At 34.4% G+C, this 1,063,878-nt stretch overlaps 1 protein-coding gene, 1 long non-coding RNA gene and 2 pseudogenes across 11 annotated transcripts; 3 read left to right on the forward strand and 1 right to left on the reverse strand.

The window, feature by feature from the left end:
* The first annotated feature begins 14,081 nt into the window (after positions 1–14,081).
* On the forward strand, positions 14,082–15,356 carry LOC140700151 (ferritin light chain-like; annotated as a pseudogene).
* Positions 15,357–28,425: 13,069 nt separating this feature from the next.
* ADGRL3 (adhesion G protein-coupled receptor L3) lies at positions 28,426–759,378 on the forward strand. Of its 9 annotated transcripts, XM_072940768.1 has the most exons (26): positions 28,426–29,883; positions 192,424–192,492; positions 293,709–293,926; positions 312,525–312,728; positions 372,243–372,456; positions 448,517–448,626; positions 496,986–497,786; positions 543,990–544,070; positions 608,775–609,062; positions 611,457–611,560; positions 621,210–621,395; positions 624,361–624,399; positions 642,841–643,024; positions 643,981–644,103; positions 652,857–653,065; positions 653,762–653,938; positions 674,940–675,149; positions 677,600–677,820; positions 689,383–689,449; positions 691,878–691,969; positions 718,306–718,474; positions 726,050–726,175; positions 732,609–732,705; positions 750,439–750,567; positions 755,046–755,063; positions 757,001–759,378. In XM_072940768.1, exons 3-26 carry the CDS (start codon positions 293,854–293,856, stop codon positions 757,798–757,800), a joined length of 4,722 nt encoding a protein of 1,573 aa, XP_072796869.1. In that variant the 5' UTR covers positions 28,426–29,883; positions 192,424–192,492; positions 293,709–293,853; the 3' UTR covers positions 757,801–759,378. The 9 variants fall into 9 exon arrangements, with proteins under 9 accessions (XP_072796869.1, XP_072796860.1, XP_072796864.1 ...); XM_072940759.1 differs by lacking the exons at positions 750,439–750,567; positions 755,046–755,063 and having other exon boundaries at positions 608,760–609,062; XM_072940763.1 differs by lacking the exons at positions 750,439–750,567; positions 755,046–755,063.
* Positions 759,379–887,638: 128,260 nt separating this feature from the next.
* Positions 887,639–888,097, forward strand: LOC102544255 (large ribosomal subunit protein eL21-like; annotated as a pseudogene).
* A 156,217-nt stretch (positions 888,098–1,044,314) lies between these two features.
* LOC140700154 (uncharacterized) lies at positions 1,044,315–1,049,569 on the reverse strand. 2 transcript variants are annotated; one of them, XR_012078415.1, is made up of 5 exons: positions 1,049,452–1,049,569; positions 1,048,926–1,049,167; positions 1,047,635–1,047,811; positions 1,046,463–1,046,996; positions 1,044,315–1,044,435 (listed from the first exon to the last, which is right to left on the reverse strand). It is a non-coding gene; the product is annotated as an uncharacterized lncRNA (long non-coding RNA). The 2 variants fall into 2 exon arrangements; XR_012078417.1 differs by lacking the exon at positions 1,048,926–1,049,167.
* Between the last annotated feature and the right edge of the window lie 14,309 nt (positions 1,049,570–1,063,878).

Below are 1,063,878 nucleotides of genomic sequence, written 5' to 3' on the forward strand. Positions count from 1 at the left end.
TGTCGGAGTGGACTTTAATGAAGATAATTTGAGCTTTAATCCTAATTTAAATCCTGAATATGTCATTTTTACTAGATGTGTAGCTGTGGGTAAATTAATTAACTTCTCCTGGCCTCAACTTCACTATAAAGAGGATATGATGATTCCCACCTTACAAGTTTTTTTAATTTTCTTGTGGATCAATTGAGATAAAGTGTATATGTTATCTGATACACAGCAGATATTCAATCAAGATTAACAGTGATAGTGTAATTAGTGATGACTTTTATACAGGAGCTATTGCTGATTGCAATTACCAAGAGCACTGATGGGGGCATGATAATTAATAAAATAGATAACCTCAGAGTTTAAATTATGCCTCGTTTAAATTTACTTAAGATTTTGAAGATCTAATATGTACCTGTGACTTTTAAAATTTTTGAAAAGTCAAGTTTTTCTTGGAAAACAGGTAAGTTACTAGATACACCAGAATTTTTTTTTCTCTTTCTTCATAATCACAAGCGATACACCTGACTGTAACTATCATGTTTGATTGGCATTGGTAGTAGTCAGACAATATGATTAAATTAACACACGTTATTTTGTAGCCGGGTTGGCAATATGTTGGTATTATATTAAATAGTATTAGATATGGTACAAGAAATGGACACATTTCTGGGTACTGCATACAATTGTGTAACTTGAGGAGTCGCATAGTCCCAGCTTTGTTCACGTTTGATAAATAGAAGACAACAGTACACGTGCTTTGACCATGCTTCTCAAAATAAGGTTTAGAAGGTAGGTACAGCACTGTGCCAGGTGACACCTGGCAACTCCACCAGATAAACAGTATAGATGTTATAAGGCATATTTTAGGGAGACTTCTAAAAGGAATTAAGTGTGTAATACCAAAGCAAGCACAACAATGAACAGAGTTAACAGTGCGGGTTCTAAAGCCAAAGAGCCTCAGCTCATTTTCTTTGGCCATTCATTAACTTTGTGAACTTGGGCAAGTTTCCTAACCTAGGTATGCCTCGGTTTTCCTCATCTATAAAGTGGGGGTAATCATTAGTATCAAAGTGTTTAATATGAATATTAACTAAGCTAAAACAGGTAAGCCACTTAAAAGTATAGTGCCTGACACCAGAGTTGGATTTACCATGAAGCTGTAAACCTTAGCGTTGGGTTTGTTTCTTTGCCGTGCTCATTTCAAGCCTTGGGAGGCACACTTGTAATGTTTCACAAGCTCACATCTTTTTATAAATATGCAAAAATAAAACATTTATCTATAATCTCTTAAGACATATGTCTTTTTCCATTCTGATTCCCTTTTCATCAGCTTTCTTTCATGTCGAATGAATTGGAGTGGCCCTGGTCATTCAGAACCAGCTATGGGTAAGCTGAGTTGGGGAGTAAAGGTGTTGTAGAATAGCTTGCATGTATAGTTAATGTACTACTGACTATCCTGGTGAAGGAATGTATTCCAGGATTACTCCTTGCATACTGTACTGATTTGTCCAGTGTCATAACATGATGGTACAGGACAAAAGGATGAACTTACACTGAAGCACCTGGCAGTGGAAGTGTGTGGGTAGTTGAGAAGAAACAAGGTTTGAATATTTGCAGCCAGAATCTAGTTTCTAGAAACTTCTTCCAAGTCTTGTAGCTTATACATGAAATAAAGTCCATAAAGATTTCCCCAAATTTGAGCAGCCCCCAAATCAATAATGTCATAAATAATGAGTTGTGATGCTAAAGAAGTTTTTCTAATGTATTATTAAAAAATAATAACCAATCAGTTATGCTAGAGGGACACTACATTAGCTTTCTGTTCTCTCTGTAGTAAGTGACAGTTTACAATTCTTGCCATAAGAAGGCAAATCAAAGGGTATGAAGACAAAAGAAAAGGAAAAGAAAGTAGTATAGAGGCATGTTATGCATTTAATTAATAAAGATGTTTTATTTTTCCTGGATTTTATGATCCTTGTGATATTTGCAGTGATTTCTCATTCTAAGTAAATGTTCACTTACATACATAATTTTATATTCATTTTCTTAATGAGCCAACAAAATTTTATAAGCTTCAGAATCTACAAAACCTGGGTAGGGTGTATATTAAGTATTACATAATAAAACCACAGAGCCATTAAAACCTGTGTGTGAATATATATAAACATAAACACATACATACATATACATACAAATGTTTAAAGTGCTCAATTTTTAAATATAACTCTGAGAGTCCAAAGAAATTTACAGCTCACAGAGAGAGAGCAAACTCTACCATGGAATTCTGAGATTGTCTGTTTTATTGAAACCATTCCGCAAACATTTATTGAGCTCCCATTAAGTGTTGACTGGAATACAAATTGAACACTTCACTGCCTTCATCTTCAAGGAGCAGAATATCTAGAGAGAGAGAGAATTGCCATAAGATAAATGAATGAAAATGATGGAAGGAAGAAAGGAAGGAAGGTAGAAGGAAGAAAGGAAGGAAGGTGGAAGGAAGGTAGAAGGAAGGAAAGAAAGAAGAAAGAGGGGAAAGAAAGACAGAAAGAAAGAAGCAGGGAGGGAGGAAGGAAGTGTGGCAACATTTCTACTTCATTTTGTTTTCTTGAGACCTTGGATTTTGTTATATCTCTTACTGTTTTCTGAGTATTAGTCATCCTCATGTCATCCCCAAGAGAAATTAGTTAACAATCGTAAGCAAATAATTATAATGCAAAATATTTCCAGATATTACTAAGTCAAAAGAGGGTTTCAGCAATAATGTTTGACAAGCAAAACATGGTTTAGGAGAAAAATTTGAAAAGAGAAAAATGGACATAGGTGTTTTCCCCTTTAGGTAACTGATACTACCCTGGAAACTCAAAATCCAAATTTTATAAAATCCCTGAGAGCTATTTCTCAACATAATATAGAAAATCTCTTTATAAAATGAAGATTAAATTTAATTATTTTTGAAATAAGCTAAAAAATAGCCAACTGACAAAAGTAGGGAATCAGCCTGAAGATATGGAAGCAAAGATAGTAAGTTACACAAATCAATGGAAAAGCTTTGGTGAATTAACATAAGGAAGTAAAAAAGAAGAGCACAGGAATCAATTGTAACATCTTTACTGGGTCCCTCATCAGTTAATGAGTTAAATGAAATCTTTGATGTGTTCATTTTATATTTCCATGAAAGTCTTAATTTTATCATCTTAAAACCCATCCACCGAGATGTCCAGTGGCTTCACATGACAGAGACTGACAAAATGTGCTGCCAGATGACTGCATGTAATAGATGGCAAGCCCAGGCATACTTTTCCTTGAGCTCCCAGAGATGAATCATAAATATCAATAGAACTTTTCTATTTCTCTAGCTTTTCTTCTCTGCTAATTTTTTGTCTAGTTTTTGGTGCACAGAGGGCAGATAAATTATTATCAATTGGTGGCATCAATGATTGACAATTTGGTTTTATGGTTTGATCACTTAGTGATTTCTGAAAATAGATTAATAAATTATAGAGATTTATTCTCTGTTGGGTGAGAGCTCATGGAGAATCTGGTTGATTTGTCTTCCTTTATTTATTCTGAGCTCAAATAATTCAAGAATGTTGTGTCCACCAGAAAGGATAACAAACAACTCTTTGTATATGGATTTCTGAGGTGTGTTTTTATGTCTCCTGTATTTGTTTACCTTAAAATTGTAGATTTTACCTGATAAGCTTATTGTATGTCTTCATTTCTATGTGTTGGCAATTCAAAAGGCCTTTATATGTTGATCCATTAGTATGAAATATTTTTCTATTTCCAGAGAGTATTAATAATTAGATTATAAGTTACTTAAGAGAGCTCTGCTCTGATTTGATTTAGAGGTAAATAAATGAAGTATTCCTAAAATTTCTGGAGAATAAGAAAATTTAACTTTTAATATTTTAAATATGCTAGACAAAAAAAAGTCTTCTTACAGAAACTAACTCAGAAATGTTTTAAGATTCCAACTTCATATACTTAAGGCATATTAAATTATATGAAGTTGGTAAATTTAAGGTCAGTCTCCAGCAAGGTTCTTAATCTTGTTACCATATAAGAATTTTTTCTATGCTTTATTGTCACTTTAACTAAATGGTTAACCAAGTACTGTTTCTCAGGTATTCATGATCCTTTTTAAATCAAGTGTCCAAATTTCTCCTAAAAACGTTTTTCAACTTACCTTTCAAAAATCAGGTCTTAAATGCAGAAAAATAAGATAAAATTTTCAAGTTATTTTTATATCTAAAATTATCAGACTATATCAGAGGGTCCCTGGAAAATCACAAAGATTTGTTCTTTTATCTCTTAAAAAGAGATGCTAAAAGTATCTAACTGGGTTTGTTTGATGAATTGCATAGGCAGATTTGTCATATCAGAAGACACTCAGCTTTCCTTAGGTTAAATTGATATTGGTAAAATGTTATTAATATAAATATTCCAGAAATTTCACAATTTAGGGGAAGTCTTTGGGTATTTGTAAATGCCTTTGCTTCCAATAATATATCTTACCTCAGGGAAAACATTGATCAAAACTCTTATGAAATAGATTTTTCAAGTTTCTCTGAATTTTTCAGTTTCTGTTGGTATTTTATCTAATAATATTAGTCAATAACAGCATAATGTTATCAGTCATAATTTAAATTATTACTTAAAATGTTTACAGACCACCACCTTCTTTAATTTGGATTTACTAGCTTCTAGGCCAGTGATTCTAAATGGGATTCATATCAAACTAACCAATGTATAAGTCTTACTCCAGGGTTTACTTGGTATTTTTCATATACCAAGGATATGTATGTTACGTTTCAGGAACATTATATGTTATATCAAGATTTTTTTCTTCTATAAAAAATTCCATCCATTTTTTAAATAATCAGATAAAACAATCACTGACTTCCTTAAAAACAAAAAAGATCAGTCTCCTACAATGAAGGACAGTCCTGAGACTTGTGGGAAAAGACTGTTCTAGGTACTTCACACTATTGACACTTCAAGGAAAAGAATGTTGGATACATGCTTCTGACCTGACATCGTTTAGACCAGTTTTAGATTGTACCAGTAGACTAAGTCAGGATTTCCAGAATTCTTCATTCAAGAAGCAGATGGCTTCATAAAAATGCTAACCCAATATCCAACAGAACAAGAATTAATTACAGAGGACTGAATGAGCTGATGAGGAAATTTTAATGTGTTTTTTTAAGGGAGGGGAATATTATTAATATTGCTTTAGTGTTCTATTTCCTGGATATAATGAAGTGTTTTCTCTTTTTGAAGCTCTCTGAAACTCAGAACAATTGAATAAACTCTGCTTTTGTAAATTGAAAGGAATTATTTTAAATGATACCTAATTCTCACTTACCAAATTCAGAAACTCTTACTATTTCTCTTTACTTTTATGCCAGTATAGTTATTTGTATGGGTTTGATAAGAATGTCTTCCTTTTTACCAGAGTATAATAGAACAAGATGATTGTACAACCATGGCCTTATCTCAAGAGTGTCATATTTGAGAACAATGCTCATTTAATCAGATATGACAAGCTGCTTTTGAGAAACAAAAGCTAATTTTATTATGGAGACAATGCCTACAAACCTCTCCCAGGAAAACTGCCAGATACCTGGTTTAGAGGGCCCTGTCTTAGAGGTAATAAGGAAGGTTACTTCCTGATAGATCAAAAGCATTAGAAAATCTGAGGCACTATGAGAAGAGAGAAGAATCTCACCAATTTAGAGCTACTGCAGGTGGATGTGGTGGAGAGAGTATCTGGGGCTTCATTTCATCACCTTAAGCTAGTAAATAACACAAGATTTTATAAGTCAAATCTGAGATAATTTATGAAAATTTCCAAGCAGAAGTTAACCCTTTGGTGTTTGTAATTGTTAATTATTGTATGGTTCTCGATTTGCAAAAGGTTTAAAAAAGTCTGTATAGTAAATTTTTTTACCCTTACTGCACCTGTGTAAATAATCAGGCCAAACTACTGAGACCAGCCTTGTTTTGTAAGTAAGAAAATCTTTCACTGGGGTTTTCATGATTACAAGGTAAGGGAAAACTGTCAGGGAAAAGTGTGAAAGACTTTGAAAGGTACCAGAAAGATTACTAGATGTCTTCAATGGAAAATCATGTATTGTCTAGAGCACACCTTTTCCAGGTTTTCTGACTCTAAGGGGTTTGCACTTTTCATCACTTTGATTTATTTTATAATTTTTAAATTGTAGAATATCAGTGTGAATGATTCTTGACCATGGAAGGGCAAATTAACTGTGCTTGGTGGAATGAAATTGATTATTGCTCTGTGAATATTGACCAATTTTGCCAGTTTTGCAAATTTATTTGAATGTTCAACAAGAGCCTATGTAAGGTGTCTGCTCTTTAGATTTTACTGCAAACTGGTTATAACATCTTACTGGTTCCCTCATTACTCAATGAATTATATAGAATTTTTGGCATATGTTTTTAAAAATATAAAATGTAACCTATGATAAGTAGAATATTTGAATAAGTAACAAGAGGAAAATTATACATACCACCACAAGTTCAGGATTACACATCTTAAATTTAAAAGGTAAAAAGTGTAATTCAGCCTTCATTTTAATCTCACAAACGCGATGAAGAGAGAAGCCATTAAAGAAAAAAGCTTAGATTTTAAAGTTTTATGTCAGCATATTTTATATATCTTTATTTTCTATAACACTGGTTGTTCTATCTCTTAGAAATGATTTTTATGAGCACTGTTCAATCACATCGTTTCATTGATTTAAATTGGTTAAAAGGCACGACGGTTGCATTTCTGAAGCAGTGCAAAAGTTCTGTCACCTAAAAAATGGTATCTCTGAAATGAGAAAACCTAAACTCTATATATTGAATAGTGCACTCTTGAAGATAGATTTCTAAAAACTGACCATTTTTATCAGCCCATAAAATTCATATCCCTGCTCTTGCTTATCAGTGTCATAAAAATAAGGAATCCAAGGTAAAGACCATTAATGGTCCTCAGGAAACATACGCTAACACCATTTATGAAAGTGGTATAAGAAATACTAGTTTTAAGGAATGGTGATAAATATTTAAGGCAAAAAGAATTCAGTGTAAATTAAAACTGGCAAAGAAGATTCTCAATGAAAATTAACATATTAGAAGTTCTGTGCAAACTCTTACTATTAAAAATCATACCTGTGAAGCTTTAACTAAAGTGAAGTTTTACAAACATTTGTGAGCATTTATACCCAGAATACCTATTAACAGCACGTAGAATAATATTCCTCAGAACAATGGTTTACAGTATGCTGTACTATCATGAATTGTGTATTAGATTGTCAAAAAACTCCTGATAAATCCTATAAAAATAAAGTACTTTAATGATAGCAATTATAAATGCTTATAATAGAAAGAAGTATAAACAAGAACAAATGGAAATATAAATCACTCATAGAGGTAACCACTTTTTAACACTATGTGTCATTTTTGTATCGATGTAAGTTCATTTTTATAAAAAAAGGAATCATACTGCATGTTCTTTTCTATAACCTCCAATTTTTCATTAGACATATTACAAACATATTTTAGGCTGTTAAATATTTGAAAGCAATTTTAATGGCTTCATGATATTCCATTTATAAATGTACCATGATTTTTTAGACAAATCTTATCAATGGGCATTTAAATTAGTTTGATTTCCACTATTGTAAATTCCATCATGGATACCCTTATGGCTCTATTTTGGGTACATCTATAATTACTTCTTTAGGATAAATTTCTAATCCAAACACAGTAGATCAAGGAATATGCAAACTTCTAGTGCCCTTGGTCTTTATAAATGTTTGTCTTCCAACTTCTGTTTGGTCCTCCAAGCTGCAGACCTGTAATATGTGTGTATTTTACTATCAGTTCTCTTTCCAGTTTTTGAAGATGTTGAAAATCATGACCCCTCTCTTTAAACCTTCATATTATTATCAGCCAGATGACTTTAGATCCTTCTTTTGAGAAAAAAATAGAACACACACTTCTTTACTTAATTTGCATCACTGTCTGTCCTTTTCACCTTCTCTCAGATTAAATATTTGTTTTTTTTGTTCCACATGTTGGGTTCCATTTTTTCACATTTCTCAGAAGACCTTCAGATTTACTTAATTATCTGTTCTCTCTTCTGCATCATCAACCTCCCTATCTCTGCTACTTCCTTCACAAAATATTCCTCCAAACTAAAACAAAAAACCAAAAAAAAAGCAAAAAACAAAAACAAAACCCCTAACGCCATAGTCCACTTCAGCTATTGACTTATACCTGTACCTCTGCAAACTTCTTTGAAATGTTGTCTCTACTCACTGTCTTCATTTCCTCAGCTCTGCTTAAGGCTCACTGCACAAATCTGACCTGCCTTCATCGCTCACACTGCTCTTGCCAAAGGTATGTTTTTACTACTAATTCTAATGAAACTTCTCATTCGGTCCTTATTTTATTTGCTCTCTCTGCAATATTTAGCTCTCTTGATCACTCGGTCTTTGAAACATTCACTTTCCTAGATTTCACTAAAGCATACTCCTCTTATTTTTCCTCCCACCTTTCTGACTCCCTGATCACTCTCACTTTGACAGCTTCCTTTACTCTACCAGTGCTTTAATATAAGCTATTTCTCAAGAACTGCACCAGGCTCTTTTCTCTTTATTTTATTTTATTAATTTTTTCTTTTGGTTTTTCTCTCCCATACAACAGACTCTGTTTAGGAAATATCATCCATAGTCGTAAGTTTACCATCAGTCTCATGTTTACCCTGTCCTACAGTGCTAAGTATCTAATAATTTCCATGTACCAGCTATATCTTTAACCAAAGTTACTTGAACTGTCTCAATCTTAGTCTTCTCACCTGTAAATGGATGTAAAATGTAAAATGGAGATAAGAATTGTATATCTGCTATGGGTCACGCTGTAAAGCATCAGTGAGATAATACAAGTATTTTAGTAGAGTACCTGGCCAAAAAAACAAACAACAACAACAACAACAAAAAAAAACCAAGTGCTTAACAACTATCCTTTATTCCTAATCTCTAGTATATACAAAATAATTTTGGACAGAATTCTGTAATACTTAAGTAATTCATGGGAAAAAAGTCCTTGGTTAATAACAAAATAAAAACCAAAATGTACACATTGATATGTACATAAAAGACTGTATTAATTAAGGTGGTACTAACTGCAATAACAGACGAATCTGAATTTTTCAGTGACTTAACACAATAGAATTTAATTTTTACACTCACTTAAAATACAATAGGTGGGGCAGAGGCTTTACCTCACTCATTTATTCAAGGACACAGATGGATGCAGATCTGGTATGCACATAGTCTGCCTTCTGGGATTTTCACAGTCAGTATTTTTGCCAAATGTGTTTCGCCACTGCTTATCTTGGGTCTCAATCTTTCCAGCCACTGACACAAATTTTCTTGCCATTCACTGACTTCCTACTAAGTCATGATATATCTTTTAGGGTCTTTCTTTCCTTTTTTTTTTTTTTTTTTTTTTATTTCCTCTTTGGTTTCTTTAGTCACCAATTGATTAGGTTTTTCTTTTTTTTAATTTTAATTTAATTTAATTTTTTGTTATGTTTTTTCTTTTTAAAATTAAAAAAAATTTTTTTTTACCAATTGGTTGTTTAGTAGCACATTGTTTAGCTTCCACGTTTGTGTTTTTGCAGTTTTTCTTATGGTTCATTTCTAGTCTCATTGTGTTGTGATCAGAGTCGATGCTGAGTATGATTTCAATTTTCTTAAATTTATTGAGACTTGTTTTATGGCCTAATATATGATCTACCTAGGAGAATGTGCACTTCATTCATGTGTTTCAGCTGCACTTAAAAAGAATGAGTATTTTCCTGCTTTGGGATGAATGTTCCATATATATTTATTAAGTCTGTGTGGTCTAATGTGTCATGTAAGGCATGAGTTTCCCTAGTGATTTTCTGTCTGGATGATCTGTCCATTAATGTAAATGGAATGTTAAAATCCCCTACTATTATTGTGTTACTTTCAATGTCTCCCTTTATGTTTGTTAATATTTGCTTTATGTACTTAGGTGCTCCTATGTTGGTGTATATATATCTACAATTGTTATCTCTTCTTGTTGGATTGGTCCCTTCATCATTATGTAATATCATTCTTTGTCTCTTGTTGCAGTTTTGTTTTAAAGTCTATTTGGTCAAAGTATTGCTACCCCAGCTTTCTTTTTGTTTCTATTTGCATAGAATACCTTTTTCTGTCTCCATCACTTTCAGGCTTTGCTTTAGATCTAAAGTCTCTTACAAGCAGCATATATGTGGGTCTTTTAAAAAAAAATCTGTTCACCAACTTAATGTCTTTTGCTTGGAGAATTTGGTCTATTTACATTTAAAGTTTACTTATTGCCATTTTGTTCATCGTTTTGTGTGGAGTTTTTTGGTAATTCTTTTTTGTTCCTTTCTCAAGTTCAAATGCATTTTAACAACCTTGTATTTTCACTTCCTTCCCCAATGTTTAATGCTTCTGACATAATATTTTATATCTTTTTGTTTCTTGTATCCCTTAACTATCTATTGTGGATATAGATGATTTTACTACTTTTGTCTTTTAACCTTTTAACTAGCTTTATACATTGTTGCCCTATTTTAAAGCATGTTTGCTCTTACCAATGAGATTTTTTTTCTTTCATAATTTTCATATTTCTAGTTGTGGCCTTTTCTTTTTTACTTAGAAGTTTCTTTAATATTTCTTGTTAAGCTGGTTCGGTGATGCCAAATGCTTTTAGCATTTGCTCATCTGTAAAATGCTTTATCTCTCCTTCAAGTTTGAATAATAACCTTGCTGGGTAGAGTATTCATGGTTGTAGGGTTTTTTTCCCCCTTTCATCACTTTGAATGTATCATGTTACTCTTTTCTGGCCTGCAGACTTTCTCCTGAAAAATCATGGGGTTTGGCAGCAAACTTCCCTCTGGTCATCAGAGCTAGTTGCTCTAGGGGTACCTCCTGTTTGGGCTCTTCTGCTGTTGTGGGTTGTCTATTGTGGGCACAATGGTAGACAGAGATGGCCCCAGCCCATTTGGTTGCCATGTTCTGCCTCATGCAGTGGCTGCCAGCCCATGATGGGCAGTAAGCCTTCAGCACTAATAGGCTAGAGGGAGGACTCCAAAACGGTGTTTGCCAACACCAGTGTCCTTGTGCTAGAACAAGCTTCCCAAAATGGCTGCCATCAGCATCTGTGTTCCCAGGGGCAGTCCTAGTTGCTTCCTCCTTTTCCAATAGACTCTCCAAGATCAGAAAGTAGACCTGACCCAGGCTTCTTTCAATTTACTGCCTCTGTGTTGAGACTTGGAACATACAAGATTTTTCACATGCCCTTTAAGAGCAGAATCTCTGTTTCCTAGAGCTCTCTAGCTCTCCTGTATGCTAGCCCCTCTGCCCATCAAAACCAGATGTTCTGGGGTCTCATCTTCCTGGTGCAGGAAGCCTGATGTGGGCCTCAGAGCCCCACTCCTTGGGGAGAACCTATGCAGTTGTAATATCCTTCCAGTTGTGGATCACCTCCCTGGGGGTATAGGTCTTGTCTATATTGGATCTCTATCCCACCTATCCACCCAGCTGTGGTTTTATCTTTAGTTGTGAAAAATCTTTTCTACTAGTCTTCAGGTCATTCTCTTAGTTGTTCTGTAAATAGTCCTAATTTTGGTGTGCCTATAGGTGGAAGTGAGTTCAGGCTCTTCCTCCTACATCATCTTGGCTACACACAGTAAAATTCATATTGATCACAGAAAATTTACAAAATACAGATATATAGGAAAGGAAAAGAAAATTACTTGTAATCACATAACCCCAAGATCTGTCATTAACATTTTGATGTATATCCCTCAAGCAGCTACTTTATCATTACTAGGTACTCTGCATTTAAATAATTTAGGAATAATAGTGTGTGTATATGTGTGTGAATATATATATATAGTGTATATGTATATATATAGTGTGTGTGTGTATGTGTGTGTGTGTGTGTAGTATATGTGTGTGTGCATATATAAATAGTACTTTCTATGGGCTAAGTATTTTTCTAAGCACTTCACTGAACAAATAGTAACTTTTTAATCTTCACAAGGACTTTCTATTATTGCCCCTGTGTAGAGATAAGTAAGCTGAGGCCCACTATATCCATATTCACATTGTTTTTCTCACTGAGTAAAATGATTTAAAAGTTACTAGTTTATAATAACAAGTGTTGGCCAGGGTGAAGGGAAAAGGGAACCCTCCTACACTGTTGGTGGGAATGAAAATTCGTGTAGCTACTCTGGAAAAAGTACAAAGTTTACTCAAAAAATTAAAAATAGAACTACCTTATGATCCAGCAACTCCTTTTCTGAATAGTTATTTACCCAAAGAAAACAAAAACACTAATTAGAAAAGATATGTACCCTTGTGCTCACTGCAGCATTATTTATAATAGCTAAGATATGTAAACAACCTAAGTGTTCATTGATATATGAATGGATAAAGCTGTGATTTTTATATATATATATAATGGAATATTACTCAGCCATAAAAAGAATGAAATCTTGCCATTTGTGACAACATGAACAAATCTGGAGGGCATTATGCTAAGCGAAATAAGTCAGACAGAGAACGACAAATACTGCATAATCTCACTTATATGTGGAATCTAAAATTTAAAAAACAAAACAGTAACAGATTCATAAATACAGGGAACAAACTGGTTGTTGTCAGAGGGGAGGAGGATGAGGGGTTGGATAATATAGGTAAAGAGGATTAAGAGATAAATACTTCCAGTTGTAAAATAAATAAGCCGCGGGGAAGTAATAAACAGCATAAGGAATGTGGTGAATAATACTGTAATAACTTCGAATGGTGATAGATAGTTACTAGACTTACTGTAGTAAACACTTTATAACATATTTAAATGTTGAATCAGTATGTTGTACACCTGAAAATAATTTAATACTGTACATCAGCTGTACGTCAACTTTAAAAAGTTTTAGGAAAAAAATTTAAGTTATTAGTTTGAAACATTTGAACACATTGTTAAGCATATCTCACTTGTTTACATTTTAACAAAAACCTTTCAGTGTCATACTCATAGGTTTGAGTAAATGATGAAAGAACAGGAGAAAGCCTGACAAATCTTTAATCACTGCTTTTAACACACACACACACACAATTTCTTCCATCTCTGCATAGAGCCAGTCCAGAGGTCAGTATTTCTCAGAAGTTACTCTGGGTTCCAGCTACTGGAGAAGCGTATAGATCTAGGTTGACATCTCATGTGCTATAATCAGGATGAAGGGGGCTGTTCTGAGGTATCTACTGACTCCTTTCTCCAACAACTTAGGTCACATCTCCCTACACTTTATGAGATCTGGAAAACACATGACCTTATTAAGTTCAGGGAATAACAGAGGAGCCAGAGGTGATTTAAAACCTAAGATATAGCATATTGGGAACTTTGGTATTCCTCTCCACTGCCAGACTCAAGAATCAGTGGAATGTCAAATCAAGCAGCATTTAATAATAACTGTGGTATCTCTGCATTGAGGGAAAGTTGCCAAATATGCTTACTATGTTGTATTCTCTTCCTTAAGATAAAACATTAAATATACATGATATATGTAACACTTGGTGATTATATCTTTGCCACTTTGATTCCTGGGTGATGCAAGAAAAATTTCACTTTTTGTTACGTGTAAACCTAAACAAATATATAGGATACATTGAATAAATGATCTCCCAACTATGCTATAATAATGGCATAAAACATTACTATAATACACTATGTATTGTGTATGCAAGTATATGCTACTATAGTTTGATCAGTATGGATGTCCTTTCATATTTAATCTTCATGAAATATCAACTTGGCTGTCTTGTACATGTACACCACTGTATCCCTTAGTGTGGCTTGGGGCCAGGCACATACATGTATTCATTCATTTAATAAATATATATGACTACATATTATTAACAAGGAAATAAGTTACAGAGAGGCTAAGTAACTTGCCCAAGTTCACTTAACTAGCATACATTGGTTTGAATTCAAGATTATTCCTAAAACAGTCCACCATGACCAATAAGTAGGAAAAAAAGGTCACAGTGACAGTACTCTGGAACTCACCAATATGTGGGTCTACCCCAGACGTGTGCCACTAGGAAACATTTTCAGTCACAGATTTTGAATCACTGTCAAGATCCATATCTCTGTCTGCTTATATTACAGGTATGTTTGTCTCCAGGGTAGATTGTGACTCCGTAAAGAATGGACTTAATGTCTTATTCATACGTATTATATTGAGCTAGTATACTGCCTTGTACTCAGTAGAGTTCTGATGAATTGAATTAGAGGTACACAATATGTTAGTGGCACAACTAATTTATAGAAATGAATATCCTTTTTATTGGACAAGGCAGAATATAAATATATACTTATAAACACATGTATGTACATGCACGCAGAATGATCTAATCTACAATCAACATAGCATCAAACTCCAAACCAAACTAGAGGGCTATGAAGTGAGGTTTCTTTCTAACTTTCTACAGAGATAAAAGAATTTAAAACCAAGCTAGATTTTCCAACAACAGAAGGAAAACTTGGCAGTGCGTTCAGCTGTCCCGCGGATCTGTCTCTTGCTTCAACAGTGTTTGGACCGAACAGACCCAGGAATGCCCCTTGCTCCAGCCTCCAACCACCCTTCAGCCTTTTTTCCAGTCACAACCTTCGGAACCAGCCACTCTGCTATCCTCAGCCTCTGGGACCAGACTTTTTTTTTTTTTTTTTTTTGAGCTTAACTCCTTATTACCGATCAATCGTGAGCGCCCAGATTTCGTCAGAATTATTCCACCGAAGTGGAGGCCGCCTTCAACCGCCTAGTCAACATGCATCCGTGGGCTTCCTACAGCTGCCTCTCTCTGGGCTGCTATTTCGACTGCGAGGATGTGACTCTGGAGGGTGTGGGCCACTTTTTCCACGAATTGGCTGAGGAGAAGCAAGAAGGTGATGACTGGCTCTTGAAATTGCAAAACCAGCGCAGCGGCTGCACCCTCTTCCAGGACATACAGAAGCCACCTCATGACGAGTGGGATAAGACTCAGGATGCTACGGAAGCAACTGTGCTCTGAGAGAAGAACCTGAACCAGGCCCTTTTGGATCTGTGTGCCCTGGGTTCTGCCTGGGAAGACCCCCACCTCTGTGACTTCTGGGAGAGCCATTTCCTAGATGAGGAGGTGACACTCATCAAGAAGACAGGCGACCTCCTGACTAACCTCTACAGGCTGGCTGGTCCCCAGGCTGGGCTGGGTGAGTACCTCTTGGAAAGGCTCACCCTCAAGCACGACTAGGAGCCTCTGCAACCCAGCAGCCTTTGATGTCATGGCTTCTGCCTGAAGCCTCTCTCTGCAGTCACCAGGCAGCTTTTTAACCATCCTGGAGCCCTCTCCCAAGCCTTGGACCAAATGGAAACAATAAAGCTTTTAGCAGGAGGGAAAAAAGGGAATACTTGAAATGGGTTGAGGCTGGCAGTGTTGGGCATGAATCTCAAACTAGACATAGATGCTAAGTTGTAAAAGACACCTTGAAAGACAAATAGTAGAGGAAAAGTCAACCAACTAAAATATGGGACAGATAACAGAAACGGCCTAGATAAGTGGTTAGCATTAATGTGAATAGACACACCAGCACCTCCTATTGGACTCTTAATTCTATTAATATGCATGTATGTGCGTATATACACGTGTGTACACACAGGTATGTGTGCATACGTATATATAGCAACAGACAGATGGACAGAGAGTCTCCCATTCAGAATAGGGTCTACCTGGCCAAGGATAACAAGACTGCCTATGTAGATCTGGCCTTTACAAGCAGGGCTTCCATCTGGGAAGAAGAGAGACTGTAGAAAAAATTTGTCATAAAGAAATGCTCCATTCCCAGAGGAAATGAAATATGAAGACATGTCGAGCACAAAAGAATAAAGCAGCCATCCCAGCGACGCTGAGTTGGATACAGAGCAAGAACTTGTTCAGTGAATCAAGACAGAAGTCATTAACTTAAACTGAAGAAAACAGGGCAGAACCAGACTTGCAGCAAAACTGATGAAGTGTTAAAATTGCCTACCTCTCCTTTCTCTTTCAGTCTCTTTCTCATCTTTTCCTCTTTTACTTCCTTATCTTCAACAGGAAAGGGAGGGATCTTACAAATTAAGGTCACACATAACAAAACTGTAACATCATTTGAACAATGACAACAGACAAGTAATGATGAGAACCATAATCATCCCAGACAACGAAGTCTAGGGGAACTATTGCTATTGTGCAAAAAACCAAATGCTTATCTTTCTGGCATTCAAAGCAAAAGGGGAACATAATAGGATACATAGCCCTCAATAGCTAATAAGTAGAAAACCAAATTATCAGAAAAGAGATATTTCCTTGGCTCTGAAATCTGAGAAGAAACATTGCACAGATCTACATTGAAACTTTTTAAAGCCACATAGACAATATGGTAATAAGGTCTTTCAGGAGAACAAAAAAAAAAAGAAAAGATATAAAGAAACTTTGGATGAATGATGAATTCATAGAAATAAGGTAGAAAAAATCAGCAATAGAAGCAAAGATGGGACACCTAAGACTAAAGGAGGCAGGCAGAAATACATAATCACAAAAGACAAAGAAGCACAAAGAAGATAAAAGTGGTAGAATAATTTTCACAATTGAACTGGACAAGAAAAAATATAGATTTTAAAATGATATAAAACACTATGAACCAATATTTGTCACTGTAAATGTCTACATCTTCCCTAGAAATATATTCATCATTTTCATATAGGTCTCTCTGGCAAAAATCATTATGTTTCAGAATTATTATTTTAATGTATTGGTTACTAAATTAAAATTTCAACTATTTTATAAAAGTTCATTATGTTATCTCTTAATAGCTTGCTTAAAAAGATTGCTTTTGTTCCAAAATGCCACAGTACTTTGTAGAGTTGATCTTTTGCAAATGTAAGAGAAGGAACAGGAATTAATTTTGGAATTATTCAGGCTTAGGTTTGAATTGAGCTCTTCAACTGACTGCCTGTCTGACCTTGAGCAAGTTATCCAGTCCTTGGCCTTTTTAATTTAGAATATGAAGTAAATAACTCCTGTATCTCTGAGTTGTTTTTATTATTAAATGAGATCATGTATATAATGTTCTTCACAAACTTCTAGGCAAGTATTAAATCAATATTACTGCTATGCTTTGATGGGCTTGGAACTCCATATCTTAACTAGGCAAATGAACACATTTGTGTCGGGTAGTAAAAAAGAAACCTTCGAAGGAAAGAATTTCCTAAATATTTATACAGTAAAAATAACCTTAAGAAATAACCCTGTGTCTATAGTTTTTAAATTGCTTCATATTCAACAGTTCATTCATTAAATATCTATTCCATATGAAACACATCATGCTGGGTAATATATGCACTAAAATAAATTTTACCTGCTTCCTCAGCAGTCTAATGGTGGACAGACATGTGTAACTAAATTTTGAGGGTTAGCCAAGTTCTGAGGAAAACACATGAGGCTGTGGAATGTAGAACAAATGGAAAATTTTCTAGTCGTTCTAGAAAGGGTAAAGAAATAATGATGTTTCCTAATTTTCTGTACATTAAAATATTCTACATGTTAATAAATGTATGCAGCACTGTAATGATTTTTGCATCTCATGAAATGATATTTCTTCTCAAAAGGGTTTCAGTGATTTTTATCCCAAGAAATTTATAAGTACCAGGATTCTTCAGTACAAAATAAGCAATATTTATACCCCTGCAAGTTTAACTTCAGTTTTCCCAAATCAAATTGGAGGTCTGATCTCTCCTTTTCTAATAAATACAAATCAAATTTAGTCATTCTTTTATCCTTGCTCCACCACCTGAGACCCACCAGTTTCATACAGTTTTTGTTTTTCCTTTTTTCATTAAAACAAATCTCTGTAATACGGCAGCCACACTACTTTAGTTCTGTAAAATTATTTTAAGTTTTTTTTCATGATTTATTTTGTTACTTAGGAGATATTTCAAGATTATGGTTTAGCTCAAGGTACCAGCAAATTTTTTTTGTAATTATTTAAGGAAGTTTTTTTTTTAATTTCAAAAAATGTTTCTCATAATATTTGTAATAATTCCCTGACAGAATATAGAACTCCCCAGTGCACCAAGGTGGGCTACAGAAAAGTAATTCCTCTGGCTCACCTACCATAAGCATCCCATGGTTCCCAAGTGTTGTGTAAGGCTAGAGACCTGCGGTTAGTTCAAAGCCTGCTTGGCCTATTGCAGAATTATTCTTGAAGTTTTAAGTGTTGAAGTGGAAGTAACAGCACATTCTAGGTTAAGCCACACAAACCAATTTCACTAAGGGAATGGAAAACTAAGTCTAATGGAAAACCAAAATGATATTTTTAGCCATTCATATGTTCAGCAAATATTTATTGAACATTGCTATATGGCAGGCCCTGTTTTACTTGCTGGGGAAATATCAATGAGCGAAACAGACAAAAGTTCTCATCCTCCAAGAGCTTATATTCTGATGGGGAAACAGCTACAAATCAGGGCCAACTTATCCATTACCTACAGGGCCTAAGCCCCACAGTACTATGAAGGGCCCATGAGAATGTTTTAATTTTAATGTGTTTTAAAACCAGAAGGAAAAATAGAATGTTACAATAATGCATCCATCTGAATTATATTTTTCTTCATACTGATGCAGTCATAAAATATAATTTAAAATATTTTTTATGGAGGAAGGGGATCATTAAGGCAAAAGAGCCTTGAGGCCACAGAAGTCATATTGTAGGCCTGCAATAAACACAAGTGAATAAGTAAATTATGTGGTGTATTAGAAGGTGAGAAGTTCTGTGGAAGAAAAAAAGGAAGTGGGATAAGATTGTTTGTAATTTTAAGTGGAGTGTTAGAAAAAGCACCTGAGAAGCAACTTTTGTGCACAGACCTGAAGGAAGTTAGGCAAAGAGTGGTGCGAACCTCTGGGTGAAGAGCACTCGAGGTGCAAAGATTAGCAGATGCAGAGCCCTGAGACAGGGGTGTGCCTGGAATGTGGAAGGAGCAACAAGGAAGCTACTATGACTGCAGCAAAGTGATCTCTGGGGAGAGATGCTGAAGATCAGCCATGGAGTTGGTGGGAGTCAGACTTTGCAGGGCTTTGCAGGCCACTTCAGATTTAGTCTGAGTGATAGAGGGCACAGCTGGAGGGTTTAAGGCAAGGCCATTGTTAGGAGCTGAACTGTGCACCCCCAAAAGGTATGTTGATGTCCTAACCCCAGGTACCTGTGAATTTGGCCTTATTTGGAAAAAGGGTTTTTGTAGATATCATCAAGTTAAGATGAGGTCATTAGGGTGACTCCTAATCCATTACAACCAGCCTCCTTATAAGAAAAGGAAAACACCATGCAAAGACAGACATACAGGGAGAGCACCATGTGATGAAGAGGCTGAATTTGGAGGGATGTAGCTGCCAACTGTGGAATGCCAAGGATTGACGGCCACTGTCAGAAGTTAGCAAGAAGCAAGGAAGGGCTTTATCTAGAGTCTCAGAGGGAGATTAGCTCTGCCAACATCTTGATTTCCAACTTCTAGAAAAACAGTGAGACAATAGAATTCTGTTGTTTTAAGTTACCCAGTTTGCAGTACTTTGTTACGTTAGCTCTAGGAAACTAACACAGTTATTTTGTTCTAACAGCATGTCTCTGGCTGAGTGTTGAGAAAAAACGATAGCAAAGGCAAGGTAGGAGCTAGGAGGCTACTGTAGGTCATGGGTCCTAGGAAGCAGGTTCTAAGATGGGAATGCGCACAGAAGGTTTATCCAGAAGTGCTCTAAGGAACAATTCAGGGTGGGAATGGGGATGGACGGGGGTGTGGGATGAGGGACTCAGAACTGGCTAGAGGGAAGAGTGGGGCTCATGAAGCCACCATCAGTTCAGTGGGGGCTCCAGGAACATGAGATGGTCCTTCAGAGTCATCTAGAAGTAGGAAAGGAGCCCACCATAATTACTGCTGTGAAGGACAGAAGTTGAATTATGTTCCTAGGGAGGGAATATCATCTTGAGTAAGATATCTCCCTTCAACAGAGGGAGGGAATACTTGAGGAACTCATCTGTGAGCAGCGTACATTCTTCATGCTGTGGAATTAATACTTTGGTCCTGGGAAGAAGGAATATGCAGGTGCATCATATCATCTCCAGAAGAGGATACAGCATTTATGGACAAGACATTCAAGCAGCATGGGAAAACATGAGAATCAGAGTATAGCACACAGAGTTCTATGCGTATAAATGGTGTAGTTGTGTGTGTGCGTGTGTGTGTGTGTGTCCTAGCAAGGATCTTCCATTTGCACAGTACTCTAAATTTACAATATACATAATTCGGTGGCCACATTAACCTTGTAATGCAGGTAGGACAGATATTTTAAAATACCAATTTTTCCAACAGGATAGATAAAATCTAGAAATATCAACTGACTTGTCCAATACTCCGTGCATTAGTGGTAAGGACAAGACTGAAAATAGCATCGTCTGAATCCATGTCCTGAGTTCTTTGTACCATGACATACAGCCAGAATATTACTTCAGTTACGTGGCAGTGATTATGTTGCACAATTCTGAATATTCTTTTATGCTTCATTATTTCAGAACTGCCAAGAGAGTATATGGCAAGAACAGCATAGTTATTTATCAAACTCACATCAATTTCTTCCTGGATCCAAAAGTAGATTACATTTGCCAGCCTCCTTTACAGTTAGTGTAGCCATATGACTGAGTTCTTGTGGGAATTTGGCGATAAGGATCATGCAGGCCCATAAATAAAATGCTAAGAAATCACCCCTCACCTCTCTTCCCCATGGTCTGCCCAGTGCAGTGGAGAAAGCCATGTGTTAAAGATGGAGGAATCGCCATTAACCTGGATCTCTGAATGTTTGAAAGCAACAAAGGTATCTTACCTGTATACTATATCCTCTTCAGCTTAGAGTCCTAAACCAAGATTTTCTTAACCATTAGAGAATCAGAAACACAGTATGCATACCTCAGTGTAAGAGGTACAGTATAGATTTGGAATTTTGTTTCATGACATTTCACGTAAACATAACTAATATATCTAATTAAAATCTAATATTAAATAACATAAGGTAAAGATATACCAAGCTGTTGACATGTGTACACTTAATCTTTTCACCATTTTGTGAGAAAATTATTATTTTATTTTTTTCATTGTTAAATCCCTGAGAAGCAGCTTGAAATAATATAACTAATTAACTGATAATACATACATATATACATATATACTTCAGATTTGCATAATTCCAACTTGAAAACACATCAGCAAAGGAGGTAAAATTCCTCTATTCCAGTGTTTATATTTTGAAAATCTCAGGGAATGCCTCTGAATAGTCTGGCTTAAGTCATCTGGCCATCTATAACAGATCACTGGGGTAGAGCTGGTTACAATATATGATTTGGCCTGCATCATCTGCCTTCCCTATGTGGGCTGGGTACCACAATGGACAGATCATTACTAATATATAAAGCACAGAGGAAAAGGACACCTACGGAAGAGGCATGCTATTTTCAAAAGTAGGAAGATGGAACCGACCAGACAAAACTCATTAATAACTATGACAAAGTTATGCTGGCTTCCTCAAAAAGGAGAATATACTATAATACCTCAAGGGTTGTTCTTCAGAAACAAAGTACAGAAATGTAGCTGGATCGCAGGAGAGAAACAGAACCCTGGTCCAGAAAGCCATCCAAAATCTCTCTCTTTGCATTTCATCTAGGCTCACTCTGTGCCCGTGTTTTATGCTCTTTCTGCAGAGTAGCGTTCTCTTCACTTCTTCTGCTGGGTGGCTAAAGGCAAGTTCAACTGATGATTGACCAGTCCAGGCCTCCTATCAAAAACGAAACACCTCTTATTCTTGAATTAAAGTCGCAAGGAAAAGAGGGCCACACCACAGCTTGGTGACTTATATGGCCTATTCAGAGAACGAAGCAATGACTTTCTCAGCCCCGATTCCAATTTCCCCAGGAAGAAGGCTTGAATAGCCAGCTGTTGATCAAGCAACTTAACTCCTTCCCTTCCTGATCGAAAGAACTGTAGCCAAGGAGGAAGGCTCTCATTGTAAAAACTTGCTTTTAGAATCTCTATCAGCATATACAGAGGTTTAGTAAGACACACTTGTCCAAATGGCGTACTCTACTGAGTAAAAACGATGTTAATGAAGTGGAGATAACACCTATGTTGCTGGTTTCTTGGGAGGATGAGGCCCTGCCCACAGAAGGTAAGGGTCATTACTTTAAAGGAGTTGTAGTCTAAAATTAATCCACATGAAAATTTAGTCAGACTTTACATATTTTTGAACAAAAAAAAATTTTCTCCTGGTTTGACAACTAATTAGATGACCTCCAAGCTCTTTTCCAGTTCTTTGATGCCAGTGATTTTTTTTTTCCTGTTGATTCTAAACCACTAGCCAAAAAAGTACTTTAAAAGCAAGAGATTTGCTGATATCTCAAGGCTATTCCAAAGCATGCCATAGCATAAAATGATTTCAAAAGGGTTCAATTTGTTTTGAACAACAGCAGCCTCCTTTACTCAAGGTGACTAATTTAAAGTTGATATCGCTCATTTTGATATATAACATCTACTAATACGTAATCTTAATAAATGATAGATCTATTAATATAAATCATAGTTTAATAGATACATCTTGTGTATTTTATAGCATATATTATATAATACTTGCCTTGAATTATTTCATTCACGAAACATTTATTGAATATCTTATATGGTCCTGAGCACCGTATTTTTAAATAGGCAATATTTTTCCTACCACTCTTCATTTTGCTTTTATAAGAAGTGAGGTATATGATTAAAGCAGATACGAGAAATGAGAAAATCTTCTAACTGGGAGGACTACAAAGATAATGTGACTAATATTCTGAGAAGAATAATGCAATATGCCTTCTGTGGGCTCAGCTTTCAGGGAAATCCAGCAGGCAATTTTACAGGAAACTTATTGTCCTGGGTATCACCCTCATACAGAGTGTATGTTAGCACAATACCTGCAAGTCCATACAGAATTTCCCCCTTGTTTGGCAGTTTAGATATAGATGCAAAAGAAGAAGGAATTTCTGATTAAGGCTAGCAATATTGTAAAAATCTGATGACATTCTTCAGGAACATATTGCACTAAGTCAGGTTTAGATAGCACCACATCGTAGAAAACATGGCCATGAATAGCTACTGAGCCTCCTCTACCATCAGGGATGTTGAAAGCCTTTGCATAGTATAGTCTGAAAAGTCCTAGGGAAGGATGTTGATTAGCCAAGTTTGGGTCAGCTGCCCTTGGCCGGATCAAACACGGTCAAGGGATAGGACCAAGTAGTATGGACAGAGCCTCATACACACATATAGGAGCCATTCTCAGAGAAGGAGGAGTAATTATGAGTCAGATATCTCCTCTTGGTGTCTAATATAAACTTAAAGGAACGAGGTTGAGAAGCAGAATCTAATAGGGTGGCAATATTTCATAAAAAACAAAGAGTCTTTCCCTTCTGTTATAAGCCATGACAGTCATTATTAAACATCTGGTTGACCACGATATTTTCATTTGTAAAGTAAAAGCACCTTTGCCTTTATAAGAGGGAGACCCAAAAACAGTGTTTGAGTTTTTGAACATTTTCATATTTCTAGAGTCTCGAATCTAGAAACTGTGATGTGACATTTTTAAGGCAACTTTGTATGAATGCTGAGTACTTTTGCAAAAACTTGTGTTCTACTGCTAACATTGATAGTAAGTAGCTTAAAGCATTTGGAGTTGAACCTAATTTAAATTATGAAAGGTAATTTAATTGTAGGATGTGAGACAAAGTAGCTAGGAAAGTTACAGGGGGAAAAAAGCAGCAGCAGCAGCTTATTGTTCCCTTCACAGTTGTCTGGAACTGGCATACATGTGTGCCAACATTAGAGAAATCATGAAAAAACGGTTCTAAGGAGACTCTTCCATTGAGAAGAAAAAAGTCAGGATGTAAAGAATGTTAACCATTTTATTAGCAGAAGTTCTTTTTAAAAACATCTAGATGGTGGGGGGTGGTGTATAGCTCAGTGGTAGAGTGCTCACTTAGTATGCAGGAGGTCCTGGGTTCAATCCCTAGTAACTCCATTTAACTAACTAAATAAATAAACCTAATTACCCCCTTCCCCCACAAAAACACCAAAAAAAATCTAGATCTTTATTTACTTTATCTAGATCTATAGGTAAGCTTCCAGGTCGTTAAGATGTAGAATAGACAGATCTTCTTTTGGAGTGAAAAAGAATAAGGGGGAATTGCTTGAATCAAGGAGAGAATAGAGGGTATCAAATTAGCAAGGGTATATAACCCGGGTAAGATTCTACAGTCTGGTCCTTTGCTGTCCATTCCAGAGAACAGAGAGCATCACTGGATTCTTAGAATTAAACTATCCTGTCAGTCATTCAAATATGTTCTGATAATATATATAATCTAAATTTGAGTCATTATTCTACTGAGCCCAAGACCTCTTAGAATTCTAATCATTACATGGCCTAGTAGGAGTATGAGTACTGCTGCTTGCTTTGCAGATGTGATTTAACCCTGATTACCTTGATTTGTCAGTGTATCTAGGCCCAGTAGCATTTAAGAGAGTAACTGCAGATACTTGATTGAGTATTAGAGAGCATTTTTTCCAATGACAGAAGCTCAGGAATTTAAAATTCTGTGAAAGTTTATGTCAGGTTGAGGTAGAAGGTCATTTCAAGTGAAGGTGGCATTGTCTAGTGTCTGCAGTAGCTATTCATTCAGTTACTGAAAACCTCAAGTATGGAAAGCTCAGCCCAGGGCAGTGCACAGTGTTAAGCCATCAGCTGAGGAAAAGACAAATCAGGAAAGAATTCTGATTTTCAACTGGACACATGACAGCCTGGAATAGTCAACATTTCCTATTAGCCTTGCAGATAAGCGTTACCAGCTCACCATTTCTGAGGAGGAAATGAAAGGGTAAATGGTGTGTGCAACTTTAGGAAAATGTCCGTGGTGTGAGCCTGCCATCTTTTCCTCCTTTTCTTCTCTGCTCCTGGAATGTAGGCATGATTGCTAGAACTGGAATTGGGAATCATGGCCATGAGTGGCTGAGCAAGAAGCTAAAGAAGGTATCTATTTCACGTTGGAGGGCCACAACAGCCCAGGATCAAAACAGACATTCACCTGAAAAAGAGACTTTTACCTTGTTTACTGTTATTTTGTGTTTCTGTTGCTTGCAACCAAAATGAATCCTAATACAGCATACGTGGATCATTCAAAAAAATTTGCTTTACCAACTTTTTTCTCCACTAGCTGAGTAACTAGCAATTTCAATCAGATAAGAGGCCATTTACTGAGGATGAAAAAACAAGATAACTTACATACTTACTTTCCTTATATAACAATTACAACTGAGATGTGTATCACTGTACAAAATCCTTCTTCATACCTTTGTTTATTTCTGTAGAAGTGATATCTGTAAATAGAAACAGTGGATTAATGATGTACATATATTCTATAAAGCAGTTGACATATATTGTCAACTTTCTTTCCAGAAAAATTGTGTCAATGTACATCACTAGCATAGAGGTAGGGCTGTCTCAGCACAGTTTTGTTAGAGTTTAGCAGTAGGACACTGCTACTTTTCAGCTAATTTCGTCGGTGAAACATGAAATATAAGGGATGTGGTAATTGTGTACATTTTATGTATTGGATTTGTATAGGCAGAACATATTTCTTTAAACTTACTGGCCATTTACATTTATTTTGTGAACAGGTTATCCATGTTCTTTTTCTAACTTTCACGCTATTGGAGATCTTAGTGTATTTCTTATTAATCTGAAAAAAGTCTTTTGGTCAAGAAATTTTAAAAGTTATTAAAATATTTTAATTGTGGTTATCCTGTATGATTGGCCATTTGGCTTTTTAAAAAGATGTTAGGGAGGGGTTCTTTTCCATTTGGTAAATATTGATTTTTTTTTTTCAGTTTTAATGGAATTGAAGCCAACAGTGCCATCTTTATCAAAAACAACTCTAGCACACAGAACTACTGAGTATAATAGCATCTTTGCTCAAACATCATCTGTTATATTATCTTGTCCCTGAGAAGAAGGTGTTAAATAGAATTGTGTAGCAAAGAGGGCACAGTGTTTCGCTTGATTTTATTTTTGTGGCAGGTTCATCTTAGAAAAATATTGGCAAGAGTCATGGATTTCCTGGCAATGGAATATTGACACTTTGTATCTTAAATCAAATATAGAAGACTATGCCCATCAGATTAAAAATGATTTGGAAACATGAAGTTTGAGCCTAAAATACAGGTAGCTGCTGTAAAAAAAAAATGCTACCTTGACATTTGATTAAGTTGTATAAACAATTAACCTATTTTTTTTTCTTTCCACTGCTTTTCGTTAACTATCAGTTTTTTTATTTACTTTTTTTTTCTTTCTTGGTTCTTTCTCCCTCATTATTCTGTTTGTAATTTTGCTTATTTGCAATCAACTCCTCTGCGCGGTGAATACTTTTCATCACTTATTTAAATTAATATGCTTAGTTTTCAGTTAATGTGTTTCATATTTTGGTAAATACGTTAATTCTATTTTGAAATTTTATTCCTTTCACATGTCCTACCAGACCTGCCATATTGTGATGTCTGATTCTAAAAACTGATCTATAGGTATTGCTTATTTATATTTCTGCTTCTATCACTAATAACATTGAATATCTATACATCACTTTTCATTTTACATTCTATTACTTTACTACTTTTCTACGCATATCCATTTGGGAGATGAATTGAGTACTTTCCATTTTGCCTCCTTTACAAATAAGATCCTCTTGTCACAATTGGTTAGAGTTAACTCTTTCCAAAATTATTTAAGTAACAAGGGACCCCAGACGTCAATTTATATATATTTTTTGGTATTCACGGGAGTTCATAGATGCCTCATATTAGGCAAATTCAATTAGCCTAACTTGAGCCTGTGAACATTTAATTGGTCAGAGATCAACAATATCAATATTAAATCCGCTTCCCATTAAAAAAAAAACTTACAACATGCTGTGTATACAGTTACACTGATGATTAAAATATGTAATTTGCATTCCAGAAAAAAGCCTATAATGCTAGGAGGCATATAAACAAGCAACTAACAATTTTAAAAGAACAAGAAAAAAGCAGAATGAAATAGGTGTTCTTGTGGAGATACCATCAAAGTGCTATGGGAATATAATGGAAGGGGTGATTATTTTGAATGGGACTGGTGAAAAAAGGCTTTTTGGAGCAGTTGGTACTGGAGTTGAGCTTTGAAGAATGAATCAGAGTTCCGTAGTCACTTGTATTGGGTATGGTCTGTTAATTCTCACGAGCTTTTTGGTTCTTCAGATGTGCTGTGGTTAACTTTACCTCCCTAAGAGCCGGGAGGGCATTAGATTATTCTGAATATATACACTCAAATATAATTTGGATAAAATGTGCTTGTTGGATGCATGTAATAAATTTTAGTTTCTCTTACAACTGTAACTCAAATGTACTGATACAGAAAATAACACTTTAGCTATTTCAAATCATGAAATTTTAGACCAGGAAAAGACCTTAGAATTACCTACTTAACCTTCTCATTTACAAAGAAGGCAGAAAGGGGTTCAGTAATTGATCAGGGTCACTCAGTTAACTTGAGCAGACTTTTCCTCTATCAGAAGGCATTGCTTTGGAATCGGCACCTTTGTATATCCATTATGGTCATTTTTATTGATGTGAAATGATATCATTGAATCCTCACATCGGATTATCAGAGAAGGATACTTTAAAGTCTGCAATGAATTTGCACGTAGATGTTAAGTTTGAAGGAACATAAAATGGACCGAAGGCAGAAACCGCACTGGGACTCAGTACCTGCATAATGAAAATACGGAATAATCTGCACCTGTAAAAAGAGACACTAACCGTACTTTCAACCTGACGTCGCTTACTCACCTAGGGTGGACTGAAGAAAGAAAAGAAGGGGGAGAGGCGGAAAGAAAGAGAGAGGGAGAGGGACGAGGGAGGGCGGGTTTGGGGGGAAAGGAGAGAGAGAGAGCGCGCGCGAGAGGGAGAGAGAGGGGGGAGAGAGATACACAGAGAGAGAGTGAGAGAGCGCGAGCGAGCTTGCCTTAAAGCCGCGAAGAGAGGTACCCTTTGTTTGACAAACCCTGAAAGGAAAGCCTCTTGTAGCAGCTTTCCCGTTCCCACCTCCAAGCGTTTGTCGAGCTGCTAGGTGGAGCCCGCGCGGCGGAGCCCGAGCGCATTCCAGATCCGGGTTTTGCCTCCCGCCACCCCTTCCCCCGGCGCGAACCCCCTCCTCTGCTCTCGGCGCACTCGGCGCTCGCCCGCCCGCGGCTCATTTTGGCCTCGGCTCGGGCCCCGGCTGCGTCCACCGCACGCAGGCTGCACGACCTCGGCGCGCCAGCGCTTCGGCCGGCTCTCGGCGCGTCGCCCACTCAACCGTTCTCCCGGCACTGCTCGCCCCAGTTCCCAGAAGCGGGGATGCAGATACTGCCGTTCGTCCGGGTGGGCGCCGCCGCTGCCGCTGCCGGCTTTTCCCGGACTGCTCCTTGCCTACACTCCCGCAGCTGCTGCTGCTGCTGCTGCCGCCTGTGACTCGCCCCCTCCCCTTTCTTTCTTCTCTTTTTGCCTCCGTCCTCTTTCTCCGGGTGTGCGCGCGCGCGCGGGTTGCACGGTTGGCTTTGGCAGGAGCTCGCTCGTGTGTGCGCGTGAGTGTGCGTGTCTGGAGAGCTCCAGAGCTTTGCTCGCTCTCGGGGAGTCGAAGAAGAGAAAGAACCGAGGAGGCGGCGGCGGCGCGGAGCCCGGGGCCGCGCGATGAAGCTCCCACATGCCCGCAGCTGCCCGGCCCGACCGGCTAGTTAATCAGCCACTCCTCGGGCTCTGGGCTCCGCGGCCCCCGGGACGCAGCCCTCGGCGGCCAAGCGCCCGCTCCGCCCGCGCGCCCCCGCTGTGCACCCGGGAAGGAGTTTGCTTGGCCCTCGCTCCAGCTCTCCGCGCGGGTTGCGGGCGTGAGAAGAGACCCTCGGCGTGGAGAGAACCTCGGGAGAAGGAGGGTTTGGCGGAGAAGAAGCCACCCCTGGCCCTCGCAGCTCCCCCTACCTATTCCATCGCTCCCGCTCTCAGGCGGAAAGGGGAGGACGAGGAAGAAGAAGAAAAAGAAAGAGAAGGGGGTGGGGTGGGAGAACTGGATATAAAGATCGGCTTGGGGGATGGTGGAAGATTTTTGGTCTCTTCAGCAGCGCCTTTTCTTAAGCGGCAGCCGCAGGAGGAGGAAAAGCAGCCCCAGCTATGACTGCCGCATGTTAATAGCTGCTGCTTGGGTCCCTTGGCTGCTGTTGGAGACAGAACCTGACTCCGAAGTTGTACAACTGTGGACCGGGAGAGACATTTGAACCCTTCACTCTCTTTGCTCCGTTTTTACCCTCTTGGTGTGTGAAGCGAGGAAACGTAAAGGAAGACAAGCATTTTGTCCCCCCCTCCCCCCCGCTTCCCTTTTCTCCATGGCTGTGTAGCAGAAGAAAGGGGGAAGGAAAGACTTTTTGTTGTTTCCTTGGCTGGGGTCTCCACCTTCCCGCTGCCTTCTCTGCTCTTTGGTTATTCGTGGCTGCGTGTGGTGGGGGAGTCTTCGCTGGGGCCACTCGGTCTTTTGCCCCGGGCTCCATGGCTGGATTGTGGAAACTGCACTCGGCTGCAGGTTGTTGAACAACTGATGGGACGATCTCAGGGACCGGCGGTTACGAAAGGTAATTTATTCTTTTCACTCTTCCTAATAGTGGTGGCCCTGGCCCGGGTCAGGCAGCTGCGTCCGCCCGGCGGGCAACCGAGGGGGTGCAGGTCCACGCACACTCACCCTCCCACTCGCCCTCGCCCTCACACACTCGCCTGCACACACACTCGCCTGCTCACACACTCATCCGGTCGTGATGTGGGGCGGAAAGGGAACCTCATGGCTGGTGGCCGCTGGGGGCTGGCATGGGTTTGAGGTTTTTCCAGCTATTGGGCGATTTGGCGGCTGAGAGGGGAGAGTAGACAGGGCGCATTCGCAGTCCAACACTCTGGGGGATAGGAACGGTTTCCACCCTGGGGATCTTCCCTCCTCTCTCACCCCAGTGTCATCCCCTGGTGGGAGCTGAAGGCAGAACAGGGGGCGCCTTCTCTTCGCCGGCCCAGGGCCTGTGCCCCTGGAGGCGGGAGGGGGCTGGAGGACCGACAGGGACCGGGTGAGGAGCTGGGCTCAGGGGTAATAAAGACTGCGGGACGGAGCCCTCTCCAGACGCCTGCCGGCAGCATCCCTGGTAGCCGCGTTTGGCCAGGTCGCGCCCCTGAGTCGTGGAGCCGCGCTACCTCCCCGCATCCCGCCCGTTGTGTCCCCTTCACGGCAGTTTGGTTTAGACCTGCTTGCTCCGGCTTTGTTAGGCGGCTTTGGCTGGAGAAAGCTGGCACTTTCATGGGTGGCCCGGGGCGGCGAGGTGTTGGGAGTGGGCACGAGGTGGGGGGCGGTGTTGCACGAACGGAGTGGCCGGGGCGCCTGGGCGGGGTGGGCAGAGCATTGGCAGCCGCGGTGGGCTGGGTTACAGGTAGGAGGGCAGGCGCCCTGAATCTTCTTACGGGAGAAGGGGAGGCTCCGGGCTGCAGCGGAGCGTCGATGCCGCCGCGCCCCCGCGCCCCGCGCCCCGCGGATGGTCCGACGTTGGAGCTCGGGGGCTAAACGTGTCAGGCCTAGCAGTATAGGTGGGTGGGTGTGTATGTAGAGGGTAGAGGGTACCTCTGGTATCAGGGGCTAGTTGGCAGCAGGGTTGGCGTGTGCGTGTCTGTGTGCGCGTTCTTGCGCTCCAGGGATAGCCCGGAGATATTTGTGAGGATGGCAGAGCTGATGCTACTTGAGCTGAGCTTGCTTATCGAAATCGCTTGGGATCCGCTTAACTGGAAAATCTGGTTTGAGGAGGCCGCCGGGGCCCCATAGGGGTTGCGAGGAAGCCTCTCTGTGAGTCCCCTCTCTCCTCAGCGAGGAGCAGAGCCGCGAGATGCGTGCGGCGCATGAGAGTCTGTGGTGCAGCGCGCGATGCACCCCAAATTGGCCCTGATGAGGACTGAAGGATAGAGTAGTTGTCTCTCGGGCAGATTGAAATAACCGAGTCAGGCCAGCATAACCCCTGGTCCCTGGAATTCTCTGTCCACTTTCCGATAGAAACGTGAGCTGCTTTATTTATGGCCAGAGATACCGTAGCAATTGGGAGAACTAGAGGCTTGCGAGCCACCTCTGGGTGTCTCCTCCCTGTGCCTGTGTGTGATCTTGCCTGCAGTAGTTAGAGCACACTGTAAACAACTGTGTAAGCAGCCCTGCCACAGTCTCCTTTAGAGCTGAACCTGATGATGTCTGTTGTGTTTACTTTCCTGGGTGGATTACTCATTAGGAAGTAGCCTTCTTGCACCTCTGATTTTACATCCTTCCAGCCAGCTGCTGGGGAAATGAGGAGACGCATAGACTCTGGCAGGAAGGAAAAACTGCCTTCTGTTTTGCTCTGAAGTAAATAGGCGGTCTGCTAATTTAGTGTCATATGGGCTATCAACACTAGTTAAAGAATGTCATTTGTAGAATCTACAAAGAAACAGTTCTTTAGTAATTTTTCACTTGGAGAATGCTCTTTATTTTCCTGTGAGATTAAACAGAATGTAGCTAGATTTCTCTGGTATATTTTTCAATCGGTAATGGTGGTAAATGACCTGGAATTCTACCGCCCGTTTGTCAGAATATAGATTACAGTTAGAATTGTCAGTTCTTTTTTGGTATCACCAAAAGAAGTTTCCATATAATTTGTGTAGGAGTTAAAAGGATATTTGCATTGAAATATCCCTCACCCTTCTTTTACCCAGTCTTTTTTTTGGTAACCAAAGCAAGGGTTAAAATGTACAAAGATAAATAGTTTTTAAAAAAGTTGGAAAGCTAAACGGTTTTTCAGTTTCAGTGATTAAAAAGACATTAAATTTCTTAGTTGGAGATTAGCTCAGATTGCTTTGGTTTTTGTTGCAAATGGCTGTGTTCTATTTTGTTGAAAAAAAAGTATGTAAAAGGATACTTTATTTCTAGGTACCATTTCAATTTTAAGGTGCTGACTTCTTGAAAAAGCTTAGGTTGAGAAAAAAAACAGGAATACTGAATCATTGGTGCCTGATTTTGATTAAGTGATATTTTTATGATAGTGCTAGTGGTAGTCATCTTAATAGGAAACTTAGGGACTTGTGATTTCATTCATGGGACTCTAGCTTCATATATTTCTTTCCTTTCTAGAACGTATATGTCAAAGTCTTTGAACTTGCAAATATTTCTGAAGATGAAAGGATACTTGTTCTCTAATTTTAGAAGATCTAATCACAATAATTCCCAGTCCTTACGTTAGAAGTTTTGATCAGATCTGTTCTTTGTTTCCTAGCGGCATGTGTTTCCTAGCAGTCATACATTCCACAGGTCCTGATGTCATTAGGACTGTGTCAGTGTATTGTGCTGTCTCTAGCTGAAGGTGACTGTGTCAGAAGTGCTTGAATGCCATTCGCTAGCACTTCTTCATAATCAAATATTCAGTAACTTGCTCCATTGGTGCATATGGTTGACTGGACTCTTTCTGTAAAATTGGGGTAGGAGGAGTGATTAGTATAAGGTTTTTGTGAACTATGTAAATTTTTCAGATGGGCATGTTAGGCTGCTCCAGGCATCCCTGGCCTCCAGAGTGATAAGCCAGCATGTGATTTGCTTGATGGGTAAATGCTTTTGATGTCACATTTTAAGTTGCCTCGTGTGATTATCCTTTAGGTTAAGAGCCCTCCAGGAAAATATGAAAGGAGGGTCTTTTAGAGGTGATTTCCTTAATGATGATCTTCTTGCTGTTTGGAAATTTAAATACTCCTTTCCACCGGGAATAATAGTGAGTATGAGACTTACTGGCTCCGGCTACTGTGCCTGGCATTGTTTCTAGTAATTAGAGGAGGCAAAATTCTTATGGACTTGTTTTCCTTATAGTCAAGTTAATCCTAAATAGATGGTTAAAAAAAAGGTTATTAAATGAAAAGAATCGAAGTTAGTCAAATGATATAATGCTAAACTGAATTGTTTTTCACATTTGATTTGGGCTGCTTTAACTGCTTGTTGAAGCTCTCTTTGAAAAGAGCTGCCAAATAGGAGTGACAGTTACTGCTTGAAGTAGGGCATTTTTGCCCAGAAATCAGCAAGGAAAGCTGTGTATTTAAAAATGAAGAGTGATTTTGAGAAATGCCATGCAGCCTTACTGTAGCCTGGTGTCAAGGCTAGAGCAGTTGGAATTGGAGGGAAATGATCTTTCCTTAAGTTTTGCAAATGACTATTTCCCCTTTGATTTCTCAGATTTGCATCACATTCAAAATATGCAGTCGCTACATAGGGAGGAACCGTCAAGACCGAGGCTCTATTGTAATTTAACATTTGTTTGCCTTCAAGGACATATTTACCCTTAGATTACTGTTGTATTTATGTCTTTTTCTTTCATGCAAATACATTTCTTTGTAGAATATTTTATTATGAAATATAAGCTAAAACATTCAAATATGAATAAATTCCTCCTGACATTTTTCCTTGCTTATCTGTGTGAATGCATGTGTGTGTTGTTAGGGAGCTGTTGATCAATGGGGAAAAATCCAGATTTTCCTTTGACTGTGATATGGATATTGATATGTATTGGTCAGTTTGAGAGAAGAGTGCAGGCATGACTGTGAATAGCATTGATGAGTTGAAATACATGCATATTCCCCCTCCCCCCCATCCTTTAATAACTTTACCCTAGTCTGAGTTTCTGTGTGGCCCAATAAAAGTAACTCTTCTACTGCAGAAGTAACCAGGTGTAATTTTTTTCTTAGAATTGTTAAGTGTGCTTGTGCACTCACAAATAAAAAATATGTAAAAAAAAATTAGCTGTCCTACTCTGAATTAATCGAAATTCTCCATTTGTTTTAGGGAATGGGTGAAAAGGGAGAGTTCTTCCTATGTTTGATCATAACAGATTCTATAGATCTTAATTTGTTTTATGTCTTATTAGAACAATAATGTAGTTTAATAGTAACAGATTTCTTCATAAGAATGATTATAAGTATATATTAGAAGAAGTTAACATTTGGTCCACAATATTTAAGAATTTAAATGGAATATTGTTGGTGGTAATCCTAATTATTGTGAACATTATCTTGGGGATGGAAAATTAAATCAACCAACTGAATATTGTTGTCTGGTAAATCTTCTGTGTCAGTTATTTTGTAGAACAGACAGTCCTTTCTTCTTAAAGTGTGTTCTGGGGAAACCTGTGGGTCTTTGAGACCTTTTCAGAGGGTCTATGAAGAGGACAGCATTTTCATGATTATGCTAAGATGCTATTTACCTTTCACACTCATACTTAACAAGTGTACAGTGGAGTTTTCCAGAAGGTAACATGATACGTGATGACATCATTGCTTTGATGGCATATGGCATGTGTGCTGGTGTATTCCTGTGTTTTAAAATTTTACCAGTTTAACTATTAATATGTAACTGTTGATAGTTATAACCAACGTAATTAAAAGTTGCTGTAAGTCATCAATTTTTAAGTGTGTAAAAGGATCCTGGAATCAATCTGAGAACCGCTGATGTTGACTTTTCAAGATCTGCCTCCTTGTACTCAAAAGTGTCATCCCATTGGACCATATACAGGGCTATCTAGGCTGAGAAAACAAGTAGCTTCTTAAGCTTTAGAGGCACAGCCAGATGGGTATTTTATTAATTATTTGACGTTTTCACTTTTCTCTTTCTAAAGAAAGCTTGTTCTTAGTATTTTTGGTTCCCAGTTAGTGAAATGGCAACTTTAGAGCTGCAGGTCTCCAGCAGAGGAGCTACTGGGAAAATTTATTATGTAGGTCTTGATATTCTGATATCTGGAGAGGCAGAATGGTGTAGTCCTGAAGAGAAGGGACTCTGTGGTATATTTCCCTAGGCTTGGTAAATTATTTGACTTTGGACAGTATGCTGAGTCTCTCTCTATTCCTCAATTTCCTGATAACTTTCAGTAGGTAGGTACAACAGCTGTACCTAATTCATAGGTTGTTGGGAAAATTTAATGGGAAAATATTTGCAAATTTCTTAAGATAGTTCCAGGTATGTAATATGGCATGCAGCTATTTGCTATAATTATTATTATTTACTGTGTCTCATGAATATCACAGGAAACTTAATCAGTTCCCCATGTGATTATGTGATTCAGACATGCAATTATGTTTTACCTTATTGCTCTAGAGTATGTCTTAAAATGCTATTAAATTTGACAATTTCTTATAAATGATAATCTTGGCTTTATTTTACCCTTACACCTGAAAACTCATGAAGAGTTTTTTTTTTTGTTTTTGGCATAGTAAGAATTAATAAAACACCTTTTTTTAGCTTGGGCAAACTTTGAAATTCGGTAGAGGTTGAATATCCAATTAAAACTAGATTTCAAAGACCCTAATTGAATATTTATGTATCTTGGGAATTATTAGGGAAGAAATCACTTTTCTGAAGTGATATCTAGACTCACTATACTCCTAGTGTGTTAATCACTATCTAAGCATCACAATAGGACATTTTCAATGAAAAGGATCCTTGGGGTAATTATATACTGCAGTTCAGTTTGTTGATAAGTGGGGATAGGCCCAGCGAGTTACAGAAGCTCTACACAGAGATTCATTTCACTAGATGCTAAGATTTAAAGAAGACCTGTAATACTTCTGAATGGCACTGACATTTATTTGAAAACTTCATAGATATATGTATCTTCATAGATATGTTTATTTATATATATATATTTGAGGAGGCATATTTCATGGCTAGTGTAATTCTTGACTCAGGCCTGCCACTATGAAATTAGTAGTGTAGCACTGACTTTCTGCAGCACTTTGGCTAATCCTGATTTAGTATTGTTGAAACTACGTTATACTCCTTAGTGGGCATAGCTGGCCACTGTCCCTAATTATGAACTGCTCAGAAACGGCCTTTGGAATGAAAGACATTTGAATACAGTCCCAGTTCCATGACTTGCTAGCTCTGTCATCTCTGTTTGTAAAATAAAGGTGATAAAATCTACATTGCTGGTTTAGGGTGAGGAATAGGAAGTAAATAGAAAAGTACCTGACAGAAAGAGCATTTAATAAATGGTAACTATTATTATTGACCGAAAGAGCATTTAATAAATGGTACCTATTATTATTAGTCATAGTATAATTAGAAATGTTCCTAACTACTAGTACTCAGCAAACTTCGTTAAATTAAGTATCATTTTCTTATTGAAGAATTCAGGATGAGCTATGAAAATCAATAGCATTTTCTTAGGCAGGAGAGGAGAGAAAGGTTTCACATGTATCTTTTGTCTTTTCCGTGTTCTTTCCCTCTCTCCTTTTTAACCTTTAGTTAAGTACCTATTTCTGAGCTCTTCCTCTTAAACTTAAAATGTTATGCTGTGCTACTTATTCTCCCCCCAAATCATAATCCTGACAGGAAAATATTTTTGACAGCCACCAAGTGCCATGGCTGAAGATCGACTTTAAATCAGGTATAAAATGAAAGTAGCAATTTAACTTAAGACATTTTAAAATTAAACTCCTGATCATCTTTTCACATGGCGTCAGCAGCTCTTTAAGCTTTAACTGCATCAGAATTTTCTACCATGTTGTAACTAAATCATCATAAACTTCCAAGATTGAAGAATTCCCCATACTTTTAAAAGATTTATAATCCCAAAGTTCAAGTCCTCATAAGATTGCTGTAAATACAGATGAACCGTTAAAATTCAGATTCCAAAGTTGCTTTAAATGCTAGAAGTATGGAAGGGGTCATAATTAAGTCCATATTTTGGAATTCACATCTGTATTTCAGTGACAGTTGCCAGTAAGGGAAGTTATTAAAATGTGTGTCTCTTAACATCTAATCATTTCGCGTTTATGTTGAGGCGGAAAGAGTACAACATGGCAGGTGGTAAAAATGAATGAAAAAATAAACTGCCCATTGGACGGCTGACTTGCCGAATTGTACCAGACTTAAGTGTTTTAAAATGTGACTCAAGAAAACCAAAGCCAAGTGGAAACGACACCCCCTCCTGTTTGATCAGCTTGTGTTGGTGTTTATGCACCCCGCAGAGGCAAAGTGTGTTACTATTCAAGACAGCCCCAGTGGCTGCACAGTAGCCTGGATCTGTGAGAATAGGGGAGAGACTGAAGCCCAGTTTTTGATGTTCTGCATGGGTGGGTAACCTGAATACTAAAATGCATTCCATTGACAGCTGACCCTGTAAGAGGTTTTTCAACAGTCTCCTGTTTTGTTTTGGTTTGGTTAGGTTTTTTCCCCTTTTCCTTTCCTCAAAGCTCTTCCAAATACTTTTTGGATGAGAGCAAATGGTCCTGATGGATGGTCATCTTTTTGAATGAGATTTTATTTCTGGAATGAATGGAAGGGCTCAACAGTTTACATTTCTGTCTTTTGTTTTTTCATATTTTCAGTGTTCTTGATTTGTCAGTGGCTGATGCTTGTTGTTTGAACCTTGACTCAGAATACTGATTGTGACTCCCAGGAGTGGACAAAGAGTCTATTGAGAAATAGGTTTGTGTTAACATGAGGCATGTGTATATCTACAGACTGTCTTTATATTGGCTTTAACTCTTCAGTTGAATTTGGCTGTTGAGTTTTAATCATTTCACTCGTAATTGACTTTGGAAGAAGAGCTGTAGCATCCATTTTCTTTTAAAATAATATACAGTTTTTTGAATTTGAGGTATGTTCTGTTAAATTTTACTTTCATTTTCAATAAATTTTACATATGACTGTTAAATATTATTTTGTAATTATTCCAAAATGCTGCATATTTTATGATAATGCCTCAGTTGTCATATGGACTTAAATTCAACTTAAAAATTTTGATAGGATGGGTGTATTCATTATTTTTATTTTAATTGCAAAGACACCTCCAACTAGCTTTAGACCGTAGTGATTAATTTATTGGGAAGTTATTGTGTTTCTCACTTAAAAAAATCTTAGGGAAGGATCAGGGTTTACCTGGGTATTAGAAGAAATTAGCACCTTGAATACCACTAAGATTCTGTACCAGGTGCATGCCCCTATGCACACCACCACTGTTCCTTCTTCTAAACCTTTCACCACAGGCTGAATTAAGTACCCAGCTTTAAATTGGTCTACTGTTACTAGCTTAGTGGAGTCAGTAAGGATATTGCAGTTCCTCTGTGGAGGACAAATGGCTTGACGAAGGAAAGGCCCATTTAAGAGAGGGATCTTGTCTATAGTAAAAGGTAGAGGGGCTGATAAAACCTGAATGTCCACTACAGTGATCCTTTGTTAACTCAGACAGACCAGGCTTTAGAAGGACTGGTTAGGAAAACCATTAAAAATGGGTTACTCTTTTCTTGTAAGCAGCCAAAATGATTGTGGAACATGGTTTCCTACTCACTTGACCCAGAAAACCCAACAAAAACATGCAAATCAAAGGGTTCAAATTTTTGATTTTAAGAACACCTGTGAAACTGCCCAAGTTTTCAAGGCTATGCATATCTGAAAAGCCACCAAATATCTGAAAGCCATCAGTTACATAAACAACGTATGCCATTTCGTCATTCAGTGGTGGAGTTACCAGTCTTCAATGCCAAACAGGGACACTGGAGACAGGTTCAGTGGTACATAGAGTGCTGAATTTTTGTTATTCATGCTTAAAAATGCCGGTTTAAATGTGAAAAAAAAATTTTTTTTCTGTTGCTGAAGTAAAAGATTTAAACTATGTATTTAAAACATGAGGCCCATGAAAAGGGCACGAACCAAGATAGAGGTATTTTCAATTTTCATCTTTTTCTGCCAGGTTTAAATAAAGATTGTTTAGGCACTGAGTATATCCAGGTGAAAAAGCCCCCAAAATGTGCCACTGGGCACAGAACTGATGGTTGAATTAACTTAAGTATGAACTCCACCAGCTACACTGGGATGGTTCTTACTGAAAAGGAACACATTATACTTAAACCAGAAGTGGAAGTTTCACAGAAGAAAAAGATCCCAGGAGAAACTGAAGAAGCAAAAACTTATGGCATGGGAATAAATACAGCATAAAACAAATGCAAATAGAAGTAAAAGCAGAAAAAATGGGTTTACAGATATGAATCCATCCATCTGTTTGAGACATCTAATTATTTTACACTTGCTTGTGTACTCATTATGTCATACTACTGATGGGAATATATGTTTATTCAATAAACCTTATGTATAGAGGCAGGATATTCAAAAGTACATCATGTAGAATATTTCAAATAATTGTGTGGATAACTTTATTAGCTACAGAATCCAATGGGAATTTACTTCAACCTATCCAATAATAATGTTATTGAAATGAGAGACGTCTACTATGGATCCATTATTACAAAACCTAGAGTCTGGGTAGTGTTTAATGCTGCCTCTTGGCCAGCCGAAGTAAAATGGTGCTTTAAAGCCATCATTCATATAAGTTGGGAGAACCTCTTACATTTATTGGTTTTTATTATTTTTTTCTTTATTTGAAATGGAGAATTGTGTTGACTTTTCATTTTAAATTACCAACTCTATATAAATAGTAATGTAAAATAATCTGGGAGAATTTTTAAAGGTAGGTAGATACCCTAATTAGAAGAACTCTTTCCTCATTGTTGCAAACCCTTGAAGAAGAAAGAGCCCTAAAAATTAGTAGGCTGTCAACATTGTATTTTTATGACTTGACAGTATTAAGCAGACTTTGGGAGTATTTCTGTTTTTGGTGCATTTGATTAAATGTGTGATCATATCTGGGCGAAACAGCCTGCTGGGCTGCAGACAGTTGTGTTCAGAAATGAAATTTGCTTAGAGCCTCTAAGCAGACACTTATTCAATGAGACTCTTACTGAATAATGGATGATGGTGAAATTGCAGTAGTGTGTATGTGTGTTTTCTTCCTTGAAAATAGGGGTTGAGATAGAGCAACAACAAAAAAGTAATGGTGTATGAAAGAAAGCATTAGATTTATAAATGAGAAATTAACCTATATTATTACAAGTGAATGAATGCTCTGTGTGAAGGACTCATAGTGTCACTGTCAGAGGATGGTATGCTAGTCCATCTGCTTTGTTTTAGTAATCTTGCTGAGTTACTTCCTTTTCTGCAACTCTTAGCTTGGTAGATTTATTCTGGGATTTGTGCTACACTCATGTATATCATTTATGTAGGCTCTTTTGATTCTACTTGGGTGCCAGTAATAGCTGAATTTTAATTCCTATTTATTCTTCCCAGTGCACCTTATTCCACATTCACAATGATCATATTTTTAAAAGTTTTTTTTCTGATTATAGTAGATGCTCACGTTGAATACTTGTGAAACACAGAGATACATAACGTCAAAATGGAAAACAACCAGTATATCATAATATAATGGTTCATTGCAGTGTTCAGTGTGCAGAGGTTTTTTTCACACGTTTTTGGCTTGATTATCCGTGTATTTTATCCATGACTTATCTGTATTTTATGTGTGTGTGTGTTTGTTTTAGTAGAATTGAGGTTAAAGTATGTATACAGTTTGTATAATTTTCTCCAGTTTCCCAATGCCACTAATTTTTGAGAGCACCATTTTTAATACTGTAAAATATTTCATAGCGTGGGCACACTATGGTTTATTTAAACATTTCCTTATTCATGTGGGCTGTTATATTTTGCTAGGATAAGTAACATAAAGCTTGGCCCATTGTCTGATGATTTCTGTAGCACAGATTCAAATTAGCACAAATGTACTACAAATGTCAAATTATTAGGACAAAGAATAAATAATGACTATTTGACTTTTACTGCTTGGTTACAATGATCCACATGTGTTATTGTCCTCTGTGCATAACTCATCTTCTTTTGGGGAAATTTTTTTCCTTTTTTTTTTCTAGCCTATCAATTATTTCTTTAAAAAAACTGAAGTAGAGTCAGTTACAGTGTGTCAATTTCTGATGTACAGCATACTGTTTCAGTCATACATGTACATACATATATTTGTTTTCAAATTCTTGTTCGTTATAGGTTGTTACAAGTATTGAATACAGTTCCCTGTGCTATACAGAAGGAATTTGTTTTTTATCTGTCTTATGTATAGTAGTTAGTATTTGCACATCTTGAACTCCAAATTTATCCCTTTCCACACCCTTTCCCCCCAAGTAACCATAAGTTTGTTTAGGGAAATTTTTAAGAATTGTTAACTCTCAGTTGTGTATAGTTAGTAGTTAATAATTCTTGGTTATTTATACTTAATAAAGCTAGTATTTACCAGTTGTTTGATAATTCTTAGGAATTACTAACTCATTTATATCAATGTATAAAATCTGAGGGCAACTAAGTAGTAATAAAAATGAAATTTACTGACTACTAACATTTAAATAGGACTGTGCGTAAAGTCTTTGATTTTAATCTATTAAAACAAAACCAAATGATGAAACTGATTTATGAAGAATTAAGAGGTCCAGCATCTACTTTATGTTCCCATAAACTTTCTTAGTTTTGTTCTCCACTCTGAGTGGACTTATCTCTTAAGTTCATCTAAAAAAAAATCAATTTAACAGAGCTCTTCTGTACCAAACCTCTAAGGGAACAAGAAAATCAGTGAGCTTGGTGTGGGCTATTCTAAAATTTAAGGATGAGAAGGAGAAGTAAATTGTCAGTAAACACACTTATAGTAATTGAAGTTTGTCTATAAAAGGAGAGAGAGAGAGATCAGTAAAGAAAAGTAACTAAACAGAACATTCTGGCTCATAATTAATGAGCAAGAACTCAAGTTTTGCTAGATTTAAGTTCAGGTGGAGGTCTGTCTATAAGAATAAGAGTGAGGTACAAAATATGAGGTATTTAGTAGTGCTTAAGTCAAATAGAAGAGGAAAATAGTAGGCATATGATGCAACTTTTTATCATTTTTACAATAATGCCAATACCTACAGAATTTAATTTCATTAGTTCATTTTTCAGTAAGAGGGACTAATGAGTTCTACTTCAGGCAGCATCTTTGTGATTTCTGCTTCCAGTCTGAAAGACATATATTTAAGGTACATTTCTAGCAGTCAAATTGGAAACGAATTCTTATTTCACTTTCTTTATTTTCTTTAAATCTGTATCAGAACATATTTATGAGACCAAGTTTAATGCTAGATTAATAATGAATGTATAACTGCATGAATGTGCTTTATGGACCTAGAAGAAACAATTGAACATGAAAGCAATTTTTGAAGTTACTGTTGCAAGATAAATTCAAATGCCATTGAAAACTGCTCTGTACCTGCATGTGGAATAATAAAGGCATGGAAGAAATCTTAAAAGGCACACTCTTGTACACTCTGTTTGCTCAAAAAAATTAAATTGTTGATTAGCAATTCCCCATTTACTAATCAATGGGTATTTATACAAATAAAAATAAAAGTAACTAGTTGTCAGGAATTGAACTGTCTTGCCCAAAGTGACGTGGATGGTTTATAGCATGTGCTGCCTTTTATCAGTGGATTTCTCAGCCTTGCTCTAGAGAATTCTCATTTCTGATTTCAGGCATCATCTCTCTGTAGCTATACCACATTGGTCATGTAACTTCTCAAGGTCTGTTTCCTTGTAGGTAGGGGGTAGGACTATGTGTTCTTTCTCTCCAAAACATCCAGAAGGTAAAATAACATGGATAAAGTTCATTAGAATAGAATGCCTTTGTTTACAAGTTAATCTTTCCAAAAACTTACCTTAATAGGTAGTTGATTTTATAAGAATTTTCACATTACATTTGTCTTAAAGAGCTGAGCTATGGTACTGTGGTATTAGCATATTTTCAAAAGATAAAATAGGTTATACATTCTTTTCTTCAAGGTTTAAAAGAAAGTGACATGATGAAGATATTTTACATTCTTTACAAATGTTAAGGAATCTAGTATGTTTCTCTCCTATTTCTCTATATTTTATTTCCCTATTATTGAGGATACTAATAAGTTTTATTTAGTAGTAAATCATTTTAGGATATGAAATAGGATTTGATAGCATTTTTTATATCAGCTTTATTTCCCTTATGTTTATAGATAAAATAAATCCTACATCCAGAGCTTTGGGCTCACAGTACTATTACCTTGTACAAAGGCAGTTCCACCATCTCTTCATTTATAAAGTGGAAGCGTATACATTGATACACTTAGTATATACTTAATGTTTCTCTTTGACTCCTTTTTTATTCACATGGCTGGATTTATTTACTTAAAAGTATTAAAATTATTTTAAGGCTTAAGCATTAACTTGCATGTGATGATCTTTACTGAAAGTAAATACGCATGGAGAGAAATACAAAATGCAGCAATGTAATGTATGCTCATAAGAGAAGCAAAGAGGTAAAGTAGAAAAGAGCAAAAGCTTGGGAGACAGAAGGACATGATTTCCAACCCTCTGTCTGTATAGCATATGATGCTGGGAAAGTTACTCCCCCTCTCCAAGCCTTAGTTTTCTCATGTGCAAAATGGGGATAAAAATAATACTTACCTTTATTGTGAGGATTAAATGAGATGATGTACACAAAACGTATAGCATACCGACCACTTTTATAGTTAATTTTAATAGGTCGTTGAATTGGCTATCTTCTTTTAAGTGGAACTCTAAATTGCTCTGCTTTCCTGCACTTCTCAAAAGACCAGCTTTGTTAAGTTATTTATTTTGTCATTCACCGTGTATTTGTTCGTACCAGATGTCTGCCACGTGCCGGGGCTGTGGAGCATAACATGGCAGAAAGAGCCTCTGCCTTTAGCACTTGCAAAATCATGGAAATGAAGTGTTAGGCGAGGTATCTATCATACATTATTTGTTAAAATCTGGTAAGTGCTACAAAGGTTAAGCCCAGGATGCTGTGAGGTGGAGCAGGATAAGACCTTGTCTGAGTTGGAGGTGGGCTGGTCTGCAGAGACTTCCCAGAGCGGGCGACATTTGAGCTAAGATGTGAAGGTTGAGTAGGCAGCCCTGGAGAATGTGCTGGTTCACTGCTCCCTTCACATTCTGTCATTGGAAGAGCTCATCACAGACCCAGGCATGTTCTAGTGGAGGGGGTTAATAGAGGTGAGTAAAGGGAAGAAAATTAAGCATAGTTACCTTGATTTGGCAATAGGAACAGCAGCCCCGAATTTTTCATTTTACAGAGGAACTGAGTGAACACAGAATGGTTTAATATCAGTTGTCTGCCTATAATATTAAATTTCAGAATATCATAAACTATCTGTTGACGATAAAGAATGGGCAAGGCACTGTAATTTGAGATGAGGAGGGTACGTCAAATCTATACAGATATTGAAACCAAGATTTCTTAGTTTATCTTTAGAGATATATAAATGTGTGTCTGTGACTAGGAGGGAGTTTTACTCCAGAAGGTTGGTTTCTGTTCATTTTCAGTCTAACTTCTCCCTGTCCCCACTGGCTTATGTCCACAGAAACTCTGTAGAAATGTAGGAACTAGCTTCAGGAATACCAGTGCTCAAGTTTGGCAGTGCTATGGTTATGACTCTTACTTGTCAAGGAACAGCAGTAAAACACCAATCTGGAAAACAGCTGTTCAGAGAGAGATTACCATTTACTAAAGACAGTAGACTGTCGTATCGCCACTGCTAGAATTAAACTTATCATTTAACTATTTGAAGGCTTTCCACAGTGGGTGATGATAAAACTGACTTTATTTTTATTTAGAACAAATCATCGAATATTAATAAAATAATGGTAAAGTATGTTCTAGAAAACAAATGATATTAGTTTAAGATATTGCTCATTAATTCTATGAGCAAAATGATAAATAAGTGTGGTTTAAGAAAATTATCTTAGCAGAATACAATTTTTAATATAGGGAAAATAGTAAGAAGATAGTAAGTTTGGAACCATTAATCTTTTTCATCCATTTGTCAACATTTATTGTGTGCTTCCTGTGTGACAAAATTAAGTATAATTGTGATAGAGATTAGAAAAGGGAAAATAATGAGTTTTATGGGAATATTTTCTCTAAGGATCTCAGGCCATCCAGATGAGAGATTTTCTCATCCTGCTGAGCCCTGGAGGATGTGAAGGAGTTGGTCAAGCAGACAGGCTTCCTGAAGAAGGGAATCAAAGCCGAGGGTGAGACGGAGCTCAGCTCATGTGAGAAACAGTGGGAAGGTCCTAGTAGCTGGAACACAGGATTGAAAGAGGAGGTGACGTGAAACGTGCTAGGGAAGTAAATGGGAGTCCATAATGTGTCGTCTGTTTTTTAAGTATTTTGGCCTTTATCTTAGGAGCAGTGGGCAGTCATTAAAGGTTTTAAGCCAGGTTGTAACAAGATCAGATTTTTGTTTGACAAAGATCACGTTGGCTGTTCTGTGTAGATATAATTGGAGGAGGCATGAAGAGGGGAGGTGGAGAGACCAGTTAGATGCCAGTCTAAGCTTCTGCTACACCCCTTCCCAGCTGGGAAGTGTAGGCCAGAGCTTGCCTCTTTCTGGCTTCAGCTGACTGAGGTGCAAGGAAAGGGTTTGTATTAAATAATATCCCTTTCAACTTTAATATGCTGTACTCTCATTTTATTGTAAAAAGCTAAGTGATGTGATCATTATTTAAATTACCTTATAGGAACTTGTTATTAATTTTTACTCATCTTCCTGTTGATATATTGTTATAATGCTATATCCAATTATTTAGTTAGATTTATTAAGTTTTTTTTTACCTAAAAGGTAAAGTCTATTCTTTGGAGACGTATACCCGTAACTAGAATTTTTATATGTTTGTATTTTAAGTGCTACACAAAAATCATAAAATCAGATGTTGGGACTACATGTGATTTAGTTAAGAGGGTTTATGTCACAAAATTCTTCCATTTTGGGCAAAGTGATTTATTTATTTGTATTCCTGAAGTCATTAAATGGATTTCCTATTTTAACGGTACCTGAAAAGACAGTAATACATTGTTTCTTGTAACACTACAGCAGTCTGATAGTCTGAGTGGCAAATGCAAAAAAGTTGACTGTTTATTATGTAAGAATTTATAAGATGTTTTTCTACTTGTGTCTTTCATTAATTATTTAAATATTTTGTTTCCTCCTTGTGTTCTGTTTTCTAATTCCCCTAAACTCTTTTATGTCTCTTTTATGGCATTTATGACATTCTGCCGTGGCGTTTGATAATTTCTCTTCTTGTTTCATACTTCTGTGGAAATATAATTTCATTGAAGGCAGGGACTACTTAGTCCCTTTTATCATAACCTGGAGTACCTGATTATGTCAGTGGAGATGGTGGTTTATGTTGATAGGTTGAGTTCTTCAAAGATGGAGATGTAGTATGTTAGCTAAGTGTTATATATGATATGTCTTTTCTGTTTAAAAAATTAATAGCACATACTCTATAATTACTTGGCTGTGTCCATGAGCCTTAGTGACTTAGAAAATGGACTCTAGGATCAGATGAACTTAAGCCTAAACCTGGAAACTGTGTACCCTGTAATAGCTGTGTGACTTTGGGTCATTTTCTGAGCCTCAGTTTACTCTCTGTATTGTTGGGCTAATGATATGTATTTCATCGTGGGCTTACGAGAATTAAATTAGTTTCTGTCAGATAATGCATTGCATAAGGTCTGGTTATTGTATGTGAGAGACGGGTGGAGAAAATCGGGGCTATCACCCTTGCACGTAGCAGGAAGGAGTGGAACATGGTGCTTCAATCCATCTCTTTTTATCCTTTGTTCCCAAACTTTTTGCAAGATTGATATCACTTTGTATCTGTTGTCTTCAATCTTCATGGCCTTCCATTTGGAATCATTTTGTCATGTTACTTCATGTACACTATACAGTTTTTTTTTTAATCTCTGACTACAATCTTTTTTATCTCTGACTTATTCTGAAAGGAATGATTATCTCACAATTTATGAGGTACAAATGGAATCCAGAACACTGGCAGGCACTGTCAGATAAGAATGTCAGAAATGCCTTTATTACTTATTTCTAATACATTCTATAGGCATATCTACCTAATACATTTAGGCTATAAAATGTAATTTGTATATGTCGTATTTCAGGGCAGACGTAGTCTTCCCCTGTCCCCAGTGTACATTTCCCTGAAATCAACTGTTTTTAGAATTTGAAGAACATTGCTTATTTTAAAAGTGACAATCTGAGAAAATAGGATTACTGTCACAAAGAATGAACTGTTAAGGAGGACAAGGTGTGAGATCAGAGTACTTCATCTTGAATAAACTTCTCTTGTGTTGGATGGAGTACAGCTTTATAAAACCTTGAAACAGTGAGGAATCATAATTGGGTAACATTCAGCAAAATTACTGGTAGTTTTGAGAAAAAAAAGCATACAGTTGCATGCATAATGAAAATAGTGTAGTTTTGAAAAAATAATTTGAAGCCAGCTGTTCTGAAAGCAATTGCGAATGTGTATGAACTGGGACTTGGTGCCCTTTGTATGGCCTGTGAGAACTTGCTTTTCAAAGGTAGACTTGTAGTATGATGTCAGTGTTTGTGTCCTCTTGAAGAACCGCTATTTCAATATAAGATATTCCCTGTTCTCTGATTATAGCATATGGAAGAGATATACTTTTAAACCTCTCAACAGCTGAAGGGACCGTTTCAAAGAACATTAAATTTTTTTTTTGTTTGTAGGTTCATTCGTTTATTTCCATTTGGAGGAGGTACTGGGGATTGAAGCCGGGATCTTGTGTGTGTTAAGAGGCGCTCTAGCACTTGAGCTATACCCCTCACCCCCCATGAAAACTCCTCAGTTCTTGTCCTGGGCAATCAAATATCTGATATGACTTGTAATCCTGACTGCTCTAAAAGTGAATTAGTAATTTTTCTGTGAGTTTTTGAATCTCTTACTGGAAGTAATCATTTCTTCCATAATTAAGTTGTTTTATTATTTATTTTTTCTGAATGTTGTATTAAAAAGAACTCTTAAGCACAGTGTGACACAGTTAAGCGTATAAAAAAAAACTTTGTTTTGAATAATTTTGGGTAATTGTAGCAAACCAGATGTTGCTAAGTTCTTATTTAATCAGAGATAAAAAATATTCTCAATATAGTTTTGTCTAGCTGTCAACTTAGATAAATGAATCCATTTCAGTCAGCATGCTCCTAGTGGAAAAAGGAGGGAATATCATAACATTTTTCTAGCTACATTTGTTGAAAATAAATATTAATCTTCTATGTGGTTAAAACCATGCTGTGCCAATTTTATCATAACCATAATTGCAGAGAAGCCTTTTAGATTTTTTATTTTGATGAAGTTTACTTCTTTTTATCCTCTGGAGGCTTCGTGTTAGATTCTGATTTTCATTTCGATTATATGACCATGTAGGTTTGTGTTCATCTTATATTATCTTGAGGCTACTTGTTAAAAGACACTATTGGGTGGTTTTATTCTGCAAACGTAAGGCTATGACATGGTCGAGATTTTTTTTTTCCCCTCTCAAACCTAAGCCTCTGTCTTTAAAACCTACGCTTCTGTTTTTACCTTTTTAAAAAATCTGTTGTAATTCATGGGAGAAACTTAAATAGTAATATTTTATATATTCCCTGTTCTCTTTTGTTCTGTAGCATTACTTAAGACAGAATACTTCCAGAGCTGTGCCGACTTCTCAGAAAATGGTGCATAAATTAACACACTAAAGGAAAACAAAAAGCAAACTAACAAAACAAAATAAAGCAAGGCATAAGGCCAGGAAAAATAATGTTAATTTCAAGCTCCACTAGAAATGCCAGTGAGAAGAATGGCAGGAAAGGATGATAAGTACAGGGACCCAACTGGTAAAGAATGAGTTTATATGTTTGTATCTTCTTATTGTGTAGTCGGGAAAGGTGGAAAGGAAATCTCAGGCCATGAAGTAAATAATTACCTCTTAATACCCACAACATCACTTTTCTATACTAATAAAAGTTTTGAATTATTTGCTGTCTTAGGGGTCTTCAGTATTACTGTATAGAGGGGCTGTGGTAAGGGGATTCAACATGGCTGTAACTGATGATTTTTGTCAAATGTATGGGAAGCTTGTAGGGAAAATTGTTAGTTCAGTAGAAAACCACTTTAGCTGTAATAATTACCAGAGCTAATTGATTGTTCCAGTTTATGTGGATGTTTGTCTAGGCTAGTCATCGAGGAAATACAGAAAGTGAAGATTGAAGTTGGAATTTTATTTCCATTTCTAAGAATAATTCTGAAACATGTGACTCAGATTTTTTTTTCAAGTCAGACTCTCTCATCTCAGTTTTGTTCATGTCCTCTTCAGAAAGCAGGTTTTGAAAGTGTTCTTAACTGGTAGATAGAAAATTGGTTGGAAACATTTCACAAAATTCTCTTTGGAGAGAGAAAGAGATGCCAAGGAAGAGGGGGAAATCATATGTGTAGTTTTATCTCCTTTTGCTTTTATTACAGCATTTTGAGGAAAGAGTGGAAAGCACATTTAATGGTTTCTCTGCAGTTAGGATACTTTGTACAACATGAACAGCGAGAAGAAAGTGAAGCAAAATTGTCCTTTTATGGGTTTCTCATTGGTCTTCCTGCTTCGGTGACTTGATGCAAGAGAAATAAAACAATTCTCTTAAGATCTCCTGGAACACAGTGGTTTTGAATGTACGTGTAGAACTAGATTGGTGAGTGATGGTGTCAGTCATATGCCTATACTTGGGTTTCAGATTTATGTGTCAACATTGTGGGTGTTTTGCCTACACACTATGGGGTAACAACCTGTATTTTGTTTTTATTTTTTTTCCTCTGTGCTGAGGGTGTGTGTCTGAGTGTTTGTGACCTAGTGATTGTTTGGGCAGAAGAGGTAGGTGGTTTGGAGTCGCCTTGTCTTTCTTACATTGCCTAGTTTCTGTCTTCCCTGTGCCTTTGGAAGCACAATAGAAATGACAACCTAGAAGCAAGTGATCAGCTCCCAAGGGCAAAATATGAAAAGGTCCCAGACTTGAAAAGTGTTATTTGTGGAAGTCTCCAAATATTACATTCAGAAATGTGAGTTCACAGAGTACTAGGTAAGTGTCTTTATGTTTGTTAACCTTTCTTTCACTTGAAATTCTTGATGCGTCCTTTAAATACATTTTCTACTCATAAAATTTATATATTGGTAAGTTAGAACTTATTTTTGGAATAAAGTTTAAAAATCATACTTTATTTTTTTTTATTTCCAGAAAGGATCTTTGTGTGTACCTGAGTGGGGTCGCAAAGACAGATCTGATGTAAATTTCCTTTGTAAATTTCCTTCCTGATGTAAATTTATCATTGCTCTTTCTTCCAGCTTTCAGAAAGCTTTAAAGGTGTTTATTTTCCTTAGCTATAAGCTTTGCGGTGGACTTACTCGTATCTCAGGTGTGTTTAGGTGCCTCTACTCAGGTGTTTACTGACATTAGAAAGTATGCTACATGAATGTGGAAGCCACTCTTTATTCTTTTAAGACTGGTTACAATTTTGATATAGTAGTGGCCAGAAACTTGAAATGTATGAATTTATTTTGATACACAAATGAAAGTTCCTCAGTGAGAGATTTATTGCTTCTTACTAAAGTCCTGTATGTTTGTAATTTTTTTTTTTAACTGAAGGCCAAAAAAAAAAAAAGAAAAGAAAAATTGGACTGAGTCTTCCAGATTTTCTCTGGAGGAAGTAAAGAAAAGTGTTACTTTTTTTTAAGGTATGCCTAGTGTAATAGTGTATAAAATGTGTATGCCTAGGAAATGGTGGTGTTTAAAATGTATGAGGAGAGGTTTAACAGTTCGTAGTGGTCATCTGGAGGTGTAGAAATGAGCACCCAGCTGCTCGTTTGAGGGCATCTCTTTGAATCCTTGGCAGACGCGGTCCAGGCTCAGCGGCTTGGCTAACTTGTGTGCACCCCTGGGCTCATCGACAATTGGGAATCCTTGGCAGGGTACCTGTGCAGGGAAGCGTCGACTCCAAGGGTGTGGAGGTACCAACCCACTGCCTTCTCCAGCTAGGTAGTGACACTTCACCATTTCTGTTGCCTCTGTATGGCCAGGGAACTTGAAACAATCTATAAAAGAAAGACAGTCTTTCTACACATTAAATGTCATCTTCTGCATAGAGCACCAGCCACCCCTGCTTGCTTGAGCGCACAGTCGTTGCGGAGGCTGGAGGAGGGCAGAGTGCTTCTCTCATGCTCCTTTAACTCTGCTCACCAGTCCTCTCACTGACGGCCTAAAATCTATGTGTATCGTATCCCTTTGCAAAAGGAGGGGGACATTTTTATCATTTCATCCCAAAGTTATAAGCCATTCCTGGAATTAAGCAATTTGGCCTCTGGTGCTTTCAGTGTAGCTGCCTGGTAGAGCAGAAGGGCAATCCAGTGACCCCAGGGAACTGGAAAAGCCGTGTTCCTTTGGCATCATACTGTGACATGTGCCATTTCCTGGGTGGTACTGTGGGCTGGTTAGCTCCCAGTCAAACCCACCTTCTTGGAGTTGATGGCCCCACGATTGAAAGGCTATGTAAGACTGAACCTTGTCTTACATGTAGAAACATGCCCAGCTTTACATAGCTACTGTGCCAATGTCTGCCCTTCCCTTTTCTTCTCTTCCCATCTCCATACTGACAGGGACATTATCCTTCCTGCCTTAACCTCTTCAACCTCAGTGTTGTCCTAGGACATCAATATAATGTCATTTAACTATCAAGTAATAGGGCAAGATAGTCCAGTGTTTATCTGTGCAGATAATTGCAAATACCACCTTGTTGTTCACTTCAGCAAAATATAGATTAATACATTTTAACAGGCATCTGTTTAATAGACATCTCTGTTTTTACTTCCTCCTGTTTGTTTAGTGACATCTAGTTTAATTCCAGAGCTGAGCTTACTTCATTCTTAGAGAAGCAAGGCCCTTTCTTCTGAGCCCCAGTCAACAGTCAGAACTGGTCTTTCAGCAATAACCTTGGCTCATCAAGTTCTTTGGGTTCAGTCCTATGTATCTCTTTTCTTTCCTGGCCCATGGTCAGAGTGAAAATCCAGTGACGTTCCCTACTTTCACTTAACATCTTTTCCATCATTGCTTTTTTCCCTTTTTGTTCTTAGAATTCTTTTGCTGAAGGCTCTCAAGTTCTTATTTTTCTGTAACAGCCTCTCAGAATGCTCCCCATCCCCAGTCTTTGTCTACCCAAGAATTACCATCTAGAATTTATGGTGACTCATCGTGGGTGACAGGTGAGTCACTGTGCCAGACTTAGATTTAGTTTTCTGTTGTTCCTTTTCAGTTCACATATTAGCGTACACATGGTCATTTCTGAGCCGGTTATAATTACCATGCTCCCATCACCTTGGCTCGGTGAGGGGCGTCTCGGAGCCTGTAAGTTACCCGAATGGCTGAGATTAATGATCACTTCTTTAAAAGAAAACACCACGAGTTCACTTTAGAGTTTATTTTAGCTATAACTAGAGAATCTTTAGAATTTGTAACAGTAAATAAATCATTTCATTTTGAAGTGTGGGAGACAAGAAAAATCTCCCTCTCTCTTTGTTTTTTCCTGAAATGTCATATTAGTTTCTACATTGTCAGAAACCACTTGTTTTCTGTGCATGTGTGATTATTCTAACTCTAAGGTCGTTAATAGAGCTGAGATCTTGGTGTAGAGTGGCCAGCAGAAGACCATTCATTTTATGGGACTCTTTTTAGATTCTTGACCTTAGATGAAATGCAAATACCACTGCTGAGGTGAATAATCTTTGAATTATAAAGTAGAATGTATTTGACCTTTGTTTACTGATCTCACTTTAAGGGAAAAAGGAGGAAGTGAAAATCCTGGGGGATTTTCTACTTCTGCTTCAATTTGCCTAGCAAACAGCTTGAGGGGACAGCTCAGGTGGGACTGTGGCATGAAGTTGTAATTCCACCCCACTCTGGAGACATGTAGGTGTTAGCTGGAAAAAAACGATGGAAAAGGGATGTTCTACAAAATCCAACTCTTGTCTACTACCCTTAGAATAAATAAAAGGTTTATGAAAGTGGAGCCTCATTATCTTCATAAATAGAGATTATTTAAACTCTTAATGAAGAAGGAATGGGAAATATATCCTACTGATAAATCATATTTGACCTGTTTAAGATATTTAGAACTAGATTATTTTACTAATCTGTGCTTTGGAAGCAAGTTATGTATCTAAATGATCATAACATCTTTTTTATTTACAATTTTGTTTTCTGGAGCTCAGCATGAAATGCAGTGCCTGGCACATAATACATGCTTCATAAATGCAGATTGAGTGAATGAGGGTTAAAGCTTTGTTTTGCAGTTACAAAGATGTCTGCTAAAGATGGCTTAGGGAATTTTAACCTTTTCTTATGGCCACATATTTTCTGTAAAGTGTTTCTTATCTTTCAGAATTATATTACAATCCTAATGGAAAAGAATGATCTGTTTTTTTTTTTTTTTAGTTCTTGCCTTGGCTGACTGGGCTTTGGAATTTTATGACTAATGAAATACAGTGTTTCTCTTTTCACTTTCAAATGTAGCACTTCGATTCTCATTTTTCATTCATGGGTCTATCTTTGTAAAACCATTCTGTTGTCAACAATCAAAGGGTAATAAGCCCTAATTGTTAAACACAGTCAGTAGAAGCTGTGATATGCTGATATTCTAAAGCTTTGAATATTTAAAATGGTCATCATTTGATGTTCTGTGACATCTGGACTGCTCAGCAAGCTACTCTAAAAAAAGAACTGGGAATTTTCTTAAATGTTTTATTTTGGATCAATTTCAACTTAGAGGAAAGTCATAAAAATAGTGTGAGGAGTTCTCATATACCTCTTAATCAGCGTGCCTTAATGTTACCACTTATGTAACTGTTACGATCTGAATATGTCCCCCTGAAATTTATATGTTGAAATTCCAATGTCCAATGTGACAGTATTAGGAGATAAGTCCTTTGAGAGGTCTTAGGTCATGAAGGTGGAGCCCTCATGAATGACATTAGTGCTCTTATAAAAGAGACCTTACCGAGCTCCCTAGCCATCCGCTTCTGCCCTGCGGGGGGCACAGTGAAAAGACTGACACCTATGAACCAGGAAACCCTACCAAACACTGAATCTGTGGCACCATGATCGCGGACTTTCAGCTTCCAGAACTGTGAGAAGTAAATTTCTATTATTAATAAGATACCCAGCCTCTGATATTTTGTTATAGTAGCCCAAACAGACTAAGGCAGTAACTTTAGTTTGGTTATGAACATCTGGAAATTAACTTTGGTAAAATACCATTTACTCAATTCTGAGTTGCAGATCTTGTTCAAATTTCATTAGTTTTTCCACTGATGTACTAGGAGAGTTTTAAAATGTCGATTAAGTTATAGTTGGAATTGTGTAAGACTGATAATTTTTGCCATTGTTTACTTTCTTAAAATAGTAATGACAGGTCATGCCTCTTTTAATACATGATGCTGTAATAATGGTGTTCCTTTTTTCTTATGCTGGAGTTCATATTCAAATGCTAGCATATGAGAAAAGGAATACCATTATTATTTTAGGAATTCATTAAATGTTACTGATGTTAACATTTTATTTGTATCACCATTTAAACGATCTTTTCCGTATCATGATAAATTTTGCACTTCCGAGTCAGTGTGTCTGTAGAATCAAGTTAAATATCCTAATTTGATTTTAGATCTGTCATACTATAAAAGCTATATACTTCATCAATCTCATCAATCATAAAAACCACTGTTCTTATAGTAGAAGACAGTAAGTGGTAAAAAGTAAATGTTTCAGACTAAAACAGGACTGAGAGGAATTTAAGCATAGCAAACTGTGATAGAGGAAAAATTTGATTATTTGGTAAAAGGCCTTCCTTAGTCCTTAACATATCTAACAGCCCGCTATGTGGGAAATTTTCCTGTGTGTCTAATCATATGCTGCAGCATAGATTAAATCCCTCTTTGTCGGCAACCGATGATAACTGGTTGTCAGCTCATCGAGGGCAGGTTCAGCTCTTTATCATTACGGGTTTCAGCGGAGCGTGGTATCTGGCACACGTACACAGTCAGTGTCTGCTTACCTGAGGGAGATTTGGTCTAGAGGCAAAGCAAGGACTTGAGAGGCCTGCTCAGTTATCTTCCAGTGGTAGGCCCAGGCTCTAAGCTTTTTCAGGGAATCTTCTGGAACGTTCCTCCCTGTCACCTAGTCACACCACACAACTAGCGGTCTGCCTACTATGCACGGTATTTCATGTGTTTGTGTCTTTGCTTCTGTGCTTATTGAAGCCTTATTTGTCTGTTTATGGGTAGTGAGCAGTAATGAAACAGCCTCTGCCACGTAAGTTGTATATATAGTAAATTTTTGAAATAAAATCTTCCAAATAAGTTTTAATAGGGCAATGAAAAGAAATACTCTGGTAGCCCATCTAGACATTATTTATTTCATAATGTTTTGAGAAAACTTGAATTTTTGGGTAGCAGGGTTTTTTTTTTTTAACATTTGAATTATAATGTACATATTAGACTTCTTGATTTTCAGGTTGACACTGGATATCTGACATTTTTTTATCTTAATTTTTTTCTTTTAACCATACATGTGGTAATTTTAATTTATAAATGTGTGAAAAGCCAGGCTAACTCAAATGACTTTATGAATCAAAAATCCAGAATGTACTTTAAAAGAACTTATTTCAGCATCTGTTGTTTAAGTGAGGGCTAAGTAAAGTCTGGAAATCAGAATGCCTAGAGTGTAGATTTTGGCTCTAGCAATTATATGATATTGGCACATCCTGAGTCTCTTGCAAATAGGGGATCCTAAGTAGACTTATATCAGTAGTGTTAAGGTTCATGAGATAAGAGACCTAAATCACATAGTGCAGTGTTTGGACCACAGGGAAGACTTAATAAATATTAATATAACTCTTTAAAGAAGGCATCATTTTAGTGTTTTAAATCACCGTATACAATATGATAATATTTTGAGAGAGGACTGAGGATAAATTAGTGTAACGTATCATTGCTTGGGAATTTGAAGTTACACTATTAAAAGTTATATTATTTAATTTTGGTATATGTTATTTTCCTTTTAGATAAAGAAGAGATTTGTTAATTTACTTTTGAATGAATTTAGAGATTATCATAACATGTAAGGGCTTTATCCGAGAATGGCAGATAATCAGGCAACTTTAAGAATAAAGAGCAGTGGAGAGATGGGAACAAGTGAGAAGCAGTATGACAACAGGAGGAGAAGAGAGCTGTCAGATGATGGTGACTAATAAATTTCCCCTTGCTACCATAGTAGTTACAGTGCTGCCACAGAGGCATTTTCATTTTACTGGGCTCCTCGAATAAGAATATTGCTAAATTCAACCAAGTGAAAATCTAAATGAGATAATGAAGATAAATATGCCTAAAGAGATTTAACCAAATACAGCTTTGTCTTCTTTCTTGGTGCAAAAATCATTCCAAAGGGGAGTAGTCCCAAACTAGTGCAGCAGGTTGGTGATGACAGTCAGACCTGATACTGCTACTGCTTTATAGCCCGGTCATGTTGCTCTGATGTCCTTTGGGCTCTCATGGGCCCACCATGGATGCTTTCCTTTCAGCCCCTTACATTCCAGGCGTTCATGTCAGCCATGGGAGGGAGGAGAAAGTTGTGCAAAAGTGTTGGAACTAGGATTGGGAGAGGAAAACCTCCCTAGAAAACACTCAGCCTGTATGTCTTTCATCAGTGGTGAGCCGCTGGGCCACTCCTAGCTACAAGGGCCTCAGGGGAATCGAGTAATTTTTTAAAAAGCACATTCTTACTCCAAACAATATGAAGTTTCTGTTACTTTGGAAAAGGCGGGTGAATGATAGGCCACTAGTCCTGTCTGCAGAAGCCCTCGGCACAGTTCTTGGCACACAGTGAATCCTCTGTGTCTGGTAGCCATTCTGCTGTTATCCTTACTGTTACTGTATTGGATTGCATTTCTTTTAGATCATCAGGATTGGCCCTAGTTTGGTTAAATGCAACAGTACTTAGTAGAACTTCCAAAAATTGCATATATTCCAAATATCGCAGCCCTTCTTATTTCTGAATTTGTAATGTGGGCTTAATTGCGTAAGTTGTTAAGAATGTGTAATGAGATATTTTCCCCAATGTTTTTAAACCTTTTCACTCCCATTGTGTTTTTTTTTTAATTTGCAGTTATGTTTACAACAGATAACATATTTACTGTTTATCTGAACCACCTGTCACATGAGTTTTATAGTAACATAGCTTTAGTTACCCATTCAAAAATATTTACTGTGTGCCTATTAGAAATGTGTGTCTTGATATGTGTAATAATATCTTGAGGTTTATCAAGCTTGTCGATCACTCTCAAAGATTTCAGTCTTATATAAAAGTGAATTGTCTCCTGCGGGAAAGCACCAATAAGAATGGGCTAGTGTGGCTTGGGCTCAGCCAGGCAGGCTTCTGTCCCCTGCAGGCAGCCAGCCCACGCTGGTATTCATTGCGGTGGACAAGGAAACCGACTCAGCAGCCCAGCTGGATGCAGTGGCCCAGGACAGGGAGGCTTGTTAGAAGGATCCCTAGGAGAAGACAGCCTCAGCAGTGCGCAGGGCTGGACCAGGCGTGCCGGATGAACCCTGTGCTGCAATGAAAGGAGATACGTGCGATGCCAGTGGGTGGACTGAAGCTGCTGTTGTGCCTGTAGTCTCCTCTGGCAGGTGGGTGGAGCAGAAACTGAAGCTGGAAGACATCCTGTGATTCCAGGTGAGAGGGTTTGAAGCAGGAAGAGGCCACTAGTGATTCACTCAGGGCAATACTTTATGGAGGTTGTTGGGAGGGGACAAAACACAAAAGCAGTCTCCCAGAATTAGGCTCTGGTCCTTTCCTTTCTTTGGGAATACTGTAGTTTACCTCCATCTCACCATCCTTCCCTCTTCACCTGGCAATTTCAGGCGTGTCGTTTAGTGTCAGATTAGAAGTCACCCCCTCTTCCCCTTCCCCCGAATCTGGATAAGGTCGTCCTTCCTGAATTTCCTTAGCAACTGCACTCCGTTTGCTGCATGCAGCAGTTCTCAGCGCTTCTGGTCACTGTCTACCTGCTTTGTTTCCCACAAACTGTACGTGTGCCCTTCGTTTTATCCTCTGGGGCTGTCTCACTGCCTGGTACATGGTAAATGCTAAGCGTAAGTTAATCAAAGGTATCCGTAATCTCATATACTGCATGGCAGTTTACAGGACCTGCATAGGAGTATATTTGAGCATATAACACTGAGGATTAATTATGACTGCGCTGTGCTGTTTCAATGCCAGAATGAGACCATTAGCTCGGAATAAGGAGAGAAGCGTTCCTAGGCAGATAGATGAGGAAAATTCCAAGGTGTGAATTTTTGCAAGTGCTTTACCTCCCAGAGCCCCAGTTTCCTAATCTGAAAACCTTGGAGAGGATGCTGACAGCTCCCAGCTGGGACTGTGTGAGGATTAAGTGTGGAGAAACCAGACTCAGGCTTGTTACAGGGTAGGTGATCAATTACTGTGATATATATTAGATTACACACTCTGATGTAGTCTTATCTGGATTTAAAGAGAATGTCGATTTTAGAGCCTGTTCACTTAGGTCTGAATTCCAGTTCTGCCAGTTACTAGCGACGTCACTTTGGAAAAGTAAGTTTATTCATCTTGAAAATGGGCTAATGATAGCGGCTGCCTCACAGAGCTGTTCTGTGGACTAAATGGCTGAAGACATGTTTAGAACAGCGCCTGACCCTTGAACATGTGCTCTAAGATACTCAGTTGTTAGTATAGGCAGAGGCACTAAAATTACTGTGTGAAGAGGCAGGTCCTCAGCTTTCATCAGGGCAGTCTCCAGAATATGACCAAAGGAGGCCACGTCGTATGTGGAACTGCCCCCAGCACCACCACCCACCTGAGGTTGTCATCAGTCATGGTGAGTTTGTTCTTTGTGTCAGCTTGAATGTGGGTTGGGGCGGTGTCTCAGTAGTTCTGTAATATCGCTCTATTCCAGAATTAAGTGCTCGAGTAATTATTATTACTGCTTTTAAAACAGATTTCTTTATTTTATAATTAGTACTAAAATCCATGATGAGAAAATCCATCTAGTTTATTCTAATACAGCAATGAAAATGTAAATATCACCAAATATTATAATAATAAAATTTTGTATTCAGCATATGAAAATTACTTTTATTTGAGTTTTATTTAAGTACTTCTGTACACGTTTTTCACTTAGAACCATGTCATCTATTTAGTTTTGAGTGTATGGAGTGATGTGAGTTAAATCCCTACAGTTCTTCCTTTTTAAATTAATCTCCTTTTCCTTTATTTTAGTTTCCTGAACTTCTGCCTTCTTTCTTTTCAAGGCCATTGCTCTCTGCCCTTTTATACCATATACACATTTTATATTTTTTCCTCCCTTCATCCCTTTAGTTGCAAGATGTGTTAGCTGTTCTTCCCAGGCTTTACTGCTAACATAATACAATGCTTGTACTTTTTGAGCTGGATGAAATATTGTATTTACCATCCAGATCCTCCATTTTATAGACCAAGAAGTTGAAGTTGTAAACAACAGTAATGAAGTTAGCCTGAAAGCCACTGTGTCTCCTGGCTCAAGTAGCCCATGTGGCTGTGCTCTCTGTGCTGTGGGAGGTGGAGGCTCTTTAGATTGGAGCTGGGGAGCTCTGGAGGGTCGTCCAGACAATACATGAGAAGATATAATGAGGTTAGTTCCTGCTGTGCTGACCATGGAAATGTTCCAGTGTTGCAATTAGAATTCATCATAGATTTGTGTAATGCTTATTAACCAGTTAATGAGACAAACAGGTGAATTTAAATTGTGTATTCAGCATGCAACAATTACATATTTGAGTACCTGTTCAAAACCGTTGGCATTGGTCTGGTTACTAGGGATCATAAATTAACAACAAAGATTTCTGTCCTTGAAAATTTTTCTAGAGGGGAGTTTTCTAAGGCATAATAAACTTAAAAAAGTGAGTAAATTACATTGCCTTTAGGAAGATACGTGCTATAGAAAAAAAGACAGCAGGATAAGGAGATTAGAATGAAAGGTTGAGGAGAATGGAAGGCAGGTGGTCACATTAAACAGGGTAGGCTTCATTGAGAAGGTGACATTTGAATAAGACTTGAAGGATATCACAACATATAAGGAAGTTTAGTCCAAATTTCTATACAATTTCTAATTGTATGGAAGTTAGGAAATGAATAAGGAAAGGAGCGTGTATTTGTTTTCTCTACTGTTTAGACACTGTGACATGTAATCCATAGCTATACCTATGAACCCTGCTCTAGAGGTGAAAAGTAGATTTCAAAGACACTTGTTAGGGAAAACTTCAGTTACTAATAAGGAGTGAGGCAAAATGTATTGATAAAATGAGGATGAAAGATAAAATGGCTTGCTCAGGTTAAGGATTTTGGCATTCTTCTTACTCCCACCATGGAAACAGCCTCTTTGAAATGGACGATTTTTTTTCCTTTTGAAATATTACATTTTTTTCACATTTATAGTAAGTTTATCATATCTTAAAATATGTTTGGTGAAATGGCTACTGGATTTCTAATGACATTTGCATCAATTTTGGTGTGGAGTTGCTTATGAAAGACTGTTAATGTTAATCTGAGCAAGTGCAGGGGCTGCCCTCCAGGTTCAGCATCAAATTTAACTTGTTTCTTGACACTGGAAGTCATTATAAATGTCAGAGGTGCTTGCCAATAACTCTAAGCTGTACACCCACATATTCAGTATTCCCAATCTAAGTAACATTAACAGCATTTTGTGAGGGTAGGGATTTTTCAGCACGGTGAGCTGTAACTGCCAAGTAACTCACAAGTCCTAGTGTAGTAAAGTATGAGCCCTGTTAATACTGGAGGATGCGGGTAGAAAAGCTTCTTAACTTGTGACAGAGAAGAGTATTAGAATACACTTCCTTCAAAATTCCTGTTATGGTAGAAGCTGTGGTTTGGCAGTTGTGGTTTAGCACATCTAAGCTGCCAAAGTGCGAGTTGTATCTGTTATCACTTAACTGCAAGGAGAATGCTGCAATGTCAATAATCATGCTCTGGTTTTAAAACATATTGTGGATCAGGCCAGTCAACAGAGAAGTTGAAATTGGTTTCCTGAGACTGCATTTGATGTTGGATCAATGTGGCATTGACCTGAATATTGTGCTGAATGGTGTGGCAGAAAGAGGATGAGCTTTTGGAAATTTTGGGTGTGTGTGTGTGTGCACGGGTGTTGTGCTGATGGGGTTTTTAGGAGGAGTCAGAAATTCTGATGAGTAAACCAAGAGAGGTGGGTGTCAGCCAGCTGCTGGGTGTTGACACCCTGATAAGGAGTTTGGACTTTCCTGCAGTTAGCAGGTGGAGGAAGCGAGGATATGTAGTTCTGTGAGGGAGGCTGGCTTAGAGATGCCTCTGGGAAAGGTGTTAAGGACCTAACTAGGCAGTAGCATGGGGATGGTGAGAAGTGTACTGGTATATGAGGTTCTAAGGAAGTAAAACATTTAGGAGTAAAGACTAAATCAAAGATGGATAGTAAAGGAGAATAAATCTAGGTTTATTTACATGTTGCTTTCCTGGGAGATAGAGAGGATGGTGGTGTCATTTTTTGGTCTTAGAAGACCATGAAAAAATTTCGTTGGGAAAGATTGCATTCACTGTAGGACATTTGTTTCCCTTCCACATGGGTATGGGCTGGATATAGATTTCTGGAGCTATAGGGGGGATTTGGGCTAGAGATTTAGATTTTGGCATCTTTGTGCAGAGATTGAGGCCAAGGTTATGAATTAAATTACTAGGAAGAGTCATAAAGTGCAGGCGTAGGATATAGCCAAGGATAAGTTCTTGGGGAACTCTAACATTGAAGGATCAAAACTAGAAAAGGGGAATAAGAAGGAATGGTCAAAGAGCTTGGAGGAGAAACACTTTAGTTTAAAAATGGAACCAAAGACAGTGTTTCAGAAGTTCTTATTTCAATGTAATTAGTGACTTTTTTCCAGCGCAGTGTTACTGAAGGGTGCTGATGGCTGAAAGATGATTGCGGGGGGTTGGTGATTGAATGAGGGGGTGAATAAGAACAGACAGCACGTGTAAATTACTTCCCCATTTATTGGAAAGAAGAAGAGAAAGCTTTGGCAGCCTCCAAAGTAGAACTGTAGACAGCTGTGAGGGTTAGTTTTTATGTGTTTGCTGCTCCTCTCACTTGCACTTTGGAGATAAGGGAGGCTGGAATGTGATGCTGAATGGTAGAAGTCACTCAGGAGAGAAGATCTGAGTAAAAGCAGAAATTAACAGAGCGAGGTCCCAGAAGACATGGAAGGAGAGCCTTAGTTTGTTCTTCTGCACGTAGAGATAAAAATACCTACTTTAAGGCTGTAAGGAATTATTGAGAGAGTATGTGCTCATTTGTCTAGTTAAATGCCTAGTGGTAAAAGGCACTCAGTAGATGTTAGGGCCACTCAGCCACCAAATCCTCACTCCCAAAATGTGCCTTGCTGACCTAGAGTTTGCACTAGTAGATACGTATTAAATGAAAGTACTGAACTGCACTGTGTTTACTTTACCCTACATTTATGATAATTTAAGAAGGGTTGAGCTGGTTGATCTGTAATTCTTAATTTGCCAAGTTTAAGCTTATGATTTGGCTAATTTTTTTAATTACCACATCTTTTCTGGCGATGTCACTGATTGTATAAAGCTTTACAAATATAATACTTGTAGTTCAGAATGATAGTGCAGCGTGCTAAAGTTTGTGGACCAAACTGTTGCTTATGAAATAAGAGACATAAGGGACATAAAAATTCCTCAAACGGCAAGAAGCACAGAATGGATAAAACATAGGTGTATAAAACCATCTCAAAGTGACTGAATTGCTCCCTGGCCTGAAGCTCTTTGCTAGGACTGCGTTGAAGTATGACTAGATCTGGTGAAATAGTGTGTCACTCAGGAGAAGAGCTGGGTAACTATGAATGGATAGAAAAGGGATTCTTTGCCCATTGGTGAGACCATCACTTTGCTGAGCTGGATAACTTGACCACCTGTGGAGGTCTTTAAATACTTGAATCAACTGATGCCTCTTGTTCTGATTTCTTGTTTGTTTGACTTGCCCTGAAGTCTGCCTTTGGGGACTGATGGATGAGAGACCTCTGATATCTGGGTCCCAGTGAAGGTCATTTCTTCTTGTAAATTAGTAAGTTGACATTCTGTTTATGTGTATCAGTCTCTGTGGGCTGGGGTATAGTGAAATCTGCCCTTGAGAAGCCTTTTTTCCCCTAAATGTGCAGCTTTCATCAATGTATCTAAGCATGTGAGAGTGACTCTTCTCTCTGCAATGTGGTCAGTGAGGAGACACCTTGCAGCTTTTTCTTGGCCCCATCAGTCATTTTTCTATCCTATGCACCATGGAGATAAAAAATTTATACCATTGAAACTCTTCTTGTTTATTCTTTGGCATTATATGAAGACAGTCTTTATTACATATGAATATTATTCTAATAAAGCTTTCTAGGGATTATACATATAAAATAAATTTTTGTGAGCATGCATCAATAATATGATAACACTATTTTTAGTGATTTTTAGCCTCTGTGAGTGGAGGTCAGTGTAAGATATATAGGTTTCTGCAGTCTGTCTTAAGTTTAAGAAAAGCGTGATAAATTCTAGTAATAATTCCTCTGAATTACAATTGTCACATGAAGTTGTTTTGGAAAAAAATACTATTTATTTCATAATTCAGTAAAGTGAATTAGAACAAAGTTTCCTCGGTGGGGTATGTATCAAAACTCTTTTGTCTGCACAGTGAAATCATTACTGTAAATCTGTCTAGGCTGGCAATATTCCTGTCCTTTTACACAAACAAGGCTACGAACTTGACTTTCTGGTTCAGATTTTACTACATTAAAATCTTTTGCTCCATGTGTGAATTTACATATAATTCTTCACTCGTTTGTTTTCAAAATGAAAAGAAATGTATTTATTCATCTGTAGTTGTATTCCATCTGAGTTTATGGTTTTATATTTTACTTCATGATTGTTGCTGACTAGTAAGGAATCACTTGTTTATTTTCCCTGACGTGTTGTTGTTGTTGTTTGTGAATGCATGAACAATACATTCTGAAAATGTTAGGACTTTTCACATTTTCCAAGTGTACATTCATTTGGGCTGCTGGAAATTTTAGGTACCTTAAACTTTTCACATTTAAGAGATTGAAAGCTTTATATAATGTGTTTTATGTATTTTACTATCTCTTACCTATACATATGTCACACTTTTTAGTTTTGTGGATAGGTTTCTACTGAACATTTGAGTATTTTTTGACCATCAGTTCTGGGTTAGCTGCATTTTCCTCCACTGGGGGAAGGAGAGACAGAGGTATTAGACTTTCAGTTAGTCCGTTAGCCGCTCTATTCTTTGACACATGGAGAAACACAAAATGAGACGGCAGAGATCACCACTAACAAAATCCTAGAGTTTTTTGTCTATGACAACTCCATGAGTGAAGCTGAGAAATGCCATTTTTTTCTTTGACCTGAAGTGTAACCATGTCTGCATTTTAGATGTTCTGAATATTGATAGAGATCATGAAATATAGACCTATCCGTTAGCCTTAAGAAAGCAAAAAAAAAAAAAAAAAGCTGTAAGATAATTAATGCAGCTGAGCTTTTCTGCAGTTATTAGTATTCTGGAAATACTTCCCTAACTTTCATTAGCTTTTTGAAAACTGCAACATCTATTTTTAAAAATTGGTCAGTAATCACATCTCTAGTGCATTAAATGTTAAACAAGTTCTTAAAAGCCAGATGATATTGTGATATTGCATATAAAAACAATATGCAAGTGAATGGTCAGGATGAAATGTGGAAACACAATAAAAACATTTCTGAATACCTTTTGTAACAATGTGGATCTGAGGCACATACTTTGACACTAGCTCTTTTGCACTTCTGAGATTGTGCTGGTGTCAGTTCATTGGAGGCTGACAGCTTTCTCCTTTTAGCTGATTGATTTTGAATTTTTCAAGCTGATTAATGTTTTCATTTGAATGATAATGCTGACTTTGCAGAAGATGTGATCTTTTAATTAGCAGATGCTGAGATTAGCATTAGAGCTGAACAGTAATTAGCATTTGTTCTTATAGTACAAGAGCACAAACTAAGTGCTAAAGCGATAGAGCTACTGTGTCGACTTTTCATTGCCTCTTTAGATCTTCTTTATGGGAGAGGTTAATAATTATTGAAATACTTAATCACTGTGGTACTAAAAACATTTTAACAAATTGAGGATTCACTTGAGAGAAAAATATCTGTTCTTCAATTCTTTCAGACTATCTGTATATATGTATGATTCTATTTTCAAGGTTTCCCTAAACTTTTACAAGAAAACTTAAACATTATTTTGTGAAAGTTTAAATTCTTATTTGTGTGTGTGTGTGTGTGTGTGTGTATACACAATGTGTAGTTATCTGAAATAGTCCAAAGTTTTGGTTTCCAGACTGACCATTTCAGTAGCACTCACTCTATTTCAAAAGCTGTCTTTAGAATCAGCTTAAAATTGACGAGTCCTAGTTAGAGACAGTAGAGTGAAGGGGTTAAGGATTGGGGTTTGGGTTCAGGCAAACTTAGATTCAGATCCCTGCTATGCCACTTCCTAGGGCATATCACTTGACAGTTCAGTTCTCAGTGTCCTCAACTGTAACATGAAGATTGTAATAGAATTGCTGTGAAGATTGAAACCGGTATTTTACATAAAGCATGTAGTGTACATTGAAATGACAAGTAACTATTACTGTTTTTAAAAACATACTATGTATATTAAGTAAAACTCATTATGACCTATATTTTTAAAAATACAGAAAAAAGATTTAGCTTAGTTAAGCTTGGCAAAGAAGATAATTACTAAACACCTGTAGGGTAACTAAACCCTCTTTATTTTTCTTAGCTTTATTTTGTATTGAAGTGTAGTTGATTTACAATGTTAGTTTCAGGTATACAGCAAAGCGATTCAGTTATACATATACATACATAGGTATATATATTTTTTCAGATTATTTTCCATTATATGTTGTTCCAAGAAATTGAATATAGTTCCCTGTGCTATACAGTAGGTCCCTGCTGTTGTTAAACCCCCTTTAAATAAATATATCTTCTTTTTCCAGATAGGTTTGCTTTTCACACTGTTTTGTGAGCATGGTGTGTGCTTCCGCCTCCTCTCCAGACAGCCCTGTCCATTGTGTCCATTCAGCTCGTGTTCATTTAGGAATTTGACAGATCGGCGGAGGTGTCCTCTCCAGAACTGCTGCTGAGCAGGGGCTGTTTTTTTTTTTTTTTAATGGTTTCTGCAACAAAAGATAGGGAAAAAAATCAAAGTGTGAATGATGACATACTTATATAAATTCAAGTCTGTTTGGCCACATATACAATGTGGACTACGTTTTTAGGTTGAAGGTAGAGGACAGGGTGATATTTTATAGGGAATGCTAACCTTGTGGTTGACTCCTTAATGTATATCGAATTTCAGTGTAGTGAGACTTTAGCCACTGGTATTTAAAGAGGAAATTATTGCTAATTCCTAGTGCCTGAATTGGTAGGGTCCTAGGTAGAGTTTTTTTAAAACTAGCGATGGCATTTAAAACAGCCCTAAAGTAAGTGCTTGTACATCTGTTACTATGGATGTTACGCTCTCCCAGGAGACATCAAATAGAACACAGACTCTGAGTGAGCAGAATAATTGACAGTCTAAATCTCCATCCCCACTGTTTGCTGCCTGCCCACTTAAATACAAACACAGGGGGAGAATAACAAATGAGTCAAAGTAGATGTCTAGAAAAAAAGAAAAAAAAAAAAGAGAGTAGAAGCTACAAGATATAATGCTTTATTTTTTTGAGAGGGTTTAAGTGGTACTTGAATGTAATGAAATTTTAACATGAAGAGAATAGGATTTTCTTTTAGAGTATCACTTCCACTGAAAATAGGTAAAACTAAATATGACATTGAAGTAGGACAGTTGTTACTTTAGACTTAAGAAACAGTTGAGAAAGGCATTCTTGAGAAAGAACTGGCTGCTGCAAGTTCATAAAGTTCATAAACTGAAATATGCGAGTGTGTATTTAGTGGAGTATCAAGATAATAACGCGGTTGATTACTTGGCAACCACTTCAGTTTTCAGATCTGACTCACTGGGGTGTTTTCCAAATTGATCTCAGAAGAGCTCCTTTTCTGCCTGTCTCCACAAGACCTTTGCTCTGCAAGTGCAGTATGAAGAAAAGTTCATTGTTTGAGTAAAGGAGAGCAAAGCAGAGCTTACTTTAATGTATATAAGATAGATGTAAAGGTCTTTGTCATTGTTTTCTTACTCTTTTAATGCTGAAATAAAATGTAGTTGAGTAGGTAATAGCTTTCTACATTTACTAATGGCACATTTTAGGGAAGTTCATGGGTATACAGAGCTCTATACAGATATTTTGATGGTGATATACTCATGAGCTACTGGCAGGTTCTTTGTAACCGCTCATTTCTTTCTCGATACTTGCCAAAGGATGTACTTTTTTTTTCACGCATTTACTTGTTTAGTGTTTAAGGTTTCAAGAGAGATAAATTTATCTTGTTCATTACAATTTTCTGAATAGTACATCTTTGATAATTATTTGTTGAATGAATTGGTGAAAGATTTTGTTGAAGCTAATGGTGGTTACGATTTTAGTGGCTGTTGTATCTGCATAATATATAATACTTATTGAGCATTTACTGTTTGGTCTTTCATCCATTATTTTATTTAAATTATTGAATTGTGTTCTGTTATGATACTTATTTTAGATTAAAAAACTTTATACACGTATATTCATACGAAACGTGGTGAGATTTATATTGAAAGTATAAATCTTTGATAATTTCTAGACATAATCTGATAAATTAATTAATGGAACAAACATAGCACATGTTGGACCTTAAACGATAGAACCAATATAGCGATGAGATGCATAAGTAGAAGGACCATTCAATAAAGATGACAAAGACATTATGGTAGTTTTCATAAATGTTTAGGGTAGAAATTTCAGAAGCGGTTATGTGGTTCAGGATAGATTCCAGAAGATCTTCAGTGACAGGCATAGGATTTTTTACCTCATCAAGAAATTGGTAATACCTCATCAAGAAATACCATGTAGATTCTTGAATAAGGCATCAATATACTGAAATTACTTTCGTCAATACCCATTTTAGGCAGATTAATCTGTAAGTGACTTGGAAATGCTTTTGAAGGAAATTACTTTTCTTGTTTTTAGGATGGGTATTGTAAAGAAATTTTTTTTGTGAATGCATCTTTTTTTTTTTAATTGAAGTACCATCAGTTACAATATGTCAATTTCTGGTGTACAGCACAGTGCCCCAGTCATGCATATACATACATATATTCCTTTTCATCTTTTTAAGAATTTTTTAAATTGTGCTTTCTATATTTGGTTTTTATAAAATATGTTAGTTACTTATATTTGAATTGGGAATGACCTGTCTTCCATTGTCCACTTTTAACCAGAATCTTTCTGAGATTTTAGTAAACATCACCATTATCTATTGCTTGGTTACAGAATAATGTAACTTTTTTTTTACTCGTGAGCACAAAAATACATTCAGGTACGTCATTCCTTCTTAGTAGAGTTTGAATTCTATATTTTGCTAGCAATATACTATTTGAGAGAAATATGTCTTGTGTTTCATTATATTTACATGTAAACATTAAAAATAACTAAATTTGCAGTTGCTTGTGGCTTGATTTGGGTTATCAGAATATATTTGGTCATGAAGCTCCTCGTTCACCTCTTTCACCTAACTCCTTTTTTTCCTGGGCAACACTGAGTCACAATTTTATTTGCTTGGTTATCTGTTTAATATCTGGGGCTTTGCACAGTTGTAACCTCAGTGAGGATGGGGACCGTGTCTGTCATGTTGCACTGCTGTGCTTCCAGTTCCTGCAGAGGACCCGCATGTAGTTGGTGTTCAGTAACTGTTCAATGAGGTGAATGAATGTCTTCCAGACCGATGAAATTGTGCTTCAATGTTTTTTAAACATGGAGGATTGTTAATTGCCACAAGGAAGCCTGTGAATAGCTATTTGAGTGCATCTGCAATTTTCCTTTCTTTTTTCTATTATTTCATACATTGATTTATATTTGAATCAAAGGACATTTGCATTATTTTAAGAACTAAATCTCTTCTGTATATATAAGCATAAAATTGGGATCAATGACTGAAATCTCAAGAAAAACTAGGGCCTGGGTTTATCAGTGAGGACCTTTCCAGTGAAAAAGTTGCCTACATTTTTCATGAGAACTAGCAGTGCAGAAAATACATAGGAATTCTCAGTATACAAGTTATCATTGCCTGAGGTCTGTTGGCTAACAGTTTTCCCTAAACTGTTTAGGAATGCGCTCTTATTTGTTGGGTAAATAGAATATATATAATGATTTCATTTTTGTAGACTGTCCTCATCATACTTCATAAACACATTCTTAATTTCAATGTTTTAACATTAAGGAGTATATGCATTTTAGAATTTAATCTAGCAGTTATTGAACAGTTCTATGCAAGACACCGTTCAAAGGGCATACCAATAATTTATTGTCTCTGGCTTTATTTGTAAGCTAGTGAGGAAATAGGACAAGTGCACCGCAAAGTGCCATGCGAACATTGAGGAGAAACAATTAATTTCAACAAGGGAATCAATTAAATGCTCACCAAAATAGGTAATATTAGACATGAACATTTAAAGATGACTAGAATTTCAGGAGGTGATTTGGTAAGAACCCAGTGGCCCCACAGTGTGTTAGGAGTAGGGACTTCAATTTCAAACCAACGGGGAAATACACACAGGAGTCAGATGGAAATCAAGCTATCTATATTGTTGGTAGATCTCCATGAGAAACCATGGTCTGGACCTGCAGCCAGTGGTTTTTCAGATGCTTCCCCCTCAGGCTAAAGTTAAACAGACCAAATGAGAAAAGGCACCCATGTCATGGGCAGACTTTTTACACCTTTTTCTTGCTAAACTGAAGTATGTAGAATTCAGTAATAGACTCTCAAGGTCCTGCCCACCATGTAATCTCTGCTTCTCTCATGAGGAATGAAGATTAGATGGTCAAATGTGTTTTCCTTTTAGGAGTAGAAGTTTCTGCATGAGGGAGGGGATTAGGATTTCCCCTAACAGTACATATCTTAATAGAAACTAGCTTTTAAAGTTTTAAATGTTACTTGTAATATTTAAATAAGGCCTTGTTCTAATATTGGCTTCTCTTTACAGCTGTCATTTTGTTTTGAAGGAAAACTAATTGCCATTCTAGTTCCTCTTCCTTCAAAGACCTTTAAAGGAAAGTTATGTTTGTATTAGTGGAAATCTTTGGCAAATAATATTATAAGGCTGTTATGCCTGATTTGTGAATGAAACCCAAGGTTGATTTTAATACCGTCACCATAAAATAAGTTAAAGGACTTTATTTCGCTGTGCAGCCTAATAAAGCTAACCACGCTATTAAGATTGATTTAAATTCAGTTTTACTTTACGGCTAAAATATTTTGATGAAATACTAACCTTGGACTTGGATATCTTTCTGTATTGAAGGTAAATTTGTGTTGGCAATTTTAAATACAATTCATGGATAGGATACAAAAATGAGGATCATTTTCTGCTATCCAGATCTACCCAACTTTCCCAACCTGTCATATTTTATAGAGCAAATATTTGTGGGTTATGGAGTTCAGTGTGAGACTTTGGCTGTGAAAGTTTATTAGCTGACTTCAGTTACAGTGATTTATACAGTAGTAAATATGATGAAAGGGGAGGAATTGTGCTTTACTGATCAGAAAACAGATTGGAAACTAAACTTGTATTTCAAGTCATCTATTCTCTGGGGTATATTTTCCTTATAAAAATGCTTTAATAACATACATGTCCATTTGACAGAATAAAAATAAAAGTCTCTTAAATAGTATTATAAAAGAATTGCTGAATTTGGTTTTCTTTCTCTGTGGGGCCTAAATAACTGTAGAAGTAATAAACATAAAACCGATGTGTCATCTCTCCCTTAAAATAGACATATGCATGTGTATCTGTAGGTATGGCATGTTCTCTTATATCATGTGAGGTTTAAATCTATAATACTGAGAAAGTAAAACTAGCATTTAATCTTTTAGGATTATTGTGCAATAACAAATTCATTAAAATACAGCCCCATAGAACCCGTTCTTGGATTTCTTGCTCTGAGGCGAATGCACCCTGAGTTGGTAATTGGGAACACACAGATGGAGTCATCGTTCATGAAAACCAGTTAGGAACTTGGTAGAAGCTATGGACTCTGGCAGAGACAGAATGGTATCAGGAACACTGAACAGAGACTGGAGAAGTAGGCAGCCTGATAAGCTTCATCTCAGCGTTTGCCCTTTGCAATGTGATGTGGTTTCACTGGATGCCTCCTATGCCAGCTTCCTGATCTGCTTTATATGCTATTATTGCCACCACTCATCTTGGCTTATTATACCTTATTCTGTTGCTGCTGTTTTTTTGATGAAAGGATGTTTGTTTAGAGGAAAGTGAAGGGTTTACTAAAGGGGGCCCTCTCCACGTAATCCCCCCGTTTCCCTGCCCTTATGCAGATACTGGTGTGAAGAACTAGGCTGAAACCCCAGGGGAGGGTTGGACCACGGGAGATGGAGAGACAGCATCTGGAGCATGGTCTTTCTCCCTTTCTCCTCCTCTTCTCTCCGAAGCACATTCAAGTTTGCTGTCCTTACTTTGGCTTTCTTTGCCAGGTTGTCAAGGCCAGCTGAAGAAAAATCGGATAGATCTGTGGATCAGTGCTATTACACGTGTAAGGCTTTTAGCCCCAGCCAAGCCTCAGCAAATCCTTTCACTGGTCTCTCAGCTTCCTTCTCCATCTATCATGGTCTTTATATTTGCATGTGCATGTGCTGTTTTTAACCTGAAATACTTTTTTTAAAAAGTTCCTCTTCAGATAAACCCTAGTCATCCTTCAAGGCCAGCTGGAATGGTCCCTCAATTTCAGAAACTTTGCAGCCTGCCCCTTCCCCCTACCCCCATCTTCTGCAGGTCTTGTCCTCAGTGGAGTTCTTGTCTTTCTTTTGCACGCTTTGAACGGATCACAGGTAGCATCATCGTTGGTGTTGAAGCCTTTCTCTCCCACATGCAATTACTGGAGACCATGTCCGTGCCTCATGAGCTGTTGTCTGGCCCAGTCGGGGGCCCATGGTTGACATCAGTCTAGGTTTGCTGAGTAAATCAATGCCTGTGAATATGGCATCGGTCTCAAAACATGGACTGCTGGGGAAGTCGGAGTCATCATCTTATTAATATTTGTCACAAATTTCTTCCTGTTTATAATTATCATATTTTATTTACAATGCATTACTACGTAGTCACAGCATTAAGTGGTAAACGGATGGAAAGGTGAGGAAAAAGTTCAAATGATAATCCAGTTTTCCTACTTTCAGATAGGGTAATGAAATACCTTCCGGCACATACCTATCTGTTCTTTTTTCTTTTCAAACAAGGTTTCTCAGGTTGCAAGCTCCCATAATTTCTATGAGTAGTTCCTGCCACAGTTCATTCGCACCAGGGTGCTGACCTTTTCTCTCATTCTTTTCTCTGTTTCTCTTCCACCCTGCTCTTTGCTGCTCTCTGTTGCCTCCTGTGACTCTTTCACAACTCTGCATACAGTCTCCACCTCCTTTCAGAGCTCGTTTTCATCGACCACCTGCCAGCTGTTGAGGCAAGAGCTGCTTTCTGTTACATGGTGAAAGGGTGGGGCTGCTGGATCACAGCTGCCAAGCTTCTGGTTCTTTTCCCTCACCACCTTGAAAACCAAGTCCCTTATTACGTAAAGTAGCCCAGCTGCTAGCTGTCTTGTAACAGGTGACCAGGGAAGCCTTTCCTTAGAATGATTAATAGTGGGACTAGTTCTGGGGGAAGCTAGGTGGTGCCTGATAGAACTGAGAGCAGACATTAGCTTTGGGCTAAGTTTAGTCACTGCTCTTTTGCTGCGACTTGGGATTCCTAAAGGGTATTCTTCTAGGAAGAACTTCACAAACCTCCAGGACCTGATTATTTGCATGTATCCAGAGTTGTTTAGTTCCTCCATATATTTAACCTTAAATATGTATTTAGGTTGGAATTTAGCAGTAGTGGCTTTGAAGATGTCCCAATTTGATGCAGATTTCACTTTATTTCTTTGTCTTATTTTTGTCATGTTACTATTTTAATATTGTTTTGTCCAGAACAAGTGAAGATTCACTGTGCTCCATATAAAAGATTTATGATAATAGTCCTTTAACTATATAATATTTTAACTAAAATGAGGTTTCAGTTTGGGGGGGTAGTGGATCAGAATTGGGGTGAATGCTATTTTTACTAGGATTACCTATTGTGGGGCACCAAATTTCACCATCGGCTTACAGGAAGGAAACTCAGTTTACAATATATAAGACAACACAATTGAGTGCTACTACTGATTATCTTTCAGGCAAACAAGACAACAATATAACAATCTGAGACTGAGAATTTTTTTAAAGAAAAAGAAACCCTTATTTTTTTTCTATAGGCCTTAGTTTCAGATATCTTTGTCATGAGCATATTGGCTTTTTAAAGCATGAAGGAAAGCAATCACGTTTAGTTTTAGCTGAATTCGTTTAGCCGTTAATTTAGCATATAATTTCCCAGACACTGAACTACATCCTGTGGATAGAGAAATGAGTACAACACACAAAGAGCCTGCATCGTATTCTGTTGCAATTCAGGAGTGCTTTCAGAAATAGAAGTCTTGCCTGTATACTCCCTCCTGTAGGCAGACCAATATGCATATGGCACTTTGTGTGTTATAAATTCTATAAACTGTTTAGTTCTTTTGTAAAAGTTCACAGGACATTCACTTTTTGATAGTACAGATTGTAAAACCAGGGTAGGTTTTTAAATACGCCATTTACATTGTTTGTGATGGGAGTTAAAAATATTTCAAAGGGCTTATTTCCCACCATACTTCCCACCTAATGCCAGAGTTCACAGTTGTCCATTTCCCTGCCACAGAATGGTGTTTAAGTAATGACACTGTTTGGCAAATTTCAGTCAGTTGCAGGGGTTGAATAATAGAAGAAGAATTCTGCTGTCATTTATACCCTATAGCGTTTTATAGTTTTAATACATTTTCACCTAAAATACCTGATTTCATCCTCCCAACCTCCCTGAAATGTAGGTATACCAGAAATTATTGTTCCTTTTTTTCAGATTAGAAAATGATACTCAAAGATGTCCATCATCATCATAATAATAACCTGTCATTTTAGATCAGGAACAAATACTTGTCAGAAACAGTACCAGGAACTATACAGCATGGTGCCTGTGGAAGTTATGCATTATTAACTTCTTTTTACAGTTGAGAAAATGGAAGGTTAGGGATAGTAAATGCCAGGCCTTGGCTACATCAGGATTTGAATCCAGATCTGCCTCTGAAACTTCCTTGGAGTGTCTTTCTGTCATACTGTTGTGTCCCCCTTGCATGAATTAACCAGTCATTCAATGAGATACCAGAGCTGGAATATCCAGATCTAATGGAACACAGTCTGGTGCATCATCATCCACTGACTCATTATTCATTCAGAAATTATTTATTGCCTGCTGACTCTATTCCTGTGATTATTCCTTGCTCACAGAGTTAAGAGCAAAGAAACCAATTTGAATTTTCAGTTTGTTAGTAATGCTTTAAAGAGACATGAAACCATTCAAAACAGAATTAGTGTGATTTATGCTTTAGAGCTTTTCTGTTTATTCCAGAAACCCCCTACAAGGAGAGGAGTAACTTAGTTTGAATCCCATTTAAAAGTTTCAGAGGAGCAAATTGCTGTCTGTGTGAAATGCAGTGTTGACTCACTGAGTTGAAACATTCTCATTTGCTTGTCTTTGCTTCTTTAGCAGTTAGATCAGATGGTATTGGAGAGTAAATTTTTTTGTCATTCTTATCGATTTTCAGATTATCTTCTAAAACAGACTCATGATGAGTTGTTGAAATGCTTCACTTTAGAAAGTTACATATGACTAGGCATCCTCTAAATTGAAAAGTTAGATTAAATTACTCCTTATGTAACATTTCTTTCCAAGTATATTGAGTTTGATTTCCATTACTTACTAAGCAACTCATCAGTGATTTTATTTTCACTGCCTTAGTCCATTTATTGTTTGTTTAAAGTCCTTTAAAAAACAGATTTCACTGCTGATTTTATAATCAGTTGACTAAACAGCAAATACTGTGTTAATACTAATAGATTGATTGTTTCACCTTTTTTGGTATAATTTGATATGCAGTAAAACCTAATCTGACATGATTTGTTTCTGGGTTGATGACACATGGGCAGAAATGTGTAATAGCTAAAGCATCCAAAATTAGCTGTCTTATATTTGTCTAAAATACTCTTTGAGACACCAACCAATTTTTCCTTTAACAGCACATCTAATCAATTTCAAAGTAAAATAAAGCCTGAGTCAGTTTTGAAAATTATTCCTCCTTGAAATGTTCTGAGTGCTGGAATTTATTTTACAGTTCCAGCTAAGCAGACTTCAAGACTGAAAAGAAGGGGATGAATAGTGTCTAAATCTGCTTTAGGAGAGAGCTTGTTTATCGAGCTACACCTCATTTTCCTTAATCTGTCACTGCGTAAACAATAGGTAGAATTTCTTGGTTGGTTGTGTTGTACGTGCACAGCATAAAGCTTAGAGTCAACTGACTGTAGCATTTCTGATTCTTTCTTAATCCATCTTTTACTTGCTAAGCTCCCTTCCCCATCTCACCTTCCTGCCTGCAATATGATCCAGGCAGAATTATGTCATTTAGACAATGATAGTCTTCAGTGTCTATCTTTAAATTTGTATGGTTAGCCTTGAAATGGAAGTACAGCTCCTCTGCAGGATGAAATAGGAATTATAGTAAAGTAGACTCTGAGGTATAAATTGATTTTTTAATTGTTTTAGGAGCTTTCAGCATTTTGTTTGGCGATATTTTTCTGTAAAGGTAATACATTAGTAAGGATTAGTTGTGTCTCATAACATTTATCAGGAAACTCAATATATTAGGACTTAAACATTATAGAAATTTCTCTCTCTTGGAAAAGAAGTCTATCAGTGGGCAATGTGGGCTCTAGGTCATGGCTCCATGATCTTCAGAGACCAAGATTCCTGCCTCCTTCATCCTCATTTTGATTCTGGCTTTCACTCCTAGAATCACCTTATGTCACAGCGTGGCTTCTGGAGCTGAAGCTATCTCATCTCCATCCCCTGTTGCAGGAAGGAAGGATGCAAAGCAGAGAACACAAAAGGAATACATTTTTCAGCTGAATCAACAGCCTTTTAGGAAAATCCACCCAATACTTAGTTATCATTGGCCTGAATGTAATGACATGGCCGGCTGAACATGTGGTTGGGAAACCTAGTCTTTAACTGGGTGCTTTGCCCCCTTAAATGAAATAAAGAGAAAAAAGAGAATGGATTTTATATGCAACTGTCATTGTTCACATGTACGATGGTTGCTTCTCCAGTTTGCAGTTTTCTCATCTGTCAAATGGGCAGAAGAGTATCCTCCCTGTGGTGTTTTTGTGATGGTTACAGGGGAATGCTGTATGAATGATACTTAGTCCTGGAACAGAGTAAACATTATCATGGTTGCTTTTCTGATTCTCATTTCCCTTGTCATTACTGCAACGTAAGGCTTTATGGACACTTAAGATATGATATCCACATTAACTTGAGAATTACTTCACTTTCTGGACTAACATGTGCTTTGTTTGCAATTGGTGTCTCCTTGTATTGTCTGTCTTCTATAATGCCTAAGCATGGGGACGTTATATCTTCATGCCCCAAATATTACCGAGAACTGGGGATTAGCCACTCTTTGAAGTGGAAAACGATTAGCCACAGCAACGATTAATCTATTCTGAAATTTTGGGGACTACAGAGTTCACTGAAATAGTCGGTCTTCTTAAAGAAACAGCTTGCTCCTTAGTAAAGGGCACTGAATGGGAGTCAGAAAAGAAGGGCAGTCCTGGGCAAGTCACATGACTGTTCTCCTTGTCAGAGGAGGGATTGGATTGGCTGATCTCTGAGGACCTTCTTCCTTTTCAGCAATATAATTGTAGGAATTTCACTCTCTTTAGATCTTTTAAGATCATGTAGGTCTTGTGGGTTTTGCTACCTTTCATATGAAGATGAATCGTGAGGGTGGGCTGATCTGGTAAGCTTTAAGAAGCCCTTTGCAATTTTATACCATTGAATTTTGCTGCCTGAGGTATGGACTTCTTCATTTTCCTCCCTTGAGTTCTAAGAATCTCAGAGTATTCAGATTTGAACTATTCCAAGTAAATACTATTGAGAATGAAATAGTTAAGTGATACTTACATTAATACGTTTTTGTTGTTGTAAAAATGGCTATAGGTTTATACATTATTTTCCTTTATATTCATACATTTTTGACATGCACTTTTATGAAAGGAGCTGGGCTTTTTTCCTCCCAAATGAGCAGTGCCTTACTATAACAACTAAATTCTTCCAAATAACTCCAAGTAAATAATTGTTCTGGTGTTTGTTCATTCTGTGGCTTTGGGACATCAGTTAAAATCTCATCTGTAGAAATGGGAATATTTATTATACTTGTTTTATAGGTCCAGGAGGGAGAGTTAAAGAAAACCATGAATGTGAAGTGTTAACCGTTTATCCAGAGCAGGAGATTATGACAATTATTATTTTATCACTAGTGCTACTCCTGTTACTATTATGGGCATGGACTTACAGAGTTCGCTGATTTAATTAGGGTGACAGTGCATTTATTTATCTATTGGTACGTAACAAAGTGTCCATCACCATTTTATGATGCTCACAAATCATGTGGGCAGAATTCTGACAGGCACAGAGGGCTTGTGTCTGCGCCGCACTTGTCGGGGGCCTCAGTGGGGAGGATTCCGAAGGCTTCAGGGCCTCAGGCTGAGACCTGAAATGTCTTGAGGCTCCCTCACTCACAGGCCTGGTTTCCCCGCTGTGGGACTTGAAGGCTGTGTCCAGCTGGATGGTCAGCTAGAGAACCTATACATGGCCTCTCCATGTGTCTTGGACTTCTCCCAGCATGACAGCTGTGTTTGAAGGGGGGACATTCAGAGATCAAGTGTTCCAGGCTACCCCAGGGGAAGCTGCATGGCGCTTCATGACATTGCTTCAGAAGGCTCGTAGCATCACTCCTGCCAAAGTCTATTAGTTCATGCGATCACTAGCCCTCCCAGATCCCAGGAGAGGGGACATAACGTGTCATTGGAAGGGGTGTGAAAGGATGTGGGGCTCTCCTCCTTGCCCTCCTGTCCTTATAGAAGGTTGAAAGATGACAGGGGAGAAACATAATTTGGTTTGCTAATAGTTTTTCTGTAAATCATTCTCAAAAGTAATGAAACTCTAATCTGTCAACATCTAATTTGAGCTGGCAGTTAAAGGTTTTCATCAAAGGCCTAAAGTCACTAAATGTAATCCTAGCTTTTAATCCTGCTAATATTGAACCTTTATACTCTCAACTCCAGGATAAACCTTTCTTTTTAAAAGCTTAAAATTAGTCACTGTGATTCTCAGGCAGGCACATTTTATTTTTCTCATATAGAACTTACTCTTCCTAAGGTTTCTATGAAGTTTAAATTGCCTATTTTTAAGATGCCTGCAACAGTACCAGGTATATATACTATAAGTCCAATATAAGTATTCATTACATTAAAAAAAAGCCTATAAATCCCTTTTAAGGTGCCATAAGGAATAATAGGAAGTAAATTCTTTTTAAGTCAATATAATATTTACCAATATATTTCTATTTTATTTTATTTTATTTTTTAACATTTTTTATTGATTTATAATCATTTTACAATGTTGTGTCAAATTCCAGTGTAGAGCACAATTTTTCAGTTATACATGAACATATATATATTCATTGTCACATTTTTTTCTCTGTGAGCTACCATAAGATCTTGTATATATTTCCCTGTGCTATACAGTATAATCTTGTTTATTCTACAGTTTTGAAATTCTGTCTATCCCTTCCCACCCTCCACCCCCTTGGCAACCACAAGTTTGTATTCTATGTCCATGAGTCTATTTCTGTTTTGTATTTATGCTTTGTTTTTTTGTTTTTGTTTTTGTTTTTGTTTTTTAGATTCCACATATAAACGATCTCATATGGTATTTTTCTTTCTCTTTCTGGCTTACTTCACTTAGAATGACATTTTCCAGGAGCATCCATGTTGCTGCAAATGGCGTTATTTTGTCGGTTTTTATGGCTGAGTAGTATTCCATTGTATAAATATACCACATCTTCTTTAACCAGTCATCTGTTGATGGACATTTAGGCTGTTTCCATGTCTTGGCTCCAATATTATACCATTAAGATTATCACTACAATGTTTTCCCAAAAGATTTGAAAAAGAAACAGAAGTGAGTTTGATAAATTTATTTTAAGGATCGAAATTTGTTGTCAACAAATTAGTGATTCAAATTTTAAAATTACAGTGAATGATGATTCTTTCTAAGGACTGTATCTACAATTCTATTTCAAATGTGATTGTCTCATTAATTTTCCAAATTGATCTTTGTTATTTATTTGGAAGCAAAAGTATATCATCAAACTTGGTTGATAGCTCATTTGTTCACATTGTTTTATTTTGGATAATTTCTTATTTGTGCTTCAGTTGTCTAAAATTTAAAGAACGTTTTTTTGAGGGACCCCAGTAGTTTGTTTCAGAACCTGAGGTTATAGCACCCAGTGGTTAACTATGCCGTTCTAAACTTACTAAAAGCAGAAAGGAAATATATTTACATCTAAATGACCATGCTGTCTTCTGCTTACTATCATGTGTACTATTTCATTTTTATTTATTGTGACCTCATACTAGGAGTACCTTGCATAAGCAGGAGTCTAAAATTATTTGAACAGCCAGGGTACATGTATCTTTTCTTGATGCTTGATTTCTGAGTGAGGTGAGGACACTGAGGCTAAAGGGTATCATGCACGATTTTTTAGTTACTCATTCTCAGTCTGAGCCAGGTATATGAGCAGTTCTGACAGTTAGCTTAGTAAATCATTCAGGAATCTTGACTGCTTTCTCAAAACATACCTGGGTCTTGAGGAAGGAGTCTAGGTGATTGCCCTAGATGTTTACCTAAAGATGATTTAGAAAATTGGTTGGGAGCTTTGCTCTTCCCCAGCGATCAAAAATTAACCTGCCAGAAATTCACAGACACGGCAACATTATGTTAATGATTCTGTGACTCATGCACAAGACTTTTTTTTTTTAAGCTGGCTTTTCCAAATTCCAGAGATTCAGCATTTATTATTGCTAATTTACTTTTGTATTTGCTCTGTAAATAGGACCTTCAGTATCAGGGTCCTTCACTGTCTCAGACCTCTAGGGTTTTGACTCGGTGTATGGATTGGAGGCAGATAACCAGTGTTCTCTTACTCCAGTGGTAAACACGGTTGGGAAAAAGGGAGGAAAATCTTTGAACCAAAGACTTAACTCCAAGAGGGACTGTTGTCTGACTTCCAAACAGGCCAGGGAATACACTGTGCTGCAGAATCCCCTCGGGTGTTCATTAAACCATCCTGACTGGCTCACAGGGGTGAGAGCCAAGAGGGGCCTGGTTTGGGACATGTGTACAACTCTGTTTACATGTTAAGTTTCACTCATATATGTGTCCACTGCAGAAACTGCACAGCTTAAAAGTTGAGAATTACGTTTTTTGGGGCAGATTTTCTGAGAACTTCAAGCCCAGGAGATAGCCTCTCAGGTAGCTCTAAGGGCCCTCTCTGAAGAGGTGAGAGAGGAGCCAGGATCTATAGGAGTTTTTGCAATTAAGACCAGGTAGTGGGAATATCAAAAGGTTACTATTAATTAAAGAAAACCAGGCATCTCAAGTTAAGGAACTTAGCACTTTGCTGTGTATGGGAAGATGCAAGAGTCTGGGCTCATAGAAAGCATTCCTTTGATAAGCACGATAGCTGTCTAGGGCCTGTTCTTTCCCATCCTGAATGCCCTCTGGGTGGACCACTGGAGAGGCTGCAGGGGCTTGACACCAAGCAGGCTGCTTGTTTCCATCTGGAGTTCCCTCGAGGCTCACCATCAGGGCGACTGTAATGGCTTGATGGCTTCAACATCCTTTGCTTACTGATAGGGCAGGCAGCAGTTTTCATTCACATGTGAATGTATTTATGATCTAGTGTATAGTCACAGCCTTTTGACAAAGTTATACATTACTAAGTTCATTTCTAGAATTATTATGTACTTTAAAATTAAAGGAAGCTTTAAATGCTTTGAGGTTTTACATATAAGTTAGTTAATTCTTTCATCTGTGAGGATCGACTTAGACAATCTCCAAAGGCTTTTGCCATTCTAAATCCCTATAATTCTGGGACCCTGATTATTTTTCTAGAATTGAGCCTCCACCTTTATTTCCCTTTGCTTAATTATGAGTGTAAACAGTAACGTGATCAAAGTGCTGCACAAACCATCAAGCAGTGTTATCAGTATTAATGGTGGGAAGAGGAAAGCTTTCTACCTTCAGCTTTTCCTACGTTAACCACTTCTCAACCTCATTGTGCATTTTTTTGTTCCAGCTAAAGACTTCATTTACATTCAGAATCTTTGGATGTAGTCAAAGTGCTTAAGTGTTTACTGTTCCATCGCCCATTCACTCTCCATCCTGTAGAGTGTAGTTCAGTCCTTTGAAATTTCGAAAACTAGGACCATAAACTCAGACATTTCAAGGGCCAACAGATATTCTGAATGAGTGAGGCACATATTGTGTAACTGCTGCCAGACCTTCAGATTATTTTTTCTAGAAACCAGAAACCTAGATTTTTATTGTTAAATATTCTGCCTTCTTGGTGCTGTTTGAAATTATTTTGAAAAAAAAGGAGTAAAAGTGCTATGACGCCACAAGATGGGGTCTACCAGTTCCGTAACCTCCGTTTTAGCACCAGCCATGCCCTTCAGCTTCCTGCTGGTAGACGTTCTGTTGTGAATCATGCCCCCACATAGATCCCTCCCCCTGGGGATCTGCACTCTTCACTGCTCTATTGTGCAAGTGCGAACTTGCCTGGACACTATAATTAGCCCTGGATTTTGACACCAGTTCCTCAGTTAGTCATTACTGTGCTTGTTAAGTTCCTGGACAAATTTCTGTGTCTGCACTAACACCAGGCTCACAGGCATCCAGGACTGATGCCCATCCTTGGGTTATCCTTGCACCCAAAGCTCTTCCTTTTTACAAAAGCCACTTTTCTTTCTTTCTCCTGGATCTTTTTATGTGGTTTCCATTTATTCTTCATCTGGTGGAGTCATCCCTGCTCTTGACTCTTGCTCATCTGAGCACCAGTGGTTTCTTTCGTTCTTGTTGTCTTTTCGTTTCTGTCACGGTGTGCTCCTTGTTACCACTTTTAACCCTCTTGCACTTTTCTGCATGAATGGACAGAATGGGGTGGATAATGTACACAAACTGATTTAAATTGTTGCAGGAATATGGTAACCACACATTAGACTCAAGAGCAGTGCTATGGGTTGATATTAGAATGACATTACCTGACTGCTGAGTCCATTCGTTGTTGGCAGTCAGGGTGAATATCCCCTCGCACTTGAACATAGACTTGCTCGCTTTGGGGAAATTTTTAAAGTGGCACGGTCAAGAAAAGGGCTTCTGTTCTGAGGTAGCTCTTCTGGTACGCAAGTGACAGTGTACACAGACTGGTGCACGGGAGCTCCTGAAATGATTCAGCTGGTCCTCTTATGAAAGGCTTTTTGGGTTACTCTCATTAAACATTGGTTCGATTTTATTTCTGTATGTCCCATTGCGTGGACGAGACTGCCACAAGGGATCTTCCCAGTTGCCTTGCAGGACTAGTTAAACTCAGTCTTCTGCACTTCCCTTCTCTAGGTGTCTGGTATGTTCAGAAAGGATGATCTTATAGTTAGAGATGCCGTTTTTGATTATTTACTCTGAGGAAGATGTTCATTATTGTCCTCATGTTGTAATGAAGACCTATTAAATACGTTTCATTTTCACAGCAATGTTATGAAGAGGTGCTATTATAACTATTTTGCAAATGGTAAGCCAAGTTGCATGGAGTGGAAATTACTTGCTCAGATCACACGGGTGGTGACTAGTCCTGGGAGCTCTCACTATTAACCATTGCACTCCTCGGTCTGTCTCTCATCAATGCCTTTCAGGTAGCTCATACTTAGTGTAGCCAGGACGGCCCCTGACAAACAATAAATCCTGCTCTGGCACCATACAGATCAGTTCCTAATAAGTTGTTATGGAAGCTTTTTAAAGAATAATGAGAAACTCTTCTGTCGATATTTTGAAGAATTTACTCTTCTCCTCTTTTGCAAACTGAAAATGCACTCGTCTGAGCCTGCCTGCCGTCTTCTGGCCCCTCGCCGGTCTTAAGTTCCTTCAAAGATCACTGCATTTGTTGGATCTATTTTGCAAGTCCTCTCAAAAAACCTGCTCTTTAATCAAATGGTCCAGGAGATTGGAACACTTTGCCAGCAGCTGAGTATTTCGCAAAACACATTTCTTATCTTCAGCTTCACCTTTCCTTCTGACCAGTTTTCCTTCTGCTCTTTCCAGTTGAGTGGTCCTTCTCTGACGGAGCATTCTAGGCCGGTATGACCATTAGTTGTTTGGCTGTCTTTTAATCATCCTTTTAATTATCCATTATTTTTTATGCCATTAATAAAAAAATGTATGCCTCTTCTGTCCTTGTTTGTGGGTGTTTCCTTATTGCTCTACATTCCTGCAGTGCATGTTTGGTACTTAGTTGGTAGAGAATTTAAAAGTAAATCAGAAATTACCTTTATGCCAAGCTGACAGATTTTACTAAAACTCCAACAGTTTTCTGTGAGGTAGTATCAGTAATTACTAACAATTTTTCCCCCTCTGTGTGAACCAATAAAAATACTTGACATTTTTAGGAATATCATTCATATCTTTCAAGATAAATCTCCAAAATTTAGCTCCTTTTGTGTGTTTGTTTTGTGTGAAGAACTATTGTTGAGTTAATGAACAGGAAATCAAACACAGAAAGCACATTTTTACCCTGCTTTGTGGTTGCTTTACTTTATGTTAATTTTTGTTTTTCATTAAGTATGATCTAGAACAAACTGAGTTTCTAAACTCTTAGGATGATTGAGGACATCCAGGGAAGAATCACATGTTTAAAGGCAAAGCCAGTCAAATTTATAATGCATTTGACTACGTGTAGTTTCAGATCCTGTCATTTGTATTTGTGGAAAAAGAATCTGTGTCTTTGAAAAACTAAATTTAATATTTTCCTTTAAAAACTTTAACATTTTTGCGATTGCCATTCTTATTTCTTATGTTTGGGATATTTTACACACACACAAAATCAAATTTCAGGATGAATTGAAATGTGAAAATTAGAACACAGTATGCCCAGCTGAACACAGAAGCATACAGAAAAAAGCTTCACGTACATTCCACAAAGCCAATGACAAATCTTACCCTTACTCCTTAGAGGCAGTTTCATTGTAAAATGTATTCAGTGCATTTATTTCACCTTTCAATATCTTGAATTCCTCAGAATTGAAATGCAGTATGTCTATTTGATCCATATTCCCAAGTCTGTCTCTGACACATTGGCCCTCCTGTGAATAATGTTGTAGTCTGTGATGGATCACGATGTCAAGAAGCTGATCTTGGTCCAATTTTTAACTCTGTTGGAAGAAATAAAAAATTTGATTTGCTTCCAGATTTTGAAGAGAAGAAAAAGTTATCTGAAACAATAGTTTTAATGTTTATTCATGCTTTCTAATTAATGCTGTTTATTATTGTTATTTTAAAAACCATAGTGATCCTTTGGTAGCAAGTTTATATTGTGTGGGCGGGTGAATCTCATAGGCCAGGTATGTATTTAAAATGATCAGTGTTCAGTGAATTGGACATACTAAATAGGACAATTCAGGAGCACTTTAAATGTATGCCGTGAGTGCTGGATTTAGATGAGGGAGGTAAGTATTAACATTCAGTTAAAAAACCTACTATTGATGATTGTTAACAGTCTTTTTTTTAATTGAACTACAGTTGATTTACAATGTTGTTATTTTTTGTGTGTACAGCATAGTGATTCATATATACATATAAATTCCTTTTCATATTCCTTTTATTATAGGTTTTTACAAGATATTGGATATAGTTCTCTGTGCTGTACAGGAAGACCTTGTTGTTTATTTTATATATTTTATATATAGTATTTGGTATCTATAAATCCTGAACTCCTAATTTATCCACCCACCCCGCCCAACCTGGTAACCATAAGTTTGTTTTCTGTGTCTGTGAGTCTGCTTCTGTTTTGTAAATAAGTTCATTTATGTCATTTTTATAAGATTCCACATGTAAGTGACATCATGTAGTATATGTCTTTCTCTTTATGGCCTGCTTCTCTCAATATGATAATCTCTAGGTCCATCCATGTTGCTGCAAATGGCATTATTTCATTCTTTTTTGTGGCTGAGTAGTATTCCACTATATAATATATGTAATTATATATATAATATACTATATATTATAATATAGTATACACACATATTTTATACACACACACACACACACACACACACACATACACATCTTTATGCAGTCATCTATAGAGGGGCATATAGGTTGCTTCCATGTCTTAGATATTGTAAATAGTGTTGTTGTGAACATTGAGATGCATGTATCTTTTTTTATAAGAGTTTCCTCTGGATATATGTACAGGAGTGGGATTGCTGGATCATATGGTAACTATTAGTTTTTTAAGGAAACTTCATACCTTTTTTCATAGTGGTTGCACCATTATTACACCACAAATTACATTCCCACTAACAGTGTAGGAGAGTTCCCTTTCTCCACACTCTCTCCAGCATTATCATTTGTGGACTTCTGAGTGATTGCCATTCTAACCAATATGAGGTGATAACCTCACAGTAGTTTTGATTTGCATTTTTCTGCCAGTTAGTGATACTGAGCATCTTTTCATGTGCCATCTGTATGTTAACAGTCTTGACATAAAAATCAGATAAAATATTATTATGTTATTATGTTGTCATTGGTGTTCTATATCAGTTTATATGAACTTATTAAAGATTATTTCACTTCATACCACTTTTTGTTCCATTTTGCTTACTTGAAGCAGAGCTGTGTGTGTGTCTGTGTGTGTGTGTATACATTGTGCAGGTGCACTTTTGGGAAGAAAGCACAGCCGTTGCTTTGTGGGGGAAATACGTATGTGGTCTCAACTGCCTGTTTATCCCCAGAGTAAGAAGACATGAGTGAATAGGTACAGGTTAGGTTCAAGTTCCTCATGTTAGCTGCCAGCCCCCTTGTTGGACTAGTATTTTTTGTAAACCTTAGACTGAGTGTTAGCATTTCTACCCCACCAATACTAAAACACTGGTAACCCCAGGGACTCTTGTTAACACTGAATGGACTCATGGAACAGATCCCTTGATGACATTTAGTCTGGGTTCCAGTAAGAAAGACTTCCTTCTTATAACATCAAAGAATCCCCAAATGAGAATGCCTGTTGCTCTACAAGCCACCACGAACCTGGCACTGATGATCATTTTCCCAACTATACCAGAGTCCTTTCTGTATACAGCTCTTGCAATATTTAGAACCCACCAGGGATGCACAGGCGCATGGCATATGTTACATCCTCAAAGGGTGGTTTATGGGGCCTTAGGGGCAAGTTTTTGATCTCTTCTGGGATGTGTGACCTTGAGGATGTTATGTTACCTACCTTCCTGATCTCTTTTTTTTCCTTGTAGGAGGGCAGTTCAGTTAGTATCTGCTTCTTGATTGTTATGCTATTTAAATAACAGAATACATAAGAAGTGCTTAGTTCTGTATCAAGCACATAGTAAAAGTTCAGTCTGTGTTCTTGAAATCAGTTAATTGTCATTGACATTCCTGAGATGTTGTCTAACTGGAGGAAAAGTAAAGTTAGAGTACTCTTCATAGCCATTCCTTTTTAGCCCTTAGACCTGTAACAACAGTGTGTCTGTAAACAGTAGGTAAGTTTAACTACTTCAGCAATAATCACATATTATTCATATATATATATATATATATATATATATACTAAAAAATAAAGTAACAGTTTTGGAAGTACAATTAGATAATACTGAATATTGCAAGTGCAAAAATAGTCCTCATACACTTTGCTTCCTTTTATCTCATGTCCAAGGTAAGAATATACTAATGTGGCCTTTCCTCTCTGCATGCCAAGATTTTTAAGCACTCCGCTGTTTGCTTTGTTAGTTCTTAATATCACTCATGTTTCTCCATCGGTTGAGCTTATCTCAAAAGTAATTCACGATATATTCCAATAAAATCTTCCACCAGCATCTTCCCATTGTCACTGTATTTAATTACTTTTAAATCAAGACAAACAGCATGACAACTTGACAATCAGAATTTGTCAGGCTTCTTCCTAAATCTAGGCAACACAGCAAAGCACTTTTTCTCTGAGCCTAGTGTTTTGTCCTCTAAAGTGTTTTCTTGCATGAAGTGTCACTGAGCTGCAAGTCAGTCCTTGTCTCTCAGTGACATGGTGAGAGAAAGGAGGACGAGGGCATTGTTGCCTTTTTGTGTCTTTGTTTTGTACCTTTTTTTTTCTTTGAACATATTTATATTCTAAAACACATTCATTGGAAATCTATGAGATTCTATTATAAAATGATGCGAATCAGTGCAGACTCAGCTAGGTTCCTGAGATATATGCCAGTGACATATTAGATTTCCTCTTTTCTACAGTTTCAAAAATCATTACTTTATGATTCAATTTAGGAAACATTTGATAAGTGCTTAGTGTCTAACACGGTGCTAGAGGCTTCAGGGGTTCCTGAAGAAGGATAAAGACAGTTCTTACAATCAAGGAACTTCAGTTTCATTGGTGTTTACGAGATGTGTATGATTAAATATCAAAATGGGTGATGGACATAGTAGATATTATACTACAGGAAGTCAGAGTCAGAGGAGATTAAATTAATTCATATGTTTGAAGATGGTTTCATTGAATATTAAACCTGTAAAGATGTGGAATTTTTGAAGGGTACTGGGATCATAATAATGATTTGGTTATTTTATACTTTATTGATAAGAGGTAGATTAGATAAAGGCTCAAATGAACCATATAAATTCTATATCTCCTACCAAAGCACTTAGCCAATAGCTGTTTATAGAAAGAACCCAAAGTGTACATTTCTCTTCTTTTCCCTGGACATTGCTTGATTAACTTGTTAATAAATAATGAAAACACTAGAGCGTGTAGAGAAGTACAGCTCATGTCAGAAGGAGAGCGCCGTGGTGAGGACAGAGGCTTCGATGTCAACAGTGTGAATTTGCCTCTTATTTTTGATACTTACGTCCTTTCTAATTTTGGAAGAGTTATTTAATATTTTTTTTATCCATAAATATGTACTTCATGGTGTTTGTGAGAATTAAGTAGATTAAGTGAAACGTGCATACAAATTTAGCTATGACTTGGACTGAGAGACCTTTTTCGGACCTTTGTAATCTTCTGGAGCCAAATTGAGGTTCTTCATCTGCACTAAGAGAAAAATATCAATTTAACAAGATGATTTTAAGGATTTAATTGGTTACTATTTTGAAGTTAGCCCTGGTGTGTGTACGTGTGTGTGTGTGTGTGTGTGTGTGTGTGTGTTTGGTGGAGGTTGGTGGGGGGTGATATTTTGCTATGGAAATTGATAAACACTGCAAATCAGGGATCTTTATTTTTTCAAGAACTGATTCATAAGCACAGTGCTGAATAAAAGAGACAAATGATTAAAGAATCACAGTAAAGTATGATACAAAGTACAATGCAGTGTTTCAATTTAGAATTTACAAGGACTTTGGAACCAGCCAGGGCTGTCAAGGAGAACATCTTTGAAAAGAAGTAACATCCTGAACTGAGTTCTGAAAGATCGAGGATTTGCGGTGCAAAGCGTGGGGACAAAAGTATTTGAGACAGAAGGAAGGGTCTGAAGCTAAGTGAGGACTGTTCTTTCAAACACCTGAATGGTGGGACTTGCCCTTAGACTTCTGTGGGAGGTACAGATGCGAGGGATGATAGATTGAAGAGATAAAATAGAGATCAGGGAAGGATTTAGCAAACATGGTTAGAAGGTTCGACTTTCAGCATTATTCCAGGTTGAAGTAATCCAGACTTACCTATGAGGGTCATCTTTAATATGAAATAGTTATGAAACTTATTATTTGTATTTTTTAGCAGTGCCAAAGATTCTGGGAAAATTGTGCTCATTCATAGTCATTGATGTGGTGTCATTTAACCATCTCTTACTTATGTAATTATGACATGATTTTCATTCTTTTGCATTATGCATTTTATTTTATTTTTTTAAATAAAGGCCTTTATGAAATTCAGCATGCTGAGTATTAGAATTCTGCCTGATAGGAGTAATTCTGTCAAAATTAGAAAATAAAGTTGGTTTGGCCTGACTTCCCTAGGAATCACCCCTTCCTCTGTAATTGCTAATTCTATTTCATATCTGTTCCAATTTTGCCAGGAAGAGCTATTAACTTTAGCCTTGTGTTTTATCTAGACGTCATTCTTTTGAAAAAATTCAGGCAGTGCTGGTTTTCACATTTACTCAACAGTGTATTAGTAATCACCACTGTCTGATCTTTGACTAAATTGGGCTGCTTCTTGCCTGGCCCTGAATTTTTAAAAAAATTTCCTTCTTGGTTTCTTTCCATTTTCTTTTCAATTTTGGGCCCTAGTTTTCTCCTAGTCATACTTGTTATATAATAGTCAACATTAAAAGTATTTACCTTGTTAGAGAAAAGTGAAAAAAAAATGAACAGAAGACTTCTCTCTTTTCTCTAATTTTGTCCTACTTTATACAATGCTCCCTGTTCACCAAGAACTAGAGACTTTTTGTCTGTCTTCATTTTGAACAATAAAAAATCAGTTCATTATTTTTATCCTGTGATGCACTGCCAACACTCTTAAAGACTGCTGTCACTCAACCATAAGAGGGTATGTCTTTTAAAATACTTCTGGACAGACTGCCAGCACCTCAGCTTTCAAGTGGTAGTGCAAAGAACGCTTACTCAGTAGTGCCCAGGTGCGTTAGGAACTGTGCATATTTAGATGAGTTTAGACTCTAGCATAAAGGTGAACATTTCATATTTGAGTTTTCTGAAAATTGTTGAATGCAATGCATTAGAGAGATAATGAATAACTAGACTAAAATGTTAGGTAAATGTACAGTTGTTGCAAAAACAATTTATCCTCGATTTGCTTTCTGCTATATTATTTCCTAGGTATACTATATTACCATTTTGTTAACATCATTAAATGAAAATAACAGGAATGAGATTGACAGTGTATAAAGTATTACTTAACAAAAATTGAGCTTTGCAGTAAAGATACCACTAATTTTCCCGGAAAGAAGGAATTTAAAATAATTCGTTCATTCACTTTGGCATTTAAAAAAATGGGAAATTCCTAAGAGAAATAACCTGGTGATTGGGGTTTAATCCTTTTAATCTTAGCTGTAATTAAATATAAATTATAAAGCACTTGTCTTTATATCTAGTACAATTTTTAAAAGACTCTGGAAAAGTATGATCTCTGAATTTCTATATGTAATTCTAACCCTTCATGTTGCAGGAAGGAAAAATATTTCTAAACTTTCTCATTTGGATGGAGTGTCTGTCTACTGTGAGGTGCCAGAAAAAGCCTTATATGATACGTGATGTGCTGCGAGTCATCTAATGAGGCATTCAGTGCAACTTGATTAGGACTATGGTACTCCGTCATTTCAAATTCTATCCATCAAAACTTGTGGGCACTAGTTTCTCAAACGAATCAAAAAGTTTCCAGGGCCAGGGAGACATAAGTACTGAAATACGAGGACCAAACTTGCCATAGAGTAGAGGTGACCGGCTAAGAGCAAACGTAATGTAGAGTGCATCATGATTGTGGATGAAATAGACTGTGCTTATTTATCCATTTTGAGTAGATTTCCCTCGTTTGTTCCAGGTTAATTTTGACTTTCTTTGAAACGAATGGAAATCATTTTGAGATAGACTTGTTGATATCCTTGGTTATCTGTGTGGTGTCTGCATGAAAGAAGAAACAAGTAGATTTCGGGAAGTCTCCATACTAGTTACAGATGCAGTCAAAATGGCCAGTATTGGGAATTACTGCTCCATAAATCATTGTGGTTGGTTTCTAACTTTGATTTTATTCAGGCTAATAACAAGTATTGCTCTAAAGATAATTGTTGATGGTTGCAGACACTGATTTCATTCAATTAAGCTGGTAACCTTTTTAAGAAACTGCCTGGGAGAAAGCCAAGAATTCCAGTCAACTGATTTCTAGGGGAGCTGAATTGAAATGGTCTTAGCCTAGAAAATGTTCTGTGTAGATCGCAGCTGTGTTAATTAACCTGTTTCTTAAACTACCTTCTCCACACAGAACTCCAAATGGTCAACATAGCAGAGGACCATGTTATATGGATTCAGATTTTGATCAGCATGATTATATAGTTGGAAAGACATTATATGAGACATATCGTAAGATATGAAAGATATTCTGTCTTTCTAAATCCATTAAAATTCAGATTATCCCTCTCTCCTTTTTTCCTTTCTAAAAGTCACTGATGTGTGTATTCAGCAAAAGAAAGACCAGTGGGTATTACACACAGGTTTGCTTTCTTTAGATCAAATTTCAAATCCATAATGATAAATGTTGTGCTTGAAAGACATCGAAAACTTGGTCAAACATACTTCTTTTCTCATGAAATGCCAAATTATCAATGGTATAATTGACCTATGACCGTTACTGCTAGGACTGAAAATGTGTTATGTTTTGTGCTCTCCAGAATGGGAGAGGGGAAAAAAACACACACTGTTGAAAGTATACATTATATCTGGAAAAAAAAATGTTTCTTTAAATAAACAAAAGCCTTTTGAGAAAGTACCAAAACAAGCCAGGCAGATTCAGGTCAGAGGTCCCAGGAGGGGTGTGTGTTAATAAAGGGCATCATATGTGCCATCGCTACAGCCAGTCATCTGTGAAGTTGTATTGTTGATCATGCTAGTAAGAGGCAATTCAAGATACGCTCACATGAATGGTCAATAGATGTTATCTTTATACACGTATATATTTGAGTGAAACTTTATTAATTGTACCAACTTGATTAATATGTTTTATATTTCTGAAAAAAATAGAATTTACCAAAGAGCAACTTGCTAAAAACTATTCCTATCATGGCTACGGATACTGGATTTTAGTAAGTAATGGTTCATCAGCTGCTGATGGTGTTTACTTACCGTGTTCACAGTTAAAAGGGTTATTTCTAAGCTGGTTTTGATTGACTCACTTTTCCCTGGCTCTGTGGCAGGGCTGCCGTATCCCTGAGGATTCTAGGCCGTATTTTCTTCGTTTTATGTCTACCTCATGACAGTGGCAGTTATTTCCTATCTTTCTGGGCTAAATAAAAGGAGAGTAGTTGATAAGGTGACTTTGAACAGTGGCAGAAGATTGTAATGGGTACAACTCTTGTTGTAAACAACTTCTAATCTCTGTGAGCAAAAGCTCTAAGTAATATAAAATAAAAAAAAAAAGTATAACACCAGGAGTTTTGCTAGGGGAGGAAAAAGTCAGATAATTGTCTAAAATGGACAAGTTTTGAAATTTACTAGCCTTGAACAAGGATGAAAAGTGCTGAATCAAACTGGCTTTTAAAATGAAAACAATATAACATACTGTGGAGGTCAGTCAGTTCTAGTAAGTGGGAGGTCCTGGCAAACATAGGAAGATAATGTGAAAAATTAGCTTCAGGCTAAGATTTTTGACCTTCAGTACAGTTTCAGTCAAAGTTAAAAGAGATTAACTTAAAATAATGAGCTTTAAAATTTGCATTTTTGGAATTTGTCTTCTCCTTAGTCCTTGCAAAAAACAGATAGTGATGCGCATAGATATTTGGGAAAATTATCCATGGTGGTGGGAATTTCATGAGGAATTCTGCCATATTAACTTTTGAATATTATATCTTTTGGTCTTGATATATTTTCCAGATTCTTATTCAGGCAGTTACAATTTGGTGGCAAACTCCACAGTAATTTGTACCATTTCAGGTTAGATTTTTGTTTTTGTAGTGAGTCTGACAGTGATTTCATGTTCAGAGAGATTCTCCGGGCTTCTCCCTCATGCCTCCTCCACCTGCACAACTGTATTCTCAGGATATTCCTGCCCCAGACTTGATTCTTCACTTCATGGTCTTTCTGACTTGGGACTGCTTTAGACAGAGCTCCATTCTCTAGGCTTTTTCTACACTTCATACTATATTAACTTTTGAATGCATGTAGGGATAATTTAGAAAGATTAATTTGTACTCATACGTATTCATAAGGCAGAATAAAAAGTTCACTCTTTGGGGGAGATTTTGAGAGAGTAGGCATTCTTGACTCTTAAGAACATGCCATTCAATTTTAACATTTCTATTGGAAAAGGGGATTTGTCATATATTGCTTTGATTCACTCAATCCTTACTGGATGTTTTTGGACATCCTTGGACAAGAATTTATGGACAGGGAATGTTCTGCAGTGGATCCCATACTGAGATTTGTGGGACATACATTTTGATAGACTACTCTAAAAATACAGGGATCAGGATTTTCAGGAAGTAATTTTTCTGCTCTAGTCATTCATTTTTGTAAAGTGAAAATGGTCTTATATGTCAGAAGAATCTAATCATTCCCAAAATATTTATGCCTGACTCAAACATTGTTTTGATCCAAATGATAGTAATCCAGTAATTAAAGTAAGCCATGGACTAGTGTCAGCGCCTTTGTTCTTTAACAATAAATTCACAGGAACATTATTGTAAGGCAGTGGAGAGTTAGTGTTCAGAATTGTACGTTTAGTAATGAAAATGTGCTGGACTACTGCTAATAAATGAATTTTAATTTAGTTTGGATAGTATTTTATTATATTTTTCTAAGTATTATAATTCTGAGCTTAATTACAATTTTGATGTGTTGAATGCCATATTTTAAAACATATTGAAAAGATTTCAACGGACTCCAGTTGCATTCATGAAAGCAGTTACAGTTCTAGTTGGAAAATTAAGCTTTCAACTCTATTGGTATATATTTATAATAACCTTTTCTAAAAACAAAATAAACATCTTATAAAATAAATTGCTGGCATGTGATATTTAACAGCCATCAACCAGTATTTATTTTCAGTAAAGGTCACAGCTGCAACTTAGCATGAATAAAAGTCTCGGCCCCCTCCTCTCTGAAAGATTTATATGTTTTAAGTAAGAGTTACACAGAGAGAGTACTTGTAACACCACTGTACCATCTCAGAGACTGGCCAACCTGAGACACCTTCCTCCTTTCTGCTGCTGCATCAGCCCTGGAGAATTGAGGCGGCCCAGATTTGATTCATTTGCACTGAGAGGGTCAGTTTTCTCATCTTTCTTTTGATCGTAGCTCACCTAAAAACTACCCTCAACATTCCAGCACAGACTAGGAAGAACATTTAAAGTGAGTTGATGTCAGCTTGGTAAATAAAGAGGCTATCCCTCTCCTAACATCACGGTTAACATCAAAAAGGATGTCTCTCCCTCTCAGGTCCTGGCTCACACAGTCTTTGAGCTACTTAATGAAAGGCAGGCTGTACATGGACTGAATGTCTGGATCTGTTTCAGTCAAGGCATCATCTGTCCCAGATCGGAATTGGGCATGGAATATTTCAGTTCTCTTCAGATTTTTATTTTGATACTTTTGATTAAAGTATTGTATTTATATAATAAGCAGTGTACCAGTATCTACAGGGTGGTGTTGAAATGCTTTTGAAAATACAGAATCTTAATCAGGTAAGCTTTGTGGAAGCATATGAGCATGCTCTTAGTCCACAGTCTTGGCAAGAGAACATCGATAACTGATTTTTAAAGTTGTGAATATGTATAATTATTGGATTGGCCAACGTGCCATTTTTTATAATCCCATGTATGATTGTTTTCTTAAAACATAGGGATTCACTTTTTAGAGAGAGTCTATAAAATTTATTTTGCTTTTGTTATGAATCCAATTTATTAACTGATCAAAATGAAAAAATTCTAAGTAGTTTAGGGAAAAAACAATATATCTCAGTAAGTTAATATTGCTTCAGTTCTTTTGAAAAGTATCTATATTTTGAGTGAACAAAGTCAGCTTCTTAGTGTAAAATCACAGGCCTAATATTCAATTCGAAATAATTGCAGGTTTTCTCTCCTGAATTCACTTTTTTCCCTCTTTGTAGATGCAGAAAAGAGAACTTTATCTCAAGAATAGTAATCCATTTTACTTGCTGATTAACCAAATTTACATCTTCTTACTATCAGTTATGTTTTAGTCTAGGGTCTAATAAAGTGTAGAAAAATTTATTAGGCTCAGCCATTTTTGGAGGTTAGTTCTGTGGTTTAAAGAAGATTTTCAAATATCATAATTTCCTATGGAAATGCCTTATGAAATATTTAACGTCGAGTTGCTAGCATACCTTTTTAGTGCTAATAACCTAGTCTAAAGAAAAAGAAATGGCCTTCTGTTTCATTTTATTCTAGTTATGTGTGACATATTAAAATTTGACACATATTTGGAAAAAGATATTATGTAAAATTAAATGTTAGACCTGTAAAACATCATTTATTAATTGGGCAAGACAATTTCTTGAGAAATAAACTGTTACTATACTATTGAAAATACGACTGAGTTTTTCAGATGGCAAAAACTATCTTAATTCTTTAAAACTAAGGACATTTATTTGGGGAGCACTCTTGCGAAAATGAATAATTTTGTCAACTCATTCATTATTTGCCCTTTACACTTAGAGCTTTAAGAAGTGAATGCTAAGTGATAGTATATCCAGTGTTTCTTGACCATTCAGATAGTAACTTGTTCAATTAAAAATTCTTGTTAGGTCAGACATAATGGATTCTTGTTGTTACTTTAGTATTTATTCAATGAAAGGGATCAATATTTTTGTCCCCAAGGGAGCTACACTGATAAGAGACTCTGCAGTAAGTCTCTCTGTTCATTATAAACTTTTGGCTGGCAGGTGCAGTGTCTACTGTATTACTAATTTTAATTAGAAGATCAAGGTGGAATAAGAATTCACATGTTCTTTTTCTCCCTTTTTAGTAGCACATATGCTTTGTTAGTGCATTTTACATTCTCCTCCCTGTTCTCTTGTGTGTGCTCTTTCTAGAAGGGATTTCTAAAAGAGACTTGGAGAAGAATAGGTCTGGTTTTGAGAAATTTAACTATCATGCACTTGAACTCTGTACAGAACCCATTTGTTTCCAGTTTGAATAGATTAAATCTTATCATGTAATATACCGACTGGTGGTACCAGATAGGTAGAGAAATAGTCATTCATCATTAGCATAGTTACCTTTGCCAAGTTTTAAATGTATCTTTGCTTAGATTTAATGAAACTGATTTGTGATTTTTTCCGAAGCATGGCATTAAATAAAGCTATAGTAAAATCTATTTTGCTTTGCTACTTGAAGCACTTCCCAAATATGGCCGAATGCTCTGTTCAAGTAATAATGTCATTTGCAGAACAAGCTGTCAGATTCTACTAGCTCTAAATTTGGCTAGAGGCATTATTTAACAAATTAAACCGAAATGCAAGTCTTTGCCATTCCCCAGCAAAACCTTACTCAGACCATCACATTTAATCTAATAGATGATTTATTAACTTGCCGTTTAATTCATCTGAGTAAAAGATTTAAATGAGATCATCAATCTGAGAACTGGCAGGAAACTTTCCAAATTACTTACTTCTGCCCCCTTGTTTTACAGATGGAGAAACTGAGACCAAGAGAAATTAAGTGGCATACCCAAAGATACATATCAAATTGTTGCCAGAAAAATGAGTTCCCCCAACCCAGTCTTCTTTTCAAAGTATCATGTCAGAGAGACTGGTTACTATTTACAAGAAACAATAATTGTTTAAAATTTATTTATGTAAACGAGTTTGTTTTCAGATTCTGATTTACTTAGAATTCTCGGAGTACAAATAATTTAGACCTGTGCAGCTTGCAAAAACAATCACATTGAAAGGTCAGAATCTGTAAAGGTTAAATGTCAGAGGTCCAGAAAAGATAGATACAGCCTCCAAGCTTAAGATTAAAATTGTAAGCTCCTGAGTGCAGGGACCCTATTCACTTTTATGTTTCTATAAAAGAAAACTTACAGGGTTAAAAATCCTTACAGAATTTTGTTACATGACTGATTTAATACCTTAGAGGGTGGAGTTTGAGAGGATTTTATATGTTGCTAGCACCCAAATTTCCCACACCAGAATCATACTATTTGTATTACTTTGCAGTTAATATTCTTAATAAGAAAAAAAATCCAAGTCTTATCTGAGATTAGACTTTCCTGGAAACATGTATCTGTCTAATCATGAAGGTCCTAAGCATCTTGGGAGATTGGCAATTATAGTAGGTTAGATTTGCTTGTAAGATAACACTGAGTCAGAGGAAAAGTATAAAATGCAAAGGCAATTGGAGAGGTTGTCAGGAAATTAATGTTATCTGAAGCATGTTTTTATTATTGCTGCCAACAGGCAGATGAAATGTAAGAATGGCCAAGGAATGCAGGATGTCCTAAACACCTGCCATTTATAGCAGCTAATGCAGTAAGAAAGCAAGCATTTCCTTAAATATGGAGTCCAGCCCTTCTATGCCAGAAACACCTAATTTTATTTTTATAAACTTAACTAATCAGACTTTTCTGATTAATTCCTTCATTGACCACAGTTCTGTCGAGACTTAATTTTGGAAGACTTGATGCTGGTGGGTTCCAAACTTATTTCATATTGTGCATATAGGATAATATTTGTATGGTACATTCATTCCTAGAAAACTCTGTCTCGTAATAGACTGAGGAAATGTGTGGTTAAAGGAAACAACAGAAAGAAGTAGCAGTTACTGAGTACATCTTATATGAGAGGAATATGAGACCTCTTAGAAAATGCTAAAGTTAAGTTTTAGTGGGTTTTGTCCCTATAAAACAAATGTTCAGGGAAATATAGCTAAGAAGAGGTAGAACCAGAATTCAGATCCAGATTTTTAGAGTCCAAGTCAGGACTGTAAACTCAAATGCCTTTAGGAGCCAAGAAGGTAAAATGAAACTGAAATTTATATGTGTTGTAAATCTTTGCTCATCACTGTTGTATTAAATGTCTAAATCCTTGCCCTTCAAAAATTTGATGGAATTGAACGTTACCTAGTTTTTCAAATATCTCATCTCGTACGAGTTTATGCTATGACATTAAGAAATATAATTACCATAGAGCTTTTGAGGGTTCAGGGTAAATATTGTTAAAGCTTTGTTAGTTTTTCAGATATTACAATAAATGGGAAAAATTTGCAAAATGAAATCTACCTCATGTCCCTAGCACTTTCATGTACACGTCAGTGTAAAGTAGGTCTTTATAGGATTGATTTTGTGGTATTTAAGGAAAAAAAAATGGTAAATTACCAAAGCCTGAAATGGGTAAGGCAGCAGAGAAGCCTACTCCTCTTCTGAACTCTTGGCTGAGGGCCGCTGCTTCCCAGCGCACGGATTTATGGGAGAGTACTCACTGCTTTTGAGCTTCAGATTATTCAGAAGCAACATTCAGGGCCAGCGCAGAATTAACGTGTAAGTGACCTTTCCCAGAACCGGGGCAGAGGAAACCGTCACTTGTCATTGGAGGAGGTAGATTTTTAGATGTCATGAACCTCTCTTGCTTCTATTTGAGCTAAATGGTGGAAGGGTTTCCTTTTCATAGACGTTCATTTTCATTAAAGAAGGAATGAGTTCCATCTAATATGGTATAGTTCCATGCAATTCCGGGTTCTTGCTCTTCATTTGTGTAATGTTTAATGCAAAGCAAGAGGAAAGAAAGTGATATGTCCCTTTAACAGAGAACCCTTCTGTATATGTTACATTTACCATCATAGGTGAAAGTACATTGTTTTTTAAGTGATTGATCTTCCTGAGATCTTCAGATAACAGAATGAATTCATAATTCATAGTCAATTCCATGTAATTTGGATATTTGGGAATTATTTAGAACAACTGATTTCTCTAAGTAATTGTGTCTCATAGGACACTATGAAACATTTTACTTTCTTAATATCAGTTAGTGCTTGAGCTAAAATAGAGTTTCTACAGAGTTTCAAAAAAGTTGTGGCTTTATGACAGTGAGGTTAAAATTTTTGTGTCTGTTTTTTGGATTTCAGTGACAAACTTTTAAAATTTTAATGAAAAAAGTCAATGCTCATAAACGTAAGTATGTTCAGAAGTCATGTATTAAAATAACCAGAAAAACTGAATCTGAAAAAGGGAGAGATAGCATAATATCTTACATTTTTCAAATGAAATTAACATAATTTATTGGTAGGATTAATGTTGCATTCACTTGTGTAAATCAAAATCTGTGTAAACCTTGCACTTTATGTAATGAGGGATATAGATTAGGTTTTATTTTTTGAACAACCTTTTTAAATTAAAAAAAACTACAGTCATGATTTTCATTAAGTAGAAATACGCTGTTCTAACATTCCCCCGGAAAGCTTCAGATACACTGCGAGTGAGAATCCTGCTGTGGCCTCCACGAGGCCTCTGTGATATATGCTAACTAAAACTAACCCTGGTTCTGTTGGTTTTTTGACATGTGTAATAGAACGAAAAGTAGGTTTTGAATGAATTTAACTGTCCATAATATTGAATTTATTTTGGTATTTTTGAGAAAAGAATCTTCATTTAAAGTTGGGGAAATTCTGTGTAATCAAATGCCCATTGAAGAGCATTCAGATTGCTGTATACAGTGTATTCTACCTAGATAGTGAGTTGAAGATAAATAAAATGTACTTTGAATTATTATGTGGTATTCTGGAGTGATGTGTATATATTATACTGTGGATTCGAATATCATACTGTCTAGATTTGCTTCTGTACTCTACACGCTGGCTGTGTGGCTTGAAGGTCACTTACTATTATGTGTCAATATCCTCATCAATATACAGGGATGATGATGAAAACTGCTTTTTTTTTCTGGGTCAGGGGGTGTGTGGAATGAGATGGTTCATGTAAATATTTAGTACAATTTTTGGCATAAATGTTAGCTCACTTATTGTTGTTGTTTTTAACAGAGAGTAAAGACACATGTTGACTCACTCAGGACCAGATTTCAGCTTCCTGTGTTGAATTTATATGATTTAGAAAGGAACATAAATATTTAAGTAAAACCACTCTCATTAGTCTGAAGCTCTCTTTTCCCAAGTATGATATTTGAAGGAAATTGTGCCAGGTATTGCCTCTCTGCAGTTGGCAGGGACAAGTCACTACTAAGATACCCTGTCCTAAGGGGGGTGGTTGTAGCGTGGTGGTAGAGTGCATGCTAAGCAGGCATGAGGTCCTGGGTTCAATCCCCAGTACTGCCATTAAAAAACAAATAAATAAAAATCCTAATAACTCTCCCACCAGCCCCAGCAAAAAAAAAAAAAAAAAACTCCTGTCCTGGATTTGGAAAAAGCTAGCCTAGTGCCTTGGACTCCGTGTGAGTGGCAGGGCTGCCACTCTTGCTCCGAATGTGCCCATCCACCCAGCCATTTCTGCAGAGTCCTACAGAGATCCTGTACTTGCTGAAAAACACGCTTGTGTGGAAAGGCCTTGTGGCATATTTTGTGGAATTGAATTACTACCATCTGTTTCTTAGTCAACGTTAAAAGACAAAGGAAAAAAAAGGAGAGAAGTGGTAGTAGGAAATGGAAGTGTAGTTTTATAAAAGCTGTGGTAAAATTTTTATTTATGACCCATCCCCCACCATCCACCATGTGGTGCATGAGAAGAGAATGGTTTCCACACTCACTATTTCGAATTTACCAGTTCACAGCTGTGTATAATAAAAACACTTAGAGGTTTTAGAGTGGTTTCTCTGTTAACTAACATCTGTCCCCCCAAATAGAATTTGGGTACAAGTCTTAATGGTTCTTTGTTATTTACCTAATATATATTTTAATGGGTATTTTAAAAATATTTCTTCCCACAAGGATATCTGTTACTGGGCATAATGAGTGCCATTTTAAGAGAAATTGACATAAGAAATATTAATGGTCTGAAAGATTGTGAAAATTCTGACTTTTCCAATAAATAATCTGTTGTCCTCAGCAATCTCGGTTATAATAAAGGATGCTAAAATGACCATTGTTTTATTAAAAGGTGAGTCTGCATCAGCATAATAAATGAGCAAAGAATTAAGAAACCTTGAAGTGCCTATGTGGCAGTATTAGAGGAAGATGCTGCTATAATTTGAATAGCTTTGGCAAGAAGAAGTTAGCTAAAGTGTGGAAGTCAGAGAAATGTTTGATGACAGAGTTCTGGCATGAGGAGTTCTTTCCTACCTTTCAACATGAAAAGTCTCTAACAGTTTAATGAGCAAATATAAAAATGATAAATGTTAACATTATTACATAAACCGCAGGAGAGACTGCCATCTCCAGTATGAAATTGAGGAGTTCCAAATTGTATCCCATTAGTGGAAGACAAGAAGGGAAAAATACGTTATGAGCTTTAAACTATGTTGGCCCCATGTTGCAGACAGCTCATTCCCCAGGGCACTGAATTTCCATGAGGACAGGACTCCTTACACTGTGTTTAGCAACTTATACCCCAGTGTCTACCCTAGCTCTCTTCAGTAAATGTGCTGGATGAATGACTATATGTCTTAGAATGAATGATTTAAAAATAACATTTTTAGGGTTTGTAATCTATCTCCGCTGGATGTTTCTTTGGTTATCAGAGATAGAGTGCTGGTCAGTAAAGAATAGGAGATGGACACTTAGAAATCTGCTGCTGGCTTGGCCACTAACTAGTTTTATGACCTTGGACAAGTAACTTTCTTTTTCTGGGCTTTATTCTACTTTTTGGAAAACAGTGGTCTAGAATTGCGGCTGAGAATTTAGCCTACAGACTTTAACAGAGATTAGGCTCAACTTTCTGTACTGTCCCAGACCATACATACTGTCCATACGGTGGGGACAAAGTAATTATTCTTTGCTGTCAGTATTGCCCGCTGTGCCATTTAAACCTGCATTCTTCTCTCTCTTGTATTATCAGATAACTGTCTCCTCCATTACAAGTTTATACAAGCTTATCGGAGGGTAGGCATCTTGCCCTTATCAACTTTGACTGCTGCCTGTCATAGTGCTTTTTCATACCTGACAAAATGCTTTCTTCACTAACAACAAAAAAGTGTTCCTATTTATAATAACTGAGTTTTTCCAAGAGCATCTGACTGACATGGTAGCTGAGGGGTATTTGCTTTTAATTTATCATGCCGCACATACACCAGCTGCTTGTGATAGGGATATACCATCCTGTCACTGTGTTATCAGAAAGGAAGCACTGGGCCCCTGGTTCTTCTGTGTTTTCCAGGCATCACACCATGAATGTCCTTCACAATCTATCCCGTCTGCGAAGTTTCTCTCTGTGCTCTTTACAAACCTGAATTAGGTCCCTGTAGAGGAGCGTGCATTCTTTAGTTTACCATAACTCCCTTCTTCCCGGTGCTTCAACCCAGCCACTTGACTCATTTATGTAACCTGCCTGGTTCCTGCAGGCCCTTGAGTTGGAACCATGTCTAGACAGATCAGGGTGGGCATTCAGTTACTTACATATCTAAAATAAAAATGATGTCTGTTGGCCTCAGGGGAGCTCCTGTTGGATCTATTTATTCTCTTAAAAATAGAAGTAGAAAACTAAATAAAGATTAAAGAAGTAGACATTTGTGATGCTACTTTTTTTTTTCTTAAAGCATTAGGTCCGAGACTGTACCACAGACTAAAGACAGATGTTAGGAAAAAGACAATAAGCCGGCATCAGAGTTCATGATATGAGAGTCTGGGCCCAAAACAGAAAGATGGGAGTTACTCTGCCAGATGAGGTGTTAGGAACCTGGGGGCAAAGGCTGTTAGACAAAAGAAGCTGAGCATCCTATTCAGCAAACCAATCCATTTCAATAGAAGTTGTGCTGCTGGGCTGAGGGGAATCCATTGTATTATTTTCAGCATCTTCAAAATGTTGCTGTCCACAACAAAGAGTGCTCCTTCCCCATGTTAACCCTAGAGCTTCCCTGACTAACCCCATCAAAGGCATGTCACCGTAAGTCTGGAAGTTTTTAAGCCATTTATGGTTTCAATCTGTACAATTTCTTGGGTTCACATTTAATGGTTGCAGTTTAGGAAATGTTTCTTTTTATTTGTTATATGTCTACCTCTTTCAAAGTTAAAAGAGCAGCACTCAGTTCTGCTATATATGGCTTTAGAGAATGTCTATTCTCACTAGTCATAATTTTACAGATTTTAATTGTATTTATTCTTTGTTTTTGGCTTTCTGGACTATAAAGTACTTCATTTTTTAGTGGGGTTTCCACAGGTGTGTTTGAATAATCATTTTGTATTATAGATTTTGGAATTCTTGCTGTTTGTTTATAATTCCTTTTAGTCAACTTAGTTGGTGATGTGTAACTGAGTTTTGTTTAATGTTTACCTGTTTTCCTTATTCAGGACAGTCTTCCCATTTTCGCTTTGCAAGCTGGTACATTAGTAAGAAGGAGGCTGAAATTTAGAAAAACTTGCATTTTAATTCTATTTTTCTAAAAGTTTTAACCATGAAATCTTAAGCCTGTAACTTAACTTTCTTAAATTATAGTATACTTATCTTTAAAGTAGGAATATTGTACGTAATAGATACTGTTGTGAGATTGAAATGATTAACGATTGTGAACAGAAACTGGAAACTCTGAAGTACTAAATAAGTTTAAATTTTTATTTCTTTCTTATTGTAGCTATTAGAAAAGAAATCCCTCAGGTTTTTTTTTCTTTTTAAAAAAATAATGTCTGCACATTCAGCAAGTGTTTTTTGTTGGATTCTGGCTCCTTATGGGTGAAGGTTATAATATATACATGATATTTCCTCAAACTTTACTAGGGCCAGCCACCTGATTTCAGTTTCTGACTTTTCCCAAAATTGCACATCAACTCTATGGCAAATAAGTCATTTAACTTCTTGAGCCTCAAGTTCTATATTTTGTGGGTAATAATATAAGCCTGGCTGAGTTATATGGGCTTGAGTTATGCATGTGAATCCGAGGATAGCACATGGATTAAAGTACTTCAGTAAGGGGTTAATATTATTTTAGCTTGATGAATGTAGGTAACATAAAGTAACTAGCATATGGCATGATCTGGATAGACATGTTGATACTAATTATTTTCCCCTTATTAAGTTATGGCATATATATATATATATATATATATATATATATATATATATTTTACTTTATTTTTTTAATTTTTTTTATTTTTTTATTTATTTTATTTTTTTATTTTTTACATTTTTATTGATTCATAATCATTTTACAGTGTTGTGTCAAATTCCAGTGTTCAGTACAATTTTTCAGTCATACATGGACATATACACACTCATTGTCACATTTTTTTCTCTGTGATTTATCATAACATTTTGTGTATATTTCCCTGTGCTATACAGTGTAATCTTGTTTATCTGTTCTACAATAGAGGGTGGGAAGGGATAGACTGGGATTTTTTTACTTTAAATGCTATGTTTTGGTCAAAGTTTCAGTTACTTACATAAGTGTCAACATCTTGACATAGAACTTGACTAAAATCCAGAATCTACAATCACAGGACTATCGTGGAAAGAAAGTTTGACTAGGGAGTCTCAAGATCTTAATTCCAGTCCCAGAGCCACACCGTACCAGCTGTGTTGTTCAGAACAACTTACTTAACCTTCCTGAAATCCACCACTTATTTATAAAAATAAGATAATAATGTCTATGCTCTGTAACACCAGGAAAGACTGTTGTGAGGATCAAATAAATGAATACATGTCAAAATGTATCATAAGCTCTACTGCACTATAAAAATAAATGAAGCTGTTGTCCAGATTAGGCGAGGCAATGCAAATACTATGAGGGGACACTTCAGGAGAAGACGGACCCTCAAACCTGGAGAAGAAGGAGTAATGGCCTAATCCCAGGAGGGAAGCTAGCCAAGAATTTCTACCTGCTGGGTAAATTCTCACTTGTAAGGCTTTGTGACTGAGCAGTCAACAGTTTCTGAGGGGCTGGTCAGGAAATTAAGTAAAATTCAGATTAAAGTAAAATTGGGTAATGTTTCCCCTGGATCTTTAAACTTGAAATTGTTTGACTGAGACAGCTGATCCTTTCATTTTTTAATTTTTTTATTTAGCTATTGTAGCTGGGTTTGTCTGCCTGTAGTTATGGCATGAATAATGATTATATTCTGAAAAGATAGTCTCTTTTATCTACCCTTTTCTTGCCCCACAACATGCAGCTAAGATCTAAAAGTATTTTTTCTTCAAGGGAATTTTCTCCTTAGATCAAAACTCTGGCATTTTGAGCAAGGATAATTAATGAGCTAGTAACACAGTGAATTTTAGCTTTTCTAAGACTATTGAAATATTTCTTATGGTATTTCTAATAGTCTTCAGAATTGAAAATAAAAAATGTGATATCAAATTGCAAAACCTTAAACATTGCATTGGTATGTCACAGGAAAAAGAAACAGTTCATTGGGAATAAATGGTTTTGCGTCTATATGTAAGTGGAACAGATATGCACATGTACAGTATCAAAGTCTGATTTATACCACAGGTTTAGGTATATTTTGCATACAGACATGCCAACTCTTAGTTCACATTGAACAGAACTCCTTTAATAATAAAGTCCTTATGTGGCTACAATGTAGTGCCTTAAGTATATTGCTTCTCCATGTCTGTTCATGATCATAAAAGAGAAATATTTCAGACTCCAGCAGATTGTGTCTGTCTAGACTGGTTTCAAAAAGATATTGCATTATTTGATAATGGAAATTGTAAGATTTCAGCCTAGAGGCAGCTCATTTTAAAATATAGATCTATGTGGACTGAGCCTTGAAGCCAAAAAGGTGTCACTTCTGAAACTTAGTTTATTGGTACACAACTAAACTGCTGTATCAAAAACTGGGCATTCATTGACATTTCTGAGTGATGTTTTGTTTTGTGTTTATTAGGTGAAAATGTTTGTTTCCCTGAACTAGGTTCATTCATTGTCTTGTATCGGCCGACTGACTGTTTTCCATTCATCCATTCAGAGTACATTTACTGAGCACCTTATATAAATGATATGATAGGAGAGATTGTTGAGACTGTGACCAAGGAAAGTATCTTTAAAGGGATGACATTTAAGCTCAGGCCTAAAACATTAGAGCTCGCCCTGTATCTCTGTAAGGCTGGCTTGGTGATATCTAAGGTCACCTCTGTGACTCTATGTGTACATGAGTAATATACTAACCTCCTATGACTAGCTTTGCCATTGTTGTTCATGGTTTTATTTTATAGTTTGAGAACTCACTGGATTTCTGCTGCTGTTTTTTATTTAACCTACTTTCACATCTATTATTTATTTTATCCCTTCTCCCCCTGCCCCTCGACTTGTCTTTGCTTCATGACAGAAGCACTTGGCTTTAGGAGATTGATGTCAAAGGCATTGTTCTTATAATGGTTCTGTTAATAAATGTGTGGTTATGGACAAGTCACTTAACCTCTTTGGGACAGAGTTTCCTCATCTGGAAAATGAAGATAATTATTTAACTACTTCAGAGTGCTAGGAGGTTATTAATATTTCAGTATTAAATGTTCATGTGAAAATCTCTGAGAAGTATAAAATATGTTAGGAATATAATGTGTTCTGGTACCTTCACCTCAGGAGAGGCTAACACTATAAGAAAAGATTTAACCCATTTGATTCATTTATCTCTAAAATAAGTACAGAGTATTTTTTTTAAGAAAAAAGATACATTTATGGAAGTAAAATAGGTTTCTGTATAAAGTCCTGTTTCTTGTCTCTGATATGCCTATATGCTATGTTGCCGCTAAATATACCATGTCACTTTGGGAGACATTAATAGGGGTTAAAATATTGGATAATGTTAAACTAAAATCCCTTCACCAAAGCACAGCTTTTAATTATCTGAGATTTTTTTTCCCCGAGAAGATTATTTCAGAGTAGATAGCCTTTCTAAATTACAAAGCTGTTATTGTTTAATGATTTAAAAGGTGTTACATACTTTTTTAAAAAGGAAATAGACAATTAACCACAGAAGTCCATGAAAAGATATGTATTTTATTAGCAAGATATCAGAATCAATTTTTATGTCTAACAAAAAAGAGATTAATTAAATATATTGTGAGAGATTCACTTAGAATGCTTTGCAACAATTCAAACTGTTGATTCAAAATTTATACCTATTGACCTGGAGAACAGCTATGATATTTTACTGAATAAGAAAGATGGGTCACATAGTATGACTAAAACATATCGATATATATAATAATATAGAATGTTTTAAAATACTGTATATCAAAATGTTGTTTTTAATTAAGGCTTCTGGTAATTTCTGCTATTTTTCATTTTAACATATACCTTTATATATATATATATGTGTGACTTTATTATCAAACAAAAGAATAAAGCTATTTTTAGTTCTTTTGGAAAAAGATGGGATTCTTTGAATTTCCTAAATGGGGATGCTGTTCCAAAGACTAGTATGATATGATATTCAAAACCTGATTTTTAGTTATATTTGTTGCTGCAATAACTTTTAAGCTTTTCACATATAAGCTTCTATTTGTTATGAATCTGGCAATATTTCTCTGACCTACCCTTTTGACATTGAAAGAGTATTGTCTTTTGCATGAGAAATTGTATCCTAATGAGGAGGTAAATATTTTAAGAGAACTTACAGATTTGGAGGCAGCTCTTTTTTTTTTTTTTTTTTTTTTTTTTTTTTTTGCAGTGAGGAATTGTTAATCATTGAGAATACCTATGGGGACTTGATTCTTGGATGAAGCATTAAGTTATGGACAAATGTGGAAAAGAAGTCAGGATTTAGACTTCAGAGTCTTCAGGCTGAAACACTCCTTCCCTTTGATTCTTTCAAAATGCCTTAAGGCCAAGGGTGCAAAGGCAGGAGAGAATAGAGTGAAGTAATTCTGTAGAATTTCATTTTTAGATCTGGCCGTGTTGGCTGACCTTGACCCAGCACTGGTTGTTTGTCTGGCTACAGTCTTCTTGTGCAGCATTCCATTTCTTTTAATTGACAAAACCGTAACATTGATTTGGGAAAAAGCATTTTTAATAGGAGTATTAGATTAGGAAAGTAGGTATTTTTCAAGGTTCAGAAAATCTTTTCAGTTTGTTATTGTCAGTATCATCTTTCCAGAGTCACCAGTGTGAATGTGTGTTCCAAACTACCCATTTTGTTTCTCTGGGCTGGTAAGGCACTTGACCCTTAGTCTCTAGGTTGTCTAACTCTGGGAACTGCATCTAACCTATTTTTTAGTTTACTATCTAGACTCTAAAACAGGGAGGCACTGCTGCCTTTGCTTGCCTTCCAAATATGGAACATCACAATAGAACAGAATGTAATAAAATTTAAAAAATGATAACTTCAGACTCCTCTAAGTGGGATGAAGCTTGGGAATAATTTGCATATCTTGAAGTTCGAAGTAGTAGGCAGAGTAGTCTGTAGAGAATGCCATTTATATGTCTTCATTCTTTTCTCATAGTACTGCATTCCGATAATCAAAATTTTCAGTTAAAGAGGATTAAAAAAAGGTAAATCTCATAATTTTAAAGTGTGTTTAACAGCTACTTTCACAAGCTCAAATTCAGCACTGTATAAGGAAGTTTCACATCACATTTAAAATCCACATTTGGTTACTAAATTGATTGGTAATCACTTTAATACTCTTTAAGATAATTTTGTGAGTTTTTTTTTTTTTTTGCACATGTGGTAGTGTAGCAAGCATAGCGGAAAGTTGGCTGTGGGAGTGAGGAAGGTAGATTCATAGGGCTTTTAATTTTGTAACACCTTATGAGTTTTTGAGTAACTTTTGAATGATTTGTGGCTTCATTAAAGAGATCCCAACACCTTTTATGTATAACATAGCAAATTCTTTTTTAGTTCTTATACTTATACATCTTTGTATCTTATCTGACACTGCCTAGGTGATAGATTTAAAATAAATAGCATTGATACAGATAAAATCTGAAATTCCACAGTAATTGAGATTTGATTTTGATCTTTAGATTCACAATTTAAACTTAAGGAATGGTTGGAACTTGTTGCCTGGAGTGTGACAACCGGTAGTGACTTCATTCACTTACAATTACTTGGCAGATCCAAAGATTTTATTATTCATTGAAAGACTGAATGTGAAGGACTTCCTCTTAATATGAAACATAAGTTTTCATACTGGAGACTGTTTTGTTTAATCATGGTCCAGCTACTTTTCATACTGGAGGCCAAATCTTTTTTTGTTTGTTTGCTTGTTTATTCATTGTCCAGCTACTTTTTCAAATCTACACTGTTCTTCTTTTGTAATATGTTCTTATGCCAAAGACAGTCATAGTAGAAGGTTACGTTTAGGTAAGTAGCCAGTCACACTTTGTTAGGGTCTTCTGTAAGGCCACCAATAATTCTATCACACATTACCTAATACAGTTTGGAAAAATAAAAGTATTCCTCTCTGTTTCCTTTGTGTTTATGTTTTCTTGCAAGTTAAGTAACAGATGTGTAGCTTGAATGTATAGAAATTGATTAGCCTTCCTGTTTGTGATTATAGCTCCCTCTGGCTTGATGGCTAAAATTCAGATTCCCCAGAATTGCCTGTTCAGAATGGAGCGTTTTTCAGGCCTCTCCCTTGAGTGGTGCTCATGAACAGAACCTTCAGGTTCTTCACTTCCAGCTTCTTTCTTTTCTCACCTTTTCTTTTCTTTTACCCTCTCTTGATTTCTCTTTCTCTCTCTCTCTCTCTCTCTGTTTGTTTGTTTGTTTGTTTCTGTTTTGCAACAGCTGCTTCAGGTGCTGATCACCTTAGCGAGATTTGCCTGTGTCTGTCCCTTCAGTTTTGCTGATCACAAATTCTGTGACCTAGGAAATGAGACATTGCTCACCCTATTTGCAACTAATATTCAGAAATGGTGCAGATTCTTTCTTCATTTCTCCAGAGTACAATGGAGATCAGAATATACTGGCAAAGTTCAAGGATAACAAAGGAAACACACACACACACACACACACACACACACAGAGTAATTCACAGATATTGTTAAAGAAATCTCAGATCTCAAAGGCTTATCTAGCTCCTTACCTGTTTCCAAAACTCCAGGATAGCTTACCCTACCAAGTACAGTACTTCAGGCGCAAACCTCAGTACCTCTACCTTCTGGCTTAATCAGAGGGGGCCATGCCCACATCCTTAGCTCCCCTAATGTGGAAATGATTCAGAGTGTGAAGGTCCATACTCCAAAGCATCCTTTTCCATTTAGTCTTATAAGTATGTATGTAACCATTCCTGCTGCATCCACAATTATAAGATTGTGGTCCTGTTTTCAATGCATAATCAAACCCAGTACATTCTGTCTTGTTTATCCTTGATAACAGAACTTGCCCATTTCAGTGTCTTTCCATGGCTTGTTAATTGATGTGAAGTGACATTTTAACTGGAGTCTTTACTCCAGATCTCCTGCAAACAACCACTTAAACAAGCACCAATTTTTAGTCATAGGGCTTTCTCCAGAAGTAACAAAACACCATAACATTGTAACACATTTAAAGAGTATTAACTCATTTAAAAAATGTAACCAACTTCCTTAACCAAAGTCCACTGACTTCCCTTCTGAAATATCTTCACCAGGTGATTTTACTGTTTTTAGGTTTCCCACAAGAAAGAATTGGCAGTTATTTGCTTTATATTCCCCTAATAGGGCCAGAGTCTGCACCCATAGGTACAGAAAATTATATGGCAAATACAAGTTAAAGCTCAGCACCTACTCTTTATCAAGCCATCTCACTGCATTGCTCATAAGCTGCAAATGAGTGATGGATCTGGAGATACATCTTATCTTTTTCTAAAAGTATGCAGAGTTTTTATTTATTAATCAGTGTTTTTGACTACCAAAAAAATTGGAGGTTTTTTTTTATAAAAATATTTTGGTTTAATTAATATCAAAATTTTAGAAGTCCATAACTAATTGCTCTTAACTGAACTTTGCCTAGCTGCAAAAGTAATTGGAGGGATCTGTTCAAAATTTCAGAATTGGGATATTCATGATCATATTGGGCAATGGAAGAATTCCCCTTGAAAGAATGTGTGCTTTCCTTAAAACACCTAAACAAATGGTGAAATTGCACCATATTGTGGTGTGGTGGGAAATAAAACTGAAAAAGGCATCAGCATATGTGAACTGTTCATGTTTCCTTTCCTTCCTCCCTTCTGTCCCTTCCTCCTTTCTCCTTCAAGTTAGCCTTCCTCTTTTAGTTCTCTGTATTTTTTTGTGTGCATTTTACCAATGGCTTTGTTTAATCTTTCAATAATTATTTAATGATCTTAATGTTAAAAAATAGGAATTTGTGAGATGGTTGGCTACAGGTAGATGGGTATGATTTCTAGCAATGAAAGAGAAAGTGCTTAATGTGTAGAGAAAGAAATATGACCCTGGCTTTATTTAATATAATGCTTTAACCAAGTGGGATACCACATAGAAAAAGACCACGTCTCTAGATGTTAATTACAACAGAATAATTTACCACCTGCATTGATTAAATCAACCTTTAAAAATTGAGCTTCTCTTACTAATTAAAAATGCAGAATATTGATCAATATATGGAAGAGCTGAGCTACATGGTTCTCATCCCTGAGGTAACTGCTGAGTTTCAGGTGAGATATATGTATCACTCTCACACACACAGTGAGGGGTAGATGTGTATAATTCTTACAATTTATTTGTCAGTAGCTAGAAATAAGTAATTTTCCTGATGTTAAACTTGACAAAATATATTTTCTAAAACATAAAGTGTTTATCAGCACTTTTTTTCAGTTTTCTTGACTATGCACCTAGATTGCCCATAAGTCCATTGACTCAATCTCTCAGGTATTTGGATTTTCATTGAGCAGCGTTGTCCCACAGTCACATTTCGCAAAACCAATGTCAGTATCTTGCTAGGTGCTCTCCTGGGCCACTTGGTAAAGGGGTGGTGAAGCAGGACATTCACTGTTGTAAACAATGGAAAACATGTGTTCTCTAACCTCACTTTTAATCTATTCTTGCCTTAGTTAGAGGTTTAAAAGAAGCCAGTTTGGAGCCTGGTGCTCTGCTAGAGATTGTTGTGGGTTCTGTGAAATGCTTTGTCCTTTTGGTGCTCCCCTTACCCTGCGGTGAACTTGAATTCATTAATATTGTACCATTAAGAATGGAGAGCGGGCTGGTCCCTCTTAGGAGATTAAAGCAATCATTTGCTTTGCCTGCCTGACAGCTTTGACTTGGGCTTCTACTTTGCCTTTCCTTTTCCTTTTTCTTCTTTCCTCCAGCTCATGCATAGGAGAACTACAGAAGGGTGTTTAATTCCCTCAGAATCCTTAAAAAAAAAAAAAAAAAAGAAACAAAATCCTAAATATATTAAAATACTTTGATTTATTCTGCAGTAAAATTAATCCCCTTTGTGGTCAACTATTTCACAGCATCTTGGCATGGGGATATATAGTGTGTTTTTAAGAATACAATTATTTGAAACTTGATTTATCTTTTTGGCTCAAATATGTGAACCCATGGAATATTTCACATGGATTGCAGTGCCAAATTCATGTCATCCTCGTGAACAAAACAATGAAATTTGTTTTTTGATTGCAGTATAGAGTCCCTTATTTAGTGCTGTTTACAGCAGTTAAGATTTTTCACTTTGTTATGAAAGCCAGCTGGCTTTGGCAATGAAATTTTTAAACAATGTTTGATTTTTGACAATCATCTTCTTTTGGAAGTCAAATTGAAAAGTATTTTCTAGAATACTTTCGAGCATTTCAGATGATGACAAAAGTCATTAAATGAGAGAAGATAAATTCAGTCTGACACATAAGATGGTATCTGTATAACTAAGGCAATTGATTGAATTATATATTCAACAAATGAATTGGGAAACTATGCAAATAGAAAATAAAATATTCAGTGCAACATGAATTTTTCCCTCCTTTGTATGCACAGATAAACCTTGCGGATGGTTGTAAATTCTTATGTAAATTCATCATATTCATTGATTTTTTTTAAATGACATATTCTTTCTAGAAGTCCTAATTTGAATAACAAAAGGGGAAAAAAACCGCCAAAATTCTATCCACACATACATACACACTCTCTTTTAGGTGTACAATGTTGGGGATAATATTTCTTTCAAAGTTATAAAATCTATAATTTTTCTTTTTAAACAGAGGTCACTAGTTTTATGCACATTTCCTTCTTTTTAAATTTTACCCTCTTATTTTTGTTAAACAAGATGTCTGTATTCTTTAGTAATCATTAAAGTCAATTTATGAGAAGATAAACAGGTCCAACTTTACTTTCACTGACTCATGTTTAATGATTGAATATCACCAACAGATATGGGGCTCTTTTTAGTAGGGATTTTCCATATGTAGAAAAGACCATATTTTCTGTCTTGAGTAGAAAATACATTTTAATGCACCAAGGTAGAAACAGCCCAAGCACAAAATATTTGTGGATCTTGCAGTCATCCTGTAGAAGTGTAGTGGTATAGAAGTTGCATTTTGATGACCATTTGCCTTCTTGAACATCTTAGGATTTTAGTAATAGACAGCTACTAACGCAGTCATCTTCTGTGCTATGGCCCTGCACCAAGAGTATAAATACGTTTGATGATGTTGTTAAGGTGACACATCCTGTTCCAGTATATTGACGTTTTCATTTTAATGCATTATACCTGTCTGGTGAGGATAACTTTAATACTCTCTTGAAACATTAAAAAAATTACCTGGTAAGTAAAAATGTCCATTTTAACGGACTAGAGGTAATTTAACTTACTGTTTTATTCTGTATTGTAGAAAAATGATTGTTTGAATAAATATTACTGTTTTGTGTACATTCATTAAACGACAATAATTCTATAAGCAGCTTTCTGAATGGTAATCAGAAGCATAGAAATTTGGCGCCATGCTTGTGTGGCATTTTTTTCAAAGGTGCTCTTTATAGCTCTACCTCTACAGGAGAAATTGATATTATAGGATTTGGATTCAGATGAGAAAAACCTATCCTTGAGGAATAATACCTATCTTACATAACTTTAGTAAGCTAGAATAAATTGTTTAAATGGTTAATGGTTGAGATATATTTTTTATTGAAGTGTAGTTGATTTACAATGTTTCATTTGTACAGCAAAACAATTCAGTTATACATATGCAATATACTCATATATTTCAGATTATTTTCCATTACGGCTCATTACAAGAACAAATAATTTTTAAAGTTACCCAGCAAACCCCCCTTACAAGTCTTTAGCTAGAATTAGGGCACATAATAATTCCTAGCTGAAGACCGATGTGTAAATAAACATCAGGGTATTCACCACTCATAGCAGGGACTGTGCCAGGTAGAATGTGACTGAGAACAGCTGCATGGCCAATGTCTGCCACATAGTTGCTTAGAGTAAGTAAGAGACAGCTTCTTTTGTTTTATGTAGAATCATGGAAGTATGAGACTAACCCATACTGAAGACTTTGTAATGAAACCCACTTTTTCTGCTTTAGTTCTTATGCTTTTTTGATTGCTCTGAATCTTTGGATAGTGTCATTTTAATAAAATATTTAATATAATGGAAATTGGTTATGCTAAACTTGTTATCCTTGCTTCTTTCTTCAACCAAGGTGCTAATAATGAAAACAGGCTGGGTCAAAATAAATTATGCAAAAATTAAAGTAAAATGATCATATATATACACACGGAATAAGATACATACCTAGATATGTGTTATGGAGGTATGCCTTTCCATGGTGTAGCACAACTGAGGAAATTTAGTAATTTAAAATAGCCACATCATGTTTTCCTTTCATTTGCTGATTTCCAAGCTTTTCTCCTTTCATAGGCTCAGATACCACTATCTTTCCATTCAAATTATATGACTAGTGCAGTCTATTAGCAAGAAATGCTTTAGATATGTTTTCACCCGTAAAAAATATTAGTGTCTTCCCAGAGAGATGTTTGCTTATAACATTTCGCCCACCTTTCTCTTTTTCTCACTGTATCTCTGGCTAATAAGAAGCTTATCATTGTACCAGACTTAAATGATTATGACATAAATATTTTGTTTCGCTGGTCACTTCCAACATTAGAAGACAATGAACATGTTGCATAGTCAATTCTAGAGATATACATTATGGCAATGATTGTCTTTATGGCATGGTCATAATTTATATGAGAGTAAGGCACCCATTTAGAGATAAGTTCTAACATAATAATTTTTTTTCTCATGCTATCAGAATCAGAACTTCTAAACCAATCTTTTTGAAACTTTTGAACGAGGCAAATATTTGGATGTTGCTATACCAAAGATTTTCTCCATGATTGTTATTTTTGGTTCAGGTTAGAGAAATTAAAAAACAAACAAAAAAAGGAATAAAGGCAAATTTAGTGGTTCTTCTACAATGTAAGATAGTAATAGTACACTTGAGGACAGAGTGTCCAGGCTAGTAACCCAGCTGACCACTTATGAGCTGTGTGACCCTGGGTCACTTGCTTTAGCTCTTTGTTCCTCAGATTACTTTTCTATAAAAATGAATGTTGTGAAGATTTAATGAAATTACCCATGTAAGCACTTAGCATACTGCTTAAAATATGGTAAGCACTTAGGAACTGTTAGTGGCTGTCATCATTTAATCTGTGAAACTTGTAGAAGTGATACTTAACATTATATTTTGAAAAATGGAGAACAAATAGACAAAACAAACCTCGCCTTTGATTACTAAAGAAGCATTGTGGGTCTTCATGTGTCCATGGAATATTAGATTATACTTATGAAAAGACTGAACACTCATTAGGCTCCATGACTATATCCATCCTAGTCAGTCACAATTTTTGTAATTTTCCCCCAAAATTTAAAGGAGATTAATTTAGAATAGATGACCTCTTGGAGTTGTCATTCATGTATTATCGCAACATACAGCTGGTTTTGCCAATAAAAATTAAAATAGTTACCTGTCAAATTCAGCATTCTAATTTTATGGCATTGTCACATAATTAAAACATGAATGTGTTGACATATTTTGTCTCCTTATTTATCTATGTTTACACGCACAGACATGCACACATAATGTTAAGGAACACAAGACTATAAAATTATTTTCATCCTCACATGTGATTTTATTTACAATGAGGTGGACCTTGATTGACCATTGATTAATTTCCTGTTTTCCCGGTTGTAAATCTGCAGCACGTTATTATTTTTTTAGCTCCAGAGGTTAAATTTCTAAATAAAAATAATGCAACAAGTTATAAGTGAATAAGCTTTTTAAAAATGTGAATACTTGATTTCTTAAAAATGGACTGCTACCTTTCCTTTAAGTCACTTAGGGACACTAGTGAAAATACTGATCTTGACCAAAAGGGGAATTTAGAAGTTGTGAAAGAAAGATCATTGTCCATGCCACTGTGTTTCCTTGTAAATAGCAACTGTGCTGTAGTTATTTTGAATTTCAAAGGCTTAAAATTTTACTTGGGTTCATATACGTGTGTGTGTGTGTATTTGAGTAAATGAATGGATGGTTTAATACAGAGGCCAAACAATAACTTCTCATGAAAGATGTTATTTGCCCTTATATCATTTTCAGCATATAAAAAATCACTGCTGTCAAGACAGGAATATAACATGAAGACATAATGAGAATAATATAATGACCGTTTTAAAATTATTTAGGAGAAGATTTTGTTTCCTTTACATCTAATTTGCATTCTGTAGGCTAAGTCTTTACACTGTTTATGGTAGGACAATTTTTTTTGCAAGTTGAAAATACACTGCTTTTCTTCGTTGAAAGCATCAGTTTTAGGCTCTGACATTAAAAATTGGAGTTTTAATCACTGTTAATTTTTGAGTCATGCAATTAAGAAAGGAGGAGCAAATATTGCCCCCGTTAGAGTAGAGTGCATGAGATGGAAACGGTGTTTCTCCAGTGTCCATTGACTGGTATAAAGTTTGTAGGGTCAAAAGTACAGAGCCACAGTTAATATTGAAGTCAGCATTGATCTCAATGAATAAACAGATATAATGTATAGAGAAGCCAAAATCTCTTATAATTAAAACTACCTATGGGGCTTACTGAAATATTCTTATTTTTCATTGTGACTGAAGTATAAATTATCATTCTGGAATATGTAATCTAGTTTATTTAGTTCAAAGAGAAAGTCCTCTAAATTTGATGGCAAAAGGAATATAATAACACAAAACAATCGCCGGGAGTTTTGAGGTTACAGTTTATAAGACTGTTAACATTGACTGTAGTTTTCTGGAAGGCACAGGTAGTGTTTGGGAATCAGATTATTGTTCAACTAGATGGCAATGTTGCATCATTGCCTGTAATTACCTTTTGTTTATATGGAAACATACATGTGTGTGTAACTGTGTATCCATAATTTGAAGATTAAAAAAAAAAAGCCTGTGAATCCTAAGACTGCCTGTAGCATAGTCCCTTCATGACTGTGATAGCTCCAGTGAGTGCATGGTGCTATTGGAATGAAGAATCCAAGTGCAGAGGGTCTGCCTGGGGGCTTTTCTTTGTTAATAGCAAAATAAGAGACCTGGAGTCAAAGAGGGAAAATCCTGAAAGCCGGGAGGTAGGTGGAAGGCAGGAAATAATCTAGTTCACAAAGGTGAAGACCTTCAGATGCTTTTCTGTATTCTCTTTGATGCCTTTTCTCAGCGTGCTCCTGGTCTTCAGATTGCACTGCTGGGAAGGTAAATAGAATCTTCTTGACTCACAACCAAGACTCATTTGAACAAAATGTGTACCTGAGTGACTTGACTATATCTTCTGACCTGTCATTTCCTGGGATCACCTGTTCAATTTGAGGCCTCAACAGAACAGTAAGGAGGGATTTCACAGACTCTTCCAGTGAACCTTCTCTGGTGCCTCTATTACAGTCCCAAATATAGCTAGTTCTCAGACACCGAACACTTGCTTCAGCAAAGCAAGGGGTGAGCAGGAAACAGAGTTGGCAAACTGCTGAGACACATGATGTAGCAGCTGGAGGTTCTGTGAAGTGGAAGACACCAAAGTCAAGCCCAAGCCCTACTTATACTGAGGGAATAAAACCACGGAGCTGACTCTGCAGAAGGAAGAGTGATGATGTCTGGAGTGGAGGGAATAGTTGCATTCCCTTCCTCTTTTGTCTTTTAAACCATTAATTCTCCTTAATTACGTTGGTAATTAATTACTTTGGTAATCGAGGGATCTCCCTAAGACATGGTTTCTGCTATGTTTATCTTACATTTGATTGTTGAATAAAGCCTTCTTGATTCGCTTGCAAACCATATGATTTAAAGCATTGCCCAGACAGGTGAATTTATTTTCGTTTCCTCACAATGATATCAAAACTCTACCTTTTCCTGTAAATGGAAGTATATAAATAGCTGAGGTGCTCAGAATTTAGACTTATGACTTACTTTACTTGTTATGATATGCATACACAGTTGTGCTGTAGCAAACACCTTACCTATGTGTTTGCGTCACATCTGCATTCATTAATCAGAAATTAATAGACTCAGATAAGAATATTCTGATTAATGCTACACTGGGGATAATACTTAGAAGAAAGTGACAAAATAGGGAATCATATTCTATTGGCCTCAAGTATTTGTTTACTCAGTGTTTAATAAGCAAATCTAATTTTAAGTCTGTTAATTAAGAATTCAGATCTAGCAAGTAGTAAGCATTGAGGAGGATTCAAACAGCGTGGGATTAATTTTAATTCCTAGCTCTGATCTTCCTAGTTGTGTTACTGGAGCAAGTAACTAAATCTCTCTTTGCCAGTTTCTTCACTTTATAAGTATGAAAAGCTCTCTTGTGCTTTTTAGGGATAAGAACCTAAGATAAGGACTTAAGAGTTTTGCACAGCGACTGGGACACACTGTCACTTACCCACTCTAAGGCCTGTATTACATTCATATTTTAACATATCTGAAAATAGATGCATCACAATATCTGATATTCTATCAGTTTAATTGGCAACATGTTTTTTTCCTTAATGGTACATAAAATTATGCTCTATCTTATAGTCAGAGGCATCTAATTTTTGTTTTGAAATACGATTCATAAAGTGGTATCTAAAAATAATAGTCTGCCCTTGAGTGAGAGGTAGCTTAACATCTTATAGATATGGGAATAGGTGTTCCTTGTTAGCTCCCTTTCTTTTTCTGTGGAACCGCTATTTGGTGTCCTCGGCCACTGTTCAATACTAATGACCATTCAAGTCTCAATCTAGGCTCCTTCTTTGATTTTCAAATTAAATATATATATGAATTATTTTTGATTAATAAAATGTAGACATCACAAATGTAAAGCAAATAATAAAGGTACTGAAATTTTTGTAATGAAGCAAGTTAGTAATTGTTATGATTTTGCTGCATATATTTTCACACCTCACAATTGATCTCTGCTTAATGCATAGGGGTGAAAAAAAGAAGACTCCATCCAGTCTGGACTTGATAGTGTATGTTATGTGTTCTTAAATGGACGTTTTCATAGCTTCTCATCTAAGATAGACTGATTTTTGTGGCTGTATAGCATGGATGCGTGTAATTACTATGTGCAGTACACAAAGGATGCTGTGAAATAGGGGCTATTTAATTTTTCTGATAAGAAACAAAATCAAAGTTACCTTCATAACACTGTTTCTTCTGTTGCTTTGGCAAACGATGTGATGAGGGAGGCTTGAGTGCCGCAATGAAAAATCAGGATCAGAACGTGACAGGTTGAGAATCCCAGGAAATGAAACAGAAAGTAGACTGACTCTTTGCTGAGAACACATCTCAGGTTCACTTCGAGTCTGGGGCTGGCAACAAAGACAAACTCATTGCCCTTTCATGTAAACCTGGTCACGAGGGAGCTTTTTATACCCTGGTGTGCCTTTCAGCAGATTTGTAAATTCAGTTGGTATATGAAATAAAAATCAGTATTCGGGAGTGAGTGCCTTGCTTTATGCTTTGGTAGATAAATTGCTTAAGGATTTACAGTCCATCCACAGTAAGGATGATATACACTGGATTAGAATTAAGGGATTTATTTGGTCTCCTTTTCCCAGAAAACCAAGATTACTTCATGTCAAAACAGTGTCTTGAGAAAGTGTAAATAACAAAAGGCTTTACTTGAAACTTCATTTGGAAATGAAGACTGTCATATTTCCAAAATAAATTATCATTATAAGGTACGATTTTGTGTACCTGTATTTCTAAAGGTAAGTAGCTTGCTTTACACAAAGCAAAGCTTGTTAAATTATGTTTATAAAATATTACTTTGTCAAAGTAGCAGTGCTCAAATATGTAATTTATGTCTATTCTTTAGCTCATTACTTTAAAGTTACATTACTTATATTTATGTAGTTAGTGATGCATTAGGCTGGTATATCTGATACATTCATATGATTTGAAAACTCTAGCCAAGGCATTTCAAAGAGGGAAGATCGGTTTGGTAGCAGTTGACATTCCCCCGACGTCTCCTTAAGAGACCATAAGTAACATAGAAACAGTGGATCAGTGTGCAGCACTGTAATTGATATTGCTTGTTGTGCTCTTTGCATAGGTAACAGTTTGTTGTATTCTATTTCCTGGATGAAATGGATAATTCTGACCTCTGAATGGCTACCTTGGAGACCATTACTGAAGAGATACCAGAGATGTGTTTGGTGTCCCTTCAATCGCACTGAGTCAGTTCATGAGTCTGGCTCTATGTCTTAGGTAATATATGCCAAATCACAAGTTTCAAGCCTTTGTCAGTGGAAGGGGGATGTTTATATGTATCTTGCAAACCTATAGGAAAAAACAAAAACATGGAAAGTTAACTTCTAATTTATTAATGGCGATGATAAAAGTCTGCTGCGTGTTTAGTTTCTACCTTGAATTTTTGTAGAGTGTTAGGGTACAGTTTTTATTCCCAACAGATGAATTTTCTTCCCTCTGTTTTTTGCTGGAATCATACCCCTTTCATTGACGGCACAGGGGAAATGAGTCCTGGGGAAAAGGGGGGCTTTTGAGTGAGGCAGAACCTTGTCTTTTTCACCTCAGTCAGATTACTCCATTCTCTCATTTCTGATGTGAGGATACAGGGGAGAAAAAATATTTTTCCCTCTACCCTTCTGAGTTCTTAGCTGAGACCCCTGTAATGAAAGCAGGTTAACAAGACAAAAACAAAGGAAGTTTATTAACATGTATCCCTCGTGCATCCATGTGAGATACTTAGGAAGAATGAGTAGTAACTCCCTGAGGTGGCTTAGAATTCTGTCTTGAATACCACCCTCATAAAGAAAGGCTAGGGGTGCAGGCCTGCATGCTGGGGAGAGCAGGGGATTTTTAGGAGAGAAGAATTGGCCTTTAGAAGGACAGATGGAGGAGGTATGATAGTTTGTGACAAAGAGTGTCTGGGTGTGGTGTCAACTTCTGGTCTCTTCTGTGACAAGTGTTGATCTTTCCTTATGATCGAAGTCCCAGGAAGGGGTTTATGACACTGAGTTCTTCCTGGAGGGTCTGTCATTTTGTAGATGAGGGAAGTTCAGAGAAAGCCTCTCCCTGCAGTGGCTGTTTTGCTGGGCCTGCAGCTCCCAGTCATCGGTGTTCCACGTGGGCACCCCACGTTCCACGGCAGCATCATTTGGGGTGAGATGTCCTGAACTCCTGTAGTCGTATTTTGAGGTGTATACTCTGCTACACTTCAAGGGTCTGCTTTAATTAACTTAGGAGTTTCTTGTGAGGGTTAAATAAGGTGATGCCCTCTGGAATGCTCCTTGGTACTCATACCACTATTCCCAGCAGCAGCAGCACCGTCCAGTGTTAGAAACCTTATCCGTTGCCAGGCCTTCTGCTATGTGTTTTGTTTGTAGAATCTTGTATAATCCTTCTAGTAGCCATTTTACACGTATGAAAACATGTAAGAAGAACCAGCTCCTCAAGCTCACATAGTTGGTGCATATCAGAGCCAAGAACTCCAGCAATTTAAAAAAAATAAATTTTTGGTAATTTATGGCACTTTTGTTGCAGACGAATTTGAGTATGTGTTCTAATTCTTAAATATTCTGGAATTAATCATTAAGCTGTCATGCAGAAGTTATTTAAATGGTTCCTACATCTATGTGTTTTTTGTTTTTTGTTTTTTGGGTTTTTTTTTGGCAAAAGCATGAAGATATTAAGAAAGCTGTCGTGAGAATAGCAATAATAACATTAAGGGGGATAGAATCAGATTAATTCCATTTATACCGTGTTAACCAGCTTGCATTTGTGAGCCATCTACTTGGGTGGACAAGCTGCTCACTGTGTTGTGCTGGGAGAGATAACCCCTAATTCCTCTGTATCCTGTTTTTGAATCATTTCATTAAACAAAAGCCTTTGAGTCTTCTTTTGTTGTGGAGAACAAATGGTTAGATTTTAGGAACTGTAGCTACTTTTGTTATTCACGAATTCCAGAGCCTTTCAGAATTTATCATTCACATTCTCAGCTCTGCACACAATCAGTCATTATGTCAGCAGCTGCCCGGGGAGCCGTACTTCAGTTCATTCAGCCAAATAATAACCATCAGGACAACCATCGCTACATTAAAAATAATAATAAAATTAAATCCTTAAATAGCGGAGTTCTTTACTTCTGTAGTTAAAAATTAATTACTTGTATTCAGTAGAAACCCCATTGTACATTTTGACAGGAAGGGAAAAGCAGTATCTGTGTTGAAAATTAAACTTATTAGATTGGTATGTTTTAATAATAGGGAAGGTTATAAAGGGTTCCATTTCCAAATAAATGACTTCCAATGATTTATTATAGGCGACCATAACTTAATCAGATGTTGGCTTTTGTTTTTGTAGTTTATTGAGTGAGCAATCAAAAATCTGTAACCATTAGAGTAATCATATATTTTGAAATAACTTTAGTGCACACACATACTGGAGTCCACTTTTCTCCATTCATGATAATAAGCACATTACATATGGAACATTTAGCTTGCTTTTGAATATGTGATACAATTTATTTGTGATTAGATTATTACGAAAATGATTATTTTAAATTACAAATTACAAGTTCTTCGTCTTTCTCCCACTCTTTACAGCCTCCCTGTCTTTTTTCCCCGTTTTCTGTGATGTGTCACGTTCCGTGGTATATCACTGTTCAGAACATTAAAGTAACACTTCATATATTGCAATCAAAGCATAAGTATAAATATTAATTTATACAGCATCACTCTGAGGCTGTGTCAGGGACACTCTCACAGAACTCATTTGTGTAATGTCAGGTTCTCCTTATTGAAATGTCCTTGATCGTGTTCTTCTCTGCTGGTGTCTTAAATGAAAACCCATGTTTTTGTCAGCATCCTCACTTAATTTCCTTCTTATTCTAGAAATAAAGGAAATGAGATGTAAGTGCTGACTCAGATGATCAGTTTGCTGGCAATTTGCTGTAAAGTCAGGTATGGAATTAGAGGCATCAATCTATGCACATTATTGCCACCTTTTGCTGAAAACTTTACATCTTTGGAAAGATTTGTTTTACTTTTGGAGTCAGTATCAACTTGAGCAAATGAGGGGCGTTGGGTTTATTTAAATTCAATTTTGGTTATATGAAAAAAAGCTGCCTGTGTCAGAGATGACCTGAAGACTCCTTTTTCTTTGATGTTCGTGAGGGCTATTGTTAAGAATCTGGATAACTTTCCTCAAAGATTTATGTTGTATATTTTCTCAATTATTGGCAAAAGCTTAATAATGAACAATTTCACTGTTCATTGGCAAATCCAGCGTAATAGATGTGATTTCTTAAATGGTTACCAAGAAAATTTTAGTGTTTATAGTAGAAAATGTATATGGTGTCCTTTATTATTAATATTATTATTATTACCTTTCAGGTTTTCGCTTATTGTCTTATCATCAAATATTGAGATCCAGTTTTCTTTTTTTCGACAAGCATAGCATCTTGTGGAAGAGTGGATTTTTTATAGGTTTAAGAATACATTCAGCTTCTACTTATTAATACTGGATAGTTCTCTTACTTTATTTTAATGAAAGAAAATTAATTTAATTGAAATTTAACAACTTCTTAAAAGTCATGTTCACTGACTGAGTAGCTCATTCTCATGTATAATGCCAGTATTTTACCTCTGTTTAATCTCAAGTTACCCATGTTGTGGTCTTCATTTAGTGTTTCAATGCATATGTTTCTAAAGGGTTACTATCATTTTGCAAATGCTTTAAAACCTGCCAAACAAATATACATGCTCTAAATGCATAAATCTTCCAAACAATCTGATGCAGGATTAATATGAAACTGGAATTGGCCAGCCTAATGAATGCCAAGCTTAATGTACAATCTATTTTTTTGAATAAATCATACAGGAAAATTGCAGAGTGTGTAAATTACATGGCCATCATAAGTCAATATTCTTTAGATTGCTCTGCCTTAGATAAGGGGTAGCACTACAGAGGCCATGACATATGACAGTTAGTGAGAGGAAAGCAGTTAAAGTGAGAGAGGGACACCCATTAAGGAGAGGAAATGTTTAGAAAATGATTATAAAAGTTGAGTACACAAATTACACATCCCTGAGCACTGGTTATTTAATGCAGAGTGCACGGATGAATGAGATGGCTCATGCTGGGTTTCATTCTGTGACTGTTACAGAATTCAGTTAAGATGTTTGGACTGATCCTGCACATTTGCCCTAATGCTTAAGAACAAATTCTCAGATCTCAGCATTGTTAAGGTAGTTTCTTAATAAAGATTTTGTACTCATTGGTAAAGCCATAGATCCTGGTCTCTGTTCTAATCTCAACTTGGTGTAAGAAAATGAACTTTCATGGAGGATACTGATCATCTCTTAAAGATATTTCACTATGGACCATCTAATTATTTTCCTATAAAAACATACTTTGTCATTCACTTGACATTTGGATTGACTAAATGAAGAACAGTATTAGCCAGAGATAAAAAGGTTGTGACGTGAAAATACTACTTTAAAAAATACTGTCTGTACTGGCAAAACAAGTTTTGTGAAGAGATGTGAAGACTTTTTTTTTTTTTTAAAGCTTTTTCACAGGATCAAATTAACTGCCAGGAAGTTTTGCCAAACAGATTTTAAGGGGAAAATCAGGCTATCCTAACTGTCCAAATGTTTTCTCACGTTTCAAACGAGCAGCTGCTGGGAGTCCATGCCAGTCATAAACCTTTCAGGCAGAATGTGAACAGCTGCCAATCTTGTGTCAATATTTTAAATTCACTTACAACCTTCTTAACTGGTATAAAAATTTCTTTCTCCCAAAAGGGCCTGCAGATAACTCTTTTTGATTCTTTGTCTCCTCTTACTCCCCTAGTGGTGAAATAGCCAGATAAGCAACTTTGGTAGAGAAAAGAGAGATTTCTTTGAATATTAGGAGTAAGAACAAATCTCAGTTTGTCTGTTGATGAGGACAAATCTGAAATAACAAAAATAATAACAACAGTGGGAAAAGTGTCAAAAATTGTAAGCCATGAATAGTTCTGCAAATACTTGTGTAATAAATTTATTTAGTTCTTACTGCTAGAGATTTTATTATTATTATTATTATTTTTTTTTGAAGAAGGAAAGTCCAGAATTTGACCTTCGGAAACTTAACAAATGAAGATTGGTAGAGGCAAGAAATACATGCCTAGAAATTTCTTTGAAGATAGCTATTAAGCTTAAACACTGGGGAGTAATTATCTACTTGACTCTTGGATTACAATATAAAGATTATATTATAATCTGTGGTCTAAAGGAGTTTTCTTTAAAGTAGATGACACTCAAAAGTGCTTCGAATTATTGCAGATGTAAATTGAGAGAAAAAGTGGCAGAAGATTATGTTTGAGATAAGACTGGATGAATCTTTGTTTCCTAGAGTAGGAGGATTTTATTACAAGGGTGATGATGGGTAATAGTAGGGTGAGAATAATGAAGGGAAGAGATGAAGGAATAGCAAGAGGAGGCCACTTGTTTGCTTGGAGAGTGACACTTTATCCAGAGCTCAAGACAGCAAAGTGAAGGCTAGTGAAGACTCTGAAGCAAACAGTTTAATTACATCCTGTCCTTGTGTGTTTTTATCTGACAAATATGTATAGGGGATGTTTTATTAAAAGTTGAACAGTTTGCAGAACTAAGCATTGTTTACTTCTTCTTGAACAACCTTTTATTTTCTTTTTCTCTCTTTTCTCCTTCCTTCCTTCCTTCCTTCCTTCCTTCCTTCCTTCCTTCCTTCCTTCCTTCTTTCTCTTTCTTTCGCCTAGCACTGAAAAAAATTCCTTTAGTTACAGGTCTTTTTTAGAAGATTTAATTCTACCTCTAATGTTTTGTTGAGTTTTTATTATTCAGGGCTTCAAAAACTGCTAGCATATATCATTATGCATTTTAATAATGGTTAAAAATATCCATAAAATAAAATTCCAACTCATTATTCATGTTCGATTATGAGATATAACTACAAGATAATGTGATTTTAAAAACCCAACTTCCAGAATTAGGACAATTAATGCAAATAAGGCAATTTTTGAAAATGGTCATTTTGGAAGACTTTACTCTTATTCTAGTGATCAGGATATTGCTAAATCAATTTTGAAGCTTCTCATTGGAATTATCTTTATAACCAGTAATGGATAAGAAAGTACATCCCACTGTTTTGCCAGAAAAAAGTATGAACTATTTCTTTGTCACTTTATTCACCTGGCTTGGCTCAAAATAAATTTAACTTTTCAAAAAATGAAATCTACTCTCCACAGATAGCAGTATACTCTAACATGTAATATGAACCTCATATGGACCCCCAAAACTTTAGTCTAACAGAGGTGCTAAATTGAAAGAGGGGTTCCAGTACTCTTTTTTAAATTAATTGAAATTGTGCTCTATTAGTATTGCATACATTTTTAGGCTGAGTTAGAAGGACTTACATTCCCTAGCATGTATAAATTCTAATAAGCGTTTAAAAAGTAAGTTAGCTTACTTTAGAATATCAACTCATGTAGCTATCCAAGTTTATAACTTTCCTGTATGGAGTTAACACATACGGTATTTGCTTCTTGGGAGAGTAGTGTGGATACTAGTTGTGTGGTAGTTAGATTCTCAGAGCCTGGGAGATGGAATGCCTACTTTGAAAGGCCAGCTTCAGTTTTTACTAGCTCTGTAATCCTAGGGGGAAAAAAAATCACTTTGTCTTCCTGTAATAAACTTCCTCCTCTGTATTTTGGGAATAATAATAGTGTCTCCTTTATAGGTTGTTTTAAAGATTAATAACTTAGTGCATGTGAAGTGCTTAGAATGGTGCCCTGAACATGGGAAATGTTATCCAAATAGTGACAGTTATTAAGTTAATACTGATAAAGTTGAATTTATCCAGTCTTTTTATTTTTCCAGCACTGATAAATTTAATGTTAAATGGTCCTATTTGTGATTTTCACCTGAAAATACTTGTGACAGAAACTGTTTCTAGAAAAGTACTGTTACATGACTAAATCTGTCATTTTCTTTGATTGTTTGGAGTCTTACACTTTTACAATAAAGACCAATTACTGAGATGTGTATATATTTTACATTTCAGGTTGCATCCTTAAATGTGTGAAATGTGGGATTTTTTAAGGTTAGCGCAGCTTTCATTCTCAGGGTTTTAAAGTAAGGGATTTGTGGTGAATTTTATGAATAGTTCCACAGGATATCTAGTGTAGTTTGATGCCCTCATTTTAGTTTAATAAATTTTAAAGAGTACACACTAGTTTTGGATGGTTCCATAAAACATGGATGTGGTGGAGAAATAAAGATAATATTAAACCTTGCAAAAATCACAGTTCAACCACAGCACAGACTCTCTGCTGTATTAACAGGCATCATGTTCAGAATCAGCAGATGATAATAGATAGCTTGTTTTTTCAAGGGTGTGAACATGTTCATTCTGTGCTTAGGTAGCAGCTGTGGCTGCTGTGCACAGATGTGACAGGCTCTCCAGGTAAATAGAGCCACAATGTTGTTTGTGTAGCTGCTGCTGATAATTGTAGAATCTGTGCGGTAGCCCTCCTGCCTGGCTCTTCTGCTGCATTCATAGTGGTAAAGACCTCGTCATGGGATTGGTTTTTGCCTTCAGGTAATTGATTCAATCCTTGTTTCTCGTTTTGTAGTGCAATGCATTAGATTTTAATCCAATAGTCGTGCAGCTCTGCTGGGAATTCCCACTGCACTCTGGTAGATGAAACTCTCCCCTTGCACTGCAGGTCAGGGGGCTTCCCGCTTGTTTGTTTATGTTACTGGATAAAGTGGTTAAATGCCCCACCCTCTTTGGGTTGTGCTACTGGAAGACTCTCCTGAATTGCTACAAACAGTGAGGAGGCCTTTTTTCAGAAATTTGATTTTGAAGCTTTGTGGCTGAGGCTTTTTACTTTGTGTTTGATCACACTTAGTAGTGTATGAACGTCTCTTCTGGCTTTTGTATGCTTGTTAGTGCTTTCTTCTTGTGTTTCTTCAGATTTTTGTTTTAGGTGGAGTTAATTGTGTGTGTGTGTGTGTGTGTGTGTGTGTGTGTGTGTTTGGCTTCTTTGTAATAACATGTTTCTGGTAATGTCTGTTTTAACAAGCTCCACAGGACCTTGATACAACTTCTCTTGGGTGTCTTCTTATGGATTTAAATCTCATAAACAAGTATTACTGCTATAGTGAGTGCTTGCCAAAATCTCGGAGCGTCATGGACCTTTGATAGGACGGCTTTTCCCATCTTAGGAATCACGTGAAGTGATCCTGACAGTCTTGAAAGTGAATCAGTTTCAACAGTGCAACACTGGTGCCAACCATAGAATCCTTTGTCTTTGGATTCTGCTCAAGTTGTAGGCAGAGAAAGCAGAGTTCTGGGTCAGATTTATTAAGTTACAGATTTATTAAGACAAGATTAAATTATTAAATTCTGAAGACAGATTCTGTTATTCAAAATCAAACACCCAGTGTTTGTTACCAATCATAAGTCTTGTGTCTTGTGTAAACCATTTGCAGGAATGATTTGGAGCACTTAATTCTTTGAAACAGCAGATGTTGCAAATGCCTTTTTCAGCTATCTTACTTTAAGTCTATAATAAACAGGATATACTTTAGTTACAACACTTAAATTGTGTATATCTTCCTTGGAAAAATGAGTTTTAATCTACATTTGGGTTTTCAGTGGTAGGATACGTGTAACAGAATTTCTACATTACTATATAGTTACAGAACTTATGTAGCATCTTGTACCCCTTCAGAGGAGAGCAAGTTTAAAGTAACAAAATACCTACATTATATATGGTGTCATAGAATGATTATAACGTCAGCGAGGCTTCTGTTTACATAAGTATGTGTGGTTGGCGTAGGAAATGCTAGAGTTGATAAGGTCTGGGACAAACTTTCCAAAAGGTTGGCTTTTATTCACCTTTAATGATTGTTGCCTTGAGGAGATGTGCCTTCATCAGATCTTCTGATTTTTAGGAGAAATAGGGCATCTAGATTTCCATGTGCATTTTCCTAGATTTTCAAAGTTGCCTACTAGTTCAAAATTTTTGATAAACATTTAACAATAAATGGTTCATGAAAGAAGACATGTATTGTTTTATAAAGTCTTTTGGTTTTCTAACTCCTGGATTAGCCTGAGTTTTACAAAAAACTGAGGCATAATTAACATAAAATATGCAGACCTCTTAAGTGTTCTCTTCAGTTATTTTTGACAGTTATATACAACGTGTGTGACCATCGTCTAAAACAAGATTTAGAACCTTCTCATCACCTAGACAGTTTCCTGGTGCCTCTTTCCAGTCAATTCCTCATCCCCCATGTGTGCATCTATTTTCTGGAGCTTTACTTTATTTTGTCTTATTATTATTTTTAATAGAGGTATTCGGGATTAAACGCAGGAACTTGTTGCTGCTAAGCGCGCACTCTACCACTGAGCTGCTTCCCTCCCGTCAAAGACTTTATTTTAAAGGGCAAAGAAATTCTGTCTTCAGATCAGATGAAGTTTAAAGGCTACAACTACCATTGGCAATCTGCTGTAAGGAAAACAACTCATTCCTTTGGTCAAGGGAAGGAAGGATGGGAAATAATATCTGTTAAATGCTTACTCTGTGCTGACCACTTAATATTCATGATTGAATTCCTGTGTGCAAAATTCTGCAGGTTTTAAGGCATCAGTTTTTAGATGCAGGGACTGAGACTCAATGAAAAGATGACTTGCTGGGTGTCAAACAATTAGTAGCCAAAGTGAGAAAGAAGAAAACAGAATCATAGTTTTAAAGATTTTCTACCATAAGCCAGGAAATGTATTTTTGAATATTAATATAATAATGAAAAATGGTTATATATGCTAAGATTACCACATGAAGATGACAATATCTAAAATACATTGGTCATTGATTAATTACCTGACACTATTCTGAGATACTGTTTTCAACCACACATTCAAATTTACTAGGTAGGATTTTTATTCTTATTTCACAGAGTAGGAAAACAGGGATTAAGGATATTAAATACCTTGCCCAAATTCACATTTCAAATGAGTCGTCGAGCCAGAATTTAAACAGGAATCTTTAAAGATTGTGCTTTTTATAAAACTATTTTGTTATTTGCTGTATTTTAATGTTTTAATATTAGTGACTTTTATATTGAAAGAAAACTGATGAGTTATTCATTCTGTGACAGATATGTTTATGGGCATCAATGAATGGATATGAAATATGAAAGTATGCAAACAATACAGATGTTACCAAAAGTATGGAAACAATATGGATGAAAAATGATATAGTTTGTATATAAATGTAATATAATACTAAAAGATTTAAAGTGCAATTAAGATATATACCATATTTTACTGAAGGGTGAGTTCTGTAGTCAAGAAATTGGATAATTAGCAATTTAATTTTTTATCCCATCGGTTGGGGTTGAATAGTACACACTAATCACACCCTTTGCTCTGTCTCATTTAGAAACCAATTGGGAAATTAAGATCAAACTTTTTGGAATCATCGAAGCTAATTTAAGAGAATGCACCTTGAGTGAAAAAATAGTGTTTCAAACTATTCCCCTGAAATGGTCTTACCCACCCATTTGTAGAAGGATAAGCTGGAGAATCAAGATCTCTCTGAAAGCAAGCTCAAGGCTTGTCCTAGTGACTCTTCCTAGTGGGAAGGAAAAGGTGCTTGTGGGCCTTGTGGTCTGTGAAAAGGGAAGGAGCCCAGGCCCGGACCTACATAGGAGTGTGATCGTTAACATTTGTTACTATGCTCAGATTGAGTATATGATTCACCCAAGTCTTCCTCTCCTTTGAGGAGAACAGATAAGGGATGGAGGGAGAGCAGAGTCTTCCACTCTGACACTGCTCCTGAGAGTGGAAGGATGACGGGACACACCAGCACTTCCCCGGAAGAGTGGCAGTGCAGAGGGGGCGGGAGGAAGGGTCCTATCTTAACTGTTGCTCGTTGTTCTCATGCACCTTGAAGTTTCACTGTAAATGACAGGAAAATGTTTGTGTATTCATACTTTAATGTTTTTAAGACTTCCTTAGGGGACCCTTACTGTGCTTAACCTGTTCATTCACCTCAGTCAGCTGCTAGTGTGTTAATTCATCCTGGCAACATAACTGCATTTGAAATTCCCAAGAAAATAGAAACCCTCAGTGAAGGTATCAGCCAGTAATACAAATAAGGTCTGCTAAACTAGTACTTTAATTAAAAATGGGGGCCGTTGAAAATGAGAGATTAATGGAGTCCATAAAGTAGAAAAATGAAAATGCACATGTAAAACTGAATGGAAATAATAGTTCTGAAGAGTTACCTTGTCTTAGAAGGGTTTCTGAAACCTTCCTCTCATCAATTAGATTGCAGTTCTGAAGGTCATGAAGCCAAGCAGGGAGGAATTTCCACAATTGTTGTTGGGTTGGCAACAGGGTATTACAGTTCACTATTTTATTTAAAAAGATAATACAGTAGAAAACAATACTATTTTGCCTTTCTGCTTTATTTTTCTTCCAAATAAATTATGTATTTAGCAAGTTCTTTAATTATATTTTTGCTGCACTTGTAGACAAAAAGAATACTCCTTCAAATTATATGGCCTCAAAGTAAATTAAGGTCAAAGTATTTTGATTTGTGAAAATGTAAAGCTTTAAATGTTGCTCATTTCTAATTGATTTTACAGAGGGAAGGAAATATGAAAGTCACATCTGTCAATTACTTTTCTGGAAATCTATTTGAATTCAGTAAATTAAGAGATGGCTTGGTCCACTATGTAGTTCAATATCTGAGGTCAGGACATCTGGTACCCTAATTTGGCTCTGCTACTGTTGTACAGTGGGGATTTGGGTCAGGTCATTTAAACACCTTTTTTTTTTTTTTTCTTTTCTCCTCTACCAATCCTCTACAAATTAAAACACTGAAAGTAAAGGCTGGAGTACGTTACTCGCACCTTATCTACTCCTTGTCTACGTGTGAAAATTAGCAAGACAATCGCCTCCACCATAATGCTTCCATATTGCTATGTAGCAATGATCATTTATCCTACTAAAAAAACTCTTCCTTATTACAGAACTCTAATAAATCATGTTTAGCATAGCAGTGTCTTCAGATAAGAATAAAATCTCATGTTTTAATGACGTTAGAAGGAAAAGAAAGGTAGTTGGCTGATAACTCATTGGTTCAGAGTATTGGGTTTTAGAAGTTGTCACCAGTGTACTTAGGCAGTATATGGACATTTTTCACAAAAACCTCACTACTACAATCTTCCATCGCCCCCCAAAATGAAAGCTATGGTTTGGTTGTCCCATAAATCATCTTTCCAAGAAAGCGAGCTGTTCTTGCAATTGGATGGCAGATGGAACAGCTTTTCACCAGTGGGGGGTTCTGTTCTCTGCTGCCAAGGATATTGAGGAAAGAAGGAATTATGTTAATTTATCTGTTTTTCTCCTTTGCAAGCAGTTTTACATATATAAAGAGCTCATTCATTTTGGGATCTAAGTTATTATTTTTGGCACTTGGTACATAGCACAAATTGTATGCTGAATGTATATGCACTGGTTAACCTTTAATCAGATATAAATGCAATATATTGTGAAAGGGTCTTCTGCTTATTGAATATGAAAAAGTCAAGGGAAGGTTAGGGTCTATAAAACATTCCAGGTAATCTGTCTTGCTGCCCAGTTACTAAGATGTGCAGAATATGGGAGCTCTTACAGAAGTAGAGATTTGCTGTTCCTTAGCGAAAATTTGATTTAAAAAACACACAAAATGGACCAACTCTTATTCTGAGTGACCCTTCAAAGATTATTTATTAAATGACCAGATTTATAGAAGAATAGAATTCTTAGGCTCTTGGTAAACTTTACTCATGGTACTGACTACTGATATATGTACAGATAGTTTTACTGTCTCCCCGGACTTTACACAATGACTGCTTAAATCTGTTTTCTCTCTGTGAAAATAATACCGAGTTTCCATTCTTTGCCAAGGGCACAGGTTATTCCAGGGTGTAGTCAAGTGATCAGTCCATCGGGACACATAATTATATCCTGCTTTTGGTGCCTTCAAAGAGAATATTTTGAGAGAATTATTAGTTTTCTCAAGCAGTCACATGTGTATTGAAATTGCAAGATCAAATCCAAAGTCCTCTGAGCTCTTTTGGGATAAAGACAGCATGTGAAAATGATGAGCAGCCTCATTACAATGACTGCTTTCTAAGAAACCCTTTTTCTATGCCGAAGATCAGCTTATTTTTTTATTTTTTATTTTTTTTAGAGTTCCTTTCTTCCCTTTTCTTTCATCTGCTGTTTTTCATTTGTCCCACTTCAGGGGAAGATAATTGAATCACCTCAGGCTAAGTGCTTATAGACCCTCTGAATTCAATGCCTCTAAATAAATTAGGCATGCTATACTGCAGTTAGAAAGAATGAAATGGGTATATTCCTGTCTAAGGTTGTGAGTTCCCATGAGTGGTTAGTATCTTAGGTGTTTTGTATTATTTCGATAGAGGGGGAATGAAAAAGGATATCTAGATCTTAGGCAAGGACATTCTACTTTGTGCCAAACTTCAACTTTAGGTGAAATAAGTCTTATGTGTTCTGAGTTTCTTGTATTGACTAAATGATGCTGACCAAAAAACAAAACTAAAAAAGCATCCTACTCTTTTTAGTGTATAATTCAGGATAGTATAGGATATGTAGCGGTGACAGATAAAGATTGTAACACTATATAGATTTGTTTCTTGCTTGTATCCATTTCACATCAGGTGGTTTTTCTTGGGCCCTTCTCTAAGTCATAATTTGTAGACACAGGTTGCTTATATTTTGTTCTTATTCTTTATGGAATATATGGCTTCTAACATTGCTGTGGTCATACAAAAAGAGCTAGACCAGGAGCTGTATTTGAGGGCCAGGTCTGCCCACATTTCCTACACCAGAACTTATCTGGCCTGCAACCCCACTGCAAGGAGAACTGGGAAAAGCACTCTTTTCGTATATCTGGGAAGATGTAGCCGTGAGTGAATAGTCTCTGTTGTCTCTGCGCCTAGGTAGGGCTCTTATAAACTCATATAACACAACCTATACTTTTGCCATCAGAGACACTTTCAAATTCTGTTACTCATACCTAGATACATTATGTATCTTGATGTTCATAGAACATTAAGAGAAGACCAGAACTGAAGACTGACACTACCCGACTTCAATATTTGCTATAAAGCTACAGGAATTAAGTTACTATGGTGTTGGTGGAAGACTAGACAAACTGTTTTTGTCAAAAGATGAGTGGAACAGAAAAAATAATCCACAAATAGACCCACACAAATATAATTAACTCATCATCCACAAAGGAGCAAGGGCAATTTAATGGAGAACGGATAGTTTTTTTAACAAATGGTACTGTGACAACTGTATATCCACATGCAAAAAATAGGAACAGCCCTTAAGCATCTCACAAAATTAGCTCAAAATGTACCAAAGATGTAAATGTAAAACAAAAATCTTTAAAACTCCTAGAAGATAATATAGGATAAAGTCTAGGTGACCATGTGTTTGGTGAATAAATTTTTATACTACAACTGAAGCACAGTCTTTGAAAGAAAAACATCGATAAGTAGGACTTCATTAAAATATAGAAATACCTGCTCTGTGAAAGACACTGTTAAGAGAAATGATAAGGGAAGTTATATCTGGGAGAAAAATCTACAAAACATCTGATAAAAGACTGATATCCAGTAAATACAAATAACTCTTAAAATACAATATGAAAATGAATAAACCAGCTAAAATGTGGGCAAGAGATCTGAACAGATAACTCACCAAAGATGACATACAGTTGGCAAATAAGCGTATGAAAATATGCAGAGAATTATTTGTCATTGTGGAGTTGTAAACTGAAACGATGAGATACTACTATACGTTTATTAGAATGACTAAAATCCAAAACACTTCACAACACCAATTGTTGACAAGGCTGTGGAGCAACAGGAACTCTCATTCATTGCTGATGAGAATATAAAATGATACAACTACTTTGGAAGACAGTTTGAGTTTTTTTTTAATAATACCGTTACTGTATGATTCAACAATCATGCTCCTTGGTATTTACCTTAATGAATGAAGCTTTTTATAAACTCTTATTCACAGAAGCTTCATTCATTATTGCCAAAACGTGGAAGATGTCCTTCAACAGATGTGTGTATAGACAAACTGTGGTACATCCAGACAACAGAATATCATTCACAGATACAAAGAAATGAGCTATCAGGGCACAAAAGACATGGAGGAATCATAAATGCATTTTGCCTGGTAAAGAAGCCAGTCTGATTCCACACTGTATGATTCCAGTAATATGACATTTTTGAAAAGGCAACACTTTAGAAACAGTAAAAAGATCAGTAGTTGCCAGGGTCAGGAGAATGAGAGAAGGATGAACAAATAGAGCACAGAGGATTTTTAGGGCAGTGAAACTGTTCTATAGGGTACTGCACTGTTGGGTACATGTCACTATACATGTATAGGTTCTAAGAGTGAACGTTCTGAGTTGAGATGGGGAAGCGTGTGGCAAGCGAAGAGTATTCAAAGCAGAGCTGACACTCTTCAGAGACTGATAAGAATCAGGACAGATTTCTGAAGAGAAGAAACTGCTCAATTCTTACCTAAGATCATAACTCACAGATACCTTGTCCCTGTATTCCTTCCCTTACTTCTGATCAGATATCTATCTAGTCCCTTGGTTGGCTATGGACAATTAAGTAATTTATTTTCTACCCCAATTCCAGGACACAGAACTAATGGCTTTGTGTGTCCCTCCATACCACTCAGAGGAGTTGAGTGGAAGTTCTGATGTCTAACCTAGATTAGTCACAAGTGCCCTGGTGGCGAGCCTCAGGAGGTTAGGCACGAGCTCTGTACAAAGCCTTCTTCTGTGAGTCTAGGGACTAAATCTCCAATGACACTGTTAAAAGCGTAGCTCAAGTGATCTTAAAGGAAGAGCTTCAGAGGGAAAGAATTAGGCTGGTCTTGATTTTAAGTCTTGCATATATAGGTTTAACAGGTACCTTCCTCTTATCAGCAACTTCTGGAAACCGTGAAAGAAGGTTAAAAACCTAGAGACATAACAGGAGCCAGACTTGGTTGGGTATTGTGGGGTTTTAAATGCCATTTTCTAAACTGCAGTAAAACTATTTTCAAATCTCAGCCTAGATGGTAAAGAGTCCTCAAGATGACACTACTTTTTGGCAGCAAGTTAAATGCCAAATGAACTTAAAGAATAAGTTTGTCTCATTTTCTCCCCATTTTCTAGCTATGTATCCTGTAAAAATACATCTTGGAAGTATCCTCATTTATATTCTTCATAGATATTTATTACTTCCTATGTACCAAGTTTGTTTGAGGCACTGGGATATAACAGTAAATGAAAATCTATCCCTGCTGTTATGAAACATAATTCTACTTGGGGGAGACAGACTATGAAAAAATGTAAAAATAGTCTAATTAGTAATTCCAGATAGTGTTGAACACAAATAAAATAGTACAAGGGAAAGGAACAGAGAGCGATCTGGGAATGAGGCTAACCTCGACTTCGTTAGGGACTAAAATCTGAGATGAGACCCAAGTGATAAAGAAGCTTTTTGTGGCTCTGAGGGAATAAAAGCAAGAGCCCTGAGATCCAAATCAATTCGGTTTATCTCAGGGGCAGAATGGCTGGCATTCAGTGTACCAGGCCAGGTGAGGTAAAATATAAAATTAGAAGGTGAGGCAGGGTCTAAATTATGTAGGGTGCTGAAATCTGGATTTTCTCCTACTTTCTCACAAATCATTTTAGAGAGTTAGAAGGACGAATGCCAGTATCTGATTTACCTTGTAAATAATGAACTGGGAGTGAGTTGAGGGTAACACGAGTAGAAGGCAGGAGATCAGTTACAAGCCCTTTGCGGTTTTTTTAGGTTAGAGATAATGGTAAGTTGCTAGAATTGTGCTAGTGAACTATAAAAGGAGCTAGATGGATGCAGGAAATGACTTGGAATTGTTCCATTCGGTTCTGTGTTATTTTCCTGTTTTTAGGACTTTTCACCTTGGAATCGTTTAAAATACTTTAGTACATTTTTGTCAAAATAACAAGTATCATATATATATATATATATATATATACACACATATATATATATGTCTGTATATGTATGTACACATATATGTGTATATAAAATGTGGCCTCTTTTTCTCTTTTCTTTTTTATATTTCTGGGAACTATGGAAAGAGGAATAGGGAATTTTAGACCATTTTTCTAATGTTTTTTCTTCAAGTTTTTTTTGTTAAAGATTGTAATAAAATTCCTGATAATAGAGAAATTGAGCGGTGTAAATTGATTTCTTTTGAACTTTTCTCTTACGGCTTTGAAACTTCTAAGCGTCCACCCAGACTTACCTTTTGAGGGTATTTGTTTTACTATCTAGAAAGGTAGAAGAGGGAAGTAAACTCTGAAATTGTAGAAATGAAAGCACTACCAATTTCTAAATTCCCTTAGAGCTCTGGAACTTTTGGTCACTTTCTGGTTGTGTGACTGTTGTATGATAAACCATGAAGCTGGATTATGCGTTCTTCAAGCATGTTGGTACATTTCTTGGAGCTAAATCCGGGAGCGGATCTGGCAGACCAATATCCTAGCTACCAGTATTGCTAAAGAAGTAGCAGTTATTTGCACTTTAAAAAATACAAAACAGATTTTTTGGTGGAACCATGTTCAACTACCCTAGTAGGATGTAAGGCACTTTTGACCCAAAGATTAATGGGATCCTTACAAAGCTTTCACCATGTTGTAATTCTACGAGTAGTTAGAGCACATTCATTATGTACAGCCAGGATCCTTAAGGGGTTTTCTGGATGGCTGGAAATGGATCTGCCTACATCAGAAGCTATTAACTTGTTTTTTTCCTTCTTGCATAAGTCATATATTAGAAGGCTTTCTTTATTCATTGGCTTTGGTACTGTTTTGAAGGGCACAGTAAGAATGAATTGTGAAATGTGAATGCAGATTAGTGGAGAGCCAAGTAGCTTATTTCCCAATCATATTTTTTGACTGGGGAAGAAAAGGCAAAAGTGAAAAATGTGGCTTCTATCTGCATTATAAAAAGAAAAAAGGGTTTTATTGTAAATAAGTGCTGTTTTTTCAAATTCAATCTACTCAACTTTGGAAGACATTTGTTTCCTACAAACTACACTGCACAAGGAGACTCGAGATAAGGATTTTAGCTCTGGTTTTGCTAATGGGCCAAAATTTTACCGTCTCAGAAATACAGTTCCCCTAGCAGCAAAAGGGCAATAGTATTTGCCTTGTCTTCATGTCAGGACTGTTTTGAGGATCAAATGAGGTAATGCTTGGAAAAGTTAGTGAATTATGAAGTAGGACAATAGCATTATGGGTCCCATGATTTGAGTCATCGCCCGTTTTCAAAAGAATTAACTACGTACACCGTCTGCTGAACTGTCTTTTCACTGTGTTCTGTGGAGTTAACCCATGCTGGTCTACAAAATAACAAAGGCACTATGAACACAGTCTTTAGATGAGCCTCAGAGCCCCTCATCAGGGTGATGGCCTGGCATCACCCCAATATGCTGCGACTGCAATGACAGTGCACAATTTTGTCCAGTTACAAACCCTGTAAGATTTTGCAAACATGAAAACTCCCTGACTTAAATTGTCTGTGTTTTTTTTCCTGGGCAAATGTACTATTCCAGAGAATTTAAAATATTTAAAGTAGAGGTATTTTGTTGACAGTCACAATGCTAATTAAATGTCTTATATATTTAGCATGTATTAGTTGTCAGATATTTGGCAAGGTCTAGAAATTCTCTAACCCTTACAATAGTCTTGCATTATCATGCCCATTTTAGTTAAAAGAAATCTGAAACTTAGAGATAGTAAAAAAGTTGTCCAGGGTACAACTGGTAAATGGTGCAGTTGCAAACCAGGGTTCCCAATTTTAAAATATGTAGTGAAATGCTACCTTATACTACCCTCCCAGGGTCATTTTTGGTGAAAAATTTAAGAAAAATTTTAGATAGAGGTGTAGCATTTTCAGAAACTCAAAAAAAAAAAAAAAGCAACAACCCACCACTTATGGAAAACATGACAATCCTTCACTTTTATTTCATTCTGGGGAAAGAAAATTAGAAAATTTCAGTCTTTTCGAGAACCACTTGGAATAAATTACTAAGTAATTTGATAAAAAGTCTTCACATCAGTGTTACTGTCTCTCCTGTATGCCCAAGATACTCAAAGTTTATCTTCTATTCTATTAAGAACCCTGGGTATATTTCTATGTTTATACTTAGAGTTAAGGAAGGGATAGAAAAGTATGACTAATTTCTGAAAATTGACTTTAACATATTGTGTTAGTCTATAAATTCTTCCTCCTTCTTCCCTGCGTCACAGTTGATGAGCAGTTTTGAATATGCCAAGCCTATAACATTTAGAATCAACAGATGTAGGTTCAATCCCAGCTCACTATTTGTGAGACTAAAGGATTGAGATTCAGTGTATCCCACTGAGGTCTAATTTGGTCATATAATAAAATGACAATAACTATTAAAGTTTCTCTAATCTGTTTGAGAGTGTTTTAGAAACCATCAAATGCTATGTAAATAATTATATTATGTAATAAATTGTAGATCCCTAGCAGTTAAGCTAAGATGCTCATATCTGTCTGATTTTCTTAAGTTTTAAATATAAAAGCTACTAAAATATGTGCATGTGCTTTGAAGAATTGTTTTTCCTCTGCTTTGGGATGAATCCTCCCCCCACCCCATCTCCTGCACCCATTCATATGTTTGAAGTCCTGACCCTAGTGTGACTGCATTTGGAGACAGGGCCTGTAAGGGAGTGATAAAGCTTACATGAGGTTATAAGTGTGGGGCCCTAATCAAATAGGACTAGTCCCCTTATAAGAAGGGAGAGAGACGTCAGAGTTCTCTCTTCCATGTGAGGACACAGTGAGAGGCCAGCTGTCTGCAAGCCAGGAGGAGAGTGTCACAAGGAACCCATTTGGCTGGCACCTTGATCTTGGACTTCATAGCCTTCAGAACTGTGAGGAAAAAATTCCTGCTCTTTAAGCCACTCAGTCTGTGGTATTATGTTCTGGCAGCCCCAACTCACTCATATACTTGCTTCAGTATACTAATGTCCCTAAGGGTAGTTATAGTAAGTAAAGCTAGTAGCAAGTTACTAGTAGTAATTTATGCAGAGAGAGAGAAGGAGGGAGGGAGGGAGATTGATTGATCCAGGTAAAAGTTGAAGTTACCGTCTTGAAACTGAAGGCGGTCACTCAGGATTTCTGTGTTGCAGCCTGGAGGTAGATTTTTTTTATTCCTTGGGAAACCTTGATGTTTGCTCTAAAAGCCTTCAGCTTATTGTAGAAAGCTGACCCATGTTAGGAAGAGGAATCTGCTTTATTTAAAGTCAACTGATTGTAAATGTAAATCACTTCTATGAAATACCTTTACAGAAACATCTAGAATAGTGTTTGGCCAAACGGTTGGTCGTTGTTGTCTATCCAAGTTAATATAAAATTAGCCATTACATTGCTATAACAAATTTAATTGTTAAAACAACATAAATTTATTCTCGCAGCCTGAAGGTCAGAAGTCTGAAATGGTTCTCAGTGGCCTATAGACAAGATGTTGTCAAGACTGAGTTTCTAGGAGAAAATCCATTTCCTTGTGTTTTCCACCTTCTAGAGGCTGCCCTCGTTTCTTGGCTCATGGCCTCATTCCTCCATCTTCAAAGCCAAGTCCTCCTTATATTACCATCTCCCCAGTTCTCTCTCTTCTGTCTCCTTCTTCCATTTGTAAGGGCCCCTGTGGATACATTGGCCCCGCACAGATAATCCAGGATACTCTCCCGTCCAAAGGACAGCAGATTAGCATCCTCAATTCCATTTGCAATCTTAATTCCCCTTTGCCATGTAATATAAGATATTGATGAGCTTCTGGGGCTTAGGACATGAACATCTTGAGGGTAGGGGACATTCTTCTGCATACTTCACTAGCTGATCTTTGTGGTCAGAGAAGCAAATGATAATTGGTGAGACTAGACTTTTAAGTGAAACCACCTGAGTTGGCAGTCCCAGCTCTTCCTCTAATTAATTGAGCTCACCACTTCATTTTGTCCCAGTTTGCTCATCTATAAATTGAACTGATGGTTTTTGAAAGGATTCATTGTGCTGATACTTGTAAAGCACTCAGAAGAGTGATTAGCACATAATCAAGAAAACAGCTCACTTATCTGTTATTATTTTGTTTACAAGTTTCAATTGTGATTGTTTTAGAGAATTGAAAATGATATGAATTGGTTAGGGGAAGAAGAGAGTTATAATAATTAGCTGTTTGTTTCATAGCTTTTCTTTAGGTTTTGTGCAACCCAAAGTAAGTTACTTTTTCTGTCTTAAGTTATCTTGAAATTTAGTGACACAGTGATTATTTTTTACACATGTACATCTATGTACTAAATAAAAGATACTTCATGCCTGGAAATAGAAAAAGCATCACCAAAATTGTTAATGAGCATATTAAAATAAGAACTTGACAGACGGGTTGATTGTGTCCTGACTTTCTTCTGATTTGAAGGAGCTTGTGGGAGTTTTAGAAAAAGAAAGAGTTAAGGTAGACTTGATTATTTTTAAGAATATATAACCTTATAATTAAATATTAAATATTCTCAGTAGAAAATCAAAAGCAAAGCCAGATTAGTTTACCAAATCAACTTGAGGCAACTTCAGGCATAGATGTGTGTTTGTGAATTTATTAATTTTCTGATTTTTATTGAAGTATAGTTGATTTACAATGTTGTGTTAGATTCAGGTATACAGCATATTGATTCAGTTATACATATACATACATATATATATATATATATATATATATTCTTTTTCAGATTCTTTTCTTTTCTAGGTTACTATAAGATAGTTGATATAATTCCCTGTGCTATATAGTAGGTCCTTCTTGTTTATCTATTTTATATATATAGTGGTATGTATATGTTAATCCCAAACTCCTAATTTATACCCTCCACCCCTTTCCTCTCTGGTAACCATAGTTTGTTTTCTATGTCTGCAAGTCTTTTTCTCGTTTGTAAATAAATTCATTTTGTGTTTGTGTTTTTTATTGTTGGAAATGAGAAGTAAGCTGCCAACTATTTCACCTATTAGGACCTTGCAGCTCAACAGGAAAATATGGAAGCAGCATAGATCATATATCTTTATATTGAATTTGAAAATATTTACAGAAAGTTTCTGCATACAGAAAGTAAGCACCTGGGTAATATAATCCATTAAATCATATATGAAATACGATGTTAAGTTCTAAAAGCCTCAAATAATCACCTCATTGTCATAGTTGTAATACAGTTCTTATTGTGTGGAACTCTCATTTTACAGATTACTGAATACCTTGCTTAAGAATAGTCTATATACAGTTTTATCAAATTTTGTACTGTTATTTTATTTATGTTGTCATGCATTATTTGGATATTAACATATGCTTATGAACTAAGGCAGAAGTACTATTAAAATGTGAGTAGAAAGAATTTTTTCAGTAGCTCTGAAAGTTGCATGTGAATTCTCATTTAACAGGCTTTTGCTTTTAAAACTTTTTTCATTTAACAAGTATTTGTTGACCACATTCCAGCTAAGATTGTAGGTGTTGAGGGCAAGTTAACAAATTATAAAAGATTCTTTTCCTACACATCTCATATTCCAGACTTTTCTTTTTTACTAGTATGATATTTTTAAACTTTTCTGATAATTTTATGGTATTATTCTTTTGTACTGGATATATGAAATAAATTAGAGGAGTAAAAGTATATTTAATGTGATAAATTATTATGTCAAAAGTTAATTTAGAACTGATAGGATTAAACAGGTTACTGTGAAATAGAAAGAGAAGGGGGTCATTGAGTGAATACAAAGTTCCTGATTACTTGCATATTGTAGAGAATCATGTTCCTTTGGCAGTAATAGAACCTATTACACTGAGTAGCATAACTTCCTTATAGCAAATTAAGAAATAGGCCCAGATGGAAACTGGGACCTTAGAGAATGAAATTGTTTGCCTGTGATTGTACAGATGAGGAAGCAGGACCCTTAGCTGAGACTGGAAACGAGGTGTGTTTCATTCCAACATAAATACTCTTAACGCAAATGAAATGTGGCATCTTGGCTTGTAAGTTACTCGTTCTCTTGGGTGAGATGTTTCTAGTGTCTGCATGATATTCATATGTACTGTGTTAGGAGGAATTTGAAGTCTCTAGGCCATGTTGTTTGTATGTATTAATTATCACAAGAAGGAATCCTCTGACCTCAGAACCGTTATAACCTATTGGAATCCACATGTAGGTAATAAAACAGACTCATTTGTCTGCGTCTTACTGGGAATTCTAGGAAATACATGATTTGCATGTAAGTTTTAAATGTGCACTTAAATATTTCAGAATTGTATAGCAAAATAAACATTACTTGTGTAATTGTAGAAAAAGAGACCCTTTGTAAACTTTTTTAATCAAGAAATTTAAGTTTGAATCTCTGTAAGAATGAAATCATTTTCTATAGATGAGATTTACCCCTGTTTTTTCTTCTTAATTTTCACACACATGGAAAATGTTTGTCAATGTAATAAAAAGTTTATATTGTTAATATAAAAAATACTATATATTTAACAAAGTCTTAAAATAAGCATTTCTTGAGTAATTACCGTTTGCTGTGTGCTGGGTATAAGAGGGGGAATTTGCCAGTCTCTTTCCTTAAGAGCTAATATTTAGAGATCTATTCATGTCATTTAAATGCTGTCTGAGGCACATAAGGACATAGCTGGTTATTTGCTTTGTTTTATTAGATATTTTTAAAAGAGAAAGTATTCATAATCATACCTATTTTGTTATTTTAAAACCATTATAAAAGATAGAAATAAAAAAAATTGGGGGAGCCAACTAATATTACTCCTAATAGTAGCTACAATTATTTGTTTAATATAGCAAAATCCACGGACTTTTATTAGATTTTATTTAGAAGAATTAGATTTTAATTATTAATTGTTTTTGCAGTGTTATATTCAGCTAGCCAGTTATTCTAGTTTAAAAATGTTATTAGAAAAAAAGGAATTCAGAGTTTGATATTGGAATATATTTAGTCAAGAATTGTCTGAGAATTGATACTGTTAGAGAATGGTGTTTTTTCCCCATCCATTTTCATATTTTACACAATATGCTCTAAATTCAAACATGAATTTAAATTTATGTAAGCCAAAACTTTGGAAAATGTTTAAAACAGAAATTTGAAGAAATAAGGCACAAAAACATATTTAATGCTCTTCTTTTACTGAAAGTTATTCATAGTTAAAAGAAAGTCATATAAAGTAACATTTGAAAGTAAGCAGATCAAAAAAGCATATAAACATTCGCACAAGACTACTAAGCCAGCTAATAGTGAATTTTTGAGTGAAACTCTAATTGAAATATTTGGAAGACTTTCTCTTGGAGGTTAATCTTAATGGGGTACAGCCCGTCATATTAAAACTTGCCACTCAACTGTTTTGTTTTTCCTTTGAAGGTAGAACATCTATTGTTAGGGGAAAGAATGTACGTTCTGAGTTTAAGAATGGTGAATGAGTAAATTATACCAAAAAAGATAGATTTGTGTTGGGAAACTTTAACTTTCCTTTCTTTTGGGGAGCTTTTGCTGAGATGCTTTGGGGTAAATTTTCAACGCATTGTGTGTTAAGATTGAACCATGCAACCCTCACTGACGTTAATGGGAATCTCTAGGCTGAATCTGCTCATGCTGTGCTGAAAATGTACCCCCCAACGTTTGAATAGTTTTTCAGCTATCAAAGATGCTAAAATAGAGTGATTATGGGCCACAATATAAATATATATTTTTATAGTTTTAAAATATTTTTGATATAGGGTTATGTGAATTGTTATATAGAGCTCCAATCTAATGCGCTACGGCTTAATATTGAAAACAGTGGTGTTCAGTGAACTGAACTATATATTTTACTCCAAACAGGACAAAGATGCTGTGCTTCATTTTGACTTCATTTTACTCCTTGCTATGATTCTGAAAAGAAGCCACTGTGGCACAAAGTGAGAGCACCCAGTGGATTCGTTAATGTAGTGCCATATGCTAGGAATATTCTTAGAGCTTCCCTCTTTTCCCTATTGTCCTTATTTTTAATCTGAGTACATCCAAGGCTTCAAAAACATTCTACCTAGTGTAAGCTACACATTGCGTTTTGCTCATTTTTTTCTTCATTTTGCTGGTTGAGGCAAAGTGCACTGCAAAATGTGTTCCTAGCTTGTTTTCTTATTCTATTTAACACTAAAATGCTTTATCATTAAAATACTTTGCCATTGCATCTTTTTAAAATACTCTATTTTGGACCTAGAGATTATCACATTGAATGAAGTGAGTCACATAGAAAAAGACAGAATCCATATGTGGAATCTAAAAAAAAAATGATACAAATTCTATTTACAAGGCATAAACAGACCCACAGACAGAGAAAACAAACTATGGTTACCGAAGGGGAAAGGACGGGGAGGGATAAATTAGGGGTTGAGGATTAACAGACACTTACCATATATAAAACAGATAAGCAACAAGGACCTTACTGTCTAGAACAGGGAACTGTATCCAATTTCTTGTAATAACATATAATGGAAAAGAATCTGAAAAGAAATATATATATTTGTGTGTATATGTATGTGTGTGTGTATATTATATATTATATATATATATATAATGTATAACTGAATCACTTTGCTGTACATCTGAAACTAACATTGTCAACTACACTTCAAATAAAAAAATGCTCTATTTCGAGAAATCAAACCTATTGTAAAGCTAACTTATCAGATATTTACTGTTTTATAAGCTGTTTTAGATGGTTATAGAACATTGTGACTCTTTAAATAGTAAACCAAAAAATACTTTTTTGATCACAGAAGAAAAACTATAGAACATTTCTCATCTAGTGCTTTTTGATTAGCAGAGTTCAAGTCAGAAACATACCGAGTTTTGCTCTGATTGCTAATGTTGTGGTAGTGGGTAGTATTGAAGGTATTTTTTGACTTTGGTAAAAGAATCATAGACTAATTTCACAACAGGCCTAACTTACTAAGTTTAGCTTTCCCCATGTCAAGAGCACTTTCCCTTTGATTCACTTTACTGTGGGTATTGAATATTACCATCTTGCCTAAAGCACCATTAGATACACTCTCCAAGATAGAAAGATGAATAAAGCACTTGGGGTAGGTGAGAGATTGCACATTTAAAAGTGATGAAAACTTATTGGAACTTCCTGAGTTCATCATGCCTCTGGATGCCATAAAGAAGTGCCTTCCAGTCAGATCAAAATTGAAATTCTTGGGTTTGGGGGAGAAGTCAGTTCAGGGACTGATTCTCCTGTCATGAACATAGAGGTGGTAGCTGAAATTCTAGGATTGGAGTAGATCACTGAAGAAAAGGAAGTAGTATAAGAGGTGAAAAGTCTGGAGAAATCATACAAATAAATAGAAAGAGACAAAGAAAATTTCAAGAGTTAAAAAGATACTATAAAAATGATAAACAAGAAAGAAACAACTTTAAGAGAGATGAAATGATCAGATATCCAGTGTTTCTTTATGCTGTTGGCATATCAACTGAGAAAACACAATTTAATTTGTTAATCCATCAGTGTGTTTAGTAGTTTTTAAGAGACAGAACTTGAGCTCTAAAATATGGAGGCATAATTGGAAATGAAATGGAAGCTGCCATTAAGACTGTCAAAAATTATTTTAAGAAATTGTCCATGAGAAGAAGGAATTGAGTTTGATGGTTCTGTGAAATGGAGCAGGAGTTATAAGAGGTTATTCTGTTGTTGATTTGTGTCTTTTGCATGGGCAGAATTTGCATACTTTTTTCACTAGGAAGATGGATTAATTTATAGTCCGAACTGGGTCACCTCTGACAGTATATAGGGGCTATTAACATTTACTCCAGGATGATTGGCATGCACTGGAACTGTGCCTAGCAAACTAGGATATAGTAGATACCCTATTTACAGTAGAGGGAATTAAGCTTTATAATTTTCATTTCTAATTTGGACAGGCTGGGATAGCATTGAGAACTTTTAGGGTTCTGGGTGATACAGAAAGCAAAAACATTGTGACATTCATTCCTGAGATAATTGGATCCAGTGACACTTTCCCAATGATTGGCTATAAAGCAGAGGCAAAACTTATAAGGCCTATGCCAATTGTTTCATTATATACTAAAGAGTATCTTCCTTGCAATGAAATGGAAAGACAGAAACATAGCATATGACCTTCTAAACAAATTTTACTTAGGTGCATATTCCCAGCCTGTAAAGGGACATAGCAAAGAAAACACCATTCATCACTAGAGAAAATCGCTAGATTTGAAGGTTTTCTGTTTTTAAATTCAGGTTAATTTACTTTGTGGAGATGTATTAAACAGAATTATATAAAATTTAGACGAAACTTTATTTGCTTATTTAAATCATTGTTTTTCTAAAGCAGAATATTTTCCTGATAAATATGGCAGGAATGTTAGGTGATATGATAGCCTCTCTTTATACTAAGAGGATCTCATTTAGTTTGGTTTCTTACACTATTGAATTCTCCTGGTCCTCCCCCTGCTTTATTGTGTACTGTTCTCCATAGTCCCTCAAGCTGAAAATTGATCTCCAGTCAATAGAGTGCAGTGATTCGACCTGCTCCGTAATCAGTCCCGCTCTGTGAATGAAATCCATCGTGGGAGACTTGATTACTATCTCTGTTTGGACTGACCTGGTTGAAAGCCCTGTCAAGCTGCCTGAAATTTGGATGCTTTGGATGTTAGCCGTAGGGAATTCTTTGCTCACCAAAGGAGCTAAATTGAGCAGAGATGAAGGACTGGTGTTTATTGATTTTTACCCCCCTTGCTTCTAAACAGCTTAGAGGACAGGATACAAATTTAAAAGCTGTACTCTTAGCATTTAAGTAAAATACTTGTCTACTCTTGCAAGTCTTCCTGATATGGTTTCAAATAACTTTATAAAATAAAACAAGTCTTATAAACATTTAGCTGGCTAATAGAAATTCAAAGAAATCTTTGACAACATTGTATCATTGCTTGTACCTGCTCTTGAAAGCTGATAGTAATGTCAGCATTTCCTTCCTATAAGGATCAAACCATCCTTTGTAGGAAATGAAAAGTTAGTCCTTTGATGTTTCCCTGAGCCTTTTCTTCCTGTTACTCATTTCTTTTATTTCTATTATGATTTGTTTCAAATGTAGCAATTTGATTTTTCCTGATTTATTAAAAAACGATAGATGCTCAATGAAAAACTAACAATGCAGAAAATTATAGAGGAGAATAAAATCACCTGACATCTCTACAAAAATAAATTTCCCTAAATTTAGGTCGCTGTCATTTCAGATGTCTCTCTGTTTTCATAGATTGAATTGATGGTGTTCAGTAAACTTTTTTCTATACTCAATGTATGTTGTGACCATCTTCTAGGACAGTAAATATAGGTCTGTGTTCTCTTTGTGTGACTATACTGGGTTCAGATATTTAACTGATTTTCTAATGGTGGGCATAAAGAGGTGTTTCCAGTCTTCTAAAATCGTAAATAAAGCAGAGGAATTACTGTCTTACTCGTTTGGTGTCAGGAGAGAGCTATTCAGGCTGTCTGAGCACATCAGGAGACAGGTGCACCTCAGAGCACCTCAGGATATTCAGTGCCTTTGGGTCTTCTTTAACGCCTGAATCAAGAAATAAATTGGGTTCACTTTGAGGCACATTTTGTTGTCTTAACTTGTCTTTGGCATCTGCTGGCTGACTTTACAACTGTGTATATGGTGGGAAATGGTTGTTCTACTCCTACATATGCTCATGATTTAAGACTGATGAAAGTTTTCATTTTTTATTTCCAAATTCTGTGGAGAGAAACAGTATTTGGTCAGCATGAGTCAAGTGGCTTCTGCTTTTCTGATTAGTTAGGTTAAAGCGGAGGGGTAATGCAGACTGTGTACTTAGCAGGAACAGTGGAGACAGTATGTGTACCACTTTGCTAAAGAGAGGGTGTGATGGTGGAGAGAAGACTTTCCATGTACTTTGGTACTCGTCTAATAACCATAGGATAAAAACCTCAAAGTAAAATTTCAAGATAAAAAGTACATATTGTAGATTTTAACATATCCAGCCAACATGATTATCAGAAAACTTGTTCTGGTAGACTTTCCTTCCAATAGTATCTAAAATGCTTCCCTTCCTTGATGCTTGGCAATGACACTGAATTCTCAATCTTTTAACTTTGAACTGTATGATAGCCAAAAAATTACGACCAATTATGTTTCAATAAATTGTATTTAAAAATGAAGTTAAAACTATTTTACATATTTTCCCAGTGTTTTTTCCTTCTCTTTACATTTTTATAGATGAATTTTTTCTATGATCACCTTTTGCTCAGTTTATAAGAGCTTTTTCTTAACACTTGGGTTATTAAAACTTTGTCTATCATTGATTAGAAATTATTTTTCCATTTAGACTTTCAACCTTGTTTATGACGGTCCTGCTATATGGACATTTAAATTTTTATTTAGACAAGTATTAAGCATTATGGAATTGAGGGTTAGAGAATCATACATCCTAAATAAAACTAATTTCACCTATAAATAATAGTTTCTAACATTTCTAGATATAAATTGCTAATACGGATTTTTAAATCTATGTAATTACTTGCAGAGTTTAGTCATTTTTCTAACTCAAATGCATACATTGCAATTTCAGACGAGTCTTTTCTTTCTTGACTTGGGAAAATAGGAGCATAAAATTTGAAGCTTCCTCATGCTATTGTTGCTTACAAAGGTGGGCACATTCACTGTTCCTTAGGAGTGAATAAGTCTCTTAGATGTTGTGGACGTTGTTTCAGCTGCTGTAAAGTAAGGCATTTCAAGTGTAATTTCTACAAATGTGTATTGAGCATCTATAATTTATCAGGCTATTTACATGTGCTCTTTATTTATTCATCGTTTCAACCCTGTAAGACAGGTATTATTGCCTGCTTTTATGTGTGGAGAATCTGAGGTTTAGAGAAATGAACTGAACTTTCTTACCACTATGTAGTTAGTATATGATAGAACTGAAATGTGAATTTAGTTCTTTCTGAATTTAAAACCTGTCCTTTCTCTGATTATATCATAGATTTATATTAAACTAATATAGACCCTGTGCTTTACAAACTTGGTTTCTAACTTCTAACTGGGAAAAGGACATTTTACTGAACATTTGTCATCCAGACCAGTAATTCTTCAATAGAATGGACCACACCTGCAGCATTTGAAAACATGCAAGAACATTTTCCTTTGCCACATCGACTGGGAGTTGCCATTGGCATTTAGTGACTGACACACAGGGATGTTGAACATTTTGCAATGCCTACTTCAGGCTCCTAGAACAACGAATTTTCCCCCATATTTGCCCTTGGTGCCCCATTGAGAAACACCATTTTTTCCTGTGATATCCATGAGGGCAAGTGACATTTCTTCTTCTTATATTATCACTGCCTACTAGAAGGTATAATGCCTTTTAGCTTAAATCTCTTATTATGTGTACTGAAAACTTCCTAGAGTCATAGCCACAAATGGGAACAACCATATTAATAGGACAATAGTTATTGCCACCTTTTAGCATCCAACCGGGCTTTCAATATTGAGCACATTTGTTTACTAAGACAATATCCAAAGCCTTCATTGTGTTATAGACTGTGTATCACAATTGCTCCTATCATCTGACTTGTTCTCTGTCAGACTATTTCACTGGTTACTTCCCTCCTCACACTTCTATTCATAATAAACAACCACAGGAGTCCTACTCTCCGCTCTTCCGTGTTACTCTCTCTTGGGTCTTGTTCTTTCCTCTAGTAGGAGTGCCATTCTCATGTTTCTTGACCTCAGCAGCTCAAACTCACTCTTCATTATTCAGTTCAGGTATATTCTCCTCCTGGGCGTCTTCCCTGAAGCCCGAGGTATAGGGGTAAGTGTTCCTCTTCTGAAATTCTAGAAAACCCTGTTCATATCGCTATTAAAGAGTTTACCTCAGTCTTGTATTTTAGTTTTGTGTTCTTGTTTTGCCTCTAGCTTGTAAGGTCCCTAAAGGTAAGGGACTATGTTTACTTCAGTAGATAAACAATTATAGAGTACTCCCTCTGTAAGTGAAGGTAAATTATTGTTTGATCTGTTTTTAATGAAAATACCACCAAGGTAAGAACCTTGAGAGCAGTTTTAGAACAAACTGCCCTTCCACCAGTTTAAACTATCCAAACATTGGATTATGTCTTGGCATTCTTTTCACTGGAATGAATCTTGTAAAAATCTTAGTATATGTCCTCTTCACAGAGGAGATATTTATATGGCTTTAAATCCATCATGGATTTCTAAATCTATCCTCCAGTTTGGCAGTAGACACATTTTTTTGGCTTAATTAGGCTAAATTTTTGTTAAAATTTACTCTCTCTAAAGACTTCATTCCAAAAAAATTTAAATCATTTACTTTAAATAAGCATTTGTTCAAAGTAGAAGATAATCACATGTACTTTGCAAGTGAAGTAGGAAGAGGAATTAACACCTATGAATAGGAGAGAACACCTGGAAATCTATTATTTCTATTTTGCACTAACATCACAAATTGACTTAAAAGCAGACTATATCTTGATTACATCCTAAAAAGGAAATCTTTAGTGAGCCTGTGCCACTATTAAGAATGCAAATATTTGATATTCAAACTTACAAGAAATCACTAATAAATGGAATTCTTGGGTAATTAAGTATCCTGATTTAAAGGAGCTTCAGATTTATAGTTTGAGCCAGTTACTTCAATTTTTCAGTTGTATTAAAATATTTCTAAAATGCTTTAGCACTTTAATTTTTAAGTAGGGCATTATAAAAATGATATATCCTCTTTGACAGAGATTCTTACAGAACCTGAGGACCTTTTTTATTTTTGAAATATGAAGCTTTTAATTGTAAATTACAGGTTCTGGGTGAAATTAGTGACTTATCTCTTGAGTCCAGGACCTACACTAGGTGATAGTGTTTTAAGACTAATAATTTATAATATGCTTTGTTGTGATTTATTTTTCTCTTAAAAACTACATACAATAAGAAAGAGTTTAACATAGTTGGGGTTTTGTAGATAATTATGGTTTTAATAAGTCTTAAATATAAGCTCTTTTGCTGATCGATGCTAATGACCAAAGTGAACTATAGGAACATTGTTTCAGATAAGTAAATGGTTAGGGTTTGAGAGAAAAAAAATAAAAATATCACTAAAATTAATCAGATTAAATTAAAATTGCTCTTTCCTATTATGTTATATATCTGAAGTTGCTTTTAACTTATAAACATGCACACTTACATGTGAAGAAAGTTAAGTTGTTCCATAATTCTGTTAAAAGTAGTGTGTTATTTCATTCTACTTTTCATATAATTCAATTGGAAAAAAGTGTATAAAGTAAGCTTCAATGAAAATAAAGCTGTCATCTCAAGCTCTGTGGATTTTGTCTTGAAAAACATGCTATTAACCTGTTAGATCAAGGTTAAAGAATTTATTGTCTTTGAAGACCCTGACAATTGGGTTGCTGGCATGGTGAAAGAATCTGTATTCCATTAACGGGTGAACTTCTCACCCATGTAATAAATAGTGTACTTTACAAATAAGCAAAATGATGCGATTTATTTCCTCTCCTTCAGGAACATGAGGCAAGGTACCTATGGCTATCTTGACTTAAAAAACTGTCTCCTTGTCAATAAACCGTAGATAAAAGTGGCTTGTTTGAGTCCAAGTTATAAGCACATGGAAATATTTATTAAAACTTTATTTTCTTTAGACTCATAGACTCTTGTAAATTAAATGAAAAATAATACATTGTGAAATTTTACCTCTGATGTAAATAATACTAATATTGCTGATAGAACTAATTTATTTATTATAAACTAGGTGTGTAACATGTCTTTAGTACATAGAGCTGTATTCACTCAGGGAACGTGATTCGAACCTGAAACTTTTGGATCCTTATAATTATGAACCAATGGGATTCTACTTTATTTTTTGTTCTGTTGTTCGGGACACAGGTAACACATCACAAAATATGTGGTATAATATCCTAGGGATATCCTAGATTAGAAGCTGCCTTAATTTTATTTCGGAATGCCACTTAAATGCATTTCATTTTACCTGAACATATTTAGTTCTTATTTAACCTTTCAACTTTATTGAACCTCCTGATTATCAAAACATCCTTCAATATAAATTTCATTTGCAAAAACTTAAAAAAATTTTTTACATAGTTTGCAGGTAATTGAAATTTATTTCTCTATTCGAGGATTGGAATAGATTTTCTTGAGCACTGGGGAGAGAAGTTCCACCCTTGGACCTTTTTGTAAATTGCTCCCCTTCCTCTGGTATAATCAGGAATGAAACTCTGAGAAACATAGCTGTGTTGTGGAGAGGTATTAATTATGTGCAGCAAAATGTAAAAAGGTATATTTGGCATGAAATGAAGGTAAAAGGAAGCATTTTAAACTTTAGATACTTAATGTTTTCAAAGAAAAAACCAGAGTGGTCACTATTAAGAGCCACCAGGAAATGTTTCAGGGACAACCTTCCTTTCCTTATATAAACTGTGAGCCATTCCCAGAGGTCTCTAAAATGTGCCTTAGAAGCAAGGTTTTTCTAGTCACATTTTAGGACTCTGGGGAGACTTCTGCAGATGTCTCCACCTGCGTTTTACTATTTTAATCTCCTTTTTTCCCCCTTTGTTAGAGACAACAAACATGAATAGAATGTTATATATTTTAACAGACTCTGAGACAAGACTGTAAAAGACATGTTTTTCAAATTCAGTTGAGTTAATTTGTGAGACAGCTTTGGTCGGATTTTCCTATTCATCAAATTGGATTTAGAAAGAGATTTGTTACCCTAATCGGTTAAATGCGGACAAAATCTAGTCTTAAATTGTATCTATTGAATAAAATTTCCCAAATTTATATGGCAGATACAATATCTGCTTCCTCATTAAGCATAAAAGAATAACTTGTATAATCCACATGGATTAAATTCATAACTCTCTTTTAAAAGCACATTTATAAACTAATTATTCCTGTGAAGAAAAGAATAATTTCTGATTTTCCTTGGAAGAGATTGCTTAAAATAATAAAACTGGTTTATTAAAAACTAATAAAATGTTCAGTTAATAACCAATTATCTGTGTTTTGTTTGAAGAGGAGACATTTAAACAAATTTCATCTCTTAGTGGAGAATTTGCATCTGGGATTATGAGGATGGACTGGTCTCACATTTAGGGGGGATACTTAGAAAAGCAGTGCTAGTGCATAGATTCCTTTCATTCTGTTTTACTCTTAAAGTTGTTCAGCTTTTAAAGAAATATCATTACTGTTTAAGATTATCCCTGTAATGAGAAATCACAGCGTGCATCTTGAAAAATGGTTCCTCTTCATCTTTTCTCATTCATCTCCTAGTGCAATAATAAATGCATGAGTGCAGTGTATGACTATTCAGGTCAAGTTCTCTTTCAGGGTTGATGTTCCTGTTATACAGTTTATCCATCTATTAACATGCTGAAATGTCAAAAGCTTCATTTTTAAAGAGTAGAATGGCAGCTTCTCTTTTACTTAGAGCAATTTACCCAGCAAAAAAAGCAAGAGATTTGACAGTTGCAGACATCAGGGCAAAGACTGGCTGATGATTTGAGGAAATAGGAGTAAATGTTCAGGTGTGTGTCAGGGTGCTCACAATTTATGTGTTTCTAGGACAGTGCAGGAGGTAAAAGGGAAGCACTGATCAGAAAGATCCATGCATGTGGACATAAAAAGTTGCATCTGATTCCTACACTTCAGGGTTTGAGAAATACTTCTTCATTCCTATAAACTCTAAATATCAAACTCTTAAGTGACTTTTTTATTGCAACTCAGGGTGTCATTGTGATAGCATGAAAGTAAAGAAATTATCAGTTAACTATTGTTTACATCTGAATATTTGAAACTATCATGAAATGCTTTTCATTGATTAGAATTTTATTTTATTGTATGTATATCGATAAGGAAGAAACCAAGAATAGCATATGTACCTGGAAAAGCAGTTGAATAGAGAACAAAGATTCTATATATTAATATAGAATATATACAATATCTTCTATAAGTACTTATATTGTAATATGTGAAATTTGTAATGTACACCATTGCAATTGCTTTAAAATACTGTGAATATGAATGGTAGCTCAATTGCAGTGATCATTTCACAGTGTATGCATATATTAAATCATCACATTGTGCACCTTAAAAATTAAAAAGAGAATACAGTAAACAGTATTTGGATCAATGAAAGACTACCCAAGCACACAGTGTTCAAGTTGGCAATCAAATCCAAACAGTAAGCTTCTCAAATCTCTGAAAAGCCTCCTTCTGTGAGAGAATGGATGGGGGTGGCTGTTTTTCTTGTCCATTTCAAAAATGAGTCGGACCTGAGGTATGAGGTAGTTGTTACCCACATTCCAGGTGGATTGAAAATAACCTTCCTACACACCCATTTGTGTGGCTCGCGGAAGTCGGCTCAGTCCTGTAAGGTCTTTGAGGCCGAGTCTCTGCTCCTTTCTTTTATTTTCACTCTCGGGATAGGACTGTGCTGTCTTAAAGAGGTCTATCTGTTTAGAGTTTTCGGCCTTAAAAAGCAAGTAGAGGACATAGAGGGTAGCAGGTTATTTGGGTGGCTTTCTTGCCTCGCTGTGTAGTATGTGGGGAGGTGTGAGGGTGGAAATCCGGCTCATTATGCCTTTCAGTGTATTCGTTTGTTGGTCCCCTGTCACACTGCCAGCCCTCTCTGTGGGATAACTGCCCTTTGTATCATAATCTGCTAACATCCATGGTGGTTGCATTCACTGTACCCATTCTACTGTGGAACTTCATTACAACTGGGGTTTGAATGCAAAGCTTCATGATATCTGGGTCTGTAGACAGTGTGCTGAGCCACAAAGGCATCCTTTGTATTTCTTGGTCTTCTTATAATCCCTTAAAAACAAAACAAAACAAAACAAAAATCAAACTAGCTTTGAAGAGGAGATTTTCTGCAAATAGACAGGAAAATATATGCACTTACCAAGCTGTTCCATATGTTCATAATAGAATGTTTAGGAAGTGGGGTAAGTTTCTAATTTTTAAAAACTGATTTGTCTTTGGCTCAAGTAGGCTACATTTTGAGGCTCGTTTTCTCCCTGTGGAGGTGTGGGTGAATTGGCCTTTGTTTTCTTGCTGTTACCTTGCCGGGCAGGTGGCTGCATTGATTATTCTTGGCATGTGCTTTAGAAGCACCTCTCTGATCCGTGTAAGCTCTGGCTTTTGTCCACAGGAGTCCCGGAGAATTCTTAACCCTGAACTCCCTTCTCAGAGGAAGATGTGCCTCTGACCTCTTTATGGTTACCTCCTCCGAGTCTTGTTTATTATGTCTTGTCTCTGGGCGTGTGAAGTGGTTTTGAGAATGAGGAATGACAGAATCTTCTACCCGCAGACAAGTGACAATTACAAATGAAACCAGGAAGGCTTGTTTTCCTTCTCTTCACACCCCTGCCCATTACTGTAGAGACAGAATTCGAGCCCTGAGTTATGAGGAGGAGCAGCACAGCTGGGATGCTACAGCGACTCAGAGAAATGCTGCCCTCCTGCCCCTCCCGGGGGCTGGCGCGGGCTTTGGTGAAGGTCGAGGTACTCTCCTCCTTCCTTCCTCTTGTCTGTCTTGTTTCTGTTGAAATGCTTGATTTGGGTGGAAATGATATATTTACTCTTCTTATGAAAAACCATTGTAAACTGATGTTTAAATGATCACATAAAACTGTTGAGCACTTGCCCAGCAGTCTGCTTCATGTGTATTATTTTCTCGTTTACCTGGTGAACTTATTTTATATGTGACCATGGAAGTCAGAGCTTCCTTTGGAGAGTCTTTGGTCTTTTAAGAATTGTAAGTCTGTTCATATTACTGTACCTTAGTTGTTTGAGCAGAGCACTGACTTGCATAAATTCATATATGTAACACACATATGTATGTATATAATATATACGTACACACATGTACACATACGAATGATAGCAATGTATGCTAATGTCCTAGTAAGTACAGATGGCTGCAAGGCAGGTCCTAGGCCTTTTAGCTACTGTAGTTAAAAGAAAAGTCCTTATTATATGGTGGTCTCTCTAATGTTGACTTTTAATACATCTTTCGAGTAGTACCTTACGGACTTTCATGACAACTTAAAATGGAGGAAACTTGTCTTCCTGTTCTTCATGTTTGTAGGAGGTTCTCAAAATTTTATGTGCATCTGATTCACTGGTGTTATGGTGTGTTTGACAGAGATTGAGAAGAGATTGATTTGATTTTGCAGGTATTTTGGTGGCACAGAGATACACATATTAAAGAAACCTTTTGATTTTCATACAAGAGGCTCAGAAACCATAGTTTGAGGACCACTGAGAAAAGTCATCTGGTGTGACCTCTAATATTTTAAAGGTATCATTCTTTCTTAGGCTCTGCATATCACCTGAGCTATTTTAGCTATGCATTTCTAAATTTGATCACCAGGAGAACAATTAATTTTATATAGAGTCGTTTTTTGTATATATGTATTGCAATGCTTTATAGATAACATATATTATTTTTCACTCGTAATTCAAAATACTTGAATAACAATTAAGTGAAAGTCAGTGTATAAATCATAATGAATATTTTATATGAACATGCATTATTGTAATCGTCTGACAAATTTTAGGTAAACTAAAAGAATATAACAGTATCATGAAAGTGTATTTTACATTAGCTAGAGCTTATCAAGTAACTGTTTCCCTGTGTCTAACTTGACATGATAAATTCCACTTTGTGCATATATATTAATTCCTAATCCATGCCACCTCTTTCATTAATGAGTACTGATGGTAGTATTGGAAAGATTTTACTCTTATAGTCCACCAGTATAGTATCTAAGTGCTTTCTTATCAGACTGACTCTTGCAATGATTGATCCAAGTTCACTCTTTTCTAGTCTTTGCTCAAGATACTTCTCAGTACTTCCTATTATACAGTTAGAAAAGTAATTCTAATTCATGGGTGTATTTTGAAACTTGATAAAAACCTACATGCATAGCCCTTAGCACAATGCTTCACACACTAAACCTTCCATAATTGTTTAGTTAGTGGTCAAGAGTGTCAAGGAAACACAAAATCTCCAGATTTGTTGATTTTGGGTATCAGTACTTTTATTTAGATGTTTGTTAAACTGAACAATTCAGTAAGATTGGTTTATTTTACATTAAAAGAGGTCTTAGAGATTTTTAAGCAAACACCCGTGCCACCGTCTTTCATTTCAGAAGCTGAGGAAATTCATACCGGAATAATGAATGAGCTGGCATTAGAATAGGTTTACTTGCTCCAGCTATGGAATACATCTCTTCTAGCCTCACTCTATTTTTGAATATTAAATTATGGTGCCTTAACTTACAGAGGTTGAGTTATTATCATTGAATAGCAACCATTTGATAATCATTTACACTGTGTAAGATATTTCATATGTATTTGAAATATTAGCAGGAATATGAAACATTTTTATGCTAAATTTTTACTGGGTTTTTTTGAGTTGGCTCTTGTAAAAACATATAGCTCCACAGATAGTTAAACACCCAGTAACTAAAATAGTCTTGCACTTTGTATATTAATATACATTGGCAGAGCTGGTTCTGTAGTTTGACAGTGGTTCTGCATGATGACGTTGCCCAGGGGGGCAATCTTAGATCTCTTGGTCCTCGGGTTTGTGAAGCTCAGGTGTTTTGGAGCCAGTCTGCTGCCAGCTGGCTTATTCTCAGAGGAGGTGCTCTGGCAGTAACTCTCCAGGCAGATAGATACAAGCAGTCGGGTTGGTCAAAATAATTAAAAGCCAATGCTATTGGAATCCTGGTTCAGGATAATTCCTTTTCAGCCGGCGCCGGCTGCCATGTGAAGAGGAGCACGGATTGGGGTTGGGCGGCTAACTGCTTGTTCTGCACTTTCTAATGTAACTCCATCGGAGGATGCAGTGCTTTCATGTGGTAGCTGTGATGTGGTGATTAGGCTTGTACTTTAGACAGGACATGCATCAGAGCCATCATCCCTCAGATTCAAACTAAATTGGACATTTTGCTCTAGGGAATAATTCTGTTCTACTCACATCTGACTGCTTGCTGCTTACCAGAGGGTAGCCTGACTGGCCCGATTAATCCTCATTTGAAAGTCTAGTCTAGAATATTACCTTCTCAGTAAATCCTTTCTCACCTTCCCCTTTTCTACCATATCTTCCTTGTTCTTCTCTATTATAGCAGTTAGTGATTTCTATTCTTTTTTTGCCCTTACTTTTGGAGGGCAGGGAGAGTGAGTTGGGCATTTTCATACACTTTATGTACAGCTTTAATGTTTCAAGGTCCTAATATAATGTCAGGCACATACTAAGTGCTTAGTAAAAGTGGAATGAATGAACCTGTCATTTGGGGTACCTCTTTGTAAGATAGACCGTGGTAGACTGGTCCTGAGTGAACAATGTTCCTGTTGTTTGGTGTAACTAAATGTAATTTATACCAGTCCATTGCTCTTTTTTTTTTTTCCTTCCTTAATGGAGGCACGAGGGATTGAACCCTGGACTTCTTGCAAGCCGAGCATGCGCTCTCTCACTGAGCTATACACCCCACCCACCAGTCCATTGCTCTTAAGGTATTTATCTTGCTCTGGAATACTACCTACCTCTCATCTGGAGAGTTCTGCTCAACTTTCTCCTTTAAAAATACTTTTGCAAAGCTGTTTTTCACTAGTGTATAACAGCAACTGTAATAATAAATAATACATCAAAAGCCAAAGGACTTTCTTCAGGTTTGTTTGTTGGTGTTTATAGTTTTCTTTTTCTTTCCCCTTTGAGATGTCTGTGTGTGAGAGGTGGGATGGGACACGCAGTGGTGGCAGCTGTATTAGTTTGAGGAACTAAGATGACTTTGAAGTGAAAGATTTAGTAACGATTTTAAAAAGAGTTTGCTTTAAATGCACCCTCTGGATGCAACTGTGGCAAAATAACATTGAGGTTTTTTTAAATGTATGTATGTTTTGTATTCTTATGTTTGGTATAATGAGTATTGTGTGGTATTTTTTGTTATTGTTGTTCTAGTTTTTATTGCAAAACCATTCTGTTAAATGTATAATCTATTGAAAACAACATAATTTTGAGGAATAGCTGCACTGCATATTTTCAGAACTGTTAATCTAGGGAGATGTTTGTTAATATGGGGATATTAGTTACTATTTTCCTTTGGGTAAATTTTATTTTAACGTATTACAAAATAACTTATGAATAAAGTAATTTATGAATTCTTATTAAAAAAGTCAAATACTACAGAGGTGTATCAAATTGAGTAAAAATCCCACCCCCTCCTATACGTATATACAGTCATATGTAGAACAGTATATTTATGTATGTAATATATGTCTATACATATATAGTGTATATACATCTAAAGCACATAAAATATCATTAAAAATAGAAATGTGACTTACGCAGAACTTTCTCAGATGTTTTTGTCACTTCAAAGCTCATCTTAGAAATCTTTTCCTATTAGTGTATGTATAATCTTTTTTTCTCCCATTTTTCTCAGTTCTGTGGTGATTCGTTATACACAAGTTCCACAATTCAGTCTCCTTTTCTTGGCCTTTCTCATTGTTTTCAGTTTTTTCCTACTTTGATTATTGCTGCAGTCACCGTGGGCATACTACGGGTGCCTTGGTACAAGTGTTTGGGGAGATTATATTTATAGAACTGGAGTTATAGGGGAAATTATGAAATACGTAATATATGTTTTGCTAAACAATGCCAAAATACTCTCCAAAATGCAGGGGTACTTTCTTATCCACGGTTATTTTAAAACCAGGATTTTGGTATTTTAGAGAAAGTACGTTTTTTTCCTGATTATACAATAATGTATATTCATTGTAGAAAATTTAGAATTGTAGAAATGCTAAAGAATAAAAAGAAAAGCTTTATAATCCTACCATTTAGAAGCAGACACTGTTGCTCTTTTGATACATTTACTTCCAGTCCATATCTTCCTATGCATAATTTTTATTGTGTTGATACTCAGATTTTCTTATTTAGCATTATAGCATAGGCATGTATATACCTGCATCGTTAGAAACACTGAAACACCCAAATACTTATTACCTCATTGTTTATTATATAGCACTAGCCTTACTAAACTTTATGTCTCTGTTTTATTTTGATATTTAATGTCTCTATTTTAGCAGTCATAAATAACAAGAAGTATTTTTCATGTAAAGCTTTCTCTGTATTTCATATTAGTCTCTTAGCGCATATTAAAAGTTATATAAATATTAGGTTAAATATTAGTAATGTTATAATGCATTTTGTTGCTCTTTGCCGAATTATTTCCCCACAAAGATTGTGCCAATTACAGTCCCTTCTGTAGGATTTAAGTATGCATATTTCAGCATTCCCATGCTGCTGCTGAAGGGTTTTTATGATGCTTGGAGGGCTACAATCCATTTCACTTCTATGAGTCTAAGAGTATTATTTCTTATTTGTTATAGGAACTTCAGTATACTTTTGGCTTAAAGTTTCAACTTGGGTTAAACCTCTTGAGCCTGTCAGTTCCAAAATTATTAGACACTTCATGATTATTTACTTACTGTGTAGTTTTATATGTGTTGCATGGTGTGGTGGGGGTGGGCTAACCAGTGATAAACTATAGAATTATATAAATGTTTAATGGTGATAATGAAGACTTAGACTCTCTCCCCAGAGAAATGCCATCTACATAAAATTTCCTTTAAACTTTGTTTATTTCTGCGTGATCCCCGAGGAGACCGTGTCTTCTGCATTGATTCTTCATACACCCGGGGTACCTCAGAGAAGTAAAAGGTGGGGGGTCAATATCTTGTTTACTTGCCATTTCCTCTCTCATACTTACCTTCTTTTTGTGACAAGCCAAGATTCTTTTGAAGCTCTTGCTGCTAGGTTTTATCACCTTCTTTCCTCTTGTTGCTGCCCTGACTGATCTCATCACTTTCTCATTCTGGGAACCTTCCAGTCAGTCTCGTGGCTCTCCTCTCACCTAACCCTTAACTTCAGTCATGGTTTTCATACAGCTCAGTTTTGAAGCCTAACCATCTCTTATAATGTTACCTATCTGCCATGATTATCCTAAATCTTATCATTACCAGATATTTCAGCTTTCAAAACCACAGAAATCAGACCTACTTCTGACTACAGCCCTGTTCCTTCCAACCAGCTTTCTCAGGCACTCTCTTAGCATCAGCACCATTAAAGCATTGATTTTCGTCCTTATCCACGTTCGATTCCTGGATCATCATTTTTCTTACAGCCTTGTGCAGATACTCTTGAAAGCCTTGCTCCTCTCTCTCCATCACACTAGCCTGGCAAGATGCCGTACCCTGTGTCAAAAATGATGTGTTGGAAGGACCCTGGCCACGTCAGGCGTTAGTCCTTGCTCTCATGCTGACTAGTGGTATAACCTTGGCAAGTCACTCCACTAATCTAGGCTAAATAAATGGTGATGTTTGGAATAGATGATCATTTTCTAAAACATAATAAACAATAGACCCAGATGTTACATGTTAACAACAACACAAAAAGAGTTCCACAGTCGAATGCGTTCGGCAAACACAGCATATTATTCCCTCTTACAAATTCACAGTGCATAATAATATCTTAAAGGCTCTGAGAACTCCTATAGGGAGAAAAAAAGCAATTTAACATTATTCATTTCAGCATTTGTCAACTATTTGACTATGGGACTTCACACACTTAACTCATAACCCACAGAGCTTGGGTTGCATTGAACACACTTTGGGGAATGTTGGGCCAGATTATCTTTGGCATTATTTATTTATGATCTTTAATTTTATGATTCTGTACTTAATTTTATGTGCTTGTTCAGTCACTAAGCATATCTAGGATATTCAGCATCTTGGAAATTCAGTGAGATGGATTTATGCTACATATCCCTCACCAATAACAGTGCATTGACAGTGGTCCTTCTTTAAGAAGTGTTCTTTTGAGCTCAGCAGTATTTTATATGCTGTATCAGAGAGAAAGAGAAACAATTCCTATGATTTATTAACTACAGTGTGGCAAGTAATCTTTATTCCACAGCCATCACTCATTGAAAATGAAGGTTTCTTTAAGACCTTCCTTCAAAGTCACTTAAATGAAAAAGTAGATACATTTGGAGGGGGAGTTCATATATATAAGAATTGCCAATACTTGCTTTGCATAATTTAGTGATTCTGATAGGTTGCTTGAGTAAGTACAAGTTAAACAGATGCATGCAAGTACAGGATTGTAAAGTTCAAAGGAAATGCAAACTTGATTAACAAAAGTCACTGTCAGAGACTAATTGTAATTCTGCAGCATGTGAATCCTTGAAAAATGTCCCCTAAAAGGTCAGCCAAAAGTCCTGCTTCTGTCTACTGTTCCCTTGAAGAGAATTTTCAAATTTAGATTTTTCTTGGCATCATAAAAGACAAGAAAGCTATGAGACATTAAAAAAATCTTTTATAAGTTAAAACAACATAAGATTGGTGAGAATGATAGTTGAGACTTTTCTGGTCATTAAGTAATAGAGCTTTAGCTTTTAATTAAGTTAGCTAAGGATACTACATGTGAATCAAAGCTCTTTAAGTTGTATACGTCCCCTTATTTATTGTTTCCTCGTTTCATTGTCTTAAATTTATTTTTTTGATCACATACTTCTAAATTTGACCCTTTTCATTATTAAGTTAGCATATTAAAGATTCATGAGGATGTTATTAGTTATGCATTTTAAAATAATTATGTTGGTTTTATTATAAATATAGGATATAATTCCCCAAGAGCATAGCAGAAATAATGAATTAGTGCTTAGATATTTTTCAAGCTCTAATGATTAAATGATTGCTTTAGTAGTGTAATTTTTCGACTCTACATAATTAATGACTCTGAATAAGCAATTAAATTATGTTTAATTTTGATAACTCTTATGATTAAATAATTACATATTTTGTTATTTCTAAAAATGAATTGTTTTCTTGGCTGTGATGTTTAGTTCTTACTTAATTTACTGATTTTTGTTTTATAGGAAACATTTTCTAAGTCGAACAAAAAGTCCATGACACAGTATGGCAAAATCTCTATCTGTTTATTACACAAAGAAGAATAAAAACTGTGGTCTAAAATACAAGATCAGTTACATATATTACTAACTGATTCACAAACTATACCAAGAGGATGGTCATTGATACTTTCTGAAAAGAAGTTCTTAGTGACATACTACACTTTTCTGTCTCTTTTGTCCTCTTATAAAATGTTCAACACTTCATTAATAACTTGAAGAGGATATCAAAGGCAGTTTCTGCAGATTTGCACACAGCACTTACCTGGTAGCAAAATATTACATTTTAGAAATAAATTCCAAAATTGGTCTATAAGGCTGTAACATTTGCATGAGTTATAGAAGAAGAAGTTTATGGCATCTTATTTTCTTCATGAAACCATTTGAGGAAATACTACATCATGATGAAGTGGGTTAGGAGCTGCTTTGTGGGGTAGGACTGAGGAGTTTTTATTCATTTGTCAAACCTGAGGGCTGACCCAGGTTCAGCTGCTCCTGTGCCCCAAGGCACTTACAGTAACAGCTGGAATAGATATACACACACATTCGTGATATTCAGTAGTAGAGGTGCTCTGTCAGAAGTAGCAGGTTTGCATAGAAACAGAATTAAAATCATTTTAACATGGGCATCACTTTGGAAGTTTGAGGTTTTAGTAACCTTACCACAATTTGACACTGTGGTGATGTCTTTAATGATAATTAATATTATCCAGAATAAGGCAGTTATATGTAGTACTGAAAGGAAAAAAGCTTAAGAATTAGGGCCATTCTTACAAACCCTAATTATGAAAAATTAATGGTGATGAAGAAGTTCCAGACCATATTATAGAAGAAATATTGAAAGACTATTTAGCCTAAGGAAGAGAGTACTTGGGGATATGACAGCTCTGTATTGATGCCTGCAGTTGCCATAATACATCTTTTTCCTATTCTGTGCCCTGCTGTAAGTGTCTAGAATATTTGTGAGAGTTAGTGCAACTTTCAGAATACCCTAAATTACAAACAGTGAGGGTATTAGGAACCTTAAAGCTTTCGCATTGGTATGTGAAACTTCCTTAGATTGGTCATGAGGAGAATTGCTTTAAACTCATTATGTGCCTTTGATTACACCAGAGGGGATATTTCCAGCTTTAGAAAGAAAAACATAAGGTATATTATATACGTATATGTACATATATCATTTATTTTCTTGCTACCAAGTAGGAAGAAGGTATATTCAACTTGATTCACCCTGGTAACTGAGTCAGTTCCTAAAGCTGTGGGAAGGCGCATAAGCTCCTTCAGGCCAGGAGGTATCATTTAATGCATCCTCTAATTCATAGTGCCCATTCTCTTGTTAATATACCAATGTGTATACAACCCACAACTACTTAGATTGGTGTTTTGAACTACAGTTCTGATGCCTGAATTCACCAAAGTAACACCAGTCAGTGTAATGTCTGCCTATGTTAACATCCTGATTCATGTTTAAAGTCCCAGGGAGAGTAATGACTTGATTCAGATGAAAGAACCTATCACAGGTACTTGGAAATCTTGAATATTCTGTGAGAAAAAATGTTGAAGTTTTGTATTTGCAAAAACCAGAATCAAGAGGTGGCTTCAGTTTGCTCCATGGTGTGTTTCTTCACTAACCCATATTTTGTACATCTTATATATGGGGAGTTGGCAGTTATGTTATGGTAAAAAAAAGTCAGCTTGAGAAACTTGTTACAATATGGTTAGAAAGCTTCTATCTTTATTCTTTCTGTAGCTATCTAAATAGGCTATATTCAGAACTTTTCTTCTTATTTCTCAAAAGGACTCTGCTAGTGAATTATTCTACCCCTAATGGACCATTTCTTGTCTCTCATTTATTACAGGCAGACAAGCTGACTTGTTAATATTTCATCATATAAAACTGCCAGAAAATACTCTTAGATAATTTTAGCACTTTTTTCTAAGCTTGTATTAAAAGCAAATATTATTGAGTAAATAGAAAATATGATTACCAAAGAGAAGAAACCAAATTAAATCAAATCCCTAACTTTTTGTTCTTTTATGTACATCTGAATGTTTAAATCAAAATGATTATAAAATGATTATTTTCCTATATTTTGCATGTATTTATATCACATAGCTTGAAATTGCCAGAAGGGTAATATTTGAATATGCATTGAGACATGTGTTAATCTTTTTATTAAAAAAAAAGTCAGAGCTTGCTCTTTCAACATTTTGTAATTATTCTTTCTGGAGCACTTTAATGAGATCATGTAATAAATACTCTTTATTATTGCAAAGCAGAGTTACGGAAAAAAACACGGCATATTCAAATGAATATTCTAGTAGTACTGCCAGAATAAATGTATGTTCTTAAAATGTGTTAACAAAACTTATATTCTTTGGAACGTGGAAGCATAATTTTCAAATTAAACTTTTACAAGACAGAATTAAGGCTATTTAATGGGGGAAAATAAATTTCTATAATACAGAAAGCTTAAATATGAGAGAAGAACTAGTCAAAGGTGTAAAATATAGTGGATATAATAATGAATTTAAAAACCTTAGTAAATCATGACTGTGCCATTTTATTAGACATTGTTTCATAAACTGGAAGACCTGGCAATCTGATAAATCTGCCTTTTAATATTCAGTGGTTAATTTTTTAAATAAAGTATTCCTTTGTCTTCTACTGCAGTAGTTAGCTAAATCTGTCTTCAGGAATGTGGAAGTCTGTAGTCATGGCAAAGTAATAATACAAATGCAAGTACAAAATTCTGGACTTAAATCTAGAATTATTATTTTAACCAAGTTCTTGATATAATTTAAGAAGAGAATTTTGAAGCAAAGGTGGATGGGTTGGGAGGTTAGTCATTTAACATATATACATTTCATTTATATGCCTTAAAATATTTATCTTATTTCTGTAAGGGCTGATGATGATTGAATGCTAAGAAAATAAAGTTTTTATCAGAAGTTCCGAGTTTCCTGTATATAATGGCAGTGTTATATTTAAAAATAACAGAACATTTTGAATCTTATGAAGTAGTGAAACTTGATGAATAAACAGGCTTTTATTTTGGTATTTAGAGATGTGTTCCATCAATATGTGGATTCCTTTCTTCTATTCTCTGAATAGCAGAAAACAATAACAATTTACAAATATTTTCATTCTATGGAGAACCATTTATGATACGTTTTTACTTGAAAGGTAATTAAGCATTTGGTTATTGCTTTTCTGTGAGTGATTAAAGAAAATACAATGCAACGATAATAACCTATGGTTATTTTAGCCATAAATCTCTTCCTCTTCCCACGATTCTCTATATTCTATTTATATTACGTTCACCATACTATAAGACATAGTGTCCCTTTATAAAGTTTGATCAAATCCAGTCTCCTTGCTGCATCTCACATAAGGCTGCAATGACTTAACCTCTTTTACCATCTATTAAATGGCATAGTATCAGTACTTGTCTTATAGTTTGTAGTGAGAATCAATGAAATAGTGCTTAACAAATATGAGTACATTTATATAAATTCAAAAATGTTAGATATCATTATTTTCCATTAAACTATGAGGTCCATAGGGCTTTGGTCTCTGTAATACTTATCCATGGCTCCTAAAATTGTGCCTTCCCATAGATGATATTTGTTAAATGAATCAGTAAATAAATGATTGAATGCTTTGTAGATTTTTACACTGTACCTTGCTCCTACTCGTTTTTGAGTTAGCCATTGAAAATATAAAAACATGCATTCCTTTTTTCATTTATGCTACAAATATTTATTGAGTAATCACTCAGAACAAGGATGCTTTCTGAAATTGTCAGTAGGTTAGGATACATTTAGTTAAAGGGTCATTATTTTCACAAATATATGCTGAGTACTTCTAGGTATGGGCCAGGTGTTGTAGAGAATGTTTCAGAAGGGACTCAGATTGGAAGCAGGGAAACGAGTTCAAACATAACACTGATAACAACCAGAGGAAATTACTTGAGATCTGACATCCGTGCAGCAGAAATCCATACATGTAATACTTTTAGCTAATACAGCCCTTATTTTCCTTTTTGGATGTTGAATTCTATACTGAAGAGTAAATATGAAGTAGAGGGTATAGTTTTTATGAAAAGGTATGCCTTCCCCCAAATATTCTCATAGAGTGTTTCCTTTTTGCCTAGGCAAATTTAGACCTTCACAATAACTGTCCTGTTAGAAGTATAAAATTAAAAGCAGTGATGCAGTGTCCTTTCTGTTATTCATCGTTACTGCTTCTGTCCATTCAGGCATCTGATGATTTGAGTGATAAAGTTATGAATTGAAAATATTCAATGCCCGTTACTTCCCAGGCTTGTAGTTCAACATAATTGGAAAGGACCTGAGTCTCTCCATCACTTTGACTCCAGGTTTACAAATCCCAAGAGAGGAATCTGAGATCTAGTTACCTGTAGCTTAGGGAGACTGGCCCTAGCACTTCTGAGATGAAGGAATTTGCTGATGTTTTGGACAAAGTGGTCCAGGTGATCTAAGCAGTCATTTATTTGTCTCCTGTTTTGAATAAGTAAATAAGTCTGCATATATGTATATATATATACAAGCAGACATTATTCATACATGCATATATTTATATGTGTACAAACGTATGTATCTGTATATATGTGATATGTGTGTATAGCTATATACATATACATATATAAAAATGTATTACACTGTGCCATTTTACTAAATTTCTATTTCTAATGTACTTTATGTTATGAATTGTTTCCATAGTAAACCTGGTAAAAAGCCCATTTAGTTGTTTAGAGATTTATATATATGGATTAAAAAAGATCAATGACCATTAGTATGTTGTCTGTTGCATCCCAAGGGGGTGTCTCAGTAGGTAGCTTTACCTTTCAAACTGTTTTTGTATAAATGCCTATTTTAATTTACTTATGTATTTTTTAATCATTTTTGTATAATTATCTAAGTTAGTTACTGGCAACTTTGAGGATAAAAGGGAAGCAACTTATTTTGTTTTTCCATACATTATTTTAATGTTTACATTTAGGTTTTGATATTAAATTTGTTAAAGGATAATAGGTAAGGAAGGTAATGTCACTCAATTTGACCTGTGACATTACTGGATGTGATTAGTGAGGGTTACAAATTTAAGTGGTAGGTAAAAATGTGAACCTTCTAATTCTGTTTTGAGAAGTTGTGGTTCCTTTGGCAGGTTTATTGAAAGAAGTGGAAACCTTGGAAAATTTTGAAAAGTATTTATGATTAGATTAAGAAGTATGAACAAAATTTTGTATAGTTTAAAAATAATTGGTGGCTGTGGTGTATTAATAGTTAAAATTAACATAGGAAAGATGTAACTTAAAAATGTATCACAATGGGAGAAGTTCTCTTCTAGATTAAAGCATCATTAAAAACTTATTTAAATACTGGATGTAAACCATTATTTGTTCCTTTTTGAAAAAATCAGCAAGTAAACCATGATAAATTGGATAGTGGGTGATATTAAATAGTGATTGTTAAATCAAGTGTGAAAGTAGAGTAGTGGTTAAATAGAAAGCATTCTCATTTTTTAGTAATTGGAAATGAAAGGCATTTTGTGTATAGTTAATTTGAAAATAGTTCAGCCTCCTCCCACCATCCCAAAAGAGATGAAGTGGGAAGATATTTAGCAGTTTCCAAAATGTAGATGATGGGTATAAGTGTGTGCTTTACCTTTTTCTCTTTACTTTTCTGATTGGAATTAGTTTTTTGTGAAGTAATAAAGTTTATCACTATGGTTCTCTACTTTTCTTTCTAATACCACAAATGGGTTTAATAGCCCCATTTTTATTGTCTGGATAAAACCTACTCCCAGCCATATTTTGTATTTTTGTCTCTCTCCTTTTCTCTCAGAAACATATACCATATAAATAATAACTGTAATACCACATATTTATTGGTTGCTTGCTGTTTGCCGTGTAGGGTCTAAGTGATTGACTTCTGGGAAACCTTTGAATCCTCACAGCGAGCCTATGATTTAAGTAATGACGTATTGCCTTTTCATAGGGGAACAAACTGAGGTATAGAGAAGTCAAGTGGCTTGTCTTTGATCTCACAACTAGTCATTGGAGTACTGGGGATGGGATCCTTGGCTGTCTGTCTACGTTGCTCATGCTACTAACCATTGCACTATGCTGCTTCTGTAGAATTATTTATTCCAAGTACTTGGATGTTCCAAGTATTACAGTACATATACCACATTACAATATAAAATGGACTGAAACAAAATCTTCTAAGCAAAAATTATGTTCAGGGGAATATAAATAATTATAGAAATGAAGGAAGGGTTAATTTGAGAAGAAATTGTAATGGCTGAGATTGTTTATTTGGGAAATAAAGCATGGTGGCATATATTACAGACTTTATATAAAGTCCGCTCTTCCCCGAAGTTGGTAAGACTTTTCTTGATGCTTTAGTGACCCAAATAAAATTCAAACTTTGAACTCTGACTCAATAAGCTATTGTAAGATATATAAAATTTTCAAAATTATTAATCAGGAATGTGAATGATCTACCCATTACCTCTGGGTTCAGAGAGGCCAGGACAGTGGGTTCTGAAGAAATTAGCGTGATTTATTAGTAGTTCCAAGTCGTATTCATTTCAATTTATCAGCGTGACCTTGCTAAGACTCTTTAAAAAGCTTCCAGTGTTCACCTTGAGTCTCTGTTCTGCTTTGGTTTGAACAGTGGTATAGTTTTATGGCTTTTTTTCTCTTTTCAGTTTATACTTGCTAGAGCAGGTCAGTCTCTGGTTTCAACTTTTCCTTCTGTCACAGTCTGAATTGATTGGAATATTTAAGGTCAATGGACCAGAATAATTTGTCCTTGGCCCTTTCTGGAGTTTCTTAGAAGTAAAGATATAAAGACTAGGTTCATTTTTTAAAAATAGGAGCATAGAAGTCTCCTTTCTGTTACCAATTCTTTAAAGGCCTGATGGGTAATATTAGACAAGACATGTAACTAAGTAAGTTTTGACGTTCTCATCTGAAAATTTGGTAAGATGAAATCTAACCTGTTTACTGTTCAGAAATGTAAAATCAAGTAAGATAAAACATTTTCTTAAGCTACAAATGGATCCCATATCTGTGTGCATTATATTATTATTATAATTGATTCTTATTAATATTCCTGTATTAATTTTAAGCCTCTTCCAAAAAGACTTCCTTTCAAGGATATGCATTTTGCTCTTAGAATATATACATATATATATTCTGTATCTGTAACATATATTTTTTAATAATTTTGTAATCCTTAAATAATCATGAGGCGTTATTCACCACACAGAAATTGAGATGGCTCCTATTACAGAAGCACAGCAATTGTGCTTACTTTAAAAGCATTTCCTAAGTCCTCAGATAAAGAAGGTACATACCAAAATCTGGACACCCCCGATGGTAAAATAGAAAGGTAATAGATAGGTAATATCTTTAGAAAAGTGGTAATTTGAAAATTAAATTGGGTGTTTTTAATTGGTGGATGGCATGCAGCTGAGCTCTTTGTGGCCATGTCTATCTGGGCAAAATGTGCCTTGGCAGCGCAGACACTGGCCCACTCTCCTTAGGATATGTATGTATCTATGTAGTTTTTTGGTTGCTGGCCATTTCACCTATGAGTTATGTACCTAGCAGAGAAGAAAAGGAATGACACATTTTTAATAAATGTTGGTTAAATGAGTGAAGAATAAATTCCACAAGTTTTTGTTTCAAGGGTAGTCCTTTGGCTTCAGACATAATGTTCATAGTGATATTCAAGTTTTGACGTGTAATCCTGAGTCTGTTAATGTGGTATTAATTTGTTTCTTTTTTAAAATTAGTAGTAATAATAATTTAATGATTCATTTTTGATTAGATCCACACAAAGATCTGTATACAGATGCTATTTCTGTAGGAAAGCTTTGATACTAGATCCTCATATGTAGAATGTGATATTTACAACTGGTAAATAGAGGACGTTATACACTTTTGACCACAATTTTGTTTCTTTTATCTGTGATAAATTCATTTTCTTTTCTCTAAAAATAGAAGAACATTTGGCACTCCTTTGGCAGATTACCCACCTATTAATATTCTCATTGATATGTAGGTAGATTTCTGCATTCCAAAACAATGATGTTGGAAACAAGTGCATTTAAACCCCAAGAAATATTTTTAAGTAGAATTTTCCTCTGCAAGATACTTAAGACTACATCAAATGTACTGTGTTCTGGCACCTCATTAGTGAAATGGTACATTGTTTCTGTTAATACAGTAAAAGTGATTCTACACAGTAAGAGGAAGAATCCAAGATTATTTTTCTTCAAAGAGGAAAAAAATTCAGTTATGTAACTAATGACCATATACAGTAGCTTTTTCATTTCCATTATTCTAATCATAGTTCTTATTCCATTTTGCAAGCATTTGTAATACTCTAGTGAAGCAAACACAATTCATTCCATGTGATATTTGACAAGGTCACTGCATTAAATAGCTTCTTCAATTTTTGCTTCTTAATTTTCTTTGCTTAGTTTCAGTTTAAATTAAAAACAAACATTAAAATTTTCCTTGCAGTTTCTCTTCGTAAATAAAATGGCTTGCAAATGCATTTTATCATTAATCGTTAAGAAAGAAAAAGATAAGCGTGAAAAAACAACCAATTAAAGTACCATGACTGCAAAGGCTTGCCCTGAAATGTTCTGTATTTTTCTGTTTGAAGCAATTGGTGAGAACTTTTTCCTCCCTGAACACTTTAAACTGAATCTGAACTTACTCATTGGTATTTGGCAACTTGCTATTACACTTTTCACAAAATATAGTAGTTTATATGTATTTTTTCGATAAAATGTTAGTGAGATTATATGTGCAAAGTGATTTAATCAGTCAATTAAAGTGGCATTGATTATAAACATTGTCATCACATATTCAGTTCGTTACCCACTGGCATTAGGAAATTTTAAAGTTTATTTTATCATGTTGCTCTGGGGAAAGTAATGACCCATAGCTGCCTTTTATCAAATAATTACGTTTTCTGATTTTACAATATGAGTATACTAAATTAACTGCTTATTAAAGGTTAGTATATATTTCTCTTTGTATATGAGGTTAATTAAAACAGTAGTATGAAATAAGAAAGCTTTTTTAAGGGCATGACTTTTGGTATAATTAGAATTAAAGCAGTAGAATTTTTTGAGTTAAACTGAATGATAATAGTAGACCTGTTGCTTTCTTTCTGTTATCATATTAATGCATTTCTGTTAAGAAGCAAATAAGAAAAGAGGAAAATGAGAAATTTTGATTTACGAGGTCACCAATTTTTAAAATATTCAATTTATTTTATCCTTTTTATAGCTACTTTTGAAACAATTTTAATAACTACGTATTTTATCTACCTTGGTTTCCTGCTTTATTTTGTTCACATTGTATTATAATTCTTAAGACCGTTTTACACTTTTCCTATTGAGAATGGTTTCATTTAAGCATCAAGACCCACATTTTTCGTAGCAATGTAACATTAATACCCGGGGAGCCTCTTGGTGAATATGCACAGTTATAACAGTTTTCAGGTAAATGTGAAAGTTGTTTAAAATCAAAAAACACCGATCTGTTTGGGGAAAAGCAAAAATGAATGAAGAACCCAAAGAAATGATACTTAATATGTGCGAAATGGAACATTTCTATGACAAAAATTAAAATAAATCAGAAGCAGTTACTTACAAATGATATGTGAAGGAAACTTCAAGGTTTAAAGAAGAATATGGCCCAGTGGTTAAGGTACAGACTTTAGAACCAGAATGACCGATTACGGACAATTAGCTTCAGCATTCTCACAGGGCATTATAAGTCGTTGCGGTCATGAAAAGGACTAGTAGAATTGTCCTGCTTCATCCTCTTTTAAGCCCATTTCCATGTGGCTCTAATCCTTACCATTCTGCCAGAACTCTGTTTCAATATTCATGTTGTTAAATTGAGAGATAAATTCTAAATTCTCATCTTACTTGATCTTTGATGCAGTTCATCTCTCCTCCTTGAAACACTTTTTTCAGCTATCTTCCAGGTCATCCCATTTTCCTAGTTCCCCTTGTATTTTTCTGCCATCTCCCTCAGTTTTCTTCAGTGGTTTCTTTTCATCCTCCACAGTGTATAAATCTTGGAGATCCTCAGTCTTTGCTTCTTGTCTGTCTTCTGTTTACATTGACTCCCTTGGTGATCTTTTAGTTTAGCATTCAATGTTATCTAAATCCTGATTACTCTTGAATTTTATCTCTAGCTCAAACATTTACACCAGCTCTAGGCTCAGATATGTGGCTACTTTCTCAAATATCTCCACTAAGATTTTTATTATATATCTCCAGTTTAATATATCCCAAACTAAACTTTCTTTCTTTCTTCACACCTAAAATGAATTTTTCTGAAGACTTTTACAGTCTCAAAAATGGTGACACTTTACTTTCAGTTGCAAAAGTAAAAAACACTGACTTCTCTGTCTGTCATACTTCATAGGCAATTCACAGCCAGATCCTATTGGTTCTGCCTTATTTACATTGAGAATCCTCCCACTTCTCACTGATTTCACTGCCACCACCTTGTAACCAAGTCAACCTCCTCACTCACTTGGATTATTGTCATTTTTCTAACTCATCCACCTGGCTCCCTATAACCTGGTCTCAACACAACATCCAGAGTCATCTTTTAAAAATATAAGTCATATCATTTTCCTCCTCTGCTCAGACTCTTAGAGCGGTATTCTACCTCACTGGGTACAAGCCAGAGTATGGGTAATAGCCTACACAGTCCCACCAGAATTAGTGTGGAGGTCTCCCCGCCACTCAGCTGTCTGGTCCCTCCTGCCATTCTGCCCTCAGTCAGGCTGCTGCAGCCTTTTAGCCTTCCTGCTGGGATTTAAATGTCCTTTTTAGCTCTTGCCTGAGGGCCTTTGTACTTGTTCCCTCTGCCTAGAATGCTCTTGCTATAGATACCCACGTAGCTTGCTGCTTTGGTTCCTTCAGGTCTTGTACTCAGATGTCATCTTCTCAGTGAAGGATTCTTTCATCATACTGTCTAAAAATGTGAAATCTTTAACCCCTCCAACCCCCAACTTTTTTTTAAATCACAGCACACTGTGAAACATACCCTGTACTTTACTTATGTTTTGTTTTTGTTTCATGGAGTTAGGAATATTGGTTTTATTCATTACTATATTCTCACTACCTAGAAAAGATGCCTAGAACATAGGACAAGCTCAGTACATGTGCAGAATTCATTAAATATTTTTTGAAAGAATGAACTTTAAAACACTTAGTACATGTTCAATTTAGAGTATATATTCTTATTATCATGTTCTTGTTTTCGTTACTATACCTAATACATAGTATTATGTATGGCATGGATTAGTCTTTATCTGCAGTATTGGCTTTTTAACTGATATTGCTTGGAACCTAGACAGTTTCATATTGTAATTTTAAAGATTGTAAATATTTCTAAGAAATATGAATACAGTTTATGATATTCAATCCAATGTAAAAGGGACAATTTATTAGGTGTCGAAATCCTAAAAAATGACCAAAATCATTATAAAAGATGATATATGTAAAATTTCTAAAGAATTTGAGATTAGTTAGCCTGAAGAAGAGAAATGGCAGGCTTTATGTATATGACAAAGGGTACTGACCAAAGAGTTTCAACAGCTAGCAAAAACAGAACAAAGAAAATTAAGAAGCGGTGTTTGGCCCAAGCAATAAAAATTTCCTGTCAGATAGAGTTGTTAAATATGAGCATATGTTACTAATAAAATTTTCTTTCCATGATAATATTTTTTTAAAAGAAAGGCTTTTTCCTGAAAAGGATCTATAAACTCTAAGAGGGATTTGGGTTTTAGGTGAGTAAAAATAGCTCTTGGACACAACATCCTTCAGTGGACGTTTCTCTCTTACAGTAAAAAATACCGGAGGCTAAAATCCTTCAGACATTTAATGAGCATCTTTTTGTTGTATGCTCAAAACTAGAGATGAAATATTTTTGCATATGTAGTGAACTTTCAAATAGCTCTTCCCCTGGTGGTTGGCAATGTCACGTAAATAGCGATTATAATAATAGCAACTAAAATGTATGTATCAATATCACCAGTGAGCATGTGTCGGTGTTATTTCCTTTAGTTCTCCCAACAGTGCTGTGAAGTAGACACTATTTTTATATTAATATTCATACCAGGGAAGATAGAGAGAGTAGGAGGGACCGCAACCCACCAAAGGCCATGAATCTGATAGGCAGGAGGCCCAGATGTAAGCCCACTGCTCCTTAACCTGTTCTACTCTTCCCAGTAGACAGTAGAATGCCGTGAGCCCTGCATGATATGGGGAACACAGCTGCTTGGGTTGAGTTTTTACTAATCCTATGACTTCCTGTGACTTTTTAAATGCTTTGGCCTTCATTTCTTACATTTACAAATTGGGGAGAATTATGTTACCTATATCATTTGTGAGGTGAACAGTGCCTAGCATTTAGTGAATATTAATAAGTGTCAGGGATCAGAGAAGAATAGCCACATGTGATGAGAAGAGAGAGGGAAGGTTCGTTTTGACTTGATGGCCTGATTGTCAAAAGCTTTATTGAAATATCTGCTTTTGATTTGAGCCTTGGAATGTAAACAGCATTAAGCCAGCCAGGGAACGTAGAGAGCAAAATGAAATGGTTAAGAGAGTATGGGCTTTGGGGTTAAACGGCCTTGATTTCTAGCCCAGATCTTGCCAATTCCTAATAAATTTCTGTGTCTCTTCTGTGATAGCTGTCCTCATGACGTTGGGAAGATGAGTGGCTGCATGCAGAAGGGCCTAGAACAGGGCCTAGCATATAATAAAGTTAGCTGTTTTTATTATGGATTTACTTGTATTTTAGGACAAGTACTCTGGAAGCAATAAACAGTATAAATTGGCAGAAAGAGAACAGGAGATACAGAAAACTATGATTGATTTCTATAAATTAAAATTAGCAAAAATGTTATAAATGTTATTAAAAATACTACAGAGCTTAGTGTTTTCTATGTATGCATAGAAATATGCATACAGTATAAAACATACATATTCAGTCATAAAATTGAAGACAAATATACAGAAACAGTTAAAGGAGTTATAAAATTAACTGTGTGAGCTGAAGTACAGAAGTTCTCTGGGGACGGATGCAGTTTCTTTTATGCTACAAGGATATATTTTGAAATGCTATTTTATATATATATTTCTTACATATATGTATGTAAGAAAAAATGATTGCTTCCTATGTACTTCTACTATAATAAATCCCAGTGTCTTTTGTTAATGTCTGTTTTTCAAAGCTTTGTATAGCCATTTACCAATGACATTCTCATCCTCCCATATTGTAATTCAGAGCGTAATAGACTGACACCAGTGTGTCATGACTAGGACTTAACTACCTTTTCCCCGAGTTTGAATTCTGTATAGTAGATACAAATGTCTAGCTTGAGGAATTTAAAATATTTCCTTCAGAACTTTATATTGAAAGCCTGTGAGATTAGCATGGCCGCTTCTCTAGGTAAGCAGTTTGTTGGTATGAGTAGCATTTGTCCTAACTAACATTAGTCTTAGAGGAGATTATTGTGATAATCATCATGTAAGCCTAGTGGAACTCTTAGGGATGTTCTAGCTTCCTACTCCTGTGAGGGCAATTTCTCATTTCAGTTGTTGAAACAATTACTATATTCAAATTATTGTAATTATTCTTTCTAAGACTATAGGAAAAAGTTATTAGTATTAATATAACTAGTAAACTAAATTAATGAATTACTTAAAGGATTAATATAAGCTTGATAAGAAAAAAAGTGCATAATTTTACCTAAAATGCCATGCATTTTTATATCTAAATGTTATATGGTATAGTCTTACTCCAAAAGACTTGAAGATAAAAGTTTCATTTAAGTACTTTATGATGGTGTAGTACAAAATATCATCAGAAGTGATTACTAAGTGTTCTTTTTTATTTATTAAGAAAGAATGCATTGATATTTTGTCAGGATTCCTGAGACAAGGGTTTCAATTAAAAAAAATCAAAGTCAAATCAAAAGCTAGTAATATTTGGCTATGTAAGATTTTTTTTTCAATGTTTGGAAAAATTTTGCCCTTTGTTTTTACTCTGGTAAGTTTTCTTCTTGTAGTGATACTCGCTTATTTCTTGAATGGCTAGAATTGTGAGCACAGGTTATGATGTCCAGCATAATATTAGCATGTCATTTCCTTCTTTACTTTTTGCATATTGTAGATATATATTGTCTTATAGCTCTGCCCTTTAGTAACTTGTTCATGTTGTTTACATTCTCTATGCTGTAGATGCCTCCTCTGTTGAACAGTGATAATGTTATTTACTTTATAAGTTAAGATTTTAAAAAGCTTATGTATAAAAACCATTAAATGTATTTAGACCTTAGTAGCTAAAAATGTTGTGCCTGTTATGTGCTAAAGATAGCTCTAGGTTTTTCATGGGGTTTACTTTCTAAAATCTCAGTAGTACTTTAAGATAGTTCATAATCCCAATTTTATAGATGAACAAGTTGAAGCACAAACAATTTAAGTAATTGAAGCTTGCACAGTTAGTGTCAGAGTTAAAATTTGTAATCAAGCAGCCTGTTTCCAGAGCACTTTGTTTTTTTCACTGTTATTATTTTATTTTTAGATATTATATTTATGTATATAATTTGTGATAAATGATTGGGGGAGTGGTCAAACCATTCAATAAATGATATATTCTGCCTTCTACAGGTTTGTCATATGGTGGATGATACATGAATTTAGTTTGTAGGATAAATGAATGAACAAATAAATGAAGCCATTAACATGGATGGATACTCAAAGAAAGACATTCTAAACGTGGGTCACCATATGTACACACAGGTTGGCGTTAGAGATGAGGACAGGGCGTTTGAGAGATCACCAAAATTTGGAAATAATAATAGTTACTGTAATGTGACTTGCAGTACTTTTTCCAGTAGTAACCATACTTTAATGGCATCATCAAATTTTGAACAGCTGTGTTTTGCACAGTATTATAATAGATGTAATAAACAATAATTCTGCACTCATGTCCTTAAAACTGTTCTAGCAATTATGACAAACCTTACTTTAGCCTTAGATTGAATTTCTAGAGGGAACATTAAGCAGTAGGAGATTCTCTAAATGACAGCAACACAAAATGGTTGTCTGGTCAAGAGAATGGAAGATGAGATGGGCATTATAGGCTAATATCATTATACCCAAGCCGTAAGGCAATGGTTATGACATTATGATGATCATGCGGATACCATTGCGTAGGTGTCCTCCTAACTGAAGTTGGTTGCTCTAAACAGGGAAGGAAACAAAAGGTAAATTTTTACTGTTGACTTTACTTGACTATTTGACTTTGGAGATCACAATGCCAAAAAAAATCCAACTTCAATACAGTCTGTACTCAGAAGTTTAAGTGATTTTTGTAAAATGCAAAATCTACTTTTCTCTAGCTCTACAGAGACTGCTGAAGAGACCAATACTTTGGGAAATGGAAAAAGTGTAGAGGAGACTCTCAGCAAACACAGGCTACTTCATATTCAAGATCATTTGAGCTAAACTGTCTCAAAAAGAATTACATCCTCCACATACTGGAAGCAAGGGAAATGCATCCTTGGTGCCATTCCTGCTGTATGTTTTCATGTGGTCCAGGCGTAGTTCACAGTGGTCCTGTTGCATGTCAGGACCTCAGTTTTCGAATCAACAGAAGTTTTGAGGGCATGCTTTATAGCAGCAAACCTAAAGTTGCTTTTGATTCAGCAGTAAAAGCAATTCCTGGAACTCCTCAAGCTTTGCACCAAAATACTTTCTTAAGTGCATAGAACTGTAGAACACCACTTAATATCTTAGCAGCTGCAAGTATTAACCAAAAACTCATTTTCCTTCTCTTTTCTCTCCCCTTCCCAAATAACAGAAAACAAATGAGTATTTCTGGTTTGTACAGTCAAATTCTTATAATGCCTGCAACATTTTCAACAAAGGATGAATATACACTTATGAGAATAATGATGAAAGGAGGAAAGATGATACTTGTTGAGCTTACAAAAGTTATTATCTCAATTCTGTTGTGAATTCCATTCACTTTCTCAACACATTAGACTACTTATTAAATAACTAATTTGAACTAGGGTTTAAAATTTACAATCTGATGAAATATCAGCTACTTTCCTTGAAAATAGGGTAGTACTTTGAGGGGGGAAAATTGACTTTTTTTTTTTTTTAAAGAAATGATGCTACTTAATTGCTTTATTTTAAAACAACTCTTTTCCTTCCAATATGTATAGAATCACTAGAGATGCTGAAAAGGTTCTAGATTTCTGTAAAGCCACAATTTTATGGAATATTTAAGTGGCAGTAATTTGGCTAACTTCATCATTAGCCGCGCAAGCATCATTGTCTACTGACACATTATAAAGGCACAAGTGGAATGCAGCCTGGCATGCTGCTGTCTGTGCTGAGTTTTAATAGTGCATCTGCATCATTTTTCCCAGTGGAAAAAAACAGGATGTCGCCTTGTAGGTTTTTTTTTTTTTTAACTACTGTATAATAAAATATAGCCATAATAAATAGAATCTAAATAAATAAAGCAGATTTGGACTGAATCCATTTTGCCTTCATCACTTAGTGTAGCCCAGGCTTTTAAGTAGTTGTGTATCCTACATTGGCTTAATTAGATCAAATTGCATTTGACTTTCTTTGACTGCAGTGAAGTAGAGAAAGATTTTATTTTTATTTGTCATTTAGGTAATATTTTCAGTATATTTTCCTTTGTATTCACTATGCTATTAACATAGTTTGTCCAGATTGTAATCTAAATTGTGCTTTGATTAAGTTAGTTGACCTCTTAAGCAATTTTTGGTATTGTTTTGTTGTTACTGTTATTATTTGTATCCCTAATGTTGATAATTAAATAGCTCCAAACCAAGATGTTGTACATTGTGAAGAATTTTCACAATTGGCTCTGAGGGTCCTAGGAGCAGGAGTAATGTCTAATTCACTTTTTGTAGCTCTGTTAGCTAACCTAGCTTCAGGTTTCCTCTGGTTTTGTTTATTGGATTGATTATTGAATGAAAATGACTATGAAAAGTTTTCTTACTTGAAATCTAAATAGATACAGAAGTTTGCCTTTTTAATGTATTCTAAATTTTCATCCATTTTAGTAGAATGGAGGTTAAATTACAAGTTGAAATACTGAAATTTAAAAGCTTTTGCCTATTAGTAGGAATTTTGCCAAGGATTAGAAGAAAAAAAATCAATTTTGAAGGGTGAAAAAGATTTCAGCCAAGTTTTTCAAACTTTTTCTCTCCTACTCTTCCAGAAATACCTTGTTCATCTTTGATCTTGATTTTTAACTGTGATATGTATAGCTTGCCATTCTTACAGTTATAACAGGGATATAATAATCATGTAAGAGGGGATAGGTATATGACTTTTCTATAAAACATGGTCACTTAGATTTCAGTGCTGTCTTGAAGAAATATGTGATGTAAAACTTTATTTTCATTTATAGTTATAAATAAATATATATTTGCATGCTTTGTCTCATATGAATATGAGGATTTAACTTTATTTGTTAGAAGAAAAGTAGAAAAGAACTAGAAAATATTTTTATTTTAACAGTTAGTGTTTCCTTTTATCCCTCCTAAATCCATACTTCAAAGTAAATTCTTTCTATTCAGTAACAATGGAAACTAAATTCAATACCAAGTAAGTTTAAAAAAAACAATATTTTAATTCAATGGTCTCAGTTTTTTTTGTGTTATGTTACATTTTTTCCACCTGTTATCTGTGAAAAATACTATTTCAGTTTGATAGACCTTACTTTTGATTGCTTAAGCAATGCTTATTACTTTTAAAATATCTGTGGATACGTACTCTTTCTCCCCAAAAAAACCAATTAAAAAAAATTCTATTGGACATTATTTGGAAGGAATGATGTGAATTTTCCCCCACATGGGTACATGATATATAAATAGCTTAAAATGTGGGTTTATGTGTTTTTCTTTTTATGTACATAATTTATGGAAATAAAATAGATGTACTTAAAAGTAAGGTACTCCAGAGATGTGTGTAAAGCGTATACATATGTATACACATACTTTAAACTTTATCAAGGGTGTTAACTTTTAATTGTAATACCAGCATAATTTGACTTTATTGATTGATGACCGGTTTGAATTGTGCATGTGTAAGAAATCAGTTATATAGAACCTTGTTTGGGCAAGGTGTTCTTTGCACACAGAAAACTTCCTGAAAAATTGAGGCAAATATCCACCCAATTAAAGTGGCCAAACTCCACATGTTTGGTAGTTCAGTTTTTGGTTTTCCTCAGAACTTTAGGTATTTGTGGTGGTGGTTTGTCTGTCAGTATGTCAGTGTGCTGTCTCCCCTGATTTCTATTTGAAAGAACTCTATAGAAAATAAAGAATAACTAAGTGTTAATTGAGGGCCTCTCCATGAGTCAAGTTCATTGAAGTTTAGTGCAGTGTGACTTTTTTCTTTTTTTAATGTATTTCCTGATTAAGGATTGTACATTAGATTGATCTGATTTCCAATTGGTGGAGTCTCAAATAAGGCACTGATTACTGTGGCATATAATGCACATCAATTTGAAGATCTCAGTACTCCAGATTTTCTGCTTGAAATCTTATACAAAATGAGAAGTAAAGCTTCATGCAATGAACTACAGGCAGTGTAAGAATGGGACAGAAAAAAAAAAAAGAGGAGAAAGCAAAGTAGCAGTGCAGTGGAAATCTGATATTTGATATGTAAGCTAATCCCTTTTAGTCCTGCAGCCTGATTTTTTTTTTTCACTACTGCAAAAGCATTTCTTTCTTTCTTTCTTTCTGGTTTTTGATCCCACACCCTGCCCCCTGCACAGCTGGAACGTGCCCAACAGACTTTGGCAGAGGTCACTTCTCAGAAGCTTTTTAAACTTTAGTTAGAATACATTTATTGATTTTTTTTTTTTTTAATGACCAGTGGAATGAGGATTTTTGGAAAAAGCTCATCTGAGACTCAGTGTCTGATTTGGCAATCCGAACTCTCTTAAACCTTTGAGAACACTTCATTAGACGCCAGGTCCTCATATTGAGTAAAACTCTGTGCGGATTCTGGCATATTGTATTTTCCTTGGGACTGATATCAGCTGACAATTTGGCCTCATAGACATGGGAGATGAAAATCATCTTTCTAGAACTGACAGTCAGAAACTCCTTAAGTATAAAAAGTCCAGGAATTCTGTTTTAAAAAATTCATTTGTTAGCCTGCTGAAAATATCTGGTAGTATGAGTTGGCACAATAAATTGTTCTTAGGGAATTTTCCTTATATGTAATTGTTTGAGATTAATCTGTTTTATTTGTCTTAATCATCCGTGAAGGGAGAGTACATTTTTGTGAACAGAAAACCCGGTAATTAAGGATAGGACAATGTTTAAAGAAAAATACCTTTTCAATGCATTTTAAGGTTTCTTATTTAAATTTCAAACATGAAATAAACACAAGATTTCCTACATCCATAATTCTGAGATAATTCCCATATGAATCAGCAAGTGTACTCCCTGAGTTATTCTGGGTGATACTGTTCTAGCACCTGGATTTCAGGTTAGGTTCCGGTGTCTGTTTGGCTGGTGTCAAAGGAGAGGAGATGGATCGATGGTAGACTGTTTAAAATAATACACATTGAAAGTTGATTATTAGGCATTTTATTTCAAAATTACTTAGAGATCATTTAAATAGCAAATAACTCCATTACATTCAAAATAAATTAATTCATATGCAACCTTTGAAATATACATATGTATAAAGAAAAAGGTAGCTATATCTTTTCTTTATGTAATCCATCTTAAAAAAAGAGGAAATATTATAAGTTTTAAAATGTATGTTCAAAGAAGCAGTAGCAATCAGTATCACTTGGTTGAGGTACATTTTAAAAATTAATTGTATATAATTTATGAATTGTAGTTTCCTATGTTAACAGGAATTGTGAGACCCCATTTTTCCTAACTCTTCTGTATTTAAAAAATACTTACTATTTAAAATTTGTAATATTGCTACTGAAGTTGAAACAGATGAACATTGATCTAAATAATCTTCACAAATAAAACTCCTTAAGTACTAAATTATTGTTATATTTTCATTACTTATAATGCAAACTGTTCAAATTATTTTAAACCATTCTGCCATAGACATGTAAACATGTTTTTTTTAACAGTTAATACTATGTGTTGTAAGTAATAAGGTGGATTTCAGTGTGTTCCACCAGAGAATGTTTATTTTAAATTATAGAGTAGGCAAATTTTATTTTAAATGGAAGAAGCTAGATAACTCCTATTATCATAGAATTTGGAAACTACAATTAGGATGCAGGTATGTTATGTATCATTATAGTTAAAACATAGCCAGTTTTGAGGGTTAAAAACACAGGTTCAATTGGATGATTGCTTTTTATATTGACAAGTTGAGAGCTGTTTCTCAGGCAGAGAAAGAAAAGAATGCACATTGTTGAGGAAATAATCTTCCTGGAGGCTCACCAACTCTTCTTGGAGTTAGAGCCACAGGCTGCTGACTACTTGTAATGCAGAAGTGTTAAAGGAGAGCGGGAAGCCCTTCTGCCCCCAGTCATTAATCCATCCTGCCCACACAGAGTCTCCATTATGAACAGTCTTTTTCTGGGTTCTAACCTTCAGTAGTCACGCCTGTTGTATATTTGACCATCTCTTCTCCCATCATAGGAAGCGTCTCATTTTCCTGAGAATGACAGAATGCTTGAACTCTTTCTGACGCTGAATTATTCACAGCGAGTTGCATTGTCTCCCTTTTGATAGGGCAGTACCTGTGTGGTTCCTTATGTAGGAACAAGGTAAAGCATGTGAGTCAGTCCCAGGCAAAACCTGAAGAAGGAGGTGCTTGTGGGTATGAAATCTTTGGCTAGTTTTGTATACTTGGGAGAGAATAATGTTCTTGCTTGTTAGTATCTTTATCAAGGCCAAAGAATACAGCAGAGACAGACCCGTGAAGGAATTGCCACTTAAGTACAGTGCCTTAACCAAGATGAGAAGTTTGGTGTTACAGATGCTGTGAACCTCTGACTAATCAGGACATTACCATTTCTGGGGGGCAGAAAATATCTTTGTGTAATTGAATTACAAACTAAGTAAAAGGCCCATTCTTTGGTTTTGATTTTAATAAATAAAGACTGTTCTCTATGAGGGTGAGAACTTTGTGTGCGCTGTCCTAATCCTAGATATTAACCACAGAGGCTGTATATACATTAGACACTAACTAAGGGTTCTTCCCTTCTCTTCCATTTGCCTACCCTACCCTATCGTATTCTGCTTTATCTTACCCTATCCTAGCCAATCCTATCCTCTGTTTGCAGGCAACCAAACTGACTGTCACCTTAATACATTTCTTCCCTTATCTTGCATTAATTATAACATTTTGATATTCATCTCAACAAAATTTAGCCGTTTATAAGTCAAAATGTTGGGTAATATATTGATTGAGTTTTGAGGATTATTCTCAGTTTTGGATTGTCTGCAATCCTTTTCCCCTAATAAACTATCATTTGTTCATTTGTGTGTTATTTATATCTTTTGTAAATCTGTTGGCTGTTCCAAAAAACATGTTATATTTTTTCCATGGGGAGAAAGATTATGAGTAATTTATTCTAATTTATTCGTGTTAAAAATGAAAATACTAAGGGCTGAAAAAGGCACAGAGTTTTTGATAATGTAAAAGTAATAATTAGTGGGAGTGCTTTCATTTTAACATTGGTCTTCTGGTCAACATTACACATTTTTTCCTTTATTATTCCCTTCTTTTAGATAATTTTGCATTTAGTTTGCTCTTTCTTACTTCCATGTAAGGTATAAGTAGTTATTTGTGTGGGAACATACTTCTTTTCTAATACAGGTGTTTAAAGTTAGGAATTTCTTTTGAACACTACTTTAGCTGCGTTCTGTAAAATTTGTTTTTTTGTGCTTTAGTTTTCCTTCGGTTGAAAATATCTTAAAATTTCTCTTGTGATTTTTTTTCTTTGATGCATGGAATATTTAGAGAAAATTTTTAAAATTTGCAAATATTTAGGGATTTCCACAATTTGTCTTATTTATTTTTAGTGTAATTCTATTTTGATTAGACAACTCATTTTATATGATTTAAGTCCTTTTAAATGTTACTAAGATTTGTTTTATGACCTAAGAGTGTAGCTGGAGATGGGGGGAGAGATGAGAAGATTTCTAGGCAAAAATGCCACAGCATCCCCACTGCTCTTTCCAAAATAGGGTAGTTCTTCTGGTGTAAGTACTTAACTTGTTGTATGACTAGTCAATTTCCATAGTCCTGAAACAGTTGTTTTTGGCGATTTTGTCCAAATGGCGATTTTATTGATTTAAAAGTCTTCCCCAAGGTACTCTTCTTTGTACAATGGCATGCATTCTTGGGGCCCCAAAACTATCACATGTGGAAAATATGTCACATTTAGAACTAAACTTGGTATTCCTGATTTAAAACGCACCAGGAGTTCAGAGATGTGTTTATGCTCAAAGTGTTGAGTATAATTTCATGGGAAGATTAGCCCTTAGCATAATATTAACATGGTAGTCAAAGCATGCAGTTAGAGAAAGTGCAGTAAGTGAGCATTCTTGGATCAAGGTTTTACATTAACAAGCTACTCTATCAGGAGTAATCTTGTCTGAGGAGCCAGTCAGGAACCCAAGCTGGCTGATGGGAAATTCTGTTTAAAGAAGTAGTGTCAAAGAGATGTTTATAATGGAAAAAAGGGTATTCATTCTACAGAGGATCTTGAAAGCCAGACTCTATGGAAAGCAATAGGGTGGTTTTTTAGATTACTCAGCAGAAAACCATCATGAGGAAAATGAGGTCTCAGATTGCTCTCTCAACTGTTTGCAAGGTAGATTTAAGAGGAGATAGAATAGTGCTCAGGATATCAAGGTGCTATTGCAATATGGCAGGCTGGGGGCCAGTGGTGGCAACATGTAACAGCGGGTGGCCAAACTAAGGGTCAGATACTTTGGATTCTTGCCTTGGCCCCATCACTTGATAACCATGAAAATCTTAATGAGATGTAGCTTTCTAATCTGTAAAGTAGAAATAATTCCCCTTTGCTTGCTTCACATGGCTGTGATGGTTATGGTATTGGAAATAGAGCTGAAAAACACATCTGAATACTCTACAGAGAGAGTAATATGGTAGTATATAATGATGGTTATAAATAAGGAATTAGGGTAGAAAAGATCTGAGGATAACTCATATAGACTAGTAGATGGAGAGCCTGAAGGGGAGTAGTCGGAAAATGGCTTGAACATCGTAAGTAAAGAGACAACATTTGAAGGGATAGTTGAAGTTATGGAGGTGGAATTTCATAAATGCCATTAATGTATCTATAGAGCTTTGTCTCATAAATTCTTAACTTCCAAATAATTTGAAATGATAGATGTGAAGGCCATATACTTCCTTTTACAGATAATTAATTGTGGGTACCCCATATTTGTTTAAGTCTAAAAGTGATTTAAGGACTAACACTCATAGGCAAAAAAAAAAAAAAACCTCAAAAAAAACTTATAATGATTTCTTCGATTCACTATATTTCAAAAAAATAATCTCAGTTCTCATTGATCTTTTAAAAATATCACTGTCATCTTAGGCTGCAGACCATCTATTAACTGACACCAGAATGATCCTTTAAAAATATGTTTGTACATAGCACATCTTCATTGCCTCATGATCCTTTCCTGGACAGTTGAGTAGGAGATATCGTCAAATACTTTTGGAATTAAAGTCACACAGGCAAAGACAATAAAATGTCTTTTCATCTTAAGTCCAGACTAATTTTTACTGGAATTTCCTAAAATCCCATTTAAATATCAGAATGTGAAGTCACCTTCTAATAGTCATCAGTGTTAGGAAATTCTGAGGTGACTATTTCCTGAGAAATTCATATAAGGACGCTTATTTTCTGCCTTCCATTATAAACATCCTCTTAACATACATGGACAGTAATAATCAGTAAAATGCTATTTGAGAAACTCCAGGGTATAGGCTCTGAATTTGGACAACTTGTATTTGAATTCTGACTTTTCCACTTAGTGTCTCAGAGTATTTATTTATAAAATAAAGATAAAGTTCATACCAACCTCAGAAGATTTTTGTAAAGGTTAGATGAGAATATAAATTAAGTGTTTAAGTTCTTTAATTTTTTTAATTTAAATGAGGATATAAATTGTTCAAAATTGTGTTTAAATTTTTCAAATATTTTTAATAAATCTTAAAAATATTAAGTCAGGCTTTCTCTTTTTCTTTGTCTCTTTTCCTCATTCATTTCTTATTCCCCATTGAGAATGTAAGTGTAAACTCTATAAGTGATGTTTATTTCTGTTCAGTTCACTCCTGAATCCACAGTACCTAGGACAGTGCTTGGACAACTGAGTAAACTTGTAACTCTTAAGTGAGAGAAGGAAGGTAGGAAGGAAGGGAGTTACTCTACTTTTTTAACATGCTATCTCAGGATTAGAAAGTTTACCTTGAACATTCATCTTTATCATGTTTTTTTTTTTAACTAGAGAATCAAACCTTAATGTTAAAATATTTTCCATTTTTGATGTCTTATATATGTGTTTGTTTTCATTTTATCTAAAGCATGGTTTAATTTAACTTTTAATTAAAGCAATCTAGCGTTCACACCCAAAGTATTTCCATCTAGTTTTCAAAAGCTAGAGTGAATTGCAATAATTGTGAGTGTTTTCTGGGTAACTTTTGAACAGTGATGAAAACATGAAAATATAAACATGCCAAATTTTTATATCCTCCACGAGTGCTTTTCTTCAAAGTAGTCACATTGCTCAAAAATAATTCTAGTAGCTCATTTTAAAAAGCCTTTTTAGACAGGGTTCCTAATTAGAGAAGAAACTCAGGCTTATTATTTCATAGTGATAGAATAATATCATTTGATATGATACCTTTCCTTGACTTCTGTTTGCTTTTCTGTTCCTCTTACCTGTCCACACCTCTTCCCCTTTCCTGTATTTTACCTTAGATCTGGACTTCTTCCTCTTGGGAGGCTCCATGACCCTATGTGTGCTTGTTTTCCTCCGAGCTGTCTGCTAACTCTTAAGTGCCTTAAGTGGCTGTAATTGAATGAAGCACTGAGATGTTGAATAGACAAACTAAATTGAAGAACCTCTGTTCTCCTGTATAAATAGAAAAAGAACCCATAAAGAATGTTATGCGAACAAAATCAGAGATACATATAATGGTGCATTTTTGTTCTTGGTCTCAATTTATGTGAAGCCAATACAAACAGTTTCCAATAAATAAATTTAAGTTTTTAACTTAAGAAAAAAGTAATGTTTTGTTCACCCAGGCAGCATTTTTGAGGCCATATGAGGTGCTTAGTTCTTTAGGGAGAGGTAGTTTAAATTGAAAAAGTGGTCCCAGTCCCTGTTCTCAAGCAGTCCACATTACAGTGTATGGTTCAGCAAAATAGAAGAATACCCAAAGAGCTGTGGGAGCATCAGGGAAGGTATGACTGGTTCCTTCTGTGATGGAGTGGGTCTGGTGCAATCAGGGAGAACGTTGTGGAGTAAGTCTTGCTTGGATCTCAGAATGTACTTCCTAATGCGAGGAAATAAAGAACGATCTAAAGGGTGAGGATGTTTGCAGGAGGACCTGTTCTGTCATTGTTCATGCTTGTTCAGATATGTAGAATATTGCAAAAGAGGGTATGCTTTGTCTTCAAAAATCAGGAGAAAATACTTTATGTAAAGAGCCAGTAGTTATTAAAGGAACATACTTGATTTGTTAAAAGAATGGTTCTGCAGACAAACTCAAGAGGTTGATAAAAAAATAGCTTTTAGTTTCCTGTTCAAGGAGTCAAATGTGCCATTCAAACGTGGACTTAGATTGCTCTTGTGGTACAAAACCTCAATAATTGGCCAGATATCTTACAAAAAAAATAGTGATTTCCATTGCTTTAATATTTTAAAATTCTCAAACAAAATGTAATGCTTTTATCACTGAATAGTTTTTCACTAGTTTGCTCACATAAATATCTGATGGTAATCAATAGTGATTCTGTAAAGGAGAATTCAATTTTAATTTTATGCTAATGACTTTCTGCCTGTATTTAATTCCTTATCCCATTTGGGGACAAGATTCTAGAATAGATAATAGACACTTGTCATTGTTTCGGCACATATATGATTATTTAACTGTCTGCTAATAGCATAATACTATGAATAGCATAATAAATACTAAGTATCGTATTAGTTAAAGCAGGTGGTGTTTGTATATAAAGCCCTTAAATGGACTCACTACAAAGTTCAAAAATTGATGTGGGCAATTGCAGAACACTTAGAAAACACTGAAATTCCTAAGAATATACTTTGAAGGACGCTACTCCTTTTTGAAATTTATTTTAATATATTTATCTTTTAACATTACTCCTTTATTGTAAAATGTCTGGCATATTAATATTAGTTTAATCATAACAGACATAGAAAATATTATGGCAATTTAAAGAAAATGAAGACAAAAAACCCTATAAATTTACCATTTAAATAAACTGTTATCTTTTATTTTTTTCCTAATGTTTCTAAAATATGAATTTGTTTAAATTATTGTAATCACAGTCTTAGTATTTATACATAAATACACAGAGCATGCGTATTTTTTATGTTTGTGTTTGTGTATGTGTGTGTGTGTTTGTATATATAATATATAATAAAGTAGCAAGATGTACTAAGGTATTTCTCATTTTTTCCCCATAGCAGTTCTTATAATAAAACTGATTAAACACATCCCAGAATCTTAGCTAGAAGTGCCTGTTACAGGAAACTCGAAAATTTCTTGGAAATCTCAGAATTTATTTTAAAAACTTGTATGTTTTTTAATTGGGAAAATATTTAAATTTCATACCTACCAAATTCATTAACTTTTCCCAGTGAACATTATAGTAAATTAGATGATGTAAGAAGATGTGTCAGGTGAATTGAATTTTGTTTTCATAGGTCCTTCTGCTGCTATACCCTAAGCATTGTGGGAAAAAATTCACTTGACAAACAGAAGAAATTCATAAGTTGCTCAAATAGTCTTACAGCTATAATCTTAAAGTATGTATTTTTCTCATCTAATTAAATTTTTTTTTTTACAGAAATGCTTAAATGTTCAGTAAACTGGAGGAAAAAAACATGGATTTTTAGCAACTGAAGAGAAAATTAAGGTAATTATTAGTTTATTGCTGCCAATCATGATTGTTAGTAATTTAAAAGTATATTTAATATATTTATATTCAAGTTAGTATGTGCTTTTATGAGTATCATATTGAAAATTCAGCATATTGTTTAATCAGTTACTAAAATGTAATTTTACATATTTTTAGAAATAACATTTCTTTTGAACTAATATGTAAAAATATTTCAAAGTATTTGCTATTGTAAGGAAATATACCGTATCTATAAAATAAATGGGCTACTAAAGATAAATAATTTTAATAGCATTCTACCCCTTTCAAAAGGCGGTTTCTGTGTTACTGTCTTAACTGTCTAATTATAGAATAACTATTCAGATTTTTAAAAATTAGCATGTATACCAAGAAAATTAGTTAAATCGTTCTTACTTAGTTCATTCTTTTGCTCTCAATTACATATCCATTATGGTGAATATGAATATTAGGAAATAAAATTATGCATTTTATAGACCAAGAAAATTCTTTTCAAAAGTAATGTTTTTATTTCAACATAAAAGACTTAAAGGAATATAACGTTAGGCCAGTACATGTATTTGCATCTTCTTCAGCAAATCACTTAATAGTAAGACAGGTCTTTATATTAGTCAATCAGCAGTAAAATTGGAATTTTCTTTCTTCTGGAATTTACTGAAGTTAATTTCTGCAAGGGGACTTTGTAATGTCTAAGAATGTAAATTATTGTAGATATTCAGCTTGAAATTAGAAGTATCAACTTTCTTATTATTTTCCTTCATATTAAAATAATTCATGTTTATTTGATTTTGAATTATTGCTATAATTTATATGCATTAAACTTTTTATAAATCTATATTCAACTATTCTGGATTTTTCTTTAACTCTAAGAGTACTGAGTGATTTAAGACTACCAAAACACTGCATTCTCACTATTGTAGGTACGAAATTTTCCAGTCGATATTCCTTCTTTTTGAGATTTTTGCCTTAATTTCTTTGTCACAGCTTAGTTCTACACATTCATTCATTTATGCAGGAAAATAATATGATTTCTCTTTTCCAGAGTAGATATGATTGAATCTACTTTATTTGTATTTAATAGCTTATCCACACATTGACATAAGTTTTGCAGACATTCTTTTATTACTTGAGTGAAATGAGTTTTTTGGTACTTAGTGCTATAAATAAATTCAATTAACAAAAACTGGTTGGTTCAATCTTTGTTTTATTTTTTTTTCCTTTAAATTAAGCCAAGTGAAACTTAGATGTGCCTGCTCAGGAGAAATTGAATTCTGGTGGGAAAGATATGAAACTCTATAGAAATTATTATATGCACTTTAAAAGAGTCTATGACAAGCTACTAAGGAAACAGTGGTAGGAGAAGTTCCCTTTTGTTGGAGGCTCTTGAAACCTTCATGGAGTCTGTGGAATTCACTGAGGGGGTTGCTCAGGCCAGGAGGGTGAGGTCCTTCATTCCAGGGCAATATAATAACTTGTGAAAGGGCACATCAAGGAACAGGGGATGGCCATTGATGGATTGATAGTTCCGTTGTGACTGATGGATTACACAGGTGGTGGAACAATTGTCAAGAGATGAGTCTGGAAAAGTAGGTTTGAAGCAGTAGTATGTCATGTTTGCCAGATGAAAGCTTTACTTTCCAGCCTAGCTGTCTCTTGAGTGTTAAGGGTATCCCTAGTCTTGTGAGAAGAAATGTTCAGAACCTTTCCTGATACTTATTTTCATGAAAAACTATAAGAAAAACGAAGAACTTACAATATTCAATATAGTGAATACAACTGGACCCCCAAGTGTGAAGTTTAATTATAGGAATTTTTACAATGTTTTAGATAGGCAGTGTTGGTGTCATAGTTTTTAAGTGAGATATAATTCATAAACCATAAGTTCACCCTTTTAAAGTTTTTAGTATAGTCACAACGTTGTATAGCCATCACCACTATCTAATCTAGAACATTTTTATCATTCCTACATAAAACCCCACATCCATGAGCAGTTGCTCTAAGTTTCTCCCTCATCCTGATGATTTACCATATACATGGAATCATAAAGTACTTTTTTTTTGTATCTGCCCTTTTCATTTAATATAATATTTTCAAGTTTTACTCTTTTTGTGTGAATCAGAACTTAATTCTTTTATGCATGAATAACAGTATGTTATATGGATAAGTCACATTTTGCTCATCCATTCAACTAGTTGATAGACATTGGAATTTTTACACTCTTTGGCTATTAATGAATAATGCTGCTATGAACATTTATATACAAGTTTTTGTGTAGGCATATGTATTCATTTCTCTTGGATACATACCTAAAGTGGAATTGCTGGCTTTTATGAGAACTGTATGTTTTACCTTTGAGAAACTTCGAAATTGCTTTCCAAAGTTGCTGTGCCATTTTACATTCCCATCAGAAATGTATGAGTGTTTTAATTGTGTCATGTCCTTGCCAAAAGTTATTATTGTCATTTTGATAATAGCCATCCAAATGGATGTCAAGTGGTATCTCATTGGATTTTGATGGCAGTGTTTGTTTTTAAGAGTATTTTAGTGTACTAATGTTACATGTGTTTGGATATGTGCATTAAGTGAAATTGCTGTCAATTTTAACTTGCCTGGCTCTCATATTTGGACAACAGATTTTATGAAGTGTTAAATAAAATTTACAAAATGAAGATTATTTGATTGATACAAGCATAAATCAATTAAAAAATGATGGAGCTAGCATTTCTTCTATCCCTGTTAAAGAATATTTTCGAACTCATTATATAATTAAACAGTGATAATCTCAGATTTAATAAGGATAGCAAAAACTTAAAATTACTGAAATGATTATGAAATAGGGATTTATCGCTTTTATCATAAGTGATTAAACTTATCCTGAGAGCATATTTATCTTGAGGTATAATCTAATGATAGTGCATAGCATCATTAGTAGCAAGAATTTTAATAACTTAACATCTGGAACACAAATGCATACCTCTTCAGGTTTTTCAGCAAAGTTTAAAGTCATACTGAATCTAGTCATTTACAAATTTCTGCTAAATTTATGATAAATGTTATAAGCCTTATTTGAAATTTCCTGCAGGGAAAGAATGAAATCATTGGAGAAACCCTAGTTCTTCCTGCTGTGGTAAAAATGGTTGAAATCACACAAGATATATTATATGGCAGCAAGTAATATTGTATTACTCCGTTAGCAAGTACTGTTGGAAGATGACATTAAACACATTACTTTAACCAGAAAAAAAGTATTAGAACAAATTATATACTATGATGGATTCACTTTACCTTTAGACAAAAATGTATGCATTTCCAACATGCATCAGTTTATGCTATTTGCTAGATTATTTTTTTAAATCAGGTTTATTGATATATAATTTATGTATAGTGAATTCACTTTTTAATGCATAATTCTGTTTTGACACATTAAGTCGTGTGAGGGTACCATCAAAATCAAGATAGAGACCATATCCTTCACCCTCAGAAGTTCTCTTGTGCAGTTTTGTAGTTATTCCCTTTCACCTCCGTCAGCCCTGGGAACCTCTAGATTTTTCTTTGACAATAAAATACCTCCCAAAATAAATACAACAAACACCTGAGAGGAAGAAGCAGATTAAAGAGGTCAAGTTTTGAAGACAAATTCTCTGTATGATCTTCTAAGTGTAACTTATGTAGACTGAAATAAAATCACACGAAGTGAGAGTTGTGGGTTAAGTTTTATTTGAGGCAAAATGAGGACTGTAGCCCAGGAGACAGCATCTCAGATAGGCCTGAGGAACTGCTCTGAAGAGTTGGGGGGAGCTCAGTATATACATGATGTTAGTGAAGGGGAAACATGCAGTCAAGCACACATTTAGACAGAGGCTTGCTGCTGGTCACGAGGAGCAGGTGTCACTGTTAATGCTTTTAGTGTTTTTCTAGATATAAGGAGATGCAAGAATTTGGGATCATAAAATCTTCCCCTGAAAATACCTAACTATCTGAAGGCCTGTTCAGCCAGTTTTCCTAGAGCACAGAGGGCCTCATTTCCTATCTCCACCCTGAACTTCTTTCAGGGAGTGTTGGAGGTCAGTGGCTGCAGTGGATCGTGATTTAATCCAAGATGAGGTAGGTGGCAAGTGCCAGCATGATCCAGTCCTTATAGAGGCAGATGGCAAGTGTCAATTTCTAGTTGGCACTTATACTCTCTGCTTCATTTTCCTTCCTAGAAATAAGGGGTTTAACAAAATGCTCTACCACATGTCATTTAGTATAGAGCTAGATTTATCTAAGCACTTATAAACACTTAGTGTTTTTACAGTAAATTATAGTTTCTTGAACTTTGAAAGAAAGATATATTGGAGAAGATATATTTTCCACAGTAAATGACCTCTTAGAATAGATTCAACCACAAAGCATGAAATCAAAATTTTCGAAATAATAAAGCCAATTCAGAAACATCATGCTCACACAAGTTTTGGTTAATGGCTCCATTCTTCGAATTCCTTAGGCACAAATGCTTGGAGTGAATTTTGACTTTTCTTTCTCATCCTTTGCATATTTGTCAGCACAATCTCTCTGACTACTGAGCACCTCCTCGTCTCCTCCCTCGGTCCAAATCACAGTCCCCTCTTGGCTGGACCATTACAAGTCTCCTTTTTCCCTGCTCCACTGTTTTCACTGTGCAGCACTCAGAGCTCTGTTTTATCTTCAGCCTCCTGTGCACTCCAGCTGCCCTGGCTTCATTGCCATTTGCTGAACACAGGAGGCCTCTCTCCACTGGAACCTTAGCCAGTGGTCCTTCCGCCAATCACACTCCCCTAGTTACTCCCATGGCTTATATCCCAGCCTTCAAATACCCTCTTTGCATGGTAGCCTTCCTTGAACAACCTGCTTGAAACTGAACTGCCTACGGGCACCCTCTTTCCTCCTCTCCTGCTTTATTTTTCTCTGGATCACATAATACCACATTATATACAATTCTGTTTATTGTCTCATTCCATCAGTTAACATATTCTAATTTTTTTCTCTTTAGAGCATCCTTTTAATTTCTAATTTTATGTGTCTTTTTTATTGTACCACTGGCCCTGTTTATGGATTTGGACATTAGAATGTTACTCTGGAGGCAGACAGTGTGGATGACTGTGTGACCAGAGGCAGGAGGATTATGTGGGAAATATTTACAATAACTCAGGTGAGGTATAATAAAGGTCTGGTTTAAAGCAACAACACTGGGGATTGCGTGTTAATAACACATTTGAGATAGCATTTAAAGGAAAAATTGACACATCTTAGTGACTGATTGTATTTGAATAGTGAGAGTTCAAGTCACAGTGGCACAAGTCTCAGGCTTGAAACTGGCAACCCCTTGGGTGGTGGCACCATGCACTGAGCCCTGGGTAGTTGGGGAGCAGGGTTATTTGTGTGTGTTTTTATACGGAATAATAATTAATGTTTTTACGGAAATAATAAGGATTTTTTTTTGCAGAAATAACTTCCAAAGTCGGGTGTTAATTTTTATCTCTATGTAGGAATGATCTGTACAAATACAACACCTTAAACTGAAGGTCATTAATTGTCTCACTTCTTTACCCATTTGTTTATAGAAATTAAGAAAAAATATTTTGGTTTTGTTCCGAATTATTTTTTCTAATTAATTTCAAAACCACAGTCAGAAAGTGTGGGATGTAAAAACTGGCCATAGGCAGAGTAAAAAGCACATTCATTATTCAGACAGTCATCCCTGCTTATTCCATTCTTGGAGATACAGTGGCTGTCAGAATCTGTCAGCTGTATAGTTAGTGCCCTTCGGAATTTACATGCATAAATGGTGACCTTTGCAAATTTGCATAAAGATAAGTCTGGCATTTGAATTGATAGCTGCCAGTCAGTTTTGCAAAGCAAAAGTTGTCAGCCACGATTTAAACCACAGAATGGGCTGTGAAACAGGAATAACAAGTAGAGAATATACAAAACAACAATAATACTTACTTCACCAAAACAAAAATGCAGCCTACTTTAATAGATTTGTACAATGGCTAAAAAAGGTATAACCAGTTACTGAATATCCTTGGATCAATAGTTTTTTTTTTTGTATATAGCTTTTCTCTCATTTTTGGTTAAACTTTTTGTGTGTAAAAATACCAAAAATTTAGAGTTTAGTCATTTAAATATTTATTAGATTTTATATTATAAAATCAATGTATACTCGCTCATTATAGAAAATTTAGAAATATTACACAGTTAGAATATTAATATTATTCATAACCCTACACACAGAGAAAGCCATGGTTAATGTTTCAGTGTAAATTCTTAGTTATCTGTTTAAATAAATAAATACACATAAATATTCATAGCTTCATATATGGGCATATTCTTACTAACATTCTACTGTATTTTACTTATCGTAAATACTACTGAGATCAATATATATTTTGGCACATAAGCGATTATTTCCTTGGATAGATTTTTAGTGGTGGAATTATTGGGTTTAAGTTTATGACTGTAAAGCTTTTAATATACGTTGTTAAAATGTCTTTCCAAAAGGTTTCACTTTCATAAGGTGTCAAATTTACCTGAACACTCACCTTCTTCTTCTAATCATTTTCTCATGTTATATTTTAAATGTTTAATGAAAGCTTGCCATGTAGGGAGTGTTGTGTTAAAATATATGTAAGGCAGAAAATAGTTTTCAATTAAAATATCTTTTTCTTTGATTATTGTTACCAATTTCAATTACCGTGTGTAGTAGCATGTCATGACCATTTACCTCACCCATCACCCTAATTTCAGAACAGTGCTGAGTAACTAAAACTAAAGTAAAAAAAAAAATTTTTTTAAATCTTCGAGCGTTCAAAATAATTATACATAAATTGTGCAAAAGGACAGACATTATCAGAGGAAAAGTTTACCCTTCATCACCTGTCATTTTTTGCAGTACATCCCTGCCTATTTTAAACACCAATGTCTCTTGGTGCTTTGTCAGACAAGATAGTGACCACTGTAATATTGGAAAACAACCAGACTTTAGTTTCTCCCATCTTGAAAATACCTGAACATGTTTCTTAACTCAGTACATTAAACGTGAAACAAAAAGATGAGTTGAGAATAAACTGTGAATGGATATGCAGTGTTTTCCCGACGTAATAATAATAATTTGGACATATTGTGGAAAGTGTGCTACCCTAGTCAAACCTCTAAGATGATTGGATATTCACTTTCCATTATTTCTTATTTTTATGGATAAACCTGAACTAGCAGTGCCCTGGACAGAATCCTGTGTCCTGATCCTTGTTCTTGACCAGATCTTCTTTATTTTCAACTATCCAGTGCTGCCTCTAATTTACAGCATTGAAAATACTGTGACGGTTCAAAAAAGACTGCTCCTTTCTGCCAGACTCAAGGATGATCTGTTGAATATAGAGAGATCTGCTGCAGACCATAAATATTCATAGATTGAAGTTTGTGCCATAGCTGAAAACTAAAAATAGTTCATTATTGACTATTGATTTTATCTGTTTTTTTCAGGAGAGGGATTGGTCATACTTTTTTAATTGAGTATACACATTTAAAATTTTAAAATGTTTAAAATTACCCATTGTAAATACTTGAGGAATTTTATCAAATGTGTATACCCATGCAACCATGACTTTTATTTTTCAGTCTGTATATCTGTCTGTATATCTGACTGTCTATCTATGCTTACAGCATTTGTTTTGTTTTTGGTATGCAACTCTGAGATTTAAGACTTGTATAGAATTGTGTTTTTATCACTACATGTAGGATGCGAAAAGATTTTATCATCTAAAAATTCCCTCATGCTGCCCTTTGGTAGTCATTTTCTGCTTGTGTCCCTAACCCCTAGCCACCACTATTCTGTTCTGCATTTCTGTATTTTAAGATTTTTTTAGAGCATCATATAAATGAATTGTACAATAAGTAGCCTTCTGAAACTGACTCCTTTCACTCATTGTAATGAGGATTATGGGATCCATCTTTGTTTTTGAGTATATCAGTAATTCACTCATTCTTTGTTACTGGGCAATATCCCGTTGTATGGATGACTCACAGTCATTTATCCATCCAGTTGTTGAAGACATTTGGGTTGTTTCTAATTTTTAGTGAAAATAAAGTTGTTTTAAACATTCTTATGCAGGGTGTGTGTATTTGCGCACTTGTGTGTGTGTGTGTGTGTGTCTGTTTATTTGAATAAATTTTTATTTCTCCAGAGTAAATACCTGAGAGTTGGATTTCTGGGTCATGGTAAATGTATATATTATTTTTTTATTGTCTCTGTTTTATATTTCTAGCTGTATTTCCTGTTTCTATCTTATTTATATTTTAAGTGACATTGTTACTGTATAAATTTATGTTGTACAAAAAGTTTAATTCTTCAAGTGCTAGGTTAAGGCGTTAATTTTTTAACACTTTCTTAACTATGACAAGAACTGCTTTTATTAGTCTCTGAATTTAAGTAGAAAAAAATTACATCATCCAAGTGGAAAATGCTGCTCTCATGAATTTTCCGTCTGAGATATTTTTTGCTTATCTTTGAAAGTGTGCCTTATTTCCTTTAGTAAATGATTCCCAAACAACTAACCACAGGAACCACAGCCTAACTGTTTCTGCATCGAATACGATATTAGCTGTTTTATCTAACTAAACCACTTTTTACATAGAAAAGACCTTTATTGAGGAAAATCGTTTATAGTATGTTCTAACAGATTGGATCATCTAGCATTCAAGACCAGCAGATTAAAATCAGCAAATTATAAGAGTAGAAATACTAAAAACTAAATACGGATCTTACATTTCATATTAAGACTGGGGCCCAAATGAACATGGAAAGGCATCATAAACAATTTAGTAAGTATAGCAGTCTGGATCTGTTTTATGTCAGAGCGAAGTTTCCTTACGTGTCTAAGAGCTTTTGAATTATACATATTTTACAAATGTGGTTCTGATTAGGAACAACTCTAGATCAGGTTACCTTCCCTCTAGGCCTGGCCTTGCTGTTAACTTGCTGTGAGATTTAAGTCACATCAAATAATCTCTCTGGATTGTAGTATTCTCATTTGTCCAATTAGTGAGGATAGTACTAGATTATCCATAAAGGGCCTTCTTACTCTTAAAAAAATAAGATGCTGCAATTCTGTTGTGATCTTGGGTCACTGAGAAGAAAAAGGCAGTTTGCATGTATTTAATATACTTTGTCAGAAGGCAAGGGTATATACAATACATTTTAAAAGACTTAAAAAATACATGTAACTTTGAAAAACAGTTTTGATCTTTGGAAGAAATCCACTAAATTTTCAGAAAACTTGACTATTATGGGATCATGAATTACTCTGCTATTTCTCAAAATTTTAATAATTAAAAGAATTCTTAGATTTTGTTTCATATTAAGTATTTATATGAGAAGAGTAAGTATAAATTCATATCCCCATTTTTAGTATTATGTGTCTTTACTGAAAATTATATTTTTAATTTTTTCAGAATTCCTGATATCAATTAAAATGTGTTGGATTAACTTCTCACCTTAATTCTGAAACAAAGGGTTATAATAAACTCTCAATTTTTTTCAGAGTAAATATGATTTTTCTAAATAATTTTAATAATGAGAATAATCATAATCGTGAGAAGAGGCTTTGAAAGTATCATCTTTGGATACATTGGCTTAATGCAGAATAACTATTTCTCCATTAGTAACACATTTCAAATGCTAAAGAATGTCATCATAAATCTTGAAGAGGACTAAAGATTGAAACAATTTTAATTTATTTTTAAAAAATTATGTTTTTAATACCTATTTTATTAGTTTCTGGTGCACAAAAGACCGCTGTTATGTTCTGGAGTGATGGTGCCCTGACCTCCAGAAAATCACAGGTCTTGTTGGGGACACAGAAACATGTAAAACTAGCTATGTTATAATGTGCTAAATACTATAAAAGAAACATTAGAAGAACGGAGTAATTAATTCTAAATAAAAAGCCTTATGCAAGCTGTGCAGAATTGGTAGTATGTGAAAAGGATTTTAATACTGGAGAACAGAGAATGGATATTCTAAGAGAATGGATATTCTGAGTATTCATTAGTGAATATCCTGTTCTGGGGGCATATAATTTCCCTGGGTGATAGAGTATTAGGTAAAGGTACTTGAGGAAATTTAAGAACATTTAAAGTCCCTTTTAATATTGTTATGTATTTCGGATAAATCTAATTGTGCAGGTATTACTGTGATGTTTAAAGAACAGCATTTCTTGAAAGTGTGAGAGCTGCGTTAAAGGTAGGAAACAACTGTCAGATAAAAATCATGGAATAGCCAGACCGATTCTGTATACTTTTTGCAAAAACCAGTACTCTTGAGCACTGATGAAATTTCAAATGCTGAACTCCCTCTGCTGAATTTTTACGTAAGCCTTTTAAATATATACCTTTAGAACTTATTTAGCTCAGGAGGACTATGGTTTTTTCTTCTTTAAAACATACATTTTACACTCAAAGTTTCTTTTATAACTTTCTAATCAATCTAGTATACATTATATGCATTTTTTCTTGAGTCCTAAGATGTGTCAGTGGAAGTGAATTTAATTGCTTTAGAGAAAAAATGAAATAAAGAAATTGGATTTCTGGGTTTGGCTTAGTGCTGCCTTCAGTGTTCTGAGAACAATAATGCAATTAGCTAAAATGTTTATCCACAAAATTTAATTCCTGGGGAGTAGCTTCTCAAATTGCTTCTTACAAGTTTAATGGAAGCAAGCAGTTGTTTGCTGGCTTTGTTGCCAAAAATTGTAAATGGCTAGATTTTTGTAAAACTTGGTGGTAATGCATATATAATCATGTAAACTCTCCATTGTCAGTTTGAATGAGAAAACTGAATTTTGTAGATAAACACTTTTCGTTATATTGTGTCTCTGTTCTCAGCCATGAGTGAAGAAATCTTTGATGTTATTATATACTCCACAAATGAAGTTTTTAATAGACTTTTTTCATTTCAATTTAGTTTCATCCTTGATTAAATATACTGAATTAACAAAATTTTTGTATTATCATTTTTATGGATATCTAGTGATAAGCAGTTGAAAATGGGAGTTTGATATTTATCCTGGGCATATGTAAATATCCAAAGAAAGTGAATGCTTCTTATCATTATACCTGTATCAGGAAACACTGTAGCAATAATTCCCTCTGATACTACCTTTAAAAAGCATTGCTAATAGGAAAAGAACAAAGTATATTAGAAAACTTTTGCTGTAAATATAGCTTCTGAAAAGTTATCCCTGAGCAAAAGGCTATACAGATCATTTCTAACAACTTTGCCTTACTGTACTGTTATTTCAGGTGCTTTCTATCTCAACTGAACTGTTTCCAAGCTGCAGTTAAAACATACCATTAGGTTAATCCTATACAATAAATATAATAAAAATATGAGGGTTAGAATAGGTTATTAAATCCACTAAGCAAAATATCACAGCAAATTAAAGCTTTCATTTAAAAAATAGCCAATTGCTGTCCATTTGTTATAGATAAGATGTATGATAAGATAGCTAAAAATATTTGAACTGGCATGGACTTCAATATAATGCTAAGAAATAAATTTAATATAAAACAGTTTGCAAAACTTTGATACTGGTATGGAGGTGGGTAGCTCAACTGTTATTTTAGAAAGAGTAACACTAATTGCCTTTTTATCCCATCTTCTGATGGGGCATCTTTTGCTATTAACAGACAAACAAGGAATAATGAGCTAATGGAATCTCCACCAAACTATTCACCATCAGTTGAAGACCAAATCTGAATTGGGATCATTTCCAAATTGCATTTACTGTAGCCAATGTTAGCTAAAGAGGGAAAGGATTTATTGTGAAGTGCTACTTACATTATGCCTTTCACTCAGATGCCTGACACATTTCCTGTAGGTTTTGAGATCCAGTGACAAAGTTCTTTTAACTTTAGCTATAGCAGAAAGTAAACTTCTAACAAAGTTTAAATTAATGAAGTAACATTAGATTTGTTCCTCATTATGTATATTCATCTTTAATATATTTAGAATGCAAACTCAATTATAATGCTGGCCCATTCTGCCATTAGTGATGATAAAGTCTTTAAAGTAAAAAAAAAAAAAGCATTTTTTACTCTCTTTGATAGTGCCATGGATCAACCAAAATTGGATACTTTTAAACTTAAAAGAATGCACATATATCAAGTTACATGACAGTATTTTTATTATGCTACTCTGGAAGGAGAGATTCTTATTTTGACTTATACTGGAAATTTGCTATTGCCATCTTGACTCATTTGAACTGAGTTCTTGAGTATTTTAATATTTGAAGGATTTTAATTTCTGATAAGATACTGTATAGTAAAAATACGAATGAAGATTAACCAGCATTCTTTTGGCTTTCCCAGCCACTGCCTTTTTCTGTCACATCAAAGTTTAACTCATCTAGGAGGAAAATATTTATTGTTATATTGATGTATATTCTGGTTATTATAAATCTATGTGTTTTCCAGCTAATAAATTAGTTTATTAATTGACACCAATAACTTGTATTGTACAGGGCTTTGACTGGGGTTTTTGATATTTCTCACATTCAGATTCACAACTCTTGAGTGTCTGTGATGTCCCAGGTCCTTTTAAACATATTTTCATGTACTTTGTTTAATATTTCATTGACCTAGTAAGGAAGAGATTATTGACTTAACCACTGAGAGGAATGGAAATTTGATTTAGTAGAATAAAGTTTTACATTTCATAATCAGTTTCCTATAAATTAAACCTGTTAAAACTGTGAAATAATATGTAACAACAATATTAATGCAGTTTCTAGGAGTTCAGTCATATAAAAATGTTATCAAATCATTACATCATCATTTAGTAATGATTACAAAATTATAGAAAGTTAGGATTTTTACACAACAAACTTTTTCTTTCTTGCATATTAATATAGCCTCTGCTTTTTTCCCCTGTAACAATTTTTCCTTCTTGTTATTCTCGTGGAACTTTCTGAATTTAAAATAATTTTGCTAAAGAAATTAAGGAGCAGAACAGATGTGACAGAAGCAGAGTGACCTTTCGTGTCTGTGGTCTGATCAGCAGTAAAAAACAAATAGTCAAAAACATACTTAAAAGGGAAATGGAGCAAATGCAGGGATATGAAAATATGAAAGTATGTGTGTGATCTTTGGAGGTTTTGCTTTTTAACTCCTTCAGGGACCACCTTAATCCCGCAGGGAATCGTGTATTTCACAGCATCTTTCTGCCTCTCAATTCCAGGTTAGCAGAGTTGTCTGTTTCCTCACCAAGTCTTCCTCCTTCTTTTGCACCAGTGTTTCTAAGATGCTGGTTGAGACTAGTCCTTTTCTGTTCCTTATATTTTCTAAGTGCTATGTGTGAGTATCTATCTTGGGAAAATTTGAATAACTGCAGGAGTTGCTAATCTCCAGTCAAAATTTTGAAAACAGTAACTGGTCTTTTCAGGTTCCAGAGGGGTATGTCGAATCTCTTATCTCTTAAGAATCATTTCTTCAAAGAAGAAATTATAAAGCTTAAAGATTCTACTTCTCTGTATTTTACTCTGAAGATGGTTTGAGTGTATAGTTTTAGAAACAGAATAGGTCAGTAATAAATCGGTCACTGGAGAGCAGTACCAAACCGTATTTTGAACTGTGAAGTAAGTAAATCTGAAACTGTTGAAAGTTCCGGAGTGAACCATTCTTCATACTATTTTAGAAGTCTTTATCACACCCATCAGGCTGGATTCTGAATGATGAATAAAGTGATATTAGTTTTGAAGTATTTTATTTTGCTTTGAGAAAAAAATTCATTCAACAATGTTTCACTGAAACTGTAATCCTGAAAATTTGTCAGTGCCCTTTGTGAAATGTCTAAGAATTAAAATTAAGGAATAGTTGAAATGAGTGTGATAAAATATCATTTATTAAATAAGAAATCAACCTTTGAAATTCTAAAATTCCATACAAAATATGAGATTTTAGCTTTGAATTTTGGATTTTGATTGATTGAAAGTATCTGTATAAGCAGACCCTTCATTAGCTATCAGGGGGTGAGAATTACTAGTCTCGGTAAATGTATTGACAGTAAATGGTACCACAGTTCAGCTTGAACAGTATATTTTTTTAATTGAGATAAATTACCTTACCTTTTTTCTTATCTGTTAATACTTAAGACATGGCAAGAAATTTCATAAAGTCATCATCTGGACTTGGTTAGCAAGTTTAATTCATGATAATTCTATCCATCAACCTCACTCGATTTCAGTAATACATAGTAAAATAACATCTTATTTTCTGCTTTTCCTGGCTTTCCTAGGTTTGCTGACCATTCCACCTTTATGGCTTTCTCTGTACCTTTGTCCTCTAACACCATATATGGAGCCTCTGGTATAGAACACTTTTTTAAAAATATGTTTGACTTCCTTGCTATACTCCTGAAATGAACTAACATATTCAAAGGATCTTTCAAAATCCAATATTTATTTAAATAAGCAAATCAGATCTGATGTAGAGAACATTTTAAAAAAGGAATCCTCTCTTCTTCTTTTTCACCTCTTCCCTTTGGCATGTGCTTTTTCTCCTTCCACAACTGTCTCCTTAACCCCTGCCCCCCCTGCACACACACACACACACACACACAGTCCTCAGTCCTTTTCTCTCCTTTATTCTTTGTTACTGCAAGGAAAGAATAACATATACTAGAGTTACTTAAATTTATTCACATATTCTAATTAGAAATAAAAGTACTGAATGGACCATTTATAGGACAGGACAATCCCTTACTTGTAAGAATAAAGTATGTGGAAATAGAAACTGTCCATAGAATTAGACATCACTGAAATTATTATTCATTCAACTGTCAACATATTTGAAGAGAAAACTGCTTACTTCAGTTAGTAGTCAGATTGTTACTAATAGACAAATAACATTAAATGAACTGTGTGAAACTTTCAGGAATAGATTTTTTATATATTTTTCATAATAGGAATTAATATTAATTAGTCAAGGACATTGCTGACTAATTTGGCATTGATTTTGAAAGTATGTTTTTATGACTAAAGGAGAGTATTTTCCATATGAAATGAAAAATCATAGAAATCATATATTAGACAATAATGTATAACAGAAATATTAATGTATCCCTATTTCATCTTTTGGGCCAATTCCATTAATTTTCAAGATCTATTTCATAGATATTATATAAACTTTATGTTTTTAAGGTATCTAAATTTGTAAATGAAAGTAGAAAAAAGGTATCTAAAGATAAGAGCAATATCACTCTTCACAGTGAATAAAATACTACATGTGTCCATAAAACTACCACTACTGGTTCTGTCACTAGACGTGTTAAAGGTGGGAATGAAGTTCCCTGGGCCTGAATTTCTACCCTGAAACTTGAGAGCATTGGACTTTCTGACCAAGGTATCTTCCTGACTCTAAACGTTTAATATTTAAAGTCTTCCCTCTTGCTCTACAAACTTAAATTCTTTCTTTGGGATTTTGGAAGTGGGAAGGAATGTCATTCATGTTTGCTCTTTTATATGATAAGGTAGACAAGAAGCTCAGTCAGAATGACAGGCTATAATTTCCAAATTTATACTGTTGTGTTGACGAATGCAGTAAATGTGTACTTCGTTATAAGCAGAGGTGTTGAGTTATAAGTAGAGGGCACATGATCAGTGCAAGTGTGCCCCTGAGACAATATAATTTTCTGAAAATCAAAATAATTAGCAAGAGAGCATATATTTCCTTAATAGAGTACTGAGATTTTATCAGCTTCTATTAGAGTGTTCATTAAAAAAAATACAGAAAAAAGAAGGATCCAGTTGAATTTTTAAACCTCAGTTAAAGAAGATGGTTTTGCATATGTGATATCTTAATGATTAACATATCTAGAAGAGATGATTCCATGTTGAAAGCAGTGTAATAATTATAGAAATGAATACAATTATTATAAAAAAAACTTTTGCTCCAGTCGAACAGTCAAGTGAAATAAATATGGAATTTAAAAAAGACTCTTAGAGTATAAAAAAGAGGGAAAATGATATACTTTATTTTGTAGAGGAGACTAGAGAGTCGGCTAGAAATCACTCCTGTTTAAACCTTGCATTTTGTAGAAGAGAATCATCACTATATATTGTCCATGAGATTCCCTGTGAATTACTGGCAATGTGAGGCTATAGTAGTCAGAGCTCTTTATTCCTTCCAAACCAGTTATTGTGCTACTAATTAGAATTGGATATTGGTGGTAGTGGAAATGAGGGAGACTATCAATGTTACTTTGTGTTAAATTTTAATCACACAAGTTAGGACATTCAGAATTATGGTTTCCATGGTAACCACAACACTGAGCCCTGTGTGAAGGCATTACAGTGGGGGTCTTTGATTAAAAGAAAGTAAACCAGAAGTGAAACAAAATGCTCCATATGTGCCACTAAAGTTACCAAAAATTAAAGAAAAGTCCAACTCCTTTGTCCTTAATTATATTTGCTTAATAGTATGTCACGTGTCTGTGCAGTACACTGAAAGGTCTGTTGTAATTCTCGTGTGGATGCTTTGTTTTCATTAGATTTTAAATGATTATTTTTATAGCAGCTTTTGCATTTTAAAAATTTATGCAATTTATAATTTTCATTTTAACAGAATCTGACTTTAGAGAATTCAAGCTAATTCATATGGAAGAGGATTTTTTTTCACTGAAAATTGTTTACAAAATACATAGATTGAATTGTAGTACTGGATCTTTGTTTGTAAGCTTAGATTTTGAATATATGGGTTAAGATAACTACTTAAAGTTCCATTTTTACTGTTAATTTTTATCATCAACTTGAAAAGAATCCCAAGTAAGAAATGAGATTGTTGACTAATTCAGAGCACGTAGCAATTGGATTTATTAAGAGATTGATACAATAAAAAATAGTTGGAGATGCTGATCACTAAAGATAAAATGTATTTCGAGAAGATTTATTTTTGTAGAATGAATTTTAGTCAAATTGGAGATAATAATCATTACGCCTTTATGTTACATTCCTGTCTCATTTTTGATAGAAATGCAATGTTTAACATATATTGGAAAACAAATGTTTCATGTGATTAAATGTATATATATAGAGACATTTATATATATATAAATGTATATATAAATGTGTGTGTGTATATATATATATAAATGTATATATAAATGTGTGTGTGTGTGTATATATATATATATACATATATATATATATATATATATAAAAGCATGACAGAGTAATATTTGTGCTGTAGAAACAGAATAGACCCACTCAGATAAGGAATTTCTCCTGTATTAGAGTTGTGTTTTATTGAGCATCTATTATAAGCTGAGTTACGCTAAGTTCGTCATTATCTGAGTTTATATGCCTTAAGGAGCTTATGATCTGGTGACATTTTTGACAAGAATAAGTAAAAATAATAACATATTTTTCTCCATTTTCATTTCTAAATAGAGAAAATGCTAATCCGGACTAATACTTCTCATTAAGTAGTTCAAAAACCTGTAATATATATTCAAATCAATAACATAGATTAAGTACTTTTCTATGAATACTTAGTCATGGAAGAATGCCAGTGAGTCAAACTTTAAAATCAAATACTGTTTTACAGACCATTAATCTGTTGCAGATATCAGCAAACTTTTTTCTCTAAAGGGCCAGAGAGTAAACATCTTAGGCTTTGCAGGACATGTGTCTGTCCTCACTGCTGAACTCTGCTGTCATAGTGCGATGGCAGCTGTAGTCAGTATGGTAAAAATGAGCATAGCTGTGTTCCAATAAAACTTCAGTAGGCCCTGAACTTTGAGGTTCATGTAATTTTCACATCTTGAAATATTCTTTTTCTTTTAACTATTACAAAATATAAAAAAAAAATCTGAGCTTGTGGGATGTACAAAGACAGGGAGTGCTGCAGATTAATCTTGTGGGCTGTAGTTTACCAAACCCTGGTCTTTTTATTCTCTGATTTTTTTGTTTTTTGGTTTGTTTTTTGGGGGTAAAGGGGTTGTTTGTTTCTTTATTGACATTCAAAATATTATATCTACCTGCATGTCAAAAATTAGTACTTAAACACCAAACACTTGTTCAAAATTATGTTTCAAAATTCTACATCAATTTCCATGGATGATTTGAATATTCGATGAGACATTCTATTTTGAAACAATAGTAACATCATCTACATGGATTTGTTGGGCCCTAAAATTGCATGTTTCTTCCATATGTGAGGTTAAATCAGAGTGAGAGCTAGGCAAATATTTGGGTCGATGGAGATCACAATGTTAATTAAGTGATTGGAGAATGTGGCTCACACATATAGCTGCAATGGGCTCCCTAACGTTGCATCCCAGAATTAAGCAGCTTCAAGCTCAGAGGGATACATACAGTTCTCCTCATGTGAGGTGCTGCCACTATCAAGTTTATGGGATGGAACAAAATACCAGAATCTCTGTTTCCTGCTTGTACCTGACTGTTCGCTGATGGGCGAGGGAAAGGACACTAGCCGGGTATGTCAGTTTCCTTTCCAAAACTCATCCGTTAGATAAGTCACTTTTTCTCCCTTTAGCAGAGTGAACAAAGGCTGGCAAGTGCCAAAAAGTTACATTAAATCCTGTTCTTTCCCAAGGAAAAAAAAAAGAATTGAAAGGAAAGGTTTTTTGTTCCTGTTTTTCCTGTCTTTTATTCATTCATTTATTTAATCATTCAGCACTTTTTTTTTTTTTAAGTTGCCCACATTTTTTTAGTTGTTGGCTCAGACTGTCACAACAAAACACCATAGTCTGGGTGGCTTAAACAATAAAAAAGATAATTTTCTCACAATTCTAGAGGTTAGAAGTCCCATCTCTCGGCACCTGTTTGGTTCCTGAGGTGGACTCCTTTCCTGGCTTTCAGATGACTATCTTCTTAATGTCCTCCCATGGCCTTTCCTGCGTACACCTTTGCAGAGAGAGAGAGGGAGTGAGCTCCTTGGTGTCTCTTTTTAAAGGGATGCTAATCCTTTCAGATCAGGGCTTCATCCTCATGATCTTATGTAACCTTAATTACTTTTTTTAGCAGCTCTATCTCCAAATACAATTATATATGAATTTTGGAGGGACACAACTTACACCTTAACAACTACTCTGTGCCAGGCTGTTCTAGTTACTGGATATATATTAGCGAGTTCCTGGTACCATGGTGTTTGTAGTCTATTGGCAGAGACAGACATTACTTGAGAAATTTCACTAACTAATGTGTAATAGCAAACTGAAATAACCTCTCTAAGGGAAAGAACAGTATTTTTGAGACCATTATAATAAGAAAGTCCATGTATGTAATATATAATAAAAAACCTAACTTAGGTTCAGAGAAGGCGTCCCTGGGGACAGAAGAGGAATGTTCCAGAGAAAGGAAGCATCTTATGAAAAAAAGCCTTGTCCCCGTAGGGAGCTTGGTTCTGCAGTCTTTCCTGCTCAGTTACTGTGAGAAGAATAGTATCTTTCTCTTTCAATTGCAGCTTACTTACTGGCCTGCAGAGGTACAAGAATAAATCCATGTTCTATAGTGATTATTTAATTGTATTTGAAACAACTTATCTGAAAAAGTTTAGAATCATATCATTTAACACTTCTTTATCCTCCCTTTACTGTTTATTAATAGAGAATGCCTCAGCTAGGTGTTACAGCTAAGAAGTGGAAACTCTCTTTCAATCCTATCAATTTTTTATTGCCACTCTGAAATATAAAAATCTTGATACTGTATATTCGTAGTTTAATATGAACTGTTCACGAGAATAACATAGAAAATGATGATAGACAAGTATACAGACAACTAAGATGTAAATAAGAGATGGTGCGTATGCTTACAGTGTACTCCACTTGACCTGTTTTTTTGCTAAACTATTTCCCAGACTTGAATTTGGGTAGTTTTCATAGTAACTCCTTCTGAAAGAGATGGAATTAACTGGGGAGGGAATGCAGACATCAGGTGTCTTTGGAACCACTGCTACTTGCTCATTATGGAGAATACAGAAATATTGGCAGATTAAAAACCAGTCATGCTTTTACAGTGAATGAACAATTCCATTTGGAAAGGAAACATAAAATTTCATAGGCCTTGATGAATTTTTACATGTGTGTCAGAAACTCTGTCTTAACTGCACTTGGTATTACAGTAACTATTTACATTTCTTCTTACTGTATGTAAATGGGCACAGTTCTGGAAGAGGTACTATTTGTAAACTCCTAGCACTTCATCTTAATTGAATTAGTTATGATCTACCTAGTCCAGATGCATATCTATAGTAATACCCAAAAGATTATTTTTTTAATCTGAGATTTATAATGACAGTAAAAGCTTTCGTTAAGAGTGACTGAAGCGTTGCCATGGCATGAGAACTATTCATTAAGCCCAGTGGAACACCAGATTGTATTCTTGAAGATACCATTTATTTCAGTTGATTCAAATCCTTCCTAATTCTGAAGTAAAAAATGTATGTAAAATTTTAAGTAAATATTAACACTGTGTGAGACAGATTTATTGAAATTTAGGGATGCAGAGTGAAATTTAGATTTTGACCCTAACTTTACCAAATTCTTATGTTGAGAGGCTTCTTTGTGTTAAATGAAAAACATGTTTTCCACATCGCCAAACACTAAGCTTTCTAAATAATTAACATTACTCAGTGTCGTGGTCAGCCACAGCAGAAAAAGAATGCATTTTGATCTGTATAAATCAACATCTGCTTGACACTACGATGCTAAGCCTACCAGAAATACTCTTTGCCAGATGTGACTTACGGTTACATCATATTTTATTTCATTCAACAAAATGTATTTGAAGAGGAGTCAAAGATATTACCAGGAATAAACAAACCTAAACAGTTTTTTCTTTCATTCACTGAAATGGTAAAAACAATGAAAATAGTTAACATTTATTGAGAAGGACCTGCCCACCTCCTATTTGCATATGTAACTTTGTTTAGTTTTCACACCAGTTCTGTGAGAACAGATTCTATTTGTTCTTTCTGGTATGGATGAGAAAACTGAAGAGAAAATAGTTGTGAATGGTCCCACAGCTAACATGTGGGAAAGGCCAGCTTGAATCCAAGCTGAGACCAAAGTGTTACACAATACAACCTCCATCTATGCTGCTTTAGTTTCTAGTGTGACTTTTGACCCTACCTATAAGAGTTAATGAGTGTTTAAATTTACAGGTCAGATGACTTAATTTCTGTAATGTTAATGAGGGACTATATGCTGATCCTATGAACTACCAGTCCATTTTAAAGATGGTGTATTATTATTAAAGGAGATAGAAAAGATAATATTACATTAAGATTATTTTCCTCTAGTGAGCATACAGATTTTTTTATTGAGTTTAAAATTATCTTTAATATATCTGTGTTGATAGATAATCCACTTCTATTTTAAAAAAGTCATTTCCAGATTTGTCTTATGTTAGACTTAAGTCTTTTTTCGTTTTCTTACTTTTTAAACTATAATAGGATAGATAATGTGGCTGATGAATCATTGGAGTTAACAAACCTTTGCAATATTACACATTCATACTTGGAGAGGCAAGGGTATGGTTCAAATATTTTAACTATAATGTGTTTGTATAGGAAAATATTCTGTGCAACTTACTTGACATGCCAGGTTAGTAAAAATATAAAACACTGTTAGTATTGTTCTTTGATAGGTGAGCTTATCTCCTATAATGGCTAAATGATGTCATTGGTATTTCCTTTAGCTAATAACAGTATGCTGTATGCCACAAATCATTCCATGGAACCAACTGTCATAAAATAGTGTGTAAGGTTTTATATTACAACTAAGGTTAAAAATAACAAAACAAAATTTTATGGATATGATTACTTCAGTCATATCTGTATAGGTTTTATTTCATTCCTGTATCATTCTAAGTTAGGCAGGTAATTGTATACGTAATTCAGCAGGATTTCTGTTCTTTGGTTTCAGTGGTAAAATTTATATTCAGTTCCTAAATCTGATACCAAAAAACTTCATAGTACTTCATTATAATTTTGCAGAATTAATAATAAAGAAAATATGACATAATCTTTCTAACAAGAAGCCAAGATTAGAGCCACATGGAAAAAGCTACAGTGAAGAATTATACTAAAGTAATATGCTTAAGAAATAATTTGCTTTGATATTGCAGAACAGGATATGTCACTTGTCTTTCACATATTAATTTTCTCTTTGCTCAAATTCATAGTGAGAGTGTAGTCCCAGCCCTTTAAGATCTGGACAAAGCCTGAAAGCATAATTCAATAAATACAGTAATTAATTCTTTAATTCCCTTCCTTTATATTCTTATAAACCCCTCAAATTTCAAGATTTGAAGCTTTCACAATCTTTGTTAGTAACATCCTGATGTGTCTTACAGTTGTCTACAAGGAACAAAAGAAAGTGCCAGCTGTGTAAACCAATACAATTTACAGTGCATCTTGTTTTACCTTCCAAGCAAAGCTCTATAACAATAGTTTCTCTGTCATAATTCTAGACCATCTTGAAGGATTGGGAAAAGGCAATAGAGAGTCAAATCTCAAGAGATGGAGGAGGCTGGATTAGCTCATATGTAATGTACATACTTTACCATTAATTTCACAAATGCTTATATTTAAAGTTATAAAAATTCTTTTGGCTTGGATTCTTGAGTATAAATGTGTGATTCTATAACTGAATGAATGAATTCATTAGAGAATGAGTGAATAAATTAGTAAATGAAGGGATTCTTTTATAAATCATAAACTCAAAATATAAATTAGTTTCCCATAACAAACATTTTGTATATTCATGGGGAATGTATGTCAAAAAATAATTATCTAAATATACATGATGATGAATCTATTAAATCATATTTTGAAAAAGAGGGTGAGGGAAGAAAGAAGAAGGAAAAGAAAATAAGATAAAGGCATGTTAAAATAAAGTGTCTGAGAACTATTTATAGGATAGATCTATGGTTCTCACAGAAATGTCACAAAATTTTAACATCCAGCAATATTCTTTTGAAGATTGCATTAAATTGACTTTTGTACTCTGCTGTATGTGTTCTTTTTGTGTAGATTTTCTCTTCTCTTTGCCTACAATGAATTCCAAATATGCCAGGCGTATTTTGGTTCTTAATTCCCTTGCTGGGCCCCAGTTGGCCAATGAGAAGGCTATTTTAAACTACTGACCCTGCACCTGCGTATTTGTAGCCCGTGGGGGTATTAGCTGCTGTCCATTTTTTCCCCTTCTCTCCTGCTTGAAAAGACTTGCCTGGCTGTAAGCTCTACAGAGATTAATTTTGATCATCCTCTGCTTATGAGAATAGGTTACCAGAAGCCTACATCTATTTTCCAGCTCTCACTGTTATGGGGACCAACTTTAGACTGAAGGCTGGTTCTCTGTCTTAAGCCTTGTGCAAATGTCCCCTGCTTACCAGTATTTAAGTTGGCAATTGATTTTTAACTTAGATTATTTTATTTATGGGAACTACAAAAGAATCAGCAATGATGAACTTTAAAATTCTGAAAACTAATATGTATGGTTTTAGATAGACTGAGGTTCAAACCTAAATTGAGTGATAGCCTGATTTTTTTTTTCCTGGAAATTCAGTAAGAAAAGACTGAGTTTATATGCTGCCAAAGTGTTTGTATTGCCTCTTGCTAAATCCAACATACTGTTCAGCTTATTTCTGAGCATATTGAAATTGTTTTTATAGATTGATTAATTTTTATAAATTAATTTAAAATAATCATTAGTGAGGAAGAGAGTTGTTGGTTCTTCAGCTTACATATATTGACTTTTAAGTCTAAATAATGCAATTTCTGTATTAACTTTGTCTTCTTGACTCTTAATGTGTCATAAGAACAATGATTTTGGCTGTGGGATTCTGATAATGGCATTCTGTGCTCCAAGACTAACTCTACCTGGTTTACTACTTTTTATTCAGCTATCTTTTAATAGAAACAAACATATACTTTGAGAAGAGTCACTAAATATTCCCATTTTGTTAAAGAATTTTATGACAACTATGTCTCTTCCCAAACTTTTCCTTGTCATATTTATCAAGCAGGACACATAGAATTTATTTTCTTTTTTGATATTTCTGGAATATTAGGCATTGTGATAACCTTAATTAAGTCACAGTCTTTTGACACAAATGAAAGAAAGGCATCCAAAAAATACAAATGGTGTAGAGGTCTAAATGTTTCAGTTACACACAGAGTCACCTCATTCATTTTTTTTTTCTTGTTAGGCAATACCTAAAAACAGAATATTGCCATAAGCCCTTTTAACCAAAAATTGAACCAGAAAGTATGCTATACTTCCTTTTTTAAATGACTTGTAAACATGAATCATATATCTTTACTAGGACTATAAAAATAACTGTACTGGTTTTCATGTTTGATTTTTATTATTAAAATAAAAATATTACTCATGATGTACTGCACCTTACTTTTAAAGATATCTTATCCTGACATTTTTAAATGAACTTTTTGAACATTTAACTTTTTATAGAATTCAAACTTATTCAGAATTTAATTAAGAGATCACAGAATGGGGGGAATAGAGATAACGCATTATGGTTACATTTTTGTCCAAGAGTATAGATATACTAGATTTTACAACAGTTAACCAGATAAGTGTGTTTGGTTTCTGTCTGTGTATGTGTGGTGTAATATTCTTTTGTGGGGGAGAAAAAAAGCCTAAATCAGGATTTTGGCCAATATAAGGGAAGAAAAAATTGAAACTCTAAAAGATACTTGTTTCTAGTCATTCATTGCTTTAAAAGATTTGGTGTTTACAATAACATTTTTTTCATAACTTAATATTGATAATCCATTAAGCCTGGATTATAAAAATGAGTAGTATTGAGAGCTAAGTAGGATTTTTTTCTTCGTTTTATTTGACATACTGCATCTTGCAAATTATACAAAATTTTTCTGTCTATCCTTCAACTACATTCCCCCAAATATTAAAATTTTACCTGTTACTACAATTGCTAAAAAAAGACCACCATTTTTTAACACAGTGGAGATATGTGCTCTGTCATCCCACCAGGCTTCACACGCAAAATTACAAATGCAGAGATAAAACTGTGAAGCATTTCAAGATGACTACAGAAGAGCATTTAACTCCAAATGTTGATCCTTTTGAGCATGGGGCTTCTGTGACTGCACTGCTTGCATGCCCATGAAGCCAGCCCTGTTTATAAGTCTTGTTCAGTTGTTGTCAGTTGTCCTAATCGTGTCCATGATAGCAAAAGAAAATCCTTGATCATGCATTACATTCAGTGGTCATCCCTCTTTAGTTTCTTTTTTCTTTCTTTCTTTCTTTTTTTTTTTTTCTGAGTGGTTTCTCAGTCTTTCTTTGCATCTCATGACATTGAAAATTATGAATAGTGTAAGACAGTTATTTTATAGAATGTCCCTCAATTTGAGTTTTTCTGATGTTTTCTCATGATGGGATTCATGTTAGGCGTTTTTGACAGAAACGTCACAGAAATGATATGGTGTTCTCAGTGCATTATATCAAGAGGCAAGTGATGTCAGTAATAATAATTTGTCAACTCTCCTTCCTCTGTAGAGATTATGCTGTAACAGAATAAGCAGGACTCTTTCTTAAATAGCTTGCCAAGTTTTTATTTAGCTCGTATATGGATGACTGACTGTTTCAAACATTGTATGACCCATGTTCCTACTTAAGAGCAATATTTAACTTCTAGGTTTGAATCGTTAATGATATTTCTGTACTTTTACATACAGTTTTGGCTAATAGCGCTTTCAGTCTTTATCTTTTGTTGGGAAAAGTATCAATATTCTTTACCTTATTTTTAAATTTTTTTTCTCCGCAGTTTGTGACCTGTCAGAAATTTCAAGTACATCTTAAGCTGAGCTGTGGGAATGACTGCTTATATTTAACTTACTGGATGTCAGGAAATACTTGGGAGATTTGAGAGATTTCCCAAACACTTTCGAATGTAATGATTTTACCAAGAAAAATCACATAAACTCAGCTAATGAAGTGATAATTCTATTTTAAAATGAGAACCAACTTTTGAAAGGATTTAAATATAAAGTCGTTAAAACTTTTCTTATTTTTTAGATTAAATATTATGAGTTTATTAACCCTTATTTATTCATTTAATAAACACAAATTTAGTTCTGGGTAAGATATCTTCTCAAAGGTAACTTCACCCCAGCTAACTAGGTGCTGTGATAGCTTGTCTCAAAAAGCTCACTGTTTAGCCAGAGATACTGATAGGTAACTGGATAATTTCCATTCACTGGGGCTAAGTCCTATGAAAGAGCCATGTAGAGGATGTTCGGAGAGCACTGATTTGGATGCCTGACTCAGCTTAGGAATCCATTGAAGTGTTATGTTTCCCAGTAAACTTGTCCTAGTATTTGATAAATTTTGAGTGGAGGCTGGGGACAGCATTCTAAATTTAAGAAATAAATTGTGGATATGGTGCTTACATCATCATTTAACAGTTATAATGCTTTCTTAGTAAATTTGATTTAGTTTTGTTGATTCTCCAAAAGAGGTCTCATAACTCTCTGAAAGTATCCCCCCATGCCAGCCTCAAACAAGAGGTAAAACACAGCATTAAGCATAGAATGGACTGGAGAGGATATTCAAATACATTAATTGACCCGAAATGAATGATTGTTTAATTAAATTGAAGCTGTAACTAATGCCGCAATGAACATGAGGGTCCATATATCTCTTTGAGATAGCATTTTTGTATTCTGTGCTAAATAACCAGAGTGGAATTGTTGGACTATGTAGTAGTTCTATTTTCACTTTTTTGAGGAAGGGCCTCCATTTTGTTTTCCATAGTGGCCGCACCAATTTACATCCTACCAACAATTCACAAGGGTTCCCTTTTCCCCACATCCTCGCCAACGCCTTTTTTATTCTTGTCTTTTTGATAGTAGCCATTCGATTTGTGCAAGATGACATCTCACTGCAGTTTTGATTTGCATTTCCCTGATGATTAGTGAGATTTTACATTCTTATTTCACTCTAATATATATTAAGATGAAAGATTAGATTTTTAAGGTAGTCTTTTTATTTATTCTGTTAATCTGAAATGCATTCTCTCAAATATTTTGGGTTTTCAAGGAAAATGATTTAAAAGAAGATATGACATTATTGCAACTAAACTTTTTTTTATTAGTAAGCTTTGTGATATTTCAAACAAATTTTTCTTTAATATCTTGGGAAAAGATTCTCCATACATCTTAAGTGGTGTGTGAAATGTTTATCAGTGTATAATTTGAAAAAATATTTTATTGTTATATTACAAATTGCAACCTATGACAGGAGCTTTGGGTCTGATATGTTTTGTAAGATAATAAAAAAATATAAAATATTATAAAATACCCACATTAAAATATTCTTATATATTTATAATAATTTGATATATTAACTTCATTTTAAGAAATTTCAAATACCTCAAATGTATTAAATATATGTACTAGCTTTTAATATTTCCATAGTATACAATGTTTAGAATCTAAAATGTACTAAAAAGTAAAATAGCTTTTTATTGAATTATTATTTTATTGAATTCATAATTTTCATAGAATTTTTAGTAGTATGTAAAAAGGAAGAGACAAAAGTAATTCCTGAAGTTGTATTTGCATTCTAAAAAAATGATACAAAACATTTTTACTTTTACAGTTTACAAAACAATGGTTTGAAATTTGTCCATTCAAAATAATCTGCTAGAGTTAGTTAAGTAATCACATAAGTATACAATTACTCTTATTTAACTTAAAATTAGAAAATATAAAATGTTTCCATTTTGAAATAGTGGTTAAGTTTTATATGCATAACTAATAAACAGTTGAGTATGTATGCAAAAAGTGCTGGAAATTAGGATACACAATTTCCCTAAGATTTACTTGACTAATCACTTTAGTAAATGTTTGAACATTTTATTATTTAGGTCAAATTTTTGATGTCTTTTTGCAAATTATTTGGAAAACCTGATCACATTTGTATTAACTACAAATTCACAAATGCAAATAATGATAGTGTCTCATTATTCCATGTTACAATCCCTAACTAAGACCTTGTAGTAGAGGATTATAAGTGAACATTGTTTCAAACAAATTTTAATATTTACTTTTTAATTTAATTTTGAATTAAATTTTTTATATATGAAATTTATTGCTAAATTTAGATTAACATATAAGAAATGCTACAGAGATTTTTTTTACCTTTTACTAAATTTTCTCCGCTGGTAATACTTAGCAAAACTACAGTAGAATATTATAAATAAGGTAAGACATTGATACAGTCAGGATACAGAATATTGTCATTACTCCAAGGATTTCTCCTGTTACCATTGTATAGCCACATCTATTTCCCTCCAAACCTCACCCCATCCTTAACATACAGTATGTAATCTCTGGGGATTTTTTTTTCCCACTCAGTTTAATTCTTTGGAGATTCATCCAGGTTGTTACATGTATCAATAGTTCATTCATTTCTATTACTGAATAGTATTCTTGGTACCACAATTTGCTTAATTATTCACTTTTTTCAAAAGACAAGCCAGGTTTTGGTGATTATGAATAATACTGCTCTGAAAGTTTATGTATAGATTTTTATGTGAATATGTTTTTGTTCTCTGGGAAAAATAATATACATGAGTGCAATAGCTAGGTCATATAATAATTGTATATTTAATTTTTTTGAGAACTGCTAAATTGTTCCCACTGTACCATTTTATATTCCATTCAGCAATGTATGAGTGCTTGTGTCTGTGCTCATTTAGTAGTTGTTGTTATTTTTTATTTACCATTATGATATGTGTGAAGTTATACTGTATTGCTGCTTTAAATTGCATTTCCTCGATAGCTAATATGGTGATCATTATTCATGTGCTTTTTTGCCACCTTTGTATCGTCTTTGGTAAAATGTCTGTTCATGTCTATTGTCAGTATTTTAATGAGAAATTTTTTTTTTTGCTATTGAGTTTTTAGCATTCTTTATATATGCCAGATACCACTCCTTTTTCTGATATGTGGTGTAAATATTTTCCTCTCATCCAAAACTTTTAATTGTGGTGAAGTCTTAATTGATCAATGTTCCTCTGTGGATCACGCATTTGGTGACAAGTGTAAGAAGTCTTTAGCTCTGGAGCCCAAAGATTTTCTCCTATGATTTTCCCTAAATTTTTTTATTGTTTTTTGTTTTATGTTTATATTTATATATTGTTTTATGTTTAAGTCTGTGATCTATTTTAATTTTTGTAAGATGTGAAATTGGATCAAGATTCATTGTTTGATTATGCATGTTCATTTGCTTCCATAACATTTGTTGAGAAGGCTCACTCCTCAGTCGAATTGCATCTGCAGATTTATCAAAAACTAGTTGGGTGTATTTGTCCTGGTCTGTTCTTTCTCAGTGACTGATGTGGTTATCCCTCTCCCTGTGGCAGACAGACTTAATTATTCTAGCAACACAAGACTAGTGAGAATGGGCATTCATGATCTGAGGAGGAAATCAGTTAGTCTTTCACCGTTCAGTATAATGTTAGTTATCATTTAAAAAAAAAAACGCCCTTTGTTCAATTGGGGAATATCCCCTATATGCCTGTTTGTTTTCAGTGAGTTTTAACCATGAGTGGGTGATGGCTTTTGTAAAATCCTTTTTGTGCTCTGATCAATATGATCATGCGATTTTCTTTTTTAGCATTTCTTAATTGATTATATTGATTGATTTGAATACTGAACCAATGCTGCATCAGTGGAATGAGCTCCTATTGGTCATGGTGTGTAATTCACTTATTTATATGAATTTTATTAGCTAATATTTTGTTAAGAATTTTTGTGTATATGTTCATGACTGATGTTCAACTGTATTCAGCTATGGTATTCTGTTTTTTTTTTTCTTTGTTAGTCTTGCTAGCAATTTGTCAATTGTATTGATTGTATCAAAGAAGAAGATTGTTTTTTTTGTTGATTTTTCTGTTTTTTTTTAATTTGTTTGCTTTAAATTTCATTGATTTCTGCTTTTATCTCTTATATCTTCCTCCTTCATGTTATGAGTTTGTTCTGCTCATTTTTTTTTTGTAGATTCCAAAGGTGGGAGCTTAGATTATCCATTTACATTATTCTTTTTTTTCTAAAATATGCATTTAGTACTCAAAATTTGTCTCTTAGCACTGCTTTAGCTCTGTCCCACAAATTTTGGTGTGTTTTAAATTTTTGAATTTTTCTTGAAACTTGATTATTTAGAAGTATGTTGTTTATATTAGTGTTCAAAGATTTCCCATTTACATTTTTGTCATTGATTTTTAGTTTGATCCCATTTTGTCAGTACACTCGGCATGATTTCAATTGTTTTAAATTTGTTGATGCTTATTTTATATACCAGGGTATAGTCCACCTGTGTGTGTGTTCTGCAGGTCCTTAAAAAGAATATATATTCTGATGTTTTAGGGTTCAGTGTTCTACAGTATCATTCAGAGTCTGATGACTGTTGTTGTTTTTGAGTTTTTCTATATCCTTGATTATTTGTTTGCTGTTTGTCTTTTCAATTATTGAGAATGAGATCTTGATGTCTTTAACTATAATTATGGATTTTTTTTTTATTTCTCTCTTTGGTTCTAACAGTTTTTCACATATTTTGCAGCTTTGTTGTTTGATGCACACACATTTAGGACTGATGTATCTTCTCACTGGATTGACCCTTTTATCTTTATAGTGTCCCTTTCTGCTTATGATAATTTCCTTTCTCTAGAGCCTTTTTTATATGACATTAATGTAGCCAATCTTGCCTTTCCACTGTTTTACTTCAATTTGCCTATATCATTGTATTTGAAGTGAGATTCTTTTAGATACCATATGCTAAATCTTTGTCTTTTATTTGGTGTGAATTTACATTTAATACTGATACTTAATACTTTAATATGTTAGGACTTAATTTTTTGGTGCTTTTATATGGTAGATTTTAGGTATTACATTACATATAAATGGCTTATCCTAGCCTACTGTTGTCAACATGTCACAGTACAAATGAAGTGTGGAACCTTTATCTTCTTTATCATCCCCTTACCCTCCCTCATTTAGAATATTGTTGTCTTATTTTCTCTACATCCATTCAGAAACACATCAGTGTGAAAGTTTTACTTCTAATGTCAAATACAATTTAGAAAACTCAAAAAAAAGAAGGAAAGTCTATCGTATTCACCCTTATTTTTTTGTTACTGTATTATTTTATCTTTCCTGATAATTGAGGATTTCTACTTTTATTATTTCAGTTTAGCGAACTGCTTTCTTTAGAATAGGTCTTGTAGCAACAGATTTTCTTAATTTTATTTCATCTGAAGATGTTTTTATTTCTCTGTGATTCCTGAAGTCTATTTTTCTTGACCTATAATGTAACATGTTCACAGATTTCAACAACTGGTACGTGGACATCTTTGTGGGTCTTTGATGGGGTCCATTTTGTGCCTATCAGAGCAGGAGTGGTATATATTTTACTATAGTTTCTGAGGTTCTTTTCAATTATTTTTAAAAATATTTTTCTCCTCTTTGGTTTAAATTCGGTAGTTCTGTTGTTCAATGTAAAGTTAACTGATTCTATTCTCTGTCCTTTCCATTTGGCTCTTGAGGTTGTGACTTGAGTTTTTTTTACTTTGGTTGTTATATTTTTCTGCCCTAAATTTTCTCTTCGTCTCTTCTTTACATCTGAGGTTTATTTACTGAGACTTTCTATTTCTTTACTCAGATTGTTTTATCATTTGTTTCAGTAACTCAAGAATTACTGAGAAAAGGTAGTTTTTTTTCCCTAAAGTAGTGTATCCAAAACAATTTTTGAAGAACATTAATACTAGATGGTTAGAGAAACTCCAAATCTAGAAATTGATCACAGGAAGGCAATAACAATTTAGAAGTTGTATCACCTAGCACATCATTGTTTCCTTAAGGTTGAGATTCTATTTTTATAAAGAGAATAAACTTAACTTCTAATGAGTAATGGTAACACATTAATTTGAAGTGTTAGTTTGTCTTATTTTACTCTATTCTGTCTCTGCTCCACTTCCTTTTACCAATCATTTCTTCTTTCTCTCCTTTTTCTCATTTTCTACCTTTTCATTAAAAAAAAAACTTTATTTAAAATCTCTCTCTTTTTTTTTCAATATAGAATATATTTTAGCTTTTCAAATACAATCACTTGATAGAGCCAGGAATACATTTCAATAACGTGTCTTGGGGTTTCTCATTGTAGGGAATCTAGATGAGGACATTTTTTCCAAGTTCTGACACTAGCGTATTACTCTGGCCTTTGAGCTATTCTCCCAGTAAAGTGCTGTAGAGCTTAGTAGTGGTCTTTGCCTTTTGAAGGCTCTCTCTTCCCTGCATCTGTGGTTTAAATGTTCATCAAAATTCCTCAGTTTCCATTGTTAAGAAGTATAGGTTAGCATAGAATGTGACTTTTAGAATATAAAAATACATTTTTCATTTATCTTTTCTATGTGCTCATTTTTAGAATAGGTAAAGATGTGTGAAATATTATAATGTGTTATTTGAAGCTATAGTTAATATATTTTCTCAAGCATAATATTGACTTGTTATCTATCTCAATTTTGCTGAAAACATATGATGGGAAATAAAAGGCTTTTAGTAAAAGCTAAGATTTCCAGTGTTTTTAATATTTCTATACCTATGAGAAAAAAAATAACTTTTAAACTTCTTTTAAAAGCCATTGAACTTGCCTTTTTTCTTGAACAAAAACTTCCACAGATTCCTGAAACTAATGTTACTTAATTCAGCTTGTGGTAAAGAAAAAAGGATGGTTAAAATTGAGTTAGAGTATATAGGAAAAATATTTAGAAGAACGTATTTGCCTCCATATTTGAATTCCAACATAAATGACTTAGAAAAAGGATAGAAAAGTATGGGCTGCAGACCAATACCCACGTGCTAATAGCTGCTTGTTTCCAGAGTGCAGCAAAGCAAGGAAAGGTTGAGATTAAATTTTGGGAAACTTTTATAGCAATTTGATATCTGTTGCAACACCCAAACATATGATCAATGGGCTTGTTTTGCTGAGAGGGATGCATTTCATGAAAGAGTTAGTCTGTGACAGATTGCATTTAAAGAACAAGTTCTTCACCACAGATAGTCTCTAAATCAGTGGGTAGAAAACACTCCTCTTGTCTGGTTTGATATCTTATGTACAGCTATTTTTGAGAAAATTTAGAAAAGTTTTCCTTAATGTTAAAAAAATGATAGTAGATGTTTTAAAATAGTTTAAGCCAAAATATTCTTTTCTTTTCACTTTGAAGGGAGATGTACGTAAGTATAATGGAGGATCCAGTTTTGTGTTTAAATTGTGTCCACTCCATGAATGAGACATATGGGTTATGAACTTTGGTGAGGGAGAAAGTTTTGGGGGAAAAACCTTTGACTGCTGAAGTGATAGATCCAAGAGATCAGATTGATTGTAGGTTGGTGGTAGAGCAGTGAAGACTTCCCGTAAACATTTGCTGAATTTTGTTTTGCTTGTTTTTTAATGATAGACACATTTTAGGTGAGTGTATCAGACAGCAGTCAAGCTTGGTACAAGCTGATTAAATATAGGATTTTAAATTTTTCCGAAGATAAGTCCTCCTCACACAGGGAAGTAAGGCTGGTATGGTTCCATAGGACTCAGTTTTCCTGTTGTCGTTATGTGTAACTTTCATTTTCCCACTTGTGAAATGGTTACTAACTAGCATGTCCATCAGCATGTTCTGACTGGAACAGGAGGACAAGAAACAAAAGGCACATTTTATCTATGACTGCCATTCATTTTGGAGATTTTCTAGATGTTGTGCTTAATAACTTTCTCTTATATTTCATTCGACAAAATGATGCCATGTATTTTTCCATGTTGAAAGAGTGGAAGTATAATTTCTTTTTAAGGTGAGAACAGAGATTCTGCCAACAAAAATGAAATTCTGTTAGCATGGAAGAACGAAAGAATGGATATTGGGTAATCACCTAGTAGTCTTTTTATTGATATTTTTTTATCTCAGCAAGAGCTTTGTTTTTTGATAAAATGATACACATTAATAATTTCTGCAAAAGAAAACCACACCTTGAATGAAGAGACCTTTTGAATAGGGAAACAGAATTCTGTTCAGAACATTCTCAGTAAGGCTCAATTTTTGTTTTGTTCAGTCTATTCATCATTCATATGTGTTAAGGAATGTGATATGGCTCAGCACTTAATTTTATTAACTGTGTAGAATATTCATACATCTGTGAAGGGAGTTTAAGAGGATATACAGGCAGCACAGAGCAAAATTTAAAGACTGTTATATATAGAATTTAAAAAGTTTGTTAATTTTAATTTAGTTATTTTTTATGTTCTATTGATTATAACTAGAAATCCTATGTCATACATTTCAATAGTTTACTTGATTTGGAGTGGTTTCCATGGCTTTACAGTTTTCTAAATTCATAGATGGCAATTATTGTATTAAAAATGTGTGTATAATACATGTAGGATACATGCAAGTAGATTATTAGTGTCATTCTGACTATATTATTGTGGTTATTTCAGAGAAGTAAAATATATTTATGTGTTTTAAATAATCTATTTTTATAACTTTAGGCAGACTGGTTGTATGTGACTACAAAGTTAAAAACTTTAAGGCATTCCTTTCTAATTCATTTTTCTCTAACATGATATCTTTTACATTAGGAAGTATCACTATGTGAATGGGCATTAGATTTATTAATCAGTAATAAACATTTTGGTTTCTGTAAATACACACGGGGGTTACTATTTCTTCACATATATTTTATCATGCTAAATTCTAGAATAAGAATAAAATATTTGCACTGGATAAAAGTTTAGAGAGTAGTTCAAAGTCTCATTTTTGTAGATGAAGAAACTAAAGCATAGAGTAATTAAAAATCTTGCCCAAGGTCAAAAAAGCCACTTAGTGAGTGAGGTGAATTACAACTTCATTCTCGAAATAGTTATTTTCCTATTACCTGTCTCAAGAGGAAGGTTGCACACCAGATGAGAAATCCTACTCTAGTTATTTTGGAGTACTAGTGGAAGACCTATATTCAAGTTTTAGCTCTGTCTCTTAAAAACTGCACAGCCTGGGGCAAAAAAAATTGTCTGTTATCAGTTTTCTATAAAACTGGCAAATGCCATCTTACTAACAAATTCACACAATTGCTGTGAAGGTCAAGTAAGATGCATGTGAAGAGCACTAGAGGTCTAATAATGGTACCAAAAACAAAGATAATTTATGTCTCTATGGCACTTTTAGAAAGTACTTTTTATTATTGTTCTAGTGCCTGATTCATTTGACCTGCTTATTTTTCTTAATTTCATGCAGAGAAATCATTTACAATATTTGTACATGCTGTGATACTAAATACAAGAAGGAAAATTTACCTTGTGATTTCAGCATGATTAAGTTAATTATTTAAAAATTTTACAAATCAGCTAAAATGAATTCCTGTAAATATCACAATCTGTAGTATCAAATAACTAAATATTAGAAACTTCAGTAAAGTCAGCAGATAATAGTTCCAGAGGTGTGATTGATACCCATGAGTCAAAACACCTTGATGGCACTGATGTTAGTATTTATGTTCAAACATAGGTAGTCCTTGCTGGAAAACAGAAATACACCTTGCCACTGGATGAAGCGTCTCTCATATGTGTGTAGCTAAATACCACTTCAGTGTTTATAATTAGATGTGAATTTTCTTCAGGCATCCTTAATTTATTGCATCACCCTTTCTTGGCCTTGAAAACATGTATTCATCCTTCAGGTCCCAAATTGATACTACCACCTTTGTGAATAACTTTTCCTAACTTATCTTTCGTTTATGTAACTTCTAACTTGTACAAAGGATGTGATAGAAACTTTGTCCCCAAAAGCATGCAGAAAGTTACTGCTTTTCATTTTCATGTCTTTCCATGTTTTGAAGAGAACGTTAACAGCTTTCAATGTGTGTATTTTGAGTACGGGAAGTCTTGAGACTCTTTCGTTTAAAGTAACCTTTAGAGCCTTAGAATTCAGCTAGATGTATAACCCTTTTATGCAGGTAGTAACTTTAGTGTCTCTGAAAAGGTTACCGACTAGAATATCCTCTTTAAAATGTCTTTCTTAGAACAGTCTTAACCATTTGAGCTTTCTAGATAAGAAGTAAGTTTCTTTGATTTCTAGTTTATTTGATTTCTCATCACATATTTGAGCTAAGATTGTGACAAGTGTGTCATTATTATGCTTGTCAATATATACTAACAGTCACAAACATATGTTTATGTGAACACACAGATCAGACAAAACTGAAGTATTATGGAGCATTTTATTTTTTATTCAATTATATTATGTACTAAAGTTTCCAAGATATTTTTTGTAAACATGATAACATCAAAATTGGTCCAAGATATTCTTCTATTAGTATATGCAGATAAGTATTTGAGCCTAATAAAAATGCTTCAGAATATCTAATTCATTGGTGTTATAAATGTCAAGTTTGACATGGGGAGTATCACACTGTCTTATTAATTAATAAATTTTTGGTTATATGATTTTATTTTTTAATGAATAGGTTTTAAGGACAACACTGTAAAATGATTATGAAACAAAAAATGTAAAAAAAATAAAAATAAAAAATAAATAAAAGACAAAAAAATATATATTTTTTTAATATATAAACATACATGTAAGAATACATATGCTTAAGAATAGGTACATGGATAGATAGATAGATAGATAGATAGATAGATAGATAGATAGATAATTATAAATTGCTGCCTTGGTTTGGCCAAAAAGTAGTATGCTAAACAGAGACCTGAAAAAGTAACAATTTTGATAGTGAAATTTTGATAAACCTAAAATTAGATGAAACAGTAAGTCCTAGCCTTAATAGTATGAAGAGGTATTGCTGAGAGATCTAAGGGGACTGTATTAAGTGGGTTTTGACATTAATTTTATGTGGGAGGGGAATGGCTGAGACTTTTTAAAATTGAGATGAGTTAGATTCTGTTTTGAGATAAAACTGTATCAGTTGTCTAAGTTGGTTATATCTTGATTACTCCTGAAGTTTTACAGTTTTGTTTATCTGGTTTACATAGTATTTCTATTGGAGCTAAACCTTGGAGGTGAGAGTGAACTACCCTAGTAAAACATCATAAAGGCGCTGATCCTACCACTAAGGAAATAGAGTTATTAAGGTTCTGCTAGGTAGAGAAGAAACAGGTGGGAACAGGACTCGGGGAACAGCATGGATACAAGAAGCTTTGAACTCTCATTATATCCTAGGGACTGTTGAATCCAGAGTGGAGAAGGTTAGCAAGAGATGAGCTGGAAAGCTATTTTTGAGGTTGAATTTCAGGAGTTACTGAACGTTACGGTAGGGATTTTGGATTTCATGCAACAGCAACATGAAGTCATCTAATACTTGATGAAAAGATAGGGAAGGACCTTTTCAAATAAGTCTTGTCTGGCAGCAGTGTGGAAGATAAGTTAGGAGTCAGATAAGAGTTCACGGGGCTCTGAACTTGTGGAATGACAGAAATGGAATGAAGGGGATAGTGTTAAGAGTTATTTTGGGCTTGGTTTAAAGGAATTCACAGTCCTATACGAGGAGAAGAATGTCGAAGAGAGACGTCTCTACCATTATAGCAGGATTTGTATGTGGCAATCTGGAAGGCCAATGATGATGTTTTAATAGACTGAAGTCATGGGAAGTGAAAGCACTGGATTACTCATAGAGGGTAATGATTGTGGGATGTTTCAGAATTGCAGGAAATCTTGGTTGTGTTGTTTATTATGCGGTTGGAAATGCACTGTTTTGGAACTTAGAAGCAAGGCCAAAGTTAAATCGAAATATAAAGAATTGGACACAATGTTTATAGTAGCCATAGCCAAGGAAGGACTGCAGGGTAGGAACATGTTTAAAAATGGGACTTTGAGGAACAGCTCCATTTAAAGATGAAACAGAGGATGAGGAATCATGAAGGAAGCTGAGAATGGTTAACATTAGAGATTCAGATGGAAACCCAGAAGGGGAGGACAATGTTGTAGGAGTTATTATTAAAGAAAATTTCAAAGAAAACAATCAACAGTGTCAAAGGTCACAAAAGTTAGGTCTGAAAATACTCTGGGATCTGAAAATATAGTTTGTATTCAAATATTGAGGAAGTATGTATATCATGTTGGGTGAGAGTCAGCTCAAGAGCACAGGGAATAAAGAGAATTGAAACTTGAACAATTTAAAGTAAGATTTAGCAGAGGAAATTGTGTTGCCTAAAGAAGTTATTTCCAGTAATGGCAAATTAAAGACTAACATCAGTATCTAAAGAATCATCGTCCTTAACGTTCTTTCCATCGCAGTCTGTTGTTCCTCTAGAAAAGAGAGCATTGGGTAGAATGCAAGCTGAAAAGTTAAAGGGGAAGGAAAATCGAGCATATATTAAGTAAATAGTTGGGGAGAGAAGACACTTTGGATTGGAATCATCACAAGTATATGGGTTCATGTATCATGTATCTTTTAATATATTCTCAGTTACTACACAAGGTAATTTTACACTCAGTTGAATTGATTTTTACCCTCTCTGCTCTTTATTTAGAGTATGGGGAATGATTAGAGTTTTATCAACTTACTCTTTTTTACCTTTGAATGTAAGAAGTTGCTCTATAAAATCTCATGTACATATTTTAAAAAGGCCAATAAATGGTTGAAAAAGGTTTCTGTTTTGTAGGCAGTATGATTTGAGAAATTAGGGCAATAGCTTGCCTAAGTATTGGATATTCAGAGACTCTCAAGTTACTATGAATTATGATTCAGAAATATGAATGGGAAATAGTCATTTTAATTAGGAAGATTCACTTAGAAATGAAGTAATTTTTTAAGGTAATTTCCTTGGTGAGTGTTTTACTGATCACTTGAATTTATTTACTACACAGATGTCACTATAAAATAGATATTTATGGGGTAGTTTTTAATTAGAAATAATGGCTTGTAGAGTTGAAGTGATGAATCATCTTCTCTGTATCTTGGCTCAAGTGGCCCTAGTGAAAGAGGATCCCATGGACAGTTTTGGAGTATCCTAACTGAATGCTTTGTCTTCTAAAACACAGCAAAGTCTGTCTTACATTGATACTCAGAAACTCTGCATCAACAGTGCAGTACAAAGATAATCACTTTGGAAACAAACAGGTAATTTTACCTTTCATCATCACTGAAGCACTTTATAAATTAATAGAAAAATAAGTTATAAGGCCGCATATTTCTAAATGTAAATGGGATTGGAAGCAAATCAGCCAGCCTTGTCAAATTTATGAGCATGAGTGCAATAGTGAAGCTGATGAGATGGCTTCACAGGTAGGAAGGAAATGTCATTCAGAAGGACACATTGATTCGAGTTAGTTCTTTTCTGTTTGTTTGCATTTAATTATGTCCTAAAAGGATTGGTATAGAGAATAAAATATACATGAACTAGCACTTCTGATTTATAAAAGTATATCAATGACATTTCAATTTCGAGTGCAACCTCTGTAGGGAGAGTAAGACTGTACATGCAACCTGCATTAACAATATTGAAATCAAATGGAAATTTATTTCTCATTCTTCTTTTAGCCAAGATATATTGTTCCTACAGAAATGTACATTTTAACATTGCTAGTACTTAAAACCCACAATCAATAAAACTAAGATATAAAACTAAATAAGTAAAATTTGAAAAAATTATGTACTTAAGTTCATTCTTTGGTCATCCCTTGTAAACGTGGTGTTTCTCAATGCCCCTTATGTAATATGGAGTGAAGAAGTTGAATCTACCACTAACTGACTATGCAGAATTAAAATTTTTCTTGTGAATGCAGCACATATCTGAAATGTTGACATCAGAATATTTTGATGTTAGGGAGAGCAGAGGTTTAGTGGCAATGTCAGAACTGGAAAGTCAGGAAAGCCCCAGGGTGGTTATGAAAAGTAGTAGTTCAGACTGCGTCTTTGATGTGCACATAGTCATTGAATGCTACTAATGTCCGTTCTCTTTCCATAAGTCTTGGTTTTTTTTCCTCAAAAATTTGAGCCACAGCCAGGGTAAGATAAACTGGCTCTCTCTTAATTTTCAATTACTTGTCATTGTAGTCATTATTATCATCACTTGTAACCAAAAAAAAGAAAAAAGGAAAAAGGTGGATTGGAGGCACCATCTCTGTATACTTTGTTTTTTGAAAGTATCTTTTGTATCTAATTGAAACTCTCCATCTTTGTGAAGAATCTGAGGTAAATTGCACCTGCCATGAAATAGGATCTTTAAGGTGCTTAAACAATTCCTCTATAAAACAAACCCAGTAGATGTGATGACCATCTGGCAGCAGCAGCTGTCTTCCGTCGCCCTTCCTCGGTGGCTGCTCTCATTCCACAGAAGGTACCCCTTTCTGTGTCAGGGGAAGTTGTTGTCTCTTTAGAGACTGAACATTCAACAAAAGATGGCCTACTGAAATAGAGGACAACTATTTTTTTGTCAGAGTACTCAGTCTCAGATAACTGGGGCTGTTTGTTACCACCTCTAACAAGTTCCATTGACATTTAACTGTTCTAATTTTTTTTTTTTTTTTTTGCGTAGTACAGAGAGCAAACTAAATACTGTTGACGCTTGAACAACACCGGTTTGAACTGTGCAGGTACACTTATATGTGGATATTTTTCAACAGTAAATACTGCATTACTACACGGTCCATAGTTAGTTGAAATCACAGATGCAGGGGAATGGAGGGTACCTGGACTGAATATAAATCATAAGAGGATTAGCTCCTGCATTGTTTGAAGGTTAATTGTATCAACAAGATGAACTGGAATATAGCAAAGTTGTGTTGTAAAATCACCATTTAAGAAATGATTGGGAAAAAATGAAAGCAAGAAAATCTGAAAAGACAGATTTTAATATTAAATCTCCCTCAGGAAGGAAGCTATTTTAAGCTATATTATGAATGGCAATAATAGCTGATAATGGCTTATATAAATCTATATATTAAACTTGTCTAATAGAATATTTTAAAAATAACTTAAGCTCTTATTAAGTTTATAGCAATAATATGTCCTGTCTAAGTGACCATAGGTAATTTAATGCATTTGTCTCTGTTTTAGTTTTCTCATAGGTAAAATGGGCATAATAATAGGTACTTTATAGTTTTGTTATAGTCATTGAGCCGGTATATGTTGAGTACTCAGAGGGTTCCAGCGCAGAGTAAGTTAAATATTTGCTATCATTTTTTAATCATTAATAATAACAAACTGGACTTATTGGGCTTTCCTTTAGCCTTCTGGAGAATCACTTGCTTTGTTTGACATGTGTAAACCAATTGATCTTTTCCCCTGAAGAATTAGTATAAGACCAAGTTCTTGAAACGGGCTTATTTCAAGATATGATTGAAATTGCACTGCTGCTTTTATGATTCTGTAAATGTCATAAATTTTTGTTTGTAGTAATTGTACAGATAAAAAAGTTGACTCTTTTAAGTCAAGTTATTATGTCATATTAACCTGGTTATGACTGTTCTACCATGATGTATTTCTTCTAAGCTCATCCATTTTGAGTCCATTTCACATCAATATATTACCCATTATGCAATAAGATTATAAAGCAGGCTTTAACTTTTAATACACAAGAGAAGCCTGATAAGTAACAAGTACATTGGACTCTCTCCTAACCCTAAATTAATGTTGCCAGTCTCTCATTAATAGAATAATTTTCTTATTCGTGCTCAGTTTCTTCTGTTTCTAGTGCTTCATTTAGGCATGGAGTTACTAATTTCCTAAAACATAGGATCAGGGTGTGCTACAAAACAAACAGTCATTGAAGGGCTGTTTTAACATTTAGAAATGGCACTTCTAGAGCAAAAATGAATAGAATGGAGAAATTAAATGATTATTTTTATGCATTCCAGTGACCCATATTTTTTCACTATGCACTGTTTATATCTGGTATTTTCAGTGTTTCCTATGTATATTTGTATCATTATGTTCATTGTTCATTATATATAAATATTACATCCTATGTATTATTCCCCTTTGAATTGTCAGTTCACAGTAGATTGCTTGTCACTTAGTGGAAATTTAATAGACAGTTGTTAAATTTAATTTATGAATGTGTATATTGTGTATAAGATGTTTAGATACTGTCGTAGATGGTGAAATGTTTACAAGGCATGACTTTGGTAATTTTAGCTTCAGCATTGTGAAGAGTTTTTTTTTTTTCCCCAATTAACCTATCAGGCCACCTCACTCCCCAGTAATGCTGTCATTTCTGTGTTGCTAAATATGGTGGATAATTTCCAGTTTCATCTTACCTAAGTCTCCGTAGTATTCAAAGCACTTGATGACTCACTTTTTTCTGACACTTTTTTTTTAATGTGATGAACTAAATCACGTCTCTTGCACTTCCTTTTCAATTGGAGGCAATATCGTTTATTTTCCTCCTTCCCCTCTTTCTTGAGTTCTTTCTTTTGGTTTTCTGTCCTCCTTGTCCTGTCACATTCCTATTCTGTAAATACTGACTCCATATCACTGACTCATAAATTTCTATCTATATGGACTTTGTTCCAGACTCATCTGTTCAGCTGCCTCTTGACATCTCAACTTGGGTGTGTCATAGGCTTCTCAAAGTTAACATTTTCAAAAAGATTTAAAGACAGATCTGTCTCTGACATCCACAACTGCTCTACCCACCAATCTTCCCCATATCAATAAATAAGACTTCTGTCATGCCAGCGACTTTTGAATCATTTGTGATACTGTGTCTTTCTCACTCCAGAAGCTACTCCTTCATCAGGTCTCATTCATTGGACCCCCAAAACATGTCTCAGATGGATCCAGATTTCATTATATTCCTAAATGCCATCTACTTAACCGAAGCCATTTAGTTTTCTGATTCAGTCTCCTTTACTAGGATGTACGCTTCTTAAGGGCAGTAATTAGATATGTCTTGGTTGTTATTTTTCAAGGGATTAAATCAGCACCTGGCTCACACTGGGTACTGGAAGACATTTGAGGAATGAATGGATTGATCTGGGTTCTAGAGGAACCTCTTCTATAACCACTGACAAGTGATACCTTGAGAAAGAGGTCTGCCATAGTCATGGTGGGGAGACTGCTAGCAAATCTTGTATTAATTGACACTGATATTATTTGAGGTGAATTCCAACACCTTTTTGATGAAATCTTTCTACAACTTTGACACAGTGGTAAGTTTTGAGTGACTCATGATTTAGATAAAAGCAGTGTTGTATATGCCACGTGCACATACATCTTTAACTCAAAATATATATGTGACTATGAAAGTCCATACATTTAAAGAATAATAAAATGAAATGATATTTTGACTTTAATCCTTTGTTTGTAAGATCAGAAGAGGTAATGGACACACACTAAATAGTTCCCTTTAATGTTAATGAAAATGAAAGCTTAATGATTATTCTGAATCCTACTGACTATTTTAAAACTGTTCTCAAATTTAAGATGTAATAATTTTGAATCAGAAAGAGCACTTTATACTGCTGTTTTTGGTGAATATTTAGCTTCTTATTCATTGAGTAATTTTGAAATTAACACAAGTACTTCAGATATGCCTTTTTTAAAAAATTTTTGATTAAGGCTGATTTTAAAACATACTCACAGCTTGGTTTCAACTGCCATAACTTGTGAAAATGAAGATTTAAGAAATTAAATTCATTTTTTAATTCAAATGGACTTTGCAAATATTTTAAAATATTAATTAATTATAATTTATATTTATAAAACAAAACTGATTTGTATGGTAACATGACCACTGAAATTTAAAAATGGTATTATTCAAGTCCTGTGGGAAAGTTTTCAAACATTAAATTGCAGAACATAGAATTCATAATTCTGTATATTTTAAATGTTGTTTAAGTAAAAACAAAGTAACCCATATTTTTAAATGCCAGAGCAATTTTGCTTTGCTATATATGTATATAAAAATTTTATCAGTAATATTTATGATCATATGCAATTAACATATTTTGATGAATTTTTGTGTGATGTGACCATTTAAATTTGATATCCTTTATGGAGACAGGACGACATTGTTTTTTTATGGAGCTGTAGCCCCTGAAATTAATGATGAGTTAATGACTTTGCTATTTATTTGATTTTTTTATGATTTGACTTATTTTTATTGTTTCAAAAGGAAATAAAAGAAAAATGAAAATACTAATAAAAATAAACTATTGGAATACCAGTAAAAGACAAATAGTAAAATACTAATAAAAATAAAAGGAAAAAATAACAGCAAGTGTACAGAGCAAAAAGTAGAGGGCCCTTTCTAATCCTCTTCTTAAATTTCAACTCCTACCAGACATTTGTGGATTCATCCTAAATATCTTAATTTTCCCATGTCAGTGCATTTATTGGTGAATGCATATGTATCCGTTTTCATTGTGAAAATAGAAAGATCGGTTTAGGTTTCTATGTAGAGACTCTAGTTATTTTGTTTATAGTCTGTTGTCTATATAATATTGTCTTATTCTAAAATATGTATTGATATGATTACTTTTCACTATCTCCTTTGATCAATGCATAATCCAAATGATTTATCCCTCACCTAGACAAATGTTACCAGTCTCCTGTCTGGTCTTCTACTTTCTTATTCCCTGACAGTCCATTTTCCAGAAAATGGCCAGTGAAATCATCCCAAAAGATAAACCAAATCTCATCACTTCTCTGTTGAAAACTTTCAAGTTAGACATGGTTATTTGATTATTTTAGGAGGTCTGAGTTAAAGTCATCAATGGGAAAATCTTCATTGTGTCAGTTTCTCTCTTAGAGTTAGTATCCCTACTGGACCTTTATTAGTTACACTTCTACTATAGTTACCGTTATAAAATGTTAAAGATCTCAAGGTAATCATTTTAATATTAGACCATGTCAAATATCTCTAGGAATATTTCAGAATACAGGTTAAAATCCTTTGGAACACTGGACTATTTAGTATTTATTTCCATGTTTACATAACCATTTATTGCCTATATATTACAGATTTCCCTTTGCAGGTTTTTCTTGTGTCTAAACTATAGTCTTATGCATATGTGATAGTAGCTGGTATATTGTAAAATGTTGAGTCTATTCCTAGGCCATTTATTTCTAAGGAGGTTATAAAATATTGTTTATACAAAATATAAGAAATATCTTTGCTAGATCAAAATTCAGTCTTAGGCAAAATTAGAGGGGAGAAAAGCTCTAGAATTATTTGAAAAGATTCTTATTTACATTTGTGGCATGCTCACATAAAAAAAATGCACTTCGTGTCAGCTCACAAAAGGATACGGAGTGATTCCGGCTTCAGAGTATCCATTCTTTTCTGCTAGTGCCTCTCTTTTCATAAGGACAAGGAGATTGAGTGGTGTTTGTGTATGGGTAGTGTGGGGGTTCATTCTTGTGCATCTACTCTTTTGATAATAAATATATAAAACTGTATTTTGAGGTTTTTTCACATATATTGATGAATATACATACTGTTTTAATTATTGGCTGTGGTGGTAAGTCAGTTAAGGAAGAGAGTATAATTATTTTTAGGAGACATTTGGTAGAATATGATCTATCAGATTGAGACAAATTTAGAGAATGCATCTAATTTTATGAACATTTGCATCCTTTCTAGTTCTAGTGTGTTTTCTTGTCCCTACTCATCACCTTGCTTTACTTCTCTCTCTATTCAGTGATTTTTATCCTATTTTCTTAAAATACAAAACCAAAAAAGGAACGTCTCAGTTTTATATAATCTAGCATATTTAAAAATATGTATTAAAAAGTTAAAAGTAGTTCCTACTGCATAATGCATATACATAAATATGAACCTTGCATAATAGACACTTTTTACAAATTTGGAATTTACTCTAAACATTTAATTAGTATGTAAATACTTGCAGACTTGATATACCCTAAACAACTTCATTACTATGAAAGGACAAAAAGAATTCATTTCCTTTGCATTGTAATCAAGAGTAACGGATGATGGGTACTGAATAAAGTTTGATTCCAAATGTGAGCAGTTTTTGTATAATAATACTTTTTTTCAATACTAGTTAGTACATTGTCTTTGGCATCTATGTATCGTTTGTTTAAAATTTACTTTTTGTTTTTTGGAAAAATTAAAGATGACAACTCTAATTCATTTTTTTACTTCTCTCTTAATTTTAAAGTGTTTCCACATTTTGATTTTATTTGTGGAATAAACATTTATTGATATGTAATTTGATTAGCACTTCACCCTAAAAAGACCATGATTAATAGACCACTTATTATGTGCATAATCCTGATTCTTAGGTTCCTATGCCTTGATCCATCCATGAACAGTCACTGAGTGTCACTCTGTTTTCTGTCCTCATACTTAGTACTGGCTGGACAGTTTCTACTCTTAAGGAGCTCAGAGTTCAGTATGTCATAGTTGATTTGGGAAGATCAACTTTTAAATAGAAAGTTACAGTAAAATGTAGTAAGTTTCTTAAGAGATGTATATGCAAGGGGCATTGCTGAAATTTAGGAGAACAATGAAATTTGCCAAAGTTCACAAAGGAAAGAAGCAAGACCTAGGAGTTCATAGCGCTGGCAGCTGTTCTTTCCAGGCAGAGAGAATATGTTAAAAGGCCCAGCGGTGTAAAACAGTGTGGAGGTCCCCAAAGTTAAGGTACAGCAGTAGAGCAGGCTCCCTGTAACTGTTGAGGGCAGTTTTTGAAAACTCTATTGGTAAGGTTTATATATGAGAAAATGAACACCTCATAGGAAATGCAGGGTGGGTACAAAGCCATTGTTCATATGTAAGAGTGTTTGAGTAATGCTTTTGAATATGTAACATCTGACACTGAAGAGAGAGGTCTAAGCTGGAGACAGACATTTGGGATTGGTCGGCATAAAGGTAATAGAGAAAATTTGGAATTGCCTAAAATTTCCAGGAACCTTGAACTTGATAGATCTCTAGCACTTGCCAACTTCGTTTCTTGTTAATACACACATATCTAAAGATCACAAGTAATACTGCCTAAATAATGCTGGTAGACATCTAAAAGCAGGGAAATGGAAGATGAATACACAAAATGCTGTTACATGTGAATGTAGAAAAATCACGTTTGAAGTGAAGGGCATAATGACCATAAAACATGTGCAACATATAATGAATACTTCAAAAAATCTTTAGGATTTGTGTTAAAAATGTGAAGACATCCCCCAAAAATACTGTTGTTTTTTTTTTTTGTGATTGCGAAGTTTATTCAACAGGAGTCTTTAATATATCATAATATTACTGGCAGTAAGGCAGATACTTTGCATTGTTTTCCTGCCAGTGATAATAACTTTGACAACTCCCTTTTTTCAAACTTTTAGCCTCCTCATCAGTCACGAAGTCTTGTCTGTCGGATCTGTAACAGTCTTAGGTGCTTTCTTATTGCCACTGCTATTTCTGTTTACATTAAAGATGTCACCTTCTAATTGTTTAAATTTCCTCTCTTCTTCCCTTTCAAACTGCATATTGGTCTCAGAATCGTCTTTGTAGAATACACTTTTACTATATCATTCTCCTCAGAGATAACTGAATGACCTGATGTATCTAGATAAAACTCCGTGAACAAGGTTCTCCTCAAGAAAACCTCCCTTTCAGTAAAAGCGCCCTCTTCTATGTAGGCTCACCTCAGACAGATTTCCTCCATATTCAGTTCCTGTTCTTTTTCCAGCTTAGAATTTCTTGGTCCTTCTCCCTCCATTTCCAGTACTTGCCGTCATGTCAGAATTAAGATCAAATCCTATTCTCCTCCACTGGACACCAGTGACACTTTTCTCTGAATTCTTTTGGAATGCTTCCACACTTGGAAATAACCCAAACTAATGGTTAACACCATTAACAGCTTTCCGTGTTGACTCCTCAGGCTTCTGTACCTTGTTTTCCCTAGGTCCCGGAAAACTCCACCCGGGCTGGTTACACCTTTTGTACTTCTTGGAATTCCTTAGTCCTCAGCGTTGTGTTACTCAGATTACAGCCTTTCAGCATGTTTTGATGGAGTGATACAGCAGGTGTGCCCTCAGTGAGGTGATGAATATGAGTATGACAGAGTGGAAAGGAGAGATGAATATTCCAATACCCTGCTTAGGAATCTGCATGCTAAAATGCATACGGAAACATAAAACTGTCTGTATGTTTCTGAGTCACTCTGTCACTCTCTTTCACATTAACCTATTTCATTTCCTTCCTAGTACTAAGTATTTTCAGAAGTGAAGTGATTTATTTACTGATTTGGTTGCATTTTTGTCTCGTTGATACATAGTCTAAGCTCCATCGGCTTATCGTCACTGATAAAAGCCCAGCATCAGCGTGGCACCTGGAACTTAGTAAATATTTGCTGAAATAATTAACTTGGCAAAAACACACAATGTTCATACCCTAAAATGGGGTCTAAAGATAATAGGATAACTGGGTATTAAACTGAAGGAAAGAGAAACCCAGGAGAAAGATATTGATGTAAAAAATTGTACTGGACACTAAATTCAAGGTACTTGTGAAAACATGAGAATGTAGTGTTCTCTTCAATTAAAACCTCCAGCTTTGGGCTGAATTTGATAAGGAAGATTCTCCGTAAGTCTATCTGAGATGTGTTAACTCTGAAGTGACTATACTCAGAAATTATTGGAGGAGTCAAACACGCTAGGAGGTTGAAAGGCAGAATTTGATAAGAGCAACTTTTCCTTAGCTTACACTCCTGTCAAGATTTGGTCCCAAGTAATGCTGAGAGTGACCCACTTATAAATGAGTGATGGTGTTTTTCTTCTGAAAGAAATGTAATAAATATCTTATTGACTGAATTTTTATTTTGAATAGGTTTCTTTTTTTGATCTTAAAAAGATGATCCTTAGAAGTACACATTTCAGAAAAAAAATACTACTTTTTTTCTACACTCATTCTATACCTCCATTTGCCTTTTTTCCATTTGAATACCTTTTTTACACGTGCACATATACATGCATATACACACATATAGATTTAATATGTATTCATGTCATATGCAGTAAAATTATTGCAATCAGCGATTCCATCAATGATGTATCTGTGCTGTATTTCTTATAAAGCCTGTGGTTCTTGCATTTAGAATTTTTGTTCACACTTCTTTTGGAAACTGACAAAGTTTAGAAGAAGGGCTTAGTAATCGGGCTGCTCAAGTCATATAACAGGTGATTCAAATTCTATTTATAAAACACCATCTGTTGTCTCAAGGGTCTCCTCCAATGTATCAGCCATGTCAGTAGATTTCTTATAGTTTGTGAAAAGTAGCATTTCTTAAGAGAGCATGATGAGGATGATTTCATAAGCTAACATCTGCAGATGGTTTCTACTGAGTCACTATTGAAAAATTTGAGATTGAAATTCATATAATGTATCAGAATATGTTGTTGACCCACGATGTTCCACTCATTTTTCCTATCATGAAATGTATTGTGCTGTTAGCCTGATTCTCACGGCTCCTTGCCTTTTCTCTTTCTTCCCCTAATAGTCATAGAGATGGCGATGCTGATGTTAATAGCGGCAGGAGCAACAACAACAAAAAGAAAGATGAAATTAGTTAACTTACTCAAGTCCTGATATGTAGTAAATCATATGCTATTCAGTGTAAACATTATGCCAGTTGATCCTCATGATGGTCTAAGACTTAGGTTAAATTATTGGTTCAACATTGTGCAACTAACAAATGACAGAACCAATGACTGAATTCAGGTCTCTTTGAGAACCTGTTGAGTGCCTCTCTAAGTTTTATTTTTTCCTGCTATTCCTCTTCTTTTTGTACTTTATCTTTCTTATGAAGCTGATTCATTCTTGCTCTGTCAGTTTTCATCTCTTTGTAGATAATTCTTAAATTGTTATCTATAACCCCATCCCTCTCTTTCTTCTGACTTCTAATCTATATCTCTAAATGCCTGATCAATACCTCTACCTGAAAATACTCTGGAGATATTACCATCTTTCTACCAATACTTACCCCATATTTTTCTTGTTTAAATCATTATTTTTTTAAAAACCCAGACTCAGAACATTCTGTCTCTGTTCTCTCTTTCAGTTGCTATCTACAAACAGGCAACACGTTTGTTGAGGTTTATCCTGTTCCCTTCTTTCCATCATTGTCCTATAGCTACAGTATCCCTGAGATGCACAGCATTCTTTTAAATATTATTGCATTCAACATGTTCTAAAGCTTGCAAATAGCCATACAAATTACCCCTACATGTTGAATAATGCTGAATAACCTTTATGAAATAATTGTAAAGATTCTCTTTATGCTTTGAACAGTCTTCATTGCCTGCACATTTTCAAAAATAATTAGAGAGGGCATACTTGCCATATTTCCATCTTGATATTCACAGTCCTCCATAATTGCATACCAACAAATACTGGTTACATCCAGAAATCTCTTCCACAAATCTTAAATGTCAGTCAAGCTAGGCACCTTTTCATTACTTATCAGTGTTTCCAAGTCCTGGTTCATGCCTCTTTTATCTCCCTGGAATGTTCTGTTCTCCTCACCCCCTTATTAACTGCCTTCCTGAATTCTATCCTTCATTCTGATTAGATAACTTATCCAGTGGGAAGTAATCTCTTCCATGAACAAATTGACCATGCCTGGTTGAGCTTTATTTTTTCTGTTGTAGATGTTCAGTGAATGTTTATTGAATTGAATAAGCTTTGTCCAAATTCTAAGGTTGGCTGTTACAATATAGACAATTTTATAGCTCTCAGTTCACATGATGTATCATTGCTGGAATCATAATTGATTTCTGATTATGGGCATATTGCTTGACTATGCTTTCATTCTTGACTAGATAATATGGTTCAAGATGATGTTCATAATACTCTTGTTTAGAAATTGAGAATATTTTTGAATTATGAATTATGAATTTTTTCTTTTTAAAGTATTACTTGACTCTGTAAAACGTATTAAGTCAATTACTTTGAGTGGGGAAGATATTTAGAGCACCTAGTAGGTGCATTGTACTGGTGTCTGGGAGATGAAAAAGACCTCGTGTCTGTGCTTAAAACAGAACGCTCAATATTAACAAAAATACTTTTATGATTACTATAATGCTAGTTCAAATAAAGTATTTGATTACTAGAGTTGGTTATTTTACAGAAAGAGTTATAGATGAGTATAGGAAAGATACTACAAGGGGAAAGTGTTGGACAATTTTTGAGAAATGACTATTGTGTTGTGCTCGGCGAAGAGTGAGCAGAGCTGAAGAGGCTACAGTATCAGATCCATGGGAGACAATGACAAGAGGTTAGGCTTAAAAATAAGCTGGAATAGGTAAAGGAGAGCCATTGGAACCGTTGGATCCTTTTAAGTGGGGAGATGGCACAGTCGTATTTACGGCACTGTATCTGCTGGATTGGAGGGAAAAGAGCTGGTCAGGAACCACTTCCAGCAATCTAGGAGAGAATATCATGCTTGCACTACGGAAGGGAATAAGAATGGAAGGAGGCAAGTGTGAGAAGTGAAAGAAAATTGTACTCCACTGAGTGTGTGTTTAAAGGAGAGGGTTACTTAGATGTTTATCTTCAACACTGAGTGAGTGATAAAACTACCAATTTAATATAGAAAGCAGGAGAGTTTAGGAGAGGGAGCAAGCATAATGAATTTGTTTCAAGCTTATTAAATGCTTAATTTAAATTCCTTGAAGTCAAAACATGATTATGCATCTTAGCAATTCATACTTTAAAAAAACAACATAAACATATATTTTTATTATAGTTCTCCATTCTCAAGCATGGAAGTTTTTTTGTTTTTGTTTTTGTTTTTGTTTTTGTTTTTGTTTTTTTTAATAGCCAGAAAGAGAAAGGAGGAAATGTAAAACATTCTTATTCAAGGCATTCACTGCTATGGGACATTGTTCATTTTGAATTCATTTTTGTCCTAAATTATGTTTAATATATCTTGGAAACATAATATGGACTGTATAGCATTTTAAACAGAAGTTAAAAGACTCAGATACAAAATCATTTTGTTCTAAATCCAGTGCACTTTTTCTGACCCTTTTTGTGCCAAACTCAGCCTGTTTTTTTCTCAATGAAGTCATATAGTTTCCTCAACTAAAGGCCACTTAGTTTTTGTTTTATGCAGCACAGTCTGTTTACCAGCAAATGAAGTAATTTTCCAGTTCCCATTGGAGCATACACAGCTACATTCTTTACAAATGCTCTTTATTTTTAAATGTTAAATGAGGATTTACAGGAACTCGTGCTCTAAAGAATATTTCAGTACTTGATATTTAATCTTAAAATTTAAGTCTTTTTTTTTTCTTTTAAAGCAATTGGAGCCATTTCATTTTACGATTAACAAGGTTATTTATTACTGTTCAATTTTTTATGGTTATTATCTTATCTAAGAAAGCCTTTAAAATAATAAGTTTAGCATATAAACCTGCCAGCATTTAATTTTGTTTTTGTTTTTAATATTTCTTTAAATTTAAAGATATTACTGATCATATGCTACGAACACTTCATGTGATCATGGTTTTCCTTTACTTCAGACCAGTTATATGTGAGCAAGATAAAAGTTTATTAATGTATTTTGGCCCTCTATACTCTGTATTTCTCATTGAAAAACCACCTTTCAATTTTTCAAAGGAAAAACAGAATGGGGATAAGCCATCACTAACTTCCAATATCAAAATCTTTCATTGTTTGTCAGTGAAAGTGATGATGGCTACAAGGACAAATTTCAGTATAAATTATGTGAAATTTATATGAAAAACTTACTAATTCACCAACACTAGATTTAGATGGTTTCATTCTCGGTGGGTGTCATTTTAAGTACATCGCAAATGTATTTGATTCTGATGCCTGAATCAGTGTGTGCTCTTAGATGAAAAATAACGGTGGGAATTTATTTTATATTATGCAGTATAGGCAAAGGGACTCTATTTGTTGGAATAAAAAGGCACCCCTTATTTACATTATCAGATCAGTCCTATGCATTTAATAATCATAACATTTAAGGACAGAATGACATTCCGTTCATGAAGGCATATTTGCATTACTCCTCGCTCGGTGTATTTGTTAGTTTAATGTGATTATTTCTTTCAGATGAGCAGCTTTTAGGAATATTGGAGCTCTGTCTGGGATCAGAGGCCTTTGATGCTGTTTTCCCAGCTTATCAGTTCTGGAGTTCTTAGGCTGTCTCCTTCCCAAACTCATGGATTGGCCTATGGACGCCCCCAGCCCCAGCCTCCGGCACCTCCCGCCCCTAGCAGCAGGCATCAGGTTTGATGAGTGGCTTTTGTCTTGATATCTGGACCCAGCCTCTAATTTGAACTCCCTTTGCCTCAACCTGCTTTTTGTTCCTTTACTTCAGTTTGTGTATGACTAGATTTCTGTCTGTCTCTTCTCTAATCTTCTAATAAATTCCAGGGATCTTGGTTCTGGGCGCTAGATCTCACTTTGTGGTGATCCTTGTGTCCTGCATATCATTTACTTTTGTAGTTTCATCTTTCATTATAGACATCTCTTTGGGTCACTATTTCTCAATTCACTCAAGTTGCACTTTGTTTTTATAATCCATTACTGGCTTTCAACCAACCCAGTGTGGCCTGTGATGTCACAGGCCACACCATGGCTGTAAGCTATTCATGGAACAGATTTCATAGGTTTTTTTTTTTCCCCTCAGTCATCCCTGGATTTTTAGAACAGACATTTTAGATTAGGTTTCTTAATCCTACCTGTGAGATAAGATCAGCAGCTGACAGATTATTAAAATGTGCTACATCTGTGTGGGATTTCTTTTCATGTTTGCAGGTTCTGCATCTTGGAAGAAAATCCAGGCTCTAACCCAGGCTCAATGCTGGTAACACTCCCTGTAGGGAAAAATGTATTCTGCATGTCCTGCTTTTAGGGGAGTTGGAGAAAATACAGATGAGTATACTGAAAGTCAGAGGAGGTTTATAGAAAGGCAAAGGCAATCTCATTTTTGTTAAATTCCCAGAATTTCCCTCAGTGGCATGTACAGAGGAGTGATATGTATTGGTTGAAATCACTAACAGTGTGCTGATAAAATCTTCCCCTGCTTCATTCTCAGTTCTTGGCAGCCAGGTGTGTATTTGTTTAACTGCTTGTAGGCTTAGCCTAGAACAACAAAAAAAATGTATTTGCTAGCAAATTGTTTGCTGCTACAAAGCTGAAAATGTAACTATTAAGAGGAAGTGGTCATAGGGACAATATGAGAGATGAAAGACTTGGAGAAATAATTTTAAGCAACCTAGCTGTTAAGGATGAGCTTGTCTTGGGGAATTTGGAGTATGTGATTTTACTTGTCTGTGCATCAGTTTCTGCCCTTATTTGTGAATAACAAAAGTACTTCATAGATTATTGTGAGGTTTAAATGACAAAATGTATATAAAGTGCTTAGAATACTTATCAGCACATGCATTATTTGATCAGTTAACACCTAATATCCTGAGGACTTTAAATAGTTAATTTGAAATATAATTCAAACATATATCACTAGCAGCTTTAAAGGGCAAGAATGACCATGGAGGTTATGTGTAGGGAAGTTGAAATTGGCAATAACATCTTTCTTTGTTCGACTGCCAAGTGTAGTTGGGATTCAGGGTTAACTGATCAATTCACTGAACATGCACTGATCATATAATTAATTGAAGTGTTCACATAGTCACTTAGTTTTTTCATTATAACTAGATTCTTAGCTCATCTTGATAAGTATTTAGTAAGACCCCTTAATGAATTATTTTTAGAATTTGGAGGGATACTGTTTGCATGTGTCAGACCAGAGAATAATGTACATATAGGGAAAATATAATGTATTGTTTTTCCAGGCTTTTGTAGTCTTTGACCACAGGTGTTTATAATCTGTAAAGTGTATAGTTTCCTAAGAATAATAGTGTATGAACTGATAAGCTGCCTTTACTTTACCTAAAATGAAACAAAGAAGAAAGTATTTGAAGGAGGAGGATACAGCTCAAGTGGTAGAGTGCATGGCTAGCATGCACAAAGTCCGGGGCTCTGTCTCCAGTATCTCCTCTAAAACTAAATAAATAAATGAACCTAATTACCACCCCCCCCCCCAGTAAGTAAAAAATTTAAAAAAGGAAAGTAGTTTTTAAAAACATTTGAAAAAGCCTATAGAATAAATATTATTTTATTTTCTTCTGTTTCTCTCGGCTGGTGTTCCATTAAGTTTTTCTCATAGCAGTATAATTTCAAAGCCTATAAGCAAAATATTTAATCACATGATATTTTCAGACAACTTTTTCTTGTGCATTGCTTTCTACGATTTACTGGTTCTCATGTATGATGTGCAGTTTGTTTACTATACAAGTAAAGAAGCCAAAGAAAGCCTGAAAGCCAGACTCTGCTTTGCTTCTCAAGGCATATTCTCTAGTATGGGATTGAGAGTGCAGAGATGGGATACCTTTTTTGAATAAATTTGCACAGAATTACCTTATGGGCTAAAAGCAGCCCCGAATATTTGAGTTTGACATTCATCTAATGTACAGTAAACATTAGATAATATAATTGACTCTGTCACAGTTCAATTATATTTACTTTGCTGTTAGTCCCCTTTTTTATGAAGCTGGAGAGCCACTGGGGAGTTTCACAGCTTACATTACTAGGTATATCATTTTTTATTCCTTTATGTTAAATTCTTTGTGTCTTTATGTATAAATGTGTTTCTTCTTTTAAACAAGATCTGTTTTTTCTTATTACATAGCACAATTATAAGTGACAATGTATAGTTTAGTCTTATGTTTTATCCAACCTGTCAGTCTCTACCGATTTCATTGATATATTGTGTCTAATTATATTTAAAATAATTATTTATGTATTTTGGTTTAAGACTATTATGTTCTTGATTCACTTCTATTTGCCCCTTCTGCTTTTTGTTCTCTCAGCTCATTTTAAATGCAATTCTTTATTTTTGAAGTCTGTGTTTAATATCTGTTAAAAAATAAAGATAAAAGAGTTTTCTTTATACATAGCTTTTTTTATGTAAGCAAAATAAGTTTGTAATTTTGCTATAGAAATTTCCAAACATTACAGCCTTAAACATTTCAAACATCTATGAATAATCCTAATAAGAAATATTTGAGAACCATTTAATGAGCACTTATTGTTTACTATTTCCTTCTTAATTATTATCTAACTTAATAGTTTAAATATTTTTAAAACAGTAAATTTGATACAAGAATAGTCAGTAAACCATTAGAATAGAATATAAATAGTCCAGAAACTGACTCTGATGTATATATAGGACCTGATTACAGTAGAAGACCCAAACATACAAAAAAAGAGATTGAACTATTTAAGAACTGTTCCTCTGATATTTTGTTAGACATTTCTATAAAAGTCCATTTCCTCTCTTTCATACCATATCACTAATAAGTTATAGATGGTTTAAAGACGTAAGTATTGAACATATAACATTTTAATGAAAAAAAGGCAAAGCAAAACTTACTCTGAATGGTGGAGATTTTATAAGCTTATAGGTAACGAAAAATATCACCAAGGCTGTATAATCACTGTGTTGAATATCGGTAGGTTCAACAATTTCCATATTGGTAGGTAGACCAGCTCAGATAATCACCAAGGTAAATAGAAAGGTTTACTTATATAATATATTTTTTAAGATCTCAGAGCAGTTTGGATACATGGCAGAGAGATTGGCAATATTTTCTAGTATAAATGGGCATGCAAACTTTGAGCTCAAGTTTCTCACCAAAGGATACAGAGGTGCAGAAAATAACACTTGATCGAGTGAGGATTACATTATGCCTTCTGGAAGCCCACATGTGATCCTCAGACTCTACGTATGTGTACAAATGTCTATTTGTTTGGAGTAGTCCAATATATATCCTAATCTGGATGTATCCTGGACACCACTTCAATTGGCAAGCAGCCCTCTTTAATCATTTCTGATCTGAGTAGAATAGAACAGGGGTCAGTTTCCCAGAAGTCACAGGAAGACATGGTAACAAGCAGACCAGCTGAAGAGTTTCTGCTATAGTAGACTAAGGTTAATACATACTGAACTCTGATTTTGCATGAGTCTATTTTCAAATCCCTTGCTTTCAACCTACACAAAAGAAATCACTAGTTGGTTATGGATATTTTATATACTGTTCAGATTCCCCCTCACCCTTTGAACTGATCTCCCTATTTGCCTGGAGTACGGCTGCTTTGGGCTGACAACTGAATCTCTCTTGTAAGAATTTCCCTCAGGCAAGGAGTTCCCTTGCTCAGGGTTATGTCTCTGTCCAAAGAAAGTCTTCCTCCAATAAGTGGATGATACTAGGGTACCCATCCCCTCTCCATTGCCTTCTACGACTACCTCCAAGGGCCATTTTGCCTTGCAGTCTCCTTATTAAAAGGGTGATGCCTCTGTACTTTTGTAACACAGTTCACAGGTCTGCTCAGCTTTGCTTTCTTCACTCCTCTTGGGTATTGTTTCCAGTAATCCTCCTGCAAAAGTATCTTGGACTCAGGATTTGTTCTCAGGGAATTTGACCTAGAATACTAGTCATATTCATGATATCCCAAATCTTACAGATGTTATCTCAGTTTTTATTGATTCCTGGAACAGGAAGACAAGCTCTTGTTCTTAGTTGAACTTGTGGTGATGATGTTTGAGAATCTTTTAAATGTATTTGCTTGGTGTTTGAAATTATATTAACATCTTTTGAATCATTCAAAAGGGCTTTCAGGCACAAAACGTGTAAGTCTAATTCTGTATTATCCTCATTCTTACTAAAATTTTAGGCATAACTATAATGACTGTGATATGTCCACATTCCATTTTGAGATTTGGAGAGTTTGTGATGTGAAATCTCACGATATACTTTCATTAGATAATGGGGAGCAAGTAAGACAACTCTTGTTTCACAAAATGCCTGAAACAAAATGCCAGCATGTAATAAAGTAACTTGGCAATTATTATTTACCTGATTTTTAAAGTTCTGTTGTGTAGACTGCTTAGAAGACATTCATCAGAAACTTAATATTGATTTTTCAGTAACTCAAACATGGAGACATGCATAGATTACATTTTTAGGATTCATATACTAAATGCTAATTAAGTGACATAGTCTGTAAGTGCCATTGTTTTCCTAAAGTATCATAGTGTGATTGGGAAGGATTCATACAGTAGAAGAGGCTAGGTCAGTGATGATAGATTTAATGGGAGAGCATTCTGAGTATAAGGTCAGGTAAGATGGAGTAGGTTCTGAAAGGGTGTGAATGTTGGTCTGAGGACATTGAACTTTCTTTTTTAGGCTGGATGAAATTTTAAAGGATTTAAGGGATAGGGAACATGTGAGAAATATATTACAGATAAAAAAGTGATATGTGAAATGAATTGGTAGAGAAAGAGAATGATGGAAGGGCCCCATTTAGGAAGTGATCTCAATAATGTAGGACACATTATTGATTATCATGGTCTCAATTCCATTGTTCAAAAATCGTACAAATATATTTATGTTACATTTCCCTTGGGTTGATTCCTGGGGGTAGCTGTTAACATGATTACCTGAGATTATTTTGTAACTGTCAGTTCCCTTTTAAGCAGTGGGATATTGGTGCATTTAGTCACAAAATTATCGTTTGGGTTTGTAATGGATATTATATCAATTAAAATCACAACAGTCGCTGAAGTCCACAGATTAAATATATTGCTTTCCCCTTATCTACATTGCCTCTAAGTTTATCCCAGGAGAGAACTAAATCGATGTGGAAGCATTTATACTTTACAAACCCTTGTTGGGATCTACCTCATGCTTGTGCAGATAATTGAAAATTGATTTGAATTTGTAGGTATACATTAACCTATAACTCATAATTATTGTCCATTTCTTATACAGAGAACTGGTTTACCTCTAAGCTTCTGTTAGTCTCCACTAACTTCCTTATTTCATTTCAAACACATTACAATAGGTAGTAGCCCTGGGAGTACTACCTAAAAGGTGCGTGAGTCCTGTACACAAAAACATTTGATCCATATATGTGCAAAAATATATCTAGATATGCAGATATTTTGATATGTAAACAAGTATGCACGTATATATTTGCTTTAATTACTTTCAAATTGCTGTCATTATTCAGTTGTTCATTTTAATTGAATTAGTGTTGGTGATTCAAATAGCCAGTATTTCAAATTGGAGCAAATTGTTTGGTATCTTCATTTATATTTCACTTGTTTTAGATTCTCTGAACTTCACATTTGCTAAAAATGTTCCTTGTTTCCCATGTAGTTGATGGAAATAAGAATTATTACCTTTCAAACTAAGATAAACATCATTCTGAAACAAACTTGTGTCTTCCTGATTTCCAGCTATTTCACTTAATTATAAATGTAAGACATTATTAAAAGCTATGTGACTTCTGTAAGCAAAACACCTGTTTATGTAAACAGATGTTTCATTAAGAGTTAACGAAGAAGTAAAAACTTGAAGTGTGAAGTTGGCAGAAGAACTGAAAATTCAGATATATCAAATTGTACCGTTTTATTTTTAGGTTTATCATAGAGAAATAATCTCTGTTATATTCAGTACTATTCAGGAATTTTATAAACAGGTAGCAAAATTATGAAAAAAATACATAAAGTTATTTTCAAGAAAACTTAACATTTCTTCTATTAATAACAATGACTTTTCTTGGTTTTATCCATATTGTGAAATACTATACATTACTAGTGTTATTACTGTTTTTTAATTATTTTCTTGTCTCAGCCTTCCTTTTTATTTTTTTATATGTACTCCTGTTCTTTTCCCTGATAATATTCTTTAGGGCCATTGCTGTGTATATATCGTTAGATAAGAAAAAGTTGCATAGATGACCTTGGTAGAAATTACTATAAAATTAGTTTTCAGTGAGACATACGATTCTTATGTAGAACTCAAAAAGGAAAGAATAGAACAAAATGTAAAGTTCATTTCTGCAGATAAATGAGTAGTGACTGTATATGCAACCTTTTGCTTTCATGTCTCTTATATTTATTTTTACTTTTAAATTTGTTGTATTTTTACCTTGAAAAATTAAATCGAATTGTTTCTGGCAGTTTGAATATTGTTTTCCCTTTACTGAGCATGTATTAGATTCTGTGTTTGGTTAATGGACATTTTAAATGAGCGGTGTTAATTTTCATTTAACTTTGAGCTGAAATCTAACGAACATATGCTATAGTAATAGATACACTATTTTCACACACATGACTATGGTAATATCTGTATACACAACTTACTCCTTCTACATAGAATTTTTAACAATTGTATACATATACTTAAATACATGATAATCTATATTATTTTCTAATGTGAATTCGTTATGCAGGCCAAATATTTAAATATAAGTGATAAAAAACTGTAAACAAAAGCACACACTTCTAAACCTTCAAGGCCAATTGAAACTGAATCATTCACTCTTCAATCTGTAAGTTAGATTTCTGTTTCTTTGTTTCTTAATTTATTGATGTGGCTTTTTGAAATAAACTTTCTCTGAAATTCTTTGAGATTTAAGAGATAATATTTATTTATACATATTGTTTACATTACAGCATCTTGATAAATGATTTTGAATGTGTTGGACAAACATGTGTCACATATATTTTACTGTGAATCCATATAGTTGATGTTTATTTGTAAAATTTTATCTTGAATCCTTTCTTTCTCTGTTCCCCACCTGCAAGGCAGAGATGTTGCCAGACATAGTGAAAATATTCACTGATGGAGTGTTGTAATTACTGGATTTTCCTTCTCCTTTTAGTGAAATTTGGAATTTAAGGCTAGGTGAAACTGTATTTCTCTCTCTGAATGATCATTCCTAGTAGCAAAAATAGAAAATGTAAGCAGTGTTAATGCATTTTAAAATTGGTAACCTAAAACATAAATAGCTGACCTGTTTTGCGAATCATGGTTTCTTTCCATCCAGGCCTTCCACGCATAGCCATTTCCAATTGTGAATGCATCCTCTGGAGGTACTGGTGTGGGCAGAGGGGCAGCTGTCAGGCTCAATGTGACTTCACAGCAGCTGGCCGTTTTCCACAGCTTTGCCTAAAAACAAAGCAGCATATGTTATACTATTTTTTCTGAACTGTCAGTTATGTTTCATTTTATGTATACAGCACTATGCTAACTAATACTTTGATCAGGAATACAAAGGTATTAATGCTCACCATTTTTTATAAAATATTTTAGTCAGGAATTTTGATTTGACATGAATAGAGTTCTTAGGGAACTTACTTCCAGGATTTAAAATTGCTCTTAGACATAGTGATAGCTTTCTCCTTGCAATTTATAGATCATTTTGGAATAGCAGCTGATATGTAGACTTTAAAATGTTTTGAAGCTTCTGGTGGTGAAAAATCTATTATTGCTACATTTTTCTGGGGAAGAAAGTAATTGGACATGAAAAGACCTAAAAACCTATGTCTAGACATTTCAATTCATTGTGAAGAACAATTAAAATAAGATATTCTTGAAAAGGAGCTGGATATGTAGGACAACACAAAGTTTAAACTAATATATATTTGGTAAGAAACATTTATAATGGAGAAATAAAATGTAGTGGTGAAGAGAATGGTTGTGGACCAGTTAGGTTTCAAGTCTTGGTGAGTGGCCTTGGGTAAGTCACTTACAGTCTCCGTTCCTCAGCTTATTTACAGACAGAGTAAAGGTACAAGAGTTCTTACTTTGTAAGGTTGTTGTGAATATTAAGTGGATTAGTTTAGTAAATTATTACTACGCTTATTAAATTATTAAATACTTATATATTAAATTATTGCTATTACTTATAAAATAATATTAGTGGATTAGTAAAGTGCCCAGCACAGTGCCTGGTAGAAAGGAAAGCTTCAATTATCTTGATTGTTTATCTTTGAATTATAATTCTTCCCGCAGCTCTGAATTGCTGTGAGGTTTTAATTAAATAGCTCCTGTAACTAAGGTTCACCTTAATTTAGTGGCCTTAGCAAAGAAGTTAAGAAAATCTATACTTCTACTTTCTGAATACAAATTTTACTGAGAAAAATATAAGGGATCTTTAGGAAAAATAAGTGCTTTTCATCATTGATTTTTTTTTTTCTTTGCTTGAGTTGTTTTTCGTTCCTACCTTTCTTTTAAGGTAATATTTACATAAATCATAACATGACACAAATATTTTGTATTTAGATTTACTTCAAAATAAAGATTTATTTTTAAAACAGAACAATGAGAATGGATGCAAATAGGATTTTTTTTTGGTGATAAGTATGATGTATTATTACATTGTACTGGAGTGTAAAGGGCTTCATTTATAACTGTGGATAGTTAATATGGATAAATCATACATTGTAATGGCGAGCTTCTTCTGAAATTTAGAAACCATTATTTTACACATAGAATTAATTTGGCTGAACAAGTGGTAGGTTTTAGTTTGTGTGCATGTGCTCATATATAGGCATGACTGTATATAGGTATACACACCTATAGTCTTTAGTCTTTTGTCCATGTAGACTTATATACAAATATTTTTATAACAGACTAAATCATACAAATATATGGTTGAACGGAATGATTTCCCCCCCCCCTTATTCTGTAAGTGAGACAAATATTTGTCTTTGGAATTTCTTTTGTGTAGAGCTTACATTCTCAGGAAGGCATGAATGCATTTCATGTTGAAAATGTGACAATGTTATTATAAAATGAGAAATGTCATTATATGACTAGTAATATATTTTACCTATTTGTTAAAGCAAAACAAAACAAAACTCTTAAAACAAACACTTTATAATCTTGAACTAAAATTTAGTTGGTTCTCCTTTTGTGTACCTAAATGTAATCAATCAAAAATAGTGGTGGTGGGTGGAGAAAGAAATATTTTAGATCTGAAACACTTCAAAGAGGTTTTTTTAAGTAATGATGACTACTGAGGCACAAAGAAGATCCCACAAAGGCTGGAGGAGTGGACAAGGCAGTGGGAAAAGCATCAAAGCAGTATTATTAAAAATGAAAAAGAAGAATTAATCATAACTTTGGAATATTTTCAAAGTTGAAAATGTTTTCCTATGACAGGGATTACAGATTAGGACACTTGTAACTAGAAGAATTAAAAATATGATGAGAGCTTAGCTATATCTTGAGGCTAGATGCTGAAGCCATAATATACTAAATAATTCATTTTATTTATTCAGCTGATTTACTGAGCATCAACCATGTGCCAGGTCCTGAGATTGTAGGTGTGAACAAAACAGGCAGAAAACATTGCTTAGTTGGGATTTATATTTGATCAGGGGAAGTAGATAATTAAACAGATATTTATATGTGTAATAAAATAGCTTTATTATGTTAATAGTACTATTAACTATTCTATAACTATTCAACTCTACTGTTCTTCTCTATTCTACACTATTCCATTCCGTTCCATTCTACTGTATTCTGTTCTGTTCCACTCCATTATAGTGTTTACTTGATTCTGAATTACGAAGAAATTTTTCCAGATAATAGCCCTATTCTACTTAAAGAAACACATTCTTTTTACATCACTGAGATATTTGAAATTGAGTAAACCTGTTACTTCAGAATTAGATGTAAAACACCTTTGATCAATAATAACATAGAGATGTATGTTTAGTTATTTGTTACACACACACATACACACAAAAACAATTTTCACATAGATACTAGAAGTTATATCTGTTTTATTCACTTGATCTCTACCAAATTGTCTATTAGTTCCACATGTATTTATTAATAAAACAAAATACATATTTGAACAAAATATTACAAAACAAATGCTAAAGGAATGCAATGACTTAGTTATTTAAACATCCTTTATTCCATACCTATTGTCTGCCTTTGCTTTATAACATAGGCAGGTCAAACGTAAAGTAAAACATGGTCCCTGGAGTTTTGGGAACAGGTAAGAAGAAACAAAATGATACATGACTCAGATAAAGCTATATAGGGATACTTTTGAGTCTAAAAGAGGTAAATAAGAGTTTTGAAATGTGGTGTATTGAGGTGAGTCTCGAAATATGCATGAGAAGTTATCAGAAGGAGAAGATGGGAAGTGACTTTTAATTTGTTCGTTAAAATTTTGTCATACAGATTTTATTATTTGGTAAAATGTAGGGAGTTATATAACTCAGTTTTTCTTCTAAATTCCTTTTTTATGTTTTTCTACCAGCGAATATCATTTATTCATAAATTTATACGCTTTTTTTAGTCTTTTGGAAAACTATGTACTTATGTTTTTTTCTTCTGATATAGTCTTTATGGACCAGACTGCATGTACAGTTTGTGTCTTTTACTTAAATTAATATATCATGAGGTACTCTCCTTGCCCTTAAGTACTTCTCAGAATGCGATTCAATGGCTGTTTTCATTCTTTCTAAAAAAAACGGTATCCCTTTATTAAACCATGGTTTGAAAATATATAATTGCATAAGTTAATAGTTTTTCCAGATGTAAGAACAGTTAATTAGTAGTTAAGAAAGTTATTTCACAGGTTGTATGTAGTAATCCTCAAATATTTAGGGGTTGTCACCCAGTAGCAATAGTGCTTAATTTGGAATATTTTGAGAAATTGATGATTAAACATAAAGTAATAAAAAAAATCATTTTTATTAAATCACTTACAATCTCATATACTAAGAAAAAAGTAAAAAGAAATTTAAAATTCAGGAATTTCTGTCCATTACCCCTTTTTGTGAGTACAGGTGTGATAGCAGAGCTCTCAGCTTTAATCATGTAATAGTCATGTTCTGCAGTAGTTTAGTTTGAAAACCTCTGTTAAAATGCAAATTACATACAGTTGAATAATGGGAATTTAATCAAATAATGGGGCTTTAATTTACATCTTTAATCCCTTCTGACTTGTTTCTTGTTCTTTGTGACTGGTCAGATTTAGTATACTCTAGAATGAGACCTAAACTGGCAATTAAGATTCATGAATTTGCTTTTAAGGTCTGTTACTGTAAGTGTGAATTTTATGAAAGTCATTTAACATGTCTTACTTTAGTGAGTTGACTTATAAAATGATTAGATTGGACAAAGTTGGAGTTTCTTATTTATTTCTGAAGATCTTGAGTTTCTATATAAAATCATACACACACACACACACACACACACACATGCACGCACACACGCACATACGCACGCATGCATACATGTGCAGGTTTTTGGCCTGGAATTCTGAATCGCCAAAAATAAATTTAAAAAACATTGATTTTTAAGGTCTCTTGCAAATAAAGAATTCAGTCTTTTTGAAAGTCTTCGCATATCATGAAATGCTTTTTTGACACACATTTATCAGGATGCTTTGTCAATGAGTTAGCATCTTTGTAGATATTAACTATCTTAAAATAGATTGCCTGTGATAGTATCCTTTTTGTCGTAATCGAGAGAATACTTTGCACTTTGCATTACTATGTTAGACTCCTGCTATTTGACTTATATTTGTTTTCTGAGACGTGAAAATAAATTATTGGAAATGTCCATAGATAAAATAGTATTTTAGTTCATAAAAATATAATGAAACAATTGCTAAATATCTTTAGTTTACCTATAAAATTTCAAATTTTGAAAGCTGAGTTAAATAAATTACTTTGCTTGATTTTTCAAGGAAATTGTTGAAAAGCAATAAATAAAATCTTCATTAATAATTATTTATTCAGAAGGATTAATATAATTTCAAAACTAGAAATATCACCTTCAGTGATGGTTCTTCATGTACTAAATATGTACTAGGTACATGTTTTGAAAATCTACTTAATATATGAGCATGATCTAATAATATTCTAGTTAGCTTTCAAGTAGTGATTTATCTTAGAAGAAACAAATTTGGAAAAATATAGGAATAGGTAAATTCCTAAAATTTGATCTTGAATATTAACTTATTCTAACTTTTAAATAGGATGGTATAATGCTTGCTTGCCAAAAAAAAAAAGAGTTTACCTTATCAAATTTTCCAATACAAATTGTTTAGGTTACCTAGTGTTAGTGACCAAAATTCCTTTAAAATTGTACAGGAAATACATTTTTAATTAAGAAGTGTTTATTTATTTCCTTTTTGGAAACCTGTTATCCCTGAATGGTCTCAAGATATTTTATTTTTTACTTTTTCAAAAAAAAAAAAACCAGCTTTTGGTTTGGTTGATTTTTTCTATGGTCTTGTTAATCTCTATTGTATTTAATTCCTCTCTGATCTTTACTATTTCCTTCCTTCTGCTGCTTTTTGGGGCTTTTTGTTCTTCTTTTTCTAATTGATTCAGGTGGTGGGTTAACTTGTTTATTTGAGATTGTTCTTCTTTTTTGAGGAAGGCCTGTATCGCTATAAACTTCCCTCTTAGCACTGCCTTTGCTGTGTCCCATAGGTTTTGAGTGGTTGTGCTTTCATTATCATTTGTCTCAAGGTATTTTTTAATTTCAGCTTTGATTTCCTCATTGATCCATTGTTTTTTCAATAACATATTGTTTAATCTCCATGCTTTTCTTTTTTTCTCCTTTGTTTCCCTGTTGTTGATTTCCAGTTTCATGGCATTGTGGTCAGTAAAGATGCTTGAGATAATTTCTGTCTTCTTAAATTTGTTGAGGTTTCTTTTGTGCCCAAGTACATGATCGATCCTGGAAAATGTTCCATGTGCACTTGAAAAGAATGTATATTCTATTTTTTGGGGGTGTAATGCTCTGAAAATATCCACCAAATCTAGTTTTTCTATTGTAGTATTTAATTTCTCTGTTGCCTTGTTTATTTTCTGTGTGGAAGATCTGTCTAGTGATGTTAATGCAGTGTTAAAATCTCCAACTATGATTGTATTCCCATCAATATTACCCTTTATCTCTGTTAGTAATTCTTGTATGTACTTAGGTGCTCCTATATTGGGTGCATATATATTAACGAGTGTAATGTCTTCATCTTGTATCACTCCTTTAATCATTATAAAATGTCCCTCTTTATCTTTCTTTATGGCCTTTGTTTTAAAGTCTATTTTGTCTGAAATCAGTACTGCAACACCTGCTTTTTTGGCTTTTCCATTTGCATGGAATATCCTTTTCCATCCTTTCACTCTCAATCTATATGTGTCCTTCTCCCTAAAGTGGGTCTCTTGTATGCAGCATATTGAAGGTTCTTGCTTTATTATCCAGTCTGCCACTCTATGTCTTTTGACTGGAGCATTTAGTCCATTAACATTTACGGTAATTAATGATGGATGTGTGTTTATTGCCATTTTGAACTTATCTTTGCAGTTGAATTGGTATATCCTCTTTGTTCCTTTCTTCTTCCTTTTGTGGTTTGGTAATTTTCCTTTGTATTATCATGGATTTTATTTAATTTTTGTGACTCCCTTGTAAATTTTTGACTTGTGGTTACCCTTTTTTGTAAATCTATTAACCGTTTTTAATAAACTGATAATAACATGATCTCAAACCCATCCTACTGTTAAAAAAATTTTAAAAAAGAAAGAAAAAAAATTTTATATTTTCCTGCCTCCCTCTCCCACTCTCAGTGATTTGTATGTCTTCTTTTATAATTTCGTGTTTTCTTTATTTGTAATTCGTTGAAATAGTGAAATCATAATATAATTTGCATGACACTAGGATCTCAGAATTTCCATTCCACTTATTTTTCTAATTCCTGTTTGTCACATTTTCTTTTAAATAATTTGATACATTAAAAATATCACCAGTGAGGTGTTTGTTCAAAAACAATATTTAATGACATTACTGATGGTGATTTTTTAAAGAGTTCTGTTGAATGTTAAATACAATGCCAAGGTTTAAAAAGTAGATTATTTTCTTCACATTCTTTTAAATAATACAGAGGGTAAAAAGAAATAAAAAATGTATACTCAGGTTTTTAAAATGTGTAGTCAAATTATTTTTGTGCAGAGATTGCATTTTAAACTATCCCTGTATTCCCATTCATTTATTATTTAGTTAACAGATGTTTAATGATATCTGATTAGATACTTTTTTAGGTCCTTGGTTTATAATATGGCCGTAAAAAATAAAATAAAATCAATGTTCTCTTGGAATGTATGTTCTAGTTGGAAGGATAAACACAAGTGCTATGTTAGAAATAGAATACTATGCCATTTATTAAAAACTGATATGGAGGAAACAGGTATAGAGCCTTATATGTAGGTTATTAATAAATGTGCACTTACTAAACTGAAACGATGAACTTTATATCACAGTTAAAAATAAATTTCAGTTTATTTTATTTAGCTCATATTCTATTATCTATGGCTTATCTTTATGAATGTCTCATTAAGGACACACATTGAATCTTAAGTTTTAAATCCATTTTCATTCATTGATAGTAAATTTTTAGATACTTACCTTAAAAAAAACTAATAATTTTAGAAATCATTATGAACCGATTGTTTCATCTTTCTAAGTTACCAGCACAGATCTTAGTAGACATTATATTGAGTAGATCTATATAAACACTGTATGGGAACAAATAAAAAGTAGACTGGATCTGATTTACCTCAAGATTATAGCTAGTTCCAGTGCCATGGAACTGGTGTGAGTCAGCTCACAAGTGCATCCTTTATTTTTTGTTATTCATCTGTTCAGAGAGGCTGCCTTTTCCTAATTAAAAAAAAAATCAAACAAACAAAAACATTATAAATGCCCAGACATGTATTATTAACTGGATAAGGTATAATACAATGTAATATTTATGTGTGTAATTAAGTAACATCTTGTTATAAAATTTAGATTTGACCTTTCATTTTTATAGCCTTTTTAGAAACGTGGTTATCTCCGCTGAATGCATAGGTAGAGATAAGAAATATGATTTTGTCAAGTGGTTCTAATTTGAGCTGAACTTAAAAATAGGCATAGTCAGTTGTTGTTTATATATTGTTATTTCAAGGGTGCCAGAAAGCCCCTGGATCCTCTAACCTCTTACTTTGTTGATGAATTAAATCTCCAGTAAGATCAATTCTTGGCTCTTATTGAAATGCAGATGGTCCTGGGAAGGATAACAACTTGAGCCCCAGTGGACCTTTACTCTTTAGGTAAAGGAGCTTCTTAGCACATTTTGTTCTGAGTAAGGTAGATAAGAAGGAGTGAGAGTTTGGGAGAAGGGTGCTTCTGAAGGGAAAAGGAAACATTAGAGTGGGACAGTAGCTTCAAAATAAAGGAGACTGGGCGGTTGTCTCCGGGATGCTTTGGGCTTGGTTTGGTCCAGTTCACTAAATCAGTAGCAAAATGTATGTACTAAAACATAATTAGCAAAAGATATGATGACTTGATAGTGTTGTTATCCCTAGATAAACTATTTCTTAAACGTCAATTAACAGAAAGGAATAATAGAGTTGAGTATTTTAGAGAAATAAAGAGAAAAGATAGTTCTGTTGAGTTCTGCTTTAACCTTGGCTGAGTATTTTGGGCCAGTCAGCCTAGCCAGGTCTCACCCAGAATAAATAGCTGTTGTTTAATTAGTATAATGCTTGTACAGTACCTGCTTCTTGGCAAAAGATAGAGGGCCAAAGCCAAATAGCACAATTCCTGCACCAAAGAGATTAAGGGTTAGTCACATTCGGCCCTCATCAGAGCTGTTTCAATGGCCCCCTGCTTACAAGCTTGCTTGTTCCCACCCCCAGGGTGTTGGGTAGAAAATGTAAGCCTCAGTTACAGAGCTCATATTCTTCCAAAGGTGGAATAGTTTAAAAGTAAAGTGGATGTAGAAAGGAAATGACAAAAGGAGCAGACATAGCTACTTCTAACTTCCCTTGTCCCTCGATGTGGTTAAAGGGGCAGGGTGAATACGTATAATGACTTGCAATACCCAAAACATACTGATCCTCCTCAAGTATTATCTGTTCATTTGAAATTCACGTTTCACCTAGCATACTGCATTTTTAAATTTTAATCTGGCAATCCTCATTTAGGGGCACAACACTCAAAAACTTCATCAGTGACACATTAAAAAGAAAAAAAGGTATCTAATAAATACAATATGTATGATGCTTTACCATGAAAAAGATTTCAAGTTTGTTATGGAAGTGGATGTCAGTTTGAGAGTTATTGTGAGGGAGGAGTCGATATGAAGATTATCTGAAATGGATGGAAAGTTCCAACACCAGAGGTAGATCAACTGAAGTCACCAGCTGTCATTGAAATGTGTGTTTGTGTGTTTTGTGTCCTCTGCATCTGGGTTCAGTTGAGTACAGCCATTTTACTAAAGTGCCAGAGATGAGCTGTTACAATTACTCAGCTCTACCTTTGAAGCATGAAAGGAGTCATAGACAGTACATAAAAGGATGGGCATGGCTGTCTTCCAGTGAAACTGGCCACCTGCTGGTTTTGCATGGGTTTGCAGATCTATGGCTTAGTTTTTGCCTACAAAGTCTCACATAAGCAAATACAAAAGGTGCGTTATATTAAATAGTTTTCCAACCACATTAATTGCACAATAGAGTGAAAATTAAATAAAAAGTCATTAATGCCTGTCCTGGAAATATAAATATAAAAGTATGTTAGCTGAGACATGCTAACTCAGATTCACTTTATCTGCCCCAGAGTGTTTTCATTGTTCCATTTCTTAAATTTCATTTTTTTAATTTTACCTTTGGTTTGCCCTGTTTATATGTATGATTTTCAAATATCTGTTTACTACAGAAATCTCTATAGTTCCTTTTATATTTAATTCAGACTTTTGGAAAACATATTAACTAAAGTTCTAAAATCAGAGCATTTAAAATGCATTTCTATTAATTTAAAATAATATGTAACTAATATTATAATTCCTAAAGAATTTACATTATATAGTGCACGTTTTAATATTAGAACTAGGAATATGCATTGCTTATAATTGATATGGAAGGTGTTCTTTCTTGACCACTTAATTTAAAATGCTTTAAATTCTAGATAGAGCATTTATTAGTTCTATGTTCCCTAGAAAACGTATCAAGGTTTGGAGCATATGAGTACATTCTTTACTGCCTTCTCTAGCGCAGGCAACCTGTTTGTGTTTATGGCGCATATAGTTGGCGAATGCCTCAAGTAGTACTGTCACCATATTTCTCAATAGAACAGTGTAACTATTCCTCTGATACCCATACCTTCTGAATCTCACGCTGAACCAGAAGGCTTTGGGGTGTCCTTTAGAATTGTTCTTTATAAATTTTTGTTGTAAACTGATCTCAACACTGGGATCTTAATGTCAGCAATTAAACTAATAATTGGGAACATTTATTGTATAAAGACTAAGAAAGTGCATTTAAAATTTTACAGAACCCAGCTTGAACATCAGCTTGGTGGTTATAGACCAGCTCCTTTTTTCTATTTGATGCTAAGTGACCACATTAATAAAATATGGGTGACAATACCTAATTACAAAACCATTATAAAGACCCAGTGAAAAAAATGCACTTAAGGCACTTAGCACAATGCATAAAACATAGAAACCATGCATTTTGAAAGTAATTAATTAAAAAACTTTGTGTATGAACTGATACATTCATCAACTGTGTGATAATCACTTGCTGTACCAAGTTTTGGTTTAGATCCTGGGGATGAAGAAAAGAATTAGAAGACACAGTCTAGAGATCTTCAAAGTCAAGTAGAAGCAACAGTAATAAAAATAAATAATTACAATAATAAATTTTTAATTTCTGTAAAAGAGATATAAACAGTAAAGTGTTAATGGAGACATGCACTTTTGTCTTAGGTATCTTTTGTTCCAGTCTCTTTCACATCAGTATCAAAGCTTGATTGCTGGTTAAAGCATAGTCCTGTTACATTGACTTCCTTACTCTATTCTTGAAATTATTTTTATGATGTTTTAGATCATACATTTAGTTAAAGAATTTCAGTGTCTGCTACTCTATAAATAGTTGTTGAATGGATGAATGAATGAACACATTAATGAGAAGGTTGATTACTTTTCAGGTGTGGACACATACATGTGGGAAATAAATGAATATTGAGGTAGATGTAGGTGGAAAACAATTCCTTTAAGACATGTAGCAGTAAAATGCACTCTGATTTAAAGTTGAAACATTCTGGAGTGGAAGCGATCTCTAGTTTCCTTGTCACAGTTTGTGTGAATATAGCTAAATCACCTCCTAATTATTTGACACCTCATTATCCCATTTGTAATTTTGCAGATTTTTCTTTCCTTCAACAATTTGCCTTTCTCATTAAAACAATCTTTGATTATCATTCTCTCTCTCTCTCTCTCTCTCACACACACACACACACACACACACACACAGATCTATTTTTGATTTTTTAAACATTGAAGATGTTTCGGAACATTGAAAATATTTATGACTACAACTGTATAGTCTCTTCTCTATTCATGACTGTGACTGCATGTCTGTCTGCTTTTCTCTGTATTTTTAATTACTTAATTGACATGTACAGCAGAGGAACATTTTGTAATTATTGTAGAAAATTATATCCTTGTTACCTAAATGTTGTTTGTCACACCTTTGGCCTCTGTCAAAGGAAGAATGGATTATACCTTGGTTAAGGCATGATATCTCAGGTAACATAGATTGAAAAGGACATGGAGAAGAACAGGGGTGTCCAGAGGTGAGAACGTATGTTTCTCTCTGTGTATTAAGTAGAAAGGGATGAGTTGGAGAACGGAGAAGTAGCCACCTTAGATGTGCTTCACCCAGCACTGGTCAGTAAACTAGTGTGAGACACACGCTGTATTTTAAACTTTGGACTAATTTAAGCTGGTCAAAGTGCCTCTTTCATAGGAGGAAGCTAGAGCTGTGGAAACAAGGCAACAAAAAACCTTGAGGAAGCTTTAAAATAGCAGCATGGAATATTGATGCAAAAGTTTTAAAGATATCAAGTTATTTGCCTTTGTTTCATTGAATGTCTGTTGCCATCCTCAGGAAATATTGCTTTGTAAAGTCCACATATAATAGCTCTATGCTATGTACAATGTACAGTAATTTAGGATGAAGTAATTTAACATATGTGAACCTATGTTCTGACATATTCATACACATCTTGCTTTCCTTTACTTGTCTGCTAGGGAAGCAATAAATAGCCAGGCTCTAACAGGCTTTCCCCTGTAGTCTTTATAGTTATAAAAATCGCTTCAGGCTAACAGCTCTCTAAATCATCGCAGCATATATTGCAACAGGTGCTGCAAAGGAATGAAGCATAAAAGGGAATAAAACAAAGTAAAAAGCCGATTGTTGAAAAACAGTTACCATAGACATAATTTCTTCCATCCCTTCTCCTAAACCCCTACCCATATAGCTGCCACCGTCACTTAAGCGATAAGTCACTTTGTGAAATCGTGTCTGTGTTTTCCTGCCAGGCACATAAATACCAGGTAGGTCGGTTCCAGCGATTGTTTTCCTGACTTTGTGGCTATGGTGAATCACTATGAGGTGCAGCTGGGACCCCAGAGCTAGATGGTAGAGAGGGATCTCTTTTTGAAAACAGGTCTGCCTTTGTCCAGTCACCCTGAAAGGAACCATTTTTCTCTAAAAGACTTTTTCCGAGTGTCCTAAATATTCTGTACTATACAGGATGATTAGGGTTTAGACAAGATTTTACTTTATCAAAATCTTAATCTCAACTGAGTTAAAAATTCTTTCCCTTTTTTGTCCAAAATAATAGTGTCTTGTGAATCTGCATGTCGGAAATATTGGAGAGAGCAAACTGAGACTGGCAATAGAGGCTGGAAGTAGGACCAGGATACCTCTTAACAACTGTGAGAGGTCATTGTTTCTTGTTTAATGGCCTTAGGAAGCAGGGCTCTGTGACAGTGGCTGGCATAAGGGGGGATGCCATTCAGCAAAGCCTACATTGCAGACTCAACCAGGGAAAGAAGGGCACCTAACTTCCCTCCTTCAGTCATTGTCTGTCATCACAACCACCCTTGGTACTGCAGAGCTTCCCGTTTCTCAAGTAACTGGTAAAAACAAAAGATTAAATAGGTTACTAAAGTATATATAAAAAGTTACAATTAAACTCTTCCTACTTCTTTGTGTCCCTTGAACCAGACTCAGAGTTCTGGGCTGTTTGCTCTACTTGGCTGGGCTCAGTCATGTAACCCTGTCCTTACTCTAGGGACAATTTTTCTCTGTTCCTAATGGGAGGTTCAGCTACCTTTATACTATGTGACTTCTGCTCAGCCCTCAGATCTTACAAGAAAGGGCAGGACAGTGCCTTGTGGTTTTGAGTTGAGCTCCTGAGGAGCTGCCTGATTTGAATTCCTTTTTGGCTACTGTGGGGCTTTGTAAACAGTGATGTCTTCTTGGAAAATTATTTAATTGTTCTGTACCTCAGCTTCCTCATTGGGAAAAGTAATGACAATAATAGTGTATAACTTAAGTATTATGAGGATTAAATTAATTGAACTTTTCCAAGTGCTTTGATGTTTTAAATGAAGCTGAGCATAAAGTAGGTATTTAGTACTAAGTAAAGACATCTGTTTATAAGATCTCACAGCCCCATGGATTTCTCTTTAGAAGCATTGGTCAGAGATGCAGTTTTACCTTTGTGTGTGTGTGTGTGTGTGTGTGTGTGTGTGAGTGTGTGTGTGTGTGACTCAAGTCTGTCTCTTCATTTGATGGCTGTGCTCTTGGACATTTAAAAACTTGTTTTATATTAAAAAATCATTCTTACATCATCCTAATAACAGTTTATTCCTTGTAAAATATTCTTAGTCACTCTTTTGAAGTTGAATTTGGATAGAAAAAGAGATAAATATATTTTGCCATATGAATCTTCTAAATTCTAAATGTTACCCATTTTCAAGGCCAGTTATAGTTTACAACATGAGAATATTGCACAGAATACAAATGTCAAGAGAATATATAATATGAAAATGAATTTAGGGTATGGTTATATGTGAATTGTTTGAGAAGTCATGCACAACTCCAAAGGCCCTAGCTATATGTGCCTGGGAAGGAAAAGAAGACAGTGTATTTTTTATTATGGTTGTACCCCCAGTAAGAATTAGTTTCACTCTCTCTTATCTGTTTAAAGAAAAAAAAATACCTTGAAAGAATGGGGTATACTATCTACCAGCTGGATGTTTTATTTTACTTTACTGACTATGCATACTGATTACATAAGGCTAACTTAAATTCAACTTTTCAATTCTAGTCACTTTGTCACATTTTTAGACAGTACATCATGGTAAGATGTGCAGCTGAGAGGAAATTCTTTTTTTCATATCATCAGAAAAACTATGATTTTGAAAGGGGCTGAGAAGAAAAATCTTGATTCTAAGTCCTTCTGAGGCAGATTCATTTAAAAAAAACAAAAGAGAATATGTTGAATTTTAAGACCTGGAAATTTATTATCTTAAAATTACCTGAGATCCCATACCTTTTAGAGAGTCTTTCCATATTCCCAGAATAGACATACCCGAGTTTAAAAAATGCTGTATTAAAACCCTTAGGTAACAACTGAAAATAACAGGGTAACCAAAAAGATAAGATAACCAAAAAGATAAGATAAAATAACAGGGTAACCAAAAAGATAAGATAATTCTTATCTGATTTATGGAAGCATTTAGATAACAGTGATTTCTTAGAACTGCGGAAGTGGTCAATATAGATGTTCTTGGACAGAATTTTTGCTAATTTTGGACATTTTTATAGTATTTTGATACCTACTCTAAGGTCACAGATGTTATGATCACAAATTGCAAAAAGAAACCATATTTGAGAAACAATAACCAAGGTAGCACAAAGTGGAAGATTGTGGTTGGCTTTGGGTACTAGAGTCAGTATTTTTAGCATATACTTGATCTGTTACTATGTTTATGACATTACTTATTGATTAACAGGAAAACATGCTGTATGTAATGGTGTTGGAAGGATAATGGAGTAGAACAATACAAAATGCTTTGGGGTGAAGAGATACTTAAACTATTACAGTAGTATCAGATAAGATGTTACATTATCTTGGTGCATGAGAGAAATTATTCAAATTATTATCTTGAAACAAGCATTATCTCGAGTTATGTGGGTTATGAATCTGAGTGTTACTTAGCTGAATGCCGCTGGTTCTATGTCTCTCATGAGGTTGCAGTCAAGCTGTAGGCCTGGACTACAGTCTCATCTGTAGGCTTAAGTGTAGGAGAATCCTTTTCCAGGCTTACTCATGAGGGTCTCTCTACTGGGCTGCATCATGACATGGCACTTGGGTTCCTCCAGGGTGAACCATATGAAATAGAGAGTGTCTAAGTCGAAAGCCACAGTCTTTTTACTATCTAATCTTGGAAGTGACATCCTATCACTTCTACAATATCCTGTTTTTAGAAGTGAGTCAGTGGTTCAGTCCAGCCTCAAGGGGAATGGATTACATGTGGGTATAGATACTTGCAGGCAAGAATCACTGGGGTCCATTTTGAGGCTGCCCACCACAGATATTAAAGCCTGAGATATAGATTTGGTAGAAGTACAAAGAAAGATCTGCATTGCTTTGCAAAAGCTTTAAAGTTTAGTTAAGTCCTGTTTGTTTATTTTTATGGCCTGGATAGATTGCCCTAGGAGAACATTGCTAAGATTTATGCCAGAGAATGTTTTGCCTATGTTTTCTTTTAGGAGGTTTATAGTTTCTTGTCTTAGATTTAAGTCTTTAAGCCATTTTGAGATTATTTTTGTGTATGGTGTGAGGGAGTGTCTAAGCTTATTGATTTACATGTAGCTGTCCAGCTTTTCCAACACCACTTGCTGAAGGAACAGTTTTCTCCATTGTATATTCTTGTCTCCTTTGTGAAAGATTAATTGACCGTAGTGTGTTGGTTTATTTCTGGGCTCTCTATTCTGTTCCATTGATCCATATGTCTATTTTTGTGCCAATACTGTGCTATTTTGATTATTGTATTGTCTGAAGTTGAGGAGGGTTATTCCTTTAGCTTCATTGTTTTCTTCAGAATTGCTTTGGCAATTCTGGGTATTTTTGATTCCATTTAAATTTTAGGATTATTTGTTCTAGTTCTGTGAAAGATGTCCTAGATCATTTGATAGGGATCACATTAAATCTGTAGATTGCTTTGGGTAGTATGACCATTTTAACCATATCAATTCTTCCAATCCAAGAACATGGAATATTCTTCCATTTCTTTGAGTCATCTTTAATTTCCTTAATCAGTGTTTTATAATTCTCTCTGTATAAGTCTTTCACGTCCTTGGTCATGTTTATTCCTAAGTATTTTATTACTTTTTTTGATGTGATAGGAAACTATAAACAAAACAAAAAGACAGCACGCAAAACAGGAGAAAATATTTGCAAATGATGTGACAGACAAGAGCTTGATTTACAGAATATACAAACAGCTCATACAACTCAATAACAAAAAGACAAACAACCCAATCAAAAAATGGGCAAAAGACCTAAACAAACATTTTTCTAATGAAGACATACCAGTGACCAACAGGCACATGAAAAAAAATGCTCAATATAGCTAATTATCAGAGAAGTGCAAATCAAAACTACAATGAAGTATCACCTCACACACATCAGAATGGCCATCATTAAAAGTCCAGAAGGCGTAAGTGTTGAAGAGGGTGTGGAGAAAAGGGAGCCCTCCTATACTGTTGGTGGGAATGTAATTTGGTGCAGCCATTATGGAAAACAGTATGGAGATTCCTCAAAAAACTAAAAACAGACTTACCCTGTGATCCAGCCATCCCACTCCTCGGCTTATATCCACAGGAAACTCTAATTCAGAAGGACACATGCATGACATGGAAGCAACCTAAATATCCATTGACAGATGACTGGATAAAGAAGCTGTGGTATATTTATACAATGGAATACTACTCAGCTATAAAAAATGAATAAAATAAGGCCATTTGCAGCAACATAGATGGACCTGGAGATTGTCATACTAAGTGAAGTAAGCCAGAGAGAGAAAGAAACCATATGATACCACTTATACGTGGAATCTAAAAAAAAATACGAATGAACTTACTTACAAAACAGAGACAGACTCACAGACATAGAAAACAAACTTATAGCTACCAGGGGGAAGAAGAAGGTGTGGAGGGATAAAGTGAGAGTTCAGGATTTGCAGATACTAACTACTATGTATAAAATAGGTAAACAGCAATGTCCTACTGTATAGTGCAGGAAACTGTATTCAGTATCTTGGAATAGCCTATAATGAAAAAGAAAATGAAAAGGAATATCTATATATCTATATCTATATCTGTATCTGTATCTATATCTGAATCATTACGCTGTACACCAGAAACTAACACAAAATTGTAAACCAACTATACTTTAATTTTTTAAAAAAAGGAAAAATCTACACTGAAGAAAGTATTGATGGACTTTGGAAAGGTAGCCCCAATTTTTAACCACAGCTCTGTGTCTAACTTAAGATACGACACTGAGATAATTTACTTATCTTCTTTAGGCCATAGGTTTCCCGTTTGTATAGTGAGGTGTTAGGCTCAATTATACCTCAGGTTTTGTTATTTGGTGCTATTTCCGTTTCTCTTTTGCATACAATTGAATTTTAGGAGCCAAGAAATCTGATTAGTATAAGGGTCAACAGTGCTATAGATAAATTAAATAGATTGAAAACTATGAAGAGGTCTCGGGGTTTGAAAATTTTAATAAAGCAGTAGGAGATTTTTTGAGAGAATTTTCACTGAATGAGGGAGACAGAACCTGGACTGGAAGTAATTAGAGGTTGATGTGGCTGTGAGGTTAATGGAGTTGACATTTACTGGCTGCTAAGGTGAAAATTTTGGCAGCGGTATGGACAGGACACCTCTTTGTATGTGTTTAAATGGATATATATATTTTAAGCATGAGAGACTTTCATATATTTCTGAGAAGGATGGAGACCAGGAGTAAAAAGGAGCCCTTTCCTTGTTCACCTTTGTACCCTAGGTACTTTGTTCAGTACCTGGAGCAAAGCAAACACAGGGCAAGGGTCTGGTGGGTGAATGAAAGCAGCTTTTCCATCGCCCATGATCAGAGCCTGGGGTATATGGCTAAGAGCAGGCACTACACTGAATCCTGGCTCTAGCACTTCTTATTTTGGTGACATGTATTTGAGCAAGTTCCTTAGATTTTGGGTGGCTCAGCTTTTCCATATGTAAAATGGGTGTATTTCCAGACTGTACAAGACATAAATGAAGGAAGAAACAAAGAGAAACCCAAAACATAAGTAATGTTTACAATAGGGCATAAGATGTGCTAAGAGCTTAATACATATCAAACCTTATTATTAACTACTTTTATTTAAGAAGAAAAACTTTCAGTCATTTTCTCTTTGTCCTAACTTCTAATTCTCTGTTGTTTGGAACCTTAATCATTGGTTTCTTCAATTACAATTTAGTGAAGAAGAAATTTATTGACCTTCTATGAGTTGCCAAGCCTTGTGCCAGTCGATGGGAATGTAAAAATAAATAAAATATGACATCGTCCTTTTGGGTCTTATTTTGAGGCAGGAGTTGCACGCATTTGAACCAAGAGAGTAATAAAGTATTCTTGGCCTTGTGATAGAATCTTGAATAGGCATTTTGAGGAATTATCAAGGAAAGCAATCCATGAATGTTATAGGAGTAGGGCTTATTTTGTGATGAAGAGGTTAACAAATGGATTGATGATGTAGATGATTAGGGAACTCGTGCTTAAATCTTTATTTTTACAATGTAGCCCACAGACAGTATTTTACGAGAGTGAGTTCCGGCGTACAATAAGAATGTTAGGACAACTTGTACAAAGCCCATCTGAAATATTCAAGATGTAGTCTTGCCATTTAGGTGCAGTTGTCTTATATGAACAACTTCCAAATAGGGCAAACAAAAGAATGTGAAGATCCTATCACCTTTTGTGAATCACAGCTAGAACAATACATCAGTCTTTTCTGTGGGAGGCGTTGTTCTGTCTCCCTGCCAGATGAGCTCTAAAAGTTAAGGACAAGTAACAAACACGTCTCAGTGAGTGTTGTGGTAAGTAGCACTTTTAGGACACTGAGATAATTTATTTATTGACATTATTTGTTGCATACGGAGGTTTTATAGGATATTATTAGTTGCCAAATTCATAGAACCAATGTGATACCATTGCCCAAAACTGTTCATAATTTTTTGAGGGTGAACATGCTAAAATTTGTCTAACAAGAAGTATCAGTGAGAACACTTCAAATAGCAAAATACACAAAAAATGAGAAATGTTCTTATTGTGTTTCATATATAATTTTTTTTTCACATAAACAGCAATGGGTATGTTAACTTTAACTTCATCAACACCATAATAGATTTTATTAACAGGGAAAGAACTACGTATCTCAAAGCTTTAGCACTAAGGAATTACCAGCTCTTTAGTATCTAAAACATACATATATTTTGCTATTGTAATCCATCTGTTTTACAAATGTAGTATATCTCCTCCAAAGATCAATCATTTGCCCTCACAGATTTCGTTGCTGGTTAAATTAATGTAAATTACTGTCCAATTCTCATTAAATCACTATTGCCCAATTACACAAAATTACGTTTTTAATTTAAAATGATAAATCTCTCACCAAAGAATTGTGGGCTTCATAACAATCAATTAAACTATTTTAGATGAATCTAACAAACTATTTTAGAATGTGGTGGAAAATGTGAAATAAATATCTTTCCACTGTGCTATAATTGAAGATTCTGAAAAGAATTTCCTTGTCCTTCTTTGTTTATTACTGATTTGTTCTATAGTACTATTTCTCACATGTCACATGCCATAGGGTCCCTTAATCCTCTATCTAAAAAATAGTGATATTTGTTTGAATCATGAAATTTTAAGCATGCTTTGTTGGAACTTGGGGGAGATGAAATAAGTTGAGATACTGTTAACAAAACTGCTATGTTACCTCAGCCAAAAGAAAAAAATATGGTCGATTCTGATTGAATTCAGAGCTCGTTTCTGAAAGTGACAAAGATTTATAGTTTCTTTTCTTTCAGTCCCACTTAGTCTCCATGGTACTAGATCTTTTTGGAAGTACATAAGAAACAGTGCTAATGGAAGATATTTTCTATAAAGGTGTATTTTAAAGGTGTATTTGGGAAATGTTAGCAAAGCCACTCTGATTTTCTTTTTTTTGCTAACAGTGATGAATTATGTCTACCAAGTGTGGGTCTTGATTAATATTCATAAAACATATCTTACATTTTCTTTGTTTTGTCAAAATACCTGTGAAGATCTTGTGTTAACTGCTACAACCATAGCGATTTCTAAGGAGCCTTGATAATATTTCAAGGATTTAAACTTTAATTCAAGAATATTAAATCAGGGATAAATGAAACTTATAAATTCTATTACCTCAGTAGATATATAGACTATGTGCATTTAGTGTTGAAATCTATAGACATCATCTTATTCATTGTGAAGCAAATCTATAAATCATTCATTGATGAAAAAATGACAACCTTTAATTTCAAAAAGTACATGATGTTACACAAGTGTTTTAGTTAATAATTTAGACTTTGCTCTTAAAAGATAAAGTGGCTTCTCAGAAAAATGTGGATGGATTAGCAACATTACAATTCGTCTTGGCCCAGGGGCACTTTTTCAGGCTGTGCTCAGTTGGGGTCATAACTTCTAATATTCATCATTGTATTTGTAAGTTAGATTTTCTCTTGCCCAATAGCTACTATTTTACCTTCTGGCTAATTCATTTCTAATTAAGTATTCTTTCTAACCTAAGCTACCATAATCAAATATTCAGCAAATATTCTTCATATCAGTAGTTTATAAGGGTAATTGTTATTGTTAGCAATCTTCTGTCCCACCTTATACTTCCTATTTTATTTATTATTCAATAAAAGACTTGAACTCAGTTCATGGAAAAACACCAAAGAAATATACAGAAATAAATGAAAAGATATTGTACCGAAACTTACTCTTTGTGATTTGGAAAAAAAGAAATATATAGTAATATGTTTGATACATAATTTTAAAAAAATCTTTCTTTCATAGCTTTTGAGTAATTTTTGGTTCACTATATCTAAACTAATTTCAACTATAGTTTGGGTCTCCACACAAATAATATAAAGTCAAAAAAGTCAACTGCACTGGATAAATTAATGAGAGTCCTCACTGTTATGTTAGAATATTCATGGCCAGAATTTTTATCTGGCAGTATGGTCAAGCTTTGTTGAGGTGGTCATTTCTGTTTTGTTATTATTAAGCTGAGGTAGCATTTATTTTCTAAAAATAATGATACTTTAAGATAGCAATAACCCACATCAAAAATTGTAACAAAGAATTGAACCAAAAAGGCCTACTATCTTTTTTGTAAAGGTATTAATGTTCCATGAACCAGTGAATTCTCTGGACAAAACTGTCTAATACAAAAAATGTGTGAAATCAAAGTTTGTACCCTTTCATTCCCTATGAGCAGAAATTTCCTTCCCAACAGTATTTTACATTTTCTTCAACTTCCCTAAGATATTTGGCAAATATGTCCCGGTACCAAGAGTGTGCAGGGGTAGGATGCTGAGAGCTTAGGTAAGTATACAACATTATCTCCTCCTTACTTGACCTAAGGCATTGAAAAGTCTATGCATAATTTAAAATGTATCTTGGAGTATGTTTTGGGATTGGAGTTACTACTTTCTGCCTTAATATTATGGTCCTTTTTCTATTTTTTTTAAAGCTTTGATTATTTTGGCGCAAAAATATACTAGTAATAGAGTAGTCATAAAAAACTAGTCAGTTTTTAATATTTAATGCATTAAATTCTCCTTTTAAAAAAGGCTTGAATTTGATGATTTTAAGAATTTTCCTTAGTTCTGACATGCCATAATTGCCCAAATATGGGCTTTGTACTTTTTACATATATTAAACTATTTAATTAATTTCTTCATAAAATGTCTTGAGTCACATGTTTCAATTTTATTTCCTTATACATTTTCTTGGAGAATAGAGCATAAAATAATAATTACTTCATTTGGAATAGAATCTCCCAAAGCCAATAAAATGTTGATCTACGTCAGAGTAATTTTTATCAGTGTCTAGGATGAACTCTATGCTAAAAGGATTAATGCTACATTTCTTTCCAGATAACTTAGTATCTTCTAGGTAATTTTGAGATACACAGGCTCACATTGAGAAACCTGTTTGTATAAAAGCATCTGCATTGATAGCAGGGTGTTCTGGTAACGGTATTAGTGATCCTTTGCTTTCTTGGCTGGACCATTGTAAGTTAAAGCAAAAGAGAAGAAAAAGGAAGGAAACATAGTGGAGTCACATCTGAGAGGAGCTAATGGATGCTTTTGTTTAATGATGTCTGAAATGTATTTTTTTTAATACTCCTTAGCATTCAAAGGAAATTTTCAATTACATTAACTGTTTTAATCCCTGGAAACACCTATGCTCTCCAGATTGCCAATCACATTTCATTTTGGTCTCTGCTATATGTCTTCATTTCTGAATCTCCGAAAAATTTAGGGAATCAGTGTATTTGACTCTTTCTATTTGAGATAAAGAGAATCATTGCTACATCTCTATCTTGGATCTGGATGATGAAGACATTTTACAGTTTGATGTTTACTGGCAGTCTTCAGCAAATTTGCCCTTAACTATTGATTTGTAATAGTACAGCCTTTTCTATCTAAAATTTTTAAATGTGCCTGTGTGTGCACGTGTGTATGGTTTATTTATGTTCATGTGTATTTTTTTATGTTCATGTGAAATAATAAAATAATTAAATACTATGTTTCCATGATGAAGGAAACAAATGTATAGACATACTTTTAAAAACCTCTTTTCTTTCTATAACATGTCACATAGGAAATAATGTATTTTTGTTGTTTGGTAGACACGGTTGCTGTATTTCAGCTGAACTGACAAAGGTTTTTCCTTTTTCTTTTTTTTTTTAATATTAGTTATTAGCAGATTAACTCTAGACAGAATTGTCAAGAAGATGCGTCTTTGACATCTTGATTCTTAACCTTTTTTTTTCCCCTTCCTATGGAGTTCCTTGGTGGGTAGTACATTAGAACCATAAAGCATTCCTGAAATCTGTGAAAAATATAGAATGTAGGGTATCATTCTTTCTACTGACTGGATAGGCCTGAATCTTAAAGGGATGTCTATGTTGGAAAGTTTTAAAAAATATTTTTATTATAAGTAACTATTAAAAAGTTTAGGACATCGGAGAAGATTTAAATCAAAAACTATTTACTGAGCCCACGACTGGGGAATATAACATGGTGCATAAGCCTTCCTTAAGGTGATTAAGGAAATTTGAGGGGTAAAAATATAGTATAAATTCACTGGAAACGTGTATATCAGAGGTGAAATTACCGTATCTGTTTACATAATATTTTAAAATTTGAGGTCCACATTAATATTGTTCCCAATGATATAATTTTTCCTTTTTAAAAAATTAACATTGTTACATTCCAAGAATGAAGATGTCTTAATTTTAAATTATAATTAATTACTTTGAAGTCATTAACTTTCCACCTGAACAGTTTATAATGGTCAATATGGATACTTTATATATAATTATAAAATTAAGATGTATTTAACACACCTCTAGTAATATATTGACTTTGATAATGCACATTTATTTCTGACAGCTAGAATCTGAAACTATATAATGGTCAGTGATCTGATTCATAAATAGTCGTAAGCTCAGTGATGAGATTTAATCAAATTAAAAGATTTCAGGCATTTCTTTATTCTGACAAAAATGGCTTGGTGATTGCAAAGTTTTCTTTTTACAATGAATATATTAAAGAATAGCAATGAAAAAGGGAAGAAGAGGAAAAACAAGATAGCGTGTGCTGATCAGTGTTGCCACTGGGTAGACCTTGGTTTTCTCAGCTGCTTCAGGTGTGTTGAGGGACCTGGAGGAAGATGGACTTTGGAGATACTCAACTTCAGTAGGTGAATAACACCCACTAGAAATACTCATGCCCTGCATGTGGGCAAAACTGATCCAGTTTATTAGAATTTTTAAAAATGACAAGATTATGGAAAGCCATTAAATAAAATTAATCCATTAAGACTTTTATGTTCGGAATACTTGGCATTTTATATAACAGTTAGGTTCCTTTGTCAAGACTATGGGGAAGTTTGAGAGAAAATACATTTATCTATGTTTATAGTTTTTGCTTCCAGTTTTGTTGAGATATGATTGACATACAGTACCATATAAGTTTAAGGTGTGCAGTATAACGATTACATACATCATGAAATAATTACCACATTAAATTAGTGAACACCTATCATCTTATACAGATACAAAATAAAAGAAAAAGAAAAATGTTTTCCTTTCAATGAAAACTTAGTATTTACTCTCTTAAAAACTTTCATATACAATACAGAGCAGTGTTAATTATATTGATCATGTTGTCCATTACATCCCTAGTATTTAGTTATCTTGTAACTGGAGGTCTGTACCTTTTGACAACCTTTGTCACCATATAAAAAGATTACATTGTTCTTGATTGTATTTTCCACTCTGTACATTTTATCCTTGTGACTCATTTATTTTGTAACTGGAAAAACCACATATTAGAGTATACATTTTCATTAAAGGTGAAAAATAAGACGTATCATAAAAAAAAAAGAAAGAAGAAATTCTTTTTAAAAGGACATTATTTTAGTTGATGAAATAATCTTACTCTTTCACAGAGGAAAATAATTATCTTTATTTTATTTTAACAGTTTTAAGGAAAAAAGTAAAGGATGTAATCTTTCTGTTTAAGCTGTCATATTTATGCATAACATTAAAAATTATTGTAATGGTATATTTTCATAAAAGCAAGACTGTGTTTCTTTGGGAATGCAATTTTTTGAAATATTTCAGGGAATACCTTACTTTGAAAAATCACTAAAAAATAAATCAATGTCTAAAATGCAAGGATAAATAATCTTTGGGATGCTTTCAGCTGTATCTTGTTCAGTAATCACAGACATGCCAGAAAAAGCAAAACCAGAAAACATAAATAACTGTTGATTCTAAAAAAAGATGCAAGATTTGTAATTGTTGTAATTCACCCATAAAAAATTAACTCCTCCAAAATGAGGCACAAATATAATTATTGCTTTAAAGAAATGTTTTTAACCTTAAGATGTTTTAGCATCTTCTACAGTAGGTAGTTATCTGTTTTGGCTTTTTATCTGCTATCATTGCAAAATATATTAGAATATTTAAATAAAATGTTAGTTAAAAGGATTCAGATATCATTGTGTATAATAATCCACCAGCTTGGTTGTTTCTGATGGATTTTCCATCACAGTCGATCTGTGGTTCCCTTTACTTTATTTCTAGCTAGAGCCAAGTGTTGAACAATACTATATATCTTTTTGTACAATTTGCCAATTTTGGTTACTTTAAAACCTAGGTGCTCCTGAATTGTCTCTGTGAATCATCACTGTTCTGCAGAGAAAGGACTGAACAAAGAAATGATTTATGTACTGGAACATCAATGCAATTTTTAAACTACATAACTCAAAGATATTTTTACCAAAGCCAGAGAAAAAGGACTTTTTTGTGAGGATCAACACAGTGGTATCTCTAAACAAATAGCCATTAAACTGCTTTAGATTCTTAATTATTAAGAAAATCAAATTTTATGAGAAAAGTTTCTAACAGGCATTTATCTTAAATAATAATCTTTGTCAAAATAATTTTGGACAGCACTTTGTGCTGCTCTTTTTCAAGTTTTCTTTCCTTATGCTTTTCAGTTGCATAGTCTCTGTGTAGAATGGATTGCTGTTTGGCCTAAATTAATTTAAATATAACTTGGTGATAATTATGTTACATATCCTATTACTTAATGGGAAATTCTTTCAAAGTCACCTTATAGAATAGTATTTTGCTCAAATCACTCAGATAATTTCACTGATGTATTTTTTTTTCAACACTTTTAAAAGTATAAATGCCCAGAGGGCACAGCATAAGGGCCTCCAGGTGCGATATGTGCCGCCCTGTGATAGCTCTTCACAAACGTTCACATTTCCTCATGAGGCTCTTCGTTTTCAACAACAAAAAATGACTTGGTTATTCTTCCCAGTAACCAAGACTCCTTTCTGTTTACTTGTTTGTTTTAGTTATCTTAACTGTCACTGTTTTTATTGGTTTAATTATCTTTCTACATCAAAAACATGTACTATTATTTGTATAGATATCTTTAGGAGTTACTGAGTGTAATTTTTTAAATAAGTGCTTGACATTATATGATTTGAAGTGCCACTTATTTTTACCATTATAAAATATACCAAATATACCGAAGGTATACTGAAAAATAGCAATTGATAGCTTTAAATTATGTATTCATAAACATTCTCATGTTGTACTAGGTTACTAAAATCAAAAAATTTTGAGTTGCAATATTTACTGGATAAAAATGTGAATGGTATGATAAAAATGATCCATTATCATTGTAGTTATATGTACAGTTATATAAATTATATATTATTTATGATTGAATAAATTAGTATATTAATAACTAAGTATAATAAGTGGTTATAAAATTCCTTAATTATAGGAATCCGAATAGGGCCTGACTTCTATGTTCCTTCTCTAGATACATCCTTTATTATCCTGCATATAAATGTATTAGCCAAACCTGTTTAGCGATTCCTTTTCCATTCAGGTACTGTCCTTAGAAAATTTTCTTTTTTCCTTTTTCTTTCTGTTTTCCTTATATTTCGTTTTCTCACAACCTTTCACTTACTTATTCCCGGCCCTAATTGATGCTTTTTAGTTTTTTTGCTTTTGTTTGTTTGTTTTTTAATGGTACTCCAGGTCAGTTTCTATGGTGATAGGACTAACAGAAACAAGATGAATGGAGCAAAAAGATGGTTTTATTCTGATTTCACCTTACTTTAGGTTTGCCATTCTGCCTACCAGTTAAAACCCTAGAAGCTGAGACGTTTTTGATGTAAAAAGAGACGTCTTTGTCCTACAGCAAGAATGCCAGTGTCTCTATGTTATACTTGTTTTTATAGCTCCTGAAGAATAGATGTTATGATGCTTATTATTTCTACTAAATTATATACATTTTACTATAAAGATTAAATTTACTTTCGTATTTTTTTCTTCCCCATGAAGAATATCCTTTGGGGTCTAAGCAGCTATCTTAAAAGTTAAGTTTTATAAAATGACCCATTTCATAATTTGGTAGCTATCTATAAATGCTAATTATCAGAGCATTACTGTAAAAATGTATTGATGCATTAATATTTTTAATCTGTATCTTTGGGTTATGCTAAACCTTACTGTGTTAGCTATTGATTTTAAAACTATAAAAAAATGTATTTAAATAAACTCCCAGTCAGACTAAAGTTACAGCAGAAATATTGCATCATAAGCTACAACCTTAGAAACTCTCCCTTGGCAGTAATTGTCCCTGACTCCCTTCGGGTATTTTAGGCATTGATACTCCATAATGGGCCATTAAAGAAGATGTTTAATTTGAGACCTATCCAGGTGTACCCTACTGAGATGAGATAATTTCAAAATATGTGTATTTTCTCTCCTGCCTGGTTACTACTGATACACTAACTACAAGGAATGAAATATAGCAAAGTTATCTTGTGATACTTTATGAATCACAAAAGACAATACATTTCTTTCATAATCTCAAGAACAAGATATTTAAAATACGTAGATGTCTTTTGCAGGAGATTTTGAAAGAATTATTTTGAGACCTTGTCTGGTATACATTTTTTAAAAATTCCAGGATTTTATGGTAATCTTGTTCTTATTAATACTTGTTTAAACTTCTTTTGAAAAAGAAACTTATTGAATTTTTTTTAAATGTGGATATCAAGGGTTTCAAGTCAATTGTTTATATGAAAGAGATGAGTGGGACTGACCAGTCATGATAACTAAACCATAGTGAAAGTCTGTAGAAGGACCTCGCTCATAATGAGATTTAGCTTCCCCTGCATTCCTCTTGGCTTTGGATAGCCTTCAAAGAAAGTGCAAGTAGATGTGTGTTTTTCTTTTCTGCCTGAAGGAGTTGGAATAGAATGAATTTGACATTACTACCTCAATTTTTGTGGCTTTCCTATTCTAGGCTTTATTTTTAAGTCTGTTCTTAGTAACTGTCATAGTTTTCAGGGAACTAGTGTTAAGAAATGAGATTCTCCCCCTATCCCCAGTTCAGCCCCTAAACCCGTACTGTAGCTTAATATGATTCTGGCCATCTAATTTATCGGGGAAAGTTCACTGTTCTCAGCTATGGAAATAACTTTTCACCAGTCTCAATTGTAGTGCTATCTGCATTGATAATAATATATTTTAGAATTTCGTAGGAGAAGACGTGATTATTTTGGCTTTATATCAAATTCTGGAACTTCACTTATAACACATACTTATACTAGATATAATATATTGTCATGATTGTCAATCATGAAGTACTTAGTTAATTTCTATTATAAAATTGTCAAAAAGGAAGTAACACAATGTACTACTAGTCTACCACAGTCATAATACCTCTGTAGATAATAAAACCTGAACAAATATTAAAAATACTTGAGGTTAGCTTGATTGATTATTTGTCAATTTGATTTTAAATTTAAAATAAGTATGATAAAGTCACAAATAATTCTGCTTTGAAGACATATTTGCTTCTTCTTGGTAACATTCTGAGTAGTCTGGGTTTCCTTTTTGGAAAAATTACTAACAGAATTAAAGAGTTATGCTGTTTGAAATTAAATTGGTAGATGTTGAAATCTTTTCAGAACTTTATTTGGAAGATAGCTTTTATTTTCTATGTTTTCCTGATTGTTTTCAACTTTTTATGTAATTTAAGACGCACTTGCTTGGCTCCTAAGAACCTCCAAGTTCATCATACCTGGGTTACTTTGCCTGATGAAGTCTGGTGGTCTTGCCCTTCACTCACTAAAAACAAGCATGAATAAAAATGGGTCATTTGTATCTATTCAGATATACCAAAAGATGTATGATGCCAGCTAGTAATTATGCAGAAGTGAAGATAATGAAGACCTTCTGTTAATACCATGATTCTCTCAATCTGAAGTTCCTTTGACTATTTCAATATATATATATAGAGAGAGAGCTATATTCTAGAACTTCATCTCACTTCATTCAACCCATAGTCACCTTCATACTAGCAAAAGGTTCCTTACATGTATATGAAGTATTGTCTTGTCACAGGATGTGATAAGAAAAGTACCACAGGCTGGATATCTAAATAAACAACATACATTTACCTCTCACAGTTCCAGAGACTGGAAGTCCAAGATCAGGGACCAGCCTGGCTGAGTTCTAAAGAGAGCCCACTCCCTGGGTTACAGACAGCTGTCCTCTTGCTGTAACCTCACATGGAGGAAGCGACTGTAGAAAGCTCTCTGGGGTTCTTTCCTAAGGCGCTGATCTCAGGAGGATTCGGTTCTCGTGACCATATCACCTCTCAAAGGCTTCACCCACAAATGCCATCACATTGGGATCTGTATTCAACATACGAATTCTGAGGGGAGCCAAGCATTCAGTTTATTTTAGTAGGTATGCCATAGGATCAGTAGTCAATAGAAGCAAAGAGAGACAGTAGGAACTAATGAATGAAAGCACAAACCATGGGTCTAGAGGGTTTAGGTGCAAATGTGAGCTCTTTTATTTTTAGCTATGTAACCTCAGTAAGCTCTTCAACCTCTTGGTCTCTCAGCTTCCTCATTTGCCACTTAGGAATAATAATAAACCTTTCCTTTGGAGTCGTTATAGGATTGACAATAATATTTATATTTAAGATCAATTAAATGATCCAATAAGTGGAAAGCTCTTACAACAATGCCTGATAGTAAGGGCTATTGTTATAAAGAGGACTGTTATTTTGCCTGGTGCTCTAGATTTTGGAATAGATTCCCATGTTCCTGTTAGAAGTGGAATTACTTACTTTGAAGTAGAAACCTGTAATGTTCTGCATGTTTTTACTGTAGCTTGCATGCCTTTCCTAATTTCTACTTCCCTTGGAAAGAGAAATCTTTAATGATTATGATTGTGAATGAAATATTGTAAAGCAATTGCTGATTTTTTTGAATAACCTTTTAAATAAGGGCTGTATTCATTCAGATTTATTTTTTGCAGTGAATATTGATGATAAAAATTAGAAATTTTATGATTATTTTCATTTGTGAAGAGCAGAGGATCAATTTTAAAAATCATATACATGGAAAGAAATACGAGATCCAGTTTTCAGTTGTAATTCTCTCATTTCAAGCAATTGAGTTATTTTCCAAGCTAGTTGCATTAAAGTAATTATTTATACTTAGTTTAATTTCAAACTCTTTGATTATATTTCCTATTGAACATATCAGTGGGGAAAATTTTATCCTATTCAAAGCTTGTTGGGAGCACACTCCAATCAGATGCTTTGGGGGATCTCAAGGAAAAGGTTAACTCAAGGACACCTTGCAAGAAAATGATCCTCTGTAAAACATCAATCATGGTTAAATGATAGGCTGCCTTTAAGACAAAAATAGCACTGTTCATTAAATCCAAATTTGTTCCTAAACTTTAATGGACACTTGTTAGATCGTAACACTATCTGAAAGACAGTTAAATGGTTCTTTTACTCTTGAGAACTTAGTAAATTTTTTTAACATCTTTTATTGATTTATAATCATTTTACAATGTGTCAAATTCCAGTGTAGAGCACAATTTTTCAGTTATACACGAACATATATATATATATTCATTGTCACATTTTTTTTCTCTGTGAGCTACCATAAGATCTTGTATATATTTCCCTGTGCTATGCAGTATAATTTTGTTTATCTATTCTACAATTTTGAAATCCCAGTCTGTCTCTTCCCACTCCTCACCCCCTGGGCAACCACAAGTTTGTATTCTATGTCTGTGAGTCTATTTCTGTTTTGTATTTATGCTTTGTTTGTTTGTTTGTTTGTTTGTTTGTTTTAGATTCCACATATGAGCAATCTTATATGATATTTTTCTTTCTCTTTCTGGCTTACTTCACTTAGAATGACATTCTCCAAGAGAATCCATGTTGCTGCAAATGGCGTTGTGTTGTCAGTTTTTATGGTTGAATAGTATTCCATTGTATAAATATACCACATCTTCTTTATCCAGTCATCTGTTGATGGACATTTAGGCTGTTTCCATGTCTTGGCTATTGTAAATAGTGCTGCTATGAACATTGGGGTGCAGGTGTCATCCTGAAGTAGGATTCCTTCTGGATATATGCCCAGGAGCGGGATTCCTGGGTCATATGGTGAGAACTTAGTAAATTTACCTTCCTATATTGCTTGTTTTCTAACATAGGACCAAGTTATGTTTTAAATATAATTGTAAGGAAATATGTATTTTACTTAAGCAATAAAAAGTGTTGTTTGTTAGTGTTCAGACAGTGTATAGACATTGAGCGTTTCATTGCTTGAGAAGTGTGGTTAGTAACTTTCAAAATTTTTTCATTGAATACAAGTAGGTCTTTCCTTGCTCTGATCTCTCTGAAACTTAACTTGTGGAGGAGATAGTAGGGAAAGAATGAAGGAAGAATGAAGACTTGAGTGAAAATTCTAGTGGAAATGTAGTTTTATTCCTGAACTAATCTCCCTAATTCCAATCTGATTTAATTTTTCATGTATCTTCTGTACCAATTCTCTGTTTTTCCCTTCTATTTTTTTCCTGATTTTTATCCCTTCCACCCTGACAAAACATATAATTTAATATTTCTATAACTTGAAAAACTGCTGTCCTGACTTTGGTCAAATAATATATATTTTAAATCACAATTCTGCACTTGTAGGTCACTGTGAATTTCCACCATACTAACTAACTCTGGCTAATATTATTACTGATTCCATGAGCCTATTTTTTTCCCCTCTCCATTTTTTCCTACATACCAAGACCAATTTAATCATCTAAAAGCATGATGTTTACAGTGTACCTTCTGATTTTATTCTCTTTCCCATCCAACTACTCAAAAATTCCTATCAAATGTTATTCTGTCCTACTCACCATTAAATGTAGTCTCATTTACCATTTATAACCCTACTTTTCAATATAAAACTCTTCATTAAATGAGAACAAGGATTTTTCTCACTTATTGAATGCCTACTCTTGCCAGGAATCTTTATATGTAATGTATATATGTATATGTGTGTGTATGTATATATATAAAACTTTTATTTAAGCCTTCTAACCATCTGGTGGAATAAGTATTAATTTTAGATGTGAACATTAGAGTATAGAAAATTTAAGTAATCTGCCTGTGGTCATACAGCTCACAGCTTGAAGAGGGAGGACTTAAATGCCTTTCTCACACCAAAGCTCATATCTTGTCCTCTTTTCATGCTGCTTATGATGGCGCTGACTTATGCGATGTTTAATACTTGATGACAGGAGCTGAGATTTTTTTTTAAATATGTGTAGAAAATTAAGTACTAAGAAAAGTATGACCACATCCACTTCTAGGTCAAGGCAAACACATACTTAGTGTATATGAAATTTCTTCCAGATTGTATTTGTCCTGAATGTGTTATAAAGGGCACATCTGTACAGATAAGTCATATAGATACAGTGTGTTATTTGGTAGTAATACACTGCCAAATGCATAACAATACCATTGTGTTTAAAAGTATACTGTTCTGGAATCAGTATTTGATCTCAAATAGGATAATAGTTGCTTAGCAATGTTATGCAAGTTTGGAATCCTGACAAAGTATCATATTAAGAAAATGCAAAGACTGCTTTATTTCTGTGTGGTATCGTGTTAGGTACTATCTAAATACTAGTTTATTAATTTAATGATTCACTTAATACCTCTGTTTCACTTAATATCTCCAATAACTCAGGCTCTTTATTTCAAACCAAAGGTCATTTACAGAAATTAAATTCAGAGCAAAATGTTCAAGTGTTAGGAGCAATACAGAGGATTATAGACATTTTTAGGATGTACTGACTATAAATATTTACCCTCAATCTTAAAAGACAATGCTTGCAGTGATTTTTATTTACTTACATAATTTGTGCTTTTAGAAAATAAAAGGTATTGTTTAAATTTTGAAAACATCATGGTTGGAAACTAACCAAATTGAATCCAAATTTTTTTGTATAGACTTCAAAACCTTTCCCATTCTGCCCCAATTCATCATCTGTGTGGTCTTTTCTTGCTTCTGATTTACTCAGTAAACTTGACAAAACAGATGACTTGCAGTTCGGTAATTTATACTTTGTCTTTTACCTGTTCTTTACCTTTCTTTGTAACAACGCTTAACCCAGAATAATATTCTTCCAGTCATTGTTCAGTGAAATTTTGCCTATTCTTTATACTCCAGCACAAGTATCATTCTCTTCTTATAGGTCTTCCAGATCTTCCAAGCTGGGTTATCTCCTTTATTATTTTACCTCTCTTTTTAAAAAATCATATTTTTCGATTTACATTTTATTATTTTATGTTTTTGCATCATCTCTTTCCTCCTTTTTTCTGTCTCATTGTTGTCTTTTTGCTACTCCTTTTCCTCCTCTTCCTTCTTTAGTGCAAGAACTGTCCCATATATATCTCTGATACCTCCCGTGATCACAGATTATATTGTTTGTATCCAACAATGATCTCTTGGAACACATTGATGAATAAACACATGTGTGGGTTGATTGAATTTAATATTTATTGAAAATATTAAATGAGGTGATTGAGAATTTGTCCTCTATGAATCTCCAAGGGGATCTAGCACTATTTAAGAAAGTATTTACTAAGAAGCACTCAGCACCTTACTGCTACCAAATAGACTCCATAATTAAGTACTTTTCAATAGTTATTTAATATAAGGTTCTTTGACTCCGTAAACATTGAACGAAAGGAAAGATCCTTGAAACTTATTGTAGTGCTTTGGTTTTCAGAGCCAAAATGTTGAGAAAGTGTTTAATTATTTTTAAAGTATGAACAATAGTAGGACCCAAAATAAAGTGCTTTACAATCCATAGCACACTCACATGCACTCTCAGTTGAGAAGTAATATATGTAATGTTTTTAGCAAACAACAAGAAAACTTTTTTTAAAGTATATTTTAGGTTTTAGACATTGTAAATTACATTTAACATTTAAAAAACAGTATCTAGTTTACTCAGTCTAGACTCCTTTAAAACTTGTTTGCTTCTACCTAGTGATCATTACACCAAAGATTTTAACATTTTATAGCATGGTGATGCCAGGAAGTTGTGTTATAGTCATCTAATTTTTCATCTTGCTGCCCTACTTCTTCTCCCTAAGAATTAATATCATAGAACATCATTCACATCAGAAGGGGTCTTCCATTTTGAACCATTTAGGGAAGACATTTCTTTGGAGACTAAATGGCATCCATCATTTGATAGGGCATGGACTATGGAGTATTGATGTATATGTGCTTATGATTATGCAATATTAGTAAATCATGGAAATACTGCCACCTTAAATTTGAATACTGAGCATTAAATCTCATCTAAGCATCTATGCATAGTTAAATACTCTAGATGAAAATTTTTCAGCCTTATAAATGAATATTTCTCAGAAATATTTGACACTTTTGGTTAATATGGATGACTCTTATTTATGGATGTAGTGAGCTTTGTGCACATAAATCATGTTTAACTAGATGTTCTGTTATGATAACAGATATTTGCTTTACTCGTTAAGTTAGTGACAAATGTTGAAATAACTGTTAAACTTTTTGAAACTTACATCACTTTTCATGAGTTACCACATACCAGTTTTATATAGATAAAAAGTTAATATTTGGTTTGTTAATGAATGTAGTTTGAAATCATTTAAATTTCAAAATCCATCAAATAGCCTTGGCAGAATAGAGGTAACATTCAAGCAATATTTATAAACACTTCTAAAGGTGGAGGTTTTGTTTGGTTTTTTGGGTTTTTTTTTTTTTTGAGAAAGTGACTACAGTTTCCCTATTTTGAATGAGGGAAAAAATGCTAAATGGGAAACTGTGAAATTATATTTAACAATGGGGTTATATAAGACTATATACCAATTAATTATTTAAATAGTTCCACAAGGCATTTTATACATTTGGCATGTGCCAAACATGTTTAAAAAAACCCATCGAACTCTAAAAAGACTAATATGGCAAAAATATGTAAATATGCAAATTAAAATATGTGTTAAAATTTTGTATGGTTGATAAGGAATCAAATTTGGAGTTAGCAAAATTGCTAATAAGCGAACATTTAATAGGTGACAAGATGTAAAATTATTATTGAAAAGTTATTATAGTATCTTGTCTAGGTTATTATGAGGAGGAAGGTATAATGATAACATGCAATTTACTTTGGGAAGAGATTGAGAGTAAGTTGTCTAATAGACATGTGATTAAGAGCAGCTGAAATAGAAGTAACAATTCCAGGACGACTTGTAACTCAGATTCTAATACTAATCTTTAGAGTGTAGAAAGAAACCAAATATAAAAATGGAAGTTTTCAAATATGATTTGAGAAGGGTATATGAAAAAATTAAATGGGAAAAATGAATTATGACACCAGAATTTAAGGAAAGAGTTTCCCCAAAGTAAAAAAATCGATGTTTTAAATTTAGAAGAAATTTTGTTTCAGCAATAAAAAATTTAAATATGTTCTCAAAATTATTGTGCTAAATATGAATGGAATTTAGTCTAAATGTAATGTAAAGAATTTTCCATGTAGTTTATGATCAAAGACTTTATTTACATATAACATTTATAGATTATCTTTCCATGTTGTGATTTTTTTAACATTTAGTGAAACTTGAGTCAAATTACACAGTTTCATAATTATAATCTTAAATATTAATAATATAAATTAGGATGCTTTAATCAACCTCACTTTTAAATTTTGAATATTGTGAAGAGTAGTGAAGTTAAGTTAGATAGTTTTGTTGGAGGACATATAAACTCCAAGTACCAAATCAAGGTCTACACTAGAAATATATTCCTTTCAAGTTTTAGACGGGGTACCATGCAAAAATGTTCCCCATATTGTGATAATCTTTGATAAAATTTAGAAACATCATCCTTCAATAATAATTTCTAAATCATTTAATATGCTGATTTATTAATGGAAACTAGTAGCTTAAATAATAAAATATATTTTAAAGAAGAGAAGCATACAGAAAAATCCTTTTTTATAGACCCTCACATTATTTTAGTATCCATCTTTCAGCCGTTGGAATTCTCAAGGAGAGTATGCATAGAATTCTCTAGGAGAGTGTTCATTTCTCTCAAAGAGAGTATGTTATTAGTTTCCTGAATTTGTAAGTGAGACAGATGGGAGTCAGGCAAATGGTCTATTTGTCAATATTGAGAGAATTAAGGAAAGAAAGGAACTGGTGAATGAGAGACATGCATTAACAGGCATGTACAATCACATGACATCTCTGCATCAGACAATAATTTACGTTATCGCCAATCCTCACAATCTACCTACAAGGGGAATATTATTCTCTCTTTTATAGTTGAAGAAACTGAGATTCAGAGAAGTTTGCAAACTTGACCAGCACCAGAATATTCAGTCTGCATGCTTTTAAATCTCTTGCTGTTACACACAAAAGAAAGTCTGGCAGTTTTTTACTGTGTGTTTCTAGAACATCTCATGGAACACATTACACATTTTGCACAGCACTATAATTATTGGTGACTATACCTTCTAGCATCCATGTTTTACTGCACATTGTTTTACAGTGGTGATCCTATTTTAGACATATAGCCACGCTTCCTCACTTGACCATAGTGTTAGTGCAGGGCTTGTACGTGGAGGAGGCTAAAGAAATTTTATTGGAAATGGAAACATGTTGAAATTGACTTGTTAAATGCTTTATATCATTGGTATATCTTTTTATGAGTAATTATCTTGTCATATGTGACTTAATGAGTCCCTAATGTCTTTTCTTGTTTTTTTTTCTTTATGTTTTGAAGAGCTATATTTCAGAAATGAGTGAAAATCCCTTTTGTATGAGAACCGATTGGTTTGGTGAAGTTAATGACAACACATAAATTGGAGAAAAATCATCCCAGAAACTTTTCTTTCTTTTTTTATGTTAACATTTAGAGAGTGGTGGTTTATCTTTCTGTAGGTTATGAACAATTTCATCTTACAAATTATTTATTAAAATGTATGTATTTTAATTATTGCAATTTTATTAAATATACCCCCGAATTAGCACGTTATTTTGGGGCTGTATAGGGTGAGAAATCGGGTTAGGGATGAGGCTAGAGTGTGAGGACATGTTACCCTCCTCATATAATAGCTTCTGTTCATCTGAATTCCTTTCCCCACCTCTGTTTCCAGTCGTCATGAGAACAAACTTTTATGCCCAAATCAAATACAGAATAATCTTAGTACCATGGTTTTATGCCCTGCTGTGCTATCTTAAAATAAGCGATTGTTACAAATAATAGATAAGCATTTTCTTATTCTTTCTTTAAAGTAACTTTCTCCCATTGCTTCATCAAGGTGAAAATATATTATATCATATGAGATAAATGGTTCTGGTTTTCACTAAAGCCAGACTGAAGTTGACAATAGCAATACTCCTGTTTCATCATGGAGATAATCTTTTGGCTCCTCCAAAGGTACAATGCTGTAATTAGGCTGTTTTCCTTTTTGAACATGTCTTTCTTCCCTTTCTCTTTGTCCCTCCACGCCTACCTCATTTATCTGTGCTGTCCTCCTATTCTTCACTCTTCACGATCAAGTAACGTATTTAAGCAAGGCCTAAGTCTTCCTTGGAAACTTGCTACCTTGTCCCCTTCCTTTGCATAATTAATACCCCTAATCACTCTCTTACATTTTCTTGTTTGTTTCTACCACAGAGAGAGGAAAGAGCACTGATGATGGAGTCAGACATTTGGTTTGAAATTCTTGCTGAGTATCGTGTCTGATTTTCCTCTTCGGTAAACAGGAGACAGTATCATCTGCCTTATAGATGTGTATGGAGAATTAAATCACATAATCGTATAATATCATCTAGAACATTGCTTGGCATATGATACGAACTAAAAAAATGTTAATTCTTCTCTTTATATGGAGACTTCATTTACTGTGTTCTGTTTTTCGCATTACAGTGGGAGTTGTGAAAAAAATTGTTCTAGTAATTTGCAATCTTAGTAATACCCACCATGGTAGATATTTAGTATGTATTTTTGAAATAATGAATAAATAACTCACCTAGATGCCTGCCCTCAGTTTTTTTCAGTTGCAAAATAGTTCTGTATATATTTATCTGACATACATATGTGTCTGTGTTTGTGCATATGTTAGTGTGTATACACATGTCTTTTGATGCTGTAGTTACAGAGGAAAAAAAGGACAGTAACTGAGTGTTGAGGGATGGGGGCAGTTCTTTACTTGTTGATGCATCAGTCATTTTAAGTATCTATAAGTATCTATTAATTGTTACATGCATGTTAAAGAATGCACTTTTAAATTAGCATCTGCTTTCAAATTTATTTTCTGAAAGAGTTTTACATATATAGCATTTGTGGCAATTAAGAATATTCTAAATATTTTCTAGTAAGTCAGAGTGTGAATAAAGAAAATGAAAGGAAAATGCTGCTTATGAATCATTTTCACAGAATTTGTTTTATCTCAATCAGTTTTTTCTTGTCAATTCTTTCTCTATTTGTTAAGTGTTATGAAAGTGTCCATTATGAGCTTTTTTTTTTATAATATCTGTGAGATTAGGAAGAAAATTATTTGATTTGTTGTTTCCAAATTTAGTATTCTCTGAGCCGGTCTTTACAATAGTGACTCAGTAAGTATTTTGGGATTGAATTATCTAGCTTCTTACACATCCATGTTAAAGAATATGAGTAGGATAAAAGTAAAAACTGATGAGATACATAATAATTGTTAGGACATATAGCACTTATCACATAATAGACACTATTGTGGGCAGTGCATATTTTTACATATTTTATATAATTAAAATGACAAATTTTAGTTCATTAAATGTCCATATAATCATATGAATTAAGTAATATTACTCTCTCACCACTAACAGATAGGAAACCAAGGACTGAGTGTTTAAATGATTTGCCCAAGGTCATAGTACTAGTGCAGCTAATAACTGAAATTAGGTGGTCTTGCTTCAGAATGTGTGCTCTTAATTACCATGCTGTGAATAACAATGCCAGAAATTCAGATAAGTCTGTGTAATTTTGTCTTATAATGAAGACAAGCAGTTAAATATTTTGGAATGTATTTCTTTAGAACATGGCTTATTAATATAATCCACAGTAAACTCTATTCTGAATATCCCCTTCCAGAACAATTTTAAATTTGTACCAAAATATGAAATTATTTTAAATATATATAAGCCACCAGAAGAGAAAGGAGAGAGAAAGAGAAGAAAAGAAAGAAAAGGAAGGAAGTCCCAGTGTATAGTTGGTTAATCAGTTTTAAAGATGCTATGAAAGACAACATCTTCAAAAGTTGGGTCAGGTTCCTTCACTATTTTCACTTCCTAGGACAAGTCTGTATAGATCGTTTTGCAAGCAGCTGTATCAGTTTGGTTCAGTAAAACTGCTTTAATGCTGAAGGTTTTTAATGTCTTCCATATATATTCAACACTTTTAAGCAAGACTCCTCATTTTAAGTTGTAGGATCCTGGATAATAGGTTGTGTGTTTTATTCTTTATTCTATCCTATGTTCCTAGCCTGGTGCTTTGTATTGCAGTGGGCACTCAATAAAGTTATGTTGAATGCATTGATTATGGTTGAGCATAATTAATCAACATAAATCTATGATCTTCACAAGTGTAATTACAAAGATATTTAGAACAGTAATATAATTAATATGTAGAATATTTTCTGAGTGATTATCAGGACCTGGAATGAAAGTAAGACTCATTTATTTAACTTTTTTTGTTTAAACACAGAGTAATGATACTGAATGATTTTTTTTTACCTTTCTAATATTAGTAACAATTATATTTGGGAAAATGTTTACAGAATAAGTACCAGATCTATTTAAACATATTAATAAATTATAGAAATTAATTATTATTATATAAAATAATATTGGATAGTCATATTAATTTGTCCAGTATGACTGGATTATTCATTCCAGTCAGTGTGGGGACTGGGAAATAAGCACTGTAGTAATTCATGCATAAATAATGTCCTTTAGGTTACTTACTCATTTTTATATTTAATGCGTGTATTCGTTAAAATGAAGAAGAGAGGAGGTATAAAGATGCTCTAGTCAGGAAAGAAACTTTCAAGGTAATAAGAAAACTGCTGTAATTGATAACCCTTTTTTTTTTCTTGTTTATAGGATTCAGATTTGGGATATTGGTGTTTCTGTTTCTGAGGAATATTTCTTTTTGAGTTTTTTTTTTTAATCATCAGTCTTGGAATACAGAAGAAGAATCAGAAAGACATTTATTTCATTTCAAGTCTGGCACACTCTTGAGGCACTCATGCCCAAGTACACAACCATGTGGCCATCACAGCTATTAGTCTGCATGATGCTCTTAGCACCGACTGTTCACGGTAAGAACTTTAATTTGATTTTTGTGTGGTGCTTAATGTTGTCCCAGTTTTTCACACTAGACCCTTCCTTCTAAATCTTTGCTCTATGATTTTGCAGCTTTTGCCTACCATATATTAATAGCAGTAAGTTATATACCTTAAGCTGCAATAAATATGACTTTGATTTCTTAAAGTACCATTTGAAATGTATGTACAATGAAAGGTTTTTTAAAATAAATTTTACATGTTTTATTCTTTGTTTTACCACTCTTAAGGATCTAAATTAATCTAAATTATTAACCTTATCATTTATTATGAATTTTTTCTTTTACCTATTTTTGTAGTTAAATATCACTTTTAATATAGTAAGTGTGCACATTTGAAAGAAAACAGCCCAAAAATCTACTGTCAAATTAAGTAATCAAGAAATAACTCCTTTGGAAAATTTTATAGAATATATAATTATTCAATAAATAAACAAGACAAATTATGTGCCACTTAGTATGGTACTCAATGAATCTCTCTAAAAGTTGGCAAATTAAAGTCTATATGTATGTTTCTTTTTCCCAATTAAAAATTTTGTACTAATTATTATTGGTTTTATACTAAGATGAAAATGGCATATTATAATCACTATCTCATATGTTAATGGTAATTAGAGCAAAGAAAAAGGGGCACAGGTGTATTTGTCACTGCTTAGGAGGTCTCAGAATATTATAGTGTATGAAGCAGCTGAAATGAATTTTTAGCCCCTTTAGCTCACTTTTGGTTTTTAATTGACTACAGAAATCTATTGTTATTTTTCAGTGATGCGATTCTAAATTTGGCTCATATTCATAATTTCAACATGAATTGCATTCTGCTGTCAAAAAACTGGATAAAATTACTTGCCTCTTTTGACATTTCCTCTAAAGTTGCCCTGATTTTAACACATTTATTTCTAACAAATCACTATGAGATAGTGCTTTAAAAAAATTAGTTACATTACCACCTAGTTTTACCAACAATGTAAATTTGTCAAAATTTCCCTTTAATTCTTATACCAGTGCAGCATTTATACATTCATGTACTTGGGCATGTATAATATTTTGTGGTATGGGACAATACAAGATTTCTGTCACTTTAAACAAGTGCTTTCTAATTATCAGTATATCTCAAGATGATTCTAATTAGCTTTTTGATGTTATAAAAATGTCTCACTTAAGGTTATTTTGAGGATTAAGTAAAAAGCATAAGTAAAGAATCTAGCACAGTGCATGACTTAATATCTATTAAGTGCTTGAACATGTTAATTTCATTCATTATACTGTCTGCCTCTCCAGTTTATTTCTGTTCCAGTAAGTTTTAACAACCAGGAATTAGCTAATCATGAGAGCTGTTTCATTTGATGTTGATATTCAGAAAAAATCTCCATGTATATGTACAATGCATGTTTAAAAAGTCAATTTAAAATACACTATTAGAGTAAGGTAGGTTAAAAAATGGCAGAATCAGGCATTGTAAGAAAGACTCTTGTCAGAGGTGAAATTTCTGGTCTTCAAAAACTGACACCTGCTATGTATTTCAGTGGGCCCAAAACATGGCTGAGCCTTAGATCATGGGTCTTGAGATCTGTATTAAACACACACACACACACACACAGAGTCTCTCCAAGCAACACTGAGAAGTATTTAAAAACTCCTAAGTGGGCACATATAATATTGACCTGGTATACAAAATATTTTTGGCTAAAAACAAAAGTATTTTTTTCCCATTTTACATGAACTACTTTATATTATCTTGACTTTGAACCGTATGAGACTAAACAATATGGAAGCTTCTACTTAGAAACTTTGTTTTTATTACTTTGTTGTAAATATTTTAACACTTTGCACTGGAGAAAATGCAACTCAGTTTGTCTGCTTTCTATGGAAGGCTTTCTCCACTGCCTTTGTGATACCACTTTGGACTTACAAGTAAAGGGCTTCACATGAACAGCTTTTCGGAACCCAGCTTGCTCATAAACAGGAACATGTGTACCTTTGATCAGTGCTGAAATCTAATAGGATGGACATTTTTGGAGTCCCCACTGGTCCTGGTTGAGAGGAATACCATATAACTTGAAACCTTACAGGATTGAGTCAAAAGGGATGTCTCAGTTATAGAACTACTCTTGTTTCCAGATCATCCCTTGATAGCATCTCCTTGCCCTACTGTTGTTGAGATGCCCAGCTTCATTGGTCCTCCAGTCCACAGAGAATTAACTTTCCTGGGTATGGCCTGAGTTGCTGGCCTTTCCTCCAGAGTAAATAATAATGATGACTACTAATTCTATCGCCATAAACTTCGGGTGTATTGGTACAACTAATTCTCACAATATTCTCCTAGTTTTAATATTATTTATTATGATCATCATCATTAACTTTTTATAGTAAAGTTATTGGGGTACCGAGTGGCAAAGGAAGTTGACTAAAGTTACACATGAGACCCAGAGAGGCTTGAAAATGAAGAACCTAGCTTATTGAGCTCTAGTCTTAATGCCGCTGATCAATTCCTATCAAGGCCATTTTTCCCTACAGCAAATCCCACCTCAACTCTCCTGGGCATTGGGGAGCAGGTGAGGCAGAAAGCTAAAGCACCTGCCTCTTCTGTGTTCTGGACACAGACAGACTGGCCTTTGAGTCTGACAGACCTGAGATAAAATTTTAGCTCTGCCCTCTACCAGCTCTGTAACACTGTTACTTGGTAAACTAGTTGACACATATTTATCACCCACTATGAGCCAGAAAACTGTGCTAGCTGCTAAAGATATGGTAGTGAATAAAGAATCCTTAATTCTTTCCTCAAGAAGCTTACAGTAACTTAAAAATGTGTAAGCCTACTTTTCATCTGCACAGATGAACACTTACTCCATGCAGTTATTTTAAGAAATGGATGGAATAATACATGTACAGCTTCTAACATAGTGCTTGGCATTTGGTAGATCTTTATATTTTATTTTATCACCCTTACCTACCTTGAAATAGAACTAACATTCTCAGTTTTAGATAAGGAAAAATGCATAATTATCCTTGTTCTTATCCTGAGAATTGAAATGTTTTACTACTTGAACCTAAGCATTTAGGTTTTGCCAGAAATTTCTTAATACTAGTACCAAAAAAAAATTATCAAACTGGTATGTAGAAAGGCTTAGTATATAACAGTCAGTATATAATAGTATGGTATATAATTTTCAGTGATGAAAATATATAATTGTCAGTGGTAGTAGTACATAATTGGTAGCATATAATTGTCAGTGATCCATTTTTTGCATGGTTTCTTTAAGGGTCAAATTAGAAACTAAGCTAAAGAATTAATTCTGAGTAATATTTATATTAGTTGAATAATCTCCCACATCATCCTAGAAAGTCTGGCCAGAAAACAAAATTAATTAGTACATCCACGTTGTATATATATATATATATGTATATGTATATATATACACACACACACACACACAATTTAAAAATTAGGAAATGTCTCTGGTTCTGTGTTTATCTGTCCATATTTTATGTCTCTGTGTACTTCTGTATTTCTCTTTTTCTGTTTTCCATGACTGTGCCCTCTTCCTGTACAGATATAAAACCCTTATCTGTAATACAATGACACCTGGCAGAAGTAAAGAGAAGCAGCTAGAGCAGATGGCTAGTTCTTTGCTGTTAACTAATGTAGTGTTGCATGAAGATAAAAGATTTTTTCTTGTTCTATTGATGTGGTTGGGAACAAGGGAAGAAAAGGGAATTGGAGGACAAAAATCCAGTGATAACATGGGAACCTGGGACTCATCCTGATTGTCAGTAAACCAATACTGTGGTTCAGTGTAGGATCTGGACTAGGAGATCTGATCCATGGTGGGGTTGGGGGAGTGGATGTCATCCAAGCCACAAAGGATTCGGAGTTGAAAAGATGATTGAGGTGCTCAGATATTTTAACTACATCTCATCTTAATTAAACTGTACTTATAAACTGTGTCACAATTAGAGATAGAAAACAGAATCATTGGAACTTACTGTGGGTAAAGGGGGACAGTATTTTTTATGGTACTTTTGCAGAAAAATACAGGATTTCCAAAAATTCTCCTATAACTACACATGTGTACTTTTTCCAGCAAATCTATTTTTTTTGTCAGAGTTGCATGTGTGTTCATATATATTCATGAACTTTACAGGCTAAACTGCCTTTTATTTATGTTCAAGAAGTTAATTATTATAAATAGTTTTTAACAGGGACAAAACAATGATCAAATGCATATATATTTAGTACCATATGTTTTATGTAATTTGTATTTAATTATTCATCTATTTTTACAGTTATAATACTATTTAATGTGTCATTTTTAACCTCTTACAAGATATGAAGCTTGAGAAAGTACAAAATTACAACATAACATCTTATCACATAATTTTTTATGAAGTCATGTTTTATTAATTGTGAAAAAGACAAACTGACTTCTAAGCTCTACTTAACTTTATTTTTAGAAATTAATCATCCTTTAAATGTTTATAATGTTTGCCAGCCCAGGTAATTTGTAATGCTTTCAATAATATCACTATTTTTATGGTCAAAGATGTTACATAGAAAATCTTTGTCATTGTCATGATGTATGAGGTTACTGCGAACACATCTGATGCCATCTGCATTAGCATTTGGTACTAAAATTCAAAATATGTATTTCAAAAGTTAACTTTGTAGTCTCTAATATCACAAAATATACTACAAATACGCCTGCTGGTAGCCTTCCTTTGTAAGAATGTGTTTAGAAGTCTTCCCTGCTCACTTGGTAAATAGGTTGGCAATTGGAAAAGAATTTTCTTTTTTGCCTTTGCACTTGCAAAACATGTTATATTTGACTTTTATTTTAGTGATACACTATGAGTAACAAGTGTATACCTTGAGAGTAAAATAGAGTTTTTTTTTTAATTTTGAGATTTTATATACTGTGACAATTTGAGCTGTTTAAGATCATTTCTTATTTTTTTATATTTCTCGATCTTGGGGAGGACCGTTACTGTAATAGAATAGCCGTTGTATACTTGATGTTGAGTGAATTTTAAAATATTTTGATATGTAAGATACAAATATCTAATTATCTATTTTCCTCTTCTTTGCATTACTATTTACTTTCACTCTCAATGTCAGAATAGTGCTCTTGCATTTATAATTTCGTATAAATAGCCAGAGTACATTTTTCATGTATTTATTTCCTCCATTCTGATTGGGAAATGATTCCTTAAAGAACAGTCAAAAAAGTGAAATGCAACAGGAAAGAGTCTCGTTGATTTGTCTTGTAAATAAGAGACTAAATATTGTATTATGATCTATTTTAATATGACTGCTTAGAATAAGGCCTTGTTGAAAAATAGGGTTAATTAATTCTCTACTTTTTTTCAGGTTTCTAATTGATAAGTTGCAAATAAACTCTTTAAATTTTGTTAATAATTGCATTTTATTTAATTTGAATCTGTATTTCCCCTATATTGCCATCATAGCAGATTTAGGTTTTTTTGTTTGTTAATTGTTAGAATTAGATTCTTTAAATATAGAAAATTGTCTTTTTATCAGAAAAATTATATATAAAGGATTTGATCAAATAAGCTAGGCTAGCTAAGGATTTGCAAGAGAAATATGCTGGTTGTTCTTGAAAAGTAATAGATAAAGGTCTTTGTACAGAAATAGGCTCTCATAGTGACATTCGGTAAGTTTTCTGTGTTTATTTCATCTACACATACTAGAGTTTGTAGTGATCTGAATGTCCTGGAATCAAGGTTGTAGGTTACTGATAAAGCATAAGAACATAGTCTCATACATTTCTTTGTCATTAGCAGTGTCACCTACTTTATTGTCAAATAATTCTCCTCATACAAATTTAAGTCAGAAAGCAAAAATCCTATAATTCTATGACCCAGTGGTATAATTAATATTAATGTTTGTTAGATTTTTCTCACAGTTGTGTGTACACATATTTTTCATTGTAATAAAGTTAGAAATAAAATTTATATCTTTCATTTTGATTTAACATTAAAATAAAGACATTTCTAGCCTCTCATCAAAAAAATGATGCTAACATGTTATATGAATGAACCATTATTAGTGTAACCATTTGTTGATGGCTCAGCATTGAAGGTCATTGATACATTACCATTACAAATAGCACTATAAGAGAACATGGCTGTATGTAAAATTTAACTGCATCTCTATATCCCTAGAAGAAAATCTCTTGAGATCTGGAAAGTAAAAGAATAATTTATATTTAGATTAATTAATAACTTTCTAAAATGAATCATAATAAATGATCAATACAACCTTGTTTATTATCACTACAATTTGTTTAAAAAAAGATTCCATGAGTTTTGGCTACTATAATGATGAACAAAACATAAATAATAATAAATATTCAAATATTAAGATATAACTATTGCTTGTAGGGGTATAATGATGTATTCAGAAAATTCAAGAAATAGTAACTTTCTCAGTGTTAATGAGAGCACTGAGTTCAAGTATATGATTCACACATGCACACATGATTCTAGTCAGCAATGAAATACGTGAGTTACTTAGGAAATGGCATAACAGGAAATATATGGAACTTATGAGAAGAAAACTCTGAAACTAACTAGGAGTTATTAAAGAAGACATGCAATAGACCATGTTTCTGGATGAAAAGACTAGGAATAGCAGAATTATAAGTTATTTCCAAGTTAATTTATGCACACACACACACACACACACATATACATATATATATACACATATACATATATATATACACATATATTCACACAATTGCATTCAGAGTACTGATGTGAGCTTTTCTATGTAAAAATTCAAGAAAATTATTATAAATATATGTTGAATATTAAGAGAAAATTTAATAAAAATGAAAAGAGTAATAATAAGCATAATTTGAACATAAATTATGTATTATAAAAATACAGTAAGTAAGATAAAATATTAAACTTAGGCAGGTTGATCAATTATAAAAATGAAATCCCTGAAGCATCACTGTACTGTATATATTTGTGTGGTAATTTGATAGGAATGACTCTTCTCAGAAAATCAAATGTCTGACAGGAAGTAGCCGAATAGGGAACAAACCAATTATTGTGTGTGTGTGTATGTATGTATGTGTGTGTGTGTGTGTGTGTATATATGTTTCAAATTATATAATATGAAACTTCTGGAGAGAGACTTCTTTGAGTTACTTCCTTTAATTTCCATTTTTGAACAATGTATTAGATAGAATAAACTTAGGCCATAGTCACAATAGATACTAAAATTAATAATGACTTCTAGGGAATATTATCTTGTTTACCAAACATTCCAAGGCAGTGTGTGTATGGGAGGGTTGGTAGGGGAGGCCATTCTCATGCCCTCACATTTATTCCAAGACCCAGTCTAATGGCACAGGGGTTCTAAAATCTTCCACAGGGTCATTGCCATTCATCTCCTCAGGAAGGAAGAAAAAGCATTGAGAAGATTCTAATGGGGAGTTTTTATGGCTATAGTAATGTACATTACTTTTGCTTCCATTTCCATTAATTAAAACTCAACCTCATTGCCACACCTATAAATGAGTCTGAAAAGTATAGTCCTCTTGTGATTAAGGAAGAAGAAAATATTTATAAAAGAAACCATTAGTTCAAAAAAAAAAAAAGGCAGGATCTGATGCACCAATATCTTTTTTAATGTGTAAATGGAGATTAAAAAATATCTTTATTGAGGTTCATTTAACATAAAGCTCATCCATTTAAAGGGTTTAGTTCAGTGACATTAGTGTATGTATAGTCTTACACCCATCACTAAAATCAATTTTAGAGTGTTATCAGTCCTCTAAAAAGAAACCCTATACCCATTAGAAGTCACACCCAGTTTCCTTTCTCTGAAGTGCCTGGCAGCCACTAATCTATGTCTCTATGGATTTGCCTATTGTGGACATTTTGTATAAATGTAATCATACAATTTTTGATCTTTTGTAACTTGCTTATATCATTTAACATAATATTTTAAAAATTGATGTATATCATAGTATGTATCAGTAGCTAATTCTTTTTTGTTTTCAAATTATATTCTATTGTATGAATATACTATGTTATATATATCAGTTGATGGAACTTGGGATTATTCCTACTTTTTGGCCATTTTGCATAAAGCTAATATGAATATTCATGTACAAGTTTTTGTGTGGAAATGTTTCACTTTTCTTGGATACATACTTGAAATTACCAAGTCACATGATAGCTATGTTTAGCATTTTAAGGGACTGCTAAATTATTTTCCAGCATGGTTACATGGTTACACATTCCAAACAGTAATATGAGGGTTCTCACATCCTCACCCACGCTTGTTACTGTCTTTTTTCTTTTAGCCCTCCTAGTCAAGATGAAATAGTATCTCATTGTGGTTTTGAGTTGCGTTTCTCTAATGCATAATGTTGACTTTCTTTTCATGTACTCATTTGTATATCTTACTTGAAGGACTATTATTCAGTCATTTCTCAATTTTTAAGCTTTTTGTTGTTGATTTCTAAGCATTCTTTATAGACATATCTTTTTTAGAAAAGACCACAGGATACCATTGTTAAAATGCATTTAGATTTAAGAATTCTTTAGACCGCATTTTCTAAGAGAGCCTTTTTGCTTGGATTTACCCACTTAAATTTCATCTATTTGGAATTCACTTCAAAATCATTTATCATTTGTCTAGCCTCACTTCACTTCCTCTTTTGTATATTTGATTTTAAAAATAAGTCATTAATTCACATTTTTATTATGATGGCAAAAACTAGTAATTGGCCGTTTTTGAAACTTTATTCTGATGTGTGAACCATACAGTGGTGACATAACAAAATAGCAAGGTTATTCATTGGGTTCTTCTAGTTAGTTTCTAACTACTCCTCCTTAAGAAAATGATAAAGGACTTTAAGCTTTATCATGGTGGCCAGAAATAGAAATGTCTCTATTTTTGCTGTAGTTTGTGTTCTTGGACTTCCAGTGTCTGGAAATCCCTTTTTGACATTTTTGTATCTTTGCTCAAATTTTAAGTATTGAGCTATTTATTTCCATAGACTTTCTCTGTTATGTCCTACAAACAACTCAATGCCTCTTTTGAGTCATCTCAAGAAATTTATGCAATTTATGTCTATCAAATTTGTATATTTTATATTAGTGTCCTCTGTACTCACTCATATCACATTTTTACACAAACAAACAGAAAAAGATAAGAATTGAAAGAGAACTTGAGGTTTTATATGGGAAGGATCCTAGTAAATTTGTACTTCAGCCCATTGGACTCATCTGAAGTATTACTATTTCGGAAGAAAAGATTAAGAGAAAACTAAATAAAGATAACGAGTGATTTGTAAATATTAATATTGAACAGCTCCTGCAGTTTTAAAGAACCCTGAATAAAGGAGGATGTCACATATTTAGAAAGAAATACGTACACGAAGCCCAGAAACTGAAGTTTACAACATTGTCTAATCTAAACTACTTTAGAATCCTAATTTGCATGGTTCTGTTGAACAAAGTAGAAAGATTTCAAGCATTAGAGTCTAATTCCAGTTCTGTTACTTCTAAGAAACATGACCTTAACCAATTTGAATCACAGTTTCCTTATTTGTTAAAGGAGTAATTAGGCCTACTTTGTTATAGCATGAGGATTAAGTAAAACAATGTATAGAAAGGCCCTAACACAAAGCCTCACACATTTAATCTTGGGAAAATGTGGTCATTAAAACATACCTTCAGGAATTAGAACCAAAACCCAAATGACCTGGATAGCAAGCAAAATTTAAAATACATCACCATCTTGGGGTCACTTATTTTCCATAGTGTTTTTCAAAGACTGCATTGTATAGTCTTAATCCCCAAATGTGACAGTTTCTCTAATTATGAGCCTACACGTTTGTACACACATTCCATCATTATATTCAGGACTCACCCACTGGACTGTAACTAAGTCTTTAATGAGTTACTAATGAACATCTTAGGCTTAGATCAGCAAAAAAAAAAAAAAAGTTAGAGTGTTGAAAAGCTATTCACAGTTAAGCCTGTTGCTTTTAATTAGACTATAAGCCTAATAAAATTTCCTGTCTTCACTATTCTTCCCAGGTTTGACGAAACAATAATGAGTGACAGATGTATCCTCACTTTGATATTATCAGTTTAATGTGAAGTTAAAAGGGATAAATACATTGAGCTAAATTAGAGAAACTATTGTTTGGTTAAATACTAAGATATAATATGCAAAATCAAAATAGAGTGTTTTACAGTGATTCATTTTTTTTTCTTGGACTCAGATGACTTCAAAACAGATTTTGTTGTTGCATTAGAAAATAACAGATGACATGAAGAAAAAAAAAGATCCAGATATGACTTAGATCTTGTAGATTAAAAAAAAAAAAAGCAAACTCTATGTTTCTAAAAGAACAGTCAGCTTTCACACATTGCTGCTTCTCTCCAAGCTGTCAGAGATACCACGAAAGTAGTCATCGTAGACACTACCTGAATTAGATCAAGCCTATTCGTTTCTGTGCCTCTTGTTAAAAATCAACAATGGTGGTGACTATTTAGCAATGATCCTTTTTTTTTTATTATTATTCCTCTTGATAGTGAGGTTGGTGAAACCATGCAAGCCTTAAGGGCACATGATTTAATAATGAAGACAGATAATACATAAAATTCAAAGCAACAGGCTGGTATGATGCTCTCCCTCCAGGGAACACAACATTTTTGCTTTAAGGGAAGCCTTTTATATTGGTCACAATGGCTCAGGACAGTTGGAAGAGCTGTGATGGCCCAGATGTTTAATGGGTTACAGGCTGTTGCTAGGAGGCAAACTTGATGTCGTGCCTCTGCACACAGATTAAAAACCACTATGTTGATTTTTAAAAGTAGATGTCTGATAATACTCATACTCGATGTATATACTGTTGACATATGTAATCGATCATTTTGATACGTGAGCCCATTAACATCTCTGCTTCCTTGTAAGCCAGCATTTAGGCATTCATTTTGTATGTGTTGAGGAGGGGATGAAGAGGTAAAAATCTCTTACTACCAGAAAAAAAATACATAAAATTTCCATTCCTCTCAACTATCTTCAGAAATGCTGGTTATGATTAACTTAGTATGGGGAGAAAGAACTCACTCACAAGACAGATCTCTGTCAAAATATGTATGGTTTTTGCCACTCCCACACACACATTAAATATAATTGGCAGTGTCATTAGGGAAAAGTGCCCTATTACTATAGTTATAAAGGTTTTTAAAGAAATTATTTACTTACAGCATTCTGAAAGCACATTTTCTAGATCATTAAAATTTTAATATCCTTTAAGAGGGGATTAGAGGAAGGGAAATTAAAAGTCAGTATTCTCCAAAGAACAAATTCCAGGGTTTTACTTTTGTTATCATTAATTTAAATCTATTTGAATTATATTTACAAAGAGGCAGGTGTTTTTAGTTAGAAAAGCTGTTAGTTGTCGCTTTTCTGATGAATGATATATACTGTGCCTTTTATTTAAATTTAATGAAAATAATATCTTTTTGTCGGAAACTGATTTTTTTTAATAAATTTATGTCACTAGCAGAAATTTTACTCTCTGTTTACTCATTTTAACAAATATTTGAGGTGTTTATGTCACAGTATTACAATCTAGACAACCATTACAATGAATCAGCCACACTCTTATTCTATTTTTAGGACATGGAAGATGCCACACTTGGAAGCTAATTAAAAATAATCTTTTAATGTTGTTTCTTTTATTATTGAATATTAGGAATTAAATTTCCCTTTAGCTTTATTCATAACAAGTGTTTGGTTCTTCCACTATTCTCAGAATGTCTTTCACAGCTTTTATAACTTGACTGTTCAGTTTTCTGGTGAAAGTTTAACATAATGTTTTATTTTACTGTAACAAATTGTGTTGTAGAGAAGAACAAGAAACCCAGTTTGAAGGTAAAATTACTAATCTTCATAGGGCATACCTACTCTGCATAGAGCAGTTCAGTCTAGAGAGTCTGTTGGGTTAAATTGAATAGTATCCATATATGCATGAAGTTGCTTCATCATACACAGGTGGACAACACATCACTATTGAGCCATTTTCTTACAAAACCCAGAGGTGAAACAGACTTTTCTCTGTGTTTGAACATCCATGGTGTAATTTCTGCCTGGTGGCGTCCTTAGTCAGGTGCTTGAAAGGGAACTTTTATGATGATTGTTAGCGATGACTACCCAGCCTATAACGGAATTATGCAGCTGTCACGTGCACTTTGGGGAAAAATCAGGAAAGAAGTAATTTATTTATATGAAGTAATTTATTTATATTTAGTAATGTTAATATTAAGTAATTTATTTATATTTAAAATGAAGGTACTGGGAGAAAGGTAGAGACTTTCAGGTATGTGTAAGGAAGCAGGATTGGAAAATGAGCCTTTACTTATAAGAAAAGAAATGAAAGTGGTCGTCTCTGTCCTCTCCACCTCTTTTCCCTTTTGTTCATCTTCCCCCCTAAGATGGATGGATGGATGGATGGATAGATAGATAGATAGATAGATAGAGATGTTGATGTACATATAGCCAGATGGATCTGTATATGTCACTCAGATTGGATTAGACATTTTGTATCAATCAACCATTTGTTGTTATAAGTTTTTCCATATAGTTTCTAGCATTTATGTAGCACTTTGCAGTTAGCTGAACACTTTTGCGCACAATTGCTCAGTATATACTCATGACAATCCCATGAATAACAGGTAGTAGTCTCAGTAATTTTAAGATAAAAAGAATAACCTTGGAACCATCAATCTAATGATGCAGTGACATTTCAAATAGATTAGAAGAGAAGCTCAAATCAAAATTTCCTTAACCAGCTCAAGGAGGCTTCTTCGAAAGGCATTTTAATCACCTACTGAACATTGGCCTTATTTTATAGACCAGTTATTTAAATTAGACATAAACCATAAAAACCGACAACATAATGCCATTTGCAGCAACATGGATGCTCCTAGAGAATGTCATTCTAAGTGAAGTAAGCCAGAAAGAGAAAAAAAAATACCATATGAGATCGCTCATATGTGGAATCTAAAAAACAAAAACAAACAAACAAACAAAAACAAAGCATAAATACAGGACAGAAATAGACTCATGGACAGAGAATACAGACTTGTGGTTACCGGGGTGGGGGGCGGGGTAGAGGGTGGGAAGGGATAGACTGGGGTTTCAAAATTGTAGAATAGATAAACAAGATTATACAGTATAGCACAGGGAAATATACACAAAATGTTATGATAAATCACAGAGAAAAAATGTGACAATGAGTGTGTATATGTCCATGAATGACTGAAAAATTGTGCTGAACACTGGAATTTGACACAACACTGTAAAATGATTATGAATCAATAAAAAATGTTAAAAAAAGTGAATATATTCACTGAAAAAAAAAAGTCAAAGTGATTTCTGAATGCCAAAATTAAATTATATGTATTCCCTTCAAAAAAAAAAAAAAAAAGAAATAAACCAAGGAAAACAGCATCAAGAAGAATGAGCTAGAAACAAAAGAAGAAAACAAAAGAAGTAACACTGATAAAATTTTATTTAAGGACGAAGGCAATACTGTGTTTGCTTAAATCTTGGAAATTTAAAAGAAACCAAGACTTTAAGTATTTAGAAGATTTAATTTAAAAGTAGAGTTAAAATTTTAGATTTAAGTACAGAATAGAGGGGAAGTAGTGTGAAACTTGGTGCTGATTATATACATTGTGAGCAGTTTAGAAAAAATATGGGAAGAATGATGCTGAGAGTATCATTTTGAAGCCTGAGCTGTAAGGGAAAGAATTTCCTATTAAGAAGGATTATTTGAACAAAGGATTAGGCAGTTATGTATAGAGAACAAGTTTTGTACTCAAGAGATAATAGTGAAAGGCAGAATTTAATATGTAGGTTAGGGTCATAGCTGTAATTACACTGCATTTAAAACTCTGTAAGGCTCATAATTAGCTAATTATTTTAAAAGCTATGGTCAAATATTACCCCAGTACACGAAAACAAATGATTTGTGAATATGAAAGTTAAACCACTTGTAACTCTGGCAGATGATGCTCTGATGATGTCTTGTTGTAAGCATTTCTCTCTCCTTACAAATAGTACTGCAGCCCATTGTGGGGTCTAGATTCCAGGCTCATGATTATGATCAATAGATGTTTGGAGGAAGAAGCTGAGTAATTGACTGAATTATATAGCTGCTCATCTAAGGTGAACAAGAAATTAGTAGCAGTGGAAATTGTTTGAAAAAAATGCTTACTTAGTATCTTTTAAATTATTTATAAATCAGTTTTGATCTTTGAAAGCACATATCATTGAAATCTGATATATTTGATATTTATTTCAATTGTAAGCTCCACAGGTAAGATGAAAACTCCAGGCCTACCATCACAAATACTTTACCTCTAAGGAATAATGTTCCTTATTCTTCCCTTTCTTACTTCTTGCCTCATATTTACCCACAACCAATATTCAGAAACTTGGATGCTCTGATGGCCTTTGATGTTTGTAGTCCACACATAAATGTAGGGGAAATATTTTGACTATTTTAGTAGGTTGTGAAATATTAATTTTTATATTTCATGCTTGCCCACTAGGAAAGCAGAATCAAAGTGTTTAAATAGTAAAAACATCTGAATATGAAGTAAGTATATGGACAACTTAAGTATGGCAATAACTCACATTGCTTATGATGAATATTTAATATCATTTATGATTAAAGCAGTTCAGAATTTTAAAAAATATTGAGTCCCTCTTTTTTTTTAAACACAATTTTTAAAGAAGTTAAGAATGAAGTGTTTCTTCCTTTGAAGAAGGTCTAAAAGAAAGAAGAACAAGATGTATTAGCCTTATCATTGCTTCCTGCCCTAGAATTGAGATTCTTTGAGACATCTTAAAATTATATACAAAAAGTTTGAAAATGTGGTCTCAAAAGGGGATGGGTGTGGAGTATAAGGGGACTGTCCTCCAAGTACAGTTCATGTCACAACATTGTGGAGTACTTTTCATAGTTAATTTGAAAGAAACCTTTCCCTTTATGAATCTGGAGAAGAAAAGAGACATTTTTGATATGAAGCCTTCAAATATCTGTGAAGCCCAGTGTTTTCTAGGAGTAGCTTATTGTGTTTTGCAAATAGCCCATTTTTTATAGAATTTAGACAAGTGAGTGGAGAATGCAAGAGTATAGATATCACACTTTTCTCAACATGGGGAAGAACTTGTTGCTTCAAATGGAATTGGGTGCCCTAAGAGCAGAGTGAGTTTGTGATCACTGTCTCTTCATATGAAATGGGGAGATTTTTAGCAGGAAAGCTCGAAGGATTATTATCTATCGTGTGAGTTGAATGATTCTTTCCAGACTTGGGACTCCACGCTTCTAATGGAATACTAGAATTATAACTGTAATGTTTATCTTGAAGTTTATTTTTTAAATTGCTTCAGGAAGACAAATTAGATTTATATTTATAACTCAAATAAATATTCCCCCAGAAGTTACACAATACGTTTAGTATAACATATACAATAATTTTAAAAACAAAAATCAAGATTTAGGCTCTGTTCTCACAGCCCTTCTCCACATGGGTAGTGTAACAGCTCCTCCACTTTCCCTTCCACTGATCGGTGACTCTGGATTCCATTTATCAAGATGTCAATTTGAAGGAGAGTCTGATCTATAGACACATAAGGTACTCCAGCTTCATGGAACACCTTGGAGTCTAATTATCCTTCAATTTAAGAGTCAAAGTCTACTTAACTTCCTGGTATTTTTGTATTTCTCTGTCTCACTGCATAAAATTATTTTATTCTCTGATCCAAACCCACTCTTTCTAGGTCCCTAGACCTTGCTTTCTAGTTGTAATTTGAACATTAATTTTTTTTTTGTTTAAGCTGTGATTCTTTCATTTAATACAGACAGTATTAGATTTTTCAGCTGATGGTGATTCCACTCGATATGCATTTTAAATCAGTTGTCATTCTCTGCCTAATCTAGAAATTGACCTTTCCCGAAATTGATCTCTTTCAGTAGAAATCATTATCCCTGTGCTTTCCCCCTATCCTGTCCTATTCTTTTTCTTCCTAGGAGCTGTATTCAGTATCCTAAAGAGATGGTTGATTGTCCCCAAACTAAACTCCTTACCCTGCTTTACAAAGCTCAGGATCTGGCTGTTGCTTACTCCTCTGATCTCATTCCAGATCATTCGTCTCCCAGCCCACTGTCCACAGCTTCATTGGCCATTGTGCTATTTCTTGAGCAGACCATGGTAGTTCCAGCCTGAGGTCTTTGCAGCAGACTGAAATGTTCTTTACTCCTGGTTTTTGTATGCCTGGCAACTTCCAATATCATTGAGATCTCAGTTTAACTTTTACTGCCATAGATAAGTCTTCCATAAAGTCCTAAACAGAATAGCATTTAATATTACCCTGTTTAAACTTTCTGTTTACTGCGATTTGTCTGTGTCTCCCCCCACCACCATTCCATTGTCATCTGGATGTGGTTCTACTTTTTATTGGTCTCTTCCCCCCTCTTCTCTCTAACCCCTCTGCTCCCGTCACCCCAGTACCATTTGTCTCCTGCTCTTTCTTGGGCTCTGTTCAGCTCAGCTTGTATACACTGTGTACACACAAACAGCCAAGCAAAAACCCAATGGCAAACACTTCAAAAAAAAAACTTTCTGTAGATTACATATCTATATGGAGTTTAAAAATGTCTATGAATTTGCATATTTTCTGCCTCCCACACAAGAATGGGTTATTCGTTAATGAATATAGTCTGTTTTGTTCACCAAAATCTCTAGCACCTAGAAAAGGACCTGATACATAATGGGAACTCAAAACATGTTTGTTGAATGAATGAACAAATCAATGCATGTTCCATCACTTCAGATGTCCTTATATGTTAATTTGGCTGAGTATGAGATTCAACATTATTATAACTGAAGCTTGCAAGATAAGTAACAGCTTTATAATCTTTCCCTAATTTCCTTCCATAGAGTAGTTATAAAGGTAGTAGGGAAAACATACCTGTACATAAGTCATATAAAAATAATAAAAAGAAATTAGTCACATTGTCATTTTGGGTAACAAGGAGAGGGATATTTTAGAACTCAAAAGATCAAAAAAGATGCCACTAGTGGCAATTACTTAGAGATTTATTTTCACAACTTTTTTGGTCTTAAACCTTATTTTCTTCTTTGACACCCTTTTCATTCACAAGAACTATCAAAATAGCATTCAGATTACCTTTTGCCTATATATTTTAGTATACATACATTATACTGAGTTTAAATAAAGATGTTTTTTCAGGGTGATGCCTTAAAGTTACATTCTAAATCTTTTCATCATAGATGGATTGTTTGACAAATTTCTTAATATCAGTTTGTTTCCTATAAGAGCTGTATCATTTGTTGTGATTTGGAAGAGAACATGTTTTTCATTCTTAATTTGCAGGAATTTTATATATCAAGAGATTGTAGTGCTACTGTATAAACTTCCAGTATTAGAAAGATGATTATAAAATCCTCTTGCATGATCACGTTTCTTATTTTCTCTCCTGCCTATGGAATGGTACCTATGCAGCGGTATTATGCATGTTGTAGGATGTTAAATATAATTGTGTAAAGCAAAGTCTTTTCCCTTGTAAATTCTGTTCCCTTCTGTTAGCAGGAACATTTTCAGTATCATTTCTATTTATTACACTAGTTGCAGTTAGTGTAGAGAAATGTGTATCTATGTACCAATTCATCAGAAAAAAAAATCCTGTACTTAAATAGCTCTGTTTTTCATAGCATATAATGTATAACTGTTTTGTGAATATTAAAAAAGTCATGTGTGTACAATTTTATTTTTTTCATTATTGTCTTGCTTGGTCTTCCATATTTATTCATTTATGTACTATGTACCATTTGTCAGTAAAATCACTGTGTATATAAATGGCAAAAATGTATGTATATCTTTTTCACCTTAATGTCCATCACAGACTTAATACAGAATCTATCCTAAAATGTTAAATGACCTGAAACATATAAATAAACATAAAACAATCCATGTAAGTGTAATAATATAAGAAACAAACAAAACTAATAAAAAAAAACTCTCTGAAACTTTCTTAACCCATTACTTTATGAAGCTTTTTGTGTGTAAATATTTAGTTCAGTAGCCAATGTTTTATTGACACGGATATTAGTGCCCATAAATTACAACAGAATACTGTAAATCTATTTAAACTATCAATAATATTTCTATTTTTTCAGGTAGTTTTCTCTGCTTTCAATAACTATGTTTAGTTTCCTAATCGTTGTTAGGAATTAGGATGAGGTTTTTGGCTTACTGAAGACAGTGTTTAACTAGGACGGAGTTACACAGTCAGCATCACACTAGGGACCAGGAGCTGTGACCTCCTCAGCTCCAGGGTTGTGTGAGTGGGGCCAGGGGTGGCTGGAGTCCCGGGCCTACGGCCTGCATCAGAGAGCAGCCTTGGGAAGAGCCTCTAGCGGGGCTCCAGTGAGGCCGGCCTGAGCTGAGCGGAGTCTGATGGTGCGCCCTGCGGTCCCCGCAGGTGGCAAGCACAGTGAGCGACGTCCAGCCCTCGCTGTTCCACTGCGACACGCGGAGCGCAGCCCAGGGGGCGCTCTACCTCCCAGACATCTCCTTCAGCAGCCAGCTGCGGAGCGCGCCACTGCTCATCGCGGACCAGGGCCCCGTGGAGCTACCAGAGGAGTTCGTGGTCCAGGTGCCCAAGGAGCCCAGATCTCAGCCCAAGGTGCGGCCAGCGGTGGGGGAAGAGGGCTGGGGGTGGCTGGGCAGGGGATCCTGGGAGGCTCAGCCCCAGGCAGTAGCCCAAATTTGTCTTCCTTTGTCTCTAGCCTCTGCCTCCGCTCGCTGTGGCTGATGTTTGCACTTAGTGATATCCTGGCCTGTTTAACAATGCATGCTTGTTCTGCATTAGAGCCTCATCACTATTTCAAAATGTTTGGCTTTCAATTTCTGATTGGGTTTGAAATATCTTTGCATTATCATAGGAAGTTTAAAATTACTTTTAGTGACACTGTCAACTGTTGTAAAATTTGAATGGTTGTAAAAGACACAGTTTACCATTTCTGATCATCTATCTGCTTGTTTGGAAAAAAAATCGCATTAATGGAAACTACCAAGATTTTTGAGAAGATTATGATGAAAACATATTGGTTAGGAATAGTATATAGTCATTTAAAGCATGAAACCTGATAGAAAAGTGTTAGTTACAGAAGCAACCTAATTTTCTTATGAAGATGTTGAAAAGTGCCTCATTTATATTATTTATAATATTGTCTCTGTAGCTGGCAAGTACAGTGAGTGACATCCAGCTCTTGAAGCTCCAATGAAGAGCATTATGTCATATTTGCACAAAACTCAGTGATTTTTTCCTTAATACTTTGAAAATATGTATGTGTATATGTATATATATTCATCTTTATATATATATATAAATATATTCATCTTTACTAATATTTAGGCAGTTTCTCTCCAAATTCCATATAGACACTTATCCCTCTAATTTCCCATGGGGATTATATATATATATATATATATATATATATACACACATACACACACACATGTATACATACATATACACACACATATATACTATATAATATAATATTTAGATATTTAATATACAAACTATTTATATTATATATTTATTAAGTATTTATGTATTATGTATTATTTATATAAATATTGTTTTATAATTTTCTTTGTGTGCCACAACTCGAAAAATGCTGGGAAGCATTTGGCAGGTGGAACCATGAATATCAAGCCTTGTCCCAAAACAGTCACCTCTCCTACCCCGTAATTTCTTCTAGGGAATGCACATATCAGAAATACTGGCAAAGGAACATGAAATGCCACTATATTAGTTGAAGTTACCTTCTAAACCCCATTCCAGACCTCTCTGGTAGAATAAGTTGGAATACTGTTTTAGCTCAGGGACTATGAGTGATACATCATAAATCAACTTGAGATTTAAGAGACCTGTGAGTGTAAACCTGACTCTTCAGTTACTGTCACCACATGGAAAGAGTTAGTGTGGGGATGTCTGTGGCACTCATAGAGGCGCTGTCCACTCAGGAACACTGTTCAGTCAATGGCCTAGAATGTTTCAATTCAAATAAGCATTTCTTCCTTGGTGGTGGTGACTTCGGGGCAATGGTGGTCGGTAATTGCATTTATTTCCACAGAAGCATGAAAAATTGACTCTAAAGTGTTTGGAAAAATCAGGGAAAGTGTAGAGTAAACATTATTTAAGAACTTGATTTGTTTTCTTTTTTATTTTGTTTTGCATTACCATTTCAAACCTGAAATTCTCTAAATTAGGTGCACTAATGTTTTTACCAAAATAGACTTCAGAAATCACAAAGTTTTCATCAGGATGTTGACTTTTAAGTGATATTGTAAAGTAGTAATATGAAATTAATATTATTTAATTTACACAAATGCATATATGTTCATCACAGTTTCTAGTACTACTGAGGAAATGAAATCCAGAAATGAAGTTTAATTTTTGAGTAGATGCTATAAATGTTTAAATCAGCAGCTAACATAAACACACACACACATACACATGCAAACACCTGCTGGCCATTCTGTCTTGTGAGAAAAATTCAGAATAGCAGTAATTAGAATAGTTTTTCGTATAGTACTTTTACTAAGATGTTGGCTGAATTTATACATCCCCTAACTTTTATAGCTTAATAAGATTTTTCTATATATCTAACCTTTACTTTTTGCCATGTATGTGGCAGGTGATTAAGTCATGTTTTTCTGTCGATTTACAGATAGGAAAATTGCATAATATTCTGTTTTGGACAAAAATGTAAGTGAAGGTACAGTCAACCCTTATGTGATCTCGTGAATGGAGAAGACTGAAGTAAATGTCATGCAGTTTAAAAGGAGCCTGCAGAATCATGTTAATCTGTTATGATGAGGCAATGCTTTTTGAAAGTTGCTGTTGTGCAAAAGTAATTTTATCAGTGAGATACAGAGCAACTGAAGGTCATCTTCGAATGCTCCCTATAGAAAGAATAAAGAAGAAGAAGTAAATATTACAGGGGCACAATCTTTTTTGATACAGGAGATAGTACATACAGCTAGAGTGCTTGGACAGGTATTAAAAATGAAATTAAAATGAGATACCACATTACTTTGAGCTCTTCAGATTGAAAAGACATGGAAGAATTCAAACTAGAAAATATCAGTGAACTCCAGTTCCCTCCCTGCTTCCCTCCTCCACCTTTCTCAAAACAAAAACAAGAGTCTGTTATAGAAACAGTATACTTTGAGACATAGGAAACTCAGAAAAAATAAAAATAATAAAGATTAATATTAATGCAATATTTGATTGAAAAATAAAGTTGATACTACTTTTTTAAAAAGTTAACCTCTATTTGTTCTATAGATAGGCAAACAAGCAAATAGAAACCCAAGAAAAACAGCCTTAACCATATAACAAAAAGCCTTTTATTGGTTTGAAATTAAACTTTGGCCTTTTTTTTCCTCTTTACATTCATTTGACTCCAGATAGCTAATAGCAGTTCTTGAGAGTTAACGAGTGTTTGGATTCACAGGAATTAGGACTTCACAGTAGAGCAGCAAAGCATAAAGAATTAAAAAAACATTGTTCTCAGAAGACATGTTTCTCTTTAGCATATTAAGGCAGAAGGAAGTCTGAGGGCAGATTGCACAGCTAATGAGTAGATATCAAGACTTTTCCTTGAAGCTAGAGGAATGTTAATGTGTTTTTTATCAGCATTTTCCTTGCTTTAATTGTGATTTTCAGGCAGATGCGTAAAAAGTTCATTGAGATGATCTACAAATAACCCTCCTGCAAGCCACATGTACCATGTGCAGAGTTCATACAGCTAAAGCATTTCAGTCCTGAACAGTCATAAAGACTCTACCCAGTGCTCATTTTTAAAGTTTCCTTTTGCCAGAGCCAACATGCTTTTAGTGGGGCTTGTGTATTCTCTTAATCCTCTTAGTGAATCACAGCCAACCTGCCATCACTGTTTTTTCCCATTTTCTCCCATTCTTCGGTTTTTATGTTTATAGATGAGAATGCTTTTATGATAATTAAAGCAAGGAGAAAACTCCATTTGATTTTTTATTGCTTTAAACAAAAATCAGCCTTTAAAATTAGTCTGAATTATTAAAAATGGATGGCTCCTTCTTTCATTCTTGCCCTCACGTATTTTTTCAACATTGAGTTCAGTGCAGATGCATGCCAGGTACTGCACTGAGTGGCAGGAAGGCAAAGATGGAAAACTCACAAACTTTGATCTCTCAGTGGGTATTGGGGCACAAAAATGGGACAGTGTGGTCAATGTTTCCTAGAGGGTATCTTCCCTCTGCACCCAAAAGGCAGGAACCTTGTTTGTAAAATGGTAATTAACGGAAGCCTTTGTGTGTGTGCAGGGTCGCATGTGTGTTTGCTTGAGTGGGAGTGCCAACTGCAGGAGCATGTTTTAAGCATCTATAATTCTTATGGAAATCTAAGAATTCTTGAGTACTGGACCTTGGTAATCAATAAATACCAGAATTTTTTTTCTTTCCCATGGGCCTGCTTCTTTGGTTCGCCTCTGACTTTTCTTTGCTCATTAACATTGTTAAGTGACAACCCACATTGTACATCACTGCTTTTAGCCACAGCACTCACCACCAACTGGCACTTGTCTTGCCTTTTAGTTTGAATTTCCAAAAAGAGAATTTATTCCCCATCAGATTAGGTGAATATCCCTGATTTAATTATTCATGTTACTGGCTGTCTCATGATGTAGACCCATGTAGAAGCAATTGTGTAACAAAGAGGCAGTACTGGGAATACCTATTACAAAGATGAGTATAATGTACTACGGAGCATGTAGAGGGAATATCCACCCAGCCTTAGACGGACAGAGAAGATGCTCCGAAAAGAGGCATTTAATCTGGGACCTGACAGAGAAGTAGTAGTAAGCCAAGGGCAGAGGTAGAAGAAGAAAGACACTACTGTAGATGGAGGAAACAGTAACACAAAGGCGTAGTTCAGTATGATTGGAACCATACGTGTCCAGAGGGTAATTTCTAGATTTTAGTCCAGAAATGATCTGGATCTGATCAGGATGGCATATTACATTATGAGGAGTTTGGAATTTTCCTGATGGCAGTGAGGAAACTATTAATCTTAGAGGAATTAAGGGTGGCACCTGGCACCTGCATTTGAAGAATGAACCAGAGGCTTCAGGACTGGAAATGGAAGGTTATTCTATCAATTCAGATAAGAAATGATGGTGGGCCTAACTCTAGGAGTGAGTGATATTAGTGATAATTAGGACCGGCTGATGTAGAGAAAGATTCATTGGATAGGTGAGTAAGAAGAGGGAGAATCCAAAGAGGACTACCGGATTTCTTGCCTGAAAGATTGTGTGATGAATGATTGTATCACTTATTGAGATAAGAAAGACAAAATGAGACAGAGAATGTTGTTAAGAAATGATGGTGGTTACCCAAACATTTACAAATAACTTCTTTAACATACTCTTTGGAATAGAAACCCAACTTTCTGGCCCCAAATATAAGAACCCTTAACTTACATATATATATATAATATATATATCTGAAAAAAAGGTAATTTAAAGTGCTATTTGTTGAGCGTGTTATTCTCATCAAAAAGAAAAAAAATGTTATCACTGTTAGACATTCTATTTTGGCTTAGGTGTGATAAGATTCTGCAACAAAGGAGCATCTGCTAGGATTTTCATTCAATCCTTCCTTCTACTTCCCAGTAATACCTAGCTGGGCCATGTTGGAGCAAAGATTAGATTGGATTTTGAGCTCCCCTGTGTTCCCATGAAACAGCTGAGAGAATTCTTACTGTATATGTTCTTTTGCAATATATACTTTTCATTACTGTGGCAAGGAGACAAATTGAATGACGTTAAGAGTGTTGATCTGCAGGCCTAAATATATTTGGCGTTCATTCAGTTCTTAGTCCAATGTTCCATGTCAAAATCTGGAAAGAAGTGGGAGACTGATCTACTCATGTTTGTGTTCATTAACAGTGTAACATAGCACACAGTTTAATGAAGTAATAACAAAAAAATCTTCATGTGTCTTTTGAGAATGCCTCCGAAATGAATCTTGGTTTATACTCTTGCCTAATTAAAACTGAGTATTAAAATAGAATATCCCTTGATGACATTGTAAAGTGATGCTTTATCTTAAGGAAATGTTTAATGTTCTCATTGGTTAAGAGTCTAGCAAAATAAAAGCTGCACTCCAAAAATTATTTTTTATATTTTTAAAGTCATAGATCCAAGATCATGGTTGAAGAGCTCATCTAATTTTACATAGGAAGGCTTTAAAATAAACTGATCGAGGCAGGGAAGGGGTGGCAAACCACTCATTTATTGAAATTATTGTAAGACAGTGATTTGGGAATGGAGCCAATTCTTTTGTGCACCATGAACTCACCAACATGATAGGGCAGGTCATAGACATTAGAATAAAGAGGGACAGGGAGACAAATGTGGGATGCTTTAAAACCTCTGAGCCAAAACACATGCAGCCAGTCAATAAGATTAGTTGGCAACACATTTTCTCTTACCTCCGACCACATCCCCACACATATCTTTTCCTTCATCCCCATGGAAGTTCTAATAATTCACTAGACAAACCATGCCCCCTTCCTTCCACATCTTCAGCAAATGATATCATCTTTGCTGGTTGGAATGCCCTGTACCTTCTGAGTCCTATTCAGCTCAGCTAAAAATTCAATGTTAGGCTAACTTGAATTGATTTTCCTCTGCCTTCACTCATCCCTAGCCCTTTTCTTCTCCGAACAATTCTTAGCTTTCCTCTGATTCTGAATTAGAGTGGCCTGAAAGTTGAGTGTATGCCTTTGATAAACAATTTCTCTTTACTTCCTTCTGGTTTTTATATTTTCATCTGATATAACTGATGATCATTGGAAAATTTGGGACTTTTTTACTCTGAATATGTTTTTAATTGTGTTATTTATATTGACTTTGATGAGTTAAGTTATCCTTCTGGTGTGTTCTCATGTTCTTACTCCCCTTACTCCCCAAGTTTTGGGAAAGCTGGTTCTAATTTTCTTGTTACATTATAGTCGGAAGGATATAGGTAAAGTCCAGGAATTCATGGGGCAGTGGGGAGATGAAAGAACTTGTAACAGAAGAACGGAGATTAATGCTGCTACGGGAATGGGAAACCCTCTGTTTTACAAGCTCAGCCTTTTGGATTTAACTGTTCCTGCAAGAGAATAATATAATGTAGCCTTCAAAGTGCTCTGTTAGCTTCTGGTTTTATATGACAATACAATATTATTTCAGATAAAAGACCTGGTTCACATTTATTTGTGTCCCTCAGTGAGGTTTGCCAGTTTAGACAAAATGTCAGGTCCAATTGATATGCAAAACACATTCTTCGGATATTACTGTCTAGAATTCTTAGGTACATAGTATTATATTTTTATATGGAAAGAAGGATAACAGGCATCTAGGGAAATCAGTAAACTATTGAGGTTCAAAAATAATAATAAACTTTGCAACCCTAAACATAATTTCAAAGCATTTCTATGAATACCAGAATGATGTGTCCAAATGAAAATAAATGTGTTGGTGAGTTTGGCCTTCAATTATTTCCAGGAAAATGTGAAAAACTCTTTTGTTTTTCTGACATAAATTTCAAATTATTTTCCCTTTCCATCTGAGAAGTAAAATTCGAGTAGCTTTCAAAATGCTTATGGAAATTATATTTTTCACCATTATATTTTTCTTGTTACAAAGAATATGAATAATGGAAAATAGATGCTAAACTTTGACATCTGGCCAAAACACGTTTTGTTTCTTCTATTTAATTAGGAAAATATTATAAATTATTTTATTAATTCATTAATTGAGTATCTGCCACATAATAATAATTGTGTATATATTCCAGCATATACCAGTAGGCATTTGACTCATTGATTTGGTGAAATGTGGTGTCATATAAATGCTGTAGTATTTTAAAGAAAGAGGAGATGGCATCCCAGTTATGGGATGGGGGCAAAGAGAGTGAGGAAGAAGAAAGCTTCCTTGATAATGTGCTATATTAATGAACTCTTGAAAAATCCCTACGACCACTTGCAAGCTTAGATGGGAGGTGCTGGCAGAGGAAGACTGTTTCAGAGAAGTGAATTATGTGAACAAAGTTATAGTTGGGGAAAATTGAGACATTTTTATCAAACAGTGAATAGTCTAATTTAACCAACAATAAGGATGTGAGGTAAGAAGTAGTGGGGCATAAAGTTGAGAGGTGGGCTATAGTCATCTTGTGGAGGATCTGGGACTTTGTACATAATTTTGTCCATGGTGGGGATTCTTTAGAAGCTGTTGATCAGAGTTGCAGTTTAGAACCTGTCAGAATTATGTGGGAAAATGTAGGGTAGAGAGGAACTATACGTGGAGAGATCAGTTATCTTGTTGCCATAGGGCAGAAGGTAATGAGTGTCTGGACTGGGGAGAGAGCAATGGGGATGGAAAGAGAGGAAGGATGTGAGAGATGCACAGAGGTTGGATCTGTAGCGCTTGGCTTCTAATTGGATGTCAGAGGTTAGGATGAGGGAAGAATCAAAGATGCCTAGGTGACTGGGTGGTTGCATTCACAGAATTAGGATCTCAAGAGGAAGCTTTGGTTTTCAGAGGAAAAAACGGTGAATCTGGTCTTAGAAATACCGAGTTTGAAGTGTAGATGTGAAGCAAAATCTGAAATATTAATCTAAATATCGAGAGAGAAGTTATCGCTAGTAATAGGAGTTAGACATTTTCAACATAAAGGTGATAGTTAAGGTCACCAGGGTTTATGAGATTGCTGAAGCAGAAAAGAGAATGGGCAAGGAGAGAAGCTGGGGGTATGCTTTCATCTAGAGAAGGGAAATTTATAAGCTGATGAAGGTGATGAAATCATGTGGGTTGATACTACTGGTAAAAAAGCCACAAACTTTTCTTATGCTTTGCCCCTATAGCAGCCTCCACTAATATACTAAACCACAGAAAACTCATAAATAGGTGGTAAGATGATGACAGAGCATGAACTAAATGGATGAGAAAATCAAAGTGTTTTTGATTCTCACTGATAAATTAGTGACGTGGTGATCTTTCTCAAATGCCCTATAGCAAGGAGAGCAAACAATAAAGGATTAGATTTATGAGAATATATGTTGGAATTGGGGAAATGTGACTAAGTTTAATGATTTTCTTCTATTTTGGAATTGCAGTTCCCTGTTCTTTTTTGATCATTGATTAACTGTAAATCATCAGGCTTAAGTAGTTCTGGAGTGAACACATATTAAAAGTATATAAAAGTTTTTAAATTTTTCATTTCTGGAATGTTGTAATACTGTTTGAAGTTAATAGAAAAACACTGGGATATCTTTTGATGTGACTTGGAAATTAACAAACTGGATATTTTATATTGTAGTAAGTTTTAGCTGGATTAATCTAAACATACTTATATATAGTCTATAGCAAAAAAAAGCAAAGACTTGTTTAGGTACTTAAATCACTTTAACATTTAAGAATTATACCATGGCAAAAATATTTATCTTTAACGATATGTTTATCAAAACTAGCCTTGAATTTGCAAATATTTGCAACATGTTTTTCTTAGACATACAAAATATTTATATCCACCTTCATTTCTATATTAAAAAGTAAACACATTATGACTTTCATTCTTTAAAAATCTTAGGAATTTAAAAACAGATTGACTTCTCAGTTTTATTTGAAATTACTGGTCTTATAAAAGTAATTTATTCCTACAGTTTCACATATGAAAGGAAAAAATGTACCATGTTGTTCATCTGGTATTTATAAGTTTGTTTTCATTCATACTAAGTAATGTGATTATTTATAGCATTAGAAAAACAATGTGGTTATTTCAATAGGAAGATATTCTAGCAGAATTATTTGAATGGCTTATGATGATATCTTTTATTGGTTTACTAATTACCTATATTTCCTCGTTGAAAAGTTATTTGTATGGAACCTATTTTTGTATTTCTCACGTTTTTCATTGCCAAATACACATGCACACCTGCATATCCATAGGCTTACATATAATAATTACATTTGTGAAATTTAAACAAAATAGAAATGGTTAGGTAATCCATGGATAGAACTCTAGATTAGATGCAAATTCTATTAAAATCTTTACTTGTATTGCATTGTAGTTCAGAGAATGTGGAATATTTTAATAAGATACTGCCACAAATTAAAAGAAAGCTATCATTAATTGAAAGTCTCAAGGCTTGTTTCAATTTTTGTGTTTCATGCTACATGATGTATTCATTTACTTTCCCCTTATAGGATTGTGAAGTAGACTTGAATTATGGGGCCATGTGAAAAGGGAGGTGAGAAGGTGTTTTGGTCAGGAATTTGATAAACTCATATTCTGAGCCCAGCCTAATTTAACAGCTTCACTCTTACAGTTCCTCATACCTATGCCATGTTTTAACTTTGTTTAAGTATGGCTGTTATCTTGATTTGGGTTCTCACATTCCCATGCCCTTCTGTCCTTTATTTGCCTTTCTAACTCCTATTCATATTTTAGTTCTTGGCACCTGGGATATGAGGCAGTATACTTTGATGATTAAGAGGATGGTTTCTTGAGCCAGAATGTGTGGCATTCAATCCTGACTCCTCCACTTGCTAGACATGTGACCAATCTGTGCCTTCCTTCTATTTTTCAAATAGGAATAATAACTCATAGGGATGTTGTGAGTATTAAATGAGTTAGAAAATGGTATAGCATTCAGTAAGCAATAAATGTTAGTGAGTCTTTTATTTCGATTCTGTTCTCCTTTATTTTGTCTTATTCTATATTCTTTGGTGTCATTTCCTCTGGGAAGCTTTCCTTGATCCCTGAAGGCTGGAATATGACAGTACTTTCATACCTTATCTGTTTACCCCTCTCTTTTCCTCCTTGGACTCTGTTTAAGAACAGAAGCTGTGTCTGTTATTTTTGTATCCCAAGCACCCAGAACTGAACATACTGTGTGGAAGGTACTCACGTTTGTTGAAAGAGTAAATAAATTAATGGGATTTTGGAGATATGTGGTACTGTGTGGGAATTTATATCAATGTAATAAAATCCTGTACGTAAACTACCAGGCAAGCGATAACAGAGGTCATGACTGAAAGGCTCACAAACCAAGAAGCCAAGATTCTGGAATCACATGCCTTACTTATCTGTCATTGGAAGCCAAGGACAAAGCTCTAGGGTAGGTTTACACAGTTGGGATAGGGTTCCATTGAATGGTTGGAAGGATCATACTTTCTTAATTCTGTTTTGTGCAGTGTTGCAATATCTCAATTCACTTCCTGCTTTGTCAGCTATTTCTGCTGATGGTGTGGTTACAAAGGCCAGATAAAGGTGGAAGCTCAGTAGTTGGAAGGTGCCTGCAGGTAACACAAGCCCGCTTTGTTGGAGAGATGCAGGGACTCGTACACCTGACCACAGCTGTAGCTCACTGTTTTAGTGTATTGAGCTGCTATGACTTATATCTGTCTCTTTCAAGCTGAGAGCACATGAGGTCAGAAAGGGACCATAATGGTTGTCACCAGGGGAGGCAGATTTAGGGGTGAATATTTGTCAATCTAGACGTCATATGATGTGGGATTCATGTATATTTAAGGTTTATGGGCTTTATATCCCTTTCTAAGTAACAGACTACTTGTTCCATTCTCATAATTTTTCCATCAGTTCTATATTATGTCTAGGGGTTTCTCTAGCTTTCTCTTCTTAGTACATCTTATGAATTCTGCCTGTGTCTCCCAAGTTACTTGCCTATACGTTATGCATATTTAACACGTAAGTTTTATCTGTCCCATTTGTTTCTTCATTTATATCTATAGCAGATTGAATATTCTCAATTAAAGCAGCAAATACACATTGAATGTGTTGTAGTTAGGCTAACCATATGTCCTGGTTTCCCCAGAGAGACCAAGTTTATGACGGTTGTCCTCCGGTAATCCTTAACAGTGTCCTCGTACATTCTCAAAAGTGTCCTGATTTGGGTGATAACGTATATAGTCACCTTAGTATTAATCCGCCATCTGCTACTTGTATAACTATGTAAATTTGAGGTAAATTATGTAATATCCATCTGTAAAATTAGTGGATTGGCTATTATTTGTCAAGTCCTTGCCAAATCCAAAAATCTTTCATATTTATAGGAAAAAACATAAAGCCTTTTACTCCATTGAGTCTATTTATATGACTACTACCCTGAAGACAAGTGCATTTTTCCATTAAAACTGGATTTAAATGCAAGTTTCATATAAATGTATGCATTAACTACTTTGAAATGTGCAAAATTAATGTTTTAATTTATACTTGGGGCAAAATATTTCAGACATTGCGACCATAGACTTTAAAGCTGAAAAACTAAAAGCACTTTTATTAATTTCTTTAAAAATGGAGTATATTAAATAAAAGGTTTTGAAATATATGTGGTTTTTAAAATATTTTATGGCTGTGAGTTCAACCTATGCTTATATTCCTTATCTGTACTTTGAATTAAATAGTTGGCAAGGAATACTGGTTTCTGAGGAACATAATGATTTTAGTTTTCAATGTGATATATTTTCAGGTGTCCCTGGCCAGTTCTGTAGGGATTTTGAGAATAATGGTAATTAAAGTAAATCAGATCTTTAGCAACAGATTTGGATATCACCTACAGAAAGGAAATCACATAAATGTATAAATTGTCCCAGAAGAGTTAGTGTAGATGTAGAAGGGGAGTAAAGAAAATCTGGATAGCATTTCCGACTTTATTTTTTGCTGATCGATTAATTCCTGTTTTGGGGGACTTTGAAGACTGATAACTAAAAATCTTACCATATAAGTTAACTGGGTTTGCTCCCTGCTTTAGAAACAAACAAACAAACAAACAAAAACTTCACAGAATTTATGGATATCTGAATTGTTTCATTTTAAAGCAACATTGCATATTTTAGTTTTTGTCATGGCTAGAAAATGCTATGGCCCAGCATGGAGTTTGGTGAACACAGACTATATGGAGATAGAGTTTGCCTTTTGGAATTTTGTACTTACACTGTTATCCAGTTTGAACAGGGTAGAAGTGTTACCCCAGAAGGGGAAGGGAAAAGACCCCAGTTCTTGTCTTACCCGAAAGATAAGATTACAGACAGGAGACAGCGCAGTGTATATCGAAAGATTTTAAAGGACTTACTTAGAAAAGGAAAAGTACACTTCCAGGAACAAGAGGCCGACTGCTCCAAGGGAGGAAAAAGCCATAGTCTTTGTTTGCCCCTTCTCTATACCCTCGCTTAGAGGTGGTCTCTTGACTGATTTATGGCTTTTGCCCCTGGAATGCTTAGTCATGTTTGTCCCCTTTGTGCATGTCCTTACCCACGGTTAACACAGAGGACTCATGGTAAGGCCTAAACTGCAATGTTAATTATATTACAATGAGCACTGGGTCATGTCTGATTAAGTCCTTTCTGCTACCGAGCAGTTGCGGCTGTGGGGTTCTAACCGGTTTCTTCCTGGCACTCAGAAGAAGTAAAGCCCCTTTGTGCTGGAGGCGGGCATAACGCCCTCTTCAGGCCATCCTCCCTCTCCTCCACCTTTCTGCCTGGTGCCCCCACTTATCTAACTGCTTAACAGAGGTAATACATTCATTCGTTATTCACACTTCCCTACATCCTGGCTTAGCTGATCTGACACCACTGAAAAAATTGTTCTATCAGCCTGCTGTGGTATCACCTTAATTTTGAAAATCAAGAAATTTGATGGGTGATTAAATGATTTGGGCTTGGTGGAAACTTTCTCATTTTTGTAGGTGGATGGAGATGGAAGAGTGATGGAAATGTACTGATCTGTGTATTACTCGTGGTTTATAGGAATTAGTATAGGTGTGATGGCGACACTTGGCACTTAAATGTCATGGTAGATTCTATCACACTATCATAGTATAGTTATGTATATATGTGCCTTTTCCTCCTTACTTGATTATAAAATTATTGAGATAATTAACTATTTTGTTTATCATGTATTTGCTAGAGTTCTTAATATTATCTATGGCTCATAATATTTACCCAATAAATATTTCTTTAACGGTATATTAATTATAAGGTAAATTGCAAAACATTTGTGATCAGTAGACTACCATATGTGACAGTAGGAGGTAGCTGATAAAATATTGGCATGTTTGTATGGCATATCACTGACGAGCCTATTAAGCAAATAAAAAAAATGAGTCTGTGTGTTTGCACACATGTTCTTTCACAGGCTTGAATCTCACCAAAATAATTAGGTGCTTTGCTTCCACCTCTGCCCTGCAGGAGACATGTTTTTCTCTTAGTTTAACTTGTGTTATACTAACAGGCTGCAGTTCAGATTTCAGTTGTTTGCTTCTGGGCTTTGTAGAAACTGCTCATTAAGTCCTTTGGGGTTGTGGAGGGGAGGAAAGGTGAGTGCCTTGCATCATTCTGTGATAGCCTCAGGGGTTCATTCAGGAACCTTAGTGGCTTGCTGTGGTGAGAGCAATGAACAGCCCTCCAGTTGGAAAGACATTGTAATTAAAGCATTTCATTTCCTTCATGCAGAAAGCATTTATTATGAACCTACTGTGTGTAAATGCACGACTCTGTTTAGCTAAGTAATAGGAATCTGGAGATTTAACTCCTGCTTGGGAAGAAATGGTAGGCCAATAGATAAATTGTAAAATGAAGCAGAGAACAGAGTGACCCTGACTTAAATCATCATTGAGGGCTAGGGGATAAACTGTTGGAATAGAATTTCCATGTGCAATGTGCTCTCTAATTTTCTAATAGTATATTGTGTTTCCTCATGTCTGCATTACTTTGCTTTTAGTAATTCTTAAGAAAAGCAGACAGTTCTTTTTTATCCTCTAGTATACTGTTTGTTAGCCTGTGGAAGTATTATTTCTACCTCCCATAACCTAACTTGAAAGTATGTAATATAGTGTCTGTGTTTCAGATGAAGGTGATGTGTTTTCTACAACATGAATATATATGAAACAAGGAAAGGGTCATTTTAAGCCTCCGAGTAATTACTTATTTGATTTTATTCAGTCTGTTTTATAATACCAAATAGTTAACAAGCTAAAACAAAATATTTGGCAGAGTTGACTACCCCCTTCCTTAGGAGAGATCTTGGAATCAGAAGGCGTACCTCAATTTATAGAAAGGTCACCAGTTTATACTGAGTGTTTAGGAAGGGAGGCTGTCAGATATGCATGGCTGCATCTAGATGGGGAAAGTCTTGCATTTATAGCCACAGCAGCCCTTGCTTTATCTTCAAAGTTAGAATAAAAGCTTGTGTGACTTGGAGTTGGAAAAAAGTTTATCAGCAAGATCATTAATAACTTGGTACTCAGCTTTTCAAGTTACAATTAGCTGCTCAACAGCTGTGACCTTCAAGAACTACTCATTATTGTTGGTCCTGATTGTTCACTCCCACTCTAGAGCTCTTTTCAGAAATAGTTTCTCTGACATCATTGACCCCAGGGGTCAGAGTGAGAAATGAGTCTTTAAGCACTCATTTGTAAGTCTTGTTCCTGCAGGATGCTCCGTGTGTGTGTGTGTGTGTGTGTGTGTGTGTGTGTGTGTGTGTGTGTGTGTTGTGTGTGTGTGTGTGTGTGTGTGTGTGTGTGTGTAATGAATTAACCAACGGTTAATGCCTCATTGTAAATCCAGCTGTTTGGTCAGATCCCAATTAGGATGATGCGTGTTTGAAGAAGGGGCATTCCTGGGAGTAGCAAGATTTAGTGGCCTCAAAAACAGAGTGAAACTGATGGTAACATAAGCTCCGTTTTATTTAGATGTTAAAAAAAAAAAAAGGTCTCAATGCACATGCTTGCCAAACTCTGTCATGCACTGTGTAGCATCTCAACGGATCAGCAGGGATTTTAAGCATGCTGTGTGTTTGGCATACACTGTGACCCAAAGAGAAAGTGGGGATTAGAGAAACTGTAGTGAAGTATGAAATGAAAGCTCAGCTGGAAAAGGAGGACTGGATTATGTTCAGCTTCTTTGCCTCAGTTCCTTAGGATATTAAGAACATGGGGCTCCTAGGAAGAAGGGATTTGCTTTCTCAAGGTACAATGAATAATCTCTGTGTTCTGAAAGGAGACTTAATTAGGGAAAAGCTATCTGTCATAAAACAAAAATAAGCACACCGGCAGGAAGGTAGGTAGAATTTGTTATTGATGAGGACTTTTCTGGCCAATTAAGAATCAGAATTAAATGTTTTACTCTTTGGGGTATCTGGTCAGTAAAATGTATCTATAATGAAGCTTGTGAACATGCAGCCTTGGCAGTTTTAACCTAAGATCTCAAACATATGAGGTCATTGTGACTCTGGATGGGAATCTCTGGGTAGGACAGGGTGGTCTGGTTTGTAGTTCTGACTCATTTCCTTCTAAACCATGTGATTCAGGACGGCACCTCTGGTCTGTGTGCTTCTGAATTCTCATTTGAGAAAATGATGGGACCGGGTTAGACTTGGATGATACGTAAAGTTCTTGGGAAACTATAATTCTTGGCATTGTAATCTCTCTGAAAGCATTTCTTTTTCTCCATCACTAGCTTCATTGGTTTCACAGTTTTAACTAGCTTCACTGGTTTCACAATTACTAGCTTGAGTGACTCAAAGAACCATTGAATAAAATCTCAATAAATTTTGGAGGTCTCTTCCTTTGCTCTTTGGATATTAGTCTCTCTATCACAACACTGCTATTTCTTTGCCATGTCTAATGTCAAATGGTTAGGTTGTCTATATTCTATTTTTTGAAATATCCATATTCATGAATTTTCTAATACTAGGATTTCTAAAGCATAGCTTTGCACTCACATTTCTGATAAGGCTCCTCTAAGACATAACTTATTAATGATGAAATTGAAATTATGTTTAATACTTGCAGTGAAAAGAAGATACAGATGAATAACAGCAGTAGTAATACCTTACTCATTAAAAATGTGCTGTGTACCAAGCACTTTTTTAAGCACTTTGTGTATTAACTTATTTACTCTTCATAACCAACCTATGGTGTAGGAACTATTATTATTCATTTTACAAATACAGAAATTGAGGCACAAAGAAATTAAATGACGGGTCCAAAGACCTGGCAGAAGTAGGCTTTGAACACAGGCAATCTGCCACAAAATCTGAAATCTTTACCTCTATTACCTCACTAATACTAACTGAAATACAATAGACTTTCCAGATGTTTTAGACATTAGAATTCTTACACACATTCCTAAAACTGGATAAATATAGTAAAATCTTGAAGGAGATCTGAGAATACAGCACAATTGTGAAGTTTGAATTCATTGTGCTTAAAGATTAACCTGAACTGAATGTCCAGGTTGATATTTGAAAGGGACGTTTTAAAAAAGATCACATCTGTGCATATGGGAAATCCACCACTGATTATTATAACTGATTAGTGACAGAAAGAGGCATCCTTGTGTATAGAAAAGAAGTTAAAATATACAACATTAATCTCACCAGACTTTAACAATGGTTACGTTTGATAAAAGTGAACTATTCCCCAAAAGGAAAAAAAATTAGCCACACACCTTTATTCATGATGTAATTAGGATCAGCTGGACTGACCGAGCTGGGGATTTAATGACCCAGAGGCTTGGTAAGCAGAACTTGCAAGTACATTGTTATCAGAGACAGAGTCAGAGAAGCATTCCAAAGTTCACAGAAAGCTGGCAGCCTGGAGAGTCCTAGGAAATGAAAGGTCCAGGGCAAGGTAGGCAGAAGGAGTTCATGGCCTAGGAGCAAAAAACAAAAAATACTGAAGCAGCTTGATTGCTCAGTCTTGACTGTCTTTATTTGCTTCACCCCTGGTGAGAGTTCGTCCCGAGAGAACCTGGCCAGCAGGTGAGAATAACTGAAAACAGCTGGCTGTTAGTGAGGGCAAGGGTAGAGCAGATGCTATCTTCTGGTAGGTTTTTTTTTTTTCCCCTAACTGAGCAAGTCACATGTAGTTTACTCTTTTAGCGAGACATTATAATGGTTCTTCTTAAAATCCCATGCCCACAGGCCTGCCATTCTTACATGCTTGAAGGCTGATGTGTCTAAGGAAATATAAATAAAGGATTGGGAATGAAGCATTGATATTGTTCAGTAAGGTGGATTTGCTGCCATCTCATAGCTGAACTCCAAAGTCATCTTGACAGAAAAGCTGTCATTGGAAGGTGGAAGAGTGCTCCCAAGAGAGCCAGAAGGAATAAACGTGAGCTCTGTTCAGCTGGATTACCTGGAGAGCAGTGCCTCTGCACATTTCCAGAGGGAGCTCTCTGCTAAAAGAACTACATGATTATCCAAAGTTCCCTTGAGCCTGGAAGTGTGGCCTTCCCATCTCTCTTATCAAACCAAATAATCTATAAAGAAAGGCAACCAACCAGGCAAATGGATATATTGAGCCTTAGACATACATACAGTAGCATTTCAGTAGCAGCGCTGGTTGAGTTTTGAAACCATTCAAAATTGTTTCAGTCTGCCTGTGCTTGTGACAGTATTTAATGATATCTTGCTGTCCGATTGTGACAAATGCATCAGGACCTTGACAAACTCTCATTACCAGAAGTACTCTAAGGGAGTTTCTTTTTTCTGATCATTTTTGACCTAAGTAAATTATGTAGATTTTTATGTAAAAAAGGTGACTATGAAAGTAGGAATGCAATTCAAATCTGGATATTCTCATAAAATGTTTAAACTTGGAAGGAACATTCAAGATTATATCCACAATCCGCTCATTTACAATTGAGGATATAGTGGCTGAGAAATTTCAAGTGACTTCCCCATAGGTAATGGGCTGATGCCAGTTATGAAATGAGTTCCATTTCCAAACAGGTTTCACAGTTTCTTTATTGTAAACACATGTACATTTTTAAGTAAAATATTTATGTTTAGATTTTAGTTGTTCAAACAAAGACAATTTTGAGGGATATTACTGTGTCTAAACATTTACATTATGTCTAGGAATTAAAAATAATTCATGTTCATAATAGAATATTGGGAAAACAGGAAGTTTTTAAAGAAAAAAAAATCATGTATCAACCTGCTAAAGGCAATCACTGTGCAGAGTTTTGTGTATTTTTAAAATCTTTTTATCTATTTTGTCTATATATCTATGTATTCATGTGGTTGTGATTACAGTATAATTTTTATCTTTCTTTTTTTTGGTAAGATTTTGGCTCTTTTAAAGTGTTTACAACAGTTGCATTTGCATGATATTCCATTAAGAGATAGAATAATTTATGTGCTCTATTTTGTGGCATTTCATTTTTACTATTAGGAGATTTTTGTATACTACAAATACATTTTATAGAAGTGACATTGTGTTTTATCACCATTTCCTCACCTCACATTCTCTCCTCAGTCCACTTTAATTCTACATTCTTTGCTTCCACTGTGCTCAGATTGCTTTGATTAAGGTCACCAAATATTTCCATTTTGCCAAGTTCAGTGTTTGCTTCTTCTATCCTTATCTTAGTTGACTTCTCAGCATCATTTGACACAGCTAACTCCCCAGTCCTTTTCCTACACTATTTTAGGACTTCAGGCACACAGAATTGAGTTGATTTCATTCCTCATTGGGTGTCACACTATCATCACTTTCCCAATTTGTTCAATCTTTGTTTTATTTACTTATTTTTATCTTTCTCTGTGGCAGAGAGAATAATGGCCTCCCAGAGGTAGTCCTCATTCTAATCCCTGGAACCTGTGAATGGGTTACCTTGAAGGTTAAAAAGGACTTTGCAGGTGTGGTTAAGTTAAGTACCTTGCAGTAGGGGGATCCAGTTTAAGCACAAGGATCCTCAAAAGTGGAAGTGGGTGGCAAAAGGGAGAGGGAAGAAAGAAAGGCACAAAAGTATGCAACATTTGTTGGCTTTGGAAATGGAAAAAGTGGAACTCTAGAAACTAGAATTCTCTCCTAGTGGCTCCAGAAAGGAACACAGCCCTCCTGACTTTTTGATTTTTGCCTATTGAGAACGACATCAAATTTCTGACCTATAGAACTGTAGAATAATAACATTTGTGTTGCTGTAAGCCACTTAGTTTGTGGCAATCTGTTAACAGCAGCAATAGAAAACTAACACATACCTTTCATCCTCCTTTCTCAAGCTTGTTCTCTTTCCCCTCTCTAGTGTATTTAATATACTCTTCCACTCATACTTTAAGTTTACTTAAATGTACTTACATCCTTAAAAAATTAGAAAATGTTTTACGTTTTTAATACACATAAATGCATAGGTGGTATTGTGCTGTTCATCTTATCTGTTTATTACTTTTTTTCACTCAGTGCTGTTACTGAACTCCATATTGATATGATGTTTGTTTAGTGATTCTAACTACATCATACTCATTATTTGAGTATTCCACTGCTGTATCACATTTCATCATATGTATGTAGCACATTTTACCCATCCAGTCTTCTAGTGATTCTGTCTGCCCATCCTTGTCCATCATATGTGTGGTTCACATTTTACTTATCCAGTGATGGATACTGAGGATGCTTTTACTACTTTTTACAAAAACAATGTGCCAAACATTGCCTTAGATATCTCTTTGTGGATCAGTATGAGAGTTACCTTGTGAATACCTTCCAGAGTAGATAACACACATAGCAAAAACTAACTTCACTAAGCACTGACAGGTTGCTCTTCAGAATGGCTGCAACAGTTTCCACTTGAACAAACAGGTCAGAACTCTTCTTTCTTTTTAGCTTCACCAAAGCTTAATGGTAGAAGCCAGCTTTTTTATTTTTGTCTACTGGATAGATATTAAGTGTTTTCTCATCCCTTGTTTTAATTTCCATTTCTCTGATTACTAGTGAGACTGAAGATCCTTCTTCAATACTAATTAACCAATTGGGTAGTTGATTCTGTAAATTGACTCTTCACAGTCATTATTTTTCTCTTAGGTTGCCCCCCTCCCCCACGTTGTAAGAAGTCTTGATCGGAAGCCTTTGCCATTTTCATTTGGGCAAATATCTTCTTCCTTTCTGTTGCCCTTTAAATAAGTTTGAGCAGGAATCATTCATTGAAATATAGTCGGAACATGCCATTTTCTCCCTTTTGGTTTGTGATTTGCAGGTGTTTCAGAAACCATTCTTCACCCAGTGTCATTAATATTAATATTTAGAATCACTCTTAGAATTCAAGTAGATTAACTTGAAGTTTTTATGTTATGAGTTAGGAATACAACACTTTTGGCTGTAGTTAGGCATTTTTATTTTAAATATACGTCACAAATAATGCAAGCTCTCTTCAGTGGTTTGTGATGCTATTTCTGTATAACAAATTCCCATATACTCATAGACTCTTTGTTCTCTTTTACTGGTTCATTAGCCTGAATCTAATCCAGGATACCAGTATGGCTTTGCAGTATTCTTAATACCTCCCTCTTGTTTACTCCTTTTCCAAAATTGGGTTAAATTTTTAAAAAATAGATTGTCAAGTTCCTCCCAAATTTTATGATTGAATTTTGATTAAAAATTCATTGAATTTGGATTGATTTGTGGGAATTTGATAAAGTGAATCATGTTAACATCTAGTCCGAAATCTTGAAGCCTTCTTTCATTTCTTGTTTTTGTTTACGTCCCCCATTCTACTACATTACCTTTAATATTTAATATTTAATATATTTAATTTATTAATAATTAATTTAATATTTAATATATATATATAAAAGAGTTGCTGTGAATGTGATATGTGGGTTTTCTACATCTGATCTATGGGCTGTGCTGCCTCCACCTGAATCCATCAATTAGTCTAGTCGAGCTACCTCTAAAACATCATTGCAACAAATACAACCTTTTCTAAGCCATTGTTCTCTCTCAACTAAGCTTTTACAGTAGCTTCTATCTGCTCTTCCTGCGTCTGTTTTTCCTTTTTGGAATCAATTCTCTAGAGTACTGAGAAGGAACATTTTAAAACACAAATGAGTCATGTCTCTCTCATGATTTCTACCCTCTAGTGGTTTTTCTTTATTCTTTCAGTGAAATAAAAACTCGCTTCATTGGTTTACAAAACCCTTTCCTGCTATGTCCCCGTTTACATCTGCAGCCTCATTTATGTCACTTTATATCCATATTGAACCAGCGTGCTGGAGTCAGCTTGCTTTGGACCTGTGGGAAGCAACTGGTAAATTTTCAGAAAATTTGCAAGCCAGTTGTTAAAACCAACTATTAAAAATATTATATAATCTTACAATTAAGTAAATTACATCACAATCAAATGCAGTAAATACTCCAAGATCATCACTTTCTTATCATTTTATTACATTTTACTATTATCTATAAAATATATAGATATTTGGGGGGGTCTTTTCATGTGTACTGTATGTATATGATCAAAATACTATATAATGGTTTGCTTTTGCACCTCTCATCCCAATTTCATGTGCAGTGAAGTTGTGTTGATAGCTTCAGATCAACTCTGGAGGGAGTGTTTAACCATAGAAATGGGAAAACATTATAAATCAGGGCTTACTTAATGTTTCATTGATTATCTAGACATATGAAAGTATTGGAGAAAATTATTAGTGTAGATTTAACAGTGTGTCTGTGTAGCTGTCACATTATGAATGGCATAAAAATTCGAGGAGATATTCCAGAATTTAGAAACTATTGTGCAATATAGCAAAGAAATTACTCACATTACCCAGGAAATAGTGAAGTTTCAACATTTGTCTTTGTTGTTTTATTTTCATCTTGCCCATAAAAATAAACAGAAATATCAATCAGCATTCACTTAGGAACTACAGTTGTATTAGTTACAGCCTAACTTTGGCTACAGATACAAGAGTTCAGCAAGTCAGTGACAGCATTCGGTGAGAATCAATTGGCTATATAGAATTTACAACATAGGCTATTGCATATTTTATTATTGTTTGCAAATTGTGTGTTATATATCTTTTATATCAGTAAAATTTATAATAAACTGAATGTATATTTCTATATACACATGTATTTTTCTAGAAAGCCTGTTAAACATTTATCAACACACCTCTGCTCACCCCCCTTACCCATGAAGCTCTCACTTTAGCGCCTTTGCCTTAGTTATGCCCTCTGCCTTGATTGTTCCTCCTCATTTTTACGTGAATATTTCCTTTGCAGTCCTCAGTTTGTCACCTTCGTAGAGACCTTCTTTGACAAAAAAGTAAAATAGTTACTCTTTACCACATCATCCTATTTTAATTCCCTGAAGACTAGATAATTTTATTAATTATTTTCTGTTTATTATCTGCCTCCCAAGTTCTACCTTTATCCCTCTAAAATATAAGATGCCATGAGATTTGGTATCTGGCTTAATAACTGCTGTATTCACAGGGCCTTGAACAATATCTAGCATTTATTAAACACTAGAAAATATTTTTTAGCTAAATCAATTAGTATAATGAATCTATCTGATGATTAGTAAATGATGTGACTGTTTTCAGAAATTGGTGAAATTTTGTTTCTTCCAGCAACCTAATATAAACTTAAACTTTTCAATAAATTCATATATTTAAGGAACTTAATTTAAGGAACTTTTTTTTTTTAGATTATCATAGAAATTTTACATTTAAAGATTGCGATTTGATTTTTAATTACATTTACAATAAGTGTGGTGAAATGTATCAAAACTGGCATTGCTCTGACTTGAGGGTACTTGTTTGTAGAGTATAATTTTATCATACTGCAATGATGCAGGAAGAAATCAAATTATTTACCTTTCTGGAAAAATACAGACATAGCATGAAATATACCACTTGAAGATTTATTCTGTCTTAATCTGCAGGTACTATCTAGTATATTTGTTGTGGAGGAAACCACTGCACTGAAGACTGATACTGCGTTTTAAATACATCAAATATGTTTGATTCTTAAAATTCATACAGTATCTTCATCTTTACAATTTTTTCTGATCAGAATAATTTTACTTTGCGATTCAGTTGAGGTGGAGAAGATAAGTAGAGTCATGGAACTAGATGGTGTTTCCTTCTGTGTTTTCTGGGATAAGAAGACTAACTGGAGGGTCCTAAAAAGGACAATACATGATCAATTAAAATAATTCACTTCTCTTAGAGAATTTCCAACTTCTTTCCTTTTGTCACCGACCTTCCTGAGTCAGTCCATGGGTCAGGTCCTTGGGGCGGGTCCTTCTGCCCTGTGTAGTTCAGGCCAATAGAACAAGACTGAGTTGGGTTCAGAAGGATGGGAAGGCTTCATTCTCTGATCAGATCATGGATTGGTGCCAGCTGGTGCTCTGGAGGCCACGCGCGCCGGGACGGACATTGGGAGGGGCTGCTTTAGAGGGATCTGGTCAGCGGGTCGGGGAGCGGGCGCAGTTCTCGCGGGGCGGGCGCAGCCGTGCAGCTCGCGGGACTTCAGCGCTCGCTGGGCGCCCGCGCAGCGTCTCTGCACACCGGCCGCCGCCATCTTGCAGTGTCCCGCGGTGCGCTGCTGCACGCGCCCCTGTCCGGCGTCCGCCCAGCGCTTCCCACGAGGAGCTCCGGTCTGCACGGCTCTGTGAGCAAGTGAAAATAAGAGTAAGCACGATGGAAAGGAAAAGGGGAAAAAAATGGTTAGACTTTATTTTATTACCGACAGTCTGTTTTTATTTCCGGGGAGTTGTTAGTGGGGTTTGGCAGAGACGCTTTCTGAGAAAGAGGCGGCCTTACCTGAACAGTAATTCAGGTGTGCACGCGCACGTGTGCACGTGTTCTAATTGGATACGCCAATAAAGTATTATGGGAATACAGATTACTGCAATGTCCTGTAATCTTCACTGATTCACTTTATGAAGTAACAGACTAAATATTTTAAGTAATTTGCTGTGGTGAATGGTGAATCAGCGATAAAGACAGTAGTCAAGGGATAACAAAGGAAAGAATATAAATATTATTCCAGAAGTATTCTTCCTTGTGAGGCTGAATCATTTTGAGAGACTGGCTAAGGCATAGTTTTAAAGTTGTGATATATTTATTAATTTATGGGTCATTAATCTAGGGAGCTGGCCAACTAAGTAGTTACCCTATTAAATAATGGCACTATAAATCTAGGTAATTCCTAAATATCTCACTATTTACATTCTAAGTTGAGGTAGTCATAGGACCTTTCAGTTCTTGATTGTAAACTTGTGTGTGTATGTGTGTGATTAGACACTTGTAAATTTTGACATTGATGATGTTAATCACACTGTAGCTACCTTGTCCTTTTTCATATCAACTCGACTGTTAGACTTTAGCTAAGCACCTGATCCAAGAGTCACTGTATATTTCTTTTAGATTAAGCTGAGGATTCTATGGATATTTTTTTCCAGTACTACGCCTTGAGGCAGGTGTAACTATTTCAAATCATATAATAAATTCTGACTCCTAAACTTAATTATTTAGAAACTTGCCTTTCAAATATTGGCAAATTCTAGTGATATTTTGTGTAATTATAAAACCAGTCATGTGCCTGTAAGGGAATAAAAGAATTTACCCTCTTCCCTTCTAGGTTCTTTGGCTGGTCTAATAATTAAGCTGATAAAAAACAGATTAACAGGAGAAGAACGAACAAAATTATGTATGTGCAGGAGCCCCATAAAGATGAAGACTCAAAAGGCAGCTGGGTAACTGAAGCTTATATAACATCCTAGCTAAGGAAAGGGGTGGAAGACCATACAGAGGAAGGCAGGATGTTTAGAAAACAAAAGTTACTTTGTTACCTGATAAGTTTCTTAGGTAGAAAGATATCTCTGCTAATAGGTCTCTTCCTTGTACAGGCCTCCTATCCAGTGGAAATTAAGGCTATTGAGGGAGAGGTAAAGAGCTGTCCCTGAATCGGTTGGGATTTTGATTACCTTTAGCTCAAAATTATCTTCATGCCAAAATGACATATTTGGGGGTGACAAAATCTGCTCCCCTTCATGCTCAGTGGAAAAAAATGGGTGTACCTCAAAGGTCATAATCAGAATTCTATTTTTAGCTAGAACAGAAAGTATTTAAAAAAAAATCATGACAGTATGGATATTGTCATGTTAAAAATGTTTTGGTAATTTTCCTCTTCCTTATATTGCTTTCATCAAATATGAAAATTAAGAGTAATAACTCTGCAGGAGACTGAAGAAATGCAGAAGTTACCAGTCTGTTAAGGGAAAAGGAAAACACCGTTTTTTTGTTAGACGGGTTTCACTTATTTAACAATTTTGGGCTAATTATTTTAAGTGTTTATGATACATATTGATTATAGAAATAAGCGCTTATTAGGGAACAGACTCAATAAATACAGGTACATCAGCCTAGTGACAATTACTGACCTGAAACAAATAGTACTGCCAGATACTCATCTAACAAAGATGAGTTTATTCAGGATCAACAAAGAATTGCAACTGGGGTCTGCAACCATGACAGGCCACTTGCAAGCCCTCACACAGTAAGGGACGGGGAGGGCTTTTAAAGAGAGGAAAAGGAAGTTGGGAGGGCTATAGTAAAGAAAATCCCTGGCTTTTCATTGGCTGGATCCTTGCCAGGAAGAGTGAGTCCCTCTTCTTGTTGGGTTCTGCTATCAGCACAGGCCACGAGAGCTCCCCTTTTGTTTTCCCAACTGTTTATTTCAGGTGTCTGGTGATTAGTTTTTTTTTACACAATTAAAGGCTCATATATGTCATTTACACACTACTTCATTCAACCAAATTTATTGAGCACCTAATGTAGTATCAAATGAAGTACTATTTGATCATAGTCTGCTGTCTCAGATTTTATTACCAATTGCTTTCTTTACTTTTTCTTTTTTAAATTGAAATATAGTTGATTGACACTATTTAGTTTCAGGTTGCTTTATTTTCTAATCTGTAGGTAACTGGTTTAGGTAACTGGTTACAAATACTTGATGTAGACTTTTTTTTTTTAATTGAGTTATAGTCATTTTACAATGTTGTGTCAAATTCCAGTATAGAGCATAATTTTTCAGTTATACATGAACATACATATATTCATCGTCACTTTTTTTTTTTCACTGTGAGCTACCACAAGATCTTGTATATATTTCCCTGTGTTATACAGTATAATCTTGTTTATCTGTTCTATCTATGCCTGTCAGTATCTACAAGTTTTGGTCCAGACTTTTTAATTTGAAAGTATTCATTTTTTACTTAATAAAAAAGGAAACCCTCAGAAGATTGCTTAACTTTGCATCACAGAGTAGTACTACTAAACTGAGTTGTATTTTCCTTTTATGTGTGGAAGGCCTTTTGTCAGTTGTCTTAGTTATATCAAGGCCAAGACTACATTATTGGACCTTGTATAGTAAAAATATAAAAATTTACTTCTCCATTTAGCTTCTTTCCTTGTTTTCTCATTTATTCTTCATATTCTGTCCTACATTCAACTTCTTATCTGTTTCCATAAATATTTTGAAGAGCCTAAAATCTGTCCCATGCCATGCCAAGTTCTGGGAAAGATGTATACTTTCAGTCTTTGCCTAATGGGTGATGCAACACAGGGTAACAGGTAATTTCAGCTTATGTAAAAGGTGTTGGCTTATTGCACCTTGCCTTTTAAATTATATGCTGCCTCCAGTCACTTTTAGAAATGGGGATGAGTTATAGGTGCATTTTTCACATTTGGAAATGTGAACTATGTTGGCTGGCCAGATTTCTTTTAATCAAGTTTTATACAAATAGTCTGTGACAAAAGTGAAACAGCTGTTATTTCTGTATTTCCACTCTCCTTTATCTTGAAATTCCAAAGCCAAAGAAGCATGTCTATGTATATAAGCATCTCTGTACCTAAAATATAACAATAAAAATAAGCATAAATAAGTTTTCAATGCAGTAGATAAAATGGAAAAATAGATTTAGATTTTTAGACAGAAGAGAAAGAGATTTCTTTTTTCTGGATAAAATAGCACAACTATTAATTATATTCCCACAAGCATGCAATACTTCCCAGAAGGCTAACTAAGGAAAGTTAAACAGTGCAAATGATTTAGCATTAAAATAGATTCAGCCTCACCAGTTGATTACACAACTCGTCAGTTTGTGTGATTTTTAACCATTATTTAACTTTATTTTTTTCCCATATGGACTTGTTAGTTAATTAATTGATTTTTGGCTGACTCACAATATAATTAGCTGACCTCACAATGTAATAAAATGAATGATTATTGAAGTATTAAGAGTAAAAGTAAGCATAAAAAGGAAATCACAATAATTTTAACTCATTGGGCATTTTTCTATCAAGTGCTTACCCTTGTTGACCTGAACTAAATCGACTGCTAGATATTTCTCCAACAAAGATGGATTTATTCAGGATCGGAAGAGAATTATTATTTGGAATCTGCAACTGTGGTGACCCACGTGCAAGTCCCCATGAGCACTTTCATAGGGGAAAAAGGAAGTTGGGAGGACTCTAGTAAACAGAGTCCATGACTTTTTGTTGGCCAGGTCTTTGCTCGGAAAGAAGAGGAGTCTTCATGTTGAGCTCTGTTATCATCAAAGAACGTGAGAGCTCCCCTTTCTGGTCTCACAATTCTGTTTAAGTGAGGTTTCCACGTACTAATTTTCCACACTGTCTTTTTCTAAACGTCTCACCCAGTGGAAGTATTTGGTTAATTAGTGGCTAGGCAACAGGATGTTTTGTAGACTTGGTGGAAATTTCTAAACTCCTCAATTAACTTGTTCAATTGACATCTTTGGGTTTTCTCATTCTCAAGCTCAAAACAAAGTTAGCAGCCCATTTTTAAATTAGCTTATGCAAATGAAGAGTATTTGAGCTGAGGCAATCAGGATTTACATATCAATGTTATGTGGAATTTTCTTTAAATTAGTGCTAGGGCAATACCTCTACACATTGGAGGACCCAGGAGAAAGTTTTTGAGTAGAAGCTATTAAGAGGGGGGAAAATGAAACAAAACAAAAAAACAAGACAAAACAAAAAACAGTTCCCATTTTGCCAATCTTTGTTTTAGGAATTTATTGTAATCCTTATTAATTAATAAGATTATTAAGAAATACTTTTAGCCGAATTTGGAATGAAAGCTCTTTAATGAGAATATCAAAGTGTTATTAGCTAGACTTTTATTGTTAAAGACTTGGACCTTTTTTTACATTTAAAATATTTGGTTCTATTTATTTGTAAAAACTTTTCTCCTAATATTAGAAGTTTAGTTCTGTTGTTTATATTCGTATTTTCTATGACCTATTTCCTAACCCACCCCTCTGTGTATGTGCTTGTGTATTTGTGAGAGAGAGAAACGAAGTAGGAGAGACAGAGACAAAGGGGGAAGAAAATTGATTCTGAATCTAAGTGTATAAAAAACAATTACTAAGTAATACAGATTTTTTATTTTATGGCATTTACACTTTAATTCAGGGGCACACTGAATTAAATTGTATGTTAGTGTAAAAGAGGTAAAACTTTCCTCTTTGCTTTCTTAGATTCAAAGTTTGGAGCCTCCACATTAAAGTGACACGAGACAGATAAGCAGGGGAAAAGAGTTATTTTGTATGCATGTAGGGGGCATCCCAGAGAAGAAGTGGAAACCCAGAAAGTGAGTTACATCTGGGGACGTATGTACCATTTTAACAAAGCATAGAAGAGTATGTATCAGAGACTTGATACAGAAAAATGTTTGGGGGCTTCTGGGAAAGGGAAGGAATTGTGGGAAATATGTGGGGAGCATGAGTAATAAGGATCATATAGTAAGGTTTGTTATGCAGATTTCTGTCATCTCAGGAGATAAGAGATGTCTCCAGAGTAGTTCTCTTAATCCTGGTAAGGGGGAGGTGGATACCTCTACAAATACCTCTACATTCTGGTTAGGTAGAAAGTGGAAGGGCAAATAGCTCCTCTTGAGTTTGCTGTTTCTTAATTGCTTTTAGCTCAAAATAATCCTTAAGCCAATGTGGCATATTCTGGGGTGACATAGTCTGATCCTTTTCATTCTCTTTAGAATGCCATTAATTGTCCAGCAAGAGAATTTTCTTCCAATTTGTATTGATGTATCTTAACTTTAACATACTATATCCCTTACCTCAATATTTACTAACTAAAAGATAGCAGAAATATGTATCTTAAAGCATACAAATGGCACATGACGCTATTCAAAAAATAAAGTCCAGGTTGTGTGCTTTCTACCTTTTATCAGTAAGTATTAATTGACTACCAGTATGTTCTAGGAGTTGTTTAGATACTGAGAACACAGCATTGGGATAGAAATGAGCAACAGGCAGAATATTTTGCTTTCTTGGATAGGCAGTCTAGGAGGAGCAGATAGAGAAGAAAATAATGGAAATATAGTTCAGTGAAATACTGTACCAAAGGAAGGTTTTCCTTTACCCTTCTAGCTTCTTCTGGTATTACTGAACCTAATAAATTCAGCCTTCTCCCCTGATGCACAGCAAAGCCAAGTTACTAAAACCAGGTTGTAGTGAAGGAAAGTACAGCATTTATTCGCAGGGCAACAAGAAGGAAGAAGAGGCAGGTCTCCTCAGAAGACCTGAACTCCCTGATGACTTTCAGGGAAGAGTTTTTAAAGGCAACTTTTGGGATGAATGTTGCACAGTACATGACTCTTCTGATTGGTTGGTGGTGATGCAACAGGTGGTATTTCAGGAATCTTAATCATCAACCTTCTGGTTCCAACCAGTCTGGGGTTGACATGCTTGTGGTCAGCATATAGTCACCATCTTCCACCCGGGCAGAGGTCTTAGTTTCTGCCTAACAACTCAAAGATACGCATCAGGTTAATAACAATATATTTGAGGAGGAACTAGGACTTTGTTTTATGGCTGAACTGTTACTTAAGCTGTCTTGCTTAACTGCTTTTCCTTTGTTCTGCATTCCATCACTTTAACATGTCACTGCTTTAGTCTGATCTTTGGAACTCAGGGAAGGCCTAGGAGACTAAAATCTTTTTCTACAAATGAGAAATGGGACAAATGGAGGGGATTCTGTATCTGGGAGGCTCTGCAGGGTTCTGTTTGGTTTCAATCCTTTCTTTGATACTCTTCAATTCTGAGGGGAATGGGGGTGGGACAAGAAAAAGAATAAAGTTTTAAATAGAGAAATTAATCACAAACTCAGTTTTAGTGGGACTCTGTTTCACTGGCTGATTTAAAAATTATTCAAATGGGACAGATTAAAATGAGAAAATTGAATTTAATTTTTTACATGTGCTATCCCCATATACATGAGAAGTTTAGAGATAGAAAAGGTAAAATGAGATCTATATGACATCCTGAGCTAAGGAATGGGGTAAGGGCCTGGGACACTCAAGGACAGGAGGGTCATTCACAGGACAATAAAAAGAACAGTTATGGGGTAATTTTTGTTCATCTGCCCTGTCATACAGATAAGACCACTTAGATTAATTTTATCTGGTAATAACTCTTTCTGTGGGGGAAAAAAGGGGAAGGGCAGTAGTTTCTCTTGAACCGCAGGGTCTCCATTCCTTAACTTAGCTCAAAGTAATCCACATGCCAACGTGGCACATCTTGGAGAAGCCTGTTCTAAAGTCCTATCATATCATTTATCAAAACACATGGTATATCATATGTCAAAAAGTGATACAAAGAAACATAAGGCAGGGTAGGTGAAAAGGTTGCAGCTATAAAGAATACAGTCAGAAAGGATCACAGTGAAAAATGTGACTTCTGATCAGTATCTTGGGTAAGAGCATACCAGACGGAAGGAACCAATAGTAAAAGAAGACTGTGAGACAGGTATTTGAAGAACAGCCAGGAAACTGGTGTGACCAAAGCAGAATGAGCAAGGGGGTGAGTATGAGATGGAGAGTTATGGAAGTGGGAGTTGTTGCTGGGAGGTTATTTGGGGCAGAGTAAGGGCTTTGGGTTTGAGGAGAACTAGAAGGCTTTGAGTAGCAAGATTTGACTTCTCTCTTTCCAAGATCATCCGGCCTATTGTACAGAGAACAATGGGGAAGGGCCTTCCTTATTTTGAAATGAAAGGTTTTGCTAAAGCTCCTCACTCAACAAACATAGATGCCTGCCAGTCCAGGAGACAATGTAAAGGAGTAAACTAAATATGGAAAGCAGCTGGATGTTAGGTAAATAGGTATTTGGCCTCAGTGATGAGAATTTTAGGGTGTGGTGAAGGCTGCGGCAAATCAGATTGAGGTACCCAAGATAAAGGAGCTCTTATTGCGAACCACCGGTTTTTACAGTGTGATGACATGGGTCCAAGTGTTGCCGGGTCTTGAGATTTTTTAGTAGAAACCAAAAATACAGATTTTTTTGTTCAATCTTCTATCTTTAGAAGTATGGCTACTCACTCATATTTAAAATCCTTAATAGCCCAATACTGTCTGGATTGATTAAAGCATTTTTGAGCATAGGATTTAACAGAAAGTCTTCAGTTCGCATTCTCTAATCTATATACAGCAAGATAAAGCTCATAGGAGGTCCAACACTGATAAATAAAAGGTGAGATGAAGATGAAAGGAGGGAGATCAGTATCTATATTCTGATCTTTTCAGGTAAAAGGCTTATCAACTTTTTCTTCTTAAAAATTATTTAGTCATAATCCAAAAGTGAATATAACCTGAATTATTGTGCCTTAATGATTTTTAATTTGCTTATCAGACTAAAATGATTCTTAACACAGACACACATTAGCAAACTCCATCCCTAAATGAGGATGAGAGGAACTCATACATACATATTATCTAACACAGATTTTTATTATGGATTTTAATGGATGCATGGTACAGTTTTTTTTGTTGTTGTTGTTACTAATATATCATTGATTCCCAAACATCAGGCATCAGGAATTGCTGGAATCCGTAGACTATGTGGTTTTATTAAAAATAAGGCAGTGAAAGTTGGTAACACATTTATTATCTGTGTGTACCCTCTAGAGAATTGGGTGTTTTAATGATAGCACTGCCTGTTCCAGTGGATAGAGCTCCCTAACAGTGGCATTTATAAGTCGTTACTAATGTGAAATTATCCAACAGGCTAACTTCCTGTCTTTTACTCTGTAATGCTAAAGTGCTTTTGGTCCCCAGAGTTGCAATTAATAAGAGCACTCAAGAACTAACTTAAGGAATTTCTCACAGGGTGTGGTTTCTTTAGTATGAAAGTATGCATACACTTTGGCTATTTTGCTTTAAATCATTGACAAAAGTTTCAGTAGTCTTTTTTTTTTTTCTTCTTCTTCTTCTTTTTATTTTTTACAGAAATCATTACTGTAGTGGGAAGGGTATAGCTCAGTAGTAGAGCATGCAGGAGGCCCTAGGTTCAATCCCCAGTACCTCTATTAAAACAAACAAACAAACAAACAAACAAACAAAATTACCCTCAAAAAATATATTACAGAAAACATTAAAAAACTGTGATTGACTCCAGCAGTTTTTCATGAGAAGGGAATAACAAGTTGTCTGGATTAGAATATTTACAAAACAGTTGAGGTAGCATGGATCTTTATCTTAAAACCCTGTTTCAAACTCTTGGATTAAAAAAAAAAGCAACCTTGATATGGTGGCTAGTGAAATATGATTTTAAAAGTGTCTCAAGTTTTGGGAATGTCATTATATATGTCTTACATTTTATTAAAGTACCCCTGTTGAGTTAGTTCAATTTTTAAAGTTTATATTTTTTCCCATCACAATATCTTTAATTATCTGACTACAAAATCTGATGAAATCTGGAGTTTTGATAGAATTGTAATACTTTTTTTTAAAGGATTTAAAATAAATTTGTGGATTAGATATTGATCTCTGGTTAACATGGGAAACTTGTTGAATTATACCTGTTTTTTCCTTTTTTCGGTTTTATTAGGTAGAATTATTATATTTTGACTGCACATATACATCATATTGCATGTAAATCATATATACGGTATACTGCACATTTTTTTAGTTTACATACATTTACTGATTATTGTTTCTAAGACCAGAGCTTTAGCTTTTTAAACTTAAAATAGTTATCAAAGGAATAAAGCCGACTACAAAGTAATAAGCAACAGAATGCAGTAATCCAATCATAAAGGACAGTCAAATATGTTTACACATATTCAAGAAATCAGTAATACTTTTAAGTCATTTTTCTTATGTGTTCCTGGCCCCTTTCCTTATGGATTTTACCATTCTTCATTGGATGCCTATTTTACGGGCTAGTTAAGAAAAGGTGGCACTTTGAAATTAGTATTTAGCCCTTTGATAAACCTCTAACCCATAAAATTGCTTTTGGTTCTCTTATTTTTTACCAGTACCAGAAATAAGATAGATCTCTCTTTTTCTTTCTAGATACCTACCTGTCTACATATCTGTCTATTTACACATCTATCTATCCAAATTCACTGCTAGTAAAATTGCTCGAAGAACATTATTGCTATTATTCAATTGCTTTTCAAAAAATCTCTTAAGATTTCTACAATTGAACCATTTTATTTTAAAGAGGGATCCTATTATGCTTCTGGCAGAAATGGGTACTATTTCTAGGTCATGAGGAACATATTAAACATACCCAGATCTCTTATACAATTTCAAAGTACTGTTGAACAGTAAGTGAATGACTTGAACTTTGTGAGCCTTCTTTTCTCATTGGTAAATCTGGATTATAATACCCCTTGGTTTATAAGGATTAAAGGAGAATGTTATGGGTACACAATAATTGAGGATTAAATGAGAATAATGCTTAGTACAGGTACTGGTGCAGAATAAATGCTTCGTTGTACTTAGAGATTATCATCATCATCATCATCATATATTGTGCTATGTAAAGAATAAATGGTGCAAGTTATGTTGCTACATCTAGGGCTGTCTGGCACAGAGTGAGCTCTCTGCATTGGTAGCTTACTAGCATTATCACCACCATCACCATCCCTAACCATTGGCACTTTCTCAGTACATAAAGTCCCAAATTTTATTCTCTGAATCATAAATAAAATTATCTAAGTAGAGAAATAAGTCAGTGGCTATGCACTGATTTTTATAGTTCCCTTTAATTTTTGCATGGTGACTTGAAAGTCTTCTGTCAATTGCCTTCCCTTTGCCAGTATAAGCTGCTTTTGTTTATGGCCTGTCTGGATACTTAAATAAAAATTAGAAAATGAAAAATTTTAAAAACAAAAGCTTGGATTGCACCCACCATGGCATTTAGTGCGATTAGGCTGAATTTGGCTCCTACTTGTCTACTAATAGTCAGTGCATCTGACACATTGGCAGTAGGTTTTTCCAGCACAAATGTTCGTGCTTTGTAATATTTTGTACTTAGTGTGTGGACATATTTGTTATGTGTTACTTTTTTTTCTGGCAGTACCATAAGGGGATGAAAGTGTGACTAAAAATGTAGGAAACAAGGAAAGCATGAGTAAAATATTTGTGTCTTTCTTCCCTATTTGCTTATGTCCGTATTGTCCATATTAGTGTGTACAGTCCACTGACCTAAAGTGGAAATAATAGGGTGTTTATGCATAATCAAAATCATGTTGTTTTTAGTCTAGTGTTATATATGTTTTATAGAACAAAAATTAGCTTTGAAAGAATTGAGGAATTGAATATGATACTCCATGCACTGTTACCCTGTGGACATGCCATCTTCAGTCATGCCTATTCCCTCTATATGAAATTCTTTTCTTTCTCTTTGATCTTTAACCATCTCCCTCTGATTCACATGACAAGCTCCTAATTATCTTTCAAGATTCAGCTTTAAGGCTCATTATATCCTAAAGAGGCCCTTCTGTGCTGTTACTCTTTGCCTGGCCAGGCAGAATTAGAGAGGCCCCTCTCTGCTCCTGTAGCCTACCTTCCACACTTCTATTTTGGCACTTAGCCTATTATATTGTTATTGATTATTTGCCTGAAGCAAAATAGAAGTATGAACTGGGGAGGAATGTTTCTTTTTGAATGTGTCTTTGTTGTTGTAGTATGGTGACTGGTTTGTGATGTACAATAAATAATTGTTTCAGGAAATAATGCATGCTAACTGTAATTGTTAATAAGGTATCTTTTGTGTATCCAGAAATCACTTGTAATGTAACATCATTTCCCTACGTTTCAAACTAGTAATTGTAAAAACTAATGGTAATCTTACTATATTTGAATTTTAAGTCACTAAGAGACTAAATTTCCAAGGGTCAAATTGAAATTGTTGTGATAGGTTTGTCTTTTGGGAAATGATGGGATAGCCTGAGCACCTGGTTATTAAGGTGGATACCTGCCTTTGGAGGTCACAGAGCATTAGGAATAGAGAAACCCAGTCCTGCCAAATATGCCGGATATTCCAAATCTCATTGAATCTGCTTGATGTTTTTTAAACCTTACTTTGAAGAAGGGAGGGTAACCTACGTTTTTTATAATAACCTAAATAAGCCATTCATTGCCATCTGGCTGATTTCATATGGCCCCCCAATTTAGGACCTGCTATCCATCAATCTCCCTTACTGTGACAGTAGGGCAGTGGGAAGGAGAAATGCCTATTTGCTTTCCAGTTATAGCTTTGTTTTCATTGTCAAAAAAATACAGATTCTCTGATTTGTTTATGGTAATAGCAGTTTTCTTTTAGGGGAAATGTTTTCTTTCAGGGGAATGATAACTTAGGTCACTAATAACTTAAAAAAAGTTGAGAAGGCTATAGTATAATGTAGATAAATAAGCATGGTACCTTTATTTTGACTTTATCTCAAGGTGCTTAAGGAATGTAAGTATGCTTTATTAATAATACTGATCACTACTTAAACATTCTAAGTTTTTTTTTAATCTTTTTTTTTTTTTTTTTTTTTTTTTTTTTGCCATCCAGGGAAAATTCTACCATTCAAGACTCATTTCTATTAGGATTCAGTACTTCATGTTGTATACCTTATTTGGTAGTAGATAAATTATTTAACAATGCTGTCTTAAAATAATTTTGAAAAAAGTATTTCATTTCCAATCTTCTGATTGAGGAAAATTGTTAAGAAGGTAATACATGTTTTGGATAAAGATAGACCTTTTAATTAACAGGATTTAGTTAGTTCAACCTGTATCTCTATAAATGATAATCTCATTTAACTCTAGGTACCTTAAGTTCCTGATACATCTTCTCTTCTCCAGGAAGAAAAATAAGTAATTTACTGCTATTTTAAAACAGTTGATTCAGGGACCTAGAAAAGATGAAAGACAAAAGTCTCTTCAGGATATTGATTCTACTTTGGGACACCTGAAATTTCCATAGCCTATGCTAGCTAGATAAGTATGAGTCAAGTCCTTGTAGAGAAAGCGGATATTCTCTGCACATGTTTCTCTCTATTATGAAACACCCTAACATTTGTTCTAATTCTGTTTCATGGAAAATCAGGAATCACAACCTATAAATCTCTTAAAAGTCTGCCAATAAAATATGAATTATTATTTTAATTCTCACTGAGGTTGACTTTAGAAATTCTTTTTATCTTTATGTCATGTTGGTTATCTTGCCATACCACCTGTCCTCTGGTGTGCTAATTCTAGCTGAGAGTTGCTATCTTGAGAGTTTATTTGCTGCTCATAAGATGACCCTAACTCTATATTAGTGTTTTGAATAGACTTACGATTTATATTTTATCACATATCATTTTGGCATTGTTGATGAGGATATAGGGTAATAAATCTTGTCTAACTGTCACTACATTATATCTAAAATAGAAGACAAAATCAGTGGAACTTAGGTATATCAGTTTATGCATGTGGGCTTTTCAGTTTACTTTGATTTGAGGATCTATTTCAGCTCTGATACTCTAAAATGGTCCTTTTTCCCCCTCCTTTGCTTGATTTTGTATGGATTTATAAACTGTTTACTTGAGATTTGTGATTTCCAAGTCATAGTTTTGAAGAGAAAAGTCTAAAAGTATATTGATTCTAGGAAAAGGAGATGAGAAGATTTGCCCAAGAACATGAAACTGTAGGGAGTTTATTAGTTTATTAGGGCTGCTGTAATAAAGTGCCAAAAACTAGGAGGCTTAGACAACAGAAACTTACTGTCTCTCAGTTCTGGAAACCACAAGTCCCAGATCAAGCTGTTGGGTTTTTTTTTTTATGATCTTTGAGGGAGCAGTTTGTTCCAGGACTTTCTCTTAGGCTAATAGATGGCTGTCTTTTCTCTGTGTCTCTTTCTGTGAATATCCCTTTATATTTTGTCTCTATGTCAAGATTTCCTCTTATAAGGATACCAGTCATATTGGATTTTGCTCTATCCTAATAACCTCATTTTAATTTGATTATCTTTGTAAAGATCCTATCTCCAAATAAGGTTACATTTTGAGGTACTAGGAGTTAAGACTTCAACAGAGAAATTTTGGTAGGGGACACAATTCAACACATAAAAGGAAGGAGAAGTTGCACTTCAGAAAAAGCAAACTAGACTTTTTTTCCCTAGTAAGGCTGTAGCTGCTAGTTAAAGTTAATTTTTAAAATATGAATCATTTCTCTTGGTATCCATGGTACATTATAGGAGATTAATAAAATATATTTTGTCATAGGCTCAGTAGTTTTAATGTGTCTGAAGGTAAGACATGTATGATTAATAAATAAAATTGTTACATATATGTGCAATTTTGACAGTTCATGCAAGGAAGTTCTTAAAGAATATCTTTGAATAATTTAGTGTAAAAATTGTACCATTTTACTATCATAAGCAATATATGTGTGCCTTTGTTTCCTTTGACTGTTATTTAAAAATTTCCTTCTTTGATTAATTCTGATCTATTTGCTCAACAAAAAACATACATTCTAACTTATATAACATGAAATTAGCCATGTTGTATCATCAATCACCTATTTAACTTGGACTGTGAGCTTGAAGAACATTATTAATCATTTACTTCGCACATTTTATAATAACGAAATAGGTGCCTGAAGCAGAGAAGAAATTTACCAAATTACTATGCAATTAGTAGAAAATGTAGGACAAGAACTGAAAAATTACAGAAAAAAATTCAACAAATTTTACAACTTTAAATGACCTTTGAGTTCATCAGCTCTGTAATTTTCCAGATAAGGAGCTAAGGCTCAGAGAAGTTGAATAGTTTGTCAAAGTCATATAGTTAGTTCAGTAGTAGAAAAAATATTAAAATGCACACTTAACTGGTGCACTCATTTCTAAATCAAGTCCAGCAAGATTAGTGTCAAGGGATGTTTTAGGGGCCATTAGGTGGCCTGCACTGATCTTCATCACCCCTTCTTAGAAATAACCCTACATATAACTACTAAAAAAAGTTAAGCAGATACATACATAGGTAGGAAAATTAGGGATAGTATCTACAATCTTTAGACTACTGAGGTCAAGCTCAATTTGTACTACTGTTGAAACAAGGAGCCCAGCATTAGGAAGAGAAATACATTAAAGTTTAAGGACAAGACTCTCTGTTCTGCTATCATCTATATACCCAGTTAGACTGGTACTCCTCAGCCCTTCTGGAGCTTCTACTGAATTCACCAGTCTTCCAAACACCTTTCTTTTCAAGGCAGGAAGTAAATTAGGTTGAATTATTAATTTGTTCTATTGTGGTTTTTCTATTTACTATGGTGCCTTATATTTTCCCTCACTCAAGTTTCATTTATCTTTTAATCTACCTAATTACATCATTAGTGTATTATCTGACTTTATTTAAAAACTTCCTTTTCTATCAGCATGTAATCGTCTCTCCTTTTATTTTTAATCTTTTTGCATGGTCCCATACAAAATCTTTATAAACATTTCTAAGACTTCTCCAGCAAAACATGCTCAAACAAGCAAACAACAAAATAAAATAATAACTATGATAATTTTAAAAAGTCTATATACCATCCTACCCTTCTGTCTATTCTCTTCTGATACTTTTTTGTCAAATCATACTAACAATTTAGAACTAAATTTATTCTTCATCTTTAGTGGATTCCAATTCCTTTCTTTCCTACTATCGTGTAGAACAAATTTTTGATAAATTTGAAACAGTAGAAGAAGGGCATTGTGAAATAATTGCTTACATTCATAGTTAAGGCTCTGAGGAATTGAGAAATTGTACAGTGGTTATACACTTAACAAGTGATGAAGTCAGAATTCTGTAACAAGGAATTTTTCCATTGTTTATGTTAGTCTCACTATAGTAAGTTAAGGCAAAGGCGTTAACTAAATGTCTTAGTCTGCTTGGGCTCATGTAGCAGTCATACCATAGACTGGGTGACTGATAAACAACAGAAGTTTATTTCTCTCAGTTCTGGCAGCTGAGGACCCCAAGATCAGGGTGCTGGCACATATGTTGTTTGATGAGGACCCGCTTCTTGGTTCATAGTGGGTCATATTTTTGCTGTATTCTCTCATGGTCGAAATGGGAGGTAATCTCTCTTAGGTCTTTTTTATTAGGACACTAATCTCATTCACCAGGGCTCTGCTCTCATGATTTAATTACCCCAAAGGCCCCCACCTCCAGATATGATCACATTGGTGACTGAGTTTCAACATTCGGATTTGGCAGGAAGAGGGACACGAACACTCAGACTGGAGCACTATGATTGCTGGTTCCTCCATGGTGCCCTGCACTGCATTCAATTCTGTAAAGAATAATCATTGTTCTCCTCTTCCTTCTTTAATTCTTTTTGTTTTCCCTTCATGTTTGCTTCTTCTGTTTTTAACCCCTTCTCCCAAAAGTGAATCTAATCCTTAGGAAAGTCCTTGGCTACCTTATCTTCTCTAGAATAGTATTTTTGTCAATCTATAGATATGACTGATGATTGAGTCAGAAAAAACAATTTAATGGATTCAGACTAGAATTATTTTAATGAACTAGTATAGAATAGAGTGAACTTCATATAAAGAGCATTGGTATTATTTGGGAAGACTTCCATTTCCACTGTGTGTGTGTGTGTGTGTGTGTGTGTATGTGTTTTGTATTGGGTTAAAGATAATAATGTATTTATTATTATGTGTCAAGGTCAAAAAAGTTTCAGAAACATTTCCCTGTTTAGATTGTCTTCCTTGGTAGTTTAAAAAACAAAAGCTTTATTTATATGTAGTTTACATGCCATAAAATTTATCCTCATAAAATACACAGTTCAATGGTTTTGGTATGTTTACAGAATTGTGCAACTAACACCACAGTCCAGAACTGAGAATATTTTCATCATCACAAAAAGAAAAACTATACCTATTAGGAGTCATTCACCATTTTTCCTTTAAATTCCCAAGTGCTAGGCAGTACTAATCTACCTTCTGTCTCTATAGATGTGCCTATCTAGATATTTAATATAAATAGAATAATACAATATGTTGTATTTTATTACTAGCTTCTTTTACTTGGCGTAGGGTTTTCAAGGTCCATGTAAATTATAGAATGTAACAATTAAATTTTTTGTTTTAATTTTTCTGTTGAGGTGAAAGTCACATTGCATAAAATTAACCATTTAAAATTGTATACTTATATGTCATTTAATACATTCACAATGATGTGCAGTGACCACATATATCAAGTTCTAAAATCTTTTTGTCACCTCCTTCATTCTATATTATTGCTGAAAGATCTTCAAATGTATGAACATACCACATTTTGTTTATCATTCATCAGTTGATGGACATTTGGATTGTTTTCATTTTTGTCTATTATTGCTGCTATGAACATTTGTATACAAGTTTTTGTTGGAAACCTTTTTAAACTCATGGACTTCATTTTTAATTCAGATAGTAATCAGTTATGTTCCTCAAGATTGATTTATATAAATACTTGAGGTTTAAGGGCTAGTTACTTAGTCTTTTTCTATGTAAAGACTTCCCTTAAAATGAACTTATCTTTGTCTCCCTCCCCACCAACTTGAATACTCCTGATTGTTTCTTTTTCTGCTACTAATACAGCTGTCCCTATCAACTTAGATACCATCCCATTCTTTTTCTCACATCCTAAAAGTCAAAAGAATTTGAACTGATTTCTACAAGTCTCTTTGAGTTATACTCTCTATCTTTATTAACATGGTCATTTCTTCTTATCCTGGTGGTTATAATTATCACCTTGTTATTCTTTCTTTTTCTCTGAATTCTCTCAAATCCATCTCACTCATCTCAAGCAGATTATATTTTCTAACATGCCGTTATAACCAAATCAAGACTCCCCTCAAAGATAACACTGCCTCATCTCTGAAACAGCTCCCTGTCTCTCATGGTCTGTGTCCCCTGTGTCCTGCGCCTATTGATGGTAGTGCTGTCAGCCAGGAACACTGGAGACATTCTATGGAACCTGTGTTATCTGTAGTGAACCCCCCCACCCCCAGACATTTCTGCCACTGAGGCTGTTGTAGTAGCTGGACTGACCCTTGTGGTTCTTACTATGATTTCAGGATACACTTCAGTAAAAACTTTCAAGGAACTTTAACAACAGGATTTTTTATTTGCAGGTCCTGCAGGGTACACAGCATGCCCAATGGCCACACAAGGAGGTTGTGGGTAGAAAGAGAGAAAAGGCATGGGCCTGGGGTTCTGCCTTTATTAGTATCTGAGGGCAGGGTGTCTGGGGTTTCTTGGGTTCACTCTTACTGGCTAAGTTGAAGTATAAAAGTAGGAATTAGGGCTCAGGAAGGGAGAAGCAGGGTAACTCCAGAGGTCAGTTTTCTAGGTTACCAAGGGCTTTGTGAAAGAGGGACCTTCCTGGTGGGGTGGCCTAGTTCCTTATCAGGTTGTTTTGCTATTGACTGTGTCCCATAGCTGGCAGTGTTTATTCAAGGTAATGGGTACCTCAGCAATCAAGTTTAGTATCAGGCACTTACACTACAGTTAGAAAGCTTAATGTCAGGAACTTACACTGCAGTCTATTAGATTTTTCGCCATAATACTTCCCCCTAATGGATACAACATAAATTTATGGTTCATTTTCTGTCTCTCCCATTCAGAAACTGAGCTGCATGTGGGTAGAGATTGTTTTCTGTTAGTTTACTGCTGTCCTCCAGGTTTTTGGATTACATGTAGGAGCTCAATAAGTATTTGTTGAATGAAGAAGAAAAAAACTAACCCAGTACTCTTTTCAACATAACCTTATTCACTAGTAACATGTATTGTTTTTTGTCTTACTTACAACTGTAGCTATAGCCAGACTAGACTGAATGAACATATGTTATCTTACCTCTGCATTTATTTCAGTTTAAACCAAATGGAGAAATGGGTGAGAATTAAAATGATTGAGGCTGCAGTACAGTGACTCAGGATTATGGGGAAAGGTTGATCAAAGTGATTCTGAAGTGAAGGTTATCTCAAGACATCTTTCAGCAGTGAAGACACAAAAGGATGTAAGATATGATCTGAAAAAAAAGCATGAAAACGAAAGGAGATTTGCATTGAAGCAGAGACCACAAACATAAAATACTACATTTGCAGACATCAAGGCAATTAGAGGACTCAGATCTGAGGAGTGTACAGGTTTGGGGCAGCATGGTGGCATATAGTTATTTTATTGGATGCCTGTGTGTACTTAGGGCCCCCAGATAGCTCTCTATGCCTTTATTTATACCCTTTCATCTACCAGAAATGATTTTGTATATATTTCTTATATTCACTTAAAACTCCAGCAGTATTGAAACATACTAGATATGTCATTTTGATGCAGTGCTTATTATGTGCCTGGCACTATGTTTGACAATTAATTTAATTCCTATGAAGGAGGTTCAAATTATTATCCTCATTTAATACAGAAGAAAACTACTACTTAAAAAGTTTGAGAAAGTTGCTCATGAATAAATAGCTTTTGGATAGGAACCATAAACATTTATATTCATTACATTCATAGTCATCTCCCAGAGAATAAAGCTTATTTCTTGGCATATAATACAACTCAACAGCTGTTTGTTGAATGAATGGCTCAGTAGATAGATAAATAAATTGTATTAACTTACAAAAAAATAATAAGAGGTTCACATCAGATGATTTTTCCCAAATGAACTGTTTTGAGTTTTTTTGAAGATTTTAAAAATATTTAAGAGAGTTTTCAAAAATTCTCTTGGCTTGTTTTAAGTCCTTTTTCTTGGCAAAACTTGCTTTAATACATTTAGTGTTACAGTAAACAAGCCCATAAACCGTACAAAACACTATAATTATGCAATTTACCACTTTTTTAAAAGTGAAAATATTATTTCAGTGGGCTTACATTTTCTCTACAGAAACTGACCAGGGGACCACCAGTACAGAAGAGACTTCAGCTCTCCAAAATCGTATCTTTGCAGTTACTTTTCCTTGTGTCATTTTTTTGCTTCAGTAAAAACCACAATTCATTCAGCTTTACATAGTCTTCTATTTCGTTTTGTGAACCAGTTTATAGTTTAGTATGTCCTTGGACTTAGAAGTTAAAATTCCTAGTTTATCCAGATGTTGTAGTGTGAGAAAAGAAATACAGTTTTAAATGCATATGCTTTTAAAAAGAGCAATTTATCAGACAATGTGAATTATCTAAAAGAATACAGATTAATCCCTTTTTTAATATATACATTGAAAAATACATTTCCCAGTCATAGAAAATTTAAACCATGTGACTTGTGATATTTATGGCAATGTGATATCTCAAAATAGTATAAATTAAACAACATGCCAGCAACTTGCGATTAATAAAAACCTCACTTACTTATTTCACAGTTTTCCCCCATAAATTGCACTGCATTAATTTCTATCATGTGAAATTAAATACTGCAGAGATTTGTAAGTATTACAAATGTGAAAATTTTGTGTGCTCTCAAGGCCCCATTCTGTGATCTACTTCACCTTTGAGACCACCCAAATAGATGCGTGACACTTTGAGTCTCTAAACATCTTTATATAAATGATCATCTTTTGCCAAAAGTTCAGATTTTTTGTGGCGAATTCTTACTGCATTTCTGAAATAAGAATATAGGACCAAAATAACAGTTATTTATTACTGAACAAACTAGAGATATAAAGGCACTTATTCAATAAGGGCATGCTAAGCATGGTGTTAGGTATTGGGATCTGGTGGGATCTGTTCTATTGTATTTGAAAAAATAACTTCATAAAATAAATTTAATGTATAATTTCAGTTGGCCCTAGTATTTTATAATCTTGAATATTCTAGGGTTTCAGATTTTCTCTCACTTTCTTCCAAATATGAGCTATTGATTAGTGAAATTGGATTTAAATGTTATCATTATAGTACATAGATTTTAATTATATCTGCATCCTGGCTCCCTGGAGAGGAAACATTTTATTTTTATTTTTAAATTTTCAAGTGCCTGAACGTATATCGTACATGGTAAATAGACATTTAATACATATTGAATAAGTGAGTGATTGAATGAACATATATCTGTTTCTAGATTTTCCCTTTTCCCTACTCTTCATTTCAGGAAAATTCCTTATATTCATAATATGATACGAGTTTTTTCCTAAATTAATATTCAAGTAATAGTAAATTATGTTTCTGTTAAATAGAAATCAAATCATTCATATTTTCCCACAAATTTCTGAACTAGAATAGAATCTCTTTTAGGAGTGACTTTGTATTAAAAAACTGTTAAATTAAAATTGATAAATATAAAGAATTTTTAAAAATATCTCTACTGACTTGTATTCAATAGATATCTATAGAAAATTTACTCAGTTGCATTCACTTGACAGATGTAAAACATAACCAAAGAAAACATTAAATGTGAAAGCTAATTATTATTCACACTTTATTATATAATGATAGTTGATTTTTTTTTAATAACCAATGGTATCTTTTTGTTAAAAGTTCGTGTGGGGTAAAAAACAGTACAAAACTTTGGCCAAATAAGTGTATAAATAAGAAAAATAAACACTTAAAAGTGCATTAATGGTATTTTTTAAACTCTTTAAAGTGAAATATATTCATTCGCAAACCAACTGGCCTCTATCCTTCAACCTAACTCTATTTTATGACTAAGGCATTTACTGGTAACCAGTCACCTTGAAAGCATACTTCAGATCAAACCAAGAAAAATAGTGTAGCTTCATCAGACCTAAACCATCAGCAGTACTAGAAAAATAACTTAAAAATTCACATTTTTACAAGGCAGCCATATGTATGTGTGTGTCTGTGTGATTTGTGATCCTTGTATATATTGAGAGAGCAAGCATAAATAAATGTAATAATTGCAATAAGGTGTATGGGTATAGTCATTTGTCAATATCAGTGTCACTTTAGAACTTTAATAACTAACTTCAAATTTTAGCTTTTAAATAACTTGGCAGAATGCCTTCTGAAATCATTTTATCAAGTCATTAAACAAGGTAATAAAAAAATCTTCCTTAAATATTAAGAACAAAATCTTGTTTAAAGAATAGTGAAATATATCAACATGAAAAAGAATATATACGTGTGTCTGTATGGAACTGAATCACTCTGCTATACATCAGAGACTAACACAGCATTGTAAATCGACTATACTTCAATTAGAAAAAAAAAAAGAATAGTGAAATATATCAACCATAGTCAACATTAAACGAGGATCTTGGAAGTACCAGAGGATACAAAGTGATAAATATGAAAATAGATGATCAGCTGGATATAATTCAAGTTTAATTCAGTGACTCCAGTATGGTTGACAAGAAGATAGGTCAACTTGGGAAATAATTTTGAACTTTCATATTTTTAATGATGGATTTTTCTCTTGGAGTTTGGCAAACTTCTAGGTATTAAAAGGATTCTTTCATTAAAAACAACTTTCATTTTTTTCTTGTAATCCTGAAGTCCTGAAATGACAGTTTGGAGACTTAAAATCTGCAAGATATCTTTGCCCACATAAACTATTTTTAGAAATAGAGAGATTGGCAAATTTGTTATTAGTGTAACTCCATATATTATTCGTTACTAATATTAGAAGCCTCCTCTATATTTTTGTTAAATTTGAATACATCTGGAGGGAGGGTGTAGCTCATGATAGAGTGCATGGTAGGGCATGTGCTTAGCATGCATGAGGTCCTGGGTTCAATCCCCAGTACTGCCATTAAATAAATAAACCAGTCAAACCTAATTACCCCCCTCCACACACACACACACACACAAAATATACAGTGCTATATGTCAGTTATACCTCAGTAAACTGGAAGGCATTTTTTTTTGAAGTATTGAATACATCTTACAGCTGCATTCTCAAGAATATGTATTACATTCTATGCCAATTAAATCAAAGATCTGAACACCTACTCTTTACAAATGTCAACATTTTCTTTTTATCAATCTATTTAAACATACTTGTAAAGTGGTAATGTTTGATTGAAGTGGGAAAAATAATGCACTTTATTCCTTCATTCTTTTTTGGTATGAATCACAGAAAGCCATTTGTGAATGTAATCATTCTTTCTGCTCTCCCCTCCAACAACTTCTGATTCAAGTAATGTCTGTAATAATATGTTTTCTGAAGCTTTCTCTACTAAGAGTTTGAGCAAGACTTAATGAAATCATTTATTTTGAATAACATTGAACATTATAAGATTTTAAACTTGTGTTTTAGTAATTTTAAAAACAATCTTGCTAAAATCATTTTAGACATTCCCAACTTTCTTGGGTAAATCAGAGACAGATACATTGTTCAAGCTGCAGTTGGTGAAACTGTGCTGTTTTCTCTCATAGTATCATATTTTGTTTTGTTTCCATCAGAGTTCTTATGATTATTTGTGGGTTATTTAATCATTTGTATGTTTAATTGTTTTCGATGTTTATCCCTTTCTCCCATCTGCTTTGTGAATTCTGTAAGGTCATAAATCAGTATTTTACTGGCCATTGAATACCCATAACTTGGAATGGTGTCTGGCACTTTCTTTAATTCTTAATTTATATTTGCTGAATGAATAGATTTAAGTTCATCACTAATATGAAGGATTGATATTCATCATTCAGACATATCAGAGTATGTATTTCTCAACCATCACTTTGAAAATTCGTTTTTATTTCACAACTTATTTGTTTAATGATTTGAAGAAACATTGATGTAGATGTTTAGAACTTTGAGTATAATCTCTTTCAAGAAACTTGCTGTGTGGCCCTGAAAATGTATTATATAAATGTATTCTGTTAAATTTTTTTGTAGGTGGGAAAATTTTACTAACCTCAATGGTATATTTTGTGGTTGATTTGAACAAATATAGTAGAGTGCTATACATGCCCTCTGTCATTTCATGACATGTTTTCCACTTACACAAATAATCCTGAATATAACCTTTTTCATCCATTTCCTGTGATTTTTAAAAATTTAGTTTTTGAATTCAATTCATATGGCTTTTGAAACTTAAGTGTGTGAGATGCTTTTCTCTTTTTCAGAATATTTTTGTTGCTTTTATTTTTGTTAGAGAAGAGAAAAATCTATTCAGAATTTTTCTGGTGGCTTTGCTTCAAAGCTTGGAAGAGTTGAGGGTTCACTTCTGAACCAGCCCAGCATATTTCACTTTCAGTCAAAAGATCTTCATTAGTGTCCAGAATTATCCAGTGTGTTCTTGTTTTTTTGTTTGTTTTGTCTAGAATTTATGGTTTCATTTTGGCTAGCTTATTTCACATTCTGATAGTTTTTTTTCATGCTTTGGAGAAAAATTTGTCATTAAGTATTTACAAAAACAAAACAAAAAAACTGTCTGGCTAGTCTTCCTATCCTACAGTTTATGTTTGGCAAATTTGGCAAACATCTAAACTTTTCATAGGCTGAGGGATTTGGTTGGCTAATACATTCCTCATTTACTGATATCACTAAATGGAAATTAACTGTATTTAAAGTCAGGACTTATGTTCAGTATTTAGTGTTTAGTCAGTTTCTTGATGAAAATGTATTTGTTTGAAAACATTGCTAATAACAATAATAATAAACATTGCTAATTATTTTATCCACCAGGAATAAAATAAAGAAGAAGCATTTCATTTTGCAAGCAGCACCATCAATTTGCAAACTTATTCCTAACAAATACATTCTAGTGGGATGAATGTTAACTTTTAGCTGCTATAAATAGGTAATAGGAAACGTTGGCTAGAAATCATATCAGTGTGGATTTGTCTGGCTCTTTATGGTTAGATTTATTTTTCTAATCTCAGGTGCATTACTCAGACACTAATGTTCAACACTGGGCGAGTTTATATATATGAAAGCTGTTGTAAAGCTTATGGATAAAGGATTTATAAACACTGTTGTATATGTTTTTCAACATTGAAGATTACCAGAGAGGTTATTACAAGGTCTTTTCTGCAGAAGATTTATGCTGCTGAATTAGACAGAGTCTTAACATTGCTTTCCTTAAGGATAAAACAAAACAAAAATTTGTAAGCCACTGAAAGCTCTTTATCCTTTCCAACGAGTAGAGTGTGTTTGGGAAGTGGGAGGAGGGAAAGGATGCGAGTGCTGCTGGTGTACTTCTCAATAGTATATTCAGTGCAGTAGAGAGTTTATTCACTGTTTAAGAATTCCTTCCCTTCAAAATTAAGTATTGTTTAGTCTTAACCTGTGTCATTACTGTTTATTCAACACATATTTATCCTCTAGATTTCTTGTATATCTCTTGTTAAAATCCCTATGACTACAGATTTTCTCTGTTGTATGACAAGAGTAACATAAACCTTAAATTCAGTGATTTGCAATAAAGAAAACTATATATTTATATACTGCAATAAAGTATAATGACAGCATTTGAAAATTAATGCCACATTTTCAAATTAAAGTCTTGACTTTCCATCTTACTGCAGTAGATTTTCACACAAAGGAAGTTTTCGTATTAGTTTTTCTGATATAATATTAAAGTGTATTAAAATGTTAGGAAATAAATCTTAAAATTCTCAAACTAATAATAGTATGCTATTATGGTTTGTGCTATTTAAAAGAAAATCCCCTGTCAGACACAGTAAATGGAATATTTAACTTTCATTTCTTATTCAGAAATTAGACTTCATTTCACCAAAGGAATGGCAACCCATAGGCTTTATATTATTGATAATTAGTGTGATATTTTCATATTGCCTTATGTATATCCTGACAGAACCCCCCTTCCTTTGTTCTCCCTGTGTGACACACAAGGAGAGTCATTGCTTCTTTTTTCTCACCTATATGACTTTCTGGTTCATGCCTCCCAGCATTACCACTTTGAGCTAAGCCATATTTTCTTGGTATACTAAACGGGGGTGATAATATTAACAAGATTTATAGTTTGGAGTTTGAAATACAATGATACTTTTTAAAAACTGAAATGATATTTTAAAGCACTAGATGTGTATAAGCAATTACCATCATCATATTACTGCAATATTTTTCTCATTAATTCCTAGACTCTGTTATCTTTCACTCCAATCTGAATAATATATTTTAAGCTTGTGAAGATTAATTTCATTAATATTATTATTATGTTATTCCATTATGCTGTAATCTTCCATTGCCCTGTATAATTTGGGCTATATTCTCAATCTGATTTTAAGGCTCTTTTGATTTCACTACTATTTAATTCTGTCTTTGTACTCCTGCATCTCTTGGGAATATATCTTTCCCCCCCCATGTTTATTGAGATAATTGATGTGTAATATTGTATATTTTAAGGTGTATAACATGTTGATTTGATACACATATATGTTGTGAAATGATTACTACAGTAGAGTTAGTTAACACCTTCATCACCTCAGATAATTGCCATTTATTTTTGTGGTGAGAACATTTAAGGTCAACTCTTGTAGCACCTTTCAAGTATATAATACAGTTTGGTTGACTGTAATTACCATGCTATATATTAGATCTCCAGAACTTATTAAGTGTATAACTACTAGACATTTATACCTTTTGACCAACATCTCCCCATTTCCCTTATCCCCCAACCCCCAGCAACCACTATTCTAATCTCTGTTTCTATGAGTTTGACTATTTTAGATTCCATATAAAGTGATATCATACAGTATTTGTCTTTCTTTGTCTGACTTACATGACTTAGCATAATGTCCTCAAGGTTCATCACTGTTGTTACAAATGGCAAGAATTCCTTCTTTCACATGACTAAATAATATTCCTCTGTGTGTGTGTGTGTGTGTGTGTGTGTGTGTATCTGCTCTATCCATTCATCCCTCGATGGACACTTAGGTCCTTTCCATATCTTGGCTATTAAGAACAATACTGTAATGAACACGAGGGTACAGATAATTCTTCAGGATCCTCACTCAAGATACTGAATATAACTTTCTTTACTCAGAATTTCTTCCTGGAATAGTTATTATCTTTTTGCCCATGTTCACATAGTATTTCATCTTTTAAGGCTATCTCAAGTTTGCTTCCTTCAAAAATCTTTCTTGAGCACTGAAACGTGTAGCTTCATTACTTTTTCATCTGTTTTACACTTTCATCGTACTTCATGATGGTTAAGCTTTGCATAGGTGTGTGCGATCTCTCTGCGACTGTAAGCTTTTAGAGTGACATGGAGAAACTTAGGAAGAGTCTCAGTACTTTTGCTCTGGATCATCTGCCCGTCTGCCCTCCCCTGTCAGGAACTTTCACCCATCTGATCTTACCGTCGTTATTCTATAACCTTTGGTTTTAGGAATCATGGATACTGTCTTTTGGCTTTTGGGATTTTTGCCACACTCACATTGTTAGTCAGGGTTCTCCAGATTGTTTTCCAGTTTGGTTCACAAGGAATGAAATTTCTAAAACTGTGCCATGTTTCCATATCACAATTATCTATATTATCTATATGTAGATATATATATATATATTTATATTGAAGTGAGTGAGAGATTAATATAAAAATATTTAATATGAGAGACTGACTCACACAATTATAGAGGCTGAAAATTCCCATGATTTGCTATCTGCAAGTTGGAGGCACAGGAAACAAGTGATGTTCCAGTCCAAACTCAAAAACCTGAAAACTCAGGGAGCCTATGGTGTATGTCCCCATTGGAGTTCAGAAAGCCACTGGTAAAAGTCCAAAGGCCTGAGAACCAAGAGCACAATGTCAGAGGGCAGAAAATAAATATCCCAGCTTAGGCAGAAAGAAAATTTATACTTCCTCTGCCTTTTTCTTGTATTCAGGCCTTCAGCAGCCCTCCTAAATTGGTGAGGGTGCTCTTTGTTAGTCTTACAGAAAGAATCAAATGCTAATAATCTTTGCTAATCTTTTCCAGAGACACTCTCAGGGACATACTCAGAAATAATGTTTTTCCAGCTACCCAGGTGTTTCTTAGCCCAGTCACATTGATACACAAAATTAAACATCACACACATGAATGTTTATCATTTTCTTGATTTTGTGTGATACCTCTGAAGCTCCTTCTGCCACACTCTTGGAATCCCATTCTGTATAGAATAACTCCTAGGTCTAAGATAATCCCAAAGTGGAAAGGGAATTTAAACAACAACCATGTCTTATGTTTAATAACTCCCAGCAGCCACGTTGTAGCTGATAAATATGCATTTAGAAATTAAATTGCCATATCCCTTAAAATTTCTTTTGAATTGTATAATTCTTTTTACTGAATTCTTGTTTGTCTTGAAATTATAATTTTTACTCTTAGAACATTTTGAACAGCCAGTTTGGAGTTTCTGACATTTAGAAAAAGCCTGGGATAATTGCGGTATGTGAAACTTGACACAGTTTTAGAAATTTTATCCCTTATGAATATAATTGGAGGACAGTGTGGAATGTAATTTTATTAAATGTTGAAAACTTATAACAAGTAGATATGAATTCATTTATTCATACACTTGCTATGTTTTTAGGCAATCTCCACGTGGACAATTTAAAGGTCACCACTTTGTATATGTATCCTCAAAAAGTGTAATTAATGTTACCCTCATGCCAAAGCTTCATAAGTCAAAAGGAATAGCTTTATATTAATTGTTTTATGATAGTCCACTCATTAGAACATTTTTTCCGCTGTAATTTTGGTAATTCTAAATTTCACGCTTTTCTTTTTGACCTCAGAACATAATTGCCTTTGGTTATTCCTCCAGGGTGTTAATTTTAATTGTCACTGTGTTACACTTAATTAAATACTAAGATACTTAAATTATATATATTCTTTGTTGAAATAGACTTGCTGTAATTCAGTTTATTAGATGCTTAACTCGTAGTAGATGTACTTTTAAAGAAAGTAGATGATAGATTGATATTTCATTGGGTTTCCAGTGTTATTTTTGCTTTTAAGTATTTCAGACTAGATTTTTGGGGCACATATTTTAAAAGATGGATAAGTGTTGGCATGTAAAAAGGCACAGAAAAATATATACATTTAAAAATATCATGTCATAGGCTCCGCTGAAACTTAAAATTGGGAATATTTTCTTTTTGGCAGCATTTAAGTTATGAAGTATTTTTAAAAGGTATTGCTGATAATTTATTGTAGAAAAAAACCCACTTCCAGATATGTAAGTGTCCTTCTCTATAATTAAGAAACTCCTTTAAAATCATTAGCCTTGACTTAGAAATATTTTAATTTACTTCTTCATAAGGAACCAGATCTGTTTCCTTTTTCATTTTAAAGTTTTCAAAAGAGCCTTTTTTCCTTCTTATGATCATTGGTAGATAGGAGAAAATAATGTTTTTAGTACCTACTGGTAATCTATTTATAGTGCTGAAAACTGAGTATTTTTATATTATATATAATGTATGAGATATATGATTAAATAATAAAGTAAGATTAAAATATATTAAGAAAAAAAACTAATGGCCTAAATAATGTTTAAGCAAGAGGATGATGATATTAGACTATCAGTGTGGGTCCATTCATAATGTTTCTCTTTTACTGATTTGGTGATTCTTAAGTATCATCTAACAGTTTCAATGTCCACTCTTTAAACATTTTTCAGACTTAATTCTGCACTGTATTGGTAATATATAGCCCAAAACTTAGTAGCTTTAAACAAATACTTCTTTACCCTCTATGGATTCTTTAGGTTAGCAATCTGGGAGTAGTTTAGCTTGTTGATTCTGACTCAAGGTTTCTCCTAAGGTTGTAGTTACCCAAAGGAAGACTTTCTGGTAGCTGGACGGTCAGCCTCCAAGATGCCTCACTCTCCTCCTTGCCAGTTCATTCTGGCTGTCAGCAGAGTTCTTAGTTCCTTTTCTGAACTTCTCCATGGGCTGCTTGTTAATAAACTGCTCTTGGAAATAAATAATACACTCTCATTTCTACTAGGCTATGTCCATTAGAAGTGAGTCACTTAGTAAAGCCCACTATTCAGGGAGAAAGGGGATAATATTGGAGAACTATCAAAGGATTGTAAACACATTGTAAAATTATATATGTCCAGTGATTAAGTAATATGCTCTTCATTTCTTCAGTGTCCGCTGATATTCCAACTTCTGCATTCATTCTCTTCCACTCTATAGGCACTCCTTGAGCTACTTCATGTTTATTACCATGGTTTTAGCCTGAGTTCTAGACTCATGAGTGCAAATGAGGACTGAACATTTCTGAGTATTATCCTGACACCTTAAATTCAACGTGTTTAAAAACTTAATTACACTGGGTTAATTCCGTCAACCAACTAGCTGGCTGCTTGACTCCTAATCAGTGTTGAATCTTTCACTTATACTTATTTATATACTTTATCCTAGAATCCTATGTCTCAGATAGCACTTCCTTTTTGCATACTCCCTTCTAATGTCCTAGGGTTATCCTAGCAAGTCTCTGACCTCTGTTCCTTGGAATCCAGGAGGAATTTTTTTTTTTGCCTTACATTTAAATTTTTTTAATATAATTTTAAAGGTTACACTCTGGTTATGGTTATTACAAAATATTGACTATATTTCCCATGTTGTACAATACATCCTTGAAGCCTACCTTACATGCAGTAGTTTGTACCTCCCACTCCCCCGCACTGTACTGCCCCTTCTCTGCCTCACTGGTAACCACTAATTTGTTATCTGTATCTGTGAGTCTGATTTTTTTTGTTTCAATCATTTCTTGTACTTTTTAGATTTTGCATATTTGTGATATCATGCAGTATTTGTCTTTCTCTGTGTGACTTATTTCACTTAGCATAATGCTCTTCAGACCCATCCATGTTGCTGCAAATGGCAACATTTGTTCTTTTTTATGACTGAGTAATATTCCATTATATATATCACATCTTCTTTATCCCTTTGTCTGTTGATGGGCACTTAGGTTGCTTCCATATCTTGACAAATGTACATAATGCTGCTATGAACATTGGGGTGCATGTATTTTTTCAAATTTAGTGCTTTGGAGTTTTTTGGATATATATCCAGGAGTGAAATTGCTCTGTTACATGGTAGTTCTATTTTTAGTTTTCTGAGAAACCTCCATAATGTTTTCCACAGTGGCTGTACCAATTTACATTTCCACCGAGTGTAGGAAGATTCCCTTTTCTTCACATCCTCGCCAACGTTTGTTATTTTAATGATAGCCATTCTGATAGGTGTGAAATGATACCTCACTGGAGTTTTTATTTGCATTTCCCTGTTGATTAGCAATGTTGAGCATCTTTTTACGTGCCTGTTGGCCATCTTCACTTCCTTTTTAGAAAAAAAGTCTATTTAGTTCTGCCCTTTTTTTTTATTTCACTTAGGAGATGGATCCAAAAAGATAATTGCTGCTATTTTTGTCGATGAGTGTTCTGCCTATTTTTTCCCTCTAGGAGTTTTAGAGTATCCTGTCTTACATTTAGATCTTTAATCCATTTTGAGTTTATTTTTGTACACAGAGTTAGAGAATGTTCTAATTTCATTCTTTGCCTGTAGCTGTACAGGTTTCCTGGCATCACTTATTGAAAAGACTGTATTTTTCTATTGTGTATTCTTGCCTCCTTTGTCATAGATTAATTGGCCAAAGGGCATGGGTTTATTTCTGGGCTCTCTATCCTGTTCCATTGACCTCTATGTCTGTTTTCGTGCCATTGCCATACTTTTTTGATTACTGTAGCTTTTAATATAGTCTGAAGTCAGGGAGAGTGATTCTTCCAGCTCTGTTCTTGTTTCTAGAGACCATTTGGGATATTTTGTGTTTCTATACAAATTTTAAAATTATTTGTTCTAGTTCTGTGAAAAATGTCGTTGATATTTTGATAAGGATTTCTTTGAATCTGTAGATTGCCTTCAGTAGTATGGTCATTTTAACAATACTGATTCTTCCAGTCTAAGAACACATTATATCTTTCTATCTGTTTGTGTGGTCTTCAGTTTCTTTCATCAGTGTCTTACAGTTTTTGGAGTATAGGTATTTTGTCTGTTTAGGTATTTTATCCTTTTTGATATGATGGTAAAAGAGATTGTTTCCTTAGTTTCTCTTTCTGATACCTCACTGTTAGTGTACAGAAATGTGATAGATTTTTCTGTATATTAATTTTGTATCCTGCAACTTTATCCTGCAGGAGTAATCATTTTCCTGTTTGGTCTCTAGCTTTTAGCCTCCTGTCTCCATCCTCACCCCTCCATCTTTAGGTTAGTCTCTTTAGTTAGCATAACTCACAATTCACCAAGAATTTATAGCATTTTGAGTCAGTTGTCACCAAGCAGGATTACAGTAGGAAAGCCCGAGGAAAGACTTAAAAAAACAAGAGGTTTCAGCAATATAATGGCTGATGTCTCAGAAAAGGAAGAATGAATCGGAGTGATTTATACTGAATCATAAACAGGGAGCTATTTCTCTTGTTATTTAATCCTGGGTCAGGAGCGCTTTTAGTTAGGCATGTGTTTGACATGGAACTTGGACACATCCTGAGTTTCTGGCCATCTTTAGCAGAGAAGCTCAATTTCATTTGTGTCTCCATAGTCCCATGGTCAATGGGTAGTTCCAAAGTACAACATCTTACCAGAAGTCTACCAGATTCCACATCTAAAGCTTTTCCAATTTATTGAGCCAATGTATATCAGACACCCAATAGGTGACATTCTGTTCCTTGTTACAGAAGATTAATAACTCATGGGATAAAAGTGGGAAGGAGCTCAAGTCCCATATTATTTTTCCATAGTCACTTCACAGTGCCCTGTGCAATATTACCCTGCTACAGAATACAATAGATTTCATTGACTAACCTGAATTTGAATTGTTGACATTTTCCATATCTTAATCTTTTTCTCTAGTAACCAAAGTATCTCCATTGTTAGCACGATAACTGAATAGTAAACAAAACAAAGACCATTTACCTTAAGCATATTTTTTCATTGAATGTTGGTTGTTGATTAAAGCATTTTGCAATATAATTAAAGGTAGTTTAAGTAGCTAATTAGATAATGTTATACAGTAATTTCCAGTAACACATTCCTTTAAAAGAGAGCATCCATCATTTAGGAATGCAATTTATCACTGAGTTACTGTTACAAATGCAATTATATATTAAATGGAAGAGAGCATCACAAATCAACCCTGGTATTCTGTAAAAATTTCCATATCCATAACTTTTGAATAATTCTTAAGGGGTTGAAGAGATATGTGAGAAATTTGGGACTCCATATTTTAGTTGACCTTGCAATTGTCTGGTAACTGGTTCTAAATCATATTTTTGGCAGTTAAGACCCAGATTAAAGCTAAATCTGTGTACACATGTTTTGACAAAATTGACTGATGTGTTTAATCAACCAAATTGTCCACTTAGTCAAACAAATGCTTTGACTGTATGATTTGCTTATTTGTTTTTTTGTTAAACCTACTAGTTTTAAACAATTAACTTAATTGGTTAGGTTAACAAAATATAGCAAGATCATCTCAATGTTTGGAAGCAAGTTCAATGGGATTTTCTTTAAAATGGCTATACCAAAGTTAAGAAACAAATTGTCTCTTGGCTTATGCTCAAAAATTTACTGTAAAACATTCTGACAAATTCTGATTTCAAGAACCTTTTATAAAAAAGCAAACACAAAACATCTAGTTTCTATTTAAACTGATTAAAATCATGAAACTGGATTCCCAAACTGGAACATTTTTATTGTTCAATGATTTTATTACTTAAAATACTATATATACTAATCAAAATGTCTTTTTCCATTAAAATAGAATCTTGGTACTAAAAAGGACTTCACGTTTAAACAGCAAACTAATTTCAGAATGATAGATAAGCATGTATACTTATTTTAGAAACAATAGAAACACATATTTCAGAAATTCAATGTCTGTTGTGAGACTGTCCTGTCAAAATGCTGACTCAACATCAAACTTTAGAAATAATGTTACAGCCAAGTTCTGTTTATGTTAGTCTTCGTAACATTTCTTTGATCAGTGCTGTGGATGTGCTAGTCGTGTGTGTATGTGTGTCTGTGTCTGTCTGTCTGTCTGTCTGTCTGTCTGTCTGTCTCCCTGCCTGTGTTTGAAGGGAGTAGGGGAGAAAACAGAAAAGATGTTGAATGATAACCAGACCAGAATGGAATTAACTGTACAGTGCAGCTTGAGCACTTTAACCTGCTTTGAACTTATTCTGGGGTCTTTGGTACGTTTATAGTTTTTCCAAAATATTATAGAAATGAGGTAAAAACTAATCTCTTTCTCAATTTTGAAATAATACATGTGGTTCTACAACCAAATCAATATTTTCTGTAAGTTTCAAGGGAAAATATTTATAGTAATAAAATTTCTCTTCCCTTATTCCCACTCTTAACACTTTCTCACTTCTCTCTACTTTACCTTTAACATTTCATGTTTAGTAAAAAAAAAAAAAAGCCATAAGAAAAGTTGAATGTATTTATTTAAATACATTTTATGTATGTGAACATTAGTGAGTTAATCAACTATCCATGCAAATTTATAGCTATCATGCATTTATCTGTATGATTAATTCTTTTATGTGAAAATCAACTTATTAGCTGGCTGGTAATCACAATTTTAGAATTTCAACTATGTGCTTTTAAAAGACGACTTGTTGAGTTTTTACAATAAAACATTTGACTGTCTTCCAATAATGTACTGATTATGTTCATAATCTAGGAATGTAAAACTCTTAAACCCGACATGAAAAGATAGATGATTTTCTGTGTAAAAATGAAACATGTATGTTCAGCAAACATCTGAAAGCAATAACAAACTGGAAAAACATATTTGCCATGAATATAAAGAACAAATTTTCAATTTTCTTTTTTGCCAAGAACTTTTGCAAAAACAAATTATGTGTAAATGTGAGCAAACAATTCACAAATAAAAGAAGTATGAAGGGTCAATAAATATATGAAAGTATATTGTATAAGTAAAATAGTGAAAATTAAAGATATTGTGTCTATCACATTGTCAAAATATAAAGGAATTGTTAATATGTACTTTTGAAGAGGAAAGTACTGCTGGTGGAAATGTGCATTTGTAGTAAGGTTTTTGGACATCTTATTCATATTTGCCAAACTTCAAGTATATATGCCTCTTCACCAATTTCATTTATAGAAGTATACCATAAAATGTATTTGGATAATTGTATTTTTCTATATTATGCAAGGTACACAGATATGTTTATTTTTCTTTGCAATATTATGGCACAAAAACACTGGGACATTTCTAAATGTCCATCAACATAAGACCAATTAAGTCATGTTTTATATGTATATATAATGCAGCCATTAAAATGAGGGATATGGCATAGAAATGAAAATATTTCCATCATGTTAAATTAATAAATAAAATACATCAAGGTCTCAATATGTGTAGTGTTATATTACCTGAGTAAGTTACTTAGGTAGGATTAAAAGAGGGGTAGGAAGAAACATATAAAGTGGTTTTTTTTTTCCTATAGAAAATTCTAATACAAAGGTTACCACATTGTTAACTGGTTGTCTTTTGATACTGGAGGAAATATGTGGGAAGGGAGCTGAAGGAAAATTTAATTTGTCTCCATACAAATTTCTATTTTCTTAAATAAAGAACATTCACTATTTATATAATTAACTCATAAAATGTACTGTGTTAATTATTACCTGAAACAATAAAACAATTTAAAAATTGAAATAGACTATTTATATCAGTATGTACAAACTCAAGAATAGTGCATTTTTTTGGTAACGGTTTCCATATAAAACAAAACAAAACATGCACACAATATTCTTGAGGTTAATCTGACAGTTTGCTCTACAAACTGCATGATATTTCTGTATAGTCTTTAGCTCACATTCCAGCCAATATTTTAGAAAATCCAGGGTGCTTTTTTCCATTTATAAGAAAAAATAACTTACTTTTTTTATATATATAAGGTTTTTAAGAAATAATTATTATTGTTAGCATTTTAAAAATCCTATGAAGTTACTGAAGTGAGAGAAATCTATTTTTAGTTAAAATTATGAGTCACAACTGCTTTATTCCTTGTTTTAGTTTATTCTAAACATGTACTTTTCCTTTGTAGATAAAAAAGATGATTTATTTTTCTTTCTCCTCCTTCTGGTAGCATTCAGCCGTGCCCCAATTCCAATGGCTGTGGTCCGCAGAGAGCTCTCGTGTGAGAGCTACCCCATAGAGCTCCGCTGTCCAGGAACAGATGTCATTATGATCGAAAGTGCCAACTATGGGAGGACTGATGACAAAATTTGTGACTCTGACCCTGCTCAGATGGAGAATATACGATGCTATCTGCCTGACGCCTATAAGATTATGTCTCAAAGGTATGATATTTCTAATATTCTTTGTGCATTTAATATAAACTTTCAAAATGCATCTGTGACATATTGAGTGTAGGTAAGAACATAAAAAATTTGTGTATTTTAGGATCCTCTGAACTTTTTCAGTATCAAACTATTCCCCATATCACTAAAATGCTACTTTTAAAATTGCAAGTAGTATTTGGAAAATATTAAAATGTATTAGATTATTTTTTCATGGTCTACTCTTTGTTCTCTCAAACTGGGTTCATTAGTTGAGAAACTAAATTTGTTTTTCAGTTTTCAAAAACAGAATTTTAGAATTTTCTCCATAAATTACAGAAAAACTGTTTTACTACTAGCAATTATTTTCCATCAGTGTAGATAAAAGAGAATAAAATTTAAATTGACAGGAAATGTTGATAGTTATTAATCAAAATACAGTAAAAACTATTGATTAATGGCCATTTGGCCTTGGAGAACAGTAAAGAAAGTATTACTTTGATAACTAGTATGTAAATTAATTCACTTAATATATTTAAGCTATCTGAAATATTACCGTATATTACCAAATAATATAAATTAAGGTACTATTTAAAGTTCCTGGATAAGTAAAAGAAGATCTTTAATTCTAAAGAGACTAGTAAATAGGAATCCATATTATAAAATTTTTATACTAAAAATTCTTGATAAATTAGCTAAATATTAAATATATTTCAAATGTGTGTTCACTATTACTACAGTTTCTCAGAAATCAGTGACAAAATCGTAACTATAAGCCTTCATACTTTCTGATTACTTGCTCACAAAGCAGTTCTTAAATAATAAATGATTTACTTAGTGAATTTGTTTTTCATTAGAATTTCTATTTAGGCATTTCTTTTGTTTAAGGATTTCTTAAAATATGCAGGAAATCATAGCATATGTAAAAATAAACAAATTGAAGTATAAAAGCAACAAGATTTTTAAGAATTATCTTTCTTGTGCTTAAGAAAGCCTACCTTATTTTTAATCACCTTGATACTGAAAATTTTGAGAGAGATATATATATGTATATATTTGTGTGTAATTAATACATTGATAGTCAATATTTTTAAAAAATTATGTGTATAAATTATTTAAAGAAATTATATCATGCCAAGATTTTGGTGATCAAAGCTTCTGAGGCATACTTGATGGATAGTGGTCTCTCTGGGCAAATCTAAGGGCTTTTATTTGTCTGTTTCTAAAATGCTGACTCATGCTAAGGTGAATTTTAACAGGAAAAAAGACTTTAAAATTAGGGATTCTATTTGATATAAGTTTGGTTGCATTCAACTCTTCTGTGTGTGTCTCTCATTGTTATATGTTTGATATATCTCTAACTATGGTTAAATTCTCCAATGTTTTATCTAAAAGTCTATCTAAAAGTCTAAGTATTTCATTACATGTAAGTGTTGTAATCATCTTTCAAGAGTGTACTTTTCCATAAGTAGTATAGAATAGACACCATGACTAAATTGTCATTTTATTTGTATCAGTCAGATCATCAAACATAGGATTTTTTAGAATCCATTCTGGATGTGAGTTGAGGAGGATTTTCAGCTTTTCTGTGATTAGGTTTTCATTTAAAATGTAGCAGAATCATTAACATCACTAGTTCTTTGATCTCTATATGATTTTCATTGAAATTGCCTTAATCCTTTCATTGATATTATTAATGGCTCCCAAAATAAGTCCTTAATCTTATAATTATTGCAAAAAATAGTTACAATGGATTCTCTGGAGCTACTGAATTATATAGGTTGCATCTATGAAGTGACAAATCTGCTGAGTAAAACTGCTTCAGGCACCCTGAGTAAATCATTTGTAGAAGCCCTCCTGGGGGGTTCTCAAGTAAAAATTGTCAGTTAGCTGAAATAGCTGTGGTTAATTCTCCATGGAGGCTAGTTCCTTGTTTGTATTTGAACTGTTAAATGTACTAAATTGACACTTGGCTGAAATAAATGCTTTGGCTCTTGGAGAAAAGAGATCGTCTTCCATCTTGTAAGCTTCCAAGAGATGGATGATCACGTCCACTTAAGCTGCGTTATAATGAACTTTCACTGTCATGCCAATGATAGCATGTTAAATAAGGCTAATAATAGCTAATTATGATATGGGCATATATATTAATTATGTTATAGATAGTTAAATGTGTTTGAATTAAAATCATAATAGAAAACATGTTTTTTAAAAGATATTTTAGATTTTTTAAACTTCTAGAATGACACTATGTCAGAGTCTAAAATTTCTAAGCATGTCTATACATGGGAGGATTATCACTAAATACAAACAATTATTTATGTATCTTTACATAACCTTGTTGATAAGCTTCATAACTTGCTTCAGCCTCAAAAATTAGACAGATGTCACAGGCAAGGACAGGCATGAAATGTTATTCACACAAGTGTTTGAATACATATTCAACAAATACATAATTAAAACTGTATACTAAAATGTTAGTTCTAGGTGTGAAAAAAGGAAGACTTGAAACAAAAAGGGTATGACATGTGATTTCTGCATTTTTTTTCCCCAGTAGAACTTTGCAATCTGACATCTGCTCTAGAGAAGCCAGTTTCCTCAGTGCCTTTCAGATTGAGCCTGGTATTCTCAAATCCAAGTGTGTTCTGTTGCTGTTCTGCCCCCAATCCCTGTGCTTTACCTCTTTTTCATTATACTACTAGAAGGCTTGTTAAAATGTAGAAATGCATTTATTATCCTTCTCAGAATTTCTGATTTCATTCACTGACTATCAACTGCATCCATCTTTATTTCGTCTAAACAATAATCCTATATTGTCACACTTCAGTCAGTTGCCTCGTCTTAAGTAAATTGTAGACTTCTAGAGGGCAGACTTTCTTTTGATTTTACTCAAAAATAACTTTTGATATGTAATGATATATAAATGAGTGAATAAATGTGCTCTCCAATTTTGTCATGCTCTTTGAAAGCTTCCCTAACACTATTATCTGAGTAATTTTTTGTTTCTTTTTATTTTGTCTTTACACACTTCAGAGTTTAAAAAAACAGTACATATAGCTTTGGAATCTAAATGTGAAATGACTGTTGGCAACTGATAACTGCAGAAAAAGTTTCGCATTTTGAATGCAGCAGAGGTTTCATGTTATCTTCAGTTATTAATGGAAATATTTACATTTTTAAATTCCACAAACACCCGAAAGTCCATGATTTGTAGTTCATTATGAGAGTTACTCTGGAGTTCAGTGGATGAATAAGCCAGGCCTGGTTCCTGCCCACAAAATTGTAGTTTTTTGGCTGATATAAAAACAAATAGCTTTATCAGTTGCTCAGTAATTTACTTTCTTCTCATTCATGTTTATTGAAGAGTTCACAACAAGTGGGAAATCTCTTCTACCTAGATAGTTTTAGGGAATGTTCACTGAAGAGGAAATGTTAGGCTGGTCCTTGAAGGATTGGGCATAGGTAGAACCAGAAGATAACCAAAGTATCTTTAGATATATAAATGGACAAACACCAAAAAAGAACACAAGGAAACAGTTTCCCTTCAGTGACCCTTCACCCATCCTTTTCTGGCAGGGCTTCACAAGCTTATTGGTGTCTGCCATGCACCATTTAATCTCTCTAGACCCTCTTCCAAACATGCCTGAGACCAGTCCCCCACCACCAACCATCCCTATAGATCCAGTGCACATGCTCATATGAAACCTTGATAATTCGATGGTAAATTAGTTTGGATACACTTCCCTTGTCAATAACCTCCTAATGGTGTCCATTTTTACAAATTGGACATAAATGCCATCTAAATGTGTGAAGTTTGAATATCATATGTTATGACATCCTCATGCCAGCTTTTTATGATAAATATTTTAAATATGTGATATAACAGCCTTACTTTACATAGAATTGCCCATATGTTTTAAATTAAAAAGGAATTTTGAATAAGCGTATATATGTATATATGACGTACATTTATTTATTGAGGTATAAGTTGTAAACATAAGTTTACAACTCACTGAATTTTCACAAACCAAGCTCATCCAATTAACCAGCATGTGAAGACTGAGAACATTAAGGGCACTTCAGACACCTACCTTGTGCTCTGTACCAGCCATACTCCCCACCGAGAATTTCTGCTATTGAGCCTTCTATCACCTTAAATTAGTTTTGCCCATTTTGTAATTAAATAAATGGCTTCATATAGTACTTGCATTTTAGTGTCTGGCTCTTCTCATTCAATGCATTCATTTTTTAATATAACTTTATTAAACTATTTTAATGTACCATATAATTCACCCATTTCAAGTGCACATTGATTTTTTTTTTAAGTAAATTTACCAAGTGGTGCAGTCATCACCATAGATCAGTTTTAGAATATTTATATCACTACAGGAAGATTCTGCATGCCCATTGTTGTTAATCCCCATCTCCTTCCTCACCCCATGAGATGACTTGTCTATTTTTCGTCTATCCTAAATGCATTATTTTTTGAGCTAAAACTGAATATTTGAAATCAAGCTAGGAGTAGTGGATGTTTTAATGGGGTTGTTATCAAAGATATATTAACCGTTATTTCTGGAGGCATGGACATAAATATGTTCCTTGCCTTTTGATTTCTCTCAAATCAAAAGATTATGAATCTAGACATTTAAAAGATGCTCTAGAGTTTTCTGTCAAGGAGCGATGTTAAATGTATAAAGGAGTATTTTTTTTTCCTATTTAAATGACATTTAAGTTTGACTTTTAATCTTTTAGCAGCATTTTAGCAATATTACATTTTCATGTGTCAGAGTCGTATCAGGAACATGCAAAACAAAAAGAGGCAGAGAGGAAGGAAGAAAGAGGGAATTATTTCTCACTTTTCTTGAAAAGTTATATTTCAGTTTATATCAGTACCACTGCAGGGGATTTTACAGCATACAAAAAGGTCTTGGTTTTTGTTGTATTCAATTCTGGTGAAGTTAAGAACCCCTTCAATAGCAGTAGAAGAAGAAATGCCAGTGGCAGTTTTTGTATGTACATAGCTGAGTAAATAATTCTGCAATAACCGTGTATAGACATGAGAGGTTTTTTTTTTCCAATTTGAGTATTCTCCTTTGCTCCTTATATTTATTACATTATGTCTTATATTTCTTTTATGAATAATAACAGATCAAATACAATTCTTCATTTCAGGGACTTTCCCATAAATACAGTAAAATGAACAAAAGAACAGATAGGCATAGGAACTATAATATATAACTAATTGCCTTAAGTATTACTGTTTGTATGCAAGTTTATTACGAAAATAGAAAGAAAAAAAAGGAGGGAAGGAAATAAAGGAAGAAAGATAACTTCTATTCCCAAATCCCGAATGTAGAGACAATGGAAACACTGGAAAGTTTCTGTCTGGAAGATATTTATCTCTTTTTTTTTTAATATTTTGTTGCATTTCAATTCTGAGAATTTGTATTTGATAATATTCTACTAAAATGCTTCCTGGTACAACTTACTATTAATTTAATTTTGAATGAAATTATATGTTATATATGTAGTTCAAAATTTAAAAATTTAATAAATGATTGAAATATTTCAGGAAAGCTTAGTATAAAAGTGAAAGGGAGTTGTGTTGGTTGTCTTACAGACCTTGAGAAATATTCACACTTTGTGCTAGGCACAATTTGTGGAAACTTGGAATCCCTGAGTCCTCTATGGGGATTCCACAGGGCCAAAACTATTTTCATAACAATATTAACATATTCTTTTCTATTTTCATTGTCTTAGACGTAGACACTGATGGTGCAAAAGCAATGGTAGGTAAAATTGCCCACATCTTAGCAAGGATCGAGGTAGTAGCTACAATGTACTTTAAAAAAAGTCTTGAGTTATTTTGGTTCTAATATGGTAAGTATTGATAGATACAACTCACATAAACTGATAGACTTTGGGAATCTTAATAATTTTAAGAGTTAAAGAGATGATGAGACAAAACCTCATGAAAATCAGTGATTTAATAAACAGTTATTTTTTCATTTCTACTTATTGGCTGAAAATTAATGATTAATGTTTTGTTTTTTATTATTTTTACATCACATAATACTCATTCTATTTGCTTTAAAGTCATTTAGACTTTTTCTATGAGTGAATTATTTTTGAAGGGAAGAATAGCTATACGTCATACAATAGCCCTTGCTAATGAAGAACCAAATAAGAATTAGACCCATTGCCTGAAAATTACTAGCATCATTTTCTGTTCAGAAACTCTTGTGATAAATCTTTCTTAGAATTGTGAAAACCTGTTTAATTTAAAAGTAAAATGATTAAAACAGTGGAAAATTAGAATAGCAAATTTTTAAAATAAAAATACTGCACAAATTAACAGTATGTTTTTATGGAGGGGAGAGAGAGTCCTGTCATGACATAATTCTAAAAACAAATATGTTGGAGGAACTAAATTTATAAGTATGTATACTGGAAAATATATTTTTCATTTTAATGTATCATTGTCAATTTTCTTTTTTAAAAAGAATCAATCTTGTAAAGACAGAATTTAAAGAGTTTTGAGCAGCTCTTTTCTGGCACTCTAAATTTTCTGAGTTCTTTTTAATTTAGCAGTGTTAATGGTAACTCCAGTGCCTGTAACCATTAGTAAATGCATTGGCAAACAAACTAAACCTGAAAAAAACTAAATTAGAGGTAGGGTGAGAATGGTAGATTTACCTGGAATTTTACCTGTTTCACATTTAATTTATAAAACCTAAGAATCACAGTTTTTCATTCATAATAAATGATCACATAGTTGTTTCCATACCTCTAGCTTCTTAGTTGATTTTACACTCTATAGTCAGCCTATAGAACTTGGCATCTTGTGGAAAATATTTAGAAGATACTACCAAAGAAAGAAGATAAGAAGTTTTTGAAAATTTGAGGATATAGGATTAAAATGCTGAAGCAGTTATCTTGGATATAGCTTAAATCCTAATGGAAAAGAACTAAGCAGATTATGAGCATAAATTCTGTCACTGATTAATTAGATATCACTGGACTCTGGAGGAAAATATGTTACAATGATATCTAGCAAACATTTGGAATAAAAACCTCAGTTTCTCTATCATTATAATGACTTTAAAGATTGTTGAAGCTATTGGGGGAGGGGGTGGCTTTCAAAGTATTTTGACTGCATTGATGAGGCTGAGTTACATGGACATAAGAAATTTACCTGAAATTACTTATTATTACTTATTATATGATGGTACAAACATGCCTGCTCTCCTTGGATACAAAGTCCATGGTTTTTTTGCTGTGCCTTTTTTTTTTTCTTCTTCTAAGACACTAGAAAAACTTTTTTTCATTTTTTACAAAGTTAAGTATAGTTGATTCACAATATTATGTTAGTTTCAGGTGTACAGAAAAGTGATTCAGCTATATATACATATATTTTTTCAGATTATTTTCCATTATTGCAAGATATTGAATATTGTTCCCTGTGTTATACAGGAAATCTTTGTTGCTTATCTATTTTATGTATAGTAGTTTGTATCTGTTAATCCTATACTCCTAATTTATCCCTCCCCTCAATCTTTCCCCTTTGGCAACCATAAATTTGTTTTCTGTGTCTGTGAATGTATTTCTGTTTTGTGTGTAGATTCATTTGTATTATTTTTTGAGATTTTCATATAAGTGGTATCATATAATATTTGTCTTTCTCTGACTTACTTCACTTAGTATGATATTCTCTATGTCTATTTATGTTGCTGCAAATGGCAATATTTCTTTCTTTTTTATGACTAATATTCCATTGTATATATTTATGTGCATATATATACCTATATACACACACCCCCTAACATCTTAAGCCAATCATCTGTTGATGGGCATATGGGTTGTTTCCATGTCTTGGCTATTGTAAATGGTGCTGCTATGAATATTGGAGTGCATGTATCTTTTCAAATTAGAGTTTTCATCTTTTCCAGATATGTGCCCAGAAGTGGGATTGCTGGATTATATGGTAGCTCTATTTTTAGTTTTTTAAGGAACCTCTGTACTATCTTTCATACTAGGTGCACCAATGTACATTGCCACCTACAATGTATGAGGATTCCTTTTTCTCCATACCCTCTCCAGTATTTATTATTTGTAGACTTTTTGATGATAGCCATTCTGACAAGTGTGAGGTGATAGCTCATTGTGGTTTTGATTTGTAATTCTCTAATAATTAGCAGTGCACTAAGAGTAATTTTTGTCACAAGGAAAGATCTTTTTACTTTTTTAGTAGATAAAAAAAAGCAAGTGAAATATTCAAATTGTTCACATTTTATATAATTCAATCTGTTGGTCAAATAAGAGTAGGATTTTAATGAAACCTGCCTTATAAAATTGATCAGTATAGCTATTTAGTTTTATCTTTGGGAAAATATCCTTTCCTAGCTTACTGATTTTACCTTTAAGCTAGAATTTTACTATCTAGTATATTATGCTCTTGAATAAGTAGGAAGCATATTAAGTTGTTATTGTTAGCAATAATACCTGTTAACATTTATTGTGTGCTTTTTATTTACTGTAAACTCTGGTGATGAATTTACCTTTGGTTATCTCATTTATTCCTCTCAATAACACTGAGAAATATATATCATTATCACTCCCATTATATCAACACGGAATTAAAGCACATAGAAATTAACTTAGTGAAGAACTTATTTTAAAGCCAATATACTGCCTTATTTGAGGCACTTGGATTTTGTTTATTGTAGCAAGCATGATAAAATAATAAAGTGTTAAGATTAAGAACAGGGCTCCTGGGGGAGGGTATAGCTCAAGTGGTAGAGCGCATGCTTAGCATGCTTGAGGTCCTGGGTTCAATTCCCAGTACTTCCCCTAAAATAAGTAAATAAATAAACCTAATTACGTCCCTCCCCAGCCAAAAACAAAAATTTAAATAAATAAATTAAAAAAAAATACAGGGCTTCTTATCATGATCATGATGGTGGGAAAAGAAACTCGTTTCCTCTCATTGAAACACTACACCATATATTGGGTTTGTTTGGCTGAAGTGTTATTAATATTCAACTACAGCTATACAAAATTTTTATTATTGAAATTTTTGATGGAAATAATTCGATTACTGTGAATCTTAAACTCTCCACTCTTCAACTCCTTTTTTATTTGAATCAATTACGTTTATAAAGTGTTTCGGGTAACCAATGCTTCTTGAAAAAACATGCATTGATAGAACAGAGCTGATTGTATTACTAAATGTTACCAGCTATAACCATATATAAGCAATATTAATTGAGAACTTTGTATGAGCGATACGGTGTTTTAGGGACTTTATATGAATTAACTCTTTAATTCTTCCCTCATTCCCATGAAATGGATACTACCGTCACTCCTTTACTGATGGGGGACCTAAAGCATAGAGAGTTTAATTAACATATCCAAGTTACACAGTTCAATGGCAAAGCTGCAAATTTAACCTAGGCAATCCAGCTCCAAAATCCACAGTAACTACTACAGTCAATCACCTGGTGTCATTTGTCTAAGATATGCACTAGTTTTAGTAAAAGGACTAACTCAGGAAACAAGTATGGACCAGTCACTATTACTGAAAAGAAAATACACACATGTGCATGTGTGCGTGCTAAGCCGCACGTGTACGTACACTATTAGTGACATAATGAAAACCTGGCATGAAGCTTATTAAATTATACGGCATTTATTTTCTGCCTTTGGATAAGTTTTCAGAAAAAAATCACTTAAGTACTTGTGGTGAAATTTACTGATTTACAGATTTTACTATTGCTTTTAACATTTTGGAGTTTATAGAGACACAATTATCTATCGGAATATTTCAGTAAAAGAGAAGTTATTGATAATATTGGAAAATAAGTTTAAATTTGCATGTTATATGGAAATAAAAGAAAACTGATAGCACTTAATGTGCAAACTTTAGACAGTGAGGGCTCATGAGTTAAAAACTTAATATATCACATGAATACTTTGAAATATTTGTAAATGAGAAAATGTATTATGCCAGCCTTTCTTAATCAAACTTGAATATAAGTAACAATGTGCTTCAAAATTTCTAATGCTTTATATAATGAGAAATTTAGACAGCATACATCTCCACAAAGCTATTGGTAATAGTTATAAAAATGAAAGTGGATCTTTATTTTTACCACATATGGTAACTTCATTTTAGTATAGATGTCAGTTTATTCATGTTTAGTATTTTCCATTTCCTGCCAGATTATTGTGAAATATATTGTAAATTTGCTTCCCTGAATACTCTGTTAGACACAAGCTTTAACTGATTTATTATTTCTTTATTATTAACACTATGACCAAATGAAGTATAGTTAAGAAGTCAGTCTATGTAAAGCATTTCGAACTTTCCCATGATGTGTTGATGTGATTATAGTTTCACTATAGGGAAAAAATGGTATTTCTCAAATTGTTGGGGGATAACCATTTCTCTAATATTTGTTAATATGAAAAATTACATTAATTGATACCATTTTCTATAAAATTAGATACTTACTTTGTCATATTTGTTGCAGAAAGATATGTAAATCATGTTTATTTGTAACTAGATTTACCAAATGGTAAGAGCAAAACATGTTTTTTCATGCATATGGGCTGATTTCGATTTATAAATATATGTTTCGGTACTTTGGCTCAAAAAGACTTGAGGTCTTTCCAAAACTGCTAGTATCCAGAGCTATTAGTACTATGAAAATAAACATTTGGAGACGTTTCTTAGACTTGTTAGTGTATTGAGGAAGTAATATTTGGAAAAGAATTCAAGCCTACAAAAATATTAAAATATAAACAGAGAAAATACTTCAAAAGTAATAAAAAAGACAGGAAGAGATGGAGATGATTGTTACAAAAGGAGGAACTTGACGGTTATGGGCTTGAAGGGAAGTAGGTGACAACTGAACTTAAAAAGAACCTTTTCAGATAGAATTGTTGATGTTGCTGAATTATTTAGAGATACTTTGATGTTCCCAGATCTTCACCACTGGTTATCTAAACAATGCTGTATGTTTTATATTTAATAAGTGTACTCCTGGAGATTTGAATTTACTCATCAAATACAGTGTAGTAATTTTATGTGAAAGATTTACAGCAGTCCTCTGCCAATATGAACATCTTATTAAAGATAATATTCTAATATTATCTGTTGATTTATTAATACTTATTTTTAATTTCATGGCAATAGTATTTTTTTGTTTTCTTTCATAATTATACCCATAAAGCCTGCCTGGCCTAGCTGTGTGCTACATCCTTGGGCATTTCTGTTACATAAGAATATGTTATATATGTGACTCTGATATATATTATATCTGCATGATTCTAACTTTATTTAGATACTGATTTTTACTATCTTAATTCTACCCTCAAACCACAAATATTTGTCTTTTCTTTAGAGTATGGTGTAAAATATCTATGACTAGTTTTATCATTTATAACCATCTAGACAGTGTGAATTATTTCTCTATGTATTTTAGAAATTAGGTTCACAAAAATGTACTCCTTTTTCACAAATTAGTCTCTGCAAAATTTGTCATAATAAAAGGCCTTTCACCTTTCCAAGGAATTCAAGTAGATCATCCTTGCCTGAGGAGATAGGATTCTGAATTACTTTCCAAGTTCAATTCTTGGGGGGGGAGAAAAGGGTATAGTCCTTCAAATGACTTATATTAAATTATTTCCTCCAAGAGCATTTCCCTGCTGTGACATTTAAAAAAAAAAAAACCCTACACCTATAACAACAAAAATTATGTGTAATCTTTCAGTGAAAGTTATAGAAGTGAAAAAGTATAAATTATTAAAAGCAGCACAAGGCCACATGGATATTGGAATGGAATATGAGCTCCATCTGCAAACTAACAGGAAAAAAATTTTTCTCTGTAAGATGTGAAGTATGTAACCTGTCTAAAATGTTGCATCATTACACATGAAGGAAAAGATAAGTATCCATGTGATGTAGTTGAATACATATTTGATATCAAGCTTTAATTGCATTATAAAATGATGTCAGCAACAAATGACAAAAAGAAGCTACAACATACATCTTACCTGCTAGACTCCTCTAGTCTGTTGTACCACAATTTCTCGTGGGAAACAATGGAAGAACATGTTCTATAGCATGAACTCAGTGTACCCCTAGCATGGCAGCTTTGAAACTATTTATGCCAGCAGTGTTGGTATACCTGTGTATACAACATGTATACAAATACAAATAAATGAGAATATCTGAGATATAAGTATATAGAGCGTTTATGATGTGTATTTCTAGAATGCTGATTAATTCCATTAAAAAATGTATTTACACTGGAATCATATAGTTATATTGTTATCTAATGGTTCAAGATTTCAAAAGGTTTACTTTTCCTCTCATTTATTAAGAAGTAGAGGAACATGTTTCTCATCCATTTATTTCATTGTTTTATTTTTAAAAATTTATTATTTATATCAGGAAGATAAGACATTTTATTTTAGTATTGATAGTAATGATGCTCAAACAGATAAAATGATTCATCCAAAGTTAAATGTGATCCTGAGCCTTTATATATTAATTAATCTATTTTCATAACTAGTTTATTTGGAAAGCGGACTGACTCATTTGATATTGTATGTCTTTCATTTATTGGCAACATGAAAAAACTTAGTTTAAATTCTTCTACTATAATTCAAAAATGAAATTTCCTGATTAAAGAGGAAACAAACTGGAAATGAGATATTCAACAGTGATATAGAGATTTATTAAGGAAAACATGTCTTAGAGTTCCAAAATTATATTAGTTTTAGGAAGAGGTTTAGAAACCAACTCCTTCCTCCTTAGATACTTAAATCTCACCTTATAGGTTCATAGCATGTGCTTTGCAATCTTTACAGCAGACTTTGATTTGAAATCCAAGCCATGTGTCCTGGTGCACATTGCTTCTATGAGCAAGTTAGAGGTAAAATACTTGGCTTGAAGGATCATACTGAGGATAGAAAAATCTGTTTTTTCACATGTGTAATAGCACAATGCTAAAGTAGTTACTATTATTATTACTAGAGATTCATATTTTTGTTTTATCCTCTGTTGTTGAATTAGAGGTGTCAATCAGGTGTTTGTTTTCCTATATAAGTCTAAAGTGAAGTATTTAAAGAATTTTGTCTCAGAAAGAATCTCTCTCCATTATGTCTTTAGCAATACATCAACTTCTTTAGCAATATATCAACTTCATATTATGACCTTTGGATAAAGACTTCTGGTTCTGGGAAAAATCCTTAAAGCACATGAATTTTTCCTTTGAAACCAGAAAGTTTTTTTTTTAAAAAAATTTTGGGGGGGCTTTCATTCTTTAAATTCTGGGACCTCAGGCCTCATTTCTGTAGTATGTATAGTCTCTTTTCCCTACCCCATTCCTTATTGTATAGTCCTATGTAAGAATGTCATCACTTTCTTACTAAAGTTATCTCTGAAGCTAAGAACTGTTCCAATTTCAGGTAAAGCATATGCCTCAAAATGATGGAACAGTGCTCACCAAAGTTTTTTATATATATATTCCTGATAGAAAATGAGTGAAATAGATACTGGGGAGATAATGAAAACTATCCACCCTTACTCCAAAGGCAATTCAAAATTTTATGTGGAATATCACAAAATAACTTACCCTTTAGAAAGAATCATGCCAAATATAATACTGTATAATATATTACAGATATAAACAAAGCTATTATTATTTCTTGAAAGCATTTGCTTCCCACTTAAAAGTTCATCTGTATGCTTAAAGAGGCTATATTTTGAGCCATAAAAATGTCACTAGCTTGACAAGAAGTGTGGCTTGGGAATGTATCCACAAATCATTCCTTTAGTCTTGAATGATATTGAATGATAAGATTTTGTAGATTTTCTCTCTTCTATTTAAGTATGATATTTCAAGCAATAATCTTCATAAATTTTTTAAGGAAGGCCTATCCTTGTAAGTTTCAACTCACCAGTGTCATTTTATTCTGTCAGTGTTGTTTGAAACATCTAGATAGGCCACATAAGGAATAGTCACCCACACACTGTTTATGTTAGTAATTAACAGAGAATTTTCAGAAGGATTATAGGCAATGTCATCACTCCAGCATTTTCTTCTTAATGAAGTAACCAGCACAGTGGGAAGCCAGCTCCAGTTTTAAACCCAGCAGGCGAAATTGTGGAATAGAAACTATTAAGTGTCAGAAGGAAGGGTTTGAATACAAAGTTTGCTATTACTGAAAATGATAGGAAGTTCTCTTGTAAGGAAATACCTCTTGGAGAATCTAGTCTAGGAGCTTAGAAAACTTCAGGGGTCTTTTCAAATATATATTACGCATTTTCTTATAGTTAGAAATTCCACAAACCTAAAGAGGATCAGATTTTGCCTTGGCTTGTGAAGACCCTCCCTCGTAAAACTAGGACAAGGATTGTTTAAGTAGGCTCTTTCACATATGCCCATAGGTTTGGGGATAAGTAGTCATCTCTCAGCACTTAGAATATTTTCAGAAGGAAAAACTGAACAGGAAACAGCAGCCGTTTGAAAAACGAATCTAACTCCCATTCCTCTTAGTCTCCCTCCCCGCCCCCTTTTGCCTGACCTCTGGCCTTTGGTTTAATGGCACTAATGACTAAGAATGGTTCTGATCCTGGGGGGAGGCACATGCCTAAAAATAACAATGCTCAACAGAGGTAAATCTGTTTGTTCTTGACAGAAAACAAGAGAAATAAATGCAGGGAGGTAGTCAAAACTCTCCTTCCGTTACGAAAGTAAGTCAGAATTTTATGTGGCATATCACAAACTGGTTTTCCCTCTACTGTAATTAACAATGCCAATCACAAAGACTCAGAATCTTTCAGGTCTCTGCAGTACCACTTCCCCTCAACAGAACCAAACCAAGCCAAAGAAGACAAACAGTGTTCCCACAGCGGAGCACTCCAATTTTGAAAGAAAACTGTGCCTCTGTTTCAGTCTCACAGCACATAGAGCACGGGAATGCCTTGTCATCTGATTGGAGGTCCTACATTAAAGAAGAGATATTTGGCAGGAATTAAAGTTGAATTCAAATTTTTTGTTGTTGTTGTTGTTGTTTTGTTACAAGTTTTACATAAGGCATTTGCAAATTCTCCTCCTCTTTTTGTCACTGATCTGAGGAGACTAGCAGTGAAGCCTTGGGCTGGTACTCACCCCTGAGTGTGTGCTGATGCTTCTAACCGAGACCTGGGTCCCTCCTTTCTGTCACTGCCAGCTCTGCACTCCAGCTTGTTGAGGTGCAACTAAAGAAAGAAACTGGATGTGGGAAGCACTGGCCAGGCTTCCTCCTAACTACAACCTCCAGGATTCCTTAAATTTAAAAAAAAAAAAAATCAGTGGTATTTTTATTCTGAAATAAAATGTTCGTAAAAGATAAAAAGAGGAGAACCATCACATCTTACTCTTGGAAAGAAATAACTAGTGAATTCCATATGGAAAATGTTTAAAATTGCATATTATGACTTACCAGGAAAAAAAAGTCTTAAAACAATGCAAAATATCAAATGAGCCTTTCTTCCCATTTGTCTAGTTTAAATTACACTTTAAGATTTGATAAAACAATTCCATATGTTCATGACAATAATTGCTGCAGTTTTTACGGCGTCCTAACATCTCTTAAAACATGTACTAAATGAAACATTGCTAGATGTTTTACAGTAAATGGTATGATTCATTTGTAACAGAAAATAAATATATATTGCTTTTATCAGCAACCAAACATTTGAAAACTGTTTTCCATTTCAGTCAGAATAGAAAAAAATCAATAAAAATTATATTATAAACACATGAAGCCCATTAATCTACCAAAAATTAGGAAACATTTTCATTATAGGAAAAACCTACTGTGCACTAAAATGGAAATCAAAAGTTAATTATTCAGGTTTTTGGGAAGCCTTTAAAGTTGTATTACTATGAAAAGACAAGAAAGGAGAGAGTCCAGATATTATAAAAAAGAAAAAAAGTATTTCTATCTAAAGCCCTGGCCTTCAAGAATGTTACTAATTAACCACTTCCAACTTGTCAGCCTTGTTACCTGGCTAAAGTGTCTAAGCCAAAAATGGAGGGAGATACTGGAGCTTTTCTCACTCTAAGGATAGAGTGTAGAAAAGGGTGGTGTGTATAGGGAAGGGTCAGATACGTAACTCCCTTTGGCCTATGTGCATCTGGTCCAGAACTAGTGTTCACAAGAACCAGTCTTTAGCTTATTTGTACCATCCTTCACTGTTGCCATGTCCCCTATCAGAGAATGTAAATCATTTTAATGTTAGGCCAAAATAAACAACCTTTAGGGTACACATGTTGTCAAGAAAGATAAAGTGATACATGCTAAACCAAATGAAAATGACTTGGATTATCTACTACTTGGGTCATCAGGGTTTCGCAGAAGATTAGTGCAAGAAACTACAGTTTATTGAGGGCTTTTAGTTTCTTCTACCACCTCAACAAGACTTTGTCCAGACTTTTCTCTTAGCTTCTTGCCTTGACTGTGGTTCTTTGTGACAAGATGCTTTGGTTTGTAAAACATAATGTGGAATAAAGGATCCACTAAAGTCGGAGTGGGGGAGGAAGGAAACAAGGAAGTAAATTTTGCAGAATTTGGAGCTTCAGTAAGTAGTCTTTTTCAGCTTCTGTGCATATGCATTGAGTAAAGAAGATTGTTAATTTTGTTTCGTAAGAGAAAACAATGTTTCATAAGAAATGTCTACAGCAAACCTGTGTCTGCAAGAATAAAACATACAGTGTGATGCTACTTCTTAGAAGTATCTGGCAGCTCCAGTTGAGTCAGTCATAATAAATGCAAGAATATATACTTTCATTAATCATTCCATATTCTGTATCAAAACTGTGATGAACAAGTAGTTCTGCTTATAGTCTAGGGATATGGTTATATTATGGGTAGTTTAAGACCCTTCATTTCAAAGTAAAAGCCTAAAAGAAACCAAAAGGCTGTTTGGTTTTGTCAGTAAAATTATTTAATACAAAAGAATACGAGTTTTTTCAAACAGCCAAAAAATACTCAGGGTCTCTATATTGCCATAGACCTTTATTGAAAGGTTATATATATGAAATGAGTATTGAGAGCTGATGCTGAGCAAAGTCCAGGCTTGACAGCATAAATGTACTTAAATTAACCATAGAGATGAGCTATTACTAAAGATGCTTCCACTTACACTGCTGTGCCATGAGTCCTGCTAAGTTCCAGGAACTTAAACATGATGAAAATGGTTCCTCACTATAAGGAGTTTTAATGGAGAGGATTACATAAGCAATTGCATTGAATAAAATGTAGTAGATGCAGTGAGAGTGATACAGATAACTAAGTGACCAAATGAAAGGGCTCCTAATGTAGCCTGAAGTGGACCGGAAACATAAGGGGTGGAATCTTAGCTAAGTCTTGAAGTGTGCATAACAAAGGCATCAGAAAGTCACTGAAGGCTAAGGAGTAAATGTGGACTGAAAGGAGAGGTTTGGGATTGCACAGAAGTGAGGGTACTAATGCAGTTCAGTGACACTGGAAGTTAAAGTATAGATCAAGGACTAGGAAAAGATGAGGTACATAGAGGAAAAATGATGACCTTGATGATCATATTCAGAATATTGGATTTTATAATAACTGTAGTAGTTTGCTAGGGCTTCCATAACAAAATGCCACAGACCGTGTGATTTAAACAACAGATATTTAAGTTCTCACAGTTCTGGAAGCTAGAATTCTAAGATCGAGGTGTTGAGAGATTTGCTTTCTCCTGAGGTCTCTCTCCTTGACTTTTAGATGACTTTGTTTCCTCACATGGCCTTTTCTCTGTGGATGGGCAACGTTGGTCTCTTCCTTTTTGTGTAGACACAGTCCTGTTAGATTAGGGCATACCCTATGGCTCATCTAATTTTTATTTATCGGAATGTAGTTTATTTACAATGTTTCAGGTATATAGCAAAGTGATTCAGTTATACAATATATATATATTTATTTATATCTATCTTTTTTCATATTCTTTTCCTTCATATGTTATTACAAAGTATTGAATATAGTACCCTGTGCTATACAGTGGTCCTTGTTGTTTATCTGTTTTCTGTATAGTAGGGTATATGTTAGTCCTCAATCCCTACGTTATCCCTCCTATCCTTTCCCCTCATTTAATTTTAATTACTTCTTTAAAGCTCCTAACTCCAATACAGTCACATTGGAGGTTAGGGCCTCAACATATGGTTTGGAAGAACACAAATCTATCCATAGAAATAACTATGAAGAGGGCCCACTGAAGGGTTTTAAGTGAAGACGTATGGTAAATTCCTCCATTAGGAGAGTTTGTGTCTAGATGCATAATGAAGATTGATTTGAAGGGGAAAGATAACGGAGGCCTGCATGTGTATAATGGAGATACTGGAGGTAGACATGTGTAACAAGTTGTCCTGATGTGAGAGGCTTGATCTAGGGCAGTTGTAGAATAAACAAAGAATGAGAGACTGAGTTGAGTGAAATCTGTCATTAATTGAATGTGGTACATAAGGGGTAAAAAATAAAGTCCCAACTTCTGTCTTAGGAAAATAGTGGTTCTACCACATGAGTACAGGCCTACATAGAAAGGGAATAAATTGGACAGTCTGCTTCCATTACGTACCTCCCACACTTGCCCACACAGGTTTTCCTCTCAGATCTTGTCTCTGTACTCCCAGTCTTACTCCTTCTGTTTCAGCTTGATGATGTCCTTGAACATAACAGACACAAACCACCTAACGATGCTCTTCGTTCTTCCACTGATCAAGTTAACAGCATAAGCATTGTTCCTGTTACCTTGCTGTGGAAAGCTGTAGACAGTTTCACAAGTATAAACAGGAAAATAATAATAAGACCTCCTAGGCAGAGTTGGCATTATAAATAAACTGAGAAAACAAAACAAAACAAAAATCTGAAAACAAACAATAACTGAGGTAAAATTAGAAATGAAAATGACAAAAAAAAATAGCATTTTACAGACTCACTCAGTGTTTGTGTATTGAGATGTAAAGACAAACTACTGTGGCTTTAGGGTAATAATGGTAAGAGCTGTGTTAAACTAAAGTACATTGTCTAGAGGTTTGTTGTTTCAGTGCTAGCCATGTGCAGTTGGATCTTCTTCTTACTATTATTAAAGAGGAGAAAAAATTAGATTTTTTAATAAAAATTCCATGAATTCAATTAGATCACTTAAAATACACTATGTGAATTGAACAAATAATATCTGGAAAAAAGAGAGTTAGCTTGTATTTGACTGGTGTCTTCTAGAATCTGGGATACAAATATGAATTATCATGAATGACAGTTATCACTTCAAGAGGTCAGTGAATGGGGCTGTATTTAATATTCTGCTTAAAATGCATTTCAGTCATTCAAGGATCTTAATTAATGTAAGCAATCTCTCAAGTTCACAGACTCAACAATGTCAGGGTTTACCTCAGTTTACTTTCAAATTCATAGCATGCACTTATGTTCCAGTGTTCTTTTGGATGGTGATAATGAAAGGAGGAGCTGAAGACCATCAGGGTATAACTGTGCAACACAAACTGGAATTATGTCAAAGCTAGGTTTTCATAATTACATTTGGTCAGAGCCAGATAGTAAAGTAATGAATTATTATAGGCTTATTAGAAATGTTTTCCCTCAGACATGATGTCATTAGGAATGGTATGCCTTCACTTATTTGTAATTTGAGAAGATGTTGCCTGAATGAACCAAATGAGCCAGGACAAATTATCTTTGATTTTCATAGTTGAAAAATATAGAAACATAACTGTTTATAAATTTCCAAGTGTAACTTAGTTATAAAGGGGCCAAACACCTCAGATTTGTCACATAATTATTCTTTCATTTATCTGACTCTTTCGTTGGCCTTTTCACATGTTTTACCATATGTGTATGAAGAGAAGGCAGTGAAATGTTTCATCCAATATCTTTTAAACATGTATCTGTCTTCTTTTCATGAGTTAAGTCTTTTATGGGAAACCCTACAAGATCATAGGTATATAGACTTTACTATACCTTTTATTTATACTGTTAATTGAGAATAATCTAAATCATTGATATATGCAGTAGCATAAAGATATGACTTAGATTTGAAATATACCTGAGGAAATTGTTAGTGATATACAGTCAGCTCAACCATGTGACAGTGTTTTTGAAACAAAATTACTATCTTTTTTGGAAAATTAATATTGCCCTGACTTACCCATAAACTCATTTGTAGTTTCTTGCTTAAGATTCAGAGGAAAAAAATTATTCTTTTGTGTTAAAATTGTCTCTTTCTTTTTGTATTTTATAGTTTAGCATTCTGTTTGAATATGTGATAATACTTACTTGTTTGTGTTTATGTAGATAAGCCTTATCAACTGTGAAGCTGTTAACTATATAGAGGAAGTCACAGCAAGAATGAGGCAGGAAAATCCTTCCAACAATATTCTTATTGGTTAGTCTTTTTGCCAACTTTACGTGGAAAAAGATATCTGAGTTCCAAATCATTTAATATTGAGATTAATTAAAATTTACTCATCAGGATTCCCAGAGAAATCTATGCTCCTATGTTATTCCATACTTTCTGAAATAATAAATTCTAACTCTGCACACTTGTGCAAATACCTCATTAATAAGCAAGGTACAATATGCTGTATATACTATTTTGGACTACACCCTAAAGACTATTTTTAAACTTTTATTAGGTTTCATAAAGTCATTTATGAGTAGGAATGAGCCTGATTAATTTTTGTAGATATTAATATTTAATAGCATAGCTCTTAAAATTACAAAAGTAAACATGGTTCATGGGGAAAACACCCAAAATGTTTGGGATTATTTTTAAAGAATTGTTTCATACTTTTACATATTATTTAGTTCAATTTCTCTGTATTTTGAGTATTTTAGAATTCTTCCTTCTGAATTTTCTTTCCTGTATTTATTTGTACAATCCTGATTATGCAATGCAACTTCACCTAATATTGTTATATCTTAATCCTTCCTTCCCTTTGGCATGCCCTATGTTATTTTCAAATGTGTAATATTGTGATAACAAATATATCAAATTAGGACCCCACCAGCTTCTGATATGAATTTTAAATATTGCCTATGAGTGGCTGGTTTTAATATACAGAATAAAATTGGGATAAATTATACATGGTTATTTTTGGTACCATCTGTTAACTTTCCCCCCAAAAGAAACTGCAATATAACAAATATATAATAGTTACCAAAGATATGTCATATGTAGGGCAATATGTATTTTTGTTTAAGGAGAAACATTTCTGAAGGTCAAAGTAGGCAGTGTTAATATTATGTCAAAATTATAAGGGTATACCAGGAGAGTCCTAGACTAATTAGAACATATGTATGAAATCTACCTACCAGAATCAATTATATTTTTATGAGTATTTCATGTTAAAACAAGAGAAGTGATACTTAATACCTCTTTTTATAAAATTACTTGATTTAACTTTTCATGCAAGGAAATCTGTTATGCAAACATTTAATTATAGATCTATTAACTCTCTAACTTAGTACTTTTCTTTAAGACAAGTGCCGCATTCCTAAAATCCACTCTTAATTTTAAACTGATGTGAGTAGTGCATTGATTCTTCATCTCTAATGGATCCTATTTTCAAAGATTGCTCATGGGTAAGTCAACAAACTACAGTTTAAAAGATATGCAATTTCAAATTTAGACATGATAGGTCACCTTCTTATATCAGAACTGATCTTTAACAGATGTGATGGGCAGAGAAACATTATTTCCAACCTTGAAGGAATACCACTTAATGTTTGATACTGTAAGTGATCTGGCAGATTAAAAGAATAACCATAGTCTTAGTATTTGTTGAAAAGAAATCCTCTAGAAATAATTTCACAGAGGTAATAGTGAGATGGTCATGTGATTATAGCATATCATATTTTTTCTTGACTTTTAGCAAGAATATAGGGAAACATTCAAATGTTCTGTTTATTCTTCTAACATGTTATTTGCTTGTCAATGGAAAGAAAAAGAAAGGTTTTAACCACTGGGAACAGAATACTACATTAATATATTGAAAGAGAAAGTCTTTTATTTCTTTTAGATTACAAATTCATTTCTTAAGGGTCAAAAAATAAATACTAAAGAGATAGTGAGGTGAAGTATGCTTGCATATAATCAGCATTAGCAATTTCACTAAAAAGTGACAACTACTTATCAAAATCTTTTAATATTCTTAGGCATAGGGAAAATATTATTTTTCTTTTTGTTCCTCTCAAGTCCATTATGTCAAAATGGCAATATATGCAGGGCCATTCTGTATTAAGGAAATGCTAGATGCTCTTTAAAATAAGCCCAGAATTTTAGTGGCTTAACACAGAGAAGTGTATTTCTTGTCCTTTTAAGACTTTGGAGTCGATACTTTGGCAGGTGATTTTCTTTCATATGGTTATCAGAGAACCTAGGATCCTTATAACTTATGATTCCCATTTTTCCTAGGGCCTAGGAGTTCCTTGCATCCAGCTAGCAGGGGAGACAGCGTACAAGACTAGATACAGAGGAACCTTAACAGCTCCTTGAAACCCTGACCTGGAAAGGTCACCTACTGCTTTCAATCATGATCCACTGGCAAGAACTAGTCACAAAGCCACACCTGATAAAGGTGTTCTGCCCATCTGTAGTTTCTATAGGTGGCTACTTCCCTCAGTCTGGAATAAAGAACACAAAATTTTGTTGACTAACTAGCTGTCTCTACCATAATAACTATGGTAAAATTAATTTGATAGTGAAAGTCCATTCAAAAGATGAGTATTAACAAGTCATCAGAGTGGTTTTTCTATGGAGGTGAGCTGGGTCCCTGAGGGGAAAAATATCTTCAGTTAATATCTTTTTTACATTTTGAATTAATACCATATCCATGCATTAACTGATTAAATATTAATTATATTTTAAAAACGTGTATGTGTAGTTTTAATGGAAAGTAATTTTAGTAATCATTAACTTATCTACCCCAATGTTTTAGTGTAAACTGTATACATTATCTATTCCCTTAGCACATTACAAAATGAGGGAATTTAATCATTTAAAGAGAATAAAAATTGAAAAGACGAAAGAGGAGTTGCTTAATTTTCCTCTTGGAAAATGTTTCCGCTAATTCACATGATGAAAGAAAAAAAAAATCCCTTTATCCTGTTTGGATTGAATGTGGCCTGTTTAACCATACAGTGAGTACTTTAGAAACGAAAGCAGATAGGGCACAATATAACTGGCTTGATTTGGATATCATTCAATCTGTAAGCCATGAGGTTATTGTGAATTTTATCAATTGAAGCATTTACTGGTTGGAAGCCGGCTCTCTTCAGCTCTGAAAAATCTTCAAGTGATGTCATTCTGCTAAAAGACTCATGAGAAGACAGAAACAATAATCAAAGCCTCACCAGATGCTAGATTGTGAAAGGAATCGTGATCATGCCTGTGTTTTGTCCTGCAAATATTTATCATTACTTATTTGTGGACCAACCAAAAATATGAAGAGTCTTTTATCTAGTTCTAAAGAGTTCACCTTACAACAATGACCTTTTCCTTACATTTACAAGATGGTTGTTACCCTTGGTAGACATGGTAGCACACCTTGAGAGAGAATTAAAAAATGAAGGCACTCAACACTGCAAACCCTATCCAATACTAAGCAAATTTTTTACAGAACTAGAACAAATAATTTTAAAATTTGTATAGAAACACAAAAGACCCTGAATAGCCAAAACAATCTTGAGAACAAAGAACAAAGCTGGAGGTCTCACATTCTCTGATTTCAAACTAGACTACAAAGCTACAGAGAGAGAAATAAGTCAGACTAGAGAAACACAAATACTGTATGGTTTCCCTTGTATGTGGAACTTAAAAAATAAATGAATAAACATAAAAAAGTGAAGGCACTCAAAAAACCCTTAAATGCAAAAATCAGTCCTTGGGAAAATGAATTATATTACTATCTACAAACAGGTGGTAGATTTAGGCTTTTGCAAACTAGTATCCAGAATAAAGGGCCATTAATAGATTTCACTACTCTGAGCACTGCTTAATTTATTGTTATACATGGGATGTCTGGAATGATGTGCTCATTGGTTTAGTCTAGCCAATGTGAATGTGAAATTGGCCGTCCTTTGTTAAGTTTTAGTAGGTGTACTCTCAAGGGCATGGCTCAGGGCTGTTATCTACTTCTAGGGAGAAAGGGGAGAAGAAGAAATCATAAAGCTTCTTTAAATCTTAAGAGGGTGAATGTATTTGTTTTATTTTTTTCATCCTAAATCATTGTATAGGACCTCTGTGTGCAATTTAGACGAAGTCCCTACCGTCATAGAGCGGAGCTAATTTAGCAAAAATGTTAGAGGAGCATATTAGCCACTAAATAATCATATTGTGTGCCTTACCATGGTCTTCAAGGCTCAATATGATGGGAACCCCAACTCCCGTCTGACCTTATCTCCTACCATGTTTCCCATTCTCCCAAAATTCCAGCTGATTGCTGTTCATGACTCTGGATCCATTCTTTTAAATTTTTCTTTATACTGGTCTTGGAAAACTTTGAAGCTGGCTTAAATAACAACATGATTTTTATTTCTCTTATCTATTTTCCTCCTTTTGAATATTTTACAACAAAGAATGATATTTATAAAGCCTAAGCATACAATTCTGTGTTCTTCTGAAAATTTTCACTGATGTTTTCTAAGGATTGTTGTATGTTCAAAAAATTGGGCAAGAGTGGGTTCTGCAGATATGTTGCAGTAGTAGATTCAATTATGATAATACAAGTACAGTGTTAAATGACATATATAAACTGAGATGCAAATGTGCAAGTATATCTTGTATAAAAATGAATAGTGTGGTAGCAATGCTGCAGTTTGACACTATGGAGTACAAGAGTCCAACTGTGAAGAAAGAGGCACCTGTTAAATTCCTAAATGGTATATGCATCAAAATCGTCAGTGTAAAGTTGTCCAGAATTTATTGCCAGGGATGTTTTATGGATAATGAATTTATTCCCCACAAGTTTAATTTGTCATGAAGTTGAAAAAAGTAGTATTTTTTTACAAAGGAAATAAAATATTTAGAGCCCAAGAAATTATTACAAAATAAAAAGTTACCACGGCTAACTATATTTGCAATATTCACAGTCACCAGCCAGCACAGAAACTGTCTTTGGAAGATTCAAAGGCTGCCAGCATGGCACTCAATACAGTACTCTCATTAATAACATTATTCATGCATACATTGAGAATGATCTCAAAAAAATTTAATTTATCCCAAATGGCAAACTTCAGAAGGCTCTCTTTCTAAACTTTATAGTATGCAGTTCAGAAAGTGATTCATCTTATTAAGCAACTGTTGTTGTCTGCTATGAGGCAGCTGATGCTTAAGGTCACTACTTATTCTGTGTACCATTTATCCCTACTGTGAATATTTGCACTACAGGATATGAGCAATCAGTTGGGATCCTGATGGCTAAAATACTAGAGCTAGCTTCTGTTAGTTTCAATAAGCTGTACTAGATTTAAAGTACCTTTTAGCATAGTAATCACCCTAGTGCTAAGAGAATTAAGATAAATTTGTCAAGTCTAATAGAGAAAGAAAAATCCAGGATGCCAAGAAATGACATACTGTACGTGGAGTGATGCTCACTTTATTTAGTCTCTGCTTAAAACTCACCTCTTAAAGAATCTTTCCTGGTACTCCATGTCTCAACAGTTGAGACCCTCTCACCCCAGACCCCCAGACACATTTATTTTGTCTCCTTCTCCTCATTTATTTTTCTTCAGACATGACTACAAGTCCATATAATCTATTTAAATTCATATATGTATATATGTGTGTATCTATTTATATATATATGTATGTATGTCTCACCCAACTAGAATATCAGCTCTATGAGGGTAAGGACTGTTTTTTAACTCACTGCAATATGTCAGTGTCTAAAACAGTGCCTGGAATGTAAGTGACATTTAAAAACAATGGACGAATGGTGTAGAGTGAAAAAGGAATGTATTATTCTTTTTTTCCCCACTGAAACCAAAGTGAGGAATTTTTAAAAACAATTTCAGAATACAGAGAATTTTACAGAGAACCTTTTATAATGAAAAGCTATTAATTTATAAGATAATGATAATAAAAAAGTACAGTTTGAAGGGAAACAAAAATTAATATTTATATGCGGTATGCATAGGGATGAAGATGTTAAGAAACCAAATGTTATCCTGAATTATGGCTGCTGTAAGTTTGTTTTTAATAATTATTAAATTATCCTTACTGTGCCTGACATTATATTAGATATTAGGCATAAAAAGATTAACAGAGCATATGTCTCACCCTTCAAAGGTTCACAGTCTGGAGAGAGTGGAAAGCAACTACAATATATTTAAATCAATAATGTATGTATTAAAATAAAAGCTAGTACAAGGTTTTGTGGGAACAAAGAAGGGAAATGTCTTACAATTTTATGGGAAAGTTTTGAGAAAGATGTACTATTTAAATTGAATTTTGAAACGTGACAGATACTTGTTGGTTGGTTAGACAAAGAGACAAAAATGAGGAAAGACGTGAGAATTTGTGTATTCTGATCAACATTGTGTGTAAGGGTGTGTGTTATGTGATGGCAGGAGACTGATAGAGAAAGAGGGAGCAAATTATGGTTTTGAATATCAGAGTAGAGAATACCTTTTAATTTTATTTTACTGGTGATAGGAAGCTGCCAAAAATTTTTAAGCAAAGGAATATAACTTGAACGCTTGTGTTTTAAATAAATGATTTTGACTTCCAAGGTAGGAGACTGATAACTTACCCCTCTGGTGTTTCCCAAGTTTGTTAAATGTTTGAACACTGGTTTTAGGGGATGTCCATTGAGAGTATTTGAAAAAAGGATCATATGGTCAGTTATGTTTTGGAAATATTAAGTTAAGCAAAGATGAAATGTTTATTATTTGTATTGTCTTATTATTGTAATTATTATTATAAAACTTCTTAGTAAATTCAGTACATTTATTAGCATCATGAATCTCTAAGTTGGGAGAATGTTAAATCATATTTACCGAACATAATTGACATGGAACAATGTAGCTTCTCTCCTCCTATCAACTGCCACCTGCCCCGTCGTATCATACATGACACTCTTGAATCATCAGTAGGGCTAGCTTTTAGGTGGGCTTTCTCAGCTGGGCTTCTGTGAGAAATTAAGCCCTCTAGAAAATTATTTGAATGAGTCTTCTGGCAATTCTCCCAAGCATGTTCCATAAGGAATACCATTCTAGATGCATAAGGAAGCAGGTAATTCCTTACAGGAATGCTCTTGGACATTAGTAATTGATCCTTTAATAAGACTCCAGTTGAGAGGAACACACTTTGAAGACTTGAGTTAAAGCTATAGGAGTGTTAATAAAGAAACGGCCTCCCCATTCTTTTGGGGAGAAATTTATGGTTTGTGTAGACAGCTGTTATCAAAGATTTTCTTTATTGAAGATATATAAATAATACAGCAAAAACAATCTCAAATACGTATATATTTGAGTTTATGAATCTGACTTTTTTCTCCTCATAATTACGTGAAATCAAGGCAGAGTCCTTATCAAAATGATTTAGAGACACCTTAATATAAGGAACACACTTTCTATAGAACATAATGGGCAGGGAAAGTTTGCATCTCAAAGAGTCTGGGAATATATGTTTCAACAAAACTGGCCATTTTGTTGAATCACAGAAGAGACATTGAAAATACACTAAAGATCACATTGAACATTATGAGGAAATTTGATACTGAGAGAAAATGGTCCAAAATATTTATTTTTAAAGGTTGACAATATAAGTGGTAGGAAAAGAAAACATGGACTTAAGTTATTTGAGCAGAATAATTAGTGGTTACATAATAGCTGTGACATAGGGATATGTTGAAAACTAAAACATTATTAGAAATAAAAAATTTTAAAAGCAGTTTGAGATTTGCAAATATTAACTATTATATGTAAAATAGATACACAACAAGTTTCTTCTGTATAGCACAGGGAACTGTAGTCAATACCTAATAGTAACCTATAATGAAAAAGAATATGAAAACAAATATATGTGTGTATATGTATGACTGAAACAGTATTCTGTATACCAGAAATTGACACATTATGAACTAACTATACTTCAATTTAAAACAAAGCAGTGTCTTACTGAAAATATGAAAATTTGCATGGTAGATGCCCAAACTTCATACAGTTAACATTTCAAAGTATGATTAAATCCATTTATATTTTTATTTTGAGAGTGAAAGCTGTTGAACAGTTTAGTGGGCAGAACAATTTTATCACTATTGGAGATTAATTTTCACTTCAGTAATCAGAGAAAGGAATTAAAATTTTGCTGTCCTTAAAAGATGTCTTCTAGAACTTTAAGCAACACAAAGGCCACAAGAGAAGGCTTGTTTTTCACAAACAGCTTGATTGGTGGAAGATTTCTTTCTTTTTTTTAAGTAGTGCTATTTTGCCAGTTGGGTAGTTAGTCTCTATCCAGCTATTGACTACAACCTTCCTGTGTTGATAAAGATTTTTTCTTTCTGATTATTTTTTCTTTAAAATTTTGATCGACACCTGGAGAAGGAAAGGCTAGATTTTTATTACTATTTTGTGACTTTCAGTTCTATTATCCAAAATATACAATGTGACTAGTGATAAAAATAACCTTTTATATTATAAGTATGTTATATTCTCTTATGTTGGTATCCAAAAGTAGAAAAATTATTAATGGATGGATTATTAATATTTAAACATGATACTACAATTTATGGTTTCTTCCTATAGTAAAATCTTATCTTTATGCTACAGTGAATAATTCTTTTGTTCTTATTTCATGAAAATCAAGACTTGCAAGCGTACTTTCATAGGCATAGGATTCATTAATTTTGATTCCTAAGGGATTTAGTCACAGATGTAAACGGTCTGCGTTGTTCATGTCAATGATATTTTCCCCATAAAGATGTGAAAATACAACCTTACATATAAACACATTGTAGTTTTATTTAAATGGTGCTTATCAGTTCTGATGTTTATGGTATTCAAGACAGATGCTAGCCTTTAGAATTTTAATAATTGATTGAGTACATTCATATTTTCCTTATTTTCTTTCTTTTTAACTTTTTTTTCTATTAATACCATTTACATTTTCTTAAGATTCAAGATTCAAAAGCAATTACTTTCTCTACGCTGTTTCATGAGCACTTTCTTTCTAGGTGTTTAATTCCTCTCATTATTTCTGGTAATCGCTAACTGGCTCCCCCACTTTTTGCTTTTTTCCCAAAATTACTTTGAGTGCTTCCAGTAAGGCCATCACCTCTGCTGCTCAACCAAAAAGACCTTTCTTCAAAGCTGCTCCATTTATAAAACGAGCAAGCAAGAGGCAGCCAAGAATTCAGTGTCTGAACCCAGCTCAAGTCACTTCAGTGTTTCTTGTTCAACAACTCTAGTTTTTATTTCTTGAACTGTGGATCTGATTGATGTAGCTTGAATTCTGAAGACATGCTCAGTATTTTTTCCGTAAACAAAAACCTTGACCTATCTATTCTGTAACTTTTGTTGCAGATCTTACTAGAGTATCTGTTTACTTCTGTTAATCTTCCTAAGGTCTTTCACTGCTCTGTATGATCCAAATCAGAGAATTGTACTAGTAAATTCAGCTCAGCAACATAGTTGGGATGTCTACTGTTTTAAAATGTTTAATTGACCTGAGTATTAGGGCTTAACTGACAATAAGACATCTTCCTGACTTTGAAGAGTTAGAAGTGTAGTAAGAGAAGAAGTCGCATAAGTAAGTAATTTCAGCCTAATATCGTAAGTCCTGTAATTGAGGGTATGATCAAGATTCTTTTGGAATCCAGAGAGAAATTCTTGGCTTGATCTTGAAATTGAAGGAAAACTTCCTGGGAAAAGATCTATCTTGAAAAAGTAAGCAGAGTAGTAAGATATTTGTAGTAGCAGAAGCTCAGATACAGAACAGAATGAATGTGAGAAAAACTATAAATTTTATATTTTATTTGATAAAAACTGTTGTATTATTTTTAGTATCTATTTTAAATTGTTGTTTTTTATCCTTGTGAATTTTAATCCAAATAAGATAGCACATAAAATTATACTGTGTCATCTGTTTTTATTTAACAAATCACTTCACAACTTAAGGTCTTAAAACAATAAACATTTATCAGATTCACAGTTCTGTTGGTCAACTGTGTGATTTTTCTGATAAGATCTTAGCCAGCCAGGCTGAGGCTTGATGGCTCAGAATGGCCTCACACACATTTCTAGCGGTTTGCAGAGTGATTTGTTTGGTTAGAGGAGAGTTAAAGGGATCATGTGGGACTGATTTTCTGAGCTTTCCTTGATCTCTGATTCTCCAGGCTTTAAAAAGTGATCTCAAGCTTCCAAGGAGCCGCAAGCAAGAGCAACGTCCAATATGCTAGCACTTTTCAAATCTCTACTTGAGTCACTTTTTTTTTTTAATGAACCATTAGCCAAAGCAAGTCACATGGCCAATCCAGAGGCAATCGGTAGAGAAAGAAGCTTCACCTCTTTAAAGGGATAGTTACAATTCATGTTGCAAACATTTATATAGGGTAGGAAGAAACTTGTGTCCTTTTGTGCAATTTACCAGTCACTGTAGACTTCATAAATTTTCATCATCTGTTATTTTTTTCCTTCATTGTATTGTTTTCACATTGAAAAGCACATCCTAATTTGCCGTGGAGCCAATTATTAGTCATAAATTTACAAGAAGGGCTGATCTGTTTTTTGTTTGTTTGCTTTTGTTACTATTAAATAAATACATTTACTTGTTCACAGATCTCCTTGTTCTTTCTGTTTGATCTTTTTTAATGTAATTTTCCATAAAGAAATTCCTCCAAATACTTTTTTTTCTAGAAATCAAAGCAAAAAAGTAATGATTTCTTTGGAAAGAGATATTGAAATTATTTTTAAAGACATTTCTATGCTACTCATTGTCCACATTTGAAATATTCTCTTTTCTTTTGGTAGTTTTATTGCTAGACTCTTTTTTTCCTGATTCACCCCCATCTTACTTAATTTTTTCTCTTCTGTTCTTTTTCCAGTCACATACATATACATATATTCATTTTCATACTCTTTTTCATTATAGGTTACTAGAAGATATTAAATATAGTCCCCTGTGCTATGCAGTATAAACTTGTTGTTTATCTATTTTATGTATAGTAGATAGTATCTGTAAATCTTGATTTCCTAATTTATCCCTTCCCACTACCCCCATCCTTGTAACCATAAGTTTGTTTTCTGTCTGTGAGTCTGTTTCTGTTTTGTAAATAAGCTTATTTGTGTCTCTTTTTTAGATTACACATATAAGTGATATCATATGTTATTTTTCTTTCTTTTTCTGGCTTCGCTGAGAATGACAAACTCCATGTCCATCTATGTTGCTGCAATTGGCAATTATTTGATTATTTTTATGAGTGAATAGTATACCATTACAAATAAATAAATAAATAAATAAATACACACACACACACACACACACACACACACACACACACACACAACTTCTTTATCCAGTTATCTGTCAATGGACATTGAGGTTGTTTCTATGTCTTGACTATTGTAAATAGTGCTGCTATGAACATTGGGGTGCATGTATCTTTTCAAATTTGAGTTCCCTCTAGATAAATGCCCAGGAGTGAGATACATATGCTGTATCATATGGTAAGTCTATTTTTAGTTTTTTAAGGAATCTCCATACTGTTTTCCATAATGGCTGCACCAGACTGCATTCCCACCAGCAATGTAGGAGAGTTCCCTTTTCTACACACCCTCTCTAGCATTTATCATTTGTGGACTTTTGAATGATGGCCAGACGTGTGAGGTGATACCTCATTGTAGTTTTGATTTGCATTTCTCTGATCTTAGCGCTACTGAGCATTTTTTTCATGTGCCTATGGGCCATTTATATGTCTTTATTGGAGAATTGCTTGTTTAGGTCTTTTGTCCCTTTTTGGATTGGGTTGTTTGATCGTTTTTATTATTAGGTTGTATGAGCTGTTTGTATATTATGGAGGTTAAGCCCTTGTCAGTTGCATCATTTGTAACTCTTTTTCCCATTCTGTAGGTTGTCTTTTTGTTTTGTTTATAATTTCCTTTGCTGTGCAGAAGTTTGTAAGTTTAATTAGGTCCCATTTGTTTATTTTTGCTTCTATTTCTGTTGCCTGGGTAGACTGCCCTAGAACATTGCTAGTATTGCTAGACATTTGCAGAATGTGTTGTAGATACATTTTTTGCTCATGCCTTTGGATGTATAGCAACTTTTATGATATTTTTGATCCAGTTTTTCCCTAGTGTGCAAAGTACTGCTAGCTAGTAATTGAAACTCACAAGGCTCATTGCTGCTTTCTGGCCACCTGGGTGCTATTTAGAGCAGAGCCACTGTTGCCACTGCAGTTCACACATGAATGTTCTAGGGACTGAAACTTTGCTCACATTTTTCTTTCTTTCCTCACTTAAAATATGCCAACTGTTTCAAAAGAAACATCCTACCAAAGGACTTTACATTCTGGAGAGAACAAATTTCATTTCTGAAAATTACTGCTAAGTAAGCAAAAATGTGCTGCTACCGTTCTGATAGAAACAAATAGTTAAAATTTCTCTGCGTCAAGTTCCTGGTGGAGTTTTTACCAGTAGAAAGAGTAGAGTAGAATAAAATTATTTTGAAAAGTTAAAATCTATTCTTAGATAATTTAGGATTTTTTTCCATATTGTAGGTACACATACACCTATATTTATATAGATGTCTAATATTTATATATATGTAGATGTGTGTATATATATAAATATAATAGTAAGAGAAGGGTGGATTTAGGCTTCTTACTTAAAAAACTGTTGAGGGGTTTCTTTAATAATATACGAAAGTACATACAAAAACACTTCCCAGTAAATGTAGCAGTTTTAACTCATAAAACTAATTTCCCTCCCTTATGAATCCCATTCAAATGACAGTAAAAAGATTTTTAGGACATAAATTCTACGACAGTGGAAAAAACGAAGGAAACAATAACGAGACAACTTTGGAAGCTGGAAGGTAGATGAATGAATGGTAACTGAGCATAGCTGAGACGTTTCAGTTCTAAACCGCTGCAGAAAGCCTAAAACCAACCCCATACAAAAGTTGAAGGGGTTGATGGTGTCAGGTCCTTCTGGAGGTGGAAAATAAAATAAAATAAAATAAAACAGTTGTTTGATAAGCCACAGTCACAGAGAAGCCCAGGCCCTTGAATCTACACAAGTGTTTTTGATGTGTCTTTTATTCTTTCCCACCTCTTATGCAGTAGTATACAGTTAGGCTAACTTATTTTCTGTTCTTGTATATAGTGTATGTAATGTAAATTATGCCTTCCTATAGGATAGTTCATTTCTGCAACTATTATAATTTTATGTATTTATTTTTTGTTTGTTTCCTTTTTGTTTTTTTGTTTTCAACAAAACCTTAGGACTATGGAGAATTACCCTCATTCAAAGAATGTATATTAATAATGAACAGTCTTACGGCTTTAATACTGATTAATGTTTTTTAATCTTTTTTTATTTTTCTAACTGTTTCCTAAGTTTCTCTTTACCCATATCCCTTCTCTGTTATGTTGTTTATTTTAATAACATGTATGAATTGAAGCCTGAAGATTACAATTAAATTATCACAGATTAACTTCTAATCTGGAATTTAAATAATAACAATGATGACAAACACAGTAATTTGTAAGAAAGATGTTTCACCCTTCATTTCCCTAATGGACCTCAAGATGCAGTTGTAAATTTCTCAGTGTTTATGATTGTTAGAATACTTTCCTTGGTAAATTGGTAAAATTTGAATGGAAAAGATTTCAATTTTGAATCTTTTTTCATTTAAAAAAATTTTCAGTGTTGAAATCTTATATGTGTTAACATTTTGTTCCTCTTCACTCAACTGTTTAAAAATATTATGCTCTTAATGTTAGTAAAAATCTTTGTATGTTTATTAACTGTTTCCCAGTATAACCAATATTACCCTTTTTTCACTCAGTGTGCTTAGTTAGTTCTTTCAAAATAGCTAATTTTCTTTTTACTTACTGTCACCAGGACAGCAGAGCTAATTAATTTGAGTACAAAATGGCAGTTTTTAGGGGTGTCTTTAGGTGCTTTTAATTTTTGCTGTGAAATTTGAAATTAAAGAAGAAAAAATAGCTTTAACTCTTCTTTCCTGCCTTGCCAGTGGAGAAAGGCAATTTCTACCTCTATAATTTATTCAAGTGAAGACCAAGGGTAGAAGAAATTGCTGTTTTCATCTATGTCTTACTTGTAAGCAAAATTTTAGTCAGACAATTAGACTAAGTAGTTATTCATCAAGAGACTGCCTGTATGTCTGTCACTGCTGTTGGTATATTTATATCAAACCAGTGTTGATTTCAACATTTTTTTAGAGTTTACAGAAACAAGTTTGAGGCATGTGTACAAAACACTGGAACTGCCTCTCTTTTATCCCTTGCAAAAAAAAAAAGTAGTCTTTTAAAGGAAAATTATATATAATCATTGACCTACATCAGAGCCAAAACTCTTCATTTTCATTCAAAACATTCCATAAATCCTTCTATATTCAGATTTAGTTAATTCAGATAAATAAAAGAATAATAATTCAAACCATAATTAATATTATGGCATGTGGGTTTAAAAATATCCACATCATGTTCTCTCTGTGCATTATGAAGGATTCATTTCCTAGCATGCTCATCATTATTTCCCATTTCCCTTAAAATTCAGTGTGGTCTGTTAAGATATCTTTTTATACATGTGGCAAGATAATAATAAAAATGAAAATAACACTAGTAATAATTTGATAATGATGGTGGAGAAGAGAAGAACAGTTAGCATTTATTAAATATTTGCTATGTGTAGGCATTCTGGTGGGTCTTTATGTAGGTTATCTCATTTAATCTTTACTATTAAGTAGACTAAAAAAAATTGCTTCTAACTAAAAAACTGGAGCAGAGAGAATTTAAGAACTTTTCCCAAAGTCATACAGCTAGTAAGCAAAGGAGCTGAGATTGAAATCAAAACAGTCATTTTCAAGAACTCGCCCTCACCATGACATTCTACTGCCTCCTCCTCCTTAGTGGTCAGTTTAGTCATAAATTAAAGTAATTCTGTTGATGCCATTCTTCTCAGGAATATTGAGAAAACCAGCTATTCAGTTTCTAGTCTTTATATCTCAGAAGGAAAAAAGAAAGGTTGAAAAATAAATGTTTAGTATTTTTATTATTTTTATATGACCATTATTATAATGTCATATTAATAGGCCAGTGAATAGGAAATTGTTTGAAAAGCTAACTTGAAATTGGCTTTTTATCCAAGTATTGCTCTTTCCTGCTGTGGCCTAGAATTCCCCAAATTCAGGAAATGATGCAATCTCACATTCTTCAGACCTTATTCTTCTGTCCTATTTCATCTTTGCCACATGTCTTCCCTAATTTAAAACCCTAACTTATTCTTCCCTGACTCATTTTATTTTTTCACATGTTCCCAATAAATGAATCTTTACTTAGCAGTTTTCGTTTTCCAAGAGGCCATCATAGTCACTGTGTGTTAGCCCTTTCAAAACAAGATAACTTTAAAAAAAATGAAAAAGAAGAATTATTTTCAAGTAGAGCCATGTGGTCACAACTCTAGAATTTAAAGAGATTTTAACGTGAGTTGATTTGGCAACACAAAAATTTTCTATCATCTTTCATGAAGTTTGAATTTTAGGATGTAATACTCATAGAAATACTCTTGTGGATTTTTCCAAAGATAAAATGATAAAACATTCATCCTTCAGGAACTGATACAGTCCCCTCCATCATTAACCTCTACTTATTTGCCAGTAATTGGTATTTGGCTTGCCCTGATCTTAATAATTTCAGCAAATATTTATTATGTTCCTAGCATGTGTTAGACATTATGCTAAGGGATAGGGAGAAGATAGTGTCTAATGAAGAAGACAAACATTCAAATAATAATCCCAAGAAAAATATTGCTCATCTGATACAAGTGCTCTGAACAATAGGAGCACAGTTCTAAAGAGTGTTTAACAAAGGAATCTGAGCTAGTCTGGGTGGTTGGGATGTGTCCTAAAGAAACCTGAGCTGAAATGCTGGAGAAGGGTCAGGAGGCATATGGAGGCGAGCTGGGAATAGGATTGAAGAGGAGGAAAAGTATGGCCAGTATCTCTTTCAAGGAACTTAAAGACTTCATTTATAATATGTGGCTGGTGCTCACAGTATAAGGCAGTGAATGAGTCCACAGTGAGGCTAGAGATACAAGAATGTCACAGGTCATGCAGGGTCCTCCTGGCGACATTAGCACTCTGGTTTAAACCTAAAAACAAATGGATCTAAGCAATGATAAACTAATTTGTTAGATTTGCATTTTGAAAAGATCTAGCTTCAGAGTGGAGTTTGAGGGCAGAATATCAAGAGTCACTATCCAAATTGGAGTCAGGAAATAACTCTTGTAGATGCCTGGAGTCTAAGAGAAGGACGGTAGCGGTTGTTTCTAAGTAATGATGGATGAGATATAAAATATGAGGCCATGAGATATGTTCAAAATGAGTCCTTTTTTTTGGCTTGTGTTACACAGTATATATATTAATAGTAAAAAAGGAAAAATGGGAAGAGGTTCAGATTCAAGCAGAAGATTTATTCAGCAAATATTATTGAGTGCCTACTCAAGCCCTTCTCAACCTAGTTTTCTTGAAAGAGTTAAGCCCTAAGTACCTCTCAAGGCGTCCATTGTATATATTGAATTACCTCTTTCCTATGTATCTACAATGATACCAGTCTTGTGACATCCTTGGAAGAACTGAGGAAATAGTCATTCAAGTCACTTTATGTAGAGTTTCATTATCTTGGAGAATCCTGGTTGAGAAAGACTGGATGCTTTATGCCAGATACTATTTTACCTATGTCTTGAATATAATGAATATGAGACATCTTTAAGCATTTGAAGTAAAGAAAAACCATTGCCATGACAAAATTAACCATAACAACTTAACTGTGTTTAACCGTTAAGATACCGCAGAAACAGCTTATATGTTTTGTTATGTAGAGTTAAGAAATTCCTTTTAAAAACTTGTAAAACATCTCCTTAATAGTAGATATATGCCATTAATGTACGCTTTCTCACATGCTTCAGAAATAAGGTTTTTGCTTCTTATGAACTTGCAGTTCTTTATGAAGTATGCATAGCTTATTATTTTTGAAGTAGAAAACTAGGAATTATTTTGAAAAATTGCCTGTATGGTGATGAAGACCCAAAATGAAAATGTTGAAAATAAAATGAAGAAAATGAAACAGTGATATCTGAACTTTGAAATTTAAATGTAATTACATTAAGATAAAGTATTGTTTTTCATCCAGTCATTCAGTACTTATTTATTTAGTGTTTGGTATATGCCAAGTAGTATTTATGACACTGTCATAAAGCAGTGAGCAAACTAGATAAAATAAATGTTTGTGGGTAGGGTAGGTCAGATTGCTATTTATATAAGGTCTTCCGAAAAGTTCTCATTAAAAAATTACAAACAAGATTGATAGTATTTCTTACAAATAGTATATGAACTTTAATTTTAAAACTTTAGGTAATTTTTGCTATTATTTTGTTCTTTTTTATTAATAAACTTAAGTGTTAGAATGAATAAAGAATGTAGAGACCTGTATATTGGTTATAATATATATTTAAGTTTTAAAAATCTATTTATACCAACCCGAACTTAGATGTTTTACATTTTTAAAATTTGAATATTTTTTAATTTGAATGTAGATCATTTGTCCCTTTGCAGACCTGAAAGCCCTAATGATGGTCAGCCAGATACATAAAGTTGCATAATACAAAGCCAAGAACTTGGATGGGGTCAACACAGGGTGATAAGAGATCACACTGGTAAAGTTCTTGGTTCAGCATAGGTGTGGTGAAGGAGATGTTACAGAGAAGATATTAGCTACTTGAGGGAGGAATACAGTTGAATGTATTTGTGGCTGTGGGCACTCTTGTCATATCATTAAAACTGATTTTTAAGATAATGGGAAGTAAATACATAATGGGAAGTACTGCATCAAGTGACAATATTTTCTTTTGCTCTTTTATATATTTTTTGTATATATATACCACAGAAGAAAGATTAAGCAGTTCTGCAGATGGTAACTGTTTATTAAGTAGAACTCTAAGAATTTGCAGAGTAAATTAAGTGCCATTAAATTACAGTTGACTCCTGACCAACACAGGTTTGAACTTATATTGATTTTTTTTCAATAAATATACACATATTTATTGTGGTTGAATTTATGTATGCAAAACTCATGGATATGGAGGGCTAACTATGGGACTTGAGCATCTGCAGATTTTGGTATCCAAGAGGACCTGAAACCCATCCCCCATGGATACTGAGGGATGACTGTATATTTCCTAAGAATGTTATAGTTTTGAGTAGTTGTTTACAAAGCCTTTGATTTCACTTCACCTCAAATTAGAAAACTGGGTAGAGATACTAAATAATTTCTCACTTTAAAAATGTATAAGAATCAATAACCTATTTTTACATGATTTAATGATTTATTTTATTCAGAAATATTACTGTTTTAGTGATTAAATGAATGTTTTACACAGAGTAAGTTTTGTCTATGTCTTCAGCTCCATTTCCTCTCCTCTAAATACCTACTTATTTGGATTAAATCACTTGTCATCAAGCAGTTATATTTTCATACAATTCATGATTCAGCATATTTCTTCAAACACAAAGGCTCACTAGGAACTAAGTTGGAGTCATAGACTGTATGCTCTTATATTCTCCTCAGACTTTTTTAAAAGATAATGTCTCTTTTGCTCTCTGTGGCATTATCCTGTTAGTATTGTCTACCATCTAGCAAAGTTGAAGAAGTTAAAAATGTTCTTCCTCAAGAGGGATCAAGAACAACAACAAAAAAACTAGTCATTAATTAAAAATTGTATTTCAAGTCCAATGATGTTTCCTAATTTATGCTTATAAATTGTTTACTTTCTAATTCCATTTTCTGTTACACCTTTATGAAAGACAATTCTGGAAGTAGTTTGGTGCTGATGATCACAGGCTTTAAAGTGATAGAAGCCTAAAGTTAATAACAATCTTTGTTTATCAATGAAATTACCTTTATTTGATCTTCATAGTTACTATCTTAATCTCTAAAATTGGAACAATTATATTAGATGTATAGTTTTCATGAAAGTTAAATAAAACATGTACTAGTCACCCTGCAGTATAACTGATGTAGAGGTAGTTCACAATTGTATTTCCTTCTGATTTTCATCATTTATTAAATTAGACATCTACCATTATATTTGAGCACCTGAAACAGTAAATACTGCATCAATTTATGGTTTTAGTCGGGGTTTGCCCTCTTCCAAAGAAATTGGAAAACCCCTCTCTCCTGTGTTGCTTCTGATTAATACTAATATTTATATTATTATTTCCCTCATATATCAAGGGGCATAGTCGTTCTGGTATTCTGTAGAATTTTTCATCTTTACTAGACCCTGTATTCATTATGCCTTATTTTAAATTTATCTTTTCTTCTTGTGCCTTGTGAAAAATAATAGTCATCTTTCCTTAAGTGTTCACACATTTTCCTTTAGAGCTGGTACATTGGTAACTACTAATAACAAATTCTAGCTCTTGGTATATTGGAATTATAATAACAGATTGCACAGAAAAAAAGTAGAGTAAGTGGCAGCATTTGGCTACTTCAAAGGGAACAGTACCCTCCTTTAGCCCACTCTGCTGGCTTATTTATAGCTTTAATTTCCCAATCATTTAAACCTTTCTTTTTTGCATTAAAGTTTGTTTTAAAATATGAACACATTACTTTAAAGATTATCTTTGTGTCACTATCATATATTTTGTGATTGGGTGGGATAGAGCTGGAAGAGAGGAAAAGAGGAGATGCAAAAACAAGGGTATGTAGGTAGGACGTAAACCTGGGTAACAGTGACTCTTCAACCAAATCTGCATATTTCATGGTGGCTCCCCTTGCAGTTAACTTGATAGCATGGTAGGAAGAATTACATAGCCTAATAATAATGAGGATAATAATAGTAGCTAATGAACAGCATACCTATGCACAACTTAATGATTAGTAGGACAAAAATAATGCATGTTTCAGATTCTTTGACAAAGTATTTGTTTTAAAACAAAGGAGTTCTTGGAGAATAATGAATATTTATAATGTGGTTTACTCATGACTGAGTTCATTAAGCAATTTCATATAACAATCTCATTGATGATAACTTCAATTTAATTATAGTGAACAGTAAGAGTTTAAGTCACATTTTGACATCTTAACCTGCCTACTTGGAAAATTATGGTGTGTTTCCCTATCATGAAAGATGGTCAGTTCTTTTCTCTCATGGATTATTCTTTCTATTTGTTATTCTTTAAGTTTTGAGGGCAGTGTTCCTTTCTCAAAGAGATGGCTGTTAAGGAGGTTGGGAACTGCTTTGCCAAAACTCAACTTTTCCTGCTTCAAAATACAGCTTAAGGACAGCTAAGAATCCTTGTATTAAAGAATTTGAAATTGGACCTTGCTTTTTTTGATAGTATATAAAATGCCTGGAGAATAAGTGTTGCCACAGCATAGTAGTGGTTCTTTCTGTTTATATAGCGCCTCTTCCTACAAAGCAAATACAACCTTGTCTGCATGAGAGCCTCTGAGTCTTTGAAATGTGAGATCTTGCTACCTCACTCGGCTAACAAATCAATGCTGAAAAGACAAGTGAGACTTTGGTGAGACTGATATGATTTGCAGATAAGCAAGGTGAGAATGAGTGAAACTTACTATATACAGATGGAGATTCTCTTAAGGAAACTTTTTGCCTTTAAAGTGCCATGGCGATAGAAAACATTCATTTTCATTTTCTGAAAGGACAGCTGGTAATGTTCACAACTGATTGATACTGGTATTATCAGAAATTGTAGGGTGAAATGTGTATTTTCATAGTGATACAGTGACGTTAGTTATTTCTATCTCCATTGTCACTTACTTTGTGAACTTGCAGTTCAACAACATATATCTTTCATAGTTTTTTGGGGCCATAAATTATTAGTATCTGAAGTTGTACTTCATGTTTCTTCTCCATCTTTAAAAAAATCCAAGTAATTTCAATTCATCCAAAAATCAAAATGTGGAATAGCGTCATTTGCATTGAACATGTGTCCTAATTGTATCCATGTGTTGGCGTGTTTTCTGTAGAGACTAATTCTAATCAATTCTGTCTAAACATTCTGAATTTCCCATAAATTACTATGCTAAGTCGTCGACAGAATTCCTGCCAATCTTTGGCAAATGCCTCCCAGTACTACCATTTTAACACCCAAGAGTGAGAGCAACATGACAAATCTTTTCATCTATGCATTTTGCATACCCACTTTATTTAAATGTGAAAGATTACTCCTGTGAAATCTGCACTTAAGGGTATTACACTTTTCATGGATTTTGTTTTACTGTGTAGATTGGAACAGTATATTATCCCAATTTTCTGAACTGAATTGACAGTTGAATTATTAGAATATGTTTATACAAATGTAATATTCAAGCATACTTTAACTCTTCCAACAAATAACAATGCTTCTCAAAAAGTGAAGTAATTTTTTTACTGTTGACATTATTATAATTTCAGATATGTAATATTATTCATGACATTTCTGTTTTAAATATAGGTCTTTTTACTGCAAAAAAATAAGATCTTAGTAAAAATAGCTTGACTGAAAAAGAAAATTTTTGTAAAATATATTGTGTCATCTACTGAATTCACATTTTCCTGGAACAAAGAACTGTATAAAGACATTAGGGACTCAGTAAGCTTTGTGTCTTTCCCTGTTCCACTAATTTTCTCATTATTTTTTCCCTTATTCTCTTTATAATTCCTTTTTTCACTTATTTTTCTCAGTGTTAAATGTTTCTTATAGCTAATGTGTGGAAATGGCCAAAAAATCCCATTGAAATTCCGTTTACATGTCTGCAGTTCAAGAAACTAGCCAAAGCTGGCTAGCCAAGTACCCAGGAAAGAACATTTGAGTTACATTATAAATCTTGATCACAAAGTGGATACATGAATATGTGAAAAGTGACTATGTAAATATGGAGCCTTTTTTATGAACAGGGATGTAGGTGGTATTTCTCAAAGAATAAGTGGGCAGGCACTCTGAAAGATGTCTACTTCTATTATCACTTAGAGGATTTAGAGGATGTTGTTTTCAATCATTAAACTTTGATGGTTGAAATAGTATGATAGTTTTTTTCTTCATTAGCCACCTTCCTAGCCTAAATAATTCTGTATGCTAAGTAAATATTTATTGCATGATTAAATGAATGAAGTAATGGCAGGTGTACCTATCAGTATCTCAGATTATGCTGATAATTCCATTGTTTTCCCATCTCCCAAGCTAAAAACTGTGACAGTAATCTTTGACTAGCCCTTATCTTTCATACTTCTTTAGTACACCCTCAGTGGTTTTACCTTCATCATGCTTAATGAATTTGTACCTTTCTCAAAATTTCCAGTGGCATCTTCCTACCTAAACCTGACTTCCCCTAAATCAGCACTTTCTAAATTCAGTTTTGTGGAATAGTCATATCCAGTGAGATATTAATGAGTGTTCTGGGGAAAAACAATAAAAGGTTCCTACATTCAAATAAATTTCAGAAAGCTGCATACTCTGTCACCCCTTGGAGATTCACAGTGTACATTAGTGCTTTGAGAAGTTCTGTAATAAAGAAACCTGTTGATTAGCCTAGCACTTCTTTAAAGCATTTGACCAGTGAATTATTTTGTCATGGAGTATCTGTGAGAGTCTCATGAGACTGGTATGCTATAGATCAGTGTTTGGGAAATGCTGGGGTGGAGTATTAGAAGGAATTCTTAACTGCTTTCTCTTAGTTTAGTGTCTTTCTGAGTCTCTGCATTCTATACATTACTGTTGAAATAATTGTTATGAACTAGGACCATGTAATGGTCATCTAGAAAGTGGTTACTAATCCTGTCGACTAGATTTACTACCTAGAGAAACAAGAAAATGAGTTTAATTAAAATCAGAAATTACTTGCTAGAATGTGACATTTGTTAGTTACTTAAAATAAGCTTAAGGTAATTTCAAAAAGAGTAATGTAACTAATACTGTTTTACTTAAAAGCTATTATTTACATCCTTATATCAACAAGGCACCTATAAGAAACTATGAAACAAAATACCTAGACAACTTCTTGTAACACACACCAACTCAAAGATATAATTGCTAATAGGACAAATCAAACTATTAATTTTGATCATTGCTTCTTTAATTTGCCCATATGTATATTATTTTATTTTAAATGAAGATACTGGGAAATATTTTCCAATTTTAAATTCCTACCAAGGAAAACATTTATTTATTTTTGTGTACTAGAAATTTTAAGGCCATAATATTTATTCCACCTTAAATAACATGTTTATAGAAATATTGTGAAAGTCATACTAAGAATGAGAATGTGTTATTGAGTCTTTAAATCTTCATGAGTATTAGCTTGTTCTTTTAAGTTAATGAAAGGAAGCAGTAGTCATCATCAAAGCATGTATTGTTTAAAAATCAATGAGGGAACTGCCCTCTGTGTTGCTCTTTCCACTTTATTTTTTTTCCCCTCTGCCTAGAAGCTTAGGAAGGGTCTTTGTTCAGCCTTTCGATGTACAGTCTGGTGTCATGCCTGTTAAGTCCATGATAAAAATGGAATAGCATCCCAGTCTAACCTAGATACTAGCCCTTGATGCTTTATACCTGGAAGCTAATTATTGTTTCCCTTTTCAGAGCCTCATTACCCCCAAACAACTTTTCTGTTCTCATGCTTATTTTATTTCTCTGGCTAAGGATAATTGCATATAGTTCTTGTTGCTTTCCTTAAAGGTGTAAATATAAATTATCAATACAGTGTAATTGTTGGCTGAGGTAAATGACCTTTCTAGGTTTCCAGAGTGGTTTCACCTTAGTCGAGCTACCATATATATCGGGCATTAATGTATTGTATGTGAATTCACGTTATTAACAATTTAAAAGGCTCATTCCTTTTTTTTTAAGGGAGTAACATTGATAACTTTTAAAGTTTAGAGCTTCCCAGTAATAACAATGATGCTCATATCTTGTATTTGAAAGTGATTTATAGGTTTGTAGGTGTGCCTTCACATATGTTACCTTATTTTGTCCTTACAACAACCCTATGAAGATCATAGATATCTCTATTCCATAAAATGTAGGAATGAACTGTATATTGGAAAGTCAATTACATTGTGTCCTCATACACCTAGTAAGTTTTAGAGCCGGGACTGCAAAGCAGTTTTTCTTACTCTTTTATTCCTGAAGCAGTAACATGATAAAATTGGACCCATGTTGCAGTTTTTGGTTTTAAAGAATAGTTATGTGGCACATACACGTAGCCTTAACATCTACTTATGTACAGTCCTAAGTTTATTTTATGTTTTGCATGCCCTTTTTATAATGCAAAAATAAAGTGAGCAGACTCCCAACATTAATGCTAATTGCAGATCACGTCCACAGTACTCTGTAAGCATACGATTTCACATATTCTAAAGGCACAGAAAAGAAACAAATATTAGTGTGTTGGGAAGTAAAAGCAATACACCAGACAAGAGTTCCTATAAAGTCAGGCGACTTGGGTTTTAATTCACTACTTCCAAGCTCTATGATCTGGTCCAACTTACTTAAGACTCATTTTTCTTATGTGTAAAGAGAGTACCATTAAAGTATTTTTCTTGTAGAATTGTTCTGAAAATTAAATGGCATAACGTGTAATGCCCTTAATACAGTGTGTCTATTTAGTAAACACTTGATAATTTTTAGCTATAAAAAAAAATAATGGAGTGAAAACTTCACACCATATTGAGACCACCGAGACATCAGAATACACAGGCATTGAGAAAAGAGGGAAATGAAGAGGAAGGGAAACCGTTAGGGGAATGAGATAGGGTAATTAAAAAGAAATGTGATGGGGCTGCTGTTTCTGTTTAGGATGTACACTGTTGCAAGAGAATGCCCCTCCCAACCTGACAATAAAAATAAGCTGCGTAAACTATCAAATCAGTTATGTTAGCCCATCAAAGAGTCAGGCCCAAAGCAATTGAAATATATTAAAATCGAAAATTTGACAAGCATCTCCTAGGATATACAGTACTCAAAGCTGCTTTCATTTTTGAAATGTGGGAGGAGAAAGTCACTACAGATGCAGTAAAAATATAGCAGCTGAACTTTTAAATTTTAAATGCCGGATGTGGGCTAGTGTAGGAGTGTAGAATTCCTGGGCGTCCTCGCTACAAGGGGAATCGTTGCTCTCTCATCATCTTTGTTTTTCCATCAGCCTTCACTTGAGAGCTAATGAGAAAGGTTGGGGTGAGGGCAAGAGAACTTAGAAGTGCATCCTGTGAGGAGCAGGCACCGTGTGTGCGGTGGTCTGAGTATGAAGAATGAGAACTAAGAGAAATGCTCTGTATTCTGGGCCTTAGTTGAACGAGAGGCAGAAGCCACCTGCCACAGAAGAGGCAGGAAAGATCTCCACCACTCTCCATCTGAGGTGCAGTGGTGCAAGGCTGGACCCTAAGCAGAGGGTGGGAAAGTGTGTGTCGGGGGGTGACTAGCAGAGCAGAGACTTCGCACGCAGCCTGCTGAAGTGTGAGGGCAGGAAGGACTGAGAGAAGCCCACAGGCAGTGTCAGTGTCTGTCTCCCATTAGGGGAGGGAGAAGCCCTCTAGGTGCCAGGTGCAGATACCCTGTTGAATGAAGTCTGAAGATGGAGCAGGAATAGGTGCCGTCGGTGCGCTGGGGGTTGAGATCGGAACCGAGAGAAACCAGACAGGCATTCTGGGCCCTGTACCACCGGGGCAGGAAAGGTATTGCTGAGATGCACCTCGGGGGCATCTGAAGACAAAACCTGTCACTTAGATTCTAAAATGGAGTTTCTAATTTCACCCTCAAACTTTGAGCCTGTGGTGAACTGACTTTAACTAAAACCACATCAGAGCCCTGGCCCATTGCATTAGTTTGGTAGGTATGCTGTGGTAAACAACTACAGACTGGGGGATTAGAACAACAGAAACTTATTTTCTCATGATTTTGGAGGCTAGAAGACTGAGATCAAGGTGTCATCCAAGTTGGTTTCATCGGAGACCTTTCTCCTTGGGTTGTAAATGAAGGTCTTCACACAGTTATCCTTCTGTGTGTTCCTCTGTAGAGACTTCCTCTTCCTATAAGGATTTCAGTCATTGTGGATTAAGACCTACCCTAATGAGTACATATAACTTAACTATTTAAAGACCCTCTCTTCAATCACAGTCATATTCTGAGGTACTGGGAGTTAGGACTTAAGCATATGGATTTTTTTGAGGTGACACACTTGAGCTTATAAAACCTGTTTGAACTATACTAACATCTAGTCCAAATGAGAGATGGACCCTGTCTGTGTGTAAATATTATTTACCTCAGTCCTTATTGTTCTTTCCCACAATGTTCTCATTCAAGGAAAAGAGAATGAGAGAAGAAATACTTGAAAAATAATTAATGGTTTTCCAAAATTAATGAAAAATATTGATCTATAGATCAAAAAGCTAGAGAACTTCAAGCAGTATAAATACAAAGGAAAACATACCTAGTCATATCGTAATCACACACTGAAAATCAAAGATAAAGAAAACTCAAGGAAGTAATCAGAGAAAAAAGACGTTAAATACATGGGAAGTGGTACAAGGGATGCCCCAGTTTCTCATCAGATGTAATGGAAGCCATGAGGTAATGGAGTAACATCTTGAGGTTCTGACAGACAGATTTATCAACCTAGCATGAATACCCTGCAAAAATATTTTTCAAAAAAGAATATGAAATGAAGACATTTTTCTGAATTAAAATAGCTGAATTTTTCTAAGAGTTCTCCACTATCAATATGTTAAAATAAAGAAAAAAATCCATCAGGCTTTAGGGAAATGTTACCAAATAAGTATCTGGTGATCTCTGAGGTAAAGAATACCTCAAAGAGTCATATGTAAATTAGCATAAGAAATGTATTTAAATATATGGAATATATACATATGAATATATGTGTATGTATAGAAATGTACCAATATATACATATATTTTATGTAATAAATACACACACATTAAATTTATTATCAACATAGTTAAAGATATTTGTCTGATTAAGGAAAAGTAAAATGTTTATAGCATATTTAGAAGTAAAACATGGTAAGAAGAGAAAAATGGGAGGCTGATCACTGGAAATATATAATTATGAGGTTTTTATGTTTCTTATGAACTCATGGAATACTTTTTTAAAGTAGACTGTGGTAAGTTAAAGATGCGTATAGTAAGATTTCTAGCAATAACTGAAGTCAACAGAGAGAGACATTGTTATGGACTGGATTCTTTCCCCACTCCCAAATTCATATGTGTAAATCCTAACCCCCAGTATCTTAGAATGTGCCCTTGTTTGAAACTAGTGTCACTGCAGTTAAGATGAGGTAATTAGTTAAGATGAGGTTATACTAGAGTGGTGTAGACCCCTAATTCAATGTCACTGGTGTCTTTATAAAAAGGGGAAATTTGGACACAGCCAAGAACCCAGGGAGAATGCCATGTGAAGATGAAGGCAGAGATCACAATGGTGTTTCAACAAGCCAAGTGACACCAAAAATTGCCAGCAAACCACCAGAAGGCTGGAGAAAGACATAGAACAGATTTCTCCTTCATAGCTCCCAGAAGGAACCAACCCTGCTGACATCTTGATCTCAAACTTTTAGCTTCTAAAACTGAGACGATTGACTTCTGTTGTTAAGCCATCCAATTTGTGGTACTTTGTTACAGCAACCCTTGCAAACTAATGCAGACGTAAATAAAAAGTCGGTAGGGAAGATAAAAAGGAACACCAAAAATACGATGTTAACTCATGCCCAAAACAAGTCAGAAAGAAGGAAGAAAGAAACTAAATACAGACTGCATGAAACAAAATGAAGCACCTGGACAGGAGAATTAAATCCACACATTGCAATAATTGCTTGAATATAAATGGACCAGACACTCCAATTAGAAGGCAGAAATTGTCAGATTAGATAATAACTGTTTGTCAGTTTCTCATAAAAATTAACATACATCAGTTTTATGACTCATTCCAATACTAAATATTTATCTATGAGAAATGAAAACATACATCCACAAAAATACTTGTACAAGGATATTGATACTAGCCCAAACCAGGAAATAGCCTAGATGTTCATCCATAGGAGAGTAGATAAGCAAATTGTGGTGTATTGCTACAGTATGAAATTACTCACCAATGAAAAAGAACAAAGCACTAATGCCTGCCACAAAAAGGAAAACTCTCAAAAACATAGTTGAGTGAAGGAGAAACTAGGCACCACAAAGTATATACTGTTTAATTTCTTGGTAATAGAAATCAAATGAGTAGTTTTTTGTGTATGTGCCAGCAGAGTGGGGATCCAGAGGGAAAGGCATAGGAAGTAAGTGGTAATGGGAATTACCTGTGCTTCGCAAAATTGATTGAAACACATTTAGGGTCACTTTATGTGTGTAACTTGGAAAAATTGGACTAAGAAACACATTTACTGGCATGCAATTTTTTAAAATTTGAGTTTGTCTATCTTTAGTGACCAAAGTATACTATGTTTTAATCTACTAGTATACTACTACCACAAATATTTAATATTAATGTTTATACTGAGTTTCAGTTTACAAAGTAGTCTACGTACATAGTTTTTATTCAGGCTTCTAAATTACTCTGAGTTAAACAGGCTCAGTATGATTATCCCTACTTTATAGAGAGGATAATGTCACTCAGGTTTATTTATCAAGAATCACAGAGGTGATCAGTGGCCAAGACAGATCTTAAATGACAACACTTGACTCTAGGTCATTTCAGTGAATTTCTTCTACTGAAAGTAGATGTGTAGGCAAATTTAATTCCCCCACCTCACGCCATCCCCTTCACTTAACCAGCTTGCTCACGACTCATTTATGTGAAGTAGTTCTCTTTGGGCATTAGGTGGCATAAGGCTTGGTGGTTTGTTGAATTGACCTTATGTCCTAAGCCAGTTGTATTTTACTTCCATGTCCCTGAATGAAATCTGGTTACTGAAAGCAGCCAGAACATCAATGATAAGAGTGAGATTATTTCCTTTGTGCAAATAATGGATTTAGAAGTAGAAGAAATGCCAACTCAAGATGTCTTTGAACTCTAAAGTAGAAAACCCATTTGTTTTAACCATATTTTTCTGTGTCCTTCTTTCCCTACCTCCTCAAGGCTGTTAGACGTGTGATGATTATTGAAAAGCCTTAGACTGTTGAGGTGTTAGGTTTTTTCAACTTCTTAAGGGGAAGATAAGACTTTGGAATAGTGTTTAATGTAGTATGTGAATAATGCAGTATCTTAATAAATAAAATCATATACACAATTTTTTAATTAGATAATGTATCTCCAAAAATAGAATTAAACATTACTTCTGTGTTCTGAAATTGGTTGTCAAAGTTTATACACTTGTGAGATCTTAGAAAGGACATTTCAAGAGTTATATTTGCAACTCAAAATAGGAAAGGGTGAATATAAATTAGAATCTCTCTGGAAAGTAGGTTTATCATATGAAATAGGACTAATTCATTAGGGGGATTTATTTTACTCAATTAATAAAATATAATATCCTGCTGAAGACTCTACTGAAGCAAGTATAAACTGAAGTAGTAGAGAGGTCATAAAATCTCATTAAAAAAGGATTTTAAAATTGTAATCTCAGTAGTGGGTTAAATTAAAGAAAATGAGTCCACATATTTCTCATTCAGAATTATGTTTTCATAACCATAATTTTTAAACTTCAGTCATAGAGCCCCTATTAAGTTCTAATTAATATTGACCATCTTTTCAAATAATGTTAGTATCTATCTAGATTTTTACTTAGTCTTTCATGTTACAGATTACATGGAAAAATGATTGAGACCATCTCTATTTCATAGAGTCTAACCAATACTAACACTCATTAAAGGAAAATGGAATTTTCTGAATAAATTACTTCTGACTTTCCTGCTGACAGGTGGAATCCAGAGAACGGTTTAGAGTATAATGATATCCTTACCTCCCTAAGCAAGAAGTGGTCAGAATAGTCAACACCTCTTTTTACTTCCAGCAAACTGACTGCTTAGAAACATTTAAACTGCTGTGATAAAATAATCAGGTAGGATCATGCTGCTGCCACCAACTAAATCTGTTCAGAAAGCAGAATATGGCAAGAGGAAATAATTGAATAAATCTTCATTTTGAGTGGGAAAAAAAAGAAAACAAGAAAAGGAGTAATTAGGTACAATACTATGTTTTTAACAAATATCATCGTTTCAAAGTAAGTTACCTCACAGATTGTTCTGCCTCTGACAGCATCCACTGGAGGCTACTTTTGCCCTCTGCAGGGTGAAAACTAAGAAGGTTAAAGGTGCCCCTCAGAAGAGCGCTGTTACATAGTTAGCTGTAATTGCCTTTTTAGGGTTCACAGTCTGATTTTGTGGGATTTTTGTGAGCAAATCCCTGCTCACTCTATCCTCCATGCAACCTTATAATGATACGTCTTCATCATACTTTTTGATTTTTTAGATCATATCCATCTCCTCTCAGTGGACTAACTCCATGTGTGTGACTAACTCCATGCATGTGAAACTGCTTTTTATTAATTTATCTATCAGTTCTAGTGATCCTTGTCAGGACTTGACACATGATAGACACTCATTAGGTAGTTTTTATTTGTAATACTTTTTTACTAAAAAAAAGGATTGATTTCTACCAGTCAGTACTTCGAAAAAGAGACTATTTTTTAAGTCATTCTTTACAGATCAGTGGGTCTCATTGTTATGCTTGAGTTTTGCTTGGATGGGCTTAATTTTTAAAGAAACAAAAGTGCTTTATTTTTCTAGGATAAGCTTGTTTTCCTTTGTGAATTAACTAGCATTTGACAAAATAGGCTTCTGTTTAATTCTCAGATGTCCAGTGTTATGTATTAATTGATACATCTTTCAAAGATTTTTCTTTAGAATTTAATTTTTAAAGCAGTTTGTGTGTGTGTGTCTTGTATTCTGCCCACCCCTTCTGTTTGTTTCTCTTTTTTTAAATTTTTTTTAAAAAATTGGGGGGAGTAATTAGGTTTATTTATTTATGTAAGAGGAGGTACTGAGGACTGAACCCAGGAACTTGTGCATGCTAAGCATGCGCTCTACCACTTGAGCTATACCCTCCCTCCTAAAGCAGTTTTAGATCAACAAGCTTGAGAGGAAGGTATAGAGATTTCCCCTATAGCTCCTACTTCCCCACATACACAGCCTCCCCCATTATCAATATCATTAACCAGAATGATACATTTTTTAATCAAGCATGAACTTACATTGACACGTCATAAATACCCGAAGTCCATAATGTGTTTTAGAGTTAGTTTTTGATGTTAACACTTTCTGAGTTTGGGTAAAATTATAGTGACATATATCCATCAGTATAATATACAGAATGTCTTCACTGCCCTGAAAATCCTCTGTAGCCTGTTCATACCCAGCCCCCACCAACACCCACACAACCACTCATCTTTTCTGTTGTCTTTATAGTTTTACCTTTTACAGAATGTCATATTGTTGGAACCATAGAGTATATAGCCGTTTTAGATTCTCTTATTTGACTTCGTGACATAATATGCTTTTAAGGCTTAATAGCTCATTTCTCTTCAGAGCTGAATAACATCCATTGTCTGGATGCATTCACCTACTGAAGGCCATCTTAGTTGCTTCTAAGTCTTGGCAATTATGAATAAAGCTGCTCTAAACATCCGTGTGCAGCTTTTTGTGTGGACATGAGTTTTCAACTCCTTTTGATAAACATCAAGGAATACCATTGCTAGATCCTATGTTAAGATTATGTTGAGTTTTGTAAGAAACTGCCAAACTATCTTCCAAAGTGCTTGTCCATTTTACATTCCTCGCAGCAGTGTATGAGAGTTCCTGTTGTTCAAATTTTCACCAGCATTTAGTGATGCATGTGTTCTGTTTTTTGGTCATTCCAGTGGGTATATAGTAGTATCTAGTTTTATTTTTCATTTCTCTAATAAAGTGATGTAAAGCATCTTTTCGTATGCTTATTTGCCATCTGTGTATCTTCTTTAATGAGATGTCTGTTAAGATCTTTGGCTCATGTTTTAAATTGTATTATTTTTAAGAGTTATTTTATATTTGGGATAACAGTCCTGTATCAGATGTTCCCTTTGTAAGTATTTTTTCCCAGTCTGTGGACTATCTTTTCCTTCTATTGATGTTGTTTTTCACAGAGCAAAAGTTTTTAATCTAGGGTTTCAGTGTGTTGCTTTTAAAAATTGGGGAATGAAATCTGAATGTATTTTTAAGTTGAAGGCAGCTCTTAATGAGTGAGTTTCTGTTCTGCAATGTTGAAATGAGATGCATTTCTTTCTAGGTCACTAAGTTATCCAAGTTAAAGATTTGTCTCCATTGTCATTCCTATTGCTCACAGATATCATTTGTATTAGGAGGATTTAGGGTTTTTTCTTCTTTTCTTTTCTTCTTTTTTTTTTAGGGGGGGTGGTTTAAAAAGTCCTTCCATGCTGAGTAATCCTCTTTCAAGTCTGTGAAGCTACATGTCTATTATGCCACGTTTCTATTCTCTAATGAGAGGAGAAAGTATAGTCTAGAATATGAAACATCATTGCCTTTTATTAATGAACAAGGGAGGAAAATGAACAAACTGACATTCATTTAGTAGCTGCTGTGTGCCAGGCACTGTGAAGTACCTAACACGTATCATTTCAATTACTTCTCATCTAATTCAGACATTTAGATACTGTTTCAGTTTTATTGATGAGGAAATCAAGGCCTATTGGATGTGGTAATTTTCAAAAGTAATTTTACACCTAAAAAGTACTAGGGATGTAATAAGAACACAGTTTCCTATGACTTTAGTCATTCCTTTCCTGTATTCTATATACTATCTTTCTCCCTTTTGAGTTCTTTAAATTATAGAAATAATGTTTTCTAACAAAACCACATCATAGCCCTTTAAAGTAACCACTTTTAACAATTTTAATGCTGCATATAGTAACTATATAAGAAAGTGTGATCTTACTGTATTTATTGCTCTACATATAGAGCAGTTGAAATAGATATTTGTAGTTAAAATATATTTTGGAAATGAATGCTAGTAAATATACTGCTATCTCATTCTTTTTAATAGCTATATATGGAAGTATAATATTATTTACTAATTAATGAAAAAGTGAAACTCAAAAAAATTTATGATAATATGATTATAAGATATATATCCGTCTAGTATTTGGTATTTTATTAATAAGATGAAGGTATGTAATTAATTCATCCTTAATAGCAGCAACATCTAAATTTGCCAAATAAATTTTTAAGGCTTTGGGTCTATTTTTATTCTCTGATATGCTTATCTTTTATTTGTATGCCTTCATTTGTTAGTACATTTATAGGTCGAACTTTGCTTTGTCTTTTTATATTATCCTTAATTTTTTAGAGAGCCTTTATTTCTTTTGCTATATCTACAGGTTATTCATATATTTTGTGCAAGGGTTTAACCTTTTGTCACATCTCTTTATTTGGATGATTTATCTTTTTTTTTTAAAGCACTTAGCAAAACACAGAATGTCTTTTGGGCTAACCCCAGTGATTGGTTATCTTATTATTTTACATCCTTTGTTGTTTCAAATAAAAGTTTTATTTAGAGAGTCCAATTCCTATTTTACAGATAAGAGAATTAGTGTATCAATTCCAATGTTCTTTGACCTGTCAATAGCAAAATTAGAACCAGAACCAAGCACTTTCTAGTTAGTATCTTCAGAAGATACTGCTCTGTGGACTTGAATCCACACTCAGTTTACTTTCCTGTTACAGTGATCTTTCATATTTTAGGAGGGAACTGTGATTCTTGTTCCAGTAAAGATGACAAAGGTTTACTGATCTAAACTTGTTCAAGCTTCACTGTGACCTTTTTCAGAATGGGCAGTTGGAGTTGGAGCTGCAGCTATTGTAAGGTATCTTATCTGCTCTTTTTGAAGAGTACTGTATCCAGTTAACAATAACAACTTATATATTGTAACTAGCTAACAGTGTGAAAGTAGAGAAGCAATTTAAATCTAACAAGGGAAATACTTTTATTACTTTGTCTTGAACAATAGTAAATGTATTCATATGACTTCTTATGTTACCTGGATATACAATGAAAATTTATCAAGGAGGATATCAATAAAATAAAATGCCATTTTATAAACTATAATCAAAATTAGACTGATTCTATCTTAAAATACTTACTACTTTTTAAGAAATAAGTTGTAACTATGGGTAGCATGTACTCAGTAACATTAGAAAAAAGTTTATTGAATGAAAGTGTATTATAAGGCTTCCAAAATTTGACCAGGTTCAGTATGCAACAATATTATCAGCACTCTTAATCTTGGCTGAAGTTACTCCATTTTATATTTTTTGTAATGATATATTCCTAAAACTTAAATAGTAAGTTCCAATTTTAATGTTTATACCACAATGTTTATTTTAAGAGGTGTGACTACTGGCTTTCATGTTTTTGTAATGTTTTGGTATTTTCATTTTAATATGTTTTCTGCGGGTTTTTTGTTGTTGTTGTTTTGTTTTGTTTTGTTGTTTTGGAATTTTTTTGGTCATAAAACTGACCACCAAGTGAACTAAATGAATAAATGGTATTAATCTGACCTGGATACTTATCAATTGAAGAAGACAACTTGACTTTATAAATACAAGGTCATGATGGAGATCATACTTCACCTTAACCATAGTACATAAAATAATTAAAATAAAATAAAATGTGAAAATTAATTTGGACCCTATATATTTATATATGAAGTGGTAGTGAGTTGGTAAAAATCTATGCTTATTCTGGATACTGAATGATAAATAATTTTAAGAAAGGTATTTTTAAAATATGTTTGATTGCTTAGGGAAAACAAAAAGGCATAATAGAAAAATACAGCCAGGGATCAACAAAAGGACAAAGATTTAAATAATATAATCAACCTCAATCATTGTGATTCTCAAACAAAAATTTTTTTTTCTTACTAATTTGGTTGTTTTAAAATGTTGGGAGGAAAGGTTTTAACTTATGGAGGCACTTTCCATATGAGAATGAGGTTAGAAATCTTAGCAAATCATTATTAACAGTCCACTAGAAAGTAAAAATAACTCTTCTGGGGGATCATATTGCAAGGGTAATTGCAATCCCCAAACAACACAAATGGGATGATGAAAACTGATAAACAAACTGATACATGTGCACAATGACTTAAATCCTTTTTACTGTTTCCTAAATCACTAAAATATCACTAAATATATGATATTCTTTATTAAATCAGTTAAAAATAACTAAATTATTAACATTTCAGTGTCATTAATTGCTATATGAGAGCATTGCTAGTATACAATAGCTTTATCCAGCAGCTGCAGTTTTGAAGATATATTTAAATGATAATGCTTTTAAGATTTGGAATGAAAATTATTCATAGAGAGATTACTATTTTGGGGGGTAGTGCTTAAATCATTTATTAATTAATGTTTTTAAAATAAATTACTTTTAAGATAATTTAAATAATGTTTTAAAAATAAAAATTTTATTAAAAATGAAAACATGTAAGTCAAAGAAGAAGAGATATTAATTATTATTTTTCGGACTTTCTGACGACATTTGTATATGATCATTAAGAAGGAATTTAATACTCTAACAGAACTGGGAAATGTATAGGACAAAACATAATTTATTCGCTATGTTTTGCCAAGCATCTAAGGGATAGCCTTAGTAGAGATAATGTCATCAGAATATTGCAGATTATTGGAATGTTTTTCTTTGTGGTGGTAGTGATTTTGCTTTTTGTTTTTATTAATTTTGTTTAGTTTTGTTTTAGATACCAACATATGCGTGGAATGCAATGCTGTATTATTTTAAGTTGGGGGAACTTTTACTATTAGTTAATCACAGAATGCATAGGATTTTAATAATTATTTTTCATTTTGTTTTTTACCCAGTCTGAAAGTTAAAGATAGCTACTATTGTTGAAATCAAAATAGAGGGTTCTTCGGATTGATTGCTTGAATAAAGCAAGGGAGAGCAAGCAGTGGCCTTCATTCCAAACTATGCCTATTGTAACACAGCTTATTTATTTGTTTACTGTTACTGGAAATTTTCTTACTACAATGACAGAGTTGAATAGTTGTGACAGAGTCCAAAAGGGCCTAAAATTTTTACTATCTGGCCTTTAAAGAAAACTTTTGCTGATCTCTCAAAGAAATACATACATATATATCATAAATAGGTCATCACCATATTATAGGGTAGTAAAAATCATTATGTAGAAAAATGTTTGGATATAGAACCTGTTAAGTTCTTCTAAGATTATCTCTTTTTATGTTTCCCTGACTTATTTATATTTCTGTCATAATTATAATCACCCGTTTATTCTTCTAAGAGCATTTTTATATAATGGTAGCCAATAGAATAATTCATTAATGCATTAATCAATTACTTAGCACTCACTGTGCACAAAAAAAGTAAGTATTAATGATAAAAGTGAACGATGTTGTTCACAATCCAATGAGAGAGTCACAGATAATATAAAACAGCACATGCATTATATGCACTAGACAAGATGTAGTCAGGCTGAAGAAATCTCAGCAGCTCTGAATTGCAAGGAGCTCAAGCGTAACTTAAAATGACTTACAGAGAAGGAATTTACTCTTTTATCCAAAAGCCCCAGGTTTAATTGACTTTAGCTCTGTCTTCATCTAGGTGCCCAAGTGATGCGGTCAGATATCTGTCTTTTCCCACTTCTCTTGTCCTTTATGTTAGCTTCATTTTTAGGTATTAGCATATTGACTCCCAGCAGCACCAGACTTATGTGCTTGACCTTTCAATCTCAGTTTGAGTTTACCAGCAATCTCTTTTCCAGTGTGTTCAGCAGAAATTCCAAATTTGGATATTATAGACTTCTGTTGGATTGCAAGCCCATCCCTGATTGAATCACTGTGACCACAGAGATGCATTAGGCAGGCATTGGCTCACATGCCCAAATAGATTGAGAATATGAGCAAATGATTCTCCAGAAGAATATCCAGATGCACTTGTAGGAGTGGGTGCTAGGTGGATATTAGATAATGACTACATTCAGTTAACCAAAAAGCTCTTCTAGGGGTACTTTTCAATAATGTACTAATTCTGTATACTTAGGATTTTCTTCAATAATCTTTCTTTGAGATATTTTGGGCTAAAAAGAATGTGGCCTTTATCTTTGGTGATGTACAATGAGAAAAACATATGACAGAGGACTACATAACTATCTTTTTGGTAAAATTTTGAATTTCTCATGTTATATGCACCCTTGTAATTATTTAACTTAGAAATTTGAAACATTAAAAAAAAACTTCTGTTTCTTTTATATCCCTGATAATGAAAATTACTGTAATGAATGTGACTTTTTTCATTAAGAGAAAAACTAAATTTAAACTTTCTCTTAGTACCCCCAAATTTAGGTATGAATACAAGTATGACATGATTATTATAGTAACTTTGGTTGTCTTTTTCATTATTATTGATGAGATGAGTTTTCAATATTTCCAGATGAATATATAAAATAGGATAATTGCTGTCTGACTTAAAATTTAAATATTAAAATGATTTTTGACAATTTTGTACTTCTTAGAATTCTGTTCCATTTCATATTCTGTTGTTTCCTGAAATAAATATTGTTATGTAATTTGTATTACAGTAAATACCTATAGTAAAATACCAGGGAGTCTACTTTGGAGAGAATATTTTTTAATAATTGTGTACATAAGTATATAAGGAGAAATGGAAAGGAAACAATGTTTTGATAATGTAGTTCTCCAAGAATCATCATCTTTCTGAATGAGCTGCCTTTCAGTATTTTTGTGTGTGTGTGTCTCCTGTTATCAGCACTATTAATACCTAAAAGAAAGTAGTGTCTTGGGAGCAGTATTGTACTTACACACACTATATGATTTGCCTCTTTTAATTCATACAGGAACTCTATGAAGTGTGGGTACAGTTATCTCCATTATATAGATGAAGTGTTCGAAGCTTAGAGAGGTTAAGTAATTTATATAAACTTATAATAGCTAATAATTGACTGATTCAGGATTTATTCTCGTTTGCCTGATTTTAAGCAAATGTTTTTAACATATGCAGGATTGCCTCTAATTATTTCTTGTCATGTAATCTGAAGGTCATACATTTGAAAAGCATTATAATAAAAGCAATAGTGTATACATAAAATCTTCATTAACAAATCTTTCATGATTGAATTTAATAGTAATGTGCTTCCTCAGGTTTACCATTAAGCCAAGTCAGTGTTAACTAAGTTAAATAAAATTTAAAAATAATTAAACAGTTTATAAAAGCAAAAACATTTTTACAGTAGGAAAAAATAATTAACCTAAAGTTTGAGTTACTTTTATGCAAATGCCTGTCTTTTATGCAAATAGTTCGAGATTGAGGTTGTGGTTAGTGGCAACTGAGACTCATTTTTCTCTAGTTTGTTAAGTTCATTCAAAAATTCTGTAATCAGTGATTTCTATTTGCTCGCCACCATGGTAAATTATGGTATAAACTGACAAATTAGACCTCTGCATGAGCTAAGTTTCTCAATAAGATTTATTTTACTTTTCTTCTTATGGAACTCTAAGTATACAATTGGCTTGAATTTAATTCAAATAAAACAAATATAATGTTACCATAGCTTTAGGTTTTTAGTAAAAACATTTATTTCCTTTGGATTTCTGAGATTCTGGATATATGTGGATTATTTTTTACTCACTGGTTTAAAAGAAAAATACCCGCTTCCTTGTCAATGTTAAAATTCAAGATTGATGACTGACTTCCTCCCACCTGTTTGGTTTTCTCCAGTGGCTTTTGATGTTATTTTCTAAATTACATTTTTAATGTTGAAATAAAACATTAAAACATGTTCACTTTATTGCCCAAAGGGCATTTATTATTTTAATGAAGCATACATTTCATCTTTCAGCAGATAGCAATACAAATTTTATGAATATCTTAGTGTTCTTTTTTGGTATCACCTTTATGTGTAGATCAACATCTTAAAAAGCCTTTAAAAGATTAGTATGTATCTTTAGTTTTTCTCCATGAAATTAAACATATATGACAATTTGCTGAATGAAATAAAAATTTTCAATAAATGTATATAAATTGGTTGAAACATACAAAAACATACAAAAATATGTATTCTGTTATACTTTTTTCCATTGATGCATGCAATGAACTCAAATTCTTGAAGATTAGGGTAAATATTTATTAGATCCTATATCCTTTAATTTTGGAATCTAAATTTTAAAACCACATATTACAATTACTGTGTAAATAAATTGTTTTGTTCCTAGGTAAAATACAAGTTGAGAGAAGGTTTTTCATATTTTTATCTTACTATTTTGTAAATTTTGGCAAGTTGAGATGTAGTAGTTATATGCTGCATTCCTAGAGGGGGTCTCCACTGAAGGTAAAAAAAAAAAAAAAAAGCCAATGCTCTATTAGAGTTGAAAGAATGAATTTCCTAACTTTAGCTCTTGCTCATGCCTAGTTAGCCATTGCAGCTACTTAATTTCTATCCCCTGCTATTTCTCTCTCTGCTAAACTTCCACTGGTTTTCTAAGCTGGCATGCTATCAATGTCAGTCTCTCAGTATTCTTTTCCCCTTATAAAAGGAGCAAGCACACCCTTGAGTTTGCATACTCTTGCGGAATATCTATCCTTTTGATGCCTTATATTTGTAAAATGTGTTTACTTATCAAATGGATTGAAGTGCTTGAAATATGGTAACCAGTAAATAGCTTATGTGTTTTCTCACCTTTGCTTCTGTCCATTCTTGTACTTCCCTTGTAGGCTTCTACATTTTCGTTCCATCATTTTTATGTAACTTGCTTTCAGCTGAAAAGCCACCAGAGTGGTAGAGTGGCTTTTCCTCAAGCTGATGCAAGTATTGCTCCATAATTAGACCATAGGGAATGCTACAAAAGGAAACGGCCACCTTCTTTCCCGCCTTTAGGGACTGTCTATCATCAATACAAGACACTCAAACTCTATAACCCTCAAAAAGCTAATTCTGTAAACATACAGATATGCCTTAGGTAAATAAATGTTTGTTCATAATTGCATATCTTCAAAGGTACATTGCCAACTGATGGTAACTCAGTATCTGACAGTATGGGAATTTTATTCACATAGCTGTTCTTCTCTCTGGAGACTCAGTTCTTTAAAATGTGTTATAAAAATTCCCATTTAACATCAAAAGCCAAGAAACCAGGTTGTCCTTTTAATTCCACAGGTAGCCAACTACCTAAAGCATTTCTTGTATTTACTCTTCTGAGAAATTTGAAGTATAGTTGATAAACAATATTGTGTTAGTTTCAGGTGTAGTGGGTCTTTCTGATTAATTTTGAAAATGTCTCTTTGGAGAAAGAACAAACAACAACAATAAAATCTGATTATACGAATGTGTGTGTACTGCATTGGAAATTGCTAAATATTTCAGACTATGTATTAGAAAACCAAATGATGGATAACCAAGTTAATTATTTTAGCATATGAGATTTAGGCTTACATCTTAACCTCTTTAAGGACAACAGTAAACACTGGAGAGCAAAAGATGGGAATCCGTTTAACAGAGTGCTGCTGTCTTCCACTCTGCCACGTTACAGCACAGTATAGCAGAGGAACGGTGCTTGTTGAAGGACACCAGAGCTTTATCAGCAGCCATTCAGAGCTCTTGTTGTGCACACATCAGTACTGAACTGGTGCTTCATGTGTCATTTTCCTAATGTAGATCAACTGTAACTTTTGCTCCTCTTATATTTTCTGTGGCTTTTGAGGTTCCACCACCAGACATTCAATTCCCAAACCTAGAGTCTGCCATGGTTTATCCCTCTTTTCATTTCCTCACATTCCAATTATCAAGACCTTCCAGTTTTACTACCTTAATTTTGTTTTTAATTCACCAATTTTTCTCCGTCTCTGCTATGCAATCCCTATGCCTGTAGACCTGTACTTCACAGATTCATTTTCTACATGAATAGCAGATTAATCTCTGTCAAAAGCAATGAGAACTTATTACTTCCTTGTTTATAACACATTCTATGACCCCACTTAACAAAACAGATCAAGTTTAGACTCATTTAATAACTAGCTGGATAACCCTTACATAAATCACAAATCCTCAAAGCCTTGTTTTTTCACATGTACATGTATATAGCCCTGTTAGAGTCATTGTCATGATTAGACAAGATAATGCACATAAAGCGCGTTGCTCAATGCTGGGCAGAGAGGAAGCAATAAATACGTATTAGCCACTATCATATGTTAACATGTTACATAAAATCTCACATTTGAGCCTTTGCTTGCCTCTCTGACCTCTTCTCTTGCCAGCCTGTGTGACTCCTGCTCCAAGAATACCCAATGGTTTCTAGATCTCTGTATAACCATGCTGTTTCAATTTCCTTTCTCTTTTTATCTTCCTGAAATGCCTTCTCTGTTCTCCCATTAATTTCACCAAGATAACCATTACTCATCTCTTAACACTGAATTCTGATGTCATCTTGAGCAGGAAACTTGCCCTGAAAGCCCTTGTCCTATCTAGGTTAAATGACTGTATTAATTTCCTAGAGCTGCTGAAACAAAGCACCACAAACTAGGTGGCTTGAAACAACCAAATATATCCTATTGCAGTTTTGACAGCCAGTAATGCTAAGATGTCATAAGTCCATGCTATCTTTGAAGCTCCAGTTAGAATCCTTCCTTGCCCTCCTGGCTTCCTTGTACCATCAGTCCTTGGTACTCCTTGGTTTGCAGCTGCAGCACTCTATTCTCTGACTCTGGTGTTCTCCCTGTGTGTCCAGATCCCCCTCTTTTTATAAGGACACTCATCGTATAGGATTAAGGGCCCACCTACATCCAGTCTGACCTCATTTTACCTAATTACATCTGCAACAAGTCTAATACCAAATGAGGTCACATTCTGAGATACTAAGGGTTAGCACTTAAACATATCTTTTAGGGGGGACAGAATTCAACCCTTAACAGTGACCCTCAGGGGTCTTTTCATGTCACCTGTACATACAGTTATCATTGTATTTAACTAATTGTGTGTTAATAACCTGTTCATGTGTCTGCTCTAAAAGATTTCATGCTCTTTAGTGCACATGCCAAGTCTAATCTATCTTTGTCTTCCTATCACAGGAAACATAGTAAGCTTTTAAAACATGTCAATTAAATGAACAAATTATTGTTCACTATTCAAAAAACATGTCGTGTGATACAAAATACTACAAGAATTGATAATGTCACATAATGCCTAATATAATTTTTATTTTCCCTTTACTACAAAGAGAAAGGAAATAGAAATACCTTTCACTGAAGAACAAAGAGAATTTAGCTCTTTTCCCAAGATCCTCATTGTTGGTGCAGCCTTGGGGAAACTACTTAATTTCTTTATGCTTATCTATAAAATATAAATGAAATAAGCATAACTTAGTGATTTATTTTCAGGTATTTATATTTTACACTTTCCATTCTAGAACCACTGGAGACTTAATTTAATCAGAAAGTAGCAGCTACTTAAGAAGAGCCTGGTATGTCATGTTTAGTTTTTAATCTGTAGAAAATGAAGGGTCATGAAAATCAAGTGAGGATTATGAAAAAAGCTGAGTTAAAGCAGCAGTAGTGAAGCTGGTTAAGAAGGAATAGTGGAGATAAGAGAGAGCTCACACAGGGTATTGGGGCTGATTATATGTTGGGAGGAAGTAGAAAGAGGTTCAGGAGGCAGGTTTTTTTGTTTGTTTATTTTTTGTTTTTGAGAAAAATGTTGAAATGTTTATTTGGTCTTATGTATTGGTTATATAAGTTGTCCCAGAAATAGAAATGCAGATTATTCAAAGGTGTTCAGGGGATCATTTTAGTTATAACCAAATGCTAAAACCTCACCTTTTTATAGCTCTTTATGATATATAGGGCTTCCACACACATTTTTTCATGTGCTCTCTTAACAATTCCAAGATAACAGTGTAGCAGCTTTTATCTTCAGGAAGCATTGTTGATTGAATCTTTGAACACTCTAACAAATGCCAGGAATGATCCTTATTGATGCTGGAATCTTAAATTTCAGAATTTGGTCGAATGATGTTTTTGAAAACATAGGAAGTTTTACCCATCTTTCTTGTATATGTGTGCTTCAGTGACACCTCTGTTGAAGTTATTATACCTTGTAATTGTAAAATATTTACATTTCCCTCATGTTCCCCAACTTTATATTACCTTTGATGTAGGGAGGTGAAACTCTGTCACAGTTGTTTTACATATGAGTAGAGTAAAAGTCAGAGAGATAAATGGTTTGCTTGCACAGTTATTACTTTGAAAATGATCTTTTGATTCAGAATCTTCTTAAGCTAAAGCGTATATGCGGTTTTAATCTTACTTTCTCTGGCTACATCTGCATGTATTCATTCCCTAAGCTACTAAAAATCAACAAATGTTTCTTAGTCACTATCTATCTTTAGGAAGGTCTATTATAATAGTTGAAAATATCCTTCGTATTTGGAGATGGACATAATCTTAAAGTGCAGCACAATTCTCCTAAGCCCAAACTAAATAGTTTTCTATTTATGTCTCCATTAATCAAGAGTATTTTAATTAATGTGTTCATGAATAAGATCTAATGGAATAGTGATATAAAGATCACCGTATATTAATAATTTTAGTTGATAACAATCTTGTGTAAAGGAAGGAAAGCATAGTGTACAGTCCAAAGTGGCTTCTTTATTCTGAGTAGCTTTTGTACATTTAACCCAGTCGTTCAAAAGTGAAACTGTGAGGTTTGGATGTAGAATGCTTTGCTTGATTTTCTGTGGAGTTGTTTCATTTTATTTGGAATTTCAAATTAAAGACTTTTTAGAAAACATTCATTTTATTTTTACCTTTTCAATAATTTAACTCTTACTATCTTTTGGTATTAACTATCATTTGTCTTTGACTCAGTAACTCAGCATTTATTGAGTACTTATAACTGTCCTGGGTTATATGTTGTGTTATCCTGTATATTACTGTTTTTAAGCCTTAACATAATGATACATTAACAGAAATTGAGGCCCTGAGAGGTTACATACCTTGTCTTGTTTTTCACAATAGCATAAGTTCAAATACATGTTTCTAAGCTTAATTCTAGGATATTTTCTTTATTGCTGATGTTATCTAGTCTCTTAACTGTGGATTTTTAAGTACCTTAAAATGAGTTCACATTTCAAGCATTGTCAGTAACCTGAATACTACTTTTGCACATTTTGCATATTTTTAAAATATGTATAAAATTATTTGAATGATACAATATAAATCCATTTAAAAATAATAAGAATAAAATGACAACTTTGCATTGTAGACTTTTTCAATCAAAAAACAATAAAACTACAACTATTGTTCTATAGTAGAATAGTATTTTTCTTAAAAAGGAGACCTATGTTCTTGGAAACCATTGGCTCACATCAGAGCATTCTCCTAGTTAAGTGTTATGATATATGTGAATAATGAAGTCTAGTACTTAGTGGACACATAAGTAGGTATCATAAAAAACTTTATTTTTATTGTGTGTTTATTAGTTGTTATAAATATGTATGAAACTTTCCTTTCTCTAAAGGAAACAGTTCTTAAAGGGCAATGTAATGACTGTTGAATTATATTGATATTTATTGATACTTTATTTCTCAGATTTAAGACATAAAGTAATGATTATATTTCATTATAAAATTTTCTGAAACAGTGAATTAGGCATTCTGCTGCATATTTTACTTGTATTCCATATATGTGATTTCATAATCATAAAAGAAACTTTAATAAAACATAAAATTATTTAACTTTAGGGGATTCAGTAGTACAAAGTTCTTTCACTTAAAATTCAAACTGTGTAGACTATTCATTAAATATCTGTCTGCCTGTCTATCTATCTATCTATCATCTATCTACCTACCTACCTACCTACCTATCTACCTATCTGATTCTAAATGCAAAAAGAAACACCAAGTGCCAATCAGTGAAGACAACAATCTGACAACCAAGAAAATAAATGCATTGCATTTACCTAATGGCTGCTTATTCTCTTTAAAGCTGGGTTGTGATACCATATTTTTTTCACTTTTCTTTTTTACCACAAACTTTAAATTATTGATGGCTTTCCTAAATATGCATAAATTTTAGAGCATATATCTCAGATAATTTACTGTGTTATATGAGTATTATAATACCATTTGAATATTTTTCTTTAATATATGGAATAAGAACCACAACTTTGAAAAAGACAAATGTTAAACTATCCTTGAAGACAATTTCTGTTCTCATTATAAGATGTCATAAGTTGCCATCAGAGTCATTCTAAGATGGATCAACTAACACTGTTATCATCTTAAGGCCCTTAGCAACTGTAGAAGAGGTTATCCAGTTGTGAATGATATGTAGCAGGTTTCTGGACGTGTGGCATGCTAGATTTTTATTGTGCCAGGTTCCTAGGTGACCTACACCTGTACATTATCTCTAGAAAGAAGCTATTTCCCATCTCAATACTGAAAATTAATGTTTTTAGAGGCAGAGAGATGTGCAATAAATACAGGAGAAACTTTTGGAAAGTTTTGCAGAAAAATATCTCCTATGAAAGCTGTATTATATAGATGTTACTATGTAAAATGTTAAAAGAGTTAAAAGATTATCAGAATATGAAATAGTTAATACAGATAGTCCTGAAAGAATTATCATCTTCTTTAAATTTTAAATAATGCTTTGAGATGATCATGAAATAATAAATGTTCACTTTGTTGTAAAAAGGAGAAAAAGTACTAAGAAACTGAAAAATCATAATTATTCTACATCTCAGTGTTAATCACTGTTGCTACAATCCTTCATAGCTATTCTTTACATTTATGCTTTCATACAGCTCTACAACTATTTTTTAATGCTTTTATTTTAAATTTCAATATGGAGGGGTTTTTTTTCAGGTTAATAAAGGAAGAGTTACATCATCATTTTTAAGTGTCTGTCGAGTATCACATCGTAAGGATGAATTCTAATGTGTTTAACCAGACTCTGTATATCGGAATGCTTATAACATATACATACTTACAAATAAAATAGTTTTAAATTTGAAAAAATACTTTTTTAATATGTCCCCATTTGGGGGACACAATTGTTAAATATTCTCCAAATTTTATAATATCTTAAATATGGGGTGCTTTTCACTAGAGAAGGGAACTTAAGAGAATGGTATGTCAGATACGGTTGTTTGCCTCCCACAAACCCATCCTCTAACCACCCCTGCTTTCTTACTCACTAGCATAACCCTGATTTGTTCACTCTCCTGTAATTGGCCATGTGCTTCAGAGAGGCCTAGGGGTACCTCTCTGGCCCTGTGATGATGAACTTTCACTGAGTTAAACCAGTCATGAGGATGTCCTTTCCCTCTGGGATGGTTTTAGGCATATTCGTTGGCTTTTTTTGGCCAATGCCCATTAAGGGTAGTTTGCTGAGTGGTTCATGTGTAGAACATCTGCATTCTTAAAATGAGGCATAAGATAGGAAGTTTACTTTTTCTGGATTTTATCTTTGCATAACTTCTACAAATGTAGTGGCTGTCTTAGGACCATAAGATAAAATCCAAGAAAATTTCAAAAAATCCAAGTCACAGCCATGACTTTGTTAAATCTCTGAATTAAGCAACTTGAACCAGCCCATCTTCCAATTTTTTTTTAATATGTAAGCTGATGTAACTCTTATTTTTAAGCCACTTTACTTTGTATTTGCTGGGGTTTTTTTTCATCCTAAAGCATTCTGATACAAATAGAAATGTCCTTGCACTTCACTTGTACTTATTGCTTCCTGGTGATACCGTAATTCAAAGCAGTTAGAATATATGCTTGAGATGAGACTCTGTCTGAGGTCATGACTGAACTTAATTCAATAGAACCAACCCAACAAAGCCCTATAGCAGAAGTCATTGCTGAAGTAGCTTAGAGAATAGTGATGCATGAGAATTGTTGATCTTCAGTGTCTGGCATACTTGGGTTTTCTTTCATGGTTTGTTATGCTGCACCACATACCTTATGCTTACAAAGCATGAAGACAACTAAAATTATTTTTTATGTGATATAAAAACTTACTGCTTCACTCTTCAAAAAAATCTATGTATAAGGACAAAGTTAGATGCAAAAGTTCATTTGTCTCTGCTATGTATTCTGCTTTGGAAGTTGTATGTATATAGTCTTCATATACACACAGAATTATTGATTTGCTTTCATTTAGCACTTTATTAAAAGCAAATGTGAGGAAGCCAAAGCCATTTTCCCGGCTCATCTTATGTTGTTCCTCTTTTTGGCTTTCCTGTTAACTGACTTCAGTAGCCAGCATTAGTAGAATTCCTTTTTCTTTCCAATTCTCATTCTCAAGGTTTGATTTCATTACTTTTAATTTCTCTCATACATGAATAGTTTGATTTGGAATTATCACACATCATCAAAGAAAAACCTAACTAAATGACTCAGCATGGTATCTCTTGTCTTAGCCCTGTCATGGCAGGTAGGGAGCTTTGTAGCTTAGGGAAGAAAAGAACGCCTTGCAACATGCGTAAGAAGTGTAATAAATTATATTTGTCTCTGGAGAATGTCATTCTAAGTGAAGTAAGCCAGAAAGAGAAAGAAAAATACCATATGAGATCGCTAATATGTGGAATCTAAAAAACAAAAACAAACAAACAAAAACAAAGCGTAAATACAGGACAGAAATAGACTCATAGACAGAGAATACAGACTTGTGGTTGCCAGGGGGGTGGAGGGTAGGAAGGGATAGACTGGGATTTCAAAATTGTAGAATAGATAAACAAGATTATACTGTATAGCACAGGGAAATATACACAAAATGTTATGATAACTCACAGAGAAAAAAATGTGACAATGAGTTTGTATATGTCCATGAATGACTGAAAAATTGTGCTGAACACTGGACTTTGACACAACATTGTAAAATGATTATAAATCAATAAAAAATGTTAAAAAAAATTTTAAAAAAAGTGGAACAACATAAGTAGTCCTGGAGAGTAAATTCATATATTAATATCTTATAAAACTGTCAGTGAAGTGAACATTGACTTCACTTAAGAAAAATACATATGTATAAAATATTGTTCCTTTTTATTTAGGAGAAAACAAGTAATACCTCTATTTGCTATATTTTCACATAATGAATTCAGATGCACACTCTGATTTATTTAGTTAACCATATATTCAAGTAAGGAAGGAATGTCCAGCTCTGATATGCTGCCACAAGTAGACAGTAATAAACTAATACAGATGCAATTCCAGTTACTTTTAAATGAAAAGATTTTCATAATTCTATATAGCCATTGTCATATAGCATTCAACTCCCACCAGAAGATTACAACTTAGAAATCACTGATACGTAACTCAGGACTGAAATGCATTTCCAAGCAATATTTGTGAACATGTTAATTTTAAAAGCACATTTCCATTTATTTTAAACACATGCTGCTATGAATTGTATTCATGTCTGACATAGCTAATTATTTTATTTTTGGAATGGGATCCATAAATATTCTTTGGATGCTGACTGACGATTATGATAATTTGTTCTGTCAAATATTACCCAGAGATGTGTGGAATATTTGGAAATTGGACTTCCTTGCAAGATTACCACATTTTCAAACATATTTCTGTATTTCCAGGATATTGTGAAGTTAATTTGAAAAATTCCTAAAATAAGCCCTTAAGGCTTATAAATTTATATTATAATAAGAAAATCTGGAAAGATTTTTATTTTTTAAATTGCCACTGAAAAAGTTTAGAACATAGGCAAATAATATCTTTTTAGTGCAGTGAAGGATTAGTATTTTAAATTAGACTTTGTCAAAATAAAATCATTTATTTAACTCTGCAGATACGAAATAATCACTTTTTGTTTATTAATAGAAAGGTGTGCTAACACTGAAACATAAGTTCAATTTACTATGAATCAATCAGGTTTCATAATAATTTCTTAATACTTCATATTTCATATTTATGAAGTTTTATGTAAGTTCAAAATTGAAGCAACATCCCAGTTTTTGTAAAATGTTTTTAAGTTACCTTTATTGGTCAGACAAATCTGACTCAGTTTCTCACATCTATATCAATAAGCTTTATGCATTGAAAATTCCATTTTGATCAAACAATACAAATATATAATATGATATCTTTTAGCCAAACTATAATCAAAACATTTATTTGTACTGAAATATAATATATATAAATGGAGTCTTATGCGTCCTTTTAATATATAAAACTGTAAGTTATAGAGACATTAGACACCTTAGCCATTTTCCACTGCAATAATATACATCTTCCTATGTAAGATTTCCTTAGGGTGACCACCTCACGAGACACAGTATTAATATATCTTTTTGCGTAAGTGCTTGTGGTAGGCTGAATGATGACCCACCACAATGATATTGACATTGTTATCCACATAACCTGTGAGTTCTACTTTATATGGCCAAGGTAACTTTACATATGTGACAATGTTAAGGCTCTTGAGATGGGCACATTATCCTGGATTATAGAGGTGGGCCTTAAGTGTAATCACAAGGGTCCTTTTAAGAGGGAGGCAAGAAGGTCAAAGAAGGAAATGTCACATTAGAATCAGGATGAAAAAAGGTGATGTGGGGCGACAAGCTAAGGAGTGAGGACACAGCCTCTATAAAATGAAAAAAAAAAAAAAAAGGCAAGAAGACATTTTCTCCAGAGCTTCCATGTGAAATCTACCCTGCCAACACCTTGGTCTTAGCCCTAGAAGACATGTTATGGACTTCTGCCTCCAAACCTGTAAGAGAAAAGATTTGCATTGTTTTAAGCCACTAAATTTGTGGTAATTTGTTCCAGAAGCAACAAGAAAATTAATGTAGTATCCTGGTTTCTGTAGTCCTCCTCATTCATCGTCTTGGTTATGTTTTCACTTGCTTGTGTCAAATCGTATTTTTCTAATATGAAGAGTGTTTGTAAAATTACATCTAAAAGAATATAGAAAATGAAAGTCATGAAGCTAGAGAATTATCTTATGAATTATGGAACTTGGTTTACATGCATTGTCACAATGTGTTCTGTAAGATCCTACAGTATTTTTAGTTTACAATTTAGAATCAATTTTCTCAAAAATAAAAACACCAAATTAGGGCCTTATAACTTTTGTTCCTCTTCTTAAATTGCCACTTAACTTGTATATGGACAGCACTGGCTTTGGCACATTCCTTTGTGAATGCTAGGTATATAATGACAATATAAGAATTAAAGAAATTTTTAATGTTTATGATGATCGATTTCTCTTTCTCTGAGCATTTAGTTCTTTTATTATTTGGGATCTGGATGATTCCTTTTTGACGTATATATTCATATTCTACCATGAGATCCTTATCTTTTACAGGCTTCTAAATTCAAAGTGAATGACATATTAGCAGTACTCAGAGTGACAGGCAGTGGAACATACAGAAAGTACAGTCTTGAGGAAAAGGAGTTATGTTTAGTGACAGTGAACAAAATACTGTTGTTATTACATATGAATATACATTTTTCATATTGCTACATTCCATTCCTGAGAATTAAAAACTCCTAGTTACCCTGATTAACCATTTTCAGATTTAAAACATTAATGTATTGTGATGATGGTGCCTTTTTTTTGCATAAAACATTTTCCTCTTACAACATAATGCCTTATTATACTATTCAAAGACTGATTTCCCGTATTTTAGATAACGTGAATTAATTAAGTATACTAAGTATAATATGTTTCTTCATCACACATGCTTTTGTATAAATGTCATCTGATAAGTACTAATGTAAATTCATATGACTAATTTTGCTAACAAGAAGACTCACAAAACTATCTTTTTTAAAACACAATCATATCTTGTTATTCCAGTGATTTTAAATGGAGTTTTATGTATTTACACGGCTGAAGCAGTAATTGAAAAGTTTCTGAACATTCCCAGGATTGTTTTTTTTTTTGTACACACTAATTTTAGAGTGTAATAAAAATATGTAATTGGGTTTATTAATGGAGAACACTATGGATTACACTCCTAGCATATAAATATAACGGTGTTTTATATAAATTATTTTAATGGTATCATATTAGATTACTAGAACAATGGAACCAACCAACACAATCCTTACATGTCTAGTATGTAAGAATGTTTTAAAATATAGTTATGTTTAAGATTCATTTTTGAATGCTTCATCTACAAATACATTGTAACCAAACAGGAGATAATGGGCTGATAATTTTTATATGGATAATGGAAGTTAAAACAAACATCACTTTATTAAATTTAGCAGAAAAGAGGCTGATTATTTTATATATAATAAGAACTTACTCAATAGTTGATGAAACCATAGCAATATCATTTTTATTATATGTTACAGTATGTTGTAGCAAATGGAGGAACTTTTTTGCCCCAGAGGTGACTTTTTCATTATCATACTTAACTAATTTTGTTCTTATACTGCTATGAACCATATTGGAATGAGTAAGTTAGCAGCAAATGATTCTGTATCTGATTACTAATCCTGTGATGATGTGTATCGTCCCTGGCAGTCATCATAAGACATATTTTAAGTTAAACAATATTGCTTTAAAATTAATGCCAGTAACCAATAGCATTCAACATATTAAATGACATTGATTAAATAAAGTTGATCAGTAGATGGCAACTACACTTAAATTGGAGCTTGTATGTGGGTTTAATTAAAATGACATGTTTTTGGTTTTTTTTTTTTCTTTCAGAAGTCTATATAAAAATAAATATTCAGTTATCCTATTACTCCCTCTACCTTATGTTCAGAAATTTATCTTTCTGATGGCTGCATGCTATTCAAATTGAGAAGGCCTGGTTATGTAATGATAATTTAAATTCAGAGCTTCCTTGGAATGCTTGATTCACAGTACATCTGAATGAATTTTGGGCCATTTAGATGTATCAGATCATAATACTTCTGAGAACCTGTAAGAGTGAATTAAATTAGTTTCCCGGAGTGACCATGAAATGCATGACTCACTGTCTCACAAGACATTGGGATCATCAACTTCAGGTCCCTGTTCTGGAGTCCAGTGACTATTAGTTGATTACTGAGAGCCTGAAAAGTTACTTAACATCACCACACCTGCTCCCTCCTCTGTAAAGTTGGGAGTAGTACCAGTCATTTCAAAAAAAAAAAAAGTGACAAGTGGATATATGTGAACATGTTTGATAAAGTTTAAGTGGTTACTATAAAACTCAAACATTTACTATCCCAGGTAAAATACTTCGCATACAACTAATTTACTTGGCTTACTTTTATTTTTTTTTATGTGAATCTGTTTTTTCCTCTTCCTACTCTGAACCCAAAGAATTTATGTGCTTTTCTGTGTGTCATTTCTTCTAGCTGTGGGTTTCTCTCAGAAGACTTAGTCTATCTGGAATGAAGTGTTATTAACCCATCTCCCAAACAAATAACTAATGTTGATATTAATAAGGATAGCTACAGCAACAAATAATATACGATATAGTATAACTTGTGCACTTATATGATACTTTACAATTGTTAAATGCATTTTTATAAGCACATCAACTTTGTGAGGTAGTAAAATAACTGGTGTCCATGTTATATGTGTAAAAATTGAGTCTCCAAGAGATTTCTTTGAGAATTCTATCTGGTATTTGTTAGTGTCACCTACTTTATTTATCAAATGCTTTATTTAAAAATTGTCCGTTCTTGGGGTAGAAAATTGTTATTGCATAAAATTTCTGATGAAAAAATATTGAAACTTTTATCAAAAGTTTAAGCCTTAACACTTTTATAAGAGTGTGGTATTTTCTCTGTGACTATTAGTGGATTAGGATGCATTTGACCATATTATTGCAGCCTTTTCTCATCCTTTATTGTGGTTTTAAGAATATCTTTGATATCAGGGATACTGAAAATCATTTTTTAATTTATATTTAAATTAAAAGTAAATACAAAGAAAATCTGAGTTTAAAGCACATGAGAACATTTAATTATTTTATTTCACTTTTATCATCAATAATATTTTAGAATGAAATTACTTTTAACAACTTTTATATAGCAAAATATTCTTACTGGTATCAATTGTTCAATAATCTTTAATCTAATATAAAGTTAACTTAATTTTGACTCATAGAGCCTGAAATCATAAAAAAAGAAAGGACAGACTTTTAAATTCCTGTTTTGAAATGTAGCTGGTCTTTAAACAATCAGTATTACATCTTATACAGAAATAATATTCCAGAGGTTTTCTACCTTTCTCCTTTTGATTTTTAAGGATTTTAACTTATAAAAAGCATTTGGTATAGAAATAGTAATAGAATATAAATTATTTTAAAAAGTAAATGTTGTAAAGCATTGTTTTCTATAGAATAATGATGACAATGACTGCAATATATTACTGGTATAGCATGTTTTGGTTTCTATACCTCTCACAAACACTATCTCATCAATTAGAAGACTTTCTTGATTCTTCTTTGGTTAACATTAAGTAAGATATTTGGGACTCAGAATGATGTCTAATGTCTATAACAAATGGTTACTTGTCTCAATTTTCTTACATATACATAATTAGTATTTTTGTAAATTATATATAATATGTAAAGTGGTGAGTGCACATATTTAAATAATTAGATGGATAAATGGATGTGTGTAATGTCCATATTGTATTTTTAAATCTGATTTATACAAATATAACTATTTGAAATTCTTTTTGATTCAAGATTTTTTTGAATAACTCTAAATTTTAACTTTCATGCCCTACTCATAAACGACTAGTAATTTGATTTGTTGATAACATTGTTTAAATAATAAAAACTTGTATTATATATGAAAATTACAAGCAGAGATACAGATTTTATATTAATTTCATTATTATTAGAACTGTAGTAATTAGAAAAAAAGGTTGATAATAGGGAGTTAAAACAATAGGCCAAGAGAGAAAACATTGTATATATATACACTATATTATGTATATGTGTATTTATTTCAAACTTACATAATTTAATGACTGGAGATCAGCAATAATAGTATATTTACAGAATATTCAAATATCAAATGTTATCATGTATACTTTCATTCTCCATCATTTCTACTTCAAATGAATTCCTGGTAATAGCTGATTGTTTTTGTAACAATTACAGGCTTAATTGAGTTTATATAGCTGCTCATTGTATAAAATCCTGAGATAGATTTATGAGTTTATGTTTTCAAAGTATGATGTGAAAATTGTATTTCTTTAACTGCAGAAAAATATGTCTTATAACTTGAGACAGCTGCTTCAAGTGGCTTTTCTATGTAATAGGAAAGTACTGCTATTTTTTGTAAGTTTGAATACACTAAAATATCAAGCCACCTATTTCCAATGCATGTGTGAGGACAGCCACATTTACATTAATATTATTACACAGTTGTCTGATAATCAGACACTTAAGTTTATGGAAGAGAACTTTAGAACATGTTGATACTCAGGATTAGTTGTTATGCTAAATTACCTGATGAGTATGGAATAGTGTCTTTTATTAATCTTTCACTAATAACATAGGATATATTTTTCAGTTTAAGACATTCGCTTATGAATCAATTTTTATTTAGGGACTAAATAAAATCCTTATTAATCCTGACAAATGGTAGCCTCGAGTAAATACAAAGCATTTTTACTCTAAATCAAAATGAGTTCTGCCCTAAATGCTCCTTATCCAGCGAGTATTCTAGCAAGGATTCAGAGGTATAGGTCATACCACAGGAAGAAGCACCTATTTAAGAAAGTAGCAGAAAAATCTAGCCTGAGATACTGTATTTCTGAAATGAATAAACAACATAAAACAGGACAGCTAGAATATCTCATTCTGTACACTTAGTGCCAGAATTTTAGGTGGGAAAAACCATCGTTTTTTCCACAGAAATGCCTACTTATTGATAAATTATTGAGACTAGAAAATTTCTGAGTAAACTGAGGCTGCTGTGAACTTGCATATCTTTTTCAGAGTAAGAATCAATTTCATTGTATGTATATTTATCCATGAGTATATTTGGATAACTCAGATCTGTTTAGCCCAATTATCACAAAAGATGTCCACTGTATGTTTCTGTTTCAATAGTGATGTCTGATTATTCTCTTTGGAGATTTAAAGTTATCTTAAAATATAGGATATTGGCATTTATGAATAGCAATCTCTAAGGTTAGTGTTGATATTTGGCTAAATATAAGAATCAGGTTTTAGAAGTGGTTTTACTTATGAGGTTAGTTATTATTAATTTATATAGATTAAATTTTAGCTGTATTTTAATATTTAAATATTAACCATTTATTGACTTTATTTTTTAGGTTTGGCTAAAAGTTTTCAACACTATATGTTCACTGCCTTTAAAATAAATGGCATGATACTAAGTGAATTTATTTTACTACTGCCTAATAAAACTCTGTGGTTATATTTTCTGAATTTTTTTTTTAACACTAGGAGTCTTTCCTACCAAAAATTCTGTCTTCACATGGTAGTATCCTTCAGTTAATGTTGCTTAAGCAGTATTTAACTTCTAACTCAAAATCACGCTTTGTTCAATCAAATATTAAATTAGTTTAATATTAGTTTAATGTCTAATTTTAAAAAATGTAGTATAGATATTTCCTTAATAAGTCTGAACCCTAAATTGACCAAAATCTTATTTAAATCTGTGAAATAGGAACTAGAAGTAGTATTGATGTTAATGATGATTTAACAGTGCACAAGCTTATTATTTTTTCTTTTCTTTTGACTTCAGGTGCAATAACAGAACCCAGTGTGCAGTGGTGGCAGGTCCTGATGTTTTTCCAGACCCATGTCCGGGAACCTATAAATACCTTGAAGTGCAGTATGAATGTGTCCCTTACAGTATGTATATTCCTGTCCTTTTATTGTAAAAAGGAAAAAATATTAAGCTTTGTTTTGCATGCATTGACAAAATTTCTATGAAAACATATAAATCACATAAATTTTATGAAGAAAACTGACTAATTTTAATTGTTCAGGATCACAAAACTCTCCCCACTATTGAAAGAATTAGATGTTGCCTACATAATCCTGCAGCATTTAATTTTGAGTATATATTTCTGTACATCAGTATCTATTCTAAGACTTTTCTTAATGCAAGAATATAAAATATTTAGAAAAGGGATGAAAGAGTGGTATGCCAATACTGCATCCTTCCAGCTCCATGCAAACAGAAGTAAAAGTGAATAATATACTTGTATATATAGTAGTATAGAATTTGATAAATTTTGAATTTGATAGAAACAATTATATCTAAGCTTTCTGAGCTGCCAGCATTTTGAGAATCAGAAATATATTCATCCAGAGGGAGCAGACTGGAAAGAAAATACAAGGATTACATGAACTGAAGCACTCTTTAGAATGTGTATGTTTTACAGCTTTAAGAAACGTGTCTTTGCAACCTTTATGTCAGAGATGGTATAAGGCAACAACTTCTTTTTTTCTTCAGGAATAATGAAGAATCAAACAAACAAAACTGAAACTTGTTTTCTGATTTTTTTTTTTTTATCCAAAGGTAGAATCAGCATCTCAAAAATATTTTTCATCTGACTAGTTAATTATTCATGGGGTACCTTAGTGAAGATCACTCAGGAAATCCTGTGTTCTCGTATTAGATATGCAGCTCATCCCAGAGGTAGAAAACTCCTGGGGTCACAAACAAATCCCAGGTTCCAACTTGCTTTAACATCTGAGATGAAGTAAAGTATCTGGGGATCAGCAAGTTTACTGTGCCAAGAGGTAATTCTAGGCTTGCCTCAGTTCTGTTTATTTTAAAAGCAGCACATTGCTCATGAGCTCTAAGTGTGCATACTTCAATAATAGAGAGAAATTTGGCCAGCAAGAAATGAATTGAAATTTAAAATAATGAAAGCAATTAAGAGAAAATTTCGTTTTCCCTTCATTTACAGTGTGATTGATTAGAGAAAGTTTATCTAGTGAAGTTTTATAGCTAATTTTCTTTGTTGTGAAAAAGCAGAAGTGTTTAGGTTTCACTGAAGCCTCAATTGAAATTTTCTTACATTTTCATCTCTAGGGACCTTTCTATGAAAACACAAAGCTAAATGACCATTTATCATTTACTAGCAGTATTTTAAAGAAATAAAATTTGTAGTCCATTTTGGAACTGTGGCAGTTATACTTGGATTATATAATAAGATCTGAAATACGTAGAATAGCTATATCCAAAGGCAATTTATATTAAAGTATAAAATAAGGCATGCCTCATTTTTAAAGACAGTTTTAAGAAACTTGCAGTCATATTCCTGAAACGTGAAAGCTGAAGTAGGTTTGTCAAATTATAGGTTTTTTTCACGATTTTTTTCAAATTAAAGAACTTTACATTTTCTTCAATTTTCTGTATTTCTTCAACAGTCCTTTGAAGATAACTACTCCAATATACTCTGCCAAACTCATTCTGAAAAATCATCTTAAATCATTTCAATATAAGTAAGAACTTGCTCATACACTTTTGCATAAAAGGATTATGGTTTACCACAGATTTCTTTTCTATCTTATGTATTTTTAGAGATAGGTGATTTGAATTCCTAAATATCCTATAATTTATAGGTTTCTGGTAATCCTGAAAATGTACTGATTGCCTTAGAAGTATGTTCACATTCTATTTAAGTACTTATCTCATTGTTTCATTAAATAAGAATTATAAAATCAGGTGCAACCACTTGCTAGTTTATATACTGGTTTAATTTATATTTTATAATATGATTGTTTTAATTTAAATTATCTTCAGTATGTTTCAGTTAAAAGTATAATGCATAACTGGGAATTCATTTTGTAAATGTAACATGATTTTAAAAGAAAATAATTCAAAAAAGTATAAACTATAAAACAAACTACAGTGACTCATTTGCAAGGTAGACTGGTTTAGTAGGAAAATGATCAGAGATCAGGAGGCCTGGGTTTAGAATATGATCTGATTACTTAACAAAAATGTGGATCCTTTAGCTCAGGTAAGCTATTAAAACTTTCTGGATATCACCTTAAAGACTTTCCTTGATCTATGAAGTACAGTAGTCCCCTGTTATCTGTGGTTTCACTCTCCTTGGTTTCAGTTACCCATGGTCAACCACAGTCTGAAAATATTAAATGGAAAATTCCAGGAAAAAAAGAATTCATAAGTTTTAAATCATGTGCCATTCTGAGTAGCATGATGAAATCTCCTACTGTTCCACCCCAAAAATGAATCATCCCCGTGTCCGGCATGTCTACTTAATGTGTGGCCCACCAGTTAGTCACTTGGTAGCCTTCTGGATTATCACTTTGACTGTCACTCTCTCACAGTGCTTGTGTTCAAGTAAACCATATTTTACTTAGTAATGGTCCCAACTAGCAAGAGGAGTGATGCTGGCAATTCAGATGATTTCTTAATGTGCCTAATTTATAAATTAAACTTTATCATAGGTATGTATGTATAGGAAGAAAAACAGTACATATAGGGTTCGGTATTATCCGCAGTTTCAGACCTCCACTGGGGGACTTAGAACATATCCTCGTTGGATAAAGGGGGCACTGCTATAAGTCCTGATTTAGACAACAGTAAGCTATTTTTTTTTTCTCCAGCATAAAAAATACCGATTTTTTTCCCAACGCTGAGAAGATTCGCTTATTGAAGTAACAGTCATGTATCAATCCTTACTATATGTCATTTACTACATGGGTTATATGTATACACACGTTAGTGTATTTAGTTCTTACAGTAACCCCCCTGTTAGGTATGAATATCACCATTTTACTTACCAGGAAACTGAAACTCAATAGGATAAGAAATGTCTCATGTTAAATGTGGAATAGCTAGAAAATGGCAGAGCCAAGAGCTGAGTCTGTCTGTAATACCTGTTCTTAAGGACCCAGCTGTAGTCCTCCCCATAGATTTTTCACTTTATATTTTCATGAGTTATTCAGTGCTGTTCAGTATTTAACTTTTATCGGTACAGTAATGGCATGTGGTGAAAGCAAGTGCTTCAAGGGCTCAGACCCTTTTTTTTAGTTCTTTTGCTATTTACTTTTAAGCAGTTTGTATTTCTTTCTTAAAGCAGCTGAATCACTACAAATTTTTATTTTCCCAAACACCTAATGAAGCTTTATGGCAAAGACTAATTTGTGCTATAAAAATACCACCCACAATTTAGAATGAGGCTGTTATCTGAATAGTAACTTAAAAAGTTGTTTAAATTACCTGTGTTATAAGAGAAAATCCCTGTACTTAATTAATATGCTTGTTAAAAGTCCCTATTATATTATTATATTAGTAAAAGGCAAACTTCATATTTAGGGTTCAGTATTAACATTTGAAAATGTTCTGACTGAATAACTGAATAAACAATCAACCAAACAAATAATGTTAGATTCTGTTCATTATACATTTCAGTAATATCCATTTTCATTTTGAGTTGAAGATGACAAACTGCAGTATACATGGTGATATAGGTAGTATTTTTTAATCTTTTCTTCTTAATATTGACATTTGAAAATATTGATGTTTTCTTTATATATGCTCTATGTATGTGTATATGTATCCATGGTGATATTGATTTTTAAGGTGATACTTTTTCTTGGACAATATAGAAAAAATAAAAATATATAGAAAAACACGTTGATATTAATGACATATAAGCATATTAAAGGTAATAGAGAAAACAATTCAGCAAAGTTTACTGTATCATACAAGAGAAGGAAAGTTAAAAACAATTAAGATATGATTGCACAGGGTTTTAGGAGTCCATAAATAGATACGTCATTGAGCAGTGATAGATTTAGAAGAACCTTAACCAGAATCAACCAGATGATATGACTTGTTTTTAAAAGGGGCCAGTAGGAAAGAAAATAAGGAAAATTAGTAATTGTAAACAATTTAGTGAGGCCACTAAATTTTTCTTGTATTCAGTTTTTTGAGTGTCTTGTACTTAGCTTTTTCCAAATCACTAAAGTTGTATTTAATCTTTTCTTCCTGCTGTCTGTATTTTCTTGTTTAGGTTCGCAGATACCCTGTTTGTGAGCAAATTTGGAACAGATGAATCAATACTTTTCTCTGTTCCTGTCACACTTTAGTTCCAGTGTGACTTTTATAGCCTATGTGTTTTATTTTGAGGTTTGATTTTTTCCCCCTTAGTGATATTTCCTCCCCAGGAGATGACCCAAATATTCAAGAGGTTAAAACCTCAGCATTTAAAATGCCACATTTTTGCTCTCAGTGTCTTCCTTCTTCTCATACCACCCCATCACTTCTAGCCTGATTTAGGATGGAAATTGTGGCTTCTTTATGTAGAGCTTCCTTCTTTTAGCCAGCTTACAGGGCTGACTTGTGTTAGGGACAAAACAATAAAACAACTAACCACCTACATAGTGTTTCTGAGCAAAAAATCTTTACTTTATATCCTGCTGACAGTTTGTCTTTCTTCCAAGGCATACAATTTCATGCACATTACTCTCAGAAAGTGATTGTCTTCTCTCACGATCCAGCTTTTCCTTCAGGTCTTTGTTTCTTCTTTTCAAAAATACAAAGCACATGCTACTTATTCTAGCAATCTTCTCTCCTGATAGCTTTTTTTAGTAAATGGATGGGGGGACCACATAATTGGTGAGCTACTATAGAAATGAGTGATTAAATCAGTGTTACGTTATAGCACTTGCAGACTTTCCTCACCATTCGCATTAGCCATCTGAAGATATGTATGTGATTATCTTTATAGGAAGGCATACAAAATGAATATTATTAGAAATTAGTATTTATAATTAATTATAGAATCTGTTATTTAATCTTTTTTACTATGAGAAAAATATACTTTCTTTTAGCACTTAAAATGAACTAAAGTCTTTAAAATTTAATTATAAATAAATAAAGTTTGAATAACTAAATATTCAAATGAGTACATACATTAATATTTACATACTTTGGTTCCTTATATATAAATAAATAATTACACATTTTAAAACTCATGGTGCTGAAATTAACACATATTTAACTTTTGAAGTATCACAGAATGCCAAGATACAATTTGATTCCCAGTGCCTCAGTGCCTTTCCCAGTTTCTGATCGGAGACATTCAGTGACTATGTATTGAATGAGTGAAAAAAAAAGAAATTTAGTCAAAATTTAATTCTCAGAAACTGTCATGGTCATTCCTAGAATGATAAACAAAAACTTTTGTCTACAAATAAGACCTTACTAATTCAAAGGGAAGATCTATGGTAAAAATATGATTATATGAATTTAGTTTATTCAGATTGCTTGATGATTGTGGTTCTATTCCCCAGTAATGCTATTAGCAACCAGTTTGTCTCTTACATTATTCTTCCATATACCTCCATGTAATATATCAAGTATTATCCCTCTATAAGAGGAATGTCAGTTATCTGAATTCTCTTTTTTAGAATGATACTTATAATAAGAGCAACAAAATTATTCCTTTATTTGCTCCTTTTTTGTCACCACAGTTTCTCTCTCTCTCTTATAATTTCTTTTTACTTGATGGTATCTTGCACCTAACATGTAATTCATAAATCTTTTGCACGTGAATCAGTGATTACTTAATAGGTAATTTAAACTCGCTTGTATTCCCCAAATAGAACATATTCATAAAAATTGCTAGTATCAGTTTGGAAAACAGGAAGCATAGGTGGACCACATATTTTCCTAGAAATCCTTATCCTAAGTTCTCTCATACCTTTGTCTAGCTGCTTCATTTGTTATGGAAATTATTCTCAACTAGATTATATCATTTGCTTTCAAGACTCCTGCCTTTTATCTTCCTTCCATTACTGAACATCTGTTGCAGACCCAGCACTATGCTAAAGGCTGGGTTTCTAGAAAGCTAAGACAAAGATTCTGCCCTAGAGGAATTTAGTCAAATGAGGCTCAAAGTCCCCAAAGTTACAGAGTTGCTAGTTCAGCAAAGCAGTTGAGAACATCATGTTAACATGCCCATCCCATAGTGGCTGCTGTGTGTATGGAGTGTGGGGGGATATATCTTCATGGAAGGTTTTCTAGAGGAGATGACCCTTGAGCTGAGTCTTAAAGAATGAGTTGACTTTAGTGAGCAAGGCAATCATTTTTGGCAGATGGGACAATGGAAGATAGGAAACTGTTACTGTGAGTATAAAACCAAAACAGTTAGGTGTTTGCGTGAAGTACACAACACAAAAGAAATAAGAGATGAACCAATAGGTGGGCAGGGTGGGAGTTGACTTCTCTGTACACTGTGATTCTTCTGATACCTAATACCAATCACTGTGTGAAGCACAAAGATAATAAACTGTTTTTAAATGTAGTTAACTAATGTATTAATAAGAAATACTTGTGTACAAATCTGCAAAAACCAATTTAGCCTAATTTAAGTTGAAGAAAGAAGCCTTTTGAGGGGGTAGGGGTTGGGAGGAATATAAAATAGTAGGTCCAGAATCAGAAGAGAAAAAGATGTAAGCCAGGTCTGAAGAAAAATAAGATCCAGTGACCTAGAGAGCAAGGGGTAGTGGATAGTCTCTTAAGGACTCCATGTTCGGATGAATCAGTTCCAAAAATGGTCTGTCTAAATCTAACTCCTGTAATGATTCAGGCTGGGACATCAGGATTGCATGAAATTCAGTATCAAGGTATTATTTCCAAGGAAAGACAGTGGGGCTGGCAGAGAGCCTATCTATATATGATTAGGAAGAATCAGATCCCTCAGTAGACTTTAGAGGAAAGACTGCAGGTTAGTGGTCGTGTGCCAGATTCATCCTTCAGAGGGTTTCCTTAGGCCTCTCAAACACTGAAAAGTCAGATTTAACATAAAGTCTTCTAGAGAAAAACTGGACCTGTATTTCCTTCAGCAACAATAGCTGAGTAAGTGCTGCCCCTTTTAAATAGGGTCTGTTCATTTCTGTTTCCTGGTACTTATTGTATTGTCATCATTATAAATCTTTCAAAATATCTTCTGGCTTCTGAAGATACTTACATTTGCAACTTTTGTTCTAGGGTTTGGATCTAATCAATACTAATAGGTGTAAAAGCACTCTAAATTGTTACTATATTTTTTAACTTTGAAAATATATAGTATCAAGTTCTTGCACCAACGATACTATTAACAGAAGTTTATCAGTGCCTGTTATGGGTCAGTTACTGTGTTAATTACTGAAGAAAAGTAGGTTTTGGCCCTATGGATCTGGTGGGGGTAAAGCAAGTGATAAATACATGAACCAAGACATATAATCATCAATGATAGAATGCAAGAAGAAAATAAACACAATTGTACAATCGAAAACAATAAAAGGGCCAGCTTATATTAGTGTGATAAAAGACTGCTCTCAAGAGAGGATATTTGGACCTAAAGAATGAGAATGAGACAGTCAGGCAAAGAGCCTGGGAAAGCTTTCAAAGCAGAGAGATCATCATCTCCAAAGAACCTGAGATTGGGAAAAGTTTGGCCTGTCCTAATACCTGATAGAAAGTCAGCATAACTGATGGGGAAGAGTGACTTTGAGAGATATGAACCAGCAATTATTGCTTTAAGACTGCTAATAATGAAGCAGACATTTCTTTCAAGTTTCTCGGATTTATTAAGAATCAAAATATGTTTGCAGAATGAAATTGAATAAAGTGATATTTCCTTTAAAATATATATTGTTGAAAATATTACAGTCTACAGTAACATAAAGTAAACTTAATCAAATAAACCAAGTATCAAGTGGCATCAACAGCTAGATCGGATTTTTATACATTTATAATGGTTTAATAATATTTAAATGTACACATTGATGCTGATTGTAAGGGAACAGGATGAGTTGAGAGTATTAAAAAGTTAATTGGATTGCCAGAGTTTGGAAAATATTTGATTTAGGAAGTAAAATGATATTATAGACAGAAATAAAATTTGAGGGATAAGCTTATCCGTACTCACTTGCTTTATTTAAAATAGTAAGCTTATAGAGCTAATGCACTTAAACTTAATTCAAAGGAATTTTTATAAGACCCCCAAATTGAATAGTGTAAACAACATGGGATTTAAAGATGTGTGGAATATAACATTTTTTTATAGTATGCTGCATATAGGAAGATAAGTAGTGAAAACATTTGAAGGTGAGGGTTTTTTCTGACGTGTTTATTACTAAAATGATCTTATAGCAAAAATCTTGATGTATGAGATCAATAGATTTCATTTTCAAGATAAAATTTTCCTAAATTCTTGTAAAATCAATTAAAATATTATGAAAGAATTGTTAATTTTCTTGTATTCCAATCATTAGTCTTAGAAAACTAGAAAAAAATTACCAGTATACTTCATTCAGATATTTAAATTTTAACTTAATAGTACCTCATTAAAATGAGTAGTTAGTAAAGGATAAAATCTATATAAGTTTTAATGTTTTTGTTTTATTTTTGAGTCATTTCTCAAATGGTAGGAGATCACAATTCCTGTGAGTGCTGTAAAAATTTTTAATTGCTTGAAAATTTTCACAACTCTCCTACAAAACCCAAATTCTTCTAAACAATGAAATACTTATATGGTAGATTCAGTAGTGGTCCCTCAAAGAAATCCATATCCTAATCCCCAGAACCTGTGGAATATGCTAAATAGCAGAGACTGTTGATCTGATTAAATTAAGGATCTTGTGCTGGGGAGATGATCCTGGATTATCCATGGGGACCCAGTCTAATCACCAGTGTCATTATAAAATGAAGCAAAATGGTTAATGTTGAAAAATGGAGTCACGACAACAGAAGCAGAGATTGGAGTGACACACATTGAAGATGGAGGAAGGGGTCAGTAGCCAAGGAATGCAGGTATCCTTTAAGAAGCTGGAACAAATAGGATGTGTGTTTTCTCTTAGAGCCTCCAGAATAAACTCTGCTGACCTCTTAATTTCAGCCCTTAAGACTCATTTTGAACTTCTGACAAATTGTCCTATTTCAAATCACTGTTTGTAGTAATTTGTTATAGCAACAATAGAATACTAATACAATCTGTCATAATATTAACTTTTTCCCCTAAAACAATTAATACAGTTTTAAAAAGTCATTGTTTACTTAGCACATGGATTAACAAAGTCATATTTTTGTTTTCTAAATAAAGATTATTGCATATTTCTATAATGATATCTTACAAATTTAAACATATTAATCTTCTCTGTAATGGACTGCCTGGGTGTGGGATGTGCAGCATATTGTTTATAGACAAAAGTCATTTTGATTCTATGAATATATCAAATCCAAGGCAAATTTAAGTCAAGTTAGTGTTTAGTAAAGTCAATTTTTCTATATTATACCTATCCACTGTTTATATGAGGCAGCAAAAATAATGAATGGGTAAATAAGGGGTTGGTTCTAAATATATGAGCTAGATAGGATGAATAAATGTGAGTTTCCATTTAAATTTTCTCACACTTTAAACAGACAGGAATTTCTCACAATAGCGGACTTGTAATACTTGAAATAAATCCGTATTTATGGACTTCCAAGTCTACTCTGTATGTATTAATTTAATTTATTTTTATCAGTAAGTAATGAAAACCTAGTTATTTTTAAAATATTGCACAATGTGAAAATGCCCCCAATAGTATAAATGTGGCTGTTTTCTAACTTCTAGGAATCCATAATCTTCTCATTATTCTGTCATTCTTACAGTAATCATATCATCATACAATCAGACTGGGAAGGAAACTCAATACTGCTTAGTTTTTATTAGTATATATTATAAATATTTTTCTACTCTCTGTGCTAATTGCTTTTCTAATTCAATTAGAACAGAACCCAACTAGAATAGAACAGCGAGTGATATGGAGACAAAAGAATTAGCTGTTTCCAAGTATTCTCCATGGCAGTGACATATTTCTAATTATTACTTAGGCAGGTGGCAGGTCTTACCACATTTTCCCTATCTTTGCCTTACCAAGTTCTCTCAAACATGAGAGTATAATATAGTGGTTAAGAGTGAGAGTCTTAGAATTTATGTTCTGATTTTGCCAGTTAATAGCTATTTTCTAGTAAAATTGTTTTAATGCTTTGTGAATGAGGCTCTTCACATTGAAAATAAGGATGATAATCAGTTCACACAGTTGACATGAAAATTAACGTTAAATATACGTAAAAAGCTTTGCACAGTGATAGTCATATTAGAAATTTTTAGTATGTCATAGCTATTCCAAGTCATGACTGTTGCATCTCATCCGTTTTTGAAGTTTTTTTGACAATCAGTGCTATTGTGCCCTGGGGCTTAGAAATATGTAATGTTGTTAACTTATCGCAAGATTTGGGGAGCCCCAGGCATCATAGAGTTATAGCCTTCTCTGATGCTCTTAACTATTGGCATAACTTCACAGATAAGACTTTTCTCTTAATTCTTCATTTTTTTATTTCAGATCACCTCTGGATTTTGAGTCCTTCTCAGAACTGGTTACAAGGGGATCTGCCGTATGATTTAGCTCTTGAACCAGTTCTCTCTTATAGGGTTGCTCTCTTTAACCCACAAGTGATACTAAGACACATCAAGCAAATTTTCTGAATCCACACTCAGTTCACTGGGTCTCATGTGGGTTATTTGTCAGTTAAATTCCTTGCTCTGCATTGCCTTTGGACTTTACCTGCTAGTGCTAGAAGTTGCATTAACCACACCCAAGCTTGCTATGGAGTTTGGACATTGTGCCTTTTATTTTCATACTTTCCTCACTGGCGTTAGCTTTTAGTACTAGATTATTTTACTTTCAGACCCATTTCTCCCTGCAGATCTCAAGAGATAAGGAGGTGCCAGTGTTCTCAACTGCCTCCAGGCAGATCCTGGCATGTTCATTTAGTTCATCCCACAAATACTGGTTCAGCCCTTATTATATGAGTTTTCACATACTGTCTCTACGTAATAACAGTGGAATTCAATTACAAAGCAATCTAAACCCATCTTTTAACTTTTTTGTATGAACAACATAAGACTCAAAATAGGTGAAATAGTTAGAGATTATATAGTTAGAACTCATTCTCTCTTAATTGTCAGTTGGGTTATCTTGCCATCATGCTACTTTGTTTCTTTAAATGTCAGTATAGTTTTCTACAGCCGAGAGATAGAAGTGATTAAGGCATACTCTCGAAAATATAAAATATTCAAATATATTCCCTTTAATTGAAACTTGGCATTATAATTCAATTCCTCATTTTAATTCAGATTCTTCCCAGAGATTTTCAGAATTCAAAATAGCCCTAATGTGACTGCTTGATTATTCTGTCTTTGTTTGCCTTCACTGTGGCCTATAATTAATACAATTAATGATGGCATATTGAGATATCAAAAAACCCAACTTTCTCAATATTATGAAAAAGCAGCCTTTTGCTCCTACAGCTAGATTTCAAGCCTCATGGCCTTTCTCATAAATTTATTCCAGAATTGCCTGGAGAAAGCCAGTAAGTGAACATTTTTAGAGAAGGTTGGATGTGCAGTTTACTTTTATGTTCACTACATGCTAACCATTACCTTTGGAAGCCTTTAAATATGCATCCAAATTTCTGTGGCAAATGTTTTCTCAGTTTAGTTTTTAAAGCAGCTTGAAGTAAGTTCAGTACTGAGTAACACCGAGATTTTATAGCTGCTGAAAACTGTCTGCAGTTAAACAAAAAGACAAACAAAAAGTAACTGATGTAATTACAGAAAGAAGAGAAGAATGAATTTCTCTCAAAAGTCAGAACGTTGGGTTTCGTTTACTCTGATTTTCCTTGACTCGCTCTCTCCCCTGTTCCCCTTACCTCTTAGAGAACTCACTGATGTTAAGTTTATCAAGATAACAGGAAAGACTCAGAAGGGGGGTCATATTCAAGTTTATTGGAAATGAAATGCATTTATCTCTGAAAGTCTTCCTTTTTTTTTTCTTCTGTAGTCATCCTGATTGCTCAAGAACCTAGAGAACTGGTAGCTGGCTATTTATGTGTTTCAGTCTGACAGAAATTGTTTTTTTGGCAGTATTTTGGCTTTATCCCGATCTGTTACTTACCGAGCTATTCACCCAGCCTCATCAAGCTTTACCTTCAAGAAAAATGCTGGGCTAGTAAAAGAGTATTATTGGGAATATTATTGAGGCAAAGTTCTAAGAATTCCTCATTCCACTTTAGCATGCGCTCACAAATACTCATATTAAATGGGTTCAGATATCAAGCTCGGATCTCATAAATTATGAATGACTGCCCTGCAACAGATGGCATGTGTTGCTCTTTTTAAGAATGAATAAGTGTAAAGTGAAAAATATAAGCTATTCTTTGTCTTTACGATCCAACAGTCCTTCAGTCATTTATCAGGATCGGGCTACATTTCTGATTAGAACTGATTCTAATACAAAATTCAAGAGTTTCCAATGAGTTCTGTTACTTGATTGAATCTTACCAGCTGCTGCTCCTTGGGGTATCAGACGGTATTTTCTAAAACAGTGAAATACCTTCTCTTTATCCTCAGGCAGTAGCTTGAACACTAGTAGGAGACTTTTACTAAAAATCCCATTTATCACTGGTTCTAAAAGTGCTAAAGATTCAGAGCTAATAGGGATCAACCTATAAAGGCTATTTTATTTTACCTAAGTAGTGGAAAGCCAGGATCTTTTTTCCCTCACTGACTGATAACAGAGTCGAAGAGTCTCATTGTTTACCAGATATATCCAAATGAATCTAATGCTTTTGAAATATTTTTTATTTCTTTAATGCAAGCATTTATGTCAAAGTTCTATTCAAGTAACTCATACACATAGAATTAGTTTCTAGCACACAAATAGTGCTTGATCAAAGTTTGCTATTATTATTTTAATAAGTCTTTCATACAATATGGGTAGAGTGTTTAGCTTATTGTTGAAAACACTAAATCATAAAGTTCTGAATACCAAGCTATAAATGATACTGTGCATTCTTGATGTAGGCTTTTGAGATATTCTATCTAGGTGTTGTTTTTAAGAATTAAAATTCTGACATGGACTAGTATTCATCTATCTTTGAATCCTTTTAGTAGGCTGTAGGCTTTTACTGAAACTCAAATCTAATTTTATATTAGTGATGGTTGCTGGGTAACTATTTGATTCAAATAGTTCATTAAAGATTTAGCAGACAATTCTCTGATTGGAATGGAAACTGGAGTGACTTAGAACCTTATGGCCCAGGAAATGAGTGGGAAAGCATATCTTGGAGTGTTTAATAAAAATAGACTATAACTCCTCTACTTGATTTTCTTCCTCTTTATCAAAATTAAAATACAGAGAAGAGAAATTGCTAGAAGAAAACGAGAGTTTTTCCCTTCATTGTAGATATTGTTGTCTCAGCAATTACCAAGAGCTAACACTATGCTAAATACTTTATATAGTATATCATTATATCTTCTTAGCAGTTTGTTTATTTATGTAGTATAGTTCCCGTTTAAAAAATAAGGAACACAAGAATATAAATGAAGCCCTTAGTTTGTCCAAGTTCCCATGCCTAGTAGATGAGTAGGGAGGGGGGTAGGGATTTGAATACAGGTCCCTTTGCCTCATGTGATTTTTGTTCATTTTGCTAAAGACTGGTAAAAATATATTCTTGTCTGAGAATTGAGAAGGCTAACGAGCTATTCTTTGCAAGACATTGTACTGCCCTATAGCCTGATGCCTAAAAATTAGGGTTGTGCATGCTAAAGTTAGCTGAAGTTAGCTTGACTTCAGAAGAATTTCCATCGAGAGGTAGGAAGCATTGTTAGGAACCTGTGTTAAAACAAGGAGGGAGAGAAACTGCAGTTAGTGAATGGGTGATCACTTACTCTGTAACTCTTGCTCTGAACTGAATCTGATCTATGTTTTGTTGCTGTTAATAATGGTTAAACTTTTGCATTGGTCTTCTACTGATACTATATCAAATTACCACAACATGGTGGCTTAAAATAACACAATTTTATTCTCTTACAAGTGTAGAGGCCAGAAGTCTAAAATCAGGATATTGGTAGGAGTCCATTCCTTTTGGAATCTGTTTCCTTGTCCTTTCAATCTTCTAAAAGCCACCTGCATTCAGTGGCTCCTGGTCCCTTCTTCCATCTTCAAAGCACATCACTCCAACCTCTACTTCTATCCTCAGGTCTCTCCTCTGACCTTGACCCTCTTGCCTCCCTTTCATGAGGACCCATAATGGGCCCACCTGGATGATACAGGATTGTCTTATCTCAAAATCATTAATTTAGTCACATCTGCAAAAGTTCCTTTTGCCATGAAAGGTAAAATGTTCACAGGTTCTGGGGATTAGGTCATAGAAATTTTTTTTTGTAGGGCGGGGCATTTTCAGCCTTCTACAAATTTGTTTTAATTAAAGAGCAGATTTTTATTTTAAAAAGAGCACAATTCAGTATAGAACACATGTGAAGCTCTATTGCTCTATTTCTTACTGACCAAGTATACCTCATTACCAAGTATCAACATTGCAGAATGCTCATTATACCTAGGAGAAAATGGGCAATCCATGGCTGATTTCAGACTGATGGATTAAATTGAAACCAGTCCACTTGTCTTTTTCTTCTGTGCTAAAATATCTTTTTTTTTCTGGTTACATAATAAAGAATAAATAATCTAATAAAAATATTACAAAATTATAAGTAAAAGTGAAAGTAAAGTTTACTTGCATTTCTGTCACTGGAGTTAAATACAACTGACTTTGTAATGACCATTGTTTTAGGTATTGCTTTATGCATATATGCACACATGCATAGTTTTACAAGGGTGAGATTTTTATATATATACATATATATAAGCACACACATATATTAAACATACAATTTAGTGTATGTACTTCACAGTTCTTTCTGTACACAGGTGTCCTTTGGAGATCTTTACATGAATATAGATTTATAATGTGTGTGTCTAGGTGTGTGTGTGTATGTGTATTTACAAAAACAGGATCATATCATATATACATCTTGCTTTTCTCATTATATGATACTTTGTGAAATTTGCCAGAGTCAGCTGGTATAACTTTGATTCTTTTGAAGGGCTTTATGTGTTCATGGGTTTATGTAGACAATGTATCCATTCCCCTGTTGATGGAAATTTTTGTTTTGCTTCATATGTAATAAGGTGAATGATGTTTAAATCTTTACCAGTAAGATGATCTCATTTGATCTACCAAGAGTCATTTGTTTTGTCTTATTTTCCAAACAGCAGTAAGGCACTTGCCACTTGACACAAGAGAACCTGTCTGCTGACTGGAGTTTATGGTTCAAGCTATAGAGTCAAGCTGAATGAGACTGAACCTGTGACCCTTATTTCTCCATCAAAGTGACTGATCTAATACCATTGGCAATTCTTAGCCTTTTCTAATGCTTGAGGCATATGTTTTATGTATCTGTACAGTCACTTGATTTGGAGAGTCTTTATTAAATAAACTTTGGAAGTATCTCATAACATCTGTCACAGCTAGCACAGCTCATTTGCTCAAACTGCCTATGATAGGAGAACCAAAGTAACTTTGAGCTACTCAGAAACAGAGGGACTATTACACATATGAGCTAATTTCTGTAGTGACAACAAGGCTGGAAATTTTGTTTTTGTTTTTGTTTTTGTTTTTTACCTTAATGATATTCCTTAAGCATTTAGTAGTTACCTCCTTGCCATCTTTTTATTCCACCAATTTACTCGTAATATTTTATCAAAAACCATCTGAAACTTCCATTTGAGTCAAACTTTATTTTCTCAGAGCTCATTCTTCAATATTGATGCAATGGTTGTGACCATTTACCATCTCTTCCTTTACTAGGCTCTTTCTTTGACTTAGTGAAAATACTATCTTTTACATAATATCTCTCTAATTCCATCCTCTCAGTTTCCTTCTTTAATTCATTTTGGCATTCCTTTCCTTCCCTCTTCTCTGCACAACTTTTCTTTCCCTGCTATTCTTCAAACTCTGTTTGAAAAACTATACAAAGTACGGGGTGAGTTTTGTTTGCCTTCTATCTGACTATTAGTCATGTAGTCTGTCTGTCTGTCTCTCACACATACATACACACATTGAGAGTGTCAGTACTTCATTAAATTTTGAAGAACCCCTCCCCAATTCAATCTCATATCACAGTTATTATTTTATTTTGTTAAATTTAATTTGAATTTACTTTGAAGAATTCAGTGATCCTAATCCTTCCACAAACGTGTAGAGGATAGCTTTGGTGGATTCCTGACTAGTCACGGAAAAAATGTGAGTTCTTAGTTTGAAAATTAAGATGCTTCAGTCCTTTTGCCCCTTAGTGATGTCTTCACATCCCCAAACTATGGTACAGTTTCATTTTTTATCAAGCTTCCCTGTGTGAAAGTAATTTAGAGCTCAGGGAAAAATGTCAAAATCTATGAACGAAAATACTTAAAACTTAAGGACAGTTTTGTTTTTTTTCTTTCATTCTTAGGTTTGAAAGATTTAATGATCTTTACTATTGTGAAAAGAAAAGCAATAATTGGAATAATAACAGAAAATGCATCCTTTTGTTTTATGTTCTTCTATTATTATGCTTTAACTGAATATTACCACTGTTTTTTTTAGTTTCTTATATAAAATAACCAGATTAATTTTAAACTGTCATGTGCACTTTTCCAGAGTTTTGATGGAAATGAACAACTTTAACTCCAATGAAAATTTATTCTATATTTTATGTGAGTTTTAGACAAACCAAAGATTTAGCCTGCCAGAATTATAACTGGCATGCCTAAAGCTTATAATGTTATACCCTTAAATTGAGTATTATTAAATCACCAAGAAGTTTCAAAGTGGTAGAATAAAGATTATGTTAAGTCTGAGATTAAGCTGTCACATCAGAGTAATTTGATTTTAAGTCTGGCTCCACCACCTCCATTAGTAATCACATCCTTGACAGAGACAAAGTTCATCCAATATGAGTTCTCACTGCAGATGAAGTATTGATGTTTTCTTGTTACTTTGGTCAGTCAATAAGGTTAAAAGGATAAAGTTTATTTAGTTTTCAACATTGCCTTCTTGAAGTCAAATGTCTATTTAATTAAATTTTCCAATATTTGGCAAGAAAGGGCTGGTCATGTCAGCTTTCTTCAGCTTGATATTAAATAGCATCTTGTGAAATTTGGTAGAGACTGTCTACAGTAATATGAAACAGATATACTTCCAGTCTGCTTAGAAGAGCATCAAGAAGTTCAAATTCTTTGTCAATGTAGTTAATAACTTCTAAGAGTCTCCTAATGCTTAAAGTTTGAGTTATATCTACAAGTTATAAGTATGCTGTTAATTTTCTAACTGGCTTATAGAAATCTGTAGTATTCCGCTTCTTCAAATATTTAGCAAAAAATATATATAGTATATAATTCACAAACTTACTTCTGAACCAAGCAGATGATAATGACTTCAAAACAGTGCGTCTTCTCCACTTTATTTCTAATCCGGTCACCTATGGCCTGCCCTATTGAAAAATTTACAGTTGCTTTTTTAATATGCTGACTACATGTATAAAGAAGAAATAAATAGAAATTTAATTTTTGAAAAACTTGACCAAATTTGAGCTATTAACATTTTATTTACTCAACAAGTTTGTATTTTTAGTTTAACTCAAAAAATTACAAAATTTATATGACATTTGAATCTTGCACGCAGTAAATATATGTAATATGTTAAGGAGTCAACATGGACGAATGAATAAGATGGATAAGAGAGACACTTAAGCTGTTTTTTCCCCAATATAGCATATAGCTATTAAATACAACCAATACCTACTTTTATAATAAATGACTATTACAAAAGAAACATCTAACAAAACATGAGTCTGGTAGTAAATTTTTAAGGGTAGAATTTCTTGTTCATACTTATTTTATGTAGATTTCTATATCTACATCTGACTTGACCCACCAACTCAGGAGAAGTATTCTATTCCAGAAAGGAGAGGGCTTCCCAGGACAGGATTTTGACTGACTATGAATCTTACCAGTTACTGGCAGGTGATACTTAATCTTCATGGTAATTTTCCTTCCGTAAGGAAGTAATAGATGAACTGTGATTTTAATTATCTACTTTATTTCTTTTTTATCACTATTGTCATAGATTTAAGTGATGATTTATTAATTTAATTAGATACTTGACATCCAACTAACTTATATTTTAATTATAATTGCAGCAGATGTTGTATTTTAAAATCCGACCTTTCACAAAAAGAGTTTTCTCATGTACACTCAACAAGTATTTATTGAATGCCTTCTATCTAAATGATAAGTGATATATTTCCCAAGTTCCATGTGGTCAGGAACTATGTATTTCTTGTCCATGTTCATATCCCTTATGAATCACCTTGTTCAATATATAGTAGACACTTAGTAGTATTTATTCAATTACCAACTGAAGATTACATACAAAGATAACCTCAATTCAATATCCTTAAAAAAGTGTATCACCAAATAGGTGAGATAATACAAATTCACAAATAACCACTATAGTACTCTGTGTGAAATAAAAATTATCATGCCCAGGTTCTATAGAAGTAGAAATACTCAAAAACAAAAATAAGCAGAGATTTCCAGGTAGAAGAAATACTCATGGTGAAGTAGATTGAAAAATAAGCCTCCATAATATTTTAAATCAAATGTATTTGATGTTATTTAAAAATTGATAAAAACAGGTGGGAAAGTCCAAAAGTTCAGTGACACATCAGAGGTCCTATACAAGAGGTGTAAGTGACAGAGGTGTTTCCAAGAAAACACTATGAACTGTATTTCTGTCCACTTCTGAATTCTCCAGGAGCTGGCCTAATAAAGCATAGCACACTGTGCTTATGCTCAGGGGACTTGCTGTGTCTTTGAACTTGAGCCAGTGCCCTCTTTGGAAACCCACAAAGCTTTTGCACCAGTTCTTCCTGAGACTGCTGTGGAACCTCACTTACTAGTCTTCAGTTAGCCTGTTATGTATATCACTTAACCACAGAGAAATTTCTGCCACATGAAGCCCAGGAACGATCTTTGGACTATAGTAGATCATTCCTGATCTATACCATTATATCTCAGTTATGGAATAATATTTAGAATTACTAAATACTATTCAAGGGGCTTCCTGCCATTAGGAATTGGGAATCAGGGAGGAGAATATCACTTATCTTAGTTTTGTCTGTTGGGTTTCTGACTCTTCCTTTGAGGCACTAGTATCAAAACTTATTTGGCTATATGAGATTATAAATTATTAATGATGTGAACTTGATGATGTATTAAGAAAAAACATTTATTGAGCTTCAGTGCTATGTGCTAGACACTGGGTGAAAAGCTGAGGCCAAAAGTGAAAAAAATAGTTGGTCTCTGACCTTACAGAGTGGAAAAAAAGGTTACACACATTCAAGTCCTTGTGACATTCTTAAACACTTAGTTTTAAAATCCCACTAATTATATATTAAATAAATTATCTATAGAAGTGTTCATAGTGTGTGAGATTATCTTAAGAAAAATGTGTCATTGAGTATTATAATCATTTTGGTGTGTAATTCTTCATTCCCAGTCACAGTATATTAACATCTTTGATTCCAGCCCCTGCTTATAAACTGAGATAATTGCGTATTACATAGACTTCCAGAAAATCCACTTTAAAATTGTATCTTATGTAAATGGCAGACTGTTCTTTCACGATGGGTGGCATTATTTAATCCAGTTAAAATTACTTACTTTTTAACTCTGGAGCTTTGACTTAAATTAGTTTATCTTGAGGCTTCAGCATCTCACTTAAACCATTAGTGTGTGCTTCTTCCTCTAGGGACTCCCATTTATACTTTCCCATTCAGAATGTAATCCTATCAGAAATGGTAATAATATGTTATACTAGGTAACATCTTTCATCCAAAGAAGTCTTGAGCACTTTGAAGTATGACCTTGTTAATGTTTCCAACATCCCTGAGATGTAGCCACTAGCTGAGAATTTCTTCAGTTTTACAGATGGAAAAATGGAGTGAAGGAGAAAAGCAGTGTTCTTCAAGCATTATTTTAAGAGAAAACATCTGATACAGTGTAATAAGCATTTTTTTAAATTGATGATTTACAATGTTGTGCTAGTTTCTGGTGTACAGCAAAGTGATGCTATATATATATATATACACACATATATATATTTCATATTTATTCTCATTATTTTCCATTATACTTTATTACAGATTTTTTCAGATTATTTTCAATTATACTTTATTACAAGATATTGAATATAGTTCCCTGTGCTATACAGTAGGACTTTGTTGTTTATCTATTTAATATATAATAATTTGTGTCTCCTAGTCCCAAACTCCTAATTTATCTCTCATGTAATGAGCATTTTTAAATGATGGAAAAACTGGGAGGAGTAAATTAGATATCAGAGGTACTCCATAAGAATGTAAGACTTTTTTTAAAAATGCTACTTCTAACCTATTCTAATATTTAATTTTAATTTTTAAAATCAATTTTTAGTAATGATTTATTAATTGACTACTCTGGGCCCTCTGGTAAGCTAAGCACTGAGTACAGCAGGAAACAAAATAGAACCAGGTGAGGACGGAGAGGAAGACATGGCGTTCAGATGCTACAAGGCCTGTGGGCCAGGAAAAGGGTTTTGCACTTGGACTGTTTGTTGAAATGCTTAAAGCATGTTTTAGGTTTAAAAAAAGAAAATCACTCTCAGTAGAATATGAAATTAGGCATTTAAGAGAGGGAACAGAGAAAACCTATTAGGATTTTAATTTCTAACATTGTATATTGGTTGTTTTTGCTCTTATCTCTTAACCACACACTCATGATTCCTAAACCCATAATAATAATGTCTAGAAATCTGCAATTACATAAGAATAAGTAATATTGAATGGATTGAATTTTCTAGTAAAATAGGCTTTTTTTTTGAATTTAGGAACTACTTGAAAATTGCCTAAGAAGAAAATATTGTAGATAAATCATACTTTTAAGAAGTTACAGTCTGATAAGAAAGTTTAGATCTGTGCTCAGATACCAAGGATCGATCTGTTTATCTATCTACTTATCGTATAGAGTAGGTAAAATATTGTAGATTTCTCAAAAGAAAACTATTGCTTGATAGGAATATGACCAACAAAGGAAAAAGAGGCTGTATATTATATGAGTGAGTTCATGAAAATGTATCTAAATAAATTTAATAAGTAATTATGTCATTTCCCCCAAACACTATGAAAATTATGAAGAGGATATAGATGTGAATAAGACATTGTATCTGTATTCAGAGTACCCGTAGTCTATTGGAAGAAAAAAATACTTGCATTAAAAACTCTAATGCTAGGCAGAGTGACGTTAAGTACCACAATATGGGAATATGAAAAAAGAAATTTAAGTGACTACAGAACCCAAGGAGATTTTAAATTTGAGAATAGTAAAAAATAAAATAGCAAGTTTGACTCAAGAAAACAGATCTTTCCTTAAACACCAGCTTAAAAGAAGACAAATGCATCAGAGTATTTTAGAAAATACTATGGCACCTGTGTTCAAATACCTTAGACTCCAGATAGAATAGGTAAGGACGTGAATCCCACAGTTTAGCTGCTAAGTCGTTCCAGCTGAACTAAGATGCGATGATAGTAATGGAGAGAAATGAGTTTGGGGTGAGGTGGTGAAGAAAATTTGACAGAAACTAACAAATCCGTAAAAGTGCTAAAAAGTCAAGAACTGAATTTTGAGCCATAGTGATTGTGCAAGAGGTAATACCATTGTTTACAATAGGAAAATGAAGAAATGTTGACTTAGAGAGTTCAGTGATGCGGAATTGGAATTAAGTCTTAAACATATTAAGTTTGAGGTGCTAGAGAAATCTGCAGTGCCCAACAGTGATGATAGCCCAGGGATCAAAAAGGAGCTTGGGTTCAGAAAGAAAAATAAGAGTGAATAGTTAAGTATCTGAAGCATTTTTCCTGAAACCAAATTTAATTCTCAAAACTTGTTGAGCAAATACTACTAAAACCCAAGGTAACACAAGTAATAAGTAGACCTGAGATTTGAACTCCTTTAGAGTTATCTCACTGAACCAAACCACTATGCTGCCACTTAGGAAGGAACTAAACATTTGAGAATCATTTATAAAGAGGTACAAGTGGAATTTTGAGAGTCATGTGAATATCTGAAACTAACCAAAGAAGAAAAGTTGTGAACAAAAATTCAGAAAATTTAGTGGGAAACTAACCGAAGAAGAGAAGGTAGGGAACAAAAATTTGCAGAGCAAGATGGAAATGTATATGGAGAAGGTATGTCAAAATTTAGCAAAGCTAATCCAGAATCTAGGAAAAAAGCTGTTGTCACAAAAACTTGAAAAAAAAGTTTTTTAAAAAAAGAAACACATAGCTTATAGAATGCTGTAGAGCAGCGTTTCTCAAAATATGTTCTATGGAACATTAGATATATAATATATTTGAGGTGGGTGGAGGGAAGACTCCCATCTATCATCAGGTAAATTTGTAAGATACAAAATAATAGGCTGTCGCTATCACTACCCTCCTTCCTCTCGTCTCCTAGAATCACAGTGTAAATTAACACATTAAAGAAAGGTACAGGGAAGTAATTAAAGGAAGATACTAACTTCATGGCAGCTTAGAAGGCATTTTCTTTGTTATTTTTTGAGTCTAGAAAATACAGATTTGAACCTATTTTTAACAAAATCATCATATTTAGGGACAGGATGAAGATTCTAAAAGAGAGGGGCTCTTGAGTTATTTGGACTTGAGGAATGTGCAGAGATTAAAGAACACTTTAAATCTGGACATGAGGATTAAGGATAAAAAATGAAAGACAGTTGTTGACCTGTAAAATTGGATGAAAGGGTAAGGCCACTAGTTTAGTGACTGTGTTAGAATTATCCTGGAGCCAGCTTGGTTACAGAGCCTACTTACTACAGGGAATCTGGGATGTACAAAGGATGACAGGAATACCAGACCCTGAATTATTTCATCCTGCTAATTACTCCAGCTTCTTTTTTCATGATTTCTAGATTCTGGTCCTTTCTGGTTTCAGTCTTTGAACTAGTCCACCTTGATGAGGTTGCTCTCAAAATCTGTTGCTCAGAACTGAAACAGTAGTTCAGTTGCCTTTTCCGGGGCACTGTATGTTTTATGTCTTCTGACAACATGATCAGAGGGCTTACTCCCTTTGAATTTCAGTCAATTGTATTCAATTTAAATGAATTTTTAAAATTCTTCTAGTAACTATACAACTTTTGTACATGAATGAAACACCTTTTTAAGGTTATTTTAGAATTTTAGAATTTGTATTTGCATTTTATTACTACCAGCCCTTTATTCTTGCCTGGTATTTAAATGACTTTTTCAAATGTTCATCCTGACTTCCTTTTTGTTAGAGCCTCTAGCTTTGTGTGAATTGCAGATTTTACTTTTATTCCTTTGATTTCTCCAACTGAATATTAATATTAGAGTGATCAGTATGAAGGACAGAGCTTTGCTGAAAGCCACTAGAAAGCATTGTCTGTCTAACCTTACCTGACCCAGAATTCTCTCTGGGTACAGTTGTTACTTGTGTCTATCTCATTGGTTACAGTTTTGAGTCCTTTTAAATGAATTGTCACTTATTTTTATTTTTACATCCTATCCACTTATATATCAGGATGAACTTTGTCAAAACCATTTGGAGTCCAGTAAAATCTTTATTCCTGCATTTCCTGATTTTTCTATAAAGAAAGGGATAAAGTAAATATTTCTGTATTTCCTGATTTTCAATAAAGAAAGTGGTATTCATTTGATATATTTGTAAGTGATTCCATATTTATGTTCAGGTCCTTAGGCACCATCTGTTCAGTCATTCTAGAATCTTAGTTGTGCCCTAACTCAGTATCACTAATGTGTTTCTCCAAACATACATCTCCTCCCTTTTTACATAAGGCATGTGTCTTTCCTTTTGCTTCCCCACAACTCTCCTTTGTATTTTATTGTTTTGTTTGTGAAGCAGCTTTATAGTGGCTTTAGATTCTTGAGTTGTGTACTCAAATTCTTGTATGTACCTCAGTTTCCACATCAATAACATGAGACTAATTACAGTATTTACCTTGTAACATTGTGGGAATTAAATAATTTATATGTTGAGAACATATTTTACAGAAAGTAAATGCTCAACAAGTCTTGGTGGTTATTTTCTCAGTACCTAGTCTTGACTAAGAACCACGATCCATTTACAACCTTAATGTGAGAGTACTTTTGGGAGCTGTAAGTCGTTGAATAAATACATGAATTTCTTTCCATTACTAAGCTTGAGGAGTGCAAGGGTTATGCTGGGAACAGAGTCTTTAATTATTTCTACATAAACAGCTTGTGGGAGACATCCATCAGTTAAAAATATGTAATAATGGAGGATTCTGTTTATCTATTCAGCATCTGAAAATAACTTCCTGAATTTGGCCAAGTATCAGTAAAATAGGAAAAATGGATTTAGGAAAAATGGATCAATCTGTAAAAGAGATAGACATCAAGACTGTTATTTCTATTGTTAGGGAGAGCAAATTAGGACCGTCTTGCTGGGCAGTGACTCAGAGAGGCAGATGACAGAGAAAATGGGTGCTATAAAAAGACCGAACCCCTGTCACCACAGAATCTACAACCCATTCCTCTACCAGGCTATAGGATGTTCCTTTATGATATATATCTTCTGTTGTTTGCTTTGATGTTTATTTTAGCCATTTTTTTTCTTTTTACATAAAAAGATTTGTTTAGAGGCCAGAATAGAGAAAAGGTGAGGAATAGCACCTGCACCCTAAGAGGTGGTCACGTGTCATTGGGGGCTCAGAATCACTTGATTTCAAAGTGCTGAGCAGGATACACTTTCTTTGGGTAGCACTGTGCTTTCCAGAAAAATGTGTTAGTCTTTAAAATCTAATTAACAGTGCTTCATGGGGCAACACTATTACTAGCCGAAAGATTTTAATGGAAACAAAATTATAATTGCTAAAGAAGTCAAGCTTGCCCAGGCTTTGTTATTTGATATCACAGGAAATCAAGATTGATTGCAAAGAAAAAAAAACTGTATCAGGGTCTCTCCACTTAGCAATATGTCATTGTTTTCATAGGAAATGCCCTTATGTGAGTACAAATACTTGGAAAGAAAGGTAAAATATAGAGTGAGTGTTTTGGTTTAAAAAAATAAATACCGGTTTGTTGATTTCTTTTTAATGTGTTAATATTGCTGTCTTTTCACTGATTTTAAGTGTGTTTGCTTGACCTTGGTTTTTTAAAGCCCATGTTAGTTTAACTTTGTTTAAACACTTGAACGTTTTTAGTTATCTAATCAGATGTTAGAAATAGTTTTCAGTATGTTTAATTGTACTGAGAAATTTCTAAGCAAATGAAGAACTATGGAAAAGAAACGAAAACCCCAAGGTTTCATGTGCTTGTCTCTCTTCATATGTATCCCAGCACGCACTCCTTCGTATGTAAGATCATCTGCTTTTCTGAGACCCCCTGATGATAAGCCCATATGTGCTTGCATATCTGCTGTTAAGTCTGTTAGGACCCCAGTACAGGCCACCATATCACTGCCTGAATTACTTTATTTCAGACTCAGTGTGGGTCACCCCATCTTTTTATTCTTTCCCTTCTTTTGTTGCTATAATGTATAATTTAACTATGTTTTCTTCAGAATGCTACATTCACCCTCCCAAATTTCAGACATTCTTTTCTGAAATTCAAACTTCGTGGGTCATTTGGCACAGCTATTGGCTTTTTTCCAAACTTGCCATCTCCCTTTTGTTTAGTATTGCTGACACTTTCATGTTTATTCATGAAAAATATCATGTGAATATACAGTGGCACTGGGAGAAAGTAGCCTCAGTGCCAACAGTAAGTGTCATTTTGGATGTAGAGGGATTTAGAGCCATAATAAATTGTTTCATTCTAAGTAAAGTAATGTATCAGAGTCATCAGTCTTACCTTTCAAATACCTTTCTCTAATTTCAGTTGCTGTTTTTTCTTCCTACACCACTGGCAAAAAAGCTCTGATTATTCTTAATATTTTTAAAGAAGGTTTAAAACATGTTTTTAATATTCATTTTTTTTTTTACTAAGTTACTGGTTGTTTAAACTCTTAATGTCTTAGATTTATTTTAAATGTAAAATTTCCAGGTTGAAAATTCAGAATTTCTTAGATTTATTTTTTTTTAACTAGGAATTGGAAAACTCAATAAAATTCAAAGAAACATGATGTTTTCTACTTATAGTTTTTTCAGTTATGAAGTTAAAAGATCACCTATTCTGTTTTTAACAATTCTTAAACTTTTAGTTTCACCACACCCATACAAAATTTCATAAAGAGTCATACTGATCTTAATAGTACAACCTTCTGACTATTTATAGCACATTGTATCTGCTTCTTAAATTTAGCCCATTATTTTAGCCCATTATATTTTAACCCAAATTATATTTAATCTGGTACTTTATTTTATATTTAAATGTTACCTAATTGGTTCATTATTCAGTTTTCTAATTATTCAATCAGTAGATGTCATATCTTTTTTTCTCATTCTCTACTCTTTATTTTTATATTTTAAAACAGCATGTTCACATTTGTTTCCTAAAATGTTGTCAAATCAATATTATTACCACACTTTAATAGAAAGGATGTGTTGAAATTTCCTGACTCCTTTTTACTTCCTTTGATACTTTATATTCCTTTATTTATTTGTTTGTTTGTTTTGACTTAACTATGGTAGATTTAAGAAGTCATATATTTAGCAAAATTATGAAGAACCATAAAAGCAAGTAAACCATGTGTTTGCTCGTTTTGTGTTTATCAGTGATACTTCTGTCATATTAGTCATTTTAATAACAATAATAAAAACAGTAGTAATAATAATAATACCTAGTAGTTGCCAAACATTTATTCTGTGCCAAGCCCTGTTTAAAGCTTCATCAAAAACCGAAAATGTAGAGTCTTTTATTATGTTATTTTCAACAATAAGGAAGCTGATGCACAGAAACATTGCAACTCACCCAGGCATACATACCCAGGATACCATCTCCAGTGGTAGAGCCAGGATTTTAACCCATTTAAAACTATGTGATTCTAAGCTTGTTCTTGTCACCACTGCAATACTTTGCCCAACTGAAAAAAAAAATACCATGCAATGAACTATTTGTTGAATAGGTTATTTTTATCTATCAATCTAAATTCTGTTAGTTATTGTTAGTATAAACTTTATTAATGATTGCAATAAAATTTCTGGTGTATTCAGGGGAGTTAATACTTGGTCTTGGAGGATTACACATCACATAATAAAATTGAAGTGGGCAAATGCATCTAATTTTCTGGAGTGACTTGTGAGTCCTAGTGACCTTTTTCAAGGTGTGGGCATGCTATCTCCTAGGCAGCAGTTAGTCATAGAAGCATCGGTTTTTACTCTAGCAAAGTTGGCTTTTCTGTGGCTAAAGCTTTGGAATCATTAACCTAGAAGACATGCTTATTATTTCTTAAACTGAGCTTGGTTAATGGAAGCTATTCTTACAGATACTTAAAATGGGACGGGGTCTTCATCATACCCAGATATCCAAATGATGGCATTAAAAGCAGTTCTGAAGTCAGGTGACTGGACGGTAGATTTGACCCAGGCTTTAGAGTCAAAGCTTTTATGAAATTCTAGATCTCTATATTTATAAAAGAAATATTATTAATGATTTCTTGATTTAGAAAAATTTGGTAATATTTACAGAAAGAAAAGCTAATGGGTCAGTCTTGGGGAATGGCCATGGATCCAACCTTGAGCTTTAACATATCCTTAAATTTACACATGGGAGGCCTCTCTTCACAACATCCCTTTACTATCCTGGAGATCCTTACCTGCAGAATGCTACTACGTTTGCTCTGCATGGTGAACCCTTTGATTTTCTGTCCAGGTGGCAGGCCAACAGGAATAGAGCCGTTTTTGTTGAATTTCTGAATTCCCAAATAGTATTTTGGAAGGATTATACTGAGTAAAGTTAATGTAGATTATGCTTAGAGTATACAGCAATGGACCTGAACTTGTTTGTGAACCTGTATGTATTTAAAACACATCTAAATACCAGAATCTTGGTGGTTCTCGTAAATGAATTAAATAATGCGTTCACTAATTAACTTATTGTGTTTCTCTCTCAACATAACTGTTTTCTGACCTATTATCCTTACATGCTTGTCAAGCAAAGTTCATACATTTCAAGTAAATATTACTGATTTGGGTTCTTTTAAATTTGTTTATTTGGGAGGGGTTTTTTTTGGCATTGGCTGTACTTTAAGTAAGTTGTACCCTACATGTTATCACATGACTCCACTCAATTTCAGATTCCATTCAGCAGACACTGTCCTCCTCATTTGTGCTAATGATAGCTATTTCACATGTTGATCAAGATTTGGCACCACATCTGTCAAGGTTTTGTGGCATATTGTGAGTTATGAATTACCTTTGCAGACAGTCCAGGACAGTCAGGCACAGGTGGCCATTATGTCTAGGAAAAGACCAATCCCAAGATTTCAGTTACCTGATTAGACATTTTTCTTATTAGATACAGCCTCTTCATATATCAGACATTGCTTTGCTTATAAAACACATATTGTAGCACAACTGTCAGCATTCACAAACAATGTGAGCAATATTATTTGCCTGTTAACAATGTTAACAGGAAAATGTATTTCACTACACTAGAAGTAGATGATACCTAGTTTGAAATGTTGAATTCCTCTTAAATAAAGAGTCTGCAGTGATTGCTAGTGCTTCTTTCCATCCTCTTTGTCTGTTACTAAACTTAGGGTCCATTCAGCAACAGCTGCAAACCAAACAGTGCTGACTTAAAACATATGCTTCAGAAATTTTGCTGTAATAGTACAATGCTAGAACTAATAGATGTCATTGTTTCAGTGAGTCAATTAGAATACCACTGGCTTTAAGCAGTATCAGGGGGAAATGTTTTTGAGGGTTTTTGGAACCATTGCAAAGAAAATTATATTTTACATTTGCATTTCATTTTATACTCTATCATATCCACAAACAGTAGTATGACATTTTTGTTAAAATATAGGTTTTGTACTCTTACAAATATGGGTTGAAAGCCCAAGCTTGTCAGTCACAGTTGTGTGATTTGTGTCCTTAGACCATTCAGTTCAGTAAGCCTCAGATTCCGTCATCTACAACGTGAAGGTAACTTACAAGACGGATACAGTGAGAAGTTGTATGTAAAGTGTTTAACACAATGCCTGTATGTAGTAATCACTCAGTTAAACCGAATTTTAAAATTAACAGGTGTAATTCACTACCATATATCCCAATTCCTGCAAAAGGTTACAGGAGGAAAAATATTTTTCCTACTACCCTTGTAGTTTCTCTGGCTGGGGCCCTGCACAGTGGATTGACAAAAGACAGAAGTAAGAGAGCAATATACAAATTGATGTAAGTTCTACGTGACATGGGAGATTTCATAAGGAAATGAAGACCATATGAAATGGTTAAACCTGTGTGTTTTTATCTGAAGTTTGATAAAGAATAGGAAGTTGTGGGAAAACATGAGAGGACACAGGGTATGTGTGAAAGCTGGTAAACGGGAGAAACTTAGACCTGTTCTTTAGGATTCCTCTCAGCATCCCTCTGTCTTCAGAGATGAGGACACTCCTTTCTTTTGGGTTTAGGGAGAACATGTCTCACAAAAAGATTTTATGACCTATTTCAGTGGATAAGAGGAAGATCAGAGAGTCCTTCCTGCACCTGCTGTTTTTCACATTACTTCAGCTTAAAATATTTAATATGCCAAGGCACCGTATTCTGGTATCATATTCTGATCCCCTTCATGGGCCATACAGTTACATAGCTGATATCACTATGTGAACATATTTGCCACCTATTTAAATTCAAGAGATGGCTGTCACCTGAACGGAGGCAAGTGATTTTTGGCTCCTTTTGTTCTTGATGTAGCACTCTCTGTATACACGTATTTCTGTGTTTATGCATTGAAATTTGCTGGTTTAAAATTAAACTTGCCCTTTTTGACAAAAATGACTATCATATTCTTTCAAGATTGTCTATCCATTAAACCCAGGTTTCTGAGTTACATAACACCCAGATACGTGGAAAACGATGAGCACTCATATTGCAGCTACTTCCAAGCACCTTGCTCATTAAAAAGTGATTATATATGCATGTGATGATAAGACTTTATTATTATTTTAGTATGTAAGTGTGAATGCGTATTACTGTATTACTAGCTTGATTTTGGAGCTACTTTTACATTAATAAATATCCTGTCATTTTATATTAATTATACAAGTAGTAAATTTTCATTTGTGCTCATTTCCTCCAATGAGTAAACATTTTGGAGCCAATTATGCTAGTATGAGCATTGAGTGTACTCATTTTTTTCTATGTGTTCTTCCTCCATCTAGAAATTTGTTCTTATTAACTCACCATTATGTTCATTAAGTTGATAAATCAGCACGTATTTATTATGTACCCAGTGCTCACTAAAGCATACATTTTGTTGCCTTTAAATTGCTTATAAATATTTCAGGTTGCTTGCTAATTTATTGTGTTAAATTGATTGACCTTGATCTGCTTCAAGGTTTAAACTGTGTTCTCTCAGAATCTTAAAAGTTGCAAGGGTCCACTTTTCCATATGTAAGTTAGTAAATGAAAATACATGAGTTAAAATTGCAAGCATTGCTCATCCTTTCATACTCTCTATTCAAGAATTTGGGACTACTTTTAAATATCCTGAACTACAGATGTTTTGTTAAAATAACTTTCTATGCTGTGTTTTAAGAGGTCGAGAAATAAGACCCCCAAAAATGAACAATGAATTTTACATAGGAAGTATTCTAATAGTTTCGTATGATGAAGGTCTATTTAATCACATTTTCTCCTATCAAAATAGGAAGGGCTATCCAAATACTAAGTTTAAATGAATGTTATCATGTAAAGTAGTAGAAAAGAATCATTACTTCTGCTCATACCCTACTTGTCAGCTGGGTCTTTGCTGCTTGTGAACTTAGGGTATGTGAGCTAAGTGATTTCTCTTTCTCTTTCTCCATTCCCGGGATTGACATGAGAATAGACAGAATCAGCCACAACAAGTTCCATTTTTCTCCTTTCCAATGCCTTCAGTAGGAGTTCTGTGGAACGTGTAAATTTTAGACCCCTAGCAACAATTCTTTTCTGAACTTTACACTCTCAGTTGCATGTAACTGGAAAGGATGTTGCAGAAATAAGCTAGTAATGCTACAGAAGTAAAAAAAGAGAGAGAGAGAGGGAGAAGAGAAAAACTCCTATGTAAAAAATTATGAGAGTAACAGTATCTTTTCTTGTATCCAGTATGAAATGACTGCTAAATAAATGTAAAACTCAATATTATGAGAAAATAGAAGTTAAAGATTAAGGTCTAGGTACTGTTTTGTTTATGTGCATGCATACACACACACACACTCTCTCTCTCTCTCTCTCAGCCTATGCCTCTGGCACACGTATAGCATCACCTTAGCTCAACTCTGATTTTACCCAAACTGAAGTGAACTATTTTGTGGGCATTCAGGCCTTCCTCAGTTACCTCATTCTCACCTCTAATGCCTTTTATTTGTCTTTTAGCATTCTGCCTTAAGAATTTCCCCATGGCCAGAAGCTTGTTTGGCTGACAACCAGCCATTCACTTGCATGCAGGGGAGTTCTTCTGGTGAAGATTGTCCTCAAACACTGGGGAGGAAGGGCCTGTGTGTTGTAAACTGAAATAAAATCACACAAAGTGAGAGTTGCAGGTTAAGTTTTACTTGGGGCAAAATGAGGACTATAACCCAGGAGACAGCATCTCAGATAGGCCTGAGGAACTGCTCCAAAGAGGTGGAGGGGAACTCATTATTATCTATGATTTTAGTGAAGGGGGGGGCGTGCAGTCGAGCACACATTTAGACAGAGGCTTGCTGCTAGTCACGAGGAGCAGATGTCACTGTTAATGATTTGAGTGCTTTTCTAGATATGAGGAGAGGCAAGAATTTGGGCTCACAAAATCTCCTGAAAATATCTAACTATCTGAATTCTGCCAGTGTTCCCAGAGCACAGAGTGCTTCATTCCTAATCTCTACCCTGAACTCCTTTCAGGGAAAGTTGGAGGTCAGTGGCTGCAGCGGCTCATGATTTAATCCGAGCAGAGGCAGATGGCGAGTGCCAATTTTTAGTTAGCAGTATCATTACCCCAGATTTATATTTCTCAGAGGATTATCTCAAGGATTTGGGCAGCATTTGGTCTTCCCTGCCAACGGTGGCAATGGTAATAATAATGCATATTGTGACTTCTCTTCCTTTTAATTTCTCTCTCTCTGTTCCTTCACACTTTTTTTTTTTCCTGGGATCACCTCCCAAATAAAATACCTACATCAAAGTTCTTATTTCAGGCTCTGCTTTCCCAGGATCCCAAACTAGAACATTATACCACATATGAATGTTTGAATTTATTATGTTTGAGTAACTAAAAGCATTTGTAGGCGTCATCAATCAATAAGTATCTACCATTATTTAATTATTTAGTGGTGTTATAAAAATATTACATAGCCTTTTGTAAATCTGATTTGACAAAATGTTAATCATCTTACCACCTCTTTTAATGTTTAGCCTATTATCTACCTTCTTGGAAAGTAGCTGTAATCTTGTTAGTGAAGTAGGATTTACATGTGTGCAACAATTGTCGGTTTACTGAATTTCTTGTTAATATGCTAATTGGAGTGATGTCTTATTCCAGATCTCCCCAAATGATCAGTTTCAGCAAAACTTTCTTCCTAAGTCTTATCTTTCGAAAGCAGGCCTCTTGAAAGCTGTAATTCACATAGAAGTTGTTGAAAACTTATGAAAGAGGCGGGATTTCAGCCAATCTTAGATAAATGTATTGGAGATCGTGAAAGTCAGTATTAAATTATAAGTCATATGTGCAAGGGCACAGATATAGGAGAATTCCAAAAGAGGTGGATTGGGAGAGAGTGGCCCTACAACCAGCTTGCTTTTTCTTGTGTGAAAAGGGAAGTTTGTGTGCAAGAAAATAGTATGTGAGAGTGAAAGTAAGGCATTATTTTGCATACAGCTTTTCAGAAGAAAATCAAACGTGTCATAATAAAAATTCTGGCATTTGTCTGCTAAGACATATTTTGTACTTGTGGTAGATGCATGAAAGATGTAGTATAGCTCTCTAACAGCTATGGCATGATCTGATTTAATAAACATCAATATTTTTCTTCTATTGTGTTGCTGTAACCAAAGATAAAGTGATTGCCACATAGGACTGGGAGAAAACTGGTTGTGTTCTCTGTGAGCTTCTATTCTGGCTGTTGCATGCTTGACCAGCTGGTGAGAATGGCTCTAGGGAATTGATTGCATAAGCTGTATTCATAACTATCTTCTGTGGGAGGTAAGGGACTGGAACAAGGAAAGAGTTTGTCCTCAAAGTAAAAAATCTTTTTCTCTACAATACTGTCAAGAAAAGTACTGACTATTTCCAACATTTTCTTTAGCCTTCAATTATCAGTTTAAGAATTTTGGACTAAATTTGCTTTAATTTGATTTTTATTTGTGCTAATGTAAATAAACTAGGATTGTTAGTAAGCTACTTCTCTGGTGACAAAGTTAAGAAAAACATCAAACTAATGTTATAAAATTCAGTCAGTTAACTTAAGCTATCTTGTTTCTTTTCTATACTTAAGAATTGTATGGTGCTGGAAACAATAGAAAGAATCTTTTGAAGTCTTAATATACCCCTCATTGACCCTTTTTCTAAATATTCCCAAGTGCATATGAGAAAAATAGACCTGGTCTTATTAAACTGCCATTTATTAACATTAATGAAGTAGCATTGCTGCCATGGACAAAAAAGGAAAAATAACCTATTTTTCTGCCTTCTTGAAGTTTGCAAGATAAATATGTACTGATTTTAAATGAAAGGGAACATCAGTAAACTACACAGATTTATTGAGTTAGCTTGTAGGAAAATGAACTTGCTCCATTTTCACATACTTTTTCTGGTAGTGAATGTTTTAATCTGTTGATGCCATGGAGAAATGCTATAAAACAGAAAAAGAGCACTGCTCAGTGACAGGACCAATAATATGTATAGTGCAGCAAATACTTTGCAAGATTTTAATGGCCCTGACTTAAAAAGACAATATATAGTTTACTAGGCTGAGGGAGAAGATTCATGAAAGACTGCTGAATTCTGCAAATGCATAAACTTAACTTTGACAAGAAATTAGGACATTAGTTTTACAGTGATAAAAGATCCTGTTGTGATTCCAAAAAAAAAGAAAATCCATTCTCATAGCACTCCTGCACGCCAGATTATTATACCCCTTTCTCTCTATTGTAGTGTAAGCATTTGACTATTAGTTCTGTTGTTAAGGAGTTGTAATTTTCTATCACAAATCTCTCCTTTTTAAAATTGGTAGGCACAGTAGAGCATAGAACCCATGGCCTAATGACTACATGCCACATGCGTAGCAAGTGAACTAATGCTAAGAGAAGATCTGTGAATTAAGATGCTATTGGTTGTGAGTAGGAAATATCCACTTGAGAAATCTAAAAATCTAAACCTTACCACACACTGTCTCTGCAAATGTATATGTCATTTATTTGAAAGTAGATATCAGATTCTGTAGACTACATAGTTTTTTATATAAGTGGCAAATCAGCCAACATTCACAACTTGAGATTTTATTTAAAACATAATTTTGAATCTATTTTTCAAATGTATTGACATTTAAAATGGGGCATCAAACTGTGGTGTTACTATATGTTCTGGGTGAGAAAAAAATTAGTCACTATAAACTGACAAGTAATCTTCTTGAGAACTATGTAGACCATCTGATGAGCATAAACTTTAGAGCCAGGTTGTTGTCTTTTTCCAAATCCTAGCTCTGTTTCTTACTAAATTTGTGACCTTAAGCAAGTAACTTAATTTCACCTCCTTACATTTTTCTTAATCTGTAATATGGTGATAATATGCTTACCTTAAAGAGTTGTCTTGATAATTAAATGAGTTAGTAGTAAGGGTTTCCACGCAGTAAACATTTCAGTAGCTGCTAGCTATTGTTGCTGTAAATGCTTCTTGTTTCAAAATTATGCATTTATTGTCAGGTGTTAAAATGCCAAAAATGCAAGTTATTTTGTTTTAAATGTTTATTATTTTTAGTTGTAGCATGATGTAACAGAATATAGTAGTTTTTTAAAGGTAATTAAATATTAACCTAAACTGTCTAGGGGGTTTTTTAATTAAACATTGTATGCAAAAAAATGTTTACTTCAGCATAGCAAGTATGCAATCCACATACATATATGATTAAAAATTTTTTGCCTTTTATTTTGCCTTTGGTAATATGAATAAAGTTATACCATTTATTTAAGAGCATCAAAGATAGAGACCCTTTATGCTGATTTAACAAATTCAAAATATTCTCAACTAGCTTTTATATTCCAGGCACTGTTCTAGTTGCTGAGACACAGGGGCAAATAAAATGGAGAGGGTCCTTGGATATATACAACTAACTTCCTAGTATATTAATACAGTGTGTCATAATATGGGGGCTTCTGAGAAACTATAGTTTCTACCTGAAATTTATTTGGTCTTTAGTGGTGTATTTTTTTTTCATCTTATGTGGTAGATGTAATAAATAATACATATATAGCATTTACAGTTACACCTATAAACATGAAATTAAAAATTTAAATGAATACCATCTACAGTGAGTTTACTAGATATCAACTGCTTTTTTGTCTATATTAAGTTTTTTTATTAAAGAGTGAGAAAATTGTACATAATAATGTTATATTGTTGATAGTTCCTTCCTCAGTGCTCTAACCAGTAAATTCATTTTTATGATCCTTCTACTAACAGAGCTTTTAAGGCAAAACTGACTAACAAACAGTTGGAGGCTAGTTAGTTTAAATAGACTGTAAAGCATGTTGCTAGTGGTCCTCTAGAGCAAAGAATGATGTGGTCATTTGTTTCATTCTCTAAAACTTGTTTTTCCTCTAATTTGATACATTTTACTAAAACAAACAAAAAATACATTTGGTGAATTACTGAGCAGATGTTGGCTGAGTATTATAAAGAATGGAAAGGGAAGCACAATTTATGTTGTTTGTTTTAAATTAATTTTAAATTTAATATCTCAGCTTTGGATGTTGTTCCACATTATATACATTTGAAGGGCTGCCTGCTTGTTATTTCCTTTCTCAGCTTTCACCTAGCTAATTTACAGTCATCTTTTAAGGAGTATTTATTCCTTCTGTCACTGTCTCTCAAAGGAAGAACATAAATTCACAGGGAAAAGAGATAGGGAAGAGTATACTCCTGTTCTTATATCAAATAGTCTGACATTGCAGAGCTAGACTCCATTCTGAATGCTTTCAACTGCAAATGAGGAAAAAGTAGGAACTATTCACTCTGCAATTTACTGTGTTTGGCTAGGCCAGTGGAATCTTGCTACTGAATTGTCACAGACAGGCTATGATGGACACTGAAGGATTAAAGAAGAAACAGGAGACTCCCTATTTCTACCATTTACTCTAAGATTCATAATTAATAAAACATGTGTGTTTCCTTCAAGTAGGAAAAAAAGGAGCAAATAGTTTATGTTTGCCACCTTAATTTTGGTGTACTTAATTCTGTTACCCCTGCCTTTCTTCCAAACCATGTCAGACATTATGGACTTAAGTCAGATGCTGCCTCCTGCCTTTACAGGTGACCAGTACAGGCATTGTAAGCCTAAAATGTGACACTGCCCAAAAGGTGTCAAAAAAGAAAGTCTCTTGTCTGAAAAGAGATTCTTTAGCAAAATTCAGTGTAAAGCTTTTTTCAAGGTAAGTTATTCCTAGTTATTAGTACTAACTTTGCAAAGTTTTGTTTGTTGAAATCAGGCTATCAAATCACTTTCTATATCTGATAAATATAACTTAGTGGATAAAGCACTGTCAAGATTTGGAAAGTAATAGGGGTAGCTGAGAACTGTTCCTCTCTCAGTTGATGCGATTATTCCACAATAGTAGCTTGCACTTGAAAGATAGTGTCTACCACTTGTGTCCTTGTGTCAGAGGCCTGGCACTGGATGTGGGTCTTCCACTTCATATTTATTTAGCTTTTCTCTATCTAGTTTCCTTCTTTGTAATATCAAAATAATAATATTGTCTACTTCATAATGCTAATGTGAGTATTATGTGGATGAAATGTGTAAATTATTTTAAACAGTAGACCAGCTAGTAATTAGTAAGCACTCAAAAAACATTAGTTATTCTCCTTATTTTCATCATCATCACCTTCTTGTTTGCCAGAGAGCATAGCATTGAGGTTAAGAGTACAGGCTCAGAAGTTCAAATACCAGTGTTACCAAGTCCAAACTTGTTCTGCTTGCCACACGGCAGGCCAAATAATTGGGAGACCAGGTGTTTGGGCAAGGAATAGCGACTTTATTCAGAGAGCCAGCGGACTGAGAGGATGGCAGACTAATGTCTTGGAGAACCATCCTCCCCCAGTCAGAATACAGGCTCCTTTTATACAAAAAAAGAGGGAGTGCGGTTGGTTGTTGTAAACTTCTTGGTGTATGAATTCTTTGTTCTTGTAGCTGTCCACGTGGGCCAGCTCATGGTGCTCCTGCAAAACCTCCAACAAAACAAATGTTACTCTCTATTCTGCAACTTGTTATCTTTACATGAGTGCAGAGCTAGCAAGAGTAAGCCTAGAAAACAGGGCACAGGGTTAAAGCCAAAGGAACAGATCTAATATGGAGTCATATTTGTTCTTTTCTATGACAGCAGCTCTACCAATTTGCTAATTCTACAACCTCAGAACTCCTCACCTATATAACAGCGACAACATTCTCAACAGGGTTATTGTGAGGTTTAAATAAGATAATACAGATAAAGTATTGGGCAAATAGACTGACATAGTAAATAAACAAATAAACAAACCAGACTAAAAGCTAAATAAACTGGACTAAAAATAAGTTGTAATATGGTTTAAGGAGAAATTCCACAGCAATTACAAAATCTACTTAGCAATTGATTGTAGAAGAAATATTTTGCAGTGTACGATTGTATAAGTAGATAGTGAGAGTTATAATGGACTCCATTATACAGAGATAAGAGGTGGTACCTAAGGAAGATTTTTATGTGCCTCTTTAGCAGCAGTACTTTGCCATCTGTAAGATTTATCCCCTTCTCCTTTGTTCTCATCATTGAACAAGCCATACCAAGTTCACATTTGGAGCCATTTGCCAGTGATTTTAAAAGCATGTCAGTGCCAACATTTATTGACCAGCAGTTATAACAAGACATTGAGATAGAACCTGATAATCCCTGAGTGAATGATACAGAGTCCTCTGCCTTCAAGAATCCCTCAGTATAGTTGGCATTTGAACAACTTGAGGGTTAATCCGAATATCACTTATAGTTGGCCCTCTGTATGCACAGATTCAACCAACCACAAACCATATAATACTGTAGTACTTACTATTGAAAAATATCCATGTATAAGTGGACTTGCATCATTCAAACTCCCATTGTTCACAGGTCAACTGTGCTTCCAGAAGATAGAAGGTAAAAAAGCAAACAAAACAACAACAACAACAACAACAACAACAAAAACCAAGGGCCGAGAGAATAATAAATGAGACAGTATGAGTGGAATAAACTGGAATAGATATTGGCAAACTATGGCCAAAGGATAAACATCCAGTGCATCATTTTTTTACTGGCCCATAAGCCAAGAATATCTTTCACATTTTTAAAGAATTGTTTAAAAAGAGAAGAAGAAGGAGGAGGAGGAGGAGGGGAAGAGGAAGAGGAAGAGGGTGGGGGAAGGCGAAAGGGAAGGGGAAGAAGATAGCTATGTGACAAGGTTTGTATGTGGCCCACAAAACCACGATTATTTACTATCTGGCCCTTTGCAGAAAGTTTGTCAATTACCAAACTAGAACATTATGGAAACCTCTCCCCTATAACTATGTTAAAGTTATACACTTATTCAATATGGGGCTAGAAAATAAAGTAGTATTCATGAAGGAATATGTTAGAACCTAAAGACAGAGTTTGGATTAACTAGGGGATGAGGTATGAGGTTCTGAGCAGGAGCTACAGAGTAAGTAAAAGTTGAGAAATAAATATAGATGTGGAGTATATAAAGTAAAATGACTAAACCACTGTGAAGAATATGGTTAGCATATAGGATCAGTAAGATACAAAATTAGAAAAGAACATTATAAAAAACACATTCTTGGAAAATTATAGCAATGAACATAAAGACCTGAAATTTATTCAGATAAATTGGTATTAACATCCTAATTTTATCGAACACCAAAAGCTAAATGAGTAAAGATCTTATATCCACTTTTCAAGAGATTCAATTGACATGTATGTGATATATTTGGTGTGTATTTTCAAACTAATGAATTCTGTAAATAATTTTGTTTTTTAATAGTTCTAGAAATCATATTTATATTATTAATCATGTTATTATTACCCATGCTATTACTGAATACAAAATATTTTCCTCTCTTTGGCTAGTGAATCTAGTCCATGTTGGTTGGGATATTTGGAAGAGTTCTACAAAGTGCCCGAGTATGCAGTAGCTCCTCAGATTCCTTAAGCTCTTCCTCAGAATGTTTTCTTCTTTCCATACTGAATGTCACCATGGATTTTGTTGTCCCATTCTCTTACACCACGTGATAATAAAAACTTAATTCTAAGAGTAATTCACAAGGTCCTGAGAGCTCTAGTGAAGACTGAACGAACAGTATTTAGTCAAAGTAAAGTAACTTGACTTCTTTCAGCTTCTCTTGTTTTCCCATCAATAAAATTAGGATAACCATCCCTGCCCTTACAGTGTATACAATTGTGACTCAAAAAGTATTGCATCACCTAATAATTTGTTTTTAATACTGTTAAGGGTTAAAAAGTAAACTGTGGTTTGAGGCTAATATCCTAATTCTCTGTTCTCATTTTTCTTACCTGTAAAATATTGTCTGGAACTAAATATCTAAAAAAAAAAAAAAACAACAAAAAACAAAACTTTCAGCCCCTGAACCCTGGAAATAATAATTATAAGGTATTGACTAAATATTTGGAACTAGATCTAGATTCATTTTGAATGTCTTATTTTTGCAATATCCAGAGCTGGACCCATAGACTGTAGTCACAGGCATCAAAAATTCACTTCTCAGGAGCAAATGTATGACATTTTCCACATGAAACTTGATTGTAGTCAAACTGTTATGCCTTGTGTTTCTAACTTCAGCTTCTCTTAACAAAACCCCCTCTTTTTGCCATTCATTGCTGTTGTCTATTTTTAATCTTTTTATACCCATTCCTTTGAAAGCATTTAAAAATAACATATTGTTGGTAAATAAGTTAATGAAAATCACCAGTTGTAAGCTTCCCTGAGGCAGAGATCAGTTCCTCCTTTGTAACATATTTGTCATAGTACCATCAACTCCAGTTTCTTTGAGGATTAAAAAAAATGATCCACTGGATGACTATTCACATAGTACCTGTTCAGTAACTGTTAGGTATTATGATTATTAATACTTGTCTCTGTATTTACAGCTCTAAGAGCTTTGCACATGACAAACGCATGCAGTAGATCTAATACATAAACATGCAATTATAGTGTAGTACACTCTGAGGGACTCTGCCTGTGTTTTTTGTTTAGCAATTCTAAATGCCACATGGTTGTTACATGGTGGTGACAAATCATTATGACAAGGGTACATCTTAGATGAACCAAATGTAATGTTCACTTAAACTGTTATCAGTGATAACTTTGAAAAATTATTATTTTGACTAGAAGCTATCACCAATAGATTCACAAAAGAGGCAACTAATAGGACCATTTTCTTTTAAAAGGCTAAATTAATAGTGTGAAAGATTTTCCAGATCCATCCATCGAATGGAAAGTTAATACAAAATAAAAGAGTCTCAGTTTCTGCAGCATCTACAGATACTGTATTTAAGTGCTTAAATTAGAATGTGGCTAGTGAGAGCATTTTATGAATTGTTGACATTTTCAGTCTATACACTCCAGGATAAAATTCATTGGGAGGTGATAATTTTGGAAACGCATTATATAAAGCCATTGTAAGACAGGGTGCTTGAGCAGCACTTTTATTCACTGATGCATGGGTATCATTTGAAAAACACAACTTAGAAGCTGAGCTGCAGAGATTATTCTTGTCTTTCATTACATAAAAGATTAGCACTTTATTTACTGAGCAAGACAGATGTCTGTCAGAATTTTTGATGTGCAGTATACGAAAAAATTAATGAACTTCATAGATCTTTTTATTTATATTTACTGAAGCGCTTCTGTATTTTCCTGGTAGATGTGAAATGGAGAAGAGAGAATTTTCTCTGCCTCAGAATAATAATTAATAGGACATAAAGTATTCAGCACCGGTTTGTTTCTGGAGATAAGAAATATCTTGTTTCCTTGGCCAAGAAATAAGGAGCCCATTTTTTTCTATTATTTTATCTTCTCTAGAGAGGTGCTTTGCACTGCTATTCTCATGGCTGATAGCCCTGAAAAGTATGACATTCATTCCCTTTCTTTGAAAATACCACAGTTCAATACATCATTGCATGGAGGCATAAGAAATATTAATTGAACTCTTTCTTTTTATGTGCTGGGCACTGAAGATGCACTCATCAGTAAGATCAAAACTTGGATTTGAATTTCAGCTCTACCACTTATTAAACAAAAAAGTTGAGATAATGAGAACATCTGCCTCATAAGGTTGCTTGCGATGATGAAATTAGTATTGTATACAAAACTTTAGTGCAATATGTGGCACATGGTGCATGCTTAATTAATGTTAATTTTTGTAACAGACACAGTGCCCTCCCTCAGGAAGATTCCATTTATGCTGTTGATCTCCTCTAAAGTGCACTCCTACTTGGATCTGGTGACAGAACAGAAATGGAGAGCAAGAGGCGCAACAAACTGTGTTTGAGTTTACATGTTGTGAGAACCAGTGTATGATATTACACAAATGACAGGACTCTGCCACCTGCCTGTGTTGACGCTGGTCAAATCCTTCAACCTTTTGAGTTTCAATTGACTCATCTTTGATATGGCAATAACTTGCACCATATCACAGTGTTGTTTGAAGAATTATATCAAGTGATTTCATGTGAAAACATTTTGTTAAGTTTGAAAGTACTATACAAATAGAAAGTATTATTGTGAACTTTTGGTTATCCACTTCTAGATAATTTTCTATGTAGATAATACACTAGCAAATTTTCAGCTAAGACTGATTTTTTTATATTACTTACTTATTTGCCTTACTACCAGCTCCTTAACTGCCCAGCTGGCCTGTGACAAGTATACCCAAATGTATTTTTATAGTCTAAGCCAAATGTAACCAAGAGAATAATTATCTTTAAAGTACTACTACATTTCAATGATAAAAGTATTGATTATAAGTTATTTAATATTTTATAACTATCTTATGCTCCCCATAAGTGTCTTTTTATTTATATATTACAGAAATATACAGGCATTATTGGATTATAACATTCTACTCACTTAGAACATTTAAATTGTAGATAGAAAATGTATGATTTGCAGTTTAAAAGAAAAGAAAATTTAAGCTACATTAGAATTAGATACAATTTCATAGTTCTTAGTTATGGCAATTTAGTTCTAACAATTTTTGGCAGGCAACAATTTTATTTCTCTGTAATTTGCAGTGCAATTTGAAAAGCTTGGCAATGCATGCATATGCTCTCTCATCCATACCTTTTCTAATTAAAGAACACAATTTAAAAGTGTTACGTATGGTATGGATATGGATAGAACTAATATCTTATTTTTCTAAACAATAACATAACAGTATATTATGTCTATTTTATAAACTGTTGGGGAATGAAAGGAAAATTTACTAGTCTTTTTTTTTTTCCTATTTCTTCCTTTTATACAGAATCAGTTACCCTTCATTTGAATTTGTCATTTACTCTGACCACAGGATATAGCTTATGACTTTAAGTTTGACAAAGGACAACAAAGAAATCACTTTAAGGAAATACATAAACATATTTATGGAGGTTGAATGGACAATAAAAGTAGTTTGGGGATTAAAAGTGAATAGAGAAAAGGAGAGAAACTAGTTCCAGAGAAGTTTGGAAATGAACAATGAGAGCTATAATGTCAGAGTTCAGGATATTGGACCAGACTGAAAGACAGGAGTCGCTGAGGAAGCCCTTGCAGAGTTGGCATCATACAATTCGTTTATTTATGATCTCATTACAGAGATGAGAGAAGGGAGTATTTTTGGCCTATGTTTTTAGATTGTCACAGATTGTTTTATAGCAAAAAATTTTTCTTCCCAATATACCCCTCAAGACCATTCATATATTTTTTCTTCTTTTCCTTTTTTCCTCCAGTTTTACATTTAATGAGTTGGAGGTACAAACTGCTTATAATTTTTACTTTCCTCTCATCCCTTAAAATATTCAGACATTATGCAGATAATACATTGCACGTATGATACTGGATAACAAATCCAGATTCTCTTTTGCCACTTTTTTTTCTTTTTACCACATGTTTAAATTATCTAGAAGCAGAATTAATCACCTTTATTTGGATTATGTATTAATTTAATAGTTGTTCATTGAGTATTATGTGCCAGGCACCATGAGGTTGTGAAGGATACAAGGGTAAGCATGTTTTCTTACATCCATGCAATTTGTTTCCTTATTTGTATTTTTTTTTTCAGGTGAGGGAAGCTTCTAGAATTAGAATTAGATGATGGACAGTGACTGGCTAATTCGGAATGTTACTAAGCTTATCAGTGACAAGTTATGTTTGCCTTGCCAGTTTTTGTTATGGGAATATAATTTGTGTGTGCTTCTTTCAACTTAAATTACAGGATTGTTTTACTTCAGTCTTGAAAATAGCGAATAAATGATGAATGAGCTACAGCCAGTCATGACATAGGCAAGACCGTAATAATTTTCTCTAGTAGTAGAACTACCTAATAAATCTTAATTTTGAGTCAATGGCAGTAACAAAGCAGAGACATTCTTTCCTCATGCTAGTTTATGCCAATTTCTCTTAAATTAGACCAGGACCAGAGAGTTAAATGTAAAATTTTACCTAATGACTTTTGGGAAAACAGAGGTAAAATATCTTTGAAAAATAAAAATGTTCATATCGTAAGTGCCTTATCAATACTTTTTACTGCATATAACATCTTCCTTATTAAGTATTTGTTGAAGAGAGAAATACTAGTCACCAAGAAGTTGAGACAATTGCGCTTAAGAGTTAGATGAAGAATTTTATGTAGAACAAGACTAAAGTTGTGTGGGTACACTTTATGTTGTAGAATAGAAATACCTTCATGTTTAACTAAAAGGATATATATTTGAGCAATTTCAAGGAATGGAGTTAGTTATAGAAATTCCTTTGTAGGTTAGTCCTTGAAAAATACTAACTTTTATATAATATCCCACTCCCAACCTCCATCTTCATTGTAAAATGGGCTTCCAGTCCAAACTTTTGAGACTAATGGTTAAGTAATTTTTTAAAAGTCCTTAGTTATGCTTCTTCTAGTTGTCAGTCTGAACTCAGGCTTGTTAGTATTCTAGTCATAGCATGAAGTACATCTCTTAGGTAAAGCTTTTCAATGACCTATAATGCGTCATACAGCCAGTGATAACTGCAGTTACTTCATAAAGATTAATTGAGGATGATGGTAAATTATAAGTGTAAGAGTATATAGAGTTTTTAAAACAGTCCTAGAAACACTGTTAAAAATAAGAGTTGTAAATTAATGAGATAAACAATCTAAAAGGGATAACCCCACTTGCAACATCCTAAGCATAACTGTTTATATATACCAGTTTTGTCTTTTTTGAGCTTTCAGAAGTCAGTGAAGACAAATGAGTGTGATATTGACAATAATTGAAGACATGGGCTTAAAGCACAAAAATCTCACCCAAATGTAATTATCCCAAATGACATTATATTACTTACTGTACATGTAGTAGCTCAACTTATCCCTTCCATTGAAATTATCTTAGATTTATATCACTTGCAATCTGTGATTTTTTAAGTTTGTGTTATGAACCCATTCTTCCCTGACTTTTCTGCCCTTTTTTTCCCCCTAATGATCCCTTTTATCTTGTGATCTAGGCAAATTGTCTCTAATGAGATAAATGTTTATAAGAAAAAGAAGAGCCTGCTTGATGAGTTTCATGAGCATGTTACAGTTTCCAAGAATTTCCCTGATATGTATTGATCAGTACCTTAAAAAAAAATGAAATTAACTTGAGACATACATAACCATAACGGTTTTGAGAATTTCAATGTATTCTTATAAGAGTTTGCTGAAAGACTCAGTTAAGAATTTCAGAAAACGCCAGGGCAGGTGGCTTATTATTTATATCAACTTTCAGATACAGATTTTTCTGAAAGAATATTTTTCCACAATTATATAAAATACTGATGAGTGGGAGGAAAAGGAGTTTCTTCAATAAGGATTCTAAACCCATTTATTCAGGTTGAGAGCATTCCCTGTTAACGTGCCACCTCATGAGGTGCGTTTCTCATAAGACTGACAAGCTATAGAAAATCTTAGACCTTAGGAAATTAGTTTCAGAGCAGTTTCTTCTGAAGAGGTCAATCTTGAGTTGGATAAAAAGCCAGACTATTATATTAAATAGCGGTATAAACTACAATATTTAATAAATGAAACTATCCAAACTATTTGAAAGCTTTCTGTGTATAAGTACCAACCTGTCTTTTCAAATCGAAAATACTGATGTTCTTATTATGAATATTGTGTTTCCTATGTTTATAGTTTGGAATGGTATTCAATCTTGACTTGATTAACTTTTGCCTTGTTTTTCCAAGTTTGTACTGTATTTTTAAGCATATAATGTGATTACTTCTTAAAAATAATTTCATAGAGAAATGAGGTTTTTAAAAAATAATTTTGTAGAGGAATAAGGTTTTTAAAAACATAATGTTCAATAAAGCAAGTATGAGTGAAATAAATTATTTACTTTCAGTTTGGAAGAGGTGAATAAAAGTGCTTGGCCAATATCGTACCATTAATCTATTCTCTTTTCTCCTTTCTCTCTTTACTTCTCTCTCTCCAATAGAAGTGGAACAAAAAGGTAATTAAATACCTTTCATAAATTATATACTATTTATAGGCTAAGTTATTTAACAGTTTAACATTTAGTTAAAATAATTTTGTTATTAATTCCTATCTATTTTATGAAAATTTATTTACTACTTCTGCTGCTCAACTTCACTTTAATCTGTTGTACTGACCAGTGCTGGTTTGAATTTTTTAATCCTAAAACAGTTTAATAGTGTAAAATTTTCAACCATGCATTTTATTCGTCTTTGTTTTTAAGTAATTAGAAATCCAGTAGGTGGTGATGGATAGTGACTGCTTTAGATTTGTTTTTATTTCCATACTCGATAGTTTTCCATTGTTTTGGTGTGGTTCCCCTGTTCCTTTAATTTTTAACTACTGGGGAGAAAGGGGAAATGGTTTTCTGAAATACCTTAAAATAAATTGCTTTAGTAATCAAAGGCTGACTATTAACCAACAAAACGTTTATATACTGTTTTGATGATAATACTTACCCATTCTTTATAATTATAGACATTATATTCGAATCCTGAGAAATTATTCTAATAATCAATTTTATTATTGAGTAAAAATTGATGATGGCCCTATATCCTTGCTATGGAAGATTTTGATAGTCAGGTTTTCCCCTAAACTTTTCATTTTCCTAAAGTAAAACTTGGGGCATTTTAACAATGTATTTTCCTTTTTAATAACCTGAAAATCCTAGCTGAGTTTCATCTTAGATTGTTTTCCACTGGATGTAGGCTTATAATTGCTGTTAAAGAGTTAAGCACTAATATCAAGAGAATAATAATATAATCATTAAAATACGGGTCAACATCCACATTTCTTGTGATTTCCTAATTTCTCCTCCCAATACACTTCTAATAATTTAAAACATAACAGTGGACTGCGTGATTATCTTTCAGTGTGTGTGCTCTGCAAAAGGATTAGAGCAGTGTTTCCCATAGCAGGTTCAGCAGAACACTACACTGCAGACAGGCTCTGTAGAAAGGGTTCCAGGATCAAATTCATTTGTGTAATTTGCTCACCCTTCCACTTCTACCTTGGAGATTCACTAATGTACCTAAGATATTTGAATCTCTGCCACAATTATGTGTAATATGATATTTCTTAAACACTTGTGGCTAGGGATCTCTGTTTTTTTCTGTGTGACACATAGCTATGCCACTTACAACAGGTGCTTCAAGAACCTCCCTGTGGGAAACATTGCTTTATAGCCCCTTCATTACAGATGAATCAGCCAAGCTTTCTTACCACCACTCCCATGATGTGCTACTGAATCATACTAAAACTTGAGTGAATCAGATAATTCCTGCCCATTTTCAGCCTGAAGTATGAGCAGCAAAATATTGTAGCAAGTAATCTTGTTTTTTAATGTTCTTCTCATGTAACAGTAAAAGGTACATGTTTTTAAGTTCCAATACTACTGTATTTAACAGGACATTTTTAACTGATTAAAATCTAGATCTTGGGTTCTTCTCTGTAACCTTTCACCTTTTCTTCTTTCCTTATTCCTTCTTTCCTTTCCTTTTCTTCCTTTCTCTTTTTCCTTCCAGTATCCATCCATCACTCATTTTTAATTGTGTGGGTTGCATGCTCTGTGTGTGCTATAGCAGCTTTAAGAGCTTTATTTTTTTTTTCCTAGAAGATTCAGTGGCCTGATTTACAGGGCTTTTTCTTTTCCCTTATTATATATTTGAATTTGTATTAGATTTTCATTTGTTTCTTAATAAGTATAGAACAGTTAATAGCACCAGAGTGAAAACAATATTTTTAAAATTTCCAAATAAAGTATATAAAACCATCACATATAAAAATTTATATTTGTTATATGTCTGTAGAATGCATAGACATGTCACATCTATATACATAGTATATCCAAAAACATTGTAACCAAAGGTAAAGAATCAAAAGAAAGCACAGCTACTCATAAAAAGATCAGATTTTTTCAGCAAATGAGAGCAAAATGATTCTGAACAAATGTCAATGTGGAAGACTGTTCTCAGAAGAATGAAGGAAAATAACTAAGTGGTTGTGGATATTCCTTGTTAGATTTGCATTCTAGCTGGTGAAAAATAAGAATATATGACAAAATATTAATATATTTATTATTTTAACTCTTTCCCTTCTGACAGTTTTTCTTTGCCCTGGACTACTAAAAGGAGTATACCAGAGTGAACATTTGTTTGAGTCCGACCACCAGTCTGGGGCATGGTGCAAAGACCCTCTTCAGGCTTCTGACAAGATTTATTATATGCCCTGGACCCCCTACAGAACTGATACACTGACCGAATACTCATCCAAGGATGACTTCATTGCTGGAAGGCCAACTACAACCTACAAGCTCCCTCACAGGGTGGATGGCACAGGATTTGTAGTGTATGATGGAGCTCTGTTCTTCAATAAAGAGCGCACCAGGAACATAGTAAAGTTTGATTTACGGACTAGGATAAAGAGTGGAGAGGCTATCATAGCAAATGCCAACTACCATGATACCTCCCCTTACCGTTGGGGAGGCAAATCTGACATAGACCTGGCAGTGGATGAGAATGGGCTATGGGTAATCTATGCAACAGAACAAAACAATGGTAAAATTGTCATTAGTCAGTTGAACCCTTACACCCTACGGATTGAAGGGACATGGGATACTGCATATGATAAAAGGTCAGCTTCCAACGCATTTATGATTTGTGGAATTCTGTATGTGGTCAAATCTGTATATGAGGATGATGACAATGAGGCTACGGGAAATAAGATTGACTACATATACAACACCGACCAAAGTAAGGATAGTTTGGTGGATGTACCCTTTCCCAATTCATACCAGTACATAGCAGCTGTGGATTACAACCCCAGGGACAACCTTCTTTACGTATGGAATAACTATCACGTCGTGAAATATTCTTTGGATTTTGGACCTCTGGATGGTAGATCAGGTAAGTTTGACTTGATGTACTTTCAGGGGAAATCAGTTTGTTCTCAGTAAGCTTACTGGATATTTTGATTAGACATCCTTTTGTGATCTTTCTTCTGGTCTCCATATCAAAAATTATGCATTGTCTTTTCATCTGCAGAAATACTACTGTTGATCACTTTCAACTGTAAAAATGTATAGGCATAAGAAACTGAATCTCTCCCCTGTGCAGCTAGTCTGTAATCGTCAGCCCTTTTTTGAAGGGCATTTTCATTATCAACTGGTTAGTTCGTTGTGTAGTGAAGTACATAAAACCTTTGCAAAAATAGAATGCCGTCCCATCTAATTAATTGTGGCATGCCCTGAGGCATGCTCTTGAACTGAAAATGTCAAATGGTTGACTTGATACAATGCTTCAGGAACCCTACACCAACATATTCCACTCACAGAGAGCATCATATATGACCACCTCTCTGCAAATATTGTGAGCCTGAGTGTACATATGTCTGAGTGTATCTAATAGATGTATACATAAAATGTTCATAACTGATAAAGAGAAAAAATAGAGCTCAATTTTATAAGAAACAGCAATGAAAAATACAGCTTTAAATACATTCGAGATGTTTTAATTCCCATTCTTTAAAAGTTTATTTTTCCTCTCTATGACTTACTGTTTGCTTTTAATGTTGTTTAAAGACAGTCAGATTGCTTTATCTTTTACAATTTTATTTACACAATTGAGCACAATTATCTTAGTTTAGAAGTTAAATTATTTTAAGTAGCAGTAATATTGTTCCTCATGAAAAAGTATAATGGAAAAGTAAGATACAAGTGTCTTAATTTTGATAGTAACATAGGAATTCAAAGTTGAATTTTTCCTTAAAGTTAATACTTCTTGTTTTTGGCATTACTTTTACTGTATTTTTACTAGCATGCTGTTCTGCTTACCAACGTATTTCACTATATACATATCTTATACAACTAGATTCTAAGTGCAATATAGCTAATAATCTTGCCTTACCCATCTTTTTGTTATTTTTCATCTGATTGTTATTTCTGCCTTCTTAAACACTAGTGTAATATATGGCATATAGAAAATAAAGGCTCAATAACTCTATGTTGAATGAATGAATGGATGAATGAATGAATGAATGAATGATTTTCCACTTTTCACTGTGATAGAATGTCAAATTGGGTGGCATTTTTTTTCTAATCCCTGAGAGGCTTTTGTCAAAGTCACAGCAATTATTTTCATGGCCAGCAATGCTGATATTATGTTGAATTGCTTTTGTGGAAGGAGAAGCCTAAATATGCAACAGCAGCAAAAACAACTTCTCCTTAATAAGCCTTCAAATATCTCCTAGACCAAGTGCAGTTTCTGGCTCACCTCTGTACAGGTAAGGTTTCTCAATCCAGTACAACCTTCAGTTAAAACCCTAAGCAAGAGTAAATCATCTGGGGTATTTGGGGAACACAGTTCTTTCAGATCTGTGATATTGTTAAACCAAAATTCGTATTTTGGTAGTGAAAATTCTATTGGTGAGTAGTTCTTAGCCTTTTTTGACTTTAAATTGGAACTGGAGTAATTTCTTTGCTTTCCTTTTTTTTTTTTAAAAGTATGGTTGATTTACAATATGTGTTAGTTTCAGGTATACAGCAAGATGATTCAATTATATATATTTTTTCTCTTTTCCATTATAGGTTATTACAAGACACTGAATATAGTTTCCTGTGCTATACAGTAAATCCTTGTTGTTTATTTGTTTTATGCAGAGTAGTGTGTATCTGTTACCATACTCCTAAACTTATCTCTTCCCCCCAACTTTTTCCCCTTTGGAAACCATAAGTTTATTTTCTATGTCTATGAGTCTTTCTGTTTTGTAAATAAGTTCATTTGTATTATAATTTTAGATTCCACATATAAGGGATATTACATAATACTTGTCTTCTCTGTCTAGCTTGCTTCACCCAGTATGCTAATTCTTAGGTCCATCCATGTTGCTTACTGCAAATGGCAATAATTCATTCTTTTTTATGGTCAAGTAATAGTCCCTTGTATCTGCATACCACATTTTTTACCCAGTAATCTGTTGATGGACATTTAGGTTGCTTCCATATCTTGGCTAGTGTAAATAGTGCTGCTGTTGGGGTGCATGTATCTTTTTGAATTAGATTTTCTGTCTTTTCTGAATATATGCCCAGGAGTGGGATTGCTGGATTATATGGTAAGTCTATTTTTAGTTTTTTAAGAACGCTTTATACTATTTTTCATAGTGGCTATACCAGTTTACATTTCCACCAACAGTGTAGGAGGAAGAGGGTTTCCTTTTTTCCACACTCTCTTTAGCATTTATTTGTAGGCTTTTTCATGATGGCCATTCTGACTGGTGTGAAGTGATACCACATTGTAGTTTTGATTTACATTTCTTTAATAATTAATGATGTTGAGCATTTGGGTTTTGTTTGTTTTGGTATTAAGCTGTATGAACTGTTTGTATATTTGGGAAATTAAGCTCTTGTGGATTGCATCATATACAATATTATTCTGCCAGTCTGTAGGTTGTATTTTCATTTGTTTATGGTTTCCTTTGTTGTGCAAAAGCTTTTAAGTTTGATTAGGTCCCATTTATTTTTTTGCTTTTATTTCTATTGCCTTGATAGAGTGTCCTAGGAAAACATTGCTACGATTTATGTCAGAGAATGTTTTGCCTATGTTCTCTTCAAGTTTTATGGTGTCATGTCTTATATTTAAGTCTCTAAGCCATTTTGAGTTTATTTTTGTGTATAGTGTGAGGGAGTGTTCTAACTTTACTGATTTATATGTGGCTATCCAGCTTTCCCAACACCACTTGTTGAAGAGACTATCCTTTCTCCATTGTATATTCTTGCCTCCGTTGTTGAAGATTAATTGACCATAAATGTGTGGGTTTCTTTCTGGGCTTTCTATTCTGTCCCATTGATCTATATGTCTGGTTTTGTGCCAATACCATGCTGCTTAGATTATAATAGCTTTGCCTAACATCTGGGAGGGTTATGCTTTCAGCTTTGTTCTTTTTCTTCAGGATTGCTTTGGCAATTTGGGGTCATTTGTGGATCCGGAGTAAATTCTAATTGCCTCCAAAGAAATAATACATAATAACTAATCACCTTTTGATGTTAGTAAATAAGGAGCAGTAGCATTTTAATTTTTTTATTGGAAAGATCATGCATTATTTTTATTTAGGACAACAGATAGGTTAAAATCCATTAGCATTCCTGGTTTTGATTTGATGGGCAAAGCAAATTCTTAGCTTAGTTCTTCTAAATTTTCCTTAAAGAAAAAGATGATACAATAGCCATATGTGTTTAGAGACTTGCCAAAAAATATTTTTAACATACGTTAATAAAAGTATATGTGTGTAACATATATATGATACTCATTGTAATTGTGAACAAAGGGAAATTATACCATTCAATTAATTTTGTTTATTTGCTTATGGGAGTTAAAATATGAGCCATCTTGCCCACTTGTCCTAGTGCCCATATTTGTTAAAAGGATATTATTAAAGTGGCAAATGCTGAGAAATAATAAAGTTCAGCTTTAGGAAACAAATTCCAAACATAAGCCAGGACATTCAGCTTTTACTCTTTTTAATTGAAAATGAAGAATCTTTCTGTTTTGCAAAGAGAGAGATTTCACCTGTCTTAAATTTGTAGATATAATCTCAAGAAAAAGTGTCAGTTTTCATTCATGAATGCTCAGTTAAAAAGCTAGTACTTTGGCATGGTCTTACTGCAGTTTAGATTCCGTTTTGGATACCTGTATCAAAAATGCTTGTAAGCAATAACACCTGAGGTCAAAGTAAACGTGAACATGCTTCCTCTGGTTTTTTTTTTTTCCTGAGCAGAAACCTATCAAATCTAGAATTTTCTTCAAATGTACTTTTAACTGAGCCTTTCTCTTATCTTATAAAATATGATATAAACTATGGACACATTCTTCATTATCTTCAATTGACTATCTCTTGTAAAATATACATTAAAAACCTCCAATTAGCTGTTTTACAGATTATTTGAGTGATCCTCATGTTGGAATCATAATTCTAAAATTCTACCTGCTATCCTGATACATCTGGTGTAGGGGAATCAAATGGTTCCTTCACTTGCCTTTAGTGACTGATATTGACTGACTCTCACTGTGGAGTCCTCTCTCACAAACCACCTGTGCTGAGGTCATTATTCATTAATAGATAGGAGATCTGAGGTATTTTCTTTCACTTCCATTTTGTTTCTAAACTGTCCACTGAACAATGTAAACTTTCATTTTCAAATATACAGATATTTTCCACTATTTTCTACTGAAGGAAGAAGTAGGTTCAGGTTGATAATAAGAATATGCAGAGAAGCCCAGCTCCAAAAATTTCCTTAAATTAATATGTCTAACAGGCCTAAAAATCTATTGGTTGAGACTTAGAGAAACACATCAAGCAATCAGTATGAACAGCAGATGATGAGAACACAGAGCTACCGTCTGCTGCCTGCTCTTGTGCTTCCCAAACGCAATCCACATTTTCTTGAAAGCCATTTGAAATTATGTAAATGCAATCATTCTTATAAATGCTGAAGATAGTAGAATCTAAAACAACAGTGAAAAGCCTACACATAACAGTTTAACAAGGCAGATAAGGTGAACCTTCTGTCCTTATAATATGCTAATTAAATGCATTTGTGGCTCCAGTAAAAGCTGTGGCTATGTAGTGATGAATAAGAACTTTAAACACACATGACACCTCGTTAAAATGTAATTTTCACATCATATATCTGAGCCCTTTACTTTGACAGCTGAGTAATGTGAGTGCTGGGCAGAGAATCTTGAACATTTTGAAACTGTCACGTGTTTAATAGGTAGCCGAATTTGCTTCCTGAACGGTTTAGTTAAGTATGGTGCACCCTAGTCACAAAATAGATCCTGAAAGTAGTAGGATCTTAAATCAAACTTGTCCTCAGCCTTTGGGTTATGATTGCTTCACAGTTCCACTTGAGATGCCACATTATCTCTAAAGCTTAATTTACTTCTATCTTAGTAGCTGAGTGAACTTTACAAAAAGAAAAAATAGTCAGCTACTTGTTGCAGATTTCATCTAGGTCTGTATTTTTGTGCATCAGCTCTGCCTGTCTGCAGAGGCGCCCCCCTCTTTTTCTCTCTAGTGCTTCTTCATCGCCTGTAGTGGCAGCTGCTGCCTGAAGGGCACTGCTGCTGGTGATTTTTCAGAGGGCACAGCCAAAACTTGGAAAATCTGCAGTAGCTATTCCATTGCCACTTAACATCAGCTGAATTCTCTGATGTTTGTTTTTATATTTCTTGTGTTTTTCTTCTTCATAATTGAAGGCTAAACCTTTCCAGAATGGCACCTTCTGTTTTTCAGAGTTTGAATATCAAAATCACAGTCCTGTACAAGACAAAAGCTGAACCTGGCATTTTACAGTGAGCCCAGTGTTAGCCATTCATCCAACATCTCTAGGTGTCCTTCCTAATAAAGTAAACAAACTGCAAGGGATAAAAAGGTTCTCTGCTACTAATTTATTCATTTTTTTTTACAGAGTGATGTCCCAGATAAATTTATAATTATTAGAACAGTAATCAAAATTATTTCTACTTGTAGTTCACAGTCAAAAGATGACTTACTTGTGAATAAGCTTCCCACTTAACACCAGCTGTCCTTTCTGTAGCCATTTCACTGCTCATTAGCACATCCACCAGAGGGCAGGCAGGTGGAACTGAAATAGTTGAGCTGCTCATTATTAGCACATCTTGTCGGGGTTGGCGATACTGATTCAAATGAGATTTCTAGTTATCAAGGGGTTGCACTTTAGAATATGCTGCTTCTACCTGTAATGGCACAGATAAGTGAGAATTGACTTTATTATATATAGCAAAGTCGGACATTTGCTTTATTTCTCTGTTAAAATTTTAGGCAGTGTTCAAATTCCTTAGAATAAAGTTGACAAGCAAAAGTATGAATTTAAGCACAAAGGTATTTCCCTCTTAGTAACTACTTTTCTGTCAGAAAGCCAAACTCTCAGATAATAATGATGAATGACCAAAAATTTAAGATACCTAAATGACAGGTAAAATCTACCATGCTGCATAATTTTAGAGGATGAGATGTGTTGTCAGATTTCCCTGAAAACAAGTGAAGAAATACCCTTTTTTGTTTACCAAATAAGCATTCTGCCTGTTTCTCTTCATGCCCTTCAATAGTACAAATTCATGGCCAAACTCTGTGCATCCACATACCCCAGTGAAGATACAAATTAAAATTACCCAGCACTTTCTCTCTGAAGTATCATGTGACTGAAATATTTAGCCTTAACATTTGGATTTTTAAAATTAATGTTAGAAAAAACAATTCTACAAAAAAGATACAAACGAAAGTAAAGAGGTATTTATGGGTTGTGTGACACAATTATATCTTATGCTTAAAGTATAGAAATTTATTACCAATCACTTAGTCCCAAAGCATTCCTACTTGTCCATCAGGTAACCTAAAAACAATGAATTCCACAAGCCTAATCAGATTTACACATAGACCATGGTTATTAAGATAATCAGGTTTTGTACTTTTACACTTAGTCCTAAATTGCTAAATTGAAAAAGATTTCTATATCTCTGTTACATGCACAATAGTCTATACTATTTCCCAAAACTGCTATACAATGAAACACAGGTTGTGAATGTTAAAATGATAAATGCAGTAACTCTTATGATAATTTTTAAATAAGAAATGCCTTTGAAGATACTTTTGCCTTTGATAAAAAATAGCACTTTATTTAGAAACATTTAATTCAATAATAATAACTTTTTTAATTTTTAAAACTAACTTTTCAATATCTATGATAGTTTTGCTGTATAACAGACACATTTACATTTTAAGCAACAAAATTAGGCTTTTATATTTTGTAGAGAAGCCCACTGAGAGAAATAGTGGTAATGGTTAGTGGAGAGAAAGCTTAAAGGTAGAATTAGAAATATTAAAAAATGTCAAGATAAAAAGTGAAATTCAGGCACAAAATCAGACATGCTGTAGAAAGCAGAAGCAAGGAGCCAAACTGGGCTTAAGTCAGAAGTCCAATGACTGAGAGATTCTTAACTTCCTCTTTCCCTCTGCTTCCTCCCTCCCTTCCTTTCTTCCTTTCATTACTCAGGACACACATCTTTGGGTAGCTGAGGCCAAGCACTGTGCTGTGCTCTGTGGTTACAACTATGGACAGGGCAGGCCTGGCCTCCTGGAGTTTATAGAATAGTGAAAAACCGGTAAGAAGAAGCAGAAAGAGGAAAGGAAGGGGGCTGTCAAAAAATGATAGCACTTATTAGCTACTGTTTATTGAATGTTTTCTTTTCTGGTCTTTTACATCAATTATCAAATTTAATCATAACAAAAATCTTGCAAAGAATGCATTATCCTCATTTCCAGATAAAGAAATTTAGGATCAGAGAAGGAAAGTAACTCAGATGTCACATACATAGTCCAGAGTTACGGGTAGAATCTTAGTCTCTGACTTTCTGCTATCTCATGTTGCCTCCATCAGTAATTAAAAGGAATACAGGTGCCATAGCTAAGGAGCTCAGGGAATTCAGGAAGGCAATGTGCATGTACTAGAATGTAAGTAACGCCGTTAAAACGAAGTAGCAAATACAAGGCAGCAAGGCCACATCAACCTTCCATTAGAGTAAGGACAAGCAAGCAGCTTCTGGTGTTAAAAAGCACCTGCCATCCCTCCCAAATTGCACTAGGTTTCATACACATGCCTTAAACCTTAAAAAATACTATGACGTACAGATGTGGAAACTAAGACTCCAAAATGTTAAGTCATCTGCCCAGAGAAACCCAGTTTATAAATGTAGATGTGAGCTTCAAAGAACCCCAGATTTATTTCATTATTCATGAAGCTGAAACACTGTTTATAATGGAAAAAATTATGATACACACAGACATACAATAGAATGTGATATAATGGTGCATGAATTTGATGTGGAGTATGTGTGTATGTGTGTGTGTGTTTTCTTAGAAATACTTGAATAAACAGATACAATTATTGGAGGACTTGAAGGCTTAGAAACTTTTGCAGAAATCCTCAGCAATTTGAAAGACTCTAGAGATTTGGAGACAGGCTTTTTTTAATTAGATTTAATTCTACTTGTATTATTTCCATTTTCTTAATACAGATGTTTTGGATAGTTTTATGGTAACTATCTATGAGCAAGATTAGCCAAATGGTGAAAATGTAAAATGAATAAAGAAAAGAAAGGAGTTAGTGAGGTGAGAAATGAGAGAAATAATATTTTTTCCTAAAAATAAATGGACAAAAAATGAATGAGTTCTTTTTCTTCGAAGGGAAGGTGATGAAAGAACGTACATTTAAAAATGTTACATTATTTTCCAAGATTGACTTAAAGAATTACCACTGAGGTATCAAGTGGTTAAAGATAAAATTAAGGACAAAGTGTGGAATACTTAATACCTTGCTGGTTGGAATGCAAATTATTGTCAGCCGCTTTTGAGAGCAGCTTGGCAATATCTAGCAGATCCTATGTCTAGACGATTGGCATACCTTTTATACTAGTAAATCCATTTCTAGGTTTTCTTGCTGAAGAAACTTTCTTAACTTACATTCATAGAGGCTTGTAAAAGGGTGTTCACTATAGCAATGTTTACAGTAATGTGTAAGAGGAGTGGACTGAACTGTCCCTCAGGAGGTAGAAGGATACTGGATGGGGTAGGGAAGAAAGATAGAGCAAGGTCTGTGTGCCGTTGCCCAGGTGACTAATAATATTAGCAGCTGAAATAGGAGATATGAATGTGACAGCTATTTGCACTGGCACCAGAGTTTTAAAGTCCTGGTCAGTGCTGAAGGTAAAGGGAAACATTATGTGATCACTTAGCCCTTAGAAAGAAATACACCAAGTCAAGTACTGGTGCCCATGAAATGGTAAGTGAGAAAAGATCTCATACAGGAATTTGTCCTTTCTAGTAATATTACTTCATTTGGCCTTAAGCTGACTGTAACAACTCAAAGAAGCCAGGATGACAATTTCCCAAAGCACTAACAACCTTTAACTCCTATAACTTTCTATGAAATCATTACATGGTTAGAAGAAGCCCTCTTTTGTCCTTAAAGGAAAATTTTAGTCTGAAATTTTAATCGAGTATAACCTGTAATAGTAACAATCTTGTGGTTCAGCTATGTACATATTAAACAATTTTTGAGAACCTTCACTGAACTTTCACTGAATGTTCCCAAGGGTAAATAGATTGACCTGCCATATATTCTGGATTCCTATGGCAGCTTTTAGTATAATGATAATTTTTAAGCTTTCAGGACAATGGCAAGGAACTTCAGGGAATAAACAGGCTTCTGAGTTGGCTGATCATACTCCAAAATTAAGGATTTGCAATACCATGCAACAGGTTGGAGTGCCCAGTTTTTGCAAGTGTGGAAAAGCTAAAATTTTCTAAACCTAACAGTGAACAAGAAGGCTTATACGTGAATGAAGTGAAGGTTTTAGTTCCGTGAGTTACAACTGAAAAAAGTAAATCAATCAGAAGAGATATGTGCCATAAAAGCGTTGAATTTCAGAATATCACATAAGGAATATAAAAATAATTGTCTAGTGAGTTGAATTGTATATTGGGGTTAGAGTCTGTAAAGTCATCTCTTAAAGTAAAAATTAAATATAATCAACTTACTTTGAAACTCCTTTAGGTTTATAAAATATAATGAGTTTTTTAAAGTGTATCCCTATAAAGTACAGAGATAGCATTATGTATTATTGTACAGTGCATATTGTATATAATAAAAAGAACCTTTACAAGGTATAATTTTACAATATTCAATTATATAACAGAACTACTTGAATTCATGTAAATCGAATATAATATCTGTGATACAACTCTGTATTAAAAAAGGAGAATTCTGTAGTTATTCGTCTAGATAAATTCTTTCCGTGAGAACTTTTCCCCCAAACAACACACGTATTCTTCTTGAATATATTGATTTTTACTTTCCATTAAACTTGTACGTACTACAATTATTAGATCACTTATTAAGTACCTCTGCAGTACAATTAAAGTAGTTCTGTGGTGTAAGAATGTTTAATAATATAAGAAATATTCATTACATGTTGCTTTTTTTAAAAAAAAAGCAGGTTTAAATAATTTAGAATTTAAATCATTATACATTTTCTCTGCTTTTGTTTATGTTTGAAAATTTTTATAAAAACATTTCAAAAAATGAGTTATGTAGAATAGGCCTATTTATTATACCTAGTACATATTTTAACAAGCATAGGATCCAAGTTTTAGTGGTAGTTAATTTCTTAATAGTTCAGATTTGAGCTTTTCTGGGTTTTCCCAGATTTCTTTAGTGAATATGTTCAGTCTTTGAAATGGTGAAATAAAGTTCTGAAAATTATGCAACTATTCCAACATGACTAGAGTACTGATCACCTGTTTATAAAACTGTGATGAAATGTATAAAGGCCTTCTAATTGTGTTCAGCACAGTTATCCAGCTACCTAATTACCACCTCCTTGTGATCAGGACACACAAATAAGAATGTGCCAAAGTCTTATTGAGAGAATGAAACTGTAAGAAGAGCCTTACTCTATTTCTAGCTATTTTAACTTTGCTAAGGAAGAAAATTTGCAGTTCTTTAAAGGTATTGCATATTCGTAGAAAATTTGCTTCTATCCTTTGATTACAAAGCTATTCTATTGTTTGTTTTAGTGTTGCTTTCTGTTGATTTGAGTTTTGAACACTTCAAACATCAGTTTTCACCAGTTGTTTGTAAGGATAAAAATTGAAAAGGGAAAAACATAAAAAGAAAACGATGACTTTAAATATGCTGGCATTTAATTTGAATGAAGGGAGAGTTAGCCATTCTAATCAGAGAGGAAATTTAAATATTTCACTTTTAGCTTTGACAGTAAAAGAGGTAAATTTGCCCATCTGAAATATTCAATATTTTTTTATTCAACTCTGCATTTTTATGGTCATGCTTATATTTCCTAGAAAGGAGTAGGTATGGTTATTTAAACATTGAATATTAGCCATTAAAATAAAATATCTAATGAATACTTTTGATGAGAGAGAAGTTCTAATGGTCATTATCCTGGTATAATGGTATTAAAAACCATTCATAGAGAAAGTATTTGAGTATTTTGCTGCAATTTTATGTAATTACTTTAGGAGGCAAATAATTTTGTTCTAGCGATCAGTGGGTTTAAGTACTTTGGTGAATTAAAAGCTTCTTTTTGTATTTCTTTGTATGGCAAACCTTAAGTATGTGCAAATAGGTTACAGGCAAGTGATTCCTAAGCTACATAGGATAATGGACCTCAAAGTGTAGTCCAACAGGAACTTGTTACAAATGCAAATTCTCATGTCCCACCTCAGATTAAATCAGAAACTGGGGGTGAATCTCAGTAATCTATTTTTAATAGGCTGCTAAATTTGGGAATTATTATGAAGGCCATAACCCCTAGGTTATGTATACGAGGCTAGTTAGTATACACTACAGAATATAATAGCAACATTAAGCTACTGTTTTGCACTCTACATTTCTGTGATATTTATTGATTGCCTTTGTTTCCCAATCCCTTACCTAATGTCTACTACACAGAGGCTGTATAAATCACTGAGGGGAGCATGTTAAAATGAAGGTTTTCTGTCTCTTTCAAATCACAGCCCTAAGATGTTGATTCAGTATATGAAGTGAGGCCCTTATATTTAAAATATATTAAATATTAAAAATATTTATTAAATAATAGAAAGTTAATACATTCAAAATTTTTTAAAAACAGGTGATTCTTGGTTTGGAAAAAATCACTGTAGATTTTCAGACGTTTAAATAAGATTATATCTTAGCATGAATATTGTCTTAATGCTTTAAGAATCTGTGGAGCCATACAACTATCTCCCTCCTCTCTGGGCTAAGGCTGTTCTGGCAGTGAATGCATCACTTTGTTTCATTAAATGACCCTGTTTTGTGTCCTCATAGAATTACTACCTGTGTGGTTGACAGAAAAGCACAGCAGCCTGATACAGGTTGGACATATCCCCTCTCAGGCTGTCCCTGGCATGTAAGGTGTCATTCATCTTCTTGAATAGGTGGAATAAATTAACACAGTGAGAAGAGCAAGGAGACGCTAGGCAATCATGCAGTGCCTCACAACGGCTTATGGTCTCTTCATGTGTTGAGAAACAAACAAAAAAGGTGGAAAATGGGCAGGAAAACAAATTAGAACTTTCACTGTAATTGAAGGAATGTAGTCACCAGCAGAATCCCATGCTTACCATGAACCACCTCAAACTTCCCTGCTTATAATTTAAGGCTAAGATATGTTTCATATTCAAAAGTGGGGGTAGGCAGAATTCTGAATTTTTAATATATGTGCATAATTTTCCAAGTATACTAGCATATAGTCTGCAATATGTGTTAGTTCCTTCTTCTGTCCATTCCTGCTGACTTTCCTAAACAAGGACAGATGACGAGCTGTTTTGAAATGCTGTTTTGCTGCCTGAGTCCAATCATTCTTTCCGAGTGTGTTCATTTATTCTGGCTACTCAAGGCCGGCATGAATGGCACTCAGCTCTGCCAGCTGAGATCTGAGTGGATGCAGAAAACATGCCCATCCTCAATCAGGCTGATGTGTAACCTTTGTTTGGTCTGGCCCCCTGCTGCTCTCACTATCCTCTTTTAAGACAAACATCTGGTGGCTTTGACCTAATAAGAATGTAAAATTTAAAAGCACGTTTTTCAAATGAGAATCTGCTGAATTAAATATGCAGATATACCTAAAGGGAACTCAAAAAATTTATATCATTTTGATTTCTAAATTAAAATTTTGCATGAAAGTGCTGACTCACTTAATGAAATAACTATTTTTAAGAGAAACTTTTCTTCATGTTAAATTCTCCCTTCACCTTTTTAAAAAATATGTCATTAGAGTTATCCCTAGAAATATTTGGCTTAGTGATTAGGTAAGTAGTACTTGTTTGTTCTAAAGATCTTTTGTTCAGTTTCCTCTAATTCTTTTAATTTTATACGACACCATCTCTTCCCCCAATTTTGAGCTAAAAATGCAGTTATTCATTTTGCTGCATGAAGTTTGATTTATTTATTGAGACTGTACTTTGTTCCAATTAGGATGTAAGGCAATTCTCCTATTATTTCTGTTTAAAATATGAAATAGTAAAAGCAATAAAATAATATGAAGCCTCACTCAAGCCTTGGGAGTTTTTTGCATTTCTAAACTGTAGGAAAATGGAAAATCTAAAAGATGGGAAATCTGAAAGTCTTGTTTCACTAATAGCCATCATAATTACCTATTTTAGATTCTACGTATATTCTCTTTGAGATAATTCAGAGACCTTTTAGTTTTCCTTAATTATTTTATATAAGGCTAAAAAATTTACATAATTTGTTCTGTTAACAAATACTTATTGAATTCTTTATTTTGTGTCTAGCTCTGTACTCAAGATCTTAAATTAATTAGAATGAATAAGTGATGGAATTGAGCCTTTTAAATTCCAAAGCAATTCATTTTAGTATTAAAGTGGACTGATTATACTGCTTGAAATGGAATGAGTAGGACATAGTTATCATTTGGCAGAGTATCGATGGGCACTATAGATAGAGATGCAATGCTGGCTGCATCCTAAATATGTGAGCTCCCTGCTATTTTGACATGCTTTGCTTATACTAGATTCCTTTCTTCCATTAACGAGGAGGAATAATATTCACTAATTCAGTGTGTAGCACTTGGCCATTATTTGCTGAGCTGTATAAACAATGAGCAGCTGTGTCATTGTTTATATTACATGATTTTGTTTATTCATTTAAAAATTTTATGACAGTAGTGTAGCTTAGCAGCATGCTTATGGTAATGAAGAAGTTAATTACAAATATTGAGCAAGACTTCAAGAGATGAGTTTTAATAAGTAATACTGAAAATATTACAGTAGTCATCCACAGATAAACATAATAAGCCTCAGACAAATGAGGAAAATGGTCAGATTACCAAAAAAATCACATTAGAATCTTTTGGCTTTCAGTTTAAAAAGAATAGTGCAGATGAACACATACTCATTCACATACCATAATTTCCCTGTTTTGTTTTGTTTTGTTTTTTTTCCTTAAAAGAAAATTACAACATGGGTAGAAGACGGAAGATTACTTTAACAGAAAATAAGCAATCATCTTGTAATAATAAATTCACTCTCCTAGAAGAAGACTCTGCCAGTGTAAGAGTCAGACAGCTTACCAAGAATCCTGGAATTACATGAGCTTTCCAGTCCAGAAATACTGATAGACATAGTCTGAGTGTGTTAGTCTACTTCGTTTTAGAGCCAAACAAGTCTTAATTCAAGCACTAGGAAATCCATAATTGGAAAGAATCCTGCAGTCACTGCTGGTATTTTTCTCTAATTATAAATGACTTTGTTACATCATAAGCCCACTTAAAAACTCTTAATTTTGATAAGAAAAGTATTATCAGGATCCATTTACTAGACCTGATATAAGAAATTCACTTCTTAGTGAGTGCATTAGAATGTCATGTAGTATTTGATATAGTGATATAAAAACACTGATATTGGAGTATTTTAATATAGTATAAATTTTGCCTCAGGGTTAAACAGAGGTTAAACTTACATTTCTTGACATTACCAACTTAGTGGACACTATGACTCATTTCAGGAATTCATTATGATTGTGGCTGGTGACGTTCCTTTACTTTATTCTTTTGTCATGCTGCCATCAGCACTGTATCCATATCTGGGCCAAGTCAACTGGTTAAGTATATATTCAATTTCCATAGACCTGAAGAGGTTACTTTTTAATGAGGAAAAGGGATTTTGTTTTCTTTTTTATAAATGTCAGATATATGAGTCTCATATGAATGGGAAGTGCCAAAAGTTATTAAAGCCAAGAGAAGTTGGCTTGGTGATAGGAGATATTTTGAAAATTGTACATAAAGCCTCTCAATGAAGATATTTTGTTGGATGAATGATGACCACACTCAACGTATTGGATTTTATTTATTCAATATTCAGTGAAAATTTATTACGTGCAAAATACTTTACCGAATGCTGTGGGAGATAAAGAGCCTTGGCTCCATAGATAAGAAACTTACAATTTAGTTAGGGAGGCAACACACTTGAACAAAGTCAATTCATGCCAAGTAACCAAATTGTTTAATTTTTAACAAAACTTAACAAATTAATAATAAAACATCTTAGTAAATAAAACAATTAATCTTACAAAAGTCATATTCAACCTGGAGTTAGTTTTATGTAAATGAGGTATTTAGGATGATTTCATATGACACTCTTAAAAGAAGATGATGAAATGTGGATTGGATTAGATTAGGTTAAATTATATAGAATTACCAATGTTTGACAGTTTTGATTTACAAAAATACCAATTTCACATGACTTGATTTAATATGATGTAATGTCTTCATAAATGGCCTGATTTACCGAGAGTAAAGCAGTATGTTGATTTTTCAGAGTAAGCCTAGAAGGTGGTGTTCTGGGCATGTTGACAGGCTTTGTCATTGTCCCTCTCCTGCTCAATATTTTTAATCAGTAATTTTGATGAAGGTATAGAAGATGTGACAATTTGCATTGCTGGATGACAGATTATTGGGAGGGAATATAATGGACCAGATGATAAAATCAGGAATCAGATGTGTCTGGACAGCCTGTATCAGTGATCTAAAATGAAAAAGATGAAATCTGACACAGATAAATGTAAAGTCCTCTGTTTAGGTTGGTTGGTTAGTTTGTGTATTAGGGTTAGGGTTATATAATTACCAAATGAGAAGACTCCTAGACAGTTGTTCGTGTGAAAAACAAACAAATAAACAAACTTTTAGTTCATTTTCATCCAGCAGGTAAAAATTAGTTGACTCACTCATTGCCAGTCACAGCATAGTATACTGGGGATCCAAACTGTCCATCTCAAGCTTACAGGATTTGGGGGACCACAGATTAAATTTGTATCAACAGTTTGGAATATGACGTGGAAAAAATGAATGCAGCCATCAGTTGTGTTGATGATAACAATAACAACAACAGCAACCGTGAACACCTAGAATAAAGAAGAAATTTTCATGCTACTCCCATTATGCATGGTCAGACCACTTCCTAAGAATTTGGTTCAGAACTTCTAGGCACTAGCTTTTAGGAGCAGTGTCACTATGTGATGGTAGAGTTTGTTCAGTGGAGAATATCTAGGTGGTTGTTTATTCCGGGAACTATGGTCCATTTGATGGAAGGTTGAAGGATGAGGATATTTAGCTAAAGGCGATGAAATCTGATTGGATGAGTTTGAAAATGGCTCCTCCACTTAATACTTGTGTGACTTGGGCAAGTTACTTGGTCTCTCCTCACCTCAGTATCCTTATCTGTAAAATGGAAATTGTAATAGTACTGTTGACTGAAATAAATGCACAACCTAAAAGTTGAGAGTTACGTGTTATTCGGTGGACAATTCTGAGGACTCAGCTCGGGATGACAGCCTCTCAGATTGCTCTGAGGGACTCCTCCGAAGAGGTGGGGGAGGAGCTAGGATATATAGGAGTTTTACAACAAAGACCTGGTCATTGGAACATAAAAAGATTACTTGTTAACTAAAGAAAACCAGGCATCTCAAGTTAAAGAATTTAGCGCTTTTCTATGTATGGGAGGAAGCAAACATTTGGGCTCATTGAATCCATTCCTTTGACAAGCACCTCACTATCTAGGGCCTGTATCCTGTCCTTTCTTATTCTGAGTCCCCTCAGGGTGCACCATTGTGAGTGGCTGCAGAGGCTGGGCTGCAGGCTTGTCTTCACTGGGGGGTGGTGGCAGCCACTGATGACTTGTTGGCTTTAACGTTCTTTGTTTACTGATAAGGCTTGCAATATTTTTCGTTCACAGTACCTACATCTCAGGTTTGCTAAGAATAGTTAGTGAGTTAATATTTGTAAAGTACTTAAAACAATGAATGAAACATGTAAAGTGACATATATGTTCTAAAATTACATAAATGGCTAGAAAGGAAGAGAGGGATGGAAGGAGAGAGAGATTTTTGATAAATAAATAGAAGTGTTTAGAAAGAAAACAAAGAAGTGTCTTCAAAAATCTGAAGAGAAGTCTGTGGATGAAAAAGTATTCATACTTCATTCTTCCTACAAGAAGCATGATCAAGTGGTTAGAAACCATAGGGTGAAGACAAATCATATTTTTTTAACAAAATATAATTTACAATTTTTAAATTTAGCCAGTTTTAATTCTGCAGTGCTCTCCTTTCTGAATTTTGGTAATTTTCAAAATGATTCAGGGTTTGCAAAATTATGCAACAGCTCTACAACTGGACCCCTCTCCTGTGAAGTAGGTGGCAGTGTTTTTAATGTCTAAACAAATTTCAGAAATATTGTCAACTCCTAATATGGAAACAAAATGTTTTCTAATAATGGTTTGGAACCTAACTGAGTACATGCCATGTTAGGCTTGACTGCCTATTGACTGAGAACATAGCTAACTTTCAGTGGTAAGCAGAGGTCATAGGATCCCTATTTCAGCATCTCTTCTGCCAGAGATTATCTGAATAAACTCAAATAATTTTCTTAGTCTCTCTTTTTCTTTAACCAAATAAAATCTCATCAGTGCAGTGCTATTACTAACATTACGCGAGCATTCTTGCAGTAACTGGTCATACTGCAGTGACTTCTTCCTCTGCATAGTGCTTGGTTATTTTTAACGGTTTTAGTGAAACCTCTGTTACTAACATTAATTTAATGTAATATTTTCAAAGTAAAACCGTGGTTATAAAGAGACAGTGGAGCTTTTGAAACAGTATTTTAAAGAATTTTAAAGAAATTGCTTTTTTCCCTTGGTGTGTTAAGCCAACAATATTTTTAGGCCATCCAAAAATAATTCAAGAAAATAAGAGTGTTAGCATAACTACTGACACTGTAGTTAACTGGTGTTAGCTGTGTAGTGTTATGTAATTGGGTAACAGAGGTTTTCCCTTATAAACCTGAAGGCTGTATACCCGGTACAGTTGTATATATACTAGCTGTATTATTTACAACTTCATTTGCATAATATTAGTTTTGTGTCTCTACTGATCTATCTAAATTCATGCTACTGTAGAGCCATTTAATGTTGTTTTGGCTGTTTTTAGAAGGGACATTTTCTCCTTATTAGAAATCTGGAAGGTTTGGGATATAATTGGCAAGTAGTCAGTTTTTAGCATTCAGTAAAATAGTTCTCTTACTCATCTTCCTCCAGTTTAAACATCCACATGTTCATTCTGTTCTATGTAAGGTTACTTGGTGGGCACTGTGTGTGGACTTAACATATATAAAAATATGTCTCTTGCCCAAAATGAATACAGTCCAGTGCAGACACAGACCTTAAGTGAATAAAAGCAAATGGAAAAAAATAGGAAGAACATGCATAAAGTGATGAAATAATACTCAAAAAGACAAAAGGCATGAGAAACCATGGGAAAAAGGAGATATAAGCTATTATTTGATAAGGCACCCTTACCTTAGTTGCTATTGCCACCAGCCAACAAAGTATTACATTCCCCAGAGTTGTTTATTTTTACTTTCTAACAAGTAACCTATCTGAAAAGGATATTAGATAGTACAAGCATTGAATTAAAAAAATTGCAGTTCTTCGTCACATATGAGCTTATGAACTAATAGGATTTTTTAACCCTAAATGAGTTTTTGGTCCAAAAATACTTTATTTGCCCATTATGTTTTTACATGTTTATTGGAATATAACTCCTTAGTTTTCTGAAAAAAAAAATAGAATGGAATTCATCAAGTTGTAAATAATTCTTATATTATGATTTTAATAAGCCACAATTCCAAAATAGACCTATTAATTTATTGATAAAAGCAAATGTTTTATATTAAATAAATCTTATTTTACAGTATCAATAACAAAAATTAGATCTTTGTGAAGTCTTATCCTCTATAAACTCTATACTTTAGAGTTTTAGTATTAAAAAAAAGAAAGAAAACTTGTCACACAAAGTAATGTTAATTCTTACGGCATTCACCAGTATACAAAACAAAGAGAAATCTGGAATAGAAATTAATTAATTAAAAATAAATCTATTAACACTGCTTAATTTCCTGTACTAGATATGCCCTGGGAGGTTGTTAGAGGCAAGGGAGTTGCTGTTATATTCTATAAGTAACAAAATTTGTGAATAACTCATTAACCTCACAGTGGAAAGTATCATTTCTCTTTGATTGATGTAGCACATAGGACAAATTATTGTTTTTCACTAAGTGCATATGCTATCCAGGATTGGACATCCTAGAATCCGGAAAAAATTTCTAATTATTCTCATATTATTTTTCAAACATTCCAGCATTTAGTAAACATTATGTGTTTTACAAAGAATGGGCACATATGACAGAGAATTTGGATTAAATAATATTTTGCCAGTTCATATCTAGCACTGTGTTCTTTGAAAATCCTCTTGTATGTTCCTTCAATATTATGAAATAACACCATAAAGAGTGTTTTGGGGATTTTAATATTAGCTTATGCCTGGGAAGGGAGAAAGTAAGCCAGTGGAATTTAGTATCCAAAACAAACCCATTCAAAATAATTCTGTTTTTCTTGCAGTTTACTATTAATTGAAAGCTTGTGAGAACTCTTTATATGTTATTTTCTTTATGCTATATTAAAATTCTACCTTATTTCAATAATTTTTTTCAATTTTTTAAAGAACAAATTATATATATATATAAAATAGTAAAATTATATACATAAAATGTAAAATTCACCTATTTTAGTACAAGTTTCTGCAAATTTTGACAAATACAGTCATAAATTCACCACCACAATCAAGGTACAGAATAGTTTCCCAAAAATCTAGAAAAATTTTAAGATGTCTTACATTGATACATAAAATAGAGTAAGAGTACATAAATTAAAACTGATAAAGATAAGAAAAACAATAAAGAAATACAACGAAGAAAGTAATGGGGCTAAAAATGCATACTACATAACCTGTTATATGGCTACAATTTGACAGGCTCTATTTCTATAAATGAGAATATGATAAAATTTGTATCTATATATACATATGTGTATATGTAACCAAGTTATCAAATATTGCAGTCAAAAATGATTAGATGTTATTATATATATCTTCTCTCCCTATACAGAAGTCTGTTGTAACGTATGAGTAGATAGATGGCCATCCTTTCTATGCTTTGTGTGGTATGGGTTCCATTTTGGGGAATGGATTCCACTGTTGAGAACTGATTCCATTGTTCCAGTGTAATAAGTTCTTCCTAACATGGCATCAGTGTCTTTCTCTGTACATTTTACCCAGTTAAAAAAAAAAGTTTTCCACTTTACTTTGAAACAGGATTCAGTGAATCAACTTTTCCTTAAATATAATGGCCCATCACAAATGTAATAATTGCCCTTTTTCTGCCTTTCTTCTCCACTCTGAGCATCCTTAGGGTTCAATCATGTATCATCATGATATTGTTCTGAAAATCCCTATCTCTTTTTCTCTTTCTAGTCCCAAAGCTGGGCACAGCATAGAGATATAATGTGATCAGTGTAGAGGTGGTTTGACTAGCATCAATGATAACCACTAAAATTTATTGAACCTTTCCAATGAATTGTGAGGTTTTATTTCTCCTATTTTACAGGTAAAGAAACTGGGAGTTACAAATGTTAAACTGTATCTCCATGATCATGTAACTAGTAAGCTTAAGAGCAGGAATTTCAATCTACATCTGACTTTGTTCAGAATACAAAATATTTTAATATGGACTGAGAGTATATCAAAGTTTAAGCACCCATATTGCCCTCTTGATTCATGATGAGTTCAAGAAAACCAACTAAAGCTTTCCAATATGACTTCTTTATGTGAAATATTTTATATTTATCTCTTCAACCGTGTATATACAGGTACAATCCATATTTTAAAACTTAAATTCAGTCCAATTATGGGATCCAAAATGCAGTCATTCTTCTCATTTAAGTAGAGAATAGGAAACATTTTAATAAATGTTAGCATTTAGAATCAGGATATTAGAAATATATATGTATTTATTGGCATAAACTCATGCATTAAAACTGTGCTATTATTTGTCTAGATTGTTTTTTAAACTTTTTCAGAATATTTTTGCTAGAATATACCTCATGTTTTAGATCAAACCTATTATTGGAATGAAAAGTATATTTTTATATACTGAACTTATGTTTTCTTAGAATACTTTTCCCTAAATTATACAAGTAAAAATTATGGATAGAAGTTAATCTTTATTAACAAAAGAAGAAACTCTCAGAAGATGTGTCCTATGAGGGCTTAACATTTCACACTTAAACACAATGTAAGTGTTTACCAATTAATTACAAAATATGCTGGGTAAAGTAATTATTTTGTGACTTGCTAAGGGAAGATCTCAGTATCTGCCACCACTGTTCCTAAGATATATCAGATATGTGAGAAAGTATTTTAAGAATTTTACTCATTAAGCTTAATTTTTTTCTTCAGAATTTAAAATGTATTAATGTTTGTTTAGGTTTTCTAATTATACTTGTGATAATATTGCTAATTAATAGTATACTAAGCTTCCTTTTAATTGACAAGTTTGAACTTTAAGTATGTAATTGGTACTTCATCATAAAAATGACCGATAGTCCACTTTCAGAGAATCCTCTAAGGAATAAAATAAATCTTCATTACTGGAAAGTGTAATTAATTTTAAATTATTTTCACTTTTGCAAAAATACTTTCATACATAAGACATACATTATGTAACTCCAATGGTAAAGGTTCCAAAAAGGCAGTGAAAAAGGGTTGCATAATCAAAACTGTAATGTACAAAGTACAAATGCATAAATGAACCATGCCCTTTTCTCAGCACTTACTAAAAATAGAATGAAAGTTTTCCTATTTGAATCCCTCAGAAAATGAGTCATTCTGAACAGCTGAATTTTCCATATAAATAAGAGTGTTTAAGCACTAAAACCTTTAAAATACATTTTAATCATTTTGGAGAGATTCTTTCTATAATTTTTACATCACGCTTTTCTACAGCAAAGCTAACTCAATTCAACTTTTAACTTTTTGGTTACAACAGGTTATAATTACACCTGTGGGTTTGGGCCTGGCTTCCATATATGTCATATTTAGACTCTTGGTTTTAAAATAAATAGGTTATTTTTACTACGACATTTTGGGAAATTAAGTGCCTATAACTTAAAACGTATGTTCATCACAAACATTTATAGTTCTAAATTAACCTTTGACAGCTTCATGACAATATTTGGCTGAACATTTATTTATGTAGATCATAAATTACTTGGATTACACTAACTGAATTTCTCATGTTATTTAAAATAAGCAAGAACAGAAGCTAGAACAGTGTTGACAGTAAAATACCTCACTTGCATTCATTCTCTTCAGATTCTGGGATTCTAGATTCCCAGATTCATTTATATTTTTTAAAATCATATAACCTTGGAATCCCCCCTTTTGCCCCACTTTCATTGTTTTAGTTCAGTCCATTGATTTTCTATTCAGGTGGTGGGGTGGGGTGGGGTGCAAATCATGTATTATAATCACCTGAACACCCATCAAGATTCCAAAACCACCTCATCCTCAAGAGTTTCTCCTGTTGAGAATAACTTTAGGGTGAGTCACTGTTTCTTATGGAAATGTGTCTTTCCTTTACATGTTTGGAGGCTGAAAAGCAGAACTATTGGTTCAGGCTCCCAATATCACTTACCGGTCCTCTTGTAGCAACTGATTTTACTCCCAGCCTCCAGTCTTCCAGCCTCCAGTCTCAATATAATCCTCTCCACTCTCAGTCTGTCTTTGACACAGCTACCAGGTATTTCTAAAACTCAAAACAGTAATTTGAATCCTGTAGTTTATTTTCTTGACTCCCTGTTGCTTTTATGATAAACTCTATGAAACCTGTCATGAGAAATATGACTTCAACAGAGTCTGCACTGTAAATGTACTGTCATAATTTCACCCATATTTATACTATGAGTGAGAATGCATTTTTAATAATAATAATAATAATAATGTTAATTTAAGCCTAAATTTTAAAAAAGGATTTTAGATACATTAAAGAGCTGGAAAAGGTGGAATAATTCCCTGTTAATGATCAGCATATTGAATCATGGGAAACTGCTTTACAAGAAAGGGTGCTAGGTGCTATCTCCATGATGTCATAACCTACTTTGCAAAATACAGCCATAGTTGATAAGGTTATATTGCCTTGAGAGAACCAGGTAGGGCACATTTATTTTTGTAATTAAAAGAATCTTAAACATGTGACCTACTTTAGTTGACAATACTCAGACAAAATGTCATTTAGCCACTTTTCTACTTGTAAGTTTGCTTAAAGGACAGGGAAGGGGCAGGAGTGCTCATTATCACCTGAACATTATTAACCAGGGGTAAATTTGCCTTCACAAGGCAAGGACACAGTGGATGGATTATTATGCCATGCTGTCTTTAGTATTTTTCCACTGTAGGAGTTCATACCTTTGTGATGTCCTTTACTAACATATTCAAAACAGGAAGGAAATTTTTGCCTGTGATACTTTCTGAAAAGACCAAATTGGTTGGTTTTTAAACCAATTAATCTAAAAAAGAGAACACCTGTCTCTTCTTAAATAGTAAGTGTGATGTTTTCCTATGAATGCAGTTTAAGAGATAATGCAAATGTGAATAGCCATGATTCATCTCTAGTTGTCTATTTTTTCCAATTTGAAACAAATAAAAGCTTCCTGTTACTGAGGTTCCTGGAAAGGAAAGACAAGTGATTGTTCACTTGCCTGTGGAGATATTCTTAGTGAAGAGGAACTCAAATGCACTTGGCGATGATTGACTGACTTGAAGAATAGGGTAGCAGAGTTTAAGAGGCACTTGCTCATTTGTAAGTCGTAGAGCCTAAATGAAGAAAACCATTAGATGATGGCTCCTTCAGTTTTCTGTCATGTTTGCTTGTGAACTAATGACCATTTTGAGCATAGATCTTAACTGCAAATTATTCTAAAGAAAGTCACTCATTGCTGTTGCATTCACAATTACTTCCACATGAATAACTTATCTCTTAACCTCTTTTCATGCCTAAGCAGCTCAAAAAATTCCTATGCAATAAATGCATTTTACATGAATGGCTTTATGTCAGGACACTGAGGAGAAATTGAAGAGCTATTCATTGGATTTTTCTGTATCTCAAATAGAAACAATAGCTATTTTCTAGAAAAATGAAAAAAAATCAGTTTGAGCTCAACTTAGTTTAAAAAAAAGAGCAGATCAAGAATAATTAGAGAGCAACTACTGATCAAAATTCTTGAGTTTCATTCCTTTCAGTTTATATGTGACCTTGAGGAAATCCTGTGAACTTATCTGTGGTTAACTATGGCTAGAGAGTACATACATTATGCAAATTTTGAAAGTAATATAGAAATATAAAGAAAATGAGTCACTTTTCCAGCTTATCAACTACCATCTGCAAATGAGTACTTTTCAGCTACTCATGATAAATATGAGTCATTTTTCCAGCTTATCAGCTAACCTCTGCAAAGGAACATTTTTCAGCTATTCATGGGGGCTTCCATTGTTTTTTAGAAGTATGCTAAGTTCAGATGGAAACTCAAAAGAACTACTACTTTTTGAAAAAGGATCACTTTTTACTTCATTCCCTCAAAAGATTATTCTGCAACCATGTTGGAAAGTATATCCAGAATCTGATCCTGCTACATCCCTTAGCTCATATCCCACTTCTTCCTCCTTACACATGGCACCCAACACAATGGACTGTGTCCCTGTGCTATTTCATGCAAATTAACCTCTGCACATGCTGCTACCTTGATGCTGTCTCTCTCTACTCAGGAAGCAAACTCCTCCATATAAGACTGGGATGATCATAGAATTTATCTACCAACTGGGACACTTGAGAAGAAAAGGGAGCTAACCAGACAGGAAGTCTGAAAATAAGTGTCAACAGGGCCCCCTTAAGAGCCATCTAAAGCATTATCTCCTCTGTGATGTTTCTCCCAAAACAGAGGTGCTTGTTTCCTCTTTTTATTGCCATTGTACCTCTGTTACGGCACTTAACACAGTGTAAACTTACAGTTTGGTTACATGTCTCTGTCTTAGAAATGGGATCATTTAGGGCAGGTTCTTAATGCTGTGATCATTTCAAAGCCTCATCTTACTTTCTTCACAGGGAGACTCAATTTTTTTCCATTCTAGCATAGCTGAGGGACTTTCCCCTCTCATCAGTGTCTGTCTCAGTACCAGAAAAGTCCTTGGCGGAGATAGAAAGGCTGTCTCCCTGAATTTAAGATAAATGGATCAAATCAGAAACAAGTCAGAGCTCTTATGAAATTTGGAAATTCTCTGATGGTGATTCTGAGGGAAACATGGCTAGAGAATCACTGGCTTAACACATTTCGTGGATTTAATAAAAATAAATATTTATTGATGAATTAATGAAAGAGGTGCCTCTCCTAATAACAACACTTGATTAAATCTATTATGACAGGAAAAAGCTTCGCTGATTTTTCTTTTACCTTTGTTTTTCCAAATTGAATCTAAATGTATCTCCTTTTTTGTGTTTGTTGTTTTAGTTTATTGTTATTTACCAGATATGACTTAAAATTTTACTTAGAATACTTTGAACATTAATGAATTTCATTCTAACAAAGTGGAAACAGATTTCAAAAGCAACAAAGGGAAAAAGAAACCAGTTTGCACTGTATTTTGAGTTTTGTAATCAAACACTTTGACTTTGTGGTGGGGTTGTTTTCCCTTTTTCTTTAGAGTCTTTAAAGGTCGGCACTTACAACCTTCGCTTTTCTTTTTTCTTCTCTGTGGCTCGCTTTACCTTTTCTTCTCAAACACAGCACCCCTTCACTCCTTCAAAGAATTAAAGAGATTTCTCAAAAGTTCTTGCCTTTTTTTTCCCTTAACGTGACCAATTCAAATGAAATTTGGTGATATTTTCTTTCTTTCAGTTTTTTGAAAGCTTTTCATCCACAGAGGAGTTAAATTTATAACATGAGAAAATCAGAGTATTGGTTAGGACTCTGGTATCTAAGAAGGATATTCAGACTTTATAGTGCATAATGATGAACATTTCAAAACATCAGTTTAATTTTAGACCAATATGAATGTTAAATACCCTACAAAAGGTATTTCTAAATTAAAGTCCTTAGTATTAATTTGGGGGTCATATTTTCTCTGAAATTACTACATATTTAAGGCAGAGTATATGGTGAAAAAAAACCAATTTAAACTGAGACCTAGCTTCCTCATTTGTTAAACAGGCATAACTAGAACAACTGCCTCATTGATTGTTGTAAAGATAAAAATGAGATTATAAAATACTTAACAGAGAATGTAGCACAGAGTTAAATATTCAGGATAAACCAAGAAAAAGTCTAAATGTTTAATCAGATAGTCACGCTGTTGGGGGAAAACCCCAAAACACATACTCCTTTTTAGATTAAATTTGACTATCATGTATATGAATTTTAAATTCTTAATGGGTGTATTAGTTTTCTCTTTCTTGTTCAACTTGCATATTAGAAGCCATGTCATTGTTAAAGTTAAATAGCTAATATATTGTCATTTAGATAAGGATACTATCCATAAAGTTTCCAACCTCAATGGAGATAAATGTAGGTATGGTCAGAAAAAGTTAGTAACTGGCCATCGATATGTTGAAAATAAACTGACTCAGAGATAGAATACTGGGAGCAAAGTTTCAAAATAGAACTAGAAATCTTTTATGTTGTTTTAATAGGTAACCCACCAAAATCAAGACATCCCCCTGGAATTACCCTAAAATATAACTGAAGGTACTTGTTCGGACATTTCCGGTCACTTTCTAATAATGCATTTTATTTTAATGGTTATCAGTGAGCAGCTGGGTTTGGACTGAACTCCTCTAGAGCCTTCTCAATAATAGAGCCAGTTGTAGGTCATCAAGCAGAATCCTCAGGAGGATTTTCTAACTTAGCAAGTAAATAACATAGAACAAGAGACACACACACACAGAAGTGCCCCCTCCATGTGTATCATGTCTAGATAATGTGATAACACTGTTTTGGAGTAACAACTTATTTTTTTCCTTTAAGAGTACACTTTATGGTATATGAGTCCAGTTGCTTTTTTTGTGGCCAGCTTTTACTTCCTCAGCCATATTCCGGTACTGATGTCCTCCTTCAACACCTGGCTTATTGAGATAAATCTGCTGTCCTACACAGTTAACTGTTCAATTTGATCAAGTTAAATAGATATTTAAGAAGGTCCACTAGCCTCAGATCTTCCATGGAGTTAGCACAGTGTCACCCTGATGTTCAGTTGTGGATGATTCAGCCATCAAGATTCAACATTGCTTTACTGGCTTCACAACTGTAGGTAAGACCTCATGCTCTTCTGCATAGATAATCTACTTGAGAATATGCTTATTTTTAGAAATGAGGTTAGTGATGGGTACTTGGTAAAGCCATCACTAAAGTGGAGGCTATGGATAATGGCTTTTGAAAGGTTTATGTGATTTTTTTTTTTTAGATAACATTTCTTTGAGCATCAGGCATTTAGAACATCAAGGCAATTTCTAAGTACAGCACCTGCATCTGATGTAAAATACTAATGATAAGAAACAGTGGTTTATGTACATCATAAAATGGAACAGATTTTGAATTAAATTAAGAGATGGTTTGAATTATACTCATTCTCTAGCTTTCTTTAAATAGAATCGTATATTCATTTCATGAAACTAAGTTGAGTAGTTGAATAAAGAGGAAAAAGCATTATCCTTTCATTGAAACCATAGCTTGTTACAAGCAGAACCTTTTATGCCACATTCTAAGTCACTGTAGCAGTGAAATAAAAAAAGATAAAAGTAAAATTATTATGATGCCTCCTGGTATCATGGTATAAGACATCAGTTGCTCCTTCTGTACTGAAGGGAGAGACAGAAACAAGTCTAGCATTCCTATATAATACAGACAGCTCATAGTAGGATTTGTTAAGGGCATTAATTATTTAATGCCTAATGTCCCTAAAATGCATCAGTAAGATATAACAGTACTTTAAACATGTTGAATATTGACATAGTTAATTTCCAGAAATGAATATCCTCCTTTATAGTTTAATGATTTCATGCTTTTCCCTCAAAGCATATGAACAGATTTAACAAATTTCTCCCTTTTTTGTAGCTATTGCTGTCTAAAATTTATTGTCTCCCCATTATTGCTAATTAATAAGCCCTTTAGGAGCACTGATGATGAATAATTTTAAAAAGAATATTATATTAGCCCTTTTAATATTCCCACTCAAAAAGTTATATATTAAGATGTTTTAATGAAATACTACTATCAAAACTTGTGAGATGCAGATAGAGCAGCAATTAGTTCATTTTAGGTTTTAATGATTATGTCAAAACAAAAACAGGTTAAAAGTCAGTAAGTGATACATTCATCTTAAGATGATATGAAAAGAACAGCAAAATAAACCCTAAAAATCTGGAAAGAAGGAAGTATGAAGACTCAGGCTAAAATTAATGTAATAAAAAGTAAGCATTAAATTAAAAAGATGAACAAAAACCAGAATTTGGTTGTTTGGGAAGAGTAATAAAATTGACAGATCTTTGGCAAGATTGATCAAGAAAAAATGAGCTGTCCCCACTAAACAATATGAGGAGTGAAAAGGGGGATAAAACTACCAGGATTAAGGAGATAATAAACAGCATGAAACCTTGCATGCCAGTTAATTTGAAAATTTATATGAAGTGGACAAATTCCTAGAAAAATATAGCTTACTAAAACCAATTCAAAAAGAAATAGAACACATGAAAATTCATCTAACCATTAATAAAACTGGCAAGTAGTTAAAGATCTTCCCACAGAGAAAACGCTAGGCCTTGGATGGCTTTACCATGAAATCCAACCAAACATCCAAGGAACAAATAATTTCATTTCATAGAAACTATTCCAGAGTAGACTGAAAGAGGGACTATTTCTCAACTCACCTTATAAGGCTGATGTAAAACCTGATGTGGACAAAACAAGACAGGAAATTGCAGGTGAATCTCATTCAGAGGCATGTGTACAACAGTCTTAAACAAAGTATTAGCAAAGCCAACCCAGCAATGTCTAAAAGGAATACAACATACCCAAGTTGTGTTTATCTTAGAAATGCAAGGTTTTTAAAAAAAATTTTTTTAATTTTATTAGAAAAATCAATCTTATTCTCTACATTAACAGATCTAAGAAAGAAATATTGTCAGTAGATGCTGGAAAATAGTTTGATAGAACTCAACATCCATTCATGAAAATAACTCTTAGCATACTAGAAATAAAAGGGAGTTTGTTAACATGATAAAGAGCAAGTTAAAAAAGCTTACAGCAGATATCAAATTTAATAGTGAAACAATGTTTTCCCTTCAATATTAGGAGTAAGACAGGTGTGCCTATTTTTACAATTCCATTCAATGTTATACTGAAGACTGTAGCACAGAAAGTAAAGTTGAAAAAAAAGTGGTGTTAGTTGAGTTACATGCAGCTGAATTAATTGAAGTGAAACTATTTTAGTAAATTTTTCAGTGGCCAAGGGAAATAAGCTAAAATGATCAGCCTCCTTTTATAGTGTACACTTATTAAAGGAAGAAAATACTTCTGCTTCTCAGATACACAAGCACATGTCTGGACACACAAGATGCTTTTGTTTTAAAGTGAGAAAAACCCAACTCAAATTGGCTAAAACTAAGAGAAGGAATTAGATGTCTCAGATAATTGAATTTCCAGAGTGAGGCTCGCTGCCGACCTACACGGAGGTGTTGTGTTCCATCAAGGCTCTATCTCAAACGGTCCCTGAACTCTGCTTCTGCTTGGCTTCTTTTTCAGACACAGTTCTTGCACATGGCAACAAGATGGTCACTGGCAACTTCAGGCTTATGTTTTTCATGAAGCTTAGGTTCCCATTGGAACATTCCTTCTCCCTATTAGCACTAGCAAGTTCCAGGGGAAAATCTGATACGGTCTTCTGACAGGACCCTTTGAGTGACCCAACCTGGGTGATAAACTCACCTCTCAGATTTTAGAGGTATCAGAGAGGGTCAGCCCTACTGAATGTATTTAGAGCAGGATTAATTTTGAAAGCCATATAGATCCTGAAACAAAGGAAACAAAGAAAATAGACATAATTCTCACAACAGAACAATCATTTTAATTTATACTAGTAGAGCTGTTTCTTTTAATAAGCATGTATTTCGAGTCGTGTTTATTGCTTCTTTGTTTGTTTCCCCAAATATAAATCTTAAAATCCTTTACAAATAAGAATCAACACTATAATCTCACTTGAGGCATGCTAAAATAACTTATCAGATGTTTCCTTAAAGTCTAGAGGGAAAAAATAAGACTACATTATGCAAATTTTTCACCAAAATTGAGACATAATAGAAGCTAAGAGATTCACTTAATCATATATTAAGTTGTAATAATGAAATAGGATGACCATTTTAGAAATGTGAATATATTATATCTGTCTCTTAAAGAGAAAGTGTAAAACCATGAAATAATATGGCATAACTGTGAAAAAGGTATTTCTATTAAAATGTAATATATCATATATTAAAATCAATCAAACTCTATACTTATTTTATAAATATTTTCACTTCTATAATAATTTCTACTCTTTATAGATAACTATAATATAAATGCCTAGTACCTCCAAATTATGCTAATGGTGCTTGCTATTCTTTGAGAGTAAAGCTAAATTCTAACTTTTCCAAATTTCTTTGAATAAGACTACAAACATAAAAGTAGGGTAAATCTGTCAGAAATGAACAATTTGCGCAAAGAGTTCAAATTTTTCAGCTGACAGCATTTTAGCACACAGAGGGGAGTTGTCAAAATTTCACTACAGGCAGTTTCATTCTATACTATGATATATTTTAGAGTTTATTGAAAAGAATTAGGTGGTAAAATTCACTGTCGTCATCCTGAGAGAATATCAATATCCTTTTATTTCTCTTTGTGCCAATCTTGTTCTATTGTGCTTGAGTCGCTCTGATCCCATTTTTGTAAGTCTGTGCATATAATTCCTTTGCATGTAATTTTCCCAATTCTGGTCTTTTGGGATATATATATTGATCTCTGTCAACTAAGTGAACATGCTGGCAGGTCCTACTGGGCTGTCTTCATGAGAGATCCTCTCACAGATCACATGGACTGATGAAAAGAAAGAAGGGATCTGCCCTGATTTGGGGGAAGATACACATCTCCCTGTCCCTTTTCTTTGAAAAAAAAAAGTTAATTTCATAAATGAACCGTGTATATATTCTTGTAAAAAATCTCTAAGTCTTCATTATCTTGTCTAAATATATCATTATAAACATAAAGAACTTTTTTGAACGCTGGACCTATAATGAATATATTTGAATTTTTCTACTCGTCTCTGAAGTAAGTTGAGGCACATTTAGTTTGCTATGACTCTATTACCCAAAGATCTCCTTCTGATTCTTCTATAGATATACCTTCTTTAAGATTTACTGAGAGGAAAAATGCCTAATGGGCTTCATTTGAGAGTAACACATGATGAGTAGCTTTTACTTTGAGATCTGTTGTCACACTTCTCCATTGATCACATTTATTCAGTAAAATCCAGGACGCTTTCCGTGTCCTGGACCCTTCCTTGAGGGTGGGGGCTCAAAGCAAGGTGTTAGCATTTTTTTGCCATCTACCTGTGAACCCTGTTTCAGGTACCGTTAACATGCTTTACCATTCCTCTTTTTGAGTTAGTGTTGCAGTGGATGTTTTCTGATCTATGGGCAGGGAGGACAAGAAAATTTAATATAGTATGTTTTTCTTAGCATGCTAGGAAAGTCTTTGAAGCAGAACTTTAAAAACAGAAGCACAGCAGGCCAGCTTTCTGGCTCTGTGCTCTAGGGAACAAACCTCTTTGTTGTGAAGACCCTGGTCTATACTTTTCCCCTTTGCTGCTTGGCTTCTGTGGTTCTAGAAGCACATTTTCACCTGTGAATTCTCCTTTGAAGTAATTCTAATATCACTTTTCAGGCACCATAACCTTTTATCCTAAACACATAATTTCAGTCTTTTCCTTTATGGCATCAACTATTTTCAGTTCCATTATATACAGATAAATAATAGAAATATGGTGCCAATTTATCTAAAGTTTTTACAGTTTATCATAATAATGTAATTGCCACCTACTTAATTATATTGGGGAAAATAAAATTAATAAAAGTACTTTAGAAGAGTATTTCTTAAAATAACTACTTTACATAAATGCACTGGGTTAAAGTCTGTATTTGGGGAATTCCCAGTTGAAATGGATACGCTGAGAGAATTAACATAGTTATAAAATGTACAGCATTTCTCAATTAATGAAAATTAGTTGCACTATGAATTTATTTCCATTTGTGAAAGAAATTTTCCCAGTTTTACTATTTGCCTTGTTTATGATTTGAAGTGTAGCAATTTTAACATTTGTCTTAATTCGTCTTGTATCAATGATGTGAATTTTCACCAGAAATGCATTGAATTCTCACAGTGACTAAGACATGTGAGTGGGTCCTAGGTTGGAAGAGAAGACACAGAATCAGGAGTTCTTGGGCTTCCATCTCTCATGGAGTTGAGTATCGGAGTTGTCCTGTGTAAAGTCGTCACCAAATGTATTCACTTGGTTTGCTCTTCCAATAAAGGCAGGTTAGAGAAGTGAAAGGGCGGTTCAGCTGTATTATTTATTAAGTTGTAGCAAATGTTAAAACAAGTTTAAGAAATCCTAGAAAACATTGAGGGTAGCCAAAATGTACGTGTTTGCACGAATGTGCGTGTAACCGTAAATATAAATATACGTACATACTTGCTATTCACGTTTTTCGACATAGCACACAATTTCTGGAGAACACAAATTTTTGAGTATTTTATAATTTTATAACAGAAAATGAGTATAAAGCCTGTTTCACCCTTGTTGTATTCTTGGAGTTTGATATATAGGCTGCATGTAGAAAAGGTTAAATAGTCGATACGTTATTTTGATACTGTTTTGATAGGTGAATTTAATTGTAAGTATTTTTGTGGATTCAATAAATTAATAAACTGTGCCCTTTATGCATTTTTGCCATAAATAAGAAAACCATGGGAACTCCTCATCTTTTTTTTCTCTCTTCAAGAGCACTTTATAATATGGTAAATCGTATTTCCAAATATCACAAGATAATTAGGAGAGCGGACATGACAAATAACTTCAGTCTTACAGAGTCATAGTACCCACCTTGTGCTGGTTCCTCTGCCAGACTTTCCTGAGTCACCCAAGGAGATTTTACTTTTTAGTAATTAAAGTAATTTTTGTCTTTCTTATAGACAAAAAATAATTATTTATTGAACACCTACTCTGAGTCACATACATATTTATTGGGCTCCCTTTAACTTTAGCAAATGGGTTTTTTAACTATATCCCATAATTTTGTATCTCTAATTGTAAATTCCAAGAATAAGTAGTTCACTTATTTATTTCCAGCACCTGGTATCAGTCACTTAGTAGGCATTCATTAAATATCATCCTAATGAATAAATGACTAATTGAGGGAATTAATGAAAGCTCATTCACTGTTCCTTTCTCTTTTGCCGTTATTTAGGTTAAAGAGTTATTTTACCCAGTCTTTGCAAGTTCCAGGATGAATAACTGGTATAAGACTAACAATTGATAATTTATTTTAAAAATATGCAATTTTAAAATGACTCGCTTTGAACAAAGATATATCATCAAGAAGATCATATATACTTTTTATTACAATCCTGTGCAGAATATTCATTATATTCTTAAAATGCCATGAAGTCTCTGAATATCAAGAAATGCAGCTGATACATAACAGAAATTTTGAGTCAGTATCCAAGCTGCCCACATTTTAATATCCCATACACAATCAGATTGTGAGTGTCAGCAAACGTGACAAAGAATGATCCCAGGTTGATCCAAAATTCTCATGTCTTAATTTCCTCCCTCCAAAAATTGGGTAATAAAAAAAAAACTTTTAAAAAGTTAGTTGTTTTTTATTACTTGTATTTATCAATTTTGTTTGCTGATGAATAAGATGTCAGAAATGCACAACACAGCAATGAAATATCCCAAAAAGAAACATTTATTAAAAGGGTAGAAATGGTAGAGAAACTCATCTTTAATGAAACTTGATTCTGTACTAGACACTAGTAATCTTTGTTCACTATTAATTTCATTTTCAGAGTAAATCTGTGACCTACATAATTTCATACAAGTGTATTGACTTGAAGTCTCCCTTTTACACAAAGCTTTATTTTCCTTTAATACCCCATTGCTAGCCCTATTTTTCTAGCCAGCCAAGTTTCTACACTTTCTACATTTTCTCTCATAAAAATTAGAGAAATAAAGGAGGAGAAGGGATGAATAAGCAAAGCACAGAGAATTTGTAGTGTGGTGAAAATACTAGTATGATACCATAATCATGGACACGTGTCATACATTCATCCAAATCCATATAACACCAAGAGTAAGCCTTAATATTATATGGACTTTGGGTGATTATGATGTGTCAGTGTAGATTCATCAGTTGTAACAAATGTACCACTCTGGTTGAGGGCACTGATAATGGCTTTAGTTGTATGGGGATAGAGCATAATATAGGAAATCTCTGTATCTTTTTAAATTTGCTGTGAGTTTTTAAATACTCAAAAAATAACATCTTAATAATAAAAAAAGATAAAGAAACAGTAGTATACAAAAAGGACACATAGATATGAGTCCTATAACTATTATCCTATGTCTCCCTCTGCCCTTAACTAGAGCGTGAGCTTGGGTGAATTATGTCTTGCCCAGACCTGTCTCCTCCTCTGTGAATTACAGGAGTTGGGCTAGATGATTTCTAAGGAAACTATTTCATCTCTTTGATTTTTTTGTTTTGCCTAGTAAACTATCTCATTATATATAGTTGTGTTTTATGCTTATTATTTAGTTGCAATCACCAAGTTACTATATTTCCTTGAAAAATAGTCTTCTCTTTCTGATTAAAAGAATTTCGTGTTGTCTGTGCCATTGGTGATATTTTAGGTCATGGTACATTCTTAATCATGTGATACAGGAATCTATATGCATTAGAAAGGTGTGGTTAAACAGCTGATGTTCTAGAATTATCCTTTAGAGCAGGCTTGACAAAATGCAGAATATCAATGTGTTTCAATAAGGCAACAATTCAAAAAAAAATAAATATATGTTACAGTTGTGTGTATGTGTGTTATAAAGGGAGAGAATAACTCCAGAAAGAGATACAAGATACTGGAAAGAGAGACTGCCCATGGGAAGTTATCAGGTTGATTAGATGCTATCATTTTGTCCCAGTTGAAAATGTACCATATCCATGTATTAGATGTTCAAATAATTAGTATGCTTAATAAGAACAGGGTATTTTTAGAATTAAAATAAATACCAATTATTGAGTTGCATATTAGTTTTCTGTCACTGCTGGGACAAATTACCACAAACAGAGGCTTAAACAATGCTGCTTTATTACTTTACATTTCTCTGGAACAGAAGTTTGACACAGGTCTCACCGGGCTAGAAGCAGTTCTTTATATAGACTCTGGGAAGGGTCCTTGTCTTTTCCAGCTTATAGAAGCAGCCCCTGTTCCTTGACTCTGGTCCCCTTCCTCCATCTTCAAAGGCAACAGTAGCTATCTAGTCTTTCTCACATTGCATCATTCTGACTTACTCTTCTGCCTCCCCTTTTGACTTTTAAGAACTGCTGTCACATAGGATAATCTCCTCATCTCAACTCTAAGCAAGTCTGCAAAGTCCCTTCTGCCATAGAAGTTAACATGTTCACGGATTCTGGGAATTAGAAAGTGGGCATCTTTGGAGGACCATTGTTCTATCTACCATAAGCTGTAAGCAAAATATCTGAGGTAACTTTAATTCCTAAATCAGAATTGCTCTGACAGAGAAGGAGGTTTACGGATAGCCTCTTGTATGTCCTGTGCCAACTGACCAACTGAAATTATTGACCCCTGTGTTCATGCTAACATCACAGTTTTGCTCATTACGTTTGCCTATGTTTTTTTAATAATCTAGCTTTTCACAACTCCCCACCCTGAACATTCACAACCTCAATAGAATAGGCCTGAATATTAACCACTCCTGTAGTAAAATATATTCTCCTTATTCTACTGTGTGCAAAACATGCACTAAGTACAAGGGTGATAAACAATAGGAGAGATGTGAGTGTCGGGGGTGTCAGGGGAGGACTGCTTCCAAGGTCTTTTTTCTTTTTGCCAGCTTTTGGAAATCACAGTGATTAAAGGAGAGCTGTATTATTGAACCCTACCATTTTTAATGCCTCTGTTAAAATAAAATTTAAAAAAAAAGTTGCCAGAAGAAGGCTAATATTTTTAACCTTTTATTAAGTAGAACATAATGTTTTGCTCATTGTTTGAGAAAAGTAATTTTAGAATACTGATTGTTCTGTAATTTAGTCTTTTAGTAATGTAAACACTTTGTTTTAGGTTAGCCTGGAAAAGAAGAACTAAAAATTTCTAATGTTTCAGAAAGTTAGTATATTTGCCTCTCCCCACCCCGAGAGATGTATTTATAGGATGTGGGGGCAGTGAGCTATATAAGAACATGGTCTCTGGACTTGGAACCTGATTCCCACGCACACTGTTGTGTAACCTTTGAAAATGCACTTAGCTTTATAAAGCTTTAGTTACTGTGTTTTTAAAATGGGAAGCAATATTTACCTCACATGGTGCCTCTTAGTATTAGGCTCTTAGAAAATAATCATTTTTATTCATGTGATCTTCAGTTTTCTAATGTCATTCCTCTTTATTTTTGAAGGATTATAAAAAACTCGAAGTATAGGAAAGATAAATGCTCTGATATGTTTTTCTTTTTTATATTCTCTTTCTAGTTTATTGTTGTAATGCTTGCTACAATAGGTTTTTGATACTTCAAGGAATAATTTTGAAGCAATGCTTCCAAAATTCAGTGTTTGTCATTTTAACTACCAGGTCTATTTCTTAAGCTTGTGAAAGAAAGAAAACCATTTGTATGGTTTTATAAAATAGATTCTCCTGTATATCTGTGAGCACCTGAAATTCATCATCAGTATAAAACATTCCTCAGTCCAATACAATTTCAGCACTAAGGCCAGTGTGATTGAAAGGTTTCACTTGTTTTAGATTGATTTCTTCCTGACAATTGCTTCATTGAATCTTACATTAAATTCATTTCACAATGTATCTTCTTAATTTTTAGGTATCATAATGTTATTGTGTTTTAAAGAACTCATATTTTATAGATATATACTCATATAATTTACAGAGGAAAGTATATGGTGTTTGAGATTCACTTCACCATATTCTGCGACGGGGGAAGAGGCATGGGCAGAGAAGGATGAAGCAATATAGCCCTACATTGACCGTTGTGGAAGCTGGGGTGATGGGCATGTGTAGAGGCAGAAAACTTTTCCCTTCTTTCCTTCTAGGCTCTTTGGACTAATAATTAAATTGACTTGAGAAAGATGAACAGGAGAAAAACAAATTTGATTTCATGTGTACTGGAGCCCTGTAAAAATATAAGACTTAAAGAAGTGACCGAAGCAGGAAGCCTTTATACCTCTTAGACAAAGAAGCAATACATTTGTGAAGAATTGTAAGACAAAAGGGTTTGGGCTTGGGGTAGTAAACTAGTGAAAAAGTAACAAGGTCTGTTTATGCAGCTTCCTCAGCCTTGAAATTCTCTGTCTCTGGGATAGTGATGCTTTCTACCCTCCTTCACCTGGGAGATTTATTTCCTGCTTTCAGCGGGACAAAGAAGGGTCAGTGTCTTCTTTGCGCCAGCTGTTTCTCAGGTAACTTTAATATAAAATAATCAATATGCCAAAGTGGCATATTTGGGGGTGGCATATTCTGCTCCCCTTTACATGTATTCTTTATCCTTTCTCTTTTGTACATTTTTGAAATGTTTTATTATTTCTTATCATCTTTGCTGCCCACCCTGCTTTGTGACTCCCTGCTCCCTATTCCTCTCACTCATCTGATCTGCGGGCTTCCTTCATATCCTCCCTTCTGCTGCCCCATGCCCACCACACTTTCACTGGACGACCACCTGCTGGTCCCTCAGTCTCTGTTCTCCCGGGTCCTGCTCTCCCCTCTCTTCACTTACCTCAGCTAGATGCTGCTGTTGCTCTCTTTTCTGTCACCTCTATCAAGGTGCATATCATACTTCACTGTAATTGCTGAACCCTGCATCTAGGCTGAGTCTCTCATTGGAGCATTATATTATCTTGCTCATGTGGTATTGGTAATACTGGCCACAGAGTGGGAGTGGGTACTGAAGAAATAATTGCTGAATGAAATACACACACACACACACACACACACACACACACACAAAACTCAAGAAAGTTACCTTTGCTTCAAATTACTCCATCCATTTTCTGTATGGCAAGTAATATCCACTGGGGAGAAGACCATCCGTGACCTTTGTGCCTCCATCAGTGACTTCATATACTCAATAAGTCAAGCATGTAGTTGTTTTTCTGTTACTTCATATTTTACTAAAGTCACTGAAAATAAGGATGAATAATAAGATGAAGTGAGAAAAGGAAACCAGAGTGAAAAGGTAGGTATTAAATTGGCAATTTTATAACTCTTTTCTTTGATGATTACTTTTGATTGGTGTTTATATCTTCACCTGAAAGCTTACTTTTTAAATGTCAGATGGTTATAGTTAGACTAGGGTTTGAAGACAAAAAAGCAAGCTGTTGTAAGGGTAGGCACACCCAGTTTTTCATCAGCACAAAACAACATGTTGACCTCTGGTATTTTTTTTATAGGTAGCTGAGATTATTTCCAAGCAAAAAATTAAACTTTTTATGAGGAGGCATAGCTGCTTTCAGAGTATTAGAAAAGCTTAGAAAAATTCCATATGCCATTCTTAAATGTAATTAGTATATGTTCCCATATTCCACATGGAATCATTATTGTAGAAGGGCAGAGAGATACAGAGATGTAACTTGCTATCATTCTAAAGCTTGTAAAAGGAAAATGATGATACTAAAAATCCGACAAGCAAAAATATGAGATCTATTTATTGTTTTTAACAAAGGGGAGATGTCATATCTCTAGAGGAAGTAATCAAGATCAGAAGTTGAAAGTTTAAAGCAAACAAACAAAAAACAAGGCATAAAATCTGCCTAGAGAGCCATAAACTATTAAAGTTGTTTACAGCACTATATAGGAAGTGAGGAAAATTTGAGTAGAAGTATGGTATAACTGGAGAAACCAGTGGGGACTTTATGGTAGTAAAATGTATTTTTACTTTAGGAGCAAAGTTGTGTTCATTTTCCCAATTATATATCACTGTATTTTATTTATGCCTTTTTTTACTCATTGGTCATTGGTGACATTATCAATAGGTCTATGACTATGTGTAAATTTGAAATAAATGTATTAGGAAAAAGCATCTGATACCAGCACATTTCATTCTTTCATTCTTAATTACTAGAATTAGATTTGGGCTCTTATTTATACTTTTATCTTTTTACAGTTTCTCATAGAAGTCTGATACTATCTCTTGCCTTCTCTTGAACCCTTCAGATGCTATTCATGGAAATTAAATTAGGCCTTCCCTGCTTCACTCTATTTAAAATTTCAACCTGCCCCCCGCTCCCACCTCAAATACCCTTTAACCTGTTCTAATTTGTTTCCAATGCCCTCAGCATTTTACGTGTATAATATTATTGATGCATTTATTGTGTTAATTGCTTACTGTCTGCCTTCCCCTACTTAAGAGTGCGGGTTATCATTTATTTTCTTGTGTGGTGTATGCCAACAACCTAAAAAGGCACCTGTCATGTAGTAGGCACTCAAGAAATGTTGGTTGATGAATGAAAGAATGAATTACTAATAATAGCTAAAAATTAAGTACTCTACTGTATACCAGTTGCACATAGAAATTAAACAGCTTCATACTTGCTAGCTAATAACTTACATGCCTAAATAGTTCTATTGCAGAAATGTGGCAGAGTTCAAATACCAGCACAGGCAGTCCTGTTTTCCAAGCATGATCTTACCTGTTATGCTAAGCTTTCTAGACATGGCCCAATGGGGAGAAAGTACATGTTTTTATAAATAAATAGTTTTCAACTCTTTTAATTTCTCAGCACACTTGAAAAGTCATGCCCCACACACCTTGAAAACAGCGGCTTGCTAGGTAAGGCTTCAGAGGTAAGAGAGGGTCAAGGGCAGTTTTCTGCAGGCTAGCTGCATGCCCTTTCTTACTGTCCTCAGACGTCACTCTTGACAAACACCACCTTGATTTGACTTTGGAAAGTCACCAATTTCTCAAGATTTTAGGTTCCTTTTTCTAAAATGTAGGTTTTGGACTATAAGCTAACAAATATCTTTCTCTCTCCAAATTCTGTGGTTCTAATTTCTGTGCTATGATGTACAAGTAAAGTATTGACAGTAGAAAGAGAAAAAAAAAAAAGGCCTTTTCCTGTACCTTATGCTGATCAAGCCTTTGCTATATTTGAACTTTAGTAGAAATTGCACAGGATTCCTCAGTGAAATAGAAATTAAATAAAAGTTCAAAAAGAGATTGAAGATAGAAAAATAATGGCTTTTCCAAAATCTATAATGGCCTTTGGGTTTTGCAATAATGCTGGATTCTAATGGCAAGAACTCTTAAAAATTCTGCCTCTTTGGCATACCTAACACATTTCCCCTTCAGAATGTGAGCTGCTCTTCCTTTGTTTTTGTTTTTTAGCCTAGATCATTTTTCTCCTACTTTCTTGATGTGGATGAACTATATAACTCCTGACCCAAACCCTCTGCTTTATCTTTCTATGTTCACTTGAGGAGATTGTTCCCTTCCCAGATTTTCACAGTTACCTTAATTATTTCAAAATCTCATCAATCCTGATTTAACTACACCATCATCTAAAAACAAAGCAAACAAGCAAAAAAAAATTTTAAAAAAAGTCTTTATGAAGCCCTCATACACTCCTAATGAAAAATAAAACGGTACAGCTTCTTTGGAAATCAGACTGGCAGTTTCTCAAAATTTTACATAGTGTTTACTATATGACCCAGCAATTCCACTTTTAGGTATATATATTCAAGAAAAATGTAACTTATGTCTGCACAAGAACTTGTATAGGAAGGTTCATAGCAGCATTATTCATAATAGTCAAAAAGTGGAAATGACCCTCAAAATCCATCAATTGATGAATGATATAAAAATATGGTATTTTTAATGGAATATTATTTTGCAACATAAAAGAATGAAGTACTGATTTGTACTACCTGAAAAAATTAAATTGAATAAAGGAAGTTGAGCACAAAAGACTATGTTTGTTTTTTATTTACCTGAAATTTACCAAACAGGTAAATCTATAGAGATGAAAAGCAGATGAATAGTTGCCTAGAACAGGAGTTGGAATGAAATGGGGAGAGACTGCTCATAAACAGGCTTCCAGTTTCTAATGGTTTCAAGTTGATTGTGGTAGAAGTTGCACAAATCTGTAAATATACTAAAAATGCTGAATTGTATACTTGAAATGGGTAAATTGTATGATAAGCAAATTACATATCAGTATAGATATTTCACATAAATGCATACATGTAAACATATGTATGTAGATATATGTGCATATATAAATACATACAGTGACATCTTTGTGCAAATGTATCATTCACCTAGACTAAAATTTGAATAAAATCTAACTCATAAGCTTCCCACATTGCCATTATTCTTCTAGACTCCTAAGCAGTAAACCAAGAAACTTTTTTCTCCCCCTTTTTAATTCTTTGTAATTATTTTTGAAATCTATCAGTAAAAAGTGCTTATTTCTTTGGTAATTAGTTTGTAGGAAATTAAAGGTAAAATGACAGGTGAACAGTAGCACCAGGAAATTTTAGTGGCACCTAAAATGCATATCCTATAAATTAATTCTTTAAAATTTAAATTCTGCAACACAAAATAATTAAGAACAAGAGTATATAGATGAATTTTAAACTGGGGATATATTTCTTACAAGAAACAAAGATCACAGAATATAACTAAAGTGTTATTTTCAGTATATCTAACTCTAAAGAGGTAGGAAAGTCAGAGTCAATAACTAATAATTACAACAATAACAATCAAAAAAGTTTAATGACAGATATCAAGCAAGTTCATAAATTTCATTCAAAATGGGGAAAACAGAATACTTAAACAATGAAATATCCTTACAACCAAAATATAGAAAACTTCAAAAAACAGTTATTTTTCCTATTTACTGAAAGGCAATTCAAACAAAAGGCAATTCATTTAAAATATATGAAGACAAACTATATTAAATGTTTATTCTGAAAATTATAGAAGTAATGTAGTTCTAATAACATCTCAATATGACTGTTTTGCTTTAAAATTTAGAAAAGAATGCAATAAAATTCAGAAGGAAAAATAAGCAGATATGTATCTTTTTAATTTGAAAAAGTAAGGGCAAAAATAAATACAGCACATCACATATTTAGATACATAAAGCTGCAGTTACAAGGACCAGGCAAGACTAGTAGAAGACAATCATGGTGGAAAATGTGCCCAAATTTTAAAAATATGTGTTTTTGATGCTTTTTACCTCCCTATGCTCTTTTTGAACTGATTATATTTTTTATTGTTGAAGATTATTCACCATAAAGTTTAAGAGAAATGTTTATGGAAGTTATTTATGGTTTTAACTGGAGTTTATTATTACTATTATTTTGCAGTTATTCATAATGTTCTTTCTTTATTTGCTGTCTGTGTGCTGCTAGGTGGGGCTGTGTACCCACCCAGTTGGTTGCTTGTCTGATGCCTTCCAGTACTGATGCCTACAGGTTGGTGGGCGGGACCAGGTTTCAGTACTAATAGGCTGGAGGGAAGGTTCCAAAATGGCACTTACCAACACCAGTGTCCACATAGTAGAACAAGCTCCTAAAAATGGCTGCCACCAATGTCTGTGTCTCCAAGGTGAGCTTCAGGTGCCTCCAGCCACTTCTGCAGGCTTTCCAAGGTCAACTGATGGGTCTGACCCACGCTCCTTTCAAATTACTCCTTCTGCCCTGGGTCCTGGAACATGTGAGATCTTGTATGCCCATTAGAAGTGGAGTCTCTATTTCCCACAGCCCTCTTGCTCTCTCTACAGTAAGCTCCTTTTGGCCTTCAAAGTCAAACATGCTGGAGGTGTGTCTTCCCGGTACAGGTTGGGGAGCCTGAATGGGGGCTCAGGCCCCTCACTCCCTGGGGAGAACCTCTGCAGTTGTAATTATCCTCCCCCGTGTGGGTCATCCCCCAGGGGTACGGGTCTTGACTATAGACCAGAACTCCACCCCTTCTACTGGTCTCGTTGTGGTTCCTTTTTTATATTTTGAGTTGTGGAAGATTTTTCCTGCTGGGTCCCGGTCTTGGCTGTCAATAGTTTGCTCTGTAAGTAGTTGTAATTTTGGTATGCCCATGGGAGGAACTGAGTTTAGGGTCTTCCCACTCCACCATCTTGGCCAAACTCCTTTTTCAGTCATTCTTAAAGGGGAGAAGGTGGAACTTTGAGAGACACTGAATATTTTTTCAAACTATGCAGACCTTTCCCCATATTCCCATATGCCCAACCTGATAAAGAGCAGTTACTGCTCTGAGAATTATTGCCTCATATTTATCTATTTGTTAGTTAGCCTTAGTTAGAAATAGTGCCTATTAAAGTAGGTTTTATTACCCTTTATGCATTTCTGTGGAGATAAATGTGTGCATACCACTGATCTAAAGTAAAACAGAAATCTTTAAGGATTGGATTGATGTAATCAATCAACAACATTCTCCATAATTCCTAGTTTTTATTCTGTAGGTTAGAAATTTCAGTCACCAAATTGAAATCCATTACTGCATTTCTCACCTTTCTCTAAGACTTAGAATCCAAGTCAGTTTCTACCACCGTGACTTTCCCTGCCATACCTCTTCCTGCAGTTTGGTGGATTTCTCCTTGGAGAGAGAATGGAAATGATGGCACACCAAGTTCAGGACGTGACTACCAATCCTCCCCACCCCATTCCACTGGCTCTTTGATATCCCCATTCCCCTCAAGGGACTGCACACTGGTCCTGTGCTGCCTACAGTATCTGTGTTGAACACTCTTGAAGTTACATGCTTATCCTGAGAAAAGAAACACGTGTGGCATTTTAAAGGGACTGTTTACTTCATTCTGAATGTCGGGGTGACAGTTCTAAAAGCAGTTGCTTGTCAGAGTTTAATCACTAAATCTATACACATTATTTCCAAGTTTAGTGTACCTTCTTTGAGACAAATATTATGACAGATGAAAGCACTTCAAATTTGGAATCAAATGCTAGCCTTGCTATGTACTAGCTGCATGTTAGTTACATAAGCTCTGCTTGTTTCTTTGATTTTAAAATATGTAGACTAGCATAGTACCTGCCTTTAAATTATTATAGTGATATTGGCTGCATAAAAGGAGATGATGTATGTTTGAATGCATAGTGGTTATTATATGGTGAAAGCCATGTTCCTTGATTAGACATGAAATCAATATTGTTTTATATGCTGAGGTTCTTTTCAACCAGTATAGAGTGAAAGATTCTTATTTTCATTTTACATGATTGATAAAGTTTCAAACCAATTCATTTGCAATGCGGTGACACTGGACCTTAAAAATAAAAATGCATTTGCAACCAAGTTTGCAACATAGGTAAACATCAGATGTTTTTGCAATTAAGATAATCTGAAGTTTTTAATAAGCTATATTACACATGGACTGCTAACAATGCATAGTCACCGTCTTACCTCTTTCATAATGGTGCTTTTAGTATTCCACTGAAACATGGCCAGTGAATGCACAATATTCTTAGTTACCATTATGAGGGGCTCTGTATATTACAGCCTCTCCACTGTATCTGCTGTTAGCTAGAAAAATGCTAGGAGCAACAGCAGCTACTATCAACAGGGAGCCATATTAATTATTTGAAATGTGCCTCATAAGAGGAATCAGCAGAGTTTATTACAAGTCGAATATTACTTGAAACGGGAAGGTTACTCTAACTGTTATCATAATCTATGTGTCATTAACTTTCCTTGTTTAGGAAAAGAGATTAACACCCCTGTAAATTGCTATAGTAAATATATAAAGTATAACTGCATATTCCCATTGTAGAAAGAAGGTAGTGGGTTTTCTACTTGTACCCAAACCTTTTTATATAAAGTAGGTTTAGAAATTGAACTCTAGTTATGCTTTCTTGCCTCAAAATCCTAATTGCTTGCTGGATCATAGGTATACAAACTATATAGCTACTTTGAGCATTAGAAAATCTGTTTTTAAGCTGGCTTTTTTTTTTCAGTCAGCATTTTGGCCTTCAAATCAACTTTAACACTTTTTTAACTCATAAGACAGAAAGTGTATTATTGCAGATATGTATGTGAGCTGGCAAAGTGCTTTGCAAAAAACAGAGAATGAATCCATCTACCTGTGTTTTACATTGTGGTTAGTTACTATTTTTTCATCAAATATAATCAGCAATAGGAGTAGTTTTCTTTTCAAATACAAGTAAAAAATACTTAAAAAGCAAACTAAATCATAAAAATAAAGTGTAAATTCACTAGGATCGTAAAGTTGTCTAAATAAGTGCTATTCATAGTGTAATCTGACGTAGAGGACAGTCTGCAGATTCTTTATTACTGATCTGCTGTGAAGTAAAGGCAGAAAGGAAGAATGTTTACAAACACTTAAAGTAAATTGATTGAGTACTTAATTGCTGTTTAATCTGACAATGAAACCAAGGTTTTGTATTTGGCATGTCTTTGTTTTTAATTTTTCCACGTCATTTTTCTTGTCAGTCATTTTTATTGTATTTCTTAAAGTTTCACTCTACAATAAATTTGAGATTTAACAACAGCAACAACAAAACTAGATGGTTTGAGGACTGATTTAATTGGTTGATGTTTAGATGGCACACAATGATTCTATGTTTGGATAGATCTGCCTGCACTCTGTAATGGCTATTAATTCAGCGTGGAGAGAGATGATGTGACATCATAAAAAAAAGTAAAAGACATAATGTCTTCTTAACATTTATTTTTGGGTCCACAGGGCAGGCACATCATGGACAGGTATCGTACATCTCTCCACCAATTCACCTTGACTCTGAGCTAGAGAGACCCCCTGTTAGAGGTGAGTTGCTGTTTTCTTTTTTTATTTAAAGGAAAAGAAACTCTATTCATTCCTTGATGAAGGCCTTGATAAATGTGTATTTTACAGTGCACTGCCTGTTTACAAAACAGGAGGAAAATGGTATGTCAGGAATATGATAACAGAAAGAGTAAGTCTTCTTTATAGACTAAGATGGGAAATGTTGTTCTGAGAAATGTTGGTAAACCAACAGAAGAAATAGGGATCCACGGTGGAAGACTAGTTGAAAATCAGCCTAGATTTAGAGATGACCAGATAATCATTCCTTTTTTTTGGAACTGTCTTCTACTACTATCCTTTTATTTTATTTTTTAAAACAAATTGAAATATCTTAATCTGAGTCACACTGACAATTTCCTTGCAGAGTGATATTTTATGTTATATTGTTATTCTATTTAAAAGTCATTTTAGTATTGATATGATAATTTAGCTTTAAAATATATAGATTAAAGTTATATATTTAAATTGATGCCATCTGTGTAAAGATTTTTAAAAATAGCCAGTCATACAAAATAGGAGTTAAAAGTAACATTTATTATCTCATAATCTAAATATAGAATGTATCTTTCTGCTTTAAAAAATAATTAGTGATTTTTTAAATGTTTTGTAATGTTCAGAGTGATGTAAAGTAGACACGACTTTTGATTTTATAAATACCAAATATCCAAATTTAAATTTAATTAAATTTAGTTAATTTTTTGGTTTAAAGTAATACAGTATATTTTCTTTAAAAGCTTTTATATCTGACTTCCATGAGCATGTTTTCTGTACGTGCTATTTCCTCTTCTAGGAGTCTCTTACCTTTTCTACCCAATAAGTTTCTACCAGTGTTTCAATGCTCTGCTTATCTTCAGTTCCTCCGTTAAGCCTTCCTACACTGTGTGCTAGACAGGAGCTAAGTGCACGCTTCTGTCCTCCAAATATCTCCGGTGCTTGCCTCAGTGATTACACCTAAAACATTGCATTTTATTTTTTAGTGTGCTTGTTTCCTTTTCTCTTCTGTAATGTCCTTGAGGGCAAAGAGGACTATAATTATTATTTCTCCTCCAGCCACTGGTCTGTGCTTGGCCCATAATAGGAACTCACAATGATTTCTGTCTAAGTGACTGAAAGTGAAGGTGACAGCCTAGATTCTGAAGGATGCATCCTCATTTTTCAAGAAGAAAACAGCAGGGACAATTAGAGAATCTCACGAAGAGGAAGCAGAAAAAACTATGGTTATATGAAGGTTGTGGTATTTTTCAGGGAATGTGCTGGGTGCACAGTAAAATGGGCGTAGTTCTAGAGGAAGAGACTGGAAAGATGTAATGAGGCAGATTGTGGAAGATTCTGTATCACATGCCAAGGAGTTTGTATTTTATCCTCAGAAAAAATCATGAAATATTTTTAATTTTTAAAAAAATTTTCCCAAGTTAGTAGAATGTTACATCATAACATTATCAGTTCTTGATATGAGAAAAATACCTCTGAAGTCAGTGTAGATGATGAGAGATTGGCAGAGGGAAGCTGTTTCAGTAATCCAGGTAAAAGAAGAGTGGGAAATTAGTTAGAACTGTGTTGGCGGCAATGTCAGGGCCTGAGAAATATTTTGAAGAGATGTGGCATTGACTGAACAGATACAGGGGAAAGAGCAGAAATGCTTCTAAGATTTCTATATTGATTAACTGCTTGGATGCTTATGACATAATTCCTCATCATGAGGAATAGATGAATTTTAAATGGATGCCTTGTTTTAGACATGTTAATGCTTAGTAGAATGTTGTTCCTGTCAAAGGTTTATGCAAATTGATGGCTTTAATTTAATTCTTCACGTGATCCCAGTATGATTTGAAAAGAGTACTGTACAATCATGGATAGGATAGTGTAGTAATCTACTCTAAAAGTCAGTGGCTTAAAACAAGAAACATTTTTATAGTTCTCAGAATTCATTGAATTATATCTGTGGTGACTTGACTGAGGTTGGATGTTTAGTAGTTAAGCAGGCTGATGGATTTTTCAGGGGAGAAAACTCACTTACATGTTTGGTTGGTAGTCACCTTGATGTCATCTGGGGTGATGGCCATATGGCTGTCACCTTCCAGCCCACTAGCCCCTGCTCATTCCCATTGTGACAGGATTCCTACCAGTAAATAGGAACATCCCAAAGTTCAAATATTGTTCAAGATTCTGCCTGTGTCTTGTTTGCTGTGTCCCATTAGCCAAAGCCAATCACATAGCCAACTCCAGACTTAAGAAATAGACTCCATCTCTTGATGGAGGAACCACAATCCAGAGGACCATGGATACAGGAAGGAGAGGAATTTGGGCCATTTCAACCAACCATAACTAGGCAGACAAAGAGTAAAGTAAATTTAGAATGAAATAAGACAAACACTGAGTGGTAAAATGAAGGGCTTTAGAGCCGATAAACTTAAACTGGGGAGTTCTAGACCTTTCTTATCTTTAGTTTCCTTAACTACTACACAGAAGATCAGAAATAAGAACTCCACAGTGTCTTTGTGAGGATTAGGGGTAATATAGAGTCTGGCATCTGGTAGGCCCTAGATAAAATGTGGCTGTTACTATGTACTTGCGGGTTTGCTGCTGTGGCATATGGGAAGGAAGACCTGCCAGGCAGTCAGGCAGCCCTGCATGACCTGAAGCAGCTTCTGTCTGTCACCTGTAAAACAAGGATAATGTCACCCTGGCATGTTTATAGGGATGATTAAGTGAAATAGTTAGTGTCAGGTTCCTGGCAAATACCTAACATAAAACTAGACCCTAAAGAGTTAGTAGGTAGGTAGGCATTATCAAGAGCTTCGCTTTAAAATACCATCTTAGTAAAAGTAGTCATGGTATTGACCTGTGAAAAATGAGTCACTAGAATCCAACAATGATCCGTGCTTGATATTTGCCTCCAATTGTGCTCTCTATGTTAGAATGATTGTCTTGTTAACTTGTAGTTCTCACATTGTTCCTCTACATGCACTGACCCAAAGACCCTTCTAAACTGGTCTGTGATTAATACAATTGCAGTTATAGTTATTAGCTCATTATATAGTTATATATTTTAGTAACCTTACAGAATAGCAGCAAGCTACCAAATAACTTTGAATAAAATGTTGAAATCTATATTTCAAAGTAGCTGAAGTATGTAAATTCAGTGACACTGATGTGTAAATTTGTAAGATTCTGTTCTTTAAATCTAATGTGATCATACATGACATTTGGTCACATAATTTATGCTTCTGATAACTTTATATACATTCTTCAATTTACAGATTTTGCTACTGAATAAGGGTGTAAATTTCAATAGTTTACTAGTGCATTAATGTCACAATACGTTACAAGGTAATTAACCAGAGCTGCCACTATAAATAGAAAAATAGTCATAGCCCTCACTATAAACTACTTAATAAAAATAAGACCCTGAATCAGCATTCACCATTATAGTAATTTTTCTTGCCATACGTCTCATTAATCAGGACTTAAAAAAATTAGCTTCATCTAGAAGCACTATTATTTTTAAACCTTTCATTATTAAAAGAAGTTTGTTACAATTTTGTACTTAATTTAATGGGATTGATTATATATTTCTGTATGCAAATAAATTCTACATGCTTTTCGACATATTTCCTAATTCTGTATATTATAATTAGAAATGAAAGCCTACTTTGGTAATTTTGTAGTAGATTTGTAAATAAGCACCACAGATTTCTTAGCAGGGCTCATTAGGAGTTGCAGTTCTGAAGGACACGTGTCCTCACCAAGGATCCTTTCTCCCCAACTTATATTTTGCTTCCTAATTTCTCACAAAATACCCTACCCAGGAATCATGTCTGTATTACAGGCAGAATGACTCAATGAAGGTGTTTGGGTGGGATTTGTTTTGGAAGCTGAATCGGAACCCTAAGCAGAGGTGAATATTTAAATGCAGATATATCAGTCAAGGGCATATCTTCAGTTGAAACTCTGTTTTGTCTTGGTTTTGTTTCATTTCATTGTTTTTCTATACACTTTGTTGACAGCCTCAGCAGCCAGTGATAGAGCACTACCTGTGAATTCTTCCCATCACTAGGAATTTAGATAAGTTCCTGTCAGTAACCAAGGAAAGACATTAACTTCTGAAAAATGTCCTCCATTTATATTGCTAAGGATGATATTTTGAATATTCTGCTAAATAAAAATTTGACAGTTATCAGATATACTTCACCTTCCAATATGGAAAATCACTCATAATAAAGCTGATGAAAACTATAGTGTATTTATTTTGTACAGTATTTTGTATAATCTTCTTTTAGGTAAGGTCTTATAATTTGATCAGAAATCTAATACTAAACACTAATTTGTACATTTGCTAATTGTTGACAGTTACAGTTTCTACTCCAAGAAAAAGCTAAAATATTTGGGCACATTTGAAAAACTGCATCTATTTTTTAAGCTGTTTTTCCTATAATAAAACGAGTAATATAAACATGATTCCAATGGCAGATAATCAGTGAACTAGAATAATGCCAGGCGTTATTCTGTGTGCAAACTGAATTATATTCAGCAATCTACACACCAAAAATATTTTTTTTAAGATCAAAATAAACATGATCCTGCCTGGGGCATCTGTATTAAAAATAGGCTATAGCCAAAGATTTAGCATCACAAATTTTAGACATTGACACACAATATTATTTAGTGAAATATAAAAACATTTTAAATTGATTAAAATGAAATAGGAGCAAGATGCCTGGCATTCTTATTGAGGAGTCTCCAAGCTTATTGTTTAATATGCTATGGTGGTGTTTTTCTAACTTACCTAGTTAGTTAGCAGATATCATGTGGTGGAACATAATTCTGTATCTTTATCCACTCTTAACCCGTGGTGACAAAAATTAAACTTGCATATAACAGAGTGCTTTGACCATGTTAAACACCCTTTTCCTACACTTGCAAGTGCCAAACATTGTTTTGCTCTGTTTAAAATACTCTGAACACCTACAAGATAGAAGCTTAGTGTATAGCTTGTTATTATTAATGGTAAACACCACTCCCATTCATTAAGTATTTATCTTGTGTCAGACACAGGAAAAAATATTTTATACACATTATCTCCTTTAGTCTTATAAGAATCTTACCACTTTTTTCATTCAGACTTCCTTATCATTATTCCATTTCTAGCATCAAGCATACTACTATAATACTATATAGTAATAATTGAATTTGGGTTGAATTTAGTTGAAGCTAAATTCTAAACTTGATAGTAAAATGTACTTTTTATTCAGTATTGTTAGGAATATGCATGAAGATTTTGTAAGTTGTAACATACTTTAGAAATATAAATTATTGTTTAAAAGCCAACATTTATTATTTGAAATAATTTAGTACATTCCTGCAGGCCCCTTGTGGAATATAAAATTCATGTGTTGAGAATAATTATTCCAGAGAGTAGTGTGATGTGGTACTTTATCACATTAGGTTCCTAATGGGCTTGTCTTGGTGATCTCTCAGTGAGCCTGAATGAGAAGAGAGCTTGTCTGAATTCTGCTTCCCTACTGGCTGATGGAAAGATATTCTTAAAATTCAAAAGGTATTAAATAGAAGCGTGATACTGTTGTAACCTGAACAGTCACCTTCAGATTCGGTGTGCTTGATGGCAGATCCAGTGAAAATGATCCTTGACTAGAGTAGGATGGTTCCTCCGTGGAGCTGTTATTCAGGGAATAGGGATGTCTCCAGGATTAGGATGTCTCTAAGAAGCTGTGACCAGAGCTCAGTTCTCTGTACTTCACACCTCCGTACAGCTCTCCACCGCCAAGCTCTCTGTGTCCCCTCCTAAGACTGCTCACTGGCCCAGCTCTCCACAGATTGCTGCCTTAGATTCCAGTACTCCTCTTTGTCTTATTTTGGTTTTAGTCTCACTCAGACAAATGGGAGCATAGCTGCTTTAACTTGTTCAGGGAGAAAACATTTAGTATTTTCTAAATGCCACTACTTTTTTACAGTGAGATATTGCTAGTCAATAATAATAATAACAAGAATAATAGCTAGCATTGATTATTCAAATTAACTTTAAATCATATGTTCAAACTAAAAATTACCTATATGATTCCCTGTCTCCCAGTCCCCAAAGACAGCCAATCATAACATTCTTCGGGATATTTCAATAATTACCACCTTTTTGAGTTGACATGATATGAACACTTACTATTTATACTTAAGATTTGTGCCGAGCTGTTAAGCACTTGACATGAATTATTTCATTAATTTCTTGAATCCCATGAATAAGTTAGTGTTATTTTGATAACTTGTGAATGAAAAAACTAAGACATCGAGAGTTTTTTTTAACTTCATAAAGTTCAGGCAAGTGTAAAGTATTGGAGCCAGGATTCAAACCCAAGCATCTATAAAATCTGGTCTGGCAGTTTTTCATTTGTACAAAAGAAACTGTGACTTAATTTCCAAAACTCCCTCCTATAGCAAGTAATTAGTAATGAAACATTACCAGCAAAGGATGGGGCATATGACCATCCGGAGTATAGTATGCTTTTTAATTCCTCACTGTTTCCATTATTCATCTCAAGAACACAATATGGCACAAGCAGTGTGAACACTTATGTACATATTGCCCAGTGACAAATGTTTTGTGTGTCTATTGTCTTTTTTTATAAAAATAGGATATCTTTGTTCTACTACCATTCTGTTACCTTTTACTTTTTTCATAAAATGTCTTAACGGTTTTTCACAAAAGAGATACCTAAAATCATACCACAAAAAAGTAAGTCAGACATTCTTACAATGTTTCACAAATTGTATATAAATTAATGTACTAAATTTTTTATACTTTATTTGTGATAAAATGTTCTGTTTTTGTGTTTTTCAGTATTTTCTCTGCAAAATGGTTATTATTTATAGAATCACCAGAAAGTTATTTTTCTACCTGTATACTCAAAATAATTGCCTTACTGCCAGGAGCAGACAGCTGGCTTATAGCTGTGTGTCAGGCCACCACCAGAGCCTGAGATGGGGTGAAAAAGGAGTCAACTTGACCTCCAAATATAACTGTCACCTGCATCCCCACCTGCTGAATGCCCACAGCTGCAAGGTTCCGATTTTTTGATGCGCCCACACAACACATGCATACACACACACATACACCACTCAGGAGTAGTACCTTCTTTAATATAATTCTTACTTGACAATAGATTTAGAAGATAGGTATGATAAAAATAAAATGTACAGTAAATCCTCAGTATTCAAAGTATCTTTTAGAGTCAATTGCCTGAGATTAGATAAGATCTCTTTTCTCTAGATTCATCTTTTATACGTGGATGGAAGGAGTTGAGACTATTACAGATAAAACATCCTCCTACACATCACTATCACAAGAATGAGGAGAGTGAGGATCTTGTTTCCTTAGCTTTAAAAGGCATATGCTTCTGTATGGGAAGCGCTGACTTTGAGTATTGTCCATCCCATAATACGCCAAACAGCATTGCCTTCTAAAAAGCACTTGGCTCCCTCAATACTAAGAAGCACTTTTCTCTTTGTTAGTTATAGCTCTGGGTCCAGCAATTATTTCTAGTTCTTAGGAGACGAGCGAAAAAACAACTTCCCTCACTGAAACTAGGTTCTCCTATTAAGTTTGGCATCAGATTCTCTGGGATAGAATCACAAGGAGGTATGCAGCTTCAGTTCTAATCCTTGGATTTAATCCTAGTAACCTGAAATTGCTAACTATATGATCATGGACAAATCCCATAGCCACAGCAACAACCTCTTTCCCAAGATTGTTTAATTATTAAATCCCAAATATGCTACTATATGTGGATGTGCTTCAGACCCTATGGAATGCTATACAAATATTGTGTAGTATAATTTAGCAGCAACACTCTATTGCTCTAGTCTAAAACTCAGTGTAGCTCATACATAAGATCAAGAAAATGAGTCCTCAAGAGAGTTTGCAATGTTTTCAACCTCCTTAAATCCTGTTGGCTTAATTATGATACTGTTTCATGTTTAAAATAATGATATTTTCCTTGTGAATGTCTGTATATTTAAAAATCGTGAACATGTATCAGACAATAAGATTATACCACAGCTTTTCTTTGTGCTCTCCTGAAAGAGTAACTTTCATTCAATGTTCAACAAATATTTTATGTACAGTTGCATTTTGTGCATGGGTTAGATTCTGAAGTTAGGGGGTAAAGCTGAAAAAACAAATAACAAAACCCACCTTGAAGAGCCCTCAAAATTATCTATAAAATAGAGTTTTTACAGTAATGGTTTATTCCTCAATATTAGAAAATATGAATAAGAAATACCCCAAACCTCTCTGGACATGGAGGTACTTAGTGATGAGTGATGTAGGGAGGCTTAGAACCAAGGGAACATATCTCAGCAACCCTAGTCACTCTAGGTCATCAGCTCATTGGAAAATGGAAAATGAAATCCTCCCTCAAATTCTTTTTGAATATATATAGTAGAATTTATGTCAAATTAATTTTAATGTAACTATAATATAGTGAGTGCTTACCATATGCCAAGCTTACTCTACAGGTGACGGGCAATACATGATGCACAAGAGAGAAAAGCTGGACTTTACCTAGGAGTGGAGGAGGTGAACAATAGATCAGGTATAGGTTGAACAATCAAGATTATGAATAGGCGATGATTAGAGGTATAAAGGAGATACGTAAGGTGGATGGTCAAGGAAAACCACTCTAGAGTGGTGACTATTGAGCTGAACAGTGAAGAATGAAAGTGAGTTAACCAAGATTAAAATTGAAGGATAGTATAATCAAAGGCCCTGACGTACAAAAGTCATGGTGTGTTGATTCATTTGTTCACTAAGCAGATATGGATTAGGACCTAACCTGTGCCAGGTATTGATGAAACTGTGCATTTTACAAGTCTGTCAAGACTTCTCATGAAACATACGCTCCAGACAGGTGAGAAAAATAATAAATGAATAAAAAAATTAACACGTAAGTGGACATAATAATTCTGAAACATAGTGAGAGGCAGGACTGGAGATAGAGGTGGAGTATTTAGGCAGGATTCATCATGCAGGGCCTTTTTAAGGAAAAACCAGAGCTGGACAGTAGTTAAAGTGGTAAAAAGAGATTTTTGTTGTTGTTGTTCAGACATATTGCAGTAGAGGAATAAAGACCTCAGTATAAAAGGGGCTCAACTCCAAATACAGCCCAAACCAGTGGAAATTTATAGCCAAGGAACAGGGCAGAGGTCACTGAATGTAAAATTACTAAAAGGAAACATTAGAGTGAGGGGGATTGGAGCCAAGTCGATAGGATTCTTGCTGAAGTCTAGCCAGGGTGGTCAGACATCACCAAGGAAACGGTGGAAGGTGAGGAATCAGACCAGGTACGGAGATCAGATATTGAGGGTGAGGGATTCTGGTTACACTGACGTAGCAGGGTCCTTGCTAAAACTGGATGTTACAAGGACATGCACAGATGGACCTGAAAGGAGGTTCAGGAGTCTAATTAAAGTTTGGTCTAGCAAAGAATCTTTGTCAGCCTTGTAGGCCATAAAAGGATTTTGGGTATTATCTTAAGAGCTGTGAGGATCCCTGAAGAATTTTTACATCGAGTACTGCTGTTACCCCAGCAGGTAAAGACCCTAGTTCTTGTCATACCCAAAAGATGAGTTTACAGTCGGGAGACAGTGCACTGTGTAGTGAAAGACTTTAAAAGATGTATTTAAAAAAGGAGAAGTACACGTCCAGGAACGGGAGGCGGGCTGACCCAAGGGAAATAAAACGGGGGTTTCTGTCTCCCCTTCTCTTATAAACCTCACTTAGAGATGGTCTCTCTCTCTCTCTCTCTTTTTTTAAAATATATATGTATTTATTGAAGTATAGTTGGTTTACAATGTGTCAATTTCTAGTGTACAGCACAATACTTCAGTCATACAGGAACATGTGTATATTTGTTTTCATATTTTTTCACTATAAGTTACTACTAGATATTGAATATAGTTCCCTGTGCTATACAGTATGAATTTGTCTCTTGATTGATTGATGGCTCTTGACCCTGGAATGCTTAGTCATGTTTCTCCCCTTTTGCGCGTGTCGTTACCCATTCTGTACATGGGAAAACTCATGGTGGGTGGGGCTAAACCACAATGTTAATTATAATACGATGAGCATTGGGTCATGTCTGGTTAAGTCCTTTCTGCTACCGCACAGTCATGACTGTTGGGTTCTAACTGGCTTCTTGCTGGCACTCATTTAGAAGAAGTAAAGTCCCTTTATCCTGGAGGTGGGTATAACACCATCTTCTGGACCATCCTCCACCAGTCTGCCCAGTGCCCCCACTTATCTAACTACCTAACACTACATGATCTGATTTTGACTTTTAAAAGATGGCTATAGCTACAGAGTGGAAAATGGCATAGAAAGAGGTAACTTCAGTCATACTGGTGTGGCCTTTATTTAAATTTCATTAGAGAATGCCCTCCTGCCACTTAAATTTTCCGAAGATTCTCTTTCCTTCTTTCCCTTCCACTTTCCACATTACTGGCCTTTGGGTAATGTATGACTTCTCTGATCCAGAAGTAGCAGACGAATTTGGAAACTGCCAAATTCAGATTGCTGTGGGACTAGATGCTGAGCCCTTTAGAAGCAGTACCTGAGGGAACACATGCCTGGATTCCAACAAATGCCCGGGGGGGTTACAGTCCCCAAGGGAAGAAGGGCATTAGCTGCTATCAGATAACCAGTGAAAACACTGTGTTTGCTGTGTGCTTGCTGGGCACACTGTATACCGATTCTGTTAAAGAAGAAGAATAGTCTTAGACTCTTCTTGGCTGTTGATTGCTAAGCTGTTACTCTATTGATCAGGTTAGTCTGCGTTGCCTTTGGAACTGGGAAAGTTTTCAGTGCCCACGGTTGATACGGTGCGAACTGGGAAGAAAGAAGCTGGAAAAAGAGCTTGTTGCTGAGATGTTTGTGTACTAAACCTAGCAAGTCAGTTATCCTATAGAAACCACAAAGGACTTTGAGGACAGAAGGCATTAATACTTACACTTTTTTACATAGAAATGTTGACTCCAGTGCTTAGGATGGATTGGGAGCAAAGAGAATTGGTGGTAGGCTATTTCAAGAAAGATTCTTGAGAACACAAACTTAAATACAGTAGCAGTGGGAGTAAAGAAGACTTGATGGATTCATGGACATTGCAGTTAAAGCTTAATTCGGCATGGTGATTGGTTGGATCTATTGAGAGAAAAAAAAGATAATTCCTTGGTCTCTATTTTGATAATTTGGGTAAATATTGATACTGTCCTGGAAGACAAGAGAAGTTCATGCTCAACCATTATTAAGCCTTTGAAAATACATGTAACATGAAATATGATTGGAAATCATTTCCTTTCAGTCTGTGGGAGATGTGAAAAATAATTTCAGAGGTGTCTGAGACCTTTAGCCTTTTACAAGTAATTGAATTGGCCCTTTGGTCACCAGGTGGTTAGTTATCCCAAGATGTAATTTATTTAGAAGAGTATGACTTGTGGATTTATGTGATACTGAGTCTGATAAAGTTCTTTCCTGGGACCTGAAAGGCATGCCTGCCAGACTTTATTTAGGTTTTAATGAATGAATAAATGAAGCCAAGGCTACAGAGTAAAAACCACCGCTGCTCACCAAATGGTCCGTGCCTTTCCTTTGTTTCACTCTTTGAACATTTGTACTTCTTCATTTCAAATGCATGTGCTCATTTGAGAGGGCACCTCAGGGCATACTTGTTTTTTTGTTAGAAAAAAACATTCTTGAAGACAGAACACAGAGCATACAGGCTGCACTGCAAGTGCATAAAACCTGGAATACCAGATGGAAAATGCCTTAGCCTTATACTTCTGATTTTTTGAAGTTGAAAAAAAAAAAGATACACATTCAAATTTTCTTCAGTTGTTTTTTCCTGTTATATAAGAATGTGATGTTAATATCTCAAAGAACATGGGTTTTTAGAAGAAAATCCTCAGAATTTTGAAACCAACCCCCCCAAAAAATTGGTAGTATATTTTTCTTTATAAAATCTACTCAGCTAAAATATTTTCTGGTAAGTTTAAATACATATGAATTAATGCTCTGGAGAATTTCTTAGTTGAGTACTTTGTTTTACACTTTACTGAAATGTGTACTTTGAAAATATTGATGAAATTTGCCATTTCCCACCTTGCACCAGCAACAGCTGAAACCTGGACCCCGTCTGGTGGCCTACACTCAGGAAGCACTGATCTAAGGCAAATGCCACAGTAAAAGCTATCTCCCCGCCCCTTCTTCTGTTAAATGTATCGAAGGTAAAAGAAAGCATAGTATTTTATTTAAGCTCTTGTTATTTTCCTTTTTCTCCTCGTCTCTTTCCATTCCTATTACTCTAAAACTATTACTAGTGGTCATACTCTTAACACTGAAATATTTATAGGAAAAAGAATTGTTTTGAATGAGCAGATGGGCCAGTTCTAAGACAAGCTGCTATATTAATAAACATGTGTGGTACTTTATCAGCAAAGGAGCAAATTTTGACATTTCTTCTGGATGATTTGTATAGCCTATCACTATCACACCTGGTGCTGGGACAATAAATGGGCACTTAATAGTCAAGCAGTGTGCGAACACCTTCATTATAACTTCATTATGTCAGATATAATCATCTATTACTGACTGTCAGGCATTTAATTTATGATCAGTTGCCCTACAGAATTAGTGGCCATGCAAATGAATGGTCCATTCATGTCACTTTTACTGTAAATTTCCTTCTTCCAATACCAGCCCCCTTTTTAAACACATAGAATTAATTTGATATCCTTTTGGGATTTTAGAATATATGTATTGTTTATATTTATGAAATTTGTAAAGTGTAAATGAGAATCACACGTGATATAAAATTCCATATGTTAATGTGTATATCTGTTTAAAATAATGGTACAATTCTTCAGTTTTCTTTACTTATGAACTTTAGTTTGATTTTGTTAAAGAAGTGACAATGCTCTTAGGAAAAATGAAAGTTTTCCCTAGAGATCTACAATGATACAACAATTTGCATACAGTTAATACTATACTATGCATCTAAAAGTTCATTGAGGGTAAATTTTATCCTATATATATTTTTACCACAGCAACAGCAATAATAAACTTCCATTAGACCATGTAGACAAAATATATAATCAACTGTGGCACTACCAGAAGGATCTATTAACAAGAAACAGTAAAAAGAGAAGCTTAGGTTTGTGAGAGCATTGCTCAGGGAAATAAGAGCCAGGAAATTAGTACTTTTTACTTGTTTAGGATTGATGTTCCTACTGACATCTGCAGAACCCTCCAGCCCTCTTCTTTGGACTTAAGAAAATACATAAGAAATGTTTTCAGGATCACTTTCAGAAAGAGCTTCAGTGCTTATGAATACTCCTGATTGAAGTTACTGTCTATGAAAAAGTTCTTTGAGAGATGTCTCAACTGCTGTCCACTGAGGACCTTAGAAATGGGGAGATGGTAGGACCCAGTAAATGGGAAAAGAAATTGTAAAGACTATTAAGCGATAAGTATAATTATTGGACCTTCCAGATTCGGAAAAAAATGAGTGGTACAGAAAGGAATATACTAACAAACTGATGACAAAGTTGGATGGTATGAGATGAATCTACATTAGTACCAACACCTTGTAACAATTACCTTTTGCAATTTGAAAGGCTGGAGCTGCCAAAAAGAAGGTTCCACCTGGAACATAATATTATGAACCTGCCTGCCTTCCACCCAGTTCCAGCTTTCAGTGCGATGAGCGGTAGCACTGAGATAGGAAACAAGGTGGCTGTAGATTATTAGCTTTTTCATTAAAGTTTTAAAGTTAAAGAAACTATGCATTTTGGAAGGGATGTCTTCCACAACTGAAATATGTCATCAAGGACAAATAAGTGGAAGATGCTAAGTGGGGGATATTTAATTCTAATATCTTAAAGAATTAACAAGCTCTGGTGGTGTGAAAGAATGCAATTGCAAAGGCTTACTACAATTACACATTTCTAATTGGCGTGGACATAGCTGCCTCAGATTTCCACTCTCTAAAGATTCCAGTGGTCAGTAGACATATTAGTCCATAGAATATTCCACAGACTTGAACAACTAAAAAGCTCATTAAGGGACCCAGGCTGTATAAGATGATCTTTTAACCACCAAACCAAATAATATTGTTAAGGTTTATTTGGTGAAAACTCATGATAAAATGACTTCAAATGATTCTGGCTGAGACTCTTCAGGGATGCAAGCTTCCCAAATGAACTGATCAAGACTGCTGTCTTTTCCAGATGACCCTTGGGCGAGTGTAACCAGAATCACGAGGAAGCTGGCAGCAAGGCTTAGCTGGCTGGCAAAAAAGTTCTAAAACCTGCAGAGTAAGCTTCACATAGGAGAGCCCTGAGTCAGTCCCAGCACTAGACAGCTGACTAGACCTGAGCACCTATTTTATTTTAGTTTAGTTTAGTTTAGTTTCATTAAGTTTAGTTTAGTTTAGTTTAGTTTTTACAGTGTTCTCTTTGTTTTTTGACATACTGTGCTGAAAATGTATTAAGCTACTAATTTTATTGCAGTTTTTCTTAGTTTGAATTTATAGTTTTATAATCTTTTTTTAGTATTTCTTTTTTTAAACATTTTTTTATTGATTTATAATCATTTCACAATATTGTGTCAAATTCCAGTGTTCAGCACAATTTTTCAGTTATACATGAACATATATATGTTCATTGTCACATTTTTTTCTCTGTGAGCTACCATAAGATTTTGTGTATATTTCCCTGTGCTATGCAGTATAATCTTGTTTATCTATTCTACATTTTTGAAATCCCATCTATCCCTTCCCACCCTCCGCCCCCTTGGCAACCACAAGTTTGTATTCTAGGTCTATGAGTCTATTTCTGTTTTGTATTTACGCTTTGTTTTTTTTGTTTGTTTGTTTCTGTTTTTGTTTTTTAGATTACACATAGGAGTGATCTCATATGGTATTTTTCTTTCTCTTTCTGGCTTACTTCACTTATAATGACATTCTCCAGGAGCATCCATATTGCTGCAAATGGCGTTATGTTGTCGGTTTTTATGGCTGAGTAGCATTCCATTGTATAAATATACCACATCTTCTTTATCCAGTCACCTATTGATGGACATTTAGGCTGTTTCCATGTTTTGCTGAGCACCTATTTTAAACCAATAGACTGGTACTTGGCAGGGACCTCTGTTCATTTACTTTTTTTTCCCCCGTCGTCTCATATGTATTTTTCTCACAGCTTCATTGGATCCAGTGTATCAAAAATCTAGATCATATGGAACCTTATTGGAAAACTTGGTTTTATAGTCATTTGACTGTACAAAATCATTGTTTTTTTCACCTTTCTGATCATCATGTTTGTGTAGAGCTAAATATATTTCCTGCAGTGTCTTCAGGCAAGATCTTGAATGTTTTTGTGTGCAAAATGAAAACCATTAAGAGACATGACCATCTGGAAATTAAAAGGAAAAAATGCATTTATTTGTATCTGTATCCTCAAATTTATTTTATTTTTGCTGGTTATGCCAAGACTAATTGAGAATAGAAGCATGTATCATGATGTATAAGTGGTAGGAAAAATACGAGCTACCCTGCAATTTTATGTAGAATAACGAGCATAATTTTTACAAGGGTGCTTGGTTTATTCTATATAAAAAACGTGCAGAAGTGAACACTTTGCCTTTTTGTTTCTAGCTATAATTACAATCTTTAAAATCCATTTTAATAAGTAGCTTTAGTCTTCATACATACTGAAATGGGCTTAACTCAAGAAAATAATATGAACAACGCTTTTAAGTGTTTAACAAGAAAAGAGAAACTATCACAATGAAGACTATAAATGATATGTACAGATCTTACCTTGAACACCAGTCATTTGATAAACTTTTATTGACTTTAACGGAAAAGTTTAAGGTACAGCATCTATTTTAGGCTGTGGGGCAGCAAAATGTAAATTGCTTTCAGTCAGCAAGAAAGGGAATAATTCCAAAATGTAAGCAGCTCTCTTTTCCCTCTTGGGTATAATTAGAACCATTATTAAATCAGAGCCATTAAACTGCTGGGAATTTGGGGAAAATAATTAGATTTGTTTGTAAAAATTGATTGAAAAATAGTTAATCTAAAGAAAAATGACATAATTTTTTGAGAATTCACACTTTAACTGATTTTATTCCTTTTTATATTTTCACAAAGATTATGACTTAATCTCTTTTCATTTTCCAAACTAGAAAAACTACTCACTACGTTAAAGCTCCAAAATTCTATGATCTCTGAGAAAAATATTCTATAACTCGGTTCCTATCAAACTATGTAAACCCATTATTGTATGTACTGCTGAATTATCTTTGCCATGCAAATAATTGAAACCTTGGAGTCATAGAGTTCTAAAGGCCAAGTGGAAACAATTTAAGTGCATTGTTTCCTTTATAAAATCCACTGGAGAGTTTTCTTTCTTTTTTTATTATGTGATTCAGAATAGACAGTGTTAAATGATTGATATGAAATGTTATAGTCTCTTGTTCATTTTACCAATCAAATTTGAATGTGTGAAATTCAGGACATTATGCATTTTAAAACTATATGAATCTGAAGTACCCATAATTTCAAATCAGAAGACATGTAAAACCCAAATGTCTTCCTTATGCTAATATTTTTCCTTGAATAAAAGTATTATTCATGAATGCTTATTATAGTAGTTATTAAGATTTCCTTTTTAAATTACTGTATTTATCATGAAACAGATTTACTTCTCTGGAACTTTTTGATGTGTTCTCGATTAAGAAAAAATTAGTAAGTGATTTCCATTTATTCTGTCATGTGAAATCTTTGCCTTTATAAACATGTAATTTAAAATATGACTTTACTCAGTTCTATCCAGCTGTAACTGTAGGAGTAATACTGAATAATAGAAACAAATTGAAATCCAACACTTAGGAAATATCTTTAGAAATGCTATTAGCAAATAAAATAAGAACAAGAACGGTCACCACTGACTGGATGGCAGCTTTAAGCCTGGTACACTTGTACTTCACATAGGTTATTTCTAATTCTTATGAAAACTTGGGAAGGTGGGTCTCTTTATCCTCATTATAGAAATTAGGAACTGAGACTTAGAGCAGATGAGGTAACTCATCCCGGGTTATGCAGCTATTAAGCACTAGGGCTGGGACTCTGGAAAAGATTACAAACAGTAACCACATATTTTATAGTCAGTAAAAAATATGATAAAAGTAGCAAAATACTAGTACCTCTTAGGAAACAATTTTTAAAAATAACAATCATGATAGCCTTCTAGGAAGAACAGATCACACACTGTTACCATTAATAGTTATTTCCCAGAGATGGGGGTTGGGAGAATGACATTGCATTATAATTTTAAAATTAAAGTGTATTGAATTCTATTTGTTACAATGTACTATAAGCAGTTAGGAGTAAGCTTTAGAACTGAGTTGTCTGTTGTTGATAAAATTTGTTTCTCATCAAATTCTCAGTACCATGGGTCACATTACCCAGACCCCAAGCTGTAGCTAAATATAAACCACTCTGTGATGCCATGTAGTAATAATTACACTTGCTGGATTCTATCATAAGGGAAAATGGAAATAATGTCTTCATAAATCACTCTGAGCATCTCATTATATCTAAAGATAAATATCAAGTTTAAAACAAGAAATCTTGTGAACAGTTTCTAAAAAATGCAGAGCTATTTTAAGTGTATGTACATATGTACAGTGGTTTAAAATTACTTGAATCTGAACCTAGCTCTTTAAAAAGGAAACAAACAAATTTTTATAGATTTCTCATGGTAGGTAAGCATTTGTCTTATTTAATGTAAGACTGTCATGCAGGTAAACTCAGGACCATTCATCTATTGAAACTTCAAATTTTGTTTATATGAAGTAAATTAGAACTACATATGAGCACATACAATTGAATTACTTTAGTTAAATATAGATATAGGTATCTAACATATAAATGTGTCCAATGTCTTACAGTAGAAAAGTTGAAGAATTACCAATTCTGTTATATTAATGAATGGAGGTTTATCACAAGAAAAACTATAACTTCTCTGGTTGGAAGTTAAAGAAAAGTCTGTGCCTTTGATCTTTAAGAAAAGGTGTAAAGATGCTGATTCATTTAATTTCTTCCTCTAGTTCTATTCTACCGTGGAGGAGATAAGGGGGTTCATTCAATTTAATAAAAAAAAAAGACTGTGTCTATGACTAACTCATTAGTATGTCTAAGTGTCTAGACAAGATAGAGATGATCTTTTAAGAAATCTGAGTTGAATGCCAGTGAAACTAATACAAAATGATCTTCAGAATCACTTAACATAAAGGGTTTTGTTGACAGGGTGATTTTCTGTTAAGGAGACTTGGTAGGTAGCGTGTAATGGGGCAGTGGGGCAGGAAGGAGGAGGGTATATGCTGGACTATTTTAAACTATCATGCTGTATGTAGTAGTTTTAAAATATGTTGCTATCCATGGTGCTCTTTGTGTTTATATAACTGGAAAGTTTGTAGTTATATTGTGATTATTGAATTAATTAACAGGAAAATGTATTCTTATGGTAATTTTCTTTTTAATTGTCATAATTCTTCCAGGTTCTCTTTTTAATTGGTTGCTTTTGATTTAGTTACAGGTTTTGGAGATAAGTCACATGAAAAATTATTGTCTGTAAAAGCATGGTTCTCATATAATAGCATAGAATGATACTACCTTTTTTATTTAGAGGAATTAACCAGTAACTAGTTTGTGTCATTTAATTTTCACAGACACCTGAAGTGATATAAAATCCCATTTACACATGTTAAAAGATAAACTGAGGCATATTAAAAATTTTAAGAATTTTTCCGAGCAAAAATTGGTTTGAAGTGGGCAGCATCCAATCTAGCAGATAGAAAGGAGATCTAAGGAGCTGTACAAAATGAGAGACTTTTATAGGCAGAAGGGAGTTGAAGCAAGGAAGTTATATTAGGCAGAACTGCAGACTGGTTATTGCCAGGTTACTTTCCTTTAGGGGATGGAGGGGTCTATCAGGTAGATTATCCAGCTGGTGCTGATCAGGTGATTCCTGATTGCCTGGTTTAAGATTCCATTTCTCAGAAAGCTGAAACTATAATTAAGTCTCGTTCTAGTGACCTGAGGCTTAAGCATAATCACTCCATTTTGGGCGTGTTGTTTTATTTTTTAACACGTATAAGGAGAGGGAAGCTCTAACTGTGTGTGACTAGTAGTAATACGTTTTGAGTGTACACTTTTGTGAGTCTAAGTCTGAACTCACTCTTCTGAAATCAGTATCTCCATCTTTTTAACTAACCAAACACTACTGAACTTCTCTATTTTTGCTTTTCTTTTTTCAGTGTTTATTTTGCTAGTTACTGTGCTAGGATCTTTGGGAGATTATAGTAAAGGTATTTGTTGTTGTTTAGTTTTCTTGCTGTCCCTTCTCAAAATGAGAATTTTTCCCGAAAAGAATGAGTCAGATAATTTGGAAACCAGCCCAGGTTCTTGAGTTTACGTCTGGATTTGGAGGAAGGAAAGTGTTAAAAGAATCTCTACTGCTTCTGTACAGTGTATCAAAATATGCTACTTCAGGGAACATTTCCTCTTCAACCAAAGAGGAGGAGACGGTTTTTGTCTGTTTTAGATTTTTTTCTTTAGAATTCTCCCTTCCCTTCTCCCTTCTCTTTATCTATTCCAAGACTAATAAAGATTTCCTTCTCAAGCTTCCTCTAATCTCAAGGGAGAGTAGTAACTAAATTCCAGGTGTATTTTATCAGTGTAAAACTAAAATGTACACTGGATAAGTTTTAAAGTCAAAATATTCCACATTCTCCCTAAAAGGCAGCCATGAGCTCGTCTTTCCACACCCCCTCCCCTTCCTTTCTTCACTAGGGCCTCTCCTTTTTCTCTCTCCAATTTTGCCTAAACAAAAACAACCATGACAACAATGAAAATCTTGGTTCAAACCTTTAAATACTGAAAACTCAAAATATGAAAATCCTTAGGCATAACAGAATTGTTGGCCTCCATCAGGCCTTTCCAATATGCTAGAGGCTCACTTATGTATTTGCATATAAATTATGTAGTTTCTTAAATCTTCATATATATCCTCAGGCCTAACAGATATTCTCGGATAATTTTCAAGTCTAAATCAGGGTAGCCTGTACCCTTAAGGAAATTCTATTTCAAATGTTCTGTTCTCCCTACCTCTTCATCTAACTGTTCATCTTAATTCACTCAGAACTTCATGTCAGCACTAGTCGACATGGGATTTTGAGAATGAAAGATGAGAAAAAAAAGTTAAAGAAGGCAAAACAGATTGGTTTCTAAGAATATTTCACACAAGGAGGACAAATTAACTTTGTGAAGAGGAAGGAACATCTCCATGGGATAATTTAAATCATAAGATCATTTTAAAATTGTAGAATGGAAGAAATTATTTTATTGGACAAAGTAAATAATTTGTCATGAGCAAAAAATAATTTCCATTGCTGAATATCATCTGAATAGTGAAATTATTCCTACCTGCTTGGTATTTTCATGAAAGTTTGAGTTCCTTGATGCCTAAACTACTTTACTCTTATCTTTGCACACACTTCTATCATAGTACTACTTGTAGTGCCAGGAGGAGAGGGCATGGGAGGAAGCCAGCTTGTATGGAGATAGATGCCTGAAATTTGGCTTTAGCTGTCCCTGGTAAGAGCCAGCAAAGTTGACATTCGGGGTATTTTACAATCATTTGTTTAATTAGCTGAAAACTCCTAAGGGAAAATTTTATGAAATGGCAAACTCCCAAAGCCTAATTTAAATCTGTTTTTCTATATATGACAGAATTTCATAACACAGAGATGCTAAAAAAGGCACTAGTTGAAACCTTTTAATACCAAAAGCAACAACTTACAGAGAAATGTGAAAATAAATTATATAGGTTAAAATATTATTCATATGAGAGAACTGAGGTAAATGTTTGCAGGTGGCTAAGACAATCATATTTTGGTTAGGGGGATTTTTTTGTTTTCTTTTACTCCCTCCATTTCCTCCTTTTCTTGTTTCCTTTGAATTTTTCTATATATGTAAGTATGTAATCAAGCTTACATTCTGTTCTTTTCCAATGGATTTTTAATCTACAAGATAACTCACTTTTAGAACAACAAAAGGGATGTCTCTAAAGGCTAAGAAGTCTTCATCATTCTGTTTTAGTGTTCTCAGAGTTTAGATTTAGGTAAGTAGTTGATTGAAAAGGTTAGTGAGATAGATTTTCTTTTGCATTTGGTTATACAGCACAAAAACATTGTTGAGTCATCCTCCTATGGAAGAAAAAAGCAGCTGGCCAAAGAGCCATCTTCTCAGGTGTTCTTGGTTTAAAAAAAAAAAATCCACTGTATTGTTTAGAAAATCAAAATCTTTTTAATGTATTGATCACAGATGAATAAAATCCATCAGTTTTGTCATAATCCTGAGGCTAGAAGATGACTTTATAAAACTCTAATTGAAAGCAGTTTGTGTTTTGTATGAAGCTGCATCATTTGCTGTTTTCAGTAGCTGATGAATTTTCTTGAAAGGACCAGCTAAACGGAGGCTTCTAATCATGAATGCGTGTAGCCTACACTGAAGCTGTACTTTATACATTGGAGATTGGAAACAGGTGTTCCAGCACTGGTTCTATAAGGGCTGTTACAAATTGCTTTCAGTAAGAGGCTATGAGGAAACACATGTAAGGAAAGAAAAAAAGCAACTTATAATTCTTATGATTATTACCTCATCTATACAAGTGTTGAGTGACTGAAATGGAAAAAGGGAATAAAAAAGACCAGGGGATTAAAGCTCTCAAAACATGGGCCTAGGTGGGAAGGGTGTGATAGGACAGAGAGAGACAGATTCCTTTTTCATGCCATAAAATCGTTTCATTTCCTTCACTCTCAGAAATCGGATCAAGGTGATGTCATTTCTAAATGTAAAGATATAAACTTATAGATATGCAAAATCCATATAGCAGAGACAACTAGATGTTCAGCATCTGTTCACCTTCTTCTTCTGCAATAATGGAGTCTTTGTTTTTAGCTGGACCATTGGCTACTGGGATGAAAGAGATTTTCCCTTGCAGCTAAGGTATGTCTTAGCCAGTAGTACATAAATAGAGTGGGTGTATGAAATTTCCGGACAGTGTTCTTGAATGAAGGTGGCATTCTCCTTCCCTTTTTTTAATCCTTTCTATTGGCTGGTTGCAATATGCTAGTGGAGCCATTGCAGATCACAGAGTAGACTTTATGTATTAAAGAAGCAAGGAACATGAAAGAAGATGCTTGCTTCCATATTAGCCCTGGAAACCTGTTTTCTCATGAGAGAGAAATAAAATGACTTCTTGAGTTAGCCACTGTTATGTTGGATTTCTGTCACCAACAGCTAAACCTCATCCTATTTTACTCCAGCATGAGATCCAGTAATAACTTCATGTGTAGACTGTGCCTAAATCAATTCATGAGGGTCTGTGCCTCTCAAAAGTACATAAAAATGTGAAACATAGTTTTATGCATTTTCTAGTTCATCTTTGCTTTCTTTTTTATTGTGTACTAGTTTTACCGATAACAACTGCAGTCAAAAAAGATTTCAGGAAAAAAATATAATTAAAGGCTATATATTTACTTTATTCCTCCACAAACTGGGAAGACCCTGGCTAAAAGTGAATAATGGCAATACTCACCGTTTTATAGTTTGAGCGTTACTGCTTTCAAGATCGCCACTTATGTAGCCTTCACATCCATTTCAACAGTCCTTGCCTGTTTGCAAAACCTCTTCATCGCTTGTTTGTGTTATTCCAAGAAACTCAGACTACATCCATTGCTTTTGAACTGTTTTCTTCGCCTTCTCTGACTGGCTTCCTCATTCTCTTGTGCTGCAGTGCATTTATATCTCTGTAACACTTAACAGCATTCTGTGCAGTTATTCTTTACATGTCAGTCAGAAACAACGGAACTGTTTGTTCCTGCAGGACATTTGTGTGTCTAGACTAATGGGCATATAGTAGCTACCCATGAAATGTTAGAAAAGAAAAAGGAATGAGGGAGAGTAGGAAAGAAGGAAAGGAGAGAGTAAGCCAGCTTTCCTGTTTATATTCATTTTAAAAATTTTGTGTGGACAGGTGCAGTCATCATATACAGATGTACTAAGTACCATAAACTATTAAAATTTTGTGTTTTGATAGTTTATTTCTTAGCATTTTCTTTTAGGCGTCAGTTCTCCTGGAATTCCCCCTTACCTCTTCCTTTTTGGACATTTTTTTATATTGAGATAAAGGAAGAAACTACTCATGACTACGTCCCGTGTCCCATTATACTTTTGTCTTCTCTTGTATTAACTAACGGTTATCACTCTCCACTCTATTTAATGCTGTATTTAATGATGCAGAATCTTCTCAGTGGTTTTATTAACCCTTAATGACAGAAGTCAGTAGCTTCTGTGGGAGATATGGCAGTTTGTGGGAAACTTGGAAGAGATTATAAGGATACAGTAACATAGTTAAACTGGGACAGTGTAGATATTTACATGATGATATGTAAACCAGTTCTTGCCAGCAATTGCCTCCAACAATACTATTTTATGTATGTATACAGTTCAGTATACTTTTATAGTATTTATTGGCATCATATCATTTTATCAATGATTCTTTAATTCTTTGGTTGCAAAATTTTATATCTATACAGAGTCTTTTCTATTAAAAGTGATACACTTGCTCATGTAGAACATATTAGAAAGTAAAAAAGAATAAAATTAAACAATATTAATATATTCCCAGATATTACAAATGTTATTATTTTATTATTTATTACTTTATTTTATTATTTTAGTTCATAAACACCTAACCTTCTGTTCTGTTTATATTATACATTCTCTTTTACAGTACATTTTATTAATTGCAAAATAGGTTATGAAAAAAGTTTACATCAATAAATGTTTTTCTATATTATTATTAATGCTGATACATTTCATTTGTATGCGTATAAATAATATATTCAATTAATCTCATACTATGGAGTATACTTAGTATAATTCCAGTTAGTTCATATGATAAATAGCACTGCAATGAATATTCTTGCAAATTGTCTGATTTATATATTTTATGCCTATCTATGGTTATATCTTTAGACTAAATTCCTAAGTAATGAAATTACTAAATTAATGAATAAGCAAAGTGCTGTCACATCTTTTTAAATATTCATTGACAATTGTCCTGCAGAAACATTACACTAATATAAAATTTAAGCAGGCCTTTCCCCAAAATCTCACCAATTCTTTAGGGCCATGTAGGGAAAGTGTTTACCAGTTTAAGGAGAGGTGTGTGTGTGTGTGAGACTTGAAAGTAGATATTACCCTTTTTCTGTGAAGAATCATTAAATTTTTATCATAGAATTCTGTTGCTTAAAAGTCCTGATTGGACTTTCATGTTAAATGAAAATAATATATAAATAGTAATAGAAGAAGGGCAGAATGTTTTTAAAGCATCTACTGTGTCTAAAATTTTATCTTGTAAACCATCCCCAAATTTTGGTATTGAGATATAGTAGCTCTTACTTCTAATTCTGAAACCACATGCATTAGCTTCCTAAGGCTGCTGTAATAAATTGCCACATATTTTAATGGCTTCAAACAACAGAAATTTATTCTCTCCATAGTTCTGGAAGTTAGAAGTTCAAAGTGAAGATGTCAGCTGGACCATAATCTCTCCAAAGCCTCTAGGACAAGACCCTTTCTTGCCTCTTCAAAATTCTGGTAGCCCCCAGAGTTCCTTAGCTAGAGGCAAGATAGTTCCAATCTCTGCCTCCATCTTCTGTCTTCCCTGTGAGTCTCTGTCTCCAAACACCAGTCAAGCAGGGCCTGCCCTACTCCAGTATGACCTCATCTTAACTTGATTACGTCTGCAAAGATTCTTTTTTATAAAGTCAGGCCACATTCACACAGGGTCAGGACTTCAACCAGGCTCTTCAGAGGACACATTTTAACCCGTAATTCTATACATCTTAAATTTTATTCAATAAATCTATTATCTATTTTGATAATGAGTGAATAGTAGTTTTTACTTGTAGGTCAATAATATTAGTAGTATTAACTTATACAAGGAGAAATTAATTAAATTACCAAACTTTCTAAAAGGCCTAATTTAGCATCTTGTGACTGACTGTTCCCTTTTATATACAAATAATACGAAAATTAAAATACACTTAGGATTTTCTGACGTGCCTCTGATGTCACAGGTATCTAGATTATGACAGAATGCAGTGAACAAAGTTCCAGCCCATTCAGATCTCTGTTCATACCAATACTTAAAGAAATGCTTTATAAAGGTATCTAAATACTTAAGAATAACTGAACCAACTAATAGGAAGTATATGCATTTAGCAAGTTTAGCTTTTAGCTATATGCAGTAAAGTTATAGTAGTAACCAGTTTTTCATCTGGTAAAAAGTCTTAGCCAGTGTTGTAAAAGAATTATTCATTTTCAGCTGGTCTGTATGTCTTTTCTCTCTGCTTTATGTTCTACTGATCCTTTTTTCTTCTTGAATTTTTTTTCCCCTCACAATAGTCTACCATGAGAAGTCACTTTCTTTTATTAGAGCACATACTACTATTAGTAAAAGTCCTGTCCACTTATAGAGATGCTCAAATTTCACTTTAATTCCAATGATATTTTAGCATTCCCTTACCAATGCAATATTGCTTCCCAAGGGCACAAACTTCTGAATGCAGTTTGCTGTCTTTCTTACCCAGCTCCACTGAGTGCTCAAGCTCTCTGTATCATTAGGATGGATTCTAATGTGTTTTCTGGATTTTACATAATTTCTGTGGGATACAGTTCAAAAACTGTATCCACCTTTTTTCACTCAGCACAAGCTGGTGTATCTTAATTCTTCCTACCCCATTAAATATTCTCTCTGCAGCATTTTTGGGGGGTCTTTTTATCCATTTTGTATGGAAGTTATATGTAACCTTTAGAAATAGTTCTGTATCTTTTATTTCTCATCTCTGATTTTAATTGTCTTTAGGTTAAATTTCCAATTCTTTCTGACAAATATTATTCTATTTTAATATCTAAATGCCAGCTGACACTGTATTTCTTACAAACAAAGAGAAAATACAATCAACGTATCCAAACACATTTAGTTTACTCCTAATTTGAGGACTGCTTAAAATATTTTCATACTACAGTAAACATTGCCATGGGTATTTTAGGTATAAACACATCACTTGTAAACAGAATGCTTTTGTAAAACAGACTGACTTGAAAAATATTTACTTGAATTGTAATGGTATAATATAGCATATTCAGGCAGATTTTTGGCATTATTTTATTTTCCTAATTTCTCCTATTGTGCATATCAGTATCTTAACTCCTAATAGGTATGTAGTGCCCTCTGATCCAGATCTTAATGAAAACAATAGCTAGAGGAATTCTTTAACTCAGAACATTGGATGATCAGTCCATATTCTCTTAATATTTACTGAACACATGCCATTGGCCACATGCACTCTGCTAAGAAACTTGTGCTTATTGTTTTCTTTTATTCTCATAACAATTCTGAATTATTATTATCAAATTTTTTCCATTTGAAAGATACAGACACTGAATCTTAGAGAAATTAAATGATTGAGTTTCCTGTCCAGGTTTTAAGTGCTGTTATTCAGTTTACTACATACTTACCATTGTGAAATATAAAGAGTAGAATGGGTTCTTATATCAGACTTTAGCTTTTGCCATTGTTAGATGATAAACTTAACCTTAGTAACTAAGTGAACAGTCCTGATCTATTTTAGATCCTTTGCCCTAATACTGTTCTAGGCTATAGAGTTTCAGACTATACAGGAAAATTGTATTGTTAATTATAGAAAAACTGTCAACATAACAACACTGGTTCTCTGGGATCTTTCTAGACAGCATTTTCTTTGTAGCCTTTTTCACTTAGATACTCTGGGCAGGTCTATTACTTCTTCATAACAGCATTAAATATCTTTTATGTTATATAGGATTTTAGGCAGTGGAAATTTAAATATAGATGGAAAATCTAAAATTTTTTTCAATAGTCTATTTAGAAAGAATCCCCTGCGCAACGAAAGGGAAAAGGGGAAAAGATAACTTTAGATAGAGTAAAATATAAATTATTTCCTATCGAGATATACTGCTATTGAAAATTCTATCCCCAAATGGAATCATCTTCCCCAATGGCATTACCTTATTGAACTAAAGAAAAGCACATTTCCTAATAATGGAAGTGAACTAAAAAGTGAGCCAAATGGCATTTTTAATCATTCAACAGTAGAAATTTGAATTGAATACTTCATATCTTTTATTCTGTAACACATATAGTTTTATCTTCATCTACTATTTTTATCACATATATTACCTTAATATCCAAGTCTTTTATCTGTTTCTTTTTAAGTGTAGTGATTTATCCAAAAGTCACATTATGCAGAGAAATTATGACAATCTTTAGTATATTAACTTAAATGAGCAAAGATGTATAGCTCAGAATAGTTTTTGTATATTCATTTTAAGAGCATTTATTAAGTACCTATAATGTGAATAACAAATTAAGGGGCTTGAATCAATGCACTGAAGTGTCACTTTTTAGGGGACAGTTACTACACAGAAACTTCGGTAGAGATTTTGTAAAAAGTTTTACTCTACACTCATGTTTCCTGAAATTAAATTTTAAAGAGTTTTTTTTTTTCTTTGAGGTATTGGACAGAATAAACCTCTCCAATGACATGTGAAACTGTTTATGTGCTTTTGATATAATGTAATAGATGCAGTGTGTTTACTTCTTTAAATCTTGAAAAACATTATCAATATACAATGGTAAAGACTTGTTTTGCTATACAATTAGAAAAAAGATTGACGTTTGTCCAGAACCGATTATGTAATTATGCATGTGTTTATGGAGACAAAAATGTCCTAGTAAAATATATATTGTTACTGTCTAAGTTTTGCCTAAGCAATTTAAAATTTAGATCTTTAAGTTTACATGTTGGGAGGTCTCCAGGATGGAAAATAACAAATTTGAGGGTGGCCATATTATTGTGGTTTTCTTTACTCATTAGAACAGTTTTTTAAAAGATCTTTTTTAAAAAGGAAGTTTGTCTTGGTCTCTCTAAATTCTGCTTAGTTAACACTGATATTACATTGATGTATTATTTAGTACAATTAAAAAACCACTGTTTTTGAAATGCAGATGCCATAGTTATTTAGTCTGTTTATTATATTTAGTTAGAATGTGTAAAATTAAATATGGAAAAGTCTTTGAGTCAAGTCTCAAAATATGTGGAATTACCAGGTACCTGCACAGGTACCTTTTTGCCCAAAGAAGAATCCTGTTTTAGAACTCAGCTTCTTACTTTTCAGAACTGTGTCTAACTTCCTTCTTTTTCAAATCACCAACTACTACTGGCTGTAGAAGAAACTTTTGTGCCCTAGCGGTATGTCTCTGTCAGAGCTTGTCTCCCTTTGTACTTCTATTCTTAATTAGCACAATGTCTACCCTCTGGACTCACAGGGACAGGATTTAATAATCCAGTATCACTGATTGCCTTAAGCATCCACTATTTCTTAAAGAAATATAAACATATAGAACAAATGTAAACCAGTATCTCCTTAAGGCCCTGGTGGTTTCCATACTGTAATAGCCACAAGAATGACGTGGCATAAAGATTCCCAGGGCTTATCTCCCAGATTCTTAATGTTTTAGACTTGTGTTGATGAAACAGAATTTGCACTGTTAAGCAAATTTAGGAAATTTTGATAATTTATCTCTCTGATCTTGGTATATCCCCGTGACACTACTGTTATTATTATTGACAGCCTGTGTTACTAATATTTATTAAACACTAGTCATATGCTTGACAACTTTGCATACACTTTTAAAAGTACTGTTCTTAAATCCTACAATAATTTTATGTAGTAAGCACTATTTCTCCCCATTTTACAGGCAAGGTAACTAAAGCCCAGAGAGTGTGGTCACTTGCCCAGATACAAAGCTAATATGTTGATTTATGGAAATTCTTCACTTTAATTTTAACATTTATTTAACAATTAATCATGCCCCCAAGTGGTTTTTACAAGTTGGATGAAGAAAACAAAACAGTAAACCCAGAGTGTTCTAACATAACACATTATACACATGCAGTCTGGATCTACTAAACAATGAATCACTTTCCCACATTAGAATAGCACTGTCAAAGATCCTCTTACTCAAGTTTCCCTTTAGGTCTCCGCCCTCAATGGCCTAAGACAAGATCACCTCTTTTGTCAGTTCCAAGGATGGGCACAGCCATCAACAGTCCTCACTGAGATTTAGCTGTTGTTAAGTAACTTCAAGAAATGGGATAAATGCATTGCTTTTCAATGATAAATAATGCAGGACAATTTTTATCCAGCTCTATATTCCACCCTCCTTACCTAATTTGTTCATATTTTCGGCACGGTTCACCCAAGCTACCCTAATAATTCGGGTTACATGCCCTGAAGGGGCCTTTTTGTACTAGTAAAACTTAACCAGATAAATACTTATATGCATAAATAAGGGATGAGAAACACAAGATTGACAACTTCTTAAAACTTTTACCAAGTAAGGATATTATATGTATATATAATTTTGTTTGTTAAAAGCTATTATTGGCATCATTTCAAAATAGGAAATAATATTTAAGACTATTCTCCAATGAGGAAAGGGAGAATAAAGGTCAAAACCTCAGAATAAATGATACTGTTTTGAGTTCTGGGGAAAAGTGAAAAGGATCAGTGGATGTTCCTGGGCTGGTATTTGGTGGCCACTATTTTCAGCAGTCACCTGTGGTGTCTTTTCAAGAGCTTCCTGATGACTTATTCCCTGCTTTTGTACTTATAAAATGCCCTCCTTCACATTTTCAACCATTTTGAAAGAATGCAATGTTTTAACATTCTGTTTAGAGTTTAAAGTTTTGTAGCATCATACCAGCACCATTTCCTAAGTGACTAGCAATCTATAGTATTTTTTTAATTTCTGTCAAAATGTATTCCCAGCTTTTCTCTCTCATTTGCTACTTCCCTTTTTGACTACAAACTGAGAATGCTATTGATGCCTAATATTCTCTTTAAAAAAAGAAAAAAGTTCTCAGTTACAATTTCAAAATATTAGCAATACTTCTTTTGTTTCTATTTCTTTGTCTTTCTTACTACAGCATTGAAGGCACTATGAAAAGAAAGTCTGGGATTAAAGAACATTAAGGGACTCTATGGTATATCTTTCATTTGTTTGAGATATATTTTCATATTGTTTGTGTGTGTATTGTTTTCTGACACCAACTCGGTGTCTAACAGTTCAGTTCCATTCAGTTCTGACAGTAACTCCCAGAGTAAGAGCAGACTCCACAGGTTAAAAGCTCAGTCCCAGGAAGACTGCCTGCACTCAGATGCCAGCCACAAATGGGTGCCCGGGTCCCCACACTTCTGCCCAGCTAGCTACAAATTCAGAGGGTTCCCATGACTCCTTCCCCGCACCTCAAGTTTAATCATTCTGTGGAACAAACCATGGAACTCTGAATTCATGGGAGTGCTCTATTTAGGATTACAGCTTTATCTGCAACTCAAGAACTGCCAAATGGAAGTGATTTGTAAGATAGTGTGTGGGTTTCTGAACAGCTTCGATGTCCTCTCTGGGTGTCACCTCCCAGCACATAAATGTGTTCAACTAACCCAGAAACTTTCAGAATCTTGTGGTTTTAAAGAGTTTATATAACCCATCCTTGCTCTCCACTTCCAGAAGCTTGGAGAATGAGGCCTAAATTTCCCATCCTCTAATCATATGTTTGGTCTTTCTGTTAACCAGCCCCCTCCAGAAGCCATCTAGAGGTCCCACCCTGAGTTATCTCATTAGCATAAACCCAGAACTTGTTATGAATAATAAAAGACATTCATATCACTCAGGAAATTCCAAAGATTTTAGGAGTTCTGTGCCAGGAACTTGGGACAAAGACTAGATAGATTTTTTCTTATACCACAGTTTTATTTCTGAGGAGAGTGGAATATTATGACCAGATTTTCCTCTCCCAAAACATTAGTAAGCTTTCACAGTGTGTTTATTGTCTCATCATCTGCAAATTTTCTTATTTTTTACTACATAATTTTACTTTCAGCTGCAGCATAGTGGCTTTGAAAATAGTTCAAAAAATTAAGAAGTACTTTCTACCATAAAGAAGTATTATTGCTTTAATTATTTTGAAGAACTTTTCTCTCCTAGAGACACTAAAGAAGCACATTTGTGTCCTTTACCTCTGACCTACCAAGAGTGTTATCTCAGAGCCACTTGCTGAAGCATTTTTTTACATGATTTGCATTCTTTAAATTGATCTTTATATTTGGTTCCTAATATTTGAGATTTATTCTTACTTTCCTGGAGTCCCAGTCACAGTACTAGGGTACAAGTTCATTTGTAAAACTCAACAAGGAGAACCGAAAGTGGAGAGTATGAACTATAATGATTCCAGAACATAGTCGTTTTTTATTTATAGCCTCTTTTCTGTAGCCTGGACTTAAAAGATCTGTACTTGACATTGAAAGCATATCTATCTTTTTGAGTAGTTATGGATGCTGATATATTAGTTACCATTTGGCCTGGTTTATTTTTCTAGAAACCTTCTATTTTGGCATATTTATAAGCCAGAGTATCTGGGAATTTATTGCCTCTTTATTTGTAGAAATACACACATATGCATGTGAAAATGATTGTATTATATTCATTAGGAAGATTGATGGAATTCTAATGGAGGGCATCCAGAAAGTTGACTGGTCAATACTTTCCTTGCAAAATGAAGCCAATATCAAAAGTAAAAGAAACCATCCAGCACCCAAGTCTTGGTTTCTAATATGATTCTCCAATCAAAGGAAAAACTCCTTGGAGAAATGTCTCACCATAGAGGAAGTATACAAAATGAGCCTGGAAAGTCTTGAGTGCCAGAAAATAAGAAAGGTCTCAAAAAATAAAACAATGGGGACTTGTCAAAAAGAGATGAGAGCAACCAGTGGGAAAGAGCTCCCATGGCCAAAGCTGAAATAATTTGTGCAACAGATTAAATAAATGATGTAGAATTGGATTACATCTAAAGTATAAAATATATAGTCATGAGTCCATAGTGATACAAATAAATGATTAAATAAATGAAGGAGAGACACATCTCCTATAGAAAAAAATTCCAAATAACTTGTGTAGATACTCCCTCCTCAACAAGATGGAGCTTAATTCCCACACCTTTGGTGTAAGTTACATGTAATAGCATGTTATCAAAGAATACAATATGGAAGGGGGAAAACCGAAAAGTAAGTTTACAGTGGAGAAATAAGGGAAACAGTACCTCAGTCAGATGATCTTTGCTTATTTCATCATCAATCAGACATGTTAATAGCACATACACTAAAAGTTATGTGATTAAAATGGTGCTTCACCTCTGTGGCCATCTTTCCCAAATCTACATTCACATTCTAACTGTGAGAAAAGGACAAGAGACAACCATAAATTTAAGAGCATTGTACACATTATCTAACTACCACTCCTCAAAATTGTCAAGATCTTCAAAAACAAAAAAATGTCAGAGAGTGTCACAGTCTAAAGAAAGCTAAGCAGACATGACAACTAAATGTAATGTGCCATCCTGGATGGGATCCTAGAACAGAAAAAAGACATTAGGGAAAAGCTAATAAACATGGCATTTGGTTAATAATAATTTATTAATATTGGTTTGTGTGACAAGTGTACTATAGTAATGTAAGATGTTAAAAATGGGGAAACTGAGTGCTAAGTATATAGGAAACCAGATTACTTTGCAGATTTCATGTAGTAAACTAGAAACCAGTTTATTTTAATTGTAAAATAAAAATTTAATTAAAAAAGAAAAAAAATTATGAAACCAAAAGTCTCTCAGTTATAGAATTGACTGAGTTTTTGTATTGAAGAATTTTCCAGAAGCAATAAAATCCAGAAACTTTGAAAAAAATGTTATTTGTTTGCTTGTCAACAGATAGAAGTTCTGATTTAAAAGACATTGTTTAGTGAGTGAATTGACTATCAGTACAGAATATTGAGATAGTGATTGGGAATATCAATAAAGACTATTTTTCACTTTTAAAAATTTTCTTGAGGCTATTGAAAAGATCATGACAGATTTAATTTTGTTCCTTAGATATCAGCAACTTGTTACTAGTAAATGCACAAGTGGCCCATTTTGGGACTTTAATAATTCACTTTAAATAATTTTAAAGTGGTTTTATGAGGGTTATGAGCTATCAATGAAGAAAATATTTGTCTAATAGTTTCTGAAAGGTGATAGATATAATTCCTTTAGTTTTTTCAGCCGACCAAAATCAAATGCCTACCAGTTGCTAGGCTGTGAAGATACAAACTTAGTCCCTAATTTCGAGGAAATAACAGTCTAGTACAGGACATTGGGCAGATAATCAATAAGAGTAATTAAGTAAACTGTTGGCCTGGGTCCATTGAGAGCATTGAAGAAGGAATCATCAATTTCAGAGGATAGGGACAGTTTACAAAAGCTTTGCAGGACTAGTGATTCCAGAGCTTAATCATCTTTCATCATGACAAAAAAGTTGAGGAACCAAAGGCATAGTCAGAAGACTGAAGCAGTATGTCAAATTCAGGCAAGTGCTAGTGTTCGAGAATTTCTCAATCATGTTGGGAGTAGAGAGTCTATATGAGAAAACCTTCTGTAAGAAAAAAGCCTAGAAATACGGGAAAACTCTGGGTTATAGGGGGCTAGAGTTTTAAATAAGGGAATAAGATGATCAGGTTATTATAACAACTGTTGATCAAGGACAATGAAGGTGACTTGCCTGTCTGTAAGTCTTGGGGTTTTATTTTAACTTCCTACCACCTAAGCACTACCAGTTTCCTCCACTATGATGGAATAATAGACCTAAGAGAGGCATTGCAACAGCCCTTAAGTGTGTCGGGGCAGAATGCTGAGGAAAGCTTTGGAGGAACATAAGATTGTAGACAGCTGAGAAAGGTGTTGAATAACTTTTAATAGGCCACATGAAAGATGAATTAAGGTTTAGCAAAATGAGAGAGAGGAAGACAAATGTGAGATACTTCGATGAGGCAGAATCATTTGGAACTTAAGTCATTGATAAGTGGTAAGAGTAAATATGTCCCAGATGACTTCATTATTGAAAGGAACAGAAGTGGTTTGTGAGGAAAGATAATGAGTTATGTTTTAGCATACTGAGTTTGAGATACCAATGGGTCGCAGAGGCGACACACCCAAAAGGTAGTAAATAAAATGATCTAGAGCAGGAGCTGGCAAACTTTTATTATGAAGGATCAAATAATAACTACTTTAGTCTATGAAGGCTATAGAAGGTCTCTTTCACAGCTGCTCAGTTCTATTGTTGAAGCTGGGACGCAGCCATACACATTATGTAAACAAATGAGGCAGGCTGTGTTGCAGTAAAACTTTATGAACACTAATATATGATTTCATATTATTCTCACATCATGAAGCATTCTTTTTTTCATAACTATTAAAAATGGAGAGAGAAAAAATATTCTGCACTTATGGACTATACAAAAACAGGCAATGGGGCAGATTTGGCCAAAGGTCCCTAATTTGCTGACCCTTGATCTATAAAAAGGTCTGTCTTAGAGATGGAAAATTTTTTGTCATCAACCTATGGAAAGAAGTCTGAAGTGATAGTTGTGAATAGCATCATGTCTATGGATTGATGGAGAAAAGAATATAGCTAGGATATGGCTAGGGAATTAGAATTTACAGGATAGGAATCAGTAAATTAAATTTGAGAAGTAAAATCAATGCTGTATTGCTATGAATACTTCCATAATCATTATTCTATACATATACTAGGTATGAAATTTATGTATATATACTATACTGTTAGCATTTCTGGGCTCATTTACCTGTGTATTTTTCAGTGCTTAATGTACCACCTACAGTAGAGCTTGCATTTGAAAAATATCTAATGGATGGATGGTTAGTAAAATTTTTAAATATCCTTATTTAGGACTGTTCAATTTAACATGGGCTATATCTTTTTTTTCTACCTATTAATCCAGATAAGCAGAAAGGAAACTAGGTGAAATTCTTAGAACTCTGAAATAATTTACAAATCAAGTAATAATAAAAATATTCTTAGTGGTAATATTGCAAATTAGTAGCTACATTTAGTTTTTTCATACTGCAGTCATGATGGTTTTTAATGTTCTTGTTAGTTTTTTTCTAATTCCTTGATGTTGAAAAATGATGTTAAACATTTAGAAATGAAGTCCCTAATCATTATGTAGGTTTCAGTGATCCAGAATTCCACATTTTCTCAGTATTATTGTTCTCTTTCCAATTTGTAAGTTGAAAAGCATGGCATAGAAACAGCAGTAACCTCATGCAGTTCTGTAAGAAGTACAAGAAATTCAAATTTAAAAAAACATTATTAACAGGTATTTATAACTTCATTCTGATTAAGTGCTGGGAAGTAACTGTGATTATGGGTCTGCAATAATGATCTGTTTCTGTAGTATGTAGAATTAAAATGGCATTCTTCCTAAAGAGGTGACCACCACTAAACAGAACCAGCTACCTCATCAGTGAAACCAATCTTAAAGGAAGTAAGTTAGTGCCTAATTATTCAAGTTAAAGAAATATGACATTATATTTTTCCTGTGCTTTATCTGACTTAGAGAAATATGGTCTCATTGCATTTAAGTTAATAAAATAACACCATGCTAAAAGCTATTTTTCAACGTTCAAATCCATATACTTACCTTTTAAAATAGAAATAAAGGTGTATATATGTTTATTGTTTTGGAACAAAGCCTCTCACTACAGGATATACTTGTGAACTACTACACAAGAACTACTTGTGGAGAGTTTTGATTCAGTAGCTTCAGGGTGGCAGGGCATTGGAATTTTTAAAAGCTCCCCAGTGGCTTTCTAACATGCAAATCAAAAAAGCACGGTTGTGTGTGTGTGTATAAGTGTGTGTGTTGTTTCCATCCTTCCCTACCTCCAGCTTAGGACAACTTACCTGAGAACAGTCTCATTCTCTTCTCTTTTTGTTTTCTTCTTTAACAATATAGAGATGAACTTAAGACCCTTTATTTACTGACATTGTCCAAAATCAAATTATCAGAGTTGGAGAGAAATGTGGAATTATGTGTGATGCTGGTAGGAAAGTGAACAAATTTGCCCACAAGCAGATATAGGATAATAGCAGCTGCCAACTAATCCTTTTATCTCTCTTGAATCTGGGTGGAGTAGAAGACTTCTGTGATGCTGGCATCAGTACAGTATGCTGATGCCAATATCTGGGCCTCTTTGATGAAGCCAACGTTATACAAATCTTCTCATCCACTCTGCTCCATCTGCGGGATTTCCCCTGGGTGCAATGGCTAAGAGTTGTCACTGAATGCCCGATTCCAGTGCAGTCACCTCTCAGAGCTCCTGCGTGTCATTAATAGCTGCCATGGGAGTGCCTGCCATGTGGCAACTACTCTTTGGGGCACTTTATGTCTTCTTATTTAATAATCATCACAGTATTACAAGATATCATCATTATAATCATCATCATCATCCTTCTGTTACAAATAAAAAAATGGAATGTCAGCAAGTGTAAAGTAACTTATCCAACCATAGGAAGTGATGGAGCCAGGATAAAAACCATGTTCAGCCTAATCCTTAAGCCTGCTTTTTTCCTTAAGTCACATTGTCAAATATTACTCTATTAAATCACTCATCATTTTGTGTTAAGTTGGCAAGTACTTCTACATATGAAATATTAAAACTTATTTTCTAGTATAGTGGGGACCCAGGGTGCCACTTTGTGTCAGAAAACACTATTTTGAAATAGGATAGGTGTACAAGGGCAGTTCTATCCTCTTGTTTAAAAAAAAAAAAAAAGCAAAGTTCCAAATTAAGAAGACCATTTAGCATTATCAGAGAATGACTGGGGAGAAGTGGGAGCAGAAGAATATGGCATGATTGTTAAAAGCAAGGATTTTGGAATGAGGTGTGTATTGGAATTCATAATCCAGTGCTTACAAAACATCAGCTTGGGCATCTGTGAAATGGGGATAATAACATCACAGCGTATCGTGAAGAAGACATAAAATAATATAGGTTGTCAATTTAGGGTAATGCCCAATGAATTGTTAGTGCTTATGAATGTTTGTTTAGAAAAAAATATTCTTAAAGACTAGATTAATAGGTTGGATTAAATCAAGAACTCAAAGGGATGGACGATTAAATTCAGCTGAGAAGCAGCATGCTTAAGCAAGAGTCTTCAAAGAGCCAAGTAAATAGAAGCAAGGTTGGTCCCTTTTTAATTAGATGGGATTGTGATTACCTAGTGGTACATAACTAACTACCCCAAATTAAATAACTGTCATTTTATTCTACTCATGAATTTGGGGTCCCTAGCATGGTAGAATTGGTTTGTTTTTGCTCCATGATATCTATGGCCTCAGCTGAGAAGATTTGAACAGGTGACTTAAATGACTGAGGATAGAATCATCTGGAAGCTTCTTTACTCACAACTCAACTTTTGGGGCTTGATTACCTGAAGCTTATAACTGTAACATCTACACGTGTCTTTCCCATGTGAAGTTGACTTTTCTCAGCATGGCATCTGCTGTCTGAAAGAGAGTGCCCCAAATTAAAGCTTCTGGACAGCAAATGTTCCAAGAGAACAGTAGAAGTTGCACAGCCTTTTCTGACCTAGCCCTGCAACTTGTGTACCATCACTTTAGAAACATTCTATTGGTACAAGGCTGTACTGGTACTAAGGAAAGCAAGGATTCAAGGAAGATGAATGAGACTCTTCCTTTTGATGGGGGAATGGCAAGGTAGAGTGGCCAACCTTTTTGGTTTCCCTAGGATTTAGATAGCTACCATGACATAAGCCTTTCAATTTTAAAACTGAGAAAGTCCCTGGAGAGCCAGGACAAGTTAGTTTATGACATGCTCACATTCAGAAGAGCATTGGGAAGAAGATACTGTTGCTCAAAATAGTCTACACCAAAGACAGAAACCATGGAGCAGAGCTGTAGCTATAAGCCAGAATCTAGATCAGCCAAAGTACAGGCATTTGCATGTTTCACCTTGGCCTGACCCACTTTTAGCTAGAGTTGTTGGTTGGCATTCTCAAATGTGGGTTAGAAGAGAGGAGATATTGAATCATCTAGCCCTGGCTGAAAAAAAGGCAGACCGTTGTCCCCACAGACATGGTCCTTGGTATTATGTGTAGCACCACTGCCAGCACTACTCTTGGGAAACCTCCCAAGTCTCTGCATATGCTAGTGGCCTTGCTCCCCATCACAGTGCAATTCAGAGTATGATCCTTGGACCACTAGTGTTAGCCTCGCCTGGGAGCTTGTTAGAATTACATGTTCCTGGACTCTATCTCAGACTGACTAACTCAGAATCATTGAGAGGTAACCCAGAAATCTGTGTTTAAACTAGCTCTCCAAGTGATTCTGATGTTTGTGAAAGTGTGAGAAGCATGTTTCCAGCACAACACTACACAACTACTAGGTTAGTGGTTCTCTTCCTGGGAGTGCATCTGAACCAATTTTTATTTTTTCTTTTGGTGGGGAGGGGGTGTATTTTTAAATCAGACTAAAATTGGCTTCCTAAGCTCCATCACCAAAATGATTCTGATTTAGTACAGTAGGGAAATAGTAGGTAGGCAAAAGAACACAGGACTTGGATTTCAGAAATGGTATTTGCAGTCCAGCTTTGCCACTTATATACTGTGTGACTCCTATCTGAAGGGCAGTTTGAACCAAATGAACAGTATGACCTTTTTCTGTTCTGACATTCTGTGATATGCATGATATCTTGAACTCACTAACACAGACCAATACATTCTTTTTTTTTTATGGTAAATAGAGTTTTTTTTTTTTAATTAAAGTACAGTCAATGACAATGCATCAGTTTCTGGTGTACAGCACAATGTCCCAGTCATGCATATACACACAGATATTCATTTTTATATTCTTTTTCATTAAAGGTTATTACAAGATATTGAATATAGTTCCCTGTGCTATACAGAGGAAACTTTTAAAAAATCTATTTATATATTTGTAGTGGCTAACATTTGCAACTCTCAAACTCCCAAATGTATCCCTTCCCACCCTCTTTCCCTGGTAACCATAAGATTTTTTACTATGTCTGGGAGTCTATTCCTGTTTTGTAGATGACATCATTAGTGTTGTCTTTTTTTCTTTTTTTTTTAGATTCCACATATGAGTGGAATATCATATGGTATTTTTCTTTCTCTTTCTGGCTTACTTCACTTACAATGACAATCTCCATGTCTATCTATGTTGCTGCAAGTGACATTATTTTATTCTTTTTTATGGCCGAGTAGTATTCCATTGTATAGATATACCACAGCTTCTTTATCCAGTCCTCTGTCAATGGACATTTAGGTTGTTTCCATGTCTTGGCTATTGTTAACAGTGCTGCTATGAACACTGGGGTGCGTGTTTCTTTTTGAATTAAAATTCCCCCTGGATATATGCCCAGGAGTGGGATTGCTGTATCTTAGGGTAAGTCTATTTTTAGTTTTTTGAGGAATCTCCATAATGGCTGCACCAAACTACATTCCCACCAACAGTGTAGGAGGGTTCTCTTTTCTTCACATCCTCTCCAGCATTTATCATTCACGGACTTTCGAATGATGGGCATTCTGACTGGAATGAGGTTACTTCATTGTAGTTTTGGTTTACATTTCTCTGATAGTGATATCGAGCATTTTTTCATGTGCCTGTTGATCATTAGTATTTCTTCCTTGGAGAATTGCTTGTTTAGGTCTTCCACTCATCTTTGGCTTGGGTTGTTTGTTTTTTCTTTTTAAGTTGTATGAGCTGTTTATATATTCTGGGAATTAAGCCTTTGTCAGTCACATCATTTGCAAATATTTTCTCCCATTCCGTAGGTTGTCATTTTGTTTTGCTTATAAACTAATACTTTGTTGACTAGGAAATTTTCTACTTCACTTAGTGCCTAGGCATCAATCATTCTCAGTAATTCCAATCCCACATCTTTTAGAAAGGTGTGGTAAAGTGGATATTTATGTTGGTATCAGCATACAGACAGATACAGACATCCATACACATGAAATTACTTTATTTTCAAACATTATTTAACACAAGTCTTACAAATATATCACATTAGTGGTGGAGGAATGTAGATTTTTTATAACTTCAGAGCTGTAATTTATTATTGTCAACAAAAGGCAAAAAAACCTCACTGCCATCATGAGGGCACAGTTTGAAGTGATTGAAATCACATTGCTTTATAAACATTGATTTTTCAGTGACATATTTTCAGAAAAGACTGATCTTTAAAGGATATTTAATTATGCTCTAGTAAGTGTCTGGAATGAAGTACTGTATTGCAGTTATCCCTGTAAGGTTTTGGTCAGCATTGGTTCTTCTGAATGTCTAGCTTTGTAAGAGAGCAGCAGGGAAGGCAGGTTTAAATGAACTCTTGTGGCATGTATTTTATATGAGTAGTAGTCAGGTTGTCATCAAAACCTTGGTAATAGTCTCGATGTATTTAAGTGAAAGTTGGTTGACACTAAGCTGTTATAGGAACAGACTATCTGTGTAGCTTATCCTTGGAAATTGCTACTGTATTAAAGGTCTTAGTTTTAAAAACATAATAATCCATTTATATCTTCTTTTCAAATCAGTTTACTTATGAATGAGTCCCATGTATTCACTCTAATTTACCAATAGATTGGCATGAAATAATGGAAATTGATCTATAAAAATAACTTTTCTAAACCAATAACGATTTCCTCACTGAATTCAAGCTCCTGATCAGAACAGGAAGGCTAACCAACTAGTTTTCCCCTCAATGCAAAAGGCCTTTCATGAGCCTTAGTAAATATTGGCACGTCCAACATAAAATCCTAGTTCTTACCTATCTTACGTTTGATTTGAACATTTTAAAACCCTGAAGTATCAGATACTTAATGTTAAACAGAGCTCACCAGAAAGCCAAGCTTTTAGATGTTATTGTGACAGTCACTTACTGCCTAAAACACATGCAGAAACTATAGTCATGTTGCTTTAGAAGGTCAGAATTCTATTCTACTGTTCCTTTTTATTTTTGGTTAGAATAACATTATACTGCTGAGGCAACAAATAAAGCTAAGGTCACTAGGAGAAACTGAAACAAATAATGGAATTTTCAAGCAAGATTCTTTTGAATCTGCTGTTGAACTGACTGAAGAGAAAAAAAATGTTAGGTTTACTGAACTGAGAGAGTTCTGTGCATAGTACACCAAAGAGACATAAAAGGAACAGCTTGGAAAAAACTGGTAGAATTTTGAAGCTGTTGAACTAAAATTCAATAATTAGAAGCATAGTATATGTCTCATTTAATTGTATTTTGTTGTTGTTTTGTTTGGCCAACATACACTTATCACTTATTTGGTACTTTGACCCAAATATCTAAATAATGATGCAGAACCTAGTGATTTTTAGCCTGTTAGGATAAAATGTAGAAAGTATTATTTGTGTATGAATGTAATTTTCTAAATAGTTTACTTATGTCTCATTGAGGTTGATTTAAACTAAGCATAAACTATGAAATAAAATTTTAGTCTAGAATAGAATGAATATTTTATATGATAAATTTGAACCATCCTAGGAAAGGGGAAACAGAATTTAAGAAACAGTTTCTTCAGGGCCTTGGTGTAACTCTCTTGTATCCTATTCTCACTTCACTTAAGATGCAGATTCCTGGGGAGTCTAGCTGGCATAACTTGATTCACAGACTCACCTCAGAACCAGAGAAGAGCAGGGCATCTTGAGTGGCATATTACAAGTTTATGGACATAGGCTGGATAGTTTCTCAAAGCAAAATTGAGATGTTTTCCCAAGCAGAAGAAGTGACAGCCAGGGAAGCAAAAACAATAAATATTCAATGCAGAAAACAAAGTGGAAATTTGTTTTTATTAGTCTTGCTAATGTTGGATAGTTTTGTTTTTTTTTTACTGATTTGACATTTTTTCACTTCACCTAACAGATAGATTGCCAATATTCCTGAAACACACACACACTCTTTATTTCATACCAAAAATCAATCTAAAAACACTTATTCCCATTCCTTCTCCCCCTTGCCTACTTCACGGTTTCTCACCCTTCACACTTTGGGCAGGTGCCCGTTTGGTATTTTGACATCTGGGGCAGGATAATTCTGTTGTGGGGGGCTGTCTTGTGCAGTGTGGGATGTTGAGCAGCATGCCTGCTCTCTGTCCACTGGATATCATCCCTCTTAGTTGTTACAATCAAAACTGTCTAGATGTTGCCAAATGTCTTCTAGAGGACACATCATCCCCATGCAGACCTACTGAACTCCTAGACTATATTTGAGGAAAAAAGTCTTTTTTCTAATGAAAATAAATAATAAATCTGCTAATATATTTTAGCTATTTAAAATAATTCACATAGAGGAAGATTATCCAATATACTAATACATTTATTTTTGTAGTGGTTGTTTCTTGATGTGATTCCTTTTATTTTGTCACATTATTGATATTATGGACCATTATTTTCATAGTCAATTTTCTCTGGACCTAAGCATTATCTGAGAGAGATATTTGATTGACTAATAACTGTATCTGTTAGCAGTTAGCAATTCCCTCCCCCCACAAAGCTACTTAAAAACAACAGCAACAGCAATTCTAAATCTCAGATCTCAGTAGCTTCAAAAAATTATTAGGCTTTTACCTTCCACCAACATGGAACCAGTAGCACTGTACTTGAGACAGGATTTTTAAGATACGATGTGTATCTGGAAGGCTGTGGTGCAGCATTTCAATCTACCAAAATAACCAACTAGTCTGTAATCAATATATTACATTAAATAAGGATTGAGTCCAGTCATAAAACAGCTTTTTTCTCATCCTCCCGTGTTTCTTCCCTGCCCTTATAGCTCCCTTCGCCCCACAATCATCATTTCAGTCCTAAGAATAATCCAATTTTGAAATTCCCTATGATAGGAAAATTTCCAAACTTCATTCACAGTAAAAATTTCACACTTTCCCTCTCCTCATTGCTCTAAGTGGAAAGCTTGCCGTGCAAAGTGGGTGCCAAGCTGCTTCCTCTCCATTTCCCCACCTGATGCTTCCCCTTGTCTTCTGTGGGCTAGAATGCCTGTAGCTCCTAAATGGTTCAGCATTGGAGGTGAAGAGGGGAGGACAGGTAAGGCACAGGAAAGGTCTTATGTGACAGGTTTTAATGGAGTAAAGAATAGATTCTCCTCGGGAAGATGGATAAAGATGAATCTCTGTCTTGGGCAGATTTTTAAAAACTGAAAAGTCCCATTGAGAAATATTTGACTGTATTTCATGTGAAAACAAATGATACACGTTCTTCCAGCTGGATGACTGCTTACATTTCCTCCTTGTACCCCTGGAAATTCAGTTGTATACCTCTTCTGCTGATACAATTTTTCACCTCTAAAAAGTCACCTTGGACTTCCAGACCTCACACTGTCTCTGAGAAACTTACACAGCCTTGCTTTCATCTTTAGAGTAGAACTGTAGCTAACATCCTATGCATCTTGGTCTTTCTTCCTCTGCTTTTTCCCCAAACTCCGGGGCATATATATTACGCTCTCATGAATCCTTTCTCATTAGGTTTAAATGAAAGGGAAGCAATGCCACAACTCTTTAGTACCTTAAATACACTTGACGGTGGCACAGCTCACCCTTCTCACTGTAGTCTGTTCTTCATGGTCTCATCACTTGTGCAAGCTCTTACTCAAGAACATCTGCAATCTGCTGACATCAGATTTGTCTACTCTGGAGCTAGGCAGTCTGAACTCAGCGTATATGTTCTCTGCGTCAGGAGGAACTCAGATGCTATTGGTACTGGCCTAAAGCTACTTCACTCACTTCATTCCTGTCCATAGTAAGGCTGGAAAGCACTTATATTTCAAAATGCCGCCAACCGTTCCAGTATGCCTTTTGAAACATCATAATTAAGGAACTCCCTATACAGCCAGACTTCACTGAAGACCCTTCCACTTCCTGGCATTAACTAAAATGCATGTCTCCCCCGAGCACACCCTCAAGCCCACTTTGAGGGAAGATTATGTTTTAGTCTGTCGTAATTCTGTTTTAGGGATTAAAGATAGTGTCACATTGATCAACCATCCACATGCTTGCTGAATAACAAAATTAAACAAGGCTAAAGAAGAACTCCTCTGTTCTTCTGAAGCTCTTGGCATTCAAGTATATTCCCTGAGGGTCAACTGTAGGCACAGTAGATATAATATACAGACTCTATAAAAATCATTTTGACTTTGTTGCAGCTTCTTTTCATTACAACATAGAAAATTCTTGTGTACTTTGCCTTCGAATTCTATTTGCTAGATTTAAAAACATTGAGAAGGTAGTTTGATGTTAGCCAATATCTATTTTTAAACACATACGCTAAAGAATATTTGCATTATAACTGGTTAGATTAAACCAAACAGAAACTTTCTTCTAAATGTAAAATTTTTTGAGATAATCATATCAACACCCAAAGGTAATTTAAAGAATTAAAAGGAAGAGGAAGACCATTATAAGGGGAAAGAGAGGCAAGAGGTGGAGAAGATAACTGTGTGGGAAGGTATTCAGCCAGGTGAACTAGGAGTAGGAATTGAGAAAGGTAGTAAGGAATGAAGCCAGAGCAAATTTCACTTGGTTAGGTAGAGATCCACCTTAGGAGTCAGACTTATTTTGACTCCCTGCAGTACTTCTGAGAAGTTGCTTTTGGTAGTTACTAGCATTGCCCTTGCAAATGATGAAGTACTTTTTTTTTCTTCCAAACCATTATCAAACAAATGAATTTAACTGAAGTTGATTTTAAAGAGGATCTAATGTAGTCTAAGATCAGATAGTATGTATAGACTTCAAAGTAGGACTGTAAAATCAACTTGAATTGTGCATTAATGGTATACAGAGTCTGTTCAGCAACACATTAGACTAGTAAGTTTGTCAATGTTTACCATAAAATATGAGCAAAGAGTTTTATTTTGCTGTTTGAAGTTGTTCCACTGAGAAAGAGCAGTATCATTTTTTAAAGTTATTTGAATAACCCTTATCTTAAAGTTTTACCAAATACCTTTGGAATACTGGTAATGGATTTTTGCCTTCATGATAAAGGTGAATTTATATATCTTTTCATCTTCGTAGGAAATGTCACTTAATCAAAATGTTGCCATTGTGTGTTTTTGATGACAGTTATTTGAACATATACCATATTCCAAAAAAGAAATAAAACTAAAATTATTTTATAAAATGGTACAGCAGAGAACCTTTTAAAATTATTTTCACATTCTAGATATCTTTCATAATATGCAGGTTGATATGAAATGTCAATCTTTCATTAGGTCAGCATAATATATTACAGATTGATTTTTGTTGTTGTTAACAATTTTCTGATTAAATATATAGGGTCATAAGTGGTAATATACTTAATATAAATAAGTTATTATTTTGATGTGATAAATGCAATATTATTCTTTTTTGTATATGTATTTTTATTGAAGTATATTTAGTTTACAATGTTGTGTCAATTTCTGGTATATACTATAATGCTTCAGTCATATATGAACATACTTATGTTAGTTTTCATATTCTTTTTCACCATAAATTACTACAAGATATGGAATATGGTTCCCTACTGCTATACAGTATGGACTTGTTATTTATCTATTTTATAGGTATTAGTATCTTCAAATCTCAAACTCCCAATTTATCCCTCCCACCCCGACTCCGTAACCATAAGTTTGTTTTCTATGTCTGTGAGTCTGTTTCTGTTTTGAAAATAAGTTCATTTGTCTTTTTTTTTTTTTAGACTACACATATAAGTGATATCATATGATATTTTTCTTTCTCTTTCTGGCTTACTTCACTTAGAATGATGATCTCCAGGTCCATCCATATTGCTGCAAATGTCATTATTTTGGTCTGTTTTTATGGCTGAGTAGTATTCCATTGTATAAATATACTACAACTTCCTTATTCAGTCATCTGTCGATGGACATTTAGGCTGTTTCCATGTCTTGGCTATTGTAAATAATGCTGCTATGAACTTTGGGGTGCATGTGTCTTTTTGACTTAAGTTTCCCTCTGGATATATGCCTAGGAGTGGGATTGCTGAATCATATGGTTAGTCTATTTTTAGTTTTTGAGGAATCTCCATACTATTTCCATAATGGCTGCACCAAACTGAATTCCCACCAATAATGTAGGAGGGTTCCCTTTTCTCCAGATCCTCTCCAGCATGATGAATGCAGTATTATTCTTGGTAACATTGCTATATAAGGTTTTATCTCAGTAAAATAAGAAATTTGAGACAAATATATAAGTCCCAATAAAATAAGAAATTTGAGACAAACTCAAAGAACATAAGATAGTCTGTATAGAACAATACGAGCAGAAGGGTTTTTCTCCCTCTCTGTTGATTACTTAGCAAATTTATATAATTCAATCCAGAAATGCAAGCTATACCTTTTAGCATGTATTAGAATTTATACTCCTTTCCAGTGCTATGCCAGTTACTCAATTTTTACATGGTTATAATAATTAGACACATATTGTTGGATCTTGTATGTTTTCTCTTTTTTGTCTTAGATTTTGTGTAAACTCTTAGATATATCTGTGTAGCTTATGTATTTTTCACTTTTAGTAGCAATAATCTGTGGCCACTTAAGCCATTCTCAAACTGTGTGTGTATGTCTCTTCATCTCCTTCCTAATATACAGCATGCTATACATCACTCTGTATAAATATATGGATTTCTTTTGTAAAATTTCCTTGTGATGTAGTCCCTTAAATGGGAATATGAAAAGAAAAGTTGTAATTTTTTTCCATTAACAAACTAATAATAGGACTGCATTTTAAAATTCATACTACCTTTTCTATTACCAGTGCCATTATTACCCTATTGTCCTTTAACTCTGCTATTTGTTATAACTTCCAAATTATTCTTTAAACCTCTTTCTTTTTTTTCTTTTATATTCTATATTCTATAGCCAAATTATTCTCCCGAAAACAGCACTTTGTTCTCTGCTCATAAACCTCAACAGAAGTTTTAATTTCTAATTTAGTAGGCAATTACAGTCCTTAGCAAATCATTCAAATTTTTGGAAAGTATCACTTCACCCTACTTTTGTAGCTTTGCAACCCAAATTTAAATGCCTTCCATTGGTACTGTTAGTCATCAGAGTACTGCCAATCATTCAAGAACCATTTGAAAGGTCTTTCTTTAACTTACCAAACAGATACCAAGTGCCTACTGTGTAGAAGGCACTGAGAGATTCAAAAATGAAAGAAAAACAAAACACAACATAATTTCTGTTCTTGTGTTACTCACTGCACTGATTTGAGATTTAAAATGACACAGTGCTATAATTGTTGACAGCCTAAGTAGAAATTGGTTTGTTTTGAATGATGAGAAGGGGCACACTAGAGATAAGAAGTTAGGGGCAAGACAATTTAGTGGGAAGAGAATAGTCATCTTTTCATCAAATTGTGCTAGAACAATTGGATATCTACATGCCAATGACTGGAGTTGGACTCATACCTTATACCACACGTGGAAATTAACTCAAACTGGATCATAAACCTAAATATAAGAGCTAAACTGTAAAAATTAGAAGAAAGTATAGGAAAATATCTTTACAACTTTGGATTAGACAATGGTTTCTTGGATATGACATGAAAAGCAGAAGCAACACAGAAACAGATAGATCGTTCTTCATCAAAATGAAAACCAACTGTACTTTGAAGGGCACTGTCAAGAAAGTGAGAAGATACCCACATAATTGGATAAATTATTTGCAACTCATATCTGATAAGAGATGTTCAGAATATATAAGAAATTCTTACAGCTCAATAATAATAATACAAATTCCCAATTAAAAATTAGACAAAGGATCTGAATAGACATTTCTCCAAGGAAGACATGCGAAAGTACAACGAATGCTTGCAAAGACGGTCAACATTATTAGCCATCAGGGAAATGCAAAACAAAACTACAGTTATATATAATTTCTGACTACTAGACTGTAATCAAAGACAGATAACTAGAAGTGTTGACAAGGATATGGAGAAATCGGAATGCTCACAGACTGCTGGTAGGATTGTAAAATCATGTGGCCACTTTGGAAAACAATCTGGTAATTTTTCAAATGGTTAAACATAGAGCCACCGTATGACTCAGCAGTTTCCCTTCTAGGTTATCTACCCAAGAAAATTCAAACATATGTTCACATTTTTAAAAAAGGTACACAAATGTTTATAGCATCATTTGTTTCTAATGGACAGAGTGGAAACAATCCAAATGTCCATCAACGAATGAATGGATAAATAAAATGTGATATACTTGTATGTAGAATATTATTTGGTGATAAAAAGGAGTCAAGTACTGATTCATTCTGTGACATAGATAAACATTGAAAACATTATGCTAAAGAAAATAGTCACAAAATCCACATATTGTATGATTCCATTTATATGAAACGTCTGAAACAGGCAAACCTGTAGAGATAGAAAGTAAAGTAGTTGCTCCTAGAGCTAGAGAGTTGGGAAGAGAGGGGACCTACTTCTAATGGGTATTGGATTTCTTTTGGAGGTGATAAAATTATTCTAAAATAAATTGTGGTGATGGGTACACACTTCTATGAATATACTAAAAACCACTGAATTGTGGACTCTGAATGGCTAAATTGTGTGATATGTGAATTGTATCTCAATAAAACTGTTACTTTTTAAAAGTTAAAGAAATAAGTATACAGAGAAGCATGTTCCCTTTACTTATGCTCCTTCTATTTAGAGTGATCTTCCTCAGTTATCTGTATGGCTCACTGCTTCACTGTCTTCAAATGTCACCTTTCAGTTGGGCCTGCCTTGACCACCAGTCTAAATTTCAAAATTTTTCTCCTTTGCACATGTTACTATCTAATAGATATTTTATCTTGTTTATTATTTGCCTCCTTATGAAGGGAAGGATTTTTGCATATTAATTTGTTGCTGTAGCTCTAGTCTCTAGCACAGAATAGGTGTTCAATAAATGTTTGTTCAGTGACTGAATTAGGTACCACATAAAAGAAGTGACAGGTAAACCCACATCTCAAACAGCCTAGTTTGTTTGGACACTACACTAGTTTTTAAATAGCTGGAACCGAGGATAGCCAGTGGGGTGTGATTATAAATAAGACTGTAGAGGAAAGGAGAAGCCCCATGTCTGAGGACCTGTGGTTTATACACTAAAGAATTTAGTCTTATATCCCATAGGCAGGAGAGAAACTTGGAAAGGCAGTGAGCAGCAGGTTGTAATGATTTTTCACAGTTATGTTCCCTTCTTGGCGGCAGGGGATTCTCTCTCTCTCTAGTAAGAAGGGGTCTCTGAAACTGTTTTTCATTCTCCCACCCTTTTCATAATAGTATATTGTTACGTACCTTGAAGTACTGGTAACACTGAGGACATATAATTCATAAGATGATTTACATTTGTTTATTCATTATTTTATTTTAGACTTTTCCCTCATGGTTTAAGTCAGATACTTATTTAATCAGCCTCAAGTTAGTTTCTAGTCTCAATGTTAACCTTATTTTAAAAAGCAAGAGTAGAAATTCAGACAAAATAAAACAATTACTCTTCTAGAAAAAAATGAACAAACAAACAAAAAAAGCCAGAATATTTTTCCAGTTTACCTTGTTAACTCTAAAATCAGGTAAATTAAACAATGTCCATGGGCAAGGTTAGAAGAGTAGTAATTTTTTGATTCAGTTTTAAAATTATTACCAGTCCCAAAAATGTAAACATAAAATGACTAGAGTTTATTTTATTCTCTTAAGGCAAAAATCTATTTATCGACCCATAAGGAAATCACAGGCCCTGCTTCCAGTTCTTTGTTGAAATTGCACTGTAGTGCAGTATGATTTGCATGTTAATGATGTGAATCCAACTGTATAATAAATGAGAAAGGGAAGATATAAACTAGTTTCAGAGAGCACGTTTGTTTTTCGTGATTTCTTCCTTAAATGTTTAACTTGAGAACATATCTATGAGATATGCTTATGTGAAAGCTAATCATTTGTGATCATTAAATGCAGTGGCATTGAAGCAAGAAGTTTTATTCTCACATTTCTCATTCCGAAAGCAACTGAACACTAGAGGCATTTGAACATCTATGGACCGCAGATCTAATGTAGTAAACAAGAAGCTTGCAGAATTTATTCTGTGCAGTGTGATCTCTGAAATCAAAAAGCATGAAGTCACCACAGTTTCCCTTTTCTCTCAGCCACTTCCCCCGTCCTTGACCCAATTCAAGCATGCAATTGGGATGCTTTGTATTTTGTGCTTTTCATTAATTTCCTGGTATGCTGTTATGCATGTTCTCCTTAAGTAAAACAGCAAAATAAAACCGTTTTTAAATATTAATATGCAATTTGTGAAAATGTGTCTTAGAAGTGTAGAATCACTAGAAAGTGAAAGGCATAATCTATGTTTTTGAAAGCCATCCAATTTCCTTTTATTTAGACTTTGAGCCATTTCACAAATTGAAAAGCAACCATCCAGCCATTTCATGTTTAGATTAATACATATTTACAAGATCCTAAAACCATTATCAGCATGCAGAAGCCTTCTCATTGAGCAAATACAGATTAGAGGTAAATGAAGAAATTCCACTACATCAGTGGCTCTCAAATATAGGTGATTTTCCCCTTAAAGGGCATTTGGCTGTTTCTAGAGGTATTTTGATTGTCACAACTCGAGGTAGGGAGTACTACTGGCATCCAGTACAGAAAGTCCAAGGATATTGGTAAACATCCTACAATGCACAGGACAACCATACACACACCACACACACACACACACACACACACACACACACACAACAAAGAATTGTCAATAGTACCAAGACTGGGAATTCCTGCCCTCTTGGTTGTGAAACCAAATCCTATCAAATTTTACATTCTAATTCACAAACGTTTACAAGTTATGAAAAAGTGAGGACTTGTATTAGCTACTGCTATATAACAGTACTACCACAAAGGCATAAAACATGCACGCTTATTATCTCAGAGATTCTATGGGTCAGAAGTCCAGACGCAGATTAGATGATTCTTTTACAAGGCTGAAATCATACTGCCACACAGGGATGAGTTCTCATCTCAATGCTCAACTAGGGAAGAATCTGTTACCAAGCTTATGTGGTTGTTGGTAGCATTCAGTACCTTGCACACCATCAGACTGAGGGCTTCAGTTTCTTACTGGCTGTTGTCTTCAGTTCCTTGTCCTATGGTTCCCCATAGACAGTTCACAACATGGCAACATACTTTGAAAAGCTGGATGGGAAAGTCTTCTCAGACTTTGTGACTATATGTATGTATTTACATATATGCCTGTAATTACATACATTCCACTACAGTTGCCTGTTTCTATAGGGTAGAATTAAGTACAGATCCTGACCCACACTTAAGGGTAAGGAATGACACAGAAGTGTGAAAGTGCCCACTCTTCTGTTTCATTTTCTTTCTCTGTATTAAAATTTTTCACATTATTTGGAACTTAGATGTTGGGGATTTGGAAAGTAGAAAGGCCATCTTGGGTTCCTCTTCATTGCTAGTTAATCTGCAGTTAAAATATACAATTGTAAATAGGATAAATGGGATAACTAACAACTGAAAGTAATGTGAGTTATGTAATAAAAATAGGTATTATATCTCTCTCTACCATAAATTAAACTTGTTATAATAAATTTGTCATTTTATAATAAATTTTGTTTGCTAGATCCTCACTGGGGAACTTTCTCTGTTTACTTTAAGTACACACTGAATCTTAATTCTTAGATATGCAACTATGTTTTCCTTTGGTTTTAATACAAGCCAGATTAATTTCTACAGTATTAGAAATTAATTTCAGTGAAAATGTGATACTACACAGGTTATAATATTAAAGAGATTCATTGTTAAACAAGGAGGCACAAATATTAATGAGTAAGAGTTTTACAATTACAATGAATCTTTTATGCATTTGTGTTCTTTTTAAAATGTACAAATAAATATAAATAGATTTGGATACTATTTGATCTATTAGATATACTGTAAGACATTCTGTTGTATTTAATACATATGTGATGACTGAGAAAATTGCATTATGGTAGATAGCAAGTATACTTTTCACTTTCAGAGGAGAATTCAGAATTTCTGTTTTATAGAATTGTACTCATTTCATAATTTGGGGGGACATGGAAATTATATAGTCATATAGATTTTTTGTTTCCTTCAAATAACTTCCTTTGATGTTTGCACTATTTGTGTACCTTATACACATACACAAAATACTTCTTAAGTACCTATTATGTGTCAGAAATTGTGTACTGTATATACAGTATTGCATTCTCATTCATAAGTCTATTTTACCTAATTTTTTAAAGGAAACTAACATGCATTCTGTTTTAGAGACTTGCCCAAAGTTTCACAGCTAGAAAGTGCAAGAGCAGGAACTCATATGCAGACACTCCTTCATGTGGCTCTGTGTAACTAGTGGTGCCAAAATTTATCACTCCCAGAAAGAATGAAATCTTGGATTTTTAGCTGAGTAATATCCAAAAAATAATAAACATATACTGAATACAATTATAAGTAATCCAAAATGGCAATTTCATTCATTCTTTTCCATTTTCTGCTTGCAATCACTATAAATCACAGCTATGGAAAAGATTAATAATTCAGCCAAGTAAAAGGTGTGGGATGTGAGAGAGAAAATAGTTATGACTGAGACGAGCATGTTCCGGAAAGAAACATTCATATCATTGAAGATGAGAGGGGCCTTTTTAAGACTCAGGAAATATATCCAGGATGGTTAGAAGGGAGAGAACAAAGGCAGGAAGGCATCAGTGGAGGCTTGAGAAGTAGGGGGGGTGAGGATTAGAAGCCTTTTAAAGCCATGTTTAAAAATTTTGAATTTATAATAAGATCAGTTGTGAGCTTTTAAACAGCAACAAGTCAGATGGCAGTTTTCAAAGATCATTGCAGGTACAAGGTGAAAGATGGAGTATAGGTATTCATGTGATGATTCAGGGGAATGATGTAGCTATTGATAGCTGCAACTGACTAGATGGACCTCAAAAGCATTATGCTCAGAGAAAAAAAGTCAATCTCTAAAGGTTTCATTCTTATGATTCTAATTGCATAACATTCTTGAAAGGATGAAACTGTAGAGGTGGAGAATAGAAGAGGTTGCCAGGAGATAGGAACAGGGTGTGTAGGTATGAATACAGAGGGGTGGCAGAGGTACTGCTGTAGTGATAGAACAGTTTTGTATCTCCCATGTGGTGGTGGTCACGCACATCTACACGTAAGAAACAATTCCACAGAATTACGCACATACACACAAATGAATGCAAGTTTAAAAATGGGGAAAACTAAATAAAGTCTGTAGTCAAATTAAGAGCTATGTACCAATGCCAGTTTCCTGGTTTTGATATTGTACTATAGTCATATAAGTTCTCACCATCGGTGGACAGTGAAAGAAGAGACTCTTTGTAGTATTTTTGCAACTTCCTGTGAGTCTATACTTATTTCAAAACAACAAAATTTTTAAAAGGCTATTGTAATAAAACAAGCTTAGGTTAGAGTGGGATTGGTGGTGAAGAATAAGAAAGGCAATATTCCTTTGGCTCAACACGGATCAAATTTGCAAGTCGTAATGCTAATATTTTGTGATGAATCAAGCTGGTTGTTGTTAGAGTGCCTTTATTGAACACATACTAATTGAGCAACCTTGTACCAGGCTATTGAAGGCACTGAGGATCATTCTGAGCAAAAGAGCGAGAGTCTGTCTTTGTGGGGCTTCTGGGCTACCAAAAGAGTCTATAACTTGCCATACAAATTTTTGATACTCTCCTATATGAAGACTAGGCTGTGCTTCTGAGAGATCAAATGACTGATAGACTTCTGTTTTCACTTGTAGGCTCCTAAATTATGTGAGCTATCCGTAATTTTGAGTCCAAAATGGCTTAGTATTCTTCATAGTATATATTTCAATTTTGATTTAAAATGTCCCTGTCTTTCCCTGTCCCTCCCATTTTACTTTCAAAATTAAATATTGAATTTTTTGGAAAAAAAATTTTTTTATATTCTGTATACCCATAATTTGTTTTTTCATTTCAAGTTTTGAAATACCGTAGAGCAGAAAAATTGTTTTGAAAAATATTTTTCTCTTTATTTACATTATTCTTACTTTAAAATTATTTCCCGTTGGAGTACAAGTGACAATAGCACATACCTTTCCCAAAGCTGGTTTGGATAACAGGGGGTAGATTACTAGTGGGGTTTTAAGTGCCCCTCAGAGATTGAAGTGAAAAAAATAAACTTTATACTTTTACTTCAGGCTGGTCTAACTTCAGTTCTTATTATATAAATTCAGGAAATGGTTCAACTTGTTAACTTAGATGGACATTTGTAACTCTCCTGAAACAGAGTCAAAGGCATCTGAGAATAACCTGCATTTGATTGTAATAATGTTACTATTACTGAATGTCTTTTGTATGTCAATATTATCAAAATAAATATAAGAATCCACATTTTTTAAATCCAGAGTTTTAAAGATGAGGAAATTTTGACTTTCAAGAAGATTAATTTTTCCCAAGTCCACACAGTTAGTAGATGATTATCTAACATTTGAACCTAAAATAAATGTTCTTTCCAGTATACCTCACTGTCCTTTATTGTATTATTAATACAGTAAATATACTGTTTTATGAAGCCTTCAAAGTCTCTGAAAATGAACCTAGTTCTTTTGAAGTAAAAGAGCTCAATATAACCAGTATGCATTTTATATACTTATTTTCCTAGCAATTTGAAATACTGCATGTGTGATGTGCATGTGTTTGTGTGTATATGTACATATATATGTGTGTGTGTATATATATATATATATATATATATATATATATATATATATATGCTTTTAGTAGAAAAACTTGAAAATTATTATCCTGTGGGCAGATTTTTCCTAAGCAATTTGCTTCTCTGACCCATTTATTACTACTTGTGGACTGTATCACCTCATCCTCTTATAAAGAAAAACGTCAGTTGAAAGCAAAATGGTGAGGCTTTTATTATGCTATTAATTTAGAAGGTGATGAGCAGGCATGGTTGGCATGATGTTAGAAAGAAAATAAATTGTTTGGTGCATGTTTGAGTAAAGAAAAATTACTAAATTCCCAACTTGAGGACTAGTCGAAAACATTTGCCTCAACAGATCATGTAAATTACATGACAAAAATCAAATGTTTAGTGACCTCACCAGTGCTAGTGAGATGATGGGCACAGTCAGAATTTGACTTTCTACAGCTCATACCACAGTGAGCCTGCACACCCTGTACACTCCTTGAGGAGAGGAGCCCTGTTTTATTGAACCCAGTAGTCCCATTCTCGCAGCCGTTTGGCTCTCCCATTTGTGTTACTGTGTATGTTTTTGATTTTTTTTTAAGTTTGTGTTACTGTGTATGTTTTTGATTTTTTTTTAAGTTTGTTTTTAAGCAATATTTTGAAGTACTTAGAAAGCAATACAATGTCCTTCTTTTTACCAGACTCTTAACACAAACAACAAAACAAATAACCAAAAAGAGTAGCCACCTTGAAATAGGGCCTTACATTTTATCAGTTTCTTAGAAGCTTGTGCATATGTAACAGAGACAAGCACATACGTATTTTTCAAGCATCTGCAGTAGATCAAAGTTACTAAAATTGCATTCTTAAAAAAAAACTTGGAGCTTAAATTATGAGCTCTTCTTTACTATTCACTTTGAGTATTTCATTTCCAAATACAGAGAATAATTTTATTTTTCTTGAATTTATTTTAACTTCATACTTATAAATAAATCACATATATCCCTTACATTTTGGTATCACTTTGTCTTCATAGGTAAACTACAATTCACAAGTTAATAATAAAACGTATGTCACTGCAAATATTAGGCAATAACTCCAGTAACTGGATAACAATGATGTCAAAACTAAGGGAATAAAATACAATATTGAGGCTGGGAGTAAGGAATTATTCTAAATCCTGTCATCAATTCAACTACTTACACTCCTTGAGTGTTTTACTGGTTGTTGAAAAATCAGTAAACTCAGATTCAATTGAATTTATTCCCTCAGTTTTTTTGTTTGTGTGCTTTTGTCACCACCTAAATTTGCTTAATATCCTCATAAATCAAAACTTCTAGAAATTTTACAGTAATAATTCTGTTGGTTATAAGTCAGGAATTCTCAGGAACATTTTCATACTGGTGAAGTCAATTTGTCAGTGTGTTTGTTTCAATTTTGAATAAATGATAGTAATTGATATGGAGCTCAAGAAGAATTTACATAAGGGCTAACTTCTTTTGTTAAAATGAAAAAGCAAACAGCTCAATTCCACCAACAGTTATTGAAGGCCTACTGTGTGCCACTGAGGATCATAATATATGTACTCAAAAGCCATGACCTCCCTCACACCCTTGTGCCCTTGTGTATATATGTATGTGATCCATAGGATTCTAGTCATCAGCACCACTGATACCTCAGGTGTATAGTCAAATATTGTTCTCCCTACTTCCATTCTTCTCCCATTCAGTCACTCTTAAACACAGCAACCCAGGTGAACCTAAGTCTGACTGTATCTTTTCTCTGTTCAGAACCTTACGTGGCTTCCCACACCAGACAGAGTAAATGCCATAGTCCTCACCATACCTGTGTGTATTGTACAATCACCCCAGTCACTCACCATCACTCTGATATCACTTCATACTGGCTTTCCCTCATGTTGCTCCAGCCACTCTGGCCATCTCACTGAGTAGGGCTTTTGCAGATACTGTTCCTTCTACCTGGAATGCTCCCCAGTTATTCACATCTCTGAATCCTCTACTTCCATCAGAGCTTCCTTGTCACCTTAACAGCATGGAAATGCCTGACACCCTATTAAAAATTGCAGTTCCCTTCTTCCAAGATTTCCTGTTACTTTCCCCAGTTTTATTTTTTTCTTCTTATCTTTAGCACTTTTTAATATCTAATATGCTATATATTTTAATTTTTGTCCCATTTATCCTACTAAAATGTAAGCTGTATGAGGTCAGGGCTTTTCATTTTCTGTTGTTTTTGTTATTTATTTCTGTATCCCCAACATTTAGAATAGCAATTGGCACATGGTAAGCAATCAGTAATCCTTGGATGTATTAGGGAATGACTAACAATATTAGTACTGATATAAACATTTATTAATCTGTTGGTCTTTGTCATTTACTTTGCTAAGTCTACTATAAATCCATATTGCCACTTTTTTTTCTCAAATAAGTATGTATATTATTATCTCCATTTAGTGAAAAACAAAAAAAACTGAAGCACAAAGAGATGTTATAATTTGTCCAAAGTCACATCTCTTTTAAACCATTATTTATCTCACTGTATTATGTGGAGACATTTCTGATATTATGATATTTTAACAACTCTAAGAGTCTTATGATTTCATCTTTTAACATTTTATAAGTTGAAATGTTCCTAACACTTGAAGGCATGTCAGAGTTTAATTGGCAGAGATTTTTTTTTCCTTTCTAAGTGGCACAGAGAATAATTAATGCTCTTGTACCTTCCCAAAATACAGTATATTAAAATCTTCTTGAAGCAGCACTCTGCTTCATCTCTGAATTCCTGCTGTTCGGCACAATGTGTAATATAAAGCAAACAGCAATAAATATATATTGAATGAATAAATATATTAGTATGTTTCTCCTCTTCCTATTTCCCATCTTCTTCAGTAGCTTTTTCTATAAACGTTCTTAGGACTTCATGAGTCCAAGGAACATGATAATGATACTCACATTTTGTTCCCAGTACTATGCCTGTAATATGATAGTTGATAAAGAAATATAGATGGGATGAATTAATCTTATAATTCCTAGAAATGAGCTCTTTTGTAGGCAGATAATATAGTCCAAACTTGATACTTTAAAAAATGACTTTAAATCTTTGTCAGATAATATGGATTACACATGGGTTTTAGACTCAACTATCTGTATTAAAATCCTGGCTTTACCAGCTCCTTAACTATGTGAAGTTAGGAAATTCGCTTAGCCTCTCTGTACCTCAAGAATGCGTGCAGAGCATTAGCACACTTCTAGGTACTTAATATATGCTCCCGAAAAGCCAGCTGTATTTCACAGTATTGTTTGCCAGTTGTTTATTGCCTACTTGTATGCTGAATACGGTACTAAGTTTTCTGGATTTTATAGTTTTTTGTTGCTGTTTTTGTTCTCCTCAAGGGTCCTTACTTTAGGAGAATTAAACATGCCATAAACAGAAATTAGCTCAAAGCGAATTACTTCCTCCAGTCTCAACAGCAGCAGCTTTCTCATGGGTCAAGTTCAGGTTCTCAGTATTCCACCTGGGTTAGTGTGGTTAAAAGTGTGCCCGGGTTGTTTCTCATTATGAACTTTGAACCTTTGAAAAATTACTGAATCTCTTGGTGCTTCAGTTTCACCATCTGCAAATGATGATAATTAATAGTACAGCTTTGATGTCAGAATTGAATGGGCCAGCTTCAGGAGAGTGCTCGAAGTGGTGCCAGGTCCTTGATAAGTACTCAAGAACTACACAACAGGTCCAGGCCATAGCAACACTAGTTAAAGTATATGTGAGCAGTATTGGGGACGAATTATTCCAGGTTTACTAAGAGTTTTCACATATATGTTTCTGTGATTAAATTTTGTCTAAATTTTAAACAACAGCATCATCCTAATAGAAAGGGAGAGATTTTGATAGACTTGGGCTTAGAATCCTTGTCCTATCACTTGCCAGCTATATAAGCTTGGGAGAATTACTTAATTTGACTTCTTTCATCTCCAAAATGAAGATAAGTATAGCCACCCTAAGCTTATTAGGAATACTAAGTTAGAGCACATATATAAAACATACAGCACAATTCTTGGCTTGGTAGAGGCTAAATACGTAGCAGGTAATTTTAATAAGGTGCCCTCAAAGTCTTACATTTTACCTTATTATCTTACATGATAAGGTCATTACAAGTTCATGTTTATTTGAACAGATAGTTCCCTTTATTTACAGTAAGGATAATATCCTACGAGAGAATCAGATAATATAATGTATCAAATTACAAAAATAAATGTAACTCTACATGACTGATAGTATATGGAATTTCACTACTTTAAGGGACCATAAAGCTAGGTATTATAGATGGGTTCTGAAAAGAATTGGAAAATTTCATGATTGGTAATATTGATGTTTCTTTTTAAAAACTAGATGTAACCAGATCTTCTGCCACCTACTGATATCCACGGAGGTCAGGCAGAATTTCTTTATTCCACCAAGAGCACTGCGCAAGTAGCCAAAAGCCACTTGCAGCATAGTTATCGTTTGGTTTTCTTATTTCCTCTGTCAGGCTCTTGAGACGAGTTCATCAATAATTGACCTTGGATTTAAATAAATACTTTGGAAAGTGGGGAGAAGGAAATGTTCTGTAGTCAGCCAAAATGTTTTATGTTGGAATGAACACAGTTCTGATGGCCAAACGTTGAAGATCACGGTACCAGCGGGATTGGTTTTTCCTGAGGCCTCTCTCCTTAATTTAAGATGGTCACTCTCTCACCGTGTCCTCATGTGGCCTGTACTCTGCGCTCCTGTTTCCCTGGAATCTCTGCTCTTACAAGGATGCCAGTTCTGTATATTAGGGCCCCACCCTTAGGAACTCATTGCATCTTAATACCTCTTTAAAGGCCTATCTCCAAATATAGTTACATGTGGAATAGGGCTTCAGCATATGAATTTTGGGGGAAAACAAGTCCGTTAACAAAGTTAATCCCAAATAATAAATGTTTTGGGATCAAGAATAGTAATGTTTTATTATAATCATTTTAGTTCCTTCAGTCTATTCTTAAAGCGTCATGGAAGACTTGTAGAATGCTTGAAATAATTCAGGCTGCCACTTTTGAAAGCATATTATGAAAAATATGAAATATGGAACTAGAGGGCACTGATTTACTTACTACTTGTATGATTATGATTCACTTACCAGTTGAGCCTATGTTTTCTCATTTGTAAAGTTATGAATTCATAGTTATAATTACTCTATACAGTTTTTAATCAGAATTCAATGAATACTAGAAATAAGGAAAAACATTGCAGGATGTAAAGCACTATACAGATGTTCATTATTTTCACTGTTTTCCATTAGTGTCCTCCACAGAGTATAATCTGTAGTAACATTCAAAATAATATTTATTCTTTTCAAGGCAGGCTGAACAAAAGAATTAAACAGAATAAATCAAATCATTACAATGAAATAAGCCATAGTCAATACATTTCAGGGGACAGGAGAATTAAAAATTTCTTTTTGGAAATAAGGTTAATTATGAGGGGAAAATGTTAACATGGAGGGCTTTTTTGGTTACTTTTATAAAAATACTATAAGAATGACAATATAAGGAAGATTGCACAATTTTGTTAAAGTGTTTTATATAAACAATCACTCAAACTTATTTTCTTTTACATAGTAGCCTTTCCCTGATACACAACCTCAAGCATATGAGGTACTTAAAAACACATAGTTTTATGAAACTAGGTGTATCATCAGGTAAGACTCAGTAACAGTATGCACTGGAAAAGTGTCAGATCCTTCCTGGAAGTAGAGAGAGACGGACTCTTGATAGCATATGATATAGGCCGGAACTTGGCCAACGTGTGTTGCTCTGACTCTTCAGTGAATCCAGATCTTTTTTCACAGTATCTAGCAATAAGACAGATTCTTTCCTGGGCATGGTAACAACACGTTTATCAATAGTAGTGCTTATTCTGCCAAAAGCTAGCATTGAGCAGAGCCCTTGGGAGTCCTACATGGCAATAAATGGAAGGGAAGGGGTGGGGGATCAGGGACAGCTTTTAAAATTGACTTTTATTCTGTTTAAAGTCGAATGGAATGATATGACCCTGCTTGTAGACATCTCTCTGCAGCACAGATCCAAGGAAATAAGTTCTATACTGACCCTTAACATTAGTGTTCCTGTATTAAGCCAAGTCCTTGTAATGTATTTCATAACAAATTGAACTTTAAAAAATATTTTATCAGTGTTATTGCTTCACAAAAGTATATTCAATTTAAGTATGATTGTTCTGAGATAAGGTCATTTGAGGAAAGAGGAGGCTTTATATTCTCCCTGCTTATTTTCTCTTTGAATTATCTCCTTGAATTTTCTTAATGTAGAGTGAAATGCATTTATGAAATAACTTTTTCAGCCCATCAACTGTGGAGACATATAGCTGCCCCATTTGCTGTTTCCTTCTATTTATCCTTTTCCATCTTCTGTGAAATTTTACAACTGGACTCTCCTTTGCTTCCTTGACCTATCCCTGATATTCATCTATCTTGGCTGAGAGCTTATTAACTCTTAGTCAGACAACAAGGCTAAAAGTTGAGGAAATAGTCTTGACAAAACACACTTTAGTATATAACCCTGTCTTGTTAAATTTGGAAAGGTTCCCTGATGGAGATGGCATCCAATCTAAGCCCTAAAGAATACATAGGAATTACCAGGTAGAAATGGGGGCAGGACCGCTGCAGCATATGCAAAGACCCTGAGGCCAAAAGAACAGGGGGCAGTTGGGAAACTACTGGTAATTTTGTGTGATTTAAGAGTACAGATACAAGATGGAAAAGCGTTATAAATGAGCTGGAGAAAGAAACCCATAAGGGCTCTAGGCATGAAGAAAAGGAGTCCAGCCTTTGTTTGAAGGGCAGATAGAAACCATTTAAGGATTTTAATCTGGGGAGTAACGCTTTCCAATTTATACCCTACGAGATGCCTCTGGCAAAAGGTAGAGGATGGTTCGAATAGGATAATTTTAGAGAAAAATAAAGAACATTGATTTTCATTATGTGCTGCTATCGTTAAATACATTTTGGTGGGATACTGTAGTCTTTTAAAATCTGAAATCTGAATCATTTAAATAGAACACAATGTTGTATCAAATCTATGCTAAAAGACATAATTCAAACTTGGCAAGTCTAGAATCACAGCAAGCAAACATCTTGTGATACTATGTCTTTGTTCCTTGTGAATGATTTGTGTGATTGATACAACAGGCGGGCAAATCTTAGGACCACACACATGATGATGCAGTTTTATCAGAACAAAAATGATTACAGATCTCTTCTCTTCCCTGAGCGTTATATGCTAGATAAAATATCTAACTAAAGGAAGGTGCATTTATTTAGAAAGCATTCTTTAGTACCTATATAATTCTCAAGAAGAGAAGAAAGACAATTAAAAATGGAGCCTCTATTTTAAAATTAATTTTTACTCTATTTCAAAAACTTCTTGAATAAGTAAATTTGACCATGAGATTATTTAACTAATACAGTTAAGTGCTATAAATCTTCATTTTTACATGATCAAACTAAAGGACAAAGAAGAACTCAAAATGCTTTATTTGAAACAAAAACTATAGCTCATTATCAGTGAAAAGATTTACAGTCCCCATTAAAAATTTAAGCTATTCAAAAAGTTCCCTTCAAAAGTACAAATGAGAGATGGCATTACTTAAACTCAAGGAGTCAGAGAAATACTTGGAGATAGCTTTTAACTATCGCCTTACTACTCCACTGAGTAGTATGAAATCAAAGATAATTTCCCATCAGCTGGAAAAATCTGCACAAAAAAATGGGTTTATATCCCAGCAATGACTCTACTGACATACACTATGTAAAGGCTAATGCTTAATATTAATAAAAAATATATTATTTAAATATTAATTAATGTTAATAAATAATATTTAATTTTCAAGTTCTGAAATTTTCTTTATTTTTATGTTTCCTTTTTGGAACATTCTGTTAATTTTATATGCAAACAATATATATTAGAATCATTTATGCTGTTTATAATTTTAAGAAATCAGTTCACCTAATATTTTAAAATATGGTGCTAAATTTTATATTTGAATTGTGTTAAATGCTTAGTGTCAATTATTTTATTTTATAAATCCTGAATTTTTATTTTATCTGTCTCAATAGATATTGAAATACCAATATTGGCATTTTTCTCTGGTATTGAGCTTTTATTAGGAAGAATGTTAAAAGGCCACTGTTTTCATTCACTGATGATAGGGGGCTGAACATAGATAGTGGTGTTTGGAGATAGAGAAAAATTTTAACAATGAGACAGAATCAACCAGACTTGGCAATTTGGGAATATGGTGTATATAGAAAAAGAAGGGGAAAAAGAGGATACTTTTGTCATCTTATGTAAACGTAAATGTATTTATGAATATTGCATTCACATAGAAAAAGGAAGAAGAGGGGAAGAGGAAACAGAGGAACAAGCAAGAAGACAATATAGCAAATAGCAACACTTCAGAAAAATGCCACAATTTCAATGATTATATGAATGTTCAAAAAACTCATACCCTTCCCCTTGCTGTCTATATCCTGTTTTATATACACCAAATACGCTGTGATGGATTTGGCATCTCTTCTGGGGCAGCGGAGTCTGGTTGATGACATGGTAAAGCAGACTGTGAATGATAGACAAAAGGAGGCTCATCACGGGACTCCCTGCATTTCCTCCAACCCGAGCTACTTGGAATCTGAGTAGAGCCAGTGCCCCTAGAGGTATTGCCAGTAAGTTAGGTCAAGAGTAGTCTCTGATCTTACAGTGTAGGTCTGCGGCGGATGTGATGTGGAGGCCTGATGAACTCTTGCATTCCCAGGGTGGGAATATAAATAAACTTTCCCAGAGAGAGGATTCTCTGCAGTGACTTGTTATAGTATTGTTGGGACGTTCCTTTGGATACACTGTAGATTTAATAACCTGTTAATATCTGGTCAAGCAACCTAACCACTTTTATTTGGAACTTGGAATACATTGGGAGAAATGCCACTAAAAAAAATCTAGTTAGGAAATAATTTATGAACACATTAATTGGAAATAACTTATACTTTACATTGGTAAATGTTAAGTTTGAAAGTTTTCATAGGATGGGTCAGTTCTAAGAGCATCAGAGTAAATCACCAAGCTACTCTAATTTGTGTTAAGGAGATTATACTCAGAATTGTTCTTTATTTTTGAGCTTGTGAGCACTTCAATTTCTATTTTTGGGGGGGAGGGGCCTCTCCCCTGTATGCTGCATCTGTAGAGATTCACATTATACTTAATGTGGAAAGAATATTGTATACAGCTCTGTCTCTTTCTATACCAAGTTTGAAAATCCTAAGGAGAGGGTTTTAAGTTTTAGTCACCTAATTGTCATAAGGCCTGAAGAATTAAGAAGCTTACTGAAGAGTTGAATTGTGCTGTAACTTTGTTTCCTGTGACTGGAGTTGAGAAGAACCACAAACAAGCCTACCATTAGCATTACTCAGTGGCTGTCTTGTTACTCAAGTAACACTGGTATTTTAGTATTGGCTTATTTTTCCCATGTTGGCTACTTGAATTGTCAGATGAAAACGGCTTCTGAAGTATTAGGACATCTTTTGGTCCTACTCTGAACAAGCAATGGAGGTGTTTTCTTTTGAATTTTATTTCAGAAATCTCTACCACAGGACCTCTTGGCATGGGAAGCACCACCACCAGTACGACCCTTCGGACCACTACTTGGAGCCCAGGCAGGAGTACCACCCCATCAGTGGCAGGAAGAAGAAACCGGAGTACCAGCACCCCATCTCCAGCCGTCGAGGTGCTTGACGACATTACCACACACCTTCCGTCAGCGTCATCCCAGATCCCAGCTCTGGAAGAGAGCTGTGAGGCTGTGGAAGCTCGAGAAATCATGTGGTTTAAGACCCGTCAAGGACAGATGGCAAAGCAGCCATGCCCCGCAGGAACCATAGGTAAGTCTCTCATACAGAGCTGAGCTAAAGCTGTACTGTTACGTTAGCTTGCTTTTATAGCATTGTTTTTGTTTTCCTTTCTTTTCTCCTTTCTTTCTTTTCTTCCTTTCTTGTATTTTGTTGTTGTTGTTGTTGTTGTTGTTGTTGTTGTTGCAGTGTATTTTGGTTCTTTACATTTGATTAAATTCTGAACTGAATGTGAAGTAATGCATTTTCAGAGTTTGAGAAAGCAATCTGAAGAAGTCACAGGTGAGAATTTGGTAAGAATACCTGTGAGATCCATACTGGTCACCCATAGTGTCAGGTCTCTGAGTTGAGTTACAGTGAAGCTGTGAATGTCCCAGAAACTCCAGAGAGCCAGCTCTTCTGTGCAACAGCCCAGAGTGAATCACTGGATTGCTGGGAGCTAGTTCTCGTGTTTGTCTCCAATTGTCAAATGTTTATTGCAGAAAATTAGGTCAAGGACTTCTGTATTAGAAGATGATTATTGAAGCTATCCAACATTTAACGAAAGAGAAGATTTGACTATCTATTTTTTTCCAAGCCATCATAGCTGTTTTTTATTAGTCAAAGGCTCTTGACTTTGTCAGGGATGGTGCTGGTGGGAGCCAACCTCCACTTACACACCATCCACTAGAGAGAACAGTCCTGCATTGTTTTCTCTAGGGGATAGTCAAGAACTAGATAGCTCTTCCCCCACCCCACCCTTTTTTTTTTTCAATTGATGTGATTCATAATATCCCCAAAGGGATAAATCCCCATATTACTATTTAGTATCTTAAGCCAGAAATAGTTTGATTTCTTATTGTTACCTGTACTGATCTTCATAAAACTAATACTTGATACCCTGCATAAAATTTGCATTATTCCATAAAATGTGTAAATGAAATAAATGCACATAGATGTCACTGTACTACTATTGTTAGGGACTGTGTATTTGGGAATAACTGATTTGGTTACTTCAACAGGTTTGTCGTAGGGGGAGGGTATAGCTCAGTGGTAGAGCACATACCTAGCATGCACAAGGTCCAGGGTTCAATCCTCAGTACCTCCATCCAATAAATAAATCTAATTCCCTTCTCCCCCTCCAAAAAAAATATATATTTTTTTTAAAAAACAGTTGTCTTAAAAAAGTTTCAATATGGATATGTCCTTCTGAATGCCACGGTCTGCGAAGTGGTGGGAAGACCAGAAAATATATTGATTTTTATAAAAGTGCATTTTGTTTTTCAGCAAAGTGTTCAAAAATATTCTGAAATCTTCCTTCCCTTTATGAAGGGGTGTAGTGTTTAGTTCTAAAGTTTTCTGTGGTATTGAAATTAGAAAACAGTTGAAACTTCTCTCAGCACTGTCCCCTTAGTTCTGGACCTCAGTATCCTCATCTCTGAAAGAGAAATGGTAACAGCCCCCCTTCTTCAGCTGTTTGTTGTGAAGGTTAGTGAAATACTTTATTTGAAGACAGTTTGCAAACTACGAAGCACTACAAAATATTACTGTCCCATGAATATTAAGAAAGAAATTTGAAGGAAACCTTCTGAGGCCCTCCTTCCCAGGTGACTGGGCATACACTGCTGTCTTATTTTTACCCTTTCTCTGTCCCCTCTGCTGTGCCCCTGTTCAGGCCCACACAGTGTCTTCTCACTTGAATTATTACAATAGCTTCCACACAACCTCTGCATCACTCCCTAAAATCCATCTTCCGTGCTGCTGCCACAGTTCTCTTTCTAAAACCGAAATCAGCCCATTGGTCTCCTCTGCTTAATGGTCATCGTTGATTTTCCAGCACCAGCAGATGACAGACAAGGGCGTTCATGATCTGGCTCTGGTGGCCTTTCCAACTCCATTAAATACAACTCCCCTACCCAGCAGACCTCAGTTCAAAACACTCGAAGATTCCCAAAGACAGCAAACTGATTCCTTTAAGACTCAGCTGCTACCTTGCCTCTGAAAACTCAAGCAGTAAGCCCCATGGAGGCAGGTACCACATCCATCTGATTAATGAAATTATTCCCTGTACCTGGTGTAGTTGCCAGCAAGTGCTTTAAAAATATATTTGTTGGGGAGGTGGTTATAGCCCAGTGGTAGAGCACATGGTTAGCTTGCGCAAGGTCCTAGATTCAATCCCTGGTACTTCCATTTAAAAAACATAAACAAATGAACCTAATTACCGCTCCCTCCCCCCACCCCCAAAAATTGAATTTTTGTTTGTTGTAGTTTATTTCTCTAATGCCTGTTGCTAGCTAGGCACTGTACATGGTGTTTTAATAGACATTATAACAGTGTAATGATTACATTCTTACCTTTGCTCATATTTAAATATCTCATGGATATAAAGTCATTGTAAGAAAGATGGTTTGAATATTTGAAGCAGACCTATTTCTCTCATTATTTTAGGAGTATCAACATATCTGTGCCTGGCTCCTGCTGGAATCTGGGATCCTCAAGGACCAGATCTTAGCAACTGTTCTTCTCCTTGGGTCAACCATATAACACAGAAGGTAAATCGTATGACTGACAAGGAAGGATTTGCCAAATCTAGATCCTCTGTTAATTATAACTGCTGAAAACAAAATAGTCAATTTTTTTAAATTAATGTGGAAAAAATTCTCCTACTTTAATTTAATTTAAGGTTTAATGACAACCCTAATGTGCTATGAGCTAATCCTAGAATTTTGTTATTCTTAAAGGGTAAATCCATGTACTTCCTCTAAGCCAGACAGTATTGCTTACAATAATTTTATTATTAATAAAAATTTTATGGTATTGTGAACTATAGATATAAAAGTGCAAGAGGTATTATAAATCAAGCAAGTAAAAACTTCTAGCATACATACAAGTGGATTTTCCTGTGGAAATAATAATTATCCCCAAAAAAGTTCTACCTTTGGAATCTTAATCCATTTGATAAATGTTCTGTGACCTAATCATTTATCAGTGTTAGAAGTATACACATGTGTGACAGAACCTTGCAGACTCAAATTTGCAGGGCTTATTTGGTTGCACTATGTTGAACATTTTTATTATTAATGCACTGTGGGGCTTTGAGTTGATTTCATTACAAACAGAGACCAGATGTGCATTTATGCCAAAAGGGCTATGGGATGAATCCTTATTATAGCAATTTGTGCGGATTTACGCACTCCTAAAATGAAGAGTCCTTCTATGGCACATTAGCTATGCTCAGGAATTTCTGAAAGAGATTTTTCCTGAGAAATATTACAAATGATGGCCTTACTAAAAGCCTGTCTGTACCATTTGCTCTCTTCTCTATTTGTTTTTAACCAGGCTGATCCTCAGTAATAGACTGTATAATAATCCATAAATATCTACCCAGTAGATCACTTAGCAGATGAGCCATAACTATCTATTTATCCTAAATCATGGAAGAACAGTGGTTATATTGACTCCAGTTACCCTCTTACATATGCATCTCCTTGCTTGTTGCTATTCATAATGCTGCTTCTCCAATTTCAGTACTGTTCCTGCCACAGTTTTTATGTCCTTTGATTTTATTACAATGTAGCTCAGACCCCAGGGCAAATAACTCTTGCAAGATGTGATCAGATTAAAAGATCAGTAGCATATCTCCTTACATTAACAACTTTTAAAAAATATTCCCTATGTACTTAGCCCAGGGGTTAACATTAATTCAGCAATAATTCACCTAGAAAGCTGAGTGTTTTCATGGTAATTCCTGAATGTGGTTGGCCTAACTCATTACAGAAAATACTGATGATTTGAACTGATAATGATACTTAATACTTTTCTTTCTTCTGCAGACCTGCTAATCTTAGGACAAAAGAGACTGTTCCTTGCAAAGACCAGACAGCTGTTGTCCATTTGATTTAGGGATGGAATGTTTTTGTTTTATGACAAATATGTTCCATTCTTCCAGAGCATTTCTGTATAATCCTGTAGAGTCTGTAAAAATCATATTAAATTATATCAAGATTATACAATTTAGATGGTTGGAATTTATAATGATACCTTGGTTTGATTATTTATAAATTGGTAGAATCTTCAAAACTGTACCAGGAGGCTTTTCTGCCCTGTGAATCTGCTTGTGTAACCGTCCCTGGGTCAGTGCTGATGCTGGCATTTAGCTGGGTCTACCTTTCTCAAGACATCACTCTTAGTTACAGCACTGGTTACACGGTGAACAATTATGACGACTCTTATATCCCACACCCACTCACCTAATCTCTCTTCACTTCTCTCCCCTCTTTACCTGGTGTGTCCCTTATACCTCCAAATGTTTATGCTGTTCAGTAAACATAAACGATAGTTGAACAGGTTACCACAAAACTCCAACACTTTAAAATATTAACATTATAAACTTGAGAGAGTTTATATGCAATGTTCACAGTTATTTGCCCCTGTTTTCTCTCCCCAGCTCCCCAAAGCATCTTCCACAGGATTCATCTCTTTGCTTATTTCCTCCTTCAGTACCTGAGTCCCAACAACAAACAGGTGGAACCTTTGAAGAGGTTTTGTTTACAGTGATATTGGGGGAGCAAAGATGAACTGCAAGGGATTGAGCAGGAACCCAGAGCTAGTAACAAGGATGGAGCTGTTCCCAACCTCAGGCCTGTGGATGCCAGATCAAAGGAATGATGAAAAATTGGAAGCAGGGTGTTCTTGAGAGGAAAGATGACCTGTAGACAAGAGACACAACCCAGCCTCAGGCAGCTTTTCAGAAAAGATCTCGAGGAATAAGTACTCTGATCTCACACACCCTCTTTCCTCCATCCACTTGTCCAGCCTCCCCACTGGCCAAACCCAAACAAAAGCCAGAGAAGAGTGGTGCTCTTAATAACAACATGTAAGTCCACCTTCTATGGCAGAGAGAAGGATGAAGGAGGATGGAAAGTGGCCTTGAATTAGCAAAAAGTACCCAGCAGAGTTCACAGTTTTTGCTTCCCTTCCCTCACCTCTCCTCCCTTTCCCAACCCCTTCTCTTTCTCATTTTACTGCCTCTCTCTTCCCTCCTTACTTCCCTTTGTCCCATCCTCTTTCCTCTGCTCTGACCTCTCCACTTTTCTTTAATGTATTTTTTTATGCCATGTTGAAAAATTAAAGTGAAACAGGTATTTACAATGATTCGGTCCTTCCTGCCTCCCCTCATTGTGGTTCTGTGAACTTCAGAGTTTTAAAGTAGAGGAACACTTTTTACCTCCAATAAAAGCAGAGATGAAAAAAGAAAGGAGGGGGTGATTCTCTCATTTGAACAGTGTATTCAGTTTTCTCTCCCCAAGACTTTGTGGGTAAATGCCCCCTGGAATAAGAGGCCCCTGCCTTACACCTTTATAGTGCCTGTGGGGAATTCCTGAGGGCTTTAAAGGAAAGGACACTCTGGACCGCAGTCTCTGCATCTTTCCCATGGGAAGGATCATTCAGTTTGCTGTCAGTGCTGTTCACTCACTGGATGTCAGGCACCACTGTAGACAGCAAGTATACACAAGTAAATGGATCAGGATGCTTACTTTAGTTGGAAAAACAAACCTTAAATTTTCATTTTCATTAAGAAATGAGTTATGTTTTTTCCCCTGCAGTCAGGCCAGGAGGGAGAAAAAAAAAACAACAAAGAGTCTTGATGGATTCTGACTTACAAATGAATTCAGGCCACTTATATACTGATAAAATTATAGGTTAAATTTTGAGTAGTGTTAGAGAGTAAATTACATTTCACTAGAGAAAATGTAAGCGTTTCAAGTCAGACTATCAGGAAGAAATTTGTAACATACTGGCCAGAATACTTTCATAATGATGAGATTTACTAAAAAGCGTAATTTATACAGAAAAGGAAAAGCAAAAGTTGTACACAAAGGAATATTTATCTCAACAGAAATGACGGGGTATAGGAGCAGAGAGGGAGAGAGGTTGGTAGGATGGATGGATGGGTGAACAGAAAGGTGGGTACAAAGATAAATAGATGATTGGATAGAAAGATAGGACAGATAGCAAGATAGGTATATATGTCTTCAAATTAATACTTTTTTAAAAAGATTTTCCAATTTCTATTAGAAGCCAACAAATTAGAGCTCTACCTCGTCAAACATACGTGGTAAAATATTCTGTTTTCTCACCTTTCTTAATGATTGTCTACTGAAATCATCTCTGGCTTCAGCGTGATCTCTAACTTGGACTCAAATTTTCAAAGAGTTTCTATTTTCTATTTTGCATACATTTAAAGAATTCATTGCACTTTAGAATCCCGCCCGTCTTTGTCAATTCAAAACTCTGAAATTATAGTTGTGAAGAGCTTTCATATTTATTTACATGTGAAGTAAGGTCTGCTTCCTACTTCATAACCTGGTCCAACCATCATATGAAATCAAAGAAATGCCTGAATTGTTACTAAGAAATAGTCTTTCTGTTTCTAGCATACTGAAGTATCTTTTCTTTTGTTTGCACACAAGCTACTAGCAGATTTTGAGATAATATAGGGTTCTTTCTGCATTTTCTAAAGAAGGGTGTGAAGATCTAGAAATGATATTGCTGTTCTACAGTATAAAATAAACCAGCTATTTGCTCTGGAAGACTGGTTGAATCCTGTCCCCAGATCTTACTTTCTCCATTTTTTTAGCCTCCATAGATCTAATATGGAATGAAAGTAAATTGCTTGTTGATTTTATCAGAGATTAATGGGATTTCCACATCTTCAGGCTCATTTAGCCGACATTCTATTGTAAGGTAGAAACATTTTATTGTTTATATACCCACTTGACTCAGATTTATAGAAAAATAGGTAGATCTTTCAAAGAAATAGTAGCTTTTGTACTTACACACTGTGAGCAACTCGGAATTTTTTTGGCACCTGATTAATGTTTGATGTAACAAATCTCATAAAATGTCAAAGCTTATTTCAAAGAAAACTGTTTTCACTTGTGTCAAAATTTGAAATGTAAATAGTATCCATCTCTGTCATAATTATTATCCTTAACTAAAGCAGTAGGGTTTCCCCTCCCCTGTTGAAGCCCTAGATATAATCCCACTATTTCAATAAAGGCATGAATTTACTAATCTTCACAAAACTCATAAGATTTCTCACTGTACATGTACTTATTTCTGAGAAATAATTTTAACAGAATTTAGTAAAAGAAATGTTAGAGATAGACAATGTAATGAGATCCTTAAGCTAGGATATGTGGAATAAGTATTTCAGCCCTGCCTCTTTGCACAGATGACTTGAGGCAGATTCAAGATACGAATATATTTTTGTATTAAAATAAAATCTTTGTAGTTCATGCTAACTGTAGTGAGAAAAATAAATATGACAGTCAGAAAGAAGAGTGGCTTCTGGATGCCACTGGAAAGAAAATGGCCAATGAAGGCCTGGTCTGGAAAGGCAGCCTGCTTGAATGCTGAGTTCATCACAGTGGCTGTGGGAGAATCCAGCTGAGGGCAACATGGCCACTAACAACAGGAAACTTGGAGATGGCTCTTGGTGCCTCCCTTTCCTTCTTCTCACGTATCTAATCGACAGTAGGCCTGTGGGTGTACCTGTAACTCTCTCCCAAATCAGGCGGCTTGTCACTATTCTCTGCTGCCACTACCCCGATCCACAGCAGCTTCTTCACTGAGGTAGTCCCACAGCAGGCCCCATTGCATTCACTCCTGAACCCTCTAATCATTCTACTGAGTTTGATTTCAGATATAAACCTGACTGGGCCACCCTTGTTTAGACTCTTTAGTACCTTCTCCTTGCTCTTTACAGAATTTCCCAAATCTTCATCATGACTTCCAAAGGGGGACTGCATCATCTACTCCTTGCTCACCTCATCAGCTGTCCAGTTAGAGCCCAGCCACGGTGCCCTTCATGCCGTACCTTGAAGATTCCCTGCCCCTCTCTTCCTGGAAGCCCCCACCCTCATCCCAGCCAAATTCCCTCTTTTCCGTTTCATCTCAGATTAAACATTCTCAGAGAAGCGTTTCCTAAATTATTCCCTAACTTCAGACAACAGGTTAAAATGCCTTTAAACTGCGCTACCACATGGGGATTCTGTATTGCACTCAAAAAAATTGAAATGAAGTAATTGTGCAGTTATTTGTTGACAGCCCTTTCCATTGCTGGTATGTAAGGTCCTGTTATGGGGAACCATTTTATTAACCATTTTATCCCCAGACTTTAGCTTAGTGCTATTAGAAATTCAAATTTTAGTTAAAGAACAAATGAACAGATAGACTGAAGGAACAATTGTTGAAATTATACATAGAGGTAGAGATATTCATTCTGTTTTTTTAAAAAATAGATATATGTATTTATATTTAATACATACATACACAATTTATGCTATGTAGTTATCAGTATTGACTTCTGAAGGTAGAGAACTCTACTTTTTCTTTCTGTTCTACCCTTGGTACCCTGTCTTCCCAAACCATGATTATTCTAGACTTCACCTTTTATAGAGTATCCTCTTGGTTCTCTCGCCACCAGTCCCCACCAGAATTTTCTCTTACCTGGTCACCCTTCACTTATCTTTTAACTTTGAACTTATTTGTTACTTTCTGTTGCCTTCCCACCTAATTTCCAGGCACTTATTACCCCCATACTATATTCCCACGACACCTCATATACATTTCTGTTATTATAATTGTATTGTTGAATTAATATTATCTACCTTTTTGCACCCCTTACTCTCCATACCAACTGGTAGAATGTGAGCTTCCTGAATGCAAGAGCTCTGCACAGCATTTGTCTTTCATTCCTTAGGAAATAACAAAAGTCCAAATGATTGTTGAATGATTGAAAAAGTATTACTACTGTTTCTTCAATTTTAACAGAAAGGATCATACTGAATAATTAGTTATATCAATTTTTATTTAGCTTTAAAAACATACTTTTGCATTTTTATTATAAACATTAGAGTAACTTATTTGTACTTTAGTTTTTTCTTACAACTTTCTAGTTGGTGAACAGTGAGTTCCAGAGTTCTTTTGTGGGATTAATTAGATTTATTCTTCATAAATAAACACTTTTGAATGCTAAAATGCAGTTACTGTTTTTAAAATAACCACTAGTGATTTTCATATTTGAGTCATTGTTTTATAACACTACACTATCTGCTACTGACACATATATAGGCAGCATTATTATCTTTTATGTTGAGAACAGTTATATTTTGACTTATTAGTCATCTACATTTTCAAATTTTCCATTACTTTACATAAAGAAAAAGTTAAAATTTTTGTATTAGGGGACTACATAGGCCTTCTTTTCCATTATCATGTCCCACCCCAATATTATAATAATATTGAAGACTGTTGGTACAATTACACAGAAAAAGAAATTGAATTACAGTGTGAAAATACCAGTGCTATTTTTTTTCTGCTTCATAAATAATTTTGCTTTTCATGATGTTCCCTGATAAATGTGATGAAAGTCACTACTTGCATCTTTAGTTTTGAAGATAATGTGTTAAAGAATGACTATTACCTACTTCAGTAGATCTTAATCTTTTTTCAACAAGGCCCATTTAAGTGAATCAAAAGACTCCAGAGGTCCATGTGCTTTGACATTTTGTCATAGAAAAAGTATTATGCTGTAATAAAGACATAGAAGAAAACAATACAGTAATAATGATAATAATAATAATAGTAATAAAACAATTAAACAAGAACACAGTGGTTAACAAAGTAAAACAATAGTAATTTCACAAATACATTCATTATTGTAAGAATAGCATAGATGGAAAACTACCACAAATGCAAGACACTATGAATGGTACACTGATTAAAAAAATATCCCTTTGGAAAATTATAGGAATTCCAGCTATCTGTATACTCACATACACAGGAATTTTGAAAAGTTGCCAATCAATTGTATAAGGTGTTCAGACTTATTGATGGAATACTGAATTAGAATACTTCATGAATACTACTAGTATTTAACCAATTTAATTAATGAATGCTATGAATACTGATTACATAAATCATTAATTGATTTACTAGATTACTAGTAAGTAGCCCTAAATTGTACCTAATAATTAAAATGTATGGATTATAATCACGTTTGTGTCACTCTGTACCACTTAAAAGTACTTTCATGTTCCATCAGTGGGGTTGTGAATGCTACTTTGATCTACATTGACTGTTACATACTTTTTGATGAACCTTATAATGTATTCCATTTGGTCTTACAAGTATCTTAGGTTTGCAGCCCTGACCATATTTCTCAAATTTATTAAACTTAGTGCAGATTTTTTTTTATTTTAAGAGTGTCTAAAAAGTACCAATTAACTATCTAATAATACTTTATAACATATTCTTCTTGTAGTATATTAATATTTTCTTCTTATAAAATTTAAACATTGCAGAAAAGGATTTTTCTTTTGATTTTCATCTTTCAGAATTGTCCTGTGTGTTTAAATATATACACATATATAAACACATAAAATATTTATATATAATATTTATTTTTCATAGGTAACATGGTTATATACTAAAGTTATGTATTTATTCTTCATAAATAGCATGCCTATAATATTAGCATATATATAATTTTTATATTTGCATTTATTTTAACTCCACATGTTGAAGACTGATGTTAACAACCTTGTTCTCCTTCATATTTTTAACTATTGTGTAATATTCCATGATATTTATATATATTAGCAGTTTTCCATAGTCATAACTCATTTTGTTTTCAATTATAAGCAAGATGAAATGAACATCTTTTAACATTTCTTTTTTATATTTGTGAGATTATTTTTTATGGTTGATAGGATCAGAGAAATAAATCTCTGCTTGTGCAGTCTTCACAGAGTTTAATAGCCACTAGTAATTTAGTCTACATGGGCAGTATGCAAATATACACATCCAGTAGTAGCTTATGATGATAGTATACATTTTCACAAATTTTTGCAAACACTTTATGTTACTAAACTTATTTTTATATTTTTGAATTAGGAGTTTTCTATATACATGAGATTATGATTGTTAACAATTTAGATTTCCTGTTGCTCCAATTTATTCATTTGTTTCTTTAACATTCAGTACTGCTATGAACATTTATTAAGCATCCCTGAGTAGATAGTGATAACCTGTTTGATTAAGAGTTTTTGTTGTGCCCCTTACAGCTTTCTGGATTTACATTAGGAAGATAATCTTACAAAGAGAAGACCTTTCTGTTTGTGATCCTGAGTCCTATACTGGATTGTGTTAAAAACAGAAAAAGAAGAAAATAAAATAATTTTCTAAATAATGACTCTATTATATATTTAAGTAATAATAGGGCAGGCTAAAGTTTGGAAAGCATACCAAACCAGTAACAGTCTCTGGGAAGTGAATATAGAGAGAGGCAAAAAAAAGAGGCATTCATTATTTTTGCATTGCATACCCTATATCTGTGCTGTGTAAATATGTTTTATTTTAATTTATTAATTTAAAAATGGTATAAAACAAGATAACTTGAGAAATTACACTTACTTTTTTTTAAAGTTCCTCATGCCTTCCTTACAAACTAATATATATATTCCCATCTTCTTATTACCCAAATTTGTTCAAGTGATCATAGATATTAGCCTTTATTTCTTCTAATATCTTTGGAGTATTGACAATTTCAAAAAATTCTTGTAGAATATACTTGAAAAATCAGCATGTAGTTTCAGAAAAGGAAAGTGCTAGAAACTAGTTTGCTCTCTAGTACACTGGGAGCAAAATCTCTTATTTAGTTAGTAAGAAGATAAAGACCACTTTGAAAAGCAGGCATTTTATTTGGAATAAAATTTTTACAGAGTTCAGCAGCCAGTGAGTGCTTAATTAGGCATGATGGGAAATCTGTACTTGCCTCTGAGAACCTAGAATATCTTTGGGATTCACAAGATAAATTCATCAACATCCAATTTAGAAACTCACAGAGAAGAATCATAGGGCAAACCTTGGATTTAGCCACTCAGATGAATAATTAAAATAAGAACAATTTCTGTAAGTTAGATTCAAGAGGAGCTTCCTAAAGTCATGAATTTCAAATCAGGTATTGAAGAAAAATGATAGATTAGCAGGAAAACTTGGGGAATGTATACCAAGTGGAGAGGGAGTTTAATAACTTTCTTGCCTCAATTATACACAAAAACAATTACCCAAAGAGAGCAATAAAATTGCTTATTTAAGATCTCTTTCCTTTTTGTTCTGTTTTCAAAATTGTAGCTGAAATCTGGAGAGACAGCTGCCAACATTGCTAGAGAGCTGGCCGAACAGACAAGAAATCATTTGAATGCTGGAGACATCACTTATTCCGTCCGTGCCATGGACCAGCTAGTAGGCCTCCTAGATGTACAACTGCGGAACTTGACCCCAGGTGGAAAAGATAGTGCTGCACGAAGTTTGAACAAGGTAAGGACCTTGGTGACATGTATCTTTAAAAGTGTAGTAAAATCAGTGAGACTTCCCTTTTTAATTTCTCTCTATAAGATCAGATCGTTCAAGAGAATTGCTAGCTATATTTAGTTCACTTCACTATTTCATTATAATAATGACCTTACTTGGCTTTCAATCTAAAGAACAGTAGATGATAACCTCTCTCTATATATTTTGAATTTACAATTCTGTTTCCCCATAGTACTCCTCTTTTGTATGCTAAATTCTGACACGATTAATATAAATGGCACTTCCTCGATTTCTTTTTTTTTCTTTCAAACCTTTATATTAATGTAATCAACAATAAAACAAATAACTAATCAATAAGAAATTTAGAAAATGGCAACAGTGAGTAAGGATATTAATAATACATTATAGATTTTTAAAAATAATTTAACCTTATTAATATTACCTTTAAAATCTCACAGAGCAAGTATTTAAGTTTTTACTTTTATTTCCTTTTGCTTTTTAAATTACTGATTTTATATTACTACCATTATAACTTAAAAGGTCTAAATGTGATTCAGCAACTTTGTATTGTAAGTAATAAAAATAATTTATTTTTAAAATTTTAGATTTTATGTATTTTATTTATATTTAAAAATCTGCAATATATATTTTTATACACTATATACTCATATATAAGCATTTTATATGTATATTCTATATAACCTATATACATACAACCATTTTATTTTACATAAGCATGTAAAATATGTTTTGTATATTTATAAGGAATATCATTTATTTATGTAACAAAATACCACGTGGTGAAAAGATATTAGAATTGCTGCCATCAGATAACATGTATTCCCTGAATGGCATTTTTGTAGTCAAGATGATCTGTTATTGAAACGAGATTTTAAGTTTCAATATTTAATACCTTGAATATCGATGATAGTCTAACTACTTAAAAAAGGAAGAATTTGACTGTGACAGACTAATGTGTGGAATTCACTAAATGAACATTCCTCTTTAGAATGAAAGAAATAATTTTGCAGAGTGGTCTTTATTATGTTTATTTCTTTTCTGTCTTATTAGACTAAAAGTCTCACTCATGAAGATGGAGACATTATTAAAACAATGATAGTTTTATATTAAAAAGCTACATATTTTATCTGGCAGTTTTTCCTGCAATTTCCTCCTCAAAAAAATAGATTCAGTTTTATCAATTAGATATAAATTATTACTAAAGCTTTTTTCCTGCTGAGCATAAAGGAGTTATTTTTATCACTCATATCACTGATAGAATCTCAACCAAACCCCTGACAGAATATAATCCACAGCTGCCTATGTAATCTGGGCATGCTGTGATTTTAATGTGGTATTGCCAGGCTGACTGGATGCTATTAATGAATATTGCTGCCAGCTATTGTTATTACAATGTATTGGAAGTAGTAATTTCTATAATGTTACATATCCATAACATTACTTGGTATAGCAATACTGTGTATCTTTATTTAAAAATGGTGTTGATGATGGTGTTGATGTCTGACAATATCAGGTAAAGCTGGCGATTAATGTCACATTCTAACTGGCTACAGCTAATCAGCTTGCCTACTCTGAATATCAAATAACTAAGTAATGGGCAAATTTCCATTTTTGAAGCTTTTTAATGCTCTCTTTTGTTTCTTATTTGGCTCTTTTCAATCGTTTATGTAATGTGGTTTGTCATATGTTAATTTGCATGATGGGGTAAGGAGATGGGAGGGCAAAGGTTATTCACATGCTTGCTGGTTTGTTCTCATTTCCTGTGGTTCACACTGTTCCCAAAAGCAGTTATAGCCCATCAGATTTGCAAAGTCAACTTGGTACAAATCAATTGCGCTCCACATTGAAATTCTGGAGGGTTTAGAGACCTGCCAAACCATGATGCGAGTCAGTGATCCAAATGACAGAGCTGGCAATTTACTTGCACTCATTCCTCACTTAATTCTTTAGAGGAGTAACTGCTCTATGCTCATTGAAGAATGCATGAATTAAAGTTGGGAGAGTATTAGCCACACAAAAGGCATCAGAGTAACTGCTTCTTAAAACAGGGTAATTTTCTCCTTCAACAATCAAGGCTACTGAAGGCAAAAAATAGGGAAGAGGGGGAAAACTACAATCTAATTTATAAAATTTGCAGTCATTTATTTAAACAGAGCAAATACATGTGAATTATTCATTTTAATCACTAGAAAAAAAATGTTTGGGACTGAATGTGAGTTGCTGTTAACCTTTTGCCCTGAAAAACATTGTTCTGTTTGCAAACAAACACACCAAAACAGTCTTTTTATCCCACAAAAATTTCTAAAAAGTATAAATTTTTTTGGTTAAAACCATCAAAAGAAATTCTTCAAGAAATAAAACAGATAAATCAGAAGATTGATCACATTCTTTGAATCAGAATTTGCTTATTTCTTGGTATTTGTCCTTTGAATCAAATAGTCAAACTAGTGGGCATTTCTGTTTTTCTCAATGCACAGAAGTTTTTCCACAAACGGTTTGTGGTTCATATTAAGCATGTATATAATCTGTAAACCACAGACAGTGTACTATCTTTGAAAAGCAAGTTCTGAATTTTTGACATAATTTACTTCATACGTCTTCATTTGTGGCCCATGAATTAATAACTAACCTCATATGAAATGAATCATGTCAAATGAATGAAGTACATTGATTTCTACTAATTTCTGCTAAATTTATTTCAAGATTTCGTTCCATCATTAACAGCTTTGTACCATCCAGTTGTCACTTGGGTTCTAAACAGGCGTTGGTTACTATTTTTCGAGCCGTTGCTGACGTTTTGCTGCTGCTTAGCCTTTCATTCTCTTCTAGAAAGTAGTGCACAACAAAGTAAGGTGTTTGTGTAGATGTGTTCTTTTATTTTTCTTGTTTTCTCCTGTCACTAACTTGTTTTTTCTATTCTGTGTTTAATCTGCTGTCTTAATGGATTCAGCTTCAGAAAAGAGAGCGCTCTTGCAGAGCCTATGTCCAGGTACTTTCTGCGTTTTTATCAATGTGATAAGTTGTTGAATTGTCTCTGTTGGTGATACGGGCATCTGATAGAGAGATGACAATGTACCCTGTTGAACTAGAAGAGTTTCAGGGAGGGCACAGAGGGTGGGGATGGAAAGACATATGAAAGGGTGTGTGCTAAAAAGAAATTTGACAGTGCCAGTGTTCTGTCACCCAAAAGGAACACAGATTAACAAGGAGGTACACCTTGGGGTGTAAGAATTCTGGTCATCACTGAAAGGTGAGTTGGGTATAATATATAAATCTCTAATTTCTTCAGAGAGATGGGTGTGGATACATTTCATTCATATATTGGTCTAGCTAATATTTGAATAGTACATCATCCAGAAATGACACTCAATCAGAGTCATATAAGACAACATATAGTCCAGAGTACTTGAAATATCATGCTTCTGTCAAATTGATCAGGACATGCTATGATGATCTTTCTCTTCCACTCATTATAAATACATGAATCCCAATGTAAATATAACTTTTCTCCAGTTAACATGTAGTTTGTTTCTAAGCAAGGTAGAAAACATTTCTATGTTTATGGGTTCTTTGTGAAAAAGAATCCCAGAAGCAAGCTTCATAATTTTTTTTACAAGAAGGAAAAGAAGGTAGGAAGGGAGAGGAGGGAGGAGAGGACAGGAAAAAAGGAAGGGACAGATGACAAAATGATTTAGTAATGACTTTGATGTGCTTTACTCAAGGGAAAACCATCCATGGACTGGGGGAGTACAGTGCCTCACCATCAGTGGAGCACTCTTCCTGAGGGATGTTGGGCAAGAGTGAGTTTTATAGACACAGCTTGGAAGCAGGGCACACTTGGTTAGGAGGTTGGGGATTTCCTTAGAAGGCGGACAGGTCCTGTGTTCTAGGGTAAGGTGAGCTACCTAAACTGAGTTGGAGGATTGTGATTGGTGTGTTAGGTTCCCACGACAGGCACTTCCCGGACGCGCCGGTTTAGATGTGTGATGTGGGTCAGGCCACTGGAGTGGCCTCCATTTGTGTGGGTCCCAATATACAAATTAACTTTATCAGAAGGAAGAAATAATATGAAACCGTGTGACTGTAAACTTCATTCCCTCTGTGTGTATATCATGGCATTTTTAAAGGTGAAGGCCAACTGTGTTTGTGAAGGGAGATGCCCTCAACATCCCAGGTTCCTGGTTCCCAGATTAGTAGTCCAGAAATTAAACTGTATCAGTTTATTCACAATAAGGGCATTTATTGAGACAGTCATTTAAGAGGAAAAAAATTTGAACAATAAACAAATATTAGGAAGAAAAGCTTTTAGTTTGCTTTTTACTTTAAAAGATAATGGTTCTTTGTATATAAGAAGCTGTTCAGGCTTATTTTTCTAAGATTTCAGGAAAGAAATTGCTTTGGGAAGTTTATGTATATATGTTGCATAATGTGTGTAACAGATATACAAATTGAAGTATTCTCCAGCATTAAAAGCTGAGGATCATTTTGAGCAATATTAGGGTTGCTTTTGATTACAATCTATGCTATCTCTTGAATGGAGCCTTGGAGATAATTAGCCTTTCAGTATTTAAATCTATGAAATGCATGGTCATTCAAACATGAATCTCTGATGAGAAATTAATACCACAGTTTATTCAATGGCTGATTTCCTGGTGTTATAATTGACTGGCTATGAATAAATATTTCAGCTATTGACTAAACATCTGATAAGACCAAATACAAACAGAACATTGGTGAAGCAGAAATACTCTGCTCACTAATATGACATTATTTCTGTTCCTTTTAATGTAGAGCATTATTCTATGAAATTTTAGAGTGAATAATGCCTTAAAATTTAGTCTATTTCAGTTTTGAAGACTTATGTTCCCTATTATTACTATGTTCAGAGCACATTTTGAGTTACCTATGAAATAGGTATGAAATACACTTGAAATGCTATCTGCATTAAATTTGAAACAAGATAATTATTTAGTTATCATGAAATTCTTAAACAAAAAATTTCCTTCCCATGGGTATAAGCAATGATTTTCTTATGTTTGATTTTGACCATCTAAATACATTAGCTTTTAATTATTTAAAAGTACAGTGTCTGTCTTATGAATTACCTAGATCCATTTTTTACTTCTTGCTTCCCACCTTTTGCTTATTTCACCAAAAACAACCCAAAAAACAAACAAACAAAAAAAACAACAGTGAGATCTGGACTGTCAGTAGTCAGCTGTGATAATTGATCTGTAGGTGAACAATTAAGATAGTTGCTTTGATTATTTAAATAATACGTGAATCTCCTAAAAGTATGCTTTTGTCTCAAGAATTTTAACAAAAACAAACAAAAAAAAGGGTCCGTATATTTCATTTTTCTTTATTTAGTTTTAAATTTTTACACTAAAATCCTTGTTGACTATTAAAAGGTAGAAATTGACATATGCCTTGGTAAAAATATCATGATCATATCTTGGGCATAATATATACCTTCATTTAGAAGAAGGTTTTAAGTTTTGTGCCAGAGAACATAAGGTTTGTGTTACATACCCATATTATGTAACTATTATGATGGAATATTTCCAGCAGGGACGTTGGAGATGAAGATGAGTTCGTTGAGATCTGGAAAAATGAAATGAGTTGCTCAAGGTCACATAACTAGCACCGATGGCACTCATGCTGCTATCCTAATGTACATCCAATGCTTCTTCAATACCATGACTAAGAATAACACTGATTTATTATTAGGAATAAGTACATGTATTAGGCACTGTTGCCATCACTGTGCAGAGCATTCTGTATAAATCCTCATAACAACTCGGTGACATAACTAATGCTATTCTTAAGTTATAGTAGAGAAAATGGGGCACAGGAAGGATTAAATGACTTTCTCAGAGTTATTCATATAGTAGTAATCGAGGGGCTCCTCAGTTACTAGGTCTTCCCAATTCAGGAGCTCATGCTCCCGTTCGCCGGAATACTGCGATAGCAGAGCTGACCTCATTATTTGACGTTAGCAATCAAGATACATCATTTGGTCTATTTTTATTGATTTATTGTACTGTATTTCAGGAATGGCATAGAGTAAAACAATTTTTTTAATTTCTCTTTTTTTGAGATGGAGTTCAAATGGCTGTGGTGATCATTTTGCACTGCTATATTCAGGTCAAATACAAACATAATTTGCATTGAGGTCCTTTGGTTTTCAGAGAAGACTGTGATTAAAAAAAAATCATATTGAGAAAAAAAGAAAATAGAAAATACTCTAACTCTGTGTTAAAGGAGGAACTGTCGAACTGTTTTCCAAAGTGGCCACACCATCTTACATTTCCACCCCTGATAATGAGGGCTCTAGTTTCTCCACATCTACAGCAGCACTTGCTATTTTCGCTTTTTGAGTGTAACCGCACCTGTGAGTTGCACAAGTCCTTAACTCTGGTTGTGGTATGGGGGCAGGGGAGGATTTGGGAGGGTAATCCATGAACCAGTAAAACTCATAGGCTCCAAAGGGAAATCTGTGGTTTTCATGAGAACCTGAGAGTAGAGTAGGACCTCAAACAGCTTAAGAACAACTGTCTTCATGTTCCGTAAATGTAACCAGAACTTAGCTTTGCATTTTCTGCTCATTTTTCAATCTCAAGTTCCCATTTTTTAAATAGTAATGTTTGTTAGCATTGTTCTCTTCTTTAGCAGGAACTATTGAAATTACTGGCATTCTTTTTTTTTCTGCTGTAAAAGTAGGACATTTTCCCAGTTAAGAAATATATTTTGATTTAATGAGCAGTTCCTTTTGTTCTCCAAATCTCAGAGATGGCATGGACTCCCTAAGAGTCTGCAGTTGATCTTGCTTAATGAGAAATATAAGTACATAGAGTTATTGATATGAATCTTTTCAGTCATTCTTTGAATTTTTGTGGAATAGTAAGCTATTATCTGCATAGTCAGTTGAAGACTGATCAGAAAAAATTTGTAAATAGATGCTAATTTTTAAAAAATACACACATATACACACATGCCTGGTTTCCTCCCTCTTCCCATCTTTCCATTTTTCTTTTCTTTTTATTTAAAGGCAACTGTTCTGTTGTTCTTTAAAGCTTATGAAGTATTTGAAACAAGCCCTTTTTTTATTTCAATTTGGAGTTATATTTTGCTTGTTTTATTTTACTTACTTATTTTGTTTGCTTGTGTTACCTTAATTATCCACTAGAAATCTATTTCCTAGGTACCATCAGTGTAAAAGCAATCTCTGTCTTCAACTAGAAAAAAATCACATAATAGTTAACAACAAAAATACTCAAAAATTACTAGTTGAGCACACGTGTCCAGTAATCTTATCAGTACTGGGAATACAGCAGTGTACATAACAGGCCAGAATCCCCACTGTCTCTCCTAGGGTGAAATTTCTTGCAGCAGAAAAAAAACAGTCCCATAAGTGTGTGAGATATGTGGTGTGTGAGATGATGATAAATGTTATGGAGAAAAATAAAGCAAGAAATGCATTACTGGGGTGATATTTAAGAAAAACTCTGAAGGAGTGTACTGTGCAGATACGCAGGGAAAAGCATTCCAGCAGAGAAAACAGAAAGTTTCTGAGGTGGAAATATGCCTTTGTTGTCCAGGAAGCCAGTGCACCTGGAGCAGAATGAAAGAGAAGAGGGCAATAGGAAATGAATCCACTGGGCAGCAAGGACCCAGATCTGACAGACCATTGTAAAGACTTTGGCTTTTATTCATAGCCACACAGGAAAGCACTGCAGGTTTCTGAGCAGAGGGATGACACGATCTGATATGGTTTTAAAGTGATGAACAGATTATAGCAGGAAAAGCAAGAGCTGAAACAGGGTGATGATTTGGGCAATAATGGTCACTTGGAACAAGATATGAGCACAGGATACTGAGATAATTCTTCAGGTTCAGGACTATTTTTAATGGAACAAACAAGATTTGCTAAGGGTTTGCATGTGAAGTGTCAGAGAAAGAGAGGACTTGAAACAACACAGAGTGTTTTTGCCTGAGCAACTGGAAGGATGATGCCACCATTTACTGAGATGGTCTATCTGTGACCAGTTGGGGAGGGAGCACAACAAGAACTTGGCTTGGGGCATGTGAAGTTTGAGTTTCTTATTAGATATACAATATCAATGTTAAATATATAGCTAGATGTAGTTAGTTGAAATTCAGCTGAGAGGTCAAACTAGAAATAAATATGTGATAATGTTTCCCTTAGAGTGGCGTTTAGTAGTCATTGTACTAGATGAGTTCATCAAGGGAATGAGTGTGGAGAGAGAGGAGAGTCTAGGGCTGACCCCAGGACACTGTAGTCTCATGAGGTCAGGGAGAGGAAGGAGAGCCAACAGTAGAGACTACAGAGCAGCCTTAAGAAAGGAGGACCTAGAGAGTATGGCATCCAGGACTCAACTCAAGTTCTTCTTTCGCGGAGGAGGAAGTGACGTCAAGTGCTGCTGAATCTGCTCAGAAATACTGATAAAGCTTTTCAAGAGGAAAAATAATGCCAACTTTTGACTATCTTTTTATCATTCCAGAGCCTGGATATCTGTATTATTATATGTACTATGTAAACATTTTCACCTATTGCTTCCACTTTTTTGTCTTTAATGCGGACTTTCTGTGTGCCATATTTACTACTTGCAGCTTTGACAAAGTGCAAATTGAATTATGCCAGTTTTACTTGTGTGCCTTTGGTGCATGAGACAAGAGAGATTCTAACCTACATTTATACTGCTAGGAAGAAATTAATGAGTATTTTCAAGTTCCTTGTTTGGTCACTTAATTGGCTGTATGACAAAGAGCTCCGTGGTGCATGTCAAACAACTTTCCGAGTCCTCTAATGATTTGTGCTTTGCTTGACTTGTGATACTATTCTGTGTGGCCTGTCAGGCTGGATATCCTTGTTAAAGTGGCTAGAATAAATTGGCTAGTGGTGTGCATACAATGTAGTATATTAACTACAGCAACAGGGAGTACTTTTAGCAGCTCTTTCAAGAGATTTCGATGTTTGCCCATAAGCATCAAAGCCAACCGAAACTTTCATTTAATATAATTAAAAGGACATCTGAAAGTAGTTTAAATCACACCAGGTTCTTGAGGTTTGGTAACCCTTTGTTAAAACCCTGTGAACTTAATATATTTCACAGCTTGATAAATCTGCACTTGATTTGTGTCAGTAAGAGAGAAAATATAAATCTGCACCCTGCATGTTTCTGGTGCCCTGAACCTATTGTTAAAAGACATTGAGATCAAAGAAAGTGACTTCCATCTACAAAGCAGAGTAGTTTTCTTAGATAAAGAAGACACAAAAATTCTTTTTTCTAAGTTGTAGTCATTAAATGCTCTTGTAAAGCAATTGTTGAATCAAAAGACAGTAAAAATCATATGTAATGTAAGCAGAGTAAATTATACAGGTTATTATTTAAGAGCTTGGACAGGTCAGTTCATAAATTTAATGATTTAAAAACCTCTGAAGGACAGTAACAGATGTTGATGATGGAGATCCTGCTTGACGTGCAAAGAACATCATTCTGGGAATCTCTCAAAATTCCCATGACTGATGTGCCAGGTCAGGCAGAGATGACCGCTTTACAAAGTCATTTCTGACTCTTCTATTTTGCACATTTCCTATAAATAAGCAAATGTTCCAGCTCCTGTTTGTATATACATGGTTTTTGTAAGTCCTTCAAGAAGTAATTCTAATAAGGGTATAAAAAAAGCCATTCTGTTTTTAGATAAAATGTTTTTATCTAACACAAAACTATTTTCTCAGTTCTTTTCACCAAGTTTTATTCTTTCTCTCTTACAGCTTCTTGATCAAGGCCTAGATTATCACTTAATTGTAAAATTGTTTAAGTCCATTCTAACACACTGTTGCTTTCTGAACATGAGTTTACCTTCAGAAAATTTTCAGTACATAGAATATAAATAGATATTATTTCTATGCAAACACAAGAGAATACACATCAATTTACTTTGCTATTTCTTTAATGGTGATATAATCACATAGCTAACCAGAAGAAAAAAATATATTTAAAATAGCATTACAGATTTAAGATTTAAGATCCTACTTTCTGGAACTATCATTAGCTTTTCTGGTACAGGTCAGAAAAGAAATGGAAGTTTGAAGATATAATTTGCAGTCAAGTAGTTGCCTGATGGCCTGGAACCAAACAAATGATTTTTAATACTGTTCCCAACAGAGTTATAATTTTGATATTTTCCCTTATCTAATGTATAAATTTTGTTCATCTGGTAGTAACAGAAACTTAACTATGGTAACTTAAACCAAGGCTTTATTTTCAAAAATAAAAAGGAAATATGGAGGAGGCAGTCCAGGGTTATCATGAAAACTCCAAATCAGAGACCAAAGCTTCATATGTTTTTCTGCTCTATTATCTTTAGCACATGGGCTTTCAAAATGACAAGAGAGTTATTTTGGTTCGAATCGTCACTTTATGCTAATCTTTACATAGAAGGAAGAAAGGCAAGTAACTAAAATGTTCATCTTTGTTAGAACTTCCTGAAAGTCTTACCCAACTACAGCTGACCATATCCCATACTTCTGACCATATCCTTTGAGCTACTCAGTTTTGGATAGCTCAGTGCTTTATTAATAGGTATAGCTTTGCAGGTGGGCATAGTGATCAACGATTCTACATCTAAAAGAAGAGAATTATTGGACAATTAATATTCTTAGATGCAACCAAAAATACTTTTTTCTAATTTAATATATGTATTGATATTTTCATCTAGTTTTGACGTAATAACCTACCATAGATTCATGGCAATACCTGTGGTTATTTTTAAACTAAATAGAAATTAAAATACTATTTTGATTGTTTTATTATAGTCTGAAGGCAATCATTTTAGTTAAAAGAAAAAAAGGTTATTTCAAATTATTTTCTGATGACATTTTCTTCTCGTTAAGTAATTTTTTGAATAGCTAATATAGGCACATGGTTTAAAATTCAAAAAGTAGAATAATAAATATGTGTTCTCCTAACGGGGCCACTGCATTGCTAATGCCTGGTTGTGTCACTGACATTGTGACCCCTTGGAGTTGTGTGGTGCAAGCTACCCTGCCTCTCCCCTGCCTCTGTCCCAGTCATTCAAATCTGCCTTCCTCAAAGCAACTTCTGTTATCAGCCTTTTAAATATTCTGCCAGAAAAGACTATTTGTACTCACATCCACATTTGTATAATGTTTCTTTGTAACTCTTGTCATACAATCACAAAACAGTGGTGTTCTCTTTGCCTACAGTAGGACTTTGGAGTAGCTGTGGCACAATGTGGCAGCGTTCCACCACTGAAAAGAACAGACATGTAGAGATGATCACAAGGTAGACTTGTGTCATGGTTTATATCAACAAAACAACTGAATTTCATCACTAGAAAACTGGTTTAATAAAATGCTACACCAAATAGTGGAATACTCTTTAGTCACAGAAAGAATGAGATAGACCTTATATTGACTTAGAAAGATGAGTATAATATAGTATCAAGTAAAAAAAAAAAAGCAAGCAAAATCAAACAGATATCATTATTATAGTGATCACATTTATTTGCGTAGGTGTAAATATTTTCAAGTCTGCAGAGGTTCACAGCTAACTATCAAAGAGATTATTTTGGGATAATATCGATGTCATTCCATAAATAGACTTCCCAGTTTTAATTTATATACTTCTGTATTTTTCAATTGTTCACAAGCTTATACTTTTTAATTTTTTTTAACTAGTACACATTATTTTCCAGACTAGTTTTAGACGTACAGGAAAGTTGGTCAGATATTACCGAATTCCCATATCTCCACCCTACACACACAATTTTCATCATTATTATTACTATCTTGCATTAATATGATACATTAATTATAATAATGAACTAATACTGATATGTTATCATTAACTAAAGTATGTAGGTTGTTCAGATTTCCTAAGTTTTTACCTATGTCTTTTTCCTGTTTCAGGATCCTATCAGGATATGACACTGCATTTAATCATCATGTCTCCTTAAGCCCCTGCAGGCTGACAGTTTTTCAGACTTTCCTACGAGATTGTCCCTTTTAGAGTCAGAAAATATATTTTCCACTCAAAATAATTAGCCTATATAGTTTAAGAATAGTATAGACTTATTCATTCACACTCACTCAGACGTATTTGTCGAGCTCTTGTGCCTCAGACACTGTTCCAGGTGCAGTGATCCAGGGGTAAAGACGGACAGGATTACTAAGCTTATAGAGCTCACATCCTAGTTTAGCAGACTGGAGTCTGGGAAGGACATGCGCAGTAAATCAATCAAAGTGATAAGATAATGGCAGAAGTACTATGCAGAGAATTAGAAAAATCATGTGGGTAAAAGTGACTACTTAGTTACTTTAGATTGTGTGTATCAGGGAAGACTTTCTAAGGAGATGACTATAAAGCTGACCCCTGGTAGTGTGAGATCAGCCACATGCCTATCTGGAGGAAAAGCATCCCAGGACCAGAGGTCACCCAGATCATGGCCAAGTGAGGCTGCAGAATTCTGAAGAAATAGGTTTAAGGAGAATACAGGGAGCAGGAAGGCTGTGTAAGGGAGTGAATCCTGAATGTCATTAAAGAACTTAAACTAAGGCCGTGACATATTTTTGCAAGATTATTTTGGTTGCAAATTTAGTTTTCCTCTGATATCCGTTCTTACAACTTCAGCTATCACCTTTATGTAGGTGATTCTCAAAAAACCTTAACCAACTGCTTTACACATTGAGAAATTCTGTTACTCCATTCTCCCTACTGCCGACGCTGCTGAGCAGCTTCTCCCTAGTGTTTCTCTTTTATTGTACCACCATTCTACTAGTTACCCAGGAAAAAAAGAGCTGGAGTTATTATTATTTCAGGAAGGGCTTTTTAGATACTTTTAGGATTGAGTTCATTTTGAAATTGATGGAAACCCCCTTCCCTTGACCTCTGTGATACCACACTCTTCTGGCTACTTACCCCTTCTTAGTCTCAGTTGTCAAACTATTCTTTCTCCATTTTCTCTTCTCTCGTTAATGTTTCTGCACCATCATTTCTTCTCCCTCTACTCAGATTATGTGGTTAATATCAGACATACTCAGTGAGCTACTTGAGTTTATGATGCCTAAACCTATATGCCAAGAGCAAATATTTACGGAAACTGCAGACTGAGGAAGTTAAGACATGCCATCCCAAAATCTGCCACTTTGGCACATTGATTATTTTGAGCTGAAGGCAACTGAGAAACAGCAGATCAGGAGGGGCTTTCTGATCTCTACCTGAGATCTACCTGAGAGCAAATCAGAAAATTTCCCGTGTGGCAGGAAGAGAAGAACATTCTTATCACCAGAGAGTACAAGTCAATGCCAAAATGAATCTCTGCAAACAAATGTACTAAAATAACCCTTATTTTCCACTGGTTTCCCCCACATGTTTCCTAGTCACTTTCCTGTAACGTACTGCTCTTAGTAGTTTAAACCCTTTTCCTTTGTCTTGTCACTTCATCACAAATTTATCCTTCTTTGTTTAAAAAAGCATATAAACTCTCAGTCCTAACTGCTTCTTCGGGTCTTCTTTTAATTTTTTTAAGATGGTTCCCTTGTGCACATAAAAATATTAAATAAAATGTGTATACTTTTCTCCTGTTACTTTATCTTATGTCAGTTTAATTCTCAGGTCTAGTCACAGAACCTAACAGGGTAGTAGGTGGTTATTTTCCTCCCCTACAAGGATTCTCTTGACTTCTTAAATTAATGCCATTTAAGTACTTTGCATTCAAAATAGGCAAAACTGAATTCATCATGTTCCCCCCCACACATGTACTTACATCCTCCAGCTTTTAATGAACAAAAATTTGCTCCTCTTCCTTTATTATCATTTTAAGTGAGTACCACCTCATTTTCTACCCCCAAATTCTGTGCATTTCAACCTCTTTATTTCCCTTATCAACTGACTTTAATTAATCAACAAATAATTTTAAATATCTTTGGAATCTTATTTTCCTCCATCCCCAGAGTCAGAATGCATGGATTTGAGCCCTGGTTTTGCCCTGTAAGCCAATAAGCCTTTTAGCAAGTTATTTAACTTCTCTGAGTCTCGATTTTCTCACCACAAGATGAAAATAACTATTTCTACCTCATTAGGTTATTGTCAAAATCAAAGGAGTTAATGCATATAAAGTTTTCAGATGACAGTCTGGAACATATTCAATAAATATTAACCATTATGACTTATATCACTCCCCTACTTTAAATTTTTCAGTGACTTCTTGTCACCTTTTGGAAGAATTGCAAATGTTTTCAGGTTTGCAAGCCTCTGAAAACTAGCTTTCATTTGCTTATCTTGCCACTGAACCCTTTGCACTCTGCTCTGCTATAAGGAATTGTTTTCAGTTCCTTTTAGGTGCCTGTTCTCTTTCCACCTCTGTACATATAAGCACAAGCTCTACTCCTTGCCTTTTTGGTCTATGTTGTATTTAAGCTTGAAATTCTACTTCATAGAGCCTTTCAAAACACCAAACTTGAATCCTGTGTTTCCATTATTATAATGCTTGTCATATTGTATTTTAATTACTTGTTTAGTTACTTGTCTGGCCTCAATATATTGTCATAACTTTGAGGGAAAGGAGAATCTCTCTCTTGCAGTATCCTAGTTGAAGGTACTTAGTTATTAATTGTTGAATGCGTGTAGAGTTAGCAAGAAGATTAAGTTTATAGTTCCACCTAATTCCTATAAAACAATATAGATTTATTTGATAGCATTCAATTACTTAATTCTAAATGGGTTTTAAAAATTAATACAGTCAATTACAGCTTGCTAAAAACAATACATTTTTAAACAATAAGAGGTCTCTTGAAGGGGCAGAGAGTTTCATCTTGTTTTACTATTAAAGATTCTTCTTATTATTATAGGTTAGCTGTGTCATACAATCTAATTTTAATTAAGACTTGAAAATGCCAACACTTTACTATAATATAAAAGAGTTCAGAGATTAGTGGTTTTCATATGTTTAGTATGAAATGACAGTGATTATAAAAAGAACCTTAGGTTTATTGATCAGATGTGTAAATATCAGTCACTCAACTTGACTTCTAATAAAAAACCTGCAAGTTTAAAACTGTTCTGAAGACCTTTCTAACATTTAACCTTTAAAATTTTGATTTGAATCAATGTCTAAACATAGATTGTAGTACAATGTGCCCTATTCAGTAATGATTTTAAATGTTTGCTTTATTTTATTCTCAACTGATAAACTTCCTATCAAGAAGTCAAAAATGAAGAATTAAAGAAAAGCTGTTTTTATTTTTTCAAATTACAAATCAATATAAACTATATTTATATGTAAAAATATAGTCAGAAAGCAAGAGCTGGGAGCAGAGAAGACCTAAAGACTTATTTCTATTTTTCTGCATGTCTTGAAATTTATATATGAAGAAATACATTTAAACATAACTGTACATATAATACAGTAAAAGTAAAACAATAATGTATATATTGATAAAGAGATACTGCATTCAGGAGAATATATCAAAAAACAAAGATGTGAAAATAAAAAGTAAAATAAAAGTTTATATTACTAGGCAGTTTTTCAAAAGGATATCAGCAATTTACTAGTTTAAATTTATCTTCTAATAGGAAATAATTGCTCTTAACTTTCTAATGGTCTACCTAATGATAATTTACATGTTTATAATTTTTTGCATTATTGTAACAAAAGACTTTAAAAAATAATGAATGAACTTAATAATTTAAGAACTTAAGACCTAAACATGTAACTGCTTTGCTTAGATATCTCTAATGGCTGTACATTTTCTAAACAATAAAGCCTAAACTTCTATCATACTGAAGACCTTCTAAGATCTGACTTCTGCTTACCATTTCTTTTGTTATATTCATCTTATAAATTATATTTTCATGCATCATACATTGTTCTCACTGCAGCCTAACACATTCCCTGCCTTAGTACCTTTTTTTTTATCATCAACTTGCTTATTATGTCCCTCAGCCTCAAATTTCCTTATCATAGTTAAAGAAAGTTTATTCATCTTTTAGTGTCCAACTCAAATCCAAACACCTTCTGGGATCTTTTCTTGATCCTCCTCAGCTAGAATGCATTATCTTTTGTCCCATGTGACATGCTTACCTTCTGTTTTGGAGTGTAGGCGAATTGAGAGAATACTCCATGTTTCCTTCTTTTCCCCAGCCTCACCCAACAGTAACTTCCCTTGTTCTTTGCATATCATACGTATTTAATAAAACCTCACTGAGTTACATTGAAAGTGCACTTTGGCACATTTGAAAACATTTTAGAAAGGTTTTTGTAGAATATAGTTTTCATTCATAATGGTCTGCATTCACTACAAACTACAGTAACCTGTGGTTCTACTTTCCTCCCTAAGTCCCTATTATTCACCCTGCCTTCCTTCCAAACCATGGTAATATCTGAGCACTCAGAAGACTTCTTGGGAGATAAGTCAAAAAGTTATAGAACTAAAAGATTTTTTTAAATTTTTTTTATTGAGGTATAGAAGATGTTTTCAGTTCCCTATTGTATTCATGATTTGATAGTAAAAGTAGGTTATTTTTGCTTAATGAGCATTTACTGAGTACCCAAAATGTCTCAAGACACTAAAATTTACCCTGGAAAAACAAAAATGAGCATGATCTCTCCCCTGAGAAAATCATAATCTAGTGAGAAAGCCAGACCCAAATACAGATAACTCTCTTAAAATTAACTAAGTACTAAAATGGGAGCCCATTGTGACAGTGAATCTCTGAAATGATAATGATTTAGATAATGTTGACTGGTTAATAAGTTTTTTTCATAGATAATCTTTGCTCTTATAAAACCAGAAAAAATTTTTTCTGCTGGTGTGAAAATGGAGAAAATTCACTTAAGTGTGAATCTTCACTGGATGTCAATCATTCAGCAAAGAGTTGTTGAACACTAAGCAGAGTTTTCGGCACTTACAAATGAGACAGAGTCATCACCCTCATGAAGCTTACCTTTTCTTGAGTGAGAGCTCTGTAATAGTCATGTAGGTAAATAAATATCTGAGAGATACTTTATATAATGATAGCTAATACAAAGAGAACAAAACAGATAATGGATTTTCTCCCTGGAAAAGCTGATAATGGATTGAGCAGTAGATCCTGAACTACAACCGGAATGAGATCCTGGTTAAAAAGCTTGCCAAAAAGATTCCCGGTGATTCTGCTTACTTAGTTTAAGATTTACTGCTCACCTGGGTGAGATGTGCCATTGATATGTTTCTCACCATTGATCCATTTATGTATTCTTGCTGAGGAATCCTAGCTATTTCATAAATACATTCTCCTGGAAGAATGACAGAAGTTGTTATTGGAAGGATATATAGCTGGTTTTCTCCAAAATTTTTCACAGTAGTTTTAACAAATAACTAACTCTTCCCTTTTGAAACATACAAAGTGTGATTGTACAGTTTATAACATATTTGAACACACATAGTCCAAGTATATGCTCTGAGTAAAATTAGTCGAATGAATATGCTTAAAATCTGAATTTAACAATAAGAAGTCCAATAATATTGTGTAATGCAAATATATGTTCAGAAGGTTATGGTATGTCCCTAATCCTGGTATGAATCTATGTGATTTTTCACACTTCCTAACTTATATTTGATTTTTAGAAAGTTGAAAGTTACTTTAGAATCTAGTCTGTAAATTGTAAACTGTAAAATGAGAAGAGTAATATCTAATAATAGAATGTCCCTAACTATCCTTGAATTGAAACATGATGCAATTTATTTTCTTCTGTAGTTCACTGTTTTTGATTGGTTTGAAAATGCCAGTTTGTCCAAAGGCACACTTAAATTTAGTGGCAGAACTAGAATGTGAATTTCCAGGGCCCATCTCCTATTCAAGTTTCTAGCATTTTAAAAACGATAATGGAGCGAATTAACATTTAGTTTCTGGTGAAGATATTGTTGATTAAATTAACTCTCAAAATTTTAGATTATTTCAGTCTATACATGTTAAAACCATTAGATGTTTTGTTTTTGTTTTTGTTTTCCTTCCTGGATTGAGGCATTGTGGTGAGAATACAATTTTTTTTAAGATGAATCAGGAGCAATCTTATTTTCTTTCAACTTTAGAAAATAAGTTTTAGGTCAGAAAAAGGATTTATAGCAGAAAAGAGAAATCAGTGAGAGCTGTTGGACATTAAAATGATGTCCCAGTACCTCACTTTAATCCATTGTACATTTCCTGTCAACTTTGGTTCTAAGTATAGTTAAGCACATTTCTTTGTAATCAAATAAAATGAAAATCAACCTGTTTTTAAAGAGATGTTGTTGCACTAACAAAAGAAATGCAAATAACTAGTTTGACCAAAAAAACCCAAAAAACTTTATTGCCACATGTCATCATTTATAGGTAAAATGTATAGTCATACATGTATAGCGAAAATGAAATATAGATATTCTTTTACCATTGAAGAATTGTGACTATTTTATTGGCCTTCATTGAACTGGTAACAGGGACATAACAATCTTTGGAAAGCTTACACAAATTCTATTAATTTTAAAGCTGTTATGATTGACCTAATTGTGCTGTCTTGCTAGTAGAAAACTGGTTAGTTCCAGCGTCTAGAAAACACATTACGAACTATTTAATACCTGTTTCTCTCATTCGTCAATAGTAGTTTAGTTATGTAACAGGTCTGTATATGAAGATTGCATTCCCGAAGAGTTATTCTTTCCAGATCTCACTTCAGTGTGAGTATTTTGCAATTGTCAGGTATGACTTGTGCTCCATTCAATGAAGACCTCTCTTCTTCCCACACTGGACTTTAATATCCAGTGAAAGTAAAGACAAGATTGCACCTTAAGCACTTCTTATGAGCCAAGCAACCTTATGAAATGATTATATTATCATCTCCAATTTACAGATGAATACAAAGAAGTAACTTGCCCAAAAGCACACAACTAGGAAAGCAGCAGAATCCAGTTACAAACTCAGCAGATGTAGTTGCAAACCCCACATTAATTTTAGCCTAGAGAATTCTGTCTCTCACTGCTTGTGTTGACATCTCCTTTCATTTATACTTAGGCAATCATAACAGGTGCTGTTTTAAGAATAAATAAATATTAGATTTGTGACTTAAACCACCCAGGTTTTAGGGCCAAAATTTAAGTCTGTGGTTTCGGCAGTTAACTTGGAAATCATTTGGACTTTTTTTTTTTTTTTTAAGTATAGTTGATTTGCAATGTTGTCTTAGTTTCTGGTGTACAGCAAAGACATTCAGTTGTACATATATATATTCTTTTTCATAGTTTTTACATTATAGTTTATTACATGATACTGAATATAGTTCTCTGTGATATACAACTTTGTCGTTTATCTATTTTGTATATAGTAGTTTGTATCTGTTAATCCCAAACTCCTAATTTATCCCTACCCCTATTTGGGCTTTAATAGAAAACTTCTCCAAAGACTGTCTTATTTGGGAAGATGTAGTTGTTAAAATGTACTTAAAAAGTATAACTATGAAAAAAATTGCATCTTACACATTTTCAGTTGCAAAACTAAGATAATAATTGGTGTATTTGATTTATGTGCTGTCAACTTAATGACACTGTATTTTAGCTAAAGCAGACTGTTGTACATAGCTTCCTATTGACAACATTCTCAGAGTTGACCATAGTTACTTCTTTCTCTTTTTTCTTTTCTTTTTTTCTCCTTTTGCATTTTTAAAGAAATTAAAAGCAATAAAGGGCAGAACAGAAATATTGCATTATCCTCAATAAATTTTCCCAGAGGTAAGATTTAAATTAATCAGTGGAAGATTATTCACTAATGTTAAAAGGCTGCTCCTTAAAAAACAGGCATAATTTCTGTTGCATATAGGATTTTCAGAGCATTTCTAATGAATTCAGAGGATCATCTAATCCCAGAAAGAACAGTTCTTTGCAGTCAAGAGGTCTGTGTTCTCTGTTTGACTTTAGAAAATACCTAAACTGTTTTTTCTTTCTTTCTTTTTCTATCTGGCACTTCTTTTTTTGGCATATCCTGTTGGCATTACCCCTATGGAGAACTTCCTGGAAAGCCGATTATATTGTTGTGATCCAGAAATGCTTTTGTCTGGCTTCTAGGTCATGCTTTAAACCCAGAACAAATGACAGAGCTAAGCATCCTATGTGAAAATGCCCAGTCATTAAACTCATGAAAGAATTTATTTTTAAATGATGCAAAGTACTCAAGTTGCAAGTAGGACTATTTTACAGAAAAGTCCAGTGATGTTGAATTTTGGCCAGAACTTGGAATAGCTGGGAAAAATATCAAGAAAAACAGCTTTTATCAAAAGGCAAATTAGTTTTTGAAGCTGGTGTTAATTGGCAGCCAAGGTGTTTCATTATGGAGCTGAATTTTTAACAGTTGTTACTTGGTTACTATGAAAACACCAGCCAGAAGAAAACACTGCAGTGTAATGGCTCTCCCAGCTCCTCTGCCAACGTGTCAATAATGTGAGTCCTGTTTTGAAACACCTGTGTGCTGCCTAGAAAGTGCCTGTGTTGGCTGTTTCTTCTATTTTATTTCTGGATTAGGTGCGTATTTCATAATCAACAGGTTCAAGGATGATCACTTTCAAACTGCAGGCATTGTGTTTTTTTGTTTTGCAATTCTGTATGTTTGAGTGAAACCTTAAGAAGACCCTATTGGAAGAGCTGTCTTTTCCTGTAACCTAGAGCATCAAGTTAACCACAGGAAATATATACATTGTAACTAGAGAGATGATTCTTTTGAATGATGCAAGGAGAAATGTGATGTTTTATCCCTACGTGTAAGTGTACCTACTGCTGATTTTTTTTTTTAAGGAAAAATACCTGAGGGCCACAGGTAGCAAGTTCCAACAGGTAGTTGTTCCAACTTGATATTTTCCCCATTCTGACATTTTACTAGCTGGCTAAAAAAAATTGGTTTGCTCAGTGAGTCCTCAACCTATAAGCAACAAATTCTTATATTATCCTGTCTGTAGTCATCTTTTTGATTTCTGTGTTCAGCATCTAGTTTTATGGTGAGGTATAAAAAAATCATTTTTTGTGGTGATGTGATAAAATTGTTGGTTTAAATTACTTGCCAACGGTTCCCTAGCCAAATCATTTAATTATGTGATTATAGTCTTATTGAAGCCTTTGCTGTTGATTTTAAGAAGCAAGCATCGCTCTATTTGTTGTCCTTCAAAACAGAAGCAGGTTTTTCCATTGCCTTGCAAAGTCTCAGCTAGGGTTTTACAGAACAAAATAATGAATGCTTCCACTGCAGCATGTCACAGGGGAGGCTGGGACAATACTGAATTCATGCACACCGCTGATCCTTGCTTGCTGGGCAACATGTACACCTGGATTTCTGACAGCTCTGTGGGCTCACTAGAGACCTCTGTCATTCTGTTCATCCTCTTGTAGGCAATGGTCGAGACAGTTAACAACCTTCTCCAGCCACAAGCCTCGAATGCGTGGAGAGACCTGACTACAAGTGATCAACTACGTGCAGCCACCATGTTGCTTGACACTGTGGAAGAAAGTGCTTTTGTGCTGGCTGATAACCTTTTGAAGACTGACATCGTCAGGGAGAACACAGATAATATTCGTAAGTGGCCTTTGTTATACAGAAGGGCCAGAGAGGTACAAGAAAAAAGTATCATCTTGTACAACAGAAGAGGGAAAAGAAAAAAGTGTCATCTATGGTGGGCCAGATATTATGCACTGATACTTTGTTTCAGCAGAGATAGGTTATTATTTTTCTATAATTAGGGGGCTATCACCTGTCATTGGCTTAGAAGTATCCTCATAATCATGTATGTATCCTTCTTAAGATTTTCCAATATTGGATATATTAGCCTGAGGTCACTTACAGTAAGGTCCATTTATTTATTTTTTTCTTTAGTTTATAATGTATATATGTATTTTATGTGTATATATGTATGTTTATGTTTAGTAGTATTCAAAATCTTATCCTCATGGGTCACTTCAATTATAAGAATGTCTCTTAATTATAAACTATAAAGAATTCAGTCATTTAAGTGAAGGTGATAAAACAATTTTTGGTAATTGTGTTATTGGCTCATAAAGACTAAATCTATTTTTAGTGTATCTAAGGATGTAGCTGACAGTTTTATTTCAGAAGATTTTATAAAGCTATTTCAAACTAATTAGATTTAAAGATAGATCAGTATTGATATAATAGTATAGCTCTAGATTATAAAAGGATTTTCACTTAATTCATAAAATAAATATAACATTTTGGAAGTAAACTTACAGTCAGTGACAAACTATAAGGATTTGAGCTTGAGTTTTAAATTCTAGGCTTTATAATTGTTATTTTTATATTCTTATTTACCTGATTTTAATAGCTTTTATTTCCTTTATTTAAAAAAATTAAAATACTAAAAAAAAACCCTCTAAATAAAAGGCTGAACTATTATAAAGTATTGCAGATGGAACATTAATTCCAGTGTTTAGATTTCAGAAATATTTCATTAATTAGATTATTTTAACTTTGTCATGTTTCTCAATGAGCACTGATTATCTCTCTTCCATTAACAGAATTGGAAGTTGCAAGGCTGAGCACAGAAGGAAACTTAGAAGACCTAAAGTTTCCAGAGAACATGGGCCATGGAAGCACTATCCAGCTTTCTGCAAATACCCTGAAACAAAACGGCCGAAACGGTAGGTTAGCGTTTATTTATTAAGCTTGATAAAATTGCACTTGCTGTGAATTCCTTGCGTCTTGGCTTAGAATTTTAGATCTGCTACCTAGAAACTCTCCTCCTCTCACTCCACTATTCTCTTTCTTCTCCTCCCCCCTCCCCTTTCTTATCTCCTGCACCAATACTGCAATATTTGCTCTACAGAATCCTCAGTTAGGTTTGGAAATTATCCTGTCACTTTTCAGTTGTAGAAAACTGCTAGAAACTTAAATGTGAGGGAAATTAATAAACAACAAAATCCAGATTTCTGACTTTTTTCCTTAAAAAGAATAACTCTCACTGAGTTGACAGATATACTTTCTAAAATTTTTAAGGGAAATTTTACTTGTAGTTTTAAAATTGTATGTTTTTTACGTTATTCATTATTCTTTTAGAGGGTGTTTTTATGCTTTTCCTTTGCAAAGTATATAGGACATGTAACTGTAAGGAGATGGTTTTGGGGAATGGAATTGGCAGATAAAGGTCAACTTAGTACTAGGTTATATTTACTAAATATCATTAAAATTAAATAAATAATCTCATAAAGTCTCAATCCTCACTAATATTAAATTTTTTTAAAACATGTATTTTGCTAAGGAAGTGAGAGCCTTTAACCTGTTAGGTGATAGGAAAATGACCTCAGGTTGCAGCAACCAACTCAAAGCAGTTGTTTCATATTACAAACTGAATAGTCTGGAAAAAAGAAGAGCCTGTTAAATAATGTCAAGAAAAACAACAATTATGTTTGTTGCCAGCAGAGCAAAGTTTTTTTTTTCACAATTGTTGGAAATCTTATAAGACTGAACTTATTGTTATGTTGCTTATTTGAATTTCGAGGTAGACAGTAAGATTTTCTGTAGAGCAAAATCAGATTCCTGCAGTAGCTTCCTAAATGGTTTCCCTTCTTTGACTCTTGCCCCCAAACAGTATATCCAGTTGACAAAAGGTTCTTCCTGAAACATAAATTTGACCAGTTCCCCTTCAGTTACACTTACAATGAAATCACATGGCTTAACAGTTCTTCCACATGCTACCTGGTCCCCTACCCTCCTGCCTTATCTGCTCCACTTCACATCAGTCTTTAACGTGTTCTCTGTGATCCAGGGAGCCTAGTCTTGATTCTTTATTTTTTAAATTGATACATAATTGACATAAAACATTATATAGTTTCAGGTGTACAGCATAATTATTTGATATTTGTGTTTATTGTGAAATGATCACCACAGTAAGTCTAGTTAACATCCATCACCTCACATTGTTACAATTTCTCTTTCTTATGAGGAGAACTTTTAAGATCTACTCGCTTATCAGCTGCCGAAATAGAAAATTAACTATACTCACCACACCATACATTACATCCTTATGACTTATGTGTTTTATCAGTGTAACTTTTTCCATTTTACCCTCTCAACCCATTTTGCCTACACCATTCCTCACCTCTAGCAACCAGCAGTCTGTTTTCTGTATTAGTTTGTTTGTTTTTAAGATTCCACATATAAGTGAGATCATACAATAAATGTCTATCTCTGTCTGACTTATTTCACTTAGCATAATGTCCTCAAGGTTCATCCATGTTGTAGCAAATGACAAAATTTCCCTTTTTGTGGCTGAATAATATTCCACTTTCCATTTGTATATATGTATATGTAATTATATATATAACATTTTCTTTATCCACTCATCCATCAATGGATACTTAGGTTGTTTGTATTTCTTGGCTATTGTAAATAATTTTGCACTGGACATGGGAGTGCATAGATCTTTTTCCAGCTGGCATATTTGTTTGCTTCAGATAAGTGCCCAGATAAATTGTTGGATCATATGGTAGTTCTGTTTTAAATTTTTTGAAGAATCTCTATACTGTTTTCCATAATGGCTGCATCAATTATATTTTCACCAACAGTACACAAGGGATCCCTAATTTAGTCTTAATTCTCTTCCTCGAATACACAAGTGTTCCTCCATAGATATTTTATATTTTTTCTTCTGGAGTGCAATTTTTACATTTCTTTTATAGAAGCTTCTCTGTCATTCACTGCTCAGTGTAAATCTTTCAACTTTAGGCAAGATTTTCCCTATCTCCCCAGAGGTAGATTCTCTTTCCCAGTCACTCTTTTCCCATTAGCCATCTTATGCCAATGCTACCTCATAGCATCTATTTACTTACCATTATATAAAATTATAACATATGCACCCAATATAGGAGCACCTAAATACATAAAACAATTACTAACAGAGATAAAGGGGGATATTGATGGGAATACAATCATAGTTGGAGATTTTAACACCGCATTAACATCACTAGGCCGATCTTTCAGACAGAAAATAAATAAGGCAACAGAGAAACTAAAAAGAATTAGATTTGGTGGATATTTTCAGAGCATTACACCCCCCAAAAATAGGATATACATTCTTTTCAAGTGCACATGGAACATTTTCTAGGATTGATCTTGTAATTGGGCACAAAAGAAACCTCAACAATTTTAAGAAGATAGAAATTATTTCAAGCATCTTTACTGACCACAATGCCATGAAACTAGAAATCAACAACAGAGAAACAAAGGAGAAAAAAAGGAAAACATGGAGATTAAACAATATGCTATTAAAAAACCAATGGGTCAATGAGGAAATCAAAGCTGAAATTTAAAAATACCTTGAGACAAATGAATATGAAAGCACAGCCACACAAAATTTATGGGACACAGCAAAGGTAGTGCTAAGAGGGAAGTTTATAGCGATACAGGCCTTCCTCAAAAAAGAACAATCTCAAATAAACAATTTAACCCACCAACTAAAAGAACTAGAAAAAGACGAACAAAAAACCCCAAAAGGCAGCGGAAGGAAGGAAACTATAAAGATCAGGGAGGAAATAAATAAAATAGAGATTTAAAAAACCATAGAAAAAATCAATCAACCCAAAAGCTGCTTTTTTGAAAAAGTAAATAAAATCGACAAACCTCTGGCCAAACTCACAAAGAAGAAAAAAGAGAGAGCACAAATTAGCAAAATAAGAAAGGAAAATGGAGAAATTACAACAAACAAAATAGAAATACAGAATATCATACGAGAATATTATGAAAAACTATATGGAGCCAAACTGGATAACCTAGAGGAGATGGACAAGTTTCTGGAAACATACAGGCCACTAAGACTGAATCTAGAAGAAACTGACCACTTGAACAAACAGGTCACTAGAAATGAAATCGAAATAGCAATAAAAAAAAAAAAACCTCTCTACAAATAAAAGTTCAGGACCAGATGGCTTCACTGGGGAACTCTACCAAACATACAAAGAAGAACTCATACCAGTCCTTCTCAGACTCTTCCAGAAGATTGAAAGGAGGGAATACTCCCACACTCATTCTATGAAGCCACCATCACCCTGATACCAAAATCAGGCAAAGACACTACAAAAAAAGAGAATTATAGGCCAATATCACTGATGAACATAGACGCCAAAATCCTCACCAAAATATTAGCAAATAGAATCCAACAACGCATAAAAAAGATAATACATCATGACCAAGTGGGGTTCATCCCAGGGACATAAGGGTGGTTCAACATAGGCAAATCAATGTATGTAATACATCATATCAACAAGAGAAAGGACGAAAACTACATCATCATCTCAATAGATGCAGAAAAAGCATTTGATAAAATTCAACACCCATTTATGATAAAAAACTCTCACCAAAGTGGGTATAGAAGGAACATATCTCAACATAATAAAAGCTATATATGACAAACCTTCAGCCAGCATAGTACTCAATGGTGAAAAACTCAAAAGCTTCCCACTAAAATCTGGGCCAAGATAAGGATGCCCACTATCACCACTCCTATTCAACATAGTCCTGGAAGTCCTAGCCACAGCAATCAGGCAAGAGAGAGAAATAAAAGGGATCCAAATTGGAAAAGAAGAGGTAGAAGTGTCACTATATGCCGACGACATGTTACTATATATAGAAAACCCTAAAAGGTCCACACAAAAACTACTAGAGCTGATCGAAAAATTCAGCGAGGTAGCAGGTTACAAGATTAACGTTCAAAAATCAGTTGTATTTCTTTACACTAACAATGAATCAACAGAAAAAGAAAGTAAAGAAACAATCCCCTTTAAAATAACACCCAAAGTAATAAAATACCTAGGAATAAATCTAACCAAGGAGGTGAAAGAATTATATACAGAAAACTATAAACCGTTGATGAAGGAAATTAAAGAAGATTTTAAAAAATGGAAAGATATCCCATGCTCTTGGATTGGAAGAATCAATATTGTTAAAATGGTCATACTGCCCAAGGCAATCTACAGATTTATGCAATCCCTATCAAATTTCCCAGGACATATTTCACAGAACTAGAACAAATCATAATAAAATTTATATGGAACCATCAAAAACCTAGAATTGCCAAGGCATTACTGAAGAGAAAGAGGCTGGAGGAATAACTCTCCCAGACTTCAGACAATATTATAGAGCCACAGTCATCAAGACAACATGGTATTGGTACAGAAACAGACATATAGACCAATGAAACAGAACAGAGAGCCCAGAAATGAACCCACAAACTTTTGATCAACTAATCTTCGACAAAGGAGGCAAGAATATACAATGGAATAAAGACAGTCTCTTCAGCAAATGGTGTTGGGAAAACTGGATAGCAGCATGTAAAGCAATGAAGCTAGAACACTCCCTTACACCATACACAAAAATCAACTCAAAATAGATCAAAGACTTAAACATAAGACAAGATACAATAAACCTCCTAGAGGAAAACATAGGCAAAACATTATCTGACATACATCTCAAAAATGTTCTCCTAGAACAGTCTACTCAAGCAATAGAAATAAAACCAAGAATAAACAAATGGGACCTAGTGAAACTTACAAGCTTCTGCACAGCAAAGAAAACCATAAGTAAAACAAAAAGACAACCTACGGAATGGGAGAAAATTTTTGCAGATGAAACCAACAAAGGGTTGATCTCCAGAATATATAAGCAGCTCATATGACTTAATAAGAAACAACCAAACAACCCAATCCAAAAATGGGCAAAAGACCTAAACAAGCGATTCTCCAAGGAAGACATACAAATGATCAATAGGCACATGAAAAAATGCTCAATATCACTAATTATCAGGGAAATGCAAGTCAAAACTACAATGAGATATCACCTCACACCAGTCAGAATGGCCATCATTCAAAAATCCAAAAATGACAAATGCTGGAGAGGCTGTGGTGAAAGGGGAACCCTCCTACACTGCTGGTGGGAATTCAGTTTGGTGCAGCCACTGTGGAAAACAATATGGAGATTCCTCAAAAGACTAGTAGGAATAGACTTACCATATGACCCAGGAATTCCACTCCTGGGCATATATCCAGAAGGAACCCTACTTCAGAATGACACCTTCACCCCAGTGTTCATAGCAGCACTATTTACAATAGTCAAGACATGGAGACAGCCTAAATGTCCATCAACAGATGACTGGATAAAGGAGAGGTGGTATATTTATACAATGGAATACTACTGAGCCATAAAAACCGACAACATAACGCCATTTGCAGTAACATGGATGCTCCTAGAGAATGCCATTCTAACTGAAGTAAGCCAGAAAGAGAAAGAAAAATACCATATGAGATCACTCATATGTGGAATCTAAAACAAACAAACAAACAAATCATAAATACAAAACAGAAACAGACTCATAGACATAGAATACAAACTTGTGGTTTCCAAGGGGGCAGAGGGTGGGAAGGGATAGACGGGATTTCAAAAATGTAGCATAGATAAACAAGATTATACTGTATAGCACAGGGAAATATACACAAGATCTTATGGCAGCTCACAGAGAAGAAAAATGTGACAATGAATATATATATGTTCATGTATAACTGAAAAATTGTGCTCTACACTGGAATTTGACACAACATTGTAAAATGATTATAAATCAATAAAAATGTTAAAAAATGAAATAATATTATTTTTATTATTATTACTTATAAGTTGCTTGCTTATTCTCTGACTCTTTCTCTGGGAGGTGATCTCCATGAAAGCAAGGATCGTTTCTAATTAGTTCACTGATATAACCCTCGTGCCTGACACGTGGATGCAATCACTAAGGGTTTATCAAATAAATCTATGAACTTCAAATACAAAGCTAATGAAGATTGAAATATGTCTATATTAGTCGTATTACGTTTGTGCTCATTTTATTTACTAAATTAATATAGTGTGTGTATGTGTTAGGTCACACTTAAGCATGAATTTTGGAGTGAAGAATCTGTAACAATCACATGTGGCCAATTGCACTGGTAAAACAAGGTGGGATGATATGACACTGTCCCACAGGGGAAATTGGTATGAATTATCAGACAATTATAAACTAATTAAAATAAAAGTTGTTACTGTCAGTAAGAAAAATATAGTCATTCCTATGTTTAGCCTTCCAAAAATCAGCTTTTTTGTATTAAATTTAGAGGGAAAGAACTAAAATTAAATGCCATGTTCTAACAGTCAAGAAGCATTTCATGAATTACTATTGTTTACTCAGTGCTATGTTAATAGATGTGAAATAGAAGTTTAAGAATGCTCCTTTCCTTTATGTAGCTCTTACCATAATCTCTTTGCTGGATTCCTGAAAGGATAGTAGATATCTTATAGAATCACTGAGAAGGCTGTAGAACCAGGCCCAGAAAATGTACGAGAGCAAGGAGGCTGACAGCAGCCTGTATCATCACACAGAATCAGTGCTCTGAGGTGTCACTGCTGCCACGAGGGAAGGCTGCTGCTGCTGCTGCTGCTGCTGCACCACCTCCTGCTTCCTTGTGTCACTAGCTCCTCATCCGAAATCTGAGGCTAGTGCATCCAGCTGGGTGCATCTAACTGAGGTGCCCAGAGCAACCTCTTTGCAAGGCAGTCTAGGAAAGCAAGTATATGTCTATTTTGTGTCTATAAATCCCTACCAGTAGGGAATTTCCCTCATGTGGGAGCACAATTTAGACATTGGACAGCTCCCTCCTTCCTCAAAAAATGTATTAAGATTTTTTGTCTTTATTCCCACTTGGCTCTAAGCTTCAAGGACAAGGATTGGGAGTTCCTCATCTTAGTTCCCACTGTGGTCAAGGCAGCGCCTGTCTCTTGGTGAACCGAAATGAATTTATACTGAAAGTAAAACATAGGGCTTGATTTATTTTAAGAAAGGAAATGATAAAATTTTTTTAAAAAAATGCTGAAAGAAAGTTAATTTTTCAGAGGATTTCATGTAAGAGATTGTCATAAGGGGAAAAATAAGCTAGAAGGATGTATGGAGACAGTGACTTTAAGAAAACAGGATAATTGAGTTTTAAGACAGATAAAGATTTTGAATCTTTGTTTTGTTTTAATTGCAATTGCGATATAATTTACATACAATGAAATGCACATTCCTTAAGTGTTTAGCTTGATAAATCTGACAGTTGTACATTCCTCTATGACATCACGTAAAACAAGGTAAAAATCTCTTCTATTACACAGAAAATGTCCCAGTGCCTCTTTCCAGTCTTCTCACCCCCTCTCCCCACCTGATTAAACTACGCTCTTCCCGTTACTATTTCTGTAGATAAATTGTACCTGTTCTTAGACTTTATGTAACTGGAATCATACCGTGTGTACTCTTTTATGTCTGTATTCTTTAGCTCAGCATATTTTTGGGATTCAGTCATTATGCTTCATCTGTCAGTTTGTTCTTTATTGATGCATAGTAATTCAGTTATCTTAGTAAGCCATAATTTATTTATTCACCTATTGATAGATTTTTTTGAGTTGTTTCCAGTTTGGGGCTGAAATGAATAAGGATGTTATAAACACTTTTATACGACTTTTTTCTTGTGGATATCTGTTTTCATGTATCTAGGAAGGGTAATACATTTAACTTTATAAGAAATTGTCGAACATGTTTCCGAAGAGTTGAACCATTTCACAGTCCCACCAGCAATATCAGAGTTCCATTTGTTCCACATTCTTACCAACATTAGTGTGGCTTATCTTTTGTAGTGTAGATTTTAGGCTTCCTAGTGGGTATGTAATAGTATCTCAGTATGATTTTAATTTTTAATTTGCCTAATTCTAATGATCTGATCATTTTTCATGTGTCTTTAGCTTTTTGTATATCTGCTTTTAAAGTGTGTGTTTATGTCTTTTGTCATTTTGGTGTGTTTATTATTTTACTATTGAGTAGCAGAAATGCTTTACATGAGTCATATGCATATATATATTTCCTAGTCTGTGGCTTGCCTATGCATTTTCTTAATGCTACATTTTGATAGACACAAATTTTCAATTTTGATAAAGTTCAGTTTACCATTTTTTTCTTTTATGGTTAGTATTTTTTGGGTCCTGCCCGAGGCATTGTTGCCTTTCCCAAGATCACAAAGATATTCTATACTTTGTTCCAGAGGCTCTGTGGTTCTGATTTCTATGTTTAGGTCTGTGATCCACCCTGAATTAAGTTCTAAATATGGAGTGAAATAGGGAGTGAGGTTCATTTTTTAAATACTGATATATCATTGTTTCAGCATCATTTGACTTTTCTTTCCTCATGAATAACTTGGCAATTTGATTGAAATTAATGTTTGAATTTTGTTGTGAAAGTATATATGTATTATATATAGATTTGATTACAACCTAATTAGAACTACCTAATTTAAGTAGAATATACAAGCTAATCAATTTCTTCCCAATTTACATATACTTATTTTAGGAGAGATCAGAGTGGCCTTTGTCCTGTATAACAACTTGGGTCCTTATTTGTCCACGGAGAATGCCAGCATGAAGTTGGGAACAGAGGCTATGTCCACCAATCATTCTGTTATTGTCAATTCCCCGGTTATTACAGCAGCAATAAACAAAGAGTTTAGTAATAAGGTTTATTTGGCTGATCCTGTGGTGTTCACTGTTAAACATATCAAGGTAAGAAAATGACATTTAAAGTTTTGTTGTCCACATTATCTATATTTGTTATAACATAAGCATGAAGTGTCTGAATTTTCTTTTCTTTTTTCCTTATTATTTGATATAGTAATTCATTATGTAAAAAATTATTAGTGATTTTTTTTCCACAGTAAGGAAGGAGAGTAATTCTTGTATACATATGTACTTAAGGTAAAAACATTTATGGATCTATAAATGTTTCTCTATAATTAAAAATAGCAAGCAATATGTTCAGTGGAAATGGACATGGCTTCACATCTGATATTACAAGTAATTATGTCTTTGTGTGTAGTTATATTTTTGTGTATATGTAAGGATTGTATTGTAAATTGAACAGAGATTTTTAAAACCATCCTTTCAGAAGTTGATTATATAGAATAAGTCTTTACTTTGCAGTATAAATTAATTGATATGACTCTGAGACATTGATACTAGTATTCTTTCAATATTAATTTTTTAAAACAATGAATTCACCTCTAGTCAAGAGGGGTAAACAACAGCATATATTCAAATTTGCTTTGATTTGATGAGCTCCACTTAATATGAAAACACTAGTAGACATTGCCACAAAAGTTGGAACATAGTATGAACTTGTGTTCAATGTAAAGAAAATGCCTACCTAATATACGTGATCATAAGGTAGTTATTGGCTTTATTGATGTCTTTTTCCTGCAGCAGTCTGAGGAAAATTTCAATCCTAACTGTTCATTTTGGAGCTATTCCAAGCGCACAATGACAGGTTATTGGTCAACCCAAGGCTGTCGGCTCCTGATAACAAATAAGACACACACTACCTGCTCTTGTAACCACCTAACCAATTTTGCAGTACTGATGGCACATGTGGAAGTTAAGGTAAGATATATACCACAAAATAAAAATGCCTTAGCATACAGTTAAGACACTAACTGTATGAAGTCCTAACTCTGTCTAACTTGAGACATAATTCTAGTCAAGAACACTCTGGTGTTCAACCCCTATCCTCCTGGATGAGGCAAAGAACTCTTTTTTTCTATTTTCAGTACAGTTTATAAAATTGAAATTTGCTTTTAAATTACAATTTTGCTAACAAAGCTTCCCCTATCTTCCCTGCTTTTACTTTGTATGAATAAATGTCCAAATAAATGACCATATCCTTATGAGCGGGGCAAGATAGGACCCCAGCACCAAAGGCCAGTGTGATGGGGTTAGGAAGCTGGGATCTGGTAGGCTGAAGACTAAGGAGCTTGCATGGGATTAAATACTCTCAAATGAGTCTTGGAGAAATAGCCATTAAGCACAATACACAGAGCATGGTAATACATAGAGCTTGGCAAATTTTAACATAATATAATGGTTCTTTCCATTCAAGAAGACACTATTCTAAGGAAAAATCCAGGTGATAGATTGTTTCCAAAATCAAGTGTGACTAACGTGACTTCACCAGTCTCTTTCCAGTGTGACTGCTTTGTCATAGAAGGCAGGAAAAGGATTTAGATTTCTGATAAATTTAGGAAATAAAAATACAAGGGGCTTATTAACTTGGCTATATAGATTGATAGATGGGTTAGTTACAGGAAATTGTATACTTGTGAATTCTCTTCTTATCTTCCTGATGTCAATAAAAATAGAGGAAGTATCACTATCCAATATATTTTAAAACATGAAAACTGTGGTAAAAGTTTTATCTACCTGGTGTCATTGATCAGTAATTTCATCCAGAATTTTCTTTGACACTGTTGAGTTTTGAGATGATACAGATATCCCAGAGGAAGACCACATTTCCACACCCAGTTAGCAGCTTAGGAGTAAATTACCTTAGCTGTGTCAACACAGTCAAATTTTGGTCTTTAAAGGACTACAAACGCAATTCGATCAGAGCTTCACAAACTGATCAAGCTTAGCGAGATTGGCTGTACTAACAAATGTTACATTTAAACCTGGAATGTGTTAGTATGGCTCCAGGATTCTATCTTTCAGCTTAGGGGATAAATTCAAACATAGAGAAATGGATCATATTTCAAGCAACAACAAAATGTAATTTTTCGCTCAGTTCATTGCTTAACAGCCTCTCCCCAGTCCATTACACAAGAATCTTGACTGTGACCATTATTGTGTGTCAACAAGAGATAAAATAGATGGAAATCAATGTTTTCCTTCAGCAGTCAGTCACAGAGTAAGTATGCCCTGGATTTCTTGTATCACAGTCTCTTGCAGTTGCCTGAGTCAGTCCCATTTTGAGTGCACAACATGATTTTGTCACTGGAAACATGGAAAACAAGCAGAGTGATCATCCCTGGAAGTTCAAAAAGAAACACACTGACCAAACTTACATTAGACTAGTATCTAGAACAGAATGCTAATTTATTCATGCACAGTGAGATGTACAATGGCCAGTTGTAACAGATACTTATGTTTGCTAGTTATCACTTTCTAACTCCACAAGAAAACCCTCTGCCAGAGGTATCACAGATTCCAGCACTCTGGTGAAGCTTCTGGTCCTCATGGACTCACATTTCTAAGGGCAAGGAAAGGGCAGAGAAGGGAACTGCAGTCATAATTGTGATGATTCTTATAACTGAGGCCTACACTGTGATATAGGGACACAGAGGAGGGTCATTGATCTAAGACAAAACTGCTCAGAGGGTTTAGCAAAAAAGGGTCCTGCTCTGAAGAATGCGTAGGGTATATTTAACAAGATAACCCGTGGAAAATGTGCATCAACCACATTCTTGCCACATTTCTTCACTTTTCCTTGGAGTACACCATTCTCTCTTGCTTCTTTCCTTCCTCAGCAGCTGGTCCTTTTTCACTTCTTTTGCTGATTCCTCCTCATTTCCACAATCTCTCATTGTTGCTCTGGCCCTGAGTGTAATCCTAGATGTAGTCTAGACACCATCCATTCTTTCTCTATATGTGATCTCATATAGTCAAATGACTCTAAACATTGTCTCATGATTCCCACATTTCTCTGTTCATGTCTTACCTCCAGGCTCCTAGATGCCACAGCTGGCTTCTAATAAGTGTCACAAATCTAAAACTACACTTCTGGTATTCTCCTGAGTCTTTTCCTTCTGAGTAGATGGTTCCCCTGGCCTTGCAGGTAGTCCAGCCCTAAACCATACACTATCTTTGACTTGTTTCCTGTCACTCATACTGCACACTCAATTCTATAAGCATGTCCTACGAGATCCAGCATCTGACAATTTAGCATCTTCATCGCTATCACCTGAATTCAAGCCCCTATCATCTCTCTTCTGCTCTTTTGTTATAGCCCTTTAATCGGTCTCCCTGCTTTCCTTCTTGTCCTTCCTAAATTTATCCTCAGCATAATTGCCACAGGGATACTGTTAAAATGTGAGTCACTCCTCTGATTCATTCTTAAGAAGCAGTTCCGTAATCTCTTTAAAATGTAAATCAATTACTTCATACCTTTGATCCAACCTGAAAGACTTCTTATCTCAGTAAGAGCAAAATCCCCAATCCTGGCCTCTTCAGCAGCTCTTGACCTCCTCTCACTACTTCTTGCTCACTTGGCTTCAGCCATGCCGGCCTCCTTGCCTTTCCACAAACATACCTGGTGTGCTCTGGTTAGGCCTGAAAGTCTCCCTGCTCTAGCCCCCCAGATAGCCACGTGGTTAAGTTTCTCATCTCCTTTAAGTCTTTGTTCCACTGTCACCTTCTCAAAGAGGCTTTCCCTGTCCCCCCTAACTTTTCAGATTATTCCACCCCCACACAATACTGTGGGGGGAAAGGCAAAACAATCCCTGGCCTCTGTGACTTTATAGTTTATCAACAGAGAGAAGTCTTAAGACTGATTTTTGAATGGAGTGCCGACAGAGGTTTCGTAGCTAGGTCAGTTTAGGCAGATAAAAGAAGGAAAGGGATGCTCCAAGGTGGCAACACCTCTGGTTGACTCCTGCATTTTCTCTGCTTCTTTTGCCTAAGGAAACATTCGATTGTCTTCTCTTTTAGATACAAAAGCAATCATTACAGAAATTCATGTAATGTAATTTTATACCAAACTGATAGTATTTATGGCATTTTTAAGCCTTTCTATTATGGAATTACCTGCAGGTTTATTTGTCTGTTGTTCATTAGAGTGTCAAATACACTACATTCAAACGTCTGTTTCTTCTCTTACCTTAATTCTCTTTGTAAACACCCTTTATAGGAGGAGTATTTTAGTTTACAGGATCATAACTTTCAAACTCATTGGCTAATTAACATTTCTACTGTGGTTCTGTAGAGCATAGTAAGAAATGCTTTAGAAAACAGTCTGACAATTTATATCACCTATAGCTTTTTCCTCTACTCAAATTATGATTCTTTGGGAGATAATTTTTTTTTCAATCTTCCTACTCTATCCTGTCTGTTCAATTTGACATTGATTTTTATTATCTTTAAAAGCTTTCACTATCCATAGTTTGATGCTTTCATCTCTCCTTCTCGCCTTCTTTTCTTTTTTACCTTAGTGTATCCTACTGCCCCCACTCCAACTTTACCCTAGTCCACATATAGGCATTATTTTGCTATTTAATATCATTGTATTTCTTCTTTAATTTAGTGTTGATTTAAAACAATATCCTAAAAATATCCTCCACTGTTTATAAGACTCTTAGTACAAACTAGTTGATGTGTTTATTGATTTATAATCATTTTACAATGTTGTGTCAAATTCCAGTGTTCAGCACAATTTTTCAGTCATTCATGGACATATACACACTCATTGTCACATTTTTTTCTCTCTGACTTATCATAACATTTTGTGTATATTTCCCTGTGCTATACACTGTAATCTTGTTTATCTATTCTACAATTTTGAAATCCCAGTCTATCCCTTCCCACCCTCTACCCCCCTGGTAACCACAAGTCTGTATTCTCTGTCCATGAGTCTTTAGATTCCACATATGAGCGATCTCATATGGTATTTTTCTTTCTCTTTCTGGCTTACTTCACTTAGAATGACATTCTCCAGGAGCATCCATGTTGCTGCAAATGGCGTTATGTTGTCGGTTTTTATGGCTGAGTAGTATTCCATTGTATAAATATACCACTTCTTCTTTATCCAGTCACCTGTTGATGGACATTTAGGCTGTTTCCATGTTTTGGCTATTGTAAATAGTGCTGCTATGAACATTGGGGTGCAGGTGTCATCCTGAAGTAGATTTCCTTCCGGGTACAAGCCCAAGAGTGGGATTCCTGGGTCATATGGTAAGTCTATTCCTAGTCTTTTGAGGAATCTCCACACTGTTTTCCATAGTGGCTGCACCAAACTGCATTCCCACCAGCAGTGTAGGAGGGTTCCCCTTTCTCCACAGCCTCTCCAGCATTTGTCATTTGTGGATTTTTGAATGACGGCCATTCTGACTGGTGTGAGGTGATACCTCATTGTAGTTTTGATTTGCATTTCTCTGATAATTAGTGATATTGAACATTTTTTCATGTGCTTTTTGATCATTTGTATGTCTTCCTTGGAGAATTGCTTGTTCAGGTCTTCTGCCCATTTTTGGATTGGGTTGTTTATTTTTTTCTTATTGAGTCCTATGAACTGCTTATATATTTTGGAGATCAAGCCTTTGTCGGTTTCACTTGCAAAAATTTTCTCCCATTCCGTAGGTTTTCTTCTTGTTTTATTTCTGGTTTCCTTTGCTCTGCAGAAGCTTGTAAGTTTCATTAGGTCCCATTTGTTTATTCTTGCTTTTATTTCTTCTAGGAGAAAATTTTTGAAATGTATGTCAGATAATGTTTTGCCTATGTTTTCCTCTAGGAGGTTTATTGTATCTTGTCTTATGTTTAAGTCTTTAATCCATTTTGAGTTGATTTTTGTATATGGTGTAAGGGTGTGTTCTAGCTTCATTGTTTTACATGCTGCTGTCCAGTTTTCCCAACACCATTTGCTGAAGAGACTGTCTTTATTCCATTGTTTATTCTTGCCTCCATTGTCGAAGATGAGTTAACCAAAGTTTTGTGGGTTCATTTCTGGGTTCTCTATTCTGTTCCATTGGTCTGTATGTCTGTTTTGGTACCAATACCATGCTGTCTTGATGACTGTAGCTCTGTAGTATTGTCTGAAGTCTGGGAGAGTTATTCCTCCAGCCTCTTTCTTTCTCTTCAGTAATGCTTTAGCAATTCTAGGTCTTTGATAGTTCCATATAAATTTTATTATGATTTGTTCTAGTTCTGTGAAATATGTCCTGGGTAATTGGATGGGGATTGCAATAAATCTGTAGATTGTCTTGGGCAGTGTGACCATTTTAACAATATTGATTCTTCCAATCCAAGAGCATGGAATATCTTTCCATTTTTTAAAGTCTTCTTTAATTTCCTTCATCAATGGTTTATAGTTTTCTGTGTATAATTCTTTCACCTCCTTGGTTAGATTTATTCCCAGACATTTTATTACTTTGGGTGCTATTTTAAAGGGGATTGTTTCTTTACTTTCTTTTTCTGTTGATTTATCGTTAGTGTAAAGAAATGCAACTGATTTTTGAACGTTAATTTTGTAACCTGCTACCTTGCTGAATTCTTCAATCAGCTCTAGTAGCTTTTGTGTGGACCTTTTAGGGTTTTCTATATATAGTAACATGTTGTCAGCATATAATGACACTTTTACCTCTTCTTTTCCAATTTGGATCGCTTTTATTTCTTTCTCTTGCCTGATTGCTGTGGCTAGGACTTCCAGGACTATATTGAATAGGAGTGGTGATAGTGGGCATCCTTGTCTTGTCCCAGATTTTAGTGGGAAGCTTTTGAGTTTTTCACCATTGAGTACTATGCTGGCTGTAGGTTTGTCATATATAGTTTTTATTATGTTGAGATGTGTTCCCTCTATACCCACTTTGGCTAGAGTTTTTATCATAAATGGGTGTTGAATTTTATCAAATGCTTTTTCTGCATCAATTGAGATGATCATGTGGTTTTTGTCCTTTCTCTTATTGATGTGATGTATTACATTGATTGATTTGCGTATGTTGAACCAGCTTTGTGTCCCTGGGATGAACCCCACTTGGTCATGATGTATAATCTTTTTTATGTGTTGTTGGATTCTAGTTGCTAAAATTTTGGTGAGGATTTTGGCATCTATGTTCATCAGTGATATTGGCCTATAATTCTCTTTTTTTGTAGTGTCTTTGCCTGGTTTTGGTATCAGGGTGATGGTGGCTTCATAGAATGAGTTTGGGAGTATTCCCTCCTTTTCAATGGTCTGGAAGAGTTTGAGAAGGACTGGTATGAGTTCTTCTTTGTATGTTTGGTAGAGTTCCCCAGTGAAGCTGTCCGGTCCTGGACTTTTATTTGTAGGGAGGTTTTTAATTGCTATTTCTATTTCCTTTCTAGTGATCGGATTGTTCAAGTGTTCAGTTTCTTGTTGATTCACTTTTGGTGGGCAGTATGTTTCCAGAAACTTGTCCATCTCCTCTAGGTTATTCAGTTTGGTTCCATATAGTTTTTCATAATATTCTCGTATGATATTCTGTATTTCTATTTTGTTTGTTGTAATTTCTCCATTTTCCTTTCTTATTTTGCTAATTTGTGCTCTCTCTTTTTTCTTCTTTGTGAGTTTGGCCAGAGGTTTGTCGATTTTATTTACTTTTTCAAAAAACCAGCTTTTGGTTTGGTTGATTTTTCCTATGGTCTTGTTAATCTCTATTGTATTTAATTCCTCTCTGATCTTTATAATTTCCATCCTTCTGCTGCTTTTTGGGGCTTTTTGTTGTTCTTTTTCTAATTGATTCAGTTGGTGGGTTAACTCGTTTATTTGAGATTGTTCTTCTTTTTTGAGAAAGGCCTGTATCGCTATAAACTTCCCTCTTAGCACTGCCTTTGCTGTGCCCCATAGGTTTTGAGTGGTTGTGCTTTCATTATCATTTGTCTCTAGGTATTTTTTAATTTCAGCTTTGATTTCCTCATTGATCCATTGTTTTTTCAATAACATATTGTTTAATCTCCATGCTTTTCTTTTTTCCTCCTTTGTTTCTCTGTTGTTGATTTCCAGTTTCATGGCATTGTGGTCAGTAAAGATGCTTGAGATAATTTCTATCTTCTTAAATTTGTTGAGGTTTCTTTTGTGTCCAAGTACATGATCGATCCTGGAAAATGTTCCATGTGCACTTGAAAAGAATGTATATTCTATTTTTGGGGGGTGTAATGCTCTGAAAATATCCACCAAATCTAGTTTTTCTATTGTAGTATTTAATTTCTCTGTTGCCTTGTTTATTTTCTGTCTGGAAGATCTGTATAGTGATGTTAATGCAGTGTTAAGATCTCCAACTATGATTGTATTCCCATCAATATCGCCCTTTATCTCTGTTAGTAATTCTTGTATGTACTTAGGTGCTCCTATATTGGGTGCATATATATTAACGAGTGTAATGTCTTCATCTTGTATCACTCCTTTAATCATTATAAAATGTCCCTCTTTATCTTTCTTTATGGCCTTTGTTTTAAAGTCTATTTTGTCTGAAATCAGTACTGCAACAACTGCTTTTTTGGCTTTTCCATTTGCATGGAATATCCTTTTCCATCCTTTCACTCTCAATCTATATGTGTCCTTCTCCCTAAAGTGGGTCTCTTGTATGCAGCATATTGAAGGTTCTTGCTTTATTATCCAGTCTGCCACTCTATGTCTTTTGACTGGAGCATTTAGTCCATTAACATTTACAGTAATTAATGATAGATGTGTGTTTATTGCCATTTTGAACTTATCTTTGCAGTTGAATTGGTATTATCCTCTTTGTTCCTTTCTTCTTCCTTTTGTGGTTTGGTAATTTTCCTTTGTATTATCATGGATTTTATTTAATTTTTGTGACTCCCTTGTAAATTTTTGACTTGTGGTTATCCTTTTTTGTAAATCTATTAACCTATACCTGTTTCTATTAAACTGATAATAACATGATCTCAAACCCATCCTACTGTTAAAAAAATTTTAAAAAGAAAGAAAAAAAAATTCTATATTTCCCTGCCTCCCTCTCCCACTCTCAGTGATTTGTATGTCTTCTTTTATAATTTCGTGTTTTCTTTATTTGTAATTCATGAGTTATCACCTTTCCAGTTGTGAGTTTCTCATTTCTGTAGCATCCTGCTGCTTTTGTATTTAGAATAGCCCTTTCAATATTTCTTTTAGCATGGGTTTAGTGTTGCCAAACTCCTGCAGCTTTTTTTTGTCTGTGAAACTCTTTATTTCTCCTTCTATCCTAAAGGATAGCCTTGCTGGATAAAGTATCCTAGGCTGCATCTTTTTTTCATTCAGGGCTTTGAATATATCTTGCCACTCCCTTCTGGCCTGTAGTGGTTGTGTAGAGAAATCAGCTGAGAGCCTTATGGGGGTTCCCTTGTAATCCACTCTTTGCTTTTCTCTTGCTGCCTTTGGAATCATTTCTTTATCCTTGACTCTGGCCATCTTGGTCATGATATGTCTTGGTGTGGGTCTATTTGGATTCTTCCTGTTTGGGACCCTCTGAGCTTCCTGTACTTGGATATCTGATTCCTTCTTTAAGTTTGGGAAGTTTTCAGTCATGATTTCTTCAAAAACCTTTTCAATCCCCTTTGATCTTTCTTCCCCTTCTGGGACCCCTATTATGCGAAGATTGGGACGCTTTATATTATCCCATAGGTCCCTTATGCTATTATCATTATTTTTTATTTGCTTATCTTATAGTTCTTCTGAATGGGTGCTTTCTATTGCCCTGTCTTCTAGATCACTAATTCGTTCCTCTGCATTAACTAGTCAGCTTTGCACAGCTATTAGATCATTCCTCATCTCTGTCAATGAGTTTACCTATTCTGCTTGGCTCTTCTTTATAGCTTCAATTTCATTTTTGACATATTTTATTTCTCTAAGCACTATCTCTTTTAATTCCTTCAGCAGTTTGATCACTCCTTTTTTGAAATCTTGATCTAGTAGGCTATCGATGTCTATTTCATTGATCTTTCTTTCTTTCAGGGGATTCCTCTTGTTCTTTTATATGGAAAGGTTTCTCTGCTTCTTCATCTTACTCATACCTCTCTGGCACTGTGGTTTATGGAGTATTAGTTGTCTATTTTGGATCTTAAGGATTTTATCTATCTAATGCCTATTTAGGAATAGAACTTAGGGGGAAAAAAAGAAAGAAATAATAAGAGAGAGAGAGAAAGATTTTTAAAAGAATGGAGAAAGAGGGTTTGAAACAGTGTATAATGAATAATAGAAGAGCGAGTTGAAGCAGAGTATTAATCGGGTTGAGATGTCTTTTTAAAACCTTTAAAAAAAAAAAGAAAAAGAAAGGGGTGGGGAGATGAATAGATGTATTTGAAGCCTGTGTCTAATCAATAACAGGACATCAAAACCCAGGAGAAATAGAAATGAATTAAGAAGTAAAAATTAAGAGAGTAATTGAAAATAGAACAGGTAAAAACAGATTTAAGAACAAAACAAAAAACAAACAAACAAACAAACAAAAAAAGGGGTTGTCGGTGTTCTCCTGGAGTCTGTGTGCTTTTAATGTGAAGTCCTTCTGTCTTCGTCCTGTTTTGGAAGCTCAGCTTGTTTTCATAGGCCCTCCGTTGGCGCCCACTTCTGTGCTGCTCCCAGCACCTGTCGGCTAGCAGATCGCGCCTCCTCCTAACACGGGGTCAGATGCAGATCTCCTCTGCTGTGGGTGGGCGGGTCACTGCCCCTCCGATGCCGCAGTGAGATGTTGCAGACCGGCCAGGCAGGAGGGCGGGTCATGCCCCCTCCCAGCACCTCTGTCAGGGGCTGTGTTCTTGCCCGACAGGCGGGGGGGCCGCTCTCCCTCTGCCTGCGCCACCGGTAGCTCCGCTGCTCTGTGCGGCTGCTCGCTCTGCGCCGGCGCTCCGCCCTGGCCGCGCTCCGCGGGTGGGCTCGGGGAAGACCGAGGGGCAGCCTCGTCCCTGCTCTGAGCCAAGAGCCAGCTGCTTCTTTGTTTTTGTGGAGCAAGTTCTCTGGGGGACCAGAATGGAAGGATCCTATCTGCCCAGGGCTGTAGGCCCGTCTCAGTCTGGCCCTTGAGGCTGCTAAGCCCTTCGGTGCGGATGCAGGTTTCGCCTCTGCCCCCGCCTGGGTGCTAAGCGCCGGAGAATATGGCGGCTCTGCCTGGGCCCCGCCTCTCTTCCCCTGAAAAGTTTCCGAGGGTTTGCAGAGATGAAGGTATGCACCCTTCCCCCGAGAGCACATCAACCTTGCTGTTTTACGGAGGGCCCAGGTTGTTCTGTCCTGTACACCCACAGCCCCGGCGCCCAGCCCCTTGCAGTCCCCCGGAGCTGCCTCCGTGCAGCCGCCCCCGTCCTCCGCCCGGCTGTGCAGCCTGGCCCTGCCCGCCGCTGCCGGCCCGCGTCTCAGGCTGGGTGTCCGGGGGACGCTCTGTGCCCGTTTAACTTAGTTCTGTCAGACAAGGGCTGCTCTGTACAGATCCGAGCCTTGGAGGCTCCCCCTCCGTCCCGCTGGCCTCTCAATTGGAGAGGGGAGATCCAGCGAGCGAGCGCCAGTCCTCCTTTGCCGCTCCCTCCCCGCGGGACCCGTCCTGCGCTGCTTTGCCTTTTGTTCTTTCTTTTTTCCTTTTCTCCTACCAGATTTTTGGCGTCTTTATCTTTTGAAGAGGGAGATGTTCTGTCGGAGTTCCGCAGGTGCTCTGGTTGGCTGAGTGAGTCTGTAGATGTGGATCTTGGTGTATTTGTGGGAGAGGGTGACTTACAAGCGTCCTTCTACTCCGCCATCTTGCCTCTTCCTCCTACTTGATGTGTTTAATAACTGTACTCTATTTGTTTTGGATCACAAAATGTTATACTTTTTTTTTTTAAACATTCAGACTATTCTGTGGTTGTTTTTCTTGTTTCCTGGTCTATTTCATTCCACTGTGTCCAGTAAATAAAGTAATAGAGCTAGAGAACTACTGGGCTCTGAAGGAATTAGGCTAGGATTTTCCAAGCCGTTATTTATATGGCTTTCTAAGCTAGGCAATAAGGTCAACTTGTATATAAGATTTTAAAAGCATGTGAGCAAAAATATGGCTGAACTGAACCACTTTTCCTACCTTGTTATAGAGAATTCAAGGGATTGCCCGTTTACTTTGTATATCCTTACAGTGTGAGCATTACAGTTTGAAGTTCTATGGTTGGTTACTTGCTGATTTAAAAATCCGATCATGGAACTTTTAAGATATTAATTTTGTAAAACATCAATGTTAGCTCAAGTTATTGAGTCGAGGCTGTGAGATAATTGTCTACAAGGTTACTATGTAGAAAAACCCCCCCTCTGTTTAAATGCAATAAATTTACTCACGAGAATGGAAAAAAGAAATCCTAATAACCATCCTCTTTTTCTGTTTCCTAAAATTGTTCTATCTAAGAAAACCAAATGATAATGGAATAATGGAGTAAATATGGGATGTACATGCTTGTGTACATGAGGTTACATATTTGTATTTCCATTCTGTCTTATTCAGTACGTGACACATAGTAGGCAGCCAGCAAATACTGTTAGGATGTGCCAAATTTTATTAGGTGTTTTTGGCTTGGTGTAGTTTCTGTTTACTTGATTTTTATAATCTAGTCATGCAAACTTACTTTCTTTGTTAAGCCTAGTTCAATTTGTCTCTATTTTAACTTTTCTTTCTCATTGTGGTAAATTTATCTTTTCTTACATGTCAAAGGAAATGGCTGTAGGAGAAGAATAATATATAAATGACAACAATAAACATATCTAGGTAATTCAATTCTGACATTTCTGTGGTTCCCTTTCGTCATACTTCAGCTCCTCTACCCCGTTCCCCACATCAACTAACTCCTTTAGAAGTGCTTTCAGAAATTGTGTGTGTTAATGAAAACAGTATTAGGAGAAATTAACTATTTTGTCTGAGACTCAGAAAGTTTGCTGAATGATCCTTAGTAAATTATATTTTAACAAAACCACTGAGTTTAATCGTTGTATTCAAAGGATAGTCAAGAAATTCTCACCCATGAAAGCCTAGCTCTGTTTATTTCTTAGGAGCTTAGTGTAAGTGGGTCAACAAGGAAAATTTAGGAGAGGATCTGTGGTCCTCTCCACTGTTAGTGATATCAAGAGCACAGAGTATTTGCTAGGTTAGGGTGATCAATTTCTTAGAGAGCCAACTGGGAAACAGCAGAACCAGATCAAAAAATAGACTTGGTATGTAGTAAGTGATTATGCCCCTGTAGCCTCTTCAGAGTTCATCAGACAGATTTGGAGAAATATATAAATGTGTTTTACTGTGATCTTTTTCTCCATTCTCATCTGTCATAATTTCAAAATTAGAGGAAGACTTTTTTTTGTCTCACACTTTGGAAATAATGATTTTACAGAAGGTCAGTATTTGAATATCTTGCCTATGGCCAGCTCCAGTGATAGCCATCTTCAAGGCACATATCTTGGGAGACTGTCTCTTTCCATTTCTAGAAAGTTAAAAGGCTCAGTAAGTATTTCTACGCATTTTTGAGGAAACTGAAAAGGACCTCATAATTTCATTATGAAACTTCATTATCATAGGTAAGCAAATCACATCCGTTTTTAGCAGCCCTGTCTACAAGGTATACAGGACATTTCGTAGGTAAGAACTGCTCATTTTCTTTTGTAAGTTTATAAGCTGAATGTAACTTTCCGTAAGTTACATTTGCACTGTCAAATACGCATATAGATGAGCAAAGTCTACTTTATATCTGGACAAGGTGTCAGAACAGTCTTTTGTCTTTTCTGAAGTTTCGTAAAAATCTTTATGGAAATCGAGAAGATGATTTGAAGCTTCATTTTTCAAATCAAAATACATAAGAGTTGGGGAAACATTTCTTTGGTATTATTCAACACATCACTTGATACACTGTGGAAAGCATGATCTGAAAGTAAGATCTGAGAGAATCAGTTCTATACTATAAAGAGTCTACTCTATAAAGAATAAACATTGGTTATCAAAATTTCCCCTTTTGTTTACACACAGGACATTTGAGTTGCATCTTCTGAATCAAGAAAATTAACTGTACTCAGGTGCATAGATAAATCAAGGGATTAAAACTATAAGGCATGTTAATTCTTGTGGAATATTCAAACTTGTTCCATGACCATTAATTTCAACTGAATATTGGTGCCTTTTGGGGGGAAATTAACCAAAAAAAGAAATCTATTTATCTTACAAAAACTTGCATGTCATCCTAGATTTGTGAGATTCATCCTCCATATGCACATTCACACAATCTTTTCTCTTATGCTTGTCCCAAATTCATTTCTTCATTTTGTCCAATGTGTTCTCTTTTGGCTCTCTAATCTAATTTCATGTGTCCTTTCATGTAACTTTAAAATGACACAGTTGTTTAGCCTTCTCTTTCAGTATTGTCATGTTACTGTATTACATTTGTTCTCAGTTTCATCAGTGAACACTTTAAAAAAGTTGTCACAATATTCGCAGTATTAAAAATTAAATTAGCACAATTTTGATACAAAGTATAACAGTTAATCCAAAGTCAAAGAGGAACTCAGGATCACAAGGCACTGAAGTTGCATACTTAAGTTTCATCACTCAGAGTGATGCAATAATGGATGATCCTTCACTGGGAACTGCAAATCATGGTTGCCAAAACAGTAGTCAGGGGAAAGAACAGCAGTCACTAAGGAAGGTAGATAATCAGTACAACAGACATTTGATGCTAAAAACAGTGTTGCTTCCAGCCTCTATTTCTAGCTTGTCATATGGATTTTGGAATTCTGAACCTATCTCTGGTCTCTGGAATTTTTCGTGTCTTGGAGAGGACTTTTCCAGGATGCAAAAATTTAGTGCTAAAATTAGGACACTCCTGAGCAAACCTAGACAGTTGGTCACCCTACCACTAATCCTGTCATATCTACTGCATACTAGTTGAACGATTTGACATAAATTACTTATTTTCTGTGCTTCAGTTTCTTCATTTGTAAATTGGAGATAATAATAGTACCATATCTTAGTGTTTTGTAGGACTAAGTGACTACCCTAATAAACTAAATAAGCACTTCTAATAGAATCTGACATTTTAAAAGTTATGTCTTAGCTATCATCATCATCATCATTGTCACCATCTTCATCACTATACTTAACTCAGAAACACTAAGGACGAAATTTTCTGTCTGCCTAGCTTCATTTCCCATTTCCTACCCTCATTCCAGACACTCCTAAAGTCTTTTTTCTTATACTGCATGATTATTTCATTTACTTAAAAAACTTCTAATTGGTCAATAATTCCTTTTTGTTTATCAACTTTAATCTACTTTTTTAAAACTTACATCTGCATTTAACTCTCAACTACTTATAAGAGACTTAATTGCCGCATTTCCTACAATTTCATTTTGTTTACTTCATTAAAGTAGTTATGGATCTGGTTCACCAAATATGATGAGATTTATTTTTCTTAAGTCAAAGCAAGAACATTTCAAATAATTTAGAGTATATATGCTGTGCTTCTGAAACCAAAGAGATTTTCTGAACAAGTTCTATTGAATCCAAAGGACAGTTGGCTATGATTATTTTTGTGTGCTGTTACTTGCCAGTGTCTTAGCCATTAAAGCCTGAAAATATTTGGGTTTTTTTCAGTTTGATACAAATTTGAAAATTATTGCTGAGGGTTTTTTTTTTTTTTGGGCTGATTTACTATAAAAATTGTAAGAAATGCAGTTATATTATTCTTACTGTGTTACTCAACTTTGACCTTCACTCTATTCTGCAAAGGAAATCCTGATTTCCTCAGACCATTAAGCCCTTTATTTTTCCAAGCATTTGTGGGTGACCTTTGTGTTTGATGATCTGTTAGAGCAATGTGAGGAACTTATTTCACAGAGTTCTTACCACATTTATCAGAAAATAGGCCTTTCATTACCCTACTGGCTTCAGTGAAATCCATGAGTCAAAGCAATGCCTTATGCTGATGCGATACATTAGTACCAAAGCAAGTGCTCCTACATTTGCAAAAAAAGAAAAAAAAAAACTCATTTTAACTATGTTACAGGTATTTCAGAACAAGATATGTTTAAGAGGCAATTTAAAAATCGTATCATTCATTATGCCTTTAACTAATCTGAACATTAAAATAGTACATTTTTATACAGAAAGTAAAACAGGTTCTTGAAAACTACTGATCTACAGTTAATAATTATTACAGGATGATTGTTCAAGCAGTGTCTGGAAAATGCAACAGTCTGAAAATATAAAAAAGAGAAAAAACATCAGAGAGGTTCAAAATTAGTTTGTAAAGCTTGTGTCCCATCTGGAAGCACTTATGCAATTAAAATGAAAGAAATTTCAAAATCTGTTTCTCCATCTTGTTTGCTGACTTGGTTTTTGAACAATAAAGTTAGAAATATCAAGATTTCCATAAAGGTCTTATTGAGCTGTTTTTAAGTCATAGGGCAAAAGTCACATTTCCCTATTCCATGAATTTGGACCTAGTTTCATTAAATGTACCTACTGGTATATTTGAGAGTTTTAAATATTGACAGAATGACTTTCACAAAACATCGTTGCTTAAGCCATCTTTTTTCCTTCAGTGTAGTACGCTTCCCTTTTGTGGTATTTAAATTACTCGGTGACCCCCACATTGATAGGACAAAACAGATTTATTGAGGTAAAAATAAAAGGAAAAATTAGGAACTTTCTAATAGCTGGCATTTCATGTATGAATATAATTTTTATAGAAAGCTCAAAAACAATTATTGATTTCATAAAAATTTCTTTCTAGAGTGGACAGAATCAGTGAATTTCTTGAAAGTATATTCTGAGGAATCATTCTGTCATTCTGCTTCCAGATTTTTCTCTCACAGCTCCCCATTTTCTCTTAAGAAATTAATTTCCTTGAAGTTTTTGATACTTTTGTTTATTTTTTACTTTTGGTGAGTTTTTCAAGCATTCTTGATAACAAATAGTTTATGTGGAGTACACACAATGGGAAAATTAATATATATATAAATATAATAAATATATAAATGTATGAATATAAATCTGTATAATTTAGTAAATATATATTTATATGTAAGTATATATGAAGAAAGAAATATATATAAATATATTTATATATCTTTCTTTCCTACCTGATTTGTCTTTTTGTTACAACTTAAGGAAGAATATATAGGTGAAATTGAGTCCCTCTGTGTTTTATTATTTAAATGTCATAATCACAATTATACAATAATGAAGGTAGAATTCAGATTCTAAAGTTGAAATCTGCCCCCTTCAGATGCTGTGGGCATATTGTGGCCTTAATTTATCAATAACACAAATATTATTAATAGTGTAAACTAAGCTGACTATGTTATAAAGCAAAATTAGGTAATTCATTAGTTGCTTGGAATAATGTTTGGTGTCCCTGGTTAAAATAACATTTTTATTTATTTTTGCTGCAGTTATTATTTTTCTAATCAACCCTGTAACATTCATACAGACTTTTGATTATTTAAATGAAGTCTGTTCTTAAACATGAAAAAAATCCATAAATGTTTTTAGGTTAAAGTAGCCAATAACAAAGAAACATTGACTTCCATAGTTTCACATATATTGTCTTAATTATTCATCACAATAATCTGAAGCCTCAGTTATTTTATCTCTATGTATATGAAGTTTCTGATACTCAGAAGGGTAAGTGGTTTGTTCAAGGTGACAATTACAAATTTGGAGTGACAAGGTTAAAGCCACATCTTTAGACTCTGAGACTTACTCTACAGTCCTCTTACTCCTCTGCATAGTTTTACCTCCATTGTCGTAATTGTTTGACATCTGCTGTTTCAACATATTTAAGACATTATGGTATAGCAACCTTCGCAGTCTCCACCTCTAATTTTCTTTATCTTTTACTCAAGACTTTAGAGCAGGTGATTTATGAACCAAAGAGTCCCAAAGATTGAGGTGGGCAGCATGATACAATTTTTTGTTTATAATCTAAATCCATTTTATAATTCACAGTAATTAAAGAGAGATTCAGTTGACACCTTAATTGTACATCCACTCTATGATAGACAGCTTTCTAGGACCCAGGGGTACATTGGTGATCAGAAGAGATGAAACAACTTATTCACTTGGAATGTACTTTCTGACAGGGGTGACAGACAATAAACAAAAAGTGTTAATAAAATATATAGTCTGGATAAATGTTAAAGAGAAAAATAATTCAGGAATAGTAATAGAGAGTCAGAAAGAGTAAATGACATTCGCAATTTTAGATAGAGTGATTCAGAAAAACTCTGTAAGAGGGTGACATTTGAATGAAGTACTGAAGTTGGGTAGAAAGTAAGCCACGCAGCTATCTTTTGGAAGAGCATTCTGGACTGAGGGAACATCAAAAGCAAAGCCTCTGAGGCTGGAATGTGCTTGACATATTCAAAGACCAGAGGAGGCCAACTGGGGCAGAGTGAACTGAATGAGGGGGAGAATAGGAAGTGCTTCCACAGGAGTGCGCACGTTAGAGCTTTGTAAAGACTTTGGTTTTTACTTTCATTGAGATGGGAGACATTGGATACTTCCATCAGTGAGTCTTATTTTCTGGCTTATACTTAGAAAGAATCTCTCAGTCTTGTTGAATGTAGAGGAAAGGAGAATGAGCGTCAAAGTAGGAAAATTGATTAGGAGGCTATTGAAGAAAATCAGGTAGCTCTAACTAATTTGGTGCAATTGAGGTGACAAATAGCTCTCAGATAGAGGACAGGCCCTACAAGATTTCTTGATGGATTAACAGTAGTGTATGAAAGAGAGAATTCAATATGACTCTTACGTTCCTGGCCAGAACACTTCAAAGAATGAAGTTGCTGTTTACTGAAATGAAGAAACAGAAGGAAGAGTAGATTTTGGGGTTTGGGAAGAGAAACAGGATAAGATAAGGGGCTCAGTTTTGAAATGTAATATTTGACATTGATATTTTATAAAATCCAGTAAAGATTAAATAGTTACTAAAGCAATACCCACATGAGAGGTTCAGCTCTAAAGCATTTGATCTAAGTGGAGCAAGATTATTATAACCATTCAAACACAGTTATTTCTTTAGTATTTTTTATGTGTCAAGCCCAGTACTAAGAGCTGGGATATGATATTAATAAAATTTAAGATTGAGTGGCTCTCAAGTCACATGATGTTACACATGTTTATATCATAGGTAATTGAGTTACATAGTGATCACAGACATGGCACCTTGAAAACAGGAATACTTGATCCATTATCACATTGTTACAGCTATACCTAGGAGTTTTTTTGTTTTGTTTTGTTTTGTTTTACCTAGGAGTTTTATTCAGTTGGCCGTCCTCTCGCAGGGGTTTGGTTTTTATCGTGGGTTGGCCTCCTGAAAGTTTGGTTATAACAGACTATTAAAAAGAAGGCTATCATCACAACTCTTACTGGCATTAATGTCCATTGTTCTTTTTCTCCATCTTATTGATGAAATTCAAGTGATAAGTTGTATTTGATTACAGTATAGCATATACAAGGTGATTGGTGTTTACGTTTTCTGAGCTAGACAATAATACCTGAAAGGTGATTACTAATTAATCATTAGACCTTTTGTTTTGTTGTTTGAGCAGTATGTACCTTTTGTACTGATGTTTTGACATTTGGTGTTCTTCTGTTAGTAACTCTGAATGGGGTTTTTAAAAGGCCTACAAAGGTACTGAGTAAAGTAGATACATTTCTTTGGGGGAGGGGTAGAGAAGGTGATTAGGTTTGTTTGTTTGTTTGTTTGTTTTAATGGGCGTACTGGGGATTGAACCCAGGATCTCATGCATGCTAAGCAGGCACTCTACAACTGAGCTATACCCTCCCTCACTAAATTTCTAATAATGCAGCTACCAAAAACGGCAGTTTTTTGGATTATTCTTCTTTTTCTTTTTTCTGTTCTTTTTTTCCTTTTTTTTTTTTTTTTAGTGCTTTAGGTCTTCAGCATACATTTGAGAATGTATTATACTTTGCCATTCTGGAAAACTGCTGTGCTGAATGTTGGCGCTTGATACTCAATTACAGCATCTTTCCTTTGAGTCAAAGAGGAGAGCAAATAGCCCTCTGTTCAGGGAACCGGGTAGCACTAACCCTCTCCACTCTCCACTAGTAAAAGTAATTTTAAGCTATCAGAGACCCAACACTACTTTAGCAGTATCCCCTGGAGAACAAAGCAGTTAAAACAAAATTTCATGTAGTTTTCTTTCATGATTTGAGCTCCTTCTGAGAAATACATGTAGAGTTATGCAGGAATATTTCAAAACTGATTCACTGACAGTGTCCTAGCAGAGCTCTTTATCAAATAACAGCTGTGAAGTCACATCTGGCAGTATCAGGTTACAGCATGGTGGCTCACTTGTGAGAAGAATTTTCACATTCAGGATAATCTTTGTATGGAATTTGTATAAAACATAAAAGCACAGAGTTTGAATAAAAACAAAAATAGAAAACCTGGCTATTTATGTATTTTTAAGGTGAGCTAACAGTGTGGAAGACAACTGTATGTAGTATAACTTCCATCCTAAAACAAAAATCAACATGTGTGATCTATACAGTTGGAAAAGATGTCAATTAGAAACACGTCTCTTTGTTTTTAACTAAAAAATCTCCCTTGCACACATTACATTTTTACTACTCATGCCTATGTACCTAAAAATCAATGTCATTGATTTGTGTTTTTTTACAATTTTACATAAGTAGATCATACTGTATAGATATATTTGCCACTTGCATTCTTTAAAAAAATCTAAAAATAGATTTTTAAGAAGTATCCATGTTTGTGACTGTAAATCTAGAACACCGATTTTCTACTACTCTTTAGAAGATCATTCCATAATTCAACCATTATTTATTTATTCTTCTACTGATGGAAGTTAGGTCTTTAAGACTTTTCAAGAAACCTAGAAAGAAAAGAGGAATTGATAATCATAGCCAATTTCTCACCTCTGCTACAACATCTTGGCGCACCAATGTGTTGAGCCACCATAAATTCTAAAGCCTCAAAGAAGTGGTTTTAGATGGAGCCAAACTATCATAGGGTAGGAATAGAGTTTTGAATCTTAGGACAAAGACAGAAATGAGACAGGGGACAAACCAAGGAACATGGCAGGTATGGAACTCACAGTACTATTTTAACAGAACCAAAACATGCAGTTTCAGGACAGAAGTTTTCCTGAGCATATTTCTTTTCCATAGCTCTCCTGTGTGTTTTATGCTGCTATAGGGTATAGAAATTCTGAATGCTTATCTTCTGTCTCTGTATAACAGGCTGTATTCATGCAGCACCCTTCAAGGGCCTCTCCTTAAGCCATTCAATATGAATATAAATCCAGTGAATATCTCCATTCTTTTAAATTGTCCACTAAATAAGTGATATAACATCTGTGGCTGTTCATCAGAATTAACTGAGCATCTTTATAAAATTTGGTCCTTATATGAACTCAACCTTGAAAATTTTGATAAAGGATTCATAAGACAGAGGAATTGTAATTCTTTACAAAAATCCCTCAGTGCTTCAAAAAGCATTTCAGTTGAGATGCCACTCCCCTAAGTATATAGCTTAATTTTAAAAATAGCATATTCCCTAGTTGCAGTTGTCAAAAAATTGACCTTAGAAAGTGATATGGGGTAAAGAAACAAAAAGGTTTACCTTGAAGTTTTGACCAGAATTAAGGTGATTTGCTTCAACTATTTATATACTGAAAATGTACACAGCTAAGAAAGGTGCAAACACTACTGACAAACTGATTTATAACTCACAGAAAAGATAAAATGCTCTACCTGTAGACTAGAAAACCCAAATAAGTAAGTTATTTATTGCACGTGTGGAGGATATTTAATACATTATTAAAATCATGCCTCATGAATCCAGGCCCTTATAAAACTTTGCAGTTGGTTACGTATAATTGCAACTTAAAGCTTTTCTGTTGTGTTTCCAGCACAGTGATGCAGTCCATGACCTTCTTCTGGATGTGATCACGTGGGTTGGAATTTTGCTGTCCCTTGTTTGTCTCCTGATTTGCATCTTCACATTCTGTTTCTTCCGTGGGCTCCAGAGTGACCGTAACACCATCCATAAGAACCTCTGCATCAGCCTTTTTGTAGCAGAACTGCTCTTCCTGATTGGGATCAACCGAACCGACCAACCAGTAAGCAGCCTACGTTAACATTAGAAAAAAATGTCTTCACTTTCAGCTTTCCAATCAAAATATTGTTACTTGAAAGTATCATCTCTTCAAGTCATCTAAGATAGTTACTGAGTTTCAGATCTTACTCAGTTTTCCCTTTTTCATGTCCCACTGTCATAAAGAAGTAATGCCTTTGTGGATGTATGAATGCACATTTCTTCAGAAACTCTGTTCATAAGCTTGCCTTTCTAAAGAACTTGTTTCTTCATTAGTATTTTTTTCTTTAACTTTTAATCACAGAGCTGAATATTGAGGAAAGCTAAACAAATCATTTGGGGAATGGAGGAGTATCTTGTCTAACATGTAACTGCTATTTTCTGAAGTTTATAATATACTTTAAAAATGGATGTTATATTAAAAACTGCATTTTTAAAGTGAGTTTTTCTAATTGACATGTTTTGGAAAATCATTCAAACTGTATGTCATTTTTATAATTTGTAAACTCTTCCCAAATTTTATTTTACGCTTTTTATTTTCTCAAGTTCTGTTCACATCTTTAAGTGCCAACTTCACACTTTACTACTAACTACATTTAGCCATATCAGTAAAGGGAGGGAGGGAGGGAGGGAGAGAGAGAAGGGAGAGGGGAAAAGGGGAAAAAAGGAATAGCACTAGCCAATTGTTCTTGGTAAAACCAGACAGAAAATATTAATGGCAGATAGTATCTGATATAGTAAACAGACTCTATGCCCACTTAGAATTTTTGTGAAGCTCTTTCTACTTACTTAAGATTCATGCAGATAGCACGAGTTTGTTCTCATGACTAAAACCGCAAATGAAAACTTTAATTTTTTAGAAGACTTGTAAGCATAATAAATAATTCATTCACTTAATGCTGTTCTCTGGTATGTGTCCATATGTATAAAGTACTTTACAATAAATGTGCAGTTGGATTCATGTTTATGATTACACATTCATGATTAGTGGCTTTAAAGGGTACAATTATGGTGATTATACTTTTAATTGGTTATCATATACAAATGTGACAGCTTTTCCCATAAATGCTTACAGATGAATAAGCAATCAAAGTGCACATTCTTTCTCCAAAAAAGTAAAGCCTTCAGATAACAAAAATTAATAGCTGAAGTTCTAACGCAAGAAATGGAAAACTGTTATTTTCCAAGGAGAAATCATTTCTTTTTTTTTTTTTTAAGGAGAAATCATTTCATTCTCTTTTTAACCTGTGGTTCAAATGCTCTGTGATTTCTTTTCATTTAGGAACCTTATTCTTATTTCTGTTTCCTGATGTTGCATGTGGTATGGTGAGCTTCACCAAATATTGCAGACTGCGCAGAACCAATTTCTGACAAGTAGTAGAATAAAGAACAATGATTGGTAGGAAAAACTTGGGTAGAGCAGCCCAGCCCAACTTGTCTTTACTCTTACTGCTGGATGGGTGTCTTCCTGCCTCTTATATGGCTTTCTCTCTCTAGCCCCTTTGACACTTGACTTCTTCATCTCCCCTTCGCTGTCATCTCTCTAACCCAAGGAAATAGACCTGCTCTTTGTCTCGTTTCTCAAGGATCATACTCATCGTTGAATCCATACTAATCTGATAATTTCTATACATTTGTTACTTTTTTCTAGTTTTAACTATAAAGGTTAGTTAGGACTTACTAAAAAAAAAAAAATGAAGACTCCCCACCACCCAGAGGAGTGAGAACTCCAGGAACTGACAAAAAAAAATTAGTATGTGGTCAGCTGAAACTTGGAGTATCTTAGAAAAATGTGCTGAAGTAAGGACTGGCTGCCTGTTTTGCCCAAGCTTGTCTAGACCAACATTTGGTACAATAACAAAAAATGAGAGAACGAAGGGACTTTTGGAATACTTTATTTTAACCAGATCTACTTTTACATCTATGCAATGTGAACTTTCCAGTGCCACCTTAACTTCTTTCTGAAACAAGACAGGGAAGAAATAAACAAACAGTTAATAATAATGAATTAATAATCTCACTATAAAATACTGTAATTATTGTATTATTTAATTTTAAGCGCTTTTATTCTCCTTAATTTTAATGTTCCTCTTTCATTTACAGTTGAAGAACTTAAAATTTTAGTAAACACATGATTATGGCCAAGAAAAAAAATTCATGGGATCTATTTCAAAACTTTTAGACTAGGCTCAGTAATAATTATCAATAGGCTCTTATTAGAACTTTTTCCTAAAGTTATTGTAATGCTCTGCAGTTATCCATAGCCATTATTAATAAAATATTAAATATAGTTTTCCAAGATAGTTTATATTAAATTACTTTTTAATATCTAAATTTTGAGAATCGTGTCACAATTGTTCTTTCATAGACTTGTTTTCTTACTGCAGACTTGATAAATGTTTACTTTAACGTTATGGTAGTTGACAATATTTCACTTGGTAGTTATTTGACTAAGTCACGTGTCCCTTTCCCCAGATTGCTTGTGCAGTTTTTGCTGCCCTCTTACATTTCTTCTTCTTGGCGGCTTTCACCTGGATGTTCCTGGAGGGAGTGCAGCTCTATATCATGCTGGTGGAAGTTTTTGAGAGTGAACATTCACGGAGGAAATACTTTTACCTGGTCGGCTACGGGATGCCCGCGCTCATTGTGGCTGTGTCAGCTGCGGTAGACTACAGGAGTTACGGAACAGATAAAGTGTGAGTTTATGTTTTCTTTCCTTTTTCCCTCTCTTTTTAAATCCAGTTGAAATAAAAGCTTTGGATTTTCTCAGAAGCTAAGTTCTTTATATCACCTCACAGCAGTATACTATAGAACTGGGAAAGCAAATAGGGATAATTCAGTTCATGAGTTGCACTTCTGTTATGATGTAAAAAGGGAAAAAGTATTCCTAATATTCCATATCTACATCACAGCCTTCAGTAATTATTAAGAGATGATAACTTTTATGTCTTTCAGAGCATTGAGACATTTGCCAAATGAAAAACTAGCTCTATTAAAGATGTGTAATCAGAGGACAATATAGTCCCTAATGTTAATGGCTTCTCTTCTTCATGACATGTCAATTCCAGTCACTAGAAAGTAATTTATATCATTAACAGGAAGATAGACGATTGGGGCAGGGGCAGCTTGTGTTTTCCTTTTTTTTCCCCCTAGGTGGCTATTGAAATATAAAGATGAATTTTATTTTCAGCATACTTTCAAATTGGTGAGACACCCATAGAGATGTTCAGCATCCTGGAAAGGAATTCAGTGGAAAATATTTTTGTAATTCACATCAATATAACGATTGGGATCCCAAGAATGAATGAGAGTTGCAATAGAAGAAAAATTAGAAAGAAGACCAAGATAGACCTCTGATGAATACTCCCATTTAGGACAGAGATTAAGCAGGGAAAATAAAAGTAGAAAAAGAAAAGAGGTGACCAGAGCCTTAAAAGAGAACCAAGAGGAAAGTGAGAAGAAAGTTTAAAGATGGTGTTTTGTGTCCAGGATAATTCATGTAAGATAGGCAAGGAGGAAAAATCCCTTGTCCTTTGCCACAACTTTTTGACAAAGTACTGGAAGCAGGAGCCCAATTGGAAGATGCAAAACAAAATCAGTGGCAAGAAAGTAGAGTCTTCAACTATTATCCACAGCCTGAGAAAGTCTGATTGAGAAACAGTGAAAATATTATTAACTCATGGTAATAGTAATGAAGAAGGATGTTTTAAAATAAAGTCCCCAGAATGTCTAGGATAGGAAGAATCAAGTTGGTAAGTGGAGATTAGTAAAGAGAAAGTATCTTCTGCCTCATTTGTATTCAGTGTATGTAGGCTGAATGAAAGGAAGAGGTCCTGGGGGATAGAAAGGCATAAGATTAGACGTAAGATGAAAAAAGCCTTGATTTAGTACTGAAAGTGGCCTTAGAATTCACCTAGTCCAAGGCATTAATTTTACAGATGAAAAAAATCAAGGACCAGGTGAATTAATTGCCTTGCCCATAGTGATAGAGGTAGATAGTGGCATATGTGTGATAAAATAAGTCAGGCTTATTTCCACTAAACCAGGATATTTTTGAGATAGTAAAATGACCCCTGTCTTCTGAGGTGTGAAGGAAATAGCAGATAAGATAAATTTCGAAGTGGAGGAATTTTTCCATTGAGTAGGAGATGCTGATTTGTGCTGAGTGAATAGGTGAGGTCACGTTGAGAGGACAGGAGATTTGAAAAGCTTTGAAATGAGCACTGTGGAAAATGTGTTAAGGAGCCAATTAGACATCAATGAAAAGATTTCCAAGCTGTAGTGAAGGCTCAGATGAGGTTAGATAACATCAATTTGTACAGAAGTTAAGAAGCCAAATTTCATGACTTTCCACCACCAGCAATCAGCAGCCTGAATATGCTGGCAATAAAACAGCTCACTTCCCGGAAGAGCAGACTCATGAGGAGGGAATGACAAGAGGACTCCAGAGTTACCGGGAGCATAGTTACGGTAGATTATGCGTAGGTGTAGAAACACCAACAGTACAATTAAAAGAGGACTGTCTCACTTCTGTCAGATTTTTTTCTTGAGTACAGTGGCAGCCTGTATAAAGCCATTTGTCTAAATGAAACTAATAGCAATTATTTTTTTTAATCTAACCTTTGTGAATTGTGGTCAAATCTGAGGTCATTTTGTGGATCCCGGTGACAACCATAGACCAGATTAGGATTAGATAAAAATATTATCTGTATTTGTCTCTAAAGACATTTCAGTGGAGGGGGTTAGATAGACTATAGGATTTTTTAAAAATACCTTTATTGATATAAATCACATACCATGACATTCACTCCTTAAAGGTATACACATAAATTGTTTTTAGTATGTTGTGTTAATAAGCATCCATCACCACTGTCTAATCTTAGAACAGTTTTGCTGCCCCCCAAAAAACCCATTAGCAGTCACTGCCCTTAGAGTGTAGGATTTTACATTTTAATTCATGAATTTTCCCTCTAAGATATTAAAGTGACTGATACAGTTATTTGTGAACTTACACTACTTCAAATATTGTTTTTATGTAGTTCAATTTTGCTCTCTTGCAGTTCTTGATATGCTTTTGTTTTTGTTTTTATCTGTATATATTTGCAAATTTTCCTGTTACTGAACTGACAACTTGTTTGCTTTGTGTTTTAGTCATTTATTTTGAGAGAGATGTCATTTTCTGGATAGCAAGAATCTATCTTTTCATAGAATCAATACTATGTAGTCTCTTGTGACTTTGTTAAAGCTTTGGCCATCATTTTTTTAATTTCCTGCACCATAACTGGAAGCTCTCATTTACTGACATTACTTTGTGGGAATAGAGGCTAATTTATTTCCCAGGCACTGATTTAAAACAAGCCTTAATAATAGTCCAGTTTCACCATTATGATTTTTCCCAACACAAAGAGAAGCAAAGCAGATAGAAAGGGTAAATGAAAGAGGGAGAAAAAAGGATAGGGAAGATTGCACTAAAATTCTATCACAGATGGGCATGGAGTATTTAGTGTCTCACTTGTACATTTTAAATAAATTGTCCAGAGAGAAATCTTCAGAGTACATGGAAAAAATGTTTAACTTCTCCCTTTGGGAATTCACCCAACCCACCTTGCCCTTTGAGGAAGCAAGTGTTGAAAAAGAAATATTATTCAGTCATTTGTATTTACTTGATAAGCTGAAATGAACAGATCAAGTTTCCATCAGGAGTTTAGTCAATATAATTTCTCAAAGAAAAATATAGGCAATGTATTTTAATACAACTTGAAGGATTTCTGCTTATAGAATTATGTATCTCTGTCTTTGCTATCTGGTTTCTGTTACTATTGTTTCTTTTATTTTATTTCAAATGTTATTTCCTACTCTCTGTTCATCACGTTTAGGCTTTCGTGTGTTTTAAGGGGGGATTTTTAAAATTTTTGCCTGTGTTACTTTCTTAAATGCTGCGTTGTTTTTTTTTTTTAATGTAAATGTGTCAAGTCCACAGTCTTAAATAAACTGGAATTAGTCAGAATTCAGAGACAGATTGTCATTCGTTTTCTGTGAATTCTTATTAAGCTTAATACAGTAAATTTTTATGTCTTGATAGTCTGTTTTACTTATTTTTGGAAATTTGTTATTATTAAGTTTTTATTTCTCAGTCTCATCTACTTAGGTTACATCTAGAATAAAACCATTGCATACATATTACAGTAATCCAAATGATAGACATCTCTTCCATTTCTCTCCTCCTAATGTACTTAATGTATTTTGTTATAATAACAATGAGGTTTTATTTCTGAAACCATTAATAATAATAATAATAATAATAATAATAACTTACATTTCTAAAAAGTAGAGAATCTTATCAATGGTAGGAGATAAAATTAGAGACAAAATTGTTTTTGTAGGTTAAGTAAGTGTTATTTTGAACCAGATAAAGATAACTATCATATTCCATCTGGCTGATGGATTATGATTGTTTTCCTGTGAAATGTTATTAAGGCCGTTGAATTGATTATTATGTACAGAACACATACTCACACACAACGCATACATAATTTGATTTTTAGAAGTTTCTTAGTTTGCCATCAGTTTGCAATGTTTATGAGAGAATCTCATTATTTTCTGATGTTGTTTAATGAAATCTTTGGTTCTATATTGACATTATTCTCGAGAGAATGTACTTAGAATTACATGTAGTCACAGTTATCAGACACTTTAAAAAATCAGATTAAAAGACCCATACAGTCATGAAAAAAAATAACTCAGTTAGTGGATCATAGGTTCAAACTGCACTAACTGTTGGTGTTTTCCATTTTCTGTGTTTTCCTAACTTCCTTTAGTCTCTTTTACACTGTTATTTATCATTCAGTGGAGCCATCCAATATGATTCTGTCAAAAGATAAAGGCTAGCATTGACTTAATGATTCAAACAGGACTGATTTGGAAATTTCGGTGCTAAATACATTGATTTTATGACCTGAAATTAATTAGTTCATGTAACCTTTAATTACCTCAGTATCACCTGCAAAAATACAAACTGAACAGTTAATTTTTTTTATTTAAAGGAAAAAATAACATTTGTAGTTTATAGCACTTTTCTTGAAGTCTAAGTTTACAACAGAAAAAGCAGGGGTTAACATGATTGGTAGTTTGGAAAAAGACTGGGGTAGGTTCCAAGAGCACAGGGAGGGAGGGTGCTGGGAAGAAGCATAGCACAGGGCTTAGCCCCAGAATTAAAATGTGGGCTGGAAAACTAGCAAAGCCTTTTTGAAAGATGCCAATTAGGTCATGAACATTTATAATGGATTAGAACATCCTTGAGTTCTAGAACATAACCAAGCTCTTAAAAATAATTGAAATCAATTTTATGATCTGAAAATTACTATAAATCATCTATTAAGTCTTAGATTTGTCTCCCTAGCTCACAGTAGCTCTAAAAAGGGTTGTCTCTTCTCTGCTAGTTAAAAGCCCCTCCATTTCTTTATTTTCACTTCATTCTCTAACCAGCATAATCATTTGGGTAGGAAAGTGATTATCGATTTTTCAAATACTAGTTTATAGCATCATTCAAGAAACCATCTAGCCAAGGAACTTTAAATTTGATAGTATCTGCAAGTCACATGCATTGGTTTACTTAGTATATTTCACAATTTCTAAGCATTTCGTCCTACTCATAGAATACTATATATTCATTTGAAGTATTTCTATAAGCATATTATTATATGATGTTGTAAAATCTTCCTACTTGTAACATTGCATTGACAAGAAGCACTTACTTTACTGAATGTATCACCAGCTATATTTGACCTTAGGTTGCCCAGTAGGAATTAACACAGATAATGAAGTATTGGTCATTGATATATATCAAGATAACCATTCAATATGTGTGTGGGGAGCGCTCTGTATGTTATATGTGATGTTATTGAAGGCCAAGGGCATGTTTTGTGTGTATATATATTAGAGACTGAGGGCTTATTGTGTCATCATTTCATCACCAGGAACCGTATGATTGGGCATAAAATTATCACCATATATAAGAATTTTGGATTGAGCGTAATTTTTTTTGGTTAAGAGTTAGCCATACCAGAACTACATCAGAGAACATCAGGACTGCTATCCTGTTCTTTACAAAATATGATTAAAGTCAAATGTAAGACTTAAGTTCTTACTAAAACCAAAGTATAATGAGTTCCACATCTAGAGCTAACTTTATATCATAATTTCACCCACTAGAAGGTTATAATCAAAAAGACAGATAACACATATTGATGAGGATGTGGAAAAGTCAGAGTCCTCACATCTTGTTGGTGGCAATGTAAAATGGTGCAGCTCCTACTTTTGAAAACAGTTTGACAGATCTTCAAAATACTAACTGCGGTAATCGTATAACCCAGCAATTCCACTCCCAGGGATTTACCCCAGAAAAAATGAAAATGTAGACTCATTCAAAAACTTCTACACGAGTGTTCATAGGCAGCATTATTTATGTTAGCCAAAAAGTGGAAACCCCCATGTCCATTAACTGATGAGAAAATAAACAAAAGCTGGTATATCCATGTGGTAGAATATTATTTAGAAATGAAAATGAATGAAGTATTGACACATGCCACAAAATGAAATACTTTAAAAACGTCATGTTAAATAAAATAACCCAGTCACAAAGACTACAAATATATGATCTCATTTATATGAAATGTCCAGAAGAGGCAAATCCTTAGAGACAAAATGAACCCAGTCTACCAGGACTGGGTAGAGGGTAGGGAAGCCATTTCCATACCAAGGGAGTGAATTTGGTAGAGACAGCAAGGACTAGCTATAGATAGATAAAAGGTTTTATTCTGGCGCCATGAAAATACTCTAAAATTAGATTACATTTCACAACTTTTACATATACTAAAGACCATTGAATTGTGTACTTTAAATAGATGATTTATAGTATATGAATTATACTGTAATAAAGCTGTTTAAAAATACTAAAATTTTTGCTGACTTATCAAGAGATTTTTACTAACTTATCAAGACGTCACTTTAAGTTTGTAAAGGTTGAACATTTTTACTTGGGACATAATTCAACAATCTGTGATTTATGTACAGCATATAAATTTCTCATCTCATTGAGAATTTATAATAGTCAACAAAACTATACCTTTTGTTTACTTTATAGCTTGTATGTTAATTTTTTTGAGAAACATACACTAGCTTCAGGGACTTTGAAGTCAGGTAGAGTAGAATAAAATTTGGGCTCAACTAATTATTAGCCATGTGGCTGTGGGCAAAAAAATCAGTTTCTCTCACTTTCTAGTCTGTCATGTGGAGGTTATAAGTATCTTGCAAAACTATTGCAATATTTGAAACTGTGTGTGTGTATTTAAGTATGCATGTATGTAGAGTGTTAGGCATATATAAGCATTTATCAAATAAGAAATACTGTTATTATTACTAGGACTATTATTTAGCTGATACAAATGAAGGAATACAAACTTTATGACTAACAACATTATTTTAACTATAAAAATAAATTATATTAAAAGCATCCATTTACAAGAGTAGTGATTACAATTCTTATGCTACTAGCTTCTATTAATTTAAACAACATGGGACCATGAGAATTATTCCAACATTTAGTGTTAATAAATTATAACAGATAGCACTTTTCTTATATCCACCATAAAATATAGGATGCATTTTGTTAAATAAATAGTGATACACTTTTTTTAAAAAAACATATCAGGGACATGAAGACAACATAAACTATATATGATACATGAGATCTAGTTTTGTATTCTGAGATACAAAACTGTAGCTAAACAGTGGTTCTAGTCTTGAGTACCACTGATCATACTCCATTCCTGCATCGCTCTGTTGGTCTTTTCCAGTTCATGCACTTGCTCACAAAGTATTGCAAAGTTAGGTGCATGAGTGTGCTGTGAGGCAAATGACATTGAAAAAAAAAAAAGTAACACACATGCAGTAAGCTTAGAACTAGAGTTATTATGCTTGAAGTATGTATCTGTCTTTTTTCCCCTTCTCTTCCCTGTTTCTTGCCCCAGTTCTCCGTATTCCTTCTTCTCTCAATCTTGCCAGATATATATAGTACAAATATAAAGAGATCTGCATATGTTACAGAGAAAAGAAACTCTCGTAAACAACCTGATATAATTAAACCTTGTAAATGTAATCGTTTAACAGTAGCCAAAGATTGTTTACTGGTTGCATTTAATATTCACCAAGGATAGTTTAGTCTGTGACTGTAGAAAATGAAGTAAACACCATTGTTAATTTACATTACTTCAAAAAACTGGTTAATAGTCAGATGTCTACTTTAATAAGAGTGAATTAAACAGGCAACAAATTACAATGTCCTAAGGCATTGTAATGACACTTCATTAAACATGCTAGCTTTGAATAAGGAACTGCACTCTGGTAGTGTTACTAGTATCTAAAAGCATTATAAAACATACATTTTAGGTGACATTTATATACATTGGTCAGTTGGTTTCACCATTTTTCTAAATACAGAGTCATGCCTTTTTAAAATGACTGGTGATAAGTACAATGGTGAGGAGTATTTTAGTAGAAGAGACTAATAAGCTTTAAAAGTATGGCTTTCTGTTGTCCTGTTGTAGTTTTGAGAAATTAATTTGTTTCATTATTTTATTTTTCTATTTTCTGAGTAAACCTAAAGGTAGTACTTGCTGGATTGGTAATTGGCAATTTTATGGAAGACTAATACAGATGTCAGCACCTTTATTATTTAATTTGCAATGATGTTTCTTATATTTTTGAAGAGAATAATTTTGGAAGAACATAATAATTTACTCATGTGGATTAGTATCAGTTCTTTAGAGTATTAAACCAATAAACAAATTAATGTAGTAAGACTTTATCAAATATATAGCAATATGTGCTGGTTATATAATATTTTTAAATTGCTACAAAAGAATTTTAATGACATCTTAGTATAGGTAAATGGGAAAAAAAGTCAAGGTTTACAGTATGTGACAAATTCTCCTTTGAATTCTAGAATGTATTGATCTTGTAAGATTTTTCGATCTTGACTTTAAAATGTATGTAGTGTCATCAGAATGCACTTCATCTGTCAACAGTGGGTTATGTCATTATAGTACTGCTATAAACATAATTTATAGATTTCATGTATGTGATAATTTCCTTTTAAAAAAAAGAATTGACATATCTGAAATATTAAACCTGAATGGCCTACTAAAATTAATGATTTCACAAATTAAATGATACTTTGTGGATAAAGGTAGTTTTCAGATAAATCATGTTTTTCAATGGCAGGTCTATCTGACCATTTGCCTTTACTGGGCTTAGTGCAATAAGCTATTCCTTTAGCATTTGTCTCCCCTTAACCAGTGGTTTTGCATTGTATGCAAGTGACATTGAATATCCTAGACGTATAGAATAGTATGAGGTGGGATATATGTGCCCAGGCATGTACTAAACACCCATACAGTACAGTCAGCCCTCCATATCTATCTGTTCAGCATCTGTGGGTACAGAAGGCCAACTGTAAGGAACTTGAACAGCCATGAATTTCGGTATTCAGGGGGTCCTGGAACCAATCCCCCATGGATACTGAGGGATGTCCTTACTCTCCTTCACCTTAAAACCAGGATTAATTGTTTCAGCATTGGCATAGGAAACAGGGCACAAACCACACAAACTTTTAGGGTAGTTAATGTGAAACAGAGGAAATACAGGAAGTTTTGAGAAAGCCTGCAGGTAGCCAAGAACAGCAAGTGCGGCCATATGGCAATTGAATTAGAAAAGGGATTCTTGCCACACTACCTTCCAGAAGATAGTTAAGCCCAGGCAGCTCTCACAGAGGGATGATTCACACAGTACATGCTAAGTGTTTCATATTGCCTCTTTCACTGTTCAGTTCCTCGGGGAATTTAAATCTATTGTACCAAATGCTATTGAAGAATTTTCTTACAGAATAAGAAATAATAACTTCTAAAGTAATTTCACTTCCACATTTAGAGAGCACTATGCCAAAGGCACATTTATCCAAATAAAACATTTGCTAAGCAGAGACCATTTTCAAAACGTATAAAACTTTCATAAGACTAAAATTTAATGATATTATTTTAACAACACATTTGGTGAGATTATGTAAAATTTTTAAATTCCCTGCTTAATCCAAGACATTCTGTAATATTGTAATTAAAGTTATTTATATAAGAAGTTCTTAGCCTGTAGAATAAGTTTGCAGAAATTCTTGAAATACATTTTCCTTTGAAAAGAATTTGTTGAAAATTTGTTTTGGTTCTAAGACTAGCTCTCAAAAATTTGAGCTACAAAAGAACAGGGGCTGTACTATTAACAGTCATGTTAAATGTATCTTTAATATTATATCTTGATGCTACAACTTCAGCAACACTCTTGGACTATGTGTTTGTGTGTGTGTGTGTGTGTGTGTGTGTGTGTACACTTGTGCATACTTCAATCTGAGAGAATGTCCATGTTCTCTGGTTTGTATCTGCTTATTGGCAACACGACACTCATTTTTCATAACCAAGTTTTTTGAACAACAGCACAACCAAAAAATAACTAATTACTCAAAGAAACTAATGGCTAATAGTTTAAGTATTGATTGCTTCCTAATAACATTTTTTTAAATAGAATTATTATGTTTATTTTGAATAAAGAGAAATTATCTATGTAAAAAATACAAACTTGTAGCCAGTTTCTTATTGGAGTACAAATATTATGCTTCAATTGAAATTAGTTTACATATATTAAACTTAATAGAAGAAGGGCGGATTTTCTGGTTTTGAAATTGATTTGGGGGAGTTTGGGGTTTTATTTACCTAAAAATCTAGCTTTTTATCTTTTTTAAAAACTTAAGTTACAGAAAAATTTAAAAAACATAATAGACATCACTGTCTCTATCACTCAAATATTGTAACTATTAGTATTTTTGCACATTGCTTTCAATAATTATTAAAATAAAACATATAGCTGAAGCCCTTTTTGTCCACTTCTAGTCCTCTCTGCTCTCATATGAGAGGGAGTCACTAACATGAGTTTGATGATATTTTCCATTTCACTAAAAAAATTACATACACATATGTATCTGTCCAAAATACGAGTATTATAGTATATATCTATATATAGTAGTTCTAAGATAGGTACAGTTTTTGTCATTTTACTTTTTCACAAGACTTTGCGATTGTGATCTATCCTATTGCCGTATAAGAATCTACTTCCTCCTTCTTAACTATTTTATAACATTTCGTCTGATGAAAAGGAAACATTTTATTTATTTATTCCTGTATTAATTGACATTTATAAAGTTATTTCTGGTATTCTGTCATTGCTGAGGTGTAAGTAATAGTTACATAATAATCACAGAAATATTTACATACTTTAGATTTGCAGTTTTAGATCACTTAACAAACCAGTCTTGACTGTTTTCCACTGGAGATGTTTTCTCTTTTAATTATGCTGCAAGTATAGCCAAATGGCAAATAATTCAAAATTTGATTTTTAACATCAAATGTAATTTGTTCAAAATTTACATTAATCTTTCTCATAACTAGTCACTTCCATTTTGTCTTCCTGTCATCCTGAAGAATGAAAATGTAATTTCCCAGAGGCTTTAAGAATTGGGGGAGTATTAAATGTAACTGAAATTAAGTGATTAATAATTTACTTTTGGGTCATGAATCAACTTCATGGGATGCTAAGGATCATTTGCAACCCAGAAGCACTAGCAGTAACAATGCACATTTTAAGACTCAAGACTTTCAAAGGTTGGCTGCCCAACCTAATTAAACTTCAGTCTTCTGATACCAAATTTATTTCTTCTTTGAACTGAATTTCCTCAGATCTTCTTGTCAGGAAAATGTCACTTTACCTGACAGCTGATAGACAGGTTATGTAGCACCATAAATGGAGAGAAAAGGATAGCTTAAAGCTACTCGATTTAATGGCTATGTGTACAGCTTTTTCTTTCTTTTTCTTTTTCTTTTTTTTTTTTAAGGTTTCTATGATGGACACAAAAGGCCTTAGCAAATAGGTCCAGTGCCATTTTTTTCCTACTTCCTCCAGGAGTAATTATCTTACTCCATCAATAGTGCTGTCAGAAATTGGGCACATAATTCAGCATTTAAATGAACAAGCAATGTAATATTTCCTGTCTCCCAGTGGAATGCTTTGCAGCTCACATTCTTCTCTGTCACTCGCTCACTCTTGATGTATGTCCCATATCCAGTCCTTGAATGCCTTCTCTCCCCTGTGTTTCATTGCAGATGTTGGCTCCGACTTGACACCTACTTCATTTGGAGTTTTATAGGACCAGCGACCTTGATAATTATGGTAAGAACTCCTAATTAACTATGTGTTTCCCAGGTCAAGAAGTAAAACTTTCACTATCCCTATGCTGAGTATCTTTAATTTACATAGATTAATTTGGGGAAAGCATGTACTCATTTGACCCTATGTAGCTCAAGCCATTAGATACTCATTATAGTCTACTTTTATGTTGTAAAATATTTAATCAAAACCCTTGGGAGAAGAAAACATACATTTGCAAGAGTTTATGCAGTACTATGCCCCTCAGGAGCCCGATCCAGCATAATCCATTTGGTTTTATAGGTTTTTAACAGTGATGACTTTGTTTGACAACAGTGCATTTCCCTTCTTTTTCATTTGGATAATTTAAAATATGAATAGAATCATAAATTGGAAATATGGCAAAATACCGTTTTGTTCTATCCAGTTTTGTTTTCATATAAATCTCAAAAAGTTTAAAATTTAAGAGGTTTTCACTTGAGAATGGCACAACTAGGTTAGGAAAACATTCTGAAATCATACTCCTTTTTAAAAAATGTGTAGTATCTTGATTTCAAATATGAATTATTTATCCTAATTTAGATACTATTGTTGGTATCATTTACACGCTTATTTTAAAGTACAAAAGTGCTGTCCATTTTTTTGAATAAATCAACACTGATTTTATATATAATATAGATCTATAATTCATTATCTGAAATCCTTTAGGCCAGGTATATTCTGGAATTCAGAAATTGTTCAGACTTCAGAAAAGTAGTTAAAGTATGTGTACTGCATATCACATAATACCCCTAGTGGAAAATTAGCAGGTGCCCAAAATCAAACACATCAGCCAATACTCACAGTAGGGGCTAACCAGGACTCTGACACCAAACATGGTAATAATTTGGAAGAAAAAAATTGAAAAAGTAAGAGCAAATAGAATAAAGATATGAAGAGCTTTGCATTAGCCCAAATCTGGTTTTCCCACCAAATGGGTTTCAGTTGAGGTTAGTCTTTTTGGCCATTCAGTGAATTTTTCAAAACTTTCACTTTTCCATCTGATTTTTGGTCAAAAAGATTGATCAGATTACCTAAAAAAATGACTCTCCTGCAACTCAAAGAATGTCACAATGGAGAAATTCTAATATATGAGTAGTTAATTCCAGGACATCCATTCCCATGTGGATGTCTTTGATTTTGAGGTACTGAAATTTTGTGTGTGTCTCATGATTATCCTGTATAAGATCAGTGAGTTTTATCTTAGCCATAAATGGCCTGTCTGGATTCCACTCTGTTATGTGTGAATTTTCTTCTTGATGTACCAAACCAAGTTTGACTTACTTGTATTTCCTAACAGAGGGGCAGATGATTCAACAGTATGTCTCTGTGTTGATATTGGGTTTCTGAGCTACTTTATAATCTTGAGTTAAATCCTGTCCATTTTATGTTATGCCTTCCTAGTGGAAACATCTTTTTTTTTCCCAAGTCTCTTTGGGAAAGTAGAGCCCCTTTTGTGTATCCTAATCGAATGTATTACCTATTGTTTTCTGATTCATTGTCAGAGTGTTTGCTCCATCTTAACTCATGTTATTAGTTATTGCTTCTCAGTCTAGGCCTTGGGAAAACTGAGGGCAAGAATTGGTTATCCAAAGCAAATTGCAATTAAAAACTATGATATCTATCTAAATGTAAAAAAAGGTCACTTTTGTGACTTTGGATTTGATTAACGATTGTAGACCCATATTCCTGACAGAACTTCAATGGGGCTTATAATTGGACTTTCCTAGTTCCCACCAATCCCAAATTCTGCAAGATAGAAACACTTTAGGTAACAAGGCCAATTCAGTATGTGATTTTCTATACAGTTCACATATCTGTAATACATGGAATTTACACTGAACTTTTGTTTCATTTTGTTTTAAATGATATGCTCTCTCTGGGTGCAGTGATATAACAGTGTCATTGGGGGTTCCCTCTACTTTAATCCTAGTTTGTTGTAGCATCAGAATTTAACAGTATTTTATAATCCCTTTGACATAACTATTTAAAAATATATTGATTTTTATATTTATACTTTTGTAATGTAGTATTTGAAAACTATCCCTAAACAATAAATTAGGGACCATGTTCAGAGAGTGGAGATAGTAACACACCTGAATGAATTAGTTTTTTTTTTTTTAACATATACTTTAGCTTTGCATTGTTTTGCAATTTCTACAGCATCTTTCCAAATGATGCTGATTTTTGTATTTGTGTGTATTTGGCATAACAGTACTTTGTAACTTATTAGTATCCCAAGTCCCCAAGTTTGGCCTTTTGTCTTCACTAAAATACTAGGCAACCATATGTTATACAATTCCTTTATAAGTGCAGGAGAGTTAATTTCCCAGAACAAGTCATCTGTTGTAGGGAATACATTACTTTTTTTCTACTCCAGTTATGCTACATAACAGTACCTTTTACATTCCAGCTTAATGTAATCTTCCTTGGGATTGCTTTATATAAAATGTTTCACCACACTGCCATTCTGAAACCTGAATCGGGCTGTCTTGATAATATCAAGTAAGTGATTTTTCTTTTCCTTCTCTTTAGTCTGCCTCTGATACACTGAACTGTCCCTACTTTTAATTATATTGAAATCTTAGGACAAAATGATAAAGATCAATGTGTTGTCTTTGCTGAATAAGATCATTTACTGACACCTAAAGTGACTTGATCTGCTTGAAAATAAATATAATGAAGCTCTGTTTTCAAAGAAACTTTTTCCCCTTTAATTCTTATTTACAACATGATACTTTTTAAATTATTATTACATACACTTATTTATTTTGTCCTGGAAGCACATACGGAGTTTCTATATGTGGGCAGACTATTATTTCCTAGAGCAATGACCACATTCCTACTCAACACTCCATCTCCCCTTTCAGAGCAATGTGAAGAGAGCGAGACTGGGGCACCTGCAAGTACCAAAGAGGGATTTTACACCACAAAAGGGGAACCCCCAAATTATTGATCTGGGAGTTTGTAGAGGAGCTGTTACACAGCTGCCCTTCCCTCCTCCTGAGAGAGAAAGAGACAGCTCCTTAATGTAAAAACCCTATGATATAGAAACATGTGGTTCCAGGTTTTACCCCTTTGAAATCTTAACATTTACCTCTTAGAAGGTAAGCCCTTCAAAAGTTTCTAATTGTCTATTCAGTCATCTTTTAACTTCCAAGGTTTGTCCTTTAACCCAAATCCCACTTCTCTATGGTCAAAAAGCCAAGCCATGCAAAGATACAAAAATATATACATTTCTTTCCACACTAGTAATATTTCCTTTATACAAAAAGAAGCCAATTTATATTTTCTGAAAAGAAAAATTGTTCCTCAGTATAACCAAAAATTTGTCTTATTCCTTTAGAGGCTGTGACATTTGAGAAAAAATAATGTGGATATATTCTTTAGTGATAAATATATATTCTATATTAAGTAGCATTTGTATGTAATTTGCCTATGCTATGTGTTAATTTGGTTAAACGTTTTTAAATGAATTACTTTTAGAAGTCTTATGAGGTCTCCTGTGACTTTCATGTGCTACTGACATTCTCCTTGAACTACCTCAGCTAGCAGCTACCTCACCCATTTTTCATCTTCCTACATTCAATGCCTGATGCAGCCTTGCCCATAGTAGGCCCTCAATGAATGTTTACAGAGTAAAGTAGTGACAAAAGTGTATTGCATTAAACGGTTAATTTTTGGTAAAGAATCATCTGTCTACATTAATTGAAAAGGTAGCTAAGGAATTAGAAAAGATAATAATACAATGGCGCAAACTAGGAATTCTCTACTGTGAGTAACAGTCTTTTGTAATTCTTAATATTACTTGGCTGAGATAACAGTCATTACATTGTTGAATTATGTGCAACCTGACTGTCCTACAATGTAGTATTAGTTCCTTGGACTATTTGTTCCTAATGAAGTTGAATTTGGATAAATTAAATAGGCACATAAGGTATAATTTCTTTTATCTTACCGTACTTTTACTCACTTTAGTATAAATTACCTCTTTGTACCTATTATTATGTACTATAAAACAAAATGCAAATAAAGTTTATCATCATTTTTCTTATGTTTTTAAAGTGCAATCAGAAATAAGTGAATAATACTTTGATATTTATGTAACAGCTTTTACTAGATTAAAAATTAAAAAGGTCTTTTACATAGTACAGTCACATATTTTAAAAGATAGAATTGTCTCCTTGTTATTCATATGTATTTCTTTAGGTAATATGAGTTAAATGGATGTGATATTCCTATTTAGAAAAACAAACACGCAAAAGTCAGTAATTACATTTAGTGATATTGATGGCACCAAGGTTTATAATACAAAGTGCCTCAAGGTTTATGTTACAAAGTAAAATAAAGCCTTCAATAAAACTATCTTGATTTGAATTCTGTCTAAACTGCTTTATCATTTACAGCCTTTGGAAAGTTTACTTAACCTTGCTGAGCCTCCCTGTCCTCTTTAAAATGGGTTTAATAATGAAACATACCCTACCATCAAAAGAGCAGAGGAATGCAAACAGCCTTTGATGATACCTTTTAAGGAAAAATCAGTGCGGTGCAAGGACAGAAATTAGTTGTTAAAGAATGTAGAGGGTGGTTTTAAGATGGAAGAAATGTGAATATGGATATGCTGATAGGTAGGAAGCAATAAAAGAATGGTGAGAAAGAGAGGAAAGGGCATCATGTTATAGTCATGACCTGAAGATCCAGCATAGATGTAGAGCAATTCCAGTCCCTTAGACTTCATGAAGGACACTTTTCTACTGAGGTAACAGAGGCCAGGGAGGAAGATCCTTTTCCACTCAGACTGGATGAAATACATAACAGGTTTGAGGTGGCTATTTGGTGCAACCAGGGTAGAGCAGTAAATTGAGAGATTTCTGCCTACTTGCCTCTACAGTGTAGGAAAGATGATCACCTGCAGGATACGGGGGCACGTAGAAGAGAGACTATAAGAAAGAAGTCTCGAGAAAATATTCCTTACAACTTTCCAGAATCTGAAGGACACTTTATTTTATTTAAATATGTTGACTGTTTAATAAGTGCTTGTGAAAAATTCACCAGGTCATAATTGATAAGGAAAGAAGACTTTAAGAAAGGTTTCAGCGAAACACAAAATCTGGCATCGTTTTTGTGTTTAACAAAAATAAAGATCTGTACAATATGTATTTTTAAGTGCTATGGGTGATGTGAGAGTATTTATTTCAAAGGCATAAGCATCCTGTATTTGGAAAGTTTTTGTTTGTTTCTTTGTTTTTTAGTACAGGGGAGAAGGCATGAATATTAATAGTGTTTTCTTGGTTTTTGTTTTTTTGTATTTTTATAAAGTGATGAATAAGATGGGCCACCTTGCTCTGTTTATTGAGAAAATAACCTCACCATATAAGACCTTTTGGAAGTCAGAGTCTTTCTAAAACATTGTATTCATTTATCAAATATTTATTACTTTTATCATACATGTTCTTTCACCTATAAATACCTCCTTTATCTAAAATGTGTTTGCTTCTCCCCATATTCGCTGCCATCACTTCCTTTCAAGCCACCATGAACCTCTGCAGAGCTGCTACAGTTGTCTCCTGACTCTCTCCCCTATACTGGCTCTTGCTCCTGCCTTCATCAGCTAGAGTGGTGTGCTGAGAAGTTCAGATCTAATCATGCAAGTCTCTTGGGTAAAACTGCAGTGGTTTCGTGTTACTCTTACACCGAAGTCCCGGCCCTCTAACACGGCTACCAAGCCTTCCTGATCTAGCTGGACCTTTTTCCTTTAAGCCTCTTTTTAGGCCGTGTGCTCCTTTGGCCGTTCTAGACGGCACTCTTGTGCATCAGGTCTTGCCTACAGTTTCTCTGCAGACTTTCTTTTCCCTAACACTATGGCTGGCTGACTCCAGTTTACTCTAATGAATTTAATTATTATTTTTTAAATAATTTAATTATATTTTAATCCAAAGTTTACTTCATAGTCATCATAATAAGCATATTTTGATGTTAGTATAGAACATTCATCTGGTTGGCTCATTATTATATTAATGATATACTCTGGGAAAAATAATAGAGTAAATTACTGTACTTAACATGATTACAGAGGAAATGAGGCACTCTCTAAGTCTCAGATTTAACTAAAAAAGTAATTAAAATTTTTCTATTTGCTGTTTCCTCGCATGTCCTTTGTCTTCTTTTCATCAAAATAGGTAACTATATTTGGAGGAAAAAAATAATTCCAGTTATTTGAATTTTCTGATTAAGTTTCAGACAAGTTGAAATTGGAGTTTATAGTAATCATAGCAAAAATCTAACCTAATTCTAAAAATACATATATAAATATAAATAAAACAATTATTGAATTGTTATGTGCGTAAATTAACATATAGTATTGCTGAAGTATTATGACCTATAAAACTAATTCTTGAGCAGCATTTAGATCACTCTTGACATTTACCTTCAAAATAAAGATTGATCATTTCTGTAGTTATCAACTACTTCTTCTATTATTGAAAAGATATTTAACATCATCACAAGTACTTTGAAGAATAAAAATAAATGACAGAAGCTTTTAGGTCTAAGAAAGAAAGTTGGTGCCCATATGGAGAGACAAGGAATCTACTAGGCTTCCTTTTCCATAGTGCTATAGGGGAACAGCAACTCGTGTTTTACACAGTTTTGATTTGAATTTCAGTTCTGTCCTGTAATGGTTATATGACCTTGCAAGTAACATCATGGCCTCCATCTCGGTATCCTTTCTGAATTGGGGATAATTGATTCTACTTTGTAGAGTTTTACGATAATCAAATATAATCATGTGTAAAGCATACAACACATAGTTTAGTGCCCATTCAGAATGTTTGGATTATTTTTAACCACTCTTTGTGGAAATATCCTGCTGCCTTCGGTTTTTGTGCTTTCCTTAGTGAAATTTGCTCAACCTTTTAACAAAATCCTATTTGTTTTTGGCTTTGTTTACCGTATGGTGTCATAAAGAACTTGCTTGATATGATCCTTTTTATTTTTTAAGCCAAACTTACTCTGTTATGAGAGAATTGGCTCCAGGAGTGAAATGCTCATTTGATTAATAAATACCAAGTTTTGCAGTTAGTTCTAAAGGAAAATAAAAGAAGTGTCTCAGTGAACTTGGACACCTGCCATCTATAAAGAATCTAAGAAGGCTTCTGAATAGCTTCAGGGATGAATAGAAAAATGTTTTGCCTTACCAGTATCCATAATAACTTATTCTGTTTCTGAAGAAGGTAACTTTGATTTGGACTGCATTTCTAGACACTGGTAGAAACAGTTAAGGCAGAATTTCATTTAGCTTGACTAATATTACATTAGTACCTCATGGAGTGAAGGGGGTAGGGTTCTAAAAACTTGAAGGCAGAAAAGCAGAATGATACAATCTTGAAAAATGCAATGACAGCATAAAAATATTTCAGTGCCTTAATTTTTCTTCTTTATAATAAGATGGAATAACATATGTGTACATATATATGGCCTACTTTTCAAAAATGTTACTATTTTTATACCATAGTCAGAGCAATATCTTAAAAAAGAGTTTGATCCTCTATGAGAAGAGTAAATCTAGTTCTGAATTATATTTAAAAAAAATATTCACCCACTTCAATGTTTTCTGGATGAGTTTTTTTGGAAAATATTTTTAGTACTTTCACATTCTTCATAAAATGTCAGTTAGTGATGTAAAAAGGCTGAAATATTGATTGGGCTTTTAAAAAAGAAGCTCAGTGTACTCTATATAGTTCATGCAGACTTTCTAAAAAAAACTCATTATTTCCATTCAATTGATTTTATTCACTTGTTTACCTTCTGTCACCAAAACTGCTAAATTCAAATGCAAGCTTCATAGATTTCTAATTATTTTACATTTTTATAGATGCTGTGTTTAAAAACTGTCACCTCTTGTAAAAGATTCATAGGCCAGCACACTATACTGAAGATGTATTTTTTCTGAATCTTTTTTATCAAATATATTTTTCAACATCCACATACACTATAACCACTTTAGTTCTTGAAAAAGTCAGAACCAGTCATTGATTTATTTTATTCATTGTAACAAGATAAAATAATTTCTAAGAAAATTCTGAAAGTAGTGTCATTTGTCTGATACCTCATTTCCCACACTCTTCCTCCATTTCCTTGGTCTGTGGGTAACATCGCTGGAAATGTACCAAAATATGGTCATTCATGATCCAGATGTGTTTGAAGAATTAGACGATCCAAACACTACTGTTTGAAGCCCTGGGTTTGTTATGACACCACTAGATTTACTTCAAACAAATTAAGACCTTCCTTAAGAACTAGTCAGTCCTTTGCTGATTAACTTAATTTCAAGATTTAAGAGCCTTTAGCAATCACTTCTTTGGAATATGAATTTAGTTCACAAAACGGTGCATTCTGCAAATGTTGTTGCCAATCTTATTGTATCACGCATTTTATACAGTAGCTTTAAGTTTTCTGAAATGTTAAAAGGGTTAGTCTCTTTTTTCATGCTTTTTCTTTAAAATGCCTTCAAATCCCCATGTGATCGTTCCAGGAACCAGATGTTTTATGCATCACTGTATTTGGCATACTTCATACTCTGAAAGCTGACATTTGAGGAAAAAAAAAGTTTGAAGGATGACTGTCACAGGCACATTGGAACTGTTAAGCATTGTACCTTGAGATCAAATAATTGTTTCACTTTTCTCTAAAATAATTAGGTTTATGTCAGATTTAGGAGAATCAACTGCAGCCTAAGGATGAGAAAACCTGAAAGACTACCTAAGGGAAAAATAATTCTTCTTAATGATGAAAACATAAAAATTAGCAGCTTCTGTGTTCTTTATATGTGTGGCTTGAACTCAAATTTCCTTTGTATCCTATCTGAAATTGCAGTCAGACTTTGGGAAACTTGGTAATCAGAATTTTTTTATAAAACTAACATTTCTGAAGTAGCTGTACATACAACAGCAGAATTAATCTAAAATAACTAGGCATAACAAGGCTATAGTTCTTTCCTCAGAATAGCTAAGAGCAAATAGCCACTTGAACTTTCATAAGAGAGGAAGAAATATGAGAATAATTGTAACAAATAATATTTGTTTTCCATATTATACACATATATTATTTAATTTTTAATGTACAAACTTTCATTTTATTTTTATCCTTTAATCATTCATGAATTTACTCAATAAATGAGAAGTGCTATAATTTTGTATATGTTTTGAAGCTATTACAGAATTGCTCATTTAATTTAGACTATAAGAGAAAGTAGTGGAGTGTGATTCTAAGGTTTTTGGCTTGGGGTAGTGAGATATGGAACTGTAGAAAAAACACATTAGGGGTAGATCAGGAGATTATGTGTGTGGGGTCTGAGGTTCTTTTTTGACAGTATAACTTTGAAAGATTTACTAACCATCACAGTGTAGATGTTGAGTAGGCAGTCAGAGTAATGAAAGCTGGAGATTTAAATTTAGCATCATCAGTATATAGATTTTACTTTTGTATTTAGTGTTTCTCAGGTTTCGTTTATTTTTTAATATATCTTTATTACTCTCTATAATGTTAAATGTTTTTTTATTTATGACAGTGACATATTTCCTTTTAAAGCATTAAGCAAAGTGAGATGATTTGAAAAAAAATAATAATATAAAGTAGTATACATATATGGCAAAAAATTGAGATAGTAATTTTCTAACCAGACTGGTTTCTGTCACTGTATGTTTCTGGTAGGATAGCCCAGGCTATGAGTATCAAATGCTGACTAATATAGTGGCCTAAATCATAATGATACTGATGATATACAGAAGTAAAATCCAGAGGTAGGTGGTTCCACAGTTGGTTTTATAGCTCAACAATGTTAGTAGACACCTAAACTCTTTCCATCTTTCATCATCCACAGCTGTTGTCATTGACAGTGTCAATTTGTGGTCCAAAGATGGCTGCTTCAGCTCCCAGCATCATATCCTTTAACAGTTGTGTTCCAAAAGGGAAAAGAAGAAAGAAAAGAGGGTTTTCCTTAGAAGTCTTCCCTCCCATGGTCAGGGTAGAAGATATTTCCCCGAAGCACCTTGCTTGTTTCACATGTCTGATCACATGAATACCTCTAAATACAAGATAGTCTACAAAAACAGGGATCTGGCAAAGGGGACTAGCTCAGATTTCTGTGGGCAGGAACAGGCCAGTTTCAATATTTGCAGAGCTCAGAGCTAGAGTACAAAATGATAAATAAAACATATCATAACCTACTGCACTGACAGATATACCTTGAAAACCACCTGGAAGGCCAGGATTGAATTTAGAAACCTTAAGCTCCTTGGAGTTACATGCAGGATATGGCCCTTGACTCACTACCCATCTTCCTTCTTCTCCTACCCTCACTTCCATCCCATACCATACGGGGCCTTACATACACTGTAGCCAGCACATCCAAGTTGTGTCTGTCCCTCCCACAAACAGCCACTCTTCAAATGTAGGAGTGCGGGTACTGAGGACAATCTTGGGAGAATGGGTCAGGGTAGATTTTATTTTAAACCCAAGAGACTGTGTAAAATAATTAAGAGATTGATGGTAGACACATCAAAGAAGAGGACCAGAGACTGAAACTCTAGGTCACTCTAACTTTTGAGATCTTGGAAATGCAGTCTACAAAGTCGATTTAGAAAGAACAGTGAGTGAGATAGGAAGAAAGCTGGAGATCTTGGAAGCTAAGTGAATTAAGCATTTCAACTCTGTTGGGGACTTAGACTTGATGACAGGATTGAGCAACATGGAGGTTCTTATACCTTTGACAAAAGCTATTTTGGCAAAGTGATTGATGAAGCCTTTTTAAAGTGGGTTGAGGGGAGAATAGGAAGAGCAGGGTTAAAAACCACATGTAGAGACAATTCTTCTCAGGTCTTCTATAAATAAGAGCTAAGAAATATAGGATCTGGAGAGAGATGTCGGGTCAAGGGCATTTGTTTTGTTTTGCTGAGTGGTAAGTATTTAAACATGAGATTACAGCTTCCTTTTAATCTGGTAAAAATGGACAATTAGTTGATACAGGCAAGAGAGGGGAAAGTTGTGTGGTTTCTACATTTGAGTAGGCAAGGGAGGATGGTATCTAGTGTACAAGTGAAAGTAAGAAGGTTATGGGCAAAGCAGTTCATCATTTATATGATGAAATTATGACTCAGTTCTGTTAGCTTATTGACCAGCAGATATTTTCCTTAAAAGTAATGTGATAAATTATCATGACTCACAAGCAATAACTACTCACTGTGTTCAGAACATTCATCTACCTGAAAAGAAAGCTATATAATCTTGAAAAATACAACATGATTACAAGATTGCTTTAATTCTCTATTTTCCCTTTTATATTATTACATATTAATATATATATACTGGTTATAAATGTAATATTCTGCTTACAAAATTTATTTATATCTATGGTACATATATGTGTGTGTATGCATATCATATAATATGCATATGATATATGTAACATATACTTTATATAAAATGCAAATGCCCAAAAACTTTATTAATAAGTAAAAATCTTTATATTTTGAACATATTTAGTAACTTTTATGGGTAATTTCATGAATTTAAGAAACAAAGTTAATAGGTTATACAGTTTGGAGTATAATCAAATTAAGCAACAAAATTCCTTTTCCTTCAAGAAAACATATGGTACGCATATTTATACCTTAGACAATCTTTTATTTAGCTATCTTCCTGAAAATAAAATACAAAGCTCTATGTTATAAAATTTTATCAAACATACTTTATCAGATAGCCAAGTGCTAATATATCTTTTGGAATATAAAATGAGCATTCTTATTTCTCGTGAGTGGCTGATTATACATGCAGAAAAAAACTGCATGTAAGCACACTAACAAGTTAATAATGGTCACCTTTAGTAGCAACATTATGTGTAATTTAAAATGTTCTTTTTATGGACTTGTGTGGGTTCTTTTATGACACCACTTGTGACACCAGTTACATGTTATTTTTCCACACAACAGCTGATTGTTCAACACCAACTTAGTGTCCAGTAATTCAATTCAATTCTGACACTGACTCCTAGAATTAGAGCAGATCCCACTGGTTACAGGCTCGGTCTCACAGTGTGCCCCCCACTTCAGATGTGAGCCGCAAATAGGGTGCTCAGGCTTCCGCCTGGTGAACTACAGATATAATACTTCCCAAGACCAGCCCCCTCCCCAGGTTCAGTAATTCAAAGTGCTCTACTTACAACTGCAGCTTTATTAAAAAGGGAAAAACTTAGGAAAAACCAAATGGAAGCAATGCATAAAGTGGGGTGGAGGGCCTGAGATTGCAAGGCCTTGTTGCCGAAAGATCAACCATCCCTGATGAGGTGAATTGAAACTCAGAGACAGAATTGTAGAGCCTAGATGAAAAGAGGCAGCTTTATTGCTTTGCCAGGCAAAGGAGACTCATAGCAGGTTAGTGCCTTCAAAACTGTGGACCCGTCTTGGGGATGGGGCAGGGTGAATATATAGCCATAACTTAAACAATAAAGCATTGGTAACAATCAACAGAATTATTTTCTTATAAGACTTAGAGTGGCGTCATGGTGTCTCCAGATGACCAGTTCTATAAAGGCTAGTGGTTGTCGCTCTCTCTGATCTCTTTACCTTATAAGCACGCCTGGCGTTGTCTTTTTGGTAATTCAGGCTATTTTGTAAGCTTAGAGCCTTGTGACCTTCTCCCTGGAAAACGACTCAGAAACCAAGCATGCTTATTACTTTCGATTACTGGAATAAAATAGAAACAGTAAGTTAGTATATTAGCTTTAGTTTTAACAATGGGCCTGGAGTTGTGAGTAGCAACCGGTCAGTCAGGTTAGCTGACCAGTTTAAGAGCAAGCATAAGAATAAGCAATCTATTAGCCCAAGTGCAGCCATTTTATTAATACTTCAGCTTTCTTGGGCTCCACCCTCCTAGCACTTCAAAGTGTTCGCCAACCTAGAAGCTCCTCGTTAGGGGTTTCAGAGGAGGTTTCATTACAAAGGCATGATTGATTAAATAATTGGTGACTAAACTCAATCTCCAGCCCCATCCCCTCCCTAGTCAGGGGAGCAGGTAGGTAGGTGGGAGTGAGGCTGAAAGTTCCAGCTGTCTTATCATGGTTTTGTTTCTCTCAGACCACTTTCTACCTTTGTACCTTGATGAAGCTAGTTAGCCCCCATTACCCTCCTCCATTCCCTCTAGGCACCGCCTTCCCATCATCTCACTAGCATACAAAAGACACTGTTACCACTGCAAAGATTTTGAGAGTTTTAGGAGCCAGCTTTGCACCAGGAACCAGGACAAAGGTCAAATATTTATTTTTTTATTATACCGTAGCAATCTTGAATTTTCAAAGTTGGTATAATGAATATATAGTACTCTTACAAAAAATTTTTCCTCAAAATGGCTTGCCCTACATTATGTTCATAAACATATAGTGATAGAATAATCTAAAAATGTCATTTTTCTGAGTCATTCTATATTCCTAACCTCTGAAAAACTTCCAAAAACTCATGTCTAATTGCCTATTATTAATTAATATGCTACTGTGGATATAGGCACATAATGAAAATTCAGTCAAGTCCTATGAAAATGAGAGCATTAAATTAATTTATTCGTCTCCAAATTCTTTGCCAAGTACAATTCATTCTATTGTTTTTGATTGTTTTTTTTTTACACCAATGAAAAAATTCATACAAGAATCTAGCTATGATTTGGGGATAAAAAATGTTTAAACTTACTCTGTTTTTATCTTTTTTGTTCATTTTTAAAAATGCAATTGCTATTTATCTTCCTTAGGTTTTAAACATTTGAATGAAGTTTCAAAAACAGGTGCATATATTTAGCAATATCTTGTTTAATTCTGTCTTATAAAAGTAAATCTTATGTACTATGGGTTAAACTCACAAATACTGTCCAAAAGTGATTTCATCCAATTTTAATATATTTATTCAATGTAGTTTCAGCTTATAAATAATTATACAAGGAATAATTTTGAACTATAGATTCCAAATGCAAATAAAGGTATTTGAATCACTTTTGAATTATTTCCAAGCAGATCATTTTTCTTTTCAACATACAAGCCAATTTTTAATCTCAGTGATTATTTAAGGTCATAGTTCTTTGAAGTATAAAGTGGAAAATATGGTTACTTCCAAAAACTGAATGAAGTACACATGAAATTTCATGGATATCATAATCTTGTGGCTTTCAAGAGTTGTCTTGGTTGCTATAATCAGAACCAACTAGCAATATGTTTTTTCCTAATATAGTTCTGTCTAAAGTGACACAAATTATTTTAAATTGAACATTTTATTTAGTATAATGATTATATGTTTATAAATTTGTGGAAAATTGAACAGAACTTAAAGTTTTAAAAATTTGTTGTGAGAAACTTTCAATAAGTAATATTAAGCTGAAAGACTTCTAGCCTGCAAATTCTAATCAACTCAAGTTTGAAATGCTTCTTGGAAATATTTAAAATAAAAATTTGTTGATATTATTAAGTTAAATATTATATTCTATTTTAGTCAAATACTATAGGTAAAAATTTAGTCATAGATTCTGAAATAAATGACCTGTACCCTCTGTTCTGCTCTCAAATCGACTATAACTGTTACACTTGATCCAACATCAATTTGAGATTTCATGTGTTGTGTCTATTTGAAACTATGTGCAAAATAGTAAGACAGATGGTTAATATATTGGAGTTTTGCTATGTGGTAGTCACAGTTCTACATTCTCTACATGTGTAAATTTAATCTTTGCAATAACCCTTTGAGATTTCTAAAAGGGTAATTAACTCACCTTAAAACCCAACAGCTAGTTAGTGCCAAAACTTGGATTCCAACAGGCAGTCTGGCTTCAGAGTCCATTTCTTTAATCACTACCATATATTCTTTGTCATATCACATTGCACACCTAAAAATAAATTATACATCATTTAAGAGTTTTTTTCTTAGTATGTATTATTTTAAATTGAATACATGTTTAAAGAAGCCTTAAATTCAGATATGTATTGGAATACATGATCACTAAGAGCCCCATTTTTAAAATCCTGATTATTTTAATATTTTAAATTATAAACTGCAAAATCAGGTTAGAAAATGCAATTTTCAGGAGTCTTAATGTCACAGCAGTCTTGTTAGGATTAGAGTTAGAGATTTCAGAGTTACTAGTATTTAAAATCTATTTTTGAATGAAACTACCCAAGAAGAACATTGTTTCAGTAAAAGTGACTCAGAAAGTATAGTCAGCAAGGTAAGTAAAAAATTATGTCATGAAAGCTAAGAATAGAAGGGAGTCGTCAACTATAGATAATTACTGAGTGGTCAAGTATGATAAGATGCAAGAAGTTAACAATGGATTTGGTAATGACAGGGGCATTGTGGAGTTATGAGTAAAGTGGGCTGAAATAGAAAACTCTTGATAAATTTTTCGGTAAAGGATAACACACAGATTCTTGGAGAACTTCTGGAATCTAGCAGAAAGTTTTTTTTTGTTTTTTTCTTTTAAAGTAGAAAATACCAAAGGGTGTTTGTTGATGGGCATGAACCAATAAAGGAGGAGATACCAGTAAACCAGGAGGGATAATCATTGCAGGAGCACAGTTCTTAAGAAGCGTCAGAATGAGCGGACATGTTGGCTTTATAAGAACCGAGACACTTCTTTCATTATAAGAAGGAAGGCAGTGTGTGTGGGTACTGTTGAAAGTATTTGATAGATTTGATGTTGGAAAGATGAGAATATTTCTGTCAGTAGTCTTGGTTGAGTTCTCCCAGAAGTGGACTCTGAGCCAAGGATTTAGCACAAACAATTTATTAAGGAGTGCTTTCCGAGGAAATCAGTAAGAAAGTGAGGGAAAGCAACATAGATAAGAAGAAGCAGCTATGAAAGTTGTCATTTTGGGTGAAGTCTCAGACTGACCCTTGATCCCAAGGGGAACTCTGGAGTGTAAGTCAGACTTTGGAATTGTCCATCCTTAACGCATAGGAGCTGGCGTTGTGTAGCTCCACACTGTTGGTAGTTGACTATGGGCTTGCTGTGGGTTGAGAGTAGAGTATCAACTCCTAAGCACTTCTGGCTATACAGGCGTAGTAGCCCTGGTGCCTCAGAACAATCATATGTAGGTCACTGGCAAGCTTTTAGCAGCTAAGCACACAGCACCTGGGGGATAAACTCAGGACCTGTGCAGGGGATTCTGACAGCTGGACAGTGCACCAGTGCATTTGCAACTGTCAGACTGCTTTTTTTTAAGGAAGTGAGAGGCAATATTCAGCTGAAGGGGTTGGGATAAGGAAGGAAGTTGGAGGCTGAAGGAAGATACGAAATATTCCTTTTGGGAACTGGGAAAGCGTATGTGATGGGGAGTTCAGTTGGCTTCTTGATATTGTTAAGTGCCATTAGACATTTGTTGTCATGAATTTAGCATGTCTAAATGGGGTTATATATAATGAAAAAATGGAGGGAAAAAAATGAGAGATCTAGAGATGCTAGTAGGTAACAAAAACAACAAGAAATAAATGGTGGTAGTCAATATTTGATGGCAAGAGCCTCAGGAGCTGGGAGTTTTGACATAGGTGAAATCGTGGTTTGGCAGTGTCACTTCCACTGCTGGAGTTGTGAGAGAACCAATGTTTGTGTTTGTGTGGTCTTCATCAGGCAGCAATTTCACTTAAAGCATGAAGGTGACAGAATCACCCAAGGATGACGATTAAATGTAAGGAAACTTGTTGACATTGGACTATGAGTGTCAAAGGACAGGATGGATTTTGCAGGAAGGAAGGGAAATGATGGAAAGTTGGATTGGATTAAGAGATATACAAAGAAATTTTAGAGTAAATGGAAGGAATAAGCTTGTAACTTTTTTTTTTTTTTTGGTCCAAATTCATCACTTACTATCTCCTTGCAGTCACTTACCGTCTTGGGCAATAGAGTTCCTACCCAGTAGCATCGGAAAATTCCCCTAAATGTATGAGAATACTACTTACAGTCTGCCTTAGATACATACATTTTCTCCCCAAATTCTAGAAAATTCTAAGATACATAATCTTAAGAATCACAGGTAAGACTATTTAACTATATTCTAATTCATAAAAGGAGACTAAAATGCTCTGTGATTAAAGTTAGTAAATAGATGATCACTGATTGGCAAATTAAACATCACAAAGCTTATGGACTACACAAATGGGCTGAAAAACTTATCGACATGCTCTGGGTATATATCAGTTTCCCCTAATTCCAAGGGACTACCTCTCATTAAAAAAAAACAAAAAACCATTCTTTTGTATTTCAGCTTTTCCCATTCTGTTTCCCAGGACTGCCTTTTACAGGAGTGTTACTTTGTTGTATTAAATGTATATATTTATATATATATAACTTTATATTAAAAGTGGTGAAAGCATATAGGTCATAGTTATTTAAAATAAAGGACTATGTAGTAAATCATTGGTATTGTAATTAAAATGTGCAGACAGTATAATGGAATGTTAAGTGTCTTGAGCTGCTCAGTCCACACTTGAAAATTTCCTAATCTAATTTTCTCTTGGCTGAGTCCCAGTTGTTGGATTTTTCCACTACATACACTTATGTATTTTTAAAAGGTCTGTCATCAAAGTCCCTGGCACTTTTATAAATGTGCTATTTGAGTTTGTATTCTAGAATACTCTGGAATGTTGTCTATAGAAGGTAGTATTTTCAATCAGACATTTAAATGTGCTAACACAAAAACTCTCTCAGTCCCAGAACCAAGATTAATAGTCTAAGGTTATAATTTCATACTGTTTAATTATAAGGAAAATAAACCATGAGTATGAAAAGTAATAATTTATCAACAAAAGTGTTGACCTAATTGGATATTAATATCTTACATATAGCAAGATGTAAGTCCAAAAAATGGTACGTATCTTTGCGGTAGTCATTGTCATTGCAATTCTCTCACTTTTCTGCCTTCTTTGAATTGACCATATCTTGCTCAGTTAGCTGTAGAAGGGTTCCTAAAATTGCCAGATCTCTTATTCAGTAACTTTCATTAGTGCAGTGTAACAAAGCAATAAATACACAACATCTCAGTTAATACCTACAGGAAGCCTATTAGTAAAATAATTACGCTCATTTGTTTTACTAGTTTTTTTTTAATGTTTTAATTTTTTTCCTTTTTTTTTTTTCATTAGCCTTCCTGTACATTTTCTGTTACTTGCTGATATAAAATTTGAATGCTTTGGCTGTTTCATGTATCTTCTCCCAGTCTATCATGTCGCTGTTGATTTTGCCTTTCTTACAGAGAAATACATATATTTAAACCATTAACTTTTTCCTCTGTGGTGTGTACTTTTGAGGTCTTTGGACTACATTTTGGGTTGCTTATGTAATGAGCCAAGTTTCCAACATCATTTGCCAAATAATTCGTACTTTTCCTCCACATTAGTGCTGCTACACTGTCCTGTATCAAATCTCTGTTTCTGTGTTCTCTCCTCTATCCCATGGACATTCACTTTGTTCCTACAACATTACTACATTATTAACAAAACTTGCTTAATATCTGGTACCGTCCTCCCATTTTGATTGTCACTTTCAAAACTACTTTAGCTACTCATAGACTTTCATTTTCCTGCCAAGTAAATTTCAGAATTAGTTTTAAAGTTCTTCTGATACATTCCTTACTATTCTGGGACAAATCTTAATTGATCATGAAGTTTATGCACTGTTAGATTTTGTTATTTAACAGCTTATTTAGGGGTTTTATGTAGGTTCTTAAAATGTTCTCATTTATTTCTTTATTCTCTTAAATTGCCCTTACCTAGTAAGTTATAGCAAAACTTTACTTCTCTTTTGTTTAGATCTGACCTATATGAGAAAAGGATTATGTTACTTGAATGTTATCTAAAACTTATTTGTAAAACATTTGGGGGCTTGAGGCTTTTTTTTGGAGATGTAACAACAGATGGATAATTATTCATGTGTATGTATGCATATTTTATTAGTTACTGATTTCTACTTTAATGTCATCCTCATCAGAGAATACATTCTGATTGATGTTCATTCTTAACACCTTATTGAGGCTGCCATTGGCCTAAAATGTGATTGATTTAAGAATTGTTATTTTAGTATATGGAGCTTTTCATATATCTCCAAAATTGGATTTATTTACTATAGTGCTTATATTTTCTTTAATATTTCTTTTTTTCTCATTGACATAGTTTTAAGAAGATCATTTTTAGATTTCTAGAATTTAATTAGGGACAGAAACATCTTACAGGGCTTCTGTATTAAGAGCAGAAATGTGGTAGAGATCTTGGATCATTAGGCCTCCTCACTGTCCTGTTAACTAGCTAGGGGCATAGACTATTCTTTTCTTGGTTCCATTCAAATATAAAAAGATCCCAGTAATATTATTTTACTCACTGTGGAGGTGAGTGAACTGAGGCTTATGAAGGTTAAATTATTTGACCAAAAATAAATAAAACTTGTCTGCTTCCTATTGTTTCAGTGCCTCCTATAGTTCCATTTATTGGAATCTTTAGTAAGTACAAACATGTCTTAAATACTTGGTTGTGCTCTTTTTATGTTTTAGTTGTTCTTACAAGCCGTTTATAATCAGGTGTTTATTCACAGAAGGGGTATGATGAATGTTTCTGTTGCAAGTTGTTGAAACAAGAGGTGATGATACCATATGGTATGAGAAAGAATGTAACAGCAGTTCAATCTGTCAAAACACATTTGGCAAGAATATCAAAAAGTTATTAATTTCCTGACTTATTTTACTTAACTTAAAAGTCTGTGTGTTTTCTAAGTTGAAAAAAGAAACCCTGAAAGTATGTAATATATATTCTTTAAAGTACTTAATCTTCTTGCATTCCAATGTCCAAATTTTATCGGCTCTCTTCAAAAAAAGTCAGTGAATTCTGACTCACGTAAGTCTAAAAAACATTAGCTCTTCAATAGTGAGCTGGAAAACGTGATTTTAACTATAAGTATTAATAAATAAAAAATGTCTATTTGTTGCTAATATTTTTTGGATCCTGAGATATTTCTGACTAGAGTCACAGTTTTCACTGATTACAAGATAAAATTTATTTTAAAATAAATACAAGTTTCTCTTTAGATAGATATTTTTCCATTTATTTTATCTTTCCTATTCAAGGTTTCAACTTTTCAAAAAATTGTAAGAAAAATATTAATGAACAATTTTAGAACATATATCTCAATTAATTTTCACAAACATTTCACATGATTCTTTGTCTTTTATTCCTTCCTTTTTGGTCAAATGATTGCATTTAGTTACTTAACATTGCAGTTACTTAATGGACTTTTCAACACTTAAGATGCAATATATTTATGAATTAAATTTGATTTTTATGTAACCCAGAGAACTCTCTATTTTAATGTTTGTAAGGAATCTGGAGATAGTTCATTTGAAATGAGACTGTAAATATTCATAGCATTTATTTACTAAGCCTAAAGATATCTTAAAATGAAACATTGGATAAACTGAAGCTTTTTAAACATAACTATTAAATAAAGATCATGCCATAAAGAGGCAGTGACTCCCTCTTCCTCTTTGGATTTCTACTTAATATAAGAATTTCCAAAACACTTAAAATGAAAACTGTGTGGTTTTCCGTACAGTTCCTTTTTTGAGGTCAGAAGGTCAAAATACAACAGTGATTGTAATAGCAAATATTTATATAGTACTTTGATATATTAAGATTCTATGTATTTTAGTGTTTCTGTGTATTAATTAAAGGTGCCACACCCTTTTATTTAATATGCACAACAGCCCTATGAGCAAAGTTCTATATTTATCCCCATTTTGCCGATGAGCAATGTGAGACCGAGAGAGGTTGAATAATTAGCCTAGGGTTGCAGACTTAATAAAAGCTCAGCTGGCATTCAGACTCAGGCAGGCTGGTTCACAAATCCATGCTTTCAGGCACTGTGATATACTACTGTACGTACGTTAATATTAATAAGTAATCATATAATGATCTTTTTTGCTACCAAAATTTTATATCTTACTTGCTTGAAACCTAACAATTGATTTTCATCAATCTGATGGATATACTAAATTGTCATAAGTTTGTAGCTATGTACAATATAATAATTTATTATTCATTCTCATAATTTATACCCCTAATTTCTTTAATATATAAGTTAGTTCTCACCTATATTAAATTATAAAAATTTGCATAACACTGAGTTGTGGAGATAATATAATTAAAGTTTTATCAGTCATTGATTTAATATTTATTGATCCTGATTTATTATACTCAATTCTGCCTAATTTCAGATTACCCAACTCATCATCAGTATGAAATCTGTGATTAAAAATTTAATATTGTTGTATGCTCTCAAATCTGCAATATTATTATAAGGACTTTGAAGCATGGGAATGAAAATGTTTATGATCTATTCAAAGCCATTTATTTTATTTATTTAGTTCATTTCATTTTCCTCTTAATATTTTTATATGAACAAAGTGTAGAAATATAGCTTTAGTAGTAATACTTTAATAGCAGTAAAATTCACAGTTGAAATAGAATCATATCCTCTTTTGTTCATAATTTTAATATTTACATTATAGGACTTTCATATTTTTGAAGAATTTTTAATATCTTTAATTCTTAGTGATTTAAACACATGATCATGATGAAACGTTTTTCATATTTTACTCAAATGTTGAATTACACCCTAAATGGCTTTTCCTTTTACTCTTTCTACAGTGGTTGAAGAAAAGGTGAGAATTTAATATAGTAATATAATTCTAGGATAGTATAGTCCTAATATAAAATACATTTGAATGAAATATAAAGCTTTTAGGATTTCTATCGTAAGTGTTACTAATTGATTGAGCGTTTTCAATAAATATGGTGAGGCATAAACATGAAATGTTTAAATTTTTCTATGATCACTACTCTTCTAGGTATGGTATCTTAAATATCCCTTAACCACTTAGTAGAAGATACCTTAATGCCATCTTAGACAGATCTTGCTACTTTGTCAGGCTATTCTGGTTATTAAATATCTGACCAATTTAAAACTTGAATAACATATCCCATTTAAAACATCCTTCCTCCATTGCCTGCTAAGATTTGTGACTGAGGGAGTGGTATAGATAAGGGTGTTTCTTTTCTTCCTCTCTCCACTGTTTTATATGTTCTGTAAACACTGCAATACTAAAAAGCCTTGTCTTTACTCTTCCAGTTTTAAAGACTGAGGACCCCTGGATTGATAGTGTGGCAAAGCAGTGTCTCATAGATTACTTCTAAGTGAAGTCTGTTAGCTTGGGTTGCTAGAATGTGGGTAACTAAATCCTCTTTGTCCTCAGTTTGGGAGCCTCATTATTGGGCAACAGGGACAGCCCAGTCAACATACAGAAACATTAGTATTTATTACCCTTTTTTCTTCAATGAAAAATGAATACTTTTATCTTGAGAAATTCACTCACATTACCTTTATCATTCCTGTAATAAACATCATGATCACTCTCCTTCTTACTGTTAAGTGTACAGTTCACTCACCAACACCAGTTAGCTAATTCTCCAACAATTAATTCCAAAGGATCCCAGAATATATTAATCTTGAAATGGGTGAGATCAACAATTCTGCCTAAGCCATTCATTTCCCTTTACCTGTTGTGATTTATCAATGTCCAGATCTTTTGACTTGATGATTAAATTTTCAGATATGGCTCCCATCACTCCAACTTTCTTCACATCAAACCTTATCCATCCTGCCTTTTTAAAAAATTCTCTACCATCTGGTAAATAGAAAGGGAGGTTTTAAATTACTTTAAGAATTCATCCTCTTTGTATCTTGAATTTTAGGTAATATTTTCTTCAAAAACTTTGTCAAAAATAATATTTTATTTTAAACTCTTAAAGTCAGAGGAAGACTATTCTACAAGAACTTGATTCATTCATATTGTTTCTATCCATTTATCATCTATCTCTACTGATACACTATATTATGTCTTTCCATCATAGTATTAATTTATAAGTTAATATTTTGGTTAAGAAGTCTGCCCTCTTGAAGATGTATTTTGAGCTAAGTGTCCATGGGGCTAGATTTTAACAGCCTTTTTGAGTGCTTTGGGATTGTTATAGAATACATAAACATGCATAATTATTATCAATCTAAGCAGAGGCCCCTAAAATTCCAATCTTGTTCTAATGATCATGTGTAAAGATAATTTTATGACACTAATATTTAAATCAAGTTTTCAATTTTAAATATGAGCATAAAATGGTAAAATAAAATGACAAGAGAAAAATATATTTGCTAAGGAAAGGAGTATCTTTTTTCTTATTTGTGTGTTAAAAATTGTCTTACAAGGTATTTTACTTCATTTTCAATGTCTCTTATAAATTGTAATATAGCCTGTAAGTTCATATTAACATCTGTCAAGAGTATCTTAAGACTTTGTGTCCATGTTTTCATAAAACCTTAAAATAACTGCAGTAAAATTATTTTAGTCTTACAACTTGGAATAAGGTTTCGTTTCAGTGGACTTTCGTTGGTAAATCAGAATGAAAGTTATTCAACTTTAGAAATATATGTTTTATAAAATTAAAAAGATTAATCAATAGCATATAGCTTTGCCACCATACCTATTATCAGCAGTTTAGTTTGGATTTGATGGAGAGACATTCTAAAACTAGATTCTCTAAGCCAATAGAATATCTGACAAAATGATGGAAGACACTGACATATTATAGGTAATCTTTAGTAATCTTTGAATTTTGAACCATTGTATATTATTCATGTCATTCTGGAAGTAAAATTAATGAATGGTTCTTTGTCATTAGCATGAATTTATATATTGAATAAGAACTAGAAATTCTTCGGTTAAAAGATACTAATTAAATGCTTTATTAATTATTACGCAGGCTAAGACACTATAAAAAATTAAAATATAGTGGCTTAAACTTATGTGGTAGTCTAGAAATAGGTGGTCTAAATCTTATACAGCAGCTCTCCATCAATAAACAGCTTTCATTTCCAGGTCTAAGGCTTCACTGTCACTTTCTCCTTAGCAAAAGGGAAGGGAAAAAAATGGTCATGGAAAGCCCAGTTCTGACCCTCTAAGTGGCAAGACCCAGAAATGTCATAATTCACTTCTGTTCACATTCCAGTGGACACTACTTAAACACATAGCCATGTCTAATTCTAGGTACACATAGCTATAGCTAACTCTAAGTAAAGCTGGAATTACAGTCTTTATTAATGAGTAGAGAAAATGGCTGATGCCCACAATTGCCAGCAGAAACTGCGGAACTGCACCCTCACTTTTTTGGTATTTCACATCAAAGGCAAACATTTTACTCCAGCAATTATAGTGCCAGTTTTGTATTTTATTTTTTGAAACATTTGGATAGCTTAATACAATTTTGTAGAGTATTTTTGCATGTATTCCTAAATGGTAAACTCTGTAACCTTCTTTACTTCACATGGTACAATATAAATTACAATAGAGTCATTCCAGTCATGAACTTGGCATCACAGATAGAATATACTGATGAAACAGCAATGCATATAGTGAAATAAATATCATGTTATTATGTTCTATAACTTTCCAATGTTAATATAAGGATGAGATTTTCTTTCTAGGTACAATTTACAGATGTTGAATATGATCAGTTCTTTGAAATTCTTCTCTATCTTTTCACACATCCATGGCATTATTTAAATATCTCTTGGAATTTCATTTTCTGGCTTAAAACTCTCTTTGTTTGTGCTTTCTGTGAAGACAGAAATGTTCTATAACTGCACTGTTCAGTATGGCAACTACTGAAGCTTTTGAGTACTTATAATGTAACTAGTGTGACTAAGGAACTGAATTTTAAACTTTATTTCATTTTAATGAATTTAAATAAACCCCTGTTGCCAGTAGTCTCCATATTAGACAGGAGAGTCACTTCCTGCTCCATCTACAGACTTGTTTCTGCCACATCTATTTTACTGCATAATATTACTCCTGAAACATCCGCAAATGAATTCATCCAACAGTTATTTTCTGGTATTTTATTCTGTGGCTGATAAATTCTGTATTTTTAGTATGAAGATTGTCTAATAATAACTATGTAATACTTACTGAATACAATATGTCAGGCACTGTTCTGAGCACTTGATACAAAGTACATCATTTCATTATCACAAGAAACTTGCATTATAATTATCACCATTTTACAGATGTATAAACTGACACAATCACAGGTTAATTAGTTTTTGCCTAAGATCAAATAGTTAGTAAGTGACTAAACTAGGATGTAGACCTCAGGCAAACTGGCTTCAAATCGCAGACTCTGACTCCTTTCTTTACATTTTCATCACTCTGGAGAGTGAGTTTTTTTTATCAGTAGTTCTCTTTGTTCAAAATGCATCACAATTGGGGCCTTTCTAAGAGCTTTATTTGTGTATGCATAGTAAGGGAAACTATTGCCTCTGGCAAGAGGTAAGAAAAAAGGAAACAGTTTTCTCTTCCTTTTTGGTCCTATCATAATTCAATGAGCAGCAGCAATGTTGGTTAAAAAAAAAAAAAACCAAAAAACAGAAAAACCCAAAATATTCCCCAACTTATCTTTACTGATTTAGCAGTGGGATCTTATTTTATCAAAATGATGCCAAATAAATGAGTAAATACAGTTGGAAATGAACAGGTGCTGTATGTTTGCTCCTATTACTGCAAAAGAATATTCAAATTTTTTTTGCAGCGCGCTATCAGAAGGAATTTTAAAGTAGTCAAGTTGATTATTTTCGAAGGGCTATAATGTTCAGTTTTAACTCAGGTCAATCATCTGCAAGTTAAAATTACTTAGAAGCGTACTGTCCATAATTAAGTAATCTCACCTACTAATATTATAGAATAAGGAGACCTTTAGGTGACATGAAATCTGTCATGTTAAGTGTGCCCCTAAGCCTTTTCCAGATTGCTCATAAGATTTCTCATTCTCTAGAGAAATGTGATCTCTAAGAAATAAATGTCTCTGTCAAGTCACAAGTAATATGAGCACGTGATGAAAAAATGGAATTTTTTTCCATCTCATAAGGGATATTGCAGTATTGTAAAACTGATTTTATTCCTTGTTATTTAAGTTCTCATGGTCATTTTAAGATTTACCTTCTACATATAAAGTGAAGGTTATGATGCTTTTTAGGGAGGTGGGGAACAGAGGCCTTTGGGGACCAGGAGAATATTTTTCATATGAAATTCTTTGTCATAAAATGCTAATGTTGGTGTTCTTGTCTTTATGTCTATGCATTCTTTAGCTATGAGGATAACAGACCCTTCATCAAGTAAGAATGACCTGAATGGCTGATAAATTCCATTTATCAGTGTGGTCCCATGAACCAGCTGTCAGATCAGTATTGAAAAATCATTAGAGCTTCTGTCATTCACATTGAGGCAGAAGAGCAAACTGTGCAGGAAAATAATCAGGCATACAACTTTTATGCAGAATAAATATGCTGCAGGTGTATTGCCAGAAAAAAATTCTGCTTCACCACTTTTAATTGGATATCACCTAAATTCAGTGCCACAGTAATAGCAACTTCATGTGGTACAGACTTGTTTCGCTTTTAGTAGCTTTCTCCTTTCATTGTGATGTGTTCCTCTGTGCAGCATATGTCCTCGTTACTGTTGTTTGTTTGAGCATCATTCATCTAAAATTATTTTGTGATTTAGTGCTATAGCTTCAAAATGATCTTATGGGATGCAACTACCCAGTTGCAATTGGTATTAATGAATTTCTACATTAAATATCCAAAAAGGAGAAAAACACCTTCAAAAATTAAATTTTACATATGCAAAATTATCTCTTTCAAATTTGACATATGTCACTTGATTCCTGATCTAACTGTTTATGAACGTACATTTTAAATTTCTGAAACAAAGCTACAAGTCTGTACTAATCTAATAAGAATAAACACAAATGTTAATATTTGGGCTCTTTTCCTTTGTACATTTTTAAATTACATGTCCTGTAACAAAACTTAAGATTGGCAACCGATGGGTGACCTTGCTATAGACTTTCAGTTTGTTCTTCTGGTGAAGAGTCCTTTGTTTTCATTTTCTCCAATACCATTTCACTTACTTCTTCATGCTCTTGCTTATTTTTTTCTTTAGGAATTGGGCTCATTGCTGTTTTATATCATTAACGTTGGCCCATCATGTCTTTTTTAGTGAATAATAACTGACTTGAGTATTTTATCCTATCATTTTATTTCTAAAACTGAATAGCAATTTTGCCTTTATTTAATGGTGATTCTTCCCATTTTTCCTTTTTCCAATATCTGTAAGAAGCTGAGAGCATTATCTTGAAAGTTCTCATATTTCTGAATCTGCTTGTAGAATAAAATAGTAACATCCAAGATATTTTCTAATTCATATAAGCAAACATACCACACACAATAGCAAGCTTCCTTTAGGCGTTCTTTACTTAAGAATATTAATGTTTTAAATCAAACATGTTAAACTTAGCGGATATTTGCATCTGAAATATAGGGACTGATGGTTATAGAAGAAAAACAGTAAATATTTGAGATTAATTTTAACAAGACGTTAATAATATTTGACTACTTCAGGACATATTTTTCTAAAGAGGTAGCTTTCTCTGAAAAATTTATTAAACCCAGCTTCAAATTATATTAAACATACGTGATTTTTTTCCCTCTTCATTTTGCCAAGTTTCAATCCCCATAAATATTTCTTCCTTAGACAATTTAAGTGGAGGATATTAGTCTGCTGGAAAAAAAGTATTGGTTTACCCTGTTCAGATAAGATGTGCTGGGAAAGGAAAGGGTGGGTTCATTAGTGTGTAGGATCCATGCTGGCGTGGGCTTATTCTCCTATATACTTAGAGAGGAGTCGAGAAGATTCCATTTTCAATTATTAGATTTCCATCAATTGAAAAGATTCATTTTATGTTGATGGTAAATATATAACACTTAACCACAAATATATGGGTGTCTCACCCACTGATTACTATTGTGAATGGCAGCTTGGAGGAAACTAAGGGAATGGAGTAAGAGTGAGAATTTGTCTTCCATTCTGGGCTCCTTTTTCATACCTCTCCATCCTCATTCTCAGCTTCATTTTCTCCCTTGAGTTTATAGACACTGCAGAGACATGAAGGTGCCCTGAGCCTATTTTTCAACAAAGCTGCCAACTGCCTGGTTTCCAAAGCCTAGTCCAGCATAACCCAGAAGACAGCAATCTAAAGGCTGAAAGAGAGTAGATGGTGATCTTGAGGGGAAAAAACTGTTTTTTTCCCACCCACTGTATCTCACACTTGTTCTACTTAACTACAGAATCAGAAAAATAGAACTTTAAAAATTCATACATGTATTCCATACACTGGTTCCTTCTGTTTTCGTCAGTAAACACTAAATATTTTATGGAAAAGAGGAAATTTGGGAAAATGGGGTAAAAGTGTATCAGATGAAGCAGTAATGAAAAGAATCCAATCAAACAAATGTTACCATACCAATGAGACCAGTGGAGACTAACATTGCTTTATAGACTTTTCTCCCTCGCCATTCACCATAATTACATCTCCATATCATTTGCATATGTGCTGCAAATATATGAATAATTTAATAGTTCAAATCTGCTTTTGCTTAAATGAATTTCTGTGTTCGTATCATTTTCATTCATATATATCTCCTCAAGCTTGAACACTTGTAAGTTCCCATTAAAATCTTCAAGTACTTAAACCACCTGTGTTACATTTTCTGTCAATAAAACTTCCTGTAACATTTTTTTCAGTGTCAGTACTGTTGATAAGATATGACTGTGTTACTTAAAGACGAATTATTTGATAACCCTTAACTTTCTCTTCTCTCTGCAGGTCATGGGTTATAGGTGCAATAGCTCTTCTCTGCCTGTTAGGATTGACCTGGGCCTTTGGACTCATGTATATTAATGAAAGCACAGTCATCATGGCATATCTCTTCACCATTTTCAATTCTCTACAGGGAATGTTTATATTCATTTTCCATTGTGTTCTACAAAAGAAGGTAAGCTAGGATTCTCTTATTCAAGAGTAAATGGCATACATTCTATGATAGCAAAGCACTCATAACATAACTCATTCTTGATGTGTTTGTCTCTAAGAAATAAATAACATTAGTTCATTGATTTTATTTTTATAATGTAAAAACAAACAGACATAAAATGCAAGCATGAAAGTTGGTGAATGTGTTTAACAGCAAAAACAGAATCAAAATATTTTCTGATTTGGACAATACATGAAAATTATGTTCTTGCAGACTTGACCTTATAGACTTTAATATTTTCATTAGTAACACATGGAGTTTGTATATTAAGAAATAGCTTTTTTAAGATATTAAGGAGGCATAGGATATATGTGTGTATATATATATATATGTACATATACAGCATGATATAGGAAATGTATATTTTGTATTTTATTAAAAACTAGGTTGTATATAAATATCTATACATTTCACAATAAAAAAGATTTTTTTTAATTAATGGGCTTAGTAAAGGACTGTGTACTTCCTTTCTTTAAAAGCATCTTTTATAAAACCTATGATTTTGATGATTAGAAAGCAATATTTTTTATATTTTTTATTTATATTATATTTATATTTTTATATGGTCTATTTTTGTGATTTTTCTATATCTACAAGGACCTAAAATATTCATTTTCAAAGTTAATTTTAGCAACCAAACACTTATATCGCGTTTTTTAAAACTCAAGATCGATTTTCTCATCTGATACATTTAACTCTGTTAAAAATGTGGTCTTTATAGTTATGATCACATAGATCCCTCAGCCAAGACTGGGTCTGAATCCTCCTTCCTCTACTTAAAGGCTGTGTGACTTTGGGCCATTTAATTAACCTTTATATGCCCCAGTTTCCTCATGTGTGAAATGGACGTAATAAAAATAATTATGCAATATTGAGACGTGGCTCTGAAAATGAAATGGTAAAATGTGAATTTTTTCTTTCTAAGAAAGGGACTTGAAATTTTTCTTTGGAAAACAAAATAAAGAGTAAAAATATCTATCAAGCCAAAAAAATATTTTTGGCTTGAGAGACTAATAGACCAAAAATAAAAATTTAGAAAGGTATCCATTTTTCAAGATGAGTCCAGTTTTATACTGTTTCAATTTTATGTAGTGATAGGTGTTAAAAATATATCGACATGATCTTAAATACAAGCTACAATGGTAATGATGACTCAGACCTATAAATGTAGGTTACAGAAAAGAAAAGAGATTATGATGTTGGAGAGGATGGATTCTAATCTAATGGATTAGAATTAACTTTAGAAAAGAGCTTATGTTGGAATGGGTGATTCTTCTCAAACACTTAGTATACATATGCCCTAAATTTCAGTTTTTAACCCAATAAACGTTTATCTTTTTTACTCATGGCCCAGTTGATGAGGGTGCCTCATGGAGGGGCACAGGCTGATGAAGACTCAGCCAGCCTCACTATATGACTTTCACAGTCACCTAGGGTGTTGATATCCAGCAGACAGTCTGAGAAAGAGAGGATCCTGTATAAAAGGTCTGGAAGTGGCTCACATCACTTCTACTCACCCTCCATCACCTAGGACACTATCAGTGGTACCACCTAAACTGCAAGGAAGACTGGGAAAAATAGTCTACCTTTTTGACCCCAGGAAGATGAGGAATTGGGTATTACAAACAGCTAGCAGTCTACCATACTTGATGAGTGTAAAGAGTAGGAGACATGTGAATGATGAGAAAGAGTTAGAAATGGAAGGAAGGCGGTATCTGAGGAGAAGGATGAGAATCAAGATAATACACTGAGTTAAAGATAAGAGAAAATGTCCGAAAGTAGACAGTGGTCAGTATTATGAAACACTTCAGAGAAGTCAGAGAGACTAAGCACTTGGAAAGATTTCTAGATTTTTGTAGAAGAAACCTGTAACTGATTGTCAAGAGAAATACATGGAAAGATGGGAGAAAAATCAGGAGATTAAGGGAAAAGGTAGCATTTGTCCATGTAAATAAGGGAATATTGGGCCATCATGGTTATAACTTATTCAAATATAGTGAACCAGATTTACCAAGTATCTTTATTTTATATATTAGCTGGAAATTGAACTAAGAAGTTTTAAATTTTTAGAGTGAATATTGAAATTTTCTACAGGGCAGAAAAGATTTTTTGTATTTTATACATGAATTACTTTGGTTGTGATTATTTTTTATTAGCCAGTTTCTAATAGAGTTTTCCCAATTATTATTTTTATTTTTATTAGTCTTACAAATACACATCACTGGTATAACTAGGAATTGCATTTGATATCCAGGCAGATACTGAACATCAGTATCTAAAAACAAGTCTAGAATTTTTGGTATATTGAACATATTTAACAGAAGTGAAAATCTTTAAAATATATGTCATCAAGCTCAATTTTGTGATTCATTGGAACAGAGTTCAACAAATTCCAGCTTGTGGGCCACATTTGTCCATCGGCCTTTAATTTTTACAGTCAGTCAGCCAAGAATGGTTTTTACATTTTTAAATGGGTACATTTAAAATTCAAAATAAGTACAGTCACAGCATCCTTGGTTTTTCCTCTTGATTCACAAAGCCTAAATATTGACTGTCTGGCCCTTCATGAAAAAGAGTGCCAAGCCTTGATTTAGAAGCTTACTTTTATGATTTATAATAACTGGTAATAAGTATATTATGCTTTCATCCATTCTGTATTTTGAAATTTTTTTATTTTGGTGACATTTTTATTGGATCATGGCCCAACATCAGAGAATATGGAGGACATGAAATTATCATTCACTTCTTTTTTCTATAAAAAAGTGAAAATATTTCTCTTTGAATCTGCAGAAACTTTCTTAGGAGATTTTATTTCATTTTTTTAATTGAGCTATAATTGAGATATAATATTATGTAAGTTTAAGGTGTACAATGTATTGATTTGATACATTAATATATTGTAAAATCATTACCACCATAGTATTATCTAATACCTCTATCATCTAACATAATTACATTTTCCTTTTTTTGTGGTGAGAATATTTACAATCTCTCTTAGCAACTTTCAAGTATATAATACAATATTGTTACCGAAAATCACCCTATACATTAGATTCCTTAAACTTATTCATCTTATGGCTAATAGTTTGTACCCTTGGACCAACATCTCCCCATTTCCCCCACCCTCCAACCTCTGATAGCCAATCTAACCTGTTTCTATGAGTTTGCCTGTTTTAGATTCCACATGTAAGTGATCCCATACAGCATTCATCTTTCTCTGACTTACTTCACTAAGCATAATGCCCTTAAGGTCCTTCCACTGTTGTTGCAAGTGGCAGAATCTCCTTCCCTCTTGTGACTGAATAATATTCCATTGTATATATGTGCTACGTTTTCTTCATCCGTTCAATCATTGGTGGTAACTAAGATTGTTTCCATATCTTGGCTATTGTGACTAACACTGCAATGAACATGGGAGTGCAGAAGTCTCTTTGAGATCCTGATTTCATTTCCTTTGGTTATAGACCCAAGTGTGGGATTGCTGGATCATATATTGTAGTTCTATTTTTAATTTTTTGAGGAAGCTCCATACTGTTTTCCATAGTGGCTGCACAAATTTACATACCCACCAACAGTGCACAAAGACTCTCTTTTCTCTATATCCTCACCAATACTTTTTATCTCTTGTCTTCTTGATGATAGCCATTCTCACACATGTGAAGTGATATCTCATTGTTGCTTTGATTTCTATTTTTCTAATTAGTTATGTGGAGCATCTTTTCATGTTAAACATTTGTATGTCTTCTTAGGGAAAAAAATGCCCATTCATTTCTTTTGTCCATTTTTAAATTGGATTGTTCTGTTTTTTGCTTTTGAGTTGTATAAGTACTGTATATTTTTTATGTTAAACCCTTATTAGATTTATGATTTACAAATATTTTCTTTAATTCTTAGATTGTCATTTTATTTTATTGTTTCTCTTGCTGTGCAGAAGCTTTACTTTGATGTAGTGCAATTTATTACTTTTGCTTTGTTGCTTGTGTTTTTGATGTCATATCCAAAAAATTATCACCAAGACCAATGTCTAGCTTTTCCCCTATGTTTTCTTCTAGGAGTTTCATGGTTTCAGGTCTTACATTTAAGTCTTTAATAGATTTTGAGTTAAATGTTGTGGGTGGTAGGGGTTCAATTTCATTCTGCATGTGGTTATCCAGTTTCCCTAACACCATTTATAGAAGAGAATGCCTTTTTCCCATTAATTATTCATGACCCCCTTGTCAGATATTAGTTGACTGTTTATGCAAGGGTTTATTTCTTGACTCTTGAGCTGTTGTTCCTTTATCTATGTGTTTATAAAACCATAGTGTTTTGATTACTATAGCTTTGTAGTATAGAGTGAAGTCAGAAAATGTGCTGTCTCCAGGTTTGTTCTTTCTCAGGATTGCTCTAGCTATTTGGGGTCTTTGGTAGTTCTGTACAAATTTTAGGATTGTTTTTTCTATATCTGTGAAAAATATCATTGGAATTTTTATAGAGATGCATTGAATCTATAGACAGCATTGGGTCATATGGACATTTTAACAATCTTACTTCTTGTAGGAGGTTTTTCTAAAGCCATCTGATTGAATTTCAATAATATACTCATTTTAAAGTAGTTGCTCCTATGATTAGAGAATTATGAAGTATTTTATTTTTGAGATATTTTGTTTTATTAGATTATTTGTTGATCAACTCAACTCATTAACAAAAATCAAACTTTGAGTTGTCACCCCTTTTTGAAATGTGGATTGCGTGATTATGTCACCAGTGGAGACACTGGTGACATTAAAATTGTTACTTTTTCTTTTGTTATGCACTCAATTATGTGATATATCTCAGAGGGTTTCATAATTATTTTATTTCCGATCAAAGAGTATAAAAGAAATATTCCATTGGTCAGGTGTATTTTCTTTCCTATCTTTATATATTCTAGGACAACCTCACATTAAAATAATAAGATGCAGTATTTGATTGGGGTAAGATGGAGTATCATGTGAAATAATGGATTGCAATAAACAAATGATTGAGCAGTCAAATAGCTTTTATTGTAATATAAAGAGAAATATCTCGTGGACATTGTCCATGTTATTTTGTTCTCTTCTTTTTAAAATACATGCTTACCATTTCAAATCATAGAAAAATAAGATCAGTAATGATTCAGTAAATAATCTAGCTAAATGTGGGAGTTGGCTTCACCAGATATCTAGATTTACTGACTGTTTATATAATCAGTTCAAAACATTTAACTGCTGTTCATAAATGTAAATAGTCCATGATGAATTCCTGTGGATTATACACTATTGCTGCCTTTATAAGTAACAGGAAGGGGAGTGGGTCTCTTTCTCTCCTCTCTTTCTGTCTCTCTCCCCCCCAAAATATATGTTTAGATTATTAGACCATTAGATCATTTCATTAGAAACCACTTTCTCTTCTAAGAAGAAAAATATCTCTTGCTGAGTATATTAGGAAAAAAGAAAGTGGGATGTAGGTTATGATCAAAGTTTAGGTTCTTGGAGAGGCGTCATAAATTCAGTACAAGTTGTAATTGATAATACTTACTTTCGGGTGGAGATTATTTTAAGCTTCTTCGAGTTCTAATTAAATGTTTGTCCTTATTTTTTCCAGAGACAAAGAGGGAGATAATCTCTTACTTTAATAATAATATTAATAAAATATAATGCCTTATGTTGGTCTTATGTAAATACTGGAAATGTGGCATTTTAGTAAGACTTTTCTGACCATAGAGCATCTATGAGATTTGAATTTTTTCACATAAGGCACATCACTTAACCTTTTCAGTCTTTCAGTTCACTTTCATTACTTAATCTATTCAGTGTTCTTACCTATAAAATGTAGGTAATAATTATTTCCCAGAATCATTTAGAGGGAGGGGCCTAGCACAGTTCTTAGCAAATAGTGGTTTAAAAGTAGATGCTTCTTCATCTCACCCTCCCAAACTCACATCTTGGACACACACACAAGTTAGCACGGACTTATTTCTTTTAAAAAATAAATAAAATATGAATTAGTGTGTAAACAGTGGATAAAAATAATTATTTCTAATTATTGATAAATGTAGCATAGAAGAGACTGATTGGAAAACACATTAATATAATTAAAATATATTTAAGAATATGTAATTTGGGCATTACCAATCCGAGAAAGGCCTCAAAGTTTAGCACATCATGCCTCTCTGTTTTACTCATGCTGAATGCCTCTTTTTTCTTGTCTGTCCACTCTTTCAACTTCATCCTCTAAACTGATAAATTCCAACCTATCTTTTGAAGATTCCCTCAGAAGTCCTCTTCTCTGAGCCGCCTTCCTTGGCCCCCTACCTACTTCCAGCAGGCACTCCTCCTCCATGCTTTGATTCACCTGACTCTGTCTTTGTTCCTACCACATTATTTGCATTCAGTGAATGTGAGTTCTCCAAACAAATCTGAATATAGTTAATCTCTGATTTTGCTATATCTTCAATAGACTGAACTTAATATGTTAAGATGTAATGTTTAATTTTAAATACTAATTTTAATGTATCATTCACGCTTTTTTTTTGCTTTTGACTCTAGAGATTTCTCAAAAAAGCATATTTCTATAACTTTGTTTTAAATAGTATTACATTGTCACAAAATATGGAAATATGAACTTAGGTGAAAGCAATAAAGAGCTAAGAATAACATATATATAGTGTTATTTCATAACTAATGTAAAATTTTGAATGTAAAACCAGTAAGTTGTCCTAGAATGTGTTTTTAGTTGATGAACATGTAATCAGTGATTATTTTCTTGATGTTGATAGTGGAGGTGTGCTTTAGGGCAGTTACTTGTTTATTTTTATTATGTATTATTTGCCTAAATAGGCAGTAGTCAAAATTTTAAACATTATCCATGTTTTTTACTACAACCAGGATTAAGAATTTAATCACAGTGCTATAAAGAAAAGCAATCACATTTCTCTGTGGTTATTGACTAGAACTATTTTGAGGGAATGAATTTTAAATATTTTTAATTTTATATTCCTAAGTTGCAAATTTGACCTCCTTTAAGAGAAATGAATGTCTAAGAAATAGAAATTTAAAAGAAATGCTTGGCCGAACATGTTCTTTTTGCTCTGTTCTGTCTTAAAATTCTGTCTCCTTCTTCCTTTCCCTCTTGTTTCTTCATCACTCTCCTCTCTAACTTTCTCACTAGATTTCTGCATAAAGAACAGTTGTGCCAATAGGTGACTTCATATCAAATCTATGAAGCTAAAAATAGTGTCTTGAAGAGTCTTAAGTTTTTTTTTTTTCAACTAAGAGATTGTATCATTATGGTGTGATTGGACACGTATGTGTGCACGTGTTCTGAAAGCCTCCAATTATGCAAAATTTCAATCTTGACAGGATGAATATTGTCTTATAAAATATACGTAAAATATATGCTGAAAACAGTTTCTTGTAACTGTAGGGCAAAAAATTATTGTATTAATTATCTAAAAATAAAACTCACATAGATTTTATACCACATTTTCTAGCTGAAACGATTTACTCGCTAACAGAAGTTAATATTTTTGACTAGGTACGAAAAGAATATGGAAAATGCCTGCGAACACACTGTTGTAGTGGCAAAAGTACAGAGAGTTCCATTGGCTCAGGGAAAACATCTGGTTCTCGAACTCCTGGGCGCTACTCCACGGGCTCACAGGTAAACAATGTTTGTTCATTAAAATGAAATGTCTCTAAAAAAAAAATAAAGTCTCTTACCTATATTATGTTATGAGTTTCTGTCCTTTCTTGATCAGATCTATTTTCTATCCCATGTTTAACAAATTTGCTGTTTTTGTTTCAGTATGTCTCAAATGAGAATGGTCATGACACGAAATTTAATAAACCAAAATTGCAAAAAATCTGTGAAATGTATAGTCTAAGCTTACATAATAATTAATAATTTCAGAATGTTCCTAGTCGAATGAGTATAGAAGATGACGAAAGGAATTTGGCATTTCACCCAAAGTTCGAAGAAAGTAACATTTTATATGTATGATTATTGAGTTAATTTTTTCTTCTAACTAGCATAGCAATTCTTTATCACACACTGAAAATCCTTACTGATTAAATGATATGTTTAGTAAAAAAACAGTTATAACTGGTACCATATTGTATGCTGGTAAGTTGAAGAACAAGTCAGGGCAATGAGAATCCCATAACAGCATCATTGATTTAACTGGTCTAAGTGCTACTCCCATCAGTCCCTACACTAGATTTAGCAGCTGTATCATCTCTCACCAGGGAAATTTGAAACTTTGAGGGAACTTGTCTGCCATTTATCCCAGGCCACAGTGTCAGTTCAAATACTATTATGTAGAAATTTCAGCAACTCTAGGATGCTAAAATAAGCCAGGTAAATAAAAGACATAAGATTATGTGTGTTATGCATGAGTTTGAGTTCAGACTAGCATTTTTAAGACTGCATGGTTCGGTGGGAAAAACAGTCATTTTTTTTGCTGTTGCTAACTGAAATTTTCTGAAGGAGACCTTAACTTCATAAATAAAATTATAATCAAGAACTTAGTTTTTTTAAAAACTCTTTTAGCTCCACCTATAAATCTATTTTTTATTTTAATAATTTTATATATAAAATAAAAAAGATGACTTCATTTGTTCTTTAATTAATTCCTAATTGGCTTGTAAATTTAATAGATTAAATTCTCCGAAACAGTTCCACCATTCATATCCATAGAAAATTAAATATCCTTGTAACTTTCAAATATTACTTACAAATCTAACATATCTGATTCATTCAAACATATCCACTGTCAGACTGGACAGTTGTACACATCTAACTAGCACTTGAAAAACCTATAAATTAAAAATAGTGAACAATATTCTCATAAACAAACACTTTCCTCAAACTAAAGGAATTCTCTTTTAAAATCTTACAAATAAAATTGCATATCTAATATCAATCTAATAATTCCAACTGAAAATTTTAAATCTAATATATAACTGTCAAACTTATCAGACTATCTTAACACATAAGTTAATAACCATGAAATATAATGATCATGAAACTTATTCCTACACATAATTTACAATCACTAATAATTTGTATTTGTTTTAGTATTTCTATACCTTACTGAGGTTGCACAGTTGCAAATTGGGGGAAGGAGTGTACCAGCTTAGGTGCACTGAGATTTCTGAATTTCAGACTACTAAATTTGCCAGTTCGGAATCTGACGTCTCACATAAGGTATGGGGCGCACCTGAATGATGCTTCCAGCATGAGTTCCCAATAATCCACTCCTTAATTTTCAACCTGATGATTCTTATCTCTCTTCTTATCTCTCTTTTTTGTAACAGTCTTTTCCACAACTTTTAAACTGAAACTTCCGAGATTCTATATGTCATTTAACTTGATTAGTTTCTGCATGCTTTTCATAAAACTGAGCTTATCAACCATCATCCTGTAGTCATTTTATTGACATATGCCCTTGATGAACAATAATATTTTGGAGTTTCATTTATTATGTTAGAACAGAGTTTTGCAATGTTTAGCTTTACTTCTAAACTACAAGATAGGTCAGTGCAGCTTAATAAAATAATCATAAATTTAATGGGTAGATAGACCTTGGATTGAATTCTAGCCTTGCCATATACCAGCTGTGACACAAGTTATTAAACCTCACTCTCCCTCGGTTTTTTCATATGTAAAGTGGTGGTAGTAATACTGATTTCTTATGTTATTAGGAAGACTGAACTAATGTATACAAAACAAAACAAATTGTAAATGCTCAACAAATTGGAGCAGCTACCACTTACTAGTGTCATTATTGCAGAAAAAATTTCAGGTATATATTTTAAAGCTGTATCATTTTTTCACTTTTATAGTTATAACACCATAATTCTAATGTTGGGGAAAAAAACTTACATTGTTTCTTTATGCTCATTATAATACTAATTCTGATTAACTATGACAATCCAACCTATATAAAGTGACTGTTACTTAAATTCAGTCTGTTTAGGAAAAATAATAAATATTTCATATTAGCTGTGAACTTCCATGAACAAAGTCTAGAATACTCACTGATATTAAGGTAAAATTCTGGGAGTATAGATGCCTTTTTCACATCAGAGAACTTCTAAAATAACAATCCTGAAATTTTTTATTAAGAAATAGTTTCTCTTATATAATGCCAAGCAGTCTTCTAAGCTCTGGAGATAAAATGTTAAAAGACAAATAACTTCCCGTATGATCTGGAGCTTACATTCTAGTTGTAAAAGGCAGAAAATGTATTAGCAAACAAATAAACCAACAGAGAATATCAGATTATGAGAGCTGGTAGAGAACCAAATATGATAATGGGATACAGAACATCCAGGTGGTTACTTGGATTAATGCTGGACAAAGACTATTTGGGGAGATGACAGGAAGGAAGTTCAGGGAAGGAGAACTCCAGGTGAGAGAACATCTTATATAAAGCCCTTAAGTGGGCAGAACTTGCAAATTCAGGAATAGGAAGAATGTCATTGGCTAAAGCAGTGAGAGAGTCAATGGGAGATGAAGTCAAAGATATTAGGTATTTGTAAGGGTATGGAAGTTTAGAATTTATTTTGATTATTGTAGAAAGCCAATGTGTCCATTTAGCAAAGGAAGTGACAGGAAATCACTCATGTAATAAAGATCACATGGCTAGTATGTAGGTAATGGAGGGGTGTGATTGGCAAGACTAAAAAGTAAAAATCCTCTCCACTGTTGGTTCCCATACCTACTTCCTGGTGCTAACCACTTATAAAAGGTTGATAATACCCCTAACCACACAAATGCATATTCACAGAGATATGTACAGGATTGGTGTGTGTGTGTATTTATAAAAACTATGGACTGAAGTATTGTCCTTTCCACTTTGACCTTTCATTAACTGTTCTGTCATTTACCTTTCATTTGTTTTACTGACTTTGTAGATGTATTTACTTTTATTATATGATATTCAAAATGTAAAATATGTAACACATATTAAATTGTGAAGCATTGTAATAAAATCAACACCTGTGAACTCATCATCTACCTTAGGAAATAGAATGTTTTCCATTTGTTTTTCTCTTCCTGGAACCTCTCCCTAACTCATCCCTGTGCTTCCCTACCAGAGACACTCTACTAACTTTGTTCTTCATTTCCTTGACTTATTTGAATAGTTTATTCTTCTTCAAAAAAGATGTTGCTTACTCTGCCTTTTAAAAAATCTTTCTTTAAAATGATATCTTACTGTAAATGCTCTTCTGTGACTTGCTTTTACTCACGCCCACATTCTAAGGCTCGTCTGGTTCATCCCATGAACATTTAAGTGCTGGCTCTGTGTCACACATACTATGTACTTTTCCTCTGCCTGTAATATTTTATCCTTTTCTCCTCTTCCTACTCAACTATTATTTGATATATTGCGGGTACTTGTTAATCTTCTAGATTAGGAGCCAGATGACTGGATTCAGATATTGTTTATGCACGTACTTGAATCTGTGATATTCAACATCTTAACCTCTAAACCTCAGTTTTCTGATGAATAAAAGAATACCTACCTCAAGGAATTCTTAGGAGGTTTCAATGAGTGAATACATGAAAAATATATAGCATAGAACATAGAATTAATAGAAATATTTGAATATAATATATTTAATATATATTTTTATATATACTCATATATAATAATTACCATGTACTAGGCATTATTTCAGGTGTGTGATACATCAATGAACAAAAAAATACAAAATTTCTGTTCTTCTAGACCTCACCCTAATGCAGACATTGGACATTAAGTATTAGACATTAGTGAGGGGTGTATAGCTCAGTGGTAGAGTGCAAGTTTAGAATGCACAAAGTCCTGGGTTCAATCCCCAGTACCTCCATCAAAAAAATTGGACGTTAAATATAAATATAAGAATTAAGTACATTATAATAATACAGAGTATCATAGAAGATAGTAATGATTCTAGGGTCAGAAATTGTAAAGTTGGGTGGATGGAGTACAGTTCTAAATAGGGTGATCTAGTGAGGTCTCCTTAAGGAGAAAATATTTGAGTAAAAATTAAAAGAGATGAAGGAGTTATTCATACCAGTATCTGGGAAAGGAGCACCCCAGACAGAAGAAACAATTGTGCAAAGCCTAAGGCAGAAGCATGCTTGGCATGTTAAGGAACAGCATGGAAACAGGTGTGGCTAGCCCAGGTAGGAGAGACTAACAGATGATAATAATAGAAGATAATAGAGGCAGTTCAAATAAATGTCACCTAACAACGATCATAATTCCATCAACTCTCAGTTGAGATGTCACTGCTTCAGTGCAGTGTTTGCAGATTTTCTAGACAAGGACATATTCCTTTATAATGTGCACTTAAGATGTCTCCAAAATTATGTAGTATAATAAACATTAACAAAAGCACACAAAATATAAGTGTATGGCACTGTGATTTATCACCCTTCCCCAGGTCGAATATTAGAATATTGGGAGTACCTCAGAAACCCTTTGACCTGTTCTCAATCATCCACCTCAAAACATAACCACTGTCTTAACTTTGAACAGCAGTTCTTGTTTTGCATGTATTTGGTACTTACTCAAAAGACATTATTCAGTACATATCCTTTTATGTTCTCCTTCTTTCCTCGGACATCTATATTGCTTTTTAATTTTCATTGCTGTATATTACTTGATAATTTATTCATCTCTTCAGCCATTAATAGTTATTTGGGTTCTTCACAGTTTTCAGTGACAATAAGTAATGCTTCTGTGGAGATTTGTGGGTACATGGACTTCTGCGTTATTTCTGTTGCTTAATATTTGATTAATCTGTCACTTACTGGTCTAGCAGTTCCAAGAAAGTAAAGGTGGTTTGTGTTTGCCTTTCCCCTCTGTATTTCCTAGATTAGTATTCGGCATGTGGTAGAAAGGAATTAATATTGTTAATTAACTAACTAATACAACAAATACAAGAGATTTGTCTCCAGTATTTCAGTTTGAAGTTTTGGAATGTTTTTCAGTAGAAACATTTTTCTAGTGCTCAAGGTCTAAATCCTGCTCTGGTTTTCTTATTATACTTTCATTAGTTTTGCTGTTTATGTATGTGTTTGCTGACCTATGTAACAATGTAGACAATATTTCTGAAGGATAAACTTGTCCCAAAATTTATAAAAGTAGTTGTCTAATATTTTAAGGTTAGATACTCCTGTTATTCAAAGAGTTCAAATATATTTGGACTATAACCCATTTGTGAGCTTGATTTCCCCATTGCTACTAGTAATAGTTGTTATAACTTTTTTATCTTTGGAAAAGCTTCTAAAAATATTTTGTTTCTTGGTCACAAGATTGTTAATACTCAATAAAATAGCAAAACAATAAACCAGAAAAAAAGCCCCCCAAAATGGAAAAATATTACACTGCTTTCTTGAATTATCCAACACTTAGAAAATTGAATTTGAGAATATATATAATGATGTAAGAATGTTCAGTTCTGTATAAAACTTCCTACTGTGAAGAAATGAATAAAGATGAATCGACTTCCTTTATCTCCTTCAAAAGAAAGAAAAGTCAAGATACTATGTAACCTGTAAAATTACATTGGTCTTCTTACAAAATTTATTGAAAATGTTGAGTTTAGTAGCATTTGGGTAGTAATCCGTGTTCTTTTCTTACCAAACTACTTCTCGCAAGATTCTGATTTCTTAAGCTAAATCTTTTGTTAATAAAAATGACAATTTAATGCATAAATATCCCATTCCCATAAAAGTTACAATGAAAATAATTAGTTTTACTTTAGAAATTACAATTATTAAATTCTGTCTAGAACACATTTTTATGTATCTTAAACATATTTAAAGAAGGATAGTACATTACATTTATTCCTTTTAAAGAGCTGTAATTATTTCTGGTATAAGCATTTAAGAATACTCTCAATGAGAACCAGTTATCATCATTAATTTAGTTTCTGATATTCTCATGCTACTCTATTACAAGCATGTAGAAGTTGTATATTTGCCAGATGCCAGACATCTAGGTCTCCTCTAACTATAACAGAAACAAAAAAGAGTAATTTGTGTGAAAATTCACCGCATGGTGAGTTCATTTCCTTTTTTCCTTTTCCCCATCCAGAGCCGAATTCGTAGAATGTGGAATGACACGGTCCGAAAGCAGTCAGAGTCTTCCTTCATTACTGGAGATATAAACAGTTCAGCGTCACTCAACAGAGGTAATTAGAAATGATTGTTCCTACTTATTCTTTTTGTGATTACTTCAAGAAGTTCTTAAATGCATTGCTTTATTTTTAACTTCTGGACCTTGTTCCATGTGATAGGAATTTTGCAGGAGTATAAAACCTAGTTGAGTGTAGCAGTGAGTCTCATTATTCATAAGTCTTTCTTTTTCAATCCTGAATTTTCAGGAAATCTTTTCTAAAGAGAAGTGTAAAAACGAGCAACTTTTTTCTTTAGTCATCTGCCACCGCTATAAACCGGTGAGCTGTCAGGCCTCATTGAAAGCAGTGGAAGTGGGCAATTATGTGGCTGTATAGTCCGCTGAGCATCGTAGAGTTCCACATTGTCCCAGGTACAGAGCAATTTCACAGTCTTTGTGGAAGCAAAATTATACTGTCTAGTACATACTTCAGGCAACCTGTGTATTGGGGGAAAAACCACATCTAATCTTAATATCAAAAAGACTTGTCCAGACAATATTGGATATTTAAAGATACAGGAGAAGAAAACATATAAATGATTTTTTTGGTGTGTATGTACTGCTAGTTAAAATGCTTCTAGGGGCATCATTTAGATCTTGCAAATGAAATTTCCTAATGTACTATTTTGTTTGTGGTTGATTTTTTTATTCTCTCTCTCTCCTCCCTTCCTCTAGCACCTACCAGCATGTGTGTTTGTGTGATTAGAATTAAATTGGCTGCTATAAAAATGAGTTGATACAATATTTGTGGAAAGCTGGAGTACACTACAGTCAGTGCTCAGAAATCTTTAGAATACAGTTTTATCTGGAGGTGGGGGGTGGTGTTTGTATGAGCATATGCTAATCCCAGTGTCCTAAGAGAGAGTTTTTTAATGTATATATTCAGTTGTTACTTTTATGATCAACATCGTTTTTTTTCCTTACCTCCAAACTAGAATTATTTGTTTGTTTTAAACTTGTTTCTGTCAGCTTTTTGTTATACTGAATGCTACTTAGAAACCAAATAATTTAACAATTACAACTTTGATATAGGGATTCACCCACTTATCCATATTACGTATAATCTTGATTGGCTTTCGTACGTTATTTGTGGCAGTGATGTAGTAACTATAATCTAGTGTCGATGCTAACTTGTCTATATCACTTTTGCTTAAGTAAGAAGAGTGAGTGCAAATATTTCTCCACATATGAAGAAAATACATTAAAATAAAACAGTTACCTTCTTGTACTTTGTTTCATTTTTAGTTTGTTTTCAATAATTTCTCTCAAGTATTCTTCTCTTGTAAAGTTTTTTTTTAATGGTTAGTTTGTGAAAATTTATTTAAATATGAATACTCAACTTTTTTGACATACTTTCCAAATCATAGACAACAAATTGCTTACAAATGCTTCCAATGTTTAGGAATTCATTTTCTTTCACACTGACAGATTTTCTTTTTTCTTTAAATAATCTCATACATAGGAAATTTTCAGTATGTTCCTAGAAAACTATTCTCATTAATAGGATTTATTATTGGAAGTATCTTGCATCTAATGATCACAGCAACCATAGAATAAGAGTTTAAACAAAAGATGAAAAAAATATGATTTTAATGATGCAGTTTATTTGCCTACTGTGAAGATGGAGAAAATATGTAAAATAACTACTTGGTCTAGCATTATGATTTATGTAAATTTATCTAAATTTATATAAACTTAGCAAGGTATGTAGCTTTATTAAAAACTATTTTAAATGAATAATTTTTATGACCTTGATTTTAAGGTCGGTCACATTATGTAACATTGCAGTGTTCTTTTTAGTTCCTTCTCAAAAATTTCATCAACTTGGAATATGTGATATGTGGATGAATAGGTCAGTTTGAAATAGATTTAAATAAAATAGTGTACTTTATATTGTCTGATCATATGTTTAAATGCTTTTAAAAATCTTTAGCTTTAAAAGGTATTTCTTAAAGTTATTGAAGAAAGGGTATAAAAATTTCTTGTAACATCCAACAAGTTATTTTAATGATAGCTTAGGGGAGGGTTTAAATTGAATTTATGATTTGGAGTATGTCCATGCAGTGATCTTGTCCTTCAGGATATAGATTCTTCCTTTCACATGGTGACTTTAATGGTGATAGACATCACAGTGGTTTTCCTGATCTCCTACATTAATTTCCCAGTTCCCCCAAGTCAGTAACTCCTCATTTTATTCTCATCTCATTATTTTTTATCTTAGATGAGTGCCGTACTTTAAAATTTTATTTCTTCATATTATATCTCTAAAACTAGTCCTTAACCTCCTTCTTTAATCTTGTCTTATTTCCCAGGGTCCTATCTTCCCTGCATTCAGGCGTGTGTATCATATTTAGGTAGGTGGCATCCAAGATTCACCTTTCCAGATAAACTTCAGTCACCTCAGCAACATAATTATTCACATCTATTTATTCAAAAGACTATATTCTCTATTATTCAAATAAAATCTTTAGGCATTGCATTTTTACATCATCATATATTCTAACTTCCCATTCATTCTTAGTTTCTTAAAGCTGGAATATTTTTATTTAATTCAAACTCCATTTTCTTTTTTTTCTAAGTTAGATATATTAAATCTCATGTTTGTCTTTGGAATACTTCCGGTCTTCGAAAAATATAAGAATTTATCTAAAAATTAGTCCTATTTTCACTTTAGGGTTTCTTTCCTATTCATACCACTGCCTAATTCATCAAAAGAATAATTATTTTAAAATTCTGTATGTCTTATCATCTATTCTTCCAAATAAGAATCCATCATTGTCATCTTTGGGATTCATTAAGAATAAAGCATCCACCATACAGTGCAGAAATCCGTCTCAATAGTTTTTATTTTTTTTTAATCATCTCTAATATTCTGTTCTTGAACCAACTTGTTGCATCCTGTGTGTCAGATAACTTGTTTAGATATCCCAGTGTGATTAACTTGGTTACTATTGAAATTTTTCTCCTTGGAATCAAGCAAGACCTTGGAAGATTTATCGATAATTTTCAACTCATGTAACCATTCTTACATATTCTCTTTGAAACTTTGTTATTTGATCACCTCATCTCTTTAAAACCTTTTATTACATTTGTCCTTTGAATATCTATAGTTATGAAGATGTTTCCAAGTGTTCCCTGTACATTTGAAAATATTTTTCTTCTGTTGACTTGCTTGCTCCAATGCTACACACTTATGCAAATCCAGAGTTCTCTGGAGCCAATACCCATAAACCCAGGACTCCCAACCATCAAGTTTACTTCACCTGTGCCACTGTATACACAGGTAGGAGGTTTTTGAGAGCCTTAAGGTGATGGTTCATTACAGAGGGTTTCAAGGAAAGTTAACTCTAATTCAAACCCAAGTTTCACAAACGCCACAGAAAGATTTGTTTATTTAAATACACACTGTTTACACATACCTTGATGTCAGTCCTCAATCCCCAAGCTCCTCCCAGGCCACTGGAAATCTAATCCAAATTTCTAGTAGCTTCAACTTCCTAGTGATAGTAGAAACAATTCGTAGCTATAGTAATCTTTCCCACCTGTATCTCCTACCCATAATCCCTGCTGGCTAAACCACATTCTGAGTCATTTAGGTTAACGATACCTGTAAAACTTGAGTTTGATCCCAAAGTGAAGCATTTGGGGAGACATTTCTCTGGTGGTTCCGTTCATTGTTATACACATTTCCACTCTTTTTGCAGATTTATATAGAAATTGGGATACTTTCTGTAATTAAATTTTATTAGACTTTATCATCATGAATAATGTAATTGCATTTCCCATTTTTTTTAATTTAATAAATTCAACTGACATCAGAAATTTCAGTTTAAGTCAAATTTTGCTAGGTAGCTTCTACAAATATGGTATTGTTGTATGAATTGCAGAAAGATGCCTCTTCCCCCCCTCGCCCCCACCCCAAGCTGTACATTGCAAAAATGTGCCCCATCCGGGTGGCAGAACTGGCAAAAAGACACTTCTCCTTCTGAAACTATAACTTGGCTAGCATTGTGAGTTTTTATTTACCCCTGCCTCCAATCCTCGTTCTCATCAACCTCCCACACAAATTAATGCAACACAGATCTTTATACATGGAGAATTGATCTGCAAAGCTATATATATTTAAGCCAAATTTAAGTGTTACATGACAGAATAATGTCTGATTTGTAGGTGTGTAGCACTTATTTGTTAATACTGACAGATTCTCCTTTCAAGGTTCAGATTTATGTTAATCTACGCATGCATTCTCAGTAAATTTAAATAATTAGCAAAATTATGGTGGCCTATGGCAATCTTGTCATAATTTTTAAGGGTAAATTTTAGTTCTCAGCGGCACAACTGTCTACTGAAAGTTGACCTCAACTGTTAGGAGCGTTGTTGATACAAAGGAGAAAAGTGCCATCAAATAGACGTTTGCAAATAGTCGAGTTACTTGTTGCAGTTTTGCCTAGCAGTTTTGTGAATGGAGTTTGGTAGATTGCTCAACTTCTCAGTGTCTGTGCAATAGAGATATAAATAGTACCCCATTCAGAGGGACCTTGAGTGGGCTGAGTTAGTATATGCTAATTGCTTACAACAGTGCCAGGAATATAATAAGTACTATTATTATTATTATTATTTTATTCAGAAGTTCACTTATATTTTCTAACAAAGAAAACTGGTCCTTGGCAGTGATTTCAAGTAATCGGGTATTAAAATTCATCTTTCCTACTGAAGATTTCCTTTCCTTTTTTATTTTCTGCTAATAGGTGGGAGGAATGATGTGGTTACCTGAATGTCAAAAGAAATAATAATTTACCTAAGATGATGTTCCCCTTGAGGCTAACAAAAAGAAATAAACTAATAAGACTTGAATTGTCTCTTTTAAATTAGAAATTAACTGCAAATTACATCTGCCTAGTTGTACTTCCACTTTTGATTTATAACTATACTTCAGCGTTGAAGAAATAAAAGTAAAATACTTCTTCTCCTTACCTGAGAGAACAATATAAGCAGACACTGGCTTCCTTTCCTCCAAGCCCCATCCTACCGCTTCAGAAGCATAGCGAGCACTAGTTCAATTCAGACAGCCGTGCTGAACACCCCGCTGTGTAGCAGAATAGGGATGTGATCCCTTCATTCCTTTTTTAAACTCATGTCTTCCCAGAGCCTGTATTGTCTTTCCCAGGAGGATGGTCACTGGGGCAGAAGAAACTTCACAGTAAATCACCTGCCATCTCATTGATATTCAGGCTACTAAACATAGTTTGGTTTTATGTTTGTAAGGAAAAATACAAATGAAAAGTGTAAGTGGTGTTTCACTGCAATTAATGATTCTGTGAATTAAAGCTACTAAGGTGAACACTCATACTCATTCACTCCACCTTGTTAATGCCAGTAAATATAATTTGACTTATATGCATAAAATATATCATATCTCCCCCAAAACCTTGCTGTTTTGAATGATTGTAAAATCATTGGTTGTAATAGAAACCAGATCCTGATATAATCTGACATCTATTTGTGGAATTTTAGAAACAGTTAGTTAATGATATGCCTAAGAATAGTTGCATGACTAACAAATTAGGCTAGCCTGTGTAACAAATTACTTTTTGTTATGAACAAGTATTGCAATGATATGAGTGCAAATATAAGAAGTATCCTATGGCATGGACACGTTTTTCATTTGAGATTCACCTTTGTGTTCTTTATATTCTTCATTGTAAATGAGGCAACAGTATTTTCTGTGTTAATTTCTTTCCTTTGATGTGTCCTCAATAAAGACATAATCAGAAAATGTACAATAAAATAAGGAACTCCTCTGTTTTAGGAAAATCAGTTTTATACACAAAAGCAAAATATGTACAAATTTTAAAAGTGAAATGCTGCGTCAAATAGATAATTAAACACTGCTATTAATGTCCTGATTCCCAACTCAAGGAGACCAAATAATTTTCAGAATGAACTCTTCTTGCAAAATGAAATATATTAAACACTGATTTTTAGTCAGTCAGGGGGAAATGTTCTTGCTATAAGTTATTAGCAAGAACTGAAAAAGAAAAACTGAAAATGTTTGCCCTAGTAAGACCTTTTTATGTTTTGCTTCTAACTTTGTCTCTTTGTTACGAATTCTTCAAATCATTCAACCTCTGACAGCCAACTATACAATAGTAAACATTCTTTTAATTTATTATTATTATTATAGCTTTCAAAGATCCCTTCACAAAGAGGGCTATTTATGTTGAGTAGGTTCCTCACTTTTATGGTTTATTATTCTATTGCCCTTATTGCTTTGTATATAGTTAACAGTATCTCTTACCTCTTTATTCAAAATCAAACAAACCATAGTGAGATACTTTGATAACTTCTAAATATAGTGCTATAGAACATTTCCAGTTAGTTTTGGAATATTACTTTTGCTTTGTATAGGTTGCTGAGGATGTAATTCTAAACAGCATCTTTTTTTGAGAACTAAATGTGGATACTCCAGCTTATCTTCAGAAATGACTGGTATTCTTTTCTCTGATAGGACAATATGCCTCTTTATAATCTTGATCAGTTTGTGATGTTATTTTGTTATCCATTATCTTATGTCCATGAAGAACCTGGGTTTCTTGGTAGCTTGTCCAAAATCATATGCTTAATAAAGATGAAATCTAGATTCTGAACAAGATCTTTCTGATCAAAAAGCCCTACTTACAGTAATAAAAATATTCACTCTTTTCTTATAATGATAGTTTTTCATGAAGCTTGCTGAAGATTAGAATAAGGATATTTTCCAAGAATGTATTTCAGAGTGATTTTTATCACCTTATATAGAAATAAGATATTCTTAAAGCACAATTATTCACATCTTTATTTCTTAATTTCCTTGATGTGCTATTCATTTCTTTCTACTTTATTTTCTTCAAAGTATAGTTCTTTAGTCTGGATCCATCCTATTCATTTAGGGAAAGGAAAGCTTTAGAATATTCTGAATATATGGGGAGATAATTGACCAGTTACATTTCTTTTACAAAGCTATTCATTATGGAATAGGCTGAATATACTATACATAACTGTCCAATTGTGGGACTTAAGTTGCAAGAATTTTGTAATCCTTCTTCTCTGCTGGAAGTTCCCAAATACCAAAAGACTCAAGATGTTTTATTAGATACTTTAATCTTGAATTTTCCATTTTTTGTATTTTAGTAAAAGGATGAACATTTTGGTCACAGCAAAGATTGTGTTAAAAATTCAGGTATATAGCTTTTGCCTGTAATCATTTAGTAATAGAACCAAAGATACAACTTTCCAAAAATCTTTGTGCTCCTGAATTTCATATTCCTTGAAACTGTCTTCTCTCCGGACAATGTAATAATGCCTCAAACAAGTAGGAAATCTATTTGAGTTGACTTCAAATAGGTAGCGATAATATTATAAATTAAACTTATTACTTTTATATGCCACTTCCAGTTTTAATAAAAACTATGAAATGTCTTATATTCAAAATTTAGAAACAAGCAAAACCAGACTGTACGTCTCACTTGGAAAAATATTCCTACTGTATTACAGACATAAAGGTTGTGATGATATAAATACAGTATATAATATAAAAAGTTGACTAACAGAGAAATCACTTTTTGAAATTATTTTTTTCTAAGAAATAGATTATATTAACCTGTATCTTATATCTTGAAAGTGAAAGTATCCCTATTGGGAAAAAAGGATACTTAAGTTGCCCTCACTGGTAACTGTGTAGTATCCAAGTAAAACAGCCCCTGCTGGAGGCTTGCACTTGCATAGTTCAACCTTACATACTGCACACCATGTAAAAGTAAGTGTTTATGTGATACCGTCCTATGATCTCCATAATAGGTTTTCCTCATAATTTATTATTGTAAGGAGTGTGGGTGCTTCAAAAACTAGGACAAGTTACCACCACATTCATAGAAAGTAATTTACAACCTCAGAAAATCACCGGAGAATTAAGAAGGATTTAGGATGATATACAGATTGAAGGAAGAGAATTAGTCTTGATGTAGAAAAATAGAAACAGTATGTTTCCTGAAACAACCTCAGTCTAAACAGAACAGAGCTGATTATGATTACATGACAAAATAAGCCTTCTCTGAACAGCATCATCAAGACTTTTTATTCATAGATACCTTGTTTTAATTCATACCTACTTTTCTCAGGCATACTTTTTTCAAATAAAGTTTCGAATTTTAAATTCAGATTTTAGCCAGGATAGACTTTCTGCATGTGAGTTCATATAATTTGCACAATATAAGAAAATATGCCAATACAGGGCAGAGAATTATGCAGAAAATTTTATTTTCTTCAAATTGGTAAAATATTTTATATGTTTAAATAGTTATTATAATTTATTTGTTCTGAGGTTTCTTTTATTCAGCAGAAATGCAAACCAGTATGTGATTTACAAATAAATAAAGCTGTGGGAATGCCTACATACCACATACTACATACTAATTCTTACTGAAAAGAACTGTGGTTTACTTCCATTTATCCTGTGGTTAAGTGCATGGCCCATTATCTTTAGGCTCAGTATTCTTTGTTTTGAGTACTATACCAATGTATTTTAAATGCCCAAGTTAAAAGCACACAGAAATACATGCCTTTGAACACAAAAGATGAGTTTTCCAGATGAATGACTGAGTAGTATAGTTCATCATTTCCACTGTAGACCAACCACCTCCTATATTGTGAAGCAAAGATTCATCGAGAATTCTGAGTTGCAATCCACAGTCAGAAAACCAAAGATCTCTGAGCAGCTCTGTAATTATGGAAAAAAAACAACAGTGAATATCTAATGGCATCAGTTTCTTCATACACAACGCAACTGGATTGTGTTGAATTTCATGGCAAAAAAAAATGTGTGTGTGTGTGTGTATAAAATACTTTAAAGATTAGAAAAAATATATCTTAGATTTTAGGCTAAAGAAGGAATTCTTAAAAAACAAAATAACAAAATAAGAAAGATCATAAAGTGTAAGAAAACTACAGAAAAGATTCTTATCTCAAAATTTAAACAGTACTCAAAACAGGTTAGCTACTGGAAGGAAGTAAAACAACACGTGTAACAAAATGTTAGTGACTACATTGTACAAAGAATGTCTACAAATCAATAAATAAAATTCAGTAACCTAAAATATATCTGGGCAACAGATAGGAACAGGCAATTCACAGAATGGGAAACCCTTACAGCCAATAAACAAACGAAAAGTTACACCATCTCTCTGGTAGTCAGGAAAATGCAAAGTGTAACAGTAATATGAGATGTTTCATACTCAGTCAAATTGGCAAAATCAGTCTGACAATAACAAGCCCTAGTGAGAATTTAAGAAATAGACACTGTCTGTGGAAGTGTGAAGTGATACAAACACATTTGATAGCATTTTGGCAATACATTGTAAATTGAAAACGTGGACAACATATGACCCAGTAATTTGACTTGTAAGTATTGATTGTAGAAAAACTCATGTATCTAGGCAAGAAGACACGTATAAAGCCAATTAGTGCAAAATAAGAGAGAATAGAATAGGTAATTTGTAGGGTTCCCAATTCTAAAGCTCGGAATTTATATATTAAAATACAGGCAATACCTCTGCATCCAGAATATTTTGTTTTATACTGAGCTAACAATAATCCAGTCTGTACTCTGGAGAAAAGTTGTCATTGAAACCCATATTAGTATATTCCCAGCGAATGAATTAGCTATTAAAAGAAGCTAAAGTATCTCTGAACCATTTGAAAGAAATTTAATAGGCAGGTTGATTAAAATTTAATAGCAAACTTGTTGGCTATTAAAAGTGCACAGTGTGATAAATCAAGATGTCAGCTCTTCAATTTATGACTTTAGAAAAAAAATGATGAAAGAGCTCTTGGCTTTCAATAAAACATTTCTTCTTTAACACTTTGTAATTTCATTAATTGTGTGGATAAAAGCAGTAAAAATATAAAAGTATGGTTTCTGTGGCTTTAAAATTTGTTTCATATAACTTTTAAGGATAGCATGCAGTTTTTTTAGTTTTATTTTTTATTATAAACAACTTAGTCCTGATTAATATGGCTGTCTCTGTTTTATAAAGTAGCCCTTTAAATTGAGCTAATCATTGCTTACACTCTCTGTAGACTGCGTGTGTGTTGAAATTGTTTTGTTACACAGAAAAGCAAAAAATAGGAAACAAAATATTTAAAATAGAAAATACCTATTGGATCAGTTCTCCATAGTTCTAGAAGTCTCTTTTCTCTATTTACTTTTATTTTTCTTTATTTATATTATGTAAATTAACACATGAATATGAAAATAAAATAATTGGACATTACAGAAAAGCATATGAGAAAAAGTAATACACTTCTATTAAGTCTCTAGTAAAATTTTGCTGAAACATATTTTTGGAAGAAGATGATTAAAAATATGTTTGAGAATCACTGATTTAAATGTGTTTAAGTAAAACTACCAAAGCCATGTGTGACATTGAATAAATTATGAGCGTCTCTGGACCTGTGTTTCTTTATGTATTGAGTGATGATAGTAGAGCAGACAATTTTAGAATCTTATTTTGTTGTAAATTCTGAGCTATAGCCTTCCTCCATTGTGTTATATTGCAATTGATTAGGTGATACTTATATATCTAAAATATTTTGACTACTTTTGATTCACTTTTTCCTCTTTTCTTATTTATAATTACTTACTAAAGAAAGAGATACATCTTTTTTCCTTTATACCACTTTTCTTAACTCTTTGAAAAAGAAATAAAAGCCACAGAATCCTTTCACCAGAAAGAAATGAAGGGGTGTGTGTGTGTCTGTGTGTGTCTGTGTGTTTGTGCACAACTGAGCGCACATAGACCTAAAGCATTTTACACACAATTTTAAGGGTTCCACAGTTTCATAGACACCATCTCCTGTGAAAGACTCCTTGCCTTATACTGAAGTTAGTATTATTATTCTATAGAAAATACCATCGTACATGAAACTATTTTTACTTGTACAAAATGAACTCTCCATTTGGGGCCAAAATTAATGTCTGAAGGCAGAAGCGCAAAGGCATCACTCAGTTGTAACTCTGCTTTGTATATAACTCTGACTTGCATACATCAGCCAACATATATAGTGGAAATGACTTCATAAAAGAAAAATATGTCAAACCAAGGGAGAGAGAACGATAAGGGAATTGAATGGAGGATGAGGCACATTAAGGAAGAGAGAATCATCTGGGTAAAACTCGTTTTTGAAATAAAATAAACAGAACACTTACCATTCTATATATTTATACATTAGAATTTGAAAATTGAGGTGTATTGGCACATGATTGTTAAAGTATGCTTGTATTCAGTTGTTTCATTAGATCGCCATTAGATCTTGAATTATAAAACATCGCCCGTTTAATATGATCGAATAAGAATGTAAGTACATTTTTTAAAAAATGAAGTGTGGGGCAAAGCAGCATGACATTTCAGTTTATTTTAAGAGCTTTTCCGTATACTTTTGTTAGCCTGCTGTCAAGAAGAAATGGTGTTTGAATTAAGTTTCTGAATGATACAATATAGATTCAAGTGAGATCCAGCTCTCATCTTTTTCAAATCTGTTCTTCACAATTTCAAAGCACACAGATCTGCTGTAGATTTTCAGTCCTCAATCACATGTATCACACTGAACTGGCCTAGGCAGTGCTGTCATTCAGGGAGTCCCAGTAGTCATAAACACCTGTTTGATTTTCAAAATGAAAGAAATGTAACAGTTTTGTGGTAAAACTATACGTTTGAAAAGAGGATACTCATTATTCCATTCAAATTTCTTTCATTCACAAACTTATATCAACCTCAATCTTCAGATGTAAGGTTAAAAAAAGAGAATAAAAGAACCTCTTTTTAAAATGACTCTCTCTTTGATTTTATACTTAATCTTTTTCAGTAGCTTAAAAGTCTGATTTACAAAAATTTGTCAGAAAAACTTCCCTAAGTTTTTCAGTATGTAATATGAAAATTCTGTTTGTTTTCTATCACGCTTTCGCCAGAAATAAAGATTTTGTTCTTGGTCCTCTGTTGACAGCCTTGTTGATGATTCACATATGCTGAAATTCAATGTTAATTCTTTTTCCATGCTTTTATTAAAGAGCTAACCCTTGTTTCTGATAGCAAATAAGCAGGTTGACTAGACTGTAGCCAGGATTTTGAGAGTCAAGGAATTAGATAACATCTATTTTTACCTAGCCATCTTGAGCTTTTTTACCCTATTTGAGTTTTTTATTTTGAGTCATGGCAGGTTGTGTTGTTTTTTCCCCTCTAATTATTATCTGCAGCTAGTATTCAGGTAGCATTTTGTATTTCCAAATAGTTATATGAGTATTTATCTTTGCTTTAAAAGTTTCAGTGTTATGGTCCTTGGCATAGTGTTAGAAGAATGTAAATCACGTTAGGTATTAGACAAATGGCTCTCTTTAAAAATTTACTCAAATTATAAAACTGCTCATAATTGATAAAATAACTTGGTTTTAGTTTTCGTATTTTCAAAATGCTGTAGATGTCACATAAATTTTTTTATTAATTAAGCAAATAATTATTGAGCTCTAAGAACTGTTCTAAACATGTGGTATAGAACAGTGAAAAAATCCTATGTATTCCCTGTTTTCCTGGGGTTTACATCCCAGTGACATTGGTACATAAATGTTCTTTTCACATACATTGCGCTGTAACAATCTTCCCCTTCTACTTACCCACCAACGTCAACTTATTTGTGTCTTCAGACTGACTAACCAGTAAGCTTAACTATTCAGCTGAAAAGCTGTGACAGATGGTCTGTAAACACTGATCTTCTGAGAAGTCTTCAGCAATTTCACAGCTATTAGAAGGGAACTTAACAAATCAGAAGTTAGTTGGAGGGAAGAGGAAGAGACAGGATGGACAGAACCTTGGAAAATCGTATCAGAATTCAAAGTGACCCGAGTAAATTGGAGAGACAACCAGAAGCAAACAGAATAGACTTGGGCAAACGACAAGTGAAATGCAGTGCAGCTACAGGGAAAAGACAAAAGTGTGCACTTAAAAGGTGAAGGAGGACAGGTTCTTTTCAGGTTTTAGATAAGAAATCTAGGCATTGGCAACAATTGGGGTTTTTTTTAAGCACAGTCATTGCTGTCTTTCAGAAGTATAACTGAAATGCCTAAATGTGAGTGGATACTGTAGGTAACACCTTCTAGGAAAATTGTACTTGTTTGGAATGGCGACAGGAAAAATGGCCTCTTGGGGTCACTCCAAGCCATGACTGTCCATAAAAAAGTATTAACTTTTTACACTGAGTGAATCAAAGGAGAGATAATTGTTCGATTATTCAGACATCTCCTTCATTCTTTCAAACCGGCAAACCCATAGAGCTTATTCATAACCTTATACTCTTTGCAAAATATTAATCAGCAAACTCCACATCCTATTCTGTAGTTCCTGTTACTGGGCCCTCACCTGTGTTATAAATCTCCACTTTTAGGACTAAAGTTAGTTTCAGTGTTGCTAGTTACATTGGTTTCAAATGGTACAGGAGGAATAAAAATGAATGATAGTAAGAAAGCAACTTAATTTAAATGGTGATTCTTTTTCTGTCATGAAAAAAAGATAAAGAGGAAATTGGTTTTATTGTTATGTTTAAACAATTTTATGTTTATATGTTTTTAGGTTTAACAGCAGGTGGTTCTCCAATCAGGTCACTCAGTACAACTGTGTATTATTAGTACAGCAGCACTAATTCTGATACAAATGGCTGATTCTGGATTGCATGCGATCTGAGGAAGCAACTTACCAGAGCCACATGACAGAGAGTGAATATTGTTCCATTTCACCAATATTGTGTCATAATACAGCCATAAACTAATCCATTTCTATTGTTGCTGGCCTTTCCAGCCTAGCAGAAATTAATGATAAATAAGTGAACTTTAAAACTGTCTTCCTACATTAGTAGGTTTCACTGATTAAAGGGCTTTCAAGTACATTCAAAAATTAGAAAAACACTAGGAAAAACTGAAAAGGAACTTTATGTTAGGAAAGTATAACCACATAGATTATACAAATTTGGAAAGCTTCATTAGAATACCATTATGGAACTCCATTTTTGTATGATTAAACTTCTTTTTGTTCTTATATTATTTGCTTTTTAATAACCTAAATGCTAAGCAGAAACCAAAATATTGAATCACCTGCTTCTTGCTTACGCTTGATTCTTCCCAACTCAATTGTTTCCTTATGCTAAATTATAGGTCATTTTTTAAGTTAAATTATTTTATCATTTATTTTTTAAATTGAGATAAATTGACATATAACATTATGTTAGTTTTGGGTACATAGCATAACTCAGTGTTTGTATATATTGTGAAATGGTCACCACAATGAGTCTCGTTAACATTCATCACCATAGCTAGTTATATATTTTTTTCTTTTGATGAGAACTTGTAAGCAGATCATCTTCTTCTACATCAGCATAGGAAAAAAACAAAAGAATGTTTTCTTTCATAAGCTATATGAAGCAAGGAGGAATGTGGTTTGCCATCTTACCAGCCTGCTGTTTGTTTTCCAATTAGTTCAAATTAAATAATGTGTAGAAATGAAGAAGAGTGTGTGGAGATACAGTTGTGAGTCCCAGCCATAAAGATCTTATTCTTACTTGGTCTGGGAGGGAGTGTAAAGAATTTGAGCAATTTTATATTTTTAAGGTTTTACCCCAGTTCATTTTAAGTTGCTCACACCTTTCATTTTCTATTTAAGTGCTTATTTACAGTAACTTTAGAAAGGAATTACTTGTCTTAGAAGACCAGCTTCCCCTTTTCACTTGAAAAAAGGCCACAAAAACAAATAGTAGGTAGCAAGTATGATTTACGGTGTTTTGCTTTTTAAACATGTTGTGCCAAGCAAATCCTGTCTCAAACAATTAGTGTTAAAGATGCTCTATAACAACAATATCCATATTTAAGATTTTCAGTATTTGTTTCTTATCGGAAAGGCACTATAGCCAACTCTTTCTAGCTTTTGCTACTAATGTACTATATATTTAATTCATCAGTGGGAAATAATATCCTGATATACCCATTGATATGATAAATTCAAGTTCAGTCATGTCACCATGTAAAGACGTTTAAATATATATGATGTACAATTTCAGCAAATATTCATTGATCACATAGTAAGTGAAAACTTCTGTGATGGCTCTATGCTAGTTCTTTGCAGAATGTGTAGGATGAAAACATGTATGGCATATTTCCTGAAAGAACTGAAACATTCTAGTTCTAGAGATTTAACAAGCTTTAAAATTGTCCTTTAAACAAGAGTTCAGGTTCCCAAGTTTGAGGTTAAAATGTTTATGACACTTAATTTAGAGCCATGATTAAGAAAAAATTTAAATTGCCAAGGCAAAGTTTTCCCTTTTCATTTTTTTTAACATTTCTATGAGTCACGAAATGTTTTTGCTTTACTCATTCAATATAAATTACTTGTTACTTTGAAATAATTGTAGCTTCACTTGCAATTGTATGAAATCATGTACCTTTTACCCTGTTTCCCTCAATAATATCTTGTAAAACTACACTACAGTGTCACAGCCAGAATATTGACTTGATACAACCCACTAACTTTGTTCGTATCTTCAATTTTATTTATATTTAATTGTATTTGTGTTTGTTTGTGTTTATGTGTGTGTGTGTTTAGTTCAGTACAACTCTATCACAAGAGCAGGTTTGTGTATACAGCACCATAGACAAGATAAGAGTAGTTTCATCATCACAGGATGCCTCATGTTACCCTTTTATGACCATCCCACTCCCCTCCTCTTTGCATTTTTAAACCCTGGCAACCACTGATCTGTTCTCCATTACTGTAATTCTGTCATTTCAAGAATGTTTTATATATATATATATATATATATATACATATATACATACACACACACACATACACATATACATATATATATGGAATAATTCAGTATATAACCTTTTGAATTGTCTCTTTTACTCAGTATAATTCTCTAGAAATTCATCCAGGTTATTTTATGTGTATTGATAGTTGTTCCTTTTTATTGCTGAGTAGTATTCCATAGTATGGATGTGCCACAGGCTATTTAACCATCCACCAGTTGAAAGACATCTGTGCTTTTTCTCATTAGGGGCTATTACAAACAAAGCTGCCTTGAACATTCATGTATAGATTTTTGTGTGATCATAAATTTCCAGTTCTCTGGGATAAATGTCCAAAAGTACAGTTGCTGGGTGGTATTGGTAATTGCACACTTAGTTTTATAAGAAACGGACAAAGTGTTTTTCAGAGTAGCTGTACCATCTCATATTTCCAACAGCAAAGTATGAGTGATCCTGTTTGTCTTCATCCATGCCAGCATTTCATGTCATCATAATTTTTATTTTAAGTGTGTAATGATATCTCACTATGGTTTTAATCTGTATTTCCTTCATGGCTAATAATAGTTCTTTTCATGAGCTTATTTGCCACCTGTATACCCTCTTCCATGAAATGTCTGTTTATACCTTTGGCCCATTTTCTAATTGTTTTTTCTAATTGTTTTGTTTGTTGTTGATTGTCTCTTTTTTACTGTTGACTTCTGCGAGTTCTCCGAAGTCCCAAGTATCCAAAATATTAGTCCTTTGTTTAATTACAAAAATTTATAAATTTTTCTGCAAATATTTTCTCCTGTTATATATGTTATATTTTCATTCTCTAATATATATATTTAAATTAACATTACCTGCTATTTCAGTCTATCCCTATACAGTTTGTGTTTTCCTTTCTGCAGTCATTTTTCTTTTCTTTATTATCTAACAGAAATTCACATTCTGTCTATCATTTCCATACAGTGCCTAGTTATACTTAATAGAGCTGTTTTTCTAAATGTTTTGGGTTTTTTTTTTGTTAAATGGCTTGGGAGGGTGGAAGATTGTAATGCATACTGATAGTATGTTAGACCCTAAGTATATCTGTTCATAAGGAGATGAAAGAGTTAAATTTTGTTCCTTTGCTATGCCAAAGTTCAAACAACCAGTTGGAAAATGGAAAATGGAATTATATATATTGCTTGATACCATGAAGTTAATATTTTATTTAAAATATTTAAAGGTAATATCCCCATGATTATTTTATCAGTCTTGTAAGTTCACCTAATTAGTATGCTTACTATGGTGTACTAATAAGAGTGATTATATTTTATTTCATTTCAATTTTAAAAATTTCCCTTCATAGAATTTTAAGAAATGTCAAAATCTTCTGTTGTGTCAACAACTGCTCTCCAAATGAGTGTTTTATCATAAATGTTGCCTTTTATTGTTTTCATTGAAAACAACCCAATGGTTTCTGTGATTGAGGGAATGTTTTGTTTAATCTTAGCTTTTCTTTTTGTGTTTTAAACTTTTTTTTCAGCTTTTGTTTTGTGCTTTGTGTTTTGTTTGTATGGGAGACTGTATTTTGCTTTTATTTTTTTATTTTCATTTTTAGCAAGCATGGGAATATATTCTTGCTTACACTCTGGGAAAGAGAACACCCTAAATGTGGCTTAATCAACATTGTAAATCATTCTCTTTCTTTCCCATTGACTCAGATATGTGCATTGTTGGAAATGTGTGCTTTAGTAGCATATATTTTTGAGTCTAATTAGCTGCCTGCCTGTAATCAGGACTATGTCAACTGTTGTCATTCTAAATGTTTCCTTTCTTTTCTTCAAACACATTTGCCTGATTGACCTTTTTTTTTTTCTCTGTCTTTCTATGGGGCTGCTCCAGGAGCCATGGCTAATCATCTTATAAGCAATGCTCTGCTTCGTCCGCATGGTACTAACAATCCCTATAATACATTGCTTGGGGAACCGGCGGTCTGTAACAACCCTTCTGTCAGCATGTACAACGCACAAGGTGTGCTGGAGTTTATCTTAATTTTTTCAAGTGAGAGTCCCATTTATGTAGCTTTTATGGCCACATTCTATTTTTCTTTCTTACCTCCTGCCTCTTCTTCCTTTTGGAAGCAGACACACAGACTCTTTTCACCTTCCATCCCCCTTGGTGCTTTTATTTTCCATTTTCCTTAGTAAGAAATGGATTCCTTCCTTCTGATAAACAAATGCTTGATTCATCAATATGTGTTTGTTTCTCTGTAATGTTTTAAAATGTATTGTGGTTTGTCAGTAGTTTTCTTGTTGATTGATTTCTATATTAAATACCGATGTATTCATTTTGAGATATGAGATATTTGCCTAAGGTAAGTAAGATAAAGGAAGACTTGATTCAATAGTCTTAATGCTATAGGATCAAGAAAATAATCTTACTCTGTTATACCATCAAGCACACTCTAGGCACAAAGCATCATTACTAACGAAAGCGTTTAGATCAACTCCATGGAAAATTACATTGAAATGAGCCATGGAGAAAAGAACAGTGAGATTGGGCTGTATCCTAGGTTGATATTGTCTGCGTGAACTAGCTCAGAAAGGCCAAGAAATGCTCTTTCTACTGTGGCTACATGTTAAAAAAAACAAGGGTTTTGAATATGGTTCTTCTGTATAACCTCCAACTTTGAATGATTTAAAGATGTAATCGTATCTCAAACAAATAAGCATACATCTCTCTAAAATCACATTCAATCTAAGCATTTGGACCTAGTTTTACCTTTTCTAAGATTAAAATTTATTAGGGGCACAAGAAGTTTAAAATATTCATATTATAAGTGAAGTGACCACAGGAAAAAAAATTATTCAAGTGGAAGTTTCATAATAGAAACATTTTAGTGAGTGATCCACCTACTTAAAATTATATTTGAAAGAAAATTCACCCTAACACACAGACTTCAGTGGTTCCTTCAAGGTAGATGTGAGAGATTAGCAGTATTTAACTTTCCCAGGCAACTTTGAATGAAATTTCTGTTATCCTCTTTGGGGATCTTTGTGGGGTGCGTGTGTGTTTCCTTCAGAGGTAAAAGATTTAGTGGCATGAGTGTGAAAAACTTGGTGTGAATGCCTATCCCAGAAAAGCGTGTTTGTTGCAACATGGCCATTGGGTGTCTAAAACCATTTGAGTTTCCTGGTAACACCTTGCCAAATATGAAGGATGATTTTTAAATTATTTCAAAAATACAGAAGTGGGTAGTTCAGAATTGACTTCAGGAATCAAGTCAAGTTGTTTGTCAATGGGATTAAATAATTAAGCAAACTGTCAATTTTAACAAGTTTCTTAAGGCTTACACCTAAGATTCACAGACTTAGAATCAAAAGGAGGAATAGAGCTCATTGAATCCTCCTTACTACATTGCTGGCTTTCTGTCAACCTTGCTCAAGTATTTCCTCTAACAAGACCCCCTTCCTATCTCAGGATTTCATATGTTCAGTTGCTGAAATGCTCCATTTGTTATGTGTTTTTTCTTTCCATTGAGCCAAAATTTGCCTCTGGCCATGTTGCTTAAGTTTGCCTTCTAGAACAAAGATGAGCAAAGCATTTTTCTGCTCTCAGTGGCAATCCTTTAAATACTTGAAAGCAGTTCATCTGACTTTTTTTAGTCCTCCATTTCCCTAGAAGGTCAACCTCAGTGCTATCAGTAGGCGAGAGCTCCTTTACATGGTCTGTCATTTCATTGTAGCACTTAATGATGTGTACATTACACAACGCACCAAATGTGGTTTGGCAGAACAATTTTGCAGACCTTATAGAGGCTTGTTTGGGTTTTTTTCCCTTTATTTTCATTAGGCTAACTGACAGATAATTGTGTCATTAGAAACATGTTAACGTGTGCTGACATACTAATAAGTTTTGAATGATGTTACATGGAGATTTACTTCATATCTGCAAATTAAATATATTCTACATTGTTCACCTTACGCAGAGTTGTTAGAAATTGTTTTAAAATAAGTAAGAAATTTAGATCACGTTTTGTTTAGCTTTTTTTGATTATTCACATAGAATTTCTAATGTCTTATATAATAAAAAAAACTAACAATTAGTAATCTATACATTTTCCCTTATTCGGTACCTGCCTTCTTGTCTTCTTTTATTACTGATATCCTAAATTAGGGGATTTTATAAGGATGGACACTATTATAAACACTATCAAAGTGAAATTCTCAGGACAAAATTTAAAATCATGCCATACAGATCCAAAGTTCGATTCCTGTGGGGCCTCTTACTAAATATTGCTATTAAGGTTATCAGTAAATATACAAAGGATTCTTCTGAATGGATGTGTTGTTTATGCCACGAAATTAAATAAATTCTTCTGACTTTTCTTAAAAACAAAATAATTTTATTATTGGTTTTCAGAGTCAGAAATGGAATCGTTCAACTATTTTATGTTGTAAAATTTTTTAAGATGTTAAACTGTGGTAGTGCTTAAAATAGTTCTTTTTTTTAAAACACTGACCAAAAATAAAACTTGGTGATTGTCATATTGCTACTAATCTTATGCTTTCAGATGAATGCACTTATATTCTTACTGGCAAGGTGAAATCTTACATGAAATATAGGTGGCTCGGTATGTACTAGAGTGGTTTATGTTAAATTACCACTTGATTCTGTTCTGTTGGTCCTTTAATTCTGTTGTACCAGTGCCATCCAAGCAAAGAAGCATTCAGATTTAATGTATCCATTTTTGTTTGTGATACCTTTATTTAAAATATGTAAAGATGTATTTATAGTGTTACTGATGCATATGCATATAGAGTTAGGAATAAAGATGAATAATATGCTTTTGTTATGTTGGATTTGGATTCTCTTTATGTAAATATTTAAAACTTCATGCGTAGTATTTCTGGACCAGTATCTTCTCATCAGTATTGGAGAATTCAGTTTTTATAAGATAAGTCTCATTATAGATTAACCTGTCAACAAAATATAATATAGAGAAGCCATGCTTTTACAAGATAATTTACATTTTAAAGTAATTTAATTCAATTATAAAACTTTAAAGAAAGATGTGTATCTTTAGGATGGGATATAGTTGAAAAGTACAGTATGGATGTCAAAGACACAAAGTTGTAGTGTAAAGTGCATAAGTAAGTATTCTGTTGTGGCTTTCAAAGCCTAAGGCAGATGTGACGAGACGGAGAGAGAGAGCAGTGCACTGAGTGTATCTAGAGGATTCCCTTTCTGATCCCAGTTCTGCCACTGTTAGCAGAGTGGTGTTAGATGAGGCTTAACCTCTCTTGGCTGCAGTTTCCTCATCTTGAAAGACAGGAATTGAATTTCAGTTATCTTTCAAATGTTGTCATTTACAGAAGGAGCTGTAATAAGCCTACAAACAGTTTCCATCTGTTGCTATACTAGTTTGGCTCTTTATTTCAAAACTGATTTTGAAACTTTCAAAGAAATTTCCTCTGCATTTTGAAATATTGTTGGTCTTTTGCTGAGAAGCAAATCAGTTTTTTAAAGTACAAAAACAGTATCTCTGAACCAGTGGTTAAATTATAACAGATTGGAATCTCTTGAAATGATCTAGCCCAGTGACTTCAGTGGTTTTTACTTTGTGATGATTTAACTTTCCTGTAAACAAAATCAGCAAAAGCAGGTTTTTTTGATCTGATTAAAATATGAGTTAAAATATGATTAAAAATGAGTTTTTTTAAAAAATAATTTTGCTAGGATTGTTTTAAAATGTTTGATTGCATATGACTGCAACAATCTAGAAGAAAACCTGATATTGATGGTGGTATGTTTTCCCCTTCACATTTTCTTGATACAGAATAATGGTTGGATTTAACCTTTCTCTTTCTTCATAGTTATACAACTTCTGAATATGAGCTTTAGAAATGACAGTATTGATCCGTATTATTTACAAATAATAAAAGGCATTTGTATAGGTACAATGGGGGAGAAGTAACCTTTGTACATAAGACATAAGAGAAAAAACACAATTATGAAAAGCTCAAACTGTGTTTTTTTCCTCTGTATATAAGCTAAAGATTTTATTTATAATCTTACTGAAATTTTTTAAAGTTAAATATCATTCCTTAGAAGCAAGTATGTCCTAACATACACACACAAATATGTAATATTGAAATATATTTATGGAAATAGTCATGCCTTACCCTCAAGATTTTACTCTCTTTGGTTGGTGTGGTAATTTTAACTTAAAAATAAATGTGTATTTGAAATTTACAAATTGAGAAAATGCTTATTAAAGACTTTATTAGCATGTGATAAGGGGGTTTCTGATTTTCTGACTAACATTTCAGTATTTTTAATTATGATAAACCATGTAACACAGACTCATGAATTTTGGGGCAGTGGAATTATTTCCTTTGACTCTTTTTTCTGCATATCATCAATTTGCTTTTTACTCATGTTTCTTCTACTGTCGCTGTAAGCTTACTTGTTGTTTTTTCTTTCCTTTTCTTCATGCTGTCGTTTAGAGCCCTACAGAGAGACAAGTATGGGAGTAAAGCTAAACATTGCATATCAAATGTAATTTTTTTTAGTTCACTTTTATTGCATCACATATAGATGATGTAGTTATTAAAAACAGTTCATCTCACAATTTCAAAACTAAAGAACCTATGAATTGACTTATACAAATATATGTTAATAGAGATTAGACGCTTTTGTTGTCTGATTCTTTTATTGTGTCACATAACATAGTTATTAAGTCTCATGTAATGTTTGTGTGAGTTAAATTGTTTTTAAATTAAGCATTTATTTTTGCTAAGTAATTCATAAACTTTTAATTTTCATTACTACATTCCATCGTACAAATATGTGTCACATGCAACATACCCACTTTATTTTACTATGGCTGTTTTCAACCCGTACCTAATGCATTGACAACAGAAATAATAAACACGTTTCAATGCATCAGTCGCTCAACCATAATCATCAAGCATACCATGGCAGCCTCTGCAGCAGCAATCACCCATCACATATGGCCCTTTAAAAAGCATTTACTTTTATTTTTTCTTAACATTGTGGATTTGTCTACAGAATACCTATAACATGAAAATAAATCGCTTCACCCTATGTCTGTGATGGCTGCTTTTTAATGTACTTAATGCATTGCTGTTTTTGAAAACTGTGTTACTTGACTATAGAGTGTGCATCAGATGTCCATATAAAAATTGATATATTTGGGACGCTTTATTTAAACCAGCAACGAACTAGTTCAGTCTTGGTAAACATAACTGCATCACAGATATAGAATGAATGCTGTATTTTCACAATTTAGCCGTCTATTGAGAAGTTTAATAGAATTCTTCAATTAATGTTCCGTAAAGAAATACCCTTACTTATTTAGCAGTATTGGTTAAATGTTTGTGTTTTATTTTCTTTTGTGGTTGCATTTGAAGTGATTTATGGAACTATTATAGAATCTTGGATTTCTGTTCATTCAAGAAAATGCAAAAATCTTGAAAAAGCATGTGGTCAAATTATTTCACTGCAGCTGTTTTATCCCAGAATAAGATGTTTAATCTCTTTTAAACCCAAAGTTTAATATGCACACAAAGTCATCACTCATTATGAAATGGAACCTTTGATACTGACACTATGCTTTTAGGAATCACATCACCCAAATGTCTTTACACATTCTTTTGTAGAATTACCTAAAGACCCTAAGTAATAGTGGATTAATACATAATAGTAACTGAAGTGCTTATAACAGAAAAAAATTGGAAAGTAAATCCAAATATTTATGTTTTGAAAGCTCCTATGTGCAAATTATTTTGATGTGCCATTTATTTAACCAGACATTATTTTATGACTACATCATTCTGACAATAAATTTAACATAATCATTTAGTGGTTTTGTGTGTAGGGATTATTTTCAGTCTTACAAAATTAAATTTCAAATTATTAGAAACTGCTTGATTCTTTTACTATGATAAATATACTCAAAGTACCACACATGAATTATGTTAATATTATACCTATTTCAACGTTAAGACAATATGTAAAATTAAAGGTAATGAATTATTGAATTGACTTTGATGTGTATAAATTGAAAGCTATGAATGACTACAGCAAAATTTTGCATTATTTTTCTCTAAGTTATAACCAAATATGTTCAAATACTGTCAGGCAGTGTTTGTGTGGAAATTGCAAATTCATAGGGTGTTTTTTTTTAATCCTCTTAAAGATTAACTTTAAATCCTTCTTTTCAGTTTATAAGATTTCAATCAATTGTCCAAGTATATATATGTAGGTACATATGTACATATAGGTTTAATAGTATTTTTTATTTCCAAACATTTTATACTTAATTAAAATTGCTAGCAATTTATACATACTTCATAGTCAGATGGTTTTGCTTTTGTGTGCGTGTGTGTTCTCCGGCCGATTGGATGTAAATATCATAGTGTTTTGTAATCTTTTTCAGAGGGGCTTCTGAACAATGCCAGGGATACAAGTGTCATGGATACTCTACCACTGAATGGTAACCATGGCAATAGTTACAGCATTGCCAGTGGCGAATACCTGAGCAACTGTGTGCAAATCATAGACCGTGGCTATAACCATAATGAGACCACCCTAGAGAAAAAGATTCTGAAGGAACTGACTTCCAACTACATCCCGTCTTACCTGAACAACCACGAGCGCTCCAGCGAACAGAACAGGAATCTGATGAACAAGCTGGTGAACAACCTGGGCAGTGGGAGTGAAGATGATGCCATTGTCCTGGATGACGCCACCTCCTTTAACCACGAGGAGAGTCTGGGCCTGGAACTTATTCATGAGGAATCGGATGCTCCTTTGCTGCCCCCGAGAGTTTACTCCACAGAGAACCACCAGCCACACCTTTACACCAGAAGGCGGATCCCCCAAGACCACAGTGAGAGCTTTTTCCCTTTGCTAACCAACGAGCACACAGAAGATCTCCAGTCACCCCACAGGGACTCTCTCTACACCAGCATGCCGGCCCTGGCTGGTGTGCCGGCCACAGAGAGCGTTACTACCAGCACCCAGACCGAACCCCCACCGGCCAAATGTGGTGATGCCGAAGATGTTTACTACAAAAGCATGCCAAACCTAGGCTCCAGAAACCATGTCCATCAGCTGCACACCTACTACCAACTAGGTCGCGGTAGCAGTGATGGATTTATAGTTCCTCCAAACAAAGATGGGACCCCTCCAGAGGGAAGTTCAAAAGGACCTGCTCATTTGGTCACTAGCCTATAGAAGATGACAGAAATTTAAGCCAACAAAACTGCTAACACCTGGTTGACTGTTCTGAGTTGACATAAGCAGTGGTAATAATGTGTGTACTCCTAAATCTTTATGCTGTTCTTCAACGACAAACACAAACTCTCAGACTTCTTTCTTTTCTTTTTTTTTTTTAAACTGGGATTTTTAGGTCAGCCCAGGGGAGAAAGATAACTGCTGAAATCCCCCTGTGCTCTCTCCTTTCCTGTCCCTTTCCCCCTCAGATGGAGACTTCATTATGTTAATGAACAAGATATGAAGAAAATGGCGCTCATTGTGGCCTTGTTGAGTTATGTTGTTTGTTCTAACATCTCTGATGCTCTGTTACTATCATTACAAGGACCTGATTTTTAAAAGGCCAGGACAGTTGTTTGAAATTAGTAACAATGCTGCATCTAGATTGGAGTGCTGCACAAACATAAAAGCAAAGCAAACTGTATCAATAGTGGTTTTTAGTCACTCACAACCTGAATTCACCACAGCAAGAATAGTTGTGGTGTACAAAAGAAAACAAAATCAGTAATGAAATGGAGGGGAATTCTAGAATTATATGCTAAATGCATATTTTATGATTTGCTGTATTAACTGATGATAAAACTAATGGCAGAAAAAAAATTGAACAATTTCTATGTAATGTACAGATACTAGCATTGCACATGTAGTCTGCTTTCTGTTCCTCCAGAATTTGAGTCCTGTTAACGTAGTGGGAAAAAAAAGAAATTTTCTTTTTCTTTCGTGCTGGTCTTGCAAGTTTGTCTGCCAGTAAGAGAGCAAGGTTACCTTCCTTTCTTCTTTCTTTTCTTTCTTTCTTCATTTTCCTTTCTTTTCTTTTCTTTTTTTCTTTCTTTGTTTTTTTTTTTTGGCCTTTTTCTTTAAAATTTCACCTGGCAAAAAATAAATAAATAAATGAAGCTATCACTTTATAAGAATCATTTTCTAGTAATGCAAACAAATTATTTTTTACAAAAAATATAAAATAAATAAAATTAGACTTCCTTCCCTCACTATATATCTTTATTCAGTCAGAATATTTCCAAGAGCATTTTTGCAAATTAGAGCAGGAAGAACTTTTATGTTTACAGTGCACATCTGTTGTAATGCAAAGCATATTTGGCAAGCAGTTCATCACTAAGACAGTAGCTATGATTCTAGAAGTCAAGAGGTGTCAATAGAACTAGTGGGGCTTCTGCATGTGAAAAGTGGGTATCCCATAGGCGTGAAAGTGCGGAATGTTCAGTCTGATCCCCACGTGGGTGCCTGCACTACCAATTTTTAAAGGAAATTCACTCCCTTGTAGAAAGAATTGAAAGGTCAAGTTATTTTGAAGTGATTTTTTTTTTTAAAAACTCTTCTGTTTATTAACGGCAAAATTTATTTATTTGACAGGATTTTAAGTAATGTAGGAATACAAGAGGTAAATTAGCAGCACATATACTTTTTTTTAAACTTACGATCCATTTTGTATGGTCTCAAAGTTGGATGACCTCATTACTAATATTTGTTGTAAAAGTGAAACTTGTTTGCCAACCAATAAACAACTGATTGAGATTTAGAGGATATTGTATTGATGTATGTACTATATGATTAATTATTCCTTTTCATTTTTCTCGCCTTTCTTTCCTTCTGTTTTCAATATATAAGCTTTGCTAATCCTCTGTGGCCCAAATGAGCCATGCAAAAGAAATCAATCTGCCTAGATGAATAGACTAAGCACAAAATTATACAGTTTTTGCGGACAAAATAATCCAGAAAAAATGGGATGGGCATGTTTATGTTGGCTGAAATAAGATGCATAACTTACTTTCAAGCAGATTAATGTATAGGTTACTATGTGCTTATTTATAAACCAGCTGCAGTCACACTGCTTATTATGAAAGTCAGCTTCAGTCATAGAAAAATTTGAGTATTGAATTGGGGAAGGGTGGATCATATGTTTTTCCTCCCTTATAAGCTTCACTTTGTTGTTGGAAATTTAAATTCACTCAATTGGCTAAAAGCTGCAAGAATCATGGCAAAGAGAATATTCATTTTATACAGATAGTATAAGACACTTCTATGATTATTTTTTTGTTGTTCTATATATGAATAAAATGGGAGGGGAAAAGTCCTTTCAAAGAAACTTTCTGGATCTCCAGTTACTGAAGAATCTTTACCAGCAGTGTCCAAGCATGGAGACTCTCGTGGGGCAAAGTTAGAATGAATTTGCCAAATCATAATTTCTCTTATATTATGTGGTATCTTGGCAGTTTCTTTTTCTTTATTTTTTCTAAAAATCCAAACACCATCCATCTATAAATTAATTTCTTAAATTAAGATGAGAAGGAGTAGTTTAGAGAATAACCAGTAATCTACGTAGACAGTTTTAAAATATTTGACAAAAGAAAAACTTCCAAGCAGGGCCAGAGTACATCATAACCTTAATATCACCGCAAAATATCTTATGTATCATTCCTTTTTAGTCACTTGACATAAGTATTTTTTAATTTAATTTGGGTTTTTTTTTTTTAAGTTACAGGAGAACCACAAGCTTTAATAGTAATAGGTTTTCTCATACTACATATGGCAATATTAGCGCTGAAAGGTGGGTTAGCCTGTCTGTTACATAGAAGACATTTGGTAATGAAAGAATCTTTTTTTAGACAAGTTTAAGGTAACTTCAGAAACACAAACGTAGTCTGTGGATTATAAATACTTATGCTTGTTTTGCCAATCCAACAGTAATCTATATGGAAGCAGCTCCATCAATAAGAAGTTAGTTTCACAGAACAATGGGGAAACTACCTCAGTTCAGCTTGCTGATGCTGCCGATTCTGATTTTCTGATACTGCTACCTCCCTGCCCATTATCTTTTATGTTTCATTATATGGAAAGTTGAAGCAGATAGCCTCCCCAGCTCTCCATAGTCCACGCTGAAGAAAATCACCTGAATGCATAAACTGGTGCAGAAAGCCATTCAGTCCTGTCAATTACTACTACGCTCTTACATCAGGATGAAAGGGTGAGATTTTTTTTAACTCTCACGCATCATAATTGGTGTGCTTTCAGAGAGACTTATGATCCTAAAGATTTTCACAGGAAGAGATTGTTCCCCCAAGTTCAGTGTGACTATAATGAAAACAGAACAGTGGACAAAGAAGTTAATTAGGTATACATTTCAACAGAAATCTGTGCATACCTAACATGTATTGATGTCCTTTTTACACTAGCAAGGGTTGATTTCCTGAACTTGAATCTTTTTCACATGCGTTTTCATGTGCAGCAATTGATAAATTAATAATTTAAAAATGTTCTTGTTTTTACCATCCTTGATTGACTATATTTTCAGTACCCTGGGACATTGATGACCTACTTATTTGCATATTTCTGATGTGTTTATCTGATTTTCTGTTACGAAGTAAACTTTCATCAAATATACTATTCATATATAGCACGTTATTTGAATAGAAAAGTTATGCCAATGAAACAAACAAGTTGTTATTTCCAAGTAAAATAATATTTTCATAACATTTTACACTTGAAACCTTTTTTCCTCTTTGAGGTCTATTTCACATGATACTTTATAAGGACACTAGCTAACAGACCTCATGTTTGGTTGATTCAGAAACTGCTGGATTGTTGCACAGCCCATGTTTCTAATTGATAGTATTTATGGAGAAAGCTAAATTTTGTGAAGGAGAAATAGGCTAGAATTTCAATTAATTTTTTTCAGCAGCCCTTTTTGTTTCTACTCTATTAAAATTAAAAATACTATAGTTGAATAATAAATTGCCATGCTAAAATAATCATAATGACAAAAAAGAACTGACATGAGAACAATTATCTTGAAATAAAAATAGTCTGGAAAATGTAGTAATCAAATGCAGATAATGGAAACCCCTTAACTTCCTGTAATACAAATTCACAATGGCTCTTAAATTAAAACGTAGTTTTAAAAATCCCCATTAATCTAAAAATGTTGATGTAGTGATGAAAAGTCTTTAAGATTTTATTTTTTAATTTTTCAATATTAACTTGGTATGACAAATTTTCATAATAATGGAGATAAGCATACAGTGAATTAGTAATATTTATGAAGGATCCGTAGACTTAAATTTAGGCACTATCTTCAGCTTTTTCCCCACATGTGTTCAAACCCATTGACTAGTTTGCTTACTTAAAAAAAAAAACATTAAAAACTTCAAAGTCTAATTTTCTGCTTTATTACTGAAACCAAAAGGGAGAGGGAAATATTCTTCTGGGTTGTCTAAAGATCAACTTCAAACTAATCAATTATTGCCTCCTATTAGTGAAAGAATAATTCACTTTTAGAAGCTGTCCATCAGTATGGTACCAAAGTACCACTGCTGCGGGGCATTTTTCAAAAAACCAAAAACTACTCTGCAGTCAATTCAAATAGAGAAATTTCAACAGAGAGGAAAGAAAGAACCCAAGCCCTAATTTGATTTTGAGCAATTCTGAAAATACTGTCAAGAATGTCTTTTCTTCTCTAACAAAAATATTTGAGATAAAATAACAATATATATTTCCTTCCCAGTATATCATAGTATCAAGCTCTTAAGAATTAATTAGTTCATGTTTAGTAATTCATAAATTATAACTCACCACATAAATAATTATTATGCATTTTAAGTAATACTTTAAATATATCTTATGTTATATTTCTGCACATCAATACATCAGGAACATGGAAGCACAAGAGTGAAGCAGCAATGTTGCAAAATAGCTTATGGAAACATTCTTATGCTAATGGGTTCTATATGAGATGCTTCTTTGAGCTTATAAAATAGATTTGATGGATCCCAACTGTAAATTCAATTCTGTAATCAGCAAGTAGGTCCTTTAACCGTCTGAAAAATATTGCTAAATATCTAAATTTTCATGTCTAGACTAGAAGCTAAAGTGTTGGTAGCTGCTTCTTTCCTGCTTAGGCCGTAAGAGGAATATTTCCTATTTACTAGTTAACCTGACTACTTCCTCTCTGCTTTAAAAGGGAAATCAGTCTTCAGCTTTCACCTGTGCACAGACTCACATACCCCATTCTTTTCATTTACAGCTTACAGAGCAAAAATAGCTTGTTCACAATATTGCGAACTTTGCGATTTTTCCAATGAAACTGGTAGTTATTATGATTTTGTGTATTCTCATTTGAAATAAAGTTACTGTTATTCCCTCTTTTCAAAAAAATTAAGTTAACCTTCTTTAACATCTAACACCTTTAAGTTCTTATTCAAATGTCTTGATTTCAGCTAGTTTGATATTTCTTTTTCTCTCTAAACAGTATGTCATGCAAGTTTTTCTTAGTTTGTGTCCCATCAGAAAACTTTAAAGGTAAATAGAAACTATGATGTTTAAGAAGGCAAGTGAAAGGAGAACTTTTATATGAAGAAGTCAAGAAAGGCAATACAAGAAAAAAACCTCTAATGGGATAAAGCAGTTTCCCATCACGATATGAACAGAAGAACAGAACCACGTTGGCAAATTGATGGTGAGGTAGCTGGCCCTCAATTAGAGATACAGAGATAAATTACCCAGGAAAAATAATGAAATTACTTAGAGTGATAAAAACCTTACATATTGTACCAAATGCTATTGATGTGTTGAAAAAAATGAAATTGAAGTTTATCATATTATAATTTTAACCTGCGGTTTCCACAGGAAATACTAAACACTTCTAACATTCTTTATGTATTTCTTGTCTAGCTACACCTTGTCTGAAGGAAACATGACTATTTTATAAATGTTTCTTATATAAGTATTTTTGCCTCAATTCACTTTCACGCTCTAATCTGCTTACTCTATTGTACGCCAACACAGTTAATGCTACGAGTAGATTTGTACCTTTTAGGGCTTTATTATGACTCTAATAAACAAGAAATTAATATTAAATTGGAATTATGTACATTGTACAAAATAATTCATAACCAAGCAATATTCATATTATAGGATAATTCATTATATATATGAATATTACTTTGAGACTGAACAAATAATTACACTGCTGAAAGTATTACTCTCAAGTTCTTCTCTCTCTTCAATTACTGTAGTCAATTCATAAAATTCTGCAGACAGTTGTACACATGACGTGTTATCAAGGTACTCCATAATCCAAATGTGTCTACAAGTTTTCCCAATGCTTCTTTCATTCTAGAGTGCTAAAGGAAAGACCTTGAAAAGAAGAGGAAAGTAAAGCTGACTTCTAAGGATCTAACTTAGGTAAACATTGTCATTCAGTATGAATAATTTTGAAATGAGAAGGTCCCAACTCTGTGCTCTGAGGGAGAGGTTATTAAAGATTTACAGTTAGTCCAACATTTGAGGATTTTAAATTTTAAAGGAGTTAAGTTTGTCTCAATGGCCCAAGACTGCAGGATTTCACAATACACTGGCGAGGAAATATGTTCAAAATCCATACCCAAAGTAGCTTTCTAAAAGTGAAAATTTTCTCAGATTCTTCTGTAGGTGAAACTGGCAAAACAGTCCTGGCTTCAAAAGTGAAATGTATTGGTTGACCTCAAAAAATGTTTGGCAAAATTCATGAATGTCAATTGACTCTTTAATAGTAGGTAGGGTCTTTGGGGATGGAACTCAGGATATAGTGAGCAGGACAGTGTCCTCTCATGCTGACCACTGCCTTGTCCTCTAGAGCATTGTTTAATGCCTTGGATTTCAACTTGTCAGTGTCTTATTTTCTGAATGACATTATGAATCAAGAGAGATGAGGGGAAAACATTCAAAGTTGGTTTTCATGCCTCATTTGAAAAAGATTTTCTTTACCATCCTACATAATAAAAGGTGATCTGTCTTGAAACAGCCATGGACAATCAGAATGTATTCATTTATAAACAAGCCTTCTTTGTATGTTCTAACACTGTTCTTTGCCTATGAACGACAAAGTCAGGAACTGTAGAGTCAGCTTGATTTCCCTTAATGGCCTCTGTGAATGTGTTGGAAAGTGGAAACATAATTTGGAAAAGGTTTTCATCCTGTTTTCCTACTTGCCAAGCATTAAATCTAATTCAAAATACATCTTTTTAAAAAATGACAGTTTATTTTAAAAACCAACAACTAGTTAAGCTATTTCTCATTGATAAGGAAAGTCACTTTTTAGGAACAAGAATATAGCTATCGCAGGCTTTGGGTTCTTACATTCTCATATATTTACACAAGGCATTGGTCTTATCATATACCCACAAAAATTAATCTATTGGATTTTTTTCCCTTGTACAACCTTTCCAACCTTTTTTCCCCCTTAAATGCTCTGTACAATCACATGTAAAGTTATGAGCTACAAACCTCAATAAAAAATATGAGTAAACAATAAGTGATGTAGTCCCTCTTATTATATGGTAGTACCCAAACTTTGGTTTGGAGACAGTGTTTCAAATGGCAGGAAAATAATTGAAACATAGACACCTAATATATTTTCTTACTATCCCCATACCCTACATCCTCCTCTTCCCACGTTGGAAATAAAATGTGAGGCATTCTTCTTTGTATTTTCAGAGAACTGCTGCCACCCCAGGTATCTATAAGTCTACTTTTTCTTTCTAGGAAGAGAGGAAGTTAAATTAAGAACTTACTGTTTGCTTTTAAAGTTTGCCAGTGATGTGATATAATGTAGTCTTAAATCTGCTGCCTGATCAACTTATTTCTCCTCATCTCAAACTGGGAGTAGGAGAGTCAGTCACCAGTGGTCTAAAGGAGAGTTTGGGCTCTGCGCTGTGATGTGCATTCTTCTTTTGAATAAAGGGCCCAACAAATATTTGTTTATGTTGTAGATCACAAGGATAGGCATTATATAATCATCATTCGGTACTTTCAGGGATTCTGATTATTTAGTTTACTAACTCTTAGCATCAGTAAAATAAGTACAAATATCAGCTGGAGAAATCTAACTTAGATGTCTCTACTCTATAATATTGAAAATACATTTTCATAAGATCTGTTCTGAAAAGGAAATGGAGAGAAATCCCTAGCTCCTGAGTACCTCGTTTGTGTCTGACGCTTTGCATTGCCTCATTGAATCTTTTCAGTCCTATGGTGAGATGTATTTTTTCATATTTGCTTTATGAAGGAAATTGAAGTTCAGATCTCATAGTCACAGAGCCAGTGAGTTCTGAACCAAAATCTCTCAGTCTAAAGTCCATTTTATTCTTTTTTAACCATGTTGCACTGCATCAACTAAATGATTAGTTGAAAAGAAGTTAACCCATCCCCTCTCATTTAAATAAAGGGAGTTAAAAAAACATGAAGCCTGCTTTTAAGGAGCTCAAAAGTGAATTCCATTTTTCCAGACAATTGAGAGAAAGAGAGAGAGAGAAGTGTCACTGATTCTATACCTTTGAACAAATTACTTGTCTAACAATAGGGCTTCTCATCTCTAAAGTAAATACAATACCTAATTTGCATGTGATACATAAGGTGCTATTTTGTGTGATACACACAAAATCCTCAAGAAAATTCTTAAACTGATTTTTAGTTAATACTAAATAGACTCCGTGTGTGTTGTTTTTCAGCAGGTCTCATTTAATGAAAAAAATGTTTTTGAGTTTAAATATATTTGGGAGATAAGCTAAACAAAGTAAAATAGCTTTTTTATTATAAGAATTCAGAGAATGCCCTGAAAAGTCTAAGAGAAGTATACATTGGGCTGTTTCCTAAATTTATTTGGCCCTGAAATCAAGAAATCTGAAGAGCAATAATTTAAAACTATTAATCCATGGAACTCAGTTTGGAAAGCACTGCCCAAAATATTTTTGTTACAACTGAGTTCCCCTGCCCGGCCCCCAAGTATTTTACGTCAATGAAATGCTGGAGGTGTGACTCCTTCAATATTAATTGAGTTCATAATTCATGATAAAATGTTATAAAAGTATCTTTACTAAATGTCTAGTCCCAATCTTTAGGTGGAGAAAGAGTAATTAATGAGATGATGCCATTTCTGCCCTAATCATAGAATCCCTTTGTTTTAGTATAGCTTGCTGTCTTCTAATACCAAATAGCCATTTGGTTACAGCAACTGGAGACAAAGAGTTTTCACTCAACAATTATGTTTCTCACTTATAAAGTGCAACGTGTTACAGGAGGCCCTTGTTAAAATGCAAGTTTTGATTTGTTTAGTCTTGGGGTGTGTCTGAGAGTCTGCATTTCAGACAAGCTCTCAAGGCTGCCTGTGTGGCTGTGCCCCTAGTACCAAGGCCCTTAGACTGTCTGCCTCTTCTTCAGAAACACGCTGTGCCTTGCTATGAGGATTTTTCCCCCTAAGTGGTTCTTTTCAGATACTAGGGAATATATTATAGGAAAGAAGAAACAGATTTTTTAGATTGTGTTCAATTTTACCGAGAGAGAGATTTGTTCATATTTTTGGATATATATACAGAGTGGATTCTCAAAATTGGTAATAAATGCAGCAGTACTGAAGCTGAAGCCATTACTGTTCTACTACACAATTTTAGGCTAAAAATGACACAGGAATGGGGGATACTCTGTGTGTCTGTGTGTAATTGCATATATATGTAAAACAAGACACATACCCGTTGTTTATTATGAAAGATCTTAGTAGCCCCTTGTCTTGTACTTTATACATCTTAAAGCTAATAATTTCTCATGCTCTTAGAAAGTCTTTACCATTCTACTGTAACTGATGAAAATGGAATTTCATTAATTTTGTTACTGCAGAAAACACACTAAGAAGAAATAGATTTAAATTGAAAAAAGAATACCAACTTTCTTTTTAAGCATGGTCTTTTGTTTTTAATTTTCATTCTGAAGTGTAACATGCCATTTTTCTAAAATCTGAAATTTTAAAATTAACTGTTTTATAATTGTAAACTATGTATACATAAATTGCCTAAAAGGTTAAAAATAATAACTAATGATATTTGGTTTTGAATATGCAAACTGGAACACATTCAAGATGAGGAGTCAAGACTAATTCAAATCCATATCAAACATAATAATTGTGTTACATTTTATTTACTTAGTTTGAAGATGATTAAACTTATCTTGCTATTTTCATGTGTTCTTGTGAGGATCAGTATAATAGTTAGCTTAGTATTTCTCAGCCCTGGCCTCAATTAAAATCACCTAGGATGTATTTAAACAAATAAATAAATAAAAAGCCCATCCCTACCCCACTATATAGCAGTTACATCGGAATCTCTGGGTGATGTCCAGGTATAAGTTAGTCTTAAAAGCCCAAAGGTACATAATGTGTAGTTTGAACTGTGAATCACAAAGTAAACCTTAATAAAAATTGGATAAGTATTTGCATTAATCATGTTTAAATAGTCTCAAAATGTTATAAAACTTTTCCTTAAAGCAGGAATGCTGTATAGGAACTACCAAAACAGAAAATTTATCTTTAGATGAGTCTAGTTAATCACCTGAATATGCTGTTCTTCCCAGTTTATAGAGATGAATCATATATTGTTTAAATAAAAATCAACTGGATTATTAAATCATATTTTTCATTATTTAAATCTAGAACCAAAATTCTTGTTCAGAATATCTGGGTTTCTATCACCATTTTCAGAGTCCATGAATATTATTATATACAAAGAAGTCAATTATTCATTTTAAATCTTGCAGAATTCACAGATAAATGTCAGGAATTATTTACATGGAACAAAAATCTCTTCAAATTTTCCCTGGAAATTTGACTATTGTCAGACCATAAATCTACTCGGTATTTAGTACAGTGTCACAGTTGTTCAAAACTCTACTCACTGTAAAAGCGTAATTCCACAGAATTAGCAGTAAGTTGATGAAGGATATTCTTTTTTATTATATAAAATGCATAATCGATAGTAAACAAAGTGTCTTCAATATAATTCCCAGCTGATATTTAGCTTCTGTTGGCCACCCAATTTACATTCTTCTTTTTAAGTTTTAGTAAACAACTAATACTGATTCCTAAAAGTTTTCTTAAACAGGAACAGGATGGAGGACTCCATGGAAGGTAAGAGAGAAACAAGTAACCATTCATTAGACAGAAACAACCTCTTCTGTTGGGTTCTCACACCCACTAGTGTTCTCCTTTGATGGTTAGCAATAATGTGCAGAATGAATACATATAAATTACCTACCTGCTTAACACATCACTTTAATGGATAAAGTAAAGAGGTGTTAAATAGTTTTTACTCTATGGCAACTGATCAAATCATAATGCCTGTTTGGAGCACTGTCTTCAGAGGGCTCGATCTAAGTTTACTAAGAAAGAATTCCATGATAAATCATTTATGTCTACTATGGTCAGGGAAATTTCTATGCCATCTCTTATAGACAAGTTATTAATATAGATATTTGACACATTTTAGAAGAATCCAGAGCCCTAACTCCTTTTTGGTGGTAACTCAACTACCTGAGTTATGTAATGACAGAAAATATTTTATAAGGAGAGCAGAAAAATTATATCATTCATTCCACTTCTTTCTCATATTTGCTCTATGTTACTACTGGGTTATGTTTAGAAAGGTTTTCTTTCCCATTATCTTTCACAGAGCTCTACCTAAGCCCTCCTCTCCTCTCTCTGACCAGCACCTTCATCTGACCACATCCCTGACCAGTCTCCCTCAGATGCGGACTTAACACCAACTAATTTCACAGAAATAAGAGATCTCTTTTCTTTTAATCTTTTCCTGTCCATGAATCTCATGTTGGTCTCCCTCTTTTCCCCCTTTTATTTCTACATTTCACAAAAGTCATTTCTATCTTTCTGATGTTTCTTCATTGTACAAATCAATAGCATCATCTCTCACGCAGTCTAGAGATTTACTCATCAGCCAGTCCTTACCTTATTTCCCTTCTTTCTTTCAGTATTCGCAGACCCACCTTTGTCTCAGCCCTCAAACACATTTTTCTTTCAGATCATTTTCACACATTTCTCTGGACTTCTTCACTCATCACTCTAAGCCACTATGAATAGTGTAAATTCACAGAATTGCAGGCCTACAAGAATCCTTGAAATCATTTAGTTCAATCCCTTTACTTCACAGATAAGTAAACTGAGGACTAGAGAACATGTGATTGTTTAATGTCATACCTCATTCATGTTGGAGCTAATTCTTAGACCAAGGTTTCCAGATTGGTACATTTTCTATTATGGTTTTTAAAAAATATTTTCCTGATTAAGCCTTCCTACTGCAATATGTCTGCCTCACATGATATCTAATTTCTCCTCTCTTACTAAAGTATTTTAGGATCCTTTGGTTTTAAATAACAGAACCATTACTCAAGCTTGCTTAAGCTAAACAAATAAAAAGCATCAAATATTTTAATGGAATTTATTAACTCATCTAATCATGGAAAAAAGGGGTGAGGCCGAGGCTAATCAGGAACCAGGACAATGAACACAGCAGTAAAGATTTTCTTTGTATCTTATTTCTGTTTTTCCCTGTGTGATCGATTTTTTTTTTTCCTACTAAGAGGCAGTATCTTATGGTGGTTGAGTTTCCTGACTTTGACACTGCCTGAGTTAAAAATCTGCTTCCCCATTTTCTAGGCTTGTGATTATGAGCAAGTTCCTCTCTGCAGCTCAGTTCCCTCCTCTGTAAAAGGGGGAAAATCTACCAAATAAGGTTACTGGGATAATAGAGTTAAAAATCATATGTTGTTAAAATGTTTAGAACAGTGCCTTACACATAATATATGCTTAAGAACTGTTCCCTATTCTTACTGTTGCAGCAGGACAGACTTTTTATAGACAGAGTCATGTTTGGCAGCGGCTTTGGACTGTCAATCAAAACAGTTGATGAAAATATGAAAGGGCATTTTAGTCAGAAAAGTCACAAGGAAGGAAGGATTCAGATTTACCACGCTTGGTTCTTATCCTTACCCTGGACTGATTTTGCTCAGGGGATTATGTGTGATTGGAGCAGCCTACATTAACTGTTCGTATCTCCAAACAGGGCAGCAAAGCCTTACCGGAAGCTAATGTGAGGGGGATGCTGGACAAACACACTTGGAATGGAACCAGTTCTTACAACGCTGTGTCTTACCTGGTCCATCTGAGACAGGAGCCTTGTAAATGTCACACTTTTATATCTAAACCATGCTGCACAGCTGACTCACCTTCATTGTTCATGCTTACTCAGTTCTGTTTCTATCTAACCAGTATAGTGCTCATCAAAAGGAGCTATTAAACCCATAACTCAATCAATATTACATTTCCATCAGTTACAATTCACTTCTCTCCTCTCCTTAATAACCCTCAATTGTAAACATTAGAAAAATAAGAAGTAAGTGTTAAGTTCTTCTTACTCTTCTCTTATACCAATGTCCTGAATTTCACTCAGCAAGTCTGAAAATTTCAAGTAGAGAAATACTACTTTTTCTAAACACTTACGTGTCCTTGAAAAGATAATTAAATTGGTTTTGATGAAAACTCTTTCTCAAAAAAGGGTAGAAATGAAAATGCTATTAGGTTTAATCCGGGATTAGCAAGAGATAGCCAGAAAAGCTGTTATTCTCACCGAGCCTGAAGGCTTAGAGCTGAGGAATACACCCCCACCCCATATACACATCTGAATAAAAGAACAGTTACATTTCAAAGGAACGCTGCCACCAGTCAGAAACAGTCTTTCAGATAAAAATGTAGGGACTTTTACCAAGCTATACCTTGCATTAAAAGCATTTTATTTAAATATAAATTGCTGATCTTAACTTCCAACACACACACACACAACTATTTGAAGGAAAACTAAGTGAAAAATATACAAATATACAATTACAGCAAATTAAAGTGAATCCTGTTTTTCCCCAACTTCACAAAGGAGGAGTACGTATGATACAGGAAAAATGTGGGATGCGAGAGGATGGCCATGTCTCAAATCCTAGGTGAGTCCCTGAGATGAGCGTCATCAAGTGACAGTTCTTGGTTTTGCACAGGAAAGAATTCAAGAGCAAGCCATAGTGGAGCAAAAGTAGATTTATTCAGAGAGATACATACATACTCCATAGACAGAATGTAGGCTACAGAGAGGCCATGAAGCATGGGGGTAGGTGTTCAGTTTAAAGTAAAAGTGGGTACATACTCCATAGACAGAGTGTGGGCTGTCTCAGAAGGCAAGAGAAAAGGAGAGGGAGAGAAAGAGGCTCTCCCAGCCCACGCAGGGTTGTTGGTTTTCATGGGTTGGACAACTTCATATGCTGACAAGAGGGAGGATTATTCCAACTACACTGGGGAAGGGGCCGGGATTCCCAGGAATTGGGCCATCACCCACCTTTTGACTTTTTCACGGTCAGTCTCGGAACTGTCATGGCACCTGTGGGAGTGCCATTTAGCAGCTATTGTATGAGGATGAGGATATGCAAGTTCAAGTTCTACTGGGAGTTGAATCCTTTGCCATCTTGGTGCTAACTGCTGTGTCATTCTTTCAATGGTTGTGCCCTGCCCCCTTCCCTCCTGTCTCATGTATGCAACATCCTCTGGGGTCCTCCACATTCCGAGTGAAAGAGAAGATCCAACTCCCTTATAACGTCATAGGGTTTCCAGCTCTACCAAAAGAACGACAATTACAGTCCTGCCTCCTCTGCTCAGGGATCCATATGACTGTAGAGTTGTGTTTTATTTAATAGTATCTTGAGTTTTATCTCAAGTGGGGGTGGTTATTGAAATTTTTGTGACTAAACAAGCTAGAAGTGCTACTAAATTTTCCTTTTTCTTTTGAAGCACTTCCAAAAATACTAAAAGCTAGACAAAAACAAAAACTAACTGAGTGATCTCATTAAAAAAAAATAATTTGAAGTGCTAGATGGAAAACCTTGGCTATACATCAGAAGAAATTACTTACTATTTCCAGTAGATTTAATTTAAAACAAACTACAGGGAAGACCATCATAAGAAAATCATACAAATTTTTAATTAGAATAATTAAAGCCTAATTGTGATTTAATTACAAAGAAGATTAAATTTTGCCAAGTTTGAAAATAAAATTCAGTTGAATGATAATGCTTTACTGAAGGTTTGCTAGATTTGAAAGCCTAGATGTTGGAATTATGGAACTTGATTACTTAAAAAGACCTATTGCTTTATCTACAGAGGCTTCACATTAAAGCAGTTGCATAATCTCAGGACACTAAAGTTTTTAAGATGATAGAGCGTTCAACAATTTTTTGTCTTCCTACATAAATGCTAAGGACATACAAAATCAACATATACTTTCACTTTTCTCAGAGGAATGCCAACTTCAAGAACAAACCAAAATACTGGGGATTAAGTCACACTTGGGGTTTATATAGTTGCATGCCCAAAGTGTTTGAAAATGCTTTCAAGAGAAAGGAGTGCTTAAAAGGATTATAACCCTCAAGACTATTGTAACTATGGATATTGTGCTACAAATAAATCCTGATGTGACCGTTACGGAAAACAGGCGCTGTAAAGACCATCCTTTAGAGGGAAAATACAAGCTGTCTACACAAATAATAAACCCTTTTTGATTAAGTGAGTTGAAGCTCCAATATCTCCGGAGTTTTAGAATGCTATTCAGCAATTATGCCCCTACTGAGGTTTAATTATCCCTTTAGATACGTATTCACTACTACATACTAAGTTACAGCACACCATTAGAGTCAGTGGACTAATAAATACCTAACTCCTACTGGATAGAAACAGCTTGGCCGAATAATTACTTCCAATTATTCCACAAACATTCAACACTATGCCCAGAACAATCCCTTGCCCAGAATAGGCATTTAATAAAGATTTTTGTAGTGAGAGGATGGATGACCTGACTTGCACTTTATTTGGCTACTATTACCTGATCTCCTTTGTGACAAACCTTATAGCGATACCCTTAGAACTTGAAGTTGAACCTCAAACTGCATTAAGCCAGCTTGGGGAAGGAAAGTAACAGAGAGAAATGGGAGAGGGTGGAGGGTCACTTACAAGTAACAGGAACTTTTAAAACACATTCTGCAAGTGTTATTTTCTCTGCCAAAAGCTACTGTAGCTTGGCAAGAGAATGTTTACTGTGTTAAAACTGAGACACAAAGGACTAGAGATAAAGCCTTTGAAAAATGATTTCCATTTTGTGGTTCTTCAGAAGAAATGAAAAAAAAGATCTACTGATTTCAAAATAAGCTTAGTGGTTCTCCAGTAAATGAATGCTTACCTTATACCTCTTAGTCAAAGAATTTGGAAAAATTATCAAACCCTCAAAATAATCTCTATCATGATGACATTTCTGCAGCAATGAAGCGTAAGGAAGTTACCCTAAGACTTAAGTCAATGTTTCCCAGATTATTCTGATATATTTCTGTTCTTTGAGATATTGTGTGTGTGGGGTTGGGGGGCTTTCTGTGGGTCAAGTAAATTCAGGAAGACTAGATTAAATAAATTTAAACACATTTCTTAACCACAAGATTTGCAAAAGCTGGAATTTACTAACCAGTTGCTGGGAGTCTCCTCAAAGAGAGCATAAACTGAATATTAAGAGGATAAATCATGGGATATAAAAGAAGGAAATTAATATAGAAAGAACAGTAGACATTCATTACTCAGTCCATGATCCATTGATTTCTAAACCCAGTTCTCGATCAGTGGCATCTCAATCAACCTCTATTTGGTAAGAAGATATTGGAGAGGTGTGATAGGGTAGACTCATTCTTTGGTGAATAAACAACTGCATGTTACCTCCCCAGTCATCCTTGTCCTCTTAGAGTGGTTGGATAGCTATTCATGGGCGGTAAAGTATGGCCTGAAGCTATTACTGGAACATACTCATGCCCATTCCTCTAGTGTCATCTATGGCTACTTTTGAGTGACAAGAGTGGAGTTGAATATGCATAGAGACCTTGTGGCTGGCAAGCCTAAAATATTGAATATCTGGCCCTTTTTAAAAAAAGGTTGTTAAGCTCAGCATTAGCAATTAGGAGTACATGCTCAGAACCAGAAAGCAAGCTTAAAATCTCGAATGATTTTGACATAGGTGAGTTACTCAACCTTTCAGTGCCTCAGTTCTTCATTGGCAAAACACAGTAACTTTGCCTACGTTATAGGGTTGTTATGAGAACTGAATAAGTTAATCTATGAAAAGCACTTAGAACTTGTGATACACGGCAGCCATCCTGGACTATTAGGCAACCTTGAGAAAGGAAGCCATGTGCTTCAGTCAGTGGAGCTAGAGATTGAAGGAGCATATGTCCCTGGTGACTACTCTGTATGATCCTGAATTGTCCACCTTCAGATCTCTCTCACCTGAACAAAAATAAACTGCTCTCATATTGTAGTCATTGTTTCTTAGACTTTTCTGTCATGTGAAGCTAAACTTAATTCCTAGCTGATAGAGCACTGAATCAATTTAAATTATTATTTTCTTTTTTTGGTGGAGGTAAGAAAAGGTAATTATAATGCCATTTTTTTAAACATAAGGAAATCATGACAGGGCTTTAAGCTTCAATGTTAGACTACAGCTTTGTGTCAGGGTCTCCTTTTAGACTACTTAAAACAGGACAATTTCATTTAATTCTAATCCTTCGTGGATTACACATTATTGTGGGGGAAATCTCAGCTATCATTTAGCTCCAGCTCAGCATGATTTCTCATTACCAGCTTGCAGTTATCAAAAGAGTTCCCTTTCAAGGTTGTAATCATTATGAAAATGGCAATGAAATACTTAGTCAAAAGATAATAAAGCACATTTCAATTAAAACCTGCTAGCAACACAAATCTTTCTCTTCTTCCTTGACTCATGCATAAAAGCTGTCTATACCAATACTTAACTACTCAATTAAAAGCTAGCACCAGATAAGGCTTAGCAAGGGCCAAAAGGGCAAACATGCCAAGAGATGGCTATTGAATGAATGCTGCTGTACCCTATTAAGGGGTGACGGCCATGAACGTGTCCATGCCATTTTACCCAAAGATGTCAGTCCCATAGAACTCTGTTCAAGTCACACAGGGCACACATGACTGGCGTAATTTAATCACTTATAGATGGTAGGCAATTAGTTGGTAAAATCACTTGGTAAAATGTTGCTTAAATGGACATTTCTGGGTGTATCTGGGTTCTCCATCTTTTCTCCAAGTACAGGTACCTCCATTATTTGAAATTAAGAGGAGCAAAGAGCAAAAGGAGGAATATAATTAGATGGAGTAGCATGTGAAGAAACTAGTTTCAGCAAGCGGTTATAGATAGTGAATAAAATAGTGCAGAGGTGAACACACAAGTATTTAAAAATGACTTAAGGTTTGATTTGATACGTCCTCAAACAGATGACAGACAGCTGGCAGCCAGGCTAATGCTCTCCTTTTCTGCAAATGGTCAGACTTCTAAACTGAACACAGACAACCGCGGAAGTATTTTTATAAGTATTTTCATGTGAAAATAATACAAACTTATAAAGCAAACAAAAGTCACATAAGAAAAACCCCAAAAGCTAGTATTTGCAAAAACAATCTGAAAATGCCTGATGGCCTCTCTCATCTCACTCAATGTCAGAAAGTAAGTCCTCACTAAGACCCACAAGGCCTTACGTGATCAGGCCCCCAGCACCCCCTGAATTCATCTCCTACATTCCTCATTTTCTCCCCTTAGCCGCATGGCGCTCGGTGCGAGTCCTCAGAGACAGAAGGTGTGCTCCTGCGAAAGGCCCTGGACGTGGCTGTTCCCTCTGCTGAGGCGCACCTTCCCAAGATCATCCCAGGTTATTTCCCGCACTTCCTCAGGGGGTGTTGCACAGGCCAAGTGATCTAAAAATTCAGCTGTCTCCCCCTCCCACTCTCTCTTAATTTTTCCCACGATGCACTGTAATTTTTACTTATTTATCTGGCATATTATCTGTCTGTCCAGATTTTATTTCCACGAGGGTAGTGATTTATGTCTGTGCTATTTATTAGTGTCATCTGGGTACCTGGAAGAGGACATAGCAGGCACTTGCTAGATAATTATTAAGTGAATAAGTAAATAAATGGATAAACAATAACAAAAATTTTTTAAATATCATATTATGAAATTTGCCACTGACATCAGTTTGGTGCATATTCTTCTACAAACTTCCTAGGGAGATGCCAATGTGTATTTGTGTCTGTCTATACATCCACACACACGTATATGTATGTTTCCATGAATCTATATACACACTTTATATAATTACATACTTTTCACTGACTTACATTTCTATATGCAGATTTAATATATTACTTATGAGAAATAATTCTCTGCAAATGGATTTTTTTTTACATTATAAGTAGTCTAATGACAGCTTCCTATGCAGTACATACACATTTCTATTATTTTTTGTAACAGTAAGTTTTCCAATCAGGTTCAACTTCCAATTTAAGTTAGTTCTAGCTTTCTGGTGTTCTTTTTACACATATTCTTTATACTCATGTTAGTGTATCTGTAGATAAACTCCTAGAAGTAAAATTGCCAAGCCAAAGATGTGTGCATTTTTAACTTATTATGAACTTTTTCAAACATATATTAAAATAGATGAACATAAAACTCCCATGTACTTACCATCCTCCACCATTATCAACAATTAGCCAGTGTTATTTCATCTATATCCCCATCTATCTCCTCCCTTCTCTTTTTATTTGAAGAAAAACATCTTTATGATTTACTTTCCTTTTTATGAAGCAAATCATGCCATTTTATCCATATATATTTCACTATGTCTCTCTGAGAGAGAACTGTTTTAATTTAAACATAACTGTGACATCATTTGCATGCCTTAAAATTAAAAATGATTCTTTTAAAATTTTCCAGTACCTAGTCAGTGTTCATATTTTCAATTGCCAATTGTTTTATAAGTTGTCAGAATCAGGAATCGGATAACTCACTCACTGAGACTGACTGGGTCTGTTAAGCCCTTTTTTCCCCTTTATCATTTCCATCTTTTTTGAGTACATCTGGCCTGCTTTCATGTCTGTAGGAAGTTCTGCTCCACATTTTTTCTCTTCTGAAAACTTTGTATGGGTTTCAAACCAATCACTTTCTGTAGCCCATTTCTATCTGAAATTATTTTTCCTGAACTTTTAGAAAGGAGAAGTGGGTCAAAATATCTTTTTTAGATTCATAGTTCTACGGATCCTTCTTGTTTTCATAAGTGTTAAAAAAAAAAGGGGGATATGGTTTTATGTATTCTGAATTCTCCTGATCCAGTGCCCCTCTTCTATTTTTATCTAGACCGTCTATGTTCTCATAATGCCCTTGTCCTGCTCAGCTTGAATTCTATTCCCAACAATTTTTTCTCTCTGTGGGACTCTTTGTTGGAGGTGGAAGTTTTGGCTGGTTAGTTTCAAGTGTTTACAGTGACCATACTGCCTCATCCTGTCAGACCTTACCGGGGAACTCTTGCTCCCGAGTTGGAATGTGCAGAAACTCTTCCATGTTCAGCAGCTGGGCTTTCTGGTAAAAATCTTTCAGAATTCTGGCATTCTCCTTCTTTCAAGGAATTCAGATCCCCATCCACTTCATTCTTATCCCTCCAATGGGCACTATGAACTGCAGTTTTATAATTATTTGTCATCTTCCCCCATCTGCTTGTGTTTCGGAGTCCACGGAAAGTGTCATTTTTATTGTAGTTGCTACCTGTGAGATTTTGTTTTTTGCTATTCAGTTCCTGCATTTCTTTTTATGATGGGATTTTGGCAGATCCAACATTATACCACTACAACATCATTTCAGAATATTCTAGAAAAAAGGGTGTACAGATTCTTAATTTTGATAGGTAGGGGCAGATTTCCCTCAACAAGGGCTTAGTCATTGTAGTTTCACACACAGTTTAGGAAAGATTCTTCTCCTCGCCATGACTGCTATTTGATATTATTACTTTTTACCTTCTGCACTCTAACAAGTGACCAGGTGTATATTACTGTTTTATGTTGCCTTTCATGAATGCAACTTAAGTAAAAGGGGTGATTTGAGCTGCTTTCATGAATATACTGGGCAATCATGTGTGTTTTCTACAAACTAACGCTTTAATATCCTTTGATCGCATTCCTAACAGATTGGTTGTTATGCTTGTGTTGAATTATTATTTTAGTATGTTAACAAATTGGTTAGATTATTTAGAGAATTTTAATATAGTAATTTATATGTGTCATAACTATCCCATGTCATTTGTTTTTCATATACATCCTGTTGTTTAAACATTGCTATCCAAATATTGTTTTCTTCAATGACTTGAAACCTTACTTTTATCACTCTTAAATTACAAAAGTCTGCTTAGATTGATTAATGGACATTTAATTCTGATTCACTAAACTGTCTGCCTACTCTTTTTCTATTAATGTCCGTTTAAAAATATCTTCACAATATATTTTAAAATCTGTAAGAACTATGTCCCTCTCAATGCATTTTTTCTATTAGATGAAATTTTATTATAATTTTTACTTTCTAAGGAAGTAAGTGGCTTACCTGAAGACACACAACTAGGGGTGGGCAGAGGAAGCATTTGAAAGAAAATCTGCCTGGCTCCAAAATTTATGCTCTATATACATAGTTCTTCTTTTTAAATAATTCAATTCATTCAGCAAGAAAAACAAATCTGTGGTGTGTACTGTGTGCCAGAAACTGTGTTAACTGCTAAGTCTACAATGATAAACTACTTTGTTTTTGAACTTGAGAGCTTATTGCCTAATATCCTATTGTAATCCTTTTTTATTGCCATTTTCTCTCTAGAAAATCATATATAAATCTTTATAAAGCCTTTAAAAACCATTGAAGTAGTCATTTTAAATATCATAAAGACATCAGTTGGGCACAGAGACAGTTTCTAAAATAATTTTTGTTTGGATTCATTTTTATTGGAGAAGAATACTTTAAAAGACAGAAGCAGGTTTATATTTTTAAAATAACAGAGCAAGTATAATCTTTTCTACAGAACAGCTGCTTTAGAGTTTATTCATAAAGCTCCTAATTCATGTTCCCCAATTCTTCTTTAAAGAGTGTTTGATCTATTGGAAAACACAGCTCAGATTTCAAGTTGTTCCTCCTTATATCAGTTATTTATAGCTGCATGAAATATTACCCTGAGACTGACTGCCTTAAAACAACAATATTTATTATCTCACTGTTTCAAGTGCTCTGTGTTCAAGTCACTCAAGATGTCAGCTGGGATAGCAGTCATTGTCAGGTTCAACTGACTAGAGTCTGCTTCCAAGCTCACTCACCAAATTGTGGCAGGATTCAGGGCCTTAGTTTTTCACTGGCTATTGGTCAGAGGCTTCCTTCAATTCCTTGCCACTTGGCCATCTCTATAGCGCCACTCACAACGTGGCGCCTGGCTTCACCAGAGGAAGCAAGCAAGACAAGAGAAAGGTATGCTAGCAAAGGGTAGTCAGATTTGAGTCTAGTCTTGGTAGTACCATCCCAGTACCTTTGCTGGATTCAATTCATCCCACACACAAGTGAAGGGGATCATAAAAGGACATGAGTAACAGGGGGCAATAGTCATTACAGGTTATCTTAGAAATCTGCCTACAGCTCTCCTCCTCTCTGTACTGATTCTGCTACCCTGACTTACCTGTAGAATGGAGAGTCATAGAAGAAAAGAAACAAATTTATAAATTATTATCACTGAAATTAAATCTAGATATTCATGGAATAAAATTTTGTTAGCATTTTCTTTATTTTTACTATTATGGATAATGGCTAACATTTATTAACCATTTATTGTATGACGAATGCTGACTTAAATTTTTTACAAGTTTTATCTCCCTCGATAATCATATATGGTTACTAGCACAATCTCAAATTTAGGTGATAACTATTTCCCCTTGTTATATTTGAGGAAAACAGGGGATAGAGACTCTAAGTAACTTGCCCCAGGTCATACAACTAGTGAAAACCTGCCAGTCTATCTCCAGCTCCACCAGGCCCACCTCTACATTGTAAACAAAAAGTTGCACTTTTTTTTTTTTGTCTCTCTAAATATTGCAAACTAGAAACTCTTTACTTCATTGCAGGTAGCTAATTTGGGGACCAAAATTATCTTCCAGGTAGGACACTGGCTGTCCATTTGGAAAAGAAATCAGCTATGAGTTAAACATCGTATAAAGATCATGCTGGGAGGTTCTGCTGCAGTGCTTATTCCCTGGAGCTGTGAAAAAGCCTGAACAGACACAAACCGTTTGCAGATAATTGTCCTGACATTCCTACTTCATTACTTCTAATAGAATTGCGTTTGTGGTGCTCACGCCAGGGAATGTGAGTGGTGCCTGCAGGAGGAAGATGTCACGTGTCCTCACTCTCAGTTGAATGAATGCTTTTGGCAGGAGGTTACGGTGCAGCATGAAGGGCACATTCATTTAACTTAAGGGACTAGCTTTACTAGAATGAAATAATTTTTAAATGATTTCAGATGACACTGTGCATCTAGCCTAACCGTAGGTAAAAGAGATGAGATGGTAGAAAGCAGTTAATAATGGAGTTCTCTGCCCAAATTTGGTATCTATTCCAAATGAATACCAAGCATTGACTAGATTAACCCACTCTTTTAAATCCTGAGGAGGAATGAAACTGGAGACAAACAAAAGTATGTCGTCAAAGGTTACTTTCGTATTGAGTGATGAGATTAAGAAAAATAAAACACTTTATAGGAAACAAATTTAATTAATAAAACTAAACAGTTAAACATAGTATTCAGGTTCCTTTTCCTATCCATATGAATGTCTTCATAGCACTGAAACCAGTCCATTTCATCATTCAAGTCATTATTAATTAAATGAATATCTGTTGAAAATAAGTTGTATGTCACTGCTATTCCCTCACTCATTCAGCTAGTGATTTCATGTGTGCTCCTGACTCAGAGACATTTCCTGGCTAGTGCTATCCCACACATTATTAAGTTTATTTTTACACGTTTTTAAAATTATGAAACATTTACATATATATGAATGTCTTCATATATTTGATTTTTTTCCTATCACATTTTTAAGTTTTACTTGCCTCACTGTGGATTGGTCTATTTTTCCCTAGTACATTTTAAGTTTTTGTTCTTACCTTAATATAAAAATTCTTTAGAATTAAGAGGGTCATATTTTCTGGGGAACTGAACTTACTGTCTTAATAACTATCTTTAACTGTACTTTTTGACTTAAAGTCTATTTTTCCTATTATTGATAACATCTACATCAGCTTTCTTTGATAAGAATATGGTGGGTTATAATTTTTTAAGAATTCTTCTATTTTCAACTCTCTATTTTTCAAATCTGAATGTTTCTCTTACAAATAGCCAAATCCTTGGAAAGGTCTTAGGCAATGTATTCACTGGCCATACGTTTTGGTTAAATTTGCAGCATAAAGTATTTTGACTGTAATTGATTGATTGCTACTTTTTTCCATTCAGTTTTTGCATCATACTTCTCTACCTGGTTGATGGCAGTAGACTGCCATAGAAATTTTGGAGATTCAGCTAAGGGGATAAATGCTTTAGGTGGAGGGAAATATGTTTCTGTGGTTTACAGAGCCACTTTCCAGCTATTTCATTCTTGTTTGCCATGTTGGTATAGGAATGCCTTCCGGAAGTTCTCCATGCGCGCATCGTGCCGTCTCACCTGCCATCACCACACAGAACCTTCCGCCCTGAAGCTGAGCCACCATAGGAACTTGTCCTACAGGACCTGGTGACAAAAATAAGTGTGGAATTGGAGGAGAAATAAGTTTTGAAAAGCATGAGTGCAAGAACTTACTTGTAGAAAATTCTTCCAGAGGATTAAAATTGTAAGCAGAAGGAGTTCTTGATATTTATTGGAAACAGAAGCTCTTTCCTGTCTGATATACACTCAGTAACTCACACGTACACTTACAAACATACACTTAAAAAAAACTTACACAGTAGAATCTGTTACACCTTCAGTGTTTTGTAGGGCGCAAACCTGTAGACATGCTGCAAATAGGTATAGCAACATGTTCTATCTCATTTTATGCATCTCAACATATAAGAGCACATCTTAGTCCTTTTAAGGCATTTGTCCTTTGAGTTTCAGATGTGTGGCTCATATAAAAAGAAAAAAAGATTTCCAGCTGATTTGACCCAAAAATACTAACACTGATGAATATATCATAAAATATAACACAGTAAGGCTATCAATAATTTGGTTAATGACTATACAATTCTTAAGCATATTTCCCTGCACGAGAAAATTTTAAATGCCCTGAAATTTCATAGCTCATCTATGAAAAAAACTTGGAGAGGTTTTCTTAATATTGACAAAAATCTTTTAAAAAATCTAAATGCTACTACTACTAATTTCATAAAGCTGAAATTTTTATACACTCCCAATATTGGAAACAAATTTCAATCATGTTTAAAAATTGGAATTATCTTTCTATTCTGTTTCCTAAAACATTTCCAAAATTATTATTTGAAGAGCAATACAAAAAATATGCAGCCAAAAATTTAGGGAAATATTGTTAAAAAGATAAATCCAAAAGGAAATTTTTAAAAGTTTTGTTTCTTTGTTTTGGTTTATGGTGTTTGTGGTATTTATCAGCTTATAAGACATAATATGGTATGATTTCTTTCTCGTTCTGAATAAGTGTTAAATTTTATATCTAATTTGTTGTTAGTTATTGTTTATGTCTTTTTCTTAGAGAGAGAACCCCAAATTAAGTCAACCCCCGGATTCTTACAAAACCTGGATTTGTGTCTATCTCTTCCTCTTGGGATGGTTAGTTATTTTAATTTTTGTCATTAAGTGCATATAAAATGGTATTTCACTGTGGAATTTTTGTTTGTTTGTTTTGTGTTTCCCTGGTCACTACTAATGTTTTTATTGGTCGTGTGCATTTTTTCCTTTGAAAAGTCTCCATCCTTTTTGACCATTTCTTTTATCATTTAAAAGTTTTTCATATTGTTTTGTGAGAGTTCTTTTTTTAATAACATCTTTGTATTTTGTTATGTACATTGCAAATATTTTTCTCCCACTTTGTAACATTTTCACTTACTTTAGTACATCTTTTGATTAATAAGTGTTCTCAGTTGCAATCTAGTTAAATTTATGTCTTCTTACCTATGGTCAACTCTTTTCTTATTGCACTTGCCAAGACTTCTAATGCCATGTTGCATAAAAGTACTGGTATTGTACATCCTTTCTTAGTCTTGATTATAAAAAAAACTCTTGTAATATTTTTCCTGTCAAGATGATAATTACTTTAGGTCTGTCCTCTTTATAAGATTAAGGATGTTCTGCTCTATATTCTTTGTTTACTAATAATATTTATTATGATGGGTATTGGATTTTATTAAACTTTTTTTAAAATCTAAATACATGATCACTTTTCCCCCTTTAATCTGTTAATGTGTTGAATTAAATGTATGAATTTGAAATTGCTGACCTGATCTCACATAACTGGGATATGATTTTGGCCAACATATATTATTTGAAAACTACATTTGGATTCTATTTGCTAGTATTCTGTTTAGGATGTTGCATCTATATTAATGAGTGAAATGTTTTTGTAATTTTCCTTTCTTATAATTTTTTTGGGGGTTTAATATCATGTATATCCATGAATAGTAGGATGAGTTTTGGAGGATTTTTTCTTTTTCAATTGTCTGTAATATTTGGCAGTATCTGTTCTTTGAAGATTTGATCGAATTCTCCCATCTTCTAGATTCCATTTTTAATTATTAAAGCATTAACTGTCTAGTTTTCATTCCTTTGACAATAACCTGTCTTTTTCTCTAACTTATTATATCTTTTTATTTGCTGTCTGCACTTTCATTAAAATGTTTCTTCTTTGCATGGATTTCTCTAATTTCTTCTATATATGACACATCAGACTTCTAAAATCTTTTGTTTGGCATCTTACATTAGTTATAGGATATTCTCAGCCACAGTCTTTACTAATTAATTCCTTTCTCTCTGTCTGGATCGGTAACTGAACTGTGTTAGACTTTCTCAGTTATTCTACCATCTGTTAACCTTTTTCATAGTTTCTACATTTTTCCTCTCTGCACTGCATTCTGTGTACTGTCTTCCTACCTATCTTTTGTTGCACTCTTTCCCTCTATTGTCTCTAATTTAATGTTATAACCACTCACTGAACCTCTATTTTCAACTTCCATATTTTAAATATATGTAAGTTCTCTTTGAGTTTTTTCAAGGCTCTTGTTTTCTTTGTCGTCTCTAGTTCCCTGAAGATAGACAAAAACAAACTATTTTGTTTCTTTAATTCTAGCCATCATAATTACTTTTAATTCTAATAATGTAAATATTTGATGAATTTATGGTCTATTTCTGTGGTCTGATTTTTTTTTTCTTTTTTACTAGTTCTTTCATATAATGGCTAATTTCCTTGAATACTTTTAGATTTATTTTTCTTAGAACTGCTTATATTTTGAGGGCAAATTATCCATGAGTATTTTTTGAGTCCTGAGATGAAGATTTGCTCCTCTAAAGAAGATTTTCATTTGATTCTTCAAGACCCTGGAAGCACTAGCAATCTCCATCAATTTTACTGTAAATTTATGACATTTTTATGTATTAACTGTACAATGTGAATTTTGGGTTACTAATTCACCTTGGGACCAGTCTGAGTTACTACTTCATGAAGTCAGTTCTACGTTATAGATTTGCTCCTGAAATTTAATATTGGTGATTTATTCAAACAATGTTATTTGTTGTGTTTAGGATTAACAACCATACTTTGAGTTTGCACTGCAGTTAGCTGAAACACATGAGAAATAGGAAGTTTGATATTTCCTTCAGATCCTAGTTTCTGATAGCTTTATAGCACTTGTGTTACTGAAATGATCTGATTGCTGTAAATGTGTGAATTCAGTTTCAGATTAAGGTTAGATGGGTTTATTAGCTATTCAGTTATAGAATTCATCATTGAATGTTTGCAGGAAGTTGATTTGGCCAGAGCTCAAAATGTGGAGGTGTTTTTATAGCATTGCTTATTTATAAACATTTTGCTTAATCGGGCTAAACGTTTAAGCAGTTAAATATGAATAGATACTGTGAATAATAATATAAGCATAAGGGTAGTTTAAAATACCTTTATCTAAAGGAAAATACCATTCTGGGGCCTTTGTTAGAAATCAACATATGTATTTAATGTAAGATTTTTCAGCATTATGATTAACTACTGAGATTCTGAAAGGAGAAATGCACACTTTTTTTTAAAGCAATTTGTTTAGCTTATAGAGATAAAATATTCACTCTTATGTGTCACTTAATAGATTTTTCTATCATTGCACATCTGCAAGTTTAATGACTGCTATCTTTATTTATTCAGAACCAAATTCTAAAGCAACAGATGTACTGAAATAACGTATTCGGTACAAAAATTCACTACAACAATGTGCATGTGTGTCATATATATTATTACTTAGATACTTTGAGCCTGCTCAGCACAGACTCTTAGCACCTCACATAAAGGAGATGGCTGTGATTATGATTCCCAAGCTCACGTGCATGTGGATATATAGAGTATAAAGTTAGCACTGCTTAGACTGTAAGAAAATGGAAACCCACTCAGCTTGAGCAAACAGGTTATTTATTAGGGCAGCAATGTATCTGAGCCTCTGGGATAGAATTAGAATGGAAACACACTAAAAATCCACTAAGTTACTCTCTTGGTGCCTCTTATGTCTGTTTTTCTCTGAATATTATGCTTTATTTTTATCTCCATTGCAGGATAGTTTTTCTCTTTCCCTGTCTCCTAGGTAGAAAATTACCGCTTACACTTGCTCTGGAATCTGTGTAAAGTTATGAGGTGACTGAGGAATACTAAGTTGACTTTCTCTGGGTCTCAATTCTCAATATTTGACAAAGCACTGATTGGTTGAGTTCAGGACTCACCCCTGGGTATGAAACAAGTATGATCTTGATGGTTTCCACTGTACCAGTGTTGATGGAGAGAAAAGGGAACATTCCTACAAAAGAGATTCTGGAAAACAATTTAGTAAGTGTCTCGTATTTGGCCAGAGGCTGCATTCCCTTTGCCATTCAAATTGTGGTCGGTGGAACAACAACGCTGGTGTTACCAGGCGGCTTGCTGGAAATTTAGAATCTCGGCCGCACCCTATCTCTTATGAATTAGGATTTACATTTAAGAAGAACCTCAGGTGATCTGTGTGCAGGTTAAAAATTAAAATACGGTTCTATGTTGAAATGTCAGGACCAGGTGCGTGAAATTTGATTTTATTTCAAGGTCCATTTTACTCCTAACCAGACATAACCCTTTAGCTTCCCAAGTTAACCATTTACATCCTGGCAGAATCCCTATCAACTGATAAATGTATACACACACACACACACACACACATATAAAAATTATAATATAAAGGTATACTTGTGAGTGAGTGTATAGATCACTGCAAATTCATTTCCATTAATGGAAAAATTTTTCATATTATGGTTCAGATCCTAGTAATTTGGGTCAATAGCTTCAATTTTATAAATGATGGGTAGCACAATATATAGACTGACAATTATTTCTAATATTTTTAGTTTTACTAGTATGACACATTTATATTAATTACCAAAAAATAATAACTGATTGGACAGCTCAGATGGAAACACGTAATCCAGGTAACCTTGAAGATATTTAAGATAATGGAAATCCTCAGCTCATAGTTTATCATATACTTTAATTTTTATGTAAACATATTTAGTAGAGGAAAATACTATTAGCTGAATGATATTAATGTTTATTACATGCCAACAACTTTTCTAAATGATTTACAATGATGTTCTGGTTTATGTGTAGTGGTATTCAGATCATGATCTACTATTAATTGCACTTTTACAAATGTAATTTTTTAAACTAGGTTTTCTTTTGTTTTTATTACAGTAATATACATTGTAACTTGAGTTTGGGATATGGAGTTGGACTGACTTGGATTTGAATTTGTGTTCGACCTCTTACTCATTGCGTATGCTTGGGCTACCTACATCAACTCCCTTAGCCTCAGTTCCTCGTCTATAAAATGGAGATGATTTCCTTTATAGAGTCGTGAGGCTTGAAAGAGAAAGTGCCTATATTCCTGGCGTAGAGTTAGCATCATGTATGGTCAGGCCACTCAAGATAGCTGTTCTCTTGCTCTTTGTACATCCCCTGCTTCACCTACACCATGAATGTGCTTGGCTCCTGCCCCAGCTGGTGATTAGTCTAATCCTTAAGCCAAAATGGCTCCACCTGCTAGTTTATTAAAGGGAAACACCTGCCCTTGTGATGGTGGCTAACCTAAGGGTCTGTGAGGCATGTGCCTCAGCTACTGGTTTCCTGGTAACTGATGAGCCAACCTGATGTCCATTCCTCCTGTAAATGGCGGCCGCCTTCCCTCTCAGTAGGGAAAATGGCTGTCATGCCCTGCCTGCTGTCTGCTGTTCCCAGTGGGATGTTGCTCTAGGACTTTCTGCTGCAGATATGTAAGATCTCCTATCCAATAAGCCGTTGATGTCTCTGTCACTGTCTCTGAGCTCTTTGGTCTCGAAGCTGGGTTACTACTACAAGGCTTGCAGACCTGCGGGGCAGAGCCTAACACATCAGTAAGGATTAGTTCTTATTATGATTATTTACCTGATATGCTCACCCTTAATTTCATTTGGTTCCTGACAGCAAGATTTTTCATGTTGCTTTTGGAAAGATTTTTGCTCTAACTAACCACTAGGGAGAAGAAGCTTTCTTCTTTGGTCAGACTGTCTTTACTGAGCCAAATGTGGCTAGTTTGGGTTAGCAAGATTTATTGCCATTAGTTCTCCTTTTTGAATAGGAACTTGAAAATAGTATGTGTTGCCTGTATTTGGTTATAAACTCCATTGGAGTTTTCAGCTTGATCCTTATTTAAGTTAACTCTGTAATTTTACACCATTGTATATATACTATGTCAGAAACAGGTAAGCAGAGAAAAGTCAACATGGAAGACATTGTTTGATGATGTTTATATACATTTAAAACATAAATAGAGCTCTAGCTTCCTGACTTCCTGATTCAATATTAAATTTGCCACAGATAATTCATACAACATTTTAGAGGTTCGAACCTCCAGGTTAGAAATGTTGTGGTAAATTTATACTTTCCTATAATCATAAAGATAATTTTTGAACTCATAAAATTGATTTTAAAGAACTTTGCAAATATCCTTTAATGTGTCTGTCTGACACATGGTTAGGTGGAGTATTATTCTAATTCAGTATTGTTTCTTATTTCTTATATATTTTATAAGATGAAAAATTCAAGTAGAATATATCTCCCATAAAAACAGATTGAATTTTTCTTAAGGTTTATTCTTTTTTCAAGTTTGGAACCAACTGAAAGATCAAGTTAGAGGTCAAAGAACAAAATGTCACAGTCATTTCTCTCATGAGTAATTGGAAAAGGTAAATTTAGATGTAAGGCTAAGTTGTCTTGTTAATAATCCATCTCTGTATTAGACTAACTCACCCCAATAATGGGAGAACTGCACAAACCCATAGTGAACATGCCAGACTTCTTCCCCTTATGAATAAGACAGCAAACAGACCAGAATACATTCCTCCTGCAGAAAATAGAAGCACAGAAGTTGCCAGATGACTTATGCTTAGTTCTTTCTTCCAGCATCATCATCATCATCATGGAAATCATTCCTCCTCCTGTGATCAAGCAATTTGAGCTTTTATTTTTTTCAAGTTAATGTAGTGAAGTGACACAAAATTTTCATATTACTATGGAATTGAAGACATCTTAAGCACTGGTATATAATAGCATTCTAACATTCTGGGTAGTTTTCAAAATCTAAGGATAGATTGCCTTGGATCACCTTAAATGTATTATCATTTTATATTTTATGCAAGATTAAATGGGGATTTGTGACACCCTCAGAAGAGTAAAATCTAGCCCAATCTTTGGAACTATGAATTCAAGCTTGTTTTAACTTTCAAATGTTTAATTAAGTGCTGTAAATTTCCTGTTACCATTGACAAAGGGTGCACTTTCTCTACTAAACCTCTTTTAACTTCATGTATTTTCTTCTCCTCAACTTTTTTTCTAGTACTTTAATAGTTTCAGGGTGGGAAGAAGCTCATTGTGTAAGATCCAAGGCAAACCAATAATTATGATACAATTGCATTGATAAAAACCTCAAATATTTAATTTAAAATTTATTTTTATTTCTTCACTGGATCAACTCAATTTACTTTGATTCCTTCAGCTCCAACCTCAATTAAAGTCATTACATCATCATGAGGAGCTAGTCTCTCCCCATGATATTGTGTATATGGAATGCATTAGAAAGCCACAGGGACAAGATTTATTTGTCTATGTTGAGCTCTAAGGTTTCATGAGTGGACAAAGAAGCTGAAGTTCTGCCTCTCCGTTCCTTTTTTGCCCCTAATTTCTTCTTTCCTATTTACCTGTTTTCCCTCCAAACTTCTTCAGCAGTTTCTTTTCTTTTTGTTTTTAGACAAAAGGACATAAATTATAGCTGTTTATTTGTAGTATTGTACACATTTTCATGCTATTGACTTTTCAGTATGGTAACAGAATTGCTAGCTAGTATACAGAAATCTTATATCTTAATTGTAGTTTTCAAGACTATTATTTTCTGGGTTTTTTTTAACTCTGAAACTTTTATCCTTTAGTTTAATTGAGCATTGTCTGAAACTGACTTGGGGGGACATCATTTTTTTCTCAATATAAACACTCATTTAAAAATACACATGTGGGGTATTAGAGACATTCTTAAAGATGATTAAACTATTCTCTCTGGACAGTTTAACAGCATTCTTACTGCATTCACATTCAACCATCTGGTTTACCTAAAGAGAATTTAAAGGATGATGTCACCAGAGTACCTCATCTACATTGAAAGCACTACACTGCATACACAAGAGTGTTATTGGAAACATATGTTTGGTTTAAAAATGCCTTCCATTTCATCCACTGTGAGCCAGATCCTATCAGTGACAAAAATTTCTCACGAAGTTAGCTAGCACTTGAATTTATTAAATTACCACTTAAAGGTACAACAGCTTAAAACCAATTGCAAATACTATTGCACCAATCAAAATACTTGACTTACTCTAAGGAGAGCATTCTCCTCTTTAAAAACAAAACAAAAACAGATAAACAAACAAAAAAAAAACTGTTCTATAGTTGAGAAGGTATAACAAAGATTTAGAGAAGCTATATACCAGCATTATGTTGTTTCATGTTTAAAGAGAGGCAGGTCAACATTTAATCTCACAGTGAAATTATTGGCCTATTTCCAATAGAGGTTAAAAAAATTGAAAAACCATCTGGCTTCAGAGAGGTTTTTCCCTAAATTATAGGGAAACATTTAAAAGAAATAATCAGGACACAGTTTTCTTTTTGGGTTGACCTAGTGTTTCAATGATTTAATTTTGTGTGTGTGTGTGTGTGTGTAGTGTTATTTTTTTAAACTTTTTTTTATTGAGTTATAGTCTTTTTACAATGTTGTGTCAAATTCCAGTGTACAGCACAATTCTGCAGTTATACATGAACATACATATATTCATTGTCACTTTTTTTTTTTCGCTGTGAGCTACCACAAGATCTTGTATACATTTCCCTGTGCTATACAGTATAATCTTGTTTATCTATTCTACATATGCCTGTCAGTATCTACAAATTTTGAAATCCCAGTCTGTCCCTTCCCACCCCCCGCCTCCTTGGCAACCACAAGTTTGTATTCTATGTCTATGAGTCTGTTTCTGTTTTGTATTTATGCTTTGGGTTTTTTTTGGTTTTTTTTTTTTTTGTTTTAGACTCCACATATGAGCGATCTCATATGATATTTTTCTTTCTCTTTCTGGCTTACTTTACTTAGAATGACATTCTCTAGGAGCATCCATGTTGCTGCAAATGGTGTTATGTTGTCGGTTTTTAATGGCTGAATAGTATTCCATTGTATAAATAAACCACCTCTTCTTTATCCAGTCATCCATTGATGGACACTTAGGCTGTTTCCATGTCTTGGCTATTGTAAATAGTGCTTCTATGAACATTGGGGTGCAAGTATCATTCTGAAGTAGGGTTCCTTCTGGATATATGCCCAGGAGCGGAATTCCTGGGTCATACAGTAAGTCTATTCCTAGTCTTTTGAGGAATCTCCATACTGTTTTCTGCAGTGACTGCACCAAACTGCATTCCCCACAGCAGTGTAGGAGGGTTCCTCTTTCACCACAGCCTCTCCAGCATTTGTCATTTGTGGATTTTTGAATGATGGCCATTCTGACTGGTGTAGGGTGATATACCTCATTGTAGTTTTGATTTGCATTTCTCTGATAATTAGTGATATTGAGCATTTTTTCATATGCCTATTAATCATTTGTATGTCTTCCTTGGAGAATTGCTTGTTTAGGTCTTCTGCCCATTTTTGGATTGGGTTGTTTAGTTGTTTCTTATCAAGTCATATGAGCTGCTTATATATTCTGGAGATCAAGCTTTTGTCGGTTTCATTTGCAAAAATTTTCTCCCATTCCGTAGGTTGTCTTTTTGTTTTACTTATGGTTTTCTTTTCTGTGCAGAAGCTTGTAAGTTTCATTAGGTCCCATTTGTTTATTATTGCTTTTATTTCTATTGCTTGAGTAGACTGTTTTAGGAGAACATTTTTGAGATCTATGTCAGATAATGTTTTGCCTATATTTTCTTCAAGAAGGTTTATTGTATCTTGTCTTATGTTTAAGTCTTTGATCCATTTTGAGTTGATTTTTGTGTATGGTGTAAGGGAGTGTTCTAGCTTCATTGCTTTACATGCTGCTGTCCAGTTTTCCCAACACCATTTGCTGAAGAGACTGTCTTTATTCCATTGTATATTCTTGCCTCCATTGTCGAAGATTAGTTGACCAAAGGTTTGTGGGTTCATTTCTGGGCTCTCTGTTCTGTTCCATTGGTCTATATGTCTGTTTTTGTACCTGTACCATGCTGTCTTTATTACTGTAGCTCTATAGAATTGTCTGAAGTCCGGGACAGTTATTCCTCCAGCCTCTTTTTCTTCAGTAATGCCTTGGCAATTCTAGGTCTTTGATGGTTCCATATAAATTTTATTATGATTTGTTCTAGTTCTGTGAAATATGCCCTGGGTAATTTGATAGGGATTGCATTAAAACTGTAGATTGCCTTGGGCAGTGTGACCATTTTAACAATATTGATTCTTCCAATCCAAGAACATGGGATATCTTTCCATTTTTTAAAGACTTAATTTTTAAAAGAAAGAGCTATTGATATTACTGTAGAGCTTCCTCCTCCCAATTATCTTTTAATTTCTTTTAAAGATGTTTTTCCTGCAAGACAAAAAACTTTAGATTAGTGAAATTTATTTTACTTACTTTTAAAAATAGTTTAGCACCAGCCTGGAAAAGGCATGGTAAATATCAAACAAAATTAGATTTCTGAGAACAAGGATAAAGATGGAATATTTTGGGGGAGGCAGTCAACCACATCTGCTTCCAAGAGCCTATATGAAACCAGTTTTGATGTAGTCAAATTATTCAGTGTATCATGTTATTGTGTTATTCATTAATGTATTAATTGCTATATTTCTTGTGGAACTAAAACCCTCAAAATTTAAAAAAAAAAACCCCATATATTCCAAAGTAAAATGACAAAATAAAAATATACATTAATGAAACTGATATATAGGTACAAGATATAAATGACCTAAAAATAATGTAGTCCCCTGAAAGCTTTTGTTTATTTGTTGACAAAACAGATTACATATAGAGAATGGCCTTGAACTGATCAAATGTCATAGATTTAATGTCATATTAAAAATGTGGTTTATTCTGTAGGCTAGTGAATATCCATAAAGTTCAACAACTTACAAATTGGGATACTTTAGGAGATAATGTGGTAAAGTGAATGGGGCATAGGTTTTGGAAAAACAAAACAGACAAACCCCTCAAAACAGCAGCCTGAGTTTTAATACCGATGTCTTTATATCCTAACTGTGTGGATCAGAGTGAGTCACGTAATCTATTTAAGCCTGTTTTCACTTTGGTAAAATGGGACATTTTTGAGGTGTTGTGTACATGACATATACTTATTCTAGTTTCTAGGGCTTCCTGACCAATCACTGCAAAACTTACTGGTATAAAACTGTCCATGGGTTCTGTGGGCCCAGAATTCTGACACGGCACTGTGGGGATGATTTTTAATCTCTGTAGTGTCCTTGGCCCTGGCAGGTACCTCTTCACATGAGCCTCCATATGAGGGCTAGTTTAGGCTTTGTCACAGAGTGGTGCTAGGTTTCAAGGGTGACTGTCCTGAGAGGTTGCCAAGGGAAGCTCCATCCAATATGGCATTTGACCTCAGAAGTCAATAAATACTCTGTTGGTTAGAGCAGCTACAAGCCCCTGCCCAGACACCATGGCACCCTACCTCTACATGAGAAAATTTTCAGTCACCTTGTAAGAACACGTGGGATGGGGTACACATATTGTGTGACCAGTTTTAGAAAATAAAATCTCCCATGGCACTCAACATATAGAATCTATTACTACTATTATATGATACAGTATGGAATTGTGGAAAAGGCAAGAATTTGGGATCAAGGATATTTTGCTACTTAAAAATCCATACTATTTAGAGTCTCTGACAAATTCTTCACTTATTAAATTAGTATGATACACTTATTTTGAAGGGTTCTTGTGAGAATTAAAGAGCTAATATGCAAAAGTATCTGACAGATACTAAATGCTTAGTAAATACTCCCCCAGTTTTGTGCCAGCATATAATGGCACTTAAAATGTCTCCTCTTCCTACAAAATCAAAGAGTTCCCTGCAAGCCAAAGCAGTTGTTAATAGGCAGAAGCAATGGATTTCTGTTAAGAATCAAACTTGGAGCAGTGTGTTCAGGACCAGCAAAATGTAACTTTTTGTAAGGAAAAATTCAGTGTCACCAACAAGTTTGAGGAACAAATAGAATCACAGACTCATGGAACCTTAGAGGAGGAAGGTGGCTGTTAGGGCAAACTCCACATTTTATAGATAATGGAATCAAGAAAGGTTAAATAGCTTGTTTAAAGTTATACTCTGAGGAGCAAATTTGTGGCTGAAATTCATGTCTGCTAACTTGTAAGTTCAAATCTTTAATAGTCAACTATGCACATTATGAATTTTCTTTATACCTTTTCTCCCTCTGGAATGGAATCATGCATTAATTACAATTGAACATATTATTTGTGTGAATACAATAATAATGTGAGTACAATAGCTAATGAATTAATATGTCAAATGAGAGTTTTCCAAAATCTTTAATATGATAGAAGGAGTAATTATTTCATTATGGGAAACAATCGGGAAACTGAAGCTTAAAAATAGCTGAAAAAGTTTCCAAAGTTCTCCAAAATGTGCATTTCTAGTTTAGGATTTTTGACATTGGTTAATCAAAAACCCAAATGTGGTTGGATTGACCTTAGATATGTCTACTGGGCAAGTCAATCAGTTTTCCTGCCTTGGAATACAGGGTAGCAGGTAAGGACAAAGGGACTTGGAGTCAGACTTCCCAGATTGGATACTGCTTCTGTCTACTTGCTTAACTAGCCTGTACTTCTACTAATAGTTGGTACATTGAGTGCTTGTGAGAACTAAGTGGTGTAGTTTCCAGCTGCTGCTGTAACAAATTGCCCCAACTTAGTGGCATAAGATAACACAAACATATTCCTTCCAGTTCTAGATTTAGAAGTCCTAAATAAGTTTCATTTGGTTAAAGTCAAGCTGTTGGCAGTTTCCTCTGGAGGCTTTGAGGGGGGAAATCTGGATTTGTTTGTTTGTTTGTTTGTTTTTGCTTTTCTCAGCTTCTAATGGCCCCTTGGATTCCTTGTAGTTATATTTGAGGCCACACAGATAATCCAGACTCAACTTTCCATCTCAAGATATTTAAATTAATCACAGCCATAAAGTCCCTTTTGTCAGATTAGAAAACATTCATAGATCCTAGACTCAGAAATTTAGGAGACGTTATTCAGCCTACCACAAGTGGGATGATGTATACAAAGTACTTTACATCTCACCTGGTTCCAAGCAAATACTCAATAAATGCTAACAATTATATTATTATGAAATACAGCCGATCTATAGTCATACACATCATTTGCATGCCTCAAAGCCACACTATTGTGTGATGTGCTATTCAAAGAATGTGGGTGACAAAGACAATAAAGTTAAAAATCATCGTCTCTGAGCATCACCTAGTGAACTGACTGGAAACCCAGCACATTCCAGATCCCTTCCCCTCACATGATCATCAGGTGGCACCTCTATATTCTATGGCACTTTTAAATCTTCTCTTCCATGTATTTCCTGATTCTCACTCTTGATCTGCAGAGATGTCTACCTTTGCATTTTCCTGTATCATTGACATTTTGGCACTGCTGCTGATGCTTCCTGGCTCTGTCCCTGCCAGCTCACTGGGAATCCTCAACCATGGGTGAGACGCACAACCCTTTTCTCTCTTCATCACTCTGATGATTCGATACCATTTTTAAGCCCTTCTTCTCCCCTAGGTTTCTAGTTTTCTTTTATTTTACCAACTTGAATATTTTACACTCCTTTATTAATTGATCTGTAGGTCATTCAGAGCATCCTCTCACAAAGCATTTCAAGCAGACTCCCCTAGGCTAAAATGGAGAATGTTATCTTCAGCTGTCTCATTGATAGATGGTCAAGATGCAGCCTGTCTTTGTGCCAAACACTGAGTTTTCTGTTGAACTAGGACATGAATAATGATTAAAACTTGAGCATACTTCAGACCTGTGTTGATGAACATGAAAGCCACAATCTCTGCTCAAGAAGCTTATATTATTAAGCATGGGAAATTAAAAACGCCAAAACATGAAACAGGTAATTATGATCCAGAGTGATATGCTAGAGACTATTAGACATTTTGAGTGCTCTGGGAGCATTAGGGGAGGCAACTAATCCTGATTTGGAGGGTCAGAGGATGGTTCCTGGATAAAATGTTCACCCTGTAGGATGAGACTTGAAGGATCAACTCTCCTTAGAATAATGATGGGCAAGAGAGGGTAGGGCCAATGGCTTCATGGAGAACACAGGTTTCAGAGAAGAAAGAAAAGCCTAAGGTGAAGACTTGAAGAATAAGAGGGTGTCATGTGTAAAGTTCCAAGTGAATTTCAGAATGGCTAGATCATCTGGTATGACAGGAGAAAGGGAAAAGACTGGGGAGATTAGCCAGACTCTGAGGACTTTGAGGGTCATTTTAAGAAATTTAGATTTTATGTAAAGGACAAAGAGGAATTCCTGAAGTGGGATGCTATTTTTTAGGAGTGGTGTTCAGAAAGATCATTCTCTGACTCATTGCCATGGTAAAAAGCCAAATGCAAGATTGGAGATGGATTGGCCAGGGCAGTATGGAGCCTATTATAGGAATACAGTTGCACTTCTTTCTGGGATTTGTCATACAGTGGACACGTTTAAGAATTATTCATGAGGTAAATCTCACAGCATTTGATGCTGTTTGAATGTGAATGTTGGTATGAAATGAGGGAGAGGAATTCCTGGTGCCTCTCATGTATAGATTCTTGGTTCTGAGGTTGACTATCAGACTTTAGGATCCTTTCAGAGTTTTTCTAAGGAGACCCTTCATTTTTGCATGAAAAGAAGTCACAAGTTAGAGTTTATAGTGCACTTACAGATTTTTGCCCTTCAATTAAGCTGCTGTTGCACATATAAGTTTTTTATTATAATCTTTATTGCTTAACCATTGTGTTGGATTTTTTTCTCCTACTCTCCCGTAGAATTAGATGGAACTGATTCTCACAAGCGTCACAGATCAAGAAAAAGACAGGAAACATATGGCTACAAATTAGTCAGCAAGCCTTGTTATTTAAGAATGAAAGCATTTTGGTGAAGCCCCTGGGAATCTTTCAGCTGGGATGCTTTGACAGTTTACTTCTGCTACTTAGGAGGAATCAGAGGCGATGGTCTTGTTAGAGACAATGTGGCAGCATTTTCCTACTCAGCTTATGTCTTCAACTATTTTCAGAGTTGCTTTCTGGTGTGATTCCAGAATGTTGTAAGGTGCTGAATTATTAGTAAATCCAGAGAAGAAAAAGCCCGAGTAAAAGCTTTCTTAACTAGGAGATGAGAGAAAATCTCTGTCCAATGGACGATTTCTTCTCCCTTCTGAAGAATGACCTTAGACTGTCAAATCATATCAAACATGACCACAACACACACCACGAGGTCATTAGGAATTCACCTCCTGTTACGACGGGAGTTGGTAAGATCTGCGGTTGCAAAGCTCTGCCGATGGCTAGTCCTTGCAAACATTGTGGGAGCAGCACAATTCTTGGGTTTCTAGAGTGTGACAGAATTCTTTAATTTTTTATTAAAGGATGTAAACAGTTTACACAGTTGCCTGCATTTTCTAACAGAGAAAACTAGGTAGGTCGAATTTCAGAAAGCTACGAAGTACTCTTTTGACATGCCAATGTGTTCTTTGTGTGTTCTGTGGAGAACCATGAACAAGTATAAAATTACTCTTCAAAAATAATACAAAACAAAACAATAAAAGAATAAATACCTGGATAACTTTTTGATTGCATTACAGGGAGGACTTTTAAAAGCACAAAATAAATGAAAGAAGTCACAAAAGATGGACAGTTTGTCTAAGAAACATTACACAAAAATCAATCAAATTGAATGTGGTGAAAAACTGAAAAGAAAAGATACGATTAAGAAATATGACAGAAAAATAGTTTAGAACCGTAACCTTTTATCTTTAAAGAAACGAATCCACAAAGGAAATTTTAATATTTAGGGCAAAATTCGGAAATAGCTTACAGAGAAATACCAGTAGCCTGCAGGTATAGTGGGATGACCATATGTTTTCTTGAAATTCATCTGGGGACTCCGCTGCAACCCCAGTGGTGAACCATGTAATCTAGGCTTGAGCCAATCAGTAGTTCAGGGCTGAACATGTGTCCTAAGAGGGTCCATTCAGATCTTAGACTCTTCCTGGCGGCTACTAGTAGAGAGGCTTTCTCACTGAGCTTGAACCCAGGAATGTATGAAGTTGGAGTAACTGTAGCCATCTTGCCACTCTGGAGCCTGAGAATAAACTTTATATATAGAAAAAAGTTGAGCATAGCAGGTAAAAAAAGAGACTGGGGAAGGATGACATTGTTTGGAGCCTAGAAATCCAGCTGTGCTTGGAAAGTGGTTACAACCTTTCTGCAGAACAATATGTTAACTATTAGCTCACGTGACCCAGAATATATAAATTAATACACTAAAAGATTAACATACTCATATTGCATATATCTGCTTGATATAATTATTAATGATTTAAATTTTCTTTTTTATATTTTTATCTCCTGAATACTTCTAAAATGACATGCATTAATTTTTTAATTTTTATCTTTTTGTGTTTTATAAATCAGAAAAATACACATTATAGTGCATAGTAATGCTAATTAATTTGATCAATTGTGTGAACATGACAGGATATATGAATTCAGTTAGACTGAAAAAACATTAATTCTCACAAATGTATGAAATATTACCAGAGTTAGCCAGATCATGAGGAATGCGGATACAGGCCTCTAGACTGCCAAGTCTGCCCAAGATTTCTGACATCAGCTGCAAGTTTTGGAGGTTACCATAATCCCTCTGAATTTCAGCAATTAGCTAGAAGAACTCACAGAACTGGAAGTTAGTATACTCATGATTACAGATTATAACAGGATAAGACCACATATGAAAATATCAAGGGAAGAGATGCATAGGCAGAGTCTGGGAGGGTCCCAGATGCAAAGCTTCCACTGTCTTCTTGATGATTTACTCTCCTGGTGTTGATGTGTGACAATACACCAGAAGTCCTGCCAACCAGGGAAGTTTACCTGAGTCTCAGTGTCCAGGCTCAGGTAAACTTGAGGCTCCACTACATAAGCATAATGGATTGACTGCCCTCGTGGGTTAACTCATTCACAATTAGATTACTCTATTTGGACTACCAGAACAAAATACCACAGACCGGATGACTCACATAACAGAAATTTATTTCTTATAATTCTGGAGGTGGGGATGTCCAAGATCAGTGTCTTGGTAAGACAGATTTCATTCTAAGGCCTCTTCTCTTGGTTTGTCGATGGCCACCACCTTGCTGTGGGCTCACAGAGAGAGAGAGAGCGAGCTGTCTGGTGTCTCTTCGAAAAGCACCAGCCTCATCAGACCAGGACCCCACCCTCATGAACTTATACAACCAAAATTACCTTCCCAAATGCCATCATATTGTGGGTTAAGGCTTCAACATATGAATTTGGAAGGACACAAACATTTAACCTATAATACCATGTCAACTGATACTATGTGATTCAAAGCCCCTACTCTAAACCGCATGGGTGGTCTTTCTAGCAGGACCAGCCCTACCCTAAGGTCCAGTGTGGCCAGAGCCCCCACCTTTAAACAAAGACATAGATTACCTGGCAGAAGCTGAGGGCAAAGGCAGACTTCTCTTGGGGTAAGGTCAAATTCTTTACCACCCAGTTGCCACATATATGTGGCTAGTTTAAAAAAAAAAAAAAGGTTTAATTTAGTAAAACACAATATAGGAACTTTATTCTTTACCCTTTTCTGTGTTCTGATAAGGGCTCTTTTTTCGCCACCTGATGACAATACCTCTGGCAGATCCTGTGGCTGTATACAGTCAATGTCAAACTACAAAATGGTCTTATTTAATCTTACATAAATGTTAAAGCTTTTCCTCTCCCTTTCCTCACACCAGATCTGCAGCCTGTTTCCTGCAGTAGGGATGAGACCTCGTCTCTCATTCTCTTTCCCTCCACCTCCTTCCCAATCCTTCTGATACTGCCAAGATAGGGTTTAGAGGCAATAGAGAAATAGAGCAAATATTTTCATTGGTTGGATACCAGTGTAAACTGGCTCTGAATACTGTCATGTCAGGCACGCATGGGTTTATGTAGGTTCATACACCACAGATAATACTTTTGGGCTGGTCTCTCTTCACCCTTTTATTAGTTTTGTCTTCCCATTGGTTCGGTCCACAGCTCCAGTCAAGCCACTTACCCACAGTGGCGTCTTCCTGACCCAAGGGAACTCATGCCTCCTGGCTCCACAAAATGCCAAATTTAGCAAAATTTTTCAAGTTGATAGGAAACGCCTCATTCAACATCCCATCAAATGGCCCATAACATATGACATATGCTACTCTGTTCATTTACTGCTCAGAAGAACCAAGGCATATGGCCACCTGCTTGCTGTGCCGTCCCCTCTCTTCACTTTGTCATCAAGTGTTACCAAGGCTGGCATCATCCCCTCTGAATTTCCCAAGACCAGTGTGTACAGTTTTTCTTTTCATGTTACCCCCAAATCTGGAAGACTCAAATCAGTTTTTCTTAAGAATTCTCTCATGATTTATGTCATTAGATTTGTAGCTTTATAAGCATAAGGTCCAAATAGTGAGAGAGATGCTAGTCTTCCCTCTTACAGAAAACTCTTATTTATGTGAATGATTTTGGGGGGAACCTCTCTTCACTTGGCAGTGGTGGGACAGCAGAAACACTCTTTCCTTTCCATGGAGAAAGGAAAGAGTGAGGTACAGACTTCTCTACTCTTATGTATTTCCTTTAAGCAATTTCCTCACTAATCTTCCAGTCATTTTTAAGAAAGACTGAAAGTGATTGATGGTGGTTGGTAGTCAACAAACCAATTTAAACGTGTTGTTAAGTTCTCTGGGAATTTTCGTAGCTCTTTTTGAGTGTGGGAGTTATTTATCACCTACTGTCTGCAGCTTTGCGGATTTAACCAAAATTTTCAAATTGATAGAAAAATGTCTTACTAAATATCCTATTACATATGGCCCATATTACTATGTTCATTTGCCATCCAGAGAAACCAAAATATTGAACTAACTTAGGTGAAAAATACTATTTCTGATTATTATTATTTTTTAATTGAAGTACGGTCAATTACAATGTGTCAGTTTCTGGTGTGCAGCACAATGTCCCAGACATGCATATACATACATACATTCGTTTTCATATGATTGATAGATCTTATTCAAATCTAGCACTTCCTAATGCTGCTTTAGAGAAGGAGTCTTCTGAAGGAGGGATCTGCAGGTTCCCAGCATAATGGAGATGCTGAGAAATCACAACAATGATCTGCACCAAACCACCCGGAAATTCAGTGGATTAAAATAACACTCATTTATTCTTGTGCACCTGTTTGTCCTATGGGGCTTGGCTGATCTCAGTTGAACTTGACTAGTGGTGCAGACAGTGGTGCCTCAGGTCCTGTTTCTAATTAAAGACTGAAGGCAGAGTGGGCATCTTTAGTGTCTGTCATTTTCCTTGTGTCAGAGAGGTAGCTAGAGATGTCCTTTCCTCTCACAGCACTTTCAAGATAATAAGCACAAACAGGTGTGTCCTTCTAAGGTCCAGGCTTGACACTGACACATTGTTACTTTCTAAGGTCCCACAGGCCCTTAGTCAAAGGAAGTCATTTGACCAAGCCAAATTCAAGGAGTGGTGAAATATACCCATGAGGAGGCCACAGCAAGGTGTGAATGCAATGAGCACAGAAGAATCAGGGCAATAACTCAGTTCAGTCTAAAATAGCACTGTTTGATGAAGATTTTGCAAACTTTTTTTAACCATGAAGTTTTTTTTTTTTTAAACGCAATACCTAATTAAATCATAAATACTTTGGGAAATATTATTCTAGACCATTCTCCAAAAGTGGACAATAAATTGCCTATTGGGTCAGAGATAAATTCTAATGGTTTACTTCAACAATAGGCAAACTTACTTCAAACAAGTAATGATGAAGTCATTAAACAGGCTTCAAATTTGGAGTCAGAGGTTATCTATGCCACCATTTATCTGAGTGACCATGGATGAGACACTTCACTTCTCTAAAGTTTACCTTCCTCATATGCATATCTAAGATAAAGAATAATGAAATTCCACTTCAATGAAAAGCAGTGATGGGTAAAAGAGATAATATGAATGATGAGCTAATTCTCAGTTTTCTATATTGTCTTGTTTATTTTTCACCAGGGTCATCTGTGTATTAAATTTCACAGCCCCTAGGTCTTTTCTTAACTTAGTCAACTCCCTTTAGTTTCAGACAATAGCTGTGAACTTTTCAGTGCTTTATAACCTGTATCCTGCAACTTTTTTTCTTCCTCACCACCTCCTGCTCCATTCCAGTTGCAGTCATCTCAGACTTGGACAATCTCAGTAGTTTCCTAACCTGGCTCCTCATATCTCCTGTTGCCTTACCATCCACCAACCCATTCTCCAGAAAGTGCTCATGTAGTACCATAAATAGAAATCTCACGTTCATACATATGTGCAGATACACACACGTGCATGCACACATGTCTCACTGTTCTTAAAAAAGTCAAAATCCTTAACATGAGATACAAGATACAAGGTCTTGCATTGTATTTGATCCCTATTTTTCTCCATTTCTTGCAACATCCTTCTCAATCTTTTTACAACAGCCACATCAATCTAACATTTCCCTAAAAGTGCCAAACTATCACCTGTCCTTGCCTTTTCAGAGACAGTTTCCTCTCCCAGGAGTCCTCTCTCCCCTTCACTAATTAGCTCTCCCTCTCTTTCATGTCTCAGTCAATTGCCCCTTCCTTGGTCAAGCCTCCCAGGACTTCTCACTTTGATCATTTCCTCCAGTATGCATTCTCAGAATCACTATGTGCCTTCCTGACATGTTTGTAGGGTAAGGAAAATTTCTTTTCCTCTGTCATTTTAGGTTCTCTAGCTAGGGCTTTGTAAATTAGACTGGCCAAAGACAGATTAACAAGAGAAAAAAAGTTTATAGACATGCGTCACATGTGCACACATAAAAATGCCCAGTGATGAGTAAGCCAAAGGGCTGTTTAGAATTTAAATTTACATAACATCTTAAAAAAACCAATGGAAAATAAGTTTTAGGCTTCCAGGCAGAGAGGGTTACCAGGAAAAGTATAGGAAGCAAGGGTTTAGTAAGGTTATTTTTGCAAATTTAAGTCAGTAGTTGCCTTCTCCATTGACAAGAGGTATTAAAAGTCCTACTCTTCCTGGTATGGGAGAGGGAGACATTCTTACCCATGGAAATTCCCTTTATAAATGTGTATTTCCTTCACAGTAGGAAAACTTGTGCCCTGTTTTTAGCACTTTTTCTGCATCTGCTGGTTCTCTTTGCCCCTTAGCTCAAAAGATTCCATACACAGAGGCATATTTTCAGGTGGCATATTCTTGTATCCTTCACCTTACTTATTGCAATGGCAGTGCTTTATTTCTTTGTGTGATCATTTAATTAATGTCTCTCTTACCGACTTGAATATAGGCTCCAAGAGGACAGGAAACATGCTATATTTAGTCACCATGATAGAATTAATGTCTTGCAAAACATCTCCCCCAAAATTAGGAAATACGTTTAGTGAATTATTTTAACTATTATTTCCTATAGTATAAGATAAGAATAATTTATAATATCTAGGGTTATATTATTATAGCACAAGGAGAAAAAAGTAAATATCTTGTATAGATATTTATTTCTTATCACAGAATGATTCCAACTTTCTTCCTTAGAGTCTGATTCTTTTTTTAATTCAAATTTTCCCTGAAATTATGCCTCAGTAAGAAAGGTCTACTATTACTGAACAAAAGTACATGTGCCTGATGCACAGTGAGGCCAAACAAATTGAAACGTTGGCGTTTGGAGCAGAGAAAGGTTCATTGCAGTACCAACCAAGAAGAATGAGTGGCTCATGCTTAAAAAAAGTCCAAACTCCTTGATGGCTTGCAGGGAGAAGTTTTTTTTATAGGCGACACTGGGGTGAGGGCTGCAGGGCAGTGACCTCCTTCTGATTGGTTGGTGGTGAGGTAACAGGGCAGTGTTCCAAAAATCTTGTGCTTAACCTGAAGTTGCCACCCTGCACTGGGTGGGGGCCTTAGTTCCTGCAGAAGAACTCAAAGATACTGTTACGCATACACCTTGAACAGGCACTGGGATCCTGCTTTAATAGCAGCGCTATAGTTTCTTGATTGCTCCTCCTTTGTTTCTGCATTCCTTTACTTCCCTGATTAGCAATTGTTTGGATCTGCTCTTTGGAACTCAGGGAGGGCTAGGAGGCCGAAGCCTTTGTCCTACAAATAAGAAATAGGAGACATGGAAAGATTTCAGTGCCCAGGAGGGTCCCACTCGACTGAAGGTCCTGTTTGGTTTCACTGTCTTTGTTAGAGGATAGAGAGACCCCTAAGTTAGGAGGCCCACCTAAATGTGAGTCCTTGCCACTGGCTGTGAAAGGATTCACAGGAAAGATAGAGGGACAAAGTGAATGGCTGCTTTATTGCTCAGAAGAGGAAAAAGGAAAAAAAAGGTGCTCAGGCAGGGAAAAGGAAAGAAAGGTAAACAAAGAACAGGCGCCCGAGCGGGGAGCCGCCAGCCAGGATGGGACAGCTCTAGCTCCGGGGAGGGCCACGTGGACTTTTCTGGGACACTTCTGCCATCATGTTCTCCTTCTGGGTGTGCTGGAGCCAGTCACCTTTTTTTCTATCCTTGTATGAGCTTTTCTGGTTGTTATCGTGACAATCATCAACTGTCATGGTGCCGGTGGGTGTGTCATTTAGCATGCAAGTACATTATAATAAGTGTATAATGAGGCTCAAGGTCCGCTGGAAGTCAAATACTCTGCCATCTTGGGTTCAGCTGGTTCTAACCAGTTCTTATTTCTTCCCTCTGCAGCTGCCTCCTTAGACTTAGATAAGAGTAATTGGTTTCTATTCATTGTAGGGTGGGAGTGGCAAGGGTATGATGGGGGCAAACAGCCTTAGTTACAAAAAGGAAAGTTGCTTTTAATCAGAATGCTGGCAATCTGGTGGACCCAGTGTCCTCTGGGGGGCAGGGATGCATCTCTAAAGATTCTGCTCAGCCATAAACAGGAGTCAGGAGTTGAGGGGGTGGGGTTAGTTCCTGCAGAAGAACTTACAGGTATTATTAAATATACTCCTTGAGGAGGAACCAGGACCCTGCCCCAAGGCTGCCCTATTGTTTCTTGGCTACTCCTCCCTCCTTCCTGCATTCCCTCCCCTCCTTAATTAGCAACTGCTTGAATCTGACCTTTGGAACTCAGGGAAAGTCCAGGAGGCTAAAAGAAGCCTATTTCCTACGAACAAGAAATGGGGAACATGGAAAGAATTGTATCAGGAATGCCCCATTTGGGTCCTGCTCAGTATCATCTTTTCTTATGGCTTTCTTTTCTTCTTTCTTTCACATCACTCTGTTCTTTCATCATTAAAACCTCTCTTTTAACACTGAACCCTAAGCTAAACTGATTCCATATCCCCAAATCCTGAATTTTGATAAATCCCAAGGGCTTCCCCGCCAATCTAAAAAACTTCATTAATTTACATGAATGGATGAAGTCTTTACCATCTTAAATTCCTGTTTAATTAGTTTCAGAAGAACAGATCCATGTTATGTCTATTTCTGTTCCTTTCTTCATCTGTGACAGGGGAATGAGTCATTAGAATTTTAATATCTGCATTACATGCCAACAGTGGTCTGTTATGCTTTAACTACTTAAATATTCTGAATTCTTACTGGCTAATCTATTCTACCTTTTATTGTAAGAGAATGGGAATGGTTTCTGCTAATCAAACAAGAGAGCATGGAAAAGGTCAAATGAGTGCAAAATCATCTGTCGATCACTAAATGGTGACAGAATTAGAAGGCTTGCTTTTGTGACTGAGATTGAAATTGGAACATAGAATGTCACCACATGAATCCTACAGATTGACAATGACTGTAGCTGGAGTAGCAATGGTGAAGAAGTACCTATTTTTAAACAATTATGCTGCATATGAAAATTCTAAAAGAATAAACACATTATTTAGCCACAGGAAATTGTTCAAATGATAATAGGGTGGTGATCTTATGCTGTTTTGAACTCCTCTGAATGCAATTTTTTTTTTTTTGGCTAAACACTTAAAAAGAAGTCAAGTCCCATTCTTGAAGCAATTTATAAATTTCACTACTAAGGTAGTATATCCTTTCAATTTGATCATGAGCTTATATTTTTAAATTCAGAAATAATTGATCTGAGTTTGTAAATTGTAAAGTGCTATTTTTAGAAATGAATTTGTCTCTATTTTATTTATTGTTTGGCTACATTTTAGTCCACACACTCTTTTCTCCCAGAAGGGCTGCCAAATAACACTCCTTCAGACTTCTAATTTATCATGTATTTAAATGGACTTTCAAATAAATCATTCTACAGGTTGTCATTTCCTTTGCTGGGGATTAGTTCAAATTTGCTTTTAACTTATTTCTCATTGTTTTAAAAGTCACAACAATAGATCTCTGCCATCATTTCAGGACTGAAAGCTACATATACCAGCCACCAAATTAGATTTTTTTTAAAGATATTCATGTTATCTGTGGACCATCAGAATGATTGTTTTTCCTTCTACGGTCTACTGCAGAATTCCTTTTCCTGTTGTACTGTGTTTCAGAACCTTCATTGTAGAAAAAGGAGAGGAGATGAAACTGCAAGAGTGAGGTTCAGTATAATGACTCAATGAAGTCTGTGGTGGTATCTGTTACTGAGCTCAGTTTCAGCTGCTCATCGCTCAGCAATCCAATACTGAGAGACAGGTGTTGAGCAGAGGTAAAAATAGCTTTACTGAGGAAGCCAGCAATTCTAGAGAAAAGGTAGATTCATGTCTCAAAGAACCTGCTCCCAGCTTTTACTCAGAGATTATGTAGGGAAAAGAGGAAGGGACTACCTGCTAGGGAGGAGTCATCATCCGTTTCCAAAGACGATTGTCCCCATCACGTGGTTCCAAAGAGCTGTGCCTTAAATCTCTGTTCAGCTATTCCTGTAGAACAAGGAACAAGGCTGAAGCCTATAGGACAACTAATCTTCAGTCTCAATAACCATCGACAGCCTTCTCCATCAGCAGCAAGTTAAGCTAAGTTAATGGTAGAAGTCAGGCATAGTAAGCATAAGATTATAGCTGTATCACAACAAAGAAGTAGAATTGGAATAATGCTGAGGATCTGAGAGTACCTAGTTAGTCTCACTGCCTCAGTTACAGCTGTGTGGTTCAGTCTCCTTTGCCCCCTTTATCTTCCTAAGTCTTTGTCAATTAAATTTATTTATTCCTTTGCCAGGTGTTGAGACCCCTCCAAGGTCATCTGAAGGGTTCTTTGTTTTATATGGATAGCAACTCTAAAGCAGTTGACCATTTATCACAAGTTGGATTCTTTGTGATAGCACTTGCTTTGTAGCCAGCAGGCTCAGAGAAAAGTTTTTTGATCACTGTTGTCTGTAGCTATGCAATCTGTAACAGCAATAGAAATCTTGCAAGTTGAGAAGCCACTGTGGACAGAAGTACCAGATAAATTATTGTTACTCTCATAACAAAAGTAAAGAGCTAAATTAGGTGATCCAGAAGAAAATCAGAGCACTGTGCTTAAGGATATAATTTTGCATTTCATGGAAGTTGAGAGGTAAACAAAACCTTATGTGCAAAGTAATAGAAAAATAGAGAAAGCCCAGAAAATAGAAGTCAGTATTAAAGCATGTGATTTATAGGTCTGCCAGAAGAGACTCTAAGAGTCTCGATTTCAGTGAACTTATTTGAAAAATCTATTCAGAGATGTGCAATGTAGAGGGCAAGGGAAGAGTGGAATAAAATTGATAGAACCCTTCACCTTCATATGCACAACACATGACTTAAGGGCTCAGTAAAAGTGTAGCTGGCAATATTTTAAATCCATGATATATAAAGGAGGCTGTGTTATTATCATGAGTCCTCATTAAAACTGACTAAAATTCACAGTCAGATTAGGTAATTTCAGTTGTTCAATATGAATGCATATTGTTTATAGCACCCTTTTTGTCATTGCAGAGGGGAAAAACAGTCGGACTTGGAGAATGTCCTGGACCTAGTACCTTATGTTTGTAAATCCAATTTTCTTTTCATTATGTCCTTCTATGTTGTTTTAGTCTTGAACTAGCAGATAAATGGGTCAAATAAAGGAATGCTTTGTGAGTATATAGATTATGGGGAAAAAAATTGTGAGAGAATGAAAAACAAAATCTGACATGGGCTATATATACGATGTGGTAATAGAGTGTGGCTCAAATATGACAACACATCATAAGATCTCTGATAATTGCAAATACCTAATTTAGTGTGCTGTTTCAGCCTTTTTGTGTTTGAAATATGTATAAGTGCATCTTACAAGGTTGACTGTGGTTGGAGGAGCCTAGGTCATCTTTGTCAGTTGCATCATTTTAATGATATTAAATTCATTAGTTCAACAAGACTGATGTGAAAATAAGAAGTAATCACAAAATATACTATCTCTATGGTCTGAGATTTTTAAAAGGCTCTTACAGGTGGCCGAAGAAGCAATCTGTCAAAAGAACTGAGTATTTACTGTACTAGAGGCAGTGTGCCAGATGAGGAAGTGGGCTACAAACAAAACATATGACCCAGTTAAGACTCTGAAACAACGACCTATCCTGCTTGAGAAATAAAATCTGAAGCAATAATTAAGAACAATTCAATCTGTGAGATTCAGCCTAACAGTACCTAGAATATATTGGCCATCATTAAATGTTGAATAGGATTCATTCATTCATTCAAGGAGTGGAGACACCACTAGAGCGGGCACATTAGTACATGCCTCCTTTCTTCAGTCTCTCTTGACACCACCACATCCTTCTAAATATTGGAACACGGGCAGTGAGAATGAGAGGTGGGAGGGGTTGCATGAGTTGGTGAATAACTTCTCTTTAACTCAATTGTTCTTGGATATATTACAGTAGAAAATGAAGAATATAGATGGAGGGGAGGAAAGTGTTGATGAAAAATTAATCAATTGATCTAAAAAAGAAATTGAAAGTTGTATTTGAGTCAAATTTGAAGATAATAACCTGGGAAGAGCATCTCAGAAAACTCTGAGTACTCTTCTGCTCATTAGATGTCAAGGCACAGTTATACAAGGTTTTTGAGACAGAGGGCTGTATGTTAAATGACGTATTATTGACAGTTTGCACAATCCAGATCTAACTGTCACCATGGCCCCTTACAAGATAAAGAAGAAATGTTATTTTTTTAAGGTGTTGTCTTGTTGATGCTAGGAGAATATTGTTCCTTGTGATTTAGCAGGTATTTCTGCTGATGGGGTGGGTTTAGTTGATGCCAAACACAGATACACAATGCCCAGGAGTGGGGAGACAGGAGGGCAAAGGACATAGAAAATTTTTTATATTTAAATTTCTCTTGTCTTGCCATAAAATATGAATTTTATTTCACAAAAGATAATTTTCCCTCTACCCTGCTGTTCTTGGCTGAGATCCTTGTATTAAAAGACAGATTAACAAAAGAAAACCAGAGGTTTATTAATATATACAACTCAGGTACGCCTGTAAGATACCCAGGAAAAAGTGAGTAACTCTCTGAGGTGGCTTTGAACTCAAGATTGAGTATAATTTTCACCTAAAAATAAAAGAAATGCGTGTGTTTGGGGGAGGTCAAATACGGAGAAGTTAACAGAAAATCTCAGTAAATAAAGATAACGTTTGTTATGAAGATTTAAGTAGGTGTCTTCTCCATTGAAAAGATTCTCTTGTGACTTAGAGTCATCCTTCTCTTCCTGGTGTAGAGAAAGAGACACCCATACAAATGGAGATTTCCTATATAAATGCAAATTTCTCTTTCAAAAGGGTGCCTTCTATTAGTTTTCAGAGCTTTTCCTGTGTCTGCTGTTTCCCAAAATAATTAGCTCAAAATAATGCTTATGCCAAAGAGGTATAATTTGGGGTGGCATGTTCTGCTATCCTTTATATAAGAATAATTTGCTTATGTAATTATAGAAGAAAATTTAAATTGCACTTATCTGAATTTCATGAATTTTGTGTATTTTGGGGAATATACAGGGAAGGTGTATGGAAAGGTATCAGGCAGTTAATTGATACAAATACTTCCCCCCTCAATTTTATGTATGGGCTACAATCAACTTTTTGAAAGTTGCTAGTTTATTTTTCTTAAATAGAGTCCCCCCAAATTATATGATTTCAGATCTCATAAAACTTTTATCCATCCCTGATAAATATTTAGCAATAATAATTTTAAAAATAAACATGAACTCTTAGTCACTTGATCAGATATAAGTTATAATTGTACTTCTGGCATAGTTTTCTATCAGGCTTGTGATAATGAGCCTATAAGTATTACCTGCCTCACAAACGACAAAAGGGGTCACTGAAGCTAGCAGGGAAGTTATTTGCTAGGATCACGAAATAGGAAAACTGCCATAAAAATAGAAGTGTTATGAATATCATGTGGGTAATACAAAATTTTTACATATTGTATGGAAAAATCTTAGTACAGGAAAGATACACTGGTATCTATAAAAATAGAATTATTTGAATTCTTAGATATCATCTTATTTGAAAAAAATGACTTTCATATTTTTTCTCCATAAGGGTTCATCAATGCTCAAAGGTCAGAGCCTTTGAAATAGCTCAGCAGATTTGTTAATGGAAATTCTCTCATATTTATAATATTTTTCCAAAAGAATATTTCAAAAACAAAAAAATTCTGCAAGAACTTTCCTGGATAGAGCATGGTGTGATGTGTACATGTTTTAGTAGTGGTAAACATGTCAGACTCTAAAATGAGACAAATATAATATCAAGATATTTATATTTTTAATTTGCATATCTAAATACTGTAATGTTTGATTAACGTGATATTTTGAAATATGATCTGCATCTACAGATGTGATTGTCTCACCTGACATTGCCTCCCAATGATAGTGCTTCTTCAAATTCTATTTCTTCAAAGAAGACTTTCTGACTGACCCTCTTTAACTCTCTCTCCTCTGAAATCTTATGTTACTTATTGTTTTACAAATACTCTTTATAAATTATTCAACACTGCTATCTAAATTCTTCATTTTTCAACTCTAATCTCCCCAGTTAGCTTTTAACTTCTGTCAAGACACGATCTGTGTCTTTTGACTTCTTGGTACTGCTCACAGTAATATGTGAAGTAATTAAGATTTAATGTGATTGAATTTAATTTACTTTGATGTAGATTCCAATGATTTTTTTCCAACCAGATGATATGAGATTTTTATCCAATAAAAATATACAATTATTACTAATTTCAGCCCTTTACACTTATTTAAAGGGGGAATTAAGACATGTTATATTCTGGAGTCTTGAGATTCATTTCATATGCTCTTCATCTAATTACTTTTCATCTTCTACAAATTCCAGCCATAAAATATCATATGCAATTGTCTCAGCTCAGATTTACTATAAATCCTTGCTCCACAAGAAACCATGTATTTATACATTCATGAAAAACATATCAGTAGATATAGGAGAAAGGACATACTGATAAACTTATTATTTAAGCAAGAGATGATAATGTTATCAGGCCAGATTTCAGTACTGAATAAATATGATAACTCCAGATAGAGGGGCTCTGATTCCTGGTGTACTGCCCCTTCTAGCCACAATTCAACTACTCTCTTCAAGCATTTAAAAATACATACACATTTAAAACAGTTTAAGTTTTATGTAACCAGTTTGTTGAGCTGTCCAAATTCAATTGTTAAAAAACAAAACAAAACAGTTTTATTTTCTTCAATCATGTCTTTAGCTGTGCTCTAACATATCTCCATTTCCATTCCCTTAAACAATATTTGAAAAAAAGAGCGTGTATTCCCAGTCACTCTCAGTATAACCAACCCAGCTAGAAAATTGAATCTTAAACTCTTTTTGAATCTCATCTGCCCACCTCTGCTTAGAGCAATCCAAATTCCTGGCTCTAGCACCTGAAGGGGGCACTGAGGAGCAATGTCTGACCCTGGGACATGTCTTCCACCTCTGTCTTTCAGGTCCGCATTTTTTTTCTGTCAGGAATTGATGGTACAGCTTAGGGGACAAGATTAATCTTATTATTTCACAGTGAAGTGATAAAATCCTCTCTTTTTGGCTATAAAGTTTCTCAGCCAGATGGCAGTGGATTGAATAGTGACTCCCCAAAATGTGTCCAATTCCTAGCCGCTGGTAACTATGAATGTGACCATATTTGATATAGGGTGCTTGCAGATGTAATTAATTTCAGGATCTCGAGATGAGATCATTCTGCATTTATAGGATGGTCACTAAATCCAATGATGAGCATCCTTATGAAGAAAAGAAAAGAAAAATAAAAACACAGATATATATAGAGAGGTCATGTGAAGATGAAGACAGCGATTGGAGTTCTATGTCTACAAGCTAGGAACATCGAGTTGTTGAGAGCCACTAGATACTAGAGAGAGGCATGGAATGAATTCTTCCTCAAAGCCTCCAGAAGGAACCAACAATTTAGACACCTTGATTTTGGACTTGTAGACCCCAGAACTGTGTGGTAATGAATTTCTAATGTTTTAAGCCACCTAATTTGTTGTAATATACCATGACAACCGTAGGAAACTACTACAGACTTGTTCTTGAAGTCTGTGTGAGGCAGACGTCCACACGTTTGCTCTGTTGGTTTGTACATGAGAGTTCTTAAGAGAACCCTGTGCAGTCTCCCACTGAAATTTCCCTGATCTGAAAGGTCAGCCTTGAGCTCAAATTTCCCTCCTCCTCTTAACCCCTGTAGCAGGTAGTATATCCAAAAGTTTGTGCTGCTGTCATCCTCTTGCTTTGAGGTCAGTCCTCATTTATTGTTTATTTGCCAGCCCTCTTTCCTGCAGGAAGTCCATTTCTAAGAGTACTGCATGGTTTCAGATTTTTTGAGGAGCAGCACCCCTTTTCCTGCTCAGAGGGAGGTTAATTTTTCTCCAAGACCTTATAGCTTCTACAAGAAAAAGAGCCTAGTGTCTTTCTCTCTCTCACTCCACATTGACCCACACTCTCTCAGATTGGGAAAGAAGATGGAATAGCAGCTGGTGGTAGAGGTGAGGCTGGTTCCCCAAACCCATAATTACTTCAGGAGTAGGTAACCATGTTTGCCCTCAGCTGATGACCTACTTTCCTTAAAATGTTGGGTAGTTAGCACCTCTTTGTCTTCAACTTTAGATGCTGGTCACTGATTTGGGGGCATTGAAAGACATTTCACTCAATGACTTTACACATGCTTTACATGAAATTCCTCCACTAGTTATTAAGTTTATGGGTTTGAATCTGTAATGAGAAAAAGCAATGAGCAAGATTTGATTTTAGTATTTGATCTCTAACTGAACTTTTCAATTTACTTTTTTGTAAAATAAGAGAACTAGACTAAAATCAGATGTTCAAATGATTTTAGGAGCTAGAAGGGAAAATAAAGGCATAAAGCAGTAATTGGAAATGAGGGGCTGTGACCAACTTGAGTGTCAATACATACCTGAGATGTTGACATTGTTTGCTAAGCCAATTATAGCAGGTCTTCTGGAAGCCAGTTACTGACCTCTGCTAGATGAAATTTAATGTCCATTTCACTTATCATTATCCAGCCATCTGTTCTCTATGCCATTGGGACAATATATGAGGCCATTTTTTTCTCTTGTCACAATGATTGGGAGGGGGTGCTACTAGTCCTTCTAGTGAGAAGTGACCAAAAATATTATTTAGGCAGTTCTCCTTTGTTCTGCATGATTTTCAAATGCACATAAGGCATTTATGCAGGAAAAAATTTCCGTCCATGTTTATTTGATTAGAAACTCAGTTCTGTTTTTTAAAGACAGACATATAGATAAATATAGATTTCTTGCACAGTTTTATAGATATGTTTTCCCAGAAATATACATTACTGTGTCTATTGAGGGATTATTGTATTTTGTTTAAACTTCTACACAGCACTATCTAGTATCCTTTCAGAAAATAACTTCAGCAATAGCAAGTTGATTATAGAATTTGAGTTCCCAGTGCTTCACATCTGAGTCAGGTAGCATTTGTAGTCCTGCATTTATGTAATATGTGTAATTATGCAGACAGAGGCCAGCATCAGACTATTTCACGAAATCGTCTCATGTAGCTGTGCCTGTGAGTGTACATATTGAACTTCAGATTTTCATCCTAATAAGTTGCTTTGTTATTATTTATACTTAAATAGTGGATGGGGCATTATATAATTTTTTTTTAAAAAGCTATGTGTTGGTGGATCTTCATAACAATGATCTTTTTTTGGGGGTGGGAGAGCATGTATTACAAAATGTTTGCTATAAAAATGGAAAGTTGGTTTGATAGCACTGATATATACCTACTTCTCGAGATCGATAAAATCCTAAAGGTCATCAAAATTCTGGAGTTCAAAAATTTCAGGTTTAAAAAAGCCTGGTATTACATGTAACACAGTAAAAACGTCAACAAAACAGTGACTTCTGAAGACATTATTCATTTGTTGATTCCCTAAATAGATGTTTTCAGCTCTAGATTTAATATGAGAGAAGTACAGCACCCTAAATATTGCCTACAGTTATTTTTGGATATTTCCAAAGTCATTTTTTGTCATGATTAAATTATTTATGAGCCCAAGGAAGTTTTAAAATTCAAGCTATTAAGTTGGCTAAACTCAGTGTTAAAATGGCAAAGCATTTTCAGCACTGTAAAGAGAATGGATCATTTAATTTTCAAATGTTTTATCTTTCTAGTTGAATTTTTAATTAGTCGGCACACACTGAAAAAGGTGAAAATATTAATGAGATAGCAATAGATGTTTAATAGAATGAGGTCAAATATCATCATATATACATGTACATATGTTACAGAGAAAATTCTCATTAGGCAAGATAATTTTCACTTGTCACAGAAATTTCCCAAAGAAACCATAAATGTGGCATAAAATTGCAGGAAGCCACTTATCTGATCGTTCCACTGTCTGTTTTTTACTCCCTTTGGTCTGTAAAGGAATCTAACTTTTTGCATCTTTAAGTCCCTTTAATTACAACTGAAAAATAAAGAGAGTGAGAGTAGTTTCTACTATACCTTTTAAACTTAAAGTCTGCTTATTCTGGGAACATAGGGTGAGCACTTGATATAGTCAAAGGACGTGTAGATGTTGCTAGGGATAGAAAGTGTGGGACAGGGTTTATACCTGTTATTTTTCCCCATTATTCTGCGATGATAGAAGATAGTTAGTTTGCATTTAAAAAATTTACATATTCTTTATTTTGTTACATTTACTGAGTTGGGCAACAAAATTAAGGTGACTTTTAGGATAGGCGTTTCTGTATCTTCTTTCTCCCTGTTTTGTAATTTTGTTATTTTGATTTTCATTTCCTTCATAAAGTTATATATCTGTGATATAAATGTCTAAATTTGGAAACTGAAATAAAGCCCAGGTTGATACTACAGATGAGCAGGAGAACAATCCAGAAGAAATACCTTTGTATTGCTTATAACTGTTTCTGCTCTGGACTATAATTATTAAGGGGATCTACTAACAGAAGGTTGTTTGGCAGAGGATGTAACCACAATGTTCTAGAACACACAAATTGCTCCCCAAGGTAGCAACCTAGCTTGAAGAAACTTACAACTGTCATGTCACTGAGAGGTGCTAACCCTAGACTTTAGAGCCGAAATTGTATGCAATGTTTTAAGCATTTTTTCTGCATGTGTGTGTATATGTGTCTGTATGTGTTTGTGATTTTTGAGGGGAGGGATTTGGCCCTCCAGATTCTAAAATATGATGATCTCTGACCCTCTAAACCTTAAGATTGCCTGAAACTTCAGCTGTCTGCCTCAAGCTAATTCTGTAAGAAAAGATTTTTAAAGCCATTCAACTTCATCCAAGTGACATTCCTGAAAGCTGTATATTTCATTTGTGCATTCTAATGAGTTAATTTGGTAAGCTTAATTAGCTTATCTGTAGTCAAAGATAACATGACATTTATATGACTCTAGAGTGTGGGGTAGGACTGGATTCTTCCTGCCTGGGTTACAACCTGGACTTTATTTGAATGACATCAGATACTAAATTGAGTGTGAGACAAATCTACCCTCAGAGATTTAAAAGAAACTGATCAAGAATCTACTCTTTTATTTCTGGAACACCCTCACATACTTAGGGACTACACAGGAGGATCACATGTGCAGAGAGGATTTTATGGAGGGGATTAGTAAAGATATTCCTCTGGAGAGAGCTGTTGCCCTGCTTGGCTGTTTTGAGGGAGAGGCATTAGGAGGGGAGTTACTCTCCAACCCCAAGCCTGAAGAGGGTGAGCATCTAGGTTCACAGTTGGAAATCTTTGAAAGAGTCAGGAAACTTTGATTACTTGTGCCTGACCCAGACAAAGCAAGGAAAAGGAGAATGCATTCTGAGATCTTTCCTGTACAGGAAATCCAGAGGAAGAGAGAAGCACTGTGGAACAGCTTTGGTGGCAGCATTGAGATAGGCTCACCAGCTTTAAGATTGTCAAAGAAAAAGAAGTGTGATTGTTTCTGGTGAACCAGGTGTGGACTGTGCTATGATGACTTGTGGGGAGGGGCTTTCCATTAGGGATCTTGGGAGGAATCCATGAGGGCTGAAGTGTACTCTGGATGCCCTGAGACTGGGGCAGGGTCACAAGGGTCCATGTGTAGCAGAGACAGATCAACCTAGGACAAGGTCATTTAAGGTCAGGTGAAGGAGCATAGAATCATTTTGAAAATCATAAAATCAAGATCAAGAGAGAAATAGTCACCTTTGATATCTGCTAGCACACTGAAGTCGGTCCATGTGTAGCAGAGACAGATCAACCTAGGACAAGGTCATTTAAGGTCAGGTGAAGGAGCATAGAATCATTTTGAAAATCATAAAATCAAGATCAAGAGAGAAATAGTCACCTTTGATATCTGCTAGCACACTGAAGTCACCCAGATGTTTACCCATCTACTCTGCCCAGATAGCACAAAGCCACCTGGTGAGGTAAATCTGTTAAGAAGTCAAGCCGAAACAGCAGCTTGCAAGCATAGGAAGAGAGAAGCTAATGGAGAGAAGTACCAGACAGCACACTCATCCACCTCCTTGAGCTTTTAACTGGGGGGAAGAGAGATTTCAAACAACAAGATTGGAGTGTTTTGAGGTCTTATAGAAGATATTCTAATTGCTGAAATGAAATATTATTTGCAAATTAAAGTGGTTGTATTATGATCTATTCCCTAGGAATGTGCAAAAAAAAAAAAAAAAAAAGGCTTGGGACCTACCTGAGCTTCCATTCAGGGCTACAGGAAGGTAGTATGTTTAAAGGGATGGTGGGCAAGTGGAAGAAAGTTGTGTTTTATTCAGGTCTTAAGTTCTGTTTGTTCATCATACTAGTTACACTACTTAAATGGAGTCCAGGCAATTAGTACTCATATTGAAAATTGACTCTTTTCTTAAACTTTTTTTTTTCTTACAGTGCCATAGATGAGTAGTAGATGGGTAGAGTCAAATAGTACTTAGCTTTCAAGGGACACATTTTAGTCTCCATCATTTCCACTATTAAAGAGATTAAGTCATGTGTGCTTAATCCTTGATGTGTGTGCTATCCTGTTTCAGGTTATGATATAGTCCATTTAGAAACTTAGTGATTCTCATAAGAATTTGGGTACCACTTCTGTTACTGAGAGTGTGTCATCTGGCGTCAATATGCATGACTCCACACTATTATGTTTCCCATGTCACTCACTGGAGATGAGAAAACTCTGATTTTTCGAGACAGACTGTCTGAAAGTCATAATGTGAAACTGCCTTCTAAATGAGTTCACCTAAATCATTTAATATCAGGTTTTAGTGATTTTCTCATGACTGTTTATCAGGCTCTCTGAACTCCCAAATGACACTTTAATTAATTGTTCCTCCTTTAGTGGCTCGTTTTCTGTCAGGTCTCTTTCCTTAGAGTACTATTTCAGCCCTGTATGGCAGAAAGGCTGTCTGAGAGTTCAGTATTGTTCAGTGTAGCCTGGGATTATTTAAGTACGTTACCTTGATGATGATGATGTCACTTAGGCACTTGGCCTACAAGGAACTAGCCCAGTTTCACTTATTTCATTTTAATGGGTCCCCTTGGCTTTGAGACTATAAACTAAAATACCATCACAGTCTCCTCCAGCAATCTCAAACTTAATTATTCCACTCCAGGAAGCTGTCTGATGGCCCTGCAGAGACCTACTTTTGCTCTAAAATGCAATCCCTTATTGTGTGACAAAATTACCTTCGTTTCACATTCTTTTTCTTTTTTTAATTTATTTACAAACAACATGGAAAAACAGTTCTCAGCACAACTTAATAGGTGATTACCACAAATTCGATTTCAACGATTTAGATTGGCTGTTTGGTGGGGTTTTCTTTTGATTCTTTCCTATGGAATCACGATGACTTCGTAAATACCATGCCAAGCACTAGGCCTGGCGGGTAATGTGGTGTGAATTGTGAGGATCGCTGACTCAAATCTTTTCCCCTACTGAGTTTTGATATTATTTATTAGATTTCATAGCTTAGATGACACATCTTATATGTCCATCTCTGCCAATATCTTTTTTGCTGCTTCGAGCAAATTTAGTTTGCTAAACTAAAATTTCTAAGTGATTTCACAGAAAGCAGAAGAGAGAGCAGCAGAGACACATAGTAAGAGAAAGAGCCAGAGAGATCAGAGATTTACAGATGTCATTTGCAATACACAGGTATCTATGAAAATGAAGATGGTCACTAACACACTTGATGGGTGAAATTTTTTGTTTTGAATTTTCTGTTTACCATATGAAATAATAATAATGTGAATATTTTTGCAATTTGAATAATAACCAAGAAAAAGTCAGCTTATACTCAAAAAGAAGGTGGAACTGAAAGCCAGAAACTCTGTAATATTATATAGAATATTTGGGCACTATTCCGCAGTGTGGTCTACAGGGACTAACAGGAAACTTACTTCTTGCTTCTGTCTCAAAAGCAAAGACAAAGAGGTAGCCCATGCATGTGTTGTGTTTCCTATTAATAACATTTTCTCCCTGTTGCTAGTCTTAAGCTTCAGAAAAAAAAATAGTGAGGTGAGAGAAAAAAAGTGGGAGAGCCTGGCTTTATTATACTTTATGTGTGCAAGTAGTTTTAAATTTCGTTCTTTTCAGTCTAATGCTCTCATCTGTGCAAGAACATAAATGCATGAGAATCAATATGCTCCAGTCAACAGATGAAGTGATAAAATATAACTGAAGAAAAGGGACCCTCATCATGCTCAAGCTTACAGACATTTAATTCCCTATGTGGATGGGATGTTTACTTCCCTGGACTGCCACTTCACACAAAACAAGAAATAGATTTTCCTCAGTCTGGGCTTGCAATCCTACTTCACTTAACAACTGTGGAATTGAGAAAGACAGACAGCTGCAGGGACAGACGGTATTTGCAAAAAGAGCCAGAATGAAGGTGAATTCTACTTGTTTATTTTGGGTTTGAGAGAATGTGGAGGCAAAGAGATTGAATTTACACACACAAAAACCACAAACACTTTTTTCTAAAACTCATTTTAGTTTATCCTCCTTAAACAAACTGAAAATATTTAGTGAAGCTCTGTCTTAGTCCCAGTGACCACTTTTAAATTACCAGATGGTCAGGGGAGAATTGGTGAGCACAGCAAAGACTGACAAGTCACTACACACAGAGCAGACGGATGCAGGTTTCATATAATCTATTGCCGCGACATGAAAGGTTCCTCATAAAATGAGTTACTATACTTTACAGGCACATGGAAAACCATATAGGTATTCATAGATGTTATTTGATTAGCCTTAGAGATAAACAAAATCTAACATTAAGATCACATGAAGAAATGCTGATTTAAATTATCTTCCTAATTGAAGGCTAATGTACCAAAACATAAAGCCTATATATTGTTACTACATATGTAAAGAATATAGCTCCTATTCAAAGGGAACTAAATGTAAAAATGAGACAATAGTCCTGAAAGAAATTTGAAAATGTTTAGAAAGTTATGTAAACCTATTGTTTTGGTTTTTGTTTTGATCATAATAAACTTTATCCTCTTATTACTCTTCCAAAGAGATTATTTTCCATATTCAACAAAGTAAAAATTATATTTTTAAGCAAGTGCCTTTCTATTATGAGGACTGATTTATTCAACAAATACTAATCAATGGCACTTAGTGCTGTGTGACTAGGTTTGCTTTATTCCTTGTCTGTCAAATGGAAGACTTTTAGGCAGGGCAGATACAGATTTTGTGGTATCTGAAGTTTCTAAAATTTTTAAAGAGATGATGTACCAAATTAAAAACAGAACTACAGGGACCCTTCCCAGGGTTCTGGAAGGGGTGTGGTCTAATGAGGACCCTAAAATTCAAGCTCTTAACTTCAGAGTTATTCTTACCATGGCCTCTTATAATCTTATGGAAAGCATTACTCTCCTATCCTTTGAATTGTAAACAAATGGCACCAACCTGAGAAAACAAAGAAAAAAGAATGCAATCTATGCTGCTTTTTAATACGATACTGAACAAGATTTTTCCTCAACTTTCCAGCATCAAATGGTTATAAATACACCTTCCCCTACCTCCTTAGTGGTATTATAATATGGACACAGTGTTTGGGGGCCAGTTGATCTAAATGACACGTATCAGGAATCCCACAGCAACAGGAAGTATGTTATGGAGATATGGTCCAATACAAGCTACCTAAGATCCCATAAATATTAAGAGGTAGTCTGGAGCCCAAGCCAAGAATGAACCACAAGGGGTCAGAGTGAGGGTTCAAGCTAGGGACGCTGAGGTCATGACAACTATTCGCATACTAACTGAGGCTGGGTTTTGGTAACACATTTAGGGAGCACCCATCTGTTGGCCATGCATGATGCTAAACCCTAAGGATATACATGGGAATGAAACCTACCATCAGGGAATTAAAAACTTTGTGGGAGAGGTATCTCCTTCAACAGGTAGCATTGAAGGATTTCTAAATTTAAAAAGCCTATATAAATCAGGAAGTACCTTGAGTGATTATAATTTGTTTACTTAATCAATTCGGAAATCACGCCACTCCTCCACTCTACCTGAGATGTATGCCCATGATTCGGAAGGCATGCCCTTGATTACCTCCACTGCCATTTCATCCCATCTCTGTGCCATTTCAGCTTTTCACAGATGCTGGAATTTGGCTAGCTCTCTGAAGGTGCACCTGGAGCAGGACTTGCTTTGCATGGTAAAGTTAGTTGTCCCATGTTTGGCTGTGAGAAGAATTAAAGAATAGACAAACAGATCCTTTTATTGCCATGCTTCCTTCACTATGGATGGAAAGGAATATCTTGCTTCATGATCTCAGGAAAGGAGGGGCTCCTGGCTTCCTCCTTCATATGAGATAACCCTTCCCTAGAAGTCACTACATAGTCTCCAGAGAGAAGTTGCCCTCTAGCATTTTGTGCACCAGGCAGTTTTGAATAATATTAGTAACTTCCCTGTGGTCGGATGCAGACTTTACCCATCAGCAGTGCAGGGGTGGAAAAAATATTCCCTAGTCCTCTTCTGGTACCTGGCTGGGCCTGAAAGTTAAACTGACAAAAAACAATGAGCAGAAGAAAAATATACAAATTAATATAAGTTTTATGTAACATGGGAGACTTCATTAAGGAAATGAAGACCCAGAGAAACACTCCTGAGTATTTTAATGCTAGGTAGATTTGATGAAGAATGCCCAGGGGTGTAGACATACTATAGACATACTCAGAGAGTATGAGGTAAGTATAACAAACTGGGGAAAATAAACAAGACCTATTTGTGCAGATTCTTCTTGGCATCCTTTATCTTTGGAGATGAAGATATTCCTTTCCTCCGGGTGTAGGGAGGGCACCTCTCACATAGGGACTTCATGGACTGTTTCAGGGAAGAAGGGCAAGGGTGGCAGGTGGAGGTCAGAGTGACCTTCCTGATTCTGCCATTTTCTAAAGCTCCTTCAGCTTAAAATATTCAATATGCCAAGGTGACATATTTTAGGGTAGCGTGTCCTGAACCCCATCAGCAGCACTTAAAACATTTGATTATTCCCTTCTCCATAAAACACTTTCTTCTCCTGACTTCCAGGATAGAATGCTCTCTTGGTTCTCCTCTACCTTACGAGCTGTTCCTCCTGGGCCTGCTCTGTTGATTTCATTCTTCCTAATGTCTACGAGTTAAAGTGCTCAGTGCTCAGTCTTGAAGCTTGTATCCTGTCAGCCTATCTACTTGCTTACAGTGATCTCATGAAATCACATACACGGATGGCCTCAAATAACATCTGATATCACGATGACTCTAAATTGGTATCTCCAGCCTGATTTGTTTCCATGAAATACAGGCATGTATACATGCATAGACATCTCCACTTAGATTCACAAATGAATATATCAAAAACCATGTTCCTGATTTCTCTTCTTAAACTTACTTTTCTCATCTATAATTGTCCCTCCTAGTAAAAGTCAGTTCCATTATTCTAGCTGCTCAGCCAAAAACTGTGAAGTATCATTGATGTCTCTCTATAGTTCCCACCCCACATTCAAACCAATAGTAATGTTGAGCATCTTTTCATTTACATGCTCACCATTTGGATATCTTTTTTGGAGAAATGTCTATTCAGATCCTATGCCCACTTGAAAATCAGATTTTTTTTGCTGTTGAGTTGTATAAGTTCCATATATATTTTGGATGTTAGCCCCTTATCAGATGTATGATTTGCAAATATTTTCTTCTGTTACGTAAATAACAATAATATAACAATAAGCCTTTTAATTTTGTTGGTTGTCTCATTTGCTGTGCAGAAGTTTTTTAGTTTGATGTAGTCTCATTTATTTTTGCTTTTGTTGCCTGTGCTTTTTGTGTCAGATTCAAAAACTTGTCTCCAAGACCAAAGTCAAGGAGCTTCTCCCCTATGCTTTCTTCTGCTATCCAGTGTAATGTTTAAGTCTTTAACCAATATTGAGTTAATTTTTGTGCATGGTGTAAGTAGAGGTTTGATTTCATTTCATGAGATTATCCAGTTTTCTCAGCACCATTTATTGAAGAGATTATCCTTTCCTCACTGATTATTCTTGACTCCTTTTCAAATATTAGTTGACCATATATGTGAAGGTCTATTTCTGTGCTCATGAATTTGTTCCATTGTCTATGAATCTATTTTTATGCCAGTTCCATACTGTTTTGATTACTGTAGCATTCCAGTATAGTTTGAAATTAGGAAGTGTGATGTTTCCAGCTTTGTTCTTTCTCAGGATTGCTTTGGCTATTTTGGGTCTTCTATGGTTCCACAAAAATTTTAGGGTTATATTTTCTATTACTGTGAAAACTGCCATTAGAATTTTGACAGGAATTTCACTGAATCTACAGACGCTTTTGAGTAGCATGGATATTTTAACAATATTAACAACAATATTTGTGACCAATATGTAGAATTATTAATAATATTTGTTAAATTGTCTTAAGATATGCTTGAAAAGATTTGGAAAAAGAATTCTAATATCCTACTATATAAAATTGAGTGTTAATCTATTTTCAGAAAAAAGATTTCTAAAAAAAGTCTACCTCAAATGAAAGGGGCTCTTTCCTGGACAGTGTAGATCATGGGATGCAGAACAGTTTCTTGGCCACCTGGCTCTTCCATCTTCTACAGGTTGCACGAGGAAGACTCATGTCAGTTTGGCTAGTCACTGTGTCATGGTTGGTGTATTTCCTTTTTAACTTTAACAGATTGTATTTGAATAAATGACATGCAAACATATTTCTGTGATGGCCTGGTGTTGCTCACCTGGTTTACAAATACCCAGGGATGTTGAGTTTAGAAGCTGCCAAGACTTTCAGCACCCCGAGGCTCTTTTTGGTCTGTGTCAGCTGTGCTTCTCAGGTGGGGTTGATGACTGTTCTTTCTAGAACTTGACAATTATATTTCTAGTATGTGAGGAGTGTTTCTAACTGCTCTCAGTGATAGGCTTAATCTAGGAGTAACAAAAATTTTTATTTTTGTTCCCCCGGGGCCTTCAACACTTCAGCATGTGGGACCAGAAACTGTCTTTTTTAAGAAGTGAGAGAAATTGCAAGTATGTCTAAACAATTTTGGGGAAATATAATCTGTGAAAACAGTTTCATTATTCAACACTTCTGCAATGTGAAAATGAAATAAACAAAACAGAACCAAAGCACCATGGGACCAAGTAGTTTGTAAAATAGATAGAAGAACTAAAGCCTGCATGTTTTTGGTGGTTTCAGATACTTATCGTGAAGTCAATAGGGAAGAGAATGTAAGCAAATGATTTCATGCCTATATGCCAGGAAAATAACCCTAGAGGTACTGAATTATCTGTGTCTAAACAATATGCAGAATTTGTCCAGTAAAACTTATATTTGTAAGAAATATCTAAAGAAGAGTTGTTTGGCTTTCTTAACTTTTAATTCCTTGTTAGATATAGTTTTACATGTTTCAATGGAGTTGAAAGGCAGTTCAATTATGCTTTATAATTACAAAATATTTTTGCTGGAGAAAATGTCACACCCTAAAGTTCAGAAAGGTTGTAAAAAGGTAAAAAAAATCTTGAAAGGTCTGTCTAAGGAAATGAATATTCAGATTACTTTATCAGTGAAATGATTGACAGTCTAGGTCGCAGTTTTAGTTATCTTTAACACATATTTTATTAGTTTTATTGAGTACAAATTAATCTTTTAAAATATCTTAAACACGTTTTAAAAAATTCTGGTTCTCTCTACTATAATTTAGATTAAATATTAGGTAAAGGTAGACATAGATGATAAACCCTTTAAGGAAAATATATTTACTTCATGTATGTTTTCTATTTTCTAAAATAATTCCAAATTTATATAGATTTTTAACATAATTTGACAGTATTTGGCATAACACTTGGCATATAATGGTTACATCAGTTTGGATTCTGGGTTGCAAACCACAAAACAATACCTGGCTAACTTATCAGAAAAGAAGCTTCTTGGAATTATATCAGGCAATCACTCACAGACTTGATGGGACAACTGGAGAATCAGGCTCAGAGAATGAACAGGAAACAAGGAAGCATCAGTATCAAGATTCCCAGCTTTGATCACATTGCAAACTTGCCTGACTGGGTCTCTGTGACAAAACACGGCTGCAGCTGAAATTTGCTCCCCCAGGAATATATTAAAACCATGCCTTTGTTTTCACACCACAAGCTTTCACGACCATCCTAATATTCAGTGTCCTAGGTAGCAGCATTAAATTGACTGGTACTAGGTTGGGTGCCTGGTCCCTGACTGCCAAGGTCAAGGAGAGACAGAATCTGGTTCCCTTCGGCTAACCAATTTACTTTCCAACTGAGACTCCAACAATGGAACAATCCCTTCCACCAAATAAGAAACTCTGAATAACTGGAAACAAAAGACAAACAAATGTTCTCTAAACCTGGCATTCTCTAATATAGACACTTGATTATTTTTATTCATGGTAGTTATGCTCTAAAAGTCTCCTTGAACACTGAGTTAGACAATACTAAGCATTGCATTTAGGGAAAAACACAGGGTTCGTTTCCTGTGAGCCTCTGCTTACATTTTCATCAGCTGATCAATATGTAACTTTGTTTTATTTGTGTTTATGTGTAAAGACACCCTATTTAACATATATTGTTGATTCATTAACCTCGGACTTGTGGCCAACAGCACTGTAACTGATGCCTGCATGAAGCTCGCCTGACACACATATTTTCTCCATAAGGAACATCACAACCTTCTTGCCTTTAGTAACACCAGGTAGCACTTTGGCACTATGCTTGGGCGTATTTAAAAACATCAAAATCATCAACAAAAAGCACAAAAATGCAAAAAAAAAAAAGTTTGGTGTTAAATAAACTGTGAAAATGACACTTGCTTGCAGTATGAGAGCTAAAACAAGAAGATAGAAGTGTTGCCTTGTTCAATTTCTGAAGGGAATGTGAGTGCCGGCAACTGAAATGTTTTTCTGCCCTGTGTTGAGAATATCTCCAAAAGGCAGCAAAAGTGCCATGAGTATTGATTTTGAGGTTACAAATAAATTTTAGCAAGTGGATGAATTAACAAATGTGAAATTACTGAATAATGAGGATAGGCTTTATATATGTGTGTATATATGTATGTATGTATATTTAATAAGTTGTGCTGTGATTTTGCAAACTATAAAGCATACATAGACATATAAAAACAAATTGTAAGTCAATAATCTAACATATCTAAAAATTCTGTATTGGCATTGACACCTTTTAACATTTAAACTTCTTAGTATATTTCTATTATTAGATAAATGTGATAATGTGGAAAGTTATATATCTCTTCTCTGTTTGGTTGTCCAGGTTAATTGCTAATACTTTGAAAACCTTTTTATATCTATAAATTTGCTTATTACTTGTGGGTTTTAATTTTGCTCTGTTATGTCAAAATCTCTTAGTCTTTATTAAGGTATTCATTACAAAAACCTAGTACCCAAGTCTTGTATACTATTTTCAATTTCTAAACTACATTTAAAAGTAATTATCTAACTAATTAATTGCTTTCCTTTGTTCAAGAATACTCAGATTGAAATAATTTTTTTTTATTTACACATCTGATGGGTTGGATAGATCTCATCAGTTAAATGAGTTCCTTGAACATCTGGCAAATTAAAGATATCCAACCATAAATAAACCTGATTCCTGTCAATATTCCCACCTTTGGTTTCTTTCTGGGCATTAGCAGCAAGTCGATATGGCTTAGTGTTCTCAATACTTTAATGTTTTCAGTCTTTTTCAGCTTTTTCTTGGATCATGAACTTTTGACCTTTGGTTTATGTCAATGAAGATAATAATATGAAATATATTTTATGATGAAATGAGGAGAAAGAACTATCAGGCCCAAAAACCATGTTCCAGATGGAACACCTTGCCAGCCCTACAGTTAACGTTGGTTTTGTTGACAACTCTGACAAAGGTGGATCAGAAGCATAGTGCTAGGTTGGATTTGAAGCAAAGGTTTGGATCAAGGATACAGTGGGTCTTTACATCAACATGAAGCTGGACCGAAAAATCACAGTAGGTAGAAGTGGTCTGGCAGACACCTCTAGATTCTGAAGAGAGCCTGCTGAAATATATATCAGAAGGTAGAATTCAACATCTAAGGAATCAGAGAACGAATATGAATTATTTGAGAAATTGCAGGATGCTTGGCCTCTGCTTCATTTTATACTACCTCCTACAGTGTGGGCTCAGGTCTGGAGATAGAATTTAAAGCAAGAAAGAGGTTGGAAGTTTGCAGGATAAGGTCAGACATGTTAAAATAATCTTTTGAAAATAATAGATCTACAATAAAATTAGGTACAAGTGTATGAATTTCTGAAGAAAAGTGAATTCAGTTCTTGGAAAATAATAAAGAAAAATGGTAAAGACTCTAAGACCTAATATTTCATACATTGATTTATCTGAAGTAAAAACAATTTCTCATGTCTAAAATAAAAAAGACATACCAGACTTCATTGATTTTAAGATGCATTTTTTTTTCACATTTTTAACAACTCTGAAACTTGGAAGCATCTTACAATTAATGGGATCCTTTAATTAAAACTGAATTCTTTTTTCTTCATGAAACATAAAATAATGAGACATATTACAATCAAAGGTAACATAGTTTTTATTAAATACAGTAACATGTCTTAAATTTAGAAACAGTAATTCTTTAGTAAAAGTAAGGTTAATAAACTATACAACATTAACATTTAAAAATAAATTTAATATAATATGTTGTAATTTAAATCTAGAGATTGGTGGACCCCGTTCAAGGGTTAACTTTCTGTGATTTTGTACACAATTCTTTTTTTATATGTGTGTGTGTATTTTTCTCCATAAAGAGTCTTTAGATTTCATCCACTTCCAAATCAGTATTCAAAAACTGAAAAACATCTTAAATATTTAAGATGATTAATTTTAATATTCCAAATAATAATTATATAGTAGGTATTTCCTAATTATTACATTAAAGAATTTATAGAGTTAGTATTTTTTTTTTGATTCTTCATTACTCTACTAACAGATGTAAGTCCACCTAAATTTATGGTTGAGTCTGTCACTTATACTCAAGAAGTAAAAGTAGAAAGGGCCTTCTGCTGTTCGACTTCTCAAATATGTCCCTATATTACCTTTTAGTGTCTAGAAAACAGTGTCAACTCGCATATTGACATTTTAAAAAGTTAAGGATAAATCTAACTTTATAATTTAGAATAATTTCTTCTAATTTAAAAACAATTTTTTTTCTAAAATACATACAATGGGAGAAAAAATATCAAACAAAATTGAACCATATTCACATCCTCATTTTAGTGGGGGAAGAAGCGTTGGTCAGGGTAGATGAATTTTTTTAAGAAGCAAACTTAGAATAATAGATCATTTGGTTATGAAGTTCAAAGGCCAGGCTTCTTTGGAAAGGTGATAAAAAAGATATTCTTCAAAACGGTAACAGGAAATTTGAGTTGTTTCTTGACTTGAGAGGGAGGACTTTGGTTGGCTTCATAAGATTCAAAGTACAGAGGAAATGGGAAAGGGTGGCCCTAAAAGAGGAATAACAATGTGAGAAACTGGGGGACAAAGAAAGGAAGGTAAGAGATTCTTTGTGGCAGTGATGGCCAGGAATTTAGGAACAATAATGGCCACAGTTCAATTTTTAATCTCTATTTTTTTTGCTATGCAGTAATGATGCTCCAGTATATCTTGGATTTGGTAGAAATTTTACACAACAGCCTTATGCTAGTTGCACGTTGGGGAACAAAACAGAGGCAGTGCAGACATGTTTAGGGGCATTGCCTATGTAGCCAGGCCTGCCTGGGCTCAAATCCCAACCTCTCCGTGCCAGGTTTATTTTAGCTCCAAAACAGGAGTAAAGTGTGCTTAATCCACAGAGTTGTTTCCAGGATTAAATCAGTTAATGCACATGAAGTTCTTACATCACTGGTAGGCATAGTATAAAAATTAAATACAAAGTTGAAGGTAAAATCATACATAGAGAAGGGGAGAAACCGGAGGTAGCATTAGGTTTTACTAAGTAATATAAAATTGAACCGAGAACAGGGACATAGTGTAAAGCATCCATGCAGTTCTGAGTCCCTTCTGCAAATGTCCCTTCTCATTCTCGTGGTGCCTCAGGAAGGCTCAGAAATAGCAGGAAGAGGAATGAATCTGCTCCCGTGGAATGGAGGCTTGAGTTGTGTTAATAAAGGATATTAAAAAAGGGTAAACTCTAGAAGGCTGCATGACTTCAGAATGTTCTGGTTATGTCTGCAACATAGAAAGTAAAATATTTCAGTCATCTTGCTCCTCAGAAATACCCTCTATTGAGAATTTAATGTCCAGAATGTACTTTTTTTTTCTTCATAGTCCTAATAAAATTATTTTACTTTTGAGGAAGATAAATACGTGACCAACAGTCATTTTCATTTCCCTGAATGACTAGCACGAAAATATCCGTCCATTATTATCATAGTTGAGGGAAGATGCTGCTCTGAATATTGGGAGACATAGGTCTTCTGGCTTTAACTTGTGGTATCCTATGTAAATTGCTTTATATCTCAAGAATTTAATTTCATCATATTCTGAATGAAAATATCTAGCTAAATTATCCCTAAAGCACTTTCTGCCTCTAAAATTACATAATTTTAGGTGTTCAATAGCAATCTGGTTGATTGAATTATAACAAAAGTAGTTTTATTTCTAAAGGCAAGTCTTTTTCTTTTTCTTTTTTGACAATGGTTATTCAGTCACCCATACCCGACAATGTCTAGGTTTCATCAAACAAGTTGCAAGTCTAAACACTTCAGATCACCTGAGAATATGATTCTTAAAGATTTTTTTCTGTATTAGATAGTATTAACATCTCAATTGTATTGATTTACATACCTCTTCATTCTTTTAATCATGAAAGATTGGATGAGGGGCTGAGTTTTTAACCTAATAGCTGGACTTGGCTACAGGCACTCCTGACAATCTCAGTAGACAGGAGGACATTTGATGGAGGTAGACTGACTTACCCTACCTATTTCTGAAGAGTCTTCAATCAGAACAATCAATCAGTAACAATTGGTGTTATAACTGGTGGTGGCAGTGGAAAACGAAGCAGGAAGATCTATAACAAAATCTGGGGAAAATAAAATGAAAAGAAAGGGTTGGCCAGAGATAAAACCAGACAAAGCATTAATTTCTAGAATTTTTCTTCTCCAACTTCGTAAAGATTTTGCCTCTGTTATCCTTTACCACCCAATCCACAGCACCCAATTGCTGTAGATAGATGTTCCTTAGAATGAGTAGGACATAAAGGCATTATTCGTTTAACTATTGGTGTTTAAGCCATCATGTTTGTTTCCGGCATCAGGACCAGAGGCCACTTTGGGGAATATTGTGGGAATCTAGAGTTGGGAGAGCCCATGGCATGCAGTTAACTGAGTGAGAATTATAGACACATGGGTGGGTGGCAGGGTTGGTAGAAGAGAATGGTTCATGGAGGGAAGAGGAGCTAATACGTGAGTTCTCTGAAAACTTCCTTTGAGTCTTATGTTCTTCCTGAAAGCTGGTCCCCAATCAAAGTTCCTAAGGAAACTGGGCTAATCCAAATGTAGATGCTCTAGTCTAAGATGATGCTTTGAATTTATTTATTCAGCTCAAGACATTTACTCTTGATATATGTTATTTTAGGATTATGATGCCAGATGTTTCTTGTGCAGGATGCTGGCAATGAAATTCTTCACATATTTATCTTTTGATATTTATCTGGGAGGCTTTGCCTGAATGCCACATGATCGGAATCAAAATAAATATACAATACAACTTTTGAAACTTAAAATTTAGTAACTCTTTTCACAGAGATACGTTTATTTAACTTAATATAATTGATAGTAGGCAGTTTTGTCAATTTTTGTTGATTTTATCCTGTCTGCTTCATACCCTGTGAAATAAAATTAAAAATATATAATTACAGTCCTCTTGGTAGGCTGTTGACTATTTTGAGTTAAAAAGCATTCTGTGCTGGCAGCAGAAACACAGCAGCAGCGGTCTAATTTCCTCTAATCCACTAGGTGCCTGCTTAATTACAACCTTCCATTTACTGGCTTTTTGGCTGTATTCCATCTTTGCTTGTATATTTTTTTCATTCGGTTTATTGTCCATTTCTATTTCATCAAATAACAGACTGTGCCTGTTTTACTCCCTAGCTTGCACACATTCAGTTGAGCCATTTCTATATTTTGTTATAGAATTGATTTTAACTTTTTTTTGACTCAGAGAAGAAAGACATTTATAATAAAGTTTAGTCTTTAAAAGATTTTTTTTAAATATCAGAACATAAAGGGAAATAACGGAGGAGTTTAAAATTATTTTGACTGTCAAATTGATGAGTTAGGTGGTAGATACTGGGGGAAAAAATAAAGAGTTGCTGGTAGAAGAGTATTGCTGCCATATAATGTATTTTGCTAATTAGTTTTAATGAGAGAAAAGACTCAGAACTAGTTTTCAGAACTATCTTATGTATGTATATAGATCATATAATTCTTTAGACCAATCAAATAGTGGATGAAGTCAATAAATGAAAAATAAAATATTTATTCATTCAGTATGCATTGCTTAGTTGTTTAAGTAGTTATTGATTATATGCATGTAATTATACGCATATAAAATATACAGAATTTACAGCTGAAACAATGTTGTCATTTTTATGGTGTTAAAATTACACAGGATGTGTTAGATTTAATAGAATTAATGATATTGGGTTTGGTTTACAGTAAATTTCAGTAAATTTATTCAACTTACTTAGATTGTAATCCATGTGAAGGCAAGGGTCTTGTTTAACGTTTTTAGCACCACAGTCTGAGACTCATGCTAAATATAATGCCTGGCAATCGATATGAGGATTTAAGTGAATTTTTCCTATACAGACATAAAAAGATATACACTTACCGATTTAACAACAATACGCAGCTGGATATACACAATGATGTCTGGCCAAATGCAGGATGAGTTTAACCTTGTGAAGGTTGTTGTCGGCTGTTATGAGAAGACAAAATCAGGAAGGTTAGAGAGAAGCAGAGACAGAGAAAGTTCTACCTAGAAGCTAATAATTCAAATGTTAGCTTTTTAGATTAAAAAATTTATAACACAAATGTAAGCTTTCTTAGCTTAAAAAAGAAGATGCTAGGAGTTGGGGGAGGTATCATTTGGAAAGGGGAACAAAGGATTACTTTAGAGTGATGAACACGCTCTATAGCTTGATTGTGGTGGTGGTTATATGTGTATATAACATTTGCTGAAACCCGTAGAACTAGTCACTCATAATGGGTGCTTTATACTGTTTGTAAGTTATATTCCTCAATATGTTTGATTTTTAAATAAATAAATAAATAAATAAGGCCTGATAATGTGCCTTTTTAAAAAACTTTAGCTGGAGAAACATTTTACAACCTGACTGGAAGCCTGACCTGGAAATAATTTGTCAACTTGGAACTTGTTGACTAGAAAATCAATGACTCTTGTCATTTTCATTTTATTCTTTCACCTTTTCTGGCTCTCAGCCACTGTGGAAAACAGTAGAGGCTAGAAAGGACCAAGACATCTCAAGACAGAATAATTAAGCTCTCCAGTTACTGTTAGAGAATGAATTAGACATTAGGGTCATTCAATATAACTCATTGCGCTTCTGGAAAAAAAACATTTTTATAATGACATCAAAATTCCATTTCTGTTTAAGAGAGTTTTTAACCTCTAATTTTGCTGTCATTTCTCACTTTCATTCAGTCAACAACAGACCTTCCTCATTTGCTCAGACTATGCTTTGAGGGTCTGATCATAAAGCTCTGTCTGCCTTCAAGTTGTATGATTCTTTCAGTTTTCCCACTGGAATGCAAACTCACTGTTCTAACTTTAGTGCTTAGCAATGAAGTCACCATGTCATACGCTGTAAATAAATAAGTGACTTGCTCTCTCCAGTGGATGTTTTGAACTTCCTTTGAGATAGTCTAGATCAGACAATTTGGGATATATTTCATTTTGTTTGCTGCTATGTTCTATAAAAAAGCATGTAATATGTTCTCATTTAATTCTTGACCTCCATTATCTTACATTAGAATGTCAATACTATTTGTATCTAGGATCTATGGGTATATTACAACGATCATTTTTCATACTTGGTGGTTGTCCACCACATCTTGAATACTCCTCTTCATAGTCGAGGGAAAATTTCCTTCCATATAAATCCTGTCTTCTCAAGCAAAATACCAGGAATATACTTTCCCAACCTTCCTTGAAACAAGGCCATGGAATCGGAGGGCTCTTCCAATTAGAAGCATTCATTCAAGAGTTTGATTTGGAAGAGGAGCTACCATATGTGTTGGCTGTTACTTGGTGTTCTAAGCCATACCTTTAGACATATCCAGTAACTCTCCATCATCATGTGAATTCATCCATTCCTTTAATTCATACCTATGATTTCATGAGAAATTCCCGATGACTAATTAACAGAGGAGGAAAAAAATTGAGCTTGATTGGTTTGTAGACCATCCTGTATGGTATATCAGAAATGTGGACCTCTGCATTATTAGAATAGTACTCAGGGATATTTCTAATAGACAGTGGGGGAAGAATTAATATCCTGATGGGCAGAATTTTGGGCTATACCTCTCATATTCCATTTGTCTTAGAAGGAAAAAAGACATTAGGTATCTTTCACACCCATTCATATACACTGATTAATAGTTAGGCTGGATTGGCATGGACTTGAAAGAAATGGAGAACTGCTGGCAAGGCACTTTGAGGAAGAAGTATTTAGATAGAAAACAAAATACACCTAGAGTGTGAGATTATTTTTTTCCCATGTGAGTGAGAAGCTGAAGGTTCTCACTGTGAAGATTATTAATATTTAGAGTCAAAGGATGACCCAGCTAATAAAAATGTCAGTAGCCATGCCAACACTGAATGGGTTCATTCATGTTTTCAGTGAGGAGGATATGCATTGAATCAACATGTCCTTCCTTTAACACACTCTGACTAGTTACTGATTATATTAGTTTCCAGTTTCCCAATGGTAGAACCTCAGAGGGCAAAGCCTTCATCCAGCCATACCAGGGGGAGAGTATGAACTAGCCAGGAAGGTTTAGATAACTTACCATGAACTGGACAATGATCTGTCTTACTAGAATAAACTACTATTTTGTATTTGGATATTTAGGTTTACCTTTTCTCTTTTTCATGAATAATGTCTGTGGACTAACAGAATGCCTTGTCTTCTATTATGATAGCCATGTACCAGTGCCTCTGATGCTGGAACAAAATTTACAGGGACAGAATTAAGGCACAGATGTATACTCACTGGATTTAGAGGGTTAGCTACATCCTCTGTCACCCAAAAGTTGCTGATCTTGTTGTGTATAAGATTATCAAAGACACATTATGGCACCAATCTTATGAAGCTCGAATGACATCTTGCAGAATGTGGCACGTTATATACCACTCAGTAATATACAGTGCTTTTTCTTTCAAAGATCTGGGAACCAAGAGATTGGGGGTCAGAATGTAACCTTTCACTCTTACATCTTCTGACCTGTTGACAAAATTATAGTTCATGGCCCATGATTTTTGGCTTTGTTGGTTTGATAGTCATAGTATCCAGGAGAAGATGGCTCCCACACTGGCACACAACTGTATTCCCATAAAACTGGGACCTGAGACTGCTTCATGACTATTACAAACTTCTTATGAACAGGCCAAGAAGAATGAGAGTTACGTTGTGGCTAGCATGATTGACTCTGATTATCAAAGATAATAGGGGACTACATAATGGGTCCAGGAATTAATATTTAAAATTTTATGGATATCCTGGTCTTCACAGTGCTATTATAACTGGTGGTAAAGTGAATAGAAGACTACCACAGGTAGGTACACACAGGAAGGACCACCAAGGCCTCTGTTTCTAAGGAATAAACTGTGGTATACCATGCCAAGTAAGAGCCCTGAACAGTTGAGGAATTGGTCGAAGGAAAAAGAAGCCTAGAATACATTGTAGAGAAAGAAAATCAAAATGACATAATGAACCATTCTAGAAATAAGGAATATAGTATCTACTCATATTCCCTGCAGTGTCTTACATATATTTACATATTTTAAAATATTCTTCTCTTTCTAATTCTGCTATTATTTTATTTTACAGTTTAGTAAATAAGAGAACACAAAGCCAGAATTATAATAGCCTTAGAAGAATAATGACTATCATCTAGATACCTTCGAATTGGAGGTAGAAACCTTATAAAGCTTTGGATTTGCCACTTGTTTGGAGTGAAGGCACTGTATTTTCATTTGTGTTAATAATAGTTGCAATATGTTAGCCTGGGATGTTTTCTTATTGGAAAGTTAAATATGGAAGGAAAATATATGATGAGGTTGGGATACAAAGAAATGGATAGTAAGAGATATTTGTCATCTATTGTGGCCATCAGTATGTTTTGAACCCTCCTCCTCTGTTGTTGAATTCCCAATGTTATGAATCCCAACATTCCAAGATGGAAGTCCCCTTCCCCAGATTCTCTTAGAGCTAAAGTACAGATATGTGATCTAAGTGCTACCAATTAGACACACCACTTAAGAATTCTGTTTGGAAGAGAGTGACATGAGGAAGGAGGTCCTCATACGACCACTCTGGCACTTGTGGCAGAGCCTGGTGGAGAGATTTTAGATTTCATCTTACTTATTTATTATTTTTAGAGCATAAGTAACAGAGACCATAATGGCTGTGTCCACAATCAGCTTCTAGTTTCTTCCTGAAAAATGTCTCTGGCTCTGTAGCTTCCAAGCATGATTTCAGAGAATCTGGGGGCCACTTGTTAATAAACTCATTTTTTTACCTAACCTGCTAAAATGAGTTCTATTGTTTGTGATCTTGACTGAAAGATACATATAAATGAATGGCTCCTGAGTGTGTATGTTGTGTGTGTGTGTGTACACGTATGGACGTACATTTAGACACATACATAATACACATTTTCCCCATATGTGTCTATTTATTTATAATATGCTTCCTAAGCACAGTGGAACTCAAAAGACAAATAATCTCGATGAATAATTGATATACATTTTTGTGTGTGTATATGTCACGGAAGTAATTCAATTTGAATATTTGTTTTTAGAACTTCTAGTATGTAAGTTTTCAGACTGTCTTTCATTTTTATATTTATTTGATGAAATAAATTATCCATTTTCCAAGTACCTTTATTATAGAAAGAATAGATTATGAGAATCGCAGTATCACACAACTGAACTTTTGAAATAGTATCACAGTATTCTTTTTTTTAATTTCAAGGTATTTCTACTCATACAAATCCAACAGCAAGAGAAAATTCACAATTTCACTAAACAATATGAAAGGGTATTGCACATGTGTAACTTTTAGAACATTATTTCTTACTTAAAATAATTTTTAATAGTTTGAAGCTAATATTTTTATTCTTTGCTCAGTGATTTGGAACATCCCAGCACTTACTGATTGGGTTTCTGGTTTTTTTTTTTTTTGGTATTCCAATCATGCATATACATTTTATGAAAATAAATTCATACTTAAAAAAATACCCTGGTAAAGGCTTACTATGATTTCTTATTGCTAATCAAGCCCAGTTACTCAGTAACTAAACTGAACACATTTTGAGTGAATTAAGGAGCATCTAAAATAATTGGTTTTTAAGTAAGCAACTAGATTATGTCAAGGACAATCTTTTTATTTGTTCGGATGGCCCATGCTAATAAACAGGCCATTTCCAGGGTGGTGCTTGTCTCTGAATGGCCAGGTTCTCATTCAGGATGTTCTTCTTTAGCCTTTACTAGGCTCTCACACCTGAGTTAGGAATCTGAGAGGCACAAGTCTGTGCAGGTTTATAAGCTTAAGGTGCTATTGTATTTCTCTTGCAGTTTAGGGTGGAATTTATTCACAATTAAAGAAGAAAAAAAACTCCAAACAATAAAGAGGCCTTCCAAAATGTCTGCTTTCAGGCCTCTTGCCATTGAAATATTTCTTCTGGGCTTTCTCCATTTATTGCCTTTGGTTTCTAGTGCTTTCTTTTATTCAAGCATTTAAAGAGGCAGTACTTAAATAGACCAAAGGAATCCTGTTCTAGGTGGATGGATCCAAGAGCCCAGTTCTCATGTCTTTAGGGCACACAGAGCAGAATAACAACTAAGCCTGGAAAGGTTTGGAGGAGGCCTAAGGAGACTGGAAACAATCCAGTTTTTGTCATCAGAGTTTGTGTATACTCCTGTCATCAGCAAGGATTACACATGAAAGAAAAGAAATTCTCTACTCTGTTCACTGGCTGCTCAACAAGCAAAGCATTAAATCTCCTAGTCCCTTCTACTTGTGAATTTTAACTGATGGGGCTCATACACAGAATAAAGCCATTTTGGCACAAATGGCATGTGTTGGCATTTAAACAAGAATGGCAATTTTAATTTTATCTTCATTCCAAATTAGAAAGGCGAAAAAAAAAAAAGACAGAAAAACTCTATTGTTCTTTCAAACAAAAGGTCTTTTTTTAATTTGGTTTCCAGGAATAAAAAAAAAATAATTAAAACAAAACTTGCCTATGTCCTTTTAAAGCAGTTGGTTAATAAGATTTGGCTTACAAGTTCAATCTGGAATTTCCCTAGGCTACCCTATTTATGATAGAGGCTGGATTTTACAGTGGCAGTTTATATGCTTAGTCTACATTTTAAAGCCCAGCCCTGTTGTTTAGGACCAGAAATGGACGCAATTTAATTCTGTTTATTATAGAAATCAAGTGCTTTTGGAGAGAGACTTGTGAACAGCTGTTTAATATTGTCTTTCTGCTAATATAGAGGTTCATTTCTCTTGCCCTCTGAGGAAATAGCAATTCATGAGATTTCTGGAGGCTCTCTTCTACAGAAATACAGGTCTGCTGCCAGGATTTAGCAGCAGAAAAGATTTGCTGTTAATTGGTGGGGCAGGCTTTCTCTGACAGGTGTCAATTTTAAGACCTGTACTCCAGTAGGATTTCGGAGGATTTTGCAAAGAAGATATCAGTAATCAAGATAGAAAAAGAAAACATCATTTTTGTTATACAATTTCTCAGCAAGTTTTTAACTTTTTGTAGCTAAATTCAATATGAAGGAAGTTTTCGAAATGAAGATGGGCAAGAATTATCTGCCTTCCCCAGAGACTGGGTTCAATAGTTAAGGATATATTAAAGTTTTCTTTTGAAAACATAGTTAAAATTACTGAGCAAGTTTTAAAGTGAGATGATTGTTTAAATCATTGTTTACAGTAAATAACTGAAACTCAGAGTCTCTTGGTTATCAAACCAAACGTGCATGGATCCTCTAGCTTGCACGCAGTCAACCCAATCTACTAACACCCAGTTGTGCTGAAGGAAAGTGCAGCGTTTATTGTAGGGCACTCTGCAAGGAGTCTGGGACACTAGTGCTCAAAAAACCGCAACTCCTTGATGGGTTTCAGGAAAGCAATTTTAAAGGCAATTTGAGGGAGGGGAGTCGCCAGGTGTGTGATCAGCTGGTGCACGATTTGCTGATTGGTTGCTGGTGAGGTAACAGGGCAGTGTCACAGGGGTTAACATCATCAGTCCTCAGGCTCCAGTTGGCTTGCGGGCTGTGAGCTCACAATCCTCAAGTCATTAACATCTTCCATTTGGTGGGGGTTTTCCCATCTGTAAAACAACTCAGGAAATAGGCAGCAGATACTGTCATCTAGGTACTTCAGAGAGGAACTAAAGCAAAGGACAGAGGGGAAGGGTCTGTCCCGGGAAGGCCCAATAGGGTCCTACCCAGTTACATTTTGGAGCAGGGCCTTGAATATAGCATTTGATGCGTGATTTAAAGAATTATTTAGCAATGATGTAAAGGAGACTCTTAGGCTTGATGGAAAGTTGAAATGGCATTTGGCTCTTAGGCCATTTCTTTATTTTTGGTATTGATATGAGTAAAAACGTACCTCCAGGATGAGACATTCTCATATTCTCTTAAGAGCCAATACTGGCTCTATATCCACTATCTCAAATTTTAGAGTCCTTTTTGTTAATGTTAAGAGAGGGACAGCCAACTGTGTATCTAAGAATTTCTGTGATGCTGAGTCAAAGAATAACAATATCCAGATAATTGCCTATTCTTAAGTGAACTTAATGAATATAAACAAAATGTGAACTACTTTGACAGTTGGAATAACACTGAGGAATTATTAAATGGAGTAGAATTTGTACTACATATAAATTGTGGGCCAAATGCCCATTTAAAATATGCCTTGAGAACATACCCAGGTGGATTTCTAAAAGCACGCTGGTGGTCTCCTAGGTAAAGTGTGCTTTCTGCGTTATGACTACATGGAGTGAGGTTATTTCTCTTTGTGTTCCATGATTACTTTGGGTGTTTTGTTGTTGTACATGATTTTGGAAAAACTAGTCTGGATTTCTTCTTTCATTGGTTTTTGCCTTCAAAAAAAAGAAAGAAAGAAAGAAAGAAAAGTACTAAACTTAAAATTTATTGTAGATATGTCACATTTTGACTGAGTTGTGTAAAATGATTTAAAAGCAAGTTGTTTAAGAGTCAGATAGTATTTGCCACCTGCCTGCTTAAGATGCTGAAGTAACAGAGTGCAGATTTTATTTCTTCCTGTTGGGAGCACCTTGTGAATCTGCATTCCAGGATTCTGTTTTTAGTTTCCAACTCAATTAAGTATTACTGAATTAGGTGGTAATCAAAATATCCAGGATGGTACTTTGAAAACTTGGCTTGTGAGGAAATATCTTTGAAATAAAAGCTAATAAATATATACTTATATTCTTTTATGGAAAATAAAAAAAATTAATAAGAAATTTTAGACCCTGAGACTTTAGATTTCAAGGAAGCATGCAACCTCAAGATCTCAGTAACAAGGGTGTTAGAATAAATAAAAGGGAGAAGAAACTGATGATGAATGAAATAATATGAGAAGACAAAACCTGAAACAGAGTGGCTATCAAAAAAATGTTATTTGTTCTTTCTTTTTCCTTGAGAAAATGAGGCAATGATAGAGTTCACAGAGTTCACATAGGGATTGGGAGCACTTTTTCAGGGTTTTGAAGGTTGTATTATTCTTGTAGGTGTTTTAAAATGAAATTACTGGTAGTAACATGTTTTATGCTGTAGAGAACACTATTTGGGTAGAGGAGGAAATTAAATTTAGAGCCTACATTTGCAAGAACATTGTTTTCAGTTGAATGGAAATAAGAATCAAATTAGCTGATGACTCTTAAAAAATAGTGCAATTTCTATTTTCAACAATTTTATAATTTTTGACCAAGCAGATCTCCATCAGCCTATAAGAAGACTAATACTCCTCACATACATATAGATTGGGAAAAATATTTATACATATAAAATACTCTTCAGTATTTTACATGGAGAATGACAATTCTTGTTTTCCTGTATGTGAAGAAATTCGTGGCTTTCTTAATTTGGCTATTTTTACAATTAGGGGAAAACTATCACCTGAACCATTCACTTTTTACCCCCTTAAACTGCCACATGGGAACACATTTAACAAACAACTTGAACTTTGTACATGAGCCTGATCCAACTTTAGTCTTGTCCTATATTTCAGAAAAATGTGGGTAATTTTCATCAATTACTTTTACATATGTTTCTAGTCCTCTGTTATGGCTATATCAAGAGGCAAAACTTGTGGAAATAGTACCAGACAGTGATCCTGTTTTAATAAGATTTTCAGTCTAATTATATGTGCTCTAAAGGTTCAAAAAACATTTGGATCAACTGCCAAATTTGGGGAATGCTTAGCTGAACTGAACTTCTGAACTTATGAACAAGTTCACTTTTCAGTGCTTGAAAGACTCTTCTAGTGAAAACAAATCCTTGGTCTGGTCAGGATTTATTTATAATTTTTTACTTTTTTTTTACTAGCCTGCTACATCTGACCTGTATATATCTTTTCTACTTAGTTTATGACTGAGGAAGTATGACCATCAATTTCAGAAAATGGCTGATATTTTTTTTCCTAAGATGGTGAATACATATTTTGAATTGTGTCCTGTTATGTTCAGATTGGGAAAGATGAAATATTATTTTTTCATGTTTGTAATTTACATATAATTAATCTGATGGCTAGATGATGTCATCTCTGACTATAAAAGATAATGTTTTCCAGTTAATAATAACAACCAAGCTTTATATAAATTTTATAATGCTCTCTCCATTTGTTTTAATACACATATGATCCTAAACAACTCCCTGTGAAATTTCTTATTATTGTCATTTTACAGGAAAAGAGAGTCTTAGAGGTATAATGACTGACTGAGAGTTTGAATTTGTTGTCAACTTGAGATCTTCTGACTTTTGGCTCATTATTCATTCCACTGAGCCACAACTACTTCATGTGATTAGTCTTTTTCAAGAGACAGGAAAACACAATGAGTCATATTGATATAGGAAAGTTGCGGTACAAAAGGATGGCCACGTCTCAGGTCCCAGGGAGTCCCTGGGATGTGCCTCATTAAGTGAGGGTCCTTGGCTTCTTATAGGAAAGAATTCAAGAGTGAGCATAGTTGAGTAAAAGTAGATTTATTCAGAGAGATTCACACTCCATAGACAGAGTGTGGGCCATCTCAAAAGGCAAAAGAAAAGGCCACGAGGTGTGGCGATATTAGTTTTTATGAGCTCAGCTATTTCATATGCTAACAAGTGGGAGAATTATTGCAACAACTTGGGGAAGGGGCTGGGATTCTCAGGAACTAAGAATAATTCTAAAATATTTGAATGATTTAAGCTGAATCTAGAAAATAACCATTCAAATCATGTCATAGATCCAGTTAATATATTATGAATTACTGCAGTGTTTTGAAAATCATCTCTCTGGCTGAATTCAACCATTTAAAGGAGTCTCTCTGAATACTAAGCTCATGGAACTATTTCCTCTCCTCTGAGGATTCTACTGAAATTACAGAAAAACCTTAACAAAAACAACAAAGATGCAATATTGTCATTAAAAATCAGGAAACATTTCTTCCAGAACAACAAAGGGTTAAAGGGATTCCTGGAAGATAGAAAAGTGATAAGATTGAAGGAGAAAAGAAAATTGTGGCCCTAAGCACTAGACAGAAGCATAGATCTTCTCTAAAAATTCCAAGGTCAAAGTCAAAGTACCAGTGGGAGTGGGCCAGGGAGGAATCAGCACAGTGATTGATTAAAGAACTGCCTCTTTCTCATGTAAATAAATAGGCTGGCAGTAATAACTTTCCCCTTAGGCTCAAGCCAGGGAACTGTTCTAGGAGGAGCTTATAATTGGCCTCAGGTGTGAAATTATTGGGCCCTGAAAGAGAAGCACAGTGGAATTCGAGGTAAACAGACTTGAACAACAGATGCTGGAAAAAAGACTCCTCTACCACTACCACCCTCCCAAAAGACGAAACAAAAAAACCCACAACTGTATACCCTCCTTAATTTGTAAAAGTTGTTGGGAGGAAGGGGAGTTTCCAGTTTCCTACCTAGTGTTTCTTTACCCATATACCCTATTGGTAAAATTGTCAGTAGTCCCAGCCCAGTAACCTAAACCCACCAGTTAGTGTTCCCCATTCAAGGACTGTGGTCATTGAGGGGGAAAAATCAGTCTCTCTCTCTGTCCATCTATCTTTATCATCTCTATCGTCTCTATCTCTAGCTCATCATCACCTATGTACAGAAGAAATCCATGCAAATTCACTGATTGATTCCATGTGTAGTGGGTACACGGTACAGTAAACAAGAAAAATTCGCAGGGTATAATCATAAAAGCAACTTTATTTTTGTCTTCCCCTGTACTTTTTATTCTACTGGTCAGGCAGAATAGATTGCCCTTACTTTTTGATAAAAACTCATGACTTTTCTATTCACTCTTTGTTGACAGAAAAATATTTTGGTTCTTCTAAATAATCTGGATTCATGCCTTCAAGTCTCTGGTTCAATGTATTAATTGACTCTTCAATATTTGTTCAAAAATAAGACTTTTCCCGGATCCCTCAGCGTCTGTGAGGGGGCTGTCTTCTTGTAGAGAAGGGGTTATTTTGATTCTTTTCTCTTTCTCTCTCACCTCTTTCTCTTCTAATAAACTTCTCTTTCTCACTTTTCAAAGGTTTGAGATGAAAGATAATGGGGAAATATTATTTATTTCATAAGATTGTTGTGAGAAATGAACTAATAAACCATATTTAATAGAATCTAAGACTAATGATTGTAAACCACATTTATTTTATGTACCACTAAAAACGGAAAAACAGAAGTTGCTAATAAACTATGACATAATACTTTTAAAACTACTCATACTATCTGTTTTTTAATTATTGAAAGAATTCCTTATATTTATGCATAGTTTTTTACCATTCCATTTACATAACAAAGGAAGCTCTAAGTGACAAATTTATTGATACATTCTAAAACTTCTTCACATTCAGTCTAACAGGTTTTGAATCATTTTTTGACTCAGTGTCATTGATGTCTGTGTTTTTCTACATGCCTTCCTCTCTGTGCCATGAATGTCACTAGTGACAGGGCATTTCTCAAAAGAATGTTTCATTACTGTTTATGGTATTTTCTTCCAAGTGACTGACATCCTTCCTACAAGTTTTGATAAAGGTGCCTTCTTAATCTTATCAGAAGATATCAACAAAAGGTTATTTAGACAACAATCAGAGATTGTATTTTTCCTCAAAATATCCTTAAATAGTTCCTTGATTAAAGTATTTAGAGGGGCAGTTGTCCAGATATGCCCCAGGAGCAACCAAAGAATGGTATGACAGACAAAGACAACTGTGACATCACTGGCTAATTAAGAATGAGTCATAAAACTCTACTGATTATCAGAGGCATCTAGATTTCAGAAGTGTTGCAATTTGAGAAAGTAGACATCTCGAAATTGATGAAATTCAGTATGTATACACGTGTATGTGTGTGTATGTTTGAACAGTATCTGGCAAGTATTAAGCCCTCTATGTATGTTAGCTACACAATTACATGATTATTATTACAACTTGAATATATGCTAGAAGAATGATTTTGTGCACTCTGTGATTGGTGGTGTGTTTAAAACTAACTTTTTCTATTGTAGGAAACCTTGAAAATATTTTAAAGATTCTTTTTTTCAATAATTTGACTATATATCTGTGATATGGTTAATGCATTTTTCTTTAGGGGCTAACTGTCCACTTTTTGGTCAGTCTACTCCACAGATACTCTTTCTTGTAAGCTCATAGCACCCTCCCAGGTGGTCCTCTTGGGAAGGATTTAAAATACCTCTCACTTATGTATACTGCACATCTGGTCAATGTGAAACCCTCAGGAATCCTGTACCCAACCATGTCTGAAATCAGAATGACCTTAAGGCAATATCTACTCTCCCTTTTCCCCTTTACAAAGCAGCTGATCAATCTGACCCTCTACATCTATATTTGCAGATTATGAGTCATATCCTGTACACTGTCCCCTACATCCACCTTTCTATTTCTACTCCCTCATCTTAGAAACATCCTGTAGACAAAGCTTGAACGGCTTAATCAGAATTACTGTAATGTCACTGTCATAAAACTTGACAGGCAAAATGCTAACAATGGTAACATCTGTGAATTGGGACTTGAGACACATGTGGCACAGGTACGGAAACTTTTATGTTTTATTTTAAATTCCCCCATGTAATTTGGAGAAACAATGCCAAATGGAATGAATGCCTTTTTAAAAAAAGTACAGTTGCATCTACGAACATATCTCTGATTCATCTATTGTCAGTATTTTGGTAAAGGATATAATTGCCTAGTTTCACTCTGATCTTAGTTGTATGGATCCAGTCTCCCTGGCTCATTCTTACCTTAATGTTCCATGTTTTTCCCCTACATCCCTGGCTTCACGCATGCTATTCTTTCTGCATGAGACGTATAATCTCTACTAGTCTACTCCTTCTTCATGACTAAATTATTGTACCACCTCCTTTAGAAGCTTCTCTTCCCTTCACCTCTGTGCTTTTCTTTCTTTTTTTATTGGAGTACAGTCAGTTACAATGTGTCAATTTCTGGTGTACAGCACAATGTCCCAGTCATGCATATACATACATATATTCATTTTCATATACTTTTTCATTAAAGGTTATTACAAGATATTGAACATAGTCCTCTGTGCTATACAGAAGAAACTTTTTAAAAGACCTATTTTTATATATAGTGGCTAAAATTTGTAAACCTCAAACTCCCAGATTCATCCCTTCCCACTCCCTTTCCCGATAACCATAAGATTGTTTACTAACCATGAGATTATCTGTGAGTCTGTTTATGTTCTGTAGATGAGTTCATAGCGTCCTTTTTTTTTTTTTTGATTCCACATATGAGTGATATGATATGGTATTTTTCTTCCTCTTTCTGGCTTATTTCACTTAGAATGACGATCTCTAGGTCCGTCCATGTTGCTGCAAATGGCATTATTTTATTATTTTTTATGGCTGAGTAGTATTTCATTGTATAAATATACCACAGCTTCCTTATCCAGTCATCTGTTGATGGATATTTAGATGCTTCCATGTGTTGGTTATTGTAAATAGTGCTGCTATGAACATTGGAGTGCATGTGTCTTTTTGAATTAGAGTTCTCTCTGGATATATGCCCAGGAGTGGGATTGCTGGGTCATATGGTAAGACTATTTTTAGTTTTTTGAGGAATCTCCATACTATTTTCCGTAATGGCTGCAACAAACTACATTCCCACCAGCAGGAGTGTTCCCTTTTCTCCACACCCTCTCTAGCATTTATTGTTTGTGGACTTTTGAATGATGGCCATTCTAACTGGTGTGAGGTGATAGTTCATTGTAGTTTTAATTTGGATTTCTCTGACAATTAGTGATACTGAGCATTTTTTCATGTACCTATTGGCCATTTGTATGTCTTCATTGGAGAATTGCTTGTTTAGGTCTTCTGCTCATTTTTGGATTGGGTTGTTCATGTTTTTGTTATTAAGTTGTATGAACTGTTTATATACTCAGGAAATTAAGCCTTTGTCAGTTCTCTGTGCTTTTCTTAATAATAGCTTTTAACAAACTATATTAAACACATAGAAAAGAATTATAATAATAATTATAACTATAAAATACTGAATTGGTTAAAGAAGCTTTTGAGCTTTCAGGTTGTTCAGCCATCTTCTCTTAATAGAAGGCTAGTACTGGTTATTATTCACTTTTCCAAATCCAGTTCCAAGCAGAAAACCTGGAAAATAGAAATTAAATAATGCATATTTATTGAGAAAATTTGAATGGATATAGCCTTGTTAAGAATATAGAATCATGTATAATTAATAATTTCCCAACATGTGGAAAAGTAAACAGAGATATCTTCCCTATTACTCATTTGATCAAGCCTGTCTTAAAAATTAAACCCTAAAATAATATGAGGTGTATATTGTGTGGCTTTTTTTCTGTAGTTTTTCTGAATGCAACATTAGTCCTTTAAAACAAAGTTATGCTAAGTTCATTTATGTGACTACAACTTCCCAAACAGAATGCAGATTAGAGTCCATGTATTTAAATACTTCTCTGTAGAATATCATATTTGATCTGCTATTCCATAGTTGAGGAAAACAATTTTTTTTGTTTTTTGTTCGTTTTTAGTTTTTTTTTAATGTTTGTTTCTAGTTTTTGTTTTCATTGAGAGTCAGATTTCTTTAGGAATTATTTGAAGAAACATTTTGAGAATTTGAAGACCTTTGAGAATCATTTAAGTAGCAGAAACCTTAACTGAGCAAGTCTCATCTTTACACTAAATTTACAAATTTAAATTCACACCTTTTTCTGATAGGGCAAGACCTTTCTTGGGCAAACATCGTAACTTTTCTTGCATTGGCTTCAACTCCTTGAGCTCATGTGTGCTCTTTCTGAAATGTGCTTCCTTCACCTCATCAATTGGATAACCCTCTGCATCATTTGGTTCCTTCCTCAGTGCCACTTTTGCCAGGAAGCCTTCCTCACCTGCATATGATACAGGCTTCCTATTATTCCTTTCATGGCTTCTATTGACTTTACTTTTTTTTTTTTAACTTTTCCTTATGATTTTATCAAAATTGACATGTACTCATTCAGTCATTCACTCACTTATCAAAGCAATTATATATTTGATATTTCTCTTTTCTTCTCTAGAACACAGATTCTATTAGGGCAGGAAAATATATAGGTCTTATTCTCTACTGTGTCCATTGCTTGGCTGAGCACCTTACACACTATAGGTTCTCAATAGTACCTAGTAAGTGAATGAATGAATTAGAAGAATCAGGGACATTAGGAAGGAAATTTGCAGGTAATTGAACAAAGTGGGAGGGATAGATAGGTTGCCTGCATGAGCAAATGCAAATTCTTTCAGCTGTAGACGCCCTACTTCCATTAAAAAAAGTTGTTAACGTTTCAGTTTTACTTTTAAAAGACACGCAGGCAGGAGGGTAAAGTTCAGTGGTAGAGTGTGCGCTTAGGATGCATGAGATCCTGGGTTCAATCCCCAGTACCTCCGTTAAAATAAAAAGATAAATAAACCTAATTACCTTCCCCCAAAACACAAAACAAAAGACGTGCAGAAACTTGATCACATCAGCATGTCTCAAATAAGTGAGCAATTAAAAAGTGCATTGTATGCCGTAAAATTGTCTACAGCTCACATCTAACTATTTAGGACCTTTTGACCATTAAAACACATTCTGACCCTATCAATAAGTTATGCCTTAAATGCACATTCCTTCTTTTAGAGGAATGGCAGTTGTTTGTTTCTGGCTATTCCTGTGGCCAAAATTTTTTTCTATTGATACTTTAAAATTTTTTATTTTAACAGATGTGAATGATTCATCAAAGGGGAGAAAGTTTAAGAAATGAAAATGCTGTAAATAATTTATAATTTTAGAAAAACTTTTTCTCTCTCCCTCCTTTTACATTAGTATAAAGAATAAGAATCCTCATGTCCTAAACTTGCAGTTTCTGTGGGTCGACTAGGCAGCTACGTTTAGAAACAAACCAAATCCCAACAAGTGAAAAATTATTTGATTTTTCCTGAAAATGAATAATAAATCTTCCAACTTCTTAATTCCAAACAGATTCTTTTAAGGTATTGCTAATCTAGACACAGGATAGAGCATTGGACAAAACAGACAAGTCCTTGCTCTCAGGGATGTTATATTCTTAAGGGATTTTAGCTTAAGTGGTATTTGTTATATGCCTTCCCGTGTGATGTGGAAAAGTGATTTTTTCCTTGGAGTTGGCTCAGGGTTTGAGTGAGACCAAGGTGTGGAAGGGTGGTATAATCTTGTTCTCCAGGCAACAGGTACATTATAAATAGGTTGGTTTTCAAACTGGGGTCACTTGAGGTCACTCTTGGAAACGGAAGTGGTGAGTGAGCTAAGCACCTAGTTGCTAGCACTAATACCACACTTGGGAGATTTTGCTGCGGCAGCTGAATCAACAGCTGGGATTCTAAAATCCCTCACTTGCACATAGGATTTAGCTTTCTCACCCACAAAATTATGGTCCTATATTTACCATCTGTGTGTCAATTTATATTTATGAAATTATAAAAATAAGGATTTATTGGGAAAGAAATACTTTTGAAAATAATTTAAAAGCTCAAATCTGTGGCTTAGAAATGCAGTCCTTGATAAGACACGGTCCATTAGACATAACAATAGCTCATTAACAAAGAGTTGCTATTAGCTAATAAATTTTGAAGGGAATCATTGCTAATTTAGAAAAAAATCATGAGCTATTGAAAAGACTATCTATTATCCCCTTTCCCAGTAATAGCAGATAGCCTTCTAAATTGCTACAAAGTTTATCCAATGCTTTCTTTTTCTTAAGTATGTCAATTTCAATATACAATGGAAAGAACAATGAAAGCTAATCTGTGGCACCTTTGAAGGTCTTCAGTTTTTTGCCTTGTATTCAAAGGGCATTTGCTTTTTGCTAGAGGGTTTGAAATGAAGGAACGAGTGCCAAAATTGCAGGTCACTTTGTCAGGTGGAGGACAGTTTGAGGAACAAGGAAACATGATTCTACCAGGCAAATCTACACAGGTGAGATGCAAATCTTCTACCAACTGTTCCCATCGGTGTCATTAGCCCTCTTGTTCATAAATAAATAGCTACTCTGAGAAAGAGCTTCGAGGTATTATGCTGCTCCTTCTGAGCCTGCAAACAAGAAAAGAGTGATCAGAGAGCAAGTGTTCCCCGAATAGGCTATCACCATAGACTGAGGCATTGTGCTGGTCAGGTCAACAAAGGGCATGAATTCCATGTGCTTCTATAGAATAGTGTGTCAGTTCTCACATACACTCTTTCCTGATAAGTAACTAGTGAGTTGTTTTTACATCTCTGCTGTACTGTCATCTTAAGTTCACTGTTTATATATTTCCTAGCTATAAGGAACCTTAGAGTTGGACCTCTTACAGAGAAACATTTTCACATTTGCCTTTTTCGAGAACTCTAGAGTCACATACTTCTTCTTATTGCAAATGAATGAGTTCAAGTTGGGGTGAAGGAATTTTTTAAAATTTGAGTTTGGCGAATTATCAATTTAAATATACTGCTTAGTTTGGGGAAGAGAAAACGCAAGTGGAGTTCGGCTTGAAATGTTTGGTTACTCTTTCTCCGGATTTTGAATATGACTTAACATTAACTTTTACAAAGACACAATTTTTTTTGTTTCAAAGTCACTTTAGGTTTTTAATCTGATGTTAAAGTTTCTAATGGGAGGTGATTTTGTTTGTTTTTCACAAAAGATTTCCAGTGTCAGTTATTCCATAAGGGTATGGTCCTTATTTAACATAATTGTTCTAAAGTAAAAATAAGCAACTCTGTCATTGTGGGGCTTTAAAAATAAGGGCAGTCTTCCAAGTGAATTAAAAACAAATTGTCCCTCTTAAGATTTTCATTCTTATCTAAAAACTCATTCTTTGCCAGTAAGCCTCATGATTTTTTGTGGCTAGGAAAGCACAGCTCTTAATGGTCCATTATCCTCAAACTTCCTGATCCAGACAAGTAAGTGCAAGCCCATGTCTCATGACGAATGATTGATCTAGTTACAAGAGCATAATTGTTCTGTTAGGAAGAATCAGTTCATTAAAGCTTTAGGGGAATGAGTAAGTTAGAGGTGAGGTTGGCTAGACTTACCTTGACATGGAGACAACCAAGTGAGGAGAAGTCAATTGGCATCTATTTAATACTCTATGATGTGTAACAACTATTCCAAGAAATTAAATTTCTTTTTCTTTTTTTTTAACTTACAAGGAAGAATCAGTACTTTTATTAAAAAGTACATTCTATTTATAAATAAAGGTAAGATCATTTCAAGGTATATGAAGCTTCTTGAGAAACAGAACTTCATTCATATATATATATATATATATATATATATATATATATAAAATAAATATTGCCAGAACACTCTCTCTTTGTAGATAAGAATCTTTTACTTAGGCTTACAAGGGACAGAGGAGCATTTTATAGAAACACGTCAAGTAGGAGTAAAGAAATTTACATACAGACATAAATAATATATATGCATATATAAAAATTACATTGTTCTCTGGGCAATATGATATACACTAATAAATCCATAGAGTTATAGGACTGTAATAATAACAATTCATTGAATTTACAGTTTTCACAAGGATATGCTTTTTTGCACAGATACGGCAAATCAGCCACTTCTCGGTAATCCTGACTACTCAAGGTTATCTTGTTTGTGGGTACCTGGGCTTGAGTCTAGGCTTTGTGTACCTGGAGGATATCTAGGTGATTCTGTTATTTTCTATATAATAAAATAAATATTTTGAGATTTCTGAATTGCTCACAGTCATAGCTTTGAGTCATATTAAAATAAACTTTATTGAATTATTTCAGAATTTATTAGTACATTTTATCATAAAGAATTTAAACCATATAATGCAAAATTAAAATTTCTACTCTATAACCTTTGTCAGATTGCGGTGAATCATTTCAGACACAGCTGTATAGATTTAACCACAAGGGAACATGTATACATACCTATCGATACCCTCTCCCTGACACAGTGTCTGATTCATTTATTTATAAAATTAATGATAATTTTCATCTTTTTCTCTGCAACCAGATTTTTAAACTTAATACATGCAGAGGAACTCTCATATTTAGAATAGCTTTCCTATTCTTTTAAATTACTACACAGTATTGCTTAATATATAAACTCCTTAATTTATGTAACCATTTACATGTTTTGATGGGCACTTATATAGTTTCCAATTTATTTTCTTTAAACAAGTGGATATCCTGTACATATTTTTGTAAATATGTAGGACTATTTAAAAGGATAAATTCCTAGAGGTGATAGACACTGGAAAATTGCCTTTCATGAAGGTTCTACAAACATTTACTCAACAAATTGTTGGATGAGGTCATCAAGAGGTCATGATTGTTGGCTGACCTGCAAGCTGGACCCCGGCAGTCAGAGGCACCTCACCTTCTTTCTGTCTTTGGAATGTACCTTCCACCCACTCCGTGTTCCCACAGCCTTAGCCATTTCAAGGATATAGCCTCGAGACAGCACTGTGTTGTTGAGACCATATGGACTGGAATAAATGGTTAAGGTCTCCATATAAACTTTAAAGATTCTAGTGTGTGATTGCAGAGATCTCCATGTCCTGCTGCTGCTGAAGACAAGCCTGTAAGCAAGTTCCCTTGCTTGTTAATCAGCCATCTACCAGTCTGAATCCATCTGCCTCTTCCTTCCATCTCTTTGCCAAGTTCCCTGCCACCCCCACAACCAACCATGACCCGAGGCCAGTTTCAGATATCACTCCAAATTCCTAAGTTTTCAAACCAACATAAATCTACCAACTTAGTATTTTAAAATATATACAGTAAAAAATTTCACTTGTGCAATGGAAAATGGGTATCTATTTTTAAAAAATTAAGTGTGACTGAGTAACTTTTCATTTGCTATAAATAGGTCTTCAGTAATGTGGTGGTGAGGTGCGGGCAGAAGGGAAGAGTGAAGTCCTATGATTAGGCTCAGTCTTTTAGCGAGCCTCTGCCTCTGGACTGTGCACCTCATAAGAGTGTCTCAGTGCTTTTTCTTCCCCATCAGGTGGGACAGGATGGCTGGAGTGGGCTGGAGTTGGGTATTTCCTTTCTTTCACATGGAAGGCTTTGAGCTGCTGGAGTTAGGAATTTCCCTTGCCCAGGTCGATCAGACTGTGATCATACAAAGCAAGTTACGATTTGGTTAACTAGTTTCCCCTGAGGGCAGGCAGGCCTTGTTAAGAAGAACAGAGTGTGCTGGTGTGTTTCAAAATGACCCCCTTCCCCCTCCTCTGCCGGAAGTTCATGGGTCTTTTCCTCAAATATATACTACAGGAACCTGGTCCAGCTCCTGGAGGTAAAACTCACAGTATTGCCCACGGCCTACCCCCATGACAGGATCCCCTTGAAGTTTTTAGCTGTCAATTGTCTGCACTAATTTCCCACAGTTTGTCAACTACAGTTCAGGCTTTCCTATCAGGGCCCGGCTCCCCACAGCATGAGTGTTGTGTTCAAGGAAGAAGCCATTTCCTGTATTCACCTGCCTGCCTGTCTCTCCGGTCTTAGGGGCTGCAGATTGCCCTGTGTCCTCCCTTCTCATAAGAATCTTAGAAGAGTTGTTGATTTTTTGGCCTGTTCAGCTTTTTATTTATTGTTGTGATAGTGTGAAAACTTCCAAGTTGACAGTTATTATTTTTTTAATTTCAGGTTATTGTTGTTTGTAGGGAGACTACTGATCTCACTACTTAGCATATGGCAAACTCCATAATTGGCAGATCTGGCAGTGCTTCTGTTTACATCTTTATTAGGTGGAAAATATATGGTCTTCAAAAATGATAATTTTCATTTTCTTTTAAGTACATATAATTATTTTTATTAGAGAGTCAATTTGGTTTTATTAATGTCTTCTTTTGTTTAGTTTGCTTGCTTTTCTTATTTTCTAGTTTAAGAATTTGTACTTTAAGATTTGTTAATTTTTGTGTGTGTGTCTTTTGCTTCCTTTTTATGTATGTCTGAAAACGTCTCAATGTTGGGGGTTATTTTGACTGAACTCAAAGTTCAAAAAAAAAGTTCCCTTTGTGGTATTATGTTTCAGGACTCAATTTTATTGATGAAAAGATGCTAGTATGATTCTCACTATTTCTAAGTATCCTGTGTTAAAAGAAAAAAATTGCACCCCCTCCCAAAGGCCAAGTTATAATATTCAAATAAGGGAAATTCAAATGACTAACAGTTATATGAAGGGGTGCTTAAACTTATTTGTAGTCACATAAATTAAAATGAAAATATGCTAGCTACTATTTTGTACTTATCAGATTGGGAAAAAAATAATGTACTTTTGTAATTCTAAGGGCTGGAAGATATTTAGAGAGGAGGAAATCTTGTGCAGTGATATTGAAAGTATAGATGGTTCAAACATATTGTTAAGACATTTTATACACTTGGTGAAATTATGTATGCCTGTACTTCAGCCCAGCAGTCCAGCTCCTACATATGTATATCCCAGAGAAATTCTACAAAGAATGCAAGGAGACATGGATGCAGGTTTGTAGTAGCAGAGAGTTAGAGGCAATTGTCTTTTGCTAGGAGAAAGGACATGTGCAACGTGATGGTTGCACTCTAATAAAACGTACCATGAAGCAACTAGAAACAATGACTAGTTGTAAACATAAAACTTGATAGCTCAGGAACAGTATTAAGTGAAAAAATTAAACAAAACCAAGAAACATATTAAGATTTCCAGCACAATACCATTTATATATTTTAAATACATAAATGTAGAAAATAAAACTTTGTATGTCCTTATAACACGAAAGAGTAAAAGGCCATGAATAAGCAGGATGTTTCTGAAGAATGAAATTAAGAACAGAAGACTGGTCTCACTAGGTATCAGGACTTATTTTGAAGCTACAACTGTTAGAACAGGTATTCTCATAAGACATAAAACAGAATAGAACAGAATAAAAGATTGGGAAACAGATATGAATTTATTGCACTTCAGTTTATGACACAAGTGACATGATCATTTAGTGATCTGATTAATGGAGGGACAATTAATGAAATTGTAAAAATGCTTATTGACATGGAAATACCAAAGGAGGGGGTACACTATGTGTCCACCAAAAAAGGAAAGATAGAATATTCAATAAGCATCCTAATTATTGTTACAATTGTTTTCTAAATAATCAGACACAGAGTCTTAAGTAATTTTAAGAGTAGTTCAAGATAAAAAAATTTCCAATTGGTTAGATACTTTCATTTCTAAATTTTAAAACTTTTCAGAATGATTATATAGTTAGCTAATAGAATCTGTAGTTTAAAAGATATTTTGCAAATTACTGAGGATTTCATATGATCAATTTGTTTAAATTACTGTCATCTGTTGAAATGGAAATATAATTTCTACTATCAAAGTAATATATTTATGTTCTATATGTATAATGTGTCATACTTTTGTCATTTATATTTTGTTTTAGTGCTTTATGGATTCTCATATTTAGTTTTGTTTGTTTTTTAATAAATTTTTTCTATTTCTGCTATTTTGAAAGGTTTATACTTTTATTTTGGTACTTATTGAAGGTAACTATGCATTTATATAATATGCTTAAACATCTGTTTACTGATTCATAGACTTTAGAGAGTGTCTTCTTCTGACTCTCTACTATAATGGTTATAGTAGTACATTTATCATCCCTTCTACCTCTCTTTATGGCCAATCCAATTATTGGATTGTTGGTTTTCATAGATATTAATGAATAAATACAAACTAGAATAATTTTAGATCTGTTTTTCTGTTATTATACAGTCTCCCCTGCTCAGTTCTTCTTTTCAGATAGGGTTATGGGAAAATGATTACCGATTTGATCTCTGCTGTTATCCCCTTGTAATTTTGTTAACAGTTTTATTCTGAGGTTCATTTCAAATGCCTATAAGCTCATGATCTTTAAAATGCCTTTATATTGTCTTTATATTTTTCTCCACTCAATTCACTGGCTTCATTGAATGTATCACTTTTTCCAGGCAGAAGATGCAAAATAGCAAAAGTTGAGGTCTCTGGCCAAGGAGCTCCTAGCAGAGGACATACGAAATGGAGTGTTTCTTGAAACTTTTCACCTGGCCATTCAGTTCCTTACAACTTCTACCTTAGTTTCTCTTTTGGTTTCTGTTTTGATTAAATGTGACTTTCAAGATGCAGGCAAATGTTTATTTTATTAAACAAATTTTTAGCATTGTAAATTTTTAATGAAAAAAAATTCAAAAGAAAGAAAATTGTATATCTCCATATATTCATCACCCTATCAACTATGTCAGTTGGGTTCATCTATGCTCCTCTCCTGTTGGTCTTCCTTTCTCCAGAATTATTTTGGAGAAGACACCACGTGTCATACTACATTATCTATATGTATTTTTGATGTAGCACTAAAAGATGTCTCATTTAGAAATATAGCCTCTATTATTACATAAAAGACTAAGAAGGATTCCTTAATATAATTGCACATAAAAAGATTGTTTAAATTCCCACAATTATATCTTACTTTCTTTCTGACAATTTAGTTCTCCAAATCACAATCCAAGTAAATTCCACGTACAGCAATTGGTGGGTGTCTTAAGTCTTTTTTAGTCTATAGCTTGTACCTCCGTCTCACTATTATTTTTCTCACAATTACCTGCTGAAGAAAACTTATAGTTTGTTTTGCAGAATTTCCTACAGTCTGAATTTTGTTGATTGCATCCTCTGTTATTTCTAAGTGGGTCCTCTATTCTTTCTCCTATAAATTAATCAGATTGAGGCTTGATTATTTTTTGAACAAAGCTACTTGATAGGTGGTCCTATATTTCAATAGGAAGGTCATTAGATCTGCTGTCTCTCCTTTTGTGAATTTAGCAGATGATCACTGCTAGATCGATTATTTCATAAAAGGTTGCAAAAGGGTGAGATTCTAATTCAGTCATTCCTTTTCAATGATTATATGAAATACTTGGATGAATTAAAAAATTCTCCCCCATCAACTCTTTGTTTATCTGAGTTCAGAGCATTATAGGGATAGAAAATACAGGATAGATACTTGAGTCTTTTCCTTATTGATCAGATTTCAAGATAAATTGGCTTCCCAGCACCCTTGCAAAATCATGAATTAGTTTTTTAGTTTTTCAAAATATATTTCTAAGAGCTTATGAATTTAAACATCTGATGTGTTTTAAGCAATTAAATGCATTATTCTTATTCATGATCAAATTTTCCTAGATTTGGATGGTAGGTGTGTTTCCCAGGTGGCTCCTGAGGCCTTTTGACATGATTCCAGTCATGTTTGCTTCCTTGCTGTCTGATCTGACATGTTCAAGGTTCAACTTGCATCTTTTCGACCCTAGCTTGAAATCTAAACATTTTTTTGAGATGCTCCAGTTTCCTTTGTGAGAAATGGTATTTGGAGACCAAAATCTGCTTAAAAGGGATATTTATTTTTCCTATGTAGCCTGTTTTAGTGAAAAGAAATAGGACATTTAAAAAAATCATATATTCATGTTTGCACTCCAATTCAAATTTAACAGATTAAGGAATTCAAAATTTTTTCCTTAACCAAATTCCTTTTACATGTGGGTCTCCTTTCCTCTTGACCAAAATTCCAGTTTTCAATGACATCACTCATTTTGTCCTGTACAGCATACTCAGGGAAACAATAGTAGCTCTCAAAAAACTGATGGAAAATAGTTTGAGAACTTTTTTCTCTTAAAAAACTTTTTTCTCTCTTTCAGTTTTCCTTTTTTCCTTTTAGTGTATATCTGATTAAGAATGAATTGATTTACTGTGTTTTAAAAATTGCTTGAAACAAAGAGTTCCTCTCAGTGTGGTCATTTTTACCAACTCTACAAGGCTGTGCTCATTTTTTTTATTAATCTTCTGTTGGGATTTTAAGATTTTTAAAAAGCTCTTTTTTGTATTTATGGAAAATACTTGTCATTTTATCAACTCTGTTTTCTATTTTCACAAACTTTTTTGTTTGTTTTTGGTTATTTCTCCACTTTAAAAAACGTAAATGAATATGCTCTTTTTTCTTTCTTAGATCAATGGCAGGATTTAAAGCATCTTTAGAGATAAATAAGATCTGTGTGTATGTGTGTGTGTGCATGAAAGAGCAAGAGGGAGAGAGAGAGAGAAAGAGAGAAATAACAGGTTCAAGAATGTGTGTTAATTTTGGCAGGGCAAGTAAATTTGTTTGAATTTAGTTGATTTCAATGTAGGATTTTATAACTAAGAGTCTCTTTAATTTGACTGTTAATAGGCTAAGGTTTATAATTTACATGACTTGCTTTTCTAACATATCCTCTGAGGTTATTTTTACAGTCTATGAAGATTCCACTGAGTTTATTTGAATAATTGTGAATATGGTTTTCATTTATATTCCAACACGTAAAGGTATCTTTGACCAATACAAGGTCATTTGGAAATATTCTTTTTATTAAACACTGTAGTTTAGTAATGAGTTGAATGTGACTTTATAATATTCACTTTCAACTGAAAATGAAATAAGCCTATCAATATTATATATTAACGTTGCTATATTGATTCTTCAAAATTTAATAGCTCTGATCTTTGAGAATAATTTTTCTATTTTGGTTATTTTGGTAACTGCTCAATGATCCTTGTCTCCTAGTGTTTATGCCCTTGTGTTGTCTCCTCCCACCATGGACCCAGCTTGATTCAGTAAACTTTTCTCCAGTATTTTCCATTGATTTTATTACTTCTTATAGTATTTACATATATTGACAACTGTCAAATCAATTACATAAAAAGAAGACTTTATTTATGGGGATTTTGGGCAAAATGCTCATCTCAAGAAATGCAGTTAATGGATGATGGATGACACTTTCCGAGTGACTAGTCATGGTTGAAAATATGTCAAGATTTGGAGTAAATGTAGTGAAAAGTGAGCAGTATGACAGTGGAGCAGTGTTGGGACAAAGTAGAAGGAAGGGAGGTTCTTAATGCCCTGAAAATAAAACTCGGGAGCATGAGGATATAAAGGGGATTTAGATTTAAAAAAATACTTACCAGGATGATGGCACAGTTTATGATATTCTTGGCCACATTTTCAAGAAAATCTAGGGTCAAACTCTTCTGACTGGTCTGTGTATAAAGAAGTAGATTCATACTTCTTTGTAGTGAATCCCATGTTTTACACCTAGATCCTGCTTGCCTAGTTTTACATGGATTTTATCTATTGCTTCATTTCTCTTCTTCCCTGAATGCATCCTACTCATGGTCCATATCTGTTCTTCTGACTCTCTGTATCAATTCACGGAAATGCCATCCAACTTTTGACTCAAGATAGAAACAAGGGAGTCATCTTTAACATTTGCCTGCTCCTTAATTTTCATAATCATTCACTGAGCCTTGTCAAGATTCTTCCTGAAATATCTCTCAAATTTGTCCTCTCTGATCACAACCTCACTGACATAGCTTTAAGTTAGAAACTCCACAGCTGTGTTCTGATCTATTAAAATAGCTTCCTGACTCTTGTGCCTATCTTCAGAATCTGTCTAGCTCTAAACTCTTCTCTCCACTTCCATTAATCTTTGTTGCAAAACACATATATAAAACCTGAAAATTTAAGGTAGAAGATCTTAAATGGCACGGAATTACCAACTGTCAGGAGTCCAGATACCTCAGGAAGGCATGCAAGTTTCATCCCATTGACCTAATATATCTTTGGGGATTACACCAGCATCTAAAAAAATTCCTTTAACTGTAAAGAGAATCCATTAATGAGGTTCTTGGTAGCATTTGGTTGGCCTGGGGATGGGCAAAGAAGAATTCAAAAGCAATTCAAAACTTTTGGTGGGGGACAGTGGGAGAAATTGGGTATTGGGTTAGAGAAATTGAGAGAGAGAAAAATAGAGATTAAAATTTGGTCTCTTCTCCATGTGACTGAATCTTTTTCTTGTAAATTTAAGGGAACTGTTGGCAGCCATCTTCCTTCTTTCATGTGATCTGAGTGGTAGAGATAGTAGATATGTTGAGAAAAATCATTTAAACAGGTTAACTGAAAGAGGCAGGTATGAAACATTATAGAGCTTGCTCCTCAGATCCCTTGACATCTTCTAGTTGCTGATTTTCTGAGACATGTTTTTCTGCTTCTCTAAAGAAAAAAAAAAGGAAAAATAAAAGCAAAAAGAAAAACTTAAGCCAGTGATTCTCATTATATTGTGGAAAAATAGAAGATACAAGTACCTCTACTAATTACTAAGTGACAAGGATAATTTTATTAAAATTTGTTCAATTTTGACACACTTAAGAATTATTACAGAGGTATCACCTCACACTGGTCAGAACGGCCATCATCAAAGAGTCTACAAAAAAAAAAAATAGTGGCGATGGTATGGGGAAAAGGTAACATTCCTACACTGTTGGTGGGAATGTAAATTGGTACAGCCACTATGGAGAACAGTATAGAGGTTCCTCAAAAAATTAAAAATAGTTACCATACAATCAAGCAATCCCATTCCTGGGCTTTTATCTGGAAAAGATGAAAACTAATTTGAAAAGATACATGCACCCCAATGTTCATAGTGGCACTCTTTACAATAGTCAAGATATGGAAGCAATTTAAATGTTCATTGACAGACGAATGGATAAAGAAGATGTGTGTATGTGTATGTGTATATATACATATACATAAACTTACAATGGAATATTACTCAGTCTTAAAAAAGAATGAAATAATGCCACTTGCAACAACATGAATGGACCTACAGATTATTATACTAAGTGAAGTAAGTCAGACAGAGAAAGACAAATATCATATATCACTCATACATAGAATCTAAATGATACAAATGAACTTATTTACAAAACAGAAATAGACTCACAGACATTGAAAACCTACTTATGTTTACCAAAGGGGAAAGGGAATAGAAGGATAAACTAGGAATTTGGGATTAATAGACACATGCTACTGTATATAAAATAGATAAACAACAAGGACTGACTGTATAGCACAGGGAACTATATTCAATATTTTGTGATACCCTATAATGGAAAAGAATCTGAAAAAGAATATATATATATTCTTTTATAATATATATTTTATATATATATATAAACTGAATCATTTTTCTATACATCTGAAACATTGTAAGTCAACTATACTTTAATTAAAAAAAAGAAGTTCTAAGAAAAAAAGAATTATCAGAGCTTTTAAAATTTGTTGTATCTATATAAAAAGCTATCTATAAGTACACACATATATATATGTTTATAATATTGAACATTAAAGTTAGATGAGGAAACTATTAATAGGATGGTAACACAATTATTCGTCTTTTAGTTTTTCTGAAAATTCGATCTTTGCCATTAGTTCAGAAAAAAATTTTCTCTACTAACAGTAATAACATGTAATTGGAATGAGATGCCTTTTCTCAGGCAGGTGTGAATTGAGGAAAACTATGCCCTGTACTCCCTCTCTAGTTCACTTATTCATGATTGCAGAATAGATTCTTGTTAAATAACAACATCAGTGTAAGCTATGTGAACTTCTCTGTTGCCCCAAAATTGAATATAAGGCTTAAAGCTAAAGATAAATGGGCTTTAAGCATGCAATTTCTAAACAAGGCCACCAGCAATTAAGTCTAGAATCTTCCCACACTCCCCACTCTAATCCCTGGATATGAATCTTCAGACATGTCTCCTGTACTGGCTAGACTATTGGAGACAGATATAAATATGTAACTAGTGATTTAAGAAAGGTGAGTTCTGAGAGCAGTAAGTGCTCTGAGGGCTATAAACACTGTCATGTGACAGAATGTGACTGAGGCAGGGCCTGGATGGGGCTGATCAGAGGACTCTGAAAAGATGACAGTTGGGCTGAGATCTGAAGGATGTGATGGATTCAGCAACCTGAACACTCACAGGAGGACCATACCATCCAAGAGATCAAGTGCAAGGATTAGGAAGTAGGAACAGGTCTGAGGTGATTGTAGAACAGAAACAAGGTCAGCGGGCATCTGAGAGGCATAGAACATAATCATTAATATTATGACTTTTAATGTATTTGCTAGAATAAGTCTGGCTATAATAATATAAACAATTTGGCCTTTTCAGTTTTTCAATATTTAATAACAATGAAATATATCTTAATTTTATATTGTGTTTTCTTTATTTGAATTGTTATAACAAATTGGAAAAATTATGAATTATTCTTAGCTACTCTTTGCAAGATCAAGTCATATGTTCTAAATGCAGGATGAGGCTTGTTTTCCTAAGAAATATTATTCATTACAGATATGAATATCCAGAAATTGTATATAAAGTTCAGTCAGCACCATGGAGCAAGAAATTCAGTCACTACCGTTCAAATGCTTTTGTTTGAATATTAAAGGAAAAATGAGCTATTCCTCATGTTAGCTTTCCTGGACAATTTGAACTTGCTCACCTAATGTGGCTATCAGGTTGGATTTGTCTTTTTGGAGGGTCAAATTACAGGTCTCTTTTCCTTTACCCAGAGGAATTGGGAAGTATTTTTACCTTACTGTAAAATTTTAAAAGTCATCACTTTGAGCAGATCTTTATTTGAAGATCTTTAAGAAGACTATCAGTAACCAATGGAGTACCGCAGATTTTAATCCACTGATGACTTGCAGGGAGTTATTGTGAGTCAATATAGAAGGTTCATCAGCGCGGTGGCTAAAGCAGCAGAAATTGACTTGCAGGCAAAGGTGTACTTCAGTACTGTAGTTATTAGCTCCATTTGTCAATATGAAGAAATGAAGGCTAAGAAAGATTAATTGGGTTTGCCAAGGTTACAAAACATTGGAGTGTCAGAACCAGAAAAAGAGCCTATGTTGTCTGACACCCAAATCTCAGCTCAGAGTCCTACATAATTTTGCCTCTAGCTAAATGCTACCAGTTTGGTGGATAAGAGGCTCAATGCAATGCTTTTTATTGTGACTTTTCGGTAATTAATGACTAAGGATGCCTTCTCTATTCTTTCTAAGATGTTAAACTGTTTCTCAGTGAGTTCTCGGTCATGAATCTTTGTTCTGTACTTGCCTATATTTCTCGCCCCATTGACTTCACAGCGAGATGGAATACAGGAAAGATGTAAAGCCTCTGCCCTTTCTTCCATTAGTGACAATATTTTTCCAGTTCAGTTACAGGTTTAAGCATAGGCTCTTTGTTAGCCAATTCATCAAACACCTCACTCATACAGAGCCTAAAACATACAAATTCTTCCTAAATCTTTATGTTCTTATTTTTATTAATTTCAGAGACAGAGTAATGATATTCCCCCCTATTTTTTACTTTATATCATGACATATATATGAGTCCTACAATAACTTATTGATAGGATGTGTTACCCAAGATTATTGATTTAGTCCTACTCATTTGTGAATAACCACATTTTAACCCCATTTCAGATTTGCCTTGGTGAAATGTAGCAATATTTTGAGAAATGTAGATAATGACATTGAAATCTTCCAGTCAATAATATGATATAATACCCTTAATTAATTTTCTTACCACATCCCAAAGACAATTGAAAATGGAAGACTTTTTCTCTTCAAAATGTGCTGAGCACATTTGCAATAGTATATCTTGATGAAAAAGTCTACAGCAAGATGCAAAGGAAATAAAATGCAATAAAACATCTCAATGCTCTGGAAGCAAAAGTATCTGGATTATAAATTGCCAGACAATTGAGATTTCACCCCAGATAACAGAACAAGATATTAGTAACACCAAATTAGTAGAGAATATACCTAATGCTGATTCCTAGTTTGTGATCTGTAAAATATTTTGATGATTTATTTATCATTTACATATTTTCATTTAAATATATGTGTTATAAATCTGTATACATTAAAAAAATTAGAAGTGAAGGTTTTCAGGGTGAGTATAGTTAACAATACCATATTGTATAGTTGAAAGTTTCTAAGAGAGTAAATATTAGATCTCACCACACACACACAAAATGGTAACTATATGAGATGATGGATGTTTTAACTAATCTTACTGTGGTAATTATTTTAAATATGTATTCATATCAAGTCATCACTTTATATGCCAGAAACCTACACAATGATAACGTTAATTATATCTCCATAAAGCTGGATGGGGGGATAAACACATTTTTTAAAACATGAAGTTTTTTTTTTCCAAAAGATTTCACACATTTTGCCATTTCAGTTAACCAAGATGATTTAAAATTGTAGTTAACATAACAGTTTCCATATAGTTTCATTTTATTACATATAATTTATTAACAGTATTTTAACAAAAGTGAATAAAACTCATTAAGTTTTTCGGAGTATGCCCTTGTGATTATTACAATTTCTGGGCTTTTCTTACATGGAGAATACCTGGCATAACCATATGCATCTGTTAAAAGAGTTAACAACTAATCAAGAATTTTTTTCTCCTTTGATTGATGGACAATTTTTAAAGAATGTAGTTTGTCAAGAAGCCTTTCCCTTTTCCTTCCTGAAATCCCTGCTTCAAATCAGTGCTAGCAATTTCCTGTCTGTGATGGCATTCGAGACATGAGATATCCTTGTATTTGACAGCAAAGGACATTTGTTTTGTTTGAGCTGTACTCTTACCACTGACAACAATAAAATTGTCAAGTGTGTTATTTGAAACATCAAATTCAATAAGAACTTTTGTGTAAATAAGGGAAATTGGATATAATAATGTTTCCTTTCTTAACCATTGGAGCACACAGCTAGACTTTGGAATATTTGTGGATTAAATGATAAATACAATATAATTACAAAAGAATGTAATTATAAGGAACCAAGGAGGACATTTTTGTAAATGATAGAGTAGAATGTAAACTATTTGTTGAATTATACATTTAGAATTAAGGGGACTATGACAACAAATAGTTTAAAAATATAAACACATTTTAGTTCTCAACAAAGATTTGAAGCTAAATATATGAGTTGTCACTAAAGTGAAGGAATGAAGTAAGATAAAAATTAGGCTTCTATATATGTTTATTTAGAAAAACTCACTGTCAAATGTAAATAATAATGTTCATTCATTCATTCATTTTCCATGTTGCTTGAATTCATGCCCTTCTCACCCAACTTAGACCCATATTTCTGAATGGATTCAGTCTTTGTAAGTGAAAGGAAATTTACCTACCTTGTGACTTGCTTAGGTAACTTAGATGAAAAGAAGTTTAAGGCTTAAATTTAAGATTCACAACTTTTAAAATCTTACAGTTTATTCTATTCCTGGAAAAATTATAATTATACCAAATCTTAGAAAAATCTTCAGTTAGAAGGAAATTCGTAGTCCTATGAACATATAGCTATATTCTACTAAATTAAAATAGTGATGAATCTGTCACAATATAAGGTCTTACACACAGTATAATAATTACGGAATTATTAAAACAGTCACTAGGAATTTTTATTTTTAGCATTGTGAAGCAACTCTAATTTACATTAATAATTATAATTAGATCATATTTTCATTTTACATGTACAGAAATACCTGAATCTTTAATTTCTTGGTTTCCTGTTTTGCAAGATTCCTAAAATATAAATTTAGACATGTACCTTGAAACATAAAATCAGTAAACATACATGATAGGGATAAGACTATCTTATAATATTTTCTTATTTTAAATATATTGCATTTTCTTGGAACACATATAGAGCCAAAGGGGGAAAAATATACGGTATTGCAGTCCTTACCAACAAAATTCTAGGTAAGAATTCTCATATCATTTTTTTAAGTATAACTAAAAAAATATCCTCTGAAGTTCTAGTCCTTCTGAAGTAATATGTAAACTACATGGGTCCAAGGAGATATCACTTATTTTTAATAGATGGGGAATATCATATGTTAATTTATTTTCTACGTGCAAACATACCTAAAGCAATGTGCAAAGCAGAATCTATTAATGCTTAAAATGCACCTAGAGTTGCACTGGTGTCTAAAATGCAGAAAAGGAGAAGGAGAAGATTATTATATTATTTTTATATAAATTTATATAATTCTTTCTCTTTTTTCATTTTATTTCCTCTTTGCTTCTTGTCTTCCTCCCGCACTTGCTTACCTAGGTATGCTTCTAATTCACACACACTCCAAGACTGATGACCAGATGCATTTCTCAATTTGCTGCTGAGTTGAATCAGTTTCCCTGCCACTGAATGAGCAAACTGCAGGAAACCATTTGGGCATCTGGGAAATAATAATTTTTACTTTTAAAGATTTAACTGAGAAAAACCATTCGCCCCGAATTACAGTACTTTTTAGAAGTTGAAATTAATAGGTGAATGTGAAATTAAAGTTACTTAGTTTGAGAACTATATAGCCTTTACATTTTTTCAAGCCGTGTAGTATTTAATTGGTAAAGTGCACCAAAATGAAAGTGTCTTGGACCCATTTATTCTTTCTAAAACATGTTAATATATATTCATAATATATATAGTTATTATGTATGTAGTATTACTAATCTAATGGTAATGCTAGCCAAATACCCTAGAATTCAGTTGACAATAAGTCACATGATTTTTCCCTCTAATGAATAGTATACATACAGCTGGAATTCCACTTGCCTATGTTACGTCCAGGTTTTTACCAGATTACCCTACTGGAGAGCTTTTGGCAGTCTCCAAGGAATGCATATGCATCTGTTCTGGTCACTGCTCATCCAGCAGCTCTCTGGCTCTAGAATCCTGCTCTCCACTCTACTCCATTGACCATGTGTTCTGTAGCATGTCATCTCACCCTTTGTCTTCAGACTAACTTCTCTCAGGTGACTATTGCTGGTCCAAACTGCTTCATTTTAAGTTTGGGCAGAGAACCGGCTTTTCAGTTCCCCCCCCAGGAATCACTGGGAACAGGTTGTAATGTTTAACAAGGTTTTACTGAAGACTTGGGAACAATAGAAGGAAATATAATATGAACAGCTTTACAAGGAAACACCATTGAACCACTTTCAGTGCAAGCCAGCATCAGCACAGTTCTTCCTGCACCCACCAGAGCCTGAGACATAAAGGTGCCAGGTCAGTATTTTTTTGTGTATTAATTAATGCAATTAAATGTTTGTAAGATCTACCTATTCAAATATATTCACAGAGTTTTGAACTAGGAGGCTCTTGACCTCCAACCTGCCAACGTGCGTCAGGGTTCAATTCATCTTTCCTTGAAGATTGTGACTTTGAGAAGTTCTCTGATCCAGGTCCCATCTCTTCAAAGTTAGCACAGACTATTTTCTTCTCCTCATCCAAATATGAGGATTATTTCAGGAGTAGTGATTGTTATAATACTTTCATTATTCTAGTATCAGCTGTACCATGCTACTTTTAAGTACAAAAATACCACTGCTTTAGTTGGTATAACAGGCAGCAAATCCATCCTCTTTTTGAATTTCTTCCCCATCCCACCCTTTGCTTTTTGTTTTTCTGAGTCTCTCACCCTTGAAACTCTCTTCAATACCTTGTAATAGCTTATAATGAAAAAGAATATGAAAAGGAATATGAAATTTCTGGTGGACGACACTGTCCACCAGAAGTTAACACAACATTGTAAGTTGACTATACTTTAATTTAAAAGGAAAAAAAAGAAAAGAAAGAAACTTGGTACTCTCACTGCAAGGCACTTAACCACTTGTTTCCACTTACTTCCTGCAAGCTCCTTTTCACCCATTCCATTTCTGTATGACCTCCTCCTGTCTGGCAACCCTACCAGCTATCCAAGTTCACATCTTTCTTCCCAGGAAGGGGAGAAGTTAGATCAAAAGAAGGGACACTCTGTAATCAAATGTTCTGCAAAATTGCCCTTAGGATACCTCCTGAGAACTCCGGTCAGGGTAAATAAACGTGTTGAGGAATTCTGAAGCCTAATGAGCCCAAGCTCTCTGAGAGACAGGACTTCATTCCTAGTCTGCCTTGGGTATGCTGGACTAAAGTTAAAAAGGAGCAACTGAGCCCAGAGCAGCTATCAACTTAAATTAGCATGATGAAAACTGATATACAGGCACATATCTGCATTTACATCTTACCCGATGCTTTGTTGAAAGCTAAATTATCTGTGTTTTCATAATTTCTAATACAATATTAGTATACAGTTAAATACAAGCAATGTTTTTGTATTAAGCTATTTCTTTAAGAAGTTTTGAGCTTACACATTTGTTTTAATCTTTCTATAATCATGTAACTTAAAAAAGATTAGAGAATTATAATATTTATTATTAATAATATTTCTTGATTTGCTTATTCACTCCTCTTTGAAAAAGCATATCACTTACACATGTGGGTTATCAAAGGAGTGATGTTTGTGTCCTTTGAGAAGGTAGTTCTGACATTCAAAAAGTGAAATGGAATGCTAGTCAAAATCAGAGGTGGAAGAGAACTTATTTTTATTATTATTTTAATTGAAGTATAGTTGATTTACAGTGTTACCTTAGTTTCAGGTATGTAACAGAGTGATTCAATATTATTATAGAGCATACTCCATTTAAAGTATTATAAAATATTGGTTATATTCCCTGTGATATCCATTACATCCTCATATCTTATTTATTTTATAGCTAGTACTTTGTACCTCTTAATCTCCTCCCCCTCTCTTACCCTCCCCCTCCCCATCTCCCCACTGGTAACCTCTAGCTCGTTCTCTGTATATGTGAGTCTGTTCTATTTTATTATACTCTTTTTTTTTCTAAAAAAAAAAAAGAGTATAATAAAAGTGAAAACATACAGTATTTGTCTTTATCTGACTTACTTTACTAAGCTTAATACTCTGTAGGCCCATCCATGTTGTTGCAAATGGCAAAATTTCATTTTTTTATGGCTGAGTAATATTCTCTCTCTCTCCACACACACACACACACAAATACACACACACACACACACACACACACACACGTGTGTATATTACATCATACCTTATTTATCCAGTCATCTGTTGATGGACACTTAGGTTGCTTCCATATCTTAGCTATTGTAAACATCGCTGCTATGGACATTGGGGTGAATGTATCTTTTCAAATTAATACTTTCTTTTCTTTTTTTTTTTTTACCAGAGCAATAAAGTATTTATTTTTATCACAAGAGTTACTGAGAAACGTGACTGTCATTATTTCAATCCCACCCCTCACTCTTGGGTTCAGCCCCATCTTCGCTCCCTTTTACACAAGCGCTACAAGAAGCAGAGCTCGAGGCCCCTAATTTACTGCGCAAGCGCTCTGAGGCAGCCTCCAGTCGGGCGAACGCAGGCGCACTTACTGCAGAACCAGTGCCTCATCGCCTTCCTGGAACCCGCCGCAGTGCGCAAGCGCGCAACACCTCCCTTTCCCTCCCCCCAGTCCCTCACCCCTGCCTCCTTTTCCCTTCAAGAAGCCGGCCTCGCGGCGCGCTCACCTCAGTGAGGAGGCCGGTGGCCTGACACCGGAGGTGCTCTCTCCGCTCCCGGAAGATCATGCACCAGCCCGGCTGAGGGGGCGACCCGGCGGCTGGGCCCCTGCCTCCTTGCCTACCAGGCTCGTCCCAGGTGAGAGCAGACGGGCTTAACGCTTTCTTTTGAAGAGAACTTACTTTAGTGAAAGCAAAGTTACGTTACTTAGCTAAGGCAGCAATGGGTATTGGAGAGTGATGGGAGGTGCATTTGGGTTGGTAGGCGAATTCTTAAAGTCAGCAAAGAAATTTTGCGCTGAGGGAAGCAGGAAATATTGAGTTCAAAAAATTTTAATTTGTTAAAGGAATCACAGAAATTGTACAGCTTTTGATTTAATGTGTTGATGCTACAGCTGGACATATTATCTAACCAAATGGCAACATTGTCGTATATTATGCTATCAGAATGAAAGGAATAAAAGAATAAAAATGTATGCCTTCTATCCATTCTAGCTTTGAAATTGTAGTGGCACACCCTATTACATAAAATCCAAATGTTCTCTCGACTTAAAAACAATATATTTGGAAAAAATGTCCACACCTCTGAAGTAAAACTCAAGTGACAATTATTTAGGAAACAAATCTCAAGTGCAGAATTTTCTTGTGAAGGAAAATATTCTGAATCATTTTTAACATTTGATAGATGCTGTGAACCTCCTTTGGAATCTATGGGGAAAATCCAATTAAACAGTGAAAGCAATGGAAAGTTAGCATCTACTGAAGAAAACAAAAATATTCCTTTATATGTATTGTGTGTCGTGTGTATGTGTGTGTGTATGTTTCTGTGTGTATGTACTAGATCTTGTATTGATTTTGTTACTGACATAGGAAGCATCACAGAGACAAGCATCCCCATGCCAGCTAGAGAGATACAAACTAAGAGCGTATTGTTGTTTAAACTTTGTGACAAATGTTGCAGATGCCAAGATAGGTGCAAAATTTTCAAATTATCACCTGGTTTGTTTTCAAGAAGGAAAAGCATCATGCTGCTTAGTGGAAATGTTGTACCATTGTGATTCTAACACCTACTCTCTGTGCAAGACAAACCCTTAAACTCTTACATCTGTGATGGTGTCACATTTCATTGAGAAGAATCTATGCCAATTGTACAGCTGTGTGATGGCAACTTAAAGAACTTTTGTAGCTCAAGGATTGCAACCTATTAAAATATCTTCATCTTAGAAACTAAGGATGCATTTTGGTTTCTTTAGGTCATGTTTTTGATGGATTTCTAAAAAAACCCACAATGAAATTAGAGAATGCAATATTCATCCCTCCAATACTAAATTGAACATATATACAAGAGTAGGAAGAGAACACCATTGCCATGCTATTATTATTATCTTTTTAATGGAGGTACTGGGAATTGACCCCAGGACCTCAAGTGTGCTCAGCATGTGTTCTACCACTGAGCTATACCCACCCCCAACATGTTAGTTTTTTACATGAATGTATTCTACTGACTTATCCTAGATACTCATGTGATGGTTAATCAGCTATCTGTAACACTATTTTAGCACACTAACTGCTGGCATTGAAAGTGTTACCTGTTTGTCATTTGCTTGTGTGGCACTGTTCTTGTGAGCTACTAATACGCATAAAAGACAAATAAATATGGTGCATTTAGATGTTGAAAGATCTTATGCATTGTGTAATATCCAATTGTAACAATAAGTGTGAATGTTGATAAGGGCCTGTTGACTGGTTGTTCCAGTAGCCTGCTCATTTTAGAAACAAAATCACAAATTCATTTCATGTCAGTGTAAAACTTCTGTGAATTGCTACAAGAAGTAGTCTGCAAATTAAAATGGTTATAGAAGATGTCTGTCCAGATTGGTGGGAGCAGGAGGAATTTGGTATCTAAAAGTCCATATAATCTGTAGAGTGGCTGGCTGCCCATGAGCTGTCTCCTAGTTCTATAACTTTGATTTTGCTTTCTGTTCTCCTGGCCCCTCGAAACCCTTTTTTACACACTTCTTCATAGTAATAAACTCAATGTTGATATAGCCCTTTCTCTTTAATGAAAATCCCTCAAGCTTCTCTGTGGCTTGGGTCTGTGAGTTGCTCTCATTAACCTCATTTGTTACCCTTCTTGTGCTCCATTTCATGCAAGCCCCACCCCTTGCTCTATTTTATGTCATCTCCCTCTAACTGAATATGCAGGACCACAGAAACCTGGCATCTGGATGTGTCAGGGACAATATTTGAGAGTCTGCTCTGTATCTTAGGATTAAATTCCATCAACCGGATAAATCGTAAGTTGATTGACATGCTGTTTATATTATAATTTGCATATTAAACATCTATAAATATAGTATTTTGAGTATTTTGAACATGTTGTCAGACAACTGTCACATTAACAGTAAAATAAGTTTCACATCTTTATCTTTTTGCCTTGTGACCCATTTTTATTTCCACCACCATTTTGTACACACACACACACACACACACAGAGGCACATCTGCCAAACTCCTTAGCTGATTAGACATGGGGAAGGATCCTGTATAGACCTTGTATAGAAGGATGCTAATATGATGCGGTATAGAAGAGAATAGAAATTCCTACCACCACTGAACCATAGATTGGAGCCTGAATTTATTTTCTATGAGTCTCTTGAACCACTGATTTCGAAAAATGGTAGATTATTTAATGCTAGCAGCTTTTGACCATTTTTGCTTTAGATTTTTTGAATGTTATTACATTTTCAGTTGCATTGGTTTTATAAATTGATCCCTGTGAAACTGTCTTTTCCAAAGGTTCTGTGCCTTCTTTCAGGCTGGATTAATGCCACTGAGTTTGCCCTTTGATGTTAATAATTAAAAAAAGAATAAATACTCCTTGTGGATTTTTTCTTCAATGTAGTTTAAGCTTAGTTTCTTTCTCAGTAGCAGCTATCTGATAAGATTTACATCAATGATGAAGACTAGTTAGAGTTCGTGGTTCATTTTTGAACTGTCAGGAAGAATACTAAGTATGTTTCTGTAGTCTCTCTGAAATTATCATGCTTTATACAGAAAATCTTTTGATTTTCAGTGAGTATATATATCTGAGTATATTTGGTTTCATTCAATCCAGAAGTATTTATTGTGCATGATCCATTCTGAATGATACTAGGAATCCAAACAATATAAGGTAACGTTTTAAAGTTATCATTATGTATTAGGGAATACAAGACAATTACAAATAACTGTATTAAAAATAAAACATGGAAAATGTTCTAAAAGTGGTAAAATGCATTGTAGGAATACAGAGAGAGTAGTTTTTTCCATTGTTATTCTATTTCCATTTATTACACTATAACCCTAAAATTTTTGAGGATTTGATATGGCAATGCATTTTAGTCACCTTCTTCAAATTTTGCTAAATAGCCGCATTCTTATTTTTAAAATATTCTTGGAGAGAATCTATTTGTAAATTCAATGCTTCTGATTTGAAATAACTTTTGTTACTGTTACTTGATTTTAGTAAAAGTATTGTAGAATATCCTATAGCATATAACTCTGAAAAAAATTATAATATGTGAGCTTTAATCCCATATAAATTATTATAAATTTGTGAAGGTAGAAATCATTAGTGTAAATTATTTCAGCCCACTGGAAAATAGTATGAATGTTTGATAAAATTCTGGACAATTTTTTTATTTTCAGAAACCCCAAGATATTGAAACTGCTACAGCTACCGGGAAACTAAGAAAAATTTAAAAGCCTGCAGGAGATTCACAGTGGTACTAGAAGTTTTATTAGGTAGAATCTTAGGCTCAGAAATCTGGGCTCACCTTGTAGCTGTGTTTATTTAGGAAGCCCATTATTTTCTTTAGAGTATAGGTATGTTGGGGTAACCAGGGGGCTAATAGAGACCAGGGGGTTGGGAGCCCCATCTTCACAACAACCCATGTTATAGCCACTGTATGAGATCATTAATTGAAAGATTTTACTGTGTTCAGTAACCTAATTACTTGTGATTTGTTTCTTGGGGGAATTTTCCATTGGCTTGAATGGCTGATATTACGTGCAATGGCCTTAACTGAGAAAGCATATTTTTTTACAACATAGTATTTGCTATTCTTCTTTAACAGGTCTGTTTTTAACATGTGTATCTCACCTGGACTGTAACATGATCTCTGATAAATATGATACACACTCTGTATGTATATGGTGAATTTGCTCTTGAGATGAATGCTCTTTTGGGGCCTGTATTAGTTTGCTAGGTCTGCTGTAACAAAGGACACAGACTGGGTGGCTTAAACAGCAGATACTCATTTTCCCACAGTTCTGGAGGATGGAAGTCCAAGACCAGGATGGCAGAAGTTTTGGTTTCTCATAAGCCCTCTTTTCTTGGCTTGCTGTCTTCTCGCAGTGTCCTCACAAGGCCTTTTCCCCGGTGTCTCTCTCTGAAGGTCCTAATCTCCTGTTTTTATAAGGACACCAGTCATAATGAACCCTATGACCCCATTTAACTGTAGTTCCCTCTTTAAAAGGCCTATCTCTAAATACAGTCACGTTGAGGATTAGGCTGCAACACGTGAATTTGAGGGGACACAGTTTAGTCCAAAATAAACAGTTACGGGGTTTAGATTTGCTGAACAATAAGAAGCTCTAAAAAGTACCCTGAGTAACTAGGAAAATTGTATATGCTATGAGAAGATGCTTTGGCTGATATTTACTGGCTGCTAGTGTTACTCATCCAGAATGGCAACACTTGTTCAAGTCAAGAATCTGGGAACCATTCGTTATTCTTCACTCCCCTGATATTTAATGAGTTGCCTGGGAGGATGAGATCTGTGTACTCTCCTGAAGATCATCAACTTTTCTCCAGTCTTAGTATGACTATGTTAACTTATATCTTGGTTGGATTACTATAGAAATTTCCTAATTAGTATTTCTGCCATTCTCCCAATTTTAAATCCTTCCAATTTATTCCAAATTCAACATCCAGAGTGATCTTTGCATAGACTCTTCAGTGCTTCCCCTCAACCACAGGACTCAGTGAAATTCCCTGCATGATTGAATAAGCTTCTTGTCTACTTCTGTACCCTCGTCCCCCGTCTCCTCTACTCTTTTCTTTTCGTGCTCACCTCTTACGAGCTTTCTATGTTTTAGCCAGAATAAGCTTGCATTTCTTGATAAAGATCATGTTTCTTCTTGCCTCTGGTACTTTGTACATGAGGAAATTTTAGCCTGGAGCCCTTTCTGCCAAGAATCTTGTTTGTATTTAAAGTCTTAGTTTAGATACCACTTTGGCCAGGAAGCCTTTATTGACGTTCAAATCTGGGTCAGATACTCTGTTTAAGGTACCACTCCAAACTTCTGTGGTATTTAATTAATCCATTCTTCTCCCATGATAATAGTTCTCTCATTACATTAGAATTACATGTTTTACCAGTGTATGTACTACTAAAATGGAAGCTCCTTGAAAAAGAGCAGTCCTGTCCTGCTCACTGCTCCAGTGCCAGCACTGATGTTGAGCCTGGCACACGGTTGGCCTTCAACAGGATGGAGTTACTGAATGAATGATTAGGTTACAGAATCTCTGCTAACACAGAACAGTTTTTGATAGGTTAGGGTTGAATGTCAGGGTAATTATTCCAAAATTATAAGTTTTCTTTAATTATTATTAATTTGGCTGCCTTCAATATTTTCTTCTGCTGTGTCTATAATTTTCTACACTGGAGAGTTTTCTATACTTTTAATCCCAAGTATCAGGTCATCACTTTTATTTTTGTTTTCACCTTATATGATACAAAGAGAAGCTTGAAAGATGCTGATATAGTGTATAAGCTGACAACTGGGATGAAGCGAAAAGCTGAAGCCCGCGACCAAATTAACCAAGAGGAAGAAAGTAAAAGGGCTGTCTCTGTGACACGGGGATGCTTCAGGGCAGCTGAGGCTGCTGCTGTCAAGTTTCTGACTGATAACCGAGCTGGTAGCTCTTATTGCTAGATTGCTTTCCAAAGACAGGAGACTCTGCAGCAGTGTGTGCGTGTGCATTTTAAGAGAGGAAATGTCCACCCAAACATCAGTGTCGTAAATTGTATGTGGCAATGAATTAGAGCTTTATTCTTCAAACAATGAAACTGAAGTGTGATTGAAAGCGAGTGAAGCATGAAAAAGGAACTCACATGCAAAACACCCCAGGAAGAAAGAATGCCTGTGTAATGACTGTGCTAAAAACGTATCATTTCTAAATAGATGCTATCAGTTTCACCGGGAATTGGGTCCAAGTTTGTAAACATTTAGTCGAATAATACATTGCAGAATAAAATTACCCTTTACTTCAGATAAAGTCTTTGACTATATGATTCTTATGAGAAATGCATGTAGGTTTTATTCCTTATGTCTTACATGTGCTCAGTTCTTTAGAAATCTTTATAATATATGACTATTTTGTCCCTTTGAGTGAAATATACATTGAGCATAACAAGTCCTCTGGGTTGTGAGTGAAAGGGTTAGAAAATCATACTTACGAATCTTGCTGCTTCTGTGAATATAAAGAAACTGCCTGGTTGCCCCTGAGAGGACCTTTTGTACTATGTGGGCTGAGGTAATGCCCTGTTACTGGAGTTTTACTCCCAGAAAGGGAAATCTTGGGTAAACAGAATGTAGGTGACTAGAGAATATAATTTTTCTGTGAGAAAATAACAGACCAAGAGTTTAAATCTTTCCCCAGAGAACTAGAACACTACCAGGAGTAGACTTAAGGTTACCTTCTGTGTATTGTTTTTATAACTACTTTGATATCAGTAATTAAACACACATTTATTGAGTGATTACCATGATGTCTAAGACAGTACTGGGCAATGGAGATGCAAAAATAAAGATTCTAGATGTTATTCTTGCCATCAACTTGCTCACAATCCCTTGGAAAGCTCATGGTTTTTCTCAATGATGTGATCTTTCTGGAATTTTAATCTCATCATGATACTTTCTTGCTTAAAGTCTTCAATGTGTTCCCTTTGCACCTAAAATGAACTAAAACTGAACACCGTGATTCACTGGAGTCCAGCTGATCTGGTCTAAATTTCTGTTCTCTTCCGCCACCTCCTTGTCCCTCACTGCGCTTTTTCAGAACTTTGCACAATTGTTCCTTCTTCCAGTTCTATTCTCTGTTCTATGTTTCTTCCTCAGGGAGGCCACGATATTTAACAATCACTTCCCAGTCCGTACCTCTAAGTCAGTCTCTATCCCTTTTCACTGCTTAATATTTTTTTAATTGAAGTACAGTTGATTTACAATATTGTGTTAGTTTCTGATGTGCAGCAAAGTGATTCATATATATATATTTTAAATATTCTTGTCCATTATAGTTTATTACAAAATATTGAATATAGTTCCCTGTGCTATACAGTAGGACCTTGTGGCTTATCTGTTTTATATATAGTAGCTTGTGTCTACTAGTCCCAGACTCCTAATGTATCCCTTCCCTCGCCCTTCCTCCCCGGTAACCATAAGTTTATTTTCTGTGTTTTTGAGTCTGTTTCTGTTTTGCAGATAAGTTCATTTGTGCCATTTCTTTAGATTCCACATATAAGTGATATCATATATTCTTCTTTCTCTGACTTATTTCACTTAGTATGATCATCTCTAGGTCCATCCATGTTGCTAAAAATGGCACTTTCTTTTTTATAGCTGAGTAGTATTCCATTGTATATATATACCGCATCTTTATCCAGTCATTTGTTGATGGACATTTCTCTGCTTAATATTCTTTATAACACTTGTCACTATCTGAAATATTTGTTTACATTAAGAAAATCTCAGTGAAATTAAGTTCCATGAGGAAGAGACTGTTTTTGGTAACTGCTGAATTCCTGTCACATAAATGTGTGGCTCTTGGAACGTACTTGATGAGTGCATGTCACATGAGTGGATGATGTTCTGGGGAGGCCTTGGCTGTTCTGTATATGGTGTCACGGTCCTCCACAAAGCCACATTCCCCACACAACCGGAATGGTGGAGAAAGCTCAGGAAGTCAATCAAAACGTTTTTGTAAAATGTTTTGTCCATTCTCCCATTAAATGCATGCTTATAAAATATAACTTGGCACTTTAAACATACAAACAAATGTAGCATTTCCCCTCAGTGAAGACCTCAACACTGAAAGATTCGTGGTAACATGAGATTTTTACCATGAACTTACATGGTCAGATGAAATCCTTTACCTTCATTTCTTGAAAATGAATATATTCCTAAAAACTTGGTTATAAAGTCAATTTTCACACAAAAAAGAACATTTTGGGAAAAAATAGGAAGTTTTAGTAAATAGATCTTGCATTAAATGATTTTTATAAAATATATATTCAGAAAGTGTGTTTTCATGTAAGAATTTCTTAATATAGAATATATTTGGAAGAGGTATGTATGTTGTAAAATCAAAGTAGCACTCCTGGTTATCTTAAAGCATTACTAGGTTTCAAACTTTACAGATGCTTTACTACAGTGGGCCAAGAAAGAGCCGATTTCAAAAAATAGTTTGGACTTAATGTCCACATGTGTTAGGCACCACACCCCATGTGCGGAAACAGCATCCCTCTTATTTTAAAGCCTGCACTTGCAAATACTAAGGGTGCACTGAGAATGTTTATTATCTACCAATTTCCTTTTTATCTTGAGAGACAGTCCTCAATATGATAAATTACCTTTCTGCTAGAAAATCTATTCCAGAAAAGCCCTCTGAAGTGAATACCTGTTAAACTAGGAAATCTTTAAAATGAGTCCGTTTTATAATGAGAAAAAGAAATTGAAAGGCAAAGCACTGAAGTAAAATGCCAGATGCTTAGAGAAAAAAAATGAAACTGGACACCATGTAAAATTTACCTTTTTCAGTCATGCCTCATTAAAAAAAGATATAACTGTAGAGGTAACATGAAATGGCAAATGTCTTGCTCAGGATAGATTTTGCTGTATGTGATTATGTTCTTTGAGTTCATACGATTACACTGTAGTATTGTAGATTGCTTTGAGTTAACTTAAAAAAAATCTAATATTGTAAACTGAATTTTTGGGAGGACATGATTCATGAATAAATTTCAAGTTGTACCACTGGGCAACCTTTAGATTGAATTCTTCCATTTCCCATCTACCTTTCAGGTTCCCCAGAGAATGTATTGTTGAAGACCATGCCCCAGTAATATTTCCTTAGAAACACAGATGCTTCTGGGTAGAAAAATATATGCAATCTATAACACCTAAATCAAGTGCTTTTGTATAAACTCCTGTTCCCTTCTCCACTGCCTTACCTCCCACCACCTTCCCTCAAGTCTGTCTTTCTCCTCAAATTTCCTTCCTGACAGATTTCCTTTAAACTGACTCAGTGACTGTTTTCTCATTCAAGTCTCAAGTCAAATGCAGTGGAGTTTGTCAGAAAGAAGTCGCTCCTGAGCTGCTATAATAAGAGAAGCTCTCCTAACTTGAAGTTTGCAACATAAAAGCTCTCTAGGAAGAATGAAATGGCAGCTGGGAATGTCACTTTAGGCATTGGAAGTAATACAGCAGCTGCTAGTGGACAGCATTCCTCTTATAGACGTCTGTGTGATTTTCTTAGCCAGGGACACATCTGCGGGGCATTATGAATCTTCCAGAAGATTAAAAAATTCATTTACACTTATCGAAATGTCTGAGGGAACTATTTGAAGTGTGAGAGTCCTTTGTAGCTTTTACGAGGAGGACTTTTTGGAAGCAAGAAAAGTCGTATTGGAAAGGCCACTTTTAAATTTAAACTAAAAAAAAAGAATCTTATTTGGGGACCAGAATAGTAAAGTGAATGTTAAAAAGTGGGGAAAAAAAAGGTAGCATTTTTTTATGAGCTAACAATATGGTTATTAGTAGGAAATTATCAGTAGACTAAATTCTTCTAATGTTCCAACTCATGTTATCATTAATATATTAAGTTCTCTCTCTGAATATATACGTGTATGTATACATATATGTACATGTACATACATAAACATATTTATTCTAAAACAGCATGCACTGAAACATCTGCTTAGATGAAGATAATTATGTAAATGATATTTACATAGTGCTTTTATGTTTTTCAAAATAATTATAATTTAAATTTTGAACTACAAAATAGGAAGGTAACAGGGCAAATATTTTTGTGTTCATAATACAGACTGGGAAAACTGACAGCCTGAGAATTTGTCTCTGGTTCTTCAAAACCACCGCAGTAATTGAATGCAGTACTTCCAGCTCTAAGTTAACACGATACTTAGTACAGTACCTAACACAGAGTAGATGTTCATTTCTTTTACAGTAATGAGAAATATATTTAATGTTAAAAATTTCAAGTAGTATATTGAATTAAAATTATAACATGAAGAATGTAGTTTAGTAACATTAATTATGTAGTAACATTATTATGTAGATGTGAAGGCATTTATCTTGTTCTTGGCCCAAAATAGATAAATGGCCATAGATCACTGCTTAATAAATATAATTAGAGATAAAGAGTGGGCAAACAGAAGTGGGGGTCACCTGCCCCACTAGAAAGTCAAAATCTCTTGCTTAGTTCCTAGGTGTAAGCCAGTTCTCAGACCCAGAAATCATGGATTGAACAGCAATGGTCTCCTTACCCGCCCCACCCTCCCCAAAAAAGGACTTATCACCACTTATTTGGGTAATCATACACTAGGAGATGGGGAATAATAGATGTTTAGAGGACTCTTGGATGCAGGATCTGAGTGGACACTGGTATTTGGGATCCAGAGTGTTGTCATTGGCCCACCGTTAGAGGAGGAACATATGTGATCAGGTAATAAAACGAGCTCAGGTCCATCTCACAGTGCATCCACTGGATCACTCTTGGCCCAGCCTATGCTCGTTTCCCTGGGACTTTTAAGGATATTCTTAGCTGTTGGCACAACTCTCATTCTTCTTCCTTGGCCTGTAGAGTAAGGGCTAGAAGGAAAGGACTAGATGTCTTGAAAGTTACCCTTTCCTCAAGATAGTAATTTGAAAAGCACTGGCATTCACTAACCAGCAGGGAGATGGGGCCAACTCTGCGTGGCAATGATACCCTCAAGCTTCCCTGTGGGATCGGATTGAATCTAGTCTCCAGCTGAGACCACATTCATTCTATGCTTTTTCCTCTGCTCTTTCCACTTTGAGTTCTCCCTTTCTCCTGAGAACACTTGCCCAGTGAGATATTTGACATTAATTCCAGACTTTGGCTCTTCTTTAGGGAACCTATAATATATGAAATAGCACCTTCCACTCTCTTCCACCTTTTGTCTTCTATCTTCTCACTGATTTTGTTTTACTTTTTACATACCTCAAAACTACTGCACATTATATTTCTAAATAAGTATTTTTAAATTTATTCAAATGAACTCCCTAATTAGAGTCTAAGCCATTTTGAGATGCTTTGTATTCTTTACTACTTTAGCCCAGACAGAATAGAGTGTAAGCAATAGTAGATACTCCAAAAAATTGTTCAATGAATGAACACATGAGTAAGGAAATGAATTTGAAATAGTTGGGTTTTCATTTACCTTTAAATTTTGTTGTTATTTAGTGGGTCATTTGCTAACATCCCTAAAAGGGAAATTTAGTAGCTCAATTTAACATATACTTTTTTCTATCCTTATTTTATATGTAGATTCAAATAGGATCAAGAAAAAATTTTAAATAAAATTAAATAAACTCATAATTAAGAATTCAGTTCTCTAAGAATTTTTATATTAATGTAAGTTTAAGCTAGTTTTAAACTAATTTTTCCATATTTATAAAATGAGTTCTTTCCTTTTTATGTTGATAACCTATATCTTGTGTGTTCTAACCTTAAGTGCTATGACGTACCTACACTTTGAAACATAGCATGTCCCTAATTGCTCCCTACTGGTTAACAGTCATTTTATAAATGGGGCAGTATAATCTTTAACTATCCCAAGATGCCATCAATCTAAAGAATGTCAATTTTTTTCACATTAAGTTTCTGAAACTTAGTTTAAGGTAGTGGATATATTTTACTATACCCTGTAAGTTATAAAACCCATATAAGTTTTGGAATTGAGTAGATTTTTTAAATCATTTTAGTCTTTATAGCAATATTAACTTATATAAAGGTTTCCTTTTTTCATTTAAACTAATTGATTATTTCACTACAGATTTTATAGTCACCTTTAAAATATAGTGAGATAACTAAAAAATGTAGCACATTAAATCAAGAAGTTGACATACACTGAGAAAAAGGAGCATTCTGAGTTTAATCTCAAGCTGTGCTGCATTTTATAAAGTCTAGAGATTTAAAATCTTGAAACAATATTATTCGGTAGGAATTTGAAGGCAACAACAACCAGAACAAAAACAAGACAATTCAATGCTTTTAAAAGTACTATGGAAAAATTATGTCCAATACAGGAGGCATTAGGAGACCTGATTATTTGTCCCAACTTTGCTTTATCTAACTATGTGATCTGAGATAGAAGGATTGTCATTGATAAAGTGATTTTATTTGATTAATGTTAAGTGAATGATAATATAAATTACTGCTATGTTTTTGCTCCACTCTGCTCTTCCCTTTAATCCCATACATGAGCCCATTTGAGTCACAAGGTCACAGTTACTCACTTGGTCATAGTTGCCAAACCAGTGAATAGAAACTGCACATGCTTGACTTTTAAGTAACGTCATGCATGAAATTAAGAGATATGGAAGAATACTTCCTGGATACTACAGACTGAGTGTTTTTAATCCCTCAAATTCATTTACTAAATCCTGACTCTAAATGGGATGGTATTGGGAGATGAGACCTTTGTGAGGTGATTAGGTCCTGGGAGAGGAGCCCTCATAAGTGGGGTTAGTGGCCTTAATAAAGAGACCCCAGAGAGCTCCTTTGCCTCTTCCACCATGTGAGCTTATGGCTGAAAGGAGCTGTCTGTGAACCAAGAAGTGGCTTTCACCAGATACTGAATTTGCTTTGACCTTGGACTTCCCAGCCTCTGGACCTTTGAGAAATAAATTTCTGTTAGTTATAAGCCACCGGTCTGTGCTATTTGTTACAGTATCCCAAACACTCTAAGGCTCCGGGTAAGTTGCTCCCACACTGGAAAAGATTACCCAACTAGAAGAGATTAAAATTCTGGGCTGGATTTTAGACTTGACAATGAAAGGAAACAAAAGTAGGCTCTAGTGAAGGAAGAGGCTCTGTACCCTAACCCCTTAACCCATGAGTGTTACCATTCAAGTTTCGGGTAATAAAACTGCCAGATAAATTTGGGCATCTGAGAGTTCAAAGGAGCCATGCTCTCCAAATTTGTCTGTAAAACTGGAAAACGGCAGCCTTGCAGGCATTCACTATGCCATTATGGCAGGAGAACAAGAGAAGATAGATGGTTATCAGAGTTGGACACAGGATAATTACAGAGCCTGGTTTTCCCAGGACAGTCCTGATTTACATCTGCTTTTCAATAGCCTTTGTCTCAGACAACATGTCCCAGTTTCAGATGATAAATTAGATGATCACTCTAGTTGTAAGTGGCAAATAGGGTTTGAAGTAGCCCTACGAAATTTCCCATAGCACTAGATTGGAAGAAGAGTGTAGCTCCTTTTTCCTGCATCCCAGTCAATTTAAGGAGGCACAACAGTTAAAAGAGGCATACACACATAGACTGCATTTAACTTGGGACACCTAGATGAATGGAAAGGGGCTTATGACCATGTAAAAATTTGTGCTACAACTGGCAGCTTAGTAAACAATACAACAAATTATTACCCCTCTCCACTAATGTCACCATGGCACTGTCCTTGGATAAATGAAGACTAAATTGACGGCTTATAACCTGAAATGACTTGATCTGAGATTGAATAAGATTATGTTTTGGGCTATGTTTTGAAACTAAGTTCAGTTATAGTTAAAAAGGAAAAGGCATATGTAGGTTGAGGACTGAGTTACTGACTACAAGTGTTTTTCAAGCTCTTCTCTGCCACATTCTATAGGTCCTCAGAGTGAGAACAGGAGCCATGGAGTATCTTGGGGGAGGAATCTGAACTCACAACCCCTGCTTTGATTCTGCTTCTACTTGTTAAAAAAATGTTTAATTAGAAAAAAGATTTTGCTACTCATATAATGATAGTAGAGTCACCTTTATTCCTCTATTTTTTTCTCACAGCCCATATCTAATACAAGTTTCACTGTTTCTGTTTTCAAAAGTCTAATCATTTCCTGCTATCCCCACTGTTAATCACCATGTTCAAAACTATTATCATCTCTCACCTGGAGTAATGTGATAACCTCCCAACTGGTTCCCTTTCACTACCTTTGTTACCTGATAGTCTATTCTCAACAAAGCAGCTGGAATAATCCTTTTAAAAAGATAAGTCAAATCAGGTCGTTTCTGTGCTCATGACTCTTCAATGGTATCCCATATCACTTATGCCCTACATGACCTGCCCCACATAGTACCTCATCTCACAAGATCCTATTTGAGCTGCTCTCTTCAATCTACTATCTCTCTGATCTCATCTTTTTCCACTCTTCTCTTACTCTCTGTTCTATTTGGCTTCTGGGCATCACTGTGTACACACACATGCTAATTATTCATCCACGTCAGGGTTTTTTTCATTTTCTGTTCACTGTGACTAGCTCACCTTCCCCCAGAGCAGGCAGTAAAGAATAAGTTTAATAACCACTAAACCCAATGATTTCTAAGAAATAATTTTTATGAGTTTAATTCTGTAATTATAAAAAGTTCATGCACTTGAATGCCTGGAATTGAACCAGATGTTCTCTTAAAATTCTCTAAAGGTGATGAACTCTGTGTTATCATTCTACAGTGTCAATTTCCAAAATGTCTATTTGTCTTCTGATAGTGGAATTTTGGACCATTGATGTCAATCCCAAATAAGTTACAAATAGCATACATTCAGCTACCAATATTTATAGGATAAGGATACCATTGCTATCTTATACCATGTAGCAAAGAATGTAATAATTGAATTTGTTGTTAAAATGTACAAACATAATTTTCACGATAATAAATTCAAAGAGTCCTGTCTTGTGTTCATTATAGTCTTTCTTGTAGTCTTCACTTAGTTAGGTGTTACTTATAAAATTAATTTTATATTCATTCCCACAGTCTTCATGTATTTAGATATTGCTTGTAAAATTAGTTTTAAGATCAAGCCAACAAATACTGTCCAAAAATGTTGAGCAGCCATGCATTATTCATAGAAATAGACACTTGAATACAAGCTTGTCAAGAGAACTGAATTCTAATGATCAAGTCAGTTACTTTCTGAGGACCCAGTTAACTTCATTTTTCTCACACGGTAGGCAGCCACTGGCCTCAATTGTCCTCATCTTCTAATTTCACACCCATATGTAATCTTGCCCCCTTGACTGTGAGATGAACTTAAATTGCCTTGTTTCTGATGAAAAGACTATGAGAAGTGATGAGTAGTCATTTTTGAAGTTGGGTTATAAAGAGTCTATGGCTTCCATCTTGGGTGCTTTCCCTCACTTTCTGTTACCTTGCCAGTTCTGGGGTGATGTCCTAGAGCAGCCCTGTGGAGGATCCCACATGAGTGAGCTTGGAAGCATATCTTCTGAGCTCTGCCAAGAGCTATGTGAATAATTGGAACATAGACCTTCTGAAGGCTAAGAGCCACGGGAGTGGACTTGGAAACAGTTCTCTCCAGTTAACCCTTGAGTGACAGCAGCCATGGCTGCTATATTGATTGCAGCCTTGGAAGAGATGCTGAGGCTCAGTTAAGCTACTGTTGAGTCTCTAACCATTAGAAACTATGATGTAATAAGTGTTTGTTATCATGTGATATCATGGGAATGTCATGCCTAGGGTATATTACCTAAGGATAACATCATTGATTACTATAAAGTTCTTTCCTCTGTCTCTTAAATCCTTCCCTGCTTTTCTAGGGATAATCAAATTGGAATATAAGAATTGTCATTCTCACTAGTCAGAGAGTAAAAATAACTAACTTGAAAAGAACTGTGATTTGACTTTGCATTGTGATAGGTCTCTTAAATAGCCAGTTGGAAATAAAATATGTTAATGTACATTAATTTTTTCCAAAACTCCAGACTTTTAAAAAGTAGATTTCCTAAATCACTTGCCCAACTTTGGTCTAAAGTAATAAAATTAAGGCAATGAAGTCAAGATGATTGCTCTAATCTGCTTGCATAAGAAAGGTCACCTAGAGGAGACTTAGTTCTGTTCAGATCTGGGCTGCCTCAAAAGGCCAGCAGCAGACAGGCTGGTCAGAAGGCAGCAGCAGCCTTGATCTCCATGACTCCTGTCCTTCCATTCCAAGCGTACACCAATGCCCTTTGAGGTAACATATTTTGATCCTTCCGGTTCATCCACATTGGGATGGTTTTAATTGGTCAGGGTCCATTGATATCAATCCATCACTTATGTCCTTGCTATATTATAGCTCCGGTACCAGGAACCTCTAGCATCAGTGATCCTTTTATTTGTACAAAAGGAGAAATCTTTCAACGTTATTTATATAACTAGCACCTCGATAGCTCAAAGCAGCAGCCTGCAGCCTCAGCTTTCTCCCAATCTTTTACAGCCTTTTATGTGTATATAGGAGCTTCAGTATTTTTATCTCTACCATTTTCTCCCAGCTAAACTTCAATGTGCATTGACATATATAGATACATGCAGAAAAATATATATGATCATAGATACATACACACAAATAGAAGAATTTTTATGTAGACCCCTTTAAAATAACTGTCATTTTTGTCTTATTAAAATGAGACAATATTAGAATACTTTATTATATAGAAAACATTTTACTACAAAAAAAATCCACTTGATGATGTAAGATTCCTTGAATATGTTCTTGGGGGTGATTATTGATAGATACACAAAACATGATCACTAAATAGTTGTTTAATATAAATGACTGGAATCTTGAAAGTGTTCCTGTATTTCTTTCTCTGTTGAACTTGTCTCTTAAATACTTCCCTAGTCTTAGCACCGTCTCCATTGGCCAATCTCATAACTTCCTTATTTCCCTCCTAGACTCTTGTCCCTATCTCATCTTCCTACATGCAGCTTTATCCTTCTATAACCATTTTCTAATTATCACCAGAATTTTTTCTAAAATGAAATCTGGTCCTGTCACTCCAATGCTTCTCTACAGTGGCTCTCTTTACCTACAAGGATAAGTCCAAACGGTTATGTTGTGTATATATGTTATTGTAATAGTTCAAAGATTTCATAACTTTTATTTTTATACCTGCTCTTCCCTCATCTAAAATGCCCCCTCTAGTTCTGTGTACTTGGCAGGTTTCTATAACTATTTAAAGAAATCAATATTTCTAGAACTGTAATGGGCAAAAAAAAAAAAAATTTTTTTTTTAAAAAACACCTTTAGTGTAGTATGGTTCTGGTACAGTAAACTACACTTATTTCAGGTATACAATTTGATGCATTTTAATAGATGTATACAGCCATGAAACCACCACCACAATCAAGATTCCTAACATTTCCATCACTCCTCAAGAGGTACAGTTTTCAAATTCCCAATTTATCTGTTCCAATCCCTTATAACCCCTGGTAACTGTAAAACTCTTTAAGGTATACATGTAACCTTTTAAACAGGCTTGTTTATAGCGTGAACCCTTATTTAAATTACTAAAGACATCTTCATTTCCTTTTGGTTCTTTGGAGAAAGCTTTAAATCATATCAGTGAACTTCAATTATAAATAGCCCTCACGCTTCTAGGAAATAAAATGAAAATATTATTAAGCAATTCTCCCATCTGAGAGACATGGGAGAGTTAGAAGAGAGCAAGGACTACAAGTGTTTAATGAAGATATGAAATGTGAAATACCTAGTTAAGTAGTTCTCAATAATAATTATGACCAACAGAGTATGATACCAATTGACATTTTATTGTGCTATAAATCTTGCATCCACTTTCCTGAATAAATATTAAAGTGTGCAGTTTAAACTATTTGCTGAAAGGACTTGCCTGATCTGAAGCTACACAAAGAAAAAACAAAAACCAAAAGCCAAACAAATAATTACTTTCGTAGTCAGAGGAACCCCTCCTAATACCTCACTTCCCTATTCAGCTAGCACAGCATAGGTTCATTTTCTTCTCCTGAGCTGGTTAAAATACACATGCACGTAGTATTTGTGAATGAATTAATCAAGAGGAGGGGTAGTGGCACATAAAGGGTGATGATTTGGAATTGTAAGAATGTCAGTCACCTGGAGGTACCACAATGACGGTATATAATGTTAAATGGATGATAATCCTAAATTACATCAGTCAAAAGATACAGTCAGATCTATAAAGTCCACGTTTATGATTGTCTTATGCAGACAAGAGCTTTGGGTTTCATTTCGACATCTTTGCTTGGCCTGTCTTCCCTAAGTGTGGCATCTCATGGCTACATTTCCATGAGCTACCCTCAAAATTACAGTGAAACAGTAAGTACTTTTTCAAAATTTGTATTAAAACATTGGACTCTTTTAGCTGGGAACTGCCATCTAAATGAATAACCCAAAGAGAAAGAGGAGAGGCACCTGCTATGTGTTTTCTAGGCCTTTTAGAAAACATGGAGGTGTTCTTTTGGCAACATACACGCAAACCTACAAGAAAGGTGATTCTGTAGACCTCAAGGCTGGGCACTGCTCAAAAGGAATAACCAACAAATGTTACCAGGGCAAAACCGGAAGAGTCCAGAGTATACTTAGCAGACTTGCTGGCAAACTGACACGTTAAGGGCAAGATTCTTGCCAAGAGGATTGATGCTCGTACAATCTATAGCAGCAGAAATAGCTTCCTGAAACTTGTGAAGGAAAATGATCAGTAAAGAAGGAAGCCGAAGAGAAAGGGACCTGGGTTCACTTGAAGCCCCAGCCTGCTCCCCGAAGAGAAGCACACTTCGTGAGAACTAGCAGGAAGGAGCCTGAGCTGCTGGAATCTGTTCCTTATGAATTCCTGGCATAATGGGTTTTAAACAAACAAAACAACCACAAACCTGGATTGTAAAAGTTGGGACTTCGTTTTCTCACTTAATTGAATAGAATGTAGTATCACTTCCCCCAAAGAAGTATTTAAAGCAAACTTTAATTGTGTTCTAGTTCATTAGGTAATGTTAAAATGTTTACTGTTAAAATGTACTGTTTGGCTTGCTAAGAAACAGTTTGAGCTAATCTCTGGTCTGCATAGAATGGTATGATTCAAACATTCTGCTGCGCTTCTGGCTGAACAAGCACCATGAAACAACAGTGTGTATTGAATGGGACAGATACAGTTTTCTTCCAATCATTTTGCTCTTCCATATTCATGGAAAACCTCCCTTGTTTGTCAGATCTGTCTATTTCCTTTTCTCATTTTTTAATTAATTTTTATTAAGATCCATTTTCCTCCCTAATCTCTTTCCTCCTGATATTACTTTAGATTGGATCAACTCCACTCTTACATTATTTACTGCTCCTGAAGGTGAGGAAGAGATAAGCAAACATAATTGGAGAGATTAAAAAGATAAACTGGAGAGCTAGAGGTAGGGCTAACGAGGCAAGAGTTATAATGGGGACCGAATTGTTGAGATACAGCTAAACATTTTTCTCTTTGAAGGAAACAAAATTTAATCTACCAATGAGTAACCTGTTCTCCCTTCTGCCTGGTGCACACTCTTCTAGATCGATGCCTGCTCAACTTTTTCTCCTAAGTTAGGACTCAGCTCACAAATCACTTCCTTTGAAAGGCTTTTCTTAATTTCCAAATATAAAATAATGCCTCTTCATCACTTCCGTCACATCACTGTTTTCATTTCTGTATGTCAGCTGAGATGCTCTGAATATATTTTATTTCATTACATGTTGTTTGTCTCCTTCAAATAAAAAGTAACTGCTGTGTGAACAAGTGTCTTGTTTTTCTTTGAACTAAGAAGAGTATCTAAAGAAAAGACATTAACAATTTTTTTACAAAGGTAATTCTTTCTTTTCGTAGAAGTTATCATTTAATTAGAGAGTGAAATAACTAGAAAAAGACTGAATAGTACAGTGCACTTTGTAGATCATCAGTCTAGGTTCAAGGATGAGAGAAATACAGAAACAACAAGGACCTACTGTATAGCACAGGGAACTATATTTGATATCTTGTAATAGCCTATTATGAAAAAGAACATCTATATATGTATAGCTGAACCACTGTGCTGTATAACAGAAACTAACACAACATTGTAAATCAACTATACTTCAATAAAGAAGAAAAAAAAAGGGTGAGAGAATTCAACATGGTTAAAAACATTTGGGGAAGACTTCATGGAGGATGTGAGTTTCATAATGGCTCCAAAGAACAAGCAAAGAGGTGAAAGGGCATTCATTCCAGGGAGGGAAACAACACACATGAAGATATTGGGGTACGAATTAACCTTAAAAGATATTAAATGGTCTATTTCATACCACCTGCTTCTAATTTCTTGATGCAAGAGTATCATTTGAAATTACCCTCCTGAATTTTGTTATAAACATGAAGCCAGATACTTAACGCCAGGCTTCCTGAAGGAATGGGGTGTAAAGGCATCACTTGTCTTTGTGCTCAAGTGTAGCACTCAATAAGCCCATGTTCAATGAGGGGCTGTCTTTCTGACAAGACAGATGAGGTAGCGACATTGTGAGCAGCGACTGTAGACTGTGTGGGCTGTGGCTTTCACAGCAGGGATTTGTCAGGCTAGTCGGGATTTCATTTGGAAAACCTTAAGCACATTTTCATGAGGGTGTCTGCATGGGCTGGCATAAGAGTTTCTCACTCTTGCCTTAGGCCAGCAGATACACACTGTCTTCTCTAACCTTTTGATTTAGAAGCCGACTGTTAATTTATTACCTTCTCCATCTGATAGAAACTCTGCCTAAGGATCATTTTATCCCACGGGGTATTTAGTTAGTTGGAAGGAAGGCAGCTAAGCAGGAAATTTTTAATACTGGGGAGGGGAAAAGTGGCACAACTGAATTTTTTTCTCATGACTACCTTGGATATTGTCTTGTGAGTTTGTGACTCTGTGTGGATGTGTGTATGTTTCTGGCATGTGTGTGTGTATGTGTGAGTGTGTGTTTTCCTGCTTCTTTTCTTCCTTTTATTGCCATATTGACAGGAATGTGCCCTTCTGGACTGTACAATGTTGAAATAGAAAGCAATCCGTTTTGAAACGGCTGTTTTAAAGAAGAATTGACTGACAGAGATGGAAACCACTAGTAAGAAAGAAAAAGGGCATACAGACAGTAAATGACTAGAGACCTGAGTGTTAACCTAGAAATGTTGAGAAACACACATGACAAGAAGGTTTTGATTTACTAAATTTACTAAATTAACAAGGAAAATTGCCTTAATTGGAGGCATCGTATTCTTAATTTCTAGTGAGACCGTATCTACAACCAAAGACTACAGCTGATGGATAGAGGCGGAGGGCGCCATTGTATTCAAAACAGATCATCTTATCTTTGAAAGTTTCTATAGTTATGAGTGACATTTTTGTGGCCATTAGTGATGTCAAAATTTCTATAAAACACTGCTATAAAGTATGATGATAAACTGAATATTGAGTTCATAGTTATTTAAAATGTTTTCTTGACACGTATGTAATTAATCTTATATGTGTACAGGCATATGTTATTGAGGCATATTTCTGTAAGTGTACCATAGAGATTATGAAAGGTTACTATCTATGGTGAATACTGGATGACATTAGAAAAATTGAAATAATTTTTAGCAATACTTGAAACTTACTAGAAATATTTTCCTTTAAAAGGAGACATTGTAGAGGAGGAGGATATAGCTTAGTGGTATAGTGTGTGCTTAGCATGCGCAAGGTCCTAGGTTCAATCCCCAGTACCTCTGCGAAATAAATAAATAAATAAATAAACTGAATTACCTCCCCTTCCCCCCCCCAAAAAAATTAAAAGAAGACATTGTAGAAAAGGGTAACTTGAGCAATGATACTTTGGGTTTGCATTACATGTAAATAATAAAGCAGGATAAAACAAATAACCGACCTAATGTTCCTGGTTAATAAGCTCATAACTTGGAAATGTGTCACTGGTGCCTTCAAAACTAACCCAATATATTTGGGGTGAACATTTAAAGAAATTATGGAGCAATGGCTTAATTATAAAATTAAAAAAAATCAGCCATCAATTATCTATACTTACTTTGAAATATTATATAATTACTTCAAATCTACTGGACTTGATAAAACATAGTAAATAAGTATACTAAAAAGATTTCTAGCCTTCAAATAGAGATATAAGCACATCTTCCCAACTGTGATAAAAGAGTGACAGGCTAAAGTACAGTACTGTATTTAATTGTCTATTTGTTTATTCATTTATTCGATCCTTCCTTCATTTACAATTTCATTGTGCTCATTAACAGAGCATTTGGTTAGCTGATTGAATTAATTATTCAGTCTGAGTTAGGAATTTCCTGATTGTTCCTGGTTGGATTTGGACCAAAGTTTCCCATGGCTTCCTTTCCAAAAGAGGTTATGTGTCTGGTTACTAGTTTAGGCTCACGTAAATGCTAAGCTGAAAAATAAAATACATTTGTCCCTTGTGACTACAGTTTCACTTTCTGAATATTTTCTCACTGTTTGTCCATGTTCCCTTCATTTACAGATGTACTTGCCTCCTCAAACCTACCTATTCTGTTCATTAGTTACCTTATAGAGGGCAAGTATTTGACTTATTAGCAATATATATAATTTTGAAACGCAGTATCTGCCCCTGTTAAGAGAAAGTCAAGTTTTAAGCAGCTGGTGTGTATGGAGTTTGGGGAGTTAGGGTGTGGCATTTGGGGAGTGTCTATTTCACAGGGGAAAATATGAAAGGATAAAGGAAAACTAACATTTATTAAAGACTATTATTACTGTGCCAGTTATCCTGCACATACACTTACACATTTTATTTTATTTTGATTTTTTATTGAAGTATAGTCAGTTATAATATGTTAATTTCTGGTGTATAGCATAATGTCCCAGGTACATTTTATCTTATTTGATGCTTATCGTGTTATAAGTGATACATATTTTTGGTAATGAGATCCAAAAATTGCTGATCTGAGATGGCTGCCAATTATAAAAGATTCAGCTCCAGTAACTCAGTGTTCCTCTATGATCATGCACCCCACTATGTGAATAGGTGTCATATGAGCCTCTTTATGTTGCACTATGGGAATTGGCAAGTGGGGAATTGGCACAAGAAAGCTGACACTCTGCTTATTGCTAATGTTGTGAGTAGCAAACTGTTCTTCATCTCTGTTCCAGGAGTCTCATGTCTTCTACCAGTATTCATGAAACTGTGGAAAGCTAACTTGTTAGGTTCCCAGTTGAGTAAAATCGTGGACCCTTTGTAATTCTTGAAAATGATGTTATGCTTTAACTGGTAGCTTTATTTTCTTAGTGGTACATGAAATAATAATATATTTAAATTTAATGACTTCTTAGATTCACTGACATATATCTGAATATATATACCTTCATTTATCAAGTATAGAATCAGTGGCATTCGTACTTTCTAAGAATCTTGTCAAAATTTCAAGTTCTTACAGCACAGAGCTGATGTATACCAGAATATGGTATAATCCCAATGTTTTTATTTAAAATTAGAGCTAGAGAGAAGCCTCACATTAGCTTTAAAGGTGAGCTCTACCTAATCTTTACTCAAATTCTATTTTGGAAAGCATTTGATAGCAGCCCACCTAATCAACTCATAGTTTTATTTTCACTTTCTATTCCTACCTTGTGTATAGTCTCCTGGGAAACTTCTTTGGAGGAGGTTTGTTTGAGAAAGCTTGCTTTAGGAATTTTTGATTGTGACACCATCTTCCCTACCCTTTCTTAATGAGATCAACAAGCTAACTTATTACCTTAGAGTAAAGAATAACTCTGAAAGGGCCAAGGCATTTCTGTCTTGTATATGATCTCCCTTGTGACAAGCAACATGAGAAGACAAATTATCATTACAGGATTTTGTGGTAGGCACAGAATTAAAGTAAACAATATAAATGTTGTTATGTTGTTTACTAGAGTCTCACTGGAAAAAAAAAAGCAACAAAAACCATGCATGTCCTTTCCCTGGGATGCCAGTGTCCAGTATAGCATTTGCCCCATTGGCTTAAGCCTCATGTCGATGGTTTCATTCTTCAGGATAAGTGCTTTAGCTTTGGACATAAGAAAAAATTTAGTCTGTTGAAATGTGAGAGGAAGGAGACGGAAGGCTTCTGCAAAAGAGACATTTCCTGTGGGTATTGTTTGGAATAGGCATTTGAAGATAGCTGAAAATGTGGTAGCTATCTTCAACTCTATGCAGAACTCACCTGCAGACAAGGACAAAATACTGAGAGAGAGCAAGATGGAAAAATTAAATCTCCCAATCATCAGATGCCAATTCTGTCACTCTATACTTAGCAGATCACTTTCCTGGGCTCTTTTTTGCCTGCCTTCCCTGGCAGGAGGTGAGGGCGATAGTGGGATAGAGTAGATTTGAACAAAAGACATCTTTACATGGGTTCTCACTTATTTCTTATCTCAGCTCTTCTCATTAATTTTCAGCCTAGTTTAATTCTTCCCTAGCTGAGAAGAGAGAAATCAGTTTTCTTTCTTTTTTTTTCTTAGAAAAAAAAACTTTATTTAAAAAAAGTATATATGTATCTTTGTAAAATTACGTATTTGAGTTTGTAATTTTACATACAGCCAATCATCCTTATTCGCAGATTCTCTATGTTTTTTTTAACATTTTTTATTGATTTATAATCATTTTACAATGTTGTGTCAAATTCCAGTGTTCAGCACAATTTTTCAGTCATTCATGGACATATACACACTCATTGTCACATTTTTTCCTCTGTGATTTATCATAACATTTTGTGTATATTTCCCTGTGCTATACAGTGTAATCCTGTTTATCTATTCTACAATTTTGAAATCCCAGTCTATCCCTTCCCACCCTCCACCCCCCTGGTAACCACAAGTCTGTATTCTCTGTCCATGAGTCTATTTCTGTCCTGTATTTACGCTTTGTTTTTGTTTGTTTGTTTGTTTTTTAGATTCCACATATGAGCGATCTCATATGGTATTTTTCTTTCTCTTTCTGGCTTACTTCACTTAGAATGACATTCTCTAGAAGCATCCATGTTGCTGCAAATGGCATTATGTTGTCGGTTTTTATGGCTGAGTAGTATTCCATTGTATAAATATACCACCTCTTCTTTATCCAGTCACCTGTCGATGGACATTTAGGTTGTTTCCATGTTTTGGCTATTGTAAATAGTGCTGCTATGAACATTGGGGTGCAGGTGTCATCCTGAAGTAGATTTCCTTCTGGATACAAGCCCAGGAGTGGGATTCCTGGGTCATATGGTAAGTCTATTCCTAGTCTTTTGAGGAATCTCCACACTGTTTTCCATAGTGGCTGCACCAAACTGCATTCCCACCAGCAGTGCAGGAGGGTTCCCCTTTCTCCACAGCCTCTCCAGCATTTGTCATTTTTGGATTTTTGAATGATGGCCATTCTGACTGGTGTGAGGTGATACCTCATTGTAGTTTTGATTTGCATTTCTCTGATAATTAGTGATATTGAACATTTTTTCATGTGCTTTTTGATCATTTGTATGTCTTCCTTGGAGAATTGCTTGTTCAGGTCTTCTGCCCATTTTTGGATTGGGTTGTTTATTTTTTTCTTATTGAGTCGTATGAGCTGCTTATATATTTTGGAGATCAAGCCTTTGTCGGTTTCACTTGCAAAAATTTTCTCCCATTCCATAGGTTTTCTTCTTGTTTTATTTCTGGTTTCCTTTGCTCTGCAGAAGCTTGTAAGTTTCATTAGGTCCCATTTGTTTATTCTTGCTTTTATTTCTTCTAGAAGAAAATTTTTGAAATGTATGTCAGATAATGTTTTGCCTATGTTTTCCTCTAGGAGGTTTATTGTATCTTGTCTTATGTTTAAGTCTTTAATCCATTTTGAGTTGATTTTTGTATTTGGTGTAAGGGTGTGTTCTAGCTTCATTGTTTTACATGCTGCTGTCCAGTTTTCCCAACACCATTTGCTGAAGAGACTGTCTTTATTCCATTGTATATTCTTGCCTCCTTTGTTGAAGATTAGTTGACCAAAGTTTTGTGGGTTCATTTCTGGGCTCTCTGTTCTGTTCCATTGGTCCATATGTCTGTTTTGGTACCAATACCATGCTGTCTTGATGACTGTAGCTCTGTAGTATTGTCTGAAGTCTAGGAGAGTTATTCCTCCAGCCTCTTTCTTTCTCTTCAGTAATGCTTTAGCAATTCTAGGTCTTTGATGATTCCATATAAATTTTATTATGATTTGTTCTAGTTCTGTGAAATATGTCCTGGGTAATTGGATGGGGATTGCATTAAATCTGTAGATTGCCTTGGGCAGTGTGACCATTTTAACAATATTGATTCTTCCAATCCAAGAGCATGGAATATCTTTCCATTTTTTAAAGTCTTCTTTAATTTCCTTCATCAGTGGTTTATAGTTTTCTGTGTATAATTCTTTCACCTCCTTGGTTAGATTTATTCCCAGATATTTTATTACTTTGGGTGCTATTTTAAAGGGGATTGTTTCTTTACTTTCTTTTTCTGTTGATTTATTGTTAGTGTAAAGAAATGCAACTGATTTTTGAACATTAATTTTGTAACCTGCTACCTTGCTGAATTCTTCAACCAGCTCTAGTAGCTTTTGTGTGGACCTTTTAGGGTTTTCTATATATAGTAACATGTCGTCAGCATATAATGACACTTCTACCTCTTCTTTTCCAATTTGGATCCCTTTTATTTCTCTCTCTTGCCTGATTGCTGTGGCTAGGACTTCCAGGACTATGTTGAATAGGAGTGGTGATAGTGGGCATCCTTGTCTTGTCCCAGATTTTAGTGGGAAGCTTTTGAGTTTTTCACCGTTGAGAACTATGCTGGCTATAGGTTTGTCATATATAGCTTTTATTATGTTGAGATATGTTCCCTCTATACCCACTTTGGTGAGAGTTTTTATCGTAAATGGATGTTGAATTTTATCAAATGCTTTTTCTGCATCGATTGAGATGATCATGTGGTTTTTGTCCTTTCTCTTGTTGATGTGATGTATTACATTGATTGATTTGCATATGTTGAACCAGCCTTGTGTCCCTGGGATGAATCCCACTTGGTCATGATGTATAATCTTTTTTATGTGTTGTTGGATTCTAGTTGCTAAAATTTTGGTGAGGATTTTGGCGTCTATGTTCATCAGTGATATTGGCCTATAATTCTCTTTTTTTGTAGTGTCTTTGCCTGGTTTTGGTATCAGGGTGATGGTGGCTTCATAGAATGAGTTTGGGAGTATTCCCTCCTTTTCAATCGTCTGAAAGAGTTTGAGAAGGACTGGTATGAGTTCTTCTTTGTATGTTTGGTAGAATTCCCCGGTGAAGCCGTCCGGTCCTGGACTTTTATTTGTAGGGAGGTTTTTAATTGCTATTTCTATTTCCTTTCTAGTGATCGGATTGTTCAAGTGTTCAGTTTCTTCTTGATTCAGTTTTGGTGGGCAGTATGTTTCCAGAAACTTGTCCATCTCCTCTAGGTTATCCAGTTTGGTTCCATATAGTTTTTCATAATATTCTCGTATGATATTCTGTATTTCTATTTTGTTTGTTGTAATTTCTCCATTTTCCTTTCTTATTTTGCTAATTTGTGCTCTCTCTTTTTTCTTCTTTGTGAGTTTGGCCAGAGGTTTGTCGATTTTATTTATTTTTTCAAAAAACCAGCTTTTGGTTTGGTTGATTTTTTTCTATGGTCTTGTTAATCTCTATTGTATTTAATTCCTCTCTGATCTTTATTATTTCCTTCCTTCTGCTGCTTTTGGGGGCTTTTTGTTGTTCTTTTTCTAATTGATTCAGGTAGTGGGTTAACTTGTTTATTTGAGATTGTTCTTCTTTTTTGAGGAAGGCCTGTATCGCTATAAACTTCCCTCTTAGCACTGCCTTTGCTGTGTCCCATAGGTTTTGAGTGGTTGTGTTTTCTTAATTCATGTATAATCGCTGGTCTTTTTTTCTTTCTTTCTGACACCAGGTTTAGAATTATTCTAATATGGAAGGTTACCATATAGTCTTCTTTTTCACCAGTATCCTTATGAGGGACAGGAAAAGAGTACTGAATGAGAAATGAAAATAAACCAATTTTTGATATAACAAATTTCTGATGGTCACAAATAATACGTGTATTGTATTTCTAGATATGTCATTAGCCATTATACTTTCTTATTATTTAGAGCCTTTTTAATCATTATTCCTCTAAACAAACTATGCCTTCATGCATATCTTACTCTGTTTTATGTAATTTGTTAGTTCTTATAAATTTTATCATTCTTCTTTACTTTCATAAAATTATTATTACATTTAATTTATGGCAGTTAATTGAGAATTTCAATACATCAGATATTGAAATTCATATTTTTCAGACCATTGCTCTTAATGGACTGATTATCAGATTGAGTATTTTTTTTTCTGTTTTGCTCCTTAATATTTGCTCTTATTGATAATCATAGAAATTTTTTACCTACATGTAAAAATAATTTTCCCATTTCAGTCATGCTAGGTACATTGTTCTATAGGAAATAATTCTCTTTCATAATCACAAAGGTGCCTCCAAAGATGCTTTTGTACTATTTCTTTTGAAAAGGTCTTTTAAAATACAATATTTTTATGACCACATATAATTTCCTGAAATCTTTTATAAAAGGCTAAATGGTAGCTTTTATCTCACTTACTTGATAGAATTTTTCACATTTCTATCACAGGTTTTTATTTTCTTTCTGCAACTTTATTTCTAAGCTTCAAATAGTACTAGAATTCTCTGCAGCTTCCTAATCATTGATTGGACTATTGTAAGTAATACTTCGTTCTCCATCATGATCCTCTGTCACTTTCCTTCCCACTTGCTGCAAATACAAATAAAAGAAGGGTCATGAGATCATTGCAATTGCTTTGCGTATGAATGAATAATGACCTCTGCAAGGTGGAGCCAAAGCTTGGGATTTGAGTATGGCAACAAATACAAGGACCTGTTAATTCCAAGGATGCCCACCAAAATGTGAACCAGAGTATGTTAAATATTGAGGATCAGCATATAGGCCAGTAAGATTCAAATAGATTTGGAAATATTTTTGAACTGAATTCTAGACCCAAGTAACTGTCACCATTATTGTTTAACATAGTCTGTAAAGTCCTGCCAGTATAATAAGATTGTATACAATAAGCGATTAAAAAATTTGTCATTATTACAAATAATATAGCTATTATATTTGTTTGAAATTGCATCTCACCTGAGAGCCCAAAAAACAGTGGCTTACACAAATTGAGAATTTATTATTCTTACTTTTGCACATAAAGAATTCTAGGGGTAGGAACTTCACTATTGATAATGAGTTTTCATGACATCATCAGCAAATGAGGCTTCTTCTAGTTTTTGTTCCATCTTTCTTGGGGTGTGATTGTTGTTTATGTTTTCAAGATAGCTACTGGAGCCCAATTATGTACCCTTGGCTAAAGGGATCAGGAGAAAGGGAAAGGGGGGAAAAAAAAAAGAAAGATCATGGCTAGGTGAGTCTGTCTTGCTATTTAAATATCTTTTCCTGGAAAGTCCATTTAAGAATTTCCACTTGTATAGACTATATCCCGTGATATCTCTACTGTTCAAGTAAGGCTGAAAGTCAGTTTTTAAAGCTGCATTGATAGATCAAATAACAAACAGTAGGGGTTTCTTAGTAAGATAGGCTAGGATGACCTCTATATAGGAAAAAATATAGCCTCTGCCACTATTATATACTAGAAAAACCAAAGATCAACTGAAAATTCTTGGAAATAATGAGAACATTTTCTGTGTTGATTATGTTTAAGACAGATGCACAAAATCCAAATACACTTTAATATGCCAGGTACACTCAGAAGTTGAAATGTAGAAACAGTAACAGGAATTACCCCCAAATAAACTATACTTAGAAATTACTCTAAAAATTTCATGATACTTTTTTGAAGCTCTTCACACAACTCTCCTGAGAAATGTAAGAAAAGATTTTAATAATTGGAAACACATGCCATATTCTTGGATGACGAATAGAATGTTTTTAAAATATCAGTTGTTTCCAAATTAATTTATTAGCTTAGTGTAAAGATAATGAAATGCCAACTTTTTTTCCCTCTTCAACTCAATTCTCAAAATTACTAGGACAGATAATAAGAACAGAATAATAAGATGTTTTTTAAGTTGTAACAAGGATAGATTTGCCCTACCAGACATGAAGTCATGTTATCACATTATAAAAACAATACAATTAGGAAAATGGCATAGTAGTGAGCAAGGTTTAGAAATCAGATCAATAGAAAAGAACAAACTGTCACAAAACAAAACACAATACATATATGTATTGTATTTATCATATCTCTGTATATAATAAAGATATCATTACAAACTACCAGAAATAAAGTAGAATTTTCAACAAAAACATGAAAAAGTGACCATTGTTGTAGTCAGAACACCCAAATTCCAGATAAATTAAAAGTATTGAAAGTAAAACACATAAACTAATAAATGAATTTTTAAAATCTAGAAAACACTGGTAATTAGCTGATCTCGCATCAGGAAGGGCTTTATGAGCCTTCTAAATGAAAATCATATCACAAGGAAAAGACTGATAAATCTGCTAGATTCAAATTTTAAAATTATCTTAATGTTAAAATAGCATAGAAAACACTTGAACATTCAGAAAGATATTTAAAATAAAAATGTCAACTAAAGAGGACATACAAACATGAACTTAAGCCCAGTCACTAGGCAATGGAGGACAAGTTACAGGGACTGGGAAGTATTTTGTTGATAGTATAGTATAACTAAGCACCAGGATTTCTAGAAAAGCCTTAATTTCAATTTATATAGGACTTAAATTTGGCAGGTTTTTACACAATATTGATAGATTTTCTCAATATTCTAACATCTATGACCTGCATGTAATTTCATCACCCTGATTACTATTATATCATGGCTTAAATCCTGTGAATTCTGATGGATCAATCCAGTAATATTTGTCCTGATGTACATATAAAATGTAAGGTATACCAACTTGTTCATTTGCTTTATAATCTCTCAAGTTGTGTTACTATGTTCTTCCCAATAGTGTTTCAGCTTAATATATTTATTGCTTTGTTGCCATTTAAGAGATTGCTACAGTTCTCATGTTTCTATTCTGCAAATGCCTATGTGAATATATTTTATTTCAACAACTATAAAATGTCTGCTTGCTACTTAGAAATCATTAGATTTTGGAAAAGAAAACTACCTTTAAATCAACTTGAATATGCATGGATCTTTAAAAGATCTGACCTTACTTAAACAAATGTTACCTTACCAAAGAAATTGATCTCGAAAAGGATCAATTATGAACATCACTAACTTCAGAAGAGAAGTCTTGTCTTTAGAAACAAACATGAAATGATTTCTTTGAATTCTAATATGTATGCCATTAGAAATATGAAATGCCTTTACCACAGAGAAGATACGGAAATGTGTGTGTGAGAGAATCGATTATGTAATAATTAGTTCCTCACTCTTTAACTTCATTAGTATTATTCATGGAATAAAAGACCTTATATTCCAGAGCTAGGTCTCTTCCCTAATTCTGTGAACTATTTTAAAGAAATAATTGCCTTTATTGTTAGGGAAAAAATTTAGGAAGACTTTTCTTGGCTCAGAGAATCACTTTATTTTGGATAATGTTAATTCAAGACCTAAACTGATGACTTTGCTGAATATATTATCTTTGAACACATTAGGAAATGAAATACTTCTTTCAGATAAGAGAACTACTTGTTGTTATAAATTATTTATCCACAATTTATCTTTACTATTATTTAAAGTGGCAAAAATTCTGATTTACCCTATTATCTTACTTGTTGAAAGTAAAGATGAGGCATGTCCACACAAACCAACATATTTAAGTGAGCAATAAAAGTTCATTTTGATCTGTGTAAACATTTGTAATTAATCAAATATGTGGAATTAAGAAAACAGATCTTTACTTACCTCATTGTTCACATATTCACAAAATTTAACAGCAGTTGAACCTCCGTTCCCTTCTTACACATTTCTAGCTTGAATAATTTTTACACAAGTATTTTAAATTTAACAGAATTTTAATAAGTTAAATTATTTTGCCTTTACAAAAATATACCTTGTTTGTAATAAAATGTCTCTCTTTTTCTTTAAAGGAAGATATTGGTACTTGTAAGTACTCATTGCTTGTGATACAGAGACAGTCAGAGCTATATGACAGTGAGTCTGAAATGATTAAATAAAAGCCCTTCCTGAGTTGCTGTAGTATGAAGACTGAGAAAGAAGGCAATTTTAGTGGGCTTGCAAAAGAAATATCATGATGTCCCTCCCTGTTTGGCCAATGTGGATGTGTTTTCCGCTTGGATCTTGTATTGGTTTGGTAGGGCTGCCATAACAAAATACTGCATGGCTTAAACAACAGAAATTTATTGTTTCACAGTTTTGGAGGCTAGAAGTCCAAGATCAAGGTGTCAGCAGGGCTGATTTATTTTGAGCCCTCTCTCTTTAGCTTATAGATACCCATCTTTGTATCTTCAACATGGTCTTTCCTCTGTGCCTGTCTGTGTTCTAAATCTTTGCTTCTTATAAGGACACCAGTCACAATGAATTAGGGCCAACCCAAATGACCTCATTTAACTTTAATTACTTCTTTAACAGCTCTATCTGCAATATAGTCACATTCTGAGGTACTAAGGGGTTAGTACTTCAACATAAGAATTTTGGAGTGACATAACTCAGCTCATAACATACCTCAAGCAAGAAATGAATCTTTCTGCCAAAGGAATTTAAACATCTCTATCATCATCACAGTAGGCAAAACTATGATGATGATGATGATGATGATGATGATGATAATGCTGACTAGGGAAGACAGAATATAGCTTGTAATCAACACAAACAGTTAATGAAAGCTGAAATTAAAGACTGCAGTAATACTTAGCCATTTTTTCAGTTGAAGAAGCTGGCAGCCACCATTTTGGATAACATATCACAAGGAAGGAAACTGATACGATCAGTTCTACTAACTTAAGGTGTGAGTGCCATTGTACTGAGTTATTTGTCTGCATTACAGAATGCCCAAATGGCCCCAGAAGACCAAGTATAAAATAATTAGGTGGCAAGTGCTCTGGCCTTCCAAAGTGGAGTGGTGCTATACACTTATGCCAGGCATACAAATGAAAAGGGCGAATCTCAATTTTGTAATTCTTGGTTCAGCAGCTACCTCAACCTCAAAGGTTGAGCTTGGGAGTTGGAAGATTTTTTTCAGGAGTGGCTTATACTAGTTTAAAAAGGGGTAGGAGGGATTGTGCTTCACCTCATTTCAAGTCACGGGTGATAGTCTTGATTTATGCTGCCTACAGTTCAGGAGCATAGTGAACTGGTATTAAATGCATATCTAAACACTTTCCCCTCATATTTTCCCCTCAAAAAGTTTAGAGGCAAGAGGCTGATGAAAGTGGCCAATAGCAGCAGAACAGAGTGCTGCATTAGGACAAGAACTGCATTCTGACTCCCAACACAATAGACCAAGACTGTATGTTTCTTGTTGACCAAATCAGGGCCACATGCACAAGAGAAAGCTGGCTGTGGGCTGAACTTAGACATGATCTAAAGACATAGGACATCTTAAGTAATGGGAAAGAACCCAGAGACCATAACATTACTCCATGAAAGAAAGTGATAGCTTGAAATATCTCCCTGGTCCAGAATGTACTGTGACCCTCCTGACAGTACTAGCCATATATGACCTTCCTATTACCATAATGTGCAAGTTAGGAAAGAAGAGAAACTTAAACTCAAAATATAATTCAGAGTTCTGACTATTATATGTAATGGATATTTTAATTATATAAATGAGATGAGGCTCATAACTAAAAGTGAACAGAGAGCTTTTATTTTCTGAATCTGGAGGTAAGTTTCAAGGCCTGCCCAAGATTTCACTCAGTGACAGCAAAGAACCAGGCTTAAAGGGTGGATTTGAATGAGCACTGAGAAGGAAAGAGTAATATTGGTTTCTGAATTACATATAAGTCTTATTTGTTTAATTAATCCTTAAATACAATTAAATTCTGCTCAAGTCTCTAGAATTATAGAAGTAGTTGTGTAGGGCTCCCTTCTTGCCTGATTGTCCAAGAAACCTCAAGGGCTTTCAAAATGTGAGAAGTCAGTCCACCTTCCACATTGTTATGAATTCACTTTGTTGTGTTTTTCTGAGTTCTCGTCACAACTTCTACATGTTGCCATAGGTGAGCCTTCGTTATCTTCAGTGCATGAAATCTGTCTAGGCTCTAGTTCCCAGGAGAAGCTAGCATGATCTTTTGAAAATAAAGAATTGTACCTTGTTTATGCTAGGTTCCCCTAGTGATAGTGTCAGTTAGATTGCAACCTTGGGTCTTCTGAGGTTTTTAACAACATACATAGACATCATCTTTATAAGCCCTGCCAACTTTTATGTGCTATACCAGAGAGTCCACCAAGATGCCTTAACTGATGCCATTCATCCCAAGAGATCAGACAAGGTTTCACTTGGCTACCATTCAAGGATGGCATTCAGTACCGCTGATTCCTCTCTGTAGAGGCACAGTCATATCAGACCTGCCCAACCTTTCCCATCCCCACTCACTGCTGGGGAAAGATGCAGAATGACATGCTCTCTTGGTCCTCAACAAGGACTCTACTACATCAGCTTTTTAAGAACTGGCACTTGATTTCTTTCCTTTCAACAAATAAGTTTGCAAATTGTAATAAGCTCCTTAAAATAATAAATACACATCCTATTACAAACAGAAAACTATAAGCTGTAACAGAAGTGATGCCTTGAAACTTTTATAGAGAAATCCATTCCAGATCAGAATAGAGAGAACGATTTTAACACCGGTTAAGGATCATCAAGTTTCCTTACTGAGAAAGTGAAAATGGATTGGAGAATTTTCTAAGTATCACACACACACACACACACAACTATGGCATAGTACTCTAAACTGTGAGCTTTTCTCATGACATGACTATAATCCATTCAATTTCAGTAAATCCTTTTATCATCTTTGTAAAGTTAAAAAATCATTGATTTCGATGGAATTTCTCTGTTAGCATCAAACGTTTGTACCTTAAATGGGAAAAAACAGGGAAACAATAGATATTATAGAATAATGTCTTCAGGAGGTTAAATTCCACCTGGTGTCAACATAATAGAGGAATACTTTTCATGGTTATAACTGTATATTTTAAACTAGAGAGCTCAGCTATGACTGGCAGATGAGTTTTTCCCCTGAAGCAAATATATTTGTAAAAATATTAAAAATGCTAGGGAAGGTAGACAGCTATCTAAATTTGCATCCCATTTGATATTAAATACTTAAGAAAGATGGGATGAATTAGCACTAAGATCTAATTGATCTTGATTAAACACATGAAAGTCTTCACCATTGATAAAATTGATTTGAGGAGTTAGAACCAGGACCAGTACATAAAAATACTGGTAAGGAATATTCTCTAAACAACAATTACCTTTCCAGCCCCTGTGGTAGTTGCCGTATTATAATAAACTCAACTTGAGAATTAGGAGTAAAGAAAACAGAAACTAACTAAGCAAAAGTGAACGTGAACAATTTATAAGGAAACTATTGGGGTTGGAGTGCCTGAAGTGCATCTTGGGTATTACATAGACAACAGGATTTTCTTTGTTTATTAGAATTCTCATAGCTTTTAAAAGGAAACAAAATATTAAAGTTTAGATAGGAAAAAACCTAAGAAGAAGTTGTATCATGTTCTCTTCTCTACATTTTCAGATACATTCCAGAAACACATGACAACCAAAACAACAAAACACATTTACCAAATGTCAATGTTCCTTACACCGTAGACACTGAGGTAGAGAAAATAATAAACAGGTAAAGCAGGATATATTAGAAGACAATATCTAAAAGGGGAAGTAAGCAAATAGAACAGTATTCTTGAAATATTGCATGCCATGCTCACATTTTTTTCTTTATTCAAAATTTTTATGCACTGAGAACCTCTTATAAAATTCATCACATTATTTTTGTGATGGCGACAGCAGAACAGCAATCACGTGATCGCATTTTGACAGACGTCACTAGCACACAAATAGCATTAGCACACGACCCTTGGTCTAAGGCAGCCAACTATGATGTACCAGACAACACTAATCAATCAGAATTTGAGTTCCTTTTATTCTGACAAGGCTTGCTAATATAAGCCATCAAAAGTAGTTTAAAACTTGATAGTCCTGCTACCCTGTTTTTAATAGAACACGTACATACCTCGGCTGCTGTCTTTTCCTTTATTGAAAAACTGACAAAGCATTACAAAATGCATCTGCCTTAAATATTGGAGGCCAACTATAAGACATCAAGCTATGTGGTAATAAATGCATCTGTGATGATGTGCTGTGAAAAGCAATATGCATAAAACTGTCAAAAGGCCAATAAGACAACAAAACAAAACCCAAAAAACTTGAAGAGCTGGACTGAAGTTAGAAAAATAATTTGCTAAGAAGGCAAGAAATGTAGTGGAAAGAAGCCTGGAGTTAGTGGTCAGGAGACCTGACTTCTAGTGTTTCCATGGGCGCTAAAACCTGAGTAATGTAGGCAAGTTTCTAAGTCTCTCCAGGCTTCACTGCACGCATTTAGAAAATAAGGAGGCAGACTGGATGCTTTCCAAGGTTCCTTCCAAAGCCAAAATCTGATTTTTTTTAAAAAGTGATTTAGAACTGTTAAAAAGAAGATAAGAAAATGCAAATTCTTGCTTAACAATTTGCAGATGAGAATAAAATTATTTTATTTTTTAACTTGTAGAAATTGTAACTGAAATACAAATGGCCACAACTCCCTATAGATATTGCTTATTTTTCTAGCATTTGACTTGATGTTTGTCATGATCTCCTTTTACAAATGAAGTATTTAGTAAATTGGGAGTTTGAAAATTGCACCTTTTGGGGAGTGATGGAAATGTTAGCTATCTTGATTGTGGTAATGGTTTCACTGGTGTACATATCTATCAAAATTCACCAAAGTATACATCTGAAATATGTGTAGTTTTCTGTGCAAGAACCATACCACAGTAAAGGTGTTTAAAAATTAATTATCTAGTACATCAAAATTACTATGAGATATTTATCAAATACTTCCATGGCCATGAAGCAAATGTGTATGGAGTTCGTAACCAGTTCTTTCCTTGGACCTAATTAATAGCCCTAAAGGAGGTTCTGTAAATACTTATGGAGCTTATATTCTGTGCAAGGAGCTGTTCTAGATTTTAATATTAAAGTGGTAAACAAGACAAACAAGACATTTGATCTGACCTATCTTACATTCTGGATGAGGGTGATAAAGAATAGATTAGTAAATTTGTAAACAGATGAAGGAATAAGATCATTTCACATGATGGTAACTTTTATGAAGAAAGTAAAATGAGCTAAGTGTATGCATTTGGGAGGTTAGTTATTTCTATCAGTTCCTAATTTCCTTTCTCATAGGGAGGTATTACGTGATTAACAGTCACCAGTTTAAAACAAATGTTCAACCTGGACAACTAGACACCTGTTCCCACACCCCACACAGAAACCAGTTTAACCCAATGGATGTAACTTCCATGTTGTCCTCCATGTCCTAGTATTTTCCATTTCTATTTAAAGCTGGAATTTAAGATATCAAAGTGGATCTCTAGGGAAAAATCTGGAGATAAAATTTACCATTTAAATTAATGTACTAGATGATGAAATATTTAACATGCATGAGGGAGGCTGATTAATATTAATTTGAAGGGTTTTTTTTTTCTTCCCATAAAGACTTGTATTGAGATGGGGTGAGTTTTGAGGTAATACTATCCCTTACTTTTTATTATTTGGATTTTCTTTATTAGATACTTTTTCTTTTGGAGATATATTATCTGAAAATGCAATATGATTAATGGAGAGGGAGGACTACTGGGTTAGGTACTCTCCTGAGTGTACCTTTAGTTTCAAGGGGAATTACCACCTTATACAATGGTGTAGAGAAAAGAAAATTATTAGTGGTCAGAACTGGAAATTGAATCCCGATTCCAAACAGTTCTAATACTACTGTTACCAAAAATAAAAATCATGATAATAAGAGCTGATATGAATAGTGTTTTAGGGAAGTGCAAGATGCTTTACACATTATTTCAGTTAGTATTTGTAACAACCCATGAAGGTAAGGACAGTTGTCCCTTGGTATCTGTAGGGGAATTGGTTCCAGGCCCCCTGCGGATACTCAAATCCAGTTGCTCAAATCTCTTGCATAAAAATGGTGTAGTGGAGTTGGAAATCCATATCCGTGGACATGGAACCCCAGCATATGGGAGGACCAACTGTATTATTATCAGCACAGAGAGATTAAGTAATATGTTCAAGTTGAGAGTTGTCATTTAAATGTAAAATTTTAACTTAAATCCTTTTGTTCTTAGCCACTATGTGTGACAGTGTTACTTAGTTTGCTTTAGAGTCGTAGATTTAGTTTCCTCATGTGAAATAGGAATAATAGTGTTTCTCTACCCTCATATATGAAAATTTTATATATATTTATACAGACGTATCTATCTCTATCTCTCTTTTGCTATCTCTGTCTCTGTCTCTATCTCACCATTTAGCACAAAGCCTGACCAATGCTAGGTTCTTAGTAAACACCAGCTCATCTTTTCCTTGCTTGTGCAAGGGCCTACTATCAGGTTGAATTGAGCCCAGAGAGGAAAGCAAGAAGTTGGTGTGCATCAGTGACAGATACTTTTGGTTTAGTTTAGGTTTGACAAATTCAGTGAATTTACTTAAGACAAAGCTCTGATCCTTTCTGATTCCTCACACAATGGCTAGAGGATAAAAATGTCATTACCAGCCATTCATGAATTCCTACACATTCATAACTTTTAATTCATACTGATCACAATGCGAAAGTGTTACCATTTCCTTTTTATAGATAAAGAGATTGAGGGTTAAAGAGGTGAAATGATTTGTCTTATGTCACACAGATAGTGACAGTAAGTGTTGTGTTTGTGTAACTACAGGCTTGTGATTTTTTTTTGTAAATCAGATCACCTCTGTGGCAGACAGATTCTAGGGTAGCCCCCATGATTCCTGCCCTCTAATGTTCATGTCCCTTGAGTGTAGGTGGGACCTGTGATTTGCTACTAGTCAATAGAATATGGCAAAGGTTAAGGAATTTTGCAGATGTAGTTAAGGCCCTAAATCAGTTGATGTTGCATTAATCAAAAGAGAGATAATCTTGAGTGGGCCTGACTTAGTCATATAAAAATGCTTAAAATGACTAGGCTCTCCTGGGAGTGAAAGATTCTCCTTGAGAACTTCATGAAGTAAGCATCCATGTTAGAGAAGCCTATATGGCAAGGACCTGTGGACATCATCTAGGACCTGAGTTCAGCCTCTAACCAACAGTCAGGAAAAAGCTGAGGCCCTCAACTCATACGGCTGCAAGGAAAAATAGCTTGCAGGTGGATTCTTCACCAATCAAGCCTCCAGATGAGGACATAGTCTTGCAGAAACATTGATATGTAGCCATGTGAAATGCTGACTAGAGGACTGATCTAAACTGTGCCCAGGTTCCCAGGCTATAGGAATTGTGAGATAATGATGTATGTTGTTTTATGATGCTACGTTTGCAGCAATTTGTTATGAAGGAATAGAAAACTAGTGCAAAATTGAAAGTATTCAACTATTATTTGTAGAGTATTTTTCATGTGTAAAGTACTGTGCCATCTTAAATTCAAATAAGGCTATTTTCTAGAATTCTTGTCCTCAAGAAAATCATAGCTACACTAGTAGAATCATGTAAGCATTTGGGACCCTTTGGCTTCTTCTAGGACATTTTTTTTTAGCCTTTATTCACAGTCCTTAGTTAATCAAAATGTGACAGCCTGTAGTAGTATTTATTTCCTGAATTCTGGCAAGGATTGGTCTAAGGAAACTATTGTCAAATACAGGGATATTAACTTGGATATGAGTTCTTTCCTAAGATCATATGAAAACGTGATATGCAAAGATAGCCAAATTAAATAGATATTTTTATGATAACTCCAGGTTTGGTTCTATTTGAAGATTATGGATTCTGGGCTAAAGTATCTCTTGAATTCCTTTTTACTTTAAAAAGATATATCAATATTTATGACTGTGGTAAGTCCTATTATCCTTTGAATTTAAACAATATAGTCCATAAGTTAAGGGAATAAAAACAAATTATAAAAATATAATTTACACAGTTATACTAGAAGGAATGTTCTTTGAATTCCAATCATGGAAATCTTGGGGGAAAGGAGATTTTCTTATTCAGTTCAAAAGCATACAAAATTATATAAGTGTGTTCTTATTGTGATCTAATTTGTGCTTCTTAACTACCATAGGATTTTCAACATTGGCTTTCATTCAAGTTTGTTTGCATACTATAAAAATCAATTAAGCTGCATAGGTCATTCTTATGTTGTAAGGCATATCAATTTAAACTCTAGAGGAAACCTTCTAATTCCTGTATAGGAGTGATTTTGGATCATGGGTTTCAAGCAAGAATGACAGAAGATATTTCCTTATACTTTGTTGACCTCAAAACAAATAGCTTTTATAGGAGATATCCTATGTTTTGGTATTTTCTGAAATCTAGGTACCATCCAGATAATATTAAACATCAGGATGCTTAAATTGTTTACAAATTAAGCATGCTAACGTAAAAAAAAGTGAATCAGCATGATAAATTATCAATAAGGTGAATATTTTGAAATGAAATTATGCAAAAGTGGTTACCCTAAATACAAGATCTCAGAATAAGTAAGATTGGGATTAATTATAGTAAACAGAAGAACAGGTTTAAATTTTGTCTTCTTTTAAATCTAACTTTTCTTTTAATTCCTACCTTATGTATTCTTAAAAAACAAACAAGCAAAAACAACCTTCATGGGATATCTTACATTAGGGAAAAATATGCTTCCTTAATCTTAATTTCTCAGAGAAAACTCTTTTTCCCCACTTCTTTGCTCGATTTGCATTAAAAATACAAAGCAAAAGAAGAAAAAACATTTTACTCTTAGAAAACCTAAGAAACTGGTAGAAAGCTTTGAAATAGCAATGTAAAGTTTTGTTCTATCAAGCCAATCTTAAAGCAAAACACAAACACATACAAATAAAAAAATACATTAAAAAAAAAAAAAGACCCTATCCATCAGTAGGTCCTGTTCTCTTTTTTTCTGAGTCTGTCACTCCTGCTAGAAGTAGCTGCTAAGCTTGATTTCCTCCATTAATGAGATCTGTTCAAGAAGACTGTAATTTTCCCAGTAACACTCTTGGAGAGCTTTATAACTCAACAACCCCATGCTTCAAAATCTCAAAAGTTGCAGTCCATGTGTACAAACATGTACCATCAAGAGATTTCATATCCCATCAGTTCTCCTAGTAGTAGTAGTATCTGTATTCTCTGTTAATATATCACACAGAATGAAATAAAGGAAAATAAAGGGAGCATTGAAGTAAATATCCTTTCCCTTTCAGTTTATCTTCATTCAAAAAGCCTCTCTTTCTGTGAAAAATACATAAGAGAAAATATGATTGTTTGGCTGCTATCTGCATTTCATTATCTTTTCAAGTTTTTATTTTTTGCTTGCTTTATCTTTTTTTTAAATCATTATGGAAGTCTTTCTCTGGGTCTCTGAGTTACTGTGTTTAGCCAGTTAAATCAATAAAACCTTTTATTTGAAGAGAGAATTGCATTACAGTATTGTCAATAATGAATGGTTATTGCAAGAAGGGGCTCAGAGAAAATAATTAAGAGGTGGAAATCTCTTAAGAAACGTTTGCAAACCAATTGTAGATGTAATCTATTTATGTAAATGATGGGTTTACATTTGTATAGCACCTTTCATCCAAATAGATTACTAGGTACTTAACAACTGTGACTATTATATTCATGAATGCATGGTGTGTTCTTTCCTTTCTGTTAAGTTATTTTCATGATGCAATATTGGATCTGTTTAATAAAGTTTGGTAGGGTTTATTTACGCAAGAAATACAAAAGAATGGATGATCCATTTGAGAAAATTAAATTATATCATCATGGTTTAATATGCACATCTCTGAAACTTTTGTATCTGCAAAGGCTATAACTCAGTTTAGGGGACAAAAATAACTGCCTTGCCTCTGTTATAGCTCCTGTCTTGTAATCTGACTTGACATATTTACCTACTACCACTACCTCACCTTTTTTTCCCTTCAAGAACAATTCCCTTCACTCAACATTGCTGGATCAGAAGTGTGAGAACTTCTATTTGATATGTTATTGTAACTTTCTCCTCCCCCAAATGCTGTTGTTTCCAGTTATTTGGCAGCGTGGGGTGGGGGTGCTCTTGTCCTATAGCTTAAAAACCCAGCTTTTCTAAAATCCCACTTTGGTCCTTCATCCTCCCTATTAGTAGCATGCAAATCTCTTCGCTCATTTTCTTCAGTGAGAAAATAAATTTTTCTACAGTTGTCAAACATAGAAACTTACATAGTGGCTGTGCATTCAAACCAAGGTGGATTTTTAATGAAAAATAACTAAAATATGTTAAACCAAAAGGTAAAGACCTCAGTTCTTGTCATACCTGAGATAAGTTTATAGTCGGGAGATGGTGCGTTGTGTAGCAAAAGATTTTAAAAGATATATTTAAAAAAGGAAAAGTACGCCTCCAAGAACGGGAGGCAGGTGATCCAAGGGAGGAAAAGCTGCACCTTTTGTCTCCCCTTCTCTTACACCCTTGCTTAGAGGTGGTCTCTTGATTGACGGCTCTTGTCCCTGGAATGCTTAGTCATGTTTGTCCCCTTTTGCACATGTCCTTACCCATGGTGTTCACAGAAAAACCCATGATGAGGGGGGCCTAAACTGCAGTTCTAATTATAATACAGTGAACATTGGGTCCTGTCCAGTTAAGTCCTTTCTGCTGCCATGCAGCTGTGGCTGTCAGGTTCTAACCAGTTTCTTGCTGACACTCATTTAGAAGTCAAGTCCTTTTATGCCGGAGGCAGGCATAATGTCGTCTTCCGGACCATCCTCCCTCTCCTCCACCTATCTGCCCGATGCCCCCACTTATCTGACTGCCCAGAAAATGTATGTCATTGCTGTGTGGACATCAACTAGTGGCAAATGAGATTGGGGAAATAAACTGAAAATATGTGAAAGAGGTGTATTATTCAGAGGATGATTTGTTCAGAACAGTGGGAGAAAGCATGAAGAAATAAGTGCTGCCTCTCTAAAAAGAATATTAAGAGAAGAGAAGTTACTGAAATGTTCTCTGGGATAAACCAGTAAACGAAGTGTGGAAACTAATTGGATTCTCAAAAACTGACCCCAGCAGCATTTTTGTTTGAGTATTGACAGAGTGAGAGTAGAGTATGCAGTGGCCTGGTCACTGAGAGCTGGCTGTCTTCTGGACACTGTGGATAAAAACGGGAGCAGAGCACAGCATTTGCTTCTGATTAATTAGAGCATTTGAGTTTATATGGCTAATTGCAACAATAAAGAAAATGAAGAGAAGTTCTTTATGGTTTGCAGTCACACAAAATAAAAGCCTATTACCAAGGATTAGACAAGGAGAGGTAAATAGTACTGTCATTTTCCTGGCTAATTTATAGTGTGTGACTTTAAATATATTTTGATAGCAGTGCCAGCAGACCTTCATTTCTCAGCGTGGAACCTTCTCTAAGGCAGAGTAATAAACAAAATTCTCAGGGCAGGTACATGCCTATTTTATATCTTTCTGACTTTAAAAATTAATTGGCTCTTAAAGCATGACATTGGATATATCTCCTTACCAGAGTAGTTGAAAGGAATGATTTAAGGATAACTTGAAATTACAAAGGGCTTCACAAATTAAGTTAATTCTTCCTTGCAATAGCCTTTCTAGGTGGAAAAATATTGTCCTCCTATAAATGGCAGTTAAAATGGTAGTTAAAATAAATAAGTTAACATAGAAAAAAAAATCAGGATTCACATTATATTGGCCTTATAGCCTGATGATAAAAATCTCTTCTCTGTTAAAAGTCATGCCCTTTAGGGTTACAGCTTTCTCAGGGCATGTGTCTTTTTACACCATCATCATCACCGTCATCAACAACAACATTATTATCCTCAACATTTTCATTCCAATTACAACACTAGTCCCATTAGCATTTCATGCTGAAATATTCTTAATAACTCTCTCCGGATACTGGATGCTGACAGTCTGTGACAGGCTACTTCTAAATAGCTGCAGTTCAGGCTTTCTCTGTTCTGGTCTATGTGTGAAAACACAGTAGAAAAAGAGAGGTCTGGAAGGCAAAAGGACCACCATTCCTTTGAGATGTCTTACCGAAGCTGAGCTAGGGAAGCAGTAGGTAAAATAGCTCCTTGTTGACCTCTGCACTTTATCTTCTCTTCTTTACTTTTCTTGGCTCTCATTCTGGATCTGTTTTCTTACATTGTTTTGCATGAGCAATGTTAGGATTTGTCCTGAGTTCCAAGCACTATGGGATCCTTTAGCTTAGAGTCCTTTTGGTTAAAATCTGGTATAAAAAGATGCTTTTATATGAAAGCCAGATTGTATAATTTTGTTGTTCTTGCTTTTCCTTTTCTCTTATGTTTTTCAAACCGTAAGGGTCAAGTAATTTGAAACGGGGTCCTGGTGCTTATTCCAATTTAAAGAACTTTATATATGCTTACTAGGAAGAATTAGGACAAATGATTAGCTTGGTTTGCTTGTTTATTATAGAAACAGTCCTGAAAAGGATAATATTTTCCAAACAGATCAGTAGTGACGATATTGAACTAGCCTTGTGATCCTGGAAGAGTGAAAGTTAAAGAACTCCCCTAACTGTTAGAGCAGGCAGATAGCTAGATACGAGCAGAGAAAGGGGGACACAAACCAAGTGGCAGGAATTGGCAGAAAGGAGGGGCACAGGCCAAATGCAGGAAACCACACATCATGTAAGCACCAGGAGTCCCTGGGCAGAGAAAGAAAAGCAGGAATCTTTGGGCTGATAAGGGGCCACACCTTTTGGCCTGGAGACCAGCAAACAAAGGTGAGAAAAGGCAGGAATTTCCAGTGTCCGAATGTAACCTTTTGCTCATTATGCTTTCATTTCAATAAAATTAGCCTTGCAGATCAGAAGTACCCATCATACACCAACACCATGACATTTCCGATCCAGACTAAACAAGGACAAAATCCCTGCTCCCTTTGGGAAGGTGGAGGTGGGATGATAATCAGGAAATATGACCCCAAGCCCTTCCCTCCTCAGTGAATATTCTGCGCATTCATTTTTACACCCTATGTAACTAACTTGCCAAAGAAACACAGGACAGCCACTCACCTGAGCCTGCTCGTTCTCCCCTTGAGGGTGTACTATCATCCATCCTTTGATAAATCCTCACTTTATTTACCTTTTTTAACCACTACGTCTTGTCTCTGAATTCTTTCTGGGATGGGACAAGAACCTGGAACACCGGTTGCATCCGCTGATGACACAACAATTTTGTGTTCCTGAAAAGGCTTTACTTGGAAGAACCTTCCATCCCACGTGGGATGCCTCCTGGTTTACCCGTGATGAGCCAGGCACAGACTCTCCGAATGCCCCTTTTTGCCTTTGATGATTAGCTGAACAGTGTGCCTCACTGATCTATTGGAACAAAATGCTTGTTAAGCAGACTTTGGTTAAGCTTCTCTTCTGCTCTTAGGCCCGTAAACATAGACATACCCTCAGCCTGAGCAGCATACAACTTCCTTAATAGCCTCCCCTAAGCTATTTTTAAGGCATCAGGATAAAATTTTTCTTATCTACTATCTACTAACTTTCCCACCCATTTTAGCCTTATTTATTCCTTATAAAAGAAAACCCTTTTCTGGCTGACCTCTGGGACACTGGCAGATCTCAGGGTCAGAGCTTTCTTCCTCTTGCAATAGTCTCCCCCAGTCACAATACCCTTTCCCTCTCTTGCAATGTTTTTTTCTAACAAAGTCTTTCCTTAGCAATGTCCAGAGTTGTTATTTGAAATTGGTAAATAGTTAATGCTAGCATTATATTCAGCTAGTACCTTAAATATGGTGGATTAAACAAGGTAACCAATATACCTACAGTTGACTATTATCAAAGAACTAACACATAAATGACTGTGCCAATTATCAATTTATTGTCTTTCAGCTCCAAAGCTATCTTGTTTACCTTGCCTTGGGACTCTGGAGCTGGGCTCTGTAAACTCCTTTCCTAGCTGGCGGAATGTTAAACTTCATCAGTAGAGGGCACTGGAGTGACTCCGTAAGCTGATAGCAGTAGGAAGACACTTCCTTTCCAGGGTCAAAGTCTCCATTTATGTAATTGAGCCTGAGACTCCAGGGGGCCTTGCAGACAAGCTCAGCTGTGCCCTCAGGCCATGTTCTCCTCACCAGCAGCCTGTCTGAAGGCTCCTGTCTGCCCACGCCCCAACGGTTGGTTGCTTCTACCAACTCTTACCAGCCAAGCCCTCCAACAAGTTTTTTCATCACTGACAGGCTGTGAGTCTCTGTGGCGGCCATGCTCTCTTTGCTGAAGTTGGAATCAAGCATTGGCTGGACAGGGGTCTTTCCTGGTTTTCAGTTCCTTTACTGTTTCTCATCCTCAGTCTAGAGGTATAGTTGCCCTTTTGCACCTACTGCTTCTAGATCCATGAAAGTCTATTTTATTTAGTCTTAGAAGTTAAAACATTTTTTTTAACTGGTTAACAAATCTTCATGTTGACATTTCTCTCTTCAAATAACCAGTGAAGTTTCTGTCTCCTAACTGCCTCAACTCAGTGAGTGAGTAATCGGATTTTCTATACGTATTTCTGGTCTCAGTGTTCAGTATTAGTGACTCTAGTCTTGACCATTTCTCCAACCATATCCATCTTAGTAAAACATGCCCATGTAATAAATCATACACCCAACTGTTCTGTCTAGAAATATGGGAGTCATCCTTGACACTTGCCTTTTTCTCTCCTCTTAAATTCAATTTACCATCAAGTCCTAGAGATTCTACCTCCAAATGTATCCCAAATTGTATACTTTTCCCAATCTCTACTCTACTCCTCCATCCTACATTCCTAATAAGCTCTTAAATGGTTCCCCTTCTGGTATTGTTTCTCAGTCAGCTTTCACAATTCAGGCAGACTGATCTTTTAGAATACAAACTAGATTATGTTATTTACCTGATTAAAATATGTCAATAATTTACCATTGCACTTTGGATAAAATTAAAATTCACTCTTATAGCCTATAGGCTACTATCATGATTTAGCTCCTACCTCTTACCTCATATCACATTTGCCTTACCCCGTTTTTCTCTCTTTCTCTCTCTCTCTTTTTTTTTTTTAATAAAAAATAACATTTTAAATTTCAGGACAAATCAGAATGTTATCTTTTGGAAGCATTTAAAATGTCACTGAAATTCACCAGTGTGTTTCCAACAATACACATAATTCAACTTAAGTGACAACAATGGACAGCTTGGTCGTATGTTGGCAATGACAACTACATAATGAGTGCTTGCCTGGTTTTCAGAGATTATAAAACACCACTGATTGTAAGATACAATAGAATGTGAAAGAAAACACACCAAAACTGTGTTTTAAAACTGATGAAATGCTGTTTCTAATTGTTTTTTATTTATTTAATGTCTGCCTCTTGACTAGACTGAAAGCCATGTGGCATCTGCAGACTACTATTTGATTTCTAGAATCTTATGTACTTTCAGGCATTTAGGATGTGTTTCATAAATATCAATTAGATAAATAAACACACTCAGCATCTCTAAGTACTACGTGATAAAACTCAAGATAATTTTTTTCAGAGGGAGGGAAAATGGTGGCTGATTTTAGCCTGCATGACTATTTACATCTTGGAGACTGACCTTGGATAGCAGCTATAACCTAAGTAGGGACCACCAAGCCAGGGATTAGAGAACCAAGAAAAGAGTGTCTTTGGTCTCACTGAAGCTTAACCTCAAAAGGAGCGGAATACAGGCTTTATACACACTGGTTTTTGGGAGCTCTTTTCCTCCTGGTAATTTCTCAACAGAGTCTACAGGCTGTGACTTTAAACCTCAAAGACAAGCTACGTGTCACATGGACTACAGAGCATTAGAGCATGAGGTTTTCGCCTTCTAATTTCAGTGTTGATCGTTAGTTGGCATATTAAATCAACAGCCCAAATCATTGTTCTACTTTATTTTATTAGTTCTATTCAGGACTAAAAAAAAAAAACACTGTAGAGTTGATAACTTACTGTATTGATGTGGCCTAACCATTAGTTGGACGGCCACTTCCACCTCCCCTCTAACACATGGTTTCAAATCATGTCTGTTTTATTGGTTATATAAGCTCTGACTGTGAATGTTGATTTTAGGAGCCATTCAGCATATTCAACCACAGAGAAGTGGTGAATATTTATTGAAAAACAGATAAATAGAGAGGGGCATCTGTTTTAATGGTACTATCGATTCTTTTTGAAAGGGATAGAAGAAACTTTGAATGAGATTACTACAATCCCAAGGTCAAAGTATGTGGGGCGCTTTGTTGTAGAAAATCTGTTGGCACCAAAAGAGTATAAGAACTTTGGACATCAGAGGAATTTCAAGATGTTAGATGAATGAGGCTCAAGAAATTATTTTAACTCTGGAAAAAGCTGCAAGCACACTGGGGAAGTATCAAGGAGTACTGGAGAAACATACTTAAAAGGAGGCAAGTTCTTTGAAGACAAACTAGATCTATATGAAAGACTAAAAATCTAGATGTATTTATTTTTTGAAAAAAATACTTAAGCACTTGATATACTGTACAGAAGAAAAAAAAAAAAGACAAAAATCCCTGCCCTCTAGAGAGCTCACGTTTTAGCAGATATACTCAGAACTTATTGCTGATAAAATAGTATTAAAAGGGCAACTATATGTGAGTTATTACTAGGTTGACTAGGGTCAGAGAAACCTATCAGAAATGAAGTGGCATGACTTCATGGAGTAAACTGGAGTGATGCCCCAGAGAAAGCCTGGATCCAAAGAAGTGCACTCTTAAGAGGCTCCCTATTAAACTTCAGACATGAAATCAGTAATTAAAAGAACTTGAGTTAATCATTCATTGAGGAATGGGACACAACGTGGTAAGAAAAGAAGAAATAGGATAGATACAAAAGGAGCCTGACTTGAGAAGATAAGGATAAACTTCACATATCTTATCATTTTTAGATTAGTTTCAGTAGGACACTTACCCTTAGCCCACCAGGGAAAGGTATGTAGTTAGGACTCAGAGGAAAGACATAGGGAACATGAAATCTACTAAAGGGAAACCCAGCAGGACATTAACAGATAGAGTCTAATTAATATCTTGACCCAAAAGTAAAGTGAAAAAAGAAAAAGGTAAAAAAGTACACTTAGGAGAGAGGAAAAGGGACAGACAATTTAAGAGTAAAATCTGCTGAGCCTGCCTGAAAGAAGAAACAGAAGAAAACAGAACACCAGAGGGAAATCCCATTAAAGGAGAAAAACATACTTGGTAAAACAAAATGTTTCTGCTACTGTTGAGTACAATTACTCAGGTTATGGAAAATGCGAAGTTTGTGAAAAGGACAATTTTGAGGTAGATTTATGGTCTGCTGCAGAATTTCAAGGCATGTGTTTCGAAAGGATCAGCTGTACTTTTGATTCAAGATTCTGCTGAGGATAATTCTCCAGCTGGGGGAAAAAATGTGGTGTGAGGCTTTGCTTTTAGTAGGCAGATTTCATAGGGCTAAGGCAATTTTCAGAGCAAGAGGCAAAAGATAAGTAAGTGGGTTAAAATGCCAGAAGTAGGAAGCTTACCAGGTAAGTCCCAGGGACTGTGGGGGTCGCCACTGCAGATGCCTGCATTTTACATGAAAATGGGTTATCATTCACCAGGAAATAAGGCAGAAAGAATAGGTTGGTCCTGCTCCACCTTCCTTCCCCACTTCCTGAGATAGAATAAAGATGGTGACATAATGAATCACTTGTTTTATTCATTGATGTTAAACTTAACAGGTTGTGCACTACATCAGTCTGCACAGCCTAGCTGGCACCCTGCTGAGGTGAAACCAAGAGGATTTTTCCTTTATTCAAACGGCATCTTGGTAGTCTGAACCTTCCTTCAGGTAATAGGAGCCTTCGACAACATTAGTATGGAGGCTGATAACACTGAAAATGTAAGATTGCTTATGGACACTTGGGAATTTCTTGTGTTCTCTTAATTTTGTGGGTATATGGCCAGTTTTGCAATAATAAGACATGTCCTTGTATTTATTAAGGGTGCTTTAAATACAACCATACATACATACAATAATAATAGTAATTTTATTGCTCACTCTTAGTATGTGCTGGGCATTGTCTTTTTAAGGTCTTTATCAATAATTTAAAATATAAGTAGATTAAGGATTTAATTAATTCAACTTTAAAGCCTAAAAGAGCTTTTTAAAAAAATTCCTGGGAAAACCAAGTCAAGAGAATAATTACCTGGGATTCCATGAGACCACTCTGGCTGAGAGTGAGCAGTGTAAGAAGTCATGGATGGTAATATGGTAATTGCAGACTTTATTTCTTGAGATTTTAGTAATTTTGAAGTAGAATTAAATTTTGGACTTTAATTTCTTCCTGGACTTTGATAAATGGGAGTGGAATGAATAGTATTTATATGTCAGACATTTAAATATTTGTGTTCTTTGAGGTGTATTTCTGCCATCATGGAGCTGATTACCAAACTACTGGTAATCTATATGTGTCCTTGGAACAAGATACAGTATTTAGGGTAAGAATTCTTTTAGGAAGCGATTTTGTTTTATTTTACTTTATTTGCCTGTGGTGTGGCCTTGAAATTAATTTTGTGGAATATTTTGACTTGACTTAATATTTTCTTGAGGCAAAAGCTAAACCCACATCCAGTGGTCCCAAGATGATATACCAAAAATAATGTATTTGTAAAAGGGCAATTATGTTAGGAAGTGGGAGTAGGACTAGCCTGAGAGAATAATGGTCTTCTCCACCCAGGAGCACAGCCACATCCCTGCTTTTAATTATTAAGGGTTAATTGTTAAGACCCATAGGTTAAGAGAATAAAATCTGGGGAGTGATAAAGTGCAACTTATTTCCTTATAAATCTATTTCCTGGAGAAATCATCTATTCCAGTTCCTGGGAGGGAACAGTATTGTGAAGTTAACTTTTGCTGCCCTCCCCACCTCCCAACTTCTTCCCTTGCTAATTGCCTAAGGCAGTTTAAGAGAAAACAAATTGATCAACATGATAATTATTGTTGAGAACTGAGTCTCAGTTGCTGCTATTTTAAGCATTTGCAATTTTGGTGTATCATTATGGTTTTTGTAAATTATTATGGATCTCTGCTTAGTTTATTTTTAGATTTCTGTCAATTTTGTACTTTTTCTAATCAATTTTAAGTCAATTATACATACATATCACTACTCATAACATAAAAAACTTGTGCCAATTTTAATACCAAACAGTAGGACATTAGTTGGAAAAGCAAGAATATCTACTCTAACATACTGAGTGGAGCAACTTTAACAAGAATGTCTTAGTTGGAACCCTTTAAAAGTTCCACGATTAATGGGATGCTTAGGTAAAATATAGTGTGCCTTAAGTAAATAAAACTTACCTAAGCATAGACTAGGCTTTGGAAATACAAACGTCAATATTTTATCTTTGGTGGTATCTGGATACATGAAAGTATCTAGATTTTTCCTTAGACTTTTTAAACTTAATTATATCTTAATTATTCTGCAGTAGTAGGTATTGCACTTATAATAAGGAATACTTAAAATTAATCTAAAAATAAAATTTACTGTAGAAGGAAAATAAGTAGGTTTGAGGGATCTTGGTGATTAAAAATTATGATCCATTATAAACCAATTATTTCACTTCTGTGGTTTGCTGTGTTTTAATTTTATGCTTAGGTGTGAAAAACACTTAGTTTGTTCCAATTAATTCCTCTCATTGGACATTTAATTTTACTTCCCAATTAAATCCATATTATTGGATATTGAAATTGTGCCAAATTATTTTCAGTTAACTCACTGGGCAGTTGCAATGTATGACTCTTTAATTGAAACTAAAGGTTTTAAATGAATTAGAATATAATTAAATATAGCTTAAAAATCTGTGATGCTTGTATCTTAGCTCTGCAGAATGCAACTTTATCTTTTTGTTATTTTAGGAATTTATGTTCCAGAGTCATGAATAATATTGATTATAGTAATAATTTTTGTATATTTGTCCCAAATCAATTGGCTTTTCGTAAAAACACTTGTGTTTAATACCGTTGACATCGCATAACTCTCCATTACTTCACTATAGCCTACTATGTTGTGCTTCTTTTTCAATATCTTTACTGTATTTCACTCAGTTGTTATTGTCTTCTGTGTCCCCCACTTCTGTTTGTCCTTTTTCATTTCCCAATTTGTTCTCTCTCTGCCTGCTGTTTCCTTTCCCTTCTTTCTCCTTATCTCTACTCTTACATTTTTACTTTCTCTCTCTTTTTTTTCTCTGGCTTTTTAATTTTCTGCTATCATGCTCTTCCCCTCGTATTTTTGTTCTTTTCCCTTCCAAATGAAGGCAGTCCTTTAATTCCTAATCGTAATTCTTTCGAATTTCCTCCACACCAGTGAATTTTAAAATGTGGTTCAAGGTTGTCTCGGGGGTCTCCCTCCTCTAATGACATATTTGTGTGAGGCCAGGTTTTTTGCATATTCTTCAGCCAAAACAACGTATCGCAGCAGATTTCACTCCGGCCAGATGAGCATATCCTAATCCTTGAAACCTGTGGATGTTTTACTTTAAGTGGACCTAAGACTTGCAGGTATGATTAGGTTAAGGATTTCAGGATGGAGAGATTATTCAGGTGGCTCCCATCTAGTCACAAGTATCTTTATTAAGATGGAGGTCAGCATCAAAGAAGTGAGGGTGGAATCGGAGGTCAGTCTGATTTGCCCAAGAGCTCAGGAATCTCGGCACCTCTAGAAGCTGGAAAAGACAAAGAATGTGTTTTCTTCCAGAGCCCAGAAAGAAAGCAACCTTGATTTGCTTCATAAGACCTGTTTCAGACTTCTGACCACCAGAACTGTAAGATGATACATTTTTATTGCTCTAAGTCACCAAGTTATTAGTAACTTGTTGTAACAGCAACAGGAAACTAACACAGGATTTGTGTTGGGGTGTCTGTGTCAGGCTGTTTGTTGAAAAGCTTTAAAAATTGTAGGTTCCTACCCTCAGAGAGTCAGTTTTTCAGATATGGAAGAGGAATTGGAAATTATTATTATTATCATTATTATTGGTTTTTCTCCCTGGTAATTTGAGATGTCACCTTCATCACATACAAGATTTTCATATGCACTTGAGTCTGTTTCTGGGCTTTCTATTCAATTACACTAGTCTGTTTTCTGTTCGTACTCCGGTACTGCACTGTTTTAATTATACAGGTCTTAAAGTATGTTTTAATTTCTGAAAGGGCTAGTCACCTCTTCCAGGTTTTCTTGTTAGTATTTTTCTGGCTATTTTTGCATATTTCTCTTTTCACTTTAGGACAAACTTTTAATCTCAGTAAATTATTTTTAAAAGTTCCCCAGCTGACTCTGGAAATCAGAGAGGTGTAAGAACTGCTGATAAAGAGCACAGATGGGAATTTAAAGGGTAGTATATTCTGACTGTTTAGGTAAAGGTAGACTGGATGTGACAGTTGCAAGTTGAAAATATCAGTAAATAATTATTTGTAATCCACATGATGATAATGATTTTTAAAATCCATGGTAGGCCAGTTGCCTTAGGAAATCTAACCTTAATAATCTGTACTGAAATTGAGTAGCCATCGCCATAGTAAGTTCCTGGGTTGATATGTGGGGAAAAATACAAAAGTTAATCCTTTTCAGTAATCTACTTGTTGTTAATTTTCTATAACTACCATCTTTTTTTGTATCTTTGAACTCTAATTTTTAAAGGACTACTGATTAATAATATTAGTTGACATTAGTTTATTTAACTTGCATGGGTAAGGAAACCATAGCAGATGTAAAGTGATTTTTAAAAAGCATAATCATCGGAGTTAAAAGGAATGCAACTCATTTAAATTAACTTTTATGCTCAAAATTCTCCAGTGGCTTCTGGTAACATTCAGAAAAACTCCAGTTTCTCAACATGGCCTGACTAGTCTGGAGCCTGGCTAACGCTCTGATTGAATGTCCCATAAATTTTCTTCCTTACTTCCCACCAACCACAAAGGCCTCCTTGCCTTCCTAAAATAAATAGTCATAAGATGTCATCAGGTTTCTCATAGTTGCTTTTCCTTCTACTTCCTATCTATGTGGTTAGCTTTTCTCTTCATTCATGCCTCTGCTCAAATGTTAATTCCTCAGATAAACTGTTATTTTTCAGAGTGTTGTGTAGCGAATGGATGGGAGAAAGCCCATTGTTGGGGAAAGGAGACCAGTTAGGAGATGATTATAGGTAGTTCAGGAAGGATATTGTGGCAATTTCATAGATACATGTACATACGCTGATGTTGAGTATAAACTGGCATGACCACCTGGGAAAACTCTTGGCAATATTTACTAAAGCCAAATATATGCATGTTTTATAACCCAGCCATTGCACTCCTAATTACCTACCCAAGAGAAATAAATGTATTGAACGTCAAAAGAGTTCAGCAGGAGTGTAATTAGCAGCTTTATTCATAAAGCTTCCAAACTGGAAATTGCCCAACAGCCCATCAATAGAAAGAATAAGTACATTGTGGTGTGTTTCCAAAGTGGAATTTTGGAATATGATTGTATTTTTTTTCATTTTGGAAAACAATAAAATTATATATAACAGCATGTATGAATCTCATAGACATGAGTGAAAGGCGCTAGCTACCAGTATCCATGTTGTATAATATCAGTTATATTAAGTACAAGAATAAGCAAAACATTATCTGTAATTATAGAATAGGTAATACATTTGGAGGTATATTCACTGGGTGGGATCTGAGGGAGTCTGTAGAGGTGCTAGAAATGTTCTATATCTTGATTTAAATGGTATCTATATAGATTTATATTTTACATAATTTGTATTCACATAGATGTATACATACAATGTCTGCATATGTAGAAGTCAGTCATGCTGTAAATTTAAGATCTGTACACTTTACCATATATAAATAATACATTTTAAAAGGTAAATTAAACAGACTATCTGGGCTTGGATCAGTGTGATTTTTGATGAGATGCTGCAGTCCAGGATGTATTTTGGAGATAGAGTTAACAATATTTGCTGAAGGGGAGTCTGTAAGAGAAAGAGAGCCATTGAAAAGGATTCCATTGATTTTTGTTTTTTGAATGAGCACATTCATGAGCTGAAATGGGGACGATTTTAGAGGAGCAAAGGAGATTCAAGGACGTCATTGTCTTTTGCTTGTAATAAATACACATTTCTGTTAAACACACTCACACATACATGAAAGCAGAATATATAAAGTGGTATAAATGGTTAAAACTAAATACTATACATGTTAAAAAGATAGAAGAATAAGTACACTCCTCATCCAGACGGCTGTTACTGAGTTGCAATTGGCACATCAGTTTTGCTTGTTTGTTTTTGATGTTTTTTTGTTGGGTTAGAGTATAAGGTTTATTTATTTATTTAATGCAGGTACTGGGGATTGAACCCAGGACCTTGTGCATGCTAAGCATGTGTTCTACTGCTGAGCTATACTCACCCCCTACATCAGGTTTTTAATGATTAACTAGAGCCAAGAATAATTTCAGCTATTAGGCTAGTTTCAAGAATGAAAATAACTTACAAGTACTATAGAGCTTTGCTAATGGGGAGTCTTCACAGGAGCATGTCTAATAGAGCCTTCTTCACAAAGAATTTCTATGCTGTCAAATAGAGTAGCCACTAGATAGGTGTGTCTACCGAGTACATGTAATGTAGCTAGTGCAAATAAAGAATATAATTTTTAATGTTATTAAAGTTTAGTTAACTTAAATTTTTGTTTAAAGTGACACAGACCTAATGACTACGTACTATCATTATAACCTCAAAAATCTTATTCAGACTTCTTTGTTAAAAATTATAGTGTAGTATCGAAGGTACATGGAGTAAATTTGTCTCTATCAGGGTAACCAACCCCCTTTCTTTGGCCCATTGCTAGCTGAGCACTATACAGATAGATATGCCTGCTTGTAATGTTTATCAGCTATTTACAAGAGTCATTTACTACACCTCTTTAATGGTCTAGTGGACTTTATGATTTCCTGTAACAAAATAACTGTGAAACAATGCTAGTCCCAAGCAATCTATACCAACTTGTTCTCCAGTAACAATGCAAAGATGCAACTAAATTCTGTAAATTTAGGTTGCATGCTCTATTAGAGCTCATTAGGAATAAAAGTCAATGGCATGCCACCAGCCTTGCTTTACTGCTATTTAATCTACTTTAGTTATTCTAATCTCCTGTGCTTTACAGGAGAGACTATAAAACAAGATCTTCATCCTTTGTATGGTATTTCCTAGGTTGCTGAAGATTCTCAATTTCCAAAGGGTTCTTTATGTCTCATATTCTATCACACAATTTCTCTCATCATAAATATTTGGTGAAGACTGAATACTCAGTACTGTTCATTTATTCCTCATAGGGTGTTTGTGAATTATTTCATGGGTATGGGATTTTTGATACCAAACTAGGGGGAAAAAACTAATAAACCAAAAAATTCCCAACTTTTTGAAATATATTGTCCTTTTTTAAATAGAACAATAAAAGGGAATTATGAGAAACATTTTGGAGTTGCATATATATTTAGGGATAAGATAAAATAATTTATTATTATAGAAAATTTGAAACATATGTAATATTTAAGATAATAGTAAAAAGAATATGAAATACCCATCACCCAGTTTCAAGGAGTATCAAGACAGATGCAATTTTGTTTTATTTATAGCCCCATCCTTAGTCTCCCACATGCTTATTTTGAAGCAAATACCAGACATTATATTGGCTCATCTGTAAGCATTTCAATATGATCTTTAAAATACAAAGCCTCTTTAAAACTAATAATGACAAATCAAGTATCACATCTAAGTCATTTTAATATGATCAAATATCCAGTTAGTATTCACATTTCCTCAGTGTTTGAGAACACACAATTTGTCTGTTTAAATCAAGATCAGAATAAGGTCCATGCATATAGATGAATGGCTGATATTCCTTGAGTCTTTTTGATGAATAGGTTTAATCTCCATTTAAAATTTTTTCTTTAGAATTTTTCTATTAAAGGGACCAGGAGTTTTGTCCTGTAGAATTACCTGCAGCCTGAATTTTGCTGATTTCAGAGCATAAACCATACTCTGAGTAACACTGCCATGTTTTACTCAATGAATTTGCTGTAGATGGACTTTTGTTTGGTTTGCAGTCTCTACTGTTTTGATAATGCTGTAATAAACAGCTCCATGGATACTTGGTTTGTATTTATGCCAGTGTGTTTTTTTATAGATACCTAGACACGGAATTATAGGGTCAAAGGGCAAAGCATATGAAATTTTGCCAGACGTTGCCAAATTCTCTGCCATTCAGATTGTTCCACATTGCATTTCCACCAGCAGTATTTTAGGTTGCTTGTTTCCCTACAACTTTGCCAACAGAGTAGATTGCCGAATTTTTGGATTCTAGCCTAATAGTTGAGAAATGACATCAAAGTGGTTTTTTTTTTTTTTTGCATTTGTCTTATTATAAGTTAGGATGAATGTATAGATTAGGTAACTTTACACCGTCAAGGCATTAAGCAATGGTTTTGACTAAAAAAATTTATATATATATATATATATATATATATATATATATATATATATATATATATATATATGCAGTGGTTAGAAAAGTTAGTTTTAGAGCTGCTGGTTTATTGAGATATGAAAAGTTAAGATAACTTTAATAAAATATTGTGGAAATAACAATGTAATATAAACATTTCAATTTAATCAATTATAGTGTATGTTAAAATATTTTGTAGAATGATTTTTCACCTGATGACCATAGATAGAAAAAAATCTGATGGTACACTATATTTTTACATATAGACAAATATTTTTGCCTTGGAAAAGGTAGAACTTAGCATTTAAAAAAATTCTTGATATTTTAAGATGGCCTGTGAACTAAATTTGCAAACTTGTTAATTATCTAGTAATAGTGGATCATTTTAAAATCTAGGACATGAGAAAGCAAAGTGTTTCTCTTTTTCTCATCTCAAGAATGAAAGGCTAAATGGGCAAGATTGAGTACTTAATATACACAGTGGGCCTGAGATTTAAGAGGCCAGAGACAGAGGGGAAGCCAAGAAGTTAAAAGCACTCTCTTCCAAAAGAAATATCTTTTTGGTATTTCTTTGTATGTCTGAAAGACTTTGTTTTGTAACATTACCCTTTTCGGATTTTGCTTTGCTTCTTCTTCCCTTTTCTATGTGTGGCATGGGTAGACTGTACTTCCCCTTCATCAGGAGGTCCCATGAAAGCCTGGAGAAGCCAGGTGAGGTCTAATAGAAATCAGATACAGAATTGGCAACTTAAGGAAATTTTGTTCAAGTATGTTATAGTAAATACTAATGTAGGAGATCCCAGAGCCTGGTTTTGACCTAGGAGAGAGAAGACAGGGCTATTGGCTTGATTTACTTTAATTTGGAAACTCAGTAGGTCAAAAAGAATCCTTGAAGATCACAAGGCTGAAATATTACAGGTCACTCTGGTGTTGCTCCTTTGAAGACTTGAAAATGTATTAGGCTGCTAGCTTCGACTTTGGGTTTCCCAACTGTTGTTTCTCAACAGAAGCAAAATTAATGCCTTCCATGTGCCTGTCACATGCTTGCTTATGAACCAGCTTCTGAGGATATGAAATGACAAGACCTCTGTGCTTAAAAAGTTGTAATTTACTCAAAGAGGCAGTAAAGCACAGTAGTTAAACATGTGAATTCTGTTCTAGAACTAGACTTAAGTCTGGGTGACTTTTGGGCAAGTTATTTAACCTCACTGTGACTCAGTAACTTCATCTGAAAATTGTTACTATTAACTGACAATATTTGTGAAATGCTTAAAATAGCACCTTACGTGTAGTGAATATTTAATATTAGTCATGATTATAGTTATTTGAAACAGGCCACATCTGTGACTTGCCCCTGTAATAAATGCATCTGCTCTTCATTTTTCTAATATTCCCAGGTCAATCCCTAAGTCCAGGTGCAGAAAATCTTCCTTGATCATTCTGCTATCAGCCCAGGGACATATACTCCTATTTTTCTTGGTAGATGAAGTCAGTACTTAGTGGAATAAGCACTTTTCTAGCTATGCAGTCTTTTCTGTGCCACGAATTAGCTGTGCATCCAGAATAAATGACTTACTATCTGGAGATCTTAGCTTATTCATTTATGAAATATAGTTTATCTTTAAAGTCCATCATACCTGTGAAACATCATCATCAATGCCTAGTCTTGACACACACAAAAAATGCTTTATTTTAAGCAGCTATCTGAGAAATGAGAAAAATTGTCAAATATAGCCACATACACTCTGCCTACTGAAAATTTCACAGTCAGTTATTGCTAATTCTTGGGCTGGAAGGAAATTTTAGATCTCTAGTTTATAGTCCACTGAGCTTAAATTTAATCACAGAGTGTTTTAAGATTAAGTGCTATATTTACAGAACTAACAATTCTCCTTAGGAAACATACCCCAGTTGAGTTTGCCACACATGCCAATCTCTTCCAAACCCACAGATATGGAAGGCTGGCTGTACTCTGCCATTTTATATGAGGGACTTGAACATCCATGGATTTTGGTCCCCGCAGAGGCTTCCTGGAACCAATCCCCCGTGAATACCGAGGGATGACTGATTTAGAAAATATGCCATGATTGGTACTACTTCTCCATTTAGGGATGTGTGTGTGTGTATAAAATATGTATGTGTATATGATGTACATGTACATACAATGTACATGTATGCATGTGCTGTGTATGTTCATACACACACATACATATATGGCATACATAGAGGGATGGGTACAATGATGGCAACTCTGGGTGTGTATGTGTGTGTGGGTATGGGTGTATGTGTATCCTTAGATCATTGGAATGATTCACGTCATTGCAGATTTCTGATTTACAGTAACTTAACTTGAGTTTTAATCCTTGTAAAAATTAAGATAATTAAGTTCAAATATTTTAATTATAGTTACTTATAAAACAAATGACTCAAAATTGTATTAAGTAGTTTCTAACATGCTGTACTGAGGTAAAATACAAAGAGTTTTTGATATTAATACTAACAAACTGCTACAAAAATGAAAAATTCAAATTGTTGATAGGGGTTGATTCATGTCCATAAAAGGAGAAGTTTCCACCAGAGATGATAGGGTTTGAGGCATATGAGGCATATGGTTTGAGGATAAGAGCTCTGGAGAAGGGTTCCCTGTGCAAAACTGGCTTTGTCATTTATTAACAGTGTGACCTTGGGTACGCCATCTATTCACCTGTCAAGTACATGGAAGGGCCATGGGACAGTGCCTGGCACAGTTAATATAACCATAATTGTAATGAAATAACTGAGATCCTTCCAGGTCTCTAATTCTATGAAACAGTAATCAAATCTGTTTAAGAAAAGGTACTGAGAGTTCCTTTAGCCATATGGTACTGAAGAAGAATATGAGCTCTTAATGAAATAAACACTTCAATTCTTTTTTACCGTATGCATTTATGATGTAAAGGAAGAGCTTACATAACTTAGCTTGGAACTTGCAACAGTTGGGGGTGATTTGAGAAGGGCAATGTATTTGTTAGAGTCCTCTAGAGAAGCAGAATCCTGTTCTGAGAGGGGAAAGAGGGCAGGAGGGAGAGGAGAGCAGGATTATGAGGAACTGGCTCATGAGGTTTTGAATGTTGTGTATTTCCCCAGTCTACCATCTGTAGACTCAAGATCCCTAAAAGCCAGTGGCATAATTCAGTCTGAATCTGAAGGCCTGAAAACCAAGAGAGCTGATGTTTATAAATGCCAGTCCAAGGGCCAGAAGAGATGAGATGTGATGTCCTAGCTCAAGCAGGGGTCTAGAAAAAAGGGCAAATTCCTTCTTCCTTCACCTTTTGTTTTGTTTAGGCCCTCAATGGATTGGAGGTTGCTGACCTACATAGGAGAGGGCAGTCTATTGAATCCACAATTTCAAATGCTAATCTCACTCAGAAACACTCTCACAGACACACCCAGAAATAATGTTTAATCTGGTACACCATGGCCAGTCAAATTAACACATAAAATTAGCTGTCACAGGTGAATATGGTGATAATTGAAAGAATTGTCCCAGTTTATATTTCTAATCCTGATATATGAAGTTAAGGACTCGTGTAAAAGGCACTCATGTTTAATAGACTATTAATTTAGCTTCGCACTGACTCAGACTCAAAGAATGAGTAGCTATTTGTTAAGTCTGAACTCTTTATAAGGAGAATTTAAAACTTGAGCATCAATCAACAATATATTAAGCGAATGTACTTGGTGGAAAAGAGAAAGCCAGTGTTTAACATCTGGCCTCTCTTCTCCCCTGTGGAGAGTTTAGACAGTATTAACTTTATAAATTGCTGGGGAATCGAGATAAAACTTGATGATTTTAATGGTACTGGCTATTCTTTCCTTAAAGTAATTCAGTTAAAGTTGCCCTATGTTAATTGTCAATGAAACAATTTCTCTTTCCTCTTAAAGTTCATTCTGTATAGAGTTAAATAGGAAAAAAGTACATTCCAGATCATTTTTACAAGGCCAAAATTTTATGGCCAATGTTTGAACATTGCAAAGAATTGTGTAAGTAAAGATTATTCATTTAGACAATGTTCTCATTTCAACAATAGCTCATTTCTGATGTTTAATTACATGATGTTCCAAATGATACCATATAATTCCAGTAGAATAGGAAAGCTTTCTCAATCACTGTTTTGAATATTTCATCTAATTAGAGAACAGCGTTTTTATGTTGTGAATATAATCTAATGTTGTAGAATACAATTTCTATTTTATTATTTGGATAAAGAAGATTGGAGAGTGATCAAGAAAATGTTTGAATAAATATTTAAAATAAGTTCCAATGCTCAAATGTACTTTTTATTAATGGTAAACAGGTTATATTAGAAAGTAATGATATAAAATGCAGACACTAAAAACTTTTACCAGAGTAACAAAACTAGTGGGAAAATTAATACCAATTCCAGTAATTTATTTAAAAGAACTTTAGACCAGAAATAGACTCCTGCAAATGCTGATTTTAATGTTTAAGAAAAGTGCAATAGCAATTCAGTGGAGAAAGGCTAGTCTTTTCAACAAATGGTGCTGAAGTAATTAAACCTCTATAGACAAAAATAATAAAGGTTGATCCGTACCTCACACCTTATCCAAAAACTAACTCAAAATAGTTAACTCAAAACTCTTAAACCTTTAGAAGATAACACAGGGGAAAAACTGTAACTTGATCAAGTGTTCTTGGTCATAGCAGAAGCATGATAAGACAAAAGAAATCGATAATTAGACTTCATCAGAATTAAAACCATTTGTTCTGAGAAAGGCTGTTTAAGATTACAAGGCAAGCTACAGACAGAGAAGAGAGTTGTAAACTGTGTATCTGATGAAGATTCATATTCAGAACATACACAGACCTCTTAAAACTCAACAGTAAACAAACAAAAAACCTGCAAGCCATGCCAAATAGAAAGTGGGCAAAGAGCATAAAGAAACACTTCACTGAAAAGGGTATAAAGATGGCAAATAAGTAAATGAAAAAATGTTCAACATCACTGACCATTAGGGAAATAAAAATTTAAACCAAAATGACATACTTATTGGAAGAGCTAAAACAAAAAATAGTGACAATTGCAAATACTGATGAGGATGCAGAGAAACAATCTCTCACGCATTGCTGGTGGGACTGTAGGATCCTGAGTTCTTGTGATATTCCAAAACAAGAGATAAAATTCTTAAAATTCTTTTAGCTTAGTCAGACAACTTGGTATCTTCTCCCTGATTTACCACCATATCTTAACACAATATTTTATTTGGACATGCCTTGAGTTTAATTTCTTATGAGTTAAACATGCAAAAATTTTATATTGTATTATGTAACATTATACTATGTATTATATATAAAATATGAGTTGAGCTGTCTGTTTTAATATTACAGACAGACAGTTTTACTTAACTAAAATAACTTGTAATAATGAGTAACTATTAAAAGTGGTTAAACCATTGAATACTTATATTACCAGTGATATAGATGATGTATTCACTTAATTTCTAAACTGTTACTTAAGGTCTTAGACTAATATTTTATTGAGTTAATAATTTAACCTTTGGATACTTGAATAATTTCTAAGAAGAAAAAGATGCAAAACACTGGTCATGAGTTCTTTCTTATATCTATCCTTTATTTTTGTATATTATAGAATGGTTGTATAGTAAAAGTATATGCAATTGCCTTTAAGTGATCTACCTTAAAACTTACTAATCTGGTAGATTTATGCTTATGAAATAATATTTTTGGCTTTCTGCTTTTATTAATTTTGGAAAAATAAAATTGGCTTACTTTGGATAAAGATAGTAAGTAAGAATAAACTATATTTAGAAAACACTTGGTTCAAGAGTTACAAGAAAAATATCAATGTATTAGTTTGCTAGGGCTGCTGTAATAAGCTATTACATACTGGGTGGTTTAAATAACATAAATTTATTTTCTCACAATTCTGGAAGCAAAAGTTTCAAGATCAAGGTGTCAATAGGGATGATTTCTTCTGAGGCCTCTCCTGTTGGCTTGTAGATGGCCATCTTTTCCCTGTGTCCTCACATGATCTTTCCTCTGTGTTTATGTTCAAATCTCCTCTTCTTACAAGGACGCCATTTTTATTAGGGCCCACTCTAATGATTTATTTGTTTAATATTTGCCTTTTTAATTTCAAAATTTGCCTTTTTAATGTCAAGATTTGCCAATTTCACTTCCAAAAGAGAATTTTTTAAACTGTAAAAAGTATTCAACAGATGCAGAAATAGAAAGCATTTTGAAATTAGTTGAGGTCAATGTACTTTGACTCTGTTATCAGTTTAGCTAAAAGAATCTAGTGCTCTTATTGAATAAGAGTAGTTGATAAGTATATAAGCAAGAGGTACTCATTATGCTTGGATTTGGAGTAGATTCCAACCCATCAGTGCCCTGGCACATATTGATTACTATATATAAAGTCAAATGCAATGTCAAATCCAGATCCTCAGAGGATTCCCAAGAAAACAGTGATAGCTTAATGTAAAATTTTTTCTAGAGTAGATTGTCATTACATTAGTACTGCTGAAATGATGCATTGAGGATTTACAGTAACACCTGAAAGTTCCTTCTCACGTATATATAAATAGAATCATGGAAGCTCTTTCTGTATTAATTATTGTTATGGCCTTATAAATTTAATGAACCAAATGAAAACTGAATCTCTGTTCCACATCCCATTCTTTATCTCTAAGGGAGATAAAATCTTTTCTCATTTTCAAAGTAGAGTTTAATGTGTCCATACTTCTTAAACCACATTTAAGTAAATCATCTCAACTAATTTTAGCCATTGTCTCTCCATCTTGTACAGGAAACTCCAACAGACTTAATATTGGCATTCATCATCTAGTCAATTCCTTCACCTGCTCTTCAAACCAATCAAATTTGGCATCCTCAACATTTTCTGTCAATAAAATAAGGTGTGGAATCAGCAGATTCATTCAACGAAGACCTGTTTTTTTCTTGTCACACTGGGTCAACTAGATGCCATCTGAATTGGGTTTAGAAGACGGGAAAATATAGGTTTCTTGGCCTGAGTCTGCTAATAGTAGTGATGTGGAAGGGAGACCGAGATCATGAAGAGACTGGCAGTTGACAGCAGAGCACCGTCACTTGCTTTGGTGGTGACAATAGCTGGATTTGCTGTGGCTGAGGTATGCTGGGAGGAGTTACTTGAGAGTGTTAAAATAATAGTTATTTGATTTGAATAGATCTGTGTAGGGAAGAGCAATGCCAGAAGCAACAGCCCCAATCTGAGCCTGGCCACCATTGCTCTGCCTAGGTCCGCTCCTCTGGTGCCTGGAGCATCTCATTGGATGCCTAGTGCATGAAGGATAGCTGGCAGGGGGAGTGGGGCTGATGGGAGTGGCATTGGCAAAGTCTAATGATCTCATTTTAACCTGATTACCACTTTTAAGACCCTGTCTTTAATCATAGTCACATTTTGAGGTACTAAGGGTCAGGACTGCAATATTTGAATTTTGTGGAGACACAGTTCAGCCCATAACATTCATAATACATATATATTTATATACACAAAGATAATACACATGTACACACATAAGATGATAACTGTGCTTTTGTAAATACCCTGATATCTCATTCTATGGGCTTTTTAGATTGGTCAAAGTATATATTCCCTTGGTTTAATTTGGGTATTCTTACCCCCTGGCCTAGAAGAAAACTTAAACTCTAATCATGATCTTTTCTTAGTATTCACTATGTTGTAGGACTCAAATGTATGATCTCCAGAGTCTTAAATACTGTTATACAGCCACTGTCCCCAAACAATCATATACTGAAAAGAATGGGAAAATCTAACTTCAGAGACTGAAATGACCACAACCAGAAACTTGCTATGTACTCATGCTCCACAAAGAGTGGTCCAGTCTTGGGTTGATGATATCCCTAGATGATATTGATTTGTTGTTCAGTACAGGTGTAAGAATTACAAGGGCAGATAGAGAACTGAGGCTATATATGATAATATTACACAATTCCCCAAAAGCTCTTGTCTAGGATGGTAAGAGTGTAAACTGAAAAATGACTCCACTATTTACTTGAGGAAATTGCTGTAAACCAATTTATCCAGGCAAACAGTTTGCTCCTCTGGGCAAATAGCTCTCGTGTCAGGAAAATAAAATGATCACTGGTGTAAAAAGCTCACATGTCATATAGGTGTTTACTCATCAAAACCCACACTGTGCTATATCCACCAATTCTAAGTTATTACATCACATTCTATGCTCAATACCAATCAATTTCTTGTCTTGAACTTTGAACCTGGTCTCCCAAATTTTGTAAGTATCCATCTTTGAGTTCTCTCTTATGATATGCAGTTAGGACTGTCAAAGTGGCATTGTCTCTTAACAGTCAAAACTCTAAGAAACTTAACCTGGCTAGGATGACAGAGTTTTGATGTTCCTTTGGGGGGTATGACAGTTGATACATTTTGTACTTAAACTATAAAGGTTAATGTTACTGAATAATCTATTTGATTATATATACATATGATTTCAAGCAAGAAGTTTTTACTTCCTCAGAATTAAACTTTCGCTTTCAAAGAAACTAAGTAAAACCCCATAGAATCTATATTTTGATAGATTCAACACTTAATCCATTATATTATTTGGTTAACCTAAAAATTTGATTAAATTCTATAATTTGATGAGATAATGAAACAGTGACACTGTGCTTTGACAATCTAACCATTCCCTTTCTCTATTTTTACTTCCTGCCAAAGTTTGCCTCTCATTATAAAGAGTACAAGTGTCAGATCTCATTTTCTGGCCTCCCTTGCAGTAAAGCTAGGCCATAGTGCTGGCCAAAAAGATAAACAAGCAGAACTGTGTGCATGCGTGTGCATGTACACATTCTTCTGCTACTCTCCTTGATTAAAAAAAAAATAGTGCTATGAGGATAGAACCTTAACTTACTTTCTTTGGGTGTTGTTGTTCAAGCATGTGATACAAAGACATGCAACGTCAATCTTGGAACCACAAAGCCACAGCCTGAAAACAGCATCCAGCTCCGTGTCTTAGTGACATTGAAACATGGAACCAACCTTTATACTACCTACCTTTAGACTTGTTATTTACAATAAATACTTATTTAATTGTTTGAATAGTTTATTCCATAACTTACAGCCAACAGCATCTCTGATTCAAATATTGGACCCATTAATTTTTTTCTGAGTAATAGGTTATTTGCTAAAAACAATCTCTATTGTTTTGGGTGGTAAATTAAGGGTCTGCCCATAGTACATTGCATTACAAAGTAATAATTGTCCCGTAATCACAACATAGGAAAATAATATTTTGAGTTGTTAGGAATATGAATGGATCCATTAATTAGTTTTTAGTGTTGTAGGTTTTATTTTGTTTTTTGCCTTTTTCTGATCATTTGCATAGGAAACTCAGAGGAAAGTAGACATTTGTGTCCATTTCAACCTCTTAGAAGGAAATCTCATAGCTTTTATTTCTAAAATTTTGTATTTGGGAGTTTTCTTAAGAAAACATGGTAAGTATTCAGATAAGTTAAAAGCACTGAAGCATTACCACATTATTTTCAGTCCTCTGTGAGTACTTTTCTTTTTTCCTATTTTTCCCTTTATGTATTTGAGCAGATTTGGATTTGAGCAGATCTTTCACCTTGATGAAGGGTAGACAAAATGGGTTTTTGCTTATGATTGTGTCCTTCAAATAAAGGAAAGTGTTCTGACCCATTTTTGTAAATGATAGCAATGATAGCATTCAATCCTAACTCCATGACTCCATGTAGGACAGGTTTAATGAGCTGGCCTATCTCTTTTTGTTATTAGCAGCATTATACACTGAGCTATACTGAATACTTTTCATTGCATTATATGGAAAAAAAATTTCACTAGTCTTTGTAAGCTTTGCAATTTATTTTTGCATTTAAATTTGAAATTTAAATGCATACATGGATATAAGTAGAACTAATTTGAAAATATAGTCACAATTTATATTTTTAAATGTTTTCTTTAAGCAGAGGGGAAATCTTAACTATCTGTAATTACTAAGGGTACTTCAAGCTTAATAAAGGGGCATTGTCTAAGAATGGCTCAGAAGAGTCTGTATTTTGTATTTTCTTAACAATTATCCAGTGTATTTTTAAGTATTTTTATTTGGCCTGTGAATGCATACAAATATGTGACCACTCTTCACCGTTTGTGTGACAATTTATTTAGTTTAGAGACTTTGACTACTCTGCATATATACTTCTAGAAGGCAAAATGAGCAGACTACAGAGATCTTGTGGGGAAAAACATATTTTCCTAGTTGTTCTTGTGGGTGAATCTAACAGAGAAAGATTCTAAGATAAATAAATTCTTAAATAGTCAAATATAGTACTCTAACATTCACCTTAAAAGAAATCAACAAGAGACAAACTCCAGTCAATTGAGAGACAAACCAAAATAAAAATTGTTGTATAAAAGGACTTATAGTAAGTAACAAACAGATAAATAGATTTTAATCAATGGTTTGTAAATGTATTTATTATAAAAATGGTAACAGAGTTAATATTTTGATGTTGTATTTTTTGCTCCTGTAATTTACATTTCTATATGTTACTTATGTCCTGCTTTCTAGAAAATTCTTGAGTACCGAGGCCTCTGTGAAGGAAAAGCACATAGAAAGAGCAAACTATCAGATTTTTTATTTTGAGATTTCTCATTTTCAGATGGACTTTTGAAATTTCTGGCGTAGGTGATAGTTTGACTTCAGGGTATCTAGAGTCAAAATATATACCTTAATAATAGATTTGGGAGAAAAAATTTATGAATAACAAAGTTTCTTGCTGTAGATGCAATAAAGAAAGGGGACAAATTGGGGAAGAGAGCAAACGTTGGAAGTTTGCATACTCAACCAGGCCAAGGGCTGAGGTTTGTGATAGTAGCTTTGAGATGATGGGGCTTTGAGAACAGAGGGGAGACACCTCCTCATTTCTCAGGTGGTGCCCAGAAGGTGAACAGTCTTCTGGGGTCAGGTTACGTTGCTCTAGCATGGTGCCCTCAGGAGAATAACAATGGTAGCATGTGTTTTTGTTATAGAAAAGGTCTGATGTCAACCAAAAATGGATTTCAATGACTCCCAAGGGCAGCTTGCTCCTGATGCAGTGATGCCGTATAAAGCTGCTGCCCTCCTGAAATTCTACTCCTAGATGCCTTCATAGGGAAGAGGAAGAGTAAAGCCAGTTCTCTAACAACATATTTTAAAGTTGAAATTATTTAAAGTTGAAGTTACTGAGTTTACTTTTAAATGTCTAGATTCAGTTTTTCGCAATGGCATGAACTGGGAGTTTGAAGTATAGACTAATTCTTGTTACACAGATATTTTTACTTTATTTTATTTTATTTTTTCAGATATTTAAAAAATAACATTTTTGTGTGTATCACTTTGTTATGAGGAAACAGTAATCTGCTAAAAACTAAAACAGTAATCTGCCAAAAAATTTCAAAAACTATAATTATTGAGATGGAACTACATAAATGTAAAATGTTAATAATAAAATCCTGAATATACGCAGAAAACAAGAAGTAGCTATGAATTTCTTTGTAATTCCCAGGGAATCAGGATACTTTTTCATCTGGATGATGATTTGAGAATTATAAGTCTAAATATAAATTTAATACTTTAACATCCTTTTAAAAGTAAAAATAGTATGTATATTATATAAGAATGAAAAAATCTAAGAACACTGTGCACAGAATAAAACATGAAATGAACAAAGAGCAAGGAAGCCCCAAATACAGCAAGTACAATAGAATATAAAAGAAAAAGAAATACATCAACTTTGACAGTAAATGTAAAAAGTTAAACTTGTTTATGCAACAAAGAGTTTCTTGGAATGGGTTCCAAATCCAAATCTGTCTATGTGATACTTGCAGACATACGTTGAAGATGATACAGAAAGCTAAAATGCAAAGAATGCATAAAGCAAATCCAAAATGAAAACTAAAGAAAAAACTTTAAAAAAGCAGATGTCAGTATACTCTTAGGAGACAAAGTAGAATTTAAAATAGAAAACATTAAATTGGAAAAAGACAGCCATTCATATTTATAAAAGTACCATCCACAAATCAGCTGTATCTCTCATGAAACTGAACCACTATGCAACACATAATAGAATATAAAAATGTATAAAGGGAAAGAGAAATACTAGGAAGAGAGGCAGAAACTCTATCCTACTAAGAAATGTTACTCAGTCTTTTATGGCTTGTGGAGGTGAAATTTTAACATTGAATGTCCTATATGCCATGTACTGTTTCGAGTGCTTAGCATGCCATTTATTTAATGCTTACAAACATCTCTGTTGGTTAGGTCATATTATCCCAATTTTTCATGTAAGAAAACTAAGATAGAAATAGTTGAAATAACTTCCTTCAGGTCACACTGTTCATAGTCACGAAGTTTGAATTTGAACCTAGGCAACTGAACTCCAGAATTCACACTCCCATCCACTACATTATAAAAATCATAGGTAACATAATTAAAATTTAATAATCTCAAGTATGATCTTCAGACATTTAAATGTACCTAAGTATCAACCGATATATTTCAATAAATTAAAAAACTACTGGTTACTAGTGGGGAGAGAGAAGGTGAGGCGGGCAATATAGAGAGGGGAGTGAGAGGTACAAAGGTAGGTATAAAACTTAGGTATATTATATTTATTAGATGTAAAATAAGCTACAAGGATATATTGTACAACACAGGAAATATAGCCAGTTTTCTATAATAACTATAAATGGAGCATAACCTTTAAAAATTGAGACTCACTACATTGTATACCTGTAACACATTAAAAAAAAAAAAAGAAAGTTCCCAGGTGAGAGAGGGAGATCGAAGTAAACATACATGTAGTAAGAGCATGGGAACAGAGGTACTCTGGCCCAGCCAGGGGTGATGGACAAGGAATCAGGTGAAAGAAGAGGTCAGGGAAGGATTCCGGGGGAAGGTAGTATCAGATCAGAGTTCCTTCTTCAGAACTACACATGTGCCTGGATCTAGGAAGAGGCCTATGAAGATGAAATGAGAGGGAGCTCCTTCTGGTCCTCTAAAAAACTGACAATATTAGGAAGGAGATAGTATTAATTTAGCTGGTCCCAGTGACTATTAATTTTAGCTGTAATTGAAATCCACCTACCATTAACCTCTAGGTCTGATGGTTTAGAGTTGTCCAGGTTCCTCTCTGCTGGAGAAGGCAGTTCATTTCTCTCATGATGATAAGTTCCTTGTGCCTATATTTCTAGTTGCCATCCAGGTCTTCTGAGCTATTTATAAAGTGGTTCTCCTGCCAAAATCCCAAATTCACAAAATAAAAGCCAAATAAGAACTGTGAAATCTTTAAAGGTATCCTTCAGTTCCCAAACAAGGTTTTCTCATAGAACTGTCAGAGTTTTAAGATGACTCAGATGTTCCTCATTAATTGAAACTGTAATGATTCTATTATTCAGTCAATCAGTCAACTCGGTATTTAATGACTGCACAATACCAAGCTCTGATTTAGGCATGGAGGAGTCAATGTCCCTTCATCCACAGTGTTGCTTACAGCCTGGTTAAGAATATGAACAAATAAGCAAATTAATTCGTGGTGATGAGTGCTTTAATGACATCAGTTCAAAGTTCAAGTTTAAACCGGGTGTGTCAGGGAAGACTTTCCAGAAGAAATGATAGATAAGTTTGGACCTGAAGGAGTAGGCTAATCAAGTAAAGATGCCACAGACGCAAAGAGATGGAGGAGGGGAATGATGAAAAATGTTCTTGTTGACTGAGCATGTGAGACTGTGAGGGGCAAGAGGAAACTTGACTTGTTTCAGAGGAACTGAATATTCAGTGCAGCTGAAAAACAAAGTAAAAGAGAGGAATGCGAGAGAGGAGGCTGGAGTGGTAGCAGAGGCCCAGTCAGCGGAGGTCTAATTGATGATGTTACAGACCTTATACTGTATTGTTGAGCAGTGAGGACCCACTGCAGTATTAAAGCCGTGATTGTGTTACAGAAGTAACATAATCAGATTTGCATTTTTGAAAGCTCACTCAGGATGCTTATTGTGTGGGTGAATAGACGAGTAGAGCAAGAGGTGGACGGGGAAACCAGTGGGAGATTTTTGATCAGCAAGACCTCCTGGACTTGGGGATTGTCCTTTCCACTGATATCCAAATCTAGGTGAAGTAAAATAAGGTGAACCCCATCCCAGGTAACTCAGAGTAAGGTTACATTTTCCTCGTAGTAGTCTGTTCAGGACTGACTATTATGAGGACAATTCCTGCTTCTGGGTCAGTTCTTAATCCCTTCGTTCCGTGTCATCCCCTGGAGCTCATGATCTTTCTCTAAAGTGCTTTGCCCCAAGCACTTGAAAACAAAACAAAACAACAGAAATAGCCATTACCTGACAAAGGTTAAGAAATATTAATAAGTTACATAAATTCAACATAGTGTGATAAATTTGCCCACGTGGTGGGCATAGAGGACACGTAGGTGGGCAAGTTCACTGCACAGTCACAGTTGAGAGGAAATGAAATCTAAGTTGTGTCCAGCCCACGAAGCAGGATTCAGAGGAAGGAGAAAGTGTTGGGCAGAGGGAGTATGAATGTGTGGGGAAAAAATGGCCTGGGAAAAGCCATACAGACACAAGAAGACAGATTTTGGGAAACTGCATATAATTTAATACTGCTGGGACACTGGTGGAAGATGTGAAGTTTGAAGAGATGTTGAAAAAGATAATCAAAGTCAACCTTTTCTTTAATGGGTTTAATTCTGAAGGACCTATTAAAAATATAAGTATTACTTGCCTCCAGATAATACATATATCAAGTTTAAAAAGTAAGAGTCATCCTATAAGGATTATAAAAATAGCTGTCCCCATCTTGTTCCACCTGGAAGCTTCCACTTTATGGTGGGTTTTTTTCCCCCGACATTTGTTTCTGTATTCTAAATAGCACATGTATACCGATACTTTTTTCATTCTTTTTGAAATTTGTGAATTTGATTTTTTGGTCATGTTTAAAAACTATTTCTCCAAGTCTGGGTTGCATATCCCCCCACCTGGTCTTACAGAACTAAAGACATAAAGTTTAAATCATTTACCTAAAGTTGGAACAAATCTTTTAGGCCAGGTAACTTTCCACACAAAGCAAATGGGAGATAGTATAATAAGAACTAGGAGATCCACACCATCATTGGGTTTATTGTCTTTTTTGTGTTTGTTTGTCTTTCTGCAGGACAATAGTACCATTTGTATTTCATGATGAATCCTATATAAACTTGCAAGTAGGATATGTTGCATCTAATAATGAATTCCTTCTTAAAGGAACAAAGTATCAAAGATTTTGCACAGGAATTTATTTGAAATTAATTTTAATTTGGTGAGTTTATATAGAGTATCAGGTGTCTGGGATTAGATTCCACAGTGGAGTTCAGGAGGGTTTGAGGAATGTGCTTATATGGTTCCAACTATTTGTTACAATTTTATTTATGATTTTTAAAAAAGTTTGACATTGATATTCTGTAATGAAATAAATCTTTACCTGCTTTTCTCCCTCCCTTTCTCATATATACAAATTTACTTCCTTCTATTGTTTGAATATACTTAAAATACAATTTTTGGTTAATAGTAAAAAAAAAAAACTGTGACTATGTTTTACAACCAAGACATACCATGTACTATGATTATTTTTCTCTTTGTTTTACATCTTTTTTTTAATATACTCAATAATACATTTTAATTTGCTTAGCTTTCTGTCCACCCTATCAGTCATTTATCCCTAAGTTCTCTGATAGAATTGGAAATAACTCCTGGATGTGTTCAATGTTCAAACACATTGGATATTCTACCCATTTAACTTCCTTCTAGCAGACAGGACTCTCAGAACACTTTGTGCTGCTGCTCTAGTTTCAACTGTTTGCTCTTGAACTTGTTTCTCACATGATCGCTTTGAAAATCTTTCTTTGACCAGCATTGCATCTATTGTTTTTTGAATTCTGTACTGACTGATTCCCTCATTTTGGTGGACTACCTTCACCATTAGCTTTCTGAAGAGAATTTATGAGTTAGGGAGGAATGGCTTAGCTTCTGTTTGACTTTATCTCCTATAGGTTTAGGTTTTAGGTTTCTCTGAGTTACTAAAGCATCTTAAGAGTTTAAGTTGTGGCTTTTTCTGAGCTATTAAATCATATACTATTAGTCCGGTTTCTTTCTCGGTTTCTTGTCAGTTGTTGCTTTTCCCATTCACTTTGTTCTTGTGGCTTAATTCCTTTTTCATCCTTTTATTATTGATTTAAAGGGTTTGGTAGGCAGTCTCTGAAATGGCCTCTGGTAATCACTGCCTCCTGGCATTCATGCTGTTGTGTAACCTCCTCCCTTTAAATATGGGCTGGACCTAGTGACTGACTTCTAGAGAATAAGGTATGACATGTCTAATAGGATGTCACCTCTGAGATTAGGTTACAAAGATACCTTGACTTTGATCTTACTTTCTGTCTCTCTTGCTCTCACTCTCATTCTTGCTCTCTCATTAGCTCTGAGGGAAGCAAAAGTTTCTGTATTGTGAGCTGCCCTATATAGGAGCCCACCTGGCAAAAAGCAAAGGAGGCCTCTGGACAATAATCAGCAAGGAATGTGGGTCCTCAGTGCAGTAGGCTGGGGGCAACTGAGTTCTGCCTCATGAATGAGCTTAGAAGCAGATCCTCTCCCATTTCAAGTCTGCAGCAGCCCCACTGGTTGCTCAGATAAGCTGCACTCAAGTTTCTGACTTCTATAGACTGAAAGTATGTGTCCCTCCCACCCACCAAATTTATATGTTGAAATCTTAACTCCCAAGGTAATGGTATTAGGAGTTGGGGCCTTTGGAAGGTGATTAGATCATGAGGACAGAGCCCTCATGAGTGGTATTAGTGCCCTTAAAAAAGAAATCCCAGGGAGAGCCCTTGACCCCTTCCATCAAGTGAGGATACAGCAAAAAAGTGTACGTAAACCATGAAGCAAGCTTTCACGAGACACAGAATCTGCTGGATTTCTTGACTTCCAGAACTATGAGAAATACATTTCTGTAGTTTACCAGTTTATGTAATTTTTTTATAGCAGCCTGAATGGACTAAGATACTGACCCACAGAAACTGGGAGATAATAAATGTTTGTTGTCTTAAGCTGCTAAATTGGGATTATTTATTTCATAACCATGGGTAACAAATATAGAAAGATTTTAGTAAGGAATAGAGGTTATCACATGTGTTTGATTTGTCATGTCTGAACAAAAACCCAAAGGCTCTTCTTTAGAAGTCATGGTACGATTTTCTAAAAGAAAGTAAAATGATAGTTATTTTAAAGAGTTACTATATGGAAACCTTGTGGGGAACATACTGGAGTGAGCCAGACTGGAAGAAATGAGATATTGCAGTGATCAGATGAGAATTGATGAGGGCCCAAATTAAGTTGGTATCAGAGGATACGGAGGAGAGAAGGCAGATTTGTGAGCTATTAGTCATTGATCCAGTGTGATTGCTGAATAGATATTGTGATGAAATAAGAAGCAGATTTCTCCTGCTGGAGTCCAGTCTTGAAGGAATGCAGTGGATCATGGTTCTGTTAATTAGGATAAAGACTAGAGAAGAAGGAGCAAAAGTGGACAGGATAAGGATAAGTTTGGTTTTGGGCATTGTGAGTTTGAGATGCCCTGATAAGTCTACATGAAAATAATGGTAATGAGGATTCTCATGAAGCAGTAAGTGCTTAATTATCAGTGGGCCCTGTTTGATGCATCCTACACGAGTCATTTTGTTTGATCCCCATGACAATATTATCTAATAGTTGCTATCATTATTTCCATTTAACAATGAATAACTTGAGAGTTAGAGAGGTCAAATAAATTTCCCAAGGGCGTAGAGTGATTTTTGAGATAATAATTTAAACACAAGCCAGGCTGTTTCCATAGCTCAAGCTTCTTATCTTCACTCCACGCTGTTCTTACAGGACCAGCTCTCAAAAGGAAATAATTGGGCCTTGTCTTCAGAATTTCTGGATTTCTTTGGGTTGCCGTAAACATTTTCATACCCAGACAGTTCTGGTTCTAATTACATGACTGGGCCTACAGCCTAGAGGGAAATTACAGGCATTTAAAATTTTCTGGTGAATTATTATATTTTATGAATCAATTACATGTAAGATATGTTGTTGATAGACATGAAAAAAGACAGGCCTGGCTTTTGTGTTAAATTTAATCATTATAGTGCATGCCTCCTGGGTGATGTATCTCACATTCATTTAAATAAATTATGATAGTGACTGTTTAAATCCAGGATCTTTAGTAATAAGAGGCTATACAGGATAAAGGTCACTTTATCTTAATTATGCTATGGAAAAATTATGACCCAAGTATTATTATGTAAATATCATTGAATTTAGTTTATTTTAACTTTGCTTTACTTAAAAAAAAATACATTCTGCAAATGGCTGCTTGGATTGAATAGAAAAGTTCATTGTAATTTCTGAAATAATCATCAGTTTGGCAGAACATGTAAATTGTAAAGCTATATAGGAAAGAAAAAAAGAGATGTACTCTGGTAATTCTCTTAGGACCACTAGAAGATGATTTTTATTATTGAAATGAGTAAGTGAATGTTCATGACAACTGCAGATGCCTAAGAAGAGTGTAGGAAGATATTTAGATAATCAAAGCTATAGAGACGAATGATAAAGGCCAAGGACATTAAGGGAAGACTTGCACATAGGCATTAATTCAAAGAATTTCAATTCATCCCATGACCTCTTCTCTATACTCTTTGCATTCTGCCTTCTATTATTTTTACATCCATGTCCTGCCTGAACTCATCTCAATGTTATCATCTTATGAAGTTTGAGTGCTTCTTTTAATTCAGATTTTATTATAAAAATATTAAAATATATAGCAAAGAAATAATGCAATAAACCCCTGATACTTTTCATGTAGGCTCAGCAATTGTTAAGGTTTGCCATATAAGCGTGTGTGTGTGTGTGTGTGTGTGTGTGTGTGTGTGTGTGTGTTTTCATTCAAATTTACCCTTGAATATATCAGCCTGAATGTTTAGGAATAGGGATTCTTTAGGGTCTCTTCAATGCCAATAAAAAAGTTTGATGCAATGATTAAGAACAGAAATACTAGAGAACTAAATTTGGATCCTGACCCTGCTAACTTACTAGCTGTGTACAATTGCCTTACCTCTTATAACCCCAGTTTTGTCTTACATAAATGGGGTAAAATACTTTTCAACCTGACAGGATTACTGTAAGATCAAACAAGGGAGTATAAGCAAAATACCTCAGCCTAATGCTTCATACAAAGTGAACACTCAGTAAAAAGTGAAGTTTATAGTAGGTACTTGTCATCTCTTTCCATCCTGCCCCACTCCTCCCCTACTTCTAACTGTTCAGGCATTACATACTCACAGCCAAGAGATCAAATTAAGACTGAAAATGGAAATCTGAAGAAAAGTTTGGAGAAGGCATAATCCTGTTGGTTAACATATTTTTACTTAATTCAATATAAAACTACTCTGAAAAGGAAAAAGAATTTAACAAACTCTCGCTCGCCTACGTTGCCCTTTGCTGAGAATGAACAAATCTGAGTTTCCTTGTGCTCAAGTTAATTTTGCATTGTTTAGAAGGCTTTCAAAGATAGGCAGGGTTTGAGAACTTTTAAACAGACCACCTTCAAATGAGTTTATAGCCAGTGATCAGTGTTTGTCATTAGAAAGAAACCTTTTATTATTTGGTTATTTTTACACAGAACTTAATAAGAGTAATTGGGAGGCAGCTGGAGCCCTTTGACAGCTCTTAGAGAAAGAAGAAGGGAAGGATTACAGAAGGATTACAAGTACTATATTTAAGAGACAGAGCACCTATCTTGGGCTTGAGGCAGTGATACTGGCTTTGCTGTTGCTCAGAGTGGAAAGGTTGCTGTTCCTTTGTGAAGAGACCAGCTGAGCTGGGAAGAATAGAGAAAAGAGGGAAGAAAGAAAGTGAACATTCATAGAACACTTCTTTTAGTCAGATACTGGGCTAATGTCATGTGTGTGTTTCTCGTTTTACTTGAATCCCCACACTATCCCTAAGTAGTACTGATTGCTGTCTTTCATGAATGCAAGTGAGGATTCTAAAGATTTAAGTTACCAGATTTTTTTGCACAATGTCACACAGCTAGCAAAGAAAGCAGTTGTGATTCAGAATCAAGTTTCTGCTTCTAACGTTGGTGCTCCTTCCACTACAACGTGGGTCTCAAAGTGTGGTTGTCAGCCCAGCAGCATTGATATAACTTGTAAGATGTGCAAATTTTCAGACCCCAACCTAGAGCTACTGAATCAGAATCTCTGAGGATGAGGTCTGGCAATCTGTGTATTACACATTCTCCAGGTGATTTTGAGGCACACAAAAAAGTCAGACCCCTGGCACTATATTATCTCTGTATCCTATTATATTAGCATTTGAAAATTTGAGAAGGAAATAAGTGTTACAGATATGCTGTTTCAACTTGGAACTTGCTAATCTGATGACACTTCTCTGAAGGCATTGTAATCATAGGCTAGATCAGAAAGAGAAATAGGAGATTCCCTGGCTAGTATCTGTGAAACCACTACACAGCTGAGGTGAGGAGAATCCACTGAACTAGGACTTTCGGCAGAGGAGCCCATGTGTGGAGGGGAAAGGTGGACCATCCCCAGTCGGGAGATCATATTTTAGATATTTAGCTGACCCTCTGGGAATTGTCGATTCTAATGCTCATTAGCAAAGGATTCTTCAGAGACTACTTTGGAAAATATTTGACATACGGGGCACTGTGGTAACTGTGATTTGCAAAATGCGAAGTATTTGTTTCTTTTATTTTATCAACTTTAAGTAGAATTTGCTTCTAATCCACTGTGGCCAGCATCTTGCAAGTTGGGCCTCAGATGCCTGCCTACTACAGTATAAATACTATTTCACAAGTGCATATTGAAGGTCTACACTAGACTAGGCAGTGGATAAGCAGTATACATTTCCTATTTGGGAAGGAAGAAAGAAGAAAGACACATATATGAAAAGAATTTAAGTTTAGTGTGGCCCTAGAATCTTAGACAATGGCAGAAGGGTAATATTTTGATTTTTGATTTTGTATACTAACTCCAAACTGTAAGCTGAAGGGTTAGGCATGAAATTGTCATTTATCACAAATCAATTTACAATAAAGATGGTAAGCAGATGTGACATTATAACTGGAGGAAACAGAAGCAAAACTTAGACAATTTTACTTAAACAAATGAACAGATGCATGGAAGAAAACAAAACCAGCAAAACAAACAAACATTCAAAATCAGAATTTTTGTAGTAAAAAATGAAGTAGAAAGGAACTGTGTTCCTAAATTGAGATGTCTATTGTGGTGAAGTGTTTTTCATTAGCTTCCTTGGCAAATATGTTTGTAGGCATCTGTGATCAGTGTAAAGACTACTAGGTTCCAGCTCTGAGCTTTTCGCACATTTAGATCTCATTCATGCCTGGGTGTGGAAGGAATATTGCTACCCATTTCAAGTTTCTGGACATTTACTATTCAAGATGGCAAGTGAATGTAGCAAATCTTGGAATGTAGCCACTGTGGCCATGTTTGTGGTTTCCACACTCCCGGAGTCTTTGGACAACCAGAAAAAAATTGGCAGGACCAAGGTGGGTTCCCGCCAGTACTAGGGTTAAGCCTTGTTTGGACCAATTTTCTGAATATCTGGTTGATTCAAAATTTCCTTTTTATCACTAGTGTACAGTGTAGGGAAAATAGAGAAACAAATTAAAAAAGTTGGAAAAGAAAAGTTGTAGAGAAGCTTTCTTAGAGGTTTCCCATAAGTAGAACCGTAGAATTACAGAGCTGAATAAGTGCCTATTTAATCTCTTTTTACCATCTTTGGGCAATCTGTGTATTCGTAAGTCTCCCAGGTAATTCCAATACACATTAAAGTGTGAGAACCATGTGGATAGATTTAACGCTATTCACATATCTGCTCTTTCTCCTGTAATAGCATCTTTGCAATATTGAATTTTAAAATCTTGATTATAGCTCTCCAGCAAAATGACATTTTTGTAGAGAAATGTATAGTACACTATACATGAATGCTATAAGGCTGGACAATAGAGCAGAGAAAGTACTGAGTTTGTAGCCAAAAGATCCAAGTTTGAATCCTGCCTGGGTCATTGATTACCTCTGCTACATTGGAAAACTCATTTAATATTTCTTAAACTCAGTTTTCATGGTTGCAAAGTGGGATAATAATTACTTCTAACTCACAGTGATTGTGTTACTGATGAAAAAAATTAATGTATTCAACTGATATTTCTTGACCACCTACTGTGTATCTGGACTGGTACAGGAGCTGGAGTGAACAAGACATTGTCTTTCCCTCTAAGAAACAATAGGCAATACTAATAATATCCTTGCGTAAGCTGAGGAGAGAACCCATTCTGTGTACATAGTGATGGGCAAGAATCAGGAAGACTTCTCAAAGAGATGTTCTGTTGAGAGAAAGATGCAGATAAAGTAGGAATAAAAATTTGATAATAAAAGTGGGTGGTGGGTGGGGCCTTCTAGGTGAGGGAATAACATGAAAATATTTGGCGTCAAGAAAGAGCACTGGGTGTTAATGGTACTGCACATAGTTGTTGTGCTCACTGAGGCAAAGGTAGAGTCCTGAATGAATATGTAAATAGCAGCCAAGTCAGTAAGGGCTTTATATACCATAATGTTTGGCATGTGAAGCCAGCAGTGAGGAATTTTAAAAAGACAGTGGCATAATGGGATAGACATTTTATTAAGATCATTTGGCAATATTACAATAGGATGGGGAGGGATTCTGTCTAGGTGGTTGTTGTGATAAATGAGGCAAAAGATAGCACTGACCTAAACTAAGACATTGACAATGGATAAGGCATGAAGTAGACATTTGAAGTGATAAAGATACAGCCTAAATGTCATTTGGAAACTAATAGGATATGACTGAGAAAATGTTATATTACTACCAGTTTCCCAGACCTTGCCAACCTATCATTACAAAATTATTTTTAATACCCAGATTATCATGGGTTGAGCTCTCACTGGCCTAACTGTTAGCAATCCAACCTCTTCACAATGACTTTCACCCAAAGGAGATGTCCAGGGCGCTGCCTCATGTGTGATCAAAAATAAGTCCCTGAAGTCCTTCTGGTCTGTTGCTGTCTGTCACCTTATGATTGCCTGTTTTTCAGGTCATCTGATAGTCTGTCTTTGGACACACAGGTTTTCTACTGGATTGGTTGTTGCGTTCCCCATCTAGTCCATGGTTCAGACCTCTGCTACTATAACAGATGCATGGGACAGCATCCGATTTGGGGATGCTAATGCTACTACAAAGTGCAGCTGAGACCAGTTTTAAGAATATTTTTCAGAAGATCTAGGGAACTAGGTTCTAGGGAAATACAACACAGAAATTGATTTTTACAATATGTGGATTCCAAGTTATTTTAGGATTCCTTATCCTGCCTTCTTTCCCACTGTTCTTCATGTGGTCAGGAGTATCTGAACTCCTGAAATTTACCAGGATCTCCACATCTTGCATTCAGACTACATCTAGAGAGAGAAATAAGTGTTCCTCTCACCCTCGATTCAGGCTTGCACCCTCACTCGTGATTTATTTCTGGAGCCTGAATGATAGCATGTACATTTTCCTTTAGGAGAAACCTCATCTCCATTCCCAGTTTTATGTTTTGTTCCCATGGCCTCAACAAAACAATGTAACATAATAGTAAAACATCATTATATTTCTCAGAGTCAAGATTGTTTGGTTTTAAACATGAACAGTCTTATCCTGTGGGCTAAGAAAGCAGACATAGTTTAGTTTCCTTTTTGTCTCATTTCACCAGTGATTTAATAACTTTGGGGGTTAAAACTCATTCATGGTCCTCTTGTTGCTTATATATAAGTACTTTTGTTAACTGTAATACACTATATAAACATAAACATTAGTTTGATGTAAAAACCAAAGTCTGAATTATTTACTATAATTCAGTGAATACTAAAACAGGTTATTGCTTATACAGAGTATGATGATGTAAAGCCCTATACTTTATTGAGCTTGATTTTATAAGACACCAGAAATAACAATATCTGAAACACAATCTGTTTATGACAGCTTGCCTCACTAAGTCACCAAAATCCTAAGCAGACATGATTTTCACTGAAATTACCTGATAAATTTTCAGTAAGGTAAAATGAAAAGGAATTATAATACCTTTGTCAGACTCATTCTTATTCTTTTTATCCTTTTACAGAATGAGCATTACTCTTTTCCTGAAGCTAAAAAGAATTTGTGCATCCATTTTTCTCAAAATTAGCACCAAAAATACTTACATATCAGGGTCCTAAAGTCTGTACGGTATGAGTCACATGGTAAACATTTCTAGCTTCTAGAAACTAATCATTTAAGCAAAGTAATACTAATACAGGCAGATAAAATCATTTATTAAAAACAATCAGAAGAAAGATTAATACATCATTTGGTAAGTAAGGATATAAACACTTCAAAATGAATACAGAGGCTCTGACGTGGGAAAGAGAAAAGAAATTCCTTTATTTGGGGTTCAAATGAAAAAGCATTATCCATAAAGTCCACAGAATGTTGGAGGTGGGGGAGGACTTCCTTACACCAAAAAGCATTCCCACACCACCAGCCCCACCAGGCCCATTTTCTCCATAAAACTTAGGACGTTAGCTCTTTACCTTCAAACCTACTTGGCCGTAGCTTCCTAGTGAGTGAAACCCCTTTATTCTAGATCCGTTTTTCCTCTCTTGCCCTATTAGTTCTCAGCCCACTGAAATGATTTTCTGTCCTTTTGAGAATCTTTTTTCTGGTGCTCAACTTTCTGTTCCTATATTAAGTCACTTGGGTCCCTCTACTTCCGGTACTGATTGGCGATAACAGGTGGAAAGGAGGTTGGAAGTGGTTCTCTGACCATGGACTGGCCTCACGGGAACAAATAAGAGATGACCCAATTTTTCTCAGTGTCCAGAAAGTTCCTGCTTTCTTGTTGTCTCTATGGTATTGAAAATGATGTCTTTCTCCTTCTGTGCTCAAGAAGCGGGCAGGGAGACGGACCAAAAGCTGCTCTGCCTGCCCAGGGAGAGTTCCTTCAGTCTTTACCACTCCTGCTCTCCATAGAAGATAAAAAGGAACTCACTGGAGCGACTGCTTGCAGCCCGGCAGGGAGTTTCCCTGCCCACCTAGCTAGCTGTCTGTGGGACTCTGGAAACCTGTTATTTCTTGCTTTGCTTTATAAATTGCTACTTTATAAATTCTCCTTTGAATATACTCATTCTTCTGCCGTGGTCTTGGATTCTTAATTTGTCTTCCTTGAGATACAGTGATTACATTAAAGCTTCCTACTTGCTTCACTGAATATATTCTACCAATGAGGGCTTGTCCTGGCACAGATGAGATGGAAAATGTTCCATTGCCATCCATGCTTGAGGGAATGTAGGGCCTCTCTCAGGTTTCTACGCTCCTCATTCCCTTCCTTCTCAGTATCCACCCTGCACTACCTGTTGCATATGCCGTACTTATTGCCAGATTGAGAGGTGGTGGACATGCCTCTCTGAACTAATTTGTGAATGCATAGTAGAAAGATACACAGCTTTAGCATCCCTGGTTATGGCTTCAGACTTTACATTATAAACTAGTAAGAATTCTCTAGCTGTTCTAATATGAAACGTGGGTCTTCTTGCATTTGTCTGCTAAAATTCTTTTGTGAGACTCACTGTCCTTTTGTAACTTCTGATCCTGCATCTGCACATCACAGAATTTTTTTCTGTTACATATATAACCAAAAGCAGATGTATTTGCTGGCATATCTCCTACACATTTTTAGGTTAAAGAGTATCTTTCTCTGCATTACTCAAGACTCTTAATGCCTTGTAAATGACAGACTCCCAATCAAAATTGGCTTAAGCAAAATTAAACTTACTGGGTCTCCTAACTAGGAAGTCCAGTGGCTTCACAATGCAAACAGTGTCATTAGAACTCATTGTATCTTCCATCATTTCTTGGCTTGCTTTTACATTTTTCATTCCAAGTAGTAACAAGATGATTGTAGGATCTCCAGTTCTTACATAACCTCAGGCCTCACAGAAACGAATAGGAATATCATTTCCAGAAATGAGAGCAAAATCTTCTTCCATCTCATAAGCTCAGTTTGGGTTATATGTTTATCCCTTAACCATTACTGTGACCAGGCAAATGCAATTTGAAATTTCCAGGTTTGTCCCACAGTATTGGAAGATGGACTCAACTCTAACAGAAGCAAATGGACTGAGAAGAAAATTGGGGTATAGTTATCAGAAAGTGCTGGACAACAGAAAACAATAGATGTTCACTGTCTTCTCCCTTACCTTGTATGTAGCAGGATCCAGGAAAGAAATGGGTTGAAAAATGTAATGACCCAAATAAAAAAAAAAAAAGATGGCACCATAGGGAATATTTAGTTTAGCAAATATTTGAAAAGAAGCTAACTGGCATAGAATGGTCTTCTGGACATTAAGATTTTGAGAAAGACAAAAATGTAGCAAGAAGTTGTTGGGTGTTCAATACATGACACATTTTTAAAGCTCAGCAACTGTCCTAAGCAAAAAAGATTTCCAACATCAAGAAGGAAATGTTTGACCACGATGTAGCAATTACAGTTCTTCCAGGAGTTATCACCTTTAAATGGTCCAAACAGTCTCCTTTGTATTGACATGGGTAACATTTTAAAATGCCATTGCCTATTAACTACAGTCTATGTATTCATTAAAAAAATACCTTTGACATATACTCTAAAGTACTGCTACAAATGGTAAATCAGAAGAACAGATTGTCTACATTTTACTTTATTTAAAACAATTTTAAAATAGTTCCAGAGGGAGCAAGTAAAATATCAATAAGAAAATATATCCATTAATAAAATTTAGATTATAGAATTTTGGCAAATAAAAACCTTCCAAAGCTCAGTAATTCAGACAGACATAAAAGATAACATTTTCCCTCCATATACATATTTTTTAATAAATTATTTTCTAGCAGATGAGCAATTTTTCATCCAATGTCTGTATTTTTAACAGTGAATGTATAAACTGAGAAGAAAATTGTGACACATGGGAAGCAGTGAAATATCCTAGATTAGGGCTACCTTTCTTGATGGGAGGAACCCAAATCTTCATAATCAAGAGTGCAAAAGTTGAATTTTGAAAAGTGTTATGGCCAAGTTTATTGTGGGTTAAATTGCATGCCCCTCCAAATTAATATTTTGAAGTCCTAACCCCTAGTACCTTAGAATGTAACCATATTTGGAGATTAAGTCTTTAAAAAAGGTGATTCAATTAAAATGAAGTCTTTAGGGTGGACCCGAATCCAATATGACTGATCTTTTAAGAAGAGGAAATTTGGACACAGGGACTGACACCAGAAGAAGATCACATCTTCTCAGAAGGAGAAGGCCATCTATAGGGCAAGGAAAAAGACCTCAGGAGAACTAAATATGCTGTTATCTTGATCTCAGACTTCAGATTTATGAGATAATAAATTTCTTTCCTTTAAGCTACCTAAGCTGGTTATTTTGTTATGACAGCTCTAACAAACTAATACAAGGCTTACAAACACTGGAGTCCCTGATAGAATAATAAATAATTGATAAATATTGCCCTGATCTAGATAGTGTATCAGCATTCATTGAGTAAGCATTGCGACTGGCCCATAATAAACAAAAGGAAAATTCTGTGAGATGGAACAGTAGAGTAAATAACATCTAGAGCATGTAGAGCTTTGTTAGTTCTTGAACTTGATCCAGAAGATGATAAAAATTTATTGAAGAGAGTGACAAAATTAGACCTGCCTTTTAGGAAGTTCAGTCGATGGTAGTAAGGATGGATTAGATACGATCAAGAGTGGATTCATGGCAAACTGAAAGGAATACATTTTAGGTAAGAAATCAGCCTTCTCTCCACAAGAAGTAATGGTAATGGAAAAAAATGGAGACATTTAAGTAATATGTCAAAGTACATTAACAAGACTTAGCTAGAGGATATAAATAAGAAATGTTAGAGAGGGAGGAATCAAGGGCAATGACCAGGTTCTAATTGAAGAACTTGTTTGACATATAGCGAAATGGGAAAACTGGAATAGGAGCAAGTTTTAGGGGATGATTATACCTCTAAATTAAAGAATATTAATTACTGATAGAGTTGTTAAATGTCTTTGAGGGTGAAGAGCCAGTAAGATAGGAGAAAAAATAAGAAAATCTTTTGTTATTGAAGCTAAGGAAAGGAAGTGTTCAAAGCATTAGTTAGTGGTAAATCATGTCAGATAACACTGGGCATTTGGTGGGAGGGTCAAATGAGATGTGGCCTGAAAGATGACCATTAGATGAATTGGCATGAAGGTCTCAAGAGATACAGTGAGAAATTTCTGGCAAGAATTGAAGAGTCATAGAAGGAGAAGAAATGTAGACAAGAAAGAAGTTAACTTGGTCATTTGAACCTCTCTTTCCTTATTCTGCCTCTATGCATGTCTTTCCTATTTTCCCCCTCTCCACCTCCAAGTAAAGAAGCGTTGTTCATATGATTGGTTAGAGCCCAGGGCACTAATTGAGTTACATTTTATTGGAGTGGGGGATGATCTGCTGTGTTTTAAAGTTTAGCATTTCTGTACAGAGGCTTGTTTTTCTACTGTCAATCCTAGGTAGGATCTAAATACTAGGACAAATCATGCTGAGTCTGTATTTGTTCTCTATATTCTGACCACTGAAAATGGGTATAAGTACAGTGCCCATTCTCCAGTTCTGCTTTTTCTTATTGAGCAGAGAAGAAGAACATGGCCTCACATAGGTCTTTAGAGATAAAGCTAATTCTTCAAACTAATTTGGAGCATGTGAGTTAAGTAGGCTATCAAATTCTTGCCTACTTTTAATAAAGTGATATACTTTCTGTTGAGACCTTGCTGCAGAGAGTTAATAGATTAGGATTTAAGCAATCCTGGGTCCCTTGTTCTGAATACTATGTAATTCCAACCAAACCTTACACTTCAACTTTTAACAATGGGCAGGGGATAGAAGACAGTAACCCGGTGAGGAAATGTGATCATATGATTTTTTTAAGGTGAATATAAAGGAGGTAATAGACAGAAGAGGTTAATAATATAGGAGAAATGATGAGTAAATTATTTCTTAGTGGAATGAGATTAGGATACAGCTGGAGGGGTTGCAGACTTACTCCGTTATAAAAAGACAAAGGTTAACAAAGAACAGCTACAAATACAGGTAAGAGGTTAAGAATTGTTCAGATCTGGTAATTTCTAGTTTCTTTGTGAAATTGTAGAAAGGGTCATCCATTGAGAGTGACAAATGAAGAAGGCTTGTCAGAGGATGGAGGAGAGTAGAGAAGCTTTTTTTTTTTAAACTAAATTAATAAAAATTTTGGTGTTAAGTAAATGTAAAAAAAAAGTCATTAAACATAAGATTCTCTTGTATTTTGAAAATTAAAAGCTGTCACTTCAGTGTGTAATAGTATGCTCATTCCAGGATTTTTAAAAGAACCCAATACTTGGAATAGTCTTTTAATTCTTAGATGTTCTTAAATCTCATATAATCTTTTCATTTTTGGCCCAAGCTTTTCCCAGATGATGTCAGGACTTCTGAATAATACATTGCCAATGTTTCCCAATGTCTGGATTTAATAAAAAACATGACTGAACATCCAAATGTGCCATATATGAGTAAGTTGGGTCTAGATTTTCTTTTTTTTATTTAAAAATGTTTCTTTACTAAATTAGGTTCTATAGTATAGCTTTGGTTACATAAATATGGAAAAATATGTTCAGTGACAAATTTTGGTGTAACCCAAGGTCATAGAAAATTTAATGTAGGAAGATCTTAAGATGTATTAAATTATTTTTTTTTTTCTTTATAAGAATCAGATTAAGTATCCTTAGGGGTTGGGGGACCACTGCATTGTTTTGTAGTAACTATGACTGATATCTACATATATATATATGTATGTGTAAATGTATATATGTATATGTGTGTAAATGTGTGTACGTTAAATTAGGCCTGATATATACATATGTAAACATATATACAAATTAAATAATAATTCTGACTGCTATTGCTATCAAGTTGATTAAAAAAAGAGAAAATCTTAAATTCTGTTTTTGCTAAAGTTTGCTCAGCTTTTCCTGGGATAGTGCCACCATTTCAGGCCTGGGGCTGAACAGGAGTTAAATGGTGCATAGGCATACATTAACACGTCTCGCAAGTCCAGTATTCCTTGTTTCTCTCTTCATGCCCTCTTCCACTTTTTCTGTGCTAGGATTGAGAAGCTTTTGTTCTTTACATGGATGCCTCTCCTTCCTGATGACTTGATGGAGCATGTAGCTATTTCTATTTGATGCATCACTCTTAAAGGGCTGAAGAATAAATAAAAGAAAAAATGACTACATAATTTTTGAGCCCTGGAGAAGAGATCAATCATATTTGAGTTTATATTTGTTCATAAAGGAAAATTTTTCTTCAGACAGGGAAGGCTGTGGAGTGCTAGTAAGAAGAATGGTGGACTAACCACTGTGCCTGTAGAAACAAGGTTTTGACCAGTTTGGAAAGAGGGGACTGGAAGAGAGCATATTCTCTTCCTAAGACTAGTTGCCTGTGAATATACCATGTGGACAATGAATAGCATCAACAGATACTAGGAGAGATTAATGAATGGAGGCTGCCTCTGATAATTATTTTCTGGGCTATGAAACCACTGAGTTCTGGATCACTGGAAAGAAAAAAAACTCACAATGACTAGTAAGTGGAGGTCTGGTTTGTAGACCATATTTGTTTTGGCAAAAGAAAATGTCAGCACCTGCACATTGAGTGCTATGAGGCAATTCATATGTGTTAGCACTTACTTCATTTTAAGCAATGTTCTAAGTATTGTGGATTGAATGTTGAACAAGACAAAATTCATTCTCTTACGGAATTTATATTCTGATGGGGTAGCCAGACTGTAAGCGAATAAATGGATATATAGCATTATGTCAAGTAACAGTAAGTTGTTATGAAAAAAAAGTAAAGTAAGTATATATGTGTTGGGGAGAGTGACTATTTTAAATACTATATATACACATAAAATATATTTATAATATGTAGTATTTTTTTAAGTTGAGGTGAAGTTACACAGGGTGAAACTTGTGCTTTGAGTTTGGCAAACATAAAACCTGTGTAACTAATATCTCAGTAAAGATATTGAGTATTACGATCACCTCAAAATATTTCCACCTGTGTCTCTGCAGTCACTCTTCACCCATAAAGGCAAAGATGATCTGATTTTCATCAACATAGATTAGTTTTGCCTCCTGTTGAATTTCATACAAATGAAGTCATACTCTTGTTTTCTTCCATTGATCAGCCTAATGTTACTGAGATTTATGCAAGTTGCATATTAACATTTCATTCTTTTTTCATTGCTGAATAGTAATCCATTGATGTATATTTCAGAATTTGTTTGTCCAGTCTCATTTTGATGGGAATTTTCCAAGTAGGGTTGTTTCCAAGTAGGGGCTCTTATGAATTAAGCTGTTATGACATTCTTATATAATTCTTTTTGTAGACATATGTTTTCCATGTTTTTGGGTGAATGCTTAGAATTTGAATTATATTTAAATTTATAAGAAACTATCAAACTATTTTCCAAAGTAGTTGTATCATTTTACATTCCCACTGGGGATAGCAATGTATCAGAGCTCTTGTTTCTCCAAATCCTCTCCAACATTCATTGTTATCAGTCTTTTGAATTTAAGCCATTCTTGTGGGTGTAAAGTGATATCTCATCATGGTTTCAATTTTCATTTTCCTTAAGGCAAATGATTTTTAAACCTCATATACTTATTAACACACATTATATTTTTCTCTTGAAGTATCTGATCAAGTTCTTTGTCAATTTTTTAAGCCTTTTAGGGTTGTTTCATTATGTATTTATAAACATTCTTTATACATTCTGGATATAAATCCTTTGTGAGATACATGCATTTTCAGCATTGAGTATGTATACATTAGGTGTTTTTGTTATCATTAATTTTTCCCATTTCTCTGAGCTTTTCATTCTTTTTTTATTTTCTCCTTGTTTTTCTGCATCATTGATTTCTGTTCTTATTATTTCATTATTCCACTTAGTTTGGGTTTAATTTTCTTCTATTAATGTAGATTTTTAAATGAGAAGCTTAGCCTATTGATATTATTTAAGTTACGGTTCTGATAGAAGCATTTTAAAGCTGTAAATCCACAGGTGGTACTTTTTAAACTGCACTGTATTTAGTTGTGTTTTCACAATCATTCCGTTTGAAAAAAAATTTGCTCATATGACCCATGCCTTATTTAGCAGTGTTGTTTACTTTCAAAATATGGGTTTTTAAGATGTTTGACTGTTAACTGATTTTGAATATGTTTTAGTTATGGTCACAAAACACTATGGACATTTTCAGTCTTTTGAAATTTATTGAGACCTTTTACATAGCTCAGTATATTGTTTGTCTTGGTGAATGTTACATGTGCAGATAGAAAGTGTGTGAATGTGTATCCTGTAGTTTCGGGCTGAAGTGTTCTATAAATATTAGTTAACTCATGTTGGTTGATAATTCAGATCTTCTATATCCTTACTGAATTTTTTTGTCTAGTTGATCTACCAATTATTAGAAAATGAAAATGCTTCCAATAAAGATTTAAAATTTTTCGCTCTCTCATTAGCACTGTGAGCTTTTCCTTCAAGTATTCTGAAGCTCTATTTTTTAGGTCTGTATATTTAAAAGGTTATTTTTTCAGATGATAGTTACCTTTTATAGTCTGAAATATACTTATTTATCTCTGAAAATATTTCCTGTCTTCAAGTGTGTTTTGATATTAATGTAGCTAAACAAAATGGGTGGTATTTTTTTTGTCATACTTTTTTCTTTCTACACTTCATCTCATACTTCAAATGCATTTATTGACAACAGAATATAGTAGGGTCTTCTTTCCTTTTAATCCAATCTGACAACCTCTCAAAATAGTAGTGTTTAATAGATTTATATTTAATACAATTATTCCTATGATTGGGATTTTGATATATCACCATAGTGTTTATTTTCCATTTGTTCCATCTTTTAAAATGTAATTTTTGTTGTTTCTTCCTTCCTTTTTTTCTGTGTTCATTATTTCAAATTAACCACTCCCCCCCCCCCTTTTCTGGATTCCGTTTTAACTCGTTTAAAGCCTTTATAATTGTAACTCTTTCTTTTTTCTAGTAGTTGTTGTAGTTATTACAATGTGCATCTTTAACATACTAAAGTCTGCTTTTAGTTAACATTGTACCACTTTATGTGAAATGTAAGAACCTCATAAAAGTATAATTCCATTTATGCCTTTCAACCTTTTCTTGTTACTTTTATCATAAATTTCACTTCTGTGTGCAGTATTACCATATAAGATACTGTTATCTTTTTTTTCCATTAACCAGTCTTAAAAGAGGAAAACAATTTTCATATTTGTCTGTATATTTATATTTCCTGTATTTTTTAGTTTCATTTGATAAAATTTCTTTAGCATTTATGTTCATTTAAGGCCTTTTGGCAATGTATTTTTTTCAGTTTTTGTTTATCTCAAAATGTTTTCATTTGTATTGGGTATAGAATCCTGCATTGACACACTTAAAAGCAGTTTTTCCATTATCTTTGAAAAGGAGTCAGTCATATTTTGTATATAATGTGTTTCTCCTTTGGCTGTTTTTTTTTCTGTCTGCTTTATCATACGTCTTTGGCAATTTGCCTATGATACACCTAGGTGTGGTTTTCTTTTTATCATGCTTAGATTTTAGGATCTGTAGTTTAGAATTTCTACACAAATTTTGAAATTTTTTGACAAGTACTTCAAGTATTTTTTATCTAATTTTGTATCCCTCTTTTTAGAGATGCAAACTATATATATGGTTAGATCACTTGAGATTATCCAACAAATCACTTAGGACCTGTTATTTTTTTTTTCCCAATCTCTTTTTTTCTCTCCTTTAGAATAATTCTATGGCTCTGACTTCATGTTAACTGACCATTTCTCTTATTGTTTTCAATATGCTGCTAAATCCATCCAGTGCAGTTTTTCATCTTAGATAATGCACTTTCCATCTTTGATATTTCCTCTAGGTTCTTTTTTTTACTTTTTCCATGTTTTTGCTTAAATTATGTTTATTCATATATTCTTCTTTTCCTTTAATTTTTTTTTACAAATAATGATAATTGCTGTTCAAGATCCTGTCTATCAGGTCTAATATCTGGGTCTTCTGGCATGTTTCTCTTGGCTGCTTCCTGCCACCATCCCCCATTCATATGTTATATTTTCATTCTTTTCTGCTCTTTAGTGATTTGTTATAGGCTACATATTTTCAGTGCTGTGTTATAGGGAATTTTGCTTATTTTGTCTTCTCCTAAGGGTATTAAACTTGTTCTAGTAGGCAGTTGTTTATAGGAGGATCTTTTGGTATCATCAGAAATGACTTTATTTTTTGTGAATGATTTCATTTTTACCCTAAAGCATGCCCATTAACGTAGAAAGCATTTATCATTCTTGATGTGTGACCATCCCGGGGTTTCACTAGGTACTCAGGGAGTTCTCTGGCTGGGCCAGAACTTCAGTACTTCACAGCACTGCATGACCTCTGGTATCTTAGATCATTTCTTACTTAGTCTCTTACTTAGTGTTCTTAGTGCTCGCAGAATCTTATTCTGTTGATAAGCACCTGTCCAAAGACTTACAGTAAATCTCCACACAGATTTTTGATGTCTTCTTCTAATAATGAGATCATTGGAAGAATTTAGTTTTTTGCAACTGTAGGACTGAGGTCCCTGCTTCCTTGTTGACCATCAGCCAGGGACCACTCAACTCCTAGAAGCTGCTTATATTCCTTACCAGGTACCCACAAAAGACATTTTACAACATGGCAGTGGCTTTTCTTTTCAGCTAGAAGGACGATCTCTTTGCTTCCTCTGTGGCCAGCTAGAGAAAACTGAGGAACTCGCCTAACCAGGTCAGGTTCATCCCAGGTAATCTTTCTTTTTCAAAGTTAAATGTGCTATGTAACAACCTGATCTTGTGAGTAAAATATATTATATTCACAATCCTAATGTCTATGAAAACATTTATACCAAGAGACAGGGATCATGGCGTCATTTTAGGGTTCTGCCTACCACACCCTCAATGTATCTCCCTTCTCTCTGATACCATACCCTGCAAATTCTATCCTCTTCTGCTGTCCAACTTCTTAGCTTAATGAGAATCCCATGCTGTGCTTAGACTCCATCTCTCTGCACTGTGGTGTGGGACACACCCCTAGGCAGAAAGCTGATGCAAATGTAGGGTTTACCTTATATGTTTTTCTTCCTTCAAAGATTACCTTACTGTACTGCCTTTTACCCCATGCTTGAAAACAGTTGACTCATGAATTTTATTTAGCTTTTTAGTTCTTTACCTCAGGAGGGCAAGTCTGATTCCAATTATTACACCATAACTTAAAGAACAATGGGAAATACTTTTTCAAAGAGATGAAAAATGCAAATGTCTGAGAAAATGCATACCAGGGACAAGTAACAAGAAGTATATACTTGTTGCATATTATCCAATACGTTATCCAAATAGGATTAAACACACACACCACATTATAGAAGAGATGATATCACTTTGAGAATGTAATTTGTATGAGGACGTTGAATCACTTGGAAAACTTTATTTTCCATGTGCAATCTTAGTGGGTATCAACCACAAGAGATATTTCTGAATATATACACTATCAGACAGAACACAAACACCCCTCTCTTTGTTATTTGTGTGCACTGCTAAGGTAATCCATTCAGTCCCATGGCTCAGACATTATCTTATGCTCAAAGGTAGATCATATTAAATATATTTCTTCAACTTTCATTTTTCTCTATGACTTTTTGGCTAATAGATCTCACTCTCTACTCAACATACTATCTTGCTCAACTGAGAGGCAAATCAAAATTAACATGTGCAAAATCAACTCTTGATAATCTCCACCCAGACACCTCAAAAAAGAATTTATCCTCCCCAGGTCTTCCATATTTTAGTAAATAATCCATTCTCTCTGTTGCTCAGACTAAGAACCTGGAGAAATCCTTCATTTCTTTCTTTCACAATTCATCATGCAAATAAGCAAATCTTACTATCTTTGCTTTCAATCTTGAATCCTTCGAAGCAGCAAGATTTGTTAGCTCTATTTCAAAATGTATTCCAAAATTTTACCACTTCTAATCCCCTCCAAAGCTACCACTCTGGAGCAAAATCACCAAACTCTCTTACTTTGATTACTACAATAGACTCCAAACAAGATGACTGTTAATAGTCTAGACCCTAGCCTCAACAGTCTCTTCTTACAACAGTCAGATGATCCCTTAAAAAAATAAATCATAATTCCCCTGCTCCAAACCCTCCTCTGTTTCCCTATCACACCTAGAAAAAAGCATGCAAATCCTGAGTAAGATTTACAACAACCTAAGTGGTTCACTCAGATCTACTTTTCTAACCTTAACATCTACCAGTCTCCCTCTGCCTTGCTCTGTTATAGGCACACTGATCTCCTCACTGTTCCATCCATAGCACCTTTACATCTGATACTTACTTTCTTTGGAAAGTTCTTCCTAGAAATTCATACAGTTTTCTCCCTCACATCCCTAAGGTTTCTGCTCTATAAATAGGCTTATCATGACACCCTTCCTGAAGTAGCAGTCCTTCCACTGCTTTATTTTTCTATTTGTCTCCCATTTTTTTCTCATTTTTTAAAAAATTGAAGTATATTTAGTTTACAGTGTTGTGCCAATTTCTGATGTAAAGCATAATAGTTCAGTCATACATATATCTACCTATTTGTTTTTATATTCTAGTCACCTGTTTGACATCCAGTTATACCTCAATTGATTATCTGTTTATTGTTTTCCTTTCCTACCACCATGTAAGGTCACTGAAGGCAGGGACCTTGTCTGTCTTGTTTGGTTTTGCATCCCAAGCAACTTTACCACTGTCTGTTGGTATTAGGTAGTCAGTAAATAACTTAGCGCGCGAATGACTAAATGTTTTGCTGCTACAGAAACTATCTTCTCACTTATGTGACCATTGAGAATCAGATAATTTACTCTCTGACAAATTGGGGTTAGTTTCTAGGTCAAAGAGCAATGATCGAGCTTGGTGTTTAAATAAAGAAGCCTTTAAAAAAGAATTTGTAGACACTGCATTTTTCTTTCCCTCTTTGTTGCAGACATGCAATGTATCACTTGGAAAGAGCACACATAGCTGTTTTATTTTGTTTAACATAATAGGTACAGACTAGTAATGCCATATGTTTCATGAGAATGGTGGTGCCAGGATTTTTAAGACCTATATAAAGAATTTTCTAGAAAGTTTTCCAGCAGCTATTCCCAATCAGGGAATGGCTTCTCTCCAATATTATCTCTCTCTCTTTAATTAATAAACTTGAACTGTTATTGCTACTGTCAAACACAGATATATATATCTGGCATGTTCTTTAAATAACAAAATGTTGATCCCCAGGAGAGTTTATGAGATACAAGACAGATCTGAAGTCACCATAGGTTAAATTATCTCTTAGAGAGAGCTTCCTGTTTGTAAGATCAAGTCTTAAATGGTGAAGTGAGTACAATTTAAATTTACTAATTTTTCCTACTGTTGGCATTATTACATTTTTCTTTTTTCCCAAATGAAACACTTCACTAAGTTTATTGCATTTGCTAATTAGATTAGCAATCACCAATTAAGTTAAATTTCAAAGGACCAATCAAATTTTATGTCTTAATTTGTTACATTATTGTTTATTAGAATAGCAGTTTTTACTTAATAGATTATGTATAAATTAAGATGATTCAGCCCATTTTTTAAAGCCTACATATATTTTACTAATTGACATAGTAATCATTAGCTTATATTTAAATTTAATATGTCAAATTAGTAAAAAGTCATGTAACAATTCAAATCTGTGTGAAATACAAGAAAGATTATTAGGATAAACAAGAGTTAATTGAATTCAAAATTGTCCACTTTAATCCAAATTTGAGTTAAGATGAGCAATGCTTTGGAAAACATGGTTTTGAAGACAGATATACTAAGCCCTCTAAGAAGAATAAGAACAAACAGAGCTTAAAACATATTAATAATACTCACAGAACGCTTTTTAGGAATACGGTCCTTTTATCTGGCAGTTAGTGATTTATATACTTTTGGTGGACAGTAGTTGAGGGTGCATTGGCTCTGCCAGAGGCATGTTAATGAGATTACAGTTTTTAAAGTTTTCATTGGGTTTTGACATCTGGACTTCGAAAATTGTTCAAATATCGATTTCTTTTTACTAACTTTTAACAACATTGTGAACAATTCTACTGCCAGATGTTTTCTTACTATCATATTAGAGATATATCAAAGAAAACAAACAAAATCTTACTAGTGTGATAAAATAGATGTATATCTGTAGTAAAGACAATATTCTAAAAAGTGACTATCAAGTGCCTCATTATTTTAACAACTTACTACATTTACCACATTAACTACATTAATTAAGGTTAATATGCTTTTGTCTGACTAAACTTAGCCACATTTAATGATTATTTTAGTCAGGCACAAAAGTTTGTATTGTTGAGCATAGTTCTCTAGTCCTGTGCCAAAGAGGAGAAGGTAGAAATACTTTAGTCAATTATAAACTTGTATAAATTCTGAAATTGCATTCTGGTGCACAAGACTGTTAGTTAATGTACTCTAGCTCTTTGGTCTTAGTTATGACCCCAGTACGGTAAAAGATGATGCAAATTTATAAATTAGGAAGTCCATGTATTTTAAGGCACTAATAATTAAAAAGGAGGCCTACTAACCAATTTGGGTAGCATGAATAACTCTCTGTTCTCTATGTCTCAAATCACTTAGTGTGTATATCTAGTCCGGAGTTGTTGATGTTTGCATATCTGTGTTTTTGCAAAGGGGTCTTTTATGAAATCCATCTAAAAATCTGACTTGCAAATGGATAAGCAGTAAATCTGCAATCAACTCTCTCCTTTTAAGGGAAACTTTCCCTGGGAAAGAAAGAAGTTGACCCAGTCTAACCTTTTAAGTATGTGAATGACAAAACTTTTGACAAACAAACCAATGATACTTGCTAATGGGATAGTTCATCTCCACAGGATACTTCTAGCAGGTTGGACCGGGTTGACTATAACAGGTTATGGTAAAACAAGCAAACAACCCCCTCCCCCAAAAAACCCCCAAAACCCAGAGTTTTTAATTTACGGGGAAGTTCTCTGGAAGGAAAATGTCCTGTAAGCTATGTAGCCATCTGAATAGAAAGTGCAGATGTTTTATGGCCAGACAGTTCTACTGTGTATGGTATATAGTTGTATACATTATCCTGGGGCTCTCCTTGGTGGCCTGTGCCTTAAGATTATTCTTTACATCAAAACTATTAGTAAAGCTATATTACTGGGTCAGATCTCTAATTCATGGGAGTGAGATTTGACAATCTGACTTTTTGTGTTACCATAGTATACATCTAATACTTTAGGTTAAATACACGACAGACTAAGTATTAAAAAAAATTATAGTTGGGTGAAAAATACAAGTCACAGCCACTTAAAGTGGCTATTATGTAAGCATATGGGAGAGTGATAGGATCCTGGTCTTGGGCACAAATAGTCCTAAAAATTTATCCTTTATTTCTTATCAATCTAATAGTTAATGCAATCTAGAAATTATTTGTCTATTAAACCTAAATACAGATTAGTTCAATTTTTATTAGAATTAGTGAAAGATGGATTATAATAAAAAAGCCATTAGCCTTTTTATTTTTTCAGTTTGTTTGGACAGAGGGTAAAGAAGTAAGAAAGGAAAAACTCAAAGTATTAATTCGCACTCAACTATTTCAATACTGTTATAACATACTCCCATTTGCTTTAGGTTTTGATCTTCTCTTTAATTTTACTTTTATTATTTTATTGCCTTCTAGTTTTTTCTTGTACTTTTAGTCATAGACTGTTTTCTCTTAATCATATTCACCTGCACATTTCTCTCCCTACAAATAGCTTATGTTACATTTCTGCATATGTCTTTCTAGATGTTTATGTCTCTACGTATGCAGAAACTTTTACATTTCTTTATTTCTTCTTAATTTTTTCTAAAGCCCAAAATGTGCCATTTTATTAAGTAAATTGCTTTTTTTCTTTTAACAAATTATATTTACTGTCAATAAATATGAGCTCTTTAAAAGAAAGCTTAATATTCAGGAAAATTCCACAATTTTGATTTTGATGATTTTCCCTAAAATCATGACTACTTTCCAGTCTCTTTCCTTCTGCTTTCCTCCCTCCCCTGCCTAGCTCTCCCCAACAGAAGATCTATCTGATAGGTAAAACTGGGAAAAACCCAGCAGGCTTCCGAGAATGTGGAGTCATTTTCTATTTCTTCTTGCTCTAAGTCTTCATAGTATATCTCTTAAGCTGTCTGGGAGAAGTTTGCCTGAGACTAGTTATCAAATAGTTGACTGATACGTCTAACTCTGGGATTCACTGTTGGACTGAATATGTTACTCTCAAGATAGGGCATATAGCCTAATTTATTCCTTATTGATGTTAATGATAATAATATTGCACTGACATATCAATCTTTTCAGGACTAAAGTGTGGAAAAGGGTGAGGAATCTTATTACTAGATTCCTTGAAAGACCTCAATGAATCATTATTTAACCTATCAGTTGACAATTAGGTTGGTTCTAGATTTCTATGTTTTATAGTAAGTTGATAATAAACATATTTGTAGCTATATTTTTGTGTATTTGTGTGATTTTTATCTCTAGGCTAATTTTCTAAAATTGCAATTGCTGAGCCAAATATTTTTCCACATTAAAAATTTAATAGATATTTCCAAGGTGTGTCTAGAATTTTCACTAATTTATATTCACAACAATGTATGAGGTGATTTTTTCTACTGTGACATCTGAAAAGTTGATTATTCATTTTATTTTCATAGGATTGAGCAAAATACCATACATTTATCATTCTATTTTTCTGTAAATTTCATATTTATATCCTATAACATATTTTTCTCTTGAAAAATTTGTTTGTAAAGGCTTCTTTTATATTAAAGAAATTTATTCTTTCTCATCATATATATGCAAATAGTATTTTTTTGAGTTGTCATTTATTTTTTACTTATTCTTTATGTGTGTCTTTAATAGGCATATGTTCTTAGTTTCTCTGTAGTTAAAATTCTTACTATTTTCTTTTATGGCTTCAGAACATTGGATTAAAAATCCTTTTTTCTATCCACTTTAAAATTATACAATAGCTACCATTTTCTTAACTTCCACAATTTTCTCTGCATTGAATGGGAAAATTGGGTGATGTGGTGAGCCTGGCTGTTTTCAAATTTACCTTCCTATAGAAGTTGAACAGTATTTGAGAATGGACCAGAGATAGCAGAAAGTGAAGTAGGTTGAGCCATATTAAGCTGCTAAAAAAGCCAAAAACAAATGCAGGAGATAGTGCATAAAAAAAGAAATCTTGGAAGAACACAGGGGTCAGAAGCATCTGTGATAGGGAGGAGTTGATAAGCTTCTCTGAAAAAAGGGTGATTCAAAAGATTGAGTGTTTCCTGCTCTGTAATGTAGCTCCAGAAGGAAAAGGCCGGTAATAGGTGGTATTTTCCTTAACACTGAATGATGGGAAGATTGTATCTATTTTCATGTCTATTTGCTCTGATTTCCAAAACAGCTTTAAACATAATGCTCTTCTTTACTTGTAGCTCACTTACCAATACTTCAGACTTATTCAAGCATAAGGAATACCTTAACATCCCACATGTTCTTATTCCCTGCTAGTAAATAATGCAGTAAGTGTTATTTTCAAATATGGAATACTAAAGTCTGATCTGTAATCTATCATTGAAACTTTAAGTTAGAGTTAGCTCTAGAGTCAAAATAGATTATCATTTTTAAAATTTTTAATCAATTTAATACTTTTTATTGACAATACAATGAGTTAACATTAAAATTTATAATTTTAAAGTCAGGTGTTTTGCATTCATTGAACTAAAGGTTTAAATATATTTAATAAATATCTTTATCAAGCTCTAGGAGTTTTAGAGGGAAATTTGTATGACTGGTGAGTGACAGGAATCAATATAGAAAAATCAAAAGCAGTTTAGGGAAGGTAGAAATCATTAGCTATTTAGAACTAATTTTATCATTTTTCAAATGTTATTTTATTTTGGTATCAGAAACCACAAAGTGTTATATAACAAGAAACAGAATAAATATTTTAAATGTATATGACAACTAGAGGATTCATATCCCTAGTACAGAGAATATCTCAAAGTGATAAGAAAAAGGCCAGTCCCTTCCTAAACTGGCAAAATATTTCAGTAATCAATTTAAATTAGTGGGCAACCTAATAGCCAAAAAGGATGTGACAGGAATGTAAAATATTTTTGATTAATGCCTGTATTAATGAGATTTATTTTATTTTATTTTACACGTCATTTTGAAAAACAAAACAAAACTACAGCCTCTGATTCTGGTGACTGAATAATTGACACTCACACATTGCTAATAGCACTGAAATATATATAGCCTCTACCTTTAACATTAAAAAAAAAAAAAAGAGCTAACACCTACCATTTTCCCTAGAAACTCTACTTTTGGAGAACTATCACATAGAAGTAAGAACATATATGGATACATGTTAGATTAAGAGAGAGAAAGATGTATATGTATACCTATACACATAAACATATATATACATATATACACATATATGGTGATAAATAGATATATAGAAATATATTGCAACACTGGTTTCCGGAAAAGATACTGGCAAATAATTGGACGTCTATCAGTGCTTACCAAGACAGGAATCATTAGTGTCATGTAAAGATATTGCATAATATTGTGAACCTCCTACCAAAATAGAGGTAGCTCTGTATGTATTGACCTGCTACACTGTAAATTTGAAAAAGCAAACAATTTGAGAATAATTGAAAAGTAGGATTACAGAAAGAAAATGTCTTAAGTATGTGTGTATGTATTAGTGTTATGGAAGGAAATACATCAACCTGTTTATATTTTTTAGAAAGTAGGTGGAGAGGAGATTTAAAGTTAGGAATTCTAGAGCAGCTACCTGCATTATGCATAGCTTAAATGTTTATGGAGAATGGATTTCTACTATTGTAAATATTAAATAAAAATTTAATATGGGAAATGTGGTTATAAAAGATCATTGTTATAAAAGTAAATAATTAAGAATATTAAAACAAAAATTTTTAAAAAACCATCACCATTATTACAAATGGTTTTGGGTCCCTAACTTTATATCTTTTATTTTAAAAATTTCACTCAGAAAATAAGAAGTTAATAAATAATTCTATCATGAACTGGCCATTACCATCGACTATTTGAGTTATAAAAATTTAAACATGTATGCTGCTATTGTGAATTACAAGGCAAAAATATGTTTAACTTACATATAATTGTTTCCCAATCTATGGTGGAATGCATCCATCCTCACATTATTTTTCAAATTAAATGTAAAATGTATATATAATTAATGAGTTAACAAGGTGCTGCTTGCTAAGATCAACTCAAACAAATTAGGGAACAAATGCATATATAAACAGATTATCATTTTGAACTAGATTTTCTTCTAGTTAGGATGATTTTAAGTGATAAATAATTCTCTGAAATAAAAGTATCTATCTTCAGATAGGTCTCAAGCTGGCTCAGTTGAGAACACTACCTAGAAATACTGGGGCTTCTGTCACTACTGCCACCTGCTCCAACACTTTTACTGAGTACTATGACCCTAAGGGGACAGAGGAAAGAGGAAATATAGTAAAACATAGATACAGCAAAAGTTTATCCCAGTCACATCCAATCTGAATGACAGGTAAAAGTAGAACTGATTTGCTGTTCTCCAGAGCACCTTTCCCCAAAGTGCCACATATCAGCACTTTCAAAAGTAATATGTTGACAGGATAGTTATTAAAACTATAAAAGTAGAGGAAGTGTGTAAAAGTAAAACCTGGGGGCTGTCAGAGGATTATGCTGTTCATACTGGCCTCTTCCCAACCAGCTGAGACCTGCTCCTTGGCTTGGTTCCTCTGATGATGAAACCCCGTCTCTCCTAAATCCTCCCACCTCTCCCCAACACAAACACCACAAAGGAATCTGGGGCTCCATGGAGCTCAATTGAAAAACAAAGCACAAAAATCAGAGTTTAATTTTTAGGCCCAGCAAATAACAGTTTGTAAAGTTTTTTGGTTTGGAGAAATCTGAAATTGCAAATGGAGTTTGGAGAAATGTGAAATTACAATTGTTTACATGGGAAATCCCCCTTTATTATTAACTGCTTTCAACTCACATTCTCTGTATCTTATTAGATTGATGACTGACTTCCTGACTTACTCATTCACTCATTTATTTATTCATTAGATCAAAGTTCAATGTATGTATTAACCAAGAATTCTCCAGAAAAACAGAACCAAATAGGACACACACACACACACATTTATGTGTTTACATGCATATCTGTGTCTATATCTATATCTATCTGTAGCTGTCTCTGTCTCTATCTATATCTATCCATCCATCCATCCACTCATCTACCCATCCATCTTTCTATCAAGAGAGATTTTAAGGAAGTGTCTCATGCAATTGTGAATTCTAGCAAGTCTGAAATATTTTTGGCATCCTGGCACGCTGGAGACCCAGAGAAGAGTTGATGTTTCAGCTCCAGTCTGAAGACAGGCTGGACTCAGGCTTCCTTCCTGTTTGAAGGACCGCAGTCTTTTTTTTCCTAAGGCTTTCAACTGATTGGATGAGACTCACACAGATTATGGAAGGTAATCTGCTTTAGTCAAAGTCTACTGATTTAAATGGTAATCATATCTAAAAAATTACCTTCACAGCAGCATCAAGACTGACATTTGACCAAACATCTGGGCGCTGTAGCCTAGTCAAGTTGACACAGACATTTAACCATCACACTGAGTTTCAAATACAAAAAGCCTAAAAATATGAGTACATAACCTTGTGGTAGAGATGGAAAATGAAGAAAGTGGAGGTGAGGGACAGAAACAAGGTTAACTATCTAGACTGCAATAGGAGAAGCAAAGTAACAGATACTTACAAATGTCAAGAGAGCTGAGCTTAGGAAGTGAATAATTTTGCCTGAGTGAAAAAGAGGTGCATTGATGCTCAAGATGACTTCCTCTTGTCCAGAAATTTGGCCCAGAAGAGCAGTTGCTCTAGTCAGAGAGAAATTTAAGGAGATGTGTGAATCTCCACCTTGGGGCTCATGTGGATCTTGCTCTAGGCTCAGTTCCAAAATATTTGCAAACTTAAGCTGGGATTCAATTACAGTGAAACTTAATATGCATTGGGATCTTTCTTAGTTTGAGGTGTTGTCTTTAAAAATCTAATTCTCCCAGATAGATTTTACTTTATAAGCATTGTATGTGACTATTTGTTTGAATAATGTGCAGAGTCTTTGGAAGTCTGTTTTTAACTGCTTTAGACAGTGAGCTATGCAGTTTTTCCATCTGAAATTCTCATAGCAGTATCTTTGCTTCAGCAAATTGCAAAGTTTTTTGTTTCATAGTTTTGGCAGTTAAACTCACTCTGAGCACAGTGGGCTGTCTTCCTCCAGCACACTGCATTAGAGAAAGAGTTCTACACCCTGAGGGTTTTTAGAGTTTCTTTGTTCAGCAAAGAATTGAATCATATTCCTAAAAGGGGATCTATTTCTTTTAACGCTTAATTTAAATGATCATTGACAAATCAAGCTAGACACTAATTAGCTCTCCTATTGAAATTAATGTATTTTATATGTATTAATGTGAATATCATAGGAGACACACTGTTGATCTAGATCTCTTAAAGGGATGTTACATACCTTCCAAATAATTTGTACTGGCAAAGTGTCTAGAATCCTATCTCATCCTGAACTACTCTCCTTGCTATTTTGTTTTGGAAACATTGGCCTTCTAGTTCCCTGATCTCTTCAAGACTTTTCTTGTCTTGAGGTCTTCCTATTTCCTGTTCCACTGGACCTGGCAAACTAATTTCCTGCTTCTCTCATGACCTGCATTTCCTCATCCTTCAAGTCTTAACTTCTATTTTTACCTCCTAAGGGAATCTGTCTTTGGCCATCCCACTGCAGTGGGAGTCACCACTACCCATTCTCATCTGTGGTCTATTTTTCTCTATCACAGTACATTGTTTATTTCTATCAGGGCCTGTAAGTAATCTTAAATTATTCTGCGTATTTATTTATTTACTCAAATCGAGTCTGTTTTCCCTGCTAAGAAGTATGCTTTATTAGAATAAGGAACTTGCCTGCCTTTTTTTCCACAGCTGCATCCTTTGCCCAAAATGTGAACATATTTATGTTTCCTGATGAAATACTGGAAGCAGAACATGACAAAGTTCATAACAGTCAAACAAAATGTTATTGAAAGTAAGTTTCTTAGAAAAAGTTGGGTATGTAATAAAAGCATCCTTCCTGCTTTATTTTAAATGAAATGTCAATAATGATGCACATCAGACTCCTAAGTATATGTGACATAAATGGTCATACACAGAATTTACAAAAAGAAATGGACATCTTTGGATCTGTTGGCCATATTAAGGATACCAAAAGGGTCCTATTGTACGGAAGCAAGAAGACTTGGTGAAGTTTTCTTTGGGGAAATTTGTTGCTCTACTGGCCACCTGTCCTCTCACTTCATACACCCCTTTCAAACCTAGAGAGTGGACACAAATAAGACCAGTCTGAGTCTTAGAGACTATATAAATCTGGAGCTGACTCAGCCTGGGAAATCCAGCCTCCTGGGCACCAGGATAAAAATGGTAGCTGTGGGAATGACTTACATTCTCAGAAACTTTCATTGCTGGAGGCGAAAACATGTTCCTAGGGGCTCAAGAAGGAGCCACAAACAGTCGTCCAGAAATAGAGTAGGGACACCCGCACCCAGGTCACAGAATTGGCAGGAGAAGAGCCCCTAAACATGGGACTCTCTGAGGACCTAAAAACCCCACAAGAGAAGGCATTAGCTTTAAACATCCACCAAGCCGAGAGAGCATAAAGCCACTCATACATGTGATGAGGATGAAGTAAGAATTGCCTTTTCCATCCTTTACCTTTTCTTCCCCTCCCCTTTAGCCTCCCACCATCCTCCCTTCCATGCTTCCTTCAACTTTAACCAAGGTCCAGAGCAGTGGTTAGGAAGAGGTGGAGCAGTAGAGCAGGGAGAGAAAGGAGATGCTGACCTCACCCCTTTCGTCAAAGGCAGGCAGGGTCTGTTATAAATCTTAGTTCAGAAAGTGTTGAACAGTTCTAATTGTGAATGGATTTGAGTCATAGCTGAGTCATATTGCAATGAGAGAGAATTGCTTATTGACTAAGATGAAGCAGAAATTCATGGAATCTGACTAAATGTGCATCCATGGAGGGAGATTACCCCAGTGAATGAGTTTTAAAGGGTCAGAGAGAGAAATAAATCTGTGTGTTGATCTCATCTCATGAATCAGGTATTCCAACATACCAGTTACAGGAAATTTTGTTACCCTAGTTATTCTTTTAAAATTTATGGCTAAAATGGGTCTCTTTCAATCCATTCTCTGTAGAGCAGCCATATTTTAAAAGCTTAAATAAGATTATGACAATCCCCTACTTAAAACTATCCAATTGCCCTTTAATGCCTTTAGAATAGAATTTAATCTCCTTGACCATAGCCTACAGGATCTATATGTTTTGGCTACTGCCCAATTCACTGACACATTTTCTTCTACTCAACCCTGCAATTCCTGTTCCTTAAACACATTGTCTTATTTTTAGTTCTTGGAATATGCTAGGTTCATTCCTGCTGGGAGTACCATTTCTCCAGCCTGATATGCTCTGGTCCCGGATTTCATGGCTGCTTCCTTAGACGCATAGGTCTTAGCACACATCTTCCCTTTTCAATTAGAATTTCTCTGACATCATAAATTAAATTAGACTTTTTACCCCTGGCCCATCATGGGCCCATTCTACCATTCTCTACTTCATCAACTAGTTTTACTTTCTTCATATGATTTATCGTCATGTGAGATTATTTATTTGTTTGCTTGTTGTTATCTGTGATTTGCATCACATTATAAACGGCATGAGAGTAGTGAGTAAGTTGGTTGTTTGCCACTGAATTCTTTGGGACATAGTAAGTGCTCAGTATATTTGGTTGAATGAAGAATTAAAATCAAAACATTTCTTTAATCAACTGTGAAACTGTCATGTATCTGAATTTATTTTTCTTTTTAAACAAATTGATTATGACCTTAAAAGATGCATGACATGTAACTCAGGATTTTTATGCCATAGTAGCTATCAATTTGTGCCTTTATTTTTGAGATAGCTCAATTAGACATGTACAGGCTATGTCAAACATATTGACATAGAAAAATCAAGCATCACCAATTTTTTACATAGTGTCAAACATTTAAGTATTTTTAGATAGAGTAGATTCATGCTTATCCAGAACAGTTGGCCAATAGGATGGTCCAGTTCACAGAGTATTTTGATTGTGTTATCAAATAGAACAGGCATTGATGAGTTACTTCTCTGGAATCATTAAAGAAATCAATTAAAAACTGAAGGTAGATTTTTCTGTGGTTGGATTGACTAAATGCACTCTAGAATTTTGCTGGACATTGTTAGGAATGTTGTAGAATGACAAGTATTGGTGCTTGGTAGGGTTTTAAGATCCTCTGCATCCCTAAAGGTCCACTTGTTCCTACCTCTCAGCTTCTATTAAGTAAAACAGTATTCACAGAGGGTGGGAGGTGGGATGTAGGTAGTGCTGAATTCCATGTTTCTTGTCTTTACATTGAAAATGCCATGTAATCTTAACAAAACAGTTTAAGAATAGAAAGAAATTATTCTATATTGACAAATCTTATTTCATTCTCCTGGTATCTTGATAGAAATTACTTAATTTTAGAGTTCTTTTCCTCCAAGTCTGTACACTTCTAGAGCTGGATTAGTCCACTGTGTAACTGGAAGGACGAGATACAAATGTGCCTAGCAAGCATCTAAGCAGAAATACTACTAGAGTTCTTACTTGCACTTGTCATTCATTAAATGTTAATCTCAAAAATCACTGTATGTTTATAACTGTCCTCTTCATATCTCCCAAATCATGTGGCAGAAAACATCACAAAATGGTACAGTAGCTCTTTACCTACCACTTGATAGTTTTTTTTTTAAATGAACTAAAACTTGATCTGATTTGATCATCAGTGAAAACAGGGAAAAAAAAGCATCAACCTCCAAGATAATTTTGCATGAGAATCAAATGGGATGTAATGTCTGTAATAGTGTTCTGTTCCTATAGGATGTTGTATTTTCATTTAGTATACCTTGTACTACATGGCATTCCAGTTAAATTTATTTCAGGATTCTTGTAGTGGTGAGTGTTAGGTTATTAGGTAAGGAAAAAGGTGTAATTAATAAAAGATTTTATTATTAATAAAAGGTTTTGTTAGTTCTGTGTATCTACTCCAACTTTTAACAGTGATTTTGGCCTGATATTTGAGAGGCGAGAGAGAGAGAGAGCTGAAAAAGGAATGATAATACATCCAGAGAATTCTTTGAAAAGATACAATTTATGTATGGGTGATAAAATATGAGTAGTTCAATACTTTGAAAGTATTTTTTTAAGTGTAATTTACTTTCTTAGGAAGTTGGACTGTGGAAAAGAGTTCTGCCTGTCACCGGCTATAATGCCCCCAGAAGAAGTGTAGGTATGTGCCACCACCAGAAGGAAGGGCAGGGCTTGGCCAGGGGGGAAGACAGAGCAAAAAACCAGCAATATTCAACCTTCTAATTGTGGGAAGAATTGGATAGAGAGAGGAAGCACCCCGTGAGACTTTTTTGTCATGCTCCTTCTGCTCTGGGCCCATGTGGGGAAGAGACCAGCTCTCAGTGTTTTCCGATAAAGGCTGGAGCCTTGGAGGCAGCCAGCTATTGGGCAGACATAGGATTCCTAAGCCCCCCTTAGATTCCACCAAGTGTGAAGGAACTTGGAGATTCGTCTCCACCCCAAGGAGAGTTGAGGCAATCACTGCGTCTGAGTGGGTAGCCAGCCCAAGGGAATCACTAAGAGGTGGGGAGTAATCCTGCTCTTGAGGCCTTCGGGGATGACCAGTTTGGCTTGGGGAAGAAAAAAAAAAAAAAAACTTATAGCCAGGACTCAAATTGTGGCAAGTACTGAATCAAGGGGCGTGAGGGGTGCTGACAACCACGTGTCCCTCTTGTTAACCAGCCTCAGATTTCAGCATTAAAAGCCAGCCCCACACCTAATGTCCAGGTGACAAGAGGCATCATCATGGGAATCAGAGAAGCCAGAGTAATGGACAACGTCTCATCCATGTAGATGTGGTGCATGCGCTCCCTACATAGAAAGATATTTAAGGTCCTACTTTCTGTATATGCTGCAGATGCCATCTGGTAGTAATATAGAGATGGAAAGGAAACTTCAAAGATGAAAAATTTATCAAGAAAAAAAAAAACCCCAAGTTATCCAAAGTGACTCTTTATGTTATTGGATAAGACTAAGTTTACTAGATTGGAGTATCCCTGTCTGTCTGTCTGTCTATCTACCTACCTACCTACATACCTATTTTTTCCCACACTTCTCCTTCCCAGTGCCCAGTATGGTAGATTAATATTAGCAAAAAGAAATATAATCGAAGATTGTCTTTGATTATCTGAATGCTTCCCTGAAAAGTGCTCTATAATAGATTCATAGAGTGTAGTCTTACAAACACACAAAAAATACTTCTGTTCGTATCACTGACAATTTCTTCATATGAACTTTCAAGTTAAAATTAGAATGGTTTGAGGGAAAAGAGCATTTTAAGAGGTGGTTTTTAAAGAGAACATGTAAAATTGTATGTAATCTGACCATTTATAGAACCCTTCATCATCTCTTCTACTTATTTAATTTTTAAATTAGTAAATGCTATTTGTCATGTATTTTGCTTTATTTTTTGATATTTGTATGTATTGTAAAAATGATCACACAGTAAGTCTGGTTAACATTTGTCACCAAACATAGCTACAAAATAATTTTTTTCTTGCATTGAGGACTTTTAAGATTTACTTTAAAATATACACTACAGTATTATTAACTATACTTGTTCAATTTTTAAATATTAGTTTATTTTTAAAAAATTTTCTGCAGAATAGGAAGTTATATTTGCAGTATACTTTTATCATTGTTCAATTATGATTGCAAGTGGAAATTATTTAGTCTTATTCAGCAGTCTACTTGCCTTTATTATCAAAAAGACCTAGAATTGTTTATTAAAAGATGTCTCCCAGAATTGTGTGCTTTGTGGATTTATGGGTTTATTGGTAAATTCGACGATGTAAAGCTCGACATTTAAAATTTTTTCTGTCCTTTCCTTGCTCGGGCAGTTCCTTCCCACAGCACATGCTGCAGTATTTGTGATTCTTTCCCGAACACTTGAGCAAAATATTGTTATCCTGTTAATTAGCATGTCCCCCTCTCCTTCCATCTCAGATTGTTCATCTGATAGTTTCAATTCAACTTGCTATGGAAACTAGGATGGTGGTATGCATATTTGAAATCCACAGACACATGAATTAATACCTTTATTTAATAATTCAGTTTCCTTTTTGATGAAGTCATTTGCTAGAGATGCTAATGGAGTAACTTTGAATTTCGTCCCTAAGCACCTAATGTAGGTACTAATACGTAAATAAGCAAAAGAGCAGTTCCCAAAGGAGAGCAGCAGCGACAGCTGATGGGAAGATGCATCCATGCATAATGAAGAGCTGACTGCATCTCATTTTAGCTGTTGGACAGAAAAGCATGTCATAGGACTGTGAGGATGAGGCATAGGAAATGTTAATCCTCATCAGCTCATCTTTCTCCATACCAATTGATTAATAATGCGATTCATTGGAATTATTTAGCTTGTAGATATGTGAAATTTCAATTTTGTATTTATCCTATATTTTGAGAGTAATCCTATAGATGACAGGTAGAACTAGTCTACACAAAAGTACTTAATTTAAATGAAGATATTATATTTAAATTAAATCAGCTCTTGTTAATGACTTTTCTCAAATGTAGATCAGCATTTTAAATGCTTGAGAGGAGAGAAAAATGGAGAAAAAGAAGATTTAGGGGAAAGGATAAGAAATTATAAAAAAAAATGCTTGTCTGTTGGCTGCAGTGAATTCTTAATACTTGTTATGAAGTCAGAGCATAGATATAAATAGCACACAGCCCAAAGATGATCTTGATGGCAACTTTCAATTTTGTGGGGGTATTAGATTCATCAGTGAAGCAAACATTTATTTAGAACCCACTGTGTGTCAAACACTATAAAAAAGGGGTTGGAAATAAAGGTCAATGAGACAAAGACACCGAGTTTGAGGAACTAGAGGAGGGAGGAGACACTCGTAATAATGTTTACCCAGCATCAGGTATTTTCTTAGAGGTTTACCTAAATTATTAGATTTGACTCTCACCCTTACTCTTATGAGAATAGGTATTTTACCCCAGTTTTGCAGGTGAGAAACTGTGAATGCTGATCACTGAGGTTAACTTGCCCAGGGCTGTGTGATAATTCTATTAACCAGGAGAGTTGAAGCCATGCTACATACCAAAGAAATACCAGAATTGTTAGAGTTTAATGGAATAAAGGTCTGTCGGGTCTATTGCTCATGTCCTAGTCTCATATGGTATAGGGAGCCTCCTCAAAGTGGTGATCCAGTGATCTAAGTTTCTTCCATGTTGCAACTATAATACTACAGCCGTAACATCCAGAACACCTAGCTGTCAAGGTCATCATGGAGGGGTCAAGAGGAGTAAGGAATGGCTCAAGGGGGATTATGACCAACCCTCAAAATGACATACATTGTGTATCCATTGGCCATACCAGTCACATGGTTCCAACTTAGTACAAAGAAACCTGGACTGTCTAGTTGTCTTATGTGCTCACAGAAGGAAATGGATTAGGGCACATCTGACAAGTTTCTACCACAGTTACTGAATAGCATAGTCAAGATTCCAACTTTGATGTATAGGGCCCACTGTCTTAATCACTAAGTGTTTCTTATGAAGAAATAGTTGTAAGACAATGTGATAACTAAAGCTAAGCAGGAAAAAAAGAAAACATGGGAGAGTAAAAGGAGGGTACTTTGTATTTAGCAAGTCCTCATCAAACTCATACTAAAACTGCATGTAACAGTGAAGTTTGGCATTCATCCTTCTCAGTGAAAAGATGACATGCCAACACTGCACTCTGTTCTAATGCAGCATTTCTTTGTAAAGGAAAAAAATATTCTCATGGCTTACCAGTCTCAGTGCAGAGTTTTATTATACTGTTGTTCATATATCTCACCTAAAAGGGGGGATAAACTCTTCATGCTTTTCTCTCGTAAGGAACTTTAAAACTAAAATAAAATTTACACATGAAATATAAGCATGTCTGCAAACCCAATAAAATTCAAATTGACATTAATTTAATATGACAGACAAGATTGTTTTGCTGAATCTAAATTGCTGTTCCCATTGTGACTGATTGTGATGACTGTGTTGCTGTTCCTTTGATTTTTGGCACAACTCAACTTCTGGTTGCCCTCTGTGGCCTCACATTTCCTACCATTTTTTCCTTCTTAAATTAAGTGGAATACATTTGTTCATTAGCACTTTCTAGTATCATTTGGTCTTCACTTGGCTTTGGTGCAAAGTACAGTGTTTACATGTTAAGTTGGACTCAGTCTTGTCTTTATTTGCCTGTGACTTTTAAAGTAGGATTGACTGGAGACAGCTTAATTATAAATCCAAATGCAAACATGGGCACAAAAACTGTCTAACAGAACTCAAAGTGTAGTGCATACCTTTTTGGTATAGAACTTACAGATTTCTAAAAATACCTGGGGATATATAAGGAGCTGTCCACAAACTGATAAGCAATGTCTTAGGCTCTTTAAAATCAGAGAAATACAGGTGTACCTTGTTTTATTGTGCTTAGCTTTATTGCACTTCGTAGATACTGCATTTTTTTTTTCCAATTGACAGTTTGTGGCAACTCTGTGTTGAGCAAGTCTATTAGTGCCATTTTTCAAACAGCATTTGCTCACTTTTGTCTCTATGTCACATTTTGGTAATTCTCACAATATTTTAAACTCTTTCGTTATAAAATTTGTTATGAGGATCTGTGATCAGTGAGCTTCAGTGTTACTATTGCAAAAAGATTACAACTCACTTTTTAGCAATAAAGTATTTTTTAATTAAGGTATGTACATTTTTTCAGTATGTTATTATGCACTTAATAGACTACAGTATAGTGTAAACATAACTTTTATATGCACTGGGAAAGCAAAAAACTTGTGTGACTCACTTCATTGCAATATTTACTTTATTGCAGTGGTCTGGAACCAAACCCACAATGTCTCAGAGGTATGCTTGTAGCTCACTTGCGGGTTTTTTTTTTTTAAAGAAATAATGAGTTAAAGTCTCCATAGAAGATAAGGAACAGAGCTCTATTCTTTGATCCATGAAAGCTACATGTAACTTCGGCTAGCTTGGAATTCTGTTCTTCATTTCCATGTCCTGGAACTTTATGGCATCTGATTTGCAATCTTTATGCTTGTTTGATATGAAATATTTTCTGAAATACATATGAAACAGTGAAAAGTAGGTTAGTTGAGCAGGCATTATTAAATTTATGTTACGATCGATGCCAAAACCTGAAATTCTGATGGACACCTGCACTAGGAGAAATTTCTCTTCTAATAAAAGTCCATGGATACTTATTTTTAGACATCTGAATTATCTGAGAGCAAAATAATATATTATTCAATGAAACAGGAATCCGAGCCCAAATGAGAACTTAAACACCTCCATTTTATTCTTTTCTTTCCTCATTTCCTTTTCTACTTTTCTACTTTTTTTGATATCACCCCCACCTCTTCCTCCTATTTCTCACTTTCTTTGTCTTCATTTGCTTTATCAATAAACAAGGATTATGGAATGCATAGTATTTGACAGGCATTATGCTCAATACAGGTGATTCACAGATACCTAGAAAGCAGCCTTGAATTTGAAGGGGATTTCAGTTTATTAGAGGAAGTAGATGAAAAAACAATCACTAATATTGAGGTGATGGGCTGTGTGCTATAATTGCCTAGTGATGGAAACAGCTAAATTTAAATAGAGAGGGTTAAATGAGGGTCAAGGAAAGTCCTGAGCCTAGAGGAGAGTCAAAAGGGTAGCTAAGAGACCTCTTTTAGACTAAGTCTTCAAGCATGGGTAGGCTTCTCAGGTGGTCATTGAGACCTTGGGGAGAATGGCATTACAGCATACAATACAGACGAGGAAATTACATGCACAAACGAGGATTATCTTTCAAATAGCTAGCCTGTTAGTTCTGTCTGTTATTGATGGTATCACACTTTCATGTCCATTAAAAACACCTGCAGTGTCTGCAGTGTTTCATAAGCAAGGAGGTATCTAGATCCTCTCCCCAAAGATGCTAATTAGATCTGTATCAGGAATGAGGGATCAGCATTTTAAACTACCCCAGTTGTTTCAGGACTGTAGTTTTATTAACTCTTTCATATTTGCTTTTCAAATACAATGATAGGCCGGCAGTTGTTTTGGGGTGTAGGCATCAAATCCAGTTAAATAACTCTTCATAAGTGAGTGATAAGGATTGTTGAGGGTGCAATGTTTAGGGGCTGTGAGAATACATTTATAGAAATAAAACTGGGAGAAGAGAAATCTGAATACGAGAAGTGGGAGTGTCTCCTGAGGTGAAATTAAAAAAAATGTGAAAGTCATAGTAATGCAGAGGATGAAGAATTTCAAAGAATAGTAATATAGAACGGTTGATTTGGAGCTTTTGTGTTTTAATAAAAAACTGCCACTGCTTCACCAAACCTTTGGTGGAGACCACTGGACAGGCATAGTGTGTTTTGTGTGAGTGATTTTAAAGAAACTGAGCAAGGTGCTCTGTCAGTGATGTACTGGAGCCAGACTGGACCGGCTGGACAAAACCAGTTTTTAAAATTTCAGGGATTTTATGAGATAGTTGTTAAACACAGCCATTATTTAAAAAATTATCTTATATCAACTTATAAGCAAATAAATCACATTAAAAACAAACTTAACAAGTGCTGAAAACATGTCACTTTTTAATTATTTACTACAGAATACTATTGGTTTTGCCTTTGAGGTTATTCTCTACCCAACTCTGCATTCAGTGACTTGATATCTTAAAAAAAAATTTTAATTTATTTTTAATTGAAGTACAGTCAGTTACAATGTGTCAATTCCTGGTGTACAGCACAATGTTCCAGAGTGACCTGATATCTTGGAATCATCACAGTGGGAGAATTTGCAGCATAAAAATGGTCAAACATGGCAGAGAAAGTCATATTTTGTTTTTGTTTTTTGCCTTTGCTTTTCTTTTTTTTGGAAAGCTGATTGTTTAACATTTATTTACATACTGCTATTTTAGTGGACTATTTTCTATCTTTTTTCCTTTCTTCCCTCCTTCCTTCTTTCTCATTTTGCCTTCCTTTTCCCTTCCTCTCTCCCCTTTCCTTCTTTCTTTTCTCTCTCTGTTCTTCAATTCCTTCTTTCCTTCTTTTTTGCCCATGCAGCATTCATTCTCCTTTCTTGGGGCTACAATATGTTCACTTTGCTTTTGGGAACCACCTAGTGGCCCTCACAGCCTGTCTACTTTGGATGCATGACTCAGTGGAGCATAAGATTTAGGGTAAACCTATCCAGACATCTGTAAGTTCCAACCTCAGCCACAGCTGATGCAGGGAAGTATCCTTGACTCCAGTCAGGCTAGATCACTGTTAGAATTTCTGCTTGAAATTCCAGGGTTTCTGTTTTAAAGGCCTAGGAAACAATTTCTTTTCCTCTGGATGTGAATCCCCAGGGTAATAACTTGGGGATTGCTGGAAGTAATTTCGTGGCTAAGAGGAAAAATGGCTTAAGAATGAAGCCAACACTGAAGAAGGAACTAAGAACACAGGGAAGTAAAGTGGTCTCTGGTTGTATCATTTGAGCCCTAGATTAAGCTACATCTGGACTATTCACCTTCTTGAGCCAATAAATTGCTTTTTTCCCCCTTACATACATTTGGGAGGACTTTTCTACATAGTTATATAAAACTTTCTAACCGAAACAGATTGAGTCTTGCATCTTGGTCAAATAGTACAAAACAGATCATCTCTATGGGCTGGTGATATAATTTACAAACTGGAAAAAGCAAGAGTCCAAAGAGCCTGTGGTGACAGCAAGGACACACCTGTGAAAAAGAGAAACAGCTCTGAAACTCGGCACTGGTGCTGATCACATTACTTACTGTTTAACTTTGCTATCCATTAGCACTTGGCCTTTCAATAGTAGTTACTTGTCATTCTATTCTTACACATTGCAGAATCTGTATTTCTTGGTTTGTTTTTGGTATTTTGTTTGTAGAGTTAATTGAAATAGAAATTTCTTGAGGTCAAAGACTGTATATTTTTGTTCAGTTTTTGACATCATATCACCTGATGCCTTTACTTTGAAATAGTGTGTTCAATAAATACTATTGACTAACTCCGTCTTATTGCATCTTAGAAGTATTTTAATTTGCAAATTTTCCTATATTTCCCCTATGTATTATATGACTTTTTTGAAAATTATGTTACTAAAAAGTGCTTCACTGAAAAAAATGGATAGTAAATTGGGCAAATTAGATCAATAACCAAGGAGATAGGGGAAATGATAGAAAATAATCTTTCCTGTTAAGAAGTTCATACATTAAGTAGGACTTTAAGTAGTTTATTTTTAGGGTGACCATACATTCTAGTTTGCCTCTCATTCTGGTAAACTTATTAATAGCACTCTCTTTAATTCTCAACCATATCCCAGATTGGATGATAAATTACATTGCTCAGGCATTATTCCAATAGTTCTCCTTCATGGATGGTGATCTGAATTACCTGGAGACAGTATTTTTTTTAAATTATAAAATATTTTAAATATATAAAACATAACATAAAGTAACAGTAATGTGTATACCCAAAATCAAAATTTGACAGTTAACATTTTGCCATTGTTTTAACTTTTTCTTTTTAAGGAAAAACACTATCATGGAATTAAAGAATTCTCTCTCCCAGTCCTATTTTCTTCCCTCCCTCCCCAGAGGTAACCATTGAAAAGTTAGCATTTGTCCTGCCAATATATGAATTTATATTTTGATTGTGTGTATTAAAAAATTGGACTGTAGCAACTCCCATATAGTTTAGTATAATTTATGTAAATATTATTAAAACAAACATATGAAAAGTATATGTTCTTATGGGAACATTTAAAAAGTATGGATTTCTGAGCACCTTTCCAGTCTATTAACTCAGAATGTTTTGAGGTTGGGACAAGGAATATATATTGTTCCCCAAATGATTCTGATATTCCAGCAGACTTGGGAAATTTGATTAATGTCAGATCCCAAACTAACTTACAATGTTTATTTACATTTAAATCATCTGGTTTGATGGGCTGCAGGTTCAAAATTGAATATGAGCAGTAAACATCTCTGGATCAAATCGGACAACCTAAACAGGTCAGTGTTTCAGTGATCTTTTAAAATATAGCCTGGTATATTTTTCCTTTATAATACTAGTATCTTAGTTTCACATTGATTTTCAGGGGTGAGAGAACTATGGAATTTGCATCTATTGTTTCAATTTCCTAATGAAATTGGGCCAATTAAATTGATGATGGCTGGTGATGGCTGCATAAGACAATATGTTAAAAATTAAATTTAAGGAACACTTACATGAATAAAAGACAATGCTGACACGTAGTAGGACTTCAGGAAAGGCCAAAACATTTTGGAAACCATTATTGGGTTCAGAGACTAAATGGGGAGAATATGCTCTTACTGTACTGAATAAAGACGGGACGATGTGGAAAGTACCAACAATGGGCTTTCAGAGTAGAAATAATTAAAGTAGAATATAAAGTTATAAATCTAAGTAAATGGCTGATTCCTGGAATGCACTGAAAGATATCTAATTTCAAAGAGTTTGCTCTACTTATTGAAATCCTTGCTGTATTGTATATTTAACTTCCTTAATCATTGAATGTTTGGTCTCTCTTTAACCAAAACCAACTGATTCAGTGCGCTTTGATTATCTGAGTGTTTATACCGTTGTTCTTGAGCCCTAAAGCAAATTGTGGATTCATTTCATACAATGGTGCTAATGATAAAAATCAATTTAGAAGATCAACTTTGAGACACTGCCAGAAAATTTCAAGTGACATATCTTAAACACTTACACGTGTATTTACATGAAACTTCGTTGACAGATTCTCACCACCATCCTTCATCAATCAGGCATCAATCAGAGTCAACTGGAAAGACAGAGATACATTCCCAAAATTTCATCAGAAAATTTAACAGCACCACTCTGTTTCTAAAAGTTACAGTGAATTTGGCGCCTCATCTTTTTATGCAGTCTTTTGGAGTCTCAAGATAATAGGAAGGGAATAATGGAATGGATAGGATAATTTGGGAATAAATTGTGTTTGCAGTGAGCTATCAAATAAATCATCCTCTAAGAGAGATAACAATAGAAAAAATTTTGGCTCTAGCAATTGGTTATAGATAAGCATTCAAAATGAGACAACTGGGGCTAGGATTGATAATAGCTTGTCCATCAGGGGCAATGTTGCCAATTAATGCTAATAGAAGCATATAGAGTTTCACAATATTGCTGCTAGGCATGCTTAGAATATTGTTAACATTAACATGTGTATTCTTTATTAAACACCTAGAATGAAAAGGTGGGGAAAAATTGAATCAAATCTTCTTTATTTAAGATAAGGAAAGTTTTAACTGAGCATCATTTTCTCAAAAAGTGTTTTAGAAGAAAAATAAAGTGGTTTCACATTTCCTTTTATTCTGCAGATGGTTCTTAGTTGTGGACTGACAAAAGTTTTGACCTCATTAATCTACTATTTAAATATGACAAGTGCTGGTATCTGTATGAAGCACTGGAGACTGGGTAAAACAGTTGAGGCCGTTGCCTATTATAGTATTTCACGGTGAGGGTGATGGAGGGGAATTATAGGGAGCTATGACAACACATAAGACAGTTACTTAACTAGGTCTTGAGAGTCAGGAAATGCCTGCCAAGAAAGTTACTTAACTCTGACTTGAGGGTCAGGAAATGCTTGCCGGTAAGAGATAGCTAAATGAAGAACTGAAAGAAAGCTGAGTTAAGCTAAAAGAGTAGGGACCAAAGATTAAAGTTCCTAATAAAATTAACAGCATGGGCAAAGACCTTTAATAAGGGTAATAGGCTTAAATAACTAAAGGAAGTTTGCTTTGATATAATTCTAAGAGAAACAGGGAGTAAGATTGGCTAGAAATATAGCCTATGTATCATGCAATGATAGACACTTGAATTTTATTATAGAAACTGTGAGTAGTTACTGAAGACCAGGCATGGGAGTTAGACTTGGGATTTAGAGATCCAGCTTTGATTCATTGTGGGAAATGGGTTGGATGGAAGCAGAAATGAAGGCAGGGGTACTATCAGTCGTCCAGGGAAGTCTAGACAAGGACAGTGACCCACTAGTGAGGTAGGCAATTTTGACAGATTTCACGGCTGTTACTGACAGATCTTGGTGATGAATTGGATGAGGCTGTTGGTGAGGGAGTTAGAAGAATTCAGAGTAACATCCAGGTTGAATATTGCCGTCGTTAAGTGTAAATACAGTATTGTGATGCCCTTGAGGTAAAAATCATTGGAGCAGAAGATTATGAAAGAAGATAAAAATTTGAATATAAAGCAAACGTTTATGAGAGGAGCTAAGCATTTGCATCTAAGATCTGATGTTTATTGGAGTTTCTTGGGCTGGGTTTATGTTTTTGAAAGACATTAACATTTAAATATTAACTAGGATTATAGGAATGAGAGTTCTTAGTCTATAGGAAGAAGAGAGATGAAAGTTCAGCATAAGATTTCCTTGAGAAAACATTTCACTTAGAAAAGCATATCTCCAAAAGGAGAAGCCAGGGATGGGGAATAAAAAGTGTAAGATAGAAAATTCCAGAAAAATTAAATTAGGACATGTAGAGAAGTTTTTTATGGGGTGGGGCTTCTACAGAATGCAACAGATGGCACAGACAGGGAGGGATCTGTTAGATGCAGGAAGAAGCGGAATTCCACCAGCTTAGTTTGTGTCTGTGATGCTAAGATCAGAACAGGAGGCATGTGGTGATTACCTAAACTTATGTTTTAAAAGAATTAATTCTGGTGGCTCTCTGTCAGATGAGTTTGATGTTCTGCTTTCCCACAGGTAGTATATTTTCACAAACTATGTAGAACTTTGATAAATACTAATCTGGAGGTCTCATATGACAGAATCAATTTCATACCTCCACTGATGTGGCTGCAATATTTCAATAGCCAAAGTCTATTTGTGCCTTTTTAAATGATAGAGCATCATAGCAAACCCATCAGGCATCAGATTTCAGAGATTCAGATTTCAGAGGTCAGTCCTATCAATTTTTAAATATAAGGGATTAAATGATTTTCTTAAAAGTTATGCCCACCAACATTTTCATATTTTCCCTCCTATCTGACCATAATGTTGTAAAATAAAGATTGAGCTTTTTGCTCTTTACTCTAAGCATTGTTGCTAAAATTCTATATAATGTGTGAATTTAAAAATCATTATTCTTCAGTAACATGTGTTTTTTTAAAAAATTAATAATAATCATCACCCAAGAATTTTTTTGTGTGTGTTATCTTTTGAGAATAATGCTGTTAGGAAATATATTGGAACTTGTTTTCCAATGAAAGTCCCAGTTCCCAAAATATGTTATGCTTGAAGATGAGATACATACAAAGGAAGAAAAGCAAAGTCTTTCAAAGAGTTTTTTTACATTTTAATTTACACTTTGATCTTACATTTCCAGTTTATATTTAGAAATGTTCATGGCGGTTGACAACAAACTATACTATCATAGCTTAAATCAAAGAACTTATTATTTCTACTATCTGAGAATTAGGCATGAATTTTTTTCATTTCTTATAAGTATTTAATAAGGAGATGAAGACATTTGTATTTCCAGTTTAGTTGGTACAGCCACAAGATTAGTTAGAACTGATCTGTCAAAGTAATGAGATTCTGACAAGTATTTTCACTGAAAATTAATATTTTGTTTTGTTCTTTAGAATAGACTATTTTTATTTCCTTAAATATATTTAAAAGAAAAAAACTCTCCTGTCCTTGCAAGAAGCAGTCAGGGACCACATAAAACAAGATTATAAACTCATATTTAGACCCAACAAATTTATTATTTTTCTTTTTTTGGTCCGTAAATTAGGGCAGACACCCACTCTGGCGATCCAAATAAAAATTAAACTGCAAAGTCTCAGTTGCTTATTTTTTCTTATGCTAAGTTAGAGACAAGTTGAGCAGCCTTTTTTCATCTTAGATTACACTATGTGGAACACTTGGCAGCCAGGATACTGTAAAAAGGAAGAAAAGGAATACCACTGGTGAACTGCCTAGATCAGGAAAGAACATTCATTACTTCTGCTTATGGTTCATTGACCGAAACAGGTTAAACAACTGCCACTTAATTACAAAAGAGTGGGGAAAGCAGAAGAAGGTATGAAATACTGAGCACTAATTGCCTCGGCCACATTATGGAGTTCATAGAGTGGAGGATTAAAGACCAGACTCCAGAAAGCCTGGAACCAGAGGATCTCAGAGGAAAGGACTAAGTTCTTAGAGAGTGCACACCCGTCTTCTTTTTGTCTTCTGTTTCTTCCTTGTTTAGATCATTCTGTAACTTATTTTAAATACTGTTTTCTACATTAGGATGTGAAGATATTTTTAATATTATTTTTCAAAAGGCTTTTATTTGTCTCTTTCACATTTATGCCTATAAACTCTGTGAAACTTATTTTTTGTTGACTGTGTGGTAAATGTCCAATTAATTTTTTCCTGTTTAAGAATATTGAGTTTCCTAGCGTCATACATTAAAAAAAAACTATACTGTTTCCATTGCTCTGCAGTTCTGTTGTTAAAAAAACTCAAGTGTTCATTTAAATATGCATAGGGCTTTTTCTAGGCTCTTTCTATTCTGTTCTGTTCCGTTCCATTCCATTCCATTCCATTCTTCTATCCTTGTGCTAATAGTACACACAATTGTACAGCTTTATAAATGTCTTAAACTCTGGCAATGTAATTTTTATTACTTGTTTGATTTTTTTCAAGAGTTTCTTGTCTGTATTTGGCCCTCATACTTTCTATTTAGATGTCAGATTCAGCTTGTTCTATTCCACAAACACAGGCATACACATTATACTACAATGATTAAGAGTGTATTAAATCTGTAAAACCTAGAGGGAAAATCTTAAAAAATTAAATCTAATATACATGAACATAGTATATCTGGATGTTTTATTTCTATCAATAAAGGTTTACAGTTTTCATAAAAATAAAAAAAAAACCTTACTTATTTTTCTCATTTTATTTTACTTCTTATAACCCTTAAACCTAAGTTAAATGGAGTTGGTAATAAAGATTAGCCTTGCCTTTTACCAGCTCTCAAGAGGAACACTACTAATTTTTATGATTTGCTATATTTTTGTAGGATCTTATTTTTAGAGATATTCTATCAGATTAAGAAAGCTTCCCTTTATGTCAGTTTGCTATGATTTGAAAGTTATTGAGTATTTCTACTTGAATTGAGATGATCATATTATTTTTCTGTTTAACCTATTAATGAAGGAAAATGGATTACTGATTCAACTTCACATTCTTGGAATTAAATGAACTTGGTTGTGATATATTATAATATTTTACTGTTTTCAGTTTGATAATATTTTGTTTAGAATTTTTATCTTGGGATAATTTCCTCGTAATCTTTTAATGACTGTAAGATCTGTGGTGATGACTTTTCCAAGCCCAATACTGTACTGTATTTGGACCTTCTCTCTTTTTCTTGTTCTCCAGTCTTACTAGAGGTTTATCAATTTTATGTTTAGTGGCTTATCTTCTTTTTCAAATAAGCTACTTTTTGCTTTGTAGATCCTATAATGTATTTGTTTTCTATTTGATTAATTTCTACTATATTCTTCTTTTCTATTTATTTCAGTCTATTTTATTCATTTTATAATTTTGAGATGGATATCTAACTCATATTTCTCAATCTTTCCTTTTTCCTAATGTATCTATTTAAAACTATGAGTTTTCTTCTATGTATTGCTTTGGTTCATCTTACAATTTTGATATGTAGTCTGTTCATTTTCAATAATTGCAAAGTATGTTTTAATTTTCCTATTATGATTTCCAAACATTTGAACATTTTTTAGTTAACTTTTTGTTATTGATGTCTAGCAAAAATGCACTATAGCCGAAAAATAAACTCTATTTCAATCCTTTAAAATATTTTGAGACTTCATTTATAGCTCAGTACATAGTCAATTAAAAAAAAAAGATTTCATATGTGCTTTCAAAGCAGATACATTCTGCAATTGTTCCGTATTATGTTGTTCAAATAATCTACTTTTCTCCAGTTCTTTTGTTATGTACCTAGAGAGGAACTTTGAAAGTGACTACTGTGATTATGGATTTTTCCATTTATTCTTGTAGTTAATATCAACATTTACTTTTTAATACTCAAGGATAGTTATTGGATTTAAAAAAATTAAAATGTTTATATAGTCTTGATGAATTAAACTATTATCATTATGAAGTAATCCTCTTGATTTCTACTAATGCGTTTGCCTTAATACAGGCATTTACTGATTTTAATGTATCTATTCCAGATTTGTGCTATTTGCTGTTCTTTGTACAATAAATCTTTTCCTAGCATTTATCATACAACTCTATATCCCTTATGTTTACATTAATTTAATACTTTTAGTATAATTTCTTCTCTAAACAACAGGGATTTAAAAAAATACAACTGAATCTTAAAAATTAGAATATTTAGTTCTTATAATAAATACAACTTTTGGTAGCAGAATTTACAGCTTTTTGTTACAATATCATTCCATTTGTTCTGCCTTTTATTTCTATTCTTCTTCTTTTTTAAATTATTTTTTTTCCTGCTGTAGTGAAGTTATATAGTCATTTTCTCTTTAGTTGTTATCATGCATATATATGCTCTGTAACTTACCAAAACTTTAGTCTAATCAATTATTTTATTTTCCTCCTAGTATAGAAACTTTATAAATCCCTCTGCACATAATTATACTATATTTACTATTCTCTCTCTCACACACGTATAGATTGTTTTCCTCCCATAAAACTTTCTCTGATATTTTGTGATGTTTGGATCTGTTGGTGATAAATTCACCAAGTAGTTTTAAAAAAAAATTATAAATATCTTCATCTTTTCCTCATCCTTGAAAGTATCTTCCCCATATATGAAAGTTTAGGCTGTACTTATTTTATTTCACTTGCTTGGATATGTCATTTGACTATCTTTGGTTCCCATTGTTGCTTTTGAGAAGTCAGAAGTCTGTTTTATTTTGCAGGTAATCTTTTTTTCTCTAATTGTTGTCAAATTATTGTCTTTTTTTTTTGTTTTCCTGTAGTTTTACTGCAGTGTGGTAGGTATAGATTTTGTTTCATTTACCTGCTTGAGATGCAGTAGACTTCTCACCCATAATCTCATCATAAATTGCATACTGTATTTTATTCTGATATTCTAGTTAAATTCTTGTTCTAGATTTTCTCTTTATCCTGTGTGTTTCTCTTTTTAATTGCCTAGTCTGTTTTTTTTTTTTTTTGGTCTCCTGGTGCTTGTTTTTAGTTAATTTCTCATTTTTCCTACTAAATTCAGTGCGTCTTCTCAGTTATTTCAATCTCTTGATAATACTATTTATCAATTCTAGAAATTCTGTTTGATTCTTTTTTTAGATCTGTCCAATCACTTTATTTATTGAATTATAATTGACATACAGTAATACGTAGTTTCAGGTGTACAACATAGAGATTCAGTAATGATATATATTATGAAATGATCACCATAATAAGTTTCATTACTATTAGTCACCATACAAAGTTATTAAAATATTACTGAATACACTCCCTATGCTATGCATTACATCCTGTGACATTTATTTTACAACTGGAAGTTTTACCTATTAGTTCCCTTCACCTACTTCATTCATCCCCCTGTCCAACTGCCCTCTGACAACTAACAGTTTGTCTCTGTATCTGAGTCTGTTTTGTTTATTTTGTTTTTTAGATTCCACATTTAAGTGAAATCATATGGTATTTGTCTTTCTCTGTCTGACTTCTTTCACTTTGCATAATACCCTTCAGTTTCTTCCATGTTTCTGCAAATAGCAAGACTTCTCTTTTGATGGCTGAGTAATATTCCTTTGTGTGTGTGTGTGTGTGTGTGTGTGTGTGTGTACCACATATTCTTTATCCATTAATCTACTGATGGATACAGGCTGCTCCCATGTCTTGGCTATTGTGATAGTGTTGTAGTGAACAGAGAAATATGTGTATCTTTTTGAATTAGTATTTTCATTTTCTTCAGATAAATATTCAGAACTGCAATTGCTGCATTGTATGGTAGTTCTGTTTTTAGGCTTTTTAAAAGGAAAATTCCATAGTATTTTCCATAATAGCTGCACCAGTTTCCATTTCCCAAGATAATGCATCAGGTTTACTTTTTCTCCATATCCTCACCACCACTTGGTTTCTTGTCTTTTTGAAAATAGCCATTCTGAGAGGTGTGAAATGGTATGTCATTGTGATTTTGATTTGCATTTCTCTGATGATTAGTGATGTTGAGCATCTTTTCCTGTGCCTGTTGACCATCTGTATGTTTTTTCTTTGGAAAAATGTCTATTCAAGTTCTCTGTCCATTTTTAAATCAGGTTGTTTTTTGATATTGAGTTGTATGAGTTCCTTATATATTTTGGATATCAACCCTTTATTAGATATATTATTTACAAATATCTTCTCTTATTTAATATGCTGCCTTTTAATTTTGTTGGTGGTTTCTATCACTGTGTAAAACCTCTTTTGCTTGTTTTTGCTTTTATTACCTTAGCCTGAGGGGAGATAATCAAAAATTATTGGCAAGATTGGTGTTAAAGAGTATTCTGAGTATGTCTTCTTTTAGGAATGTTATAGGTCTAGGTATTATATTCAAATCTTTAATCCATTTGGGGTTCATTTTTTATATGGTGTAAGAATGTAATCTAGTTTGATTTTTTTTTGCACACAGCTGCCCAGCTTTCCCCACATATCATATTTAAGAGGCCGTCTTTTTCCTGTTGGATATTCTTACCGCCTTTTTGTAGATTAATTGCCCATAAGTGTCTGAGTTTATTTCTAGGCTCTCTATTCTGTTCCATTGATCTATTTGTCTGTATTTATGCTACTACCACACCATTTCTATTACTGTCACTTCGTGGTATAGTTTAAATCAAGGTGCTTGATAACTATAGCTTTGTTCTTTTTTCTCAAGATTGCTTTCGCTATTAGAGGTATTTTGTGGTTTCATATAAATTTTCGGATTATTTCTTCTAGTTCTGTGAAAAATACCATTGGTATTTTGATAGGGATTGCATTGACTCTGTAGACTCCTTTGGTAGTATGGACATTTTCACAGTATCGATTCTTCCAATCCATGAACACAATATATGTTTCTATTTATTTGTGTCATCTTCTTTCCTTCCTTAGTATCTGTATAGTCTTCAGAGTACAGACCTTTCACCTCACTGGTTAAATTTATTTCTAGGTATTTTATTCTTTCTGATGCAATTATAAATGGGATTGTTTATTTTTTTATTTCTCTTTCTGATAGTTTGTTATTAGTGTATAGAAATGCAACAGATTTCTGTATATTAATTTTGTATTCTGCAACTATAAATAAATAAAATATTTAATAAAACATTTATTTAAATAAAAATTTATTAGTTCTAATAGATTTTGGTGGAAACTTTGGGGTTTTCTATATATAGTATCATCACAGCACAGAGTGCAGTTTTACTTCTTCCTTTCCATTTTAGATGCCTTTTATTATTTTCTCTTATTGCTGTGGCTAGGCCTTCCAATACAATGTTGAATAAAAGTGGTGAGAGTGGCATCCTTGTCTTGTTTTTGATCTTAGAGGAAAAGGTTTCAGCTTTTCACCATTGAGTATGATGTTAGCTGTAGAGTTTTCATATATGGCCTTTATTGTTTTGAAGTATGTTTCCTCTCTTCCCACTTTGTTGAGAATTTTTGTTATAAATCGATGTTGAGTTTTGTCAAAAGCTTTCTCAGCATCTGTTGAGATGATCATTTGATTTTGATCCTTTGCTTTGTTAATGTGGTATTTCATATTAATTGATTACAGATGTCAAACTATTGTTGTATCCCTAGAATGAATCCCACTTGATCATGGTGTATGAACCTTTTAACTTATTGTTAGATTTGGTTTGCTAATATTTTGATAAGGATTTTTGCATCTATGTTCATCAGGATATTAGCTTGTAATTTTCTTTTTTGATGTTGTCTTTGTATAATTTTGATATCAGAGTAATACTGGCCTTTTAAAATGAGTTTGGAAGTACTCCTTCCTTTTCAGTTCAATACTTTGTGAAGGATAGATATGAGATGTTCTTTAAATATTTGATAGAATTCATCTGTGAAGCCTTTTAGACCTGGAATCTTCTTGGTTGGGAGTTTTTCATTACTGATTTAATTTTGTTACTTGTAATTGATCTACTTAGATTTTCTATTTCTTCATGATTCAGTCTTGGAAGGTTTTATATTTCTAGAAATGTATCCATTTCTTCTAGGTTGTCTAGTTAGTTGGCATATATTTGTTTACAGTATTCTCTTATAATTCTTTGTATTTCTGTGATATCAGTTTTAATTTCTCTTCATTTCTGGTTTTATTTATTTGTCCCCTCTCTCTTTTTACCTTGATAAATCTGGCTAAATGCTTGTCAATTTATTTATCTTTTCAGAGAACCAACTTTTAGTTTCATTGACTTTTTTTCCTGTTGTCTCTATTTTCTTTCTTTTCTGATATTTTTATTTCCTTCTTTATACTCCTTCTGGGCTTTAATTATTCTTCCTAGATCCATTAAATGCAAATTTAGATTTTTGTTGTTGTTTCTTGGGGTAGGCTTGTATTGCTGTGAACTTCCCTGTTAAAATAGGTTTTGCTGCATTCTATAGAGCTTGAAAATTTGTGTTTCCATTTCCATTTGTCTTGAGATATTTTTTAGTTTCGTCCTTGACCTCTCTGTTACCCATTGATTGTTTAATAGTGTGCTGTTCACTATCTGCATGTTTGTGTTTTTTCCAGTTTTCTTCTTGTAATTGATTTCTGGTTTTATACCTTTGTGGTCAGAAAAAATACTTGATGCAATTTCAGTCTTTTAAGTTTATTGAGACTTGTTTTGTGGCCTAATATGTGATCTGTACAGGGAAATATTCCATATGTACTTGCAACAGATATATATTTTGCTGCTTTTGGATAAAATGTTCTGTATATATCTCCATCTTGTCTAATGTGTTATTTAAAACCAGTGTTGTCTTACTGAATTTCTCTAAGTGATACATCCACTAATGTAAGTGGGGTATTAAAGTTTCCTATTACTATTGTATTTCTGTTTCTTCCTTTAAGTCTGCTAATATTTGCTTTACATATTTAGATACTCCTATGTTGGGTGTGTAAATGTTTACAAATACTATATCCTTTTATTGGATTGATCTCTTCATCATTATGTAATGTCTTTGTCTTTTATTACAGTCTTTGTTTTAAAAACTATTTTGTCTGGTATGAGTATTACTACCCTAGCTGTCTTTTCCTTTTTATTTGCATAGAATATCTTTTTTCATTCTTTCACTTTCAGTCTTTGTGTGTCTTTAGATCTGAAGTGTGTCTCTTGTAGGCAGCAATCTGGATGAGTCTTTTTAAGAATCCATTCAGTCACCCTTTGTCTTTTGATTGGAGTATTTAGTCCATTTACATTTAAAGTAATTATTGATCGGTGTGTACTATTGTCATTTTCTTCATTTTTTTTATGGTGTTCTTGTAGTTATTCTCTGTTCCTGTCTTCTTTTCTTGATTTCTCCCCTTGTGATTTGGTGAGTTCCTATAGTGTTTGGATTCCTTTCTGTTTATATTTTGTGTGTCCATTGCAGGTTTTTGATTTGTGGTTACCATGAGGTCATATCTATCTATATCTATATATCTATATCTATTTCTATATCTGAAGTCTATTTTGCACTGATAAATTTAGAATGCATTCTAAAAGCACTACATTTTTATTCTACTCTCTCCATGTTTTATGTTTTTGACATCATATTTTACATCTGTATTTTGTGTATCCCTTAACTACTTATTTTAGTTAAACTTGATTGTAAGAGTTTTGTCTTTTAACCTTCATACTAGTATTTGAAGTAGCTGATTCACTGCCTTAGCTATATATTTATCTTTATCAGTGAGATTTTTCACTCATATATTTTCTTATTTCTAGTTGTGACCTTTCCTTTTCCCTTTAAAGAAGACACTTTAACATTTCTTCTAAGGCCAGTATAGTGGTGATGAACTACTCTAGCTTTTGCTTGTCTGGGAAATTCTATATTTCTCCTTCAATTCTGAATGATAACCTTGATGGATAGAGTTTTCTAGGTTGTAAGGTTTTTTTTTTTTTTTTCCATCTAGCATTCCTGCCACTCCCCTCTGGTCTTTAAAGTTTCTGCTGGAAAAATCAGTTGATAGCCTTAAGAGGGTTGCCTTATATGTGACTCATTGACTTTTCCTTACTGCTTTTAAAATCATTCTTTAGCTTTAATTTTTGCCATTTTAATTTTACTATATTTGGTGTGGATCTCTTTGGATTCATCTTGTTTGAAACTCTGTTTTTCTTGGAGCTGCATGCTGTTTTCTTCTACAGGTAGAATGTTCTCAGCCATTATTTCTTCAATTAAGTTATCTGTCACTTTCTCTCTTCTCTTTCAAGGACCCTTATGGTACAAATGCTAGTATGTTTAATGTTGTTTCAGAGGTTCATTAAACTATCCTCATTAATTTTTTTTTCTTTTTGCTGTTCTGATTTGGTTGATTTTTACTCTCTATCTTTCCGTTTGATTTTCCATTCTTCTACATAATCTGCTGTTGATTTGTTCTAGTGTATTTTAAAATTTAAGTTACTGTTTTTCAGCTCTTATTGGTTCTTTCTTATATTTTCTAATACTTTATTGAAGTTCTCATGAGTACATCCATTCTTCTCCCAAATTCAGTCAGCATCTTTATGACCCTTACTTTAGACTCTTTATCAGAAAAATTACTTATCTCTATTTTATTAGAGTTTTATCTTTCTTTTTCCTTTGGAAAATATTTCTCTGTCTCTTCACTTTGCCCTTCTGTGGGTTTTTTTTTCCCCTATGAATTAGGTTAAACAGCTACATCTTCCAATCTTGAAAGAGTGGCTTTGTGTGAGAGTGTCCATGAAGCTGTGTGCACTGGGTGTCTTTGATAGGGTGCCTGGAACTGGAGCAAGCTGTGAGCTGTGGGAGTCTCAGGGTACTTCAGGTTGAAGGCACCTTTGAAATAGGGCTGGAGCTGGAGCAGGCATAGGCTGGAAGGAATCATGGGGCATGCTATGCCATGACTGCCTTGCTGGGTTGGCTGGGCCCGGAACAGGTGTGAGCCAGGAGCTGTCCTAGGGTACACTGCACTGGGGCTGTCATGGCAGGATGGCTGAAGCTGGAGTGGGTGTGGGCTGAAGGGAAGTGAAGGCTGTTCTGGAGGGACTCAAACATTGGTGCTTACCAGTGCCTCTGACCCCAGAGAGTTACAGCAGTTCCTTTCCCATTTAGCAGATGCTCTAAGGCTAGTGATTAGATTTCCTTCTGTATAGTTTAAGTGCTGTTTAAACTGCTAGTTTTTTGCTATGTCCCAGGGTGGTTGAGTCTGTGCTTAGGTTCTTTAATAATATCCCTTTCTACTGCAGATAGGGGATGGAATTTTCATGGATATCATCAATCCATCTTTCCTACTCATTTCTATGTGGTCTCCCTATACACAGAAGCTGTTAAATCAGCCCTCAGGTCTTCTTCAGGAGGAACTGCTCTATGTATAGGCTTAGATCCACTGTGTCAGTGGGAGGAGGTGGCCTCAGGATCTTCCTATGCTATCATCTTAGACCCCTCCTATCCAATCACTTTCTATAATTTCATATTTCCAAGCTTGGCATTCATTTTTATTTATGAACATAACAAGCATAACTTTTATAGTTTAGTTACTTGTAACTTTAGTGTCTATATTCCGTCTGTGTCTTTTGTATTTCTTTGTCTTTCTGTGTGCCCACTGCTTATTTGAAAAAAATGTTTTGTAGTAATTATTTAATGATAGGCTGTATTTTTTTTTACCTTTAAAGAATTCTGCTAGACATGTGGGACATTAGCAATTCAGTTTTTCCTTAATCTATGTTTAATTTTCAAAATTTTCTGACCTATCCAAATGATTTGAAGACTGGCAACAATAGAGTTAGTTTCACTTAATCTTATTCCTAGGGTATAACCATTTCACAGTCAGCCCAAAGTAGTAGGAATGACTTAACATTTATTCATCTTTGTGAACTCTAAAGATAGTGGATCCAAATGTTTGTTCTCCTAGTCCTTTGAGGCTATAAAATTTTCAACACAGACTTCCCATCTCATCTTCTAAAAAGGAAAATGATCTTAGAGCAAAAGCAAGCTAAATGTAGCACTCACTCCACTTATCTGAATTCCAAAGTATTCAGTCTCACTTAGCCTGCTAATTCTTCTGTTTTTATTTTTGTCCAGTAAACCTAAGAATTTCTGTTTGTAATTTGTCCAGCTTGTGAAGTTGTTTTCAATGGGAGGGTTGGTAAAAAAAAATACTTAAACAATTACTACTGAAAATAAAGTTATTTTGGAAATTTTAATTTTCTCTTTTTAGAGTGATCAAATATTACAGGGAGCCAGTTAGATCTGGGGATCTTAGCTTAACTATAGTTCCTATCCTTATGAGGACCCCAAAACCTTAATTTCTGCCTCCATGAGCCATTGAAATTTATCCTCACAAGGACCATTGAGTCAAGATCAGATTTTTATATCCTTAAGGTATAATGGCATCACTGAGTTAATTTATCTCTCTTGCTTTATATTCCTTCCTTCCTCATTCACAGTGGAGTTTTCTTTCCTTCTTTTCTTCCTCCCTCCTTTCATCTCTCTCTTCCCTCCTTCCTCCCTTCTCTTCTTCTTTCCTTCCTTCTTTTCTTCTTTTTCCTTGTTACTCAGCTCAACCATTGCTTTTGTTGTTGTTGTCCAGAACATCTATATTTGCCCAGAAGAGAACTGTGGTAGCTCAATATGCCATGTTGCCAATATCAGAAGTGTCAGTGTAAGAATAAAACAATACTTTAACAATTTTTTTACATTTGGTCTATTAACTACATAAGTCTCTACAAATTATACACATTTTTCAGATGTTTATTTAGCAGTGTGATACCAAGATGGCAAACTGGCATGAGCTGTTGGATTCCTCCATCAAAATCGCTGTGGAAACTAAAGAAGTGAAAGAGATATGTAGACTCGGGAATTAAAATCTACAACAGAAATAACTATGAGAAACCTCTGTAGAAACCAAAGGTTGACATGAGTTTTTGAGACAGTAACTGATAGATGGAGGAAATGAGTTGAGAGCAATCTGTTCCAAAACTAAGAATTCTGTTCTTTTCTCTCTACACCCACAACTTCTTTTAGATGGTCAGTGGTCATTGACTGTGCTTTCATTGCCTCAAGTTCTATCACTGGTTCATATGACCAAGTGTAATGTCAGGATAGCACAAAAAAGTCCTGCAGTTGTAAGGAGTTGATGAAAGCAGTATAATTGCAACAGTGTTCTTGGGAATTTACTCTTAAGTCTTTCTCCCTTGATTTCTATTATTGGTGAATTATAACCTGAGGAGGTTTCTTCTTCTCAAAGCTGCTTTTTCCTAAGCACTTAATAGAGTTTTTAATACAGGAGTTGCCTCATGAGTGCCAACCAAAGGCAGTGATCAGTGTTGTTTTCTAGGGCCTAGGGCTCTCTGCTCTGAGTGCATCCCTTCTCTCTATTTGTTTTTGTTTGTTTGTTTTTTATTTGTTTTATTTAGGATGGGAAGTAATTAGATTTATTCATTTTTTAATGGAAGTTCTGGGAATTGAACCTAGGACCTCATGTATGCTAGGCATGCAGTCTACCACTGAGCTATACCCTCCCACCTTCTCTCTTTCTAAACTCCTCAGTACTAATAAATACTGGCCTGGCCTTTGGACCTTTCCCAATATACATCACCAGACAAAATAATTCATACCCTGGGAAGTGTGTCCTCAGAGGACAAAATAACTAGACACTTGAGGAATGCAACACACTCAGGAGAAAAACAGCAAATCATTGGATTCTTACTCCATCAAAAGAATAATTTTTGTATTAGAAGGCTAATGTATGATATCATTTAGTTAGAAGATTGGTCTTTCTTGTAAGTCTTTTCTTTTTCAGTGTAAATTTAATGTTTTGTAGATTTGCTATAGGATGTAATGCCAGAGAGCATTATGTGTAGGATGGAAGTTATAATCAGTTTGATTAGAGTGAGTTACTGCTAAAGATATGTCTTGAACCACAAGTACCATTAGTATCATAAAATTACGTGTGGTGGTGATAAAAATAATTACCATATATGGAGTGCTCATACACATTATTTTAATCCTTAGGTAAGTACTATTTTTTCAAACAAGGAACTTGGGGTTTAGAAGTTTAAGTGACTTATCCGGGTCCAAATTAAGAAGGGGTTTTTCACTTCTCAACCTGGTCAAAGGAATCCTTCGGAAATTATCTCATGCTAAAAATTCAGTTTTGTGTGGTGAAGAAGGAACTATTTTTACTATTATCTGACAGTGATGGGAAAAGGAGGAAAAAGGAGATTTCCAAACAGTTGGTGCTAATAAAGCAAAAGACCTAAAGTACATACAATGAGGACTGATCCATAAATATATTCTCTGTATTCTCAAGCAAAATCTCCATCTGACCTGAAGTCATTATGTTCCATTTTGTGAGTTTTCTCACTCTTCCAAACTTGCCTTCAATAGTGTTTAAACTTGCATCCATCCCAGAGTGGAATTTTTCTGCGCTCTGTATCTAGCTGGAGACAACTAGGAATTTCTAGTTCGTTCATGGCAGGTTCAGAACTGCTGTTACGCAGCCTAATGCTTGGAGCAATGGGTGTAAGAAAACAGTCCTAACTAACAATACGAAAATCTGAGTAGTTCTGGGTAATGATTTTACACATCTTCCCCTCTGGCTGCTATAAAGTGAGGAGGGTAGGCCTTAGGAACCAGGATGAGTTCTCATTTGTCTTAATCCTCTTTGACAGCACAGTATGTGCTTCTCTAGGCTGTATACCCTTTATGTTACCAAAAGTTGATTTCATGCCAGGAGGTAAATATGTTGAACAAAAGCAAGGTGTTACTAGTTTCATATATTTTATTCAAATAAAATTATAATTCTTAGTGCCACCAAAATCAGCTTGCAAAGTTTAAACTTCTCTTTGTAAACTTAGAATTCTTCTTTAAAAGACTTCTAGATGGAATTGTGATGGTTGTCTCAAGGTGAGAGGGTGTTGTGATAATACACTGAAGTCCACTCCCAGCTGTTTGTAATTGTTGTATGAGTTACATCTTGATTTTCATGATTTAGCCTCTTGGAAATTAAACATTTATTTTAACGGTTACATATCAATCACAGTATCATCTGTAAGTTTATGGGAAAAGGAAAACAATGTAAGGTGAGAAATATTGGAATATTTATCTTAGACATTCAAAGTTTTGCCAAGAAATCTCTGAAGACTGCATCCCTGAAACAATCTTATTCTGTCATCCTGGGGGTTTATTTGTTCTACAACTTCAGGGTTTAAGGGAGGACAGCTTCTTTGGTAAACATCCTCTAGCAGTTGATGTTTTGGGGAATAATAAACCTAATCCTTCTGTGTTGCTTTATCTTAGTCCCAGAAATATATTAAATATTATTATAACAATGCCTTTCTTTGGCATCAAGTCTTTGCTTATATTATACCATAACATTTGTATTAATAACTTCTTAAAGTGTTATTATAGTAAACTGTTTATTTCAAACTATGAGTTTCCCTACAGTTTTACTATTGTTTGGGTTTTGATACATACAAGATAGAATAGTCTCAAGCTAACCATTGGCAAATGTTGCTAATTTAATTGCTGGGATTGTTTCATTGAATGTTTCAAGGAAAATGCTCACACCATTTAATCATGAGTTGTTTATCTCTGTAGCCCAAAAGTGTAAAGCCAATTGATTAGTTTCTATCAGCAGAGGGAGGCAAATAATTGTATCAGAGTGATGTAATATAAGAAGGACTTGACCAGCTTTTATTTGTTTTGAAGATAGAAATGGGCCAGGAACCAAGAAATGTGGACAGCTTCTAGAAACTACAAAGGCAAGAAATCAGATTCATCGCTACAGCCTCCAGAAAAGCATGACGTCCTACAGACATCCTGATTTTAGCCCAATCAGACCTATTTCAGTCTTGTGACTTCCAGAACTATGTGTTTGTGTAACTTGTTACAGTAGCAATAGGAATGTAATATAGAGCCTGAGTCAAATAAATCCTGAAAAATCTGGACATTTCTCTTTCCCAAGTGCAGTTATCTTGGTTAAAAGCAGCAAATTCTTTTGTGAAAGAAAATTTATAACAAGGACTCGTGATCTTATTGCTTATTTCTTTTTTAAGGGTACTCATTCTCCTCTTCATTCAAGGCACTCTGGATCTTTGAACTGACTTAAAGGTTCTTGTTCTCTATTTTGATACCTGAAGTCAGGCCTTGTTCATCTGAACTAGAAGTCTTTCATATATATTGATATAGTGGGACCTTCTTAGGCTTTTTATCAAGATTGATTTTAGAAACCACTAAACACATATGCATGCCAAACAATTCTGATTACTACTCTGCCCTTGTTTTCTACTACGGTACCAGTACCCTCCTTGTCTTGCTGTTAAATGTTGCTATTTTGCATCATCCTAAACTTCACAATACTCATGGAACTCACGGCAATGATATTATCTCCTGTTTTTATCTATGGTCTACACTGGAGAGCCACCATGGTTGTTTGCTTTTTTTTCAAGTATACCGTCAATGTAATTCTTAATGTTTTGAAACAAAATCTTATGCAATCTGTCATATGTCTTAGTTCAGGATGCTATAATAGAATACTATAACTGAGTGGTTTAAACTACACATATTTATTTCTCATAGTTCTGGAGGCCAGGAAGTCTAAGATCAAGATGCTGGAAGATTCACTGTCTGGGAGGGCTCTCTTCCTGGTTTGCAGGCAGCTGCCATCTTGCTGTATGCTCACATGGGGACAGGAGGGCAGGAGAATGAGAGAGAGAGGGAGAGAGAGAGAACACTCTCTGATCTCTTCTTATAAGGGCACTGTGCTCATGACCTCACCTAACTAAACCCAGTTATCTCCCAAAGGTCCCACTTCTCAATACCATCACATTGGGGTGTAGGATCTCAACATATGAATTTGGGGGAACAAAAACTTTCAGCCCAAAACACAGCCTTTCTGGAGAAAGGATAAGGGCTGTCTGTGTGTGTTGTTCATTATGCATCTGCTCCAGCAACACTATATTACTAAAGCTTAGGGTCTTGCAAAGATTTGGGTGCATTCAATTTCATTTACAGTAGAGCTAAAAGGTATCAACTAACTGTCCAAGCAAGAGATAGAATCTTACTTCTTGAGTTTATGTGTTGAATTTAGTCAGAAGCAGCCTGACTCTCCAGGGTTCTTTAATTCATTGTGTTTCTCTTAGTCATCTGTCATGATGGCCATCATTCTGCCAAAGTTTTCTTTAAATTATTTTATTTCCTGTGCCTACAGTTTTAATGCAACTAAACCACTATGGTCTTATATACCATTGGTTAATAGTCCCATCTTCTAATGTCAACTGGATTCAGTGATCTTCAAACTCAATTAGGTTAGAAAAATAATCCAAGTTTTCTCATTGCTTGATGATCTGTTGTTGACAATGACTTTTGTTCCTAACTTGCTTCTTAGTTAGAATTTTTACTTTCAGGCAACTGTATCCACCGTAGCTAGTTTTGTGGGTTGGGATTTATCAGAAAACATGAGTTATCTGATAAAATTTCTAGGAGAATCAGGGACCCAGGTTTTCATAATGCAAAAGAAGTATAGATATGATAATGCATCCAACTGTCATATGGTTAGTTAGACAAAATCTTTCTGTTATTACTGCCTACCTTAAGAGACTCATAAAGGAGAGGAAAAATGGAAAGGGTCAGGAGGGGGAAGGAACCTCTGTTACAACTGTTGCAAAATAATTAAATGCCTCTCTACAGTGATCGTCAGGAGAGCCACTCATGATTGACTTATCTTACTCTTTTTGCTTTCCAATTCCCATGTAGATATATATGCTTAGTAGAACCTAAGTCATCTGGGGATCCTGAGCTACAAAATAGTCTTAGGAAATTTAATCTTTTTCTTTTTTTGCAAAATAGCGTGGTTTATTTACAGTTGTCTGTTACAGCAGCATAACCTATTTTATCCTGACTATAATGGAGTAGTATATATATGTGTGTGTACACATTTATACACATACACACAGAGATACACTCACACAAATGAAATACATATTGGCATATATTCTTTTGTGATTTCTTTTTGCTAAGAAATATGTTTATTGTTCAAAAGTTGTTGAACACCAGCTATATCTTTGCACTTTTCTAGATGTTGATGCTACATTAGTGAACAAAACAAAAAAAAGCCCACTTTCAGTGAAATTAATTTATATGGATTTTTTCCATGTGTATATGTATATATTTACCATATTATTTTTTCTTTCTCTACTGTCTTAACCATTTTTGAGTCTATAGTTTCATAGTGCTAAGTATATTGATATTTTTATGAAATAGAGCCCCAGAACTTTACCATCTTGCAAAATGGAAACTCTGTATCTATTAAACAATTCTTTCTCTTCTCTTCCCAGCACCTGATAAATTACCATTCTATTTTCTGTTTCTATGAATTTGACTACATTAATTACCTCATATAAGTGGAATTACATATTTGTCATTCTGTGACTGGGTTACTGAAAATTTAGTCTTAGTTTTCTAATCTCCAGTATACAGCTAGGTATTGTAGAAGAAGATTGGAGGATTTTATTGGGTTACTCTCCAGTGTTTTCCATGGTTATTCTTTTAACTTTTCTTCATTGAAATAGAAAGTAAAATCAAATGCAGTTGTTTTTTTTTTTAATGGGAGCTAAAGAGGGCTACTTTAGTTTGGGTTCTCCAAAAGTGGACCATGAGAAAGAGGTTGTTGTACAAGGGATTAATCCAGGAAGTTCTCTTAAGAGAACTATGTAGGATTATAATGAAAGCAGGCTAGAGCAGAGGAATAAAGTGGGCAAAGATGACTATCAGAGATGTATAGCCTCAGCCTGATTTCATAGTAGTTCTGGAATGTGATCCCACCAAGAATTCATCATGGGAGTAGGGCTGCTATAGCTCCACATCAGTGAGTCACTGGCTGGTAAAGACCCAGGGGATGGGAATTCCTATCAATTAAAGACAATGTGATTCAAAAGGAAAAGATGCAAGTCTGAGTCGAAAGGAAGGAAAGAAGGAAGGAAGGAAGGAAGGAAGAGAAAGATTCATGGGAATACACACATACATGCACCACACACACATATATACATATAACTTAGAAAGAGATAGATGGATATGTATTTATTTCGCAGCAATGCTTAAATAATGTGATAAGGATCAGTGACAATCTAGGAAGAAAATTGAAATGGTATATCTTAAATAATTTTCTGTAAATAGTTTTATCCAGGACTACAGTTATAAGTTATTGCTTCTATAGGAACACAGCTGGGCGGGAAAGATAATACAAGTGTTAGAAACAATATTTAAAATTATTTCATTCATTCAGTATAAGTCTAGGAATTTTGTTGGTGAATCCTAGGCATTATGATACATGTTGAGAAAAAGTCATAATCAATATAAGCAGTGGTCTAATACCAATAAAATGAAATGTAGCAAGGTAAATGTAGAGCCCTGCATTCACATTTTAAAAATAAATTGGGCTAAACACTTTTCATGACCATGTTCTCTAGGAAATTCCTAGAGATAACAATAAGTTCTGGGCAAAATACAAGAATGTGGAGAAAAGGAAATCCTCAAACACTGTTGGTGGAACTATAAATTGGTGGAGACACTGAAAAACAGTATAAAGATTCCTCAAAAAATTAAGAACAAAAGTACCATATGGCCCAGCTTTTCTATTTTTGAATATTTTTCAAAAGAACAAGAAAACACTTACTTGAAAAGATAAATGCACCTCTGTGTTCACTGCAGCATTATTTAACACAGGTAAGATATGGAAACTACCTAACTATCCATCAGTGGATGAATGCATAAAGAAAATGTGATACACACACACACACACTCACACACACACAATGGAATACTACTCATTCATAAAAAGCAATGAAATCCAACCATTGTGGACAACATGGATAGACTTGAAAGGTATTAGGCTAAGTGAAATAAGTCAGATGGAGAAACATAAATACCATATTATTTCACTCATATGTGGAATATAAAAATAGCAAATAAATTCATAGATACAGAGAACAGCTTAGTGGTTACCAGAGGGGAAGGAGTTGGGGGTTGGGCATAATGGGTAAAGGGGGTCAACTGTATGGGGATAGATAGTAACTAATCTTATGGTCAGGATCATTTTGTGGTACATACAGATGTCAAATAACAATGCTGTACACTTGAAACTTCTATAATGAAAATAAATAATTTCAAATCATATAGAGTATGTTTTCTTATCACAGGAATTAAATTGGAAATCAGTAACAATAAGATGCCTAGGAAAACCTCAAAACATTTAGAAATTAAATACACATTTAATTCTAAATAATACATAGGTCAAGGAAAGCATCACATATGAATTTATAAAATATTCCAAACTTGTGTAAATGTGTATACAACATAAGAAAATCTGATTCACTGCCTAGTGATTGGAACACAGCCCACCTGTTTGTATTGACTGCCTGCTTCCCTTCTACCGTGGCAGGATAGAGTAGTTGGGACAAAGACCATACAGAGTGGCCACAAAGTCTAAAGTAGTTCTTATCTGGTCCTTTACAGAAGCAGTTTGCCAACTTCTGTCTTACACTATCATTCAGAACATTCATCTCTTTTGGTAATGGGGGTAGTGGATTTTAACACTAATTATCTGGTTTCAACACCTATACTAATTAAAAGTGACAAATGTCACTGTCAAAATTTCATGAAAGCTGTGGGTTTCAGGCTTAGGACACCAAAAGGGTTATTAATGTGCACCAAGTACTATAATGATATTGATTGGGTGCTGACTGCAGACAGCACTGCTACACAGGACAGTAATTGAGTTCAGGGTTGTGGCCATATCCTATGTAAATGTTTTTGTTAATACACATACAATTCCAGTGTATTTTTTTAAAAACACAAAATATATGTAACTATTAAAATATCTCCTTTGAAAATGGCTTAAAAAAAAGGAAAGAAAGAGAACTTGGAAAGAAAACTCTAAACTATGTTGGAAAATATAATTCCAAATGTAATTATGCATTAGAACTTGAAGAGAAAGTCGACTTCTTTTTTGTTTGAGTTTAATTTCCTCCTAATTGATAAGACAGTTGAGACTGAAGCCCCAAAGCCAAAGCAAAATTTGGTTTTAAAACGTAGATGTAACTAACATTCAATACATAGAGGAATCCAATCTATACAAATTTATATATCGACTACCTTTACATGAGTTTTGTAAGACTTTTAGATGATTGCATACCTCTGACGTACCTGTGCCTGGCACATGATAGACATTCGATAATTATGGTAGTATTTTTTATCATAATTATTTTCTAACACCATGAATTCTTTCCTAACATCCCCACTACTGTTACTGTGAGATAGTCTCTGTGACACAGACTACATCAAAGAGTCTAGGATGGTGCTTGGTATATATTAGGTGTGAGATCTACCTCTGTGGTTTTTGTCCTTCTTGTGCTTATCTTTGAGGGCAATAAGATAATTGTGAAGCCCTAATAAAGATGCTTTATATTGACCCAATAGTGAACTGTCATAGGAAGAATTACACACATGCACGTATGTGTACAGCAGACTCATGATTCTTCAATATTAGAAGTGCTTTTATGGGAAAGATGGTAAACAACTCTTTGTGAAAGTCACAGGATTTTAAGAAGACAGATGGATTTTTTTTTTATCCTACTATAAGGGCTAATGTATGTGTCGGTGACATTCTACGAACAAATGAACGATGCTTCTTCTGAGGCTGCTGAATTTGAAATCAGAAAAGAGGTGATAGGTAGCACTCATCATGTAGCTAAATTAGGCTTACTAGCTACTAGATGATAAGATGTAGTTTAGGCAAGCAATCAATTTTGCAGCATATTTTTAATTTCTCCAGGTATTTGTAGGGATTGATTGCTTTTGTTCCACTAGGTAACATCACTGCATTATTTTAAATTTGCTATCATTAGCCGCAGGCACATGGAAAATATAAGAACTAAATGTTAAAAGAAAAGGTGACCTTTCATCTTAGACAACAGATAAATAGTAAATGAGCTTTCTAACCTCCAATATTGATGTTTCAAGGTAATTTAATAACAAGACCCTTAACTAAAATACTGAAGTGTGCTACTATATATCACAGTTAGAGGCATTCACAGACTGTAAGGGCAATTAGTTACAGTGACTTTTCCAATCCCACCATATTAAATTCAATTAATCTATCATTGATTGAAAGATGCCTTGGTTTCATTAGACATTTCTAGGCATTGCAGTCTTTTATAAAACTTGTATATTCATTATTGTAGCCTGGAGAAACAGGTGTTTGTTTATTTATTTCCCAGACAAAAGTTCAGATATTATGTTTAGATTTTACAAAGGTTGTCTACTGGTCAAGGTCAAGGTCAAGTGTGTGTGTGTGTGTGTGTGTGTGTGTGTGTGTGTATGTAGAGGGAGCAGAGAGAGAGAAAGAGAGAGAATTTTATCGCTAAGTTTCTTTTTTCATTTTGACTTTGAAAACAAAAACCTTCACCCTACCCGCCTCCACCCTGCTGGCTTTTCACATTAGACTATTGTCTTCAAGAACACAGAAACTAGATTTTGGGATTTCTGATAACATGCAGTACTTTGCACAGCATTATGTTCCCGTAGATATTAATTCTGATTCCAAAGAAGCAACAGTTGATATTAAAACTGTTACAAAGTAAAGGTGGGAAATGCATGGAACAAGAATTCCTCTCAATCATTCTAAGTGGCAGTCCTCCGGTGACATTTAGGTCATGTATCTTAGACATTAAGAACTCCAGCTTTGGAGTCACAGAAACATGAACTTGAGTCTCAGCCACTCTCAGTTTCTCTGCTGAGATTGCTGAGATGTGCTCTTACTGGGCAAGGTAATTAAATCTTATTTTCTTCATCGATGAATGGAAAAAACAATAACATCTATTACATTTGCTTGTGTGAATTATTACTATCATTGTTGTGTAATTTTTCATGATATCTGCATAAGCAGTTGCATTGTTGAAAATGGGTTCCATCTCTTAAGCTGTTTGAAACATGTCCAGCGCTCTGGCTAGTATGTGGCAGACAGAGAGAACTAAGGAAAGGGCACCTGCTTCTGCTAGCTGCCTACCAGTTAGCCGTTTGTCCTCTTATTTTTGCAAACAGGATGCTGATTTTATTCACGTTAAGGGGAAGAATTATGCTCTGCACAGGGCATGACTATTAAATGATGCAGTCAATTATATTAATCCTATACCTTTTCACCTGATGGAGGATTGAGCATATGACCCTGTTGTGGCTAAAAAGACAGAGGAGTAACGCTGCTGAGGGACGTTGGGGTTAAGTTTCCTCTCTAATTAAAAGAGAGAGGTGCATAAGGGAAGAGGGTCCTTCATTTCCTTCCCACCTTCGCCTTTCAACACAGTTTCGTGTGACTGAGGCTTGTGGCAGCGGCAGGCAATTGTAAGGGAAGAGTCAGGAGAATAATAAATGATGAAGAGGTCTGACATGGTTTAGCTGCTGAATTAACCTCTGGACTTCTTGTCATTCAAGATTTATTAATAGAACCATGTGTTTCAGTCACTAATAGTAGGTATGTTGTTTCTTGAAGCCAAAAGCATTACAAGGTTGCTGCTACATTTGAAATGCATGATTCTATTCAATTCTTTCTTTGGAAGATTTCAAATGAAAAATTTTATAATTAATCTAATAATATAGTTCATGTATTCACTTATTCAACACATGTTTATTAAACTCTAAAAGTGAAACAGACATTTATTAGGTACTGGGTGGGAGGAATACCGATCAAATTAGGATAGTTAATGAGCAACGACACCTTGTGCTGAAATCTGCCGGGCTTTGAAGTACAACAGAACAGAGTTCAATCTGGGTGTTACAACAGCAAGCTCTATGACCTTCAGGACCATACTTAGGGATCATTTTTCCTCATTTTTCAGAGATTCTATCTCTAATATTGCTTCAAAGATTGGCAATTAAAGTTTGTTGTTAAAAAATTAATCAGTCAATCTAAGAAAGAAATGGAAAACTGTATTTAAGCAAATTTGAGGATTATAACTCAGGAAGAGCATCCAAAAAAGTTCTGAGAACTGTCCTGTCCCTTAGAAGTCAAAGCATAGTTATGTAAGATTTTTTGAGACAGAAGGCTGTGTATTAAATGATGTATTATTGACAGTTTGAACAATGCAGATCTAAGCGTCATCATGGCCCCTTACCGGATCAAGAAGGAATATTGTCATTTAAGGAGTTGTCTTGATGCTAGGAGAATGTTGCTCTTATGGTTGAGCAGGTATTTCTGTGGATGGGGGAGGTTTGGTCAATGTATAGTGCAGATACACAATGCACAGTGCAGGGAGAGAGGAGGCCAAAGGGCAGAGAGAATTTTTTGTTTAAATTTTTCGTTTCTTATCATAAAATAAGAAATTTTATTTCACACTTGTCACTTAACTATTTAGATACTATCTCTAACCTCAGTAAATAATAGTTGAATGAATGAGGAAGTGGTATGTTTTCTCATTGGTTCTAGTAAGGATATAGTTTGCTTAAAATTTAGTTTTCTAAAAAGATGAAACAAAATTCATTTTAGAAAATATCACTTAAAAACCAATGATTAAAATTTAAATAAGGCTGTTAAAATGTTCATGAACCTGAGACCCTTGAGTTGATACTGTGAATTTTCTTATGAATTTTCTATGCTGCATTATATTATAGCATTAGTTACATACCTTTTGCTTTAATGATTTAGGCCAAAATAAAATGTATGTATACTCACTTATTTTGTTTGAATAGCAGTCTAGAATCATCAAGTAAAATATTCTCACTTTAAAAGATTTAGATTAAGTATAGCTTCTCATACAAACTATAATTAATGCACACAGGACATTTTATTGAAATAAAATTAAGTGTATATAATAATGACTATTAAAGTATCAATATATATGTGGCCTCTATTAATTTTCACCTATATTTTACTGGCATACACACAGAAATCACATAGGGGAAAATTACATACAGCTAAAGAATTTGGAGCCTTATTGAATATAACCTAAAAATAGAATATTTTCTCAAATCGCTTAAACAGTATTAATAATAGAAATCAAAGTTAGTGTTTACTGAGCACCTATTATGTGTTAGACATTGTTCGAAGCACTCAATGTGTATTAACTCTCTTAAACCATGGTATTACTGTTATTCCTGTTTTACAGAGAAGAAAACTGACACAAAGGTGTTTATTAACTTGCTTAAAGGTGTACAGCTATCAAGTGACAGATCTGGGATGTCATCTAGGTACTCTGCTGTAGAATCCATGCTCTTAACTCTCACATACATTACTTTGAGGAGGTGAAATTTACATTAGTCAATCATTAAAAAATGCTAATGGTTTAGTTCTGAAATGTTTAGAGATTCTGTGAAATAAGAAAATCAATAATACTTTGAGTAAATATTGGTGTTTACTTTAAGAAGAAGGATCTTCCTAGAAACCAGAAAACAGATGATGCTTTGAATAGGCAAAACATTTAAAAAAAAAAAAAGAGGTTTGCTTTGAGCAGGGCAAAGGGTATAAGATACTAGTATAGGAATGAGCTTGTAGTATGTAAGAGACATTAAGGACATGAATGTAAATAGTCTCAAAAAAATTTTTAATCTCTATTGCCATTCCTTTTCTTTGCTGTCTCCACGCTTCCCTATTCCCTTCAGAGCCTCTTCTCAATTAAACTATGCGACAGGCTTAATAATGACTCCCCAAAGATGCCCACATCCTTGTCTCTGGAACCTTTGAATAGGTTATGTTTCGTGGCAAAAGAAACTTTGCAAATGTAATTTAAATTATGCTTTTCAGAATAGGCAAATAGTCTTGGATTATCTGAGTGGTCCCGATCTTATCACATGAGCTCCTGGGGACAGAAAACTTTATCTGGCTGGAATCAGGGAGATGCAACAGCAACATTAGGCAGACAGGATGCAGTACAAGGGGAAATCTGAGAGATCCCTAGCCTGAGAGGGACTCAGTATGCTGTTGCTGGTTCTGAGATCTGGGGGTCCCTTTAGTGAGGATGAGAGGCTCCTAGGAGTGAAGGTGTACCTGGCTGACAGCAAGTGAAGAAAGGGAATTAATCCTACAACTTTATGGAACTGAAATGTCAATGATGTGAATGAGCTTAGACTGGTTTCTTTCCCAGAGCCTGAGTAAGGAGTGCAGCCTTGTAGACGCTTGACTTTTCATCCAGTGAGACCCATCTCAGGTTTCTGACCTACAGAAACTATGAGAAAATAATTGTGTGTTGTAAACCACCAAGTTTGTGGTAATCTGTTACAGCAGTAACAGAAAACTAATAGAGATGATGGGTAAAAGATTATATTTGGAGTATCGGGGAGACAAGGGTGAGTAGTTGTAAAATTTCCATCACTTTTCCTTACTCCCAATTTCAAATCCTGACAATAATGAGAATATATACAACTACTCCCCAAATCCTTTCCTCATATTACTCATGAGCCTGATACTAAAAATTTTACACTTCTATTTTTTCTGTCTAGATTTTTTTAACTAAAAGAGTTATCGTTCCTTCAAGTGCTTTAAAAATGATAAATTAAATTGATACTCTACACAATTTTCTCTCTCTCCACAGCAGAAGTTTTCATTTATCTAGGATATTTTTATCCTAGTCAATACTTTAAGAAAAACAGGGGGACAAGAATTTTGCTTACTTTGAGACTTTTATGAGATTAGATCCTTTATGGATTTGTATAGGGAGGGAAGAGAGAAAACAGCTTTTTCCTGCTGGTATGTTGGAATAAAAAAAGAAAAGATTTATTTGTCACAAGAAAGATATTGGTAACTCACGTTAGTTGCGATTTCTAAAATACGAGGCCATTTTTCTTGCCAAGGGAAAGTATTCAAGAATTGAATATGCTTTTCCTTTTGATGTGTTTTTGTGCTACTTTTCATATTCCAGTCTTTTCCGTGGTCTACTGCCCTCATGTGGATCTGTTTGTGAGGATTAACAACTGCTTAGTTATAGACAATACTTATGTAAATACTCCATCTTTTTTCTTTTTATTCATTAATCTGTTTAGTTTGTAGTTATGAACATGAAAACAATTTCTGAATAGTTACTTTTTAACCTCAAAGATGCAAATTTTATCTAAAAGGAGTGTTCTATTCTAAACAAAGTTTTATCAGAAATTTAGGAAACTAATAAGCAAACTTACTGAGCTTAGGGCAGAGGGTATATTTTCTTTCCTTGCTTTAATTTAAATTCAAGATTTTTGTTGATTATTTATATTTGTCATTGTTTTTGCATTGAAATAACTAAAGCTATGTTGAATAGAAATGTCTTTTTTTTGGTGATCATACTTCTAACGTGACTTGACGTCAAGAGGGATGACCATAGAATATAAAGTGCTACAAGCTTGACCTTAAGTAAAAACAGTTATAGGGATTCTTAGGTTGAGCTGAATTCTAATGATTTAGGTTATGTTTATCTAATTTCTTTGGAAAAAAATGTCACGTTTTAATGTATTTTATATCATGTTGATTCCAGAACTTAGACCATTGATTATCTCAGTGTTTAAAGGAGAAAAAAGTATAAATAAATAACGTATTATTCTGTTTAATTGTTCTATTGTCAGGACAAATTGTTTAGACTTTCCCCGCCCTAACTGGAGCTAGTGCTTCCTTGTTTTGACTCCATGGTTCAGGCTATTAGAAACCAAGCACTTTACCCCACACAGATACTAAATAGTTATGATTTGGGTTTTTAGATTTTTAAAGTGTTTTTTTAACACTGTTAATCTAGTGATAAGTATAATACATCACCCTTCTAAAATGTTTGGGGAAAATTTTATGAAGAAGGCAATAAAAAGATCTATGACTTTACTATGAAAATACTAACATTTTGGGCAATATTTATTTTAAGACTTTATTAGGCATATGTAGTGAGATAACATTGGAAAGAAAATTGATACTTTTTTTTATGATTTTCTTATCACAAGATCTTCTTCTTAGTTTGACCCAAGACATTTCACTTGGGGGAACTATATGGATTGTTACAGAAGATATACAGAAAAAGGAAGAATGATAATAAACTTTTGACATTCAAAATAAGATTTTCCAGAAAGTCTTCAAAGCCAGTCTTCATAAAAAGTAACAATTTTTTTCTAAATTTATTTTAGCTCATGTTTAACCTATCAAGGGGCAGACTGTAGAGTTTCTAATAATTGAGAGGAAATACTCTGTCTTCCATTAAGACTTAAGATGTTAGAATTGGGGAAAATTTGGGAATGTGACCAAGGAAATGTGGAAACATGAAAAGGACATGGAAGAAAGCAAAAGAGAAAAATAACTGAATTGGTTAGAATCTAAGGATAATTGTGTCCCCTTATTTCCATGTCCCCAGTTCAAGCCAAGGGCTAAACCCAAAATGGGTCAGACCAGAGAGTAGGAGGGAAGGGGAAGGCATTGATTTAAAAATACAGTCAACCCTTGAACAATGCCAGAGATAGGGGCCTACCCCCACACATTCAAAAATCCACATATTATGTTTGACTTTCCAAAACTTAACTACTGCCTACTGCTGACTGGAAGCACTATCGATAACATGAATAGTTGGTTATCATATATTTTTTGTTAAATGTATTATAAACTGTATTATTACAATAAAATAAGCTAGAGAAAAGAAAATGTTACTAAGAAAATTGGAAGGAGAAAATACTTTACAGTACTGTACTGTACTTATTGATACTGTGGATTTCTGTTGTCTGTTTACAGATGAATCCTCTGTCAGTACCTGCATCAACATTGTCTCATGATACAGAACACTGTAGATGCTAGATATATTATTAACAGTTGACATCAAAAATGAAAAGATAATGTGAACAAATTCAATTTTATTTACAGGTATAATGATTCATGCATTAATAATGAAGAAGCAACAATATGATTGCTTTATGGTAACTTAGTGTAATCGACACAATTATTTCATGATAACCCAGCCTATAGACTAATGAATGAATCATTGTAAAATTTTTATGGCATACATTATTCTAGTCATATTCATAGTACAGTATTGGAAACACTGCTACATTAAAAAAGTACTTGTGATGATAGGCTGATACTCAGATTCTCCAATTATGAAAGAGAGAGAGAGAGAGAGACATACTGTATAGTGATATATACTTCTTTGAAAGCAAAGTTCAAAACAGTAAGAAACTAACACATTATTTTAATATTACATATCACTCACCTTAAGCCTATGACAGGATAGACTAGTTCTACATGCATTTTATGCATTCATGACATACCTACATTTTTCTTATTTTTTTCTTTATTTCTAGGCTATGCACAATTCATCTGTGAGTTTTTGCAAATTGTCAAAACTTTTCAGAAAAATTTCCAATACATTTATTTTAAAAAACCCACATGTAAATGAATCTGTGAGGCTGAAACCCATATTGTTCAAGAGTCAACTATAATACAAAGTTGAGGCCAGAATGGAATTGAACTAAAATGGGGTGGTCAGACCTGTGAGCTTAGGCAGAGAGAAGGAGAGGGAATGTATTTGATGTGTAAGATTCATTTGGTTTCTATATGGTACCATGCTGAATTGAGTTCCACTGTGCCAACAGGGCCAGACCATTGTAGGGATGGACTGGACTTATAGCGGAGGCTTCAGGTGGGTCAGAAGGTGAAAGGAAATTGTGGTATAGCTTCAAAAATTATTTTAGCCAGTGAGAGTTATGTGGAGGCCATGCCAATAGGAAGGGCTACTGAGAGAGGACTGAAAGGGTGAAAGGATCTTGAGTTGAGTTGAGTTGTCTGCTGACTTTAACCTTAAATGGCAACCGGAAGAGCCAGGCAGACAAGGGGGTGTTGCTGTAGAGCTCAGAGCAGCCACTGGCCCTCTTGCTGATGTCAGAGCAGCCACTGGCCCTCTTGCTGATGCAATAACCTGCTTCTTGTATCCAACAAGTTCCCTGAGCTTTTTGCCCACATTGATCCTAAACATTATCTTGAATAGGAGCAGAAATTTGGTGAGAAAAGGAAATAAGAGATCCTTATCTCAAAAGACAGACTCACTACATATTAGAAATACTTGGTTTGACTAAGGATTAAGTCAGAGTTAAGTAAATAAAGTTCTCCCTGTTACCTTAAGGATAGGGACTTGGGAAGAAGATCACATTCATTACTAAAGATTTATAGTATTTCTGATAACTTAAATTTTAGTATAAGTACATTTTAAGCCCATTACACAGCCAGGTTTAAAACATGTGCATAAATATAGATCTATTGAAATTTAATTATTTAAGTATATATGTGAATGCACACACAGACACATGCATACAAAGGGCATTCTGCTATTCTAGAATTATAACATAGTTATTTTCTCCTTCAAGAATTGTTCCAAATTCTGCATTTAAAAGCATTATGTTTATATGGTGAAATATAACATAAATAATTATAAGACAAATAATTATGGAACAAATTCACACTTCAGAAGCCTACTATATATTCCTTCCCAGTCATAATTGTTTCCCTACTCCAAGAAGTCTTTATTAACATGCTTATTCTCTTACTGCTATATACACTTTACCACCTATATGTATTTCCCTAATCCATATGGTATAGCTTTGCTTTTTGGGATCTTTACATAATGAAATCATAAATATAGTTCATTCATATCCCACTTTTTAAACCCAACTATGTCTTAAATATGTAATCCATTGTATGCATGAAGCTTGTTAGTATTTTTATAGGTACCCAGTAATGTCATGTGACTAGATTACAAATGTTTTATTCACTCTATTGTAGATAACATGTGGGTTGTTTTTAGTACTTTACTGTCACAAACCACACTCCTCTGGTAATTCTTGTACATACGTATTTATTATACATAACTGTGAATTTCTCTAGAGTATATAACATGGGTAGAATTGCTGTATCACAGAGAATGCGTGCTTTCCACTTTATTAGAAATGCCGAACTATTTTCCAGGTGGATTAGACAAACCGAATCATGCTCAGTCGTCCTTGGAAATTTTTCAGTTGAATGAGTTCTCTATTCAAGTTTGTGGTTTGTGTGTCCGTTTTTTTTTTTAGCTTGGAATGTATATTTTCCTTTTATGATTACGTACAATGAATTTCTTTGTGTACTTTACATACTGTGTCAAAGTTTCTATTTAGTCTCCTATAATCAATTCTTAGATTTGAAATTATTTTGATCAATAATTGATAATTTTTGTAGTTCTTGATATAATTTTTATGCTTAAATACACTATTATTGGGACAGTTTGCATATATCTTTATTCCTTGGTCACTTTGTGAAGTATAGTGCTGTTACTGAAAGTCAATTGTACAAGGACACTGAAAAAGAGATTTGGCAGAATCAAGTATACTACTTACATCTTTTCTTATGTGTATCAGCTATTTCTTATAAACGGGTGTTTCCTAGTTTCCTAGAATAGTAGAAATGCTTTTCCTACTCAAGTTTTTTTTTTTCATTAGGACCTTGGAATTATGTTATTGAAAACACTTTTTATAAAAGCATTCATGGTTTCTGGGAATGCCTTTTGTTCAAGAAAAATGTCTCAGTGTAAAAACTTCTGAGCATCTAATTCTGAAGTATGAAAGAGTCATGCATTTTTGTTACCACTAGAGCCAAGCAAAGCAATATATGTAAAATATGTTTGTATAAATAATCACAGCATTTCTAGGTGAATTTTTAGGGCTGCCAAGTATACCTGGAAAAAAAATGAAAGCTCAAATACTTCTAAAAACGTCCTCAAATATATATTAAACCTGCAATTGTTCCATGTTGATTTAAAATGGCATTGGCTATTGTTAAACATATTTAAATGACTTTTTAATATCCACATATTTTCTATGAAATTCCCTGATTTTATTTTAAAATATATTTTGTTTTGGGTGCACACTTAATTTTAAAGGGTTAACCACGCAGAGAAGTAAGTTGTGACTCCAGGAAAACCATGCTGGGGATTAACCTCCAAGGGGAAGGTAAATCTACTGAGACTGTACAAGACAGAACTGCACTAATGCCAGTCTATTTTTATTTGGATTGAATTGCCTACAACTGGAGCTAAGTTAACCAGAGCCCTCAATTTCTTTTTTTCCTTTTAGAAGTGGCCTGACTGATTTGATTTCAAGTCTCCTGGGGTTTTAAGAAACCAAATCCTCCTCCATTAAAACTGCATGGTGTTTATGACCACCACAGGGATGGTTTAAAAAACAATGAAAAAAGTTGACTTATGAAAAATAAAGCTGGTTAATTACAGCAAATGGGCTTAATTTATAAACCACAGGTGCCTCTTTTATAAGCTTTTGTTGAGCTCTTGCCCGTAGCATGTTTATATGACATGGATGGAGCTGAAATCTTTGCCGTGGCCAGCTTTAAATGGGAAACATTTGGTTCACCTCTGTTTATGGTTCAGACCATGTGTGATGTCATAGGAATGATAAAACCTATGAAAGCTTGTATCTGGCTTGAGGAATATTGCATCTGCTTCATTATTTATGGAATTTAAGTAAAAAGATATCAATTAATGCCCCAGCAGAGAACCTATTTGCTGTATATTTTAGTTTAAGTAGAAATATATGAGATATCCTCTATAGTTCATGTTATTTTACTTTTAGAAATCTGTGATTTCAGAAGCATGAAGCTATGATTAGTAAAAATATTTTTTGGCTAAAATAACTTTAGTTACAGTGAATACCATAAGCTTATCAATAAGATGGTGTGATGTTATATTTTAGGGCCTAAAATGTTTCCTCAAGTATATGTATACATATTGCACTCTTACATTTGTTTGCAAGTTAACTTTACTTAATTTGTTTATTTTAGGGATGCTCATCTCTTACAAGTGTAATATACTCTATTTAGAAGACCTTGTAATCTAAGAAGGAATGAGAATTTCTGTTTTTCTCTTTGCCTAACTCCTGACACATATATTTTCTTGAGATATTTTTCATAGATGCGATAAGCTTTCAAATCTCCCTATTCTAGGTGCTTTGAGTTTATGCTAGTTCCTTGGGGTCCTTGTGTTTCTAAATCAAGCTGGCATCTAATCTCTTCTTGTCCTTGAGTAGTTAGAACATCTGGGATGTAATCAGATTTAGAACAGAATCACTTAGGATCAAGGAGGAAGCCAATGAACCCCTCAGACTGCCATGTTGAAAGTAACCCAAAGCAGCAGAGAGAACAGCAGAGCATATGTATTAAATGTTGCTTTTTAATACAATGTTACATTATAAACAAATCACCTAAATTCACTAAATAACACCATTTCAGGTACCATATTGAACCTGTGCAACGGTTATAATGAACATATATAGGTCTGCATCAGTAGTACACTTTTTGTATTTATCAGGAAAAAATCTGTGTGACCTATTTCAGTTTGATTATCTTTTATATTAGTTTTATGGTTATGTTTGGAAAGCATATGTTATGTCATAAAATGAGACCCTCAGGTTCTTCATCTGTTAAATCAAGCTGACAAATCCTTTCTTGCAGAGTTCTTGGTGGAATTGCAGGAACTCAGTAAATAGTAGAATTATGTTGTCATTGTTAGACCACTTTTTATCTGAAAATCTCACTGTTTTGTAAAACTATTCTCTTTATTGACAATTACTAATGACATGAGCTTTGAGATTTATTCTCATGTGCCAGTCAAATATGTGCATATATCAATAGCAATTAGTATAACCCAGATTTTACTATATTTTAAGCAAAATTCTGCAAAACTTTATTTCCATCAAAAGATATTTCCACTCTCATCATTATTTATATTTTTAAAAGTGCAATCCTGATTATTGAACAAAGAGAAAAATGGAATTTCCCCATTATCACAATTAATCATTGTCTTAACAGTAGATAATTTATTTAGCACCTGTTAACTGCAAATGCTATTCTATGCATAGTAAACCCATTATTACTAACCCTTACAGCATAAATATTATCTTTTTTGATATGATAAAAGTGAGAGTTGAGGAGGTTATGTAATTTGTCCAAGAGACCAAAACATAAACTAAAAACAGATTTGTCTGACTTCCTGCTTTCCCAATTTTTCTCGAAATGCGGTCATTATCTTTCACTGAGGTTGGCTCAACTAGACAATTGATATGTATAGACTTCTAAGCCTAGTTTCAGATTACATGCACTTGGAAAGTTTAACTAGAAGTAACTTAATATTGATTAATCTGTTCTGTGCTACTGTTGCTACAAGAATATTCAATTGACTCAGTTTTCCTTCTCTTAGGATTTTGCTGACAACAGTAGAGCTTAAATGCTTTGCTCAGCAACAACAAATTTTTCCAGCCATAGCTATATAAGATATATTGATATTTCTGAATTCTCCTTTAAAGAGTAAGTCTGTAGAAAATTGAGCTACACAAACACTATAACAGAGCTAAGACTTCAAATATAAATACATATATATATGTATATGTATATAAAATGAGACTGGTATTTGATATTTCACTTGCCACAGAATTATAGAACTTTAGAAGTCAAAGTGTCACCATAAATTAGCTCAAACTCAAAACAATCCCAGAGAATTTACAAAGCACTGGGGCTGGAATACAGGTCTTACACACGTAAATGGTGTCCACCTAGGAGGTTGAGAGAAATGTCTGAATGTATGAAAATTCAGGACAAATTTAAGTTCTTTTTTTTTTTTTAGTACTTATAAAATGCCTTCCATGAGTCAGATGTTGTTTCAGGCACTGGAAGCCCAGTGGTGAAGAAAATAGATAAAGTCCCTGCCCTTGTGCAGCTTTGGAAGAGAAAACAACGCGAAAGCAGAGAATAAATAAATAAAAATATGTTTCAGGTTTTGATAAGTACAATGATGAAGAAGAGGGCTGGAGACTGAGGTGTATACGTGTGTGTGTGGAATACGTTACGGAAGACCCACCCAGAGGATGTGACATGTACCTGAGACCTCTGTGAAAAAATAATATTTGAGATTCGAATAATAACAACAAGCACGCTATGTGAAAATCTGGTATTAGAGTGTTTCAGAAAATGCAAAGGCCCTGAGGTCTGTAAAAGTTTGGAAAGTTTGAGTAAATCAAATTAAGACCAGTAGGTTAAAAGATAGTGAAGAATGGGGCTTAAAAATTTTCTACACAGAAGAAATCTGAGGAGTAAGTCTGTTTTGAAGTAGAGACTGGGAGGTTGTCATGAGCATTCCAAGGACATTGTTTTTACTTTGACTACAGATTTCTTTGAGATAACTTGGGAAAGTCAGATGGAGATTACAGGGATCTTAAAGCCCCGACTTTGACATTCACAAGCTACCCCCTGGTGTCTGTGTGAGGTGCTGCAGACAGAGGTCAGATCACATATGTCTGATCAGATCATGTGCATCTTAGGTAGTTTAAATGGGTTCTAAGTGTAGTCTTAAGTGATTCGATTTCTATATTTTCAAGGATTAGTCTAACTTCTCTGTAAGGAATTTGAGGGGAAATCTTTCTGTTAAAAGATCAGTTTTCTATGATTTATTCAATCATTTATTCCACATCGAGTTCCTACTATGGGCCAAGCACTCTTCTAGGCACTGAGGAAATAGCAGTGAATACTACAAAGTGAAGGCAAGAATATAAAATAAGTAAACACAAAATCAGGTGGTGATAAGTGCTTCATTCCAAACATAAAGCAGGATGATAAGACACAAAGTGGTGGGTCTTGCTAACCTACACAAGTGATTGGGCTGAGAATTTTCTGATTATATGGCATTTGAGCACAAACTAAAAGGCAATAAGGGAGTAAGTAAGTAAATACTTATCAGAGGGACATTTCAGGCAGAGGGCTGCTGAAGGTACAAATGCAGTGAGTCAGGTGTAATCTTTATATATTTTTTTTCTTTGATTTTGCTGGAAAATATGAAAGAAGAGTTAGAATTTTGGCTTTCTTTTCCTGGCATATCTTGATTAAATATATAAACCTACATTTATGTATTAATAATTACATCTGTAATATAAATTAAAACCATATTGCAAAATCTTTAGTCACTAAATATTACAGCATCTAGTATTTTTTGAAAAGATACTACCATTCAAAAAGTGGAAGAATGAGAGACCTACAGCAGTAATTCCCAGATCCCAAGGAGTAAATACTATGTTGTGCCTCTACCCTGGAGATAGGAAATATTCCTTGTTTAGGACACAGTTCTGCATCTGCTCCAGCTCTCCAGTCCGTTGTTTCCACGGCTCTTAGCTTTTCTTTCTGGGAATTCTTTCCTTTTCTGTTGTTGCCCTTGGCCTCATCTAAGGAGCTTACTAAAGAGTATGCCCTCTTTAAAGGCTGAAAAATATCCTGCCCATAAATGTGTGAGGTTTCAAACTTCTTCTTCAAAGAGTAAATATTTGACAGTAATAATTGAGTTTTGATATATTGGATGATAAATGACATTATGGTTTTATTATTCATACATTAATTTGTGATTTGTGATTTATCTGATTTTATTACAGACTAAAAGCTTCTTTCTCCATAAATGTTTCAGATTAACTAAAGCTATGAGGCATAGTGGACGCAAAGAATAAGACATTTCATGTCCCCAAAAATTTCCATGAGGGAGATTAATAAGAATATCAAAAAATATAACATTGTATACTGAGTGCTGTAATATTGGTTGTGTTATACAAGGAGGAGTACAGAGATAGGTTTTTACATATGGTATTTTTTTTATGAGCCCAAGTAATAAAGAATAATTATTCAGAGAAAGAAGGTTGTCCCAACAGAAAATGTAGAAAAGCAGAGAGCCCTGAGAAACTGACATTCATCTGTGAAAAGGTACATGACCTTTCATACTGGGAAGTGAGAGGAGAGTTGGATTGACACAGGCATGTTAAGCAATTTTTATTTTACCATGAGGATAACAGGGGAGACAATGATGTGTTAAAATAAGTATCAAGTTTAGGAATGAATAAAGAATTTGCAGGTAGTGAAGAAAGGAGGGAGAGGTGATATTGGAGGCTGAAGGAAATGTAAATCAAGACATTTTGATGGACTGAAATTGAGTGGTGATAACAGAGCAGTGTGGAAAGAGACTGAGAATATTTAGTTGAGAGCTTTTTGACTGACGGTGAGGGAGAGAGGACTGGAGAATAATTCTCAGCTTTTTTATTTCACAAAGAATATTTGAAGAAAACGAACTGGTTTTGTATATGTGATGAGATTATCTATGCTGAGACTGAGTGGTCTATTTTTTATCCAAGTAGATAGGTAAGTATAAATGTGGAAACAAATGTTTGGGGCTCAAAAGAAAGAGAACCACCTGTATACAGGTGATGTGAATCCATGGAAGAGTTAGAGGAAAAGATACTGGTAGAGAACCAGAAAATGATCGAAAGGTAGCAGAAGTGAAAAAAGCCTTTTCATGGACATGAAGAGAGGAAGTGTTATTAATGGAGAAGACCATGCCTGGTATTACAGTCAAAGAGAAGTCAACCAAGGAAAAGCTTCAGTGGACTCGACCATTTGGAAATAATTGATGATCTTAGGGGAAACAATGCCAGGATAACGTACCCATATAGATTTCTGAGGATTGAGATGGAAATGTAAGGCAAGGAAGTGAAGATAATGAACTTGGGACTAATATTTATTCTTGATAAAGAAAGGAGGGCATTAAGGCAACAGTAAGATTGTCTGTTTTCTTAGCACCTAGAGAGACCCTAGCATTCTGTTTGACAGATGTTGGGAGGTAGCAGGGTGGTGGGGAGAAAGATAATGAATTGAGAAATGGACTTGTTTGATCAAGGGCCTAAGGAGGTGGCATGTATTGAAGAGGGAGAAATTGGAATCAGATAAAGAAGCAAAGATGCTTCATCTTTTAGAAAGGAAGGACACAGAGATATTTTTGGGAATATACTTCACAATTATTTCCAAGTTTCTAAGTGGTAAAATTAAACTTTTGTCACTTTTAATTTATCAAAGTATTTTGCTTTTCATTTAATATGCAAAGATTTGCACCATTGAGCTAAATAGCAATCTGAATTCTCTTAAAAAAATCCACAATCAGAAAAAACAGAAACAAATGCGTATTGATTGGAAATATTAAATCAATTATCCTGTCTCAGAATAGGACGAGAAAATAATTACTGTGGGGAATTACACTCTGACCTCATAGGGTACAATGTGACTGTCACATCTAGCCCACAGTTCTGTATTTTATGTATGTCAGGCTAATCTCCTTGAGGTTGGTTATAACTTTTTGGTTATGATTTATGAAAGATAATAATTTGATCTGTTTTAATAACTCATCTCTAAGTATGAAGTTCAAAGTGACACTTCAGCATGAAATAGAAATCTTATTTTTGCCATATATTAAAACCTACATCCAGGAAATAAGTCGTAATTTGATTTTTGGGATGACTATTCTTAGAAGCAGCGTTGCTTAGTAGATGGGACAGAAATAATGACACTATTGATAAAGACTGTGTACCTGTCTAGGCTGCTGCTATATTTATTCACTATAACCCTCATAAGCAACTGTAAATAGAAAACATGGAAATCAATCATAACATATTATAAATTGTCATACCATTTAAAAAATTATCAAATGAACCAAAGAACTTAATCTGTATACCTGGGCTTCTTATTACCTAAAGATGTGTGGTTGGGTTAAGAGAAAGAGTTAGAAAGGAAAGCTGCAGGGAAGGGACAGGTGCCAGGGCTGTGCGGTGTAGACACCAGTTGCAGGAGTGAACGGGTTCCACCACCATGCATCACTCTGAAGATAGAGGTCTAGATAGTGCCTGGGTCATTCCTCACGGCAGGGTTTCTGCATGGTCATATCCACTTGTCTTGTTCTAAAATGAGTAACTGGAGGAATAACATGGCTTATTCTCCTCTCTGAAGTATGTCCTGTTTCCTTATAACGTAAAACAAAATTCTTTCCCAGAAGAAAAGTTAAAAGTCTTTTGTTGTAAATCAGGGTTAACAGACTTAAAATGTATATGTGCTCGGGAAAGACAGAATTTTTATATAACTTGGTTTTATCAACGATATTAACCACAAGTATTGGTTGGTGTTAGATTTATTTTTGTTTCAAAGCTTAAGGTAAATGAGGCTGAGGGACAGACATATTGGATTCACGAAATGAGGAATAATTGTGTAAAGGAAGAGTTTGGGCTTACAGAAGACAAGAGTCACACTCAATTGTACCTGAGTTCCTATAGAAATTCAACAGACCACTGAAAAGCACCCTCCTCCTTCTTTATTTTTTTTAGATGGAGGTATTGGGGATTGAACCCAGGACCTTGTGCACATTAAGCACGTGCTCTACCACTGAACTCACCCTCTCCCGCTTCAGAAAGTCAAATTTGATGGTATTTTTTGCCTTGTAGAAACAGAACAGGTCTATTAGATATAACTTTTTTTGGCTTACTTTTAACAAGTCTCACTTCATATGACATTTTTATACCAAAGATTTGTCAGTGTACAAAAGAATTTGTCATAAGAATCTCATCCTAAAACCATATTTTGTTTTGCATATCTAATGAAATAAATATAAGTCATAAATACATTAGCCCTTTTGTCCCTCTGTCAGCCTAACAGGCCTTTTTATATTTTCTAAACCTTCACACACTGACTACAATAATAGTTATTTGCAAGCGAAGAACACACTATCCCAAATGACCACAATTTGAAATGCAAATATAATCCCCTAAGGTATGATAGCACACTTTAGTATTAGAAAGGGTTTTCTCTGAATTCCATTTCCACCTCTTACTAGTTTTTAGACTTTGAGTAACTTAGGGTTTCTAAGCCTGTTTCCACAGATACTTAGTAGCCACTTCATGCAGTTTTAATGAATATTAATTAAGATGTGTACATAGCACATAGTAAATAATTAGTAAATGTTAGTGAAGAGGAAGAATCCTACCAATAATAGAGCAGTAAGTTGCTTGCCTTTAATAGTAGGATAGGAGGGAGGAAAATAGCTCAGTGGTAGAGCACATGCTTAGCATGCATGTGATCATGGGTTCAATCCCCAGTACCTCCATTAAAAAAAAAAATAGAATAGGCAACAAAAACTATTAGTGTCATTTGGAAAATGGCCTTTTTGTTGAATTTAAAATAGGTTTGAAAGAATAACTACAAAGCCAGAATTTTTTTTACTGTATACGTGCATAACATACATAATTGGCACAAATTTGTTAGTGATAGAACACCCTCAGTTTTTACTTGTTTCAAGATCTTGCTTAACTAAGGTGACATCTTTGCCATAAAACTCTAATTTTCTGCATGCTATTTTATTTTCTAATAAATAGTAGTAAATGAGTGGAAAAGTCCACAGAACTGGGCTTCTGGAAAAGGGTGAGGTCAGTGACAAGGGCCCTTGAGAGTATTGGGTAGACAGTGTCTGCATCAGGCAGACTGACTAGGTGGGAGCTGAGGGTAAGCATGCCTGACATCCTCTGTGTCTGAGGTTAGCTCTGGACCTTCATTTCTGTCCAGGAAACTGATAATGCTAATTTTTAGGTATTAGAAGTGAAAAGACCCCAAGATATTATTGATTTCTGCTTTCATAGAATCTACCTACTCAGACACAAAAACCGGACCTATACATCTTAGAGAAATGAAAACATGTTATTTTGCAATACCTTTAAACCATAAGTTAATTTTTTTATGAGTTAATTTGTTGATAAACACAACTGCAAGAAAAGCAGTTTTCCTATATAACCAATGTATTTTATAACTAACCATTTATTGTTTAACTACTACATTCTGTGCATTTTTGTATTACAATCCATGAGATCCTTACAGCAAATTTCTTTTTTTTTAAGTTGAAGTACAGTTGACTTACAATATTGGTTTCAGTTATACAACATAGTAATTTGATATTTTTGTAGAGTATATTCCATACAAGTTACTATAAAACATTGACTATATTCCCTGTGCTATACTTGTTACTTATTTATGCTACACCTAGTAGTTGTACCTCTTCATTCCCTTCACCTATCTTGCCCTTTCCCCCTCACCCTCTCCCAACTGGTAACCACGAATTTGTTCTCTATACCCGTAAGTCTGTTTCTGTATTGTTATGTTCATTCCTTTGTTTTATTTTTTAGATTCCACATATAAGTGAAAAATACAGTATTTGTCTTTTTCTGTCTGACTTATTTCACTAAGCATAATACCCTCCAGGTCAATCAGTGTTGTTGCAAATGGCAAAATTTTCATTCTTTTTTAAGACTCAGTAATATTCCATTGTGTGTGTGTGTGTGTGTGTGTGTGTGTGTGTATCTATCTATCTATTATCTATCTATCTATAATCTATCTATCTATCACATTTTCTTTATTCATTTATCTGTTGATAGACAGGTTGTTTATATTTCTTGGCTATTATAAATAGTGCTGCTGTGAACATTGGAATGCAAATTTCTTAGTCTTGTTTTAATGATGAAGAGTCTGAAGCTCAGACAGTTTAACAGTTTTGGCTAAGAGAGCGCAACTGGTAGATGGCAAAGCAGAGTTACACTGCTGATGAGTTACCATGATTTTATATTCTTTTTTCTGTTCTCAGTGACAGTAGACAACTGGTTGTATAAAGCCAGTTAATGAATCTTCCTATATGAACTATGCTCCTAGCCATTTTTCCTTCTTATCAGGGAAAATGCTTGCAATGCAAATAAATAAATACATATGCATACCTTTTTTAAAAAAAATGTTTCCATGAACTTCTCAGTGGGACATTCAATTTGAATGTATTTCCTAGTATTGGTAATGCGTATTGATAAGCTACTTCAGTATTCAGGACCAAAGTACAACAATTTTACCAGGTTGTTAAGAGTTAGCTCTGGAATTCAACAGACTTTAAATTAAGTATGAGTCACGTCACGTCGCTTCCTAGGTAGATTACTAGGTAAATTTTGCTGTTTCCTAATCTATATAAATCACACTTTACTCACATGTAAAAGAACTATAATAATACCTTGGTTATTATTAAAGTTTTTATTAAAGGAGACACTGCATGTAGAGCAAAAGGTAAACATTTAACAAATGTTAATATTAGTATTATTTTTAAACTTGTTTGGAAGCATTGTTGATCTAGTCAAAGGCCAAGCTACACTTGTTTTTCTCTTGTACACCTCATTTTTTAACAACAAAATAAAATATATCACATTTTTCCAAACTCACCATCATTTCTTCCCAGACTATCCAAATGCTCAAATCTAGTAGCCAGTGAGTTATAGTATTTGTCTAATTCAGGAGCCAGCAAACTTCCTGTAAAGTTCAGAAGTAAATCTTTTAGACTGTTGCCCATTTGGTCAGTTGCAACTACTAAGGTCTGCCATCATAGCATAAAGATAGCCACATATAATACATAAACAAAAAAATACATAAACAAAAAGTATGACTGTGCTCCAATAAAACTTTATTTTCAAAAACATGCTGTGGGTGTATTTGTCCTGTGGTTCATAATTGGCTACCCCTGGTATAAATTTTTGATAAATAATCACTGATATTTACTGATTCATCATATATACATATAATCACTTGTACTTAAGCACAGTTAAACATTTAAAAGTCATACATACATTAATTATTTACCTAAAGAGGATTTCCCGTTTTATCAATTGACACTGTTGCATACTTTAGTGTATCTCTCTCTTCTTTAACGTAACTCTGGATTTGGAGTAAAGGAAAGGAAGAAGCTACAAAAATTATGAAAAATATAATTGTTAGATAGCTTTCAAAACTTTTCACAGGTCCCACAGTAAAAAATACCTTTAATAGCATTACCCACTATTCATTTACACACACCCCCACACATGTGCACAAGCACATACGTGTATGTGTGTTTCACTCTGATCTGGCCTATGCCATGCCATTTTATTATATTCTACTTCAAGCAAACATAACATAAAACTAGACTCACTAAAATGACTTCATGAACTGCTAATGAACTGTAAACCACAGTTTACAGATCGTTGGCATAGGGATCTTGGAAACTCAAAGGACAAGCCTCTAGTGGATTCCTATCCCAAACATCTTCTCTCATAATGTCTAAATAAAATGACTTGTCATAAAATTAGAACTTAATTTGGATCAAAACCATCACTAAACATCAAATACATGACTTTGCATGAAATATTAAAAAATCACAAAATTTTATAATGAATTTATGCTATCCTCCACTCAGTTCTCATTTCCAAGTTCTACCTTAAAAAGGCAATCACTTTGAACTGTTTTTGCTTTGGTTGACACGTCCATGTCTCTAACTTTATACTGCTATTTCTTAATTTATTGATTTTGGACATTACCTAATTGCTTCCTGCATGGATATGACTTTTATTATCTTCCCTGACTCCTTCTCTATAGCCTTTTATCCAAATTAGTATAAATGAAAATAGATGTTGGGAGATGGGTTTCTCCCACATTTAGTTTTTTGTTTTATCCTGAGATTTCCAGTTGTCTTTCTTCTTATACTTCTGTTTCCTTATTTCTTTCCTTGTGTGTGTGTGTGTGTGTGTGTGTGTGTGTGTGTTAGTCTTGACCATATTATATCAATATTTGAGGTTTTTTTTTTTTCTGAAGTCCTCCTTCCTAGAGCCTCCATCCTCTGGGTCATCTGCATCTACTTTAGGCAGTTTGCTCTATAGTGGATCTTGAGTTCCTTTCCATTCTCTCCTGAGCAACAAAGACTGTTTTCTGATCTCATGTCCTCCCTTTCTTTTATATCTCCTTATTTTGCTGTAGCACAGGGTGGGTAGGAGAGTGATTCCTGCAGATCTGAACATGTTTCCTCCCATCCTTACTGCTTTCTTAAAACTTTAAAGACATTTTGGAAACAATTATAAGCTTGTAGGAAAGTTCCCAGTACAAACAACTTTCTACCTCCCTCTCTATCTCTTCCTTGTCCTCTCTCACTCTCCATTTCCTGCTCTCTTACCTCCCTCTCTCCTTCCCTCTCCCTCTTTTTCTTCAAATAACTCCTGAAAACCTTCAGAGTAGCCTGCTGACATTTACTACATTACTCCTAAATACTTTATTGTGTATTTCCTGCAGACCAGTACATTCTCATACATAGTCAAATACAATGATCAAAATCAGGAAATTACTACCATTTAATCCTCAGATCTTGATTTTCCTCACACAAGTTTCAGCAACTGTCTGAATCATTTTCTTTGTAGCTGAAGTATCTCATCCAGAAGTTCTCATTGCTCTGAGTTGGCATATGTACTCTTTATATTCCTTCAGCCTGAAGAATTCCTGCTTCTTCATGACTTTCATGGACTTGACCCTTGAAGTTTACAGACCAGGAATATAGGCCAGTTGTTTTATAGAATGTACTGTAATTTGCATTGATCTAATATTCACTTGTGCTTAGGTTTAGTTTTGCATCTTTGGCAAGAAAATCACACACAGGATGCTATGCTCTTAATGCATATGATTGGGCATCAGTTTTGATTTATCCCATTAGTGGTGAGGGTAACTCTGATAACTTGATTGAGGTGGTGTCTGCTAAGCTCCTGTTGTAAGTTTTCCCCCCTTTATAATTGTTAATTATGGATCTTCCTCACCTTATGATGGGATTTAAAATAAGTTAAAAATATCATTAAGACAAAAATATGTTTAATACGCCTAACTGACCAAACATCACAGCTTAGACTAACCTAGCTTAAATGTGCTCACAGCAGTTACGTTAGCCTACAGTTGGGCAAAAATATGTAGCATAAAGTCTATTTTATAGTGAAGTGTTAAACACCTCATGTATTTTACTGAATTCTTTACTGAAAGTGAAAGACAGAATGGTTGTATGGATCCAGATGGTTGTAAGTGTATGGGTTGTTTATCCCCGTGATTGTGTGGCTGACTGGGAGCTGCTGCCCAGCACCATGAGAGAGAATATTATGATATATCAGTTCCACAGGAGAAGATCAAAATTCAAAATTTGAAGATTGGTTATAGCTGAATGTGTTTCACTTTAGTACCATTGTAAAGCTGAAAAATTGTAAGTTGAACCATCTGGACTGTCTGTATTTTATTGGGAAGTATTTTAATACTTATTTTATTCAATGAGTTATAACTGATTACTACCATTTATTTAACTAAATACTCAATTACTCCATATTTGGCTTGTACAAGCCTCTTCAATTTGAGCTTCCATATCTTTTTTGACATGTCTTCATAATTCCTTGCGCAGTTACTTACTCTGTGGCATAAGATATTTCAGTCTCATCTTGTTCTTTCTCTTACCTGGCTCTGAAATCAGATATTTCTCCAAGAATCCTAGCTTTACTTTAGTGGAGAATACCACTTATAAGTAAAAATCTGGATGCTAAGTTTGCTCATTGCTATTGGGGTGTCACTGCTTGCTGGCCCTCTCTGTTTTTAGGATTATGGAATTAAGGAATATATGTGTGTATATGTACATAGATACTGAAACTGAAACTTCTACATCAATGTGGCTTACTTGTTTTGATTTATTGATGTCATCTCCTGGTATTTTGGCATGTCCACCTGCACAAATGCATACATACATTTACATCTATACTAATTTCCCTATATAATTATTTATTATTTCTCTATATCTATATTAATATTTGTACCTGTATCCAAATCCACATGTATATATGTGTGTATGTATATATATATTATTATGATATATCTCTATCTATCTATCTATCTATATAAATAAATAAATTATGAGAATTCCTAAGGACTTAGAAGTGTAGGTATTCTAACCAAATTATTTCTGGGGAAGTGACTCCTATATCAGACTTTTATACACCCATTAAGAACTAGGAAAACTGAAGCACAGATGACCTATTCCTATAGGTCCATCTAGTACCAAGATACCAGAAGCACTTTGCAAGCACAGGACATAAGGTATTAACACAGATACTCCTGTTTTTAATTTTTACATTGATTATTAAAGTATTATTAAATGAATGTTTCAAACAACGTAGTAAAATGTATATACATTGCATAAAATACATAAAAGTATATAACTATACTTTATTTGTTTAACGTGTACTAGTATATTCACTTATGAAAGTATGTATTCATTTGTTTAATGTGTACTAGTGTATTCATTTATTCCTACTTTGCTTGTCTTAGGACAAATAATGTTTCTATTCCACAAATAAGGAAACTAAGCTATTGGATGCTGAGTAACTCTTAGCAAGAAAGTGATATAATTAGGAAAATTATCTAGATCAAATGCATTCTTTTTAATCATGGTGTCATTTTCTGTAATACTGGGCTGAATACTTTATTCTATCATTCTTTTATGGATAGACATTCAAAATTTATCCTGTTTTGTTTTGTTTGTTTAGATTCCAAGAACTATAAATACCCCATCAAAGTTTAGAAGAATTAAATTTTAATAAGTTTTGTTGATGTATTTATACACCAAATTTTAAAGATTTTCTCATAATCTAGGTTATGAATATACAGAAAATGATGTCACCTCCCAGTGGTTCAAAACTGACTGCTTTACATTCTTTGCATTTGTAAAGTGCTATGGGGCCTAAAAATAGTAAAATTCAAGAACTCTATTCTCTAGGAAACTGCTAGTGGAATAAAGATTTAATATTATTTGCAAAGATACATTTAATTTAATTCATATTATGGCTATGCAAATAATGAGTAAAAAGGTAGGATCAAAGGGAATTTTGAGAGGGTTACTTAGCCAAGACTTTTTGAAGGAGATAAGTTTTCAGTTGCTTTTAGTAGGAGAGAAAGAGAAAACACAATTAGAAATCAGTAGTTTCCAACTGTTTTTTGTTATCTGCCAACTAAGGCAAAATCCCACCAGACATTAGAAGTACCTTCCTCATGTACATTTTTCTCAACATTTATGATAAATTTAATTTTGAAAAGTTATTATTTATTACCATGAAAGTAATTTCCCACAGACTTTTTGAGCAAAGCCTTCATAGATAAATTTAATCTTAGCACAGTAGCCCTTTCTCCTAGGCTATATTTGGACCTTCCACTCATTTAAAGCATATAATTTTTTATAAAAGATTGCAGCTATGAAATAGCCTCCTGTTATAAGCAAATCATAATGATGAAAAATATCACCTCTATTTCAGTACCTGTATGAAATTACCAGCAGTATTTCATATAGATGAAAAAGTATACATTAACATTTAAATCTATTATATATTATGCCCCTTTCTATATTTTTGATTTGGTAGTATAAATCTTCATAGAGATTTGTTTTTTAAGCTACATATTATAATTAGAGGGAATAAATTTTATAGTATAAATTGAGCCCTTGGGGAAATTTTATTACTGGAAACATCTTTTTCTGGGGAAGAAAAAAGATTATATATTCTCATAAGCACATAGAAAGATTCCACGTTTTCAATTGCTCTGTCTTGTAATAGACAACACTTCTTCAAAAACAAAAAAAAAATAATAATGGGTACTTTGGGCCAAGCAAATGTTATATTCAGAGTGGCTGTGTTTAAATCCAGGCTTTGAGTGTCATCTATAGTTATAACCCTAACAATTCCTGCACTTCTGTCGTCTAAGTGTCCAAATGAAAGAACTTTTTGGTTCTCTATGATTTTCTTTGTGATAAAGAGGTCAACTTCACCTTTAGATCTAACCTTCTGTGTGGCCATACTTGTTATATACACTTTGGGAATAGATTTGTTTCCTTATAGAATGCTTAGGGTCTGCCATTGAATTAAAAAAAGAAAAGGAAAGAAATATTATTTTTCAGTAGAAGCTGTGTTTGTGTGTAGAATAGGATAGGAGTTGGCCTTCTATGTGGTTTTTCTCCTTTGAGGCTTTTTTACCTGACTCCTGTTTCTACTTTTTGAAGTAGGCTGTGAAAGTTTAATAAGCAGTTTGTGGAATCCTTAAGGAATGCAAGCCTTTTCGTGTTCTGCTGTTGAAATATAGAACTGATTCTCACTTGATGTCAGAAGTGCTACCTCTATTAATAAGCTGACAACTGTTTCAAAGTACATCTTTTTGGAGAACATTTTTGAATTAGAGAAATCAACTAGAATAGAACTATAAACAAAACAAAAAGTAGAACATTAGCCATTTAAAAATTTTTCTCCTTTTGCCTGGTGGCAATACAACACGAGGCAGTGAATTTCTTTTAAACGTACCTTTCCCAAACTTTTTTTTTTTTAGTTTATAGAATTTATTTGTTAGAGCAGTTTTGGGTTTACAGAAAAAAATGAGCTCTAAATACAGGATTCTTATATATTTCCTTCTTCCTGCCTACCTCTCCATCAATAGTTTCTCTATTACTGACCTCTTGCATTGGTGTGGTACAATTATTATAGTTGATAAACCAATACAAATACATTATAATTAACTAAAGTCAATAGTTTACATTAGGGTTCACTCTTTGTGTTGTACAGTTCAATGGGTTTTGACAAATGCATCATGTCAGTATCATACAGAATAAGTCCACTGTCCTAAAAATGCCCTGTGCTCCACCAATACATTCTTTCCTCCACAGCTCCTGGCAAATACTGATCTTTTTACTGTCTCTGTAGTACTGCCTTTTTCAATTTGTCATACAGTTAGAATCATGTAGCATTTAGCTTTTTCAGACTGGCTTCTTTCACTGGGCAATATGCATTTAAGGCTCCTCAGTATCTTTTCCTGGTTTAATAGGTCACTTATTTTTATCACAGAATAACATTGCGTTGTATGGATTTATCGGAGTTTATTCATTCACCCACTGAAAGTCATCTTGGTTGCATCTGATTTTTGGCAGTTATGAGTAAAATTGTTATAAACATTTGAATGCAGAATTTTATGTGGATGTAAGTTTTCAGCTTATCTGGGTAAATATTTTTAAGTGTGATTACTCAGTTGTATGGTAAAACTGTGTTTAATTTTGTTGACAAAATCCCTGCCAAACCATCTTCCAAAGTGGCTGTATCATTTTGCATTCCACCAGCAAGGAATGAGAGTTCCTGTTAGTCTACATCCTTGTCAGCACTTGGTGTTGTCAGTGTTTTGGAATTTAGCCATTCTGTAGGGGTGTAGTGCCATCTCGTTATTTTAATCTGCAATTCCCTAATGACATGGTATTGAGCATCATTTCATGTGCTTATTTGCCTCTGTATATCGTCTTTTGTGAGATGATTGTTCAGATTGTTCAGATTCAGAAAAATGTCTAATCAGGTCTTCTGCACATTTTTTAATCAAGCTGTTTTTGTTTGTTATTGAGTTGTGTGAACTGTTCACATATTTCGATCACATAATTTGCAAATATTTTCTCCCATTCAGTAGGCTGTCTTTTCATTTGTCAATGATTTCCTTTGGTTTACAAAAGTTTTTAAGTTTAACAAGATCCCACTTGTTTACTTTTGCTTTTGTTTCCTTTGCCTTAGAAGAGAGATCGAAAAAAAAATACTACAATTTATGTCAAAGGGTGTTCTGCCTATGTTCTATTTAAGGAGTTTTACAGATTCTGGTCTTACATTTAGGTCTTTAATACATTTGGAATTTATTTTTGTATATGGTGTGAGAAAATGTTCTAATTTCATTCTTTTCCATGCAGCTATCCAGTTTTCCCAGCACCACTTGTTGAAGAAACTATCTTTTTTTTTTTCATTTTTCTCCATTGTATGTTCCTGTCTCCTTTGTTGTGGATAAATTGACCATAAATGTATGAGTTTATTCCTGGCTGTCTATTCTGTTTGATCTATGTGTCGGTGCTTGTGGTAGTACCATAGTGTTTTGATTACTGTAGCTTTGTAGTATAGTCTGAAGTCAAGAAGCATGATACCTCCACCTCTGTTCTTCTTTGTCGATATTGTTTTGGCTGCTAGGGGTCTTTTATGTTTCTATACACATTTTAAAATTATTTGTTCTAGTTCTGTGAAAAATGCCATTGGTATTTTGATAGGAATTGCATTGAATCTGTAAGTTGCCTTTGGTGGTATGTTCCTTTTAACAATATCAAATTTTCCAGCCCTTGAACATGTTATATCTTTCCATCTGTTTGTATTGTTTTCAATTGCTTTCATCAGTTCCTTATATTTTCTGAGTATAGGTCTTTACCTCTTGAGGTAGCTATTATTCCTACTATTCTCTTTTTCTTATTTTATTCTTTTTGATGTACTTGTAAGTGGGATTGTTTCATTAATTTCTCTTCTGATAGTTCATTGTTAGTGTATAGAAATTCAACAGACATCTGTATGTTAGTTTTGTATCCTGCAACTGCACTGAATTCCCTGATGCACTTTCATAGCTTTTTGGTGGCATCTGTAGGATTTTATATCTAGATTATCATGCCATCTGCAAACAGTGACCAGTTTTAATTCTTGCTTTTCAATTTGGATTCCTTTTATTTATTTTACTTGTCTGATTGCTGTGTCTATGACTTACTGTGTTGAATAAAAGTGGAAAGAGTGGACATCCTTGTCTTTTTCCTCATTTGGGGGGAAAAGCTATCAGTTTTTCACCATTGAGTATGATGCCAGATGTGGGTTTATCATACATGCCCTTTATTATGTTGAGGTATGCTCTCTCTGTACCTACTCTCTGGAGAGTTTTAATCATAAATAGATGTTGAATTTTATTAAAGGTTTTTATGCATCTGTTGAGATGATCATATGCATTTTATTCTTTAATTTGTTACTGTGGTGTATCATATTGATTGAGTTGCAAATATTGAACCATCCTTGTATCCTTGGGATAAATTCTACTTGATCATGATGTATGATCCTTTTAACATATTGTTGGATGCAGTTTGCTAATATTTGGTTGAGGATTTTTGCATCTATGTTCATTTTTCATATTGGCCTGTACTTTTCTTTTTCTGTGATATCTCTGTCTGGTTTTGGTATTAAGGTGTTGCTGGCCTAAAGACTTAGGAAGCATTCCTTCCTCTGCAAATTTTTGGAACAGTTTGAGGATAGGTGTTAACTCTTCTCTAAATGTTTGGTATGATTCACTTCTGAAGCCATCTGTCTTGGACTTTTGTTGGGAGTTTTTCAAAGTAATGATTCTGTTTCATTACTGGTAATGGTCTGTTCATATTTTCTGTTACTTCCTGGTTGAGTCTTGGGAGATTGTACATTTCTAGTAATTTGTCCTTTTCTTCTAAATTTTCCATTTTGTTGCCATATGGCTGTTCATAGTGATCTCTTCTGATCCTTTGTATTTGTGGTGCCAGTTTTGGTTTCTTCTTTTTCATTTTTAATTTTATTCATTTTGATCGTTTATTTATTTTTCTTGATGGGTCTTGTTAAAGGTTCATCAATTTTGTTTATCTTTTTAAAGAACCAGCTCTATTTTCATTGATCTTTTCTATTTTTTTTTAAGTTTCTTTTTCAGTCTTTTTTGCTTTGATCCTGATGATTTCTTTCCTTCTATTGACTTCAGGTTTTGCCATTTCTTCTTTCCATTAACTGTAAGGATAAGTTATCATTTGAGATTTTCTTCTGTTCTGAGGAAAGCTTGTATTACTATAAACATCCCTCATTGAACTGTTTTTGCTGTGTCCCATGGATTTTGGATTGCTGTAATTTTCATTTATCTCCAGGTATTTTGTTAATTTCTTATTTGATTTCTTCAGTAATCTGTTGGTTGTTTAGCAGATATTGTGTAGCCTCCATGTGTTTGTGGGTTTTTTTTTTTCAGTTTTTCCCATGTAGTTGATTTTTACTCTTAGTATTGTGGTCAGAAAAGACATTTGATCTAATTTCAATTTTCTTAAGTTTACTGGGGCTTGTTTTATGGCCTAGCAGGTGCTCTATCCTGGAGAATGTCTGTGTTTACTTGAAAAGAATATGTTCTACTGTTTTTGTGTGGAAAATTCTATATATATCTGTTAAGTCATCTGGTCTAATGTGTCATTTAAAGCAAGTATTTCCATATTGATTTTTCATCCAGATGATCTGTCCATTGATATAAGTGGGATGTTAAAGTTCCCTAATATTATTATATTACTGTAGATTTCTCCCTTTATGTTTGTTAATATTTGCTTTATGTATTTAGATGTCCCATGTTGTGTACATATATATTTACAATTGTTTTATCTTCTTGTTGGATTGATCCTTTGATCATTATGTGATATTCTATTTTTCTCATGTAACAGTCTTTATTTCTCTATTTTGTCTGATGTAAGTATTGCTACTCCAGCCTTCTTTTGAGTTCCATTTGCATGAAATAGATTTTACCATCTCCTTACTTTCATTCTGTTTTTCTTTAATTCTGAAGTAAATGTCTTATAGACAGCATGTACATGCATCATTTTTTGGTATCCATTCAGCTATTTTGTATCTTTTGATCGGAGCGGTAAGTCCATCTACACTTAAAGTAATTATTGATATCTATGTACTTATTTCCATTTTATTCATTGTTTTCCTTTTTTTTTTTGTAGTTCTTTTTTGTTCCTGTCTTCTTTTGTTCTCTTTCCTTGTGATTTGGTGACTATTCTTAGGGTTATATTTGGATTCCTTTCTGTTTGTTTTATGTGTATGTATCATAGATTTTTGATTTGTGGTTACCATGAGATTTACATAGAGCTATCTATCTATCTATCTAACCATTTAACCAACTATCTATCTATCTATATGATTATACATATGTATATTTGCATTTATATATATGATAATTTTAAGTGCTGATCTCTTAATTTCAAATGCATTTTAGCAACTCTACATTTTCAGTCTCCTAGCCTGATGATTATGGTTTTTGATAACATATTTTACATCTATTTGTTTCTTGTATCCCTTAACTGCTTAGTGTGGTGTAGGTAATTTTACTGATTTTGTCTTTTAACATGGTCATATTTGTACATGGTCAATTTACTACCTTTACTGTTTATTAGTCTTTATCAATGAGCTTTTTTATTATTTAATTTTATTGTTTCTAGTTGTGGCCTTTTCTTTTTCATTTAGACATCTGCCTTTAACTTTTCTTGTAAAGCTGGTTGGTGGAGCTGAACTTTTTTAGCTTTGCTTATCTGTAAAAACTTTTGATTTCTCCATCAAATCTGAATGAGAGCCTTGCTATTAATTGTAAGTTTATACCTTTCACTTTAAATTTATGATGCCACCCTCTTCTGGCCTTCAGAGTTTCTGCTGAAAAGTCAGCTGATAGCCTTATGGGAGTTCCCTTGTATGTAACTTATGGCTTTTACCTTGCTGCTTTTAATAATTTGTCATTAATTTTTGCCATTTTATGTGCCATTTAATTTACAGTGTGTCTTGGTGTGTTCCTCTTTGGGCTAATCCTGTATGGGATTCTCTCAGTTTTCTGGACTTGGATGTCTTTCCTGTCCCAGGTTAGGGAAGTTTTCATTTATTACATCTTCAGTTATGTTCTCTGTCCCTTTGTCTCTCTCTCTTCTCCTTCTGGAACCCCTATAATGTAAATGTTAGTACACTTAATATTGTTGTAGATGTCTCTTATACTGACCTCATTTATTTTTATTCTTTTTTAATTTTCTGTTCTGCTTTAATGATTTCCACTACGCTGTGTTCCAGCTCACTGATCTGGTTCTTCTGTATCATTTAGTTTTCTGTTGATTCCTGCTAGTGTATTTGTCATTTCAGTGATTGCACTCTTTAACTCTGTTCGGTTGTTCTTTATTTTTTCTAATTCTTTAAAAAAAATTCTAACTTCTCTCTCTGTTTATCCATTCTTAGCCAGAGTTCTTTGATCGTCTTTAAGATATTTACCTTGAACTCTTTCTTGAGTAGATTGCCTATTTCCCACTTTACTAACTTCTTCTGAGCTTTTATCTCATTCGTTTGAAATGTGTTCCTCTGTCACCTCATTTTGCCTAACTTGTTTTTATTTCTGTGTATCTGATAGGTTGATTATGTTTCCCAATTTTGGAGAAGTGACCTTTTGTAAGAGATATCTGATATGTCCCAGGAGTGCACCCCTCTGGTCACCAGAACTGTATGCTCTAGGATTTCCCCTTATTTGGGCTTCATGAGTCCTTTTGTTGTGGTAGGCTGACTGCTGTGGGAGCCTGGTAGGTGTGCCTGGTCCCAAGTCTATTTATTTCCAAGCTCTGCCTTGTTCAGAGGCTGCTGGCTATTGGTTGGTGGGCTGGGTCTTGAGGTGGCTGTCTGTGGAAGCCTGGGAGGCGTTGGGGCTAGTGCTGGCTCATTGTTGGCCTGAGTCAGGGGCCAAGAGATCCCAGGACTGGTGCCTGCCCACCAATGAATGAAGCTAGGTCCTGGGGCTAGTGCTGGCCCACTGGCAGGCAGAGCTGTGTCTTGGGCTCTGGCTGCAGGGACTAGGGTTCCCAGAGCTGATGTTGAACCACTGGACGGTGAGGCCAGTTCCTGAGACAATTGACTTTGAGGTCCAGGGTGTCGCAAAGCTTATGTTGGCCTGATGGTAGCTGGAGCTGGGGCCCAGCCAGACATAGGCTGGTGCTAGCTAGGCTGAAGGGAGGCAATTGTCCTAGGGCTGGTGCTTGCCCACTGGTGGATGAAGCTGGTCCCAGTGCTAGAGTGGGCTCATTAGTGTGCATGCCCAAAGCCTAGGGGATTTGGGGGATAGTGCCTGTTCACCAGTGGGCAAACCCGTGTCCTGGTTTCTCTGGTTGTTGAGTCCCAGGTCTAGTACCAGCCCACTGGTGTGTGATGCCATGTCCTGGGGTCTCTGGTGGTCAGGACTATGTCCAGGGGTGGCTCAAGGGGTCTAATGGCAGCTTGTCTGCTGTTGGATGGGGCTGTGTCCCCACCCACTTAGATGGTTGGCCTGAGGCATCCCAGCATTGGTGCCTACAGGCTTGTGGGCAGAGGTGGGGCTAGATGCTGAGGCTAAGAAGCTAGATGGGGGATTTCAAAATGGTGCTTGCCAGTACCAGTGACCATATGGTGGAATGAGCTCACAGTAATGGCTGCTGCCAGTATTTATGTCCTCAGAGTGAACTGTAGTTGCTGCCTGCCTCTCCTGGACACATGCCAAGATCAGCAGGTAGGTCTGATCAAAGCTCCTTTCATATTTTTGCTTCTTCCTTGGGTCCTAAAAACGTGTGATATTTTGTATGTTCCCTTTGAGAATGGAATCTCTATTTCCCTCAGGCCTCTGAGGTTCTTGAAAGTAGGCCCTGCTGGTCTTCAAAGCCAAAAGTTCTTGGGTGGTCATCTTCCTAGTGCAGGAGCCCCAGGCTGGGAGCCCTCTGTGGCTCAGACATTTCATTTCTTGGGGACAATTTCTGTAATTGCAATTGCAATTCTCCTGTTTGTTGGTTGCCCACCTGGGGGTATGGGTCTTGACTATACTGTGACTCTGCCCTTCCTACCTGTCTTGTTGTGGTTTCTTCTTTATATCTTTAGTCGCAGAAGATGTTTTCTGGTAGGTTTTGGTCTTTTTCTTCTAGGATTGTATTGTAAATAGTTGTAATTTTGACATGCCAGTGAGAAAAAGTGGATTCAGGGCCTTTCTACTCTGCCATCTTGGGAACTTCTCCTTGATACCTTTTTTATCTCAATGGAGCTTACAAGTCACAAAAATATTTAATTATAATATGGAATAGATTTAATGGAGATAAGATTATACTAATTAAACAGTGGAACTGGTCTGATTGGGGAAGGACTGATGATAGTGATGATGGTGGTGGAGGTTAGGGACAGTTTAGGCTTTTACAAGAATATAATAAAATAATACTTCAAGTTTGGGATCTGTTTCAAGCAGAGAGAACAGCATATATAGAGGCCCTGGGAAAGGGAAAATGTTCTAGGAACTGAAAGAAGATCTGAGTGGCTAAGTATGGAAAAGAAGGAGAATGGTATGGAATGGGACCTTAGAGGTAGGCAAGGGCTAGATCTCAGAGGTTCTCTCTAGTGACTATGGTTTTAAGCAGTGAATTAGCATGATTTTATCTAGGTTTCAAAAAGAATCACCAAAGTTGTATTTCTCTTTTAAAAATACTTGATAGCTCCTTGTAGCCTATTCTACAATAATTTTTCATACTGCCTTCTGTATATCCCTACTATTAAGATTTTTATCTTGATTTATTACTAGCAGTCTGTTTTTATTTTAAGTAAGCAACTTTTTAAATTCTCCTTGAAGAAAAGTTGATTGAAGATGGAATTTTAAGTTGAAGGGGAGGAGAGTGTTAGACGCTTCACTTCCTGTGCAAACCCCTCTTGCACCCCTTGTTGCTTTGTGTTGAACTTAACAGTTTATCAGTTTTCCCAAATTGACTGCAAAGAGGTCAGAAAAGAGGCTTCAGTCATGTTTGTAAACTGAATTACCAGGGACTCAGCAGCTGTTAAATACATTTATATTAAATAGACATATTTAATCCAATTAAAGATGTTACAGGAAGACTATTTGCTTACAATTTAATGCAGGGAGCTACAACATTTCACACAGAGAGATGGAATTTTACCAAGAAGAACTGAGGCATTTGTTCTCTTTTTTATTGCCATAGTAACAATGCACTTTTCGGTGTGTCCTTATAATATTCACCAGTTTTCCACTTTGCTGTCTTTAAAAATAGGAAGAAAACACACTGTCCATCTGGAAGGAAAAGAAAATAATGAAGATAATATTAAATATAATTTGAAATAACATATGCAGTCATTTTTACTGGGTGCCACCATGTTCAAAAATAGTAAGAGATATTTTATAGTATAATATCATTAGTCTGAAAACTCATGGGAAAATTTGTGATGTCTCACATGTATACACCATTCAAAATGCTGATTTCAAGGGTTTATGACTATATTTCTATAAGAAACCATGGCAACTTAAGTATTGGACCTCTTTTTTTTTGACAGTCTCAGAAACCACAGGGTATCTGTAGATGGTAAGCATCCTTTTTATAATATCCTGCCTCACTAATAGTGCCAGACTAATGCAGCTGTTTTCCTCAGGACACTTCCACCAAATATGTTAATTAATGTTAGCTTGTTTGTTGCATCTCATTTGCTATGTGTTTGATTTGAAAACCTACTTTTTATCTTAATAACATACATAAGATGACAAACAAGTAAATTTAGGATCTATAAGAGCTTGATCTGGCACTATATTTCACAAAGAAAAAACTGGAAGTGTCGCCAAGGGTAGTGAAGGAAGGGAATGAATGTTAAGTGTGTGTATAATTATGTGTGTGTGTGTGTATACATGTTTGTATGTTTATATACACATATGTAAGTTATAGTATACATGTCTATATATACACACAAAATAACAAACATACAAACTAATAGTATAAGAGTTAATGTGTTAAGCATCTACATAAACAAGTATCCACCTTGCCCATAGGGCAGATACTGTCCTATTTTGGTGAAGGCAAAAAGAAAAAAATAAGCAATTATTTTATGCTTATTTATGTTACAATGAAGAGTAACTTCTTTCAATAACTTTGCCTCAGATTCATTGACTAACCAAGGTCAAAGAGAGGTATAAGTATATGATAGAAAGCCCAAAAATTATGGAGCCAGGCATAGAACATTTGACCTTGTGCACGTCTCATGAATGCTTTATAAAATAAAGTGTGCATGGTGATAATTGTTACCTTGTAGCATTATTTGTTATGAAGATTTAATGGAAAAATGTTTCTATAATGATCAGAGGATACTGTTCCTCTCAAAATTGAGATAAGGAACAAAGAGATAAATTTATTTGAGAATAAATCCTAATCTCCAATACTCCTGTGGCTTTATATTAATGCCACTTTAAATATAGATGCAAAAGGAAGTTGTAGGCCTGGTCCATGTGAGACCTGAGATATGAACTCAATCCTTCTAAGTCCAAAGGGCATGAGCAGTGGTCTTTTCACAATGCCACAGCTGTCTGAAAATGATACCTGGGAAGGTTTCCTCCCATGAACAATTTAAGGCAAATTAAATTAGTTTCTATCAGCAAATAAATACCCCAAGGTAAATGGACACAGGGAGATTATGATGGGAAGTTGCATCAAGAAAATTCCACATTACATGAGTGATCTTATAGACATGAAGGCTCTGAACCTCTTTTCAAGGGTAAAAAGGAAGAGATTCCATATGCCATTCTGGAGTAGAGAAATTTTAGAGCAATGAAAATATTTTGTATGACATTTTAACGATGGATATCTATGTCATTATATTTTTGTCCAAACTAAGGTGAACTGTGGACTTTGGTGATTATGATGTGTCAAAGTACGCTCATCCTTAATTTAAAAAAATAACAAAAACAGTACCACTCTGGTAAATAAAAATAATGACGATGCTTATGTGTGGAGAGGTATTATATGGGAAATTTCTTTAACCTTCCTGTCAATTTTTTTGTAAACCTAAAACTACTCAAGAAAAAAAGTCTTAAAAACAAGAAAACTCAGGGTAGATGTTTTTGGCAAAACTTTGGTTTCAGTTGTATACATATATGTGTCTGTTTGTTGGATTGTGATATAAAATATATTTTTTAGGTCAGAAAAGTTGGCAAGCCACTATAGTTATGTTACACTGGCAAATATAAGCAAAAATTAAAAAAAAATTGCACATTACAAGGACAAGTTCTCGAGGGCAAATGTGAATAAGAGTGTAACTTGTTATCTATGTTCTCACCAGATATTCCAGAGCTGGAATGGCCTAAAGGAGAAAAAATAGTACAAAAAGTGCCACTAAGAAACACTTAAATATACTTTGTGATCTGGTTCCATTCCAAATTCACATTTCTTTGTTCCTTGACTTGCAAATCATAAAGTAAATGTTCATTCAACCAACAGTTACTATGTGTCAGACACTGTTCTAGATACTGGGAATGCATGTCTGAACAAAAAAGATGAAAAGTCCTGTTCCAATGAAGATTAAGGTGTAGTTGGAAATATTAAAGTGCTTCTGGGTCTCTCACAAATGGTTGTTTTCACCTATGACCCTTCTACTTGCAGTTCTCTTTCCCTCCTCTTCAACGAGGTCATCTTCCATAGTCTGCTTAGTTCTCGTGTCTTTCAGGAAGCCTTCTGGAATCTTGTCATATGGATGCTATTCTCATAACTTATGTGCCTCTAATATTGCACTTAACATAGTTCTTTATTGGTATCTGCTTTTTTTTTTATTTGCTTGAAGGCAGGATCTTGGTCTTCTTTGTATGTATGTCACCTGTGCAATACAAGTTTTCTGAATAAAAGAATAAACTTCCTTTTCAAATAACTTCCTCTCCAAGGGCTATCCTTGCTTTATTATATATATAATGTATAAAATATATTATATATAATATATATAAATATAATTAAGTAAAATTAATTATAAATAATAATGATAATATCTATAATAAGTAATAATAAATTATATATATGTCTATTGTATATATCTGTTTGCTGCTTGAGTTTTGGTAAATGTTTAGTTAAATTTTCCCAGTATGTTCAAATGACTAGGTCTCTGCCAAATTTCTGCATCAACTTGGAATCATGTACACCTGTTTTTCCCTGTCCTTGAAGATCCCTTGAAATAAACAAAAGAATATGTAAAATAATTATATAAATAGAAACATAAGAAAGCATAATATTCACAGTTAATATAACTAGCACTAAATAACTGTTCTGTCGATATCCTTAAATTCCCTGTATATTAATAGTAAGGTAATATTTTGTGAATTAAATGCACTCACACATACATACACAGAGATAATGACTGATATTCTTAGCACCATTTTCAAAGATTTTGAGTAGCACATTAGCCCAAAGATAATAATAATTTAAAAAGGAACAAATTCCAAACCCATTAGGGAGAAAAATTACCAATGGAGCTGGAGTCGATCTGATATATCCAGCAAAATTGGGTATAGCAACTTGAATAATGATCCGGAAGACTGGCAGAGTGATTGATAGACTTCTATTAACCCATGGGGTTCGGAGAGGATTTCTTTGCTCTCTTTCTGGAGTTGCAGCAACTGGCATGGTTCCTTTAATCTGTAGCTGAAGTGTATGAGAATATATGATGAATTAACATGGAGTGTTCTTCCTTTCTCACTGTCAGTTTTATTAAAATAGGAAAAATACACTATTAGACATACACATTAGACAATCTTGGATTTAATAATTATCCATTTCCTCTGTGATTTGTTTACTAATTATCTCTGATTCCTCATCAGCTTAGTTTTTTGTTCTGCTAAATGAGCAGATGCTTAAATAGTTGCTGATAGCATCTCTTAGCCTATCCTTCTCCCTTCCCTTCATAATTCTTGCCTTAAGATTAAATAGTCCTTCCCTCTTACTAATAACCTTAGTTCTTCAGAAGCCATGTGTGGAGAGGGGAGGTGAGCATTACCTGGACTGACTTTGCTGCTCTGTGACTTAACAGTTGAGTGATCTTGGCCAACCCTGGGCCACTTACCCTTTCTGCATTTTCTTACTTGTGAAATAAAGAAGTATCTCACAGTATTATAATGAGATTGAATGATACTACAGGCAAATCATCTAGTACACTGTAAGCACCCAGAAGGGTTAATTCCTTCTCTGTCCATGAGTATTGCTCTTTTTGTGACTACATTGTCACCTTATTTTTCTTTATTACAACAACAAACTAAAAGGAAACAAAGCGTATATTTAAACCCTAATTTTACACAGAAAGAAACATAGTTACTAGCCCAGGTTCACTTAACTAGAAAGATCTAGAGACAATAACCTTTAGGTTATAACCTAGGTAATCTGGTTCCTATCAACCATAGAATTTTTATTAATAAAGAGCAATAGGTGGTTTTGGTGCCCACTACAATACCAGCTTCTGTGCCAAGCATTTAATTTTCATTGTTTTATATAACCCTACCCCCTACAGTCCTGAAAGGTGGACACTTATTTTAAGAGTAAACTTACACTCAGAAAAGTGAATTAACTTGCCATTGCCTGCCCAGCCAATATGTAGTGAATTTGAGACTAAAATCCAGGCAATAATGACCTTAAAATCTATACTTTGTCTCATCATCCTGCCTTCCATACTTGGAAGAATCTTAGGAATAATGTCTGTCAACCTTCTCTATTTAGAAGTTTGGTCTAAGGAAATCAGTTTACACAAGGCAAAGCCAAAACTTACCTTCTCAAACTTTGTCTCATATAGGTTCATTAGATTTTTCTAACCTTTATTTGACTTACTGGTTTCTTATAAATGTATTTACGTATTTCAACAATTTTTTTGTCTCTAAAATCTCCCATTCTTTTTGAGTCTACATGTCCTTGAATCAGACTTTCTATCAAGAAGAGATCACTTCAGCTGACCTCCAGTGTGGTGTTTGGTAGCATGTAACTCAGCGTTTCATCTCCTTCTTCTATTGGTGTCTATTGTAAAGGAGGCAAGTGAATAATTTTGAAGTATCTACCAAATATTAGGTGACAAAAGTGATCATAGTTGCATATACCTAATAAAAGCCTTGACAAGAACCACTTAAAGTTATTTCAAGTGTATTACATGAAGAAATATAATGATTTTTTAAAAAATGTAATACATCTTTTTTATCAGAGAGTCTGTATTTGTCAGGGAGTCTGTATTTTAGTTCCCTTATAAAAAAGCACCCCTGTTTTTCCTTCTATGCTATGTTTTTGAAGTTCCAAAAATTATCCACCTTTTCAGTTCATCTACTCTTTGGCCTGACTGCCTGAGGATTCATCTATTTCTTCAAAATAATAGCCAAGAAGTTTTAAACAGGGCCTTCTTCTCAGGTATGTGAAATAGAGTTGTCATACTGTCCGACTTCTATCATGACATCATTTTAACATCATAATAGTACTGAGAATTCTTAGTTCTGACAATAGAAAAAAAGCTCTAAAAAGTTCATTGTTTAGTTTTATCCATTTTAGGCCTGGTTTAAACACACTAACAAGCTTATGATCGATCTTAGGATCAATGACTTTTTTGGTAATCTCTCTTTATAATTATATTTTGTAAAAATATACGTGGCTGTGAGTAGAAAGCAAGTTTTGCTTAGGAATAGTCTGCCATTGAGACTGGAAACTATTAGCATCGCTTGCTATATGTAGTAACTCAAGACTCACTACACCATTTCTGCTGTAATGGCAACTCTTGTAACATTCTTGGTCCTTTGTCCCGTTCAGTTTCACAGTATATAACTGATCTTCCCATAAACTCTACCAGATAAAGTATCTCACTCAATGTGACTTTTAAAATTAATGATAAAATACAAACTGAAATGCTGAGGACTCGGTTAATGCTGTCTTTTCCTCTGCTTCTATAAAGTTTATTACAATGACTATTTCAGCAGCACATGCACCAATGCCCCAGCACACAGTGACGGCGAGAGTCAAGACTAAATATTCTTCTAGAATTAGTCTCGCTCAAAGTATGAGTTCAGAACATGCTTATTGAATCTGTGTATAGTTATATTGCTTTATTCATGCATATGTGCCTATGTAAAGATCTAGCATGATTAATGTCAGTGCTACTGAAATACTTGTATATGCTTCCTTCAACATATATTTAAACTTACTCTAAAAATAATAAATTATGAGTTAATTAGGGTTATCACTGTGATTTTCAACTATGATCTTTTATTCATTTATTTGAACAGAGGTCTGTTTATATAAAAAAACTTTATATTTGTGTAGATGCTTTTAGGTTATAAATTAATTTCACAAACATTTTCCTATTTGATTTTTAGTGTATCTGAAAAAGGGGAGTTAAGTATTATTATTCCTATGTTGCAAGTAAGGAGAAGTAGAATGAAGTTAATTTGAACTGGTTTATTGGTGCTATTGGTTTATTTTTGCAATAAAATTAATTTACCAAATACATATGTTTAGAAAATTCTTCTAAGTATTTTTTGTACATAAACACATATACTTATTCACCATAGCATTGAGTGTGTGTCAGAGATGTAAATTTGGATCTTTCCAGGAGGTTTTTTTCTAAATAGATATGCAATATCATTATTGCTGTGTAATCAGCAATGTTTTTTTGCTTCCCCTCTGTGATATCAGTCTCTTTCCTTCAGATTCTTTGTACCCCGGAGATTACACAGAATCACTCTTGAATAAGGATGCAGTCATTGCGTATTCTGTGGAGAAGATGTAAGCTGTAGACAAATGAAAGCCACTGCTGTGTTTTATCTGGCTTCTTAGAGATAAGCACTCTAAGGTCAAGATAAGTTTTTATGCTCCTGTGCTCTTTATTAATTGCTTTAAATTATGATAAGAGGTCAAAACACAGGGGTCCTTCTAATTTATTTCCTAATTATTATGTGTGTGTGTGTCTGTGTACACATATGGTGTCTCAGAAGGAAAAGGCAAAAAAAAAAGTAATATGGAACAAATTTAGAAACAAGAAATGTGAAGAGAGAAATAATGCTTTGATAGAGCAGTATTTTTAAAGCAGGGTTTGTGGCCATGTTAGAGGCAGTTTGTAGGTTTGAAGAGGAAAAATCCAAAATCCACAAAACTATTTTGTTCATAGCCTTAAAAGCATCTGAAATATAAGATTAATTTTTATTTGCATAGAAATCTCATTACTCATACAATTAATAATAATTATATTCTCTAAAGTTATACATGTCCTTTTAAGGACTGCACTGGTTTGTCTGCAAATATCTAGCTAATAGGATACAGTTTGTCTCACCTAATATATTTTCACGCCATCTTCATGCTACTGTTAACATGATTAAATTTGTAATTTTGTTTTTCTGCTTGTGCTGTGTTATCTCCTCAATTCTCAAAAATGGACCCATGACTAAAATGTGGTTCACTGAAGCATAAAAAGTGATGAAAAGGGTTACATGAATAGTACAACCCAAAATACCATCATAAACAAAGAGTGAATTGCTCTCCAGTGCTGAATATGGAATGCAAATCCATCTATGCTGGGACATATAAATCTGCAAGCATCATGATTTCACATGTGCAGCAGGAAGAGAAAAGTGCAATTAGAGCATACATTTATGAATATCTTTTAAAAGTGGAATTATGTTTGACCAGAGATTAATTTACCACTCTCCCCCAGTTGATTTTCCATTATAAGCCTTGCCAGACAGGGGCATAAATGTCTGGCAAGACCACTTCGTAAAGGATTAAGTGATGCATTCTTGCTACTCCCTTGTGAAGTCACCAGCTGGGACCGTGAGAAACAGTCCACTCTCCTTGACTCCAGGAGTAAGGAAATCACCCACTTCAGAATCATCCACAGAAAGCCTAACATCATATAGGAAGGGAAGAAAAGAGAAAAGAAAGGGAAGAAAGGGAGATGGGAGATGAGAGGAAGGAAGGGGCAGGCAGAGAAGGGAAAGAGGAAAGAGAGCAGGAAAGGAAGGGCTTATTTTGTGGGAGGAGCAGGTGGAAAATTCCTTCACTTTTAGGCACCAGAGTCCTAAATCGATCCTTTCTAACTGTGGATTGACTGTGTTTCTTTCCCATGGAGTGATCTACTAATGGATAAACTGCAGCCTTTTTTTTTTTTCATAACATCTTTACTGTGGTATGATTCCTGCACAGTAAACTACACATATTTCAGATGTACAATTTGATGAATTTTGATAGATGTATTATACACCAATGAAACCACCACCACAATCAAGATAGTTAACTTTTCCATTACTCCCCAAGAGGAGCAAAATTCAAATTCCTGGTTTATTTCTTCCCACAGCTTTTCCCCACTGGTAACCACAAGTTTGTTCTCCATGTCTGTAAGTCTGTTTCTGTTTTGTGGATAAGTTCATTTGTGCCCCCCCTTTTTTTCAGATTCCTCATATAAGCAATATCATATAGTATTTTTCTTTCTCTTGCTGACTTCACTTATCGTATGAACACCCAGTTGCAATAAAACTGTCCTGTAATAGAGACTCTAGCTTCATTTTGCCAACTCCCAGATGTCTCATTATCTGTGACTGACCCACCACCTTGTAGTCTGAGACACCTTCTAGGCTTCCCCAGTAGAGGGAATCCCAAACACCTGGTAGGCTGATGGTGGTAGTGGTAGTAATGATACTCACTCATTGCAGGAGTCAGGGAGAGAGAACTGAACGTGATAAGTTGAAAATTGTCATTGATTCTTTTATTCTTGATCCAGTAAACTAAGGGAGATTAAAAAAAATGCATAAAATAATTTCTACGCAGTAAAATGGATTAATTTTTTGCTGAAGTACACAAGAGACCAAAAGTAGGGGAAGCATTTAAGGTTTCACACTTTACTGAAAAAACACTTTAAACAAACTGTATAGCAACTGCAGTATTAATGACAAATACTACACACAAAGAGAAAGCAGAGGAAGTTTTGTCAAAAATCTTATTGAATGATATTTTAAGGTGATGCATAATATTAGCTATGTATTAAAGGAAGAATAATAATTACTATGTGTAAGTGCCTACAGGTATTTTGCTAACCAGTTGAATGAAACCAAATGTGCAGATTGTGAATAAATTCTTGGCCCATGCACCTTATAGATATGAGGGAATCATAGTTGATGACTTTTTTTGTCAATCTATTAATGAGGAACTTATGCTACAAGAAAAGAGATTTTTTTACTTGGTTACCACTTATTTTGTGTCTTTGGCCTTTGTGGCTGTGACCTCGTCAGGGGAGTTAGGAGGAAAGAGAGGGATTACTTTGTGGACCTGTTTGAATATACTTTAATACTAATTTACATACAACTTCATTCATGGTAAATGTTTTGTGAACATTGATGTGCTTCCTGACTTTGATCTCATGTATCAAGAAATAGTAAAAATGTTAATTCACTCCCACTGTGGCCACTAAATCTGTTGTTTAGTGAAAAAGTGAGTACTGAGTTCAAGAATCTGCTTTTCCATGTTAATGTACTCTTTCTGTGCCGGGTAAGGTGACTGCATGACTTTTTAAAAATCTTGTTGATGTTAGTATGCTCTGCCCACACACCAATATTGTCCCTAAATAATATTTATGTATTTCAAGTAATTTCTTCAGTAGCATATCAACCATATATATAGACTATGTTTAAGTACTTAAGCCTATCTTTCAGAGCTGAAATAACAAAATGTTTAATGTTGAAGATTAAATATTAGGATTTCAACTTAAGTTGATTGTGCAGCAAATTCTGTACTATTGATATTTTGATTAATTTCCAATTAGTTATATTTTTCACCTGTTGAAGAAATACATTAAAGAGATGATATCAAGTGAACTTAAAAATCACATTAAAACATGGTAAGAGAACATGAAAAAAGAAACGCTAGAAATGAATCTAATCTAGAGTAGATTAGAAATTTATCCATTGATCTTCAAAGATACAAAGAACATATCTATTTCTCTTATCTTTAAAATTAATTTAGAAAATTAATATTTTTATTTATATTTAATAATTTTTAAAATTGAAGTATAGTCAGTTTACAATGTGTCAATTTCTGGTGTGCAGCACAATGTTTAAGTCATACATAATATACATATATTTGTTTTAATATTCTTTTTCACCATAAGCTACTACAAGATATTGAATACAGCTCCCTGTGCTAAACAGTGTAAACTTGTTTATCTATTTTATATATACCACTCAGTTCTGCAAGTCTTGAACTCCCAAGGAAATCAGTATTTTAAAATTGGGTAGTCCTTAGCTAATGTTATTTAGCCGTATTGAAACTAGGAATACTTTTATTATTCAGTCTTAATGCTGACATCTTATCCACTGACTTCCTGCCTTATTGAAAACTCCACACTTTGTAGAGAGGAATAGGAGAATGGAGGAGAAACTGAACAATAGGGAGCTTTTATTCCAAAATCCAACCATTGTTGCAATAGGTGACAAAATTATCTCTAGCACTAGGAACTGCCTTAGAACCAAACCCCAAAGCCTATGAATTCATAGTGAGTGTTATTAAACCCATGGCCTGCAGAATTGACCTGCAAAATATTTGTTACTACTACATGAAAAGATAAATATAGAAATTAAGAAGAGTAGTTGGAATTTTTAAAATAGTAATTTGACAACCTACTGCATACTAGTAAGTGATCAGTTGACTTGTATCATGTAGCAGGTTTGGACTAGTTTTGGTGAAGTTCATCTTGAGAAATAAGTTGATGCAGAGTGAGATGCTTATATGTGGTAGAATCACAACACAACATGTGGTGTTTTAAAGTTAGTTTGTAAACTATAACTGAAAATGACATATAATTTGAGAAAACATGTCATTTGTTTTTTTATGCCTCATTATTTCGACATCGTTTTGTGTTTTAATTAAGCCTGTTTTTATAGTTTAACAGTACTTGGTAAAATAGGGAAAGTGACATTCATATTATTTGTTGTCACTTCTAATGTACAGATTCTGAAATGTTTTTCACTGAAATACTCTTTCAAGAAAAGATAAAACTTTTCCGAATGTTGCAGAATGATAGTATAAAAAAATCTTAGGTAAAGAGAAGCTTTATTAAAAGGGACAATTGTAATAGAAGGAAGGGCACTATTGCCATAGAGTGAGGGAGACTCTTAAAATGGGGAGAATCCTCTGACCATAAATAAGATCTGCAAGTCTCTTCAATGTCAGGCAAAAAGGAATTTTCTTGTTTAGGATGAGTAACAAGGTTAGATGATTGTGTGATGTCATCAAACAGTTGATCAGAAAAATGTCTCCCTTATGGTCAGCTGATTCTTGATTCTCCAGAGGAGTTTTTATGAAAGTTGGTTCATATTCCAATGCTGGTTAGTTTGGACATGGGTCAAAATTCAATTTCCTGTTTTCGGAAGGGAGGAAAAAATTTTAAAGTTTGCTCAAGGAAGGTTGGCAGGTAGGTTGTCCGGATTAGTCAGTGAGTTTAAACAGTTTAGCTACTCATGGATGAGACAAAGAATTGGAATTTGGTCTGTGTCTAGCCTTGTCATAGGTAAATAAGGTGGGAAGCATCCTTGACTCTTACCTATGTCATATGAGGAAGAGTGGTTCTTTGCAGTAAGTTGTTTTACAGAACACAAAAGGATCAAGAGGGAATTTCTTATCTGTAGCTGTTTTCCAGGAGCACAGGGCTCAGGTCAGTTCCCCCATCTGCTTAAGCCGAATGATTATCAGTCATTGCTGAATTACTCAGAGGGGATTGTAAACCAGACTGGGGCAAAGTAGGTTCTAAGAAGTAGGCTCCTGGGGACTCCTGTTGGCATTGCTCTTGGAAAATCAGTTAAATCATCTGTTGAGAGATGGTAGCAAAGGTCAGTTTTGTTAGGTTCAATCATCTTAAAAGAAGAATGCTTCTAATGGAAGTGCAAAATATTAATGTAAAAGACCATATTAAAGCCAAAAGTCAGAAGTTGAACCCCAGACAGTATTCAGTCCTGTGAATTCTGAGGGTTTATGGATGACAATCTTTCAGTTATACAGCGCAGCTTGTTGAGTTTCATGAAGCTAATAAGATGTTGATGTTCCAGTTCTCTCTCCTCTAAGAGCTTGCAAGACCAGAGCATTTTATAAGACTTCTTGATGACCCAGACAGCAGATTGCCCAGGAAGGACCCTGTCCTATGTCTAAACTACTGCAGTGATGAGTCCTTCAAGGTCATCAGGTCTTCAGACTTTAGTTCACAGTGCTTCTTCAGACGTTGGGGGAAAAGTTCTGCCACATGGCAACCTAGAGTCCGCTTAAGAGTCTGTTTAGTCAGATTTTAGCTCTTGGTAATTCAAGGAAGGAAGGAAGGGGAAAAGTTGGAAGCATCAGTTGGGGGTATAGTCAGATATTGAAGGAAACCAGAAGAATTGAAAATATTGTAACGGTTGAGAATACATGCCAGATGAAAGGTTCTAGTCTAATAGAAATGTATGTAATAAAACTAGTTTTTCATATCCATTGGTTACTTAACATTTGCAAAGTGGTACAAAATAGCTCAAAAAACAATTAATAGGGCCAGAATATGATAACCTGCATGGATGTGATACAATTGTCCATTGAAACACAAAATTTCTTTCTGTAGTCACCTTTCCTTTGATCAAAGATAATGTCAACTAAAGGTTATTCTACATCATAAATTAAAGCTTCTCTCACTAGATTTGGCCTCATTATTTACACAGGTAGAGTAAGAATAGTGATTTACCCTTACAGATCTTTTAAAATTTGCCAGGCTAAAATTTTTCATAAGGAATCTCAGATAGGGCTTCAAAAACCTCTTAAGGCTAGGAACCACACCATGAACTCATCATTATATTTCACCTGCAGTACCTATAACTTTGGATGAGTTTCTCTCTTCTAAAGGTCCACAAAATATCCTAAGCTCCCTGTGCCTTCAAAGAAATGCTGATCTTCACCAACTGTAAGTCTGGAAGCTCTATAAAGCTAGGTACTTCATTAGTTTTCCTTATAGGGCTTTGTGAATTTTGATTTCATGAAGTCAACTTGAACTCCTTAGCAGCGTCCAGTCATATGTGATTAAAAGCATCATTCTCAAATATAACATTCCAGTGAAAGTATTGGTTTATTACCAATGTTTTCAATTATGTCTTGCTAACAAAGGAAGACAGAAACTTAATTAACCTAAACCAAAATTATACTGCCATAAAATAAGAACATTCAATCAGTAAGAGTCTCTACAATCTGAATGGATCAGGATCAGTGTTCCATTTCTGTTTGCCAGAATCAAGTCTACAAAGTTGTTAGGAGTTACAGAGAGAATAAGAGAAAAGAGAAAAGCGTTGGTTATATCCAGAAAATAGGATATTAAATCAGTAATTTTCTAAGCAAAACTTATAATCATCTCTTCTTATTTCTTTTTAATGATTAATTCTTGTTCTGATTGATTTGGGGTTAACAGTCTCATGAACCCATTTGCTTCTACATTAGGGTTCTGGCACTCTTGACTTGGTCCAGTGGTATGGTCTCAAAGTTACTTAAGCAATGCCATCGGAAACCTATGCCCAGGAGGACCCGGCAGAGTCATTTTCTAAGGGTCTCTGAAACAGTCTTTTTTTGAAGACAGAATTCTATTCTGTAGCTGATTTGTAAGTGTTTTTAAGGAAGCATGAGAATAAAACAAAAACTATGTGTAGAGTATGCAAGATTTTAAGATAGTTAGGATTACCATTGATAATTTTAAAAAATGAAGGCTCTGATGGAAATTCTTTCAGAAAAAAAAATTCAGCTGACAAGGAAATTGCTTTTCCGTGGCACACAAAACAAAGTCAATCAAAAATCAAAGTGACAATAAGCGATTTTCAAAGTATACATAAGGTGGAATAAGAACTTAGCTCAAAAGTAAGAAAACTATTTTCTTAACTAATTAAGGTCATGATAAAGTCAAAATAAAGCACAGAAACAATTCTGATATGACACAAAATTTTTGCCTTCTAGGCAGTTTATTCAGAAGGTAAAGACACACCTTTTACAACTTCTTATCAATAACAAACCAATAATTTAAGAAAATTTGTCACTTTAACAGAGGGAAAACCAGATTCTAGTTTTGTATCAGTATATTATTTTATACAAAAGCACTTTTCAAACAGTTTTTATAAACAAACTCATCAAACTTTTGATAGCTTTGAACACAACAAATAAAATTTCCTTTCTGTGGAACTTTACAACTTTCTACATCCTTTCAGGTTTTCTTCTACATTTTCCTCCTTCTTATAGGGAACAACTAATCATTTTACATTGGGACAAAACTACTCCTTTTTTTCCCCTAACAAAAGTATTTCCTGAATACCTTGTATAGAAATTTGCTTTTCTCTGCCACTTTCTTCTGGTAGTGTCTCATTAACATATATTGTTATAAATTTTAAATATATTAACTTCTAATTCACAGAGAAAACTATAAAGTGGATAATTGTGAACTGTCTGTTATAAACCAGAATTTTGTAGTAGAGATTAAGAATAGACATATCCTAATTTTTATAACCATTTATGTCCTTGTAATATAACTTGTAAATGTGGCCAAAAATGAATAACATTCATCAACAGACTCAAATACATAGAGCCTGAAAATTGGGCCTAGTAATTTATATGTCAGTATTTTATCTTACTTAGAAATGATTTAGGCATTTTAAAAAGTCATTAATTAACCTAATGCAACATAAGTCTGAGATTTTAAGTTACCAAAAGATCTTAGAAATTATGTCTTTAATTTCTATAAAACATAATTACTATACTATAAAACATAATTACTGTTGAAATAAAGTTTGTCAAAATAATTTCAATTTGATTAATCACAAATTTACATTTTCATATTCTTAAACACCAGTAGATGTAACGTAAGCATACTCAGTCAGTAACATAAGTTTAGGAGGAACATAGCCAAATAGAAAAAAATATATATTAGCCTTAATTTCTGGCAATTTTGGGGACATTTAATTTACATAAAGATTTATTTATCTCTAAACCAATTGGAATAGAACTCTTTTAAGGAATTTTATAATTTAATTTGGTAAAACCATCTAGAGGTAGGAAAATACTACACATACATAACTTATATATATATACAATCATACTGTGTTAGTCTGCTTGAGCTAGCCAAGAAAAACACTCTTTGTGGCTCTTTGTGATGGCCCCTTCCACAGGGCTCTCTGTAGGGGCCTTGCCCTGTGGCTCTTTACAAGGACAACCTGACCCAGTGAAACTGAGGAGGTGGTTCTACCCTGTGAAATCAAGGAGGAAACAGCCTTACCTGCTGGGTCTGCGGTGGGAGAGGCAGTGCTGATGTCTGAGTTGTTCTTCCCTTTTCTTGAGGATAACACATGCATTATCACAACCGAACAGATTTATGATCCTGCCCTGTAGAATCCCAGAAGTCTGACAGCTTTCCTTCATTCTGTCCTGTTTTCTCTCCCCTTTAGTTCCAGCTGACAGTGTTTCTGCTGGTGTAATCCCATCTCTGTTTCTGGCTTCTGCTGAGATGGCTGATTAAATCTATGAATTGCACCCATTGTTTCTTTATCAGACAGTTGTTCAGCCACAGTCTTAGTGTTCTCTTCAGAACATACTTCCCTATTTTTTTTTTTTTTACAATATAAATAGGCTGAAGGTTTTCCAAATCTTCAAGTTCTGGTTCCTTTTTCCTTCAGTTTATCTCTCCTTTTGCATCTTACTGTAAGTGATAAAGAGAAACTAAACCTCTCCTTCAATACTTTGGTTAGAAATCTCAGCTAAATTACCAATCTGTCATTCCCAAGTTCTGTCTTCCACAGAACACTAGAACAGGGCCAAATTCTTTGCCTCTTTATAAAAATCATCTTTCCCCTTGTTTCCAAAACCTACTTCTCATTTCCATCTGAACCCTCACCAAAATCACCTTCAGTGTCCACATTTGTATCAATAGTCCTTTCAAAGATGGTCTAAGCTATTTCTAGCATGAACCTCAAAGCTTGTCTGGCCTCTACCCATCACTAAGTTCTGAAACCACTTCCACATTATGAAGTGTTTATTACAACAGGATCCCACTTCACAGTACCAAAATCTGTCTATTAATTGATTGGGGCTGGCATAAGAAAATAGCATAGACTGAGTGGCTTAAACAGCAGAAATTTATTTTCTCACAGTTTTGAATGCTAGAAGTCCAAGTTCAAGGTGGCATGGTCGGGTTCTGGTGAGCGTTTTCTTGCTAGCTCGCAGATGGCTGCCTCTCACATAGCCTTTCTTCTGTGTGTGGAGAGAGATGGGGAGAGACAGACAGAATTCTCTAGTGTCTCTTTCTCTTCTTGTAAGCACATCAGCCTTATCAGATTAGAGCTCTACCCTTTGGCTTCATTTAACCATAATTACCTCCCTAAAGACCCTGTCTCCAAATACAGTCATTTTAGGGGTTAGAGATTCAATATATAAATTGAGGGAGGGTCATAATTCAGTTGATAAGCATATACATATGCATATGCATACTTATATATACAGACCAAACAGACCCAAATCCAGAGCTTATAGGTTCAATTCTACAATTTCAGCTATGAGTCTGACATAAACACAGAAATACAAAACTCACTGGTTTGTAGAAACGGTCTGGCTCTCATCTCCTCATTTACATTTTTACCCAGATTGTGTTTCTGGCAGATGGGAAAATTTGAGGCTACCTGTTTAATATGAAATTTAAAGAATACCCACTAACATCTGTGGGAGAGAGCTTAAGCCTTTTTTCCCCCTCTGGCATGTAATTTTATTTAGCCTGTAGATAAAATTTTGGACAAGGGACGAAGCGGGAAGCAAGTACCCATCTTGGTGTCTCCAAGCATGTATGAGTGATATGATATCCACCCTCTTTCCAGGTTGCTTTTTCATTCTTAAGTAGTTGACTTTAGGGTTCCTGAGCCCTTTGAGACCCCCAGTGAAACTGGAGTTTGAAGTTACTATAGGGATCAGAATGAGAAGGGAAAGATCTGCAGAGGTGGACAGAGGGATGGAGGAGTTGCAAACGTTGAAAGGGTGCAGATAAAAGATTCACAGAAGCTGAAGGAAGACCAAAGATGGTACAAAGAAAGAGAAGAAGTGGGTGATGGGAAAGGGAGGCTCTAAATGGTCCAGTTTTGGGCAGTCCCAAATTTTCCAAAAAGTCAAGAACATTGAAGTTTTAAATGGTTCTATAGTGAATTTTTCCATTTCTTAAGACATTGAACAATATTGATGCCTGAATGTGTGTGCCCTGCCCCCAGATTCATGTGTTGAAGCCCTTACCCCCAATGTGATGATATCTAAGGATGGAGCCTTTAGATGGGAATGAGAGTTAGATGAGGTCCATGGGCTTAGTGCTTATATAAGAAGAGACACAAGAGAGCTTTCTCTCATTCTCGCCATGTGCGTGCACTGAGAAGAGCCATGGGACTACATAGTGAGAAGGCAGGCGTTTGCAAACATGGAAGAAGTTCTCATCAGAACCTATTTTTGATAGTATCATCATCCCAGACTTCCAGAACTGTGAGAAAATAAATTTCAGGTTACAGTTTCCCCAGTCTATAGCATTTTGTTATGGCAGCCCAAGCAGACTAAGTGCCCTAACAGAAGTAACCTTGAAGAAGTCCCAAAGACATACTACTGCTTTTATCTAGACGCATGATCTCTTGTGTACCAGGTTCAGTTTTGTAGCCATAATTGATGGAGGAATGTAAAGGATAGTATCTTGTTTGTGGAGTTATAATGTGGCTAATGAAGCAACAAAGCTATCAAAACCTGAGCAGAAATTATGAGCAAATTATAAAAAAAAAATTTCAAAACAAAAAAAATTGAACTAGCAAGTATTGAATTAAAGGCTGTTAGAAACAGATGTTTCATAGTTTTCCTATGAACATTAGTGCTTTGTAGGATTCTAATAAAGTAACGTTAGCCAACGTGAAAAATATACAACAGCCATGCCATTCTATTTGCTTAGAAATGTTGGGTGAACTTATAGTAGAGATGGTAGTAAAAATACCACTTTGCTCTGATATGATAATGATATATTCCAGAATAGACTAATTAATGATAAGAAGGACTATCTCAGAGAACAAAGCTATCAAGGTAGTTTTCATCGCAACTTGGTAAATGCCCAGATATGGCTAACGTGATCATTTAAAAAATGTATGTGATGGGAAGGAGGAATAGTTTTTTTTTTTTAGCTTCATTGCTGGAAATACAACTAAATCTTTGTATTTTATAAACATACAAAATATTATATAGTTTGAAAATGTAGTTTGGAGTTGACATTTTGTAGGAGTGTGTTTTGAAGAAACAGATATGATATCAGAAAACCTTCTGCAGTAATTATGTAGATTAATTACAAAAGGCTAAAACATTAAAGTTGTGATTATTATTATATAGTAATGTGGAAGCTGATCGTAAACAACTATTAATGCATGCTAGGAATGAAACGTTCTCTTCAAACAGCTGTAATTACTGAACATTTAGTATTTCTACAATAAAAATCAGTTTGATTCCACTTTTATAGCTATAAATTGGGCAGCTTATTTTCATATTGCTTATATTCAGTATTTGCAATGTTTTTAATTTTTGCATGCAAAGGATCAAATGCAACCCGGCTTTCAAAAGCAGATGAGATCAAAGAACAAAAGCCAAAGTTAGAAAGTCTAGGAGAACCATTTCCACAGATTCTTTAACTTATTTGTTAATTTAAGAATTATTAACAGTTAAGTAGAGGATGTTCATATTACAGATCTATGAAAAGTTATCACTGAATAACTTAAGAATTTTATAGAAAATTATTATTTGAGTTTTTAACAGAAGAGTCACATATGAGAAATCTGTGAATATGTAATTCATTTATTTAATCATAAAATGATTTAAATTTAATCATAATTGTACAGAATAAATTGTTGGAATTGCTACTGATGAGTAACTGAAAATGAATTTTGAACAGCAGCGTAACTTGCTACATTTGGGCAACAGTTAAAAATAAACATTCTGAGATTGACAGAAATCACTTTAAATTTCATCTTTCATTCAGCTTAACAAACCTCTCTGAGACTAACTTCTCTACCCATATTATTAAAACAAAATATAAACACCATGTAGCTATATGTTATCCCCAGCAAGTACCGCTTTCATCTATCTCACCTGGATTAGGAAATCTCCCAAGCAAGAAGCAAGCTCATTTGTCACGTTAAATACTTTAAGTACTGACATGCATAACAGTCATCAAAATGTTTGTAAAGAGACTTAACATGGAAAATAGCCATTTCACTGATAACTTTTCATTACTGTACAGTTTGAAAAGACAGAAAGTGGGAGTGTAATAGTAATTCTCTACACAACAAAATTTGAACATTTAATAAAAAACATGTATGGTTTTTGTAACTCTTTTCCCTTATGTCTGTGATATTTGGTCTTATATTTTTTTCACTTCATTTTTTCTAGTAATTTATTGTGTTTTATAAAGCTCTCTAACTATGACAGAGTATTAATTTAAAAATGATAAAACTAGTCCTTTATTAAGTATTGCTTAAAAAGCACTGTACTAGAGTATTCTCTGATATTCTGTCCTAGTTCTGGACTCTAGCCTTTAACTTTACTCTCATCAACTTCTATGAATTAAAAGATAATGTTGAATATTGCAATGCAGGCCACTTTAGTCTCCCTCAGTGAAGAAAAAAATCACTCCCAACTTAGGATCCTCCTTGATAACTTGTACCTTC

The sequence above is a fragment of the Vicugna pacos genome, chromosome 2, assembly GCF_048564905.1.
Source record: "Vicugna pacos chromosome 2, VicPac4, whole genome shotgun sequence".
NCBI lineage: Eukaryota > Metazoa > Chordata > Mammalia > Artiodactyla > Camelidae > Vicugna > Vicugna pacos.

Coding starts and splice junctions, on each gene's coding strand:
- ADGRL3 (XM_072940768.1), top strand. CDS start 293,854: ATGCCCAAGTACACAACCATGTGGCCATCACAGCTATTAGTCTGCATG. Junction 621,396..624,360: donor CTGCACGAAGTTTGAACAAG/GTAAGGACCTTG, acceptor TAATGGATTCAG/CTTCAGAAAAGAGAGCGCTC. Junction 726,176..732,608: donor GCTACTCCACGGGCTCACAG/GTAAACAATGTT, acceptor TTCCCCATCCAG/AGCCGAATTCGTAGAATGTG.